At 49.6% G+C, this 857,422-nt stretch overlaps 1 protein-coding gene across 1 annotated transcript; it reads right to left on the reverse strand.

The window, feature by feature from the left end:
* Positions 1–104,880: 104,880 nt before the first annotated feature.
* LOC147668713 (N-acetylneuraminylgalactosylglucosyl-glucoside beta-1,4-N- acetylgalactosaminyltransferase 2-like) lies at positions 104,881–633,616 on the reverse strand. Its single transcript, XM_086948488.1, has 11 exons — positions 633,533–633,616; positions 570,291–570,482; positions 516,595–516,732; positions 379,889–379,995; positions 373,140–373,177; positions 291,311–291,491; positions 239,473–239,559; positions 166,330–166,517; positions 165,842–165,982; positions 116,245–116,467; positions 104,881–105,621 (listed from the first exon to the last, which is right to left on the reverse strand). Exons 2-11 carry the CDS (start codon positions 570,479–570,481, stop codon positions 105,410–105,412), a joined length of 1,506 nt encoding a protein of 501 aa, XP_086804614.1. The 5' UTR covers position 570,482; positions 633,533–633,616; the 3' UTR covers positions 104,881–105,409.
* Between the last annotated feature and the right edge of the window lie 223,806 nt (positions 633,617–857,422).

The raw sequence follows: 857,422 nt of genomic DNA on the forward strand, positions 1-857,422 counted from the left end.
AAGCTACCTGTTGTTCCCCTTCCCAAACAAACGAATTCCCGTGTCTCAAAAGCTTCCTCAGAGGCTACATTTTGGTGGCAAAATTATTTACAAATTTACTATAGTATTCACACATTCCTGCGAAGGATAATAACTGATCTTTATTAGTTGGCGGTGGGGCATTACTAATGCCATCAACATTTGATCTTTTCGGCACTACACCATCACCTGATAATGTGTGTCCCAAATATTCAACAGAAGATTGAAATAACTTGCACTTGCTGGCTTTTAAAGTTAACCCGCTATTCCTTAGCTTTTCACACACAGATCGTAAATGACCAATATGGTCCTCCACAGTACCTGAAAAAATTAAAATGTCATCTTGAAAACATTTTACCAAATGATCCACATCCCTAAAAATGTTGTACATGACCCTTTGGAAAACTGAGGCAGCTGAGGCTAAACCAAACGGCATTCTGTTATACTGAAAAAGACCATGAGGAGTAATAAAAGCTGTTAGACCCTTGGATTCATCAGTAAGTGTGATCTGGTGATAAGCCGATCTTAAATCCAGGGTAGAGAACACCTTGGCACCTTCCAACATGGAAACAACCTCATTTATATTTGGAAGGGGATGACAGTCCACAATAATTGCCAAATTGAGTGCCCTGAGGTCCACACACATTCTCAAAGATTTGTCCGGTTTCCTGACTAAAACAATCGGGGAAACCCATTCTGCAGAATCAATGGGTTCAATGATATTCTCAGCCACTAAATCATCTAACATTTTCCTCAGATCTTCCCTCACATTAATGGGTACACCTCTCAGCTTTTGCCTAACCGGAACAGCAGTAGATTTCAGTTTTATTTTGTGAGAAAAGTCTTTAAGCATACCTAATTTGTCAGAGAAAACATCTTTAAATTCACCTTTAATCATATCGGTCCCTCCATCATTTGAAATGGCGGAAATGTTATCATCTTCAAAAATTTCACCTAAGATAACAGGATCTTTTGCGCGAGGATTTAAAATAATGCCAAATTTCCACAAATCCTTCCATCCAACAACATTCACGCCTTTGACTGCAATATACAATTTAATATCAACAGTCCTGGATTTGAAAGTAATTCTGACTTGAAAAAGACCTAACATTGCTACCATAGTACCATTGAAACTAATTGCCCTAATCTCAGAAGGAAGAATGTCTTTTAAATTCAGAACCTGTTTTAACCGTTCTTCAAAGTAATCCTTGGTAATAATGGTCCAAGGTGAACCGGAATCAGCCATCAAGTTGAGGCTGACCCCCAAAACAAACATCTCACAAATGGGTTTTTTGATAAGCTGATCATTGTCATCGATCAAAGAAATCTCTCCAGCCAAATAAACTACAAAACCTTTATTAGGTGAATCACAATGCTCTAAACCACTACAAGCACAACTGCAAGCTTTAGAAGGACCTTCTGTAACAACAGCAACTTTATCCTTGGGACCTTGCACAGACATCCTTGAATCTCTACAAACAGTAGAGAAATGTCCTAACCTTCCACACTTTCTGCACTCTTTGTTAATAGCAGGGCATCCAGCATATGAGGCAACATGCATTTTACTACCACATTGTGAGAAGGTGGCCTGATATGCAGTGCTCACTATTCTAGTGAACACTATGTATCAGTCCAGCAACCCTTATTGATGATTGGTTGTAAGTCAACCTTATAGACCAGCTATCCTAGTAGCGTGGATACGAGCAGTCTAAGGCTAAAGACTCGAGAGGGCGCGTTAAGCCAGCTGTTTACCACACATATACCCCTTGAATACCAAGTGAAAGGACACCACACAAGTGTTATGAAAATAAACAGTTATTTATTTAAAGATCACAACAGCCCTGTACTCTTTATGAGGACAGGGTACTAAGCACAAACCAAAACTCTTACAAAAATACTTAAGTTAGCACAGTATATACAAATGCCCGAGGGGCACGGAAAACCATATACTCTGAAAGTGGAATGCGAAATTCCTAGCAGGTAAGTACAGTACTAATAGCTTTTGGAATCGCTAGGACTTGACTAGGGAATCGTTAGATTATGTCTAGGAGGCCTAGGGGACTCGGGTGCAGTGTGTGCACTCTCACGCGAGATGCGGGACAAAAGTCTATGGTAGCTAGGAATTAGAAAGTTAGTGTTCTCGGGCGAACCCGACCTGGTAGGGAGAAAACGAAAGTAGATTCTGACCCTTGGATAGTGAGGCTATGCTGGGGCACCGAAATGCCGAAGTTACCTAGCCCAGGGGCTGCAGCTGCATAGGTCTGAAAAGACGTCGGGAATCCTCGTAGACGGACCAGGAGCCGGAAGAAAAGATGCTGGCCGGTGACCAGTGAAGAAAGTTCAGTCGGATCCAAGCCTGGATCTTGAAGACAGATGACACCTGAAAGCAGAGGGGACCAAGTTCGAGACTACTAGCCAGTAGTCAGTGGGCACCAGGAGGGCACCGGATGGTAGCCACCTCGACAAGGTGAGTGGGTGACGCTTGACTCGAAGATCTCACGGACCAGGAGGCGTTGTCGGCGACCAGGATGGAGGATCGAGCTGTCCCACGAAGATGGAAGCTGTCGGCGTCGCTGGACCCAGGATTGGGCAACAAAGCCTTGGCAAATTCAAGCCCACGCGGTGGACCTAAAATGGCGTCTGGAGTGGACCAGGAGGGTCCGGGGTGCCTCTCTTGAAGAAGGAAGCAAGGGCCAGCCTGGAGCAACCAGACCAGCAGTCGTGAAGTCGTTGGGCGTCGTTCAGAGGGCCACAAGCCAGCCGGCTAGTAGCCAAACAACGCGGTGCACAGCAAACAGCAGAAGGGCCCCACGCAGATCGTGGAGATGCAGGGGGGCTGATCTTGGGTGCTGGAGCTGCGCAGGGTCGGGGCTTCTCGGACCCCAAAGCACTCACCAGTGGAGGACACGGTGGGCTTGCAGTAAAGATGTCGTGCAGTCTTGGCGATCGTCGGTCCCTTGAGGTCTCGTCGCACTCACGGTTCTCAGCTGGGCTGTAGAGGTGAGTAGAGGTCAGAGGTGCCAGGGAAGCCGGGTCTCGTCGAGCTGGGTCGTCGGATTCGTGATGAAGGACTTGCAGCAGACCGCAGTGTTCTTTAGGATGGTGCCTGCGGATGCAGGGTGACTACTCCTTAGCCACAAGGGAGAATCTTGAAGAAGAAATCGTGAAGTCCTTTCGAAGAAAGTGGTATCTTGATTCCAAAGATGATCTAATTTTAACAGGGGGCCCGCTCCCATCTTTATACTAAAAAAGGGGGCTGACCCGGTGACTAGGTCCTGCCTATGGGTGGGACTAGGTGGGGGGTGGTTACACCCCTCAGCCATGCCGGACTTCCCCAGGCCAGGGGCTGGTGTGCCCCTGGAACTGGTTCAGACCGGCCTATGCGTAGTGAGCACCGGGGTGCCACTCAGCAGTCACCTTCCTGTAAAGCCCTGCCTACCCAGGATACACAAAACCATGTCTGGGACGGTGCTAGCACCGCCCCTGACAGGAAACCCTTTGTCCAGGCTCCCCTCGCTGGAAGGACTCCCAGCTGCAGGGGGTCAGACTCGTGTCTGTGGTGGCAGCATCCATTTTGTGGAGCTGAGGCTTCAGTTAACTTTAACCGGGGTTCGCAGTTACATACATGTCGTGTCCCTCTAGAAGGGTGGAATGCTAACCCCGTCGCCAGAATTGGCGAGGGGTTAGTATTCCAATTCGTATGACACCTTACTCGACATGTTTTGATAAAGCAATACCAAAGATAGCATTTAACCGCGAGGATTATAATGCACTTAAGAGTATATGGTATGCGATATCATGGAACAGCTATTAGGACCTGATTCCGCAAGCTGCAGACAGGCTCAGCTCATGCCAGAGCACCATCTCACACGATTCCAAGCACTCTGCCTTCAGGATTGTCAAGGCCTGCCATAGGAGTGACTGATAGGAATCTGTGTGTCCATTTTAGGGTTAGGTATAGGTATACTACACCTACAGCAAAGGGTGATTACACGACTTTGCCCCAGCTGTCATGCAGCCAGTTGTGTCAAATTTAGGAGGCCAGCCAGGGGTGGCATAATACATGCTGCAGCCCCTGGCAGCCCTGGGTACACCCATGCCCTGAGTTACAGGGTCTGATAGGGTGGCCCAGTACCAATTGGAAATGTACCTAGGGTACATGGAATCCATTTTAAAGAGAGAGCAGTAGGCCTGGGGTCCTGATTGGCAGGGTCCCAGGTCGACTATGTCCAAAACCAGCTAAAACACAGGGCAAAAAGTTGGGGGCAACCATAGTCAGGAGGTACCTTCCTACACAACCCCCCCCCAAACGAAAGGAGATAAGGCTATCCTTGTCCAGGTAAGCCTCTATTACCTAAGTGGCCATATAAGGAAGGACCAGCTCTGGCTTGGTTTCCTCCTGTGTCATGGTCCACTAGGCAACCCCTCACCCTAAGGGTATCTGAGGGTCTCCACCATAGGGAATCTCTGTCTCTGGTGTGTCTTGGGAAAGAAGAAGGCTGATGCTGGGATGGAGTACTGAAGTGAGGCTCCTCTACCTTTGGGCTCAACTTCCTCCAATCACCATCCATCATGTGTGCCTTTCTTTCTTTAGCTGAGATGCACTGAGCTCTCAGGGTCAGCCTCTGGCTACCTAAAGCTGGAGGCTGAGTCCCTCTGTTTGGCTTACTGGAGGGACAGGTCAGGTCTGAGGTTTTTAGGCCCCATGTTTGTCTGTGCCCAACAGTGTCCAGCTGTGGGAGTTCCCTACCTACTTTTAAGGGGGATCCCTCAGGAGTCTGTTCTATTTTCACTTGGCTAGGGTTACCAGCTTCAGTGATCCTAACCTGCTGATTAGGGGGTTCTTTTGGACAGGGGGCCCTTTGGGGTCCACCACTGGCCTCCCTGACCTCTTCAGCCCTGGGCTGACTAAGGCAGGGTAGAGAGGTGCAGTTTACCTGCTCCAGACTGGGTCCCACCTGGGAAGGGTCCACTGCCATCAGGGGCTCTGCCAGGCTAGGCCTGACTACCTCTGGGGCAGTTCCTTCAACAGGGGTAGAGTCAGTTCCCTGAGGAGGCTGGCTCTCACCTAGTGTCTGGGAGGGGGAAGACTCTTCTTCCTCCTCAATGCTCTCTGTTTGAGTGGAGTGATCCATTGTTTCAGGCTTCACAACCTCACTATCTGTTTGAGTAGAGGCTGAGACCATTTCAACCTTGCCAACCTTTTCAGGAGGGCACTCAGTCTGTGTTTGGGCTGTGACTGTCACAGCCCTCCTATCCTGTTCTGAAAAGTCTGTCTGAGCCTGGGCAGTGGCTACCACTGCCCTTCCAACCTTTTCAGGGAGGAATGGTGCTTGGACTGGGGCTGTAGCTATTACTGCCCCACTAACCTGTCTGGATAGGCCTATCATTCTGGAATGAGTTTCTTGTTCCACCTCAGCCCATGCTGAGAGTTCCAGGTCATTCCCCAGTAAGCAATCTACAGGTAGGTTATCTGTCACTGCCACTCTCATGGGCCCTGTGACATTACCCCAGCTGAGCTTGACTACTGCCATGGGATGCCTTCTCTTCATTCCATGAATGTCTGTCACCTGATAAGTAAAACCAGGGGTCAGTTGAGCAGAGGGGACCAGATGGTCACTCACCATGGTGAGGCTGGCCCCTGTGTCTCTGAATGCCTCAACTTTCTGACCATTCACTAGAACTTCTTGTCTATACTTGCCCAAAATGTGGGGTCCAGTAGTGAAGTTGGCAAACCCCATGCCAGTCTCACAGACAAGAGTGTGGTCAGGGAACCTGGCTAAGCCATAGTCCTCCTGATTGCCCAAAGTAATGCCCACCACATTCTTGGGGGCACTCCCACCACCTGGGGGATTACCACTAGTGGTAACAGGAGGTTTAGGAGTATTACCTGGGGGTATATTTCCCTTATTACCATTTTTAGGGCAACTGGCATCACTTTTGTAATGACCCACCTGTTTACAGGTATGGCAATAAGGTTTCTTCTGTTCTGAAGGAGTGTTCTGGGACCCACCACCCTTGTTGGAATTTTGGGGCCCTTGGGAAGTCTTCTCTGTGGATTTATCCCCACCCTTCTCTTGAGGCTTGGTTGATTCCTTTTTCTGGTCACCACCCTGGTTTTTAGGCCTAACCCTGGTTCTGACCCATTTGTCTGCCCTCTTACCCAATTCCTGTGGAGAGGTCAACTCAGAGTCTACCAGGTGCTGATGTAATAGCTGGTTCTGACAATTATTTAAGATTTGCTCCCTCATAATTAGATTATACAATCCTTTAAAATCAGTAACCTTACTACCCAGTAGCCAGCCTTCAAAAGCCTTAGTGGCACAATCAACAAAGTCAGTCCAATCTTGAGACTGAGTTTTCTGGGTGTCTCTGAACAGCATCCTGTATTGTTCAGTGGTTAAACCAAACCCATCAACCAGTACATTCTTCAAGACTTGGTAATTGTTAGCATCCTCCACCCTTGTGGTGAGGAGCTTATCTCTACCTTTACCATCAAAGGAGAGCCACAAGATAGCTGCCCACTGACTTTGGGGAACACCCTGCACAGTGCAGGCTCTCTCCAAAGCAGTAATCCATTTGTGGATGTCATCCCCTTCCCTAAAGGGGGGCACTATCTTATTCAGGTGCTTTTTATCAAAACTCCTTTCCCTATTGCTAGGTTTATTGCTGCCACCAGTGGGAACTAGCCCACATAATTCTTGCTCTCTAGCAAGGGCAAGTCTCTCTTTGGCCAGGGCAAGTTCTTCCCTTTCAATCCTCAGTTTGACTGCCCTTTCTTCAGCTTCATACACTCTCCTCTTAGGGGAAGACATTCCTCTGTGAGAAGAGTTGAGAGAGCCATTGGTTCGAAAGGATCTGCTAGAGCCTCTTGATAGAGACCTAACTCGTCCATTCCCAATGTTAAGCTGACCTGAGAGTGGGCCCAGGAGTCCCCCAGTACCAAGCTCATGTCTGCTTAAGTTGGACCTGCTTAGTCTACTGACTTCTAGCTGTCCCTTATCTGCCTCATCCCCAGACAACTCATCCTCCTCCTCAGCATCATCTGCCTCATGGAGGGGATGGATATCAAAGGGACCCTGTAAGGAGGGCATACTTCCTTCTGGATTAGAAGGGTCTGGGTTACCAGCCCTACTGGCATCATAGGCCTCTAAGAGACCAATCAGAAAGGAAGTGGTGGGGTTAGACCCCTGTTTTAGTTTCCTGAGAGTACACACTTGTCTCATCTCATGGAAGCTAAGAGCAGTATATTTAGAAGGGATGACCTGTGGAGGGTCAACTGACACAAGGGGAGACTCAGTGTTTCCTCCTGTGACCGACATACTGCTTCTAGTGTGGTGTAAGTGATGCACCTACCTACACTATGTGTTACCTACTGGTCCCTTGCTAGAGTTGCAGCCAAGGTGTGCTAAGCCTTGAGGAGCTACAACAGCTGGTTCAGTAGAACTCAGAGTATTCTAAGCTTTAGTTATATGTACCTGACAGTACTTATGTGATCTTTCAACAAGATATTCTTAGGATACGTGTGGTAAAACAACAGCAAGCTCAAATCCCAACCGCTGCTCACCAATGTGAGAAGGTGGCCTGATATGCAGTGCTCACTATTCTAGTGAACACTATGTATCAGTCCAGCAACCCTTATTGATGATTGGTTGTAAGTCAACCTTATAGACCAGCTATCCTAGTAGCGTGGATACGAGCAGTCTAAGGCTAAAGACTCGAGAGGGCGCGTTAAGCCAGCTGTTTACCACACATATACCCCTTGAATACCAAGTGAAAGGACACCACACAAGTGTTATGAAAATAAACAGTTATTTATTTAAAGATCACAACAGCCCTGTACTCTTTATGAGGACAGGGTACTAAGCACAAACCAAAACTCTTACAAAAATACTTAAGTTAGCACAGTATATACAAATGCCCGAGGGGCACGGAAAACCATATACTCTGAAAGTGGAATGCGAAATTCCTAGCAGGTAAGTACAGTACTAATAGCTTTTGGAATCGCTAGGACTTGACTAGGGAATCGTTAGATTATGTCTAGGAGGCCTAGGGGACTCGGGTGCAGTGTGTGCACTCTCACGCGAGATGCGGGACAAAAGTCTATGGTAGCTAGGAATTAGAAAGTTAGTGTTCTCGGGCGAACCCGACCTGGTAGGGAGAAAACGAAAGTAGATTCTGACCCTTGGATAGTGAGGCTATGCTGGGGCACCGAAATGCCGAAGTTACCTAGCCCAGGGGCTGCAGCTGCATAGGTCTGAAAAGACGTCGGGAATCCTCGTAGACGGACCAGGAGCCGGAAGAAAAGATGCTGGCCGGTGACCAGTGAAGAAAGTTCAGTCGGATCCAAGCCTGGATCTTGAAGACAGATGACACCTGAAAGCAGAGGGGACCAAGTTCGAGACTACTAGCCAGTAGTCAGTGGGCACCAGGAGGGCACCGGATGGTAGCCACCTCGACAAGGTGAGTGGGTGACGCTTGACTCGAAGATCTCACGGACCAGGAGGCGTTGTCGGCGACCAGGATGGAGGATCGAGCTGTCCCACGAAGATGGAAGCTGTCGGCGTCGCTGGACCCAGGATTGGGCAACAAAGCCTTGGCAAATTCAAGCCCACGCGGTGGACCTAAAATGGCGTCTGGAGTGGACCAGGAGGGTCCGGGGTGCCTCTCTTGAAGAAGGAAGCAAGGGCCAGCCTGGAGCAACCAGACCAGCAGTCGTGAAGTCGTTGGGCGTCGTTCAGAGGGCCACAAGCCAGCCGGCTAGTAGCCAAACAACGCGGTGCACAGCAAACAGCAGAAGGGCCCCACGCAGATCGTGGAGATGCAGGGGGGCTGATCTTGGGTGCTGGAGCTGCGCAGGGTCGGGGCTTCTCGGACCCCAAAGCACTCACCAGTGGAGGACACGGTGGGCTTGCAGTAAAGATGTCGTGCAGTCTTGGCGATCGTCGGTCCCTTGAGGTCTCGTCGCACTCACGGTTCTCAGCTGGGCTGTAGAGGTGAGTAGAGGTCAGAGGTGCCAGGGAAGCCGGGTCTCGTCGAGCTGGGTCGTCGGATTCGTGATGAAGGACTTGCAGCAGACCGCAGTGTTCTTTAGGATGGTGCCTGCGGATGCAGGGTGACTACTCCTTAGCCACAAGGGAGAATCTTGAAGAAGAAATCGTGAAGTCCTTTCGAAGAAAGTGGTATCTTGATTCCAAAGATGATCTAATTTTAACAGGGGGCCCGCTCCCATCTTTATACTAAAAAAGGGGGCTGACCCGGTGACTAGGTCCTGCCTATGGGTGGGACTAGGTGGGGGGTGGTTACACCCCTCAGCCATGCCGGACTTCCCCAGGCCAGGGGCTGGTGTGCCCCTGGAACTGGTTCAGACCGGCCTATGCGTAGTGAGCACCGGGGTGCCACTCAGCAGTCACCTTCCTGTAAAGCCCTGCCTACCCAGGATACACAAAACCATGTCTGGGACGGTGCTAGCACCGCCCCTGACAGGAAACCCTTTGTCCAGGCTCCCCTCGCTGGAAGGACTCCCAGCTGCAGGGGGTCAGACTCGTGTCTGTGGTGGCAGCATCCATTTTGTGGAGCTGAGGCTTCAGTTAACTTTAACCGGGGTTCGCAGTTACATACATGTCGTGTCCCTCTAGAAGGGTGGAATGCTAACCCCGTCGCCAGAATTGGCGAGGGGTTAGTATTCCAATTCGTATGACACCTTACTCGACATGTTTTGATAAAGCAATACCAAAGATAGCATTTAACCGCGAGGATTATAATGCACTTAAGAGTATATGGTATGCGATATCATGGAACAGCTATTAGGACCTGATTCCGCAAGCTGCAGACAGGCTCAGCTCATGCCAGAGCACCATCTCACACGATTCCAAGCACTCTGCCTTCAGGATTGTCAAGGCCTGCCATAGGAGTGACTGATAGGAATCTGTGTGTCCATTTTAGGGTTAGGTATAGGTATACTACACCTACAGCAAAGGGTGATTACACGACTTTGCCCCAGCTGTCATGCAGCCAGTTGTGTCAAATTTAGGAGGCCAGCCAGGGGTGGCATAATACATGCTGCAGCCCCTGGCAGCCCTGGGTACACCCATGCCCTGAGTTACAGGGTCTGATAGGGTGGCCCAGTACCAATTGGAAATGTACCTAGGGTACATGGAATCCATTTTAAAGAGAGAGCAGTAGGCCTGGGGTCCTGATTGGCAGGGTCCCAGGTCGACTATGTCCAAAACCAGCTAAAACACAGGGCAAAAAGTTGGGGGCAACCATAGTCAGGAGGTACCTTCCTACACACATTTATAACAAATCATAGCTTTCCCATATCTCTTAAGATTACTTGTGTTGTTGAATCTATTGGTATTGGGAAATGCTTGTTGACTATCATTTATTTGTCCTTCTTTATGTTTAATAAGACAAACTTCATCATGGGAATCAGTCTTACTGGTAACATGTTTTTGAACAGTGAGCATCCATTTCTCAGACTGTTCTAAAGACTTCGCAATGGCAATTGCTTCAGATAACTTTGGGTCACCTAAATCCCATAAGCGTTCTTGCGTTTTCTTGTTTTTTACATGGACTATTATTTGATCTCTCAACATCTCATCACAAATGGCACCAAAATTACAATGAATGGACAAAGATCTCAAAGCAGTCATAAATTCATCAAACGATTCAGATTCTTGTTGCGCCCGAGTGTAAAATTTATACCTATTTAGTGCTATATTTGAAACTGGTTTAAAACGTTTTTCAATTCTAAGAAGAGCCTCCTTATATACATTAGTACCTTCTCCTTCACCTAACTCAGGCGGAATAGGGGGTAAAGCCCTAAATACCATTTGCCCCTCAGAACCCAGACAGTGTAAGAGAATACTTTTCTTCCTCTCACCACCCATGCGTTCTCCATCTATTGCCTTCATGTAGTTAAAGAATTCTTCTTTCCAACGAGTCCATGGAATGGGTGGATCACCCTTATTCTGCAAAAATTTTTCAGGTGGGTCAAACTGCATGGTCTCTATTCTAGTGCTTTTTCCTTTTTAAAATATTTAAACTACAATGATAATAACCAATTTGTCAAAGAATAAATAAAACAACTGTAATTGATCTCTGAATCAACACCCAGGTAAGTCAAAAGATAAGAATAAATATTATATATGGGTTCTTTAAGTTGTTGATGTAAAACTTGTCCCATGCGTTTTCTTTCAGAGTAAGAACCAAAATAAGAACCAAAATATGTAATACCAGAAAGGTGAAGCTGTGTTTGTCTCTCTGTTGTTTCTTTCTGAAAATATCCTCGTTTCTTGGATCAGGGCTTGAAATAACCGCGAGTGGAAAGAAAAACGGAGACAAACGGTGGTCAGTTGCTATGGAAACGCGACCTGAATCAATCCCAATCCAAAATGGCCGCCGCGCTTAGGATTGATGCGTGATTACGTCATCACGCGCTGATCCGCCTTTGCCAATGTCTTTGCTTCTTGTAGCGCGAGACTCCTCAGCTGGACAGCTGGCTCGGATGACAACTCCGCGCATACAACGAGACAATGCAATCTCGAGCAGGATCTCGAGCGCCGATGAGCTCGTGTCACACAACAGCTGATGCGGACTCGCGCTGATGCAGTCTCGCGTCTGTCACACGCACCAATGCCGATCCACCAGTCAGAGTCAATTCAAAGGTAAACAATCAGAATTACCTTAAAATGTTGATAAATCATCAAGTTTGCGTTGGTAGGAGTTCTTCAAATCGGATTTTCTTCTTACTAGTAGTTAAATTCTTGCCAATCTTCGTAGATGCTTCTTGAAGTAAAGAAGATTTGATTGTAGGTTTTCTTTTTTTTTACAAAAAAAAAAAATCGATGAACTCCACCTCTGTGCTGCTCTTCAACCAGTATAAGGTCACCCTCGTCGCCAATTTTGTTAAATAATCACAAGAACTGGTGGGAAAGCAGGTTGGTTTATTAAGCAGCACAGCAACATGAACAGCAGTCTCTTGGTCCACAGGAACAGTGCAACTGACCTGTAGGCAAGGACACAGTAGTGTTCTAAGAACACTTAAAGAAAAACATGCAGGATTTAAAGGTACAGGAAAATGCAATGAGGATAGAATGTAACACAGTGTTGTTTGTCGGTCGTCGTCAAGGAAGGGCACCAGCCAGCGGCTAGTGACCAGACAACGGGCTGAGCAGCGAGCAGAAGGGCCCCACGCAGATCGTGGAGATGCCGGGGGGCTGCACTTCGGTGCTGGAGCGGCTCAGGGTCGGGGTTTCTCGGACCCCAGAGCACTCACCAGAGAGTTACCTCGATGGTCGTGCTGGTTTTAAGAGCGTGCAGGTTCTGATGATGGCCGGTCCCTCGAGGTCTCGTCGCACCCACAGATCACAGCTGAGCTGATGACGTGGGTAGAGGTCAGAGGTGCCAGGGAAGCCGGTTCTCGTCGAGCTGGGCCGTCGGATTCCTTGAGGAAGGACTTACAGCAAACCGCAGAGTTCTTAGTTGGTGCCTGCTGATGCAGGGTGACTACTCCTTAGTCACAAGGGAGAAATCTTGAGAAGAGTCTTGAATGTCCTTTCGTAGAAAGTAGTTCTTGAATCAAAGATGATCTAATTTGGAAGGGTCCCCGCTCCGGTCTTTATCCTAAAGAAAGGGGTGGGTACATGACTAGGTCCTGCCCTAAGGGTGGGACCAGGAAGGGGGGTAGTTACACCCCTCTCCCCTGCCGGACTTTCCCCAGGCCAGGGCTGTCGCCCCTGGAACTGGTTCTAACCGGCAGATGCGTAGTGAGCACCGGGGTGCCACTCCGCAGTCACCTTCTCGCCAAAGCCCTACCTACCCAGAATACACAAACCCTGTCTGGGACGGTGCGAACACCGCCCTCGACAGGAAACCCTTTGTCCGAGCGCTCCTCGCTGGAAGGACTCCCAGCAGCAGGAGGTCAGACTCGTGTCTGTGGTGGCAGCATCCATTTTGTGGAGCTGAGGCTTCAGTTAACTTTAACCGGGGTTCACAGTTACGTACATGTCGTGTCCCTCTAGAAGGGTGGAATGCTAACCTCATCGCCAGAATTGGTGAGAGGGCAGCACCCCGATTCGTATGACACCTTACTCGACATGCCTTGATAACGCGACACCGGAGTTACCGATATGGTACGCGTTATCATGGAACAGCCATTGGGTCTTGATTCCGCAAGCTGCAACCGGGCTCGGCTCGAGCCTGAACCTAGCTCACACGAGCCCACGCACTCTGCCTTCCGGATTGTTAAGGCCTGCCATAGGAGTGACTGATAGGAACTCGGGTGTCCATTGTATGGTTAGATATAGAACTACTATACCTAAAGCAAAGGGTGATTACACGACTTCGCCCCAGCTGTCATGCAGCCAGTTGTGTCAAATTTAGGAGGCCAGCCAGGGGTGGCATAATACATGCTGCAGCCCCTGGCGGCCCTGGGTACACCTAGGCCCTGCGTTACGGGGTCTGATAAGGTGGCCCAGTACCAATTGGTAAATGCACCTAGGGTACATGTCGTAATTTAGAAAGAGAACAGCCAGGCTGTGGGTCTGATTGGCAGGCCCACAGCCAGAGAAAGTCGTAAACCAGTGAAACAAAAGCAAAAAATCTGGGTGATCATAGGATTGCAGACCCTACTCTCCTACAATCACAATGGTCAGAAGTGGAGCACCGGACTCACATGGAAATGTTAGGTTTGCCAGCACATGTGTTCGCTGTGATCAAGTCACAGGTCAGGAAATGCCCCACTGAACAGGTGCTGGATCCTGGAACAACGGACCAGGCACCTCCCAAGAAAAAGAGCAGTAGGGTTAAGGCTGCGCCTTCCCCCTTGCCCCAGGTCGTGGATCAAGTCTCAGAGGAGGCTGACCTACAAGAATTGAGGGAAACTGAGCCTAGGGAGTTCGAACTTGATCAAGTTGAATTCTTGGGTTCAGGGGGACCCTCAAGGGAAGACCTAGGGAAGGACCAGTTAGACTGCCCTTCTCTTGAACCCCTCAGACAGCAGGCTGCTGCTGAGGCTGCTGGGAACGCCACAGGTACCCACAAGGTATACTGGGAAGACGGACTCCTGTACACTGAGTCAAGAGACCCATAGCCTGGCATGACCAGGAGGCTGGTTGTACCCTTGTCTCAGCGAGGTTTCCTACTTACCTTGGCCCACGAGATTCCCTTAGCAGGTCACTTAGGCCAGACGAAGACGTGGGACAGGCTTGTCTCACACTTTCACTGGCCTCATATGAACGAAGATACCAAGGAGTTTTGCCGCTCCTGTGTCACTTGCCAAGCCAGTGGTAAGTCAGGTGGCACGACAAAGGCCCCCCTTATACCAATGCCTGTGGTGGGGGTGCCCTTTGAACGGGTGGGGATCGACATCGTCGGTCCCATGGAACCACCAACAGCATCAGGGCACAAGTTTATACTGGTGGTAGTGGATCATGCCACCAGGTATCCTGAAGCTATTCCCCTTAGGACCACTACAGCACCTGTTGTGGCAAGAGCCCTAGTTGGAGTATTCTCCAGAGTGGGCTTCCCTAAGGAGGTCGTCTCCGACAGAGGTGCAAACTTTATGTCGAGCTACTTAACTGCTATGTGGAAGGAATGTGGTGTCAACTACAAGTTCACTACACCCTATCATCCACAATGCAATGGGCTTGTTGAGAGATTCAACAGGACCCTGAAAGGGATGATTCATGGACTACCGGAAAAGCTTCGGCGTATATGGGACGTCCTGATCCCCTGCCTCTTGTTCGCCTACAGAGAAGTCCCACAGAAGGGGGTTGGCTACAGCCCTTTTGAACTTTTGTACGGACATCCTGTAAGAGGACCCCTGTGTTTGGTGAAGGAAGGATGGGAGAGACCTCTCAAAAAGCCTGCAGCCAACATAGTGGACTATGTGCTCGGCCTCTGCTCGCGGATGGCTGAATACATGGAGAAGGCATCTGAAAACCTTAAGGCCAGCCAAGAACTCCAAAAAGCTTGGCATGACCAAAAGGCTGTCTTGACTGTTTACCAGCCCGGACAGAAGGTGTGGGTGTTGGAGCCAGTGGCCCCAGCAGCACTCAAGGACAAATGGTCCGGGCCCTACACCATCCTGGAGAAGAAGGGAGAGGTCACCTACCTGGTCGACCTGGGAACTCCCCGGAGCCCCCACAGGGTGCTTCATGTCAACAGGCTCAAGGCATATGTCGACAGGAAGGACATGAGTTTGCTCATGGCCCTAGATGAGGGACAGGAGGAGGAGAGTGACCCTCTCCCCGACCTGCTCACTCAGAATCCTGACGATGGATCGGTAGATGGTGTTGTCTTTTGTGGCAGCCTCTCCGAACATCAACAGAAAGACTGTAAACAGGTTCTTCAGTCTTTCAGACATATGTTTTCTCTAACACCCAGTCAGACCGATTGGTGCACCCATGAGGTTGACACTGGTGACAGCTTGCCCGTCAAGAGTAAAATCTACCGGCAGCCTGATCACGTTAGAGACTGCATCAAGAGTGAAGTGCAGAAAATGTTGGAGCTGGGAGTCATTGAACCCTCGGATAGCCCTTGGGCTAGTCCCGTAGTTCTAGTGCCGAAACCTCACACCCCGGGCGGTAAGAAAGAGATGAGGTTCTGCGTAGACTACAGGGGTCTCAATGCAGTCACTAAGACTGACGCCCACCCAATACCAAGGGCAGACGAACTTATCGATAGATTGGCTTCGGCCAACTACTTAAGTACGTTTGACCTGACAGCTGGGTATTGGCAAATCAGGTTAGCTGAGGACGCCAAGCCTAAAACCGCATTTTCAACCCCTGGTGGGCATTATCAGTTCGTGGTGATGCCCTTTGGTCTGAAAAATGCACCTGCCACCTTCCAAAGGTTGGTGAATCAAGTCCTTACTGGGCTGGATGACTTCTGTGCGGCGTATCTTGACGATATTGCCGTCTTTAGCTCCACCTGGGAGGATCACCTGGTCCACCTGCGGAGAGTGTTAGAGGCGCTGCAAGCAGCAGGCCTCACTATCAAGGCCACCAAGTGCCAGATAGGGCAGACACAGGTTGTATACCTGGGCCACCTTGTAGGTGGAGGCCAGGTTCAGCCACTGGAGAGCAAGATACAGTCAATCAGGGACTGGGCTCCTCCAACCACCCAGACTCAGGTTCGAGCTTTCTTGGGCCTGACTGGATACTACCGAAAGTTTGTCAGGAACTATGGTTCCATCGTGACACCATTAAACGAACTGACAAGTAAGAAAATGCCAAAAAAGGTTCAGTGGACAGCGAGCTGTCAAAAAGCATTCGATGACCTAAAGCAGGCCATGTGCACGGCGCCAATCCTCAAGAGTCCAGACTACTCCAAACCATTCATTGTCCAAACAGACGCTTCTGAGTTGGGTGTGGGAGCTGTACTTTCTCAACTGAATTTTGATGGTCAAGACCAGCCCATTGCTTTTATAAGCAGAAGGCTGACCCCTAGAGAGAAGAATTGGTCAGCTATTGAGAGGGAGGCCTTTGCTGTGGTTTGGGCCCTGAAGAAGCTGAGGCCATACTTGTTTGGCACTCACTTCAAGATTCAGACCGATCATAAGCCCCTCTTGTGGCTAAATCAGATGAAGGGTGAAAACCCCAAACTGCTTAGGTGGTCCATTTCCCTACAGGGGATGGACTTTACAGTGGAACATAGACCTGGTACTGATCATGGCAATGCCGATGGGCTCTCCAGATATTTCCACTTAGAACAAGAAGACTCACCTGGTCAAGGTTAGCTTATTGTTCCGACGTTTGGGGGGGGGGTCATGTAGGAGAGTAGGGTCTGCAATCCTATGATCACCCAGATTTTTTGCTTTTGTTTCACTGGTTTACGACTTTCTCTGGCTGTGGGCCTGCTAATCAGACCCACAGCCTGGCTGTTCTCTTTCTAAATTACGATATGTACCCTAGGTGCATCTACCAATTGGTACTGGGCCACCTTATCAGACCCTGTAACTCAGGGCATAGGTGTACCCAGGGCCGCCAGGGGCTGCAGCATGTATTATGCCACCCCTGGCTGGCCTCCGAAATTTGACACAACTGGCTGCATGACAGCTGGGGCGAAGTCGTGTAATCACCCTTTGCTTTAGATATAGTAGCCCTATATCTAACCATACAATGGACACCCGAGTTCCTATCAGTCACTCCTATGGCAGGCCTTGACAATCCTGAAGGCAGAGTGCATGGGCTCGTGTGAACTGTGTTCTGGCCCGAGCCGAGCCCGGTTGCAGCTTGCGGAATCAAGACCCAATGGCTGTTCCATGATAACGCGTACCATATCGGTAACTTCGGTGTCGCGTTATCAAGACATGTCGAGTAAGGTGTCATACGAATCGGGATGCTGCCCTCTCACCAACTCCGGCGACGAGGTTAGCATTCCGCCCTTCTAGAGGGACACGACATGTACGTAACTGTGAACCCCGGTTAAAAGTTAACTAAAGCCTCAGCTCCACAAAATGGATGCTGCCACCACAGACACGAGTCTGACCTCCTGCTACTGGGAGTCCTTCCAGCGAGGAGCGCTTGGACAAAGGGTTTCCTGTCGAGGGCGGTGTTCGCACCGTCCCAGACAGGGTTTGTGTATTCTGGGTAGGTAGGGCTTTTGCGAGAAGGTGACTGCGGAGTGGCACCCCGGTGCTCACTACGCATCTGCCGGTCAGAACCAGTTCCAGGGGCGCCAGCCCTGGCCTGGGGAAAGTCCGGCAGGGGAGAGGGGTGTAACTACCCCCCTTCCTGGTCCCACCCTTAGGGCAGGACCTAGTCATGTACCCACCCCTTTCTTTAGGATAAAGACCGGAGCGGGGACCCTTCCAAATTAGATCATCTTTGAATCAAGAACTACTTTCTACGAAAGGACATTCGAGACTCTTCTCAAGATTTCTCCCTTGTGACTAAGGAGTAGTCACCCTGCATCAGCGGGCACCATCTAAGAACTCTGCGGTTTGCTGCAAGTCCTTCCTCAAGGATCCTACGGCCCAGCTCGACGAGAACCGGCTTCCCTGGTACCTCTGACCTCTACCCACGTCATCAGCTCAGCTGTGATCTGTGGGTGCAACGAGACCTCGAGGGACCGGCCATCATCAAAACCTGCACGCTTTCTTAACCAGCACGACCATCGAAGTATTTCTCTGGTGAGTGCTCTGGGGTCCGAGAAGCCCCGACCCTGAGCCGCTCCAGCACCGAAGTGCAGTCTCCCAGCATCTCCACGATCTGCGTGGGGCCCTTCTGCTCGCTGCTCAGCACGTTGTCTGGTCACTAGCCGCTGGCTTGTGCCCTTCTGTGACGACATCCGACAATCAACACTGCTGGTCTGGTTGCTCCAGACTGGCCCTTGCTTCCATCTTTGCGAGAAGCACCCCGGACCCTCCTGGTCCACTCAAGACGCCATCTTAGGCCCACCACGTGGCCCTGAGATCTGCCAAGGCTTGTTGCCCCATCCTGGGCCCAGCGACGACGACAGCATCATCCTTCGTGGGACAGCTCGCACCTCCACCGTGGTCGCCGACAACGCCTCCTGGTCCGTGAGACTGCAGAGCCTAGCGTCGCCCACTCACCTGGTCGAGGTGACGGCCAACCGGTGCCTTCCTGGTACCCTCTGACTACTGGCTAGTAGTACGAACTTGGTCCCCTCTGCTTTCAGGTATCATCAATCTCTGATCCAGGCTTGGATCTCTACGAACTATTCATCACTGGTCGCCGGCCAGCAACTCCTTTTCTTCCGGCTCCTGGCTCGTCAGCGAAGACCCCGACGCCTGTAAGACTTGTGCAGCCGCAGCCCTCGTGGCTAGGTAACTCGGCATTTCGGTGCCTGCATAGCCTCTTTACTCTAGGGTCCTGAGTCCCTCGCTTCCGACTTGCCTTATCGGGTCCGCCCGAGACCTTAAACTTTCCGTGTCCTCGGACACTTGTTTTAATTGTGCACTTGAAGTATTTTCCTAAGAGATTTGGTTTGTGCTTAGTACCCTGTCCTCATAAAGAGTCCAGGGCTGTTGTGAATCTTAATAAATATCCTGTTTATTTTCATAACACTTGTGTGGTGTCCTTTCACTTGGTGTTCAAGGGGTACATGTGTGGTAAACAGCTGGCTTAACGCGCCCTCTCGAGTCTTTAGCCTTAGACTGCTCGTATCCACGCTACTAGGATAGCTGGTCTATAGGTTGACTTACAACCAATCACCATAAGGGTCGTTTGGAACGATACATAGCGGTCGCTAGAATAGCGAACGCTGCATATCGGGCCAACTTCTCACAGTGTCCTCAGTGGAGATTGGGTTCCAGTCGTTAAGGGTGTTCACGGGGGGGGAGTGTTCAGCATATGGATGGGTGGGTTGGTCTCCGGGTTGGTTGTCGAAGCTGTTGTGGATGTCTGCAATCTTGTTGTGGAAGAATGAGGCTAGGGAGTCGCAGAGGGCTTGAGAGGGGGTGATGTCGTTGGAGTTGGCCGAGGGATTGGAAAATTCCTTGACGATGTTGAAAAGTTCCTTGCTGTTGTGGGCGTTGTTGTCAAGTCGATCCTTGAATGCTGTTTTCTTGGCCTTTCGGATTAGTTGGTGGTGAGTGCGGGTGGCGTTTTTGAAGGCGTCCTTGGTGCTAGTGGTTGGGTCTTTTTTCCAGGCCTTTACAAGGGAGCGGCAGAGTTTCTTGGACTTCTTAAGATCATCGTTGAACCATGAGGCCTTCTTGTTGCTAGGTTTGCTTTGACGTTTTTTCAGTGGTGCTAAGGTGTCGGCGGTGTTGGATAACCATAGGGTGAAGTTGGCGGCGGCTTGGTCTGGGTTAGAAGAGTGGGCTGGGGTGTTTAGAAGGAGCGATGAGGAGATCTGGTCGATGGTGATTTTGTTCCAGTTTCTTTGCAGAGTTGGTTGGAGGTGGTTGATGGGTTTTGGCTTGTTGTAGGTGAAGTGAACGCAGCTGTGGTCAGTCCAGAGGAGATCCGTAGTGTGGCTGAAGGAGACATGATTGCTGGAGGTGAAGATGGGGTCGAGTGTGTGACCTGCGATGTGGGTGGGGGAAGTGACCAGTTGTTTAAGTCCGAGGTTGGCGAGGTTGTCCAAGAGGGTGGTGGTGTTGCGGTCGTTGATCTTTTCAAGGTGAAAGTTGAGGTCTCCCAAAAGGATGTAGTCTTTGGAGGGGAGCGCATGAGGAGTGATGAAGTCCGTGATGTCTTCACTAAATTTTGCGCGGGGTCCTGGTGGTCTGTAGAGGAGGGTGCCTCTGAGTGTGGTCTTGGGGTCGATGTGGATCTGGAAGTGAAGGTGTTCGGAGTTGGCGAGGTTAGCGTCAGAGCTGGTTGAGATGCGGATAGATTTCTTATGGACGATAGCGATTCCTCCTCCTGTGTGGCCGGTACGGTCCTTGCGAGTGATCTTATAGTCTTCAGGGATGGCAATGGTGATGTCTGGGGCGGAGGAAGCGTTCATCCATGTTTCTGTTAGGAAGGCGACGTCCGGAGAGATGGTGTCTAGTAGATTCCATAGGTCAATGACGTATCTGTGGACCGAGCGGGAGTTGAGAAGGATGCATTGTAGGTGGTTGGGTCGGGAATCTGTGGTGTGGTCGTAGCGGAGATGCTGTTGGTGCCGCTGAATTTGCAGGAGTAGCAGGAGAAAGGTCCATGAGTGTGTCCAGGAGCGGCTTGGACGCAGTTGGGGGCGCGACCGGGGTTAAGGGCTAGGACGGTGGCGGCATCGTAGGTAATGCGGGAGGGCTGGGCAGCGCGAGGGGCAGGGGGTCTGGCGCTGGGCGCGGTCCAGGCGCGGACGGGCGTAGACGGGCTTACCTTTGGCGCACCTTCGGCGCGGCCGTAGCGCGTGGACGCTGCGCGTTGGTACATCTGACATAAATGGAGAGTGGAGGGGGCGGAGCGTGGGAGGGTCAGCAGGGAGGCGGGGGCGAGGTTGAGGGAGGGCTCGGGTCAACCTGGGAAATGGCCGACCAACAACAACAACAAGGAGCAATGGAGCGCTATGAGGGTCAAAGATGCGAGTTCGTGCGCGGAGACAGTGGAGATCGTGGCACACTATAAATAAGAACACAGCCAAAGTAATGCAGACAAAGCGCAGCATCAAGCTAAATGATAAACTCACTATGCACTCCCAGATTGGTTCGGTGGTTTCTTCCTGCTTTCTTACTCTCCGTACTATCCGCTCTATCTCTTGCTTCTTTTCTTTCTCTGCACTTAAACTAATTATGTCCGCACTGGTCCTGTCCCGCCTGGACTACGGGAACATCTTGTTCAATGGTATCCCTCAGTACAGCCTGCGTAAACTGCAACTAGTGCAGAACCAGGCTGCCCGCCTTGCCTTCGGTCTTCCCAAATTCCATCATACCTCCCCCCTCTTGAAAACCCTCCACTGGCTCCCTGTGCGGGAACGCGCCTTGTTCAAATTAGGCTGCATGGCGTTTCAGGCCAGGACTGGGCTGGCCCCCCTTTTTATATCCTCCGCCATCAAGGCCTATGTCCCTGGCAGAGACCTCCGCTCCTCGGCACATCTTCTTTTAGCAGTCCCTCGCTACCGGAAAAAAAAACAGGGTGGCTCGAAATTTTCCACTCTTGTCCCCATGTTCTGGAACTCTCTCCCCTTCCATCTTAGGTCCCTCACCCAGTATTCTAGTGTCCGCAAAGCTCTGAAGACCTTTTTATTTTCTCAGGCTTTTCTACCGTAAGCCCTGCCTGCCTTTCCAGTCGACGCCTTAGCAACTGCTCTTGCCCAGCTGGCTGCCTGCTACTTTAGCGCCAAGAAACCGCCCCGGTGTACGTTGCGCTTGATAAATATTTTAAACTTAAACTTAAACTTAAACTTAAACTATGAGAATAGGGATAAAGAAGAGAAAGAAAAGTCAGAAAAGAAAACAAAAGATTTAAAAACTAAAGTCCTTTTGCAGCAGGCATATCCGCCCCGCACGAATCAGACAAACTCACAGCAAGGGCCATATCAGAGGACCGATTACGGTTCCCAGAGACCGCAATATCAATGGAATCAGTGTGCTTACTGCAAGAAGGAGGGTCATTATAAGAATGAGTGTCCAGTTTTGGCACAAAATAATAATGCTCAAGCTCAGAGAGGTCGTGGTGGTTTTGCACAAACATCTAGAGGTAGAGGACGAGGTACTATGCCTCCACAGACTAACGATCGCCCTTCTAATTATTTTGATCAGCGAAACGGACAATCTGCACAGCCAGCTAGATCTCAACAATACCACGTTGAGGATTACAGTGAAGTTAGTGAGGAGTTTCAGCAAAATGAGTACTAGGACAGCCATGGACAAAGAGAGGGAGTAGTATCAGTTCCAGTAGATCAGAGTGGGCCTTATGTCGCAGTAGCTACATCAGGTGTAGTCGAACCGTTTCTGTTGGATTCTGGTGCAGCAAAAAGTTCTATCATGCATGCAAAACTCCCTGGCGCACCTTTGTCCGGCTTAACAAATGTTTCAGTAGGTTTTTCAGGCGCCCCTGTTCACAACCCTGTTTCTGGTCCTTTGTCTATTTCTGTTGGGCCTCGTCAATTGAAAGCACCCTTGATTTTGACGACCGGTTGTAATGAAAATCTGCTTGGTTTAGACTTGTTAAAACGCCTATACGCGACTCTGTACTGTTCTCCGTCAGGAGTACAGCTTACATTGGGTAAGAGAATCACCTCCCCAATGTACTTGTCAATGGATGCGCTCCCACTGGAGCTGCGTTCTCTCCCTGATACTCTTTGGGCGACTGGTCCTAACGATGTAGGTCTTTTGGAAATTCCTCCTTATGTAGTAACTTTGAAAGCAAATGTCAAATTCCCACGAATCCCACAATATAAGATCTCTAGTGAAGGCGAACGTGCGCTCTTATTGATAGTGCAAGATTTGATCCAGAAAGACGTAATAGAGGAAACTAGAGGAAATGTCTGTAACAGACCTGTACTGCCAATTATAAAACACACTGATCCTTCAAAACCTCCAGTCTATAGATTTGTAATTGACCTTAGAGAGGTTAATAAAATTGTGATTCCACAGTCTCCTGTGGTTCCAGACATTACTGCTTTGTTAACGTTGATTCCTGCAACAGCCACATGGTTTTCAGTGATCGACTTGAAGAATGCCTTTTTCAGCATTCCGATAGCCGAAGAAAGCAGAGACATTTTCGGCTTCTCTCTAGGAGGCCGAAGCTTCAGGTTTAAACGTGCTCCACAAGGCTATTGTGAAAGCCCATCCATTTACAGTCAGGCATTAAAAAGTCAGTTAGATTCTTTTGTACTTCCTCAAGGTTCTGCTTTGGTGCAATATGTTGACGATCTTCTAGTGGCTGCCGATGACAAGGAAACTTGCAAAGCAGCTACTATTTCCTTACTGCATCATTTGTCTGATTTAAATCACAAGGTGTCACCTTCCAAAATGCAATATTGTTGTCAAGAAGTGACCTACCTAGGTCATCTCTTGTCAAAGGAGGGAAGAAGGTTGACCCCAGAGAGAATAAAAGCAATTACGCAGATGAATGTTCCTAACATACAGAGAGAAGTGCATGCGTTTTTAGGTATTACCTCATACTGCAGGCAATGGATCCCAAATGTTTCTCTTTTGGCAAAACCATTGGTGGCCTTGACTGGAAAAGGTGTTCCGAGTCCGGTGCCATGGTCTGCCGAATGTCAGCAAAGCTTTTCTGAGTTACGAAATGCACTGTGTTCAGATCCGGTATTGGGAACACCTGACTACAGTAAGCCATTTACACTCTATGTTCACGAGAGAGAAGGTTGTGCATTGAGTGTTCTGACGCAACGATTTGGTGATAAACAACGTCCTTGTGCGTATTTTTCATCAACATTAGATCCGGTAGCCAGAGCGTTGCCAAGTTGCTTGAGAGCTACAGCAGCAGCTGCAGTGTCCATTCGACAATCTGCTGGTTTGGTCATGAACAATATGCTAGTAGTCATGGTTCCACATGCCGTGGATACACTCATGAACCGAACAAAGACACAGCACCTCACCAGTGCTAGATTATCAGGCTATGAGCTGACACTGCTATCAAGTCATATTCAGATTAAAAGATGCAATGTATTGAATCCAGCAACACTGTTGCTGACTAGCCAGGAGTCGAGTGATTCTGAACCACATGACTGTTGCTTTAGAACCGAGGAAGAGACAAAAGGACGGATTGATCTTAAGGACACTCCGTTATCAGACCCAGATGGCACATTATATGTTGACGGATCTTGTTCTAAATTGGAGAATGGTGATGTAACAGCTGCCTACGCAGTAACGACTTTGAGTACAATTGTGGAGACTGCAAGAGTGAGTCAGAATTCTGCCCAAGCTGCAGAATTAATTGCATTGACTAGAGCGTGTGTTTTAGCTAAGGGGAAGAGAGTGAATGTGTTCACAGATAGTCAGTACGCGTTCGGCGTAGCGCATAGTTTTGGTCGACTGTGGAAGGAAAGAGGTTTTATTACGTCCCATGGGACTAAGATCCAGCATGGTCAGCTAGTCAATGACTTGTTGCAATCTCTAACCTTACCAATGGAAGTGGCGATTGTGAAGTGCAGTGCTCATCGAGCTATCACGGATGATGTTGGTCGTGGAAATGCTTTTGCTGACGAGACAGCTAAACAGACAGCTAGAAATACGATGACTGGGATGTATGTTGTAACGTCTGCAAGATGGGTTGCTGAATCGGGAATGTGTGAGCATACAGTGGAAAGTGTGAAAGCAATTCAGGAAGAAGCGACTGAAGAGGAAAAGCTTGCATGGAAAGAGAAAATGGGTAAATTGGACTCGAGTGGATATTGGATCGATTTGTCGGAGCAGCAGCGTTGGATGTTGCCTGATGCGTATGTGCTTGCGGTGGTAACAATGGCGCACGGAGCAGCGCACATCAGTTCTAAAGGGATTTGTAAGATGTTGGCTCCAGTCTGGAAGAATGATGGAATTAGTAAATGTGCAGAAAGAGTGGTGAGAAACTGCATGATATGCCTGATGCATAATCCTGGCAAGGGAATCCCCACACCCACTGGTCACTTCGCTCCTCCTTCTTGCCCTTCGAAGTAATTCAGTTGGATTTCATTCACATGGATCGATGTAACAACCTTAAATATGTCCTAGTGGTAGTCTGTGCCTTTTCAAGGTGGATCGAAGCATATACACTAAAAGATAATACTGCCTTGTCCACTGCCAAAATCCTCCTAAAAGAATACTTCCCCAGGTATGGTATGCCACGGATTGTATGGTCGGACAATGGGAGTGAATTCGTAGGGAAAGTTATGCAGAGTGTGTGTGCAGGCTTGGGAATCAAGCAAAAATTTCACAGTGCGAACCATCCCCAGTCAGCAGGTTTAGTTGAAGGGTACAATGGTACCCTCAAGCTGAAACTAGCCAAGATACAAGCCTCCACGGGCTTGTCCTGGCCCGCGCACTACCTTTGGCCCTATTATCCACAAGAGCGACTGTGCATTCCCGAGTAGGGCTTAGCCCCTACGAGATTGTATTCGTCGCCCTGCTAACGTTTGGGGGGTACCAAGACCTAGGGAGTTTAAACAACTGGAATACCCAATGCTAATTGATTACCTTTTTGACTTGACTGCTAAATTGAGTCTCATTCACCAACAGGTTTTCGATGCATTGCCAAAGCCTCCGGAAAGTCCAGGTCATCAGCTGAAACCCGGTGACTTCATTGTTATCAGAAATTTTGGACGAACCAGGAACCTCCAACCCAAGTTCGTGGGCCCTTTCCAAGTGCAGTTGGCAACAAGGACTGCTGTACGTGTGACTGGATGGAAAAACTGGGTACACGCGACCCACACAAAGCGTGTACCCCTTCCACTCCCCTATGACAACTGGGTTAGGCAAGGAATTGGTGCCTCTGATACAGAACCGGTTCCTAGATATGTTCCTTTCAGTGATGCAGAACTGATAACTGATTCACCGAACTCTGACTCTCCTTCTGAAGCTGCTTCTTTGATCACTGACCAGAACACTGCATCAAACGAACATTTGTCCTCTGCGAACTCGAACATTGTTACTCCAGCTGAAACCAGACTATTCTCGGATCAAACTACGCCAGGAAAACTGAGATACAACCTTCGTTCTCATTCTAAGGACAAATAAAGCAGGAAACTGCCTATTTTTATATTTTGATCTGATACATTGCCTCCAGCCAGGAAGCTTGCTGAATATTTTGTATTTCCCTGTGTATTTCTGTTGTTCTTAATACCTTGCCGTCTGGGTCACCGTAGGGTCGTGGCTTTGTGCCTAGTTGAATCTGCGGGGGCCAGACACAAGGTCGGTCTTTCTGTTACTTCTGGGAACTCCCAGGGCTGATAGAGGCATTTTCAACTACGTACATATCATCAGTGGTCGCGAGCGGTTGTAGAAGATGGAGCTTCCTGGGCTGCACCGAGAGAATGTAATTCATGTTCGCAGAAATAGATTATACAAAGTCCTACATAACAAATGTTTTCTGATGCAATGTGCAATTACGTTTTGATTATTTTAATAATGTTGGTGGGTGGAATTGCCTTTGGTATCCATTTAATTTTTGCACCGATAACAACTACAGTACCTCCCCTTAATCTTGTTTCTCCTACTATTGCTTCTTTTCATTCTTTTCATCCGTTCCCCGAACATGAGCAAGCTCGACGCTCAGAATTCATAAACAACACTTTTGTACAGCTCTTGCATCAACACCAACTGGTAGTTAACACAACAGACTGCTGGGTATGTGGTTTGATACCACACACTATGGATAAAGGCATTCCCTACCTGGTCTTGCCTTTTAGCTATAATGGATCATGTCGGGCCTTCCAGACTGTATTTGTCTATGCTCTCGAGACCTATCCCCCGCGTCCTCCACGTTCCACTAAGTATAACTCCGTTAATAAAGCCTTGATAAAGGGAATAACTGACATGATTAAAGACGTCAATAACTCCCCAATTATCCCTAGAGATGAGCTTCGAGTTTATCTGAGTTGGAATTCTACGGAGTATAGCATTAGTTTGGGTGAAAGCAAGCGTAAGAGCTCCACTCCAGTTTGGGTCGTACCTCACCGAGGTCAATTCTGTTTGCAAGGTAATGGGAGAAATCCAAGAGCTCGGCTAGGGAAGAGTGACTGTGTTGAAACTTACGTGTATCCGTCAAACTCTTCCCCTGCCTTCCTAACTGCTAAGGGTACCTACTTCATCTGTTGAGATAGGGCATATACAGGGTTGCCTGCTGACTTTTCAGGTTCATGCTATATTGCTCGACTGTTGCCTCCGACATACACTGCCTCCCCAGATTATCACAAAACCAGAGTAGTAAGAGGTGTTTTCAGCAAAGAAGATACCGCTGGTCAGGAAGCCGGAGACTTTTTCAAAGGTTTCCTTCCGTTCTGGGGGCCTATGGCCAATAGTAGAAATCTACGTCAGCTAACACGGGTAGTTGAGTCTACTATTACAGAAACTGCTGGTGCCCTTAGTAACTTAACAGCTGAGCTCCAGGCGGATCGTCTCATGACATTACAGAACCATATGGTTCTTGATGTAATACTTGCAGATCGAGGTGGGGTATGCAGAATGATCCAATCGAGCTGCTGTGTTTTTATTCCCAATAATGCTCCGACAGTATACGAAGCGATCTCCAAGCTACACAAAATTTCCGACTCTATTCATGTAGACAAGGGAAATTGGTCGCTAATGGAATGGCTTGGGACTCTATTATCAGCGTGGGGATGGAAGGTTCTGATGGTTATTGGTATTATCTTAGTATTCCTATTCTCGTGCTGTCTTATTATCCAGTGTGGTCCCGCCTTGTGTGGCCTCTGTGCTGCAACCTGTCTAAGGAAACCGCCTATGTTGGGAGACAAGGTACGAGAAAGAATAATGCTACAGCAACATATCACTGACCTAATGAACATCGCGATAGACTCTGACATAGACTGAGTAATTGCCTATGTAAGGGCAAAAGGAGGGGCTGAGGTTCCGTGACGATTCGAACCCGTGTTTTTGACATCGTCGTAAACCCATAATTTCGGTACCAGTGAACCGTAAATGATCCATATAACATATCCTGGTGTTTTCGCTAGGCTACGAGCAAGAGCACTCTTGTTATGCGCACATTTCCGGTACACCGATGGCATCCATTTTAGATTATGGCATCCATCTTGTATTCTTGCCCTCACATAGTCAATGGACACACAGTGACCTCTGATCAACCCATTTCACTTAAGGACACGTAGGCTTTAGCCAGCGATTCACCTTGCTAGTGACACGTGCACCTTAGGATAGAAATGCTGTGGCCGCATGACTCGGCAGAAGCTGCCTCCTCTGCCTGAGACCATTCCTGTTACACTGGTTCTCGTGCTCGCTGGCCTGATCATGATTAGGCGGCCAAAGTTGGTAGCCTTGCCCGTTTACGACCCACAAACATCTCTTATCCTGTTTCTCTATCTTTTGCACCTGGCTCTGCTCTTTTCCTTCTGGGCCTTTATTAGGGGGAGGTAACGAAAATTACAATGAGGCTCTTGAATGAAAAGATGACATGGGATTATGATCGAACAGTGGGAACCTCTCATTCGTAATGTTTTGACATCAGAAATTTGTTGACGATTCCAGTTTAAGGCCAAATATTTATTGTTTAGGACATAAAGTTTAAGAAACGTACTAGTATGTGGAGAATGTTGCCCCCAGCTAAAAAACTTGTATTTAAGGAGCAACCAACTTAGTGCAAATTGAACAGGCTCCTAGAATCTGCCCGTGTGTAGTTTCTGTGACTTCTGTGTCCCTGCAGTAATAAACCTTTGGTCTTTGACGCCACCATCGAGAAGCCCGTGTTTCTGTTTATTTGTGCACCGAGACAGGTAGAACTCAGGGGTCTTCGGGTGTTGTCCCTGACACCTCTGGACCTTAATAAAAGTCCAGAACTCCACCACCAAGAGTCGTCCCATGCGGAAGGGGATGTACCTAAGATGAGGACTTCCGTTTTGTCCGAGTTCAGTTTCAGACGGCTGTGCTTCATCCACTCGGCTACTTCTTTCATCCCTTCATGTAGGTTGGTTTTGGCGGTGATTGGGTCTTTGGTCAGTGAGAGGATCAGCTGAGTGTCATCAGCGTAGGAGATGATGTTGAGGTTGTGTTTCCGTGCGATGGTTGCGAGGGGGCTCATGTAGACGTTGAAGAGGGTGGGGCTGAGTGATGATCCTTGCGGGACGCCGCAGATGACTTCGGAGGCCTCTGACTTGAAAGGGGGGAGGCGGACTCTCTGAGTTCTTCCAGCGAGGAACGAGATGATCCAGTCCAATGCTTTTCCTTGAATTCCGATGTTTCTAAGGCGTTGTATCAGGATGCTATGGCAGACTGTGTCGAAGGCTGCAGAGAGGTCAAGGAGGATGAGGGCGACAGTGTCTCCGTTGTCCAGTAGAGTTCGGATGTCGTCTGTTGCTGCGATGAGGGCGGTCTCGGTGCTGTGTTTGGCTCGGAAGCCCGACTGTGAGGAGTCGAGTGATTTGTTGGTTTCGAGGAAGGCGGCGAGTTGATTGTTAACGGCTTTCTCAATGACTTTGGCAGGGAAAGGGAGGAGCGAGATGGGGCGGTAGTTTTTGAGTTCGGAGGGGTCAGCTGTAGGTTTCTTCAGAAGGGCGCTGAGTTTGGCGTGTTTCCAGCTTTCTGGGAATGTGGCGGAGTTGAAGGAGCAGTTGATGACGTCTCGGAGATGGGGTGCGATAACGGAGTTTGCTTTGTTGAAGATGTGATGGGGGCATGGGTCTGTCGGGGATCCTGAGTGGATGGAGTTCATCAGGTGAATGGTGTCTTCTGTGGTGATTAGGTTCCAGTCGAAAAGGTTGTTCGGAGGAGGTACAGGTTCGGAGGTGAGTGGGGTGGACTGGTTTACAGGTTGGTTGTCAAAGCTGTTATGAATGTCGGCGAATGTCGGCGATTTTGTCATGGAAGAATGAGGCGAGGGAGTCGAGGGGACTTAAGAGGGGGTGATGTCGTTTGAGCTGGCGGTGGGGTTGGTGAATTCTTTGATGATGTTGAAAAGTTCCTTGCAGTTGCGAGTGTTGTTATCTAGTCGGTATTTGAGTGCTGATTTCTTGGCTGTTCTTGGCTGTTCGGATTAGTTTGGGTGATAGTGTTTGGGTCTTTTTTCCAAGTTTTTTCAAGGGAGCGACATAGCTTCTTGGATTTCTTGAGGTCATCGCTGAACCAGGGGGCGTTCTTGCTTCCTTGCTTGATTTGATGTTTTTTCAGGGGTGCTAGTTTGTCGGCGGTTTGGGTTAGCCATTGTGTGAGGTTGATAGCGGCTTGGTTAGGGTTAGTTGAATAGGCAGTTGGTTTTTGAAGAAGCAATGAGGAGATCTGGTCAATGGTGATTTTGTTCCAATTTCTTTGCAAAGTTGGTTGAGGGTGGTTGTGGATCGTGGACTTGTTGTAAGTGAAGTGAACGCAACTGTGGTCCGTCCAGTGGAGGGGTGTGGTGTGAGTGAAGGAGATTTGCTTGCTGGAGGTGAAGATAGGGTCGAGTGTGTGTCCTGCGCAATGAGTGGGGATGTTGACAAGTTGTTTGAGTCCGAGATTGGCGAGATTGTCCAGAAGGGTGTTAGTGTTATGCTTACATAAACCAATAAAATATATTCAAACAAAAAAAAAGAGCCACACCCGGCACACAGGTTTTTGGGTTTTTGAGCAACTTTTATCAATGTATTTTCTTTAACAATTTGCTTGATTTTATCATAGAAATCCACGGCATACAACTCATTACATTCAACATGACAGTGCGACATTTGGCAATGTTTTTCTGATCTTCATCACATTGCAGCATTCTGTAGTGTAGTGTAATATTTATACACCAACATAACTCTGTATTTGGATTACCATCGAGCCCTCAACACCTCCCAACTTCCATTGGTGTATCCGAACATGACTGCAGGATTTGTTCCAGGGTGCCCCATATATCTTTTGGTCTTTTTTTTTAATAAACTTTATTTTTGCATATAGTGGCTGCTATAATCCTTCCCACTACCTCTATCCAAAACTGCCGAACCATTGGACAATCCCATGCCAAGTGTAAGAAACCCGCCTTCGCGGCACATCTAGAGCAGTTATCTCCCCTGTCACTAGAGATATGCTTTAGAGACATCGGGGTTAAATAAGTTTGATGTATGAAGTTGAAATGCGTTAACTTAAACCTGGCGTTGCATGATACTGAGCATGTGAGGGCATGTCCATTGTGCATCATTTAGTTGGAATGCAAGGTCGCTTTCCCAGGCTACCCGGGACGGCGGAACCAGGGGGTTGAGTCCTGTTTCATCGCTTTGTACAAGTGTGAAATCAATTTGCGGCCGGCACCGCAGGAGAGTATGATATCTAATGTGTTTTTCAGTGGTGGGATGTCCGGGTACTGAGGCCAAGTAACCCTCACCACATCCTGAATTCCCCTGAAATATAGGAATTGACCCTATCCAAGGCTAAAATTCTTCTCTGCCTGATCGTCAGTGATGAGGGTCTCATTGGGAAAGAGATCGGCAAGGACCTCACATCCACCCTCCCTCCAAGGTTGAAAGGACATGTATTTCCCCATATCTATGAAGGGGCCAGGATCCAGATCAGGAGCTCCCTGTGTAAGGGTGCCCTTGTTAAGACCTTCTCAACAAACTGCTGCCATATAGCAGCTGTGTGCCGTGCAATATAAGGAAGGGATGTGTCTGTCCCTCTCCCCTACATCAGAGTTTCCGGCAGCGTCTGAGTGTTTACCCTCCCGGAAAGGAGGCGGTTCTCCCAATTATCCGTGTTGAAAAACCAGCGGGCCGCGGGTTGTAGCTGTGCCGCATAATAGTACAGGTCAAAGCGTGGAGCTTCCAGTCCGCCCTCCTCGTAGTTACGAACAATAGTATTGAGGGCTACCACACTATGTCGGCCCGCCCAAAGAAGAGATGTAAGTAAGGTGTTAAGAGTTTTGAAAACTCGTGGCGACAACGGACCTAGTGAGTTCTGAAGTACGTACAGCGTCCTAGGAAGCATCACCATCTTAGAGATGGCTAACCTGCCCATCAATGAAAGTGGGAGGGTGTTCCAAAATGATACCGACTGCTGCAACAAAGCGATTGTACGGTCTACATTCTGGGCTATCGCATGTGTATCCGTCGGGCTCACCTGTATGCCAAGGTAGCGAAACCCTTGCCGCTCCTAACGCAGCACGAGGTCTGGGAGGTCCTCCCGGGGCGCTGAAGCCAGCCCCCCAGCAGGAAGATCAGGGACTTACTGCGGTTAAGTCATAGTCCAGAGACCTCCCCAAACCGATCTAGCTTGTACAGCAGTGCCGGCAGGGCATCACGAGAAGAGGCCAAATAAAACAAGGCGTCATCAGCTTGTAGGGAGATAACATGCCTTGTGTTCCATACTCTAATTCCCCGTTCTTCCATAGTGATCCGGACCCGGACCGTGAAGGGCTCGATGGCCAGGGGGAGCAATAAGGACGCAATTACTGTCCATGTCCTTCTCTTACATTATATGTTTATGGGTTATTTTCATACCAGAGAAATTCATGTAATTCTGTCTTTCTTACATTTGAAAAGTAACAACCTAGGCAATTTGACACTTTGAGTCACATATAGATCAAGAATATATAGCAGTAGACTACAGCTGGCTAAAACACAAGTATTTATTAATCAATTGACACAAATTAAAAAAGTTCATTTATATGACATTAAAATAGCAGTAAAAAATCACAGTATATAATTTATGGGTTATTTTCATACCAGAGAAATTCATGTAATTCTGTCTTTCTTAGCCTATTGGATATGTTTAGGGCTGCATATTATTAGTTTAAACATGTATATGTGTATAATTATTTAGTACTATGTACTCCTTTTCAACTATATACACATATATATATATATATTATGCTATATGTTCCGGGTTCCCGCACATGGGAGTAGATAATTCATTGCTTATGACTTTGATGAGTATACCCCTGGAAGAGAACTAGGATTGTAGGTAAGTAACTTATCCTTGTCTGCCACCTGTCTGGTTTTGTATGTTCTTCAAATGTTATATGTACTAGCTTATACCTCTGAGCTCTATGATATTATATATATTTTTATTGAATACATTTTGATGTTTTTCTAGATTTCCCCTTTATGGGCTGTTTTTCTATTTTTTCACTTCTATGTGTGCACTGATGTATATATTTTTTGTCTTAATTAATTGTTTGTTGTTGTCATTTATTTGTGCAATTGTAATATCTCAAACACTTGAACCACTGTTTGGATTAAATATGCAAAACTTCTTTGTGGCCTGAAAGGATCATTTTCTTTAAACAATCATGAAGCAGCCTGCTACTCCCCCTTATAATCCCACTCCAAGGGATCCCTGCAAGTTATTCCCCCAAAACTTGAAGTAGGTGGAATTTATTTGGTGTAGTCATTTCGGACCATCCTTCAAGGGCACTCGTAATCAGGATCTTAATGTTAGTCCTCTAAGAGGTACTACTATTAAAGAGAATGTGGTACCTGCAACAGCCTACTAGATTAAGAGCAGGTCAAGGTCTTCGGAGAGATAGAACCCTTTGGATTAGGTGACAGTTGCAGCATTCTTGTACAGCAAGCGGTACAAAAGGGGGTGGTGATGGACGGAGCATCTGAATCAATCAAACACTCACACCCAGTCAAAAGATCTGGGTTTAATCCATCACCGTTCTTTAGCCCAGTCTGCCACCCCAGTTCAGACATGGCCATATGCAAATCAGTCTGACCCTGTGCCTCATGGGAACAGTCCAGCCCGAACTACCAAGCCATGTCTTCCCTGGACCGGAAACAAGCTTCCGAGGACCGGTTTCTGGCATTCCAGCCGTCTTCAGCCCGACTTGCTTGAATCCAGTGGCAAAGTGAGCAAGGGACTCACGTCTGAGCATACCCTGTCACACTTATGGCGGCCAAAAGCGGTACAAAAGGGGGTGGTGATGGACGGAGCATCTGAATCAATCAAACACTCACACCCAGTCAAAAGATCTGGGTTTAATCCATCACCGTTCTTTAGCCCACTCTGCCACCCCAGTTCAGACATGGCCATATGCAAATCAGTCTGACCCTGTGCCTCATGGGAACAGTCCAGCCCGAACTGCCAAGCCATGTCTTCCCTGGACCGGAAACAAGCTTCCGATGACCGGTTTCTGGCATTCCAGCCGTCTTCAGCCCGGCTTGCTTGAATCCAGTGGCAAAGTGAGCAAGGGACTGAAGACGGCTGGAATGCCAGAAACCGGTCCTCGGAAGCTGGATTAAACCCAGATCTTTTGACTGGGTGTGAGTGTTTGATTGATTCAGATGCTCCGTCCATCACTACCCCCTTTTGTACCGTTCTTGTACAGCAAGGCATATCCTCAGTCCTCCAAGTGGTAAAAGATTTCAGGTAAGGAGGTGATATAATTTGTCTACAGCAAGACCTAAGATAACTCATCAAAGCAGCACTACTTTTAGGACAATATAAAAAACACTCAAACAGGGAGTCTGTCCTTCATGCTTGAATGACTTCCTAGGTCTTTGATGCCTGTGCAGAGCAGAAAACATTCTCTCCCGCACTACGGGAGCTTCAGATCAAGGGATTTTCAGATCACAGAATCTTTGCATGAGCCAGATGGATGGAGATGGGAATTCAAGGACTGGCCCACCAGGGATCAAAGCTGGAACTATTTTTTGGTGTAACACTTCAGTCTGTTATTTAAATAGCGTAGCTGCCTTTTGAAAGTCACTTGCTCCCTGGTGTTAGTGAGGAAACCTCCATATCGCTTCATTTTTTCAACTTGAGAAGGATCTACCGGATCTTTCTTTTTTTGTTGGCCGACTGATATCCTTGCAGGATCCAACGAGTAAGGATCCCATTCCATCGATAAAGAACTTTGGAAAACAAAATAGAGGTGGTCAGATAGGAGCCATAGCATCGTTGGAGGCCAGAGTGAGGGAGGCCAAAAGAAAAAGAGTTGTGGCACTGGTCAGACTGTGTTGGTCACCAGAACCAGCTATTGACTCTAGCTCTACTTTTGGACCCAAGATGCAGTCAACATGTGATTGACCAGTCCTGAGGACCCTAATGCTAAAAGACCATGAATGGGTCTCTTCTCTCTTCTCCGGCTCTCATGAAAATAATAGACCAAATATACAATAACTTTACCAACAAGGTTTCTACAAGAAAGTTGGCAGATCCTTCAAATGTCTACCGCTAACCTGGTGGCGTCATCTTCTCACACCAGAAAGGCCTCCTGTGTTATCCAGTATTGGGGTATCTTTCATAGATTCACATGCCTGAATCATTCCCCGTCGCCGAGGCTGGAGTCCCACGGTAACAATATATACAAAAGCAGTACCTTAATAGGAATAGTAGTAGGCTAAAAGAAAAGAGGCCCAAAAGGCCCAAAACTGAGTTGCCTATCTACCTCATCTACCTCATTATATGAACAGAACTAAAAAATAGTTCCAACCAATCAGCTCCTCACCTTCCCCATCAGAGGCAGTCCTCCTCAGATTTTCAACGCACGCAGTGTGGAAGGGAGTCTCCCTGAGTGCCTACTCAGTTTCTTCAACTTTGTTCTTCAAGATGTCTGACAAGAAAGCTATTTTTAGAGCTTTCAGGACCCGTGAGAAGAAGAGGGTCCATGTGGTTGATCAGCACAAGGACTGCATCTACTGCCAACATCCTAAACATGTTTTTAAGGATTGTAGAATCTGCCCGACCTTCCCTGCTAAAACTATTAGGGACAGGGAAGCAAGGCTACTTTTATGACTGAAGTCATCCTCGGCTGACAAGGATGACAAATCCTCAACATCTAGCAAAAGAGCTAGGTCCCATGACAGCTCTTCTTCTGAGGGAAGAAAGCACCACAAGGCTTCTCATTAAGTTTCTGTTCAGTCTCAGAGATCTCCCACTCTATCCTCTGGGCCCACGCTGTCTCTGACCTCTGATGTTTCAAAATGGCCTTCAACCTCCAGAACCGAGAGTAAAACCCAAGTCTAAACTCTTACTTTGGTTTCTTCTCATACGGTCTCTGTGACTTCTGCTGCTTTTTATCTACGGCTACAGTCTCCACCATGGCTATTTCTTTGCCTATTGTGTCTTCAAAAATCTCCTCTTCAAAGAAATCTAGCGTGACGAAGGACTCGTCGGCAAAGAGTTCCTTATCTAAGCCTCTGTCGACGACAACATCGCCGTCGAGCTCATCGTCGACAGTCCCCTCAATGTCGACGAAGAGCCCATCGACGACGACACCGTCGGCGAAGAGCCCGTCGACAACAACATTGTCGATGAAGATCCCTTCGACAACGACACCATCGACGAAGACACCGTCGACGAAGAGCCCGTTGACGGCGACACCGTCGATGACGATACCGTCGTCGAAGAGCCCGTCGACGAAGATCATTCCATCTACGATGAAGAGCCCGTCGATGAGGAGTTTGTCAACGATGATTCCTCCAATTTCACAGACTACGCCTATCTCCTACACTCATTTCCAATTGAAAACTTACCACAGACAAGATTACAGCAACATTTCTCCTCTACCTCCATCTCATATTTTGGAAACATAAGTTGAGGATGATGACTTTGATGAAGGTGATGATGAAGGTCCGTTCAGCATAGCTTGCCACCCCTCTGAACTTCAAATAAAATGCCAAGATGATGAAGAGGAAGAGGATTGCCAAGAACATTATTACCAGGAACACCTCTCTACCCCTTATCAAAAACATCCCAGAAGGGTTTCGGATCAAAGAGAGACAAATCATCCTCCTCCTTCCTTAATACTGGATCTACAAGCCATGCTGGCAGATTGCCACCAAAGATTTCCTTCTGAAATGGCTGCTCCTGTTTTGCCGCCCTTACCTACTGAGATACCAGTCTTGTTACCTCAAGTGGAGGTTTCTAGTTCTCCAACACAACCCCCTGGAACAGTACCTCAAGGGCACCATGATACTTCTTCCTCGGACGAAGTTGGTGAATTACCCAACAATACTGGTGATGCGGATCCTTGGGACGAATATGTTATTCCCATGCCCTCTCCGCCTATTCCTCAGCCATCAGATTCTCCTCCTGAGGACATCGGAGGATTTCACAACCTGATGCAGCGTGCTGCAACCAGATTTCAGTTGCCAGTCACTATTGAGCATACTGATTGCTTCTTGCATGACTTTAAGGAAGAATACAGAAAGATTACAAGAGCGATTCCCATCATTGATTAAGTTTGGAATGAAGGGTTAAAAATCATGAAAAGACTTCAGGCAGTATCACACCGGGTGCTTCCCTACTGGAATCTACGCCATTGGAGGATAGACTCCTGACCGAACACATGAGAAGTAGGGCGACGTCCTTCACCTACCGCAAATTAGTCAACAACTTATTAGACCCGACATCCAAATTGAGGCATTCCTGGTCACGGGATGTGGGCGACTTTGATGAATCGAAATGGCAGGAAGCCCTCTCATCGCCCCGTGAGACAGCCATCTCCTCTAGGCTCCGTCTGGTCCAGCTCAAGGTGTTGCATCGCACGTATCACACTAGAACAACACTCTTTAAAATTGGAGCAGCCCAGCACCAATACTGCCTACACAAATCCGGGGAGGAGGGTTCTTTTTACCATACGATCTGGGACTGTCCACACATAGCGGCGTACTGGGTTAAAATAATGCGCACTATCTCCCAGGCAATAGACATATCCATCCTACCAGAACCAAGGTGCTGCTTGCTGAATGTGTGGGAACCGAATTACCTCAACCATCAACAACAAGACTGGGCTATGCTGGGTATGACAATTGCGAAGCGAAACATTGCTATGCTATGGGGGTCGGAGGCACTGCCCACACTTCAAAAATGGTGTAGGGATTTGGACGAGGCAATGGTGACCGAAAAGGCGGTTCTTATCCATCGTGAGTGCCCTCGGAAATGGGAAAAGGTGTGGGGGGCATGGAACAAGTTTAGAGGGGACATTTGTGATCCACCTGAAATGGACAATGAGGATGTGGCCCCTTAATGAGGCGGCCGGCCTACGATAACTTGAAGGTGACAGACATGTATGTTGTTACTTTTTCCTTAACTGAACATGATAATATGTAGTGTTGTCTTATTATGCCGATGTGACTTCAGCCTGTAATGAGTATATGATGAATGTATTTGTGCCAGATTTTCAAGATCAATAAAAAAAATCATGAAAACACCTGCCTCCATACCTGCGGTCCTTTAGCGCATTGAGAAAAAAATACTGTGCTCCTCCGGATACTCCATCTTGTTTAATAGGTCATCCACGTCCGGATTCAGTCATATTGCAGACTGCCCAGCAGAGATCAAAGAACGCAGCTACGCCAATTTCAACACCGCCTGATAAAGAAGGAAGAAAGTTGGATTTGACAGGAAAAAAGTTTTCCAATAATGCAGCAGCCTCCATTAAAGCAGCGAATTCCCTGGCCATTCTCGGTCACTACGACCGCCAAATGTTGTTGGATTTGACAGAATTTGTGGAACTAATCCTGGAATACCGTAGACAAGAGGCAAGAAAATTGTTTTATAAGGGGAACGAGCCGTATCTGAAATAATAGACTGCACTCTGGATATAGCTAACACCAACTTCAGACAACTCGCCAGTGCTGCAGTACTTAGACGCCAAGGATGGCTTAAAGCAACATCTTTTAGGCCGGATGTACAAACCAAGATCCTAGAAATGGCATATGATGGAGATTCCTTATTCGGAAAACACATAGACGAAGCCCTTCTAGCCATGAAGACTGATACTGAGGCGATCAAACAAGCAGGGTCGCGATTCCAGCAGAAAACAATGAGCTCAGCAGGACACCAGTCATTCCTCCCTCCCTCCATGTGGGAGCAAAGATCTTAGCCTTTTTTCATCAGTGGCAACAGATCACTTCAGATCGATGGGTTCTCGACCTGGTCAACAAAAGTCCCACACTGGAATTCATCAAAAAACACTTTTGACCCCGCCCAAGGGTCCCCATCCCCCTCGTCTTCACTTACTTTTTAAAGAAGCCTTAAAGATGCTATACAAGAATGCAATAGAAAAAGTTCCTTTGTCGCAGAAGGGAACAGGGTTCTACTCTCGTTTCTTCCTCATAAAGAAAAAATCAGGGAGTGGCGCCCGATTCTCGATCTTCGCAAGCTCAACAACTTTCTGAAAAAACAGAGTTATCGAATAGTGACGCTTGCCGAAGTTTTAAGCTGTCTGAATGAATGGGATTTTATGGCTTCTCTGGACTTGGAAGACGCATGCTGCCATATCCCTACACATCCAAAACATCTCAAATACCTGCGATTCACAGTGGCTGGGGTCCACTATCAGTTCAAGGTGCTTCCATTCGGACTGAAGTCAGCACCAAGAATCTTAACGAAATGCCTAGCACCAGTATCCATAGCTCTTAGATCCCAGGGAATACAAGTGTTAATTTACCTCGACGATTGGTTGCTCAAGGGTCCTTCAGAGCGGATAACGCGAGAAGCTATATCAACATGCCTACATCTCTTCTCAAGGTTAGGAATCACTCTCAACGAAGGCAAGTCGCAGTTACATCCTCCCCAAGTGATTCCTTTTCTGGGAGCAATGCTGGACACCATACAATGCAAAGCATTCTTTTCAAAAGATCGCCAACTATGACTGCAAAAATTGGCAAAGTCAATCTCAAGAAGAAAGTCAGTTTCTGTCCGGACGTTCGCTTCTCTTCTGGGGATGTGCTCATCTGCAATAAACCTTGTACCGTTGGCATGACTCAGTATGAGACCTCTGCAAGAGGAATTGCACCTACAATGGCAGCAAGCCGTAGGGTCATTCTACAACTCCATCAAGGTCACATCACGCATGATAAACTCTCTACGTTGGTAGTCTCAGGAAACAAACTTAACTCCAGGTCTCACCTTCCTGCCAGCTCCTCCAGAGTTTGTTCTAACGACGGACGCCTCCATGGAAGGATGGGGGGCCATCTCCAAGATTTGAAGATTCAAGGTCCATTGTCCCAAGAATACCGCCGGCAGCACATCACCAGATTGGAACTGCGCGCCATTTTTCTCTCTCTGCAGGCATTCCGCCCGAGGACTGCTGGCTCCTCTGTGCTAGTCCATACCGACAATACGACCAGCATGTATTACATCAACACGCAAGGGGAAACAAGATCGCTGTCTCTATCGCAGGAGGCTCAGGAACTGTGGGAGTGGGTTACAGCTACAGGATAACGCTAAGAGCGGAGCATGTCAAAGGGCTCCAGAACACTTTAGCCGACACCCTGAGCAGATCTCTCTCGGGTTGTCACGAGTGGGAATTGGAGCAGAAGCAGGTGGAGAAGATATTTCACATTTGGGGCAAACCAAAACTGGACTTGTTTGCAACAAGAGAAAACAAGAAATGCCAATACTACGCCAGCAGGTTCCCTCAACAGGATCAAGAGGGAATGCCCTGTCCATGCGATGGTCAGGGATTTGTGCGTACGCTTTTCACCCAATTCCATTGATTCCGAAAGTGCTTCAAAAATGAAGAGAGAGGGTTGCCGTCTCATCCTAATTGCTCCCCGCTGGCTGAGACTATATTGATTTCAGGAGCTACTTATACTATCCCAGGAGAACCCTCTACGTCTAATTTCAACACTCACAATGTTGACAAGAGAAAGGGGCCAAATACTTCATCCCGATCCACAGTCGCTGCGCTTGCACACATGGCTCCTGATTTCCTAGAATTCAAAGATTTGAACATATCTCAGGACTGCCGTGAAATTCTAGCGCAATCTCGGGCTCAGAGTGTCACTTCAAGACTTATCGCCTGAAGTGGAAGCGATTCTGTCATTGGTGTGAGGTAAATGATATCCACCCTCTCCAAGCTCCTACGGAGGATATCCGTCCTTATTTACTAGATCTAGCCAAAGCTGGACTTGTGTTCTCCTCTATCAAGGTTCTCCTTGCTGCAATTTCCAGATTCCGAAAGAGCTCTAACAAACCTTCACTTTGTTCCTGTTCTCTTATCAAGCAATTTATGAATGGTCGAGTTTTTCCGCCAATACGGGCACCACCTCCAGAGTGGGTATTGAACACAGTGTTGGCTCAATTAATGAGAAGACCATTTGAACCCATTCATAAGGCTAAGCTCAAATTCCTAACATGGAAAGTGGCGTTTTTATTGGCTATTACATCGGCTCGAAGGGTTAGTGAAATTCAAGCCCTCACAATCTCAGAACCCTTTCTGCATTTTTCTAAGGATTACGTAACTTTAAGGACAAATCCAAAATTCATCCCTAAATTACCGTCTCCATTCCACTTAAATCAACCTGTGAAGCTTAAAACTTTCTTCCCTAATCCAGCTATGCCAGCGGAAAGAGCTTTACATTCGCTTGACGTCAAACATTGTCTTAAATTCTATTTACAGAAAACTAAGGACATCAGGCTATCCAACCAATTATTAATCGCATATGGTCAGGCCACACTTGGGACTGCCGTAACGAAAGCAACTATAGCCAGGTGGCTTGCTTTACGATTCATTTTTGCCATGAGAAAGCCAATAAGCCTTTGCAGAGGAAGGTCAAAGCCCATTCCACTAGAACAATGGCAGCTTCTACTGCGCTGTTTGTTGGAGTTTCATTGGAAAACATCTGTTGTGCTGCGACATGGAAAAATGTCCACACATTTACAAAGCACTATTGCCTACCATCCGCGTCGCAGGAGGATGCGGCTGCGGGACAAGCTGCTCTTCAGCATCTGTTTCAATAAGGTTAGAATTACATATTTGTTTATTCTGCATTGTAAATGTAGATATGATGTTCATGAATCTTGAGTTATGTTTTACTTGAGTTTCAAACTTGCCTTTCTTTAGGTACATTTTATTTATATGCATTCTTGATTTGAAATGGTATATACTTTGCCAATGCTCTAACTTCCGGGATGTGTTTTGAGAGTATAAAAATATATATAAGACCCTGTCTCCCACCATCCGCAAACGACAATATGTTGGCTTATTGCTTGCCATTCTGATTCAGGCATGTGAATCTATGAAAGATACCTCAATACTGGATAAGAAAACAAGTTACTTACCTGTATCTACAGTTATCCAGTATTGGTATCTTTCAATGTTTCACATGCACCCACCCTCGTACCCGGCGAGACAGTTCTTTATCTGGGATCCCTACTTCCCACTTGTGCTAAGAAAATCTGTGGAGAACTGCCTCTGCTGGGAAGGTTCTAGAGGGTGCTGGTAGCCGATTTTTTAGTTTTTTTCATATAATGAGGTAGATAGGTTACTAAGTTTTGGGCCTTTTGGGCCTCTTTTCTTTTAGCCTACTACTATTCTTACTAAGGCACTGCTTGTGTATATATTGTTACTGTGGGACTCCCGCCTCGGCGACAGGGAATGATTCAGGCAAGTGAATCTATGAAAGATACCAATACTGGATAACTGCAGTTACAGGTAAGTAACTTGTGTTCTACTGTGCTGGGCCACCTCTCTGGTGTGGTTGGTGTTGCCACCTTCCCAAGGGAAAAATACCGGCCACGGGTTCACGTTTCAAGATGCTGCGAAGCCTGGGCATGACCCTTACACAGAATCTTACATAAAATGGGCCGTATTCATGTTCAACGTGGCTTTTCTGTCTTCGTTTACTTTTATGATCACCCAGAGATCATTAGGCAGCTCTAGAACACATTTAAAAGAGCTTTCTTTTTTGTTAACTTAAGTATGTACTGATAAGGAGAAAAATACTGACTTTTGGCGATTTTGCTAATTTTTGTCCAGGCTCGGATATTAAAATACTGATCATGCTGGTAAGAAAGGTCTGGTGGCAGGCAAAATATGGTAGTTACATTCCATTTGGGTCATGAGCACCCAACAGACTGCTGTGGGATGTGTCTTTTAGAGTCCTCGGGAAGAGCTGATGACTGTGAGAAAGTGGTCTGTTAGTTTTGGTGGATTGACGTCCACCACAAGTACTAAAGGACTTTTGTGTTAGGTGCAGACTAAGGGTTCTTAAATGTAAGCCTGAGCTCAACCCCTAATAGCTGCGGCACAGAGCAGACAGGCATAACTTAGAGAAAATGTGTAAGCATTTAGAAATACCAAAACAGTTCAAAATGTCAACAATAACAATTCCACTTCATTCAATAAAAATAGATAATAATTCTTTTAACAAAATAACACCAGAGCAACAAAAAATCCAACAAGTGGTACTAGAGATTGGAATTTTCACGAGATTGAAGTAAAAATAGGCCAAAATAACATTGAGCACCAATGTGGCTAAACTGATTTTGGTAAACCAAGACCTAGGAGTGTTTTCAGGCTCGAATGCAATGGAGCTTAGCTCACATACACCAACTAGGTTTGACCCGGGCAGAGGTTTACCTTGAGACTTAGGGGCTAATTTAGATCTTTGCCGATCGGGTCCCACCGGCACTTTTCCGATGATTACCCCACCTGCTGACTTGGTGGTCTAACCAACGCATTTTTATGTTGGTAGGTCTGTGGAGGGAAGACCGCCATGTTCCTGCTGACTCCGCCAGGATTTTTCAACTCGTAAGTGGCAGTAGAGACAGAAACAGATATCAGCGGGATAACACACCAGATTCCTGCCATCCAGATTACAATGTGCCTTTCCTCTGTGGCAACTGTGGTGGGAATACCATCTACCTCTAGGTGGCGGAATCAAAGGAAATGTGGTAAAAATATACATTTTTTCCTGCTTCTTGCTTCAGTTTCCATCTTGTCCAGGTCCCTCCTTTGCTTCACCGACTCCACCATGACGCCAAATAACCCAGTTGTTGCCGAGAGACAAGGTGAGGTACTTGTATTATTGTTCTATATATCATTTGCTGTAGACCGTGTATGTCTGCATTGCTCTTACATGCAATATTTTCCTGAGGTGTAATGCAGTAGTGTTCCGTTTCCTAGTACTCAAGGTTAATTGAACACACCTGTATTGACACATATTTGTTGTTGTGGGGCTTGGGGTGTTGTAATAGTGGCATGCAAACTGTAACACAAAGAGGCATTACACATTGTCTACATATGGTTAACATGCAAGCATGACACATGTGTATTGTACTTACCTGCCTCCACATCTCCATAACATAACACGTGTATTTGTAAAGCGCACGTTCACCCCAGCAACGGGGCATATGGGCGCTGAAATAACAGATGTATATTGTTACCCAACTCAATGGTACTCATTTTATTGACCTCAAATGGATGAAGGGCTGAGTGGACCCGCCGGGATTTGAACCTGTGACCAAGGGGTGGAACACAGGCCCCTGCAGTGGATGCATTAGTCCACTGAGCCACCAGACCCAGCTATGAACCTCACTCCTTAAGGACTCCCCTGCCAGGACACCACCAGCACAACAGGACCATCTACATTGACTCAGCACAATCCCGCCAGACTGCCTACGGCAGAGTACTGGTAGCCAGAAGAGAATAACGTCACAGTGGCGGCGGTCTTCTGTCTATAGCCACAGCATTTAAATAGGGCGGGTGGACCACCGTCAGCTCGACGGAGTACTTGGGGCTGCCGCCATCACGGGAAGGCGGTAGTCCAGAAAAGATATAAATCAGTCTTTAGTCTCTGTTTTGGAGCTCAGAAGCCTCCTGTGGGGCAAGGCTAAAGGCTATGTCCAAAAAGGACTCCTAAAGGCTGGATACATTTTCACTGAGTTCCATCTGAAACTGGCTTTCTGGTGTGGAGAATCTCTGAGCAGGGAAACCTGTTTCTTCAGCCCAGCAAGGTCAAACCTTGGGCGGATTGGCTCGGCAGGTTTATCTCGGTTCTCTGGAGTTCCTGATTTCCCAACATTTCAAAGTCCTAGGTTTACATGGTTGATAGACAAGGCCAAGGATCCCAGAACCTCTAGAACAGCATTTGGGGGAGGGGGTCAAGACTCACTCCAGCAGAGGCCACCAGCAAGGTCCAGTCTCAGTAGGTCCTGGTCAATTGGGCACTTCAGGAAAAGGCCACTTGAGCTTGATGTGGCCCTGTAGTTTGTACAGGAGTTCGGCCAACTGACCCTTGGAGTACACCTCCCTCTCATGGGCACAAATGGTAGATGGTCCAGCCCTTCAGGTCTTCTCACAGGTCTCAATAACAGGCTCAGTCCTTCTTCTCTTCTCTCACAGGTTCAGAGTATTACAAAGATGGCGTCTTGGGGTGCCACCTTTATGCTTGGCACTAGTTCATGGGTGGGGGTGACCCTGGCCCCTCCCTAGCCAATTGGGTAAATGTTCCCAGTGGTCACTTTGCATGAGCTCCTGTGCCCTACTGCAAACAATCACTAACACCAAGATGGAGAAATGCTTCTCCCCATTGTGCAGAGCCTGTGTGCCCACCCAAATGTATTGGCAGGCCATTGAGCAGCCCCTCCTACGTGGCCACTCCAAACCAGTTCTGGGGGCAGTTTTCCCTCGCTGGGTTTTGTATCTGTCTGACTGGGAAGAGAGAGGAAGGGGCCTCTTTAGGTGTCATCTGACATTACCATGTGACAGGGTAAGCCCACTGAAGTCAATTAAGAGCCCAATAATTCTTCCTGCCACTGGAACAACAATGCCTCCCCATACCCAAGCCCTTTCCTCTGTTCTTGGAGCAGTTTTCACACCACACCAGTGCTATACATCAGCTGGGTGACAGTTGGAGGCTAATGCAAATTAGCCTTTAGGAGCTTCAGACTTAGAAAAGATAACATTCTAAATGTCCCCTTTCCTTAATTGTCATACACAATTTGACTTCAACATTAAGTTGGACTTTTAATACATTTTAAAAATAGCTGTTTAGTCATTTTTCTAGCTGGACCCTACCCTGAGATAGCATAATTAATGTTCAGTTCCTAGTCAAGTTGAATGTTTCCTTGCTCAGGCATTGGCAACCCAGGTAATTTATTGTGAGGAGTCCGTCCGTGACTGTCCTTAGCATAGCGAGGAATCCCATACGGCGGCAGTCCTGAACCCACCTGGAAGAGAGGGACGCGGTCTGGTCGTCCACATGCGGGAGGCTAATGTCGCAGAGGAGGAGAAAAGAGACGGAGGACAGCAGAGGCGGTGAAAGCGAATGGAGGTGTGGAGGAGAACGCGATCGAGACCAGCGCTCCCGGGAGGATAAGGAGGCTGGATCTCCCATCACCTCGGCCCAGGAAGGTCGTGGATTCAGGCAAGTGCCGTCTGCATGTTCCTTTTCCTTAAAGAGTTGGTGGGCAGGGCTGAGGGCCTCATCTCCCAAACACTGCTACGCCCCTCCCCTAGGCGCTGCACAAGTAGAGTACTGGTGGGGGAGGACTAATCCCTAACCCCCTCCTCTTCACGAAAACAGCAGCCTGAGCATATGTTTGTTGGTTTCCCTTTGGGTTTCTGCATCCCTTTGGAGGCACTCACCCCGAAGAGGACAACGAGAAGGACCAAGGAACACGAGGCCCAACGAGGACATTTGTTTTCCCATAATTTGTGACTACCAAGGTGCCCTTAAAGAGAAAGGGATGCCAAGAATATTGAATAACCCCTGTAATGAGAGTATGAAATAAAGAGAAATACATTTAAAGAAAAGGAGTGGGAGTATCATCTGAGAGAAAGGTGGGGCACAAACGGTCGACCCCATCACAGAGACACACAATATCTACTGATGGAAAGCCACAAAGGTTCCTTGTTTGTGCAATAGGGTTTAATTTATCAACCATTCCAAATGGAATGAAAAATGAAGATTAACTTTTAGTAATAAAATTCACAGAAGCATCCAAGTTCACAGTGAAAAATGTGACGTGCCTCTCTAGTACACATAAAGGAAGCTGAAACAGACCCTTCCATGATATGTTTGTGTTATTTTGTTTCAACAAACTTTACAGGGCTGAGATCTTCCCTAAAATCATACTGTGGCATAAAAAACAGAACAAGCATTTGCAATGCAATAGGTCTCGCATTATTTAAGTTTGAGCTATTATTATTGTAAATGGCAATGTTTTTTGCTTTATGCTATAGTTTTCTTATGTACATAAAAAGCTACATATAAAGTATTTGTTGTTAAAATTATTTATGCAGTATTTAAATTTGTTTGCATAAAAGATTACAAGAATATCTTAGCAAAAAAGTTAAACTTTTTAATGGTAATTGACTAAATGTCCATTTGTACATTTTAATTTCAAATAGGTAAGTGTAAACATCACAAATATATTGTGCAAACAGTGCAAAATATTTTAGCCATAAATATTTTTGTTTTATGAGGTAGTTTGTAAGAAAATGATTGTAAAAGGCAAACACTGTAATTAAAATGTAACATATAACAGTACAGTTATGGCTAGTAAACATACATTAGTAGTATAGTATAATTGTAAACAAGATGTAAATAAGACTACAGAAATTAGCATGAATTATCACTTTAATATCAACTTTACAAACATTTTGAAAACACGATCACAGCTGGTAATCATGCATTGGCTTGTTATTACAAGCATTTCATTTTAATAAATATTTCTGATTCCCAAAAACAAATATGACAGTCTCTCAAAATAATGGCTTTTCAGTTTTAGTTGTATCTTTGATCTCCATGTCATCAAGTACTCATGAATATTACTGCCCCATGGACAGAGTCTGGCTTTACATGTCTACATATTAACATCCAATTCCATGAACACCCATCGCATGCCAGGGATGACCATCACCGCTGGTGAAGAGAAGCACAATTGTGTCAAGAATGCCCACAATACGTTGTGGTCCCATTATACCAGGGATGGGCTCAATAATGCCAAAGATGCCAACATCATGCCAAGCATTGCTAGACTAAAAGTGGGAATAATTCTAACAGGGACACCACCAATAAATTAAGAAGGAACACCATTACGCTAAGGCAAGCATTACCGCCTTCGGGTAAAGTCCGCGCTATATAAAAATGCATAAATACATGAATAAAGAAATACCGCCTTCGGGTAAAGTCCGCGCTATATAAAAATGCATAAATACATAAATAAATAAATACCGCCTTCGGGTAAAGTCTGCGCTATATAAAAATGCATAATTAAATAAATAAATACATACCGCAAAACATCCTCGTTACTCTGCCGGCCTGCGACCAGGAAGTCAGGCAGGCCGGCGCGACACCCGGAAACAGGAAGTAGGAGGGCGGGAGCCTACCCCGCCTCCCACGGAAGAGCCGCGATTGGAGCCGTGTTGGGAGCAGGGAGCACCGGAGCAGGCAGGAGCCTACCCTGCGCCCCGGTGCCGAAGGAGGGAAGAAGAGTCCTGCTGCCGGGCCTTGCAGCTGAGGAGAGGAAGCCGGTGAGTGCGTTGCTGAGCGGCGTGCGGGCGGAGGGAGAGGAGCATGTAGGCGCGGGGGGGGGGCCTGTGTATGTGTGTGTATGTGTGTGCGTGCGTGTGTGTATGTGTCTTGGAGTGCGTGTGTGTGACTGTGGGGGAGGGGGTGTGTGTGTGAGCGAGTGTCTGTCTGCGACGTGTGTGTGTGTGTGTCTGTGTGTGTCTGTGTCTGTGTGCATGCATGCGCGGTAGGCTGGGAGGGCGGCGCATGCGCAGTAGGCTGGGAGGGCCGCGCAGGACGGAACGTGCGCGTTCGCGCAGCCAAATCCGAATGCTAAAAATCGTGCCAGTTTCTTGTCCCTCATTCCCCGGCATCCGCCAGCTATAGAGTCTCTGTCCCTGTTCCAGGGCGAGACCTAAAAAGGCTCGCCTAGAAGGAAGTGCGCTGGCCTACTTACCACAAGATGGCAGCATGGTTCAAGAGCAGATGGTTGCACTTAGCAGTGGATCTTAGACACAAACAGAGGCGATTAGTAGTGGAAATGATGGGCTGTCAAAGTGAAGACCTTTGGGACTGATGTAAGTCAATTAATGGAAAAGCAAAAACTGAGAAACCACATTGGACGAAACCAAATCACGAAAGACAACATTTTAAGGGAAGACAAGTTTAAAATAAATACAAATACATCAATAAAGGAAGCATTTTAACAATAAAGACAATTATGATGGAAAAATCTAAACTTACATTAAAATGTAGGGGTAGGGAGAAGTTGGTTCCGAGACAGGCAATGTTTCTGAGTGATGAGGTTTTTAGGGGTATGGGATAGGTGGAGAGCAGGCTTAGAAAGGGATTTTAACCTGTTGAGTGTGGGTGTCAGCTAATGGCTGACATTGCCGAGGCACCTAAAGACCATGCCTCCACCCCAATAAGGGGGGGGGGCAAAGAGCCATCTAGACACCAGAGTCATTTTGTTGTATTTATGCCCATCCCTAAAAACTATAGTGACAGTCTTTCTGCACCCCCTGGAGGAGCAGATGGGGTGATTAACCCCAATCTGCCCCGTGCCACAGGGGACAGAAATCCCACTAAACACCAGGGAATGTTTTCTTTTTTTAAATATAGGGGTGGGGCAGCCCACTATAGACATAGCCATGTCCCAACCCAACAAAAGAGATTGTCTTTCTGCATGAGGGGTGGCGTTTTTACCCCGTTTGCCTCCCCCAGGGGTGCAGAAAGCCTACTAGAAGCCAGGGAATGTTTTTTTTTTTTAATATAGGGTTGGGGCCTGCCCAGCATGGGCATGGATATACCCCACCCCAAATGCATGGGGAAGGAGATGGGGATAATTAACCGATTCTGCTCCCCCTGGGTAGGGTGGTGCAGAAAGTCCACTAGATGCCAAGGAATTTTCCCCCTAAAGATGTACGGGTGGGGGCTGCCAACCCTGGGCATGACCATGCCCCCTTCCCAACTAAATGAGGCAACAGTCTTTCTGCCCCTTGTGGGGGGCACATTGGGGTAATTATGCCAATCAGCCCCTCCCTCCCCCAGAACGTCCACGAAAAACCAGGCAATGTTTTTTGTTTTTTTTAAATATTGGGTTGGGGGATGCTCAGCATCGTCATTGCTATGCCCCCATCCCAATTAAATGGGGCAACAGTCTTTTTGTCCTCCCCGGGGGGTAGATGGTGGTAACTACACTGATCAACCCCCTAGGGAGCAGAAAGCCCACTAAACTGAAGGAAAAGTATTTTTTTTAAATATAGGGGTGGGGCTGCCCGCCATAGGCATCATTATGCTCCCAGCTAAAGGGGCACCAGCCTCTCTGCCCCCACAGAGGGCAGATTGGGGTAATTACCCCAGATCTACCCCTATGGAGGGTAGAAAGCCCACTAGACACCAGGGATTCTTTTTAAATATAGGGGTGGGGGCTACCCAGCATGGACATAGCCAGGGCCCACACCCCAAGTTAATATGGCAATATTCTTCTGTCTCCTGAGGGGCAGGTAGGTTAATCCCCCCCAATCCCCCCCGGTGGGGTAGAAAGCCCACTAGACAACAGGGATTATTCATTTTTATTTTAGTAGTTTTGTATAGTGCTAGCTAGACCAAAGGGTATCAGAGCGCTTCACAACATATACATCATATACAATAGTGAACAGACATGAGATCCATGAGAGTGGGGGAACATGTGGGTTAGGGCAGACGTGGGACTAGCAAGTGGCTACAGGGTATACGCGCCGGCGGTAGGATGTGATCTTCAGCTAAACCAGATCGGGAATCAAAAACGAAATTAAAAAAATAAACATAGAAGGGGTTCTTGAACTGCTTCCGTGGTTGGGGACTGATATTCAACCATACAAAATTGGTCATCAAAATGTTTGTATCCAGAGGATATCTTGAGCTGCAACCGTGTTGTCAGACTAAACATTTTAGTAAAGCTGGAGTGACAATTGGGGGCAGTCCAGGGTCTGTCAGTTCACTCAAGTATGGTCGAGGAAGAGTTCTTTGAGTAGACTCTTGAATTTTGAAAACGAGGGGATTGTTCTAATGTGGGGAGGAATGGAGTTCCAGTTTTTGGGTGCGTTACCAGCAAAGATTTGGCTGCGGCTCTGTGCTTGCGAGTTTTAGGTGGGATGAGCAGTAGAGAGCTGGAGCTCCTGAGGTTACTGGACTGGCCTGCCCTATTGAGTTTGGCAGCCAGGTATTCTGGTTTGCCTGTATGCAGGGCTTTGTGCATGATGCAGGCTGTTCTAAAACTGGCTCACAACTCCACAGGGAGCCATCTGAGTTCTTTGAGGGCTGGAGAGATGAGCTCAAATTTCTTAATTCCGGAGACCATCCTTGCACATTTTAATATATTGGCGAGGGCTGCCCACCCTGGTATAGCCATGCCCCCACCCCCAAAAACTGTAGTGGCATCTTTCTTCCCCCTGGAGGGCAGATTGGGGTGATTACCTCCAATCTGCCTCTCCACCAGGGAATGTGTTTTTATTTTTTAAATATAGGGGTAGAGTCTGCCCACCATGGGCAAAGCAATGCCCACACCCCAACAAGAGAGATAGTCTTACTGCCCCCAAGGGGCGGAAGAGGATAATTACCCCAGATCTGCAAAAAGTGCACTAGGAGCCAGGAAATGTAATATAGGGATAGGGGTGCCCAGCATGGTCATGGCTCTACCCCTACCCCAAGTCCATCTGTATCCCCTGGGGGGCATACCGGATTAATTAACTCTGATCTGGTTCCTGGGAAGGGGCAGCAAGCCCACTAGATGCCAGGAATTTTAAAAACAAACGCAAAATGTAGGGGTTGGGGCTGTCTACCATGGGCATGGCCATGACCCACTCCAAGTTAATGGCAGAACAGTCTTTCTGCCCCCTTGGGGTGTAGATTGGGGTATTTACACCCCATATTCCCCCTGGGGGGCAGAAAGCCCACTAGAAATCAGGGCATTTTTAAAAAAATATAGGGGTGGGGGTGCCCAGCATGGGCATTGCTATGCCCCATCCCAAGTAAATGGGGCAACCGTCTGCCTGCCCCCCAGGGAGCCAAATAGGGGTAATTACCCCTGATATGCCCCCCTAGGCAGGAATATAATCCTTTAATAAAATAACGGGGTGGGTGTTTCCCATCCTAGCATCATGCCTGTCAGACCTCCGGATCGGGTGCTAGCAATGATAAGTACAGTTCACAAGTGGAAGATGGCCAAGAACCAACACCTGGGCAAGGCTGAATCGAAATCGGAATCGGAATTCTAAGAAGGTCGCCGATTTCGAAATGAAGGCAGCGATCTGGTTGATATTCCCACAGGTGCATCGAGATTCGGTGGAGCGCGCACTCTGAAACCAACGCGCTCTTCACTGAAGAATCTTCTTTATACGCGCCTAGAAGCTCCGTGCTAGCAGAGATTTATTTTGGGATTTTTGCCTGCTTTTCGTCTGGTTCCTGGTTCCGCTGCTTCCGTTGGGAGCAGGGTATTCAGTTCCTGGCTCCGCCTAGGTTTCTTGGCATCCACAGAGGAGAGGACACACCTGAGTCATACGTCGCTGCTCCTCCTCACAACCTGGCGACAGAAAAAGACTGTAAGCTGAAGAGAAATTACCCACGTAGTTTCTTCCTGTGAAGAGAAGGTCGAGAGCAACAAAGGAAAAACAGAGCTAAGTGACTAGACGATAAAATAAGAATTGAAGTTAATAACTATTAAAACTGATAAGAACCTTGTAAATATTTGCTTGCCTGCAACCTGGAGAAAAAAATGACAGTTGTAAATCTGTAGAGAAAGAAAAGACAAACATTTATTATTCAAAATAGAATATTGTACAGATAGTTCTGTCATTAAGAGAGTAAAAACAAATACTCTTAGGAAGCATATATAAGATAGCAGCACAGGACAAGAAGTAAGTAGAGAAATATTCTAGAATAGACTGAATAGTTAGAATTAATAGAGAAGGTTTAGGGTTTAATAAAAGGGAACATTTGTCTTATAGGCTAAGCAAACACTGTGTATCGAAAAATCAGGAAGAAAGGAATATTAAATAAGAAGTACCATAAGAATAGAGAAACACAGTGGGAGAAGTAAGTAGAGAATCATACTTAGATAGATAAATAAAAAGATCCCATAGGAAAGGTTAAGAGTGCGTAAAAGAGAAAATATCTTGTTTTATAGGTTAAGCATCACGCTGTGTAAAAATAGAATTAGGAAGAAAGGAATACTAAAAGAAAAACAGAAGAGAAGCACAGATCTTGGAACTAAGGTTAGGTAAAACATAGGGTAGGGAATAGAGTAGGATTAGACAGAGTAGGATAAGAAGATAATTCTTGTGTTTACGTTTAGGTTCTCAGAGAGGAACAAACAGTCTGCTGGTCAGACTAAGAAAACGGAAGAAGCAGAGAGGACAAGTTCCAGGACCAGTCTCTTCTTAGTTTATTATTTTATCCACTCCCCCTTCCCCCTAAAGGGTAGTCTGGAGTCTAGATATATCTGTACCTCCGGAGTATCTTTAAGAGGGAGTTGGTGTAGGAGAGTAGGGTCTGCTTCCTATGGTCACCCCCACTTTTTGCTGTGATTCTCTGATTTTTCGACTTTAGTGTGGCTGTGGGCCTGCTAATCAGACCCACAGCCCAGCTGTTCGATCTCTAAATTGAGACCATGCACTTTAGGTGCATACCAGATTGGTTTACTGGGTCACTCTTCTGAGCCCCTGTATAGTGTACCATAGGTACCCAGGGCATAGGTGTACCCTAGGCCTACCTGGGGCTGCAGCATGTATTGTGCCACCCCTGGTTTGCCTTCCAAACTGACACCACAGGTCTGTTCACACAGCCTGGGTAAGGTGGTGTAATCACCCCTTACTTAGATATAGTATACCTATATCTGCCTTTACTTATAGACACATTTACACCTATAAGCCACTCCTATGGTAGGCCTCGACAATCCTGGAGGCAGAGTGCTTGGTTGTATGTGAGAGGGTGCCCTAGCAAGAGCTGAGCCCCTCTGCAGCTTTCAGAACCATCTCCTTATAGCTGTTCTATGATATAGCCATACCATATACTCTTAAGTGCATTATAATCCTTGCGGTTAATGCTAACTTTGGTTTGGCTTTATCAAAACATGTCGTGTAAGGTGTCAAACACTTTGGAATACTACCCCACCTGCCAATTCTGGCAGCGGGGGTTGCATTCCCCCCTTCTAGAGAGAAAAGACATGTATGTTACTGCTTTACCCGGTTAAAAGTAAACAGAGCCTCAGCATCACAAAATGGATGCTGCTGCCACAGACACGAGTCTGACCTCCTGTTGCTGGACGTAACTCCGGCAGGGGAGGCCTGGACAGTAAGTTTCCTGTCCAAGGAGGTGCTGGCGCCTCCCCATACAGGGGTTTTGTATATTGGGGCAGGGTGGGTTGCATTCGGTGAATGCATCTAGACACTGCCTGGGGCACACAAGGTGCTTCATGCATAGCCCGGTTCAAACCAGTTGCTGGGGCACTCCAGCCACGCTCTGGTGCGAACCTGGACAAAGGGAAATGGATGTAATCACCCCCTTCCCAGGTCCACCCATAGGAGGGATGTAGTCAGGTAATCCAGCTCCCTTTCTTAGTATAAGTATAGGAGCTGTGTCCCTGGGACTTTAGATTATCCTGGACGAATCTTTGAAAGACATATCTTGGACCTTCGACATTCTATTCTGACTGGAAGATAGAAGACATCTCCCATGTGGTCAAGGAGTGACCACCCTGTGCAAACAGGCACCTACAGCAACTTCGCCGGTCTGCAGTTTCAAGGCTCCCGTCGGAACCCGAAGACTCTGTGACTCAAGAACTGGACTTCCAGACTTCACTGACCCTATCCATAACCACAGCAAAGCTGAGACCCGTGGCGGACACAAGAGACGTGGGACCCGACATCTTGGACATCTTGCATTTTGCTACCTGCACTCCTTTTCTGAAGACTCAGTAAGTTGTGCATTGGGTTACGAGAAGCCCCAGCCCCGAGCACCATTTGCACAGAAGCCCAGGCCCCCACAATCCGCGAGTGTCCCGTGGGCCCCGCCTTTGCATTTGAGCTCAACACATCTTTCCGGTTCCAGGCCCGTTGGCTAGTGAGCCCACTGAAGAAGTCATCTTGAATTTACTTTGCTTTCCTGGTTGCTCCAGGCTTGCTTCAGCGTCCCTGAAAAGGAGAAGTGCCACAGACCTTGCTGGTCTGCAACAGAGCCAATCTCGACATCCTGCGTGGGTTGCGGTTGCCATGGTTTGTTGGGTCCAATCCGGATACCGACACCGCAGTCATCTAGATCCATTGTGGGACAGCTTGAGGTTCCGTGACAATTGTAAGTGGTGTTTTCGACTCGCACGAATATGGTCGAGTCTGGTATCTATGAACCGCAAATGACGAGTTTAGTAAGTGTGCGCAGTTTCGCTGTGCTAACTTAAACCGTTCGTTTGTAATGTGGGTTTTTCATCTGTACCCACGGGTTCCATCTTAGATACGGCATCCATTTTGTCTCTTGCCCTCAAGTAGCCAGCGAACGGACGCTGTCCGCTTCGCGACCCTGGGACTCCCAAGATATTTGCGGAAGACACATGTTCTTTGTAAGTGTCTTTATGACGAGGGGGATGCTACTGTAAGGCAGATGGCGCCGTTCGAGGCTCATCTTGCCGCACGGACTTATTGTCTCAGCCGTGCATCTCATTAGGCACGTCCCTTTGATGCCTGTATCTCGTGTTTCCCGATACCTCCCCTTTTACACCCTTTCCGATCTCCCCACTGTTTCCCTCTTCCTCTGCACCTGTCCTTGTTCCTATTTCGATCTGTTTTTTTTTGCTGATTGGAATTCGCTAATGGTGGGAAGATGGGTTTTTACAGTTGGGAACCGCCAAATGTTTCCGCACTTATGTTCCGGACCTCATGTGTATCAAAGTGACCAAAGCGACCCCTCTGGGGGATAATGGTGAGAACCGGGTTGTAAACTTTTGTGTGCCATGTTGTCCTATGGGTAAAAACTGTATAAAAGGAGCGATCCACAGAACCAATTTGAAGCAGTCTCCCCAAGTTGCACGTGGTGTACTTGTCGTGACTTCTGTGTTCCCTGCAGCAAATAAACCTTGAATCTTTGACGCCGAAGGAAGTGTCCCGTGTCTCTGTGATTCGTACGCCGGAACAGGTTACCCACGAAGGTTTCAGGTGTTGTGCCCTGGCACCGCTGGGTCTTAAAGAACCCAGTCCTTCAGTTGGCGCCCAACGTGGGGCTGCATCAGTGGTACCGGTCCAAGCCCGACGATCGTGAGGAACTTCGTGTGAAATCTCCGAGGGAAGGTGCACTCCGCTTCATCGATCCTGTTGTCGAAACAAGTGGCCCGAAGACTTTTCCCGCGAAGATTCCCGCCTCCTGACGGCTGCGACGGACTGCTGCCCTGACTGTAGACCTGTTTTGGCGCCTGGCGTAGACCTTGGTAGAGCGAGACGACTGACGGGCCTTCCTGGTGACGCCATCGATCTTTGAGTTAAGTATTTGTGGGTCGCTCCCAGAGTTCTTGGTTGTTGACACTTTAGCGAGTGTTTTTTGTTGTTCACGCTGTGTGAGTGTTTTTGTCGGTGACACTTTGCTAGCGTACTTTGTTGTGTTGTTTGACGACTGCAGCCGCCAAAAACCGAGGGTTTTGTTCTTTGCTGGGACTTGGTAAATCCCGTAACCCTTGAAGTTTGTGAAAGTCGGCTAGTGTGCAAGATGCCTGGTCGCAGTACTTTGTTTAGTTGTTTCAGACTTTGTGGTACGGATTCCCGACTGGAGGACTCGTGTCCGATACCTCCGGTTGGAACTCCCACTTATGAGCTATATAGCAAACATGGGCTAGGCCCAATTACCTTTAACGATTATTGGATTAAATACACAAAGAAGGACGGCGACCTTCGTTGGCCACCTCATGGTAGCTTCGAGGCCCCGATCTTAGATAATCTAGAGATTAAATTGTTCGAAAGAAAATCAAGGCCGGCCATGTTTGATGCCTTTCGGTTGTGGCGCAAAGAAGCCCGACAGAAAGAAATCAGGCAGACTAAACGTAATCAGCGAGATAATGTTGCTACCATAGTGAAGAAAGCAGAGCAATTTCAGCGTGATAAGGAGGTTAAGGATAAGGAAGTGTTTGATAGACTACAGCGTATGACCGTAGATAAATGTTATCCCGCTTTGCCTACGGAGTCGGAAAAGAAGGAAGAGGCAGTTGAGGATCCTTTAATGTCTTATCGTATGAAATCGCCACCTCCGTACGTACAGGGTACCACAGCCCCTGTGATCCCCCCTGTACCTGTTCCTGCACCTATTCCTCCTCCGCCTGTTCCTCCACCTGCACCTGCACTTCCGACTGTTTCTGCTCCTTTGCCTGTTGCTATCCCTACTGCTCCTCCGCTTCCACATACTCCTGCTCCCGCTATTGCTCCTGCTACTGCTCCTGTTTTGTTAACTCCTGCTGTTGCTACTGTTTCTACTCCTTCTCTTGTTAGTCCTGTATCGTATGCCTCTACTCGTTCTCGTACTACTCCTCTTGCGGCTAGCTTCTTTCATTCGCTCGGACCTGTTCATGGGTCCGCTGGTTCCGATGGTCCTCAGAGACGTAGTCAGCTTCCTGGAAACAGAGAACGCGTTGCGCTATATAATATGGCGATGGGTTGGATGGTAAATCCTCTTAGGAGTCCACCCCGTGTTGTCCTCGATACATTTTGTCAATTCAATATACCAACCCAGAGATATGTGTTTAATGAAATGTGTAAGTTCCTTTATGATCAGATAGCGGCCGATGCGCCTGACGAGGTGCTCACCGCTCTGTCTGATCTTCAGCTTCAGTTCGCAAATGGGCTGATAGTGGATACCAACGTTCGACGTGCTGTTGAGCGGTTGCTATCTTTTCGTCCCGCTCCGATACCTCATGCATTGTTCGTTGAGGATATTGAAAAACAACCAGACGAGTCCGGCCAATTTCCCATGCGAGAAGTTCCACCGGTCTGGATACCACCTAATCCTAATGCTCAACCTCCAACGACAGTGGGGCATTTCGAGAGAGTATGGATACATCTCCCATGGAAACGCTCGGAAGTGTTACAGGTAAAGCAATCTTTGCCTGACCCTTGCAAAAATCCTACAGGGTATTACAAAGAATTATCGCAGCTCGTAGATGCTACGGTAATGAATCTTTCCGATATCGATATGTTGTTCGGCAATGTCGTACCGCAACCGGTATGGGCTAAGATTCGGCAGGAAAATCATCCGAATGAATTAGGCGGCGATTGGGCTGCCATTGTAGCGGCAGATGCCGGACAAGTTGGTGGTGCTAAACCCGACCAGATGATTACTGCTCTTCCCCAACGAATAATAACATTAATGAAAACTCTTATGCCAGCTATGAGGGTAAACTGGGACAAATTGTCAGCGTGTAAGCAAAAGAAAGATGAGAGTGTTTCCGACTTCTTTACGAGGTTCGAGGAAGCATTCATTGACCATAGTGGACAGGATATGGGCACCGAGGGTGGTCAGAGATTGTTTGTGGATAAATTTGTTTCGAATTTGCTGCCCGATTTGAGCAATAAATTAAAGAATTCGGAAAGTGCATGGGCCGTTTCTACTTCGGCTCAGATATTGGCTACGGCACAATATTATGAGAATAGAGAGAAAGAAGAGAATGACCGTGCTGATAAAAAGACGAAAGAGCTCAAAACTAAAGTGTTGTTGCAACAAGCGTATCCTCCGCGTTCAAATCAGAATACGTCCCAACAGAATAGATCGCAGCCGCAATCGAACAGATCCCAAATTCGTAATGACTCCTCCTCCCAAAGATCCTCGTTAGGGTACAATCAATGTGCTTATTGTAGACAGGAGGGACACATTAAATTCAATTGCCCTGTTTTGAATGAACGTAACAATGGTAACTCATCCAGAGGAGGTCGTGGTGGTTCGCAGCAGGCATCACGTGGTAGAGGTCGTGGTGCTCAGAACGATCGCTCAGATAACTCATCCAATTCTAATAATTGTTTCGATCAACGTGGATCATCGCAAGGACGATCTGCGCAGTACAATGTAGACGATTATTACGTCGATCAGGGAACTGACGACAGTAATTACTAGGACAGCCAAAGACAAGGAGAGGGAGTGGTATCAGTTCCGGTTGATCAGAGAGGGCCTTACGTCGCAGTTGCTACATCGGGCGTCGTTGAGCCTTTTCTGTTGGACACTGGTGCAGCGAAAAGTTCTATCATGCATTCGAAACTCCCTGGCGCACCTTTGTCTGGCTTAACAAATGTTTCCGTTGGATTCTCTGGCGCCCCTGTTAGCAATCCAGTTTCGCGCCCTTTGCCCCTTAAAATTGGGCCACGTGAGCTAGAAGCTCCGTTGATTTTGACTACGGGTTGTGGTGAAAATCTTTTGGGCCTGGATTTGCTTAAACGTTTGTATGCAACTTTGTATTGTTCTCCTGCGGGTGTAAAGCTTACGTTAGGAGAGAGGGTTGTCTCTCCTATGTATTTGTCTCTCGATAAGCTTCCACCGGAATTGAGTTCTCTTCCTGCGTCTTTGTGGGCAACAGGTCCCAACGATGTGGGCCTACTTGATATCTCCCCTTATGTTGTACAGTTGAAATCTAATGTGCGACTGCCACGTATTCCCCAATATCGTATCTCTCTTGATGGTGAGCGAGCACTGTTAGCGATCATCTATGATCTGATCGAGAAAGATGTTATTGAGGAGACTCGGGGAAACGTGTGCAACAGTCCTGTGCTGCCCATTCTTAAACGTACTGATCCTTCAAAACCGCCTGTTTATCGCTTTGTTATCGATTTACGGGAGGTGAATAAATTTGTGGTTCCTCAATTTCCCGTTGTGCCTGACATCACGGCGCTACTGACTCTGATTCCAGCTTCTGCATCATGGTTTTCGGTGATTGACTTGAAAAATGCGTTTTTCAGCATCCCGATTGCCGAGGAGAGCAGGGACCTTTTCGGTTTCTCTCTCGGTGGACGTAGCTTCCGGTTCAAACGCGCTCCTCAGGGCTACTGTGAAAGTCCATCGATTTACAGTCAAGCCTTGAAGGGTCAGCTGGATGCGTTTACGTTGCCGGTTGGTGCGGCCTTAATCCAATACGTCGACGACTTATTGGTGGCTGCTGATACTCAGGACATTTGTAAAATCGCTACGGTGTCGTTGCTGCAACATCTCTGTGAGCTGAATCATAAGGTGTCCCCTTCTAAACTCCAATATTGTTGTCAAGAGGTAACCTATCTAGGTCACTTATTGTCAAAGGAGGGAAGGAGGTTGACCCCAGAGAGAATTGCAGCAATTGCGCGAATGGCTGTGCCAAAAACCCAAAGAGATGTGCGTGCCTTTCTAGGTATCACGTCGTACTGCAGGCAATGGATTCCTAATTTTTCATTGCTAGCGAAACCATTGGTGGCTCTTACGTGCAAGGATGTTTCAACTCCTTTACCATGGACGGAAGAATGTCAGAAAAGTTTTTCTGAACTGCGTGATTCATTGTGTTCGGCTCCTGTGTTAGGTACCCCTGACTACAGTAAGCCGTTTACGTTATATGTTCACGAGAGGGAAGGTTGTGCTTTGAGTGTCTTAACGCAACCTTTTGGTGGTAAACAGCGTCCATGTGCATATTTTTCCTCGACCTTGGACCCAGTAGCTAGAGCATTGCCGAGTTGTTTGAGGGCAACTGCGGCAGCTGCGGTCTCCATCCGACAATCAGCAGGACTGGTCATGGATAATATGCTTACGGTGATGGTTCCGCATGCAGTTGATACTCTTTTGAATCGTACGAAAACTCAGCACTTCACGAGTGCGAGGTTGTCTGGGTACGAGTTGACGCTCTTGGCAAGCCACATTCAAATAAAACGTTGTAATGTTCTGAACCCGGCAACTTTGTTACCAATTAGCACAGAGTCAGATGAAGTAGCAGAACATGATTGCTACTTGAGGACAGAAGAGGAGACAAAAGGTCGAGTGGACCTTAAAAACACCCCATTGGAAGAACCAGATGGTACACTGTATGTGGATGGGTCATGTTTTAAGTTGCCGAATGGCGATGTGACTACTGCTTATGCTGTTGTAACGTTGAATACTGTTGTTGAGACTGCAAGGTTGAATCAGAATTCTGCCCAAGCTGCAGAGCTGATTGCTCTTACTAGAGCATGTGTGTTAGCGAAAGGGAAACGTGTGAATGTGTTTACCGATAGCCAATATGCGTTCGGTGTTGCACATAGTTTTGGACGATTGTGGAGAGAGAGAGGTTTCTTGACGTCTCATGGTACGAAGATTCAGCATGGACAGCTTGTGAATGATCTTTTGGATGCACTGACGTTGCCTACGCAAGTTGCGATTGTTAAATGTAGTGCGCATCGTAAGGTGACGGATGATGTTGGTCGTGGTAATTGTGAGAAGTTGGCCCGATATGCAACGTTCGCTATTCTAGCGACCGCTATGTATCGTTCCAACGACCCTTATGGTGTTTGGTTGTAAGTCAACCTATAGACCAGCTATCCTAGTAGCGTGGATACGAGCAGTCTAAGGCTAAAGACTCGAGAGGGCGCGTTAAGCCAGCTGTTTACCACACATGTACCCCTTGAACACCCAGTGAAAGTCACCACACAAGTGTTATGAAAATAAACAGTATATTTATTAAGAATCACAACAGCCCTGTACTCTTTATGAGGACAGGGTACTAAGCACAAACCAAATCTCTTTAGCAAATACTTCAAGTGCACAATTAAAACAAGTGTCCGAGGACACGGAAAGTTTAAGGTCTCGGGCGGACCCGATAAGGCAAGTCGGAAGCGAGGGACTCGGGACCCTAGAGTAAAGAGGCTATGCAGGCACCGAAATGCCGAGTTACCTAGCCACGAGGGCTGCGGCTGCACAAGTCTTACAGGCGTCGGGGTCTTCGCTGACGAGCCAGGAGCCGGAAGAAAAGGAGTTGCTGGCCGGCGACCAGTGCTGAATAGTTCGTAGAGATCCAAGCCTGGATCAGAGAGTGATGATACCTGAAAGCAGAGGGGACCAAGTTCGTACTACTAGCCAGTAGTCAGAGGGTACCAGGAGGGCACCGGTTGGCCGTCACCTCGACCAGGTGAGTGGGCGACGCTAGGCTCTGCAGTCTCACGGACCAGGAGGCGTTGTCGGCGACCACGGTGGAGGTGCGAGCTGTCCCACGAAGGATGATGCTGTCGGCGTCGCTGGGCCCAGGATGGGGCAACAAGCCTTGGCAGATCTCAGGGCCACGTGGTGGGCCTAAGATGGCGTCTTGAGTGGACCAGGAGGGTCCGGGGTGCTTCTCGCAAAGATGGAAGCAAGGGCCAGTCTGGAGCAACCAGACCAGCAGTGTTGATTGTCGGTCGTCGTCAAGGAAGGGCACCAGCCAGCGGCTAGTGACCAGACAACGTGCTGAGCAGCGAGCAGAAGGGCCCCACGCAGATCGTGGAGATGCCGGGGGGCTGCACTTCGGTGCTGGAGCGGCTCAGGGTCGGGGCTTCTCGGACCCCAGAGCACTCACCAGAGAGTTGCCTCGATGGTCGTGCTGGTTTTTAAGAGCGTGCAGGTTCTGATGATGGCCGGTCCCTCGAGGTCTCGTCGCACCCACCGATCACAGCTGAGCTGATGACGTGGGTAGAGGTCAGAGGTGCCAGGGAAGCTGGTTCTCGTCGAGCTGGGCCGTCGGATTCCTTGAGGAAGGACTTACAGCAAACCGCAGAGTTCTTAGATGGTGCCCGCTGATGCAGGGTGACTACTCCTTAGTCACAAGGGAGAAATCTTGAGAAGAGTCTTGAATGTCCTTTCGTAGAAAGTAGTTCTTGAATCAAAGATGATCTAATTTGGAAGGGTCCCCGCTCCGGTCTTTATCCTAAAGAAAGGGGTGGGTACATGACTAGGTCCTGCCCTAAGGGTGGGACCAGGAAGGGGGGTAGTTACACCCCTCTCCCCTGCCGGACTTTCCCCAGGCCAGGGCTGTCGCTCCTGGAACTGGTTCTAACCGGCAGATGCGTAGTGAGCACCGGGGTGCCACTCCGCAGTCACCTTCTCGCCAAAGCCCTACCTACCCAGAATACACAAACCCTGTCTGGGACGGTGCGAACACCGCCCTCGACAGGAAACCCTTTGTCCAAGCGCTCCTCGCTGGAAGGACTCCCAGCAGCAGGAGGTCAGACTCGTGTCTGTGGTGGCAGCATCCATTTTGTGGAGCTGAGGCTTCAGTTAACTTTAACCGGGGTTCACAGTTACGTACATGTCGTGTCCCTCCAGAAGGGTGGAATGCTAACCTCATCGCCAGAATTGGTGAGAGGGCAGCACCCCGATTCGTATGACACCTTACTCGACATGCCTTGATAACGCGACACCGAAGTTACCGATGGGGTACGCGTTATCATGGAACAGCCATTGGGTCTTGATTCCGCAAGCTGCAACCGGGCTCGGCTCGGGCCAGAACCTTGGTTCACACGAGCCCACGCACTCTGCCTTCAGGATTGTCAAGGCCTGCCATAGGAGTGACTGATAGGAACTCGGGTGTCCATTGTATGGTTAGATATAGAGCTACTATACCTAAAGCAAAGGGTGATTACACGACTTTGCCCCAGCTGTCATGCAGCCAGTTGTGTCAAATTTAGGCGGCCAGCCAGGGGTGGCATAATACATGCTGCAGCCCCTGGCGGCCCTGGGTACACCTATGCCCTGCGTTACGGGGTCTGATAAGGTGGCCCAGTACCAATTGGAAATGTACCTAGGGTACATGGAATCCATTTTAAAGAGAGAGCAGTAGGCCTGGGGTCCTGATTGGCAGGGTCCCAGGTCGACTATGTCCAAAACCAGCTAAAACACAGGGCAAAAAGTTGGGGGCAACCATAGTCAGGATGTACCTTCCTACACAACCCCCCCCCAAACGAAAGGAGATAAGGCTATCCTTGTCCAGGTAAGCCTCTATTACCTAAGTGGCCATATAAGGAAGGACCAGCTCTGGCTTGGTTTCCCCCTGTGTCATGGTCCACTAGGCAACCCCTCACCCTAAGGGTATCTGAGGGTCTCCACCATAGGGAATCTCTGTCTCTGGTGTGTCTTGGGAAAGAAGAAGGCTGATGCTGGGATGGAGTACTGAAGTGAGGCTCCTCTACCTTTGGGCTCAACTTCCTCCAATCACCGTTCATCATGTGTGCCTTCCTTTCTTTAGCTGAGATGCACTGAGCTCTCAGGGTCAGCCTCTGGCTACCTAAAGCTGGAGGCTGAGTCCCTCTGTTTGGCTTACTGGAGGGACTGGTCAGGTCTGGGGTTTTTAGGCCCCATGTTTGGCTGTGCCCAACAGTGTCCAGCTGTGGGAGTTCCCTAACTACTTTTAAGGGGGATCCCTCAGGAGTCTGTTCTATTTTCACTTGGCTAGGGTTACTAGCTTCAGTGATCCTAATCTGCTGATTAAGGGGTTCTTTTGGACAGGGGGCCCTTTTGGGTCCACCACTGGCCTCCCTGATCTCTTCAGCCCGGGGCTGACTGAGGCAGGGTAGAGAGGTGCAGGTTACCTGCTCCAGACTGGGTCCCACCTGGGAAGGGTCCACTGCCATCAGGGGTTCTGCCAGGCTAGGCCTGACTACCTCTGGGGCAGTTCCTTCAACAGGGGTAGAGTCAGTTCCCTGAGGAGGCTGGCTCTCACCTAGTGTCTGGGAGGGGGAAGACTCTTCTTCCTCCTCAATGCTCTCCGTTTGAGTGGAGTGATCCATTGTTTCAGGCTTCACAACCTCACTATCGGTTTGAGTAGAGGCTGAGACCATTTCAACCTTGCCAACCTTTTCAGGAGGGCACTCAGTCTGTGTTTGGGCTGTGACTGTCACAGCCCTCCTATCCTGTTCTGGAAAGTCTGTCTGAGCCTGGGCAGTGGCTACCACTGCCCTTCCAACCTTTTCAGGGAGGAATGGTGCTTGGACTGGGGCTGTAGCTATTACTGCCCCACTAACCTGTCTGGATAGGCCTATCATTCTGGAGTGAGTTTCTTGCTCCACCTCAGCCCATGCTGAGAGTTCCAGGTCATTCCCCAGTAAGCAATCTACAGGTAGGTTATCTGTCACTGCCACTCTCATGGGCCCTGTGACATTACCCCAGCTGAGCTTGACTACTGCCATGGGATGCCTTCTCTTCACTCCATGAATGTCTGTCACCTGATAAGTAAAACCAGGGGTCAGTTGAGCAGAGGGGACCAGATGGTCACTCACCATGGTGAGGCTGGCCCCTGTGTCTCTGAATGCCTCAACTTTCTGACCATTCACTAAAACTTCTTGTCTATACTTGCCCAAAATGTGGGGTCCAGTAGTGAAGTTGGCAAACCCCATGCCAGTCTCACAGACAAGAGTGTGGTCAGGGAACCTGGCTAAGCCATAGTCCTCCTGATTGCCCAAAGTAATGCCCACCACATTCTTGGGGGCACTCCCACCACCTAGGGGATTACCACTAGTGGTAACAGGAGGTCTGGGAGTGTTACTTGGGGGTATGTTTTCCTTATTGCTATTTTTAGGGCACTTGGCATCACTTTTGTAATGGCCCACCTGTTTACAGGTATGGCAATAAGGTTTCTTTTGTTCAGAGGGAGTGTTCTGGGACCCACCACCCTTGTTGGAGTTTTGGGGCCCTTGGGAAGTCTTCTCTGTGGATTTATCCCCACCCTTCTCTTGAGGCTTAGTTGATTCCTTTTTCTGGTCACCACCCTGGTTTTTAGGCCTAACCCTGGTTCTGACCCATTTGTCTGCCCTCTTACCCAATTCCTGTGGAGAGGTCAGCTCAGAGTCTACCAGGTGCTGATGTAATAGCTGGTTCTGACAATTATTTAAGATTTGCTCCCTCATAATCAGATTATACAATCCTTTAAAATCAGTAACCTTACTACCCAGCAACCAGCCTTCAAAAGCCTTAGTGGCACAATCAACAAAGTCAGTCCAATCTTGAGACTGAGTTTTCGGGGTATCCCTGAACAGCACCCTGTACTGCTCAGTGGTTAGGCCAAACCCTTCAACCAGTGTATTCTTCAAGACTTGGTAATTGTTAGCATCCTCTACCCTTGTGGTGAGGAGCTTGTCTCTACCTTTACCTTCAAAGGAGAGCCACAAGATAGCTGCCCACTGACTCTGGGGAACACCTTGCACAGTGCAGGCCCTCTCCAAAGCAGTAATCCATTTGTGGATGTCGTCCCCTTGTTTAAAGGGGGGCACTATCTTCCCAAGGTGTTTCGTATCGAAACTCTTTTCCCTATTACTAGGTACATTGCTGCCACCAGTGGGGACTGCCCCACTTAACTGTTGCTCTCTAGCAAAGGCAAGCCTCTCTTTGGCCAGGGCAAGTTCTTCCCTTTCAATCCTCAGATTAGCTGCCCTTTCCTTAGCTTCGTACACTCTCCTCTGAGGGGACGTCATCCCTCTCTGAGAAGAGTTGTGAGAGCCATTGGTTCGAAGGGATCCGCCAGAGTCTCTCGACAGAGATCGGGCTCGTCCTTTCCCAATGTTAAGCGGACCTGACAGCAGCGCCGGGGGCCCCCCAGTACCACTATCATGTTTGCTTAAGTTGGACCTGCTTAGTCTGACGACTTCTACCTGTCCCTTATCTGCCTCATCCCCAGAGGGATCCTCATCCTCATCATCCTCCACATCTTCGTTCTCAGTTGCGAGGTGGATGAGGTCAGGATCGTCTCTGGTTCCCTCGAGGGGAGGCATGTCTCCTTCTGGATTAGAAGAGCTAAGAAGTTTCTCGGCCCTTCTGGCATCATAAGTCTCCAAGAGACCAATCAGAAAGGACGTTGTGGGGTTAGACCCCTGCTTGATCTTCCTGGAGTGACATAGCCGTCTTAACTCCTTGAAGCTCAGCACAGTATATCCTGAAGGGATGACCTGTGGAGGGTCAACTGACACAAGGGGAGACCCAGAGTTTCCTCCTTTGTCCGACATACTGTTTCTAGTGTGGTGTAAGTGATGCACCTACCTACACTACGTGTTTACCTACTGTTCCCTTGCTAAGAGTTGTAGCCAAGGTGTGCTAAGCCTTGAGGAGCTACAACAGCTGGTTCAGTAGAACTCAGAGTATTCTAAGCTTTAGTTATATGTACTAACAGTACTTGTGCGATCTTTCAACAAGATATTCTTAGGATACGTGTGGTAAAACAACAGAAAGCTCAAATCCCAACCGCTGCCCACCAATGTGAGAAGTTGGCCCGATATGCAACGTTCGCTATTCTAGCGACCGCTATGTATCGTTCCAACGACCCTTATGGTGTTTGGTTGTAAGTCAACCTATAGACCAGCTATCCTAGTAGCGTGGATACGAGCAGTCTAAGGCTAAAGACTCGAGAGGGCGCGTTAAGCCAGCTGTTTACCACACATGTACCCCTTGAACACCCAGTGAAAGGACACCACACAAGTGTTATGAAAATAAACAGTATATTTATTAAGAATCACAACAGCCCTGTACTCTTTATGAGGACAGGGTACTAAGCACAAACCAAATCTCTTTAGCAAATACTTCAAGTGCACAATTAAAACAAGTGTCCGAGGACACGGAAAGTTTAAGGTCTCGGGCGGACCCGATAAGGCAAGTCGGAAGCGAGGGACTCGGGACCCTAGAGTAAAGAGGCTATGCAGGCACCGAAATGCCGAGTTACCTAGCCACGAGGGCTGCAGCTGCACAAGTCTTACAGGCGTCGGGGTCTTCGCTGACGAGCCAGGAGCCGGAAGAAAAGGAGTTGCTGGCCGGCGACCAGTGCTGAATAGTTCGTAGAGATCCAAGCCTGGATCAGAGAGTGATGATACCTGAAATCAATCAATCAATCACAGACATTTATAGAGCGCGCTACATACCCGTGGGGTCTCAAGGCGCTGGGGGGGGGGGGGGTGCCGCTACTGCTCGAACAGCCAGGTCTTCAGCTTCTTCCTGAAGGAGAGGTGGTCTTGGGTCAGGCGCAGGTCGGTCGGGAGGGAGTTCCAGGTCTTGGCGGCCAGGTAGGAGAAGGACCTTCCTCCTGTAGTCGCTCTTCGGATGCGGGGGACGTCGGCGAGGGCGTGGTTGGCTGATCGGAGGTGGCGTTTGGGAGCGTAGAAGTTGACTCGGCTGTTGAGGTAGCTCGGGCCTTGGTCGTGTAGGGCTTTGTGTGCGTGGGTGAGGAGGCGGAAGGTGATTCTTTTGTTGACGGGGAGCCAGTGAAGGTCCAAGCAGGGGGGACCAAGTTCGTACTACTAGCCAGTAGTCAGAGGGTACCAGGAGGGCACCGGTTGGCCGTCACCTCGACCAGGTGAGTGGGCGACGCTAGGCTCTGCAGTCTCACGGACCAGGAGGCGTTGTCGGCGACCACGGTGGAGGTGCGAGCTGTCCCACGAAGGATGATGCTGTCGGCGTCGCTGGGCCCAGGATGGGGCAACAAGCCTTGGCAGATCTCAGGGCCACGTGGTGGGCCTAAGATGGCATCTTGAGTGGACCAGGAGGGTCCGGGGTGCTTCTCGCAAAGATGGAAGCAAGGGCCAGTCTGGAGCAACCAGACCAGCAGTGTTGATTGTCGGTCGTCGTCAAGGAAGGGCACCAGCCAGCGGCTAGTGACCAGACAACGTGCTGAGCAGCGAGCAGAAGGGCCCCACGCAGATCGTGGAGATGCCGGGGGCTGCACTTCGGTGCTGGAGCGGCTCAGGGTCGGGGCTTCTCGGACCCCAGAGCACTCACCAGAGAGTTGCCTCGATGGTCGTGCTGGTTTTTAAGAGCGTGCAGGTTCTGATGATGGCCGGTCCCTCGAGGTCTCGTCGCACCCACCGATCACAGCTGAGCTGATGACGTGGGTAGAGGTCAGAGGTGCCAGGGAAGCCGGTTCTCGTCGAGCTGGGCCGTCGGATTCCTTGAGGAAGGACTTACAGCAAACCGCAGAGTTCTTAGATGGTGCCCGCTGATGCAGGGTGACTACTCCTTAGTCACAAGGGAGAAATCTTGAGAAGAGTCTTGAATGTCCTTTCGTAGAAAGTAGTTCTTGAATCAAAGATGATCTAATTTGGAAGGGTCCCCGCTCCGGTCTTTATCCTAAAGAAAGGGGTGGGTACATGACTAGGTCCTGCCCTAAGGGTGGGACCAGGAAGGGGGGTAGTTACACCCCTCTCCCCTGCCGGACTTTCCCCAGGCCAGGGCTGTCGCTCCTGGAACTGGTTCTAACCGGCAGATGCGTAGTGAGCACCCGGGTGCCACTCCGCGGTCACCTTCTCGCCAAAGCCCTACCTACCCAGAATACACAAACCCTGTCTGGGACGGTGCGAACACCGCCCTCGACAGGAAACCCTTTGTCCAAGCGCTCCTCGCTGGAAGGACTCCCAGCAGCAGGAGGTCAGACTCGTGTCTGTGGTGGCAGCATCCATTTTGTGGAGCTGAGGCTTCAGTTAACTTTAACCGGGGTTCACAGTTACGTACATGTCGTGTCCCTCTAGAAGGGTGGAATGCTAACCTCATCGCCAGAATTGGTGAGAGGGCAGCACCCCGATTCGTATGACACCTTACTCGACATGCCTTGATAACGCGACACCGAAGTTACCGATGGGGTACGCGTTATCATGGAACAGCCATTGGGTCTTGATTCCGCATGCTGCAACCGGGCTCGGCTCGGGCCAGAACCTTGGTTCACACGAGCCCACGCACTCTGCCTTCAGGATTGTCAAGGCCTGCCATAGGAGTGACTGATAGGAACTCGGGTGTCCATTGTATGGTTAGATATAGAGCTACTATACCTAAAGCAAAGGGTGATTACACGACTTTGCCCCAGCTGTCATGCAGCCAGTTGTGTCAAATTTAGGCGGCCAGCCAGGGGTGGCATAATACATGCTGCAGCCCCTGGCGGCCCTGGGTACACCTATGCCCTGCGTTACGGGGTCTGATAAGGTGGCCCAGTACCAATTGGAAATGTACCTAGGGTACATGGAATCCATTTTAAAGAGAGAGCAGTAGGCCTGGGGTCCTGATTGGCAGGGTCCCAGGTCGACTATGTCCAAAACCAGCTAAAACACAGGGCAAAAAGTTGGGGGCAACCATAGTCAGGATGTACCTTCCTACAGTAATGCGTTTGCGGATGAGATTGCTAAGGAGACTGCCCGGAACCTTAGCACTCGGATGTATGTGACGAGTTCGGTTAGGTGGCCTACAGAATCGAGCATGTGTGAAGACACTATCGAAAGTGTGAAAGAAATTCAGAATGAGGCCACCGACACTGAAAAGACGAAGTGGAAAGAAAGTACGGGAAAGTTGGATGCGAATGGTTGTTGGATTGATTTGTCGGATCAGAAAAGATGGTTGTTGCCTGATGCGTATGTGCTGGCTGTTGTGACAATGGCGCACGGGTTAGCACATATTAGCGCGAAAGGTATTTGTAAGTTGCTGGCTCCTGTGTGGAAGAATGATGGCATTACGAAATGTGCTGAACGCCTGGTGAAAAATTGTATGGTGTGTATGATGTACAATCCTGGCAAAGGAACCCCAACTCCTCCTGGCAGTTTTGCTCCCCCTTCATGTCCCTTTGAGGTGATTCAATTGGACTTCATCCATATGGAGCGATGCAATAACCTGAAATACGTTTTAGTTGTGGTTTGCGCATTCTCCCGATGGATCGAGGCCTATCCTCTCAAAGACAATACTGCTTTGTCTACTGCGAAAATCCTACTGAAGGAATATTTTCCTCGGTATGGAATGCCTAGAGTCGTGTGGTCAGATAACGGAAGTGAGTTTGTTGGAAGTGTGATGAAGAGTGTGTGTAAGGGCCTTGGAATTAATCAAAAATTCCACAGCGCCAATCATCCCCAGTCAGCTGGATTGGTTGAGGGGTACAACGGCACCCTTAAACTAAAGCTAGCGAAGATTCAGGCTACGACTGGTCTTTCGTGGCCTGACGCTTTACCTTTAGCATTACTGTCAACTAGGGCGACTGTACACTCCCGAGTAGGGCTTAGTCCCTATGAAATAGTGTTCGGCCGTCCTGCGAATGTGTGGGGGGTTCCTAGGCCAGGAATGTTCTCTGATCTTGAGTACCCAATGTTGATCGATTATCTGCATGACTTGACTGCTACACTGAGGTTAATTCACCAACAGGTTTACGACGCATTGCCAACGCAGACGGAGGGTCCAGGCCACCAGCTCCAGCCCGGAGACTGGGTGGTGACGAGAAATTTTTCACGCAAGAAAAACCTGGACCCGAGGTTTACCGGACCCTATCAAGTGCTCCTGGCCACGAGGACTGCCGTTCGTCTTGAGGGACGTAAGAATTGGGTGCATGCCACCCACACCAAAAGAGTCCCTATCCCTTTGCCGGCAGACCCTTGGGTAAGGAGAGGCATTGCATCCACTGAAACAGAAACATTGCCGGCGTTTGTACCTTTTAGCGACGCACAGCCTGTTGGAGAATCCTCAGCGCAGCAGAAAGACACTGTTGAACAATTAGCATCGAAAGACTCAAGACCAGAACACACAACTGATCAGCAGGACGCTGTCTCTTCAACGGATCCTTTGTTTGACGAGCAGACACGTCCTGGGAAAATCCGATACCTTTTGCGATCTCGCACTAAGGACAAATAAAAGATCCTGCTTTGCTGTATTGATAACTGCATTATCTCGTTTTCCGTGATCAGTTTTGGACCTTCGTATTACTGTAATTATTCCTGTATATATATATATATTGAGCTTCATTCCTTGTACTTTTTGCTTCCACAGCTGAGAGACTTTGTTTTTGCATACATACATATTGTGCATTAAAGGCCGTAGGGCCGCGCGCGTACTTCCTTCTGGATAGTAGGTCTTGACGTTAGGTTAAAGGCCGTCGGTTCCTGGGAACTCCTAGGGATTGACTATTGCTACACAGAACGAAGTGCGTCAAGAAACGTTGCGGACGGTCGTAGGGAATGGCATTCTCGAAGCTGAATGATTTGGAGGGAGCTCAGGTTCACAGATTCAAGCTGCAGCAACTCAGTCGTACCAAATGTTTTATATTCCAACTGTTTGTATTGTTTTTGACTGCTTCTGCATTATTGGCGGGTGGGGTGTATTACACGATGTCTTATTTCTTACCTGCTACACCTACTCCTACTCCTGACCCTAAACTTACCTCTACTGTTTCCCCTCATTCCTTTCATATGTTACCCGAACACGAGCAGGCTAGACGTGTAGAATTCCGCAACAATTCCTTTATTCAGCTTCTTCATCAGCATCAGTTAGTGGTTAACACTACTAATTGTTGGGTGTGTGGGTTGATGCCACATACTACGGATAAGGGAATTCCATATCTGGTGTTACCGTATAGTTCCCAAGGGTCAGCTCGAGCATTTCAAACAATGTTTCGAAGCGCACTGGGTTTCCACCCCATTCGAGAACCACGTTTCCCCTACTCTGGTCCTACCTCGTATCAAAAACCTTTGTCGATAGCAATAGAGGATTTAGATAGTGATATCTATGATCCTTCGCTTATCCCTGAAGAAGAGGTACAAGCCTATAAGGTCCTAAGTAGAGGTGAATATAGTGTGTTCACTAGTGAAAAGCAGCTTAAAAGCTCGCCTCCAATATGGGTCGTACCCCACACTGGTAATTTTTGTCTCATGGGTCGTGGCCGAAGATCGCAAGCCCGACTTGGAGCAAGTGCTTGCACTGAAAATTACATTCTGCCGATGTTCTCGTCCCCTGTGTTTCTGGCTGCCAAGGGTACATACTTTATCTGCTATGATCGTGCATATGCATGGTTGCCCGCTGACTTCATGGGCTCATGCTTCATTGCAAATTTGTTGCCTCCGACGTTCACTGTAGATGCCGATTATCATAAGACTAGAGTTGTGCGAGGCGTAATTAGCGAAGAGGATACTGCCGGTCAAGAGACAGGAGACTTTTTCAAGGGTTTCCTCCCGTTTTGGGGACCTATGGTCAATAGTAGGAACCTGAGACAGTTGACTCGAGTGGTAGAATCGACAGCTAATATTACTGCCAGTGCCCTTGGTAATATCACCACAGAACTTCAGGCGGATAGACTTATGACGTTACAAAACCGTATGGTTTTAGATGTCATCTTAGCAGATCGAGGTGGGGTATGTAAGGTGATCCATTCGAGCTGCTGCATTTTCATTCCAGATAACGCTCCTACTGTCTATCAAGCCATCTCGAGGTTACATAAGATCTCCGAATCCATACACGTGGATGTAGGGGATAGGACGCTACTTGGGTGGTTTTGGGGCCTGATGTCGACTTGGGGTTGGAAGATTCTGATGATCATCGGAGTCGTTGTGGTGTTCCTGTTCACGTGTTGCCTTTGTGTACAGTGTGGTCCTGCCTTATGTGGCCTCTGTGCTACAACGTGTATAAGACAACCACCTGTTACCAAGGGGACTCGGTTGGACAGAGCTATGCTACAGCAACATCTCGATGGTTTGATGAATATCGAATATGATTCCGACTAGTGCTTGCCTACATGAGGGCAAAAGGAGCGTCTGAGGTTCCGTGACAATTGTAAGTGGTGTTTTCGACTCGCACGAATATGGTCGAGTCTGGTATCTATGAACCGCAAATGACGAGTTTAGTAAGTGTGCGCAGTTTCGCTGTGCTAACTTAAACCGTTCGTTTGTAATGTGGGTTTTTCATCTGTACCCACGGGTTCCATCTTAGATACGGCATCCATTTTGTCTCTTGCCCTCAAGTAGCCAGCGAACGGACGCTGTCCGCTTCGCGACCCTGGGACTCCCAAGATATTTGCGGAAGACACATGTTCTTTGTAAGTGTCTTTATGACGAGGGGGATGCTACTGTAAGGCAGATGGCGCCGTTCGAGGCTCATCTTGCCGCACGGACTTATTGTCTCAGCCGTGCATCTCATTAGGCACGTCCCTTTGATGCCTGTATCTCGTGTTTCCCGATACCTCCCCTTTTACACCCTTTCCGATCTCCCCACTGTTTCCCTCTTCCTCTGCACCTGTCCTTGTTCCTATTTCGATCTGGTTTTTTTTGCTGATTGGAATTCGCTAATGGTGGGAAGATGGGTTTTTACAGTTGGGAACCGCCAAATGTTTCCGCACTTATGTTCCGGACCTCATGTGTATCAAAGTGACCAAAGCGACCCCTCTGGGGGATAATGGTGAGAACCGGGTTGTAAACTTTTGTGTGCCATGTTGTCCTATGGGTAAAAACTGTATAAAAGGAGCGATCCACAGAACCAATTTGAAGCAGTCTCCCCAAGTTGCACGTGGTGTACTTGTCGTGACTTCTGTGTTCCCTGCAGCAAATAAACCTTGAATCTTTGACGCCGAAGGAAGTGTCCCGTGTCTCTGTGATTCGTACGCCGGAACAGGTTACCCACGAAGGTTTCAGGTGTTGTGCCCTGGCACCGCTGGGTCTTAAAGAACCCAGTCCTTCAAGCTCGAATCCAGTACCTGGTCATCGTCGATGCCTCCTGGACCTCGTGGCTGAAGAGACAAACTCACCTTCTTCACCTTCAAGCACCCGACATCGCCTGGTTCCTTCCTGGTACCTTCCTGGTCACTGTCTAGTGACCCAGACTCTGTCCCCTCTGCTTTCAGGTTCTTCACATCACTGATCCATCCTTGGATCCACCCGGACACTTTTCCTCTGGTCGCCTGCAGCACTTCTTTGCAGCTCTCCATTGAAAACGATGACGAAACCCGACACGAAAAGACACCTATGCACCCTGCTTCCCTGTGCGAGGTAACACGATTACTCCAGTGCTCCCGTGGGTCTTGACTCTCGAAGTGTCCTAGTTTAAAAGGGTTCCAACCTAGTCCATCCAGAAGTGTCCTTAAATTGCATATTTGTAACTTCTTTGTTTCCCTTAGAGAGTCAATGGTAACCCGCGTCTGTGTTTAGACACTGCGTGCGTCTCCCGTGGGCCTCCTACTTCCTAACCTTTGGTTGTTAAGTGTAGCCCCAGCGATTCCACTGGCCCCAGGCTTGCTTTCTAACTCTCACGTGGTACTTATACCACTTTCTTAGTATATGATGTGTGAGGCCCCTAGGGCATAACGTATACTGTGCAACTTATCGTATATTAACTGCGTGAATTGTATTGTATTTTTACCTCTGATCTCATAAAGAGTGCAGAGGGGTTGTGTTAGTAATAAATACATATATATTTGATTTATACCTTGTGTGGTGTCCTTTCATTTGGTATTCAAGGGATTATAATTGGTAAAACAACTTTCTTAACTCGTCTACTGAAGTCTTAGCCTGAGCACTGCTGGTTCATGCTACACCTAGGATAGCTTGTCTATAAGGTTGACTTTACAACCACCATCAATAAGGGTCGGTTATACTGGTGCAAGGTGCTCACTAGAACTAGTGGACATCATATACCAGGCTAACTTCTCACAGTTGGGAACTAGCGTCTCTGTTCCTGTGCAAGTTCCTGGTAAGAAAATATATTGTGTTTGACATAATTATATCGTGTTTGACAAGGCCCCACCTTCTACCCTAAAACCTCAACATTCTTTCTGCTCCCCTGCGGACTAAAACATTCCATCCCAATGGGAAGCAATAGGACATTTGATCTTTTTCCATGTTCTTTTAACACATGGGCCAAGAGAGTTTGGCAAACTCCCTTTATCGTCCCACTTGCAATTGTGAATGGCTGCACGTTTTGGGCTTGGGTAGGCTGCCCCCTGGAAGAACCTACCAGACCCAAATAGTTCGTTCTGAGAATCTGATATCTGGGGGATGGGAGGGGGGACAGGATGGTGTGCTCTGCATGCATCCCACACCATTTCATTTTCTTTCCCACGAGGCCCTGCACAACTTCATTGTAGACTAAAAACACACAATTTTCTCATATTTCTGTGAGGAAAATTTCTGAAATCTGTGGGGAGACACACATTTCCTACCACACAGCAGTTCCCCAATTCTCCTAATAAAAATTATACCTCACTTGTGTGGGTGGGCCAAGAGACCTTGACACAAAAGGCTCTAAAGTGCTACGTGCAGAGATCAACAATAGGGGCAGATGCGGGATTTGGGGACATTCTCCGCCGCCACCATTAGACACGTACCAACCACAAACATTCTTTACAGGTAGACAAAGAAGGAATCCAAGGTGGTGTGCAGTTTTTTTTGTCAGAATTTTATATAGCGCAAACTTGACCAGAAGGTATCAGGCATGAGAGCACTTTAGACAAGCACAAATGGCGCTACACAAGGACACATTAATATTTTTTTGTTAGGCACATGGAGATTAAGTGATTTGCCCAGAATCACAGGATGTTTAGCGTCATTGCCGAGACTCAAACCCAGTTCCCCAATTTTCAGCCTTGTGTAAATCCTGTGAAGTTTTCGTATCTAAAATGCCATGCAAACCTCAAACTTTGCCTGAAATCATGCATTTTCCTTACATTTCTGTGATGGAAATGTTGTAATCGGCAGGACTCTACAAAAAATGTGTACCACCCAGTATTATTCCACTTGTGCTGATAAAAACCCTGCCCCACTTGTGTGGTTGAACCTAGTGCCCGTGAGAGGAACAGATCAAACTATCAACAGGAGTTCCCTCGCTGGGGCGTTGAATCTCAAGGGAGGGAGAACAGTGAAGGCCCTCTCCGGGATGAGGGTTGGGCTTGAGACTCAGGTGGGGTTTGGGTGCAGAGCATGGTTGAAAGCTTCAGATTGCCGTTCCCAGTTTTGGACTGGCTTCTTAGGCAGCCTGCCAGTCGGGCACTTCCCGATGGGTCACCTTCAAATGGCTAGTGTTTTGGTCCTGTGACACTGGCCGTTCGAGGCCAGGCCATTTGACGTAGCTAGGCGGCCTGAAAGGCCAGTCAAACACTGCCAGTTCCCACTGCACCAGGCTGAAGGTCATGTGCAGAGAAGTGTGTGGTCTCATAATTTTGGGGCTGTTATACCTGGGTTTCATTCTTTTTCAACAGCTTCACTTTCAGATGTCAGGACACACTCTGTGTCTTGGTGTGTGGCACACAGCTCTCCTTGTGCACTTGTTCATACTATCTCATCAGTGATGTCCTGTGTGAAATCCTGTGTCATGTTGTGATCTGGTCATGGAGGATGCATGAGTTAAGGTTTGCAAGGTTTAGAAAGTTTACTGGGGACTTTTAGTGTTTATTAGGTTTTGCAATTTCTCCAGTATAACTCAAATGGGACTGTAGTTCGATTTTTAATGGAATTTCTGAGGTTTCCATAAAGAAATGTTTATATTATCAAAGGAAACCATATATGTGACAAAAAACAACCTAGGCAACCCACACTGAAAAATATAATATATTTAAGGAAAAGTGGCTACAATAAATTAGGAAAATATATGTTTTTTATTTTGAAGCTTGTAAAAATACAACATATAGCACAAATAAAGAGAGAAACATTCAACATCAATAAAATCATATATCACACAATAGAAAATTAAAAATTCATATAGTGGTGACAATTAATGACAGCATATATGAAATAAGTTAAAAAACAGAAAGTGGCAAATTGAGTCTCTACGCGCGTTTCGGCGAACCAGCGCCTTCTTCTGGAGTAGCCACACAAGCTAAGTAATATTCAAGGTTTGCGTCACAGGTCGATAGAAAGTTCAGTTGATGTCTAGATATTTTCTGGTTAATTGATGTATTTTAAATGCTCATGTACTGTGACCTGATTTGGTACATCCCGCCTGCCGGATAAATCTTGAGGATAAGTATAGTTTGATTTTGATCAATTTTGTAGGTCTTAGAATTCTCAAATATTTAAAAGATCTCCCTGCCCGAAGTTTTCAGCAGGGCTCTTTAAAGTTGAAGGTTTAAAAAGGTCTCCCTTAAAGTCTAACAGGAGATGTTCATGGGAGGAAGCTTGTTTTAGATGCACCAAGGATAAGAGGTGGTTTCGTTTAAAAGATCTCCCTGCCCGAGTGGTTCGGCAGGGCTCTTTGTAAATAGATAGCAGCAGGGCTCAAAGAAGTCCGGCGGCGGGATTGCCGTGAAGGATGGCGGTTCAACAGCGACGAACGGCGTCTCAGTTCTGCAGGATAGCATCCAGCTATCCTGCAGAACTGAGACGCCGTTCGTCGCTGTTGAACCGCCATCCTTCACGGCAATCCCGCCGCCGGACTTCTTTGAGCCCTGCTGCTATCTACAGACAGGGAGATCCCTTCTACTATTTACAAAGAGCCCTGCCGAACCACTTTCTGTTTTTTAACTTATTTCATATATGCTGTCATTAATTGTCACCACTATATGAATTTTTAATTTTCTATTGTGTGATATATGATTTTATTGATGTTGAATGTTTCTCTCTTTATTTGTGCTATATGTTGTATTTTTACAAGCTTCAAAATAAAAAACATATATTTTCCTAATTTATTGTAGCCACTTTTCCTTAAATATATTATTTTTTTCAGTGTGGGTTGCCTAGGTTGTTTTTTGTCACATACCTCATTTTCCCTGGCCTAGGAACTTTTGTATCCGAATCTTCAGGGGGTCCTTGTTAAATACACGCGAATCAAAGGAAACCATGGCATTCCTTTAACAAAATATTCGGTGCTTTTTTATTGATGTATTGGACTGAGCCTTGTCCCAGCCAAGGCGGCTTCGCATACCATACGGCCACTCATAGCTGGGGCTACATACATTCACTGACACCTCTAAACTTGTTCCATAGAGGTTGTGGAAGGTACTCCAAAAGCTAAAATAACTTCTTCAGCCATGTGAGAATAAAGTCTGACATTATCAGTAAAACGCGTGCTTCCAGCAGCAGCATCTGTCAGCTGATACCGCAGCCTCCCAGTGTTCTAGAGAACAACTAGAGCGCTAACAGTCTTGCTTATGACTAAAGTATGGCACACCTGAAGACATCTTTATGGAATCAAAGATGTAGAATGTAAAACATTTCCTTTAGAAATGAACAAAATGAGGGGTTTGGTTTGTCAAACAAATTGTAGTTAGTGGTTTGAAAGCTATAGTCAGGACATATTTTTTATGAATTCTCCATTTTCTTCCCCATCCATGTCAGTAATATATTCTGACATGGAGATTGAAACATGCACTTTCCATAGAAGCAGCAGTCTGTAAATAAACTCCTTGCTAAGTTTGAATAAACTACAGAGTTCTCATGAACAATTAGTTGTATTCAAGACAAAAGTGAGGCACCTCTCAATGCCATTTTTCTGGAACAGGAGCTGTTGAATTTAAAGCCATTTTTGAGGAGCGGACTGAAGTAAATGAGGATTGAGATTTGAACACAGCCATGAAACCAGCTGGTTACAAATCTGAAAGGAGATATGGGTTTTGAGTAATTTGAGGCATAATGTATTGTTAAAGAAGCAAAAAACGTTTAAGGAGGGAGACATCTGCACACGTACAGCATCCTCTTTCTGCATCTGAGTACTCACCCTCCACATTTTCTCGGTTACTTCTGAATTTTAAAAAGATTAACAATTTGATGTCATGTTATTTATACTTATAGAGTGCCCTGCTACCCTAGGTTGTCCTGACGCTAAGTACTGGTAACCTGGGGAGCATCGAGCTGTTTAGAGAGAAAAAACATGTTTTTAAACCCTTGATGAAAGAAATAAGATCTGGGGCATTTCTGAGATGGAACGGGAGTTCATTCCATGCTTTAGAAGCACAGTGGAAAAAGCTTCTGCCTCCCCAGTTAGTTTTCTTAAAGGTAAAGGTTTGAACTTATTTGGAGCCGGAGGAACGCAGGGTTCTACTTGGGACGTACCACGCAAGTTTGGATTTAAGGAACTCCGGGCTAATCCCCCTGACCGCCTTAAATACGACACAAAGCGCCTTAAAGCGTGATCTTAGTGGGACTGGGAGCCAGTGCAGTTTCATAAGTTCTCCTTTGACCGAGGGGAACCTGGGTGTTCCCGTCAGCATTCTCGCTGCCGCGTTCTCGACCAATTGCAACCTGTTCATATGTTGTTTTAGAACATTAAGATAGAGACTGTTGCAATAGTCCAGACGCGACATAATGAGTGGAGTGACCACCTTCCTTAGGTTGCTTGCCGACAGGAAAAACGTAATTTTTTAAATTATTCTAAGGACCATGAAACATGCTGCGGTCACCTGATTCGCTTGGTCTCCCATGGTGAGTTTGTTATCCACCATAACGCCAACATTCTTGGCTTTCCTAGAAGGTATTGGACAGGATCCCAGATCCTCAGGACACCTGTCCGGTGTCCAGACCCATGGAATATTGTCAAATTTTAGCACCTCAGTTTTCGCTGAGTTGAGTTTTAAACAGTTGGACGACATCCTGGTGGAAATAGAGCTCATACAGTTGTGGAACCGATCCCCAGCCTCCCTTTCCTCTCCCTCTGTCAGCGACAACACAATTTGTGTGTCGTCTGCATATGTGATGAGCTGGAAACCAAACGACCTGATGATACTGGCCAGAGGTGCCACATAGATATTAAAGAGCGTAGGGCTCAAAGCCGAGCCCTGTGGCACCCCACAGGGAAGCGTGAAGGGTTCAGAGGTGTTACCGTCTAGGTCTACAGTCTGAGACCTATCCGACAGAAGCAAATGTAGCAGTTTCCATGCTGAGCCCTTCACACCAATATCAGAGACCCAGTTCAACTTCCCCTATCCACGTCCTCTCTGATTTCCTCGGTTGATTTTATTAAAGCCAGCTCCGTGCTATGAAAAGCTCTGAACCCATATTGCGATGGGTCCAGAGAGTTGCTGGCAGAGATAAAATAGCTGAGTTGGCTGTTCATTTCTTTTTCCAATAGTTTAGCTGGTAATGGGAGCCTGGATATCGGACGATAATTATTCGGGTCCTTGGGGTCCAAAGATTGCTTCTTCAGTAGAGGAAGAACAGAAGCTTTTTTCCAACTTATTGGAATAATTCCGGATTGAAAAACTGCATTAAGCAGAGGGGTAAGTGCTGTTCCGATGATATCCAGAATTTTCTTATTAATCCCATCTGGACAGGGATCACTAGGGACACCAGATTTTATTGTGTACAGCAATTTGACCAAGTCTGATTTCTCGATCAGGGTGAAATGGTCCAGTAGATCTGCCGGGTCACCTGATTTTCCTGATTCCATTAGGTTGAGAGCAGTCTGATTTCCATTGACCAATGAGTGAGGAGAATATCGTTTCTATGTTCGTTTGGAAAAAGCCCGCAGTTTTATTGCAGAATTCCAAATCACCCTGTTTCTTGGGAATATTAGGATTAGATCATTTGGAAATAGTTTTAAACAGTTCTTTAGAGTTTGATTCGCCGTGGTTATTTGTAATGAAAAATACTCTTTTTTATCTTCCAGAAGTGCTTGTTTGTAAGTGGAAATACAAGTTTTATAATTTTCCTTATCAGGTTCGGCATAGTATTTTCGCTATTTTCTCTCGGCGTATTTACAGACCAATTTCCTGGCCCTGAGATCCTCCGAATACCAGGGAGCAGTCGGAGAGGCGCGTTTAGGAATCAATTTTTTGTAGGGAACAAGCCGATCACAGGCATCCGAAAGCCACTTAATATAAGTGGTCGTAGCCTCCTCCACATCCAATGGATGCTGGTACATTGAATTTTCAAGGACATTTCCCAGCCTCTCCACATCCAGATTGCCCCAAGATCTAGTTACCATCTCTTTCCGACCTGAGGAATAAGCCAGAGAGCTCTTTAGCTCAAGCTTGATCGCACAGTGATCAGACCACGAGATCGGGAGGACAGAGACCTCATCTAGATCTTTATTATTGGAATATATACCATCTAAGGTATGACCCTTTTCATGTGTTGGAAGCCTCAACAGTTGTTCGAGACTTCCTGCACCCATGATTTGGTCCAGCCTGGATGTGTCAGCGTCTTTGGTGTATTCAAGATAAAAATTGAAATCCCCAGCACTGAGAAGGACTCTAAACACAATCCTTCTTCCAGCAGCGGGCCCAGGGAGTCCAGAAAGCTACTTTTGGAGCCCGGGGTCGATATATTAACGTCCCCTTGAAGGGTCTATGAGAAACAGAGTAGATATTAAAGACTAGAGCCTCACACGCCAAATTGGAGGTCGAGACAAAGTTCGGTGAGAGTGATTTATGATAGATAATAGCAAGCCCTCCCCCTTCTTATTTGGCCGATCCAGTGTATAGCAGTAGAAACCAGGCGGTGTTGCTTTCACCAGATCAGGGCCAGAGCTGCTATCAATCCAAGTCTCAGTAATAAAAACCAGTTTAACATTGTTGTCTCCCAGTAAAAGCGCACATTCCAAACTATGCTTCACAAGTGATCTAGCATTAAACATAATATATTTTAGCGTGCCTCTATTTTCATGTACCATTGAGTTTTTCTGGGGGGGGTCTTGAGGTTGTTAATAGGCCAATTGAGAATGGTTGGGATGGGTGTCTGACAGCAATTACACAGAGAACCCATTCTATTGTCACTATAGTTATCTAGAGACAACCTGGGACACTGCTGTAGCCTGCCTTCAGGATTAAGTTTGTGTAAATCACTGCTGGTGTAGTGCAAGCCATCTGTCAAAAAACATCCAGGAGGATGGGCCCTGCGCCTGGCCAGAGCGCAGACGGGCTAGCCTTTGGCGCCCCGACGGCGCGCACGCGGCATCGTGCGTGCTAAGTAGTCTGCCTTCGAAAACAACTAGACCGCTAGCCCCGGAAAACCGGAAGTGAGTATCCTCCAGCAGAGGCCAGGATCGGGTCTCAAGTGCAAAATGGCAATGCGGCGATTAAAACATTGAACTGTATCCCCCAGGAATTCACTTCCCATCAAAAACAGTGATAAAAAGTGAATGCCTCCAAATGTAATAAACAGTCTTTGCAAGCGATTCTGTCTCACCTGGCGAGCGTTAAATGCAGCTTCGCCCAAGGAAACCAGCACTTTGTCTGCAGTTTGGTTGGGCACCCGCAGAGGGAGGCCCACGGACTATTGGGCACATGCTCAGTGGCCGTCCCAGCTGAACATGGCCAGTGATTGTGCGCAGCAGGGGTTGGCGGTCTATTGAAGGTTGGGGGCAGGGACAGGCCCTGTGGCCACCCCCAGTGCATATGGACATGTTATATACAGCCCGGGCTCGGAGCCGGCATAGGCTTGGGCACAGGGCCTGACCATGAGGCCAAAGAAAGTGGGGGTTTCCTCTTATGAAACTAATGTGAAGAGCTCCCGAATGGGTCCTGCCAGTACACCATTGTCCCCTCCGTTCCCCACTGCTTCCCCTGGACACGTGCAGGATGACGCGGCTGTAAGCATGGACACTGAAAGGACGGGTCGGAGGAAATTGGGACTTTCCTCCCAAGTGGCCTTTTTTTCCAACACTCTAGGACATATCTGCATGAAACGCTTATGTTTATCCCTGGGATCTACTTTCTTGGTGGTGCAAGGAGGAATCTTTGACCCATTGTTTTTGGATCCAGGGGATCTCCAGTTTTTACGGGAGGATGTGACAAAGATCTGCTGTTTCTGCTTTAAGAGGCCAATGGGCAGCGATAAGAGCAGTCCGAGCACCTTGGGGTGTTCCTGAGATGGATTGCTTAGGATGAAGATTACTGAAGGTTTTCTCTTTAATGAGGCCAATATTTATGGTCAAACGCCCCTTCCTGGCATCTTCTATTAGTCCTGAACGCACCGCAATCTCATCGCTCGAAGCCTTTGGAAGAGTCTGATTTCAAATGTCCATCCTCAAAGGTATTCTTCTTAGTGCCCGCTGCATCTGCCCACAGGATGCGAGGATCTTGTCTATTAAACCTTCATATTTAAGAATATTTTCAGATAGTTTGAATTTTAAATTGAGGCCAGGTCTCTGTTCTATGATAATGTCTTAATTGCACCAGTATTACACCTGACAGCCTTAGGGCGCTTTTTCCCTAACTTTTTGTGCGCCTAATTCCATTTTCTGTCCTTATTTTTGCACCTTTAGGAACTCTGCGCACTTTAGCACCTTTTACCAGTGCTAAAGTGCTTGTGCTCTCTCACATAAACATGGTAGCATTGGATTAAGCCAATTGGCATATTTAATGTACTTATAATTCCCTTGTAAAGTGCATTACATGTGCCCAGGGCCTGTAAATTGAATGCTACTGGTGGGCCTGCAGCACTGCTTGTGCCACTCACTTACGTAGCACTTTAACCCTGTCTCAGGCTGCCATTGCAGAGCCTGTTTGTGCAATTTAAACTTGCATGAAAGCCATCGTTTAGTTTACATTTTTGTACAAGCAAACAACCGTGAAAGTAAGGTGTGGTTATATATTTGAAATGGAGCCTTTGTGGCCAATGACATTTTGCAGTTCACCGCATCAAGAATCTAATGGACAGTGTCCTCCCCCTTCCCATGCCAGCGGTGCCCCATATTCAGCACCCTGGAAAGTTTCTCCAGCTACCGCCCCTGCTTTGGAATATCTGTGGAAGGGACCACCAGACACAGAGGTCAGGGGAGGGAGTGAGCGAGGAGTAATGGCTGAAGCTCACTCTCCTGGGATTTGGGGTTCCAAGGGATGACGCATCTCTGATTTCTAAAGGAATTAATGCCGTCGCCCAGGGCTATGCTCAGAGCCCTGTGGCTGGTGCTATTAAACATCAGGGCACCTCTGACATTTTTAATTCACTCCCAGACACCCCCTCCCCCTTCATCTCTCTCTTGCAGGGACCCCCGTTCTCCCTTTGTGATGGGGTTTCCATCTTTCTTTTACTAATTCTTTCCCCTTTGTGTGTTTTTGCTCTCTGACCCCACCGGCAGCCACCAGTTCAAATTAAGCCAGGCTCTGTCCTCATGTGATTGCAATAGGTTTTAGATCTGACCAGCTGGGTGGTGGACGGTGGTAAGTTCGTTCTTGATAGCGGTCGAGTCTACTGCAGGCAGGTGGTCGGGCTCCGGGAGAGGATGGTGCTGAGATGAGCCGGGAGCTGACCAGCGATCATCTGATAATGTACTGGTGAGACTCCAAGCACAAGGGACAAGACACACCACAGCCACAGATGAGATAAGGAAGGGCCAATGGGAACTGAGGGCGAGCCATGGCGCACACTCATGTACATCACTTGAATCTGGAGCTGGGGAGGGTGGGCAGCCAGACTGTCACCATTGCAGATATCGCACAGTTTAAATCTGTCTCTGAAATAGTCAGGCGCCCTTGTAAACACCTGTACAGCATCCAGAGACAAGATGCAATGGTAGGTTTAATTCTTTTCCCCATCAGGGTGACTAAATAATCTATTTTTGGCATCAAAAAGCGAGGCGTGGGTCACTTTACGAATGACTGCAGTTTTGTGCCCAGACATGTGTTAGATAAAGCTGTCTGTAGTCAAAAGCTTTCGGTCTTTGTTTAGGGAGTTGGGGATTATTAACTTTTGTAAGAGTAGAAAAATAATAGACTGAGCAGGATGGTGGACTGTCCCAGATGCTAAGAGAGGGTTACAGTCCCAGCTGCTTAGAGGTGGTGGACTGTACCAGCTGCTTAGAAGTGGTGGACTGTCCCAGCTGCTTAGAGGTGGTGGACTGTCCCAGCCGCTTAGAGGTGGTGGACTGTCCCTGCTGCTTAGAGGTGGTGGACTGTCCCTGCTGCTTAGAGGTGGTGTACTGTCCCAGCTGCTTAGAGGTGGTGGACTGTCCCAGGGAGATGGTGGACTGTCCCAGCCGCTTAGAGGTGGTGGAATGTCCCAGCTGCTTAGAGGTGGTGGACTGTCCCTGCTGCTTAGAGGTGGTGGACTGTCCCAGCTGCTTAGAGGTGGTGGACTGTCCCAGGGAGATGGTGGACTGTCCCAGCCGCTTAGAGGTGGTGGACTGTCCCAGCTGCTTAGAGGTGGTGGACTGTCCCAGGGAGATGGTGGACTGTCCCAGCTGCTTAGAGGTGGTGGACTGTCACGGCTGCTTAGAGGTGGTGGACTGTCCCAGCTGCTTAGAGGTGGTGGACTGTCCCTGCTGCTTAGAGGTGGTGGACTGTCCCAGCTGCTTAGAGGTGGTGGACTGTCCCAGATGCTAAGAGATGGTGGACAGTTCATGCTGCTTAGAGGTGGTGGACTGTCCCAGCTGCTAAGAGGTGGTGGACTGTCCCAGCTCCTTAGAGGTGGTGGACTGTCCCTGCTGCTTAGAGGTGGTGGACTGTCCCAGCTGCTTAGAGGTGGTGGACTATCCCAGCAGCTTAGAGGTGGTGGACTGTCCCTTCTGCTTAGAGGTGGTGGACTGCCCCGCCTGCTTAGAGGTGGTGGACTGTCCCAGCTGCTTAGAGGTGGTGGACTGTCCCTGCTGCTTAGAGGTGGTGGACTGTCCCTGCTGCTTAGAGGTGGTGGACTGTCCCTGCTGCTTAGAGGTGGTGGACTGTCCCTGCTGCTTAGAGGTGGTGGACTGTCCCAGCTGCTTAGAGGTGGTGGACTGTCCCAGCTGCTTAGAGGTGGTGGACTGTCCCAGCTGCTTAGAGGTGGTGGACTGTCCCTGCTGCTTAGAGGTGGTGGACTGTCCCTGCTGCTTAGAGGTGGTGGACTGTCCCTGCTGCTTAGAGGTGGTGTACTGTCCCAGCTGCTTAGAGGTGGTGGACTGTCCCAGGGAGATGGTGGACTGTCCCAGCCGCTTAGAGGTGGTGGACTGTCCCAGCTGCTTAGAGGTGGTGGACTGTCCCAGGGAGATGGTGGACTGTCCCAGCTGCTTAGAGGTGGTGGACTGTCCCAGCTGCTTAGAGGTGGTGGACTGTCCCAGCTGCTTAGAGGTGGTGGACTGTCTCAGCTGCTTAGAGGTGGTGTACTGTCCCAGCTGCTTAGAGGTGGTGGACTGTCCCTTCTGCTTAGAGGTGGTGGACTGTCCCAGCTGCTTAGAGGTGGTGGACTGTCCCAGCTGCTTAGAGGTGGTGGACTGTCCCTGCTGCTTAGAGGTGGTGGACTGTCCCTGCTGCTTAGAGGTGGTGGACTGTCCCTGCTGCTTAGAGGTGGTGTACAGTCCCAGCTGCTTAGAGGTGGTGGACTGTCCCAGGGAGATGGTGGACTGTCCCAGCCGCTTAGAAGTGGTGGACTGTCCCAGCTGCTTAGAGGTGGTGGACTGTCCCAGGGAGATGGTGGACTGTCCCAGCTGCTTAGAGGTGGTGGACTGTCCCAGCTGCTTAGAGGTGGTGGACTGTCCCAGCTGCTTAGAGGTGGTGGACTGTCCCAGCTGCTTACAGGTGGTGGACTGTCCCAGCTGCTTAGAGGTGGTGGACTGTCCCAGCTGCTTAGAGGTGATGGACCGTCCCAGCTGCTTAGAGGTGGTGTACTGTCCCTGCTGCTTAGAGGTGATGGACTGTCCCAGCTGCTTAGAGGTGGTGGACTGTCCCAGCTGCTTAGAGGTGATGGACCGTCCCAGCTGCTTAGAGGTGGTGGACTGTCCCAGCTGCTTAGAGGTGGTGGACTGTCCCCGCTGCTTAGAGGTGGTGGACTGTCCCTTCTGCTTAGAGGTGGTGGACTGTCCCAGCTGCTTAGAGGTGGTGGACTGTCCCAGCTGCTTAGAGGTGGTGGACTGTACCAGCTGCTTAGAGGTGGTGTACTGTCCCAGCTGCTTAGAGGTGATGGACTGTCCCGGCTGCTTAGAGGTGGTGTACTGTCCCAGCTGCTTAGAGGTGGTGGACTGTCCCAGCTGCTTAGAGGTGGTGGACTGTCCCAGCTGCTTAGAGGTGGTGGACTGTCCCATCTGCTTAGAGGTGGTGGACTGTCCCTGCTGCTTAGAGGTGATGGACTGTCCCAGCTGCTTAGAGGTGGTGGACTGTCCCCGCTGCTTAGAGGTGATGGACCGTCCCAGCTGCTTAGAGGTGGTGGACTGTCCCAGCTGCTTAGAGGTGGTGGACTGTCCCAGCTGCTTAGAGGTGGTGGACTGTCCCAGATGCTAAGAGATGGTGTACAGTCCCTGCTGCTTAGAGGTGGTGGACTGTCCCAGCTGCTTAGAGGTGGAGGACTGTCCCAGCTGCTTAGAGGTGGTGGACTGTCCCAGCTGCTTAGAGGTGGTGGACTGTACTAGGGAGATGGTGGAGATGGTGGACTGTCCCAGCCGCTTAGAGGTGGTGGACTGTCCCAGCTGCTTAGAGGTGGTGGACTGTCCCAGGGAGATGGTGGACTGTCCCAGCTGCTTAGAGGTGGTGGACTGTCCCAGCTGCTTAGAGGTGGTGGACTGTCCCAGCTGCTTAGAGGTGGTGGACTGTCCCAGCTGCTTAGAGGTGGTGTACTGTCCCAGCTGCTTAGAGGTGGTGGACTGTCCCTTCTGCTTAGAGGTGGTGGACTGTCCCAGCTGCTTAGAGGTGGTGGACTGTCCCAGCTGCTTAGAGGTGGTGGACTGTCCCTGCTGCTTAGAGGTGGTGGACTGTCCCTGCTGCTTAGAGGTGGTGTACAGTCCCAGCTGCTTAGAGGTGGTGGACTGTCCCAGGGAGATGGTGGACTGTCCCAGCCGCTTAGAGGTGGTGGACTGTCCCAGCTGCTTAGAGGTGGTGGACTGTCCCAGGGAGATGGTGGACTGTCCCAGCTGCTTAGAGGTGGTGGACTGTCCCAGCTGCTTAGAGGTGGTGGACTGTCCCAGCTGCTTAGAGGTGGTGGACTGTCCCAGCTGCTTAGAGGTGATGGACCGTCCCAGCTGCTTAGAGGTGGTGGACTGTCCCAGCTGCTTAGAGGTGGTGTACTGTCCCAGCTGCTTAGAGGTGATGGACTGTCCCGGCTGCTTAGAGGTGGTGTACTGTCCCAGCTGCTTAGAGGTGGTGGACTGTCCCAGCTGCTTAGAGGTGGTGGACTGTCCCAGCTGCTTAGAGGTGATGGGCTGTCCCAGCTGCTTAGAGGTAGTGGGCTGTCCCAGCTGCTTAGAGGTGGTGGACTGTCCCAGCTGCTTAGAGGTAGTGGACTGTCCCTGCTGCTTCGAGGTGGTGGACTGTCCCAGCTGCTTAGAGGTGATGGACTGTCCCTGCTGCTTAGAGGTGATGGACTGTCCCGGCTGCTTAGAGGTGGTGGACTGTCCCAGGGAGATGGTGGACTGTCCCAGCTGCTTAGAGGTGGTGGACTGTCCCAGCTGCTTAGAGGTGGTGGACTGTCCCTGCTGCTTAGAGGTGATGGACTGTCCCGGCTGCTTAGAGGTGGTGGACTGTCCCAGGGAAATGGTGGACTGTCCCAGCTGCTTAGAGCTAGTGGACTGTCCCTTCTGCTTAGAGGTGATGGACTGTCCCAGCTGCTTAGAGGTGGTGGACTGTCCCAGCTGCTTAGAGGTGGTGGACTGTCCCAGGGAGATGGTGGACTGTCCCAGCTGCTTAGAGGTGGTGGACTGTCCCAGGGAGATGGTGGACTGTCCCAGCTGCTTAGAGGTGGTAGACTGTCCCAGATGCTTAGAGGTGGTGGACTGTCCCTGCTGCTTAGAGGTGGTGGACTGTCCCCGCTGCTTAGAAGTGGTGGACTGTCCCAGGGAGATGGTGGACTGTCCCAGCTGCTTAGAGGTGGTGGACTGTACCAGGGAGATGGTGGACTGTCCCAGCTGCTTAGAGGTGGTGGACTGTCCCAGCTGCTTAGAGGTGATGGACTGTCCCAGCTGCTTACAGGTGGTGGACTGTCCCTGCTGCTTCGAGGTGGTGGACTGTACTAGGGAGATGGTGGACTGTCCCAGCTGCTTAGAGGTGGTGGACTGTCCCTGCTGCTTAGAGGTGGTGGACTGTCCCAGCTGCTTAGAGGTGGTGGACTGTCCCAGCTGCTTAGAGGTGGTGGACTGTCCCAGCTGCTTAGAGGTGGTGGACTGTCCCTGCTGATTAGAGATTGTGGACTGTCCCAGCTGCTTAGAGGTAGTGGACTGTCCCAGCTGCTTAGAGGTGGTGGACTGTCCCAGATGCTAAGAGATGGTGGACAGTCCCTGCTGCTTAGAGGTGGTGGACTGTCCCAGCTGCTTAGAGGTGGTGGACTGTCCCAGCTGCTTAGAGGTGGTGGTGGACTGTCCCAGCTGCTTAGAGGTGATGGACTGTCCCTGCTGCTTAGAGGTGGTGGACTGTCCCCGCTGCTTAGAGGTGATGGACTGTCCCAGCTGCTTAGAGGTGGTGGACTGTCCCAGCTGCTTAGAGGTGGTGGACTGTCCCTGCTGCTTAGAGGTGGTGGACTGTCCCAGCTGCTTAGAGGTGGTGGACTGTCCCAGCTGCTTAGAGGTGGTGGACTGTCCCAGCTGCTTAGAGGTGGTGGACTGACCCTGCTGCTTAGAGGTGGTGGACTGTCCCAGCTGCTTAGAGGTAGTGGACTGTCCCAGCTGCTTAGAGGTGGTGGACTGTCCCAGATGCTAAGAGATGGTGGACAGTCCCTGCTGCTTAGAGGTGGTGGACTGTCCCAGCTGCTTAGAGGTGGTGGACTGTCCCAGCTGCTTAGAGGTGGTGGACTGTCCCAGCTGCTTAGAGGTGGTGGACTGTCCCCGCTGCTTAGAGGTGTTGGACTGTCCCTTCTGCTTAGAGGTGGTGGGCTGTCCCAGCTGCTTAGAGGTGGTGGACTGTTCCAGCTGCTTAGAGGTGGTGGTGGACTGTCCCAGCTGCTTAGAGGTGATGGACTGTCCCTGCTGCTTAGAGGTGGTGGACTGTCCCCGCTGCTTAGAGGTGATGGACTGTCCCAGTTGCTTAGAGGTGGTGGACTGTCCCTGTTGCTTAGAGGTGGTGGACTGTCCCAGCTGCTTAGAGGTGGTGGACTGTCCCAGCTGCTTAGAGGTGGTGGACTGTCCCAGATGCTAAGAGATGGTGGACAGTTCATGCTGCTTAGAGGTGGTGGACTGTCCCTGCTGCTTAGAGGTGGTGGACTGTCCCAGCTGCTTAGAGGTGGTGGACTGTCCCAGATGCTAAGAGATGGTGGACAGTTCATGCTGCTTAGAGGTGGTGGACTGTCCCAGCTGCTTAGAGGTGGTGGACTGTCCCTGCTGCTTAGAGGTGGTGGACTGTCCCAGCTGCTTAGAGGTGGTGGACTGTCCCAGCTGCTTCGAGGTGGTGGACTGTCCCAGCTGCTTAGAGGTGGTGGACTTTCCCTGCTGCTTAGAGGTGGTGGACTGTCCCTGCTGCTTAGAGGTGGTGGACTGTCCCTGCTGCTTAGAGGTAGTGGACTGTCCCAGCTGCTTAGAGGTAGTGGACTGTCCCAGGGAGATGGTGGACTGTCCCAGCCACTTAGAGGTGGTGGACTGTCCCAGCTCCTTAGAGGTGGTGGACTGTCCCAGCTGCTTAGAGGTGGTGGACTGTCCCAGCTGCTAGGAGATGGTATAGGGTTCCAGCTGCTTAGAGGTGGTGGACTGTCTCAGCTGCTAGGAGATGGTATAGTGTCCCAGCTGCTAGGAGATGGTATAGGGTTCCAGCTGGTTAGATATGATGTAATATGCCAGCTGCTTATAGAGGATTCATACAACTGAAGAATAGAAATGTCTGGTCCCAGTGCTGTCACTCAGGCCTTAGATGTAAGGTGTCCCTTTCGGCACATAAACAATCAATAGATAATGATGATTTGCTACCATGTGTGCTGATCACTGCCGCACACGTAGAAGTAACAGATCACCATTGGCGGTTGTTTACGTGCAGAAAGGGACACCTTCCTTCATTGTGGTGCAAGGGGGCCTGCATTAGAGCTAGGCAGCTAAATTTAGTGCCAGCGCTAGCGAAAGCACAGGGGCGCGCCGTATTCTTGTGAATAGGGCACACCCCTGCGTTTTTGAAAATTCCAGTGTGCGGCGCTGCCATATTTGTCGCAGGTCAATGCTCAGATATGTTCTCGTAAATATGCCCCCAGTTTTTAGGTCTGATTACAAGCAGCTTCAGCTTTCTGGAAGACCTCAGGTCAGCACAACTCACAACTCTTAGGCCCTTTGTATCGTCCTCTGTGATCTTCCTTCTGCCACTGAGGCGCTGAGTTTGCAATCATGTTTGTTTGATGGATTGTCTCTTGAACTTTAAGATCAGTCCATGGTATTTTTTATTTGTTCATGTATTTTTATTGATTTTCACTTGGTGCCTAGGACTAAAAGACGTGCCCCTCTATCAGTTAAGGAGTTGGTATTCATATTTATTTTTGCTCAGCATATTTTTCTCCTCTTAGATTCAGAGAGTTGGACATGGCTCTCCTCCTTGTGCCCAGAGATTCTCCTTTCTGCTGTTCATGTCCAGTGGCTCCTGTCTCTCCCAATGTAGCTCCTGCGTTGAGCATTGTGCATGGCTCCCCGCTTCAGTGGATCACAGCCTGCAGCTTCTTCTGCACACCACACATGCACAGCTCACATGCACAGCTCAGACGCACAGCTCATGGGCACAGCTCACATGCACAGCTCATATGCACAGCTCACACCACAGCTCAGGGGCACAGCTCACATGCACAGCTCACATGCACAGCTTACACGCACAGCTCATGGGCACAGCTCACATGCACAGCTCATATGCACAGCTCACACCACAGCTCAGGGGCACAGCTCACATGCACAGCTCACATGCACAGCTTACACCACAGCTCAGGGGCACAGCTCACATGCACAGCTCACATGCACAGCTTACACCACAGCTCAGGGGCACAGCTCACATGCACAGCTCACATGCACAGGTCACATGCACAGCTCATGGGCACAGCTCACATGCACAGCTCACATGCACAGCTTACACCACAGCTCAGGGGCACAGCCCACATGCACAGCTCACATGCACAGCTCACATGCACAGGTCACATGCACAGCTCATGGGCACAGCTCACATGCACAGCTCATATGCACAGCTCACACCACAGCTCAGGGGCACAGCTCACATGCACAGCTTACACCACAGCTCAGGGGCACAGCTCACATGCACAGCTCACATGCACAGCTTACACCACAGCTCGGGGGCACAGCTCACATGCACAGCTAACATGCACAGCTTACACCACAGCTCAGGGGCACAGCTCACATGCACAGGTCACATGCACAGCTCATGGGCACAGCTCACATGCACAGCTCATATGCACAGCTCACACGCACAGCTCACAAGCATAGCTCATATGCACAGCTCATATCCACAGCTTACACGCACAGCTCATGGGCATTGCTCACACGCACAACTCACACGCACAGCTCATATACACAGCTCATATGCACAGCTCACACGCACAGCTCACAAGCATAGCTCATATGCACAGCTCACATCCACAGCCTACACGCACAGCTCATATGCACAGCTCACACGCACGGCTCACATGCATAGCTCATATGCACAGCTCACACGCACAGCTCACACGCATAGCTGATATGCACAGCTCACACACACAGCTCACACGCATAGCTCATATGCACAGCTCACACACACAGCTCACACGCACAGCTCACGTGCACAGCTCACATGCACAGCTCACATGCACAGTTCACACTCATAGCTCACATGCACAGCTCACACGCACAGCTCACACGCACAGCTCACACGCACAGGTCACATGCACAGGTCACACACACAGCTCACACGCACAGATCACATGCACAGCTCACGCACACACCACACATGCACAGCTCACACGCACACCACACATGCACAGCTCACACGCACACCACACATGCACAGCTCACACGCACAGCTCATGTGCACAGCTTACATGCACAGCTCACACGCACAGTCACATGCACCTCACACATGCACAGCTCACACGCACAGCTCACATGCACTTCTCAGATTATTTATTATGCCAGATGATTTCTATGAATGCTCCAGCAGTATACCATGAACTGGCTGATGCATCCACCTCTTTGTCCATCTAAAAGATCTATATTAACTTCTCCAAACCATTCATGGTAGAAATATGCACCTTTGTGCATGTTTGTCCCTATTTTTTGCTATATTTGTTGCTGTTTTCAGACTCAGTGCACTGGGACGCTGCTGTCAAGTGCCGAGTATATGCATTCACACTCCTAAAACATGCCAAAGTGACATATACCTGATTGCCATGTTTACCTTACCTAAAGTTCCTAGTATATGATACAGCAGTGTACCCAGGGACTGTAAGTTAAATGTCAGTAGTGGACTGCATCACCTATTGTACCGCCACTAAAGTGTCAATCTAAAGCATGCCTCCAGGCCTACCCTGCTGACTGTGTACATAGTTTTAAAACTGCGAATCTGGCCCATCGAAATGAAAATCTTGCCAGTCCTTACCCTTCCCTTTCAATACCTCTAAGTCACCGCTAGGTGGGCCCTACATGCACATATGGCAGGGTGCCTAATATTTAAACATTGGACATGTATATTTTATGTTTCATATCTCCTAGCTTTGAAAAACCTCCAAAGTCATTTTTCACTTTGGCAAGGTTGGCTCTCACATAGAAAAGAACTATTTTACAGCATAACCCTCTATAATGCATAACTTCACCTGGGGGTTTATTAGTAACTTAAAATGCAACCTCATGGTCAAGTCATCTTTTATATTATTCTTTTGAAAATGACACTTTTAGAACTTCCCATGAGGCACAGGGTCAGACTGATTTGCATATGGCCATGTCAGAACTGGGGTGGTGTGGAGTGAGCTAAAGGACGGTGATGGATCAAACACAGATCAGTTGACTGGGGGTGAGTGCTTGCAATGTTCCACACTCCTTCCATCATCCCCTTTGGTTTTGTTTTTAGAACATTCCCCTTTTTCTGCCGGTTTTGCCTGAACTTTGCTGCCTCCTTCATTCAGTGTGATGTGGCTCCCAGAGCTGAGAAAAAGGGTGAGGGCTTGACCTTCCCCTGATTGGGATGACCATCTTGGCGGTGCCCAGTAATGTAATTAACTTCAAAGGTTCTCTACCCCGTCACAGCCAGATGTCTCTCAAAACTCAGACTGCCCCCTCCATTGTCCCACTAGTCAGCCAGGCACCAATCCCAGTGGGAGAGGAGCAGGTCAGCTTCAGACCCATTTGGGATATATGGTCTTAGACTGTTTTTAACCTCGATCTTGAAACTGGTCCTTGTCCTTATTTTGAAAAGCTTGGAAACAGTATGCCTCATCTGCTAGAACATTATGGCGGTTCAACTCTGACCATTCATGCAATCAACAATACAGTTTCCTGAGTTAATCCACTCACCCCTTCATTGCTTAATATGTATAACAAACCTTTCCTTTAACTGCGATTCCTCAATCTTTGCACAGGATTGAGGCTCATGGTGCCTGGACTGACAGAAGCTTGGCAAGGATGAGACTAAGGGGACGCACTAGTAGTTCTTTCTTTTTGAGGGGTCACTACCAGGTTAACGAAGGTAGTGACATTAAAATATCCCTTACTGGTTGTTTGCTGACGCTGGGAGCCGATTTTAAGATTTTACCCTCGCCTGCTTCTGGACAACCCACACCTTGCCGGACCCGCTTCGCGGGTCCCGCTGCGCCCTCCTGGTTCTTGGACTTTCTGGGGCTGTGAAGACCGAGTGATTGCAACCGTCTTGAGGCACCGGCAGGGCTGCGAGCAGTACTGCAGGGACTCAATATCCCAAGAGTCCCTGCCTGTCACACCTGTGGCTGCTCTCCCTGCCGGCAACGCCCCCGCCCCTTCTTAAACTGTGCTGGAGGTAGTGTGCTCTGGGAACCCTTACTGGTTGTTTGCTGACGCTGGGAGCCGATTTTAAGATTTTACCCTCGCCTGCTTCTGGACAACCCACACCTTGCCGGACCCGCTTCGCGGGTCCCGCTGCGCCCTCCTGGTTCTTGGACTTTCTGGGGCTGTGAAGACCGAGTGATTGCAACCGTCTTGAGGCACCGGCAGGGCTGCGAGCAGTACTGCAGGGACTCAATATCCCAAGAGTCCCTGCCTGTCACACCTGTGGCTGCTCTCCCTGCCGGCAACGCCCCCGCCCCTTCTTAAACTGTGCTGGAGGTAGTGTGCTCTGGGAACCCTTACTGGTTGTTTGCTGACGCTGGGAGCCGATTTTAAGATTTTACCCTCGCCTGCTTCTGGACAACCCACACCTTGCCGGACCCGCTTCGCGGGTCCCGCTGCGCCCTCCTGGTTCTTGGACTTTCTGGGGCTGTGAAGACCGAGTGATTGCAACCGTCTTGAGGCACCGGCAGGGCTGCGAGCAGTACTGCAGGGACTCAATATCCCAAGAGTCCCTGCCTGTCACACCTGTGGCTGCTCTCCCTGCCGGCAACGCCCCCGCCCCTTCTTAAACTGTGCTGGAGGTAGTGTGCTCTGGGAACCCTTACTGGTTGTTTGCTGACGCTGGGAGCCGATTTTAAGATTTTACCCTCGCCTGCTTCTGGACAACCCACACCTTGCCGGACCCGCTTCGCGGGTCCCGCTGCGCCCTCCTGGTTCTTGGACTTTCTGGGGCTGTGAAGACCGAGTGATTGCAACCGTCTTGAGGCACCGGCAGGGCTGCGAGCAGTACTGCAGGGACTCAATATCCCAAGAGTCCCTGCCTGTCACACCTGTGGCTGCTCTCCCTGCCGGCAACGCCCCCGCCCCTAGCTCTATATCAGAGTTAGTGGATCCCGCTGCGCGGTAGCGCGCGGTAGCGCCCGGGGCTAAGCCCGGGCAAAGGGCGGGCCCTCTGTGGCCCTCCGAGTCCCGTAGAGCCTGGTCTGGGCCATATCTCCAGGTTATTATTATTGATTGTTTGGTAATTGTTATAAATAAGGGTGTCTTTCATTACTTCTTATAGGGCTGTCCTTTGGGTCCAGGGATGTGCACTCGTGAAACCCGAAGTAAGGCTGCTGCTAGCGCCGCCAAACTGACGGGAACCCTGGATAATTTTATTGTGCGCACTCACTCGTTAATAGATGAGGGAATTGCCCTCATGGAACGAAGAGTGTCCAGGGATCTCGAGGTTGCTAGGAGATCATCGTTAGGCCCTTTAGCCCATGCACCCTCACCAAACAGTTCCCAATGCATTCGCCTCCTAGACCCTTCACAATCCATTTCTGAAAACCAACCGGGTTCTACCAGTCATACTGCATTTGAGGACCATACTCCCTTACTAACCCCCCAAGTTGCCTCTTTGACTTCATTAATAGTACATCCAAATAATCCTAATGAACCTGATGCTCTACTCGCACTTAAAGGTCTTAGGGAAGGTGCTATACCCAAATCCTCGCATTGTTCGAAACAGAATAACACTGTTTTAATACCCGTATTGGTTGAGGGGGGAACCCCTAGAGATCCAAACTGTTTGTCTGGTGGGTTGGAGGTAGAAAACGATACTGTGGGCTTCGTATTAACCAGCGAAGACAAAACTGCGGAGCATCGTGCTTCTCACCCCCTACCATTGGGTATTCCCGATGACACAGCCTCAACCCAAAGTTTGGAAAACTTCCTTGAGGATTGTTCTCAGGTGGAGCAACCTGATGGGGAGGAAAACGAGAGAGGTATTTTTATGAGCTCTATAGCTACACTGATGGCTTCCCTTCTGGCCCCTTTGGAAACTAGATTAAAGGCCATAGAAGATAATCTGAAAGCCTTGAATCTAGAATTAAAAGGTAAACCAATACCATTTCCAGTAAAGACCACCGGAGGGCAAGTTTTAGTTGGTGATATACCTTCCTTGCCCTCCTTACCAGCTGTAGGGAATGTCCCGGCCCCACATGTGCGTCCTGCTAAAATCCTCCCTGCCAAGACTGTTAACAATAGCTCCAACATCCTTCCCTCTAAGTCAACCAGCTTGCCTTTAATAGGGAAGGTTGCCTCAACTACTGCCCCTAAAACTCCCAATACAACTGATCCTAAACCACCCCCAGCCCCTCCTGTAGGTACTAAATCCTCCAATACAATTGATTCTAAACCACCCTCAGCCCCTCCTGTAGGTATTAAATCACGACGGAATATCAACCTACCCCCTGATGCTCACCCTTATGTAATTGTCTTAACAGGAGTTACCGAGCTACCCCCCTCTTCATCTGAACCATTTTGGGCTCTTAAGAATAAAGTATGCTACTGGCTTGACAGAAATTATCCTTTACCGCCAAATACTCGCAGTGACATGCTTATGTTAGAAAGAGCACCTTGGGTGGGCCAGAAGACCAAAAACATTCAGGGGGATTGTATAGTTGTGACATTTGGGGACCCGCGCACAGTAGAATTCATATGTGCCGGATCCCCATGTGACACTAACTCGCCTATTCAGGTTAAATCGCTCTCTTACTTTTATATGTCTCATGATCAACGTAGCAATAGATGGAGTTGGTTAAGAGCTCCGAACAATTCAAGATGGGGATCGAGAGAATCTTTCCGTGATCATAAAGCTAACTTCTGGGATGGAGGGGAAGATAGAGGATGGAGTACCGTACGAAGGAGAACAGGCAGATACCCTCAGGGGGCTAGCCAGTTTCAGGGAGATTGGTCGGGCCAGCAACATTACCCCCCCCCTCTTCCATGTTTCAATCATTTTAGCAGCTTAGAGGGAGTAGATTGACTTCCAACCCACACCCTAGGTGATAGGGTCCTAATACAGACTGGTGGAGAAAATAGAGAAGATTCTTTGATCGATATGCCCATTAGAGCGATTGAATCTGAGTGCAGTCCCCTGTCCTCAACTCCGGTAATAGTCACTGACTCTCGGTCCATCCACATTCTCTCTTGGAATATAGCGGGACTAAGGAAAAACCTTGAAATCCCAGAATGGAATGACTTTGTTGATAAGTTCCACATTTGTATGTTTCAGGAAACATGGTGCATGTCTCCCCAATATAAAAATGGGTATTCTTCCTACTTTGTGCCAGCGGTCTCTATAGGCAAAGGGCGCCCCTCTGGCGGCCTGCTTATTTGGGTGAAAGTGATTTTGAATTATTCTGTTATGTTACATAATACACTGTCAAGCGATATCCTGCATATTTCTCTGAAAAGTCCCAATGGGAGCTGTGTTCATCTGTTTTGTGTATATGCTAGAGGGACACCGGGTGGTTCTATTTCCCCAACGATTGAGCTTTTAGATGTTAAATTGTCCGAGCTTCCACCTAAGTCTAGAATCTTGCTGGGGGGAGATTTTAATTGTACATTTGAACCTTTGGATGAGGAGGATGTCATGGGTTCAAATACCGAAGACGTGAGTCAGGCTATTCCACTGTTAACGTTGGTGCCTATCAAAAAGTGGACAGCAAGAGCATTACAGCTGAATGCATTAGCTCTGGACCATAACTTACGGGCATTAAATGGTCGGACAATTTCTGATCGTGAAGGAGCAATGACCTTCAATAGAATTAACTGCCCTTCACGTATTGATTATATCTTCCTAGATGTACCTTCTTGGGCTAGTCTAAAAGATATGGAAGTTAAACAGTCCTCTGACAGTGACCACAACCCACTTTGTATGGAAATTGACTGGGGCATTGGGATTAACAACAAAGGTGGCCCCGAGATGATCACAAAGGATGTTCAACCATCCAATTGCAATCGGAAACTGAGGTGGGAGGTGGTTAAGCTTGAAGAGGGGAAAATCGATAAAATTAGGGAATTGGTCCGAATAGAAACTTCCAACCTTGTCGAAATGGTAAGAAGTAATACTCCCCCTATGGGCCAAAAACTTTTGGACCAATACCAAACTTTCATTGACAAAGTAGGAGCAAATTTTGTTAAAACACCGCAAAGGAAACCCGCAGTGACCAACGGATTGTCTAAAGAGAATCCGTGGTTTACAGCAGAATGTAAAGCCAAGAGGAAAGCTATTGGCACAGCAATAAAATTAAAGGATCCACTGTTAGTTAGAATAGCAAGGAAAGAATACCGTGGTGCCATTGCCTTGGCAAAAAAAAATTGGGAGGAAGAGCACTGGCAGAAGCTTAAAACTGCTGCCAGTGGTAAAAATTCCATTATATTTTGGAAATTGATTAACAAGTTAGACAGGAGGGCTGGTAGCCCAATTGTAAATCATATTACTGATCAGCAATGGTATGCCCATTTTTTAAAACTATACTGTAATCCTGTTATTCAGGCTCCCATCCCGTCTTTGTTGGAGTTTGGTAAAATTGCATCTGGTTCGGAAATGTTGACTAACGGATTACCTTTCTCCGAGTTAGAAGTTAAAGCGGCGATTTTAAAGATGTATCCAGGGAAAGCAGCTGGCCCAGACGGCCTGCCGGGAGATCTTATACTACATGACCCCCCACTCTGGGCTAACTATATAGCTACTTTATTGGCTCTTATCCAGCTAGGCCACCCAATCCCTGCATCATGGAAAGGTGCGGAGGTGATTACAATCTTTAAAAAAGGAGATAGAGAGGACCCGGCTAACTACAGACCCATTAGTCTGATTGACACTATCCAGAAGGTAGTTGGTAGGGTCATCATAAACCGAGTAGAGACCTGGTTAATGGATAATGACATCCTCACGCATTTTCAGGCCGGTTTTAGGCGGAATGTTGGTGCTATGGACCAAGTCTTCCGGTTTTGTGCCGTATACTGGAAGTCAGTATTAATCACCAAGGGTTGCCTGTACCTGGCTTTCATTGATCTAAAAACGGCATTCGATGTTATCCCTCGGGCTAAGTTATGGGAAATTCTTGAAGCTATGGGGTTTCCATGCCCTCTACTCCAATTAGTTATTAAAATGCATGAGAACACCTATGCAAGAATACGTTGGGGAAAGCAGGGCCAACTGACAGAGAGGGTTCCAGTCAGCAGGGGGGTACGGCAGGGATGTGTGATGGCGCCAACACTATTCTCCCTCTTTATAAATGGGGTGGTGGACCATTTGAGGGAGGTTCCGGCAGATGCCCCCATTCTTGCCGGGGAGAAAACCCCGACCCTCCTCTTTGCTGACGACACCCTCTTGATGTCTAAAACCCCCAAAGGTTTACAAACGCTTCTTGACCGTTTCTCTTTATTTTGTGAGGACCGTGGGTTAACTGTCAACACTTTGAAGACTAAACTAATGGTCTTAACCCCCAATAGTAAGTTGAGAAAGGTACATGTTACCCTGTGTGGTTCACCCTTGGAGGTTGTGAGTGAGTTTGACTACCTGGGGGTGAGACTGTCTAACCGTATGACTTGGGACTCCCATATTTCTAAGATGGTACTGAATTTAAAAAGGGTGTCCGGTGCAATAACAAAAAATCAACGACTCTCCATAAGCCGTCCGGTAGCCCCGGCCCTAATAGTCTACGAAGGGAAGGCTTTATCTTCGGCAGTTTATGGCGCCGAACTTTGGGGGGCAGAAAACACTAGGCCACTGGTAATTGCTGAAAATAAGTTTATCAGAGATTTAGTGTCACTTCCGATTTCCTCACCCTTGTTACCCCTATTTTTTGACATGGGTAAAAAGTCAATTGCGGACAAAGTTCGGCTTCGGCCTTTGTTATTTTGGGTCCGCCTTAGAAGAACCGAGGAATTAAGGGGGTACGCTCGAGTGTTGGATGAGCTAATTACTCTCAATGTTTCCAAACAAATAAAATGGCTTAACAACCTCAAAAAACTAGTAGTGTCAGTAGGACTGGGGGAGTTTTGGGCGTCACAGGATCCACCCCCAAAAGAAAGTGTAAAAAAATTGTACTGGGATTGGGTTGAGTCCAAAATTAATAATAGTTCAAACTTGGGAACGCTAACAACGAACTTTCTTGCTCATAAACCACACATGAAGCTAGAACAGTTCCTAGATTTCATCCAAATAGCCAGCCATAGAACATTATATTTGAAATTAAGGTATGGCACCCTGCCCCTTAATGGTTTTGTGGGAAAATGGGATTCTAAGGGGGGAACTGAATTAAAATGTCCAGGGTGCCAATGTCCTGAGGAAACCCTTCCCCATTTCCTATTTGCTTGCCCAACGTATAAAGTTGTTAGAACTAAATGGCTGAAACCTGTATGTAGGGAGTTGGGGGTTAAAGATTGTATGTCAGCCTTACGTATTATTACAACCAACACGGTTTCTTTGTACATTGTTTGTGGGGTGGCCAAATATTTGGGGGGTGCGTGGATATTACGCTCTAGATTGGTGAACAATGTGTAAATTTCGGGAAAGGGGAAGATAATTTCTTAAAATAATTTCTGTTTTTTCCTGCTTTATGAGATGTAATTGCAGTACTATGGATCATTTGTTTTATATGTTTGTACGTTTGTACTTTTATGATGTATGTTCATCGAATAAAGTATTACAATTAATTAAAATATCATAGTTTCCCCTTCTTCAGTGACTGGCAATGCTTCATGCCTGCACCAGCTCTGTAAGTATATGTCTGTAATGGTATATCTACAGTGAGAACCTAGCCAAAGGCAGCCGACATGTATCCCTCCTCGTTCCATCAGGCTCATTTCCTTTTACACTCACTCCGCTCTCTCTCTACTAAAGACCTGCCTCTGCCTCTCCGGGGTCAAGGGTGGCTACTGGTGTCCTTGGGCTTGTTACAGCCATCAGCATTGAAGAGGGGAGTGAGGTATGCTCCAACTACTTCCACTGCTCTTCCATTGCTCTTCCATTGCTCTTCCATTGCTCTTCCATTGCTCTTCTATTGCTCTTCCATTGCTCTTCCATTGCTCTTCCATTGCTCTTCCATTGCTCTTCCATTGCTCTTCCATTGCTCTTCCATTGCTCTTCTATTGCTCTTCCATTGCTCTTCCATTGCTCTTCCATTGCTCTTCCATTGCTCTTCCATTGCTCTTCCATTGCTCTTCCATTGCTCTTCCATTGCTCTTCTATTGCTCTTCCATTGCTCTTCCATTGCTCTTCCATTGCTCTTCCATTGCTCTTCCATTGCTCTTCTATTGCTCTTCTATTGCTCTTCCATTGCTCTTCCATTGCTCTTCCATTGCTCTTCCATTGCTCTTCCATTGCTCTTCCATTGCTCTTCCATTGCTCTTCCATTGCTCTTCTATTGCTCTTCTATTGCTCTTCCATTGCTCTTCCATTGCTCTTCTATTGCTCTTCCATTGCTCTTCCATTGCTCTTCCATTGCTCTTCTATTGCTCTTCTATTGCTCTTCCATTGCTCTTCCATTGCTCTTCTATTGCTCTTCTATTGCTCTTCCATTGCTCTTCCATTGCTCTTCCATTGCTCTTCTATTGCTCTTCCATTGCTCTTCCATTGCTCTTCTATTGCTCTTCCATTGCTCTTCCATTGCTCTTCCATTGCTCTTCCATTGCTCTTCCATTGCTCTTCTATTGCTCTTCCATTGCTCTTCCATTGCTCTTCCATTGCTCTTCCATTGCTCTTCTATTGCTCTTCCATTGCTCTTCCATTGCTCTTCCATTGCTCTTCCATTGCTCTTCCATTGCTCTTCCATTGCTCTTCCATTGCTCTTCCATTAGTATTTTTGTTGGTACTTTCATTATTACTTTAATTTCTACTTCCAAAAGTTCCTTCTTTGGTACTTCCATTGCTCTCCCATTGTTACTTTTGTTGGTATTTTCATTGGTGCTTTGCCTCTTCTTATCATTGCATTTATTGTTTCTCTCTCCTTTCACCTAGCGGCGCAGACTGCGCTAAGAGAGGTACTGTTTACAAAGTGCAATGGGCCTCCAGAAAAATCATTGACTCTGGATCGGTGTCCCTCGCTCTCCCTTACTCCCTCTCTGTGGTTCTGCATTGGCACTGTACCCTTCAGGGCCGTCCCAGGGTTCAGGGAAAGGGAGGGATTGGCACACCAACCATACCTTGACAGCACCTCTTTTAAATACACATTTTCAAGTCTCACCTCATCGATATGAGCTGTGTTCTGCTTTTTTCTGCCCCCCATCATCTTTCTCACTTATACTGGCCTCATCTCTTCCATTTTTACCTCATTTCTACCAACCATGTCTCAAAGGCTTATCTCATCTCTCCCAACCTACTATCTCCCCTGGCCTCACCTCATCTCACCCAGACTCACTTCTCCATTCCTCACCTCATCTCTCCCCATCTCTTATCTTCTCTCACGGCCTCACCTCACCTCATCTCTCCCTTTTATCATCTCTCCCAGCCTCTTCTCTTTAATGCTGCATCTCATCTTTTCTAATCTCTTGTCTATCCCAGCCTGACTTCTCCTGGCCTCTCCTCATCTCTCCCAGCCTCCTATCTCTCCTGGCCTCATCTAACCTCTCCCACTCTCTTATCTCTCCTGATCTAATATCATCTCTCCCAACCTCTTGCCTCGTCCATCCTTCCTTCTCCTCGCCTCACTTTCATCTCTTCCAACCTCTTATCTTCCCTGGTTCACTTCAACTTCCCGCCCTCTTATTCTTTCCAGCCTCCCTTCTACTCGCTTTACTTCATCTCTCCCAGTCTTACTTTTCCATTCATCATTTCATCTCTCCCAGATTCAATTTTCCTGGCCTCAACTTATCTCTCCCAGCCTCTTGTCTCTCCTGGCCTCTCCTCTCATCACCTCATCTCACACTACCACTTCTCCTGCTCTCACCCCTTCTATACTCATTTCATTTCTCTGGAGTCACCTCACTACTTCAGGCTACGCTTTCCTTCTTCCTATTTCACTTCTCTTGGCCTCTTCACACTCAACCTCATCCGTCCAAGTCTAGTCTCATCTCCCTCGTCCCATCCTCGCTTCATCTTTCCTGGCCTCACTTCCCTTTCCCATCCACACCTTTCCTCTCCCATTCCCAGCCCTTCTCTCCCAGCCACGCTTCTACCAGCCTCATTTCAGCTGAAATCCCTTCTCTCAGCCTCAGCCCTCCCAGCCTCAACTGTGATCCTCAGCAGGTCATCACTACTGAATCAACATGTTGGGAATCATTAGACCCATGTGGGAAATGTATTGAATATGTTAGATTAGCATGAGTTGATAAACAGTTATACAAAATGTTTTATAAACACAGAAAAACAGCTTTGCAAGACAGTCACATTTTAAATGTATGACAGTTTACCTTTGACCTTCAAGAATGTGTGGCCACAGAATGATCAGTAACCCCCCAAAAGAGTGAGCTCCAGACTAAACCAGGGAGAAATTGAAATTACTTTGGCAAAATGTATGCAAATTCCAAATTTAGCTTTGAGTGAAAAAAAAGAAATCCTCAACATTTAGCCTTAGGTGGGTTTGCTTAATTTGTACCCATGGGAGACTGTTAGAGCAGAAAGTAGATCACAGAGGAAAATTCAAGCCAGGTACCTCAAACCCAATTTTATGCATAAGGATACATCATTTTGTGAATATTCTCTAAAGTTTGTAAACTTTCAAAAAAATATACATGTTGCACACTACTGTCCCAGACACGGACCCAGTGGCAAATGTACACTGCGGGGTACACTTCAGGAGGTGCTGCAAAACTTCTTTGTGGCCTGAAAGGATCGGGTTCTTTGAACAATCATTCAGAAGCCTGCATCTGCCCCCCCATCACCTCCCCTCTATAAGCCCACTCCAAGAGATCCCCACAAGTTATTCCCCCAGAACTCAAAGTAGGTGGAATTTATCACTTGATAAGTTGCAATCCCTGTGGTATTAGAATTTATTCGGTGTAATCATTTTGGACAGTCCCTCTAGGGCACACGTAATCAGGAACTTGATGTCAGTCCTCTAAGAGGTGGTACTATTAAAGAGAATGTGGTACCCGCAACAGCCGACTAGATTAAAACCTGGTCAAGGTCTTCGAAGAGATAGAACACTTTGGATTGGGAGAGAGTTGCAGCATTCTTGTACAGCAAGGCATAACCTCAGTCCTCCAAGAGGCAGAAGATTTCAGGTAGGGAGGTCATAGAATTTTTCTACAGCAAGACCTAAGATAACTCATCGAAGCAGCACTACTTTTAGGGCAATATCAAAAAACACTCAAAGAGGGAGTCTGTCCTTCCTGCTTGTATGACTTCTTAGGTCGTTGCTGCCTGTGCAGAGCAGAAAGCATTCTCTCCCACTCTACAGGAGCTCCAGATGAAGGGATTTGGAGATCACAAAATCTTTGCAGGAGCCAGTAGATGGAGATGAGATTTCAAGGGCCGACCCACCAGGGATCATAGCTGGAATTAGTTCTTGGTGTAACACTTCAGTCTGTTCTTGAAATAGTGTAGCTGCATTTTGAAAGTCACTTGCTCCCTGGTGTTAGTGCGGAAACCTCCATATCGCTTCATGTTTTCAACGTGAGAAGGCTCTAACGGATCATTCTTTTTCTGATGGCCAACGGTGACATCCTTGCAGGATCCAACGAGTAAGGATCCCATTCCATCGATAAAGAACTCTGGAAAACAAAATAGAGGCGGTCAGAAGAGAGCCATACCATCGCTGGAGGTCAGAGTGAAGGAGGCCAGAAGAACAAGAGCTCTGGCACTGGTCAGACTGGGCTGGTGACCTAAACTAGTTATTGACTCTAACTCCAGTTTTGAACCCAAGATGCAGTCAACATGACACTTACACAGAATCGTACATAAAATAAGCTGTATTCATGTTCATCTGGCTTTTCTGTCTTTGTTTACTTTTATTATCACCCAGAGATCCTTAAGGCAGCTCTAAGACACATTTCAAAGTGCTTTCTGCTTATATTGTTAGCTTAAGTCTGCACTGATAAGGAGAAAATTACTGACTTTGCTAATTTTGGTCCTGGCTGGGATATTAAAATACTGATCATGCGGGTAAAAAAGGCCTGGTGGCAGCCCGAGATGTGGTAATTATACTCTATTTGGGTCGCGGCCACACAACAGACTGCCGTGGGGTGCTATTCTCAAAAGGAAATGTCTTTTAGAGTCCTCGGCAAGAGTTGATGTGAGAAAGTGGTCTATTAGTTTCGATGGATGGAGGTCCACCACACGTTTTGTGTTAGGTGCAGTCTAAGGGTTCTTTAACACCTTTGGTGCATCGGGCGGCCTGGAGCTGTCCAACGCACCATGTGGCATCAGATGGCCACATGATCACATGACACTGGAAACACCTTTCCTTTTTTCGCCCAACAGCCTCAGGAGCTGGGGTAGAGCTTCCCCAGCTCCCGAGGCTGAGTGTTTGGTTTCTCTTAAATGAAGATCAGCGCACACGTCGCAGTGACCCGATTTCAGAGAGACCGAAACTGAAATGAGCCAGTAGGCTCATTTAGGTTTCATTTTCTACGTGCTCAGGGGGCTATCTCAGCTCCTGGAGCACATAGAAAGTCAGGAGAAGTATCACTGGAAAGGGGAGAATATCCCTAGTGGATCCCTGTGTGGAGATCGTCCCAGGAGGGCAGTCCCCAAGCAGGTATCCACCCACTGGACACCAGAGTGGGGGGAGCGGCCTCCTGGGCAAGGGCCTTTCATTCCACCAAAATAATTTGGTTCAAATCAGTCTTTCGGCCCCCCTTGGGGAGCAGATGGGGACTTTAGAAAGCCCTTAAGATCCCAGGGATTTTTTTAAATTGTATTTAGGGGTGGGGGCTGCCTGAAATGGGCATGCAGTCACAATATTCCACAGTCTCTCAGCCCCGCAGGAGGCAGATGGGGGCAATAGCCCCTGCTCTGCCCACTAAATGCCAGGGATTATTTTTCTTATTGTATTTAGGTGTGGGGCTGCCTGAGATGGGCATGCCAATGCCCCCAACCCTCTGCAAAATTCCACAGTCTTTCAGAAAGCACATTAGGCACCAGGGATGTTTTTCTAAATGTATATAGGGGTTTGGGCTGCCCAAACTGGGCATGCCAATCCCCCACACCCTCAGAAAAAACATTCCACAGTCTTTCTGCCCCACCAAAGCAGTCATGAGCACTCAACATTTTCTCTATGTAGGCTGCATGCAGCCTACATAGAGAAAATAGCCTCCCTACAGGTGCCAGGCTGGGTGCTGCCCGCGACTCCACACCAATCACAACGCTGCCGACGTCTTGGGATAGTGCTTTGGATTCTACACAGTGCAGTGGTTTTATGTTCCCTGCATTCAAATTGCTGTTGTGATATTGTTTTAGATGGTACAAAAGTGCGGTGCGTGAGGTGTTCTCATCCTCCCCTCCTGTCAGCACTAGGCTGGCACTTGACATCAGATGCTCTATTTGTTTTGTGCACTGAATGTGTAGCTTTAATGTTCTCTTGGTGTGGCACGTTAAATTCCTGGCTGGCGCATGGATTGGGTGTTCTCTTGATGCTTTGCGTGGTATGCTCCGTGGTGCTGTGTTCTATTGTTGCAGTAAAGTCCTGATGGTGTACTTTGGTCTACTAATGCTTGGATAAAATATTGGAGCAGTGATTGAATGTGGCATTTGTGCAATGAGTTCAGTGTTTTGTTTGTGCTGCAGGTTCCGTTGGTAAAGTGCTGAACAGTCCTTTTGTTGCTATGCTTGGTAGGTGCTTTGATTCAGTGCAACTAAATGTTCTTTTGTAGTGGTAACGCATGGGCAGGGCTAGGTACATGGCTCGAAACATCTCTGGGATGTAGCACTGCTGCTCTAAACTAAGATTCAGATTTAACACAGGCTTTCCACTTGGTTTGGGATGATGGCTTTCATCTGTGTGTTATACATTTTTACAATAACAATTTCACATGTATTTCATTTTCTAACTCCAAATTTGCCATGCTTTTTTTTTGACCGCTCTATAGGGGAGTTGCAATCAGAGAGGTGTGGGCTGAACATGATTGTGGCTGGGGATTTCAATGCTAAACTAGGCAGTGAAGCCTTCGTTTATGGTGAAAGCCCGCCCTGAGCGGATGTGTGGGGGTGTACACTGCAGGGACAAGATCAGAAAGGTTATTACCTGTCTATTAATAGCCCCACGTTTGGTTTGTGTAATGCAATAGAGATCACAGGGGTGATCTTATTAGGACCCACGGGGTGCAGGGTGTGGAGGGGCCGGCCCGGGGATAGGACGGGGTCATCACACCTCAGAGTGGTTGACACCATCCTGCTTTCTCAAATTTGCTTGAAAATACACAATTTGCCCACTCTTTTTTCAAAAGTTCTAGGGGAAGAACACCCCCCCGAACCCTCAAGAGGTGGTTTGGGCTCACTTGTTTCGCTCGCTCACCGCAATGCAGTATGACAATTGTTTTACGCCACACCACTTTCAAATGTCACCATCCACCACTGGATGGCAGCATGGTTCAAGAGCAGATTGTTATACTTGGCAATGGATCTTAGCTACAAACACAAAGCAATTGTCAATATTGGAAATTATGGAACTGTCAGAGTCAATGGCTTTTGGACCGATGTATGCCAATTAATGGAAAAACGAAAACTGAGAAACCACATTGGAGGAAACAAAATCATGTTAAACAAATTTTAAGGAAAGACAAATTAAAAGAAATACAAATACATCAAAAGAGAAAGGAAACATTAAAAATAAAGACAGCTTTAAGGAAAAATCTAAACTTACGTTAAACTTTAGGGGTAGTGAGGGGTTTAGGGGTTTCAAGACACACATTGTTTCTGAGTGAGGAGAGGTTTTTAGGGGAATGGGATAGGTAGAGAGCAGGCATAAAAGGGGATTTAAACCTGTTAAGTGTGGGTGTCAGCCAATGGCCAACATTGGGGAGGAACCTAAAGACCACACCTCTACCCCAATAGGAGAAAGAGTCTGTCTGCCCTCTATGGGGAGGAGGATGGATGGGGGTCAATTAACCCTGATTTGCCCCCCCCCCCCCGGGCGGGGTAAAAAGCCATCTAGACACCAGGGTCATTTTGTTTTATAATTATAGAGGGTGGGGGCTGCCCATTATGGCCATGGCCATGCCCCATCCCTAAAAACTGTAGTGACAGTTTTTCTGCACCCCTTGGATTGGGGTTAATCGCCCCAATCTGGGGTGAATAACCCTAATCTGCCCCCTGGGGAACAGAAACCCCACTAAACATCAGGAAGGTTTTTTTTCTTTTTTTTAAATAAAATATAGTGGTGGGGACAGCCCACCATGGGCATAGCCGTGCCCCCAATCCAACAAGACAGAGACTCTTTCTGCCCAGGGCGGTGTCATTATTTACCCCGATATGCCCCCCAGGGGGTCAGAAAGCCCACTAGAAGCCAGGGAATGTTTTCGTTTTTTGAATATCGGGGTGGAGGCCGCCCAGCACGGGCATGGCTATACCCCACCACAAGTAAATGGGGAAACAGTCTTTCTGTCCCCCTGGGGGCAGATGCAGTTAATTACCGCCAATATGCTCCTGCGGGGGGCAGAATGCCCACTAGATGCCAGGGATTTTTCCCCCTAAAAATATAGGGGTGGCCACCCTGGGCACGACAATTCCCCCCACCACAACTAAATGAGGCAACAGTCTTTCTGCTCCCTGTGGGGGGAAGATTGGGGTAATTACCCGATCCCCCCCGAGAGTCAGAAAGCCCACCAAAAACCAGGCAATGTTTTTTTATTTAATATAGGGTTGGGGCTGCCCAGCATGGTCATTACTATGCCCCCATCCCAATTAAATGAGTCAACAGCCTTTTTGTCCCCCCAGGGGGACAGATAGGAGTAATTACCCCGATCTACCCCTGGGGAGCAGAAAGCCCCCTAGACACCAGGGATTTAATATAGGGGTGGGGGCTACCGAGCATGGATTTAGCCATGCTCCAACCCCAAGTTAAAAGGCCAATTGTCTTTCTGTCCCCAGTGGGGTAGAAGGACCACTAGACACCAGGACTTGTATTATTATTTTAAAAACATATAGTTTTGGGGGTTGCCCACCTGGGTATACCCATGCCCCCAGCCCAAAAAACTATAGTGACAGTATTTCTACCCCCTGGAGGGCAGAGGGGGGTGATGACCTCCAATCTGCTCCTCCCCCGGTGGGGCTGAAACCCCACTAGACACCAGGGAATGTTTTTTAAAAAGAATAAGGGTAGGGTCTGCCCGCCATGAGCAAAGCCATGCCTCAACAAGAGGGATAGTCTTTCTGCCCTCAGAGAGATAGTCTTTCTGCAGAAAGCCCACTAGTAGCAGGGGGATTTTTATTCATTTTTAATTATGGGGGTGGCGGATACCCAGCATGGTCATGCTATACCCTCACCCCAAGTAAATGGGGTAAAAGTTTTTCTTTACCTCCCTGGGTTGCATATGGGGTTAATTAACCCTGATCTGCTCCCCGGGGGAGGAGCAGAAAGCCCACTAGATACCAGAAAATTTAAAAACAAATGCAAAATATAGGGGATTGGGCTGTCTACCATGGGCATGGCCATGCGCCCCTCCAACTAAATGGCAGAACATTCTTTCTTCCGCCCTTGAGGGTGTAGATTGGGGTAATTACCCCTGATCTTGCCACCTGTGTGAGGGGGGTGGGGGGGGGCAGAAAGCCCACTAGAAGCCAAGTGCATTTTTTTAAATATAGGGGTGGGGTCTGCCCAGCATGGGAATTGCTTGCTCCCATCCCAAGTAAATGGGGCAACAATATGTCTCCCCCCCCCCCCCCCGGGAGGCAGATGGGGTAATTACTCCTCATATGCTCCCCCCTGGCCCTCCGGGTGAACAGAAAACCCACTGTATGGCAGCAATATTTAATTTTATTAAAATATGGGACGGGTCCTTCCCATCTTAACATCACCCTTAAACCCTAACCAGTCTTTCTGCTTCCCTGCAGACTAGAGCATCCCCTCCCATTAGCAAGCGAGAGGACATTTGATTCTTTTCGGTGCAGTTTTCCCATACTGGCTAACCCCATTATAGTCCCACTTGCAATGCTGAACAGCTGCACTATTTTGGGCTTGTGTGGCTGACACCTGGACAAACCTACCAGACCCAGACAGTTATGAAAATAAGACATCTGGAAGAGTACAGGGTGGTGTGCTCTGCATGTGTCCCACGCCATTTTCTTGCCCACAATGCCTTGCAAACCTCAAATGTTGACTAAAAACACACATTTTTCTCATATTTCATGAGGAACACTTCTGAAATTTGTGGGGAGACACACATTTGTTACCACACAGCAGTCACCAAAGTCCCCTGGTAAAAATAATACTTCCCTTGTGTGGGTGGACCAAGAGACCTTGGAAAAATGTCTCTAAAGTGCTACGTGGAGAGATCAGAAATAGGGGCAGCTGCAGGATTTGGGGTCTTGGTCAGCTGTCACCGATAGAAACTTACCAACCACAGACATTCTTTAAAAGTAGACAAACAACAAATCCAAGGTGGTGTGCCTAGTGTAAATCCTGTGAGGTTGTCTTACCCACAAGGCTGTGCAAACCTCAAACTTTACCTGAAATCATTCATTTTCCTCACATTTCTGTGATGGATATAGAGTAATCGGCCGGACTCCACAAAACATTTGTACCACCCAGTATTAATGCACTTGTGCTGATAAAAACCCTGCCCCACTTGTGTGATTGAGCCTAGTGCCCGTGAGAGGAACAGAGCAAACTATCAATGGGAGTCCCCTCGCTGGGGCGTTGAATCTCAAGGGAGGGAGAACAGTTAAGGCCCTCTCCGGGATGAGGGTTGGGCTTGAGACTCAGGTGGGGGTTGGGTGCAGAGCATGGTTGATAGCTTCAGATTGTCGTTCCCAGTTTTGGACTGGCTTCTTAGGCAGCCTGCCAGTCGGGCACTTCCCGATGGGTCAACTTCAAATGGCTAGTGTTTTGGTCCTGTGACACTGGCCGTTCGAGGCCAGGCCATTTGACGTAGCTAGACGGCCTGAAAGGCCAGTCAAACACTGTCAGTTCCCACTGCACTAGGCTGAAGGTCACGTGCAAAGAAATGTGTGGTCTCATAATTTTGGGGCAGTTATATCTGGGATTCATTCTTTTTCAACAGCATCACTTTCAGATAATGTCAGGACGCACTCTGTGTCTTGGTGTGTGGCGCACAGCTCTCCCTTCTCATGTATCCACTTTGCATTACACACTGCCCTTGTGCATACAGTGTCATCATCAGAGATGTCATGTCTGAAGTCCTGTGTGATGTTGTGAGCTGGTCATGGAGGGTGCATGAGCTATGGTTTGCTAAGTTTACTGGGGACTTTTAGTGTTTATTAGGTTTTGTAATTTCTCCATTATAACTCTAATGGGACTGTAATTGGGATTTTAATGGAATTTGTGAGGTTTCCATAAAGAAATGTTTATATTATCAAAGGAAACCATACCATTCCTTTAACAAAATATTCTGTGATTTTTTTTGTTATGTTTTTGACCGAACCATGTCCTAGCCAAGGTGGCTTTGCATACCATATGGCCACTCATAGCTAGGGCTACATACATTCACTGACACCTCTAAACTGGCAGATTCATGTATGTAGGAAGGTGGAATCTGACTACATGTTTGCCCCCTTTTTTTCCTGGTATTTTGATGGTTTTGTAACTTAGTCTGTCTGGGATCCTGCTATCCAGGGTCCCAGCCTGTCTGCTTCCTCTCTAAGTGATTGCATGTACATTAGGTACACTCCAGATTTGGTTCCTGGGTTACCCTTGTGAGTCCCTAGTATATGGTACACGAGGTACTAAGGGCTTAGGTACCCCAGAGGCCTACCAGGGGCTGCAGCATGTATTATGTCTCCTCTGGGAAGCCTTCCAAAATGACACCACAGGACTGCTACTGCAGCCTGGCTAAGGTGGTGCATGCACCCCTTACTAAGATATAAGTTACCTATATCTACCGTTAATTACTGCACATAGAAACCTATCAGTCACCCCTATGGCAGACCTTATCAATCCTGAAGGCAGGGTACCTGGTTTAATTTGAGAGGGTGCCAATGCATGAGCAGGGCCCCTCTGCATCTTCCGGAATCTATTCTCTGAGGCTGTTCTGTGATGCAGCAAGACCATATACTCTTAAGTGCATTATAACCTCGCTGTAAGTGCTAACTTTGGAATGGCTGCATGGCAACATGTCACGTTTGGTGTCAAACACTTTGGAATACCCCCTCCCCCCCACCTCACGAGTCCTAGCGGCGGGGGTAGAATTCCACCCTTCCAGAGGGAGAGACATGAACACACCGGTACACCAGGTACCAGTTTAAAAGAGCCCTGACATCACAAAATGGATCCTGCAGCCACAGACGCGAATCTGGCCTCCTGCTGCTGACCAAAACTCCAGCAGGAGAGACCTGGACAATAGGTTTCCTGCCACAGGGAGGTGTAACCACCTCCCAGACAGGCATTAGTGTATTGGGGCTGGGTGGGTGCACTCTGAGAGTGTTTGAAGTCTGCACTGGGGCACATTTGGTGTCCCTGTACATAGTCCAGTTCAAACCGGTTGCAGGGACACTCAGCCCCAGCCCTAGCGCAAAATTGGACAAAGGAAATGGGTGTAGCCACTCCTCTTTCCAAACCCTCCCATAGATGGGTCCCTAGAGTGTGTCCAACACCTTCCTTAGGTATAAGTAAGGAACCCCTGGCAACAGCACTTTAGATTACACCTGGGCGAAACTCTGAAACTGAATCCTAGAACTTCAACGCTTCACTAAAGACTGGAGGATGGAAGAATCTCCCTTGGGGTCAAGGAGTGACTCCCCTGCTTCAGCAGGCACCAACAAAGCATTTTCTGGTCTGCATCTCCAAAGCTCCCGTCTGACTCTGAAGTATTTGCAGCCCAGGAAGAGGATTTCCAGACTTCTCGAAGGCCGACCGAGTCCCCAGCAAAGCTGAGACACGCAGCTCTCACGAGTGACGTGGTACCAGAACTCCTGGACACCGTGCACATTTGCTAGGGGCATTAACTTCCCGATCTTTCCTGAAGTTGTGCTTTGGGTTTCTTGTAGCCCAAGCCCCGAGCACCATCGGCACCGAAGATTGTGGGCCTACACTCCACGAGTGTTCCATGAGCCTGCTTCTTGCATTTCCGCTCGAGGCTCCTTCGCGATCCCTGGTCCGTCGACTGGTGGGTCCCCACGAAGGCCATTTGGATTTTCCTTGGGCTTGCCTGGTTGCTCCAGATGTGCCCTGTTTCCCTACCAAGTGGTGAGTCCCTCAGACCTTGCTGGTCCACACCAATGCATTTCTTTGATTCCTGCGTGAGTTGCTGTTGCCAAGGCTTTTTAGGTCCAATCCGGAAACGACACTGCAGCACTCGACATCCTTCGTGGGACCGCTAGATTCCAGATCCTGGTTGTTGTTGACGCCTCCTGGTCCTCGTGGCTAAAGAGTCAAGCTTCACTTCTTCACCTGAAACCACCCGACATCGGTGGGCATTCGACTATCGTGCCCCAGGTCACTGGCTAGTGACCCAGACTCTGTTCCCTCTGCTCTGAGGTTCTTCTCATCTTCGATCCAGACTTGGATCACTCCGGACACTTTCCTCTACGACGGCAGCAGCACTTTGCAGCAGATCGCCATTGAAAACGACAACGAAATCCGACACCAAAAGACACCCATGCACACGGCTTCCCTGGGTAAGGTGACTCAAGTACTCCGTTGCTCCCGTGGGTGTTGGCCCTAGAACCCCTTAAGTCAAAAGGGGTTTGCTTAAAGTCCTCCTCGAAGTGTCCCTTTTCTTTAAATTTCCAACTGCGACTTTCCCCATAGAAGTTAATGGTAACCCGCAGCTGTGTTTAGACACTACACGGGCTCCTTGTGGGTCCCATGTGTCACTACCTTGGGTGGTTCCTGGTGGCCCCAGCACTTCTACAGGCTCTAGGCCTTGTGCCTAACGAAGTTGTGGTTCTTATACCACTTTATTTATATATGGTTTGGTATGCCCCTAGGGCTCAAGTTATATTGTGCTAATTTACTGTGTGCTATTGAGTTTTCTGTATGTACTTTTGTCTCTAGCCTCATAAAGAGACTAGAGGGATGTGTTTAGAATTAATACATATTTTTTATATATATACCTGGTGTGGTTCTCCTTTCATTTGGTCACTCACAAGATTATAGACTGGTAAAACAAGCTGCTTTACATTCCTTCAAGACTTAGCCTGAAGGCTGCTCTCCACAGCGACCACTAGGATAGCTTTCTATAACGTTGTCTTTAAACCTACCATCAATAAGGGTCATTTGGACTGGTGCAAGGTGCCCGCTAGAATAGTGAACAGCATATGCCAGGCCAACTTCTCACAATGTCTTGTTTCATAGAGGTTGTGGAAGAAGCTAAAATAAGTTCTTCAGCCATGTGAGAATAAAGTCTGTCATTCTCATTAAAACATGTACGTCTAGCAGCAGCATCGGTCAGCTGATTCCAATGTGTTCTACCGCAGCCTCCCAGAGTGTTCTAGAGAACAACTAGAGCGCTAACAGTCTTGCTAATGACAACACTATGGCACACTTGAAGACATCAAGGACATGTCATGCACAGCACCGGCTGGGAGCCGACATAGGCATGGGCACAGGGCCTGACCATGAGGCCAGGCACAGCGGTCTACCCCTCCTGCACACAACTGAAGGCCTTGAGCAGAAGGGGTTTGGGCTCGGAGGCATTGGGCTCTATGCCAATTTAGAACATGAACAGAAATACCCCCGGCAAAGTACAGAAAAAGTGCAAAGAACAATGTGGCACTTTAGTTGGGTGTTAAAATGAGACAAGAACTAAAGTAAAAAAAAAAAACAACTCTGAAATACGTTATAGGTCAGTCAGTTAACTGTAACTTGCAGCCCCATCATGCACTGCTTACGACTTTGTATATTACATTACTCATGACATTTAAAGAACAATATAGTACCGCGGTTCCCAAAGTAACATGTAAGTAATATGTAAAGTAATATGTAAGGTTACAAGCAGTGCATGATGGATACAAGGGGCCTTGAAATGAGACAAAGTTGTTGCACAAGGTTTCCCTGATGGAAGTGCATTCCTGCCATGTTGGTATGATGCAGTGAAGGAGCGGCCAAGAAGCTTCAATAGTGGACAGTCTTCTGAAAACAAGATGGCTACTGTGTGGTTAATCTGACACTTTCAGTCGGACACTGGAGCTGGGCCCAAATACTGTACACAGAGGAAGTCCCAACAGAGAAGAGATAGGACATGAGGGGACAGGGAGTGAAGAGGCAAGCATCATCTTACCTGTGTGTGCAACTCTTGCTAGCTTGGGGTCAAAGCCAACACTCTGTACCCTGACTGTGTGCGCCATGAAGAAGTTGACGACTCCTCCAGAGAAGACACAATTTGGAAATCCTTCAACTGGCCCATATGAGCCTCCTCTCCAGTGCACGCAGTCCCCGTCCTCATCACCTTCTTCGTACAGAAGCCTGAAGCTGAAAAAGTTTCCATCCACGTTCCCACCCACCTGAGGGAAAAAAAGTCTATGTCAGAGTCAACACCAGAAACAGACATTTAGCACAAATGTGGGGAGCTCTGGGGTCCACCCTCTGCTCCCTTCATGCTTTGGTCTCTCACAGTCATTCTCAGGTAGCTCCTCTGATTCTCAATGAAAGCTTACACTGACTCGTGAGTCATCTCCTCTTACACTTCTCACTTATATATGTTCAAACCTCCCGCTCCATCCACTGCCATCACTTCCTGAACTCCGACCAGCAGTGTTCGTACAGCATAGAGCAGGGCACCAAGCTGCCCCACGTTTTCACCCTCCGTGGGCAGTATCCCATGGCTCAACACAGTCTGTCCTTGGAGGTTTCTTAAAGACCCTCTTTGGGCAGTATCCCAGGGAATTCGACACAGTCTGGCCTTCACTAGACTGGGAGCTGCCCACCCAGAGATGTTTTAAGGCATAGACAAAGCCCCCAGCCTTTCAGGGGTCCACTGATAGAGCCAGCTCTGATCTGTAGAGCGTCTTGCCCTGATGACCTTGCAGAGTTCTTAAACAGATTGTTTGGAATACTGTTTTCCTTTCATTTATTTTTAATGTGAGTGACGTACCATGCAATATCCATAAACAAAGCTTGTTTCAGATCAAAACAGGACCCTGCATATGAAAAATAGGAGGGGGTCACAGAGATTATTTGCGATAGCATTAGTGAGCTGCTGCATATTCATAATATGGGAAAAACACATCACTAACCCCGAACATTCAATGCAAACAGATTTAGAATTTGGACCAGTGTGGCTGCGCACTGGCCAAAGAAGGCATGAAAGAGCTGTAAATGTTAAATGGATCATAAATTCAAAGCTGTTCTGAACAGGGGCCCCCAAAATACCTTTGGATCTGTTCCCCCAAAATCCTTAAGATGTCCCTGTGCCTCCTTTCAAGATATCACTAGGAGGACAACATACAATATGCCCAGAGCTATGTACGACTGATCCAGATGTGCACTCCCTTGTGGGTCACACACATGTTTTGGGGTTGGACTGTTACCGAACACTAACGGGAACAATTGTTGTTCCTCTTTGTAGGAACTGGGGTCACCAGTTCCCCGGGGGTAGCCTGGCACAAGCAGGTAGGCACCCGAAAGCTTAGGTGTAAAGTGACCACACAGCACACGCATCCACTGAGACAATAAAATGCACGCAATGACTGACGCCACTCCAGTGTGTTTGATTAAAAATCAAATAACTTTTATATAAGATTAAGGTTCAGGAGTGGACAGTCACAGTATCAATTAATCATCAAAGCATTTCATAGGAGGGGAGAAAAGGGGGCTGTTCAATAATCAATTTAACATGTTACCATGACATTTCATTAGAAAATTAGCATTTCATTAGTTACCGATGAACATGTCCTGAAAGAATTAACATCTCATTAAACAGGAGCAAACCATCTCATTAGGTATGAAGAAATCTCCATTTCATCAAGTAGGTCACCTGTTCAGTAGGTAAAACAATTACCCTCTCACCGAGCAAGGGTGAACATTACATAAAACTCCTTAGCAGGAATAACCAGTGCATTAAGTGAAGATAAAACCTTTCGTTAAATGTAAAACACTTCCTTAGCCGCTGCCTTCGGTCAGAACAACTCTTTCCCTGTATCAGGAGGAAAACAGGTCATCGAAGGTAAAACATGTCCTCAATCAGAGGGAACACCGCATAAGGTAAACATGACCCTTTCATCAGCAATGCAGCACATTTCAATAATCATTTCAGGAAAGAAATAGCGTTTCTTTACACCGCAGTGAACCTTCACTTAGCTGGAGTGAAACGTTTCATTAGTCAGGCTAAACCATACATAAGGCTAAGGGTAAAACATTCCCCTTTTCAGGGATAAACACATTTCATGGACCATAGGTTGGGTCTCTCATTAAGCCTAGGTAAAGCTTCTCATTACAGAGAGTTGGCCGGTGCATCCGGAAACAGTAAGTATTTCATTAGTCAGGTATGAACATCTTGTTAGATAGCAATCCCCATCTCATCAAAGGTTGGACCACATCTCATTAGGCAAAGATGGACATCTCATGAGAGATTGGGCAAGAAAACTAACACCTTATCTGGTAAGCCAGCATCTCATTAGGATAGCGAAGGGTGCGGTTCATTGATCACTGTAGCATCCTTCATTAGCTATTTCATTAAGGGATTGCACATTTCAGTACTTCGTAATAACCATGTCACTATCTAACCGTAGACCTTCAGGAAAGACTGCACTAGGCAGGAGTAAAGCATTTTCTTAATCAGACATAACCCTTCCAATCATCGCTTTAAGCAGAAATACACATTTCTCTGACTAGGTATAACAATCTCATTTAACCTGGGTCACATTAGCTCTCCCAAACTATATTTCCTTAGGCCTAGGTGGAACACTAGGCTAACAGGCATCTCATTCGGTAGGAATAACCTCCCATTAAATGTAGAACAGGTAATTAGCCAGGTAAACCCTTTTCAGTTAGCAGAAGTAAACATTTCCTTAATCAGGAATTAACATTTCATTATGTCAGGGAACAGCAGTCAAACATGACCATTTCCTTCATCAAGGCTACCCCTTTCATTAAATGTAGAACATTTAACTAGCACAAGGAAAACCTTTCATTTGGTATGCGTCAACATTTCATTACCCATGAAATAACATTTCATGAAACCAGCTTGTCATCATACCAGCTCGTTGAAGGGTTAAACATTTCATTCCCCAGCAATGGACTTTTCTTTATAACCCTGTAGGCCTTGTATGGGGCTATTGGGCCCAGTTCAAAACACAGGGGCCAACGGGGCCCAACAACAGTTTTCCCAGTCTCACAGGCTCTCAGGGCCAGCCGGGCCCAACTTCAACTTACTCCCGGGGAGGGGCGAACTCGGGGCCTTCTCCGGCCTCCCGCCCACCTCCCCGGGGTTACCTCCTCTCTTCGGCCTTTCCAAGGCCCTTGCGCAAGCTCAGGAGGCTGGGGGAGGGCTCCGGCTCCTCTTGGGGCCCTCTAGTGAGGTCCGGCGACTGCAGGGGTTAACCGGGGTTCTTCGGCTCCCCGGGGAGCCCTTACGAAGATTTCAGCTGGCCTCGGGAGGGTGGGGGCCTTCCTAGGGAAGCTCGCTCGCTCCGCTGCTCCTCCCCAGGCTGGTGGGGGCTCCTGCACTCTCACTAAGCCCTCCGGCGAGGACAGGCTGTTCCCGGGCCTTCCGTAGTGCTCACGGCCCGGGAACCAATCAGGATTTGGCTTTTGAGGGGCCCGGCCACACGGCCAATCACTGCGTGGCGGGGCGTGGCTTGACGCGCCCCCGTCACGTGAGGCTGACACGACGGCTTCTTCGTGCCTACCGCGGCCCACTTGGTATTCCGGCGGCCCTCTCCTCACACCGAGGGTCGCCGAGGGGGTGATTAAAGCGGCTCCGGCGCCAACAAGAGAGCGCCGGACCTCAGCGGCAGGCACAAGCCTCGTGAGCCCCCGGGCGGCGGCGGTGATTACGTCCCTCAGCAAAGCGGCGGCGGCCCTCTCCTGGCACCGAGGGCCGCCGAGGGGGGCACAGGATGGCGCCAAGGCTCCCGCGAAACAGCGGTAAGTCGGACGGCGCTTTTGGGGCACAGCGCTCACGGCAGTTTTAGCAACAGCGCTTCAGGCCACAGCGCAAGCAGGGCAGGAATAAGGCTGTCAGCGCTTTTGAAGGGGGCAATATAGCAACTGTCTCTAAAGACCCCGCGCGTCACAGGGGCACCGCAGAAGAGCGCTGGGAAGGCAGTTTAGGCAGTCTAGCAGTCCAGGCAAAGCAGGACAGGGGGCAAATTACAGCGCTCACCAGGCGTTTCCAGTCAGGAATACAGGTAGTTCATTCAGGACAGCGCTGGGGGCACAGAGGGGAGACAGTACCAGTACCTGGTTGTTCCCCAGCAGTCCAGTAGTACTTTGAAGGTCTTCTTTTTCTTGGCGCTTGATGGTTTCTGCGCCCTTGTAAATATCAGTTCCTTGTTTCCTGTTACTTGAAGGGGGTTGAGTTGAGTTGCAGGCAGGCTTCCTCTGCAGGTCACTGTAGATGGTCCCTTGGTTCCCCTCTCGCCGGGCCAGATCAGGGGGCTAGTCTAGGACACCTCACCCAGCTTAAGAGGCAGCACCTAAATCCTGTCACTCCCAGTAGCATAGGTTCCTAAGTAGGCCCTCCCGCCTAAAACTCCTGCGTGGGTTCCCCAGCTCAGTGATGCCCCAACTGACTAGAAAGTTTCCCTCCCTTTCCTTATATAGCGTCAGTTGGCAGTTGGCAGTGGCAGTTGGCAGTTGGTGTCACCTCCCCTGTTCTGGAAGGTTCCAGAAGCTTCTAGGAGGTTCCACCATTCTGGCTATGGGCCGGCTGGCTGGCTGGAATGGCAACAATGTTTGGGGTCCCTGCCAGCTAAAATGCGCCTTAACCAGACCACGCTGCAGTAACAGGGGTCTATGGCAGCCATGTTGAGGGAAGTCAAGCACCTGCATCTAGCATGGGTTTTAATATAACCCAGGGCATTTTAACCTCACAGGGCCTATACAATTACAGTACAAGGAGGGACATCTAGAATTAGGGGAAGCAAAAAGCGAAAAATTTCAGTGAAAAGGGCCAAGTCCAACACTGTTCATCTACAGAAAGGGCCTTGGAGGATCTTAAACCCAACACCAGGGGTGTACCCAGTCCCCTCTTCTTTCATGTGATTAACAGCATGACCCCGTCTGTAGGGCGGCCCTTTAGGTCATGCGCGTCTGAGTCCGTGACACTGGTTAAGACATCACAATGGGAATGCGTTTCTGATTGAGATTTCTTAATCTATCCTAGCCTGGCCACCCTCGCTCACCTGTCCCAATCATACTGGAACAAGCTACGCCTTCCATAGCACCAGCTTCTATCATGCCGGACAGGATGCTGAGGTTGTATCTTTTTCATTAGCGGGTCTTTTTTTCATCAAAGAAACACACAAGAGACACAAGCCTGAATATGGTTTTGCATTAGACGTTACTTCATGGGTGGATAATATTTGCTCCAGCAAGGGGGTGTCCTGGTTCCCAAAGGTATACGTGAAGGTATATCAAGTGTACGTCTCTCAGAACATCTTGCAGTCAATCTTCCAGAGCAGAGCATGACCACTAACATTAGTTAACAGCCAAGTCTACTTCTCTTCAACTGGGTAGATACATTGGGATTATTTGTGGCGGATCTTGCGCTCTTCTGACATTGCCTTAAGTTAACATATACTCGTCCCTTTTTGTTGACTTTCTCAGTATGTACCCTCTCCCCTGGAGCCCTGCCCTTGCTTTCGTATGCAACACATTCCTGGGTCATTGGAGATCACAGAAGAACAAAAGGAGGGGAGGAAGGAAGACCAACAAGTACGGTAGAGTCAGGTGAAAGCCAAGCGATGGCCTGCCGAGTTCACAGCCCGAGAGTCAGATTATTCTTGCATACATGTTGTCATCCAGAGCACAATAGCCTACAGTTACCCATGAGTAACTTAAATAATGGCCTGGGCGGAGTTTGCAGAGTTCCAGTATGCGAACCTAGACAAAGTGACAATAATCTCTGAGACGCTTTGCCGATTTTCAGCGCCGGGTGTTTGTTCTGCACTGTAAAATCAGCACAAACTCACGTGGCAGCTCCTTCACACAAGCGGCAGGTTTCTCAATGTGAGTAGTGCCAACCTGCCAATACCGCCCGCATTGAGAAATCTCGTCAGGAGGTGGTCTAGCGTTAGATTTTCCTCTCTCGTGTTTGGCAATTTACCATTGGTGAGCCACACGAGAGAAAAAACTCTCCTTTGTGCCACTATGATGAGTTTTCCGGAACTTGCACCCTATGCGCAGAGCAGAGATGGAAAAACTCTGCAAACTCCCTGAGTGGAGCGGAGTTTACCTGCCAGGCCTACTTCAATAATGAAGAATACGAGAGATTATATGTACATTGACATCTTTTCATGGAGTTCTTGTATGCTGAAAATAAAGGTTAAATTAGTCCTATAATGTTAAAGTGAGACGTGCCAATCATTTCTGATTCCACCTTTGATTATTGCCAAATCAAGGCACATGGAGTGAAAGTCCACTCTCCTTTTACCTAAGACCGAGAGTAGTTTAGATGCACCTGTAGTACAAACTTCAGCCTCATGATTGCTGTACTTTTTCGGGAGCGCACAAACGCACCCACTCTTGCTTTAAGATGTTGTTCATCCTGAAGATGTCATTTCTCTCTCTCTCGCAACAGCTTCTCCGAAGGGTTTGATCTTCCGGCAGTCATAGGACATCTGACACAAAGACCTGCTCTCTTGTTGCAGTGCCCGTGGGATACCTCCATGAACCCTCAACTTAAACCTGTTACCTGAGTCCCTGGTGTTCGGTCTCTGTTGGACTTGGCCCTTTTTTCAGGGTCATCCCTAAACTTCTTGCCTTTCTCCTAGCCTTTTTTCTGACATGGTGTTGGTGGTTTTAGGACTCTGGGCACTCTAGCACTGCTGTCCATTGTAAAGTGTCTGTGCTCTCTGTGTTGCTTATGGTAAGATTGGTCTACACCTGTTTGGCCTATTTACCTGTCAGTCCCTTGTAAAGTGGTATCTCATATACCCAGGGGTGGTAAATTAAATGCCACTGGTGGGCTTGCAGCACTGATTGCGCCACCCACCAAAGTAGCCTTTCAAATCTGTCTCAGGCCTCTGCCATAGCAGGGCCTGTGTGCGCTATTTGCTGCTGCTGTGACATAGCACCTAAAGTGTGTGCCATGTCTGTGACCCCCCTTTTTACTGCATGCCAGTCACCCCTAAGGTAGGCCTAGCTAGCCCTATGGGCAGGGTGCATTGTAGGCAAAAGGTAGGACATGTACCTTAAGTGTGAGACATGTCCCCACTGAACTTATGACGTTGATTACTGAGGGCATGTCCTGGACCTGGGTTTTATGTATGGATCGAACTGATACTGATGATTTTATGACGGCCTTCTCCATGTATGTCCTCTAAGCTTCAGATGCTGACTAATGGGCGAATATCCAGGATGATTGTATGATTGATTTTGTCTTTTATGTGCCAATGAGTTTCCGGTGCCGACTAATGTGCGATTTTTATGGAGCCTGTTACTACAATAAACAATTTTCACACAAAAAAGTGTGTGACATGTCCTGGTAGTGACAAACAGCTATTTTGGTCTCTCACTACTGTGGGGCTGCCGTCCCATAGGAATGCATGGGGGATTCCCTGATAGGTGTTTCAGTGGTAATTCCTGATATGAGAGGAGCATCCTGGGTCAAGTTTGGTATGGTTGGAACTGTAATAATAAATGCTGCACAATGGTGTGCGCAGATTCATTGTCACTGGTCTAGAAATGCCACTTTTAGAAGTTGCACAAAAAGGGGATTTTACCTATGCCTCTAATGTTAATTCAAACAATTGATGCATGAATAAGGATGAACCAAAATTTATTAGTTTATCCTGACACTTGATTTATGTCATTTTTTCTTTTTGATTGATTATAGAACTTGTTTTATACCTAGCCAGAGAAAGAACATCATCAACTTCACATGATGCCATACAGTTTACAAAATGGTGAAACAGAAATCATAAACATTTACAGTGAAAAAGACATATAAATGAACAAATGTCTTCAGATACAAAACAAATATACTCACAAATTTCTAAACAAATCGGTGTACAGTTACCAAGAAACAATGAAAAGGACTACAGTTATCAAGTCAATTCCCAAGGGGTGAAAGGAACTTTTTTGTTACCATCCCTGCCCCTGTTGAAGTATCACTATAATCCTATTAATTTTGGTCAGGGGATAAATGCCATTTGACAAACAGATGCCATTGGCATTAATCTCTTTAACGAATAAATGCCGACGCGTTTCGAGTCCCACTGTCTGAATCACAGGACTCCCATCAGGGCAGGATGAGTCGAATCCGTGGGAACTGTTTATAAAAAAAGAGGGGGAAGAATTTTTAGAAATTGATCCTCAATCCATTCGGAATTGCTTCGAAATGAATTGCATCAAATGATGCGGCATACCTTTTTTAACCAAGGTTGCGCTGGCCTTTAAAATGTCGTCAGTGCCGTGGATGTCACACTGCAATAGAGTAAAATACGAGTCAGGGAAAATTATTCCAAGTGTGGGCAGCACCCTACTTAAATGGACAAGGTGGGCACAACATTTGTATTACCTTTAGTCGTCTTGCTCTGGCGGCGTACTATACGGCCGTCTAGATGTGATCCTAGTGCCAGATTTAGATTACATTTCTGCAAGAATGCAAGGCGACACATGAGTGTATTGTGGAGGAAGAAACCTTTTTTGGACCCATTACAAAGCGGAGAAACAGCGCGGGACTTACTTGTCAGGGAACGTCAAGGGAGCGGAAATGGATGCCGCTATTGATTCAAGACAGTCGTGTCCTGTGAAAGACAGAGGGCAAGTCACTTTGCTGGTCCGTCATTTAAAAATAGGCATGGCCGCCAGAACGGCTTAGAAGTCTCACCGTATGGATGTACAACTTTCAGCGTTGTCAGTTTCTCGTAGCCACGGGTTCATGCAAGCAGCAGGACCCGTGCATGCGAGGTTACAATCAATATTCAAGTCCCGGTCACGTGGTGCTAGTCTGGCCAATCAAAACGTCTGGGCCAATGCAGTTGTTTGCAATGTGTTATGGGAATTGTAGTGATAACAATGCCCAACACCTATATTAAAATACCATGCGAGTGTCTTCATATTTCTAAAACGTGTGTGACTTTTATGCCCTATTTACTTCGCTCAAACAATTTAGTCCTTTATTGACACTGTCGAATTTCATGATGAGGTACGCCTCTTTGCGCAATTGTTTGAATTAACATTAGAGGCATAGGTAAACTCCCCTTTTTTGCAGTATTTGGTGGCCCAACCTACCCTCTTTCCCATAGGGCCCAACCCCCCTTTCTTTCTTAACTTTTAGAAGTTGGCATTTCTGTGTGCTGTGTGTCTGCCTGCCTGATGTAAAATGCAGGTCTGGCGTTTGAGTGATGTGTGTGTGGCTCCAGAAGGGGCAGGGTGAGTCAGCAGTAGGCTGAATGGGACATCTACATTTGGAGTAGTGGGAGAAGTTCATGGTCCCTCAATAGGTCTGTGCCTAGCCTGTACAATGCTGGCCCGCCCGCTGTGGCGTGTCTGATGACGAGCCCCCACCTGACAAAGGGAAAGAGGAGCCTGGTTCCCAAAAGCCCTGTGCCAGGGCAGACAAAGACAAGATGCAATATAAATATAGGGGCTGTGACCCCGTAATGTTGTGTTGTTCCTGTGCTTGGGAGGCTTGCTGCTGGTGGACCTCAGGAGGAACAGCCACGAGGGACTGCCTCCCTGCTGGAGTGCCCTGTGTGCTGGCCTGCCTGGGCCCAGCTTTGCCCACTTAATCCCTAAGGACATTGGACCTAGCGCTTCGTGGAGCGCTTCTATTTTATTTGCAGCACTGGGCTGCAACCTCGAGATTCCCCCAGCGCTGTTTTCTTCAGCAGGAGCCCACCCTGCATTTTTGCCAGCCAGAGCGGGTGCCACCTCCGCTTTATGCAAATTTTTAACAGCGGGTACCCAACCCGCTTATGGTATTGACTGGCGGGAGCCCACCTCGTATTTGTGCGCTGCAGAAGGACCGCTGCTTCATGAGCAGCGACCCTGAGAAGAAAACAGCGTTCCAGACGGCCCAGAAGTCAGGCAGGTTGCCTGCTTGTGGGCGGGACCAGAGCCAGGAAGTTGTCAAGGTCCCGAGCGGGGCTCCCACTGAGTTGGTGGGAGCCCCCAGTATGCTGAAGAAGCTGAACGCAGGCGGGAGCCCACCCCGCCTTCGTGGGTGCTGCGGAGTGTGGGACCAGCAGCAAAGAGAAGCGGAGATGTCCCAGTAAGCGCAGGCCTGCCGAGGCACATTGTCGTGCCTGGGACCTGCGCAGCAGAGAGCCCTCTGAGTGGGGCCATACTGAAGTATGTTGGTGCCTCCGGTGGCACCCCTTTGTTCTTTGGTTTGCACAGAGCCCCAGTGAATGGGGCCAGGGGCCATAAACTAGTGAGGAGTCCCGGAGTGGGACTGCAGTGGCACAATTAGTGCCAGGGCCTCTTTTTAATCACAGCTGGGCTGCCTTAGGGGGTAGAGGCAATGTTTGGCCATATTTGTTGGGAGTGCCAGTGCTTACAGTTATTTTCACCGCTGCACCGCAATTATCGGCAGCTGCAACGTTTAGGCCAGAGCATTTTAGGAGTCCCAGTGGGGACCCAGGAGACACAGTGGTGCCAGCGCGAACACGCACCTTGATTCTGCTGCATTGGCAGCTCGCCCTGACATTTGGGACAGAGGGCATTTGAGCCCTCCGAGAAGGCCAGTTGGCCAGGGGTCAGTGTTAGGTTGATAGCGCACCAGGTCCTAATGTGATTTATGTGGTGCCTAGGATAAATGTGTTTTATGCACCCTGATTTATGACTCTGATGTTTATGTTTATGAGGTTATTGCATAATGTATTTATGCTTATGAGGTTAGTGCATAATGTGTTCATGCTTAGGAGGTTGATGCAGAATGTATTTTGAGCCCGATATAATGCTTATTGCATAGTGTGATTTATTTTGCAGGATATAATGTCGTGTACAGTGTTTTGCCAGTAGTTACTGATTGTGTTCTACATTTATTAATTGTGCTTCGTGATGGTTGTGATAGTGGCCCAATTGGCCCTGTCATGTGCATATAATCCCATATAAATATTGGCTAGTGCCAGGTGGCACAGTGTATAAATTGTGATTACTGTTCTTAGTAGTTTATAAATTAAGGGCTTGCCTTGCCTTTCCTAATGACAGGATATTAATATTCAAACAAATGGCGCACCTCATGTTTCATGTGGAAGGCATTCATATTAATGAGACTGTAGAATTCAGAACGAGGGATGCCTGAGCAGTCCTGCAATTGGTCACGATGTCCCTTCTGAAACCAATCCTTTACTCGAGAGTCCAGTCCTGATTCATAGTGTCCAGGTCGGTAGATAACCTCCAATTTGCATTTGTCTGCTACTCCATAAAGCAGCCAGAGACCACCCACACTGTCCCTGGGCCAAGATTGTTCTAAGATTTTTACTGCACTATGGACCCTTCTCGCATATGGATAAGGATTCTAGTGGTTCTCGAGCCTGGTGCTCTAGTGTGAGCAGAAGAGAGACACACGTGTGTGTAGTGTTCTAGTTATCACCAGGATATTTATGGCTGCCCGAAGGCTGTCTATTACATATCCTCACCTGTGGCAGCGGCACGTCCCTTGCCTGTGCACCTTCTAATGGTAAGAAGGCGCTCTTTGATTCTCAGGCTCAGCGTGCAGTCAAGAGCCTTCCTTCTCATCATCAAGCCAGAGCTGGTCTTTCCATGGCCAGGGCTGCTCAGGGAGTGTGTTTGCATCCACGCCAGTGGGTGGACGAGTTGATAGCAAGACTCTGAGGGGCAGATTCACAAGCCCCTTGTGCCGTCAGTGCATCACGTGGCGTGACGCACCGGTGGCTCAGCCTGCTGAGTGATATTTACAAGCACAGGCAAAGTCACCCTGCTTGACTTAACCTGTGCTTGTAAAGATGGTGAGGGGCGCTGTATCAGATTTACAGATCTTTGTAAATCGGGGGCTGTGTCAAAAAGCAATAGGTGTTGCGGTGGAACACCCTCAGCAACACCCACTGCCCTCCCCTTCACCACTGAAAACTGCATTGAGGGCCATGTATACAAGGTGACATTAAGCCACGCGAAGTGGTTTAGCGCCTCCTTGTAAATATGGAGCAGGACACAGCGCCACCACAGGGTTGCAAGAAGTGATGCTAAGGTGACGGAATGAGCCCCATAGGAGGGGGCAGGAGGAACCTTTGCCTTGTTCCTTGTCCTAACTTGAAGACTCCCTACTGCAGCCCATTTGTCTCACTAGAAGCCGCTGGACTTTGACCGATCTACACAGCATTGACCATCAATACGTGATCCGATGGTGAAGGCAGGGCCATGACTGCAGACAGGCTGTAGGGGCTGGGGCGCCTGACTTCACCTGTCTATAAAGAGTATAATACATCTGGGATTGTCTCTTGAAGGTCCTACTTCCAGACACCAGGTCTGCATCAAAGAGGCCAATGGCATCAACATGTCCTTGGGTCTGTGTGCGAACATCTTTCCATCGGCTTCCCTCTGCGATCATTGAGTGATCCCATCTAGCACTGGTTCCCTGGCTCCAGCGGGCCTCTATCATCCTTGTGAATAAAGACCTCTGAGGCCGGACCAGCAGCGCCTGAACCGGGCCATGTGCCACTAAAAGTGATTGCATTAATGATTTCAATATGTTGTGGGCATACGTTGTATTTCACTAAGCGCTGGGGATTTCCTCTCTTGGAGTTGTCTTGTGGCGATAGCCATCCGTGTTTCTGCTGGCCAGACTTGAAGCATTTCCTTCTGGGCACAGAGACATTTGGCAGTTTCGATTTGTGTAAATCGTCTTTCACAACACATTGCTGTGTGACCACCTGCTGTGTGACCACCTGCTGTGTGACCACCTGCTGTGTGACCACCTGTTGTGTGACCACCTGCTGTGTGACCACCTGTGTCGTACTTTCTCTCCTATTCCATTTAGCATTGTAGCGTTCTGCTGTATTAGCGTGTCATATGTTCCATTCCAGGTTTTGTCCTGTAGAACGTTGATGGTTGCCTGGATGCTCTGTTACTGGGTTCTCTGTATTTTGAAATGATCAGGAGAGCGGATGGAGCTGGATGTGTATCACCGACTCTTCTGTCTGCTGTGTAGCTGTTTTCTAATAAACCTCAGATGAACCCTCCCGGCGTCTACGGAGTTTGTTACTACAATTTTGTGGCGACAATTCTTGCTACGCAGCCACACACTGGACCCTAAGTGCACATGTTCACTCATTCGTGGGAGAGAACGGAAGGTTGAAGGCTCTTAATCTAGCGGTAAGACTGTTCTTTGTTCAACTGTCTAACAGACTTTTCAGACTGCACACCGCTTTACCGTAATAATTGCCATTACGACTGCATCTTCTACCAACTCTATGCGCGCCTGTTTCAAAGTCCCTATGGCTGTATAAAATACTTTCATGGACTATCCATCTTAGTGTCTAACCCCCAGATGCATCAAGCCTGATTCTGCGAATTCTAATTTGCGAAAAATACCGAATCGCAAATTAGAAATCGCAGAATGTGATGCATCAAAAAAAGCGATCCAAAAATGCGAATTTCGCTAAATCCTTTAAAAATCGCAGAATCGCCTGTTTCCCATGTTGAAATGCGATTTTGCAATTACCGAAATCGCAAATTGCGATCTCGCTAACTGCGAGATCGCAAAAACGGGAAGTTGCATTTTGAGCACAATGATGACATCTTAACCAGGAAGTAGGCAGTTCCCTCACTCATTCTGAACACAGAGCTTGAGAGAGGAAGAGGCACAGCACTGAGCTCCATCAGACACACCCTGCAGCCCCACAACAGGACACACACCCAAAACCAGAATGTCCCAGGAAGCAGCAGGAAGCAGTGCACCTGGCAGAAAAAGAATTTTTTTATTTTCAGAACAGGAGCTGGAGTTCCTCAACGAGGGAGTCAGCACGGACCATGATAGGCTTTTTGGGAAGCAATCCCGGAAGGTGCCTGAAGCAGACAAGAGGCGCATTTGGCAGCGCATCAGGGTGAAGGTAAACTCTGTAGGAGTGACCCAGCGCTCAATTGATAAGTTGAAGAAGAGGTGGTATGACCTCAGAGGCCGTGCCAAAGAGCACATAGCAGAGAGGCTGGGGGAGCAACATGCAACGGGAGGAGGAGACCCCCACAGTTGCGGCCAACACACCACTTGAAGACCTGGTGGAGGACACAATCAACCCTGCAGCCTTCTTGGGGGTGACTAAGCTGGACACCTCCCGATCGACCCAACAATCCCAAGGTAAGATCCATGCAACTGCGACCCCGTCCCCTAACAATGCCCATGCCCCCAGAGCTAGCCATTTGAAAACCCCAGTAATGCAGGCCATGCACATCAGAAACGCCATATTGCATTGTGGAACCTGTAGTGTGATAATAGTTCCCTGATAGCCACACACAGCCAGACCTGTCAAGTGAAACATGTCCCTAAAGCCAGTCAGGGAATGCAAGCCTGCATGCATGCTGCAAAATCTCATGTGCAAGATTCATATTATTAATCATGCAGCCATTTACATCACAGGTGCTGCAGAACCACACAGCACAGACAGCGAGGTACTCCAAATTGAGGAGAACACAGAGGACACCGAGGGAGAGAGCCATCCTGCTCCACGACCTGGACCGTCACACACACCTGCACCAGTACCACCACCTCCCCATTCGAACAGGGCCAACCCTGCAGCCACAGGAGGAGAGCAACCACCCCATGCATCACACATGGCAGTGGAAGAGGCCACACCACCTCCCAGGAGGCAGACGCGGCGCACAGTCACTGTGCGGTCGCAGTCAAGCGGCAACATGACCAAGATCCAGGGCTTGGCATCGAACGCCGGAGGCTAGCTGCTGTCCACCAAAAGCAGTTATATAACAGGGGTTGACCCACTAAAGTCCAAGGACCTGGGTATTCAGCAGTATAGACAACAATTGGTCCTCGACATAAATTTATCATTAAGAAAAAATCATAGTACTTAATCCAGTTGACTAATTCCACGTTGCGATTGAATCGGTCGTCTTAGTAGTATAGAACAATACTAGCCCACAGCCTCAAAAATCATTTACAACAGATGCCCATGGATTAATAAAACCAAAAAGAGGAATCGAGTCAGGATAGTTAGTTTAATGTAACATATGTCAACGTATAGACTATCAATGCAATTATATACAAATATTTCCATAAATCATGACGTAAAAAACATTTTCTTAAAAAGAGGGGAGACCGTGCACAGAGAAAGATAAAGTGTGCGCTCAAGTGAATGATCAAGAAAGATCAGAAAGAACAGTGTGAGTCATTTATACAAAGAAGAACATTGAGCCTGTCCTACGTAGTGCTTGTAAAAAATAATTCTTTTTTACTTTGCAGAATGCTATTTACAATTCCTTGGTCCTTAACCTGAACCACTGGCAATGGGATCGCCAGACAAAGGAATGGGGGTGGACAAGGGGCGGGGGTCAGTAGGTACAGGCTCCCAAAGGGGAGTGTCGTCGACGTTTCGACCCAACCATGTAGTGGGTGGTTCAAGTCCTCAACAACGGGTCTTCATCAGGACGGTGAAAATGGGGAAATATCTCTCAGAGTGCACGTCAAGTTAAAAGTTCGTAGGGCACCCTTCCGTGGTGCCTTTACAATACAAAAGTGCGACAATTGGTCCGCACTCCGAGTGTGTCAGTATCCAAAGTTATACCAATGCGTTCAACTAGCTGGTAATTCTGTTGCCCATTTAATTTGCACGCAAAACTTGCATCAATTGCCTGTTAGCTTAGTCGAGCTGGAAGGGAAAGAATCCGTAGCTCCGTGTATCCGTGGCCAGCCTCTCGTCTGGAACCGCGTTATGGAATGCGGAAGCAGGCACGGTACATGGCAGCCATGCAGCTGCAGCTTTACAAGACAGCGCGCAACGTGAGCCAGCGTGCAGGTGTTAACGGCTGCAGTGAGGGAGAACAGCCAAATCATGGTGTCACAGCAGGACATCAGCCGCCCCCGCAGCCACCGCCAGCTGCTGACCCGGCTATCAGCATATACCAGGTCAAACCACCTGATCGAGAATGCTACATCCCAACTGTCACGCCGGTCCCCGGCAATGCAAATCCAGAGGGTGCAATGCTGCCTGGAGGTTGCTAGGGCATTGGAACAGGTCACAACCGCTGTCCAAAACCAGCAGGATTGTGTCCATGACCATGTAAGGGGGAGGGGGGGGGGGGGGGGTGATGATGCCAGTGAGGGCACATCCATTCTGAGCAGCCTGTCCCTGCCGGTGGTACAAGAACGACGCCGCAGTACCAGGCCCAGTGCAGCATCAAGGCCCGATACTGACGAAGAGGATGTGGAGAGGCGACAGGGCACGTCCGGCCGGAGGGGCTAGTGATTGACTGACCATTAGCAGCAGTGCCATGCTGCAGTACCAAGCAGGCCTACTTCGCAATCATGGAGCTGTATGACGTAATACAGTTTTCATTTTTTCTGAACACAGGAAGTAAATGAAAGATCCTGTTTACATAATAATAAGAATTTATTTCAAACGCAAATCCTACTCATGTCATTATTTCATTTGGCATGCATGAGTGCAGTGTTGTGTGAGGGGTATGGGTGCACTAGAAATAATTCATTGTGATGTTGTTGCGGCTCCTGTGTCCTTCTGCAGGATTCTCCCCGCCTGCATGATGCACATGTGCAGGTGGGCGGTTGTCCCCCTCCGACTCACTGCCAGAGATCTCCACAGGTATCCTCCGCTTGGTAGCAATATTGTGGAGCATGACACACACAGCCACGATGCGGCAGCAGACCTCAGGCTGGTTTTTGAGGGCCCCAACAGTCTTATGTAGGATGCGGAATTGGCTCTTTAACATCCCAAATGTCTGTTCAATAACATTCCTGGTGCGAATGTGCGCAGCATTGTAACGCCGTTCCTGTGGTGAGGCGAATATATGATTTTTCAACGATTACAAATTCCACGCATGGCATTACCACGCGAATTTTACATCGCAAGTGGCTTTACCACGCTGGAATTTACAACGAAGGATTGTACCACGGTAGAAACGTCTTACCTGCACGTCTTTCTCCAGCAGCCCTTACTTCCATCTACCATGGAAACAAGCGTCAAAACACGTCTTCTAAAATAAAAAAAGGACTGTTTTTTTACGTACACTGCACGTCTTTGGGGGAGGGTCATTCCTTTTACTTCATTAATACCACAGAGCGTTTTTTTTATTTATCTAACTCGCTCCTTAATTGTTGTTATTTTTTGGGGGGGAGACCCCCCCAGCCCCCCTAGCCCCCCTAGCCCCCCTCCCAACCCTCCCCCAGCCCCCCCAGCACGACTGGACGGAATACCACGTCTCCCCCCAACCCACGCTGAACGTACTTTCGTGGTCAAGACGGTCGTGGAAGGCACCCACGTTGAAAAAACGTTTGCGTGGTAAGTGTACCGTGGTAAACGTTATGCGTGGGGATGCCTTCGTAGTAAATGATGTTTCCTTGGTGAGGCAGGGTTGAGGCATGAGGTGAGGAGGTACTTACGGAGGCCATAGGCGCTGTCACCTGAAGGAAAGGAGCAGAGGGTCAGTGCCTGTCATGCGCAGCTACATGGGCTTGACGTACTGTATGTGGGCATGTGTCCTTACCTAGGAGGTGTCCTTCGCCAGAGTCACCCCTGGCCAAGCGGGTGTGCATGCCGCTGTGCCTGAATATGAAAGAATCATGCGTGCTCCCCGGGTATTGGGCCACTATGTCGGTGATGATTGTCTTTGCATTGCAGACCATCTGGATGTTGAGTGAGTGGTAGGACTTGCGGTTCCGGTACATGTATTCTGTCTCAGACGGTGGGCAGATGTGGATGTGGGTACAGTCAATGCATCCAATTACATGGGGGAATTGCGCAATGTTGTAGAAGTGAAGCTCTGTTTTATTTAAGTCCTGTTGGGTAGTTGGGAAGGTTATGTGATGGTGTATCTGGGTCAGCATGGTGTCCAGGAAACTCCATAGGCAGCGGGACAGTGTGCTCTGGGAGATCCCCCCTGCAACTGCACCTATCCTCTGGAAGCTTCTGGAGGCCAGGAGGTGCAGGCAGCACAGAACCTGGACATGGGTGGGCACAGCATTGGTTCTCCTTGTTGGGTGCTGCATCAGGGGGTCAAGGTCTTGGATGAGCTTGGTTATCATTGCCCCATTCAGCTTGTATTTTGAGTAGATCTCCTCTTCAGTCTGGCCCAGGAGTGTGATCCGCAGCCGGAAGATGCGCTCCTGGATCCTGCGTCGGTTCCTGGCTGCAGCCTGGAGCCTTCGCCGCCTTACCACGATGCAGAGTCCTGGCATTGTAAATGTAAAAAATGTAAATTGATACTTGTATAGCGCGCTTCTCACCCGCCAGGGTCTCAAGGCGCTTGTACAAATACCGCTGTGGAACCCATCCTGGCTTTCCCTGTGAGGCGTCCACTCCTGGGCACCCCCAAGGTGGAGGTCAGGCATCCTTAGCGTTGTGGGGGCCGTTGTGGAGATTAAGCAAGCTATTGCCCAGAGTTGCAGAGCGGGACTCCATGATTGGAATAGGCACCGAGGCGAGAATTATCAGGTCCGTGGAATTTTGAGCCCAAGACCCGCCGAGGCGGGGAATTGAACCCTGGTCCGGGGCTAGACCTCTGCATCAGGGTCTGCCGCTCTAATCATTGAGCCACGCTTCTCCACTGTATGTGAATGTCCTCATGCTCCTACTGTGTCTCCTTAAGTGTGTTTGCTTAGCCCCGCACCTGTATCTTGTTAGTAAATTATTATTATTTTTTTTCAATTGAACTTTATGGTTACCACCTAGTTTGAGTTCTCCTTAAATAGCGCCTCGCTAATAGCGATTTGGGGATTTTCGCTAATTGCGATTATTGATGAAATGCTTTGGGTCTGGTCCATCAGCCACGAGTCAATCTATGGTTCCAATTATCTTTGAGACGCCAATATTTTTGGTTTCTCTTTTGCTTGAAATTCAGTATCAGGAAACATTCAATAAATACATTCTGTTTAGCACGTTAATTTCTAATGATGCCATCTGTCAATTATTAATTGACCATTTTTTCACTTGCATAGAATACTCGGCACCCATTCTGGGTTTTATCGAGTCAGCAACATTGCACGCCACTTGGAAACACGTGACGCAGTCTACGCAGCACAGCTGTCCCAGGATTAATGATCTTAGGTATACATGAAAGCTTTGTTTCCACAATCTGGCCTGTAGCTAGGACATAATCCTGTTCCTTGGAATAGATGTGAATAGTATTTAATCAGATGGTTTTCATTTCCAGCATTCAACATTTGTCCCTGGTTTACCACAGAATACTAAACGTTCTTACGATATAAATACAACTCAACCCTGCCACCCAAAGATTAATTGGATACCTCACCTAAACCCAGGTACACCACATTATATGATCTTTGATAATGACGTCATCATTTAAGATCTAGACCTAGCATTTTATCTCTGATCTTTTTATATATAATTTTCCCCTTTGTACCAGTACTACATCGAGCAACACAGTAGTAAATATATTGCCCACACAGGTGGAGCTCAGATATTCCCATTCTAATTAGGCCCTCCTTTTAAAATGCACTATTCTGCCTCAAATTAATATACCCACAATTAAGTCTCTTATCTTTTTTTAAATGTTTCCATAGAAAAATAGAGGTCCCCTTTGATAATCTCTGGCTGTACCGAGGATCATGTCTGTTTTTTCCTTATGACCTTAAGGTAAGCCCTGACAATTAATGGAAACACCAGTTATATGATAACGGACTGTTTAGTATGAGCTAATTAATTACCCCTTTTTTCTTCTCCAATATGAATCAGTGTTTTCTAGTATCCAACACATTGCATATAAATAGATTAATATATACATCCAGATACCTATATTGATATATGCCCTTGTACAGTAGCACCAGTATCTACTCTTTAGCATCTTACGCTACTTCATTTCTTTTCTCCTGCTTTCTTTTAATAAAATATCTTTTCCTGATACAATGTATGTTGTAAAAATTAAATGCAAAATACATTATCCAAATGTAAGTTGCTGTTTTATAAACTGTAAGGCTAAAACGTATAAGTGGTACATCATGGTCGGTTATCAAACTACTGGCTCCACTTGTTCGAGAAAAAAAGTATGAAATGTTATGAATTGTCTAAATATATAGACATTATTTTGACGCTATTCATTTATTTGTAGTTACAAGAAGATACTGTCCTGATGAAGACACTCTCATAGTGTCGAAACACGTAGACGGACGAAATTAATCTCTTCTTTGTACCATTGGGAATATTACCATCTCTAGATATTGTGTATATTTATTGACATCATTTTTTTACTGTTTTAAAAAAAATCTTTTTGAGTATATCAATGAATGCTTTCATGATTTTTTATCAAATGTATTAAATTGAATTTTCCATGCTATTTTTAGTGTTTCATTACCTTCTTTTACTCGAACGTTGCCAGTCTATTTTGTCTTGCCTGGGTTTGTTTATTTGTCATACAGTGTTTGCCCTGACCCAGGAAACATATCCTTCTCAGGGGGCCCTTGTTTACTTCATATTTACAAACAGTTCTAATGCATCTTCAATGTATTTTGGAAATGTTTTAGCACTTCATGTGTAGATATATTTTAGATATGTTTAACATGTTTAGAATTTAGTAAAGTTGTACATACTAAAGTGGAGTGGGTGTTGTGTATCGATTTAGATCCAGTATGAATTTCCTGATTCATGCCCTTATATAGGTACATTGCACATTGACCTTATATAGGCAGAGAAATCCAGTCCTTATTTAGGCATTGCCCATGCTAACCAAATACAGGCATGGCTACTTACATCCGTTCATCTACGTCACAATGAGTTCCTGGAAAACTAGACTCTTACGTCTTTAGGACTTCCCCTTGAATATTGATTTCTCCAAGAACTCATTTATTATCCATGAACATTTTTTCCTTAGGGGTTCATTCATGACGTTCTTATGACCAACTTCTACGTCAATACTGGCATTCCTAAACACCTTCAACGTATAAATATTGAGGTTCCGCGACGATTTGAACCCGTGTTTTCAACATTGTCGTAAATACATAATTTTGGTATCAGTGAACCGCAAATGATCCATTTAGCATATCCTGGTGTTTTCGCTATGCTACGAGCAAGAGTACTCCTGTTACAAACACATTTCTGATCTACCCATGGCATCCATCTTAGATTACGGAAGCCATTTTGTATTTCTTGCCCTCACATAGACAATGGACACGCAATGACCTCTGATTACTTCATTTCGATTAAGGACACGTAGGCTTGGCCAGTGATTCACCTCTCTAGTGACACGTACACCTTAAGACAGAACACGCCATGGCTGCATGACTCGACAGAAGCTGCCTCCTCTGCCTGAGGCCAGCCCTGCTATACTGGTTCTCGTGTTCGTTGGCCTGATCATGATTAGGCAGCCGAAGCTGGTAGCCTTGCCCATTTACGACCCACAAACATCTCTTATCCTGCTTTTCTATCTCCTGCACCTGACTCTGCTCCTTTCCTTCTGGCCCTTTATTAGGGGGAGGTAACGAAATTTACGATGAGGCGGTCCGGCTCTTGAATGAAAAGCTGACATGGGATTGTGATGGAATAGTGGGAACCCCTCGTTCGTAATGTTTTGGCATTAGATATTGTCAACGATTCCTGTACAGCGCCAAATATTTATTGTTTAGGACACAAAGGTTTGGGAATGTAGTATCATGTGAAGAATTTGCCTGAAGGCCAATTTTTAGTATATAAGGAGTAACCCTCTTTGTACAAATCAAACAGGCTCCTAGATTCTGCCCGTGTGTAGTTTCTGTGACTTCTGTGTCCCTGCAGTAATAAACCTTTGGTCTTTGACGCCACCATCGAGAAGCCCGTGTTTCTCTTTATTTGTGCACCGAGACAGGTAGAACTCCGGGGTCTTCGGGTGTTGTCCCTGACACCTCTGGACGGAAACAAAAAGTCCAGAACTCCAATTGGCGCCCAAAGTGGGGCGACGTCATTCGGTACCGGTCCAAAAGCCTGAAGACTTCGAGAAGCTTCGTGTGAAGATTCCTGAGGGAGGCGCCCCACTTCATCGATCCCGGCATATCGCAAAAGTGGCCCAACGTTCTCTTCCACAAGGGTTCCCGTTCAGGACGGCTGCAGTGGTCCGTTGCCTTGACCGTCGCCCTGTCTTGGACCCGAGGTGCAGTCCTTAGTACGGCGAGACGTAGACGGGTTTCTCCTTGGTGACGTCTTCAGTGCCTCAGTTAAGTATTAAGTGGTTGCTAGTTGGTTACTTCGTAGGGGTTACTCCTGTTTGGATAATCCTTTTTGGTTCTTGGTTTGGTTTGGTTTCGTAAGATTATCACTGGTTGTTCTGGTTACGATAATCTATTGGTTTAGTTTGGGTATCGATACATTCGTTCGCTTTGGTAGGCCTAAGTTCTTGGTTCGAGTGCGCACCTTCTGTTTTGTGTTTTGTCTGTTTTGTGTTCCGGATTATAAAATGGTAAGTCGGAAAAACTGTATGTTGTCGTGTTTTGGTTGCAACCAGGATTCCCGGTTGGAGGACTCATGTCTGGTTCCTCCGATTGGAACTCCTCTATATGATCTTTATTGTAAACATGGTGTGGGTCCTATATCTTATAATGAGGTGTGGGTCCGATATACCGAAAAAGACGGTGTCCTTAGTTGGCCACTGCATGGTAGTTTTGAGCCTGAAGTCCTCGATAATTTGGAAGTGAAACTGTTTAAGAAGAAAGCCCGGCCGGCAATGTTTGATTCTTTCCGTTATTGGCGAAAAGAATCTAAACAGAGAGAGATTAAAAAGTTGAAAAAAGAACAGAAAGAGCAAGAGTTGACTTTAGAACAAGCTGCTAAACAGCTGCAAGTCAACGAGTCTGAGAAGGCCATAGAGGTGGCTACTAGAGAGCGTAACTTAGCGATAGACAAGTGCTATCCTGCCTTGCCATCGAGTACAGCTAAGATAGTAGAGGACCCCGAAAATGATCCTCTCTTATCTTACTTGTTAAGGTCACCCCCACCGTATGCTCAGGGTACTACGGCTCCACCTTTACCGAATGTTCAATTGCCGGTTGCTGGACAACCTGGTGTTCCTGCTCCCGCTCCTCTGAATCAAGCTCCTGTACCTCCTGTGGTCAATGTTAATGTACCTTCGGCACCCCCTCTTCCAGGGTTGCCGACTACTTTACCTATACCTGTTTCACTTACGCCTGCTGTTACACAAACTACTTTGCCTGATACCTCTACTATCCCTGTTCTATCTATTCCAACTGCTACTGTGTTTTCTGCCTCTGCTAGTTTATGACTCCACTTACTGTTCGTAGGAGAATCACTGATTCTGTCTCTCATATTCTGTCTCCTCTCTATAAAACCTTAATTAAGACTCCTGCCTCTGACTCTGTACAGAGACGTAGTCAGCTTCCTAGTACTGAAGAACGGGGAATATTAGATTCCACGGCTCTCAGATGGATCTCGAAGAGTAGGAGATACAGTACTAGAGATGTACTAGATACGTTTATGCAGTGGAAAGAACCAACACAACGATATGTGTTCGACGAGATGTGCTCCCTTTTGCGTGAGGAATTACAGGAGGATGAGTCTGAACCAAATCTAGAAGAATTAATTAATGTTCAGAAAGAGTTCGCTGCAGGTATTATAGTTGGTCAAGATATAAAGGAAGCAATGGAACTAATTTTAAGCTATAGGAATGACCCATCCCTTCGTTCACCGAGAGAGTTAGAAAAACGTAGTACGAAGCAGAATCGCCAATATCCAATGAGGGAGGTTCCTCCAATTTGGCGCGAAGCTGTGCGAGCTGATGCAGTGAATGGTATTGCTGCCGCTCCGGCGCAATTCCAGAGAGTGTGGATACACATTCCATGGAAGCGAGCTGAAGTGTTAGCAGTGAAACAGGCCTTGCCAGATCCGCGTAAAAATCCAGCCGGATACTATAAAGAATTAGCGCAGACAGTTGAAGCTTGCGTAATGAATTTAGCGGACATTGATATGCTATTTGGGAATGTAGTTCCGCAACCAATTTGGGCTAAAATACGTAAAGAGAATCATCCAGTTGCCCTAGGTGGTGATTGGGCAGCTATAATTGCAGCGGATGGTCAACAAATAGGTGGTTCCAAACCCGAACCTCTAATTGCTGATTTGCTCGGGAGAATAATTGACTTAATGAAGACTCTGATGCCAGCATTGCCGGACACACACTCGACGCAGTCTTCTCTTCCAGCACAGACGTCGACTTCAGCCACGCCACAGAGCTTCAATGGACGGACCACAGCTGCGTCCACTTCACCTTCAAGAGAACGACGACCCACCAACACCAGCAACAGGCCGCCCGCAGAAGCTGGAACAAGATCACAGCAGACCAGCTCGCCACCTCCCTGAGCCAGCACCCTCCTGCCAGCTCAGCGAAGCCCAGCCAGGCCGCCGACAACCTCACGAAGTGGATCAGCAACTGCGCGGACGAGCTCGCCCCGCTGAGGACCCCGCCCAGAAGACCCGGCAGCAAGAAAGTCCCGTGGTTCACCGACGAACTCAAGAGCTCCAAGAAGAACTGCCGAGCCCTCGAGAAAGTCTGGAGAAGGGAACCGACACCGGACAACAGGACCTCCTTCAAACTTGCCACCCGGAAACACCACCAGCTGATCCGCGCCGCCAAGAAAACAGCATTCAAGGACCGGTTGGACAACAACGCACACAACTGCAAGGAACTCTTCAACATCGTGAAAGAGCTTTCCAACCCCAGCGCAGGAAACAACGACACCACCCCATCGCAAGACCTCTGCAACTCCCTCGCTTCATACTTCCACAACAAGATCGCGGACATACACAACAGCTTCAACAACCAACCAACGCACACCATGACCGAACAACCACCCCCCACCACCACCCTCCACGCCTGGACCCCGATCAGCACCGAAGACACCATCCGCACAATGAACTCCATCCACTCCGGATCACCGACCGACCCCTGCCCTCACCACGTCTTCAACAAGGCCGACGCTGTCAACGCACCCCACTTGCGAGACATCATCAACACATCCTTCGACACCACCATCTTCCCTGAGAGCTGGAAACACGCCGAACTCAGCGCTCTACTCAAGAAACCAACAGCGGACCCCACCGACCTCAAGAACTACCGCCCCATCTCGCTCCTCCCGTTTCCAGCCAAAGTCATCGAGAAGACCGTCAACAAGCAGATGGCCGCCTTCCTCAAGACGAACGGATCCCTCGACCCCTCACAGTCCGGCTTCCGAGCCAATCACAGCACCGAGACCGCCCTCATCGCCGCCACCGATGACATCCGAGCCCTGATGGACAATGGAGAAACAGCGGCCCTCATCCTCCTAGACCTCTCCGCGGCATTCGACACGGTCTGCCACCGCACCCTAGTACGGCGCCTCAGCAACATCGGAATCCAGGACAAGGCGCTGGAATGGATCATCTCCTTCCTCGACGGAAGAACACAGAGAGTCCGCCTACCACCGTACAAGTCAGAGGCCTCCGAAGTCATCTGCGGCGTCCCTCAAGAATCATCTCTGAGCCCCACCCTCTTCAACGTCTACATGAGCCCCCTCGCGGCCATCGTACGCAAACACAACCTCAGCATAATCTCCTACGCCGACGACACCCAGCTGATCCTCTCCCTGACCAACGACCCCGCCTCCGCCAGAGCCAACCTGCACGAAGGGATGAAAGAGGTAGCCGAGTGGATGACGACCAGCCGCCTGAAACTGAACTCTGACAAGACGGAGGTCCTCATCCTGGGCTCTTCACCCTCCGCCTGGGACTACTCCTGGTGGCCTCCCGCCCTGGGCACCGCACCCAAACCGACAGACCATGCACGCAACCTGGGCTTCATCCTGGACTCCTCCCTCTCCATGACCAGGCAAGTCAACAACGTCTCCTCGGCATGCTTCAACATCCTACGCATGCTACGGAAGATCTTCTGGTGGATCCCCACCGAGACCAGGAAGACCGTCACCCAGGCCCTCGTCACCAGCCGACTGGACTACGGCAACGCCCTCTACGCCGGTACCACCGCCAAGATCCAGAAGAGACTCCAACGGATCCAGAACGCCTCAGCCAGACTCATCCTCAACATCCCACGAACCAGCCACATCACCGGACATCTGAGAGACCTTCACTGGCTCCCCGTCAACAAAAGAATCACCTTCCGCCTCCTCACCCACGCACACAAAGCCCTACACGACCAAGGCCCGAGCTACCTCAACAGCCGGATCAACTTCTACGCTCCCAAACGCCACCTCCGATCAGCCAACCACGCCCTCGCCCCCGTCCCCCGCATCCGAAGAGCGACTACAGGAGGAAGGTCCTTCTCCTACCTGGCCGCCAAGACCTGGAACTCCCTCCCGTCCGACCTGCGCCTGACCCAAGACCACCTCTCCTTCAGGAAGAAGCTGAAGACCTGGCTGTTCGAGCAGTAGCGGCACCCCCCCCCCCCAGCGCCTTGAGACCCTACGGGTATGTAGCGCGCTTTATAAGTGTCACTGATTGATTGATTGATTGATTGCGCGTTAATTGGGACAAGTTGTCCGCATGCAGGCAGAAGAAAGACGAAAGTGTCTCCGACTTTTTCACAAGGTTCGAAGAGACTTTTGTAGATCACAGTGGTCAGGATATGAGCACAGAAGGAGGACAGAGACTGTTTGTCGATAAATTTGTACACAATCTGCTGCCAGAGCTTAGTAATAAATTGAAAGATTCCGAAAGTGCGTGGGCTGTCTCCACAACTGCGCAAATACTTGCAACTGCACAGTATTATGAAAATAGGGATAAAGAAGAGAAGGAAAAGTCAGAAAAGAAGACGAAAGATTTAAAAACTAAAGTTCTTTTGCAGCAAGCATATCCGCCTCGCACGAATCAGACTAATACACAGCAAGGGTCATATCAAAGGTTAGATTATAGTTCACCGAGGCCACAATATCAGTGGAATCAGTGTGCGTACTGTAAGAAAGAGGGTCATTATAAGAATGACTGTCCAGTCTTAGCGCAGAATAACGCTGCAGCAGCTCAGAGAGGTCGTGGTGGTTCCATGCAAAATTCTAGAGGTCGAGGACGAGGTGCTATGCCTCCACAAACGAATGATCGCCCTTCTAATCACTTTGATCAGCGGAATGGACAGTCTGCCCAACAAAATAGATCTCAACAGTATCATGTTGAGGATTATTGTGAAGTTGATGAGGGATTTCAGCAAACTGAGTACTAGGACAGCCATGGACAGAGAGAGGGAGTAGTATCAGTTCCAGTGGATCAGAGTGGGCCTTATGTCGCAGTAGCAACATCAGGTGTAGTCGAACCGTTTCTGTTGGATACTGGTGCCGCAAAAAGTTCTATCATTCATGCGAAACTCCCTGGCGCACCTTTGTCCGGCTTAACAAATGTTTCAGTAGGTTTTTCAGGCGCCCCTGTTTACAACCCCGTATCCGGTCCTTTGTCTATTTCTGTTGGACCCTGTCAATTGAAAGCACCCTTGATTTTGACGACAGGTTGTAATGAAAATCTGCTTGGTTTAGACTTGTTAAAACGCCTATATGCGACATTGTACTGTTCTCCGTCAGGAGTACAGCTTACATTGGGTAAAAGAATCACCTCTCCGATGTATTTGTCAATAGATGCACTCCCGCCAGAGCTGCGTTCACTCCCTGATACTCTTTGGGCGACTGGTCCTAACGATGTAGGTCTTTTGGAAATACCACCATATGTAGTCACTTTGAAAGCGAATGTTAAATTTCCACGAATTCCTCAATACAAGATCTCTAGTGAAGGTGAACGTGCACTTTTGTTGATTGTGCAAGATTTAATTAAGAAAGGCGTGGTTGAAGAAACTAGAGGAAATGTCTGTAACAGTCCTGTATTACCAATTTTGAAACGTACTGATCCTTCAAAGCCTCCAGTTTATAGGTTTGTTATCGATCTTAGAGAGGTTAATAAAATTGTGATTCCACAGTTTCCTGTGGTTCCAGACATTACTGCATTGTTAACATTGATTCCTGCTACAGCCACATGGTTTTCAGTTATCGACTTGAAGAATGTCTTTTTCAGCATTCCGATAGCCGAAGAAAGCAGAGATATTTTCGGCTTCTCTCTAGGAGGTCGAAGCTTCAGGTTTAAACGTGCTCCACAAGGCTATTGTGAGAGTCCGTCCATTTACAGTCAGGCATTAAAGAGTCAGTTGGATTCCTTTGTACTTCCTCCTGGTTCTGCCCTAGTGCAGTATGTAGATGATCTTCTAGTGGCTGCCGATGACAAGGAAACTTGCAAAGCAGCTACAATTTCCTTATTGCATCATTTATCTAATTTGAATCATAAGGTGTCACCTTCCAAAATGCAATACTGCTGCCAAGAAGTGACCTACCTAGGTCATCTCTTGTCAAAGGAGGGAAGGAAGTTGACCCCAGAGAGAATAAAAGCAGTTACGCAGATGAATGTTCCCCGCACACAGAGAGAAGTACGTGCCTTTTTAGATATTACCTCATACTGTAGACAGTGGATCCCAAATGTTTCTCTTTTGGCAAAACCATTGGTAGCTTTGACTGGGAAAAATGTTCCGAGTCCGGTGCCATGGTCTGCCGGATGTCAGGAGAGTTTTTCTGAATTACGAAATGCACTATGTTCAGCTCCTGTATTGGGTACGCCCGATTACAGTAAACCATTCACGCTCTATGTGCGAGAGAGAAGGTTGCGCGTTGAGTGTTCTGACACTGAGATTTGGTGATAAACAACGCCCTTGTGCGTATTTTTCATCAACATTAGATCCGGTAGCTAGAGCGTTGCCTAGTTGTTTGAGAGCTACAGCGGCAGCTGCAGCTTCCATTCGACAATCTGCTGGTTTGGTGATGAACAACATGCTAGTGGTTATGGTTCCTCATGCTGTGGACACACTCATGAACCGAACCAAGACGCAACACCTTACCAGTGCTAGATTATCAGGCTATGAGCTGACACTGTTAGCGAGTCATATTCAGATCAAAAGATGCAATGTATTGAATCAGGCAACATTGTTGCCGACTAATCAGGAGTCGAGTGATTCTGAACCCCATGATTGCTGTTTCAGAACCGAGGAAGAGACAAAAGGACGAATTGATTTAAAAGACACTCCATTGTCAGATCCAGATGGCACGTTGTATGTTGATGGGTCATGCTTTAAATTGGAGAATGGTGATGTGACTGCCGCTTACGCAGTAACGACTTTGAGTACGATTGTGGAGACTGCAAGAGTGAGTCAGAATTCTGCCCAAGCTGCAGAATTAATTGCTCTAACTAGAGCGTGTGTTTTAGCAAAGGAAAAGAGAGTGAATGTGTTCACAGATAGTCAGTACGCGTTTGGCGTGGCCCATAGTTTTGGCCGTTTGTGGAAAGAGAGAGGTTTCATTACGTCCCATGGGACTAAGATTCAACATGGTCAGCTAGTTAACGACTTGTTGGAATCTCTAACCTTGCCGACTGAAGTTGCGATTGTGAAGTCTAGTGCTCATAAAGCAATCAAGGATGATGTTGGTCGAGGGAATGCATTTGCTGATGAGACCGCTAAGCAGACAGCTAGAAATATGATGAGTAGAATGTATGTTGCTACGTCTGCAAGATGGATTTCAGAGTCTGGAATGTGTGAGGACACAGTGGAAAGTGTGAAAGAAATTCAGAAAGAAGCGACTGAGGAGGAAAAGCTTGTATGGAAAGAAAGTACGGGTAAATTGGACTCGAGTGGATGTTGGATTGATTTGTCAGAACAACAGCGTTGGATGTTGCCTGATGCGTACGTGCTTGCAGTGGTAACGATGGCACATGGAGCAGCACATATTAGCTCTAAAGGGATTTGTAAGATGTTGGCTCCAGTCTGGAAGAATGATGGGATTAGTAAGTGTGCAGAGAGAGTAGTGAAAAATTGTATGGTATGCCTGATGCATAATCCTGGCAAGGGAGTCCCCACACCTGCTGGTCACTTCGCTCCTCCCTCTTGCCCCTTTGAAGTGATTCAATTAGATTTCATTCACATGGATCGTTGCAACAACCTAAAATACGTCCTGGTGGTAGTTTGTGCTTTCTCCAGATGGATCGAAGCATATCCACTAAAGGACAACACTGCCCTGTCAACTGCCAAAATCCTTCTCAAAGAATACTTCCCTAGGTATGGAATGCCACGGATTGTATGGTCAGATAACGGAAGTGAGTTTGTAGGGAAAGTTATGCAGAGTGTGTGTGCCGGTTTAGGGATCAAGCAGAAATTTCACAGTGCAAACCATCCCCAGTCTGCTGGTTTAGTTGAGGGTTACAATGGCACCCTCAAACTGAAACTCGCTAAAATACAGGCATCCACGGGTTTGTCCTGGCCAGATGCACTGCCTTTGGCTCTGTTATCCACAAGAGCGACTGTACATTCTCGAGTAGGGCTTAGCCCTTATGAGATTGTATTCGGTCGCCCTGCCAATATTTGGGGGGTACCTAGGCCAAAAGAGTTCAGACAGCTGGAATATTCAATGTTGATTGACTACCTTTTCGACTTGACTGCTAAATTGAGTCTTATTCACCAACAGGTTTTCGATGCATTGCCAAAGCCACCGGAGAGTCCAGGTCATCAGCTGAAACCAGGGGACCACGTTGTGGTGCGCAACTTTGCAAGGACGAAGAACCTTCAACCCAGATTTGTCGGCCCCTACCAAGTGCTGCTGGCGACGAGAACTGCTATTCGTGTGGCCGGTAGGAAGAACTGGATACACACGACGCACGTCAAACGTGTGCCCCTGCCACTTCCTTACGATAACTGGGTGAAGAAGGGAATTGGTGCCTCTGAGTTTGAACGAACACCCAGGTTTACCCCTTTCAGTGATGCCGAACTGATAACTGACACATCGAACTCTGGCTCTCCTTCTGAAACTACTCCTTTGTCTCCTGAACACTTGCCTTCTGCATCAAAGGAACATTTGCCATCTGCGAACTTGAACATTGCAACCTCGGCTGAAAATACACTATTTCCAGATCAAACAGCTCCTGCAAAACTGAGATACAATTTACGGTCTCGCAATATGGACAAATAAAGCAGGAAACTGCCTATTTTACACATTTGAATTTTGACACTTTTGCCTTCAGCCAGGAAGTTTGCTATTGTTTTATTGTTTTAAATTGCCTTGCCGTCTGGGTAGCCGTAGGGTCGTGGCTGTGTGCCTAGTTGAATCTGCGGGGGTCAGACACAAGGTCGATCTTTCTGTTAGTTCTGGGAACTCCCAGGGCTGATAGAGGCATTTTCATCTACGTACACATCATCAGTGGTCGCGAGCGGATTGTAGAAGATGGAGCTTCCTGAGCTGCAACGAGAAAATGTAATTTATGTTCGCAGAAATAGACTTTACAGAATTCTTCACAGCAAATGCTTTCTGATGCAATGTGCTATTACATTTTTAATTGTTTTGATAACGTTGGTGGGTGGAATCGTCTTTGGTGTGAATTTGATTTTTGTCCCAGTAACTACAGTACCTCCCCTTGATCCTGCTACTTCTACTGTTTCTTCTATGCACTCTTTTCACTCGTTTCCTGAACACGAACAAGCTTGACGCTCAGAATTCATTAATAACACATTTGTACAGCTTTTGCACCAACACCAACTGGTAGTTAACACTACAGACTGCTGGGTGTGTGGCTTGATACCCCACACTATGGATAAAGGCATTCCCTATCTAGTTTTGCCTTTTAGCTATAATGGATCATTTCAGGCCTTTCAGACCATTTTTGCCTATGCCCTTGAAACTTATCCTCCGCGTCCACCACGTTCCACTAAATATAACTCTGCCAACAAAGCTTTAGTCCAGGGAATTATTGACATGATCAAGGACGTCAATAATACTCCATCTTACCCTAGAGATGAATTACGAGTATATTTGAGTTGGAACTCTTCAGAGTATCGCCTTAGTTTGGGAGAAAGCAAACGTAAAAGCTCAACTCCAATCTGGGTCGTACCTCACCGGGGTCAGGTATGTTTGCAAGGAAATGGGAGAAATCCGAGAGCTCAGCTAGGGAGGAGTGAGTGCGTTGAGACTTACGTGTTTCCGTCCAACTCTTCCCCTGCCTTTCTACTTCATCTGTCAAGACAGAGCGTATACATGGTTGCCTGCTGACTTTTCAGGTTCATGTTATATTGCTCGACTGTTGCCTCCAACGTACACTGCTTCTTCTGATTACCACAAGACCAGAGTAGCAAGAGGTGTCTTCAGCGAGGAAGATACCGCTGGTCAGGAAGCTGGTGACTTCTTCAAGGGTTTCCTTCCATTCTGGGGGCCTATGGCCAATAGTAGAAACATACGTCAGCTAACACGGGTAGTTGAATCTACTATTATCGAAACTGCTGGTGCCCTTAGCAATTTGACAGCTGAGCTTCAGGCGGATCGACTCATGACGTTGCAGAACCGTATGGTTCTAGACGTGATACTTGCAGATCGAGGTGGGGTATGCAGAATGATCCAATCGAGCTGCTGTGTTTTTATTCCCAATAATGCTCCGACTGTCTATGAGGCGATCTCTAAGCTACACAAGATTTCCGACTCTATACACGTAGACAAGGGAAACTGGTCCTTCATGGAATGGTTTTGGACTCTGATATCAGCGTGGGGATGGAAGGTTCTGATGGTCATTGGTGTCATCTTAGTATTCCTGTTCTCGTGTTGCCTGATTATCCAGTGTGGTCCCGCTCTGTGTAGCCTCTGTGCTGCAACCTGTTTCAGAAAACCACGTGCGTTTGGAGAAAAGGCGCGAGAAAGGATGATGATACAACAACATGTCACTGACCTGATGAGCATAGAATTAGATTCTGACATAGACTGAGTAATTGCCTATGTAAGGGCAAAAGGAGGGTCTCAGGTTCCGTGACGATTTGAACCCGTGTTTTCAACATTGTCGTAAATACATAATTTTGGTATCAGTGAACCGCAAATGATCCATTTAGCATATCCTGGTGTTTTCGCTATGCTACGAGCAAGAGTACTCCTGTTACAAACACATTTCTGATCTACCCATGGCATCCATCTTAGATTACGGAAGCCATTTTGTATTTCTTGCCCTCACATAGACAATGGACACGCAATGACCTCTGATTACTTCATTTCGATTAAGGACACGTAGGCTTGGCCAGTGATTCACCTCTCTAGTGACACGTACACCTTAAGACAGAACATGCCATGGCTGCATGACTCGACAGAAGCTGCCTCCTCTGCCTGAGGCCAGCCCTGCTATACTGGTTCTCGTGTTCGTTGGCCTGATCATGATTAGGCAGCCGAAGCTGGTAGCCTTGCCCATTTACGACCCACAAACATCTCGTATCCTGCTTTTCTATCTCCTGCACCTGACTCTGCTCCTTTCCTTCTGGCCCTTTATTAGGGGGAGGTAACGAAATTTACGATGAGGCGGTCCGGCTCTTGAATGAAAAGCTGACATGGGATTGTGATGGAATAGTGGGAACCCCTCGTTCGTAATGTTTTGGCATTAGATATTGTCAACGATTCCTGTACAACGCCAAATATTTATTGTTTAGGACACAAAAGTTTGGGAATGTAGTATCATGTGAAGAATTTGCCTGAAGGCCAATTTTTAGTATATAAGGAGTAACCCTCTTTGTACAAATCGAACAGGCTCCTAGATTCTGCCCGTGTGTAGTTTCTGTGACTTCTGTGTCCCTGCAGTAATAAACCTTTGGTCTTTGACGCCACCATCGAGAAGCCCGTGTTTCTGTTTATTTGTGCACCGAGACAGGTAGAACTCCGGGGTCTTCGGGTGTTGTCCCTGACACCTCTGGACGGAACCAAAAAGTCCAGAACTCCAATATACCTTCACTTGCTATGGCAAGGCACGGTGCGGTTCGGGTACCTACTTGCACGACGCGGCTCGCCACAGCAAGTCCCGAAGGTAGTCATCTCCCCAACTGACGCACTGACAAGACGCTGTCATCCTCTTTGCCAAGAATCCAGCTCCAGTGTTTCTTACCCCCCTTGTGGGGTGTTAGAGAATCGAGTCCCAGGAAAGAGATACCAACCTCTCTCATTCTAAGGTATGGAGCTGATTAGAACCTAGAGAAACCTTTGGCAATTATTGGCAAAACTAAACTAAACTTATGCTAAAACAGCATCTAATTCTTCCCTCGTACTAAGACTTAGGTTAGGTACACTGGGTAAGAATATTTTAGAAGCACCAGTTGAGTATTTTGGCCTGTGTTATTTATGTATGCATTTTTATATATGTCATAGCTACAGACCATGCTATTACAGTATTATTTTATATTGCTCTTAACGCTGTACGCATTATACTTCGCATTCTGTCTTACGATTGTACCGGTTCATATCTCTTGCATGAGAAAGAAGACTGTTCAATAAACCCTTTTTATCGAAACGCCGTCTCTCTATTTCTGTGCAACTCTGTAGAAACGAAGCATGCACAATTGACTAAGTGAAACGGTTATCTATTGTTTCCACAACTCTGAAGATATTTTTCCGACTCTAAGGGAAACAAAGTTGTCATGTTTATGTGGTTGTCAGAAACAAATCCCTTCGTGTTCATTCGAGAAAGTTTCTAGTGACCTCTGAGTTAGCTGGCACACACAAGTCATTAAGTTTAATGTACTCGATAGAGACATAATGGCCTCAGTCCTATTTCAAATTTATAGTGTATATTATTCCAATGCGCAGAGCCTATGAGGGATATAGGAACTACACAATGGCAGGAGGCAGAGGGCAGGCAGCAAGTGGCAGGGGACATGCGGCTGGGGCAGGGAACTTGGAGCAGAGGGCAGGGGGCAGGAGGCAGGGGGTCAAGGGACAGGGGGCAGTGGGCAAGAGGCAAGGAGCAGGGGCAAGGGGCAGGGAACAGGAGGCAGGGGGCAGGGGACAGGAGGCAGAGGGCAGGGGACAGGAGGTTTGGGACAGGGGCTATGGACAGGTGGCAATGGGCAAGGGACTGGAGGCAGGGGACAATGGGCAGGGGACAATGGGCAGGGGGCATGGGGCAGGAGGCAGGGGGCAGAAGGCATGCAGCCTCGGCTGTCACATCACTACTCTAGCAGAGGCAGTCCAAATGGATCAGGAATGGGGATACTGCTGCCGCCAGCTAGCCTGATGCACTGAGGTTGCCATGGCTAGTAACCTCGTATGAGGGAGCCACCAACGCCAACTTGCCCGGTGTGACCCTACTACAGACCCAACTACATCTGTTAGCAGCTCAGGAGCATTTTCACTGGACAATAGGAGCTCCTGTTACAGAGAATGTTGGTGACCTCTGGGGTAGGGAAAGTAGGGTAATTACAGTGAAGATGGTAGGTTAGATGTAGTAGGTTAGGTAGGATTAGTAAGTAGGGATGACAGGCTGGTGAGCTATGTGAGAGACAGTACATACGAACAGTAGGTTAGCTATGATAGGTAGGTAGGTAGGTGTGATACATTAGGTATAGGATGGTATGGCAGGTTGGCGATTTAAGGTAAAATTTGGTAGATAGAGGGGTAGGTTAGCTGTGATAGAGAGGTAGGAGTGGTTGGTTAGTTATAAATTGTTGAGCTAGGTAGGAGACGGTAAGTAGGGATGGCAGGTATGGTAGGCAGGGATGGTGTGTTAGGAATGGTAGGCATGTGGGTGTGACTGGTTAGGATTAGGTAGGCAGGGCAGGCTGGTGATTTAGGGTAGATTTGGGTCAATGGGGGAAGCTATGTATGCTATGGAGGTCGGTGTGATTGGTTAGGATAGGTAGGTTTGGCAGGTTGTTAAGTTAAGCGAGAATCTGGTAGGTCAGTATGGCAGGTTGCTGATGTAAGGAAGAACCTGGTAGGTAGGTGTAGCAACTTTGTGATTTAAGGTAGAATTTGGTAAGTCAGCATGGCAAATTGTTGATTTAGGGTAAAGTAAGGCGGGAAGAAATGCATGTTGGTGATTTAAGTTAGGATCTGGTAGGTAGGGATAGTAGGTTAGGAATGGTGGGAATGTTGGTGTTAATAGAAGGGTATAGGTTGGTATGGCGAGTAGGTGATTTAAGGTAGAATTTGGTAGGCAGATATGGTAGGTTAGTTGTGGTAGGGAAGTGGGTGTAATTGGTTAGGTATAGGTTGGGATGGCAGACTGGTGGATTACAGTAGATATGGTAAGTAGGGATGGTAGGTTTTGTATGGTAGGCATATCGGCGTGACTGTTTATGTATAGGTCGGTTTGACAGGTTGGTGATTTAAGGTTAAAGTTTGTGGGTAGATGTAGCAGAATTGCTATTTGCATTAGACTTTGGTAAGCAGAGATGGTCGGTGTGGTTGGTTAGGTACAGGTTTGTATGTCAGACATGTTAGGTACGCTGTATGGTTTGTCAGTTTAGCTTCATAAGGACATACCATTTTTCCTACATTTAAAGGTTTCCGTTCTCAACGCATTTTCTAGACGTCTTCTTTGTTTTTTCGCAAACAAAAGCTTTGTTAATCAGAAGTACAAATATGTTTTGTTTATTTATAAGCCCAGTTTTGTAGGTATTGGTGAGTGGTTTATAGCAGTTTATGCTGTAAAATTGTATCCATGTTGCTTAGAATTCACGGAATGAAATATAAAAAGTTAAATATTGTAGGAGAAGAAAAAGAATGGTTTATTTACAGTCACATATAGGTGCTCTTCATTAATGCTCCTCCTACCACTACAAATAATACTAATAGAAGCAATCATACCTATAAAACTATTAATAAGGAATAATATTATCATTGTTTTTATGACATAAAACAGAAGATTAACTTTGTGTTGAAAGAAGTGAACTTAAAAGACACACGCAATAAAATAGTGCATGGAAGATACTTTTTAAAGGCAGCTAGTATCTTTGTAGCATTTTTAAGAAATCCTCTAAGTTTGCATGTTGTTCTTTCAATGCAGGAGCTTTAAGCTTGCATGTTGTTACTTTAAAAAGCCTCTAAATGCGCACATTGTTACTTTAAAAAAGCCTCTAAGCTTGCACAATGTTACTTCAGAATCGCCTGTAAGCTCGCACATTGTTACTTCAACAAAGCCTCTAAGCTTGCACATCATTACTTTAAGAAAGCTTCAAAATGTGCCCAGTGTTACTTTAAGAAAGCTTCAAAACGTGGCCATTGTTATTTCAAGAAAGCTCCAAAACGTGCCCATTGTTACTTTAAGAAAGCCTCTAAGCTCGCACAATGTTACTTCAGAATCGCCTGTAAGCTCGCACATTGTTACTTCAACAGAGCCTCTAAGCTTGCACATCATTACTTTAATAAAGCTTCAAAACGTGCCCATTGTTACTTTAAGAAAGCTTCAAAACGTGCCCATTCTTACTTCAAGAAAGCTTCAAAACGTGCCCATTCTTACTTTAAGAAAGCCTCTAAGCTCGCACAATGTTACTTCAGAATCGCCTGTAAGCTCGCACATTGTTACTTCAACAAAGCCTCTAAGCTTGCACATCATTACTTTCAGAAAGCTTCAAAACGTGGCCATTGTTACTTTAAGAAAGTTTCAAAACGTGCCCATTGTTACTTCAAGAATGCTTCAAAACGTGCCCATTGTTACTTTAAGAAAGCCTCTAAGCTTGCACATTGTTACTTTAAGAAAGCCTATAAGCTTGCACATTGTTACTTCAACAAAGCCTCTAAGCTTGCACATCATTACTTTAAGAAAGCTTCAAAACGTGCCCATTGTTACTTCAAGAATGCTTCAAAACGTGCCCATTGTTACTTTAAGAAAGCCTCTAAGCTTGCACATTGTTACTTTAAGAAAGCCTATAAGCTTGCACATTGTTACTTCAACAAAGCCTCTAAGCTTGCACATCATTACTTTAAGAAAGCTTCAAAACGTGCCCATTGTTACTTCAAGAATGCTTCAAAACGTGCCCATTGTTACTTTAAGAAAGCCTCTAAGCTTGCACATTGTTACTTTAAGAAAGCCTATAAGCTTGCACATTGTTACTTCAACAAAGCCTCTAAGCTTGCACATCATTACTTTAAGAAAGCTTCAAAACGTGCCCATTGTTACTTCAAGAATGCTTCAAAACGTGCCCATTGTTACTTTAAGAAAGCCTCTAAGCTTGCACATTGTTACTTTAAGAAAGCCTATAAGCTTGCACATTGTAACTTAAAGAATGCCTCAAAGCTTGTATGTTTATACTTTGAGAACAAAGAATGCTGTACACCCAACCACATGTTTTCATGTCCTCAAAGTGAAACAAATAAAGGCTCAGGGGTGGTTTCTGAAAAACACTGATCCTTCATTTTAGAACTTTCGAAGCAGCAAACAGTAAAGCTATAAAGCTGGACTTAAAAGTGATTGTGCCGGTAAAGTAAATATTGAAAACCCCAAACTAGGGCATCAGTTTCAAGTCTGGTTCCAATCTGCAGTCTAATATAATAAAAAAAACATAAAAATGCCATGGTCTGCACACTGCTCAGCACAGCCTTGGTAACCTTGACAAACACATGAAAATCCATGGGTGAGTTATTGCCCCCTCTTGCTTATACTTCTTTGTAGTTCTTTAAACTTCTTTTTGATGTATTGTTGACATGTATTCATGCAACAAAGATCTAAAGCTGTCTGTGGCAATACCTAAAGATTACAGGGTGCCAAGTCAAACGTTTGGTGTCAGTTAACTAGGTCACCGAGGTTCTGTGCAGCATTTCCTTGGTGTACATATGGTTCAAAGTGAGACAAGTAACATCTTTAAGAGGTCGCCAAATCTAGGGCTCAAATGGCGAGTCACTAGTGCTGGAGAGAGACCAACCCCTGCAGTGGATCTCTGAAAAAACGCCTTGTGTGGCTCTGCATGGTTTAGTAAATTCAAAGTAAGTCAAGGCAGATTATATTGCTGCCTTACGTTACCTTGAGTTACCTTGAGTTACGTGAAGTGGTGTGGCTCACTGGTTAGAGGCGGCAGACCCGGAAGCAGAGAACAGCCCGGGACCAGGTTATAATTCCTGACTCGGCAGGGTCGTGGACCAGGGTCAGCGGACTCGATAATTCTCGCCTCGGTGCCTACTCTAACCAGGGATCACACTCGGCAACTTTAGGCATTAGCTTGTTTCATCTCTACAACGGCCCTCCATATTCGCCGGGGATGCCTGGTTTCACCTTGGAGATACCCAGTAGGGAACATCTCACAGGGATAGCCAGGACGGGTTCCCCAGCGGTCTACAGCGCCCGACGCCTCAGGGCAGCAGTGCGCTTTACAAGACACATACATTACGGCTAGCAGGGACCAATTGGACTTAGACATCTGCTAATTTTCACTTTAAAATGAAGGACGGGGATTCAGGCTCAGGGCCCAGCTGTGCTTTGTAAAGATGGCATGCTCAGATCCTAACCACCTCCTGCCTATAGTGGTCATGGTAGAGGTGCAACATAGAGGCTCTGCCAGGATCCTGGAGGGCTTCCCCAAGAGATAGTCCTAAAGGAACCCAGTCTGAGATCTGCATGTGAAAATTAACACACCCTCACAGACGACTCCCTCAACTCGGCCGAACACCTCCATATCCGGATCCACACCGACCACAACACCATCCTCAGAGGAACACTTGTCTACAGACCCCCCGGACCACGGGCCCCATTCAGAGACTCCATTGCCGACCTCGCCAGCACCCACGCTCTCAATTCCACGGACGACATCCTCCTCGGGGATCTGAACTTCCACCTCGAGAACAACAACGACGCCAGCTCCACCACCCTGATCGACAACCTCGCCAACCGTGGCCTCAGACAGCTCGTTACCAAACCCACCCACATCCATGGCCACACACTCGACGCCGCCTTCTCCACAAGCACCCACGTCTCCTTCAACAACACCACCAAACTCCACTGGACCGACCACCGCTGCATCCACTTCACCTTCATGAAACCAACAACTCACCACCGCACCCAACAGCTGGCCCGCCGCCGCTGGAGCAAAGTCACTGAGGACCAGCTGACCTCTACCCTCGCCCAGAACCAACCCAACGACCCCACCGACCCAGACGCCGCCGCTCGTAACTTCAGACAGTAGATCGACTACTGCGCCAACACTCTCGCCCCGCTCAAGAAACCGTCCATCAACCACCCCAGCAAGAAAGCCGCCTGGTTCACCAAAGAACTCCAGACCTCCAGACGGACATGCCAGAAGCTGGAGAAGAAATGGCTTCACGACTGCACACCAGACAGCCACGCAGCCCACAAGGACGCCATCCGCAGACACCACCACCTCATCAGAACAGCCAAGAGATCATCCTTCAAATCCCGACTGGAGAACAATGCACCCAACAGCAAATAACTTTTCAACATAGTGAAGTAACTCTCCAACCCCAGCGCCAACACGAACGACAACCCGCCCTCCCAGGAATTGTGCGATTCACTGGCCACCTTTTTACATTGCAAGATCGCTGACATCCAAGACACCCTCAACTCCTCATCCCCCCAGACCGCAGCTTACCACCCCCCGAACGCTACCTGCACCAACAATCTGACCTCCTGGACTCCCGTCAACGACGAAGAGACACGCAAGATCATGAACTCAATCCACTTGGGATCGCCATCAGACCCCTGCACACACCACATCTTCAACAAAGCTGACGCAACCATTGCACCCCAACTGCGAAAAATCATCAACATCTCCTTCGACACCGTGACATTCCCGGAAAGCTGGAAGCACACCGAAATCAACGCACTCCTAAAAAAAACCAAAGCGGACCCCCAAAGACCTCAAGAACTTCCAGCCCATCTCCCTGCTCCCCTTCCCGGCAAAGGTCATCGAGGAAATCGCCAACATGCAGCTGACCCAGCACCTCGAGGACTACAGCATCCTAGACCCATCCCAGTCCGGATTCAAAAGCAACCATAGCACCGACATCATCTGCGGCGTACCCCAAGACTCATCCCTCAGCCCGACCTTGTTCAATGTCTACATGGCCCCCCTCGCACAAGTGGCCCACCAGCACAACCTGAACATCATCTCTTACGCTGATGACACCCAGCTCATCCTCTCCCTAACCAAGGACCCGCACACCGCCGAAACCAACCTCCTCGAGGGAATGAAGGCCGTCGCCGAATGGATGAGGAGCAGCCCTCTGAAACTAAACTCGGACAAGACAGAGGTCCTCATCCTAGGGCCCACCCCCTCGGCCTGGGACGACTCCTGGTGGCCGACCGCACTGGGAACAGCTCCGACACCCACACACCACGCACGCAACCTGGGATTCATCCTCAACTCCTCCCTCTCCATGTCAAAGCAGGTCAACGCCATCTCCTCCTCCTGCTCCAACACCCTCCGCAGGATCTACAAGTGGATCCTGACCGAAACAAGAAGAACGGTTACCCAGGCCCTCGTCAGCAGCAGGCTGGACTACAGCAACACACTCTACGCAGGAGCCACGGCCAAACACCTGCAACGACTACAACGCATCCAGAACGCCTCAGCCCGACTGATCCTCAACGTCCCCCACCGCAGCCACATCTCCTTCCACCTAAGAGACCTGCACTGGCTTCCCGTCAACAAAAGGATCACCTTCAAACACCTCACCCACGCACACAAAGCACTCCACAACGCCGGACCAGCCTACCTTAACAACATACTCAACTTCTACACCCCTGCCCGCCAGCTCCGCTCCGCCAGCCTCGCCGCCGTCCCGCGCATCCAACGCACTACCTCCGGCGGCAGATCCTTCTCCTACCTCGCCGCCAAGACCTGGAACACCCTCCCCACCCACCTACGGCAGACCCAAGACCTGCTCACCTTCAGAAGGCTCCTCAAGACCTGGCTCTTCGAACAGTAGCAGCTCCCCTCCCCCCTCAGCGCCTTGAGACCCTCACGGGTAAGTAGAGCGCTTTACAAATCCATGATTGATTGATTGATTGAAGATAGCCAAATGCCGCTTTGCCTTCGACACCCACCTCGCAAAGACTGGAGAGCGGATTATTGTGAGACACAGTGATGAAGATTGCAGAGGAGTCTAGTAGGACCAGGGCAGCTAATCCTCCATGGTCTAGCGTTATATGCAGCTCATTACGCATAGTAACCAGGAATATTTTAGGACCCCAAAGTGGCTAGAAGCTAAGTGTGCTCCATCGAAAAGCGAGTTATCCTTCATAAAGTTTGAAAGCTTCCTGTTAACTTACTACCCAGCTATTTTGGCTATGTAGTGCAGCAAGGAATGAGGAAACTACTTGCTTGGGCACTTATTACATGTAACCCGGTTAATTACAATCTGGACAGTAACCCTTATTATTGCAGATATCACAATTAGGGGTTTGGAGGCTAATGCTGCACTCTACAGTTTCCCCTTGATAAACTTCAGCAGATCAAACCTGACAAAATGTAGTGGGTGAAAAAAACTTGATAACGTTTGAGACATGTGGATTGTGGTGCCTTTAGCACTAACATCTGCACATTATTCTTTTTTTTTGAGGATTAACAAATCATTATCGATCAGTTTAGCTTTTTTCTGATCTGATAAGTATCAGCCCAAACACCGGGTCACTTGTATTGAGGGTCACAGTATGGAAGGAAGCTGTGCTGTGTGTGCCTATTAAGTGTTCTTGCTGAGTGTGTTTGCTGTGCTGTGCCTCCTGAGTGAGTGAGCCAAGTGTGAACCCTCTGAGGTCAAAAAGCAACACTTGTGCATTGCAATCTGGGATATTGAATCACACTTGTTGGCCCCAGTCCATCCGGTAATCGAGCTCTTTTTGAGGCGATCCTGTGTGCTATTATCGCATTGACTCAGATTCTTGTGCTCAGAGAGATCTTCTGCTCATGCTTTGGTGCAATCACATAAAGAGATGTAGATATTCAAGATTCCTGCTGTTACTATTTCTTGGTGTCAGGCCTCCATCCCTGCTTTTCTCCATCCCTCACCCACCCCCTACCATAACATCCTGGAGGCGATCCTGGGCACCTATCATCACATTGAGTCAGATTCTTGTGCTCAGAGAGATCTTCTGCTAATTCTTTGGTGAAATCATATAAAGGGATGTAGACGTTCAACAGTACTGCTGATTCTAGTTATCTGTATCAAACGTCCATTCCTGCTTCTCTCCATCCCTCGCCCACCCCTACAGTAGGATCCGGGAGGCGATCCTGTGCGCCTATTATCACATTGAGTCAGATTCTTGTGCCCAGAGAGATCTTCTGCTCTTCCTTTCGTGCAATCACATAGAGGGATGTAGATGTTCAAGAGTACTGCTGATTCTAGTTATCCGTGTCAGACCTCTATCCCTGCTTCTCTCCCACCCCCGACCGTAGGATCCGGGAGGCGATCCTGTGCGCCTGTCATCACATTGAGTCAGATTCTTGTGCTCAGAGAGATCTTCTGCTCATTCTTTGATGGAATGGGATGTAGATGTTCAAGAGTCCTGCTGTTACTAGTTCTTCTCTCCATCCCTCACCCACCCCCTACCATAGGATCCGGGAGGCGATCGTGTGCACCTATCATCACATTGAGTCAGATTCTTGTGCTCAGAGAGATCTTCTGCTCATTCTTTGATGGAATGGGATGTAGATGTTCAAGAGTCCTGCTGTTACTAGTTCTTCTCTCCATCCCTCACCCACCCCCTACCATAGGATCCGGGAGGCGATCGTGTGCACCTATCATCACATTGAGTCAGATTCTTGTGCTCAGAGAGATCTTCTGCTCATTCTTTGATGGAATGGGATGTAGATGTTCAAGAGTCCTGCTGTTACTAGTTCTTCTCTCCATCCCTCACCCACCCCCTACCATAGGATCCGGGAGGCGATCGTGTGCACCTATCATCACATTGAGTCAGATTCTTGTGCTCAAAGAGATCTTCTGCACATTCTTTGGTGCTATAGTTGCCTGGATATGGTGGATTGACCGCAGCCCAACCAAGGGGGTATAACTGGGGCAGTCTCGGAGAAAGCAAGGGTTAATGGAGGAAACGAATTATTAGGAAAATCTGCAAGCACTATAGGGGTAAAGATTGTTGGAATAAATATGGTGAATACCCTGACTCCAGCTACTCAAACTAATAGTCCATCATCCATTGGTAGTAGCAAGGACCCTGTAGCTAATATACCGATAGAAGCTAACTCACCGCATCCCTCATTATGCAAAATGAGCCTTACTGATGGGGGTAATACGTAGCCACTCAAGTGCAGGGACCTGGGCCATAGGACAGACACACTTAAAATACTATCATGGAATATTGCGGGTTTGCCCAATAAACTGACCTGCCCCGAGTGGGGATCCTTCATGAACGAAAATGATGTGTGCCTCTTCCAAGAGACCTGGGCTCGAACGGAGCAAAACCGCGTGGGTTATGTTACATTCCACGTGCCGGCTGTATGGGGAGGGAGAGGCCGCCCGTCAGGAGGTCTTACTATCTGGGTCGGTTCTCATCTGGGCTGTACTGTTAAGTCATTAAATACCCATACCAAAGACGTCCAATGTGTAGTCCTTGTATGGCCCAATGCTTTTAACCTTGCCCTAATCAACGTCTACTCTCGCCCTGTAAGTATAGGTAGCGAGTCCAGCACTATTGAGGATCTGTCCGATTTTATTTTAACAATTCCGAGCGACACTCACCTAATGGTGGGGGGCGACCTGAATTGCCATTTTGAGCCTCTTGAGGCTATGAAGGAAGATGTCTTATTGGCAGAGGATGACTACTGGTCTGTAGCCCCAACCCAGGCCCCTTCCCCCATGGCATAGTCTCCGTTAGCCATACAGATCATGGCCTTAACCTTAAACCATTCTTTGCGAGCATGTAATGGCCGCACCCCCTCGGACACCCCAGCCAAATGTACTTTTAATAAACCTGGACATATGTCCCGTCTTGACTATATTTTGGCTGAAACACGGTTATGGCCAAAGGTTATGAACTTTATGGTCACCATAAGAGCTGAGAGTGATCACAATGCCCTAATTTTAGAACTGGGCCCGCTCAATACCAGCAGGAGCAGCACTTCAGCTACTGGGGAAACCGATGCTAGGCTCACTCTGTCCAATGACAGACGAAGAGTAAGATGGCACAAATTAATGGAACACCTGGATCAACTAGGAACATTATACAGTCAGATAGTTCCTCTGTTTCTAGAGGTCGCTGCGCTACCTACTCAACCACTGCCCCCTGATTATTTAATCAAGTTGGAGGCTCTCCATGTGGATTTAGTATCCAACCTGGCAGAGGTACTTAACCTTCGGTGTCTAAGAAGGCAAAAAGGGTCCGACAATGTTCATGGTACAATGCAGCTTGTAGGAAGGCCAAATCAGAGCTAATACAGGCCATAAAAAATAATAACAAAACTGAAATTAAAGCTAGGAGAGCACATTATAAATGGCTGACCAAATGTGCGAAGGAAGAGTGGGACCACAATAGGTGGTCCAGTCTATCTTCTGCGCTAGCAACTAAAGATTCCTGGAAATTCTGGTCCATAATTAACAATGGCTGCGGTGAGCCGAAAGTAGCCATTGAACCTAATATAGCAGCGGAAGTCTGGGAAGGCCATTACCGGGCTCTATATTCCATTGAGGGCCTCCCAGATGACCTTGAAAAAACATTTACTCAGCTAGTTCCCACTCCACATTTTGAGGTGATTGAGTTCACGGTGGCGGAAGTTTGTAATGCTATCTCCAAACTCGCCACAGGCAAAGCCCCAGGCCTGGACAAACTCCCGGGTGATCTCTTTAAGCAGGAGCCAAATATCTGGGGCCCATACTTCCAGATCCTTTTTAATGCAGTCCTGAGAGGCATGGCGGTACTCTGTACTTGGCTGGGCGCAGAGATAGTCCCCATTTTTAAAAAGGGCTCTCCTCTGCTCCCATCCAACTACAGACCCATCTGCCTTATTGATGTCCCCCAGAAGATCTTTGTGAGACTCATCTTGGACCGGCTAAAGGACTGGATAGAGGAGCATACAATTCTTAGCCCGTATCAAGCAGGGTTTAGGAAGAATACCTCCACCGTGGACCAAATCTTTCGCGTATTACTCTTGTTTTGGAAAACGGTGAGAATAGAGGGTGGCAGCCTCTATATGATATTCTTGGACCTTCACTCTGCGTTTGATCTAGTTCCCCGGGGGGAAACTCTGGACTGTGCTCCTTGAACTAGGTATCCCGGCACATCTTCTGTCCGCCCTGATGAGGCTACATGAGGCCAACTTCGCCCAAGTTAGATGTGGGAAAAATGGTGCTTTGACATCTCGATTTCCCGTTGGCAGGAGGGTAAGGCAGGGTTGTGTGCTTGCACCTACCCTGTTTTGCCTCTATGTCAACGGGGTAATCGCGCACCTTAATGGAGTACAGAACAACGATGCTCCGAAGCTGGCTGGAAATGCAATATTTTTTTATTTATTGACATTTATTTAAGGATGAATATGGAAATACTTTTATTCCACTGGTGCTTCAACGTCGTTAAAAATGACGACACCCTCTTGTTGTCTAAATCCCCAATGGGTATACAGCGCACATTGGATGGTTTTGAAGAATTCCGTAGCGGTCGGGGACTGGAGATCAATTCTCTTAAAACCAAATTTATGCTATTCAATCCCCCCGCAACCACTCGGCCAAACCCAAGCCTAGGAACAACAAGGCTTGAAAGGGTATCCACTTTTGACTATCTGGAGGTCACTATTAATGAGAACCTGACATGGGGCCCCCAGCAAATTAAGTCACAACTAAAATTGGCCCAACTCTCAGGTGGAATCCTCAAACTATCCAACAAGTCCACTATTAAACCTGTTGGACCACCGTTGGAGGTTTATAAATTACAAGCCAGGGGTGCGATTATGTATGGCGGCGAACTATGGGGACATTCTTGTAGGACCCAAATTACCAAGACAGAAAATAAATTTCTAAGACAGTTGCTAGCATTACCATCTAGTATTCCACTTCTTCTTCTAAGGCTCAATCTGGGGGTCAGGCCATTCAACGAAGAGCTAGCGCTAAAACCTCTTAGGTTCTGGCGCAGGCACTTGGTAACACCGGAGTTGTCAAAATACAGGCAGGAACTCAAAGAAATACTGACCTTTTCGAGTGCAGGAAAAATTCCCTTGCTCATATTTATAAAGAATGAATGCATAAAGTTAGGAGTACCTGTTCTATGGTCTGACCCTGAGAGGGGTTGTAAAACGATCTCACGCACCCAACTCACAAAAATATTTTGTGCTGACAAGCTTAATGGTGCAGTATGCAATCTTCAAGTCGGCCCCTTAACTGCTTCTTTCCAATTTGAGGGCTTTTTGGATGACATATATCCCTTATTAGCAAAAAACTGTATGTTCATTGGAGACATGGTGTTTTAACTTTGCGAGCCTTTACTAGTAGGTGGTCAACTCCTGCTCTGAAAAATTGTCCTTGTTGTAATAGTGACATTGAAACTGATGCACGTTCTCATCTTTTGTCCAGCACATCACAAGCACAGGAAGTACTGGCTCGTACCTTTGTGTAAGAATTTGGGATTTTTGCAATGTATGCAAGCCTTTAGAGTGCTAAAATTAGACACAACTAGACCCATTGTATTTGCTGCTTCGCAATTTCTGGTAGCAATGTGGCACAAGTGCAGATTTTTAATTGCTAGAGCTTGAGTATGGATTGGCAGCTAATAGGATCAACACTGTCTCCTCAGAAACTTGTATTCTCTTTATCAAATTATTATTTATTGTTCCCTTTTTTAAAGTGGCTCTTTTATCTGTATGAATTTTGCTGAATTGTGTCCATCTGGAAAATGCTTTGGAAATTATTTTTGCTATAATCAATTGAAAATGTCATCTATTGCTTTGCTATTGTTTTTATGCTTTTATGATACTTTGACAAAATAAAGATTTCTTGAATGAATGATATTACATCTTTGGTACAATCACATAAAGGGATGTAGATGTTCAAGAGTTCTGCTGATTCTAGCTATCTGTGTCAAACCTCCATCCCTGCTTCTCTCCATCCCTCGCCCACCCCTACCATAGGATCCATGAGGCGATCCTGTGCACCTATCATCACATTAAGTCAGAATCTTGTGCTCAGAGAGATCTTCTGCTCATTCTTTGGTGCAATCACACAAAGGTATGTAGATGTTCAACAGTATTGCTGATTCTAGTTATGTCTGTCAAACCTCCAAACCTGCTTCTCTCCATCCCTCGCCCACCCCTACCGTAGGATCCAGGAGGCAATCCTGTGTGGCTTTTCTCACATTGAGTCAGATTCTTGTGCCCAAAGAGATCTTCTGCTCGTCCTTTGGTACAATCACATACAGGGATGTGGATGTTCAAAAGTACTGCTGATTCTAGCAATTTGTGTCAGACCTCCATCCCTGCTTCTCTCCATCCTGTACCCACCTCCTACCATAGGATCCGGGAAGCGATCCTGTGCATCTGCCATCCCATTGAGTCAGATTCTTGTGCTCAGAGAGATCTTGTGCTCATTCTTTAGTGCAGGTGAATGTAGATGTTCAAAAGACCTGCTGTTACTAGTTCTTGGTGTCAGACCTCCATCCCTGCTTCTCTCCATCCCTCATCTACCCCCTACGATAGGATCCGGGATGCGATCCTGTGCACCTATCATCACATTAAATCAGATTCTTGTGCTCAGAGAGATATTCTGCTCATTCTTTGGAGCAATCACTTAAACGTATGTAGATGTTCAACAGTACTGCTGATTCTATTTTTCTGTGTCAAACCTCCATCGCTGCTTCACTCCATCCCTCGCCCACCCCCTACTGTAGGATTATGGAGGCGTTCCTGTGTGCCTAATATCGCATTGAGTCAGATTCTTGTGCCCTGAGAGATCTTCTGCTCATTCTCTGGTGCAATCACATGAAGGGGTGTAGATATTTAAGACTCCTGCTGAAACTAGTACTCAATGTCAGACCTCCATCCCTGCTTCTCTCCATCCCTCATTCACGTCCTTACCATAAGATCCAGGAGGTGATCCTGTGCTCCTATCATCGCAATGAGTCGGATTTTTGCACTCAGAGAGATCTTCTGCTCATTCTTTGGTGCAATCACCTAAAGGGATGTAGATGTTCAACAGTACTGCTGATTCTAGCAATCTTTGTCAGACCTCCATCCCTGCTTCGCTCCATCCCTCATCTACCCCCTACCATAGGATCCGGGATGCGATCCTGTGCACCTGTCATCCCATTGAGTCAGATTCTTGTGCTAAGAGATATCTTCTGCTCATTCTTTGGAGCAATCACTTAAACGTATGTAGATGTTCAACAGTACTGCTGATTCTAGTTTTCTGTGTCAAACCTCCATCGCTGTTTCACTCCATCCCTCGCCCACCCCCTACTGTAGGATTATAGAGGTGTTCCTGTGTGCCTAATATTGCATTGAGTCAGATTCTTGTGCCCAGAGAGATCTTATGCTCATTCTTTGGTGCAATCACATGAAGGGGTGTAGATATTTAAGACTCCTGCTGAAAATAGTACTCCATGTCAGACATCCATCCCTGCTTCTCTCCATCCCTCATTCAACCCCTTACCATAAGATCCAGGAGGTGATCCTGTGCTCCTATCATCGCAATGAGTCAGATTTTTGCGCTCAGAGAGATCTTCTGCTCATTCTTTGGTGCAATCACCTAAAGGGATGTAGATGTTCAACAGTACTGCTGATTCTATTATCTGTGTCAAAGCTCCATTGCTGCTTCTCTCCATTCCTCTCCCACCCACTACTGTAGGATTCGGGGGGTGTACCCTCTTTATTCACAGCCCTGCACCTCTTACCAGATCCAGGTTTGTCGCCTCCAAAACATCGACCAACTTCTCAAGCTTCGTCTTTTCATGAAATATAAAGTCGTCATCCACCCAAAGGAAATACTTTGTTGTAACTTGAGACACTGCAAGATTCCTCCCGGCAAACCAACCCTGAAAAGATAAGATGGAAGCTTTAAATGTGCAACTTTAGGATTCAACCTGAATACCAGAACTTTGTGCGGGAGTAAGAGACAGCATGTCAGTCTCATACAGTGGAAATCACAGACTGGAATAGAAATGCAAGCAGAATCAATGTCCTGTCAGAAAGGATTAGCTTACCCACCTGAGATGTACGAGACAAGAAGCAGTAAAGCAATTGCAGTAACACAGTTGGATCCCAGAAAGCCCAACACATTCTGATTGGTCTCCAAAACCACCACCAAGAGAATTGAGACCCTTAACCCTGCGTATTGACATCTGGCATGCACCGGGTGGATGCCTACATCCCCGTTTAGTACCTTGGCGAATGGCATGAAGTACTGCTCGACGTTTGGCTCCTGGATTTTTTCGGGTTGATCATTATCATCAGCAACAATTATGGTGATGTTTGGGTAATACTTGTGGATACTCTTTATCAGAATATTTAATTTTTGGTAGCGCAAAAAAGTTTTTGTAACGATGGTAACCAGGGAATTGATGTTCCGCTCTACAAGGGTTAAAATGGCAACATTAGAGTTTTCCCAGAATTCCACTCTATCCTGCAGTCATGCTCTTTAATTCATTTCCTGATCATGACACAGGGCCTGTCATAGCCATGAAAGGTTGAAACATGGACTTAATTTAAGGGTACACATGAGCAGTCGAATGTCATCGAAGAAGTCAAGTGTGCAAAGTTATTAAGGATCCCGCTATTTCAGTCATGTTTTCGTACTACTGTTCACTTCACTTATCCTGTTCACAGTACTCATGAGCATTTGAGAAAAGTGCAGCATTAATTTGTCAAGCGATATTTGTCTGTATGTATGTAGTATTTCTTCATCATGAACCTAGCCAAGAGGCAGCAGGCGCAGTGCAGGTTCAAAGTCCAGCATAAAGTTCTAAGTCTCTATGAGGAATTTTAACACTGATATTTTTGCACCTCATCATTTTGTGAAATGCTTTTGTCGTTAGGCTAATAATTTCAGTTATAATCATTAAAATGAAAGATTAGGCTGATTTTCTGGCAACCCTTTTGTGAGACTTCAAAAGAAGATTGGAGACAACCACAGATGAACGATTGTGTTTGATGCATTTGACTTACACATTTCCACTCTGATTATGGGTGATCCTAATTTTGACAAATTGAAGCAAACAGTGATGCACAGAGCCCAGATCGTGGCCAATGCCCCTCTGCGCTGGAGCAGCAGATCCTGCCCTGGAAAACCATGCAGAAGAGAACTGCAGGCTCCAGATCCTGACCCCTCCCAATCCGGATTCCGCAACAACCACTGCACCGAGACCGCTCTACTCGCCGTTACAGACAACATCAGCACTCTCCTCAACCAAGGCTACACCAAGGCCCTGATCCTACTCAACCTCTCTGCATCCTTCGACACCATCTCCCACCGCACACTCACCACCAGACTCCCCGACGCCAGCATAGAGGGAACCACCCTCGACTGGCTCTGCTCCTTTCTCACTGACAGAACTTAAAGAATCAGACTTCCACCCTTCCTCTCCGAACCCACAGAAATCAACTCCGGAGTACCCCAAGGATCATCGCTCAGCCCTATGCTCTTCAACATCTACATGGCCCCCCTCGCCACCATTGTAAGACAGCACTGATGCAACATAGTATCCTATGCTGATGACACCCATGTCGATTCAGAAAAGGGGGTGGTGATGAACAGAGTGTCTGAATTAAGCAGACCACTCTTACCCAGTCCAAAGATCAGGGCTTGATCCATCACCGTTTTTTAGCTCACTGCACCATCCCAGCTCAGAACTTGGCTATATGCAAATTAGTCTGACCCTGGCCCAGTGCATCATGGGAACAGGGCAGACCAAACTACCAAGCCAATTCTTATACTGGGAAGGAAACAAGCTTCCGAGGACCGGTTTCTGGCATTTCAGCCGTCTTCGGCCCGGCTTGCTTGAATCCTGATGGTGCAATGAGCTAGGGACTCACATCTGAGTATACCCTTCCACGCTTATGGTGGACAAAAATGATTCAGTCATCCTCTCCCTCATCAAGAACCGCACCACCACCAGACTCAGCTTCCAGGAAGGAATGAAGTACATTGCATCCTGGATGAGCAGCAGCTGCCTAAAACTCAACTCTGAGGACAGAAGTCTTCATCTTTGGACCCTCTCCCTCTGCATGGGACATCACCTGGTGGCCCACCACCCTCAGCACCCCCCACCCCCACGGACCACGCCCGGGACCTCAGCATCATACTCGACTCCTCCCTCTCCATGACCCGACAAATCAATGGCGTCGCCTCCACCTGTTTTCAACACCCTCCGCATCCTTCGCAAGACCTTCAAATGGACCCCCCCCCACGAATCAAAAAAGACCGTCAGCCACGCACTCATAACCAGCAGACTGGACTGAGGAAACGCCTTCTATGCCGGGATCAACAAATCTCTGCTCCGCAAACTGCAGACCATACAGAACATCACAGCCAGACTCGTCCTCTGCATCCGTCGACACAAACACATCACCCAACACCTGAGAGACCTCAACTGGCTCCCCATCAAAAAGAGAATGACTTAATTGATTGATTGACGAATGGTCCTCTGAACTGGAGCAGCTGATCCTGGCCTGGAAGTCCATATAGAAGAAAAGTGGAGGCTCCAGTAACCAGAACTTGTCTCACCCTCTCGATGGGACGTCATGGCCACTCAAAAGACACCCTTGCACCTCAATAAATGTTAAGTGCATCTTCACAAAATGCAGTGAGGGCAGGAGCCTAATGTTGTATTGCCTCATGTCTGTTGCAAGGGAGTTCAGGGGAAGTTGTTTGCAGATGTCCTCCCCCCCCCCCCCCCCCAAAGAGCTCTGTGAGTCTGCAGGACCTTAGAGAGGCAGGACACCCTCTAAACCACATACAGCAGCCACCACCAGACATTGTAGCACATTACATGCCTGAGTTTAGTAAGGAAACCAGTATGGAGGACTAAGCCCATTCTGAGAGCCTTTCCCCTACCAGGGGAGGGCTTAAAAGGTATGGATCAGTTGCCACCACACCTCAGCCTCACCATGCCCTGGTGGGAGGAAGGCATCACTTCCATTGTGCCAAACAGAAACCCTCATTCCTCTGACCACACACACACTAGGCACCCAAGCATTCTACTCACACTAACATTCTACACCGAACACTCACACTAGCTGAGCAGCTAGGTACAGGATGAATGGGTACATATTAACATGACCTGAGGATACTACAGACTCCAAGTGATCGCAAATAGAACCTGGGCTTGTAAACACCAAGCTACCGCACTGCCCATCCATCCACAAAAAGAGTACTTCATGTCCCAGCAGGAGTAGGAATAACTCAGGTTCTGCCATCCTGGGAGCCAAGCACTAGGATGGATCATCTCTGCCATGATCACAAAGTAGATCCAGGGTGAGCTTGGCATTTATTGTTTCAAACATGGGACAGGAGGGGAAAGACATGGAGCAAGGTACTTTCTGTGGGAGTGGGGGATATTATAGGAGGCCCCAGAGACGGCAGGCAAAGATTAGCCATGGTGACTAATGATAGGACCCTAACCTTAGTCAGTGGGTATTGAGGGCCAATTGAGAGCCAGCTTATTTGGTTCTTGAAAAATATGTGCCAGCAGAGATATGCCCCTTGCTACCCCGTGGCAGCACCCTAGTGGACACAATGTCTGCGGAGAAGCTCGTACACCTGAATACATTCATCTACTGGTATCTGGATTCAGTATCAGACAAGAACCTGCCCTAAACACCCAACTTAGGTGGATCTTAGGGGTATATTTACAAGAAGTGCCGCTTAGCAGAATTCTTTTTACCCCTGTCTATCGTCGAAATCCATCGCCATGTTTGCGACGTATTTAGAATACTGCTGCTAACTCTAGCATCATGGCGCTAAACATCTTGACACTAGCATGAAAAAAGTGATGGCGGCAATTAATGGCAAAAAAATTTACGTTAGTCAGACTAATGTCACTTTTCAGCCTCTAGAGGCAAAAAGAGCTGACAAATACACCTCTAAGGAAAAAATCCCCCTGAATGCAGAATGCAGCAGCCAGGAACAAGTTACCAAGTTCAGCACAGGTCAAAAAGTCACACCAAATCCCCTGAACTGCCAGGAAGGCAAGCTTGAGTCCCAGGGGAAGAGGAAAAAAAGAATCAGCACCTCATTTATAAAAAAAAGTAGAGCATTGCTGCGGAAAGAACAGTGATGTAGCACTTTTCATTTCACATCCTTGCAACACCATGGTGGCTGATGCCTGGGAGGGAGGACAGTCCCTAGGGCCTGATCGCCTTGCTGGGCCTGCGTCTGAGGCCTGGAGTGGGAGGTGCCGGTGCTGTTGAGTCACTGCGGCCTGACGGTGGAGGCAGGCCCCGTCTGGCGGGAGCCTGTGAGGCATCAGAGATCCCCCCTTACCAGGTTCTGAATCCTGGCAGGCACATGGATTGGAAACACATTGCTGACCTGTGTAATAAGACCGCCTGGTTCCCCCGGGGTGCTGTGATCAGTAGAGGCACTCCTGTGGACCGATGTGGAGAGGTCTGCATAGCAAAACACGTGCCACCACTACACCTGGGTGCACCGAGGAGATTGCCAATGGTAGGCTGCGCCTCTCTGAATTAAAGACCAGAAGAGGTGGTGGGGGAGCTCCACAACTTCGCACCTAATGGTGCCCTGTTGCATCACCTGCATGAGCGGATGACCAGTGGACTCGGCGGCAACTGCTGCACCCAGCCTTGTGGCTGAGGCTCATGCTGGCTGAGTCACAGATTCAGAGATAGCGTGATGGATTGGAAACCAGTGTCGGTGTCCAGGGGAGGAGAAGGTGGAAAGGGAGTGGAGGAAGCCTGGGGGGTTATGTCAGGCCCAGGCCTGGTGCTGTAGGTGGTGCACTCTGTCCCCTGAAGATCCCTACACTGCAGAGGATCCACTGTGCCGAGGACACCGCACAAGACTGGTGGGGGACTCCACTTACTGGCTCAAGTCGCTGATATCAGCCATAGGTGGCAGCGGGCACCAGGGGCACAGGTCGGTAAAGGCCCAGGCACTTGGGCACGCAGCTTGATCTGCCGTTACTTGCTGGGGTACTGGAGAACATGGAATCTGATTGTCACTGTTAGATTGGAGGAGGCGACCGGGTAGTTCTGCTTTTTCCCCACCCCCTTTTAGTGAGGTTTTGGATGTATGGGCAACTATCCCTTAGTGGACTTGCTCCTTCCACAGTGCAGCACCATCTGGTAGCGTCTACTGCTGTCCCCATTTGCTGCCGCTGGTTCCTCTGACCCGGAGGTGAGGAGTTTGAGGCCCTCCTCCAAACACAGGCTCTTGCCTGCACCTCGTCTCCGGTGGTCCAGGGATAGAGCATCACTGCTCTGCTGCTTGAATGCCCCCATGTCCCTCTTTTGTGCTGCTTCTGTCCCTTTTTCTGCTCTTCTCCGTAGTTTTTCTGTCTCTGTCTTTGGCTTTGATTTTTTTCTTTGCTTTGTTTGGCTTTGTTTTTTCTGTGCTTTTTTCAGTTCCTTGTTCTCTGTCCTCTACCTTGTTGCTACTGCAATCCCCCATGGCCCCACAGCCCTCCAGTGTCCTTTCCCACTCTCGTGTTTCCCACCTTGCAGCTGTCCAGTTCCTCGCAGCATTACTGAATGGTGGTTGCGCTCAGCGGGCGTGCTGCTGCACACCAAAGGCAAGCCTGGCTGCATCTGTCCAAGTCTGGACTGTGCCTAGTGCCAGGGACCCTGCCTCAAGGACACTCCACTGCTATGATGCCAGCACCCTCCTCACCCTACCCTGAATACCACACCACCTGCCATCTAGCATCACCCTCGTCTACAGACACCCTGGCCCCTTACCCCCCTTCTTCAACACGATCATACACCTCCTCGCACCCCAGGCTCTCACTATCATCAACTATATCTACTCAAGACCTCAACTTCCACCTGGGCAGCCTCAGTGACTAGAACACCACCCCCCTCCTGGAAAATCTCACCAACATCGGACTCAAGCAGTTAGAGACTGCACTGACGCACATAGCCGGACACAGGCTCGACCTCGTCTTCTCTGCCAGCTGGAACTTTAACTATAGCCACACCACAGAACTCTGATGGACTGACCATCATCGCATACATCTCACCTTCACCACGACCACCGTACACCACCGCCATTATTGCCCCCTTCGCAGCTGGATCAAGGCCACCAAAGAACTTCTCATCAACTCCCTCAGCACCACCACTCCGCCAATGCCATCGGATGTCAACACCATAGAACGCAACCACCAGCAATGGATCTCCAACTGCACCGACACCCTGGCACCCCTCAAGAAAAGAACAGGCAAACAACACACCATGAACGCCCTCCATGAGTTTAGACGCTCCTGCAGATGTCTTGAGAAGAGATGGAGGCACAACAAAACCCTGGTAACTCATGCAACTTTTTGATTCTCCGTCAACGTACACCACCCCCTCCTGAAAACCGTGAAGAAAAATGCCCTCCAAAACAGAATCAATGCCAACGCATACAATAGCAAGGAATTCTTCGCCATCATCAAAGGAGTTTGCCAGACCCAACAGCGAGACCACCGATATGCCCCCGTCCCAGGACCTTTGCAACAAACCAGGCACCTTCTTCCACCACAAGATTAGCAAGATCTACAACATCTCCGACACCCCTGATCCAGCCATTTTCCACACCACCATCGTACACAAATGTAGGAAGCTGAGTTTCTGTTGCAGTACACGCCCCCCCATTTTTTGCCAGATTTCTGATGCACTTTTACTTGATGTGCACTGGGACCCTGCCAATCAGGTTCCCAGGGCCTGTGTTCTTTCCCAAAACTTTACCTTGTACCCCCAATTGGTACCTTTCTGGACACATATTAGACCCTTGTAAAAGGTACCATGGGTACCAAGGACACTGTGACCCAGGGAAGGCCTCGAAGGGCTGCAGCATGTATTGTACCGCCCTTAGAGGCCCTCTACCTTTACACTCACACACTGCCTCTAAGGGCTGCAGCACGTATTGTACCGCCCTTAGAGGCCCTCTACCTTTACACTCACGCACTGCCTCTAGGGGCTGCAGCACGTATTGTACCGCCCTTAGAGGCCCTCTACCTTTACACTCACGCACTGCCTCTAGGGGCTGCAGCACGTATTGTACCGCCCTTAGAGGCCCTCTACCTTTACACTCACGCACTGCCTCTAGGGGCTGCAGCACGTATTGTACCGCCCTTAGAGGCCCTCTACCTTTACACTCACACACGGCCTCTAAGGGCTGCAGCACGTATTGTACCGCCCTTAGAGGCCCTCTACCTTTACACTCACGCACTGCCTCTAGGGGCTGCAGCACGTATTGTACCGCCCTTAGAGGCCCTCTACCTTTACACTCACACACGGCCTCTAAGGGCTGCAGCACGTATTGTACCGCCCTTAGAGGCCCTCTACCTTTACACTCACGCACTGCCTCTAGGGGCTGCAGCACGTATTGTACCGCCCTTAGAGGCCCTCTACCTTTACACTCACACACTGCCTCTAGGGGCTGCAGCACGTATTGTACCGCCCTTAGAGGTCCTCTACCTTTACACTCACACACTGCCTCTAAGGGCTGCAGCACGTATTGTACCGCCCTTAGAGGCCCTCTACCTTTACACTCACGCACTGCCTCTAGGGGCTGCAGCACGTATTGTACCGCCCTTAGAGGCCCTCTACCTTTACACTCACGCACTGCCTCTAAGGGCTGCAGCACGTATTGTACCGCCCTTAGAGGCCCTCTACCTTTACACTCACACACTGCCTCTAGGGGCTGCAGCACGTATTGTACCGCCCTTAGAGGCCCTCTACCTTTACACTCACACACTGCCTCTAAGGGCTGCAGCACGTATTGTACCGCCCTTAGAGGCCCTCTACCTTTACACTCACACACTGCCTCTAGGGGCTGCAGCACGTATTGTACCGCCCTTAGAGGTCCTCTACCTTTACACTCACACACTGCCTCTAGGGGCTGCAGCACGTATTGTGCCACCCTTAGAGGTCCTCTACCTTTACACTCACACACTGCCTCTAGGGGCTGCAGCACTTATTGTACCGCCCTTAGAGGCCCTCTACCTTTACACTCACGCACTGCCTCTAGGGGCTGCAGCACGTATTGTACCGCCCTTAGAGGCTCTCTACCTTTACACTCACACACTGCCTCTAGGGGCTGCAGCACGTATTGTACCGCCCTTAGAGGCCCTCTACCTTTACACTCACACACTGCCTCTAAGGGCTGCAGCACTTATTGTACCCCCCTTAGAGGTCCTCTACCTTTACACTCACACACTGCCTCTAGGGGCTGCAGCACGTATTGTGCCACCCTTAGAGGTCCTCTACCTTTACACTCACACACTGCCTCTAGGGGCTGCAGCACTTATTGTACCGCCCTTAGAGGCCCTCTACCTTTACACTTACGCACTGCCTCTAGGGGCTGCAGCACGTATTGTACCGCCCTTAGAGGCCCTCTAAGGGCTGCAGCACGTATTGTACCGCCCTTAGAGGCCCTCTACCTTTACACTCACACACTGCCTCTAAGGGCTGCAGCACGTATTGTACCCCCCTTAGAGGCCCTCTACCTTTACACTCACACACTGCCTCTAAGGGCTGCAGCACGTATTGTACCGCCCTTAGAGGCCCTCTACCTTTACACTCACACACTGCCTCTAAGGGCTGCAGCACGTATTGTACCGCCCTTAGAGGCTCTCTATCTTTACACTCACACACTGCCTCTAAGGGCTGCAGCACGTACTGTGCCGCCCTTAGAGGCCCTCTACCTTTACACTCACGCACTGCCTCTAGGGGCTGCAGCACGTATTGTACCGCCCTTAGAGGTCCTCTACCTTTACACTCACACACTGCCTCTAGGGCTGCAGCACGTATTGTACCGCCCTTAGAGGCCCTCTACCTTTACACTCACACACGGCCTCTAAGGGCTGCAGCAGGTATTGTACCGCCCTTAGAGGCCCTCTACCTTTACACTCACGCACTGCCTCTAGGGGCTGCAGCACATATTGTACCGCCCTTAGAGGCCCTCTACCTTTACACTCACACACTGCCTCTAGGGGCTGCAGCAGGTATTGTATCGCCCATAGAGGCCCTCTACCTTTACACTCACACACGGCCTCTAAGGGCTGCAGCACGTATTGTACCGCCCTTAGAGGCCCTCTACCTTTACACTCACACACTGCCTCTAAGGGCTGCAGCACGTATTGTACCGCCCTTAGAGGCCCTCTACCTTTACACTCACACACTGCCTCTGAGGGCTGCAGCACGTATTGTACCGCCCTTAGAGTCCCTCTACCTTTACACTCACACACTGCCTCTGGGGGCTGCAGCACGTATTGTACTGCCCTTAGAGGCCCTCTACCTTTACACTCACACACTGCCTCTAGGGGCTGCAGCTCGTATTGTACCGCCCTTAGAGGCCCTCTACCTTTACACTCACGCACTGCCTCTAAGGGCTGCAGAACGTATTGTACCGCCCTTAGAGGCCCTCTACCTTTACACTCACGCACTGCCTCTAAGGGCTGCAGCACGTATTGTATCGCCCTTAGAGGCCCTCTACCTTTACACTCACACACTGCCACTAAGGGCTGCAGCACTTATTGTACCGCCCTTAGAGGCCCTCTACCTTTACACTCACGCACTGCCTCTAGGGGCTGAAGCACGTATTGTACCGCCCTTAGAGGCCCTCTACCTTTACACTCACACACTGCCTCTGAGGGCTGCAGCACGTATTGTACCGCCCTTAGATGCCCTCTACCTTTACACTCACGCACTGCCTCTAGGGGCTGCAGCACTTATTGTACCGCCCTTAGAGGCCCTCTACCTTTACACTCACGCACTGCCTCTAGGGGCTGCAGCACGTATTGTACCGCCCTTAGAGGCTCTCTACCTTTACACTCACGCACTGCCTCTAGGGGCTGCAGCACGTATTGTACCGCCCTTAGATGCCCTCTACCTTTACACTCACGCACTGCCTCTAGGGGCTGCAGCACTTATTGTACCGCCCTTAGAGGCCCTCTACCTTTACACTCACACACAGCCTCTAAGGGCTGCAGCACGTATTGTACCGCCCTTAGAGGCCCTCTACCTTTACACTCACACACTGCCTCTAGGGGCTGCAGCACTTATTGTACCGCCCTTAGAGGCTCTCTACCTTTACACTCACACACTGCCTCTAGGGCTGCAGCACGTATTGTACCGCCCTTAGAGGCTCTCTACCTTTACACTCACGCACTGCCTCTAGGGGCTGCAGCACGTATTGTACCGCCCTTAGAGGCCCTCTACCTTTACACTCACACACTGCCTCTAGGGGCTGCAGCACGTATTGTACCGCCCTTAGAGGCCCTCTACCTTTACACTCACACACTGCCTCTAGGGGCTGCAGCACGTATTGTACCGCCCTTAGAGGTCCTCTACCTTTACGCTCACACACTGCCTCTAAGGGCTGCAGCATGTATTGTACCGCCCTTAGAGGCCCTCTACCTTTACACTCACACACTGCCTCTAGGGGCTGCAGCACTTATTGTACCGCCCTTAGAGGCCCTCTACCTTTACACTCACACACTGCCTCTAGGGGCTGCAGCACGTATTGTACCGCTCTTAGAGGCCCTCTACCTTTACACTCACACACTGCCTCTAAGGGCTGCAGCACGTATTGTACCGCCCTTAGAGGCCCTCTACCTTTACACTCACACACTGCCACTAAGGGCTGCAGCACGTATTGTACCGCCCTTAGAGGTCCTCTACCTTTACACTCACACACTGCCTCTAAGGGCTGCAGCACGTATTGTGCCGCCCTTAGAGGCCCTCTACCTTTACACTCACACACTGCCACTAAGGGCTGCAGCACGTATTGTACCGCCCTTAGAGGCCCTCTACCTTTACACTCACACACTGCCTCTAGGGGCTGCAGCACGTATTGTACCGCCCTTAGAGGCCCTCTACCTTTACACTCACTGTTAGATGGACCGGGAGGGTCGGCCGAGGACAAGGGGAGAGGCCTCCGGGGAGAGCCGTCTCCAGCGATCGTACAGACAAGTAACTTCCCCCCCACAGATGTACGCCACACAAGGATAAGGTTCAACGTTACTTTATAAGCAATTCTTCAAGTACGGTGAAATGGTACAAGGAGGTCTGGACTCAGGGGTCCCCTCTAGGTTAGTCTCTTTGGTTGGGAAAAGGGTAGCGGGACAGTCTCGTTACCAAACTGGTAGATGAAATAGCTCACAATCCTCGAGCTCGGCGTTCTAGATGATCGGGCTGCGGCGGAGCCAGCAGGTCCCGATGGTTGAAGGTAGCGACGGTCCGCGGCGGAGCCAGCAGGTCCCGATGAAGGTGGTGGTTACAAACGGTCCGCGGCCACGCCAGCAGGTCCCGACGACGATGAAGGTTTCAGAAGGTTGCGGCAGCGCCAGCAGGCAGGTCGATAGTTCACAAGGCAGGGCTACGGCAGCGCCAGTAGTCCGTCAAGGATGAGTTCTTCACTGCGTCTCTCGACTCCAGGATACAACTGCCTTCCTGCTCTGGAGCTGCCCCAGTTATAGGTCTGGCCCCCTTTGATGTCCGGACCCTCGCACTTGGAGGTCGGGAGGTCCAGGATGAGGGAGTCCAGACACCCAGCAGGGGGGTGGAGCCAGCGCCTCGGGGAGCTGGGGTGATCGGCACCTGGCGGGGGAGAGCCATCGACACCTCTTTCTCCCATTGACCTGCCAAGTAGTCCGCTCACCTCCTGGGTGGATGGTGGTGCCGGGATGTCGGGGCCTGGCTAGGCCCAGGGTTAGGGTCGATCGGAGGCCACGCGGCCTCGTGGTGCTGTGTCCAAGATGGCGCCCAGACCGGGCGAGAGGGCCGGTAGGAGATGGGCCCATGACGGGGAGATGTCCAGGGGCAGGGGTCCCATGTGAGACTGGAAACGGGTGGTGGTTGTGTGTGACACCTGAAGAGCCCGGTTCGGGCCTTGTCGTGCGGGGAGGGAGCAAGCCCTGCACGTGGCCTGTCCAACATGCGTCCCCCCCAGCTGAAGGCGGGGAGAGTCACCCATCCTCTTGGGGACTCTCTTCGTCGAGGCGGAAAAAGCGGGACAGGCCATCTGCGTTGGCGTGGTCTTGCCCGGGTCGATGTTCCACAGTGAAATCCATCCCCTGCAGGAAAATGGACCAGCGCAAGAGTTTCGGGTTTTCCCCCCGCATCTGCATTAGCCACTGCAGGGGCCGATGATCGGTCTGTACCCGGAAGTGGGTGCCGAAGAGATAGGGCCGGAGCTTTTTGAGGGCCCACACCACGGCGAAGGCCTCCCTCTCGATGGTGCTCCAGCGTTGTTCTCGGGCCAGGACTGCCCCAATGCCATGGTCGGACTCGAGGCGTCCGTCTGAACGATGAATTCCTGGCTGTAGTCGGGGGCCTGGAGCACAGGGGCGGAGCACATGGCGGCCTTCAGCTTCTCGAAGGCGGTTTGACAGTCGGGGTCCAGTTGACCTCCTTTGGTTGGTTTTTAGAGGTGAGTTCCGTTAGGGGCCCCACAATGCTGCCATAGTCCCTCACGAACCGCCGGTAGTAGCCTGTAAGTCCCAAGAAGGTGCGGACCTCGGTCTGGGTGATGGGGGGCTGCCAAGACTGGATGGCAGCGCCCTTGAGTTGCAGAGGGGCCACCAGACCGCTTCCCACCTGGTGCCCGAGATAGGTCACGGACCCCTGACCAATTTGGCATTTGCTGGCCTTGATCGTGAGGCCAGCCTGCTGGAGGGCCTGTAGCACCTTTCGGAGGTGGTGGAGGTGGTCGGACCAGTGGCGGCTGTACACAGCGATATCGTCCAGGTAGGCGGCGCTGAATTCTTCGAGTCCCGCCAGGACCTGGTTTACGAGCCGCTGAAATGTTGCTGGGGCATTCTTCATGCCGAAGGGCATGACCTTGAAGTGGTAGTGCCCATCAGGGGTGGAGAAGGCAGATCGTTCTTGGGCCCGGGGTGTGAGACCGATCTGCCAGTAGCCCGCTGTCAGGTCGAAGATGCTGAGGTAGCGGGCAGCCCCCAGGCGGTCGATTAGTTCATCTGCTCGGGGAATGGGGTGTGCGTCTGTTCTGGTGACCGCATTCAGGCCCCGGTAGTCGACGCAGAACCGGAGCTCAGGCGTGGTGCCGGGGGCGGCCGCTTTGGGGACCAGTACCACTGGGCTGGCCCAGGGGCTGTCTAAGGGCTCGATGACCCCGAGTGTGAGCATCTTGCCCACCTCCTCTTGGATGCAGGCCCGTACCCGATCTGGTACGCGGTAGGCCCGGTGGCGGACAGGGGGACTCTCTCCAGTGTCCACGTCGTGTAAGCACCAGGGGGTGACCCCTGGGGTGAGGGAAAACAGGGTGGCGAACTGCAGCAGGAGGTCTCGGCAGCCTTGGCGCTGTTCCGGGGTGAGGCCCTCCGAGAGTCGGACCCCGTCTACGGAGCCATCCTTCTCTCGATTCCGTAGGAGGTCAGGAAGGGGTTCGGAGTCCTCCTCGGCCCCGCTGTCTGTTGCCATCAGGAGGCTGAGCTCTGAGCGCACAAAGTGGGGTTTCAGTCTATTGGCGTGGAGGACCCGGAGAGGGTTCCGTGAAGATTCCATATCGATGAGATAGGTGACAGGGCTCTTGCGCTCGACTACTTTGAAGGGCCCTGCCCATTTGTCTTGCAGGGCACATGGTTTGGTGGGAGACATTACCCACACTTGTTGGCCGGGTTCAAATTCGATGGAGGAGGCATTTTGATCGTACCAACGTTTCATGTCTTCCTGACTGGCCTCCAAGTTTGCTTTTGCCATCTCTCGGAACCGTCTGGTCTGGTTGCGGAGGGTTAGGAGATACTTGAAAACATCTGGAGGGTTCTTTAGAGGGGGCATCTCCCAGCCTTCTTTGACTAGGCTGAGCGGCCCGCGCACAGGGTGTCCATACAAGAGTTCGAAAGGGCTGAAGCCGAGGGATTTCTGGGGCACTTCTCGGTAGGCAAAGAGGAGGCACGGCAGTAGCACATCCCACTGGCGACGGAGGGGCTCTTCCAACCCCCCAATCATCCCTTTGAGCGTGCGGTTGAACCGCTCAACCAGTCCATTTCCTTGCGGGTGATAGGAGGTCGTGAATCTGTAGGTGACCCCACACTGTTGCCAGAGGGACTTCATGTATTTTGAAATGAAGTTTGTGCCTCGGTCGCTGACGACTTCTCGGGGGAAGCCCACCCGGGAGAAGATCCCCATCAAGGCCCGGCCGACTACTGGGGCGGTCACAGTTCGTAGGGGAACAGCCTTGGGGTAGCGAGTGGCGTGGTCCACCAGTACCAGGATGAACCGATGCCCTTGTGCTGTACGGGGGTCCAGGGGCCCCACAATGTCTATCCCCACCCTCTCGAACGGGGTGGTGACCACCGGGAAAGGTTGCAGAGGGGCTTTAAGCTTGCGGCCGCTCTTCCCGCTGGCCTGGCACATGGGGCAAGACCGGCAGTGCTGGAGTACGTCGTTCCTCATCTTGGGCCAAAAAAAATGGGTCACCAGGCGGCTGTAGGTTTTGTCCTGGCCCAGGTGGCCAGCCAGGGGGACATCGTGGGCCAGGTTTAGCAAGAAGTCTCTAAAGCGTAGGGGCACCACTAGCACTCGACTGGCCCCTAACTCTGCGATTCTCTGTTCGCTGTACAACAGGTCATTGTCCCAATAGACCCAATGGGTTCCGGAAGTATCCCCTGCACTCTGGGTGAGGGCTTGCTGGCGGAGTCCCTCGAGGGAGGGACAGGTCTTCTGCTCGTGGCGATATTGTTCCTGGGTGGGCCCCCCCTCCTGACGCCACTGAGCCAGGCCGGGAAGGTCCTGAGGATGGATGAGCCCCTCGGGACCTTGCTCTGGGGGGGCGGCACGGTCGGCGTCTTCTACTGGAGCGACCGGGGGCGGAGGTGCCGGCCATTCAGGTTCTTCGGGACGGGGGTGGTACGGGCAGCCATGGACCGGGTGGTTACGCACGCCCAGTCCGGGATGCCCAACATCCCCAGGTGCTCTCTTCTTTCTACGGCGGCCCACGGGGAACTCTCCAGATCATTTCCCAGGAGACAGTCTACGGGGGCATCATCTCGGACCGTCACTTTCAACATGCCGGAGACTCCTCCCCACTCGAAGGGGACGCAGGCCATCCAACATAGACTCTCCGAATTGTCGGCTGACCGGACAGGGCAGAGAACGTTCGGCAGGATCTGTTCTGGGGTCACCAGGTGACAGCGGACGGCCGTTACACTGGCCCCGGTGTCACGCAGGGCTTCGGCCCGGCGTCCATTAATGTTCACCCACTGACTGTACTTCCGGGTGTTGGCGGGTAGGGGGACCCGCGGGACCATGTCTTTTCCCCCTAGGCATGCTGGAACCATGGCGGCTGGTTCCCATTCTTGGTGTTCTTGCTCACATTCCTCGTGTTCTTCGGAGATTTGTTCTTCCCCCAGGGCGGCGGCAGCCATCTGGCGGGGTCTCGGAGTCTGGCTCTGTGGACAATTCGGGTCGTTTGCGTAGTGGCCGACTCGCTGGCATCGGTGACATGTGACATTGGTCCTGTATCCCGGCCGCGCCGGGGTGTTGCCCCGGTTGGCCGGGGGTGGGGTGCTGGTAGCGGGAGCGGCCGGGGCGTTGTCTCTTCCTCGTCCCTGGCCCCCTCCTCCTCCTCGGGGACGGTGCTGACCGTGGTTGTTCCGGATCTGTTCATGTGACCCAATTCGGCCCACTCGGGTAATTTCCCACCGGTCAGCCTCGGCGGCGAGCTGCTGCGGATCCGTCAATTTACTGTCGAGGAGGTGCTGCCTGAGCTCGACGAAGCAGTTGTTTGATAGGTGCTCCCATACCATGAGATTGAATAGTTGCTCGTAGGTCGTCACGTTGCTTCGCTTGATCCAACCCTCGAAGGCTCGGCTGAAATAGTTCACGTATTCCACCCAAGTTGTACCCGGGATCCGGGTGCAGTCTCGGAACCTCTGGCGGTACATTTCGGGTGTGAGCCCATAGCGGGTGAGGAGGGTAGCTTTCATGTGGTCATAGGAGGTCATCAGATGGTCGGGAAGCTGCAGCAGGGCATCGCGGCCTTCATTGACGAACCTCCCCCATAGACCGGCTCCCCAGTCGCTGCGATCAATCCGGTGGGAGGTCATAGCGATCTCATAGGCCTTGAACCACTGCTGTATGTCGTCATCTCGGAAATATTCTCGAACGACATCCTTGGGGATGTGTACCTTTTTTTCTGTTGCCCCCGGGATGCGCGGTTGCTCGGGCACCCCTAGTTCTTTGTTCTGCTTGCGTAAGTCTATTTCAGCTAGCTTGCGCTCGTGTTCATATGCCAGTCTCTTCTCTTCGAGCTCTCTTTGTCTCTGTTTCTCTTCCCGTTCTTCTCGGAGCCGCAGGTGTTCCAGGTTCAGTTTTTGTTCGGCTAATTTGAGTTCGCCATCCATTTTGAGCCGGGCCATTTCTAGCTCGTGTAGTCGGTTTCTTTCTCGTTCTTGGATCTCCTCTTGCGAGAGACCCGTTCTTTGCTCCTCGGAAGCCGCTGTGTTTTTTTCTGCTGCTGCGACATTTTGGTCCGGGGGTCTGACGTCCCCGGTTTCTGCCCATGATTCAATGGCGTGCTTGAAATCGTCTTTAGTACTCAGACCGGTGGTAGCGATACCTAGTTCAATGCAGAATTGTTTCAGCTCACGATGGTTGTATTCTTCCAATTTCTCCATCTGGAATTTCTCGGTGGATCCGCTGTCTTTGGTTGGCATTGTGGTTTTGTCGTGGGGTGAGCTACTCTCTGTACGATTACGCGTTGATTCGGATCGCGCCGCTGGCCACCAATGTTAGATGGACCGGGAGGGTCGGCCGAGGACAAGGGGAGAGGCCTCCGGGGAGAGCCGTCTCCAGCGATCGTACAGACAAGTAACTTCCCCCCCACAGATGTACGCCACACAAGGATAAGGTTCAACGTTACTTTATAAGCAATTCTTCAAGTACGGTGAAATGGTACAAGGAGGTCTGGACTCAGGGGTCCCCTCTAGGTTAGTCTCTTTGGTTGGGAAAAGGGTAGCGGGACAGTCTTGTTACCAAACTGGTAGATGAAATAGCTCACAATCCTCGAGCTCGGCGTTCTAGATGATCGGGCCGCGGCGGAGCCAGCAGGTCCCGATAGTTGAAGGTAGCGACGGTCCGCGGCGGAGCCAGCAGGTCCCGATGAAGGTGGTGGTTACAAACGGTCCGCGGCCACGCCAGCAGGTCCCGACGACGATGAAGGTTTCAGAAGGTTGCGGCAGCGCCAGCAGGCAGGTCGATAGTTCACAAGGCAGGGCTACGGCAGCGCCAGTAGTCCGTCAAGGATGAGTTCTTCACTGCATCTCTCGACTCCAGGATACAACTGCCTTCCTGCTCTGGAGCTGCCCCAGTTATAGGTCTGGCCCCCTTTGATGTCCGGACCCTCGCACTTGGAGGTCGGGAGGTCCAGGATGAGGGAGTCCAGACACCCAGCAGGGGGGTGGAGCCAGCGCCTCGGGGAGCTGGGGTGATCGGCACCTGGTGGGGGAGAGCCATCGACACCTCTTTCTCCCATTGACCTGCCAAGTGGTCCGTTCACCTCCTGGGTGGATGGTGGTGCCGGGATGTCGGGCCTGGCTAGGCCCAGGGTTAGGGTCGATCGGAGGCCACGCGGCCTCGTGGTGCTGTGTCCAAGATGGCGCCCAGACCGGGCGAGAGGGCCGGTAGGAGATGGGCCCATGACGGGGAGATGTCCAGGGGCAGGGGTCCCATGTGAGACTGGAAACGGGTGGTGGTTGTGGGTGACACCTGAAGAGCCTGGTTCGGGCCTGGTCGTGCGGGGAGGGAGCAAGCCCTTCACGTGGCCTGTCCAACACTCACATACTGCCACTAAGGGCTGCAGCACGTATTGTACCGCCCTTAGATGCCCTCTACCTTTACACTCATGCACTGCCTCTGAGGGCTGCAGCACGTATTGTACCGCCCTTAGAGGCCCTCTACCTTTACACTCATGCACTGCCTCTAGGGGCTGCAGCACGTATTCTACCGCCCTTAGAGGCCCTCTACCTTTACACTCACGCACTGCCTCTAGGGGCTGCAGCACGTATTGTACCGCCCTTAGATGCCCTCTACCTTTACACTCATGCACTGCCTCTAGGGGCTGCAGCACGTATTCTACCGCCCTTAGAGGCCCTCTACCTTTACACTCACGCACTGCCTCTAGGGGCTGCAGCACGTATTGTACCGCCCTTAGAGGCCCTCTACCTTTACACTCACGCACTGCCTCTAGGGGCTGCAGCACGTATTGTACCGCCCTTAGAGGCCCTCTACCTTTACACTCACACACTGCCACTAAGGGCTGCAGCACGTATTGTACCGCCCTTAGAGGCCCTCTACCTTTACACTCACACACTGCCACTAAGGGCTGCAGCACGTATTGTACCGCCTTTAGAGGTCCTCTACCTTTACACTCACGCACTGCCTCTAGGGGCTGCAGCACGTATTGTACCGCCCTTAGAGGCCCTCTACCTTTACACTCAAACACTGCCTCTAAGGGCTGCAGCACTTATTGTGCCACCCTTAGAGGTCCTCTACCTTTACACTCACACACTGCCTCTAGGGGCTGCAGCACGTATTGTACCGCCCTTAGAGGCTCTCTACCTTTACACTCACACACTGCCTCTAGGGGCTGCAGCACTTATTGTACCGCCCTTAGAGGCCCTCTACCTTTACACTCACACACTGCCTCTAAGGGCTGCAGCACTTATTGTGCCACCCTTAGAGGTCCTCTACCTTTACACTCACACACTGCCTCTAGGGGCTGCAGCAGGTATTGTACCGCCCTTAGAGGCTCTCTACCTTTACACTCACGCACTGCCTCTAGGGGCTGCAGCAGGTATTGTACCGCCCTTAGAGGCTCTCTACCTTTACACTCACGCACTGCCTCTAAGGGCTGCAGCACGTATTGTACCGCCCTTAGAGGTGCTCTACCTTTACACTCACACACTGCCTCTAAGGGCTGCAGCACGTATTGTACCGCCCTTAGAGGCCCTCTACCTTTATACTCACACACTGCCTCTAAGGGCTGCAGCACTTATTGTGCCACCCTTAGAGGTCCTCTACCTTTACACTCACACACTGCCTCTAGGGGCTGCAGCACGTATTGTACCGCCCTTAGAGGTGCTCTACCTTTACACTCACACACTGCCTCTAGGGGCTGCAGCACGTATTGTACCGCCCTTAGAGGTGCTCTACCTTTACACTCACACACGGCCTCTAAGGGCTGCAGCACTTATTTTGCCACCCTTAGAGGTCCTCTACCTTTACACTCACACACTGCCTCTAGGGGCTGCAGCACGTATTGTACCGCCCTTAGAGGTGCTCTACCTTTACACTCACACACTGCCTCTAGGGGCTGCAGCACGTATTGTACCGCCCTTAGAGGCCCTCTACCTTTACACTCACACACGGCCTCTAAGGGCTGCAGCACTTATTTTGCCACCCTTAGAGGTCCTCTACCTTTACACTCACACACTGCCTCTAGGGGCTGCAGCAGGTATTGTACCGCCCTTAGAGGCTCTCTACCTTTACACTCACGCACTGCCTCTAGGGGATGCAGCACGTATTGTACCGCCCTTAGAGGCTCTCTACCTTTACACTCACACACTGCCTCTAAGGGCTGCAGCACGTATTGTACCGCCCTTAGAGGCCCTCTACCTTTACACTCACACACTGCCTCTAGGGCTGCAGCACGTATTGTACCGCTCTTAGAGGCCCTCTACCTTTACACTCACACACTGCCTCTAAGGGCTGCAGCACGTATTGTACCGCCCTTAGAGGCCCTCTACCTTTACACTCACGCACTGCCTCTAGGGGCTGCAGCACGTATTGTACCGCCCTTAGAGGCCCTCTACCTTTACACTCACACACACACACACTGCCATTGCAGGCTGTGTGTCTTGGTGCAGAACAAAGTGAAGAGTCGACATGGCACACATCCCTGTGTGCCCTGCCTACAACCCACTGCCCTGGCATTGATCAGTCACCCCTCTAGCTGGGTGTACTATACCAGTGGTGAGGGTACATGTGCTTGAGCACTGTACCCCTACAGTGTCTTAGTCCATTCTTAGACATTGTCAGTGCAGTAATGCCATAAAAGAGTATATGGTCTGGGGGTTGTCATTACGAACTCCACAGCACCATAATGGCTTTACTGAATTCTGGGAAGTTTGGAAGCAAACTTCTCAGCATAATAAACCCTCACTGATGCCAGTGTGGGATTTATTATGCAATGCACTCAGAGGGTATCTTAGAGATGCCCCCTGAAAAACAACCAGTGTCTGGTGGGTTCCCTGACTGGTACACACCAGCCTTCCACCACAAGACATGTTGTTGGACCCCTGGGGTGGGAGCCTTCACTCCCTGGGCCCAGAAACAAAGCCTTTTTGTGGGTGGAGGTGTTCACACCTTCCCCAGGCCAGGTAGAGCCATCTGTGGCAGGGGATCTTCAAAGGCCTTGCTGCCTTTATAATGCGGCTCCCAGTCTCTCCTGCTATCAGGAGCAGGCCCCCTTCCGGTCTCACCCCCTTTTCAGCGGGAAGAGAGGTGGGAAACATTAGCCAGCCCAGCAGGTGTGCCCACCTCTGCCAATTCCACCCCTCATGTGTGGGAGGTGAGGTAAAACCCACTCTTCAGTGCTCGCTATCTTGCAGATGGCAGCCACTCTCCAATCAGTGTCAGGGATTGTGCCCACTCCCCCAGGTGGGGTGAGCACATCAAGGGTGTAGTCACCCTAAGGTCAGTAGTAATTGGCTACTGACCTTGAGACACCTAAAACACCCCCTACATACAGTATTTAGGGTGCTGCGCTGAACCCAGAAGGCAGATTCCCGCAGGTTATGAAGAAAGACGAAAGAAGATGCACAGCAGAAGCGACTGCAGAGAAGAACTGACATGGCCCCGGCCCTACCGGCCCACCTGCAGTTTCTAGAGATCCTGTGCCAAAAGTCACCTTGTTCTGCAGCAAGTGACCTCCAGAACCCCTGGGAGGACTGACTGCCTTCAACAAACACCGGATCTCCTGTGAACAGCAGCTCTGTTCAAAAGAATCTCAAAAGAAAGACTCTGAACCTGCTGTAGACAAAGAGACTGATGCCTGGAACCACCACTGCACCCGTCGCCTACGGTGCAAGTTTGAGTGGCCCACCGGTCCCAGCGAGGTCCCCCAGCACTCAAGAGTCCGAGTTCACTGAGGCTTGAACCCTCAAGGACACACCAAAGTCACTTTCAACCTATTGAATAGAGGCCCCCTCCAACCTTGAGTGGCCCTGTAAGGTGAAATCTAGCCTCAAAAGGCACCCCTGCATCCAGTCGCCCTGCACCCCGGAGAAAAGGGCCTGAGGTGCACCTTTGAGGAAGAGGTGTGGTGCAGTGGCCAGGGTGCCTGACTCCGGACCACGGGGTTCACAGTTCGATCCCCGGTGCAGCTGGCAGGTTAGCCCAGCACCATATGACTCTGGGCAATAGATCGCTTAATATTCCAGACAGCCCTCAGTGCCTGAAAACCTCTCCGGAGGTAGCTGTGCGCTTTACAAATGCTGGTATTTCATTTCATTTTTCATATACGTCCCGAGCCCTACCTGCCCAGCTGTTGGTTCCTCCTGGAATACTTCCTAGACCGAGCCTGCAGCCAAAATCCAATACCGGCAACCTCCATTGAAAACAACAGGGCACCCAACGCCAGATCAACACTCTGCATCCGGCTCCCCCTGTGCTGCTGTTGGTGCACCTTTTGTGCTAACTTAGACGCCCCCTTTGCCCTGAGCTTAACTATAGGAGCTTTGCTCCCTCAACCCTGTGGCTTGCCTGAGAGCAACCATCAACAGAACGCCCCTAGCCCGTAGGCTAACGTTGGGCCTCGGCACTCTGCACTCGGCTGCCCGAGAGCCGCTGAGGGTGGGCCCAAATACACCTCACAACCTAAAACAGGGTACCAAGGACAGAATTGGGATACCAACGAGGTATTGTGTAACAACTGTCAAAAGACATGACACCACTCCAAGGACCCTAACTGTCTTAAATATAAAGCCCCTAGTGTAGCTCCAGGGGGTTGCCAGCATGGCTTATGGGGGTAGTTCCTTGGATGAGGAAGTCCACATAGCCTTCAACTGGAAAATGGACCCAACAGGTGAGTTGCAGATTCCAGGGGGGTGTAGCAACTTCAACCACCGACTGGTGAATGGAATCCCAACCACTGCCCTCGGAGATACCTGCGCCATTTACACTGTGGCGCATGACAGGTTGATTCTCTCAAACCAGTATTTCTCAGGGGCGACAAAAAGAGTAAGGGCTTTCCCAGGGGAGGCCACTGTTAGGCATGTGGCTGTAGTGACCCTAGAAATAGCTGGGTCCCTTAGTTGGAGAAAGGTGATAATCAGTAAGGACCTCCCCCTTGATTGTCTCCTTGGGAATGACCACCCAGAGGTTGGTTTGAGCCAAAGTAGGGTACTGGTCCAAGGCCAGTCCCACCCAAGGATCCTGGGAGGGCTGGCCCTGCAGTTAGTGCAGCTAGGCCCCCCTCGAAAAAGTAGAGACAGTGTAGGAAAGGTGGACAACTGTTAGCCACAGTTCCAGTCGGTCAGCCAGATGCTGTCCCAGTCAGGGAGAACTCCACAACTGGCACTGGTGAAGTCCTCCCTAACCCACAAAAATACCTGACTAGTCAGACAACTGTCCAGCCTGAGTTGGTGGTTCCTCAGTTGACAGAACAGAGGGTGCAAGAGGGGTGTTCACTGCAAAGCATAATGCCCCCCTACCCTAAAAAAGCAGACATGCCACCAGAATCCAAAGAAGCATGCAATGTAAGCCCTTTCACCTACCAGTTAAGAGCTAAAGGTGTGGCTCTGGGCACTGACAGCTGTCAGTGACCTCTGCTTGGTGTTAGCCTTCATGGCAGCACTGTCCTTGGCATGGTGACCTAGCCCCCTGCCAAATGCCAAGCTAAGCCCGCCATGTGGGTCATGGTGGGGTTACTCAAGCTGTGGGTGACCTCTGAGGGTAAGCTGGGACTTACCCTAGCTAAGTTAGAATTTGTAGAGGAGGCACCTCTGAACCCAAACAAAAATATGGAGTAAATTGACTAAAGACCTAGGAAAAGAGCATTTGGATTAGGTCCTGCAACTGTTAGGTAGGCCAGAACCGCAAAGGAACTGACCTGGAAGGAAGGCTGTAAGGCAGAGTAGGCCCGCAACTTTCAAACCCTTCCCTCTACTCTTCCTTGCCTGAAAGACTAGGAAGGCTCTCCCAGGTTTGGCTGAGTCTCCTGTCCTTTGGGCTTGGGGGTTGGGGAGGCTTGTGAAGGAAGATGGGTTTCTGTTGCAGTAACCCCCCCTACTTTTTGACAGATTTCTGATGTACTTTGACTTGATGTGCCCTGGGTCCCTGCCAATCAGGTTCCCAGTGCCTGTGTTCTTTCCCAAAAAAGTACCTTTGTACCCACAATTGGCACCTCTCTGGCCACATGTAAGTCCCTTGGAAAAGGTACTATGGGTACAATGGGCACTCCGGCCAGGGAAGGCCTCCAAGGGCTGCAGCACTTATTGTGCCACCCTTAGAGGTCCTGCACCTTAACAAACACACACTGCCATTGCAGGCTGCATGTTTTGGTGCAGCGAAAAGTAAAGAGTCGACATAGCAGACATTCCTGTGTGCCATGCCTGCAACCCACTGCCTATGGTATAGGTAAGACACCCCTCTAGCTGGGTGCCCAATACCACTGGTAAGGGTACAGTTGCATGAGCCCTGTACCCCTACTGTTTCTAAGTCAATTCTTAGACATTCTAAGTGCAGTAAAGTCATAAAGAGTATATGGTCGGGGGGTTGTCATTACGAACTCCACAGCACCATAATGAGTTTACTGAATTCTGGGAAGTTTGGTAGCAAACTTCTCAGCATAATAAATCAACACTGATGCCAGTGTGGGAATTATTATACAATGAACTCTTAGAGATGCCCCTTGAAAAACAACCAGCCTCTGGTGGGTTCCCTGACTGGTATACACCAGCCTGCCACCATGAGACATGTTTCTGGACACCTGGGGTGGGAGCCTTCGCTCCCTGAACCCAGAAACAGAGCCTTTCCTGTGAGCAGGTGGTCACACCTCTCACATGTCAGGAATAGCCATTTTGGCAGGGGAACAATATCCCAGCCTTTCCTGCTTTCAGGAGCAGGTCCCTTTCCTGTCTATCCCCCTTTTTGGCGGGAAGGCAGGTGGGAACAATTAGAGAAGTCCAGAAGGTATGCCCACCTCTACCAACCCCACCCCTCAGGTGGATGAGGCGAGTAAGTGTGAGTGGCGAACTCCGCTCTGCCAGCAGAGTTTGCAGAGTTTTGCCAACTCCATGCTCCACTAGGAAAGTGGAGTTTGGCAAAAACTCAGACTTTGCAGGATGGCGGAGTTTGCTCCTTCCACCCACCCGTAGGAAGGCTGCAGCAGCTTACCTGGTCCTGGATCTGGTGTTCTCCGCCGTGCCTGGGCTGTCTGCTGGTGGCAATCTGGGGGTCAGGAAACCTCCAGGTCTACTGGCTGAATGCGGAGAGGAATTTCATGGAGTTTTTCGGCAACCCCATGGAATTCCCCATAGTCGCACTCTGACAACTAATAACAGAGAGAGCATCGAGAGAACGAAGGTGGGGCATATTCTGAGTATATTGTTATCAATGAAGAGCCAGAGGGGGGCGTGGCTAAGCACGCAATGGCGACGGACGCTCTTGGGTAGAGCTCCGCTACCGGCTCCCCTTCCCTGAGCCAATTATCCGGCAATTTTCACCGTGGCCGCCCGGAACTTCGAGCGGACCCCCCCGGAACCCGCCACGGCACACCAGGCAACTTTTCACTCCCGGGCACCGACGGGGCCGACCCCGACCTCTCCTACAGCTCTCTTGCGGGATCGGGCGCCCCCTGGCCGGCGGAGCATCCAGGAGAGACCGCGGCCTGGGCCCAGAGGACAGGCCCGACGGACCACCCGCACCGAGCTGCCCGGGCCTCACGAACTGCCAACTGCCTTGCCGGGTGGGCCCACCGGTGGCCCGGAGGACGCCCCAAACAGCTGCGGAACACCAAGGACGGGCCCGGACGACGGGGAGAGCAGGCGCCCCCCGCCTACGTCACGGCCCCCATGCACTCACTGCCCCGGACCGAGGTGAGGCACGGCGAGGCAGAGATTGACCCGGGGGGGACGCGGGAGACAGCGGATGCCCAACGGCAGACAGCCCTCCCCCGAGGAACCACACAGCAACCGGCGCCGCCCGGGGAGCCCACTATGCCAAAACGGACACTGAGAGGCCGGCAGGAGGCAGCAGCCCCCAAGCCCGACGCTAAAAGCCTGGAACCCTGACCGGGGAGTTGCGCAGCTACCGGGGATAGAACGGCCATCCCCCCCCCTGCACTGAAGACGTACAGAGGGGCGTACCTGCGGGCCCCCCCCCCCACAGAGGTGAAGGCTGCATGAGAGACAGTGGGGCACGCGCAAAGAGAGGACCTGGCCCAGACTGACCTGCCCAGACCACACGGGCACACGCACCACACACGCCTCCTCGGCCACTGCAACGCCCGGACCGGTGAGGCGCAGCCATGGGGCGATAGGGCGAGGTACCCCCTGGCAGACCCCCCCCACCCCCCCGGGGGCAACAACGACGGCCTCGACTGAGGGGATCGCTGGCATCCGCTGAGTTCCCCACCCAGGAGTGCAGCGCATCAAGGGACACCATCACCGGGACACCACGGGCGACGACCCTGCCGGACAGACGCCACCCGCACATGTCCGGGGGAGTGCGGACCCGCACCGGGACTGGTGGGGCCCCGCCGAAGGGGAAGACAGGCAAATCGCTACACAAAATGGCCGCCGAACAACTGGCCTCGAGGCTTGACAGCGTGCTAGCAGCGGTGGAACGAATGGAACAGTCCCTTCAGCAAACTAGAACCTCCCTGGAGTCCAAAATAGATGGAGTCGCTGTGGACCTGACCCTCCTGCGCGACGACCACAGGAAATTATCCGACCGGACCAAGACCCTGGAAGGCGCAGTAAAGGAGATCGAGCCCAAGGTCACTCAGACGGACAGGCAGGTGCAGGACCTCTTGAACAGAGTGGAGTTCCTGGAAGATAGGGCCGAGGACGTGGAAGGGAGGGCGAGACGCAATAACATCAGACTTGTGGGGGTTCCTGAAAAATGGGAGGGGAACCGCCCAGCCCAACATGTGGAAGAATGGCTACGGACACTGTTGCCCGAAGGCTCGCTGTCACCCCACTTCGTTGTGGAGCGCACGCACCGGGTGCCGACGAGGCCCTATACCACCGGCGCCAACCCGAGGCCACTGCTCTTCAGAATACTGAACTATAGAGACAGAGACACGGTGCTGCGGGAGACAAGGCGACTGGGCGAGATACGCATAGAAAATGCGTCGATCATGTTCTTCCCTGACTATACCATCCAGGTACAACACCAGAGGCACGACTTCATGGAAGTGAAGCGGAGACTACGCACCGCGGGCCTCAAGTACTCCCTGCTATTCCCTGCCAAGCTGAGAGTGGTGGCGGGAGACAACACCTACTTCTTCAGCACACCTGTGGAGGCCAGTGAGTGGCTGGACGGGGGCACGGACACGGCGCCCAAGCACTCTCGTGGGGGCGAGACGAGGACCAGGCCACGAGGACTGCGACGCCGCCGCAGACACAGAACCCAGCAGTCCCAACACGCGGAGGAGGGGGCACGCCACTCTCCCCCACTAGACCAGATGCTCCAAAAACAACGCGACGCACTACGGAACGTTTCTCAAATGAGTAACTCGCCCTCCCAAGAGACAGCCCCGGAGGACGGCCAACAGCCGGTACCAAGCGACGACGACGAGGCCATATATGGGATCCCGAACTCACAGATCTCGGTGGAACTGCCTATCGTCACGCCACAAACCTCTGACATGATCCACTGATTCTATAGGCAATGCTTGCATTGGTCCTGCCGCAACGAGGGGGGGCTGGCAGTGGTCGACTGGACGATGAGGTGCGACTGGCGCCCGCCACTGCTGGGGGCTTCTCCCTCCCCCCCCCTGCCAGCTGATTGAACAGTGGACACCTGGAACAGTGAGTAATGCCCTTGTGGCACTGGTGGTCAGCGGGGTGGGCAATGACGGGGTTGTCTTTCAACATACACCCGAACCTGGCCGTCTCCATGTGCGAGCCAGGGCATGAGGGGGCTCCTCCCGGTGGGGGCGCGCAGCCCACACCACGTGGCACTCTGCCCCTCACCTGCAGACACTCACGCAAGCGAGGCCACACGCAAGCCGAGTAACTTGGAGCACTGGACCATAGTTGGTGGCCACTAGCACCCTGTATCAAGTGGCTCAGGGAAGTGACCTGCCTCCCCTAACTGACTGTATATCCTTCTTGCCGAGATTGTGCTTAGCACACACCGCCCCTTAGACGAGTAAGAATGTTCCTCTCACTTGAGAGCATGGACGGTGGCCTGTTCTGCCACTGCCCTTTTGGTATTTTAGTGGGGATAGCCCGCTGTTGGTTGTTGTTATTCATTGTTTTTCCCTGCCCTAATGTCTTCCCGAACTTTGCTGAGTGTACTACGGGGGTGGAGACGGGAGAGCTGGGAGAACCACTGCGAGAGCTCTTGGTGGAGCCGCTGTTGTTAGGAATGTCGGGGGGGGAATGTGTATTGCCAAAATGTCTGTGATAAAGCTATGTACCTGGAACATTAGAGGTATGCACACACCCGCGCGCAGGTATCAAATATACTCCTACTTGAAAAGGCAAAATGTGCAGGTCGCGCTACTGCAGGAAACACATCTGTGTGGGGCGGAGGTGACAGCGCTGAGGCGAAGATGGAGGGGGCAACTGTATGCCACTGATTACTCCTCATATGCCCGCGGGGCACTGTTGTGGGTAAAGCCGGGTACTCCCTTCGTAATGTCAGAGGTTCACACAGACACGGAGGGTAGGTATGTCCTGGTAAAGGGTCGTATGGACGGGCAACCAGTGGTCCTGGCGTCCATTTACGCTCCAAACACGGACCAGGGCACCTTCCTAGCGCACATATCAGAGAAATTGGCGCCCTGGCACGGCGTCCCATGGATACTGGGAGGTGACTACAACACGGTACTAGACCCAGTGATGGACCGTTCGGTCCCGCCAAGGCCAGAGGCAACGTCCCAGGGGGCCACGAGGGCACTCACACAGTGGGCGGCACAGTGGGACCTGAAAGATGCGTGGCGCGCGCACAATCCCGACGCTAGGGTGTACTTTTATTTCTCAGGGGCACACACATTGCACGTCCGCCTTGACAGGTACATGGTATCAACGGAAATGTTGCCACACATCACTGACTCCCAATACCTGGGCCGGACACACTCGGACCACAACCCCCACACCCTACACATGGCTTGGGAACGCCCGCACCCACCAATCCCCACATGGCGGCTGCAACCTGCTCTACTGCTAGACGCCCCCTTTAGGGACTCCCTGCAGGCCTGCGTAGCACAATACTTCACTGACAACTCAGACACAGCGTCCTCCCCGAGAATAGAATGGGACGCATTCAAGGTGGTGGTAAGGGGGCACTGCATGAGCACTCAGGGAAGCATACAGAGGAAGTTGGAGGCGGACTTGCGCAGGGTGGAAGCGGACTTACTCTGCAAGGAACAGGAGGCGGTGGGTGGCACAGGAGACCGGCTGCAGGCGGCCCAGGCGGAGCATGAAATATTACTGGAACGGCTGCGGCACGTTAACTTCGCGGCCCACTCGGCGCGGGTGCACCAGTACAGTGACAAGCCCGGAAGGCTATTGGCCTGGTTAGTCAGGCAGGAGAACCGTACAGAGCCAGTATCCGCCATTCGCATGGCTGAGGGAGAGCTAGTGTACACCCAAAGAAAGATACACCAAGCGTTTGTGGGACACTATCAGGCCCTATACAAATCACAACTGAGGGTCTCCGCGGCCTACATAGCAGATTACCTGGTAGACATCCCGTTGCCCTCCCTCACAGGCTCGCAACAGGACGCTCTAGGAGCACCATTCTCCCCGGAAGAAATGCGCGAAGCCATTTTCGCACTGTCCAACGGCAAGTCCCCTGGTCCAGATGGACTACCCGCCGAATTCTTTAAGGCCTGTTCGGACACTCTGGTCCCGGAGATGCTCAAATTGTACCATACTGCCATGGAGGAATCAGCGCTCCCAGACTCGCTCAATGAGGCAAACCTAGTCTCACTACTGAAGCCGGGCAGGGATGGTACACACATGGGATCCTATAGACCGTTAGCCCTGCTGAATACCGACTATAAAGTCTTCACCTCCCTCCTGGCCCGCCGCCTGGCCCTAGAGGTCCCAACCCTGGTGCATGAGGATCAAAACGGCTTCATGCCGGCGCGGAGCACCTCTCGTAACCTGCGCCGCCTCTTCCGGATTCAGGAAGCGGCCTTGACACATTGGCCTAGATCGGGGTGTCTGGTCTTAGACTTGGAGAAGGCCTTCGATTCTGTAGAATGGCCGTACCTGGGGGCAGTGTTAGACAGATTTGAGGTGGGCGATGCCTTCGCTGACATGGTCGGACTACTCTACCAGAGACCCAGTGTCCGAGTGAGGACAGGCGGGCTGCTGTCAGAGAGGGTCAGGGTACGCAGAGGCACCAGGCAAGGCTGCCCTCTGTCGCCCCTCCTCTTCTCTTTAGCCATTGAACCCCTGGCGGCTCTACTGCGAGACAGAGGAGCGGAATGGGGGATCCCGCTGGCCGATGGAACGCACACAGTCTCACTCTATGCAGACGACCTGCTGCTTTATGTGAGGGACCTCACCGCGGTACCAGCCGAGCTGTCGGACATCTTCCAGACCTTCGCGGAGGTCTCGGACTCAGGGTCAACTGGGCCAAGTCCGGAACATACTCGTTCGGCCGGGACCAGGAGGAGTGCGAGGTGCACCTTGGAGGGGCCCGGCTCGCTTGGTACCCAACCACGTTTAAATACCTTGGGCTCCACATCTACAGAGACCCACAGGACATACTGGTGGGCAACCTGGTGCGTGCGATTTCCTCCTTGCGAGCCCAGATGTCCTTCTGGAAAACTCTGCCGCTGAACGTGCCCAGCCGGATAGCTCTTTCCAAAATGATAGCGCTCCCCAGGCTACTCTATCACTTCGCGAATATCCCTACGTACGTCCCCACGCGGATATTCCGCGACCTGGAATCAATGCTTCGCGGCTTGATCTGGAACGCAGGTCGCCCATGGGTGGCGCTGGCTAAGCTGTACTCCCCGACTGCGGAGGGAGGAGTGGCTGTCCCCAACATGGAGCTGTATTACCTAGCTGCACAGCTCCAATGGGTAACGTACTGGCTCAGCGGTACGCATCTAGACGATACGGCCTCCGTAGGCTACCAATGGACCCACCCCCAGGTTTGCGCCCTGTTTCACCCGTTGACCAAGGGACCCCATCCTCTACCCTTGCATATGGCCGTGGCCCGCAAATGCTTTATCCGTAGCCTGAAACTGACACAAAATGTCAGACCATATGCTCCTGCCCTCCCTCTGTTAGACACCCCCAGGAGGAGCGGGATGGTAACGTCGCGCAACCTGGAACACTGGACCACAGCCGGAGTAGAGACCATGGGCGACCTGTATGCTGACGGGGCCCTGCTCCCGTTTGCGGAACTATCGGCAAGCACGGGACTGCCGGCTGGGCAATTCCTACTCCACGCGTCGGTACTGCGGGCATACACTGATCCCTGGGGAGACATCCAGGATGAGCCACCGATGCACCACCTGATCCAATATCTACATGTAATGGGCAAAGGCTCACACATCACGCATTGGTTAGCGCAGGCGCTTCTCATCCACACGCAACAGCCCACGCAGCAGCTCAGGGCTAAATGGGCAGCGCACCGAGGGAGGGATTGGACAGATAAGGAGTGGAACCTGATCCTAGCCGGCCCTGTGAACGTCCCCCGCAACTCCCGCTTCCGTATCATCCAGCTGTACATATTGCACCAGGCATATCTAACACCGGATAGAATTAATAGATACTTCGCGATAGACACTGCCGTTGTCCCAGATGTGACCTGCTGGGTGCAGACATCCTGCACATGCTTTGGCACTGCCCAACCCTGGCCACGTATTGGGGGGAGGTGATATCACTCCTGATTCACGGCACGGGCCCGGGACTGCCTGACACGTGGGAGGCGTGCATCCTCGGGTTATATAAACGAACCAAACTAAACAAAACGCAGGCACGGTTCTGGGATTTGGGCCTCATCATGGCCAAACGGCTGCTCACTAGGCATTGGAAGCGGAGGGAACCACCCACCCCGGCACATTGGTTCACATCCTTCACAAACTGGGCCCGGGCAGAAGGCACGGCACTTTACCGGGAAGAAATAGCAGGTCTGAGGCAGTTCCCGATCGCGCAGCTCTGGGATGGCATCCTGGGGTCCCTGCAGGGGGAGAGCGCTGTCAGAGGGCTCACATAGAGTAAGCGCCACCGGGAGTAGGCCACAGAGGCTACAGCTCCGTTGACGGAACCACCGCACACCATGCCGCCCACCCCCCCAACCCAGACATAGATAACCCAGCGCGCAGACCTCAGACACGGCCGGCCACCCACACAGGCGCTCACCAGCAGTCATCGCCCAGCGACACACCCCCAGCACCGAGTCGTTGACACCGCCCCCGCAAGTGCACTCCACCCCCCACCCCCTTCCCCATATATGTTCACACGTTTGTAGTATCGGACCCCCTGCTCACCGGCGGTGGCCTCTCCAACCCCCACGACACGGTGGACGGACGCCGCCAACGGCGCCCCGGGCAGCGAACACAGGCGCAGACGCCGCCTGATACACCAACTAGGCTAATCCACCTGACTGCTACACGCGCCACTAACCAGGCCGGCGAAGCACCACGGCCCTGAGGAGCTGTCCCACTTTAAGTCCGAGATCACTCGCGCATGCACAACACTGGCCCCCTGATGTACTGGAGCATCATCGACATACACCACACTGACCAGAGGGGTCTTCTACCAGCACTGTGCAAACAGGACAGCCTTGCCGCGGCGCAGCCGCGAAAGGAACATTGGGATATGCTGATACGAACCGTACTGTTTAGTTTGCTGAATTCATGGTTTAGTTCTAGAAAAACTGAAAAACAAGACGTCATTTATGGAACTATTCTTTTACTGATTAAAGGTAATGTGACCATACTGCCTGTGCTCTAACATGCCAGAGACACGAGGAGCGCAACAACACGCCCTCCTGTGCAGACCAGCGCACTCACGATTTACCGTTCTTTTGCAGCCGGCCCGCAGGGTTGTAGGCTTTGCTATATGTACTGCACTTTTGAACATTAATAAACGTCTTAAAAAAAAAAAAAAAAAAATCAATGAAGAGCCAGAGAACGTGTGCCTAAAACGTTTCAAGAAACTGGTTTTCGGCTAGAGAGGATTCTGACAATGTAAAGCGTGATAGACCAGAAGGATTGTGTGCAGTCTGTGCTCCTGAAGAAGGGTCAAGGGCCGAAATGCATTGGGCAGAAAAGAAAGATTGATAATTATGGACATGTTCTGAATTATGTAATGATGATAAATTGTTTATGACGCAAGTAAACAAGAAACAAATGTAAAATTGCAATTCATTGTATACGTAAAGGGTTTGATAGTAGTGTATGGAAATTCAAGGTGTAAAACAACGACTTGATAAATCAAAAAACAATATGTTGATAAGGGTTTTGAAAAGCACACTGCAGTGACATTAAGTTAAAGTACATAGTGGGCAAGTCTTATAGACTTGAAGGAAGGTGATTTAGTCACATGGCGTGGCAAGACACCACGTACTCCACTGTAGCACGCTTAGTTAAGAGGTTAAAGACCAGTATAAATTTAACACCATGGCTGCTGCAGTCTTTCATCTGCTGGGCTAGGCCCTAATGTAAATGGGTGTGGTCATGACGAGCTCCGCTCGTCATGAGCACACGAGAGGTGTACCTCATGACGAGCTGAGCTCGTCATGAGCATCGAAGGGGTTAATAGAAAAGTCAGGAGGGTCCACTCGCTTAATACACTCTGCCAACTCCACTCACCCCTGGATGTGAGTAAAAGCCCACTCGTCAGTGCCCACCATCTTGCAAATGGGAGACACTCTGCAATCATGATAAAGGATTGTGCCCACTCACCCATGTGGGGTGAGCACACCCAGGGTGTAGTCCCCCTAAGGTCAGTAGACCATTGGCTACTGACCTTGAGTCCCCTAAAACGCCCCCTAATTACAGTATTTAGGGGGCAGTCCTGAACCAAGAAGGCAGATTCCGGCAACCTACGAAGAAGAAATGTGAAAGAAAATGCACTTGTCCTGCAGCAAGTGACCTCCAGAACCCCTGGGAGGACTGACTGCCTTCAACAGAGACCAAATCTCCTGTGAACAGCAGCTCTGTTCAAAAGAACCTCCAAAAACAAACTCTGAGCCTGCAGAGGACAAAGAAACCGACTCCTGGAACCACCACTGCAGCCAACGCCTACGGCCTGAGTCGGAGTGGCCCACCGGTCCCAGCGAGGTCCCCAGGCACTCAAGAGTTCAGTCTACTGTGGTTTGCCCGTCCAGGACTCCCCAACATCACCTGCAGCCTCTGCCTCTTCTGCAAGTGGCCCGGTAAGGTGAAATCCAGTCTCAAAAGGCACCCCTGTATCTAGCCGCCCTGCACCCTGAAGGAAAGGACTTGAGGTGCACCAATGTCCCTGAGCCCTCCAACCTACCTGCCCAGCTGTTGGTTCCTCCTGGAATACTTCCTAGACCGAGCCACCAGCCTACAGCCAAAATCCAAAACCGGCAACTTTCTTTCAAAACAACTGGGCACCCGAGGCCAAATCAGCACTCTGCACCCGTCCGCCCCTTTGCCGTGTGGGTGGACCTTGTTTGTGAACTCAGACCCCTTTTTACCCTGAGATTAACCCTAGGAGCTTTGCTCCCTCAACCCTGTGGCTTGCCCGAGAGCAACCACCAACAGACTGCCCCCAGGCTCCTTAGGCTAACATTGGGCCTCAGCACTCTGCACCCGGCCGCCCTAGTGCAGCTGAATGTGCTTTTTGAGTGCATCCTTGACCCTGAGCAACACTTGTTCTAACCCCAGAACCTCACCCCTCAAGACCGTGTACTTACCTGCAAACCAATGACCCCATTTTTCCCCATAGGATTGCATTCACTGTTTTCCTATGAAAAGCCTTTACATTTTGAGGGTGTTTGTATGGAAACATAAGAAACTGTGTTTTGCTAAAAACTGCTTTACTTACCTTTTATCTAGGACATGTCCCAGTGTGATATCTAATTAAACAACAAGGGGTGGTGATGGACAGAGTTTCTGAATTAAGCAGAATACTCTCACCCAGTCAAGAGATCAGGGCTAGATCCAACAGCGTTTTTTAGCTCACTGCACCATCCCAGCTCAGAACCTGGCTATATGCAAATTAGTCTGTTCCTGTCCCAGTGCATGATGGGAACAGGGCAAACCAAACTACAAAGCCAATTCTTTCACTGGGAAGGAAACAAGCTTCCGGGGACCGGTTTCTGGCATTACAGCCGTCTTCGGCCCGGCTTGCTTGAATCCTGATGGTGCAATGAGCAAGGGACTCACATCTGAGTATACCCTTCCACGCTTATGGTGGACAAAATAATTAAACAACAAGGGGTGGTGATGAACAGAGTGTCTGAATTAAGCAGAATACTCTCACCCAGTCAAGAGATCAGGGCTAGATCCAACACCGTTTTTTAGCTCACTGCACCATCCCAGCTCAGAACCTGGCTATATGCAAATTAGTCTGTTCCTGTCCCAGTGCATGATGGGAACAGGGCAAACCAAACTACAAAGCCAATTCTTTCACTGGGAAGGAAACAAGCTTCCGGGGACCAGTTTCTGGCATTACAGCCGTCTTCGGCCCGGCTTGCTTGAATCCTGATGGTGCAATGAGCAAGGGACTCACATCTGAGTATACCCTTCCACGCTTATGGTGGACAAAATAATTAAACAACAAGGGGTGGTGATGGACAGAGTTTCTGAATTAAGCAGAATACTCTCACCCAGTCAAGAGATCAGGGCTAGATCCAACACCGTTTTTTAGCTCACTGCACCATCCCAGCTCAGAACCTGGCTATATGCAAATTAGTCTGTTCCTGTCCCAGTGCATGATGGGAACAGGGCAAACCAAACTACAAAGCCAATTCTTTCACTGGGAAGGAAACAAGCTTCCGGGGACCGGTTTCTGGCATTACAGCCGTCTTCGGCCCGGCTTGCTTGAATCCTGATGGTGCAATGAGCAAGGGACTCACATCTGAGTATACCCTTCCACGCTTATGGTGGACAAAATAATTAAACAACAAGGGGTGGTGATGGACAGAGTTTCTGAATTAAGCAGAATACTCTCACCCAGTCAAGAGATCAGGGCTAGATCCAACACCATTTTTTAGCTCACTGCACCATCCCAGCTCAGAACCTGGCTATATGCAAATTAGTCTTTTCCTGTCCCAGTGCATGATGGGAACAGGGCAAACCAAACTACTAAGCCAATTCTTTCACTGGGAAGGAAACAAGCTTCCGGGGACCAGTTTCTGGCATTACAGCCGTCTTCGGCCCGGCTTGCTTGAATCCTGATGGTGCAATGAGCAAGGGACTCACATCTGAGTATACCCTTCCACGCTTATGGTGGACAAAATAATTAAACAACAAGGGGTGGTGATGGACAGAGTTTCTGAATTAGGCTGAATACTCTCACCCAGTCAAGAGATCAGGGCTAGATCCAACACCGTTTTTTAGCTCACTGCACCATCCCAGCTCAGAACCTGGCTATATGCAAATTAGTCTGTTCCTGTCCCAGTGCATGATGGGAACAGGGCAAACCAAACTACAAAGCCAATTCTTTCACTGGGAAGGAAACAAGCTTCCGGGGACCGGTTTCTGGCATTACAGCCGTCTTCGGCCCGGCTTGCTTGAATCCTGATGGTGCAATGAGCAAGGGACTCACATCTGAGTATACCCTTCCATGCTTATGGTGAACAAAATAATTAAACAACAAGGGGTGGTGATGGACAGAGTTTCTGAATTAAGCAGAATACTCTCACCCAGTCAAGAGATCAGGGCTAGATCCAACACCGTTTTTTAGCTCACTGCACCATCCCAGCTCAGAACCTGGCTATATGCAAATTAGTCTGTTCCTGTCCCAGTGTATGATGGGAACAGGGCAAACCAAACTACAAAGCCAATTCTTTCACTGGGAAGGAAACAAGCTTCCGGGGACCGGTTTCTGGCATTACAGCCGTCTTCGGCCCGGCTTGCTTGAATCCTGATGGTGCAATGAGCAAGGGACTCACATCTGAGTATACCCTTCCACGCTTATGGTGGACAAAATAATGAAACAACAAGGGGTGGTGATGGACAGAGTTTCTGAATAAAGCAGAATACTCTCACCCAGTCAAGAGATCAGGGCTAGATCCAACACCGTGTTTTAGCTCACTGCACCATCCCCGCTCAGAACCTGGCTATATGCAAACTAGTCTGTTCCTGTCCCAGTGCATGATGGGAACAGGGCAAACCAAACTACAAAGCCAATTCTTTCACTGGGAAGGAAACAAGCTTCCGGGGACCGGTTTCTGGCATTACAGCCGTCTTCGGCCCGGCTTGCTTGAATCCTGATGGTGCAATGAGCAAGGGACTCACATCTGAGTATACCCTTCCACGCTTATGGTGGACAAAATAATTAAACAACAAGGGGTGGTGATGGACAGAGTGTCTGAATTAAGCAGAATACTCTCACTCAGTCAAGAGATCAGGGCTAGATCAGACACCGTTTTTTAGCTCACTGCCCAATCCCAGCTCAGAACCTGGCTAAATGCAAATTAGTATGTTCCTGTCCCAGTGCATGATGGGAACAGGGCAAACCAAACTACAAAGCCAATTCTTTCACTGGGAAGGAAACAAGCTTCCGGGGACCGGTTTCTGGCATTACAGCCGTCTTCGGCCCGGCTTGCTTGAATCCTGATGGTGCAATGAGCAAGGGACTCACATCTGAGTATACCCTTCCACGCTTATGGTGGACAAAATAATTAAACAACAAGGGGTGGTGATGGACAGAGTTTCTGAATTAAGCAGAATACTCTCACCCAGTCAAGAGATCAGGGCTAGATCCAACACCGTTTTTTAGCTCACTGCACCATCCCAGCTCAGAACCTGGCTATATGCAAATTAGTCTGTTCCTGTCCCAGTGCATGATGGGAACAGGGCAAACCAAACTACAAAGCCAATTCTTTCACTGGGAAGGAAACAAGCTTCCGGGGACCGGTTTCTGGCATTACAGCCGTCTTCGGCCCGGCTTGCTTGAATCCTGATGGTGCAATGAGCAAGGGACTCACATCTGAGTATACCCTTCCACGCTTATGGTGCGTGCAGTGAGATAAATAACGGTGATGGTGCAGTGAGATAAATAACGGTGATGGATCAAGCCCTGATCTTTGGACTGGGTAAGAGTGGTCTGCCTAATTCAGACACTCTGTTCATCACCACCCCCTTTTCTGAATCGTTTTTGGCCACTATAGGTGTGGCAGGGTATACTCAGACATGAGTCCCTTTCTCACTGCACCATCAGGATTCAAGCAAGCCGGGCCGACGACGGCTGAAATGCCAGAAACCGGTCCCCGGTAGCTTGTCTCCTTTCTGGTGAAGAATTGGCTTGGTATTTTAGTCTGCCCTGTTCCCATGATGCACTGGGCCAGGGACAGACTGATTTGCATATAGCCAGGTTCTGAACTGGGATGGTGCAGTGAGATAAATAACGGTGATTGATCAAGCCCTGATCTTTGGACTGGGTAAGAGTGGTCTGCTTAATTCAGACACTCTGTTCATCACCACCCCCTTTTCTGAATCGTTTTTGGCCACTATAGGTGTGGCAGGGTATACTCAGACATGAGTCCCTTTCTCACTGCACCATCAGGATTCAAGCAAGCCGGGCCGACGACGGCTGAAATGCCAGAAACCGGTCCCCGGTAGCTTGTCTCCTTTCTGGTGAAGAATTGGCTTTGTAGTTTAGTCTGCCCTGTTCCCATGATGCACTGGGCCAGGGACAGACTGATTTGCATATAGCCAGGTTCTGAACTGGGATGGTGCAGTGAGATAAATAACGGTGATGGATCAAGCCCTGATCTTTGGACTGGGTAAGAGTGGTCTGCTTAATTCAGACACTCTGTTCATCACCACCCCCTTTTCTGAATCGTTTTTGTCCACTATAGGTGTGGCAGGGTGTACTCAGACATGAGTCCCTTTCTCACTGCACCATCAGGATTCAAGCAAGCCGGGCCGACGACGGCTGAAATGCCAGTAACCGGTCCCCGGTAGCTTGTCTCCTTTCTGGTGAAGAATTGGCTTGGTAGTTTAGTCTGCCCTGTTCCCATGATGCACTGGGCCAGGGACAGACTGATTTGCATATAGCCAGTTTCTGAACTGGGATGGTGCAGTGAGATAAATAACGGTGATGGATCAAGCCCTGATCTTTGGACTGGGTAAGAGTGGTCTGCTTAATTCAGACACTCTGTTCATCACCACCCCCTTTTCTGAATCGCCAGTGTGATATCTAGGCATATCACACGGAGTAGAAAAAGCAATCTCGAATGTACTCTGAAAAGTAATCAAAAGTAATTACAACTGTATTTGCATATTTTACAAACCTGTAACAAAAGATTATTATTCATCCTGCGCTTGTTGATCACTCTGTCTGGAAAAGTACAATTCTATTTCCCTGCACCATGTCCTGCTTGGTTCTAAAAATAAAATACAGCAATGAAATATTTTTGATACATACAATAAATGCTTAACACACCCTCTGATAAAATCTTACTGCTCACCCACACTACTACAAATAGAGAGTAAGGTATTCTCTATTTTTACTTCAGTAAGCCTTTGGGGATCCACTGGACTCTGTGAACACTATACCTTACTTTGTTATGTGTATACAGAGGCAGCTTCCTACAACAACCAATCCACACCCCAACGCTCTACTTGACCCCGCTCACAACAGAAGACGGGCTCAAGACCATGGAGAGCATCCACTGCCGCCATCGCCTGCCCGCACCACATCTTCTACAGAGCAACTGCCGCCATCGCCCCCCAGCTTTGCCGCACCAGCAACGGCTCCATCAAAACTGCCACCTTCCCCGATTACTGGAGACATGTCAAGACCAACCCTCTGCTGAAGAAGCCATCCTCAGACCCGACACACCTCAAGAACCTCAGACCGATCTCCCTCCTCCCCTTCCAAGCCAAGGTCATAGAGAAGGCAATCAACGCCCAACTTTCCGAGTTCATCGAAGTGAACCATGTCCTGGATACCTCCCAATCCATCTTCTGAAGTAACCACAGCTCATAGACTGTACTCCCCGCCACCACAGACGACATTCGGTCCCTCCCCAACCAGGGCGAGACCGCAGTCATCATCCTGTTGGACGTCTCTGCCTCCTTCGACACCGTCTCCCATCGCACCCTAATCACAAGACTCCACAATTCCGGCATCCGCAACATGACTTTGGACTGGATCCACTTCTTCCTCACCGGCCAGACCCAGCAAGTCAGACAACAGCCATTCTTCTCAGAATCCTTGGAGATCAGATGCGGAGTACCCCAGAGTTCCGCCCTGATCCCGTCATCTTCATCAACTACATGGCCTCCTTTGCAGCCATCGTCAGAAGCCACTGACTCAACATCGTCTCCTACGCCGACGACACCCAGCCGATCCTCTCCCTCACCAATGAACCCACAACCACCAGAACCAACTTACACAGTGGAATGAAGGCAGTTGCTGCATGTATGAAAGACAGCTGCCTCAAGCTCAACTCAGACAAGACTGAAGTACTCATCCTGGGACCCACCCCTTCAGCCTGGGACGACTCCTGGTAGCCAGTCGCTCTGGGATCTCCCCCACCCCGACGGACCATGCACGCAATTTCTGCATCATACTGGACTCATCACTCACTATGAACCGCCAAATCAATGCAGTTTCCTCAGACTGCTTCCGCACACTCCGCCTCCTTTGAAAGACATTTAGATGGAACCCCACAGAATCCCAAAAACCGGCCACCCAGGCACTCATCATCAGCAGACTCGATAACAGCAAAGCACTCTACTCCAGCGTCACCCAGAAACAGCTCAAGAAACTAAAGAACATCCAAAACGCTCTAGCCAGACTGGTCCTTGACATCCCCCGCCACAGCCACATCAAGCAACACCTCTGACAACTCCACCGGCTGCCAGTCCACAAGAGAATCACTTTCAAACTCATCACTCAAGCCTACAAAGCTCCACACGACAAAGGCCGACTGTTAGACGGACCGGGAGGGTCGGCCGAGATTACGGGGAGAGGTCTCCGGGGAGAGCCGTCTCCAACGACTGTACAGACAAGTAACTTCCCCCCCACAGACGGACACCACACAAGGTTGAAGGTTAACGAGACTTTATATGCAATTCTTAGGTTACGATGAGATGGTACAAGGAGGTCTGGACTCAGGGGTCCCCTCGGTTCTGGTCTCTGACTTAGGAAAAGGGTAGCGGGACAGTCTTGTTAGCAAAAGATGGATATAGCTCTCAATCCTCGAGCTCGGCGTTCTAGATGATCGGGCCGCGGCGGAGCCAGGCAGGTCCCGAGATGGACGAAGGAAAACGACGGTCCGCGGCGGAGCCTGCAGGTCCCGGTGAAGATGACGGTTACAACGGTCTGCGGCCACGCCAGCAGGTCCCGACGGCGATGAAGGATGGAAGTTGCGAAGGTTGTGGCAGCGCCAACAGGCAGGACGATGGTGCACAAGACAGAGCTACGGCAGCGCCAGTAGTCCGTCCAGGATGAGTTCCTCTTTACGTCTCTCGACTCCAAGATACAACTGCCTTCCTGCTCTGGAGCTGCCCCAGTTATAGGGCTGGCGGGCTTTGATGTCCGGACCCTCGCACTTGGAGGTCGGGAGGTCCGGGATGAGGGAGTCCAGACACCCAGCAGGGGGGTGGAGCCAGCGCCCGGGGAGGCGATGGGCGAGCGGCACTTGGCGGGGGAGAGCCATCGGCACCTCTTTCTCCCATTGACTTGCCAAGTAGCCCGCTCACCTTCTGGGTGGAGGGTGGTGCCGGAATGTCTGAGGCCGGCCAGGCCCAGGGTTGAGGTCGATCGGGGGCCAGGCGGCCTCGTGGTGGAGTGTCCAAGATGGCGCCCCAGGCTGGGCGCGTGGGCCGGCAGTGGATCGGACCCACGAGGTCACTATGCTCGAGGGCAGGGGTCCCTGAGGGGACGGAGGACGTGCAATGGTGGTGTGTGGTACGTGCGTGACTGGACTCAGGCCTGGTTGGGCCGGGGGAGCGCGGCCTGTCATGTGGCCTGTCCAACACCGACATACCGGAACCACTGCCTAATATTCCACGCAGCCACCAGACAACTTGTACCCTCCCAACTCGCCTTCGCCTCCGTCCCCTGGATCCACAAGCTCAGAACAGGAGTGAGGTTGTTCTCCTACCTCGCCGCCAAGACATGGAACACCCTGCCCCTGCACCTCAAGGCAATCCGCATCGCTGACCCTTCAGGAAGGACCGCAAGACCTGACTCTTCGAATGATCCTCCTCCCAGTCTGACCAGCACACCCCCATCCCCAGAGCCTTGAGGCCCTCACAGGTTAGTAGCCACACTATACAAGTCTCTGATTGATTGATTTCCCTTGGTGCCTCCCAAACAAAGATCCCTGGCTAGCATACACCTGATTGAAAGAGAGGGGCCGGCTGCCCACACTGGACTGCATCGCATGGCATCATAGTGCGTGGGCATCTGGCTCAACAGTGTGCTGCAAGCACACGGGGCCGCTAGGACACCTGGCCACTCCTCTGTGTCAGTGGACCGAGCAGATGGTCGTCACTGGCTGCCAGGGCAGGTGACAACGGACACCCTGGACTCCAAACTAGACTGTGTGGTCGTGGCTGTGGAGAAAACAGGAACCTCCTTCAAACAAATGTGCACTTTCCTTGAGGAGCGCATCAACAAAATCACAGTCGACTTTACCCAGGAGTGCGCAGATCATCGCAAGATGACTGACGAGGAACATGACATTGAGGAAGAACGGGCGGAATTTAACCCTATTACCCGTAATTCAGCGTTGAAGAGACATGAGGAGGGCCACTCCCAGCAGAACAACGTGCGGGTGGTGGGTCTGCCCGAGGAAGAAAAAGGAGGTTATGCAGTGGCATATACTGAGGCATGGTTGCTTGATATACTGCCAGAAAGATTTGCTCACCTACTCCAGTCCTCTCCGGCGGCAGTTCTGCAGCAAGGAGTCTCTGAACCAAATCCCCTACTAAGCTGTTAATTGGCCATTAGGGTTGTTGCCGACATTGCTAAGTTAGCATTAACTCTGCTGCCATGATGCTGCTTTTGCGCACGTTACTACATGACTTGATTTTCACAGACTCTCTTTGTGCCGTTCACATGAGAACTGTCTGCTTTTCACTTTCTCGGCTAAGATCCTAGAGTTTAGTCTGAACATGATGTGAAAGGGTGATAAAAAATGCCCCTTGTTATTCTGTTCTGGTCAGTCCCTGGCACCTAGCCCAAACATGCTAACACAGCTGCACTGCTGGAAACTCCTGCTTTATTATTACGGGGATGCATGTGATTCAACAGACACTTGGAGAGGGACCTTTCACGGAGAAGAGCTACGCTGTTCCTTTGATGTTAACCTTCCATCTAGGCTCTAAGGCATCGGGTCTGCCGACAAAGCACATAGATCTTCCTTTATATAATAAACTTCACCTTACCAAGGGGAGGATGTTTAGGCCTTATAGTCCTTTTTCCACTGTCTTTATATGATGATATTCCCCTTTTTATTCTATGGAATTGTAACAATGCTAACTGTATTAGGTTTATGCATTTTGCTGCAGGTAGTGGCTCGTATACTGCATTATAGAGCATGATAGTTAATAAACATTTTGAACTATTACAGTGACTCTGCCAGTTCTTATGGAGGACAAGTACGAGTGAGCAAGCAAAAGGGTATGTCTTGCTACCGCGATTCCTGAAAAAGTCGGGAGTATTTTGTTCTGGGTTGTCTAACCATGTGTAGCTTCGAGATTATGTAGGAGAACAAATGAGGCACTATAGCCAGTCTGTTTTGGCATTTTGCTAAGGTAGTAGTAAGTTAGAACCCCAATACACAGAGGTCCTGTTTTACTGCGCATAGGTTTGTATATGTGTAGAATCCCGACAACATGGCACCACCAACATTTGGTCTGGTTCTGATCTGCAAGACTCCTGAGTAGTGCTTGTGCTTGTCCAAAAAACCCTGACTTCTGTTTCCAGAGATGGTTGTGACGGTGTAGCCTCCTATAATGTGAATTTTTATAGGTTTTTCAAGCTTGAATTTTAAAAGGGCTTTCTTTTTCTTATTGTCTTGTTATTGCGCTGCCATGCACAGGTTGTTATTCTCTAACTATTGATTATGGCAGTTGTCATTGCGCCGCCTAACCAGGCAGCAGTCACAGCTTATTTGACTCAACAAGAAGTCCCTATTGCTGGTGTTGCGCTCATTTTTGTTGTAGAAGCGGATGCAGTTTACCGCTTGAGGTGTTTTATTCTTGGATCGCCTTTCTGGCAGAAGATGGTACAGACAATTTGTTTCAAGGATATAATGCCACAGCCCTTCCTCAGAATTATTGTCCTTAAAGGTTTCTTGAAGTTCCGCAAATGACTTTGCAACGTCAAATATGGTTCAGTGGCGTCCTTCCTCCCCCGATAACACCCGTCCGTTTAGGCCCCTTATCGATAGATGGGGCCTCGTGGCCCGTTTTGCCTGGGTATACACCGCACCCAAAGTATCTAAATGCTACAGTCGCAGAACTCCACGTATTGCATACTTCGGTAATACGTATACAGAGCTGGTATTCAGTTCATGTTGCGCAACTATCAGGTGCGATCACCTGGCATTGCTGCGCAACCACCTGCACCTAGTGGCGTGATCATCAGTCCCTTAATGATTAATTCTGTGCTGGGTAAGTGTCCTCAAAATAAGGATAAACTTCCATATTGGCTTGATGAGACGTTTGGACAACTCGAAGATATTTTTCCAAATACCTCACCTGTGGAGAAACACAGAATCCTGATAATGAGTTTACCTAAAGGCCTGGTTCCCAAATTAGCTGATTGTAACACTTGGGGTAGAGTGTATGCAACGGTATATTCAATGTGTTTCACCCCCTCAATGAGCGTTTTCCCTTCCGTGATCAAACAGGTTCAAGATGAACATGGGGCCGAGGCGGCCCTGGAGATGGGAATGAGATCAGTGAGTGTGTTTGACATTGTTTGAGATATGATCCTTGCTAATGTTAAGGGTGACGCCATGAGTTAATACTTGGAGGCTGTGGCTGATGCAGACAAACAGCACAAATTGCCAAAGAGGAATTAAGCTGTTTACTCAACCCCAAACTCAGGATCAAACTCAACAAAAAGCCCAGATTGATAAGGATGGACGCCCGTTCTTTCCTAAAAAGAACTGGAGAAATAAAAAACAGGGGTAGCAACAGCAGAAGCAGGGTTTGCGTGCTGGTTCACCAACACCTGAGTATTCTGGGCGTACTTATGACTTGCGCGACCCCGCATAAAATTACGACTCCAGATAGATTTCAAATCCCTGATCAGCGCTCTCTTTGTTCTTTACAGGACACATCAGACTCCCAAGCCGGTGGTGGGGAGCGTATGGATCGTAGCAAAGGTTCAACCACACAACAGGGATGGGATCAACCTCGAAAGTCTGACGTCAAAACCAAACAAGAGGATCTGCCTCGTTTTAGACCTCCATATCAAAAAAAAAGTTGCTGCTTTAACAACAAAGTATGCCTCAGACAGCAAGAACACGGCTTCTAGGTTGGACATGAGCAGTGACTCTGCTCAACAGCGCAGCAGAGGTTACCATAGTGCGGGAGGCACTGCGTCCCTCTCTGGAGGCTTGAGCAATTGATACATTTGTTACAGTAGAAACAGCAGATACACAAGTTGCCCCCTCCCCCACTCGGATAGACTCTATGTAATTGTCTTACAAATTGATGGTGATATATAGCGTACAATCACAGCGGTGTTCTGGGAAAATCTTACCTCTTCATACAACATTTTGTTGGCAGAGGCAGATTGGCCTCCACCCTTTGTGCTAGCCACTTCTAGAGAGGAGGACGTGATATTTCCCTGAGGAATATGCAAAGGCTTACACATCTGAGTGGGCTTTGGCCCTTGCCCTGGTTGTGTACTATAATCAGGTGGGCTGAGATAGAGATTCACTGGCACATGAGATCCTGTTACAGTCACTGTCACAGCCACAGCTGCAATATCCAATCAGACAAGAGGCTAAAGCTCCCGTTTGTGACATTCTAACTCAGTTGGAGTATCAAGGAATGATTGAATCCAGCGTATCACCGATGAATAATCCTCTTTCCAGTATCAAAACCTGATTGTTCATATCGCATTGTATTGGATTATCGAAATTTGAATAGCCATTGTCGTACATTTGCCGTACACAACACACATAGCTCTGCGCTACTGAACAGCCTTATTCATAAAAAATGCAAAACTACACTTGATATATACAATGGTTTCTCTAGTCACAACTTGACTCCTGAGAGCTGTGACTTGACAGCATTTACCGCCATTGGTAATCGGAAACAATGTACGCATTTGCCTGTGGGGTATAAGAATAGCCCTGGGGCTTTCGCTACACATGTTCTGTCTCTGTTAGACAGCATAGACTCTGATGCGCTCTCGTACGTTGATGATATTTATCTGACGGACGATGAACTGTTGCAGCATCTAGTCCGAGTCGACCGAATTATACTGTTGTTTGCCGACTGTGGATATAAATTCAATTTCGCAAAGTCAAACATCGCCTAATTTGCGGTGCTCTTTAAGGGCTACGAGCTCAATAATGAATGTAAGGACTTAGCCCCGCACTTTCTGAAGAAGTGTGCACTACTGCAACCTCCGTCTATGCTGAAGAAACTTCAGTCTTTGCTGGGTTTATTGAACTTTAGGAGGATTTACATCCCTGATTATGCGTAGCGTATCAAACCACTTAATCAATCAATCAATCACCAAAATTTGTATAGCACGCTACTCACCCGTGAGGGTCTCAAGGCGCTGAGGGGGTGGGGGTCGCTACTGTTCGAACAGCCAGGTCTTGAGTTGTTTCCTGAAGGAGAGGTGGTCCTGGGTCAGCCGTAGGTGAGTGGGGAGGGAGTTCCATGTCTTGGCTGCCAGGTAGGAGAAGGATCTTCCTCCGACGGTGGATTTCCGAACTCGTGGGACGGAGGCGAGGGCGAGGTTGGCGGATCGGAGCTGGCAGGCGGGTGTGTAGAATGTGAGGCGGCTGTTGAGGTACTTTGGGCCCATGTCGTGGAGAGCCTTGTGTGTGTGGGTGAGGAGTCTGAACGTGATCCTCTTGTAGATGGGGAGCCAGAGAAGGTCTTTCAGGTGGGCACAATCGGCGCACCCGCTGCGCGTGACCGCTGCGTGTACGCGCGGGTTCCATTTAAGGCGAAGTGGGAGGGAGGAGCAGCTGGGAGGCGGGAGCGGGGCGGCCAATGGGGACTGTTAGACGGACCGGGAGGGTCGGCCGAGGTTACGGGGAGAGGTCTCCAGGGAGAGCCGTCTCCAACGACTGTACAGATAAGTAACTTCCCCCCCACAGACGGACACCACACAAGGTTGAAGGTTAACAAGACTTTATATGCAATTCTTAGGTTACGAGGATGGATACAAGGAGGTCTGGACTCAGGGGTCCCCTCGGTTCTAGTCTCTGGCTTAGGAAAGGGGTAGCGGGACAGTCTTAGTTACCAATGAGTACAAAATAGCTCTCAATCCTCGAGCTCGGCGTTCTAGATGATCGGGCCGTGGAGGAGCCAAGCAGGTCCCGAGATGGATGAAGGAAGGACGACGGTCCGCGGCGGAGCCTGCAGGTCCCGGTGGAAGATGACGGTTACAACGGTTCGCGGCCACGCCAGCAGATCCCGACGACGATGAAGGATGAAGGTTACGACGACTGTGGCAGCGCCAACAGGCAGGACGATGGTGCACAGGACAGAGCTATGGCAGCGCCAGTAGTCCGTCCAGGATGAGTTCCTCTTTACGTCTCTCGACTCCAAGATACAACTGCCTTCCTGCTCTGGAGCTGCCCCAGTTATAGGGCTGGCGTGCTTTGATGTCCGGACCCTCGCACTTGGAGGTCGGGAGGTCCGGGATGGGGGAGTCCAGACACCCAGCAGGGGGGTGGAGCCAGCGCCCGGGGAGGCGATGGGCGAGCGGCACTTGGTGGGGGAGAGCCATCGGCACCTCTTTCTCCCATTGACTTGCCAAGTAGCCCGCTCACCTCCTGGGTGGAGGGTGGTGCCGGAATGTCTGAGGCCGGGCCAGGCCCAGGGTTGAGGTCGATCGGGGGCCAGGCGGCCTCGTGGTGGAGTGTCCAAGATGGCGCCCCAGGCTGGGCGCGTGGGCCGGCAGTGGATCGGACCCTCGAGGTCGGCAGGCTCGAGGGCAGGGGTCCCTGAGGGGACGGAGGACGTGCAATGGTGGTGTGTGGTACTTGCGGGACTGGGCTCAGGCCTGGTTGGGCCGGGGGAGAGCGGCCCTTCATGTGGCCTGTCCAACATGCGTCCCCCCCAGCTGAAGGCGGGGAGAGTTACCCATCCTCTTGGGGACTCTCCTCGTCGAGGCGGAAAAACCGGGACAGGCCATCCGCGTTGGCGTGATCTGGCCCAGGCCGGTGTTCGACTGTGAAGTCCATACCTTGCAAGGAGATGGACCAGCGTAGCAACTTTGGGTTCTCCCCCCGCATATGCATCAGCCATTGCAGGGGTCGGTGGTCGGTCTGCACCCGAAAGTGGGTGCCGAAAAGGTAGGGCCGGAGCTTCTTGAGGGCCCATACCACAGCGAAGGCCTCCCTCTCTATGGTGCTCCAGCGTTGCTCCCGTGGTAGGAGTCTCCGGCTGATGAAGGCCACCGGTTGATCAAGGCCTTCGGTGTTCACTTGAGACAGGACTGCCCCAATGCCCTGGTCGGAGGCGTCCGTCTGGACGACGAACTCCCGGCTGTAGTCTGGGGCCTGGAGCACAGGGGCGGAACACATGGCGGCCTTTAATTGTTCAAATGCAGTTTGACACTCGGGGGTCCAGGTGACTTTCTTGGGCTGGTTCTTTGACGTGAGTTCTGTGAGGGGCCCCACTATGGTACCATAGTCTTTTACGAACCTTCGGTAGTAGCCCGTGAGGCCCAGGAAGGCTCGTACCTCGGTTTGGGTGATGGGGGGCTGCCAGGCCTGGATGGCGGCAATTTTCAGCTGTAGCGGGGCCACTAGGCCGCTTCCCACCTGGTGTCCGAGGTAGGTTACAGACCCTTGCCCAATTTGACACTTGCTGGCCTTGATCGTGAGGCCAGCTCGCTGAAGGGCTTGCAGCACTGCTCGGAGGTGGTGGAGGTGCTCGGTCCAATGGTGGCTGTATACAGCGATGTCGTCTAGGTAGGCGGCGCTGAATCCTTCGAGCCCCGCCAGGACCTGATTGACGAGCCGTTGGAATGTTGCTGGGGCATTCTTCATGCCGAAGGGCATGACCGTGAAATGGTAATGGCCATCGGGGGTGGAGAAGGCAGAACGTTCTTGCGCCCGGGGTGTGAGGCCGATCTGCCAATAGCCTGCTGTCAAGTCGAAGATGCTGAGGTAGCGGGCAGCTCCCATTCGGTCGACTAGTTCATCTGCCCGGGGGATGGGGTGCGCGTCTGTTCTGGTGACCGCATTCAAGCCCCGGTAGTCGACGCAGAACCGGAGTTCGGGTGTGGTGCCGGGGGCAGCTGCTTTGGGGACCAGTACGACAGGGCTGGCCCAGGGACTGTCTGAGGGCTCGATGACCCCGATCGTGAGCATCTTGGCTATTTCTTCCTGGATGCAGGCCCGTACCCGGTCTGGCACGCGGTAGGCCCGGTGGCGGATAGGGGGGCTGTCCCCGGTATCCACATCGTGCACACACCAGGAAGTGACACCCGGGGTGAGGGAGAACAGGCTGGCGAACTGTGATAGGAGGGCTTGACACTCCTGGCGTTGTTCTCTGGTGAGGGCCTCTGAGAGCCGGACCCCATCCACGGAGCCGTCTTGCTCTTGAGTCCGTAGGAGGTCAGGGAGAGGCTCGGAGTCTTCTTCAACCCCAGTGTCTGTGGCCATCAGGAGGCTGAGCTCTGTTCGCACAAAGTGGGGCTTTAGTCTGTTAGCGTGGAGGACCCGGAGAGGGTTCCGGGAGGATTCCATGTCGATGAGATAAGTGGCAGGCCCCTTGCGCTCTATTACTTTGAAGGGCCCTGTCCATTTGTCTTGCAGGGCGCATGGCTCAGTGGGGGACATCACCCATACCTGTTGGCCAGGTTCGAATTCAATGGATGAGGCATTCTGGTCATACCATTTTTTCATGTCCTCTTGACTGGCCTCTAGGTTGGCCTTCGCTAGTTCTCTGAACCGCCGGGTCTGGTTGCGGAGGGTGAGGAGGTACCGGAAGACATCTGGAGGGTTCTTTAGCGGAGGCATCTCCCAGCCTTCTTTGACGAGACTGAGCGGCCCTCGCACTGGGTGTCCATATAGCAGTTCAAATGGGCTGAAGCCCAGGGATTTCTGGGGGACTTCTCGATATGCGAAGAGGAGGCACGGCAGCAGCACATCCCACTGGCGACGGAGGGGCTCTTCCAACCCCCCGATCATTCCCTTTAGCGTGCGGTTGAACCGCTCAACGAGTCCGTTCCCTTGAGGGTGATAGGGGGTTGTGAATCTGTAGGTGACCCCGCACTGTTGCCAGAGGGACTTCATGTATTTGGAAATAAAGTTCGTGCCTCTGTCGCTGACGACTTCTCGGGGGAAGCCCACACGGGAGAAGATCCCCATCAGGGCCCGGCCGACCACCGGGGCTGTCACAGTTCTCAGAGGAACAGCCTCAGGGTAGCGGGTGGCGTGGTCCACTAGCACCAGGATGAATCGATGGCCTTGTTTTGTGCGTGGGTCCAAGGGCCCCACAATGTCTATTCCGACTCTCTCAAACGGGGTAGTGACCACGGGAAAAGGTTGCAGGGGAGCCTTTAGTTTGCGGCCGCTCTTCCCACTGGCTTGGCACGTGGGGCAAGATCGGCAATGCTGGTGCACATCGTTTCTCATTTTGGGCCAGAAGAAGTGGGTCACTAGGCGACTGTAGGTTTTATCTTGTCCCAGATGTCCTGCCAGGGGGACATCGTGGGCCAGGTTTAACAGGAAGTCTCTGAAACGGAGGGGTACCACTAGTACTCGGTTGCTCCCCAGCTCGGCGATTCTTTGCTCGCTGTACAGCAGATCATTGTCCCAGTAGACCCAATGAGTTCCGGGGGTATCCCCTGCGCTTTGGGCGAGCGCTTGCTGGCGGAGTCCCTCGAGGGAGGGACAGGTCTTCTGTTCTTTGCGAAATTGTTCTTGCGTGGGCCCCCCTTCTTGAGGCCACTGGTCGAGGTTAGCGAGGTTGGTGGGTTGAGCTGGTTCGGCGGGAATGTTACGGTCGGTGTTTTCGGCCGGGGCAACCGGAGGCGGTGGCGCCGGCCATTCGGGTTCTTCTGGCTGGTGGTTGGCACGGGCGGCCATGGAACGGGTGGTGACGCACGCCCAGTCGGGGACGCCCAACATCCCCAGGTGTTCCTTTCTCTCCACGGCGGCCCACGGAGAGCTTTCCAGGTCATTGCCCAGGAGGCAGTCTACGGGGGCATCGTCTCGGACCGTCACTTTCAACATGCCGGAGACCCCCCCCCATTCGAAGGGGACGCAGGCCATCCGACACAGGCTCTCCGAGTTATCGGCTGATCGTACAGGGCAGAGAATGTTCGGTAGATACTGTTCTGGGGCCACCAGGTGACAGCGGACGGCTGTTACACTGGCCCCGGTGTCACGAAGGGCTTCGGCCTGGTGTCCATTGATGCTCACCCATTGGCTGTACTTCTGGGTGTTAGCGGGTAGGGGGACCCGCGGGACCATGTCTTTCCCCCCTAAGCAGGCTAGAGTCATGGCGGCCGGCTCCCACTCTTGATGCTCTTGTTCGTACTCTTCTTGTTCCTCGGAGATCTGTTCTTCCCCTAGGGCTGCAGCGGCCATTTGGCGGGGTCTTGGGCTCTGGTACTGCGGGCAGTTTGGGTCGTTCGCATAGTGGCCGACTCGTTGACATCGGTGACACGTGACATTGGCTCTGTACCCCGGTCGCGCTGGGGTGCTGCCCCGGTTGGCCGGGGGGGTGGTGTTGGTAGCGGGGGCGACCGGGGCGTTGTCTCTTCCTCGCCCTTGGCCCCCTCCTCCTCCTCTGGGTCGGTGCTGACCATTGTTGTTCCGGTTCTGTTCGTAGGACCCATTCCGGCCCACTCTGGTGATCTCCCACCGGTCAGCTTCGGCTGCGAGCTGCCGGGGATCCGTTAACTTGCTGTCGAGTAGGTGTTGGCGGAGTTCAATGAAGCAATTGTTCGACAGATGCTCCCATACCATCAGGTTAAATAGTTGCTCGTAGGTCGTGACGTTGCTTCCTCGGATCCAGCCCTCGAAGGCTCGGCTAAAGTATGTTACATAGTCCACCCAAGTTGTACCCGGGATGCGGGGGCAGTCTCGGAACCTCTGACGGTACATCTCGGGTGTGAGACCATAGCGGGTGAGGAGGGCCGCTTTCATATGGTCGTAGGAGGTCATCTGGTGGTCCAGGAGCTGTAGTAGGGTGTCGCGGCCCTCATTGAGGAATCTTCCCCAGAGACCGGCTCCCCAGTCGCTTCTATCGATCCGGTGTGCAGTCATAGCGATTTCATAGGCTTTAAACCATTGCTGGATGTCGTCCTCTCTGAAGTATTCTCGGACAACATCCTTGGGGATGTGTACCTTTTTGTCTGTGGCCCCTGAGGTGGGGGGTCGCTCCGGTACCCCTGCTTCTTTATTCTGCTTGCGTAGGTTGATCTCGGCTAGGTTTCGTTCGTGTTCGTACGCTAGTTTTTTTTCCTCGAGCTCCCTTTGTCTCTGTTTCTCCTCTCTTTCTTCTCGGAGACGCAGGTGCTCTAAGTTGATTTTTTGTTCGGCCAACTTAAGTTCAACGTCCATTTTAAGTCGGGCCATTTCTAGTTCGTGTAGTCGGGTCCTTTCTCTTTCCTGGATCTCGCCTTGCGAGAGACCCGTTCTTTGCCCTTCCGGGGCCGTGGTCGCTTTTTCTACGGTGCTTTGATCAGGGGTTCCGGCAGCCCCGGTTTCTGCCCAAGATTCTAGGGCATGCTTAAAATCGTCCTTGGTACTCAGTCCGGTGGTAGCGATACCCAGTTCGATGCAGAATTGTTTAAGTTCACGATGGTTGTACTCCTCCAATTTCTCCATTTGGAATTTCTCGGTTGATCCGCTCTCTTTCGTGGTCATTGTGACTTCGTCGTGGGGTGAGCTATTCTCTGTACGTTTATGCGGTGATTCGGATCGCGCCGCTGGCCACCAATGTTAGACGGACCGGGAGGGTCGGCCGAGGTTACGGGGAGAGGTCTCCAGGGAGAGCCGTCTCCAACGACTGTACAGATAAGTAACTTCCCCCCCACAGACGGACACCACACAAGGTTGAAGGTTAACGAGACTTTATATGCAATTCTTAGGTTACGAGGATGGATACAAGGAGGTCTGGACTCAGGGGTCCCCTCGGTTCTAGTCTCTGGCTTAGGAAAGGGGTAGCGGGACAGTCTTAGTTACCAATGAGTACAAAATAGCTCTCAATCCTCGAGCTCGGCGTTCTAGATGATCGGGCCGTGGAGGAGCCAAGCAGGTCCCGAGATGGATGAAGGAAGGACGACGGTCCGCGGCGGAGCCTGCAGGTCCCGGTGGAAGATGACGGTTACAACGGTTCGCGGCCACGCCAGCAGATCCCGACGACGATGAAGGATGAAGGTTACGACGACTGTGGCAGCGCCAACAGGCAGGACGATGGTGCACAGGACAGAGCTATGGCAGCGCCAGTAGTCTGTCCAGGATGAGTTCCTCTTTACGTCTCTCGACTCCAAGATACAACTGCCTTCCTGCTCTGGAGCTGCCCCAGTTATAGGGCTGGCGTGCTTTGATGTCCGGACCCTCGCACTTGGAGGTCGGGAGGTCCGGGATGGGGGAGTCCAGACACCCAGCAGGGGGGTGGAGCCAGCGCCCGGGGAGGCGATGGGCGAGCGGCACTTGGTGGGGGAGAGCCATCGGCACCTCTTTCTCCCATTGACTTGCCAAGTAGCCCGCTCACCTCCTGGGTGGAGGGTGGTGCCGGAATGTCTGAGGCCGGGCCAGGCCCAGGGTTGAGGTCGATCGGGGGCCAGGCGGCCTCGTGGTGGAGTGTCCAAGATGGCGCCCCAGGCTGGGCGCGTGGGCCGGCAGTGGATCGGACCCTCGAGGTCGGCAGGCTCGAGGGCAGGGGTCCCTGAGGGGACGGAGGACGTGCAATGGTGGTGTGTGGTACTTGCGGGACTGGGCTCAGGCCTGGTTGGGCCGGGGGAGAGCGGCCCTTCATGTGGCCTGTCCAACAGGGACACAGAAAGAAAAGGGGGTGGGGCCGCGAGGGAGCAGCGGGGGTCACACCAGGGGAACAATAACGGCAAAAGAGTTGTATTTTAACTCTGTCACCACTATTTTTCACTTACTGTTGTTTTTAATTTCGGTAACTGACCACGAAGCTCCCCTGAGCAGAAGCGCTGCAGTCAAGCGCTCAGCCTGCCCTCCTAGACCCTCCAAAACACAGCGAGCCCACGCTGCCTGAGAGGAAAACGCCCACACCGCCAGCGCGGTCGAAGGCGAAGCCACGCCCACTGCGAGGCCACGCCCATAACATCTCCTACAAATGTGTCGGCCATTCCAGCGCAGCGGACGAGCGCAGCGGGAGCGCCGTTTGCGCGCCGAAGGCGCGCCTAAGGCAAGCCCGTCTGCGCCCGTCCGCGCACGACCGGGCCTAGGGCCAGACTATATGCCTGTCCCAGCCGCCTCTAAGGTAAGCTATTCCCGCAGAGAGCTCCTCAGCCTTAGACCCACTAAAAACAGCTCCTGTCTGGCACTATACGACCCTACTGTCCCTTTTCGCCGCTGTGACAAATGCAAACCAGGCAATCTCTCCCTTCCGAAACCCCCCGTCCCTCCCCCTGTCCTTAAAATCTCGACCCTTAACTGCAGATCACTTCCCAAACATGCCCTGCTTATCAACCATCTTATTGTCGACCTTAAACTGGACATACTTTTCCTCACAGAAACCTGGATTACGGAGCATTCCAACGCTGACATCGTCCTAGCTCTCCCCCCGGGCTTCCTTATCATGTCTCAACCGCGTCCCCTAGGTAGAGGAGGTGGATTAGCCATTATCCACAGGGACCACTTTATCTGTCGATCCAAAGACTGCGCGATCCAAGACTCAGAGAGCTGCCTCTTCACGATTCAGCTGTCTTCGACTAACTCCCTGTCAGGCCTCCTGGTGTATCGGCCGCCCGGCCACTCTGGCCCCTTCACAGCCGCCCTCCTGGAAACCGTTTCCTCCGCGGCACACCTGACACCCAACTTCCTGATAACAGGCGACCTTAACATTCATCTCGAGGATCCCCTTGACACTGGGGCAACCGACTTTATTGACGACCTAGCGGCCTTGGGTCTGCTTCTCGCCAACTCTGAACCAACTCACACGAAAGGACACCTTCTCGACCCGGTGTTTTCCAACATCCCCTCCCTCCTTTTCATTAATTCCCAACCCCTCCCGTGGACGGACCACTTTCTAGTCACGACCCATCTCCCTGGAGCTTTCAAAAAGCCTCAAAAACCCCCCACCTTCACCAGAGACAGAGCGTGGGCCAGACTCTCGGTGGAGGATTGGTCCACAGCCCTGGACGCTTCGACCCCCAGTCTTTCTGAGGACCCCTCCACCGCCGACTCCCAAGTCAGAGACTGGATATCCTCCACTCTCGATAATATTATCCCCATAAAAAATCGGGAGATCAAAAACAGGATAAAAGGCCAGGCCCCCTGGTATACTCCTGACCTCAGGGACCTACGCAAAGAGTGCAAAAAGGCCGAGAGGCAGTGGAGAAAGGACTGGCTCCACAGTAACAAAGACCTCTACAATAGTGCAGTTAGACGCTACAAATCAGCTCTCAAACTTGCTAAGGCAGGATTCTATGACAACAGAATACAAAACGCCACCAATTCCACAAAAGAAGCGTACCTGATTGTCAAAGAACTCCTCAACATTCCATCAGCACCCACCGTTTCCCATGCCCCCTCAGACAGAAGTAATGACTTTGCCTCCTTCTTCGACTCTAAAATCTCGCGAATACTGGACTCTCTCCCTAGCATCACCCCCCACAACTCCACTGATACGGAGGTCTGTATTAACAGCCCGCGGCTGTCCTCCTTTAGAGCAACCTCCCTCATTGAGGTCTCCGCCACGTTAGCCAAAATGAAAAGCGGCTCTCCTCTTGACCCAGCCCCGGCCAGACTATTAAAAGCTGCCGCCCCCAGCATAGCCTCTACCATCAGGGATCTCATTAACATCTCCTTGCGCCAAGGCACAGTGCCGCCCAACTGGAAAAATGCGGTTGTCAAAGCCCTGCTAAAAAAACCCCATCTGAATCCTGACGATATGTCTAACTATAGACCCATATCACTCCTTCCCTGCATCAGCAAGATGGCGGAGAAACTAGTTAATTCCCAACTCTCCCAATTCCTTGAGACCAACAAAATCCTGCGCCCATCTCAAACTGGCTTTAGGCCCGGCCAGGGCACGGACACAGCCCTCCTCTCCGTCATTGAGGAATCAAGGCGCATTCTGGATTCAGGAGGATCAGTGGCAGTGATCCTCCTGGACCTCAGTGCCGCCTTTGACACGGTGGATCACCGTGTCCTTCTACATCGCCTGGCCAGGGCAGGAATTGTGGGCTCAGCACACGCCTGGATTAACTCCTTCCTATCAGGCCGTTCATTTCAGGTGTGGGACGGCAACTCTCGCTCAGACCCCCTTCCACTCACATGTGGAGTCCCGCAGGGGTCCTCGCTTAGTCCCACCCTGTTTAATGTTTACATGGCCCCCCTGGAAGACGTCGTGACCCCCTATGGGATCAAAATTGTCAACTACGCTGACGACACCCAACTTGTCGTCTCCCTCTCCCAGCTGGACAAACACCCAGACAGCCTGCGGAACTGCCTCCAAGACATCTACTCCTGGATGTGCGAATCTTCCCTCAAATTGAACGGTTCTAAAACCGAAATTATGCTCCTGGGCAACAAATGGTCATCAATTCCCGCTTCGGTGTGGCCGGACACCTTTGGTGAGATACCCACTCCAAAGTCAGAAGTCAAAACGCTAGGCGTCTGGCTGGAACCAAGCCTCACCATGAAGACCCAGGCAACCAAGACCGCTGGATCATGCTTTGGCCTCCTGCGGTCAACCCGCAAAATTCTCCCTCTCCTTCCTCCGCTATCCAGGAAACTACTGGTTCAAGGGCTCATCCTAGCCAGACTCGACTATAGCAACGCCGTCTACCTCGGTGCACTGGAGTTTACCTTAGCCAAACTCCAACGGGCACAAAACGCCGCGGCAAGGATCATAATGGACCTCCCCCCCAGAGCCTCTGCCAAATCAGCCCTCAAGGCCCTGCACTGGCTCCCTGTCCGCCAAATTTAAGGCAATGTGCACCAGTCACAAACTCATTAATGGTGCCGGCCCGGCCGCCCTGAAAGACCTTGTCGCCCCCTACAAAGCCCCTAGGGCACTGCGCTCGGACGACGAGCATTTGGCCATCGTCCCTAAATTTAAGAAGGCTCGGACCGGTGGCCGTCGCTTTTCGGTCAAAGCCTCCTCAGGCTGGAACGCACTGCCTCGCCACTTGCGTCTGGAACCCTGCCACGCCCTCTTCCGGAAAAAACTAAAAACTTTCTTATTCCCCAAATAGTCCTCCGGTCCCCCCTCCTCTTTGGATATCTCAGCTCTATAGCGCGGGGATGCCTCCGGGTCACCAGGCGCTTTATAAATTTATAAATAAATAAATAAATAAATAAAATCGCAAAGCCTACTGACAAAAAAGAAACACTACAGTGAAATACAAAACGAAATACAACAATACAGTGAAATACAAAACGAAATACAAATGAAAGGCACAGATGAGGGCAACAGCGAGAGGAAGAACGAGCAGCAGCGAGGGGGCACCGAGGTCAGGGACGGACCTGAGGCGCTGGGGCAGAGACGCACCTACAGCTGGTGGGCCATGCGGCGTGGGGGGTCCTGAGGTCAGGTCTATGCATTGATACAACCAACATATTCTTCTACCTGCTGGCTTCTAGAACATACCAATATTCTCAATCTTTGAAATTATCTGCTTGCAACTAAATACTTGTTTACACGTGATTATACCACAAACCTGGTGATTCGTATACTACCGGGGACGGTGGGTTTCACTTAATTAACGTTCAATGAGGGAGCCATAGTACCTATTGCATACAAATCACATTTGAACGCTGGATTGAAATGCAATTTTCGAATGTTGAAAAAGTTTTGATGGCGGTCCAAATAGCGATTCTGAAAGAACGCTCACTTGCGCAATAACAATGTATTCTTATGGTCATGCCTCTCCCTGCTTTAGAAGCAGTGACTAAGACGAGTGTGCCAAACTCTAAGGCATTACATTCCCGTTGGATACAATGGACTACTTCTTTGACATCAGCTGATATCACGTTTATCTTTGAACTTGCTCTTCAGAAACAGAAGTTTTTATAGTATGAACATGTTCATCCTCCCCCGCTGTCCTTGCTTCCTTTGGATGAACACAAATGTAACATTTATACCGATGGCTCGGCTCAACCGGCCGTCGGTTCCAAACATGCTTATTCAGCGGCTTGGGCAAATGTGTCTGGTACAATTGTTAATGGAGAATTTAAGTCTTCATTAGTAAATACTCAGTCACTTGGTGACTGTACAGCGCAATTGGCGGAGCTGCGTGCGCTTGTCCTTGCTCTCGAGTTTGCTGATCCTAATGTGAATACTCTTAGTATATGCAATTCTAACTACTGTGTTCAGTCTTTCAATGACAACTTATCCTTTTGGTCTCAGAATGACTATTGAGACTCTAAAGGCAGCGTTTGGGGATTTTGGGTACTAAGGGGATAGGAAGGTACAACCCCTATACACTGAGGTCCTGTTTTCCTGCCCATAGTTCTGTGTATGTGCAGAATCCCCACAACAAATGCAGACGCTTCTCTCATGCTGCTAACTAGCATGAGAGAAGCACCAGGATTGGTTGGATCGGGCTGACTCAGCAATCCAACAGACACTGGAGGCCGGTGCCTGCTCTCCACCCAGCTGTCTAAGACAGTTTGAGTGAAGAGGTTTAAAGTGCGCATGTCAGGCTGGCCATCGATAGACAGCTGGGCAAAGTGACATGCGTACTGTAGGAAGGTACATCCTGACTATGGTTGCCCCCAACTTTTTGCCCTGTGTTTTAGCTGGTTTTGGACATAGTCGACCTGGGACCCTGCCAATCAGGACCCCAGGCCTACTGCTCTCTCTTTAAAATGGATTCCATGTACCCTAGGTACATTTCCAATTGGTACTGGGCCACCTTATCAGACCCTGTAACTCAGGGCATAGGTGTACCCAGGGCTGCCAGGGGCTGCAGCATGTATTATGCCACCCCTGGCTGGCCTCCTAAATTTGACACAACTGGCTGCATGACAGCTGGGGCAAAGTCGTGTAATCACCCTTTGCTGTAGGTGTAGTATACCTATACCTAACCCTAAAATGGACACACAGATTCCTATCAGTCACTCCTATGGCAGGCCTTGACAATCCTGAAGGCGGAGTGCTTGGAATCGTGTGAGATGGTGCTCTGGCATGAGCTGAGCCTGTCTGCAGCTTGCGGAATCAAGTCCTAATAGCTGTTCCATGATATCGCATACCATATACTCTTAAGTGCATTATAATCCTCGCGGTTAAATGCTATCTTTGGTATTGCTTTATCAAAACATGTCGAGTAAGGTGTCATACGAATTGGAATACTAACCCCTCGCCAATTCTGGCGACGGGGTTAGCATTCCACCCTTCTAGAGGGACACGACATGTATGTAACTGTGAACCCCGGTTAAAGTTAACTGAAGCCTCAGCTCCACAAAATGGATGCTGCCACCACAGACACGAGTCTGACCCCCTACAGCTGGGAGTCCTTCCAGCGAGGGGAGCCTGGACAAAGGGTTTCCTGTCAGGGGCGGTGCTAGCACCGTCCCAGACATGGTTTTGTGTATCCTGGGTAGGCAGGGCTTTACAGGAAGGTGACTGCTGAGTGGCACCCCGGTGCTCACTACGCATAGGCCGGTCTGAACCAGTTCCAGGGGCACACCAGCCCCTGGCCTGGGGAAGTCCGGCATGGCTGAGGGGTGTAACCACCCCCCACCTAGTCCCACCCATAGGCAGGACCTAGTCACCGGGTCAGCCCCCTTTTTTAGTATAAAGATGGGAGCGGGCCCCCTGTTAAAATTAGATCATCTTTGGAATCAAGATACCACTTTCTTCGAAAGGACTTCACGATTTCTTCTTCAAGATTCTCCCTTGTGGCTAAGGAGTAGTCACCCTGCATCCGCAGGCACCATCCTAAAGAACACTGCGGTCTGCTGCAAGTCCTTCATCACGAATCCGACGACCCAGCTCGACGAGACCCGGCTTCCCTGGCACCTCTGACCTCTACTCACCTCTACAGCCCAGCTGAGAACCGTGAGTGCGACGAGACCTCAAGGGACCGACGATCGCCAAGACTGCACGACATCTTTACTGCAAGCCCACCGTGTCCTCCACTGGTGAGTGCTTTGGGGTCCGAGAAGCCCCGACCCTGCGCAGCTCCAGCACCCAAGATCAGCCCCCCTGCATCTCCACGATCTGCGTGGGGCCCTTCTGCTGTTTGCTGTGCACCGCGTTGTTTGGCTACTAGCCGGCTGGCTTGTGGCCCTCTGAACGACGCCCAACGACTTCACGACTGCTGGTCTGGTTGCTCCAGGCTGGCCTTTGCTTCCTTCTTCAAGAGAGGCACCCCGGACCCTCCTGGTCCACTCCAGACGCCATTTTAGGTCCACCGCGTGGGCTTGAATTTGCCAAGGCTTTGTTGCCCAATCCTGGGTCCAGCGACGCCGACAGCTTCTATCTTCGTGGGACAGCTCGATCCTCCATCCTGGTTGCCGACAACGCCTCCTGGTCCGTGAGATCTTCGAGTCAAGCGTCACCCACTCACCTTGTCGAGGTGGCTACCATCCGGTGCCCTCCTGGTGCCCACTGACTACTGGCTAGTAGTCTCGAACTTGGTCCCCTCTGCTTTCAGGTGTCATCTATCTTCGAGATCCAGGCTTGGATCCAACTGAACTTTCTTCACTGGTCACCGGCCAGCATCTTTTCTTCCGGCTCCTGGTCCGTCTACGAGGATTCCCGACGTCTTTTCAGACCTATGCAGCTGCAGCCCCTGGGCTAGGTAACTTCGGCATTTCGGTGCCCCAGCATAGCCTCACTATCCAAGGGTCAGAATCTACTTTCGTTTTCTCCCTACCAGGTCGGGTTCGCCCGAGAACACTAACTTTCTAATTCCTAGCTACCATAGACTTTTGTCCGCATCTCGCGTGAGAGTGCACACACTGCACCCGAGTCCCCTAGGCCTCCTAGAAGTAATCTAACGATTCCCTAGTCAAGTCCTAGCGATTCCAAAAGCTATTAGTACTGTACTTACCTGCTAGGAATTTCGCATTCCACTTTCAGAGTATATGGTTTTCCGTGCCCCTCGGGCATTTGTATATACTGTGCTAACTTAAGTATTTTTGTAAGAGTTTTGGTTTGTGCTTAGTACCCTGTCCTCATAAAGAGTACAGGGCTGTTGTGATCTTTAAATAAATAACTGTTTATTTTCATAACACTTGTGTGGTGTCCTTTCACTTGGTATTCAAGGGGTATATGTGTGGTAAACAGCTGGCTTAACGCGCCCTCTCGAGTCTTTAGCCTTAGACTGCTCGTATCCACGCTACTAGGATAGCTGGTCTATAAGGTTGACTTACAACCAATCATCAATAAGGGTTGCTGGACTGATACATAGTGTTCACTAGAATAGTGAGCACTGCATATCAGGCCACCTTCTCACATTGGTGGCAGCGGTGGGATTTGAGCTTGCTGTTGTTTTACCACACGTATCCTAAGAATATCTTGTTGAAAGATCACATAAGTACTGTCAGGTACATATAACTAAAGCTTAGAATACTCTGAGTTCTACTGAACCAGCTGTTGTAGCTCCTCAAGGCTTAGCACACCTTGGCTGCAACTCTAGCAAGGGACCAGTAGGTAACACATAGTGTAGGTAGGTGCATCACTTACACCACACTAGAAGCAGCATGTCAGACAAAGGAGGAAACTCTGAGTATCCCCTTGTGTCAGTGGACCCTCCACAGGTCCCTTCTAAATATGCTGCTCTTAGCTTCCATGAGATGAGACAAGTGTGTACTCTCAGGAAACTAAAACAGGGGTCTAACCCCACCACTTCCTTTCTGATTGGTCTCCTAGAGGCTTATGATGCCAGTAGGGCTGGTAACCCAGACCCTTCTAATCCAGATGGAAGTTTGCCCTCCTTACAGGGTCCCTTTGATATCCATCCCCTCCTTGAGGCAGATGTTGCTGAGGATGAGGATGAGTTATCAGGGGATGAGGCAGATAAGGGACAGGTAGAAGTCAGCAGACTAAGCAGGTCCAACTTAAGCAGACATGAGCTTGGTACTGGGGGACCCCTGGGCCCACTCTCAGGTCAGCTTAACATTGGGAATGGACGAGTTAGGTCTCTATCAAGAGGCTCTAGCAGATCCTTTCGAACCAATGGCTCTCTCAACTCTTCTCACAGAGGAATGTCTTCCCCTAAGAGGAGAGTGTATGAAGCTGAAGAAAGGGCAGTCAAACTGAGGATTGAAAGGGAAGAACTTGCCCTGGCCAAAGAGAGACTTGCCTTTGCTAGAGAGCAACAATTGAGTGGGACAGTTCCCACTGGTGGCAGCAATAAACCTAGCAATAGGGAAAGGAGTTTTGATACAAAGCACCTGAATAAGATAGTGCCCCCCTTTAAAGAAGGGGATGACATCCACAAATGGATTACTGCTTTGGAGAGAGCCTGCACTGTGCAGGGTGTTCCCCAAAGTCAGTGGGCAGCTATCTTGTGGCTCTCCTTTGATGGGAAAGGTAGAGATAAGCTCCTCACCACAAGGGTGGAGGATGCTAACAATTACCAAGTCTTGAAGAATGTACTGGTTGATGGGTTTGGTTTAACCACTGAACAATACAGGATGCTGTTCAGAGACACCCAGAAAACTCAGTCTCAAGATTGGGCTGACTTTGTTGATTGTGCCACTAAGGCTTTTGAAGGCTGGCTACTGGGTAGTAAGGTTACTGATTTTAAAGGATTGTATAATCTAATTATGAGGGAGCAAATCTTGAATAATTGTCAGAACCAGCTATTACATCAGCACCTGGTAGACTCTGAGTTGACCTCTCCACAGGAATTGGGTAAGAGGGCAGACAAATGGGTCAGAACCAGGGTTAGGCCTAAAAACCAGGGTGGTGACCAGAAAAAGGAATCAACCAAGCCTCAAGAGAAGGGTGGGGATAAATCCACAGAGAAGACTTCCCAAGGGCCCCAAAATTCCAACAAGGGTGGTGGGTCCCAGAACACTCCTTCAGAACAGAAGAAACCTTATTGCCATACCTGTAAACAGGTGGGTCATTACAAAAGTGATGCCAGTTGCCCTAAAAATGGTAATAAGGGAAATATACCCCCAGGTAATACTCCTAAACCTCCTGTTACCACTAGTGGTAATCCCCCAGGTGGTGGGAGTGCCCCCAAGAATGTGGTGGGCATTACTTTGGGCAATCAGGAGGACTATGGCTTAGCCAGGTTCCCTGACCACACTCTTGTCTGTGAGACTGGCATGGGGTTGGCCAACTTCACTACTGGACCCCACATTTTGGGCAAGTATAGACAAGAAGTTCTAGTGAATGGTCAGAAAGTTGAGGCATTCAGAGACACAGGGGCCAGCCTCACCATGGTGAGTGACCATCTGGTCCCCTCTGCTCAACTGACCCCTGGTTTTACTTATCAGGTGACAGACATTCATGGAATGAAGAGAAGGCATCCCATGGCAGTAGTCAAGCTCAGCTGGGGTAATGTCACAGGGCCCATGAGAGTGGCAGTGACAGATAACCTACCTGTAGATTGCTTACTGGGGAATGACCTGGAACTCTCAGCATGGGCTGAGGTGGAACAAGAAACTCATTCCAGAATGATAGGCCTATCCAGACAGGTTAGTGGGGCAGTAATAGCTACAGCCCCAGTCCAAGCACCATTCCTCCCTGAAAAGGTTGGAAGGGCAGTGGTAGCCACTGCCCAGGCTCAGACAGACTTTTCAGAACAGGATAGGAGGGCTGTGACAGTCACAGCCCAAACACAGACTGAGTGCCCTCCTGAAAAGGTTGGCAAGGTTGAAATGGTCTCAGCCTCTACTCAGACAGATAGTGAGGTTGTGAAGCCTGAAACAATGGATCACTCCACTCAAACAGAGAGCATTGAGGAGGAAGAAGAGTCTTCCCCCTCCCAGACACTAGGTGAGAGCCAGCCTCCTCAGGGAACTGACTCTACCCCTGTTGAAGGAACTGCCCCAGAGGTAGTCAGGCCTAGCCTGGCAGAGCCCCTGATGGCAGTGGACCCTTCCCAGGTGGGACCCAGTCTGGAGCAGGTAACCTGCACCTCTCTACCCTGCCTCAGTCAGCCCAGGGCTGAAGAGACCAGGGAGGCCAGTGGTGGACCCCAAAGGGCCCCCTGTCCAAAAGAACCCCTTAATCAGCAGATTAGGATCACTGAAGCTGGTAAACCTAGCCAAGTGAAAATAGAGCAGACTCCTGAGGGATCCCCCTTAAAAGTAGTTAGGGAACTCCCACAGCTGGACACTGTTGGGCACAGCCAAACATGGGGCCTAAAAACCCCAGACCTGACCTGTCCCTCCAGTAAGCCAAACAGAGGGACCCAGCCTCCAGCTTTAGGTAGCCAGAGGCTGACCCTGAGAGCTCAGTGCATCTCAGCTAAAGAAAGAAAGGCACATATGATGGATGGTGATTGGAGGAAGTTGAGCCCAAAGGTAGAGGAGCCTCACTTCAGTACTCCATCCCAGCATCAGCCTTCTTCTTTCCCAAGACACACCAGAGACAGAGATTCCCTATGGTGGAGACCCTCAGATACCCTTAGGGTGAGGGGTTGCCTAGTGGACCATGACACAGGGGGAAACCAAGCCAGAGCTGGTCCTTCCTTATATGGCCACTTAGGTAATAGAGGCTTACCTGGACAAGGATAGCCTTATCTCCTTTCGTTTGGGGGGGGGTTGTGTAGGAAGGTACATCCTGACTATGGTTGCCCCCAACTTTTTGCCCTGTGTTTTAGCTGGTTTTGGACATAGTCGACCTGGGACCCTGCCAATCAGGACCCCAGGCCTACTGCTCTCTCTTTAAAATGGATTCCATGTACCCTAGGTACATTTCCAATTGGTACTGGGCCACCTTATCAGACCCTGTAACTCAGGGCATAGGTGTACCCAGGGCTGCCAGGGGCTGCAGCATGTATTATGCCACCCCTGGCTGGCCTCCTAAATTTGACACAACTGGCTGCATGACAGCTGGGGCAAAGTCGTGTAATCACCCTTTGCTGTAGGTGTAGTATACCTATACCTAACCCTAAAATGGACACACAGATTCCTATCAGTCACTCCTATGGCAGGCCTTGACAATCCTGAAGGCGGAGTGCTTGGAATCGTGTGAGATGGTGCTCTGGCATGAGCTGAGCCTGTCTGCAGCTTGCGGAATCAAGTCCTAATAGCTGTTCCATGATATCGCATACCATATACTCTTAAGTGCATTATAATCCTCGCGGTTAAATGCTATCTTTGGTATTGCTTTATCAAAACATGTCGAGTAAGGTGTCATACGAATTGGAATACTAACCCCTCGCCAATTCTGGCGACGGGGTTAGCATTCCACCCTTCTAGAGGGACACGACATGTATGTAACTGTGAACCCCGGTTAAAGTTAACTGAAGCCTCAGCTCCACAAAATGGATGCTGCCACCACAGACACGAGTCTGACCCCCTACAGCTGGGAGTCCTTCCAGCGAGGGGAGCCTGGACAAAGGGTTTCCTGTCAGGGGCGGTGCTAGCACCGTCCCAGACATGGTTTTGTGTATCCTGGGTAGGCAGGGCTTTACAGGAAGGTGACTGCTGAGTGGCACCCCGGTGCTCACTACGCATAGGCCGGTCTGAACCAGTTCCAGGGGCACACCAGCCCCTGGCCTGGGGAAGTCCGGCATGGCTGAGGGGTGTAACCACCCCCCACCTAGTCCCACCCATAGGCAGGACCTAGTCACCGGGTCAGCCCCCTTTTTTAGTATAAAGATGGGAGCGGGCCCCCTGTTAAAATTAGATCATCTTTGGAATCAAGATACCACTTTCTTCGAAAGGACTTCACGATTTCTTCTTCAAGATTCTCCCTTGTGGCTAAGGAGTAGTCACCCTGCATCCGCAGGCACCATCCTAAAGAACACTGCGGTCTGCTGCAAGTCCTTCATCACGAATCCGACGACCCAGCTCGACGAGACCCGGCTTCCCTGGCACCTCTGACCTCTACTCACCTCTACAGCCCAGCTGAGAACCGTGAGTGCGACGAGACCTCAAGGGACCGACGATCGCCAAGACTGCACGACATCTTTACTGCAAGCCCACCGTGTCCTCCACTGGTGAGTGCTTTGGGGTCCGAGAAGCCCCGACCCTGCGCAGCTCCAGCACCCAAGATCAGCCCCCCTGCATCTCCACGATCTGCGTGGGGCCCTTCTGCTGTTTGCTGTGCACCGCGTTGTTTGGCTACTAGCCGGCTGGCTTGTGGCCCTCTGAACGACGCCCAACGACTTCACGACTGCTGGTCTGGTTGCTCCAGGCTGGCCTTTGCTTCCTTCTTCAAGAGAGGCACCCCGGACCCTCCTGGTCCACTCCAGACGCCATTTTAGGTCCACCGCGTGGGCTTGAATTTGCCAAGGCTTTGTTGCCCAATCCTGGGTCCAGCGACGCCGACAGCTTCTATCTTCGTGGGACAGCTCGATCCTCCATCCTGGTCGCCGACAACGCCTCCTGGTCCGTGAGATCTTCGAGTCAAGCGTCACCCACTCACCTTGTCGAGGTGGCTACCATCCGGTGCCCTCCTGGTGCCCACTGACTACTGGCTAGTAGTCTCGAACTTGGTCCCCTCTGCTTTCAGGTGTCATCTATCTTCGAGATCCAGGCTTGGATCCAACTGAACTTTCTTCACTGGTCACCGGCCAGCATCTTTTCTTCCGGCTCCTGGTCCGTCTACGAGGATTCCCGACGTCTTTTCAGACCTATGCAGCTGCAGCCCCTGGGCTAGGTAACTTCGGCATTTCGGTGCCCCAGCATAGCCTCACTATCCAAGGGTCAGAATCTACTTTCGTTTTCTCCCTACCAGGTCGGGTTCGCCCGAGAACACTAACTTTCTAATTCCTAGCTACCATAGACTTTTGTCCGCATCTCGCGTGAGAGTGCACACACTGCACCCGAGTCCCCTAGGCCTCCTAGAAGTAATCTAACGATTCCCTAGTCAAGTCCTAGCGATTCCAAAAGCTATTAGTACTGTACTTACCTGCTAGGAATTTCGCATTCCACTTTCAGAGTATATGGTTTTCCGTGCCCCTCGGGCATTTGTATATACTGTGCTAACTTAAGTATTTTTGTAAGAGTTTTGGTTTGTGCTTAGTACCCTGTCCTCATAAAGAGTACAGGGCTGTTGTGATCTTTAAATAAATAACTGTTTATTTTCATAACACTTGTGTGGTGTCCTTTCACTTGGTATTCAAGGGGTATATGTGTGGTAAACAGCTGGCTTAACGCGCCCTCTCGAGTCTTTAGCCTTAGACTGCTCGTATCCACGCTACTAGGATAGCTGGTCTATAAGGTTGACTTACAACCAATCATCAATAAGGGTTGCTGGACTGATACATAGTGTTCACTAGAATAGTGAGCACTGCATATCAGGCCACCTTCTCACACGTACTTTAAACTTTAAGTGTGGTGTGCACCATTTCCTCCTCCCTGCTGCCAGTCAGCAGTGCTGGCCCCGCCCCAACGCTTCGTTCTGGCTGGCCAGCTGCACTGAAAAATAAATCGTAATAAAATCATTTTAATATCATTCATGGTTGCTGCGCTGGCAGAAGGGAGGCGAAGCTCCTGCGCCTCTGGTGCACAAACCACAGCTGCTTTACTAGCATTATAATGCCATGTGTGTGCCCCTGAAAGAACTAACTCAGGAAGATGGATAAATAAACACAATAATATCAACTATGTGGAGGTCAAGCACTCTTTTGTGGGAGCTTTCAACGCCTGTTCAATCAAAACAAGTTCCCCTGTGGGCGGAGCCAAACCCCCTCTCTATTGATGCTCAGGGATATATGATGTTACAACGCGGACTTTTACTCCGCATACCGTTACAACGCGGTTTTTACAACGCGGATACTGTAACAACGCATGTATTTACAACGCATTTTTTTACAACGCAGGTACCTTTACAACGCAGACCATTACAACGTAAGTATTGGTAAGTATATTTTAATATTAATAATATAATAGTAACTTAATTTTAAAAATATAATTTAATGTAATTTTAAATAATTTAATTTCCGTTAATTATTTTAAATTTAAATTAATATTACTTTATTTTTACCATGTACCCCTGTACCCCAGAAACTGAAAACTGACCCTAAACCCCAAAAATAAAATAAAGTAATTTTATGAAATATAATTTAAATTAAATATTGAAAATAAAAAAAATATAACTTTATTTTTACCCTGTACCCCTGTACCCCAAAAACTCAAAACTGACCCTCAACCCCAAAAATAATGCAATGTAATTTAATTTAATTTATTTACTATTAAATAATTTAATTTAAAATTAAATTTAATTTATTTTTACCCTGTACCCCAAAAACTGAAAACTGACCCTGAACCCTAAAAATACCCCTTTACCCAAAAACTGAAAACTGACCCTGAACCCTAAAAATACCCCTTTACCCAAAAACTGAAAACTGACCCTGAACCCTAAAAATACCCCTTTACCCAAAAACTAAAAACTGACCCTGAACCCTAAAAATACCCCTTTACCCAAAAACTGAAAACTGACCCTGAACCCTAAAAATACCCCTTTACCCAAAAACTGAAAACTGACCCTGAACCCTAAAAATACCCCTTTACCCAAAAACTGAAAACTGACCCTGAACCCTAAAAATACCCCTTTACCCAAAAACTGAAAACTGACCCTGAACCCTAAAAATACCCCTTTACCCAAAAACTGAAAACTGACCCTGAACCCTAAAAATACCCCTTTACCCAAAAACTGAAAACTGACCCTGAACCCTAAAAATACCCCTTTACCCAAAAACTGAAAACTGACCCTGAACCCTAAAAATACCCCTTTACCCAAAAACTGAAAACTGACCCTGAACCCTAAAAATACCCCTTTACCCAAAAACTGAAAACTGACCCTGAACCCTAAAAATACCCCTTTACCCAAAAACTGAAAACTGACCCTGAACCCTAAAAATACCCCTTTACCCAAAAACTGAAAACTGACCCTGAACCCTAAAAATACCCCTTTACCCTAAAACCCAAAACTGACCCTAACCCCTAAAAATACCCCTTTACCCCAAACATATAACATTTAAAAAATAACCATATACTTACCAATACTTACGTTGTAATGGTATGCGTTGTAAAGGTACCTGCGTTGTAAAAAAATGCGTTGTAAAAACATGAGTTGTAACAGTATCCGCGTTGTAATGGATGCGTTGTAACAGTAGTGCGTTGTAAAAAATGCGTTGAAACATAAGTGCACCGATGCTCAGGCACACTGTCAAGCCAGACCACAAAAAGGGCCTTAAAGACATTTACAAAAAGCCATGAAACTGATTGGTTATGACAACTTATTATTGATTATTAAACCTCATCTCTTCTCTTCAAGGCATCAGTCACTTTGTCTTTAAAGCTCCCTTTTAGATTTTCCTACTTCTCCACTTTTATCCCAAAACACTCTTTATCTCTGACATGACTCGACCTTCTTCATCTAGATTCTCTCTCCTCATTATTAACCGTTTCTTGTTGCATTGATGCCTTACTGGCTTTTACTTATTAAAATGCATTGTGTGTTTCAAAACAGATGCTTAAAATTCTTCGACTCCACCCCTTGTGAGCCCAGACTCTGCCACACAATAACAAAATAAAAATAATTAGCTGCACTTATGGCAGACTGCAGTGGACTAAGGGATGCGCTCCTGTGGGGATGAACTAAGGAATGCGCTCCCGCCGGGATGAACTAAGGGATGTACTCCTGCGGGGATGAACTAAGGGATGCACTCCTGCAGGGATTGTTGGACTTGGCCCTTCTGGCAGGTTCACCCCTGAACTTTTTGCTTTTGATATGTGACCTGGTGATAGTGATTTTTGGTTTCTGTGCACTTTACTACTGTGTTCCAGGGTAAAGTGTGTGTGTGTAGTGAGGTTGACCTGCCCTCCCATAGGAATGCATGGGGAATGTATGTGACCATGTTAGTTCCTGATGTGTGGGGAGTGCAGGCTCGAGTTTGGTATGTGCGGACTCGTGTGATTAAATGCTGCGCAGTGATGTATGCGGCGTGATTGTGTCTAGTGTGGAAGTGCCACTTCTAGAAGTTGGCATGTGTGTGTAATTTGTGTCTGGCTTGTGATTGGCTAGAGCTGGCTGGTGAGCCTGGCTCCAGGAGTCATGATGGGTCTGCCCCGGTGGTGATTGTTAAGATTAACATGAGTGATGTGAGGGAGGAGTACACCTGGGACCTGAATACGGCTGGGCTTTCCCCACACAATGCTGGCTCCGCCCCCTGTGGTGTGTCTAATGATCCTAGCCTGCCTAGTGAATAGAAAGGGTGGCTGAGGAAAACAAAGTGCTCCAAAACCAGCTGCGACTGGTTTCTCCGCCACCCTGCACCCAGACAAAGGTTTTTACTGTATAAAAAGGGGCTGTATCCCCTTACAAAATGTTCTCTTCCTGATCCAAGCTGAGGGGGGCCTGCTGCTGCTGGGCACCAGGAGGACCACCACTGAGGATTGCCTCCCTGCCTAGGAGAACCCTGTGAGCTGGCTCTGGGCCCAGCCTTGCCCCCCCATCCTGAAGGGCTATTTCTGGACTTTGCCCTGTAGTGCCCCTGGATTTCTCCTCACAGCGCCAGGGAAGCGCTGTTTCCCTTTTCCAGGGAGCCCTTTCCCGTTCCAAGGGCCGCACAGGGCGGCAATCGCCCTCCTCAGGGATTCCCGGCATGGGGATCCCCTGCCTGCCAACATCGGCGCGGGTGCCACCCCGTCCTTGCCGTGTTCCTCTTTGTTTTGTGGCATCTTCACGGGAGCCTACCCCGTGTTATTTATTTTATTTGGGAGTGTATCTCCCCTGCGTTTCTGCACCTCTAAAAATGGGTGCCCACCCTGTATTGCTGCCAAACAAGCCGCCAAGGTATCCCCCTGGGCCACCCCGCTGCCTGCGGTGACCCGGAAGGAGAAGCCACAAACCCGGAAGTCCTGCCCCGCAACCTCAGCGCGGGCAGAAGCCAGAAGCAGGCATCTCCCACGGGGCTCCCGAGAGAGAGGGAGAGCCCCGTGGTGTCCCGCAGAGGAGCCTGCAGCTAGCAACGGTGAAAGGAGGGGCGCGAGGCATAGTGCCGTGCCTGCCCACGCCGCACCATCAAAGAGGACCTGCCGCCCCCGCCGTCACCGCCTCCAGAAGCGGAGAAGCTGGTGAGTGACGGGGCGGGAGGGAGCACGGGACCGGCCCCACAGACCAGCGCCAGAGACCGGTGAGTGAGGCCTCAGTGTGTAGTGTTGTGCAGGGGGCATCTGGGCACATTTCCGGTGCCTGCCCCTCCCCTATTGCCGGTGCAGACTTCGAGTGGGAGCCACGAGGCTCAGGGGGCACCAAGTGTTCTTTAAAGGCCCGCTCCCCCTTTAGGCACCCCCAAAGTGAGAGCTTTGTTTTGGAGCCCACGAGAGGCTCAGGTGGCATCTTTGCGAGTTCGAGTCCCCCGAGAGGGACTGCACCAATCAAGGGGCATATTTGTTGATGAGCCCTGAGAGGTTCAAGGCGGCATTTTCGTTCTAGAGTCCCACGTGTTCTTGGGTGCCAGTCTTTATTTCAGAGTCCCAGAGAAGCGCCAGGAGGCACGCTGGTGCCAGGCTCAGATCTCCAGCTGCCAAGCACTTAGTGGGCAGCTGCTCCGTTTAGGCCCCTGACATTGGGACACAGGGCATTTCAGCCCCAGAGAGGCCAGTTGGCCTGGGACAGTCACAGTTTGTGGCCTATGTGATTTCTGCGCAATTGTTCTGTGCTGCACCTCTATATGTGTTTTTATGCGTCATGGGCTTTTCCCTACACCGCTGAATGTATGTTTATGCATCATGTGTTTTCTTCCCCTACACCTCTGAATGTTGTGATGCATCATGTGTAATGTTTTCATGCTTATACCCCTAACTGTGTAGTGACACTTAGGTGGTTGTTCTCCCTAGTACAGGTGTTGCTAGTAAGGTCCTGGTTCCCTGCGGGACATTCTCCTAAGGTGGTTAGGGTTGCGTAGGTGGGACTTACCTGTTACCAGTAGTTACTGGTTGTGTGCTCAATTTTCTATTTTTGTGCTAAAGTGATTATTATTCTATGTACCGAGTGCTATTTCTAACAAGTATTCTAAGACTAAAAGTGCATATTCCTGACAGTGGTCCATGTGGCCCTGTCCTGTACATATCCCCTGTAAATTCTGCCTGTGCCTGTTGGCACATTGTAAAGTGTGGGTTTTTATCTAATGTGTTTTGCTATAATACAAAGGCTATTTTTATACATAACCTTGTGTGGAGTTTCCTTTGTGGTGGGCCTTGGGTGTTGTTGCTGGGGGTGCGTGCTCAAACACTTAACTTACTTAGCCTCTGGGATAAGCCTTACTGCTCGCGCCACATTGCCTAGAGGGTGAGGAGGGGTTATCTTTGGCGTATAACTCCCTTGCCCTGACTAGAGTGGTGGTTTCTGCCTGGCTTTGGCGCAAGCCTCAGCCAACTGGAAATCCCATTTCTAACAGGGATGAACTAAGGGATGCTCTCCAGCGGGGATGAACTAAGGGAAGCACTCCTCTCATGATGAACTAAGGGATGCGCTCCTGCGGGGATGAACTAAGTGATGCGCTCTTGCGGGGATGAACTAAGGGATGCACTCCAGCCGTGATGAACTAAGGGATGCGCTCCTGCAGGGATGAACTAAGGGATGTGCTCCTGCGGTCTTGAACTAAGGGATGCACTCCTGCGGGGATGAACTAAGGGATGCAATCTTGCGGGATGAACTAAGGGATGGACTCCTGCGGGGATGAACTAAGGGATGCGCTCCTGTGGGAATGAACTAAGGGATGCGCTCCTGCGGGGATGAACTAAGGGATGCGCTCCTGCGGGGATGAACTAAGGGATGCACTCCTGTAGGGATGAACTAATGATGCGCTCCTGCTGGGATGAACTAAGGGATGCGCTCCTGTAGGGATGAACTAAGGGATGCGCTCCTGCTGGGATGAACTAAGGGATGCGCTCCTGTAGGGATGAACCAAGGGATGTGCTCCTGCAGGGATGAACTAAGGGATGTGCTCTTGCGGGGATGAACTAAGGGATGCACTCCTGCCGTGATGAACTAAGGGATGCGCTCCTGTATGGATGAGCTAAGGGATGCGCTCCTGCTGGGATGAACTAAGGGATACGCTACTGCAGGGATGAACTAAGGGATACGCTCCTGCAGGGATGAACTAAGGGATACGCTCCTGCAGGGATGAACTAAGGGATGTGCTCCTGTAGAGATGAACTAAGGGATGCGCTCCTGCTGGGATGAACTAATGGATGCCCTCCAGCGGGGATGAACTAAGGGATGCACTCCTGTGGGGATAAAGTAAGGGATGCACTCCTCTGGGGATGAACTAAGCGATGCACTCCTGTACGGATGAACTTAGGGATGCACTCCTGCGAGGATGAACTAAGGGATGCACTCCTGCAGGGATGAACTTAGGGATGCGCTCCTGTGGGAATGAACTAAGGGATGCGCTCCTGCAGGGATGAACTAAGGGATGTGCTCCTGCGAGGATGAACAAGGTGTGTCGGGTTTGTGCAAACACATCAGTCAAAAGCATCTTAGTATCTTAGTATGTCACTCGTTGGTGGAAGGTGGAATCTTTACCTGCTCCAGGGTCGTGTAACCAGGGCAGCCTGGGCTGGCGGATCAGCACTGGAAAACGGGCGACATAAGGCCCCATCGTCAGCGTCACTGCGGAGGAAGCAGATTGATTCATGTCAATGTGTCCTGCAACATGTCACCTACAAGAGATATCACTCACATCAATGTCTCCTGCAACGCCTCACTTAGCAGAGATCTCACGTCCAACATTGGCTCACACAGAGCAGATTTCACTTGAGCTGATAATGTATGCTGTGCCTCCTTCCTAGCAGATATAAGGGCTGCCAATATCTCCTGTGAAATTTCTCAGCATAGAGTTCACATATGTCATTTTTATAGTGCTTACTATCCCTGTTGAGGCATTGAAGCGCTTCACAGCGAGTAGCGTGCTACTCCTGAACTCAAAGTTAGCAGTAGTCCGGCAGTAGATCCATTTTTTCTTTTTTTTCTTTGTATAATAATGGGTTATGCCTGTACTCCACAGATCCCATGCATTTACTCCAAACTGATGGTAGAGGTAGATTAGATAGAGCTAAATTAATCGAGATAAGATGCAAGTCATTAGTAGTAAATATAGGGATTGGGGCAGAGTTGGCTTCCTTTAGCATAGATATCCCCATGAGCACACGCATGTGCATTCATAATCAAACAATATTAATATACTCAGTCCCTCTACATGTACATTTAATACCTCAACCATCCACCTACCCTTCACTCTAGGCATCCATCTAATCACTCAACCATCCACATATTTGTCCCTCTACACATCCACCTAATCACTCACAGATTCACCTACCTGTCCCTCTACATGTCCATCTAATCACTCAACCATCCACCTATCTGTCCCTCTACGTATCCATCTAATGACTCAACCATCCACCTACCTGTCCCTCTACACATCCACCTAATCACTCACAGATTCACCTACCTGTCCCTCTACATGTCTATCTCATCACTCAACCATCAACCTATCTGTAACATCTACGCGTCCTTCTAATCACTCAACCATCCACCTACCCTTCCATCTACATGTACATCTAATCACTCAACCATTCACCTATATGTCCCTCTACACATCAATCTAATCACTCACCCATCCACCTACCCCTCTCTCTAGACATCCACATATTCACTCAACCATCCACCTACCCGTCCCTCTATGCATCCATCTAATCATTAAACCATTCACCTCTCCGTCCCTCTACATATCCACCTAATCACTCAACCATCCACCTATCTGTCCCTCTACATATCCACCTAATCACTCAACCATCCACCTACCCATCTCTCTATGCCTCCATCTAATCACTCAACCATCCACCTACCCGTCCCTCTACACGTCCATCTAATCACTCAACCATCCACCTATCTGTCCCTCTACATATCCACCTAATCACTCAACCATCCACCTACCCATCTCTCTATGCCTCCATCTAATCACTCAACCATCCACCTACCCGTCCCTGTACACATCCATCTAATCACTCAACCATCCACCTACCCATCCCTCTACTCGTCCATCTAACTACTCAACTATCCACCCACACATCCCTCTATACATCCATCTAATCACTCAACCATCCACCTACCCGTCCCTGTACACATCCATCTAATCACTCAACCATCCACCTACCCATCCCTCTATGCCTCCATCTAATCACTCAACCATCCACCTATCTGTCCCTCTACATATCCACCTAATCACTCAACCATCCACCTACCCATCCCTCTATACATCCATCTAATCACTCAACCATCCACCTATCTGTAACTCTACACGTCCATCTAATCACTCAACCATCCACCTATCTGTCCCTCTACATATCCACCTAATCACTCAACCATCCACCTACCCATGCCTCTATACATCCATCTAATCACTCAACCATCCACCTATCTGTCCCTCTACATATCCACCTAATCACTCAACCATCCACCTACCCATCCCTCTATACATCCATCTAATCACTCAACCATCCACCTATCTGTCCCTCTACACGTCCATCTAATCACTCAACCATCCACCTACCCATCCCTCTATACATCCATCTAATCACTCAACCATCCACCTATCTGTCCCTCTACACGTCCATCTAATCACTCAACCATCCACCTACCCATCCCTCTACATATCCACCTAATCACTCAACCATCCACCTACCCATCCCTCTACATATCCACCTAATCACTCAACCATCCACCTACCCATCCCTCTATACATCCATCTAATCACTCAACCATCCACCTACCTGTCCCTCTACACGTCCATCTAATCACTCAACCATCCACCTACCCATCCCTCTATACGTCCATCTAATCACTCAACCATCCACCTATCTGTCCCTCTACACGTCCATCTAATCACTCAACCATCCACCTACCCATCCCTCTATACGTCCATCTAATCACTCAACCATCCACCTATCTGTCCCTCTACACGTCCATCTAATCACTCAACCATCCACCAACCCATCCCTCTACACGTCGATCTAATCACTCAACCATCCACCTATCTGTCCCTCTACACGTCCATCTAATCACTCAACCATCCACCAACCCATCCCTCTATACGTCGATCTAATCCCTCAAAGATTCACCTACCCATCTGTAATGACAGATATTTTTCTCACAATCGGGTGTCTTAGCTAAATATAGGGTCTATAGGGTCATTACTCATCACAGTCCCTTCTTAGAATGCCTACAAACACCACACTTTCACAATACTTACCTAAGAAAGGAATATTACTAACAACTAAAGATGCAATAAAAGGAAGAAATAATAAAAATATAATAAATCATAGCTCCGAGATATGTATAGCAACGTCTCCCAACGAATCAACGCGAATATACGCGAGCAACACCTTTCGGTGAATCAGCAAGGCAACGCGAGAACAACACCTTCCTGGTGAATTAGCAAGGCAATCGCGACATCAACACCCTTCTGGTGAATTAGCAAGGCAATCGCGACATCAACACCCTTCTGGTGAATTAGCAAGGCAATCGCGACATCAACACCCTCCTGGTGAATTAGCAAGGCAATCGCGACATCAACACCTTTCGGTGGAAATCAGTATATACCTCTTGCACCATGTTGGGGGTAAGTCTACTTGTAATTTGGATGCTCCTGCTTCAGAGACAATCTCCCTTCCGAGTCAGCAATTACCCATTGGAGGAGAATTAACCCATCCCTCCGTAAGCACTTGGTCAAAACGGGGTTCGGTCTTCCACCACAAGAAATAAGGACACTAATGTATAATTCAAGGGGGCTTTATTACATGATAAAAGGATGACAAGGCAAATAAAAGAAACATCTAAATATCACAATCATTCATTAACACATATGCATACATAGAACCTGAAAAATGAAAGATATAGTTAGAAATAGCATAAGTTATATGGAAAATCTCACCATATTAGGCATTCTTTTTTAGGATCCAACGCTCTGTCCCTCGTCTGATTGGGTCAGGACTTTGTGCTCCACAAACACGACTACACGTCTGCAGCGTGATGCTTCATCAGATCATCAAGACAGCCAGTTCAGCAACTCTCCCTCACTGTATACCACTTCCTTCTACTCTATTCCCATTATTTTATTTAAAATTTTGCGTTAAATATGAAGCAAAAAAAACAGCTTAGCAAAGCAACGATGCAGGCTCCTTGCACGTTAGGACACATAACAGCCATCTTAGTTCTAATGCGCAGAAGCAAAAATGTTCCCACCAAGCATATCACGTGGGCATGACAGTTGCATGCGCAGTAGAAAATCCCGCGTAGCAGCAGCCATTTTATTGCAAGCGGATTATAGTTAGTAAAAGCAGGTAGACAAGCTTCCCCTAGATGCCTAATATGTCGTGTAATGCAATATTAACAGGACAAAACATGTTAGTTAGTACATTAATATTATTTTTGAGAGGGTTGAGTACAAGCAAGTCACTTTACATGTGAAACCTTGCTCCATGAAAACAATGCGCCTTCTTTCAAATTGCACGTGCATACTTTGTTAAAAAAATACACAATGGCAGCTGCTGGTGCCTTCACTGCACTTCCATAAAAAACAAGCATTTACAATGCAATAGGTCTCGCAATTACATTATTTTGAGCTATTGACATTGTAAATGGAAATGCCTTTAAAAAAATGAAAAGGCATTGTAATTTACAATACCAAAAGCAATACCATTTGCATAGCGCAGTGTCTGAAGACGGCGCTCGCTTATTAAAGTTTTTTTTTTAAGTGTGAGTTGGGGGGGGGGGGGCAGAGAGAGAAAAAGACCTGCAGCATTACTGACCTGCCATGTCCTGCTCCGTGCTGCCCTGCATGGTCACTGTGGCAGGACGGCCGCCATTGAGAGTGGGTGCAGGTGGGAGGGAAGACAGGAAGGTGTGGGGTGAGCAGGCAGGGTGGGGGTGAGCAGGCGGGCTGGGGGTGAAAAGGCAGGGTCAGGTGGGGGTGAGAAGGCTGGGTGTGGGGTGAGAGGGCTGGGTGTGGGGTGAGAAGGCGGGTGGGGGGTTGTATGTTTTAATGTGTTCAGTTCTGAAAGGCACGTTTCCACAAGAATAAAAGTCAGAGGTAAATCTGATAAAAAAGATTTTTGACTTCACTGGTGAAGTTTAACTCTGAGGAAAGTTTGTGGGTGCGCGTAGAGAACCCAAACGTCACACTGGATGTTTGTTTATGCTCTCTGTCTGAAAAATACGGAAATGTATATGGAAGAATCCTAGCTGTACGGAATAGTAGTAAATATGCAATGACACGGGCATCGCTGGAGAGAGTAACTAGTCACGTGCTTAATGCATGAGTAGCAATACCTGTAGTAAGCTGGGGCATGTCCGTCAGTGCCTCAGGACTGGCCACCTTATGCCCATTCCTCGGCCCAAAGGCTGGTCCGCTCAGAGGCATCAGTGGTCGCCCACATGGCTGGATGAGGTGCAATGCCCTCGTAGGGGAGGGGGCGTTTGATAGAAACGGTTCAGGACGGTTCTGCTCTGCAGTTTAGGGGTGATGCAGTTGAGGAGGTGGGTGTGCAGTGGAAAGGTATGCTTCATACATATAATCCTCGGGGTACCAATATTCACCTTCTCTGCGAGTCATCAGACGACAGACAACGACTTTCATGTAATGCTTGCCACAAAGTGGAGAATGTGGTGTCTGTGTGAGGTAAAGCTACGGGTGGCCTGGAGAGCGGGAGCCCCGTTTCAAGATAGTCTGCTGGGTTGTGCCATTCATCAGGGATCTGTTTTTCAGATCAAATATCCAAATGCCAACAAAATTGACTCGACCTCTTATCTTCCTGATGTCGATAACATGAGCGTCACTGTGCCTCACACAACGTGAAACAGTGTATTAGAGTTGTGGCGCATATATAAGAAGGATGAATGCTACTATGTGAAAAAGGCAGCGCCAGGGATACGGGCAGCATCCAATGGTTACCTCAGTGCCCCCCAACACCAAAAACAAATGATGACGCTCATGGCAGATTTTTCTACTGACTGCTGCCCCTTGTTTCTTTGCCTCTTAAGGATGGTTACCCCGGTGTCCCCGCGAGTCCAGGACGCAGCAAGAGCCCTTCATTTCAGGCTGCCCGGACTGTGCGAGGTAACCCGGACCAGACGCTGCGAGGCGCCCTGGGGCCAACAAATGAAACTTAATCACAAATGAATGACGACGCTCGTGGCAGATTTATCTAGGGACTTCAGCGCCTTGTTTCTTTGCCTCCTAAGTGCGACGTAGTATATTGAAGAACGTTGCGCTGCTGTTTGCCAAACTGCAAGCATCGTAAAGAGGGAAAACGTTATTACGAAGAACGTTGCTCCGCGGTTTGTAAAAGTAAATGCGCCATCACACGCATTCTATACCGCAAACATACTGACAGGCTGGAAGTGAAGAGAAACTTTCTCCAAATTACCTTGGTGTGCGACTGTGCACCCGAAACCATACAAAAACAAGTGTGCCAACGCGGGACCAGCACCTGGCTCCTTCCCCCTCCTCCCAGCAAAACCAGCCCCGAAAGCGAAACCTTCCTTGGGGCGGGACAGCAGTGCTGGTGACGCGGGGCTCATGCCCGAGGGAGAGCCCCGCGGAGGCTGCAAGACCTTAGAATCACGGTAAGTGGGGGGGGCGCTTGCATGTATGGTGGGGGGGGTGCTTGCATGTATGCGGCGCCTGGGGGGGCACTTTTATGTATACAGCGGTGGGGGGGGCCTTCTATGTATGCGGCGGGGGAGGGGGGGCCTTATATGTATGCGGCGGCGGCCAGGGGGAGGGGGGCCCTTCTATGTATGCGACGGCAGCGGCAGGGGGGGCTGGGGGGGCCTTCTATGTATGCAGCGGCGGTCCTTCTATGTATGGGGGGGGCCTTCTATGTATGCGGCGTCGGCGGGGGGGGGTGTGGGGGAAGCTTTGTATGTGTGTAGGTGCGCTCCTGTGTGTGTGTGCCTTCTTGCCTGCATGTGTGTGTTCAGTGTGCCTTTCTTTGCATGGGAATATGAGGCACGGTGACGTGCACGCTCACGAGGTAGAATCTCCGGCAGGAGACGCTCGTGACAGTCAGATGTCTACATTCCCCCAAAAGTGATTACATAAGTTGTCTCGCTAGACGCAAAAGCTTCGCTTTTGCTTACGTCTAGCGAGACCTAAAAAACTGCTGCTGGTGCTATCAAGGCACTCTCATCACACAATGTCACTAACCTCAAATCCACTTCTTTATGTCTGGTTTCCAAGTGATTTCCACGAACCAGCAACTACAAGCACTACACATCAAGTGCTTCTGGATTTGAATACTTCTTTGGCCAGAGGTTGTCCAACTCAAAATAACTTGTAGTTATAATTCTGTCATCTTCTTCTCAATCCCATCCTCGTCGCTATTATTACAAAGTAGACTTGTAGGTTAGGATAAATAATATATTTATTTAAGTTACATGGAGCAACCCCGTGGCATGTCTGCATCTGCATCAACTGCCTTCATCCACTGAGCAACTTCTCTCAACATTCCGAGATAGCATGGTAACCATCACTAGGTAACATCCACAACATGGTTGATGGGATACAACACTAAGTACATTATGTCAAAAGACGCGAGAAAAGGCAATGAAATTTTCGGCAATTTAGAGGGGGTTCAGCCTTTACAAAACGGGCATTACCACGCGCTACCATTACAACGCTGCTATTACAACGCAAGTCGTTAGAACGACTTGCGCTGGAGGGTGCTGTTGGATAGGGAATAGTTTAATTTTCTATTCCAACACCTTCCCTACTGTAACGTGGGCTGGAGTTGGAATAGAAAATTAAACTATTCCACTATCCAGCACTTACAGCGCAAGTCGGTGTAACGACTTGCGTTGTTAAAACATCGTTGTAATGGTGCGCGTGGTAAAAGCCCGCGTTGTAATGTCATACAACCATTTAGAGCTTTCCCCTTGGTCAAGACTGTCTTTTTCATGATGCTCCTCCGCATTCCAGCATCTGACTGTTGTGATTACTAATGTCCCTCTCAGGACACCGTACGCCCTGTGCCTAGGTCACCAGCTGTCTCTGGAATGTTGACAGATGACTGACAGCTGGTGGCAGGCCCGACAGGTCTAGCGCTCCGCTCCCCGGAGCGCATGCGTTGTGGTTACTTAATAAAGGAACGTTATACACCTGAAGGTTGTCGGAGGTTTCTTAACAAAGTTGGCGACGAGGACACCAACACAAGAACCCACGCACCACGGCTTGAGGAAGGAAAAATAGTGAGTGAAAACTGAAAATAAGGAAAAGATAACGAGGAAAATACTATGAGAAAATAATATTTAAATGATACTGCAGTGAGACGAGTACGGCTTACCAAAAATGAATGGAAGTTGAAAAACATATGAGTCAGAGCTAAAGGAATAATATTCGAAATAACTTCATGAGTTGAAAGCAATTGTGGAAACAACGAACGAAGAATACTGTGGCTAGAAGTCTGTTTTATACTGTGAGCCTGAGGAGAGACGTTTGACAGTTTCATCTGTCTGCCGAGGGAAGTTCGTCACAGACCTGTCAGTTTACAGCTGAGCGTGCGTCTCCTCAGCAGTGCACCACAAGCTGACTGGAAAGCGTGTCTACGTCACGCGCAGACGGCCATTTTTCTTTTCTTTTTTCTTTTTTTTTTTCTTTCCAAAAATTTTTGTTAAAATATGGGTATGCATATCAGCAGATACAGACAGTACAGAGTATGCAAAAAAAAAGACAAAGGGGGGGGGGGTGTATGTACGGCATGGGCAAACTTGCCACCAGGTTATGTATCATATATTCCCTGGTTTAACATTCCTTTGTGCGCGGTGTCCCCCCGACCGAAAGAAGAAAGGAGAGAGGGGGGGGGGGGTCAGGCTTGTTCGAGATATGCATCGAGGGCTTCCCACATGCCGTTTTTGGCGTTGTGTTCTTTCGAGTATTTGCCTGTGATGTTGTCCACGCCTCTGAGGAAGGTGACCCAGTTGATCCAGTTTTTGAAGGTGGCTTTGGCAGTGTTTTTCCAGTTTGTTAATATGATTTTAACTGCCGCTGTTAGTAGGATGTCAACTAGGTCTCTTTCCTCTTTGTTTTCCAGGCTGTGTGTCCTGAACCCTGTGGCCAGATCAGCGAAGGTGATTGTTATGTCTTTGCCTAACACGTTGTTGGTGAAGTTGTTTACCTTCTTCCAGAAGTTCCTGACTTTTTGGCATTCGAAGATGAGGTGTTCCAGGCTACCGTTCTCCTTTTCACAGTTCAAGCATGTTCCTGTGTCTCTTATGCCTGTTTTGTGGAACCTCGCGGGGGTCCAGTAGGCTCTGTGGAGGAGCCAAAATTTTGTTTGCGCCAGTTGTGGTGTGACTTTGTTGGTGGTGGCTGATTTCCATAGTATGCTTTTTTCTTCGTCATTCAGGTGTCTTTTCGCTAGATCCTCCCAGGTGTTCATCACTTTTTCATTCAGCGTGGATTTTTGGGGGCTTAGTAGTTTGTATATTTTTGCTGTGTGCTGGTCTGTGGCATTGAGGTTTTCCATGTATTTGATTATCGTTGGTGGTGGTTTGCTTAGGTTCGTCCTTGTTATGGCCGTCTATATTTTTAGGAATGTGTACAGCTCTATATCTGGGAGGCTGTGGAGCTGTTGGAGGTTCTGAAAGGTGAGTGGGGCGTTCTTCGTTTCTAGCTGGTTTGGGGTTGTGATTCCACTCTTTATCCATAGTTCGTTGTCGAGGACTTTGGTTTGGTAGAGTAACTGAGTTGTGCCAGATTGACTCCCAGTTTGGACCTCTGATGCGTTGACCCATACGTTTGTCTACCTTCACGAGGGCCTCTTTGGTGTGTCTGATGATAGGGTTTAGTCTGAGTGGGTGTTTGTTTGCAGTGAGTAGTGCTATCGGGTTTAGTCCTCCCTAGATGTTCCTCTCTACCTTCAGCCACTCTGGTTCGTAGTCTTGGGTGTTTGTAATCCAGAAGAGACCTTGTTTGGCCAGGCAGGCTGTTTGGAAGTGTTTGAAGTTCATTAAGTTCAGTCCACCCAGGTTTTTTGTCAGTCTCAGTTTCTGTAGGCTTATTCTTGGTCTTTTGTCTCTCCATAGGAATTTGTTCAATAATTTGACGAGCTTCTTGTGGAAGTTTCCGTCATGGCTAGGGGGAGCATGCTGAGTGTATAGTTTACCACCGGCGTTACCATCATCTTAATTGTTTCCACCCTGCCCCACCAGCTGATGTATTTGGGCGACCAGAGGTCTAGTCTCTCTTTTATTTTCTTCAAGGATGCTTCCTCATTGTGCTCTATGGTGTCTTTTAGGTCCCTCCCAAACAGTAGCCCTAGGTATTTGAGTGGTTTTGTTTGCCATGCTAGGCCTGATTGCCCCAGTACAGTTCTTGTGGTGTGTACGTTCATTGGCTTGCACACAGATTTGTCCTTGTTGAGCTTGTATCCTGAGGCGGCTGCATATTCTCCTATGGTGTCCATTAGGGCTCAGACTTGCCACCAGGTTATGTATCATATATTCCCTGGTTTAAAATTCCTTTGTGCGCGGTGTCCCCCCGACCGAAAGAAGAAAGGAGAGAGAGGGGGGGGGGGGGGCTGGCTTTTTCGAGATATGCATCGAGGGCTTCCCACATGCCGTTTTTGGCGTTGTGTTCTTTCGAGTATTTGCCTGTGATGTTGTCCGCGCCTCTGAGGAAGGTGACCCAGTTGATCCAGTTTTTGAAGGTGGCTTTGGCAGTGTTTTTCCAGTTTGTTAATATGATTTTAACTGCCGCTGTTAGTAGGATGTCAACTAGGTCTCTTTCCTCTTTGTTTTCCAGGCTGTGTGTCATGAACCCTGTGGCCAGATCAGCGAAGGTGATTGGTATGTCTTAGCCTAACACGTCGTTGGTGAAGTTGTTTACCTTCTTCCAGAAGTTCCTGACTTTTTGGCATTCGAAGATGAGGTGTTCCAGGCTACCGTTCTCCTTTTCGCAGTTCAAGCATGTTCCTGTGTCTCTTATGCCTTTTTTGTGGAGCCTCGCGGGGGTCCAGTAGGCTCTGTGGAGGAGCCAAAATTTCGTTTGCGCCAGTTGTGCTGTGACTTTGTTGGTGGTGGCTGATTTCCATAGTATGCTTTTTTCTTTGTCATTCAGGTGTCTTTTCGCTAGATCCTCCCAGGTGTTCATCACTTTTTTATTCAGCGTGGATTTTCGGGGGCTTAGTAGTTTGTATATTTTTGCTGTGTGCTGGCCTGTGGCATTGAGGTTGTCCGTGTATTTGATTATCGTTGGTGGCGTTTTGCTTAGGTTCGTCCTTGTTATGGCCGTCTTTATTTTTAGGAATGTGTACAGCTCTATATCTGGGAGGCTGTGGAGCTGTTGGAGGTTCTGAAAGGTGAGTGGGGTGTTCTCCGTTTCTAGCTGGTTTGGGGTTGTGATTCCACTCTTTATCCATAGTTCGTTGTCGAGGACTTTGGTTTGGTAGAGTAACTTCGAGATGTGCCAGATTGACTCCCAGTTTGTTCCTCTGATGCGTTGACCCATACATTTGTCTACCTTCACGAGAGGCTCTTTGGTGTGTCTGATGATAGGGTTTAGTCTGAGGGGGTGTTTGTTTGCAGTGAGTAGTGCCTATATCACTCATCGACGTAGACTGCAAAATATACGCAAAAAGACTGGCAAATAGACTAAACAGGGTGTTACCAACACTCATCCACAATGCACAGGTGGGCTAAAACAGACTTTCACAGAACAACACACGACTGCTCAGCCACCTCATCAACCAAACAACACACAGTACAGAACAGGCGGTCATGATAGCACTGGACGCGGAGAAGGCCTTCGACAGAGTATCCTGGCCCTTCCTAGATGCATGCATGCAGAAATTTGGCCTGTGTACTAAGTACAGGACAATGGTCATGGCCCTGTATAACAAACCGAGAGCCAGAGTCGTGGTGAATGGGGGCACATCAGAAGCTTTGACACTAGAAAGAGGCACAAGGCAAGGCTGCCCCCTATCACCCGGACTTTTCCTGCTAGCACTCGAACCACTGCTAGCCATGATTAGGGACAATGGGAACATATCTGGCGTCACAATCAAAGACAAGACGGTGAAACTGGCTGCATACGCAGACGACATCCTCATCACCACCACAAAACCCAAGACATCAATCTCAGCCCTAAGCGCAGACGGCCCTTTTGAAAGAAAAAAAATAAATGCTTAGAAAGGGTATTCGGTACCGGTGAAGGTTACTAAGGAGTCAGGAAAAAAATAAAAGAAACACGACAAACATAGCTAAAATAACTAAAAGTATATAAGAGGCATGATCACTGCAGAAAATGCAATCTGTATCACTACCTTAGTTTTAACGTAGAATAAAATAGTGCAACACTGCCACCTGCTGGAATAAAACGAAATTAACTGTGAGAACAGAAAGGACAGCACAAGGGAACAAGCATTTACAATGCAATGGTCTCGGCATTATCAAAAGTAGAGCTATTGGCATTGCTCATGACATTTTTTTTTAAAATCTTAAATAAATGGCATTGTCATTTAGATTGCCAAAAGCTTAATCGTTAAATACATGGCATTGTCATGTACAATGCCAATAGGTTAATCGCTCGCAAATGCATGACCTATTGCATTTACACCCACACAGAGCCACACACACACAAAGCCACCCACACACACACAGAGCCCCCCCCACACACACACAAAGCCCCCCCATACACACACAGAGCCCCCCCACACACACAGAGCCCCCCCACACATAGAGCCACCCCCCCCACACACACACAGAGCCCCACCCACACACACACACACACAGCCCCCACACACAGAGCCCCCCCACACACACACAGAGCCCCTCACACACACACACAGAGCCCCACACACACACAGAGCCCCACACACACAGAGCCCCACACATCCCAGTCTTGGTAAACCCAATAGGCCTGGCTTTAATGTGCCAAATATGTGTTCTTGCAATTCGTGAAAAGCTCAATTCCACATTCTTGTATTTGCATAGATTAGCACATTAACACCAGATTACCGTTGGCAATGCTTTTTTTAATATATCTCACAGCACTGTATGTTGAGATTTTAGAACACGTACTTGAAATAATGAAAAATAAACTAGAACTCCGGAATACAACATGCAATTGTCTAAAACTCCAGGACTGGCTCAAGTAGTCACAACGCCACTCTGCAGCTTAGCTCGCATGCTCACCACACAAACATCTGTTGCTCCTATGCATAGCACAAGCTCTCTCCTGACACATGCAATACACTCCTAATCTACATAACAAACAAATTCACACCTCTGGTTACGCCCCCCTCTTGCAGCGCGCAATTCTTCGCACGCTATTGCCACAGGCACATTTGCTCCCACATAGACAGCACATGGTGCTCCCGACATTGCACACAGAGCACGCGCATGAAAACACACACAGATCACAGCGGGCCCATTGCCATGTGATGTGAGACACTTCCAAGTGCTGATGGTATAATCCACTTTATATGCTGGTGCTCCTTTTATGCTCGTCCTAAACATAAAACTGCAAGTCCCGGCATGCAACCCACCGCTCGCTGCAAATCATATAAAGGGAAAGATAGAGCACGTGACAAGAGGTCACATGGCAGGTATGCACACAAAAACAATGTCCCTCAAAAACAGACTCTCATACCCCAACCCCCCGCCCCCCACACACAAAGGACGCAACTACCTGGCAACACAGTAAACATCTGGTCGCAGCTGCCGAGGCAGTATGTCTGAACGTAGTTACTGTAGATGTAACTTGCTGTACCCTTGTAGTAAGCTACTGTTGGAAAGCGCCCCGATGCCTTCGAGCCATGTCCGCGCTATATAAAATAACAAGAAATAAACGAAACGCCCAATGCACGCATTACAACATCGCACGCGGGACACTCACCCAGAAGATGATGTTGAAAGCGAAGAGGGAGTACTTGACGCAGCAGCTCACTTCGGGCCCCCTGTATGGCTGCTGCTTGCTTGATATAGTGCAAGGTGAGATGCGGGTGGCAGGGGGAGGTGGGTGGGCACAGGGGGCAACCAGAGGGCACATACAATGACCAGTGAAGAGATCGGGGGCACACGGTAATGGGGGCAGCAGCAAAGCTCCGCAGAGACTGCAGGGCCCTGGGTGGAGTGCCAGGCTCTGAGGGAAATAGCTGGGCTACAGGAGGAGTGAGAGTGTGCCAAACTATAAAAGCTAAGAGTGTTAAACTGCAGGAGGGGAGATTGCCGGGCAATAGAGGAGGAGGGTGTCAGGCATAGAATTTTAGATTGCGAGAGACGTCAGTGTCAGGCTTCAGGGGTGAGTGCCATTTTCTTGCTGGGATGTGAGGCTTGAGGCGAGAGTGTCGGCCTCTAGAATAGAGCGTTCTTCCAAACGGCGAACGCATCAGGGAGTAAGAGAAGGCTTGCCTATAGTAGAGTGGTCCAGGCTTGGAGAGAAGGAATGTGAAACTCAAGAGGTGTTGGAGTGGGGAGGACTAATGCGAAAGAGCACCGTATGCGAGGGAGAGGGTGTTGGGTTCGAGGAGTATGGGATGTCAGTCTCTGTGAGCACCTCGTGACAGACTATAAAGGCAGGGCTTGGCAGTCCTTAAATAAAAGTGCATTGTCATCTCTCCGATGCGCCACATGCTCAGTCTCGAGTAAGGGGCAGTTTTACGTTGCGTTTTTGTGTGGAGAGAGCACTGGCCTCAGCAGTCACAGATGTTCAGGAGAGCAACAGTGTGAGCTTGGGCAAGTGAAAAATACAGGGCGTGGAGGGGAGAGGGCTCCGCAGGCAGCAAGCCGTTTCTGGGAGTGAGGGTCCCGCAGGCAGCAGGCTCTGAGTGTGAAGGCTTCTCAGGTTCCGGGCTTGAGGGTCCCGCAGGCAGCAGGCTCTAGAAGAGGGACAGATGCAGGAGGTTTGTTCAGACGAGAACAGTCACAATCCGAGCTAAGCAGGCGACAGTCACCGTGGGGTTGTCAGAGCCAGGAAACACTTACACAGGGAGCACGCTATGAGAGGGAAGAGGAGCACACACAAGCAGGGAATGGGCACAGGCGTTCAGGGAACAATCATAGGAAACAGCCAATGCCTGATAGGGAACAGTCACTAACAGCCTGGGAGTACTTAGGGGCACAGGGAGGGTTCGCAGTCAGAGCATTAACAGGGTAGGAGCCGCAGAGTGCCTGCCTGGCTGATCCCCGTGACTCGCAGCTGCCTCCCCAGATGCTGTGCCGTGCGGGCCTCGGAGCTCGCGTAGCTTCGCACGGCGCTACCTGAACGGTGCTCACCTGCGCATTTAATTTTAGCCTCGTAGCAGCTCTTGGGGTGCACCCCCCACACTCACAACTGCCGATCAGAGCCCAGCCAGAGGATTAGGAGGGAGGAAAGCAGCGCGAGGCGGCTGGAGTGCGGCGCTGACAATGGGTGGGGGGGGGGGGGGTGGAGCACGAGGAGCCTTCAGGCTCGCGGGCTCAGGCGCTGTTTGCAACGGCCGGGGTAGGCAGGAAAACGGCTCACCTTCACTGCGGTGCTGCCTTCAGGCTCGCGGGCGACTCGAGGAGGAGGCTCTCTGCACTTGAAGACTCGGCGGTGGACAGGCAACAATGGCGGCCAAAAGCTTCTGAAAATTTTCGGATTCGGGGGCGTGGTTTTGCTGTCCTGAGTGACGGACGACGTCACTGTCTAAAGAACAGCAAAACTTACGCCCCCAAATCCGAAAAAGATGGAGCTTCTTTGGAGGGACGGCTCTCTCCTCCAATGGCTGGCCTCCGTTTAGGAAGCCAGCCAGTGGAGGAGAGACAGGGAAGGGAGGCGGGTTCCAAAGCGCTACTAAGGGTCATTAAATCTCCGACCCCAGACTGCGCAAGCACAGCCTTTAGGTCCGAGACCTAAAAAGGAGCATGTATGAGTGAGATAAAAGGCCTGGAAATGTCTGGCAGTCGAATAAAGAGGCGGATGTCGATTCAAGCCCAAACAGCCGTGGCATTTGATGCACTGGCATGTAAATGCACCAGCTGCGGGTCTCGGAGCAATGTTTTGGGCACTTGCACTTATTCTAGTACAAATTAAGCACTTTGCACAGCGGCCACCTGGGAGGGTTTAGTTAAGGCATCAGGGAAGGGGTAGCACCTCGAAGAAGGACCGCAGCCAGGCCAGAATAGTCTCTTTCAAAATCATGCATTCGACTTCATTTTTAAAACAGGAATAGAAAAGGACTACAATGTTTAAATAAGTCTAGAACCATTTCAACATTGACAATGCAATAGGGCGGCATTGAAAAGTTAGAAGACCACTGCCCTACAGTTTAGGCCCTACAGCACCTACGTGCAGACCCCCCACCCGTCCCCAACTCCGCCGAGCAGAGTCTGACTCCCTACTCTCTTCAATGCCAACAAAACAAACATGCTTTTCATCATCTTTCCTGCATGATAATTTAAGCAGCCGAGGGCTCACGTGTTGCATGTCTGCAGACATGTAAGTGGTTAATTGCGTGTTAAATTCCTTCCCTCTTTCCCAGTTTAAACATTTGCGAAACGGTTTACATTCCCTGTCCTGCTGGATTTATTTATGACTGTGTTATAACAACACAGAAGTGTTGTAAAGTGGATCTTTAATCTCTTGTTTGACTGTCTTTACGAAAGTCGCCCACTCACCCTGACAGTTTAGGTTGCGCAGCGCGCGCCCCTCTCCAAACTTGGCGAAACGTGCGGTCGCGCGGCACTGACGGAGACTTTCATTTTCCGACCTATAAATGTTAGAGATGCGATGCGTGGTTACTCGGCAGGGAAGGGAAACTGCTCGTGAACTTTGGGAGAGGGGGAGGGGTGGTCAATGCACAATGACCGTCTGGTTTTGATTCAATGTTGTTCTGAAGTAACTTGTCAAGAGGGGCACCTAATTCTCCCATGTATCACATGTATTTATTTGGTCTTGTGCTGACTCCAATCTAACTCCCCACCCCAGGCTTGGAAGGTCCCTGAATTTTTCGTTCCCTCCACCAACCCCCTCCCTCCGCACCCCAGGGAGGGAGTGTTAGGCCCTTGCTGAATTGGTGTGTTCTAATTGTAAAACTTTTTTTTTTTAATCTTTGCAATTTTATATAGCTCGAAGCCGCGAACTCGACGCGAAGGTACTGGTGTGCTTTGCATGAGCACTAGTTACATTACACAAGGACACGTTAACAGCCTTCGACTTTCTGCCCTGCCCCTGTGCCCCTGTGCTGGTTTGTCTTGTTCAGTCTTCGTGGACCTGAACCATACAATACAACACACAGATGTTTTGCATGTTTTTCCTGTGTGGTGTGTAGCGGGAGGCGGGGGCGTGGGGGCGGGGGGTCCGCCCTAAGGCGGCACAAGTTTATCTGCAGCATCGCGCCAACCCCCCCCTCCGCTCAGCTTACATACGGCCGTGGGGACGGGCGGCAACTGTTCTAGCTACGCCACTGCGGTGTGGTGGACCAGTGTCTTTTTGTTTGCATCACGATAAACCAAGGTTTAGACCGCTTACGATTCAGAATGGACTTATCCCTGATCTTACTGAAATAGAAAGCAAGCGGTGTCAAAACCAGTAGGTCTGGCCTTCATAAAAGAATTGATACCAGCCCTAGTTAGTCTATATGTTAAACAGTGCATGCACCACAGCTCTGCAGGAAAAGGCTCACCTTCACTGCGGTGCTGCCTTCAGGCTCGCGGGCGACTCGAGGAGGAGGCTCTCTGCACTTGAAGACTCGGCGGTGGACATGCAACAATGGCGGCCAAAAGCTTCTGAAAATTTTCGAATTCGGGGGCGTGGTTTTGCTGTCCTGAGTGACGGACGACGTCACTGTCTAAAGAACAGCAAAACTTACGCCCCCAAATCCGAAAAAGACAGAGCTTCTTTGGAGGGACGGCTCTCTCCTCCAATGGGTGGCCTCCGTTTAGGAAGCCAGCCAATGGAGGAGAGACAGGGCAGGGAGGCGGGTTCTAAAGCGCTACTAAGGGTCATTAAATCTCCGACCCCAGACTGCGCAAGCGCAGCCTTTAGGTCCGAGACCTAAAAACCAGTGTGTTTAAAGGAGTATAAAAAAAAAAAAGAAGAACTCATGGCATCAGGGTATTTATGGAACTTGACACCGCCTCAAGCATTCCTCCCGGGAAACGGTGAACCAGAAGTAAAATGGGAGGAATGGAGAGAATATTTCTTAAACTACATCTCTAACTTTGAGGATGATGATGTATTCAAAGCGGAAAAAAAGTATAAAATACTACTACACAGTCTGGGAGCAGGAGGAATAAAAGTGTTCAAGAGCATTAATAAAAAGACTAGGGGAGAAGGAGAAAAGGACGTGTTCGAGAATGCTATTGATAATCGGAACACCTACTACAAACCAACAGTATGTGTAGGTGTGCATAGGTACAAGTTTTTCCATAGAAAACAAGGCAAAGAGGAGTCAATTAATGACTATGTCGCGGCATTAAAGAACTTAGCAATAAACTGCCGTTTTGGGGACTTGCACGACGAATTAATAAGGGACCAAATTGTAATGCAGGGTTCTAATAGCAACATCCAGGACAACTTGTGGGCAAAGGGAGAATATCCCCTACAGAACATAATAGACATTGCAAAGAAGGCAGAACTAACCGGAAGGTGCGCCAAGGCAGTAATTGCAGAAAGTAGTGAAAGGAAAGAAGGTGGAACGGTAAATAAAGTGACTGATGTTAAGAAAAACAACAAGAAAGACCAGACATTCAGCAGCTACAAACCAGTGCGAGGAAGAGCACAATACAGTGACAGAAGGTGCTGTTTCAGATGTGGGAGCACTAACCACATGGCAGATGATAGAAGATGCCCAGCTCATGGAACAAAGTGTACGAATTATGGACTAATTGGACACTTCCAAAAAGTGTGCTACAGACAGGGTGCGAGCAAAATAAAAATGGTAGAATGTGAGGAACCTGACAGTCAAGAGACAACTGAGGACGAAGAAGAAGATCTCTTTACACTGAGTATTGAGGATGAATGCGTCTAGAACGTAGTAAACAAAAAGAGTACAAGGACCAGAAAGCCAGTATGTGAGATGACAATAGGAGGAATTAACATTAGCATTGTAGCGGACTCCGGATCTCCTTATACAATTGTTAACAATGAGGTGTGGAAAGAGAAGTTTGAACCGCACTTAGGTAAACATCTGGATGAAGCAGACATCAAAGTTAAGACATTCAATAACGACGCAATCAAAGTCTGCGGATTTAGGAAACTGAAATTTGCCTTCAAGGGAAGAGCAGCAGTTTGCAAACTCTATGTGTCAGCAGTAGGACCATCTGTTTTGGGCTGGATGGACCAAGGGGAACTAGGAATAAAACTTGACCCCACGAAGGCGGATCCTGTACTAATAGTGGATGACAATGAGAGTTACAGTAAAGTCTTACTGGGAAAATTCCCAGGAGTATTCAATGGCAAAATAGGGGCTCTAAAAGGATATGCACACAAAATCATCCTAAAGAAGGATGTGGTACCTGTGATGCACAAAGTACGCAACTTGCTCTTTTTAGTGAAGGAAGAAGTGAAAGAACAACTTGACAAGCTGCTCATGGAGGGTGTTATTGAACAGGTGGAAGCATCTGAATGGGTTGCACCTTTAGTCGTAGCGAAACGGGCTAATGACAGTTTAAGATTGTGCATTGACCTACGTGACCTAAACAGAAACATAGTAGTAGAACAATTTACAATGCCAAGAATCAACTAAATGCTAGCCAGAACAAAGGGTGTGAGGTGGTTCTCGACAATAGACTTGAAGGCCGCTTATCACAAGGTACCTCTCCACAGAGAGAGTAAGAATTTGACCACATTTGTGATGCCTTTTGGGTGCTATCGCTTCAACCGGGTTCCTTTTGGCCTGGCATCAGCCGCTGCCATGTTTCAAAGACTGATGCAGAACATCTTTGCAGACCATCCGGACTTGCTAATGTTCCAGGACGATATCCTCGTCATGGGAAAGACTCGTAAAGAACACGATGATAAGGTAAATCAAGTTCTGGAAACTCTAGCTGCAAAGGCTTTGACGGCGGAGCACATGAACTGTAAGTTCGCATGCCGCAAGGTGAATTATCTGGGGCATGAAATATCTGGAGAAGGTATAAGTCCCTTTAACAAAGGTTTTCACTACTAAAGGTTTGTACAATGCGTCACCTAGGTTTGCAAGATTGTCCATGAAATTGCTGGAATACAACTATATTGTGGAAAATGTACCTGGGGTAAGGAATGTTGTGGCAGACTTTTTAAGTCGCAACCCATTGCCAGGACGTGAAATGTGTAATGACAATGATGAAGAGAGTGTCGCAAGCATAAAGGAAGAACTAGAGGGAATTTCACTTGAAGAGTGGGGTGTTGAACAAGACAATGACAAGACTTTGTGTGAGGTAGTTGAAATGGTGAAAAAAGGTTGGGGTTCTAAAAGTATCTTAACAGAGAAGATAAAACCCTTCTGGGAAGTAAGAGATGAACTATTAATTGAAGATGGGTTGTTGTTAAGGGGGGGAAAAGTTGTACCACCCACTACACTAAGACTAAGAAGAAGGATGCTGAACATTTGCCACGAGGGGCATTTAAGAATAGCAAAAACAAAGAACAGAGTTAAGAACAGTTACTGGTGGCCAGGGGTAAGCCTGGAGGTTGAAAGGGTTGTTAGAGACTGTCCCTCATGTTTAAATTCTGACAAAACACAAGTGACCCTTAGACCGCCATTGCAACCCATTCCCTGCCCATCCATGCCGTGGGAGAGAGTAGGGATAGACATCATGGAACCGGTTGTGGACAATGGGGAACAAGTTTACATGGTGGTCCTCATTGATCACTTCGCCAAGTGGCCAGAGGTCAAATTCTTAACCTAACCCGACGCAGTCAGTGTAGTGAAATTTATTGACAAAGTTTTCACAAGGGAAGGCCTACCCAAAACAATAGTCAGTGACAATGGCCCACAGTTCACTTCAGACACCTTTAAAGTTATATTCTAAGAAACAAAGTGTGTCACAAAACAACTTCTGTGTACCACCCTGCCAGCAATGGAGAGTTGGAAAGGTTTAACAGAGTCATAAAGGAGACCATTCAAATGGCTAATAACAACAACAAGAAATGGAGGCAGGAGGTGTGCAAAACAGTGTGAGCATATCGCATCACACTGTGCATCACTACTGGCCACAGCCCGTTTGAACTGATGCGAGGTAGGACACCTTTGTGCAAAGATAATGTAGGATGGGCCTGTGAGAAGTTGGCCTGATATTTGATGCTCACTAGTTCTAGTGATCACCTTGTATCGGTACAAACAACCCTTATGGTGATTGGTTGTAAGTCAACCTTATAGACCAGCTATCCTAGTAGCGTGGACAAAAGCAGTCTTTAGGCTAAACTCTAGAGGGCGTGTTAAGCCAGCTGTTTTACCATCACATATACCCCTTGAACACCAAGTGAAAGGACACCACACAAGTTGTTATAAAAATAAAGTATATTTATTAATAACAAGTCTACCCTGAACTCTTTATGAGTCAGGGAGCTAAGCACAATACAAAACTCTTTCGAAAATACTACAAGTTGCACAAATAACACTAATGCCCGAGGGGCACGAAAAACAATATACTCTAAAAGTGGAATGCGAACTTCTAGCAGGTAAGTAACACGATCCAGAGGCTTCAGGACCGCTAGGACTACCTTACTGAACCCTAAGGTTAGGAGCAGGAGGCCTAGGGAACTCGGGTGCAGAGTGTGAACTCTTACGCGGGATGCGGGACAAAGTCTATGGATGCTAGTAATTCTAAAGTTACTGTTTCCGGACGAATCCGACTAGGTAGACTAAAAACGAAAAAGGATCTGGACACTAGGATAGTGAACCTGCGTTGGAGCACCGAAATGCTCGGGTTACCTATCCCAGGGGCTGCGGCTGCATAGGGTACAAATGACGTCGGGAATCCTCGTTGTAGTCTATGGAGCCTGAAAGAAGATGTTGCTTGCAGGCGACCAGTGAAGATGGTTAGTGTGATCCAAGGCTGGATCAGTGATGAAGACGACCTGAAAGCAGAGGGGACTCAGTTCTCAATCACTAGCCAGTGATTGTGTGGGCACCAGGATGGCACCGGATGAAGTCACCGCGATCAGGTGAGTGGGTGACGCCTGACTCTGCAGTCACATGGACCAGGAGGCGTTGTCGGCGTCCAGGCTGGAGGTGCGAGCTGTCCCACAATGGTGTCTGCTGTCGGCGATGCTGGATCCGAGATTGGAGCAACAAGCCTTAGCAAAGGCAAGCCCACGCGGTGGAGTCAAGATGGCGTCTGGAGTGGACCAGGAGGGTCCAGGGCACTTCTTGTTAAAAAAGGAGCAAGGGCCAGTCTAGAGGAGCTAGACCAGCGGTGAAAACGTCGTGGTACGTCGTCAGGAGGGCCACTAGCCGACGGGCAAGTGACCAGACAACGTGGCAAGCAGCAAAGACGCAGAAGGGCCCCACGCAGATCTCGTGGATGCTGGGGGGCTGGACTTCGGTGCTGGAGCTGCTCAGGGTTGGGGCTTCTCAAACCCCAGTGCACTCACTTGAGGATCCCTCGGCGGTCGTGCTGGTTAAGTGTCGTGCAGGTCCTGAAGATAGCCGGTCCCACAGGTCTTGTCGCACCCACGAATCTCAGCTGGGCTGATGATGCAGGTAGAGGTCAGAGATGGCAGGGAATCCGGGTCTCGTTGAGCTGGGCAGTCTTGATCCGGAGGATGGACGTGCAGCAAACCGCAACCGCTTAGGTGGTGCCTGCTGGTGCAGGGTGGCTACTCCTTAGCCACAAGGGAGAGTCTTCAGAGAATGTCAAGAGTTCCTTTCGTGGAAAGTAGTTCAAGATTCAGAATTATCTAATTTGGGAAGGGGGCCTGCTCCTACCTTTATCCTAAGAAAAGGGGCTGGCACGCGACTAGGTCCTGCCCATGGGTGGGACCAGGAGGGGGGTGGTTACACCCCTCTCCTTTGTCTGGTCTCTCCCCAGCTCATGGGCTGGGGTGCCCCTGGAACTGGTTTGAGCCGGCATATGCACAGTGAGCACCGTGGTGCCACTTGCAGTCACCTTCCTCTCAGCCCTGCCTACCTGGGGTACACAAAATCCTGTCTGGGATGGTGCTAGCACCGCCCCTGACAGGAAACCCTTTGTCCGAGCCCTCCTCGCTGGAAGGACTCCCAGCAGCAGGAGGTCAGACTTGTGTCTGTGGTGGCAGCATCCATTTTGTGATGCTGAGGCTCGAGTTAACTTCAACCGGGGTTCACAGTTACATACATGTCGTGTCCCTCTAGAAGGGTGGAATGCTAACCCCGTCACCAGAATTGGCGAGGGGTTAGTATTCCAATTCGTATGACACCTTACTCGACATGTTTTGATAATGCTATGCCAAAGCTAGCATTTGACCGTGAGGTACATAATGCACTTAAGAGTATATGGTATAGCGTTATCATGGAACAGCTATTAGGACTTGGTTCCGCAAGCTGCAAACGGGCTCAGCTCATGCCAGAGCACCATCTCACATAATTCCAAGCACTCTGCCTTCAGGATTGATAAGGACTGCCATAGGAGTGACTGATAGGAGTATATGTGTCCATTTTAGGGTTAGATATAGGTATATAATATATCTAAAGCAAAGGGTGATTACACCACCTTGCCCCAGCTGTCATGCAGCCAGTTGTGTCAGATTTGGATGGCCAGCCAGGGGTGGCATAATACATGCTGCAGCCCCTGGTAGGCCCTGGGTACACCTATGCCCTGGATACCTAAGGTATGCTGTACAGGGACTGATAAGGTGGCCCAGTACCAGTTAGATATGTACCCAAGGTACATGGAATCCATTTTACAGAGAGAGCAGTGGGCCTGGGGTCCTGAATAGCAGGGCCCCAGGCCAACTAAGTCGAAAAACCAGCAAAACACCAGGCAAAAAAGTTGGGGGCAACCATAGTCAGATATCCACCTTCCTACAGGGCCAAGGCAGCGAAAAGAGTTATCTGGTCTGCCGAACAAGTTGAGGAGAAGTTCAAAGTGGCACAAGCCAACTGCAAGAAAAGGTACGATGAGAAACATGGATGCAAACCAGTTAACCTGGAGGTTGGGGACGTGGTGAGAGTGAAGAAAAGTGGACACGTAGGCAAAGGCAACAACAGATACACAGATCCACTGGCAGTGTGGGAGGTGTATTGCAATTCAGCCTTACTTAGTGATGGCAAGGTGTGGCATTTCTCTGCCCTGTCACCATGCAAAAGAAAAACAGAGAGAGCAGAGGGTGTGGCCCGAGAACGGACACAAGGCTTAGACAGAGCACGTTTGGAATGGTCGGATGAAGAGATTGCAGTAGAACTTCATGCACCAGACACCACCGGGATACATAATCTTAAGGTAGGCAGTATGTTATGGTATGTTATGTTAAAAAAAATGTATAAAGCGCAGCTAACACCTTAAGGTTTCTTGGCACTTGTGCTGAGGGGACAGTGAAAGAAATGTGAGGGGGAGAACTAATTGTAGGCCTCAATGAAGAGGAGAGTCTTGAGAAGGGATCTGAACCTAGTGTGTGGGGAGGGCAGCCTAAGAGGAAGGGGAAGGGTGTTCCAAAAAGAGGGAGCTAAAAATGAAAACCTGAGACCGCAATGCTTCTTCCTCTTGAATCTTGGAACGGATAGCAGGGCCATCTGAGAAGACCGGAGATTACGAAGAGGAACATACGGATGGAGAAGGGAAGAAATGAAAAGGGGACCGTGACCTGCAAGGGATTTAGAGATGATGCAGCCTAGCTTGAATTTACAGCGAGCAGAGACCGGAAGCCAATGGAGACTTTTTAAGAGAGGGCGGGCATGTTGATCTCTAGGTTGGCGGTAAATCAGGCGAGCGGCCTGATTTTGGATCAACTGGAGTCTCTTGATTTGATAGTCAGGGATGCCTACATACAGTGCGTTTGCGTAGTTGAGTCTGGAAATGACTAATGCAAGCAAAGCCAAGGTAAGAGCCTCGGTAGTGAGTAGGCGAGAGATTTTGCGGATTTTCCTGAGCTGGAAATCGCTACTAATGATGACTCCCAGACCTCTTCTAATCAAAATGAGCCGGGTAGGACAGATGCTAGCAGGATAAGTAGGAGGTTACCGTCCCCTCAGGGTACCTACCGTGCATTTAACCCAGCCACCAGTAGGACAGGAAGGAGAATATTACCGCCCATTAAATTGTCAGATTATGTTTGTGACTAGCATTGAAATGTACGTTTAAACACAGACTGTTACTGGTTAAGGCGCAGCTCTCCGTGTATCTCCTCTCCTACCGTCTTAACTTATCCCTCCTTGCTTTCTTCTACCTACCCTGTTTCCCTCACCCCTTCTCCATGTTCTCTCTTCTGTCCTTTACCACCCTGTTTCTTTTCCTTACTCCAGGAGGAGGATGTGTTGTGATTACTAGTGTCCCTCTCAGGACACCGTACGTCCAGCTGTCTCTGGAATGTTGACAGATGACTGACAGCTGGTGGCAGGCCCGACAGGTCTAGCGCTCCGCTCCCGGAGCGCGTGTGTTGGTGTTACTCAGTAAAGGAACGTTATACACCTGAAGGTTGTCGGAGGTTTCTTAACTCTGACTCCAAGCCTCTTCGTGGAAGTTCTCCTTGTCCACCGCCTCTCCCATGACACCCCAGACCCCTGTGGCTGGCGCCAGATGTGCTGCTGCAGAGCCTCCACGTGCCTCTGCTCCCTGGCTGTGGGGGGCTCTGCCCACTGTGACTGCCAGCAGCTGGTCAGAGGAGCACAGAGTGTGCTGTGGTGCAGGGGGCTCACATCGCCTCTTTCCTGCTGACTCGCCACATCCTCTGAAGCACGTGCAGCTCTTCGCAGGCACCAGGTACCCTCACATGGACCTCTGCCCCTTGGGGGACCCCTCAGGACATTACATAGGTGACTGGGCATTAACTAACAGCCCTCAATTAAATGTAAATGAAAACGGCGACGGATCCAAGTTGTGCAGATGTTTCTTCCACTCCGGAGCCCTCTTTGCTTTCTGTCGCTGACACTCCCGGCCCTGCCTTCGCTGCTCCGCCGTAGACCGGGGGCTGGTGATGCCCTGAAGTCGCCATTAAGCCAGGATGTCTGCTGTCCCTTTGTACACATCAACGCAACATTGGTATATATTCGCCTCTCCTTTTTACCCCAAATGCTATAACAAGGCTATGTTGCTACATTTTTTATGAACAGGCTGCTCTGTAATGATGGGGGGAGGATTATTTACAAAAACAGGCACCAGTAGAGGTTCTAAACTGGGGTGGTTGATAGAGTCTAATCAGCGGTGTGTCGGAACTGTCCCCGCCTCGATGTACCGGGTTCTGAACCAATCTCGCCCCGTTGGGGGTAGATTTTCTGTTATCTCCAATGTTAGGATTTTTTGGGAAACACTAAAATGGTCTCAATTCTTACGTCACTCATCATTCCGGTGCTATATATCTCCTCGGATTTTGAACTGCAACAAAAGGGCCACATTCGACATTTTCAATCACGCTGAAGTAGTCGAATGGCTGAAAATGAGGAGCAGGAGGGGTCCCTTCGAGGCGCTTCGTGGATGGCCACTGGGTCGCTGCGGTCTCTCCATTTTCCTGCCTGACAAGTTTGACTTAATCACAATCTCCCTGATATGTAGACATGTGTTCGATGTTTCGCAAAGATAACTGACACAATTAATGTGATACGTCATTTATTCTCTTACGTGACGCTTTATCAATAGCATGGATGAACTAGTTTCCACTAAGTCCGAAATTAAAGGGAAAAAAACAGCACTGGCAAAACTAAAAGATTTGGGACTGGAAAACCTGTGATGGTTGTTATTTATTTGTTTTAAAAGCGCAGAAGTGACATGAATTAAAATTGCCAATGCTTAAAGCTGCTGTGTGTATGCCGGCAAAATAAATCAGTAAAAAAGATCCATCACAAAAAACAAAAAAAATGTTTCAAAGTCAATCCATGTGGTCTCCACGAGCTGTTGCACTGTTTTAGTTTCTTTATTTTTATTGAAATCATATGCCACAAAAATTAAAAGAAGAAAAAAAGCCTGGCCACGTGGCCCACTCCACGCTGCACACAGCCTTCAGCTGCGTGTGGTGTGAGGTTGGCTGTCATCGCTTGTGGGAGGGTGACTTTGCATATAGTAACGAAATATTACTTTACTTAAAAGAAAAAAAAGAAATTCACTGAAAAACCAAAGGTTTAAGTAACGTTATTGTTAGGTGAGAATTTCAGTAGCAAAGGTAACATTTAAAACAAGCATTGGCAGAGCCAATAGGTCTCCCCAGTGTGACCTTCGGAGTGTTTAGCCATGCAATGGTTAATGTTGTTGCACCAAGGATATTGTGCAGCATAAGTGAACACTTATAAGGTCCCAAAATCGAGACCTATTGGCTATGCCAATGCTTGTTTTCCTTTTCTCTTTCTGTCTCTACAGTGGAAAGCTCTCTGTTCTGTCGTGGCTTCTGCTTGTATTGCTATTCATAACCTTTCATCTTTAAATAGAAGTGGAGTACACATTAATCGACCTTTTAGTGTGACTGAAGGTATCAGCCCACCAGCCCCAGGGGCATCCCCCGCATGAACTGAAGATGGGGGGTGATGATGCTACTGGCGTGATACATATCTGTACACAAACATAGAATGGAGTGACACATACGAGGTTTGCACACACACATGCACAGATATACTTCCATAAAGGGAATTGTGTTTTATCTTTACACAGAGCCAGGTCATAGAACGTTTACAGGTGTAGGGCTGGTGTGTTATTCCGGAGCCTACATGTGGCTCAAAGAATGTCCACAGGTGTAGGGCTGGTGTGTTATTCCCGAGCCTTTATCTGGCTCATAAAAATGTCTACAGGTGTAGGGCTGGTGTGTTATTCCCGAGGCTACAGCTGGCTCATAGGATGTCCACAGGTGAAGGGCTGGTGTGTTATTCCGGAGCCTAAAGCCGGCTCATAGAATGTCTACAGGCGTAGGGCTGGTGTGTTATTCCCGAGCCTTTATCTGGCTCATAAAAATGTCTACAGGTGTAGGGCTGGTGTGTTATTACCGAGGCTACAGCTGGCTCATAGGATGTCTACAGGTGTAGGGCTGGTGTGTTATTCCAGAGGCTACAGCCGGCTCACATCATGTCTACAGGTGTAGGGCTGGTGTTTTATTCCCGAGCATACAGCTGGCTCATAGAATGTCTACAGGTGTAGGGCTGGTGTGTTATTCCCGAGCCTTTATCTGGCTCATAAAAATGTCTACAGGTGTAGGGCTGGTGTGTTATTCCCGAGGCTACAGCTGGCTCATAGGATGTCCACAGGTGAAGGGCTGGTGTGTTATTCCGGAGCCTAAAGCCGGCTCATAGAATGTCTACAGGCGTAGGGCTGGTGTGTTATTCCCGAGCCTACAACCGGCTCATAGAATGTCTACAGGCGTAGGGCTGGTGTGTTATTCCCGAGCCTTTATCTGGCTCATAAAAATGTCTACAGGTGTAGGGCTGGTGTGTTATTACCGAGGCTACAGCTGGCTCATAGGATGTCTACAGGTGTAGGGCTGGTGTGTTATTCCCAAGGCTACAGCCAGCTCATAGCATGTCTACAGGTGTAAGGCTGGTGTGTTATTCCGAAGCCTACATCTGGCTCATAGAATGTCTACAGGTGTAGGTGCAGGGGCTGGCAGTGGTCATCTCTGCTCTCTCTCTGGCAGGTGAGGCCCTGGCAGGGACTGGCAGTGGTCATCTCTGCTCTCTCTGTGGCAGGTGAGGCCCTGGCAGGGACTGGCAGTGGTCATCTCTGCTCTCTCTCCGGCAGGGGCTGGCAGTGGTCATCTCTGCTCTCTCTGGCAGGAGAGGCCCCGGCAGGGGCTGGCAGTGGTCATCTCTGCTCTGTCTCTGACAGGAGAGGCCCTGGCAGGGACTGGCAGTGGTCATCTCTGCTCTCTCTCTGGCAGGTGAGGCCCTGGCAGGGACTGGCAGTGGTCATCTCTGCTCTCTCTCTGGCAGGTGAGGCCCTGGCAGGGACTGGCAGTGGTCATCTCTGCTCTCTCTGTGGCAGAGAGGCCCCGGCAGGGGCTGGCAGTGGTCATCTCTGCTCTCTCTCTGACAGGAGAGGCCCTGGCAGGGACTGGCAGTGGTCATCTCTGCTCTCTCTGTGGCAGAGAGGCCCCGGCAGGGGCTGGCAGTGGTCATCTCTGCTCTCTCTGGCAGGAGAGGCCCCGGCAGGGGCTGGCAGTGGTCATCTCTGCTCTGTCTCTGACAGGAGAGGCCCTGGCAGGGACTGGCAGTGGTCATCTCTGCTCTCTCTCTGGCAGGCGAGGCCCTGGCAGGGACTGGCAGTGGTCATCTCTGCTCTCTCTCTGGCAGGTGAGGCCCTGGCAGGGACTGGCAGTGGTCATCTCTGCTCTCTCTGTGGCAGAGAGGCCCCGGCAGGGGCTGGCAGTGGTCATCTCTGCTCTCTCTCTGACAGGAGAGGCCCTGGCAGGGACTGGCAGTGGTCATCTCTGCTCTGTCTCTGACAGGAGAGGCCCTGGCAGGGACTGGCAGTGGTCATCTCTGCTCTGTCTCTGGCAGAGAGGCCCCGGCAGGGGCTGGCAGTTGTCATCTCTGCTCTCTCTGTGGCAGAGAGGCCCCGGCAGGGGCTGGCAGTGGTCATCTCTGCTCTCTCTCTGGCAGAGAGGCCCCGGCAGGGGCTGGCAGTGGTCATCTCTGCTCTGTCTCTGACAGGAGAGGCCCTGGCAGGGGCTGGCAGTGGTCGCCCGGAGGATAATGTCTGATAAGTCAGATGTTTTGCGGCTCGAGCCCTGTTTCCCAGATCCAAATGCATGAGCTGGAACTATTGAGGGATTTGAAATCACTCTTATTAAATGTGATCCTCATGTGGAGAAGTGTGGCTCACTGGTTAGAGGAGGCAGACCTGGAAGCAGAGGTCAGCCCGGGACCAGGGTTCAATTCCCGGCTCGGCGGGGTCTTGAGTCCTAAAAAATGTCCATGGACTCAACAATTCTCGCTCCGGTGCCTACTCGATTCACGGGTTCACACTCTGCGACTCTGGGCAATAGCTTGCTTAAACTCCACAACGGCCCCCGCGGCGGGATGCCTGGCTTTCACCTTGCGGATACCCTGCCGGGGTATCTCACAGGGGAATATCAGGACGGGTTCCCTAAGCAAGCGCTTAGAAACCACTCGGTGATTTGCGCTATATAAAATCCTGTACATTTACATGCCCCTGGCAGTGCCGCGGGCAGGGTTGGATTGGAATCAAAAATCTGCCCGGGCACACCAAAAAAAGTGAGTTCACACTGCCTAGCCACACATGAATGCAAGTGAGACCACTGCTGCTCAGGCCCCCTGCCCCCGCTCCATCAGCATAAATTAATGGGCGGGCCACTTCTGCTCCGGTCCCCTGCCCTGCTCAATCAGCATAAATTAATGGGGGGCGGAGGTGGAATCTACTCACTAGTGCACCAGAGGTGGAATCCACTCACTAGAGCAGCGGAGGTGGAATCCACTCACTAGTGCAGCGGAGGTGGAATGCACTCACTAGTGCAGCGGAGGTGGAATCTACTCACTAGAGCAGCAGAGGTGGAATCGACTCACCAGAGCAGCGGAGGTGGAATCCACTCACTAGAGCAGCGGAGGTGGAATCTACTCACTAGAGCAGCGGAGGTGGAATCTACTAACCAGAGCAGCGGAGGTGGAATCTACTCACTAGAGCAGCGGAGGTGGAATCTACTAACCAGAGCAGCGGAGGTGGAATCTAATCACTAGAGCAGCGGAGGTGGAATCCACTCACTAGAGCAGCGGAGGTGGAATCTACTCACTAGAGCAGCGGAGGTGGAATCTACTCACTAGAGCAGCGGAGGTGGAATCTACTCACTAGAGCAGCGGAGGTGGAATCTACTCACTAGAGCAGCGGAGGTGGAATCTACTCACTAGAGCAGCGGAGGTGGAATCTACTCACGAGAGCAGCGGAGGTGGAATCTACTCACTAGAGCAGCGGAGGTGGAATCTACTCACGAGAGCAGCGGAGGTGGAATCTACTCACTAGAGCAGCGGAGGTGGAATCTACTCACCAGAGCAGCGGAGGTGGAATCTAATCACTAGAGCAGCGGAGGTGGAATCCACTCACTAGTGCAGCGGAGGTGGAATCTACTCACTAGAGCAGCGGAGGTGGAATCTACTCACTAGAGCAGCGGAGGTGGAATCTACTCACCAGAGCAGCAGAGGTGGAATCTACTCACTAGAGCAGCGGAGGTGGAATCTACTCACTAGAGCAGCGGAGGTGGAATCTACTTACTAGAGCAGCGGAGGTGGAATCTACTCACCAGAGCAGCGGAGGTGGAATCTACTCACCAGAGCAGCGGAGGTGGAATCTACTCACTAGAGCAGCGGAGGTGGAATCTACTCACTAGAGCAGCGGAGGTGGAATCTACTCACTAGAGCAGCGGAGGTGGAATCTACTCACTAGAGCAGCGGAGGTGGAATCTACTCACTAGAGCAGCGGAGGTGGAATCTACTCACTAGTGCAGCGGAGGTGAAATCTACTCACTAGAGCAGCGGAGGTGGAATCTACTCACTAGAGCAGCGGAGGTGGAATCTACTCACTAGTGCAGCGGAGGTGGAATCTACTCACTAGAGCAGCAGAGGTGGAATCTACTCACTAGAGCAGCGGAGGTGGAATCTACTCACTAGAGCAGCGGAGGTGGAATCTACTCACTAGAGCAGCGGAGGTGGAATCTACTCACTAGTGCAGCGGAGGTGGAATATACTCACTAGTGCAGTGGAGGTGGAATCTACTCACTAGAGCAGCGGAGGTGGAATCTACTCACTAGAGCAGCGGAGGTGAAATCTACTCACTAGAGCAGCGGAGGTGGAATCTACTCACTAGAGCAGCGGAGGTGGAATCTACTCACTAGTGCAGCGGAGGTAGAATCTACTCACTAGAGCAGCGGAGGTGGAATCTACTCACTAGTGCAGCGGAGGTGGAATCTACTCACTAGAGCAGCGAAGGTGGAATCTACTCACTAGAGCAGCGAAGGTGGAATCTACTCACTAGAGCAGCGGAGGTGAAATCTACTCACTAGAGCAGCGGAGGTGGAATCTACTCACTAGAGCAGCAGAGGTGGAATCTACTCACTAGTGCAGCAGAGGTGGAATCTACTCACCAGAGCAGTGAAGGTGGAATATACTCACTAGTGCAGTGGAGGTGGAATCTACTCACTAGAGCAGCGGAGGTGGAATCTACTCACTAGAGCAGCGGAGGTGGAATCTACTCACTAGAGCAGCGGAGGTGGAATCTACTCACTAGTGCAGTGGAGGTGGAATCTACTCACTAGAGCAGCGGAGGTGGAATCTACTCACCAGAGCAGTGGAGGTGGAATATACTCACTAGTGCAGTGGAGGTGGAATCTACTCACTAGAGCAGCGGAGGTGGAATCTACTCACTAGAGCAGCGGAGGTGGAATCTACTCACTAGAGCAGCGGAGGTGGAATCTACTCACTAGTGCAGCGGAGGTGGAATCTACTCACTAGTGCAGCGGAGGTGGAATATACTCACTAGTGCAGTGGAGGTGGAATCTACTCACTAGTGCAGTGGAGGTGGAATCTACTCACTAGAGCAGCGGAGGTGGAATCTACTCACTAGAGCAGCGGAGGTGGAATCTACTCACTAGAGCAGCGGAGGTGGAATCTACTCACTAGTGCAGCGGAGGGGGAATATACTCACTAGTGCAGTGGAGGTGGAATCTACTCACTAGTGCAGTGGAGGTGGAATCTACTCACTAGAGTAGCGGAGGTGGAATCTACTCACTAGAGCAGCGTAGGTGGAATCTACTCACTAGTGCACCGGAGGTGGAATCCACTCACTAGTGCAGCGTAGGTGGAATCTACTCATACTCAGTAGTCCACCAGAGGTGGAATCTACTCACTAGTGCAGCGTAGGTGGAATCTACTCACTAGTGCACCAGAGGTGGAATCTACTCACTAGTGCAGCGTAGGTGGAATCTAATCACTAGTGCAGCGGAGGTGGAATCTACTCACTAGTGCACCGGAGGTGGAATCTATTCACTATAGCAGCGGAGGTGGAATCTACTCACTAGAGCAGCAGAGGTGGAATCAACTCACTAGTGCAGTGTAGGTGGAATCTACTCACTAGTGCACCGGAGGAAAAATCTACTCACTAGAGCAGCAGAGGTGGAATATACTCATTAGAGCAGAGGAGGTGGAATCTACTCAGTAGAGCAGCAGAAATGGAATCTACTCACTAGTGCAATGGAGGTGGAAACTACTCACAAGTGCAGCGGAGGTGGAATCTACTCACTAGTGCACCGGAGGTGAAATCTACTCACTAGAGCAGTGGAGGTGAAATCTACTCACTAGTGCACCGGAGGTAGAATCTACTCACTAGTGCACCGGAAATGGAACCTACTCACTAGAGCAGCGGAGGTGGAATCTACTCACTAGAGCAGCAGAGGTGGAATCTACTCACTAGTGCAGCGGAGGTGGAATCTACTCACTAGTGCAGCAGAGGTGGAATCTACTCACTAGAGCAGAGGAGGTGGAATCTACTCACTAGAGCAGCGGAGGTGGAATCTACTCACTAGTGCAGTGGATGTGGAATCTACTCACTAGAGCAGCGGTGGTGGAATCTACTCACTAGTGCAGCAGAGGTGGAATCTACTCACTAGATCAGCGGAGGTGGAATCTATTCACTGGAGCAGCAGAGGCGGAATCTACTCACTAGAGCAGCGGAGGTGGAATCTACTTACTAGTGCAGCGTAGGTGGAATCTACTCACTAGTGCAGCAGAGGTGAAATCTACTCACTAGTGCAGTGGGTTGGAATCTACTCACTAGTGCAGCAGAGGTGTAATCTACTCACTAGTGCAGCAGAGGTGTAATCTACTCACTAGTGCAGCAGAGGTAGAATCTACAGACTAGTGCAGGAGAGGTGCAATCTACTCACTAGTGCAGTGGAAATAGAATCTACTCACTAGTGCAGAAGAGGTGGAATCTACTAACCAGAGCAGCGGAGGTGGAATCTAATCACCAGAGCAGCGGAGGTGGAATCCACTCACTAGAGCAGCGGAGGTGGAATCTACTCACTAGAGCAGCGGAGGTGGAATCTACTAACCAGAGCAGCGGAGGTGGAATCTAATCACTAGAGCAGCGGAGGTGGAATCCACTCACTAGAGCAGCGGAGGTGGAATCTACTCACTAGAGCAGCGGAGGTGGAATCTACTCACTAGAGCAGCGGAGGTGGAATCTACTCACTAGAGCAGCGGAGGTGGAATCTACTCACTAGAGCAGCGGAGGTGGAATCTACTCACTAGAGCAGCGGAGGTGGAATCTACTCACTAGAGCAGCGGAGGTGGAATCTACTCACGAGAGCAGCGGAGGTGGAATCTACTCACTAGAGCAGCGGAGGTGGAATCTACTCACCAGAGCAGCGGAGGTGGAATCTAATCACTAGAGCAGCGGAGGTGGAATCCACTCACTAGTGCAGCGGAGGTGGAATCTACTCACTAGAGCAGCGGAGGTGGAATCTACTCACTAGAGCAGCGGAGGTGGAATCTACTCACCAGAGCAGCAGAGGTGGAATCTACTCACTAGAGCAGCGGAGGTGGAATCTACTCACTAGAGCAGCGGAGGTGGAATCTACTTACTAGAGCAGCGGAGGTGGAATCTACTCACCAGAGCAGCGGAGGTGGAATCTACTCACTAGAGCAGCGGAGGTGGAATCTACTCACCAGAGCAGCGGAGGTGGAATCTACTCACCAGAGCAGCGGAGGTGGAATCTACTCACTAGAGCAGCGGAGGTGGAATCTACTCACTAGAGCAGCGGAGGTGGAATCTACTCACTAGAGCAGCGGAGGTGGAATCTACTCACTAGAGCAGCGGAGGTGGAATCTACTCACTAGAGCAGCGGAGGTGGAATCTACTCACTAGAGCAGCGAAGGTGGAATCTACTCACTAGTGCAGCGGAGGTGAAATCTACTCACTAGAGCAGCGGAGGTGGAATCTACTCACTAGAGCAGCGGAGGTGGAATCTACTCACTAGTGCAGCGGAGGTGGAATCTACTCACTAGAGCAGCGGAGGTGGAATCTACTCACTAGAGCAGCGGAGGTGGAATCTACTCACTAGAGCAGCGGAGGTGGAATCTACTCACTAGTGCAGCGGAGGTGGAATATACTCACTAGTGCAGTGGAGGTGGAATCTACTCACTAGAGCAGCGGAGGTGGAATCTACTCACTAGAGCAGCGGAGGTGAAATCTACTCACTAGAGCAGCGGAGGTGGAATCTACTCACTAGAGCAGCGGAGGTGGAATCTACTCACTAGTGCAGCGGAGGTAGAATCTACTCACTAGATCAGCGGAGGTGGAATCTACTCACTAGTGCAGCGGAGGTGGAATCTACTCACTAGAGCAGCGAAGGTGGAATCTACTCACTAGAGCAGCGAAGGTGGAATCTACTCACTAGAGCAGCGGAGGTGAAATCTACTCACTAGAGCAGCGGAGGTGGAATCTACTCACTAGAGCAGCAGAGGTGGAATCTACTCACTAGTGCAGCAGAGGTGGAATCTACTCACCAGAGCAGTGAAGGTGGAATATACTCACTAGTGCAGTGGAGGTGGAATCTACTCACTAGAGCAGCGGAGGTGGAATCTACTCACTAGAGCAGCGGAGGTGGAATCTACTCACTAGAGCAGCGGAGGTGGAATCTACTCACTAGTGCAGTGGAGGTGGAATCTACTCACTAGAGCAGCGGAGGTGGAATCTACTCACCAGAGCAGTGGAGGTGGAATATACTCACTAGTGCAGTGGAGGTGGAATCTACTCACTAGAGCAGCGGAGGTGGAATCTACTCACTAGAGCAGCGGAGGTGGAATCTACTCACTAGAGCAGCGGAGGTGGAATCTACTCACTAGTGCAGCGGAGGTGGAATCTACTCACTAGTGCAGCGGAGGTGGAATATACTCACTAGTGCAGTGGAGGTGGAATCTACTCACTAGTGCAGTGGAGGTGGAATCTACTCACTAGAGCAGCGGAGGTGGAATCTACTCACTAGAGCAGCGGAGGTGGAATCTACTCACTAGAGCAGCGGAGGTGGAATCTACTCACTAGTGCAGCGGAGGGGGAATATACTCACTAGTGCAGTGGAGGTGGAATCTACTCACTAGTGCAGTGGAGGTGGAATCTACTCACTAGAGTAGCGGAGGTGGAATCTACTCACTAGAGCAGCGTAGGTGGAATCTACTCACTAGTGCACCGGAGGTGGAATCCACTCACTAGTGCAGCGTAGGTGGAATCTACTCATACTCAGTAGTCCACCAGAGGTGGAATCTACTCACTAGTGCAGCGTAGGTGGAATCTACTCACTAGTGCACCAGAGGTGGAATCTACTCACTAGTGCATCGTAGGTGGAATCTAATCACTAGTGCAGCGGAGGTGGAATCTACTCACTAGTGCACCGGAGGTGGAATCTATTCACTATAGCAGCGGAGGTGGAATCTACTCACTAGAGCAGCAGAGGTGGAATCAACTCACTAGTGCAGTGTAGGTGGAATCTACTCACTAGTGCACCGGAGGAAAAATCTACTCACTAGAGCAGCAGAGGTGGAATATACTCATTAGAGCAGAGGAGGTGGAATCTACTCAGTAGAGCAGCAGAAATGGAATCTACTCACTAGTGCAATGGAGGTGGAAACTACTCACAAGTGCAGCGGAGGTGGAATCTACTCACTAGTGCACCGGAGGTGAAATCTACTCACTAGAGCAGTGGAGGTGAAATCTACTCACTAGTGCACCGGAGGTAGAATCTACTCACTAGTGCACCGGAAATGGAACCTACTCACTAGAGCAGCGGAGGTGGAATCTACTCACTAGAGCAGCAGAGGTGGAATCTACTCACTAGTGCAGCGGAGGTGGAATCTACTCACTAGTGCAGCAGAGGTGGAATCTACTCACTAGAGCAGAGGAGGTGGAATCTACTCACTAGAGCAGCGGAGGTGGAATCTACTCACTAGTGCAGTGGATGTGGAATCTACTCACTAGAGCAGCGGTGGTGGAATCTACTCACTAGTGCAGCAGAGGTGGAATCTACTCACTAGAGCAGCGGAGGTGGAATCTACTTACTAGTGCAGCGTAGGTGGAATCTACTCACTAGTGCAGCAGAGGTGAAATCTACTCACTAGTGCAGTGGGTTGGAATCTACTCACTAGTGCAGCAGAGGTGTAATCTACTCACTAGTGCAGCAGAGGTGTAATCTACTCACTAGTGCAGCAGAGGTAGAATCTACAGACTAGTGCAGGAGAGGTGCAATCTACTCACTAGTGCAGTGGAAATAGAATCTACTCACTAGTGCAGAAGAGGTAGATTCTGCTCACTAGTGAAGCGGAGGTGGAATCTACTCAATAGTGCAGCTGAGGTAGATTCTGCTCACTAGTGCAGCGGAGGTAGAATCTACTCACTAGAGCAGCAAAGGCAGAATCTACTCACTAGTGCAGCTGAGGTGGAATCTACTCATTAGTGCATTAAAGGTGAAATCTGCTCACCAGTGCATTGAAGGTGTAATCTGCTCACTAGTGCAGCAGAGGTTGAATCTACTCACTAGTGTAGTGGAGGTGTAATCTACTCATTAGTGCAGCTTAGGTGGAATCTACTCACTAGTGCAGCGGAGGTGGAATATACTCACTAGTGCAGTGGAGGTGGAAGCTACTCACTAGTGCAGTGGAGGTGGAATCTACTCACTAGAGCAGCGGAGGTGGAATCTACTCACTAGAGCAGCGTAGGTGGAATCTACTCACTAGTGCACCGGAGGTGGAATCCACTCACTAGTGCAGCGTAGGTGGAATCTACTCATACTCAGTAGTCCACCAGAGGTGGAATCTACTCACTAGTGCAGCGTAGGTGGAATCTACTCACTAGTGCACCAGAGGTGGAATCTACTCACTAGTGCAGCGTAGGTGGAATCTAATCACTAGTGCAGCGGAGGTGGAATCTACTCACTAGTGCACCGGAGGTGGAATCTACTCACTATAGCAGCGGAGGTGGAATCTACTCACTAGAGCAGCAGAGGTGGAATCAACTCACTAGTGCAGTGTAGGTGGAATCTACTCACTAGTGCACCGGAGGAAAAATCTACTCACTAGAGCAGCAGAGGTGGAATATACTCATTAGAGCAGAGGAGGTGGAATCTACTCAGTAGAGCAGCAGAAATGGAATCTACTCACTAGTGCAATGGAGGTGGAAACTACTCACAAGTGCAGCGGAGGTGGAATCTACTCACTAGTGCACCGGAGGTGAAATCTACTCACTAGAGCAGTGGAGGTGAAATCTACTCATTAGTGCACCAGAGGTAGAATCTACTCACTAGTGCACCGGAAATGGAACCTACTCACTAGAGCAGCGGAGGTGGAATCTACTCACTAGATCAGCAGAGGTGGAATCTACTCACTAGTGCAGCGGAGGTGGAATCTACTCACTAGTGCAGCAGAGGTGGAATCTACTCACTAGAGCAGAGGAGGTGGAATCTACTCACTAGAGCAGCGGAGGTGGAATCTACTCACTAGTGCAGTGGATGTGGAATCTACTCACTAGAGCAGCGGTGGTGGAATCTACTCACTAGTGCAGCAGAGGTGGAATCTACTCACTAGATCAGCGGAGGTGGAATCTATTCACTGGAGCAGCAGAGGCGGAATCTACTCACTAGAGCAGCGGAGGTGGAATCTACTTACTAGTGCAGCGTAGGTGGAATCTACTCACTAGTGCAGCAGAGGTGAAATCTACTCACTAGTGCAGTGGGTTGGAATCTACTCACTAGTGCAGCAGAGGTGTAATCTACTCACTAGTGCAGCAGAGGTGTAATCTACTCACTAGTGCAGCAGAGGTAGAATCTACAGACTAGTGCAGGAGAGTTGCAATCTACTCACTAGTGCAGTGGAAATAGAATCTACTCACTAGTGCAGAAGAGGTGGAATCTACTCAGTAGTGCAGCGGAGGTAGATTCTGCTCACTAGTGAAGCGGAGGTGGAATCTACTCAATAGTGCAGCTGAGGTAGATTCTGCTCACTAGTGCAGCGGAGGTAGAATCTACTCACTAGAGCAGCAAAGGCAGAATCTACTCACTAGTGCAGCTGAGGTGGAATCTACTCATTAGTGCATTAAAGGTGAAATCTGCTCACCAGTGCATTGAAGGTGTAATCTGCTCACTAGTGCAGCAGAGGTTGAATCTACTCACTAGTGTAGTGGAGGTGTAATCTACTCATTAGTGCAGCTTAGTTGGAATCTACTCACTAGTGCAGCAGAAGTAGAATCTAGTCACTGGGGCAGCTGAGTTGGAATCTACTTACTACTGCAGCAGATGTGGAATCTACTTACTACTGCAGCGGACGTAGAATCTACTCACTAGATCTGCAGAGGTGGAAGCTACTCACTAGTGCAGCAGAGGTGGAATCTTCTCACTAGTGCAGCAGAGGTGAAATCTACTCACTAGTGCACCGGAGGTAGAATCTACTCACTAGTGCACCGGAAATGGAACCTACTCACTAGAGCAGCGGAGGTGGAATCTACTCACTAGAGCAGCAGAGGTGGAATCTACTCACTAGTGCAGCGGAGGTGGAATCTACTCACTAGTGCAGCAGAGGTGGAATCTACTCACTAGAGCAGAGGAGGTGGAATCTACTCACTAGAGCAGCGGAGGTGGAATCTACTCACTAGTGCAGTGGATGTGGAATCTACTCACTAGAGCAGCGGTGGTGGAATCTACTCACTAGTGCAGCAGAGGTGGAATCTACTCACTAGATCAGCGGAGGTGGAATCTATTCACTGGAGCAGCAGAGGCGGAATCTACTCACTAGAGCAGCGGAGGTGGAATCTACTTACTAGTGCAGCATAGGTGGAATCTACTCACTAGTGCAGCAGAGGTGAAATCTACTCACTAGTGCAGTGGGTTGGAATCTACTCACTAGTGCAGCAGAGGTGTAATCTACTCACTAGTGCAGCAGAGGTGTAATCTACTCACTAGTGCAGCAGAGGTAGAATCTACAGACTAGTGCAGGAGAGGTGCAATCTACTCACTAGTGCAGTGGAAATAGAATCTACTCACTAGTGCAGAAGAGGTGGAATCTACTAACCAGAGCAGCGGTGGTGGAATCTAATCACCAGAGCAGCGGAGGTGGAATCCACTCACTAGAGCAGCGGAGGTGGAATCTACTCACTAGAGCAGCGGAGGTGGAATCTACTAACCAGAGCAGCGGAGGTGGAATCTAATCACTAGAGCAGCGGAGGTGGAATCCACTCACTAGAGCAGCGGAGGTGGAATCTACTCACTAGAGCAGCGGAGGTGGAATCTACTCACTAGAGCAGCGGAGGTGGAATCTACTCACTAGAGCAGCGGAGGTGGAATCTACTCACTAGAGCAGCGGAGGTGGAATCTACTCACTAGAGCAGCGGAGGTGGAATCTACTCACTAGAGCAGCGGAGGTGGAATCTACTCACTAGAGCAGCGGAGGTGGAATCTACTCACGAGAGCAGCGGAGGTGGAATCTACTCACTAGAGCAGCGGAGGTGGAATCTACTCACCAGAGCAGCGGAGGTGGAATCTAATCACTAGAGCAGCGGAGGTGGAATCCACTCACTAGTGCAGCGGAGGTGGAATCTACTCACTAGAGCAGCGGAGGTGGAATCTACTCACTAGAGCAGCGGAGGTGGAATCTACTCACCAGAGCAGCAGAGGTGGAATCTACTCACTAGAGCAGCGGAGGTGGAATCTACTCACTAGAGCAGCGGAGGTGGAATCTACTTACTAGAGCAGCGGAGGTGGAATCTACTCACCAGAGCAGCGGAGGTGGAATCTACTCACCAGAGCAGCGGAGGTGGAATCTACTCACTAGAGCAGCGGAGGTGGAATCTACTCACTAGAGCAGCGGAGGTGGAATCTACTCACTAGAGCAGCGGAGGTGGAATCTACTCACTAGAGCAGCGGAGGTGGAATCTACTCACTAGAGCAGCGGAGGTGGAATCTACTCACTAGAGCAGCGGAGGTGGAATCTACTCACTAGAGCAGCGAAGGTGGAATCTACTCACTAGTGCAGCGGAGGTGAAATCTACTCACTAGAGCAGCGGAGGTGGAATCTACTCACTAGAGCAGCGGAGGTGGAATCTACTCACTAGTGCAGCGGAGGTGGAATCTACTCACTAGAGCAGCGGAGGTGGAATCTACTCACTAGAGCAGCGGAGGTGGAATCTACTCACTAGAGCAGCGGAGGTGGAATCTACTCACTAGAGCAGCGGAGGTGGAATCTACTCACTAGTGCAGCGGAGGTGGAATATACTCACTAGTGCAGTGGAGGTGGAATCTACTCACTAGAGCAGCGGAGGTGGAATCTACTCACTAGAGCAGCGGAGGTGAAATCTACTCACTAGAGCAGCGGAGGTGGAATCTACTCACTAGAGCAGCGGAGGTGGAATCTACTCACTAGTGCAGCGGAGGTAGAATCTACTCACTAGATCAGCGGAGGTGGAATCTACTCACTAGTGCAGCGGAGGTGGAATCTACTCACTAGAGCAGCGAAGGTGGAATCTACTCACTAGAGCAGCGAAGGTGGAATCTACTCACTAGAGCAGCGGAGGTGAAATCTACTCACTAGAGCAGCGGAGGTGGAATCTACTCACTAGAGCAGCAGAGGTGGAATCTACTCACTAGTGCAGCAGAGGTGGAATCTACTCACCAGAGCAGTGAAGGTGGAATATACTCACTAGTGCAGTGGAGGTGGAATCTACTCACTAGAGCAGCGGAGGTGGAATCTACTCACTAGAGCAGCGGAGGTGGAATCTACTCACTAGAGCAGCGGAGGTGGAATCTACTCACTAGTGCAGTGGAGGTGGAATCTACTCACTAGAGCAGCGGAGGTGGAATCTACTCACCAGAGCAGTGGAGGTGGAATATACTCACTAGTGCAGTGGAGGTGGAATCTACTCACTAGAGCAGCGGAGGTGGAATCTACTCACTAGAGCAGCGGAGGTGGAATCTACTCACTAGAGCAGCGGAGGTGGAATCTACTCACTAGTGCAGCGGAGGTGGAATCTACTCACTAGTGCAGCGGAGGTGGAATATACTCACTAGTGCAGTGGAGGTGGAATCTACTCACTAGTGCAGTGGAGGTGGAATCTACTCACTAGAGCAGCGGAGGTGGAATCTACTCACTAGAGCAGCGGAGGTGGAATCTACTCACTAGAGCAGCGGAGGTGGAATCTACTCACTAGTGCAGCGGAGGGGGAATATACTCTCTAGTGCAGTGGAGGTGGAATCTACTCACTAGTGCAGTGGAGGTGGAATCTACTCACTAGAGTAGCGGAGGTGGAATCTACTCACTAGAGCAGCGTAGGTGGAATCTACTCACTAGTGCACCGGTGGTGGAATCCACTCACTAGTGCACCGTAGGTGGAATCTACTCATACTCAGTAGTCCACCAGAGGTGGAATCTACTCACTAGTGCAGCGTAGGTGGAATCTACTCACTAGTGCACCAGAGGTGGAATCTACTCACTAGTGCATCGTAGGTGGAATCTAATCACTAGTGCAGCGGAGGTGGAATCTACTCACTAGTGCACCGGAGGTGGAATCTATTCACTATAGCAGCGGAGGTGGAATCTACTCACTAGAGCAGCAGAGGTGGAATCAACTCACTAGTGCAGTGTAGGTGGAATCTACTCACTAGTGCACCGGAGGAAAAATCTACTCACTAGAGCAGCAGAGGTGGAATATACTCATTAGAGCAGAGGAGGTGGAATCTACTCAGTAGAGCAGCAGAAATGGAATCTACTCACTAGTGCAATGGAGGTGGAAACTACTCACAAGTGCAGCGGAGGTGGAATCTACTCACTAGTGCACCGGAGGTGAAATCTACTCACTAGAGCAGTGGAGGTGAAATCTACTCACTAGTGCACCGGAGGTAGAATCTACTCACTAGTGCACCGGAAATGGAACCTACTCACTAGAGCAGCGGAGGTGGAATCTACTCACTAGAGCAGCAGAGGTGGAATCTACTCACTAGTGCAGCGGAGGTGGAATCTACTCACTAGTGCAGCAGAGGTGGAATCTACTCACTAGAGCAGAGGAGGTGGAATCTACTCACTAGAGCAGCGGAGGTGGAATCTACTCACTAGTGCAGTGGATGTGGAATCTACTCACTAGAGCAGCGGTGGTGGAATCTACTCACTAGTGCAGCAGAGGTGGAATCTACTCACTAGAGCAGCGGAGGTGGAATCTACTTACTAGTGCAGCGTAGGTGGAATCTACTCACTAGTGCAGCAGAGGTGAAATCTACTCACTAGTGCAGTGGGTTGGAATCTACTCACTAGTGCAGCAGAGGTGTAATCTACTCACTAGTGCAGCAGAGGTGTAATCTACTCACTAGTGCAGCAGAGGTAGAATCTACAGACTAGTGCAGGAGAGGTGCAATCTACTCACTAGTGCAGTGGAAATAGAATCTACTCACTAGTGCAGAAGAGGTAGATTCTGCTCACTAGTGAAGCGGAGGTGGAATCTACTCAATAGTGCAGCTGAGGTAGATTCTGCTCACTAGTGCAGCGGAGGTAGAATCTACTCACTAGAGCAGCAAAGGCAGAATCTACTCACTAGTGCAGCTGAGGTGGAATCTACTCATTAGTGCATTAAAGGTGAAATCTGCTCACCAGTGCATTGAAGGTGTAATCTGCTCACTAGTGCAGCAGAGGTTGAATCTACTCACTAGTGTAGTGGAGGTGTAATCTACTCATTAGTGCAGCTTAGGTGGAATCTACTCACTAGTGCAGCGGAGGTGGAATATACTCACTAGTGCAGTGGAGGTGGAAGCTACTCACTAGTGCAGTGGAGGTGGAATCTACTCACTAGAGCAGCGGAGGTGGAATCTACTCACTAGAGCAGCGTAGGTGGAATCTACTCACTAGTGCACCGGAGGTGGAATCCACTCACTAGTGCAGCGTAGGTGGAATCTACTCATACTCAGTAGTCCACCAGAGGTGGAATCTACTCACTAGTGCAGCGTAGGTGGAATCTAATCACTAGTGCACCAGAGGTGGAATCTACTCACTAGTGCAGCGTAGGTGGAATCTAATCACTAGTGCAGCGGAGGTGGAATCTACTCACTAGTGCACCGGAGGTGGAATCTACTCACTATAGCAGCGGAGGTGGAATCTACTCACTAGAGCAGCAGAGGTGGAATCAACTCACTAGTGCAGTGTAGGTGGAATCTACTCACTAGTGCACCGGAGGAAAAATCTACTCACTAGAGCAGCAGAGGTGGAATATACTCATTAGAGCAGAGGAGGTGGAATCTACTCAGTAGAGCAGCAGAAATGGAATCTACTCACTAGTGCAATGGAGGTGGAAACTACTCACAAGTGCAGCGGAGGTGGAATCTACTCACTAGTGCACCGGAGGTGAAATCTACTCACTAGAGCAGTGGAGGTGAAATCTACTCACTAGTGCACCAGAGGTAGAATCTACTCACTAGTGCACCGGAAATGGAACCTACTCACTAGAGCAGCGGAGGTGGAATCTACTCACTAGAGCAGCAGAGGTGGAATCTACTCACTAGTGCAGCGGAGGTGGAATCTACTCACTAGTGCAGCAGAGGTGGAATCTACTCACTAGATCAGCGGAGGTGGAATCTATTCACTGGAGCAGCAGAGGCGGAATCTACTCACTAGAGCAGCGGAGGTGGAATCTACTTACTAGTGCAGCGTAGGTGGAATCTACTCACTAGTGCAGCAGAGGTGAAATCTACTCACTAGTGCAGTGGGTTGGAATCTACTCACTAGTGCAGCAGAGGTGTAATCTACTCACTAGTGCAGCAGAGGTGTAATCTACTCACTAGTGCAGCAGAGGTAGAATCTACAGACTAGTGCAGGAGAGTTGCAATCTACTCACTAGTGCAGTGGAAATAGAATCTACTCACTAGTGCAGAAGAGGTGGAATCTACTCAGTAGTGCAGCGGAGGTAGATTCTGCTCACTAGTGAAGCGGAGGTGGAATCTACTCAATAGTGCAGCTGAGGTAGATTCTGCTCACTAGTGCAGCGGAGGTAGAATCTACTCACTAGAGCAGCAAAGGCAGAATCTACTCACTAGTGCAGCTGAGGTGGAATCTACTCATTAGTGCATTAAAGGTGAAATCTGCTCACCAGTGCATTGAAGGTGTAATCTGCTCACTAGTGCAGCAGAGGTTGAATCTACTCACTAGTGTAGTGGAGGTGTAATCTACTCATTAGTGCAGCTTAGTTGGAATCTACTCACTAGTGCAGCAGAAGTAGAATCTAGTCACTGGGGCAGCTGAGTTGGAATCTACTTACTACTGCAGCAGATGTGGAATCTACTTACTACTGCAGCGGACGTAGAATCTACTCACTAGATCTGCAGAGGTGGAAGCTACTCACTAGTGCAGCAGAGGTGGAATCTTCTCACTAGTGCAGCAGAGGTGGAATCTGCCCACTAGTGCAGCAGAGGTGGAATCTACTCACTAGTGCAGTGAAGGTGGGATCTACTCACTAGTGCAGCGGAGGTGAAATCTACTCACTATTGCAGTGGGTTGGAATCTACTCGCTAGTGCAGCAGAGGTGTAATCTACTCACTAGTCAAGTCAAGTCAAGTCAAAAGGTATGTTTATTATGACCTTAGTCATTTAAACAGGTGCAAGAGGCAGTATCAAAAAATAAAATATTCACATCAAGACATTTAAAACATTATAACATTAAAATTAATGCAATATAAGTTAAAACTCTTACACGCACTTCTTCCTTTGCCGACAACCATAAAATTGCATTTAAATTAGCATTCTGCATTTATGAATAAAACCCATTCAACTCCCTTCTGCTAGACTAATTTCATTAAATTAATATACTTTAGAATCTACATATTATTCCCGGTTTCTTAGATCACTCAGTACTGCTTTTATGTATTTCCCAAGAGCAATCGCAATATCGATGGTGGGGATTTCAGTTAGTAAGTTAGCTGCCTGCGCTCTAGAGCTTATAGCATATTTTAGGAACACGGGTCGTAACCACCGTTTCCGCTGTTCCAGTAATGAAAGGCAATCGAGAAGGATGTGTACCAGGTCTCCTTTGCAACCCAAATTACACTTACAACACCCATTTTGATCTAACAATTTCATTTTCAGATCTTTATTTGTTAACAATGGGTTTATACCAACCCACAGCCTTAATATCTCCTGCCTGAGGCCGCGGTTGGGTAGGATGTCTAGGTAAGGGAACCAATTTTCATTTATCCAAGCGCCCATCATATGTGTTATTGATTTCTTTTTCGCTAAATATTCCATATCGGTCATTCTCGATATTTCCTTCCCCTTTACTTTCAACTCACTCCTAGTACAGAGGAGTTGATGTGTTTCCTGGTTCACCTCTACCTTTAATCTTTTACAGATTTGGGTAACTCTTTCACTACACATTTTTGCCCATTTTAGATTACTCGAAAGGATTTCCTTCTTGCACCATTGTGCAACTTTTTGTCCCTCTGGGTCTTCCAGTCGTTTCCAAAGTCTGAGTATTGCCATTTGAGTTAGTATCTCCCAGGACTTTGTGCCTATTTCCCTTCTTATGGCTTGCACCATAGCAGATTGTGGGAGAGAGAGGAGTCCTTTGAGGCATTTTCCCTCCACCAAGTCCCAGGCTCCCTTACCGCTCAAATAAAGGATTTCTGCCCCATACAGAACTTGGGGGGGGGTATCATTGCCTCAAAGGCCCTTAGCATTGGTCGGTGTGACATCTCTCCATAATCCCTATTAAAAATTTTTAAGCCGCATATCGATGTGTGTGCTTTGGCTTTTTGTGTATCCAAATGCGTATCCCATTTTAGTCTCTTGTCAAACCATATACCTAGGTAGCGATACTCATTACCCGTCTCCAGTTTAAGCTCACCTAGGTACCAGTTAAATCTGCTTATTTTTTTCGCAAAGCAAAGGACTTTAGTTTTATCTAGGTTGACAGTTAGAAATTTACTAACACAGTATGCGTTGAAGGCATTAAGCTTTCTTTGCAGGCCTATCTCTGTCTGGTCTACTATAACCAAATCGTCAGCATATAATAGGCAGGACACCTTGTTTCCGTCCATTCTAGGACTTGCGCTACCCTCGACCTCTAGATGGGCCGGGAGGTCTGACAGGAATATAGAGAATAACTGAGGCGCTAACACGCAACCCTGTCTTAAACCGTTGTTTATGGGTATTTTTTGCGTTAAAGAGCCCACCGTATCCTTGATGACTTGCGCCCAGTTCTCATTGTGTAATTCCTTTATTATTGACAGAAGGTGACTGGGAATATTTACTTTCAACAGTGTTTCCCATAGGCATGCACGATCAACCGAGTCAAATGCTGCTCGGAAGTCAACGAAACAACAGCATAACTTGCCATTTTGTTCCGTTGACTTCTTCGCCATCGCCCACAGTGCAAAACCATGGTCTATTGTGGAGTGTCCTTCCCTGAATCCTCCCTGTTCTATAGGGACGATCTGGAGCTCTTTTACCCATATGTTAAGTTGATTCAGTACAATTTTAGAAAAAACTTTCTCTCCTATATCTAGGAGGTTAATCAGGCGATAGTTTTGTGGTGCCTCCATGCTTCCCTTCTTATGGATGGGCCTAATTATTGCACCCTTCCAGTTAGGTGGCATTTTGCCTTCTGTTAATATTATACTAAACATCTGTGCAAAAAATCTTGCCCACCAATTTACGTCTGACTTTAAAATTATTGCTGGAAGATTGTCGGGACCTGCTGCACGGGTTAGTTTCAGCTCTCTTATTGTATCTTCAACTTGTTTTACGTTAAATTTAGCTTTAAGGTCTGCTGATATTTCCTGCCATTTATGTGTCACTACCTGGGTTATAGGGGCTCTTGCCCCATACAATTCCCTAATATACTTCTCCCATGCGGCCTCACTAACTACACATTTTAGTTCCCCATCAGAAGGGCTAAAGGCTGCCTTTACCAATTTCCAAAATTGTCTGAGGTTTTTTTCCTCAATCGCTTCCAACAGATTTGACCAACATTTCTCTTTAAATGACCTTTTAGCGTCATTTACCATTGTTTTGTACTCTCTTTTTAATCGGATTATGTGGTCCTGTCTCTCCTGGATGAAGTTCTTTTTTTGTCTTCTTTGTGCTGCCCGAATCTCCCGTTTTTTGGATTGGCACTCCGCTGAAAACCATTTTACTCTACTGGGTGGTTTCCCACTAAAATTTTTGACCCTTTTCAGTTCTATTCTTAAACACCGGACTACTTCCTCTAATTTTCCTATGAACCAGTTCAAGGTTTTATTCTCTAGATTTTCCGGCTCAATTTTAATTTGCATAGCTGACAGTTTTGCCTGATATTCCTCCGTGAGTCGTGTCGTCACACGTCTGGGGTACTCAACCTCCTGGGGGATCACTTTATGTCTGGGTAAGCTTCTTCCCCCCTGTATTGTTAGGTGTAGAAGGTTATGGTCACTAATCTCTTTTTGTTCCAACTTAAATTCCCGTACTTGGGGGAAGTTCCAGGCTTGTAAAAACATGTAATCAATTGGGAAGTTCTGAGAGCCTATTTTAAAAGTTTTCCCTGCTGGGCAGTCGTTCTTCATTCTTCCATTCAGGCATTGAAAGCCCCTGCCTCCTAGGAAATATACCAGATCTGATTCCTGTTTCGATATCTCCCCTACTGGGAAGCTTGCTGGGTTTATTCCAAACACCTCTAACATTTCTCTGTTCCAAGTATCTGCCTTTTTTGGGTTTAGTTTATGATTGAAATCCCCCATTATTATCACAGTATCCAATACGTATTTTTCTACTACAAAATCTACATCTTCTTTAAACAGCTTCATCTCATTCTCGTACTCTACACTATTATCCCACTGCATGTATACATTCATTACAGTCAACATTTTATACTTCTTTTCCACTGTCAATAATTCTATTCTGCTAGTCAGAACCCATTTACATTTCATTTTTATCGGTGTTACTTCTCTGAGCACTTTTGTTGAAACCAATGTCATTAATCCCCCCGACGGGCGACCAAAGCTCTTTTTCTTAGCCGGGCGGTTTAGTTGTAGGTATCCTTCGTTGATCGGGGTTTCGTCGCATGTCCAGGTCTCTTGAAGCAATGTCCACTTTATTTACTATGTCCTTTATAGTTTCTCTCTTTTTCTCATTGCCTAGCCCATTCACATTCCATGTTAGGAGACCTAGACTTTGCGACACCCCCTCATCCTATTCTACCTCACTCATGCCACCCTCTTCTCCCTCAGCCTCCGTATGACTCTCGTTTAGATCGAACCTTGGGCTACTACATTGTGACCAATTACCCCATGGGTCTTCGTTTCCTGTATTGTCTATTTCTATGTTCAGACAGCTTTGGTTTCCTTCCTCATCTTTATATAATTTCACCTGTCTTCTCCCTAAACCTGCATGATACTTTACTCACTAGTGCGGCTGAGATAAAATCTACTCTCTAGTGCAGGGCAGTTGTAATCTACTCACTAGTGCAGTCGAGGTAGAATCTACTCACTAGTGCAGCAGAGGTGTAATCTACTCACTAGTGCAGTGGAAGTATAATCTACTCACTAGTGCAGCAGAGGTGGAGTCTACTCACTAGTGCAGCGGAGCAAAAATCTACTCACTAGTGAAGCAGAGGTTGGAAATACTTATTAGAGCAGCAGAGGTGGAATCTACTCACTAGTGCAGCGTAGGTGGAATCTACTCAATAGTGCAGCGGAGGTAGATTCTGCTCACTAGTGCAGCGGAAGTATAATCTACTCAGAGCATCAGAAGTGGAATCTACCCACTAGGGGACAGTAGGCAGGACAAGCAGGGTGGGCCAGGGGACAGAAGGTAGGAGACGTGTGGGGGGCTTGGCAAAAGTAGGCAGGACCAGCAGGATAGACCAGAGGACAGTAGTCAGTACTAGTAGGGTGAGCCGGGAGCCAGTAGGCATGACAAACAGGGTGAGCTAGGGGACAGTAGACAGGACAAGCAGGGTGGGTTGGGGGAGAGAATTCCGAACAAGCAGGGTGGGCCGGGGACAGTAGCCAGAAGAAGCATGGTGGGCTAGGAGACAGAAGGCAGGGGAATCAGGGTGGGCTTGGGGATAGTGGGCAGGACCACAAGCGTGGGCTGGGGACAGTAAGCAGGACAAGCAGTGTGGGCATGGGTGCAGAAGGCAGGAGAAGCAGGATGGGCAGGGGACAGTAGGCAGGAGAAGCATGGTGAGCTAGGAGACAGAAGGCAGGGGAATCAGGGTGGGCTTGGGGATAGTGGGCAGGACCACAAGCGTGGGCTGGGGACAGTAAGCAGGACAAGCAGTGTGGGCCGGGGGACAGAAGGCAGGAGAAGTAGGGTGGGCAGGGGACAGTAGGCAGGAACACAAAGATGGGCTGGGGACAGTAGCAGGATAGGCAGGGTGGGACAGCGGACAGTAGGAAGGACAACCAGGGTGGGCCAGGGACAGAAGGAGGAAGAAGCAGGGTGGGCCGAGGACAAAAGGAAGGAGAAGCAGGGTGGGCTGAGGACTGAAGGAAGAAGGAATAGGGTGGGTTGGGGGACAGAAGGAGGAGATGCCGGGTGGGCTGCAAGACTGAAGGAAGAGACTCTGCAAGTCTTGGCCTCTTTTCTCCAAACCACAGAGTTGCAGAAACAAAGACCACAGTCTGCAAGAAACAGCGCCTCATTTGTCATGTCTTCGGTCATAGACGATGAATCACAGACATGTTTTTGTGCTATACTTCTATAATATAAAGAACAAGTGATGGCTCGAATGCTGAACAATGCAAACATTCACCCCCAGTCACCGAGATCTGGGTTTAATCCATCATTCATTCTTGCTCACCACACCACCCCAGTTTGGACCCAGCCATATGTAAATGAGTCTGACCCTGTTCCACATGGGAACAGTCCAACCCGGACTGCCAAGCCAGGTCCTCACTGGACCGGAAACAAGCATCCTGGGACCGGTTTCAGGACATGACCCCTCATTGGCCAGGCTAGCTTGAATCCAGTGGCCCAGTGAGCACGGGACCCATGTCAAGGCATACCCTTCCCACCTAGGGTGACAAAAGCAAACAAGAACAATTGACGGATGGAATGCTGAACAATGAAAAATGTTTGTTCCCAGACACCGAGATCTGGGTTTAATCCATCATTTTTTTTTCTCACCATGCCACCCCAGTTTTGACCCAGCGTGGCGTACAAAAACACCCATATCTGGGCATGTTTGATTTATTCAGCACTCCGTCCATCGTATTTTCTGTTTGCATTTGTCACCCAATGTTGGAAGGGTACTCCGAGATGTGGGTCTTATGCACCTGATTCAAGCTAGTCTGGCTGATGAGGGGTGATAACCCGAAACCGTTACAAGGATGCCTGTTTCTGGTTCAGGGATATAGGTCCTATAAGTTGATGTATTGTATCTGTTTGCAGAACTTGTTCTTCCTACTTGGTATTGTTATAAATTGGTGTGGCTCTCCTTCTTGAGTTGTTTTGTCATTTATTGATCATTGTGTGTATTTTCAGATATCTTGCACTCCCTAGGTTATAATGAGGGATCAGTATCCTGAGGAAGGCCAGTGACCCCTGTGGGCATTAATAGATGCCTGAAACATGTCAGTACAGGCAGATGGGGAAATAGAAATGTAACTCCTCCTATATACCCATTCTTAAACTTTTAATCCTGTCAAGGAGAGCCAAAAATAAATAAAGATTTAGGCACCCGCTTAGACAGCTTTACATAAAATTCTTTTTGCAATATGAATCCCTCATAAGAAAAATATTTTGTTTTTTCTTTGAATTTATATTAAAAAAATATGCACTCTGCCCTGAGGGTTGGTCTGCACCAGGGAGTGACGACGACCCTATGATGAGGCATGTCACTGCATAGTGGGTGAGGGCAATCATAAACATTTCTTGTGTTTTCCAGAACAGATTTTCTCAACAGATTCTTTCATACATCTTCTCCTTTCCCCCTTTTTTGGCTTTTTATATTTCCTAGCTCTGGTACTTAGGATTACGGTTTTGTCCTTCTCGTGGAGAGAGGTTGATAGCTTATTTGGGCGAACGAGTCCCTCCCCTTTTGTGTGTGTATATATATGTGCAGTGATACTCACCAGTGTAGTCTGCAGGAATATGATGCATCGTATTGGTGCACGTTACACGTGATGGTGTTTGTTACACAGCATGGTAAGCGTGCAGTGATACTCACCAGTGAAGTCTGTGTGAATTTGAGGCACTGTATTGGTGCACGTTACACGTGATGGTGTTTGTTACACAGCATAGCAGGCGTGCAGTGATACTCACTAGTATCATATTGGTGGGGCTACACAGAAAGGCAGACGTGCTGTGATACTCACCCGTATCCACGTCATGAATATTATACACAGTGCTGGTGTACGTGGTGTGCTGAAGGATGAAGTTCACCAGCTCCAGGTGTGGGGTAGAAATGGTCATCTCCTTTTCACCCCTCCCCTGCACCACTTCTGCTGAGACATCGGCTAGAGTATTGAAGGCTCCCAGGGCAGCAGTCAAGGTCACCTGAAGGAGAAGCGGTCACTGTTATGACATGTAGATTATTTCAAGATAACACCTCTCCTCCACACTCGCATCACGGTACACCTTAAAGTAACGCTATAGTAAGATGTTGAAATGAGCTAAAAACGGACTCAAATAAATCAAATTGATATTAGCCAGTTATAGTTCAGCAACCTAACTGAATGTAACTAGCACTCCCAGAATGCACTGCTTATGACTGCACATGTTACACCATATATGACGTCTTAAGTACATCATTGATGACATCACAGAGTGTGAGAGTTTGCTATACACTTATCACAAAAAAAGGTATTGAGTAAGATTCATCTACAGCCGGTGATGCCTTACATACAACAATCAATCTCCATTAGGGCTCTAATGAAATAGGGGCACAGGTTCAAGATATTGAGTATTTCGGGTGTACGCTGTCGGATCACAATCCCTTAAAATTATCCTGAACTGGGGAGTTCACGGGCTGCGATACCGACATGGCACCTTCTGGTGGAGGCTCTCGGGGAAAGCCAGGTCCACTCGGGCACTGGTGATCACGTTGACCAACACTGAAGTTACATCATCTGATATCATGATTGAATGGGATGCCCTCAAGGCAGACATAAAGGGCCACACTGTAAGACAGCATTTGTGGTTAAGCACATATTAATTAAAGACCTCCAATTGAAAGAAGATGACACAAAAGGGTTGGAAAACAGACACACACAAGATCACACTATTGCACCACAATTGACACTTGCACACACAATGAGGAAATGAAACTACAATGAGCACATTACCTACCAGCACACTCAAGGGCATAACGTGGGTAAGATGGTGGCAAGGCTCCTGAGGTCAAATGACCCCATAACCCCAATTTGGGCCATACGTACCCAACAGGATGTGATCAATACTGCCCAATCTGATGCCAATGCAACTTTTAAAAGATACTATGAGTGTCTGTAAGACGCTGGGGAACCACCAGAGGCTCTGGATACCCGTTTATCTGCCGTCCTGGTGCCCTCCATTAACACCGTATAGCGCAAAGAGCTACACACCCCTTACCACTCGAAGAGATACAGAGGGCACTTAAGCAAATACCACGAGGTAAAACTCCCAGAACAGATGGGGTCGCCATTGAGTTATCGCCTCGGCCATGACAAATGTACAAAGCTGAAGGGAGCAGGGGTCCCTTCCAGAATCCATATGTGAGGATTACTGGTCGTCCTCCACAAACGTGACAGAGACCTACTGAGGTTTGGCTGCTATCACTCTTGAATCTTGACTGTGAAGGGTTCAGGAAGGTGCTGGTGAAATGCCTGCTACAGATGTGCAAACTACTGTGACTCAGGATCAATATGGCTTCATCCGGGTAGATACACTCGAAATGTGATATTAGTCCTAGGATTTTAGTGCTTCTTGGTAGAAATCACACACATATGTTAGTTTAGGTCACTATATGAAATGGTGCTGAAAGGTGTAACATTAGCTGCTTAGATACAGCAGCTGTGTAGGGGCTACTTTGATGCTATATAAACAAGCTACAGACTTGCAGGGGAAGCTCTTTTAAGGATATGGAGATGGGGACATCGCTTATGTTGATATTATAGGTTATACACCCGCCCACAGTGTGTCGCTAATGACAAACTTCCTTAATGAATATTCATGGTGAAAATAACAAGTATATAATAATAAAAAATCGAATAAGGAAGGACATGTTTGGGTTTGTTGATTATATTATAATCAACATGTTTATTCGCAGACAAAGTGGCTTACAATACGCTTATGACTTACAGATACTCGATTCGAAGAATAAAAGAGAATTGGTTGAATTGAATTGGACAGTGTGGGTACGTCGCAGGATTTGGAACCCCAGTGTGGGTTGGAATTATCACCACATTTCAAGTAGGTTTTGATATCTGAACCTGATGTGGTTTTCCCTACTAACAGGGTTGTTTATAGTGCCCAATAGTACTGGTATTAAAGTACATTGTGGTTTCTTTTTGTTGTGTTTTCTACAGGGATCACGGATTTGGAACATTGGGTATTTATTAAAATAAACGATTTGTATATGGCACATTCACCATGTCACGTCACTCGCACAAACCCAGAATAACTTTTATACTATTGCATGTCTCACAACTTAGCACTACTTTACTTTATTTTGTTGCACAAGCACACGCTTTATATACATCATGACCGGCATTTGAGAGTGCACCTGGGGTACTAAGGTTGCAATGTTTTTTAATATCCGGACAGCTCTATATATTGGTTTTTAGAATATCTCCCCATCTTTTTCGGGTTATAGATCCTCTATCTTATGGAGTTTCCACATGTACAGAGGTTGAACTTTATAACTCACCACAAATGGCAATACCTTGCGCTGAACCCCTTTCTTATTGATTGCGTTCTGGAAATATGCTCATTGTAATGACTGTATGAAATTATAGCGCATTGAATACATAGGCATTTTGTATGTTTACATTTATACAGTCTTGAGAAAGTTGCGGGAATGAGACCCCCCAAAAGGTGATGAAACATGTGTTGGCTGAGGCTGTTTTTTTGACTACCAGAAAGACAAGAACGAGAAAATAAAACAACGAATTACTGGATGGAATTACAGATTACTTACTTGTTTTGATTACGATACATTTAATTGTGTTTTAACCATAATAGGGAAACCTTTTGTGTAAATTCAATGTGTGTTGGGGAGTAAAGCAATTTGTATATTGGGTTAATCCGGGGTAGGAACACCTTCTTGAATCTACACAGACTGTTACTGTTTATGGATTGGGTCAGGCGGAGTGGCCTCACTTGAAATAGAAAAGGCATTTGACACTCTGGGGTTTTGCACTAATTGGTGGTTCTCCGGAAAATGGAGGGTAGGTCCTTCAGATCTAAAATGGATATTATTTCTGTACTCACAACTGTTTGCGAGAGGATAGTGTATGTACAGGCCAGGGCCCATCTGTTTCTGTCTGATCCTGGAGCTATCCTTTGGCCATGCCTGGCTGTAATGAACTTAAGAGGACACATGACAATGATTCCTGGATGTAGGGAGTCTCACGTTAGAGGAGAACCAGTTTAATGCCAAAATGCGTTTCCCAATCCTATGAAATCATAAGACTTGGGCTCTGGTAACTGTTTCTTTCACGCTACGCTCACTCATTAGCCAGCACTCACATGTGCCACCCAGCAGGTTGAACCAAAGGTGCCCCCGCCATGGAGGGTCTCCTAACACACAGCTGCTACGGACAGGGAGCAGGGGTTTATAGACTGCCCTACTAAATGGAAAGCCTGAAGCAGTGATGGCGGTTGGACTGAACCATGAACTGACTTCTAAAGACTGGGGCCAATGCTTGCGTAACATCAAAAGACCTATCCAGATATTCAGTCACTTACACCACACACCCTGAGATGGGTCGGGCACACGTCCACTGGAGGAACATCTAACTGCCCGGGTGCACACAGGCAGAAACGCCAGTGCCCTGCAGTGCACAAGCTGCTGGTTTGTGTGAGTGAAAGACAGCTCCACGGAGGCCCCTCCTCTGTCTGCTGGGTTTGATGCAGCATTAAAAAAAAAGTGCACTTGTAACTTCATTGATTTACTATTGGTACTCGCACCACGGAGCATGGCCATGTTCTGGTGAGCAGCCTTCCCACCAAGAGTAGGGGAGATTTGTGTGAGGTGCTTGAGTGGGCGCCTGCTCACATGGACATGGTATCCCACCTCATACTTCTGGGGAATATGGGAACAAGGTTTGCACTCTGGTACTGAAAACCTAGAACCAATCAAGGCAAAACACAACCAAAAGCCACCCAGAGATGATGAGAGATTTGCACACTTGCTTAGCTGCCTAGAAACACTCGAGGCAACACCTGATGACTGACCACCCAGAGATGGTGCAAGGTTTGCACTCTTGCATAGCTACCTAGAAACACTTGAGGCAACACCTGATGAAAGACCACCCAGAGATGGTGCAAGGTGGCCTCAGTGCTGGGCTGACGCCTGAACTGTTATAAAGGATTTGCGACTCTTCAAAGGAAGATAGGCAATTGGCACATTACATTCTGACCGTGGCCCTACGTAGCTCACTGGCTTAGAAAGAAGCCATGGGAAGTTTGGGGGTGGCGTTGCAGTACTCCTCACTGTTTCATCCCAAGGGAAATTTGATCATGGAGAGGAACAACTGGGACTTAAAGCAATCCTTAACAGCTAGGGTAATAGGCTTTGGTGGCAGTTGGGTCAATCACCTAAAAAGGGGTCCAGAGAGCACTTGACAACATGCCAAGAAAATCCCTGGGGGGGCGTTCTTCATATCCTGTTCGGGATAAAAATGTGGGTACCAGACCTTGATTGTGGCAGCACAGTGGCAGATTTGACATCAATGATCGTTTGACTGTTTTACAGGACCTCTGGGCATTACAAAGCAATGTCCAAATAAAAGGCACTGCCACTGCAGAAGTGATAGCTGTCCAGAACAGTACCCAGTCAGAGAAAAGATAGTTGACAAAAAAGAATTTGGGCCACATTACAGAGCGTCTGTACCTGTCCTGACTGTCAAAGGAACAAGAACAGTATACTGTTTCCGCCACTTGAGGGCTGCAAAGAAAAGAGATTTGTCTCAATTGATCTGATCAAACCACACTATGTGGCCAGTAGTCAACAGTAGGCCTTGTGGGCTCCTGGGTAGCCATCAATCCCCTTTTGCTACCATACAGGAAGTTCAGATGGAAATATTAATAACTTTTGAAGATGCCATTCCGTGAAGTGAAGGAGTTACTAACAATGGAATGGAACTTGTACCTGTTGAAACTGTGTAACATAAACCTACAAATGGCACATTGATCTCAATTTGGCCTAATACCGACATCTATGTGAATATGTCTCCAAAGGAGACATCTGCCAATTCAACAAAACCTGCTGAGCTACCAAAGAGAGATCGGACTGCGTCTGGCTACTACCTTGATTTTAAAGATTTCTCATTGGACCCAAGTGAACCCGAGTTACCGCCACCACCTGTTCCCCACAAAAAAAAGGATTCATGGTTTCTACCTTTGGCTGATAAAGACTTACTTTGTTGTTCCCTGGCTACAGATCGGGATTGTAATTGGTGTACTATTCAACATACAACATGTGAACTTGGTCCTGAAACTGCATGCATCATCACACCATGAACAAAGGGACTTGTCCTTTGTGAACATTACAGCAGTTCCAGTCCCTGAAGGAATTGTTTGGGACAAAGTTTCCTATGATGTGTATGGTTCTACTGAACTTTTAAGAATACCTCATATGTTCAAAATTTCTCTTATTGATATAATCAGTTCTAGTACTCTCTCTGTTGATTGGGAAATTGAAACTGTGCATACTATTACTGTCTGATTTAAAACAATCCACTGCATTTTCAAATGATGAATTGTAAGATGATACATCTGATTCTGGTGATATTTTCTGTTACCAACACTATGGTCACCATTGTTTGCTCAAAGCAAGTATCCTACATAATTTTCCCCTTACCATCAACACCACCGAAAGGTAGGTCAGCAGCATTTGCACAGACGTTTGCTTATTATTCTGGGTTTAACACTTCAGACCCGGCCTCTTATTAGGCTTGAACCTATATCTGCAAAGCAGAATGCGCTCACTAGCACTAAGCTGATATATTCTGCTTCCTTAATTTCACAACTGTCTTTACAGGGTTTTGACATTTGGAGGGACACTTTAGACATGAAATCTGTCTGATGGTATAAAGATTGGCAGGTTAATGGAATTGAGGCCCTATTTAGAGCATGCCTCATAACATGTGAAATTAGTTAGCGAATATCAAAGATTTGAACACACCTCTGATTCCTTCACTTACACACTATGAGGGTTGGTAAAAATATACACTACACAGTGAGGATACATTAGATGCCAGGGGTTAGAAATGGGATCTCTGGCTGGCCAAGGCTCGCGCCAAAGTCAGTCAGAGACCACCACTCTAAGTCTGGGCAAGGGAGTTACACGTCAAGATAACCCCTGCTCACCCCCTTGGTAACGTGACACGAGCAGTAAGGCTAAACTCGGAGGCTATGTAAGTTAAGCGTTTGCGCGCGCACCCAGCAACAACACCCAAGGCCCACCACAAAGGAAACTCCACACAAGGTTATATATAAGAATAGCCTTTGTATTGTACCAAATACATTAGATAAAAACACACACTTTACAATGTGCCAACAGGCACGGGCAGAATTTACAGGGGATATATGTACAGGACAGGGCCACATGGACCACTGTCAGGAATAGGCACTTTTAGAACTAGAATACTTGTTGGGAATAGCACTTGGTAGAATTAGCACTTGTTGGAATAGTAATTAGAACATAGAACATAAAATCACTGTAGCACAAAATAGAAAATAGAGCACACAACCAGTAATCACTGGTAACAGGTAAGTACCACCTACGCAACCCTAACCACCTTAGGAGAATATTACGCAGGGAACCTCACCGTACATTTAGGGGTACCAGCATGAACACATTACACATGATGCGTCACAACATTCAGAAGTGTAGGGAAGAAAACACATGATGCATAAACATACATTCAGCGGTGTAGGAAAAAGCACATGATGCATAAAAACACATTCAGAGGTGCAGCACAGAACAATTCGCAGAAATTACATAAGCCACAACCTGTGACTTGTCCGCAGGCCAACTGGCCTCTCTGGGGCTAGTACCTCCTGTGTCCCAATGTCAGGGGGCCTAAACGGAGCAGCTGCCCACTAAGTGCTGGACAGCTGTGGAGATGATGGGGCGAACACGGTGGAGCCTCGCAGGCTCTGGCCAAGAACACTCATGTCCCCGTGAGCCTCGCTGGGCTCGAGAACAACTGTGGGGAAAAGCGGGAGCCTCATGGGCTCTGAGCAAAGGCTGGCTCACTGGGGGGAGCGGCCCGCTGCCAACCGGGGCCGCTCTACCCTCGCAAATGCCCGCGGAATGTAGGAACCTCCCAGGGCTCGAATAGGCTTGGGCCCATTGTTGGAGTCCCCCCTCTGGGGACTCGAGATAGATACAAATGCCCTCTGAGTCGGTGGAGCCTCGATGGGCTCGAAAGAAATGCCCCCGCTTTGGAAGAGCCTCGTGGGTTCTGAAAATGAAACAATGCCTACTGTTGGAGCGCCCCGCTCCCAAGTGGGGCCGCTCGAGTAGGGGCACCGGGGGGTGCGTGATCTCGCACCTTCTCCCTCAGTTGGCGCTCACTCACCGGCTATGCGTCAGGGATCTCCTCTGGTCGCCCGGTCTTGCCGTGGCGGCTATTGTGCGGCAACGCGGGGCTCTCTCTCACCACACGGGGGCCCGTTTGTCACCGCAGTCCTTCTACGTTGGTTTTGTGGCGTGGCGTGGGCTCTCCCTCGCTCTCGGGAGGCCCAGGAACAGACGGCTGCTCCTTCCTCTCTTGGTTTCCACGTTGTCACGTGGGCGCGGGCTTCCCTTGGGCAAACGGAAGTCCCGCCTCGCCTCAGGCAATTCTCGTCCTGAGTTCCGGTTTCGGTGCTTTTCGGCACACGAGCCGCGGCAGTGAATGAGGGGAGACACCCGAGGGGTAGGCTCCCTCTAAATTAATATTAAAGCGAGGTGGGCACTCGCTTGGGGGGCACAAAACGGTACCAGGTCCCTGGTGGGGTGGGCACCCGCTAGGGATCTTAAAAATCGGCAAAATAAGCGGAGTGGGCTCCCATGCCGAAAATAAGCAAAGGGGGATCCCCACGCCGGGGAATCCCTCAGGAACCGGATCGCCACACCAGCGGCGCAATGCGCTACTTTGAGGGGGAGTCCAGCACTCCCCAGGCGCTGGCAGGGCACAAAGTTCCAGAGAACAGCAAAAAGTCCTTCAGGAGGTGGGGGGGCAGGGCTGGGCCCAGGTGCCAGCTCACAGGGTCCTCCTAGGCAGGGAGGCAATCCCCAGTGGCGGTCCTCCTGGCGCCCAGCAGCAGCAGCAGGCCCCTCTCCATAAAGGATCCGAGCAGAGAACACTTTGCAAGGGGACACAGCCCCTTTTTATACATTAAATCCCTTTGTCTAAAGGTGCAGGCAAGGGGTGAACCAGATACAACTGGTTCCTGAGCACTTTGTTTTGGCTCAGCCCCTCTGCCTATTCACAGGTTAGGCTAGGGTCCTTAGACGCAACACAGGGTGCGGAGCCAGCATTGTGTGGGGAAAGCCCAGCCCTATTCAGGTCGCAGGTGCACCCCTCCCTCACATCAGCATGCTAATCTCTCCACTCACCACCGGGGCAGACCCATCCAGACTGATGGAGCCAGGCTCACCAGCCAGCTCCAGCCAATCACACGCCAGCACCCTTACTGCACACGCACACCAATGTCTAGGAGTGGCACTTCCACACTAGACACAATCACGCCGCATACATCATTACGCAGCATTTAATCACACGAGCTCGCACATACCAAACTCGCACCTGCACTCCCCACGCATCAGGAACAAACATGGACACATACATTTCACCATGCATTCCTATGGGAGGGCAGGCCAACCTCACTACACACACTCAGAGTGCGCACGCACTTTCCACTGGGACACAGTGAAAGTGTGCAGAAGTAAAAAATCACTAGCACTGGGTCACCACACGAAGCAACAAGTTTAGGGGTGAACCTGTGTTGGAACCGGCCTCGTGGCGTGGTCCCGCTTCTCCCGCCTGGCGGGCCCTGGCCAACATGGCCCCTGTCCTCCGGGCTGAAGAGACCCTCTCCAACCCTGCATGAGGGCCGCCACCATGGGCGACCCCCGCTCTTCCCCCATCAGGACATGACGACTCCGACTCGACCACACTACGGGCCCGATACCTATACTGGGCCACCCTCACAGGCCTCGACTCCATCTTGGACCTCCCTCATCCAGGCCTCGTGGCCTCGGCCCGACCCCGGCCGCGGCCCCAACGCAGCCCGGACATTGAGGCACCAAGATCCGCCCAGGTGGTAAATCGGCCACTTGGCACCTCACGGAGGATGAGAGTTTCGAGGGGCCTTCAGCCGCCCCCGGACGCCGGGTTTCGATCGCCCTCCTGCCTCCCTGGGCGCTGGCTCCACCCCCCTGCTGAGTGTCTGGTCGCTCCCATCCCGGCCCCTCTGGCCCCCAGGTGCGAGGGTCCGGACATCAAAGGACTTCAGACCTATATCTGGGGCAGCCCTGGAATGAGTCAGCAGTTTTATCCGGGAGTCGAGAGACACCGAGAAGAACTTATTTGAGACCTGCTGACGCTGCTGCGGTCCAACCTCGCTGATACCATCTTTAGGAGCCCTGCTGGCGCTGCCGTGGCCCATCCTCGCTGAAACCATCTTTGGAGCCCTGCTGGCGCTGCCGCGGCCCATCCTCGCTGAAACCATCTTCGGAGACCTGTTGGCGCTGCCGCGGTCCAACCTCGCTGAAACCATCTTTGGAGCCCTGCTGGCGCTGCCATGGCCCATCCTCACTGAAACCATCTTTGGAGACCTGCTGGCGCTGCCGCGGTCCAACCTCGCTGAAACCATCTTTGGAGCCCTGCTGGCGCTGGCGCGGCCCAACCTCGCTGAGAACATCTCCTAAGCCCTGCTGGCGCTGCCGCGGCCCGACTCTAAGTAAACCCCCCGGCTCGAGGATTGAGAGCTGAGCGCAGGGTATCCCCGTACCCGACTGGTACCAAGACTGTCCCGCTACCCTATTCCCCCAGCTACCAAAGACTTTGAGGATCCCTCGATCCCCTTGTATTGTATTGCTAAGATAACCTGCCTAGTTTACTGATAAAGACTTTGAGAACCTATCCTTGTGTGGTGTCCATCTGTAGTGGCTTAGTGTTCGACCTGTACGATCCTAAGAGAGGAACCTCACTCGGAGGCCTCTCGACCGCGCTCGGACAGTTGTCAGAGGAGGGGTGAGACTTGGGGTGGTCTGGCAGGGAGCCCCTGCCCTCCCCCCTAAGGTCGCCTTTCTAACAACCTGCCAGAAGGGCCAAGTCAAACACCATGCTACACAATGGTTCTTACAATTCATCAGACCCCAATTGGAAGGGATGGTTGGTTTGGCCTATCGACACAAATAGGTGTCAGTCAAGATTCAGGGGTATCACTGAAGGGTTTAGTATCCATAGGTGTGAGCAGCGCTATGTACAAACGGAACACTCAGGGGTGGTGACTTCTTACAGTGTTGGGAAGTTATGGCTATAGTGGCTATAGACCTCGACATTGTCCCAAGTAAAATCAACACTTATCCCTTCTCTTAGAGGACAAGAATTTTGAAGCCACTTCAAAAGCGCTTCTTGTATGCTATTTACAATGAGCTATGGAAAATCTCACAACCAGAGGCTGCTAAGAGACTATGTGAAATAGATGTGGTTGAGAATGGTATGACCACATTATCATCCAGAATTTATTCACTGGGCAAAATTGTGTCTTACGCAATAGATATAATGGAACAGGATGTATCTATTCTACAGCATGGACAATCGCGGTCTATATTTAAGCCGGACGCTGCAATCATTGCATTCTGGCCATGTGTCCTGGTGTTACATCAACAGACGACTCTGTTCTCTGTATACAATCTAACAGAAAGACAGATGGTTATGGCATGCAGAGATGCAAAATATACCATGTTGCACATTGAAAAATTGTACCAATTACCTTTCACCTTCCACAGAATGGTGAATTTATGGCTATTTTACACTTCCAGTCACGACATTCCAGTTTCAATACTGTCTCAAATACCATTGGGTAGGCAGATATGAAGAGCTAGGAGAAGGATACATACTCGAGTACTGGGATTTACCGTACAGATTGAGATACAGGAATGGTGACACTTTCTCAGCGGTTCAAACTGTGAAAGTGCTTTAAGTGGGTCCTTAGGGTCCTTAGTTCACTTCACGGGCCTGTAATGCTTTGGTTGCAAGCTTGTCCTGTTACCTGAAGAGTTCTCCAGCTGCCGTGATTTATCCGGTGTTCAAGCTGCTCTCGAATAGGAGCTATTTGATGCTAAATGATTAGGGCTGCTATGGGATGGTACCGGGCATCGCATATCTGGTCACAGTAAGTTTCAGGGTTATTTATTCTATGCAAGTATTGTTTCCACTGGCCCACACAGTTAGTGTAGTTGGTATCCTCGTTTTAGTTTTCCTGCTTCGCAATCGACGTCCCAGTTCACCGGGAGATGGAAAGAGCCCTGCTGGTGCAACATTGTCATGAAGGCATGGGGCTCCATCTTGGCACACCTCGGCTTTGAAAGCTAAGTGAGCATTGGCTCCTATCTTTCAGACCTGCCTGGTTTGACTGCATCTTGCCTGTGTTACGCTGCCTATTCTGCGGATCCGTAAGCATGTTGGATCTGTATCTGACACTTTTACTGGTTGCGCCACCAGACATAGACATACTACCGGACCCCTTACAGGCACACGTGTATTGATGTCCTCAGCATATTCCCATGATGATGAGGGCATTCTTAGTGCCTCCAAAGGATGCTTCAGCTCCTGGCAGAACAGACAATGGCTCAGCAACAGACTCCCAGGTGTTGAGCGCTTCCTCAGAGGCTCCTGTTGTGGGAAAAGGAGAAGATCACTTTCGCTCCACTGACCTCATACAAGAGGTGTTACAGGGACCGTCGTATGCGAATGTGAGCGGCAGTGATGGTGGGTGTTCCACACAGGACAGAACGATTTGGCTCTCCATGTGATGGGAACAATTCAGGATTTTCCAAAACAAGCCAAATTAGAATGAGAAACATTGTTTTTTTTCTTCTGCTCTCACTGGGGTACCACGGCTTTCAATGTGCTTAGTCAGTCTATCCTATATTGATTCTTTAGTGGGCTTTTAGAGTTTTTAAGTTTAATAGCATCATAATTCTGGTTTTTACATATAACATGTTTTTAGATGTTTTAGACACTGGTTTTATGACAATCTTTTTTATTCTTTTGGAAGGCTTATTTTTGCATTAGGTGATCTTGTCAACCTTCAGATGAGGATTGGGTGTTATGTTTCCTAACCTAGGCCTAAGTAGCAGAGCAACCTTTTACCTACATTTGTCCTACCTTGCTCTGCCAAACGGTTCTAGCATTCACCTTTTACCCATTTATGTGCTGAATAAATGTTGATCGGGTTCCTTGAAACTAGCCTCATTTATTATGCATGAGGATTCTTAGCATCATATCTTAATCCCCTGCACACAACGTACATAACAGGATTAACATACTCTGTACAAAAGTCATCGCTGTCTTCACCCTAGGGGACAGGGCTACATTGCATAGTTACAATTATCGATTTAGGCTCATCTATAAAATAGTACTCACAACATATTGACTGTGGTAGAACCCCATAGGCTAATTTTTTAGTATAAAAGAACCGCACCTTCACTGGGTAACTAGAAGAGACGCTTCTATGCTGACACTGACCCGGAGATCCATGCACGCTGAGGCTTCAACATGCAGCGGTCTGACATCCCATGCATGGTGTCCAATTCATGACCAAGACGGGGCCCTTCATTCTTTCCCATCATGTGATGGGGTTGGCTGTTCCTAGGCGATTCTCGGCTTCACACTCACATACATGCCAGGTACACTTAGGTAGGGTCCGCATCATAGGAGGACACAAAGATTACTGTTTTTATATATGACCGCATATATTCATTGCTTTAGCACCATGGTAGAAATGTATCTACTGTTCTCTCTTTCGGTGCTTGCAATCTCCTATGTTTGCTTCTGCCTACTGATTGTTGCAGCACATATGTTTTATACTAGAATGACGCTGGTTCAATAAATGTTCATTGAAAAATGTCCCCAACGTTTATTCTGTGTATCTCTCTGTGACTAAGTGAGCACGATTGGCTGAGCGAAAAGTATTGTACTGTTTCCACGATTCCTTTAGGGTCAAGGGTTGCCACGTTCGATGGTTGTCAGAAACTATTCGCTCCTTGGTAAGGTTTGGGGGATTATAGTGGCACTGTGAGCTGGCTGGTCTATAGGCCAACATATCCTGCGTGGGTGTCCAGAATCAGTTTAGACACCGAGCCCTTAGTTTATGATATCCAACAAATGCGCAGATCCTATATATATATTTTTTACAAACTACACGACAAGCCTTGCTCTCCTTGTGCTTGACCGATGCTCTCTGCATGCGTTCTATAGTCCCCTCCTGTTTGCCCTCTGTGGTCTGCCCCTGCCCTTGTGCTCCAAGGCAGGCACTAGTGAGTGGCATTGTGGGCAGCTACCCAGGGACAATGGCCTTCTCAGCATGATGGGACCCCTCCAGTATACCACCTTTTAAAAAAAGGCACAATATTCTGAGTTCCAGGTGGGTAGCCCCCTCTTGCAGTCACGATTCAGCGTGTGAAGCTCAAGGAGGGAGCCCCCCACTCCTGAGCCCTGCAGTCATGGGCTAAAAAGGCAAAATGACCCCCTCCATCTCTGTCAGCAGCCACAGACTGGTGACTGGGCGGGATTTCTGGCCAGTATTCCAGTTCCATTGCATAGATTTCAAAAGCCCTTATAGAGACATTTGAAGCAGAATATATTTATAATATATATCTTTATCTGCTTTCCTTTGCTCGTACATTTCTCTGCCTCATCGCCTCATCTGTATGGTAACAGCGGTTAGACAGATGCTTACGGGCCCTGAGGTGTGAAGTGAACCCTGTCTCTGCATGAATGAAAATCAGGGCATCCTGCAGGGCTCACAAAAGAAAAGAAGGACCTCACATCACAGTGGCCACTTCTCACATCCAATGAAGGGAAAGAGGCGAACAGAACAATGGAGAGAGAGCTTTATTTTACATTTCTGCTTTGTTTTTTCTTAGCTTGCATGTCCATCCAAAAGTAACACGAAGCGAGTTAAAACTGAAAATCTCAGGGATTATGACAGCATTATTTTAAAAGTCAAGCACCACCCCTGGTGCCCCACTGACCCTTCCGCTCGCTCTCCATGCGTAACTTTCTGCCCCTACCCACCTGTTCCATGCCCACTGTTCCTGCCACTGCCCGCTTCCTCCTCCCATTCATGGCCCAGTGTGCTGCCACCTCCCATCACGCTTGTCCTCCATGGATAGCTCGTTGTCCCTGCCCCCTCACTCTGCCCTCTGTTGCCCAAGTCCCTGTCCCTACCCCCTCACTTAAGCAAGGTGCCATATGTTATGCTGCCACTGCCCGTCTTGCCTGCCGTGTGTGGTTAGCTTGCTGCCCCTGCCCTGCTCCCCCAGGTGCTTCATTATCTGTGTACGTGCCACCCTCCTGCCTTCTATGGTCCATTGAGCTGCTGCTGCCCCTCCTACCTGCCCTGCACGGTCAGCCTGCTGGCCCTGTTTCCTTCACCCCATTTTCTGAGTTCAGCCTCCACCTCATCCGTACCTACTTTATGCATGATCGTGCCCACTCTCTCTTGCCCACCATGCTCCACTGTACTGACCCTCCTCCTCCCGCTGGCCCTGCATGGACATTACACCGCCACTGTCCCGCCTCTGCATGCCCAGTGTGGTCAGCTTGTTGCCCCTGCCCCCCTCTTGGCCTCCATTGCCTGCGTCCGTGCCTCTCTCTCCTGCCCTCCATGGTCCGTTACGTTGCCACTGCCTCTCCTGGGCCTGCCCAGTGTGGTCAGCTTGCTGGTCTTGCCTCCTTACCCCTGCCCGTTGTCTCTGTGCTCCATCATCTTGCCCTCCATGGTCGGTTATGCTGCCACTGATGCTTATCCTTCCCATCATGACCAGCTGTCTGTCACTGTCCCTTCCTTCTTCTCCTCCATGATAGTGTGCTGCCACTTCCCAGCCACCTGTCCTGTGTGGTCTATTGTGCTCCAGGAATAAGCTGTATCAGGACCAGGTGACAGGGAGGCCGATGTTCCATATGAAGATGGTGTCATCCCCCAAAAAACTGAAGAATAATAAGCAAGACTGTAGAAGGAAGCAAGTATATACAACGGTACATGAGCCCCAAGCTCCCCTCTACTTCAAGATAGTATTGCATCTAATCTGTGACATATATAAAAGAAATTTGTATCCAATCTGAATATACATACGGTGGTCACCCCTGCTACAGCACTGAATACATACATGAATTGATGTTCAGGTGGAATAAGTATCTTTAAATTCCATGTAATGAACAAACAATAAGAGAGGCAGATTAATGAATGAAAAACTGCACCCTCGAGATATCTTTTATGGTCTGAATCCCTCTAAAAGCTTGAGAGATTTTTTTTTAAAAACCGTCCTGAAGAAGGTGTTGCCATCGACACAAGACACCGAAACGACGCGTCGACTTTTGGTTTTTTAATTTGTGATTGATTGTATTTTTTATGTATTGTTAGATCGCATAATGTTATTAATCTTGAACAATAAATTGTTGATTTTATATAATGGTGAATACTAGAGTGTTTTTAAATGTTTGAAGGATTGTACACAGAGCTCCTCTACTGACTATTAGCCTCCATTTAGTGATTGTATGTATGTTGAATCTCAGAGACAGTTTTCTCTGTTAGGTCGAAGAGAGCCCCCATAGATATCTTGGCGGAGCTATCATACGACATAGGGTATATCCTCAACGACTAGGGACCTCTTTCTTGTTTTTATATGGTCTATTCTGCTGCCACTTCACGGCCACCTGTCCTGTGTGGTCTATTGTGCTGCCACTGCCCGACCATCTGTCCTGTGTGGTCTATTGTGCTGCCACTTCCCGGCCACCTGTCCTGTGTGGTCTATTGTGCTGCCACTTCCCGGCCACCTGTCCTGTGTGGTCTATTGTGCTGCCACTGCCCAACCATCTGTCCTGTGTGGTCTATTGTGCTGCCACTTCCCGGCCACCTGTCCTGTGTGGTCTATTGTGCTGCCACTGCCCGACCATCTGTCCTGTGTGGTCTATTGTGCTGCCACTTCCCGGCCACCTGTCCTGTGTGGTCTATTGTGCTGGCACTGCCCGACCACCTGTCCTGTGTGGTCTATTGTGCTGCCACTTCCCGGCCACCTGTCCTGTGTGGTCTATTGTGCTGCCACTTCCCGGCCACCTGTCCTGTGTGGTCTATTGTGCTGCCACTGCCCGACCATCTGTCCTGTGTGGTCTATTGTGCTGCCACTTCCCGGCCACCTGTCCTGTGTGGTCTATTGTGCTGCCACTGCCCGACCATCTGTCCTGTGTGGTCTATTGTGCTGCCACTTCCCGGCCACCTGTCCTGTGTGGTCTATTGTGCTGCCACTTCCCGGCCACCTGTCCTGTGTGGTCTATTGTGCTGCCACTGCCCGACCACCTGTCCTGTGTGGTCTATTGTGCTGCCACTTCCCGGCCACGTGTCCTGTGTGGTCTATTGTGCTGCCACTGCCCGACCACCTGTCCTGTGTGGTCTATTGTGCTGCCACTGCCCGACCACCTGTCCTGTGTGGTCTATTGTGCTGCCACTTCCCGGTCACCTGTCCTGTGTGGTCTATTGTGCTGCCACTTCCCGTCCACCTGTCCTGGGTGGTCAGTCTGCTGCCCATGCCACCTACCTCCTGCCCTCCATACAAGCCAACTAGGCCTAAGTGAAATTTTAAGTAAGCCGGGATAATATGAGTAATTTTGCATTACTTTTTTGACTCAAAAGTTACTGAGGCCAAAATTACACGATTATGCCTGTTTGCATAATTATGAGTAATTTGGCACACAAATCCTACAGCTGGAGAAAATAAACTGCTGATGTTCGTGTTTTGTTGCATTTAGCACTGTTCTTTGCTCAAAATTCATCCTCATGACCATATTGGACATGAGGGTTCATTTTGACGTAAGAAAATAGTTTTAAAAGCTGGGTCACACCCTTCGCGTAATTCTGTACTTTTACGCAATTACACTTTAGCAAATCGCACGAGTTACGCCCAAACCTAATGCCAACAAACCCGATTCAGGCGGGACACACTAGATTTTTGATGTTGAAATGGCCACAGTATATTGTCTCTGCTTCAATATAAATCAATGGGGGAAATATATGTATATCTTTTAAATCTCCAACTTTCCAGTTTTCATTTTAAAATGCTGGAATGTAGGGATGTGCTGTGACAGCCCCTCTGACCGGTTCTACATAGTAAGGTTGCTGTCCTGCCCCCGTCCCCCAAACGTCTGTTGTATTTAAGACAAAAATGCGGCAATCCTGAACTCATCTTAATGAAATCAAAGCTGTTAAAGCGAAAACATTTTATTTCGCAATGAACAAAATAAGGGGGCGGGTTCTTAGTCTCATGCTCTAGAAAAATTGAAATGAGTTCATATTCTGAGCTCCTCATTGGCAACAAAGGGCTCTTAAAATATTTGCTATTTTTATCCAATTGATCGCTTGATTATTTGTTTGTACTATTGTTGGGCTATATTTGTGGGGAGGGGTAATAGTTGAACAAAATTTGGGCTTAATTGTTCACTACTCTGAGAGTTTAATATCAAGCTCCTTAATTTCCTAATTTACTACATCATCCTCTGTAGGAAATGCTTTCAGTTTTTTTGTGTTTTTTTTTCTTAGTTTTATATAGCGCGAACTTGACCCGAATCGGGTATCAGAGCGCTTTACATAGCACCAGCTACGTTACATGAGGACACACATTAATTTTTGTTAGGCACAGGGAGATTAAGTGATTTGCCCAGTGTTGGACTTGGCCCTTCTGGCAGGTTCACCCCTAACACTTTTTGCTTATGAATGTGAATTGGTGGTAGTGATTTTTGGTTTCTACGCACTTTCATTGTGTCCCAGTGTAAAGAGCATGCGCACTCTGAGTGCGTGGAGTAAGGTTGGCCTGCCCTCCCATAGGAATGCATGGGGAATGTCTGTGTCCCTGGTAGTTCCTGATGCGTGAGGTGTAGGGGCTCAAGTCTTGTATGTGCGGACTCGTGTGATTGAATGCTGCGCAATGATGTATGCAGCATGTATGTGTCTAGTGTGGAAGTGCCACTTCTAGACATGGGTGTGCGTGTGCAGTGAGTGTACTGGCACGTGATTGGCTGGAGCTGGCTGGTGAGCCTGGCTTCAGGAGTCTGGATGGGTCTGCCCGGTGGTGAGTGTGGAGATTGGCATGCTGATTGCTGGGGAGGAGTGCACCTGGGTCCTGAATAGGGCTGGGCTTTCCCCACACAATGCTGGCTCCGCCCCCTGTGGTGCGTCTAATGACCCTAGCCCTGCCAGTGAATAGAGTGAGGTGCTGAGCACATCAAGGGTGCTCCCAGACCAGCTGCAACTGGTTTTTCCCCTCACCCTGAAGCCAGACAAAGGGAAAAGGTGTATAAAAGAGGGGCTGTGACCCCATGAAAAGGTTCCCTCTTCCTCTTCCTGGATCCTATCTGAGGGGGGCTGCTGCTGGGCGCCAGGAGGAACCGCCACTTGGGACTGCCTTCCTGCCTGGAGGGCCCAGTGAGCTGGCCCCTGGCCCAGCCTTGCCCCCCCCCCCCCCTGCCTTGCTCTGCTAGGAGGACCTTTTTGCTGGACTTTGCTTGGGTTTGTGGCTGCTTTTGCTAGAAGCGCCTGGGAAGCGCTGTTTCTGCCTTTCAGGAGCACTGGGCCTTGTATCTGCAGCCCGGAGCTGCAGTCCAACTTCTGGAGGGATTCCCTGGCGTGGGGCTCCCCCTTTCGCTTATTTTCATCGCGGGAGCCCACTCCTCTTATTTTGCCGATTTTTGATATCCCTGGCGAGTGCCCACCTCGCCAGGGACCTGGTGCCATTTTAATGCCCCCCAAGCGAGTGCCCACCTCGCATTTGTGCCGCTCGTGGCACTTCGCACTTTAGTTAATAGAGGGAGCCCACCCCTCGTGTTGCCCCGTGTTTCACCGCCACAGCCCAGGAGTGTGCATAGACCCCGCCGGGGCGCCGCGCTGCCTACGACGACCCAGAATTGGTTGGCCGACCGGCCAATTGCAGCGCGGCCTGCCGGAAGTCCCGCCTCCGCAGTCAGCGAGAGGAGCAGGGCGGATGCAGGTGCAGGCGGGGCTCCGGTGTCTGAGGAGAGCCCCGCGCTGCCTAAAAGAGAAGCCAGGCTGCGTCCCTCCCCCGGGGCTCCCAGCAGCGAGGGAGAGCCCCAGAGGGCAGCCGAGAAGTGCTCGGGGACGGGACCGGTGAGAGGACCACCAGCCGCCCCAAGACCGGAGGAACTCCCGAGGGAGTCCAGCGGAGACTTCCTCTTACCCCAGGAGAAGCCGGTGAGTGGGGCCCATTAGGGAAGAGGAGGGCGTTGGGCACATTGTCGGTGCCCGCCCCTCTCCTCCGTCGCAAGGACAGTTGTTTTACGCCCAAGAGGGCCCCGGGGGCATAAGTTGTTTCTGAGCCCCCTGAGAGGGGTCGCCCACGGGATTAGGCCACAGTTCTCTTGAGCCTACGAGCTCCCAACGACCTGGGGGGCAGAAGTGAAGTGCGAGTCCCCCGAGAGGGACTGCAACTGCGGCCATTGTTGATTTAGAGCCCGGAGGGACTCAGGGGGCAGTTCGAGTTGCTCTGCAAAGCCCACGAGAGGCTCCAGGCGCCAGATTTGTTGTCAGAGCCACGGAGGCCCTAGGGGGGCATTTGTAATTAGGAGCCCCGAGGCTCCAGGGTCCCATTGTTTTGTTTAGAGCCCAGAGAGGCTCTTGAAGGCCCAGTCTGTGGCAAAGAGCCTGCGAGGCTCCCAAGTTGGCCCCCCTCATTATCTACACAGCTGCCCAGCACTTAGTGGGCAGCTGCTCTATTTAGGACCCTGACTTTGGGACACAGGGCGTCCTAGCCCCAACAAGGCCAGTTGGCCTAGGGACTGTCACAGGTGGTGACTAAATGTGAGTTCTGCGCAATTGTTCTTTTGCTGCACCTCTGAATGTGTTGATTATGAGTCATGTGCCTTGTTCTGACACCTCTGAATGTTTTTATGCATCATGTGTAATGTGCCTATACCCTACATGTATTGTGATACTTAGGTGGTTGTTCTTGCTAGTACCGGTGGTGCTAGTGAGGCCCTGGTTCCCTGCCTAATATTTTCCTAAGGTGGTTAGGGTTGCGTAGGTTGTACTTACCTGTGTACCAGTAATTACTGGTTGTGTGCTGCAGTTGCTATTCTGTGCTACAGTAATTGTATATTCTATGTTCTAATTCTACCCAGTGCTAAGTTCTAAAAGTGCCTATTCCTGACAGTGGTCCATGTGGCCCTGTCTTTTACATATCCCCTGTAAATTCTGCCCGTGCCTGTTGGCACATTGTAAAGTGTGTGTTTTTATCTAATGTGTTTTGGTATAATACAAAGGCTATTTGTATATATAACCTTGTGTGGAGTTTCCTTTGTGGTGGGCCTTGGGTGCTGTTGCTGGGTGAGCGCGCAAACACTTAACCTACATAGCCTTCAAGTTTAGCCTTGCTGCTCGCGTCACGTTACCTAGAGGGTGAGCAGGGGTTATCTTGGTGTGTAACTCCCTTGCCCTGACTTAGGAATGGTGGTCTCTGACTGACTTTGGCACGAGCCCTGGCCAGCCAGGGATCCCATTTCTAACATTGGCGGCAGCGGAAAGGATCCGGATTTGTGTTTGCGATGTACCGCAGTGGCAACTGGCCACACCACAAAACTCTGCATTTTAGATGACCACATTTTGGGGATTATTGTTTTTTGTTGAAGTTCCATAGTTCTTCTCCTAAAGGTGTTATAGTGTCCAGTGCATTTGTTCCCCGCCCCGCGCCCAGAGTTTGGTACCTGTGTCACGTGTGGTCAGGTTGAGATGTCAGGGGTGGTAGAAACTGCCTTACCAGTCCAAGGGGGGTTGTGTGTGGATGAATGGTGTGTGGCACTAGACAAGTGAGGTTGAGTTCTCTAGGGAGCTCACTGAATCTTTGTAAATTTGGTACTCTTGCTTCAGCTCTGACAGTTAAGTCCCCTGTGTTGCACGTGTCTGTGAGAATCCTGCCAAGATGGAGTCTGATTTTAATGTCTGGGGTCTGTTTATGCATGAGCTGAGAGAGTTTTGCGAAAAGAGAGACATTGCAGTGAATGAGTCAGACACCCAGTCCCAACTTAGGGGTAACCTAATCCAATGGCAGAAGGATGACTGGGAGCGTGAGGGTGGTGGGTCTGAGGGGAGCCCTGAAGAGTCTGAAGAGGAGGAAGAAAATGAGAGTACAGGGATGCCAGCAGATAGTGAGGACCCCATAGATAGGGAGTCCCTTGCTGGGTCCAGTGTAGGAGGCAGTGCCTCATCCTTTTTCCTGTCCCTAGAGGAGTGGGAAGACAGGAGAAGAGAAAGGGAGCACCAGCTGGCTTTAGAAAAGCTCAGGATAGAGCATGCCCAGGCTATGGCACAGCTGGGCATTAGAAAGCAACAGCTAGAGACTCAGAGGGTCTTGGCTCAGGAGAGGATAGAAGAGGCTGAGAGGGCCTCCACCAGAGAAAAAGTAGCTCTGGAGGGTAGACTATCCCCTGCGCGCAGTTTTAATTTTCTGGACTCCCCAGGGCGGGTTGAGTCCTGTGGTGGCAGCTATATAGATTTCAGTGTAGGAAATCCCAGTCCCAGTTCCCCCAGTCTGGTACCTGTTTCCCGAGAGGAGGAGTTAAGGTTGAAATTCAGGGGCAGTAGGAAACTGTCTCACCAGTCTTGGGAGGAGTTTGAGGATGAATGTTGTGGAACACTGTGGGCTTGGGTACCGGTTCACTCTGAATCTGATTTTGACAGACTGTTTGATCTGATTGTCAAAGAGCACCTGCTCAGTTGTTGTTCACCAGGGTTGCGCCAACACATGTTGGGGTGTGGATTGTCGGAGGCATGTGAGCTTGCAGATGAAGCAGACCGCTGGGGGAGTGCTAGAGGTTCTCTAGAGTCATTGGTGAGTGATTCCAAAAGTAGTGGTTCAGGTATCCTCCAGCCCAGCGTGGTGGAGGAAGCTCAGTGTAGCCCAGCTAGGTCCCAGGATAGCGAGGAGGGTGTAGGGAATTACTGCCTGGCTCAGTGGAGCAGGAGTGAGTGGGAGACCGAGGGTCCCCAGATGCACGAAGCCATGCCTCAGGTCTTGGATGGCTTCATGAGGGAACACCAGGTTGGGGACCTAGGCTGCCCTGGTAGTCCATTGGAGGAGGATCTCCAAGTGTCTAGGGAACCTGGAGCATCTGTAACTAGAGCTCCGGGGTTCCAGTGTCCGGCAGTGCTACTTCAGTTAGGAGGGCACAGGAGTCCGAAGTGAGGAGTGATTGGGGGATGAGTTCCCCAGTGGAAGAACCAGTGGGTCAGGTGTAGGAGAGTAGGGTCTGCTATCCTATGGTCACCCCAAATTTTTGCTTTTTGCTTCACTGGTTTCTGACTTAATGTGGCTGTGGGCCTGCTAATCAGACCCACAGCCTGCTGTTCTCTCTCTAAATTACTGCCAATGCACTCTAGGTGCATTACGAATTGGAACTGGTTCACCTTATGAGCCCCTGTAATAGTGCACCCTAGGTGCCCAGGGCATAGGTGTATCCAAGGCCTACCAGGGGCTGCAGCACGTATTGTGCCACCCCTGGCCTGGCCTCCATATTTGACACAACTGGCTGATCACTCAGCTGGGGTAAGTCGGTGTAACCACCTCTTACTTAGGTACAGTATGTCTGTGCCTAACCCTAAACTGGACACATATGTTCCTATCAGCCACTCCTATGGAAGGCCTCATCAATCCTGGAGGCAGAGTGCTTGGAAATATGTGAGATGGTGCTCTAGCATGAGCTGAGCCTGTCTGCAGCTGTCGGGAACCACTCCCTAAGCTGTTCCGGGATATTGCCATACCATATACTCTTAAGTGCATTATAATCCTCGCGGTTAAATGCTATCTTTGGTTTGGCTTTATCAAAACATGTCGAGTAAGGTGTCATACGAATTGGAATACTATCCCCTCGCCAATTCTGGCGACGGGGATAGCATTCCACCCTTCTAGAGGGACACGACATATGTGTAGCCTTAACCCCGGTTAAAGTTAAACAGAGCCTCAGCTTCACAAAATGGACGCTGCCACCACAGACACAAGTCTGGCCTCCTGCTGCTGACCGAAACTCGGCAGATGGTGGCCTGGACAAAGGGTTTCCTGCCTTGGGAGGTGCGAGCACCACCCCAGACAGGATTTTGTGTATTGGGTAGGACAGGGCTGAATAGAATCAGACATGCCCGGGGCACACAAGGTGTCCCCGTGCATAGGCCAGTCCAAACCGGTTCTGGGGCCTTCCAGCCCCAGTCCTGGCGCGGAGCTGGACAAAGGAAAGGGGGTGTAACCGCCCCCTTCCTGGTTCCTCCCAGAGGAGGGACCTAGTAGGTGATCCACCCCCAGTTTGGGAATAAGAGGGGGAGCAGTGCCATTGCACAGCAGATCATCCTGAAATCAACTTTAAACAAGAAGAAGACTGGACTTCGACATTCTGCTGCACAGAAGACTGAAGAGAATCTCCCTTGTGGCCTAGGAGTGGCCACCCTGTGAACACAGGTACCAACCAGCAACTCGACGTCTGCTTTGCCGCCGCCTCCCGCCGGAGACCGAGCCCAGAGCCCGACAAGAACCAGACTCCCAGACCTCTCAGAGCCCGATCCACAGTCCCTGCGAAGAAGGGACCCGTGGAGGCACCGAGTGACGTGGGACCGGACCTCTTGAAAGACACTCGAAAAGCTGACTGCGCAGCTTCAGAGGTATCCTCGACGTTGAGCTTTGGGGATTGAGAACCCCCACCACCGAGCAGCCCTTGCACCGAAGATCAGCCCTCCAGCATCTCCACGATCTGCGTGGGGCCCTTTTGCATTGTGCCACTCGACGCGCCATCCCAGCCACTAGCCACGTGGTCAGCGGCCATCTTGGCGACGAACCCGAAGATTTACACAGCAGGTCTGGTTGCTCCAGACCTACCCAAGCTCCTGTAAAAAGGAGCACCCGCTCTGACCTTGCTGGTCCGAGTGAACAGCATCTTTCAACTTCTGCGTGGCTTGCATTTGCCAAGGCCTGTTTGCTCCGATCAGGTCGCCGACACCGCCAACAGCGAGAAGCCTACGTGGGACAGCTCGTGACCGACTCCTGGACGTCCTCGACCCCGGGTATCCACGTGGCTGCAGAAAGAAGCTACCCGACAACGCCTGTTTGCACCCGACATCGCCTGGTTCCAATCTGGTTCCACGGTAGTCACTGGCTAGTGACTTTGAACATTGTCCCCTCTGCTTTCAGGTCTTCACATCTTCAGATCCACCCTTGGATCCACCGGAACTCTTCTCATCGAGCCGCCTGCAGCATCTTCAGCTCCAAGCACCATCGACCAGCGTGACGAAACCCGACACAACTTCGACCCTGTGCACCCGCTTCCTGTGGGTGAGGTAACTCAGCTCCGCCGGTGCTCCTGCACTGGTACACATCCCAAGGGCCTGTGTTTTAAGTTTCAGCTCCGTAGGTCACTCGGAAGGTTCCTAACTTTCTAACTTTGTGCTTTTTACGCACCATAGACTTTGTATTGAGAAGTGCGTGCACTTTGAACACTGCACCCGAGTCCCGTGGGCCTTTCCCGACTTAGTCATTGCCAGTCTCGAATAGCTCCAGCGATTCCCAAGGCCCTTGGCCTCTTCACTTTCCTCTAGGTATCTCTTATACCACTTTCTTAGTATATGGTTTAGGTGGCCCCTAGGGCTCATCCATATTGTGCAACTTTTGTGTATTTTAAACTGTCTTGTGATTTAACGCTTGTGCTTCTGTGCTCATAAAGAGTCCAGGGGATTTTAATAGTTAATAAATCAATATATATTTTCAATATATAACTGTGTGGTGTCCCTTTCATTTGGTATTCAAGGGGGTTGTGTATGGTATAACAGCTGGCTTCACATGCCTTTCAGAGTTTAGCCTAAGACTGCTTTGTCCACGTTACCACTAGGATAACTGGTCTACAAGGTTGAATTACAACCATCATCATAAGGGTTGCTTGGCATGGTACAAAGTGATCACTAGAATTAGTGAGCATTATATACCAGGCCAACTTCTCACATTGGTGAGCAGCGGATTGGGATCTGAGCTTGCTGTTGTTTTACCATTACAATCTTTGAGATTATCATTTGAAAGATCATACAGGTACCTGCTAGGTACATATAAAACAAGACTAGTATACTTAAGTTCTACTGAACTTAGTTGTTGTAGAGCAAAGGGAGTAGCACACCCTAGCTACAACTACTAGATAGGTTTAGTAGGTAAACACCAGTGTAGGTAGATTGCAACACATCCACCCACACTAGAGCAATGTCTGGAGCAGAGGGGTCCAGTGGACTTACTCCTGTTGAGAGTGACCCTCCAAGGGCACCATCCAAATTTGCTATTTTTCCCTTTAAGGAATTAAGACAGCTTTGTGTCTTAAGGGGTCTGAAGACAGGGCCTTCCCCTACTACAGACCACCTAAGAGAGCTCTTGGATCAGTCTGAGGCTCTAAAGACCTCTAAAGCAAACCCCACAGGGGATGCTGAAGGAGGCCATCCTTCAGAGGATGACACTGTAGACACCCCTGCCCCTATCATCCTAGTAGATGAGGAAGCCTCCACCACTGGAGCTCCTCAGGTAGATGTAGAGGAAGAAGAAGAGGAGGAGGAGGTGGAAAGCAGTGAGTCAGATGATGACAGAGATAGTCAGGTGCTGGTCAGTAGACTGAACCAGGCTAACTTAAGTCAACTTGGGAATGAATCAGGTAACAACCCATTCAGACTCCCAGGTGGACTTAACCAGGAGCCTAGGAGGAGAAGGATTCACTCAGGTGACTCTGACAACTCCTATGCTTCTAGAGGTTCTCATGGTCACTCCAGAAGGAGGATGACTAGACCTCAGAGAAGGGAACATGAGACCAAATTGAGAGAATCTCAAATTAGAGAGGCTGAATTGAGAGTCCAGAGACAAGAGTTAGAGATTGCCCTGGCCCAAGAGAAACTTGCTAGAGCAAGACAGCCTAGAGAGAGTGGGGTAATAGAACCCACTGGTGGCAGCAATATCCACAAGGATAAAGACAGGTCTTTTGATAATAGAAACCTGAGTAAGATTGTGCCCCCCTACAAAGCTGGGGATGATATCCATAAATGGATTACTGCAATGGAGAGAGCCTGCAGAGTACAGCAGATCCCTCAGGAGCAGTGGGCAGCAATCTTGTGGCTCTCCTTTGAAGGTAGAGGCCGAGACAGACTCCTCACAGTTAGTGATGGGGATTCTAGAAACTACCTGGTCCTGAAGAGTGCTCTGATTGATGGGTTAGGCTTAACCACTGAACAGTACAGGTTAATGTTCAGAGATACCCAGAAGACACAGACTCAGGACTGGTCTGAATTTGTTGAGTGTGCCACTAAGGCTCTGGAGGGATGGTTGCTGGGAAGCAAGGTTACAGACTATGAAGGATTGTATAATTTGCTGATGAGAGAACACATTTTAAATAATTGTCAGAACCAGCAGTTGCATCAACATTTGGTTGACTCAGATTTGACCTCTCCCCAAGAATTGGGAAAGAGGGCAGATAAATGGGTAAGAACCAGAGTTAAGCAAAAGAACCAGAACCAGAACCAGGGTGGTGACCAGAAGAAAACAGACCAGAAGGGTGGGGAGCAGAAAACTAAAGACCAGAAGTCTTCAACAGGGCCCCAAACTGAGACAGAGGGTGGGTCCCAAACGTCCAAGAAGAAGAAGAAAGAAGGTCAGAAGAAACCCTGGTGTAAAACTTGTAAGAACACCTCTCACTGGACAAGTGAGTGTAAAAAGGGTGGAGCCCCCAGCACTGCAGCCGCTAAGGCACCTGCACCCACTAGTACAGTTAGCAGTGTTGGTCCTCAAGCCAAGGGATTAGTGGGAATCACTTTGGGAACTGAAGGAGATTCTGACCTAGTCAGAACCCTTACACAGGCTGTTCTGGTTTGTGAAGGGGACATAGATTTGACCCCTGACATAAGTCCCAGTAACCTGGGCAAATACAGACAGACACCTTTGATTAACAACAAAGTGGCTCAAGCTTACAGGGACACATGTGCCAGTGTCACTATGGTGACACCTAACTTTGTGGACCCTGGACAATACATGCCAGGCGATGATTACCTGGTGACCAATGCCAGCAATGTCACTACTACACATAGTGTGGCACTTGTTAACTTTTCCTGGGGAGGGGTAACTGGCCTAAAGAAAGTTGTGGTTAGTGCTGATCTCCCAGTAGAATGTTTGTTGGGCAATGACCTGGAGAACTCTCTATGGTCAGAAGTTGAGTACAGGACTCATGCAGAGATGTTAGGGATATCATCACATGTCCTTGCTGTGACCAGGTCACAGGCCAAAAAGTGCCTCTCTGAACCTCAGGTCTTGGATCCTGGAACAATGGACCAAGTACCTCCCAAGAAGAAGAACAGGAGGGTTAAGGCTGCGCCTTCCCAACTGCCTACAAGTGAGGATCAGGCTTCACAGGAAACTGATCTTGATACCCCTGAAGGAACTGTCCCTGAAGAACTTGAACCTGATCAGGTTGAGTTTCTGGGGACAGGGGGACCTTCTAGGGCAGACTTGGGGCAGGCTCAGTTAACCTGTCCTTCTCTTGAACCCCTCAGACAGCAGGCTGCTGCTGAGGCTGCTGGGAATGCTCAAGGTGCCCATAAAGTATATTGGGACGATGGACTCCTTTATTCAGAGGCTAGAGACCCCAAGCCTGGTGCTACCAGGAGGTTGGTCATACCTCTGCAATTTAGGGGCTTCCTACTCACCTTGGCCCATGATATTCCGTTAGCAGGACACCTAGGCCAGAACAAGACTTGGGACAGGCTTGTCCCTCACTTTCACTGGCCTCACATGTCTGAAGACACCAAGGAGTTTTGTCGCTCCTGTGAAACCTGCCAAGCCAGTGGTAAAGCAGGTGGAACAACAAAGGCCCCCCTGATACCACTACCTGTGGTGGGGGTTCCCTTTGAGAGAGTGGGGATTGATATTGTTGGTCCAATGGATCCCCCTACAGCATCTGGGCACAGATTCATACTGGTGGTAGTGGATCATGCCACCAGGTACCCAGAGGCAATTCCCCTTAGGACCACAACAGCTCCTGTTGTGGCCAGGGCCTTACTTGGAGTTTTCTCCAGAGTGGGGTTTCCTAAGGAGGTAATATCAGATAGAGGTGCCAACTTCATGTCTGGATATTTGACAGCTATGTGGAAGGAATGTGGTGTAAACTACAAGTTCACCACTCCTTATCACCCACAATGCAATGGGCTTGTTGAGAGATTTAACAAGACCCTAAAGGGCATGATTAAAGGATTACCTGAAAAGCTCAGGCGAAGATGGGACATCCTTCTGCCCTGCCTTTTGTTCGCTTACAGAGAGGTCCCACAAAAGGGGGTTGGCTTCAGCCCCTTTGAATTGTTGTTTGGGCACCCTGTAAGAGGACCCCTGTGTCTAGTGAAGGAAGGATGGGAGTTACCTCTCAAAAAGCCTAAACAGGACATAGTGGACTATGTACTTGGTCTCCGCTCCAGGATGGCAGAGTACATGGAAAAGGCATCCAAAACCCTTGAGGCTAGCCAAGAATTACAAAAAGCTTGGCATGACCAAAAGGCTGTCCTTGTTGAATTTCAGCCTGGACAGAAGGTATGGGTGTTGGAGCCAGTGGCCCCAGCAGCACTCCAAGACAAATGGTCTGGACCCCATACAATTCTGGAAAAGAAGGGAGAGGTTACCTACTTGGTGGACCTAGGAACTCCCAGGAGCCCCCACAGGGTGCTCCATGTGAACAGATTGAAGGCATATGTCAGCAGGGCAGACATGGGCTTGCTCATGGCTACAGATGAGGGACAGGAGGAAGAGAGTGACCCTCTCCCAGACCTGCTCACTCAGAACCCTGAGGATGGCTCAGTTGATGGTGTGGCCTTAGGTGGCAGCCTCACTGAACATCAGCAACATGACTGCAGACAAGTTCTACAGGCCTACAGGCATATGTTCTCATTGACACCCAGTCAGACTAACTGGTGTACACATGTGGTGGACACTGGTGACAGTCTTCCTGTAAAGAGCAAAATTTACAGGCAACCTGACCACGTCAGGGACTGTATAAAGACTGAGGTGCAAAAGATGCTGGAATTAGGTGTCATTGAGCCTTCAGAGAGCCCCTGGGCTAGCCCAGTGGTTCTGGTCCCCAAACCTCACACCAAAGATGGCAAGAGAGAGATGAGGTTCTGTGTGGATTACAGAGGACTCAATGCTGTCACCAGGACAGATGCACACCCTATTCCAAGGGCAGATGAGCTCATTGACAAGTTGGCTTCTGCCAAATATTTGAGCACATTTGACTTGACAGCTGGCTACTGGCAAATCAGGTTAGCTGAGGAGTCTAAAGCCAAGACAGCATTTTCTACCCCTAGTGGGCATTATCAGTTTGTGGTGATGCCCTTTGGTTTGAAAAATGCACCTGCCACCTTCCAAAGGTTGGTGAATCAAGTCCTCACTGGGTTGGATGACTTTTGTGCAGCTTATCTGGACGATATTGCTGTCTTTAGCTCCACCTGGGAGGATCACCTGGTCCACCTGAAGGAAGTGCTTGAGGCTCTGCAGAAGGCAGGCCTCACTATCAAGGCAACAAAGTGCCAGATAGGGCAGAGCAAGGTTGTATACCTGGGCCACCTTGTAGGTGGAGGCCAAGTTCAACCACTGGAGAGTAAGATCCAGACCATCAAGGACTGGTCCCCTCCAACTACCCAGACTCAGGTCAGAGCTTTCTTGGGCCTGACTGGGTACTACAGGAAGTTTGTTAAGAACTATGGGTCCATTGTGACTCCTCTTAATGATCTGACATCCAAGAAGATGCCCAAAAAGGTTCAGTGGACAGAAATCTGTCAAAAGGCATTTGATGACCTGAAGAAGGCCATGTGCTCTGCACCTATCCTGAAGAGTCCTGACTACTCAAGAGAGTTCATTGTCCAAACAGATGCTTCTGAGTTGGGAGTGGGAGCAGTGCTTTCACAGCTTAATGTAGATGGCCAGGACCAGCCCATTGCTTTCATTAGCAGAAGGCTGACCCCCAGAGAGAAACGTTGGTCAGCTATAGAGAGGGAGGCCTTTGCTGTGGTGTGGGCCCTGAAGAAGTTGAGACCATACTTATTTGGCACTCACTTCAAGATTCAGACCGACCATAAGCCCCTCCTATGGCTTAATCAGATGAAGGGTGAAAACCCCAAACTACTCAGGTGGTCCATTTCCCTACAGGGGATGGACTTTACAGTGGAGCACCGCCCAGGGACTGACCATGGCAACGCAGATGGTCTCTCCAGGTACTTCCACTTAGAACATGAAGACACAACTGGTCAAGGTTAGTCTAATGTCCCTGTGTTTGGGGGGGGTTATGTAGGAGAGTAGGGTCTGCTATCCTATGGTCACCCCAAATTTTTGCTTTTTGCTTCACTGGTTTCTGACTTAATGTGGCTGTGGGCCTGCTAATCAGACCCACAGCCTGCTGTTCTCTCTCTAAATTACTGCCAATGCACTCTAGGTGCATTACGAATTGGAACTGGTTCACCTTATGAGCCCCTGTAATAGTGCACCCTAGGTGCCCAGGGCATAGGTGTATCCAAGGCCTACCAGGGGCTGCAGCACGTATTGTGCCACCCCTGGCCTGGCCTCCATATTTGACACAACTGGCTGATTACTCAGCTGGGGTAAGTCGGTGTAACCACCTCTTACTTAGGTACAGTATGTCTGTGCCTAACCCTAAACTGGACACATATGTTCCTATCAGCCACTCCTATGGAAGGCCTCATCAATCCTGGAGGCAGAGTGCTTGGAAATATGTGAGATGGTGCTCTAGCATGAGCTGAGCCTGTCTGCAGCTGTCGGGAACCACTCCCTAAGCTGTTCCGGGATATTGCCATACCATATACTCTTAAGTGCATTATAATCCTCGCGGTTAAATGCTATCTTTGGTTTGGCTTTATCAAAACATGTCGAGTAAGGTGTCATACGAATTGGAATACTATCCCCTCGCCAATTCTGGCGACGGGGATAGCATTCCACCCTTCTAGAGGGACACGACATGTGTGTAGCCTTAACCCCGGTTAAAGTTAAACAGAGCCTCAGCTTCACAAAATGGACGCTGCCACCACAGACACAAGTCTGGCCTCCTGCTGCTGACCGAAACTCGGCAGATGGTGGCCTGGACAAAGGATTTCCTGCCTTGGGAGGTGCGAGCACCACCCCAGACAGGATTTTGTGTATTGGGTAGGACAGGGCTGAATAGAATCAGACATGCCCGGGGCACACAAGGTGTCCCCGTGCATAGGCCAGTCCAAACCGGTTCTGGGGCCTTCCAGCCCCAGTCCTGGCGCGGAGCTGGACAAAGGAAAGGGGGTGTAACCGCCCCCTTCCTGGTTCCTCCCAGAGGAGGGACCTAGTAGGTGATCCACCCCCAGTTTGGGAATAAGAGGGGGAGCAGTGCCATTGCACAGCAGATCATCCTGAAATCAACTTTAAACAAGAAGAAGACTGGACTTCGACATTCTGCTGCACAGAAGACTGAAGAGAATCTCCCTTGTGGCCTAGGAGTGGCCACCCTGTGAACACAGGTACCAACCAGCAACTCGACGTCTGCTTTGCCGCCGCCTCCCGCCGGAGACCGAGCCCAGAGCCCGACAAGAACCAGACTCCCAGACCTCTCAGAGCCCGATCCACAGTCCCTGCGAAGAAGGGACCCGTGGAGGCACCGAGTGACGTGGGACCGGACCTCTTGAAAGACACTCAAAAAGCTGACTGCGCAGCTTCAGAGGTATCCTCGACGTTGTGCTTTGGGGATTGAGAACCCCCACCACCGAGCAGCCCTTGCACCGAAGATCAGCCCTCCAGCATCTCCACGATCTGCGTGGGGCCCTTTTGCATTGTGCCACTCGACGCGCCATCCCGGCCACTAGCCACGTGGTCAGCGGCCATCTTGGCGACGAACCCGAAGATTTACACAGCAGGTCTGGTTGCTCCAGACCTACCCAAGCTCCTGTAAAAAGGAGCACCCGCTCTGACCTTGCTGGTCCGAGTGAACAGCATCTTTCAACTTCTGCGTGGCTTGCATTTGCCAAGGCCTGTTTGCTCCGATCAGGTCGCCGATACCGCCAACAGCGAGAAGCCTACGTGGGACAGCTCGTGACCGACTCCTGGACGTCCTCGACCCCGGGTATCCACGTGGCTGCAGAAAGAAGCTACCCGACAACGCCTGTTTGCACCCGACATCGCCTGGTTCCAATCTGGTTCCACGGTAGTCACTGGCTAGTGACTTTGAACATTGTCCCCTCTGCTTTCAGGTCTTCACATCTTCAGATCCACCCTTGGATCCACCGGAACTCTTCTCATCGAGCCGCCTGCAGCATCTTCAGCTCCAAGCACCATCGACCAGCGTGACGAAACCCGACACAACTTCGACCCTGTGCACCCGCTTCCTGTGGGTGAGGTAACTCAGCTCCGCCGGTGCTCCTGCACTGGTACACATCCCAAGGGCCTGTGTTTTAAGTTTCAGCTCCGTAGGTCACTCGGAAGGTTCCTAACTTTCTAACTTTGTGCTTTTTACGCACCATAGACTTTGTATTGAGAAGTGCGTGCACTTTGAACACTGCACCCGAGTCCCGTGGGCCTTTCCCGACTTAGTCATTGCCAGTCTCGAATAGCTCCAGCGATTCCCAAGGCCCTAGGCCTCTTCACTTTCCTCTAGGTATCTCTTATACCACTTTCTTAGTATATGGTTTAGGTGGCCCCTAGGGCTCATCCATATTGTGCAACTTTTGTGTATTTTAAACTGTCTTGTGATTTAACACTTGTGCTTCTGTGCTCATAAAGAGTCCAGGGGATTTTAATAGTTAATAAATCAATATATATTTTCAATATATATCTGTGTGGTGTCCCTTTCATTTGGTATTCAAGGGGGTTGTGTATGGTATAACAGCTGGCTTCACATGCCTTTCAGAGTTTAGCCTAAGACTGCTTTGTCCACGTTACCACTAGGATAACTGGTCTACAAGGTTGAATTACAACCATCATCATAAGGGTTGCTTGGCATGGTACAAAGTGATCACTAGAATTAGTGAGCATTATATACCAGGCCAACTTCTCACATCAGGGACAACCCATTCGGGCTAGGTTCCCGTGCAGTGACCAGGGTGAGGGAGGGGCTGACTATGGAGAAGGAGGGGGACATGCAGAGCGAGGGAGGGGCTGACTATGGAGAGGGAGGGGGACAGACACAGCAAGGGAGGGGTGAGTATGAAGAGGGAGGGGGGACATGAACAGCCAGGGAGGGGATGACTATGGAGATTGAGGGGGGACAGACACAGCGAGGGAGGGGCTGACTATGGAGAGGGAGGGGGACATGCACAGTGAGCGAGGGGCTGACTATGGAGAGGGAGGGGGACAGACACAGCCAGGGAGGGGCTAACTATGGAGAGGGAGGGGGACATGCACAGTGAGGGAGGGGCTGACTATGGAGAGGGAGGGGGACAGACACAGCAAAGGAGGGGCTGTCTATGGAGAGGGAGGGGGACATGCACAGTGAGGGAGGGGCTGGCTATGGAGAGGGAGGGGGACAGACACAGCAAAGGAGGGGCTGTCTATGGAGAGGGAGGGGGACATGCACAGTGAGGGAGGGGCTGACTATGGAGAGGGAGGGGACATGCACAGCGAGGGAGGGGCTGACTATGGAGAGGGAAGGGGACAGACACAGCGAGGGAGGGGCTGACTATGGAGAGGGAGGGGGACAGACACAGCGATGGAGGGGCTGACTATGGAGAGGGAGGGGCTGACTATAGACAGGGAGGGGACAGACACAGCGAGGGTGGGGTTGACTATGGAGAGGGAGGGGGACATGCACAGCGAGGGAGGGCCTGAGTATAGACAGGGAGGGGTGACAGACACAGTGAGGGAGGGGCTGACTATGGAGAGGGAGGGGGATAGACACAGCCAGGGAGGGGCTGACTATGGAGAGGGAGGGGGACACGCACAGCGAGGGAGGGGCTGAGTATAGACAGGGAGGGGGGACGCACAGCGAGGGAGGGGCTGACAATGGAGAATGAGGGGGACATGCACAGTGAGGGAGGGGCTGACTATGGAGAGGGAGGGGGACAGACACAGCAAGGGAGGGGCTGACTATGGAGAGGGAGGGGGACAGACACAGCAAGTGAAGGGCTGACTATGGAGAGGGAGGGGGACATGCACAGTGAGGGAGGGGTTGATTATGTAGAGGGAGAGAGACAGACGCAGCCAGGGAGGGGTCGACTATGGAGAGGGAGGGGGACAGAACCAGCGAGGGAGGGGCTGACTATGGAGAGGGAGAGGGACAGACACAGTGAGGGAGGGGCTGACTATGGAGAGGGAGGGGCTGACTATGGAGAGGGAGGGGGACATGCACAGTGAGGGAGGGGCTGACTATGGAGAGGGAGTGGGGACATGAACAGGTAGGGAGGGATGACTATGGAGAGGGAGGGGTACATGCACAATGAGGGAGGGGCTGACTATGGAGAGGGAGGGGGACAGACACAGCCAGGAAGGGGCTGACTATGGAGAGGGAGGGGGACATGTACAGTGAGGGAGGGGCTGACTATGGAGAGGGAGGGGGACAGACACAGCCAGGGAGGGGCTGACTATGGAGAGGGAGGGGGACAGACACAGCCAGGGAGGGGCTAACTATGGAGAGGGAGGGGGACATGCACAGTGAGGGAGGGGCTGACTATGGAGAGGGAGGGGGACAGACACAGCAAAGGAAGGGCTGTCTATGGAGAGGGAGGGGGACATGCACAGTGAGGGAGGGGCTGACTATGGAGAGGGAGGGGACATGCACAGCGAGGGAGGGGCTGACTATGGAGAGGGAAGGGGACAGACACAGCGAGGGAGGGGCTGACTATGGAGAGGGAGGGGGACAGACACAGCGATGGAGGGGCTGACTATGGAGAGGGAGGGGCTGACTATGGAGAGGGAGGGGGACATGCACAGTGAGGGAGGGGCTGACTATGGAGAGGGAGTGGGGACATGAACAGGTAGGGAGGGATGACTATGGAGAGGGAGGGGTACATGCACAATGAGGGAGGGGCTGACTATGGAGAGGGAGGGGGACAGACACAGCCAGGAAGGGGCTGACTATGGAGAGGGAGGGGGACATGTACAGTGAGGGAGGGGCTGACTATGGAGAGGGAGGGGGACAGACACAGCCAGGGAGGGGCTGACTATGGAGAGGGAGGGGGACAGACACAGCCAGGGAGGGGCTAACTATGGAGAGGGAGGGGGACATGCACAGTGAGGGAGGGGCTGGCTATGGAGAGGGAGGGGGACAGACACAGCAAAGGAGGGGCTGTCTATGGAGAGGGAGGGGGACATGCACAGTGAGGGAGGGGCTGACTATGGAGAGGGAGGGGACATGCACAGCGAGGGAGGGGCTGACTATGGAGAGGGAAGGGGACAGACACAGCGAGGGAGGGGCTGACTATGGAGAGGGAGGGGGACAGACACAGCGATGGAGGGGCTGACTATGGAGAGGGAGGGGCTGACTATAGACAGGGAGGGGACAGACACAGCGAGGGTGGGGTAGACTATGGAGAGGGAGGGGGACATGCACAGCGAGGGAGGGCCTGAGTATAGACAGGGAGGGGTGACAGACACAGTGAGGGAGGGGCTGACTATGGAGAGGGAGGGGGATAGACACAGCCAGGGAGGGGCTGACTATGGAGAGGGAGGGGGACATGCACAGCGAGGGAGGGGCTGAGTATAGACAGGGAGGGGGGACGCACAGCGAGGGAGGGGCTGACAATGGAGAATGAGGGGGACATGCACAGTGAGGGAGGGGCTGACTATGGAGAGGGAGGGGGACAGACACAGCAAGGGAGGGGCTGACTATGGAGAGGGAGGGGGACAGACACAGCAAGTGAAGGGCTGACTATGGAGAGGGAGGGGGACATGCACAGTGAGGGAGGGGTTGATTATGTAGAGGGAGAGAGACAGACACAGCCAGGGAGGGGTCGACTATGGAGAGGGAGGGGGACAGAACCAGCGAGGGAGGGGCTGACTATGGAGAGGGAGAGGGACAGACACAGTGAGGGAGGGGCTGACTATGGAGAGGGAGGGGCTGACTATGGAGAGGGAGGGGGACATGCACAGTGAGGGAGGGGCTGACTATGGAGAGGGAGTGGGGACATGAACAGGTAGGGAGGGATGACTATGGAGAGGGAGGGGTACATGCACAATGAGGGAGGGGCTGACTATGGAGAGGGAGGGGGACAGACACAGCCAGGAAGGGGCTGACTATGGAGAGGGAGGGGGACATGTACAGTGAGGGAGGGGCTGACTATGGAGAGGGAGGGGGACAGACACAGCCAGGGAGGGGCTGACTATGGAGAGGGAGGGGGACATGCACAGTGAGGGAGGGGCTGACTATGGAGAGGGAGGAGGACATGCACAGCGAGGGAAGGGCTGACTATGGAGAGGGAGGGGGACAGACACAGTGAGGGAGGGGCTGACTATGGAGAGGGAGGGGGACAGACACAGCAATGGAGGGGCTGACTATGGAGAGGGAGGGGCTGACTATAGACAGGGAGGGGACAGACACAGCGAGGGTGGGGCTGACTATGGAGAGGGAGGGGGACAGACACAGCAAGGGAGGGGCTGACTATGGAGAGGGAGGGGGACATGCACAGTGAGAGAGGGGCTGACTATGGAGAGGGAGGGGGACATACACAGCGAGGGAGGGGCTGACTATGGAGAGGGAGGGGGACAGACACAGCGAAGGAGGGGCTGACTATGGAGAGGGAGGGGGACAGAACCAGCGAGGGAGGGGCTGACTATGGAGAGGGACATGCACAGCGAGGGAGGAGCGGACTATGGAGAGGGAGGGGGACAGACACAGCGAGGGAGGGGCTGACTATGGAGAGGGAGGGGGACAGACACAGCGATGGAGGGGCTGACTATGGAGAGGGAGGGGCTGACTATAGACAGGGAGGGGACAGACACAGCGAGGGTGGGGTTGACTATGGAGAGGGAGGGGCACATGCACAGCGAGGGAGGGCCTGAGTATAGACAGGGAGGGGTGACACACAGCGAGGGTGGGGCTGACTGTAGGAGAGTAGGGTCTGCTATCCTATGGTCACCCAAACTTTTGCTTTTTGCTTCACTGGTTTCTGACTTAATGTGGCTGTGGGCCTGCTAATCAGACCCACAGCCTGCTGTTCTCTCTCTAAATTACTGCCAATGCACTCTAGGTGCATTACGAATTGGAACTGGTTCACCTTATGAGCCCCTGTAATAGTGCACCCTAGGTGCCCAGGGCATAGGTGTATCCAAGGCCTACCAGGGGCTGCAGCACGTATTGTGCCACCCCTGGCCTGGCCTCCATATTTGACACAACTGGCTGATCACTCAGCTGGGGTAAGTCGGTGTAACCACCTCTTACTTAGGTACAGTATGTCTGTGCCTAACCCTAAACTGGACACATATGTTCCTATCAGCCACTCCTATGGAAGGCCTCATCAATCCTGGAGGCAGAGTGCTTGGAAATATGTGAGATGGTGCTCTAGCATGAGCTGAGCCTGTCTGCAGCTGTCGGGAACAACTCCCTAAGCTGTTCCGGGATATTGCCATACCATATACTCTTAAGTGCATTATAATCCTCGCGGTTAAATGCTATCTTTGGTTTGGCTTTATCAAAACATGTCGAGTAAGGTGTCATACGAATTGGAATACTATCCCCTCGCCAATTCTGGCGACGGGGATAGCATTCCACCCTTCTAGAGGGACACGACATGTGTGTAGCCTTAACCCCGGTTAAAGTTAAACAGAGCCTCAGCTTCACAAAATGGACGCTGCCACCACAGACACAAGTCTGGCCTCCTGCTGCTGACCGAAACTCGGCAGATGGTGGCCTGGACAAAGGGTTTCCTGCCTTGGGAGGTGCGAGCACCACCCCAGACAGGATTTTGTGTATTGGGTAGGACAGGGCTGAATAGAATCAGACATGCCCGGGGCACACAAGGTGTCCCCGTGCATAGGCCAGTCCAAACCGGTTCTGGGGCCTTCCAGCCCCAGTCCTGGCGCGGAGCTGGACAAAGGAAAGGGGGTGTAACCGCCCCCCTTCCTGGTTCCTCCCAGAGGAGGGACCTAGTAGGTGATCCACCCCCAGTTTGGGAATAAGAGGGGGAGCAGTGCCATTGCACAGCAGATCATCCTGAAATCAACTTTAAACAAGAAGAAGACTGGACTTCGACATTCTGCTGCACAGAAGACTGAAGAGAATCTCCCTTGTGGCCTAGGAGTGGCCACCCTGTGAACACAGGTACCAACCAGCAACTCGACGTCTGCTTTGCCGCCGCCTCCCGCCGGAGACCGAGCCCAGAGCCCGACAAGAACCAGACTCCCAGACCTCTAAGAGCCCGATCCACAGTCCCTGCGAAGAAGGGACCCGTGGAAGCACCGAGTGACGTGGGACCGGACCTCTTGAAAGACACTCGAAAAGCTGACTGCGCAGCTTCTGAGGTATCCTCGACGTTGTGCTTTGGGGATTGAGAACCCCCACCACCGAGCAGCCCTTGCACCGAAGATCAGCCCTCCAGCATCTCCACGATCTGCGTGGGGCCCTTTTGCATTGTGCCACTCGACGCGCCATCCCGGCCACTAGCCACGTGGTCAGCGGCCATCTTGGCGACGAACCCGAAGATTTACACAGCAGGTCTGGTTGCTCCAGACCTACCCAAGCTCCTGTAAAAAGGAGCACCCGCTCTGACCTTGCTGGTCCGAGTGAACAGCATCTTTCAACTTCTGCGTGGCTTGCATTTGCCAAGGCCTGTTTGCTCCGATCAGGTCGCCGACACCGCCAACAGCGAGAAGCCTACGTGGGACAGCTCGTGACCGACTCCTGGACGTCCTCGACCCCGGGTATCCACGTGGCTGCAGAAAGAAGCTACTTGACAACGCCTGTTTGCACCCGACATCGCCTGGTTCCAATCTGGTTCCACGGTAGTCACTGGCTAGTGACTTTGAACATTGTCCCCTCTGCTTTCAGGTCTTCACATCTTCAGATCCACCCTTGGATCCACCGGAACTCTTCTCATCGAGCCGCCTGCAGCATCTTCAGCTCCAAGCACCATCGACCAGCGTGACGAAACCCGACACAACTTCGACCCTGTGCACCCGCTTCCTGTGGGTGAGGTAACTCAGCTCCGCCGGTGCTCCTGCACTGGTACACATCCCAAGGGCCTGTGTTTTAAGTTTCAGCTCCGTAGGTCACTCGGAAGGTTCCTAACTTTCTAACTTTGTGCTTTTTACGCACCATAGACTTTGTATTGAGAAGTGCGTGCACTTTGAACACTGCACCCGAGTCCCGTGGGCCTTTCCCGACTTAGTAATTGCCAGTCTCGAATAGCTCCAGCGATTCCCAAGGCCCTAGGCCTCTTCACTTTCCTCTAGGTATCTCTTATACCACTTTCTTAGTATATGGTTTAGGTGGCCCCTAGGGCTCATCCATATTGTGCAACTTTTGTGTATTTTAAACTGTCTTGTGATTTAACGCTTGTGCTTCTGTGCTCATAAAGAGTCCAGGGGATTTTATTAGTTAATAAATCAATATATATTTTCAATATATATCTGTGTGGTGTCCCTTTCATTTGGTATTCAAGGGGGTTGTGTATGGTATAACAGCTGGCTTCACATGCCTTTCAGAGTTTAGCCTAAGACTGCTTTGTCCACGTTACCACTAGGATAACTGGTCTACAAGGTTGAATTACAACCATCATCATAAGGGTTGCTTGGCATGATACAAAGTGATCACTAAGAATTAGTGAGCATTATATATCAGGCCAACTTCTCACACTGACTATGGAGTGAGAGGTGGCATACACACTTTGGGAGGGACTGACTATGGAGAGTGAGACAGAGCTGCGGTTAGGCTCCTGCATCTGGGGTACACAGCAGGATAGGAGAGAGTATGGAGGGGCTGCCAGCACTTGCCAATATTACAAAAAGCGCTAAGGACGGCATTGGCACAGAGCTATTGGCTTTGACTGTGCTTGTTTCCATTGCATTACTTTCTTATAGAATTATCTTTCCAAGATGGCCATCGCATTTGAAAGCAGAATGTTGTCCACCTTTTAACAGCGAAGACTGGATGAGAAGTATGGAAAAGACTTTGGAAGGCGCCCACCTCTGTGTCGGTAGGGGTGCGGATGCATGGACGACCATCTTGCACTGTGTTATACATCATGCCAAAAACATCTGAAGACGATTGCTCTTGCGTGTGCATGCATACGCATGCCCTGTAGGCCATCTTGGGGTGCTTTTTCTTATAAAGTGTAACAGAAAGATAATAGGTTTGGCCATATTATAATTGAAAGAGTGTCAGCATAATAATGTGTATGTCTGTGGTTATGAACTAGTGTGGAAAAAGGAGTGATAGGGTGCAGGGATAGTGAAGGTGTGTATGCATGATTGCATGGATGAAGGGTTAAATGATGGTTGAATATGAGAGTACCTGTAGGGTGTAAGCAAGTTTCACCAATGTTGCAGGCAGAGGAAGCACTAAACTCAAACAGTCTCTCAAGGTTACAGCAGTGCAAGGATTGCACAGGGAACATGAGGGCTAAAGACGCCAAGCCATGGAAAATGACTACAGAAGGCTTTTAACAATTCATCTGAAGTGCTGACAGTAAGTATTTAGTGAATGACTGAAGGTTTACTGGCAGTCCGAGTGTGTTAAAAGGAGTGCTGACTGCAGCACTAAAGAAAACATCAAGAGCCACCTGGAAAGACCTTCTCGTGACCTTTGAACTGTACACCCAGATAGAGTTCTGCTTCTTTCTACTTTCCACCAGAAGCCTCTCTGGTTCTGGGTGGTCTTCTGTTGATGGGACACCGGTCCATATTTCAACCTCTCTGATTCTGAGTGGTCTTCAGTTGATGGGACACCGATCCATATTCCAACCTCTCTGGTTCCGGAAGGTCTTCTGTTGATGGGACACCGGTCCATATTTCAACCTCTCTGATTCTGAGTGGTCTTCAGATGATGGGACACCGATCCATATTCCAACCTCTCTGGTTCCGGAAGGTCTTCTGTTGATGGGACACCGATCCATATTCCAACCTCTCTGGTTCCGGAAGGTCTTCTGTTGATGGGACACCGATCCATATTCCAGCCTCTCTGGTTCCGGGTGGTCTTCTGTTGATGGGACACCGGTCCATATTTCAACCTCTCTGATTCTGAGTGGTCTTCAGTTGATGGGACACCGATCCATATTCCAACCTCTCTGGTTCCGGAAGGTCTTCTGTTGATGGGACACCGATCCATATTCCAGCCTCTCTGGTTTTGAGTGGTCTTCAGTTGATGGGACACCGATCCATATTCCAGCCTCTCTGGTTCCGGGTGGTCTTCTGTTGATGGGACACCGGTCCATATTTCAACCTCTCTGGTTCTGAGTGGTCTTCAGTTGATGGGACACCGATCCATATTCCAACCTCTCTGGTTCCGGAAGGTCTTCTGTTGATGGGACACCGATCCATATTCCAGCCTCTCTGGTTTTGAGTGGTCTTCAGTTGATGGGACACCGATCCATATTCCAGCCTCTCTGGTTCCGGGTGGTCTTCTGTTGATGGGACACCGGTCCATATTTCAACCTCTCTGGTTCTGAGTGGTCTTCAGTTGATGGGACACCGATCCATATTCCAGCCTCTCTGGTTCTGGGTGGTCTTCTGTTGATGGGACACCGGTCCATATTTCAACCTCTCTGGTTCAGAGTGGTCTTCAGTTGATGGGACACCGATCCATATTCCAACCTCTCTGGTTCCGGAAGGTCTTCTGTTGATGGGTCACCGATCCATATTCCAGCCTCTCTGGTTCTGAGTGGTCTTCAGTTGATGGGACACCGATCCATATTCCAGCCTCTCTGGTTCCGGGAGGTCTTCTGTTGATGGGACACTGATCCATATTCCAGCTTCTCTGGTTGTTGGTGGTCTTCTGTTGATGGGACACTGATCCATAATCCAGCCTCTGGTTTCCGGTAGTGTTCTATTGATGGGACACCAATCCATATTTCAACCACTCTGGTTCCGGCTGATTTTCTGTTGATGGGACACTGATCCATATTTCAGCCACGCTGCACGCGGCAGATTTTCTGTTGATGGGACACCGATCCATATTCCAGCCTCGCTGGTTTTGAGTGGTCCTCTGTTGACAGGACACCAATCCATATTCAGCCTCTCTGGTTGCGGGAGGTCTTCTGTTGATGGGACACCGATCCATATTCCAGCCTCTCTGGTTGCTGCTGGTCTTCAGTTGATGGGACACCGATCCATATTCCAGCCCTCTGGTCCCGGGTGGTCTTCAGTTGATGGGACACTGATCAATATTACAGCCCCTGTGGTTGCTAGTGGTCTTCTAATGATGGGACACCGATCCATATTCCAGCCTCTCTGGTTACGAATGGTCTTTGTTGATGGGACACCGATCCATATTCCAGCCTCCCTTGTTCCTGGTGGTCTTCTGTTGATGGGACACTGATGCATATCCCACCCTTTATGATTTTTGCTGGTCTTTGTTTGATGGGACACAAGCCATATTCAAGCCTCTCTGGTTCCAAGTGGTCTTCTGTTGATGGGACACTGATCCATATTCCAGTCTCTCTGGTTGCTGCTGGACTTCTGTTGATGGGACACCGATCCATATTCCAGCCTCTCTGGTTCTGGGTGGTCCTCTGTTGATGGGCCATCGATCCATATTCCAGCCTCTCTGGTTCCGGGTGGTCTCTGTTGATGGGACACCGATCCATATTCCAGCCTCTCTGGTTCCGGGTGGTCTTCTGTTGATGGGACACCGATCCATATTCCAGCCTCTCTGGTTCCGGGTGCTCTTCTGTTGATGGGACACCGATCCATTTTCTAGCCTCTCTGGTTGCTGGTGATCTTCTGTTGATGGGACACTGATCCATATTCCAGCCTCTGGTTTCCGGTAGTGTTCTATTGATGTGACACCGATCCATATTCCAGCCTCCCGATGGCAGCTTCTCAGATAAACTAGACCATGTCCAGGTCAGGTGCTTTCAAAGCAAAGGTGTTACTGATTGACTCCATTTCAGACACAGACACAAGATGTTCAACAAATAGAACTGTTCAAAGACACAACAAGTAAAAGCGGGCACTTGCAGGGAATACATGGGCTGGAAGGCAGGTCTCACCATCAGTTTTAGAATGCGCTCTTACAACAACTCTCAAACACTGAGAAAAACCGCTGTCCTTCCCAGCACAACGAATGCAATCTGTAAAGCATCTCTCCGCATTTTGTTTTTCTCTTTATTTACTCACCAAATAGGTTTGGGAACCAATCAGACTTTCTTTAATCAGCCAGGATTTTTGAGTGCTTGGATCGACTATTTCATTCCTGCACTTATATTTTCTCCCATGCCAGAAAATACTATTTATCATCAATACCCTTTTTCTAAAAAATAAAAACTGTTTGTGTGCACTAAGAAGACATTCGATTCTCAGAGTGCTATTTTTAGGTCGAGCCTAGACAGCGCTTGCTGTGGTATGTACTTTGTGGGATCTGGAGATCAGCCCTAGGACTGGTCTGCTTTCGCCTTTTCTTAGGGTCTTTTTTTCTGTTCAACTGCCTCTACTTAACTGTCTTGCTAGAAATGACCAGTAGAGGTCAGTAAAATACGAGAATTGCTTTCTGCATGTTTAACTGCCTCTAATTAACTGTCTTGATAGAAAACGACAAACAGAGGTCAGTAAAATACCAGAATCACTTTAGCATTCCCTAAATTCCAGGCCGTAGAAAATGTATTCAACAAGCACCCATAGACAAAAGGTTTTTTTCAAATCTTTTTTTTCAGTGATATGACCACTGAAGGAGCTGATTCATATTAACAAGCATTTGCAATGCATCGATCTCGCTTTTGGGAACTTTTATGTATTTAGCTATGCAGCATATTAGCCTGGGTGCTGAAACATTCACTGTTCTTTAACAGAAGTAAAGTAAGCACCAAACTGCGTGACACGCCAAGTATGGGAACACATGGAGAGAAATATTGCCTTTCAGCGGAAGATTATATAGTCCAAAGCTCTGTTTTTAATATAAAATCAGGGCATTCAGTGGTCATATCACTGAAAATACAAGATTTGAAAAAAACATTATTGTCTACGGGTGCTTGTGGAAGACAATTTATATGGACTGCAATCTAGAGAATGCTAAAGTGATTCTGGTATTTTACTGACCTCTGATGGTCGTTTTCTATCAAGAAAGTTAAATAGCGGCAGTTGCCAGAAAAAAAGGAAAGAAAAGTCACTCAGCAAAAAGCAATTCTGGTATTTTACTGACCTCTGCTGGTCGTTTTCTATCAAGACAGTTGAATAGAGACAGTTGAACAGAAAAAAGTCCCTAATCAGAAGCAGACAGGTCCTAGGGCTGATCTCCAGAGCCCACAAAGTACCTACACATATAAGTATATAATAAGTATATGCTAAAGTATATACAAGAGTTCTTGAGTGCTCGACCTAAAAACAGAGCTTTTGACAATACCATTTCCAGCTGCTAGGCAGTATTTCTCTCCATGTGTTCCCTTACCAGGTCAGGCAAGCACCCAGAAGTGTTAGAGGCAGGTGGGAGGGCACACAGGCTCACAGGCCAGAAGGTATCTTGAGTTCGCAGACATTAAGAAGGGCATAGGGTAATTCAGGAGGTGGGAATTGTTAATGGGAGGGGCAGTCCTTCATTTTTATATCATTGGTGGATTATGTTAGCATGTATTTGTATTTGTATTTGTAGTTTTGATTTGTAGAGCGCCTTATCACCCAGGGGTCTCTAAGGGCTTGTGGGCAAAGCCAAAGGGTTGTTCAATGAGAGCTCATATCGCTCCCAAATGAAGTCACCTCTACACATCAGTAAGCGCGTCTGGGTCATTCTCTCTTTCAGGATTTGCCTCAACGTTTCCATGCAAGGCGTAATGATGAAAAATGTACCCTGGTGCGGAATATTCCAGTTAGGCGCTGCACATCCAGGCCTGGACAATGCGCAAGCAGTGTCTGAGACACTGGACATCTGAAGAAGAGATGACCTTCCAGCAGAGGCCCATACCATCGGCAGATTGCTGAATCGTGATCCTGTTTTCTGCAACTAGAATACCAAGCGGTTGTATGTAAAGGTTGAGAATGACAGGAGACAGGATGTCACGCGGGGGGACTCCGCAGGTCATAGGGATCTTTTGGGACCTGGAGGTGTCCATATGAACAAACTAGTGTTGCTGGAGAGAAAGGAGGCGAACCAGTGAAGGACACTGCCAATAAATACCATTCTCGACTCGAGGGTGGGACGGACGACTGTTTCGATGGCAGCTGAGATATCCAGTAATATCAGGCGGCAAGGTCATCTTCCTCTACGGTCAAAGGGACATCATCCACGATGCGCAAGGTGCTGAATGGTGACCCGGAGCCAGACTGGCAGTCGTGCAGGAGACGGATACCTTTGAGGGTCCGGGAGTTTAACCGAGAGTGCTTTTTCATTGATCTTCCAATGAACGGTAGTTGAGTGATGGGCCTGTAGTTCCACTGTCATTAGGGTCTGCGTGTAGGTCTATTTTGGAGTGGGAGATCTGGCCAGTTTTGAGAGCTTCCAGAAAGATGCCTTGAATTATGGGGGGCAATGAAAATGGTAGATAGGGGTGAGAGAGCACCCCCAGAGAGAGCTTTGAAGAAGGACGATGGTAAGACATAACCTTCAGTGACTTTGAGTGAGTTGAGTGTGTGAGCCAGATAAGGGAGAAATAGGGCTTTGGAGGATGACCATTGCAGGATGCATCGTGAAGGGGAAGGTGTGAGAGATGAAGCAGGTTTGATATCGTCGAAGTGCTGGGGGTCTTCTGTATTTGATGAAGCAGGTTTGATATCGTCAAAGTGCTGGGGGTCTTCTGTATTTGATGAAGCAGGTTTGATATCGTCAAAGTGCTGGGGGTCTTCTGTATTTGATGAAGCAGGTTTGATATTGTCGAAGTGCTGTGGGTCTTCTGTATTTGATGAAGCAGGTTTGATATCGTCGAAGTGCTGGGGGTCTTCTGTATTTGATGAAGCAGGTTTGATATCGTCAAAGTGCTGGGGGTCTTCTGTATTTGATGAAGCAGGTTTGATATCGTCGAAGTGCTGGGGGTCTTCTGTATTTGATGAAGCAGGTTTGATATCGTCGAAGTGCTGGGGGTCTTCTGTATTTGATGAAGCAGGTTTGATATCGTCAAAGTGCTGGGGGTCTTCTGTATTTGATGAAGCAGGTTTGATATTGTCGAAGTGCTGTAGGTCTTCTGTATTTGATGAAGCAGGTTTGATATCGTCGAAGTGCTGGGGGTCTTCTGTATTTGATGAAGCAGGTTTGATATCGTCAAAGTGCTGGGGGTCTTCTGTATTTGATGAAGCAGGTTTGATATCGTCGAAGTGCTGGAGGTCTTCTGTATTTGATGAAGCAGGTTTGATATCGTCAAAGTGCTGGGGGTCTTCTGTATTTGATGAAGCAAGTTTGATATCGTCGAAGTGCTGGGGGTCTTCTGTATTTTTCACTGTTAAAGAGGTTGATGGCACCGCACTTTTCTGCGGAGTGAGGAATAGCTGGGTCTGGCGGGGGGGATGCAGTGCTTGATTGCCTTGAACAGCCTCTGCTTCTGTCGATGGCTTCTTTGATTGCGAATCACATGTAGCGTCTCAAGTGTGCGTTCCCTCATTTGCATGCGTAGGACCCCAGCACTCGCCCACTGATGTAGTTTGCTGGCTCTCTATATAGTGCACTAAAAGGAAGTACACTGTGCAGAGAGTCTAGTGAGACCCAGGTCTGTAAAAGTAGAGATCACTAACGCTCTATCTTTGTGGTAGTGAGAGCGAGCAGTTAGGCTTATCAGAGGGTGTGTTCAGCATTTATTGTATTCACAGAGGCAATAAATGAGACACACAGTCAAGAATAAATCTGAGACCAATTTATAAAAATAATATCAATTTTTTATGACATTTTTCAGGCCAAGTACTTCATTCTGTAGTAAGTACTTTAAGAGATAGGATTTTTCAAAATGTGCAAAAAGAATTACGTTTTAGCGCAATTATGCACCATCGAAGTCAATGGGAAGAAACTAGAAAATACATTAAAAAACCTACAGTTGGATTTCAAGGTTCACCATCGGGATTTAAATTAGCAGCAAAGCCAGGAGAAATCTTCCGCCAGCAGATTCTTGGAAGCATCCCAGAATTGGCCGGGAGCAGGGTACTGAGGTCTAGCTGATGTGCTACGAAGATGGGGGCCACTTGAAAACACACTGCACAAAGGGACTCAAAGGAACGTCCGAGGGGTCCCACTCAGGGAGCATGTAGGAAGGGCCTCAGGACTATATCATCGTTATCAAGGCCGGTTGGGCCGGGTACAGAGCAGATAGGTCAGCCAGGCAGAGCGCATCAAGATGTTCTCATGGTTAGGAACCAGCAGCTTATAGAGGAAATTCTGGGCCATTCACGAAGTTGGTCTCAGGGGTCTCAATTTCCCTCGATGGGTGCTTCCTTCCTGGGCAGTTGGAGTCCAGATTGGGCTCTTGGTCTCTCTTTATGCAGTTGGGGGTTCTGTTCCCCAGATATTGATGCGGCATGGCTCTGATAGATCCTGCTGACTCCAAAATTGGTGAAGAGACAGATTTGATCCCCTGGAGTTGGTGTACCATATTTGGTTCATGTGCTGCATCGGAGTTGCTAGGGAGCAGCAAGCCAACAAACTGGACTTTGTGAGTTCGGTGCCTGAGTTCTTTGGCAATTTGCGGAAGGCTGAAGGAACTCTGGGGTTCTTGAAGGCCTCTCAGTTGGAGGACGAGACAGCAGGCCACCATGGCCGAGTCCATAAGGCAGCGGGCAGGGTTTGGTGCCAATTGTCTGCAGCAGGGCTTCAGTCATTGGGTCAGGAGCTCTTCTTCGTCCTTTTCTTCCCTGTGTGTATTGAATCTGAGTTCAGGGTCCAGGGATGCCACCTAAATACTAATTTAGGGGCATTAAAGGGAGTGACAGGTAGTAGCTAATGGACTACCTACCTTTAGGGTGTCTACACCCTCTAAGTGACCACTTCCTGTGGGAAGGAGCACTACCCTGACCCTAATTGGTGCTGGGTGATTGGGGAACCACCTCCTAATTTAAATAATGTTCTTGCTTGTCCTCCTGTCAAAGATGGAGCAGGAAAGGGGGTTGGCAACCTCCAGCAGCTAGAGCTGCCTGGGTCACATTTCAAAGGTGGGATCACCTTTGAAGCCCTCTGCCTTGGAAGGCCATGCTGTTCTGGAGGAGTTGAGAAGCACCTCGGCCCAGAGCAGGCTGTGTTCCCGGCCTCTGAGAGCGCTGGCTCCCACCCTATAAGGCCAGAAACATGTCTCATGGCGGCAGGCTGGCTAAAGCTAGTCAGAGGCCACACCAGTGCTTGGTAGGTTTTCAAGGGACCTTCTAAAGGGTGCCCTGTGTGCATTTATTAATACATTCAACACTGCAATCAGTGAGGATTTATTAAGACAAGATGTCTGTTAGACCTGGCACCATTGGCGTGGGTCTCCCTTCCATTTTTCGCTGTTGTCTCCTCTGTTTTTGCTGGTATTAGATGCTCTGGGCGCTGTGCCACTGCCATTCATTGCCACAGCGCAAATTCTCCCTGTGTAAATATGTTTGTGAATTGGTATATCCCTTATTGGCTTGTTTGGTTTACCTGTTAGTCTCTAGTAGCGTGGCCTGTGTGTGCCAAGGGCTGGTAACCCAAATGCTGCTGGTGGGCCTGCAGCGCTGGTTTGCGCCACCCACAGAAGCAGCTGGTAAAGTGTACCTCAGACCTGCCACTGCAGTGTCTGCGCGCAGCCCAGAACTGCCATCTTGGCTGTGAAGTGCCCACACTTCCCAGCCCATGACCTTTCCCTTAGACTCATGTCAGTCACCCCTAAGGTAGGTGCATTGTGTGCGTAAGGTAGGACATGGCACGATATGTGTAGCATGTCCTGGTTGTGAATCACCCTCCAGTTTGTTTTCACTGCTGCAAGGCTACCTGTTCTCCATAGGCCAGAATGGGCAGACTGGCTATTACATCTTATAGTCCTATCTGACTCAGGGAACATGGCAGAAATTCGAAGTTAGTATGCCTGAGTTCAGAATAAAAAAAATGCATCTTTTAGTGAAGTTGGTTTTAATATTCTGTGTTTGAAAATACCACTTTTAGAAAGTAGGTATTTTCTTGCCTAAGCCTCCAGTGTGCTCTGCTGTTATGCGTATTGGCTGTCTGGGTTTTGAGGGGCAAGGCAGGCTGAGTCTGACCTGGGTTGAATAGAGGAATCTGCATTGAGTACTGGGAAGGGGTAGCTCCTTGTCCTGAATAGGGCTGTGCCTGGCAAGGTGAATGCTGGCTCCACCTCCTACTGTGCATCTGATGGTAGAACCCCTCTTTCTGAAAGGAAGGATGCAGCCTGGTAAATAAAGTGCTCCAGGCCTGAGCACAACTGGTTCTGGCTGGGTTCAGTGACTAGAGACTTTTGGGAACAAAGACTTTTGGGGTATAAATATCTGTGCCCAAACCCCTGATTTTTGTATTGCTCCTGGATCTCAAGAGGAACCTCTGTCTGTGTTACTGAAGGAATCTGCAGGAGAGGACTGTCCTAGTGCTTGTGTGCTGTTTCTTGGATTGACCTGCAGTAATTCCCATTGGACTTGGAAGAAGAGGGAAAAGGACTTTTGAGAGACTTTTATTTTTGCTAAGCAATCACCCAAGGGCTAGAAGAGAGCTAGCCTCCTGCTGGAGTCACAGGCCCATCTGACTCCCCCACCAGCCTCCTGATTCCTCCCAGCGAGGGTTTCTATCTGCAGGTAAGGCCCCTGTGAGTTCCAGGGCCTCTAGTTCTACTACGGAGAAAAGAGAGCTGAAAATCGTCGCTAACGCCGTTTGCGAGCCGCTGCAGCTGAAGAGCATAAGAAAAATCCACGCGCTGCTGCCGCCGAGCGCTCGCAAACCAAAGATCATTGCATCGCACGCTCGCGGAACCAAAGTGCTCGGTAACCCCAGAGATCATCGCATCGCACGTTTGCGGGCTTTTCGAAGGCTCGCTGACCCCAGATCATCGCATCGAGATCATCGCAGCATGGACGCCGTGCGTCCGCCATTTTCCTGGCATCGCAACCAGATCGTCGCTCCCTCGCGGAGCGCCATTTTCTTTCATCACAACAAGATTACACACGCCACAGGATCAGCGCATCATCCTCCCTTGCGGCAAGGATTCAACGCATCGCCGGCCTAGCGTGAGGAAAATCATCGCTACAGCTCCTTCGCGACATTTTGTTGGTTTTGCTACGAAATCCAGGTACTTTGTAAGTAAGAGGGTCGCAGAGACCACAACATTGAACTGAACCCCTATTTGAACACTTTGAACTCTTTTTCCAGCTTTTCAAGAGTTCCCCTTTTCCAGTATTGTGGCTTTTTACCGTTATTGGTCTTGTGTTAAGTCTACATATAAAGATACTTATTTTGTATAACTACTTGTGTGGTGTCCCTTTGTAGTGTCCTTCACTGTGTTACTGTGTATGATCGTAAATGCTTTACACACTGCCTCTGAGATAAGCCTAACTGCTCGTGCTACGTTACCACAGGGTTGAGCAGGGGTTATCAAAGGGTGTAGCCCCCTTACTCTGACTTAGGAAGAAGGGTCCCTACTTGGACTGTGGCCAGCCACTGCCAACTAGAGACCCCCATTACTAACAATGTCTGGTACCAAACATCAGAGGGTACAGTGAAGCCGTCATGGAGCTAGGTGACTTGTACGGACCAGTATCCAGCCCGTGCACTCTCTGTGGCTTCGCTGTGCACTTACAATATCCAAGAATGGACTTGATATTGTAGGATCACATCCGCTCATGCAGATATGTCCACACATGGGCTTTAGAGCTCCCTGCCTTAGGGCTGTAAGGCCTGCAGTAGGGGTGGCTTACCTATACCTTATGCAGTGTGTGTGGGCATGGCACGGCCTTCACCACTACCGTCCATCAAACTGAGGTAATCAGGATGACCAGTCAAGAGCCCCAGCACCAAATGTAACGCCTTGTTTTCAGTGTCACGATCTCCTCCCTCCGACAGCACCAATCTACAGCTCTACCGTCGGGGGACACAGTCCTCACCCTCCATGGTGGGTCAACCCAAGCAGGGTCCTCCCAGAAAGATCCAGCTAACAAGCATTTCGCAGGCTTACTCAAGCACAGCAAGCATGTGCCACGCAGGCTAAACAAAACCACACACTTATTAAACATGCAGAATATTAGCGCAAAGGACCAGCCAAGTGCACACAAGCAGACGTGTGGGCCTCTACTGTAGTGATCCAGACAACGGATTCATTAAACCCATATGCTGCCGCCACTGCTCTGCGCACTAAATACACTGACAGGCGCATGAGCCTCTGCGGAGAGAAAGGGATGCTTGGCATGTTTCTCCAGGTGACAGGCTAGCAAAGCCAGGGGCAGACCCAGGCCTCTGCACAAATGCTCAGATTAGTGTGATGGTGGGGACAAAATAAAACGTCAGGACACTAGATACATGCAGTCCAGCGCTCGGGCAGTGGAACATGCTGTTCCCCAAGCAGGGGACATTCCCAGCTCAACACAAAGCACACCAGCTTTCTTGGCATCCAGTCCAGAAACTGAATACATTTCTAGCTGCATGCCTGGTTTATGAGGCATAAAATGGCAGAGGCCCTTCATTTCTGGTGAAAGGGAATCAAATCTGGTAGAACAAGTCTTTGTGGCTGCTTTCAGGGAGAAGCCTTGAAGCCTGCTGCTGGAGTTGAATCAATGGCAGCCCTCTTTGTATCCTAAGACCCTTGCAAGCTTTTCTGCAGGAGCTTTTTAGGTTTAGCGCCAAGAAAGAACGGGGTGATGTATATGTGACTTCGAAGTCACCCAATGAATGAATATCTGCCTGAGACTCACCCTCGCAGTCCTCTCCCCCTTTAAATTCATGAAGCTTGAGACAGGGTATCGGGCTTACCCTGAATTATGGATGGAGGGAAGGGGGCAGATAGAACTAGGGGGCTAAGGTTCCCTTTTCGATGCTTGATTACGGCGACTAAGCTTGATTAGCTCATCACGGGAGAACCATGACATTTTGGTGCTAAAAGGGAATAAAGGAGAGCTTTTTACCTGGAAGTGTATCTTCATAACAATAACTGAGCCCTGCTACCACAGAGCATAGGAAGGTGAAACCCGGCCATCACCAGTTGGGGCCATCACCAGTTGGGGCCATCACCAGTTGGGGCCATCATCAGTGGGGGGCCATCACCAGTTGGGGCCATCACCAGTTGGGGCCATCATCAGTTGGGGCCATCACCAGTTGGGGCCATCATCAGTGGGGGGCCATCACCAGTTGGGGCCATCACCAGTTGGGGCCATCACCAGTTGGGGCCATCACCAGTTGGGGCCATCACCAGTGGGGGCAATCACCAGTTGGGGCCATCACCAGTTGGGGCCATCACCAGTTGGGGCCATCACCAGTGGGGGGCCATCACCAGTTGGGGCCATCATCAGTGGGGGGCCATCACCAGTTGGGGCCATCACCAGTTGGGGCCATCATCAGTTGGGGCCATCACCAGTTGGGGCCATCACCAGTTGGGGCCATCACCAGTGGGGGCCATCACCAGTTGGGGCCATCACCAGTTGGGGCCATCACCAGTTGGGGCCATCACCAGTTGGGGCCATCGCCAGTTGGGGCCATCGCCAGTTGGGGCCATCACCAGTTGGGGCCATCACCAGTTGGGGCCATCACCAGTTGGGGCCATCACCAGTTGGGGCCATCACCAGTTGCTACTTAGGCGCTGATTGCGATCTTGGCGGGCGGGGTACTCCGTCAGAAACGTGACCGATATCCTGCCCGCCATATTACAAGTTCCTTAGGATATAATGAGATTGTAATTCGGCGGACGGGGGATTTGTCAAGTTTGTGATGGACAGGGCCGGACTGGGAACCGAAACTGCCCCTGGCAAAGAGCTCGGCCGGCCCCGGGCAGAAGGGGTAGGGGTGCTAGCAGAAAGCTTATTCCCGCTGGGAGATGATATTACAGCTAAGCTGAAAAACCGGCCCCCAGTACAAAAACGCCCCCCCCCCCCCACCCAGGGTCTAATACCTGCCCCCACCCTGGTGGCCCACAGGGGAAACGCTCGGTGCTCACTACGGCCAGTCTGGCCCTGGTGATTCTGCGTAGATTGTAATCAGACCCTCACTCTTATCTTTTGATTTTCCCAGGTTGACCCCTTCCCAGGACAGAAATGCCCAAAACAAATAAAGAAGGTAAGACTTCCCCGCTTGCTGTAAAACTTCCTGCCTGACATATCATTAGAGGCAGGCATCTTTGGGTCCAGAATCCTGATCCAGGACCACTGCAGGACCACTGCATAACCACTGCAGGACCACTGCATAACCACTGCATAACCACTGCATGACGACTGCAGGACCACTACATAACCACTGCATGACCACTGCATGGCCACTGCATAACCACTGCATGACCACTGCAGGACCACTGCAGGACCACTGCAGGACCACTGCATAACCACTGCATAACCAGGGCATGACCACTGCAGGACCACTGCATAACCACTGCATGACCACTGCATAACCACTGCATGACCACTGCAGGACCACTGCAGGACCACTGCATAACCACTGCAGGACCACTGCATAACCACTGCAGGATCACTGCATAACCACTGCATAATCACTGCATGACCACTGCATAACCACTGCAGGACCACACTGCATGACCACTGCATAACCACTGCTGGACCACTGCATAACTACTGCAGGACCACTGCATAACCACTGCATGACCACTGCATAGCCACTGCAGGACCACTGCATAATCACTGCATACTACTGCATAACCACTGCAAGACCACTGCATAACCACTGCATGACCACTGCATAACCACTGCATGAACACTGCATAACCACTGCAGGACCACTGCATGACCACTGCAGGACCAGTGCATAGCCACTACATGACCACTGCAGGACCACTGCATAACCATTGCAGGACCACTGCAGGACCACTGCATAACCAATGCAGGACCACTGCATAACCACTGCATAACCATTGCAGGACCACTGCATAACCACTGCAGGACCACTGCATAACCACTGCAGGACCACTGAATAATCACTGCAGGACCACTGCAGGACCACTGCATAACCACTGCAGGACCACTGAATAATCACTGCATAACCACTGCAAGACCACTGCATAATCACTGCATTACCACTGCAAGACCACTGCATAACTTCTCTCCGGCGGCTGGGAATGCAGATGATCCTGCATACAAAGAACATTGCGACCTGCGTGGAAGAAAATAGGTAGACCACTTACAACTGAACCTTTTCCTTTCTGCCCTATTGGACTGACGTATGTGGCAGGGCTATCCTGACGACATATGCATGTTACATACAAATCAGGTCTAATTGTATGCCAAACGCACGACACGTCAACTGTTAAGAGTGAGTGAGAGAGCGCGTGTGTGTGGAGGGGTGTGGGTGTGTGTGTGTGTGTGAAGGCCTAGAGAGCTAATGCTCTGAGGGTGAAGACAGCCAGCAGAGTCTGCGAGAGAGCCGCAGTTTAGAAAAAGGTTGATATTAGTTGTGAGAGAGCGCAATTTGAGTAAAATGTAGAAGTGCACCATATTTACAAGCACGTTGCACGAGTTTAGTTAAAGGAACACATAAGAGTGTCGAATTTATAGAGTGCATACACATACGAGTGTTTAACTAATACAGAATGCATATATCAGTGTGAAAAACTAATGTAGTAATGTTTAGAAGATGTTAGAATGTTATTAATTTCATGTTATGTGACTGTTGCAGAGGAGAATGTAATGCTGTTAAACGTAGGAACGTGTAAGCCTCATGGCTGTTCATTGAAAAAGAAAACGTGCCTTTACAGTTTCACATAAAATGGATTACTGTTGTTATAATTCAAAGCATTATTGATCATAGTCTGCAAATATATGTTTTATAGAAGTGTTTCCTATAACCGGAGTGTGTAATAAGTTTGATTACTGTTTTAGGCTGAGAAATAAAGGTTCATAGAGTGTACAAGCCTGTTTCATGTAATTCTAGTAGGCCTGGAGAGATAAGTAGTTTCTTTTGATCTTCATGTGCTCGTTAGAATCAGGTCGTGTTAAGCATAAATTGTGAACCAAGCTCGAAGTTTTACGACTTAGGAGATATGTTGGAGGCCGGAATTTGGGGCCCACTTCATGGGTGTCTGTTTGCAGGTGCGAGGGGGTTCCAATCAAGAGAGTGATGAATAGAGCTCTGTTCTGGGAGACAGGCACAGGCCTGGAGGAGGCTTCAGGAATTTCCTGGGGGGGTACCGTCTTGCCGAGAAGAGCCAGAGAAGCAAGGTCAACGCTAACAAGGAGCCCAGAGGAGTATCAGCATGGAAAAATGCCAGAACCGACACCACGTGAGGGGTGTACGTGAGGGGCGTCTCTGAGGGGCGTTTCAACTGTAATTGTGATTTTGTATTAGGGACAGCACCCTTGGGTGGAGTTAGAGCAGATGGCCTGAGGAACCTTAGAGAGCGGATGGGTAGGCAGAGAGGGCACAATTACAATGCACAGATTTACAACAGAAACTAAGGGAAAGTGAGTGCACTTCTCTGGAAGTCACCACGGCTGACACCTTTTTAGGTTAAGATTCTGCTAAGTAGGGATGTCACTTAGTCTAGTGCAGGGAAAGTCTAATCTGGATTTTCTTCTTTTGTAAATGACGCTCAAGTTACAACTTGTGTCTATTCTTGCAAACTTGCTGATCTTTGAATTAGTCTTGGTGATATTCTTCTGTCGCCTGAGAGCATTTAGAGAATTCATGTTTGTATTGATGCCAGTGTATCCTTTGAACCTTATATTGAGATGTTTGTATCTCCAGTTATCTTTGGCTTTATAATAAAACTTTAAAACTTATTTGTGGTAAGTGGTTCTTCAGAGTTGCGTAAAGTTTTGAACTGATTAACCTAGTAGTGGATTGCTTTTTACTCTATGACAGGTAACAAAGGTTCAGTCGACCTGAGTTGGGATCTAGATCTATAGTGATCAGATAAGAGATCAAAAATCCTGCGGTATCAGTTGGTAGCAGATTAGGATGGTTGCCTTCTAGAGGAAGGTGATCTAGACTAGGTTAAGATTACCCCGAGGCCCCTAGAGATCGAGAGATGAGCAGCAGAAGAATCGCCTGCCGAAGAAGGTGCTGACGGTGCGAGAGAAAAGCAGCAGAGTCGGTCGAGAGTGAGTATAATAAGGGTCATGCGTTGCCAGATTGCGGTGTTTTGTGTTGTACTTGTGTCGTAATGTCATGCGGAGTTGAATGCCTGTAGTGTGATTGAGGCAGGGTTGTGAGCGCTCGCAACCTGGTAAAAATCTTAAGTTCAGAGAAGAGCCTAAGTGGTTCGGGTGTATCGGACATCCAGAGTAATTGTCGACCATTGTAAAGGGGGTCATGAGGTACCATTTATAGCCCGCAGGACCGTGATAGGGGGAACGCAAGAGTGAGTGTATGGGTAACGGACGCTGGTCGGAAGTTACCGTGTGTAAGTAACCTATCAGTTAAGGCGACTGTCTGGACGTTCACGGAAAGACATTTTGTCAGTTAAGGTGACAATTACAGTTAGACTGTGGGCGTACAGTCAAGAAAAGTGATCGCTTGGTCGGAAGTAATCATTTTTCAGAGTATGAATGGGACGCATGCATGACCGGGAGACGAGCTGAGAGAGGAGGGGAACTGCTGAGAAGGGGAGACGAGTGACGTCAGAGAGAGCCGCGCTGTGATAGGCCGGTTGGTGTGAAGCCACGCTGTGATAGGCCGGTTGGTGTGAAACCGCGCTGGGATAGGCCGGTTAGCAAGAACCGCGCTGGGATTGGTGGATTGTCATCAGGAAGTAAACGAACGCGGGGAAATAGGAAAATCTTGTAGATTTCGAACATGAAGTGTTTTAAATGCTTGAGAGGGATCTTTAAGAGAAACAGAAGAAACTCTTATTACGGGGAAGAGGCCCCGCCAGAGGGTACACCAGCTCATTATATGGCTACGTATGTTGGGTTGCATACTATACTGTGGATTGCTGATTGGAGTAAGATTACGGAAGGGAACGAAGAACTGACTTTTCCAAAGTACGGAACGTTTAGATTAGAAGTGTTGCACTAGCTAAAAGCAGTTATGTCTTCATTGAGACCTTTGCCCAGACCAACACAGTTTGAAGCCCTTAATGCGTGGATTAGGGCGGCGCACGACACAAATCAGAACAGGCGTCAAGAGAGAGTGAGACGATCGGTAAGAGCAGTGCAAGACGCCAAATGGGATGAGGAAGCCAAGAAATGGAGAGTGCAGACTATTGAAGTAGATAAGTTGTACCCAGTGATAGAGGTTACAGGAGACAAGAGAACCCCAGAGGAGGATGATGAGAGCGAGACAGAGGATAGCCTAATAAATAGGTTGTTGATAGATAGACCGCCTCTGTACAACAGAGAGATGGAAGGTACTGAGCTCCCAAGGGAAGATAGGGTTGGCATAGGGGAGTATAGACCACTCCCTATAACGGATTGGGAACCCACCAAAGGTGAGGAAACACCTCAACCTAGTCCAGTACAGAGGGTAGTCGGAAGGTTTGTAGTACAGAAGGTGCCAGAAACGGAGCGTGCTGAGTCTTACCAATTGCCAGATGCTCTCCAAGTACCTGTTACCATAGGTCCTATACTATCGATTTATAACCCAGAAAAAGTGCGAGAGGAGGAACAGGTACGGCTAGACAGAGAAAGAGCAGAAATGGAAAGAAGGAACAACATGATAAATGCCCGGAGGCAATTGCCAGGACCGAGAGAATGGAGCACCCCATTGGATTCAGCAGTGGATCCCATAACAGATCAGGGGGGTCAGAGAGGACCGATGGATCTGAGAGGACCACGGCCGAAATCCTTTAAGGAGTTGAGAGCTGACTTGAGGGAGTGGGATGCTACCACAGGAACACCGAGTAACAGGTCAAGAGTGGAAGCTGAATGGGGAAGTCAAGGCAATGGGACATTGTCTCACTGCGGGGCTAGCGAAAGCGGTCAGGAGTGGGACGAAAAGAGTCAGGAGGGTAGAGGAGAGATCCGTCATATCCCAGGTGGAAGTAGGCAGGAGCGAGAAGGTGGAAGTACAGAGTGTGGAAGGGCGTCTCGTCCCATTCACAGTGAGGGAGACCGAAGGACGCAAGAGTACAGGGATAGCTTTAAGTGCACCCACCATACACCTGGTGATAACGTACAGCATTGGAATCGCGGGAACATGGGGAGACACGAGGTGCCTCGCCATGCGTCAAGCGATCATGGGCAGGAGCGGGATCGCGGGAATGGGGAGCTGCGAAGGGTCTTACCATGTGCTGAGCGATAATAGACAGCAGGGGAATTGCGAAAGCATGGGGAATAATGGATTGTCTTATCATGCACCTAGAGAAACCAAGCAGAATGGGCAATGTGGGACTATGGGGAATAGAGCAGTGTTTCACCACGCTCCAAGAGGGGACGGAACCGCATGGGACCTGGAGAGATGGGAGCATGGGAGGACTCCCCATAACTCGCCCGAGACCAGACGTAGGACTCAGAGCTGTGATGGGAGAGAAGTAGATGGGCTCTCTAGAGACGACACACTGAAAGCTGCGATAAAGGCAAAGAGGCTCGATGTAACCAGTTTAAAATCTGACCTGGACGAGATAATAGATGGTACGTTGCCTTTAGAAAGGATTGACATGTACGAGCAAGATGAGGTGCTGTTTATAGCAAAGGATATTACTCGGAAGGCGAGAGCAATTCACGAGAAATTATCTGAACTGGCAGACAAGTATATGGTAGACTTGTCGAGAACAAAGGCATTACAGGGTAACCATAGGTTGCATTATACAGATCAGGACCTCGATGAAAGGAGGACAATTGGATTAAAAACGCACATTAGGGAATTGATCACAGGAATAAGGACATGGAGAGATCTGGATAAATGGGAAGAAAGGTGGTCCAAGAAAGGGACTGTCAGGCGGAGCACGATTGTGATGTCCCCGGAGGGAGGGCCACTGCGGGTGGAGGCATACCCTTTGCAAGAAATAGCGAATGGGAGTTATGTACATGTGCCCTGGAGTAGAGGAGATTTGGCTGCATTTACCAATTCATTTCCAAAGTTAAGAGAAAATCCCGTAGAGTGGTACAAACAGGTAGAGAGGTTTGTGAAAATCTCTAAAGTACTGTGGATTGATTTGAACAACTTATTTGATATTGTGGTGCCAGGTGACTAGTGGACAGCATGCAAGGTTAGTGTCGAATGGCCCACAGCAGAGCCAGAAAGAAATGCTCATACTAATGGACCGTCAGAAAGAGTAATGGAAAAATATGAAAGGGTGATGACATGGCTGAAAGAGAAGGTGCCACCGCAGGATATAGATTGGGTGAAAATAGACCGAACTAGACAGGAACCCAAGGAGACAGTCCATGAATTTTATGAGCGATTGCTGAAAACGTTCAAACAATACAGTGGATTAGATGTAATGGATCCCAAAGACATAGGACAGTTTGTATCGAAGTTCGTTTTGGGGTTGAGACCTGATATTTGTTTGATGATTCAGCAACATTTAATTTGCTGGCAAAACAAACCATTGGATGAAAGTTTGAGATACGCAAGGTACTGCAGTGATGAAATAGAGTCCAAAGCAAAGAAACTTAAGGAGAAGTTGATGATGGTCCAGATGCAGTCGGCTGGAAAGGGTGGACAGCAGCAACAGGGAACAGGGACAATGGGAAGGAGATCAAATAATCAGAATAGGGACAACAAGGAAAATCCGAGACCTAGAGTAGACCTTGCTACCTTGAAAAGGACGACAAAGTGTCACCAGTGTCACCAGGTGGGACATTGGAAACGCGAGTGTCCCTATAATCCTGAAAGCGGAGAACTGGAAGTAGAGGAGGAAGAAGTTCAGACCATTCCAGTAAAAGGGGTGACAGCACCGAAGGGTAAGGTGGTCAAAGGGGGGACATTGGCTCCTCGAGCCCAGTTCCCTCAACCACCAAAGATTGTGACAGGAGGAAAGATCTATAGACAAATGCCTCTTTTAGTATGAGGAGAAGAGTGTTACTACGTTGATCCACTAACTGGACGGCGAGTGAGTAGAGAAGAGGACTGTACCCTCGGGGCAGTTCTAGAGGTGGATCAAAGGGGACCGTTTGTAGAGGCTGAGGTGGCAGGGTGTCCTACGACATTCTTGGTAGATACCGGAGCTACTCGATCAACTTTGAGATCAGCTGTGGTTCCGGACCTGCCAATGTCGGGGGAAACAATCCAAGTGGTAGGAGTCGCAAATAGGAGAATGACTAACCCTTTGACAGAACCAGTGCTAGTGAGAATAGTAAAATACAGCGATGAACATCAGTTTGTAGTATGTGATTCTAGTCCTGTGTGTCTGTTAGGAAGAGACTTATTGTGCAAACTGAATTGCACTATATATTGCACGCCTCAGGGAGTAGAGGTACAGACTAACGACGATGATGCCACCTTTAAAGTCGCAAATTCAAAAGTATGCGTAGAACTGTATCCTACCCTGACGGTAGAAGAGCTCCCGTGGGATTTAAGGGATACTGTGTCATCTGAAGTTTGGGACTTCACTGGAGAAGAGATAGGATTGATTAAAGGAGTGGAACCAGTGAAAATCATGATAAAACTGTTGGACATGCCACATGAAGGGCCGCTCAGGCCACATGAAGGGCCGCTCTCCCCCGGCCCAACCAGGCCCGAGTCCAGTCACGCAAGTACCACACACCACCATTGCCCGTCCTCCGTCCCCTCAGGGACCCCTGCCCTCGAGCATGCCGACCTCGTGGGTCCGATCCACTGCTGGCCCACGCGCCCAACCTGGGGCGCCATCTTGGACACTCCACCACGAGGCCGCCTGGCCCCCGATCGACCTCGACCCTGGGCCTGGCCCGGCCTCAGACATTCCGGCACCACTCTCCACCCAGGAGGTGAGCGGGCTACTTGGCGAGTCAATGGGAGAAAGAGGTGTCGATGGCTCTCCCCCGCCAAGGGCCGCTTGCCCATCGCCTCCCCGGGCGCTGGCTCCACCCCCCTGCTGGGTGTCTGGACTCCCTCATCCCGGACCTCCCGACCTCCAAGTGCGAGGGTCCGGACATCAAAGCACACCAGCCCTATAACTGGGGCAGCTCCAGAGCAGGAAGGCAGTTGTATCTTGGAGTCGAGAGACGTAAAGAGGAACTCATCCTGGACGGACTACTGGCGCTGCCGTAGCTCTGTCTTGTGCACCATCGTCCTGCCTGTTGGCGCTGCCACAGCCTTCGCAACTTTCATCCTTCATCGTCGTCGGGACCTGCTGGCGTGGCCACGGACCGTTGTAACCGTCATCTTCACCGGGACCTGCAGGCTCCGCCGCGGACCGTCGTTTTCCTTCATCCATCCCGGGACCTGCTGGCTCCACCGCGGCCCGATCATCTAGAACGCCGAGCTCGAGGATTGAGAGCTATATCCATCTTTTGGTAACAAGACTGTCCCGCTACCCTTTTCCTAAGCCAGAGACCAGAACCGAGGGGACCCCTGAGTCCAGACCTCCCTGTACCATCTCATCGTAACCTAAGAATTGCATATAAAGTCTCGTTAACCTTCAACCTTGTGTGGTGTCCGTCTGTGGGGGGGAAGTTACTTGTCTGTACAGTCGTTGGAGACGGCTCTCCCCGGAGACCTCTCCCCGTAATCTCGGCCGACCCTCCCGGTCCGTCTAACATTGGTGGCCAGCGGCGCGATTCGAATCACCGCATAACGTACAGAGAGTAGCTCACCCCACGACGAAATCACAATGTCCACTAAAGAAAGCGGATCAACCGAGAAGTTCCAAATGGAGAAGCTGGAGGAGTACAGCCATCGTGAACTAAAACAATTCTGCATCGAACTGGGTATCGCTACCACCGGACTAAGCACCAAAGACGATTTTAAGCATGCCCTAGAATCTTGGGCAGAAACCGGGGCTACCGGAACCCCCGATCAAAGCACCGCGGAAAAAACCACCACGGCCCCTGAAGGGCAAAGAACGGGTCTCTCGCAAGATGAGATCCAGGAAAGAGAAAGAACCCGACTACACGAGCTGGAAATGGCCCGACTCAAGATGGACATTGAACTTAAACTGGCCGAACAAAAAATCAACTTAGAGCACCTGCGTCTCCGAGAGGAAAGAGAGGAGAAACAGAGACAAAGGGAGCTCGAGGAAAAGAAACTGGCGTACGAACACGAACGGAACCTAGCTGAGATCAACCTGCGCAAACAGAATAAGGAAGCAGGGGTGCCCGAGCGACCCCACACCTCAGGGACCACAGAGAAAAAGGTACACATCCCCAAGGATGTTGTCCGAGAATATTTTCGAGAGGACGACATCCAGCAATGGTTTAAGGCCTATGAAATCGCTATGACTGCACACCGGATCGATAGAAGCGATTGGGGAGCTGGTCTATGGGGGAGATTCCTCAATGAGGGTCGCGACACCCTGCTACAGCTCCCAGACCACCAGATGACCTCCTATGACCATATGAAAGCGGCCCTCCTCACCCGCTAAGGCCTCACACCCGAGATGTACCGTCAGAGGTTCCGAGACTGCACCCGCATCCCGGGTACAACTTGGGTGGACTACGTAACCTACTTTAGCCGAGCCTTCGAGGGCTGGATCAGAGGAAGCAACGTTACGACATACGAACAACTGTTCAATCTGATGGTATGGGAGCATTTGTCGAACAATTGCTTCATTGAACTCCGCCAGCACCTCCTCGACAGCAAGTTAACAGATCCCCGGCAGCTCGCAGCAGAAGCTGACCGGTGGGAGATCACCAGAGTGGGCCGAAATGGGTTCCACGAACAGAACCGGAACAACAATGGCCAGCACCGACCCAGAGGAGGAGGAGGAGGGGGCCAAGGACGAGGAAGAGACAACACTCCGGCCGCCCCCGCAACCAGCACCACCCCCCTGGCCAACCGGGGCAGCACCCCGGCGCGACCGGGGTACAGAGCCAATGTCACGTGTCACCGATGCCAACGAGTCGGCCACTACGCAAACGATCCAAACTGCCCGCAGTACCAGAGTCCAAGACCCCGCCAAGTGGCCGCCGCGGCCCTAGGGGAAGAACAGATCTCCGAGGAGCAGGAGGAATACGAACAGGAGCATCAGGAGTGGGAGCCAGCCGCCATGGCTCTAGCGTGCTTAGGGGGGAAAGACATGGTCCCGCGGGTCCCCCTACCCGCTAACACCCAGAAGTACAGCCAATGGGTGAGCATCAATGGACGCCGGGCCGAAGCCCTTCGTGACACCGGGGCCAGTGTAACAGCCGTCCGCTGTCATCTGGTGACCCCAGAACAGTATCTACCGAACATTCTCTGCCCTGTACGATCAGCCGATAACTCGGAAAGTCTGTGTCGGATGGCCTGCGTCCCTTTCGAATGGGGAGGGGTCTCCGGCATGTTGAAAGTAACAGTCCGAGACGATGCCCCCGTGGACTGCCTCCTTGGAAATGACCTTGAAAGCTCTCCGTGGGCAGCCGTGGAGCGAAGAGAACACCTGGGGATGTTGGGCGTCCCGGACTGGGCGTGCGTCACCACCCGGTCCATGGCAGCCCGTGCCAACCACCGCCCAGAAGAACCCGAATGGCCGGCGCCACCGCCTCCGGTCGCCCCAGCCGAAACCACCGACCATGACATCCCCCCCGAACCAGCTCAACCTTCCGACCTCACTAACCTCGACCAGTGGCCTCAAGAGGGGGGACCCACGCAAGAACAATTTCGCCAAGAACAGAGGACCTGTCCCTCCCTCGAGGGACTCCGCCAGCAAGCGCTCGCCCAAAGCGCAGGGGATACCTCCGGAACTCATTGGGTCTACTGGGACAATGATCTGCTGTACAGCGAACAAAGAATCGCCGAGCTGGGGGCCAACAGAGTATTAGTGGTGCCCCTCCGTTTCAGAGACTTTCTGCTAAACCTGGCCCACGATGTCCCCCTGGCCGGGCACCTGGGACAAGATAAAACCTACAGTCGCCTAGTGACCCACTTCTTCTGGCCCAAAATGAGAAATGATGTGCACCAACATTGCCGATCTTGCCCCACGTGCCAAGCCAGTGGAAAGAGCGGCCGCAAACTAAAGGCCCCCCTGCAACCTTTCCCTGTGGTCACTACCCCATTTGAGAGGGTCGGAATAGACATTGTGGGGCCCCTGGACCCGCGCACAAAACAAGGCCATCGATTCATCTTGGTGCTAGTGGACCACGCCACCCGCTACCCTGAAGCTGTTCCTCTGCGGACTGTGACAGCCCCGGTAGTCGGCCGGGCTCTGATGGGGATCTTCTCCCGTGTGGGCTTCCCCCGAGAAGTCGTCAGCGACAGAGGCACGAACTTTATCTCTAAGTACATGAAATCCCTCTGGCAACAGTGCGGGGTCACCTACCGATTCACGACCCCCTATCACCCCCAAGGGAACGGACTTGTTGAGCGGTTCAACCGCACGCTAAAGGGGATGATCGGGGGGTTGGAAGAGCCCCTCCGACGCCAGTGGGATGTGCTACTGCCGTGCCTCCTCTTCGCCTACCGAGAGGTCCCTCAGAAATCCCTAGGCTTCAGCCCATTTGAACTGCTATATGGACACCCAGTGCGGGGGCCGCTCAGCCTAGTCAAAGAGGGCTGGGAGATGCCTCCGTTAAAGAACCCTCCAGATGTCTTCCGGTACCTCCTAACCCTCCGCAACCAGACCAGACGATTCCGAGAACTAGCGAAAGCCAACCTAGAGGCCAGTCAAGAGGACATGAAAAAATGGTATGACCAGAATGCCTCATCCATTGAATTCGAACCTGGCCAACAGGTATGGGTGATGTCCCCCACCGAACCATGCGCCCTACAAGACAAATGGACGGGGCCCTTCAAGGTAGTCGAGCGCAAGGGTCCTGCCACCTATCTCATCGACATGGAATCCTCCCGGAACCCTCTCCGGGTCCTCCACGCTAACAGACTAAAGCCCCACTTTGTGCGAACAGAGCTCAGCCTCCTGATGGCCACAGACAGTGGGGTTGAAGAAGACTCCGAGCCTCTCCCTGACCTCCTACGGACTCAGGAGCAAGACGGCTCCGTGGATGGGGTCCGACTCTCGGAGGCCCTCACCAGAGAACAACGCCAAGAGTGTCAAGCTCTCCTGTCACAGTTCGCCAGCCTGTTCTCCCTCACCCCAGGTGTCACTTCCTGGTGTGTGCACGATGTGGACACGGGGGACAGCCCCCCTATTCGCCACCGGGCCTACCGCGTGCCAGATCGGGTACGGGCCTGCATCCAGAAAGAAGTAGCCAAGATGCTCACGCTCGGGGTCATCGAGCCCTCAGACAGTCCTTGGGCCAGCCCTGTCGTACTGGTCCCCAAAGCAGCTGCCCCCGGCACCACACCAGAACTCCGGTTCTGCGTCGACTACCGGGGCGTGAATGCGGTCACCAGAACCGACGCACATCCCATCCCCCGGGCAGATGAACTAGTCGACCGAATGGGAGCTGCCCGCTACCTCAGTATCTTCGACCTGACGGCAGGCTATTGGCAGATCGGTCTCACACCCCGGGCACAAGAACGTTCTGCCTTCTCCACCCCCGATGGCCATTACCATTTCACGGTCATGCCCTTCGGCATGAAGAATGCCCCAGCAACGTTCCAACGGCTCGTCAATCAGGTCCTGGCGGGGCTCGAAGGATTCAGCGCCGCCTACCTAGACGACATCGCTGTATACAGCCACCATTGGTCCGAGCACCTCCACCACCTCCGAGCAGTGCTGCAAGCCCTTCAGCGAGCTGGCCTCACGATCAAGGCCAGCAAGTGTCAAATTGGGCAAGGGTCGGTAACCTACCTCGGACACCAGGTGGGAAGCGGCCTGGTGGCCCCTCTGCAGCTAAAAATTGCCGCCATCCAGGCCTGGCAGCCCCCCATCACCCAGACCGAGGTACGAGCCTTCCTGGGCCTCACGGGCTATTACCGAAGGTTCGTGAAAGACTATGGTACCATAGTGGGGCCCCTCACAGAACTCACGTCAAAGAATCAGCCCAAGAAAGTCAACTGGACCCTAGATTGTCAATCTGCATTTGAACAATTGAAGGCCGCCATGTGTTCCGCCCCTGTGCTCCAGGCCCCAGACTACAGCCGGGAGTTCGTCGTCCAGACGGATGCCTCCGACCATGGCATTGGGGCAGTCCTGTCTCAAGTGAACACCGAAGGCCTTGATCAACCGGTGGCCTTCATCAGCCGGAGACTGCTACCACGGGAGCAACGCTGGAGCACCATAGAAAGGGAGGCCTTCGCTGTGGTATGGGCCCTCAAGAAGCTCCGGCCCTACCTTTTCGGCACCCACTTTCGGGTGCAGACCGACCACCGACCCCTGCAGTGGTTGATGCATATGCGGGGGGAAAACCCAAAGTTGCTACGTTGGTCCATCTCCCTACAGGGGATGGACTTCACTGTTGAACACCGGCCTGGGCCAGATCACGCCAACGCGGACGGCCTGTCCCGGTTCTTCCGCCTCGACGAGGAGAGTCCCCAAGAAGATGGGTAACTCTCCCCGCCTTCAGCTGGGGGGGACGCATGTTGGACAGGCCACATGAAGGGCCGCTCAGGCCACATGAAGGGCCGCTCTCCCCCGGCCCAACCAGGCCCGAGTCCAGTCACGCAAGTACCACACACCACCATTGCCCGTCCTCCGTCCCCTCAGGGACCCCTGCCCTCGAGCATGCCGACCTCGTGGGTCCGATCCACTGCTGGCCCACGCGCCCAACCTGGGGCGCCATCTTGGACACTCCACCACGAGGCCGCCTGGCCCCCGATCGACCTCGACCCTGGGCCTGGCCCGGCCTCAGACATTCCGGCACCACTCTCCACCCAGGAGGTGAGCGGGCTACTTGGCGAGTCAATGGGAGAAAGAGGTGTCGATGGCTCTCCCCCGCCAAGGGCCGCTCGCCCATCGCCTCCCCGGGCGCTGGCTCCACCCCCCTGCTGGGTGTCTGGACTCCCTCATCCCGGACCTCCCGACCTCCAAGTGCGAGGGTCCGGACATCAAAGCACACCAGCCCTATAACTGGGGCAGCTCCAGAGCAGGAAGGCAGTTGTATCTTGGAGTCGAGAGACGTAAAGAGGAACTCATCCTGGACGGACTACTGGCGCTGCCGTAGCTCTGTCTTGTGCACCATCGTCCTGCCTGTTGGCGCTGCCACAGCCTTCGCAACTTTCATCCTTCATCGTCGTCGGGACCTGCTGGCGTGGCCGCGGACCGTTGTAACCGTCATCTTCACCGGGACCTGCAGGCTCCGCCGCGGACCGTCGTTTTCCTTCATCCATCCCGGGACCTGCTGGCTCCACCGCGGCCCGATCATCTAGAACGCCGAGCTCGAGGATTGAGAGCTATATCCATCTTTTGGTAACAAGACTGTCCCGCTACCCTTTTCCTAAGCCAGAGACCAGAACCGAGGGGACCCCTGAGTCCAGACCTCCCTGTACCATCTCATCGTAACCTAAGAATTGCATATAAAGTCTCGTTAACCTTCAACCTTGTGTGGTGTCCGTCTGTGGGGGGGAAGTTACTTGTCTGTACAGTCGTTGGAGACGGCTCTCCCCGGAGACCTCTCCCCGTAATCTCGGCCGACCCTCCCGGTCCGTCTAACAAAAACCAAATGTTGAATATCTAAGAACGCCTCAATACAAATTGACCCCAGAGACGATTGCAGGAATAAAGCCCGTGATCGACTCCATGATTAAGCAGGGAATACTGAGGGAAATCGTGGGTAGTCCATGTAACTCCCCGATTATGGGTTTGCAGAAACCTAGTGGGAAATTCAGAATAGTACAGGATCTCCGAAAGATTAACAACATAGTTGTTTCATGTTGTCCAGTTGTACCGAATCCATCAGTGGTACTGTTTCAGATACCATTCCAAGCTGAGTGGTTCACAGTGATAGACCTTTGCCAGGCTTTCTTTTCAATCCCATTAGATGAGGAGAGCCAGTTTCTTTTCGCTTTTAAGCTGGAAAATCACGTCTTAACATGGTGTCGTATCCCACAGGGGTATACGGAAAGCCCATCGATTTTTAACCAGCTGCTGAAGAAAAATCTTGAAAGTCTAGTACTGCCACAGAACTCGGTTCTAGTTCAGTACATAGATGACCTACTTGTTGCGTCAGAAACAGAGGAAGCTTGTAAGATTGACACCATCACCTTGCTGAATCATTTAGCTGAGAATGGACACAAGGTGTCTCCGAGCAAATTACAGTACTGTCTGACAGAAGTACAGTACTTGGGTTACCGAATTGAGAAAGGAAAACGGAAGGTGTCACCAGACAGGATAGAGGCGATCATGAAAATGAATTCGCCCACGACACAAAGAGAGGTCAGGATGTTCCTAGGAATGGTTGGTTATTGCCGACAGTGGATAGCTAACTTTTCCCTGAAAGCAAAACCCTTACAAAAACTGACGCACAAGGAGGTGAGTGATCCGGTACCATGGGACAAGGATTGTTTGATGTCATTCCTACAGCTGAGAGAGGACTTGTGTCGTGCTCCAGCTTTGGGAATGCCAGACAACGAAAAACCATTTCTACTTTACTGTTGCGAAAGAGAAGGTTGTGCTTTGTCAGTCCTAGCACAAATTCATGGAAATGCCCGTAGACCAGTTGCATATTTCTCGGCTACTTTAGACCCTGTAGCCGCAGCGTTGCCCGGATGTCTCAAATCCGTTGCTGCAACGGGTGTCAGCATTGAGAGGTGTGAAAGTATCGTAATGGGACATCAATTAGTGGTGTATGTACCTCATTCTGTAGAACTGTTGATGACCAGGACCAAAACACAGCACTTGACCAATAACAGGCTCACGCGCTATGAGCAAGTTATTCTTGCTGCGGAGAACGTGACCCTTAAGAGGTGCTCTGTTTTGAATCCTGTAACTTTGATGCCACTCCCTAATGATATAGAAGACGAGGAATGTGAAGATCACGATTGCCTTGATGTGACTGAACTATGTACCAAGCCAAGACCAGATATTGTGGATGAGCCGTTGACCGACCCTGATGAAATTTTCTTTGTTGATGGCTCATGTGTAAGGGACAATACTGGTCAGTTGAGAGCAGCTTATGCTGTTTGCACCATTACTGGAGTTGTAGAAGCCGCTTGCCTGGAAGGAGTACACTCCGCACAGGTAGCTGAAATCATTGCATTGACACGTGCCTGTTTAGCAGGTAGCAAAATTCGAGTCACCATTTACACCGATAGCCAATATGGTTTCGGGGTAGTTCATGACTATGGGCAATTGTGGTCTCAGAGAGGTTACATGACCTCCTCAGGTTCACCTATTCGAAATGGGGAATTTGTACGATTGTTGTTAGAAGCATTACAAGGTCCGTCAGCAATTGCCGTTGTCAAATGTGTAGCCCATACGAAAAATACAGATTTTGTATCCCAGGGAAACAGATACGCAGATGAGGTCGCACGCTACTGTGCAGAGCAAGGATACTCTTTCACGGAAGTGGAAGTGGGTGGGACACAGGAAAAGACAGAGTTAAACATGATGCTAGAAACAGTTGATACTTGGGATGATTTAAAAGGCATGCAAGAGAATGCATCAGATTTTGAGAAAAAGACATGGGAAACTGCAGGTTGTGTAAAAAGTGAAATGGATTTGTGGATTTCAGCAGATGGAAGGGCAGTATTACCAAATGAATTAGTGAGTCCAATGGCACGTCAGATACACGGTCCAGTACATTTAGGAAGAGATGCCATGTTGCGGGTATTTAGACAGACTTGGTATAACCCCAAATTTAGAGTAGCCGCAGAAGCAGTGTGTCAGAGGTGTGTAACATGTCAGCAATTGAACGTAGGGAAAAAGACACCAGTTACATTGAGTCACATTGGGAGGTCTGGTGGGCCTTTCAACAGAATGCAATTAGACTTTATTGAGATGGCAAAATGCAACCGTCTTAGGTATGTTTTGGTGGTTGTGTGTATATTTTCCAGGTGGGTCGAGGCATACCCTACACGGAGGTGCGACACACTCACAGTAGCAAAGTTGTTGCTTAGAGAGTTAATACCACGCTTCGGGGTGCCGACCTCTTTGGAATCAGATAGAGGGACACATTTCAACAGTGAAGTTGTGAAGATGCTTTGCTCTGCATTAAATATTGATCAGAAGTTGCACTGTAGCTATCGACCAGAAGCTTCTGGAATTGTGGAGCAGATTAATGGGACGATAAAATCCCGAATGGCCAAAGTGTGTTCATCGACATCCTTAAGCTGGCCTGATGCCCTGCCATTGGTACTCATGAGTATACGTAGCACACCAGGCAGGAGAACAGGTCTCTCCCCACACGAGGTTCTAATGGGGAGGGCAATGAGACTTCCATCTGTCCCAACTGCAGCTTTGTTGAATATCACAGATGATCTGATCCTGGATTATTGCAAGGGACTTTCTGATGTCATTCATTCTGTGTCTCTTCAGGTGCAGGCGGCTGAAATTCCATCTTCCAGAGACCTATGCCACGACCTGTGCCCTGGTGATTGGGTGGTGGTGAAGAAGCACGTCCGGAAGAACTGCCTAGATGTGCGCTGGAGAGGCCCCTACCAGATAATCCTGACAACGAATACTGCTGTCAAATGCGGAGGGCTGCCAAACTGGATACACGCCTCCCATACTCGAAGAGTTCCAGCACCCCTGGAAGAAACAGCTCCTCTCACAGATGAAAATCCAGCTGTGGAAGAAGAATCTATAGAGGGGACCAGTCAAGCTGTGGTGGTGTCGGAGGAAGCTGGGAGCGCGTCAGATCAAGCGGAAGAAAGACAGGACGACAGTGAAACTGACGTTGCCACAGAAGGAGAAAGTTGCTGTGAATACGACTCAGACACTGATCAAGCCACAAGTGACCAAGAATTGAGTGTGAGAACAAGATATAGGAGAACAAGGCGTGGAGAAGCTAGTTGGCCTGAAAGGAAAAAGAGGCCGAGCTTGAAGCCAACTCCAGGAAGAACCCTTGCTCCTATATCCGAAGACTCAGATCTGGACGAAGGTGCACAGAATCAAGAACAGGAGGGTCCAAGAAGATCAAGGAGGGTGCGCGTGCCCTGCAGAAGATACGCCACTCCTGAGTGGACCTACCTGGCAGCAGATGTCTTGTGCACGGAGATCCGGAGGGTGAGGGAAGTGACAGTGACCAGTACTGACCCAATCATAACGTTGGAAGTGGCGTTGTTGGTACCTGGAGTTGAGGCCGAAGGGTTGCTGACACTCACTGTCCCCAATCCTCCATATCTGAGCAGAATAAGAGAACTGGTTTTAAACAGAGTAGAATTTCCAACTTTTGGTTCAACAGTACCAGCACTCGAGGAGATCATTCTTCGCTTAGAACTTTTAGAATACGTGATTAGAGCTGCTGGAACACGCATGATTGTAGACACCTAAGAAACTTTGTAAATGAACAAGATTGAGAAGATAACCTAGCGCCAAGTGGAAGAAGAAGAAATTTAGGGACTCTTCCATTAGTGGATGGAGAAGGGCTAGGGTTGTCTGTTGCTAAAATTCAAAGAACTGATTTCGCAAGAAGGATTGTCAGCTTCCAGGTGTGGTTCGAAAAGATCGAATAAACAAAGAAAGCATTGTTGAAGGAGCAAAGAAAGAGACTTTGTGTTGTAACAGGAAATTAGAACTACACTGTCTTGAGATCATGGAGGCCGGCAACCCGAATCGCAAAGCAAAATGCATAGTAGGCACACTTTTAGCGGGAGTAATTTTTCTTATAGTTCTAGTAGTTACCGTATCATATATAGTGGGACATGAAAATGAAGCGAAGGCAACAAATGAAGCAAAGGTTGTAGTAACCCTGAAACCTACTACTGCTGGTAAAAAGGAGGACAATACAGAGAAGGATAAAGCTTTGTTAGCAGCAGAAGCTCGTAGGTTGCACGTAGATGAATCACAAGGAAATTTCAAATCAAATGCCTATGCTAAATTACTGTATGAATACATTGATGCTATGGATGCAAAAGACTGTTACGTCTGCATGCAATTGCCAGCCTCTGTAGACGAAGGTATCAGGTATCATCATCTTCCATTGACTTATGGAATTACATGTAGTTTGTTGCTTAGTATATTTTATGAACGCGATAGCTTTGAGTAACTTTGACGCGGTTTTACCAGAGGTCCCAGCCTACAAGCATATGAATAAATGGGACTATTACAAGAGTGATGATCGATTAGGAAATTTTTCATTCCTTGGAGAACGCTAGATACTTCATATGCCCGAAGAAATAATTTGACTTGCAAAGTGTCAGAAATTGAGAAAAAGTTTATAGGGCAGGTAGATGATCGATACAGAAGGCAGAAGATCCTAAAGGCTTCGGGCCAATGGAAAACAGATTGGACCGAGGAGGAAAAGTCACACAAGAGGAAGGGTAGTAATGGTCCAATAGCTTTAGATCGAGTGCAAAGAGGGAAACTATGTATATACAGGGGTAAAACCTACTATGAGAATGTGTTTGTGGGAGAAGTAAGTTGTGAACATGCCTTCCAATTAGAATACTATACCAAGGATTTCTTGAAAGGAATGCAGGTAATTGCGAATGTATATTTTGTCTGTGGAAGAAATGCATACGTGAAACTACCGGATAATTGGTATGGATCATGTTATTTAGCAATTGTCTTCCCCAAAATATATCATGCTAAAGATCAAGAAATCATAGAGGGAAGAACTCAAGCCAGAGGGAGAAGGGATATTGTTGGAGACGTATTTGGTGCCATGTTCCCTCTTTTAGGGATAATACTGAATGATGTCAAGATTAGGAGATTGGCAACAGTTGTAGATGGATTATCTGCCAGTACTGCTAGATTATTAATGCTGGTGGAGGGAGAGATGCAATCGATAAGGGCAATGGTTCTCCAGAACCGACTTGCTTTGGACGTTCTGTTAGCCAAAGAGGGCGGAGTCTGTAAGGCTTTGAAGGTCCAGGAATGTTGCACTTACATTCCAGACAATTCAAAACCTCTTGAGAAGTATATACGGAACATTACTGAAATTCACCAGGAAATTGAGGATCTGACAAAGGTGAATGTGTGGGAAAAAGTGGGTCATGGAATGGGTAAGGTTGGAGGTTGGTTTGCCAACCTAGGGAAGAGTTTCATTTGTTACATATTGAAACCTATCATCATAATAGTGATTTGCGTAATCACATTGTGGGGATTAGTGAGGCTGTATCAATGGTATAGGTCAAATAGGTTGCAAAGATCCATGAGAGAGCAGGCGCAGAGGTTAGCTGCGATGCAGGACAACCAGTACAGGAGTCTGAGGACTCTTGAAATGATGAAGAGAGGGAGTGTTGCAAAGAGTTCTGTTTGATTCAATTAATTCCTTCAGGGATGGTGATGACCTCTAAAGGACATCAAAGGGGGGAACTGAGAGAGCGCAATTTGAGTAAAATGTAGAAGTGCACCATATTTACAAGCACGTTGCACGAGTTTAGTTAAAGGAACTCATAAGAGTGTCGAATTTATAGAGTGCATACACATACGAGTGTTTAACTAATACAGAATGCATATATCAGTGTGAAAAACTAATGTAGTAATGTTTAGAAGATGTTAGAATGTTATTAATTTCATGTTATGTGACTGTTGCAGAGGAGAATGTAATGCTGTTAAACGTAGAAACGTGTAGGCCTCATGGCTGTTCATTGAAAAAGAAAACGTGCCTTTACAGTTTCACATAAAATGGATTACTGTTGTTATAATTCAAAGCATTATTGATCATAGTCTGCAAATATATGTTTTATAGAAGTGTTTCCTATAACCGGAGTGTGTAATAAGTTTGATTACTGTTTTAGGCTGAGAAATAAAGGTTCATAGAGTGTACAAGCCTGTTTCATGTAATTCTAGTAGGCCTGGAGAGATAAGTAGTTTCTTTTGATCTTCATGTGCTCGTTAGAATCAGGTCGTGTTAAGCATAAATTGTGAACCAAGCTCGAAGTTTTACGACTTAGGAGATATGTTGGAGGCCGGAATTTGGGGCCCACTTCATGGGTGTCTGTTTGCAGGTGCGAGGGGGTTCCAATCAAGAGAGTGATGAATAGAGCTCTGTTCTGGGAGACAGGCACAGGCCTGGAGGAGGCTTCAGGAATTTCCTGGGGGGGTACCGTCTTGCCGAGAAGAGCCTGAGAAGCAAGGTCAACGCTAACAAGGAGCCTAGAGGAGTATCAGCATGGAAAAAGCCAGAACCGACACCACGTGAGGGGTGTACGTGAGGGGCGTCTCTGAGGGGCGTTTCAACTGTAATTGTGATTGTGTATTAGGGACAGCACCCTTGGGTGGAGTTAGAGCAGATGGCCTGAGGAACCTTAGAGAGCGGATGGGTAGGCAGAGAGAGCACAACTGCGATGCACAGATTTACAACAGAAACTAAGAGAAAGTGAGTGCACTTCTCTGGAAGTCACCACGGCTGACACCTTTTTAGGTTAAGATTCTGCTAAGTAGGGATGTCACTTAGTCTAGTGCAGGGAAAGTCTAATCCGGATCTTCTTCTTTTGTAAATGATGCTCAAGTTACAACTTGTGTCTATTCTTGCAAACTTGCTGATCTTTGAATTAGTTTTGGTGATATTCTTCTGTCGCCTGAGAGCATTTAGAGAATTCATGTTTGTATTGATGCCAGTGTATCTTTTGAACCTTATATTGAGATGCTTGTATCTCCAGTTATCTTTGGCTTTATAATAAAACTTTAAAACTCATCGGTGGTAAGTGGTTCTTCAGAGTTGCGTAAAGTTTTGAACCGATTAACCTAGTAGTGGATTGCTTTTTACTCTATGACAGGTAACAAAGGTTCAGTCGACCTGAGTTGGGATCTAGATCTATAGTGATCAGATGAGAGATCAAAAATCCCGCGGTATCAGTTGCGCTAATAAAACTAACGAACGTAGCACGGGGGAATCGTCTGTCTGGAGAGCTGTCTGTGCTGGTGTGAGTCAGTTCCGTCGTTCTTGTGAAGTTAGCATTTCAAAAGCTTGGGTGGGCATGGAGCGGCAGCCCCTAGAAACAGTAATCTATACCAGGACCGTTGGTGTCCAGATATTTTATGATTGGCCAGTTTAAAGGGGAGTGAGCGGTTCTGATTGGCTCACCACAGCATGAACGATATTTTGTCACAGCGACTGCAAACTCAGGGACATGGTCTCGGCATCGTGAACATTCATTAAAACAAATACATGAGGGCAGGGCGAGTATACCCTGAGAGCCCGGGAGCATGTGTGGGGGGGGAGGGGGCACAAAGACCCATTCATTGGCTGGCCTCAGTTTGGACAACAGACCGTGGCAGCCCTTACAGCCCCCGGGGCAGGCACCCTACTGAATGAAGGTAGTGAAAGCCAGGATTGGAGGGTCAACTAGATTCACCTATATGAAGGCATTCTATATATATTCACTATATACATTGTGTGTTGGTGGTACCATACTAATTGTAGGACCTGTGGCGTGTTTTGGGGTGATCCAAGCACCCGAAGAATGAGACAGCCATCATTAGGACAGAAGTGGCATTCCGGCGGGAACCGGACTGACCCAGTGAAATATGATGAAATCGTCCCTGGGTAATATCCCGACACTGGGCCACTGAGCAGCGCCCACAGGTGGTCTGCTTTCCTTTCCGCGACGGAATCTACAGGCGGTGAAGGGGCCTTCTCAATTACAATTCCAGCCAGGGCCAAACCAAAAGCCTCCTTTAACGAGCCACGAGCCCACCTTTCGTTCTTGAAGGATCCTGGCCGGAAGCCACCCAGAGCCTCACCCCGAGAGGACAATCGCATGGAGGAGAAACAAACACACAGCCCCTCACTTCACAAGCCAGGTACTAAAAAGAAACATTTCAGGCTGTTTTGGGGCTTTGTTTACCCCGTACATGTAAGGTATGTGCATGTACTGTATGCAGGTGGGCATTGTGTGTTAGGAACACAAAGCTGAGAGGAACGAAAACTCAGGATTGGAAATGTACCAGTGCTTGGGGTTGTCTGTACTTATAAGACTGTATTACTACCAATAAACCGTTTTTAGCAGCCGGATATGAAACATTGATAACGTTTGCAAGAGGGTTCTAATCTCGACCCTTGACTTGCAGTTTGCAAGCACCCTGCTGCTGATTAATAGCTCACTGTGCTATATTAGAAGGATTGCAATATATGACCTGCAAAGAATAAAATCACTTTCGTTTAAAGCAAAACAATTCAGCTATCTACATAACATACAAATCTGTGATCTAAATGTAACACGACGTACTTTGCAGGAGACACACTAACAATCTATGCAACATTGAGACACAACTCAGCTCTCTTCAGCAACGGCACTAACCCCCAGAGTTATCTTACCATCATTATTATGCATGAGATGTGTTAGGCTACTAAATATCTCTGCAGAAGACGCCTGAACCGAAAAAGATCATTTATAATTCACCCTTGGTGACCAATACAGCTCTACAGATTAACTGTCACGTGGGCTCTTGCTGCTAATTTCTTCGCAGCAGAGTTAAAAAAAGAAGTAAATGTATACATTGACTGCACCCGCCTTACTTTAGACACGCCTTGGCTACCAATTCATGTGGTTTTCTAATTCCAGCACTGAATGTCACACATCAATCAGGTTTTTGTGGGGGTTGCATGGTGAATTCGCAGAGAAAGACATGCTGTGGTAAGATCGGCCCCTGCAGGATGACAGCCTGCCCGAGCCCTTCGCCCCCCTCGCTCCGGCGACACCGAATGTAAACGGCAAGACTTGGAAGGGGGCGCTGCTATTTGTGTTTCTGCCCAGCCTTCGGTTTCCAAACATATAGATATGAGCAGGCCTTTAAATGGGAAAAAATACCTGCAGGTGCCCATTAAAATGAGCTCGAGGTGGAGTGAAGGGGCGGGGCTAGGGGCGGGGCTAAAGGCAAGGCCTGATGAGACTTCATGACTTCTATATTAGTTGCAGCTCACACCAACACACATGAGAAATGTGTTTATATAAACAAAGCAAGTTAACTCATGACACACAATGAAAGAGAAATGCTATAATATGTGAACTGTTCCTTTTGTTCCACTAGTTGCACCTTCTCAATGCCAGACTGGTAATTGATGCTGTGTGGCACAAAACCATATATTTTTCAGCACGTGAGTAGGAAACAACTGAGAATACCCCCACCTCGCACCAAAGCTCTTATGGCAACAAGCAAATGAAGCAACTCATCATGACCCTCCCCAGAGGGTATTTCTTGTATCTTCCATAGATCTATCCATTCATCCTTTCATCCTACCATTTACCTGCTGATGTCCACCATTCACCCTTTACATTCTGTCGTCTATTCAGTTTTTCATCCATCATTCAGTTTTCACCATTCCGTCTGTCCACCCTTCATATCCAAACCTAGCCATCCATCCATCGATCTCCAAACCTATCCATTCATCCTTTCACTCATCCATCTCTTTTTACAGCATTTCGCTCATTCATCAATCCTTTCACTCATCCATCTCTTTATCCACCCTTTCGCTCATTCATCAATCCTTTCACTCATCTGTCCATCAACGCTTTCACTCCTATATTCCATCCGCCCTTTCATTCCATCCACCCATTCACTCAATCCCTCCTTTCACTCATCCATCATCCACCCTTTCATTAATCCTCCCTCTCTTTCATTCATCCATCCAATCTTTCACTTATCCACCCATCATCCGCCCTTTTATCCAATCATCCACACCCTTTCACTCAGTCATCCATGCTTTCACTCATCCATCCATCCATCCATCTATTCATTCATCCATCCATAACATTTACACAATCACTACAAGGCTCATTGCCTCATCAGCTTCTCCATGAAAGTTGCGACTCGTGGTCCCTCGGAAAGCACTGTCATCTGACACTTGTTTGCACAAATGGGCAGGATGGTGTTTAATGTGATTGACAGCACAGGGCCTGAACGGACCCTGCTCTGTCAAGCACAGCGTGATGGTGGGCACCAGACATTATTTACATGACCCCGCTGAAGAGCTCAGCGGGGGCTCAGATGGGGGCTGCAGAAGCGGCGCCTTGGCTGCCAGACACGCTTTCCACTCCGGCTCACCAGCACAGGCAGTGAGCCTTACTTCCCATGAGTACCGGTACTCTCAACGGCAGTAGAGAAGTGCCGGTACTCGGAGTGATGAATCTGAAAAGTGCCGGTACTCAGTACCGGTGAGTACCGGCCCATTTAAAGTGCTGGATATAATTAAAGCAGCGTAGCCGAGGAGCGCCTGGGGAGGGGCTTCAGTTCTAACAGCCCACGAGCTGTGAACATCTTTGGAAAGGATATCTCTCAACAAACATCATGCAGAGAGAATACGATGAGCCTGCCTTCAAAATTCAAGAAAGTGTATTCAGTACATCAGATTATTTGGAAAGTATTTATTAAAAGTGTTAATAAACATGAACTGAGAACCATTCACTCACACAATTGAGTAGTTACTCGAACTGTGGATGATAGGCCACGCCCACCGCAGTAAAGAACGGTCTGGACAATGCAGGCCACGCCCACCGCAGTAAAGAACGGTCTGGACAATGCAGGCCACGCCCACCGCAGTAAAGAACGGTCTGGACAATGCATGCCACGCCCACCTCAGTAAAGAATGGTCTGGACAATGCAGGCCACGCCCACCTCAGTAAAGAACGGTCTGGACAATGCATGCCACGCCCACCTCAGTAAAGAATGGTCTGGACAATGCAGGCCACGCCCACCGCAGTAAAGTATGGTCTGGACAATGCAGGTCACGCCCACCGCAGCAAAGAATGGTCTGGACAATGCAGGCCACGCCCACGCAATAAAGAATGGTCTGGACAATGCAGGCCACGCCCACCAAGTAAAGAATGGTCTGGACTATGCAGGCCATGCCCACTGCAGTAAAGAATGGTCTGGACAATGCAGGCCACGCCCACCACAGTAAAGAATGGTCTGGACAATGTAGGCCACTCCCACGCAATAATGAATGGTCTGGACAATGCAGGCCACGCCCACGCAATAAAGAATGGTCTGGACAATGCAGACCACGCCCACCACAATAAAGAATGGTCTGGACAATGCAGGCCACGCCCACCGCAGTAAAGAATGGTCTGGACTATGCAGGCCACGCCCACCATAGTAAAGAATGGTCTGGACAATGCAGGTCACGCCCACTGCAGCAAAGAATGGTCTGGACTATGCAGGCCATGCCCACATCAGCAAAGAATGGTCTGGACTATGCAGGCCACGCCCACTGCAGTAAAGAATGGTCTGGACTATGCAGGCTACGCCCACCACAGTAAAGAATGGCATGGACGACGCAGGCCACACCCACCGCAACAAAGACTAGTCTGGACAATGCAGGCCACGCCCACGCAATAAAGAATGGTCTGGACAATGCCGGCCACGCCCACCTCAGTAAAGAATGGTCTGGACAATGCATGCCACGCCCACCTCAGTAAAGAATGGTCTGGACAATGCAGGCCACGCCCACCGCAGTAAAGAAGGGTCTGGACAATGCATGCCACTCCCACGTAGTAAAGAATGGTCTGGACAAAGCAGGCCACGCCCACTGCAAAAAAGAATTGTCTGGTCAATGCAGGCCACTCCCACGTAATAAAGAATGGTGTGGACAATGCAGGCCACGCCCACAGCAGTAAAGAATGTTCTGGACTATGGAGGTCACACCCACTCAGTAAAGAACGGTCTGGTCAATGCAGGCCACGCCCACCACAGTAAAGATTGGTCTGGTCAATGCAGGCCACTCCCACACAATAAAGAATGGTCTGGACAATGCAGGCCACGCCCACCGCACTAAAGAAGGGTTTGGACAATGCAGGCCACGCCCACCACAGTAAAGAATGGTCTGAACAATGCAGGCCACGCCCACTCAATAAAGAATGGTCTGGACATTGCATCCATTCTCACCTTGTGGCTGCCCCCAAAGGCCGCTGCTGTCACTGATTAGTTTATTCTCAGTTTTATGTGGCGCAAGGGCATTGGGGTATCTACTTGAGCACTTGTTACATTACACACGGACGCATTCATTCATTACAGGCGCTCAGGGATGACGTGATTTGGCTAGAGCGACAGGATACTGAAAATGTACAGCCAACATTTTTTTCAAACTTTTCCTGGGGGTGACCGCTGCCTCTCTCCGCCTCAGTGTCACTGGGAGAGAGGGGGAAAGTTGCACGTGCACAGTCCAGTTTGCGTCATCTATCCATAATCCCCACCGCCCCTGGGTTTACTGTTCTGGTCAGTGCAGCGTCCCTCTTTCTACCTCTATTTATTCTCCCTACCCATTTTTTCAGATGCTTAACAGATCCCAATTTTTAAATAGTAAATGTTTCGGCAGTCAAACTTTGAGTTTAATAAGGGTTGGGCACCCATACTTGCCCTCAATGCCTGGGTGTCAGGGAAAGCCCTGTTGGCAACCCTCGCCAACGCCTTTTGCGCAGTGGTGGTTGGATCCCCACAGAGGGCCACCTGTGGAGGAATGGTTTCAGGCCAACGGCCAACCTGCGCTGCTCCTGGCCAGAGGGTGTGTGCAGTGAGGGCTGGGTGCCAGTGCAGGGTTGGGCATGGGGTCTTGCCAAGAGGGCAGCCCTGCGGCCACGTCCCTGCGGCCCATGGCCTAAAGCCTTTCGCAGCGGGTGCGGCATATGAGGTGGGTAGAGCACTGGGCCAATTTAGAATATGATCAAACAATCCCACAGTTTCACTGAACAGAACAAAGGTTAAAGGGATGCATGTGTGTTGTTTAAATGAGACAAGAACTAATGTAAACAAAAACACAAACAAACACTGAAGTACACCAGCTGTAGTTTACTCAAATACCTAGAACTTGACCACCCAGCATGCACAGCTTATGTATGTGTCATATGTCTGGAGCCTGTCTGTTGGGTGAAAGGCGCAAACTTAGGTAAACATCACATTTTCAATTATTGGATCACTTGTACAAGCCAGAGATAGCCTGAGGGCCCGATTCAGAAAGACAACGTTAGACCAAAAGTCTAAGTTTAGACCTGAAGTGTAACTTACACCTAAAGTACAACTTTAGACCTTTGCACCTCGCAATACCAGTAACCCTACCTCAACTACTAGCGTTACATTCAAGCTGTGCGCCACCTCCTAAAAACCCTTTCTATCCCATCCAACTTTAGACCTGTAGTCGAACTTTACACTTGAAGTCTAAGTTTAGACCAAAAGTCTAACTTTACTACGTTTCGGTATTCACAAAGGTAAGTCACTACTAGTAACTTTACTGCCAGCATGTTTGCTAGTAGTCAGTAACTTTACTACTTGTACGTTTACTAGTAGTAAACTTAGTATTACTAACTTACCTTTGTGATATCGAAAAAATGTATAGTTAGACTTTTGGTCTAATTTCACCTTCGTGAAACAGGTCCAGAGTGTTTACAATTGCTGGTCCTCAATTCTCCTATACAAGGGTGGGGTAGGAACTCAGTCCGACACGCCGACACACTTCAACCCTCCATCCCACACAACATACCATAACACCTGCAAAAAAAACAGGTATCACACATTTCAACAGATCAGTGACTGATAGTTGGAAAATGGACTTTTGGACAAAACATCCAGCAAGCTAGAACCAAAGTACACAGAAGGTCTGGACATGTCATATCACTGTACCTGAAAGGGCTCTGCCTTCTCCACATGGACACCGAGCCCTAGGAAAAGAAATAAACAAGAGCATGTTGGCCAGTAAAGTCACCTTATCTCACCCACCACAGATACCTTCCTTCTATACCCTCTGTGGCCCAGGTTCACCACGTGCAAAAAAAGGCTAAAAACCAGTACATTTAAATGTGTTTACTTCTCCTGTCCAATCCCTGGGCTACTGTTCAGCAAAAAAGACAAAGGTTATAGGTGAGTGCCATCTTGAGCCATTGTCAGCTAGATCAGATGATTGACACGCGCTACAGGTCCTGGTGAAGTGTCTGGCATGAAACCACGTGTTGTGGCAAAGGCTCTTGGAGCTGCTAACATCAGGCAAGGACACCAGGGGAGGCAGAGTACCTGGACATGACAGAAGCATGACTTGCAAGAGGCCCCAATTAGAAGATCAGCATCTACTGGTAAAGACTCCTGGTAAAGACAGCCTGACATGGCGTCTGCATCTACTGGCAAAGACTCCTGGTAAAGACAGCCTGACATGGCATCAGCATCTACTGGTAAAGACTCCTGGTAAAGACAGCCTGACATGGCATCAGCATCTACTGGCAAAGACTCCTGGTAAAGACAGCCTGACATGGCACCAGCATCTACTGGCAAAGACTCCAGGTAAAGATAGCCTGACATGGCGTCACCATCTACGGGCAAAGACTCCAGGTAAAGACAGCCTGACATGGCATCAGCATCTACGGGCAAAGACTCCAGGTAAAGACAGCCTGACATGGCATCAGCATCTACGGGCAAAGACTCCAGGTAAAGACAGCCTGACATGGCATCAGCATCTACGGGCAAAGACTCCAGGTAAAGACAGCCTGACATGGCATCAGCATCTACGGGCAAAGACTCCAGGTAAAGACAGCCTGACATGGCATCAGCATCTACTGGCAAAGACTGCAGGTAAAGACAGCCTGACATGGCATCAGCATCTACTGGCAAAGACTCCAGGTAAAGACAGCCTGACATGGCGCCAGCATCTACGGGCAAAGACTCCAGGTAAAGACAGCCTGACATGGCATCAGCATCTACTGGCAAAGACTCCAGGGAAAGACAGCCTGACATGGCGTCAGCATCTACTGGCAAAGACTCCAGGTAAAGACAGCCTGACATAGCGTCAGTATCTACGGGCAAAGACTCCAGGTAAAGACAGCCTGACATGCTGCCAGCTTCTACTGGCAAAGACTCCAGGTAAAGACAGCCTGACACGATGTGGCGTCAGCATCTACGGGCAAAGACTCCTGGTAAAGACAGCCTGACATGGCGTCAGCATCTACGGGCAAAGACTCCTGGTAAAGACAGCCTGACATGGCGTCAGCATCTACTGGAAAAGACTCCAGGTAAAGACAGCCTGACATGGCACCGGCATCGAATGGCAAAGACTCCCGGGAAAGACAGCCTGACATGGCATCAGCATCTACTGGCAAAGACTGCAGGTAAAGACAGCCTGACATGGCATCAGCATCTCCGGGCAAAGACTCCAGGTAAAGACAGCCTGACATGGCATCAGCATCTACGGGCAAAGACTCCAGGTAAAGACAGCCTGACATGGCATCAGCATCTACGGGCAAAGACTCCAGGTAAAGACAGCCTGACATGGCATCAGCATCTACTGGCAAAGACTGCAGGTAAAGACAGCCTGACATGGCATCAGCATCTACTGGCAAAGACTCCAGGTAAAGACAGCCTGACATGGCGCCAGCATCTACGGGCAAAGACTCCAGGTAAAGACAGCCTGACATGGCATCAGCATCTACTGGCAAAGACTCCAGGGAAAGACAGCCTGACATGGCGTCAGCATCTACTGGCAAAGACTCCAGGTAAAGACAGCCTGACATAGCGTCAATATCTACGGGCAAAGACTCCAGGTAAAGACAGCCTGACATGCTGCCAGCTTCTACTGGCAAAGAGTCCAGGTAAAGACAGCCTGACACGATGTGGCGTCAGCATCTACGGGCAAAGACTCCTGGTAAAGACAGCCTGACATGGCGTCAGCATCTACGGGCAAAGACTCCTGGTAAAGACAGCCTGACATGGCGTCAGCATCTACTGGAAAAGACTCCAGGTAAAGACAGCCTGACATGGCACCGGCATCGAATGGCAAAGACTCCCGGGAAAGACAGCCTGACATGGCATCAGCATCTACTGGCAAAGACTGCAGGTAAAGACAGCCTGACATGGCATCAGCATCTACGGGCAAAGACTCCAGGTAAAGACAGCCTGACATGGCATCAGCATCGAATGGCAAAGACTCCAGGTAAAGACAGCCTGACATGGCATCAGCATCTACTAGCAAAGACTCCAGGTAAAGACAGCCCGACATGGCGTCAGCATCTACGGGCAAAGACTCCAGGTAAAGAAAGCCTGACATGGCATCAGCATCTACTGGTAAAGACTCTAGGTAAAGACAGCCTGACATGCTGCCAGCTTCTACTGGCAAAGACTCCAGGTAAAGACAGCCTGACACGATGTGGCGTCAGCATCTACGGGCAAAGACTCCTGGTAAAGACAGCCTGACATGGCGTCAGCATCTACTGGTAAAGACTACAGGGAAAGACAGCCTGACATGCCGCCAGCTTCTACTGGCAAAGACTCCAGGTAAAGACAGCCTGACATGGCGCCAGCATCTACCGGCAAAGACTCCAGGTAAAGACAGCCTGACATGGCGCCAGCATCTACTGGCAAAGACTTTAGGTAAAGACAGCCTGACATGGCGTCAGCATCTACTGGAAAAGACTCCAGGTAAAGACAGCCTGACACGATGTGGCGTCAGCATCTACTGTCAAAGGCTCCTGTTAAAGACAGCCTGACATGACATCAGCATCTACTGGCAAAGACTCCAGGTAAAGACAGCCTGCCATGGCATCAGCATCTACTGGCAAAGACTCCAGGTAAAGACAGCCTGACATGGCGCCAGCATGTAAATGTATGTATGTAAATGTATTGGCATTTATATAGCGCACTACTTACCCGTAGGGTCCCAAGGCGCTTCGACCGCTGCGAAACCCTTCCTAGATTCCCTGAGAGATGGTCCCTTAATGGGTATCTCCAGGGTGAGACCAGGCATCCCCGGCGGTCTGGTGGGGCCGTTAGTGAAGATGAGGCAAGCTAATGCCCAGAGTTGCCGAGTGTGATCGCTGATCAGAGTGGGCACCGAGGCGAGAGAATTATCGAGTCCGCTGACCCTGGTCCAGAAACCTGCCATGCCGGGAATCGAACCCTGGTCCCGGGCCGTCCTCTGCTCTCGGGTCTGCCGCCTCTAACCAGTGAGCCACACTACTTACTGGCAAAGACTCCAGGTAAAGACATCCTGACATGGCACCAGCATCTACTGGCAAAGACTCCAGGTAAAGACAGCCTGACATGGCATCAGCATCTAAGAGGGCCGCGCTAAGCCCTGAAGCCAGAGAAACCAGCAAAACGTGGCTGGGGTGCCGGTGACGTCACCAGCCGTGCCCCCAGCCAGCCGCGCACGGATTGGCCCGAGCGGCCGTGCCCCCTGAAGGCCGCACAGCGATTGGCTGCCGGCCAGGCAGCCAGAAGAGGCTGCCGGTAGAAAGAGGAGAGGGCCGCCCGGGAGGTGCTGCTACCGGCGGGACTTCCGAGGAGAAGAGGGAAGCCCTGCATCTGCCGCCAGCGGACTGCGAGTCCAGAGAGAGCGGCCCGACCACTGTAGTCACCCAAGGAGCAGCGGGACCCGTTTTGGGGCACTGCCGGTGCCCAAGGAGGTAGCCTGAAGGGAGCCCTGCGGAGCCAGCAGTAGTTTGGAGGAGACTGAGGGGGGGGCCTCGAGGCACATTGTCGGTGCCTGCCCCCTCCCTGCTGCATTGGCGCCAGTGAGAGCCCGGAGCCACAGGAAGATACCGAGGAGCCCGGTGAGTGGGGGCTCCATTAGACTGTGGTAGGGGGGTGTATCGGGGCACACTGTCGGTGCCCTTCCCCCGGTGACAGGGCCAGGACTGGACTGGGCCTACCCGACTGCCCCGCTGGACAGAGGGCAGTCGCCATCGTTAAGGGCCTTGGTTTTAGGGGGCATGGTGGCTTGAGAACTCCTTGATGACTGCTCCGGGGCACCGACCGGGTACCCCACATGCTGGCGTGACCATTAACTGGGGCAGTCATCTTTGATGCCCACACGCCTGGTAAAGTTATGCCACTGTGGATAGGGTGCCTAATGTTTCCCCCGCTAAGGTCCTGCATAATGTTCTGAGGCCTAGTGGTTCTCTGTTACCTGTGTATGCCTAATGTGTAGGGAGGTATATGCCCCCGGTGCTCAGGTTGAGGCCCCATGTGAATGGCCAGGTTGGCTTCTGTGTTCTTTCTAGGTGATGGAGCCTGATGTTAAGTATAGGCCTGAAGTTAAGGTTTTGCACCGAATGTTGATTTGATGGTGTACTTACTTGCCCCAGGATGCTCCTAAGAGTAATCGGTGCCCATGGTAAATGTGAATATGCCCTTCACGGCCTGATGTAAAGTTGTGTGCTCACTGTTCCTTCTGTTGCAGTGGATGCAGCTGCCGTGCAGGAGATGCCTTCATACCTAATGTGTATTTCATGTCTAATGCTTTAGTTTACGCCTACAGCTTGCTTCTAGGTGAGGCCAAGGATGAAGGTCTGAGTTTGCCCTTCAATATTGATCCTATGTTTTATGCATTTCCTGATATTTCTTTTTTATTTCAGCTGGACACTAATGGACTGCTTACCTTTTCTGACCTTTCCCAATTTTCCTTGTACATAATCCCCCTGGTATACTTTGCTCTGGCGCCAGTTGGCGCCCCTTTGTGATTACTGCTATTGTTGTGCTTTACATTTGCAGGTTGGAGATAATACAGAACGTATTCTTTTTCCAACCAGAAGCAGTGCTGTGTCTCTTTTGTGGTGTGCCTGGTGTGTCATCTGTGGGTACTGCGTGAATGCTTTACACATGTCCACTGAAGTTTGGCCTGCCCGCTCTGCTCCATGCTACCCCCCGTAGAATTGGTAACCCCATTTCTAACAAGCATCTACTGGCAAAGACTCCAGGTAAAGACAGCCTGACATGGCGTCACCATCTACGGGCAAAGACTCCAGGTAAAGACAGCCTGACATGGCATCAGCATCTACTGGCAAAGACTCCAGGTAAAGACAGCCTGACATGGCGCCAGCATCTACTGGCAAAGACTCCAGGTAAAGACAGCCTGACATGGCGCCAGCATCTACTGGCAAAGACTCCAGGTAAAGACAGACTGACATGGCATAAGCATCTACTGGAAAAGACTCCAGGTAAAGACAGCCTGACATGGCATCAGCATCTACTGGCAAAGACTCAAGGTAAAGACAGCCTGACATGGCATCAGCATCTACTGGCAAAGACTCCAGGTAAAGACAGCCTGACATGGCATCAGCATCTACTGGCAAAGACTCCTGGTAAAGACAGCCTGACATGGCGCCAGCATCTACATTAAAAGACCCAAGGTAAAGACAGCCTGACATAGCATCAGCATCTACTGGCAAAGACTACAGGTAAAGAGACATGGCATCAGCATCTACTGGCAAAGACTACAGGTAAAGAGACATGGCATCAGCATCTACTGGCAAAGACTACAGGTAAAGAGACATGGCGTCAGCATCTACTGGCAAAGACTCCAGGTAAAGACAGCCTGACATGGCCTCAGCATCTACTGGCAAAGACCCAAGGTAAAGACAGACTGACATGGCGTTCGCATCTACTGGCAAAGACTCCAGGTAAAGACAGCCTGACATGGCATCAGCATCTACTGGCAAAGACTCCAGGTAAAGACAGCCTGACATGGCATCAGCATCTACTGGCAAAGACTCCAGGTAAAGACAGCCTGACATGGCGTTCGCATCTACTGGCAAAGACTCCAGGTAAAGACAGCCTGACATGGCGCCAGCATCTACTGGGAAAGACTCCAGGTAAAGACAGCCTGACATGGCATCAGCATCTACTGGCAAAGACTCCAGGTAAAGACAGCCTGACATGGCATCAGCATCTACTGGCAAAGACCCAAGGTAAAGACAGCCTGACATGGCGCCAGCATCTACTGGCAAAGACTCCAGGTAAAGACAGCCTGACATGGCGTCAGCATCTACTGGCAAAGACTCCAGGTAAAGACAGCCTGACATGGCGCCAGCATCTACTGGCAAAGACTCCAGGTAAAGACAGCCTGACATGGCGTCAGCATCTGTTGGCAAAGACTCCAGGTAAAGACAGCCTGACATGGCGACAGCATCTACTGGCAAAGACTGCAGGTAAAGACAGCCTGACATGGCGTCAGCATCTACTGGCAAAGACTCTAGTTGGAGAAGGAACATGTTGACATGACACCAGCATGTCTTCAGTGGGTCCTGGCATGTTAAGGCCTAATCAAGCATCTAGATAAACCACAACAAGAAACCATAATCAGTACATGTCATGCAACAATGACCTAAATTAGCACATGTGTATAATATTTGAAGTATCAAGTGTTTCACATCCACCACAACACAGTAACCTATCATGGTGTCTGCATGAAGATACCACTACCCAAAGCAAAAACACCAGTCTTGTTAGGAGCAGTGCAGGCACTCCAATACACCAGACGTGTGTACGTGCACGTTCGTGGAGCGCCTGCGCGGTCTCCGCGTAGGTCTGTTTTATTTGGGTTCAGTGGGACCCTTGACTTGTCCAGCTCAGATATTCAGAGATCCCAAACACACACAAGTGAGGGTTACCTGGAAGCAGGATGGTGGACAGAGGAAGCAGCTCGACGCCATAGAGTGGGTAACTCAGCGGGGAGTTCGGCTGAGCGGTGAGCACCTCTCGGGTAACGGTCCTGTACCTGCCAAGAGAAGAGACATTATATTAGGGCTGCAGGGAACGCACTTGAACCCAGAAGCAGGAGAAACAGATCTCATTTCCAAAGTGGATGAAGAGGGTGCAAGTTATCAGCAGGAGACATCAAGTGAAAGAGCAGTAAAGGAAAGAGTGTTCCTGGGAGACAAGTTACAGCTGGTGGGGGGTCCTGTTTCGGGGCGTCCCAGCTGTTTCTAAGATGATAGCACAGACCTGCAGTTTGTTATTATGTTACTCTCCAGCAGCCTTGGTATGAAAGAGGGGGGTGCGGGGAGCCGACCCCCCACTCACCCACAAGGTGATCCCCTGCCCAACCGAAGCCCCCTCACAGGAGGGAAGCCACTTTTGTTCTTTTGTGCTCTGCTTCCGGTGGTGCAGAAGCACCCCCACCCCACCCCCCCAACTAAAAGAAAGGCCCCGGGGCAGTTCAAGGCCCATGGGGCAGGTGTGACATCAGTGTTGTGCCCTGCTGGACGCAGTCTAGGGATTTTCCAGCTTCCTCCACGAGGGCTGGCCTTACACCCTCTCCACACCCATCCAACACAGGCATCACCGGTGAGGGGACCCTTCCAGGAGGTTGGACCATACACCCACCTCACACCCATCCAACACAGGCGTCACCGGTCAGGTGACCCTCCAGGGAGGGCTGGCACTTACACCCACCTCACACCTATTCAACACAGGCATCACCGGTCAGGTGACCCTCCCAGGAGGAGTGGTCCTTACACCCTCCCCACACCCATCCAACACAGGCATCACTGGTTTGGGGACCCTCCCAGGAGGGCTGTCTCTTACACCCACCCCAGACCCATCCAACACAGGTGTCACCGTTCAGGTGACCCTCCAAGGAGGGCTGGCCCTTACACCCATCCCACACCCAACCAACACAGGCGTCACCGTTAAGGTGACCCTGATAGTAGGGCTGGCCCATACACCCACCCCACACCCATCCAACACAGGCATCACCGGTGAGGGGACCCTTCCAGGAGGTTGGACCATACACCCACCTCACACCCATCCAACACAGGCGTCACCGTTCAGGTGACCCTCCAAGGAGGGCTGGCACTTACACCCATCCCACACCCAACCAACACTGGCATCACCGGTCAGGTGACCCTGATAGTAGGGCTGGCCCAAACACCCATCCCACACCCAACCAACACAGGCGTCACCGTTAAGGTGACCCTGATAGTAGGGCTGGCACTTACACCCATCCCACACACAACCAACACAGGCGTCACCGTTAAGGTGACCCTCTCAGGAGGGCTGGCCCATACACCCACCCCACACCCAACCAACACAGGCGTCACCGTTAAGGTGACCCTGATAGTAGGGCTGGCCCATACACCCACCCCACACACATCCAACACAGGCATCACCGGTCAGGTGACCCTATCAGAAGGGCTGGCCCATACACCCACCCCACACCCAACCAACACAGGCATCACCGGTCAGGTGACCCTCTCAGGAGGGCTGGCCCTTACACCCATCCCACACACTTCCAACACAGGTGTCACCGGTCAGGTGACCCTCCCAGGAGGGCTGGCCCATACACCCACCCCACACACATCCAACACAGGTGTCACCGGTCAGGTGACCCTCCCAGGAGGGCTGGCCTTTACACCCTGTTATGTTATGTTATTTTAAAGATATTTGTTAAGCGCATGTTCACCGTTCAGTTTTTTGGCGCTAGGGGAGTAAGTAAGGTAGCAGCGGAGGGAAAGTAGCCTAGTTATCATACACCTTGGAAAACAACCTGGTCTTCAGCTGTTTCCCGAATAATGCAAAGTAGGTAACAGACCTCATCTCCACGGGGAGCAAGTTCCAGAACTGGAGGGCTAAAGCCGTAAATCTGGAGCCACCATGTTTCTTGTGTTTTAAAGTAGGAGTGACCACCAGATTCAGATGGGAGAATCGCAGATTATGAGAGGGGACATAACAGAATCTTAGAGGAGTTGAAGGCTGGACTATTGCCGTGAAGAGCTTTGAAAATAGTACATCCCACCTTGAATACAAAACGCTTGACCACTGGGAGCCAATGATGGCTTTTTATCAGCGGTCTAACGTGATGCCATTTTGGTCGGTGAAAAATCAGCCTAGCAGCCTGATTCTGGACAAGCTGAAGGCATCTGAGTTGGTAAGCCGGGATGCCTACGTAAAGTGAGTTGGCATAGTCCAGTCGGGAGATGACCAATGTCAGGATAACTAAAGTCAGGGCTTGCCTGGACAAAAATCTGCTAATCTTCTTTATTCTCCGCAGTTGGAAAAAACCAGCAGAGACCACCAAGCTGATGTGAGGCTTCATGAACTGATCATTGCTTATCACTATGCTCAAACTTTTGGCTGAACTGACTGGTAAAGGCGGGTCGCCCAGGATTGAAGGCCAAAAGTTGGAGTTCCATGGGTTAGCAAGCACGCCAGTGAGGATAAGCTCAGTTTTATCAGGGTTGAGCTTCAGTTGTTTTCCGTTCATCCATTCACTTATAACGATCATGGTATCTTGAAAGTGAGACACAGAGGATGGTGTGAGATTGATGTCGAAAACCAACTGAAGATCATCAGCATCATTATATGTTCCAACTTTCCTTTCTCGCAAGGAGGAGATTAAAGGAAGCAGATACAGATTAAGGAGGAGCAGAGAAAGGGAGGAGCCCTGGGGAACCCCGCAAGTCAATTCCATCTTGTTAGAGGAGACGTTTGCAAGACGTACCGCTTGAAACCGGTTGCTGATGAAGGCGGAAAGCCACTTTAGAGCCAGACCCTGGATCCCGGCATTGCTGACATGGTCAATCAAAATGTTATGATCGACCGTCTCGAATGCAGCTGACAAATCCAGGAGAACCAGGGCCTGGGTAAGGCCCTGTTGGACTGGGCCTTTCCCCTGAAATTTTTCGCTTTTGCCCCCCTAATCTGAAAATGTCTCCCCCATGGGATTAAACCTGTATAGGCCATGAGTGGTGTGAGACACCTTGTTAATATGTGAAGTCATGTAATGGTGTGAGCACTTGTAAATTCCCCCCATTGTAAAATGCACCTGACTGAAATGTACTGTGTTTAAAATGGATGCCATGGCCATGGGTTTTGCCACCGGACTGGCATAGGTCATCGGTCTAGATAATATTACCCAGCCACCCCTAGCTTTTGGAGGGAAAGCCTGGCACCCAGGGTGCTCACCCCCTGCCCTTGAGCCAGTTTAGGCCAGCTTTGCCAACATTTTAGAAGGTTCTGGCACTGCCTGGGAGTCAAGTCAAGTCAAGTCAGAGAATTTATATAGCGCACTACATACCCAGAGGGTCTCAAGGCGCTTAAGGAGGGGTGGGGAATCACTTGTCAAATATAGCAATGCAGCACAACGATACCGAGTGTCACAGAGGGACACTGGGGAGCGACCACTCAGCCCGAGGGAGAGGAGCGAGTCAGGGAGGAGGGTATAAGTAAGGGGGATGTGCCACCAGAGAGTCAGTCAGAGCTGGGACAAGAAAGAGAAGGGACCTGCTTCAAGGTGCTACCGCCACATGGGCCTGTGAGCTGGGCCCTGCACCCCTGCACCCCCCCCCCTCTGCTGTCCCCTGGGCCCCTGACAAGGGAGGGCCCCTACCCAGGTCCCTGACACTGTGGGGACCGGAAATTACGCCAGGGCTGCGAGTAAGAAGCGCCCAGGAGGTGAGGAGTGGGACTGTCTACCCCCCTTGGGAAGCTGTGGCCCATTTGAAGCACCGCATGGGGAAGATTGTGCCCCCAACAGAACTGTTGCTAGCTGAGGTGCTGTGAGGCCCTTTGGAAGCGCTGGGCCCTGGGACTGTTGTGGCCCCTAAGTGCTGTAAGGCCCTGCCTGTCAAGCGCTGTAATTTGGAAGAAGCGCTATGATTTGGAAGCGCTATAATTGCGAAGCGCTGGAGAAGAGATCATTTTCTGCCCCCGCTGTGTGGCCCGAGGGAGGAGCGTTGCGCTGTGAATAGCACCATATAAATAATTAAATAGAAGGGAGCCTACCCCTTATTGCCGCCGAAATCACCGCCGCGGCCCGGCGCTCGTGGGGACCCCCCCCACTGGGGTGGTTATCGTCGCGGTGGCCCCCGGTGCCAGGAGAGGGCCGCCGAAGTGAAGAAGGGCCGCGTCAGGCCCTGAGGCCGCCGACACTCGCGTCACGTGACGGGGGCGTCCGACCGCGACATCGGCCCGCCCTCGCCAACTCCGCGCACGGATTGGCCCGCACGGCCAGGCCTCCAGAAGGCCGCGCAGGGATTGGCTGCTGGCCGGCAGCCAGAGAAGAGGAGCCGAGCCTAAGCCCCGGGTCCCTGTGAGGTAGGAGGGGGACCCGGCTGAAGCGACGGCGTTTGCGGGGACCCCGTGGTCTAAGGGGAACCCCGATTGTGGCCGCGAACCGAAGCGGGTGCCCACCCGCCGGCGAGTGCCCGGGAGGAGGGCAGCGCGTCGCCTGCAGGGCCCCGTGTGGAGAGGGAGCCCTGCCGACGTGAAGTGAGAGGCCTGCAGCCTCGCGAAGGCTGCTGCAGGGTCGCGGAAGGAACCCAGAGCCCGCCGGCTCCAGATCAAAGTCCCGGGTCCCTGTGAGGCCAAGGGTACCCGGGCGAAGCCGTCAGAGGCGTTGCGGGGCTCCCGTGCAGAGGAGGGAGCCCCGGGAAGAGCGACCGAAGCGGGAGGCCACCCCGCCGGTCTGTGCCCCGAGGACAGGGGCTGGCGGGAGAGAAGTGGCCAGGGCACGCTGTCAGTGCCAGCCCGCCGCCACATGAGAAGCGCCGCCATCCAGACCTGAGGCTCCCGGAGTGAAGAGGGAGCCCCGGTTGTGTGGCCTTGGCCTGAGTGAGGCCTTGCGGGCCTCGAGTGACCTGCGCCGGACTAAGGGGGTGCCCCGGGTCTCTCAGGTGTTGAGGAGAGCCCCGCGACTCGAGTGCTGTGCGGCAGGGGCCTCGAGGCACATTGTCGGTGCCTGGTCCCCACTGCAGAGGAGACCGCAGAGGACGCCTGCAGAACCTACCGAGCCCCGCAGGAGCCATCGAGGGGAGCCCGGTGAGTGGGGCCTACGTTTAACTGTGTGGGGGATAGGGAGGGCAACGGGACACAGGGTCGGTGTCTGCCTTCCCCCCTTTTTGTTGACTGATAGGGGCCCAAGTGCCCAGAACCTGGGTAAAGGCCGCTGGCGACTGCTGGGGGGATAAGTTGACCACAGGAGGCCGGTTAGGCCCCCCCCCTGAACTGCCTACAGAGACCCCGGTTCATCATAAAGGCCACGGGAGAAGTGTAGAATATTGTAGTGGCCCCCAGGGAAATGTTTGATACGCATAGCCAGGTGATGTGCCTAGTGAAATGCCATTTTTACCTGTTGCCTGATGTTCCCTGAGGTTAGGCCTGGCTCCTAGGTTACTGTCTAGACCAGGGGTCTCCAACCTTTTGTGTAGTGAGAGCTACTTCTGACCAGTGAACATAGTCGTGAGCTACCGAACCCGAATCAACTTGTGCATTTTTCCGCGAGACCCCCCCACGCCTCGTTTCATTGCCTTTAATCCTAATTTCATCAGAGCCCATACTGTGGTTTGAACAAAATACCCAAGACAGGCCTAGAACACCAAAAGGAATGACTTTGGATTTGTGACGCTTCAAGTCATTTCAATTAACAGGGCCAAAATTAAGGTCCAAAATTAAGACCTTCCAGTAATAGTGGTCATTGAAATAATCATTGTAATGCGGCTCAATTAACAAACATACATGGAAAGCGATCTTAACTTCAATGTGGAACTGATTCGTTTTTATGCTGCAAATAATCATTTGGAAACGTGCTCAAGATTCTTCTCTCCAGCTAAGTTTTATTGTGTTTGTAATACAGGCCTGCAGTACACATTGCATTGTTCTTGTTCAAATACTAAAAAAGCTTTGCAGGAGGCTGAAGATTCTTCTCTGCAGCGACTTTAATCTTGGTTTTAATAATTAAACAGATTTGTCATTTCCCCAGGAAGTGCGACTGAACAAGTATTGATTACGACTACATACAAATAATTTCAGTGAGAGACTTGACACTGCATGGTGTCCAGTAATGCCTTGTAATCTGGGGTGTAGTTTGAGAGGGCAACTCTTATGGAGTCATTTAAATGTTCATCAGTCAGACGTGTGCGAAACTTAGATTTTATGAAGTTCATATCGGAAAATGCAGATTCACAAAGATAGGTAGAGCCAAACAGGGAAAAAAGTTTCAATGCAGCTGTGTGGATGTTCTTAAACTTTTCTGCATCCACAAGACTCCAGAAATTAATGTCAGATTGCCTTGATTTCAATTCAATGTCATTTTGAAGTGAGACCATCTCCATTTCCATGGTGTCAGAGTCAAGGTTCAGAAGAACACTAATTTTCTCTGAAATGTCACTAAGATCCACTTCCATGAAGGGGTTTGAAGTGAACATCACACAGGGCTCCAGTTGCTCAAAATCACTAAACCGGTCACTGAACTCTTGATTAAGCCTCACGAGGAGGTTACTGTATTTTTGTATGTCAAGGATCCCAGCCTCAATGTTGTTTTCTGACAGGATTTGGAGCACTGAGGGAAAGTGCTGAAACTTTCTTTTCTGTACATGCTGTATGAAAAGATTAAGTTTTGTTTTGAATGTTTTCACAGAACTAATCATGTTGGCTATTGTCTTGTTTTTGCCTTGCAACTCGTAGTTCAATAAATTTAATTTCTCTGTGACATCTGTCAAAAAAGCTAAATCGAGCAACCATTCAGTGTTTGACAGCTGTGTGGTATCCTCATTTCTAGACTCCATGAAAGCTTTGACTTCTGGCAATAGGGAAAGGAATCTTCGCAGTATTCTTCCTCTGCTAAGCCATCGGATCTGAGTGTGCAGTAAAAGGTCACCATACTCAGCTGAAAGTTCTTCAAGGAACAATTTGAAGGTTCGGTGCTGCTTGGCCTTTGCACGAATTGAATTAATAATTTTAACAACAGGAGTCATCACATGATCAAACCCCATTACCTTTGCACATATTGCCTGTTGATGTATAATGCAATGGTAGTTTAATAACGGAGGGAAATCTGGATCTGCTTTACAATTGGCAATGAAGCCAGAATGACGCCCTATCATTGCGGGTGCACCATCAGTTGTTATCGCCACTAACTTTTTCAATGGAACATTTTGTTTCGCAAAATAATTTTTCACCTCATTGTGGATGTCAGATCCTCTGGTTGTGGTTTTCAGAGGCAACAGAGTTAAAAATTCTTCTTTATACGTGAAATCTTCAAAAACCATTCTAACAAAGATAGCCAACTGTGCAATATCGCTTGCATCAACAGATTCATCACATTGCAGAGAAAAATATTTACATGTCTTTAAATCCCGCTCCAACTGCTCTGTCACGTTGCCCGATAATGCAGATACCCTTCGTACCATAGTGTTTGCCCCCAACTGCACATCTGAAATGCCAGACATAACTTCAGGGCTAAATTTAAAGTCTTTGAATAAAGAGTGGGCCATTAGAAGCATTGCTTCCTTCATAATTGCTCCATCTGAAAATGTTGCTATGTGCTTGATCAAGTGATGAGTAACTACGAAGGATGCTTCAGTTGCTGCAGTGGCTTTCTTCGTTGGCTTTGTGAAAAAAGATTGCTGTGTCTGCAATGCAGATTTCAGTTCATTTACTTTTTGTGACCTCAGGCTGCTTCCCTTAGGGAACTTCCTCTCAAAATGCATGTGCTTTGTTGTAAAATGCCTCTCAACATTGCCCTTTTTCCCCACTGCAACTTTTGCTCCACAGATTAAACACACACAGTTGTCTTTGATTTGTGTAAATAAAAATTCGTTCTCCCACTCTTGATGGAAGTGGTAAGTCTTCGGCCTTTTGGAGGGACCTGGCTCTTGACCCATCATTGGCTGTTGATGCTGTAGCAAGAGTAAAAATGTTGATGAAGTCCACATTCAATCCACAAAAGGCAAGAATACCACATGGACAGTTTTAATAATGCTGTAATCAGGGGCGGCTGGTGACATTTGAAAGTGATGAGGCGTAAGTGATTGTGGTATTGCACTGAGGCAAAAAAAAAGAGTTTCAAGCAAATTTGAGGAAGCAGGAAGATTGATAAAGCACTTGCGAAAGTGTTATAACAGGATCTGTAACAACATCTTTATATCCATCAACTTCACCCCAACACAAGTACAAACACACTTAAACACTATCAAGTACACACATAAAGCAAGATTCAAGAACATTTGTTTAGGCTTAAAGACCTGTACTCAAAAAAGTACACAGAGGCTTCTGCAGTTGCAAGCAGACGTTGAAATACTCGATTTGCTCACATAGTGACAAACACAAAACCCGAAGCCAGACATACTGCGCCCTGTGCCACCTCACAAGCACCCCCCTGGTCACACCTTCCCCTTTCTGGGAGCTTCCACGAGACTCACTGGGCTGGATGAGGAAATACTGAGTGCTTGTCCCAGCAAGTCGAGTGTCTACTTGTGTTAAAAAATGACCACCTTCCTTTCTCTGCATCCCACTCATTTCTGTGTTTCAGTGTCTTTGTGTCTTACACCCTTCACCATCTCCGCCACCCTCTCTCATCTGCATCTCTGTCACACCCTCTCATTGCCACTCGTTCCCCTCCCATCTGTCGCTTTCTCCTCTGTGAACTTCTCTCTCATCTCCATCCCTGTCACTCTCCTCTCATTGTGACTCTTTGCACTCCCCTTTGCTCCCGCCCTTTCCATTTCTTACTTCTTCCCACTCTCCCTTTCCCTCTCTCTCTCTCTCTCTCCTCTTACCCCATTTCCCCACTCTGCATATAACATGTCACTCCCTATTATGCATCTCGGTCAACCCTGATTAGTCAAAGTACACCTTTATCAAATCTTCGCTCTATAGCCCGCAGGACAGCTCATGCTGGGACTCCCAAGCCCACATTTCTGGCCATCCAATAATGGATTGCCTGCCCCAGGTGCGGTGTCTGCTGTAGTGAAAGTAATTCATTTGGTTGATAGCTTGCGTGTGTAAGTAACATACCTACATGCACATGCTACTTTGAACACGGCAAACATACAACTAACCACAAACTACCCAATGCTCAGAAGCCTTACCAAGGTTATACCACTCACTAGTTCGATATAAACTGTGCAATCGAGTGCATGCATTACAAAGCAGGAGAACTTTATGGCACCAACTTGCAAAGTAATTAATAAATGCGCAGTACAATAAAGTAACAATACGCCTCGCAAACAAAAATACATTTCACTCAAGCTTTCCTCATTAGGGGTACGTAATATGAAAAACATGCAAATGAAGCCCAATAAATGATACAAAAGCACACTAGTTTACTTTACAGACGGCTCTGTGTACAATGTGACTATAAGGTGAGGGAACAGCAGCCCGGGAAGGGAAGAGGAGCGGAGGCAAGGAGGAGGCCAAAACAGCAGCCTGGGCTGGGGCAGAGTGAGGGGGCCCTGGCTACTGGGAAGAGAGGGAGCGGGGCATGGCAGGAGAGCAGCCCGAGCGGGGGTCGCGGGGAGGGGGTCTGGCGAGGCAGGAGACCTGAGCGGGGGTCAGGGGGAGGGAGTCTGGCGAGGCAGGAGAGCAGCCCGAGCGGGGGTCAGCGGGAGGGGGTCTACCCATTAGGCACGCCTTGAGACGGATAGTAACAGCACAGAGGCTCTCGTAAAAGGAACCTCAGCCAAATGATGCAAAAACAGCGTTATTTCTCCAAGCCTATGCTGGCCACAGAGATGCCACTGGGAATTTGGAAGAAAGCTAGAACAGCATCTGCTATCTTGCAAACGTTCACCGTGTAATGCCCAACCCATAGAGAAGATGCCATTTCCAATGTGTCTCACTATCCACAGATCTAGGATATTTGCTGGTGCTGGGAGAGGGTGGGACGAGAATCATCTTTTTCAGTGTTTATTCCAGTACCCGCTAACGCCTGAGAAGGGTGGATGTTTTGCAAATGAATGCCGTAGAAAGGGTGAACAGGAATTTCACTTTACTTGCACGTGTACGAACAAAACAAATTAGAAAGAAGACAATGCAAGAGATTTCAACCACAGTGCTCATCCTACGCCCTTAATTTTAACAACTCCTTCAAGCGCCCACAGAATCTTCAGCTTTACTACTTACATTTCAATTACTATCATTCCCCTTTGTATGTCCTTGGCATGTTTGACTTCATTAAATGTTTTGTCTATCAATTATCCTGGAAGTTGCATTAGCACGTGTCCTATGTGTTCCTATGAGAACACATAAATTAATAATTCTCCAGTCACCCCTTCAGTCTCATATTGTGATGACTAGTCCAACAAGCGCTATTCCGATGAAACATGCTTGCTTGCTGTTTGTACAATGAATGTTAAACATTTTTTTATCACAATGAACAGAAATCCACTACCTTCCACCTAAAGCAGGTTTACATTTTTCAGCCACTGTTCACAGCGTGTGCCTCAAACCATGCATCATTTTGGAAGTACATCTCTTGGATATCATTCTTTCCACAGGTACGTGTTCCCAAGTTGGATACGAGACAATATAACAGGCTTGCAGAGAGGCAAAAGAGAATCTTTTTGGGGGGTTATCTGGCTCTGGGCTGGGGATTGTAATAGTGGACCTCCCATTCGGAGTTCACCCAAGGAACTTGCAGCCCAAGGGGATCTTTTTTTTTTTTTTTTTTTTTACTATTTTACTACGAGCGGGGGTCAGGGGGAGGGGGTCTGGCGAGGCAGGAGACCTGAGCGGGGGTCAGGGGGAGGGGGTCTGGCGAGGCAGGAGACCTGAGCGGGGGTCACGGGGAGGGGGTCTGGCGAGGCAGGAGACCTGAGCGGGGGTCAGGGGGAGGGAGTCTGGCGAGGCAGGAGACCTGAGCGGGGGTCAGGGGGAGGGGGTCTGGCGAGGCAGGAGACCTGAGCGGGGGTCAGGGGGAGGGGGTCTGGCGAGGCAGGAGACCTGAGCGGGGGTCAGCGGGAGGGGGTCTGGCAAGGCAGGAGACCTGAGCGGGGGTCACGGGGAGGGGGTCTGGCGAGGCAGGAGACCTGAGCGGGGGTCAGGGGGAGGGGGTCTGGCGAGGCAGGAGAGCAGCCCGAGCGGGGGTCAGCGGGAGGGGGTCTGGCGAGGCAGGGTAGCAGCCCGAGCGGGGGTCAGAGGGAGGGGGTCTATCTGCTGGGAAGAGAGGGAGCGAGGCAGGAGAGCAGCCGGAGCGTGTTCAGCGGGCGGGGGTCAGAGGGGCACCAGATGTGAGGGGGGGGGAAGAGGCACGAAAAGAGCGAGCTTACCTGCAGCAGTGGCGGCTTCTGGCGGTGGAAGTCACTCTACAGCTCCGCGCTGGCACCCGTAGCACAGTGGCAGAGAGTGCGATGCCAGCGCGCGTTTTCAATTGGCGATGACGTCAGACTCTCACGAGAGGAGTCTGCAGCTCCCGGAGAGGAGCGTCATCGGAGGAGCGTCATCGGGTCATCCGCTTCGCCCGGCCCGCCCCATCCACAGATCTCCAATCAGAGCAAGGGCCAGGCGAGCTACTCCCGGGGTCTCCGCGAGCTACCGGTAGCTCGCGATCGACCGGTTGGAGACCCCGGGTCTAGATGCTTATGGTGGGGCCAATTTCCTATCTAATGGTTAATTGTATGCTTTTGTGCTCACCGCGCAGGTGATTGTGCCTTTTATTACAGGTGTCCTGCCCCGGTGCTGGCCTGACGTGTCATTCCAGGCCCCTGGTTATATCCCATTGCTGATTACTACAGGTGTTCCTGTCTGTTGGGATTTACTGTGATGCCCTAAAGTTTTCCTTTACAGGGGTTGGGTTGGAGTAAAACTGCTAAGGATGAGAGCCTAAGTTGGCCCCGCCATTGTGACCCCAGGTTTAATGACAATGTAAACATTCTTCTTTATTTTCAGCTATGGACTTACAGACTCAGCCATTACTTCCCATGTAAATAATCCCCCCTTGATACACTTGGCTCTGGTGCCAGTTGGCGCCGTGTTATGATACCACTGTTGATGCATTTTTGCCTTGCAGGTTGGAAACACTACTAAACTACTTTTTTTTTTCAAACTCAAACTGGTGTCCTGCCTCTTCTGTGGTATGCCTGGTGTGTTGTCTGTGGGTACTGCGTGAGTGCTTCACATGTCCCCTGAAGTTTGGCCTGCCCGCTCTGCTCCATGCTACCCCCTTGGAGATTTGGTAACCCCATTTCTTACAGGCCCCTATCTGCCCCCCCCCCCCTAAGTTCATCCATAACTGTCAAGATGACTGACTCTGTAGAATGGGTGGGTCGAAACCCAGCCTGATGAGAGTCCAGAACAGGAGACTGTTCAACAAAGTAACTAAGTAGGGTCGATACATGTGCCTCTAGAACCGTACCCAGGTAAGGCAGTAAGGAAATAGTAGTTGCTGAGTATAGATGGATCCGCGCCTGGTTTCTTTAAAATAGGGATGATTTCCGCACTTTTAAAAAGGTTGGGGACAATGCCAGACTCAAGTGAGTTGTTAAGAAGAGAAAGAGGGGGATCCGGGCATATGGTAAAAACTTCCTGAAGGACGTGAGGATAGCAACCAGCAGGGGAACCAGAGCCAACCTTTTTAAGTCTCCTGGGAAATGGGGGGAAATCAGAACCAACTGAGATGGAGTCTTACAAAAGTTGGGAACATCTGTGAAAGAAGTAGAGGTAGAAATACTGGCCTTGATGGCAATGATTTTCTCCATAAAATATGAGTTGAGAGAATGACAGAAGGACTGTGAAGGGGCCGGTTGTAACGTGATTCTGTCTGGTTTAGAAAGCTCATTTACTATAGAGACGATATCTTTAGACTTATTTTCTGAAATTAGAATCTTCTTAGAGAAATAGTCTGCCTTGGTTTGAAGAATGGAATTTTTATATTCTTTCAGCAAGGTAGAATATGTAGTCTTATCTTCTACAAGACAATGGTGTCTCCATCTGCGTTCTGCTTGTCTCAGCGCCAGCATCTTAATTTTTAAATCATCAGAGAACCACTGCTGTGCGTCGTGGAGTCTCAGAATCTTAGTTTTCTTAAAAGGGACAACGCAGTCCCATGCAGATTCAAGCTACATCTTAAAGTTCTCTGCCTGAATTTGAACCGACTCCGGCACAGACGGGGCCGTAGCAGTTAAAAGTGAGCAGAGGTGGTCAATATTGGCACTTCTCCAATTTCTGGACATGCAGTTCTTTGGTAGCTGGGTTGTAGTAGGACGAACATCAGAGAGAGTAAAAGTGATAAAATGACGATCCAACCAAGTGCAAGGGGAGAGCAGGGGGGTCGAGATAATCAGGTAAGTGTCCAGACTTGGTCCATCGTGTGCCCTTTTATGTGGGTGTCTTCACGCACATGTTGGGTGCAATTCATTCCAGAGAGAAGACCTGCCAGTTCTATTGAGATGGCACTCTCCTGTTCGTCGTTGGGCCAATAATTAAAGCCACCAATAATAAGATGTGAGGAATGATTGCTGGCCAAATGAGAGATCATTTCACCCAGTGCCTGAGGAAAAGTAGGCATATAGTGGGGAGGTCTGTAAAAGAGGGCGCAAGTGAAAGATGACTGAGAGGATTCACATTTGAGAATTAAACTGTCAGCAAAGGGACAACCAGTAATCCCTAATGACTTAAACTGGTCATCCTTGTGGATGATAGCTGCAACCCCACCTCCTACTTTCCCTGGTGGACGGATTGTTTGCAAGATGTAATAGTTAACTGGTACTGCCACTAAGATGTCAGGGGCAGACTCTTCAGGAAGCCATGTTTCTGTGAGAAGAAGTATGTCTGGCTTTTCTGAGTGTAGGAGCTGGAACATTTTGAGTTGATGTTTCACCATGGACCGAGTATTCAGATGGATAACTAAAAGACCCTTTATCTCCTTGCTCTGGGGAGTGTCTGGGGTCTGCAATGTTAAGAGAGGAGAGGGAGCAGAACTGCTCTGAATCTCAAGGGGAAGGAGTCTCTGCTTACAAATGCCCGACTCATTGAAGCTGAGATGGGTTTTAGCAGTGATTTCATAGTTACCATGCAGCTCTTTCAACTCCATAGCAGAGTAACTCAAGAAATGTGGCTGGCCCCTGGACCCTTACGGCAGCGGACTGGCACAGACAGGCACCCGTCCAACACAGGCGTCGCTGGGCCTTACACCCACCCCACACCCATCCTGCACAGGAGTCACCGGCCAGGTGACCCTCCCATGACGACTGGTCCTTACAGCCTCTCCACACCCATCCAACATTGGCGTCACCGGCCAGGTGACCCTCCCAGGAGGGTTGGTACACACACCCACCCCACACCCATTCAACACTGGCGTCACCGGCCAGGTGACCCTCCCAGGAGAATTGGCCCATACACCCACCCCACACCCATCCAACACAAGCGTCACCCATCAGGTGACTGTCCCAGGAGGGCTGGCCCATACACCCTCGCCACACCCATCTGTGAGAAGTTGGCCTGGCATATGCTGTCCACTATTCTAGTGAGCACCTTGCACCAGTCCTAACAACCCTTATTGATGATAGGTTTAAGACAACCTTTATAGAAAGCTATCCTAGTGGTAGCTGTAGAGAGCATCCTTCAGACTAAGTCTTGAAGGAGTGTAAAGCAGCTTGGTTTACCAGATTATAACCTCCAGAATGACCAAATGAAAGGAGACCCACACAAGGTATATATCAAATATATGTATTTATGACTAAACACTCTCTACTAACCTCTTAATGAGATTAGAGAACAAGATACACAATATCAACACAATAGAACTTCAGTAAATAGCAAAATATACAATGGGCCCCACGGGGAGACCAAACCATATATTAAGAAAGTGGTATAAGTACAACGACTTGACTAGACACAGTGCCTGGAGCACGTAGAATTGCTGGGAACTCAAGGAACCGCCCAAGTTAGTGACACAGGGGACCCACGGGGGACGCGTGCAGTGTGAGAACACAGCCGCGAGCTTCGCTAGCTTCTATGGGGAAAGTCACGGTTGGAATTATAAAGTATAAGGACACGTAGGAGAGGACTTGAGCAAACCCCTTTAGACTTAGGGGGTTCTAGGGCCAACACCCACGGGAGGACCGTAGTACTCTAGTTAAGTCACCCAGGGAAGCCAGGTGCATAGGTGTTAAATGGTGTCGGGCCACGTCGTCGTTTTCAATGGCGACCTGCTGCAAAGTGCTGCTGCCGGGATGAAGGAAAGTGTCTAGAGGGATCCAAGCCTGGATCGAAGATGGGAAGAACCTGAAAGCAGTGGGGACAGAGTCTGGGTCACCTGCCAGTGACCAGGGGCACGATAGATGAATGTCCACCGATGTCGGCTGCTTCAGGTGCAAAGAGGTGAAGCTTGACTCTGCAGCCAAGAGGACCAGGAGGCGTCGACAATGACCAGGGGCTGGATTCAAGCTGTCCCACAAAGGATGTCGAGTGCTACGGCATCGGTGCTCGGATTGAACACAACAAGCCTTGGCAACAGCAATCCACCCAGTAAGAGAAAGATGCTTTGGTGCGGACCAGCAAGGTACTGGCAACTCCCAAGTGATGGAGAGTCAGGGCATGTCTGAAGCAAACCAGGTGAGCCCATTGAAAGTTACAGTTGCCTTCACAGGGACCCACCTGTCGGCGGACCAGGGATCGCGAAGGAACCTCAAGAGGAATCACGCAATACCAGCCCACGAGACACTCGGTGAGTGTAGGCCAGTAATCTTCGGTAGAAATGCTGCTCGGGTTTGGACTACAAGTAGCCCAAAGCACAGCCTCAAGAATCACAAATAGGCATATGCACTTGCAAATGTGCACAGTGTCCAGGGGTTCTGGTTCCACAGTCCCCACGAGGGCTACAGGTCTCAGCTTTGCTGGGAGCTCGTGTCAGCCTCTGGGAAGTCTGGGAACCCACCTCTTGTGTTGCAAATTCTTCGAGTCCGGCGGGAGCTTCAGAGATGCAAACTGGTCAGATGCCTCTTAGGTGCCTGCCAGGCAGGGAGTAACTCCTTTACTCCAAGGGAGATTCTTCAGTTATCTAGCGCCTTGTAGATCATTGAAGTTCCAGGATTATGTATCAGAGTTTCGTCCAGGTAAATCTAAAGTACTGTAGTCAGGGGTTGCTACTTTATACCCAAGGAAGGGGTGGGACAAACTCTGGGGACGCACCTATGAGAGGGGTGGTTACACCCATATCCTTTGTCCAGTTTCGCTCCAGAGCAGGGGCTGGTAGCCCTGCAACCGGTTTGAGCTGAACTATGCACAGGGACATCAAATGTGCCCCCAGTGCAGACATCAAAACACTCTTGGAGTGCACCCACCCAGCACCAATACACTAAAGCCTGTCTGGGAGGTGGTTACACCTCCCAGACCTATTGTCCAGCCTCCCATGCCAGAGTTTCGTCCAGCAGCAGGAGGCCAGACTCGTGGCTGCAGTACCATTTTGTGATGCCAGGGTTCTGTGAAGCTGGTACCGGGTGTTCCGGTGTAGTCATATTTCTCCCTCTAGGAGGGTGGAATCATACCTCCGCCGCCAGGACTGACAGGGAGGTATGATTCCAAGGTGTTTGACACCAAACACGACATGTTTCGATGCAGCCATTCCAAAGTTAGCATTTACTGCAAGTTTATAATGCACTTAAGAGTTTATGGTCTGGCTGCATCACAAAAGAGTGATAAGAGAGCAGTATCCTTTGGACCAAATTATATTCTCTAATAATCAACCATTCTACACATTTCATTCACCCTGATTTTTGCCTTCCATTAAATCTCATTCCCACTTAAGACGATTGTGCCATATATTCCCAAAAGATATTTGGAACACATAAAATTATACAAAAATATAAATCGATTTATTAGTTCAAAAGTCATGAAATCACAATATGGTTAAAAAACGAAAAATGTATCTATGTAACACAGCTTCTAGCATTACTAATCAACAGTGTTCACATTAGCTCAATACCCAGTCACAAGATCCTAACTAAATAATTACAAACATTTTTTTTTTTAAACCAAAGAGAGTACATTACATAGACAAACACAGTATGTCATTTACGTGGTACACATCCATATTACAGCGATGACAAAGGCATGGATCCTGGTATTTTTAACTTATTCAAATACTCATTGGCCACAGCCTCTCTCTCAGATTGTGTACTTTGTTGAGGGTTGACGCGTTTCGATGGATGTATTATGTCACCATCTTTCTCAAGACAACAGTTTTGAATCTCTTTAACATAAAAGTTTGAGCGTTGATAATTTAAAAACACCTAATGTTGGCGACACTGATCGTCCCAGCGATACTGGGCACATGATTTTCAAAATAATGTTTGGACTTTATGTCCTCTGTTGTATCCAAGAACCACTGGGATATATCTGAATAATCCCTGGTTAGGCCCAAATAACTATATTTATATCATTCAGTCTAGGCATTAGGCCTGGAACATTCTGCTCCCGGTTATAAGCGGAATCTCACAGAACAGCCCCGGATAACAGATTCCGAAGGCTGCAGAGGGGCCCTGCTCATTCATGGGCACCCTCTCACATAAAACCCAGCACCCTGCCTTCAGGATTGATAAGGCCTGCCATAGGAGTGACTTATCTATACTACTATTATAAAGAGAGAACTTGCACCTTTTGGCAAGGTAATCTCTGGAACCACAGCGCCAATCTACACACCCGATACATCTTTGAAAATGCCAGGGTGTGTAGATGGACATAGGCTATATAATTTTTTTTTTAAAAAGCAAAATAAAAAAATTAATTTACAAAACAAAGTAGTCCCCTGAAAGTAGCGCCGGCCGGGACCTAGCGCTGGCCGCGACGCGACGTGCGTCATGACGAAGGAGGAGTGGCGGCGTCATGGAGGAGCTGCGGCGTCATGGAGGAGCGGCGGGCGGTGGTGCAGTGAGTAGCGGCGGCGACGACATGAAGAGGCGGCGGTGCAGTGGTGGCGACATGAAGAGGAGCGGCGTGTCAGGTAAGGAAAGTAAATAGTCGGGGCGGGAGGGAGTCGGGCGGTACTCGGGAGGCTGGAGGCGGGGGGTCGGGAGGCTGGAGGCGGGGGGCGGGTGGCTGGAGGCGGGAGGCTGGAGGCGGGGGAGGCGGGAGGCAGGAGGCTGGAGGCGGGGGGGGGGCAGGAGGGAGTCGGCGGGTGCACCGCTCGACAACATGCTGCCCCAGCCACCTACTGGCCCCGGGCTAAAAATGCAGCCCCCAGCCCCCTTCTGCCCCAGTGTTGGACAGGCCACATGAAGGGCTCGCTCCCTCCCCGCACGACCAGGCCCAAGCCCGGCTCCTCCAGTGTTACACACCATCACGACCCGTCTGCCATCCCCTCCGGGACCCCTGCCTCTGAACATCTCGACCTCATGGGCACGATTCCCTACCGGCCTGCTCGCCCTACCTGGGCGCCATCTTGGACACAGCACCACGCGGCCGCGTGGCCTCCGATCGACCCTAACCCTGGGCCTGGCCAGGCCCCGACATTCCGGCACCACCATCCACCCAGGAGGTGAGCGGACCACTTGGCAGGTCAATGGGAGAAAGAGGTGTCGATGGCTCTCCCCCGCCAAGGGCCGATCGCCCCAGCTCCCCCAGGCGCTGGCTCCACCCCCCTGCTGGGTGTCTGGACTCCCTCATCCCGGACCTCCCGACCCCCAAGTACGAGGGTCCGGACATCAAAGGGCGCCAGACCTATAACTAGGGCAGCTCCAGAGCAGGAAGGCAGTTGTATCCTGGAGTCGAGAGACGCAGTGAAGAACTCATCCTTGACGGACTACTGGCGCTGCCGTAGCCCTGCCTTGCGAAACTATCGTCCTGCCTGCTGGCGCTGCCGCAACCTTCTGAAACCTTCTTCGTCGTCGGGACCTGCTGGCGTGGCCGCGGACCGTTTGTAACTACCGCCTTCATCGGGACCAGCTGGCTCCGCCGCGGACCGTCGCCTTCAACCATCTCGGGACCTGCCGGCTCTGCCGCGGCCCGATCATCTAGAACGCCGAGCTCGAGGATTGAGAGCTATTTCCACCTAACCAATTGGTAACAAGACTGTCCCGCTACCCCCTTTTCCCATCCAGAGACCAGAACCGAGGGGACCCCTGAGTCCAGACCTCCTTGTACCATTTTATCGTACTTAAAGAATTGCTATAAAGTATCGTTGAACCTTATCCTTGTGTGGTGTACGTCTGTGGGGGGAAGTTACTAGTCTGTACGATCGTCGGAGACGGCTCTCCCCGGAGACCTCTCCTCCTATCCTCGGCCGACCCTCCCGGTCCGTCTAACACCCAGGCAACGCTGGGGCGGGCTGCTAGTAGGTTTATATGAGCAGTGATATAAGGTAGATATAGGGAACCTATATCTAAGTAAGGGGTGCATACACCACCTTACACAGGCTGCTGTAGCATTCCTGTAGTGCCATTTTGAATGGTCTCTCAGGGCTGGCATAATACATGCTTCAGCCCCTGAGAGGCCTCTGGGGTACCTATGCCCTGGGTACATGGTGTATCATATACTAGGGACTGATGAGGGTACCCCAGAATCCAATCGGTGGTGTACCTAAAGTACATGCAATCATTTTAGAGAGGAAGCAGCTAGGCTGGGGCCCTGGATAGCAGGGCCCCAGCCAGACTAAAGTTGAAAAACAGTGAAACACCAGCAAAAAGTAGGGGTAACTATAAGAAGCAGATCCTACTCTCCTACACCATCCAAAATAGGCGTCACCGCCCAGGTGACCCTCCCAGGAGGGATGGCCTCACACCCACCCCTCACCCATCCAACACAGGTGTCACCGGGCAGGGGGCCCTCCCAGGAGGGCTGGCACTTACACTCTCTCCACACCCATCCAACACAGGCGTCACCGGTCAGGTGACCCTCCCAGGAGGACTGGCCCTCACACCCTCTCCACATCCATCCAACACAAGCGTCGCCAATCAGGCGACACTCCCTCGAGGGCTGGTCCTTACACCCTCTCCACATCCATCCAACACAAGCGTCACCAGTCAGGTGACCCTGCCTCGAGGGCTGGTCCTTACACCCTCTACACAGCCATCCATCACAGGGGTCACCGGTCAGGTGACCCTCCCAAGAGGGCTGGTCCTCACACCCATCCCACACCCATCCAACACAGGTGTCAATGGTCAGGTGACCCTCCCAAGAGGGCTGGCCCTTACACCCTCTCCACATCCATCCAACACAAGTGCCACCAGTCAGATTACCCTGCCTCGAGGGCTGGTCCTTACACCCTCTACACAGCCCTCCAACACAGGCGTCACCGATACGTGCTCGGGGCTAATTCTAAGTACAATGCCTAAGTGTGTCTGGGTCTCAAGCTCACAACTGTGCAATCATCAAACATGGAAGCTGCTGAGATCCCGTGTCCTACCAGCCTCCACTCTGAGAAGAGAGAGTGGAAAATCCCAGCCAGATGGACCGCAGAGACAGAAGCAGACACCATGGCTGATTATTTATTTATTTATTTATGCGTTTTTATATAGGGCTTACTTTACCCGAAGGCGTCAGAGCGCTTCACAATAGGAACAGTAATGATATATGAGGAGAAAATTACATGTGAACGAATTACAAAATCAGATGTTAAATTACATGAGGCAAAAGTGACAATCGTGAGCAAACAAAATACATGAGGTATAAAACAGTACATTACAGGAGGAAAAAGTGACAAGTGTGCAGGTTACAAGAGAATACAAAGTACAATTAGAGCTATAATACTGCAATATATGCTAAACACTCAGTCACAAGAACAAACGTTACGTAGGCAATGGTGGCACTTGTGCAAGTATCAAGCAAACAAAATGTGAGAGGTAGTGAACAGTGTGTTACAAGAGAAAAGTGACGTGTGCAAGTTACAAAAGAGTACCAAACACTGGTACAAGGATAATACTGCAATAAATGGCAAACACTCCAACCACAAGAACACACTGGGAAGGCACTTCCATAGTCATGGAGAATAGAGTTTTCAGTAATAGGAGGTCTTCCTTCAGATAATTCTTTCTTCTGATCCTTCAGAAGAAAGGCCGAGCAACATCTACATGCAGCTAGAGTACATGTATCTCGGGGGGTAGGGAGGAGGGGGGGCTTGTTTTGAGTCCTCCTGGGTGCAAGGCCATTCTGAACACCAACGTGAAACAAGCCGAGAACTCTAGTAGGACACCGCGTCCTTCTGAGGTTACTGAAGAGAAGAACAGAAGGGAAGGGTTCACAGGTCACACCCTTCAAAGAGAAGGAAGAAGGAGCCTGTCTAAACCAAGCAAGAGATCGGGAATGTTGCATCCATGAGTATCTCAGCCTTTCATCCTTCTGAAAATGATGAAATGGGTGTCAAAGAATCAATTAATAGGAATATTTGTCATTCACTGTCCTACAAGGTGGCACATTATACTGTCCCAATCGCCATATGCGGTTATATGTTTTATTATAAACAAGAAAGCTTACAGAGGAAATGATCCCAGTACAGTGGAATCGAACAGCACCAGGCTCACATGTACATCCCATGTACACACCAGACGCAGTGCTTTAGAGACATGATCCCAGCTCAGTGGAATCGAACAGCACCAGGCTCACATGTACACCCCATGTACACACCAGGCGCGGTGCTTTAGAGACATGATCCCAGCACAGTGGAATCAAACAGCACCAGGCTCACATGTACATCCCTTGTACACACCAGGCGCGGTGCTTTGGAGACATGATCCCAGCTCAGTGGAATCGAACAGCACCAGGCTCATATGTACATCCCTTGTACACACCAGGCGCGGTGCTTTAGAGACATGATCCCAGCACAGTGGAATCAAACAGCACCAGGCTCACATGTACATCCCATGTACACACCAGACGCGGTGCTTTAGAGACATGATCCCAGCTCAGTGGAATGGAACAGCACCAGGCTCACATGTACACCCCATGTACACACCAGGCGCAGTGCTTTAGAGATATGATCCCAGCTCTGTGGAATCAAACAGCACCAGCCTCACATGTACATCCCATGTACACACCAGGCGTGGTGCTTTGGAGACATGATCCCAGCACAGTAAAACCGAACAGCACCAGCCTCACATGTACATCCCATGTACACACCAGGCACGGTGCTTTAGGGACATGATCCCAGCACAGTGGAATCGAACAGCACCAGCCTCACATGTACATCCCATGTACACACCAGGCGCGGTGCTTTAAGACATGATCCCAGCACAGTGGAATCGAACAGCACCAGCCTCACATGTACATCCCATGTACACACCAGGCGTGGTGCTTTAGAGACATGATCCCAGCTCAGTGGAATGGAACAGCACCAGACTCACATGTACATCCCATGTACACACCAGGCGCGGTGCTTTAGAGACATGATTCAAGCTCAGTGGAATCGAACAGCACCAGGCTCACATGTACATCCCATGTACACACGAGGCGCGGTGCTTTGGAGACATGATCCGAGCTCAGTGGAATCGAACAGCCTCAGGCTCACATGTACACCCCATGTACACACGAGGTGCGGTTCTTTAGAGACATGATCCCAGGTCAGTGGAATCGAACAGCCTCAGGCTCACATGTACACCCCATGTACACACCAGGCCCGGTGCTTTAGAGACATGATCCCAGCACAGTGGAATCGAACAGCACCAGCCTCACATGTACACCCCATGTACACACCAGGCGTGGTGCTTTAGAGGCATGATCCCAGCTCAGTGGAATTGAACATGGGGCAAACGGTGGAGCAGGGGGTGCGCTGGGATCAGTCAAGCACTTCCGCCACCTGAGTTTGTTTTCAGGAGCTCTTCTGTACTCCAGTCCCTCTGAGCTGGGCTTCAGAAGGGATCCAGCCCTTTGTACCCTCACTTCAGGCTGACAGCTTCCTGGAGCACCCACAGTACACACAGGTCTTTCCTGGGGGGGTGGGGGGGGCAGAGGAGGGCTTTACTGTTCATGAACCGGGGTGGGGGTGTGGCAAGGCGGTGGCAGCTCTGAGAGTCGGTAGGGCGCCCTGACCCCGGGCCTTACGCCCCAGCAGGGAGGGCTTTCAAATCCCAGGTCCATTGTACCATGAGGGCAGGGCTGGCTTTAGACACAAAGGCAGAGGGCGAGGCCCGGCAGCTGCCCCTTTAGAAGAAACATGTGTGCCACCATACCAGGAGCGCCCGAGCCGAAGGCATGCTGGACACACCAAGGCCCCCATGAACGGGACTGAGGCGTACGGCAGCGCAGGCAGCGCAGCAGGGATCATAACTGTGCTGCCCTGCCCCCAAGTTAAGGGCAGGAGTGCACCGAATTTAAGCAATAAGGTCAATTTCTCGATCTCGGCCTGATCCAGCGCATGAGCTGTCTGACGACATATTTAGTAGCTGCTTTGAAAAGTGCTGCTTTCTCGGCAACCAGCTTACTATCACGTGCACAAGCGCACGCGCGACGTGCACAGCACCTTTTTCGGCACGCGCACGTGCGCACAACTCGCGTTTTTTAAAAATTATTTCTCTGCGGCCCGGCCGCACGTCCAATGCTTGTTTTACTTGTCCCCCCCTGATGGATTTTAAATGTACGCCTTGCTTTACAGAAGTAGAGTAGAAGACGTGTTTCATCTGCCATCTGTTCGCCTCTCTTGTCTCATTCTTTGAGGCACTTGATATCTCCATCAATGCTCTAAAACCCCCTCTCATTTTTGCATCTATTTATCATCCTGTTCTTTCATGAAAGCAAAATAGAAGAGGTGTGCGCTGCTTAAGCGACAGAAGTGTATAGCACTTCCTTCTGAAGCTTATCAAAAACCAAGGCGTTGTGTAAGCGTTGCTCCACACCAATGGTAGAAGTGGGCGGGGACGGAAGGGCACGGCGTGCCCCTACTTCTAAAAATAATTTCAGTCCGTTCCCCTGTTTCTTTCTTTCAAAATATCGTCCCGGGACGGCAAACGATAACTTTTTCATTCAGCTTCCAGGGGCTGCTCGCACTTCTCTGCTGAACTCCAGAGGCTGCAGCAGCCCCTCCCTGAGCGCGCACAGAGGGAGGGCGGGCCCTGAAGCAGCCCTCCCTGAGCGCGCACAGAGGGAGGGCGGCCCGTTGTCATTCCGATTGAGGTTGATTATCTCCTTTCGAATGACAATGCTCCTGGGAGATGCCTTTCTAGGAAGCCCTTGGGCCAGGGGGGTGTGGTTAAAGGGTGGCAGAGCCCTGAAGCTACACTGTGCTTCTAAAGCAGTGCCAGATACAGAGATATCTTTAGTGCACGGAGAGTTTACACATCAGTGGAGAATTTACACATCAGCAGGGAGTTTACACATCATTGGGCGTTTACAGTGAAATGGCACAGTCAGCTTTTCCGCCATTAGCAGAGCCCTGGGGGTGTCCTTGTAAAATGAAACTACTCTGGTACAATATCCAAAGTTACCTGCTCAAGAACAGCTGGCTCCGAGAATGCCGCCGCCCTGACGAGGCACATTTGCGATGAATGCATTGAGTCACGGATCCGCTGACTGCCAACTAAATAACTGAGTCAAACATAAGTAAACAAGGTTGTACTTCCAGGAGCCTATGGGCAGCTCAGTAGGGCTGCGCGCTATTCTCTGGTCTATGGGCAGCTCAGTAGGGCTGCGCGCTATTCTCTGGTCTATGGGCAGCTCAGTAGGGCTGCGCGCTATTCTCTGGTCTATGGACAGCTCAGTAGGGCTGCGCGCTATTCTCTGGTCTATGGACAGCTCAGTAGGGCTGTGCGCTATTCTCTGGTCTATGGACAGCTCAGTAGGGCTGCGCGCTATTCTCTGGTCTATGGGCAGCTCAGTAGGGCTGCGCGCTATTCTCTGGTCTATGGGCAGCTCAGTAGGGCTGCGCGCTATTCTCTGGTCTATGGACAGCTCAGTAGGGCTGCGCGCTATTCTCTGGTCTATGGGCAGCTCAGTAGGGCTGCGCGCTATTCTCTGGTCTATGGGCAGCTCAGTAGGGCTGCGCGCTATTCTCTGGTCTATGGGCAGCTCAGTAGGGCTGCGCGCTATTCTCTGGTCTATGGGCAGCTCAGTAGGGCTGCACGCTATTCTCTGGTCTATGGGCAGCTCAGTAGGGCTGCGCGCTATTCTCTGGTCGATGGGCAGCTCAGTAGGGCTGCGCGCTATTCTCTGGTCGATGGGCAGCTCAGTAGGGCTGCGCGCTATTCTCTGGTCGATGGGCAGCTCAGTAGGGCTGCGCGCTATTCTCTGGTCTATGGGCAGCTCCGTAGGGCTGCGCGCTATTCTCTGGTCTATGGGCAGCTCAGTAGGGCTGCGCGCTATTCTCTGGTCTATGGGCAGCTCCGTAGGGCTGCGCGCTATTCTCTGGTCTATGGGCAGCTCCGTAGGGCTGCGCGCTATTCTCTGGTCTATGGGCAGCTCAGTAGGGCTGCGTGCTATTCTCTGGTCTATGGGCAGCTCAGTAGGGCTGCGCGCTATTCTCTGGTCTATGGGCAGCTCAGTAGGGCTGCGTGCTATTCTCTGGTCTATGGGCAGCTCAGTAGGGCTGCGCGCTATTCTCTGGTCTATGGGCAGCTCAGTAGGGCTGCGCGCTATTCTCTGGTCTATGGGCAGCTCCGTAGGGCTGCGCGCTATTCTCTGGTCTATGGGCAGCTCAGTAGGGCTGCGTGCTATTCTCTGGTCTATGGGCAGCTCAGTAGGGCTGCGCGCTATTCTCTGGTCTATGGGCAGCTCAATAGGGCTGCGCGCTATTCTCTGGCCTATGGACAGCTCAGTAGGGCTGCGCGCTATTCTCTGGCCTATGGACAGCTCAGTAGGGCTGCGTGCTATTCTCTGGTCTATGGGCAGCTCAGTAGGGCTGCGCGCTATTCTCTGGTCTATGGGCAGCTCAGTAGGGCTGCGCGCTATTCTCTGGCCTATGGACAGCTCAGTAGGGCTGCACGCTATTCTCTGGCCTATGGGCAGCTCAGTAGGGCTGCGTGCTATTCTCTGGTCTATGGGCAGCTCAGTAGGGCTGCGCGCTATTCTCTGGTCTATGGGCAGCTCAGTAGGGCTGCGCGCTATTCTCTGGTCTATGGGCAGCTCAGTAGGGCTGCGCGCTATTCTCTGGTCTATGGGCAGCTCAGTAGGGCTGCGCGCTATTCTCTGGTCTATGGGCAGCTCAGTAGGGCTGCGCGCTATTCTCTGGTCTATGGGCAGCTCAGTAGGGCTGCGCGCTATTCTCTGGTCTATGGGCAGCTCAGTAGGGCTGCGCGCTATTCTCTGGTCTATGGGCAGCTCAGTAGGGCTGCGCGCTATTCTCTGGTCTATGGACAGCTCAGTAGGGCTGCGCGCTATTCTCTGGTCTATGGGCAGCTCAGTAGGGCTGCGCGCTATTCTCTGGTCTATGGGCAGCTCAGTAGGGCTGCGCGCTATTCTCTGGTCTATGGACAGCTCAGTAGGGCTGCGCGCTATTCTCTGGTCTATGGGCAGCTCAGTAGGGCTGCGCGCTATTCTCTGGTCTATGGGCAGCTCAGTAGGGCTGCGCGCTATTCTCTGGTCTATGGGCAGCTCAGTAGGGCTGCGCGCTATTCTCTGGTCTATGGGCAGCTCAGTAGGGCTGCGCGCTATTCTCTGGTCTATGGGCAGCTCAGTAGGGCTGCGCGCTATTCTCTGGTCTATGGGCAGCTCAGTAGGGCTGCGCGCTATTCTCTGGTCTATGGGCAGCTCAGTAGGGCTGCGCGCTATTCTCTGGTCTATGGGCAGCTCAGTAGGGCTGCGCGCTATTCTCTGGTCGATGGGCAGCTCAGTAGGGCTGCGCGCTATTCTCTGGTCTATGGGCAGCTCAGTAGGGCTGCGCGCTATTCTCTGGTCTATGGGCAGCTCAGTAGGGCTGCGCGCTATTCTCTGGTCTATGGGCAGCTCCGTAGGGCTGCGCGCTATTCTCTGGTCTATGGGCAGCTCAGTAGGGCTGCGCGCTATTCTCTGGTCTATGGGCAGCTCCGTAGGGCTGCGCGCTATTCTCTGGTCTATGGGCAGCTCAGTAGGGCTGCGTGCTATTCTCTGGTCTATGGGCAGCTCAGTAGGGCTGCGCGCTATTCTCTGGTCTATGGGCAGCTCAGTAGGGCTGCGTGCTATTCTCTGGTCTATGGGCAGCTCAGTAGGGCTGCGCGCTATTCTCTGGTCTATGGACAGCTCAGTAGGGCTGCGCGCTATTCTCTGGTCTATGGGCAGCTCCGTAGGGCTGCGCGCTATTCTCTGGTCTATGGGCAGCTCAGTAGGGCTGCGCGCTATTCTCTGGTCTATGGGCAGCTCAGTAGGGCTGCGTGCTATTCTCTGGTCTATGGGCAGCTCAGTAGGGCTGCGCGCTATTCTCTGGTCTATGGGCAGCTCAATAGGGCTGCGCGCTATTCTCTGGCCTATGGACAGCTCAGTAGGGCTGCGCGCTATTCTCTGGCCTATGGACAGCTCAGTAGGGCTGCGCGCTATTCTCTGGTCTATGGGCAGCTCAGTAGGGCTGCGCGCTATTCTCTGGTCTATGGGCAGCTCAATAGGGCTGCGCGCTATTCTCTGGCCTATGGACAGCTCAGTAGGGCTGCGCGCTATTCTCTGGCCTATGGACAGCTCAGTAGGGCTGCGTGCTATTCTCTGGTCTATGGGCAGCTCAGTAGGGCTGCGCGCTATTCTCTGGTCTATGGGCAGCTCAGTAGGGCTGCGCGCTATTCTCTGGTCTATGGGCAGCTCAGTAGGGCTGCGCGCTATTCTCTGGTCTATGGGCAGCTCAGTAGGGCTGCGCGCTATTCTCTGGTCTATGGGCAGCTCAGTAGGGCTGCGCGCTATTCACTGGTCTATGGGCAGCTCAGTAGGGCTGCACGCTATTCTCTGGTCTACGGGCAGCTCCGTAGGGCTGCGCGCTATTCTCTGGCCTATGGACAGCTCAGTAGGGCTGCGCGCTATTCACTGGTCTATGGGCAGCTCCGTAGGGCTGCGCGCTATTCTCTGGTCTATGGGCAGCTCAGTAGGGCTGCGCGCTATTCTCTGGTCTATGGGCAGCTCAGTAGGGCTGCGCGCTATTCTCTGGTCTATGGGCAGCTCAGTAGGGCTGCGCGCTATTCACTGGTCTATGGGCAGCTCAGTAGGGCTGCACGCTATTCTCTGGTCTACGGGCAGCTCCGTAGAGCTGCGCGCTATTCTCTGGCCTATGGACAGCTCAGTAGGGCTGCGCGCTATTCACTGGTCTATGGGCAGCTCAGTAGGGCTGCGCGCTATTCTCTGGTCTATGGGCAGCTCAGTAGGGCTGCGCGCTATTCACTGGTCTATGGGCAGCTCAGTAGGGCTGCGTGCTATTCTCTGGTCTATGGGCAGCTCAGTAGGGCTGCGCGCTATTCTCTGGCCTATGGACAGCTCAGTAGGGCTGCGCGCTATTCTCTGGTCTATGGGCAGCTCAGTAGGGCTGCGCGCTATTCACTGGTCTATGGGCAGCTCAGTAGGGCTGCACGCTATTCTCTGGTCTACGGGCAGCTCCGTAGGGCTGCGCGCTATTCTCTGGTCTATGGGCAGCTCAGTAGGGCTGCGCGCTATTCTCTGGTCTATGGGCAGCTCAGTAGGGCTGCGCGCTATTCTCTGGTCTATGGGCAGCTCAGTAGGGCTGCGCGCTATTCTCTGGTCTATGGGCAGCTCAGTAGGGCTGCGCGCTATTCACTGGTCTATGGGCAGCTCAGTAGGGCTGCACGCTATTCTCTGGTCTACGGGCAGCTCCGTAGGGCTGCGCGCTATTCACTGGTCTATGGGCAGCTCCGTAGGGCTGCGCGCTATTCTCTGGTCTATGGGCAGCTCAGTAGGGCTGCGCGCTATTCTCTGGTCTACGTGCAATTATATCAGACACACAGTATGCAGGCCCGAAATCCTAATCTTCCAAAGAATCCCCAGATATAGCATCCTCGCTACAGTGAGGCGCAATAAATATTGTGAATGGGAACAGACGGCTTTTAGGCAGTCTGCACAGCAGGTGGGAACATGTGCTTCAGATGCGGGCCTGTCTGAAGGGCTGCAGTCCAAGGAAGGCCTGGCTTTGGACAGCCCACTTCCAGAACCAAGCCTGACCAGAGATATGCATCTGTCACAGTGCTATCAGAGCTGGGCAGCCCTGCCTCTTTCAGAGGTCGCCATGATGCTATCCCAGTGCTCCAGAGCCCGGCCGGGCAATGGATACAACTGTGTCCAAGCCCGGCTGGGCAATGACAGCAGGGCTGGTGCTTGTAGCCCTGGTAATCCTATTTTAAAGTTAGAAGTGCAAGTACCTCTGTTCCCTAAATGTGCCGACAGTTTTACACAAGACGCTGACAACCTCTCTCTTTAGTTTGTAGCTCCTCGGCTCTCTTGGATTTCCCTCCTTGTTCTTGAGTCTAGTTGTCCACTTGTCCTCTTCTCTGGCCTGGTTGTCTCTAAAGCGCATGAAACTCCTATGTACGTGCACTCTATAAATAGCGCATGTAATATAACATAAAGCACTACAATCAACAGAAAGCAAGCATTGGTTAAGCCAATAAGTTTAGCAATTATATGGGGAATGCCGAATGAAAGCATAGATGCAAGGGTATATAGCTCCAGCTATAATGAGTATGCAAAAACACATGACTGTATAGAACGTTGGAAGGTAAATGCACTGACACACAAACGTGCAAGGTGACATGGACACACAAATGTGACAGATATCCTGTGCAACTTATTACAAGTGCCATTGGCTGAAATCCGCTTATAATACGGCAGATGGGGCATCCGCCATGTTTGTGATGAAGTATCACATCTGGTAAACCCTAAATAAGCCCTTTCGATATATAGGCAGTGGTAGAAGTGGGCGGGGACGGAGAGGCACTGCATGCCGCTACTTCTAAAAATTATTTCAGTCCTTTCCCCTACTTCTTTCTTTCAAAATATCGTCCCGGGACGGCAAACGATAACTTTTTAATTCAGCTTCCAGGGGCTGCTCGCACTTCTCTGCTGAACTCCAGAGGCTGCAGCAGCCCCTCCCTGAGCTCGCACAGAGGGAGGGCAGGCCCATTGTCATTCCGATTGAGGTCGATTATCTCCTTTCGAATGACAATGCGCCCACCCTCAGCCTTTAGCATATCAAGTGCCAGTGAGATCAGAGTCGGTGATTACAGAGGAGCTTTCCCCAAAAAGAGTACTGTGGGGAATTTGACACCTTGTGTAATTTGTCAATGTTGTACACAGAGTGAACTGGGCAGGAGCATTGACGTGTCAGGAGCAGTGATGGGACAGGAGAAGTGACAGGAAAGGAGAAGTGATGGGACAGGAGAAGTGATGGGGCAGGAGAAGGGAAGGGGCAAGAGCGGTGATAAGGAATGGGCAGGAGCGGTAACCGGCAGGAGCAGTGAACGGATAGGGGCAGTGAGCGGATAAGAGCAGTGAACGGGGCAGTAGAAGGGATGGGACAGGAGAAGTGATTGGGTAGGAAATGTGACGAGGCAGGAAAAGTGACGGGCCAGGAGCCGTGACGGAGCAGGAGAGGCAACATGAAAGGAGAGGTGACTGGGCAGGAGAGGTAACTGGGCAGGAGTGGTGACCGGGCGAAGAAGTGACTGGTAGGAGAAGTGGCAGGGCAGGAGAAGTGATGGGGCAGGAGAGATGACGGGCAGGAGTGGTGATGGGGCAGGAGAGGTGACGGGGCATGAGATAAAGCGGTAACCGGGCAGGAGCGGTAAAGGGGCAGGAGCGGTGAAAGGGCAGGAGCGGTGAAAGGACAGGAGCAGTGAACGGGGCAGGAGCAGTGAACGGGGCAGGAGCAGTGAACGGGGCAGGAGAGGCGACCGGGCAGGAGAGGTGACTTGGAAGGAGAGGTGACAGGAAAGGAGAGGTGACCGGGCACAAGAAGTGATGGGCATGTGACATGACAGGCAGGTGACATGACAGGCAGGTGATGTGATGGGCAGGAGAGGTGATGGGCAGGAGAGGTGATGGGCAGGAGAGGTGATGGGGCAGGAGGGGTGACGGGGCAGGAGGGGTGACTGGGCAGGAGAAGTGACGAAGCAGTAGAAGTAATGGGGCAGGAGCGGTGATTAGGCATGAGCAGGAGCAGTGAACAGGGCAGGAGCAGTGAACGGGGCAGGAGCAGTGAACGGGGCAGGAGCAGTGAACGGGGCAGGAGCAGTGAACGGGGACGGGGCAGGAGCAGTGAACGGGGACGGGGCAGGAGCAGTGAACGGGGACGGGGCAGGAGCAGTGAACGGGGCAGGAGCAGTGAACGGGGCAGGAGCAGTGAACGGGGCAGGAGCAGTGAACGGGGCAGGAGAAGTGACGGGCCAGGAGAATTGACAGGCCAGGAGAAGGACGGGCCAGGAGAAGTGACTGGCCAGAAGAAGGGAGGGGACAGGGGAATTGACGAAGCAGGAGTGTTGATTGAGCTGGAGTACTGATTGGACAGGAGCAGTAAAGGGCAGGAGAAGGCGTTTCCAGGGCGACTGGAAGGGTAGGGGGCCAGTTTAGTTTGGGGGGGGACCAGTTTTGTACAAGTGCAGGAGTTTTAAAAACACTGCAAAGTTCTTTGTATATTTAGCAGGTTTCGGTCAACAATACAAGTGCCAAGATAACGTTGGTGATCAATGTACCTGCTGGAGACAGATGGGAGCATGTTTTGTCTAGTGGCTGTTTTACTCATCTAAGGTAGCGCATAGGGGTAATATGCCTGCTGCAAAGAACATGTACCATGCATATCAAAGAGCAATATGTTATGTGCATAGTTCTGTGGGTAAAGCTTTGTGTTCACTTCCCGAATGAAAGGACACTTGAATACATATGGCCTGGCAGTTCGGACTGGACTGTTCCCATTGGGCGCAGGATCAAGACTGATTTGCATATGGCTGGGTCCAAAGTGGAATGGCATGGTGAGCAAAAAAACAATGGATTTAGGCCTAGATCTCTGTACTGGGGTGAATGTATGACATTGTTCTGCATTCTGTCCATCAATTGTTCTTTTTGCATTTGTCACCCCGAGTGGGACGGGTATGCTCAGACATGAGTCCCGTGCTCTCCATGCCACTGGAATCAAGCTATCCTGGCTGATGAGGGCTGAAAGCCCGAAACTGGTCTAGTATGCTTGTTTCCAGTCCAGGGAGGACCTGGCCTGGCAGTTCGGGCTAGACTGTTCCCATTGGGCGCAGGGTCAAGACTGATTTGCATATCGCTGGCTCCAAACTGGAATGGCATGGTGAGCAAAGATTCTGTCCACCAGTTGTTCTTTTTGCTATATTATGATTGAGCAGCTAGCTGGCTGACAGGAATATGAAGGAGCCTTTGTGGGTTTCCGTGACTCTAGATTCTCCTGAACAGTCCCTACAAGACAAATAATCATGGATTTCTGAACATTGAGTAAAAGCATTAAGGTAACATGTTGTTCCTGCTTACGTTTCACAAGCTTTACATAAACCTGTTTTTCCTGAGTGTTTGCTTTTTCCTGAATTAAACCTCAAATAAACATGTTTATCCATTGTTTTAATTAAATAACGTTATAAGCTGTAACTGGTCAGTGAAATGCTAAAGGTACTAAAATTGTATGGTTTGCTATTTCTAGCCACACCCCGCCCACTGTTTCAATCTTCGGTTATTCCCGCCCCCTGATTCTCCACCCACATTTCCCCTACTTTTTCTTTCCCACTTCGACCACTGCTCCACACTGTTGAAATACCAAAGCACCCAACAATCCTGAGCTTTCACGACCGACCAAAAAGACTTTTGCATAGTCAGAACTGAGGCTATGGCAGCACCCAGGTGCGGCTCTCCCAGAGTCTAACAATTCTAAAGACGTGGGCACAATGCCAGACTGGCCAGTACAGAGCAGGAAACAAATGTGTGATGTTTGCCGCCGCCGAGGCCTCGTGATCCCCACTGCGCACCTTGGCACTGCTGCCCACAAGTGTGCTCGCTTTGGTTAGCACAGCTCTGCCTGCCCAGGCTCACGATGTGTGTGTGTGTGTGCCCGCTCTGGTTAGCACGGCTCTGCCTGCCAAGGCTCACGATGAGTGTGTGTGTGTGTGCTCGCTTTGGTTAGCACGGCTCTGCCTGCCCAGGCTCACGATGAGTGTGTGTGTGTGTGCCCGCTCTGGTTAGCACGGCTCTGCCTGCCAGGCTCACGATGAGTGTGTGTGTGTGTGCCCGCTCTGGTTAGCACAGCTCTGCCTGCCCAGGCTCACGATGAGTGTGTGTGTGTGTGCCCGCTCTGGTTAGCACAGCTCTGCCTGCCCAGGCTCACCATGAGTGTGTGTGTGTGAGCATGGTTAGCACGGCTCTGCCTGCCAAGGCTCACGATGAGTGTGTGTGTGTGTGCTCACTCTGATTAGCACAGCTCTGCCTGCCCAGGCTCACGATGAGTGTGTGTGTGTGTGCCCGCTCTGGTTAGCACAGCTCTGCCTGCCAGGCTCACTATGAGTGTGTGTGTGTGTGTGTGTGTGCCCGCTCTGGTTAGCACGGCTCTGCCTGCCCAGGCTCACCATGAGTGTGTGTGTGCTCGCTTTGGTTAGCACGGCTCTGCCTGCCAGGCTCACGATGAGTGTGTGTGTGTGTGCCCGCTCTGGTTAGCACAGCTCTGCCTGCCCAGGCTCACCATGAGTGTGTGGGTGTGTGCTCACTCTTGTTAGCACAGCTCTGCCTGCCCAGGCTCACCATGAGTGTGTGTGTGTGAGCATGGTTAGCACGGCTCTGCCTGCCAAGGCTCACGATGAGTGTGTGTGTGTGTGCTCACTCTGATTAGCACAGCTCTGCCTGCCAGGCTCACCATGAGTGTGTGTGTGTGTGTGTGTGCTCACTCTGGTTAGCACAGCTCTGCCTGCCAGGCTCACTATGAGTGTGTGTGTGTGTGTGTGTGTGTGCCCGCTCTGGTTAGTACGGCTCTGCCTGCCCAGGCTCACGATGAGTGTGTGTGTGTGTGCTCGCTTTGGTTAGCACGGCTCTGCCTGCCAGGCTCACGATGAGTGTGTGTGTGTGTGCCCGCTCTGGTTAGCACAGCTCTGCCTGCCAGGCTCACTATGAGTGTGTGTGTGTGCTGACTCTGGTTAGCACGGCTCTACCTGCCCAGGCTCACCATGAGTGTGTGTGTGTGAGCATGGTTAACACGGCTCTGCCTGCAAGGCTCACCATGAGTGTGTGTGTGTGTGCCCGCTCTGGTTAGCACGGCTCTGCCTGCCAGGCTCACTATGAGTGTGTGTGTGTGTGTGTGTGTGTGTGCTCACTCTGGTTAGCACAGCTCTGCCTGCCAGGCTCACGATGAGTGTGTGTGTGTGTGTGTGTGCTCACTCTGGTTAGCACGGCTCTGCCTGCCAGGCTCACTATGAGTGTGTGTGTGTGTGTGTGCTCACTCTGGTTAGCACGGCTCTGCCTGCCCAGGCTCACGATGAGTGTGTGTGTGAGCATGGTTAGCACGGCTCTGCCTGCCAGGCTCACTATGAGTGTGTGTGTGTGTGTGTGCTCACTCTGGTTAGCACGGCTCTGCCTGCCAGGCTCACTATGAGTGTGTGTGTGTGTGTGTGTGTGTGCGTGCTCACTCTGGTTAGCACAGCTCTGCCTGCCAGGCTCAAAATGAGTGTGTGTGTGTGTGTGTGCTCACTCTGGTTAGCCCGGCTCTGCCTGCCCAGGCTCACCATGAGTGTGTGTGTGTGAGCATGGTTAGCACGGCTCTGCCTGCCAAGGCTCACGTTGAGTGTGTGTGAGCATGGTTAGCACGGCTCTGCCTGCCCAGGCTCACCATGAGTGTGTGTGTGTGTGTGTGTGCTCACTCTGGTTAGCACAGCTCTGCCTGCCAGGCTCACGATGAGTGTGTGTGTGTGTGTGTGTGCTCACTCTGGTTAGCACAGCTCTGCCTGCCAGGCTCACAATGAGTGTGTGTTAGTGTGTGTGCCCGCTCTGGTTAGCACGGCTCTGCCTGCCCAGGCTCACCATGAGTGTGTGTGTGTGAGCATGGTTAGCACAGCTCTGCCTGCCAGGCTCACGATGAGTGTGTGTGTGTGTGTGTGTGTGCTCACTCTGGTTAGCACGGCTCTGCCTGCCAGGCTCACCATGAGTGTGTGTGTGTGTGTGTGGGCTCACTCTGGTTAGCACAGCTCTGCCTGCCAGGCTCACGATGAGTGTGTGTGTGTGTGTGTGCTCACTCTGGTTAGCACGGCTCTGCCTGCCAGGCTCACTATGAGTGTGTGTGTGTGTGTGTGCCCGCTCTGGTTCGCACGGCTCTGCCTGCCAGGCTCACTATGAGTGTGTGTGTGTGTGCCCGCTCTGGTTAGCACGGCTCTGACTGCCCAGGCTCACGATGAGTGTGTGTGTGTGTGCCCGCTCTGGTTAGCACAGTTCTGCCTGCCAGGCTCACGATGAGTGTGTGTGTGTGTGCCCGCTCTGGTTAGCACAGCTCTGCCTGCCCAGGCTCACGATGAGTGTGTGTGTGTGTGCTCACTCTTGTTAGCACAGCTCTGTCTGCCAGGCTCACGATGAGTGTGTGTGTGTGTGTGCTCACTCTGGTTAGCACGGCTCTGCCTGCCCAGGCTCACCATGAGTGTGTGTGTGTGAGCATGGTTAGCACGGCTCTGCCTGCCAAGGCTCACGATGAGTGTGTGTGTGTGTGCTCACTCTGATTAGCACAGCTCTGCCTGCCAGGCTCACCATGAGTGTGTGTGTGTGTGTGTGTGTGCTCACTCTGGTTAGCACAGCTCTGCCTACCAGGCTCACTATGAGTGTGTGTGTGTGTGTGTGCCCGCTCTGGTTAGCACGGCTCTGCCTGCCCAGGCTCACCATGAGTGTGTGTGTGTGAGCATGGTTAACACGGCTCTGCCTGCCAGGCTCACCATGAGTGTGTGTGTGTGTGTGTGTGTGTGCCCGCTCTGGTTAGCACGGCTCTGCCTGCCAGGCTCACTATGAGTGTGTGTGTGTGTGTGTGCTCACTCTGGTTAGCACAGCTCTGCCTGCCAGGCTCACGATGAGTGTGTGTGTGTGTGTGTGTGCTCACTCTGGTTAGCACGGCTCTGCCTGCCAGGCTCACTATGAGTGTGTGTGTGTGTGTGTGCTCACTCTGTTTAGCACGGCTCTGCCTGCCCAGGCTCACGATGAGTGTGTGTGTGTGAGCATGGTTAGCACGGCTCTGCCTGCCAGGCTCACTATGAGTGTGTGTGTGTGTGTGTGCTCACTCTGGTTAGCACGGCTCTGCCTGCCAGGCTCACTATGAGTGTGTGTGTGTGTGTGTGTGTGTGCTCACTCTGGTTAGCACAGCTCTGCCTGCCAGGCTCACGATGAGTGTGTGTGTGTGTGTGTGCTCACTCTGGTTTGCACGGCTCTGCCTGCCCAGGCTCACCATGAGTGTGTGTGTGAGCATGGTTAGCACGGCTCTGCCTGCCAAGGCTCACGTTGAGTGTGTGTGTGTGAGCATGGTTAGCACGGCTCTGCCTGCCCAGGCTCACCATGAGTGTGTGTGTGTGAGCATGGTTAGCACGGCTCTGCCTGCCAGGCTCACTATGAGTGTGTGTGTGCCCGCTCTGGTTAGCACGGCTCTGCCTGCCCAGGCTCACCATGAGTGTGTGTGTGTGAGCATGGTTAGCACGGCTCTGCCTGCCAAGGCTCACGATGAATGTGTGTGTGTGTGCTCACTCTGATTAGCACAGCTCTGCCTGCCCAGGCTCACGATGAGTGTGTGTGTGTGTGCCCGCTCTGGTTAGCACAGCTCTGCCTGCCAGGCTCACTATGAGTGTGTGTGTGTGTGTGTGTGCCCGCTCTGGTTAGCACAGCTCTGCCTGCCCAGGCTCACCATGAGTGTGTGTGTGTGTGTGTGCCCGCTCTGATTAGCACGGCTCTGCCTGCCCAGGCTCACCATGAGTGTGTGTGTGTGAGCATGGTTAGCACAGCTCTGCCTGCCAGGCTCACAATGAGTGTGTGTGTGTGTGTGTGCTCACTCTGGTTAGCACAGCTCTGCCTGCCAGGCTCAAGATGAGTGTGTGTGTGTGTGCTCACTCTGGTTAGCATAGCTCTGCCTGCCAGGCTCACAATGAGTGTGTGTGTGTGTGTGTGCCCGCTCTGGTTAGCACGGCTCTGCCTGCCCAGGCTCACCATGAGTGTGTGTGTGTGAGCATGGTTAGCACAGCTCTGCCTGCCAGGCTCACGATGAGTGTGTGTGTGTGTGTGTGTGCTCACTCTGGTTAGCACGGCTCTGCCTGCCAGGCTCACCATGAGTGTGTGTGTGTGTGTGTGTGTGTGTGTGCTCACTCTGGTTAGCACAGCTCTGCCTGCCAGGCTTACGATGAGTGTGTGTGTGTGTGTGTGTGCTCACTCTGGTTAGCACGGCTCTGCCTGCCAGGCTCACTATGAGTGTGTGTGTGTGTGTGTGCCCGCTCTGGTTAGCACGGCTCTGCCTGCCAGGCTCACTATGAGTGTGTGTGTGTGTGTGTGTGCCCGCTCTGGTTAGCACGGCTCTGCCTGCCCAGGCTCACGATGAGTGTGTGTGTGTGTGCCCGCTCTGGTTAGCACAGCTCTGCCTGCCAGGCTCACTATGAGTGTGTGTGTGTGTGTGTGCCCGCTGTGGTTAGCGAGAAAATTACAAAAAACAGTTTGATGGACATAATGTAGATCAATGTCTTACATTCACCCCAGTACAAGGATCTGGGCCTAAATCCATCGTTTTTTGCACTCCACACCACCCTGGGTTAGATAATGGCTTTATGCAAATCAGCTCTGACCCTGTGCCCCATGGGAACAGTCCAGTCCGAACTACACAGCCATATCTTTCCCAGACCGGAATCAAGCATCCGAGGACCGGACCGGTTTCGAGGTAACACCTCTCATCAGCCCGGCTAGCTTGACTCCAGTGGTGTGGAGGCTCTGGGACCCACGTCTGAGCTACCCCAGTACACTCAGGGAGAAAATTACAAAAAACAATTTGATGGACAGAATGTAGATCAATGTCTTACATTCACCCCAGTACAAGGATCTGGGCCTAAATCCATCGTTTTTTGGCACTCCACACCACCCTGGGTTAGATAATGGCTTTATGCAAATCAGCTCTGACCCTGTGCTCCATGGGAACAGTCCAGTCCGAACTACACAGCCATATCTTTCCTAGACCAGAATCAAGCATCCGAGGACCGGACCGGTTTCGAGGTAACACCTCTCATCAGCCCGGCTAGCTTGACTCCAGTGGTGTGGAGGCTCTGGGACCCACGTCTGAGCTACCCCAGTACACTCAGGGAGAAAATTACAAAAAACAATTTGATGGACAGAATGTAGATCAATGTCTTACATTCACCCCAGTACAAGGATCTGGGCCTAAATCCATAGTTTTTTGCACTCCACACCACCCTGGGTTAGATAATGGCTTTATGCAAATCAGCTCTGACCCTGTGCCCCATGGGAACAGTCCAGTCCGAACTACACAGCCATATCTTTCCCAGACCGGAATCAAGCATCCGAGGACCGGACCGGTTTCAAGGTAACACCTCTCATCAGCCCGGCTAGCTTGACTCCAGTGGTGTGGAGGCTCTGGGACCCACGTCTGAGCTACCCCAGTACACTCAGGGAGAAAATTACAAAAAACAATTTGATGGACAGAATGTAGATCAATGTCTTACATTCACCCCAGTACAAGGATCTGGGCCTAAATCCATCGTTTTTTGGCACTCCACACCACCCTGGGTTAGATAATGGCTTTATGCAAATCAGCTCTGACCCTGTGCCCCATGGGAACAGTCCAGTCCGAACTACACAGCCATATCTTTCCCAGACCGGAATCAAGCATCCGAGGACCGGACCGGTTTCGAGGTAACACCTCTCATCAGCCCGGCTAGCTTGACTCCAGTGGTGTGGAGGCTCTGGGACCCACGTCTGAGCTACCCCAGTACACTCAGGGAGAAAATTACAAAAAACAATTTGATGGACAGAATGTAGATCAATGTCTTACATTCACCCCAGTACAAGGATCTGGGCCTAAATCCATCGTTTTTTGCACTCCACACCACCCTGGGTTAGATAATGGCTTTATGCAAATCAGCTCTGACCCTGTGCCCCATGGGAAAAGTCCAGTCCGAACTACACAGCCATATCTTTCCCAGACCGGAATCTGGTTAGCACGGCTCTGCCTGCCAGGCTCACTATGAGTGTGTGTGTGTGTGTGTGTGCCCGCTCTGGTTAGCACGGCTCTGCCTGCCCAGGCTCACGATGAGTGTGTGTGTGTGTGCCCGCTCTGGTTAGACGGATTGTGCGGAGGTTGATCAACTTCCACTAACTGTGCGCTGCAGTTCAACTTGAAACTTTAAATTGTTTCTTCTCCTGTTTTGATTGATTATTGACAAAAGTTCATGACTCCGTTTTTTTCCTTAACTTTGAATTTTATTAATTAGATAGTTTTCTTAATTCATTGTAGGACATTTAGCATTCAAAATCCTTGAGTAATCAAAATATATCCTTTATAACTCTGCCCAATGCATTTCGGGTCAGGTCATGTGACCCTTCGTCAGGGGCCTGTGAAAAGACGAATACAGGACCATAACCTTCATGATAATATGAAAATAAACAGTTCTTGCATGTACATACAATAAAGTGAATATTCAAATGACATTCCTGAAATTATGCTGATTAGGTCGTGAGTACACTGATGTAACCGATAAATGAGACAGAACATGGTTAAATAAGACAGTGATATGGCGGTCCATAGTTAAAAAAGACAGTAAATGCGATGATAGTTGAAAAGTGAAGGGTAAAGGGTAAACTGGACGACAGGGCGGGAATTGCCAAAATAGGTACACGGGATGCAGAAATAGTGCGCATAAGTTTAAAGTGCACTTACGCGAGTCGAGGGTCAATTTAAAACCAAGGCGGGGATTACAGAAATAGGTGCGCGGGATGCCGACATAGTGCACATGGAGTAGGGCAGCACTTACGCGAGTCAGAAGAATATCAGCGATCACGCTCGTAACGGGCGGGTAAACCAAGAATGCTCTCATGGATACCGGACGGGTAAAAGAGGATTACTCGCGGTCATATTTTAAAGGGCAAGCTGAGTTCCGATCACGTGAGCGTGTTTTGACAATGGAAGTCGAAGAAAGACTTCTCAACAATATTATGTGCGGAGTATTGAACATGTGGGGAAAGGTGTCGGACATGTAAAATAAATCTCAAATTAGACGGGTGAACAGTGTGTACGCGAGAAGGATAAAATGAATTCCATGGGAAATGGGAAATGATCCCGACGTGGAGTTGCTGAAGGACATATGGAAACTAAAAAAGGACTGAATAGGGAATAGAAATAAAGAGAGGCGAAAAGCAAAGTACTTGATATGTGGCTAAACAAGATAGAGTGCAAGGAAATACTATTGCTGTTCAAAACATAATAACTATAGACTCCATTGAGATCATGAAGATAATAGTATAAATAATAATGAAAATCAACAATGATATACATATGATCACAATTGTAAATGCCAGGGAGGCATCTACCTCATAGGTCATTAAGTGTCAAGAGTTCCAGAGCGGGGGTTAGAATGGTCCTTAATGATGCCATTTATAGGAAACATGAATATTCTATCCGGTCATTCATCCCGGATGGCTGAAGACTGTTTAATTTCTTGATCCAAAAAAATTCGGCTCTTAGCCTTTGTTTTGTGGGGTCCATGTCACTGCGTTGTGGTATAGTCTCCAGTACCGTGAATCTCAGTTGAGAGATTTGGTGATTTGCTTCAGACCAGTGGTTGGCTATAGTTGATTTTTGGTTGCAAGCCTACATTTCCAAAGTTTTCATCCTATCACTCTGAAAAAACATTTACCTATATCACAACTAATCAGGTTGAAACGTATCAGATCAGATTCACAACAATTGGAAATCTCTATGAAAGATCAAATTAACAAATACCTTGAAAGAGGATATCCCACCACTGTTCTAGATGAATCCATGAAAAGAATCAAAGCTATCCCAAGAGAAAAACTATTTATACCAAAGTCGAACACAACAGAACAAAAAACAGTATGTGTACTTAAATATTCTACAGAAGCTATGAAAATCAAAAGGATCATCAAAACTCACTGGAATCTAATTAAAATGGAACCAGACTTGAAAGACTTGTACAATGAAAACATCACATTTGCATTTCAAAGATCAAAAAATCTAAAAGAAATTTTAACAACCACACCTAACAAAATGAAAAAAATCAAAATTCAAAGGAATGTGTAAATGCTTCAACTGCACCCACTGTAACAATGTTATAGTGGGCAACAAATTGAGACATCCCACTCAAGGCTATGAAATTGACTTAAAACACAACAGTACCTGTGACACCACTAATACCATCTATGCTATCAAATGCCCATGTGGCAAGATATATGTAGGCCAAACGGAAAGGAAAATTAAAGTACGTGTTAGACGGACCGGGAGGGTCGGCCGAGACTACGGGGAGAGGTCTCCGGGGAGAGCCGTCTCCAACGACTGTACAGACAAGTAACTTCCCCCCCACAGACGGACACCACACAAGATTGAAGGTTAACGAGACTTTATAGGCAATTCTTAGGTTACGATGATATGATACAAGGAGGTCTGGACTCAGGGGTCCCCTCGGTTCTAGTCTCTGGCTTAGGAAAGGGGTAGCGGGACAGTCTTTGTTACCAATGAGTGAAAAATAGCTCTCAATCCTCGAGCTCGGCGTTCTAGATGATCGGGCCGCGGCGGAGCCAGGCAGGTCCCGAGATGGACGAAGGAAGACGACGGTCCGCGGCGGAGCCTGCAGGTCCCGGTGAAGATGACGGTTACAACGGTCCGCGGCCACGCCAGCAGGTCCCGACGACGATGAAGGATAAGGAGGTTGCGAAGGCTGTGGCAGCGCCAACAGGTAGGACGATGGTGCACAAGACAGAGCTACGGCAGCGCCAGTAGTCCGTCAAGGATGAGTTCCTCTTTACGTCTCTCGACTCCAAGATACAACTGCCTTCCTGCTCTGGAGCTGCCCCAGTTATAGGGCTGGCGGGCTTTGATGTCCGGACCTTCGCACTTGGAGGTCGGGAGGTCCGGGATGAGGGAGTCCAGACACCCAGCAGGGGGGTGGAGCCAGCGCCCGGGGAGGCGATGGGCGAGCGGCACTTGGCGGGGGAGAGCCATCGGCACCTCTTTCTCCCATTGACTTGCCAAGTAGCCCGCTCACCTCCTGGGTGGAGGGTGGTGCCGGAATGTCTGAGGCCGGCCAGGCCCAGGGTTGAGGTTGATCGGGGGCCAGGCGGCCTCGTGGTGGAGTGTCCAAGATGGCGCCCCAGGCTGGGCGCGTGGGTCGGCAGTGGATCGGACCCACGAAGTCAATATGCTCGAGGGCAGGGGTCCCTGAGGGGACGGAGGACGTGCAATGGTGGTGTGTGGTACTTGCGTGACTGGACTCAGGCCTGGTGGGGCCGGGGGAGAGCGGCCCTTCATGTGGCCTGTCCAACATGCGTCCCCCCCAGCTGAAGGCGGGGAGAGTTACCCATCCTCTTGGGGACTCTCCTCGTCGAGGCGGAAAAACCGGGACAGGCCATCCGCGTTGGCGTGATCTGGCCCAGGCCGGTGTTCGACTGTGAAGTCCATACCTTGCAAGGAGATGGACCAGCGTAGCAACTTTGGGTTTTCCCCCCGCATATGCATCAGCCACTGCAGGGGTCGGTGGTCGGTCTGCACCCGAAAGTGGGTGCCAAAAAGGTAGGGCCGGAGCTTTTTGAGGGCCCATACCACAGCGAAGGCTTCCCTCTCTATGGTGCTCCAGCGTTGCTCTCGTGGCAGGAGTCTCCGGCTGATGAAGGCCACCGGTTGATCAAGGCCTTCGGTGTTCACTTGAGACAGGACTGCCCCAATGCCCTGGTCGGAGGCGTCTGTCTGGACGACGAACTCCCGGCTGTAGTCTGGGGCCTGGAGCACAGGGGCGGAACACATGGCGGCCTTCAATTGTTCAAATGCAGTTTGACACTCTGGGGTCCAGTTGACTTTCTTGGGCTGATTCTTTGACGTGAGTTCTGTGAGGGGCCCCACTATGGTACCATAGTCTTTCACGAACCTTCGGTAATAGCCCGTGAGGCCCAGGAAGGCTCGTACCTCGGTTTGGGTGATGGGGGGCTGCCAGGCCTGGATGGCGGCAATTTTCAGCTGCAGAGGGGCCACTAGGCCGCTTCCCACCTGGCGTCCGAGGTAGGTTACAGACCCTTGCCCAATTTGGCACTTGCTGGCCTTGATCGTGAGGCCAGCTCGCTGAAGGGCTTGCAGCACTGCTCGGAGGTGGTGGAGGTGCTCGGTCCAATGGTGGCTGTATACAGCGATGTCGTCTAGGTAGGCGGCGCTGAATCCTTCGAGCCCCGCCAGGACCTGATTGACGAGTCGTTGGAATGTTGCTGGGGCATTCTTCATGCCGAAGGGCATGACCGTGAAATGGTAATGGCCATCGGGGGTGGAGAAGGCAGAACGTTCCTGCGCTCGGGGTGTGAGGCCGATCTGCCAATAGCCTGCTGTCAGGTCGAAGATGCTGAGGTAGCGGGCAGCTCCCATTCGGTCGACTAGTTCATCTGCCCTGGGGATGGGATGTGCGTCTGTTCTGGTGACCGCATTCAAGCCCCGGTAGTCGACGCAGAACCGGAGTTCCGGTGTGGTGCCGGGGGCAGTTGCTTTGGGGACCAGTACGACAGGGCTGGCCCAGGGACTGTCTGAGGGCTCGATGACCCCGAGCGTGAGCATCTTGGCTACTTCCTCCTGGATGCAGGCCCGTACCCGATCTGGCACGCGGTAGGCCCGGTGGCGGATAGGGGGGCTGTCCCCGGTGTCCACATCGTGCACACACCAGGAAGTGACCCCTGGGGTGAGGGAGAACAGGCTGGCGAACTGTGACAGGAGGGCTTGACACTCTTGGCGTTGTTCTCTGGTGAGGGCCTCCGAGAGCCGGACCCCATCCACGGAGCCGTCTTGCTCCTGAGTCCGTAGGAGGTCAGGGAGAGGCTCGGAGTCTTCTTCAACCCCATTGTCTGTGGCCATCAGGAGGCTAAGCTCCGTTCGCACAAAGTGGGGCTTTAGTCTGTTAGCGTGGAGGACCCGGAGAGGGTTCCGGGAGGATTCCATGTCGATGAGATAGGTGGCAGGACCCTTGCGCTCGATTACTTTGAAGGGCCCCGTCCATTTGTCTTGTAGGGCGCATGGCTCGGTGGGGGACATCACCCATACCTGTTGGCCAGGTTCGAATTCAATGGATGAGGCATTCCGGTCATACCATTTTTTCATGTCCTCTTGACTGGCCTCTAGGTTGGCTTTCGCTAGTTCTCTGAACCGCCGGGTCTGGTTGCGGAGGGTGAGGAGGTACCGGAAGACATCTGGAGGGTTCTTTAACGGAGGCATCTCCCAGCCCTCTTTGACTAGGCTGAGCGGCCCCCGCACTGGGTGTCCATATAGCAGTTCAAATGGGCTGAAGCCTAGGGATTTCTGAGGGACCTCTCGGTAGGCGAAGAGGAGGCACGGCAGCAGCACATCCCACTGGCGACGGAGGGGCTCTTCCAACCCCCCGATCATCCCCTTTAGCGTGCGGTTGAACCGCTCAACAAGTCCGTTCCCTTGGGGGTGATAGGGGGTCGTAAATCGGTAGGTGACCCCGCACTGTTGCCAGAGGGATTTCATGTATTTAGAGATAAAGTTCGTGCCTCTGTCGCTGACGACTTCTCGGGGGAAGCCCACACGGGAGAAGATCCCCATCAGAGCCCGGCCGACTACCGGGGCTGTCACAGTTCGCAGAGGAACAGCCTCAGGGTAGCGGGTGGCGTGGTCCACTAGCACCAAGATGAATCGATGGCCTTGTTTTGTGCGCAGGTCCAGGGGCCCCACAATGTCTATTCCGACCCTTTCAAATGGGGTAGTGACCACAGGGAAAGGTTGCAGGGGGGCCTTTAGTTTGCGGCCGCTCTTTCCACTGGCTTGGCACGTGGGGCAAGATCGGCAATGCTGGTGCACATCGTTCCTCATTTTTGGCCAGAAGAAGTGGGTCACTAGGCGACTGTAGGTTTTATCCTGTCCCAGGTGCCCTGCCAGGGGGACATCGTGGGCCAGGTTTAACAGAAAGTCTCTAAAACGGAGGGGCACCACTAATACTCTGTTGGCCCCCAGCTCGGCGATTCTTTGCTCGCTGTACAGCAGATCATTGTCCCAGTAGACCCAATGAGTTCCGGGGGTATCCCCTGCGCTTTGGGCGAGCGCTTGCTGGCGGAGTCCCTCGAGGGAGGGACAGGTCTTCTGTTCTTGGCGAAATTGTTCTTGCGTGGGCCCTCCTTCTTGAGGCCACTGTTCGAGGTTAGCGAGGTCGGAGGGTTGAGCTGGTTCGAGGGGGATGTCATGGTCGGTGGTTTCGGCTGGGGCGACCGGAGGCGGTGGCGCCGGCCATTCGGGTTCTTCTGGGCGGTGGTTGGCACGGGCGGCCATGGACCGGGTGGTGACGCACGCCCAGTCTGGGACGCCTAACATCCCCAGGTGTTCTCTTCGCTCCACGGCTGCCCACGGAGAGCTTTCAAGGTCATTTCCAAGGAGGCAGTCTACGGGGGCGTCGTCTCGGACTGTTACTTTCAACATGCCGGAGACCCCTCCCCATTCGAAAGGGACGCAGGCCATCCGACACAAACTTTCCGAGTTATCGGCCGATCGTACAGGGCAGAGAATGTTCGGTAGATACTGTTCTGGGGTCACCAGGTGACAGCGGACGGCTGTTACACTGGCCCCGGTGTCACGAAGGGCTTCGGCCCGGCGTCCATTGATGCTCACCCATTGGCTGTACTTCTGGGTGTTAGCGGGTAGGGGGACCCGCGGGACCATGTCTTTTCCCCCTAAGCATGCTAGAGTCATGGCGGCTGGCTCCCACTCCTGATGCTCTTGTTCGTATTCTTCCTGCTCCTCGGAGATCTGTTCTTCCCCTAGGGCCGCGGCGGCCACTTGGCGGGGTCTTGGGCTCTGGTACTGCGGGCAGTTTGGGTCGTTTGCGTAGTGGCCGACTCGTTGGCATCGGTGACACGTGACATTGGCTCTGTACCCCGGTCGCGCCGGGGTGCTGCCCCGGTTGGCCGGGGGGGTGGTGCTGGTTGCGGGGGCGGTCGGAGCGTTGTCTTTTCCTCGCCCTTGGCCCCCTCCTCCTCCTCTGGGTCGGTGCTGACCATTGTTGTTCCGGTTCTGTTCGTAGAACCCATTCCGGCCTACTCTGGTGATCTCCCACCGGTCAGCTTCTGCTGCGAGCTGCCGGGGATCTGTTAACTTGCTGTCGAGGAGGTGCTGGCGGAGTTCAATGAAGCAATTGTTCGACAGATAATCCCACACCATCAGATTGAACAGTTGTTCGTAGGTCGTGACGTTGCTTCCTCTGATCCAGCCCTCGAAGGCTCGGCTGAAGTAGGTTACATAGTCCACCCAAGTTGTACCCGGGATGCGGGTGCAGTCTCGGAACCTCTGACGGTACATCTCGGGTGTGAGGCCATAGCGGGTGAGGAGTGCCGCTTTCATATGGTCATATGAGGTCATCTGGTGGTCCGGGAGCTGTAGCAGGGTATCGCGGCCCTCATTGAGGAATCTCCCCCATAGACCGGCTCCCCAATCGCTTCTATCGATCCGGTGTGCAGTCATCGCGATTTCATAGGCCTTAAACCATTGCTGGATGTCGTCCTCTCGGAAATATTCTCGGACAACATCCTTGGGGATGTGTACCTTTTTCTCTGTGGTCCCTGAGGTGTGGGGTCGCTCGGGCACCCCTGCTTCTTTGTTCTGCTTGCGCAGGTTGATCTCGGCTAGGTTCCGTTCGTGTTCGTACGCCAGTTTCTTTTCCTCGAGCTCCCTTTGTCTCTGTTTCTCCTCTCTTTCTTCTCGGAGACGCAGGTGCTCTAAGTTGATTTTTTGTTCGGCCAGCTTGAGTTCAATGTCCATCTTGAGTCGGGCCATTTCCAGCTCGTGTAGTCGGGTTCTTTCTCTTTCCTGGATCTCGTCTTGCGAGAGACCCGTTCTTTGCCCTTCAGGGGCCGTGGTGGTTTTTTCTGCGGTGCTTTGATCGGGGGTTCCAGCAGCCCCGGTCTCTGCCCAAGATTCTAGGGCATGCTTGAAATCGTCTTTGGTGCTTAGTCCGGTGGTAGCGATACCCAGTTCGATGCAGAATTGTTTTAGTTCACGATGGCTGTACTCTTCCAGTTTCTCCATTTGGAATTTCTCGGTTGATCCGCTTTCTTTAGTTGTCATTGTGATTTCGTCGTGGGGTGAGCTACTCTCTGTACGTTATGCGGTGATTCGAATCGCGCCGCTGGCCACCAATGTTAGACGGACCGGGAGGGTCGGCCGAGACTACGGGGAGAGGTCTCCGGGGAGAGCCGTCTCCAACGACTGTACAGACAAGTAACTTCCCCCCCACAGACAGACACCACACAAGATTGAAGGTTAACGAGACTTTATAGGCAATTCTTAGGTTACGATGATATGATACAAGGAGGTCTGGACTCAGGGGTCCCCTCGGTTCTAGTCTCTGGCTTAGGAAAGGGGTAGCGGGACAGTCTTTGTTACCAATGACTGAAAAATAGCTCTCAATCCTCGAGCTCGGCGTTCTACATGATCGGGCCGCGGCGGAGCCAGGCAGGTCCCGAGATGGACGAAGGAAGACGACGGTCCGCGGCGGAGCCTGCAGGTCCCGGTGAAGATGACGGTTACAACGGTCCGCGGCCACGCCAGCAGGTCCCGACGACGATGAAGGATAAGGAGGTTGCGAAGGCTGTGGCAGCGCCAACAGGTAGGACGATGGTGCACAAGACAGAGCTACGGCAGCGCCAGTAGTCCGTCAAGGATGAGTTCCTCTTTACGTCTCTCGACTCCAAGATACAACTGCCTTCCTGCTCTGGAGCTGCCCCAGTTATAGGGCTGGCGGGCTTTGATGTCCGGACCTTCGCACTTGGAGGTCGGGAGGTCCGGGATGAGGGAGTCCAGACACCCAGCAGGGGGGTGGAGCCAGCGCCCGGGGAGGCGATGGGCGAGCGGCACTTGGCGGGGGAGAGCCATCGGCACCTCTTTCTCCCATTGACTTGCCAAGTAGCCCGCTCACCTCCTGGGTGGAGGGTGGTGCCGGAATGTCTGAGGCCGGCCAGGCCCAGGGTTGAGGTCGATCGGGGGCCAGGCGGCCTCGTGGTGGAGTGTCCAAGATGGCGCCCCAGGCTGGGCGCGTGGGTCGGCAGTGGATCGGACCCACGAAGTCAATATGCTCGAGGGCAGGGGTCCCTGAGGGGACGGAGGACGTGCAATGGTGGTGTGTGGTACTTGCGTGACTGGACTCAGGCCTGGTGGGGCCGGGGGAGAGCGGCCCTTCATGTGGCCTGTCCAACAGTACGGATAACAGAACACAAATCAAACATCCGACTACACAACCAAAAATCAACTATAGCCAACCACTGGTCTGAAGCAAATCACCAAATCTCTCAACTGAGATTCACGGTACTGGAGACTATACCACAACGCAGTGACATGGACCCCACAAAACAAAGGCTAAGAGCCGAATTTTTTTGGATCAAGAAATTAAACAGTCTTCAGCCATCCGGGATGAATGACCGGATAGAATATTCATGTTTCCTATAAATGGCATCATTAAGGACCATTCTAACCCCCGCTCTGGAACTCTTGACACTTAATGACCTATGAGGTAGATGCCTCCCTGGCATTTACAATTGTGATCATATGTATATCATTGTTGATTTTCATTATTATTTATACTATTATCTTCATGATCTCAATGGAGTCTATAGTTATTATGTTTTGAACAGCAATAGTATTTCCTTGCACTCTATCTTGTTTAGCCACATATCAAGTACTTTGCTTTTCGCCTCTCTTTATTTCTATTCCCTATTCAGTCCTTTTTTAGTTTCCATATGTCCTTCAGCAACTCCACGTCGGGATCATTTCCCATTTCCCATGGAATTCATTTTATCCTTCTCGCGTACACACTGTTCACCCGTCTAATTTGAGATTTATTTTACATGTCCGACACCTTTCCCCACATGTTCAATACTCCGCACATAATATTGTTGAGAAGTCTTTCTTCGACTTCCATTGTCAAAACACGCTCACGTGATCGGAACTCAGCTTGCCCTTTAAAATATGACCGCGAGTAATCCTCTTTTACCCGTCCGGTATCCATGAGAGCATTCTTGGTTTACCCGCCCGTTACGAGCGTGATCGCTGATATTCTTCTGACTCGCGTAAGTGCTGCCCTACTCCATGTGCACTATGTCGGCATCCCGCGCACCTATTTCTGTAATCCCCGCCTTGGTTTTAAATTGACCCTCGACTCGCGTAAGTGCACTTTAAACTTATGCGCACTATTTCTGCATCCCGTGTACCTATTTTGGCAATTCCCGCCCTGTCGTCCAGTTTACCCTTTACCCTTCACTTTTCAACTATCATCGCATTTACTGTCTTTTTTAACTATGGACCGCCATATCACTGTCTTATTTAACCATGTTCTGTCTCATTTATCGGTTACATCAGTGTACTCACGACCTAATCAGCATAATTTCAGGAATGTCATTTGAATATTCACTTTATTGTATGTACATGCAAGAACTGTTTATTTTCATATTATCATGAAGGTTATGGTCCTGTATTCGTCTCTTCACAGGCCCCTGACGAAGGGTCACATGACCTGACCCGAAATGCATTGGGCAGAGTTATAAAGGATATATTTTGATTACTCAAGGATTTTGAATGCTAAATGTCCTACAATGAATTAAGAAAACTATCTAATTAATAAAATTCAAAGTTAAGGAAAAAAACGGAGTCATGAACTTTTGTCAATAATCAATCAAAACAGGAGAAGAAACAATTTAAAGTTTCAAGTTGAACTGCAGCGCACAGTTAGTGGAAGTTGATCAACCTCCGCACAATCCGTCTAAATTAAAGACACGAATAGGCATCGTGTTACAACGTGTAGCGCTAAACTAAGAATCAATAACAATTAAGAAAAATCCTTCACAAGTGTGCACAGAGACCAAAAAACTTTTTGTATTCTGAACCCGCTCTGGTTAGCACGGCTCTGCCTGCCAGGCTCACTATGAGTGTGTGTGTGTGTGTGTGTGCCCGCTCTGGTTAGCACGGCTCTGCCTGCCCAGGCTCACGATGAGTGTGTGTGTGTGTGCCCGCTCTGGTTAGCACAGCTCTGCCTGCCCAGGCTCACGATGAGTGTGTGTGTGTGTGCCCGCTCTGGTTAGCACAGCTCTGCCTGCCAGGCTCACTATGAGTGTGTGTGTGTGTGTGTGTGTGTGCTCACTCTGATTAGCACAGCTCTGCCTGCCCAGGCTCACCATGAGTGTGTGTGTGTGTGCTCACTCTGATTAGCACGGCTCTGCCTGACAAGGCTCACTATGAGTGTGTGTGTGTGTGTGTGTGTGTGCCCGCTCTGGTTAGCACGGCTCTGCCTGCCCAGGCTCACGATGAGTGTGTGTGTGTGTGCCCGCTCTGGTTAGCACAGCTCTGCCTGCCAGGCTCACTATGAGTGTGTGTGTGTGTGTGTGTGTGTGCTCACTCTGATTAGCACAGCTCTGCCTGCCCAGGCTCACCATGAGTGTGTGTGTGTGTGCTCACTCTGATTAGCACGGCTCTGCCTGACAAGGCTCACCATGAGTGTGTGTGTGTGTGCTCACTCTGATTAGCACGGCTCTGCCTGACAAGGCTCACTATGAGTGTGTGTGTGTGTGTGTGTGCTCACTCTGATTAGCACAGCTCTGCCTGCCAGGCTCACTATGAGTGTGAGTGTGTGTGTGTGTGCCCGCTCTGGTTAGCACAGCTCTGCCTGCCCAGGCTCACCATGAGTGTGTGTGTGTGTGCTCACTCTGATTAGCACGGCTCTGCCTGACAAGGCTCACCATGAGTGTGTGTGTGTGTGCTCACTCTGATTAGCACGGCTCTGCCTGACAAGGCTCACTATGAGTGTGTGTGTGTGTGTGTGTGCTCACTCTGATTAGCACAGCTCTGCCTGCCAGGCTCACTATGAGTGTGAGTGTGTGTGTGTGTGCTCACTCTGATTAGCACGGCTCTGCCTGCCCAGGCTCACGATGAGTGTGTGTGTGTGTGCCCGCTCTGGTTAGCACAGCTCTGCCTGCCAGGCTCACTATGAGTGTGTGTGTGTGTGTGTGTGCCCGCTCTGGTTAGCACAGCTCTGCCTGCCCAGGCTCACCATGAGTGTGTGTGTGTGTGTGCTCACTCTGATTAGCACGGCTCTGCCTGCCCAGGCTCACGATGAGTGTGAGTGTGTGTGTGTGTGCCCGCTCTGGTTAGCACGGCTCTGCCTGCCAGGCTCACTATGAGTGTGTGTGTGCTCACTCTGATTAGCACGGCTCTGCCTGCCAGGCTCACTATGAGTGTGTGTGTGTGTGCCCGCTCTGGTTAGTACGGCTCTGCCTGCCAGGCTCACTATGAGTGTGTGTGTGTGTGCTCACTCTGATTAGCACAGCTCTGCCTGCCCAGGCTCACTATGAGTGTGTGTGTGTGTGTGTGTGTGTGCTCACTCTGGTTAGCACAGCTCTGCCTGCCAGGCTCACGATGAGTGTGTGTGTGTGTGTGTGTGTGTTCACTCTGGTTAGCACAGCTCTGCCTGCCTAGGCTCACGATGAGTGTGTGTGTGTGAGCATGGTTAGCACGGCTCTGCCTGCCCAGGCTCACTATGAGTGTGTGTGTGTGTGTGTGTGCTCACTCTGGTTAGCACAGCTCTGCCTGCCAGGCTCACGATGAGTGTGTGTGTGTGTGTGTGCTCACTCTGGTTAGCACGGCTCTGCCTGCCCAGGCTCACGATGAGTGTGTGTGTGCTCACTCTGATTAGCACGGCTCTGCCTGCCAGGCTCACGATGAGTGTGTGTGTGTGTGCTCACTCTGGTTAGCACAGCTCTGCCTGCCAGGCTCACGATGAGTGTGTGTGTGTGTGTGTGCTCACTCTGGTTAGCACGGCTCTGCCTGCCAGGCTCACTATGAGTGTGTGTGTGTGTGTGTGCCCGCTCTGGTTAGCACGGCTCTGACTGCCCAGGCTCACGATGAGTGTGTGTGTGTGAGCATGGTTAGCACGGCTCTGCCTGCCAAGGCTCACGATGAGTGTGTGTGTGTGTGCCCGCTCTGGTTAGCACAGCTCTGCCTGCCCAGGCTCACCATGAGTGTGTGTGTGTGTGCTCACTCTGGTTAGCACGGCTCTGCCTGCCAGGCTCACTATGAGTGTGTGTGTGTGTGTGTGCCCGCTCTGGTTAGCACGGCTCTGCCTGCCAGGCTCACTATGAGTGTGTGTGTGTGTGTGTGCCCGCTCTGGTTAGCACAGCTCTGCCTGCCCAGGCTCACGATGAGTGTGTGTGTGTGTGCTCACTCTGGTTAGCACAGCTCTGCCTGCCCAGGCTCACGATGAGTGTGTGTGTGTGTGCTCACTCTGGTTAGCACAGCTCTGCCTGCCCAGGCTCACGATGAGTGTGTGTGTGTGTGTGTGTGCTCACTCTGGTTAGCACAGCTTTGCCTGCCCAGGCTCACGATGAGTGTGTGTGTGTGAGCATGGTTAGCACGGCTCTGCCTGCCAGGCTCACGATGAGTGTGTGTGTGTGTGTGTGTGCTCACTCTGGTTAGCACAGCTCTGCCTGCCCAGGCTCACGATGAGTGTGTGTGTGTGAGCATGGTTAGCACGGCTCTGCCTGCCAGGCTCACGATGAGTGTGTGTGTGTGTGTGTGTGCTCACTCTGGTTAGCACAGCTCTGCCTGCCCAGGCTCACGATGAGTGTGTGTGTGTGAGCATGGTTAGCACGGCTCTGCCTGCCAGGCTCACTATGAGTGTGTGTGTGTGTGTGTGTGCTCACTCTGGTTAGCACGGCTCTGCCTGCCAGGCTCACTATGAGTGTGTGTGTGTGTGTGTGCTCACTCTGGTTAGCACAGCTCTGCCTGCCCAGGCTCACGATGAGTGTGTGTGTGTGTGTGTGCTCACTCTGGTTAGCCCGGCTCTGCCTGCCAGGCTCACTATGAGTGTGTGTGTGTGTGTGTGTGCTCACTCTGGTTAGCACGGCTCTGCCTGCCCAGGCTCACGATGAGTGTGTGTCTGTGTGTGTGCTCACTCTGGTTAGCACGGCTCTGCCTGCCCAGGCTCACGATGAGTGTGTGTGTGTGTGTGTGCTCACTCTGGTTAGCACGGCTCTGCCTGCCCAGGCTCACGATGAGTGTGTGTCTGTGTGTGTGCTCACTCTGGTTAGCACGGCTCTGCCTGCCCAGGCTCACGATGAGTGTGTGTGTGTGTGTGTGTGTGTGCCCGCTCTGGTTAGCACGGCTCTGCCTGCCCAGGCTCACGATGAGTGTGTGTGTGTGTGTGCTCACTCTGGTTAGCACGGCTCTGCCTGCCCAGGCTCACGATGAGTGTGTGTGTGTGTGTGTGTGCCCGCTCTGGTTAGCACGGCTCTGCCTGCCAGGCTCACGATGAGTGTGTGTGTGTGTGTGCCCGCTCTGGTTAGCACGGCTCTGCCTGCCAGGCTCACGATGAGTGTGTGTGTGTGTGCTCGCTCTGGTTAGCACGGCTCTGCCTGCCAAGGCTCACGATGAGTGTGTGTGTGTGTGCTCACTCTGGTTAGCACGGCTCTGCCTGCCCAGGCTCACGATGAGTGTGTGTGTGTGTGTGTGTGCCCGCTCTGGTTAGCACGGCTCTGCCTGCCCAGGCTCACGATGAGTGTGTGTGTGTGTGTGCTCACTCTGGTTAGCACGGCTCTGCCTGCCCAGGCTCACGATGAGTGTGTGTGTGTGTGCTCGCTCTGGTTAGCACGGCTCTGCCTGCCAGGCTCACGATGAGTGTGTGTGTGTGTGTGTGTGCCCGCTCTGGTTAGCACGGCTCTGCCTGCCCAGGCTCACCATGAGTGTGTGTGTGTGTGTGTGTGTGCCCGCTCTGGTTAGCACGGCTCTGCCTGCCAGACTCACTATGAGTGTGTGTGTGTGTGTGCCCGCTCTGGTTAGCACGGCTCTGCCTGCCAGACTCACTATGAGTGTGTGTGTGTGTGTGTGTGTGTGCCCGCTCTGGTTAGCACGGCTCTGCCTGCCCAGGCTCACGATGAGTGTGTGTGTGTGCCCGCTCTGGTTAGCACGGCTCTGCCTGCCCAGGCTCACGATGAGTGTGTGTGTGTGAGCTGTGAACATGGTTCTTTTAGTGCTTGTATATGTCGCTGCTTGTGTGGATTTGTGCATGTCTCCTTGTGTAGACGTCTCCCTGTGTGCTTGCCTGTAAGTCTATATGCCAATCCCCACCCACGTGGCCTGGTGGGCTGCCGGGTGGCAATGCCTAAACTGGTATAGTATTTTTGTACACAGATAAATATGTCTCGGTTAATTAAAGCTAGTATGGCAATATAAAAGCTGCAGTAGCAATGTTAGGGCAAAGGAGGAACTGGCACAACAGTATGTGCTGGGGGGGGGGGGGGGCATTCAAAACGAGTGCAGTGATGTTCTGGGGGGAAATCTAGGAACGGGCGTGGCACCTATGACTCATTTTCACAATGTGAACCTGGCTATGAATACATCGCATTCGTTATTTATTTACTGTGGCATTTGTGAAGGGTACCCACGGCTGGCGCTGCCTCGTGGCGCTTGGATTTGAAGTGAATGGAGATTACAATAATTGACGTGATGCTCGTAGGTGAAGCCTAGCTGTATAGACGTTCAATGAGAGAGCATTCCCCAGTGTGAGGGGGGGGGGGGAGCCGGGCAGATGTTCCAGGTGTGTCTCGCCTTGAAGATGGCTAGTGAGGGCTGAGGGCAGAACAGACAATATATCGGGATTGTGTGGTGTTTCTCAAGCATGTTGAAACCGACAATGTCGAGATCAGAATGCTAATTTTCCAAGGACAATGTGCAAATGGTCATGGCCAGGGCGACATGAAACTGGCAACACTTAGAAAAGGGGCACAGTCGTGGGAACACTGCCATGAAAATGTTCGGGAGCAATGTAGACATCCATACATTGAAAGGTGTTTCTCTGGGGCAATGTAGAAATCCATACATTGAAAGGTGTTTCTCTGGGGCAGTGTAGAAATCCATACATTGAAAGGTGTTTCTCTGGGGCAGTGTAGAAATCCATACATTGAAAGGTGTTTCTTTGGGGCAGTGTAGAAATCCATACATTGAAAGGTGTTTCTCTGGGGCAGTGTAGAAATCCATACATTGAAAGGTGTTTCTCTGGGGCAGTGAAGAAATCCATACATTGAAAGGTGTTTCTCTGGGGCAATGTAGACATCCATACATTGAAAGGTGTTTCTCTGGGGCAGTGTAGAAATCCATACATTGAAAGGTGTATCTCTGGGGCAATGTAGACATCCATACATTGAAAGGTGTTTCTCTGGGGCAGTGTAGAAATCCATACATTGAAAGGTGTTTCTCTGGGGCAATGTAGACATCCATACATTGAAAGGTGTTTCTCTGGGGCAGTGTAGAAATCCATACATTGAAAGGTGTTTCTCTGGGGCAATGTAGAAATCCATACATTGAAAGGTGTTTCTCTGGGGCAGTGTAGAAATCCATACATTGAAAGGTGTTTCTTTGGGGCAATTTAGAAATCCATACATTGAAAGGTGTTTCTCTGGGGCAGTGTAGAAATCCATACATTAAAAGGTGTTTCTCTGGGGCAATGTAGACATCCATACATTGAAAGGTGTTTCTCTGGGGCAATGCAGAAATCCATACATTGAAAGGTGTTTCTCTGGGGCAGTGTAGAAATCCATACATTGAAAGGTGTTTCTCTGGGGCAGTGTAGAAATCCATACATTGAAAGGTGTTTCTCTGGGGCAGTGTAGAAATCCATACATTGAAAGGTGTTTCTCTGGGGCAGTGTAGAAATCCATACATTGAAAGGTGTTTCTCTGGGGCAGTGTAGAAATCCATACATTGAAAGGTGTTTCTCTGGGGCAGTGAAGAAATCCATACATTAAAAGGTGTTTCTCTGGGGCAATGTAGACATCCATACATTGAAAGGTGTTTCCCTGGGGCAATGTAGACATCCATACATTGAAAGGTGTTTCCCTGGGGCAATGTAGAAATCCATACATTGAAAGGTGTTTCTCTGGGGCAGTGTAGAAATCCATACATTGAAAGGTGTTTCTCTGGGGCAGTGTAGAAATCCATACATTGAAAGGTGTTTCTCTGGGGCAGTGAAGAAATCCATACATTAAAAGGTGTTTCTCTGGGGCAATGTAGACATCCATACATTGAAAGGTGTTTCTCTGGGGCAATGCAGACATCCATACATTGAAAGGTGTTTCTCTGGGGCAATGCAGACATCCATACATTGAAAGGTGTTTCTCTGGGGCAATGTAGAAATCCATACATTGAAAGGTGTTTCTCTGGGGCAATGAAGAAATCCATACATTGAAAGGTGTTTCTCTGGGGCAATGAAGAAATCCATACATTGAAAGGTGTTTCTCTGGGGCAGTGTAGAAATCCATACATTGAAAGGTGTTTCTCTGGGGCAGTGTAGAAATCCATACATTGAAAGGTGTTTCTCTGGGGCAATGTAGACATCCATACATTGAAAGGTGTTTCTCTGGGGCAATGTAGAAATCCATACATTTTGAAAGGTGTTTCTCTGGGGCAATGAAGAAATCCATACATTGAAAGGTGTTTCTCTGGGGCAGTGTAGAAATCCATACATTGAAAGGTGTTTCTCTGGGGCAGTGTAGAAATCCATACATCGAAAGGTGTTTCTCTGGGGCAGTGTAGAAATCCATACATCGAAAGGTGTTTCTCTGGGGCAGTGTAGAAATCCATACATTAAAAGGTGTTTCTCTGGGGCAATGTAGAAATCCATACATTGAAAGGTGTTTCTCTGGGGCAATGCAGAAGTCCATACATTAAAAGGTGTTTCTCTGGGGCAATGTAGAAATCCATACATTGAAAGGTGTTTCTCTGGGGCAATGCAGAAGTCCATACATTGAAAGGTGTTTCTCTGGGGCAGTGTAGAAATCCATACATTGAAAGGTGTTTCTCTGGGGCAATGCAGAAGTCCATACATTGAAAGGTGTTTCTCTGGGGCAATGTAGAAATCCATACATTGAAAGGTGTTTCTCTGGGGCAGTGTAGACATCCATACATTGAAAGGTGTTTCTCTGGGGCAATGCAGAAATCCATACACTGAAAGGTGTTTCTCTGGGGCAATGTAGAAATCCATACATTGAAAGGTGTTTCTCTGGGGCAGTGTAGACATCCATACATTGAAAGGTGTTTCTCTGGGGCAGTGTAGACATCCATACATTGAAAGGTGTTTCTCTGGGGCAGTGCACTGGAGTCATATTTAACTGGCTTGGCAGTTTTCAAAATGTGGCATTATTTTTTAATAGTGAGAACCTGCCACAGCGTAAGGCACTTTTCCTCGCTGGCAGAGCAGAAACTGTTATCACAGTGTTTCCTTAATTGGTACAGTGTGACACTGCCATAAAAAGGTCAAAGCTTCAACTGTGATGTAAAACCGACAAGGACATTTTATCTTGGAGTAAAAGCAGGCTCGGCAGTGTGGGGACTGGCAGGCTGGCAGCTGGAGCAGGAGGTTGTGGCACCCTGGGAGCCTCCCAGCCTATCGACCCTCCCCTGGCACCGATCCGTTCTGCACCATACAGGGGACATGCCTGCAACATTGGGATATGGTGGGAGCCCTATACAATCACAGCACGTTTAATGCTGGTGGGAAAGAGTGATGTGCAGTGCTTTCCTCGGCACACTATTCAAACTGGTATGTCTATGACGTCACTTCTCAGCAGGAGGTCAGTGGTGGGCAGTGGCAGACCACACTTCAGCCACGTGCCACAAACGTGTCTCCATGGTGCATCCAGCCTTTCCACTGCTCAGTCACACAGAGGATTGGCGAAGCAGTGAAATAATGCTTCTGCCTTCAGTAGGCAACTATATATGTTGTTTTTAGACGATTTATTTAGAGAATCATGCTGTAAAACGCACCCTTTGTTCCCATTTTTCAAAGTGATCTTGGCACAAAACTTCGACCTCCCCACAAGCTTCCCTGGTGCAGGTCAGACGGGTCCCACCTCAGAGCTACTTGGAACCAATACGACTCGGGAGCTTGTTTGATAAGTTGTGCCATTTTATTTTAAAAATGTTTCCGGGGAAAGGGTTAGACTTTTCCACTCTCATGTCAATAGGGGTGTAGGAAGGGGGGGGCTCTAGTTGGTGCAGTGTAGCACTAGCGACAAGCAGGGACTCTCTCTTCCTCGTCAGGGCTGAGGGTTACCTTCCAGACAACCTCTGCTTACCCTCTACGTAGTGTGGCTTAAGCAGTCTTAGGCTAATCTTTGGGGAACATAGGGTTAAACATTTGCAATATCACACCATCACAACCAACCCACCACACAATGACACCAAACTGTATTTGTAAAAATATATATCTTTATATAGATTTCAAGCCAACTTGTAAATACAGTTGTCAAACTTTCAATAGCGGTTCCAGGTTACTCGAGTTCAGGTTGCCAGAGTTCTTTCTTAGCAATAAGTAATCTTTTGGGGCCTTCTGCCCAGGTTCAGCAAGGTTCAGTGTCTTGTAGCGCCTCAATGCGCTTTCCGCTGTCTCCGCTCGCTTCAGAGAGGAGATCGGGCCTCTAGGACCAGGAGCTGTGCGAGCCTCGGTTTCAGGGGCGGCTCGCGTTTGGGAGCAGATAGCGCGGTGCGAGCTTGAGTTGCAGGATGCTCGCACCGTGAGGATACAACACAGTACCTTTCAAATTCTTGTGGAGCGGGCGGTTTCCAGGGGAGCTGTCCCACGTCGCGTTGCTTTTCCGGGGTCGCTGTTCGCTGCGGCTCTCAGCCGGGCAGGTCACGGGGCATCCGGGGCGGCGGTGTTCAGTGGCGGCAGGGTCCTTCCTTCGTCGTTCGCTCCGACCCTGGAGGCGGCGGCTGTGTGGTGGCGGCAAGTGGCAGTACGGTCCCCAAGTGCAGGACGTACCCAGCCAAAGTGCCGGTTGCAGCTGTGCGCTCACAGCTGAGCTGTCGGGCAGGATACCGACCAGCGGGGGGTTATCACAGGGCGGCTGTCCGTCTTCGCAGGTGGATTGACGGCTCGAAGCGCAGTCAATTCGGGAGCTTGGACTGGACAGGTCCTCCTTCACTTTGCTCTCGGGCTTCCGGTGCAGATGCGGTCACGGTGTTCGGGCCAGCGGCGGCTGGACCTCACGTTGCTCTCGCTGTTGCTTTGGGCCCCGGTCACGGTGCTTGGGGGGATGTCGATGCCCTGGGTTACGGGGAGCGTGGCAGGCTTGCCCAGCGCTCCCAAACCCCTCTGTCAGTACTGCAGCGATAAGCAGCACACACAGTCGCTTTCTTCAGGAGGTAGCGCCCACTGGTCCTGGGGCGCTGGTCAGGGGGCAAGTTCAGCAGCAAGCCCTTGGAGATCGTTCAGCAGAGTTTGGCACAAAGTTTCACAAAGCAAAAGTCTTCTCGTAGTCTTTTCTTTTCCTCTCCTTCTGCAGCAAGGTACCAGACACAGGCAAGAGTCAGCACTCCGCCTTGTCCTTCCCGGTCCTTCTCGTCGGGCAGAGTTCCTTCGGTAGCCCAAACAGGATCTAATTTACAAGGAGCAAGGCTCCGTCTTTTATACTGCATTTCTTTTGTTCTCGCAGGCCAGGGGGGCCTTTGCATAGCCACTTTCAGTCCTTGAGTACTCTGGTGGGTGTAATCCGGCTTCTGCTTTCAGTGTGAGGGGCAGGCGCCTCAGACGCCCCACAGGAGGTGGAGCCAGCATTGTGCGGACAGGGGCAGCCAGAAGTACCTTGTTGATGGGGCTTCGCCCTTCCTGGGCCAGGTGTCGGCTGAGTCATCAGTCGCTCCCCAGGAGGGTGGAGCCAGCATTGTGGTGGCAGAGCACAGCAAGATCCAGAGTCAAGAGGCACTCCTACCTCCCACCAAGGTGTAACCTTCGCATTCACCACTTGTCATCCCCCAGCCCTGTCACTCACACATCCCAGACAGTCAGATACACATACCAGCAGAGGCGGGCTGAAATGGTTAGGCAAGCAAATGCTAACTTTCTAAAAGTAGCATTTGCAAACACAGGATATTAGAATAAACTTTACTAAAAGAAATATTTTATTATTCTGAGTTCAGGCATACTAAACATGACTCTCTACCATGCTCCCTGAGCCTGCTGGGATTATAGAGTGTAATAATTCCAGCAGCCCATCTGGCCTAAAGAAAGCAGGTAGCCTTACAATAGTGAAATACGAATTTAGTTGTAATTCACTACTAGGACATGCCACACACATCAGGGCTTGTCCTACCTTACACCTACAATGCACCCTGCCAGTAGGCCTACCATAGGGGTGACTAATATGCAGTCAAGGGAAGGTTCAGGGGCTGGCAAGTGGGTGCACTTGCCCAGCCAGCATGACAGTACGAGACTGTACGCGGGGTCTGCAATGGCGGACCCCAGACATATCTTAGGGCTGCTTCTGTGGGTGGCGCAACCAGCGCTGCAGGCCCACTAGCAGTATTGGCATTCACAAGCCCTGGCACTCCTAGTGCACTTTACTAGGGACTAACAGTAAATCCAATGAACCAATCATGGACATCAATCACATGTACAATTTACAGTAGGGAGCACTTGCACTGCGGCACGGGTCAGCCGTGGCGCAGTGCCCTGAGTATCGGAAAACCAGCAAAACATCGGAGGCACACCAGCAAAAAGTGGAAGGGAAGCTCACGCCAAGGTGCCAGGTCTAACAAGGGGCCAATGTTTAGGCTTCGCCTTTAATTCTGGAGTGACAGCGCAGCTGCTTTTCTGCATATTCCCTTTAGGGGGCGCTTCAATTTGCAATTCCACTTGAAATCTTGTAAATTTATAATGTTGCGCATGTTTGTTAGTTGTGTGTTCGTTATTGGGCTTTCCCTTTTTAGGTCGAACCTAGAGGCAGTTAATACGCATAGCCAATAGGTCTCGCTTTTGGGACCTTATAAGTGCTTAGTTATCCAGCAGAATATCCTTGGTGCAACAACATCAACCGCTGCATGGCTAAACACTTATAAGGTCCCAAAGGCGAGACCGATTGGCTATGCCAATGCTTCTTGTTCTTCATCCCTGCGCTGATACCTTTTCGACTGCCTAGCCTCAATGCCGGCACCCTTGCACACCTGCTGTCTGCAGGATGGTTTTTGCCCAGAAAGGGGCGCCTTCCTGCACATTCTGAGAGGTGTTTCTATGTGTGCTGCAGAATGAAGAAATGAGGAGATGTAAACATGTTTCTCCTCCTTATTCCTCCCCTTGGGAGTATTTGGCCCTTTCTCAGGTTCACAAGAGCTGGTAAATCTGGGGCAGAGTTGAAAACCAAGGGTGTCGCGTGGAAAACCCACTGCAACTCCCATGGAACGTCTCTCGAGCACCGAGTAGGCACTTCCGCTGCGTTGCCTTACGCCATACCTGTGAGGCCATTGAAAGCTCTGCAGCGTGGCTGCAACACAAAATAATATGTTGGAAAACTCTCCCCCCTACACCGTGCATGTACGCCGGGTAAGCGGTAGGGAGAGAAACAGCGTCAGGGTTGTGGGCAGAGGACGCCAAGTGTGCGGGAGAGATATTTATACCTCTCCCTCGCCCACAACTACCCGGATGTGACGCGGGCGCACTGACCTTTTGGGGGTCCCCAACACTGGGCGGCTGCCTCATGTGCCCTCATGTGGCACTAAGGGGGCCACCCTCTTAGGAGGGTCCCCTTCGTGGACCCCGGGCAGCCTGCAGAGTCAAAAACCAAGGGTGTCGCGTGGAAAACCCACTGCAACGCCCATGGAACGCCTCCCAAGCACTGAGTACGGCGCTTACGCTGCGTTGCCTTACGCCATACCTGTGAGGTCATTCAAAGCTCTGCAGCGTGGCTTTAGGAGACCTCATGGATATGCTTTTTTAAACATTTTTTTTTTTTGTTTTTTTTGTGTCCTCATATATGCCACCAGTAGATATTAGCTCTAAATAAGCATTCTTCAAGCCACTGACACAAACCTTCCTTTCCAGCCCTGATGTTTGTGGATAGCCAGCGAAGATTGCCCAGAGGTAGGGTTAATTCCCATCCAACTCCCATTTACGATGTTACTTGCGACAATGGGAGGATCGGACCACTTAACCTCTGGCACAATCATCGGACTATTATTTATCACACCAAATTTTTAACGCAGACCTCAATTTAACAGACTTCTCTCCTCCACAAAGTATATCAAGTTTACTCACCGCCATGATGTTTTTAAGACATTCTGAAAATTTTGGGGGAAGTTCCGACTTCCACTCCTTACAGATCTCTCTTCTGGCGATGACAACCACATAAAAAATAAACTGTGATATATAACTGTTAATGTCATAATCAGTTTGAAGACCAAAGAAAATTAATCTAGGAGTACATGTGAATGGGAATAACAGTACCTCTTCCAAAAAACAACAAACTTGTCTCCAATAGTTAACTATTTCAGGACAATCCAGAAACATATGAATATCGTTAGATCTGGAAGCTTACATCTAGGACAAGTATATTGTACTGTTGACATCTTGTAAAGTTTGGCCGGAGTCCAATAGACCCTATACATTGTATATAGATGATTTCTTCTCAAGTTTGAGGGTTTTATAATATTTTGAGACATTGTAAAGGAATCTATCCAAGCTTTCACTAAGCTATCTGGATTCTGCACTATGGTGGACTCCCATATTTTAATAATTTCTGTTTGAAGATTATCCTTACTTCCCACCAAAGTTTTATACCATACGGCGGTCTCACCCTTCCTCCCTGTACTTCTACTTATTAGTTCCAGCAGGGGGCTCTCCTCTTCTATATTCCACTTTTGGCTCCCCCACCAAGCAGACAGTTGGTAAAACTTAAACCTCGTGAGGGTACCCCCGGTTAAGCTCGCTAGGGATTCCCAACTTAATAGTGTCGACGCATTACAAAGGTCCCCCCATTTCTCGAGACCAGCTCTCCTCAATGGAAGGGCTAATTGATCTGTCAAGGACTCCGGAGTACCGGGGGAATCCCAAATTGGAGCTTGAGAGTGGTAGTAAGGAATACCTAGTATTTTACAGATCTGTTGCCAATTGTCTAGGGCAGCCCTTAATAATTTTAGTCGAATTTTTTAAAAAAAATGTTGGTCGCCAAATTTAAACAAAAAGAAATCTGCACTATGTGGAAGACCTAATAACAGCCTGAAAAAGTCTACCATGTGAGGTGTGGTCCTGTTTATTGGCTAGAATTCTAAAAAATTTAAATTGGAAGGCATAGCAGTAGAAAAGTAAATCTGGAAGTGCCAAACCACCAAGCTTTAATCCCCTCCTTAGCTTCTTCCAGGCTATTCTGGGAGATTTTGTGGCCCAAATAAAAGAGCCTATCCTTCCTTGCAAATTGAGAATATCTTTCTTGTTAAAAATTAAGGGAATGCTGTTGAAGAGAAACGTTACTTTTGGCAAGATTATCATTTTTACTAAATTCACCCTGCCATAGATGTTTAAAGGCAGGTTAGCCCACCTAGTCAGGAGTTTTTTTACCTCTTTTATTACAGTTGCCCAGCTAGTCTTAGGGATATCTTCCCGGTTTTGAGTAAGTTGAATCCCTAGATATCTGATTTTGATTTTTGCTTCAGGGATAGGGACAGGGTTATTCCAACACATTATATCAGTTTTATTCCTGTTAATACCATATCCTGACACAGTACCAAAATCCTCTGCCAACTCAAATAATCTTGGTATTGCTTCTACTGGGTTCGATGTGTAGAGGAGAAGGTCATCTGCATATAAGGCTGTCTTAAGTATTAAATCCCCAATTTTAAATGGTTTAATTACCGGGTCCTGTCTTAAGGTGCAAACAAAAGGTTCAATATAAATATCAAACAAAAGAGGTGATAAGGGACAGCCCTGCCTTGTCCCTCTGAAGATGTTCAACCTGTCAGACAGGCTACCATTTACCAAGATTTTAGCTCTCGGGCCTCTGCATAAAGTTTCGATTCCCTTAACAAAAATCTCCGTGAAGCCAAATTTTATCATTGATTTCCATAAAAAGAGCCAGTTAACTTGATCAAATGCTTTGGCAGCATCTATTGCCACAATAGTGAGCGGTAACTTCTTCTCAATAGCAGTATCAATGGCTCCGGATACTTGGAAGGTGAGTTCGTTTAATTGACGGCCTGGTATGAATCCTCTCTGGTCAGGGTGGATGATTGTTTTAATAACTTTGGCCAGCCTGGACGCCAAGATACCCGAGTAGATTTTTAGATCAGAATTTAAAAGTGAAATAGGACGGTATGACTCTATCTTTTCCGGATCTTTGTTCGGTTTGGCTATCAAAGAGATTGTAGCATCTAGCCAAGAAGATGGAATTTGTTCTCCATAGATGAATATTTTATTAAAGAGTCTCTGTAATGGAGGTAAAATTTCTTCTGCGATGTCTTTATAAACCTCAATCGGAAGTCCATCAGGGCTGGACACCTTATTTCTAGCCATCTTTTTCAATTGTAATCTAATCTCTCCCATTGTTATCTCCTTGACCAGAGAGGCCCTGTCTACGTCACTCAACTGAGGCAATTCTTTCGAAGTCCACCAATTCTCCAGATCTTCCACAGACCGATTAGTCCTCTCTTGGTACAGTTCTTCATAAAAGGTTCTGGCTTCCCTTTTGATCTCAATATCTTCTGTTAAGGTTACTCTTGTCCCTCGCTGTGTCAACGATTTAATATTATTTCTAGTTCTCTCCGACCTGGCCTTCCAAGCTAATAACGCCCCACATTTCTCTCCATACTCAAAATTATGTAACTTACTAACTTCCCATTTATCATTAAGTATTTTCTCAATTCTTATTCTGAAGTTTATTTGCAATTCCAATATTTCCTTCTCAAGTTTTGGAATTCTGGCTCTATCATTCAAAGCAGCAGAGTGAAGTTGCTGTTCTTTTATTTTAATTAGGTTGAGATCCTGAATATCCCTTTCTTTTTTAAGCTTTCTGTTTAGAATCATTTGGGAACTATATACTCCTCTAATATACGACTTAAATGTGTCCCATACCATATATTCAGGGGCGGTATTCTCGTTGAACCTAAAGAATTCCATAGAATTTTCTCTAATTTTATCCCTAAACTCTTTGTAGGAGAGTAGGGTCTGCAATCCTATGATCACCCCGATTTTTTTGCTTTTGTTTCACTGGTTTACGACTTTCTCTGGCTGTGGGCCTGCTAATCAGACCCACAGCCTGGCTGTTCTCTTTCTAAATTACGATATGTACCCTAGGTGCATTTACCAATTGGTACTGGGCCACCTTATCAGACCCCGTAACGCAGGGCATAGGTGTACCCAGGGCCGCCAGAGGCTGAAGCATGTATTATGCCACCCCTGGCTGGCCTCCTAAATTTGACACAACTGGCTGCACGACAGCTGGGGCGAAGGCGTGTAACCACCCTTCGCTTTAGGTATAGTAGCTCTATATCTAACCATACAATGGACACCCGAGTTCCTATCAGTCACTCCTATGGCAGGCCTTAACAATCCTGAAGGCAGAGTGCGTGGGCTCGTGTGAGCTAGGTTCAGGCCCGAGCCGAGCCCGGTTGCAGCTTGCGGAATCAAGACCCAATAGCTGTTCCATGATAACGCGTACCATATCGGTAACTCCGGTGTCGCGTTATCAAGGCATGTCGAGTAAGGTGTCATACGAATCGGGGTGCTGCCCTCTCACCAATTCTGGCAATGAGGTTAGCATCCCACCCTTCTAGAGGGACACGACATGTACGTAACTGTGAACCCCGGTTAAAGTTAACTGAAGCCTCAGCTCCACAAAATGGATGCTGCCACCACAGACACGAGTCTGACCTCCTGCTGCTGGGAGTCCTTCCAGCAAGGAACACTTGGACAAAGGGTTTCCTGTCGAGGGCGGTGTTCGCACCGTCCCAGACAGGGTTTGTGTATTCTGGGTAGGTAGGGCTTTGGCGAGAAGGTGACTGCGGAGTGGCACCCCGGTGCTCACTACGCATCTGCCGGTTAGAACCAGTTCCAGGGGCGACGGCCCTGGCCTGGGGAAAGTCCGGCAGGGGAGAGGGGTGTAACTACCCCCCTTTCTGGTCCCACCCTTAGGGCAGGACCTAGTCATGTACCCACCCCTTTCTTTAGAATAAAGACCGGAGCGGGGACCCTTCCAAATTAGATCATCTTTGATTCAAGAACTACTTTCTACGAAAGGACATTCAAGACTCTTCTCAAGATTTCTCCCTTGTGACTAAGGAGTAGTCACCCTGCATCAGCGGGCACCAACTAAGAACTCTGCGGTTTGCTGTAAGTCCTTCCTCAAGGAATCCGACGGCCCAGCTCGACGAGAACCGGCTTCCCTGGCACCTCTGACCTCTACCCACGTCATCAGCTCAGCTGTGATCTGCGGGTGCGACGAGACCTCGAGGGACCGGCCATCATCAGAACCTGCACGCTCTTAAAGCCAGCACGACCATCGAGGTAACTCTCTGGTGAGTGCTCTGGGGTCCGAGAAGCCCCGACCCTGAGCCGCTCCAGCACCGAAGTGCAGTCTCCCAGCATCTCCACGATCTGCGTGGGGCCCTTCTGCTCGCTGCTCAGCACGTTGTCTGGTCACTAGCCGCTGGCTTGTGCCCTTCTGTGACGACATCCGAGAATCATCACTGCTGGTCTGGTTGCTCCAGACTGGCCCTTGCTTCCATCTTTGCGAGAAGCACCCCGGACCCTCCTGGTCCACTCAAGACGCCATCTTAGGCCCACCACGTGGCCCTGAGATCTGCCAAGGCTTGTTGCCCCATCCTGGGCCCAGCGACGCCGACAGCATCATCCTTCGTGGGACAGCTCGCACCTCCGCCGTGGTCGCCGACAACGCCTCCTGGTCCGTGAGACTGCAGAGCCTAGCGTCGCCCACTCACCTGGTCGAGGTGACGGCCAACCGGTGCCTTCCTGGTACCCTCTGACTACTGGCTAGTAGTACGAAATTGGTCCCCTCTGCTTTCAGGTTTCATCAATCTCCGATCCAGGCTTGGATCTCTACGAACTATTCAGCACTGGTCGCCGGCCAGCAACTCCTTTTTTTTCCGGCTCCTGGCTCGTCAGCGAAGACCCCGACGCCTGTAAGACTTGTGCAGCCGCAGCCCTCGTGGCTAGGTAACTCGGCATTTCGGTGCCTGCATAGCCTCCTTACTCTAGGGTCCTGAGTCCCTCGCTTCCGACTTGCCTTATCGGGTCCGCCCGAGACCTTAATCTTTCCGTGTCCTCGGACACTTGTTTTAATTGTGCACTTGAAGTATTTGCTAAAGAGATTTGGTTTGTGCTTAGTACCCTGTCCTCATAAAGAGTACAGGGCTGTTGTGATTCTTAATAAATATACTGTTTATTTTCATAACACTTGTGTGGTGTCCTTTCACTGGGTGTTCAAGGGGTACATGTGTGGTAAACAGCTGGCTTAACGCGCCCTCTCGAGTCTTTAGCCTTAGACTGCTCGTATCCACGCTACTAGGATAGCTGGTCTATAGGTTGACTTACAACCAAACACCATAAGGGTCGTTGGAACGATACATAGCGGTCGCTAGAATAGTGAACGTTGCATATCGGGCCAACTTCTCACATTGGTGAGCAGCGGTTGGGATTTGAGCTTGCTGTTGTTTTACCACACGTATCCTAAGAATATCTTGTTGAAAGATCGCACAAGTACTGTTAGTACATATAACTAAAAGCTTAGAATACTCTGAGTTCTACTGAACCAGCTGTTGTAGCTCCTCAAGGCTTAGCACACCTTGACTACAACTCTTAGCAAGGGTACAGTAGGTAAACACGTAGTGTAGGTAGGTGCATCACTTACACCACACTAGAAACAGTATGTCGGACAAAGGAGGAAACTCTGGGTCTCCCCTTGTGTCAGTTGACCCTCCACAGGTCATCCCTTCAGGATATACTGTGCTGAGCTTCAAGGAGTTAAGACGACTGTGTCACTCCAGGAAGATTCAGCAGGGGTCTAACCCCACAACGTCCTTTCTGATTGGTCTCTTGGAGACTTATGATGCCAGAAGAGCTGAGAAACTTCGTAGCTCTTCTAATCCAGAAGGAGACATGCCTCCACTCGAGGGAACCCGAGACGATCCTGACCTCATCCACCTCGCAACTGAGAACGAAGATGTGGAGGAGGATGAGGATGAGGATCTCTCTGGGGATGAGGCAGATAAGGGACAGGTAGAAGTCGTCAGACTAAGCAGGTCCAACTTAAGCAAACATGATAGCGGTACTGGGGGACCCCTGGGGCCACTATCAGGTCAGCTTAACATTGGGAATGGACGAGCCCGATCTCTGTCAAGAGACTCTGGCAGATCCCTTCAAACCAATGGCTCTCACAACTCTTCTCAGAGAGGGATGACGTCCCCTCAGAGGAGAGTGTACGAAGCTAAGGAAAGGGCAGCCAATCTAAGGATTGAAAGGGAAGAACTTGCCCTGGCCAAAGAGAGGCTTGCCTTTGCTAGAGAGCAACAGTTAAGTGGGGCAGTCCCCACTGGTGGCAGCAATGTACCTAGTAATAGGGAAAAGAGTTTCGATACGAAACACCTTGGTAAGATAGTGCCCCCCTTTAAACAAGGGGACGACATCCACAAATGGATTACTGCTTTGGAGAGGGCCTGCACTGTGCAGGGTGTTCCCCAGAGTCAGTGGGCAGCTATCTTGTGGCTCTCCTTTGAAGGAAAAGGAAGAGACAAGCTCCTCACCACAAGGGTGGAGGATGCTAACAATTACCAAATCTTGAAAAATACACTCGTTGAAGGGTTCGGCCTAACCACTGAGCAGTACAGGGTGCTGTTCAGGGATACCTAGAAAACGCAGTCTCAAGATTGGTCTGATTTCGTCGATTGTGCCACTAAGGCTTTTGAGGGCTGGTTGCTGGGCAGTAAGGTTACTGATTATCAAGGATTGTATAATTTGATGATGAGAGAACAAATTTTAAACAATTGTCAGAACCAGTTGTTGCATCAGCATCTTGTCGACTCGGATCTGACCTCTCCCCAAGAATTGGGAAAGAAGGCAGACAGATGGGTTCGTACAAGAGTTAAACAGAACCAGGGCCAGAATCAAGGTGGTCAGAAGAAAGCAGACCAGAAGGGTAAAGATTCTAAAGGGGAACAAAATGACCAGAAGCCTTCGACAGGTCCCCAACAACCCAAAGAGGGTGGGGGTCAGGCTCCCCAAAAGAAGAAAGAAGGCCAATCCAAAAGATGGTGCCAGTACTGTAAAAGTAAATCTCACTGGTTTAGTGAGTGCACCAAGAAAGGAGGAGGGCAGACTCCTGCCACTGCCGCCCCTAAGGCACCTGTGCCCCCTAGTACAGTCAGCAGTGGTAGTGCGCCTCCCAAGGGTTTAGTAGGGTTAACCCTGGGTTCTGAGGGGCGTGACAACTTAGTTGGCACACTCACTCAGGCTGTCCTTGTCAGTACAGGGGACGCAGACGTATCCCCTGACGTAAGCCCCAATACTTTGGGCAAATACCGACAGACGCCTTTCATAAATGGAAAGATGGCTCAGGCCTATAGGGACACTTGTGCCAGCGTCACCATGGTGACGCCTAACTTTGTGGACCCTGGACAGATCATGCCAGGTACAGAATTCCTGGTGACCAATGCAAGCAATGTCACTACCAATCACAGTATGGCAATTGTAGCTTTCTCCTGGGGAGGGGTAACTGGCCACAAGAAGGTTGTAGTTAGTCCAGACCTCCCAGTGGATTGTTTGTTGGGCAATGATTTGGAGTCGTCACAATGGTCAGAAGTGGAGCACCGGACTCACATGGAAATGTTAGGTTTGCCAGCACATGTGTTCGCTGTGACTAGGTCACAGGTCAGGAAATGCCCCACTGAACAGGTGCTGGATCCTGGAACAACGGACCAGACACCTCCCAAGAAAAAGAGCAGTAGGGTTAAGGCTGCGCCTTCCCCCTTGCCCCAGGTCGAGGATCAAGTCTCAGAGGAGGCTGACCTACAGGAATTCAGGGAAACTGAGCCTAGGGAATTCAAACTTGATCAAGTTGAATTCTTGGGTTCAGGGGGACCCTCAAGGGAAGACCTGGGGAAGGACCAGTTAGACTGCCCTTCTCTTGAACCCCTCAGACAGCAGGCTGCTGCTGAGGCTGCTGGGAACGCCACAGGTACCCACAAGGTATACTGGGAAGATGGACTCCTGTACACTGAGTCAAGAGACCCCAAGCCTGGCATGACCAGGAGGCTGGTTGTACCCTTGTCTCAGCGTGGTTTCCTACTTACCTTGGCCCACGAGATTCCCTTAGCAGGTCACTTAGGCCAGATGAAAACGTGGGACAGGCTTGTCTCACACTTTCACTGGCCTCACATGAACGAAGATACCAAGGAGTTTTGCCGCTCCTGTGTCACTTGCCAAGCCAGTGGTAAGTCAGGTGGCACGACAAAGGCCCCCCTTATACCAATGCCTGTGGTGGGGGTGCCCTTTGAACGGGTGGGTATCGACATCGTCGGTCCCATGGAACCACCTACAGCATCAGGGCACAAGTTTATACTGGTGGTAGTGGATCATGCCACCAGGTATCCTGAAGCTATTCCCCTTAGGACCACTACAGCACCTGTTGTGGCAAGAGCCCTAGTTGGAGTGTTCTCCAGAGTGGGCTTCCCTAAGGAGGTCGTCTCCGACAGAGGTGCAAACTTTATGTCGAGCTACTTAACTGCTATGTGGAAGGAATGTGGTGTTAACTACAAGTTCACTACACCCTATCATCCACAATGCAATGGGCTTGTTGAGAGATTCAACAGGACCCTAAAAGGGATGATTCATGGACTACCGGAAAAGCTTCGGCGTAGATGGGACGTCCTGATCCCCTGCCTCTTGTTCGCCTACAGAGAAGTCCCGCAGAAGGGGGTTGGCTACAGCCCTTTTGAACTTTTGTACGGGCATCCTGTAAGGGGACCCCTGTGTTTGGTGAAGGAAGGATGGGAGAGACCTCTCAAAAAGCCTGCAGCCAACATAGTGGACTATGTGCTTGGCCTCCGCTCGCGGATGGCTGAATACATGGAAAAGGCATCTGAAAACCTTAAGGCCAGCCAAGAACTCCAAAAAGCTTGGCATGACCAAAAGGCTGTCTTGACTGTTTACCAGCCCGGACAGAAGGTGTGGGTGTTGGAGCCAGTGGCCCCAGCAGCACTCAAGGACAAATGGTCCGGGCCCTACACCATCCTGGAGAAAAAGGGAGAGGTCACCTACCTGGTCGACCTGGGAACTCCCCGGAGCCCCCACAGGGTGCTTCATGTCAACAGGCTCAAAGCATATGTCGACAGGAAGGACATGAGTTTGCTCATGGCCCTAGATGAGGGACAGGAAGAGGAGAGTGACCCTCTCCCCGACCTGCTCACTCAGAATCCTGACGATGGCTCGGTAGATGGTGTTGTCTTTTGTGGCAGCCTCTCCGAACATCAACAGAGCGACTGTAAACAGGTTCTTCAGTCGTTCAGACATATGTTTTCTCTAACACCCAGTCAGACCGATTGGTGCACCCATGAGGTTGACACTGGTGACAGCTTGCCCGTCAAGAGTAAAATCTACAGGCAGCCTGATCACGTTAGAGACTGCATCAAAAGTGAAGTGCAGAAAATGTTGGAGCTGGGAGTCATTGAACCCTCGGATAGCCCTTGGGCTAGTCCCGTAGTTCTAGTGCCGAAACCTCACACCCAGGGTGGTAAGAGAGAGAGATGAGGTTTTGCGTAGACTACAGGGGTCTCAATGCAGTCACTAAGACTGACGCCCACCCAATACCAAGGGCAGACGAGCTTATCGATAGATTGGCTTCGGCCAACTACTTAAGTACGTTTGACCTGACAGCTGGGTATTGGCAAATCAGGTTAGCTGAGGACGCCAAGCCTAAAACCGCATTTTCAACCCCTGGTGGGCATTATCAGTTCGTGGTAATGCCCTTTGGTCTGAAAAATGCACCTGCCACCTTCCAACGGTTGGTGAATCAAGTCCTTACTGGGCTGGATGACTTCTGTGCGGCATATCTTGACGATATCGCTGTCTTTAGCTCCACCTGGGAGGAACACCTGGTCCACCTGCGGAAGACGTTAGAGGCACTGCAAGCCGCAGGTCTCACTATCAAGGCCACCAAGTGCCAGATAGGGCAGACACAGGTTGTGTACCTGGGCCACCTTGTAGGTGGAGGTCAGGTTCAGCCACTGGAGAGCAAGATACAGTCAATCAGGGACTGGGCTCCTCCAACCACCCAGACTCAGGTTCGAGCTTTCTTGGGCCTGACTGGTTACTATAGGAAGTTTGTCAGGAACTATGGTTCCATTGTGACACCATTAAACGAACTGACAAGTAAGAAAATGCCAAAAAAGGTTCAGTGGACAGCGAGCTGTCAAAAAGCATTCGATGACCTAAAGCAGGCCATGTGCACGGCGCCTATCCTCAAGAGTCCGGACTACTCCAAACCATTCATTGTCCAAACAGATGCTTCTGAGTTGGGTGTGGGAGCTGTTCTTTCTCAACTGAATTTTGATGGTCAAGACCAGCCCATTGCTTTTATAAGCAGAAGGCTGACCCCTAGAGAGAAGAATTGGTCAGCTATTGAGAGGGAGGCCTTTGCTGTGGTTTGGGCCCTGAAGAAGCTGAGGCCATACTTGTTTGGCACTCACTTCAAGATTCAGACCGACCATAAGCCCCTCTTGTGGCTAAATCAGATGAAGGGTGAAAACCCCAAACAGCTTAGGTGGTCCATTTCCCTACAGGGGATGGACTTTACAGTGGAACATAGACCTGGTACTGATCATGGCAATGCCGATGGGCTCTCCAGATATTTCCACTTAGAACAAGAAGACTCACCTGGTCAAGGTTAGCTTATTGTTCCGACGTTTGGGGGGGGGGTCATGTAGGAGAGTAGGGTCTGCAATCCTATGATCACCCCGATTTTTTTGCTTTTGTTTCACTGGTTTACGACTTTCTCTGGCTGTGGGCCTGCTAATCAGACCCACAGCCTGGCTGTTCTCTTTCTAAATTACGATATGTACCCTAGGTGCATTTACCAATTGGTACTGGGCCACCTTATCAGACCCCGTAACGCAGGGCATAGGTGTACCCAGGGCCGCCAGAGGCTGAAGCATGTATTATGCCACCCCTGGCTGGCCTCCTAAATTTGACACAACTGGCTGCACGACAGCTGGGGCGAAGGCGTGTAACCACCCTTCGCTTTAGGTATAGTAGCTCTATATCTAACCATACAATGGACACCCGAGTTCCTATCAGTCACTCCTATGGCAGGCCTTAACAATCCTGAAGGCAGAGTGCGTGGGCTCGTGTGAGCTAGGTTCAGGCCCGAGCCGAGCCCGGTTGCAGCTTGCGGAATCAAGACCCAATAGCTGTTCCATGATAACGCGTACCATATCGGTAACTCCGGTGTCGCGTTATCAAGGCATGTCGAGTAAGGTGTCATACGAATCGGGGTGCTGCCCTCTCACCAATTCTGGCGATGAGGTTAGCATCCCACCCTTCTAGAGGGACACGACATGTACGTAACTGTGAACCCCGGTTAAAGTTAACTGAAGCCTCAGCTCCACAAAATGGATGCTGCCACCACAGACACGAGTCTGACCTCCTGCTGCTGGGAGTCCTTCCAGCAAGGAACACTTGGACAAAGGGTTTCCTGTCGAGGGCGGTGTTCGCACCGTCCCAGACAGGGTTTGTGTATTCTGGGTAGGTAGGGCTTTGGCGAGAAGGTGACTGCGGAGTGGCACCCCGGTGCTCACTACGCATCTGCCGGTTAGAACCAGTTCCAGGGGCGACGGCCCTGGCCTGGGGAAAGTCCGGCAGGGGAGAGGGGTGTAACTACCCCCCTTTCTGGTCCCACCCTTAGGGCAGGACCTAGTCATGTACCCACCCCTTTCTTTAGAATAAAGACCGGAGCGGGGACCCTTCCAAATTAGATCATCTTTGATTCAAGAACTACTTTCTACGAAAGGACATTCAAGACTCTTCTCAAGATTTCTCCCGTGTGACTAAGGAGTAGTCACCCTGCATCAGCGGGCACCAACTAAGAACTCTGCGGTTTGCTGTAAGTCCTTCCTCAAGGAATCCGACGGCCCAGCTCGACGAGAACCGGCTTCCCTGGCACCTCTGACCTCTACCCACGTCATCAGCTCAGCTGTGATCTGCAGGTGCGACGAGACCTCGAGGGACCGGCCATCATCAGAACCTGCACGCTCTTAAAGCCAGCACGACCATCGAGGTAACTCTCTGGTGAGTGCTCTGGGGTCCGAGAAGCCCCGACCCTGAGCCGCTCCAGCACCGAAGTGCAGTCTCCCAGCATCTCCACGATCTGCGTGGGGCCCTTCTGCTCGCTGCTCAGCACGTTGTCTGGTCACTAGCCGCTGGCTTGTGCCCTTCTGTGACGACATCCGAGAATCATCACTGCTGGTCTGGTTGCTCCAGACTGGCCCTTGCTTCCATCTTTGCGAGAAGCACCCCGGACCCTCCTGGTCCACTCAAGACGCCATCTTAGGCCCACCACGTGGCCCTGAGATCTGCCAAGGCTTGTTGCCCCATCCTGGGCCCAGCGACGCCGACAGCATCATCCTTCGTGGGACAGCTCGCACCTCCGCCGTGGTCGCCGACAACGCCTCCTGGTCCGTGAGACTGCAGAGCCTAGCGTTGCCCACTCACCTGGTCGAGGTGACGGCCAACCGGTGCCTTCCTGGTACCCTCTGACTACTGGCTAGTAGTACGAACTTGGTCCCCTCTGCTTTCAGGTTTCATCAATCTCCGATCCAGGCTTGGATCTCTACGAACTATTCAGCACTGGTCGCCGGCCAGCAACTCCTTTTTTTTCCGGCTCCTGGCTCGTCAGCGAAGACCCCGACGCCTGTAAGACTTGTGCAGCCGCAGCCCTCGTGGCTAGGTAACTCGGCATTTCGGTGCCTGCATAGCCTCCTTACTCTAGGGTCCTGAGTCCCTCGCTTCCGACTTGCCTTATCGGGTCCGCCCGAGACCTTAATCTTTCCGTGTCCTCGGACACTTGTTTTAATTGTGCACTTGAAGTATTTGCTAAAGAGATTTGGTTTGTGCTTAGTACCCTGTCCTCATAAAGAGTACAGGGCTGTTGTGATTCTTAATAAATATACTGTTTATTTTCATAACACTTGTGTGGTGTCCTTTCACTGGGTGTTCAAGGGGTACATGTGTGGTAAACAGCTGGCTTAACGCGCCCTCTCGAGTCTTTAGCCTTAGACTGCTCGTATCCACGCTACTAGGATAGCTGGTCTATAGGTTGACTTACAACCAAACACCATAAGGGTCGTTGGAACGATACATAGCGGTCGCTAGAATAGTGAACGTTGCATATCGGGCCAACTTCTCACACTCTTCATTTAGTAAGATGGTCCTATCGAGTGTCCACCTATAATCTAGGGTAATGTTTTTCAAGTTTATTTTTAACTCAACTACAGAATGATCTGATAAACCAACTGATATGTAAGAATAGAAGAAATAACTGCCAAAAAAGACTGGTCCAATAGAAAGAAATCTATTCTTGAAAACTGACGATACTTTTTGCTATAAAAGGAATATTCTCTTTTAGCACCATCCAGGCGTCACATAGTGCATAGTCCTTAATTATATTTTTTAAAGCAAGAAGGGATTTTATTGGAGAATTATATTTAGTTTTTGAAGTACGATCTATTTGGGGATCTAGGAGTAGATTGAAGTCCCCCCCCCCAATAAGACTGGAATTGTATACTGTATCATATACTTTTCTAACTTTTGTAAAAAAACATTCATTGCCTTCATTAGGACCATAATATACCCCACATAAAATTTTAACATTACCAATTGTGAGCACAGCAGCCAACCACCTACCTGACTGATCAGTACTCCAGTCATGAATTCTAATCCCTTTATTAGCGCTTATTAAGAGAGCTACCCCTCTAGTGACACCGGTTTGTTTTGAGCACAATATCTCCTGAACCCATTTATATCTTACAAATATTTTCTTACATTTCTTAGCTTCTAAGTGTGTTTCCTGTAAAAAATATATACTTGCTCCAGTATTTTTTAGAAAGCTGCAAATGTTTTGTTGTTTCTTACGACTTCCCAATCCATTCAAATTCCAGGAGAGGATGTTACTACAACTAGACGAAGTCATCATGTAATAGAACTACCCCATCGCCTACCAATAGTTGTGACTTGTAGTTACATTCAAATAGGAAAGAATAGAAATTTGTGGCATTTGAGAACATTTTTGTAAGTTTTTTCCCCACACCCAGAGATACCCCCCCAACCCACCCCTCAAGGAACCCTGCCCTCCTGTTTGGCGTGTATACGCCTTAGGAGGCCCTTAACCTCTAACACCCCCACTATTGTGCAATTAATCCTTGGTCTTTTTTTTTTTGTTTTTACAGAGTGCTTACATTGGTTTTTTTTTTTAAATTATATTTCTCTCAAGTTCTCTCAAGCCTCGGTTCCCCCGTTTTTTGTTTTTTTGTTTTGTTTTTTCCCGTCACCCTCCTTTTTTTAAAATTTTTTATTTTATTTATTTATTTATTTATTTATTTGTTATTACCTCCTCTCCTTGTTGCTTCTCTTGTTATTTAACCCTTCTTTAAAGAATTAATTTCTAGAAAAAGAAGTGGGCTTCTAACCTTTCATTTTAGCTAATATATCGTCCACTTCTTCTGGGAAATGACAAGTAAACATTTTATTGTTCCACATTATCTTGAGGAGGGCTGGGAATTTCATTTGTACCTGTGCCCCCATTGAACGCAATTCAGGCATCCTAGAACCGAGTTCCCACTGTCTTTGAGCGGTTTTTCCCCCAATATCTGATCTTATCTGGTAGGGGTTGGCTCGAAAATGTAAAGAGGTACGTGACAAACATCTACTGAGGATCAGTTCTTTAACACTTTAACACTATAAGTCTGAAAATATACCAGAATCTTCCTGGGAGCTTTACGATCCGGGTGCAACCTGAAGGGTCCCTATGTACTCGCTGAATCTCAGCTTCCAGATTAATATCGGGTCGGTCTTTTAAGATATCCTCCCGAAACAATCTGCATACGAACCCCTTAATATCTTCCACTTCTACTCCTTCGGGAATTTTAAGGATCCTCAGAATATTGCGTCGGCTTTGGGTCTCCAACCTTTCCAAGTCCATTGTTAGCGTACTATTTTGAGTTTTTAAAGCTTCTATATCCTTAGTGTTTCCTTTGGAAGTCTCTGAGAGGGCTGTCACCTTACCCTCGAGTACACTCGTTCTAGCGCTAATACCTTCAATTTTAGCCTCCAAAAGATCAAATCTATCATGCAACCCCCTTTGATTCTTCTCGGAGATCTCAAATTTTCCTAGTAAGTCTTCCCTCAAAGTATACAGCAGAGAACCAAGACTATTCTCTTCCTTTTCTACATCGTATCCTCCACATGCCCCATCAGGACGAGGGGTTGGGCCCTGTTTTCCCAAGTCTAAGCTGTGAGTAGATAACGCTGGTAGAGGAGTTTTAACAACATTGCTTACAGATAGTACTGTAGGATTTAGAGTCAGTCGCTTTAAATCATGGATATGCTTTTGTAGTCTGTGGTGGAGGGGGCTCGTATATAAGCCCCCAACTATCAGGGCCGCCTGATGCTGAGCTGCGCTAGTGCGGTGCAGAGCCGAGCGCCTTTTTCTATGCACCTTCAGTCTGAACGAGACAGAAGGCCTGAGTGTCCCCCTGGCTCATGGGTGGGTGCTCCCCCCCTTAACTTGGGTGTTCCGGCTGAGGTCCAGGCTGGGGGTGAGGAGAAGTGACCAGCAGCCCAATCTTCTTAGCGCTACAGGCAGCGACATCCAGTCAACGGAAATAAGAACCTGAATCTGGAAATGATCTTGGTACAATAGACACAGATCTTTGTGCTATGTATATATTATTGAACAAATCGGTAATATGGAAATAGACAATTTGTAGGTATCTTTCTTTGTCTCTCCCTGTTAGGAAATATGTTTTTTATTTTTATTTGTGTCTTTGCACCAAGTTGAGAGGTTTTTAATTCAACAATCTACATTCTTTTTTAAATAAGATTTTTTTATCATTGTGGTGGTAATAGGATGATGATGGCATTGTTGAATCATAAACTGTATTGATGTGTAAATGACATACTTATGAATACGCTATTAAAACTCTGTGGGGGATAAGTACAATGACGTGGCGGAACGTGCCGTTAGCCTCCTGGGCTTAACGACACGCTCCGCCACTTCAAAAACAAAAGGCTGCACCATATTTACAACAATGTGGTGCAGCCTTTTATTTAACAACTTACCTTACATTTAACAACTTATCGCCAGTGCAGGCACCCTTGCACCAGAGTGCAAGGATGTCTGCGTGCAGGGGAGGATTGTTTATGTGCAGGAAGGTGTCCCTTCCTGCACATAAACAAACCTAAAATGTAATGTTGTACCTTTCATGTGTGCAGCTTCTTGCAACACAAATGAAAGTTACAAAATGGCATATTTTTGAAAAAGGTTTGTATATGTACAGGAAGGGAAACCTTCCTGTACATAAACAAACTGTGACATTTGCTTTTTCCATGTGTGCTGCACAAGGGAGCACACATGGAGAAAGCAAAAACGAGGAGAAATAATGGTCTTAATTTTGGCGCTGCCTTCTATGTACGCCGCCGTTATACATAGGGGGCCACGTCAAATACAACGACTGTTGCAGTGGAATGCCCACCACAACACCCACTGTATACCACTTTCACGCTAAACATAGCGTGAAAGGCGGTCTTATGTACAAGTCAGCGTTAAGCCACGCTAAGTGGCTTAACGCTGCCTTGTACAAAAGTCAAGGCCCCTATTGCCACTGCAACATCATAAAAAGCGACGTTCCCGTGGCAATAGGGGCTTGTACCTATGCCCCTGTGATTTTTCTATATTGTTGTGGTTCTGGATACATTGAAAGTAGCATGCGCTGTGATGCCCTAGTCTGGGTCGCCATGCGCTATATAAGATTTGGGGCCATATGTAGGTCACCAAATACCGGTCAGTAACGGCTGATTTTGGCCGTTACCGACCGGTATTTGGTGATTTAGATGTAGGGGGCCTTAAATTTACCGATTCGGTATATTTACAGAATCTGTAAATTTGCCGATTCTGTAAATTGCTGAATCGGTAAATTTACTGAATCTCAAATTTGTGATGTAGGTGGCACTGAAAACAGTGCCACCGGCCCTTAAGAATTTGTTATTTACCATGACATACTATGTCATGGTAAATAACGAATTCCTGTGTACATGCACATATGTGCATGTACACCTGTGCCATGTGGCACACATACATGCCCTAAGGGCATGTATGTGTGCCAAATGGCACACAAGCCAGAATCAGGGGTGCAACAGGGTGTCAAAGTGGCACCCTGTCCCCCTTGCAAATTCGGTAATTTTACCGAATCGGTATTTACCGATTCGGTAATTGACATTGATTCCTATGGGCCTTAAGGCCCATAGGAATCAATGGCAATTACAGAATCGGTAAATACCGATTCATTAATTACCGAATCATACCGATTCGGTAATTAATTCGGTAAAATTACCTACATCCCGATTGCCAGTTCTTAAATACCGAATCGGTATGATTCGGTATTTAAGAATCGGTAATCTGGTATTACCTACATCAGGCCCTTGGTAACATAACATTGCATGCATGCGATAAGTGGTGTATGACAAAGCGAATGAACCACAAGTATGTGGCTATAGAGGCCTCCCAAGGGCAGGTTTGATTCTACTGCTGAGAATGGTGCTCTGTCCCCCTGGCAGGGGGGGCCCTGTCTCTTATCTCACTGTACGGATGTAGCTGGAAGCCATGCTCGGAGGGGAGGCCTTGGACAAAGAATGGGTTTTACACTCCGGAAGTCACAGTTCCTACAGTTGTACGAGAAACTATCAGGAACAAAAATGTTGCAATACCTAAATATCACAAGATTAATATTGGTAAAAAAATATTTTGTTCACATACTTTATATGCAAACTACAAAAATAGTGTGCGCTAAAATATCATTAAAAAATCAGGTAAGTGTACTGATTTCACTAAACACAGCATTATAGTTTAAATCCAGATTTTCAAGTTCTCCAGTATTGAATCTTTCATAGATTCACATGCTTGTATCTTCCCCGTCGTCATGGTGGGAGTCTTACGGTAACAGAATGACCACAGCAGTATCATAGAGAAAAACTGCATAGAAAATCCCATAGGGAATCACATTATTTGGTAACCTGACCTCATTATTGTTTGGTCCAAAACTCAGCCAATCAGTCGCCAGCAGTGACATCACACTCCCCGGCAGAGCCATCCTACTTCAGATTTCCAACCGCCTTCGTGTGAGGAGTCTCCCTGAGCCTTGCTCAGTTCTGTTCCTGAGTGAACTTTTGACCTTTCCAACTGACAAGTTTCCTTTTGGATTCAAGGTACTGTGCTTCATCTAGTATCTAAACATGGCTGAAAGCTGTAAAAAGAGGCTTTTCAGGCCCTCAGGCCCTGCAGATCTTGTGGGAAAGCCAGACTTTATTCTGAAGATCCCCACAAAGACTGTTCATATTGTCTTCATCCCAAACATGTGCCTAAGGGATAGAGAGGCACGTCTTGTGTTGTGTCTTCAGAAGGAGAAGGCCACCTCAGATTCCGGAGTCTTTAAGAAAGAGGAAGTCTTCTGCTTCAGAGGAATCAGTGGTTCCTAAAAACTGTGGCGTCTCCGATGCTCATTTCTTTGAAGATGTCGACGACACCGTCAATGTCAACATTGTTGACAACGACAATCTCGATGACAGCAGCGTCACGGCAGTGACCAAGACTACACCGTCGACAAAAGGTTCGATGACAACTCCGTCGACGGGAAGAGCATCATCCTCGTCGACGATCCCAGCGACCATGACCTTGTCGACGACAGTTTTGTCGATGACTTCATCGATGACCATTCGAATCACGACGACGGAAGCATCATCGACGGGAGCTCTACCGACGACGGCTTTTAAATCATCGAAGTCGAAGACTTTAATCTCTATAGGATCTATTCAATCATCGACCGGCTCGTCGGCAGTCAAGAAATCCACCGATTATATGGAGTGGACACAAATTTCTCCCCTTCCTCCATCAAATCTAATAGATCTAAAGGAATCGGATGATGAAGGATCTACAGATGTGGCTTACAGCCCCTCTCAGTTGCAGATTAAGAGTCATGAGACTGATGAGGAAGAGTGCCAGGAGGTTCAAGAGGTTTACTCCTTCAAAGATCATCAGGAGCAGATCTAAGAGATATGACTCATTCCAAGAATCTTATGATTATGAGGAGGAAGAAGAACAGCATATTGAGGAGAAGGAAGAAACCATCTCAATGCCTATCTCCCTGGTGACTGACTTACATCGCATGATTAACGACTATTATCGTTGTTTTCCCGAACCTAATGCTCCTGCTACAAATACTTCACATACTCCTACCAAAGTGCCGGTAGTTCAGCCTACACCTAAAGTGCAAAAATTGCGATCTCCTCCAATTTTCACAATATGGGATGATTTCGCGGAGCGTGATGGAGAAGACCAGCCAGAAGAAGGTGAACTTTCTCAAGATACTCCGGTGGGTGTTGCATGGGATGAATATACTTTGTATAACAAGACAAAAGGACTGTCAATGGTCTGTACAACTAATGGGGGCAAAGAAAAATGTGACGGACTCTGTGTCTACCTATAAAGTGTGTACAACAAAAAGGAAATGAATCCCATCAGCCCACCCATATGGCAGAGCTTCATCATCTGGGATAGAACCAAAGATGGTCCGGTTAAGGAGCCACACACCTGTTGGAATTATGTGCTTCTCCAAACCCAAGGAACCACCAGTGATGGAGCATTCCAAAAGTCAAATCAGTTTGGAATGGCGTGGGATGTTAAATTGCAGTGATCTTCCCCTCTAGGGTTTGTATTTCTATCAAGATGGCATCTGCCACTCTTTTGGCTGTGGTGATAATCAAGATCAACCAGTCGCGGGTACATGATTTTCCCTAATAAAGTTTTCCTTAAATCATGGTAGCCAATTTTACATCTCACTTTTTGATTCTTTTTGCACACTTTTTTCTCACTGCAATTTAACATCCCACACCATTCCAAACTGATTTGACTTTTGGTACGATCCATCACTGGTGGTTCCTTGGGTTTGGAGAGGCACATAATTCCAACAGGTGTGTGGCTCCTTAACTGGACCATCTTTTGTTCTATCCCAGATGATGATGCTCTGCCATATGGGTGGGCTGATGGGATTCATTTCCTTTTTGTTGTACACACTTTATAGGTAAACACAGAGTCCGTCACATTTTTCTTTGCCCCCATTAGTTGTACAGACCATTGACAGTCCTTTTGTCTTGTTATACTGTGAATAAGGGGTTTGTCTGTCCTTTGGTCTTTAAATAATTTTCCCCTTAGACCCTCCACCAACCTTGTTTTTTTGATGAATATACTTTGCCCACAACGCCATCTCCATCTCCTTCACCAGCAAACTCTCCTCTGCAAGACATTGGAGGATTCCATGAAATAATGGAAAAAGCGGCAAAAAGATTTGAGCTCCCGGCTGCCGGTACAGGAAACAGAATGTTTCCTATATGATTTCAAGGAGGACTCGAGGAAGTCCATAAGATCAATCCCTATCATTCAGCCTATCTGGGACAAAGGTTTGAGGATTCTAAAATCAACAACAGCCTCTGTGGTGGCTTCGGTACCCAGGATTGAAAAGAAATATCGTGCACCGGAATCTTCTCCTGTGTGTTTGATTGGACATTTGCAGCCAGAATCAGTGGTGATGCAGGCAGTTTAGAGACAATCAAAGAATCCAGTCTCAACATCTATAGCTCACCCTGACAAAGAAGGAAGACGAATGGACGGCGCAGGGAACCGCTTTGCAGTAATGGCAGCGTCTTCCATTAAAGCTGCAAATGCTTTGGCTTTAATTATTTGATTTAACAGACAGATTTGGTCTGATATAGCGCCACTGTTGGCTCACCTCCCGGATGATAAAAAAGAAGAAGCAACAGCTATCTTACAGGACGGAGCTAGGGCGGCCTCAGAGTCCATTGATATTGCCATGGACATTTCTTTGGTGGCGTTTCGACAAATGACGGGAGCGGTGGCTCTCAGAAGCCAAGGATGGCTGAAAGCCACTTCCTTTAGACAGGAAGTACAGGCAAAAATTGTAGACATGCCTTACGATGGAGAGAATATCTTCAGTAAACATATTAACTATGCTCTCCTGGGTATCAAGGCTGACACGGACAAAGCGCCGGCTCTGGGGTCTCTTCAACAGGGCAGATTCCAGTCCTCTCGGAAGAGAGGGTCTAGAGGCCCATACAACCAAAGGCCTTCATACCAGTCCAACAGGTAGCAGCCTTACAGTCAGCAAGGATATCGACAGTATTCCAGTAACCAGCAATATCATTCCTCACACCCCTCTTAACACCAACAATCCAGGGGAAAGAATGATGCGAGAGGAAAAGCGCAGCAATCCAGTAGATGTCAGTGGTGCCCACCACTTGGTCAGACATCGGCAGCAACCATTATCTCTCTCTCTTTTCACAACAATGGCTGTAGATAACAACAGACAAATGGGTACTGGATGTAATTCATCAAGGCCATACCCTGAAATTTTTGCAGAAGCCCCCAAATCAACCCCCTGTTTACAGATGGCAACAGCATCTCTCAGCTCTCAAAGCAGGAGTATTATCTCTGATAGAAAAGGGGCAATAGAGGAAGTTCTGTTTCCTCAGCGAGGGAAAGGCTTTTACTCACATTTCTTTCTGATAAAGAAAAAACAAACTTCAAAATGGAGGCAGGTAATGGACCTGAGAGGTCTGAACCAATGCATCAAGACAATTCCCTTTCGCATGCTATCTCTTCAAGAAATTCTCTTTCTCTTACGGAGAGGAGATTTCATGGCATCCCTGGACCTTTTAGATGCTTATTTCCATATTCTGATTCATGTGCATCACAGAAAATATCTGCGTCTCGTAGTGGAAGGACGCCACTACCAATTCAAAGTGATGCCCTTTGGACTAAAATCGGCTCCAGGGGACTTTACAAAATGCATGGCACCAGTAGCAGCTCACCTGAGGCTACAGGGACACCAAATGTTCCCGTATCTGGACAATTGGATTATAAAAGGATCGCCTTACAAGGAAGTCCAGATCTCCCTGCAATTCTGCATGGATCTCTTTCATTGCCTGGGCCTGCGAATCAACCTGGAAAAGTCGTCCCTTGTTCCATCGCAATCCCTTCAATTCCTAGGAGCTACGCTTCGCACGAGGGAAGCAAAAGCCTATCCAAAAAATATAAGAGAGGCCCTGAAATCTCAATAGGGAGGAAGAGAGCATGGAGAAGCACAAGTTAAAGAACAGAATCTTCCTCCATAAGATTATACTATTGTGGGTGATTCATCCACACTATACAATTAGTTGTCCTGCAGAATATGAAACATCACAGCATTTTAAAGATTCACATCTTATTAGTATCAAAATTAAGTAAGATAATCACATAAATAAACATTTAAAAGTTGTTTTCCTTTCTCTCAACAGTGCGAACAATACATAGACAGAGGCCTATGGTTATAGTATGAGGCTAAATACACAACAATACATGTACGACACTGACATAAGGTGAGTAACAGTAATTCAAACGTGAAAAAGAACACACAATGCAATAATACAATGGACAACAATACAAAAAAGGAGATGAAACATTTCTCCTCAAATTCGAGAAGCCCTGTCATGGTGGAAGATGAGAAAACATTTAATAACAGGCCTGCTTTTCGAGCCCCAACGCCCAGGTACGTAATTATGTCAGATGCCTCACTTCAAGGTTGGGGGGCACATCTTCAAGACCTCGAAATACAGGGTCATTGATCCGAACAAGAAGCTCAACTAAATATCAACATTTTGCAGCTGAAAGCAGTGTTCCTGGGTTTGCAAGCGTTCCTCCCCAGGATGCAGGATTCTACAGTGATGGTCCGAATGGACAGCACGACAACAAGGAGGTACAAGATCAAAGCTTCTATCGGCACAGGCACAGGAGATTTGGAAATAGCTACTACTTCACAACATCTCTCTACAAGGGCAACACATTCCAGGGATAAGCAACACAAGGGCGGATACCCTGAGCAGATCAGTCATTGCTTCTCACGAATGGGAGCTAGTTCAATCTCCATTCTTAAGAGTGTTCGTCGGTGGGGCACACCAACGTTGGATCTGTTTGCAAACCAGCACAGCTCAAAATGCAGACACTTTGCAAGCAGCTTCCCGCAGGCGGGATCATGGGGCAACGCGCTACATCTACGTTGGACGGGAATGTTCGCATATGCATTTCCTTCATTCCTTATGATATCCAGAGTACTTCAGAAAATGAGGTCAGAGCCATGCCACTGAATTCTGATAGCCCCAGCTTGGCCGAGGCCAGCTTGATTCTCGGATCTTCTTCAATTATCAATAGCCCCCAGAATCCAATTTCCGATATCACAGCATCTGATCTCTATGAACAACGGACAAATTCTCCACCCAAATTTGATATTGCTGAATTGATCAGCCTAGAATCTCACAAACATGAATTCCAATCCTTAAACATCTCTTAAACATCTCTCAAGAATGCCGGGATATATTTTCTCAATCTCGTGCAATTTCAACAAACAAGACATATACAGCAAAATGGAAGAGATTTTGCCAGTGATGTGCATCTCAGGCTCTACATCCTTTCACTGCCTCTCCAGAACAAATCCTCCCATTTTGTCCAAAGCAGGTCTCTCTCATGCGTCCTTAAAAGAACACTTAGCAGCAATTTCAAGATATAGAAGGGTTTGGTCACAAAGAGTGATAAAAGAGTTTCTCAAATGACTTTTTAGAGTGTTTTCCCGATTCAGCATCCTTTGATCCCATGGCATTTCAATACGGTGCTAACACAGCTCATGAAACCACTGTTTGAACCGGTGCATAAAGCCGACTTACAGCTCATATCTTGGAAGATGGATTTGCTGTTGGCCCTCATCTCAGCTTGGAGGGTCAGTGAGATTCAAGCTTTCTCGATTGCAGAACCATTTCTTCCGTTTCGGCAGGACAAAGTCATACTGAGAACGAATCCAAAATTCATTTGTAAAGTTCCTACAATTTTTCCTCTCAATGAACCTGTAGTGTTGCCTACATTTATTGGAAATCCTACTACAGAATTGGGGAGAGCCCTACACTCTCTGGACATTAAACAATGTTTGAAATTCTACATTGACAGAACAAAGTTGTTTAGGAAAACAAAGCCACTATTTGTAGCCTTTTCTGGGCCGAGGAGAGGCCTAGCTTTATCTAGATCAAGTATCTCAAGATGGATAACATCGGCCATTCTTACATGCCACAAGAAAGCTGGAAAACCTCTACACTCCAGAGTACACGCTCATTCCACTAGAAAGATGGCGACTGGAGTGTCAATTCCAGACATCTGCAGAGCAGCGACATGGAAAAGCGTACACACCTTCACTAGACACTATTGTCTAGATACTGCAAGGAAGGAGGATGCAGCAGTGGGACAAGCAGTCCTTTGACATTTATTTCAATAAGGTCTTTTCAAACTATATGTTTCTTTAACAAAGTATAGATATATATATATATATATGTGTAACCAAAAAAGGCCAGAAGCTTGAGGCCGCACAGCACTGCAGGTGAGTAACAACTCTATTCAAACCAAGCAGGCAGCTCAACATCCCTTTGAAGTATATATATATATATGTTATGCACTATATTAGTCCTCTTCTGTGAATACTGTCTTTTCATATACATTGCTAGCAGGGACTATTTATTGATGCTGGATGGCGTCCAAAGTTTTATATATTCCAATGTTTAGGAGCAGAGCCCAGAAATATTAGGGTTCTATCCCAGAAACGCTAATGGGTATGTGTACTGCTCTCTATTCTGATACAAGCATGTGAATCTATGAAAGATTCAATACTGGAGAAAAAACTAGGTACTTACCTGTACACTATGGTTCTACAGTATTATCTTTCATAGATTCACATGCGCCCGCCCGCCTCCCCGTTTCTCAGGTAGAACATTTTACCTCTGGATATATCCTTGTCTCTCACTTGGGGCTGGAAATCTGAGGTAAGATAGCACTGCTGGGGAGTGTGATGTCAGGGCTGGCAAATGATTGGCTGAGTTTTGGACCAAACAATAATGAGGTCTGGTTACCAAATAATGTGATTCCCTATGGGATTTTCTATGCAGTTTTTCTCTATGATACTGCTGTGGTCATTCTGTTCAATGAGACTCCCACCATGACGACCGGGAAGATACAAGCATGTGAATCTATGAAAGATAGTACTGGAGAACCATAGTGTACAGGTAAGTAACTAGTATTTTTAAATAATCATAAATACAATCAAATAAAATATTTCAAAAAATGACTGCAAAATGAAAATGAAAGAAATATCTACTTAAAAACATGAAGGCCAATCAATGACACAAAGTGTGCAGCAAAATCACAGCACAGCAGCACAATCACAGCACAGGCGCAGCACAATCACAGCACAGGCGCAGCACAATCACAGCACAGGCGCAGCACAATCACAGCACAGGCGCAGCAAAATCACAGCACAGGCGCAGCACAATCACAGCACAGGCGCAGCACAATCACAGCACAGGCGCAGCACAATCACAGCACAGGCGCAGCAAAATCACAGCACAGGCGCAGCACAATCACAGCACAGGCGCAGCACAATCACAGCACAGCAGCAGCACAATCACAGCACAGGCGCAGCACAATCACAGCACAGGCGCAGCACAATCACAGCACAGGCGCAGCACAATCACAGCACAGCAGCAGCACAATCACAGCACAGGCGCAGCACAATCACAGCACAGGCGCAGCACAATCACAGCACAGGCGCAGCACAATCACAGCACAGCAGCAGCACAATCACAGCACAGGCGCAGCACAATCACAGCACAGGCGCAGCACAATCACAGCACAGGCGCAGCACAATCACAGCACAGCAGCAGCACAATCACAGCACAGGCGCAGCACAATCACAGCACAGGCGCAGCACAATCACAGCACAGGCGCAGCACAATCACAGCACAGCAGCAGCACATTTGACCAACACAGCGGCTGTTCATGGCACTAAGCGCTGCTTTAGTGAAAAATGTGTCCTCACATCCAAAATTGTGTCCTCACGTCGAAAATTAACACAATGACATATTTGGCTTTAACATAAAGTACTCAATGCCGGATCTGCTTTTCGTTTGATTTCACTTTTCTTCTGAAAGTTTCAGTAAATATGGATAGTTGACTCACACCCCTACTTGGCATCAGTAAGAGAAGGATGCATTGTGGCAGATTTATGAGAAAGTGACTAAGTGCATTCCACAAGCCCTTTGACTGCGCCAAGCTGCAGCACTTTTCATTTACAATGACATGTTGCATTCCTGTCCTTCCCCCTGCGCTGGAGCATAAACAGCTGCCATGCACCGGTGCAGGCACCCTTGCACCATGGTGCAAAGCTGCCTGCGCCATGGGGAGATTGTTTTCGTGCAGGAAGGGGCACCTTCCTGCACGAAAACAATCACTACCTGCATTTTCCTCTTTCAATGCGTGCTGTATAATGCAGCACGCATTGAAATGCTGACTTTAGAGGCCTCACCTGGGAAGAAACGCCAGGACTCGAGGCTCCCAAGCTTGTTTAGGGTTTATATAGGGTGTAGGTTCTCTGGTCACCTTCCCTGCAGGTATGGACCTCCCATAAGACCGACTGCAAAAGGTGACCCAGCTGCAGGTGGAAGAGATACTCCGCCACGCGTGTCGCCACACAGTGAAAGGCCCTTTGCAAAGCTGGACGGGTCACCTTTCTGGTGTTTATAGCTATATTCAGGTGCTAAACTGGAATTAATGAGGTGCAACCAATGCTCAGACAGTGTTACTAGGTTTAAAAATTAAGAAACAATGAAGTAATACTATTCCAAAATGTGCCGCATTATGCTGCATAATGTGTCTTTTCTTGCCGCATAATTTGACCCTCTCCTGCCGCATAATTCTATTGGCCCTGATTACAAGTGACAGAAACAATGTATCAGCTTCCCTCGCTGCTGGAGCACAGGCAAGAAACAACGTTTATTCCTATGGAATCTCTTCACTCCTAACCTGTTTGCCTAATTTAAAGCCCTGTGGAGGGGCAGGGGGAGAAGCACTCCAAATGTGTCACAATGTTTTCCCACTGTGAGGACCGTTTCATTAACATTGACCTTTTGTGACTTTGGGGCATATTAACAAGGGCCAGTGATAATTATCGTTGGCCCCACAGAGCGATATAAATGTTATCACCGGCTATCGCTGACAATTATCGCCATGATAACGCTATATTTACAGTGCATAGCGCTATGGCGATAATATTTCATCTATAGCGGTGTTTATCATGGAACATCGCTGGTTTTCCAGCGATGTTCCATGAAAAACAGTGATAACATTGCTCATACGACCCTGTGGTTGTATAAGCATAATCCACCTGGACCGCGCCCAGCGGCAGGACCCCTGGTCCTCCAGACCCCCGCCACTACACCGCCGCCGCCCTCCTCCCTCTCAAAACCAGCCGCAAAGTGCCCTACGTACAAGCTGCACCTCACTACACCAAAGGAGCTTTCTCGTGCGCTCACTGCCACTCCACCTTCTCTGTTACCACCGCTACCACAGCCACAAACTCCACTCCTCAGGCTGCCTCCCCCGAAAACCCCATCTACTGCATCCTCCTCAACGTCAGATCCCTCCACCGGCACGCCATTGAGATATGGGACCTACTTAACACGCTCACACCCGATGTCGTCTTTCTCACCGAAACCTGGACTAACGCAAGCTCCGGCCTGGACATCGCAATGGCAATACTGGACGGCTACAAACTCAAGAGATTGACCGCTCGAACCGCCCTGGAGGCGGCATTGCCAACGCTCACAAAACCTCCCTCAAACTCTCCACACCTAACACCAACGTCTCTATTCCCAACGTGGAACACCTTCATTTCCAAATCCACACTAACCCCAGAACCATGCTCCGAGACCCAATCATCTACAGACCTCCAGGGCCACGCGCGCATCCCACTGCCGCCGTCATAGAACTAGCCTCCACCCACGCCATTGCCTCAACAGACTACATTCTGCTAGGAGATCTGAATTTTAACCTCGAGAACACCCAGGACACCAACTCCATCACGCTTCTGGAGAACCTCTCCATCCTGGGACTCAAGCAACTGGTAGACGCCCCCACCCACAAGGCTGGGCACACTCTGGACTCCGGGTCCAACATCCGGGTCACCCACACCTCGGAGCTCCTCTGGACGGACCACCGCTGCATCCATTTCACTTTTACATCCAGTGCCGCTCCCAAACAAGCCCCTCGCCCCCCACGACGCAACAGGAACAAGATCACTGCGGACCTTCTCAACTCCACCCTGCTTCAAGACCCCCCCGCAGCTGTCACCGACACAGAACACGCCGCCATGGAACTCCACAGTTGGATTACCAGATGCGCTGACAAACTTGCCCCACCTAGGGCACACCACCACCAGACGCCCCCCTAAAGCAGCCTGGCTCACTACCGAACTCCTTGAGGCAAGACGCACCTGCAGACGACTCGAGAAGGTCTGGAGAAACCAGAAGACCCGATCGTCACTCTACGACCACAGAAGCGCCATGAGAGTCTACCACCAACTGATAAAGGACACCAAAAGAACTTTCATCAACTAAAAGATACACGCCAACTCCGCCAACAGCAGTGAGCTTTTCAACATCATTAAACATCTCACCAAACCCCCCTGCGAAGAAACGGACATCACACCCTCCCTAGACCTCTGCACCAAGCTGGGCACCTTCTTCCACCAGAAGATCATGACCCTCTATCACAATTTCAACGAACCAACGAACGCCCTCTCCCTCACCGCCACTACCTCCACCATCCCGACCATCACCTCTTGTTCCACCGCCTCCATAGACTTCATCACCTCCACCATGAAGAAGACTCTCTCCAGGGCCCCCACGGACCCCTGCCCTCCTCACATCTTCCACAGAGCCTCCGATGCCATAGCTCCAGATCTAACCCGCACCATCAACTCCTCCCTGGCCTTGGGCACCTGCCCCCTGAAATGGAAACGCGCAGAAGTAAAACCCCTCCTGAAAAAGCCTTCGGCCGATCCATTGGATTTAAAGAACTACCGACCCATCTCCCTCCTGCCCTCCGCCGCCAAAGTCTCGGAAATAATCGTCAACACCCAGCTGACTACGTTCATCGAAGAAAACTGCATCCTGGACCCGTCCCAATCCGGCTTCCGGAGCAACCACAGCACCGAGACAGCCCTGATCACCGCTACTGACGACGTCCACATGCTACTAGACTAGGGACACACCGCAGCCCTCATCCTCCTGGACCTTTACGCAGCTTTCGACACCGTTTCACACCACACACTAACCACCAGACTCCACACCGCCGGGATCCAGAGAAACGCCCTCAAATGGATCCGCTCCTTCCTCTCCGGAAGAACTCAGAAAATCAGACTCCCCCCCTATCTCTCCGAACGGACAGACATCATCAGCGGAGTTCCCCAGGGTTCCTCACTGAGCCCCACCCTCGTCAACATCTACATGGCACCCCTCGCCAACATCGTCAGGAAACACGGACTTAACATCATATCCTACGCCGACGACACTCAACTCATCCTCTCCTTCACCAGGAACTTAGAAGACACCATACTCAGTTTCCAGGAGGGAATGAAGGACATCGCATCGTGGATGAAGGACAGCTGCCTCAAATTCAACTCTGACAAAACCGAAGTCCTCATCTTCGGCACCTGCCCCTCCGCTGAAGCAACGCATGGTGGCTGTAGGAGAGTAATGTCTGCAATCCTATGATCACCCAGATTTTTTGCTTTTGTTTCACTGGTTTACGACTTTCTCTGGCTGTGGGCCTGCCAATCAGACCCACAGCCTAGCTGTTCTCTCACTACATTGACATGTGTGCCTTAGGTGCATTATCCAATTGGAACTGGGCCACCTTATCAGACCCTGTAACTCAGGGCATAGGTGTACCCAGGGCCTACCAGGGGCTGAAGCATGTATTATGCCACCCCTGGATGGCCATCTAAATCTGACACAACTGGCTGCACGACAGCTGGGGCAAGGTGGTGTAATCACCCTTTGCTTTAGATATAGTATACCTATATCTAACCCTAAAAATGGACACACAGATTCCTATCAGTCACTCCTATGGCAGGCCTTAACAATCCTGAAGGCAGAGTGCTTGGAATCGTGTGAGATGGTGCTCTGGCATGAGCTGAGCCCGTCTGCAGCTTGCGGAACCAAGTCCTAATAGCTGTTCCATGATAACGCATACCATATACTCTTAAGTGCATTATAATCCTCGCGGTTAAATGCTATCTTTGGTATTGCTTTATCAAAACATGTCGAGTAAGGTGTCATACGAATTGGAATACTAACCCCTCGCCAATTCTGGTGACGGGGTTAGCATTCCACCCTTCTAGAGGGACACGACATGTATGTAACTGTGAACCCCGGTTAAAGTTAAGCGAAGCCTCAGCTCCACAAAATGGACGCTGCCACCACAGACACAAGTCTGACCCCCTGCAGCTGGGAGTCCTTCCAGCGAGGGGAGCCTGGACAAAGGGTTTCCTGTCAGGGGCGGTGCTAGCACCATCCCAGACAGGGTTTTGTGTATCCTGGGTAGGCAGGGCTTTACAGGAAGGTGACTGCTGAGTGGCACCCCGGTGCTCACTACGCATAGGCCGGTCAGAACCAGTTCCAGGGGCACACCAGCCCCTGGCCTGGGGAAAGTCCGGCATGGGAAAGGGGTGTAACCACCCCCCTCCTAGTCCCACCCATAGGCAGGACCTAGTCACCGGGTCAGCCCCTTTTCTTAGTATAAAGATAGGAGCGGGCCCCCTGTTCAAATTAGATCATCTTTGGAATCAAGACACGACTTTCTACGAAAGGACTTCAAGATTTCTTCTTCAAGATTCTCCCTTGTGACTAAGGAGTAGTCACCCTGCATCCGCAGGCACCATCTTAAGAACACTGCGGTCTGCTGCAAGTCCTTCCTCCGGAATCCGACTGCCCAGCTCGACGAGAACCGGCTTCCCTGGCACCTCTGACCTCTACTCATCTCTACAGCAAAGCCGAGAATCGTGAGTACGACGAGACCTCGAGGGACCGGCCATCTTCAAGACTGCACGACTTCTCTCCAGCACGACCGCCGAGGGATCCTCTGGTGAGTGCATTGGGGTCCGAGAAGCCCCGACCCTGAGCAGCTCCAGCACCGAAGTTCAGCCTCCCAGCATCTCCACGATCTGCGTGGGGCCCTTCTGCTTTTTGCTGCTCACCGCGTTGTTTGGCTACTAGCCCGCTGGCTTGTGGCCTTCTTAACGATGCCCGACGACATCACTGCTGCTGGTCTGGTTGCTCCAGACTGGCCCTTGCTCCCTTCCAAGAGAGGAGCACCCCGGACCCTCCTGGTCCACTCAAGACGCCATTTTAGGTCCACCGCGTGGGCTTGAATTAGCCAAGGCTTTGTTGCCCAATCCTGGGTCCAGCGACGCCGACAGCTTCATCCATCGTGGGACAGCTCGCTCCTCCATCCTGGTCGCCGACAACGCCTCCTGGTCCGTGAGATCTGCAGAGCCCAGCGTCACCCACTTACCTAGTCGAGGTGACTACCATCCAGTGCCCTCCTGGTGCCACCTGACTACTGGCTAGTAGTCACGAACTTGGTCCCCTCTGCTTTCAGGTATCGTCCATCTTCCAGATCCAGGCTTGGATCACTCCGAACTCTCTTCACTGGTCACCTGCCAGCATCTTTTCTTCAGGCTCCTGGTCCGTCTACGAGGATTCCCGACGTCTTTTCAGACCTATGCAGCTGCAGCCCCTGGGCTAGGTAACTTCGGCATTTCGGTGCCCCAGCATAGCCTCACTATCCAAGGGTCAGAATCCACTTTCGTTTTCCTCCTACCAGGTCGGGTTCGCCCGAGAACACTAACTTTGTGAAATCTAGCTACCATAGACTTTGTCCCGCATCACGCGTGAAAGTGCACACTCTGCACCCGAGTTCCCTGGGCCTCCTAGAAGTAATCTAACGATTCTATAGTCAAGTCCTAGCGATTCCAAAGCCTATTAGTACTGTACTTACGTGCTAGTAATTTCGCATTCCACTTTCAGAGTATATGGTTTTCCGTGCCCCTCGGGCATTTGTATATACTGTGCTAACTTAAGTATTTTCGTAAGAGTTTTGTTTTGTGCTTAGTACCCTGTCCTCATAAAGAGTACAGGGCTGTTGTGATTCTAATAAATACACTGTTTATTTTCATAACACTTGTGTGGTGTCCTTTCACTTGGTGTTCAAGGGGTATATGTGATGGTATAACAGCTGGCTTAACACGCCCTCTCGAGTCTTTAGCCTTAGACTGCTCGTATCCACGCTACTAGGATAGCTGGTCTATAAGGTTGACTTACAACCAATCATCAATAAGGGTTGTCTGGACTGATACATAGTGTTCACTAGAATAGTGAGCACTGCATATCAGGCCAACTTCTCACAGTGGCCATCAGCCCTTGGTCCGTCCCCCACCCCTACGGACCACGCAAGAAACCTTGGCATATTCCTGGACTCCTCCCTCTCCATGAATTGCCAGATCAACGCCGTCTCCTCCACCAGTTTCAATTGCCTCCGGATCCTGCGTAAGACTTTCAAATGGATCCCCCCCAACTGCAGAAAGACGGTCACCAATGCCCTCATCGCTAGCAGGCTCGACTACGGAAACGCCCTCTACGCAGGAATCAACAAATCCCTGCTATGCAGACTCCAAACCATCCAGAACGCTGCCGCAAGGCTCATCTTAGGAACACCACGCCACAAGCACATGACCCCGCACCTGCGCAGACTCCACTGGTTCCCCGTCGATAAGAGAGTCACTTACAAACTACTCACACACTCCTACAAATCACTCTACAACATCGGGTCCAAGTACCTCAACGACAGATTGAGTTTCCACTCACCAGTGAGGAACCTCCGCTCGGCCAACCTCGCCCTGGCAGAAGTCCCCCGCATCCACCGTAGCAGATCCGGAGGCAGGACCTTCTCTTACACCGCGGCCACGGCCTGGAACTCTCTCCCGTTGGAAATACGACGTACACCAACCCTGCTGGCATTCAGGAGTGACTCAAGACTTGGCTTTTCAACTGACCTGAGCTGCCCTACCCCCCCTCCCCTCAGCCCCTTGAAACCCTCACGGGAGAGTAGTGCGCTTTACCAACGCCTGATTGATTGATTATTAGTATCAGGCGTGCACCAGTACGTGTCACGGGGTCAACTGTATACCACGCATTGTCCCTCGTTTATTGACACAGGCCTTTCTTTGCAAATTGTAGTACAGAAGTGGGCGTTCTGTTGTCAATGTGCTTTCCTCTTTTCAACACTATACATTACTGGCCATGCTGCTGCCAACAGTGACGAGAGGCCACGCAGCACCACGTGATCACACTGGCTGGACTCTCTTCGCCATGTCTTCAGTGAGTGTCCAGCTTTGGCGCACGTCCGCCCTGTTCACTTCATCTCTCTGTGCCCCCTCCCCCCCTCCTGCCCGTCATTTTTAAAGTATTTACAATAATTAAATCCCAATGCCTCACATGTTTTTTTTATTTCCTGCTTGTGATCCAAGTTACCACTCCTCCGGGATTGGAGTCTGCGATCTGCAGGTTACCCCCCTCCTCACCCCACCCGAGCCACCTCTCCATGAAGCGGTGGTCAGTCACTAACAGAGCGTATTGCGATGCTCTACTGACCACATTTTTGCCAGGGCGGTTTTGGTTCCCAGTCCGGCCCTGAATGTATGCTGATTGAGCGGGGCAGGGGGCCTGAGCAGAAGCGGCCCCGCCCATTAATGTATGCTGATTGAGCGGGGCAGGGGGCCTGAGCAGAAGTGGCCCCGCCCATTAATGTATGCTGATTGAGCGGGGCAGGGGGCCTGAGCAGAAGTGGCCCCGCCCATTAATGTATGCTGATTGGGCGGGGCGGGGCCTGAGCAGAAGTGGCCCCGCCCATTAATGTATGCTGATTGAGCGGGGCGGGGCCTGGGCAGAAGTGGTCTCACTTGCATCCATGTGTGGCTCAGCAGTGTGAACTACTCTGTGCATTTTTTGAATTTAATTGAAGTTAATAAAACATGGCCACACCTCCTTTCTTGTCAGAAAACTTTGCTGAAGCAGTGTTTTGTAGAAAGGCACTACGCAAATGTCGGCCACCTTTTGATCCCAATCCACCCCTCCGTGGCACTCTTGTTTACGGCCTGGTAATCTGTTACTGTAGGCCTAATATCATTTCCGTTCCTTTGCGTGGAGCAGGGACCAACCACTGACTGATTCAAAGTAATCAGTGCCCGTCCACTGCTCCCGATGTGATTGGGGTACTATTGTGTTCTTTTTATCTTCCAGTGCCCTGCAAACAGAAGGCATGTGACTGGCGAGAATGTGCCTAGAAGGACAAACAATATTGATATGTTTTATTTTCTATAGTTAACTTTCTTTTATTTTCATGGGGCATTGCCTGGTGCCATGGCTGACAGAACGTGAGCTCACAAGCATCCTCGTTATACGGTCCTAACACGGCATCCTGATTCTCCCCAAGATACCCGGGCTGCGGTTGTCTCCCGCGACCCATTGTGAGATAATAATAATTCCACATAATTCAACACAATGACACACAATTCCACAACACACAATTCAGTGCCACTCACCTCCACACCATGCAACATAATGACACTTTACATACTACTACTCAACACCACATAATTCAACTCCACCTAATTGCACCCTACTTAATATCATATAAATACACCCACATAAATCCACTCTATGCCATATAACAATCCACATAAATACACTCCACACCGTGCCACATAATTCCTCTCAAAATTATTTCACTCAACACCCCACTGTTCCATGCCACACACTTCAAGTCCACAAAAATCCATTCTACACCACATAGTTCAAAACCAAACCACATGATTCCACTGCACGCCATGATTACACTGCACATACACACGACATGATCCAATTTACAACACATTTTTCAACATACCACAAAATTCAACAGCACACCACATAATTAAACTCAACTAACATAACACTCCACAACACAAAATACAATTCCACATAATAACACTCCGTTGCACACAATCTCACTCAACATAATCCCAATGCACTCAAAAACAACCAATTATTATCCAAATAATACAACTGCACCCAATCCACTCCACAAGCCACAATTCCATGCCATACAATAGCACAACTAACACTTCCAATGCAACCCAGATAATTCTACTACACACCACATACATCCACTCCAATCCATAACACATAGGTAAGATACATTTACAATGCCAATAGCTCCAACTGTCTTTCTCTTTTTTTAAAACCCAAACACTCTGATCTGGAGCTTAACTCCTACCTGTTCATTCTTTTTCATCACCTAAAATGGAAAGCTATCGACACGGTTCCACTCAACACACATCAACTCCACACCAACTCCACACATTTCCAATCCACACCACATAATTTCACACCAAACCACACAAAAACAAATCAACAACACAATTGTACAACACCCCCCAAACATCCAATCAACAGCACGCAATTCTACAGCGTGCCACAAAATTAAACACCACAGGACAGTCAATACCACATACTTCGTATCTTCATAATTCCACAGCACATTCTACCGCATAATTCCACTACACAAATCCGCTCCACACCACACAAATCCACGCCACACCATTACACAATTAACTAATCCAATCCAAACGCACATAATTCCACTACACACCGCATACATACACTCCATGACACATAGATAAAAGACAGCGCCAATTACAATGCCGATAGGTCTAACTAACAAAAAATGTAAGACTGATTGCATTTCCAGTGCTTGTCGACATTGTGCACAGTTGAGACAGACGAGACGTTTTAGGGCCTGGCCCAGGGCCCCGGCCTTTCAGGGGCCCCCTGATAGAGAGCACCGCCCCGATGAGCTTGAAATACCCTTTCCTTTCAATGATGTTTCATGTGGGTGACGCGGGAGAGTCTATCACGAGCAGCATCAAGAGACATGTTATGTTTAGGGTCCATGAAACAGCCATAAAAAGCTTCTTTGAGGTCAGAAACGGACCCGACACATGAGGTGGGGGGGGGGGGGGATTCTTGGCAGTAATGTTGGTGAGCTGCTGCTGAGCCCCAATACTGAAGCGCGTCACCAGCCCTGAATACCAGATGCAGCTCTCATTAGAACCGCGCGGGGCCAGGGACCGCAGGAGGCTGGCCTCGTCAGGGGCCCCAAGGGGGGCTTGGCCCCAGGCTTCAGATGCCCCTGCGGTTCTTGTCCATGCGACGCAGGTGAGTCCCAGGGGCCCCAAGGGGGGCTTGGCCCCAGGCTTCAGATGTCCCTGCGGTTCTTGTCCATGTGACGCAGGTGAGTCCCAGGGGTCAGGGGCCCCAAGGGGGGTGTGGCCCCGGGCTTCAGATGTCCCTGCGGTTCTTGTCCATGTGACGCAGGTGACTCCCAGGGGCCCCAAGGGGGGTTTGGCCCCGGGCTTCAGATGCCCCTGCGGTTCTTGTGCATGTGAAGCAGGTGAGTCCCAGGGGCCCCAACGGGGGCTTGGCCCCGGGCTTCAGATGCCCCTGCGGTTCTTGTGCATGTGAAGCAGGTGAGTCCCAGGGGCCCCAACGGGGGCTTGGCCCCGGGCTTCAGATGCCCCTGCGGTTCTTGTGCATGTGAAGCAGGTGAGTGGGACGCGCCCTTCAGTCCCAGGGGCCAGGGGCCCAGGACGCACAGCCACTGGCCCCTCGCGGCAGGGCGCTGCTTCCGGTGGGTGGGGCCTCTTTCTCTGGTGGCAAAGGAGCAAAGTCCCTGCCATCACCCCCTTGTTGAGTGAAGGGTTGGGGCCGCTCCTCGGCTCGGCATCCGCCGCCTCGCCACACCCACCGCCCACCGCCAACTGGTTTAACGCGCTGCGTCAATGGCCTGAGGGCAGACGTGCTTTCTTAGGGCTCTTCCAAGAATGGCCGGCCTTCCATGGCTGTGTAGGGTGTGCCGTGATGTTTTTGTAGGTTGCTGCGTGAATGCCGCCGCTAGAAAGGCCCCACCCTCAGCTCAGGGGGTGCCGAACTCACACTCTTGCGAGGACCTGGGGGTTCTTCGAGGAGCTGCGCGCAGGCATCCTGGAGGCACGTGAGGCGCGCTGGTGTCAATAATCATGGCTCGTGCCCATTTATAAAACATCTCACCCCACAACCCTCAGGCTTTGAAACCCCAGAGGTAAACCCCATTGCCCACCACTGGAACTGCCCAGCAGCTGCCCCCCCCCCCAGCCCCCCTTGCCACTGGACCCGGCCCCGGGGGGGGGGGCTGGGGGGGGGGGGGGGGCATTTTATCTCCGACTCCACATCCAACCCCAGCTTTACCACCTCAATGCCACACAAATTAGCGCTCTGGCCTCATTCACAAGGATCTGGCGATGTGCACTCCTGTCCATACCCCTCTGCTGGCGCCGTGTCTGCAGCGTAGCGCCAACGCAGGCACCTTTGCCCCATGGCGCAAGACGGCTTTGTTGCAGGCAAGATAGTTTTTGTGCCGGAAGGGGCCCTTCCTCCTCAGTAACAATACTTTTTTTTTTTTATTTCAGTAATTTTTTATTGAAAAAGATATTTACATGGAGCATAACATATACATGGGAGGAAGAAGAGAAGAAGAAGGGAAAGAAAGGAGAAAAAAAACCGCTGGGGGGGGGGGTGTGAGGGGATATGGGCTTAGTGTCCGTTTCGGCGCCCTTCTTATTGGCATTAGTCCATCCGTCAGTAGTTCACGCTCTTTCTTGTCGTTTGATTCCTCCGTCCCCCCCATCTTGCATTGATTGTCACTCTTGATCCCCGGCCCTGATCTTGGTAAGGAAAGGTAGGAAGCGTGGAGCAGCGCAGGATTTTGTGGGAGTGTGCACTGTCAGGTGGGCTGGGTCTAGGTGGTACCTGTAGGGTTGGTTGACTGGCTATGTTTCTACGGGGGTTTATGCGAGGACAGGTAGTTGTCTAGGGACTTCCACATGTTTGACTGTCTATGTGTCTTGGGTGTGTGTTTCGCCGTTATGGTGTCCGCTCCTCTCAGGAATGTGACCCAGTTGAACCATGCTCTAGACGTGGCTTTCCCTGTGTCCTTCCACTTGTCAGTACTGTTTTAACTGCTGCTGTCAGCAGCAGGTCAATGAGATCCCTGTCCTCTTTGGCTGTGATTGTGGGGTCCAGGAACCCCATCGCTAGGCTGAAAAAGTCCAGCTGTAGAGTGGCTCCTGTGATGTCATTTATCAATGTCTCAATTGTGTTCCAGAACTTCTTTACCCTTGTGCATTGGAAGAGAAGGTGTGCCAGACCCCCCCTTTGTTTGTTGCAGTTCCAGCAGGAATCACTGTCGCGGATTCCTATGGAGGCTAGGCGGGCGGGGGTCCAATATGCCTTGTGTATCAACCAGAATTTGGTCTGGTCTAGAGTCGCCGTTACTTTTTTCCTTGACGTGGACCTCCATAGAGCAGCCTTTTCTTCCTTGCTTAGCACCCTTCCCCCTAGTGTTCCCCAAAAGGTCATGACTTTGTTGTTGAGTTTGGTGGATTTGGGGCTTAGTGCTTTGTAGAGGTGTGCTACTTGGTGCCCCAGTTTGTTGAGGTTAGTGGCGTAATGGTGGATTGATGGTGTCTGTCCGTTCAGGTCTGCCTTCCTTATGGCTACCTTGATTTTCAGGAAGTTGTACAGTTCTATGCCATCCAGTTTGTGTTCTTCTTTGAGTGTGTCGAAGGTAGTGTGTGCCCCTTGCATGTTTAGGTGGCTTACTCTAGATATGCCATGCTTGTACCATGAGTGCATGTCCAGTGTTTTGTCTCTGTCTTTGATTCTGGGGTTGTGCCATATGGACTCTAGCTGTGTTTTCTTTATGGTAGTACCTAGTAGCCTATCTACACTTAGGAGGGCAGCCTTGGTATTTCTTAGAATGTGATTCTGTTTGATTGCAGGGTGTCGGGTGGCGGTTAGCAGAGCGATGCGGTCCATCCCTCTCAGTAGGCCTCTTTCTAGCGTGAGCCATGCCGGGTATAGTCTTGTTTGGTGGTGAGCCAATACAGTCCCTGTTTTGCTGTGCATGCTTATTGAAATGTTTTGAAGTTTGTAATGTTTGGCCCTCCGAGGTCCTTCGTTAGTCTTAGTTTCTGTAGGCTGAGTCTGGGTTTCTTCCCTTTCCATAGAAAGGTGTTGAGCAGTTTGTTCAGTTTTTTATGAAAGTCCTCTGTGTTGACCAACGGCAGCATGTTAAGCATGTAGTTTACCATTGGTGTGAGCATCATCTTGATCGTCTCCACCCTCCCCCACCATGTGGTGAATTTGGGAGACCATCCCTCTACTCTTTCCTTTATTTTACGTAGTATGGCTTGTTCATTATGATCAAGTGTGGACCTAAGGTCTCTCTCGAAAAGGAGGCCTAGGTATTTGATGGGTTTTTTCTGCCATGTCAGCCCGGATGTGCCTAGTACTGTCTTTGTGGTGTGGACGTTTAGGCGTTTGCACTCTGACTTTTCCCTGTTTAATTTGTATCCAGAGACCTGGGCATATTGTTCTATTGTTTCCATTAGGGCCTTGATTGATTTCTCTGGATTTTCGGTGATTATTAGGACGTCGTCTGCATAGGGAGCTAGTTTAAAGGTTTCCCCCTCCACTGTTATCCCTGCTATGGTTGTGTTAGTTCTGATCATGTTTAGCAGTGGTTCTATTGCTAGAAGGAACAGGGCTGGGGATAGCGGGCACCCTTGACGGGTTCCTCGCTCTAGGTAGAGTACGTCAGATGTCCCACCGTTGACTACCACTCGCGCTCTGGGTTCGTTGTAAAGGGCTAGCACCATCTTCCTGTAATTGGGGCCGAGGCCAAATGTCAGCATGCACTGATCTAGGAATGGCCATGATACCCTGTCGAATGCCTTCTCTGCGTCTAGGGCTATCATGACAGCTGCATTACTGCTTTTGGAGGAGTGGTTTATTATGTGGCATAGCAGCCTTGTGTTGTCGTGGGACATTCAGTTTTTAAGATAGCTTACTTGTGAGCAGTGTATGAGCTTGGGTAAGTGTGCAGTGAGCCTGGCTGCCAGGATCTTAGCGTAGATTTTACAATCTACGTTTATAAGTGAGATTGGTCTGTAGTTTTTTGCTTGCTGTGTGTCCTTGCCTTCTTTGGAGATTACTATTATGTTAGCCTCTGCCATTGACGGTGTCATGCGACCACTGTGAACGCAGTTCGTGAAGACTTCCGTCATTGTGGGCTTGAGTAAGTGGAGGTACTGTTTGTAGAACCGTGAAGCCATCTGGCCCGGTGCTTTGTTGTCTTTGAGGCTGGCCGTGGCCTTTCCTATTTCGTCTCCTGTGATGTTTAAATCGAGCACTTCTCGCTCGGTGTCTGTTAGTGTTGGTGTGGATATTCGTTCTAGGAGCTCTTTCCCTCCGTCGTTTAGTAAGGTGGTGTCCTTCGTGTAGAGTTGTTCATAAAAGTCTTTGAAGACTTTAAGTATCTCCTTGTTCGTGGTCTGGGATTTGTTGTTGCTGTCTTTTATGGCTGCTATCGAGTGTTGTTTCTGTTTCCCCTTGAGGTAGGATGCTAGGTTTTTCCCTGCCCTGTTTGCGGTGCACAGGTTGACGGCTTTGTATTTGTTTATCCAAGTTCCTGCCCTTTCACTGAGGATTCTGTTCAGTTCGTATTTCCGTTTGGTTAGGGTCGTAAGGGTGTTCCTATCCTCTATGTTCGCTATGTGCCCCATCTCTAAGTGTTTAATTTCTTTTTCTAGTTCTGCAATCTTTTTGTTCCTTTCTCTGTTCAGCCTTCCTTTGATGGCGAGTATTGTTCCTCTAACAGTGGCTTTGAGGGCGTCCCAGAGTGAGTTCCTGTCTGTTTCTGGGGTGTCGTTAAATGCAAGGTATTCTCTTATAGCTGTCTCTATCTCTGCCTTCGCTGTCGTGTTGTTGAGCAGGTTGTCATCGAAATTCCATCTGCGCGCTGGCTTCTCATTGTGTTTCCCTGATAGGACTATGCTGATATGTGAGTGATCTGAAATACTTTGTGTGCCTATCTCCGTGTGGTCTATGAGGTGGGTGTGTGTGTCTGATATGAGAATGTGGTCTATTCTGCTGTAGGAGTTGTGTGGGTTTGAGTAGAATGTGTACTCCCTGGCGTCTGGGTTTTGGAGCCGCCACGGGTCTTTGAGATTTAGTTTGGAGCACAGATTCCTCAGTATATTGCCCTTTTGTGATGTTTGGCTTGGTCTGTGCGGGTGTCTGTCAATGGCTGGGTCTAGGACCTGGTTCATGTCCCCTGCTACTACTAGAAGCTCGCCTAGTGGTAGTGTATGTAGTTGTAGTTCTCTGGGTGCAGCAGAGAGCAGCACCCAGAGAAAGAGGAAACACAAGGAGGAATAAAGACATCTCTCCTTGTTACGCCTCACCTCAGGAGGCGCAAGGCGCCGGTGCTTCCCCATGTGTACAGGCTCTTGTAAATCTGAGGCAGCGGCAAAATCCATGAGCGGTGCGTGGGAAAACCCACCGCAACGCCCATGGAACGCCCACCGCAGCGCCTGTGGAACTCCCACTGCAGCGCCCATGGAACGCACACAGCAGGGCCCATGGAACGCCCACCGCAGCGCCCATGGAACGCCCACTGCAGCACCCATGGAACGCCCACCGCAGCGCCCATGGAACGCCCACTGCAACGCCCATGGAACGCCCACAGCAGCGCCCATGGAACGCCCACCGCAGCGCCCATGGAACGCCCACCGCAGCGCCCATGGAACGCCCACCGCAGTGCCCATGGAACGCCCACCGCTGCGCCCGTGGAACGCCCACCGCAGCGCCCGTGGAACGCCCACCGCAGCGCCCATGGAACGCCCACCACAGCGCCCATGGAACGCCCACCGCAGCGCCCGTGGAACGCCCACCGCAGCGCCCGTGGAACGCCCACCGCAGCGCCCTTGGAACTCCCACCGCAGCGCCCATGGAACACCCACCGCAGCGCCCATGGAACACCCACTGCAGCGCCCATGGAACGCCCACCGCAACGCCCATGGAACGCCCACTGCAATGCTCATGGAACGCCCCCCGCAGCGCCCGTGGATCGCCCACCGCAGCGCCCATGGAACGCCCACGCAGCGCCCGTGGATCGCCCACCGCAACGCCCGTGGAACGCTCACCGCAACGCCCATGGAACGCCTCCTGAGCAGAGTGAGAGGCTTTGCGCTGCCTAGCCCTACTCCATACCTATGAGGTCATTCAAAGCCATGCACAGTAGGTTTGTGCCCTCATACATTTGACACCACAAAAAGAGATGTTCCGATGGCACAGGGGCTCGTAAATATGCCCTACAGTTCTGATGCTGGGCACGGCCCACAGCGTAGTTACCTTTACTTGGGAAGGGAAGACCCTTGGCCTTGCTACCAGAGTCCCTGACTGCCACCCCAAGTCACTGACTGCCATCCAATGCACTGACTGCCACCCGAAGGCACTAACTGCCACTCCAAGGCACTGACTGCCACCCCAAAGCACTGACTGCCACCCCAAGGCACTGACTGCCACCCCAAGGCACTGACTGCCACTCCAAGTCACTGACTGCCACCCCAAGGCACTGACTGCCACCCAAAGGCACTGACTGCCACTCCAAGGCACTGACTGCCACCCCAAAGCACTGACTGCCACCCCAAGTCACTGACTGCCACCCCAAGTCACTGACTGCCACCCCAAAGCACTGACTGCCACCCCAAGTCACTGACTGCCACCCCAAGTCACTGACTGCCACCCCAAGGCATTGACTGCCACCACAAGGCACTGACTGCCACCCCAAGTCACTGACTGCCACCCCAAGTCACTGACTGCCACCCCAAAGCACTGACTGCCACCCCAAGTCACTGACTGCCACCCCAAGTCACTGACTGCCACCCCAAGTCACTGACTGCCACCCCAAGGCATTGACTGCCACCACAAGGCACTGACTGCCACTCCAAGGCACTGACTGCCACCCGAAGGCACTGACTGCCACCCGAAGGCACTGACTGCCACTCCAAGGCACTGACTGCCACCCGAAAGCACTGACTGCCACCCCAAGTCACTGACTGCCACCCCAAGTCACTGACTGCCACCCCAAAGCACTGACTGCCACCCCAAGTCACTGACTACCACCCCAAGGCACTAACTGCCACTCCAAGGCACTGACTGCCACCCCAAAGCACTGACTGCCACCCCAAGGCACTGACTGCCACCCCAAGGCACTGACTGCCACTCCAAGGCACTGACTGCCACCCGAAGGCACTGACTGCCACCCGAAGGCACTGACTGCCACTCCAAGGCACTGGCTGCCACCCCAAAGCACTGACTGCCACCCCAAGTCACTGACTGCCACCCCAAGTCACTGACGCCACCCCAAAGCACTGACTGCCACCCCAAGTCACTGACTGCCACCCCAAGTCACTGACTGCCACCCCAAGTCACTGACTGCCACCCCAAGTCCTTGACTGCCACTCCAAGTCACCGACTGCCACCCCAAGGCACTGACTGCCACCCCAAGGCACTGATTGCCACCCCAAGGCACTGACTGCCATCCCAAGGCACTGACTGCCACCCCAAGTTACTGACTGCCACCCCAAGGCACTGACTGCCACCCCAAGGCACTGACTGCCACCCCAAGGCACTGACTGCCACCCCAAGGCACTGACTGCAATCCCAAGGCACTGACTGCCACTCCAAGGCACTGACTGCCACCCAAGGCACTGACTGCCACCCCAAGGCACTGACTGCCACTCCAAGGCACTGACTGCCACCCAAGGCACTGACTGCCACCCAAGGCACTGACTGCCACCCCAAGGCACTGACTGCCACTCCAAGGCACTGACTGCCACCCAAGGCACTGACTGCCACTCCAAGGCACTGACTGCCACCCCAAAGCACTGACTGCCACCCCAAGGCACTGACTGCCACCCCAAGGCACTGACTGCCACTCCAAGGCACTGACTGCCACCCGAAGGCACTGACTGCCACCCGAAGGCACTGACGCCACCCCAAAGCACTGACTGCCACCCCAAGTCACTGACTGCCACCCCAAGTCACTGACTGCCACCCCAAGTCACTGACTGCCACCCCAAGTCCTTGACTGCCACTCCAAGTCACCGACTGCCACCCCAAGGCACTGACTGCCACCCCAAGGCACTGATTGCCACCCCAAGGCACTGACTGCCATCCCAAGGCACTGACTGCCACCCCAAGTTACTGACTGCCACCCCAAGGCACTGACTGCCACCCCAAGGCACTGACTGCCACCCCAAGGCACTGACTGCCACCCCAAGGCACTGACTGCAATCCCAAGGCACTGACTGCCACTCCAAGGCACTGACTGCCACCCAAGGCACTGACTGCCACCCCAAGGCACTGACTGCCACTCCAAGGCACTGACTGCCACTCCAAGGCACTGACTGCCACCCAAGGCACTGACTGCCACCCAAGGCACTGACTGCCACCCCAAGGCACTGACTGCCACTCCAAGGCACTGACTGCCACCCAAGGCACTGACTGCCACCCCAAGGCACTGACTGCCACTCCAAGGCACTGACTGCCACTCCAAGGCACTGACTGCCACCCAAGGCACTGACTGCCACCCAAGGCACTGACTGCCACTCCAAGGCACTGACTGCCACCCGAAAGCACTGACTGCCACCCCAAGTCACTGACTGCCACCCCAAGTCACTGTGGCAGTCAGTGCCTTGGAGTGGCAGTCAGTGCCTTGGGGTGGCAGTCAGTGCCTTGGGGTGGCAGTCAGTGCCTTGGGGTGGCAGTCAGTGCCTTGGGGTGGCAGTCAGTGCCTTGGGGTGGCAGTCAGTGACTTGGGGTGGCAGTCAGTGCTTTGGGGTGGCAGCCAGTGACTTGGGGTGGCAGTCAGTGCTTTGGGGTGGCAGTCAGTGCCTTCGGGTGGCAGTCAGTGCCTTGGAGTGGCAGTCAGTGCCTTGGAGTGGCAGTCAGTGCCTTGGGGTGGCAGTCAGTGCTTTGGGGTGGCAGTCAGTGCCTTGGAGTGGCAGTTAGTGCCTTCGGGTGGCAGTCAGTGCATTGGATGGCAGTCAGTGACTTAGGGTGGCAGTCAGGGACTCTGGTAGCAAGGCCAAGGGTCTTCCCTTCCCAAGTAAAGGTAACTACGCTGTGGGCCGTGCCCAGCATCAGAACTGTAGGGCATATTTACGAGCCCCTGTGCCATCGGAACATCTCTTTTTGTGGTGTCAAATGTATGAGGGCACAAACCTACTGTGCATGGCTTTGAATGACCTCATAGGTATGGAGTAGGGCTAGGCAGCGCAAAGCCTCTCACTCTGCTCAGGAGGCGTTCCATGGGCGTTGCGGTGAGCGTTCCACGGGCATTGCGGCGGGCGATCCACGGGCACTGCGTGGGCGTTCCATGGGCGCTGCGGTGGGCGTTCCATGGGCGCTGCGGGGGGCGTTCCACGGGCGCTGCGGTGTGCGTTCCATGGGCGCTGCGGTGGGCGTTCTATGAGCGTTGCAGTGGGCGTTCCATGGGCGTTGCGGTGGGCGTTCCATGGGCGCTGCAGTGGGTGTTCCACGGGCGCTGTGGTGGGCGTTCCATGGGCGCTGCGGTGGCTTGGGGTGGCAGTCAGTGCCTTGGGGTGGCAGTCAGTGCCTTGGGGTGGCAGTCAGTGCCTTGGGATGGCAGTCAGTGCCTTGGGGTGGCAGTCAGTGCCTTGGGGTGGCAGTCAGTGCCTTGGGGTGGCAGTCAGTGCCTTGGGGTGGCAGTCAGTGCCTTGGGATGGCAGTCAGTGCCTTGGGGTGTCAGTCAGTGCCTTGGGATGGCAGTCAGTGCCTTGGGGTGGCAGTCAGTGCCTTGGGGTGACAGTCAGTGCCTTGGAGTGGCAGCCAGTGCCTTGGGGTGGCAGTCAGTGCCTTGGGGTGGCAGTCAGTGCCTTGGGGTGGCAGTCAGTGCCTTGGGATGGCAGTCAGTGCCTTGGGGTGGCAGTCAGTGCCTTGGGGTGGCAGTCAGTGCCTTGGGGTGGCAGTCAGTGCCCTGGGGTGGCAGTCAGTGCCTTGGGGTGGCAGTCAGTGCCTTGGCCAGTGCCTTGGGGTGGCAGTCAGTGCCTTGGGGTGGCAGTCAGTGCCTTGGGGTGGCAGTCAGTGCCCTGGGGTGGCAGTCAGTGCCTTGGGGTGGCAGTCAGTGCCTTGGAGTGGCAGTCATGCCTATGGGGTGGCAGTCATGCCTATGGGGTGGCTGTCAGTGCCTTGGGGTGGCAGTCAGTGCCTTGGAGTGGCAGTCAGTGCCTTGGGGTGGCAGTGGGGTGGCAGTCAGTGCCTTGGAGTGGCAGTTAGTACGGTGGGCATTCCACGGGCGCGGTGGTGGGCGTTCCATGGGCGCTGCAGTGGGTGTTCCATGGGCCTTGGGGTGGCAGTCAGTGCCTTGGAGTGGCAGTCATGCCTATGGGGTGGCAGTCAGTGCCTTGGGGTGGCAGTCAGTGCCTTGGAGTGGCAGTCAGTGCCTTGGGGTGGCAGTCAGTGCCTTGGGATGGCAGTCAGTGCCTTGGGGTGTCAGTCACTGCCTTGGGGTGGCAGTCAGTCCTTGGAGTGGCAGTCAGTGCCTTGAGGTGGCAGTCAGTGCCTTGGGGTGGCAGTCAGTGCCTTGGAGTGGCAGTCAGTGCCTTGGGGTGGCAGTCAGTGCCTTGGGGTGGCAGTCAAAGCCTTGGGGTGGCAGTCAGTGCCTTGGGGTGGCAGTCAGTGCCTTGGGGTGGCAGTCAGTGCCTTGGGGTGGCAGTCAGTGCCTTGGGGTGGCAGTCAGCGCCTTGGGGTGGCAGTCAGTGCCTTGGAGTGGCAGTCAGTGCCTTGGGGTGGCAGTCAGTGCCTTGGAGTGGCAGTCATTGCCTTGGGGTGGCAGTCAGTGCCTTGGAGTGGCAGTCAGTGCCTATGGGGTGGCAGTCAGTGCCTTGGGGTGGCAGTCAGTGCCTTGGGGTGGCAGTCAGTGACTTGGGGTGGCAGTCAGTGACTTGGGGTGGCAGTCAGTGCTTTGGGGTGGCAGTCAGTGCCTTGGGGTGGCAGTCAGTGACTTGGAGTGGCAGTCAGTGCCTTGGGGTGGTAGTCAGTGCCTTGGGGTGGCGGTCAGTGCCTTGGGATGGCAGTCACTGCCTTGGGGTGGCAGTCAGAACCTTGGGGTGGCAGTCAGTGCTTTGGGGTGGCAGTCAGTGCCTTGGGGTGGCAGTCAGTGCTTTGGGGTGGCAGTCAGTGCCTTGGGGTGGCAGTCAGTGACTTGGGGTGGCAGTCAGTGCTTTGGGGTGGCAGTCAGTGCCTTGGAGTGGCAGTTAGTGCCTTGGGGTGGCAGTCAGTGCCTTGGGGTGGCAGTCAGTGCCTTGGGGTGGCAGTCAGTGACTTGGAGTGGCAGTCAGTGACTTGTGGTGGCAGTCAGTGACTTGTGGTGGCAGTCAGTGACATGATCATGCCCTTCAGGGTTCGGTTGAATCTCTCAACCAACCCATTTCCTTGGGGATGGTAAGGTGTGGTGAACTTGTAGGTTACACCACACTCTTGCCAAAGGGACTTCATATACTTGGATATGAAGTTGGTCCCCCTGTCGCTCACCACCTCTAGAGGGAATCCTACTCGTGAGAAAATTCCCATCAGTGCACTCCCCACCACGGGGGCCGTCACTGTCCTCGGAGGGATGGCTTCAGGGTACCGGGTGGCATGATCCACCAAGACCAGGATGAACCTGTTGCCCATGGCTGTCTTGGGGTCCAGAGGCCCAACAATGTCAATACCCACTCGTTGGAATGGAGTACTGACCACAGGGAAGGGTTGGAGGGGAGCCTTGTTCTTCCCTCCACTCTTCCCACTTGCCTGGCAAGTTGGACAGGTCCTACAATGAGCATCTGAGCTCTTGTGCATTTGGGGCCAGTAAAAGTGGGTGACAAGCCTGTCATAGGTCTTGTCCATCCACAAATGTCCTGCTAACGGCACATCATGAGCCAGCCCCAGTAGGAAGGCTCTGAACTTCTGGGGTACCACCAGCACACGGGCTGACCCAGGTTCAGCAGCCTTAGGCTCTGAATACAGGAGGTCATTCTCCCAGTACACATAATGTGTTTTGGCCTGAACACCATTGGCCTGGTCTGCAGCCTGCTGCCGTATACCCACGAGAGAAGGGCATTCTTTCTGCTCCCTGCAGAATTCCTCCCTGGAGGGGCCTCCTTCTTGCTGCCAATGGGTCAGCTCAGGCAGGTCCCCCAGTTCGGCGATCTGTTCCCCAGTAGGCTCCAGGGCATCCCCCTCAAGGTCTGCTTCCTCCTGGACCGTGGGAACTTCAGGGGCCGGTTTCCCGCTCCCCCTGCGCCTTCTCCCTAAGGCCGGTTCCTGGGCCTCTCCTTCAGGCCCCAGGACCTCTTGATCACCCCTACTGGCCGCCATTGACCGGGTGGTCACGCACGCCCAGTCAGGTAGACCCACCATCTTCAGGTGAGTCGTCTTCTCCACCTTTTCCCAAGGGGAGTGCTCCAAGTCATTCCCTAGCAAACAGTCAACAGGCATGGACGTTCTCACACAAACCTGCAGAGTACCAGAGACCCCCCCCCACTCGAAGGGAACTTGAGCCATTGGACATTGACTCTCTGAGTTATCAGCATTGACAACCCTACAGTAGGCATGGGGTACAACCTGCTCCCGAGACACCAGGTGATGCCTCACTGCAGTCACACTGGCTCCTGTGTCTCTAAGAGCCTCAGCTTTCTTACCATTGATGGTAACCACCTGCCCATATTTCTTAGTGTTAGAGGGCAGGTAGTTTGTAGGGACCATCTCACTGTCTCCTAGTGAGACCAGGATCATGTGAACGGGATCTCCACCCCCGGGACCATCACTTCTTCTCCTAAGTGAACACTAGTCACTTGTCGGGGCGGAGCACCAGTGGGTGCTTGTTTTCCAAACAGGCGACACTTGGGGTCACTGGCTATGTGCCCCGGTTCACCACATTTGAAACAATTGAAGGGCCCCTTTGGAACAGGTCTACCTGTCGGGGCCCCATTCTGCTTTAGGGGTGGGGGAGGCTGAGAACCTTTCTGCTGGTCCCCTTGGGGATTACTTTGGGGGCCTTTTTGGAACCCTTTCTGTTTTCCCTTGTCCCCCCCACTCTTCTGCTGGGGACCCTGCCCACCCTTGGCGGAGTCTCCCACTGGACCCTTGTGGACCCTGGTGCTGAGCCAGCGGTCCGCCTCCTCAGCAAGCTTTCTCGGGTTGGACAGCTTGCTATCAATCAGGTGCTGGCATAACTCAGGAAAGCAGTGATCAGACAAGTGCTCCCATGCAATTAAATCAAAGAAACCTTGATAATCATTCACTTTGTTACCCTTCACCCAACCATCCAGTGCTCTGCAAAAAAAAGTCACATACTCCACATATGTATTCCCAGACCGCTTAGTACACCCCCTAAACTTCTGTCTATACATTTCAGGGGTAAGCCCATACCTGGTCATTAAGGCTTCTTTCATATGGGGATAGGATCTCTGGTTTTCAGTGGGCAAATCTAGCAGGGTGTCCCGCCCTTCGCTAAGGAACCTTCCCCACAACCCCGCTCCCCAATCCTTGTCAGGGACCCGGTGGGAAAACATGGCTACCTCATATGCCCTAAACCACTGTCCTATGTCATCCCCCTTAAAGAACTCCTTAACTACATCTTTGGGGATGTGCACTCTAGACTCTACCTGCACCGGCGTTGTGCTGCCACCAGAGGGAGGATTCTCCAAACTTTTCTCCTTTAGATTCATCTCCCTCATTTTCACTTCATAATCCATTTGGAGTTTTCGCTCTTCCAGAGCCATTCTTTTGCTCTCAAGCTCCAGTTGGCTCCTCAACTTTAATTCTGCCAGCTTTATTTCATGATCCCTGGTTGCCTGTCTGTCTGTCAGCTCCTCTGGCGACAGGCCTCTGTCAAAGCTATGCACGCTGTCTGGTTTTTCAAGATCCACCAGATCCACAGGCGCATTCTGATCCTCAGGTGCATTCCTGGATTCCATCCAGGCTTTCAGGGCCTTGTAGAGCTCTGGTTTGTTTTTGCACCCCACGTGTGGGGCCTTGAGTTTCTTGCAGAAGAACTTCAGTTCCTTTCTTGTGTAAACATCCAGCTTTGCTGCATCCCATTCCATCTCCAACACATCAGAGGTCGTGGATTCCGCCCCATCAAGGCTGTTTGTGCCCGGCATGATTTCAACACTAGGGATCTTCTCTTGGCAAAATTAAAAAACAAAGTCTGTGGCTAAGTTACTGGACTGTAATCACCGTGCAATGGTCAGTAGCTAAGGTAAAACACTGCAAATGTAAATTTGCGATCCTCACCGCTGCGTCCAATGTTGGAAAGGGGAGTCTCTGGTTGGCGCAGTGCAGCACTGGCAACAAGCAGGGACTCTCTCTTCCTCATCAGGGCTGAGGGTTACCTTCCAGACAACCTCTGCTTACCCTCTAGGTAGTGTGGCGCAAGCAGTCTAGGCTAATCTCTGAGGCACATATGGTTAAACATTTGCAATATTACACCATCACCACCAACCCACCACACAATGACACCAAACTGTATTTGTAGTAAAAATATATTCTCTTTATATACTTTTAAAATCAGGCTTGTAAATACAGTCTTTAAACTTTAAATAGCGGTTCCAGTTTACTTTGGGTTAAGTTGCCACAGTTCTTTTTAGCAATAAACAATCTTTGTTTAGCGTTTCAAAACAGTTCTAGTTCTTATTCAGCTTATTTCCTCAAAAAGGGGATTCCAGGCTCTTCACTGTACTTTTCTTCGTCCTGATAATCAACCAGGATTCCCCCAGCTGTCCGCGGGCCTCTCTGCGCCCCTCAGCTCCTCCGTGATGGGAAAACGGGCCCGGTCTGCCCACTCTCACGCTTCTGGCGGGAGCGGCGGCCGGGGAGTCAGCGCCTGCCTCTCCGTGCGAGCTGCACGGCTGTGCGCGGCTGACAGGGGGAGAGAGCGGGGGCCCTGGGAGCGCTCACACGCAGCTCCGAGGGCTGGGCGAGGCAGAGGGTATGAAACAGTACCTTTCTCGTGAAGAAGCTGGGCGCAGGTCAGTGCGGTGGTCCGCGTCGCGTTGTCTTCCTTCCGATGTTGGAGCGAGCGGAGGCTCGGCTCTGGCTCGGGGGTTGGCGTTGCGGCGTGGGCCGGGTTGCGCAGGAAAAGCGCCTCGAGATTTCCTGACACAGGAGGGCGCACGCAGAGGGCAGCGATCCTTGGCGCAGGCCTCTATCAATCCAGGCGACGTTCAGGCACCCCACGCAACAGCTGTTTCTCGGACAGCGGCGGCGCGTTCAGGGGCACAAGACACGAAGGGGTGCAAGCAGGCACCGGGCGCCACCTTTCTTCACGTTGCGAGCTGCGGCTCGGGGCCAGTCACGGTGCTCGGATCAGCTGGGCTGGTCTTCACGATGCTTCTGGGCCAGGCAGGCGGCAGTCACTTTGTTCGGAGGGAGGGCAGCTCCCAGAGCGTTGCTGAAGAGCGCGATGGTCACAGCGCGCTCTGCTTTTCCTGGAGAGGCTTGCAGAAGGAAAACAGCGTCTTCCAGTGGTTCCTTTGAGGAAATATAAATTTTATGGTCAAGAAATGTTCCCTAACGTGTACCCCACCGTCTCCATGTACGAGCTTAAAGTACATGTAACTTCCCTCCTGTGCCAGCTATGAAGACGCAAATACATTTGCGTCCAACGTTAACATGTCCTCTTTCAGATCCACCCTGAACGGGTTGAATATTCCGTTCCTAAGTATGCCTTGCCAACGTCTTTTTGTGGTGTACTTTACACGTTTTTCAGCCCAGGCGAAGTAGGCCCTGAATTCTGCCATTGAGCCTTTTTCTGCCTTCTGACTCTGAATGCCTCAGCCTGGGCCTGCCTCTGTACCCGTGACCTCTGCCTTACTCCCTGCGCGGCTAACGGCGCTTAGCTCAGCCTGTTGCCTGCCAAGACTGTATTCAACCTTCGAATTATCTGCTCCGCTCCTCGAAAATACATTCCTGCCTACTAGTTCAAGTAAACATCCTTCCAGCTGCAGAGCAAAGGGCCCGGCCTCACTGTCTCCGTGCAAGTAATTCATAGCTCCTGTTACCATGGTAGGCCCATGCCCCCTCGCATCTCATGCAGACACATAGACGCTTATACACGCACTCACAGTCAGTATAGAATAGCCTCTGCCCAAGAGACCTTTCCCTCTAGATAATATGGTTCCCAAACATCAGATATCAGATATGATATAGGAACGAGTTGATCTGACATGCCAGACTTCTGTCTCTTTCCTCTAGTATAAATGTCAAGTCCCCTGCACCCTCCAGCTTCACGTCAATCACACGTCATGCAGCTGCGCGCACATCCAGATCTCAGATTTCTGCTGACATTGCAAGATTCTGCTATGTACCCACCCACTTGTGACACTTTCATGTGACGTTTCTAGCACACACCTCTGTATTCACGCCTAGTTCACGCCTCCTGATTACGTATTGCTAACACGTGTGTGCTCTTATCTTGTTTCTCTCAGCTGTTACGCCTACTGTATTGGTTTCCATTATATGATTTGAGTATAAAAGTTATGTATTGTCAATAAAGCATTGCTCTATCCCTTCCTGAACCCCAGTGGTGTCAGGAACCCGATATCCGGTTCAAGAACCATTCCTTTTTAAGGAATAAAACCCCTAAGAACTCTAACACCACGGACTCTGCGTCTTTCTTTCCGATTGAGTTATTTTATTTTTAGTACTTACCTGCATAGAAATTAGGACGGTAATTAAATATTTACCACATTATTTTGGCGCCCGAATAGAGACCCCTCCCCCACCCCACGCGCCGGTTGGTGCGTTGCAGCCTTTGCCCCCTGCCATAAGTCAAGACGGACAATTACCCGTACCCGCAGGATTTCCTGTATCTCCCTCAGGCCTACGGAGGTGACGGAGACTGCGATCAGCACCCAGACGAGGCGGTGAGGAGTGCGGAGGATCCCGACCAGAGCCTAGCCGAAAGAAGCAAGGTCCGAGGTGTCAAGAGGCCCACCAGTTCCGAAGTATTCACGTGTCGAGTCGAGTCCAGTCCGGTCCAGTCCAGTCGAGTTTTCCGAGGCCTTCTGTTCTGTGCTTCCCGGTGAGTACCATTGCTGGGGACGCATCTAGACGGGTGCATTATTATGTATCCGGTAAAGACGGGTTTGGGTACACAAACACGGTCTGCACTGTTTTAGACAGTGTATCTGTACTGTTTAGCAGTACATCAGGCATTCAAGTTCTTGCACTGTTCCCAACAGTGTATCTGTACTGTTTAGCAGTACATCTAGTATCAAGGGTAGTCATATGTGTTGTTTCATGTGATTAATGTCGTGGTATGAGTGACTGTTTGATGTACATTACTGTGTTTTTGTGTAACTAGCTGTGTTCAGAGTAAGTAACAAATATCGAGTATCCAGTACTAAGTAACAAGATGCCGTTTTTCAATAAATTAAGACAGATAGGAACTAGGAAAGGGATACTAGAGGAGGAAATTCCTGTCCCCCCTAGGGACACTCCTGGAAATTTTATGTACCATAAGCATGGCTTAGATGCCATACTGTACCTAGATTTATGGGCCGATTATACCAAGCACCTAGAGGAGAGACACAGGTGGCCCGTTACAGGAACATGGGATGCCGAGTGCATCATGAGAGTAGAAGAAGCGCTATGGAAAAAGAAAGCCAGACAATCCCAGAAAGATGCCATAGAATTGTGGCGTAAAGAATCACATAAACGTGCCGAAAAAGCACTCCGAAAAGAAGAAAAACATAGAGAAGAGTCGGATGAAGTCCGAGAAAACGAATTAGTTAATGAAGGGATCCGAGTAAAAGCAGAACAAGTAGACCGCATGCGAAACACTCTTGCAAATGGCATGTACTTTGTGGCCGAGGGTTTGCCTAAAGCCACTTCAGAAATACCGAAAGATCTGCCGCCACCATTGGTTCCAACTAAAGTAAGTCACAGGACCACCAAAGACATATTCCTTGCTTCCTATCTAGACGATGTAGCTCCCGCTTACACCAATCCACGTGCCCACGTACCGCCTACTGACGGTGACGGAGGTGGCAACCCACTCCAAGACAATGTCCCGCCATTACCGCAACAAAGTTCACCCGTTCGACAACCTGCTCCACCTGCTCCTCCACCTCCACCACTTCCCACATCTAAGATTAATATACTAAATCCGTTTGCGCCGGATCCTAGTAAGAGACAAGTTCAGGTACAGATACCGACTCCACAGACACACAATGCTCAAGCCTCCGTCTCAGGAGGTGCGACAGGAGGTTTCCAGACTCCGCCATCAACACACAGATTAAACCTTAGGGATATAATGAAGCAACGTACACCCCAAACACCACGTTTCGACATGCTTAAAGAACCCCTTCCAATTTGCAGATACGATCCAGTACCCGGTAAAGACGATAGAATGTTGTTAGCATCATTACGCTTACGAAAAGTTACGGATTACCTAGTGCTATTTCCAGGAATGACTGAACACCTAGATAGAATATATCATTTTATCCAGACTGGGGAAGATCCTGAAAGTATTAAAGAGGCCCTGGCTCACCAGAAAGTTGACACTCAAGGTTGTATATTACGTTTCTTCATAAATTGCTTAATAAGAGAACGAGACAGGCCTGGAGTAGACAAGGAAGAGATGGAAGCACTAAACAGGTGGGGTCAAAATATAGCCGAGGGAAACCATGATAAACTGAATTGTATAGCAAGCATGTACAAGAAAATCAGAAAAGCAGTAATAGAAATACACGAAAAAGAACGAGAAAAGGAGAAGGAAAGTGACAGGAATGACTCCTCCGAGGAGGACGAACCTGAAGAACATGACACGGCTAAAGAAATGATAGCGTATGTGGGTAAGGGAAATTACCTTAAGAAAGGCATTCATCCAGAAAGCAAGAGAGTTTTTCTCTCCGGCATATCAAAACCGAATTCTCCTGAATATCTGTTTCAGGGTACCGATAAAATTCTTCAAGAACGAATGGGGTACCATGTACTCAATTCTATGGATGAACGAGAACTAGACCGGTCAGCAGTACTATGGGCTGACAATACTAGCACATACAATGATGATACAGTAGCACAGACATTTTTGAACCTTTCCCCAGACGAGCAGAAATTAGCTGGTGTGTACATGATTCAGCATCTCATCACGTTATACAGACAACAACATTCTGATCCAGGTCCCTTACCTGATACATTAGAAGCACTACTTATGAATAGATGGAGAGGCCTAAGTACCAAGTTAATTCAAATAATTCTAGAACAACGGCACAGATATAACGCTTTCTTAGGCCCACAATATGTTTCAGCTCCGCCCCGAGAAAGAAAAATGTTTCATTTTGACAGGCAGAATCCTTTACGAGAAGTACACCCAGTTATGAATGCCGATAATACCTTGGAACGTGTGTTTGTATACACACCTTTAACAAAATTGGAATTGTTAGAAATGAAGAAACTAGTACCCTGTCATGATAAAGACCCTGCAGGTTTTCACCGAGAACTTAAGGACATGTTACTCATGGGAGATTACACGTATACGGATATTATGAAATTGTTAAAAGTACTGCTGCCCACCGGCATCTACGAGAAGCTCAAGGAAAAAGAATGGGAGGTGGGAGACAAAAAGATTATTTGGACTGAAATAGAAGACGAGGAAAAAGCTCGTACTCCAGGGCTAGGCCTTGGGGACAAAGCTAAAGCATTACCAGGTTTAATAGTACAGGTTTTGCCAAGATTATTGACAACTAAAAAGGAAGACTGGGACGCAATCTCAGCCTGTAAACAGAAACACGATGAGGATACTAGTGACTTCTATTCAAGATTCGAGAAATGTTTCATTATTAATAGTGGCCTGAAACCAGGTAGCGAGTCATACCCACATCTTTTTGTAACAAAATTAGTCGAGAATTCCCTGACACAAGTTAAGAACCGTGTATATAAAGTTGAAAGTACATGGCAAGCAAATACGCCATCCCAGATGTTACAAATGTTGCAATATCACCAGAACAGAATTAGAGAAGAACAGGATCACGAACAGAGACGTATGAAAGACACGAAAATGAAAATGTTAGTGGCCCAGTCGGTTCCAGCCGACGGTCAGAGAAAGGGTGCGACCCAGACAGGAAATTCAGCAGCTCCCGTTAAAGGGACATGCAACTATTGCAAACAGCCAGGTCACTACGTAAATGAATGTCCAGTCCTGAAACACAATATATCAACAGGTAAAACTAAAGAAAGACCGCGTCAGCCTAGACAAAACCAGGTCCAGCAACAGACTTCACAGAATATACAGCCTATGCATGCTCCACCACATACAGTACAGACCGTAGCGGTATCACAGCCACAGCCACAGCCCATTGCCGCGACTCAGCAAGTGTCACAGCAGATGTACCAGTATGCCCAATCTGATTATCCCGATTATCAACGATACACATGAAACAGCCTAGAGAGGGAGGTTGGCTTGCCTCTTATTGAGATTCCTGTAGATCAAGAGGGTCCTTATGTACATAGTCAAGTATTGGGAAAAGACAGAAATTTTTTAATTGACACAGGGGCAAGCCGCACAACAATCAGGCATGATGAAGTCCCAGGGGCACCCCTCTCAGGTTCACAGAATGTTTCCCTTCGTTTTTCAGGACAGCCTATTGTAAATGAAGTATCGAAACCCGTTCCCCTAGCAGTAGGTCCATTATCACGTGTTACAGACTTGTTACTCACGAAATCATGTCCAGAAAACTTGTTAGGTATCAAGACACTGAAGGCTCTAGGAGCTGTGATATGTTGTTCTCCGGAAGGAGTTAGACTTTTTCTGCGTGACTTTAAGGGTCACTATGTATTACGAGAGTTTGATGTCAGATTGAAAAATGTACCGAAACACCTGTGGGCACAAGGCCCAACCGATGTCGGTTGCATGCACATCACACCATACCGTGTTACACTCAAACCAGGAGTTGTTTTACCCCGAATCAGACAATACAAGTTACCACCCGATGCTGTAGTGGCTTTACTGGAAATCATTGAAGAGCTCATTGCCCAAGGAGTGGTCGTAGAAACCGACTCCAATATCTGTAATTCCTTTATCATTCCGATTCTTAAACGTACTGATCCCAATGCACCGCCAGTATATCGGCTGGTGATTGATTTACGAGAACTGAATAAATGCATTGTTCCACAGTATCCTGTGGTTCCCGACATCTCATCCTTATTGACTGCTATTGATTCAGAAGCAACGTTCTTTACTGTAATTGACCTCAAGAACGCCTTCTTCAGTGTACCCATTGATCCAGAGAGCCAATTTCTCTTCGGATTCAGTTTAAATGGACGAAGTTTCAAATTTTCACGCGCACCTCAAGGATTCACAGAAAGCCCCAGCATCTATAGTCAAGCACTGAAAAGACAACTTGACTGTATCCAAATGCCAGTTAACACTGCCCTACTACAGTACGTCGATGATCTGCTGATCACCGCACGAAGTGAACCCGAATGTGAACAAGCATCACTGACAGTTTTACATTTTCTGGCTGACAAGGGACACAAGGTGTCTCCTTCGAAGCTACAATTCTGTGTTCAACAAGTTGTGTACCTGGGTCACTTGCTGTCCAAAGTGGGGAGACAGCTCACTCCTGACCGCATCCAGTTAATTGTAAACATGCCACAACCCCAGACACAAAAGGAAGTGCGGGCCTTTATAGGCCTCACCTCGTACTGCAGACAATGGATTCCTCAGTATGCATTTCTAGCAAAACTACTCATTCAGTTGACAACACAGGAGGCAGCGACTTCGACTACCCTCCCTTGGACTCAGGAACATACACAAGCTTTTGAGGAATTAAAGAAAGCTTTATGTCAAGCACCAGTTTTAGCGACACCATGTTACAGCAAACCTTTTACACTTTTTGTTACAGAACGTGATGGTACAGCGTTGTCTGTCCTCACTCAAGATCAAGCAGGTTCACATAAGCCTTGTGCTTATTTTTCAAGTACATTGGATTCAGTGGCCCAGGCTCTGCCTGCGTGCTTAAAATCAGTTGCAGCGACAGCCCTAGCAATCAGACAAAGCGACTCAATTATATTAGGACATCCATTGACAGTACAAGTTCCACATTCTGTAGAAGTCCTTCTAAACCGAACCCAGACTCAACACCTGACTATAGCACGACTGACAGGTTATGAATTGACGCTATTCCAGCCACACATAGAAATCAGACGCTGTAACATTCTAAATCCTGCAACATTGTTACCCTCGATTATGACAGATTCAGCCCCGCATGATTGTATAGAGATCATTAATGCAGTAACAAAGCCCCGACGAGACTTAACAGATGTTCCACTGACAAATCCAGACCTGACACTTTACGTGGACGGTTCATGTATGAGAACAAACACAGGAGAATTAGTAGCCGCGTATGCAGTGACCACTGAAACTGAAGTCAAAGAAACACATCGTATTGATACACTGTCCGCTCAAGCAGCAGAGCTTATTGCTCTGACCCGAGCCTGTATACTAGCCAAGAACAGAAATGTTAACATATACACCGATTCACGTTATGCTTTCGGAGTCGTACACGACTTCGGAGTGTTATGGCAAGAACGAGGTTTCTTGACCTCTCACGGTGCCAAGATTCAACACGGTCCCCTTATTCAAGCACTGTTAGAAGCAATACATCTGCCTTCAGGCATATCCATCATGAAGTGTAAAGCACATACTAAAGTTACAGACTCTATTTCCCAGGGTAACGACCTGGCAGACCAAACAGCAAAACATACAGCATTTATTCACACCCAGACAACTGATGTAACAAAGATCATAGTGCCGACACATTGTATGACAGTTAGGGATCCCACACTAGATGTAATCGATATTCAGACACATGCTACTCCAGATGAAATCAAGAAATGGACTGAACTAGGAGGGATCCAGACAGATCAGGGATGGATGACGAAGGGAAAATCTACATGGTTTCTCCCCGACTCTATGGTTCAAGCCATAATAAATACAGCACATAGTCCAGCACACCTAGGAGAAAAAGCTATGTTAGACAGTTTACAGAATCTCTGGTACAACAAACATTTACGAGCAGCAGCAAAACAGAAAGTGCGTACTTGCATGATCTGTTGTCAGTTCAATCCAGGTAAAAGCGTCCCTGTAGAGCAAGGTGGATTTCATCCTTCCGATCACCCTTTTGAAGTCCTCCAGATGGATTATATCCAGATGGAACGTTGTCGAGGATTCAAGTACGTCCTCGTAGTTGTTTGTGCACTTTCCCGTTGGACCGAAGCATATCCAGTCCCAGATTACACTGCCCCGACCACTGCCAAGCAGCTGGTTCGATAATTCTTCCCACGGTACGGCTTGCCTCGTATCGTGTACTCAGATAACGGACAGCCATTCTCATCCGAGCTCATGAAGCAGGTTTCACTCCTGCTAGGATACCAGTGGGAATTCCATTGCGTCCGACATCCCGAGGCAGCTGGCCTTGTAGAAAGGCACAATCAGACACTGAAAACACGTCTTGCAAAAATATGTAAAGAGAAAGGGGTCGACTGGATAGTCGCCCTGCCAGTTGCACTATTCTACATGAGAATGGTCCCACATTCGAGATCAGGACTATCCCCGTATGAGGTGGTCTTTGGCTGACCACCAAATATGTGGGGGACGCCCATGCCTAAGAAAATAACCGATGTTGACTGTAATATGCTGACAGATTACCTTGCCTCCTTGATGTCTGCACTCCAATCATGTCGTTCACAGGTTGCCGCAGCCTTTCCCGACAACACTGATGTGAAGCCACACGATGTCCGTCCTGGAGATACTGTGCTGATACGAAATTTCGATAGGAGGAGTCCGCTGGAGCCCCGTTGGCAGGAGCCGAAGCTCGTCCTTCTGACCACGAGGACTGCAATCAAGGTTGAGGGCCGAAAGGGGTGGATTCATACGAGTCATATTAAAAAGTGTAATGAACTGTTGCCAGAGACTGACTCTTCCACCCCCTCAAAGGACTGCCCCGATTCTAGTGACTTTAAAGTTCCCAAGAGAGAGAAAACTCCGCAAGAGGAGTATAAATCAAAGTTGCGGTCTAACAAGTCAGACAGTTTAATTGTTTAAGTCCTCCCCTAGGTGAATCGGTTAAATTAGTTTCTGACATGTATCCCCTAGACCGAGATAGAGAGAGAGAGAGACAACTCAAGAAACGTGCATATTGTAAATCACTTCGTAGTCACTGTATAGTGACATTATTGGTTATGTTTTTTCTAAGCCTTCTGATTATTGCTGCCAGTATATTGTTGCATATATATTACCCTATCTTCAAGCGTGCACAATCTGCTTACAATGTCTCTGCCGAACATTCTTTTAGTGAATTACCCCCACACGAGTTATCTTACAGACTTGCGCTGCGCAACAACACATTCATTAGTATGTTACATCACTCCCATCAGACCAATAATGCTACAAACTGTTGGATATGTGGCCGACTCCCTCCTTATCAGAAATACAAGGGAGTTCTGCCTCTCTTTCCATACCCGTTCACTCACAATGGCTCATGTGGTGCATGGTTTAGATTAATTAATTCTTTAGATTCTGATATTGCTGTTTTCGAAGGAAATTGGGTTTGGGGAAACCTGAACTTAGTTCTGCTTAACGCCTGTCACCCTGACAAGAAGGGACTTCCCACTAGGACAGGAACTGATCTAGAAAATGAAGTATATGGATTAGGTAATTATACAATTAACCTCATGATTCTTACTGTTGAATCCGAAGCTGCACCAGTTCTCCCTGCTATGTCAGTATTACCAGTCACGGGTGACTTATGTGTCAGAAAGAAGGGTTCAGTACACTTAGGTCATAGTAAATGTACTACCGTGGTCGAATTCAGTGATCAAGGCAAGTCTACATTTAGAGCTACTCGTCATTCCTACTTTGTTTGTGGTCATACCGCATACATACGCTTACCTCCAGATTGGGATGGTACCTGTTACATTGCATTCCTTCTGCCACCTGTTTTCCTAGCCCCTCCTGATTATCACAGAAATACAAATCTAGTAACTAATAGACTCCGAAGAGATCTCCCGATTGTCGACTATACTGAAACGGCATGGGAGCAATACACAGACTTCAATAAAGGTTTCTTCCCCTACTTAGGTGCTGTCTTTAATAGTAAACTGATACGAAAATTAACTAGAACCCTCGAAGCAGTAGTGAATGAAACTACTTCCGCTCTAGGCAACTTAACAGAGGAGCAATCTGCTATGCGGGTTGTTGTTCTTCAAAATCGTCTTGTTATTGACGTCATCCTAGCAGATAGGGGCGGAGCCTGTAAGGTCATCGGGTCGAGTTGCTGTGTTTTCATTCCAGAAAACGCGCCAACAGTATATAAAGCTATCACACGTCTTCATAAAATTGCAAGTTTGATACATCAGAATCCAGGCACCTGGACTTGGTCCGGTTGGTTCTGGACAACGTTGACCGCTTGGGGATGGAAGATCCTATCCCTCCTAGGCATTGCCCTTCTCATAGTATTCAGTTGCTGCCTGTGCCTACAATGTGGGCCAGCGATTTGTGGTCTGTGCGCCACATCATGTATTCCGCATTCAAGTTTCCACTCAAAACGCGAAAAGAAGAAAGAAGAGCAAATGATGTTACGTGAACAGACTGATCGATTCATGAGGATCGATATATCATGAAGGGTCCGTAGGGAACAAGGAGGGAATGAGGAAATATAAATTTTATGGTCAAGAAATGTTCCCTAACGTGTACCCCACCGTCTCCATGTACGAGCTTAAAGTACATGTAACTTCCCTCCTGTGCCAGCTATGAAGACGCAAATACATTTGCGTCCAACGTTAACATGTCCTCTTTCAGATCCACCCTGAACGGGTTGAATATTCCGTTCCTAAGTATGCCTTGCCAACGTCTTTTTGTGGTGTACTTTACACGTTTTTCAGCCCAGGCGAAGTAGGCCCTGAATTCTGCCATTGAGCCTTTTTCTGCCTTCTGACTCTGAATGCCTCAGCCTGGGCCTGCCTCTGTACCCGTGACCTCTGCCTTACTCCCTGCGCGGCTAACGGCGCTTAGCTCAGCCTGTTGCCTGCCAAGACTGTATTCAACCTTCGAATTATCTGCTCCGCTCCTCGAAAATACATTCCTGCCTACTAGTTCAAGTAAACATCCTTCCAGCTGCAGAGCAAAGGGCCCGGCCTCACTGTCTCCGTGCAAGTAATTCATAGCTCCTGTTACCATGGTAGGCCCATGCCCCCTCGCATCTCATGCAGACACGTAGACGCTTATACACGCACTCACAGTCAGTATAGAATAGCCTTTGCCCAAGAGACCTTTCCCTCTAGATAATATGGTTCCCAAACATCAGATATCAGATATGATATAGGAACGAGTTGATCTGACATGCCAGACTTCTGTCTCTTTCCTCTAGTATAAATGTCAAGTCCCCTGCACCCTCCAGCTTCACGTCAATCACACGTCATGCAGCTGCGCGCGCATCCAGATCTCAGATTTCTGCTGACATTGCAAGATTCTGCTATGTACCCACCCACTTGTGACACTTTCATGTGACGTTTCTAGCACACACCTCTGTATTCACGCCTAGTTCACGCCTTCTGATTACGTATTGCTAACACGTGTGTGCTCTTATCTTGTTTCTCTCAGCTGTTACGCCTACTGTATTGGTTTCCATTATATGATTTGAGTATAAAAGTTATGTATTGTCAATAAAGCATTGCTCTATCCCTTCCTGAACCCCAGTGGTGTCAGGAACCCGATATCCGGTTCAAGAACCATTCCTTTTTAAGGAATAAAACCCCTAAGAACTCTAACACCACGGACTCTGCGTCTTTCTTTCCGATTGAATTATTTTATTTTTAGTACTTACCTGCATAGAAATTAGGACGGTAATTAAATATTTACCACACCTTTGTCAGGGGGTAGCGCCCACTGTTCCTGGGGCGCTGGTCAGGGGGCAAGTTCACAGGCAAGCCCTTGGAGATCTCTCAGCAGAGTTTGGCACAAAGTTCAATAAAAGCAAAAGTCTCTTGTAGTCTCTTCTTTCCCTCTCCTTCTGCAGCAAGGCACCAGACACAGGCCAGAGACAGCACTCCTCCTTGTCCTTCCAGGTCCTTCTCTTCGGGCAGAGTTTCTTCTGTAGCTCAAACAGGATCCAATTTACAAGGAGCAGGGCTCCTACTTTTATACCCAGTTTCTTTTGTTCTTACAGGCCAGGGGGGCCTTTGCATAACTGTTCTCAGTCCCTGAGCACTTGTGGTGGGTACTTCTGCTTCTGCATTCAGTGTGAGGGCAGGCACATCAGCCGCTCCCCAGTCTTGTGAAGACAGGGGCAGCCTGAGCACTTTGTTGACAAGCTTCGGTCCTTCCTGGGCCAGGTGCAGGCTGAGTCATCAGTCGCTCCCCAGGAGGGGGGAGCCAGCATTGTGGAGGCAGAGCACAGCCTGATGCATCATTCAGGGGAAACTCCCACCACCCACTAAGGTGTCATCCTGCTATTCACAACCTGTCAACTCCCAGCCCTGACACTCACACACTCAGACAGTCAGATACACACAAGAGCAGAGGCGGGCTGAAATGGTTAGGCAAGCAAATGCTAACTTTCTAAAAGTAACATTTGCAAACCCAGGATATTAAAATAAACTTTACTAAAAGAAGTATTTTATTATTCTGAGTTCGGGCATACTAAACATGACTCTCTACCATGTTCCCTGAGCCTGTTGGGATTATAGAGTGTAATAATTCCAGCAGCCCATCTGGCCTAAAGGGAGCAGGTAGCCTTGCAATAGTGAAAAACGAATTTGGCAGTAATTCACTATTAGAACATGCCACACACATCAGGGCATGTCCTACCTTACACTTACAATGCACCCTGCCCTAGGGCCTACCATAGGGGTGACTAATATGAAGTTAAGGAAAGGTTTAGGGGCTGGCAAGTGGGTGCACTTGCCCAGCCAGCATGACAGTACGAGACTGCACGCGGGGTCTGCAATGGCGGACCCTAGACACATTTTAAGGCTGCTTCTGTGGGTGGCGCAACCAGCGCTGCAGGCCCACTAGCAGTATTGGCATTTACAAGCCCTGGCACTCCTGGTGCACTTTACTAGGGACTAACAGTAAATCCAATGAACCAACATGGACATCAATCACATGTACAATTTTCAGTAGGGAGCACTTGCACTGCGGCACGGGTTGGCCGTGGCGCAGTGCCCTGAGTAGCGGACACCAGCAAAACATTTGAGGCACAACAGCAAAAAGTGGAAGGGAAACTCACGCCAAGGTGCCAGGTCTAACATTCGCCTTTTGGCATCAGCTCGAGATCCTATGATTCTGGGCAAATCCCATCATCTTCCTCTGCCTGTAAAAAAAGAACGGGACTCGGTGTGATATGTAATTGGTGCTCACAAAAAAGCGCTCCAATACCTTTGGGTCGAGTTTGTGCTGTAAAAAAAAGTGCAGAAAAATGCACAAAGAGGTAAAAACAAAGTGTTAACACAAAAAAACAAAAGACAGATTTCCATTTAGTACTTGATTATAAAAGGTGAATTTGGAAATCCTGGAAAAATTGCTGCTTCCCTGCTTTAATTGTGTTATTTCAGGCAATATTTTTCCTCATTATTCCGCATATAGGCGCTTTCAAATTTGTGATAGGTACTTCTAAGTGCAGCGCTATAATGTGACGTACTAATGCCAAAGCTTCACATGTTCAAGAAGTACACTATTTAGAAGTGACTGACATGCCACCGCTTTCATACTCCGTAGATGTCCTTTGAAAGTGTCAAAGCAGGTGCGCCACTAATAGCGCAACAATGGTCACCCCGCAGTGCTTTTCACAGAGGGACAGGAGTCCAGCCCGCTTGAGAAACCTAGACAGTGTGTCTCGCTGCCCTCGCGCCTGGACCTCGCGGCACTACACTATAACCAGGCCCACTGGAATTGTGCGGCCACATCGATTTTTGCATAATTATAGATTTGCCATATTAGCCACATAATCCATCATCCAGCGCATAATCTGCAAATTTTAAGAAAACATATTTGTTTCTAGCTCAAATAGTTACTAAAATGTAGCACCACATGTTGCCGCCCAGTGGTAGGCCCTTTACACAGCTCGGCTGGTCACTTTTCTGTTGTTTATTGCTATGTTTGGGTATCAAACTGATACTACTGAGGTGCAACCTCTGCCCAGACAGTGTTACTAAGTTTAACAAGCATTTGCAATGCAATCAGTCTCGCCTTTGGAACCTTATTGGTTTTTGGCTATGCAGCATAATATCCTGGTTGCTAAGAAACTTAAGAAAGACAAATGCATTTTTTAGCCCATGATGAAACTGCTCAAAGGCCAAACTACAAGGCCCACAATGCAGTGAGCACATGGTTGATTTTGGGCGACTCACTAAATCTCCCTGTCCCTACCTAATAATGAATGTGTCCTTGTGTAACGTAACTGGTGACCTTCGGGTCCGGTTTGCTCTATTAAAACTACAAAAGATCAAAACAATGCCTGACCGTCAAAAGGCAGATGGGAGGAGGGAAGAGAGGCCATCACGCGCTGTGTTGTGTGATGGCCGACCAAAATGCTCTGTGAGTAAAATCGCCGGATAGAGAACTAAACACACAAAGGAGGGACTTTTACAGAAATGCACCAATAAGAAGCCAGCAATTCTGAATGCCACAGAGAGTAACCAATGGCAATCGTGGGTTTGCCAAACCCCACAGAAGAGATATAACAGGTCAATCGAAGCTCAACCTAAAAATGAGAACAAAATGAAGTAATACTATTACAAAATGAGCCGTATAATTTGTCTTTTCTTGCAGCATATTTTACTCAACCCTACTGCATACTTTGGCCCTCTCCTGCCACATTATTCCAGTAACCGGGACAGCCTGTGAGGCACAGATGAGGGCGAGGAAGGGCCCCCTTGCCTTTCTCTGCAAGGAAACATACCTCACTCTTCATTGAATGGGGTGGGGTTACAGGAGGATTAGGTCACCGGCCTAGCTCTAGCGCACTGACGCGAGGCCCCATATTGTTGGAGTGCTCACATTGCCCAAGCCTACCACCGGCCCTGACCTCTTATGAAAGACTAGTAAAAGATGAACACTCTAGTTGCCATGTGCCACGCGAGTGGTTTTTGCGATTTGGCGACAAGCGCTGCGTCGCATGGGCTGGTGGGGTAGATTGACGGCGGAGACCCCTCTGTGGAATAACGGGCGACTCCCCGCATTGGCCTCGCTAGCGGGGTTTGGCGGATGGGATTCTATTGGGATCTCTTCGCTGGGAGATGTTATGACCGGTGTGGCCCTCAAGTCGTTCCAGAAGCTTAGGGACGAATTCCATATGCCCAAAACCCAATTTTTCAGATACCTGCAGTTTCGTCACGTGCTTGCGCCTAGTTTAGTGGGTTTGGAGTCGCTGCCGGAATTCAGCCCCCTGGAAGCGAACGTTTTTATGGGAGACCTCGGGGATAAGAAGCTGTCCCGTATTTACCAAACACTAGTCACTCATTGTTCCTCTTCCCTACTTACACTAAAGGAAGCCTGGGAAAGGGACGTCGGACCCCTAGATGAGGATGATTGGAGGGAGGCCTTGGAGTCCCAGCGTGGGACTGCTATTGCGGTACGTCTCAGGTTAGTCCAATTTAAATATTTGCATAGGGCTTACTATACACGGGAGCGGCTGTGGAGAGCAGGCCTGATTGCATCCCCGAAGTGCTTGCGATGTGGTGCTGAAATGGGTACTCTGCTGCATACTGTATGGTCTTGTGCTGGCCTGACCAGGTTCTGGAATGGTGTATGGAGCTGTCTGTCGGAGGTGCTGGGATGGGATCTTCCCCGTACCCATCGATTGGGCCTTCTCCATGTGCTGGAGGGCGTGGGAGGGAATGTCTATAAACGCCACTTAATATTGCTGGGCCTTGTAGTGGCCAAACGGGACTTGGCACAAGCATGAAAGAATGAGCGAGCCCCCCCACTGAAAGTATGGAAGGCAGGGCTGGACTATTTTATGGGGCTGGAGCGCCCAGTGTTTGAGGCCAGAGGATGCCCCCGAAAACATTACAAAATTTGGAAGAGGTGGGCCGAATATAGGGGTTTAACTCTGGAGCCTCCAGCAGAACCTGAAGATGGTCTAGATTTGGACGATGGACTCCAGGCCTAGGGTGGCGCATGGTTCCTAGCTTAATACAAACAGTTACTGGAGGCTCACTGTGATTACGTGCACGGGGTTAGGGAGGGATAAGGGGTGGGTCGGTGGGTTGTTGGGTAGCTGTGGGAAGTGGGGGGGGATAGGGGGGTCGTTTTTGATTGGGTTTGTGAGATATTAATACATGTGTTGATATTTGGCAGTGATCTCCTGACTGTGGAGAGCTGTGTATATGCTTTTACCTGATCAATAAATAAAAAAACTTGCTGTGAAAAAAAGATGAACACTCTAATGTCATAACTGTACGGCAGTGTCAGGGCACTAGGACCTGGGAGGCAAAGGGACTGCAGAAAAGGAAGTAGAAAGGGAACTGGAGGAGGAGGGGTCAGGGTAGATGGAGATGGGGGGGGGGGCAGTGAAGGGCAGGCCAGTAAAGAATGATTCTACGCTTCAATATAGTGCCGTTCATCCTTTACTACACTCACGACACTACAAACACTGAAGTCCTAAAGGCGCCAGCATCTGTGGAAATTAGGAAAAGGGTGCACAAGTACCTGGCACGTAGAGGCAAGTAACTAGCATGTATTTAAACGGTACAAGTGCCTGGCTGATGTTGCGAGCAGTCAGCCATCTCTGGACCGGCTCCGGCCTATGAAACCTTTCAGTGCTTTTACAGAAGAGCTATTGTGAGCCAAGGTCCAGTGTAGACAGGAGCTGCAGGCATAGTCTCGGCCTCTGTCACTGGACCCCGTTCCTGCAGAGCAGGCCGGGAAACTTCCAAGTTACCACCCTGGGTTTAGAGGCAGTTTCAGCTCTCACTCCAAAAGACGCTCACACTTAAAGGAACAAAATAGGTGCTGGTTAGTATGGTGGCTAAAGTTCACTCAAGGGTCTCGTCTTCTGGTGATGGGGACAGTGGCCCTGGGATGGCAATGTTTTGAAGGGGTCAAAACTGGTGAAAGTTCTGATTAGGACTTGGGTTGTTGGTTGAGGGGGGTGAAACCCTACTGAAGCAAAAGCCACAAACCTTGCCAGGATGAACCACAAAAAGTAAATAAACCCATGCTTACCCTTCTGGTAGGTTGGGACAAAAGCAGACAGGGTGAACTTAAAGGAATGTGTAAAGTATTCATGCAGGGCTTCAAACGTTAATAAAGTGATAACACAGCACAAGAAAATCCCACACCAACTTAGAAAAATGGAGTACATTTTAATACATTATTTTACACCAAGATGACAAACATCCAACCAGTGCAACGGGAGTTACGACTTTTTAAACTTTCAAGTGTAAAATAGTGCCTAAAGTATCAAAGCAACAACCATGGACATCTAGTCCTAGAAGACTAGAGGAAACGAGAAAGTTTCGGCTGGCTGCGATGGACCGTGGCTCAGGTACACAAAGTGGATTGGGCTCAGTCTCCTATTACCTTCGGACTTACATTTTTTTAGATGAAAAATATCTGAGAAGGTAATGTTTAGAGGTATGCCAGCCGGCAGAGCAAGAGGTGTCGTCGTCAGGGACCTGCTGGACTAAGTTGAGGTGAAGATTCCTCTGTTTGGACTAAGTGTATTTTTTAGAAGTTGCAAATCTTCTGCAAGACTAAGGTTTAGGCTGTAACCAACAAGGCCTCCATGAGACCGAATACCCCTTCTGCGAGGAGTCGCTAAACAGGATTTGCTGCTGCGCAGAAGAATGTAGTGGGAGCTGCCGTGATGTCATGCCGATAAGCAATGTACCTTAGGCGGATCAGCGTGCAGGAAGTCCCCAGTCTCTGCTGGGTTCTCAGTACACTATTTTGGCACAAAAAAGTTTCTAAGTCACAAGATTTGGACTTGGGCTATCTGTACATCTTTTGCACTACTTCCAAGGGTCCGGGTCTTGAGGGCACCCAATGAAAGGGTCAGAACACACTCAGGCTGTGTCCAGGTGCAGGTATCAGATGGTTGGAACCTCTTCTGTCTCTGAGGTTCTGATCAGGGGGCCCTTGGAGTCATTCTAGAAGTCTTGGGTGCAAGTAGGAAAGTAGGTTTAAGGCAGCAGAGCCACACCATTTGAGATCTGTTAAGGTGTTCTTAGCCTTAGTCCAATGTTCAGTTAACGGTGCACCTTTCTTCTTGGTGCGAATGGCTGCAAATGGCTGACCTGTGCTCATTTAATCTAATGCGGATTTCTCGTGCAGTTTCACCTATATAAATTAGGTTGCAGGGACATTTTATCAAGTAAATCAAATTCTTTGTACGGCAATTAATAAAGTTACCAAATTTAACAGTCACATTCTCATGTTTTATATCCGTCCTTTGATAATGTAGTCGCAATTAGAGCAACCCACACATGGAAATTTACTTTACATGGGATTGTAAAGTGGTTGTCATCCAAATTATGAATAGAGCTTTGTAATATGTATTTTGATGGTGTGATAAAAAATGTAAAGCTGACGAAATGTTAGTTAAGTATGCTTCAGACATTAGACTTTCTTGTTGTGATATGCACATGTAAAACATTACAAACTGTTAAACTAATTGTATGTTCCTTATATTTAGAACTTTGGTCCTGATGAAGGTGTTTTAAAGCATAAACCGAAACGCTGCGTTGACAACTTTTCTCACTGTGATTCCAATGATTTTATGATACTACTTTGTGATTCCAATGATTTTTTTTATGATTGTGTTTTATATGAAGATATAAAAGATGAAAGTCTAATATTTGGAATAAATGATATAGATCTTTTATAAAAAAACATTCTTATGCTTATTGTTTTTTTATGTTGTGCATTTAATATTGATTTTGTATAAATTGTTTTTAACATTGTTGGCATTTAATGGATGGTGTGCTATGAGCTCTTGACAACCACTAAATCCCCTCCTTTTTCCTTGTGTAAACTCTAAGCTAGGGACAATTTGACTTTCTTAACTAAATACATTGCCACACATGCACTGTCGTCACAGAATTTTCTCTAACTGGGCGATTTCAGTGACCACAGGGAAGACTCTTCCAACCCAGAGGTAGCACAACTTTTTACGGACTTGGTGATGCTGGGTCTCCACCAGAAAGTTATAGGTCCCACCCACTCAGCAGGCCACACCTTAGACTTGATTTTTACTAATTCTGAATCTTCGATCAGTGACCTCCCTCGACCTCGCACCTGGACGGAACATTTCATCACCAGGTTTCAGATTCCTAAAATAGCCGGGACAGAAAAATCAAGGAAAGGTGACAAAACAGCCTCAGTGCAATGGTGGTTAGTCTCCCCTGACTCCTTGTCCAAAGTTTTCAAGTTTTCAATGTCCACTCAGGACAATATTGACCTAGCATTAGTAGAGGATCACTGTTCCTTTAGTTCAGCATTTGATAGTATCTCTCCTCTTAAACAAGCATTAAAACCTAACTTAGATCACACAGACCATGATACTCTACCGAGATGAGGAAGTAGAAGTTTTCCTGTAAAAAGCTGGAAAAAAGATGATGTCAGACTAAAAATCAAGAGGACAGAGACACATACAAAGCTGCACTTTCAAAATGTTATAAGAAAATCAAGCTAGTTCAGAAAACCCACATGATACACCTGACATCCTTGGTAAGGGTTTCCCCTGTATTTTTTTTGCCTTTGCCTCCTGTGTTTTGCAGAGTGTTGGACTTCTTTTTTGCTGGTTTTGATGCTTTGGGCACTTTGCCACTGCTATTCAATGGCAAAGTGAAAGTGCTCCCTCTGTTAATTGATGTCATGGATTATTATATCCATAATTGGCTTATTTGATGTACTGTTAAGTCCCTAGTACTGTGCACTGTGTGCCCCCAGGGCCAGTAAACCTAATGCTGCTAGTGGGCCTGCACAAGCAGCCTTGTAAAAGTGTCTCAGGCCTGCCATTGCAGTGTCTGTGTGCAGTCTAGTACTGCCATGTCGACCTGACAAGGCCCTAACCTTCCCATTTCTAACATATGAGCCACCCCTAAGGAAGGTCCAAGGTACTCTTGTGGGCAGGGTGCAGTGTATGTGAAAGGTAGGACATGTCCTGATGTGTGTGGCACGTCCCGATAGTGAAATACTGCCAGTTTCATTTTTTAATATTGAAATGCTATCTGCCCCATAGGATAGAGTACGGAGTTTACGTATAACATCTTATAAGTATAAATGCCCAGGGGAACAAGATGGGAGAATGGAGTTTAGTATGCCTTAACTCGGAATCTAAAGATGCATCTTTTAGTAAGGATGATTTTTAAATTCTGGGTTTGAAAATGCCTTTTTTAGAAAGTTGGTTGCTTGCACTGTGTTCTATATGCACTGCACTCCGCACCACCTTGCTTCACTCTGCCTGGACATCACTGACACCGTCGCTGGCCACCCAAACATCGACCTGCTCCATTGCCTGCACCGTGACCTGCCAGCAACACATTGAGCACCGCCTCACTCCACATCGTAAACCTTGGCCTCACTGACGCCATTGGACGACCATCACTGAGCCATTGCCTGCACCTCACCGTGAGGGCACCGCACGCTGCACCGCTTCCACTTCACACCGCAACTGCATCGGTTGCCCCTACTGACTCATGCCTACTGGATTGGCCGCAAAAAAAAGGTATAGTCTGTGGACACTACAGCTGACCCGTACTGTCGCAGTCGGTTGGAACTGTTAGACTCTCTTGTTTTCAACATCACGTAAGCCCCGGACAGAGCTACCGACTCAAAAGATCTGTGATTTTGAGATATTTGTGCAATTTAAAGGTTATCTTGCAAACTGCCTATTTTTCCTGTATTGTATGTTGGATTATTTTCATTTTTGGTCTTGTTGGTTTAGATACAGATTTGATTATTTTTCTAAACAGGTGTGGTGTCCATTTGTAGTGTTTTCACTGTGTTGCTGTATAAATGCACACATGCTTTACATACTGCTTCTGAGATAAGACTGTCTGCTCGTGCCAAGCTACCAAGGGGGTGAGCAGGGGTTATTTTAGAAGTGTATTCCCCTTACTCTGAATAGGAAGAAGGGTCCCTATTTTGACTAAGGTGCAAACAATTGCTAAATAGAGACCCCCATTTCTAACATTGGTGGTCAGCTGTGAGGATCTGGATTTGCATTTGTGCCTTACATACAGTGATTGGTGTACACTACCAGTACTGTGCAGACCATTGTGCAACCACATACCACTGGTGAACTGCTTCCTTTTTCAGTTTTCTGCAACTCAAGAACTGCCAACTTTTTTCATCATGACCAAGCCAGCATCTATTGCATCTATTGATATCGAATTTGAAAGAGATAGGGTGGAAACCTGCCCTGTGTCTCAACTAAATGCCATATGCAAGACATTTTAAATCTCTGAAAGAGGCCTCACCAGAAAGGAGGAATACCAAAAGGTTCTGAGGGCCTGCTTGGAATCCAAACATGGCAGTGGGAAGGATGATGGTCCTATGGTGGAGGCAGAGAATTTGGATGGGCAGCAGGAGGGGCTATTGAACCTGCCAGAGGGGAGGGTACCTTCCAGAGAGGGCAGCAGTGTGTCTTCAAGAGGTCTGTCCACAGCAGAGCTGGAACACAGAGAGAAAAGTAGACTGCATACATTGGAGCTTGTGAAGCTCAGGTTGGGCATGGAGAATATGGAATTGGAGGTAGAGAAGCAGAAGTTGGCTCTGGAGGAAAATAGGATGCTCTTAGAGCATGAAAGAGGGTTAAGGGAGCTGGGCATCAACGCCAAGAGTGTAGAGTCTAGTTCCAATGGAGCTTGTCATCAGTGACTGGAGAAGGGAGAGTGTACTTCCCTAAGGAGGTAATCAAGGATTACGTGAGGAGTGATGACCTTGGTCAGGGGGTATGAGGTCCCACAGAATCCCTGAGAGAGACTGGGGAGCAGGGTTGTGGAGCCGCTTCATGTCTGAAGGGAGGGACTCCTTGCTAGCCTTACCGAAATAGGAGAAGATACCTTATGCTCCTATGAGGCAAACCTTAATCAGGGGATGTGGCTTAAACCCAGAACTGTAAGCTTGGGTCAAGCCCTAGGGTGGAGTATGTGTCTTACTTTTCCAGAGCACTGGACAGTTATGTGAAGGGTAGCCAGGTAAATGATTTTCAGGGGCTCCATGATTTGGTGGCATGGGAGCACTTGTCTGGTAGTTGTTTTCCAGAACTACGCCAGCACCTTATTGATAGCAAGCTAACTAACCCCTGGAAGTGTGCTGTGGAGGCAGACTGCTGGGTCAGTACAAGGGTCCACAGAGTAGACAGGGCCCCCAGCAGAAGAGTTGGGGGGACAAGGGTAAACAGAAGGAGTTCCAAAAAGAGCCCCAAAGTAATTCCCAAGGGAACCAAGGGAAAGGTTCCCAGCCTCCAGATGATAAGAAACAAGGGGGGGGGGGTCTTCAGGTCTGCCTGAAAAGAAGGGTCCCCTCATGTGTTATGCTTGTAATCTGGTGGGTCACTACAGAGGGAATCCTAAGAGTCCTAAAGCAACCCCTGCACCCAGTGGTGCACCGCCCTGTGGGTTGACTAGTGGAGCCTTGGGGGAGGAGTTGAAATCACAGGGGGGATGTGAGCCTGAAGAGTTGACCCTGGTCTCACTAGTAGAGAGTGAGATGGTCCCAAGGACCCACCTGCCTGCTGACACTAAGAAATACGGGAATTGGGTGAACATAATTGGCCATAGTGTGGAAGCTCTGAGAGACACTGGAACCAGTGTGACAGCTTTCAGTTGTCGGCAAGTGTCTGAAGAGCAGGTGGTCCCCAACATACTCTACCCAGTAGTTGCAGATGACAACTCAGATTGCCTCTGCAATGTGGCATAAGTTCCGTTTGAGTGGGGGGGTCTCAGATACCTTGAAAGTAGTTGTGACACCAGCCATGCCTGTTAAGGGTGTGCTCGGTAACGACATGGAGAGTTCCTGGTAGGAGAAGGTAGAACATAGAGCTCATTTGGAGATGTTGGGGCTGCTTGCGTGGGTGTGTGTGACCACTCGGTCTATGGCAGCCGGTAAGGGCAATCAAGAGGACCTGGAGGAATGGCCCAGGTGCCTACCAAAAAGAGAGGAGGCAGGGGGTGTGAGGTGTGGGAGGAGAAGGAGAGCTCAGAGGAGTGAGAGGAGAAGGGGAGGTTTGAGGAGTGAGAGGTAGGAGGAGAGCTCAGAGGAGTGAGAGGAGAAGGGGAGCTTTGAGGAGTGAGAGGCAGGAGGAGAGCTCAGAGGAGGGAGAGGAGGGGCGGGAGATCAGAGGGCAGAAGGGATCTCACAGAGCAGTGAGAGGGGAAAGGGAGCTCTGAGAGCATTGAAAGGCAGAAGGGGGCTCAGAGGGGCAGAAGGGGAGCTCCCAGAGAAGCTAACATAGCACTCCATGGATAAGGAAGAAGCATAAATGCCACAAATGAGATCTGTGGTTTACCTCTTTTTGAAGTGTTCAAACTCCTTTTTCCTCCTCTGCTTTACAGACTCGAGTTCATCTGGCTGGAGAGCATCCTGGAAGCGGTCGACGTGCTTTACCTTCGGGTCCTCACATTTACAAGGCTTGTTAGGAAACATCCTGGAAAGAAAGACTTGAAGGTCAGCTTGGGAGCACCTCACAGCAGTAACAGCAGTCATAGTCAAAGGACTGATCAGATGAAGGTTAACTCTGAGTGGAGTTCACAGAGTTGTGCTATGCACAACTCTGCGAAGTGGCAAAAAAAGTCTGCCGCGCTACGTGGAGCTCCACAAGCGGCAGAGTTCCATAGAGCAATGCTGTTTGTGGTGATTGCACAGTGCGGATGCTTGTCCGCACTATGCAGTCATCGCAAACAGCACCTTGCACAGCACAAGCGGTCCCTTCTTTCCCTTTTCTGCCACTCGAGTGGATTTTTACTCAGACTGCAGCTTTCTCAACACGAACAAGCAGCGAACGGTCAAAAGCATACACAACCACTTGCAATGAGAAACCTGACCTCCCCGTGTTGAGAAATATCGCCGGGAGGTTTATTTTCCACGCTCGAGCTTGCCAACTTGATGTTGAAGATCGCGAAAGAGGAAAAATCTCGCCGGGAGGTTGATTTTCCTCGCTCGCGGTTGCCAACTTGACGTTGACGCTGAGTTTTTCGGAACTCCGCGAACTCTGCGTAATGCGGAGTGTGGGAAACTCCGGAAACTCCGCCAGCGGAGTGTAGTTCACCGCCCAGGGTTAGTGAAAGTGAGCAGCAGTTGTCTGCCTAGGAGCTGTCTTGTAAAGGAGCTTCACTCCCTGCACTGAGCAGCGCTGGTCTGCAGCTGTAGGAGCTCCCTTGTGAAGGAGCTTCACTCCCTGCATTGAACAGCGCCGGTCTGCTGTTCTGGCAGCTCCCTTGTGACGGAGCTTCACCCTCTGTGTTAGCGTCCAGTGTTAGCATTGTCTCCCACCTCACCCGCAACAAGCACTGCAGTGCCCTAACACTTATCCTACAAGTAGGCAACTAGGGGGACCCTAAAGAGGGAGAGACACTCATCCTACAAGAAGGCAACCAAGGGGCCTTGAGAGGGAGACACTCATTCTACATGAAGGGAACTGGGGGGGCCTAATGAGGGGGGACACTCATCCTACAAGAAGGCACCAGGGGGCCCTACAGAGGGGGAGACACTCATCCTACAAGTAGGCAACGGGGGCCCTAAAGAGTGGGAGACACTCATCCTACAAGAAGGCAACAGGGGGCCCTAAAGAGGGGGAGACACTCATCCCACAAGAAGGCAACAGGGGGCCCTAAAGAGAGGGAGACACTCAACCCTACAAGAAGGCAGTGGTGCGGCCTAAAGAAGAGGAGACACTCATCCTACAAGGAGGCAATGGGGGCGTCCTAAAGAGGGGGAGACACTCATCCTACGAGGAGGCAGTGGGGGTCCTAAAGAGGGGGAGACATTCATCCTACAAGGAGGCAATGAGAGGTCCTAAAGAGGGGGACACACTCATCCTACAAGAAGGCAACAGGGGGCCCTAAAGAGAGGGAGACACTCATCCTACAAGAAGGCAGTGGTGCGGCCTAAAGAAGAGGAGACACTCATCCTACAAGGAGGCAATGGGGGCGTCCTAAAGAGGGGGAGACACTCATCATACGAGGAGGCAATGGGGGTCCTAAAGAGGGGGAGACATTCATCCTACAAGGAGGCAATGAGAGGTCCTAAAGAGGGGGAGACACTCATCCTACAAGGAGGCAATGGGGGGTCCAAAAGAGGGGGAGACACTCATCCTACAAGAAGAGAAGCAGGGGACCCTATAGAGGGGGGACACTCATCCTACAAGAAGGCAACTGGTGGGAAGGGGGCCTAGAGAGGGGGAGACACTCATCCTATAAGAAGGTAACTGGGGGGCTAAAGGTTGGGGAGACACTCATCCTACATGAAGGCAACGGGGGGCCTAAAGAGGGTCAGACACTCATCCTATAAGAAGTCAACGGGAGGACTAGGGAGGGGGAGACACTCATCCTTCAAGAATGCAACGGGGGACCTAAAGAGTAGGAGACACTCATCCTACAAGAAGGCAACAGGGGGCCCTAAAGAGGGGGAGACACTCATCCTACAAGAAGGCAACAGGGGGCCCTAAAGAGAGGGAGACACTCATCCTACAAGAAGGCAACAGGGGTCCTAAAGAGGGGAAGATACTCATCCTACAAGAAGGCCACAGTGGGCCCAAAAGAGGCAGAGACGCTAATCCTTCAAGGATGCCATGGGGGGTCCTAAAGAGGGGGTGACACTCATCCTACAGGAAGGCAACCGGGGGTCCTTAAAAAAGGGAGACACTCATCTTACATGAAGGAAAGTGGAGGCCCCTAAAGAGAGGGGACACTCATCCGACAAGAAGGCAACTGGTGGGAGGGGGGCCTAGAGAAGGGGAGATACTCACTCGATAGGAAGGTAACCGGGGTGTAGGAGAGTAGGGTCTGCTTCCTATGGTTACCCCCACTTTTTGCTGTGATTCTCGACTTTAGTGATTCTAGACTTTAGTGTGGCTGTGGACCTGCTAATTAGGCCCACAACCCAGCTGTTCTCTCTCTAAATTGATACCATGTATTTTAGGTACATACCGGATTGGTTACTGGGTCACCCTAATGAGCCCCTGTATAGTGTACCCTAGATACCCACCCCACGGCATAGGTGTACCCTACGCCTACCATGGGCTGCAGCATGGATTGTGCCACCCCTGGTTTGCCATCCAAACTGACACCACAGGTCTGTTCACACAGCCTGGGTAAGGTGGTGTAATCACCCTTTACTTAGATATAGTATACCTATATCTATATATACATACAGACACATATGCACCTATAAGTCACTCCTGTGGTGTAGTGTAGTTCCTATATTCCCAATAGGCTCTGCGCATTGGAATAATATATCCTTAGACGTAGGACTTGAATCGACTAGGTCTCTACCGAATATATTAGACTTAATTGTGAGTGCCAGCTAGCTCAGAGGTCAATAGAAACTTTCTCGAAAGTACAAGAAGGGATTAGTCTCTGACAACCATATAACATGACAACTTTGTTTCCCCAGAATGAAACGTATCTCTAGAGTCACGAAAACAATAGACGGCTATTTCACTCAGTCAGATGTGCATGCTTCGTTTCACCAGAGTTGCTTAGAAAGAGAGAGACGGGCGTTTTCAATAAAAGTATTTATTGAACAGTCTTATTTCTCAAGTATAAGAAATGCACTGCTACAATCGTAATACTGGTTATGAAGTACAAGGCATATAATACGAAAAGTATTATAAAGTAGTACTGTAAAAGCATGATATGGTTTCTAAGCAATAAACATAGAATACATAAAATGCATAAAATACATATAGTGATAAAATAGTAGCTAAAAGTACTCAACTGGTGCTTCTAAAATACGCCTACCCCGGTGTACCTAACCTAAGTCCAGTACGAGGGAGGAGTAAGTGTGGTGTAGCTCAAGTCTAGTCATTTTCTGCCAAGAATCTGTTCCAAGAATTCTCTAAGGGTCTAATCAGCTCCGTACCTTGGTTTTAGAACGATAGAGGTCTTGTATCTCTCTCCCAGGACTCGGTCTCCCAGCAACCCGCAAGGGTAGCCTGGAAACACCGGAGCTGGATTTCTCAGCAAGAGAAAAAACAGTGTCTTCTCAGAGCGTCAGTTGGAGAGTTGGCTTCCTTCGGCACTTGCAGCAGCAGGGCGTCGGGCAAGTAGTTAGTCGATCTGCTCCCAAACTACTGTGTATTTGACTGGGCAAATGTAGGCATATTTATACTCTGAAGGTGCCGAGTTTGACGTAAGATTGGACATAATATCGTCACTAGTGCCTCAATTCCTTGAACACTCCAGGAGTTCTTGGATAAATTAGTATTCAATCAGGGGGAAGTCCCTGACTGCTGAAGGCTGGTTTCTCTAAGAAATCATTGTGGATTCTCGGAGTTTAGTGGAAGTAGCCATGCCGTATTTAGGCTGCACAGGCTAAGACTAAATAAGGCAATGATTCCTATGCCTATATAAGGATTGGGTAAATTATACCTATATATGGGCATGAATTGGGAAAATTACACTAGGGTCCTAGATTCCCACTTAATACACACTCCACGATTATTACGTTCAATAATACTTAAGCACTGAACATATCTAAAGCAAAATGTACACAATCCCACCCCAAAATACAAAAATGCATTTGAATAGGCTTGCTCACATGAAATGAGTATATACTGTATGCAAAGTTATAGGCGTCATCTGAAATCAAGCATAAATCTTGAGCATATATTCTCTCATTTGATAAAACGAAAGTATATTCATCAAATGATACCTGAAATCTGTCCCAAAGCATACATTTTTTACTGTGTTTGTTTTCGAGGTTGAAGCCAAATATTGTCATTTACGAAGTTCAAACACAAAATCTTGTTCTCTAAGAATTGTTCTACTTTAAGCAGATTACTCTGTGCCAAAAGTTCTATTTTGGAAAAAGTTCAAATTAGTGGCTTGTTTTGAAAAATGAAGGCCGAATTGCAGAGTTCAGGGAATGCTGTGTGAAGTAATCAAAACTTATTATCAGGAGTGTCAGGAGAAAACATCAGATCATCTAGGCTCGCAAAGAAACCGTCTACCGTGGTAGGTGAAAGTGGAACCTCTTCAGTTAGCAGATCAAAAGTGCAGAAGTGTGGATCATCGCCGTCAGCGTTTGATGCATTAGCAATGTCTGTAGTAGATGGTACCTGTATGCCTGTAGTTTCTCGAATCTCACCCTCAGTTAGACTTGCCGGTGAGACCTCAATGAATGGCGTCATCAGAATAGGCAGCAGTTGGGAGCAACACGATGCATGAGCCTTTACTGGACCTAGCAAAGCGTCAACATCCAATGGCAGTACTGATGGAAGTGAAGGACAAATGTCCAACACGCATTCCTGTCCGCAAAGCAGACATCGAAGAACAGGTAAGATGCAATCTTGCCAGATTGGTCTGAACGATAGAAACCACGTTGTGTTCAGATCTCTTAAACGAGCCAAGCCAAGAATCTGTGAAATCCTTTCACGATACCTCATGGCAAGGAGGCATTTTCCATGGTAGTTGCTGGTGACTGGACTTGCCATATCGGAGCAGAAGGAATAAAGATAGAATTTCTGCTACTAGTCCCAAGATGAGAGGCAGGCCGCCGAACACAGAGTGCACGAAATGTGGAAAAGTGCTGAGGACTGCTTCAAATGGTGTTAACAGTCCCGAAAAAATCATCTTAAATAAATGTGCGATGCCGCTAGTATCAGACATGTTTAAGATTTGACTTAACAGTTCTGCGAAATGTACTGGGCAGTTTGTTGATAATAATGCATGTATCTCTGCAGAAGACCTTGCTACTTGCAGATCATACACTTCTCTAGACGAGGTCAGTGGCACATTTTTTTGTAAAAGAATTGCTTTCATTCTGCTTAAAGTATCAATTCGTATAGAAGAGATATTCAGTGAAGGCCATAAAGCCGTCTCCCTTCCTGTCTCACTTTTTGGATACAATACTTGCATACAACAAGTGACCGTGGATGACACAGTTACGAGATAACTTTTCCCTGGCAACATGCCACAACAGCTGTGATCGTTGAGCATAACATAGCTGCCATTGGATAGCTGCCTGAAAATCAGTACTATTGCTGTAGAGGGGGATCCGTGCAGGTGGCACAAGAGGTTATTTGTAGAACCGTCGCAGGCTCCGTGCAAATTAATTCCCTGGCACAAAAGTGTACCACTCAGTGAGTTTTTACAATTCTTATCAATAAGAAATACTTCATGTCCCCCATTCCAACATCTGTGTGTGTATGGTAAAACCCAGGTCGACCTAATGTATTTGTTGGACTTGGCCCTTCTGGCAGGTTCACCCCTAAACTTTTTGCTTTTAATGGTGACCTGGTGATGGTGATTTTTGGGTTCTGCGCACTTTCACTGAGTCCCAGTGGAAAGTGCGTGCGCACTCTGAGTGCGTGGAGTAAGGTTGGCCTGCCCTCCCATAGGAATGCATTAGGAATGTCTGTGTCCCTGGTAGTTCCTAATGCGTGAGGTGTGCATGCTCGAGTTTGGTATGGGCGAACTCGTGAGAGTGAATGCTGCGCAATGGTATGTGCGGCGTGTATGTGTCTAGTGGGGAAGTGCCACTTCTAGACATGGCTGTGTGTGTGCTGTGAAGGTGCTGGCGTGTGATTGGCTGGAGCTGGCTGGGATGCCAGGCTCCATGAGTCATGATGGGTCTGCCCGGGGGTGAGTGTGAGATTAGCATGGTGATGGCTGGGGAGGGCTGCACCTGGTTCCTGAATGGGCTGGGCTTTCCCCATACAATGCTGGCTCCACCCCCTGTGGTGCGACTGATGACCCAAGCCTCCCTAGTGAATGAAAGGGGTGGTTGAGCCATCAAGGGTGCTCCAAAACCAGCTGCGACTGGTTCTCCCCCCACCCTGCACCTTTAGACAAAGGAAAAAGGTGTATAAAAGAGGGGCTGTGACCCCAGGAAAAGGTTCTTGTTCTGTTTCCTGACTAGAATCTACCAGGGGCGTGCTGCTGCTTGGGCCCAGGGTAAGGCTTGCCTCCCTGGGCCCTGCCCAGCCCCTGGCTTTCTGATGGACTCCTGGTGGACCCCTTCTTCCTGGCACTGGAAGCCTTGGCCCCCCCCTACCTGCTGCATTTCTTGAAAGGCTCTTGCTGTACTTTTGGAGCCTCTAGCGCCTGGAAGCGTTTCATTGATTTTCTGCTAAGCGCTGGAAGCGCTGTAACCGTCCTTGAGCGCTGGGAGCGCTTTACTTTCCCTTTCGCGGCTGCCCACGCCGCTTTTTGCAGATTTTAAAGTCCTCTGGCAGGTGCCCACCCTGCCAGGGACCTTGCCGCTGGTTGTGGCCCCCGAGCGAGTGCCCACCTCGCTTTATAGTTTAATTGAAGCCGGTGCCCACCCGGCATTTGCCCCGCAAAGTGCGCAAAATTGTCCCTGTTGCCGCCCGGCCGCGACCAGGAAGTCAGGCAGGCCGGGGGCGGGACTGTGGGACACCCCGTGACATCATTTCCCAGGCCGCGCTCTGATTGGCTGCCGGCCCGGGATTTCCTTGTGACGTCACTCCCCGGGCCGCTCTGGGATTGGCTGCCGGCCCGAGGAGATTCCGAGGTGCCGCCAGGAGAGTGAAAAAGAAGCAGGTAGCAGCGGGAGCCTACTCCGCGCGCCTGCATGGTCGAAAGTAAAGCCGCCGCCCCCCCCAGGAGCGAGGGAGAGCCCCGGAGAGTGAGAGGAGGCCGCATCGTCCAAGAGCCCCCGAGGAGGGGGAGCTCTCATGAGAGCCGCCGGAGACGCGACCCAGTCAGTGCCTTGCAGGAGAGGAGGGGCGTTGGGGCACATTGCCGGTGCCCGCCCCTCCCCTCCTGAGCGAGTCCCGTTATACTGAGAGGCCCGTGAGGCCTCACGTAATACCGAGTCCCCCGGGAGGGACTCCGCCTACCCCCCACATTGCTTCCGAGCCCAGGAGAGGCTCCCCCATGGGCATTTGTGAATCCGAGCCCACGAGGTTCAGCAGGCATTTCGTGTGCGAGCCCAGAGAGGCTTAGGGGGCATCTCTTTATTCAGAGCCCAGAGAGGCTCTTGAGTGCCATTATTGTTGTTGAGCCCAGCGAGGCTCCCAGAGGCCAGTCATTTGTTTAGAGCCCAGCGAGGCTCCCACATTGGCCCCATTGTTGTTCTTGAGCCCTGGAAGGCTCCAACGTTATCCTCACCAGTGTTCCTTCAGCTGCCCAGCACTTAGTGGGCGGCTGCTCCGTTTAGGACCCTGACATTTGGGACAGTCACAGGTGGTGACTTATGTGAATGTGGCGCAATTGTTCTTTTACTGCACCTCCGAATGTGTTTTTAATGCGTCATGTGCCTTGTTCCTTACACCTCTGAATGTATGTTATGCATCATGTGTTATGTGCTTATACCCCTACAGGTATTGTGATACTTAGGTGGTTGTTCTTCCTAGTGCAGGTGGTGCTAGTGAGGTCCTGGTTCCCTGCGTGACCTGTTCCTAAGGTGGTTAGGATTGCATAGGTGGTACCTACCGGTTACCAGTAGTTACTGGTTGTGTGCTTTATGTTCTATTTTGTGCTACAGTGATTTCTATTCCATGTTCTAAGTGCTGATTCTACCAAGTGCTAAGTTCTAAAAGTGCTGATTCCTGACTGTGGTCCATGTGGCCCTGTCTTGTACATATCCCCTGTAAATTCTGCCCGTGCCTGTTGGCACATTGTAAAGTGTGTGTTTTATCTAATGTGTTATGGTATAATACAAAGGCTATTTTTATATATAACCTTGTGTGGAGTTTCCTTTGTGGTGGGCCTTGGGTGGTGTTGTTGGGGTGCGTGCGCAAATACTTAACTCACATCACCTCCAAGTTTAGCCTTGCTGCTCGCCCCACGTTACCTAGAGGGTGAGCAGGGGTTATCTTGGCATGTAACTCCCTTGCCCTGACTTAGGAGTGGTGGTCTCTGACTGACTTTGGCGCAAGCCCTGGCCAGCCAGGGATCCCATTTCTAACAGTATTCTTTACCCAACCTTTCTTACAGGCCCGCTGGTATATGCTCCAGACAATACTGAAACAGGAAAGACGTCACTGGTATCGTAATGGTGCCATGAATTATCCATTCAATAACAGGTTACTCAGAAACTGTTAATTGTAAACTTTCGAGTTTTTCAATGCTCAGCACCGTATAGTCTGCTCCTCTTTGTGCCAAAGAGATTTGTTTATCTGTAAGGTTAAATTCAGCAAACAATGACGTGGTATTGATTAGATGCCATGGCACATAGCCTGAACGCAGATTTTGCAACGTCCAGCAAAGCAGCATGATAGAACGTAATTGAGACTGGCCATGTTGTTCTATGATGTCAATGGCAGATGACACGATGCTGTCCAAAGAATAAATTCTGGAGGACAGAGTTGCTAACCCATTGTCCACTACAGAGAGGATTTTTTCTAAATTTATACGATCAATTTCTCGTATTCTTTCTGCAGTTTCCATTTGCGTCACTTTCCATATTTCGTTGTATGCCGCATATATTCCGGCGTATATGAAACATTTTTGCCGTGGTTTGCGAGGCCCCATTAAGAAATCTCGCAAATCATTGCTTTCTTTAAGTAAAGATAAGTGTTGTTTAATTTCTGGAAGTGTAGATTTCTGAAGCCACTCAAGGCACAGCTTCCCTACACTGTAAGCAGTTACTATCCCTGGATGTTGTCTCTGAGAATATCTTGGATCTGGCCTATTCACTGTGAACCCTTGTGTCTTGTTCAGGAATCTATCTTGACAGTTATTAGTGTCTGTTTGCCAGATTAACCATTTTTTCCAATCAGGATTAGTTCTGTTCTGTTTAATGATATAGGGTACGTCTACCTCCTCATCTGAAGTGCTATTAATGTCACTTGAGGGTTTAGGTATAGACGGTTTGTTTAACTCTTTAATCTTAGCCAGGCCAAGTTAAGACATCTGTTCGACAGTGTCATTTAAAAACATAATTTGTTCTGGGATGATGCAGGCTCTAAATAAGGTTTCTTTACCTTGTACCTGCCAATCTTTAGTGCCCCAGATGGTTTTCGTCTCAATGTTGTCTTCCCAAAATTTAAAACATAATGCAGACAATTGAGTATAAAAGTTTGCAGAATAAATGTGTTTAGTATTGGTCAACATTATTTTCATTCCTGTATTATTTAGATTTTTAAAATAAAACGTTTCTGGATTGGTAACATTAAACCCTGAGAAGTACGAAAACTTTTCTTGAAATGTTTTTTAGCTGCCTTTTGGCGGTGTTGGACAATGTTCCCATTGATTGTAGTGAAACACATTTCTAGGGTTTGCAGATTTATGCAAATAATGGTAACCATAATGATTAAAACAATACATTTGTTCATAATCTGATGACCCTTCTAAGGAGTCATGTTCTGTAAATTTAGCTGACATTTCAAAATCTTTCATCATGTTGTTAGCAGTCTTAAAGTCCAAATCATCAGAAAATTTACTGGGGGCGACAAAGTCACTCAAAGAAACCTTAAACTGATGTGAAATCTTCAATAATTCCACCGGACCATAGATGCCATAATCAGCTCTGTCCCATGCTATACCCCCAGGTATAGGAACGGCTGTGATGTTCACTGCTGACAGGCCTCTTCTTTCACGATGAGATGATTTGTAAGGTTTCAGGACCAAGTTCATTTTCTTACTTGCTGTGTCCATAGTACTATATTTTCCATCAATCATCCTTCCCAAGCTTAACACTAGTACGAGCCAGAGCAGGAGGAAAAATATACCTAATCCAATCCAAAATTCAAACCATGGTGAAACCAGATATGTTTTTTCCAGTAGATGAAAGAGTTCTATTATTTTTTTCTTGAAGTTTGTCTTTGCTGGCTCATCGTCATGTTCACTGGGATCCTCAGAAAAGTTATTGAAGTTGATAAAGTAGCCAGAAGCAGTTTTGTCATTTGTTGGGATTGCATCACGATTACTTGAAATCACTGGAGCTGTTTCTTGTCTCGCCATGTTTGTACAGTCAGATGTCACATCATTGTAGACAGGCGTGTCTTGACGAACTGTTATTTGGGTTTCCAGAGGTACAAGTTCCATGGCTTTGTTGCATAGTCCTTCTTTTCGTAGTGCAGGTTTATCAAAAGTGATAAGTCTTTCAGTTTGAACCTCTTTGATTGTAGCAAGATTCGGTCGTCTGCTACTTCTCGGGAGTCCACTGGGCCTACTACTTATTATCGGCCACATGATTGTGGTTTGACCAGGTCGATGGATACAACTCTGTTCTCCCTTTTACCAGCAAGGGGCGGTAGTACTACTGATCTTGTTCCTTGGATTGCCAAGACAGGTACTGCTTTTCTGTAAGAAGGCTAAATTCCTTCTTCCCCGCGATTTTCTCTCTGACCAGATCGCCAATCTTTGGAATCCAGACAGGCCTTGCTGGGACAGGTGGTTTGTCTTCAGTGGGCGTTTGCTTCTGTATTGTATTACTCAGACTTCTTGTTTCATTTAAGTCCTGTAAAACAGTCAAACGATCTTTGACATCAAAGGGTTTTTGTTCCACCACTGAAGTCTGACAATCAAGGTCTTCGATTATCATTCTAGTACCAAACATTAGTTCATACGGAGTGACTCCACCCAGAGAATTTCTTGGCAGATTGTTAAGACTACGTTGGACACTCATTAGATGTTTGACCCATCCATCACCCGAACCTAATACCTTAGCTGTTATGGATTGCTTTATGTCACAGTTTTTTCTTTCCACTACCGCATTACCCTCAGGATGGAAGGGACTAGAATACCGCAATGCAATGCCCAAGCTAGCCATGGCCTCCTTGTAAGCTCGAGAGCTAAACGCAGGGCCCTGTCAGAATGAAGGGTGCCAATTGCGTATGTGCCGATAAAGACTCACAAATCCTTTATAACAGTTCTGGCGTCAGCCGAGCGCTGAGACCACATCCAAATAAATCTTGTCCTAGTAGTTGTGGGACTGCATTCATCCATTATGACGTTTGCAGGTAGATAGTCTAATGCTGTCTAGTTTGGCCGCTTATTGAATCTGGAGCCGCTTACTGAATTCGGAGACGCCAGCTGCCATTTTTTGCCCGGCTTTATGAGAACAACCGAAAAGATTATCAGATTGCGAGGTCGGTCATTTTCGCACATTATCCTGTTGTGTTTCTGAAGACACCGCAAGTTTGTTGGTTGTAGTGGTCTTCCATAGTGTCTTCTGTACATAGTATTGCCAGCGAGCATTGACATAATCAGAATTTTCCAACACAAAAACATATATTGCAACGAAGAATCATTCATATTGGGAACTCTCCATATTACGAGTCTTTATCCGCTATATATCAGTTTTGGGCTCCTAAATATTTTCTATCAGGTACGAACTGATTCCCCTTCCTTTAAGAATACGAGGAAGGTTACCAGAATCCCTATGTCAACCAAACATAAGGTTAATTACCATATAACACCGCTTTTTAATACGTCCAATGGCTCTTGATCGTATCTATATTGGACCTGTGGCCTAGGACCCTCAGAACTTTGAAAAGAATTTAGCTTTGAGCAAAGATTGTGGCTTTTCCTGAAGAAGGCTTGTTGTACGCCGAAACGCGCGTCAAGACAAAATTAAGATTTTAGTGCCATGTATTTTAGGTTTGGTTCTTAACGGTTGTATATAAATAGACTTTACCAGTATATATGGATATAACAATACTGTAATGCATTGTGTAATTTCCAATATGGGAATTTTTTAAACAAAACAAATTATTAAAATGTGAATGTATTTTGTACTTATTGCCTCTTTACTGTTCTTATATTGCATACTGTTGTGTTTTATTTTATTGTCTATCTTAATTTGGATATTTTAGATTGCCTAGGATTGTTTTTCTCAAATAGTAATGGTATCTGAACTGGGCTGGCTACTCTGTAGTCAGGTATCTGGTGGCTTTCGCTGCTGCGATTTCTGATGCAGTTAGGGCAATAAATTGCAAAATTGTACACATCAACTTCCAGTCCCGGCCACCAGTACATCTTTTCTAATTTATTAGTGATTTCAAGATCCCTTGATGTCTCAGACCCTCTCCCATATGTGCTTCGTGTACCAAAGCAGCTCTCCAATTCCTGTTTGGAATTACTCTGTCCCCCACTCCTGGGATTTGAGCAAAAGGAAGGGAGTTTGCATCAATTATGTATTTATTTGTTAGTGGATAGTTTAGAGGTAACGCTGCATAGCTGCCTTCCATTGAGGTTTTTACTGCTAGTAACGTTTCACCATCTATTATTCTTTTCGAACGACTGATTGTAGCTACGGAAGCCGTTTGCACAGCTGCCTTCGCGGCTTCATACGTTTCGAACCCAGTTCTGCAAGTTTTTGTTGTAAGATTCAGCACAGAAATACGAATCGCACACAATAAGTGTGGGGAATTCGCGATCGGTATTCTCAAGCGCCATCTTGAAAGCCTGTAGTTCAGCTCGCTGAGCTGTACAGTCTCCGAGTGATTGAGTTTTAGTGACCATAGGTCTGAATTTACCTTCACGCCAACGACCTTTAACGATCACGCACGCAGCACTATAAGCTTGTCTACCTCAAATTGCGGGCTGTGCTGATCCGTCTGTATATATTATACAGCTGTAATGTTCTAGAGGTAGAATTTCGGTCGGCAGAGGACATTCGTATTCATATTGTAGGGATTCTTGTGTCTTCAAGTAGGGGTCAAAAACGTATTCAACGTCTGTTGCAGCAAGAGAGTTAATCTGAAGTTTTAGCCTAAGACTGCTTGTCCATGCTACCACTAGGATAGCTGGTCTATAAGGTTGACTTTACAACCATCACCATAAGGGTCGTTTAGACTGGTGCAAGGTGCCCACTAGAACTAGTGGACATCATATGACAGGCTAACTTCTCACATTGGTGTACAGCGGATGGGATAAGAGCTTGCATTGTTTTACCAAATAATCTGGAGAACATCATTTGAAAGATCATATCAAGGTACCTGTAGGTACATATAAATCAAGTCTTATATACATAAGTTCTACTGAACTTAGCAAATGTAGTTGGTAAAGGCTTAGCACACCCTGACTACAACTCCTAGAGAGGTTCTAGTAGGAAACAAGTAGTGTTGGTAGGTGCACACATCACACCACACTAGCCTCGTCCTTGGAAGCAGGACCTAGTGGGTCTCTGCCAGAAGACAACCAAAGGTTGCCTTCTAAGTTTGACACATTCATTTTCAAGAACTGAGAAGCTTGTGTGTGGTCAGAAAGTTAAGACAAGGACAGAGTTCAACCTTTAACCTCCTGATAGACATCTTAGTGGAACATGATGTAGAAAATGCATCAGACCCAAGTAACCAAGGGAGAAGGAAGGGGGGGCCATCCGTCAACAGAAGAGTATCCTACTGGGAATGCCCCACTGGTCTCTGTTGATGATGAGGATGTAGATCAGGAAGAGGTTGATGAACCTAACCTGGTAAACACAGGACTATCTGGAGGAAGAGAGGGCCTAGGAAGGCCTCCCTCCAGACCTCCAAATAGGCCTAATGGTGAGCCTAGAAGACGCAGATCCCTTTCAAGTGGGTCTGACCATTCTGACTCATCAGTAGGGTCCAATGCCTCTGCTCTAAGGAGAATGACTTCCCCTCAGAGAAGAGAGCATGAAGCTAGGATGAAGGACGTCCAGCTTAGGATGAAGAGGCAAGAAGTTGCCCTTGCAAAAGAGAACCTAGCTCTTGAGACAGAGAAGAAATGGTGTGGGCATGAACCCACTGGTGGCAGCAACAACACTACTGGTAGGGAAAGGTCACATGACCATAGAAACCTGAACAAGATTGTCCCTCCCCATCAGATTGGGGATGACATCCCCACGTGGATAACTGCTTTGGAGAGGGCCTACAAAGTACAGCAGGTATCCCAAAGTCAGTGGGTAGCAATCTTGTGGCTCTTCTTTGCAGACAAAGGAAGACACAAGCTGCTCACTGTTAGAGAGGAGGAGTCTGACAACTACAATGTCTTGAAGAGTGCTCTGATAGATGGTTTTGGCCTAACCCACAGCTTTCCAAACATTGTGCCGCGACACGGCACTGTGTCGCCTCCTATGTGTGGGTGTGTCGCGGCGCAATGCGACGATGTCTGCGGGCCGGGCCGATATTAGAGGACTGCAAACTACCGTCCTAAGCTTGAGTAAGGCAAGGACGAGGTAGGACGTGTGACGTGCGCGCAAGGCAGAGCAGCGGAGTGGAGCCTGGGCGGATCTGCATGGTTCGCAGCTCGATTCGCCAATACCGAGGCTCAGTGGGGCATTGTCCAAGGCTCAGCGGCGGACTGACGCAGGCCTGGATTTAACGAGTAAGAGCCGAGTGAGAGTATTCTCTTCCCCCCTCCAGGAGTGCGCCGCGTGGCGCGCAGTGCGGTGCTGCCGCGCTGCTCACGGCTCTGCCCTCATAGCTGCCAAGGTTGTGGTCCTGGGATGATTAATGACAAGACTAGAGATGATCGGGAGCGGTGGGGCTTGGTTCCCTGACATGACGGCAAGACAAAAAGCAGCAACAACTATACAGTTTTACTGAACAGTGCTCACTATTCACAACTCCCTTACTTATTCTGCCAGAAAACATCCCCTCTTTGGGATCTTGTGGGGAGCGGCGACTGGCACAGGCTCGATTGGTCCGCCTCCTACCCTCCTCTTTTCACAGCGGTTGTTTGCGTTTCCTTTACACGCTGGACCTCGTGTGGACTCTTCTTAAACCCACGTACAGCTGCTCTTCTAGTAACAGGGGCAGACAGCAGCACGTACCCCTGGCCCTTTGGGCACAGCAACCTCAGGCACACACTTGGTCACACACTGCCGCCGGCTGCCTGGAGCCTGCAGCCATGCCTGTGCAACAGAACTCTGAGCTACAGGCATATTTCGAAGTTTTTGTTGTTTCTCATTTAATGGACGCATTCCCCAAAGAGTAGTTGTTCTAGATTTTATGCTTACGTCGTGAAAACCTCTTCTCTAGTCCAACCCTTTCCAGGAAGGCTGATTGGAGACACAATTCCTACATTTCTGTGTGTCACTCTTCAATTAAAATAAAACTTACGAGCCGAGGTTTTGTCGAATACACAAATTAAAAGGCAGAAGTTAACCCCATCGGCCAGGTGACAGTTCCCCGCGGCTTCTGCCTCACTTCCTCTTCCTCTGGACGTGATGGCACTGGTAGCCCCCATGGTGTGCCACAGTGACAGCCACTAGTAACCACTGCTGAGAGGGCAGGCCCCGCCCCCCTCTGTAATTGGCAGCAGTGTGACGTAGCCTCTCTGTGTACCAACATTCCCGCCACTCAAAGTCTCATTGCGACCGCCCCACATAATTCCGGTTATTTCCTCGCCCTGCAATGGTTGGCCAGGTTCCAAGTAACTCCAGGGCCTGAGAAATGACAAGTCTTTGGGGAATAACATGTGAAAATCGGCATTACTATGACAATTCCTATATATTTTCCTCCAGTGTCTGAAAGGATTCCAGCTGCTTCCTGCCGGATTTTGCTAGTGAAGAACCAGAATGTATAATCCTGGTGAAGCCGGTACCTCGCTTCTCCCGCCTCAGTGGGCACTCTTAATGCAACTCCTCCTAGAAGTATTTAACTCTTAAAATCTGACATGAATATTGGCGACAGGGCAAATATAGCCTGTAGTTCTTTCTTGACAATATATCCAGCAGAGAAATAATGCGGCCCGTCATGTACTGTAACAGATAAAAATACTTTCGGCACAGGAAATGCATGAAAAATCAAACAGAATTTATTAAAAGGCCCTCCTAATATTTTTAATGGGCATTGTTTCTTTTTTTTTTTTCCAAAATATTTTATTGAAAAGAAATATTTTTTTTACATGTACAAAAACAAACCGTTTGTCTCATTTCTTTGCAGTTTCGACAATGTGTATTGTTGGCTTAGTGGAGCCCGAGAGAGAAGAAGAGGAGGGGGGGGGAGTGGCCTGCTTACTGCCTCAGGGGGGCGTCAAGGGCTTCCCACATGTCTTCCCTGGCAGTATGGTTCGCCGCCTGGTGTTTAGCGGTTATGTTGTCTGCCCCGGAAGGAATGTTACCCAGTTGAACCAGCGTTTGAAGGTGGCTTTGCTCGTGTTTTTCCAGTTCCCCAGGATTGTTTTAACAGCTGCCGTAAGCAGAACATTGACTAGTTCGCGTTTTTCTTTGGATTCAAGCTGGGGTGCTAGGAAGGCCGTGGCTATACCTTCTAGGCCACGTTGTATCTGGCAGCCTGTGATCGTGTCTATGAGGTTGTAGACTTTGTTCCAGAATGTTTTGACTTTGGTGCAGTCGTACAGCATGTGAGCTAGGTCTCCCCTTGCTTTGTGGCAATTCCAGTAGGTGCTGCTTTCGCTCGCCCCCACTGTTTCTAGCTTCGCTGGAGTCCAGTGTAGCCTGTGTAATATCCAGTATTTTGTTTGTGCTAGTTGTGGGGTTACTTTGTTTTTGGACGCCGATGTCCATAGTCTAGCCCTCTCATCTTCGTTTAGTGGTCTCTGTATTTTCTCTTCCCAGAAAGCTATTGTTTTGTTGTTTAGAGAGGTGGTGCCTGGTGTGATTAGTTTGTAAATCTGCGCTGTTTGGTGGCCTGTCTTGTTTAAATTCTGTGAGTACTGTATGATGGTGGGTTTGTGTTTCGAGAGGTTTGCTTTGGTGATGGCTGCTTTGATTCTTAGGAGTTCATAGAATTCCTTGTTTGGTAGTTTGTGCATCTGCTGCAGTGCTTTGTAAGTGAGTGGGTTGCTTCCTACCTCTAGTTGTGCCGGCACCGTGATGCCTCTGCTGTACCACTCTTTGTTGTCTAGAGTCTTCCCTTTGTATGTTACTTTGGGGTTGTGCCATATTGACTCCCATTTGGAACCTCTGATGCTGACTTCTAGTTCTCTGTCTATTCTCAGTAGCGCCGTTTTTGTGTTCCGGAGTATAGCATTTTTAACTTCTGGGTGCCTGTTGGCCGTTAGTGCCATGATCGGGTCAGACCCCCCCAGGATGCCCCTTTCCAGGTCTAGCCAGACCAGCACTTACTCTGGTGTAGGGGCAATCCAGTGTATTCCCTGTTTGGCAAGGCATGCCATTTGGAAGGCCTTGTAGTTCATGAGGTTCAGTCCTCCTTGTTCTTTTTTTAGTCTGAGCTTTGCTAAGCTGATTCTTGGCTTTTTTCCCCCCATAGGAACGAGTTGATTACTTTATCTATATGTTTGTGGAAATCTGTGGTTAGGGTGAGTGGCAACATGCTCAGCAAGTAGTTTAGCATTGGTGTGACCATCATCTTGATTGTCTCGATTCTGCCCCACCAGCTAATGAATTTGGGGCCCCATGTCTCTAGCTTGCTCCTGATCTTTTTCAGCATTGCCTCCTCGTTGTGGTCTAAGGTGGACCTAAGGTCCCTCCGAAGAGGAGGCCTAGATATTTCAGGGGTTTTGTTTGCCACGCCAGTCCGGACGTCCCTAGGACTGTCCTAGTGGTGTGGCAGTTCATTGGTTTGCATTCGGATTTGTCCCTGTTGAGTTTATATCCTGAGACATGTGCGTACTCCTCGATTGTTTGTACCAGGGCTTCTATTGACTCTTCTGGGTTATTGGTGGTGATCAGGATGTCGTCCGCGTACGCCGCCGCTTTGAAGGCTTGCCCCTCTACTTGCACTCCAGTTATACGCGGGTTAGTCCTAATCATGTGGAGGAGTGGCTCTAGTGCTAGTAGGAATAGTCCCGGTGACAGTGAACATCCCTGCCTTGTCCCTCTGCCTAGGGTGAATGTTTCTGATGTGGATGCATTGACCACCACTCGTGCATGGGGTTTTTGTATAAAGACATGAACATGCCTCTATATTTCTCCCCTAGCCCGAACTTGCGCATACATTGGTCTAGGAATGGCCACGAGACTCTATCGAAGGCCTTTTCTGCGTCAAGCGCGATCATAACAGCCTTCTCCCTGCTATTTGCGGTGCTGTTTATTAAGTGACAGAGTAGTCTGGTGTTGTCTTGTGAGAGTCTGTTTTTTAGGTAGCCCACTTGCGTTTTGTGTATGAGAAGGGGAAGATATGTGTTTAGCCTTGCGGCCATTACTTTGGCGTAGATTTTACAGTCAACGTTTATTAATGAGATTGGCCGGTAGTTTTGCGGGAACTGAGGGTCCTTCCCCTCTTTGGGGATGACAATAATGTTTGCCTCTGCCATTGAGTTGGTCATGCTGCCCCTCTCCGCGCATGTCTGGAAGACTCTGACCATTGTATCTTTTAGCAGTGGTTGGAACTGTTTATAGAATGTTGCTGTGAAACCGTCTGGCCCTGGGGCTTTGTTTGCTTTCAGCGAGTCTATTGCCATACCTACTTCTGTTCTGGTTATGTTTTGCTCTAGCGCCTCTCTCTGTTTGTTGCTGAGTTTGGGCAGGTCTAGTTTATCTAGCAAGCTTGCCCCCCCCGTCCGCACCTAGCGATGTATCGGCTGTGTACAGTTCCTTGTAGAAATCTCTGAACGTTTCAAGAATTTGCTTGTTTGCCGTGTGCGTTTTGTTGTTTTTGTCAGTAATTGCTGCGACTGAGTGCTGCCTTTGTTTGGCTTTTAGGTACCCTGCTAGCGCCCTTCCTGCTTTGTTTGCTGAGCATAACTTTATGGATTTGTATTTGTTAATCCATGTGGAGGCCCTCTCACTTAGTATCCTGTTCAGTTCGTACTTCTTCTTTGTGAGTGTCGTTAGTGTGTTCCTGCCTGACAGATTAGCAGTGTGGTTCCTTTCTAGTTCTTTTATCTGCCCCTCCAGTTCTCTGATTTTCTTGTTCCTGCCTCTGTTCATCCTTGCCTTGATGCTCAGGAGTTTCCCCCTTATTGTGGCTTTGAGGGCTTCCCACAATGTTGTGACTTCGGTGTCTTTTGTGTCATTAAATGTAAGGTATTCTCTGATTGCCTCTTCTATTTCGGTGACGTTTGTGGGGTTTTCTAGTATGTCGCTGTTGAGGCGCCATCTCCGGCTTGGTGTTTCATTGTGTTTCCCGCTTATGGAGAGGGAGATGTGAACATGATCTCAAATTGTTATGGGGCCTATTTCCGTTGTGTCCGTCAGGTGTGTGTGTGTGTCAGACATGAGTATATAATCTATTCTGCTGTATGAGTTGTGTGGGTTCGAATAGAATGTGTATTCTCTGGACTGGGGTGTTGTAGTCTCCACGGGTCTGATAGTGTTAGTTTGGTGCATACGTTTTTGAGTGTGTTCTGTTCTTGCGTGGCATGGCTTGGTCTGTGTGGGTGTCTGTCTGTGGCGTTGTCCATCGCTTGGTTCATATCTCCAGCTGTGATTAGCAGTTCCCCCAATGGGATGTTGCTGAGCTCGCTTTCTACCTCTTCCCAGAATTTTTTGTCTGTTGTGTTCGGCCCATATATGTTTGCTATGTGCATGGTCTCCTCCCCCCTTTTGATGCATGTGAGTAGTCTTCTGCCGTTTGTGTCAGCTAGGTGGTCGTGGACCCTGAACTTTGCTTTCTTGCTAATAATAGTGATCACTCCCCCTCTCTTATTCACGGCTGGTGAGCAAACTACCTCGCTTATCCAGTTTGCCTTGAGCCTGTTTGCGTCCTCTCTGGAGACTCTGGTATCTTGGAGGACGTATATGTCTGCTTTGAACATATTTAAGTATTCTAATGTCTTCCGTCGCTTGACGGGGTGGTTGAGGCCTTTGACATTCAGGGATACGATCTTGATGTCTGCGGCTATCCGTGCTAGGCCCTGTGTGTCGGGTATGGTCATGGTACAGTGGTAATATCGCTGCTTCCTGAGCTGTTGTCTAAGTTGGTGCCGTGTTCCAGTTGTGGGAACGCGGGTACTGCCTCCCACCTCGAGTATTCGAGCCCCCCCCGGGGTGTGACTAGGACTGGGGATGTGTGCAGGGACAGAAAAAAGAAGGAAAGAGAGAATAAGTTACTCCACCAGGATGTGATTGTCTGTGCTTCATGGCCTCCCCCCTGGCCCTCTCCCTCCCCTCCCCCCCACCCCCTTCCCCCTGTCAACGTACTGTAAACGTGCGACAGCAACGGTTCTCCGCCCCCCGCCACCCGGGTATATCAAGTCCCCCCCGCCCCCTTTCGTGCTGTGCATTTGCTAAAAGGATATTCTTTGCAGATCACTGGGCCCTGCCCGTCAGAGATCACTTCCTGAGAGCTGCATAATACTGTATGTAGTAGTCTTAGTACAGAGACAAAAGGATAGTAAGGTAGTTCAGAGTACATCGCTCGTTGAGGTAGATGGGTTGTTAGTTCTGCAGGTCATGAGGTAAGTGTCAGTTCCGTGATTGTCTGTAGCACCTCTGTGCTTGGCTTACTGAGGTGGCCGTATTGAGGTAGCCGTTGTTCGGGTATTCGGGCCAGTGACTGAGTCTCTCATCGACCACCTGCTTCCGCATTTTGCCCGGTTTCTGAGCCATCCGATGAAGCTCTTCTTTTTGCAGTTCCTGGGCTGTTTTGTTCCATCTCCTCTGGTTCCTGTTCCTGGAGGTATCTGCGTAGCTCGGCCGGGTCGTCGAAAGTGCGTGTGCCTCTTCTATCAGTTATCTTAATTTTCGCTGGCCCTGCAAAGCCACACGTGATCCTGGCCTTCTTCAGTGTGTCTCTCAGTGCCAGGAAACCTTTCCTGGTTTCTACCGTACTCTTCGAGAAGTCTTGGGTGATAATTATTTTTTGGCCATTCCATTTGAGTGTTTGGCCTTTCCGCGCAAAAGTGAAAATGGCGTCGGTATGATTTGCTCTCAGGGGCTTGCAGGTGATTGTTCTTGGTCCTTTCATGTGCTGTTGCTTCATGGCCGGTACCCTATATGCTTTATCTATCTCGAAGGCTCTTTCAAACTGGAGGCCTGTCAGTTTGGGGATTAGGGTTTCAAGTAATGCTGCGCATGACCCTGCCGCCTCTTCCTCATCTTCTGGCACCCCCAGGATCCTGATGTTCCCCTTTCTGTTTCTGTCTTCCTGTTCCGCGAGCAGTCTCTGCATGTCACTCGATATCTTGGAGATATAGCGTACGTCTCTGTCTGTGGTGACTGCTTTGTCTTCTATGTCGCTTATTCTTCTCTCCCCCTCTCCTACTCTGCTGGCGATCCTGTTCTGGTCTGCATGTATTGCAGTGAGCTCTAGCTGGACGTTGTCCATAGAGGTCTTGGTGGCCTTGGCCAGCTCATTGGCTTCCGTTATCTTTTTGACGAGCATGTCCATTGCAGCATCAGTGTTGTGGTTGTTCTTCATTTTGATTGGCGAGTCGACCAGGTCTTTCCTTATTTTTTTGTTGTCGCTGACCACTTTGTCTTCTCTGCCGGACGTCCTATCAAAACCTCTTCTTTCCAGGTAGATGGACAGCCTGTCCTTCTTTTGCTGGTCTACCTGCTGGATTCCTTGTTGTGGGCTTTTGTTTGTAGTGCTTATATCTTTGTCTTTTGTGGTGCCCCCAAAGGTGAACCTGTTGGGCCACCTCACTGTCCTTGTTCTTGTTTTTCCGGACGCCAGGGCTTCTGCGGCTGTGTTGGGTGGCAGTGTGGCTGATATGTCTGGCGACCTGCTTGTGCGTCTTGGGATCGGCTGTGTATACGCCGCTGCCAGGTGTTTCTCAGTGTCTTGCACCGCGCTCGTTTGTGACTTGTTTCTTTGTTGCTTTTCTCTTGGTGCTTGGTCCTCGTTCACCTCCACCTGTTCGTTATTGCGCCGCTCCTATTGCCCCTTGGCTTCAGTTTTTTCAGGTGCGGTGCAGTCTCTTTCAGGGTCTGGTATTAGTTGGTTCACCCACCGGGGGAATGGCCCTGCGAGCCTGCGCGCTTTGTTTGCCTCGCGTTTTGTTCCGTATCACTTTGTGGCCTTCTGTTCGCTCCTTCTGCCGTCCCTCTGAGCGTTTGTTTGCCCCACTTAAGATGGCCGCCGTACCTGTCCGGTTGTTGTTGGGTGCCAGGGTTTTGAGCGTCCTTCGGCCAGTGTTAGCCACTGAGCACTTAGTATGGCAAAACCGCAAAACTGCCCCTTGATTGCTTTGCTTTCTGTCCTTTTGACCCCTTGTCTGTACGTGCAGCCGTACGCCCTCCTTAAGATGGCCGCCGCCTTTTGCTCTTTGAACCACGGTGTGTGGCTGTTAGTCTTTAAGTTGATTGAGTTTTTGGAGTTTTTTCTGGGTCTGGGTCTGATGATTGCCAATTGCCGATTGCCGATGCTCCCACGCGGGGTCTTGGCCCTGCAAGCCTGCGCGCTTTCCTGATGCCGCTGCCTTTGTTGTAGTTCAGCTGTTAAGATGGCTGCCCTAGGCTGATAGGATTCGGTTTTGCTTTCTCCTGTATCTGGGCTTTCAATGCTTGCCTGCGGGGGCTGTTGCTTTCCGCGCTCTCTGCCGCCTTTCCCCTTACCTCCGCTCTTGTTTCCAGCGTTCTGAGGTTTCCGGGCGCGTCTGGCGTTAGTGTCAGTGTCGCGGTAGCTGCCCTCTCTTCTTCAACCCCTCGCAGAGCTCCGCCATCTTGGTCCGCCTCCTTTCTTAGTCGCTCTCTCAGAGATCTTTACGTTTTTTGTTGCTGCGATGGCGCAAGATCTTCCTGCCTTCTATCCATGTCACCTTTCCAGTCAGCCTTTTCCCTGGTAACGCATGAGTCCCTCAGGGCTCAGCAATCAGCCCAATAATTTTTAATGTATACCTCAGACCTCTGATTTTACTCATCAAAAGCTTTGGCATTAGGATTGTCAACTACGCCGACGACACGCAGATGATCCTCTCCTTGGAAGGGGAGGACTCAACTTCTGTGGAGGTCCTACACAATTGTCTGCGTGACACGTCAAGGTGGCTGAAGGATAACTCCCTTCAGTTCAACGCAGGGAAGACGGAGGTGCTCTTCAGTGCCGGAACTAGGATTCCCCGACCGTTCCCAAACAACTTTTGGCCCCCGGAAACAGGGTCCACTGTACGGCCGGTGGAATCAGTTCGCAACCTATGGGTCATGTTGGATCGTAGGCTCAGCATGGAGACGCATGTTCAAAAAACGTCTGCCTGTTGTTTTGCCATCCTGTGCTCCCTAAGGAAAGTTCTGCCCCTCCTACCCACCCATGCCCGCGCCCAAGTGGTTAGATGTACCATCCTTAGCAGGTTGGACTATTGTAACGCCCTCCTGCTCGGGTCCCCTGAGTTCCTGCTGGACAGGCTCCAGAGGGTCCAATCAGCAGCTGCCAAACTGGCCCTGGGGTTGCTGAGAAGATCTCACGGACCATCCGCCCTGGCAAAACTGCACTGGCTACCTATAAGACAGAGGATTCAATTTAAGGCCCTCTGTATAGTCTTTTGGGCTCTCCATGGCTCCGGCCCAGCCCCCGTACAATCTAAGTTTGCCTGGTACACTCCAACCAGACAGCTTCGATCCTCTGATGCCAACCTGGTAGTCGTACCCAGATTCAGGAAAGTCAGAGCCGGAGGTAGATCCTTCGAGGTGGCAGCCGCTAGACTATGGAACACTCTCCCTATCAAGATTAGGCACATCAATGATCTCCTCCCGTTCAGAAGAAAGATTAAAACTTGGCTATTTCCCTGTTAGCCCGCTCTCACTACCTGTTTGTTTACCTCGGTCTCCTTTGATCTGTCAGCGCCAGGATGCCTGCAATGGTGACAGTCGCGCTTTACAAATTCTCAAAATAAATAAATAATAAATGTTCCCACACCTTCCGCTCTGCTTCGCGTGAGGATTGGGGCTCTTTTCGCTGTGTTGCTCGCCGTTTTTTTACCAGGGGGAACAGAGCTCTCGAACTTAGGCAACCGCCTGCGTTGCCATCCAAGCCACGCCCCCCAATGGGCATTGTTTCTGAAGGCTAACCATGCCATAGTATTGTGCATCTGGAAAGGTAAACAATGGCCCACGCTCCATCAGAGAGTCTCTCCGGACTTCAGGCAACAGCCATAGGTCAGAGGTCCTGCGCATGTGACCCCTTCAAGGAGGGAGGGGCAGGCTGCGGTCTATCAGCTCCTTATCTCTAAAAAGGCATTTGTGCAGGACTGTGTGAGCCTGTGAGGCCAGCTGGCCCTCAGAATCTGCCTTTTGTACCTTCATATCTGGGGTTAAGGGGCCTGCTTGGATGTGCATGGGCGCCTGGAAAGCATCTCAAGAGCTGGTAACGGGGTCGTGGGTGCAACTGGAGTTCTTTACACTCCAGCACATGCAGAGATTTAGTGCAAACATCATAGCTGCAGAACAGAACTAGGACCCTCCGTCAACACAAACTCTGTGATCTAATTTAATACAAGCAGGCAGACTTTGAAAGGGTTGGCAGTGTGTGCACCCGCCCTTTTTGTGCCGTAAATGACTGGGGCATGTGTCAATGTGTGCATCATCATATTCTTGTTTCAGGCACAAAGCTAACCTTGCTTACACCCAGTTTTGCCAGTCACTGTTTTTGTTAGAACAGATTCACAATTGCTTTATTAACCTTCCTGCTTTATCAAATTTGCTTGAAAATGCACCATTTGCCCACTATTTTTTTTTAAACTTCTCGGGTGAGAACCCTCTCGGAACCCCCGGTTCAGGCTCGCTCGCTCGCATTGCCGTGTCACAAGATGAAGATTGTCTAAAAGGTGTGTCATCAACATCAAAAGTTTGGAAAGCTGTGGCCTAACCACTGAGCAGTACAGGTTGCTGTTCAACGATACCCAAAAGACACTCAGGACTGGACTGATTTTGTAGATTGTGCTACTAAGGCTCTGGAAGGCTGGTTGCTGGGCAGTAAAGTAAGTGACTATACAAGATTGTACAACCTTATTATGAGAGAAAAGATTCTTAATAACTGTCAAAACCAGCTATTGCATCAACACCTGATTGACTCTGATTTCACCTCTCCAGGGCCGTTTCTAGGTGTTGTGCCGCCCTAGGCGAGAATTGAAAAATGCCGCCCCCTCCCTTTTTCTACCATCACTCTCTCACCATTGCCTATGTAACTTTTGGTCTTTGAGTGTCCTCCATATATTGCAGTATTATACCTCTATGTTTACTGTGTACACTTTTGTAACCTGCACACATGTAACTTTTTCCTCCTGTAATGCACCGTTTGCTACCTATTGTATTTTGTTGGCTCACGATTGTCACTTTTGCGGCCTCATTTAATGTAACGATTGCTTTTGTAATTTGTTCACTTGTAATGTTCTCATGTATCAGTTCTGTTCCTATTGTAAAGCGCTCTGACACCTTCGGGTAAAGTCCGCCCTATATAAAAAAGCATAAATAAGGTAAGGGGTCCTCTGCTCTTAAGTTCTGCACTGTGCACACTCTCTTCGTGCTTCCTTGCCCCCTCTCCCGTGTCCTACTACTCCTCCAGGCTCCAGCCTCGCTCACATGCAGGGACTCGGAGATCATAGATTCATTCCATCATCACCTCACGTCCTCAGTCACAGGCCGGAGGCCTGGACATGGGGCCGCCACCAACATCATCTTATCTACTCTCAGATCTTTTTAGCTTGCCTGGCATGCTGCTTCAAACAGACCCGCCCCGCCCGCGCCACCACCATCCAAACCGTTCTCACTCGGACACAGGGCGTCACTTCATCACCCCTCACAGTGCTGCCTGCTACCCAGCTCCTGCTCACTCAGTGACAGTGTTTTCGCCACTCTCCAGCTGACCGTGAGGACGGGCTCGGTCCGAAGTCGTAGTGGAGATAACAGATAATGATTCACCCGCCCGCCTCCGACTCATTTACAACAAATTTAGGCCTGAGTGATGAACGTCTTACAATCCTTTGTCATCAACACTAATGTTGATGCCAATTTATGGAAAGTTACCAGAGAATCAGGAACAGTTCTCCAGCGCTCCGTGCAACATACACAATTCAAGAAAAGCTGCAGCTGCTAAAAGTGAAAATTACATTATTTTACACATTATTCTGTTGGGAAGTCGTAAAATGGAAGCTGCTCCTTTTTTCCGCATTAATTAAATGTATCCCTCTGTAATGCAAATGGTGCTCATGTAAAGCGCTCTGATACCTTCGGATCAAGTTCGCTCTCTATAAAATTGTGGGATATAGATTTTTTTATCTATAATGTGCATACGAAGAGTAAGGTGCAACAGACACTTTCTCGTACTTGCCAAAGGCATCTAAAAGATCAGAATTCAAAAGGATTCCCTCCCTCCAGATAATATCGACTTGTAATTTCGCAAGTGCTTTGTGCACCATATGTGCAGTTTCTATGCTTTGTAAATAGCATGCGTTACCGATATGACACACCAACATTAGAAGAATGGTGCACTATGTTGCTTTTGTCGGGATACACATTTGTGGGATGCAGTTCACAGCCGATAATAGCAGGGAGCGTTTAACTCACTGAGCCCACTTGGCTCATCTTAACACCGATGTTTACTGGCAGGCAGGCTGGACAGCCCGGTCAGTAACGGTTCTCTAGTCCTGATGATCTGGGTGGGCAGCAACATCACCTCCACCAAAACCTTGGCTCGAGGGCCACACAGGTTTCTACGAGAGATTCAGGCGAGGCCAGAAATCGGATCAAGGAGCAGAAGCCTTTGCTCATTTTAGTGCAGGGGCCTGCTAGAATCCGACAAAGGACAAACCGATGCGGAAAATTACATAACACAAGGACACAGTAATTTTGTTTTGCAGGCGGGGGAGAGATTAAATGTATAACTTAGTTTAGAAATGGCTAAAAATTACGACATTTTTAAACAATGGTGTGGAACGGGATAATTATAGTTTAAACAAGTTTTACCAAATAAAATGTGCTGGGTGTATTTGTATCTAAGAAAGTTAACCACTTGGGGTTTGTTTGTGACATTAGCACCACTATAAGCCAGGGTGGGAAGGGTTAATGAGTGCCGTTAAGAGAGCCAAAGACGAATTCCTTCTTGCTGGGGTGTTCCCACTGATCAAGAAGAAGCGACAGTGGGGAACAAGTTAGCCGACAGTGGAGAGGAAGAAAACACCCGGAGGAGGTCAGCTGAGAACACGAGTGTAGTTGATGCCTATTACACAAAATTAACACATGATGATTCATTTACAAATAAATACTTGAATTTGCAGCATGTAATTCCGATCCGAAATATATATTTTTATCTTTATTTTCGCAGCCAGCGGCCTTCTGCCTGACTCACCGGTGGTGCGTGCACTGACTGCTCAAGTCACGACCTGCTGCTGCGTAAGTACGTCCTCACACGACACGACCACCACGGCCAGGCCCGACCACGGCTATGCTGTTTTACAGGCTCGTGGTGCTGGGGAGAGGGCCGGCGAGAAACGGAGTCGGGACCGAACAAGACTCTGTGTGGCACTGGCAGTGGCAGGTGGCAGCTGCAGACCAGTATACTAAATTATGGGCAAAGGGGGAGCAGCACGCCAACCGACAAAACACAGTCTGACCGTCCCCCGCGCGCGCTGAAAGAGATGGTGGCAGTGGTACGCCATGCGCGTCACCGTCACTGGCCTGCCCTCTCTGGAGGTAGAACTGCTCGTGGATTGGCCAAGAATTTTCCCCAGGGCCGTCATTGGTAGCGCTATCCCAGTGCTACAAGATTGACGGCCCTGGGGACCCACATTTACACTAGTGTGTTCCGCACCCCGCTCTATACACACGCCATTAATCTAGGGTGTGCTGCGGTGCTCAGCAGCATCAGCTAAACGAGCAACAAGCAATTGCAAACACAGTCAACAGGTGCGCTTCACTTGCACAGTGCACTCCAGACTCCACTGCATGATTACAACAAAATGCCGCCCTCATCATTTTGCCGCCCTAGGCGGCCGCCTAGTCCTGCCTAATGGCAGAAACGGCCCTGCACCTCTCCACAAGAATTGGGTAAGAGGGTAAGAGGGCAGACAAATGGGTCAGAACCAGGGTGAAGCAGAAGAAGCCAGACCAAAAGGGTGGGGAGAAAGCAAAAGACCAGAAGCCTTCTCAAGGTCCCCAAAAAGCTTCTAATGGTGGGGTTCACAACAATCTAAAAAGAAAGAAGGCCCAAGAAACCATGGTACACGTTTTGTAAGGTAAATACTCACTGGACCAGTGATTGCACCAAGAAGGAGGCAGTTCCAGCCACCATTTCCCCTAAGGCAACTGTTCCCCCTAGTTCAGCTCCAAGTGGTGGTTCTCAACAGAAGGGTGTAGTAGGGTTAACCCTGGGAACTGAGATGGATTCTGGCCTAGTCAGAGTACCAACTCAAGCTGTTTTGATCTGTGATGGGGACATAATTATGTTCTCTACTATGAGTCCCAATAAATTGGGCAAGTACAGACAAACTCCTTTGATCAAGACAAAGTGGCTCAGGCTGTTGGTCCCTAGGGGAAGCTGTCATGGTGGCTGATGGCTGACAAGGGGCTGTTGGCCCCTAGGGGCAGCTGTCATGGTGGCTTATGGCTGACAAGGGGCTGTTGGTCTCTAGGAGCAGCTGCCATGGTGGCTGTTGGTCCCTAGGGGCAGCTGTCATGGTGGCTGATGGCTGACAAGGGGCTGTTGGTCCCTAGGTCCAGCTGTCATGGTGGCTGATGGCTGACAAGGGGCTGTTGGTCTCTAGGAGCAGCTGCCATGGTGGTTGTTGGTCCCTAGGGGCAGCTGTCATGGTGGCTGATGGCTGACAAGGGGCTGTTGGTCCCTAGGGGCAGCTGTCATGGTGGCTGATGGCTGACAAGAGGTTGTTGGTCCCTATGGCAGCTGTCATGGTGGCTGATGGCTGACAAGTGGCTGTTAGTCCCTAGGGGCAGCTGTCATGGTGGCTGATGGCTGACAAGGGGCTGTTGGCCCCTAGGGGCAGCTGTCATGGTGGCTTATGGCTGACAAAGTGCTGTTAGTCCCTAGGGGCAGCTGTCATGGTGGCTGATGGCTGACAAGGGGCTGTTGGTCTCTAGGAGCAGCTGCCATGGTGGCTGTTGGTCCCTAGGGGCAGCTGTCATGGTGGCTGATGGCTGACAAGGGGCTGTTGGTCCCTAGGGGCAGCTGTCATGGTGGCTGATGGCTGACAAGAGGTTGTTGGTCCCTATGGCAGCTGTCATGGTGGCTGATGGCTGACAAGTGGCTGTTAGTCCCTAGGGGCAGCTGTCATGGTGGCTGCTGGCTGAGAAGGGGCTATTGGTCCCTAGGGGCAGCTGTCATGGTGGCTGTTGGCTGACAAGAGGCTGATGGTCCCTAGGGGTCAGCTGTCATGGTGGCTGATGGCTGACAAGGGGCTGTTGGTCCCTAGGGGCAGCTGCCATGGTGGCTGATGGCTGACAAGGGGCTGTTAGTCCCATGGGGCAGCTGTCGTGGTGGCTGATGTCTGACAAGGGGCTGTTAGTCCCGAGGGGCAACTGTCATGGTGTCTGATGGCTGACACGTGGCTGATAGTCCCTAGGGGCAGCTGTCATGGTGGCTGATGGCTGACAAGGGGCTATTGGTCCCTAGGGGCAGCTGTCATGGTGGATATTGGCTGACAAGGGGCTGTTGATCCCTAGGGGCAGATGTCATGGTGGCTGATGGCTGACAAGGAGCTGTTGGTCCCTAGGGGCAGCTGTCATGGTGGCTGATGGCTGACAATGGGCTGGTAGTCCCTAGGGGCAGCTGTCATGGTGGCTGATGGCTGAAAAGGGGCTGTTAGTCCCTAGGGGCAGCTGTCATGGTGGCTGATGGCTGACAAGGGGCTGTTGGTCCCTAGGGGGCAGCTGTCATGGTGGTGGATGGCTGACAAGGGGCTGTTTGTCCCTAGGGTGCAGCTGTCATGGTAGCTGATGGCTGCAAGGGGTTGTTGGTCCCTAGGGGCGGCTGTCATGGTGGATGATGGCTGACAAGGGACTATTGGTCTCTAGGGGCAGCTGTCATGGTGGCTGATGGCTCACAAGGGGCTGTTGGTCCCTAGGGGGCAGCTGCCATGGTGGCTGATGGCTGACAAGGGGCTGTTAGTCCCATGGAGCAGCTTTGTGGTGGCCGATGTCTGACAAGGGGCTGTTAGTCCCTAGGGGCAGATTTCATGGTGGCTGATGGCTGAGAATGGGCTGTTGGTACCTAGGGCAGCTGTCATGGTGGCTGATGGCTGACAAGGGTCCGTTGGTCCCTAGGGGCAGCGGTGGCTGATGACTGATAAGGGGCTGTTAGTCCCTAGGGGGCAGCTGTCATGGTGGCTGATGGCTGACAAGGGGCTGTTGGTCTCTAGGAGCAGCTGCCATGGTGGCTGTTGGTCCCTAGGGGCAGCTGTCATGGTGGCTGATGGCTGACAAGGGGCTGTTGGTCCCTAGGGGCAGCTGTCATGGTGGCTGATGGCTGACAAGAGGTTGTTGGTCCCTATGGCAGCTGTCATGGTGGCTGATGGCTGACAAGTGGCTGTTAGTCCCTAGGGGCAGCTGTCATGGTGGCTGCTGGCTGAGAAGGGGCTATTGGTCCCTAGGGGCAGCTGTCATGGTGGCTGATGGCTGACAAGAGGCTGTTGGTCCCTAGGGGTCAGCTGTCATGGTGGCTGATGGCTGACAAGGGGCTGTTGGTCCCTAGGGCCAGCTGCCATGGTGGCTGATGGCTGACAAGGGGCTGTTAGTCCCATGGGGCAGCTGCCGTGGTGGCTGATGTCTGACAAGGGGCTGTTAGTCCCGAGGGGCAACTGTCATGGTGTCTGATGGCTGACACGTGGCTGATAGTCCCTAGGGGCAGCTGTCATGGTGGCTGATGGCTGACAAGGGGCTATTGGTCCCTAGGGGCAGCTGTCATGGTGGATGATGGCTGACAAGGGGCTGTTGGTCACTAGGGGCAGATGTCATGGTGGCTGATGGCTGACAAGGAGCTGTTGGTCCCTAGGGGCAGCTGTCATGGTGGCTGATGGCTGACAATGGGCTGTTAGTCCCTAGGGGCAGCTGTCATGGTGGCTGATGGCTGAAAAGGGGCTGTTAGTCCCTAGGGGCAGCTGTCTTGGTGGCTGATGGCTGACAAGGGGCTGTTGGTCCCTAGGGGGCAGCTGTCATGGTGGTGGATGGCTGACAAGGGGCTGTTTGTCCCTAGGGTGCAGCTGTCATGGTAGCTGATGGCTGCAAGGGGTTGTTGGTCCCTAGGGGCGGCTGTCATGGTGGATGATGGCTGACAAGGGACTATTGGTCCCTAGGGGCAGCTGTCATGGTGGCTGATGGCTCACAAGGGGCTGTTGGTCCCTAGGGGGCAGCTGCCATGGTGGCTGATGGCTGACAAGGGGCTGTTAGTCCCATGGAGCAGCTTTGTGGTGGCCGATGTCTGACAAGGGGCTGTTAGTCCCTAGGGGCAGATTTCATGGTGGCTGATGGCTGAGAATGGGCTGTTGGTACCTAGGGCAGCTGTCATGGTGGCTGATGGCTGACAAGGGTCCGTTGGTCCCTAGGGGCAGCGGTGGCTGATGACTGATAAGGGGCTGTTAGTCCCTAGGGGGCAGCTGTCATGGTGGCTGATGGCTGACAAGGGGCTGTTTGTCCCTAGGGTGCAGCTGTCATGGTGGCTGATGGCTTCAAGGGGCTGTTGGTCCCTAGGGGCAGCTGTCATGGTGGCTGATGGCTGACAAGGGGCTATTGGTTCCTAGGGGTAGCTGTCATGGTGGCTGACAAGGGGCTGTCGGTCCCTAGGGGGCAGCAGTCATGGTGGCTGATGTCTGATAAGGAGCTTTTAGAAGCTGCCCTGGTGGCTGATGTCTGAAAAGGGGCTGCTAGTACCTAGAGATAGCTGTCATGGTGGCTGATGGCTGACAAGGGGCTGTTGGTCTCTCGGGGGCAGCTCTCATGGTGCCTGATGGCTGACAAGGGGCTGTTAGTCCCAAGGGGTAGCTGCCATGGTGGGTGATGGCTGACAAGGGGCTGTTTGTCCCTAGGTGCAGCTGTCATGGTGGCTGATGGCTTCAAGGGGCTGTTGGTCCCTAGGGGCAGCTGTCATGGTGGCTGATGGCTGACAAGGGGCTATTGGTTCCTAGGGGTAGCTGTCATGGTGGCTGACAAGGGGCTGTCGGTCCCTAGGGGGCAGCAGTCATGGTGGCTGATGTCTGATAAGGAGCTTTTAGAAGCTGCCCTGGTGGCTGATGTCTGAAAAGGGGCTGTTAGTACCTAGAGATAGCTGTCATGGTGGCTGATGGCTGACAAGGGGCTGTTGGTCTCTCGGGGGCAGCTCTCATGGTGCCTGATGGCTGACAAGGGGCTGTTAGTCCCTAGGGGTAGCTGCCATGGTGGGTGATGGCTGACAAGGGGCTGTTAGTCCCTAGGGGAAGCTGTCATGGTGGATGATGGCTGGAAAGGGGCTGTTAGTCCCTAGGGGCAGCTTTCATGGTGGCTGATCTCTGACAAGGGGCTGTTAGTCCCTAGGGGAAGCTGTCATGGTGGATGATGGCTGGAAAGGGGCTGTTAGTCCCTAGGGGCAGCTGTCATTGTGGCTGATGTCTGACACAGGGCTGCTAGAAGCTGCCCTGGTGACTAATGGCTGACAAACGGCTGTTAGTCCCTAGGGGCAGCTGTCATGGTGGCTGATGGCTGACAATGGGCTGTTGGTCCCTAGAGGCAGCTGCCATGGTGACTGATGGCTGACAAGGGACTGTTGGTCCCTATGGGCAGCTGTCATGGTGGCTGATGGCTGACAAGGGACTGTTGGTCCCTATGGGCAGCTGTCATGGTGGCTGATGGCTGACAAGGGGCTGTTAGTCCCTAGGGGGCAGCCGTCATGGTTGCTGATGGCTGACAAGGGGCTGTTGGTCCCTAGGGGCAGCTGTCATGGTGGTTGATCTCTGACAAGGGACTGTTAGTCCCTAGGGACAGCTGCCATGGTGGCATATGGCTGATAAGGGGCTGTTAGTCCCTAGGGGCAGCTGTCATTGTGGCTGATGTCTGACAAGGGGCTGTTAGAAGCTGCCCTGGTGACTAATGGCTGACAAGGGGCTGTTAGTCCCTAGGGGCAGCTGTCATGGTGGCTGATGGCTGACAATGGGCTGTTGGTCCCTAGAGGCAGCTGCCATGGTGACTGATGGCTGACAAGGGACTGTTGGTCCCTATGGGCAGCTGTCATGGTGGCTGATGGCTGACAAGGGGCTGTTAGTCCCTAGGGGTAGCTGTCATGGTCACTGATTGCTAACATGGGGCTGTTGGTCCCTAGGGGCAGCTGTCATAGTGGCTGATGGCTGACCTTGGGTTGTTAGTCCCTAGGGGGCAGCTGTCATGGTGGCTGATGTCTGACAAGGGGCTGTTAGAAGCTGCCCTGGTGACTAATGGCTAACAAGGGGCTGTTAGTCCCTAGGGGCAGCTGTCATTGTGGCTGATGTCTGACAAGGGGCTGTTAGAAGCTGCCCTGGTGACTAATGGCTGACAAGGGGCTGTTAGTCCCTAGGGGCAGCTGTCATGGTGGCTTATGGCTGACAATGGGCTGTTGGTCCCTAGAGGCAGCCGCCATGGTGACTGATGGCTGACAAGGGACTGTTAGTCCCTAGGGGCAGCTGTCAGGGTGGCTGATGGCTGAGAAGGGGCTGTTGGTCTCTAGGAGCAGCTGCCATGGTGGCTGTTGGTCACTAGGGGCAGCTGTCATGGTGGCTGATGGCTGACAAGGGGCTGTTGGTCCCTAGGTCCAGCTGTCATGGTGGCTGATGGCTGACAAGGGGCTGTTGGTCTCTAGGGGCAGCTGTCATGGTGGCTGATGGCTGACAAGGGGCTGTTGGTCACTAGGGGCAGCTGTCATGGTCGCTGATTGCTGACAAGGGGCTGTTGGTCCCTAGGGGCAGCTGTCATGGTGGCTGATGGCTGACCTTGGGTTGTTAGTCCCTAGGGGGCAGCTGTCATGGTGGCTGACAAGCTCTTGGGCAAATTGCAGCGACCTTGGGTTTCCTGCAGCTCCTCGTCTGATTTTAGGTTTGCTTGAGACACTTAGGTCCTGGGTTTGGTTTCGTCCTCACTCAGCTGATGTTTCAAACTTCTCCATGAAGTTAAGTCTAGGAGGCCACTTCAACCTCAAACCCCTCACCATCCGGACCAGAGGGCACTCTTGCTGACATTTTTTCAAAATTTGTTCTCTACGAGCTGGACTTTGGTGGAGCAGCAGATGCATGGTGGGATGTGGTGTGAGCACCCCGGATAAGAACACATCTACGTTCAGAGGATCTTGTCGCAGAGATGGATTGGGACGTCAGCATTTGCCCGTTTCATTAGATACCTTGTTTATTTCCTTGTAATGCACCAGTTCCCTCACTGGTTTTTGTTTTTTCTTTTTCTTCTTTGCTAGTAGCTTTTAAAATATCTTTTAAACACAGCGCAACATCAGGGGAGTCTGCTGAGCGCTGAGCGCGTAGCTGTATCCTAATCCCCTGCCTCACCTGTTCCCAATCAGGGCTTGGCCTGGGGACACGCCCCCTGCCACATGGAAGACTGCATATTCACGGCCTCAGCGCGTCCGTGCAGTGGGCGCACTAGTAGTGCACCAAAGGCAGGTCTGTCTGCTCCCATCCACGCTCTGCCCGCGCTCAGCACCAGCCATTCTGCCCGTTTTACTCCAACCCCCCTGGCAGCCAAAGGCAAGCCCGTCTGCCCCCGTCCGCACTCGGCCCGCGCTTAGCGCCAGCCATTCTGCCCATTTTACTCCAACCCCCCCCCTCCCCCCCCCCGGCAGCCAAAGGCAAGCCCGTCTGCCCCCGTCCGCACTCAGCACCAGCCATTCTGCCCGTTTTACTCCAACCCCCCCGGCAGCCAAAGACAAGCCCATCTGCCCCCGTCCGCACTCGGCCCGCGCTTAGCGCCAGCCATTTTGCCCATTTTACTCCAACCCCCCCCGCAGCCTAAGGCAAGCCCGTCTGCCCCCGTCCGCACTCGGCCCGCGCTTAGCGCCAGCCATTCTGCCCATTTTACTCCAACCCCCCCCGCAGCCTAAGGCAAGCCCGTCTGCTCCCGTCTGCTCCAGCCCACACTCAGCACCAGCCATTCTGCCCGTTTTACTCCAACCCCCCCGGCAGCCAAAGACAAGCCCATCTGCCCCCGTCCGCACTCGGCCCGCGCTTAGCGCCAGCCATTCTGCCCATTTTACTCCAACCCCCCCCCCCCCCCGCAGCCAAAGGCAAGCCCGTCTGCTCCAGCCCACACTCAGCACCAGCCATTCTGCCCGTTTTACTCCAACCCCCCCGGCAGCCAAAGACAAGCCCATCTGCCCCCCTCCGCACTCGGCCCGCGCTTAGCGCCAGCCATTTTGCCCATTTTACTCCAACGCTCCCCCCCCCTTCCCCCCCCCCCCCCCGGCAGCCAAAGGCAAGCCCGTCTGTTCCAGTCCACACTCAGCACCAGCCATTCTGCCCGTTTTACACCAACCCCCCTGGCAGCAGTTTCATTTTTGAACAAAGGAATTACTAGAGCAAAACCCCAGTAATTGGGTGGGAGGGGAGAGAACAGAGCCGCTTATGTCCGGCATGTAAGATCACCCTTCCTGCATTCTTTAGACAAGGCGTCAGACAGGGGAACTTAAAGCCAAAGTAGCCGTGGACAGGATAGAGTCTGAGGCCTTATGCAGCGCCCTATTTAACAGCTAGAACTCTAGTTACACACAGCTGCGAATGCGCCGGATTTATTGAAAGTCAAGGTTGCGACCTAATCTTCATTACAGAGACATGGACTGACGAGGCCTCTGGGTCCAGCCTTGTGGAAGCCACACCAATAGCTTATGGGATTTTCACGCTGGACAGGAGAGACTGGAAAGGCGCAGGCCTCGCCATTCTTTACCCAGAGTTGTTTTCTGGCACCTTCTCCTCCTCTTCCTGGCCGTTCTGTGAAGCCCTATCTTTTAGATTTCAACTAAAAGCCCAACAACATTTTAAGGGCCTTATAGTCTACCGGCTGCCAGGTCCAAGAGGTCCCTTTATGGATAATCTCCACAATCTTTTAGAAGATGTGTCGGCTGCCTCCAACCTAACAGTGTTGGGGCATTTTAACTTCCATCTGGAAGCCGATACAGAAGCCGATACAACAGGCCTCCTTGATCTTATGGAAAGTTTCGACTTTCACCACTGGTGAAGGAGTCCACCCATCGGGCTGGTCACACGCTTGATGGTACTTTTTCCAACAATCCACACATCTTACTAAAGGACACCCTGCTGCTCACTTGGTCAGATCACTCAGCTATTCTGTTCAATATCGGATGATCAGAAAACGCCCCCCGAACTGATGGTGTAGTTGGGAGAAGATGAGGAGAGCTTGGCACTGGGTTAATAAACAGAATCTGCAAGAAAACCTAGCGAGTTCTCAACTAGAGTATGGGGTAGATGTAGAAAAACATGCCAGTTATTACCATCATTGGTTGAATACAAATGTCTCACTATTAGCTCCCTTGGCCTCCCTAGGCTTCAGGCGCAGTTGCCTGATGTCCCCCTTGTACTTGGATAGACTGAAGGAGTGCAATCTAGGTTGCAAAAAATAGGAACGTATCTGGGGTCAGCCTTGACCCTGTAGAGAGGCAAAAATATAAACAAATCCTGAGTAATTACAAAGAAATGATAAGGAACGAAAAACCATATATTTTTCAGACAAATTGGAGCTAAAAACTCCTCCAAGGAACTCTTTAGTACTGTGTTGTTTCTTATGTAGCCACCCACTTTCGAGATGGTGTCAACTCAATCTCTGTGCGACAAGATCACCGTGCATGTTGTGCATAAACTGGAAAGTACCGTCAATGAAGTAGGCAGACTTAGAACCAAGGAGAAATCGTGCATTGCCGACACTGGGCCCGCAGCAGAAAAGCCCGGTGGGGAGCCTAGTTTTGATAAGTTTGCAGAGTTGGACAAGGCCCAAGTTGCGGCTCTAAAGGCGAAAACTAAATCAGGCTCGCCGACCAACCCCTGCCCAGTACAGGTGGTAAAATTGGCGCAGGAGATAGTAGTGGTCAACCTATCAAAAGTGTTTAATCCTATCTTTAAGACAGAATTCTTCCCCAAGATGTGGAAAACCCCATCAATTCGGCCAATCTTAAAAAAATCTAACCTAAATCCAGAGGACGTTTACAATTATTGCCCTATTTCATGTCTGCCTTTTCCTGCCAAACTCCTAGATAGGGCCATAAATAAACAGTTTAGGGAATATATTGACTTACATAGCTGGTTAGATGAAACACAACCCGGCTTTGGAGCCGGACACAGCACTGAATCAGCCCTAATCAAATCAGTCGAGTAAATCAGGGAAGCTCTGGATAACAGTGGTAGGGCCCCCCCTCATTTTATAAGATCTGTCAGCGGCCTTCGACACTGTCCACCACACCATCCTGGTGGAGGGGGTAGCAGTGATAGGAGTGTGGGGATCAGCACTCCATTTGCTTAAATCTTTTCTGGAAGATAGGACGCAATTCGTAGCAATGGATCCATTCAGTGGAAGAGGTGTGGCGCAACAGCCAGGGTGCCTGACTCTGGACCACTGGGTTCACGGTTTCATCCCCAGCACCATGTGACTCTGAGCAAGAGCTCGCTTAATCTTCCCGACAGCCCCCAGCGCCGGGACACCTCTCGGGGGATAGCAGTGCACTTTACAAATTCTAGTATTATTTCCCGTCTAACCCGTTTCATCTCCCATGTGGAGTACCACAGCGCTCCTCCATTAGCCCTACCCTTTTTAATGTTTACATCGCTGCCCTGGCCCCAGCTGGAAAATCTTTTGGTTTTGCCTTAACCTCTTATGCTGACGATATACAAATTGTCGTAGCAGTCATGAAACAACCTCACACCCTCAGAAATCAATTCAACGATTGCATGGCAGCAGTAAGTTTATGGGTGAGTTTTAACTGTTTAAATATAAACTCTAACAAAACTGAGGTTGTGCTTTTAGGTAACGAGACAGAAATCTTGGTATAATTATTGATAGCAGGCTCTCCTTTGCCAACCAGATCACTGCTTTGACATCCTACATTTTTTTCATCTTAAGAAGAATCAGAAACTTTTTCTTTTCCATTTATTCCGTATATTTATTCATATCATTCAAATTGTAAGCTATTGTATTATTAACTTTATTGTACTTATGATGACATTTTCTCAAAATGTCAATAAAAAAATGATAACACAAAAAAGAAAAATCTGAAAGATTTTGGCATTTATAGCAGAAAACTTTGAAAGACAGGTCATATTGGCCTTGGTATTGGCTAGATTAGACTATTTGTCCGTCACTCAAAACACTTTATTTGATTACTTAAAATCATAAAAGACAATATAAAAACATTTCATATCATATATATACAATCAATAATTACAGTCATTATGCAATATACAATGAGGGCCCATGATTACATTTTTTTTTAAACAGATAAAAATCAGACAGGGATATTGTGGGCGGCTAATCTTTTAGTATTATTCCGAACAGAAGCCACCAGAAAGCTAGAAACATAAAAAATGTTGCGAGTACTACTTAACATCTGAAGATAAGTAAGAGCGGACCTGACTTGTAAAAAACCCGCCTCTCTTAAGATGGGTACTAAGAATTTTTTCCGAATGTCCGAGTAGTACTCACAAAACATAACAAAGTGCATCGTGTCTTGTATAGAAAAATGATCACAACTGCATTGGTTAGAATTTTCAGGTTTGCCCCAAGTAGGGAAAACGCCAAGGGTTAAATGAATTAGGTTAAATCGAAATCTGATTAAAAGCTGGCGATGAAAAGGCCTAGTTACAATTTTTAAATAAGGCTCAAGTGAGGGGGTAGTTAATAACACATACTTGGCTTTTACACATGGTTTCTTTAACTCCTGCTCCTCACGTAACAATGTTAGCATATTTAAAAAACTAGTCTTTGTCCAGCTTACATCCTCCATTTTAATACAATCCGGCGATGTGTAAATCTCGGGGCGCCCGAGTTTTGTAAACATTGATCTGATGTACACAAGCCAGGGGACCCTGTTAGCCTTATCCATAGATACACATTCACCTATAATCAGATGGTTCAATGTAATTTCTTGATTTAACCAAGTCTTTATCCAGCAGATCAGTTGGGCAACTTTCAACTGATCCGTGACATATCCTAACCATAGTTCCGTATGTAATGAAAAGGTTGGGGTGGACTGGGGTACTGCCAGAAGAGATCTTTAAAACTTGTTTTCCACAACTTGGATCTTCTCCTGGGATGTATACCCCCATAGAGAGGCGCCATACGTGGCTATAGCCAAGCATTTAGATTTATAAATTTTCAGGAGTGCCTCCATCGGTCTTGCCCCCAGCCGCTTAACAAAACCCATGAGTGCTGAGGTAGACCTGGCTACAGCATTACTTTTAAGCTTCTGTTGAGGTCCCCAGGTACCTCTTTCGTCGAAGAGGACCCCAAGATATGTAAAAACAGGCACCTTAGTTACCGCAGCACCATTACAAAAAAAGGATTTTAGCTTCAAATTCCTACAGCGTTTACCAACCACCACGACATGTGACTTTTTACTATTCACTTTCAGGTCCAGAGACCCCATAAAATGTCCAAAGGAGTCCAACAGCCCCTGGAGACCAAGGCCAGTGTGGGCCAATAGAACAGCGTCATCCGCGTATAGGAGAACCGGGATTACTGAATCTCCTATACGCGGTACATCTAGGGAGGCCCCCCCCTAGGGACTTCTCAAGGGCATTGATATATAAAGTAAAATGGAGGGGGCCAGGATACATCCCTGCCCGATGCCCCTCTTCGAACTAAAGTGACTGGTGCACCTACCATCCGGTGTAACCCTGACTGACGCTAAAAGACCTTGATGTAAGACAGCTAAAAAATTAACCAAAGGTGGGTCAATGCCAATATCCAACAGGATTGACCAAAGTTTTAAACGATTAACCAGATCAAAGGCTGAGGAAAGGTCTATAAAACCCATATAAAGAGACCCTCGTTTGGCCAATGTATATTTGCTTATCAGGAGCTGTAGATTCAGGCATTGATCTAGGGTGCTTCTCTTCTCCCTGACGCCATATTGAAGGCTAGAGAGGACCCCTCTGCTATCTAACCAATCCCTAAGTTTATACAAGATGACTCTACCCCGGATTTTTACAGCTGAGTCTATCAAAGAGATTGGTCTATAGCAGGAAGGGTCCCCTCTCTGCCCCTTTTTAAAAAACGGGATTATAATGGAAGTAGCCCATGATCCAGGGAGCCCATTTAAACTTGAGGCATTATAAACATTAGTTAGAATCTTGGCCCAGAATTTAGAAAAGTTGCCATATAGGTCCGCTGGGACCTCGTCCGGGCCTGGTGCTTTGTTTTTCGACATTTCCAGGATTGCTCTTTCTACCTCAACCACTTCAAAAGTTAGGGGAGGCGAGCACTGTTTGAAAATATTGTCATCTTCCAGGGAAGCAAGGCCCTCATTACCATAAATCTCACTAAATTGTGAGAGCCATTGATCATCTGGGATGACACAATCCAGGGTTGAATTCTCTTGCCCCGAGAAAAAAGGATGGGTAATAGTTGCCCAAAATGTACTACTATCCCGTAGAACTTCAATTGATAGAAGATTGTTCCACGCCTCATCTTTATTTCTTGTTTACGTTTGGCAATAGCCAATTTGTATGTCTTCCTCAAGCTGGCAACAGAATCCCTATCTCTCGGTCTTTTCTTCAGGGCTTGAAGAAAGCACCAAGGGCTTTGGAACAGCTACTATCAAACCATCTTTGTGACTGGATAGGTCTTTCTTTTTTTTTAGCCTTTAAGTCATTTGCAATCTGGCTACATATGGAGACATAGGCGCCAATAATCTCCGCACTAGGGGCAGAACTATCTAAACATATGGCCAATTTTGCATCAGCCTTAATAAAAAAATCCTCAAGAAAGAGTTCAGAGACCACCCTCGACCATTTAAGCCTCCTGCCTTGATCTTTTGTGGTTAGGTGACTAGTCTCCACAGTCACACTATCCCTAGAACCAATAGCTTCTCCTAAATCCATCTCTAGAATAACCGGGTTATGGTCACTAAACACAGAGGGTACCACTTCATAGGATATGACCCTAGATAACACATCAGAAGATAGGAAAATATAGTCAATAACAGTACCTGAATCTTTACCTTTAAATATGGGGACCCTCTCCTCCCCCTCACTAGTGCCTGCCTCAAAAAGATTCATGATATCTGAGAGGTCCTCTAGGGCCTCTCCCTGCCTGCTGTGTTCAAAGTGTGGAACTACAGAGCCTGGTGGCCCTTGGTGATCATCTAAATGGCAGTACCGTCTACATGGGTGAATATTAAAATCGCCCATAATGATAATATCGAATGTAGTAGTGTTGTGTTTTATTTTATAATCTGACAAAATACAGTCCAGGGAGCCCAGATATTGGTTAATAAGCTCGCTCTCTCTGGCATTATAAAAATTAATTAATAAAATATTAGACAGATTTGGGATAGCCCACTCAAGAATTAGGATGTTACTAGAACCTGACTCCAGCATTTTCAGGGAAACTTTCAGCTTTAGAGAAATAAGGAGAATTTAACCTCCTTTCGGTCTACTCATTGACCCTGGTGTGGCAGGAACAACAACACTTGTATAGCCATCCAGGCTAAAATACTTAGATGCGTCCCACGTGTCCTGAAGGGCAATAATATCATGTTGTTTTACAAAATCCAGCCAGATATCATCACTTCTCTTGGATCTGGTTCCTGCAACATTCCAACTTAAGATTTTACATGTTGCTGCGTGAATTAACTCCATGGGTTGTTCCACTAAGTGCTGGGCAGTGTCTTGTAGTCAATCATTATCCTCCAAATTTGACAGAGCGGAAAAATGGTTTGTTAGGGCTATGTCAGAGTCTTGTTGTTTTAAGAAGTTACAAGTTGGTTGTGGGACTACTTCAACTCTCTCCAATCTCTGGGGGGGCCCCCCTACTGTTTTGCGCTGGCGAATATCATGCTAGTGATTAGAAACCAGCATAGGCCTCTTCTGGCTAGACAATGGTGGATATATGGCATGAGCCTTTGTATGTGCAACTACTGGAGGGTAAAAATAACCCAATGGTATTGGTCTAATACCAGAGTTATCTATCTCTGAGGCATCCCAAAACAATCCATCTGCCACATTGCGTCAGTTAAAATTGACTACCACACAGTCCCCCTCAATATTCTTAGTGCGGCGTCCAACCCAACCAACCCTTCTGGCCATGATGATAGTAGGGGATATGTCTAGACCTCCGCTACTAAGTTCCGTACACCAGTTTCTAGACTTCTTTAGGAGATCCACACCGCCATTTAGGGGAGGAACCCCTGTGAGTACAGCCACCAAAGGAAGTTCCAAGGTAATACCGCATAAATTCCAAGGTAATACCGCATAAATTCACAGTCTTTTTACTAGAGAAGGGGGTCCTAACATGTTTCTCACTACCTATGTCGATAGTTCCTACCCCTTGATTGTTACATAAAGGTGAGCTCCCGTTAGCTTGTTGGGGGATTTTACCAATAGCATCCAATCTCCCATTTATAGATGTACTAACGGGATAATCCTGAGATACGGTTAAATTGGTGCTGCCATAGTGACCCTTCATATCCCTAGATTTAGCTATATGGTCTTACTGGGCCTGTCTGACCAAATCTTGCTGCCCTCTATACTCTTTTATGACCAGATCTATATGTTCACATTTTTTTAACAAACCAGCAACACAAGTATTAAGAGTGTCTACAATGTCCTTGGCTATGCCAACTAGAACTGGCTACAGCCGTGAATGAAACATCTCTTCCACCAGGTCAGCCAGTTTTTCTGAGGTGTTAGGGTCAGTACATTGTAAGACAGCTGCATGTTTTGGTTGGTTCGTACACTTCTTAATACAGCTGCGTTTCCCCCATTAACACAAACCTCACCCACAGTTACCGCTAAACCACTTTGAATCTCAGTCACTCTCGTGGGATTTGTAATCACGACTACGAGCTCCAAAGGTACGTTAGACACAGGCACAGGCATAATGTCAGTCTCTTCACGTACTGTAGTGGGGGGCCCAAGCCCAATTCATTCTCTCCATTTGCGATCTCTTTTTATCTTGGAACTACAACAATCTGGAATAAGCTTCCGTTATCCATTCGATCTGCCATTTCCCTTCTCAATTTCAGACTTGAGTTGAAAGCCTGGCTGTTCAGCATATCAGACTTTTGGTAAGATATTGGCCTTGTGTCCAGTCATTGGTTAGCGGCAGGACACCGTTTGGTAACAGAGCGCTTTATGAATCTCCGGCATTGACATTGATATCTTCTTCATCTTTCGAAAGCCTACTTCAACCAGAACTAGGGTCTACAGTAAGACCGTTACTGCCAGCAGGAATGGGGTCACATCTCAATCTCTGGGAGAGGGCACCTCCTGTACACAGGATTCTCAGGTTCCAAGTAACAAGGGTGAGAGGATGGAGGACAGGGTTCAATGGACGCCCGGAGGTTCAGGTTTACCCCAGGGATCTTGCTGCAAAATAACAGGCGAACCCAGGATCCCACACTCAAAAACCCCCAGCGCTCGCTGAGGGAGGGATGGGAAGCATCTGGTTCCAGGGAGGAGCCAGGCAGTGATTCCTCATATACATCTAATGCCACATGCTGCTTGGTGCCAGTTCAGATCTATGCAGCAGCCGTGGCCGGCATTCCTCCTGATGCAACACACCCTGAGCAAGAGAGCCTCATCCTGCTGGGATAGCTCCTGCACCCCTCTCCCACTAGGCAGGGTGGACTCCTGCAGGGATAGCTCCTGCACCCCTCTCTCACCAAGCCAGACTGACGCCTCCTGCAACGATTTATTTATTTATTTATTTATAAGATTAATAGAGCGCACTGTTACCAAACGGTGTCCTGGCGCTAGAATGAAAGCTCCCCTTGCCTAGGCCTAAAGCTTAATGTACAAAAAACCATGTTTTCAGACTTTTGCGGAAGGTAATTATATCTGTAATCTGTCTAAGAGCCAAGGGGAGAGCATTCCAAGCCCTAGCTGCCCCCAAGACGAAGCTCCTGCCTCCCCAGCGCGCTCTCCTTATCCGAGGGTCACGATCAGCCCCAGGTTAGCTGACCTAAGATGTCTACCCGGCATGTACCATTGAAAGTGCTGTTTTAGAAACGACGGGCCAAGACCACGAAGTGCCTTGAAAACTATGCACAGGGTTTTAAAAGAGATCCGTTTCCGCACTGGGAGCCGATGCAGCTTCACCAATTCCTGGGACACGGATGCAAACTTTGGTAAGCCTGTAATGAGACGAGCTGCTGCGTTTTGCAAGGCCTGTAATTTGTTAAGAAGCTCCTGTTGGGCACTAAGCAATAGGCTGTTGCAGTAATCAAGGTGAGATAAAACCAGGGCGGTCGCCACTGTTTTCTTGCACCCATCAGGTAAAAGAGGGACGATCTTTCGGATTATTTTCAATGTAAAGTGGATGGATGACGTCATTACATTAACGTGGGGCCTAAAGGTAAGCTTACTGTCGATCAGAACCCCTAGGTTCTTGACCTTCGTGACTGGAATGGGGGCTAAACCTATCCCTTCAGGCCACCAGTTCGGACTCCAAAAGTTATCACTGGAGCCGAAAAGTAAAACTTCGGTTTTAGCCGAGTTTAACTTTAAACAGTTCCTGGCCATCCAATTGCTAACTGCTGACATGCACTCCTGGAATTTACTGGATACACCTTCCTCTCTACCTGGAAGCAGAGATACCACAATCTGCGTATCATCCGCGTAGGATGTAAGCTCAAACCCATATGATCGAATAACTGGGGCCAATGAGGAAACATGAGGGTAGCTCCTGCACCCCTCTCGGCAGACCAGGTGGCTGCTCCTGCAGGGATAGCTCATGCATTCCTCTCTCAGCAGGCTAGACAGACTCATCCTGCGGGGATAGCTCCTGCACCCCTCTCTCACCAGCCCAAACAGATGCCTCCTGCAGGGATAGCTCTCGCACCCCTCTCAGCAGGCCGATTGGACTCCTCCAGCAGGGATAGCTCCTGCACCCCTGTCTCAGGAGCCCAGGTGGACGCCTCCTGGACGGATAGCTCCTACACCCCTCTCTCAGGGGACCAGGTGAACGTCTCCTGCAGGGATAGCTCCTGCACCCCTCTCTCTGGAGACTAGGTGGATGCCTCCTGCAGGAATAGCTCCTGCACCCCTCTCACCAGCCAGGTGGACACCTCCTGCAGGGATAGCTCCTGCACCCCTCTCTCAGCAGACCAAATGGATGCCTCCAGCAGGGATAGCTCTCGCACCCCTCTCAGCAGGCTGATTGGACTCCTCCAGCAGGGATAGCTCCTGCACCCCTGTCTCAGGAGCCCAGGTGGACGCCTCCTGGACGGATAGCTCCTACACCCCTCTCTCAGGGGACCAGGTGAACGTCTCCTGCAGGGATAGCTCCTGCACCCCTCTCTCAGCAGACCAAATGGATGCCTTCAGCAGGGATAGCTCCTGCACCCCTCTGTCAGCAGTTCAAGTAGAACCTCCGGCAGGTATAGCTCCTACACCCCTCTCTCAGGAGCCCAGGTGGACGTATCCTGCAGGGTTAGCTCCTGCACCCCTCTCAGCAGACCAGGTGGACGCCTCCTGCAGGGATAGCTCCTGCACCTCTCTCACCAGGCCAGGTGGACACCTCCTGCAGGGATAGCTCCTGCACCCCTCTCTCAGGAAATCAGGTGGATGCCTCCTGCAGGGATAGCTCCTGAACCGCTCTCTTACCAGGCCTGGTGGACGCCTCCTGCAGGGTTAGCTCCTGCACCCCTCTCTCAAGAGCCCAGGTGGACATGGCCTGCATGGATAGCTCCTGCACCCCTCTCTCAAGAGCCCAGGTGGACATGGCCTGCAGGGATAGCTCCTGCACCCCTCTCTCAAGAGCCCAGGTGGATGCCTCCTGCATGGATAGCTCCTGAACCCCTCCCTCACCAGGTCAGATGGACGCCTCCTGCAGGGTTAGCTCCTGCACCCCTCTCTCAAGAGCCCAGGTGGACACGGCCTGCATGGATAGCTCCTGCACCCCTCTCTCAAGAGCCCAGGTGGACACCTCCTGCATGGATAGCTCCTGCACCCCTCTCTCAAGAGCCCAGGTGGACATGGCCTGCAGGGATAGCTCCTGCACCCCTCTCTCAAGAGCCCAGGTGGATGCCTCCTGCATGGATAGCTCCTGAACCCCTCCCTCACCAGGTCAGATGGACGCCTCCTGCAGGGTTAGCTCCTGCACCCCTCTCACAGGAGCCCAGGTGGACACGGCCTGCATGGATAGCTCCTGCACCCCTCTCTCAGGAGCCCAGGTGGACACGGCCTGCATGGACAGCTCCTGCACCCCTCTCTCAAGAGCCCAGGTGGACACGGCCTGCATGGACAGCTCCTGCACCCCTCTCTCAAGAGCCCAGGTGGACACGGCCTGCATGGACAGCTCCTGCACCCCTCTCTCAGGAGCCCAGGTGGACATGGCCTGCAGGGATAGCTCCTGCACCCCTCTCTCAAGAGCCCTGGTGGACACGGCCTGCATGGATAGCTCTTCACCCCTCTCTCAAGAGCCCAGGTGGACACGGCCTGCATGGATAGCTCCTGCACCCCTCTCTCAAGAGCCCTGGTGGACACGGCCTGCATGGATAGCTCTTCACCCCTCTCTCAAGAGCCCAGGTGGACACGGCCTGCATGGATAGCTCCTGCACCCCTCTCTCAAGAGCCCTGGTGGACACGGCCTGCATGGATAGCTCTTCACCCCTCTCTCAAGAGCCCAGGTGGACACGGCCTGCATGGATAGCTCCTGCACCCCTCTCTCAAGAGCCCAGGTGGACACAGCCTGCAGGGATGGCTCCTGCACCCCTCTCTCAAGAGCCCAGGTGGACACGGCCTGCAGGGATAGCTCCTGCACCCCTCTCTCAAGAGCCCAGGTGGACACGGCCTGCATGGATAGCTCCTGCACCCCTCTCTCAAGAGCCCAGGTGGACATGGCCTTCAGGGATAGCTCCTGCACCCCTCTCTCAGGAGCCCAGGTGGACACGGCCTGCAGGGATAGCTCCTGCACCCCTCGCTCACCAGGCTGGGTGGACTCCTGCAGGGATAGCTCCTGCACCCCTCTCTCAGCAGGCTAGACAGATGCCTCCTTCAGGTATACCTCCTGCACCCCTCTCTCACCAGGTCAGATGGACGCCTCCAGTGGGGACAGCTCCTGCACCCCTCTCTCAAGAGCCCAGGTGGACATGGCCTGCATGGATAGCTCCTGCACCCCTCTCTCAGGAGCCCAGGTGGACATGGCCTGCATGGATAGCTCCTGCACCCCTCTCTCAGGAGCCCAGGTGGACATGGCCTGCAGGGATAGCTCTCAGCAGGGTAGGTAGAATCTGTTTCTATGCACACCCAGGGCTTCCTTCAGAAGATATTGCAGACATCTTCAGGTTGTGTCCCCTCTCCTCTGGGATGTTACCCGTTGAAGGCCCCAGTCCTGGATCTCCCCTATAACCCGCGCGGGGGGGGGGGGGGGTGGGGGGGGGGTAATCTACACTGGTTAGTGAAGGGTCCTGGAAAAATTAGAGTCTGTCTCAGGATCTACCCTGGTCTCAGGTATGGTTTGTGGACACGAGGTCGACCCTCTTCTCCCAGAGCAGACACACTCTGTGAATCAGTTGGTGGTGGGAAGCATCTGTTCAGCAGACAGACATGCACCGCCCAAGCACACAGGAAGCGGAAGGCAACGCCTCCACATGAAGCTTCGGCAGCGCCTAGGAGGGGCGAGGAGGACGGACCTCCCACCCGGAGTAGGGAAGAGGGACAGGCCTCCCTTAGGGCTAAACAGACTCCTGATGGAGATGCATACAAGGTGCCCCACAGGCCACGAGCCGACTCCAGATTATTACTACCACTGATGCCAAGTGGTCCTCACCGTGCACGCGTGAGGGCTGCCCGCGGTGAGCCAGGAGCGGCAGAAACACATTGAAGACTTCCGTTACCTAGCTCAAGGCAGGGATCATGCTTGCAAAACCATGCAAGGGGTGTTAGCATCCCAAAACAACTCTATCCGTTGAGGCATTCTCTCTCTTATCTGGCTTCCTCTCTCACACATTATGTGCTGTCTCCCTCCTGTGTGACTATGCCTTCGAGTGCTAGCTCCCTATCTCTGCAGGGATACAGGGACGCATACCTTTGACCATTCAGCTCTACACAGGCTAAGATGACGGCTGCGTGAGCTGTGCGTTGTTGCTCTCAGACTTCTCCATCTACCGCTGGGGGAAGCTAATGCCCTGCTAACCCGCTAAACCAGATTTGCAACCCCCGTGTGCACAGTACCTCTGCCCGCTGATCTTTCACTGCTTCTGGGGTGCTTTGGGCGGACTCTGGGGGCTTCGGAAATTGACGGAATCTGACCCTCTACGACGGAACTCCGTGAAGCCGCAAGCCGTGAGCTGTGAACTTCGTGTAACCCTGAGCCGAGCAAAGCCGAACGATCCGGCATTTCGGTATCGGAGCTACTGGGGGGAGCTCCTACTTTACAAAACACTCGGCGGTTCTGTGACTTTTGGTTTTCTTTCTGGATACGCGTTGAGGAGACCCTACTGGAGTACTCTACTGAAGCAGCATTTTCGAAGCAAAAGTTTGGATCCTGGGACCCTGTATAGATTCAATATTGGACATTTTTTGGGTGTGACTTTTGGTTCCCTGGATGTTTTTGGTGCCCAGTCTCCGTGGAATTTGGCACTGTGAAGGAACCTGCCAGAACCTGAGACGGAGGTTGGGGGTAGTTGAGCGATTGCATCGCTTTCAGCCGTTTTATTGCGTCGAAGCGCACTGATCACAAGCGCTTTTTAAACTTGCGCTGCATTGGTGTAAGCTGCGTTGATTGCTAGCGCCGGTAATATTCCCCCATCATTGCTGCTTTAATTTAATTTTGTTTTAGCTTGACTGCGCTGATTGCTAGCATGTTAGCATTTCGCCACTCGCTGCCCTTACCTGTCCGTGTTTACGTTCTCTGTGCCCCTTTCTCTCCTTTCATTTCCTACACCTGAGGCGGAAGCCAGGTGTTTTCTGGATCTATCGATTCCTGCTATCGATTGCTGCTGATCCTTCTCGCATTCCTCTGTCCGGTGGCATTGTATTGCGCTACACTACTTCCTGTTCCCATACCTGTACGGCAGACTAAGTGCGACAGGGGCATTGTGGGACGTGTAGGCTTGTAGGCTGCATACACCACCAGCGGCCATCATAGGAGGAGCCAGGCACGCTGGTCGGCGGTCCAGTGGGGCGGGCTTCCTCACTTCCCCTGCTCAGCTATATAATTAGAGGCTTTCTTCTCCGCGCAGCGGACGCGTAATCGGGCGCCTTCATCGCGCCGAAGAGTCGCCTAAGAGAAGCCAGTCCGCGCCCAGCCGTGCCTATAACCAAGTTTTCTGGTAAAATGGCCAGGAATTTAATCACGTATAACTCCATTGCTCTGCATAAGTTAAGAAAGGTCCCTAACCCCAAATGCCTGCACCGCACCCGCCCCTTAGATGCCTCACGTAAGTGCGCATATTGTAATTGGAAACTACCAGAAAAAACCTTAAAGAGAATCCCCACCCGCAGGACATGGAAGATGTTCCTTCTCAATTGTAGATCGCTACCCAAACATCACACCGAGCTGGCCCTTCTAATAGAGGAGTACAACCCTGATGTACTCTTCCTGACGGAGACGTGGCTCCATTTAGAAGCTGATCCAGCCACTGTATGGGCAACCCCACAAGGATACACAATCAAGAGACTCGATCGTAATAAGGGTAGAGGAGGTGGTCTGGCCATCATTTACAGAGAAAGATTTAAATGCCGTCTGACACCTACATCTATACCAGCCTGCGAAAGCCTGTTGTTTTCATTAGAGCTATCTTCTACAGATTCCTTCACGGGTCTCTTGATCTACCGACCACCCGGATCGCCAGGTCAATTTACCTCAAACTTAGCAGACTTAGCTGCTAACTTAGCGATTACATTGGCTAACTTCACCGTCTTGGGTGACTTAAACCTTCATTTAGACGATCAACTTGACTCAGCAGCCAACAGCCTTCGGCTGAGCCTTCGAGCAATTGACTTGATTCAAAAGGGGTTCCTCTCGACACACGTTAAAGGTCACCTCTTGGACCACGTGTTCAGTAATCTTGATGCCCTAAAAACTGAACCCCCTACTCCTCTACCCTGGACGGATCACCACTTGTTAGCCATTAACTGGGTCACTGGGAGCTCCCCCCTGTACAAGAACCTAAAAGACACCTGGGTAGGAAGTGGTCAAAACTTCCCTCCATTAAGTGGGAATCCATGCTAGCGGCATGCGAATTTCCGAGGTCCTCTAACCCTGATATAGCTAGTGCCAATTTTGACAATTGGATTGACAACTCCCTTGATTTAGCTCTTCCGAAGGAAGCTCTTCATTGTATAAAAAGGCAAAAAGTAGCTCCCTGGTACACCCCCAGACTGAGGGATATGAAATTATCATGCCGCAAGGTATGGCTCCTTTCTGTTATTCTGCTGCCTACGAATAGATTTCAATCTGTCTTCCTCTGCTTGTTAGCGCTTCATTAGCCTGCCCTTGTTTGTGCCTTTCTGCCCTCTGCATCACCACATCATCACTCAGCGCTACCCCAGCATCACTCAGCATCACCACATTATCACTCAGCATCACCACATTATCACTCAGCACCACCACATTATCACTCAGCACCACCACAGCACCACCCAGCACCACCACAGCACCACTCAGCACCACCACAACATCACTTAGCAGCACCACATTATCACTCAGCACCACCGCATTATCACTCAGCGCCACCACATTATCACTCAGCACCACCACATTATCACTCAGCACCACCACATTATCACTCAGCAGCACCACCACATTATCACTCTGTACCACCACAGCACCACTCTGCACCACCACAGCACCACTCAGCACCACTACAGCACCACTCAGCACCACCACTGCACCACTCAGCACCACCGCTGCACCACTCTGCACCACCACAGCACCACTCTGCACCACCACAGCACCACTCTGCACACCACAGCACCACCACAGCACCACTCAGCACCACCACAGCATCACTCAGCGCAACCAAAGCATCACTCAGCGCAACCACACATCACTCAGCGCAACCACAGCATCACTCAGCGCAACCACAGCATCACTCAGCGCAACCACAGCATCACTCAGCGCAACCACAGCATCACTCAGCGCAACCACAGCATCACTCAGCGCAAACCACAGCATCACTAAGCGCAACCACAGCATCACTCAGCGCAACCAAAGCATCACTCAGCACAACCACAGCATCACTCAGCATCACTGGTTCAAATATGTTCTCTCAATGTTTCAAGCTTTATTACAAATGTCAAAAAAGATGTTAATATTTCACTTCTGCTCTTGGATTTTCGTCACAATAAAAAACACTGAACATAATCTTCACTAAAGTTATTTACAAAAGTTTAAGCTATTGCCATTATAAATTACAATCACTTTTATTTAAGTAATACTTATTTTAAAAAGTTAAAAGCCATTGTTATTTGTAATATCAATACATCTAAGTCACGTAAATACAAAACATGTTGCATTACAAATGCTATAGGTGTCACATTTGCGAAAGTTATAACTATTGGCATTGTAAATGACAAAGCTATTAATTTAGATATTTTAAAAAACAACACATAAATAAAAAAAAAGTCATTTATAAGACCAATAGCTCAAACTTTCCTAATGCGAGACCTATTTCATTTCCAATGCTTGTTCTACTTTGTCTTCGCTCTTTTTCCCCTCTCTACATTAAATCTACTCTCTACTCTGCCTCTGCCCTTTCTCCCTTCTCTGCACTGTCTCTCATTAGCTTGTGATTTTCATGCCTTTAGGTCTGTTTTTAATGGTTCCTGGTTATGCCTTTCCCGCCTCGCGTCTCCATTTTTTACATTTTCTCTTACTACTTTTCATCACTCCCAAATGCTTCTTCTATTCTCTGTCTTTCTTATGTCTACTTCTGTTTCTCTCCTATTCCTGGTTATTAAGCCCCCATTGGCACTTTCCAGAAGGCTACTCCAAATATTATTGGCTGTTCATAGTTTGCCCACTCCTTTGCTAGTTCCAAGTAAGCATGCATCATTAGCTTGTGAAATATTGCTTTCCAAATATAAGGTCTAAGTAGTAAGGGAGACAATCTCTTGTGTGGTGTGGGTAGAGCAGGGGGTACAGATGGGGTGGAGATGTGGGTTGAGATGGGGGTAGTGATGCAGGTAGAGATGTGAGTAGAGATGGGGTAGAGCAGGGGGTACAGATGGGGTGGAGATGTGGGTTGAGATGGGGGTAGTGATGCAGGTAGAGATGTGAGTAGAGATGGGGTAGAGCAGGGGGTACAGATGGGGTGGAGATGTGGGTTGAGATGGGGGTAGAGATGGGGTAGAGCTGTGAGTAGAGATGGGGTAGAGCTGTGGGTACAGATGGGGTGGAGAAGGGGTAGAGATGGGGTAGAGATGGGGGTAGAGATGCGGGTAGAGATGGGGGTAGAGATGCAGAGAAAGATGTGGGTAGAGATGTGGGTAGAGATGGGGTAGAGATGCAATGAGTGATGCTGGTAGAGATGTGGGTTGTGGTGTGGGTAGACACGGGTAGAGATGTGGATGCAGATGGGGTGGAGATGGGGGTAGAGATGCGGGTAGAGATGGGGTAGAGATGTGGGTGCAGATGGGGTAGAGATGCAAGGAGTGATGCTGGCGGAGATGTGGGTAGTGGTGTGGGTAGAGACGGGTAGAGATGGGGTAGAGATGTGGGTACAGATCGGGTTGAGATGGGGTAGAGATGTGGGTAGAGATGGGGTAGAGATGCAAGGAGTGATGCTGGTAGAGATGTGGGTTGTGGTGTGGGTAGACGGGTAGAGATGGGGTAGAGATGTGGGTGCAGATGGGGTAGAGATGTGGGTACAGATCGGGTAGCGATGTGGGTACAGATGGGATAGAGATATGGGTAGTATGTCACAACATTGACAGAAATCTTGTTTGTTGAAATATAAATCCTATAACATTTATTTTTTTGGCGAACGGCATACCCGTCACTGTTATCGTGGGGTAACTTGTGCGCAGAGATCTCAATTAGCCCCTCAGTTCCTTGCCACTCTAGGCGTGGGGCCAAGGATGGGTGTCTGGATCATCCACGGTCTATGCCAGGGAAGCCTTGGGTGTTTGGTGCTCTCTACAGTTGTACTCAGCACACCTCCCCAGGTGACCCTTCACCTCGCTGCTGGTGAACCCGACTTGTCCACATTTCCTTCATCTTCTAAAGAGAGAGGTCTCTTACCTGATTCCACTGTAGGAGAAGCTGCTCAGATACGTTTCTTCTGGAAGGAGCCTCAGGCTTGATGGGGCCAGCCTCTCCGCAGGCTGGGGGCGGCTTAGGTCCTCATCTTCTGACAGCAACATTTTCCTGCTCATAAAGAGTCCAATTGTAAACAGCACCACAAGTGGTAGTGTCAGACATCGGAGCTTCATGCTGAGGGAAACAGAGAAAAGAAGTTGAGATGCGAACGGCAAAGCCTCATTGGACTTACTCGAGAGAGAGAGCAAAAGCAGGACAGCGAGAAAGAATCCACAAGGAGATGATGGACGGAGCGCTGAAACTTTTCAGATACTCACCCCCAGTCACAGATCTGGGTTGAATCCATCATCATTCTTTAGTTCACTTTGTCAGCTCAGTTCACAACCAGCTTTGGGGGCAGAGTCAGACTGATTTGCATATGGCTGGGTCCAAACTGGAATGGCATGGTGAGCAAAAAAAGATGGATTTAGGCCCAGATCTCTGTACTGGGGTGAATGTATGACAATGTTCTGCATTCTATCCATCAATTGTTTGTTTTGCATTTGTCAGCCCGAGTGAGACGGGTATGCTCAGACGTGGGTCCCGTGCTCTCCATGCCACTGGAGTCAAGCTATCCTGGCTGATGAGGGCTGAACGCCCGAAACCGGTCCTAGGGTGCTTGTTTCCAGTCCAGGGAGGACAGGGCTTGGCAGTCCGGGCAGGACCTTTCCCAATGGGCGCAGCGTCAAGACTGATTTGCATATGGGTGAGTTCAAACTGGAATGGCATGGTGAGCAAAAAACGATGGATTTAGGCACAGATCTCTGTACTGGGGTGAATGTATGACAACGTTCTGCATTCTGTCCACCAGTTGTTCTTTCAGCAAGAAAGAATGACAGGGTATGATAGAAAATGCAAGAGAAGGGGAGATAGTAAGAGAAAGAGAGACATTGTGACAGAGAAACAAACTTAAAGAAGGCGAGAGTGAAAACTCTACAAAGGGAGATATTACCAGAGTTTTAAGCTTCATGCTGCAGGGCACATAACAGGACACCGCCCCTTTACCGCACCATAACTACTACTCCTACCCTGTGCTTCCTCACTCTCTCTTCTTCTCTCTCTCAGCTCCGGGGACTAAGGGGATGGGCAAGTAGCAAATGAGCGTGTGACAATCAAAAGACAGCAGGGGGGAAGGGAGGGGGAAACAGAAGACTATCGAATGGAGGGCATGAACTATCGAAGGAACAGACTGCCGGAACTGCACAGCCGCAATCAGAAGTTTTAATTGCCAAGATAATCGAATTATGTGCCTCCCTACATTTCCCTCCCAACCGACCCCCCCCCCAGCGTTTTTCTTTTCTCAGTGAATTACCTTCCCATGTATATGTTACGCACCATGTAAATATTATTTTCAATAAAAATTTACTGAAATCAAAAGCCTACTACATTAGTGCTCATCCAATAAACAACATCTAGGGGGCAGCATGTACAGGTCAGGAAGGCCCCACTTTGAGTATCACTGTGCCAACCCATGCAGGTGCAGGCATACCCCAGTGCAAGGAGGCCATGTGAATTCTTTCTGTGCATTCAATGCCTGTGCCAGAGGTTTTTTCCTCTGGGCCTCGTGGCTCAGCGGACTAATGCGTCCACTGCAATGGCCTGTGTTTGACCTCAGGGTCACAGGTTCAATCCCCAGTGGGTCCGCTCAACCTTTCATCCATCAGAAGTCAATAAAATGAGTTCTATTGAGTTGGGTAACAATAAACATCTGCTATTCAGCACCAAGATGCCTTTGGGTGATTGTGCGTTTTAAAAATACATATGATCAGTTATGTTATTCCTCAAGATTACGCTGCAAGGCCTCATCAGAGTAACTGAAAAGAGAGACAGACAGGGAGAAAGAAGATGAAGGAAGGAACAGAGAAAGAAAGACAGCGACAGAAAAAAGAGAAAAAAGAGTACAGACGAAGACACATAGGGCCCAATTCACAGAACTAACTTAAGACAAAATCCAAAACTTACTACTTTTGGTATTCACAGAAGTTAGGATTTTGTCTTAAGTTTGTCTTAAGACAGACTTAAGACAAAATCCTAACTTAAGTCTGTCTTAAGTCTGTCTTAAGACAAACTTAAGACAAAATCCTAACTTCTGTGAATACCAAAAGTAGTAAGTTTAGGATTTTGTCTTAAGTTAGCTCTGTGAATCGGGCCCAGAGTGAAAGACAGAGAAGCGTAAATAGCGAATAAGAGACACAGGGCCGTATGTATCAAGATATCGTTTAGCGATTTCTAAATAGCGATTTTTTGCGAATCGCTATTTAGAAATCGCAAAACGGTATGTATGTACAAAATCGCTATTTTTTAACGATTCCTTATCATTCTTTATTTGCAAATTCGCAATTTGCGAAATCGCAAATAAAGAATGATTTCCAATGCATTCCTATGGGCCAGGAGGCCCATAGGAATGATGGTGCAATAATTCTCAAATTGCGAATTCGCAATTTGCTAATCGCAATTTGAGAATTATTACAAGGGTGCAGGGGTGTCTTAAAGACACCCTGCTTCACCCCTCAAATCTACATGTGTGCGCATGTGGCACACATACATGCCCTATGGGCATGTATGTGTGTCACATACCACCCTCACGAATGCCAAATAGGGCATTATTATGAGAAATCGCAAATTACCACCAACTACAAGTTGGTGGTAAATTGTGATTCCTTAACACAAATTCGCACCTCAAAAATGTATCATACATATCATTTAAGGAATTTCGGCCTTTGCGATTCAAAAACGGCTTCATACATATGGCCCACAGTGAGCAAAAGAGCATGAGAGAAACTCACGGAGGGAGATAGGACAGATATATAGATGGATCGATGGATTGATGGATCAATAGATACAGTGTCAGAGCTCTGTTTAAGTGCAGGCTTCAGGGGACTTTTTTACTTGATCATTGATTTCCTCTTCAAATGAAAGACAAAACAAGCTTTGCAGGAGGTAGGTAAACTACATAGTATGGTGTCATTCTCATATAAATCTTATTTGGTTGTAATATGACCATAAGAGAGCATAAAATAGAAAACATACACTTCATAAAACTGTAAAAATAAATAGGCATAAATTGTTATAACACCATAAAATGTTTAAAAGATAAAATTGTATTGGCAATGCATTACATTGAGAATCCTCGTGTACAACATCCGGGTTAATCAGGTCACATCGCCTTGATCTCAAAGCTGCACGTAAAAGCACGAGGCAGCAATGTCCCTTCGACAGGAGCTGAAAATACATAGGCACCAGGCGGGCTTGTGAGAAATTATGGACTTTCAATAATGGGAGAAGAAACCGCTTCCTGGGCACGCTAAAATATTTACAAAGCCGCACAAAATGTAGGGGATCCTGTGGAGACATATTGTCGCAGTCACAGGGCTCAGGAGACCATCCACTGGAAGAGGCCAAAAGATGGTGCAGCAAAGTAAACCTGACTCTCACCACCACAACTCTGTCCCTCTTACAGGTAAAAGAGACAGACATGGCTCCGCACCGTCTACAGTTGTTAATAACATCTGCCCCCTTGCCATGGGTTTCACCAACTCTGTGTCTACGTTGCAGTGCGACAGGTACAGAAAAACAAGTCCCTCCCCTTTTTAAGCTCCAGGTGGCACAGGGAATGATGGTTCTGAAATATGTCAGCCCTGCCCATGGTAGTAATCATGGGCAATCCAAGGGAGTATCTGTGCATGATCAAGGGTCAAGAGTCAGACAGGATCATGACACAAAGCTCCTCATGAACAGAAAAGGCCAGGGCTTTGCGGGACCTGCAGAATGCATCTTCAAATGTGTTTTCTGCCAGCTGGAACTTATCAACTGTTATATAACCCCATTCCTCACGGCTGTATAGAGCCTTGGAAACGCACTTAGCCTGGTAAAGCTTTACCGAGTGTTCGGTGATCATGAGCCCAACTCCGTGCAGAACTAGATACTGCCCTCCAGACCTTGACCAGACCTTGACCAGATCACATCTACTCCCCTCGACCAGGGGTTTCCAACTCATGTTACCATCAAATAGCACCCCGAGATAGGAAAACGTTGGAACTTTTGCTGCGGGGCGACTCCCCACCTTAGAGGTTTTGGAACTGGTGGACGAGGGCCAACATCCATAACATGGCACTGGAATGGACCACCTCCTTCCTCTCCGGCAGAACCCAGAGCATCCGCCTCCCCCCGTTCCATTTCGAAGCCTCCGAGATCATCTACGGCATACCCCAAGGATCCTCTGTCAGCCCGACACTGATCAACAATTTACATGGCCCCGCTCGGACAGGTCGCCCGAGAGCACCACCTCAACATAATCTCCTACGCCAACGACACTCAACTGATCCTCTGCCTCACCAAGGACTCCATCACCGCCAAAGCCAACCTCCTTGAAGGAATGAAGGCCGTTGCCGACTGGATGAAGATCAGCCGTCTGAAGCTGAACTCGGACAAGACTGAGGTCCTCATCCTCGGCTTCAACCCGTCAGCCTGGGACGACTCCTGGTGGCCAACGGCACTGAGGGCAGCCCCGACCCCCACCAACCACGCACGCAACCTGGGAATCCCCCTCGACTCAACACTTCAATGACCAAGTAAGTCAACGCCATCTCCTCCTCCTGCTTCAACACCCTCCGCATGCTCCGCAAGATCTACAGATGGATCCCGACAGATACAAGAAACACAGTCACCCAGACCCTCGTCAGCAGCAGACTCGACTACGGAAACGCCCTCTACGCGGTAGCCCCGACCAAGCTCATCAATCGACTACAACGTATCCAAAACGCCTCGGCACGACTGATCCTCGATGTACCACGACACAGCCACATCACCCCCCCACCTGAGAACCCTGCACTGGCTCCCCGTCAACAAGAGGATATCCTTCAAGCTCCTCATCCACGCACACAAGGCACTCCACAAGACCGGCCCAGCCTACCTCAACAGGTGGCTCTCACTTCTACACCCCCAACCGCCAGCTACGCTCCGCTGACCTCTCACTCACCACTGTGCCGCGCATCTGAAGAACAACCACCAGCTGGAGATCCTTCTCCCACCTCGCCACCAAGACATGGAACACCCTCCCACTGAGCCTACGACAGACCCAAGACCTGCTGACCTTCAGGAGGCTACTCAAGACCTGGCTGTTCAATCAGGCGCGGCCCCCACCTCCCCTCAGCACCTTGAGACCCTCGCGGGTATGTAGTGCGCTTAACAAATGACTGATTGGACATATGATTTGCGAAGTTGAACAGAAGTCATACTAACTTTCATCTGCTTCTGTTTATTGGTCATTGCAGCACTAATATTTTATATGAGAATCACATTGGATCAATAAACATTGAAACCGTCCCTCTGTGTATTCCTTTTGTATTTCTCTGAGAATAAGAGAGCACGAGTGAATGGGCAAAAGAGTTCTAGATCTGTTACCCTGATTCCTGGGGGATCAGAGCTGTCATGTTCAGTGTGAGAAGTTGGCCTGATATATGATGCTCACTAGTTCTAGTGATCACCTTGTATCAGTCCAAACAACCCTTATGGTGATTGGTTGTAAGTCAACCTTATAGACCAGCTATCCTAATGGTAGCATGGAGAGAGCAGTCTTAGGCTAAACTCTTTTGGCATGTGAAGCCAGCTGTTTTACCACATATAACCCCTTGAATACCAGATGAAAGGACACCACACAGGTAGGTATGAAAATAAACAAGATATTTATTAACTAACATACACCTCTGAACTCTTTATGAGGTCAGAGGGCTAAGCACATGACAAGACTCTTAAGAAAAATATGTTAAGTTGCACAAATTACAATGGTGCCCTAGGGGCACGACAAACCATATACTAAGTAAATTGTATAAGGAAATCGATTGAAGGAATGGAGCTGTCCAGAGGCTGTAGGATCGCTGGGAATACACTATCCTGACCTGAGGTAAGTAATAGGAGGCCCACGGGACGCGTGTGCAGAGTGTGAACTCACACGCGAGATGCGTAACAATGTCAATGGACAGTACAAATTACGAAAAGGTAAGTATTAGACAGTTCCGACTAGCTAGGACTTAAACAACTGGAAATCTGGACACTAGGAGAGTCAATCTACCCTTGAGCACCGAAATGCTCTTGTTACCTCACCCACGGGCTGCGGGTGCATAGGTGTCAAAGTGTGTCGGGTTTCCGTGTTGAAGTCTATGGAGCCTGGAAGAAAAGATGCTGCAGGTGGCCAGAACGAAGATGTCCGGAGTGACCCAAGGGTGGATCGAGGAAGATGAAGACCTGAAAGCAGAGGGGACAATGTTCACAGTCACTAGCCAGTGACTGGAGTGGAACCAGGAAGGAACCAGATGCTGTCGTCGCGATCAGGTGAAGAGTGGACGCTTGGCAGACCCTGATGCAGCGGTCGGGGACCAGGGTTCAATTCCCCGCCTCGGCGGGTCTTGCGCTCAAAATTCCACGGACCTGATAATTCTCGCCTCGGTGCCTATTCCAATCATGGAGTCCCACTCTGCAACTCTGGGCAATAACTTGCTTAATCTCCACAACGGCCCCCACAACGCTAAGGATGCCTGGCTTTAACCCTGGGGGTGCCCAGGAGTGGACGCCTCACAGGGAAAGCCAGGACGGGTTCCACAGCGGTATTCGTACAAGCGCCTTGAGACCCTTGCGGGTGAGTAGTGCGCTATACAAGTATCAATTTACATTTTACTCTGCAGCCACGTGGACCAGGTGGTGTCTTCGACGACCAGGATGGAAGCACGAGCTGTCCCACGCAGGCTCTCGCTGTCGGCGGTGTTGGATCCGGATTCGGCATCAACAGGCCTTGGCAAAGGCAACCCACGCGGTGAGTGGAAAAGGCATCTGGTGCGGACCAGGAGGGTCCGGGGTGCTTCTCCTTTGCAGGGAAGCAGGGGCCAGTCTGGAGCAACCAGACCAGTGGTGTGGATTTCAAGGATTGTCGTCTAGGAGGCCACTAGCCAGCCGGCAAGTGACCAGACAACGCGTCAAGCAGCAATCAAGCAAAAGGGCCCCACGCAGATCTCGTGGATGCTGGAGGGCTGATCTTCTGTGCAGGAGCTGCTCGGGGCTGGGGCTTCAAAATCCCCAAAGCACTTCGTCGAGGATGCCTCTGAAGTCGTGCTGGAAGCGAAGTGCTGTTTCTCCAAGATGGCCGGTCCCACGTGTCTCGTCGCACCCACGGATCTCAGCTGTGCTGCAGATGTAGGTAGAGGTCGGAGAGGTCTGGAAGTCCGGGTCTCGTCGGGCTCTGAAGTCTGGATCCACTAGGGAAGACGACAAAGTGAACCTCTAGGACGCTTGATGGTGCCTGCAGATGCAGGGTGGACACTCCTTGCCCACAAGGGAGATTTCTTCAGTCTTCTGTGGAGCAGAACGTCAAAGTCCAGAATTTCTTCTTGTAGAGTTTCAAATCAGGATAATCTAAATTTGGAATGGGACCAGCTCCTACCTTTATTCTCCTAAAGTGGGCTGTACTATGACTAGGTCCCTCCTATGGGTGGGACCAGGAAGGGGGGTGGTTGCACCCCTATCCTTTGTCCCGTTTCGCGCCAGAGCTGGGGCTGGAGTGCCCCAGCAACTGGTTTGAACCGGTGTATGCACAGGGCCCCTTGTGTGCCCCAGGCATGTCTCATTCCTTTCAGGCCTGTCCTACCTAATACACAAAATCCTGTCTGGGGTGGTGCTAGCACCTCCCAAGGCAGGAAACCCTTTGTCCAAGCCTCCCTCGCTGGAAGGACTCCCAGCAGCAGGAGGCCAGACTTGTGTCTGTGGTGGCAGCATCCATTTTGTGATGCTGAGGCTCGAGTTAACTTTATCCGGGGTTCACAGTTACATACATGTCGTGTCCCTCTATAAGGGTGGAATGCTACCCCCGTTGCCAGAACTGGCAAGGGGGTAGTATTCCAATTCGTATGACACCTTACTCGACATGTTTTGATAATGCTATGCCAAAGTTAGCAATAACCGCGAGGTTATAATGCACTTAAGAGTATATGGTATAGCGTTATCATGGAAACAGCTAAAGGACTTGGTTCCGAAAGCTGCAGACAGGCTCAGCTCATGCCAGAGCACTATCTCACATAATTCCAAGCACTCTGCCTGCAGGATTGTTAAGGCTTGCCATAGGAGTGACTTATAGGAGTATATGTGTCCATTTTAGGTTTAGATATCGGTATACTATATCTAAAGCAAAGGGTGATTACACCACCTTGCCCCAGCTGATTGATCAGCCAGTTTTGTCAGATTTGGATGGCCAGCCAGGGGTGGCATAATACATGCTGCAGCCCCTGGTAGGCCTTGGGTGCACTTATGCCCTGGGTACCTAAGGTACACTGTACAAGGACTTACAGGAGTGACCCAATACCAATTAGTTATGTACCTAAGGTACATGGAGTCCATTTTAACAGAGAGAGCAGGAAGCCTGTGGTCCTGAATAGCAGGATCCCAGGCCAACTCTGTCGAAAACCAGCAAAACACTAGGCAAAAAGTTGGGGGTAACCATAGTCAGATATCCACCTTCCTACATTCAGTGGTTGCCAGAACCATTTGCTACTCGCCTAGGTTTAGAGGTGCTCATGGTGACATTGTGAGCTAGCTTGCCTATAGGACAACATATCCAGAGGGGGTGCATAGAAACAATCTGGCACCATCCTGATGGTTATACTGCCCACAAATGCGCAATTCCTATTTTTATAGTTTGCCTGAGTAGTTCAATTGGGCCTTCATGGAGAACTCTACTAACCTCCAAATCTGAGTCATCTGTGGTGGTAGGGAAAATCCTCTGCAGCTGAGTAGGTAACCCCTATGTATTGGCTGTAATCTGTTGAAGCTTAAACTTTTAAAGGATTTCCTTCCCACTGTGTATACCCACTCTGTAATTTATCTCCTTTCAAGTCTGGAGACGAAGGTGCCCAGCCTTCAAACATTGCAGAGAATTGCAGACATTTGGTTACTCTGAATCTATTACATCATGGTCTCTCAGCCAGGGTTGGAGATGTTACCTGCGTGGGTGAGGCACACAAATCATTTACGACAGAGGTGTTCTATTCTTAGATTACAATCCTGGCTGCAGACAACATCAGACAATTATTTCACACCTACACTGGGGATGAAATACTGGACGTATACACTCCTTATGAGACAATAGAAGTTCATTTCCCTTACAAAGAACACATAAATTGGTTTAAAGGTGCCCTCCCACACAACAAAAAACATTAGACTAGGTTCGCTCAGCGATAACAGAGGGGCATGGCCAGTCTTAGCCGGATATACATCGCACTCTAATGTTGATAGTTTACCAGAAGCAGAGGTGCGAACACCACATAAAGACTTAGCAACAATATACAGGAGGCTTCCACAGTTCGTTATGTGAACATGGACACTTACTCCAGAGCGAGCTGCTCAAGTTGCACAATTGGCTACTATGTGCATCAGCCCACAAACGCTAAATACAGTCATGGGAAAAGTTCCCATTGAACTAGAGGAGGTTCCATTCTGGACTACTCAAAAAACAAGTCAGCCATTGCAGAGCTTCCCCAAACAGGCCCGCAGGAAAACCCCAGAATATTAACTATCTGCTTGCTGATGGGGAGGGCTGCCCCTGTGGAAGACTGCACCACCTGGGGCGCAGTCTTTGCTGCAATATATACCAGAAGGCACAGCACCCCTTCGTTGGATGGTTTGCCAGAAGTGCTGAAACAGCTTCAGAATGAGTACGGGGCAGCACCTGCCTGGGACTAAGGGATGAAACTGATGGGCAATTTTGCCTCAGTATTCACCATTATGTTAAGTAACATAAAAGGAGGCAGCAGCATTGGCTGTTCGTCAGCGCATACAGGATTTGATTCCGGCACAACAGGAGCACCAATTAGCTAAAATGATCGAAGACACCCGTGCTATGCTAGGGAGAGATAGTTTGGGAGCCAAACCTGGTTCTGAAAAGGATAAGTATAAGCAAACACCGACTCTTCAACGAAGAAGTGGGGCAATAAACAAAAGAATAAAGACAAGCCAAAATCACGGGGTGGGTCTCCTAACAGGAAGCCACTGAAAAACAACATAATCCCCAAAACCATGTTAATATTTGACCGCCTGACAGATGTCAGGATACTGATACACGTTTGTCTTGTTCCATTCAATATTCGGGCCGGGGAGGAGCTGAGTAGGTGCGTCGTTGGAACTGGACGATATGGGAAATGCCCAAACGTCCGTTCCCCCTCCCTGCGGGTTCCATGAAGCACACAACTTCATGATTCCACGTTTTTATAAAGGGCTCTGAATGCACGCAAGACCACTGGGTATAACCATGAGTTGCACCACTTTTATATTGTTCCACAGGTTAGGGTGCGCCTTAGCGTGCGCATACCGCCGTGGAATTTGTTTAGGTCCTGACAAATGCTTTGCCAACAGCACTTATAAGCAGAAACACGTTGACAGTCTCTTAAATAACACTTTAAATTGAATGTTGCCAGCTACTTTATAAAACTGGTCCACATCCGTCTCACGTTTTTATTGGTATTTGGGCAGCCTTGAATAAAATAGTGGATAGGCTAGTTCCAAAGACCTTTTCATCTTCACATTTTTCACTTCACCACCTCTGCACACACGCATTTGAACATCCTGCTCCGCTGTAAATCAGGCGTGGAAGCACACCAGGGAAGCATTCGGCTTCTCTGGTGGAACCCTATGATGAAGCATGTCACCGACCACGTCGGTGAGTGAGGGTTCTTTTTACAAACATTGGTTGTGCCTTTTCTCTTCTGGTATTTAGAGCGATCATTTGTAAGTTGTCTCTCAAACCTGAAACCAAAGAAGGACTCACAATGCTCATCTGAATACATCATCAAACAGGAAGATAAACCCAAACCTCAATTCAAAAAGAAGAAAGTAGCTGGAGTTAAGGTCAGGCATGCCCCGGATATTGAGGACTCTGATTCTGAGCAGGGATTGGGCACTGATCATGCTAGAAAGCGGGGCAGAAGTCACAATATTTCAACAGAAGCTGATGGATTGTGTGGTGGTAGTAGCGCTGATTGAGCGTAATCCGGTGGAAAGACCGGATACTAGGATAAGTGTTCCCCATCGTGTAAACAAAATACAACTTCAATTGGAGGGGGACATGCCAAGATATTTTAATCTTCTCTTTTGGGAGGACTTAACTCACCATTACGATATTCTTTCGGCTGAAAGCAATTGACCACCTGATTACGTGATGGAGTCCCCAAAGGGGTACAATAGTTTTTCTGCTTCCTCAAACCTCGTTCCAGAATCAGTAAAACATTTTATACACCAAGCAGAGGGCATTAGCACTAGCTCTTGCATTATACCACAACCATGGGGTGGGATGATAGTTCCCCTTATCATGAGATCCCATTGAGGACAAATCCACAACCTCAACGACAATACCCAATTAAATATCAAGCTAAAAAACTAGTTGGGGACATCCATAGATCAACTTGAATACCAAAGTGTACTAGGAGGTTCCACCTCATCTATGAATAATCATTTGTTTCCAGTAATGGAACCAGACAATTAATTTCATCGAGTATTAGACTACAGACATTCAAACATAGCTCCACACATTTGCAGTACACAATGCACACAGTGCCATGCTATTGAGCAATATTTTTCAGAAGAAATACAAAACAACACTCGATATCTCGAATGGATTTTTCTGTCAAAATATAGCACCTGGAAGCAAATATTTGTCTGCCTAGAGTGCGTTAGGCTCTCGGAGGCAATTCTGATGATTGCCCCTGGGGTATAAGAATAGCCCCAGGCTATTTACAGCCAGAGTACCAGAGCTACTACAAAGATTTGATGTACAGGCATTGTTTGACTTGGCCCTTCTGGAAGGTTCACCCCTAAACTTTTTGCTTTTAATTGTGACTTGGTGTTAGTGATTTTTGGCTTCTGCGCACTTTACCACTGTGTCCCAGGGTAAAGTGCGTGCGCGTGAAGGTTTGCCTGCCCTCCCATAGGAATGCATGGGGAATGTATGTGTCCATGTTAGTTCCTGATGTGTGGGGAGGGCAGGGTCGAGTTTGGTATGTGTGGACTCGTGTGATTAAATGCTGCGCGATGATGTGTGCGGTGTTATTGTTTCTAGTGTGGAAGTGCCACTTCTAGAAGTTGGCATGTCTGTGTCATAAATGGGAATTGACTGTCTGGCTTGTGATTGGTTGGAGCTGGCTGGTGTGCCTGGCTCCAGGAGTCAGGATGGGTCAGACCCAGTGGAGAGATCTGCATGATTAATGTGAGGGAGGATTGCACCTGGGACCTGAATAGGGCTGGGCTTTCCCCACACAATGCTGGCTCCGCCCCCTGTGGTGCGACTGATGACCCTAGCCTGTCTAGTGAATGGTGAGAGAGGCTGAGTACACCAGAGTGCTCCAAAACCAGCTGCGACTGGTTTTCCCCCCACCCTGCAGACACAGACAAAGGATTTAAGTGTATAAAAAGGGGCTGGGACCCCATGTAAAATGTCTTTCCTGATCCTAACTTGAGCGGGGCCTGCTGCTGCTGCTGGGCGCCAGGAGGAACCGCCACTGGGGACTGCCTCCCTGTTGTAGGGCCCTGTGAGCTGACCCCTGGGCCCAGCCTTTGCCTCCCCCCCTTCATTCAAGGACTTCCCTGAACTTTGCCTTAAAAGTGCGCCCTTCTGTTCCCTGGATTTGGGGACCTTTAGCCCCTGGGAGGTGCTTCACTTTCATTCCTAAAGAAGCGCTTAAATTGTTACCTGAAACCCGGAGCTGTAATTGCCGACTTTTAATTATTAATAAGGAGCGGGTGCCTACCCCGCACATCTGATCATTTTTATCCCTAACGGGTGCCCACCCTGTATTGCAGGCAATACGTTGTGGGCCACCGCGCTGACTGCGGCGACCTGGAAGTGCTTAAAGGCAAACAGGAAGCGGATGAGAGCTCAACCCGCGCTCCTGTAGCGAGGAAAAGGCTGGCGTTTTCCACGGGGCTCCCGAGAGTGAGGGAGAGCCCCGTGGTGACCAGCGGAGCGAGCAGCGAGTGACCCGAAGTTGCGGACGGGGCCTGAGAGGTGCCCGGAAGAAACGCACCGGTCAAGCAGCCCCACCCGTGCTGGAGCGCTCTGAGGCAGTGGAGCCCAGGAAGAAAGTCAGCGGGTCTGCCCGGGGCTCTCAGGAGTTGAGAGAGCCCCGCCTGGCATCCAGAGGAGTCCGGAGGATCCAGAGGAGACCACGAGGGAGTCTCAGGTGAGTGAGACGCTACCCCCCCCCCCCCTCCAGCCGGTCCCTATTTCCCTCGAAGCAGACGTTGGGCAAAGCTTGGATTCTCCTTTCCTTCCGAGTCCCCTGAGCGGGACTCCCACGTTGTTTTTAGGGGAATTTGTAATTTGGAGCGCCGAGGCTCCCAGGGCCAATTCTGTTTTAAAGCCCACGAGGCTCCACCTGCACACGAGGGCATTTTGGTATTTCGAGTCCCCCGAGCGGGACTCCAACGTGTTGGCAGCATTTCTTCCGAGCCCCATGGGGCATTGGTGGTATTTTGAGTCCCCGGAAGGGGGACTCCAGTGATCCCGGGGCACAGTTTATTTTGAGCCCGAGAGGCTCCTACCTTCCTGGGGCATTTTTGAGGGTAGAGCAGCCCCGATTGGCAGCGGGCCACTCCCCCAGTGTGGTGGTATTGTTGTTTAGAGCCACGAGGCTCCCGCATTGTTCGGGCTACCCTTGTTAATCAGAAGCCCAGAAGAGATTCCCAGCGGCCCAGCACTTAGTGGGCAGCTGCTTCGTTTAGGCTTTGCGCAATCTTCTTTTCCTGCCTGCGCAGCCTGCCCTGATTTGCTGGACACAGGGCATTTCAGCCCTGAGAGGCCAGTTGGCCTGGGGACAGTTCATGTGTTGTACCGTTGCGTGGGGTACATGTTTTTGCCCCATGTGATCTTTGCGCAATTTGTGATTACTTGCCTACTGTGATTTCTGCGCAAATGTGATACTTGCCTATACCTCTGAATGTGTTTTTATGCATCATGTGTAAAGCTTCTTTCCTATACCTCTGAAGGTGTTTTCATGCTTAGGAGGTTGTTTTTTCCTAGTATAGGTTATGCTAGTGAGTTTATGATTCCCTGCGTAATATTTGCCTAAGGCGTTTAGGATTGCGTAGGTGGTACTTACCTTTTACCAGTGGTTACTGGTTGTGTGCCGCATTTGCTATTTGGTGCTACGAGTGTTCTATGCTCTAAGTGCTATGTTCTAAAAGTGCTATTTCTGCAAAGTGTTACTTCTACAATGTGCTAATTCTACAAAGTGCTAGTTCTAAAAAGTGCTCATTCCTGACAGTGGTCCCCGTGGCCCTGTCCTGTGTATATAATCCCCTGTAAATTCTGCTTGTGCCAGTGGCACATTGTAAAGTGTGTATTTATTATCTAATATGTTTGGTATAATACAAAGGCTATTTTTATATATATCCTTGTGTGGAGTTTCTTTTGTGGTGGCCTTGGGTGTTGTTGCTGGGTGCGCACGCAAACGCTTTACACATCGCCTCTGAGATAGGCCTGACTGCTCGTGCCAAGCTAACAAGGAGGTGAGCAGGGGTTATCTTGGCGGGTGACTTCCTTGCCCTGACGTAGAATGGTGGTTTCTGCCTGGCTTGGGCGCAAGCCTTAGCCAACCAGAAATCCCTATTTGTAACAGGCATTGTCATATGTCGCTGACCTTTATTTAACCCCTTAACTGCGGGGTGTTCCTCCCTCCCCCCCGCTGTGCAGGGGGGAGGAGGGCCACGCGCGGCACCGCTGTGCTTGTGATGAGCTCAGCTCGTCATGATGCACAGTGGAGCTGCACTCATGACGAGCTGAGCTCGTCACAGCCACACCTATTTTGGAATTATCAGCACAGCGGGGAAATTATCCCCGCAAGCGAACGTTCCAATGGTCGTTACGAGCTCAGCTCGTCATGAGTGCAGCTCCAGAGTGCCTCATGACGAGCTGACCTTGTCACAAGCACTCAACGGGTTAATGGATGATGACCTTTAGGAACACTTGACAAGAGTAGATAGCATAATTTTGGGGTCTGCTCACATGGTCTACAAATTTATTTTCAATAAATAAAAAAACACCTCACTGTCCTTTTTCTGTGATATGAGCTGTCAAGTGAAGGCAAAAGTCTTGTGACACACTTCCTAGAGAAATGTTCACTGCAACCACCAACAACATTAAAAAAACTACAATCCATATTGGAATTCCTATATTTTGGCAGAATATACATTTCAGATCATGCAGAACAGGTTAAACCATTCTACGACCTGATACATCCAGACATTTCAAGTACACATTGGACACAGGAACACACAAACATTTTACGTTCATCAAAGCTGACATAATAGCTTCCAAACATTCACACATATATGTGAACACACAAACCTGTTCATCCACGCTATCGCAGGCATATCAGGGTACACTCCTGTCACTTTCAACGAAGGTAACACAGTACCAATTGCATATAAATTGCATTTGTGCACCAATGCTGAAATGCGTTTTTGCACCTACTTGAAAAATACTGACAGTAGTACAGATTTCTCTGGTGAGAAAGCGAGCCATGGCTCAAGGTAAATGCAGAATTGTCGTCTCCAAAGCAAGCGCTTCGAATGCTAAGGCTTTACATTCATGATGTATATCAATTAATCAACCACTCAATAAGGGATTTGTGAAGCGTGCTACTCACCCATGAGAGTCTCAAGGCACTAGGGTAGGAGGGGGATTTTGCGCAGCTTTGCCTCATCTGAAGAGCCAGGTATTGAGGCTCTTCCTGAATGCTTTCAATGTGGGGATTCATCTGATGCTGAGTGGGAGTTTGTTCCAAGTCTTGACTGGAATGTAGGAGAAGGATCACCCCCCAGCTTTGGCTCTGCAGATGCATGGGATTTCAGCCAGGGCAAGATCAGCGGATGAGAGGCGTCTCCTGGGTGCGTAGAAGGAGATTCTTTTGATGAGGTATTGAGGTCTGATGTTGTGGAGGGTTTGTAGGCATGAGTGAGGAGCTTGAAGGTTACTCTCTTTTCGACGAGGAGCCAGTGGAGTTCTCGTAGGTGTTGAGTGACATGGTGTTGTCGTGTGATGCCGAGGACAAGTCTACCTGCAGTGTTCTGGATTGTCTGGAGTTTGAGGTGTAGAGATTTGTTTATTCCAGCAATAGAGGGCGTTCCCATAGTCTTGCCTAGTGGTTATGAGTGTGTGGGTGATTATCCTTTTGGATGTGGGTGATGATCTATTTAAAGCTCATGCGGAGGATGGAGAGGATTTTGAAGCATGTGGAAGATATGGCATTGATCTGTCAGTTCATGGTGAGGGAGGATTTGAGTATGATGCTGATGGTTACGAGCGTGGTCTGTGGGAGGTTTGCCAGGGGTGGTGGACCACCAGGTGTTGTCCCTTGCAGAGGGGGTGGATTAGAGGACGAGGATTTCCATTTTCTCGGAGTTGACCTTTAGGCAGCTGTTGTCCATCCAGGAGGCAATGATTTTCATACCTTCCGGTAAGCTGTGTCTGGTGATGTAGGGTTCATTGGTGAGGGAGGGGATGAGCTGGGTGTCATCGGCTTAGGATACTATGCTGAGTCTGCTTTTTCTGATGATGGTGGTGACTTTGGCTGCGAAAGGGAAGAGAGAGATGGGTTGGTAGTTCTTGAGGTCCGTCGGGTCTGCGGTGGGCTTCTTGAGGAGGAGCTTGTATAAAATGGGCTACCTCCCTCACTGCAACAGATGTAGACTATAGATTTGATTCTACACTGTAAACACAATCAGTGTTAAAATAAATATCCTCTGCTGAATGAAATAGTGCCTCTAGATTGCTTTGAGTACATCATATCTACAGGTAGATCTACCCAGCCTGCCGTAGGGACTAAGCACCAATACTCAGCTGCGTGCATAATCATAAAAGGGCGCATGCACGATGGAGAATTTCATCCTTCAAAAGGTAGCACGATAAAGCGCAAGTTGCTTTGGGAAAAGGTAGCAAAGCTGAAAAATTGCTTTCCACAGACTCATGTAATACACACATTGAGTCACAAACGTGTTGGCGTTCACGTTGCAGGCAATTCCATGGCTGATGAAGCCACTAAAGCAACAGTTTGCACTGCTGTAATCACTCGTTCCTGCAGAGACATCATAGTGGCTGTCAATGCAATGGCACCCACCTGCCTAAAGGCTTTCCACTCAAGTACTCGTACAAGTTAGCTGCACAAAACATACCCTATGTTCACATTCCTGGAATGGGAGCTAGAGTAATAACAAACACAGATCACAGACTGGGGTTGCAGCAGTGCTATTGGTGGGCAGGTCTTTAGAACCAAACAAAGGACTTTGTCCTTAAATGTGAAATCTGCAGCAGATAAAGGGGTCCACTGTAAAACATCCACCACAGACACCTCTACTGATTTCACACAAGCCACTCACTTGTATTTATATAGACCACTGCAGCTATTACAATCCGATGGGGCTTACAAGTACATCTTGGTGGCAGCGGATTTCTGCTCCCTATTTATTCCTGTGTGTATGGTCACAGCTGTTGGCTGACACTCAAAAAGTTCTAAAAGATCTGCAAATCTTTATCGGGACATATGCAATTGGCACATTACACTCCGACCAGGGTCCAGCTTTTAGCTCTTCGACTTACAAAGAGGCCATGGGAAGTTAGAATATGGCCTTATATTACTCCTCACCCTATCATCCTGAGGGAAAGTTGGTGGTGGAGAGGGAAAACCATGACTTAAAGCCGCCTTTAACAGCAAGGGTTCTAGGCTCAGGCTGCAGTTGGGTCCATCACCTATATGGGGTCCAGAGGGCACTCAACAAACTGCCGAGAAAACCTCTGGGTAAAATCCTGTTTGAGGTAAAGAATTGGGTCCTGGATCTCTACAATCCCAGCACAGTCCTGCCAGAAATATCATTTGACATCAATGAATGCTTGCCTGTTTTACAGTACCTGAACGAATTACGGGATGAACAAAGCAAAAAGCACCTCCACTGGAGTAGTGAAGGCAGTGACGGCGAGGCCTGGCTGGATCCCAAAGGTTGGGGATCTAGATAGGGAGAAAATGGTGGTCAAAAAAAGAGTTTGGGCCATCCTACTGAGCGCCTATACCTATCCTGGCTATTGAAGGTACCAGAACCGTACTTCTTCCGCACCTTGCCGGTGAAAGATTTGTCTCCATTGATCCGATTAAACCACACTATGTGGCTGATTCACAGCAGTAAGCCATGTGGGCTCCTGGGAATCTACCTGCCTACTCCCGCTATGTATGGCAAAAGAACTTTGTTTGTGTCAACACCACAGAACTTCAAAGGGAAATGTGGTATAAATATTGATGCTCAGACCCTAGGCTTTTAGAATTCTTTTGGATCGAGAAACTTGCCAAGAAGAAGAGCTAGAGATGTTGTGAGGAGAGACTACCACTTTGCTGCATTCATTGCTGTGTTGGCCTGCAGTGGCTGCTTCTGCCTTGGGGAGTGAAAAGACTGGACTGGACTTTCTGCATCCTATTTGTTTGAGTTTCTCCAAGGTCTTAAGGTAAAGCTTGCCCCCTGTTCAAGATGTCTCGGGAACAGCAAGTTCATCTGCTACCAGCACTAGAAAATGTGTGTTTTATGCCACAACAGAATAAAAAGCAACCCGACGCAGTCAACAATGCCACTGCCGGCTCCATGACCTGAAGGCACGGCAGGGGGACCGCCTCATCTCGCACTGCAACCCTGGTCTCACAGATGACGCTGTCCGCTGCCTCCAGAGAGCCGCTGCTTTCACCGTGACCTGTGGGCACCAAACTCCGCACAACCTCGCTTCACACCGCCACGCTGGTATCCCCAACAACGATTCAAAGCTGTCGCCGATGACGCTGCCTGCACTGTGACATGTGGACACTACTCATGGAGAACACTGAGCACCGTCCCGCTTCGCACCGCAGTCCTGGTCTCACTGATGATGGCACTCCAAGCTGACCTCAATGCCACTGCCTGTACCATGGTTTGAGGGCAATGCTAGTAAAGTTACATGAAGCACCATCCATTCCCACACTGCAGCTTTGGTGCTCCGACATTGGTGCCATCAACTTCAGTTTGTCAACTGACAACAGCGATTCAACAACTATGTCGCCACTGCCAGCACCGTGATGAGCACACCCACACTTGGCACCACAGCCCTGGTCTCACCGATGCTGCTGGACACTGTCACCGAGCAGCTGCCTGCAATTCGACCTGAGGGCACCGCACGACGCACTGCTGCAATTCGCACCACAGCCCGATGCCCACCGATGCCGGCACTCCCACCTTCAACCACACAGAGTTCAAACTGCAATGCATGTAACTTCCAGGGCCTGACGACTCATGCACCGACCTCCGGAACCAATGCCTACCAATGCCAGCTATTCTGAGCTTACCGCAAGGTCCCCGACGCCCTGCATTTCTAAAGGTACTGCTTTAAGGGTCTCCCTGACTTGGTAGCTGGCCCACAACGAGGCAGAAGGGGCTCCCGACACAGCAGGGGATCCATATGCACCAGTGGCTCCAGAGGCATCAGGGGCTCCAGATGCACCAGTGGCCCCAGAGGCAGCAGCGGCCCCAGAGGCAACAGGAGCCCCAGGGACTACAGGGGCTCCAGAGGCATCAGGGGCTCCAGATGCACCAGTGGCCCCAGAGGCAGCAGTGGCCCCAGAGGCAACAGGAGCCCCAGGGACTACAGGATCTCCAGAGGCAGCAGGGGCTCCAGATGCACCAGTGGCCCCAGAGACAGCAGCGGCCCCAGAGGCAACAGGAGCCCCAGGGACTACAGGGGCTCCAGAGGCATCAGGGGCTCCAGATGCACCAGTGGCCCCAGAGGCAGCAGTGGCCCCAGAGGCAACAGGAGCCCCGGGGACTACAGGATCTCCAGAGGCAGCAGGGGCTCCAGATGCACTAGTGGCCCCAGAAGCAGCAGAGGCAGCAGCAGTCCCAAAGGCAGCAGGGGCTCCACAGGCAGGAGTGACCCCAGAGGCAGCAGTAGCCCCAGAGGGAGCAGGGGCCCCAGAGGCAGCAGTAGCCCCAGAGGCAGCAGTGACCCCAAAGACAGCAGGACCCCCAGAGGCAGCAGGGACTCCAGAGGCAGCAGTGGCCCCAGAGGCAGCAGTGACCCAAATACAGCAGGACCCCAGAGGCAGCAAGACATCAGAGGCAGCAGGGGCCCCAGAGTCAGCAGTGGCCCCGGAGGCAGACGTGGCCCCAGACACAGCAGCAGTCCAAAGGCAGCAGTGGCCCCAGATGCAGCAGCAGCAGCCCGGAGGCAGCAGGGCCACCCGAAGCAGCAGGGCCCTTAGTCTAAAAGCTCTGCCTTTACCAAGATTGATACAAATAAACAAATTACAGTTCTGGTCCCCCTTGATAACCTGTGGCTCCTTCCTGGAGGAGGTCCCCTCACGCAGCACCACAAGGTCCTCTGACGCAGAGTAGTGGACTGTGTGGGCTTCCCCCCACTCTTCCAAGAAGCCACCTGGACCTCCCGAGCCCCACTGTGGCCCTGAGCTTCGATTCCCTCCCAGCAGATGCAAGCTGCCCGCGGACGCTGCCCCTCCTCCTCTTCCTCGACGCCCTGAGAGAGACGCTGTCTTTTCTCCTGCCGAGAAAATTCAGCTCCGGCGTTTCCAGCCTACTCTTGCGAGTGACTGGGATATCGAGTCCTGGAAGGAGATACAAGACCTCCAACATTCTATTCCAGAGGTATGGTGTTGACTAAACCCTTAGAGAGAATTCTTAAAGCAAACCTTGGCAAAACCAACTTAACTAAAACTGCTACTTACTTACTCCCCTCTCAAGTATTAGGCTTAGGTCAGGTACACTGGGGTAGGCGTAGTTAGAAGCACCAGTTGAGTACGTTAGCCTAATGTATATATGAATGTATGTATGTTTTATTCATTTTAAAACCATTGTATGGCTAAGAAACCATATCAATGCTTTTACAGTATTATTTCGCAATCCTCATTTTACTGTATGCACTTTTTATAATAACAAGTCTTGCAATTGTGGCAATTCATTTCTCTTGCACGAGAAGAAAGACTGTTCAATAAATAATACCTTTTTATTGAAAGCGCCCCGTCTCTCTATTCTCTGCATATTGGTGAAAGTAATCTGCACAAAACTGGCTGAGTAAAATAACTGTCTATTGTTTCACACGACTCTAGAGATTGACTCTTATTCTAAGGAGCAAAGTTGTCATGTTTATGCGGTTGTTGGAAAACTGAATCCCTTCTTGTCCAGGGAAGCTGATCACTTCCTATTCAGAGAAGAAAGTTTCCAGTGACCTCTGAGCTAGTTGGTAACAAACCCAATTAAGTTTAGCATAGTCAGTGGAGACCTGGAAGATCCGCACTTCTACGTCTATACTGCTGTTTCTGTTATTCCAATGCGCAGGGCCTATTGGGAAAATAGGAACTACAGTACAGCGATTCCTCTGCAGCCCTGGCAGCCTTGGGCCCAATCTCTTATGCTGATGAGTTGGATTTTATCAGGCAACAGAGACTGCACTCCTTACGACCGAGGAACCATCAGGGGTCTCAAACAAAGAAAGGAACAGACGGAGGAGAGAAAGGAGGAAGTGCGCAAGGCGCAACCAGCAGGGGGAGACCAAAAAGAAACAATTGGCGCAAGTAACAAGTCAGCACAACAATACCATCATCAATTCGACGAACACGGAGTTAAATGCAGCAGAACAGCAACTGCTAGCCTTGGGGCTAAGTTTTTGTCCAGAAAGTAACTTCGTATTCGTTCAAACATGTGTTGATGTATATAAATGTATCCGCAAGATGAAATTGAAGAAGTATTTCATGATTAAAAATCAGGGATCAACTAGACCCAAAATTGGCGCAGCAGGGCCTATTGCAAAAGGGTCACTTATGTCGGGAGATATTCGGGTTTTAACAACTTTGCATTCACTTCTACACGACACCATGACAACCGAAACAATGGCATCGCAAGCAGTAGCTCAGCGGGAGAACATCAATTTTTCCTTAGCAGGCAATAGTCCTTTTAGAGCACCTTCCACGTTCGTGCCTATCATGCCTAGAGATGCCCTGGATATTTTCCATGAGCGGGTTACAGATGAACTCAAAACACTATATAAGAACACGTGCAGATCCAAGACAAAGACCAAGGTTAAGGCGAGGGAGTATTTTCGATTAATCAAGAAACTTAAGGAGAATGACAATTTGGTTATAAATAACGCTGACAAAGGAGGAAATATAGTATTGTGAGACAAGGAACTATATAGATCGGAGGCATTCAGACAGCTGGAGGACCCCGACTGTCATAAGTTAAGCAATGGAGTGAAAGTACTTAAGATCAATAATGATTACAGAAGTGACCTTACAAAATAGCCAAGGGAGGGGCTAATGACCTCGGATGAATATAAGTTTTTAGATAAGGAACATCCAGTTTTACCCACCTTTTATTTAATTCTGGAGGTTCATAAAGGTATCAATCCTCTTCAAGGAAGACCAATAATATCTGCCATTAATAGTACTTTCGAGAACACATCCAAGTATGTGGATTACTACCTGCAAGAATTTGTCAGCACTTTACCAACGTTTTTACAAGACTCTAGAGACTTTCTATCTAAATTAAGTACTGTGCAATGGTGTGATGATTTTATGCTCTTAACACTCGATATAGCCTCGCTATACACTAGTATAAAGCACGAGGATGGCCTCCGAGCCACAGAACACTGTATTCAAAAAAGAGAAATAGGCTTGTACAAACATAATAAGATGTTATTGGAAATTATTAAGAGATGCTTATTTAATAATGTTTCTATGTTTGATGGTAAAATTTACAAGCAGAAGCAAGGCGTGGCTATGGGGGCATGCTTCTCTCCCAGCTACACATGTTTACATGTAGGCTGGTGGGAGGAGCACGTCCTCCGTCGAGAGCATAGGGCACTTTATGATTTGCATGTGGTGCACATGTGGCGTTACATTGATGATGTTTTTATTGTGTGGAAGGGTAGGGAACAAGAAGCCTATTGTTTTATTGAGACCATGAACAACAATGAGTTAAACCTCAAGTTCACATATAATATCAACCCGGTTTCCACCAATTTTCTGGATATTCAAATTGTTGTCCAAAATGGCCACTTAGAAACTAATTTGTATCAGAAGCCAACAGCTGGAAATACAATACTCCATGCATCTAGTTTCCATCCGCACCACACTATAGCAAGTCTCCCTTATGGCGAGTTTTTGCGGATACATAGGGCATGTAGTACTGATACGGCATTAAAAGAGTCCCAAGATAAAGCCAAATGCAGACTATTGAACGAGGTTATAACACACGAAAGTTAGTTTCTGGCAAGGTAGATCTAGCAATGCAGAAGGCGAATGCAAAGGATAGACTTTCCTTACTGAAAACTAAGGATTTTATCAGCGGTGAGGTTACCATTGCAGTGGTTAATTCTGATGACACCGTTCCAGGGGCCAACAAGAATGAAAATACATGCAGGTTCATTTCCACCTACAGTAGGCAGTCTAATGCTATAAGAAAAAAACTCATTAATTCGCAATGGCCAATAGTTTTAACTGATGGAGTACTTAACATGGTTTTACCTTCTAAACCCAATTTTACATACCGTAAGGCGCGCTCTATGAGAAGCGATCTGGTCAAGGCCAGTCCTGAGATGTACAACAGAGATAGTTGGCTTTCACCTAGGAGGGGTTTCTTCAAGTGCAGCACGTGCAGAGCCTGTAAATTTGTAAGCAATACCTCCTCTTACAAGAATGCATTTTCTGAAGAGTTAATGATGATACAGGGGCATTTTACATGTAAAACTGAGTATGCCGTCTATGTCCTCTCCTGCTTATGTGGTCTCCGAAATGTGGGGAGAACGAAACTCCAGGTTCATGCAGGTATATTGCAGCACTTGAGAGCAACCGTGAACTCAGACCCCCCCCGATCCTGTCGCTAGGCATGTAAAGACAGAACATGATAACAATCTTAACATTCTTCGATATTTTGTTATCAACAGTATTCCACCCAGAAAAAGAGGCGGCGACAGGGACAAATTGCTTAGGCAATTGGAAACCAATGGTGGAGGAGTGTGGCTCAATGCTTAGAGCGGCAGACCTTGATGCAGAACGCTGGCCAGGGACCAGGGTTCGATTCCCGCCTCGGCGGGTTCGGGCTTAAATTCCTCTGACCGGATATTCTCGCCTCAGTGCCGATTCTAAGCATGGGTCCCACACTGCAACTCTGGGCAATAGCTTGCTTAGTCTCCACAAAGGCCCCCGATGCACCAGAGATGCCTGGTTTCACCATGGGAAGCCCAGGAGTGGACACCCCACAAGGAAAAGCCAGGAGGGGTTCCCTTGTGGTAGGAGTACAAGCGCCGGGATGCCTCCGGGTCACTGTTCGCGCTATACAAATACGCCACATTTACATTTACATTTACATATCTTGGAGCTTGATACTAAGGCTCCTAGAGGACTGAATATTTGTGAAGATTTACATCACTACCTCTAAAGTACTCACGTTTCCTCCAAGTAGTAGCATGGACACGCACATTTAACCAATAGGGTACGGTATCAACAACCTCAAGATTGAAATTTAATGACCTTTTTTAGATAGTAAAACTATTCATATATAACTTTTGTATTGGAATTTTAAGACATTAATTCGGGGTTTAGTTTTAGGTCTTCATCTGGTGTCCTGTATGTAGTGGTTTGATCATGAAGTTGTTTTTATGAATTTATGGTTTTACATTATTTATTGGCACTTATTGCACAGCCATAATCCAATTCTCTTTGAGTCTTAGACCCTAATAGTCCAGAGTTATAACTTGATTGATGTATGATATGATATTACCCTCTTCCCCCCTGAGAATCGGTCCACTATCGATACTTTAGGGAATACAGACGGCTGTCTGAACCATTAAATGTTATGATCAAAATTATCCCAAGGGACCGATTAAGGAACTTATTAACACACATTCCATGCTTCTGACGTCCCATTTGTTCTTAACAGATTTGGTAGATAATTATTATTTCCCGGCTTTGAATATATGAGCACTTTGTTTTTTCAAATTTTGGAGAACTTACACTTTTGGCACTTTAGTCTGTCATGAACATGACCAGGATACAATGCAGACATATGATTGAGATCACATATCGGACAATGTACATGCATAGTGTAACACGATCTAGTTAATGGCTGATTTTGTTGTTTTTCATGACATTTCTAATGATCTGTATTATGCAGTGATTTGCACAGTCCACAAATATAATGTGTGGAAGTTTGATTTGCAACTATAAACTATAGAAAGAAATATGTGGGAAATCGATCTTTGCCACAACATGTTTGTGTTACTTCAAAGTATTTATACTGTTATAAATTCATCATTATTATTTTTTACACATACAATGGATGTCATAAGCATTTAAAATTTGTGCAATAGTTTGTGATCTTTTAATTATCTGGAAAAAAGACTCATATATTGTGGTCTGTTTGCTGCTAGTCAACCCAGGAACGTATGTCTGTTATTTATGTTTATCAAAGGTCACATGAGAGCGGCGATTTTTATTGGTGGTGATCTGTTTAAATACCTGTTCTTTTGAACTATCCACTTTTATCTGGTGAGCAAGGCGACTGGGTTCGCCGAAACGAGTTGGATTGAGACCCTCACGATTTACTTGTTGATTTAATAAAGAATTCTGCAAGACGAAGTCCTGTTTGGAGTGTCCGTTTCTCCCTTGGGTGTACTATCTGGTATCCTGCTGGAAGCATTTGTTTGATATATATATATATATATATATATATATATATATATATATATATATATATATATATATATATATATATATATATATATATATATATATATATATATATATATATATATATATATATATATATATATATATATATATTCTATCTGGTCTCCTGCACAAACCATGTAGATGCAAAGGAATCACGAGCCACTCCAGCCAGGTAGGGTTCAAGGTATTTTTAATGGGCAAAGAAACAGACGCGTTTCGAGCGCACAGGCTCTTGGTCACATTATATATATATATATATGCAAAAAAGAAGGAGAGAACTCTGATTAGTTCTCAAGTTTAGGTGGAAAGCAGCTCCTGTTAGAGCACCCTCAACACCAGCGACACTCTAGATCTGCTCGCCTCAAATGTCTGTTTTTCTATCAAAGTTTTTAAGCATAGGATTAGCAAAGTGCTATCCATGCCGAGATATATATATGTGCATTTTGTGGCAGCCTATATTATATTGTGTGTAATGCATGTTTAAAATGAAAATACACAAGTCAATTTTCCCAGCTGCACCAAACACAAATTAATTCCATGGGCCTCTCGTTGCACATATAGACACTTGTAGTGAACGCATTAACCGATAAATGTTTCATAACATACAATAGTGCATTTTCCACTTATTAGTTTAACTTTCATTTATTTTCCATTTAAGCAGTGTACATTTACAGAAGAACAGGGCTGGACTACATACATTTATAAAGAGTTAGCACAAAACTTTAAAAATGTTCTGCGTAACAAACTGACTTATAATAAAGTGATCCTCCACACACCCCTGCCCAGTTGCTGCTGCCTTGCATATCAGCATAGGGATTCAGAGCAATGAGCGCTGCAGTGCCTACAAGAAAGTGTTCTAGTGGGGAAATCCTGAGAGTGTGCCAGTGATAGGCATGATGGAAAATGGACCTCCCTGAAGGCTCACCCCAAACATTTTTCCTTCATCCTCCTCTGTTTCTGACCTTGTTTTTGATGGCTTCAGGACTATGAGCATTTTGCCACAAGAGTCCTAAAGTGCATTTGATCTCTCCATAAAACATGGTAACATTGGCTCATACCCAATTAGCATATTTAATTTACTTCTAAGTCCCTAGTTAAGTGCACAACACAAGTAAACCTCTAACCATGCCTTGTGTCTGCCACAGCAGGGCCTGTGTGTGCAGTGTACTGCCACTTCAACTTGGCATTTAAAACTACTTGTCAAGCCTCAAACTCCTCTTTTATTACATATAAGTCACCCCTAAGGAAGGCCCTTGGTAACGCAAAGGGTTGGGTGCTATGTAAGTAAAAGGTAGGATCTGTAATTTTAATTGTTATATACCCTGATAGTGACAAACACCTACATTAGTGTTTCACAGCTACGAGGCCTACTCCTCTCATAGACTAGTATTGGAAATTCCTGAATACACTTTTAAGCTGTAATGCCCCCTCAGAGATGAGTAGCTTTTTCATATGTTATATGTTTGGAATGGTTTTGATAAATCATCTTTACTGGTGAAGTTGTATTTAACATTACTGATGTAGAAATGGCACTTTTAGAAAAGGGACATTTCTCTGCCCTTAGCTCTTTTGGGCCTTGCAGCCTGTCTCCAATACTTGTCTGGGTTTGGTGTTGGTGACAGTTACACTTTGTGCTTTCCCTCAAGACAGCCACAAGCACATGATGGCTAGGTGCGGCTAAATACCCATCAACATACATCTGCATTCGGATCGCCCTTCCTGGGAAGGAAGGTATGAAGGGGCTCACACTGACCTCCACACAAATCACTGTTAACCCCCTTCCCAATCCATCGCCCCCCCCCCCCTGAACGCCTGGGCAGAAAGACCAGGCAAGTCAATGCCGTCTCCGCGTCCTGCTTCAACACCCTCCGCATGCTCCGCAGGATCTTTAAATGGATCCCTACCGACATGAGAAAACCCGTCACCCAGGCCCTCGTCACCAGCAGACTGGACTACGGGAACACGCTCTACTCAGGAACAACAACCAAGCTCCTGAGACGACTACAACGAATCCAGAACACCTAGTCATGACTGATCCTCAATGTCTCCCGATGCAGCCACATCACACCCCACCTGAGAGGCCTGCACTGGCTCCCCGTCAACAAGAGGATATCCTTCAAAATCCTCATCCATGCACACAAAGCCCTACACAACACCGGACCAACATACCCCAACAACCGACTCAGCTTCCACACCCCCACCCGAAACCTTCGCTCAGCCAACCTCGCCCTCGCCACAGTTCCTCGTATCCGGAAAACCACCGCCGGCAGCAGATCCTTCTCCTACCTCGCCGCCAAGACCTGGAACGCTCTCCCCACCAGCCTACGAGAGACTCAGTACCTGCTGGCCTTCAGAAAAACTCCTCAAGACCTGGCTCTTCGATCAGTAGCGGCCCCCCTCCCTCCCAGCGCCTTGAGACCCTCACGGGTATGTAGCGCGCTTTATAAATGCAGTGATTGATTGATTGATTTATTGCTCCGAAACTAGCACTTTGCCATCATAGACTGACGAGTATCGGCACAGCTGCTGCAACTTGGTGAGACTGGAGCTTCCCCTCGACTGCATGGTAGAAAGTGTTGTATTGAATGACACCTCTTGACTCCGGAACCTGTCTTCGGAACTGACACATCACCTACACTGTGTGGAAAAGATTGATGCATCTCGCTGCTTGCGACCAGGTAAAGGTACATTATTCACTAGGGTCTGCGTAGGTCCTGTAGCTGGCCAGTGCTCCATCACGGTTGGCCCAAACTTTTACTGTGCCATGTTTGAGCGTGACCTAAAGGAATATCTATGCACTTAACTGCATTTATTTCTTTAAACTCAATATCTCAACTTCTTCACATTGGATTGCATGGGTACTCACAAACATTTTCCCAGGGGCCAAAAAGTATGGTCTGTGGTGGGGCCAAGAGCCCTATTGATGGCAAAGGGGAGGGGGTAGAGGGTGGACGGCTGGAAGGTGCGGCTCCTGGGTACATTCTGTTAATTCAGGCAGGGTCAATGTATGAATAGTTCAGAAAAATAAATTCGACATACTTAAAATGGCAGCTGTGGGATACTTTGTGGGGATAGTCCAATATTTCAGTCCAGTCCATACCATGCAGATGTTTGGCCATGTCAGTCTCCTTGATAGTACAGAGAGGAGCCCTGGGGTGGTCTCAATGCTGCAGGAAAGCTCTGCACGTACATTTACCACTAGTCATTACGGCACACCTTATGTGGGGTTGGTGCCAGGTGGCGGCATGAAATAGGGCATTTAATAATTGCTTAAGGTGTTTGTAAGTAAGGAGTTGCCCGGGTGAAGATTGTAGTCTGCATAAGGGTTTGGAAATCGAGGAGCTTGCCATCAACAAATAAATACCCTATTTTTGAGAGGCCTGCAGCAGGCCTCTGACGGAGCATGCTGTACATACAGCAAAGGTAGTGCAGGAGTGTAGGTTATTTGTGTTAGTGAGTTTACGGGTTCATGTAAGGCCAGAGAATGCTGCGCGGAACAACACCTGGTGGTGTTCACTAAAATATTCAGTAGGAAACAATGAGTAGTGCAGCAAGTCTCCTTGAAGTCTTTATGTGTGGACCCCACCTCATGCAGGGGTGGCCAGACAGCCAGTGAGCCACCCATTGGAACTCTGAAGCTAAATAAGTGTCCAAGTCCAGAAGGGCCAATCCATCTGCAGTCCCTGGCAGCTTTGGAGTACAAAGAGATACCTGGCGGCGCCCCAGCCACCAAATCGGACATGGGACGTGCCTGAAGAATGAACGAGGGATGAGCAGAAGGTTTGCGAATAATACAATAACCAGGGTGGAACCACCATCTTTACTTGGACGCGAAAAGCTGCAGAAGGGTTAACATATGCCCTGAACTCCATCCGATAGATGCGGAGGTCGACAATGACCAATAAACCCAGCGGAACTCGTGCCTGAAGAATGAATAAGGGATGAGCAGAAGGTTTGCGAATAATACAATAACCACCATCTTTACTTGTGCCACACAACCTATTATTGAAAGCGGAATAGAACACCAACAATCAAACTGAGCTCGAAGGGACCATATTGCTGTTCCCTGATTTCCATCTTGTAAGCCAGTAGGGATTGGTCGGTATGAATGCGCGTCTATCGAAAGGTAACTGATACTCAGTGCAATCTGGGGTCTAATTGTATAGAAAGAGGACACTTCTTACATTTAACAACCTTCATCGTGTTCTTACATTTTGTTTGTGTAATTTACAACCCAGATGTTTTGAAGCGTCTACGTGTACTTTGGCACCTAGGTATCAGCACAATCACTGGTTTGGCCTCAGCGTGGCTGGACATTCATTTTAAGACATGGACAGAGTGGGAAATTGTCCATTACAACCTTCCAAGGTGCCTGCCCGCGGACCATTGCACCAGCAGAGTTTGCCAAGGTGGGTGGGTGCTGCTTGTTGAACCCCTTCACAGTGCCTCTTATGCTTCTCTCCTCTCTGCTGAGAAAATGTCTCAGGTACACAATAGTTTCCAATACTCAGCAGTGGCCGGTAGAGTTAAATGAGGTGGACGGGGCAGGGGAATGGCGGAAGTCGACAGACGACGGAATAGGTTTACCAAAATAAATGAACAATCCATATTCCATCTTCTGTCGGCTTCCCTCCCTGCTGGGCCCTGACCCGCCCTCCGCCTCACCGCCCTTACCTGTACCGGCCGCCGCTGCCGATACTCATGGCAGACACATGTTATTTGCTATTAGGAATTGTCCCACATTGTTCTTCCATTGAGTCTCGGAAACACACTTTACTGCTGTGAGACTACAGACAAGTTGTGGGTACCTCACATCTTGACATTAGGTGTGAGGCAGTCGCCCATACCATCTGCCCTGCCTCATTTAGGTTTATATTCCATTGGAGGTTGAAACGAGCCAGATGGTTTTGTCTAAAGTATTTATGCCGGCAGGAGTCACTTTTTTACTGTTTCCCAAACTGTTTGCAATTGTTTCTCAAATGTTTAGAAACATAATCAAAATGTTGCTGTTGCTTTCTCTCCAAGAAAGATTGGATACGTTTGAGTAGGGAAGGTGGCCTTGACACCGGGCTCAAGGTCAGTCATTTACTATTGAGTAAGGACATAATGTGCCCCCTGAAGACAGCACACCTGGAGGCAATCACAGGAAGACCACGGGGAATAAATAGCGCTATGTAGAACATAGTAAATACAAGCCCTGAAAGAGCTGGGTGAGGCCTCTCCTGGGATGAGCCCATTAAACTGACCTTTTGTCCTGACCTTTTGTCCTGCATTCTGACCTTTTGTGCTGACCTTTTGTCCTGCATTCTGACCCTTTGTCCTGAACTTTTGACCGTCCTGTCCATAATTGTCCTCAGTCCAGGCGGTCCTCCTACACCAGTGCCCCTGGTCCTGGGGTCTGGGGTCTGTTGGGGCGCCTTGCCTCCGAGTACCAGCCCGTGCGCGTGCAGGAGGTGAGGGGTTAAACATGAGACACCAGATTGTGCGCCGGGTCCGGGCACTGATGTTGTTGCTGATCGCACAGGATCAGTGCCACCCGCCGAGCTTGCAGGGTGTCGTGGGCCCCTCATCACTACCGGCTACTATTGACTGCGTGTAATCAAAGCACAAGTGGGGCCGTTGCACGACAGGTGACACTGGGCCCCGCTGGTTGCTTAAGGAGGGGTTTCTCCAACAAACTGCTGCGGCTGCAAAGGCCTCAACGGCTCCTTATCGGTCTCTTATTGATTAGATAACAGAGCAAATACTATAACACTTCAAAGGGCTCCAACGAGGGGTGCCCGAGCCTCCGGTCACGTGACTTCATGCAGCTGTGTCTTTTCTGTATAACTTTTTTGGAAAGTCACAGATTTATTTTTAATTTATTTTCTTTACAGATATGTGCCTCATCTGTATACTCTACAGATAAACCTGACCCCATCACTGCACAATGATGACAATATTTGTCAAAGAAAATGTTAAATGATCAAACATGCTGCTATCCCGAAAGGTAGGGACTCCTTAGCCGACAAAAGGTGCATAGTGAATGGCCTCTCCTATTTACCAGGTAAATTGTACAAACAGCAGAAACAGTTACTGTTTGCCCAGTTCCTGCCTACATAGTAGAGACTCTGCAGGTTTTGACCGCTGCTACATAAATAGCAGAGAAACTACACTGTTCGCCGGCCGCTGCAAGAGTTTGCACTGTTTGTCCAGCAGGAAGCTTCCCTACTCACCCTGCTGCCGGATAAATTACCCAGCGTCCAGCAATGAACTGAAACTTCAATATTCACCCGCCAATGGTTTATGAGCAAACATTATGCATTATTAGCCCAACGGCCGGATATCTGGTATCCCCTTGGGATCGTGTATCCCCTTCACTTCGGCCGTCTTCGGAGAATTAACTCAGCCCGGGCAGGATCAGACAGAAGCAGTCGATCTCTGCTCGGGCTGAGCACGGGGATACACGATTTCATGGGATACCAGACAGGCTCAAGCTGTACATTATCTGACGCTTCTCTGAATACTGGAGCCACTGCTTCACACGAGACAGGAAGCCAATCGAAAGCCTGCCTTCGATAGAGTTTCATGGCCTTTCTTAGACCGTTGTATGGGGAAATTCGGGTTAGGTCCAAACTATAGGAAGATGGTGATGGCTCTATACGAGGACCCCAAAGCAAGGGTGGTGGTCAACGGTGGCACATCAAACATACTCAACCTGGGAAGGGGAACTAGACAAGGATGCCCTCTGTCACCAGCCCTATTCCTACTAGCCATAGAACCGCTCCTCACGATGATCAGAACTAATGCGGATATTGTGGGGATACCAATAGGTGGAGAAACTTTTAAGCTAGCGGCATACGCGGATGACGTACTAATAGTCACAGAAGACCCAGAGAGATCCATCAAAGCACTGACTGACACCATTGACAATTACGCCCAGGTCTCGGGGTACAAACTCAACAAAGACAAGTCGGAGTGCAAACCTTTAAACATCGACACAACAAGAACGGTATTAGGAACATCAGGACTAACATAGCAACCGAAACCCATAAAATATTTGGGTATCCTCTTTGAGAGAGACCTAAGAACTACACTGGAACACAACGAACACACAACAATACAGAAAATTAAGGACAGGGTAGAAGGGTGGTCCCCCAAATTCACAACATGGTGGGGGAGGATAGAAGCAATAAAAATGATGCTCACACCGATGGTCAACTACATGCTAACCATGCTCCCACTGACTAACACAGAGGGCTTCCACAAGAAACTAGACAAGATACTGAACAGCTTCCTATGGAGGGGGAAAAAACCCAGAATAAGCCTACACAAGCTAAGGCTATCAAAAGATCAGGGCGGCCTGAACATAACGAATTTCAAACGATTCCAGGTAGCATGCATAGCTAGACAGGGGCTACACTGGCTAGACCCAAGAAAGGAATACACCCCAGCATGGCTAACATTTGAGCGTGGACTACTAAAGGGCATGAACCCCATCACCCTCCTGACAGCCACACGACACCCAGCAGTGAAGGACAACCCCGTCCTCAAGAACACAAAGACAGCTCTCCTGAGCGTCGACAAACTACTGTCAACAAGCATCAGGGGAGGCCAATTCGAGTCCCTCTGGCACAACCCCATTTTAAGATACAGGGATAAGGTTCTAGACATGCATGAATGGTACAGACATGGTATATCCATGGCCCAAGACCTTCAGAGACAGGGCGCGAACACAACTTTCGACACACTCAAGGAAACGCACAACCTGCAAAACATAGAACTCTACAACTTCCTGAAAATCAAAGTAGCAATTAGGAAGGCAAACCTTAACAGCCGCACACCATCGCTCATACAACTTGCAGCCAGTCTCAACACATTAGGACACCAAGTAGCTCACCTATACAAAGCCCTCCGCCCCAAAAACACAAAACTCAACGATAAGGTCACAAACTTCTGGGGGACGTTAGCAGGGAAGGAACTAAGCGAGACCGAGAAAGCAGAATTATGGAGATCGACCACTAGAAAAAAGATAACTGCATCGCTAAATCAGACCAAATACTGGTTAGTGCATAAGGCATATTGGACACCGGCCCGCCTGTCCACCCTGGGGATCCGAGAGAGTGACACATGCTGGAATTGTGACAAAGGAAGGGGAGATTTAGAACATCTTCTGCTCAGCTGTCCTCAGATCAAGGAATTCTGGGATCGAATTGGGAAGCTTATCAATGAAATCACTGGGGTAGCCATACACATAGATTTCCCAAGTCTAGTCCTGGGCTTTGCATCCCCGTCCATCACAACAACAGAAGACCGTGACCTCATTGACCTACTGCTGACGGCTGCAGTCAAAATAATCCTAAGCAACTGGAAAGACACCACGAAAGCTACACCACAGGCGTGGCTCAACTGGGTCACATTCCTAAGAGGGGCAGATAACATTACAGCGAAACACTCACCGAAAACATACAGGCAGTCAAACATATGGGGGCCCCTAGACCTCTACCTATCATCACATAAACCCCCCTAGGCGCAGAATCTAGACACCAAGCAAGGGACACACTATGGGGACCCACGCTCTAACAAAAAGAAACCAGCAAGAAAGAATCCTCTCCTATCTCTTCTCCGACCTCTATCCCTCTCTATCCTCTCTATCGCCCGGGGCGTGGACGAGTATACCCACCAGGCAGCGCAAAAGGGGAGACAGAAGACAACGCCAAGCAAGACTCGGAAAACGGACTTTTTTGAACTATTCGAACTATCCGACCTTTCGTACCATTGCAAAGACCGAACTATTGCAGGACAAGGAAGGCCGGCGGCCAACACTCTATACCCCTCCCCCCCCCCCCCGTGGCGCCTTTTTCATTCCTTTTTTCTGTTCTCTCTCTCCTCTCTCTTTCCTCCACTCATGTATGCTCCATGTAAATATATATTTTTTTATACAATAAAAAACTACAGAAATTCGAAAGCCTTACAAAGAACGAAAGGTTAAATAAATGAACATTAAATTCATACACAGAGTCGAAGTGAAAGAATGGAATGCTTATTTTCCAAGCAAATCGCAACAAGTACAAAGAAAGAAAAGTGAAATGAATGAAAATTAAATAAATGCACTCACGGAGTCACAGTGAAATAATGGATTTTTTTTAAAGGAAGTAGCAAGTTGTACAAAGAAGGAAGCAGTGAAATAAATGAACATTAAATAAATACATGTTCGGAGTCAGAGTGAAAGAAGGGAATTTTTATTTTTGGAAGCAAGTTGCAAGTAGTACAAAAAGAAGGAAGCCTGAAATAAATTAAAATTAAACACAGGTACGGAGTCGGAGTGGAAGAAAGGAATTTTTATTTTTTTAAACAAATCGCAAGTAGTACAAAGAAGGAAAAGTGAAATAAGTGAAAATTAAACATATGCACAGAGTCGGAGTGAAAGAATGGAATTTTTATTTTTGAGATGGAATCACATTGTAAATCAAAACATGAGGAGAGAGAATGACAGAGCAGGGAACATAGCTGAAAAGGTTTTAGATTGCTATGTATGACATTCTCATAAATTCAGTGTAATTATGGGTGACATTTCAACAACTATCAATAAATAAATCAATAATTTGTAAAGTGCAACACTTACCTGTGAGAGTCTCAAGGCGCTGGCGGTGGGGGGGTGGAAAGGGGGCTGAGCATGCCCAGACTGGCCGTTGTGGGCACCGGGCAATCACCCGGTGCGCCGCAAGGGTGGGGGCCGGTTTTGGGCTCTGGGGGCCGTTTTTGTTACAGGGCCATTTTTGCAGCATAGCTGCAAAATCGACCCTGTAACAAAATGGGCCGAAAACCGACATCGGCAAAGAGCTTGTCGCACCCCCAGGGGGCCGGCCGAGCACTTTGCCAGGGCCGGTTTTGGTTCTCAGTCCGGCCCTGGGGCTGAGGGGTTGCTACTGCTCGAACAGCTAGGACTTGAGGCATCTCCTGAAGGTCAGTAGGTTCTGGGTCTGCCGTAGGTCGATGGGGAGGGTGTTCCATGTCTTGGCTGCGAGGTGGGGGAACGATCTTCTGCCGGCTGGCATTCTTTGGATGCGTGGGATGGTGGCGAGGGCGAAGTCTGCAGAGCGGAGCTGGCGGTACGGGGGGTAGAAGGTGAGTCGTGTGTTGAGGTATGCTGGTCCAGTGTTGTGGAGTGCTTGTGGGCGTGGGTGAGGAGCTTGAAGGATATCCTCTTGTTGATGGGGAGCCAGTATAGGTCTCTCAGGTGTTTTGTGATGTGGCAGGGGATGTCCAGGATGAGGCGTGCAGAGGCGTTCTGTATGTGTTGGAGTCGCATCTGGAGTTTGGCCGGGGCTCCTGCTTAGAGTGCGTTGCCCTAGTCCAGTGTGCTGCTGATGAGGGCCTGGGTGACTGTCCTTCTGGTCTCGGTGTAGGTATGTAGATATTACGGAGCATGCTGAGGGTGTTGAAGCAGGAGGATGAGATGGTGTTGACTTGCTGGGTCATTGATAGCGATGAGTCTAGGATGATTCCCAGGTTGCGTGCATGGCCGGTGGGTTTCAGTGCGGCTCCCAGTTTTGCCGGCCACCAGGAGTCATCTCAGGCGGAGGGAGTGGATCTGAGGATGAGGACCTCCGTCTTCTCTGAGTTCAGCTTCAGGTGGCTGTTCTTCATCCATTCGGCGACTGCCTTCATTCCCTCGTGGAGGTTGGTTTTGGCTGTGGTGGGGTCATTGGTGATGGAGAGGATCAGCTGGGTGTCGTCGGTGTATGATATGATGTTGAGGTGGTGCAATTGGACGATGTTGGTGAGCAGTGCCATGTAGAATTTGAAGAGTGTCGGGCTGAGTGAGGATCCTTGGGGTACGCCAGAGATGATCTTGGTGGCTTCCGAGCGAAAGGGAGGGACACTCTGTGTTCTGCCGATGAGGACAGAGGTGGTCCAGTCCAGTTCTTTGTCGCAGATCCTTGCGTTGTGTAGGCGTGTGTGTAGGGTGAGGTGGCAGACGGTGTCGAAGGCGGCAACAGATCCAGGAGGATAAGAGCCATGGCTTCACTGCTGTCTAGCAGGGTCCTCATGTCCGGTGCCGGCGATGAAGGCGGTTTCAGTGCGGTGGTTGATGCGGAATCCCGATTGGGATGCGTCCAGAGCATTGTTCTCTTTGAGGAAGCGTGCCAGTTGCTTGTTTAAAAAATATATATATTTTTATTTGGATTTTTAAAAGATATAAACATAATCATGTCACATGAAATTGTCCACCATACCCTACCCCCCTCCACCCTCCACCCACCCCTCCAAGAATCTCACAGAAAACACTACACATGGATACAGTGGTGCTCCACCTATCGCAACATTGCACATTGCCGTCTATATCCTCCCCCGCATGCACTGGTACAACAGGGTGGCCTGACCTCCTTCTTTCACAGTCCTCCATCCAGACCATAATAGCGTCTCCATTTCCCTCACACTGTATTGAACTTCTTAGGGCAACCTCTAGCTTTGTAAGTGACCCTCTCCGCTGCCATGTAAATATCCATGCCTCTTCTCCATTCATCTAGTCGAGGAGGTATGGGAGCACCCCAAGCTCTAGACACATCTCTCTTAGCTACCACCAAAGCCAGTATAATGAAAATCAAGAGTGGGCGATTTAGATCCACTTCATTTGTTATACCCAACAGAACCAGTTTAGGCTCCACCGGGAGGGTCGTTTCCAGTATATCACTTAATTCACTTAATATCTTGGCCCAGTAGTCCTGGATTACAGGGCAGTCCCAGATGGTATGATAAAAGTCTCCCTTCACATACCCACAACGCAGACAGTTAGGATCACTGGCCCGCCCTATCCTGTGCAATCGGTGTCTATCGTAATAAACCCTTTGGAGGATTTTATATTGTATGAGCCGAATCCGAGACTTTATCGCGACTTCCCTGGGGTGCATCAAGGCTGTCTTCCAGTCAAGTGTGTCCATCTCCCCTAGATTTAGTTCCCACGTTCCTTTCAATTTCACCAGTCCGTTAGGCATACATTGTTATAGGTCAGGCAAACTAGTTTAGTCGGGACGTGCTCCTGCAGCAGACAGCCCTCAAGCAGTGCATACTCCGGCAGGGGACCTGTGAGCGCTGTCTCTGCCCTCCATGCATGACGTACCTGCTCATATTTCAAGTACTGAGTATGATGCAATCCGTACTCCACCCTCAACGCCTGGAAGGACATCAGAGCTCCCCTTTTCATCAGAACTCCCAGAACAGAGATACCAATGTCATCCCACCTTTTAAAGCCCTGCAGTTTATGCAATTCCTTTAACCATGTACAGTGCCATATCGGTGTTTGTTTCGTCAGTTTGTGTACCCAGTCAATCCTCTCAGTCACCCTCTCCCATGTCTCCACAGTCACACGTGTTGCTGAGAGTAGACTTTCCCTTCCCCTGCCTCCATATATGTAATGCAGACAGGTGCTGCAGACAGGTGCGCTGCGCCATTGTCCCTCTCTCCAATCTATATGTGGGGTGATTGGCAGGGCATGGAGCCAGTCATTTATTGGCGATAAATGTTCCACCCAATAATGCGCCTCAAGATTGGGTAGGGAGATCCCTCCATTCTATTGGTTCCTCTGCAGTGTCTCTAGGGCTATTCTAGGATGTTTCCCCAGCCAAAGCAACGACCGGAGCTCTTCATTTATATCTTTAAAAACCTGTCGGGGAAGGGGGAATACTCATTCTGTAGGGCGTACAAGAGCCGTGGCAGGGTTATCATCTTGAACATTGCTGCACGTCCTAAAATCATGAGGGGGAGGGTTTTCCATCTATCTGCGTCACTAGCGAAGTTTGTGAGCACTCAATAGATATCTCTCTGATACGAGAGTGATCGGTTCTTCGTCACGTACATCCCCAGATGCGTCAGGCAGGGTAGGGATACCTCCTCTCCCCTAGGGCTATACAGAAGTGACTTATGCCAATTTATCATGTATCCTGAATGGGAGCCGTAGCGGCCCAGCAGGGTAAATAGTCATGGTATCGAGAACTCTGGCTGGGTGACATATAGGAGGATGTCATCCGGTATATAGCAATATTTTCTCCTCAACCGTATCGAGCCAGTCAGTTTTAAACCCTCATATCTCTCTGTCAAGTCTTATCTCACACACCACTATTTCTATGGTAAGGGGAAACAATAGCGGTGATAGAGGGCACCCCTGCCGGGTCCCTCTCCGTATGGGAAAATCCACGGACAACACCCCATGGACCTTTACCCTAGCTCTCGGGTCAGTATAAAGGAGGCCTACCCACCTCCTAAACTTAGGACCAAAGCCAAACTTAAGCAATACTCCCTCCAGGCAGGGCCAGTGTACTGCGTCAAACCCTTTTTCGGCGTCCAAAGATAAGAACACATGGGAGTCCTGATGGTCACACACCTCCATCAACCAGTTATGAGTTCTCCTCAAATTTTACCTGGTGGCCCTATCTGGCAGGAAGAAGGTCTGATCCAGGTGGGCCAGATCTGGAATCACGCGTTTCAGCTGCAGCACCAGAATCGTCGCCAGGAGTTTAACCTCCACGTTTAGAAGAGAAATGGGGCGTACAAAGCGCACTCCTCCGGCGGCTTACCTTGTTTATAGATTGGTATAATTGTGGCCATACGTAGATCCGGAGGCAGCGTGCTTTCTTGAACTGTCCCCAAGAACAAGGCCAGCATGTGATTAGTAAGTAGGTCCGCCGTTCTTTTTTAAAGAATTCTGCGGGGAACCCGTTCGGTCCAGGGGATGTCCCCCGACGATGTCTGGCTAGGGCCTCCCTGACCTCTGTGACTGTTATCTCTTCCTCCAGACTCGCCTGATCTTCATCCGCTAAAATGGGGGTCTCAATAATGTCTAAATAGTGCCCTACATCCTCTGTCGAGCCTAGGTCTCTGGCCTTGTAGAACTCCTCATAGTAGTCAGCAAATGCCTGCGCTATCGGGACATCAATCCGCCTAATATGACCCTGGCTATCTGACACTTGTTCCACCCATATCGCATCCTGCTCTTTACGACTCAACCACGCCAAGAGTTTCCCAGACTTATCCCACACATCATACAGTCTATGTAAAGTCGCCTGTGCCTGTGTTTTGGCTTCGTCCATCACCAGGGCCTTGTATTGCTGCTGTGTATCCACTAATAGTCTAAGAGATTGTGCGGCACAATCTACCACGTGCCACCGCTCTAGCTCCAAAATACGAGTTTCCAGGTCTTGTAGTTCGCCCTGCTTCCTCTTCTTTTCCCCTGCTAACCTGTTTTGGGCCCTATGACGCATGACCGTCTTAAAAGCTTAACATGGTATCACCCTTGACTGTAGCGATCCTAGATTTTCTGTGAAGTACACCTTCACGTCCGCCCTAAATCCCCGCAGTAAGTCCTTATTTTGGAGGTCCCATGCCATCAGTCGCCAGGTCCTGCCCTCTGTTCTGTGTCTTCTCCCTAATATCACCAGAAGAGGCGCGTGGTCTGAGATTCCCCGCACCTGATATTCTGCCTTATCTTCCGTGCTAGGAGCATGGCGGGGAAGGAAGACAAAGTCTAATCTGGAATACACCTTGGGGGCCCCTGAAAAATAAGAGTAAGTTCTAGCGTCCGGGTGGAGCCATCTCCAGGTGTCCGTCAATCCTAGCGCGTCGATGGACTTCGCCAGGGTGGGACAGTGGTTGGGGATCAGTCCGCTCCCTTGACCTGTCCAATGGAGCGTACATAACATCATTGAGGTCCCCTCCCACCACATGTAGTGTACGGTGTAACCATCCGTTCCTTGAAACCCCAGCAAGAGAAGTCCTGAGGAAGGTGCCACAGAATCAATTGTACAGCACCGAAACGCGTCGACGCATTGTTTTTTGTTTAAAAGAATCCAGTCAGGGCCGGGTAAAACTTTAGATGGATACCCAACTTTTCCACTAAAGCTTTACAGGAGTTGAAGTGGTTCAGGCCATTGGATCTGGTTATATTCAGTGGCAGAGATATCTGGGAGCCACATTGATACAAGGGGTTTTGTGACTATATGTAGTTTAGTTTTTCGTCTATCCATTGTCAATATGTTTTAGATATGTCTCTACTTATCGTGTATTCTATTATTGTGTCTGTATAACATTATTATGTCTGTATAACACTGTTTGTAATTGATTTTTATCCCTCCAAGGTATTTTCCCTTGGATTTTAAACGGTATTGCAAAAATTGTATGAATTTGCTTTGCTTTTTATTGCTTGATTTATTGTTTTTTTTAATAAAAATAGATTGTTAACGATTCTATTTCTCTGTGGAAACCCGTTTTTATATTCCTTAATACACATTGTACTGTGTGACCTTATTCCCTAATAAGAAAGGTTAGTAGTCATCGGTTTATTAGTAGACTCCAGGGATTCCCCCTTTTGACTAACTGTCTTCCTACCCTGTTCCCTGGTGAAAGTGGGGTACCCTCTCCTTTTGAAACCAGTTAAGTACAGCCTCGTGCTGGAGAAACTAGGTTTTTTGTGTTGACTATTACAGTTTTTTCCTATCCCAATAAAACCCAATAGTCTCCCTCCAATCATCAAATGGGCACACTAAAGACCTTTGGCTTTAGTGAAGAACAACTTAATAAAATATTGAGCTCCAATAGAGGGAGCAACAACATTACAGTCATCCCCAATGGGGGAGAGAAATGGAACCAACTCATTAATTTAAAAAAGAACATTATCAGAACAGAACTGCATGCCGACTTTATGACGCAGTATGTGAGGGCAGGGAAGATACCGATAGGTCTCCAAATTCGCAACGAACCAGGGTTGTTTGTTGACAATCAAAAGTTCCTGGAAACATGGACTTTCATTTGTAATAGATGTAGCAGAGATCTGATGCTGCTCATAATTGAAACTGCACAAACTACTGTCCTGATAGAAATAAAAGAGATGGAGGAATTAGAGAAGGTCCTACTAGACAGTAATGTGGTAGAGGATGCGAAAAAGAGACTAGAGGAGATAAATCAAGACATGAAGGGATATTGTGAGTATTTAACCAACAGGAAAACTCAAAAACTCAGAAAGGACATAAACAAATTCAGTCAGGAGGTTGTATACCCATTTTTGAGAAAAGATTATTATACAGAGAAGGCTGAGTACAACAGGAATGAGGGCCCCAAACCTAGATTCCAAACAAGGTTCCAGCCTAGAAAACCGAGACATGTACACTTCTCGGGTACATCAGAGAGCAGCATAGAGGAGGAGGAACTGTGCAGAGAAGATGCAGAGTATGTGGGACAGAATAGGGAATACGAAACCCCTTTTTTAGATCAGCACCCACAGAAAAGCAGAGGGAACTTTCGGGGCAGAGGGAGAGGCCAATACTCGAGGAGAACAGCCCCCAGAGAGCAGGATCAGGAGTACCAACAAACCCCGGCCCCTCAGGAGTACAAAAGAACCAGGAACAAAGTTTATTGGCATTAGAAAGGACACCAATCATAAACCTTTCCAATAGAACACTTACACACATAGAAAAGCAAGTGTTAGGGATGGGTTTTAATTTTGTTCCCACGACAGGCATTAACAAATTCCAACTGGAGAAGGACCTAAGAGCCTTTTTTCGTAAAATCCGTCTACGCCGGTTCTTTGAGAACAGACCTATCAGAGAACAACCCCAAGATTCGGGTCTGAGAACCAAGTCGACCTTCACCCCCAGCATAGGCATGGTCGATAAAAACCTAGAGATCTTTGAATCCATTGTAAAAATAGAGATAGGGCTTCTACTAGAGAAAAAGCACTTCCAAGAGCATAACATCACCAAGGATCAGAGAGAGGCCATCAAATCCCTGTCCAATGATAGCAGTATAACAATAAAACCTGCGGACAAAGGGGGAGGAGTAGTAGTATTTGATACATACGACTATGACCAGAGAGCACTCACCCTTCTAACTAACGAATTGCACTACTCGAGAGTTCCGCAATCGAGACTAAACAAACTAAAAAAAGACGTGGAAACACTACTCCTCAAAGCTCTAGAGGAGAGTAAAATCACTGAAGAAGAGTGGAAATTTCTCAATAATACTAACCCAAAAACCCCTGCGTTTTACGGACTACCAAAAGTCCACAAAAGCCTCAATGATCCCACTCTTATACCAATAGTGGCATCCATTGACTCTTTGCTGGAACCTTTGAGTCAGTATGCGGACAGATTTCTTAAGCCACTAGTAGCTGAGCAAAAATCATATATCCGAGATACTGCGGATATGATTGCCAAAGTAGAAGGGATCCCGTTCAATGAGGAAAAGGAATTGATGGTGACTCTCGATGTAGAGTCACTCTACACAAACATACCGCAAAAAGACACCATTGTGGCAGTCAGGAACCTCCTGGAAGAGACAGACATAAGAGGGGACAATAAAGAGTTCATTGTCCAATGTGTGTCGATGGTTCTTCTCAATAACATTTTCCTTTTCAAAAAAGACCTCTATATCCAAAAGAAGGGGACCAGCATGGGCGCAACATGTGCGCCCAGCTTGGCCTGCATATATGTGAGCCTATTTGAGAACAGGCACATATACAATGAAGTGAGCCCATTCTTCGAAAATATTCGAAATTGGGCTCGCTTTATTGATGATATATTCTTTATATGACTAGGAACCGAAGAGCTATTGGAAGAATTTCTCATCTGGCTCAATCTAGGGGATCCTAACCTCAGATTCACAGCAGCACACAGCAGGTCCAGGGTCAACTTCCTGGACATCTGCATTAAGAGCCAAGACCAACAATTGAAAGTAGAACTGTACAAGAAGGAGTCTGACCGGAACACAATTTTACATTACTCTAGCTACCATCCAAAGAGCCAGAAAGACTCGATACCATTCGGAGAGTTTCTACGGCTCAGAAGAAACTGTACGGATCTGGCAGATTTCCACAAACATGCTCAAGACATGAAAAATAAATTCAAGGATCGAGGTTATCCTAAAAAACTGATCAATCACTCGCTCAAAAGAGCACAATGCTACAACAGGGACTGTCTGATTAAAAAAACAGACAATAAGAAGACAAAGGACAAAATAGTGATGGTGAGCCAACACTCAGTCATAGCTAATCAAGTTAAGAATATCATCAATCACAATTGGAAAATCCTAAACAACGGTCCAGATGTAACTCCTCTTGAGCGTCCCCTGTATGCATACAGGAAAAATAAGAATCTGAGGTCCAATCTTGTACACACATATAGGGAGGACAGGATAGAGACCCAAACTACCCTGAGTGGACATAAGGCAGTTGGGAACAACAAGTGCGGAAACTGCTGTATCTGTGAGCTATGTATAGTAACTAAGACAGTGGTACACAATGGAACCACACACACAATCACCACCCTTAACAACTGCAGAACAAAGAATGCTATATATATGATCCTGTGTCCGTGCGACCAGGCATATATAGGTGAAACTGGCAGAGAAGTTAGGCTCAGGATAGGGGAACATAAATCCGCTATAAAGAATAACAAAGAAAATGCCCCCCTAGTGTCTCATTGGAAGGAAAATGGACACACAGCAAAAGACCTCAGATGGGTCATCCTAGAAAGAGTAAGGGTACTTACTAGATCAGGCGACAGTACAATGAGACGTAAACAACAAGAACAATGGTATATGGTAAAGTTTAACACCATCAGGAAAGGATTAAATTCCAGGGAAGAGTGGGAGGCTCTTATCTAGGCAGCTTAACTTGTAATGACATAACCTATCAACCATTCTAAGTAAATAAACTGTGTTGCAGGCTGTGAGCCCTAGACCTAAACACTCAATCACCGCAAAAAATTATAGCCCTGCTAACGAAGACTGTTGACACAAATGATACCAGTTGGTGCTTCTACCATTCCTTATACATGCACACAAGTACGCGTGAACCACGATATAGGTATTACCTACAGGTAGCTTATAGTTCAATCGCACCAAGAATTAGTCCAAAAGCGTTTCAAACTTGCATCAAAATCACCATTCCAATATGGCGCCCACAGTTAGTTTGTACATCAGGGCGGCCCGTTTGTGTTAATAAAACAGTTATTCTTAGACCTGTACCCTTGAAACCGCTAAATAGGTCACAATTTCGGGTATTTTATAGTTCATTCGCACCGAGCTACATCTCGAGAGCGATCCAACCTGGTCCTCAAATCACCATTCCAATATGGCGCCCATAACCAACTTGGATGTCAGGGCGGCCCGATTTCGCAAACTAAATAAACACTCCCCGTACGTAACCTCACAGCGTCCGAAAATTAAATGATCGCACATGACGGGCGTTGTGCTGGTATAAATAATACGTTAGGAGGCTATACGTTATAAACCTCGCTTTACATCACCACTTAAAGATGGCGCCCACGTGAGCTCCGTATATTGAAGCGCCTACCCATCGCGCGCTTAGCCAGGTGTGAGCACTTTGACAATCATGAACACATATAAATACAGGCACCACTAACACACACTAGAACGAGTGAGGGAACGAGGCAGAAGCGCGATCACGGCGTAATCCGGGTAAGTGACTCCCCAGCCCACATTTCCTTAAGAGGGGGATCCATCCCAAGGGGGTTACCTAGATGTTAGTTTAAACTACAGGAGTAAAGGGTCTTAGTTGGAACTAGGAAAGTGAACTCTCCAACACCCTAACCCCTTTACTGTTAAACGCTATATGGGAGGGAGTAGACTCATCACTTACCCCTGAACTCGTGTGGGGGAACTAGAACCAAGATGTAAACCCCTACTAAAACCTGTGGGTAGTGGTATAATAACAAGCAGCCAAGCACCCCATTAAAGCCTGTCAGATTTTTACTGACAATAGTAGTAACATACAGAAATGTAAGCCCTTCACAAGGTTGTTGGGCCACTAATAAGGGTGGAAAACAGTAGCAAACGCAGGAGAGGAGCATAAGAGAAGTGGAGGGAGTGCCCTTTTTACAGTAACAAGCCTAGCAGTAGAAAACCATGAAATACCTGGAGTATAAGTAGTAACGACTGCTTCGTATTTGTCTTTGACTAACAGAACATATCCAGTTCTTGGAAATACCGGCGACATTTTATGCCCGTTCAAGGAATGTTTTAATATACTAAGAGGTAAGATATAGTTATATCAAGCCTTAGATTAGACACAGGCATATATGTATGTATGTATAACACACTTGTAAAGCGCTTGCTGTCACCCAACGGGCATCCTGGCGCTGAGATCTAACAGGTCCTGAAGCACAATCAAGAGAAGGATCAGAGAGGAATTATCCTAGCCTGGGGAATAAATGAGTTTTTAAAAGTTTTTTAAAAGAAAGGAGGTCTCCCACACATCTAAGCGATAGTGGCAAGTCGTTCCACAATTTGGATGCCGTGAAACCAAAAGAGCGGCCACCCATTCGCTTTCTCTGGAATTTGGGAACAACCGCCAAATAGGCGGAGGCAGACCGGAGAGCTCTAGCGGGGATGTACCATGTGAACATCTCCCGCAGGGGCAACGGTCCAGAATCATGTAGGGCCCGGAAAACCAAACAGAGCTCCTTAAATTCAATCCGTTGAAGGATAGGAAGCCAGTGTAAATCTCTGAGAGCTGCGGAGGAGGAATCAAAGCGGCGACGGGAGAGTGCTAACTTAGCCGCAAAGTTCTGCACTCTTTGCAACTTACCTATCGCCGTGGCAGGTGCCCCCAGAAGTAGTGCATTGCAGTAATCCAGTCTGCTAAGGATAATGCTGCGCACTACTTCTGGTCTGGCATTAACAGGGAGCAAAGGAAGAATCTTCCTGAGAGAGCGCAAAAGGCCCATGCAGGTGGATACTGTTTTATCAATGAAACCGTCCAGTTGAAGACTTGGTTCCATTGTCACACCTAGATTCCGAACCGAGGTTGCTACTGCCGCCGTGCCCTGAAAAGAGGAAGGCCAAAAGTCCTGTGGCAAAGATCGAGGGACCCGGTCCACTGAGCAGTGTAACACCTCTGTCTTAGTGCTGTTAAATTGCAGCGAGTTGTTGCTCAGCCATGTTGCCGTGGTGACCATGCATTGGTGAAAGGTCTCCAAAGACACCGCATTCTCCCCTTCAAAGGAGAAAATGAGCTGGGTGTCATCAGCGTAGTTGGTGACTGAGATGCAAAATGTTTTTATTAACTTGATCAGGGGGCGGAGGTAAAGGTTAAAGAGGATGGGGCTGATGGCCGAGCCCTGGGGTACTCCCTGACCAACCCTCTTAACGATGGATTTATAGGGGGGGAGGGCAACCACCTGGTGTCTATTGGCCAGGTATGAAACCAGCCAATCCCGGGCGGTGCCCGTCACCCCCACCTCCTCCAATCTCCTGATCAGAATGGCGTGGCTGACCGTATCAAACGCTGCCGACATGTCGAGCAGCACTAGAAAGGCTGCTCGTCCATGGTCGGCACGCGAACGAAGGTCGCTCAAGACAGTCACCAATGCTGTTTCGGTTCCATGCGCTGGTCTGAAACCAAACTGCGCCGCGTCCAGACACTGGACATAGGCGGGAGACAGGCTCAGGGTGGCACTTGTGGCATAGGCGGGACCAGGCTCAGGGTGGCACTTGTGGCATAGGCGGGAGACAGGCTCAGGGTGGCACTTGTGGCGTAGGCGGGACCAGGCTCAGGGTGGCACTTGTGGCGTAGGCGGGACCAGGCTCAGGGTGGCACTTGTGGCGTAGGCGGGACCAGGCTCAGGGTGGCACTTGTGGCTCAGGGTGGCACTTGTGGCATAGGTGGGACCAGGCTCAGGGTGGCACTTGTGGCATAGGCGGGACCAGGCTCAGGGTGGCACTTGTGGCATAGGCGGGACCAGGCTCAGGGTGGCACTTGTGGCGTAGGCGGGACCAGGCTCAGGGTGGCACTTGTGGCGTAGGCGGGACCAGGCTCAGGGTGGCACTTGTGGCATAGGCGGGACCAGGCTCAGGGTGGCACTTGTGGCGTAGGCGGGACCAGGCTCAGGGTGGCACTTGTGGCGTAGGCGGGACCAGGCTCAGGGTGGCACTTGTGGCGTAGGCGGGACCAGGCTCAGGGTGGCACTTGTGGCGTAGGCGGGACCAGGCTCAGGGCGGCACTTGTGGCATAGGCGGGACCAGGCTCAGGGTGGCACTTGTGCCAGCACACAGTATTCACCCTGGTGGTTTGGGGAGCCGGGAATCGGCCGGATTCACATTACATTCGAGAGCAGAGCCGTGCAGCCGGCAGACCTTGAAAGAGGCCGGTGTGGCGGCTGCTTGCACGAGGGCGCAGGAGCCCCGGGGCGCGGCAGCCATGTCAGGTTTGGAGGAATCTGAGACTGGTTTGTCCAGGCTGCGGACACAGCGCCGGCCCTGGGGCCGGAATGCTGCTCAGACGCTCCCATCTCGCTGAGAACTGTCTCTGAAGTGGTGTCGAGAGCTGTGATGGACGCCTGTGGGGGCCTCTGAGGGGGGGGGGGGGGGGGTCACGAAGGTGTCACTCTGGTGCAAGGTGAGGAATGTGCGGGGATGAAGCTTTACAAAGAAAGTCTCCATCCAGGGAGCTGCTTCTGAAAGCAAAGGTTGTCCGTCCTAAATCCGCCATATAATATGAAAAGCCCTGGGGGAGACACCGGCTAGTAACCCCAGGGGAGCACTCGCCCTGGACGCAGGGCACGTGCTGGCCGGAGATGGCCACGTGAGCTCAGCATGCACCGAGCTGACCAGCAGCGCCTGCCTATGTGCCATGCTTTGACGCTGGGCACGTGTCCTTTGCCAGCGAGGGAGGGGTCCGTGCCATCCCTCAGGCCCGGAGTCTGCCGGCCTCTCATCGACGGACACGTGAAGTGTGCCCGCCGCGCATCTTCGCTCTTTTGTCCTGAGAATGCTATATGGATCCCTACAGATTGTATATTTTGCTCATTGCACATCCACAGGGTTTCAAACTTTTTTTTTTTACACAATAATTCTCATTTCAAGGTTTTAATGATGGGAGTTGTTTTACTCGATTGGAATGGCGCCCTCTTGAGGGCACCGTGCGGACTGCCAGCTCCTGTTGGTAAAGAGGTAGAGCTGGAAGGAGCCTGCGTTGGGTTTATCCGGCCCTGGGAGGCTGCAGTCATGCTTATCCGGTAGAGGTGCTGCTGAGAAGACAATGCCAGTGCTGCTGCTCGAGACTGCTGCTGGCAGTCAGTGCGCCGCCTTTCATAGTGTGCTCCGCCTTTCATCGTGTGCTCACTGGTGCCTTTATTGCCACTGGTTATTTGCATGCTGTTATCTGTTTTTCCCTTGGCCTAGCGTGTGCCCAATCTCCTACTTCTTGCCCCTTTGGTTAGTGTCTGCATCAATGCTTGCCCAGTTTACTAGCGCCTAGTGGATGCGCCATTGCCTCGTTTCTGTCCCGGGACCGGATTGTGACTCTAGGAGTTAGAATGGTGTTCGTCGTGTGAACAGAAAGTTTCCTTGTGGCCACTCCAAAACTTTGGAATCTTTTGCCACTTCCCATCAAAACTGCCCCGAATCTGATGAGCTTCCGCAGGCTCTTAAAAACATGGTTGTTTAACCAGTAAGAGGATGGCTGACCCCAGTAGCTCCACAGCGCCGAGACACCCCAGGGTAATTGTTGCACTATAAAAATTACGTAAATAAATAAATAAAGTTCCTGCAGCTCTAAATCCTTTCATGTCAATAATTAGCTCCTGGTGTGTGGGTCGGAGCCAGAGCAGCGCCCGCTCGAGGCTGTCCTTGTCGGCATCACAAACCTTGTAAGTTGTATTAAACGTACTTCGTCCAGGAATAAGGAGGAGCCTTTTTTAACACACAACAGCTGCTTCTGCAGCTCGTGTGTTTTTCACCGGCTGTGCTAAATGCGTGTCGTCGACAGATACACGCGTGCACGTACATACTGTGCAAACTAGAAATGGTTCTTCCTGCCTGCCTGGGAACGGCAGGGTCAAACTCAGCTGGTGCTGCTGAGCCGGAGATCACAATCGACACAGGACCTAATCCATCACTACAGGCCCAACAGGAACCTAAGATCAGATCAGTCTTTCTTAGCAGTCACCCCGAGAGTAAGGAGATCCAGAGCTGGAGGTAGGTCTTTCTCCTACAATGCGGCGAGGGCCTGGAACACCCTTTCACCGCATTTAAGATCCAACTCTAACCTTACGACATTCCGCAAACAACTGAAAACCTTCCTGTTTCATTCAGTCTAACCTCCCCCTTCTCCCGTGCCTCCCCCCTCTGTCGGATCTGGTATTCTCAGCGCTTGGACGCCTCTGGGCAGCAATTCGCGCTATATAAATCCACATCAAATCAAATCAAACCTGCCGCAGGTGCCGTGATCGAACCGTGAGCCCCAGCGTCCGGTGTCAGTCGCCCTGGCGGCAGTGGTGCTGGGCTGACTGCTGCAGGTGCCGTGATCGAACCGTGAGCCCCAGCGTACAGTGTCAGTCGCCCTGGGCGCAGTGGTCCTAGGCTGACCCGGCGCAGGTGCCGGGATCGAACCGTGAGCCTCAGCGTCCGGTGTTAGTCGCCATGGCTGCAGTGGTGCTAGGCTGACCTGCCGCAGGTGCCGTGATCGAACCGTGAGCCCCAGCATCCGGTGTCAGTCGCCCTGGCCGCAGTGGTGCTGGGCTGACCTGCCGCAGGTGCCGTGATCGAACCGTGAGCCCCAGCGTCCAGTGTCAGTCGCCCTGGCCGCAGTGGTGCTGGGCTGACTGCCGTAGGTGCCGTGATCGAACCGTGAGCCCCAGCGTCCAGTGTCAGTCGCCTTGGCTGCAGCGGTGCTAGGATGACCTGCCGCAGGTGCCGTGATCGAACCGTGAGCCCCAGCGTCCAGTGTCAGTCGCCCTGGCCGCAGCGGTGCTAGGCTGATCTGCCGCAGGTGCTGGGATCGCACCGGAATCGCACCATGAGCTCCAGAGGCCGGTGTCAGTCACCCTGGCCGCAGTGGTGCTGGGCTGACCTGCCGCAGGTGCCGTGATCGAACCGTGAGCCCCAGCGTCCAGTGTCAGTCGCCCTGGCCGCAGTGGTGCTGGGCTGACTGCCGCAGGTGCCGTGATCGAACCGTGAGCCCCAGCATCCAGTGTCAGTCGCCCTGGCTGCAGTGGTGCTGGGCTGACTGCTGCAGGTGCCGTGATCGAACCGTGAGCCCCAGCGTACAGTGTCAGTCGCCCTGGGCGCAGTGGTGCTAGGCTGACCCGGCGCAGGTGCCGGGATCGAACCGTGAGCCTCAGCGTCCGGTGTCAGTCGCCTTGGCTGCAGCGGTGCTAGGATGAGCTGCCGCAGGTGCCGTGATCGAACCGTGAGCCCCAGCGTCCAGTGTCAGTCGCCCTGGCCGCAGCGGTGCTAGGCTAACCTGCCGCAGGTCCTGGGATGGCACCGGAATCGCACCATGAGCTCCAGAGGCCGGTGTCAGTCACCCTGGCCGCAGTGGTGCTGGGCTGACCTGCCGCAGGTGCCGTGATCGAACCGTGAGCCCCAGCGTCCAGTGTCAGTCGCCCTGGCCGCAGTGGTGCTGGGCTGACTGCCGCAGGTGCCGTGATCGAACCGTGAGCCCCAGCGTCCGGTGTCAGTCGCCCTGGCGGCAGTGGTGCTGGGCTGACTGCTGCTGGTGCCGTGATCGAACCGTGAGCCCCAGCGTACAGTGTCAGTCGCCCTGGGCGCAGTGGTGCTAGGCTGACCCGGCGCAGGTGCCGGGATGGAACCGTGAGCCTCAGCGTCCGGTGTCAGTCGCCATGGCTGCAGTGGTGCTAGGCTGACCTGCCGCAGGTGCCGTGATCGAACCGTGAGCCCCAGCGTCCGGTGTCAGTCGCCCTGGCCGCAGTGGTACTGGGCTGACCTGCCGCAGGTGCCGTGATCGAACCGTGAGCCCCAGCGTCCAGTGTCAGTCGCCCTGGCCGCAGTGGTGCTGGGCTGACTGCCGTAGGTGCCGTGATCGAACCGTGAGCCCCAGCGTCCAGTGTCAGTCGCCTTGGCTGCAGCGGTGCTAGGATGACCTGCCACAGGTGCCGTGATCGAACCGTGAGCCCCAGCGTCCAGTGTCAGTCGCCCTGGCCGCAGCGGTGCTAGGCTGACCTGCCGCAGGTGCTGGGATCGCACCGGAATCGCACCATGAGCTCCAGAGGCCGGTGTCAGTCACCCTGGCCGCAGTGGTGCTGGGCTGACCTGCCGCAGGTGCCGTGATCGAACCGTGAGCCCCAGCGTCCAGTGTCAGTCGCCCTGGCCGCAGTGGTGCTGGGCTGACTGCCGCAGGTGCCGTGATCGAACCGTGAGCCCCAGCGTCCAGTGTCAGTCGCCCTGGCTGCAGCGGTGCTAGGCTGACCTGCCGCAGGTGCCGTGATCGAACCGTGAGCCCCAGCGTCCAGTGTCAGTCGCCCTGGCCGCAGCGGTGCTAGGCTGACCTGCCGCAGGTGCCGGGATCGCACCGGGATCGCACCATGAGCTCCAGAGGCCGGTGTCAGTCACCCTGGCCGCAGTGGTGCTGGGCTGACCTGCCGCAGGTGCCGTGATCGAACTGTGAGCCCCAGCGTCCAGTGTCAGTCGCCCTGGCCGCAGTGGTGCTGGGCTGACTGCCGCAGGTGCCGTGATCGAACCGTGAGCACCAGCGTCCAGTGTCAGTCGCCCTGGCCGCAGTGGTGCTAGGCTGACCTGCCGCAGGTGCCGTGATCGAACCGTGAGCCCAGGCGTCCAGTGTCAGTCGCCCTGGCCGCAGTGGTGCTAGGCTGACCTGCCGCAGGTGCCGTGATCGAACCGTGAGCCCCAGCGTCCAGTGTCAGTCGCCCTGGCTGCAGCTGTGCTGGGTTGACCCGCCGCAGGTGCCGTGATCGAACCGTGAGCCCCAGCGGATGGTGTCAGTCGCCCTGGCTGCAGCGGTGCTAGGCTGACCTGCCGCAGGTGCCGTGATCGAACCGTGAGCCCCAGCGTCCAGTGTCAGTCGCCCTGGCCGCAGTGGTGCTGGGCTGACTGCCGCAGGTGCCGTGATCGAACCGTGAGCCCCAGCGTCCAGTGTCAGTCGCCCTGGCCGCAGTGGTGCTGGGCTGACTTGGCGCCTTGATTGAACCGTGAGCCCCAGCGTCCGGTGTCAGTCGCCCTGGCCGCAGTGGTGCTGGGCTGACCTGCCGCAAGTGCCGTGATCGAACCGTGAGCCCCAGCGTCCAGTGTCAGTCGCCCTGGCCGCAGTGGTGCTGGGTTGACCCGCCGCAGGTGCCGGCATCGAATTGTGAGCCCCAGCGTCCAGTGTCAGTCGCCCTGGCCGCAGTGGTGGTAGGCTGACCTGCCGCAGGTGCTGTGATCGAACCGTGAGCCCCAGCGGACGGTGTCAGTCGCCCTGGCCGCAGTGGTGCTGGGCTGACCTGCCGCAGGTGCCGGGATCGCACCGGGATCGCACCATGAGCTCCAGAGGCCGGTGTCAGTCACCCTGGCTGCAGCGGTGCTAGGCTGATCTGGCGCCCGCGCCGGGATCGAACCGTGAGCCTCAGCGTCCGGTGTCAGTCGCCATGGCTGCAGTGGTGCTAGGCTGACCTGCCGCAGGTGCCGTGATCGAACCGTGAGCCCCAGCGTCCAGTGTCAGTCGCCCTGGCCGCAGTGGTGCTGGGCTGACTGCCGCTGGTGCCGGCATCGAACCGTGAGCACCAGCGTCCAGTGTCAGTCGCCCTGGCCGCAGTGGTGCTGGGCTGACTGCCGCAGGTGCCGTGATCGAACCGTGAGCCCCAGCGTCCAGTGTCAGTCGCCCTGGGCGCAGTGGTGCTGGGCTGACCTGCCACAGGTGCTGGGATCGAACCGTGAGCCCCAGCGTCCAGTGTCAGTTGCCCTGGCCGCAGTGGTGCTGGGCTGACTGCTGCAGGTGCCGGGATCGAACCGTGAGCCTCAGCGTCCGGTGTCAGTCGCCATGGCTGCAGTGGTGCTAGGCTGACCTGCCGCAGGTGCGGTGATTGAACCGTGAGCCCCAGCGTCCGGTGCCAGTCGCCCTGGCCGCAGTGGTGCTGGGCTGACCTGCCGCAGGTGCCGTGATCGAACCGTGAGCCCCAGCGTCCAGTGTCAGTCGCCCTGGCCGCAGTGGTGCTGGGCTGACTGCCGCAGGTGCCGTGATCGAACCGTGAGCCCCAGCGTCCAGTGTCAGTCGCCCTGGCCGCAGTGGTGCTGGGCTGACTGCCGCAGGTGCCGTGATCGAACCGTGAGCCCCAGCGTCCAGTGTCAGTCGCCCTGGCCGCAGTGGTGCTGGGCTGACTGCCGCAGGTGCCGTGATCGAACCGTGAGCCTCAGCGTCCGGTGTCAGTCGCCATGGCTGCAGTGGTGCTAGGCTGACCTGCCGCAGGTGCGGTGATTGAACCGTGAGCCCCAGCGTCCGGTGCCAGTCGCCCTGGCCGCAGTGGTGCTGGGCTGACCTGCCGCAGGTGCCGTGATCGAACCGTGAGCCCCAGCGTCCAGTGTCAGTCGCCCTGGCCGCAGTGGTGCTGGGCTGACTGCCGCAGGTGCCGTGATCGAACCGTGAGCCCCAGCGTCCAGTGTCAGTCGCCCTGGCCGCAGTGGTGCTGGGCTGACTGCCGCAGGTGCCGTGATCGAACCGTGAGCCCCAGCGTCCAGTGTCAGTCGCCCTGGCCGCAGTGGTGCTGGGCTGACTGCCGCAGGTGCCGTGATCGAACCGTGAGCCCCAGCGTCCAGTGTCAGTCGCCCTGGCCGCAGTGGTGCTGGGCTGACTGCCGCAGGTGCCGTGATCGAACCGTGAGCCCCAGCATCCAGTGTCAGACGCCCTGGCCGCAGTGGTGCTGGGCTCACTGCCGCAGGTGCCATGATCGAACCGTGAGCCCCAGCGCCCAGTGTCAGTCGCCCTGGCCGCAGTGGTGCTGGGCTGACTGCCTCAGGTGCCGTGATCGAACCGTGAGCCCCAGCGTCCAGTGTCAGTCGCCCTGGCCGCAGTGGTGCTGGGCTGACCCGCCGCAGGTGCCGGCATCGAACCGTGAGCCCCAGCGTCCAGTGTCAGTCGCCCTGGCCGCAGTGGTGCTGGGCTGACTGCCGCTGGTGCCGGCATCGAACCGTGAGCACCAGCGTCCAGTGTCAGTCGCCCTGGCCGCAGTGGTGCTGGGCTGACTGCCGCAGGTGCCGTGATCGAACCGTGAGCCCCAGCGTCCAGTGTCAGTCACCCTGGGCGCAGTGGTGCTGGGCTGACCCGCCGCAGGTGCCGGCATCGAACCGTGAGCCCCAGCGTTCAGTGGCAGTCGCCCTGGCCGCAGTGGTGCTAGGCTGACCCGGCGCAGGTGCCGGGATCGAACCGTGAGCCTCAGCGTCCGGTGTCAGTCGCCATGGCTGCAGTGGTGCTAGGCTGACCTGCCGCAGGTGCCGTGATCGAACCGTGAGCCCCAGCGTCCGGTGCCAGTTGCCCTGGCCGCAGTGGTGCTGGGCTGACCTGCCGCAGGTGCCGTGATCGAACTGTGAGCGCCAGCGTCCAGTGTCAGTCGCCCTGGCCGCAGTGGTGCTGGGCTGGCCTGCCGCAGGTGCCGCGATCGAACTGTGAGCCCCAGGGTCCAGTGTCAGTCGCCCTGGCCGCAGTGGTGCTGGGCTGACTGCCGCAGGTGCTGTGATCGAACCGTGAGCCCCAGCGGACGGTGTCAGTCGCCCTGGCCGCAGTGATGCTGGGCTGACCTGCCACTGGTGCTGGGATCGAACCGTGAGCCCCAGCGTCCAGTGGCAGTTGCCCTGGCCGCAGTGGTGCTGGGCTGACTGCTGCAGGTGCCGGGATCGAACCGTGAGCCTCAGCGTCCGGTGTCAGTCGCCATGGCTGCAGTGGTGCTAGGCTGACCTGCCGCAGGTGCCGTGATTGAACCGTGAGCCCCAGCGTCCGGTGCCAGTCGCCCTGGCCGCAGTGGTGCTGGGCTGACCTGCCGCAGGTGCCGTGATCGAACCGTGACCCCCAGCGTCCAGTGTCAGTCGCCCTGGCCGCAGTGGTGCTGGGCTGACTGCCGCAGGTGCCGGGATCGAACCGTGAGCCCCAGCGTCCAGTGTCAGTCGCCCTGGCCGCAGTGGTGCTGGGCTGACTGCCGCAGGTGCCGTGATCGAACAGTGAGCCCCAGCGTCCAGTGTCAGTCGCCCTGGCCGCACTGGTGCTGGGCTGACTGCCGCAGGTGCCGTGATCGAACCGTGAGCCCCAGCATCCAGTGTCAGTCGCCCTGGCCGCAGTGGTGCTGGGCTGACTGCCGCAGGTGCCATGATCGAACCGTGAGCCCCAGCGCCCAGTGTCAGTCGCCCTGGCCGCAGTGGTGCTGGGCTGACTGCCGCAGGTGCCGTGATCGAACCGTGAGCCCCAGCGTCCAGTGTCAGTCGCCCTGTCCGCAGTGGTGCTAGGCTGACCTGCCGCAGGTGCCGTGATCGAACCGTGAGCCCCAGCGGACGGTGTCAGTCGCCCTGGCCGCAGTGGTGCTGGGCTGACCTGGCGCAGGTGCCGTGATCGAACCGTGAGCCCCAGCGTCCAGTGTCAGTCGCCCTGGCCGCAGTGGTGCTGGGCTGACTGCCGCAGGTGCCGTGATCGAACCGTGAGCCCCAGCGTCCAGTGTCAGTCGCCCTGGCCGCAGTGGTGCTGGGCTGACTGCCGCAGGTGCCGTGATGGAACCGTGAGCCCCAGCGTCCAGTGTCAGTCGCCCTGGCCACAGTGGTGCTAGGCTGACCCGGCGCAGGTGCCGTGATCGAACCGTGAGCCCCAGCGTCCAGTGTCAGTCGCCCTGGCCGCAGTGGTGCTGGGCTGACCTGCCACAGGTGCCGTGATCGAACCGTAAGCCCCAGCAGGTAGTGTCAGTCGCCCTGGCCGCAGTGGTGCTGGGCTGGCCTGCCGCAGGTGCCACGATCGAACCGTGAGCCCCAGCGTCCAGTGTCAGTCGCCCTGGCCGCAGTGGTGCTGGGCTGACTGCCGCAGGTGCCGTGATCAAACCGTGAGCCCCAGCGGACGGTGTCAGTCGCCCTGGCCGCAGTGGTGCTGGGCTGACCTGCCGCAGGTGCCGGGATCGAACCGTGAGCCCCAGCGTCCAGTGTCAGTCGCCCTGGCCGCAGTGGTGCTGGGCTGACCCGCCGCAGGTGCCGTGATCGAACCGTGAGCCCCAGCGTCCAGTGTCAGTTGCCCTGGCCGCAGTGGTGCTAGGCTGACCCGCCGCAGGTGCCGTGATCGAACCGTGAGCCCCAGCGTCCAGTGTCAGTCGCCCTGGCCGCAGTGGTGCTAGGCTGACCCGGCGCCGGTATCGAACCGTGAGCCCCAGCGTCCAGTGTCAGTCGCCCTGGCCGCAGTGGTGCTGGGCTGACCTTCCACAGGTGCTGGGATTGAACCGTGAGCCCCAGAGGCCGGTGTCAGTCGCCCTGGCCGCAGTGGTGCTGGGCTGACTGCTGCAGGTGCCGTGATCGAACCGTGAGCCCCAGCGTCCAGTGTCAGTCGCCCTGGCCGCAGTGGTGCTAGGCTGACCCGGCGCAGGTGCCGTGATCGAACCGTGAGCCCCAGCGTCCGGTGTCAGTCGCCCTGGCCGCAGTGGTGCTGGGCTGACCCGGCGCAGGTGCCGGGATCGAACCGTGAGCCCAGCGTCCGGTGTCAGTCGCCCTGGCCGCAGTGGTGCTGGGCTGACCTGCCGCAGGTGCCAGGATCGAACCGTGAGCCCAGGGTCCAGTGTCAGTCGCCCTGGCCGCAGTGGTGCTGGGCTGACCCGCCGCCGTGATCGCACCGTGAGCCCCAGAGTCCAGTGTCAGTCGCCCTGTCCGCAGTGGTGCTGGGCTGACTGCCGCAGGTGCCGTGATTGAACCGTGAGCCCCAGCGTCCAGTGTCAGTCGCCCTGTCCGCAGTGGTGCTAGGCTGACCTGCCGCAGGTGCCGTGATCGAACCGTGAGCCCCAGCGTCCAGTGTCAGTCGCCCTGGCCGCAGTGGTGCTGGGCTGACTGCCGCAGGTGCCGGGATCGAACCGTGAGCCCCAGAGGCCGGTGTCAGTCGCCCTGGCCGCAGTGGTGCTGGGCTGACCCGCCGCCGTGATCGCACCGTGAGCCCCAGAGTCCAGTGTCAGTCGCCCTGGCCGCAGTGGTGCTGGGCTGACTGCCGCAGGTGCCGGGATCGAACCGTGAGCCCCAGAGGCCGGTGTCAGTCGCCCTGGCCGCAGTGGTGCTGGGCTGACTGCCGCAGGTGCCAGGATCGAACCGTGAGCCCCAGAGGCCAGTGTCAGTCGCCCTGGCCGCAGTGGTGCTGGGCTGACTGCCGCAGGTGCCAGGATCGAACCGTGAGCCCCAGAGGCCGGTGTCAGTCGCCCTGGCCGCAGTGGTGCTGGGCTGACCCGCCGCAGGTGCTGGGATCGAACCGTGAGCCCCAGAGGCCGGTGTCAGTCGCCCTGGCCGCAGTGGTGCTGGGCTGACCCGCCGCAGGTGCTGGGATCGAACCGTGAGCCCCAGAGGCCAGTGTCAGTCGCCCTGGCCGCAGTGGTGCTGGGCTGACCCGCCGCAGGTGCTGGTTTCGAACCGTGAGCCCCAGAGGCCAGTGTCAGTCGCCCTGGCCGCAGTGGTGCTGGGCTGACTGCCGCAGGTGCCGGGATCGAACCGTGAGCCCCAGAGTCCAGTGTCAGTCGCCCTGGCCGCAGTGGTGCTAGGCTGACCTGCCGCAGGTGCCGTGATCGAACTGTGAGCCCCAGAGGCCGGTGTCAGTCGCCCTGGCCGCAGTGGTGCTGGGCTGACCCGCCGCAGGTGCTGGGATCGAACCGTGAGCCCCAGAGGCCGGTGTCAGTCGCCCTGGCCGCAGTGGTGCTGGGCTGACCCGCCGCAGGTGCTGGGATCGAACCGTGAGCCCCAGAGGCCGGTGTCAGTCGCCCTGGCCGCAGTGGTGCTGGGCTGACTGCCGCAGGTGCTGGGATCGAACCGTGAGCCCCAGCGTCCGGTGTCAGTCGCCCTGGCCTCAGTGGTGCTAGGCTGACCTGCCACAGGTGCTGGGATCGAACCGTGAGCCCCAGTGTCTGGTGTCAGTCGCCCTGGCCGCAGTGGTGCTGGGCTGACCCGGCGCAGGTGCCGTGATCGAACCGTGAGCCCCAGAGGCCGGTGTCAGTCGCCCTGGCCGCAGTGGTGCTGGGCTGACCTGCCGCAGGTGCCGGCATCGAACCGTGAGCCCCAGTGTCCGGTGTCAGTCGCCCTGGCCGCAGTGGTGCTGGGCTGACCCGCCGCAGGTGCCGGGGTCGAACCGTGAGCCCCAGCGTCCAGTGTCAGTCGCCTGGCCGCAGTGGTGCTGGGCTGACCCGCCGCAGGTGCCGGGATCGAACCGTGAGCCCCAGCGTCCGGTGTCAGTCGCCCTGGCCGCAGTGGTGCTGGGCTGACCCGCCGCAGGTGCCGGTATCGAACCGTGAGCCCCAGAGGCCGGTGTCAGTCGCCCTGGCCGCAGTGGTGCTGGGCTGGCCTGCCGCAGGTGCTGGGATCGATCCGTGAGCCCCAGCGTCCGGTGTCAGTCGCCCTGGCCGCAGCGGTGCTGGGCTGGCCTGCCGCAGGTGCCGGGATCGAACCGTGAGCCCCAGAGGCCGGTGTCAGTCGCCCTGGCCGCAGTGGTGCTGGGCTGACCTGCCACAGGTGCCGGGATTGAACCGTGAGCCCCAGAGGCCGGTGTCAGTCGCCCTGGCCGCAGTGGTGCTGGGCTGACCCGCCGCAGGTGCCGGTATCGAACCGTGAGCCCCAGAGGCCGGTGTCAGTCGCCCTGGCCGCAGTGGTGCTGGGCTGACCCGCCGCAGGTGCCGGGGTCGAACCGTGAGCCCCAGAGGCCGGTGTCAGTCGCCCTGGCCGCAGTGGTGCTGGGCTGACCCGGCGCAGGTGCCGTGATCGAACCGTGAGCCCCAGAGGCCGGTGTCAGTCGCCCTGGCCGCAGTGGTGCTGGGCTGACCTGCCGCAGGTGCCGGCATCGAACCGTGAGCCCCAGTGTCCGGTGTCAGTCGCCCTGGCCGCAGTGGTGCTGGGCTGACCCGCCGCAGGTGCCGGGGTCGAACCGTGAGCCCCAGCGTCCAGTGTCAGTCGCCTGGCCGCAGTGGTGCTGGGCTGACCCGCCGCAGGTGCCGGGATCGAACCGTGAGCCCCAGCGTCCGGTGTCAGTCGCCCTGGCCGCAGTGGTGCTGGGCTGACCCGCCGCAGGTGCCGGTATCGAACCGTGAGCCCCAGAGGCCGGTGTCAGTCGCCCTGGCCGCAGTGGTGCTGGGCTGGCCTGCCGCAGGTGCTGGGATCGATCCGTGAGCCCCAGCGTCCGGTGTCAGTCGCCCTGGCCGCAGCGGTGCTGGGCTGGCCTGCCGCAGGTGCCGGGATCGAACCGTGAGCCCCAGAGGCCGGTGTCAGTCGCCCTGGCCGCAGTGGTGCTGGGCTGACCTGCCACAGGTGCCGGGATTGAACCGTGAGCCCCAGAGGCCGGTGTCAGTCGCCCTGGCCGCAGTGGTGCTGGGCTGACCCGCCGCAGGTGCCGGTATCGAACCGTGAGCCCCAGAGGCCGGTGTCAGTCGCCCTGGCCGCAGTGGTGCTGGGCTGACCCGCCGCAGGTGCCGGGGTCGAACCGTGAGCCCCAGAGGCCGGTGTCAGTCGCCCTGGCCGCAGTGGTGCTGGGCTGACCCGCCGCAGGTGCTGGGATCGAACCGTGAGCCCCAGAGGCCGGTGTCAGTCGCCCTGGCCGCAGTGGTGCTGGGCTGACTGCCGCAGGTGCCGGCATCGAACCGTGAGCCCCAGCGTCCGGTGTTAGTCGCCCTGGCCGCAGTGGTGCTGGGCTGACTGCCGCAGGTGCCGGCATCGAACCGTGAGCCCCAGCGTCCGGTGTCAGTCGCCCTGGCCGCAGTGGTGCTGGGCTGACCCGCCACAGGTGCCGGGATCGAACCGTGAGCCCCAGAGGCCGGTGTCAGTCGCCCTGGGCGCAGTGGTGCTGGGCTGACCTGCCGCAGGTGCCGGGATTGAACCGTGAGCCCCAGAGGCCGGTGTCAGTCGCCCTGGCCGCAGTGGTGCTGGGCTGACCCGCCGCAGGTGCCGGGGTCGAACCGTGAGCCCCAGAGGCCGGTGTCAGTCGCCCTGGCCGCAGTGGTGCTGGGCTGACCCGGCGCAGGTGCCGTGATCGAACCGTGAGCCCCAGAGGCCGGTGTCAGTCGCCCTGGCCGCAGTGGTGCTGGGCTGACCTGCCGCAGGTGCCGGCATCGAACCGTGAGCCCCAGTGTCCGGTGTCAGTCGCCCTGGCCGCAGTGGTGCTGGGCTGACCCGCCGCAGGTGCCGGGGTCGAACCGTGAGCCCCAGCGTCCAGTGTCAGTCGCCTGGCCGCAGTGGTGCTGGGCTGACCCGCCGCAGGTGCCGGGATCGAACCGTGAGCCCCAGCGTCCGGTGTCAGTCGCCCTGGCCGCAGTGGTGCTGGGCTGACCCGCCGCAGGTGCCGGTATCGAACCGTGAGCCCCAGAGGCCGGTGTCAGTCGCCCTGGCCGCAGTGGTGCTGGGCTGGCCTGCCGCAGGTGCTGGGATCGATCCGTGAGCCCCAGCGTCCGGTGTCAGTCGCCCTGGCCGCAGCGGTGCTGGGCTGGCCTGCCGCAGGTGCCGGGATCGAACCGTGAGCCCCAGAGGCCGGTGTCAGTCGCCCTGGCCGCAGTGGTGCTGGGCTGACCTGCCACAGGTGCCGGGATCGAACCGTGAGCCCCAGAGGCCGGTGTCAGTCGCCCTGGCTGCAGTGGTGCTGGGCTGACCTGCCACAGGTGCCGGGATTGAACCGTGAGCCCCAGAGGCCGGTGTCAGTCGCCCTGGCCGCAGTGGTGCTGGGCTGACCCGCCGCAGGTGCCGGGATCGAACCGTGAGCCCCAGAGGCCGGTGTCAGTCACCCTGGCCGCAGTGGTGCTGGGCTGACCCGCCGCAGGTGCCTGGATCGAACCGTGAGCCCCAGAGGCCGGTGTCAGTCGCCCACAGCGGTGCTCACCCCACTTGCAGCTGCTCTGTGGGGGCTCCAGGAAGGGGGGCCCTGTTAAGCTAAGGCCCAGACATCAGAGGCTGGGCTCCCCTGTGGTCGAAGGTGCACAAAACAACTGCCTCGTTCTTCGCGCAATGCTTCACTTTGAATATTTCCTAAATGTTCCTTTTTTTGTTGTCTATTTGTTTCTAAAGATGCTCCGCGACACTCCCCGCTCTAGAGGCCTCTCATGAACCTTGCGCGTGGCGTCTTCCACGGCTTGATATCGATATTAGAGTCTAGCGTGCGCTGTTTATGATAAATGTTCCTTTCTCGCTCTTTATTTTATGACGTTGAGCGCGATAATCCCAGCCCCACTGGCCTCTTTTGCCGCTTGTAGTTGATATCTTCAACAGGCTCCTTGGAAGGTGCTTTAATTTGTGGCGCTGCGTCTCCTCATCTGGGCTCAGTGGCCCCCACATCAGAGGCCAAGGCTGTGGGGGCCACGGAGCCCAGATGAAAAGTGCACCCCCCCCCCCCCTCAGAAACACCTCAGGGGGCGGGGTAGTGACCCAACGCTTGTCTCGGGCTGTGGTGGCGGAGTTGTTCGGTATTAACCCCCCCCCCCCCCCCCCCCCCTTCTGTTTTTATTTTAAGGGGGGTGGCTGGGTAATAAAGCCCCCCCCCCTCTTCTGTTTGATGGGTGGGGGGTTGGGTAATTAAATCGGTGACTCCGGAGTAAGTGGTGTTTTACGCTCAGGGCACTCGGCGCTTGGAGGTTCACCCCGGTGCTTGAGGCGCTATATCCAACAGCACAACGGGCTCTCTTCGCCTCTACGTGTCCGCCCCACTCGTCATGTTAAGGTTTAACAAATGGAGCACATAGGTAATCACGACTAAATGAATGCGAAGTAGAGATTCACAAGCGAGCCCCGCCCTGTCCTCACTCCCCCCGTGTGGGGGTGCAGGGCTCTCAATCCCTCCCTCACTCCCTCCTGCACAGCCCCCCAACTTTCACCCACTCAGTCTCTCCAGGGGCCCCGCATCTACACAGCTCCCCCCTCACTCACTCCTGCCCCTCACTCCCTTCTGCCCCTCACTCCTGCCCCTCACTCCCTCCTGCACAGCTCTCCCTCCCGCACAGCTCTCACTCCTGCCCCTCACTCCCTCCTGCACAGCTCTCCCTTCTGCACAGCTCTCCCTCCCGCACAGCTCTCACTCCTGCCCCTCACTCACTCCTGCACAGCTCTCCCTCCTGCACAGCTCTCCCTCCTGCACAGCTCTCCCTCCAGCACAGCTCTCCCTCCTGCACAGCTCTCCCTCCTGCACAGCTCTCCCTCCTGCACAGCTCTCCCTCCTGCACAGCTCTCACTCCTGCCCCTCACTCCCTCCTGCACAGCTCTCCCTCCTGCACAGCTCTCCCTCCTGCACAGCTCTCCCTCCAGCACAGCTCTCCCTCCTGCACAGCTCTCCCTCCTGCACAGCTCTCCCTCCAGCACAGCTCTCCCTCCAGCACAGCTCTCCCTCCTGCACAGCTCTCCCTCCAGCACAGCTCTCCCTCCAGCACAGCTCTCCCTCCTGCACAGCTCTCCCTCCAGCACAGCTCTCCCTCCAGCACAGGTCTCCCTCCAGCACAGCTCTCCCTCACTGACCTGTAGCTGCGCTGTGCCTCCGGCTTCGGATGCAGGGACTGAACTCCCAGTGGACTCACTCCCGCACAGCTCTCACTCCTGCACAGCTCCCCCTGCCCCTCGCTCACTCCTCCCTGTGGACTCTCACCTGCACAGCTCCCCCCTCCCTAGCCACACCCACAGGTGCTCCAGCATCAGTGGAGGCAGACGGGCTGCAGAGAGAGCTGTGCCCGGGGAGAGACACCCTCGGAAGAGCCGTCTGACTTGATGAAGAGAGACAAGGGGAAGACAAACCTGCTGGGGACCCGAGGGCGACACTGAGAGAGAAGAGGGGGGGGGGGGGCTAAACCCAGCTCCTGTGTGTGTGGGGGTGGGGTAGGGGGGAAGCAAAACTAGGAGAGAAGAGGGAAAGCTGAGGGGAGGGAGCTGAATCTAGCACCTGTGGGGGAGAAGACATAACACGGGGGTAGAAGAAGGAAAGATGAGCGGAGAGAGCTTAATTCCACTCGTCTGAGGGTGGTACAGAACTGGGGGAGAAAAGGGAACACTGAGAGGAGAGATGTGCATCCGACTCCTATTTGGGTGTAGACGTAAAACTGGGAGAGAAGAAGGAAAGCTGAGGGGAGAGCTAAACCGAGCTCCTGTGGGGGGGGGGGGGGGGTGACATAACACTGGGAGAGAAGAAGGAAAGCTGAGGGGAGAGCTAAACCGAGCTCCTGTGGGGGGGGTGACATAAAACTGGGAGAGAAGAAGGAAAGCAGAGGGGGGAAAGCTAAACCGAGCTCCTGTGGGGGGGGGAGGGGGGGTGACATAAAACTGGGAGAGAAGAAGGAAAGCTGAGGGGAGAGCTAAACCGAGCTCCTGTGGGGGGGGGGGTGACATAACACTGGGAGAGAAGAAGGAAAGCTGAGGGGAGAGCTAAACCGAGCTCCTGTGGGGGGGTGACATAACACTGGGAGAGAAGAAGGAAAGCTGAGGGGAGAGCTAAACCGAGCTCCTGTGGGGGGGGGGGGGGTGACATAACACTGGGAGAGAAGAAGGAAAGCTGAGGGGAGAGCTAAACCGAGCTCCTGTGGGGGGGGGGGGGGTGACATAACACTGGGAGAGAAGAAGGAAAGCTGAGGGGAGACAGTTGAATCCAGCTCATCTGGGGGAGAAGAAATAACACTGGGCTGGATGAAGGAAAACTGAGTGATGTGAGCTGAATCCAACTCCTCTGAGGGGGGCATACAACTGGGGAGAAGAGGAAACACTGAGGGGAGAGAGGTGAATCCAGCTCCAATTGGGGTGGAGACATAAAACTGAGAGAGAAGGAGGAAAGCTGAGAGGAGGGAGCAGAATCCAGCTCCTGTGCTGGGGGTAGTCATAAAACTGGGAGAGAAGGGGGAACGCTGAGGGGAGAGAGCTGAATCCAGATCCTACTGGGGTGGAAAAATAAAACTGCAGGAGAAGTTCAAGTTCGGGCATTTGTATAGCGCACTGCTCACCCAGAGGGTCTCAAGGCGCTTGGGGAAGGGGTTCATTATTTGTCGAATAGCCAGGTTTTAAGATCTTTTCTGAAGGAGATGTGGTTTTGAGTAAGGCGGAGGTGAGTGGGGAGTGAGTTCCAGGTCTTGGCAGCAAGGAAGGAGAAGGATCTGCCACCCATGGTGGATCTTCGGATGCGTGGGACAGCGGCGAGGGCTAGATTGGCAATCTTAGTTGGCGGGTGGGTTTGTAGAAGGACAGTCGAGTGTTGAGGCATTCAGGTCTAGATTGTAGAGGGCCTTGTGTGCGTGGGTGAGAAGACGGAATGTAATTCTTTTGTTGACGGGAAGCCAGTGGAGGTCTTTTAGGTGTCCGGTGATGTGATCATGGCGAGGGATGTCTAATATGAGTCTCGCTGATGCGTTTTGGATGCGTTGGAGTTTTTTCTGTAATTTTGCTGTGATTCCGGCGTATAGTGTGTTACCGTAATCCAGTCGACTCGTGACCAGTGCGTGGGTGACAGTCTTTCTTGTCTCGAGGGGGATCCAACGGAAGATCTTTGTGCGAAGTACGTTGAAGCAGGAGGATGAGACTGCGTTGACTTGTCTGGACATCGAGAGAGAGGAGTCTAGGATGAAGCCAAGGTTACGTGCATGGTCTGTGGGTGTGGGTGCTGTGCCCAGAGCGGACGGCCACCAAGAGTCGTCCCAGGCAGAAGGGGAAGATCCTAGGATGAGCACCTCAGTTTTGTCTGAGTTGAGTTTTAGGCGGCTGTGTTTCATCCATTCGGCTACTTCTTTCATGCCTTCGTGAAGATTGGTTTTGGCGGTGTTAGGGTCTTTTGTGAGGGAAAGGATTAACTGGGTGTCGTCGGCGTAAGAGATGATGTTGAGGCAACTGAGTTTATTTTTGAGCCCAGCAAGTTTCCAAGACAGCACTCCGAGTGGACGGCCTTGCGCTGGATTCCCACCTATGGTTTGTGTGTCCCTTGATGGCAACGTGGAATGGCTGTCTGGTACCCTCCAACCCACCCCTTTACTGTAGGCTGTACTCAGGGGGGACAATCGTGTAGAGTCAGGCAGTCCCCTATGATTCACCCTGGCAACTTCCAAACTAGTATTCTGGGTGCCTCTGGTATGCGGTCTTCACCCGTTGCCCCTCTGCACTCATCCAGCCTGTTATCCGTCCGGTGCCCTCCAATTATCCCGTCAGGCAATCAAGTCCCCTCTTGTCAATCTATCTCCTCCAGAGTTGCAAATCTGTTTTTTACTGGTATGTTATACAATGATGGCCTGGGGGGGGGTTGGGGGGGGGGAGCGTCCCATCTATCCTCAGGTCTGTTGTGTCCTGGTGTTTTGAGCCATCGGGACCTCGGGGACATCACATGTTATGTTATGTTATGTTATTTTTACTTAAACCGCGCACAGCTGCCCCAGCGAAGGGGCGTCCTGGCGCTTTGACAAGGCAAACACAACACAACACCGATCAAACAGAGAGACTACAGGAACAGTAAGAGGCTAAGCAAATAAGAAAGTCTTGATGGCACGTCTAAACTGAAGGAGGTCATCAATGGCCCGAATTTGAAGAGGAAGAGAGTTCCACCAGTTCGCCGCTAGCACTCGAAAAGAGCGGCCACCAGTTCTACTCAACCTGAAGCGCGGAACCACAGCCAGATTCTGACCCAGGGATCTGAGGGTTCGCGGGGGTACATACGGTGTCAGCAGATTCTCCAGAATTTGGGGAGACGTACCCTTGAGGATTTTAAACGCAAGGCAGAGAACCTTGAATTTGATCCTCTGATTTACAGGGAGCCAGTGGAACGAGTGCAATGATTTGGAGACCGAGCACCGCCTAGGCAAACCTATCACCACTCTGGCTGCAGCATTTTGAACTCGCTGCAGCCGGATAAGTTCTGACTGATTGATCCCAGCCAGGAGCGAGCTGGCATAATCCAGCCGGGACAACACTGATGCTTGAACCACCAGTTGTGTGGTGGAGGCATCAAAAAATTTAAGAATCGAGACTTGGGGGGGAGCATTGTCTAGCCATCTGGGGGTGTTAAGCATAAAATGGTTCCTGAAGGACAGCAGGGCTCTGAAAGGTCAGGGCCTGGGCTCACTGTCCCCCTGATGACACCCCCGCCCAAAAGAGAACCGAAAGCAAGAAATAGGGCTCACTGACGTATTTCAAAATACGGCGATTCGACAGTTGATAGGTAATTCAGATTAAATGACATGCATGCAATTACTAGAACAAGAACTTAATATCAAAGAAGCGTCATGAAGTTACAGACCGACACGTCATTGCTTTCAATAGCTATTCATAGGATCTGAGCGACTTGATGTTCTGTTCTTTTCAACAATATGAAGTGAGTTTGAAAAAAGAATACACCTGAGTCTGACAAAGCTGCTGTTTGTCGCGTGTTGTGTGACGCGCCTTCTGCTCGTGGAGAGCAGTATTGCCAGCAGTTACCCATACACAACAGCAGCCGCCTCATGACGCCATAAAACCATTTGGTGACGCAAGCGTGCCCTTTAACAAAGGACTCTTTATGACGAAGGCAGTTTGGAAATGACGGCTTGACTCCGAAGAAGCGGTGGGCCTGATAGATGCGCAACGGGGTCCAGAGATATACTGGGGGAGTGGCGTGGGTGGGGCCAGGGAAAGGGGACAAGAGGGTGATGGGGGTCAGTCTGTGAGGAGGGTTTGGAGCGCAGGGGTCTGGCTCATTGCCCCATGCCGCCATGTATAATAATGTTACGTTTTTAGAAACACATGCAGACCTAGTACAATCAATTGCTCGGCTGAACAACCATTTGTGTTGAATCACTTATTTTTTATGAAAGATTATAAAACAAGTATTTAAGCATCAAAGGATACACTACCACATTTACAGAGGTTCACAAATACATTGAGTAAACCACAAACAATACATTAAATCAAATGATACACATATAAACAATTGTGATGGAAATGAATATAGACAACTGTGAAATGCCTCAACAAATTACGTCATTGAGGCACCAATCCTGAATACAAAAAGAACAAGTGGACTGGCAAGATGAAAAACTAGCCTACTTGTTACACCCACCACAGAATACACAGTGAATTTGTCACATGGTGCGTAAAATAGGAAAACACAGATCCCGCGTCTCTGAATTGTCTCTCCCGCGGCGGCTGCCGCCCACGTACGCGCACAAATAAGCCCACAAGCCTACACACAAAGGCGCTCCATAATCCTATACCATCTACCTTAGGTGCACCGGCACCCCAACCGCCTCCCAGTGTCTACCACATCGAGGGAGTATCCTGACACCCCAAGTATAAGTGACAACGACCCCCCCAATCCATGTCCTGAGGAGAACCCGTTAAATGGTTGATTGGGTTCGAAACGCGTCGACGTCCAGTTCCACCAAGATACCGAACTACTAGGGCGTAATAGGAATAGAACTCGCACATTTATACACTGCTATATAGTTTATGTGTTTTCCTATTTTACGCACCATGTGACAAATTCACTGTGTATTCTGTGGTGGGTGTAACAAGTAGGCTAGTTTTTCATCTTGCCAGTCCACTTGTTCTTTTTGTATTCAGGATTGGTGCCTCAATGACGTAATTTGTTGAGGCATTTCACAGTTGTCTATATTCATTTTCATCACAACTGTTTATATGTGTATCATTTGATTTAATGTATTGTTTGTGGTTTACTCAATGTATTTGTGAACCTCTGTAAATGTGGTAGTGTATCCTTTGATGCTTAAATACTTGTTTTATAATCTTTCATAAAAATAAGTGATTCAACACAAATGGTTGTTCAGCCTAGCAATTGATTGTACTAGGTCTGCATGTGTTTCTAAAAACGTTACACTGTCCGGCTCCTTTGTTTGTTTATTCTATAAGAGTGGTCCAGGCCGGCCAGGGACAGGACCCAAGCCTTTTCCCTATTTCCATGCCATGTATAATAAGACGCACATGTATGCGTCGTGACGCACACGTATGCGTCCTGCCTAAGGCATGTCGTGTCTTCGTGGTTGGTGTCGGGCACTGCGAGGTTACGGTGTATTTAATAATAATAATAATACATGAGTTTCTAAAGCGCATGGGTATAATATACAGTATGTCCCCGCTCCCTCGGAATGAGCCTTCGGCGAGGTATGACAAAGGGGCGAGTCACCCCACCTGCATTGAAGCAGCTAACACAGCGCCTTGTAGTCTTGCAGCCCATCCATAAGGTGCTTGTGTGTCGCAAGATGGCGGAGCTTGGCTGATCTCCAGTGAGTAAAAATACAACCCTTAGCAGCCTCCGTGCCCTCGGGCCGTGTCCTCTGCGTCGGAGGTGCTGTGTCAGATGGCAACCCAGGCTTTGTTATGCAAGACAGGCCAAACTTCTGGCAGGAATGTGGACAGTTGGGGCAGAAACTGAGCGCGTGCCACAGGCCACCCCCTGGGGACGCGCGTCTCCAGCATTACTCTTTCATGCGCGTGCTTCAGGCCTTTCCTGCTGCTTTGTTTTCATGATTTATGGTATCTCCTTAGGTTATTTATTGGCCATGGTTTCTTTGCTTTGTTTATGCTCTTCACAGGAAAGACTTCCTCGAAGTAAGTAAAGATAGTACTGTAATATGTTCCAAACGGAGCAGTACCGCAAGTTACACAAAATTAAACACATTCTGTGCAAAAAAGGAGGTAGGCAAATTAACATTCGATTCACGACCAGCCAATTTTAAACATGACATCCTTATTACCAAGTTGTTTCTTCTTCTTTGGAAATGGGTTTGTAAATGCTGCAGCCTACTGGGTACTAATGTTTAGAACTACGGGGCAAGCACCCCATCAACAATTGCTCCTTATAGAAAAGTATTATTTTTGATATAAAGTTTTCTATTATTGCGGCATGTTGGCCAGGTGTATTTAGGTTGGCAAAATGATTAATAATTTTTCCAAAATGCCTACTCCAGGATGAGTTGTTTTGAAGAACGGTAATATTTTTATTTTAAAGGAATAACCCTCAGAGCCAATTTGTAGGTCTCGCCTGAGCCAGCGCGCAAAGGCTGCTCGGCGAGACATTTAGTAACAGGGCTTTTAAAAGTGCAACCGCACTTTTGCCTGGCATTCTGCATGCGTTCACGTGCACAAGCACGAGCAGAGGCGCCATATGGCTTTCCTATTGCTTGGCCAAGCGAGCGCGCCTCGCTTCAATTCCCCTCCCCCTCCCCCACCAAACTCGCAGCTTTTTTCTTTTTTACTTTGAGCGCGAGGCACGTGCGGGGCCAATGCTTGTTAAGTATATTGTATCCGTTGTGCCTGAGCCCTACTCAAAAATATATAGGTAGCGCCACCCCATGGTAGACTGCCGTAAAAAGTTTCTATTTATGGAAGCACTCCATGAGTGTGCACGTGTTTTTGAGCTGTCTTTCTCGTGTGCTTCTCTTCCTCCACACTCAGTATAACTCTCTTACAGGTGTGCTTCTGGCCCCAACCCATGCTCAAGTTGCGCCATCTTGCTCATGTGCTTCTGTATCCCACCGATGTTGCTCTCTCACTTTAGCTCGTGCTTCTGTCCAATCCCCCATGTTGTTCTCATTCATCTGAGTGCTTCTTAGTTGGCCTCCTTGCTCTCCTCTATGTTGCTCTCCTTTATTTCTGCGCTTGTTCCCCTGCTCCACATTGCTGCTCCTCGTCCGCTACCCAGACCTCATCAAATAGTTTAGAGTGCCGCTTCATGGAGGAGATTGCCTAGAGGGGCTTTTGCTGAGGAGCGCTTATAACGGGACGACTGTGGCGAGATCTTGGCTGGGGGTACTGCAAAGGGAGATTGACATCCTGCTCCCCATCCCCCTGCCTGCAGTGAGGTTGTGTGGGAGCCACAGGACTACGAGTCCCAGCAGCACCGCGACGAAGCACACCTGAGGCTCATTGTCACCGCCCTGTGAAAACAGCTCGCAGCACCCGCTGCCGCGGGTACCTCTACGTGGAGGAGATTGCCTGGAGGGGCTTTTGCTGAGGAGCGCTGATAACGGGACGACTGCGGCGAGATCTTTGCTAGGGGTACTGCGAAGGGAGATTGACCTCCTGCTCCCCGTCCCCACACCTGCAGTGAGGTTGTGTGGGAGCCACAGGACTACAATTCCCAGCAGCACCGCGACAAAGTACACCTGAGGCTTGATTGGCCCATCCTTCTTCTGGTACTTAGCAGCCCTCATTCCCCGCTACACAGGACGCGTGCGGGCGCGTGCCGGACAAAGGGCTGAGCCCGTCCGAGACTGTTCTAGGCTAGACTGGGCCACCGCCCTTGGTTTTTTATTTCCGAGGCGGCATATAGGACAAGCTGAAAGGTAACTAAGCATCACCCTTTGTAGGTAAGTGTAGGAAGGTACATCCTGACTATGATTGCCCCCAACTTTTTGCCCTGTGTTTTAGCTGGTTTTGGACATAGTCGACCTGGGACCCTGCCAATCAGGACCCCAGGCCTACTGCTCTCTCTTTAAAATGGATTCCATGTACCCTAGGTACATTTCCAATTGGTACTGGGCCACCCTATCAGACCCTGTAACTCAGGGCATGGGTGTACCCAGGGCCGCCAGGGGCTGCAGCATGTATTATGCCACCCCTGGCTGGCCTCCTAAATTTGACACAACTGGCTGCATGATAGCTGGGGCGAAGTCGTGTAATCACCCTTTGCTGTAGATATAGTAGCCCTATATCTAACCATACAATGGACATCCGAGTTCCTATCAGTCACTCCTATGGCAGGCCTTGACAATCCTGAAGGCAGAGTGCATGGGCTCGTATGAACTGTGTTCTGGCCCGAGCCGAGCCCGGTTGCAGCTTGCGGAATCAAGACCCAACGGCTGTTCCATGATAACGCGTACCATATCGGTAACTTCGGTGTCGCGTTATCAAGACATGTCGAGTAAGGTGTCATACGAATCGGGATGCTGCCCTCTCACCAACTCTGGCGACGAGGTTAGCATTCCGCCCTTCTAGAGGGACACGACATGTACGTAACTGTGAACCCCGGTTAAAGTTAACTAAAGCCTCAGCTCCACAAAATGGATGCTGCCACCACAGACACGAGTCTGACCTCCTGCTGCTGGGAGTCCTTCCAGCGAGGAGCGCTTGGACAAAGGGTTTCCTGTCGAGGGCGGTGTTCGCACCGTCCCAGACAGGGTTTGTGTATTCTGGGTAGGTAGGGCTTTTGCGAGAAGGTGACTGCGGAGTGGCACCCCGGTGCTCACTACGCATCTGCCGGTCAGAACCAGTTCCAGGGGCGCCAGCCCTGGCCTGGGGAAAGTCCGGCAGGGGAGAGGGGTGTAACTACCCCCCTTCCTGGTCCCACCCTTAGGGCAGGACCTAGTCATGTACCCGCCCCTTTCTTTAGAATAAAGGCCGAGCGGGGACCCTTCCAAATTAGATCATCTTTGAATCAAGAACTACTTTCTACGAAAGGACACTCAAGACTCTTCTCAAGATTTCTCCCTTGTGACTAAGGAGTAGTCACCCTGCATCAGCGGGCACCATCTAAGAACTCTGCGGTTTGCTGCAAGTCCTTCCTCAAGGAATCCGACGGCCCAGCTCGACGAGAACCGGCTTCCCTGGCACCTCTGACCTCTACCCACGTCATCAGCTCAGCTGTGATCTGTGGGTGCGACGAGACCTCGAGGGACCGGCCATCATCAGAACCTGCACGCTCTTAACCAGCATGACCATCGAAGCAATTCTCTGGTGAGTGCTCTGGGGTCCGAGAAGCCCCGACCCTGAGCCGCTCCAGCACCGAAGTGCAGTCTCCCAGCATCTCCACGATCTGCGTGGGGCCCTTCTGCTCGCTGCTCAGCACGTTGTCTGGTCACTAGCCGCTGGCTTGTGCCCTTCTGTGACGACATCCGACAATCAACACTGCTGGTCTGGTTGCTCCAGACTGGCCCTTGCTTCCATCTTTGCGAGAAGCACCCCGGACCCTCCTGGTCCACTCAAGACGCCATCTTAGGCCCACCACGTGGCCCTGAGATCTGCCAAGGCTTGTTGCCCCATCCTGGGCCCAGCGACGCCGACAGCATCATCCTTCGTGGGACAGCTCGCACCTCCACCGTGGTCGCCGACAACGCCTCCTGGTCCGTGAGACTGCAGAGCCTAGCGTCGCCCACTCACCTGGTCGAGGTGACGGCCAACCGGTGCCCTCCTGGTACCCTCTGACTACTGGCTAGTAGTACGAACTTGGTCCCCTCTGCTTTCAGGTATCAACGATCTCTGATCCAGGCTTGGATCTCTACGAACTATTCATCACTGGTCGCCGGCCAGCAACTCCTTTTCTTCCGGCTCCTGGCTCGTCAGCGAAGACCCCGACGCCTGTAAGACTTGTGCAGCCGCAGCCCTCGTGGCTAGGTAACTCGGCATTTCGGTGCCTGCATAGCCTCTTTACTCTAGGGTCCTGAGTCCCTCGCTTCCGACTTGCCTTATCGGGTCCACCCGAAACCTTAAACTTTCCGTGTCCTCGGACACTTGTTTTAATTGTGCACTTGAAGTATTTTCCTAAGAGATTTGGTTTGTGCTTAGTACCCTGTCCTCATAAAGAGTACAGGGCTGTTGTGAATCTTAATAAATATTCTGTTTATTTTCATAACACTTGTGTGGTGTCCTTTCACTGGGTGTTCAAGGGGTACATGTGTGGTAAACAGCTGGCTTAACACGCCCTCTCGAGTCTTTAGCCTTAGACTGCTCGTATCCACGCTACTAGGATAGCTGGTCTATAGGTTGACTTACAACCAAACACCATAAGGGTCTTTGGAACGATACATAGCGGTCGCTAGAATAGCGAACGTTGCATATCGGGCCAACTTCTCACAGTAAGGTTCCCTAAAGCCTCTTATTGGACTTGGATTTACTTTTGATTGCTTGAGTAGCATATCTTTTAATATATAAGCTTTGTGTTTTCAGTTCTTTTTTTTTTTTTTTAACATCATTTTTATTGCATCACCAATATAAATGTACAGACAATACAATTATCAGTTAGAATACAACATGTACAGGCTCAGTATGATCCAGTTGATCTCCATCCGGGGGGTTCACCTCAACCTTGGCGCGGGTGACCTCATCCCTGCCCACTTCTCGTAGCCCCTTACAATGTCTGACCGCTTCATTAGGCAAATAACCCTGGGTTGCTTTTGCGATTTTCACCCCTCCCCCTCCCCAAATGTCGGTACCCCAACATCCCTCCCAAACAGCCTCCTACCCACCCTCCCCCGTGGTCGCTCTGCGCTGGACTAACAGTGTAAAAGTGTCCGGTGTGATGCAGGAGGAAGTAATCTTTCGCTAAGGTGTGTTCTCCTGTGTAGTGATAGGGTCTGCCCCGTCCAGTTCGCTCTCGCCATCCTGCCCCTCATCGTCCACATCCCGGAGCGCCTGCACCATCACTTCCCATGCAGTCGCCCTTTCCAGAGCTTTCTCGTCATTCAACCTCCAGGCCATCTGGTACCGTAAGGTACTTTCACACGCGGCCCATCTCAGGCATTCTCCATACCATCTTTTATACGTGGGCCCCAGTTTGGACTTCCAGTTTCTTGTGATCTCCCGCTTGGCCAGAATAAGCCCTAAGTCTATAAATTTACTAGTCATCTTGTTCCTAGGCGTGTGCGGGAACCAATGAAGGACGCCAACCGCTTTAGTAAACTGGATATCCCTATCTGTCGCGACGTTAAGGGCCCGCCCAACTTCCTGCCAATAGTCTCCCAGAGAGGGGCAATCCCACAGCATATGGCACAAATCCGCCCCAATTGTATTACATCTGGGGCAAGCAGCGTCGGTCGCCCCAAAATACTGTTGGATTTTCCCGGGGGTGAGGTATGCCCTGTGAATGATATAGAAGTGAATCAATTGAAACCTGGCATTTCTCGAGCTCTTCCGTGCCCGCCTTAGCAACTGGCCCCAGGTCGTGTCTGGTATCTCCACCTGAAGGTCCAGCTCCCACTTGGCCTTCAGGGCTGCCAAAGGCTGCAAGGCCTCCCGCTGCATCCTAGCGTACAGGCACGTGACAGCCTTAAAGGTTCCCGCCGCCATCATGGTGTACTGGCAGGCCATCGAGGTGCCCGGTTCCTGCAGCCCTTCCCCCCAGTGAGCTTGCATAGCGCCCGTGACTGCTGCGTGCAGCAAGTAGTCGCCCCTCGGAAGGTCAAATCGCTCCTGCAGGCCCTGGAACGGCAGCAACACCCCATCTTTGTAAAGGTCACCCAGCATTTGTATTCCCGCCTCCTCCCATCCTAGTAAGCGCGACCAGTCGCCTCCATGTGGGAGGGCGGTGACCATCCCCAGCGGAATTTCGGGGGCATACATAAAGCGGACACCCGCCCGCTTACGGGCCCGGTCCCAGCAAAGCCGGAACGTCTGCTCCTCGACCGTCAGGTCTCCCACCCGGAGCTTCTGGTGCAGCGTAATATACGCCAGAACATGTCGCGGGGTGCCTTCCACTCTCGCGTCCTCGGGGCCTCTATACACCCTCGCCACCTCCTGAGTAAAGGTCTGCAGCTGCGCGGCTAAGTAATATCCTTCAAAATCCGGCACCGCCATACCTCCGTCATCTTTGGGGCGCAACAGAGTGTCGAGCGCTATGCGCCTCCTTCCCGTGCCCCACAAGAAGGCTATGACCAATGACCTCAGGCGTTTGAAAACAGAGCTCGGGACCCATACCGGGAGTGTTCTAAAATAGTACAAAAGCCTGGGCAGGGCTATCATCTTAAGCAGGGAGATTCTACCAGCCAGGGATAACGGCAGAGTTGCCCAGAAGTCCATGGACCCCCGCAGGGCGTTAATACAGCGAGTAATATTGCCATCCAGTAGGTCGGACGGGGTGTGGTAAACATAGACCCCCAAATAATGCAGGCAACGCGGCTCCCACCGGAGTTCCTGAGCAGTGGGTGGGCACGGTTCTCCCGGCCTCAGGGGGAACAGACAGGATTTAGGCCAGTTGACCCTCAGGCCCGACAACCGGCCGAACCGCCCCAGTAGCTGCCGCGCCCCCTGGAGTTCGGGGCCCGCATCGGCCAGAAACATCAGCAGGTCATCTGCGTACAGGGAGATGAATTGTGGTCTCCCCCTAAATGATAAGCCTGCGTAGTGGCGGCCCAGTCTGGCTTCCGCCGCGAAGGGTTCCATCGCCAACGCGAATAGGAGCGGGGATAGGGAACAACCCTGTCTAGTGCCACGCTTAATCGGGTATTGTCCCGAGATCAGTGTGCCCACCCGAACCCTCGCTACCGCCTCAGTGTACAGGACCTTGGTCCATTTTATATATCCGTCCCCCAGCCCGAAGCGACGCATCACCTCATACAAGTATCCCCATTCAAGGCTGTCAAATGCCTTCTCAATATCAATGGAGAGGACAAATGGGGAGACGGCATCCGGCCAGTCCGCACCCATCAGTCTCGTGAGTCTACGAATGTTATGAGTGGTGTTGCGTGTCGGTATGAAACCACACTGGTCACCGTGAACCAGGCTTGTCATGTGTACCAGCAGTCTGTTGGCCAGAATTTTACTGAGGATCTTGTAGTCCGTCGTCAACATAGACAACGGACGATACGAGGACAGAGCCGCACTCTCTCTGCCCGGTTTCAGGAGCGGGATCATGAGGGCCTCGCACATGGAGCCCGGGAGTCGGCCCCTCGCCTGTGCCTCGTTGTACACCTCGCGCAGCCGTGGGGCAAGGTACTCTAGGTATTTACCATAAAATTCGATCGGTAGCCCGTCGAGTCCCGGGGTCTTATTTCTAGCCATCTGCTTTACAGCACAACCTATTTCTCCAAGAGAGATGGGCCGACCTAGCTCTTCCGCCTCCGAGTCCTCCACTCGTGGCAACTGTAACCTGTCCAAGAACTCTTCAAGCTCCTCCGCCCCTCCCGTTCCACCACTCTCATAGAGCCCCTCATAATAAGCACAAAACTTATTCAGGATCCCGGGTTGAGTGTGGCAGGGCTCCTCCCCTGGCTCCTGGATCCCCATGATCGGTACACCCCTCCGGACGGGGTTAGCAAGCCAAGCCAGCATCGACCCCGCCTTATCACCCTTCGCATGCGCCCTTGTCATGTACGCCTTGTGGTCGAAGCTGCGCAGCCGCTCTAGCTCTACCGCCAGCCCCTCCCGTGCCCCGCTAAGCCCCTCCTGCAGCTCAGGGTGATTCGGGCGCCTCTTCTCTAAGTCCCTCAGCCGTGTCTCAGCCTTATCTAAGTCATCCAGCGGAGTCTTCCGAGCCCCTGCCGTGTGTCCAATACAGTGTCCCCGCACCACCACCTTAAACGCATCCCATTCAACCGCCCTCGTGGAGGCCGAGCCACTGTTCTCCTCAAAATACCTCTCAATGCGCTCACCCAGGGCCTCCCTGAACAACAAGTCGTCCAGGGTGTCAGGTTGCAGGCGCCATGTTGGCACGCAGTTAACAGTCACCATCCATTCCAGAGACATCAACAAAGGGTTGTGGTCCGATAGCGTCCTGGCCAAGTATTCCGCCCCTCCCACCGCAGGGAGCACACACGCCGAACAAAGAAACGCATCCAGCCTCACATGCAGGTCATGCAGGTGCGAGTGAAAGGAATAGTCCCTAGTGGCGGGGTGCAACGCCCTCCATGCATCCGTGAGGGCCCAACTCTCCTGCCATTCCAACCTACGCTTAGCGACCCTATGCACTGGGGACGCGCGCAGCGGGGGATGGGATCTATCTAGTAACACATCTTCAACCGAGTTGAAGTCCCCCCCCAAGAGGACCGGCCCAGCCAAATAACCCGCCAATTTGCCCGAGATGGTAGACAAGAAGGCGGGTAGGTCTACATTAGGAGCATACACATTACAGAGAGATATCACCCTGCCTCTCAGCCTCCCCTCCACCGCCACATATCTGCCCTCCGGGTCCACCAATGACTTTGAGACCTGGAAGGGGACCCCCGCCCGTACCCAAATCAGTGCCCCCCTTGCAAAAGCCGAAAATGTCGTGTAAAATAGCTGCCCCCTCCAGCGCCTCTGCAGAGCAGCCCCTTCCTGCTTGTTAAGATGTGTCTCCTGCAGGAACGCTATATGAACCCCCCTACGCTTGAGGTACGCCTGGACTTTATGTCTGCGCGTCATGGACTGCATACCCCGCACATTCCAGGTCACACATTTCAACGCCCCGGTACTAGCCATCCCCCCCTACACAACCGGACCAGAGAGCAAAGAACAATGTCCGCATAAGTCCCGCGACCACGGGTCCACCCATCCACCCTCTCCAAACAGGAAGCCGAACCCCTCCAACAACAACTACCCCCCGAGCAACCCCAACTGCTCGCAACTCCCACCCCCCCAGGACAGGCCCCCCCGCAACTGGAAGTACCCCCATCCAAACCAACACTCCCGACCACCCCTCAAGGAAAGGTGGTAATGGTCGCAGTCCCCACTGCGGTGACCTTAGGGGCCAGTAAGGCGTGGCTCAATGCGATGTAACCTCAAAACAAATCAGCCCCGTGCGCTCCACCCCACAATCCCCACATTACAGCTCCCCAAAACCTCAATTAATAACGTTCCATTGCTGGGGGCACATTGCCCCGGTGTCCAACCAACGAGTTCACTCCACCAGTTCAGTTCAACACGCCTCCAGTATCTCCCCCGAAGTCTGCGGTGTCACAATAGGGCCCCGGGCTCCACCAAATTCCGATTGTCCCGTCTCTGAGCCCGTGCCCGGGTCCTCCGATTCCGTGCCCTTCCCGGACCGACTCCTGGCGGTCCTAGATAAGTCCACTACCGCCTGCAGTGCCGCCTGCCTCTCCGCCTCCGTCTGCGACACCGATGGTTTTCCAGTCCTCTTGCGATTCCTCCTGATCCGTTGGGATTGCCTGACCGGTTGCGCCACCTTAGCCTCCTCCTCCCTGGCCTTAGCACCGTCCGTACCCGCTTTATAAGTGTCCCACCAGTCCCATGCGTCCGCGGAGGTCGTAAAGAATAATGATTTCTCATCCACCACCACCCTTAGCTTGGCAGGGAACAACAGGGAGTACTTGATGCCTTCCTGGCGGAGCTCCCGTTTGAGGGACAGAAAGTTTGCCCGGAGTCGCTGCGTCTCAAATGTATAGTCCGGGAACATGGTGACTCTGTTGTTATCCACTTGAAATGGCCCTGCTTCTCTCGCCCTCTGTAAGAGCCAGTCTCTGTCCCGGTAGTGGAGCAACTTGAACACCACTGGGCGAGGAGGAAGGCCCAAGGCTGGCGGGCGCGCTGGAACTCTATGTGCCCGCTCCAGGGAGAAGAAGGGGGACAATCCTTCCGGTGCCACCTCCGTCCGCAACCAATTATCAAGGTAGCCCACCATGTCGTCGCCTTCGATTTTTTCCGGCAGGCCCACTAGGCGAACGTTGTTGCGCCTGTTTCGGTTTTCCGCATCTTCGGCCCTCCTTTCCAGCACCTGCAGACGGTCCATCACGTCCGCCATCTGGGCCTTCATTGTGGCTTGGCCCGGGGCTAATTCTTTAACCGTGGTCTCCACGGACTTCACCCTGTCCTTAAGTTTGTCATGGTCGGCCTTCAGGAGGCCCAAACCCGTCGCCACCTGAGCTATATCTTGCTGCAGGGCGTCCTTCGTGGTGGCGATGGCCTCCAGGATACGATCCTGCATCCGCTGTAATGCCGCTTGGTCTCGCTCCGCTCCCTCCGCAGCCTCAGTATCGGTCGCGCCATCTCCCTTCCCTTTCGTCTTCCCCATATGGGCCGGCTCGTTCGGTGGCCTCCGAGTACGTTCCTGGTCTTCCTCTGTATGCCGTTGGGTTTCGCCCTCCGGCAGGGCTCCCGGGTCCGAAGTTATCTCCAAGAAGCAGGAAACACTGAATGACCGCAGCCCGGCCGGCGCCAGTCGTGCCAGGGGCCCGGGGCTCTCGTCACTGGGTCACTATCGCACTGTCGTCGCCCCTACCAGGGGGGGTCCCCAGTCATCGCCCGAGGGCGCGCCCAAGGTCCACTCGGCACCTGGGGGGAGAGGCGCGATGCAGCCGTCAACACCCCTGTGTCGCCAGGGAGCAGTCCTTAGTAGGTCTCCAGGCAGATGTCTCCGTCGCTTCAGAGTCTCATGCCCTCGCCGCCATTTTGGGGTCCGCGACTTCTCGCCTGGGTCCAACTTTCAAAGTCGAAATACTGCTGTGGAGTGGCTCGGTGTCGTCCTCCGTGGGCCCCGGACCCTCCGCAGTACCTTCCAGTACCGGATGATACTGGTTACATCGGGGTCCGATCAGATTTTCAGGATATTTTCCGGGATCGGGCACGGAGCTCCGAGCTCACGCTGCCTACCTCCTCGGCATCCAAGCCACGCCCCCCTGTGTTTTCAGTTCTTATGATTGTATAGTTAATTTGTGATTTTATAAAATGTCTAAGCGTAAGGGGAACAAAAACCCTGTTGAGCATGCTGGAGCAACCATTGACACCTATCTTGTTAAAGCAGTAAGTGTACTTAACAATGAAATTGTTAGGGCAGAACGTCGACTCTCGCTGGGTATGGGTAGCCTACCAGCGACGCCCCAAATACCCTTGATTGTACCCCCTGCTGATTGTAGGGATTCTAGTAGTCTAGGTGTTATGACACCTGAACCTATATTACAATCATCAGAAGAGCAGGGTGATGGCCTTACACGGACGGTGCGTGCTCCCAGAGCGAAAAGGGGATGCAGGAAGCCCCAAACTAAACGAGGGCCACTTAGTAAGGACATTAAACCTATCCCTGCATCTAGCATAGATGAGCAAATTAGCTAATATTAATACTGGGGTCTTAAACAGCACACAGATAGATCAGATTATAAATGTATTGGTTGCTAAAATTGATAATCACATGAACCCACTGGCTGATAGATTAGATCAATTGAATAGAGAGGTCACCAGGCTAGGTTGGGAGATATCTCTTCATAATGAGTTACTCAAGGTTTTAAAGGATGTACCGGTGGAGCGTCCAAAAAATACCAGTAACGTATCTGTAGAAACATCTATGACAGAGGTAGTGGGCTGTGAAGGGTGAGTGAAGGCTACCATAATGGATCAAAGTAAACAAGTTATTGGTAGCAGGAAGAACCCAGAGTATTCAGAAACTAGGGGAGGGAGGTCAACCGAGGTGGTGAAACGTAGTAACACAATAAATTTACCGCCAGAGTGTGCCCCGTATGTGGCAGTGTTAGTGAGTGTCCCACCTCTGAATCAAACTCAAATAGAAACCCATGAATCACTAAAGAATAAAACGATGTATCGGCTCAATCACCATTGTGGGTTTCCTGTGAATCATTCTGACCAGATCCTTACTACAAGAAGGGTCAACTGGATAGGAAAATCAAAAAAGAGTTTCCTGGGCATTTGTGTTATTATTAACTTTAAAAATCCCCATTATGCCGCTACCTCTCTGATAAGAGCAGCATCGTTACCATATAATCAGCAGGGTGCTACATTATGCCCACTTGGCTTTTTTTATAGCCACTTAACATACCAAACTAATGATGGGATAAGCCGGGATCATCGTTTAAATAGCAGGTCTCCTATTACACACCCTGTATTTGAGGTGCCTGTATCTAACCGGTTCCAAGTATTTAGTACCCTAGATGTAAACGATTGACAGGCTCTGGACCGCCCTATAATTGACGTGGCGGTTAAATCCAGGCCTGTTGCTACAGAGGGGGAAAATTTAGATGATCAGGAAATCACACCCGTGGACACTCTACGCTATGCTATAGATTCCGGGGGAGAATATATTGTCAACCCAAAGGAGGGGGCTCCCCTATAGGAAATAATAAAGGAATATATATATAGCTAGCTGAAACATAGCTGGGTTGGCCTCCAAAGGGGGGATGCTAGGGTGGATGGATTTTATCAGATCGCGCAACATTATCTGCTTCCAAGAAACCTGGTGTTGTTTTGTATAATTTACAAGCGCAGGGTTCGGTGTCCGGTAGAGCAAAGGGTGGTCTTTTGACTTTGGTTACAATAAGTTTGTCACTAAAAGTGAAAAGACATCTGAATATTGGGGCACATATCCAGGTTCTCGGGCTGCACGAGAAACATGCTCGTGGTGTCCTTTTAATTCATTTTTATAATAACATATTTGACAACACACGGTCTAGGATCATTAAGGACCTAGAGACCGCTATTGAGAAGTTGACCACAGAGGAAAAGGTTATTTTTGATTTTATTTGGGTAGGAGATTTTAATATCCCAATTTGTCCTATGTCTACAACAAGGGTCTGCAGGGTGCGTAGTGATACTGGAGATGACGATTTACACTTCCCCCACAGCATATATGGCGAGTCACTAAATAAAATCATGGCGGATCATGACTTGGAACTCCTGCAATGTGCTAAAGATGAATGGGGTAATACGATCCCCACTTTTACCGGTAGGAATTCTAACTCAATTATTGACAATGTCGTGGTATCCTCACATATCACCCCTTTATGTATGGCCCCTAGGATTGAAGAGTCCCTACTAAGCGACCACAATTGTATTATTTTAACAACGGTTATGTGGGAGCCTAGGCCTGTTTTTACTTCAAGAACTGTGGAGAATATTGAACCGCACAGACCTAATGGTACCAGACTAAGGTGGAAAGGGGTGCATACGGACAAAGTGTTAAAAACTATTGTAACGGGTTGTATGGAGGAGATAAACGTCATTTTGAATACTAATAGAGACTCAGAATTAATCTTAGGGAATTTTAACAGAATTAATAATTTTTATAGCTGCCACTTATACTAGGTCTGGCAACGGGAAAACTGTCTATGATGAGGGATGGTTTGATCATGCTTTTACTTTACTGCTCTCACAACTAAAGCAGGCATTAACGAACAGACCCAGGGATCAGTTGCTGGTAGCTCAATTGAGAACCAATTATAAACTAGCCCTCAAGCGGAGAAAAAAAGAGCTGCAACAAGAGGCATGGGATAAATTAGCACAGGCGGCAGAGACATCTAATTGCCAATTGTTTTGGGCAACAGTTAACTCCCCTTTCCTAAATGATGATTCGGTCCCAGAGCTTATGTCCCATGTTAGTAGTGAGTCCTGGGTAACTCATTTCTCCGCTATATTCAAGGCCAATTGTTCCTCTATTGTTAACTCTAGATCTTGGCCTATAGTACCTTTAAATGTTACTATAGAGGAGGTAGATCAAGGCATTAGAGCAAGAAAGGGGGGAAAGGCTCAGGGACCTGATGGGGTTCCTATAGATGTTTATAAAGCCGTCCCATTGCTACGGGCTCCCCTACTTACAATTGTTTTTTATGCCGCTGTAAGCAATGGTGTCCCAACCACACGGGGAGCATCTACTATAATTCCTATACACAAGAAGGGGATACATCGGATGCTAAAAACAGTTGACAAGTGATGCTGCACAGAGGTGACGGCAAAAGTACAGTCAACAAGGGATGCTGCACAGGGGCGATGGCAAAGGTACAGTGAGCAAGGGATGCTGCACAGGGTTCACAGCAAAGGTACAGTCGACAAGAGATGCTGCACAGGGGCGATGGCAACGGTACAGTCAACAAGTGATGCTGCACAAGGGGATGGCAAAGGTACAGTCGACAAGAGATGCTGCAAAGGGGCGATGGCAAAGGTACAGTCGACAAGAGATGCTGCACAGGGGCGATGGCAAAGGTACAGTGATCAAGGGATGCTGCACAGGGTTGACGGCAAAGGTACAGTGAGGAAGTAATGCTGCACAAGGGGATGGCAAAGGTACAGTCGACAAGAGATGCTGCAAAGGGGCGATGGCAAAGGTACAGTCGACAAGGGATGCTGAACATGGGCGATGGCAAAGGTACAGTCAACAAGGGATACTGCACAGGGGCAAAGTCAAATGTACAGTCGACAAGAGATGCTGCACGGGGTGATGGCAAAGGTACAGTCAATAATTGATGCTGCACAGGGGCGATGGCAAAGGTACAGTCGATGCGAGATGTGCACAGGGGCGATGGCAAAGGTACAGTCGATGCGAGATGCTGCACAGGGGCGATGGCAAAGGTACAGTCTATAAGAAATGCTGCAAAGGGGTGACGGTAAAGGTACAGTCAACAAGGGATGCTGCACAGGGGCGATGGCAAAGGTACAGTCAATATTTGGTGATGCACAGGGGAGATGGCAAAGGTACAAGCAACAAGTGATGCTGCACGGGGGCGATGGCAAAGGTACAGACAACAAGTGATGCAGCACAGGGACGATGGCAAAGGTACAGTCAATAATTGATGTTGCAAAGGGCCGGTAGCAAAGGTACAGTGAGCAAGGGATGCTGCCCAAGGGCAATGGCAAAGGTACAGTCAACCAGTGATGCTGCCCAGGGGCGATGGCAAAGGTACAGCCAACAAGTCATGCTGCACAGGGGCGATGGCAACGGTACAGTCAACCAGTGATGCTGCCCAGGGGCGATGGCAAAGGTACAGCCAACAAGGCATGCTGCACAGGGGCGATGGCAACGGTACAGTCGACAAGAGATGCTGCACAGGTGAGAAGGCAAAGGTACAGTCGACAAGAGATGCTGCACAGGTGAGATGGCAAAGGTACAGTCAACAAGAGATGCAGCACAGGGGTGATGGCAAAGGTACAGTCAACAAGGGATGTTGCACAGGGGCGATGACAAAGGTGCAGTCAACAAGAGACGCTGCACAGGGGTGATGACAAAGGTACAGTCAACAAGGGATGCTGCACAGGGACAAAGGTATAGTCTGTAGGAAGGTGGATATCTGACTATATGGTTACACCAACTTTTTGCCTAGTGTTTAGCTGGTTTTTGACTTAGTTGGCCTGGGATCCTGCTAAACAGGGCCCCAGGCTATCTCCTGTCACTGTAAAATGTACTCCATGTACTTTAGGTACATATCCAATTGGGTATTGGGTCACCTTGTGAGCCCCTGTATAGTGTACCATAGGTACCCAGGGCATAGGTGCACCCAAGGCCTGCTAGGGGCTGTAGCATGAATTATGCCGCCCCTGGCTGGCCATCCAAACTGACACCACAGGCTGATCACTCAGCTTGGGCAAGGTGGTGTAATCACGCCTTTCTTAGATATAGTACCCATATATCTACCTATGTATAGAGACACATATACACATATAAGTCACTCCTATGGCAGGCCTTGACAATTCTGAAGGCAGAGTGCTTAGTTTTGTGTGAGATGGTGCTCTAGCATGAGCTGAGCCCATCTGCAGCTTTCGGAACCATGCCCTTATAGCTGTTCTATGATATAGCCATACCATATACTCTTAAGTGCATTATAATCGTCGCTATTAATGCTAACTTTGGTTTGGCCTTATCAAAACATCTCGTGTAAGGTGTCAAACACTTTGGAATTCTACCACCCTCCCCGCCAGTCCTGGCGGCGGGGGTAGCATTCCACCCTTCTAGACGGAGAAGACGTGTAGTTACTGCTTTACCCGGTTAAAGTTAAACAGAGCCTCAGCATCACAAAATGGATGCTGCTGCCACAGACACGAGTCTGACCTCCTGCAGCTGGACAAAACTCCGGCAAAGGAGGCCTGGACAATAGGTTTCCTGTCGAGGGTGGTGCTGGCACAGTACAGGGGCTGACGTAAAGGTACAGTCAAAAAGGGATGCTGCACAGGGGCGATGGCAAAGGTACAGTCAATATTTGGTGATGCACAGGGGTGATGGCAAAGGTACAGTCGACAAATGATGCTGCACAGGTGCAATGGCAAAGGTACAGTCAACAAGGGATGCAGTATAAGGGCGATGGCAAAGGTACAGTCAACAAGTGATGATGCTGCACGGGGACATAGGTACAGTCAAAAAGGGATGCAGCACAGGCGTGATGGCAAAGGTACCGTCACCAAGGGATGCAGCACAGGGGCGAAGGCACAGGGGTGATGGCAAAGGTACAGTCAATAATTTATGTTGCACAGGAGCGATGGCAAAGGTACAGTGAGCAAGGGATGCTGCCCAGGGGCGATTGTGAGAAGGTGGCCTGATATGCAGTGTTCACTATTCTAGTGAACACTATGTATCAGTCCAGCAACCCTTATTGATGATTGGTTGTAAGTCAACCTTATAGACCAGCTATCCTAGTAGCGTGGATACGAGCAGTCTAAGGCTAAAGACTCGAGAGGGCGTGTTAAGCCAGCTGTTTACCACACATATACCCCTTGAATACCAAGTGAAAGGACACCACACAAGTGTTATGAAAATAAACAGATATTTATTAAGAATCACAACAGCCCTGTACTCTTTATGAGGACAGGGTACTAAGCACAAACCAAAACTCTTACAAAAATACTTAAGTTAGCACAGTATACACAAATGCCCGAGGGGCACGGAAAACCATATACTTGAAAAGTGGAATGCGAAATTACTAGCAGGTAAGTACAGTACTAATAGGCTTTGGAATCGCTAGGACTTGACTATAGAATCGTTAGATTACTTCTAGGAGACCCAGGGGACTCGGGTGCAGAGTGTGCACTCTCACGCGGGATGCGGGACAAAGTCTATGGTAGCTAGAAATTGCAAAGTTAGTGTTCTCGGGCGAACCCGACCTGGTAGGAGGAAAACGAAAGTGGATCCTGACCCTTGGATAGTGAGGCTATGCTGGGGCACCGAAATGCCGAAGTTACCTAGCCTAGGGGCTGCAGCTGCATAGGACTCAAAAGACGTCGGGAATCCTCGTTGCCGGACCAGGAGCCTGGAAGAAAGAAGTTGCTGGCAGGCGACCAGTGAAGAAAGTTCGGTGGATCCAAGCCTGGATCGATGGAAGATGACACCTGAAAGTAGAGGGGACCAAGTTCGAGACTACTAGCCAGTAGTCAGTGGGCACCAGGAGGGCACCGGATGGTAGCCACCTCGACTAGGCGAGTGGGTGACGCTGTGCTCGAAGATCTCACGGACCAGGAGGCGTTGTCGGCGACCAGGATGGAGGATCGAGCTGTCCCACGAAGATAGAAGCTGTCGGCGTCGCTGGACCCAGGATTGGGCAACAAAGCCTTGGCAAATTCAAGCCCACGCGGTGGACCTAAAATGGCGTCTGGAGTGGACCAGGAGGGTCCGGGGTGCCTCTCTTGAAGAAGGAAGCAAGGGCCAGTCTGGAGCAACCAGACCAGCAGCAGTGATGTCATCGGGCGTCGTTCAGAAGGCCCCAAGCCAGCCGGCTAGTAGCCAAACAACGCGGTGCACAGCAAACAGCAGAAGGGCCCCACGCAGATCGTGGAGATGCAGGGAGGCTGATCTTGGGTGCTGGAGCTGCGCAGGGTTGGGGCTTCTCGGACCCCAAAGCACTCACCAGTGGAAGACTCGGTGGGCTTGTTATGCAGAAGTCGTGCAGTCTTGGCGATCGTCGGTCCCTCGAGGTCTCGTCGCACTCACAGTTCTCAGCTTTGCTGTAGAGGTGAGTAGAGGTCAGAGGTGCCAGGGAAGCCGGGTCTCGTCGAGCTGGGTCGTCGGATTCGTGAAGAAGGACTTGCAGCAGACCGCAGTGTTCTTAGGATGGTGCCCGCTTGATGCAGGGTGACTACTCCTTAGCCACAAGGGAGAATCTTGAAGAAGAAATCTTGAAGTCCTTTCGAAGAAAGTCGTGTCTTGATTCCAAAGATGATCTAATTTGAACAGGGGGCCCGCTCCCATCTTTATACTAAAAAAGGGGGCTGACCCGGTGACTAGGTCCTGCCTATGGGTGGGACCAGGAGGGGGGTGGTTACACCCCTCTGCCATGCCGGACTTCCCCAGGCCAGGGGCTGGTGTGCCCCTGGAACTGGTTCAGACCGGCCTATGCGTAGTGAGCACCGGGGTGCCACTCAGCAGTCACCTTCCTGAAAAGCCCTGCCTACCCAGGATACACAAAACCATGTCTGGGACGGTGCTAGCACCGCCCCTGACAGGAAACCCTTTGTCCAGGCTCCCCTCGCTGGAAGGACTCCCAGCTGCAGGGGGTCAGACTCGTGTCTGTGGTGGCAGCATCCATTTTGTGGAGCTGAGGCTTCAGTTAACTTTAACCGGGGTTCACAGTTACATACATGTCGTGTCCCTCTAGAAGGGTGGAATGCTAACCCCGTCGCCAGAATTGGCGAGGGGTTAGTATTCCAATTCGTATGACACCTTACTCGACATGTTTTGATAAAGCAATACCAAAGTTAGCATTTAACCGCGAGGATTATAATGCACTTAAGAGTATATGGTATGCGATATCATGGAACAGCTATTAGGACTTGGTTCCGCAAGCTGCAGACAGGCTCAGCTCATGCCAGAGCACCATCTCACACGATTCCACGCACTCTGCCTTCAGGATTGTCAAGGCCTGCCATAGGAGTGACTGATAGGAATCTGTGTGTCCATTTTTAGGGTTACGTATAGGTATACTACACCTACAGCAAAGGGTGATTACACGACTTTGCCCCAGCTGTCATGCAGCCAGTTGTGTCAAATTTAGGAGGCCAGCCAGGGGTGGCATAATACATGTTGCAGCCCCTGGCAGCCCTGGGTACACCTATGCCCTGAGTTACAGAGTCTGATAAGGTGGCCCAGTACCAATTGGTAGATGCACCTAGGGTACATTTTGTAATTTAGAAAGAGAACAGCCAGGCTGTGGGTCTGATAGGCAGGCCCACAGCCAGAGAAAGTCGTAAACCAGTGAAACAAAAGCAAAAAATCTGGGTGATCATAGGATTGCAGACCCTACTCTCCTACAGCGATGGCAAAGGTACAGTCAACAAGAGATGCTGCACAGGGGCGATGGCAAAGGTACAGTCAACAAGAGATGCTGCACAGGGGCGATGGCAAAGCTACAGTCGACAAGAGATGCTGCACAGGGGCGATGTCAAAGGTACAGTCAACAAGGGATGCTGCACAGGGGCAAAAGCAAAGGTACAGTCAACAAGGGATTCAGCACAGGGGCAACGGCAAAGGAGTGTGGGGGCCTAGTCTTTGGTGCAAATAGTGCTCGGTGCTGGGGCTTCTTGTACCCCAATGCACAACTTACTGAGGCTTCAGGAAAGGAGTGCAGGTAGCAAAATGCAGGATGTCCATGATGTCCAGTCCTACGTCTCTTGTGTTTGTCACGTGTCTCAGCCTTGCTATGGATGTGGGTCGGGGTCAGAGAAGTCTGGAAGTCAAGTTCTTGTGTCGCAGAGTCTTCGGGAATCGACGGGAGCCTCGACAATGCAGACCGGCGAAGTTGCTGTTGGTCCCTGTTTGCACAGGGTGGTCACTCCTTGACCACAAGGGAGATAGCTGCCATCTTCCAGTCGAAATGGAATGTCGAAGGTCCAGGATATGTCTTTCAAAGATTCATCCAGGGTAATCTAAAGTCTTAGTGACACAGCTCCTATACTTATACTAAGGATGGGGGCTGAACTATAACATAGAACAGCTATAAGGAGATGGTACCGAAAGCTGCAGAGGGGATCAGCTCATGCTAGGGCACCCTCTCACATAAAACCAAGCACTCTGCCTCCAGGATTGTCGAGGCCTACCATAGGGGTGGCTTATAGAGCGACCGCTGAGCCTCTCACCAGGCTAGGTCGCCCCCAAGCACTGCTGCCTGACAACCAGCCTGCCTGCTGGTGCCGCTTCCTGACGATCCAGCCGCCACTGAGCCGCCTGACCTCCGGATCTTCCCGCTGCTGCCTCCCTGCGGCCCGCCCCCCTCCAGCCCATTCGCCACCCTGCTCCCGCCACCCAGTAGCTCCTCCCTCCCGGCTCCTGATTTAAGGGGACCTTGTACCTGTGCCAGGGAGCGACCGCTGAGCCTCTCACCAGGCTAGGTCGCCCCCAAGCACTGCTGCCTGACAACCAGCCTGCCTGCTGGTGCCGCTTCCTAACGAGCGAGCCGCAGCTGAGTCGCCCGACCTCCGGATCTTCCCGCCGCTGCCTTCCTGCGGCCCGCCCCCCTCCTGCCCATCCGCAACCCTGCTCCCGCCACCCAGCTGCTCCTCCCTCCCGGCTCCTGATTTATGATGCCCTCAGAGCGACCGCCCAGCGGACGCGCGCAGGGGGTGCGCCGATTGTGCCCCGAAGGTGCGCCAAAGGCAAGCCTGTCTGCACCCGTCCATGCCAGGACCGCGCCCAGCACCAGGACCCCTGGCCCCCGTCGACGCCAGACCACACGATGGACCTACGACGCCGCCACCCTCAATGCACTCAACGCCGGCCGAACCCCCGCCTGCTACCGAGCCACCCCGAAACGCACCCACGGACCCTTCACCTGCCAAGCCTGCAAATTCACCTGCCTCCGGACCTGCACCGAACCCGACAAGCCAATCACTAGCAGCAACCACCTCAAATGCATCCTGCTCAACACCCGCTCCGTCCACAGACACGCCGTCGAACTCTGGAACCTGCTCGACACAACATCACCAGACGTCGCCTTCCTCACAGAAACCTGGGTGAATGCCACCTCAGCACCGGACATTGCCATAGCCATCCCGGACGGATACAAGATCACCCGGAAGGACCGCGTCAACCAGACTGGAGGAGGCATCGCCATCGTACACAAGAATACCATCCGCATCACGACCAACTCCGACGACACCCTTACCGCCGCCGAACACCTCCACCTCCAGATACACACCGACCCCAAGACCACCCTCAGAGGCACCCTCATCTACAGACCCCCGGGACCATGCACCCAATTCAGCGAAGACATCGCCGACTTCATCAGCCCGCACGCCCTCCCCTCCACTGACTACATCCTTCTAGGGGACCTCAAGTTCCACCTGGAGAACAACAAAGACAGCAACACCACCACCCTAATGGACAACCTCGCTAACCTCGGACTGAAGCAACTGGTGAACATCCCCACCCACTACGCCGGCCACACGCCTGACCCCGTCTTCTCCTCCAGCAAACACATCTCCTTCAGCCACTCCACCGGACTCCATTGGACTGACCACAGCTGCATCCACTTCAGCTTCAGAAGACCCACGACCCACCACCACCCGCAACAGATCCCTCGCAGGAGCTGGAGCAAGATCACCACTGAGCAGCTCGCCACCTCCCTCCGCAAGAACCCTCCCGCCAGCACAGCGGACCCCAACGAAGCAGCCGACAACCTCACACAGTGGCTCACTAACTGCGCAGATGACCTCGCACCACTGAAGCACCCTCCCAGCAGACTTGGCAGCAAGAAAGCCCCCTGGTTCACAGACGAACTCAAGATCTCCAAGAAGAACTACCGCACCCTCGAGAAAGCCTGGCGCCACGACCAGACCACAGACAGAATGACGGCCCTCAAGCACGCCACCCACAAACACCACCAGCTGATCCGCACCACCAAGAAGACAGCATTCAAAGATCGACTGGACAACAACGCCCACAACAGCAAGGAACTCTTCAGCATCGTCAAAGAGTTCTCTAACCCCAGTGCTGGAAATGTTAAAAAGGGTTCCAAAGACAACCGGTAACCAAAGACCCTTTTATGTTGCCCGGCGGTATCGCCTCTATGACCCACCAATATTAATCAATGAAGAAGCAGGCGCTGGAGACTGGAAGGCAGGAAACGAGGATTTTATTCTCTCCGGAGGAGAACACATCAATTCAGACAGCAAGTATCGTCACGAGGTGCTCTAACCACATCTCTGAGGCCTGGCCTCTTATACTAGGGATCATGACCTTTATTGCACATAACACATTCTCGCAATACTTTAGTACTTGAAAGAACATCCTCGGAATCTCCCCTTCAGACCCGTTCCCACATACATTTACAGTTGGATTCCCCACCCCGGTCACAACAGGTGATGGTTGTCGCACAGCAGGGCATTCCGCCGATTCACGGAATGCATGGGGTTGATCGGATCTTGTGGGGTGGGGGCTTTGATCGGTTCGGGGGTCTTTTGATGGGGAGGGGAAGCTTCCTACTGTACGGGGTAATAAACAGTATCCGCAGAGCCAGGTGGCGGCCTGGGAACAGGGAAGACAAACGGGGACACAGGAAAAGGGGTTTGCATCAAAAGGGTTTGAGGCCATGAAAGGAATGAGGGGAGGTGTCGCGCTGGGAACAGGATGGGATTCAGTGGTGAAGCTGCGCTGAAGAGGGGTTTATGACCCTAGGCATGAGAGAGCGGGGGTTGTCAGTGTGTGGGGGAATGCTTGCGAGGTTAAGAGAGAGAGAGACGCGCTGGCTATCAGCGAGGGGCAGGGAGGCCATGGTGCTCAAAATGGCTGCCGCTTACGCGCACGAATGGGCTTGGAAAAGGGGCAAGATGGCGCCGATAATGTTCACCAAGTTTGTATTTATTTTCCACAGTCCTCCCTTTAACATTTCCAAGACATCTTGCTGGCCTATTTCCTATCTACACCTATATGCAGCGATCATAAGTAAGGGAGAGGGGACTTAGGCGAAAGAACTGTACATAAACATCACATTATCAACATCATATTGAAAAATCTCATCATTTAGTAGGCGGGCTCATCGTTAAGTTGGTTGCAGAAAAAGTCATCGTAATGCAATATCAGACTAGAATTACGTAGTGAGGGCGTTGGGTACAGATCATAGAATAAGAACTGGTAAGTTATCATATAAGTAAGTCCTTTTTGTATACGGCGGGTGCATAGTCAGTCCAATGGTGGTTGGGAGAGAAATGAGATACAGCAAAAATATATATCAGAGTTCTCGTTGTCCTTTGTCGTCTTCTGTCGGCACTGTTGAGCACCTGGATTACCTATCAACAGAAATGTTCATGTGGATTGAGTCGTTGGGGGTCTGCGGGTAGGGGTGCATTCTGTTTGGTTTTCGTCAGACCTCGTAGGAGGAATGCGTTACGGTTTTGGAGCAGGTGTATCTCCTTCCGTAATGCAGAGCATAGATTTGCAATGGAAAATGCAATTGTTCCAGTATTGTGAGATCTGTTCGTTTCTTGAGTCCCTGTGGTGGGCATTTCCTGTTGCTTCCATCATCTTCAAGGTGCTTGGTAGCGGGCAGAACCACAGACTTTGTTTATCTTTTCTTCGGGGGCGACCCTGGGTGGAGTTCTAGGTCACCGTTCTGGGTTTTAACATAGTCCGTGGTCTACTTAGTCGGAGTTCCCCCCTTTCTGACGCAAGGAGTACTCTTCTCTGGGTAGCTCAGTAGGATTTGGAGGAACTTGGGAGTTCGGATGGAAAGGTGCGGGTGTGAACAGTCCTTATGGTAGGTCGGAGGAGGAGGGGATGGAGCAAGGCCAAGTCGGGAACAGATCAGGGGGAGGCGGAGAGTTTTGCGACAGGCGAGTCCGTAACCATGTTCAGAGAGCGGGGGCTTTTGGCACACGTTGATCATATAGCAGGGGCTTCAGGTCAGCCCTTTCCTTAGCTTTGTCTGAAACAATGCCCCGTCCGGCGTCTCCTTACTGCTGTGGTCTCGCCTCGGCCTCCGTCGCTGATGTTCCACAATCCGCAGTCAGGCCGCGTGCTCCCACATCCGGTCTCTTTCTCCTCCGACAGTGATACCCTTAAATGAGTTTTGAAAAGACAGTCTTTAGAGATATTGCAGAAGAAGGTAATTACATAAGTCTATTTCTCTCCCAACACCAAGCAACTGGGGTAAGCACTCGCTACATTGGAGATTCTTGCGACTGACGTATAAACAATTGATGATGGGTTTGCTGGATTCCTTACAACTTCCTTTTGTTGGCTAATTCTTTGACGCTTTGATGATTATTACGTTCATTTGTCATATGTCTATTATAGTAGATGTCAGTTCTTCTGGCAGAGACCCACTTCCCTAGTACAAGTCTTGAAAAGCTAGGCTGGTCTTCAGGGCCTTGTGTTTTACAAAAAGTGCAACGTGCTATTCACCATAGTCTGATAGGCATCCTTCTGAGGGATGAACATAGGCTAAACAAGTCTTCATTACATCAAAAAAAACATCTTATTTTCAGCAAGGCTTACAGCAACAAGGTCTTTCGATTTTCGATCTACATACATCTTTCTAACTTTCTATAAAAATCCTCGCAACCTGGTTACTACAAAAACTCGGGAGGGGTGGTTTGCAATAATTATTAAACTTATCCTCGGGGAAGGAGGGATCTTATGGACAACAATTAGGGACACAGTGAATTAGAGCAGGGGGCGTTTTTCAGGCTCTCGTTCAGGGCAGCTGACACAAACTGGGGGCATTTTGGGTAGATGGGGGTGTCTCGATCATTTCTTACAGCTTGGGGTACGGAGACAATTTGCAATGGGGATGGTCGCATTACCACAGACACATTTTATCATAGAGGCCACTGACAAATAGTTCCCTGAGGGTGGGTCAAATTTAGGGAACCTTAGTCGTCTTACCTGTCCCTTTCCTATCGGTCAATTTAATTTTCATCCATATTTTAGCAGAAAGGGAGAGGTAGTAACGTGGTACCGATACAATTTTATTTAGGACAAATTTGTGCAAATACTTGTGGTATTTGGGGCCAATCAGGAGGTGCACCAGGTTCGCCAATTAGGTGCCAGTTGCTAGGAAGAGGGAAAGTGTGGAGGGGTGGAAGAGTGAGTGAGAGAGAGAGAGAGAGAGAGAGAGAGAGAGAGAGAGAGAGAGAGAGAGAGAGAGAGAGAGAGACAGACAATAGGCCAAACAGTACACGTGTGACATGGGGAATGACCGTGTATTGTTAGGGCTATTCAGTGCGTTACCTAACGTTTAGACGTTTTGGGTCTGTGTTAGGATGTAGAAAGCATGCAGTTTGGGGACAGAAGAGCATTAGATCAGGTAAAAAGGTCGTGCATTGGGTAGAGCGTCCTTGTTGTGTCGTTTTGCAGCGCTAGTCCGTCTTCATGCATCGGGCGTGACGTGGTTCCAGATCCCTTATGGTACTCTAATCGGGATTCTAATGTAACCTGCAAAGGGAAAAAGGGGGAAAAAGGGGAGGTAGGGGGACAACATTCGAACACATCAAATGTATGGGCACGAAAGTCCTTTACTTACCACATACTCGTATTTATCTCTTCGGGATATAATCCCTTAGGGTTCTGGTTTCCTAAAGTCATGGGGGCAGGCAATGTGATAGGTTGTTCATGGGGAGGTTCGAGGATGGCATTAAGGATCGTGTGTAGTGAAAACGCTAAAAAGAGGAATCAGAGGTGCCTAGCGTGAGGTACCCGGTTTTGTTGATGTATCCGGCCATCGGGATCCCTAAATCATTCCCAAAGCTGTGATGTTCTAAGGCATATCAGTTCTTCGTTCAACCCTGTACCTTAGTACCTTCGACCACCATATCCTTATATCATTTTATCAATTACACCGTTTTACTTTACCCATTCTCAGAGGTCAAGGTCCTTCTTCATACGTCAGTTCCTGAGCTTAGTCGCATATCTTGGAGGCAGCGTATCATACCTTTGATTCGACCATCAACCCAGGGCCGAACAACCATTTCTCGGATAACCTTAAAAAAAGAGCAGAACAGTTGCGTACAGAAAAACCCTCCCACCGATACCCGTATTCACAAAAGTATGCGATGCCTATCCATAGCTTTTTAAGACCTTTATTTGTAGAATTATTCAGTACGTAAAATGTGAGAGCGCAATTCATATTTTGGCCTGATATGTCGTCGATGGAAGCACATACAGTAGGGGGTTATTTTGTAACACAAGAACATGTGAAAAAAGGTCTAATTAATTATTTGCAAGTAACCAAAAACATTTCATTGCGTGACGAAGGAATCAGGGGAATTTCAGTTCATAAATGGAAACACAGCCAAGCTCATCATAATCACATTTTCTAGATGTAAACCGTGGGTATGCATCATAGGCGGCGTTATGTATCAGTTACAACAAATATCAGAAATAAATTGTTCATTGAAATCAACATTTTACGGAACCCTTCTCAAATGTTCGCCAAGTGAACCCTCCTCCCTCTAACATTGAGTGCGCAATGGTTCGTATATATATATATATATATCTTAGTACATCAAGTTTCATTAGCTAAGGAATACCACGAGGCATCCGTTAGTTTCCATTGATACCGGCGCCATTTTGGGCGAGGCCGGCTTAATCCGGAAGTAGCATCAGAGGAAAAAAATGTCCCCGACAATTGGCGGTTGGACCAGAGTCCCTTTCGGCAGTTCAAAAAACTGTGCTAACAGAGGGGCTGGTGGTGTGGACCGTCAATCAAGAGAGGGAGGGGGATAGAGTCTTTCTTACCGGGTCATGTTGATGCTCAGCCGGAACTTACTCAAGTTCGTTAGTCCATAATGTTCCTGGGTGGTTCAGACGGAAGCTGATGCAGACACGAGAGCACCGCCATCTTGTTGCTGTGCCGTGGTTATTTCATTTGAGATCAATGCAACTGTTCCTCACCGGAAGCCTCAAGGGGCCAAGGGCTCTTGGGACTTTGGTAGAATCTTCAAAGTCGAGGGGATGTTTGTCGATGGTGGGGGCTTGCGCCCGGGTGGGCAAGTGCCCGAGTTGCAATTTCGGACAAAGATACTCCAGCGGCCTAGACCCGCCTTTCGAGGGCCCAGGCGCCATTTTGAGACCCTGTGGCAGCCACCTTTGCTGTATCCATCAGGAGTGGAAGAAACTTCTTGTGATGGCGAAAGACAGAGCATCATGTTGCTGGAGCAAGACATTTTGGTTCGGGGCGCCAGGGTGCAGCAGTGGAGCCTTCATCTGGGGAGGTGAGGGAGGCTCGTCCGTGCCGTCTTTCTCTCCCGGCGCATCCTACGCCGTCCCTTGGAATCAGGGGCGCACATGATGACCACCCTACACCCCTGATTCCGACTCTTGGGGGACCACTGTACATCCGGTGCTCCGTAAATATGCCCGTCGGACATTGTATGTCCTGTACTATGCAAGTATACCAGCCGGGTCTTGTATGTCCTGTGCTGAGAAAATATACCAGTCGGGCATTGTATGTCCTGTGTTGCGGAAATATACCAGCCGGGCATTATATTTCCTGTGCAGCGTAGGTATATGGCCGTCGCCCGGCTGGAGGACATCGGCGTCGGGCCAGGGCAGGGAAGCCTCCTACCTGTGGAGGTGGAAGAGGCTCGTCCGCGTCGCCTCTTCCTCCCTGCCCACCCTGCATCCGTTCGATGGAGGAATTCGTGATGGCCGGACCAGAAGATACGAGGGAGGGGGTCATTTGCAGCCGCCCCCTCCCTACTCGCGGCCCGGGGGACGCCATCCCTGGAAGGGTAGTATGGAAAGACCATTTCATTGCCTGCTTGGTGGAGCCTCCAGGACCTTCTCGCCAGCGATCTCTTTTTGGCCCATGGTTGCTGGCAGGCCCCGCCCTACACGTGCTATGTGTTTCGGATGGGCGGGACCATCGAACTGTTACATTTCGAGGACTTCCGGAGTGAGCATAACATGCTTTGTATTTTTCCTATTGGTCAAGTTTGCTTTTTAGAGAGTTCTACTAGTTATTCTATTTACTGTTGGTTGTGTGTTTTACCGTAATTAAATCCTAAGTTATATAATAGACGCTTGGCTTTCTTGAGTCTTTTCTCTAACGGGGGGTTGTTTACACTGACCTGCAGTTGTGTTTGTTTTTCAGAGTGGGGGGGCAACAGAGAGCAATCAGTCCCAGAACTCTAACATGTCGTTAAAATTGGCCTGACGAAATCTGTGCCACCGAGCATAATCAAACGGGGTGGTCCTGTCTGTTCTGTCTGCACTAGTCTGATTGGTTTTTATCTCACGTCTTTTTCCTTTCTGTCGGTCCGTCCTTTCTGTCAACCCTCCATTCTTACCTATGCTTTGCAGAGTCGGGCATTGGGCTTTCCAGTGTCCAAGACATTTACAGAAAGCACATTGGTTTTATTTTAAATCTGTCCGTCCTGTGCGTAATGTCGGGGGATTACCTTCGGGTCGTTGTGTTCCGGGGTTGGCTTGTCGGCACATCCCTTTACACCGTTCGCTTTTCATGTCTACTCCTCGGGGCTGTGCCATCGCTGGCCCTTCCCTTTGCCTACTAGACGTTTGGAGGGTTGTCCGTCGTGTCCCTTCACCTTTTCTAAATTCGTCGCCTTCCCTTCGTCGTGCAGCTTCTTTGCGCCACATACCGAGGCTATCGAGCATAATAGGTGTTGTTTCATTCCTACGAAGGGCTATTTCTACCGTTTCTATTTTGTCGAGATCAAAGGATCCTCTCAGTGGCCACTGTCTTTCTCGATCCTTTTTCGTATATTTATGCCACAGCTCACTATAGGCTATAGCAATTAATCCATGCTTCATGAACATGTCCTTATTAGGGGTGCCTTCCAGCGGAGCCGGATGGTTCATCTCTAATAAGCGGTCCGGGTAAAACAGGCTACTAACCAGTGGGGAGAAGACAGGCATGACGGATCACAATGGGATAATAGTCAGCACTACCTATCTTATCACTGCGCGCAAAGACTAGACAGAATATTTCTATTCTACGTTGTTTGCACGTAGTGAATACCTCATGAACCAATTCTGAGCAATCAATCAATGTTAGGTCAAAAATAAAAAATCAATATGGTCAATGGGGAGAATAAGTAGGCTCGTAAAGGTTCGCGTCACCTACCCTTTCACTATCTGTAAAGAGGGGACCTATTTTTCCCTGTTTGCAGACAGAGAATCTCCAGAAAACAATCTATAACAGTTAATCAATGGGGGGGAGGGGCAATTGTTCAGTGGGGGAGAAAGATAGGTCCGACGGGTGCGTACCTATCCTTCGCTGTTTATAAAGGGAGAGCCTGTTGTTTCTCCGTTTGTAGACAGTGAATCTCCAATAAATTAACAAAGAGTAATACTAGTATTTTCTCAACAATTATCAATTACTTTCAATTATCTATCACTTTCGCAATTCGTCGTGTTTACACGACCTTACCCGGACCGCATGGACAGTTTCTCGTCTTCCGAATCCAGCGCCCGATCGTCCTCTTCTCTTCGTACTTCTCGTGGCACTCCTGAGGGTTCCCAGTCAGGACCGCAGATCACTCGAGAGAGGTCTGTTCGGAACCAGTGAAGTTCGGATGATCGGCTGTCAGACAAGGGTCTATCGGACAGGGTACCTTCCGATCGTTGCAGTCGTTCACTCTGTCGTCAGGACCTCTCCCACTGGATCCACGAGTCGCTGATGGGCCCCACGATGGGCGCCAATTGTTAAAAAGGGTTCCAAAGACAACCGGTAACCAAAGACCCTTTTATGTTGCCCGGCGGTATCGCCTCTATGACCCACCAATATTAATCAATGAAGAAGCAGGCGCGGCGGTATCGCCTCTATGACCCACCAATATTAATCAATGAAGAAGCAGGCGCTGGAGACTGGAAGGCAGGAAACGAGGATTTTATTCTCTCCGGAGGAGAACACATCAATTCAGACAGCAAGTATCGTCACGAGGTGCTCTAACCACATCTCTGAGGCCTGGCCTCTTATACTAGGGATCATGACCTTTATTGCACATAACACATTCTCGCAATACTTTAGTACTTGAAAGAACATCCTCGGAATCTCCCCTTCAGACCCGTTCCCACATACATTTACAGTTGGATTCCCCACCCCGGTCACAACAGGTGATGGTTGTCGCACAGCAGGGCATTCCGCCGATTCACGGAATGCATGGGGTTGATCGGATCTTGTGGGGTGGGGGCTTTGATCGGTTCGGGGGTCTTTTGATGGGGAGGGGAAGCTTCCTACTGTACGGGGTAATAAACAGTATCCGCAGAGCCAGGTGGCGGCCTGGGAACAGGGAAGACAAACGGGGACACAGGAAAAGGGGTTTGCATCAAAAGGGTTTGAGGCCATGAAAGGAATGAGGGGAGGTGTCGCGCTGGGAACAGGATGGGATTCAGTGGTGAAGCTGCGCTGAAGAGGGGTTTATGACCCTAGGCATGAGAGAGCGGGGGTTGTCAGTGTGTGGGGGAATGCTTGCGAGGTTAAGAGAGAGAGAGACGCGCTGGCTATCAGCGAGGGGCAGGGAGGCCATGGTGCTCAAAATGGCTGCCGCTTACGCGCACGAATGGGCTTGGAAAAGGGGCAAGATGGCGCCGATAATGTTCACCAAGTTTGTATTTATTTTCCACAGAAACAACGACATCACTCCCTCGCAAGACCTCTGCGACTCACTCGCCTCGTTCTTCCACCGCAAGATCGCCGATATTCACAACAGCTTCGGCGCACCAACCATGCACCCAACCACCGAACCAACGCCCCCCACCACCACCATCTGCGCCTGGACCCCGGTCAGCACCGAAGACACCACCCGCATGATGAACACCATCCACTCCGGATCACCAACCGACCCCATCCCCCACCACGTCTTCAACAAGGCTGACTCCATCATTGCACCCCAACTCCGGGACATCATCAACACCTCCTTCAACACCGCCACCTTCCCGGAGATCTGGAAGCACGCCGAGGTCAGCGCCCTCCTGAAGAAACCAACAGCGGACCCCACCGACCTCAAGAACTACCGCCCCATCTCGCTCCTCCCTTTCCCTGCCAAAGTCATCGAGAAGACCGCCAACAGACAGCTTGCCGCCTTCCTCGAGATGAACGGATCCCACGACCCCTCGCAGTCTGGTTTCCGAGCCAACCACAGCGCCGAGACAGCCCTCATCGCAGCCACTGACGACATCAGATCCCTGCTCAACAACGGGGAAATAGCGGCTACGAAAACACCATCTACGCCGGAACCACAGCCAAACTTCAGAAAAGACTCCAGCGCATCCAGAACGCCTCCGCACGACTCGTCTTGGACATCCCCTGACACAGCCACATCTCCAGCCACCTGAGAGACCTGCACTGGCTCCCCGTCAGCAAGAGGATCATGTTCAGACTCCTCACCCACGGACACAAGGCCCTCCACGACCTGGGCCCCAAGTACCTCAACAACTGCCTGACCTTCTACGTGCCCACCCGCCAGCTACGATCGGCCAGCCTCGCCCTCGCCGCCGTACCACGCATCCGCAAAGCCACCGCCGGGAAAAGATCTTTCTCCTACCTGGCAGCCAAGACATGGAACTCCCTCCCGACCCACCTCCGGCTGACCCAGAATCATCTCTCCTTCAGGAAGCTCCTCAAGACCTGGCTATTCGAGCAGTAACTGACCCCTCCCCCCCAGCGCCTTGAGACCCTCCCGGGTGAGTAGCGCGCTATACAAATGCCGATGATTGATTGATTGATATGTGTCTATATGTAAAGGTAGATATAGGTATACTATATCTAAGTAAGGGGGATTACACCACCTTACCCAGGCTGTGTGAACAGACCTGTGGTGTCAGTTTGGAAGGCAAACCAGGAGTGGCACAATACATGCTGCAGCCCCTGGTAGGCCTAGGGTGCACCTATTTCCTGGGTACCTATGGTACACTATACAGGGGCTAACAAGGGTGAGCCAGTAACCAATCTGGTATGTACTAAAGTACATGGAGTCCATTTTATAGAGAAAGTAGATAGTTTGGGGCCCTGAATAGCAGGGTCCCAGGCCAACTAAGTCGAAAACCAGCAAAACACCAGGAAAAAAGTGGGGATAACCATATAGTCAGATTCCACCTTCCTACAGATTGAATCACGCAATGCTTCCCAATGCCAAGAAGTTACTCTTTTTGAGTGGTATTGCAAGGAAGTTATCAACTGAGCTGTGAAAAGTGTGCTTTTAAAGGACCTTTATTAAAACTAGCACTATGTACACTCTGCGTATTACTAAAATCTACATTCTGAAAGCCCTTTTTGTTATCTTAAACCTATTTCTGCATTTTGTGGCTGCCTATCTTGCACTGTTTGTAATGCAGGATTTACATAATAACTTGCATATTCACAGTGCTTTCTGTCACAGACTGGACCTTGCAGCACTACACATACACAGCTGATATGGCAATTTGCATTTATTTTTCATTTAAATTGTGGGCTATTTTATTTGTAGTTACCTGAAAGTGAATACCAACAAAAGTTCTAGAGTATTTTGATTATTTTGGTCATACCTTTACCCCCTTCCCGCCCCACACTGACTCAACCCACCCCCTCCGCACACACCATCACAGTTTCCAATCTTATGCACCTGGACCACTGGTTCTAGGTCATTAAAGTGATCGCTTTTGGCATAGTTACTGGACGATCATTGCCAAATATGAGGCTCTTAGTCCCACAGAGAGTGTACCCATGGATCCCAGAAGAAAGGTTAGCAAGAGGGCTGCACAGGGTGGTGACAGTATTCAAACCCCACACTCTGCCTTCCCGGGTGGAATGCTCTCCATTTGGAAGCGTCACTTACCCAGAGGCAACTGGCGGAACCGGAAAGATCAGAGGTGTAGCGTGGTTGATAGTATTGGGGCGGGGGGTGAGTGTAAAATGTTCCAACAAGCAACGGAGTGCACTCAAATAAACGAACTTGTGGTGGATTGGGGGTGGGACTGGGGTGGGCGCAGTTAAGTAATTAGGGGGTCATTAGCATGGCGGGCTGATCGCCACCACCCGAGCGGCGGTGGCGATCCGCCCGTAAACACATCCCGCCGGACGACCTGTTACCCCCGCCACATTAGCATAGCGGGGTGTACCGCGGCGGACGGAAAGACTGTTTGCCGCTTTTTTGCCAGTAGTCAAATGTCCCTATTGCCTACCAGGTGGAAAAGACCGATAATATGGTGCTGAAGCCCCCCGCCACCATAGCGGAGCTAGCAGACCTTAGTTTGTAGCTTAGTTTGTAGCTCAGAAAATGAAGGTTTATTTTTGTATCATTAATATACAAAAAGAGCCATTCACTGTGGTAACTTGCTACAACAAGCATTTGCAAATCAATATGTGAGAGTTAGAGCTACTGGCACTGTAAATGATAATGCGGATCGCCTCCTTTGAGACTGTCACTAAAGGGCATTGTCTTTACACCTTATCTCCAAGTTACCGGGACGCTGTCTAGAATTTTTGAATTTGCGGTTGCTGTGTGATGCCAGAGTTGGGGATGTAATAGTGGGTCAATGATGGTAAGTCACAGGTAACAAAGCATGCTAACCAGGTTGGATTTAACGTCCCCCATAAAGCAACTCTTATGAGCTACCACTCCCCAACAGGTTGTAGAAGGAGCTCTCGATAACCGTCCAACCATATTTTATTCCGTATTTCTTCTGTGTCCCTGATTCCCTGTATTAATGTCAATTTCCTTTGCCTCCTGATACCACAGTGGCCTCCTGGCACTCACACAGCTGTCCCTGAGCCTGGAACTGATGACCACTTGTGTCTTTGTTGACATTGAATGTAAGGTCTCTGCTCATGGGAGAGATTCTCTAATGGCATTTTTACGCCCATGATTGTTTTTTTTAAACTTTTTATCTAGCAAAGAAGAAGGATCGAAGCACCCACGTCCTGCACCCATCAGCACAAAGCAAAAAGAGTGAATTAAGTTTTACAACAAACCAGAAGGGCGATCCTTCTACACCTCTAAAAGGAAATTACTTCCCAAAATGAACATAGAAAGTGGTGGTTCAGCACTCAATTAAAAGGTGAAATAATGTCCACTGTAGGACTTCAGTTCATAATACACAATTGATGATTATAAGTCGTTGTCATCTTATGGTCTCAATAAACAGATGGAAAACTGATTTCTTCTTCCAATTCATCATCTTCATTCATCATCTGTTTCTTAAAATCACATCACTTGTGCAGTTTCCAACGCATTTTGTCCGCCAAGGACTTCTTCAGGGCTCAGTACACTTGTTGTCATCTTTCAAATTCTTCGTTCAATGAATAGTGATATTAAATGTTGTATATGAAGATTTGAGAGGACAATTGCTCCGATGGAATATGAGAATGGCATCTGCTTCAGTAGAAAGGACTTTCAAAGGCAAAGAGCTGAGACAATACGAGAAAAAATTGATATGATATGTGTGAAAAAATACTATTTAAATTCAGGCTATTGTAAAGGTTGAAGCATCATATCACTTTTCCCCTGTGATTTATTTTAATTTTGTCTCAAAATATTCATAGCAAAACACACAAGATGATGGACGGAATGTTGCACAATGGCAAAACATTCACCCCCAGTCTTCAAATGGCCATTATAGTTTGCACTATTTTAAATGTAAAATGTTTTATTCTGCCTCAGAATGGGGGGTATATTATCAAGACAGGCGATTAAATTATCGCCGCTTTAGCGGCAGAAAACTGCTGCTAAAACGGAGATAATGGGCTTGATAATATGCCCTTTGGAATTCCAATTGAAGCCCATGTTAGATGTCCTCCTGTTGCACACTATTTACAAAGTGTTGCATCTAAGCAGATGCATCACTTTTTAAACCCCTGCGCTACATTATGCCTGCATCAGGTATAATGTGTGCAGGGGGGGCGTTCCCTCGCAAAATGCCTCGTAGAAGGGAGGCAGTCAAATCTATGAGATTTCAGTGTGTCACTTCTAGGACGCCGTTGCTTCAAACTCTTACGCCTGCCACACAGCAGGCGTAAGACTGACGTAGGCCCTTTCACATGGGGCTTGCCCTATGTGAAAGGACGCATTGCTGGAGTTGCATCACTTTTGTGACACACTGCAGCAGTGCGTCACTTTTGTGCCGTACAGATACGTCAGATATACTGATGTATCTGTAACTCCTTGCGACATGATGTGCCACACATTAAATATTACGCATCAGGTATGTAGCAAGGAGTGTGCACTGAGAAGTGACGCATCCCTACTTTCACGCAGCGATGCGTAAATTCCCAAAATGTTTTATTCGGCCTCAGAACGAGGCTCGTTTCCATGAAATACGTACTAACGCGCTTGCCACTTCCTAAAACGGCTCCTGGACTGCAGCCGAAGCTTTGCGCTCCTCGCTGCTAAGAAAACCTTGCGCATCCGATGGTGAGCGCATTCGCCTTCTGTACTGCTTCTCCCAAATACTCACCTGTTTAAAAACACAAACACTGGACTCTGGAACAATAGGTTGCCAAAACAAAACGTCCCATTTTCTTCACTAGTTGAGGTCATTACAAGGGTAATGAAACAATACTCATGAATAAACAACTATACATATGCACAGATAATTCACAACAAAAACACACCTGCCCATGAATTGAAACCATTCATATTTCATCAGTTTCATCCTCCAAAGTAACATATCCATCTCATGGGGTACTTATCTGCTGAGAAGCAGCAAACAAAAGATGGGAAGATAGAGGACGGCAGGATTATAAGGGACCTTAAAGTTCTATTTCTATTGTTTGGTGTTTAAAGTTCTGCTCCGAAGTTTCTTTAAAGTATTTGCTGCTCAGAAGTGGTAAATAAAAGTATCATGCTAGCCTCCTGCCTTGCCTTAACATCAAACATTTCTATTATTGCCGAATGTAATAACATAAAAAGAGAAAGAAAGAAGCCTGACTCCAGTACACCCACCTTCCCTCCCTGCTGCTGGTTACAAGCAGTTGGCACATGATTATGCTGGTCAACATGCAGCTTCTTGGGCCTTTTGTGGGATGAACCAGGGAAGGCAGGGTGCCACATGCATATTGTACTGCTAGGTGCCTCCTCAAGACTCCTTTGTGCTCTCACCCGCATGTGTACCACGTCTGGGAAGCCACTCTCCGAAGACGTCATGCTTTGAAAATCGTTTAGGATTGTATTCTCGCTGGCAGCAATGCGATACTTACACAGCCCTAAAGTATCCTCCCTGTGGAGGGCAGTGCTTTCCTCTTATGCCCATATAATGCGAGATGGTCTCCAAGCCACCAATGACGGGGACTCAGGGGACTTCCATTGCCTTGTGATGAGGCCTTTAGCCATCAGCATACCCAAGTCAAGCTATCAGTCGGTGACCCTATGCGTTTTGGCCCTGTGGCGAAGGCCTAGTATACACATCTCTCGTATGAGTGACGCTGGGCGCTGTAGGAAGGTACCTCCTGACTATGGTTGCCCCCAACTTTTTGCCCTGTGTTTTAGCTGGTTTTGGACATAGTCGACCTGGGATCCTGCCAATCAGGACCCCAGGCCTACTGCTCTCTCTGTAGAATGGATTCCATGTACCCTAGGTACATTTCCAATTGGTACTGGGCCACCTTATCAGACCCTGTAACTCAGGGCATAGGTGTACCCAGGGCCTACCAGGGGCTGAAGCATGTATTATGCCACCCCTGGCTGGCCTCCTAAATTTGACACAACTGGCTGCATGACAGCTGGGGCAAAGTCGTGTTATCACCCTTTGCTGTAGATATAGTATACCTATATCTAACCCTAAAATGGACACACAGATTCCTATCAGTCACTCCTATGGCAGGCCTTAACAATCCTGAAGGCAGAGTGCTTGGAATCGTGTGAGATGGTGCTCTGGCATGAGCTGAGCCTGTCTGCAGCTTGCGGAATCAAGTCCTAATAGCTGTTCCATGATATCGCATACCATATACTCTTAAGTGCATTATAATCCTCGCGGTTAAATGCTATCTTTGGTATTGCTTTATCAAAACATGTCGAGTAAGGTGTCATACGAATTGGAATACTAACCCCTCGCCAATTCTGGCGACGGGGTTAGCATTCCACCCTTCTAGAGGGACACGACATGTATGTACTGTGAACCCCGGTTAAAGTTAACTGAAGCCTCAGCTCCACAAAATGGATGCTGCCACCACAGACACGAGTCTGACCCCCTGCAGCTGGGAGTCCTTCCAGCGAGGGGAGCCTGGACAAAGGGTTTCCTGTCAGGGGCGGTGCTAGCACCGTCCCAGACATGGTTTTGTGTATCCTGGGTAGGCAGGGCTTTACAGGAAGGTGACTGCTGAGTGGCACCCCGGTGCTCACTACGCATAGGCCAGTCTGAACCAGTTCCAGGGGCACACCAGCCCCTGGCCTGGGGAAGTCCGGCGTGGGAGAGGGGTGTAACCACCCCCCTCCTAGTCCCACCCATAGGCAGGACCTAGTCACCGGGTCAGCCCCTTTTCTTAGTATAAAGATAGGAGCGGGCCCCCTGTTCAAATTAGATCATCTTTGGAATCAAGACACGACTTTCTACGAAAGGACATCAAGATTTCTTCTTCAAGATTCTCCCTTGTGGCTAAGGAGTAGTCACCCTGCATCAAGCAGGCACCATCCTAAGAACACTGCGGTCTGCTGCAAGTCCTTCTTCACGAATCCGACGACCCAGCTCGACGAGACCCGGCTTCCCTGGCACCTCTGACCTCTACTCACCTCTACAGCAAAGCTGAGAACTGTGAGTGCGACGAGACCTCGAGGGACCGACGATCGCCAAGACTGCACGACTTCTTTGCAACAAGCCCACCGTGTGCTCCACTGGTGAGTGCTTTGGGGTCCGAGAAGCCCCAACCCTGAGCAGCTCCAGCACCGAAGATCAGCCCTCCAGCATCTCCACGATCTGCGTGGGGCCCTTCTGCTTTTGCGTGCTCACCGCGCTGTGTGGCTACTAGCCGGCTGGCTTGTGGCCTTCTTCACGACGCCCGACGACATCACTGCTGCTGGTCTGGTTGCTCCAGACTGGCCCTTGCTTCCTTCTTCAAGAGAGGCACCCCGGACCCTCCTGGTCCACTCCAGACGCCATTTTGAGTCCACCGCGTGGGCTTGAATTTGCCAAGGCTTTGTTGCCCAATCCTGGGTCCAGCGACGCCGACAGCTTCAATCTTCGTGGGACAGCTCGCTCCTCCATCCTGGTCGCCGACAACGCCTCCTGGTCCGTGAGATCTGCAGAGCACAGCGTCACCCACTCACCTAGTCGAGGTGACTACCATCCGGTGCCCTCCTGGTGCCACCTGACTACTGGCTAGTAGTCTTGAACTTGGTCCCCTCTGCTTTCAGGTGTCATCTTCCTTCGATCCAGGCTTGGATCCATCGAACTTTCTTCACTGGTCGCCTGCCAGCAACTTCTTTCTTCCAGGCTCCTGGTCCGTCTACGAGGATTCCCGACGTCTTTTGAGACCTATGCAGCTGCAGCCCCTGGGCTAGGTAACTTCGGCATTTCGGTGCCCCAGCATAGCCTCACTATCCAAGGGTCAGAATCCACTTTCGTTTTCCTCCTACCAGGTCGGGTTCGCCCGAGAACACTAACTTTGCAATTACTAGCTACCATAGACTTTGTCCCGCATCACGCGTGAGAGTGCACACTCTGCACCCGAGTCCCCTGGGTCTCCTAGAAGTAATCTGAAGATTCTATAGTCAAGATCTAGCGATTCCAAAGCCTATTAGTACTGTACTTACCTGCTAGTAATTTCGCATTCCACTTTCAGAGTATATGGTTTTCCGTGCCCCTCGGGCATTTGTATATACTGTGCTAACTTAAGTATTTTCGTAAGAGTTTTGTTTTGTGCTTAGTACCATGTCCTCATAAAGAGTACAGGGCTGTTGTGATTCTTAATAAATATCTTGTTTATTTTCATAACACTTGTGTGGTGTCCTTTCACTTGGTGTTCAAGGGATATATGTGTGGTATAACAGCTGGCTTAACACGCCCTCTCGAGTCTTTAGCCTTAGACTGCTCGTATCCACGCTACTAGGATAGCTGGTCTATAAGGTTGACTTACAACCAATCATCAATAAGGGTTGCTGGACTGATACATAGTGTTCACTAGAATAGCGAACGCTGCATATCGGGCCAACTTCTCACATTGGTGAGCAGCGGTTGGGATTTGAGCTTGCTGTTGTTTTACCACACGTATCCTAAGAATATCTTGTTGAAAGATCACATAAGTACTGTTAGGTACATATAACTAAGCTTAGAATACTCTGAGTTCTACTGAACCAGCTGTTGTAGCTCCTCAAGGCTTAGCACACCTTGGCTGCAACTCTTAGCAAGGGATCAGTAGGCAAACACATAGTGTAGGTAGGTGCATCACTTACGCCACACTAGAATCAGCATGTCAGACAAAGGAGGAAACTCTGAGTCTCCCCTTGTGTCAGTGGACCCTCCACGGGTCCCACCTTCCAGATATACTGTGCTTAGCTTCCATGAGTTACGACAGGTGTGTACCTCTAGGAAGATTAAGCAGGGGTCTAACCCCACAACTTCCTTTCTGATTGGTCTCTTAGAGACTTATGATGCCAGAAAAGCTGAGAAACTTCTTAGCTCTTCTAATCCAGATGGGAGTTTGCCCTCCTTACAGGGACCCTTTGATAACCATGACCATCCCCTCCAGGAAGCAGATGATGCTGAGGATGAGGATGAGGATCAGTTGTCAGGGGAAGAGGCAGATAAGGGACAGGTAGAAGTCAGCAGACTAACCAGGTCCAACTTAAGCAGGCATGAGATTGGTACTGGGGGACCCCTGGGCCCACTCTCAGGTCAGCTTAACATTGGGAATGGACGAGTTAGGTCTCTATCAAGAGGCTCTAACAGATCCCTTCGAACCAATGGCTCTCTCAACTCTTCTCACAGAGGGATGACTTCCCCTAAGAGGAGAGTGTATGAAGCTGAAGAAAGGGCAGTCAAACTGAGGATTGAAAGGGAAGAACTTGCCCTGGCCAAAGAGAGACTTGCCTTTGCTAGAGAGCAAGAATTATGTGGGCTACAGCCCACTGGTGGCAGCAATAAACCTAGCAATAGGGAAAGGAGTTTTGATACAAAGCACCTGAATAAGATAGTGCCCCCCTTTAAACAAGGGGATGACATCCACAAATGGATTACTGCTTTGGAGAGAGCCTGCACTGTGCAGGGTGTTCCCCAAAGTCAGTGGGCAGCTATCTTGTGGCTCTCCTTTGATGGTAAAGGTAGAGATAAGCTCCTTACCACAAGGGTGGAGGATGCTAACAATTACCAAATCTTGAAGAATACACTGGTTGATGGGTTTGGTTTAACCACTGAACAATACAGGATGCTGTTCAGAGACACCCAGAAAACTCAGTCTCAAGATTGGACTGACTTTGTTGATTGTGCCACTAAGGCTTTTGAAGGCTGGCTACTGGGTAGTAAGGTTACTGATTTTAAAGGATTGTACAATCTAATTATGAGGGAGCAAATCTTAAATAATTGTCAGAACCAGTTATTACACCAGCACCTGGTAGACTCTGATCTGACCTCTCCACAGGAATTGGGTAAGAGGGCAGACAAATGGGTCAGAACCAGGGTTAGGCCTAAAAACCAGGGTGGTGACCAGAAAAAGGAATCAACCAAGCCTCAAGAGAAGGGTGGGGATAAATCCACAGAGAAGACTTCCCAAGGGCCCCAAAACTCCAACAAGGGTGGTGGGTCCCAGAACACTCCTTCAGAACAGAAAAGACCTTATTGCCATACCTGTAAACAGGTGGGCCATTACAAAAGTGATGCCAGTTGCCCTAAAAATGGCAATAAGGGAAATATACCCCCAGGTAATACTCCTAAACCTCCTGTTACCACTAGTGGTAATCCCCCAGGTGGTGGGAGTGCCCCCAAGAATGTGGTGGGCATTACTTTGGGCAATCAGGAGGACTATGGCCTAGCCAGGTCCCCTGACCACACTCTTGTCTGTGAGACTGGCATGGGGTTTGCCAACTTCACTACTGGACCCCACATTTTGGGAAAGTATAGACAAGAGGTTTTAGTGAATGGTCAGAAAGTTGAGGCATTCAGAGACACAGGGGCCAGCATCACCATGGTGATTGACCATCTGGTCCCCTCTGCTCAACTGACCCCTGGTTTTACTTATCAGGTGACAGACATTCATGGAGTGAAGAGAAGGCATCCCATGGCAGTAGTCAAGCTCAGCTGGGGTAATGTCACAGGGCCCATGAGAGTGGCAGTGACAGATAACCTACCTGTAGATTGCTTACTGGGGAATGACCTGGAACTCTCAGCATGGGCTGAGGTGGAACAAGAAACTCACTCCAGAATGATAGGCCTATCCAGACAGGTTAGTGGGGCAGTAATAGCTACAGCCCCAGTCCCAGCACCATTCCTCCCTGAAAAGGTTGGAAGGGCAGTGGTAGCCACTGCCCAGGCTCAGACAGACTTTCCAGAACAGGATAGGAGGGCTGTGACAGTCACAGCCCAAACACAAACTGAGTGCCCTCCTAAAAAGGTTGGCAAGGTTGAAATGGTCTCAGCCTCTACTCAAACAGATAGTGAGGGTGTGAAGCCTGAAACAATGGTTCACTCCACTCAAACAGAGAGCATTGAGGAGGAAGAAGAGTCTTTCCCCTCCCAGACACTAGGTGAGAGCCAGCCTCCTCAGGGAACTGACTCTACCCCTGTTGAAGGAACTGCCCCAGAGGTAGTCAGGCCTAGCCTGGCAGAGTCCCTGATGGCAGTGGACCCTTCCCAGGTGGGACTCAGCCTGGAGCAGGTAACCTGTACCTCTCTACCCTGCCTCAGTAAGCCCAGGGCTGAAGAGGTCAGGGAGGCCAGTGGTGGACCCCAAAGGGCCCCCTGTCCAAAAGAACCCCTTAATCAGCAGATTAGGATCACTGAAGCTGGTAAACCTAGCCAAGTGAAAATAAAACAGACTCCTGAGGGATCCCCCTTAAAAGTAGTTAGGGACCTCCCACAGCTGGACACTGTTGGGCACAGCCAAACATGGGGTCTAAGAACCCCAGACCTGACCTGTCCCTCCAGTAAGCCAAACAGAGGGACTCAGCCTCCAGCTTTAGGTAGCCAGAGGCTGACCCTGAGAGCTCAGTGCATCTCAGCTAAAGAAAGAAAGGCACACATGATGAATGGTGATTGGAGGAAGTTGAGCCCAAGGGTAGAGGAGCCTCACTTCAGCACTCCATCCCAGCATCAGCCTTTTTCTTTCCCAAGACACACCAGAGACAGAGATTCCCTATGGTGGAGACCCTCAGATACCCTTAGGGTGAGGGGTTGCCTAGTGGACCATGACACAGGGGGAAACCAAGCCAGAGCTGGTCCTTCCTTATATGGCCACTTAGGTAATAGAGGCTTACCTGGACAAGGATAGCCTTATCTCCTTTCGTTTGGGGGGGGGGGGGGGGGGGGTGTAGGAAGGTACCTCCTGACTATGGTTGCCCCCAACTTTTTGCCCTGTGTTTTAGCTGGTTTTGGACATAGTCGACCTGGGATCCTGCCAATCAGGGCCCCAGGCCTACTGCTCTCTCTGTAGAATGGATTCCATGTACCCTAGGTACATTTCCAATTGGTACTGGGCCACCTTATCAGACCCTGTAACTCAGGGCATAGGTGTACCCAGGGCCTACCAGGGGCTGAAGCATGTATTATGCCACCCCTGGCTGGCCTCCTAAATTTGACACAACTGGCTGCATGACAGCTGGGGCAAAGTCGTGTAATCACCCTTTGCTGTAGATATAGTATACCTATATCTAACCCTAAAATGGACACACAGATTCCTATCAGTCACTCCTATGGCAGGCCTTAACAATCCTGAAGGCAAAGTGCTTGGAATCGTGTGAGATGGTGCTCTGGCATGAGCTGAGCCTGTCTGCAGCTTGCGGAATCAAGTCCTAATAGCTGTTCCATGATATCGCATACCATATACTCTTAAGTGCATTATAATCCTCGCGGTTAAATGCTATCTTTGGTATTGCTTTATCAAAACATGTCGAGTAAGGTGTCATACAAATTGGAATACTAACCCCTCGCCAATTCTGGCGACGGGGTTAGCATTCCACCCTTCTAGAGGGACACGACATGTATGTAACTGTGAACCCCGGTTAAAGTTAACTGAAGCCTCAGCTCCACAAAATGGATGCTGCCACCACAGACACGAGTCTGACCCCCTGCAGCTGGGAGTCCTTCCAGCGAGGGGAGCCTGGACAAAGGGTTTCCTGTCAGGGGCGGTGCTAGCACCGTCCCAGACATGGTTTTGTGTATCCTGGGTAGGCAGGGCTTTACAGGAAGGTGACTGCTGAGTGGCACCCCGGTGCTCACTACGCATAGGCCAGTCTGAACCAGTTCCAGGGGCACACCAGCCCCTGGCCTGGGGAAGTCCGGCGTGGGAGAGGGGTGTAACCACCCCCCTCCTAGTCCCACCCATAGGCAGGACCTAGTCACCGGGTCAGCCCCTTTTCTTAGTATAAAGATAGGAGCGGGCCCCCTGTTCAAATTAGATCATCTTTGGAATCAAGACACGACTTTCTACGAAAGGACATCAAGATTTCTTCTTCAAGATTCTCCCTTGTGGCTAAGGAGTAGTCACCCTGCATCAAGCAGGCACCATCCTAAGAACACTGCGGTCTGCTGCAAGTCCTTCTTCACGAATCCGACGACCCAGCTCGACGAGACCCAGCTTCCCTGGCACCTCTGACCTCTACTCACCTCTACAGCAAATCTGAGAACTGTGAGTGCGACGAGACCTCGAGGGACCGACGATCGCCAAGACTGCACGACTTCTTTGCAACAAGCCCACCGTGTGCTCCACTGGTGAGTGCTTTGGGGTCCGAGAAGCCCCAACCCTGAGCAGCTCCAGCACCGAAGATCAGCCCTCCAGCATCTCCACGATCTGCGTGGGGCCCTTCTGCTTTTGCGTGCTCACCGCGCTGTGTGGCTACTAGCCGGCTGGCTTGTGGCCCTCTTCACGACGCCCGATGACATCACTGCTGCTGGTCTGGTTGCTCCAGACTGGCCCTTGCATCCTTCTTCAAGAGAGGCACCCCGGACCCTCCTGGTCCACTCCAGACGCCATTTTGAGTCCACCGCGTGGGCTTGAATTTGCCAAGGCTTTGTTGCCCAATCCTGGGTCCAGCGACGCCGACAGCTTCAATCTTCGTGGGACAGCTCGCTCCTCCATCCTGGTCGCCGACAACGCCTCCTGGTCCGTGAGATCTGCGAGCACAGCGTCACCCACTCACCTAGTCGAGGTGACTACCATCCGGTGCCCTCCTGGTGCCACCTGACTACTGGCTAGTAGTCTTGAACTTGGTCCCCTCTGCTTTCAGGTGTCATCTTCCTTCGATCCAGGCTTGGATCCATCGAACTTTCTTCACTGGTCGCCTGCCAGCAACTTCTTTCTTCCAGGCTCCTGGTCCGTCTACGAGGATTCCCGACGTCTTTTGAGACCTATGCAGCTGCAGCCCCTGGGCTAGGTAACTTCGGCATTTCGGTGCCCCAGCGTAGCCTCACTATCCAAGGGTCAGAATCCACTTTCGTTTTCCTCCTACCAGGTCGGGTTCGCCCGAGAACACTAACTTTGCAATTACTAGCTACCATAGACTTTGTCCCGCATCACGCGTGAGAGTGCACACTCTGCACCCGAGTCCCCTGGGTCTCCTAGAAGTAATCTGAAGATTCTATAGTCAAGATCTAGCGATTCCAAAGCCTATTAGTACTGTACTTACCTGCTAGTAATTTCGCATTCCACTTTCAGAGTATATGGTTTTCCGTGCCCCTCGGGCATTTGTATATACTGTGCTAACTTAAGTATTTTCGTAAGAGTTTTGTTTTGTGCTTAGTACCCTGTCCTCATAAAGAGTACAGGGCTGTTGTGATTCTTAATAAATATCTTGTTTATTTTCATAACACTTGTGTGGTGTCCTTTCACTTGGTGTTCAAGGGATATATGTGTGGTATAACAGCTGGCTTAACACGCCCTCTCGAGTCTTTAGCCTTAGACTGCTCGTATCCACGCTACTAGGATAGCTGGTCTATAAGGTTGACTTACAACCAATCATCAATAAGGGTTGCTGGACTGATACATAGTGTTCACTAGAATAGCGAACGCTGCATATCGGGCCAACTTCTCACATTGGTGAGCAGCGGTTGGGATTTGAGCTTGCTGTTGTTTTACCACACGTATCCTAAGAATATCTTGTTGAAAGATCACATAAGTACTGTTAGGTACATATAACTAAGCTTAGAATACTCTGAGTTCTACTGAACCAGCTGTTGTAGCTCCTCAAGGCTTAGCACACCTTGGCTGCAACTCTTAGCAAGGGATCAGTAGGCAAACACATAGTGTAGGTAGGTGCATCACTTACGCCACACTAGAATCAGCATGTCAGACAAAGGAGGAAACTCTGAGTCTCCCCTTGTGTCAGTGGACCCTCCACAGGTCCCACCTTCCAGATATACTGTGCTTAGCTTCCATGAGTTACGACAGGTGTGTACCTCTAGGAAGATTAAGCAGGGGTCTAACCCCACAACTTCCTTTCTGATTGGTCTCTTAGAGACTTATGATGCCAGAAAAGCTGAGAAACTTCTTAGCTCTTCTAATCCAGATGGGAGTTTGCCCTCCTTACAGGGACCCTTTGATAACCATGACCATCCCCTCCAGGAAGCAGATGATGCTGAGGATGAGGATGAGGATCAGTTGTCAGGGGAAGAGGCAGATAAGGGACAGGTAGAAGTCAGCAGACTAACCAGGTCCAACTTAAGCAGGCATGAGATTGGTACTGGGGGACCCCTGGGCCCACTCTCAGGTCAGCTTAACATTGGGAATGGACGAGTTAGGTCTCTATCAAGAGGCTCTAACAGATCCCTTCGAACCAATGGCTCTCTCAACTCTTCTCATAGAGGGATGACTTCCCCTAAGAGGAGAGTGTATGAAGCTGAAGAAAGGGCAGTCAAACTGAGGATTGAAAGGGAAGAACTTGCCCTGGCCAAAGAGAGACTTGCCTTTGCTAGAGAGCAAGAATTATGTGGGCTACAGCCCACTGGTGGCAGCAATAAACCTAGCAATAGGGAAAGGAGTTTTGATACAAAGCACCTGAATAAGATAGTGCCCCCCTTTAAACAAGGGGATGACATCCACAAATGGATTACTGCTTTGGAGAGAGCCTGCACTGTGCAGGGTGTTCCCCAAAGTCAGTGGGCAGCTATCTTGTGGCTCTCCTTTGATGGTAAAGGTAGAGATAAGCTCCTTACCACAAGGGTGGAGGATGCTAACAATTACCAAATCTTGAAGAATACACTGGTTGATGGGTTTGGTTTAACCACTGAACAATACAGGATGCTGTTCAGAGACACCCAGAAAACTCAGTCTCAAGATTGGACTGACTTTGTTGATTGTGCCACTAAGGCTTTTGAAGGCTGGCTACTGGGTAGTAAGGTTACTGATTTTAAAGGATTGTACAATCTAATTATGAGGGAGCAAATCTTAAATAATTGTCAGAACCAGTTATTACACCAGCACCTGGTAGACTCTGATCTGACCTCTCCACAGGAATTGGGTAAGAGGGCAGACAAATGGGTCAGAACCAGGGTTAGGCCTAAAAACCAGGGTGGTGACCAGAAAAAGGAATCAACCAAGCCTCAAGAGAAGGGTGGGGATAAATCCACAGAGAAGACTTCCCAAGGGCCCCAAAACTCCAACAAGGGTGGTGGGTCCCAGAACACTCCTTCAGAACAGAAAAGACCTTATTGCCATACCTGTAAACAGGTGGGCCATTACAAAAGTGATGCCAGTTGCCCTAAAAATGGCAATAAGGGAAATATACCCCCAGGTAATACTCCTAAACCTCCTGTTACCACTAGTGGTAATCCCCCAGGTGGTGGGAGTGCCCCCAAGAATGTGGTGGGCATTACTTTGGGCAATCAGGAGGACTATGGCCTAGCCAGGTCCCCTGACCACACTCTTGTCTGTGAGACTGGCATGGGGTTTGCCAACTTCACTACTGGACCCCACATTTTGGGAAAGTATAGACAAGAGGTTTTAGTGAATGGTCAGAAAGTTGAGGCATTCAGAGACACAGGGGCCAGCATCACCATGGTGATTGACCATCTGGTCCCCTCTGCTCAACTGACCCCTGGTTTTACTTATCAGGTGACAGACATTCATGGAGTGAAGAGAAGGCATCCCATGGCAGTAGTCAAGCTCAGCTGGGGTAATGTCACAGGGCCCATGAGAGTGGCAGTGACAGATAACCTACCTGTAGATTGCTTACTGGGGAATGACCTGGAACTCTCAGCATGGGCTGAGGTGGAACAAGAAACTCACTCCAGAATGATAGGCCTATCCAGACAGGTTAGTGGGGCAGTAATAGCTACAGCCCCAGTCCCAGCACCATTCCTCCCTGAAAAGGTTGGAAGGGCAGTGGTAGCCACTGCCCAGGCTCAGACAGACTTTCCAGAACAGGATAGGAGGGCTGTGACAGTCACAGCCCAAACACAAACTGAGTGCCCTCCTAAAAAGGTTGGCAAGGTTGAAATGGTCTCAGCCTCTACTCAAACAGATAGTGAGGGTGTGAAGCCTGAAACAATGGTTCACTCCACTCAAACAGAGAGCATTGAGGAGGAAGAAGAGTCTTCCCCCTCCCAGACACTAGGTGAGAGCCAGCCTCCTCAGGGAACTGACTCTACCCCTGTTGAAGGAACTGCCCCAGAGGTAGTCAGGCCTAGCCTGGCAGAGTCCCTGATGGCAGTGGACCCTTCCCAGGTGGGACTCAGCCTGGAGCAGGTAACCTGTACCTCTCTACCCTGCCTCAGTAAGCCCAGGGCTGAAGAGGTCAGGGAGGCCAGTGGTGGACCCCAAAGGGCCCCCTGTCCAAAAGAACCCCTTAATCAGCAGATTAGGATCACTGAAGCTGGTAAACCTAGCCAAGTGAAAATAAAACAGACTCCTGAGGGATCCCCCTTAAAAGTAGTTAGGGACCTCCCACAGCTGGACACTGTTGGGCACAGCCAAACATGGGGTCTAAGAACCCCAGACCTGACCTGTCCCTCCAGTAAGCCAAACAGAGGGACTCAGCCTCCAGCTTTAGGTAGCCAGAGGCTGACCCTGAGAGCACAGTGCATCTCAGCTAAAGAAAGAAAGGCACACATGATGAATGGTGATTGGAGGAAGTTGAGCCCAAAGGTAGAGGAGCCTCACTTCAGCACTCCATCCCAGCATCAGCCTTTTTCTTTCCCAAGACACACCAGAGACAGAGATTCCCTATGGTGGAGACCCTCAGATACCCTTAGGGTGAGGGGTTGCCTAGTGGACCATGACACAGGGGGAAACCAAGCCAGAGCTGGTCCTTCCTTATATGGCCACTTAGGTAATAGAGGCTTACCTGGACAAGGATAGCCTTATCTCCTTTCGTTTGGGGGGGGGGGTTGTGTAGGAAGGTACCTCCTGACTATGGTTGCCCCCAACTTTTTGCCCTGTGTTTTAGCTGGTTTTGGACATAGTCGACCTGGGATCCTGCCAATCAGGGCCCCAGGCCTACTGCTCTCTCTGTAGAATGGATTCCATGTACCCTAGGTACATTTCCAATTGGTACTGGGCCACCTTATCAGACCCTGTAACTCAGGGCATAGGTGTACCCAGGGCCTACCAGGGGCTGAAGCATGTATTATGCCACCCCTGGCTGGCCTCCTAAATTTGACACAACTGGCTGCATGACAGCTGGGGCAAAGTCGTGTAATCACCCTTTGCTGTAGATATAGTATACCTATATCTAACCCTAAAATGGACACACAGATTCCTATCAGTCACTCCTATGGCAGGCCTTAACAATCCTGAAGGCAAAGTGCTTGGAATCGTGTGAGATGGTGCTCTGGCATGAGCTGAGCCTGTCTGCAGCTTGCGGAATCAAGTCCTAATAGCTGTTCCATGATATCGCATACCATATACTCTTAAGTGCATTATAATCCTCGCGGTTAAATGCTATCTTTGGTATTGCTTTATCAAAACATGTCGAGTAAGGTGTCATACGAATTGGAATACTAACCCCTCGCCAATTCTGGCGACGGGGTTAGCATTCCACCCTTCTAGAGGGACACGACATGTATGTAACTGTGAACCCCGGTTAAAGTTAACTGAAGCCTCAGCTCCACAAAATGGATGCTGCCACCACAGACACGAGTCTGACCCCCTGCAGCTGGGAGTCCTTCCAGCGAGGGGAGCCTGGACAAAGGGTTTCCTGTCAGGGGCGGTGCTAGCACCGTCCCAGACATGGTTTTGTGTATCCTGGGTAGGCAGGGCTTTACAGGAAGGTGACTGCTGAGTGGCACCCCGGTGCTCACTACGCATAGGCCAGTCTGAACCAGTTCCAGGGGCACACCAGCCCCTGGCCTGGGGAAGTCCGGCGTGGGAGAGGGGTGTAACCACCCCCCTCCTAGTCCCACCCATAGGCAGGACCTAGTCACCGGGTCAGCTCCTTTTCTTAGTATAAAGATAGGAGCGGGCCCCCTGTTCAAATTAGATCATCTTTGGAATCAAGACACGACTTTCTACGAAAGGACATCAAGATTTCTTCTTCAAGATTCTCCCTTGTGGCTAAGGAGTAGTCACCCTGCATCAAGCAGGCACCATCCTAAGAACACTGCGGTCTGCTGCAAGTCCTTCTTCACGAATCCGACGACCCAGCTCGACGAGACCCGGCTTCCCTGGCACCTCTGACCTCTACTCACCTCTACAGCAAAGCTGAGAACTGTGAGTGCGACGAGACCTCGAGGGACCGACGATCGCCAAGACTGCACGACTTCTTTGCAACAAGCCCACCGTGTGCTCCACTGGTGAGTGCTTTGGGGTCCGAGAAGCCCCAACCCTGAGCAGCTCCAGCACCGAAGATCAGCCCTCCAGCATCTCCACGATCTGCGTGGGGCCCTTCTGCTTTTGCGTGCTCACCGCGCTGTGTGGCTACTAGCCGGCTGGCTTGTGGCCTTCTTCACGACGCCCGACGACATCACTGCTGCTGGTCTGGTTGCTCCAGACTGGCCCTTGCTTCCTTCTTCAAGAGAGGCACCCCGGACCCTCCTGGTCCACTCCAGACGCCATTTTGAGTCCACCGCGTGGGCTTGAATTTGCCAAGGCTTTGTTGCCCAATCCTGGGTCCAGCGACGCCGACAGCTTCAATCTTCGTGGGACAGCTCGCTCCTCCATCCTGGTCGCCGACAACGCCTCCTGGTCCGTGAGATCTGCGAGCACAGCGTCACCCACTCACCTAGTCGAGGTAACTACCATCCGGTGCCCTCCTGGTGCCACCTGACTACTGGCTAGTAGTCTTGAACTTGGTCCCCTCTGCTTTCAGGTGTCATCTTCCTTCGATCCAGGCTTGGATCCATCGAACTTTCTTCACTGGTCGCCTGCCAGCAACTTCTTTCTTCCAGGCTCCTGGTCCGTCTACGAGGATTCCCGACGTCTTTTGAGACCTATGCAGCTGCAGCCCCTGGGCTAGGTAACTTCGGCATTTCGGTGCCCCAGCGTAGCCTCACTATCCAAGGGTCAGAATCCACTTTCGTTTTCCTCCTACCAGGTCGGGTTCGCCCGAGAACACTAACTTTGCAATTACTAGCTACCATAGACTTTGTCCCGCATCACGCGTGAGAGTGCACACTCTGCACCCGAGTCCCCTGGGTCTCCTAGAAGTAATCTGAAGATTCTATAGTCAAGATCTAGCGATTCCAAAGCCTATTAGTACTGTACTTACCTGCTAGTAATTTCGCATTCCACTTTCAGAGTATATGGTTTTCCGTGCCCCTCGGGCATTTGTATATACTGTGCTAACTTAAGTATTTTCGTAAGAGTTTTGTTTTGTGCTTAGTACCCTGTCCTCATAAAGAGTACAGGGCTGTTGTGATTCTTAATAAATATCTTGTTTATTTTCATAACACTTGTGTGGTGTCCTTTCACTTGGTGTTCAAGGGATATATGTGTGGTATAACAGCTGGCTTAACACGCCCTCTCGAGTCTTTAGCCTTAGACTGCTCGTATCCACGCTACTAGGATAGCTGGTCTATAAGGTTGACTTACAACCAATCATCAATAAGGGTTGCTGGACTGATACATAGTGTTCACTAGAATAGTGAGCACTGCATATCAGGCCAACTTCTCACAGGCGCCCTGTGCAGAAGGACAGAAGGACGCCTCGCCAATCTTTATCAATCGGTGGGGAGGCCCAGAGCATGGTGAGCAGGACAGGATCAGGCAGACGACAACGAGGCCAGGCTGAATCTCTGCCACGGAAATAATGCTTTATTTTAGCGGAAGTGAGGTAGGTCCTGTGTACAATATGGATTGTATAAATCGGAAACTGGTTTTTCAGGGCACATGAACACCGGTGGGGTTCGTGTGACAGACAGATGAGAGAGTATGTGGTTTTTTCAAAACATACAATGAGGTGGTATCCTTGTGACAAGCATCTTTTACAGAGATTGTCTTTATATGTTTAGAGCGGTGTCTTATCCGTCCGAGCAGTTGCCGGGTGAGGTGAGGTCCACTTCCCACACGCAGCTGGGTAAGTGCAAAACATTTTTTTTACATTATTTCAACCCCAGGGTTATGTGATGTAATACACTTTACATGTGACTGTCACTAATTAGTGATGGTCTAGGCTGAGGGGTATTGTAGTTTTCACTGGTTTTGCACAGTCATATCATCCACTACATAATGGGTGATACAGATTTAATTTTGAGCAAGATATACATGTAATGGCTATACTGTTCTTCCTTTTTTCATCTTGTTCTTATAACGGAAAGACCTATTGCATCACCAGAACAATACTGAGAAGATGTGGTAGGATGGTTCTATAATGTTCACTTTGTTGTTAATTTAATTTCTTTAAGTTCAGCACACATCATAGTGCTCTTGCAGTAGCAGATACTAACTTGGCCCTGACGAATGCCAGTGACCTTCCACATTACGGCAGAAACATGTTGGCCCCTTATCCATCTTACTTTGTTTTCTACTAAGCAAGTTAAACAGTGATTTTTTCCACACTGTTATTCCACTATTTTTAATCTGACGTCTAGGCAAACGCTAATAAAGGTCTTTGTTTGCCCTGATAGCCATTTTAATACACTTCACTTTATTTTATTTATTTTCTTGCACTGCACATATCAGCCTCACTCTTTGGTCTAACAACTGTGGTGACCATACCATGGTTTAGTGATGAGTCGCTAAATTACAACTGGGCGAAAGCACACGAACCTTGGTACTGGAGTCCTACATGATGAGGCTCCGCCATTTGGTGGGCTGATAGGACTTAATCAGCTACAGTTGATAGTCTTTTGATAGATTTACTCTTGTGCAAAATCACCAGTGTTAATAATCATACCTCAGCACCTTTTGACTGACAGGCTCTGTTGTTATTCAGGCTGAATATCTGCCACGGAAATAATGCTTTATTTTAGCGGAAGTGAGGTAGGTCCTGTGTACAATATGGATTGTATAAATCGGAAACTGGTTTTTCAGGGCACATGAACAGGGCTTTCTAGCAGCGCTGCCCATTCTTTGTCTGTGATGGGGCGGGCCCGGCCGTCCTCCCAGTAATGAAGCGAAGACAGGAGCTGTGGCGCTGTGTACGCAAGCAGCGAATCTACAATCCTGTGTATGAGTCGTCTGCCGGGCACATGACATGAATATGTTGTAGGGTGAAGTGTGTCAGGGGTTTATGTAACACATCTCCCCATAAGCAACCCAGTGTAGCAAGCCGTGAGGTGTGTAGAAGACACTGACCGGGGGCAGCCTGTCAACCTCTACTAGTGATTCAAATGGTAGGAGAGAGCCACCTCGGTAGAGATCTCCCAGGGTGGAATATGGCACGTTACAACGCGTACTAATACCACACGTGTCATTACAACATGGATATTACTATGCGTAGTCATTCACTACGACCTACAGTTACGGCGCACACCTTTAACACGAATATGCCTTTACCACACATGCCATTACAATGCAAAGCCATGCATGGTTTAAGTAAAAGCATCTAAGGTAATTTACACTACCCTGCCCTATCCTAAACCGTAATTTAGTACCTCTGCACGACCCCTCCACCGAGACCCAATCCTTTCCCTACCATAAACTCTAAATCACTATGCCTGCATGACTCCTCAACCCCCTATCCTTTACCTACACTAAAACACCGCCCCTACATAACCCTTCCCCACCCCAGCCTCTCCATAACCTAAAACTCTACCCTGCATGACCCCGACCGTACCCTAAACCCTACAACACTAGCCCCTGCACGATCCTGCCCTGACCCCCGTCCTCTCTTTACACTAAAACACTAGCCTGCACGACCCCGACCCTACCCTAAACCCTAAAACAGTACCCTGCATGACACTCACCCCCACCGACCACCTTTTACCCTAAAAAAGTAACCCCCACCCCAGGACCAACCCCCCTTACCTCTCTCTCCTCGTGGTTCCTCTCTCTCCTCGTGGTTCCCCTTGGTTCCCCTCTCTCCTCGTGGTTCCTCTCTCTGCTCGTGGTTCCTCTTTCTCCTCGTGGTTCCTCTCTCTCCTCCTGGTTCCTCTTTCTCCTCGTGGTTCCCCTCTCTCCTCCTGGTTCCTCTTTCTCCTCGTGGTTCCTCTCTCTCCTCCTCTCTCTCCTCGTGGTTCCTCTCTCTCCTCGTGGTTCCTCTCTCCTTACCTCTCTCTCCTCGTGGTTCCTCTCTCTCCTCCTAGTTCCTCTCTCTCCTCGTGGTTCCTCTTTCTCCTCATGGTTCCTCTCTCCTTACCTCTCTCTCCTCGTGGTTCCTCTCTCCTTACCTCTCTCTCCTCGTGGTTCCTCTCTCTCCTCCTGGTTCCTCTCTCTCCTCGTGGTTCCTCTTTCTCCTCATGGTTCCTCTCTCCTTACCTCTCTCTCCTCGTGGTTCCTCTCTCTCCTCGTGGTTCCTCTCTCTCCTCGTGGTTCCTCTCTCTCCACGTGGTTCCTCTCTCTCCTCGTGGTTCCTCTCTCTCCTCCTGGTTCCTCTCTCTCCTCGTGGTTCCTCTCTCTCCTCGTGGTTCCTCTCTCTCCTCGTGGTTCCTCTCTCTTCTCGTGGTTCCTCTCTCTCCTCGTGGTTCCTCTCTCTTCTCGTGGTTCCTCTCTCTCCTCGTGGTTCCTCTCTCCTCGTGGTTCCTCTCTCTCCTCGTGGTTCCCCTCTCTCCTCGTGGTTCCTCTCTCCTTACCTCTCTCTCCTCGTGGTTCCCCTCTCTCCTCGTGGTTCCCCTCTCTCCTCGTGGTTCCTCTCTCTCCTCGTGGTTCCTCTCTCTCCTCCTGGTTCCTCTCTCTCCTCGTGGTTCCTCTCTCTCCTCGTGGTTCCTCTCTCTCCTCGTGGTTCCTCTCTCCTCGTGGTTCCTCTCTCTCCTCGTGGTTCCCCTCTCTCCTCGTGGTTCCTCTCTCCTTACCTCTCTCTCCTCGTGGTTCCCCTCTCTCCTCGTGGTTCCCCTCTCTCCTCGTGGTTCCCCTCTCTCCTCCTGGTTCCTCTTTCTCCTCGTGGTTCCTCTCTCTCCTCCTCTCTCTCCTCGTGGTTCCCCTTGGTTCCTCTCTCTCCTCGTGGTTCCTCTCTCTCCTCGTGGTTCCTCTTTCTCCTCGTGGTTCCCCTCTCTCCTCCTGGTTCCTCTTTCTCCTCGTGGTTCCTCTCTCTCCTCCTCTCTCTCCTCGTGGTTCCTCTCTCTCCTCGTGGTTCCTCTCTCCTTACCTCTCTCTCCTCGTGGTTCCTCTCTCTCCTCCTAGTTCCTCTCTCTCCTCGTGGTTCCTCTTTCTCCTCATGGTTCCTCTCTCCTTACCTCTCTCTCCTCGTGGTTCCTCTCTCCTTACCTCTCTCTCCTCGTGGTTCCTCTCTCTTCTCCTGGTTCCTCTCTCTCCTCGTGGTTCCTCTTTCTCCTCATGGTTCCTCTCTCCTTACCTCTCTCTCCTCGTGGTTCCTCTCTCTCCTCGTGGTTCCTCTCTCTCCTCCTGGTTCCTCTTTCTCCTCGTGGTTCCTCTCTCTCCTCGTGGTTCCTCTCTCTCCTCGTGGTTCCTCTCTCCTCGTGGTTCCCCTCTCTCCTCGTGGTTCCTCTCTCCTTACCTCTCTCTCCTCGTGGTTCCCCTCTCTCCTCGTGGTTCCCCTCTCTCCTCGTGGTTCCTCTCTCTCCTGGTGGTTCCTCTCTCTCCTCCTGGTTCCTCTCTCTCCTCGTGGTTCCTCTCTCTCCTCGTGGTTCCTCTCTCTCCTCGTGGTTCCTCTCTCCTCGTGGTTCCTCTCTCTCCTCGTGGTTCCCCTCTCTCCTCGTGGTTCCTCTCTCCTTACCTCTCTCTCCTCGTGGTTCCCCTCTCTCCTCGTGGTTCCCCTCTCTCCTCGTGGTTCCCCTCTCTCCTCCTGGTTCCTCTTTCTCCTCGTGGTTCCTCTCTCTCCTCCTCTCTCTCCTCGTGGTTCCCCTTGGTTCCTCTCTCTCCTCGTGGTTCCTCTCTCTCCTCGTGGTTCCTCTTTCTCCTCGTGGTTCCCCTCTCTCCTCCTGGTTCCTCTTTCTCCTCGTGGTTCCTCTCTCTCCTCCTCTCTCTCCTCGTGGTTCCTCTCTCTCCTCGTGGTTCCTCTCTCCTTACCTCTCTCTCCTCGTGGTTCCTCTCTCTCCTCCTAGTTCCTCTCTCTCCTCGTGGTTCCTCTTTCTCCTCATGGTTCCTCTCTCCTTACCTCTCTCTCCTCATGGTTCCTCTCTCCTTACCTCTCTCTCCTCGTGGTTCCTCTCTCTCCTCCTGGTTCCTCTCTCTCCTCGTGGTTCCTCTTTCTCCTCATGGTTCCTCTCTCCTTACCTCTCTCTCCTCGTGGTTCCTCTCTCTCCTCGTGGTTCCTCTCTCTCCTCCTGGTTCCTCTTTCTCCTCGTGGTTCCTCTCTCTCCTCGTGGTTCCTCTCTCTCCTCGTGGTTCCTCTCTCCTCGTGGTTCCTCTCTCTCCTCGTGGTTCCCCTCTCTCCTCGTGGTTCCTCTCTCCTTACCTCTCTCTCCTCGTGGTTCCTCTCTCTCCTCGTGGTTCCCCTCTCTCCTCGTGGTTCCCCTCTCTCCTCGTGGTTCCTCTCTCTCCTCGTGGTTCCTCTCTCTCCTCCTGGTTCCTCTCTCTCCTCGTGGTTCCTCTCTCTCCTCGTGGTTCCTCTCTCTCCTCGTGGTTCCTCTCTCCTCGTGGTTCCTCTCTCTCCTCGTGGTTCCCCTCTCTCCTTGTGGTTCCTCTCTCTCCTCGTGGTTCCTCTCTCCTCGTGGTTCCCCTCTCTCCTCGTGGTTCCTCTCTCCTTACCTCTCTCTCCTCGTGGTTCCCCTCTCTCCTCGTGGTTCCCCTCTCTCCTCGTGGTTCCTCTCTCTCCTCGTGGTTCCTCTCTCTCCTCCTGGTTCCTCTCTCTCCTCGTGGTTCCTCTCTCTCCTCGTGGTTCCTCTCTCTCCTCGTGGTTCCTCTCTCCTCGTGGTTCCTCTCTCTCCTCGTGGTTCCCCTCTCTCCTCGTGGTTCCTCTCTCCTTACCTCTCTCTCCTCGTGGTTCCCCTCTCTCCTCGTGGTTCCCCTCTCTCCTCGTGGTTCCCCTCTCTCCTCCTGGTTCCTCTTTCTCCTCGTGGTTCCTCTTTCTCCTCCTCTCTCTCCTCGTGGTTCCCCTTGGTTCCTCTCTCTCCTCGTGGTTCCTCTCTCTCCTCGTGGTTCCTCTCTCTCCTCGTGGTTCCCCTCTCTCCTCGTGGTTCCTCTCTCTCCTTGTGGTTCCTCTCTCTCCTCGTGGTTCCTCTCTCCTCGTGGTTCCTCTCTCTCCTCATGGTTCCCCTCTCTCCTCGTGGTTCATCTCTCCTTACCTCTCTCTCCTCGTGGTTCCCCTCTCTCCTCGTGGTTCCCCTCTCTCCTCGTGGTTCCTCTCTCTCCTGGTGGTTCCTCTCTCTCCTCCTGGTTCCTCTCTCTCCCTCCTCGTGGTTCCCCTCTCTCCTCGTGGTTCCCCTCTCTCCTCGTGGTTCCTCTCTCTCCTCGTGGTTCCTCTCTCTCCTCCTGGTTCCTCTCTCTCCTCGTGGTTCCTCTCTCTCCTCGTGGTTCCTCTCTCTCCTCGTGGTTCCTCTCTCTTCTCGTGGTTCCTCTCTCTCCTCGTGGTTCCTCTCTCCTCGTGGTTCCTCTCTCTCCTCGTGGTTCCTCTCTCTCCTCGTGGTTCCTCTCTCCTTACCTCTCTCTCCTCGTGGTTCCCCTCTCTCCTCGTGGTTCCTCTCTCTCCTCGTGGTTCCTCTCTCTCCTCGTGGTTCCTCTCTCTCCTCGTGGTTCCCCTCTCTCCTCGTGGTTCCTCTCTCTCCTCGTGGTTCCTCTCTCTCCTCGTGGTTCCTCTCTCCTCGTGGTTCCTCTCTCTCCTCGTGGTTCCCCTCTCTCCTCGTGGTTCCTCTCTCCTTACCTCTCTCTACTCGTGGTTCCCCTCTCTCCTCGTGGTTCCTCTCTCTCCTCGTGGTTCCTCTCTCTCCTCGTGGTTCCTCTCTCTCCTCCTGGTTCCTCTCTCTCCTCCTGGTTCCTCTCTCTCCTCGTGGTTCCTCTCTCTCCTCGTGGTTCCTCTCTCTCCTCGTGGTTCCTCTCTCTCCTCGTGGTTCCTCTCTCTCCTCGTGGTTCCTCTCTCCTCGTGGTTCCTCTCTCTCCTCGTGGTTCCCCTCTCTCCTCGTGGTTCCTCTCTCCTTACCTCTCTCTCCTCGTGGTTCCCCTCTCTCCTCGTGGTTCCCCTCTCTCCTCGTGGTTCCCCTCTCTCCTCCTGGTTCCTCTTTCTCCTCGTGGTTCCTCTCTCTCCTCCTCTCTCTCCTCGTGGTTCCCCTTGGTTCCTCTCTCTCCTCGTGGTTCCTCTCTCTCCTCGTGGTTCCTCTCTCTCCTCGTGGTTCCCCTCTCTCCTCGTGGTTCCTCTCTCTCCTTGTGGTTCCTCTCTCTCCTCGTGGTTCCTCTCTCCTCGTGGTTCCTCTCTCTCCTCATGGTTCCCCTCTCTCCTCGTGGTTCATCTCTCCTTACCTCTCTCTCCTTGTGGTTCCCCTCTCTCCTCGTGGTTCCCCTCTCTCCTCGTGGTTCCTCTCTCTCCTCGTGGTTCCTCTCTCTCCTCCTGGTTCCTCTCTCTCCTCGTGGTTCCTCTCTCTCCTCGTGGTTCCTCTCTCTCCTCGTGGTTCCTCTCTCTCCTCGTGGTTCCTCTCTCTTCTCGTGGTTCCTCTCTCTCCTCGTGGTTCCTCTCTCCTCGTGGTTCCTCTCTCTCCTCGTGGTTCCTCTCTCTCCTCGTGGTTCCTCTCTCCTTACCTCTCTCTCCTCGTGGTTCCCCTCTCTCCTCGTGGTTCCTCTCTCTCCTCGTGGTTCCTCTCTCTCCTCGTGGTTCCTCTCTCTCCTCGTGGTTCCCCTCTCTCCTCGTGGTTCCTCTCTCTCCTCGTGGTTCCTCTCTCTCCTCGTGGTTCCTCTCTCCTCGCGGTTCCTCTCTCTCCTCGTGGTTCCCCTCTCTCCTCGTGGTTCCTCTCTCCTTACCTCTCTCTACTCGTGGTTCCCCTCTCTCCTCGTGGTTCCTCTCTCTCCTCGTGGTTCCTCTCTCTCCTCGTGGTTCCTCTCTCTCCTCCTGGTTCCTCTCTCTCCTCCTGGTTCCTCTCTCTCCTCGTGGTTCCTCTCTCTCCTCGTGGTTCCTCTCTCTCCTCGTGGTTCCTCTCTCTCCTCGTGGTTCCTCTCTCTCCTCGTGGTTCCTCTCTCTTCTCGTGGTTCCCCTCTCTCCTCGTGGTTCCTCTCTCCTTACCTCTCTCTCCTCGTGGTTCCCCTCTCTCCTCGTGGTTCCTCTCTCTCCTCGTGGTTCCTCTCTCTCCTCGTGGTTCCCCTCTCTCCTCGTGGTTCCTCTCTCTCCTCGTGGTTCCTCTCTCTCCTCGTGGTTCCTCTCTCCTCGTGGTTCCTCTCTCTCCTCGTGGTTCCCCTCTCTCCTCGTGGTTCCTCTCTCCTTACCTCTCTCTCCTCGTGATTCCCCTCTCTCCTCGTGGTTCCTCTCTCTGCTCCTGGTTCCTCTCTCTCCTCGTGGTTCCTCTCTCTCCTCGTGGTTCCTCTCTCTCCTCGTGGTTCCTCTCTCTTCTCGTGGTTCCTCTCTCTCCTCGTGGTTCCTCTCTCTTCTCGTGGTTCCTCTCTCCTCGTGGTTCCTCTCTCTCCTCGTGGTTCCCCTCTCTCCTCGTGGTTCCTCTCTCTCCTCGTGGTTCCCCTCTCTCCTCGTGGTTCCTCTCTCTCCTCGTGGTTCCTCTCTCTCCTCGTGGTTCCTCTCTCTCCTCGTGGTTCCTCTCTCCTCGTGGTTCCTCTCTCTCCTCGTGGTTCCCCTCTCTCCTCGTGGTTCCTCTCTCCTTACCTCTCTCTCCTCGTGGTTCCCCTCTCTCCTCGTGGTTCCCCTCTCTCCTCGTGGTTCCTCTCTCTCCTCCTGGTTCCTCTCTCTCCTCGTGGTTCCTCTCTCTCCTCGTGGTTCCTCTCTCTTCTCGTGGTTCCTCTCTCTCCTCGTGGTTCCTCTCTCCTCGTGGTTCCTCTCTCTCCTCGTGGTTCCCCTCTCTCCTCGTGGTTCCCCTCTCTCCTCGTGGTTCCTCTCTCTCCTCGTGGTTCCTCTCTCTCCTCGTGGTTCCTCTCTCTCCTCGTGGTTCCTCTCTCTTCTCGTGGTTCCTCTCTCTCCTCGTGGTTCCTCTCTCTTCTCGTGGTTCCTCTCTCTCCTCGTGGTTCCTCTCTCCTCGTGGTTCCTCTCTCTCCTCGTGGTTCCTCTCTCCTCGTGGTTCCTCTCTCTCCTCGTGGTTCCCCTCTCTCCTCGTGGTTCCTCTCTCCTTACCTCTCTCTCCTCGTGGTTCCCCTCTCTCCTCGTGGTTCCTCTCTCTCCTCGTGGTTCCCCTCTCTCCTCGTGGTTCCTCTCTCTCCTCGTGGTTCCCCTCTCTCCTCGTGGTTCCTCTCTCTCCTCGTGGTTCCCCTCTCTCCTCGTGGTTCCTCTCTCTCCTCGTGGTTCCCCTCTCTCCTCGTGGTTCCTCTCTCTCCTCGTGGTTCCTCTCTCTCCTCGTGGTTCCTCTCTCTCCTCGTGGTTCCTCTTTCTCCTCATGGTTCCTCTCTCCTTACCTCTCTCTCCTCGTGGTTCCTCTCTCTCCTCCTTGTTCCTCTCTCTCCACGTGGTTCCTCTCTCTCCTCGTGGTTCCTCTCTCTCCTCGTGGTTCCTCTCTCTCCTCCTGGTTCCTCTCTCTCCTCCTGGTTCCTCTCTCTCCTCGTGGTTCCTCTCTCTCCTCCTAGTTCCTCTCTCTCCTCGTGGTTCCTCTTTCTCCTCATGGTTCCTCTCTCCTTACCTCTCTCTCCTCGTGGTTCCTCTCTCTCCTCCTGGTTCCTCTCTCTCCACGTGGCTCCTCTCTCTCCTCGTGGTTCCTCTCTCTCCTCCTGGTTCCTCTCTCTCCTCGTGGTTCCTCTCTCTCCTCGTGGTTCCTCTCTCTCCTCGTGGTTCCCCTCTCTCCTCGTGGTTCCTCTCTCCTTACCTCTCTCTCCTCGTGGTTCCCCTCTCTCCTCGTGGTTCCCCTCTCTCCTCGTGGTTCCTCTCTCTCCTCCTGGTTCCTCTCTCTCCTCGTGGTTCCTCTCTCTCCTCCTAGTTCCTTTCTCTCCTCGTGGTTCCTCTTTCTCCTCATGGTTCCTCTCTCCTTACCTCTCTCTCCTCGTGGTTCCTCTCTCTCCTCCTGGTTCCTCTCTCTCCACGTGGCTCCTCTCTCTCCTCGTGGTTCCTCTCTCTCCTCCTGGTTCCTCTCTCTCCTCGTGGTTCCTCTCTCTCCTCGTGGTTCCTCTCTCTCCTCGTGGTTCCTCTCTCTCCTCGTGGTTCCCCTCTCTCCTCGTGGTTCCTCTCTCCTTACCTCTCTCTCCTCGTGGTTCCCCTCTCTCCTCGTGGTTCCCCTCTCTCCTCGTGGTTCCTCTCTCTCCTCGTGGTTCCTCTCTCTCCTCGTGGTTCCCCTCTCTCCTCGTGGTTCCCCTCTCTCCTCGTGGTTCCTCTCTCTCCTCGTGGTTCCTCTCTCTCCTCGTGGTTCCTCTCTCTCCTCGTGGTTCCTCTCTCTCCTCGTGGTTCCTCTCTCTCCTCGTGGTTCCCCTCTCTTCTCGTGGTTCCTCTCTCTCCTCGTGGTTCCTCTTTCTCCTCATGGTTCCTCTCTCCTTACCTCTCTCTCCTCGTGGTTCCTCTCTCTCCTCCTGGTTCCTCTCTCTCCACGTGGTTCCTCTCTCTCCTCGTGGTTCCTCTCTCTCCTCGTGGTTCCTCTCTCTCCTCCTGGTTCCTCTCTCTCCTCCTGGTTCCTCTCTCTCCTCCTGGTTCCTCTCTCTCCTCGTGGTTCCTCTCTCTCCTCCTAGTTCCTCTCTCTCCTCGTGGTTCCTCTTTCTCCTCATGGTTCCTCTCTCCTTACCTCTCTCTCCTCGTGGTTCCTCTCTCTCCTCCTGGTTCCTCTCTCTCCACGTGGCTCCTCTCTCTCCTCGTGGTTCCTCTCTCTCCTCCTGGTTCCTCTCTCTCCTTGTGGTTCCTCTCTCTCCTCGTGGTTCCTCTCTCTCCTCGTGGTTCCTCTCTCTCCTCGTGGTTCCTCTCTCCTCGTGGTTCCTCTCTCTCCTCGTGGTTCCCCTCTCTCCTCGTGGTTCCTCTCTCCTTACCTCTCTCTCCTCGTGGTTCCCCTCTCTCCTCGTGGTTCCCCTCTCTCCTCGTGGTTCCTCTCTCTCCTCGTGGTTCCTCTCTCTCCTCGTGGTTCCTCTCTCCTCGTGGTTCCTCTCTCTCCTCGTGGTTCCCCTCTCTCCTCGTGGTTCCTCTCTCCTTACCTCTCTCTCCTCGTGGTTCCCCTCTCTCCTCGTGGTTCCCCTCTCTCCTTGTGGTTCCTCTCTCTCCTCGTGGTTCCCCTCTCTCCTCGTGGTTCCTCTCTCCTTACCTCTCTCTCCTCGTGGTTCCCCTCTCTCCTCGTGGTTCCTCTCTCTCCTCGTGGTTCCTCTCTCCTCGTGGTTCCTCTCTCTCCTCGTGGTTCCCCTCTCTCCTCGTGGTTCCTCTCTCCTTACCTCTCTCTCCTCGTGGTTCCCCTCTCTCCTCGTGGTTCCTCTCTCTCCACGTGGCTCCTCTCTCTCCTCGTGGTTCCCCTCTCTCCTCGTGGTTCCCCTCTCTCCTCGTGGTTCCTCTCTCTCCTCGTGGTTCCCCTCTCTCCTCGTGGTTCCTCTCTCTCCTCGTGGTTCCTCTCTCTCCTCGTGGTTCCTGGTTCCTCTCTCTCCTCGTGGTTCCTCTCTCTCCTCGTGGTTCCTCTCTCTCCTCGTGGTTCCTCTCTCTCCTCGTGGTTCCCCTCTCTCCTCGTGGTTCCTCTCTCTCCTCGTGGTTCCTCTTTCTCCTCATGGTTCCTCTCTCCTTACCTCTCTCTCCTCGTGGTTCCTCTCTCTCCTCCTGGTTCCTCTCTCTCCACGTGGTTCCTCTCTCTCCTCGTGGTTCCTCTCTCTCCTCGTGGTTCCTCTCTCTCCTCCTGGTTCCTCTCTCTCCTCGTGGTTCCTCTCTCTCCTCGTGGTTCCTCTCTCTCCTCCTGGTTCCTCTCTCTCCTCCTGGTTCCTCTCTCTCCTCGTGGTTCCTCTCTCTCCTCCTGGTTCCTCTCTCTCCTCGTGGTTCCTCTCTCTCCTCGTGGTTCCTCTCTCTCCTCGTGGTTCCTCTCTCCTCGTGGTTCCTCTCTCTCCTCGTGGTTCCCCTCTCTCCTCGTGGTTCCTCTCTCCTTACCTCTCTCTCCTCGTGGTTCCCCTCTCTCCTCGTGGTTCCCCTCTCTCCTCGTGGTTCCTCTCTCTCCTCGTGGTTCCTCTCTCCTCGTGGTTCCTCTCTCTCCTCGTGGTTCCCCTCTCTCCTCGTGGTTCCTCTCTCCTTACCTCTCTCTCCTCGTGGTTCCCCTCTCTCCTCGTGGTTCCCCTCTCTCCTCGTGGTTCCTCTCTCTCCTCGTGGTTCCCCTCTCTCCTCGTGGTTCCTCTCTCCTTACCTCTCTCTCCTCGTGGTTCCCCTCTCTCCTCGTGGTTCCTCTCTCTCCTCGTGGTTCCCCTCTCTCCTCGTGGTTCCTCTCTCTCCTCGTGGTTCCTCTCTCTCCTCGTGGTTCCTCTCTCTCCTCGTGGTTCCTCTCTCTCCTCGTGGTTCCTCTTTCTCCTCATGGTTCCTCTCTCCTTACCTCTCTCTCCTCGTGGTTCCTCTCTTCGTGGTTCCTCTTTCTCCTCATGGTTCCTCTCTCCTTACCTCTCTCTCCTCGTGGTTCCTCTCTCTCCTCCTTGTTCCTCTCTCTCCACGTGGTTCCTCTCTCTCCTCGTGGTTCCTCTCTCTCCTCGTGGTTCCTCTCTCTCCTCCTGGTTCCTCTCTCTCCTCCTGGTTCCTCTCTCTCCTCCTGGTTCCTCTCTCTCCTCGTGGTTCCTCTCTCTCCTCCTAGTTCCTCTCTCTCCTCGTGGTTCCTCTTTCTCCTCATGGTTCCTCTCTCCTTACCTCTCTCTCCTCGTGGTTCCTCTCTCTCCTCCTGGTTCCTCTCTCTCCACGTGGCTCCTCTCTCTCCTCGTGGTTCCTCTCTCTCCTCCTGGTTCCTCTCTCTCCTCGTGGTTCCTCTCTCTCCTCGTGGTTCCCCTCTCTCCTCGTGGTTCCTCTCTCCTTACCTCTCTCTCCTCGTGGTTCCCCTCTCTCCTCGTGGTTCCCCTCTCTCCTCGTGGTTCCTCTCTCTCCTCCTGGTTCCTCTCTCTCCTCGTGGTTCCTCTCTCTCCTCCTAGTTCCTTTCTCTCCTCGTGGTTCCTCTTTCTCCTCATGGTTCCTCTCTCCTTACCTCTCTCTCCTCGTGGTTCCTCTCTCTCCTCCTGGTTCCTCTCTCTCCACGTGGCTCCTCTCTCTCCTCGTGGTTCCTCTCTCTCCTCCTGGTTCCTCTCTCTCCTCGTGGTTCCTCTCTCTCCTCGTGGTTCCTCTCTCTCCTCGTGGTTCCTCTCTCTCCTCGTGGTTCCCCTCTCTCCTCGTGGTTCCTCTCTCCTTACCTCTCTCTCCTCGTGGTTCCCCTCTCTCCTCGTGGTTCCCCTCTCTCCTCGTGGTTCCTCTCTCTCCTCGTGGTTCCCCTCTCTCCTCGTGGTTCCTCTCTCTCCTCGTGGTTCCCCTCTCTCCTCGTGGTTCCCCTCTCTCCTCGTGGTTCCTCTCTCTCCTCGTGGTTCCTCTCTCTCCTCGTGGTTCCTCTCTCTCCTCGTTGTTCCTCTCTCTCCTCGTGGTTCCTCTCTCTCCTCGTGGTTCCCCTCTCTTCTCGTGGTTCCTCTCTCTCCTCGTGGTTCCTCTTTCTCCTCATGGTTCCTCTCTCCTTACCTCTCTCTCCTCGTGGTTCCTCTCTCTCCTCGTGGTTCCTCTCTCTCCTCGTGGTTCCTCTCTCTCCTCCTGGTTCCTCTCTCTCCTCCTGGTTCCTCTCTCTCCTCCTGGTTCCTCTCTCTCCTCGTGGTTCCTCTCTCTCCTCCTAGTTCCTCTCTCTCCTCGTGGTTCCTCTTTCTCCTCATGGTTCCTCTCTCCTTACCTCTCTCTCCTCGTGGTTCCTCTCTCTCCTCCTGGTTCCTCTCTCTCCACGTGGCTCCTCTCTCTCCTCGTGGTTCCTCTCTCTCCTCCTGGTTCCTCTCTCTCCTTGTGGTTCCTCTCTCTCCTCGTGGTTCCTCTCTCTCCTCGTGGTTCCTCTCTCTCCTCGTGGTTCCTCTCTCCTCGTGGTTCCTCTCTCTCCTCGTGGTTCCCCTCTCTCCTCGTGGTTCCTCTCTCCTTACCTCTCTCTCCTCGTGGTTCCCCTCTCTCCTCGTGGTTCCCCTCTCTCCTCGTGGTTCCTCTCTCTCCTCGTGGTTCCTCTCTCTCCTCGTGGTTCCTCTCTCCTCGTGGTTCCTCTCTCTCCTCGTGGTTCCCCTCTCTCCTCGTGGTTCCTCTCTCCTTACCTCTCTCTCCTCGTGGTTCCCCTCTCTCCTCGTGGTTCCCCTCTCTCCTTGTGGTTCCTCTCTCTCCTCGTGGTTCCCCTCTCTCCTCGTGGTTCCTCTCTCCTTACCTCTCTCTCCTCGTGGTTCCCCTCTCTCCTCGTGGTTCCTCTCTCTCCTCGTGGTTCCTCTCTCCTCGTGGTTCCTCTCTCTCCTCGTGGTTCCCCTCTCTCCTCGTGGTTCCTCTCTCCTTACCTCTCTCTCTCCTCGTGGTTCCCCTCTCTCCTCGTGGTTCCTCTCTCTCCACGTGGCTCCTCTCTCTCCTCGTGGTTCCCCTCTCTCCTCGTGGTTCCCCTCTCTCCTCGTGGTTCCTCTCTCTCCTCGTGGTTCCCCTCTCTCCTCGTGGTTCCTCTCTCTCCTCGTGGTTCCCCTCTCTCCTCGTGGTTCCTCTCTCTCCTCGTGGTTCCTCTCTCTCCTCGTGGTTCCTGGTTCCTCTCTCTCCTCGTGGTTCCTCTCTCTCCTCGTGAATCCTCTCTCTCCTCGTGGTTCCCCTCTCTCCTCGTGGTTCCTCTCTCTCCTCGTGGTTCCTCTTTCTCCTCATGGTTCCTCTCTCCTTACCTCTCTCTCCTCGTGGTTCCTCTCTCTCCTCCTGGTTCCTCTCTCTCCACGTGGTTCCTCTCTCTCCTCGTGGTTCCTCTCTCTCCTCGTGGTTCCTCTCTCTCCTCCTGGTTCCTCTCTCTCCTCGTGGTTCCTCTCTCTCCTCGTGGTTCCTCTCTCTCCTCCTGGTTCCTCTCTCTCCTCCTGGTTCCTCTCTCTCCTCGTGGTTCCTCTCTCTCCTCCTAGTTCCTCTCTCTCCTCGTGGTTCCTCTCTCTCCTCGTGGTTCCTCTCTCTCCTCGTGGTTCCTCTCTCCTCGTGGTTCCTCTCTCTCCTCGTGGTTCCCCTCTCTCCTCGTGGTTCCTCTCTCCTTACCTCTCTCTCCTCGTGGTTCCCCTCTCTCCTCGTGGTTCCCCTCTCTCCTCGTGGTTCCTCTCTCTCCTCGTGGTTCCTCTCTCTCCTCGTGGTTCCTCTCTCCTCGTGGTTCCTCTCTCTCCTCGTGGTTCCCCTCTCTCCTCGTGGTTCCTCTCTCCTTACCTCTCTCTCCTCGTGGTTCCCCTCTCTCCTCGTGGTTCCCCTCTCTCCTCGTGGTTCCTCTCTCTCCTCGTGGTTCCCCTCTCTCCTCGTGGTTCCTCTCTCCTTACCTCTCTCTCCTCGTGGTTCCCCTCTCTCCTCGTGGTTCCTCTCTCTCCTCGTGGTTCCTCTCTCCTCGTGGTTCCTCTCTCTCCTCGTGGTTCCCCTCTCTCCTCGTGGTTCCTCTCTCCTTACCTCTCTCTCCTCGTGGTTCCCCTCTCTCCTCGTGGTTCCTCTCTCTCCACGTGGCTCCTCTCTCTCCTCGTGGTTCCCCTCTCTCCTCGTGGTTCCCCTCTCTCCTCGTGGTTCCCCTCTCTCCTCGTGGTTCCTCTCTCTCCTCGTGGTTCCTCTCTCTCCTCGTGGTTCCTCTCTCTCCTCGTGGTTCCTCTCTCTCCTCGTGGTTCCTCTCTCTCCTCGTGGTTCCCCTCTCTCCTCGTGGTTCCTCTCTCTCCTCGTGGTTCCTCTTTCTCCTCATGGTTCCTCTCTCCTTACCTCTCTCTCCTCGTGGTTCCTCTCTCTCCTCCTGGTTCCTCTCTCTCCTCCTGGTTCCTCTCTCTCCACGTGGCTCCTCTCTCTCCTCGTGGTTCCTCTCTCTCCTCCTGGTTCCTCTCTCTCCTCCTGGTTCCTCTCTCTCCTCGTGGTTCCTCTCTCTCCTCGTGGTTCCTCTCTCTCCTCGTGGTTCCTCTCTCCTCGTGGTTCCTCTCTCTCCTCGTGGTTCCCCTCTCTCCTCGTGGTTCCTCTCTCCTTACCTCTCTCTCCTCGTGGTTCCCCTCTCTCCTCGTGGTTCCCCTCTCTCCTCGTGGTTCCTCTCTCTCCTCGTGGTTCCTCTCTCTCCTCGTGGTTCCTCTCTCCTCATGGTTCCTCTCTCTCCTCGTGGTTCCCCTCTCTCCTCGTGGTTCCTCTCTCCTTACCTCTCTCTCCTCGTGGTTCCTCTCTCTCCTCCTGGTTCCTCTCTCTCCACGTGGCTCCTCTCTCTCCTCGTGGTTCCTCTCTCTCCTCCTGGTTCCTCTCTCTCCTCGTGGTTCCCCTCTCTCCTCGTGGTTCCTCTCTCTCCTCGTGGTTCCCCTCTCTCCTCGTGGTTCCTCTCTCTCCTCGTGGTTCCCCTCTCTCCTCGTGGTTCCTCTCTCTCCTCGTGGTTCCTCTCTCTCCTCGTGGTTCCTCTCTCTCCTCGTGGTTTCTCTCTCTCCTCGTGGTTCCTCTCTCTCCTCGTGGTTCCTCTCTCTCCTCCTGGTTCCTCTCTCTCCTCCTGGTTCCTCTCTCTCCTCCTGGTTCCTCTCTCTCCTCGTGGTTCCTCTCTCTCCTCCTAGTTCCTCTCTCTCCTCGTGGTTCCTCTTTCTCCTCATGGTTCCTCTCTCCTTACCTCTCTCTCCTCGTGGTTCCTCTCTCTCCTCCTGGTTCCTCTCTCTCCACGTGGCTCCTCTCTCTCCTCGTGGTTCCTCTCTCTCCTCCTGGTTCCTCTCTCTCCTCGTGGTTCCTCTCTCTCCTCGTGGTTCCTCTCTCTCCTCGTGGTTCCTCTCTCCTCGTGGTTCCTCTCTCTCCTCGTGGTTCCCCTCTCTCCTCGTGGTTCCTCTCTCTCCTCGTGGTTCCTCTCTCTCCTCATGGTTCCTCTCTCCTCGTGGTTCCTCTCTCTCCTCCTGGTTCCTCTCTCTCCACGTGGTTCCTCTCTCTCCTCGTGGTTCCTCTCTCTCCTCCTGGTTCCTCTCTCTCCTCGTGGTTCCTCTCTCTCCTCGTGGTTCCCCTCTCTCCTCGTGGTTCCTCTCTCTCCTCGTGGTTCCTCTCTCTCCTCCTCTCTCTCCTCGTGGTTCTTCTGTCTCCTCCTCTCTCTCCTCGTGGTTCCTCTCTCTCCTCGTGGTTCCCCTCTCTCCTCGTGGTTCCTCTCTCTCCTTGTGGTTCCTCTCTCTCCTCGTGGTTCCTCTCTCTCCTCCTCTCTCTCCTCGTGGTTCTTCTGTCTCCTCCTCTCTCTCCTCATGGTTCCTCTCTCTCCTCGTGGTTCCCCTCTCTCCTCGTGGTTCCCCTCTCTCCTCGTGGTTCCTCTCTCTCCTCGTGGTTCCTCTCTCTCCTCGTGGTTCCTCTCTCTCCTCGTGGTTCCCCTCTCTCCTCGTGGTTCCCCTCTCTCCTCGTGGTTCCTCTCTCTCCTCGTGGTTCCTCTCTCTCCTCGTGGTTCCTCTCTCTCCTCGTGGTTCCTCTCTCTCCTCCTGGTTCCTCTCTCTCCACGTGGTTCCTCTCTCTCCTCGTGGTTCCTCTCTCTCCTCCTGGTTCCTCTCTCTCCTCGTGGTTCCTCTCTCTCCTCGTGGTTCCTCTCTCTCCTCGTGGTTCCTCTCTCTCCTCGTGGTTCCTCTCTCCTCGTGGTTCCTCTCTCTCCTCGTGGTTCCCCTCTCTCCTCGTGGTTCCTCTCTCCTTACCTCTCTCTCCTCGTGGTTCCCCTCTCTCCTCGTGGTTCCTCTCTCTCCTCGTGGTTCCTCTCTCTCCTCGTGGTTCCCCTCTCTCCTCGTGGTTCCTCTCTCTCCTCGTGGTTCCTCTCTCTCCTCGTGGTTCCCCTCTCTCCTCGTGGTTCCCCTCTCTCCTCGTGGTTCCTCTCTCTCCTCGTGGTTCCTCTCTCTCCTCGTGGTTCCTCTCTCTCCTCGTGGTTCCTCTCTCTCCTCGTGGTTCCTCTCTCTCCTCCTGGTTCCTCTCTCTCCACGTGGTTCCTCTCTCTCCTCGTGGTTCCTCTCTCTCCTCCTGGTTCCTCTCTCTCCTCGTGGTTCCTCTCTCTCCTCGTGGTTCCTCTCTCTCCTCGTGGTTCCTCTCTCTCCTCGTGGTTCCTCTCTCCTCGTGGTTCCTCTCTCTCCTCGTGGTTCCCCTCTCTCCTCGTGGTTCCTCTCTCCTTACCTCTCTCTCCTCGTGGTTCCCCTCTCTCCTCGTGGTTCCCCTCTCTCCTCGTGGTTCCTCTCTCTCCTTGTGGTTCCTCTCTCTGCTCGTGGTTCCTCTCTCTCCTCGTGGTACCTCTCTCTCCTAGTGGTTCCTCTCTCTCCTCGTGGTTCCTCTCTCTCCTCGTGGTTCCTCTCTCTCCTCGTGGTTCCTCTCTCTCCTCGTGGTTCCTCTCTCTCCTCGTGGTTCCTCTCTCTCCTCGTGGTTCCTCTCTCTCCTCGTGGTTCCTCTCTCTCCTCGTGGTTCCTGGTTCGCTCTGGTAGTCTGAGGGGCGGTGTAGGTCATTGTGAGGAAGCGGAAGAGCCTCTGTTTCCTCACAATGACACGGATCACCTAAATTATTTTACAAGGTACGTGCTTTTTTTTTTTCAAACATATTTTTATTGAAGATTTTGACATAGTACATCATCTGGTATTACATCACCGGCTTGTATTATGGCCCAACCGGCCGTACGTGACTTCGGGACTATATAGCAAGGCCTCCATTCAGCTTTCACCGGGCCTGACCAAATTCTGGGACGTAACTGCCAACTTCCGGGGCATTCAGCCAGTGCGAATCGGGGACAATATTCTTGATCCCTGTAGCGTTTCCTGTTATTTAAGAAACCCAGCCTCAAAATGCCTTCTTCTTGTGGCTTGCCTATTCTCGAGGACCTGGTCTTCTGTAACATTTTGCCATCTTTGATGTAGCAGGATTATTTGGAATCCTTGTGGCGCGATTCTGCTTTCCTTGTTATCTGGTCAACACCTACCATTTTTCTTCCAATCAGCAACAGGACCCTAGGCATACTTACCTAGCTTCTGGCTGTCCGTTTATACCCCCCTTTTGGACTCCTTCCCTTTTCATCCCCACATCTAGGCCTAGTCCACCTACACTTCAGGTTGGCCAACTCCATTTTCTCTGGAGTCCAATCCAGTTCAGACTGGATCCCATTTTAGTGAAAGCCTGTTCTTCTTGACTGTTAAGACAGCTTCTTCAGCCTGTCACCCACACTTTATTACGCGTCATTGTATTGATGGCCACCCTTTGGTCACGAATGAGAAATTAAAGCATGAAATTTGCACCTTGACAAAGGAATTTTTTAATATATTGGTACATTCCGACACGCACGTCAGCGCTTTTCTGTGTGTGCTTTGTATGTTACATTGTGATCTGTAGATTTTGTTTAGTGTAATGTCCGATGTTTTTCATTTTTGTAATTGTATGTGATTTATATTTATTGTATGTGTTGGTTCTATTTGCTACTAGGTTGTTGTGCATATAGTGTGTGTCTTTATCTTTGTTTATTGTATTGTGTGGGATGCGTTTATGTTTTATGAATATCTGTCTAGAGTGTATATGAATATGTTTTTATGTGATATTTTGTGTATTATCATGGATGATTTTTTCTACATTTCTGTTTGATAAAAAAATGACAAAATAATAAATGATTATAAATAAATAAAAAGCATATGAGCTGATCTGTGGGTGAATTCTAAATATTTTGGAGCTACTGCCCCTTTTGCTTATATTTGGGGACATCTTGTGACGTTCTTTAGATTACCATCAATATACCCCACGGAGGGGAGGTTACAAAATTTGGCAGGACTTAAACTGTACCAAGTTACACAGCGCTAAGGATTGTCCCTGACCCATTCTCACTGTAGTGCTTAACTAAAGGGTACTAAAGGGTACAGTACTTTGATTACACCACCTTGCCAAAGCTGAGTGATCAGCCTGTGGTGCCAGTTTGGATGGCCAGCCCCGGGGGTGGCATAATACAAGCTGCAGCCCCTGGTAGGCCTTGGATGCACCTCTTGCCGGAGCTTTGTCCAGCTGCAGGAGGTCAGACTCGTGTCTGTGGCAGCAGCATCCATTTTGTGATGCTGGGGCTCTGTTTGACTTTAACCAGGTAAAGCAGTAACTACATGTCTTCTCCCTCTAGAAGGTTGGAATGCTACCCCCGCCACCAGAACTAGATATGATATACCTATATCTACCCTTACACATAGACACATATATGCCTATATGTCACTCCTATGGCAGGCCTTGACAATCCTGAAGGCTGAGTGCTTGGCTTCATGTGAGAGGGTACTCTAGCATGAGCTGAGCCCTTCTGCAGCTTTTGGAACCATGTCCTTATAGCTGTTCTATGATATAGGCATACCATATACTCTCAAGTGCATTATAATCATCGCGGTTAATGCTAACTTTGGTTTGGCTTTATCAAAACATGTCGTGTAAGGTGTCAAACACTTTGGAATACTACCCCCCCACCAGTTCTGGTGGCGGGGGTAGCATTCCACCCTTCTAGAGGGAGAAGACATGTAGTTACTGCTTTACCTGGTTAAAGTCAAACAGAGCCCCAGCATCACAAAATGGATGCTGCTGCCACAGACACGAGTCTGACCTCCTGCAGCTGGACAAAACTCCGGCAAGAGGTTTCTTGTCGAGGGCGGTGGTAGCACCTCCCCAGACAGCTTTTAGTGTATTGGGGCAGGGTGGGTTCAATGGAAAGATGCTTTTCCAGACACTGCCTGGGGCACACAAGGTGCTCCATGCATAGCCCGGTTCAAACCAGTTGCCTGGGCACTCCAGCCCCAGCTCTGTTGCAAAACTGGACAAAGGAAAAGGTGTGTAACCACCCCCTTCCCAGGTTCCACCCATAGGAGGGACCTAGCTGGTAATCCAGCCCCTTAGTTTAGTATAAAGATAGGAGCTGTGTCTACAGACATTAGATTATCCTGGACTGAAACTCTGAAACAAAACACTTGGACCTTCGATGTTCTATTCTGACTAGAAGACTGAAGACATCTCCCTTGTGGTCAAGGAGTGACCACCCTGTGCAAACAGGCACCAACGGTAACTTGCCGGTTTGCTTTGTCGACGCTCCCGCTGGAACCCGAAGACTCAGTGACTCAGGAACTAGACTTCCAGACTTCTCCGACTCCGATCCACATCCACAGCAAAGCTGAGACCCGTGGCGGATACGAGAGATGTGGGACTGGACACCCTGGACTACCTGCTTTTTGCTATCCGTGCAGCTTCTGAGGTACCCTCAAAGTTGTGCATTAGGGATTGAAAAGCCCCAGACCCGAGCAGCATTTGCACTAAAGCTCAGCCCTCCACACTCCACGAGTGCTGCGTGGGGCCTGCACCTGCATTTCAGCTCAATGCGTCTTCCTGGTTGCTAGCCTGTTGGCTAGTGAGCCCTCCGAAGACTTCCTTTTGAAAATACAACACATGCCTGGTTGCTCCGGGCTTGCTCCAGCTTTCCTGCAAAGGAGAAGCTCCCCAGACCTTGCTGGTCTGACCTGAAGCCAACCTTCCCATCCTGCATGCATTGCGTTTGCCAAGGCTTGTTGGGTCCAATCCGGATACCGATACCGCAGTCAATAAGATCCTTTGTGGGTTAGCTCGAATCCAGCTCTTGGTTGTTGTTGACGCCTCCTGATCCTCGTGGCTGCAGAGACAAGCTTCACCTCTTCACCTACTTGCATCTCGACATCGCCTGGTTTCTTCCTGGTTCCTTCCTGGTCACTGGCTAGTGACCCAGACTCTGTCCCCTCTCTTTTCAGGTTCTTCAGATCTCTGATCCACCCTTGGATCCACCCGGACACTTTTCTTCTGGTCGCCTGCAGCACTTTCTTGCAGCTCTCCATAGGAAACAGCGACGAAACCCGACACGAAAGAACTGTGAGAAGGTGGCCTGATATGCAGTGCTCACTATTCTAGTGAACACTATGTATCAGTCCAGCAACCCTTATTGATGATTGGTTGTAAGTCAACCTTATAGACCAGCTATCCTAGTAGCGTGGATACGAGCAGTCTAAGGCTAAAGACTCGAGAGGGCGTGTTAAGCCAGCTGTTATACCACACATATATCCCTTGAATACCCAGTGAAAGGACACCACACAAGTGTTATGAAAATAAACAAGATATTTATTAAGAATCACAACAGCCCTGTACTCTTTATGAGGACAGGGTACTAAGCACAAAACAAAACTCTTTACGAAAATACTTAAGTTAGCACAGTATATACAAATGCCCGAGGGGCACGGAGAACCATATACTCTGAAAGTGGAATGCGAAATTACTAGCAGGTAAGTACAGTACTAATAGGCTTTGGAATCGCTAGGTCTTGACTATAGAATCTTCAGATTACTTCTAGGAGGCCTAGGGGACTCGGGTGCAGAGTGTGCACTCTCACGCGTGATGCGGGACAAAGTCTATGGTAGCTAGATTTCACAGAGTTAGTGTTCTCGGGCGAACCCGACCTGGTAGGAGGAAAACGAAAGTGGATCCTGACCCTTGGATAGTGAGGCTATGCTGGGGCACCGAAATGCCGAAGTTACCTAGCCCAGGGGCTGCAGCTGCATAGGTCTCAAAAGACGTCGGGAATCCTCGTAGACGGACCAGGAGCCTGGAAGAAAGAAGTTGCTGGCAGGCGACCAGTGAAGAGAGTTCGATGGATCCAAGCCTGGATCGAAGGAAGATGACACCTGAAAGCAGAGGGGACCAAGTTCGAGACTACTAGCCAGTAGTCAGGTGGCACCAGGAGGGCACCGGATGGTAGTCACCTCGACTAGGTGAGTGGGTGACGCTGTGCTCTGCAGATCTCACGGACCAGGAGGCGTTGTCGGCGACCAGGATGGAGGAGCGAGCTGTCCCACGATGGATGAAGCTGTCGGCGTCGCTGGACCCAGGATTGGGCAACAAAGCCTTGGCAAATTCAAGCCCACGCGGTGGACTCAAAATGGCGTCTGGAGTGGACCAGGAGGGTCCGGGGTGCTTCTTTTGAAGAAGGGAGCAAGGGCCAGCCTGGAGCAACCAGACCAGCAGCAGTGATGTCGTCGGGCGTTGTGAAGAAGGCCACAAGCCAGCCGGCTAGTAGCCACACAGCGCGGTGAGCAGGCAAAAGCAGAAGGGCCCCACGCAGATCGTGGAGATGCTGGAGGGCTGATCTTCGGTGCTGGAGCTGCTCAGGGTTGGGGCTTCTCGGACCCCAAAGCACTCACCAGTGGAGCACACGGTGGGCTTGTTGCAAAGAAGTTGTGCAGTATTGGCGATCGTCGGTCCCTCGAGGTCTCGTCGCACTCACAGTTCTCAGCTTTGCTGTAGAGGTGAGTAGAGGTCAGAGGTGCCAGGGAAGCCGGGTCTCGTCGAGCTGGGTCGTCGGATTCCTGAGGAAGGACTTGCAGCAGACCGCAGTGTTCTTAGGATGGTGCCCGCTTGATGCAGGGTGACTACTCCTTAGCCACAAGGGAGAATCTTGAAAAAGGAAATCTTGATGTCTTTCGCAGAAAGTCGTGTCTTGATTCCAAAGATGATCTAATTTGAACAGGGGGCCCGCTCCCATCTTTATACTAAGAAAAGGGGCTGACCCGGTGACTAGGTCCTGCCTATGGGTGGGACTAGGAGGGGGGTGGTTACACCCCTCTCCCATGCCGGACTTCCCCAGGGGCTGGTGTGCCCCTGGAACTGGTTCAGACTGGCCTATGCGTAGTGAGCACCGGGGTGCCACTCAGCAGTCACCTTCCTGTAAAGCCCTGCCTACCCAGGATACACAAAACCCTGTCTGGGATGGTGCTAGCACCGCCCTTGACAGGAAACCCTTTGTCCAGGCTCCCCTCGCTGGAAGGACTCCCAGCTGCAGGGGGTCAGACTCGTGTCTGTGGTGGCAGCATCCATTTTGTGGAGCTGAGGCTTCAGTTAACTTTAACCGGGGTTCACAGTTACATACATGTCGTGTCCCTCTAGAAGGGTGGAATGCTAACCCCGTCGCCAGAATTGGCGAGGGGTTAGTATTCCAATTCGTATGACACCTTACTCGACATGTTTTGATAAAGCAGTACCAAAGATAGCATTTAACCGCGAGGATTATAATGCACTTAAGAGTATATGGTATGCGATATCATGGAACAGCTATTAGGACTTGGTTCCGCAAGCTGCAGACAGGCTCAGCTCATGCCAGAGCACCATCTCACACGATTCCAAGCACTCTGCCTTCAGGATTGTTAAGGCCTGCCATAGGAGTGACTGATAGGAATCTGTGTGTCCATTTTTAGGGTTAGGTATAGGTATACTATACCTACAGCAAAGGGTGATTACACGACTTTGCCCCAGCTGTCATGCAGCCAGTTGTGTCAAATTTAGGAGGCCAGCCAGGGGTGGCATAATACATGCTGCAGCCCCTGGCAGCCCTGGGTACACCCATGCCCTGAGTTACAGGGTCTGATAGGGTGGCCCAGTACCAATTGGAAATGCACCTAGGGTACATGGAATCCATTTTAAAGAGAGAGCAGTAGGCCTGGGGTCCTGATTGGCAGGGTCCCAGGTCGACTATGTCAAAAACCAGCTAAAACACAGGGCAAAAAGTTGGGGGCAACCATAGTCAGGATGTACCTTCCTACACAACCCCCCCCCCCCCAAACGAAAGGAGATAAGGCTATCCTTGTCCAGGTAAGCCTCTATTACCTAAGTGGCCATATAAGGAAGGACCAGCTCTGGCTTGGTTTCCCCCTGTGTCATGGTCCACTAGGCAACCCCTCACCCTAAGGGTATCTGAGGGTCTCCACCATAGGGAATCTCTGTCTCTGGTGTGCCTTGGGAAAGTAAAAGGCTGATGCTGGGATGGAGTACTGAAGTGAGGCTCCTCTACCTTTGGGCTCAACTTCCTCCAATCACCATTCATCATGTGTGCCTTTCTTTCTTTAGCTGAGATGCACTGAGCTCTCAGGGTCAGTCTCTGGCTACCTAAAGCTGGAGGCTGAGTCCCTCTGTTTGGCTTACTGGAGGGACAGGTCAGGTCTGGGGTTTTTAGGCCCCATGTTTGGCTGTGCCCAACAGTGTCCAGCTGTGGGAGGTCCCTAACTACTTTTAAGGGGGATCCCTCAGGAGTCTGCTTTATTTTCACTTGGCTAGGTTTACCAGCTTCAGTGATCCTAATCTGCTGATTAAGGGGTTCGTTCGCACAGGGGGCCCTTTGGGGTCCACCACTGGCCTCCCTGACCTCCTCAGCCCTGGGCTGACTGAGGCAGGGTAGAGAGGTGCAGGTTACCTGCTCCAGACTGGGTCCCACCTGGGAAGGGTCCACTGCCATCAGGGGCTCTGCCAGGCTAGGCCTGACTACCTCTGGGGCAGTTCCTTCAACAGGGGTAGTGTCAGTTCCCTGAGGAGGCTGGCTCTCACCTAGTGTCTGGGAGGGGGAAGACTCTTCTTCCTCCTCAATGCTCTCTGTTTGAGTGGAGTGATCCATTGTTTCAGGCTTCACAACCTCACTATCTGTTTGAGTAGAGGCTGAGACCATTTCAACCTTGCCAACCTTTTCAGGAGGGCACTCAGTTTGTGTTTGGGCTGTGACTGTCACAGCCCTCCTATCCTGTTCTGGAAAGTCTGTCTGAGCCTGGGCAGTGGCTACCACTGCCCTTCCAACCTTTTCAGGGAGGAATGGTGCTTGGACTGGGGCTGTAGCTATTACTGCCCCACTAACCTTTCTGGATAGGCCTATCATTCTGGAGTGAGTTTCTTGTTCCACCTCAGCCCATGCTGAGAGTTCCAGGTCATTCCCCAGTAAGCAATCTACAGGTAGGTTATCTGTCACTGCCACTCTCATGGGCCCTGTGACATTACCCCAGCTGAGCTTGACTACTGCCATGGGATGCCTTCTTTTCACTCCATGAATGTCTGTCACCTGATAAGTAAAACCAGGGGTCAGTTGAGCAGAGGGGACCAGATGGTCAATCACCATGGTGATGCTGGCCCCTGTGTCTCTGAATGCCTCAACTTTCTGACCATTCACTAGGACCTCTTGTCTATACTTTCCCAAAATGTGGGGTCCAGTAGTGAAGTTGGCAAACCCCATGCCAGTCTCACAGACAAGAGTGTGGTCAGGGGACCTGGCTAGGCCATAGTCCTCCTGATTGCCCAAAGTAATGCCCACCACATTCTTGGGGGCACTCCCACCACCTGGGGGATTACCACTAGTGGTAACAGGAGGTTTGGGAGTATTACCTGGGGGTATATTTCCCTTATTGCTATTTTTAGGGCAACTGGCATCACTTTTGTAATGGCCCACCTGTTTACAGGTATGGCAATAAGGTCTTTTCTGTTCTGAAGGAGTGTTCTGGGACCCACCACCCTTGTTGGAGTTTTGGGGCCCTTGGGAAGTCTTCTCTGTGGATTTATCCCCACCCTTCTCTTGAGGCTTGGTTGATTCCTTCTTTTGGTCACCACCCTGGTTCTTAGGCCTGACCCTGGTTCTGACCCATTTGTCTGCCCTCTTACCAAATTCCTGTGGAGAGGTCAGATCAGAGTCTACCAGGTGCTGGTGTAATAACTGGTTCTGACAATTACTTAAGATTTGCTCCCTCATAATTAGATTGTACAATCCTTTAAAATCAGTAACCTTACTACCCAGTAGCCAGCCTTCAAAAGCCTTAGTGGCACAATCAACAAAGTCAGTCCAATCCTGAGACTGAGTTTTCTGGGTGTCTCTGAACAACATCCTGTACTGTTCAGTGGTTAAACCAAACCCATCAACCAGTGTATTCTTTAGGACTTGGTAATTGTTAGCATCCTCAACTCTAGTAGTGAGGAGCTTATCTCTACCTTTACCTTCAAAGGAGAGCCACAAGATAGCTGCCCACTGACTTTGGGGAACACCCTGCACAGTGCAGGCCCTCTCCAAAGCAGTTATCCATTTGTGGATGTCATCCCCTTGTTTAAAGGGGGGCACTATCTTATTCAGGTGCTTTGTATCAAAACTCCTTTCCCTATTGCTAGGTATATTGCTGCCACCAGTGGGCTGTAGCCCACATAATTCTTGCTCTCTAGCAAAGGCAAGTCTCTCTTTGGCCAGGGCAAGTTCTTCCCTTTCAATCCTCAGTTTGACTGCCCTTTCGTCAGCTTCATACACTCTCCTCTGAGGGGATGTCACCCCTCTTTGAGAAGAGTTTTGAGAGCCATTGGTTTGAATAGATCTGCCAGAGCCTCTTGATAGAGATCTGGCTCGTCCATTCCCAATGTTAAGCTGACCTGAGAGTGGCCCCAGGGGTCCCCCAGTACCAATCTCATGTCTGCTTAAGTTGGACCTGGTTAGTCTGCTGACTTCTACCTGTCCCTTATCTGCCTCATCCCCAGAGGGATCCTCATCCTCCTCCCCCTCTTCAGTCTCAGCTGAGAGGTGGATTAGGTCAGGGTCTCATCTGGTTCCCTCAAGGGGAGGCATGCTTCCATCTGGATTAGAAGAGCTAAGAAGTTTCTCAGCTTTTCTGGCATCATAAGTCTCTAAGAGACCAATCAGAAAGGAAGTTGTGGGGTTAGACCCCTGTTTTATCTTCCTGGAGGTACACACCTGTCTCAACTCCTGGAAGCTAAGGACAGCATATCTGGAAATGGGGACCTGTGGAGGGTCCACTGACACAAGGGGAGACTCAGAGTTTCCTCCTTTGTCTGACATGCTGATTCTAGTGTGGTGTAAGTGATGCACCTACCTACACTATGTGTTTGCCTACTGATCCCTTGCTAAGAGTTGCAGCCAAGGTGTGCTAAGCCTTGAGGAGCTGCAACAGCTGGTTCAGTAGAACTCAGAGTATTCTAAGCTAAGTTATATGTACCTAACAGTACTTATGTGATCTTTCAACAAGATATTCTTAGGATACGTGTGGTAAAACAACAGCAAGCCCAAATCCCAACCGCTGCTCACCAATGTGAGAAGGTGGCCTGATATGCAGTGCTCACTATTCTAGTGAACACTATGTATCAGTCCAGCAACCCTTATTGATGATTGGTTGTAAGTCAACCTTATAGACCAGCTATCCTAGTAGCGTGGATATGAGCAGTCTAAGGCTAAAGACTCGAGAGGGCGTGTTAAGCCAGCTGTTATACCACACATATATCCCTTGAATACCCAGTGAAAGGACACCACACAAGTGTTATGAAAATAAACAAGATATTTATTAAGAATCACAACAGCCCTGTACTCTTTATGAGGACAGGGTACTAAGCACAAAACAAAACTCTTTACGAAAATACTTAAGTTAGCACAGTATATACAAATGCCCGAGGGGCACGGAGAACCATATACTCTGAAAGTGGAATGCGAAATTACTAGCAGGTAAGTACAGTACTAATAGGCTTTGGAATCGCTAGGTCTTGACTATAGAATCTTCAGATTACTTCTAGGAGGCCTAGGGGACTCGGGTGCAGAGTGTGCACTCTCACACGTGATGCGGGACAAAGTCTATGGTAGCTAGATTTCACAGAGTTAGTGTTCTCGGGCGAACCCGACCTGGTAGGAGGAAAACGAAAGTGGATCCTGACCCTTGGATAGTGAGGCTATGCTGGGGCACCGAAATGCCGAAGTTACCTAGCCCAGGGGCTGCAGCTGCATAGGTCTCAAAAGACGTCGGGAATCCTCGTAGACGGACCAGGAGCCTGGAAGAAAGAAGTTGCTGGCAGGCGACCAGTGAAGAGAGTTCGATGGATCCAAGCCTGGATCGAAGGAAGATGACACCTGAAAGCCGAGGGGACCAAGTTTGAGACTACTAGCCAGTAGTCAGGTGGCACCAGGAGGGCACCGGATGGTAGTCACCTCGACTAGGTGAGTGGGTGACGCTGTGCTCTGCAGATCTCACGGACCAGGAGGCGTTGTCGGCGACCAGGATGGAGGAGCGAGCTGTCCCACGATGGATGAAGCTGTCGGCGTCGCTGGACCCAGGATTGGGCAACAAAGCCTTGGCAAATTCAAGCCCACGCGGTGGACTCAAAATGGCGTCTGGAGTGGACCAGGAGGGTCCGGGGTGCTTCTCTTGAAGAAGGGAGCAAGGGCCAGCCTGGAGCAACCAGACCAGCAGCAGTGATGTCGTCGGGCGTCGTAAAGAAGGCCACAAGCCAGCCGGCTAGTAGCCACACAGCGCGGTGAGCAGGCAAAAGCAGAAGGGCCCCACGCAGATCGTGGAGATGCTGGAGGGCTGATCTTCGGTGCTGGAGCTGCTCAGGGTTGGGGCTTCTCAGACCCCAAAGCACTCACCAGTGGAGCACACGGTGGGCTTGTTGCAAAGAAGTCGTGCAGTCTTGGCGATCGTCGGTCCCTCGAGGACTCGTCGCACTCACAGTTCTCAGCTTTGCTGTAGAGGTGAGTAGAGGTCAGAGGTGCCAGGGAAGCCAGGTCTCGTCAAGCTGGGTCGTCGGATTCCTGAGGAAGGACTTGCAGCAGACCACAGTGTTCTTAGGATGGTGCCCGCTTGATGCAGGGTGACTACTCCTTAGCCACAAGGGAGAATCTTGAAAAAGGAAATCTTGATGTCTTTCGCAGAAAGTCGTGTCTTGATTCCAAAGATGATCTAATTTGAACAGGGGGCCCGCTCCCATCTTTATACTAAGAAAAGGGGCTGACCCGGTGACTAGGTCCTGCCTATGGGTGGGACTAGGAGGGGGGTGGTTACACCCCTCTCCCATGCCGGACTTCCCCAGGCCAGGGGCTGGTGTGCCCCTGGAACTGGTTCAGACTGGCCTATGCGTAGTGAGCACCGGGGTGCCACTCAGCAGTCACCTTCCTGTAAAGCCCTGCCTACCCAGGATACACAAAACCCTGTCTGGGATGGTGCTAGCACCGCCCTTGACAGGAAACCCTTTGTCCAGGCTCCCCTCGCTGGAAGGACTCTCAGCTGCAGGGGGTCAGACTCGTGTCTGTGGTGGCAGCATCCATTTTGTGGAGCTGAGGCTTCAGTTAACTTTAACCGGGGTTCACAGTTACATACATGTCGTGTCCCTCTAGAAGGGTGGAATGCTAACCCCGTCGCCAGAATTGGCGAGGGGTTAGTATTCCAATTCGTATGACACCTTACTCGACATGTTTTGATAAAGCAGTACCAAAGATAGCATTTAACCGCAAGGATTATAATGCACTTAAGAGTATATGGTATGCGATATCATGGAACAGCTATTAGGACTTGGTTCCGAAAGCTGCAGACAGGCTCAGCTCATGCCAGAGCACCATCTCACACGATTCCAAGCACTCTGCCTTCAGGATTGTTAAGGCCTGCCATAGGAGTGACTGATAGGAATCTGTGTGTCCATTTTTAGGGTTAGGTATAGGTATACTATACCTACAGCAAAGGGTGATTACACGACTTTGCCCCAGCTGTCATGCAGCCAGTTGTGTCAAATTTAGGAGGCCAGCCAGGGGTGGCATAATACATGCTGCAGCCCCTGGCAGCCCTGGGCACACCCATGCCCTGAGTTACAGGGTCTGATAGGGTGGCCCAGTACCAATTGGAAATGCACCTAGGGTACATGGAATCCATTTTAAAGAGAGAGCAGTAGGCCTGGGGTCCTGATTGGCAGGGTCCCAGGTCGACTATGTCAAAAACCAGCTAAAACACAGGGCAAAAAGTTGGGGGCAACCATAGTCAGGATGTACCTTCCTACAAGAACACCTATGCCCCCGGCTTCCCTGGGTGAGGTAACTCGAGTACTCCGGTGCTCCTGTGGGTATTGACTCTCGAAGTGTCCTAGTTTAAAAGGGTTTTACCGTAGTCCATCCAAAAGTGTCCTTAATCTACTACTTTGTAACTTTTACGTTCCCATTATAACTCAATGGTAACTCGCAAACGTGTTCAGACACTGCACGTGTCTCCCGTGGCCCTCCTACTTTCAATCTCTTGGTTGTTCAGTGTAGCCCCAGCGATTCCCTAGGCCCTAGGCCTATTCACTATTCTTGAAGTGGTTCTTATACCACTTACTTAGTATATGGGTCGTGAGGCCTCTAGGGCAGAATCATATTTGTGCAACTTATAGTATGCTTAATGAGTAACTTGTAATGTATCTCGATCTCTGACCTCATAAAGAGTTCAGAGGGGTTGTGTTAGTAATAAATACATATATATTTTGTGTATACCTTGTGTGGTGTCCTTTCATTTGATATTCAAGGGATTATAATTGGTAAAACAGCTGGCTTCACATGCTCTCTGAAGTTTTAGCCTAAGACTGCTGGTCCACGCTACCACTAGGATAGCTGATCTATAAGGTTGACTTTACAACCACCATCATAGGGTTGTTTAGACTGGCGCAAGGTGCCCACTAGAATAGTGGACATCATATGCCAGGCCAACTTCTCACAACTCACATCTGAAAGAGATGCAGGGCTCTGACACAAGAAGGGCAGTCAGCTGATAGCAGTCCAAGGGAGAGGAAGGTGACTAATGCGCCCCATTTAAACTCAAAGTTAATGAAATTATCCCTGAAAAGATCTGACATTCTTCCTAAGCTGAGCAGTTTCCATAACCTAGGATGCCAGAGGGAGGTTTCTGGGGCTTCCCTCCTATTCCAGTAGGCCGCTAGTGTAACCTTCGCTGCTCCAATACAGAGCCAGATGATAGTCTTATTAGCCCGGGTCTGGTGTTCCCAGGAAGGGTCGCGGAGTCCCGAAAGAACCACTGCCATGGTGGTTGGGATGGGGTATCTTACCATATCCTTAATGTGTGCGAGTATTTCTTCCCAAAAGGGGCGTATAGATGGGCAAACCCACCATATATGTTGAAAGTCCCCCAGGAGCCTGCAAACCCTCCAGCATCTATCGGACGTGTTGGGAAAAATCTGTCGAAGCTTGGAAGGATGGAGATATCAGTCCATCATGGTCTTAAGGCGGGCTTACCAGAGTTCTATGGAGTGATTGAACCTTATGATCTCAGACCATAAATGGGCCCATTCGCCGTCCGAAATGCCGCGCTGGAATATTCCTTCCCACATGGACATCTATCGTTGTCGTGGAGAGAGGGTAGTGGTAAGGAGGAAATTGTATAGAAAGGAAATCACCCCTTTCATAGAAGTGGCCTTAGTGAGGAAGGATTAAAATTTTGTGAGAGGACGGGTAGCCGCCCCTCTCACCTGGGGCGTGAAGACCCAGTGCATCAGCTGGGTGTAGCGGTATCTTTCTGTGTTCTCTAGGCCATAGTCCCTCTTGCAGCTGTCAAAGGTGAGGGGATCAAAATGATGAAAAAGGTGTGTCACGGGGCTAAACACCCTCCCTCCCTCCAAGCATCAAAAGGTCCCTTCTGTAAACCTGGGGGGAATGCGGGATTAAAATGGAGTGGTGTGAATGGTGAGGGGAAAGAGGTCCACCTATCATCCCCTGCCACTGAGTCCCATGCCTTCAAGCTGGTGCGTCTAGGAGTGCTAATGTAAGTGTTCCTAGGTCTGTCCTTTTTGGGGTGCCAAATCAGGTCCCATATTGTGCTTCCTATCACACTGCGGTCCATATGTAACCAGTGTTTATCGAATTCTCGTTTCGACCACTCGGGCCAGATGTAGGTCGGCAAATGCCGGTCGGTAACGGCCGATTTCGGCCGTTACTGACGAGGTATTTGCTAATGGAGATGTAGGGGCCTTAAAATATACAGAATCGGTATATTTACCGATTCAGTAAATTTACTGATTCTGTAAAATACGGAATCAGTAAATTTAACGAATCGGTAAATACAGATGTAGGTGGCACTGGAAACAGTGCCACAGGCCATTACAGATTCGTTATTTACCATGTAATACAATTACATGGTAAATAACGAATTCCAGTGTACATGCACATCTGTGCATGTACACCTGTGCCATGTGGCACACAGACATGCCCTAAGGGCCTGTATGTGTGTCACATGGCACACAAGCCAGTAACAGGGGTGCAACAGGGTGTCAAAGTGACACCCTGTCTCCCTTGTAAAATCGGTAATTTTACCGATTCGGTAATTACCGAATCGGTAATTACCGAATCTTACAGTTTCGGTATTTTTACTGAATTTTTTACCTACATAGCAATTACCGAATAGTAAATACCGAATCGGTAAAATTCGTTATTTACCATTCGGTAATTTGCTATTACCTACATCTAGGCCTCAGTCAGTACTCTCAATTGTGCAGCTTTATAATATATTTGGATATCTGGGAGTCCGACCCCACCCTCCGTACGAGAGCGACCTAGTAGGTAAAAAGAGAAGTGGGCATGTCCCCCCTGCCAGATGAAGTGCAAGATCATAGCCTTAACTCGCCGAAAAAAGTCTCTCTCCAATTCTATGGGCAAAGCTTGAAATAAGTAGAGAAGCTTAGGAAGAAGTGTCATTTTCACTGCTTGTATTCTGCCTAGCCAGGACAAAAAGAGGGGCTCCACTTCGTGAGCGCTGTTTCGATATGGGTAAGACTGGGGAGAAATTAGCGGCATAGAGTCCCTCGACTCTTGGTGTGAGCTGGATTCCCAAGTATTGTATAGCAGAAGTGGTCCAATGGAGAGGAGTAAGAGACTGGAGCCTCCGTAGTTCCGCCTGTGGGAGGGTAAGGTTGAGGATGTACGATTTGCCTGAATTTAATTTAAAGCCTGCTACTGCTTCAAACCATACAAGTTCCGACTGTAAAGGTGGAAGGGATGTGGTTGGATTGAGAGCGACAATAGGACATCCTCAACAAAAAGGAAAATGTTGTTCTGTTCCCCTGTGAATGGTATCCCCTGGATTGCAGGGTTAGCTCTAATTGCCCTCGCTAGAGGCTTGATACTGAGGGTGAAGAGTAGGGATGAGATGGTGCACCCCTGTGTAGTGCCTCTGGCGTGGAAGAAAGACGGAGAGTGCACACTGTTGACAACAACTTTAGAGTGGGGTTGAAGATAATTAGCCCGGATCATAGTGAGGAATTAGGGCACAAATCCGAAGGCCGTGAGGGTATGAAAGAGGAATATCCAGTCTACCCTGTTGAATGCTTTCTCAGCATCCAATCCCACCAAGACAGCGGGGATTTGACGTCTGTTGGCCTTCTCAATTAAATGTATAATTCGGCGGGTGTTATCATGTGTTTTTCGACCCTTAATAGATCCCGATTGGTCTGGGTGTATGAGATCAGGCATGAAATCATTCAATTGTTTATCTATAATGGAGTAGTATAGTTTTGCATCAAGATTGAGTAGAGCGATAGGCCGATGTGATGCGCATACATGGGGGTCCTTCCCTGGTTTGGGTATAACAGTGATCATGGCTTCCGACATAGATCCAGTGGCCTCGCCCTCTTCGGCCATCTTGGTAAAGAGCCATGTAAGATGCGGGATGATGTCGGGAGCAAATGTTTTGTAGAATAGGGTGGTACATCCGTCTGGACCCGGAGCTTTATTGACCTTAAGAGCTTTAAAAGCAGTTGTGACGTCTTCACAGGTGATGGGAGCAGAAAGTAAATTGTTCCATTCAGGGGATACCTGCGGAAGATGAAGAGTCTGGAGATAGTCCCATTGGGTGTTGGGGTCTAAGCAATCTGTAGAATAGAGGGTTTTGTAAAAGGAGCCGAAGATCTCAGCTTTTTCCTCGTCTCTATGGGTGAGCTCCACATGGGGACCCTGTATACCGCCTATGTATGCTCTCTCTAGCTTGTCCTTGAGCTGTCTAGAGAGGTGTTTGCCAATCCTGTTGCCCTGGGAGTAAGAAAGGTGACGTATTTTGAAGAGTGTACATTCTGCCCTGTTATTATAGATAGCTCGGAGTTTACCTCTGAGCGTTGTCAAGTGGCGAAGAGTTTGCCTTGTGGGATTCAGTTTATGGGCCTGTTCAATGGAAGCCATTTCTTTCTCCAGCATTTCCCTCTCTTTGGTGTGTTGCTTGTTTAATGCAGAATTAAGGGAAATGAATTTCCCTCGGAAGACCGCCTTAAACGTTTCCCAGGTGGTAAATTCCAATGTGTTTTGTACCACCTGGGAATAGCAGAAGCATTTCTGCTCCAGGACATAGAGATTGAGAAGAGGCTGTGATCTGACACTGAGAGGGGGAATATTTTGGCCTCTTGTAGGGCACCAATTAGGGGCTGGCTGATAAAAATGTAATCGAGATGGGAATATGTACGATGAACATGTGAATAAAGAGTGTCATCTCAGGAGTGGGGATAGAGGGTGCGCCAGGCATCCAAGAGTCCCATGTCGTGGAGTTGTTGTTGCGTGTCCGTGGAAAAGGAGCTCCTTTCTGAGCGCTGCGGGTGTGTGCTATCTAAGTCTTTCTGCCAGGGTAAGTTGAAGTCGCCCATGAGAACCATCAGCCCCTCCACAAAGTTTATTAGCTTCCCCAAAAGAGTTTTCAAGAAAATCTTCTGTCCAGTGTTGGGGGCATATACTGCTACGAAAATGCAAAGTTTCCCCATTAAACAGCCCTTAACCATAATCCAGCGGCCGTCTTTGTCATGTTGGACGTCCAACGGTTGGAATTTTATGGAGGAATGAAATAAGAGTGCCACTCCTCTATGTTTTGTTTGGGCTGAGGATCTATAAATTAGTGGATAGTGTTTGTGTCGGAGACGAGTGTCCTCAGTTCTGGCTAGGTGTGTTTCTTGTAGGGCCACTACATCAAGATGGTGATCAATAATATACTTCCATACCCTTTGGTGTTTTTGAGGGGAATTAAGATCTTTAACGTTCCAAGTTCCAATGGCGATCGTCATTGTCTCAGAAGGAAAAACAGCATCTCGTTAAAGGAGCCACCCATCCTGTCATGGTCTGTGTCACCGCGTGTTCCCAAGTTAGTACACCACCATGTATCGCAATCCATAAGTACATTATGATAAAAAAATCTATCCGTACAAAATGTTAAAAAGCTGCCACCATGCCCCTTTAGATCCCTCCCCTCAAACCCCAAAAAAGAAAAGAAACTGAATCTGAACCAGAAATACAATACGAAAATCGCTACCAGTTCCCTGCCAGGAGCCATAAAACCCCTCAGGGATATGAGGGACAATAGGTCTGAGGGCCCCGTCCAGAGCACTGCAAGAAAAAATTAAGGAGAAACATCTTTGTGCATATAAGGAATTGCTGATGGGACAGACCCACACCTGATAGGAGTAAAGGCCGTCCTCCTGCACTGGAGCTGACAGCATAGTGCTCTTCCCTGAAACAAAATGCAATTATGATGCAGATATCAAGTCAGACCTGGCGTCAGAAGAAGAGAAGTTCACTCTTCCCAACCGTAAGGGCGAGGCAAGGCGCCGCGTAACCAAACAGTAGGTAGAGCCATAAGTCCGGGGAGGGTAGGGTGGCTGACAGAAGCAGGTTACTGCCAACCTCCCCTTTTTACCCCCAGAATTGCCCAAATCAGCAACAAGTGATTGTGACATTGCGGCTCTCAGTTTGGTTGAAGAGCATAGACAGAACAGGTTCTACGGTGCACTCGCCGGGAGTTCATCTGCAGCCTCTGCGCGGGCCCGCAGACCATGCAGATGTCGCTGACGCACCTTTGAGAAACTCCCTGGCTTTATCTTGCGTGGAGTAATTTTCCTCTGTGTGAAGACCCAGAAGATCCATACCTGTAAGTCTGTGATATGGCGCTGTTTATTGCTGAATTCAAAACTGAGTCCAAACGGGAAGGTCCATCTATATATAATTTTATCATCTTGTAGTTTGGTAGTGATGGGTCTGAACAATTGTCTCTGTGCCAGAGTGGCAGGTGCAAGATCCTGGTAAATTGTACATGTGTGATTTTGGAATGATATTGGACCCCCTTGACCTAACCGCCATGGGCACTGCCTCCTTGACTTTATAGGAATGGAATTTCGCTAGGATGTCGCAGGGTCTCCTTTTCTCGCCGGTCTGCAATCTTCCCACTCGATTGACCATGTCAAGTTTTATTTTGAGGGATTGGGGACTCAAGATTTCCGCAAATAGCCCCTCCATGAAGGCTCCCAGGTCAGGCCTCTCTGCGCCCTCCTCCAGGTCCTTAATGCGTATGTTTTCCCTCCGGGCCCCATTCTCACTGGCTTTCGTCTAGAGCTGCGTCTGAAGTAGGTGGTCTCATAGAGTTCAGACATCATCCTGGAGTTCCGTGGCAAATTTTTCTTGTTCTTGGTGGTGCGCCTCCAGAATTAACACTCTAGCGCCCACAGAGTCCACGTCTTGTTGGAGGGAAGTCAGCCTTTCAGTCAGGTCCGTCCTCAGTTGCTCCATGGAGGATTTGATATCCTGGCCAAGGCCTTTGCCCAACTCCGTCTTAAAGTCTTTGAACATGGCCAGACGGTCCGCCTTCGTGAGGGCCATGGTGGTTGCTTCGTCATCTGCACGCAGCGTAGGGCACCGATCTGTAGTAGTGAAGAAATATGATACCTTGGTGGTTGTCCTGTTCGTCCCCTTCTTTGGTGGCATGTGGACTGGCCTTGGTGGACCCCTGCCATAACGATGAAGGCAGCCAAAGATTCCGTGCACCACCATGACGGGCTGTGAATGCTGAGGTGTAGCGAGAAGGCAAATCGCTGAAGACCCAGAGATGCGGGCACACACACCGCCGGTACAGGGATCCCTGAATACTGGGCAAGCTGGCCTGTTGTGTGGTTAGTGTTGATGAGTGGAGGGCAATGTCCTCAGAAAGGGTGGAGGAAGGATCGTGCCGGATGCGGTGACTCGTGGTGCACGTGGCACAGAGTGGCAAGGAACTAGAAGCCTTACTTAGGGAGCAATATCAGTCAACCAGCTGGAAGCTGCCGCCACCCTCAACCTCCCTGGGCCCCAGTGGATGCAATCAGCGTCATGCAGAGACTATCCGAAATGGAGAGGAAAGGGTGCCATTTTGTTTCCGTCGTTTCAACACAGGGGCCGGACAGAAAATGGCAGAGAAGGTCGTGGTGCGCTGGTAAACCTGCCCCAGGGTCAAAGGAGCGTAGCAAGACATTATCCCCTCTAGAGCAGCGCTTGGCAGAAGGTAGGCGCGGGCCACGGATCGGATTGTGAAGGCGGCGGCGCCGATGTTACTGAATAGCCTTTTTAAGTCAGGCAGGCAGGCAGGTTGCGGGGTAAAGCAGCGTAGATTGTGCTTCGAGAGATGTCAGCATGGGCTCTCTGATAGTCACGATGGGTCTGGGCCTTAGAATGCGCTTGCTCGAGGCCACGCAGTGGCCATCAGGAGGGCGGACTCCTAGTCACGGAGGGCTGCCCCCGCCCACCTTGTGACCAGCCACTCCGTTCCTGGGCAGGTATCGCCCAGTAGTAGGTAGGCGGGTCACTGACGCGCGTAATAAACCCGCAGCAATTTTTCCCAAACTTAACACTGGTGTCTGTGTGTTATTTGCGGGTTTGGGCATCACGGGGGCGGGGGGTGCTGTGGCCCTGAAGTGACTATGAGAGCCAGGGTTCCCATACAGCATCTCCCGCGAGCACCGGCAGCGTTTTCTGTTCAGGCCCGCGTGGAGTCTGCCTGATTGTGCGCTTCAAGGTTGCGCCGAGATTGATCCTGTGGGTTGCAAAGCAGGCAAGGTCGCTCCGTTAATGCGTTACATCTTCCGCGGAGTACAGAAGCAGTTCTCAGCCCTCAGAGTTCCAGGAAACTGCTGTTATTTGCTCCGGAACAGCTCGCGGACTGGGAGCCGAGACGCGCTACGTCCGTTCGGCTATCTTGCCCGGCCACGCCCCCAAGGTACGTGCTTTTACCACACATATCTTTACAACTAAATTTGTTGAAAAGGCATGAGTGGTAAAAGCACATACATTATAAAAAAAATGCATGGTAATGACTATGCGTTGTTACAACGCATGCGTGGTAACGCTTGCGTTGCAATGGTGTGTGGGCCTCATGGTAATGGCTATTTCCCTCTGGGCGTCCATGTGGGCAGCCTAACAGGATGTTTCGAGGTGATATTACATCTCCTGGTAGTACCAAGCAATGGTATCGTCAGTGTGTATGGAATCATCGCATGCATGAGGTATACACAGCAGGAATAACAATGGTGTGCCACTCTTAACAACAACGACTCAGGTTGTTTCCCCCAAGCACATGGGTGAAATAATTGAAGAACTGCTGGTAGAGACTAGGCTGGTAATAGCGTGGCAGTATCTGACAGTTGCAGTCCTGCCAGCCATCTGGCTACCTATTGAATCTGAGAAGCAAGGTAGTATAGTTCCAGATTTGGCACAGCCAGCCCACCCTGGTTGGTAGGAAAATAAAGCTTGGACCCCTTCAGATAAATTCCTTCATTGACTTATCGAATGAGCGAAAGAAATGGGTGAGGATATAGATAGTTGGTTAACAAATAATAGAGGAGATGGGGTAGGACCACCATCTTGAGGAGGGCAATGCGTCTCATCACTGATAATAAGATCGTACACTAAAAAGACTTTTGAGAGTTTAGGGCTGTAGCGGCGCATACGAGATTACCATCCAACAGGTCTATTTGGAATTATACACTCTAACACCTAGACAGCAAAATGTGCCAGTTTGCCACAATATGGGCATCCTAGTCAGTGCAAAGTTTGGATTTGTAGCGCAGGAGCAAAGGGGGTGAGGCAGGACTTGGCCCAGTTGACCTTTGAACCAGAGAGTCCACCAAAACTGTTAAGTGCCTGAGTGATTGCATTGAGGATCGAATGTACATCCCAAAGGTATAGGAGCAAATCATCCACATAAACAGAGATTGAGTGGATGTTGTCTCCCAAAGGGATGCCCCAATCCGCACTCTGTTCCCATATGGCAATTGCAAGCATCTCATTGGTAGGGGAGAAAAGTAGTGGGGAAAGTGGGCAGCCCTGGCAGATGCCTCTATATATGTGAATGGGTTCTGCTATGAGGGAGCCTGCCTTGAACCTGGTGATTGGGAATGTGTAGAGCTGTATAACCTGGTGAAATAAAGGGGGCCCAATCCCATTGTGCGGCAGCATGGTGAACAGGAAGGCCCATTCCAATGAATCAAAGGTCTCCTCAGGGGTAGCCATAGGGACCCAGGGTGAGGCCCTTGGTTTAGGAAGTATTCTAAGATACGGAAAGAACGTCGTGAGTTCATGGAAGTGTCGTGAGCCGGGACGACTCCATTCTTGTCAGGATGGACCAGTGTCAAGACAAGGGGTGCCAGATGGGCCTCACAAGGGGTGCCAGATGGGCCTCACAAGGGGTGCCAGATGGGCCTCACAAGGGGGGCCAGATGGTCCTCACAAGGGGTGCCAGATGGTCCTCACAAGGGGTGCCAGATGGTCCTCACAAGGGGTGCCAGATGGGCCTCACAAGGGGTGCCAGATGGGCCTCCCAAGGGGTGCCAGATGGGCCTCACAAGGGGTGCCAGATGGGCCTCCCAAGGTGTGCCAGATGGGCCTCACAAGGGGTGCCAGATGGGCCTCACAAGGGGTGCCAGATGGGCCTCACAAGGGGGGCCAGATGGGCCTCACAAGGGGTGCCAGATGGGCCTCACAAGGGGTGCCAGATGGGCCTCACAAGGGGGGCCAGATGGGCCTCACAAGGGGTGCCAGATGGGCCTCACAAGGGGTGCCAGATGGTCCTCACAAGGGGTGCCAGATGGGCCTCACAAGGGGTGCCAGATGGGCCTCACAAGGGGTGCCAGATGGGCCTCACAAGGGGTGCCAGATGGGCCTCACAAGGGGTGCCAGATGGGCCTCACAAGGGGTGCCAGATGGTCCTCACAAGGGGTGCCAGATGGGCCTCACAAGGGGTGCCAGATGGGCCTCACAAGGGGTGCCAGATGGGCCTCACAAGGGGGGCCAGATGGGCCTCACAAGGGGGACCAGATGGGCCTCACAAGGGGGGCCAGATGGGCCTCACAAGGGGGGCCAGATGGGCCTCACAAGGGGGGCCAGATGGGCCTCACAAGGGGTGCCAGATGGGCCTCACAAGGGGTGCCAGATGGGCCTCACAAGGGGGGCCAGATGGGCCTCACAAGGGGGGCCAGATGGGCCTCACAAGGGGTGCCAGATGGGCCTCACAAGGGGTGCCAGATGGGCCTCACAAGGGGTGCCAGATGGGCCTCACAAGGGGTGCCAGATGGGCCTCACAAGGGGTGCCAGATGGGCCTCACAAGGGGGGCCAGATGGGCCTCACAAGGGGTGCCAGATGGGCCTCACAAGGGGTGCCAGATGGGCCTCCCAAGGGGTGCCAGATGGGCCTCAAGTATTTTAACAGCACTTTGTAGACAGTGTCAAGCAAAGCCAAGGGCCTGTATGAACCCAGTGCAGTGGGCTCTCTGTTGGTCTAGGGTAGTGAGATGAGCACGAAGGGATTCAGGGAGGCAGGTGGCAGAGAGGGCTTCATCGTACATCACTTAAGAGCAAAGCGGGCGTATGCTTTATGAAATTCAGAGGGAAGGCTGTGGGGTCCCGGTGTCCTGCCCATAACAAGGACGTGCAATGCCTCTTGAATTTCAAGAGGGGTAAAGGGACCGCCGAGTTTTGCTCAGGCCTGATGCGGGGTCGAGTAATGGTGCAGAGGAAGATGCTGACGTCGTCTGGCTGAGTGTCCAATACCAATTGGTATAGCGAGGTGTAGTGGCATTTTAGTTCAGAGTGTATGCCATGCTGCGTATAGAGCAGGCGATTGGCAGAGGAGTGCAATACCATAATGGTTATTGTGGCTTGTCTTGGTGCGGCAGCCACACCAGTAACCGGTCTGATCTTCCAGCTGAGGTATGGACGCTGGTCAAGTGGGCAGCAAAATAAGGCATTTCAATCTTTCCAACAGTGAGACCTGCTCACGGTCTGCCTCTGTTAGCCGGTAGATGCAGGATGGATTTTTTATTTTATTTGTTTGGCAGACTTATAATGTGCACAGCTACCCCAAGGTGTTTCCCAGCGCAGGACAGCTACACACTGTGAAACCCCAGCCAATAGCTCGAAGAGCCAAGTTTTCAGATTTTGGCGAAACGTAATTAAGAAATTACAGTTCCTAAGGGAGGCAGGGAGACAATTCCAAATGTTGGGGCCAAGATAGGAAAAGGAGTGTCCTTTGATGCGGGTTAATCGGAACCTAGGCATGGTGAACAAAGAGTGGCTGGCAGACCTCAACAAACGTGTAGGCCAATAAAGAGTCACCAACCCTTGAATGTATGTGGACGCAAGGCCCGTTTTTGGCCTTGAACATATAGCAAAGGGCCTTAAATTCAATGCGTTTTGAAATCTTTAGCCAATGCAATTCCTGGAGCAGAGGCAAGGCATGTCTCGGTAGTTGACAAATTAGCCGGGCAGCAGGATTCTAGATAATCTAAAGGCGTCTAATCTACGTCTTGCCAGAGCCTAGGTACAACACATAATCCATAATCCAATCTAGACATGACCAGTGCCTGAATTATCTTTATCTGTGCCTCTAAAGATATTAGTACAAAATTGGGAACCAATTGTGGACAATATTTAACGGGGTCCAGAGTAAGTGTCCAGTTAACTATGATGCAAAAGAATACAAAGTTCCCCAGGGAAAGTAAAAGAAGTATGTGTGAAAGTATGGAGTAGAACAAAAGCAGGGAGCAGAATGTTCCCTTATTGGAACTAGAAGACCTCACACACCCAGAAACCTAGGTGTCATGCTTCATCATTGGTCTCCTGCTCCTCGTCAGACTGGCGCTGCAATGTCTGACGGGCGCCGTAGGTGCTCTTTGATGGAGATCTTTTGTTCCAGCCAATGGTTTGCGTGCGTGTAAGGTGTCTGGTGGGGGTGTAGTCGTGAGGGAGTGGTGTGATTTAAAAGAAGGCGAGTCAGTCCACAAGGGACTTTATTCACGTGGCTGACTCCCTTGATTAAAATGGTGGGAGGGGAGATAGGAACTGTGAGGGGCACAGTGGGCTAACTCAACCCTCTATAAAGGTCAACATGTTTCTTGCCTGGCTGGCGATTTTTTTGAGCATACGGAGTACGTTGAAGCAGGAGGATGAGACGACGTTTACTTGTTTGGTCATCGAGAGTGAGGAGTCAAGGATGAAGCCTAGGTTGCGTGCGTGGTCTGTGGGTGCTGTGCCCAGGGCCAATGGCCACCATGAGTCGTCCCAGGCAGAGGGGGAAGATCCTAGGATGAGAACTTCCGTTTTGTCTGAGTTAAGTTTTAGGCGGCTGTTTTTCATCCATTCGGCTACTTCTTTCATCCCTTCATGAAGATTAGTTTTGGCTGTGTTGGGGTCTTTGGTGAGGGAAAGGATCAGCTGGGTGTCGTCAGCGTAGGAGATGATGTTGAGGTTGTGTTGTCGCGCGATGGAAGCGAGGGGACTCATGTAAACATTGAAGAGGGTGGGACTGAGTGATGATCCTTGTGGGACTCCACAGATGACTTCGGTGGCCTCTGATTTGAATGGGGGGAGTCGGACTCTCTGGGTTCTCCCGGCGAGGAACGAGATGATCCAGTCCAAGGCTTTTCCCTGTATTCCGACATTGCTGAGTTGTTGTGCTATGACAGACTGTGTCGAAGGCGGCGGAGAGGTCGATTAGGATTAGGGCAACTGTTTCTCCGTTGTCCAGCAGTGTTCGGATGTCATCTGTCGCTGCAATGAGGGCTGTTTCGGTGCTGTGTTTGGCTCGAAAGCCGGACTGTGAAGAGTCGAGGGAGTTGTTGGATTCAAGGAAGGCGGCGAGCTGGCTATTGACGGCTTTCTCAATGACCTTGGCGGGGAATGGGAGGAGGGAAATGGGGCGGTAGTTCTTAAGCTCAGAGGGGTCAGCTGTGGGTTTTTTCAGGAGGGCACTGAGTTCAGCGTGTTTCCAGCTCTCCGGGAAAGTAGCGGAGTTGAAGGACCAGTTGATGACATCATGGAGATGGGGTGCGATGATGGAGTCTGCTTTGTTGAAGATGTGGTGGGGACAGGGGTCCATTGGCGAACCTGAATGGATGGAGTTCATAAGGCGGATGGTGTCTTCAGTAGTGATTGGGTTCCAGGCGCTAAGGTTGTTAGAGAGCGTTTCGGTTTTGGAAGTGGGTGGGGTGGGCTGTTTTTTCGAACTGTTGTTAAAGCTGTTATGTATGTCGGCGATTTTGTTGTAGAAGAAAGAGGATAACGAGTTGCAGAGGTCTTGGGAGGGAGTAATGTCGTTTGAGGCTGCGGTGGGGTTGGTAAATTCTTTGACGATGTTGAATAGTTCCTTGCTGTTGTGGGCATTGTTGTTGAGTCGATCCTTGAATGCTGATTTCTTGGTGGATCGGATCAATTGGTGGTGTTTGCGGGTGGCTGCCTTGAAGGTGGTCAGGTTGTCAGTGGTTGGGTTTTTTCTCCATGTTTTTTCGAGAGTGCGGCAAAGTTTCTTTGAATTCTTAAGGTCATCGTTGAACCAGGGTGCCTTTTTGTTGCCTTGTTTGATCTGGTGGTTTTTTAGGGGTGCTAATTCGTCAACGCTGTGAGTGATCCATTGTTTGAGTTTGGTGGCAGCTTAGTTTGGATCCGATGAGAGGGCTGGAGGATTTTGGTTGAGCAATGTGAGGAGTTGGTCAGTGGTGATTTTGTTCCATTTTCTTCGAGGAATGGGTTGTGGGGGGTTGTGAGTTGTGGTCATTTTGTAGCTGAATTGAACACAGCTGTGGTCCGTCCAATGGAGAGCTGTGGTATGGTTGAAGGAGATGTGTTTACTGGGGGTGAAGATAGGGTCGAGCATGTGTCCGGCTAAGTGGGTGGGGGTGTCAACAAGTTGTTTAAGTCCGAGATTGGCCAGGTTGTCCAGGAGGGTGGTGGTGTTGCTGTCGTTTTTCTTTTCTAGGTGGAAGTTGAAGTCTCCCAGTAGAATGTAGTTCTCGGAGGGGAGGGCATGTGGGCTGATGAAGTCAGTGATGTCTTCGCTGAATTGTTTATGGGTTCCTGGTTGTGAGAAGTTGGCCTGATATGTAGTGCTCACTGTTCTAGTGATCACTGTGTATCATTCCAAACGACCCTTATTGATGATTGGTTGTAAGTCAACCTTAATAGACCAGCTATCCTAGTAGCATGGACAAGAGCAGTCTTTAGGCTAAACTCTAGAGGGCGTGTTAAGCCAGCTGTTATACCATCACATATACCCCTTGAACACCAAGTGAAAGGACACCACACAAGTTGTTATGAAAATAAACAGATATTTATTTATAACAAACAGCACTGGACTCTTTATGAGGACAGGGCGCTAAGCACAATACAAAGCTCTTAAAGAAATACTGAAAGTCGCACAATTCATACAAATGCCCGAGGGGCACGGAAAACCATATACTACAAAAGTGGAATGCGAAATTACTAGCAAGTAAGTACTACTCTCATAGACTTTGGAATCGCTAGGCCTACAATGCTGAATCCTTAGATTAGAAGCAGGAGGTCTAGGAACGCCGTGTGCAGAGTGGGAACTCTCACGCGTAATGCGGGACAAAGTCTATGGATCCTAGTAAATGCAAAAGTTAGTGTTCTCGGGCGAACCCGACTAGGTAGGTCAAAAACGAAAGTGGATCTAGACACTTAGAGAGTTGGTCTACGCTGGAGCACCGGGGTACTCGGTTTACCTAGCCCCGGGGCTGCGGCTGCATAGGGTTCAAGTGTCGTCGGGTTTCTTCGTTGACGAACCAGGAGCCTGAAGTGGAAGTTGCTGGCAGGCGACCAGTGAAGATGTTCCGGGCCGATCCAAGGACTGGATCAGCTGAAGAGGGTACCTGTAAGCAGAGGGGACCAAGTTCTGAATCTGAGCATGCGAAGAATGTTAAAGCAGGAAGAGTAGAGTGGCTGAAGGAGACATGGTTGCTAGAGGTGAAAATGGGGTCGAGTGTGTGACCTGCGATGTGGGTGGGTGAAGTGACTAGTTGTTTAAGTCCGAGGTTGGCGAGGTTGTCCAAGAGGGTGGCGGTGTTGCGGTCGTTGATCTTTTCAAGGTGAAAGTTGAGGTCTCCCAGAAGGATGTAGTCTTTGGAGGGGAGCGCGTGTGGGGTGATGAAGTCCGTGATGTCTTCACTGAATTTTGCGCGGGGTCCTGGTGGTCTGTAGAGGAGGGTGCCTCTGAGTGTGGTTTTGGGGTCGATGTGGATCTGGAAGTGAAGGTGTTCGGAGTTAGCGAGGTTGTCGTCAGAGCTGGTTGAGATGCGGATTGATTTCTTATGGACGATAGCGATTCCTCCTCCTGTATGGTCGGTGCGGTCCTTGCGTGTGATCTTATATTCATCAGGGATAGCGATGGCGATGTCAGGGGCGGAGGAAGCGTTCATCCATGTTTCCGTTAGGAAGGCGACGTCAGGAGAGATGGTGTCTAGTAGGTTCCAAAGGTCAATGGCGTGCCTGTGGACCGAGCGAGTGTTGAGAAGGATGCATTCTAGGTGGTTGGGGTCGGTAATCTGTGTTGTGGTCACAGCGGAGATGTTGTCGGTGCCGCTAAATTTGCAGGAGAGGCAGGAGAACGGTCCATGAATGCGTCCAGGAGCGGCTTGGACGCAGTTGGAGGCGCGACCGGGGTTAAGGGCTAGGAGGGAGGCGGCATCGTAGGTAGCGCGGGGGGGCTGGGTAGCGCGAGGGGCAGGGGGTCTGGCGCTGGGCGCGGTCCAGGCGCGGACGGGCGTAGACGGGCTTACCTTAGGCGCACCTTCGGCGTGTACGTAGCGCGTGGACGCTGCGCGTGGGGGCATTGGCCATAAATGGATGGTGGGGGGGAGGGGCGAGGGCGCTTCAGCTGGGAGGCGGGGCGGGCAAAGGACGACGACAACAACAACAAAATGGAGGTGGGGGGGTCAGGGCGGCAGGAGCGCTAGGGGGGAAACGAATGCTGATGAGATAAAGCGGCGAGGTGAAAACACAATGAGCAACAGAGTCACGCTAGCACAAACGCACTTAGAATGGGCAAATCGGTAAATACAGTAATTAAAAGGCCAAAGCGGCAGTTCCAGCAAGCAGCGTAATGAGGGCACACAGCAGGCAGTAATTGTAAATGCAGACCAGGTCAGAGCGTAAGCGCTGCAGAAACGATACCTCAGCAGCAGGGGAGCGACCACTCAGCTTGGAAGCAGAGAGTGAGTATAAGAGTATATGGTACGCGTTATCATAGAACAGCTATTAGGACTTGGTTCCCCAAGCTGCAGACGGGCTTAGCTCATGCCAGAGCACCATCTCATATAATTCCAAGCACTCTGCCTTCAGGATTGTTAAGGCCTGCCATAGGAGTGACTGATAGGAATATATGTGTCTATTTTAGGGTTGGATATAGGGATACTATATCTACAGCAAAGGGTGATTACACCACCTTGCCCCAGCTGTCGTGCAGCCAGTTGTGTCAGATTTAGATGGCCAGCCAGGGGTGGCATAATACATGCTGCAGCCCCTGGTAGGCCCTGGGTACACCTATGCCCTGAGTTACAGGGTCTGATAAGGTGGCCCAGTACCAATTAGATATGTACCTAGGGTACATGGAATCCATTTTACAGAGAGAGCAGTAGGCCTGGGGCCCTGAATAGCAGGGTCCCAGGTCAACTAAGTCGAAAAACCAGCAAAACACCAGGCAAAAAGTTGGGGGTAACCATAGTCAGGTATCCACCTTCCTACATAACCCCCCCCAAACGAAAGGAGATAAGGCTATCCTTGACCAGGTAAGCCTATATTGCCTGAGTGGCCATATGAGGTGGTACATGCACTGGCATGGTTACCCCCTGTATCATGGTCCACTAAGCAATCCCTCACCCTAAGGGTATCTGAGGGTCTCCACCATAGGGAATCACTACCTGTGGTGTGTTTTGGCAAAGTAAAAGGCTGGTGCTGGGATGGAGTACTAAAGTGAGGCTCCACTAAGGTTGGGCTCAACTTCCTCCAATCACTACTCACCAAATCTGCCTTTTTTTCCATGACTGAGTTGGGTGAGCTCTCAGGGTCAACCTCTGGCTACCTAAAGCTGGAGGCTGAGTCCCTCTGTTTGGTTTACTGGAGAGACAGGTCTGGTTTGGGGGTTTTATGCCCCAGGTTTGGCTGTGCCCACCAGTGTCCAGCTGTGGGAGGTCCTTAGCTAATTTTAAGGGGGATCCCTCAGGAGTCTGTTTTATTTTCACTTGGCTAGGATTACTAGCTTCAGTTCCCTTAATCTTCTGATTGGGGGGTTCTTTTGGACAGGGGGCCCTTTGGGGTCCACCACTGGCCTCCCTGACCTCTACAGCCCTGGGCTGGCTGAGGCAGGGTAGAGAGGGGCAGATTACCTGCTCCAGACTGGGTCCCACCTTGGAAGGGTCCACTGACATCAGGGGCTCTGCCCGGCTAGGCCTGACTACCTCTGGGGCAGTTCCTTCACAAGGGGTCAGATCAGTTCCCTGAGGAGGCTGATCCTTTCCTAAAGTCTGGTGGGAGGGAGATTTCTCTTCCTCCTCAATGCTCTCTGTCTGAGTGGAGTGATCCATAGTTTCAGTGTTCACAACACTATCTGTTTGAGTAGAGGCTGAGACCATTACAGCCTTACCAACCTTTTCAGGAAGGTACTCAGTTTGTGTTTGGGCTGTGACTGTCACAGCCCTCCTATCCTGTTATGGCAAGTCTGTCTGAGCCTGGGCAGTGGCTACCACTGCCCTTCCAACCTTTTCAGGGAGGAATGGTGCTTGGACTGGGGCTGTAGCTATTACTGCCCCACTAACCTTTCTGGGTAGGCCTATCATCCTGGAGTGTGTTTCTTGCTCCACCTCAGCCCATGCTGAGAGTTCCAGGTCATTCCCCAGTAAGCAATCTACATGTAGGTGGTCTGTCACTGCCACTCTCATGGGCCCTGTGACATTACCCCAGCTGAGCTCGATTACTGCCATGGGATGCCTTCTTTTCACTCCATGAATGCCTGTCACCTGATAAATGAAACCAGGGGTCAGTTGAGCAGAGGGGACCAGATGGTCAATCACCATGGTGATGCTGGCCCCTGTGTCTCTGAATGCCTCAACTTTCTGACCATTGATAAGGGGCTCTTGTCTATACTTCCCCAAAGTGTGGGAACCAGTAGTGAAGTTGGCAAACCCCATGCCAGTCTCACAGACAAGAGTTGTGTTAGGGGACCTGGCTAGGCCATGGTCCACCTGGTTTCCCAAAGTAATGCCCACCACATTCTTGGGGGCATTCCCACCACCTGGGGGATTACCACTAGTGGTAACAGGAGGTCTGGGAGTAGTACCTGGGGGTATGTTTTCCTTATTGTTGTTGGCCTTTGGGCAACTACTGTCACTTTTGTAATGGCCGACCTGTTTGCAGGTATGACAATAAGGTTTCTTTTGGGTATTGGCAGAAGTTTGGGACCCACCCTTTTCAGAGGATTTTTGGGGCCCTGTGGTTTGATCAGAAGATTTATTCCCACCCTTCTCTTGAGGCTTGGTTGATTCCTTCTTTTGGTCACCACCCTGGTTCTTAGGCCTAACCCTGGTTCTGACCCATTTGTCGGCCCTCTTACCCAATTCTTGTGGAGAGGTCAGATCAGAGTATACCAGGTTCTGGTGTAATAACTGGTTCTGACAATTATTTAAGACTTGCTCTCTCATAATTAGATTGTACAATCCTTTGAAATCAGTAACCTTACTTCCCAGTAGCCAGCCTTCAAAAGCCTTAGTGGCACAATCAACAAAGTCAGCCCAATCTTGAGACTGAGTTTTCTGGGTGTCTCTGAACATCAACCTGTACTGTTCAGTTGTTAAGCCAAACCCATCAATCAGTGTATTCTTCAGGACTTGGAATTGTTAGCATCCTCAGCTCTAGTAGTGAGGAGCTTATCTCTACCTTTGCCTTCATAGGAGAGCCACAAGATAGCTGCCCACTGACTCTGGGGACACACTGGACAGTGCAAGCCCTCTCCAAAGCAGGCATCTCGGAAACAGGAGCTGCATTCGGCTCAACCCACGGGCTTACAGCTCGAATAGCACCGACGCTGTGGGAACTGGTACACACGATCCTTATTGTTTGACGTAACGGCAACCGAGTACCCTGGATACCGTTCTCCCACTCCACGTAAACATCCCGATTAGGACCGGGACGGAATTATCACCGGTCTCCCGATAACGCGCCTTGATCATTCAGATCAGCCTTGAAGATTCACAGCCACATGCTGTGATGAAACACGTGTAGGCTAAAGTGATACACACAGTGATTCTGAGGAAAGAACACTGTTGAACAATAAAATTCGTTTTTGAAATACTTATGCGTGTATGATCTATCCCATCGCTTTAACCATTTGACCGTTTAAAGTTTGAAATTCAATTTGATACACAAAGTGTGCTCTGGATTCTTGTCCAATTACATTAGAGAGGGGTTTCAGAACCTTTTCTCTCACAGAGGTTAAGGTTTTCCTCTGCCAAGAAGCACCTTATTCTATACCACGAGACTCTAATACTTACCGTGAGAAGCTGAGCGCCATATTCCTGAACACTTAAAAACCTTTTCTCTGACTTTATAAAATCACTGTTCTAGTGATCACTGTGTATCATTCCAAACGACCCTTATTGATGATTGGTTGTAAGTCAACCTTAATAGACCAGCTATCCTAGTAGCATGGACAAGAGCAGTCTTTAGGCTAAACTCTAGAGGGCGTGTTAAGCCAGCTGTTATACCATCACATATACCCCTTGAACACCAAGTGAAAGGACACCACACAAGTTGTTATGAAAATAAACAGATATTTATTTATAACAAACAGCACTGGACTCCTTATGAGGACAGGGCGCTAAGCACAATACAAAGCTCTTAAAGAAATACTGAAAGTCGCACAATTTACACAAATGCCCGAGGGGCACGGAAAACCATATACTGCACACTTAAGAAATCAAACTACAAGGCTGCCCTCCAGGCATACCACTCTGCCTGTGACACCGCCAGAGCTAATCATGCAAACAGCACCATACTCAAGGCCCAAAATAGACCAAAGGCTCTGTTTAAATTGATAAAAGATCTTTCTGGCATGTCCTCTGCACCAAAAGACCCTTCTTTGGATACTTCACAATGTAATGCTCTGGCAAAATTGTTTTTGGAAAAAATTGATAAAATCTATGCTATCCTTGGCACCACTCCCAATGTTCCTACTATCCCTGAGCCCGTACTTCCTACCCCCTGTCCTGCTGTTGTTGCTGATGGTACTCATACTATTCCCCCACTTCACTCTTGGGAGCCGATATCTCTCCCGCTCCTCCATAAATACTTACATGAAATAAAATCGGGCTCCCCCCTTGATCCTCTGCCCCCTCAAATAATGTGCACCTTGGATCCAGACCTACTTCAGATCATTTTAGATATGTTGAATGTCTCATTGGGGGAGGCTACAGTCCCTAATGAATGGAAACACGCGATGGTGGTTCCATTGCTAAAAAAGGCCAATGCGGATCTTAATAACCCTTCTAACTTTCGTCCTATCTCTCTCCTTTCCTGTTATTCTAAAATTCTCAAAAAACATGTAAATTCTCTCCTTACCTCTTATGTTGAATCTTCTCACCTTCTCCACTGCTCTCAATCTGAGTTCAGGGCTGGCTTCTCCACGGAGACCACGCTTCTCGGTGTGTCTGAGACCATTAGGAAACAGGTGGACAGCGGGGAGACAGTGGCACTCATCCTGCTCGATTTGAGTGCCGCATTTGACACTGTCTCCCATTCCATCCTGCTGTCCACCTTGCAATCCGTGGGGATTGATGGTATAGCCCTGGCCTGGATCGCTAGTTTTCTTTCTAACCGCACCTTTCAAGTCTTTTCCTCTACTTCTGTTTCCTCTATTCATTCATCCCCTCACGGTGTTCCCCAAGGGTCGATTCTTAGTCCCCTCTTTTTCAATCTTTATGTGAGACCTCTTGCTTTCTTGGCAGAGCAAGCGGGCCTCAAATATATTCTTATGCTGACGACACTCAAATCGTCTACTCACTTTCTACCAAGAATCACTCCCCTACGTCTTTCTTGCAGTCTGGTCTGGAACAGATCTCCAACTGGATGCATAGACATAAACTAAAACTTAATGGGGACAAAACGGAGCTACTCCTATTCGGTCCCAATACATCCTTGTGGGGCCCGCAACATTGGCCTCCGCAGATGGGCCCGTTACCTACCCCCTCAGATTCAGCCCGTAATCTCGGGGTTCTGCTTGACAACCAGTTGTCATTTAAGCAACATGTTGTAAAGATCTCTGCCACCTGTACCACCATCATCAGGTGGCTTAGAAAAATCACATGGATGCTTCTAGTGGATACCCTGAGAACCGTGGTCCAAGCCCTTGTCATCTCACGGATGGACTACGGGAATGTTCTACTCCTGGGCGCCTGTAAGGAGATAATAAAGAAACTTCAGGTGGTTCAGAACATGGCTGTTCGCCTGATCTGTAACTTACCTGTCAGGTCTTCGGCTACTACCCATCTGCGCACACTGCATTGGCTGCGAATTGAGAGCCGTATCAAATTTAAAGCCCTCTGCATTATGCACCGTATTAAAATGGATAAAGCCCCGAAATATCTGTCCTCTTTTGTTCAGCAATATGTTCCTTCCCGCACTTTAAGATCTTCTACCCAAAACAAGTTTCAAACTCCGCGGGTCAATCGAGCCAAAATGGGCGGACGTTCGTTCGCCTTACAGGCTCCTTCCTTATGGAACTCTATGCCCCAATCTCTGCGCTCGGAAGTCTGCTATATGACATTCCACAAAGGCCTCAAGACCTGGCTTTTTAACATGTAATTTCCATGTCCTTGTCTTCTCTACTGGTTCATTCTCTGTTTGCTCTAGCGCCGGGAAACCTCCGGGTAGCTGTGCGCTCAATAAATGCAATTATAATAATAATAATAATACTACAAAAGTGGAATGCGAAATTACTAGCAGGTACGTACTACTCTCATAGACTTTGGAATCACTAGGCCTACAATGCTGAATCCTTAGATTAGAAGCAGGAGGTCTAGGAACACCGTGTGCAGAGTGGGAACTCTCACGCGTAATGCGGGACAAAGTCTATGGATCCTAGTAAATGCAAAAGTTAGTGTTCTCGGGCGAACCCGACTAGGTAGGTCAAAAACAAAAGTGGATCTAGACACTTAGAGAGTTGGTCTACGCTGGAGCACCGGGGTACTCGGTTTACCTAGCCCCGGGGCTGCGGCTGCATAGGGTTCAAGTGTCGTCGGGTTTCTTCGTTGACGAACCAGGAGCCTGAAGTGGAAGTTGCTGGCAGGCGACCAGTGAAGATGTTCCGGGCCGATCCAAGGACTGGATCAGCTGAAGAGGGTACCTGTAAGCAGAGGGGACCAAGTTCTGAATCACTAGCCAGTGATTAGATGGGTACCAGGATGGCACCGGATGAAGTCGCCTCGACCAGGTGAGTGGGCGACGCTGGGCTCTGCAGTCTCTCGGACCAGGAGGCGTTGTCGGCGACCAGGATGGAGGTGCGAGCTGTCCCACGAAGGTATCTGCTGTCGGCGATGCTGGACCCAGGATTGGGGCAACAACTCTTGGCAAATGCAAGCCCACGCGGTGGACTCAAAATGGCGTCTGGAGTGGACCAGGAGGGTCCGGGGTGCTCCTCTGTTGGAGAGGAGAAAGGGCCAGTCTGGAGCAACCAGACCAATGTTGGAAGTATCGTCGTTCGTCGTCAAGAGGGCTACAAGCCAGCAGGCAAGTTGTCAGGGCCCGCTCCACAGGATACAATCGATGAACAAAGGGGCCCACCTCCTGATGTTACCAACACCCTGAATGTAGACTCAGGGGGTTCGAACCATCAGGCGAGGGATAAATAATGAATAAAGACCGGGGAAGGGAAAGGGTCAGCAGGGACAAGGGTTCTGAAACGACAAAACATAGGAATTACAACATCAGTCTAATGTAGTATTCTGCTCTCAATAAGTCTCGCTAGAAACTATAATACCTGATGAGGCTGTACACATTCTTCCAACCATCAGACAAAGTTAGTCCAGCTTCCTGCAATGAAATATTATCGTTAACAACTAGTCACTTATTCAATACACCCCAAACCATCTCAGAAACAGCCCCCCCCCCAACAGTACACACCATATCATGTGGAGATGGACTATTATAAGACCCTTTAGAAATGTAATTCTCTACTCAATCCAACAGTAGAGGTAGCTTCCCCAGTGGTTCAGAAATCATAAAAGAGTTGAAGAGAGGGAACTCCGTAAGCACTCAATTAGGATACTGTTTTATAAGGATAGTTCAGTCATGACAGAGAACAACAGATCTGTGTCCAACTTGTCTCCTAATTCCAAGGAATGTTAACGGTAACGTGTGGTTGCGACCACCACCACGCTCCGCTAATTTATATGTTGCATCAAGTTAATAACTAACACCGGAGATAGGTAGTTGAGACCACCACTCTAACCCGGTCTTAATTGAATCCAAACTTGCACCAGAAATAAAAGCGTCGAACGTGACCAGAACCCGCACAACTTCTAATTTGCGGGAAATATCAATAAACAAAGAACGAACCTCACGGCAACCAGCAGCGAGAGCCGCGTAGTTCCGCTGAAAACAGTACTCAAAAAAGGCCTTCCCCCTTCCTTGAACCAGCACGCATCAGCCGACGCGTCAGTACCAGTTTTCCAACGGGGAGAAAACAAACAACCAAGGAGCGCGCGAGCAGAAACGGCTCCCAGCGGCTCAAATGCACAACACAGTACCTCCAACGGAACGGGTGATGATGGTTCCGAATTTCCGACCGCACAAGGCGGCCTGACGCCACAGCAGACGGGACTCTCTCCAACCAAATCAGCAAAACAAACAAAGGACTAAGAATTACGTGCAGCTTCCTTCCTGTCTCCACATGAACTTAAACTTCCTGCAAACAGATGCTCATGGGAATTGTAGTCTATCTGCAAATTAGGTAGGCGTGGTGAGGCAGGATCCTGACAGAATGCCCTCCCCCCTAGCGCCTCCTAGGTCCAGGTTTAGCAGGGAACCTCCTATGAAACAACCTAACAGCGACGGGAGCATGCACATTCTTGCACGGCTCCCATGAATCGTCCTCCGCGGTGTATCCTTTCTAGCCCACCAAATACCACTATGCGCCTCTGCGTCTCTTAGAGTCCTTTACGCAACGAACCACATATTCCATTCCACCATCACACTGCACCGGCGGAGGTGTCTTCCTCCGAGCAGACAACGCTGGTTTCAATAAGCTACAGTGGAACACCGGGTGGATACGAAGCGAAGCTGGAAGCTTCAATTTATACGCCACAGGGTTGACCTGCTTCAGAACAACATATGGACCAATGTATCTAGGATGGAACACCGAACGGAGTTTAAACTGGATGTTCTTAGTAGACAACCATACTCTGTCCCCCACTTGGTAAGTTGGACCTTCCCCTCGATGTTTGTCTGCCCACTTCTTGTAGACCGCCTTGGCTTGGACCAAATGTTTGGACACCTTTCTCTGGACTGCATGTAAATGGCGGACTTGGCTCAATACCGAGGGCTGATTACTCACATCACCAGGAATAGCTATAGGCAAAGTTCTAGCATCAAATCCATAATTGGCAAAAAAGGGTGACACCCCCAGCAAACTGTGCCATGCATTATTGTACGCAAACTCAGCTAGCCACAATAAGGATACCCAGGAGTCATGAGCCTCCGCAGCATAACAACGTAGGTATTTTTTCAAAGTTTGATTAAGCCGTTCAGTTTGACCATCCGTCTGGGGATGGAAACTAGTCGACAATGTGGCTTTGATGTTTAATGCCAAACACCATGATTTCCAGAAACTGGCAATGAATTGAGGCCCCCTGTCAGATATTATGACTTCAGGTATTCCATAGTAACGAAAAACATTAGACAGGAGCAGCTGTGCAGTCTGACCGGCTGTGGGGAGATTTCTACATGGGATAAAATGACCCATTTTCGTGAGGCTATCCACCACAACCAGCACTGCTGTGTGTCCATGATCTGAGGGCAACCCTGTGATAAAATCCATGCTGATGCTCTGCCATGGCTTCTTCGGTGTAGGTAAAGGCATGAGTTCCCCTGGCTCTGACACTGTAAGGTTTTAGCACGAGCACACACTTCGCACTGGCCCACCCACAAGGTCACATCTCTGGACAGTGAGTCCCACCAGAACTGTCTCTGCACTAAAAGCACTGTTTTCTTGATGCCTGGATGACCCGACATTGGTGAAGAGTGACACCACTCAAAAGCCTTTTTCCGACTTTCCATAGAAGGCAGAAACAGTTTATTTAGTACAAAAGGCAGCCCATGTTTAAGAGAACGACCGGATTATTTGCTACTCCAAAGTTTCCAAGCAGCCTCAGTTTTTTTACCTTTAATTGTCTCAAGGAATGCATCTGCGTTCAGCACACATATCACCTTCTTTGGTTCAATGATGGCCTCCATTGGAGGATCAGACTGTACCAACACCGTGTCACCCAAATGAGATAAAGTGTCCGCCTTTCTGTTTTCAGTGCCTGGACGGAAGGTGATGATAAAGTTGTATTCAGCAAAAAACAACATCCACCTCATTTGCCTTTGAGACAGATGTCTAGCAGTTCTCATGTATTGCAAGTTGCGGTGGTCTGAATACACTGTTACAGGATATGAGGCCCCCCAAAGATATTGTCTCCATTCTTGGAAAGCCTTTTTAATAGCAAGTAGTTCTTTTTCTGCTATTGTATAATTCTTTTCCGCCTGACTCAGCTTTTTTGAAAGATATGCCACCGGATGTAGTTGACCTGTTTGTGGATTCCTTTGCGACAAAATAGCCCCTACTGCCACATCCGAAGCGTCGGCCTCCACAGTATATGGCAGTTCAGGTTGTGGATGTGCAAGAATGGGAGCGGAAACAAATGCCCTCTTAAGACAGCTAAAGGCAGTATCAGCTTCCGGAGACCAACAAAACCCCACCCCTTTCCTAAGAAGACGGGAAAGAGGTGCAGCAATGTGTGAGAAGCCATCGATGAATCTCCTGTAATAGTTCGCAAAACCCAGAAAACATTGGACCTCCTTTCCTGTTTTTGGTATAGGCCAAGACTGGACTGCTCGTACCTTTCGTTCAGCCATTTGTAACCCTTCAGGACAAAGCATAACTCCCAAAAACTCCACATTCTCCACCCCAAACTCACATTTACTGAGCTTGCAATACAATTTGTTATCTCTCAGCCTCTGCAGGACCTGTTCGACATGTTCTTGATGGATACTGACATTCTCAGAGTAGATTAAAATGTCATCGATGTAAACTACCACACTGATATCCACCAGATCTCTCAATACATCGTTTAGGAGGTATTGGAACGCTGCCGGGGCGTTACATAGCCCAAAGGGCATGACTGTATATTCGAATAACCCATAGCATGTTTTAAAGGCAGTCTTCCATTCATCCCCCTCTCTCATCCTCACCAGGTGATATGCCCCTCTTGGGTCCAGCTTAGTGTATATCCTGGCGTTCCGTACTTGATCTAACAAAACGGGAATGAGGGGGAGAGGATATCTATTACGAATGGTATTTTTGTTTAGCATTCTGTAGTCCACACATGCCCGCAATTCTCCACTAGATTTAGCAATGAAAAATAAAGGAGAAGCGGCAGGGGACTTGGAGGGTCGAATAAATCCTATAGACTGATAATGGTCCAAATATTCCTTTAAATGCTTAGTTTCAGGCACTGACAAAGCATAAACACGACATGTGGGCACCACTGCTCCTTCTACAAAATCAATGCAACAATCATAAGCACGATGAGGAGGTATCACATTTACCAGTTGCTCACTAAATACATCCACATAAGAACAATATTCATCAGGTAACAAAACCTCCTTCTCTGCTGCAGTAGCCACCTGAAAAGGAGTAGATAACTCCACAGCCTGAGTAACAGGATGCAATGACATGTGCGTGTGACATTCTGGCGAGGGGAACCGTAGCTTTTTTTCCCTCCAATCTATATCAGGGTTATGGTACGACAGCCATGGCATGCCCAGAATATTCTCATATTGAAGAGCCTCAATTATATTCAGAACCAAACTGTCTCGATGTTCCCCTTCGGGTATTTCGACAGTTAACAATACCTCTTCCGTTTGTTCTGTAATCAACCCAGACTTTAGTGGTTTCCCATCCACCGCCCATACTTCCTCTGGGTGTTGTCTTTGTATGCGTTTCAATGCTAGTAAGGACACCAACCCACTATCAATTAAATTACCGGTGGCCCCTGAGTCAATCATTACCAACACCTGATGTACCACTTGTTGACTTTCCAAACACATAGATAAAACAATGTGTGATACGGAATCACGAATAACTTCACAAACCAATGAGGGGAGTTTCAATGAGGCCTGATCTCCTCCATCTTCCGTTGCATCATTGCCTAGGTCGGTATTAGACACCGCCAACCTTTTCTTGACCCATCCCCCCGTTGTTTTGGGCTTTGTAGGACATTCCCTTACATAGTGACCTTTTTCCCGCAGTACATGCACAACCCTTGTGTTCTGCGGGTTTCTCTCTCTTCTCTAGTTAACGGAGCCCTTACTGCTCCTATCTCCATGGGTTCATGATTTTCTGTCCCTCCCACTGGCCCTTTTCTACTCTGGTACTCAGGCCTGTAAGAACCTCCATCCCACTTTTTTCTGTCTCTGGATCGCTCCGTCATCCTGCCATCCAATCTCAAGGAAAGGCTGATCATACCTGCACAGGTAGTGGGCTGAGGATCAATTTGAGCTATGACATCCTTCATCCCATCTCGCAGACCCTGATAAAATATAGACATCTGTTTTTCCTCTGGCCATGATGATTCAGCCACCAATCGGTTGAAGGACGTTAAATATGTGACCAGCTCATTCCGCCCCTGTCTTAACTCAAGCAATTCTTTATCTGCGCTAAACGAAGTGGTTCGTCTATCGAACACTCTCTCAAACTCGGCTCTAAAAGCCCCCCAATCTGATAGTATGGCATCATCTTTCCTTACCAAAGGAACAGCCCAATTTGCGGCGTCTCCTATCATATATGAGATGGCAAACGCCACCCTTAAATGATGGTTGGGAAAGGACGCAGGCTTACATGAAAAATGCATCATTATTTGAGTAAGAAAGATCTGTGTCTTCGAAGGATCCCCAGAATACCTTTCGGGATTTGCCAATGGTATGGGCGGAGGCACTGTAACCTGAATCCGTGGATTCAGTGTGGCTGCATCAAAAGGATTACCTGCCAAACTATCCACTCTATCTCTTAGTGCAGTGGTTTCTGCTCTGGAAGCTATCAGCTCCTGCTGGACTAGCACAAGAGCTTGTAAAACATCCTCAAGGGTAGCCATGTTTGTTCCGCGATTGTATCGGGTGAAGCATTTATTGTCGGCACGTAATTCTGTCAGGGCCCGCTCCACAGGATACAATCGATGAACAAAGGGGTCCACCTCCTGATGTTACCAACACCCTGAATGTAGACACAGGGGGTTCGAACCATCAGGCGAGGGATAACTAATGAATAAAGACCGGAGAAGGGAAAGGGTCAGAAGGGACAAGGGTTCTGAAACGACAAAACATAGGAATTACAACACCAGTCTAATGTAGTATTCTACTCTCAATAAGTCTCGCTAGAAACTATAATACCTGATGAGGCTGTACACATTCTTCCAACCATCAGACAAAGTTAGTCCAGCTTCCTGCAATGAAATATTAACGTTAACAACTAGTCACTTATTCAATACACCCCAAACCATCTCAGAAACAGCCCCCCCCCCAACAGTACACACCATATCATGTGGAGATGGACTATTATAAGGCCCTTTAGAAATGTAATTCTCTACTCAATCCAACAGTAGAGGTAGCTTCCCCAGTGGTTCAGAAATCATAAAAGAGTTGAAGAGAGGGAACTCCGTAAGCACTCAATTAGGATACTGTTTTATAAGGATAGTCTAGTCATGACAGAGAACAACAGATCTGTGTCCAACTTGTCTTCTAATTCCAAGGAATGTTAACGGTAACGTGTGGTTGCGACCACCACCACGCTCCGCTAATTTATATGTTGCATCAAGTTAATACCTAACACCGAAGATAGGTAGTTGAGACTACCACTCTAACCCGGTCTTAATTGAATCCAAACTTGCACCAGAAATAAAAGCGTCGAACGTGACCAGAATCCGCACAACTTCTAATTTGCGGGAAATATCAATAAACAAAGAACGAACCTCACGGCAACCAGCAGCGAGAGCCGCGTAGTTCCGCTGAAAACAGTACTCAAAAAAGGCCTTCCCCCTTCCTTGAACCAGCACGCATCAGCCGACGCGTCAGTACCAGTTTTCCAACGGGGAGAAAACAAACAACCAATGAGTGCGCGAGCAGAAACGGCTCCCAGCGGCTCAAATGCACAGCACAGTACCTCCAACGGAACGGGTGATGATGGTTCCGAATTTCCGACCGCACAAGGCGGCCTGACGCCACAGCAGACGGGACTCTCTCCAACCAAATCAGCAAAACAAACAAAGGACTAAGAATTACGTGCAGCTTCTTTCCTGTCTCCACCGAACTTAAACTTCCTGCAAACAGATGCTCATGGGAATTGTAGTCTATCTGCAAATTAGGTAGGCGCGGTGAGGCAGGATCCTGACACAAGTGGCCGGACAACGCGGTGAGCAGCAAAGAGCAGAAGGGCCTCACGCAGATCTCGTGGATGCTGGGGGGCTGGACTTCGGTGCTGGAGCTGCTCAGGGTTAGGGCTTCTCAAACCCCAAAGCACTCACTCGAGGATCCCTCGGCGGTCGTGCTGGATAAGCGTAGTGCAGTTCTGAAGATGGCCGGTCCCTCGAGGTCTCGTCACACCCACGGATCTCAGCTGGGCTGATGATGTAGGTAGAGGTCAGAGGTGCCAGGGAAGTCAGGTCTCGTCGTGCTGGTCAGTCTGGTTCCGGAGGAAGGACGTGCAGCAAACCGCAGTGTTCTTAGTTGGTGCCCGCAGATGCAGGGTGACTACTCCTTAGTCACAAGGGAGAAATCTTGAGAAGAAGTCGAGAGTTCCTTTCGTAGAAAGTAGTTTTAGGATTCAAAGATGATCTAATTTGGGAAGGGGGCCTGCTCCTACCTTTATCCTGCAAAAGGGGGCAGGCACGCGTCTAGGTCCAGCCCATGGGTGGGACCAGGAAGGGGGGTGGTTACACCCCTCTCCTTTGTCCAGTCTTCCCCAGCTCAGGGGCTGATGTGCCCCTGGAACTGGTTCGAACCGGCAGATGCACAGTGAGCACCGGGTTGCCACTTGCAGTCACCTTCCTATTCAGCCCTGCCTACCTAGGATACACAAAACCCTGTCTGGGATGGTGCTAGCACCGCCCCTGACAGGAAACCCTTTGTCCAAGCTCTCCTCGCTGGAAGGACTCCCAGCAGCAGGAGGTCAGACTTGTGTCTGTGGTGGCAGCATCCATTTTGTGATGCTGAGGCTCGAGTTAACTTTAACCGGGGTTCACAGTTACATACATGTCGTGTCCCTCTAGAAGGGTGGAATGCTAACCCCGTCGCCAGAATTGGCGAGGGGTTAGTATTCCAATTTGTATGACACCTTACTCGACATGTTTTGATAAAGCAATACCAAAGATAGCAAATAACCACGAGGATTATAATGCACTTAAGAGTATATGGTACGCGTTATCATAGAACAGCTATTAGGACTTGGTTCCGCAAGCTGCAGACGGGCTCAGCTCATGCCAGAGCACCATCTCACATCATTCCAAGCACTCTGCCTTCAGGATTGTTAAGGCCTGCCATAGGAGTGACTGATAGGTATATATGTGTCTATTTTAGGGTTGGATATAGGTATACTATATCTACAGCTAAGGGTGATTACACCACCTTGCCCCAGCTGTCGTGCAGCCAGTTGTGTCAGATTTAGATGGCCAGCCAGGGGTGGCATAATACATGCTGCAGCCCCTGGTAGGCCCTGGGTACACCTATGCCCTGAGTCACAGGGTCGGAGACAGTGGCAGTGTCGGGAAGTGGCAGTGGCAGTGTCCCCGACCCGTTTTGCGTTCTGACCTTGGGCAGTAAGGTAAAGATAGCGCTCGTTTTTTAAAACTTCTTTACTGTTATGTTGTAATTTGAGAAACTTGATTTGCGCCTTGTAAAATTGTGACTTTTTAAAATTCACTTTCCCCCTGCACCACACGCCTCACTGACTGTTGCTGGAGCCGCCTCCCTGCATCTCCTCGTAGGGGCACTTCCGGTCGCCCTGCAGGAAGAGCGGTTAGCGCTCTAGTGTTCTACTTCCTGTAGGCTACTTAGGCTGAGCAGGGGTTGCAGCGTGCTGCGGGAAGGAGACAGTGGCAGTGTCCCCGACCCGTTTTGCGTTCTGACCTTGGGCAGTAAGGAAAAGATAGCGCTCGTTTTTAAAAACTTCTTTACTGTTATGTTGTAATTTGAGAAACTTGATTTGCGCCTTGTAAAATTGTGACTTTTTAAAATTCACTTTCCCCCTGCACCACACGCCTCACTGACTGTTGCTGGAGCCGCCTCCCTGCATCTCCTCGTAGGGGCACTTCCGGTCGCCCTGCAGGAAGAGCGGTTTAGCCCTCGCAGTCCCTCGGGCGCGCAGCCCCGCCGAAGACCCGCCAAAGAGCTGCCCGTCTGCGCCCGTCCGCGCTAAGGCAGCGCCTAGCGCCAGGCTCCCTGGCCTTTTCTTCTGTTATTAAACGGTAAGATGTGTTATTCCAAAGCTGAGTTGTTGGATCTTCAAAACCCCACTTGCTTCTGTGCTAGACGCAACCCGGCCCATATACGACATCCCTTATTACATCCCTCTCAACTTTGCTCCACTATAAAAACTAGAATCAAACCCCCCAAGAGCCACACTTTCAGGATAGGTCATCTTAATGTTAGATCTATGCATAAACACCACTCCGAAATTTTTGACCTTCTAACTGACCACTCTCTCGATGCCCTGTTTATGACTGAGACGTGGCTTCTCGATGAAATGGACTCAGTCTGCAACCTGGCGACCCCCATGGGATATACCATTCACACGGTGAACAGGAGCACGAGAGGGGGGGTGTTGGCGCTTATAATCAAATCCCATCTTGATTGCCAACTTAGCAAAGTGGATATTAAAGGCAGTGAAAGCGCGCGTTTCTCGATCAAAGCTAACTCACAGTTCTGCGCAACTGGCCTTTTGATCTACAGACCCCCTGGCGCAGATACTCCTTTCATTAACTCACTTTTACAGTTTCTGGACACCAACATTCTCAAAACAGCTAATTTTACGATCATAGGTGATCTCAATCTACATCTTGATAGGGACTCCGAGCCCAAAATTGCCACCTTTCTTGCAAATCTTGCGGCCTTCCAACTTAATCAACTTGTGATTGGCTCCACCCATAAAGCGGGTCACCTTCTTGACCCCATTTTTTCCAACATCACAAGTTGTTCCGCAGGTCCGCCAATCCCTATGACCTGGACCGATCACCATCTAGTAACTCTGTCTATCCCTTGCAACCTGAGACCTGCAGCGGTGCCTACTCCATTGGTTCAGAAACGGCCATGGAGAAAACTTCGTCTTGAAGACCTACACAATCTCCTGGTATTAAATCCCCCTCCCCCAAGTGAAGATCTGGACGTAGGTTATGACCAGTTCTGCCTCTGGATCACCCAGGCACTTGATACCTTGATCCCGGCCAGATGTACCAAGGTTCGCACCCATACTTCTAGCCCTTGGTATAATTTCGAACTAGCAACTTTGAAAAAGGAATGCAAAAAGGCAGAGAGGGGTTGGAGGAAAAATTACGATACCAACCTCAAACAGGATTATGTCCTGCTCCAAAAAACCTACCATCGTAAGGTTTGCAGAACAAGGGCGGCATATTATGCCAATGAAATCAGTAACAGCTCTAATACCTCGAAAGCTGTATTTAAAATTCTGAAAGACCTTACTGCAAAAAAAACGCTAATACCACTATCATTTCTCCTGACCTCTGCAATAATATGGCTAATTTTTTCACCAATAAGATCAAGAAAATTTATGACACCTTTCCTAAAGGCCCGCAGCCATTGGCTATCTCTGACCCTACCCGGCCCTCTCTCTCCTCCCTACCTACGCTCGAGCGAGAGAGTTTTCAAAAAATCTGCAAAAAGATTAAATCTGGCTCCCCGGCAGACCCCCTAAAACCGGATACCTTTTGTGAAGCCCACGAATTTATCATTGAACACATCCGAGACATCATCAATCTGTCCCTTTCTACCGCCAAAGTTCCTTCCAAATGGAAGCAGGCTTGGGTTTCCCCCATCCTAAAAAACCCACTTTAGACCCCTCGCTTCCTGAGAACTTCAGACCCATCTCCCTGCTTCCCTGGCCTGCTAAAATCATAGAGGCACATGTCAACAACATTCTGTCCGACTTCCTCCTCACCAACAACATCCTGGATGACTCCCAACACGGGTTTAGAGCCGGTCATAGCACCAAGACCGCCTTGCTCAGTGTTTCAGAGGATCTCCGTACCATCCTTGACACCGGCGGTACGGCAGCACTGGTCCTGTTGGTCCTCAGTGCTGCCTTCGATATGGTGTCACACGAGGTCCTCTTGACGAGGCTGGAGGAAATTGGAATCACAGGGACAGCCTTGGGATGGTTTAGAGACTTCCTCTCCAACAGGTCTTTCAGAGTCTCTACCCCCCCTTACATCTCTGAGGAACATAACATTGGACAGGGAGTGCCGCAAGGCTCTTCCCTGAGCCCCACCCTGTTCAATGTATATGTCCGCCCTCTGGCGGAGGTGGCTAGAAGAAACGGACTTGCACTGGTATCCTATGCAGATGATACCCAGTTGGTGGTGGCACTTAATGACAACAGTGGTCTGGAGGCCCATCACTTTAAACAGACACTCACTGACATCACCAACTGGATGACGGCGAATTTTCTTCAATTAAACGCCGGGAAAACGGAGATACTGCTCTTGGGGAAAAACACCTCGTCCTGGGGTGACAACTGGTTGCCTGATGTCCTAGGCCCACCCCCTATGCCAAAGGAATGCGTCAAAAATTTGGGAGTCTGGGTGGACTCTGCTTTAAAGTTCACTCACCACACTAAAAAAGTAGCTGCCACGTGCTTTGGCATCCTGCGTAACATCAGGCCCATTCTGAAGTTCTTTGACTGCCGCACTCGCCAATTAATTGTCCAGGCAACCATCCTTTCCAGACTGGACTATGCCAGCTCTCTTTTATTGGGGGCAAATCTAGCTGAAATCACTAGATTGCAGACAGCTCAGAATGCGGCAGCCAGGGCTCTGGTAGGTCTCCCACGCTATTCTTCGGTATCTGGAGCCTTGGAAAAACTGCACTGGCTTCCGGTGGGCAAAAGGGTCCAGTTTAAGGCATTGTGCCTAGCTTTTAAAATCCTTAAAACTGCCTCTCCTCCAATGCTTCGTCCGCTTTTGTCACAGTACATCCCTAGAAGATCGCTCCGCTCAGAGGGGCAGCATCTTGCGATTATCCCCCGCACCAGACTGGCCAGAGTGGGCGGCCGATCCTTCAGCTTTCTGGCTGCCAAGTTATGGAATGGTCTGCCCGAAGCTATCCGTGGGATTCAGGACCTCCTAGCCTTCAGAAAGGCTGTCAACACTCATCTCTTTCAATAACTGTTCCATTTTCTGCGCCTCTATTTCTCTGTAAACTGTCTGTTCGCAGCGCCGGGACGCCCCTTGGCTGGGGCAGCCGTGCGCTATACAAATTACCATAACATTAACATTAACATTAACATTAACATTAACATTAACGTCTGATAAGGTGGCCCAGTACCAATTAGATATGTACCTAGGGTACATGGAATCCATTTTACAGAGAGAGCAGTAGGCCTGGGGCCCTGAATAGCAGGGTCCCAGGTCAACTAAGTGGAAAAACCAGCAAAACACCAGGCAAAAAGTTGGGGGTAACCATAGTCAGGTATCCACCTTCCTACACTGGTGGTCTGTAGATGAGGGTGCCTCTAAGTGTGGTCCTGGGGTCGTGTGGATCTGGAAGTGGAGGTGTTCGGCGGTAGCGAGGTTATCGTCGGAGCAGGTCGTGATTCTGATGGTGTTCTTATGGACGATGGCGATGCCGCCTCCTGTTTGGTTGGTGCGGTCTTTTCGGATGATCTTGTAAGCGTCCGGGATGGCTATGGCGATGTCGGGTGCTGATGATGCGTTCATCCAGGTTTCAGTAAGGAAGGCGATGTCCGGTGACGTAGTGTCGAGTAAGTCCCAGAGTTCTGTGGCGTGTTTGTGGATCGAGCGGGTGTTTAGCAGGATGCATTTCAGGTGGTTGGAGTCGAAGCTGTGTTTGGAGGTCGTGGATTTGGTGTGGGTCTTGATGCAGGCGAATTTGCCGGAGTGACAGGCGAAGGGACCGTGGGTACTTCCTGGGGCAGCTTCGTAGCATTGTGGGGTGTGTCCGGGGTTAAGGGCTAAGAGGGTGGCGGCATCATACGTTATGCGGGTGGAGTAAGGTTTGCGAGGACCAGGGGGTCTGGCGCTGGGCGCGGTCCAGGTGCGGACGGGCGCAGACGGGCTTACCTTTGGCGCACCTTCGGCGCGCATGGGGCGCGTCCGCTGCGCGTGAACGCTACGCGCAAGGGCATCTGTCATATGTGGATAGTGGAGGGGGGTGGGGCGAGGGAGGGGCAGCTGGGAGGCGGGATCTAGGTGGAGGGCCGGTCTGGGGGGCACAATCAACAACAACAAAATGGCAGCGAGTCACCAGCCAAACACGGCTATACCGTGACCCCAAAAACGCTTTGCAAAGGCAGGAATTAATTAACACAGACACAAATTACACACGCAGATAAGGCAGCAAAGTACAATCGATTAAAACGATAAAAGCGCTGCTCAGAGGTAAAGCGCTACGCTACAATTACATTCAGGAAAAGCGCTACAATCCACTTGCATACATGCACATAGATAGTTGCAGGGGCACTGAAATTGGAAGCGCAGTAATTCTTTAAAGGTGAGGAGCAGTTTTTCAGTCAAGCGCAACGATACCAGTCTCGAGCAGGGCAGGGAGCTGTGTGAGGAGCGGCCGCTTCTGTGGAGTACAGGGCGGTCACAGCGCTCTCTCTGTGGAGTGTAGCCTAAGACGATCTGTGGGAGGGAGGGGCAGCTGGGAGGCGGGATCTAGGTGGAGGGCCGGTCTGGGGGGCACAATCAACAACAACAAAATAGCAGCGAGTCACCAGCCAAACACGGCTATACTCCAGAGGTCAGGGCTAGAGGCTTTGGTCTTGCATCGGCCGAAGACACCTGGAAAGTGCGATTCTTCAAAAAGGAGCTCACCCATTCCACAGCCAGGCCTTATATGCCCGGGGCCTCAAGCCTGTCGATCAGAATAGAGTGAGACACTATCGAATGGATGTCAAGGTCAGTTCTTAGTTGAAGTTTCGCCCTATAAGCCACAGTATACCACTCCAGTGAGATAATGTCTCAGAAGAACCTAGTAGGAACAAAACCTGTTCCATATTAGGTGTGTAGAGAGCACCTATAAGGTTGTGGCGGCCATTCAGGCAGCCCTTTACAAAGACATAGCGTTCCACTGAGCTGTATGAGTAAATACAGTACTATGCAGGTATGGACGGTGGTGTCAAGTGTCATTAAACAACAAATCATAACTTAGAAACAAGCAATACGAAAACAGAGTACTTCATCAGAGCAGTGACAACATGTATCTGACCAAAAAGCCTAACTATAAATCTCAGGAGTTTCGATGTAACACATAAAGAGGGAACACTGGGAGAAGGCTTGATGACCAAAGATATGTCATCCCCCTGTGTGAAGGATGTGCATAAGACAAATCCCAGTAACAGATATAGGATAGCTGGTCCCCACAAAGGAGCCTCGCCCCCTCTCCTCTATGCAAGCCCCACCAGGCAATGGCCGGTTGACGACCGCACACAAGACAAAGGAGGAAGGGGGCGAAGGACTCACTGCCTCCAGCTAGAACTCGCAGCCACGACCACGCTGAACCAGGGGATGACCCAAGCCGTGGCGACAAAGGTAGACAGCATGCCCGGTGAAAAGAGGACACCAGAGAGGCGGTACCTGGGGGTGCGTGCCTTCCTGGACTGAGTCTCCAGCACCCACATGGACTTCCACAGACATTTGGCGTGCTGCATGCAGCCTGAGAGGCACTGCTGCCCGTGCGACCCAGAGACTGTGCCTTTGAACATCCTCAGCGACTCTGCTGCCCTGTGGCCCCTGAGCGTTTGCCCATCTAATTGACTCGTTTTGGTTTCGGTGGTCCCCCAATCCCTTTCCCTCCTTGCTCCTGTGGCTGTGCCCCTCTGCTCTGCTCCTCTATTCATGGACTTCTTTATTATTATTATTATTTTTTTCTTTTGTCCTGGCCGCCAGTTTGCTGCTGCTCTCAGCCGCTTCTTTCTCGTGACCCTGGCCCACCATCTTGTCCGTTTCCTCTGCCTTTACCCTTCTCCCTCGTTTTCCCCTTGACGATCTCCAAATGCTTCTGATTTGATTTTTTTCCATACCCCAGTATCCCTCCCACCTTCCCTACTCCCACCCAATTCTACTATTTGTATATATATGTATATAGAGATAACTCTAATCACTAGTATATGCAGTAAACCCTTGTACTCTCTACCATTCCTATGTGACTCTTAGAGTATATCCATTCGTATCCCTTCCCTATGTATATAGAGATAACTCTAATCACTAGTATATGCGTAGACCTTTGTACTCTCTACCATTCCGATGTGACTCTTAGAGTATATCCATTCGTATCCCTTCCTTATGTATATAGAGACAACTCTAATCACTAGTATATGCAGTAGACCTTTGTACTCTCTACCATTCCTATGCGACTCTTAGAGTTTATCCATTCGTATCGCTTCCTTGTGTGACTTTACATCTTGTACACTTGCAATTTTTTCTGCTTGTATCTTTTATGTAACGCACGTAATCCTAAGTCCTTATGTATTGAAACTGGTTCCTATGTAAAGCGCTCTGACACCTTCGGGTAAAGTTCGCGCTAAATAAAATCGCATTAAATAAATAAATAAAATATAAGTACCCTCCACCAACCTCTGTGCGCCGGAAGTGACGTGCCTAGAGTGCCAAGGTGAAAGGACTCCTTCCCTGAGTCCAACCACTAGACCAGGAGGGGTGGTGTTTGTGCCCAAATGGCACTAAAGGGCCGCCCTTTCCGGTGGCCCCTGCGGGGGCTGTGGGCAGCCGCAGAATACCTCCCACTGATTCAGCAGAGGCTGTAGAGTGTGTCTGTCCACCTCCTTCACAATGAGTGTGTCTCTGCGTCTGTCTGCTCTTGCTCTCTGCCTCTGCTTGATTCTCCTCTTTCCTCTCAGTCATTTGCTCTTCAGTTCTCCTTCCTTCTCTCATTCTCCCTCACTAGGTACCGGTTTCCCTCCTATCTCTCTCTATTCCCTTCCTACTGTTTTTGAACTTTTGCTTCCCTGTCTCGCACGCTGCCTGCGCCCTCACTCTTGCTTCTTCACTGTCTCGCCTGCTGCCTGAGCTCTCACTTGCTTCTTCCCTGTCTCGCACGCTGCCTGAGCTCTCACTTGCTTCTTCCCTGTCTCGCACGCTGCCTGAGCTCTCACTTGCTTCTTCCCTGTCTCGCCTGCTGCCTGAGCTCTCACTTGCTTCTTCCCTGTCTCGCCTGCTGCCGGAGCTCTCACTTGGTTCTTCCCTGTCTCGCCTGCTGCAGGAGCTCTCACTTGCTTCTTCCCTGTCTCGCCTGCTGTCTGGGCTCTCTCTCTTGCTTCTTCCTTGTCTCGCACGCTGCCTGAGCTCTCTCTTGCTTCTTCCCTGTCTCGCACGCTGCCTGAGCTCTCACTTGCTTCTCCCCTGTCTCGCTAACTGCCTGAGCTCTCACTTGCTTCTTCCCTGTCTCGCACGCTGCCAGGGCTCTCACTTGCTTCTTCCCTGTCTCGCACGCTGCCTGAGGTCTCACTTGCTTCTTCCCTGTCTCACACGCTGCCTGAGCTCTCACTTGCTTCATCCCTGTCTCGCCTGCTGCCTGAGCTCTCACTTGCTTCTTCCCTGTCTCGCCTGCTGCCGGAGCTCTCACTTGCTTCTTCCCTGTCTCGCACGCTGCCGGAGCTCTCACTTGCTTCTTCCCTGTCTCGCCTGCTGCCGGAGCTCTCACTTGCTTCTTCCCTGTCTCGCCTGCGCCGGAGCTCTCACTTGCTTCTTCCCTGTCTCGCCTGCTGTCTGGGCTCTCTCTCTTGCTTCTTCCCTGTCTCGCACGCTGCCTGAGCTCTCTCTTGCTTCTTCCCTGTCTCGAACGCTGCCTGAGCTCTCACTTGCTTCTTCCCTGTCTCGCACGCTGCCTGAGCTCTCACTTGCTTCTTCCCTGTCTCGCACGCTGCCTGAGCTATATCTTGCTTCTTCCCTGTCTCGCACGCTGCCTGAGATCTCACTTGCTTCTCCCCTGTCTCGCTTACTGCCTGAGCTCTCACTTGCTTCTTCCCTGTCTCGCACGCTGCCTGAGCCCTCACTTGCTTCTTCCCTGTCTCGCACGCTGCCTGAGCTCTCACTTGCTACTTTCCTGTCTCGCATGCTGCCTGGGCTCTCACTTGCTTCTTCCTTGTCTCGCACGCTGCCTGGGCTCTCACTTGCTTCTTCCCTGTCTCGCAAGCTGCCTGAGCTCTCACTTGCTTCTTCCCTGTCTCGCCTGCTGCCGGAGCTCTCACTTGCTTCTTCCCTGTCTCGCCTGCTGCCGGAGCTCTCAGTTGCTTCTTCCCTGTCTTGTACGCTGCCTGAGCTCTCACTCTTGCTTCTTCCCTGTCTCGCCTGCTGCCGGAGCTCTCACTTGCTTCTACCCTGTCTCGCACGCTGCCTGCGCTCTCACTCTTGCTTCTTCCCTGTCTCGCCTGCTGCCAGAGCTCTCACTTGCTTCTTCCCTGTCTCGCCTGCTGTCTGGGCTCTCTCTCTTGCTTCTTTCCTGTCTCGCATGCTGCCTGGGCTCTCTCTTGCTTCTTCCCTGTCTCGCACGCTGCCTGAGCTCTCACTTGCTTCTTCCCTGTCTCGCACGCTGCCTGAGCTATATCTTGCTTCTTCCCTGTCTCGCACGCTGCCTGAGATCTCACTTGCTTCTCCCCTGTCTCGCTTACTGCCTGAGCTCTCACTTGCTTCTTCCCTGTCTCGCACGCTGCCTGAGCCCTCACTTGCTTCTTCCCTGTCTCGCACGCTGCCTGAGCTCTCACTTGCTACTTTCCTGTCTCGCATGCTGCCTGGGCTCTCACTTGCTTCTTCCTTGTCTCGCACGCTGCCTGGGCTCTCACTTGCTTCTTCCCTGTCTCGCAAGCTGCCTGAGCTCTCACTTGCTTCTTCCCTGTCTCGCCTGCTGCCGGAGCTCTCACTTGCTTCTTCCCTGTCTCGCCTGCTGCCGGAGCTCTCTCTTGCTTCTTCCCTGTCTCGCCTGCTGTCTGGGCTCTCTCTCTTGCTTCTTCCCTGTCTCGCACGCTGCCTGAGCTCTCACTTGCTTCTTCCCTGTCTCGCACGCTGCCTGAGCTCTCACTTGCTTCTTCCCTGTCTCGCACGCTGCCTGGGCTCTCACTTGCTTCTTCCCTGTCTCGCACGCTGCCTGAGCTCTCACTTGCTTCTTCCCTGTCTCGCCTGCTGCCTGAGCTCTCACTTGCTTCTTCCCTGTCTCGCCTGCTGCCGGAGCTCTCACTTGCTTCTTCCCTGTCTTGCACGCTGCCTGAGCTCTCACTTGCTTCTTCTCTGTCTTGCACGCTGCCTGAGCTCTCAGTTGCTTCTTCCCTGTCTCGCCTGCTGTCTGGGCTCTCTCTCTTGCTTCTCCCCTGTCTCGCACGCTGCCTGAGCTCTAACTTGCTTCTTCCCTGTCTTGCACGTTGCCTGTGCTCTCACTTGCTTCTTCCCTGTCTCGCACGCTGCCTGAGCTCTCACCTGCTTCTTCCCTGTCTCGCACGCTGCCTGAGCTCTCACTTGCTTCTTCTCTGTCTCGCCTGCTGCCAGAGCTCTCACTTGCTTCTTCCCTGTCTCGCCTGCTGTCTGGGCTCTCTCTCTTGCTTCTTCCCTGTCTCGCACGCTGCCTGAGCTCTAACTTGCTTCTTCCCTGTCTTGCACGCTGCCTGGGCTCTCACTTGCTTCTTCCCTGTCTCGCACGCTGCCTGAGCTCTCACCTGCTTCTTCCCTGTCTCGCCTGCTGCCTGAGCTCTCACTTGCTTCTTCCCTGTCTCGCCTGCTGCCGGAGCTCTCACTTGCTTCTTCCTTGTCTTGCACGCTGCCTGAGCTCTCACTTGCTTCTTCCCTGTCTTGCACGCTGCCTGAGCTCTCACTCTTGCTTCTTCCCTGTCTCGCCTGCTGCCGGAGCTCTCACTTGCTTCTTCCCTGTCTCGCACGCTGCCTGCGCTCTCACTCTTGCTTCTTCCCTGTCTCGCCTGCTGCCAGAGCTCTCACTTGCTTCTTCCCTGTCTCGCCTGCTGTCTGGGCTCTCTCTCTTGCTTCTTCCCTGTCTCGCACGCTGCCTGAGCTCTAACTTGCTTCTTCCCTGTCTTGCACGCTGCCTGTGCTCTCACTTGCTTCTTCCCTGTCTCGCACGCTGCCTGAGCTCTCACCTGCTTCTTCCCTGTCTCGCACGCTGCCTGAGCTCTCACTTGCTTCTTCTCTGTCTCCCCTGCTGCCAGAGCTCTCACTTGCTTCTTCCCTGTCTCGCCTGCTGCCAGAGCTCTCACTTGCTTCTTCCCTGTCTCGCCTGCTGTCTGGGCTCTCTCTCTTGCTTCTTCCCTGTCTCGCACGCTGCCTGAGCTCTAACTTGCTTCTTCCCTGTCTCGCACGCTGCCTGAGCTCTCACCTGCTTCTTCCCTGTCTCGCACGCTGCCTGAGCTCTCACTTGCTTCTTCTCTGTCTCGCCTGCTGCCAGAGCTCTCACTTGCTTCTTCTCTGTCTCGCCTGCTGCCTGAGCTCTCACCTGCTTCTTCCCTGTCTCGCACGCTGCCTGAGCTCTCTCTTGCTTCTTCCCTGTCTCGCACGCTGCCTGAGCTCTCCCTTGCTTCTTCCCTGTCTCGCACGCTGCCTGAGCTCTCTCTTGCTTCTTCCCTGTCTCGCACGCTACCGGAGCTCTCTCTTGCTTCTTCCCTGTCTCGCACGCTGCCTGGGCTCTCTCTTGCTTCTTCCCTGTCTCGCACGATGCCTGAGCTCTCACTTGCTTCTTCCCTGTCTCGAACGCTGCCTGAGCTCTCTCTTGCTTCTTCCCTGTCTCGCACGCTACCGGAGCTCTCTCTTGCTTCTTCCCTGTCTCGCACGCTGCCTGGGCTCTCTCTTGCTTCTTCCCTGTCTAGCCTGCCGGCACTCTCTCACTGGCTCACACTTTACTTCTCCCTCTCATGTCTTTCTCTCCATCCCGGCTCTGTTGCTTTCCTGTTCCCCCTGTGCTCGGTGCCTTTCGTCGCTGGCTGTCTGGCACCTCCTGCCTGGCCCTCCTCCACACCTGAGCCTCCAGCAGTGGGCGCCGCGGGGCAGTCGGTGTTTCATCCTTCCCAGGGCACCTGCCTGCAGCTCTCTGAAGCGCGTCACCCACTGACTACCAAAGCAACTCCCCTCCAGAAACCAAACTCCGATCAAAGGTGTCTGTTCAGAGCATGAAAAACAAGCATTTGCAATGCAATAGGTCTCGAATTGGCGAGAGTTTGAGCTGTTGGCATTGTAAAAGACAATGCCTTTTATTTACGTGCTGGTTTTTAAAACATAAATAAAAGGCATTGTCATTTACAATGCTAATAGCTTAAACTCTCGCAAATACGAGACCCATTGTATTGCAAATGCTTGTTGTATATCAGTCGGCGACTCGTGTTTTAGGTGTGTAACCAGGGCTTTAAGTGGGATGAAAAAACTGGGGTGGGGGGTGTCTCTCAAAGGGGCGTGGCCAATGTAATGAAGGGCTTGGCTTAAAATCTTGCTCTAAGGTCTGAGGCGTCTTGTGTTCTCAGGTGTGAGGTGCCGGCTCGTGCTCTGAGGTGGGAGGCTCACCTGTTCTCAGGTGTGAGGCAAGGGCTCATTCCAAGATGCGGGCACACACCTAATGTGCTGCGGTTTGAGGCGCCGCCTCATGTTTTCAGGTGTGAGGCTGAGGTGTGCCGTGTCACCCTATGCTCTCATGTGTCAAGGGCCAGAAAAATGGCTGAGGTGTGGGACGTCACTTTGTGAGGCAAAGGCCCATGCCGAAGAGTGAGGTATCGCCTCATATTTTCATGGGATAAGGCGAGGGCTGATGTCTCTGATTGTGAGGGTAGGGCCTCATGCTCGGAGGTGTGAGGCACGACCCCATGTTCTCAGGTGTGAGGCGTGGGATCAATGTGAGGTGTGAGGCACGACCCCATGTTCTCAGGTGTGAGGCGTGGGCTCAAGGTGAGGTGTGAGGCACGACCCCATGTTCTCAGGAGTGAGGCGTGGGCTCAAGGTGAGGTGTGAGGCACGACCCCAGCCATGTTCCCAGGTGTGAGGCATGGGCTCAAGGTGAGGTGCGAGGCACGACCCCATGTTCTCAGGTGCGAGGCGTGGGCTCAAGGTGAGGTGTGAGGCACGACCCCATGTTCTCAGGTGTGAGGCGTGGGCTCAAGGTGAGGTGTGAGGCACGACCCCATGTTCTCAGGTGTGAGGCGTGGGCTCAAGGTGAGGTGTGAGGCACGACCCCATGTTCTCAGGTGTTAGGCGTGGGCTCAAGGTGAGGTGTGAGGCACGACCCTATGTTTTCAGGTGTGAGGCGTGGGCTCAAGGTGAAGTGTGAGGCACGACCCCATGTTCTCAGGTGTGAGGCGTGGACTCAAGGTGAGGTGTGAGGCACGACTACCATGTTCGCAGGTGTGAGGCGTGGACTCAAGGTGAGGTGTGAGGCACGACCCCATGTTCTCAGGTGTGAGGCGTGGCCTCAAGGTGAGGTGTGAGGCACGACCCCATGTTCTCAGGTGTGAGGCGTGGGCTCAAGGTGGCACTACCCATGTTCTCAGGTGTGAGCTCAAGGTGAGGTGTGAGGCACGACCCCATGTTCTCAGGTGTGAGGTGTGGGCTCAAGGTGAGGTTTGAGGCACGACCCCATGTTCTCAGGTGTGAGGCGTGGGCTCAAGGTGAGGGGTGAGGCACGACCCCATGTTCTCAGGTGTGAGGCGTGGGCTCCAGGTGAGGGGTGAGGCACGACCCCATGTTCTCAGGTGTGAGGCGTGGGCTCAAGGTGAGGTGTGAGGCACGACCCCATGTTCTCAGGTGTGAGGCGTGGCCTCAAGGTGAGGTGTGAGGCACGACCCCATGTTCTCAGGTGTGAGGTGTGGGCTCAAGGTGAGGTGTGAGGCACGACCCCATGTTCTCAGGTGTGAGGCGTGGGTTCAAGGTGAGGTGTGAGGCACGACCCCATGTTCTCAGGTGTGAGGCGTGGGCTCAAGGTGAGGTGTGAGGCACTACCCCATGTTCTCAGGTGTGAGGCGTGGGCTCAAGGTGAGGTGTGAGGCACGACCCCATGTTCTCAGGTGTGAGGCGTGGACTCAAGGTGAGGTGTGAGGCACGACCCCATGTTCTCAGGTGTGGTGTGAGGCACGACCCCATGTTCTCAGGTGTGAGGCGTGGGCTCAAGGTGAGATGTGAGGCACGACCCCATGTTCTCAGGTGTGAGGCGTGGGATCAAGGTGAGGTGTGAGGCACGACCCCATGTTCTCAGGTGCTCACACGACCCCATGTTCTCAGGTGTGAGGCGTGGGATCAAGGTGAGGTGTGAGGCACGACCCCATGTTCTCAGGTGTGAGGCGTGGGCTCAAGGTGAGGTGTGAGGCACGACCCCATGTTCTCAGGTGTGAGGCGTGGGCTCAAGGTGAGGTGTGAGGCCCGACCCCATGTTCTCAGGTGTGAGGCGTGGGCTCAAGGTGAGGGGTGAGGCACGACCCCATGTTCTCAGGTGTGAGGCGTGGCCTCCAGGTGAGGTGTGAGGCACAACCCCATGTTCTCAGGTGTGAGGCGTGGCCTCAAGGTGAGGTGTGAGGCACGACCCCATGTTCTCAGGTGTGAGGCGTGGGCTCAAGGTGAGGTGTGAGGCACGACCCCATGTTCTCAGGTGTGAGGCGTGGCCTCAAGGTGAGGTGTGAGGCACGACCCCATGTTCTCAGGTGTGAGGCGTGGGCTCAAGGTGAGGTGTGAGGCACGACCCCATTTTCTCAGGTGTGAGGCGTGGCCTCAAGGTGAGGTGTGAGGCACGACCCCATGTTCTCAGGTGTGAGGCGTGGGCTCAAGGTGAGGTGTGAGGCACGACCCCATGTTCTCAGGTGTGAGGCGTGGCCTCAAGGTGAGGTGTGAGGCACGACCCCATGTTCTCAGGTGTGAGGCGTGGGCTCAAGGTGAGGTGTGAGGCACGACCCCATGTTCTCAGGTGTGAGGTACAGCTGATGTTCCCATGTGCGAAGCACTGGCGCTTGCTCTGAGGTGTGAGACACCATCACCTGCTCACAGGTGGTGTCTTTTGTTTGGAGGCGCCACCTCGTGCTGTCAGACGTCATCTCACCAGCCTGGATCAGTAAAACCTGTTTTTGCACATTTTCAGCAAAATCCCATTGAATGGCGGGACTATAAAAGGTCACGCGGCTTCTTTCGAAGTAACTAAGACCCTCCCCTGGCAGACATCCAGGTGTCATCTGGCATCCCACGCTCTCGTCACCTCCGGCTTCTATTTGAAATGCTTTTCGCTTCAGAGGATGCCTTGGCAAGATGACACCGCGAGCCACAAAACACAGGAAGTTCACAACCGAAAGTCTGTGACTAACCCTAGCTCTCAGCAAATCAAAAATCCACGTAAACTATTTCTGTGTTGGCTTCGGGTCTGGCAACGCAAACACGAGTTTGGTTCTACTTGAGGCGAATACTTTTCTTTAGGAGTTTACATGTATGATGGAGTGCGGGAGCAGCGCGTTGTGCTGATCTGACCCCTTTGCCACACCCCGCAAAGCATCCTGTCCACAGTGGTGACTGGGGGAGACCCCGGGTATACTATGCCCCTAGATTCCTGTGGGGTGCAGGACTCCTGTCCCGGGCAAGCAGAGGGGCCCAAGCCAATACCGGGGTCTGGAGGTGTGTAGGAGCAAGAAGATCTGAGACAGTATGTACATCAAGGCAGCACTGGACCAATCAAAAGGACCGTCACAGTTCAGTACCCCCTCTGCAGTACATTCACCTACCTCCCTTTAAGCTGGGAGTGGATGTGGCCTAATGGTCAGAGCTGTCGACTGTGGAATTGGGGAACCAGGTTTGATTCCAGGTGTCGGCTCAACATCCTGCGAATTCTGGGCAAATCACTTAATCTCGCAGTGCCTGGAAAGAATAAATGGATCCTTGTGCAATATAACTGGTGGTTATGTAAAGGCTTCAGTTACTTACTTTCGAGTTGGGTTACCAGTCCGGGTATGCCCACTTTTGGCTTTTGAACGATCTATATGTTACTTAATCTTAGGGGGGTAACATGCTGATGTGCCCAGCGATGTTCTATGTGCAACATAGTTACATAAGGCGATCTTTATATTTTTCTTTTTCAGAGGGAGATGGTGTGTTAATCACCCATCATTGTTGTGACTTCGAACAGTCACGGTCAGTGTAGGCATCTGATGAATCTGATTATATTTATTGCTGCATGCAGAGTGACTTGCTTTCTTTACTTGTCCTGAGGAATGCCTAAGAACTCAGGTTGGAGTCTAGTAAAGGCAGAAACATGTTGACCACATAGGGGGTATATTTGCTCTGAACCCCCAGTCCTCTCACCTTTTAATACTATCCACGAGTATCACTGAATAGAGATTTTGAGTCCCTGGAGATAGTTTCAACTTTTCACCTAATTTGGTTTTGCACTCTGCCCCTCATCACTCACACTTCTTAGAGGCACCCTCCACCTACAACACCTCAGCTCCCCTCCACCCACTGCTCTTGGTGGAGAGTAGTAGCCCACATCCGGGACCTTGCACCCCCAATGTGAGGATTGTGCCCCATGATGAAGCATCTCACCCTCGGGGCAGTGAGGGTTCTCTTCCTTAAAATGGCTGCTTTTCCTTAGTAACCAAACAAAACCCCAGGTTCAAGTAGAGCGCGTCTTTTGAGGGTTTCAGGGGTCCCTGTAGATGCCTATAAATCTTGTCCAGCGATGTGTACCCCAATCCTGATGCCGGCCGTCAATGCAGGGGTGAGAGGGTCTGTTCCATCGACTCAGACCGACTCCATACTAGTCCCTATTTGAAAAAAAAAGGTTCAGTGGAGAGGCAAAGTGTTCTCATCCGATATCACTTTTAGATTCACCTGCAAAGTTTTTTGGAGAGTTATTTTGGGGAGAGTAGATTCTTGGGTGGCCAAAACCATGTGTCAACAGACTCCCAGTATGGGTTTAGGAAAGATACTGGTCCCCAAGAGCAACGCATAAACCTTCATCTCTTAACCTACAAATACACAGCAGCCGAGCAAGGACATTCCCATCTCTGTTTCACTGACCCGAGCAGCGCTTTTGATAGTGTTAATCATTCCAAATTGAGGAAGACTTTAGTCAAAATGGGCACCCCTGTGGATATAATATCATTCCCGTCACAGATCTATGCCTCACTCATTGCGCGCATGAGATTTGGGGGAGAGGGAGGATGTACCCCAAGTTTAAAGTTACCAGAGAGATGTAAGGAAAGGTTGCGTTCTAGCCCCTTCTCGTTTCCCTCGTTGTAAATGGGGTTGACAGGAAGTTAGAAGAAATACCCGCTGATGCGCCCCGAGTCGGTCTGCGTCTTACCCCTGTGCTCCTCTGCGCCAATGATGCCGTCCTCTTACCTTCAACCGCAAATTAACTCCAACGGTTGATTCATGGGTTTGTTAACCAAAGGATTCAAAACTAAACCAGGGAAAACCCTTTGTTGTAGTGTGCAGGTAGAGGAAGGCGAAGAAGAAATCTCGCTATGTGAGTGTCCACAACTTAGAAGCAGTTTATTATTTTACTTCCCTTGGAGTACTCTTTTCAATGTCTATCGTCTGGGGAACCCACACAGATTTAGCTAACTTTAAATTTGAAAGAACAATAGAGGCTCTTTTCCAATTTGCCACTGAGATTGGAAAAAAACCAATACATGAGGTGCTGCAGTCGTACAGGAGTGAGGGCAGCCCCATTGGTACTCATAGGGCAACCATCCAAGTTCTGGCCTGGCACTAGATTTGAACTAAAGTTTATAAGAACAGGACCATTATTTTCTGTGTAGACTTCTTGCAGTCCTCTCGCTTTGTACCACTTTATATTATTCACGGAGAACTGGGTATAACTTTTCTTTATACCATCATAGATCAATGTGTTCTAGTAGGGTGACGCAACATTTGGAGCAAGGCTGTTAATTTAACTAGGGATTTAATCAATGGTTGTTTTTTCCTATGTTACTATGGCAAGATGCCCTGGTTCGCATATGTCAACCGTTTACTTAAGGAAATTAATGAACATATTTCTATCAAATGTCCTCCTAGCATCTTACAGTTCAGTAAAAAATAACTCAAATTGATTTTTACCAATATCCATAATTTAGAGTGAGAAAACAAAGAAATGGAAAAACAGACAGTGTCTCCATATTTGGAAGGGGCTCTATTCCAAGATTTTCCTATGTATCTGATAAAGATAACAGGTGTACAGAAGAGATTATATGTTACTAGGTATTGAATGGGCATTTTGCATCAACTTATTGCATTCCCAAAAAGAGATGTGTGCTCCAAAAACTTGCCAAAGTGCCCATGTGATGGGAAAGCCACCCAATCTGCAATGCATTTTATTCTCTTTTATACGTTTTATTGTGATATCGGAAATCATTTTATACGCCCACTGTTTTTATCAGAAATGTTTTTATTTTATCAGGAAGCCTATAAATGCAGTTTGATCAATCAGTGATCTTATCTCTTTTCTGAGAACATTCCCTCTCTACCAATAGATGTGTTGAGGATATAGATTGGCTGTAAAAGGGTTTAGTAAGTAATCCACCCCTGCAGAAAGGCATCTCTACTGACAGAATATGGTGTTTGAATGGGTTTGAGGCGGCAATATCTCTACTGATAGCTCTAGAGAGAGTAAAGGGTTAGTGTAGAAGGTTTTAGACAAGCACTAGGTCCTCTGCTACCAGATTTAGGCGGGGTGGACTTTGGTGGTGCTATTGTTTCATGAAAGAGGAACTCCCTCTTATACCGGTCCATACACAGTGAACGGTTCACATTTAAAACCGCACAACATCTGCTCTAGCAGCCCTGGACAGGTTAGAAAGTGGATGCGAAGGGATTAGTGATGACCCATGTCTCTCAACTGAGGTTTTCTCAAACCGAAGAGAGTGTTTGCTGCAGATCATAAAGAGCTAGCTATCATCACACCAGAACAAGCCCCAGATAGTACATAGTACATTTTTCCTGAGAGAGAAGCTCCTTTTTGTTATACATGCATACACTCTAAATGCATTTCCTCATAACATTAAAACAAAACCACCTCTCTACTGACACCTCAGCATATGTTAAATACCGAATGCAAAACACTCCTCTATAATTCAAAACAGTACCAGACAAACACTGTTCTGACAAAGAGGCTGCTATACTGAAAGCTCTCAACATGTTAAATGCTGGTTGTAAAACAGTTTTATTATAACCACATTCTTCTATAAAAACGTTCTTCTGTTTGAATACCGCATGTATAACACTGCAGAATAAAATACATTTTAACAGTACATATTTTCTCTGAGTGACCTGAATGTATGGCTAAATGTATTTAGCGTACACTCTTTAGTGCAACAGCAATCTAGTATATATTTAACTGTATATAGGATACCCACTGTCCAACAATATAAAATGTTCAGCTGTTAGAGCATACATCAACCATGCTTGAGAAACATCTAGACCTAACCCCTTAAACAACCATGGACCCAAGAATATACACCTATAAGACAGCATCAGCTAACTTTAAATTGAAGCACTTTTGATTTCTATTTTGCTTTTTAAACATTCAGATTAGTATACTGGCATAATAAGCAAATATTTTAAAAGTCATTTTTAAAATCCATTATTTTATCTTACTATATAGTCAGATAATTCATTATTAATTTACACTATATTTTAATTACCTGGAAATGAAGCTGTGTCTTGAAGGAAGCTGAATACACCAATCACTTTCAATCAAAGGTCAAATGACCTCTGCTGACCCCAGTTCAAACAGATCACACTTGCTTCACCTCCACACCACCAAGGGTAATCTCATGTGTCTGAGGTTATGCTCGAGAAATCAGTATCTGAACCCTTGCAACCAATCACTTCGCTGCTTCTTTTTAATTTTGTAGAGGGAAAGTCAATATTGGTTGAACCTAATACAACCTCAGTCTTGCATTCTACACATAACAAATGTATCTGTTTCACAGACCATGCACTACATGTATCATAAATCCCTTTAATGTTTTTTTTAATTTTAGCTTAATAATTAACATTCATTACCAGTTATTGGCTCTTGTGCTGTGGTTATACACATTCTTTTCTATTCCGCACAATCTGACTCGTGAGATTCTCACAAGGTCGAAAGTGACACCTCCTGCCAGGGTCACTTGGGGAGTTATGCGACTCTCGCAAGAGTCTTGCAGCATCATACGAGGAGCCCTTCATCAGGCTTCACTGGTAGAAGCTTGTCAATGACTCCAGCTGGACTCTTTCTGAATTCTTCCACTTTTTGAAAGTCAGCCAATAGAAAAGCTCATACTGTTTATCAAGTAACTGTGCACCATCTAGACAACACTTGGTCACAACTTAACTTACTTTTCTAACTGCCCAAAAACTTCCAATTACATTTACCATTTTTCTACCCTCCCATTTTTCTCTCTTGTTATACATCTATCTTGTTCTTGGAGCTTACTCTTTCTGCTGAGCACTAATCTTGTGACCGAGATCTCCAAACTGCACCAAAGTTCACCTGGATTTTGGGACATAGCTTTATCCACTAGGCTAGAGATTATTACATTGATTGAGGTATTGACAAGAATCTTGGATTTGCAAACTTGGACATTACTTGGGTTGGTCATAGAGGGATAAGGTGGCCTCAGTTGTTACCAATAGTTGAGAGCATTTTGGATTGTGAGCATCCAGACCTGATGATGGCATGATCTGTGGTGGCAATGATCTAGACACAATCACACATGTGTTGCACTTGAAATTCAAATGAAGGAGACCTTTTATCGATTGATGTCTCGCTTTCCTCAAACTGCTTTATATATTCCAATATATGTCAAAGGCAGAAATGACAATGGTTAGAATAGTTTTGTCATAAACCTAAGAAGTCAAAGAAACATGTCGGGCGTGGCTACGACTTCGGACAAAATGGCCGCTTAGAGGTGTCGCTCCGCCGCACCCGGACACACTTTGATCTGTGGATGCGCCTACTGTGCCAATTTTTCCTGGACCTTGCAGCCTCCTGTATCGGACGATGTGCTGACTCTGGTGAGCTTCCTTTCAGTGCTGGAAATAGCGCCTATGTTGAGCCTTCCTCGTCTTCTGCCGCAATCTCCTGTCACCGAGCGCCCGCCATCTTAGGATCGCATGTCTCCTCAGAAAATGCACCACGCAGCGGCAGGAATTGAGCTGACGCGTCAGAGCTCCTATTAACACCCTAATGGTTTACTGCTTATTTTCTAAAGGGACATACGCTGTTTTCTTTCTTGTGGATATCTTTTTTTCCTGTTTTTTATGGCTATCCTGGATTTGAGCCTTGAGGTGTGTTTCTCCTCATGCGTTTCCTGTCACCAGGTCTTTCTCTGCTCACTTTTTTAAGTGAATCAGGTCTATCTACCTTTATATGAATGGGCATGTTTACATCTCTTGTTTATCACCACAAGCCTCACATTTAATTGAACTTACCTAAATGGTATGCCACAGACGTCACTACGACACCACACAAGCTATCAGCCTGGAGAGGTTCCCATTAATTCCGGATCCGATTAAAACACTTTGCCGTCATTCAATCATCAAATATTGTATCAATTTGTGGGACTCTCCATTGGGAAGGTGACCAGCGCTGGCTATGTTGTCTACCCTCCTCCATTTGGATCTGTGCCTTATTGAATGACTGCCTGTCCCGCTTTCTCCTGGAATTTTTTCTGCTGTGTACTTTCTGACATGGTCTTCTATATGTGCTGTTATCATCAACTCAGAGCTCGTGAACAAGTTTGCTCTCTAGAAGTCTTCTTTTGAGTGTTATGTTATGTACTTACCTTTTGGATTTGTATCTACATATTTACAGATTGATGTACAGCATTTGCTCCTGTGTTAAATACATTGTTCACAGCTCTAAACTCAATCCTACATTCACTTTAAGTGAGTCTATTGGTAAATTGTGCACACCGAAATTTGTCTTTGTACCTTCAACTAGTGTACAAGCAACATCCTCCTCAGCCTCAAGTTTTCCTACTCCTGGAATTCAAATGGCTGGAGTAACGCCTAACCGTTCTTCTTCGACACAGTCTTTATCTAACAAATCCTCTCCTCCTACTACTTTGACTAAGCGTTTGAAGCACGATCCTCCATCCCCTGAAAAGTCATCTTCTCCTATCTCTATGGAGTTAATTTTAGAGGAAATTTGTGTGCTATGTCCAATTGTAGAGGAGACCCGCAGTGATATGCAACTTTTGAAAGAAAAATGGTCGACGATGGATAATAGACTTACCTCTGTGGAACAACAGGTTACGGAGATTCAAACCAATTCTCAACGCATTTCTTCTTTGGAAAAGTCAGTCCTGGCCCTCCAGCAACATACGAAGGATTTAGAAAATAGAAATAGGAGGAACAATCTCCGTATTTACGGTTTACCAGAATCTTTGGAAGGTGGTGACCCTGTGACTTTTTTCAGTTCTTTCGTTCCGAAATTACTGGATATGCCTCCTACTACTTCTCCTAGTATCCAAAGAGCCCATAGACTTGGTTTGCGTTCATCTACTTCAACAAAACCTCGTGGAGTCATCATTCTCTTTTTGAAATTTACAGATCTACTCTCAGTCCTATCTGCAGCAAGATCCAAGCGTCAAGTTTCCTGGCTAGGTCAGAGAGTGTTTCTTTCTCAAGATGTCTCCAAAGCCACTGCGACAAGAAGGAAGGAATTTCTGAATCTTCGCGCTCCTTTGAGATCTCCCTGCGCCAGATACGGCATGTTCCATCCTTGCACTTTCAAAGTCACTCATCAAAATCGAACATGGACTTTTCTAGATACGGGAGAACTTAAGAACTTCATTCATATTTTTCTAATAGTGGCATGGATACCTCTGCTCCTCCTACTGGCTGATTGTTCCGTCACTTATGTTTGTTTTTCTTGGTTTTTTTTTCTTACAGACTTCCTGTTGATATTTCACTTTAAGACAAGATTATTTGTGTGTATTTATATGCATGTTTGCATGATGTATTCACTGTATTGATCTTTCCTAATGTTGTTCTCTTCTTATTCGTCTTCAGATGTTCCTGCATAGGTCCATACCCTTTGACCCTTCAACCCGTGTCACTCCTATCCTTTGTTTTTTTTTTACGGTGCAGTTGGATTTCCATTCCTCGAGTGGACCGTTTTGTTGAGTGTCACCATTACCCCGCTTCCCTCTTGTTTGTCCCCCTCAGGTATGTTCACTTCAGTCATCCTTTTGGATATGTACTGTCTCTTCTCTTACTCCATCTCTTTCTCCTCTCCGGTCTTTCTTTTCTTTCCTTTCCTTTCCTTTCCTTCATCCTTATTCTCCTTTCATTGTTGTTTGTAACATTTCTTTTTCTTTATTTCTTTTCTTCTCTTTTCGGCTGTCTATTCATTATTCAATTTTTTGCACATCTTGTTCCTATTTATATTACAATAGTTTATATTTAGAATTGTTACATGGAATGTAAAAGGTTTTATTAATCCCATTAAACGGCAGAGAGTACTTTCCCATTTAGCATCTTATAACCCTGATATTGTCCTTCTACAAGAAATCCACCTTACTGAAATTGAGTCCCTTAAATTAAAAAGGAATTGGGTTGGTACTGTTTTATTTTCCCCTTCCGACAACAAGAAGAATGGAGTCGCCATTCTAATTCATAAAAAACCGAAATGTAAAGTTTTATTTCAAGAACACGATACTGATGGTAGATGGATCTTGTCTAATTTGCTCATTAATTCTGTACCTTTAACTGTTTTTTATGTTTATGGTCCCACACAGCCTGATTGTTCTTTTTGGCCTCGAATTATGAACAAATCTATTCAGCATAGAGATGATTTGTTTGTTCTAGGTGGAGATTGTAACCAGATTGTTGACCCTTTTCTTGATCGCAAATTCGCAGTTCGTTTCATCCCCCACTGTTTCTTGACACTATCTCACAATCTCGTTTCACTGACTCTTGGAGACTCCTACACCCTGACACTTTGGATTATTCTTCCTTTTCCCCTCCTCATACATCTTTCTCTCATTTGGACTATATTTTTTTGACTCAATCTCTGTCACAAACTTTATTATCTTCCTCTATTGAACCTATAGTTATTTCAGACCATTCCCCCATAGTAACAGACCGTGACTTACTTCCTCCACATCCAAAGCCTTCTCATTGGCGTTTTAACAGTGCACTTCTAACTGACCCCAACTTCTCTTCTTCTTTTCACTCTTTTACTAATGATTTCTTTCTTTTTAATTCTAACCCTGGTACTGCTCCTCATATCCTTTGGGACTCCTTTGAAGCTACTGCATGGGGGTTCATCATCGATTTTGTTTCCAAGAAAAAGAAGCAATATCTTCAGAAAAACAAACTTTCCCTAGCACATATCAAATCCTTAGAACATAAATGTTTTAATTCTTCCGACAAATCTGTGTCTCCAGATCTTTTGCGTGCAAAATCAGAGTTTAACAAACGTACTACTGACAATGCATCCTCCATAGTAGTGCTCGTTATTATGGCGGGCGTAATAAGTCAGGAAAACTCTTAGATAATTATCTTAAATCTCGTAAGGAACGCACTCTCATTGACTATTTTTTCTTCCGATAACACTCTACTATTTAAAGATAAAGAAATTCTTGACCAATTTCTACTTTTTTATCAAAAGTTCTATACTCCAGAGTCTCCTCCCACTCCCTCTCTTATTCGGAATTATTTTAAGAAATTATCCAGCCCCTCTAAATCCCATCTTAATTTTCCAGATCTTGAACTTAACCTTTCATTACATAAGATTTCTGCGGCTTAAACATTTCTTATGAAAGGCAAATCACCTGGTCCTGATGGCTTACCTGTTGAATTTTAGCTACATTTTTCTGATCTTCTGCAACCCAGACTTTTAACACTTTTTCAATCATTCTATTCCTCTGTTAAATCAGAAGGCACTTTTCAAGATGCCACCATTTGTCTTATTCCAAAGGAAGGCCGGGATTCTAACTTTTGTAAAAATTATCGTCCGATTTCTTTAGTTAATGTGGACTACAAATTATTTGCTGAACTACTTGCATTGCGCTTAGACCTCTTTATGCCTCATCTTATTGGTAAGGAGCAATGTGGTTTTGTTAAGGGTAGACTTACCTCTGACAATTCCTGTCTATTCCTTAATGTTTTGAATAAGGCCTCCTCCCTCCTCTTAAATCCCCTAGCCGCTATCTCTGTTGATGCGGAGAAGGCTTTTGATAGGGTGGATTGGTCTTTTGTGTTTTCCTCTTTACGTTGGCATGGTTTTGGTCCCAAAATTATATCTCTTATATCTTTGTTATATTCTGAACCCAAAGCTTCAGTACTTGTGAACGGTCAAATATCCTCATCTTTTACTCTTCAGAGGGGAGTTCATCAAGGCTGCCCCTTATCCCCACTTCTTTTTGTCCTAGCACTTGAGCCATTTCTGACTTCCATTCATAATAATACTTTCATATCTGGCTCTCCTTATGGTAATAATCAACTAAACTTTCAGCATACGCAGATGATATGCTCTTGTTTATTTCCAACCCAGAAGTCTCTGTGCCCCCCTTATTATCTGAATTTGATTCATTTTCTCTAGTTTCTGGATATAAAATTAATTCGGATAAGACTGAAATTCTTCCTTTGACCAAATATTGTCTTCCTCATCTTTTTTCTTTGACTGGCTTTACTTGGAATAGTTCAAAGATTAAATATCTTGGTATTTGGTTCTCCAATTCCATCTCTACTTCAAGTAAATTAAATATGTCTCCAGTTTTGTCCTGTATTGATCTATTGTTCTCGTCCTGGAATCCTCTTGTTCTTTCCTGGTGGGGGTCGATAAGATTCAATTAAAATGATGATTATTCTGGTTTATATTTTTTCCATGTTACCAGTTCATGTTCCTAACATCTATTTCAAGCGCATTGATTCCGCCCTCTCGGAATTTCTTTGGAAAAATAAAAAACTTAGAATCTCTCTTGCAGCCCTCCATAAATCTAAGTCTAATGGTGGAGTTACATTTCCTGATTTCCGCCTCTACCATAGATCCTTCTCTCTACGTCAGGCATCACATTGGCTTTCATCCAATCCTTCCCCTTTTACGCCTCTTTGGATCCTCATCGAAAATTTTTTATTGTTACCCTCTTATTTTGACCAAGTGCTGCCATTCTCGACCAAGTCCCTTTATACTTCATTCCCTTATTTAAATTTACTTCCTCTCTTTTAAATCATTTGTTTCATCCTACTATCACCACTCGTGAATCATTCTTAAATACTTTCATTTGGTATAATGCACTTATCCTTTTAAACAATAGGCCCATTTGTTGGCCATCTTGGAGATTAAAGGGCATCATGTGGGTTAACCAGCTTTTTGATGGTTTTTCACTGTATTCCTTTCCTCAATTTCAACTTTTTTTCCAGTGTCCTCGTTCTTTTTTGCATAAGTTTACTATTCTTATGGTCCTAATTCTTGATTGTTATTACTCCCTCAGTTTCATTTGCTTCTCAAGCTTCTCCTCTTCTTGTAATTCACTCTACTTTCCCTAAAGCTTCTCTTATTTATTAATTATTTCCCTCTCCTAACCCAGATCGTCCCAAAACCAAACCTGAACTTGCTTGGGAGGTGGATTTTGATTGTACTTGGTCTGTTGCTGTCTGGGACAAGATTTGGTCCAGGTCTTTAAAAATCTCTTGTTCTGCTTCTTTAGCTCAATCTTTATTTTACCTATATCATAGGCTTTATCTTTCTCCTTTAGACTTATCCTGTTTCATTCCTTGTTCTGACTCTAAATGTTTGACTTGTGGTTCTTTAAATGCTGATCTTCTACATCTACTCTTCCTCTGTCCTGCTGTGTCTGCTTTTTGGGTCAAAGTTTGGTCATACCTTTCTCGCTTTTTCAACATTTCTGTTCCATTTTCAATCACTATTCTCTTCTTGGGTAGCCTTTCTGATTCCTTAATTCTTCCTGTACATTCACACGACCTTTTCGACCTCATGCTATCCCTTGCATTTCAACATATTTCTTCCAACTGGAAATCCCTTACAAACATTTCAATACAGGGTTGGTGGAACACTGTGTGTCATTTTCATAGACTTGATGTCGCCTTTGCATCTTTCTGCAAACCAATACATAATACTGACCTTTACTGGTTACTCCTTACCACATACCTAGATCGACTTGCTCTAAAAAAAAACAATTCTTGTCGGATCAGAGAACTTTAAACTCCCTTGAAGGACTTGTACTCTCTCATTACTATTTATTTATTGGTTACCTTTTGCTGACTCATTTGTTATATCACTTTTTTACTCTGCATATTTTGTTTGGATTATTTGCATCATTTTCCTGTTTGCCGTAATTCTCTTTCAATATTTGCAACAACCCTTTTCTTCCTCCCCTTCTCTCTCCCCCCTCCCCATATCCTCAAAATCCTTATAACATGTTTTTTGCTTTTTCAATTATGCACATTAGCATTGTTAACTTTCAGAATTCTCTTATGTATCTTTATCGTTTCTTGCTGATGTTTTGTTTTTGCTTATCGCGATTGTTCTTCAAAAAAGCTTTCAAACATAAAAAAAGAAACATGTCAATAAAACAGTTTCTGCACTTCTTTGTGACCAAGTCACTGGCTTTATATATCACAACAGCATCCAGTTTGATATGCCATGTGTCTTTTGGAGAGATGACGTGCAGTTCACACCAGAAGGGAACAGGATCTCCCGAAATAACATGAAGGAATGCCTCCATTTCTATGTGTAATGCAACACTCCAAACTATAAACACAATGGCTCTTCTCAGAGCCCCCTATTATTAGATAACATGGTACTGTTATGTTACAATTCCCTCTTCTTTGGAAATACTGACACCCACAAGAGTCTTGCGAGAGCAGAAGCCCACAAACAACTTCCACTCATGCATTTGCCTGACTCTCGGGAAAGGTTCACAAGCGTAAACATTCAACATATATACGTCTTGGAAAATAGGTGGGAATAATCGAGCTCCAGAACTATAGTTTGCAGATACAATACTCTTCACGGAATCCTGTCTCAGGACAGATTCTCGGTACCCAACTACTTGAATTTTTTTTTATATAGGATCCCATCGAGACTCCCACAAGTGTTGGAGCTAACCCTGGGCGGAGTTGGCGGAGTGGGGCTTCGCGGAGCTACGCGAAGTGTGCGAGAAACTACGCCCACCTCCGCACTCCGCGTAGCCCCACTCCGCAAACACCACTGGCCGCCAGCCCCGCCACCCGCCTCCCTCCCGCCCTCCCTAAGTACTTTAAATTAAAGCAGTCAAATAATTTTAAACTCACTTACCTTGCCCGCCGCTGCCCGCAGCGTCCCCGGGGCTCGCTATCTTCCGTCTTCCGTCTTCTTTACTAATGCGCATGCGCCGGCGGCCGCGCATGCGCATTTCTCACGAGAAAATGCGCATGCGCGGGCGGCGCCGCGCATGCGCATTAGTAAAGAAGACGGAAGACGGAAGATAGCGAGCCCCGGGGACGCGGCGGGCAGCGGCGGGCAAGGTAAGTGAGTTTTAAATTATTTGACTGCTTTAATTTAAAGTATTTAGGGAGGGCGGGAGGGAGGCGGGTGGCGGCCAGCTACGCTCCGTCTGCGGAGCGTGCGTAGTGCCGCCTGGCTACGCCCGCTCCGCAAAATGCGGAGTAGGCGGCACTACGCACACTCCGTGCACGGAGCGTAGCTGGCCGCCCACCCCTAGTTGGAGCACCCAAATGCCTCTTTCCAACTGTGTATTTCTTCGTTTCTTGCATGAGTCTCACGAAATTGCAACAACATTGTAGGGAAAAAGTAGTTTATGAGATGGAGTATGCTCTCTGCTGAGACTTATCTCTTATATGACAACTGTGTGTAGTACAGGGTGGGAGAGACTAGCCTCTCCACACAAGCCCCTGTCTCAGATGACAGTTGTGTGTAGTAGGATGTCTGGAGGGCCCGGCTCCTCAGCTGACACTTATCTCTTAGATAAGCAAATTTGCATGAAAGTGTGTGGGCAGAGATTGACCTCTTCACTTAGACTTCTCAATCAGATTACAGATGTGTGTAGTAGAGTGGAAGAGGGGACTCGCCTCTACAGTCAAACCTCTGTCTTGCGTGATGGCTGTGCGCATTAGAGTGTGTGGAGAGAGCGAACATTCCACAGAGACCTCTCTTGGATGATGAGGGTATGGAGAGTAACTGGGCTCTTCTCTGTGACTGCTGTCCACTATTCTAGTGGGCACATTGCACCAGTCCAAACAACCCTTATTGATGGTAGGTTAAAGACAACCTTATAGAAAGCTATCCTAGTGGTAGCTGTGGAGAGCAGCCTTCAGGCTCAGTCTTGAAGGAATGTAAAGCAGCTTGGTTTACCAGTCTTTAATCTCTTGAATGATCAAATGAAAGCAGAACCACACCAATTATATATATACAATATATGCCTCTCCTTTGTAGGGCATACTAAAAAAACTGCGGCCTGTTGTTTCGGTCTCCTAAGGGGCTTGAGACCTGTTCTCAAGTTCTTTGACGCCCCGACCAGGCAGCTGGTGATCCAGGCAACTATCATCTCCCGCCTGGATTATGCCAGCTCTCTTCTGGCTGGGGCTAACCAGGCCGAGCTAACCCGTCTGCAGCGGGTTCAGAATGCTGCGGCGAGGGCGATTGTCGGCCTGCCCAGATTCAGCTCGGTGGCAACTGTCCTTCGTACCCTACATTGGCTCCCTGTCAGGAAGCGCATCCTTTTTAAGGTCTTGTGTCTCGCTTTTAAGATTCTGAGAGGTATTGGCCCGGAAATCCTATCCAGCTGTCTTTCCTTTTATGTTCCCACCCGCACCCTCCGTTCCCAGGGTTTGGCCCTTGCGGTGGTCCCCAGATTTAGGCTTAGTCGCATGGGTGGCCGCTCGTTTAGTGTAAAGGCCGCGTCAGCATGGAACTCCCTTCCTGTTGAAATTCGTCTGATGGAGGACCTCTTGACTTTCCGGAGGGCTTTAAAAACTTTCCTGTTTTAGCTGCTTTCATGTTTTTAGTTTCCTGTTGTGTTATGTTCTACCTTGTCTCTGCGCCGGGACGCCCCTTGGCTGGGGTATCTGTGCGCATAATAAATCAATATAACATAACATAACATAACATATGTATTTATTCTAAACGCCATCCCTCTACTCTGTTTATGCGGCTAGAGGCAAAAGTACATAAGGAAAACTTAATAGCACACAGTAAATTAGCACAAGATACGTTGAGCCCTAGGGGCATACCAAACCATGAATTAAGAAAGTGGTATAAGTACCACGACCTACATAGATACAAGGCCTAGAGCATTTAGAACCACTGGGGCCACCAGGAACTACCCATGGTAGTGACACAGGGAACCCACGTGGGACGTGTGCAGTGTCTAAACACAGTCACGAATCACCATCATTTTCTATGGGGAAAGTCATGGTTTGAAAATTACAGATAAAGGACACTTAGATGAGGACTTGGAGTAAAACCCCTTTAGAACTAGGAGGTTCTAGAGTCAATACCCAAGGGAGCACTGGAGTACTCGAGTTACCTCTCCCAGGGAAGCCGGGTGCACAGGTATCTTTTCTTCTCGGGTTTTGCCGTCAATTTCAAAGCGAGCTGCTGCAAAGTGCTGCTGGCGTCCAAGTGGAATGTGTCCGGATAGATCCAAGCTTGGATCGGAGTAGTGGAGAACCTGAAACCAGAGAGGACAGAGTCTCGATCATTAGCCTGTGACCAGGAAGGCGATGAGCAGATGCCCACTGATGTCGGGTGATTTCAGGTGAAGGAGGTGAAGCTTGACTCATCAGCCATGAGAATCAGGAGGCGTCGACGACAACCAGGACCTGTATTCGAGCTGTCTCACAAAGGATGTCAAGTGCTGCAGTGTCGGTGCTCGGATTGGACCCAACAACCCTTGGCAACAGCAACCCACGCAAAAAACAGAGATTGGCTTCGGTGCAGAGCAGTAAGGTCTGATGTACTCCCCTCTTGGTAGGGAGTCAGGGCACGTCTGGAGCAACCAGGGAAGACCAAGAAACAGAAGAGTTTCCTTCGTGGGGACCCACCAGTTTACGGACCAGGGGTTGCAAAGGTGCCTCAAGCAGAAATGCTAGAAGCGGGCTCACGGAGCACTCAGAGTTTAGGCACACAATCTTCGGTGTAGATGGTGCTCAGGGCTTGGACTACAAGTAGTCCATTGCACAACTTTAAAAAAGGCTCGGGAAGTTGATGCACTAGCAAATGTGCACAGTGTTCAGGAGTTCCAGTTCCACGTCACTCGTGAGGGCTGCAGGTCTCAGCTTTGCTGGGATCTCATGTTGGCCTCTGAGAAGTCTAGAAGTCCATGTCCTGAATCTTAAATATTTCAGGGTCTGGCGGAAGCCTTGGAAATGCAGACCGGCAAGATGCTTCTTGGTGCCTGTTTGAACGGGGGAGTCACTCCTTGACCCCAAGGGAGATTCTTCTGTTTTCTAGTCGATACAAAATGTCGAAGTTTCAGGATATATGTTGCAGAGTTTCATCCAGGTATAATCTGAAGTCCTGAGAATTGGGGTCCTATACTTATACTAAGATAGGGGGTTGGAGATACTCTGGGGACCCACCTATGGGAGGGTCTGGGAAGATGGGTGGTTACACCCATTCCCTTTGTCCAGTTTCGTGCCAGAGCGGGGGCTGAGTGCCCCTGTAACTGGTTTGAACTGGACTATGCACGGGGACACCAAGTCTGCCCCCAGCACTGTCTGAAAAGCATTCACTGAATGCTCCTACCCAGCGCTAATACACTAAAGCCTGTCTGGGAGGTGGTTACCCCTCCCTGTGATAGGAAACCTATTGTCCAGACCTCCCCTGCCAGAGTTTCGGTCAGCAGCAGGAGGTCAGACTCGTGTCTGTGGCTGCAGCATCCATTTTGTAATGCTAAGGTTATTTTAAACTATTACTAGTTAGACCAGTGTGTACATGTCTCTCCCTTTAGAAGGGTGGGATTCTACCCCCGTCGCCAGGACTGGAGGGGGTTAGGATTCCAAAGTGTTTGACATCAAACACGACATGTTTCCATGCAGCCATTCCAAAGTTAGCATTTACCACGAGGATATATTGCACTTAAGAGTATATGGTCTGGCTGCATCACAGAAAAGTCTCAGGAGATAGATTCCATAGTTGCAGAGGGGTCCTGCTCATACATGGGCACCCTCTCACACAAAACTAAAGCGGAACCACCGTGCTCCCTTAAAATTAGAGGGGACAAGTCCCGCCTCCATCCCAGACCATCCCGACTTGAAAATTGTAGGAGGACAGGGGTCCGCTGGAGAACCTGATTTCAACCGGCCCATTATAGTAGACAGCGACTCCTTGGTGAGGTCGGGCAGCCTAGTCAGAAGGTTCGTTGTCGGCCTGGGGAGAATAGAGGGGGGCTCGATAGAGTATGGAAAATTTGGGGTATGACTGATTTCTGAAATTAGATCCTTTATCTTATCCATGAAAAAGATTTAAAAATCTTGACAGTCCTTATTAAAGGTCGGATTTGGCCCCCTAATCGTTTAAGAATTTAAACACTTCTTTCTGCGGGTTAGCAGCATCCGAAATTGTTGCTTCATAAAATTCGGCCTTTCTCTGGTGGATGGCTTTTTTATATGCCGCGAACTGCAGTGTATAAGCAGCACGAGCACTGGGCATAAGGGACTTGCGCCAAGCCCTCTCGCATTGGCGGAGGACTTGTTTTTGTTCCCTAAGGGCTTTATTAACCCCTTCCATGCTCATGACGAGCTCAGCTCGTCATGAGGTAGCCTGTAGCTGTGCTCATGACGAGCTGAGCTCGTCATGACACCAGCAAAATGGCAATTCCCAGCAAAGGAGGGAAATTGCCTTAGCAGCCATAGTGCTAAACCATAGTGTTCCCTTGCCCTTGCCTATCAGTCTGATTTTATGGGCTGAAGCTACTACCTCAATGGCCTCCTTAAGTAGAGACAACAGGGAGACACTTTCAGTTTCCAAATCGTCCACCATAACCGAGGGGTAATCAGACTGTGATAGAATGGCTTTCAAACCAGAAGCTTTGACCTGGTTCCAACTACGCAGCATTTTCCAATCTGGTTTGACTTTTAGTTGTCTTGTAAGGAGAGGATAAAGGCCTTCAATCAGATAGTGGTCCGACCAGGAGCATGGGGAGACCACTAGCGGGGCTGTGAGTGGGCAGAATGACCAGACCAGATCCAGAGTATGGCCCCTCTCATGTGTAGGCTCCCCCACCAACTGAGTAAGTCCCAGAGATGCTAGAACCTCTTCAAAATGTTTAGTCTGGCCGTCCTCTGGGGTTATTTCCCACTGGAAATTAAAATCCCGAGCACCACCAGACCTTTGTAGTGGGTGCGGAGATCATGGACCAATTTCAAAAAAGGTTCCATGAACCTAATTGTTGTGCTAGGTGGACGGTATACTAAAAGGAGTACCACGCAGTCTGTGGAAAAGCAAAACTTCACACCCAGTACATCCGCGCCTTCAAGCACTCCGAACACGCCCCTAATGTTATCCAATCGGTTGGCATAAATAGCAGTAAAAATTGGAGGGAAGAGCTGCTACCAGATCCGGCATGGATGAATTGCTAAGCCAGGATTCAGTGACACATAAGAGGTCCAAGTTATCCTCGTGCAAAAGGAGGAATACCTCAAGGCAGTGCCTCTGTAATGAGCGGGTATTGAGTAATGAGAACCTACATCCTTGACCGCTCACCTGCTTTGGAGGAATAGCCAGTGATGGGGCCCTGGTTCCGTTCCTGGGAATTGTATGAAGTCTCAGTAGCTCCTCCCGCTCGAGTTTATATATTACTCTATCGGGTAGCGGATGGGCTGCAGATTTCCAGCACAGTAAAGTCTGCCTAGAGTATACCAAGGGGGGACCAGGGGTCCTGGCCCCTGGGCCCGGCCTGGCGCGGACGGGCGCAGACGGGCTCGCCTTTGGCGCACCTGCTGCGCGTCCGCTGCGCGACGGTGCCACCATTCCCTAATGTAGTAATCATACGGGAAGGCTCGCCTGCTCCGTCTCCGGAAGTGCGTCACTCCAAGGGGAGACCCGGCTATAGATCGAGGAGCCCTCCACTCAAGCGGCACAGACCGTGGTGCAACGGGGCTGATGACCACAGTTTAAACCCGAAGAAGTGCCGAGTGAGTAAATAAGCACACACACAGTACACTTAAACAAACAGTTTTAAAAGAGTAAAACTCTGTTCGATTTTAAAATAGTAACAGCAACTGTGCAAAATGGCAAATAAGGTGCAGCTCTGAGCAAGTAAAAGAAATTATGTCAGCAGGCTGTGCAAATTAGCAAGAAACAAGCAGGGCGCTCGGTATGATTCTCCTTTCATTTGCCCATTCACAAGATTATAGACTTGTTAAAACAAGCTAGTTTACATTCCTTCAAGATTTAGCCTGGAGGCTGCTCTCCACAGCTACCACTAGGATAACTTTCGATAAAGGTTTTCTTTAACCTACCATCAATAAGGGTCGTTTGGACTGGTGCAAGGTGCCCACTAGAACAGTGGACAGCATAAGCCAGGTCAACTTCTCACAGATGGCTCTCTCAGATGACAGGTGCGCATATTATGGTGAGTGGATAAACTGGTTTATTCTTTCAAACCTCGCTCTCAGATGACGGGTGTGCGTCTTGGGGTGGGCACATGGACTGATCCCTCCTATCAGACCTGTATCTCAGATGATGAGTTAGTATAGAAAGGGGTGTGCATGGACTGCCTTCTCCTTTTGAACCTCTCTCTCAGATGGCGGTTATGCATAGTAGTGAGCGTGGAGGGGCTGATTTCTTTCAGACCTCTCTCTCAGATGACGGTTAGGCATATTAGTGTGTGGGAAGGTCTGGCCTCATCGCCTTTCTTCATCTGTCTTGCACTTTTATTTCCTACAGAGTCCCTTCTTCCCCCTCCCTTTTTCCACCCCCCCTCCCTTGTCACCATCTCCCGCAAGGGACACCTGAACCTCCACATAATGGGCGCTGGAGGGGAAGGCGGGTGCTTGTCATTGTTAATTGCATTCCTTCAAGTGTACCTGTACACAGTTTGTTGAAGAGTTGCGTATACTACCAAGGCAACTCTAATTTTAGAAAACCAAACTCTGTGTCAACGGTTTCCAACAACAGACGCCCACAGAGAAATGAGAAACGAGGGCAATCAGTGTGGGTTGTCATGATCTACTACTTGGTGCTGTAACTGTATGTGTGCAGAGTAAAGTGTGTGGACGGACTTGCCTCTCATTTCAGACCTTTCTCTCATGTGATGGGGGTCCATCGCAGTGTGTGGTGATGGACTAACCTCTCCTTTCGGTCCTCTGTAGCAGATGATGGGTATGCGTGGTAGTGTGTGGGGAGGGACTGGCCTCTCCTGTTATACCTCTGTTAGAGGACGGGTGGCCATATTAGGGTGTGTTCATGGACTAGGCCTCTCTTGTCAGCCCTCTCACTCAGATGATGAGTTAGCATAATAACTGGTGTATGCTTGAAGTAACCTCTCCTTTCAGATCTATCTCTCAGATGACGTGTGTGCATTGTAGGGTGTGTGGAGAGAGAATGGATTCTCAGCTGAGACATCTCTCTCAGATAACGGGTGTGGGTAGTAGTTAGTGGAGAGGGACTGTCCTTTACTCTTAGACCTCTCTCTCAGGCAACGAGTGTGCATATTAGGGTGTTATGTGGATGGACTGGTCTCTTCTTTCAGACCTCTCTATTAGATGAAAGGTGTGCATAGCATGGTGATTGGATGAACTGACCGATCCATTCTCACCTCTCTCTTAGATGACCAGTGGGCATAGTAGAGTGCGTTGAAGGACTGGCCTCTGCTTTCAGGCCTCTCTCTCAGGTGACGGGTGTGCGTATTGGGCTATGTACAAGGACTGACCTCTCCTGTCGTACCTGACTCTCAGACAACAAGTTGGCATAGTAAGGGGTGTGCATGGACTAACCTCTCCTTTTAAACCTATCTCTCAGATGAAGGGTATGCATAGTAGTGAGTGGGGAGGGACTAGATTCTTCTTTCCGACCTCTGTCTCAGATGATGGGTGCACGTAGTAGTGTGTGGGGATGGATTTGCGTCTCCTTTCAGACCTGTCTTTAAGATGACGGGTGTGCATATTAGAGTGTGTAAATGGACTGACCTCTCCTGTCAGACCTCTCTCTGAGATGATGGGTTAGTGTGGTAGCAAAGTAAGGTGTGTGAATGTACTGCCCTTTTCTGCCAGACCCCTCTCTCAGATGACAGGCTTGCATAGTAGGGTGTATTTTTTTTAGCAGATTTTATTGACATTTGGTCATATACAGATCCTGTGAGTTGCATTAAGAGAATTACATATTGATATAATTACATTGCAGTGTTGTTATTTCCCTCTGCTTTGGTACCTTTTCAAACTGAAAAACCTCTCAGCAAAATCAAGTGGTTTCAACTCCCATTCCTCACTCCCCCTAACGAGTTGATACCTTCTAAGTTTATATTTTCCAGCGTTCTGCGTTGACTTCTTTGCTCTATATGCACTATCTGTGTCTGGGGTCTGCATGCGGTGGGGGTGTCTTACAACCTTTGTTCTATCTTATTCCCTCTGTGCCTCCGAGCCATTGACCCTTTCTGCTAGTGGCAAGTCAGCTGGGGCTTCCTCTGTCTCACCTAAGTCCAGAACCTCCTTGTCATCCAAAAGTCTTCCCATGCTCTTGCAGATTCCTGGTTCCCTTTGCCTCGATTCGCTGCTCTCAGCAGAATTCTATTTTCTGCATCTGTCCACTTCTCCAGCTCTCTGTTCCAACATTCTATTCTTGGATCCCTTGCAGCTTTCCAATTCCTCGTGATTTCCCTTTTGGCTAGTACGTATGCTCAATCCTGAAACCTCACGGAGACCTTGGTCTTGGACGTTTGCGGCAACCAGTGTTGTATACAGTGGCCTGGTGTATGTGGTACCTCTTTGTCTATTTTGTTCTCAATTATCATTAGTACCTAATTTCAAAATCCGCTGAAGCCCAGACAACCTCACAGCATGTGGAAAATATGTGCCTCTCTGCCCACATCATGGGCAGGCCACATCCTCCCCATGGAAGTACCTCCTGGTTCTGGCTGGCTTAAGGTAATCCCTATAGAGGACATAGTAATTTATAAGTTTAAAGCTGGCATTACTGGATACCTTAAGGGTGTGTTCAACAATGGTGTCTCTGTCTTTTTCTATATTTGGCACCCCTAATTCCTCTTCCCAATTGCTCCAAGTGTTTCTGGACATCTCGCCGGATTGCTCTGTAAATAGAGGATACTGTCTTCATCCTTCCCGCAGAAAGGACCACATATCTGCAACAGTCCAGCGCTCTCGGTTCTGCCGCTCCTGTGATCCAATGCTTCCTGAATGCTGCCGTAGCGGCTCTAAGTAGTAGGAAATGTCCCCGTGGGAGATCCAACTCTTCTCGGGGCTCCTCAAATGGAAGCACCCGTGATTCCGTAAGGAGGTGCCCGACCACTAGTACCCCTCCTCTTTCCAGTCGTCTAGTCCAGCTCAGTTTCCTCCGTGGGGTAAAATTGGAAACATTTCTATGGGTATATCTGGTGAGTAGGGGACTCTGTCTCCAGCTCACTGCAACCATCTTGCCCAGCATCTTGTTACTATGGTCCCGTCCTCCGTTCCCATACGCTACCTCTGCTTTACCCGTAGTAGTATCCTCACTAGAACTTGGGCCTCTGGGGCGAATGGGGCCTGCACTCTGTTTGGGATTCTACTGTCTGCCAACCATCACACGAACCACTGCAGCTGTGCTGCCAGATAGTATGCTTCGATGTTGGGGACTGCCAGACCCCTTGTGGAAGTGGAGCATTGCATCTTAGCCAGGGCTATCCCTCGGCATCCCGTGCCCCAAAGAAATGTTATTATCTGAAAGTTCAGAGCCCGGAATGTCCTGCTCGGGACCCATATTGGGAGATTCACGAATAAATACAGCAGACGTGGCAATGCCACCATTATCAGAAGCACCATCCTGCCCGCCACTAACAATGGTAGCGGCCCCCAAAAGTCCCTCTGGATACCGCCTATCTGGTGTCACAGAGAATAACTTATATTTCCGCCAGTTCACCCGCAGCCTTGACAAAAGACCTAATTCTTCTAGCATATCTTTGGCTCTCTTCAGGTCCTAGTCTGAATTTTGGAGGATGAGAAGTAGGTCGTCCGCGTACAGTGCTATGCAATGGTGGGTGTCTTTTATCTTCAGTCCTGTGTAGTCCTGTCCTGTCCTATGCACGACATGCTAGGGGGTCCATGGCCAGGGAGAACCGAAGAGGAGACAATGGGTATCCCTGCCTTGTTCCTCACTTTATCCGCTGGCTCTGGGAAATAACTTTCCCCATTCGCCCGCTGGCTCTTGGGTTTGCATACAGCAGCCTTACCCACCCCACAGAGCCCTTGCCCAGTCCCAGCTCCTCCAGGACTCAATAAAGGTGCTGCCATTCCAGGACCACTTTGCGTGCTGATACGGATAACAAAGGTGTACATGACATAACGGACGCTGTTTATGCAGAGACAGCTCACTCGTTATAGCATATGGCAGGAGGTACCACGGTTCATTATATCATTTTGAAATTTGAAAGTCTAGATAACCTCAGATTATTGTCTTCAAACATTTTTTCTTCTTGCTGTTCAATCCACAAAGATATCGTTGCCTAGCCTTTCCATTGTTGTTTTCCATTAAATGTTCTCCTTTCATCCCTCTGATCATATATAATTTTACCTTATAGTTAATTTATCATGCTACAGTATCTAAACGTTTTTCCTGATTTTGCTGCTTACACAACTTTCTATTGCTTTATCAAGGTTCTCCGGGGGACATTGAATGGTTGAGGTGGTTCAGATTAATTTTACATGGGTAGCACTCTATACCATGATGAGACAAAAACTTATATTAACACATGTGTATATGCATAGAGCTCAGAACAGTGTGTCTGCCTGCAGGAACATGTGTGTCTGCAGCATTAGGTATTCATGGAGCCCAGAGCAGTGGCCTGCCTGCATGAACATGCGTCTGTGCATGTGTCAAGCGGAAATTACTTGCAGTCACCTCTGTGAATATGCATGTGGGCAGCACTGGGCATGCATGGAGCTCAGAGAAATGCAGCTACCTGTGTGAACATGTGTGTGTATAGATGGAGCACAGAGCAATGGAGCCACCTGTGTGAACATGTGTGTGTATAGATGGAGCACAGAGCAATGGACCCACCTGTGTGAACATGCGTGTGTATAGATGGAGCACAGAGCAATGGAGCCACCTGTGTGAACATGCGTGTGTATAGATGGAGCACAGAGCAATGGAGCCACCTGTGTGAACATGTGTGTGTATAGATGGAACACAGAGCAATGGAGCCACCTGTGTGAACATGTGGGTGTATAGATGGAGCACAGAGCAATGGAGCCACTGGTGTGAACATGTGTGTGTATAGAAGGAGCACAGAGCAATGGAGCCACTGGTGTGAACATGTGTGTGTATAGATGGAGCACAGAGCAATGGAGCCACCTGTGTGAACATGCGTGTGTATAGATGGAGCACAGAGCAATGGATCCACCTGTGTGAAGATGCGTGTGTATAGATGGAGCACAGAGCAATGGAGCCACCTGTGTGAACATGCGTGTCTATAGATGGAGCACAGAGCAATGGACCCACCTGTGTGAACATGCATGTGTATAGATGGAGCACAGAGCAATGGAGCCACCTGTGTGAAAATGTGTGTGTATAGATGGAACACAGAGCAATGGAGCCACCTGTGTGAACATGTCATGTTGGCGGAGAGGAGTTGGCCTAATGGCGAGGGCGGTCCACCTGGGCAACTGGGTTCAAGTCTCGGAAACAACGCTCAACATCCTGTGATTCTGGGCAAAATCACTTAATCTCCCTGTGCCTACCAAAAAAAAATGAATGTGTCTTCATGTAATGCAACTGGTGCTATGTAAAGGGCTCTGATACCCGATTCGGGTCAAGTTTGCGATATGTAAAACTCTGCAAAAAAAATGTCTGTGCAGCACTGGAAATGCACGGAGCTGTGTGAACATGTATGTGTGTATGCATGGAGCTAAGAGCAGTGGAGCCACCTGTGTAAACATGTCTTTGCAGCACTGGGCACGCATGGAGCTCAGAGCAGTGAAACCACCTGTGTGAACATGTATATGCTGCACTGGGAGCACATGGAGCTCAGAGCAGTGGAGCCACCTGTGTGAACATGTCTGTGCCGCACTGGGCAAGCACGGAGCTCATAGCAATGCAGCTTCCTGTCTGAACATGTTTGTGTGTATGCATGGAGCTCAGAGCAGTGAAGCCACCTGTGTGAACATGTCTGTGCCGCACTGGGCAAGCACAGAGCTCATAGCAATGCAGCTTCCTGTCTGAACATGTTTGTGTGTATGCATGGAGCTCAGAGCAGTGGAGCCACCTGTGTGAACATGTCTGTGCCGCACTGGGCAAGCACAGAGCTCATAGCAATGCAGCTTCCTGTCTGAACATGTTTGTGTGTATGCATGGAGCTCAGAGAAGTGGAGACACCTGTGTGAACATGTCTGTGCCGCACTGGGCAAGCACGGAGCTCATAGCAATGCAGCTTCCTGTCTGAACATGTTTGTGTGTATGCATGGAGCTCAGAGCAGTGGAGACACCTGTGTGAACATGTCTGTGCAGCACGGGGCACAAATGGATCTCAGAGCAGTGAGCCACCTGTGTGAACATGTCTGTGTATGCATGGAGCTTAGAGCAGTGGAGACACCTGTGTGAACATGTCTGTGTATGCATGGAGCTTAGAGCAGTGGAGACACCTGTGTGAACATGTCTGTGTATGCATGGAGCTTAGAGCAGTGGAGACACCTGTGTGAACATGTCTGTGTATGCATGGAGCTTAGAGCAGAGGAGCCACCTGTGTGAACATGTCTGTGCAGCACTGGGCACGCATGGATCTCAGAGCAGTGAGCCACCTGTGTGAACATGTCTGTGTATGCATGGAGCTCAGAGCAGTGGAGACACCTGTGTGAACATGTCTGTGCAGCACTGGGCACGCATGGATCTCAGAGCAGTGAGCCACCTGTGTGAACATGTCTGTGTATGCATGGAGCTTAGAGCAGTGGAGCACGTATACAATTTTCTTATCAATATGTAAGGATTTGAAATGCGAACATTATAAGGAAGTCAAAGGCCCTGAAGAAGTCTGGTAACGGACGAAACACGTTGGCTATCCGTTGAATAAAGACATTTGAATAAAGAACGCCTTTTTAAACTGAAGAGCCTTCATCTGAACTTCTTGGGAAAACAATTTAAATTGTTAATGATGTGAATAATGTTAGGAATTCTACCAAGCCTTGTGTTACATATTTGAAGGGAGCAGGGCCGTTTTTGTGCACGTTTTTGTTGAGGAGTAGGGGATTTGTCTCGCTTCTCTCACTAATGGGACATAGGGGATTATGTTCCAGGCCATTTGCACCTTCATCATATTAGATATTTACACTGAGGACTTTAGTACCGGTGCAGGCATTTTAGCCGTAATCCCCAATTGTTCTTGACATAAATAATCCTTCCTGCAACAGAGACACCCTTGCATAATGGTGCAATGGTGCCTACATTGGCGCTAGGCTGCTAAAACGGCCCCAGCGAAGACAAAAAGAAAGTATTGCAATGCGGTGCATTCCGGCTCTTTCACCAAAATGCAATAAATGAGGCCCTCTGTTTTTAGAAATAAATAAATAAATGCTAAGGAAATTGTATTTACCTAATTAATGTGTCAACCTCATGGACAGTCATTATTTAAACCAATAGTCTAAACGCACTTCAAAATCCAACCCAGCCATAGTCTCACCCTAGAACCATCCACTACCTGTCACAGAACCCGCTGGCGGGTGGTACTTCTTCCATGAGGCTGGCGGCCCTTCAGTTTTATCCAAACTGATCATTAAGAGACGGGAATATCTGGCAAGCTAAACCATTAATGGCAACAGTGAAGAGCGAACCTAAGACCAACAAACCTTCACCTCTAATGTCCCCAAGAAAGCCGCAAATGGTGGAAGGTCAACAGAAACAAAACCTTTATCATGGCTCTCTTGGAATGCTGGAGTGGCCTGCAGGTGTATACTACAGGGGTAACCCAAATAACCGTAGGCTTCTGGGTATATGATACAACCAAAACAAGAAAATAAAGCCTACGGAGTAGTAGCCTATCTATCTAGTTTCCTAAGACTAGATACCATTAATTATCCATTCTCTGAAAAATAATTTTAATCCAAAAAGTTATATTTGTAAAGTTTCTCCACTATGACAAGCCATTTAACCACAAACAATCTCTTTATGTAAATGGTTTAAATATTTCTTTTATTTAAACCATGTTTCTTCATGAAATATTATTTTCTCACATTTAACATAAATGTACACAGTTTGTACATTTATACAAAACAAACACCACTAGTACATTTACACTTATATACAAATTGTTTTGAACCAAATTTAAAGTTCTTTTGCCCAACTTATTTAGAAAGAAAGGATGTTTATCTACAATATCTCTGACAACATTCCTTATTTACAGATCACCAAGATAAAGCAACAGGAGTGTCTAAGGTTAGGAATTTTTAACCTTCCTCTCTTTGGGCCATATGTATCATGCATATTCGCAGTAGCAAAGGCCGAAATTCGCAGAATTTCCGCCTTTGCGAATGCGAATTTGCTAAATGGAATGTATGAACCAAAACTGGTGCAAATTAAAGAATCGCAAAATTTGCGATTCCTTATTTTGCAATTGCATTAAAAGAATCCCAAATTTTACGATTCATTAAATGCCATGTATGTAGCCAAAAGAATTAGCAAAATGCCCTTAAGGAATCGCAAATTACCACCAAATTCTAGTTGGTTGTAAGTTGCGAATTCCTTGAAAAATGCAAATTTTTGCATTTTTCAAAGTGCTATGTGATGCACATACATGCCCTTAGGGCATGTATGTGCCCCACATGTGCACCCATGAATATTTCAGGGGTGCAGCAGGGTGTCCTTTGGACATCCCTGCACCCTTGAAATTATTCTCAATTTGAAATAGCGATTTCTTAAAAATCTCTATTTGAGAATCGCAAATGGGTATCTTAATACATATGGCCCTTTGACACTACTAAATCCTTATTTTGTCATCCAAGTCAAAAATACTTTTTTTTTTGTGTTGTGTCTTCAAAAAAACTGTGTCGACGCGTTTCAGCCTCTTATCAATCCAGGCCTCATCAGGACTAAACGGGCAAAGGTCTTGCATTGTCCTTGTGTGACGCAAGTCGTCACAAGGCAACATAAGTCTTTAACTAGGATTTACTAAGTCATGCAAAGCCACTACGGTTTAGTAAATACAAAGCACGCAATGCAATGCATAGCCCTGTGTTCGGTATCTGTTCCATGGGGTGATGATGGGTGTTCCAATGCACCCAGCCATATATTTTGGTTCAAGACCAGGTTTACAAAGACTTGCAAACCTGGGTTTGCACCTAAATGTTGCACCTACGCAACTGAGGTAGAAGCAGGACACATATCTTGATTTCCTTTTATTACTTCCGCTTTCATAGAAAGAGGACTATCCCTCTAAGGCTTGTTTTTGCGCGGTGCCCCTAAGGCAGACAGACACGGTTGCACTATGGAGCAAGGGTGCCTGCATTGGTGCCGTGCAGCAGACGGGACACCAGTGCAAGAAGAGAGCGGGAACACTTCATCTCTTCGTAAATATGCAGCATGTCTGCCCTCCCCTTTTCATGCAGTGCAAGAGGTTGCTGCATCATCTGCCCCTCAAATAAAAGAACAGAATGGGGGGATGAGCTGTGTCACCAAAGGTTGTGGGGAAAGAAAACCTGACAGAGACTTTGTGCAAGAATAAATGTTTGGAAGAAAGAAAAATCCAATCCCATCTGAGGAAATGACAACAAACTATGACTGTTTATGAGACGGCCTTTCTTCAGGTCCGGGACTGGGGCTCCCAGTAATATCTAAAAGATTTTAGGGGCCCTGGGCCAAGCATATTTTGGGGGCCTCTGTTCAAAACAGCTTCGAATTTATGATCCAATTTCAGATCTATCATACCCTCTTTGGCTGGGTCACTAACACTGCACAGGGGCACTCATCCATATACTAATATTCAGGTATAGTGACACATTTTCAGTATTGTAACACAGCACCATTCTCTGTGAACCCGCCTCTCCATTTCTCCCCTGTGAGGTTCTTTTTTTTATCTAAAAGGACATTTTTTTATGAATGTTGCATGAAACACAAATAGAATATTTTCCTGCAAATGTCTATAATAGACTCTCACAGATCCCTCACACTAAAAATAAAAGGAAAAAGGCATTTAAAACAATATTTAAAAAAATTATTCAAAGTCATCAGGGCGGTACTCTCTGCGAAACAGAGCTGGCTCTATCAGGGGCCCCTGAAAGGCTGGGGCCCGGGGTCAGAGCCCACTTTGACCATGGCTTAAAATGTCTCTGGGTGCTCCAAGACAACGAGTGTACGTTTCCTTATCACTGTCCCCACATTTAGAGCGGTCTGAGCCATCACTGCCTAGTGCCCTTCCACTAAGTGTCTCTCTTCCCTTTTCCACTTCTTGTGACACTTTCTTCTGTTTTCTTACGGTATGTCTTTGTCTACATAAAAAGTCAGAGGCTTATCTACACGCACTTGTGCGCTTCCGGGCCATCACTTTAATTGATGTTTCGGCGACTAGCACAGCAGGGCCATAATTACAAGGTCACTTAAAGCCAACACGCTGGATTTTTCATGGTCTTGTAGATATGGTGTGAGACAATGTGATTCGTCGGCTAGACTGCCGACTTTGGTGCTGGAAACCAGGTTTCGAGCCTCGGGGTCTCGTCCTCAACGTGTGATTCTGGGCAAATCACTTAATTTCCCTGTGCCTGAATGTGTAATGTAAATACGGTGCTCACGTAAAGCGCTCCAATACCTCTGGGTCGAGTTTGCGCTATATAAAAATGCAAAAACAAAAGAAATGCACTGCAAGTCTCTGTGTTGCCTCACGCTGCAATGGGGGCATGCCCTGGGTGTTGGGGTGGGTGTTCCGGTGCAACACCCCTGGCATTTGACACATTTCCAGATTTGCAATGTTCTATAAACCTGTGAAGGCCTCAAAAGCCTAAGCCTCTCCAGGGAACGTTTAGCAGTGCCACAATGAGGAGAAATATCATTATTTCTCCTTGTTTTTTCCTCTTTCTATATGTTGTGTTCTGCAGCACTCATAGATTGCGGAAATCACCTCTTTTAATTGTTTTTGAGCAGGAAAGTGTCCTCCCAGCACAAAAACAATCATCTTCACAAGGCAGACAACCTGGGACCAAGGGCCAAGGGAGCCTGCGTCGGTGTAAGGCAGACATGTGCGCCGGCGCAGGGGAAGAGGGCAGGAATGCGCCGTGTCTCATCATTATGGCACACACCTGACATTTTCTTTTCACAAATTACGGGGGAGCCGACGTAGGATCCACCGAGGTGCGCAGCCACCGAGGCTATGAATCCAAAGAATCAAACCATTTTTGAAAATCTTCAATTTAATCAATTATTTTTCATTCCATTCTTCTTTTTTCACCTTATTTATTCGATTCGTTTTATTCATATTCGCTGTTTGGTGTTACTTTCATAAAACTTCAAAAGCACAGGTAGCGATCCTCATGTCATGATTTATTTAAAAACAACCCAATGCATTTCGGGAAGATATTCCCTTCGTCAGGGGCATTTAAAAGAATGAAATTAACACGAATATTTAGTCCATCTATTTTGGCGAAAAAATGCTCTTAACATAAATAAAAACAGAATTTCACATAAAACTGAGTCCATCTGTTATACATGAAATTATTGATCGCCCTCAATTGCAAATTCAAACGTTACGATTTAATCATACCCACACACTGAAAAAAATTCTTAGAAGAACTAGCAAATCCCGTCCGTCATTCCCGCAATACCTGCGTTCTTTCCAACCCTGGGTTTAAAGATGATTTGCCTCCGGTATTCTCCCTAACTTGCGAGTGATTGTAACCATCAGTTCATCGGGGTTCAGACTACCCCAAGCGAGATCATGCTTACCATGACGTCTGGTCGCTTTTCAATACTCCTCACTTAATGAAACAAACGTGACGATCTTTATTACATCTTCATGTTGTTACTCAGCATGCCTTGCCTGCGTGCCTCGCTTTAAGCATGAACACATTCTATCAGAGAAGGGCCAGTTTTTATATGTTCCCGCCCTCTAAAACCACCCCCAGGTGAGACTAACCACATCCGTACCGGAATTAAAAACAAAGCTAAACGACGGACTCTAAACTCTTCCCCCTTCCCCACACAACTACACATCCCACAATGCATTTGCTCCATCCTTCACATATTGGTATTTGCCATTGCTTGTCTATTCCCACATGACACCAAACTAGTGTTTCTGCCAATAAAACTCAGTGACGTCCTTTTATCAACATCTGCTGCGGGTTCGTGCTGAATTGCAACATTCCGTCGTTGCGACCATAATAGTCGTATGGGAAGCCGTTCACGTCAAAATTACAGATCCCCATATACGACACCTCCTGAAATGCATATCGTGATGCAAATGATTATGACACACACCAGAATGAATATAATATATGTTAAGGTAAATATGACACCTGGCAGAGTGAATCTGACTTGAACCAAAAAAAATATGAAACCTGGCAGAGAGAATATACTTCTTAGTGATTAATATGGATAACACACACTCTGAATTAAATAAGAGACATATTGAAATATACATCAATGATACTTTTATGAATATGACCCTCACTATAAACAATATAGCAATCAGTGAAACAAATACAATATGCATCAAAAAGAATGGGACATTCCTTCAAATGACTAACATATGCCTAGAGGAATATTACATACAATGAAATGAAAATGACATATTGAAATGAATATAAGTTACTGAAATGAATATATTATATTCTGAAAAGAATATAAGGCATATTGAAATTATAATATACACTGAAATGGATGTAACACATGTTGCAATGAATGTAAATTAAGTTGAAATGAATATTACCTAGATTGCAATGAATGAGATATACAGAAATGATTAGGAGATGATTTCAAATGAATATGGCTTGTGTTGAAATGAATATAAGCCCCATTGAACTGAATTTAACATGCCTTAAAATGAGTATGAACAAAGCTGAAATTCTCATGACCTTTGTCAAAATTAATATGACATGCATTGAAATTATTATGCTACATATTCAAATGAATATGATATATGTTAAAATGGATAAGTTGCATCTTAACATTTATATGACAAGTGGTAATATCAATATGACATCTATTGAAATAAATATAACATTGATTGAAAACAATCTAACACATGTTAAAATGAATATGAAATACGTTGAAATGAATATGAGGTCTATTGAAATGAATTTGCCATGTTTTAAAAATGAATACGAGTAAAATCAAAATGAATACAGCTTGCTTTGAAAGTGATTTGATACACATGGACATGATTATGATACGTGTTGAAATGGATATAATTCATGTTAAAATTAATATAAGATGTGTTATTTTGAATGAGACATCCATTGAAAGCAATATGATAAATGCTAAGATGAATAGGACATGCATTGAAATGACTATGAGCCCCATTGAAATTGATTTAAAATGTCTTAAAATGAATATGACCAACAGCGAAAATAAAATTAAACTTGTCAAAATGAATATGTTATGCTTTGAAATGAATAAGATATACATCAAAATGGATATTTCATGTATTGGAATGAATAATGACCTACATTGAAATGGATGTGAGACATGTTAAAATGATTATGACACGTGTTAGAGTGAATCTGACATACATTGAAATGAATATGACATTCATTGAAAGGAATATGACACATGTTAAGATGAATATGAACTACTTTGAAATGAATATGGCACCTGTTAAAATGAATATATCCACATCAAAAGGAATATGACATTTAATAAAATGAATATGGCATTTTTTAAATGAATATGAAACTATTTGAGATAAATGTAACATGCTTTGAAATGAATACCCACATATCGAAATGAACACAAGCCATGTTTAAATGAATATGACCCCTGTCCAAATGTATATGGCTTACAATGAACTTATGTTGATTTGCTTTAAAATTAATATTACATATTGAAATGAATATTACATAGCCTGAAATGATATGATGAGGACTACATTGAATCAACTACAATTAATAACATACATTTAACAGAATATAAAACAAGGAACCAGTCTTTATCATGCATCCATTACATGCATCTATTTGCAATGCAGGTAAGTGACAACAAGCTCCTGTCCCTTAGCGGCGGCGTCGTTTGGCGTCGTCGCAGGAAGGCTGAAACAGCCTTGAGGCCCACAGCAGCCATCATGTTGTTGGATGTTAGTAAGCGGCTTGCCTGAGCCGCGAAGTGAGCCCCAAGGCTGTTCCACCCTTCCTGCGAGGACGCCAAACGACGCCGCCACTAAGGGACAGGAGCATGTTGTTGGAGGAACAATCTGTGCTGCGGGGACCCGAGTCCTGCACCACGAGCCACTTGGTTGTAATTTTCTGCTACGGGGGCTAAGCGCTGCACCTCACTGAAGGAAAACTTAGCACCACAAGTCCCAAAAAGCCATGGGGTAGCCATGCCCACTGGGGCGGGCTCTCATCATAAAAATGGTGTCACAAACTGCTGTGCTTTTGCCTCCCAAGTTTGGTTCCTCTGAAGAAGTGCTCTGCATGAAACGAGTCAGGCTGGACTTCACCCCTGTGTTGCAGTGCTCCCCCTCGCTGTGTTTTCTCCAATAAAGATGGTTGGCAATTGACTCACCTGTCGTTGGGCTTCCTTCACAGCAGGCATCATGTTGTGGGATATATATATATATATATATATATATATATATATATATATATATATATATGTATATATATATATATATATATACATATATATATATATATATATATATATATATATATAGATATATATATATATATATATATATATATGTATATATATATATATATATATATATATATATATATATATATATATATATATATATATATATATATATATATATATATTGTAGCTCCATTCGACCCATTCTCCTGAGACGAAAAACGCACTCACGGGGGTATGTTGCAAAAGAATTTAATACGGCGTTCTGACCAAAACAAACAGACGCGTTTCGGACCTCTAGTCCTTCGTCAGTGTTAGTGTGTGACATTCTACCCGGCACCATATACACATTTCACTTCCTGTTAAGTGAGAAGGAAAAAGGACAAGCGTGCAAATATTGACATACTGGCGGCCATTATTAAGTGGGTTCAATTATCAGACACAATGACATATTTACAGTGTGTTTTAACCCTCATGATGTACTAATGCCTTTCTTTTCATCGTGTTAAATGAATAAAAACAAAAACAATCTTGCTGTGTATCAGCATATCATGGCATTATGACCCCGTATTCTCAAATATTTACACTAAATACATTCTAAACATTTTGAACACCTTTCTGTACATTTTAATCCTCGTACAGTTGCACTCAGGGTTACGATATTGTCCTAATGCTATATTAGCATAAAGTTGTAACCCAAGTCGGTGAAAGTTAAACTAATCTCGCCGTGTATCGGCGTATCACCGACATGATCCAACGGCCAGATCACAAGGCAACAAATCACATTATCATCAACTGACTTTGACAATTACATATTTACATTCCAAATATCTTCCCCTGATCAATCAACTCAGTGAATAATGATTTCACTTAAGACTAATATGGGTATGCATCCCAAAAGTCCCACAATAAAGAGAAAAGGTCATATTAGATCAATATACCTAATACACTTAATAATTGAGCCGTGTATCGGCTCAACCCCAGGACTATACATATACGTCAAACTAATCCAAGGTTCAGTACATACGGGTTCATATATCCCATCCAAAGGTAAACCATATTCAAAGGGAAAGAAGAAAGGGAAAGTATAATAGCAAAGAGAATGATACACTGTGACGGTGAAAAGGAAGATAGAAACAGAAAGGAAACCTTCTTTTATTTGTAGGATTCTAAAAAGAAGATGAGAATGAAAGAAATTGAAGAGGATTACAAGAAGTTAAGAAAGGAGCCTTGAAAATTTCAGAGAAAGTTAAAGGCACAGATCCATAAGAATGGAATAAATTCAAAATTCAAATTTCCAATTTCATCTTTGAGGCCATCTTGATTCGAGCATGCTTGAGGCTAACCTATTTACAAGAAATACAGTTCTTATTTCATCAAATCTGCTTATAACATTCCATAGATATAATCATGATACACCTGGTGCAAGTTGGATATTCATTTCCCCAGGTGTACTCCCAATTCCTCTCCGATGTTTAGCCCACCCGGCTGTTTCGTCTGCATGTCTATAATGTATCGCGACTCAAGTCTGCGAAGACGTGTCAACCTATCCCCTCCCCTAGGGTTAAGCGGTACATGGTCCAAACCAAAGAACTGGAGTAAATCCCGATTACTCTGATGGACTTGGGCAAAATGTCTGGCCACCGGATAGGAAACATCTTTGTTCATTATGGCACGTTGGTGTTCTAAAATTCGCATTTTTACCCCATTGATCGTACTCCCTATGTACTTGTGACCGCAGGGGCAGATCAAACAATATACCACATATGGTGTAGTACATGTGATAAAATGTTTGATCTTCTTCGGTAGGGTTACACCTGGAATGGCATAGGAAAGCACCCTTCTGCTATGCTCACATGCTCGGCATTTTCCACAGGGAAAGAACCCCGACATTCCTTTTAGGGTGCTCTGTCCTGTTGATTTTGTGGAAGCTAAGTGACTATGGACTACCATGTCCTTTATAGACCGTGATTTACGGAATGTGATGAGTGGTCTCTCAGGAACATCACATCCAATAACTGGGTCTGTGCGTAGTATGTGCCAGCTTCTAGAGAGAATCCTCCTCAAAGCGTTGGCCTCTACTGAGAACTTGGTGACCATTCTAAATTTATTTGTAGTCTCAGTATCTCCCGTTTTTTTGGGGTTGCATATATATGGTTCAGATATGGTTTAATAAATCATGGTGCATCCATGTTTTTCAAGTGCCACGCTTCTACTTTAGAAACAGACATTAGTGTGGACATAACATAAATGATAATATGTGTAACACTCTAGAGCGACACCCCCGCATCAGAAAATAAAAAATAAAAAATAAAATAAAAACCCAATAAACAGAGAGGCAATAAAGTTTGTTGAAATGTGAAAAAACATATAAAAACGACTATTCCCATAATGCACTATGAGAGGCATCACTGTGTATGTATATAAAGGGAAGGAGAGAAAGGACCAATGTACCATACTACCCTGATCAGGAACTATGGTTCGAAACGTGTAGGAGAAAGACACGTTTGTGAAATAAAACTATCTTGAATTTACCAAGAGGAGTGTCATGAAATTACTCTTGTGAGACATAAAACAAAACGTGTCATGCAAAACGCCTAAATAAAAGGAACTGTACACTCACCTGGAGTCTCGAGTGTGTTCAATCCCTCTGCATGCTGGGGGGAAGAGGTGGCAATATATATATATATATATATATTTATATTTATATATATATATATATATATGAAGCAGAAAACTCTGGGTAGTTCTCACGTTTAGGTGTAAAGCAGCTCCTGTATAGAGCACTCGCAACACCAGCAACGCTCACCTCTAATGTCTGTTTTTCTATCAAAGTCTTTAAGTGTAGGATTAGCACAGTGCCATTCACGCCATGATAGAAAGGGACAAAGGCGTTTGCCATTTCTACAGCAATGCTTTTAAACATAGGACTAGCACAGTATTATCCAAGCCGAGCTGTAAAATGACAAAAGCCTTTTACCACTCCAGGCGCAGTATTACAGCTCTGAATAGGTAAAATACCAACCGAGCCAACCTGAAATTAACAAAAGCAACCCCTGACATGTGTTTCGCTGTCATTACAGCTCTTCAGAGAGGTTTAGCTTTGTCCAGACACAAGGTAGCACCCTGTTTAAGTCAAAACAATACCCTTTCAGGCTTAGAGTGACACATAAATTGTGCAAAAAAGAAGCAGAGAACTCTGAGTAGTTCTCAAGTTTAGGTGGAAAGTAGCTCCTGTATAGAGGCCCCTCAACACCAACGACACTCTAAATTTGCTCACCTCAAATGTCTGCTTTTCTATCAAAGACTTTTATAGAAAAGCAGACATCTGACACTTTAAATAAAACATCCGGGGTAAGAACACATGTAACAGGGGCAGTCCTCATTGGAGGAAAGGAGGTACTGAGGAGGGACTTAGAAACAAATTAACCAACGAACAAAAAACAATTAAAAAAGACACTCAAAGAAGCCATTAAGTACATAGGCAGAAAATGGACAGGGCGTGAAGCCCATATTCTGAATAAAGCATGTCTCATAGAGACAGCGCAAGCGTTAAGCGAGACCTAGAAATGTTAAAAGGAATACAGCAGTCAATAATTGTGGGGATGAAATGTTAGGGAAGAGTGGTGAAAGATAAATCAGGAATGATAGAGATCAGAAATGAAGGGGAGATGGATGGGGAGAAGGTCTGAGACTAAGGCATGAAGAGTAAGGAGTGTGAGATGAGGAATACTGCATGAGGTATGAGGAGCAAGAGATGAGTAGTAAAAAATGGGAAGTGAGGGATGAGTGATTAGGAGTGAAGGCTGAGAAATGAAGACTGAAGAGTAAGAATACAAAACCAAGGATGAGGAATGAGGAGTAAGGGATGAGAGTTAAAGAGTGAGAAATTGTGAGTGAGAGATTAAGACAGAGGTGTGAAAGGGTATTGAGGGAAAAGGGGGAATGAGTAATGAGTAAAGGATGAAGAGTAAGAGAGAAGTGTAGGAAAAGCAGTGAGAGAAGAGAGCTAAGGAATGAGGTGCAAAGGTTGAGAGGTAAGAGGTGTTGGAATGATGACTGAGGGTTGAGGCCCGAGCAGTGAAAAAAGTGAAGAGTGTGGGACAAGAAATCTAGCACAAGAAGAAAGGAGTAAGGCATAAGCATTGAGGTATTAGGAAGAAAAGAAGAGAAGTGAAGGTCTGATAATGAAGAAAGAGAAGTGAAAAAAGAGAAATGAGGGGTTAGGGACAGGAATCAAGAAATGAAGAGCAATACGTTCAGACTGAGAATTGAGCAATGGGAGATGAAGATTGAGGGATGAAAAATCTGAAGTAAGGCATAGGCAATAAAGAGGTGAAAATGAAAAGAATGTGCAGTGAGAGATGAGGAATGAGAGATGAAGAGGGGGGTATGAGGTGTGAAAGTAGAAGAGTGTTGGATGAGGTGAGGTACTAGAACTGATAAATAAGAATTGAACGGTGACAAGTGGAGAATGGGGTTTAAGGAGAGAGGTTTGATGAAAGAGGGGTGATCACTGAGTCATGAGGTCAAAGGAAATTGGATATATGGATGAGTGATAAGGAATGAGGAATAAGAACAGAGGCATGTGGCGTGAGGTATTAGATTGCCTTAAAATAGACAGGGTGGTGAATATTTTAGGACATCATCATTTGTCAATTGCACTTATCACGCAAAGCGTAAAGAAAAGGTGAAATCCAAGAGATCTAGAATGAGCGATTAGGGGTAAAAGGTGAGGAAGAATGAAGGGAGCAGGAGGGAAGAAGGATGAGGTTCCAGAGCTTCTGGAGCCTTGGATTGTTGTTGAGGACCCTCTGGACCCACAAAAGGATCTTCTTGGAAAAAGATTCAGAAGTTTGAGATCATTTGGAGCATTTTTGTCAAAAACCTCCATAACTTGACCGACCTGTCGTCGAGAGCCAAGCAGGCGACGTCAAACCGTGACTCGCCCTCGTCATCGTAGTGTGCCCTATCACCTTGAATAGTTCTCCTGCCCTTCCCTAATAGAGAGGATAATCAGGGACACCCGTTCCTGTCAGGGGCTAGTTACTCCATCACATCCATGGCACCAAAACAATTCGAGGTGGAAACTGTAAAACTAACAGGCCTTATCACATGCTCAATGGGAGTCTTTACAGGGCCAATGCGAAGACATGACCTTTTTTTGTGCAAAATTATCACATTCCCTAATACAAGATGGTTTATAAAAATACCCCAGCTGGAATTCCTGAATCATAGACTCTCTTCTGAGTCAGGGAAGCAGGCCAAATAACCTCTGCACTACCTTGTGTGGATCTGAGGTTAACAATTATATAATCACTACAATGATCCTTGTATCCTGACCCCAACGTGCCACTCTCCTGTGAGCAAAATCTCAGTAGCCATGTAATAGGGGAACTTCCCCTGTTGGGCCAGCCAATTTAAACATGTATTAGTCCTGACCCTCCTTCTGATTCATTGATTCACATTCAACTCAGGAACTCCTACCAAAACAAGTACATATGGGCAAGATACTGTGGTGAAATCAGTCACTGTTTGCCTCTGCTTGCATACTGGGGTATTTAGCATAGGTGGCTGTATCCTCGCAGCTCCAATGTTTTTTTTTGTGTGCAGATTTATATAGCGCAAACTCGACCCAAAGGTATTGGACCGCTTTACATGAGCACCAGCTACATACACAGGACACTTTTATGTTTTTGGTAGGCACTGTGCGATTAAGTGCTTTGCCCAGAATCACAGGATGTGGAGTTGACCCTGAGGCTCCAACCTTGGTCTCTCAGCTCCAAGGTTGGCAGTCTAGCCATGAGACCACTCCCTCTCCCCTAAAGGACAAGGAAGCCTTATTAACTCCTAACACTTTTGATATGTGCAAAGTACCCACATCTTCAGTCCCTTTACCATGGCTAGTTACAGCATCTCTAGGTAAAGTGGCTGTGTGGCTGTGTGGCTAGTGCTAGAGTCCTTAAACAGTTTGAGTTGGCAGTTGGAGGTCATAATCGGGGCACCATTCTCTGATACTGGTATTGAATGTACAACTTGCTTTTGTTGGGATCAAAGGCAATTGAGACCCATTTCGATGGGTTCCAACTGCACTGTCAATGAGGTAAGTTCTTTATGCAGATATTTTTTAATTTTTCCAAAACAGGACTCCATGAGGTCCACAGCGAAAGGAGGTGTAAGCATGGTCCCCTCTAGGCTGGAATTATAAGGATCAATAATGTTCGAGTTAGCATATGAGCTAGTAAGGGCTAGAGGGAACTGAGACGTGTGCTGCTGTTAGGCCGTTTGGTGGCTCAAGAATGTCGAGATGTAACTTTCAGGCATGCCCCTGTTGGATTAGGGGCCGGATTTGCCTCCTTATCACTGGCTTAGTTGTTACCGAACCCCAAAGGTCCACTGTACTATTTGTAAAAGTTGCATCATTTGGGACTCCAGAGACAATGTCTTCTCAGTCAGGGCTATTTCTGTGGAAATGATCCCCCTAGCCCTCTGCAACATTTTATCGATGCTGGTATTCTTACAGGGAGAAGGTGCTTTTGCCTCAACCTCCTGGGGTTTACGTTTGCCCATTGTAATTTGGCGTTATCAAAACCTCAAGATCACCAGAGGCAGTATCCAAAGAATAGCAACCAGGGTGAAGCTATACCCAAACATGTTAACAGATCCAAACTATTCATCTCTCCAGTACAATATCAGAGAGCACTCATTCCAGGATCACGATGTCAGAGTGTGGTCCAAGCCTCCTCCGGGCTCGGATGGGTGTAGAACATACCCGTCCACAGCCCGTGCAGCGGGAGTTTGGGGATTGCTTTAAGCGCTAAATAGGTTCCTACCCCTAGCCACAGATGCAGGTGCGTGCCTCCTGGAGCAATGGCAGCTAGGATGTGGAGTCCCCAAGGAGTAAAATGGGGGAGGAATGGAGGCATTATGGGAATGTATATACACACTGATTCCAGGACGAAAGCTCCTAATGTAATAGTATCTGAATGTGCTATCTCGGCTTTAGTTCAGCTTTGATGAATGCCACTATGATTTAGAGGTGCCATCCTGATGTGTGAAAAAGATCTGTGAAAAGAGAGATACTGATGGAATGTTAATCTATTAAAATATATGCTGTCCCATGTGTTAAGATGCTGTCATTTGTTGTAGGCAGGTGTACTGTTTTGAATAGAGTTGAAATAACACAAAAGCTAATTTGAAACTAAATAAAAAAAATAACATTACAGGATGGTTTAAATATAAGAACTGTTGAAATTGATATAAATAACAGTGAAACAAATAACACTGTTCTTGAAATGAATATGTGCATCAATGAAATCGAATATGAATCTTTTAACTTTCCAATCTTTATTTCGGCCATTGGCCATAAAAGATAAACAATAAAACGTATACAATCACAGTAGATCAACACACTTAAACAATATAAACCATTGGAATTACATGTTAATAAAAATGCCTTAAAAACGATGAATCTTAAAATTAGGAGGAAGCCAGCGTCTTTAAAATACGGTTGCGGGTGTGCCAGACATTAGTGAGAAATTTTGCCAGTGCAAACACAGTTGGGCCTGTCACATCAGATTTTAAAATCCTATACATTGGGGCATATTCCCTACAACCCATGTTCCTAATCAGTGGGAGGAGCCAATACTTCCTCGCAACCCTGTAAGCTGGACAAAAGAGGGCCACGTGTAAATCAGTTTCCTCCCTGGCATCACAGGCCGGACACTGCTTGGTGGTGGGAGGTGATGACCAGGAGCTGGTAAAAGATCGAAAGGGCAATGTGCCGTATCTCCATTGGAGAAACAACTTTCTGGCAAGCACGGGGGAAATGGCGTCCAAAACCCCCTCAAACCTGTATAAGTCCTTACTTTGTGCAAATACAGAGGATAGTGACCCTTCAGCCTGGCTATCTAGGACCCTAGCTAGTTTTCGTTCATGGTATGCATTGGCCAGGGATCTCTTAGAAATGTTTTGTGCGGCATTAGCAGGATCAGTCCATAGGTCAGAGAACCCCATTTCCATACAAGCATTTTGGATGTGTTTTATCCAGGGGATCCAAAGCGCTTTCGGGTGGGTCAATAGTTCCATCAATTCCGCCCTATAGGCTGCAAGATCGTTACTACTCCACAGCCTACGCCAGAAGGCTATGGGTCTCAAACCTATTTCATCGGCTATTGGTCGTAGACCCAGATCTAACCTCAAGGGGAGGAGCGGGGTGCTGGGCGGAAGTGCGGCTATCTGTCTGATGAAATTATTCTCCGTTAATGACAGACTACGACAGAATGTGTGTCCCCACAGTTCCGCCCCATACATAGTTGCTCCCCTGGCCTGCACCCTGTATATCTGGATGAGCGACCCCAGCGGACGGTATGAGGAGCCATTCATCATCCGGGCGATGCCCCCTGTAGTTTGTGCCAACTTGAGGTTCGCCTGCTCTGGTGGGATCCCCAAGACATGGTTTCATTAAGGGTCACGCCGAGGTATTCGAAGGTGGAGACTCTCTCGAGCCGTTCTGCTCCCAATAGCGGGTTCGGCCGCAGTTTTTGGCTCGGATTCAAAACCATAAACTTGGTTTTGGCCGCGTTAATTTCGAACCCCCTGTCAGTGAAGAAGGCCACAAATGAATCGAGGATCCTCTGTATCCCCATAGGGGTTTTAGACAGCAGCAGGGTGTCATCTGCAAACATAATTGCAGGCACCCTACTACCGTTCAATTTGGGGGCGTCGGTATAGTCAATGGCATTCGGGTGGGCGATTACCCCGTTGACGAAGAGTCAACGGGGAATCTTTCAGTGAGTTCCCCGGACCTCCCACACCTCACTCGAGCATAGTTGTTGTGGCGTAGTCTCTGTATGATTAATAGGATGTCCGGAGGAACGCCCATCTCTGCCAGGACGCTCCAGAGTTTCCCTCTGGGCACCAGGTCGAAGGCGGCCCGTAAATCCACAAAAATTGTGTAGAGACTGCCGCCCTCGAATATTGCTGCCCTCCAATAGATGATGTTCAATCTAAAAACCTGGTCCACTGTAGAAACTCCCTTCCTAAATCCCGCCTGGTAGGGGCTGAGGATACCCACCTCTTCCGCCCAGTCCTGGAGCCGATTCAGCAATACCCTGCCAAACAGTTTCTGTGCTACATCAATTAAACTGATGGGTCTGTAGTTGGCTGGGAGGAGAGGCGAGCCCTTTTTGAATATGGGCACCACCTCCGCCCCCAGCCAAGTACTAGGGATTTCCATGCCGCTAAGAACTCCGTTAAACAGAGCGGCAAGGTAGGGGGCCCAAACGATGGGCTCCTGTTTAAACAGGTCTCTGGGTAGGCCATCCAATCCCGGCGCCTTTCCCGAGGTAAGTCCTGCTATAGCAGCAGTGACCTCGCCCAGAGTTATTGGATCCCCCTCGTAACCTGGCCAACCAACCCCGGTGTCAATGATAGATTCTCCCGGCTCAGAACTATAGAGGGACTGGAAATGTGCCTGCCACAGCCCTGGTGCGATGTTTGGCTCAATTGCCTTTTGGAGATTTTCCGACCCCCCACTCAGTATCCTCCAAAACAGTCGGTGGTCTTTGATCGCTAGGGCCTTAGTAAGTTCTTCCCAATGATTTTCCTCCCATTCAGCTTTAGCGTGGGCAACGAGTTTTTTGTAGGCCCGTCTGCTTTCTCTTAGGTTGTCCCTCCCTAGACCCTCCTTGATAGATCTAAGGAGTTCCCCTTTTGCCCTTCTACAGGCTGAGTTGTACCATGAGGGTTTGCGTTGCCGCCCCCTACTTGAATTCCGTGTGTTACTAAAAAGGTTAGGGGCCACAGCTTTTATGAGGTCCTCATGAGCCTTATATAATTTAGCCTGGGAGTCTTTATCGTTCACCCCGGTATCCAAGTCCCCCACAATTTCCAAGATGGGAATTATCCCGTCATAGAGCCTAGGAAGTTTCTCCTTACTTGTGACCAGATGCTCCCACCTGATTCTTCTCCTGCTATTTTCCAGGAGAAGTTCAGGTTTGCTCTCCACCAAAGACGTCGAGGGAGTCTGGAGGCCAGGGTGAACAAGATCGAGTTAAAGTGCATTATGGTCACTATCTAACCTTTCCGTTACCCTAAAGTCCCGGATGGTTGGCCACTTCACTATTTGGGCCCAGACATAATCCAAGCGAGACTCTCTTCCCACTCTATTATAGGTGGTTCTGCTGGGTATGTCAGATCTCAGTCGCCCATTACAGGCTCTAATTCCAAACTTTAGGGTGAGGGCTGTGATTTGTAATGCAAGTGGAGTCCATGCCTTCGGGGGGGGGAGCTTCTACCGTGGGCACTGACCATCTAGCCTCTTCTTCCATTGGGAACCCTTCTAGAAGACCTGGCAATGGCTCAAAGTGAGAATTAAAATCCCCTCCCACCACATAGGATAAGTCACTTGGTAGCTCAGATAGATAGTTCGTGAGTTCATCTATGGTAGGTGATTCCTTGGCAATTCCCACTGGCCTGGAATAGATGTTAATTAAAACAAGTTTAGCTTGGTTTGGCCAGGATAGTAAAACCACAAGAATATCATCCGAGGAGGCTGGTAACCGAGTTGCCTCACAGCCTAGGTGGGATGCAACCCAGGTTGTGAGCCCGCCTGACGGGCGGCCTTTGCCCTCCCACCTTGCTGGGATAAAAAATGACTGATAACCTTGGTGCCCATAGTCTTCTCTTGCCCAGGTTTCCTGAAACATACAAACGTCTCCAGTTTCAATGTAGTTTGCCCAGTCTGGGTTGGCCAGTTTGTTAGCCAATCCGGCAACATTTCACCAAATTAATCTCAATTGTTCAGGGGTGTCAGTTGCCGTGTCAGAGGGGTGGGCGGAGAAGGTTTCAGACGCTGAATCAGTCGGTGGTTCAAGAACATTGCCAACAGTAAGGCCAGAAGGCTCAGGGAGTCTGCAAGAGCCATTGTCCAGAGTCACAGAGTTGTTAGTGGGCAGTCAGTCGACCCCGTCCAGACCGTTAAAGCAGTTAAAGCGGTTAAAATGAAAATAGGGTGTGTCCGGTAACTGAAAATTTGAGCGTTGGGCATAGTCTTTGTGTCTGTGTCTACGTATCACCCTTGTCCATTCTTCATGCGGTAGATCATAGTGCATGCGAATAGGAGGAAAGAAAAAGGACACTGGCAGGGTCTGAATGGTAGAATGCAATGAACGGTTCACCCCTTCACAAATGTGCAGAACAGTACCCAAGTCTTTAAAGGTTACCAAAATACAATCCCCTATTATTGTTTTCCTCGTCTTCCCCAGCCAAGGCACCCTTCTGACCATAATAATCTCGTTATTAAATTGTGGTGGTAGGGGTCGGTTCCAATTCAGCCATTTAATGACTTTTTTCTTCAGGGATTGGAAATCTTCGTGTTCTCCTCTTTGTAATTGGGGAGCACCTGCTAAAACCACTGTTAGCCTGTTGGCTTCTGGGGGCAAATCTGGTTTCCGTGGTCTTTGGGCGGGCCGGGCCGGAGAGGGAGAGGAAGTGCTAACAACTTGGGGGAGCCCAGAGTTGGTCCCTGTCTGTAGGCTATGGGGAGCAGGGTCTGTTAACTGTGGAGGCATATTAGTTAGGTTGTTTCGTGGTGCCGGAACTGAAATAGCCATGAGTGGCTGCAAGGGAGGGGCAGTGGGAGCGCCCTGGGGGGGAACTTTGATAGCGCCCTGTGAGACTCCTGTGTTGGGTAAAGTACCTGTAGGAGAATTGGGCCCCACACTTTTGGATTGCTTACTAACTAAGGTGTTCAAGGTGGTAAGGGATGCCTCTAAAATGGAAATAAGAATTCTATACTCCCTGGAGATGTAAGAGAGGGGGCTATATTAGACGTATTAGACGTATTAGCCACTAGGTCACTATTGGTAGCAGCTGTGATAGCACTTGAAACCTTAGAGGAGGTAGCGATATGCACAATATCATTATCCCTGCCAGGGGGGAGTGCGGTTTTATGTTTTATGTTTTTTTCCAAAATCTAAGTGGGATAGTTTGGTTTTCCCCTGCCCCCCCCCTTGTCTTCCTTCTGCGTTTGCTAGGTGGAGGCCCATGCAGGTCCACCACAACACTTTGCTTTGGCTTGCTTTTCTTATTTTTGTTCAGCGGGGGGGTTTGGGTAGCCAAGTCCACTGCCATATTGGATGTTAAGGATGGAGTGATCTCTATGTTCTTTTCAGGCAGAATACCAGGGGTAATTAGGGTTTCCCGTAGTAATAGAGGAAAGTCCTCTTGAGTTGATAGATTTTGGCTATCAGTGGGGGTACCCTCCTCTTGTGAAATGGGATACGGGATTATCTTGGTCAGGGGTCTACTTTTCATAGATTCAATTGAGCGACGGCGCTCTGCCCTGCGCCTCTCCAAGGAGTTTTCTTTGCTCCCATCTCCTTTGGCGGATTTAAAATAATTGTCCAGCGTCCCTGTGTTGCTTCCCCCCGCCCTTGATGGGGTTTCGCATGGTGCCGGTGAGGGCATATCCGTATTCAGTTCCTCGGTTCAGCTGGAGTTAAGAAGAATCAGATGAAAGAGTATGGGCCCAGCCCAGCCTCTTTCGGCCCCTGACGGCCACAGACGGTCCCGCCCTTGTCCCGGGCTTCTCCCGGCGTGCTCCCGCGCAGCGGGATTCGTGCACTTACTTATGGCCTTGGAGTCGATGGAAGAAATGTTGGGGGCGGGGCGATGAGGGAGAGCGGCCCAGGTGGTACGGGCGCGAGATGTGCTGGGACTCTTGGGAGACTGAGTCCAGCCCCTCTGCTCGCAGCCCTCAGCCCTGATTGCACCCAACAACAGCAGCTCCCAGGTGCAGCAAGCGCCCCTCGGCGAAGCGGGACCCGCGCAGCGGGTACCGCAAGGGAATTGAAGATAGAGCAGCAATCCGTAGATCCACACACTGACAGGGACAGGCTCAAAAGGATCCCAGGAAGTAAAGGCAGTCCGAGATATTTCACAGGTTCTGTTGGGGGCGGGGCGATGAGGGAGAGCGGCCCAGGTGGTACGGGCGCGAGATGTGCTGGGACTCTTGCGAGACTGAGTCCAGCCCTTCTGCTCGCAGCCCTCAGCCCTGATTGCACCCAACAACAGCAGCTCCCAGGTGCAGCAACCGCCCCTCGGCGAAGCGGGACCCGCGCAGCGGGTACCGCAAGGCGTGAAGATAGAGCAGCAATCCGTAGATCCACACACTGACAGGGACAGGCTCGAAAGGATCCCAGGAAGTAAAGGCAGTCCGAGATATTTCACAGGTTCTGTTGGGGGCGGGGCGATGAGGGAGAGCGGCCCAGGTGGTACGGGCGCGAGATGTGCTGGGACTCTTGGGAGACTGAGTCCAGCCCTTCTGCTCGCAGCCCTCAGCCCTGATTGCACCCAACAACAGCAGCTCCCAGGTGCAGCAAGCGCCCCTCGGCGAAGCGGGACCCGCGCAGCGGGTACCGCAAGGCGTGAAGATAGAGCAGCAATCCGTAGATCCACACACTGACAGGGACAGGCTCGAATATGAATCACATTGTGTTGCATAGAGTGCTGAATGAACTGGATAAGGATGTGAATGAATTGGATGTGGTGAATTGTGTGTATAACACATACTGAAAAGCACGTGACACTGACAGCCAATCACAGCCGTATCCTCTGAGGAAGCTTTTTGGCTCAGGGAAGGTACTGTCCCGGCGTGCCTTTGGACGTGGGGAGAGGCGGATCCTGTTTGAAGGCCCCGGGCGCTGTGGCCCCTGCGTCCCCTGCGTCCACACCATACCACGAGCTCCGCTTGCATTTAGGAACAGCAGGGACTGTCTGGAAGCGTCCGTGCCCATTATCGCCACTCGGGGCGAAGCCTTGATGACTGTTGCTATCAGCGGATGGAGGAGTGAGACGGGCCTGGACGGGCTTGGTTCGTGTTTTAAGCCTCTTTGGGCCCGCCACTGCCCTATAAACTGTCATAAAGACTGCACTTCTCACGGCAGCGCAGCACTGCAGCAGGGGTTGCGGCGCTCTCAGGTGCCCATCAGCGCCCCCCTCCATCCCCCTAGATCTAGCCGAGTGTCGCCTCTGCTTCATAGCGAGAGTCACTGCTGCCCCCAGAGATGCATATTTTTGGAGGAGTGAGGCTGCGGTTATAACGGTGTCTGTCTGGAGCCATGAGCCCGGATGCACCAGTGGTGGGAGCACCGAGATTCCTCTGTGGGCTTCCCCGGACAGGCACCGTTTGTGTGTCCCCTACCAGTGCCAGTGGCCTTCTCTTCCTAGAGACCAGTGCACATTGTTGTCACGCTCTTGGCACTTTCTCCGTACAATGGCCTAAGCAAAGAGGCCTTGCCTAGTGTGTACAAGTGAGTGGATTCTGCAAAAGGGAGGTAAGCAGTGTAAGCAGTCAGGGAGCGGAGAGTCTTGAAGAAAAAACACTGATAAATAAGGGTGAAAGTTGCAAAAACAGTGATTAGCGCTCTGGTGCTCAAGTGCAGCGAGGGCTAGCAGCTCTTCCAAAAAATGCTCACTAGTCCAGCTAACCAGCCCTTGGCGACGAGCTGGATAAATGTAGACCACAAATGAGCTCAAAAAGCACGCTAGTGTCTAGAGGCTAGCAAAGTCCTGTTGTGTGCACCTATTCAAATGAATCAGCAATTTGGAAGCCGTTTTAAGACCCTCTAAAGAAAATAAAAGTAGATGCTTTGGCAACAAAGCTAATAAAACATGTATTGGCATGATGCCCGAGAACTATATTTGCGGTCTGGTGGTTGTATCCTGGCAGACACCTTTGTAATGGCCTGTGGAGTAAAAAACGTCCAATGTGATCCTAATCAGCGGTTGACCCTATTTTAGTTTGTAAAATGTGTACCGTGGCTCTGTGTTCAGAGAAGTGGTCTTTTGAAACCAGACTGCTTACGTTTTTTAATGATCTAAACAAAAAACATTGAAACCTGTCGCTTCCAGGCAAACACAATAATTAATTTCCGAATAATGAGTGTAAAAGGATAAAGGTAACAATGTTGTTTACATTTCATATTCTTTACTTATTCTTGCATTCGCTATTTGCTTTTTCCAAGATGGTGGTACTTTCTTTTTCCGGCAGCATATTGCTCTTATCTAGTGCGTAATTTGAATTGAGCCGCAACCAGGTGGTTATAGTGGGGCACAATTGGATTGTAGCTGAAGGCAGTGTGAGTTTCTCCGTGGAGCACTATAGTTTTCAGTGGGGAGAGGATGTGGCACCATGGCCAGAGCTGCCAACTTTAGAACTGAGGAACCAGGCTCGGCCTTCATAACCAGTCCACCGACCACACTCCTGAGGGAGCAAATTCCCATGCTAGACTTTAGAAGGCCCTGCTAGACCATATATGCCCTGGTGTCTTAGCAGCAGCAGGGTTAACCTAGTGGTGGCAAGTGTGGGTTAACCTTGAAGGCCTGTCCACCACAACCCATACTGAAGTTCACCTCCAGTCTTGCGGGCAGGTGGAAGCAGCATAACTTGGAGCACCAGTGACTCTGTCACTGCGGTCACAGAACCCTCGAGGCCAGTCCGCCTCACACATTGGTACCTCCATTGTCCTTGTTTTATCAATATTAGTGCAACTCACCAGGGATTGGCGCTGCAGGATTTGCACGCACACCAAACTACGGGGCATATTTACAAGCACCTATCACCACTACAGCATCACTTTCAGTGATGTTGTGATGGCGATAGTGGCCTCGTCTTATTTACAAGGCAGCATTAAGCCACTTAATGTAGCTTAACACTGCCTTGTAAAGAAGGCCCCTTTTCACGCTGTATTTAGCGTGAAAGGGGAGGGCAGTGGGTGTTTGTTGCAGTGGAATGCCCACCACAACACCCATTGGTTTTGATGCTGCACCCTATTTACAAGGGTGGTATGAATAGAAAGCAGCTCCAAAATTAAGACCAGATAAAACCTGGTCTTAAACAGACGAAACGAGATGAAATGCTTTTTTTCTTCCCGTTTTTGCTTTTTCCATGTGTGCTGCCTTGTGCAGCACACATAGGAACAGCAAATTGCCTATGATTGTTTATGTGCAGGAAGGTAGCCCTTCCTGCACATAAACAATCATTTTGAAAAAAAACGACATTTTGTAACTTCTGTGTGTGCCACATTAAGTAGCACGCATAAAAGCAGTGGCGGCTGGTGACATTTGAAAGTGGTGAGGCATAGAAGTTTGGCTTGAGTGCCACTGGCAAGTGAGTGAGCTTGACAGACTGTCATAAAATGGGTTTGGGGGGGTTTGTCCTGTAGGAATTTTAATTTTTAAAGAGGACAAATGATGTATTTTCAAGCAAATTTGAGAAACCAAGAACTTTTACAAAGCAATTGTGAAAATGAATATTAAAATATTAAAATAAATAAAGATACTCTATATATAATAGTGAAGTAAAATTGGTCAACGGTTAGTGTAGTTTATAAATTCAAATTGTACAATGCAGAAAGCAACGTCTGCCATTATCCTACCTGGACTCAGGGTTGTCACTCTCTGCACCTCATCTGGTTGGCACTTAAAGCTGAAAATGTTCCTACAATAATGATGATGTAATAACAAGCAAACACGTGGGTATTCCAAATTAAAATGTTCATTATGGTTCGAGCACAATATTAACATGTAATTACGTATGTATTAAACTGAATGGTAGAAGCCTTCCTTCTCTTTATAACAAGCTTTAGTTGTGATGACACCAATAAAGAGAGTCATTTCATATAATGGATTTCCTTTCTCAGTGTTTACACAGTGCAGACTACAGCCTGAATCCATATGTCCTTCGATCAGTTACCAGGCCCGGGATTCATGTGCTAACAAATGGTTTGTATTTATTGCTTGAATTTGGACCTAAGTGTCTGCTTTAGGTAGTTTTATTCAGACTTAATGTATTTGTTAAGACTGAAACACAGACCTTTAAAGTACTTTGGTGAAGGAATTAGCCCAGGCACCTTTCCTTTGATGCCACATCACACAGACAATCTCCATACATTGCCACAATATCAACAACACTGCTGATTTTTTAATGTGTGCACAGGCAGTGCTCCATGAGCTGCTTAGTATTGCCTTCATTGCTTGCCTTGCCTGCTGTGCTTATGGCTTTTCATTCAGGGGCAGGCCTGAGCTGAGAGTCGCCTAATTCAACAACACTACACGCAGGTAGAACACCACACACTAGTTACTAAATACTATTTATTGCAGTTAAGCACACCAATCTGAATCCCGAGCCTTAAACATCTCACACTGCTGCCTTTCGACCGGAATAAAACGGAAAGAACACGTTGCGCACTGCAAGGCAGTTTAGTGGTAGTGTACAAGGTTAAACAAAAGATGGATATCCTTTGTGAGGTGGTAGTGTGCACACATGCCATGCTGCAGTAACACTACATGCACTACTCTTATGATTGCACTGCTTGCCCCCCCTGTGACTGTGGCTTCTCATTTAGGGGCAGGTCTGACCTCTGGGTCATATCATTCAACACCACCGTACACAGGCAGCACATCACAAACGAGTTGCTATGAGACACCCAATCAGAATAACGATACATAATGATTTTAAACCGCTGCCTTTGGCCAGGACCAACACACGGAAAGAACACTCGGGCACTGCAGTCCAGCAGTAATAGTAGAACTATGCGAAGAAAACACACATTTCGTGGCCTGTGATATTTGATTGTGTACGAGGATGGACTTCACAAAGGAGAGGTCTCGGAGGCCCGCTCCGAGTTGAAGTTAACCTGCGATTTATTGTGACAGGCCTGATCAGAGGGTCACATAATGCAAGACTTACACACAACACATAGTGACATACTAGTTGTGAAACGCTATTTCACTGGCTTATTTTTACAGATCCATCCCATTCCCGATCCTTACTTACTTTTTGGGACAAACACAGACAAAACACACGGTGAAGTGAGTGCAGTAGAGGAACATTAAAACATCCTTATTCTTGGTATTTGAATTACCACAATTGAGTTTTTTACTATGATGCTGCTTAACTTTGCAAAGGCGAGTAGCTGAGGCCCGCTCTGAGCTTGAGTTTACCGTCCGATTACTTTGTGAGATGGCAGTGTGCAGCAAGGCCCACCCAGCTTAACCGCCAGTTTGTAACTCGCCGTGGATTGTGTGACGCAGTAAGTAATTATAATTCATAAAACAGCAGGGGAGATCTTTCAATGCCCTTTAAAAAAAAAAAAGCGAACATTTAAACTTCAGGGATGTCATGTCACACAATAAACACACTGCATTCCCACAATCAGGACTGCACTGCCCAAAAAACCATTATGACACGCACAGTCTGTCTAATCCAAATGACCCATGTGAGTTAGCTGCAGACAGCAAAGCCTGAAGATATTATCGATGACAGCAGTCAGACCGAGATTGGAGTCCAAGAACTCTAAATAGCACCTGCGCTAGCTTTTAGAAAATCGGGCTTCCTCATCTCTACAATAATAACATAATACTTATAAATGCAAAACAAATTTTCATCTTTCCTTAAAAAAATTCACAAACAGCCTCAGAAAAGTATATCTTACAGATGTCCTCCTACATTTTCTACACCACGGTGGGAGACTCGCGCCATCTCAGAGAGCTGTCTTCTTGCTAGGAAAACACTTGCCTGGAACCACTAGGACTTCTCCACCTCTCCTTCTCCTGCACTGCCGTTAGTGACGCCGCATGCAGAGAAAAAGGGAAGGAAGAGCAGGTGACAGAATGGCCAATCACTGCATGGCTCCATATTTGAGCTGTGCAGTGATCGGCCATATGCTCCATGGACCTAACCTCCCCACCCCGCCCTGCTTCATGTGCAGGAAGACCAGGCCTAACTGTGAGTCCTGGCCAATCCAGACACTGCCCTCTTGCTGAGAGCAGACCAGGATTGGATCGAACAGGTGTGCGGGGGTGTCGGAGTGCAGGGGCCTGCGGCTGGGATCCACCCCCCACTCACTATGTAAAAATAATGAGAGGCCAGTCTAATGAGCATGTCGGGTTGGCCACGGAAAGGCAGTCAGCCAACCTGGTTTGCGCACCTCGAAGTGTACGTGCTTTGACGAAGTGAGCCTGTATTCCTGATTGCATGTCAATTACCTTCAAGCCGCACCCTCTCATCACGATACAAGCAACCCAGCCCGCAGCTGATTATAAAAAATAAATGCCCACCGGACGAAACGAAAACATTTGACTACAATTATTTACGTTAAATTCAGGAGTTGGGGGGCAACGCCCCAACACCCTAATGAGGGAGCCGCCACTGCATACAAGTTGTAGGAGAGTAGGGTCTGCAATCCTATGATCACCCAGATTTTTTGCTTTTGTTTCACTGGTTTACGACTTTCTCTGGCTGTGGGCCTGCCAATCAGACCCACAGCCTGGCTGTTCTCTCTCTAAATTACTCATGTACCCTAGGTGCATTTACCAATTGGTACTGGGCCACCTTATCAGACCCTGTAACTCAGGGCATAGGTGTACCCAGGGCCTACCAGGGGCTGAAGCATGTATTATGCCACCCCTGGCTGGCCGCCTAAATTTGACACAACTGGCTGCATGACAGCTGGGGCAAAGTCGTGTAATCACCCTTTGCTGTAGATATAGTATACCTATATCTAACCCTAAAATGGACACACAGATTCCTATCAGTCACTCCTATGGCAGGCCTTAACAATCCTGAAGGCAGAGTGCTTGGAATCATGTGAGATGGTGCTCTGGCATGAGCTGAGCCCGTCTGCAGCTTGCGGAACCAAGTCCTAATAGCTGTTCCATGATATCGCATACCATATACTCTTAAGTGCATTATAATCCTCGCGGTTAAATGCTATCTTTGGTATTGCTTTATCAAAACATGTCGAGTAAGGTGTCATACGAATTGGAATACTAACCCCTCGCCAATTCTGGCGACGGGGTTAGCATTCCACCCTTCTATAGGGACACGACATGTATGTAACTGTGAACCCCGGTTAAAGTTAACTAAAGCCTCAGCTCCACGAAATGGATGCTGCCACCACAGACACGAGTCTGACCCCCTGCAGCTGGGAGTCCTTCCAGCGAGGGGAGCCTGGACAAAGGGTTTCCTGTCAGGGGCGGTGCTAGCACCGTCCCAGACATGGTTTTGTGTATCCTGGGTAGGCAGGGCTTTACAGGAAGGTGACTGCTGAGTGGCCCCCCGGTGCTCACTACGCATAGGCCAGTCTGAACCAGTTCCAGGGGCACACCAGCCCCTGGCCTGGGGAAGTCCGGCATGGGAGAGGGGTGTAACCACCCCCCTCCTAGTCCCACCCATAGGCAGGACCTAGTCACCGGGTCAGCCCCCTTTTTTAGTATAAAGATGGGAGCGGGCCCCCTGTTCAAATTAGATCATCTTTGGAATCAAGACACGACTTTCTGCGAAAGGACATCAAGATTTCTTCTTCAAGATTCTCCCTTGTGGCTAAGGAGTAGTCACCCTGCATCATGCAGGCACCATCCTAAGAACACTGCGGTCTGCTGCAAGTCCTTCTTCACGAATCCGACGACCCAGCTCGACGAGGCCTGGCTTCCCTGGCACCTCTGACCTCTACTCACCTCTACAGCAAAGCTGAGAACTGTGAGTGCGACGAGACCTCGAGGGACCGACGATCGCCAAGACTGCACGACTTCTTTACAACAAGCCCACTGTGTGCTCCACTGGTGAGTGCTTTGGGGTCCGAGAAGCCCCAACCCTGAGCAGCTCCAGCACCGAAGATCAGCCCTCCAGCATCTCCACGATCTGCGTGGGGCCCTTCTGCTTTTGCGTGCTCACCGCGCTGTGTGGCTACTAGCCGGCTGGCTTGTGGCCTTCTTCACGACGCCCGACGACATCACTGCTGCTGGTCTGGTTGCTCCAGACTGGCTCTTGCTTCCTTCTTCAAGAGAGGCACCCCGGACCCTCCTGGTCCACTCCAGACGCCATTTTGAGTCCACCGCGTGGGCTTGAATTTGCCAAGGCTTTGTTGCCCAATCCTGGGTCCAGCGACGCCGACAGCTTCAATCTTCGTGGGACAGCTCGCTCCTCCATCCTGGTCGCCGACAACGCCTCCTGGTCCGTGAGATCTGCGAGCACAGCGTCACCCACTCACCTAGTCGAGGTGACTACCATCCGGTGCCCTCCTGGTGCCACCTGACTACTGGCTAGTAGTCTCGAACTTGGTCCCCTCTGCTTTCAGGTGTCATCTTCCATCGATCCAGGCTTGGATCCATCGAACTTTCTTCACTGGTCGCCTGCCAGCAACTTCTTTCTTCCAGGCTCCTGGTCCGTCTACGAGGATTCCTGACGTCTTTTCAGACCTATGCAGCTGCAGCCCCTGGGCTAGGTAACTTCGGCATTTCGGTGCCCCAGCATAGCCTCACTATCCAAGGGTCCGAATCCACTTTCGTTTTCCTCCTACCAGGTCGGGTTCGCCCGAGAACACTAACTTTGTCATTACTAGCTACCATAGACTTTGTCCCGCATCCCGCGTGAGAGTGCACACTCTGCACCCGAGTCCCCTGGGTCTCCTAGAAGTAATCTGAAGATTCTATAGTCAAGATCTAGCGATTCCAAAGCCTATTAGTACTGTACTTACCTGCTAGTAATTTCGCATTCCAGTGTCAGAGTATATGGTTTTCCGTGCCCCTCGGGCATTTGTATATACTGTGCTAACTTAAGTATTTTCGTAAGAGTTTGGTTTTGTGCTTAGTACCCTGTTCTCATAAAGAGTACAGGGCTGTTGTGATTCTTAATAAATATCTTGTTTATTTTCATAACACTTGTGTGGTGTCCTTTCACTGGGTATTCAAGGGGTATATGTGTGGTATAACAGCTGGCTTAACACGCCCTCTCGAGTCTTTAGCCTTAGACTGCTCGTATCCACGCTACTAGGATAGCTTGTCTATAAGGTTGACTTACAACCAATCATCAATAAGGGTTGCTGGACTGATACATAGTGTTCACTAGAATAGTGAGCACTGCATATCAGGCCACCTTCTCACATTGGTGAGCAGCGGTTGGGATTTGAGCTTGCTGTTGTTTTACCACACGTATCCTAAGAATATCTTGTTGAAAGATCACATAAGTACTTCAGGTACATATAACTTAGCTTAGAATACTCTGAGTTCTACTGAACCAGCTGTTGCAGCTCCTCAAGGCTTAGCACACCTTGGCTGCAACTCTTAGCAAGGGATCAGTAGGCAAACACATAGTGTAGGTAGGTGCATCACTTACACCACACTAGAAGCATGTCTGACCACGGAGTGTCTACTGAGACCCCTCAGGTGGTTGAGGACCCTCCACAGGCCTCTTCAAGATATGCAGGTCTTAGCTTCCAGGAGATGAGACAACTCCGTACATCCAGGAAGATAAGACAGGGGTCTAACCCCACACTCCCATTCCTGATTGGTCTCTTAGAGACTTATGATGCCAGAAGGGCTGGTAACCCAGACCCCTCTAATCCAGGTGGGAGCATGCCCCCCTTACAGGGTCCCTTTGATAGCCATGACCATCCCCTCCAGGAGGCAGATGATGCTGATGATGAGGATGAGGATTTGTTGTCAGGGAATGAGGCAGATAAGGGACAGGTAGAAGTCAGCAGACTAACCAGGTCCAACTTAAGCAGACATGAGCTCGGTACTAGGGGACCCCTGGGGCCACTCTCAGGTCAGCTTAACATTGGGAATGGACGAGCTAGGTCTCTATCCAGAGGCTCTGGCAGATCCCTTCAAACCAATGGCTCTCAACACTCCTCTCAGAGGGGGATGACATCCCCCCAGAGGAGAGTGTATGCAGCTAAGGAAAGGGCAGCCAATCTGAGGATTGAAAGGGAAGAACTTGCCCTGGCCAAAGAGAGGCTTGCCTTTGCTAGAGAGCAACAGTTAAGTGGGGTAGTCCCCACTGGAGGCAGCATTGTACCTAGCAATAGGGAAAGGAGTTTTGATACAAAACACCTAGGAAAGATAGTGCCCCCCTTTAAACAAGGGGATGACATCCACAAATGGATTACTGCTTTGGAGAGGGCCTGCACTGTGCAAGGTGTTCCCCAGAGTCAGTGGGCAGCTATCTTGTGGCTCTCCTTTGAAGGTAAAGGTAGAGACAAGCTCCTCACTACAAGAGTAGAGGATGCTAACAATTACCAAGTCTTGAAAAGTACACTGGTTGATGGGTTTGGCCTAACCACTGAGCAGTACAGGGTGCTGTTCAGGGATACCCAGAAAACTCAGTCTCAAGATTGGTCTGACTTTGTAGATTGTGCCACTAAGGCTTTTGAGGGCTGGTTGCTGGGCAGTAAGGTTACTGATTATAAAGGATTGTACAATTTGATGATGAGAGAACACATTTTAAACAATTGTCAGAACCAGTTGTTGCATCAGCATCTTGTTGACTCAGATCTGACCTCTCCCCAAGAATTGGGAAAGAAGGCAGACAGATGGGTTAGAACAAGAGTTAAGCAGAACCAGGGCCAGAATCAAGGTGGTCAGAAGAAAGCAGACCAGAAGGGTAAAGATTCTAAGGGGGAACAAAATGACCAGAAGTCTTCGACAGGTCCCCAACAACCCAAAGAGGGTGGGGGTCAGGCTCCCCAGAAAAAGAAGAATCAAGAAGGCCAATCTAAAAGGTGGTGCCAGTACTGTAAAAGTAAAACTCACTGGTTTAGTGAGTGCACCAAGAAAGGAGGAGGGCAGACTCCTGCCACTGCAGCCCCTAAGGCACCTGTGCCCCCTAGTACAGTCAGCAGTGGTAGTGCACCTCCCAAGGGTTTAGTTGGGTTAACCTTGGGTTCTGAGGGGAGTGACAACTTAGTTGGCACACTCACTCAGGCTGTCCTTGTTTGTACAGGGGATGTGGATATGTCCCCTGATATAAGTCCCAATACTTTGGGCAAATACAGACAGACACCTTTCATTAATGGAAAAATGGCTCAGGCCTATAGGGACACTTGTGCCAGTGTCACAATGGTGACACCTAACTTTGTGGACCCTGGACAGATCATGCCAGGTACAGATTTCCTGGTGACCAATGCAAGCAATGTCACTACCAATCACAGTATGGCAATTGTAGCTTTCTCCTGGGGAGGGGTAACTGGCCAAAAGAAGGTTGTAGTTAGTTCAGACCTCCCAGTGGATTGTTTGTTGGGCAATGATTTGGAGTCATCACAATGGTCAGAAGTGGAGCAGAGGACTCACATGGAAATGTTAGGCTTGCCAGCACATGTGTTTGCTGTGACCAGGTCACAGGTCAGGAAATGCCCCACTGAACAGGTGCTGGATCCTGGAACAATGGACCAGACACCTTCCAAGAAGAAGAGCAGTAGGGTTAAGGCTGTGCCTTCCCCCTTGCCCCAGGTTGTGGATCAAGTCTCAGAGGAGGCTGACCTACAGGAATTGGGGGAAACTGAGCCTAGAGAGTTTGAACTTGATCAAGTTGAATTCTTGGGTTCAGGGGGACCCTCAAGGGAAGACCTGGGGAAGGACCAGTTAGACTGCCTTTCTCTTGAACCCCTCAGACAGCAGGCTGCTGCTGAGGCTGCTGGGAACGCCACAGGTACCCACAAGGTATACTGGGAAGATGGACTCCTGTACACTGAGGCAAGAGACCCCAAGCCTGGCATGACCAGGAGGCTGGTTGTACCCTTGTCTCAGAGAGGTTTCCTCCTTGCCTTGGCCCATGAGATTCCCTTAGCAGGTCACTTAGGCCAGACAAAGACTTGGGACAGGCTTGTCTCACACTTTCACTGGCCTCACATGAATGAGGATACCAAGGAGTTTTGTCGCTCCTGTGTCACCTGCCAAGCCAGTGGTAAGTCAGGTGGCACCACAAAGGCCCCCCTTATACCAATGCCTGTGGTGGGGGTGCCCTTTGAAAGAGTGGGGATTGACATTGTTGGTCCAATGGAACCCCAGACAGCATCAGGGCACAAGTTTATACTGGTGGTAGTGGATCATGCCACCAGGTATCCTGAAGCTATTCCACTTAGGACCACCACAGCACCTGTGGTGGCAAGGGCCCTAGTTGGAGTATTCTCCAGAGTGGGCTTCCCTAAGGAGGTTGTCTCTGACAGAGGTGCAAACTTCATGTCAAGCTACTTAACTGCTATGTGGAAGGAATGTGGTGTCAACTACAAGTTCACCACACCCTATCATCCACAATGCAATGGGCTTGTTGAAAGGTTCAACAGGACCCTAAAAGGGATGATTCATGGACTACCTGAAAAGCTCAGGCGTAGTTGGGATGTCCTGATTCCCTGCCTTCTGTTTGCTTACAGAGAGGTCCCACAAAAGGGGGTTGGCTACAGCCCTTTTGAACTTTTGTATGGGCATCCTGTGAGAGGCCCCCTGTGTTTGGTGAAGGAAGGATGGGAGAGACCTCTCAAAAAGCCTGCAACCAGCATAGTGGACTATGTACTTGGTCTCCGCTCCAGGATGGCTGAGTATATGGAGAAGGCATCTGAAAACCTTAAGGCCAGTCAAGAACTTCAAAAAGCTTGGCATGACCAAAAGGCTGTCCTGACTGTTTATCAGCCTGGAAAGAAGGTGTGGGTGTTGGAGCCAGTGGCCCTAGCAGCACTCAAAGACAAATGGTCTGGGCCCCACACAATTCTTGAGCAAAAGGGAGAGGTCACCTACCTGGTGGACCTTGGAACTCCCAGGAGCCCCCACAGGGTACTCCATGTCAACAGGCTCAAAGCATATGTCGACAGGAAGGACATGAGCTTGCTCATGGCCATAGATGAGGGACAGGAGGAAGAGAGTGACCCTCTCCCAGACCTGCTCACTCAGAATCCTAATGATGGGTCAGTAGATGGTGTTGTCTTTTGTGGCAGCCTCTCTGAGCATCAACAGAAAGACTGTAAACAGGTTCTTCAGTCTTTCAGACATATGTTCTCTCTGACACCCAGTCAGACCAATTGGTGCACCCATGAGGTTGACACTGGTGACAGTCTGCCAGTCAAGAGTAAAATCTACAGGCAGCCTGATCATGGTAGAGACTGCATAAAAACTGAAGTGCAGAAAATGTTGGAGTTGGGAGTCATTGAACCCTCAGATAGCCCTTGGGCTAGTCCAGTAGTTCTAGTGCCAAAACCTCACACCCAGGGTGGTAAGAAAGAGATGAGGTTCTGCGTAGACTACAGGGGTCTCAATGCAGTCACTAAGACTGATGCCCACCCAATACCAAGGGCAGATGAGCTTATAGATAGATTGGCTTCTGCCAACTACTTGAGCACATTTGACCTGACAGCTGGGTATTGGCAAATCAGGTTAGCTGAGGATGCCAAGCCCAAGACAGCATTTTCAACCCCTGGTGGGCATTATCAATTTGTGGTAATGCCCTTTGGTCTGAAAAATGCACCTGCCACCTTCCAAAGGTTGGTGAATCATGTTCTCACTGGGCTGGATGACTTCTGTGCAGCATATCTAGATGATATTGCTGTCTTTAGCTCCACCTGGGAGGATCACCTGGTCCACCTGAGGAAAGTGTTAGAGGCTCTGCAAGCAGCAGGCCTCACTATCAAGGCCACCAAGTGCCAGATAGGGCAGACACAGGTTGTATACCTGGGCCACCTTGTAGGTGGAGGCCAGGTTCAGCCACTGGAGAGCAAAATACAGTCAATCAGGGACTGGGCTCCTCCAACCACCCAGACTCAGGTTCGAGCTTTCTTGGGCCTGACTGGTTACTACAGAAAGTTTGTCAGGAACTATGGATCAATTGTGACTCCATTAAATGAACTGACAAGTAAGAAAATGCCAAAAAAGGTTCAGTGGACAGAAGGCTGTCAAAAAGCATTCGATGACCTAAAGCAGGCCATGTGCACAGCACCTATCCTTAAGAGTCCAGACTACTCCAAACCATTCATTGTCCAAACAGATGCTTCTGAGTTGGGTGTGGGAGCTGTTCTATCTCAACTGAATTTTGATGGTCAAGACCAGCCCATTGCTTTCATAAGCAGGAGGCTGACCCCCAGAGAGAAGAATTGGTCAGCTATTGAGAGGGAGGCCTTTGCTGTGGTTTGGGCCCTGAAGAAGCTGAGGCCATACTTGTTTGGCACTCACTTCAAGATTCAGACCGACCATAAGCCCCTCTTGTGGCTAAATCAGATGAAGGGTGAAAACCCCAAACTGCTTAGGTGGTCCATTTCCCTACAGGGGATGGACTTTACAGTGGAACATAGACCTGGTACTGATCATGGCAATGCCGATGGGCTCTCCAGATATTTCCACTTAGAACAAGAAGACTCACCTGGTCAAGGTTAGCTTATTGTCCCAAAGTTTGGGGGGGGTCATGTAGGAGAGTAGGGTCTGCAATCCTATGATCACCCAGATTTTTTGCTTTTGTTTCACTGGTTTACGACTTTCTCTGGCTGTGGGCCTGCCAATCAGACCCACAGCCTGGCTGTTCTCTCTCTAAATTACTCATGTACCCTAGGTGCATTTACCAATTGGTACTGGGCCACCTTATCAGACCCTGTAACTCAGGGCATAGGTGTACCCAGGGCCTACCAGGGGCTGAAGCATGTATTATGCCACCCCTGGCTGGCCTCCTAAATTTGACACAACTGGCTGCATGACAGCTGGGGCAAAGTCGTGTAATCACCCTTTGCTGTAGATATAGTATACCTATATCTAACCCTAAAATGGACACACAGATTCCTATCAGTCACTCCTATGGCAGGCCTTAACAATTCTGAAGGCAGAGTGCTTGGAATCGTGTGAGATGGTGCTCTGGCATGAGCTGAGCCCGTCTGCAGCTTGCGGAACCAAGTCCTAATAGCTGTTCCATGATATCACATACCATATACTCTTAAGTGCATTATAATACTCGCGGTTAAATGCTATCTTTGGTATTGCTTTATCAAAACATGTCGAGTAAGGTGTCATACGAATTGGAATACTAACCCCTCGCCAATTCTGGCGACGGGGTTAGCATTCCACCCTTCTAGAGGGACACGACATGTATGTAACTGTGAACCCCGGTTAAAGTTAACTAAAGCCTCAGCTCCACAAAATGGATGCTGCCACCACAGACACGAGTCTGACCCCCTGCAGCTGGGAGTCCTTCCAGCGAGGGGAGCCTGGACAAAGGGTTTCCTGTCAGGGGCGGTGCTAGCACCGTCCCAGACATGGTTTTGTGTATCCTGGGTAGGCAGGGCTTTACAGGAAGGTGACTGCTGAGTGGCCCCCCGGTGCTCACTACGCATAGGCCAGTCTGAACCAGTTCCAGGGGCACACCAGCCCCTGGCCTGGGGAAGTCCGGCATGGGAGAGGGGTGTAACCACCCCCCTTCTAGTCCCACCCATAGGCAGGACCTAGTCACCGGGTCAGCCCCCTTTTTTAGTATAAAGATGGGAGCGGGCCCCCTGTTCAAATTAGATCATCTTTGGAATCAAGACACGACTTTCTGCGAAAGGACATCAAGATTTCTTCTTCAAGATTCTCCCTTGTGGCTAAGGAGTAGTCACCCTGCATCAAGCAGGCACCATCCTAAGAACACTGCGGTCTGCTGCAAGTCCTTCTTCACGAATCCGACGACCCAGCTCGACGAGACCCGGCTTCCCTGGCACCTCTGACCTCTACTCACCTCTACAGCAAAGCTGAGAACTGTGAGTGCGACGAGACCTCGAGGGACCGACGATCGCCAAGACTGCACGACTTCTTTACAACAAGCCCACCGTGTGCTCCACTGGTGAGTGCTTTGGGGTCCGAGAAGCCCCAACCCTGAGCAGCTCCAGCACCGAAGATCAGCCCTCCAGCATCTCCACGATCTGCGTGGGGCCCTTCTGCTTTTGCGTGCTCACCGCTCTGTGTGGCTACTAGCCGGCTGGCTTGTGGCCTTCTTCACGACGCCCGACGACATCACTGCTGCTGGTCTGGTTGCTCCAGACTGGCCCTTGCTTCCTTCTTCAAGAGAGGCACCCCGGACCCTCCTGGTCCACTCCAGACGCCATTTTGAGTCCACCGCGTGGGCTTGAATTTGCCAAGGCTTTGTTGCCCAATCCTGGATCCAGCGACGCCGACAGCTTCAATCTTCGTGGGACAGCTCGCTCCTCCATCCTGGTCGCCGACAACGCCTCCTGGTCCGTGAGATCTGCGAGCACAGCGTTACCCACTCACGTAGTCGAGGTGACTACCATCCGGTGCCCTCCTGGTGCCACCTGACTACTGGCTAGTAGTCTCGAACTTGGTCCCCTCTGCTTTCAGGTGTCATCTTCCATCGATCCAGGCTTGGATCCATCGAACTTTCTTCACTGGTCGCCTGCCAGCATCTTCTTTCTTCCAGGCTCCTGGTCCGTCTACGAGGATTCCCGACGTCTTTTCAGACCTATGCAGCTGCAGCCCCTGGGCTAGGTAACTTCGGCATTTCGGTGCCCCAGCATAGCCTCACTATCCAAGGGTCCGAATCCACTTTCGTTTTCCTCCTACCAGGTCGGGTTCGCCCGAGAACACTAACTTTGTCATTACTAGCTACCATAGACTTTGTCCCGCATCCCGCGTGAGAGTGCACACTCTGCACCCGAGTCCCCTGGGTCTCCTAGAAGTAATTTGAAGATTCTATAGTCAAGATCTAGCGATTCCAAAGCCTATTAGTACTGTACTTACCTGCTAGTAATTTCACATTCCACTTTCAGAGTATATGGTTTACCGTGCCCCTCGGGCATTTGTATATACTGTGCTAACTTAAGTATTTTCGTAAGAGTTTGGTTTTGTGCTTAGTACCCTGTCCTCATAAAGAGTACAGGGCTGTTGTGATTCTTAATATATATCTTGTTTATTTTCATAACACTTGTGTGGTGTCCTTTCACTTGGTATTCAAGGGGTATATGTGTGGTATAACAGCTGGCTTAACACGCCCTCTCGAGTCTTTAGCCTTAGACTGCTCGTATCCATGCTACTAGGATAGCTGGTCTATAAGGTTGACTTACAACCAATCATCAATAAGGGTTGCTGGACTGATACATAGTGTTCACTAGAATAGTGAGCACTGCATATCAGGCCACCTTCTCACACAAGTTACAAAATGGCATTCAAATATTGTTTATGTGCGGGTCCCCCATCCGCACAAAAACAATCTCCCCCTCCACACGGACACCCTTGCACTATGGTGTAAGGATGCCTGCGTTTGCGCTAGGTAGCCAAAGTTGGTGCCAGCGCATGTGGAAGCGCAGGGCTGCCCCATATTCGACTAAATATGGTACATCCCTGCATTTAAAAGTGATGAGACCGGTCGGTAGCCTTCTTGTCTTAATGATATGCTTCACCACTTTATTGTAAATATGCCCCTACATTCACAAACTTCATGGTCTTTCTGCTTCATGCACAATGTGAAAAGCCAAACAAGTACTAGAAATTGGGATGTTTTGCTCCTTCTGGCCGCACCTCTGACCTAGATGCTCTGCGGGTGTCTACTGTATTAAACAAGTTAAAAATCTATAGTCCAACGAGAGCAAGTGGGCAGAAGCCCAGAGGCACTCCCATGTCATGAGAAATGAATATACTATACCTGTTGCAGTTCCTGCAATGGGTGAGTGCTGCTCACATCAGAGGAAGGACCTGTCTGTGCTGGCTCCCGAGACTGATAAGATGCACAAAAGAAATACCCTGCAAATAATAGAAGAGATGAGGGTTTACTACTCTAGAGTAGTCCTCGAATACTTGGTGAGTGTTTGCCAACCACGCAGTACTTCTGACCAATGGGGAGAGTAAAAATATGGGCATGTTACACACACGCAAACATCTTAGAACAGCAAAGAGGGAGGTTTTGAAAACAAAAAATCGAGCAAAGGTTTATTTCCCCATGACTTGTAATGAAGCATGGGCAATTTCAAAATAGAGACCCCTAAATTAATGCCATTTGTGTATTCAGAATCGGGAGTCCCCAAGTCTGTTGGCATGCATGTGTCAGTGCGGATTAGGATCTTAAACAAACATGGGCCCGCAACCCTGGACATGTGGGCTTCCGTTTGTCCCTATCTATAACCATTTTGGTCTTGGGCACAGACAAAATGTCAACTGTACTCGAGCAAGTGATAGATAAAGTACTATAATGTTCCCTCTGCCTGCCTTTTGAAAAAGCAGCCAAGCAGTCTCATGTCATGTTCGACTCCTTCAGCCAGCCCTAGCTCAGTAGCCCAAAAAGCCAGGACTTGGGGATTCTGCCGACAGGGACTGCTCTTGTGTGAGTCGGACACGTTCACTCTGCCTTTCATAGCGCTTTCTCTGTGCTCCTGACAGGTACAAAAAAAAAAGTATATTTACATTTCTGATATCTGATCCTGCTGCAGCACATGTGCAAATCCCACACATGACAATAGTGCTGATTCAGGCACCATTAGAAGTCAATGGGAGAAAAACATTCTCCCGATTATTCTTTGAAAAACCTCCCACTTTCCTCTTCTAAAATATGGGCATGAATGTGAGTGCTTTGTATGCACTCCTCTTCAGACTCTCAGCGCGGCGTTCTGTCTGTGTGGCCACCATGACTCCTACCTCAGGAATGGGGTTAATTGCTTTTCACTGCTGACCGATGGGCTGAGACATACCTGCTGCCTACACACTCCCTGCAAAGCTGTTTACTAGCACTCTCTAACCTTTCCATAATTTCCTGGCCTCCCGAGCATCAGGTGTTTATTCTTAGAAGGCACACTGTGTGTATGAGCACCTCTCAGACTGCTGCCTGGCACTACTGTGGTGTCACAGGACTTCCATCCTCTTTCCATGCCAGTGGAGGCTTTGTTTCTACTAAGTTGCTCCTGAAGAAAGATAACACTGGAGGACCCTTGATGAGTGTACTCTACTTTCCAGAGTGCTCTCTATTATGTATATGCACCCAGGGGGGGTGCCTTTATGACTCCAGGGCTATGCCCCCCTTTGTTATAACAAGAGTGAATAATAATCTTTTATGCACTTTGGTATAAAAAGAAAATTCTGTCTAGCAGCAGCTTAAGGCATCTCTGTTAGAGACTGTTGGAAAATGAGGCAGTATCTATGAAAAAACATTTCTACATGTGTCCTTCAGTGGGAACCAAGCACCCCATTGTAGTGCTTGACTCTCAGAGAGTAGTGTTGCAGAGCAGTGTAAGGCTTACTCAAGGGAGGTGGCGTGGGCTAGTAATCACCATTTACCAGTACTCAGAACTAACACTCAATAATTGATTGTTCAGTCTGTACTATGCTTTATAAAAGGAAGGGCACTACTCAATACCATGCAACCATTTGCAAATATACACGAGCTGTTGGAATTACTTCATGGCATTGCATAACATGGGGTCTAGTACCAACACTACGATGTATGCACATCACCTTGCCCCCAGATGCAGTAGGTTGACCATAACCTAGAGTGAGGGCCCTGCCCACTTGCACCATACCAGTGGCGACCTACCCTATTATCTAAACAAGCATATTTAATGGGAACACCTGCCATAGTGACACATAACCCTGACTGAGCATCTCATACTGACCATACAGTATACACCCCTGAATCATAGTGGCTAACAATCTGGGCTGTTCGTCACTAAATGCAGTAGCATGAATACATTTGTAGGCATCACTTAGACTGACAGTAGTTATCATATCTGGTCACATTGATAATGGAATAACATTAAAGCCCCTGAAAGGCACCACAGTTGTAATAATAGGATTATGCATGTACAACCAGGAACCCTAGCTGGAATGCTTAGCAACCTAACCCACTTTGTTTATGTCTTCACATTATACATGTGACTTCCAGTCCCCAAAAGAAATGCTATTCCTGAATGCACCACCTGTGCAAGTACACCTTCCCACAACTAGGGGATCACCTCAGTGACAATCCATGTTAGACACTGCACACTTCATTGCAACCCTAAGTGGCAGCTCCAGTTAGTTAGAACAAACGTTTCAGCATGAGGTAGGTTTTAAAACAGAGATGAACCATTGAGAGGTAGTCTCCTTTGAGTCCCCCAGAGACTGAGGGTGGGGATGTTCCATTTTTGTGCTGGGGGTCTGCATTGCTCCTGCACCTCCCCCTGCACCTTTGCATGCATTTTGTGAAGACCCCACACCACCAACAAGCTGGTTTTCTCTGCAGGCCTTCCTGAGGGAATTTTGGGGCATTTTCCTCATGCACAGTGAATAACAGAGCAGTGGTGCCCCCCGCTGCTCCGGGAGAGCCGTGCTGCCATGGTTGGTGGCCTCACGGCACTTCAGCACCCCGTTGCGTGTCCGGTCCCACCCGGGCCCCTTTCTTCACAGGTGAGGGATTGCAGCTCAGGGACTCCCCCCCCCGGTTGCTCCTGCCGGCTTCCCTCTGGCCTACACCCTCCCTTCAGCTGTGGGAGCCAGTGCATCAATCTGGTCTGCCTGCTCCTGCGAGCATACATGGAGGCTGCTGCTGGCCCGGCAGGACCTTCTTCCCCGCCTTCCTCCTACCACGGGGGGAGTGCAGCAGCACTCCCCCTCCTTCTGGCATCACTGAGGCCCGAAGTTGGGGGTCCCGAGCCCCTAGGAGGTCTTCACGGGGAGTCCGAAGGCGCTCCCCGACTTCTTCGTCGGGGGCAGGATAGGCTCCTGGGTACCTTCACGACGTTCTCTTCTTCTGGGGGCAGCCCTGGGACCTGACTTACTACGGGGCACATCTAAGACCAGCGGCGGAGACCCACGTGCTCCGTCATCAGTCAGCTCAGAGGCCAAAGGTCACCAACTTTCTGGGGGGCATATCTCCAGGGAACCGATTTCCACCATTCTGACCTCTTCGTGCTCCTGGTGGCCAGCCCTAGCCACTTTGAGCTCTCTTCACCACCCTCCTACCGCCCCAGGAGGGTGGGCTTGGCAGGGAGCTGCCTTCAGCAGCTCCCTGTGCCAGCTTTTCACCTGGCTCTCCTTCTGGGCCTCTCATCTCCTTGCGTAGAGGCCCAGAATTCTCTTCACTGGCCATGGACTCCCTGAAAGGCACAGTCCAGGGTCTTCGGACAGTCAGGAGGTTCCTCCTTCCAACTGCCCATAGCACCAGTCTTCCTCAGCAAGACCCCACCCCAGAGAGAGCTCCTCTCCTGTGGAAGACCTTTTAAAAGAATTTTGAAGAAGAAGAAGAAGAAGTGGCATTTATAGAGTGCATGGCTACCCATGGGCATCCCAGCGCTAAAAATGACAGAAGCTTTTTGAGATCTATCTAGGAAAGAGCCAGGTTTTCAACAACTTGCGAAAGGTCATATGATTAGTTTCTTTCCGCAGTTGAAGAGGAAGAGAATTCCAAAGTTTGGCGGCAGAAAAGCCGACCTCCAATTCAGGCTCTTTTGATCCTTGGGACAAAGGCCAAGTGCAGTTCACCTGAATGTAAAGGCCTATTGGGACGGTATATTTTGACTAAAGAGGAGATGATCTTAGGTGCCTTCCCTCCAAGCAGTCTGTGGGTAATACAGAGAGCTTTGAAGTGGACTCTCTCCCGGATGGGCAACCAATGTAGAGCTTTCATGGCTGGCTTGGCTGACTGTTGATATGGCGTGCTTATGGGTTCTTGCTGCACAGTTCTGAATCATTTGAAGCTTGGAAAGTACTGCCTCTAGGGCACCCAAATAGAGTGCATTATTGAAGTCCAAGTGAGATAGAATAAGCGCTTGCGCTACAGTTTATCTAGCTTGAAAAGGAAGTAGGGAAAGTACTTTACGTAGCATTTTAAGCATGCCAAAACAGGCCGCAACTACCTTCCTGGCTTGGAATTTCAGAGTAAGATCTGAGTTCATCCAGAAACCCAAACTCTTTATGTTTGGTTTGGGAACGGGTGCAGATCCCATAATGGTCCGCGACATCTCAATTCGTCTGAATAATGAAGAATTACCAAGAATCATGAGATCTGTCTTAGGGGCTGGCAGGAAGGCCCTTCTGCCCGATTTTGCAGCGACACATCACCTCTCGGCCACTGCTCCCTCCTTCCTGCACAGGCCTCTGGGATACTTAAAAATGACGTTGTCCATGGGTCTCATGCCACATGGTCTCTGAAAAGGCCCCTTCCCCCTTGCTGCCTTCAGGGCCCGGGCCCAGAGCAGCCCTGGTGCCTGTCACCGGGAGACACTGCTGATAGATAACCTACATGTTCACACCCTTCTTTTCCTCCTGGAGAGGAGGCCTTTGCCTTTAGGAATGCTTCCAGAGAAGGGCTAGGCCTCTGATGCCACAGCCTGGGGAGGAAGGTCATTAATCCAGCCTGGCAGGGTCACACCCAGCCAGGCTCTGATTATGAGCTGAGTCAGAGGAATATGACATTTCTGGATGACTCATACGCAGTACAGATCAGCAGAATACCTCTTTTTACACATCTTACAGTGTACTTTGCGGCATGTCTGGAATGTGTAAGCCCTAGGGAAGTGAAACTACCCCATGTGGTCCCCATCTACATAGGAGAGTAATAGAGTGTTCCTACAGTGAAAACAGTAAAACACACTGACTTTCCCTTCCATGTGTCTACCCACATTATAAAGCCTATTCCATGTCACCACCCAACTCTGCATCATTCCTGCCACACCATTCACTCTGTAGCTGCTCCTGGACTGCGCATGACAGGAGTCTTCCCCGAGAAGCCCCTACACATGTGCACACGCATGTATTCAAGTGTCTATATTTAACCAGTCCGGTGCCCCTTACTCTGGCTGCAGCGCTGTGGCCTTCTCTCACAAGGGGGACACCGGTAAAATCCACATGCAGTCTCTGTCAACATGAGTTAACTGTGGGGGAGTCCCAGCTTATGAGGGTCTCCCTCAGTAAAAGCTTAAAAATTAGGTGTTCAAAAAGCAAACAATCTGGCCGGCTCAGATGGGCAGAACCAACTTCTAACAGAGACTGTCTGATGTCTCATGCAGATGCATAAAGGAGCCTGCACCAGTCATCAGAGATTATCTGCTGCTGTTGAAACCCCCAGCTCTGGCCTCAGGCCCCTGGCATTCCTCAGTGCTTCCCAATCTGTGATGTGGTAAAGCTTCACAGATAAAGTTAGACACGGGCATTGCAGGCTGAAGCCCTGCAGTGCCCGAGGCCACACATCAATCCGCAAGTCACCTCACCCTTTCTGAGCTTGTCATAGAGTTGGGAAAGGGTGGGATGAATGGGTAGAGACTGAAAACTCGAATCTGCACCTGCGCAGGTTTGAGGTTTCAGTTTCAATTTTCGAAGCTGAAGGGTTCAGCAGCAAACAGGACCTGCATAGACAGCAAGGTGAGTAAAAACTGCTTTTAAATACGTTGTAGTATATGTGAGTGTATGTCCGTGAGAATGTGTATATGTGAGCCTGTGTGAGTAAAAGAGATTGTCAATGAAGGCGTGAGTCAAAGTGAGGACTGTGAGTGATAAGAAGACTGAGAATGAATGAGTGACGGAGACAGACAGGGAGTGTAACTGAAGGTTACTTTTTGTGAGACTGAGTGAGTCAAGTCTGAGTGAGTCTGAATGAGTGGGACAGTGAGTCAGTGTGAGAGAGAGAGTGATACTGAATGAGTCAAAGTGAGCAAGAATGATTGTGTCTGAGTGAGGTTGAGTCAGAATGGCTAGAGAACCTTTAGGGTTTGTAGAGGTCTCTCGGCGGCAGGATAAGGCAGTCTTTACCGATTTTTAAGTTTGCAGTGGCGGGTAAGGTTTCGCGCTGAAATGTCCACAGCAGGTTCGCTGTTCTTGGGGTCAACAGCTCTTTTTTGCCTTTCTCTTCTTACGTGCATCAAAGTTCAGGGCTTTGGGATGCTGCTTGAATACTAAATTTAGGGGCATTAAATGTAGTGCCAGGTAATGCCCATTGGGCCAGCTACCTTAGGTTGACTACACCCTCTATAAGACCCCTCCCACTGGGGTATGTGCATGCCCCTAACATGACGATTTCCCTCCAAATCAAGACGGCGGGGACTCAAAATGTGTTTCCCCTCACCTGCTACTTCTTAGTGGAGGTGCTAGCTATTCTTTCTATTTTTCCACCTGTCCTCCCACCAAGAGTGAGGTCATGACAGGACGGTTGGCATCCAACACTATTTGGAGCTGCCTAGGTTACATTTCAAAGATAGCATGGCCTTTGAAGTGTCCCAACCTGGAAGGCTGTTTCTGCCCTGGGGAGGTGTGAAACACCTCTGCCCGGAGGAGACTTTGTTCCCGGCCTCTGAGAGCGCAGGCTCTCACTTCATGAGGTCAAGTACACATCTAGTGGTGGCGGCTGGCTGGGGATGGTCAGTAACCACACAAGTAGTCTGTAGGTTTTCAGGGCGCACCTGATGTTCTGTACCAAACATCTGTGGGTACAGTGAAGCCATCATGGAGCTAGGAAACTTGTAATGACGAGTGTCCTGCTCATGTACTCGATATGGCTTTCCAGTGCACTTACAGTTTCCAAGAATGGACTTAGATATTGTAGGGGCATAGCTGCTCCTGCAGCTATGTCTACACCTGAGGTATAGTGAACCCTGCATTAGGGCTGGTAAGGTCTGCTGTAGGGATGGCTTACCTATATCACAGGCAGTGTCTGTAAGTATGGCACACAGAGGTGTGTTTGAACATGAGGATGCACTATTCACCAATCCTGTAAGGTATATGGTTCATTAAACCAAATGTTTTCAATTGTTCACCTTCCTATTTACATAAACAAATTTTGTTCAAAGCATATATATGCCCATCACAAATCACAAACTGTTGCTGGTGCATAGCAATAAAGACAACACATTATTATATATCAAGTGTGGCTTTTAGAAAAGATACTGCAACCATCTTCACAATTCAATAAACTGTAGATTTATTTTCTTTGTTGAATATTCGATTCTTAAAGCTTGAGAACGAATGTTTGATGGTTCACAACTCCCAATGCATTTCGATGTTAAGCACCTTCATCAGGGGAATGCTATAAAGATATACAAATATTTCACATGTTTCTTATTCTCATCATGTGCGTGCAAACACCATCATAATGAGTTAACTCAAAAATGTGTTATAAGGTACACAAATCACAGTTCTATATGTGAAAAATCCAATCTGTATACATGCAACTACACCAGTGTTGCAACCAATGTTATTAAGGCCCACTAAAAAGTGTGAGAGCACAATGTGTTCAAATCACGCAAAAAGTGCAAAGTCATGCTATGCAACGTCAAAGATTAGTGATGTGAGTTAATCTCTAGTGTATAAAAACCTGAAAGTGCAAAAACCAAAAAGTAAACTCTGTGCTATACAAGACCCACAAAGAAACACTGACCGGCATCAATGGCCGCCAACAGAATACCTCTCTGTAGGAATACGTATTCAGTATAAAAAAGGACTCTACTGTCAACAAAAACGAAATTCACCAACACAATTCAAAAAGAGGCCTCATATTGCAAAATGGAGAGGCTAACCAGGTTTTTTTGAGGGTTGCACCTTGCATACTGTTTTGAATACCATTGCAATTTAGAGTGACAGTTTAATATTTTCTAAAATTAGGCGTGCAGGTTACGTCCATTGAAACTCCATTGAAACACAGAGATATGTGCCATGTTGACTCTTCTAGTTTTGCTTGCATCAAGGCATGCAGTCTGCAGTGGTAGCTTTGCATAGCCTTGGTGAGTGGACCCTAGGATGGCACAATTGGTGCTGCAGCCCCAGCGGTCCCTTTTCAGTTTCTGTGCCCTTGGTACCAAACATACCCTTTACTAGGGACTTATAAAGTGGTCTGAATCTGTGCCAGTTGTGGTACAGTTTAAGGGGAAGAGCTCTGGCACTGGGGCCCTCGTTGGCAGGCACCCAGGTCATTTACAGTCAAAACCACAATCCCCTTAGGTTTGGCCTACCCAACACAAATCAAAATAGAGAAAAAAACTGGAAGAATTAAAAAGACAAAGCCAGAACCCCCCACCCCCCTTTTCGCAACTTCCCCAAGTAGATAATGCAACAAAAAACATGTACCAACTACCTTCCCTTCATAGTCACAACGAGCATCAGCCTAAACAGCTTAGCATCAGAGGTAGTTGACTTCCCATATTTAACACCTAGCAGCCCAAAAAGAATTCTAAAAGTGTAAAACAGAATTTACTACTTAAAAAAATAAAATAAAACTTCCCACCCCTGTTCATGGTCAGCTAGCTGACAAGTGTGTTTCCTGCATGCCTCGTTTGCTATGGTGGTGTTTAAGGTGGCTGAGGTTTTGGACCTTCAATGGCAGCCAAGACAAATGTCTTTACAGAGGTGATTCGGTCGTGAGTCACCCCATCTGAACCCTTCTTTTAATGAAGCCCTTACTGATGTCCTACTCGGGCCTGTTCCGCGCCCTACAAAGGCCCTGCTGTACCTAATACAATTTCCTGCCACGGTTGTTCCGCTCCTGGGGACCCGAGTTTCCTTACCCAGCACCCCACCCTGGAGAACTTTGTGGCCAAGGTCTCCAAATTTGGAGTTAATCCTGATGTGTTCCATACCACTCCACCGGATTGGGGATACAAGAGGTTGGATACCTTTGGGAAGACGGGTTGTATGAAGGAACCCCCCATGCATTTACCACACATGCCTTTACAATGCATTCACTACCCGACTGTGACGTTACCACATGTTACTTTACCATGCAAGTCATTGCGATGACTTGGTTTAGGTGGCACTGGACTTTGTAATAGTATAAATTACTATTCCAACTCCAGTTTATGCATCAGTAGGGAAGGTGTTTGACTTAAAAATCCAACACCAGTCCAACAACGCGTCCCATACAGCGAGTCATTGCAACACTTTGTGCAATAAAGTAACATGCCGTAACGTCATAGTCGGGGTAGTGACTGTGTTGTATGAGCTGGTCTTTGTTGAATCTGCGGGTTAAATGATATTTCCTGGAAGAGGATGTCCTCTTCTGCCAGCCTTGCACTGTGGTCTGTGAACACCGCATGTATCTTGGGCCGATACTCTCAAATGATCTGGGACTCTGAGGAGGCCAAGCCATACTTTCCGAAGCCATTGCTGAGGGGAGAGATGCAGCAAAATTAAATGTACTATGCGCACTGAACACAACAGAGTTGCTGTGACCTCATTGTCAGCGGCTCTTCGCCGCCATACCTTGCTGAGAACCAACTGCTTTTCAGGGGATGCCCAAGCCTCACTAATGGACATGCCCTTTGAGGCGCTCTCATCTCTTTGGAGAGAAAACAGGCTCAGTGCGGCTGTGATTCAAGGATAGCAGATCTCTGGTTAGCTCCTTGGGCTTCTCCATGGCCCTTCATCAACATCATTCAACCTGCTGCCACACATGGGGGTTTTTAACCGCATTCATACCTTCCCAGCCTTTTCGTAGTCTTGGACCACAGTCCACCCATGGACCAGAGACCATGTGGGAGAGGTAGCCAAAGTACACAGCCCAAAGCAGCTGCAGCCTCCAAACCCCTTTAGTTTGCCCTCAGGCAGGATAGGCCATCACCTGCACCACCGGAGTTTGGAAACATCCGACCATTGTGTTTTACAGATGGTAGAAAGGGATTACTCCAGCCCCTTTATTACAACACCTACACCCATGTCAACCACTTACAACCAGCTGACATAGGACCACCACTCCTTGTTCCATCTGGAAGTGTTGACTCTCTTTGCCAAGGGAGCAATCAAGAGGGTGCCAGCATCAGAAGTAGGTCATGGTTTCTATATCACTACTTTCTGGTGCCTAAAAAGGACAGAGGCCTCCGTACTTGCCTAGACCTGCACCTTCCAATTTATTTCTGATAAAGAAGAAATTAAAATTGTTCATGCTTCCTCAAGTCCTGTGTGTCCTGCACCTGGGAGTCTGGATGGTAGCATATGACTTGCGTGACACATTTCTATCTTGGCTTGAAAGGCACTGTGCTAATCCTACGCTTAAAGACTTTGATAGAAAAACAGACATTTGAGGTGAGTGTTGCTGGTGTTGAGGGTTCCCTATACAGTAGCTGCTTTACACCTAAACGTGAGAACTCCCCAGAGTTATCTGCTTCATATATATATATATATATATATATATATATTCACTGAAAAAACCATAGGTTTCACACCAGTTATAGTTAGGAATTAACATTTAAAAAAACCTAAGAAATTCACTGAAAAAACCATAGGTTTCACACCAGTTATAGTTAGCTGGAAATTTTACTGACATAAAACCATTGAAATTCCACGTTATAGTTAGTTGGACTCACTATAACTTGCGTGCCTGCAATGCACTGCTGATGATGTCACATATTACATCACTCATGACATGAGTAGGTAGTATATATATATATATATATGTATATGTATATATATATATATATTCAATGAAAAAACCATAGGTTATAGACCATATATAGTTAGGAATTCGCATTTACAAAACCTTATTTTACTCGCATAAAACCATTGAAATTCCATATATAGTTAGTTGCGCTAACTATATATCGCGCACCCGCAATCCACTGCTGATGATGTCACATATTACATCATTCATGACATGGTCAGTGACATCACTGATGACATCACTGATGACATCTCAAATGACATCACTGATGACATCACTGATGACATCTCAAATGACATCACTGATGACATCTCAAATGACATCACTGATGACATCTCAAATGACATCACTGATGACATCACTGATGACATCTCATTTGACATTACTGATCACATCACTGATTTTATCATTCATGTGATAATACGATGAACCTCTTCAGACTCTAATATAACCTTAGATACAATCAGTGTAAACAGACACTCACAGACTGTCACTCATCCATGGAGTTACTCACACACCTAGTCAGTCATGCAAAGAATCAATCACACCTCCATTTCCTCAACTATACAGTTATGCAAACTTTACTTATTCAAACATATACTAGCACATATTTACTCTCTTATACAATCCCTGATACAAGTTCACAATGATCCATACAGCCACTCACACATTCACTGGCTCTTATGCACAGTTATTTATATATGTCAACTCTCACATGTACTGTGTTTTACATATGTACTTACTTTGACATGTAGCACTGAGATATCCATTCACTCACCAATACACTCATGCACACAGTCAACTGCCCATACAACTGTTTCCACATGCACTTTTGAAACCATACATCTAGTGAATCAACTGCTCACACATCTATGCACAGAGTCATACACCTCCCAGCCACCCACACACACACTCAGTCTCCCATACAAATACTAAGGTAACCAATCAATAACCCATATAGTTACTCATATAGCTACTTATCAACACATGCAACAGTTTACAGAACAACAGACATAATGATGCACAAATTAAGACAGTTTAGTCACTAACCCATGCACTCAGTGAGACACATTTAATCACTCACTCATACAGTCAGTCATGCACCTACTAAATCCTTCATCCAGACACTTATACATCCACTCATTCTTCAATATGTAAGACATATTTTAACTTCACAGAAACATACAGTCACTGGATGTTGTCATCAGTGATGTCATTTGAGATGTCATCAGTGATGTCATCAGTGATGTCACTGACCATGTCATGAATGATGTAATATGTGACATCATCAGCAGTGGATTGCGGGTGCGCGATATATAGTTAGCGCAACTAACTATATATGGAATTTCAATGGTTTTATGCGAGTAAAATAAGGTTTTGTAAATGCGAATTCCTAACTATATATGGTCTATAACCTATGGTTTTTTCATTGAATTTCAATGGTTTTTTAAATGCAAATTTCTAACTATATATGGTCTATAACCTATGGTTTTTTCAGTGAATTTCATTGGTTTTTTAAAAGCTAACATCTGTAGCTGTAAAATGTATTATTCTTTAAATCCCAAAATATATTTAGATGTTTATTGATAATTTTTTTTTTAATATTTTTTTTCTTCGCTTCTAGTTCGCGAACCGGGAAGCTTTCCGTTAGCTCATCTTGATGCCGCGATCTAGTCCGCGAACCGGTCAACGTTACGTTAGCGGAACAGTGACGCGCCGCGGAAGCGCGACGTATCACGTTATCGCGTAATGCGTCTAATGACGCGCCGCGTTAGCGCTCCCGGAAGTGCTCCGGACCGCGAACCGGAAGCGATCTGGGACGCGGCGCGCGCCGCGTAACGTAAGCGGAACAGGTCATGTGACTTGTTTATCAAACTTCTCATTGGTTCATTTCACTTTTGGTTTCCAAATGATGTATGACTAGGTCATGTGACCTAAAAATAACACTTTTCATTGGCTCAGAACTTTTGTTTTCCCCAAATCAAGTAAACCCCTCCTTATTTCCTCACTCTGACTTTCATCTTGGTGAGAGAAAGACCATTTATCTGAAGATCCACAATGGCTTCCATTGTTGCTGCAGCTGGTGCACCCCCACCACCACCTCCACCTCCCCATAAGAAGAGAGGACCACCCAGTCAAATTATGACTAACAGAGAGGAGGAAGATGAGGAAGAAGAAGAAGAGGAGAGAGAGGGACAACAATTTGTTGATGAGTTGCCCCGGGTTTCTAAACGAAAAACCAGTTTCATCTGGCAGTTTTTCACCATCCCTCCTGGAACCAAGAAAGTGAATGCAAAATATGCCACCTGCCTCATCTGTGACCACAGATTGTCGAGAGGCACAGAAAAGAAGTACAGTATGGGGAACTATACAATGCACCGTCACATGAGCAGGTGGCATCCCTTGAACTACAGCCGGGCTGAGTTGAGGGATCTTGTAGACAATCCGACGGCAACTCCTGTGGCAAGATCTACATCCACATTGTCTTTGACGGGAAGAGAGGCACAAGAGACTGTGCCAAACATCCAACGTAACTTCCAGCACATGAAGGTGTCTTGTATTTACTGTGGTGCTATGTTGTCATATGGCAACATGAGTGTCAACCTCATGAACATTGCATATGAAAATCATAAGTGCCCTAATGCACCCAAAAAGTAATTTTCTTTTGTTTTGCTCCAGTTGAGCCTGTTTTTTGTTGTCTCCCCTCCTTAAAAAACACAAAAAAAACATAAAACAGTTCTAAAAATACAAAAAAATCAAAAAATGTTCAAAAAATTACAAAAAAAACATAAAACAACAAAAACAAAAAAAAACAGTTCTTTTCAGAACTACCTCCCCTTTCAAACAAAATTGCTAGAATGTTTATCACTCTGGCAAGCTCTATTTCTTTTGGTTCGCTTCAAGTTCGCTGACCGGTTCGCGAACTTTAAGCGAACTAAAAAAAATATTTTTTTAAAAAAAAAGAAGAGTTAGTATAAGGGAAGTAAACAGAGAATAATGTAAAAAGAAAGACAGCTAGAGAGAGTAAATGAGAGATACTGTCAATGACATCATCAGCAGTGCATTGCGGGTAAAAAGAGTGGAAAACATTTACCTTATAATTCTTGTTACCTTTTTTAAATATTTTTTCATACTTTCAATCTGTAAAACAAAGAACAAACATTTCAAAAAATATTAAAACATGTATTTAAAAATTAGAAAAGACAAGGGAAAAGGTTCAAAAACAAACAGTTTTTCAACAACTTTGACATTTACAGAAGTCTCTGCTTCTCTACGTTCCCTACACAATCCTAAAGATATATATTCGAAAGAAACTGTATCTTGATATTGCTGAACTGAGGCCTATTTTGAAACATGATGTTTTTCTTGCACTGCTAATGTCTCACAATAGTGATGCAATAGCAGCGCAAAAAAGATGTAAAGTCATAATAAAATTGTGTCTAACATTGTAAATGATTGTTTTAGGATGCAAATAAGATGTGTGCTTTCAAGAGCTTTCTTTGAGGTGAGGCCTCTTTTTTTATAAAAAAAAAACACTACCCAGAAGTACAGCACTCTAAGCATTAAAATTGATATTTACAGAACTCACCTTACCCATATGTACCACACATTTCTAAATGTATATCATAAGGACAAAAAGCATAACATTAATTATACATGTTAAATGGTTTATTTTTGCTGTTCTCAGAATGTATCAAATTTCACTTAAATCAGTGACTTGAAGGTATTCATCATGTAACAGCGGGGAAAAAAAAACACAATCAAAATGACTGTGTTTAAAAAACCCATACAACCTAAGAAATCTGATTTCAAAACTTCTTAAAATTAACTTACTTTCAATGACGTCGAAGGATCTCCTATAAACAGCATCCACTCTGTTGTGCTTTAAATATTTTCAGCCCGCCACTTTCTGAAAGAAAACCTCCATCGATACGTGAAATATGTTACATAGAAAAAAAACTTCTCTCATTATATCACATGTTTCCACTAGGCCAAATCATGTTGCCGCGATTCGCAAATCTTGTAATTCTTCCAATCAAATCCCGACATTTTCTATTTTCGCAACTTTCAAAAATAAAATATTTGAGATTATTTTCACAATCCTGGACTACTAATATCTTACTCTTCTTTGTCAGTCATGTTCTCCTTTTCCTATGACACTGATACTGCTTACTATGAAGCAGACTTACTTGCATTAGGTTTATATAGTTGAATTTTTAATCGAGACAGCATTGCAGACTTACATTCCCTCTACTTAAAATTTTGGTTTTAAAAACACCAGGTAAGAATTTTTAAGGTCAAACGGCAATTTTTTTTTGAACGTTACAACAGAATCATTACAGAATGACCAGCCGTTTCCAGACTTTAAGTAAGCTGTATAATGTCCTGATGTTGTTGATGGACCATCGTGATAGATAATTCCTACAGTAACAAAAGTCCTCCCTGATATTGACAGCTGAGAAGCCACAAAATTTTTTATTAAAGTTGACAATTTTGTTCCATCAGGCCTACATCGTTGCATCATTAAAATGACATACTGGCCATATCTACGTATAAATAATGTTGACATCATATCACATTTACATTGGCTACACTCCATGTTGTGATCCGCTGCATTTACTAGCTTATTAAAGGAGACTGATTTACTGTCTGGCAAAGTTAAATATATAAATCTTTCTGAGTCTACACTAGTAGTACTTGATACCATACAGTTCTCGCAGTCATGCTGCCATTGATAAGAAAGCCCAAACAGGTGATCTACATCTACACCCTCAACTTGCAATATATCAAGCATATACATTAAAAACTCCTGACAATCTTGCTGATTATTTTCAGAGAAGTCTGTTTGACCTGAACATTCATCTAACAGATAACGAACTTCAGACACACTTTCTACTTTTGTTCGATCACTGCTACATTTCTCGAAAACAGAATTCAACAAACAGCATAAAATTTGTTCAGAATTCAACAGAATCTGTTCTTTTAAACTCTCTAGTGAAAAGAGAACATTAACCACTACATTTGCATAGCAGTTGACACCAGAACTGTTTTCAAATTGAAAACCGACAACATCTTCAACAGAATCCACTTTCTTTCTGCTAACAATTTTCGGTTCATTGACTTTTAGTCTTTTTGCAACAACCTCCCTACTATTACTGCTATTTCTACGTTTGCGGCCTACCACACGTTTCTCAAACAAAGGATATTGAGGCAAATGTGGCGCATACTCTCTTCTTAACCTATTGTATTCCTTAACACAATCTAGATCCGCACAAATGTTTGTGACATCACAGTCAATCAAGTACAATCCCGATAAAGTTCTAACTCGTGACAATGCCACATATGCCATACCCTCCTTGAACACAGAACTGCCAATATTCACCAATGCACAGTCTACACTTAAACCTTGCGATTTATGGATTGTCACCGCATATGCCAAGCAAACAGGAAACTGTTTACGGCGAACATATAAATCTTTAACAAGCAAAAACCTAGCAGAACAACGACCAATTTGCTGTACTTCCTCAATGCCATCAAATTTAATTTTTAAAAATTCTATTCCATCTCTATTTCTGTATTTCTCAAAATCAACAACATTACCCATTGATCCATTTACCAGACCTCTTTCTACATGTAAATTCCTTCTCAAAATAATTCGGCAATTTAAACACACATTCAAAGTCTTTTCAAAACCCGCTGTTTTAGATATAGTCTTCTCTAATGAATCCAATTTTGATTTCAAATTGTCTGACAAAATAATTGTTGATCCCATATGCTCTAATTTGTCGATAGCTTCAAGTTTCACAATCTCTTGCTTTTCTAAATTCAACATTTTGTTGTTGAAGATGGCACATTCTGCAAGAGTTGGCATGAGACATATCCCGGATTTCTTCTCAGTAATTTTATGAAAAATATTCTCAGGCACAATATCTTGTTTGGGATACAAATTTGACAGTAACCGTGCATTTAAAGCTTCTTTCCCATGCTCGGTCACTTTTCCAATTCTAATATCTTGTAGAATATTCTTGTAATCTTCATCCTTTGCCTGACGCATATTTTGATGCAGTTCTGCATAATTGAAGTTTAACCATATATTGACGTTGCCAATGCTCCCTAGGCACTTCCTGGTATCTTCATGCGTGAGTATTTTGAACACAGGTTGACCTTTTACTGGTGTCAGCTGTAGAAGATCTCCGAAAACAATAATGTGTTTCCCACCAAATAAGACATCATATTCAGTTTTAAGTACTTCTTGCATTCTCAAATGCACAAAGGCAAGCATGACATTGGAAACCATGCTTACTTCGTCAATGATAAGTAGTTTCATTTTCCTCAAAACTCTTGAAACTTCACAGCAAGCATCTCCAGATAACTTGTTGTATTGTAATTTGTTGTCATGCTCCACCGGCAGCATCAATAGACGATGCAAAGTAATACCTTTAATATTATGTGCTGCCAGTCCAGTAGGAGCGGTGACAACACAAGACAGCGATGACTCAGTCCTTTCCTGCAAATAACAAGAGATTGCTTTAATGAGGAAACTTTTTCCAGTTCCCGCTTCTCCACTCACGTACAGTCGGACAGGCTTCAACGACGTACACGAGCACTCTTTCTTCTCATGACTTAATCCGTGCTCAATTTCCTTGGTAACTTCATCATATATTTTCCTCTGCTCAACGTTGAGTTGTTTTTCCAAGTCTTGTAAGTTAACTGAATCCTCCTGAGCATGTGCCATGGCTCTTTCTACTTCATTCATAGCAGTGGCAGCTTCATTTTCGATAATAGGTCCTCCAAGTGGATCTTGACTCAATGAAACAGAACTCTGACTGTCCTGAGAACTGTCTCTGGCAATCTCGGCTGCAATCGTTGCTTCCTGCTCAATTTCCAAAGTTAGCATTTCTTGATATTTAGAAAAAGCAGGACATTCTATGGACTCCTTGGCTGCATTGAAAGAGTCTTCGTAACAGAGGAAATCTCCAAGCAGTTCCTCTTCTGCACGCCAAGGCTTGAAAAGTTGCAAAAGTGCTAAATAGAAAAACTCCTTTTTTTCTGGAGATTCGCCACTTAATTTTCGATGGTTTACTAATTGGCATTTTCTTTGCTTGACCAGGCATCCCTCACTTCCAATTACAGCATACACTCCTTTCTCAATATCTTCTTTGATGTTCCTCTTGAATATATAATTTTGGAGAACCTCATATAGACAAATATTCTCAAGGTGACTGCTTCGATTTGGATAATATGTATCCAACATGTTGGTCTTCAAAATGTCGGTACTGTTTGGTTCCTTTTCTGCCAAATACTCAATTTCCCGAACAGGTTTTAGAACTCGATTTCGCGTTGCAGCAAGACCAAGACTCGCCCAAACGAGACTCCTGGATTTGGCATAGAGACTTGCTGAAGACAATCGATCAGAACATTCGTAAGCTCCGATTTCTCGATGCGACAACATCTTCAGACTGAAACTGTACAACTTCTTGCTGAGGCTCTTTTCATGGGAAATGTCCTCCCACATATCCTTCAGTTCGGTCTTTTCTTTTTTGGTGATGTAAGATGTCACATACCGAGCCACAGCCATACAGTTGTCAGCCACAAACTGTATATCCATGTTGGCATTCCACATGGACAAAATCACTGGGTTGTAGTCATTGATGTACTTGGACTCTTCGTTCCTTTTCAAATTGTATGTATTCTTGGGTGATTTCCTCGTCACATTATGTCGCAGCGAAGACATCAAACTGTTCACTCTTCCTTTAGAAATCACCGGTCGTGGAAAGTTGAAACGACATTTGGTGTAGAACTTGTCCTTGTTTCTGAATTTACGACGACAGTACTTTCCACAACGATGGCTTTGGAAACGTAGAACTTGTTCTCTTAGACTTTTCTTCTCCGTTGCGTTTGGAACAGCACACGTAGAATACTGTTCGATGAAATTCATCACTAAGTCATCCGGATCTGTTCCAAATTTAGGTGCATCCTTGATCCACAGCAACATATGTATATGAGGGGCACCTCTTGCTTGGTACTCCTTTCTCCAGAAGAAATCCAACACCTCTCCAAGAGGTGGATTCTTTTTATTTGTGATGAAAGACATCATAGCTTCAAATCTATGATTGAAGTACCTGCATACATTCACAGGATCCAAAGAACACAGTTCTCCAGGTGTCTTGAATTCAATGTTTTCAATATTTCCATTTGCCTCTCGTAGAAATTCAAGTAAGTCATCCCAGCCATACTCGGCACAGCTCAGAGTGAGGAACCATGTCGGAGTTCCTAAGTTCCTCAGCATACATTTTAAGTCACCATGACGACGGTACCAGTACTCATTAGTACCACGCTGACACGCCATGAGATTAATTAAGTGAGAATCCAAAATACTGTCTTGGACATTGACTTTATGCATAAAGTCACTTGCCGAGATGTTTCGCATCTGTATACCACTTTTTAAGATGTGGTTCACTGCATATGACAGTCCAGACAGATCGCTTTCAAACAGGAGATGAAACAAATAGGGAATGCATTGCCGAAACCTAGGATCTTCTGCATACAATCGTAAAGTCCGGTATTCAGACGCAGGAATTTCACGAGGTCGCTCATCATATCTTCCTCCTTGACCTGTGGGAAATAGCTGTGGGAAACACCGAGCTTCCAAACTTTCCTCCCAAACACTAATGGGACTCCCTTTGGCTTGTTTCATTTGAAACAACTCAATAGCATTCCCCATCACTTCCTTGGAATGCAAAGGATGAACACTATAATGTTCATATATTTCTTCACTTTTAGAGGCCTCTACTTTCTCAATTTGGCCAGCACACAAATCGCTATCCTCTTCATCACTTACTTCCTCTTCTGCAACATATACATTCTTATAGTACTTATTATTTTTCTTCAAATACACTGTTGCCTTTTTGACTTTCCTAACATCCACTAAATCTTGCCATATTTTCTTATTCTTTGTCGGAACCCCATTAACCAAGATAACCAGAGGTTCCTCTTCCACTTTTTCTATTCCAATTGTGTTAATGTTTTTGTTCAAATCTAGAGGCAAATAAACAACTCTTCCCTTTAATCCTCTCTGTAAATCTGCTGGAGGCAATTTCCCTGTCTTTGGCTCCATTCTTACAATAGCCTGAAAGGGATGGATACTTTGAATCAAAATAGATTCATAAGTATTTAAATCCTTCAATTCAGAAGGAATCTCAACCAATTCCAGATTATTATGAACTGCCCTAGCAGGCATCTGGTTTTGGTTTAATTTATTACAACAATAAGTACACACACGTTGATCCGATCCCAAATCAAAATAATTTTCTACCATCAAGTATGTGGCTAAATCCTTCCATTCACTATTATTTTCCCTTTCACTTTTTGCATATAAATCCACTACCTTAGTCTGATTCTTATAATAAGTGCGTCGACAACATACACAAGTGAAATTAGGCCTCTCACTTGATTTCATCTGAAACGTGGCAATTTCCTTCTGAAAATTATCTGTACTGGAAACCTGTACATTATCTTCCACATTACCCTCTACTTCAGGGTCAATTTGAACATTCTCATCTTTACTACCAAAGTAACAAAACTCAATTTCTTCACAAAGATTCTTCACATCTATTTCAGAACCATGCAAAAGAGCAGCACATAACTGTTTAAGCATAATTGCTGGACTCTTAGCATAATACAACATTCTCACTAATTTTCTCACTTTATTATGATGCACTGCTAGCATCCTGAAATGATGAAAAACACTCTGGCATACTCTCCTGGAAAGACAAGCCAGTGAATGACCACGCAAACCTGTCATTTGTCTCACTCTGCAAGGATCTAAATCTTGCAACAACTTCATTTTCTGCTTCAAACTTTTCTTATTAAATGTCCGTATAAAATCACATAGCAAATTGATGGAAACCTGTCGCACACTGCAAATAGAACTACACTTCCAAATGTACACAGGACCCTTAGGACGTCTTCCTAAAACCTCATCACTTAGCGCCTCTTCTGTCTCTGTTGTCACAAGTAGTTCTTTTTCAACTGGACAACCATCCTTCACTTCATAAGCTCGACCACTGATGTCAACTGCATGCACCAAATCATTATCCTGAAAATAAGTCTCCTCATTAAAAAATGCCTCAGAACTTGAACTATGCATCCATTCTCCAGAAAAAACTTCACAAAAGTTAGTACGATTTACTACTCTCTTCCATCTACTTTTTGTTTTGAAATCAGAAATTACCTTGCTTAGTTTCCTAATTCTATTGATTACCAAAATAAACAACTTTCGCTTGATTTCAAAAGCATGATCAATAATTTTCTCTACATTTTTCTTCTTCCTATAAAATGCCGCTTTCTGTTGGCCTTTCTTTTTAATATTTTTCAATAAATTAACTAATATCCTATTACGGAACATTCGTTGTCGAATGTCCCTAAACTGTTGTTTCCTTCTACTATCATGCACAGAGTTATCTCTTCCTCTACCAGTAACATTTGTGATGGGTCTCTCCTTTCCATTTAAATTACTTCTCTTTTTGTTAAGAGACACATTTTTTTGAGCAAAATTTTTTTTACTACAAATATTTCTTAAGAATGATTTCGTGCTCTTACCCGGACCTTTCTTGGTGTTTTGACAAGTATTTGGGGAAGAGGACTGCTGCAATAAAACATCATCCTGCTGTCTTTGACGTTTTCTAGCCTTTCGTATTCGACTTCTGGAAGGCATTTTCCAAACTATGAAAGAATCTGCAGTTGAATCTGTGAAAAAATATAATATAAAATGTTATTAACCACTATTACCAAACAGTAAATAAATAACAGTCATCTAAAACTTAATGCTGTACTAATTATTTAACATAGCAAATATTTTCCACCAGCACTGCATCACAAAAATGACACTCAATGGTACAAAACAGGCATACAACACTCATAAATCACTCCCTAATATTTTAAATCATTAATTCAGGATGACGATAAGATGTAGCCTATCTAAAGGTTTGTTTAGGCCCAGATCTTTGGACTGGGGTGAATGTGTGTCATTGATCCACATTCAGTCCATCACCTGTTTTGTTTATTTGAGGTGAGGCCAACACATGGTTGCAGATAAGATTTTCACTGAAAAAAAACCAAGGTAAAAAAACATGTGAAGGCCTACCAATGAAGTAAATCATTAAATGAAAACCAATACATTTCTGGAAATATGCACTACTAGTGCTTCATAAGATGTTTTGGATCATATTTATAAGTTATTTGAGTATCTAGTATGCTATTTTACATTCTTCATGGTGCAAATTTATTGTAAATACGCTCCCACCTGCGGTTGGCAAATTTAGATTTTGATTATGGGAGTTAGATAGGCATGTTAATAATTTCCCAAAAATGGTATATAACCCCAAACAACCTTTGAAGCAAATGCTCTTAGCCATGTTATCCACCTCCCATTGGATAACATGGCTAAGAAATGCTTGCAAATGTGATAAAAAAAGGCCTGCAATGCATGAATAACGCAGAAAAATCAGCGATATTCATGCATTTTCCAACAAATGCTCTTAGCCATGTTATCCACTTCCTATTAAATAACATGGCTAAGAACTGCTCAGGGCCCCATGAGGAACGCTTTCCATTTAAAAAGGGAAAAATAACATCAAAGACACTAAAATGCCTTCTAAATATGAACCCAAACAACCTATGAAGCAATGTGAAAAAAACGGCCACAATGCATGAATATAGCAGAAAAATCAGCGATATTCATGCATTTTCCAGCAAATGCTCTTAGCCATGTTATCCACTTCCTATTAAATAACATGGCTAAGAACTGCTCAGGGCCCCATGAGGAACGCTTTCCATTTAAAAAGGGAAAAATAACATCAAAGACACTAAAATACCTTCTAAATATGAACCCAAACAACCTATGAAGCAATGTGAAAAAAACGGCCACAATGCATGAATATAGCAGAAAAATCAGCGATATTCATGCATTTTCCAGCAAATGCTCTTAGCCATGTTATCCACTTCCAATTAAATAACATGGCTAAGAACTGCTCAGGGCCCCATGAGGAACGCTTTCCATTTAAAAAGGGAAAAATAACATCAAAGACACTAAAATACCTTCTAAATATGAACCCAAACAACCTATGAAGCAATGTGAAAAAAACGGCCACAATGCATGAATATAGCAGAAAAATCAGCGATATTCATGCATTTTCCAGCAAATGCTCTTAGCCATGTTATCCACTTCCAATTAAATAACATGGCTAAGAACTGCTCAGGGCCCCATGAGGAACGCTTTCCATTTAAAAAGGGAAAAATAACATCAAAGACACTAAAATACCTTCTAAATATGAACCCAAACAACCTATGAAGCAATGTGAAAAAAACGGCCACAATGCATGAATATAGCAGAAAAATCAGCGATATTCATGCATTTTCCAGCAAATGCTCTTAGCCATGTTATCCACTTCCAATTAAATAACATGGCTAAGAACTGCTCAGGGCCCCATGAGGAACGCTTTCCATTTAAAAAGGGAAAAATAACATCAAAGACACTAAAATACCTTCTAAATATGAACCCAAACAACCTATGAAGCAATGTGAAAAAAACGGCCACAATGCATGAATATAGCAGAAAAATCAGCGATATTCATGCATTTTCCAGCAAATGCTCTTAGCCATGTTATCCACTTCCAATTAAATAACATGGCTAAGAACTGCTCAGGGCACCATGAGGAACGCTTTCCATTTAAAAAGGGAAAAATAACATCAAAGACACTAAAATGCCTTCTAAATATGAACCCAAACAACCTATGAAGCAATGTGAAAAAAAACTGCCGCAATGCATGAATATAGCAGAAAAATCAGCGATATTCATGCATTTTCCAACAAATGCTCTTAGCCATGTTATCCACTTCCTATTAAATAACATGGCTAAGAACTGCTCAGGGCACCATGAGGAACGCTTTCCATTTAAAAAGGGAAAAATAACATCAAAGACACTAAAATGCCTTCTAAATATGAACCCAAACAACCTATGAAGCAATGTGAAAAAAACGGCCACAATGCATGAATATAGCAGAAAAATCAGCGATATTCATGCATTTTCCAGCAAATGCTCTTAGCCATGTTATCCACTTCCAATTAAATAACATGGCTAAGAACTGCTCAGGGCCCCATGAGGAACGCTTTCCATTTAAAAAGGGAAAAATAACTTCAAAGACACTAAAATGCCTTCTAAATATGACCCCAAACAACCTATGAAGCTCTAACAGTACATATCCTGAAATTTAATTCATTTCAAAATTCGTTTTTAAACACAGCATATAAATCAATTGTATACCTGCATTCATGAAGAAATGACTAAAAATGTCCTTGAGACACATGAAAGTGTTTTCTGGAATGCCCTAGCACCATTTTTGGGACACTATTAACATGGCTAGGTAACTCCCATAATCAAAATCTAAATTTGCCAAGCACAAGTGGGAGCGTATTTACAAGACACTTGTCCCATGAGGAACACTTTACATTTTAAAAGGCGAACACAACATCTTAGACACTCAAATACCTTATAAATATGGCCCAAAACAACCTATGAAGCTCTAGCAGTACATATCTAGAAATGTAATTGATTTCTTAAATCGTTTTTAAAAGCAACATATCTGTTTCAGCTTACATAACAGACCATGAAATGGCCTCCATGTATTACAATATCTTGTGTAACTGCATGCCAGAATGTTACACCAAATATGCAATTATAATTTCTCTTTGAAACTAATTCTATTAGTATATCACTAGAGACAAAACCACATTTTAAAAACACAGCTTTCTTCATCATTTTCTCCTTAAATCATACTATTCTCTATCTAAATTAAATAAATCTTTTCTCACCTTAGCAAATATTTTTTGAGTTTTGAAAACAGTCTCAGAAATACACCAAATTGTCTTCAGCAGAAGAAAAAGGATGCACTCCAAAGGCTGCAGCTATTGAAAGCACAGAAATACAGATATTCTTTTCACATATCTCTCATATTAGCCAATCATACCTCTTCCCTCACTTTTTTCAAATCAAAACCCTTCCCCCCTCTGCCCTGTCTGCCTTGTTTCCATAGCAACCACCTCCTGGAAGACCTCTCATGTTTGCAAATTCACACAACAATGTTTCAATTGAACTCTGAACTCTCAGTGCACCTGCGTATCCAGTGCAATCTTTCATTAAATGTTTCTTCCTTGACCATTCAAATTACATCTTTCAAAGAACACATCCATGCACCCTAACTTTCTGTTTTCAGAAATGGAAATGCACCAATCACTGCTAATGAATCATTAGCATTGTAAATCCACAGTTTTTTTTCTTTAGAAACTCCTACTGTTTCAACTGCCCTTTCATTACCACACTTCATCTGACTGCAGAACAACCTTCTTCCACCATGTTTAACGTCTGGATTGTTGGACATAGTTACATCCACTGGGCTCAAAGGTATGCTGAGAGCAGAAATTTACACAACCTCAATTTACAAGATGTGGAAATTAAGTGGTTGGGCCAAAGAGGATTAAAATGTCACCAATTGATACCATTGGTGAAAACCTTTATGCATTTGCCAAAACCTGACCTGTTAATAGTGCACTGTGGAGGTAATGATTTGGGCACTTTGACAGGGGTAGGTCTGGAAATGCTTTTAAAGGACACCTTGGAGCAATTAATGGCACTTTTTCCTCAAACTGCCTTGGTATATTCCAATATATGCCAAAGACAGAAATGGAGGTGGTCCAACCAATTTTGTCCACAAATTGAGAAAGCGAGGAAGCATGTAAACAAATCTGTTTCAGCTTACATGAGAGACCATGGAATGGGCTCTCTGTACAACAATAACTTGCGTTACTACATGCAAGATATCTACAGAGGAGATGGAGTTCACTTCTCAGATGAGGGCAACAGAATTTTCATTCTGAATTTAAGACTCTGCATTGGTACCTACTTATAAGTACCTAAATGTACCATAAACCCAAAAGCTCTTCTCAGAGCTACCCTACATCTGATCACTCACAATTATTATTTTTCTCTAACTTTTTTCACTAATTTTCCACAAAATTCGCTCCCCGGAGCGCTACCCGGTTCGCTAACCGAAAGCTAACCTCGCGGAATTTTTTTAAAAAAAATTTTTTTTCCGCACATATAAGCCTCCTCAGCCACGCTCAGAAAACCTAGGGGGTCAAGATAAGTCTACCATGACCCCTTCTACCCATTCTAAACATTATTTGCCCTCCATCTTGTATCTTAATGCGAACGAAACACAAAATGGTGGACTCCCGTGACGCTTAAGGTTCGCTAACCGGGCAGCTTCCCGGAAAGCGGTCCTAAAAAAAGGCGGGAAAGTAATTTACAGAATAACGACTAGAAACACTCTCACCAAATATAGATTAGCTCATACTACATAACAATCCCTTCCATTCTCACAAATTTCATTGAAATTCCATTTAGCCATTTAGCCTGTAGACCTCTCCAAGTACCGTGAGGTAAATTACTTCACAAAACACATCTGAATTGTTGGAATTGACAACCAATGAAAATGTTACTTTCATTTTCTACTTTTATTACCTGACATTTGATTGGTTATATACCTGTATATATATAAAGGGAGAGAAGGAAACACAGCCATTTTGACTACTACTTCTTGTTGTACCTCCTATTTCAAAAGCTTCAAAAAACTTCAACTTCTTTGTGAAGGTAAGTTATAATTTAATATATTGTGCACTATGACTTAATATAGTAGACTTTTTCTGCTACATATACACTATCCCTCTGTAGTAGTAGTGTCTTGGTTAAATCACATACACTTTTTTTTAGTCCTATTTCCACTCTCATACTATACACTGCCAAAAGATAAATTCACTGATAAAAACTGCCTATCTAAAATTAATCCCAACAGTGCCCTATCTCTACTAATATATATTTTTTTAATCCAAATTTCAGGCAAAATGGAAGGCGAGCAGCAAGTTTCATTTTCGATTGAACTGAAGGAGAGCAGCCAAGACAAACTTGATGACTTTATGGATGACAGTAGAGACCACGAACTTCTACAATGTGTTGAAGCAGTAGACAACTTGCTTCAAAATGAAAAACAATTACACCCTATAATAAATTATGACATTTCTGACAATGAAATGTTAGAAAATTTAATAAAGTATGAAACACAATCATAATAAAAAAAATAAATAAATAAAGAAAACAAAAAAAAACAAGAAAAA

This window comes from Lissotriton vulgaris, unplaced genomic scaffold, assembly GCF_964263255.1.
Source record: "Lissotriton vulgaris unplaced genomic scaffold, aLisVul1.2 SCAFFOLD_899, whole genome shotgun sequence".
In the NCBI taxonomy this organism is placed as follows: domain Eukaryota; kingdom Metazoa; phylum Chordata; class Amphibia; order Caudata; family Salamandridae; genus Lissotriton; species Lissotriton vulgaris.

What these genes read in the sequence shown, in the direction of transcription:
- LOC147668713 (XM_086948488.1), bottom strand. Translation starts at nt 570,481, where the DNA reads ATGAAGCTCCGATGTCTGACACTACCACTTGTGGTGCTGTTTACAATT. An exon ending in AGAAGGCAGAGCCCTTTCAG is followed by an intron (nt 291,492 to 373,139) that starts GTACAGTGATAT and finishes CTTCTCCTTCAG; the next exon opens with GTGACCTTGACTGCTGCCCT. An exon ending in AGCAAGAGTTGCACACACAG is followed by an intron (nt 105,622 to 116,244) that starts GTAAGATGATGC and finishes TTTGTTTTCCAG; the next exon opens with AGTTCTTTATCGATGGAATG.